The following is a 1,153,433-nucleotide window of genomic DNA, read 5'->3' as shown; positions in this document are numbered from 1 at the left end:
ATCTCTATTATGTCATCAAATGACTTTGTCATCAAACACAATGTGTGAAGTCTTTTTCACAAAACTATTTTTCAAATATTTTTGTTTCATACATTTTACAGTGACAATAATTAATACTACAGGGGAGGGGAGGGGGGGGGGGACAACATGCATTTAAAATGAACTCTATAATTTTTGCTTGAAGTCAACATAGAAACATGACCAGTATTAATACTCACACTCTCATATTAGCTCACGTATGAATATTGACAAATAGTTTTGCATCTCCACCGAAAATTCATACCGGTAAATCCTAGCTGAAATATCAAAATCTCAAAATCAATAGACAGAATCTATGAAATTAGAGTTGAATATTACGCCAGTGGCTGCTAGACTGACAAAATGGCACCCAGTTTCTTCTAGCATTTTCTGTAGGTGTAAAATCTTTAAAATAAGGTAACGTCACTAACAGTACCTACGTAGTGGGGAGAAAGAACTTATTTTTACAGGAATAAAATGTCACTGTGCTATTCGCGTGAGACGAATAGTAAAGTTATTGCAAGAAGTGATTACTCTCTTATTTCATAGGTGTGTGAAAAGATATGAAGACATGCACGGAAAAACGGGTTAATCTCAAAAGTAAAAACTTAGAGATAAGTGTTGCCATCTGTTCCTAGGTACGGGAACTATCAAAACTAACAGAACTATCAAAACTAACATCGATGTCACCCCTAAATATCACATTAGGTTATTTAGGGGTAAGACCAGTGTGAATTTTGAGAATTCCTGTACCCGGCAACAGATGACTACATTTATCTCTAAGTTTTGAGATTTCAGGGTTAGCCCGTTTGTTGGCACATGTCTTCATATTCATAACTATACTGAAATTACAGTGACCACAACGTTTAACTTCACCTCCTACAAACGTGTATATTATACTTACTTAGGTCGTATGAGGCCTCGTATATATCAATGTATATACAAAGAAATATGTCTGAAGAGAGTACACGTAGATATTTCTGCAGTACACTGTCGTCGTCATCGCTCTTCTAGTGTGTTCTAAAGGTAACTGGCAACGTATTGTTATGTGCTGTAAGCCAATTCAAAGTCGTGTTTGTACCAAAGGTTCCAACACAGTCTCACAACATCTCGTTTTTGTTACCCACTGCAACAGCATCGCACCAAGCGACCAGCAAGTTACACTTCTGATTGCGACTTCAGATGAGTGCGAATGGTATTGTTTATAACGATGTGTGACATCATTTTACAATACTGAGCGTATGAAGTGCTGTAAAAAGTGACAATTACTTAAAAATAACACCTCATTCACTTTCCGTAGTTTCCTAACGACTCTGGGAGGCATAAAACGGTACAGTACAGGGCTGTTTATGAAGCACGCCCTTGCAAGGTACAGATATTTCTGATGAATGTCTTTTCCCTTAAGAAGAAAAAATGGGCAGTAAACAATCGAAGACCTGACCTTCTCAGAAAGACGTCGTACATCTCTTTAACAATGTCAAGTTACGTGCTCTACACGTTTAGACAAAACACTGGGAGCGGAACGAAGGGAACTTGTGTGGAATGCAGTACCTACGTTATTTAACGCACCAAATAAACCACCACAACTGTACCTGAAGAGAAAATCAGACAAACGTGATAATCGAACGTGAGAAGAATATAAAACTGATTCGCAGCAGACAAGAAACCAATTGAGATCAGGTACTTAGGGAAATGCAGGATTAGGTGTGGACGGGACTGTAATAAGTTACCATTGGTTGCTCATTTTGTTTTTAAATCACGTACACTTTATTTGGAAACAATTGCAAATAAAGTTGATAATAAGGAACAATTATCAGATTTGACTGTTAAGACACATTGTCTAATTTAAAGAAAATCTTAAGCAAGTTGTACTCACAGCTGAAGGCCTTATTGACCAGAAATCCAAATTATTTGTCAGCTGAAGGCCTCAAGAGTAATACCTTAAAAAACAATTTGACAGCTGAAGCCCTGGATTGGAAGTACTTGAGAACCAGTTAAACTTCTCCAAGAGATACTAAAATATTTTTAAAAAATCATCAAAATTTCACTATTAAGAGGCAATATATGATTAAAAATTCTTAAGACCAATTGCATTCAAGGCTGAAGGCCTTATTGACAAGAAATTAAATTATTTGTTAGCTGAAGGCCCCAGTAGTAATAACTCAAAAAAACAGTCGGACGGCTGAAGGCCAGGATAGAAGATTTTTAAGAAGCGATTAAACTTCTTCGAGAGATATTTAAAGAACAGTCATCAACATTTCAGCGTTAAAATTTCTTAAGACAAGTTACACTCACGGCTGTAGGCCTTATTAACAAGAAATTCAAACTCTTTGTCGGCTGAAGGCCCAAACAGTAATAATTGAAAACTAAAATATTTTTTAATAGAAGAAAACAATCATTACAACCTGACCAAATCAAGAGAGAAGTGGGCATCAGACAGTGCTCCAAGGATCGACCTGGGAATGTCGCTCAACTTCATAAACGATGAGACAGGTAGTCAAGAGTTGTAATCACTTAACCGGATGGCAACTCAAACTAGTGACAGTCTAAACGCAGACCAACCCTCTTGCAAAATCTACCTAACGTCTGATATCCAGTACAACGATGGACTAACCAAGGCAAGGCAGAACCGGCGGATAGCACTGCGTCTTCAGAATCCGGTGTTTAGAACATCCAGAAGCAGAAGGAACCACTACAACCAAAGTAGTCCAAGAGAAACAAACTATCCGAACCACAATCAAGGGAGCTGTCGAACTACACGCCTTAGCGGACATCAGCGGCAAGACGAGGAAATGTACACTGCCGCGAGAATACGCTAACCTCCAAGGCAGGTAACTGGGGCGTTAGCGGCCACTAGGCAGAAAAATACAGCTGGTTGAACTTCACCAATGCTAATATAAAGAATTCAATGATTAATAATACCAAGTGGAGGATGGTTAATTAATTTCGCCAACTCCAAACACTCCACTCATTGCCCTTCGTCTCAGCGACCCTGCAAGCAACAACCCGCGAAAGAACAGCGTGATCTCAAAATAGTGGAGGTTTCACTACTAGGTTAAAGTTAACTCAACTCAAACGTGCTGGGTCCGGTGGACAAAGAGGTTGTGGCCCTAACGACTATAGCTCCTCGATCCGGCAGTGTCTGAGTGCCGCCAGTGGTTCCGGCATGTCCTGGCACTGCCGGATCTCACTGCTGCTCCGTCCCAACCTAACTCCCCGGCACACTTCGACCCGGAAAACACCACTGTACTAAACATCGATAACCGCTGCTGCTGCCACTAGTGGACAGAAAACGCTAGCAAACGTAGTGGCGCCAGTAAACACAAGAAGAAAACGAGACACCTCTATCGCTATTACACGATGCCAACCTACCAACGGCACCAACGCGAGCCGCAACATGGCGCACCAATTATGCAATTGTTACTGCCCCCTGAGGCACAAATGGCAAAAATCTTCAAAACAGTCGTCTGTGGAAGCAAAAATAATTAATTTACAAAAATACTCATGTATGTTACATACAGGTAACGAGATACGTGTAAGACTAACCCTACGGATGTGAAAACCCGACTGGTTAAAGCCGATACTGGTATTATACACAATATGTGTATTTGCTTGGTCTCGATTTTAGGAAGCTGTTTTTTTATTTAGAACGAGTAACCGGGGAAAAAATCGAAATATCAGTTAGCCATAGCAGCAATACTAAAATGTTAGTTTTTTTTAAAAAAAGAGTTTTTTTTTAAACAACGCACAGTTTTTATTAAAATATACGTTTTATAGGAAGTGGAAGAAGCGATCAATGCTATTTTGATTACAATGCCAACAGAAACGAGCTACAAACAAATAAGATTTGGTATAGCATTGCTGAGACTATATAGCACCTGTTTTCATGTGGCGTGGCCCATTGGATTGTACGTGTGCACATGCAGTGTGTGGGGCTTGCCCCGTCTGGTCTGCAGTTAGTTTCTTGCTGTTGTCGTCGGACGTTAGTTGTATTACAGAATGGTAGCATCCTTAGCCTGGAAATACTCGTACTTTACGAAATATCAATGAAGTAAAATGCCCCATTTGCTTTAAAAGATTAAGAACGGGAGGAGTCACAATAAACTTGAGACATCATGTCAGTAGAAAACTTAAAACTTAACTATTCATGCATAGTTTACAATACAAATATAAAGCAGCTGATATGTTGCTTGTGTCGTATAACATGCCGTCATCTGCTGGTCGCATTTGAAAATGGGCAAGTTAACACGAAAAATAGAGTTCAGCCTCAGTTTTCACCCTTTAGCATTGACTGTTCGTAATGCCAAAATAGTGATACGCGTCTCGAATAAAATATGATTTTTAAGCAGAGTTTCTAAAAATAGAATGAACAGGAGAATACAGGTGATTTTTTGTAGTGTTCAATCACTTTTCGAGAAAAGCAGCGAACCGTTAACGGAATACTTATTTTTATTCGCCCATGTTTTGATTCCATTTGTTTTGAAACTTGTAAGAGGTCCATGATTAAGAAATTTGTTGCTAGCGCATTCGAGCAGGTGTAATTTCGATGTATTGCTCACGCGCTGCCTGCGATATGTAAGATATAAGAGAATCTGAGACCAAAGAGCAGTGTTGACTGCAGTAGAAACTGTGTGTTAGTAGCAGTAAGTAGTTGCTAGCGAGCAGTCGTGTGTATGGAGTTGGCTGGGCCGGTCGTGTGCAGCGAAGGCGGAGCCTCAGCGTTGTAGTATAAGGTAAAAGCAGCCTCGCGCGTATGTAGTATTGTTATCTCAAGTCCCATGCAAATGTTTTAAAAAAATCTCTTAATACGTAATAATCTTTCTCATAAAAAGTAACTTTTGACGATCATTCGTTTCAATTTAAAGAATTTACTAATTTCTCATATCCTTGGTCATCCCGATTATTGAAAAGAAAAATCAGTTGTTTCCTTTTATAAATGACAAATCTATCGGCCAGCATTGCACAGCGCTGTGCCAGAATAATTTCTTATAGGAGCAGATATATATGCGTTATCCGGCGACCTTATTGAGGTAAGAATTTTCAATTTTTTCGGAATGGTCTTTCAGGGCCATGACGCAGCACTGCTGACGTCCAAAATTTACCAGTTCAAATTCACAGTCAATTATTGAAAGGTTATAAGTGAGTCGCAATTTAATTGAGTGGTTAGTCACATTGTATTATTGGTAGGTTTCGCAACTTTTACTATTGAGACGTTACACTAAATGTGAATATTATTCATATTATTTTTTTATTTTGTGGGGAGGTTACAAACTGTCGGAGTCAAACATTTTCAGTGTTCCTTGATTTCTAATTTTATTACGGGACCAAATAGGAATACAAAAACCGAAATTCGGTTATTTCAGTTACGGGTTATTTTGAGCGATTTTAAGGCTCGCTTTAAACTAGAACTGAAAAAAGCGATGTTTCAGTGATAACCGCCATCCCTCAGGCCCATATTTAGGACCCTGTCATAGAATAAATACAAATGCAGCACTGTAATTGGCCTTTCATTACAGTTAAATAGTGACACCACAACCAAGATACCAGTGGCCAAAACAGTGTTTATTAACTTAAATAATAAGGGGTTTTTCCCTATCCTGTCGTTTGTGGCCCGGCACGAATTCCTCTCTTGTGCCAACCTCTTCATCTCAGAGTGGCACTTGCAACCTACGTCCTCAATAACATTCTGGATGTATTCCAACCTCTGTCTTCCTCTACAGTTTTTACCCTCTACAGTTCACTCCACCACCATGGAAGCTATTCCGTGATGTCTTAACAGATTGTCAGTGTTTTTCATACATTCGTCTATTTTACGGAGAACCTCCTCATTCCTTGCCGTATCAGTTCACCTAATTTTCAACATTCGTCTGTAGCACCACGTCTCAAATTCTTCGTTTATCTTGTTCCGATTTTTCCACAGTTCATATTTCACTACCGTACAATGCAGCGCTCCAAATGCACCTTCTCAGAAATTTCTTCCTCAAATTAAGACCTATGTTTCATACTAGTAGACTACTCTTGAGCAGGAAGGCCCGTTTTGCCAATGCAAATCTGGTTTCTATGTCCTTCCTCCGTCCGTCATGGATTATTTTACTATATAGGTAGCAGAAATCTTTAACTTAATCCTCTTCGCCATCACCTGTTCTGATGTTAAGTTTGCCGCTGTTCTCATTTCCGCTACTTCTAATTACTTTTGTCTTTCCTCGATTTGCTCTCAATCCATATTCCGCACTCATTAGACCGTTCATTTCATTCAGAAAATACTGTAATTCTTCTTCAGTTTCAGTGAGGATAGCAACGCCATCATCGAATCTTCGCATCAATATCCTTTCGTCTAGAATTTTAATTCCACTCTTGAAACTTTTCTTATATCCTTCACTGCTTTTTCGCTGTATAGATTGTGCATTAGGGGTGAAAGACTACATTCCTGTCTTACACTCTTTTTAATCGAAGCACTTCGTTCACAGTCTTTCACTCTTACTGATCCCCCTTGGTTATTGTACATTTTGCATTCTTGTGTGTATTGCGTATTACCCGTATTTCCTCTTAACTTATCCCTATTATTCTAAGAATTTTGAAGATGTTGCACCATTTGACATTGTCTAACGCTTTTCCAGTTCGAAAACTCCTAGGAACGTGTCTTGATTTTTATTTAGTCTTGCTACAGAGAGACAAAGATCATTTCTGACGCCTCCATCTACAAGTACTGGGTCTCTATCATTAAAGAAGCAATTGAAATATGTGCAACTAACGTTCTGATTAACAGAGGCACGGGATTCCAACTTAGAAAGGCATGTGAATCAACACTAGCAGCACTAAGATATCATCGGGCGCAGACGAACGAATTCAAAGACTCAGCACACACCGGGAATCGAGGTCGGACACTTAAACTGGGCGCCATCACACTGCCGATGCGCTTACTAGACGGCGACTTGCGGGCGCGGTTTCCCCGCGTCGCACATGAGAACACCGTCTTCGGGAGGGGTCTCTGGATGTCGACGTCCACAGTGATTACGATAAGATACATAGCCCCACACCCCGGCGCAAGCGCTTTTCTATCCGGCAAGGGCACATATCGGCAAACCACTACAGCAAAATGTGATTAAGCACATGAAAATAAAGAGATGGTCTCACGTTGCAATATTGTACAGCTTTCACAACGTTATCTGACGTGACGCTCGTGAGCCATTGTTGCAGAAACTTTGTTGTTCAGTTCTTCAGTCAAATTATCCAAAATCAAAAGGAAGGATATCTGTTTCTCCTCTGATTCATCAGTTTCTCCAGTGTCTGAATCAGATTCACCGTTTTTGTAATTGCATTTATTATCTTGAACTTCAGTTGTTTGAATTTTAGCTATATTACATAGAAATACATCTTTTTTCTGACCTATGTTGTTGAAAACTTGATATCCCATTTGCATTACTTCCAATAAACCAGCTAAGGAACTGTAAAACTTCAGAACAGTGTTTACGCCCATGTTTAATGGTTGTAGTTGCTTACATTTAACACTGAACCCTTCAAGAACTGAATCTTAAATTACAGTCATAAAGAATGACTCAAATCAACATTTTTATTCGTTATACTTCTAGCTTCAGATTTCAACAGAGACTTTTCACATTCATTCTACATAAATGGCAACAGTGATCTGAAGATTGCCTCGGCATCTTTGTTCAAGGCTCTGCAAGCTTCTTCTCTAGCAGGCCATTGGGTTATAGAGAGGGATTTAGCAGTCAAGTTGCCGCTACTGAAAAAATGTGGTTAAATGATTCCATCGCTGAACAAAACCACTGCAGAAGTTAAATATTTCTTGCAAAATGTCAAAAAAGAACTTACATGGTTACAACATTTTACTGCACTTGAACCTGGTAAATTCATTGTGTGCTATGAACAAAGAATATATTAAAAGTAAAGAGAGACAGCTTTAATTCTAGCTTGCAAGCTGGAGTAAATATCTGACATATTTAGTGCATTGTTGTAACTGTGTCGCCTGCAGTTCCTTCCGTCCAAACGATGTTTCTGAAGAAAATGGAGTGTTGCATCTGCCAGTCCTGGTCACCACGTTCTGGACTGGATATAAATTTAACAAACCGTTCTTTCGCTAATCTCTGTCCTGGATTGGATATAAATTCAACATATCGTTCCCCCGCTAAGCTCTGTCCTGGATTGGATATTAATTCAACGTATCGTTTCTCCGCTAAGCTCTGTCCTGGATTGGATATAAATTCAACAAATCGTTCTTCCGCTAACCTCTGTTTACTGATATAATACAAGACACAGACTAACTGATCACTGTGTGCAATATCAGGACTTGAGTCAACAGTAGCGGAACAATATTTAACAGCATTAACTTTTTCCTTTATTTATTCAACTACTCTCTTCTCCAGGATTTTCATTACTTCCTCATATATAGAAAAAGGCAGACAGATTGAAAGAAGTGGATGAAATCCAGCGATAAGTGTCTTCCTCATTAAAACATACCACTATCACATTTCCAAGTATCGTGCTAGGCACTTACGTGTGATTTGCAGAGTACCCATGTAGATGAGATGTTCATCATCATCAAGGAAAGGTCGTATTCGAGAAGAAAGTTTCTACACAACGGCAGTAATTCTTTGTAATACATTACGCCAGTATTGCACTTCATTTTCTAGTCTTGTGAACAACTTTCCACCTATCCTGGATAGAGCCGAGCTTCCGTTTGTGAAACTAAGAACACAATCTCTGGATGCTTCCAGTCCAAGAAACTATGAGGTCCTGCCAAGTCTGATGTTCCCTCCAACGGAGCACATGGTGCACAAAATAAGGTAATTAATCCGTATGACTGATTTAAAGTTTCCCAGCTTTCTGTCAAAAATTCATTAGTTCAGTGTCTTCCGGTACCATCTGTAGCTGATTTCTTGATTTTGAAAAATCAGTTTCTTTGTTTCGTTTTACCCCGTTAATTGCAGAATAGTCCAGGGTTTTAGTAGTATGTTCCCAAAGAAAAGGGATCAACACTGAATGTGAAATATTTCTCAAAAAGAGGGAGGTTCCGTCTTCACTTTCGCTTGGTCGAATTGATTTTCCTTAAAAAAAAAAAAAAATGGTTCTAATGGATCTGAGCACTATGGGACTCAACTTCCGAGGGCATTAGTCCCCTAGATCGTAGACCTAGTTAAACCTAACTAATCTAAGGACATCACACACATCCATGCCCGAGGCAGGATTCGAACCTGCGACCGTTGCGGTCTCTCGGTTCCAGACTGCAGCGCCTAGAACCGCACGACCACTTCGGCCGGCTGATTTTTCTTTCGACTTTGTGTATCTTACTGAAATTTCACTTTGGGAGAGTGTTTCTTCTCTGCCTGAGTTCTTTGAGGATTTTACAAAAAACATCAAGGTGCGGAACTTCCCTCAGTGCTTCTTCTTTTTTTCTTTTCTGTTTTTCCAGAGGTACATTCTGAAATCCTCTTACAAGGAGAACACGGTAAGTATCAAAACGCAATCTCCCAGAAACTGGAGGAGGGGTCAAAATAAGTGAACACGTGTACCGGCCTAGCCCGAAATACTGTGACGTTTCTGAGAAAATGACGGTCAAAGTATTCGAGATGTTTTAAGTGCCCTTTAGCGAGTAAATAGTTCAACCGAAGCAGCAGTCTGCCTCTGGCAGAGCGGTCGAGCGCGGGGCTGCGCTAGTGCCGTCTTCCTTATAGACCAACATGGCGCGCAGCTATCGCAAAACGACTTTGCGTTCCACCTTTTGTTCAGATGTCGCCCGGAACAAGGCGTTTGACATCAAACGGTTTCTTCGCGACGACGTTAGAACCGCATCTTATTGGCAGCCACCTGTCCATAATTAGTAGTGGCGGGTACGTCAAGACAATCAAAAGATGCAGAGTGCGACATGATTCTCTAGGAGGCCAAACGTGGATGACGTTCCTGTAATTTGGACGGGAATGTAGGGCCCGTTACGGTCGATCACACTGGTGTCTGCTTACAGACAATACGCGTATTCGCACTGTCGTCGAACTACTTTCAGAGACAGTCATTGGAGCACCTACAACAATGTCCGGGAACATATCGCAGAGCTAAAATTCCGAAACTATTCCGTCGTAAACGGTATGTGGCACGTACTTATCTATCTGCGGAGCCTTCATATCGGAGGTTGTCGTGCCGTCATAATGTATAACGGCCAGCCTTACACGTATTCAAGTTGCGGGAAGAAGTTCCATTTGCGGTCTGACTGTGATCAACGACGTATCGAGCAATTCCCGTTGTCAGAAGCACCCGTGCCACTCACGTTGACAGCCCTACCGGATGACGGCGGACGGTACTCGCGATGACCAACACGTTTTGCCGGATGAGCAACAAGTGGAGGCTGCAACGAACACATACTGCTTATCATGCAAATGCAATGGCAAAAGGATCGGGGATATCACAGCCAAATAGATTTTGGGGATAACACGTTGTACAAAGGTCACCTGATAGAAAATACAGCCGGATGTGAAGTGAGGAAGAGGAAGTAATCAGTATTGAGTGTTGCAGCCACTGCTGGCTGTAATCGTTGCTACACGCTGTGGACGTGTTTTTGCTTCCATTTACTGCCAAAGTTGGTATGGTGTAGCAGCGGGTGGTATATCCCGAGCCAATCGTTCCACAATCATCAACCAGACGTTTCCGATAGTTGAATGATCTTGAGAACAGAGATACAATGGCAGCAGTGTAATCCGACAGGCGACGAAGAAGTCTTGAACACTGCGTTCTACGTGTCGTTGGGCATTATCCTTCTGCAATGTGCTCGTCGGCAAGTTCCGAAGGTGTGGGAAGAAAACAAGCACTATTAATTCGGATATGTAACGATGACTGGTTAGTGTAGAGGCAACGCAGGAGTGGAAACCAATAGCATTCCAAACCACAATATCGGTTGCAGAAGGAGTACGACGATGCATAAGGCAACAGTTCATCTCTCATCACTCTGTCTCCAGACTCTTATCCGACCATCGTGATGGTGCAGGCAGAATCGGGATTCGTCGGTAAAAAACAATGTCGTTCCTTTTGGTTGTCCATGTCCGTCGTTAATCTCATCACTGCCGGGGCAAACGCCAGTGGTTTTGACTCAGTGTTAATGGCAGCAATGGACGCCTAGCGTACAGTCCACTCCGCCGTAAACGACGTCGAATGGTACGCTAGGACACTGCTTCTTGCACAACAGGCCGAATTTGTTGTGATATGGTTCGTGATATGGCACAGCGATTCATCACTGCCATGCGCACAATTGCCCGGCATCACGTATAGTAGCTCAACGAGGTGGCTGCAATAGCTCCCGTCGGTCCGTCGTTCCCTCCTGCATCCAGCGATTACAGAGAAGCATCACTCTTGCTTGGTTCCGTCCCACACGATGACTGATTTCTCTGAAGGATAATCCGCAATCCCTACAGGCAACCTTTCTTCCTCGGTCAAACACCGAAACGTGCTCGAAAGATACACGCTGTTTTCTACAAGGCATACTGAGCTGCTTACGCAAAACAACCACACGAAAGAACAACTACAGTACGTCTGTATGGTCCTCTCTTCCCCTTTTACATAGCGCTTCCAGGTGGTGCTACTAGCGGCTGTGATGAGCACTTGCGCTGAAATGCTAATCACATCCATCTCTAGTCACTGCAAATGGATGTTACAAGTACGACGAAAACACGGCCCAAAACTGCAAATTTCACTTTTTTATTCACTCCATGATGCCTTTCGGACCGGGACCAATTTTAAAATCATCGTAACATAGTCAATGTTATTTCCGAAAATGGAAGAAACCATGTAAAATGTGCAAAGAAACGGTTACAGCGCATACAGATCCGTATAAGATGTAACCGTTCGTTTGCACATCTTTTGACATTCTTTTTTTTGTATTTTCTGTGTTACCATTTTTGAGTATGTTACGATGATCTGAAAATGGATTCTGGCCAGAAAGTAGACATCGAGTGAAAAGAAAAAGAGAAATTTTCAACTTTGGACTGGTTTTTCGTTATACTCATTATCAGAAGTTGGTGATTCACAGCTGTTGCAGCATGCTGGCAGTTCGTAAGCATGTTGAAATTCCGCCTGATTTGGATTCTTCCTTCAAGATGTTGCATTTTGGGTAGCCAATAGTATAGCACTGACTGGTGTATAGGTTGAGATGCCCATTTCCAGTCGACGCCTCGTCATATCTCCCACCAAGGCATTCACGTTGACACTGGACAGATCCTCTGCATGGGGTGACCACGTGGAGCACGAGACGCCTCCACCACGGGACTGTTTTCCCCCAGTAACGTGGCCGACAATATCGGAATCAACTCACTGCGGCCAGTGGGATGGGCCCTCTTTGCAGACTCCACCCGCAACGTCGCCTGCGGTGGTAGACAAACGTCCAGCACTGGTAGTTCAGATGTACCGGTTCGCCATATTGAATATCCACATGACTGGCACCGCACCAAAGCTGAAGCTCTTCCGTTTATATGCTTTGCGCCTCTGAGGTTGTCGTCGCCCCTCTTCAAGAAAATCTTGTTGCCAGCTACCACTAGTTTATTGCTGTGATCAACACGTATGTACGCGATCACTCATATTGCGGAGTGGTCTTTTATGTACCCAAAAGAATCCCAGTCAGGAACTTGACACTCTCCCGTTCTGCCGGGACATGGCTGTAACCATTTCTGACAAGTGTGGTGTTAGTGTCCATGCCCTGTCAGCCTCCACGAATCGTTGGCAGCGGTCCACATTCTTCGCAGACGAGGCGAATCCCCTGTTCTGCGGACGCTACGATAGCTTCGTTGTGGAAGGTGTTTCAACTACATCCTTCACCGGAAGCATCAGGTGCCTGATTATTTGCCACGCGCGATTCTGCATACCTTGTACCTTGGTAGAGGACTCTCACGTCGATGACTTTTAGAATAAAATTCGTGGCGACGCCCTTGGTTATACTGATTGTACAGCACACGAGTAGTCTTTACTGGTTTTCTGTTTCGTTCACCTTGGAAACGAAGTTTACCAAGTACAAACATGGCACCTATTGCATTTGGTCTCCTGTATACTTACACTACCACCTCAATCGCTCTGGCGCAGCAAAGAATTCTGGAAGCTTAACACTTCTTGGTGACCCGCAGTCCCAACAAAGTTTTGCCATTACATGGACATCCTGCGAAGAGTGTCTCCTACAATACGCATCCTCTTTGCACCGGTGGCTCAAGTGTGTGAAACCTGTAATTACAAAGACCTTCATGCAGTATGGAAAAGAATCACCACCATGGCATTAGGACACCACAAACTTTTTCTACTGTGTCCTTTGCGAGCTCAGTAAGCTTTCCCCATCACCTGATGTCCATAAGGAACGCCAGCATACTAAAGCCCATCTCCTCACTACCCAAGGCAATACTCTGTACAGCGTCATGATGCGTTTGCGAAGACAGGGTCTTCTAGAGGAGGAGTCAAGTCAACGGTCAACACTGTATCTCATCATCGTCTCTACCTTTAACATCTCTGATGGTACTAGCCACACAAAGCAGACAACAGTACTGTCTGCCTTCGCCGAGTGCTACCGCCGTTTTTACGACGACTGTCCGACAAAGACTCTTATTCTTGACGATCTCCGCCCCACTTCTGAAAGGGCCCTCACCACCGCAGAATCGACACCTATGACGTCTGCGACCATCGCAGACGAGTTCGTGGACACGATCGACATGGGGGCAAAGAACAAGTCCCTAGAACCAGTTGGTCTACTGGTAGAGTTCTACCGGGCATTCACCACCTTAATGCTCCGTCGCTGGACAGAGATGCTTTGGGAACTCCTCCTTCCCTATACCACCCGAATCTGTCATTGGCGTTTTTTTTTTGTTCTTTGTTTTTTACGGTCTTTCGCTGGTGGCTAAGTCATCAGGAAGGACAAATGTCTCCACGTATCATCCCCTTACATTCATAAAGCGCATTATAAAATTTACACACGCTTCTTAGCAGTGCAAGCTCACATTGTCTTACCTACACTCCTTTCACTAGAACGACCGCACATGTTCGTGGGGCTACCCTGTGACATGATCACGACAGACGTGGTCTGTCGTCTGTGCACCTCGCTGCTCTCTATCGATTTTACAGCTGCCTTCGACCGCGTTCTACACATATTCCTCTTTATGGTCGTGATGTGTATGGGTTTTATGCACTCTTTGTAGATGCAATTCTGTGGTTACTGTTTACAACTGTCTCCATGATCCACGTCAATGGAAGACTTGTCGAACCGATTCCTATACATCGCTGTTTGTGTCAAGGATTGCGCATGTCTACACCATTGTATGCTATCACAATGAAACGCCTCACCACCACTTCTACATCTCACCTGCAGGGTTCATCTTTCACGATCAAGGCACAGCCTACATAGATGATCTCTTGTTTCCTGACCACTCCTCACTGGATCCAGCAGTACTGACATTTCTTGGATAGCATAATTACAGTCTGCAAGTCGATCGTGATGCATATCGGTCGTGAACTCCATGTTGTGGTGACAGACCTACTCTCTGTCAGCATCACCCTTCATTACCCCAGCTTAATGCTGGCGTTTACAGACCTTAAGGCACCATGTTTGACACCATGTCCACTGTAGCTTGAACAAACTACAATATGTTTCCTATGTCAACACGTGTGTCACCTTTCATTACTGCACTTTTCCCTGATATTTCCGATACCACAACTCCCTGGCCCCCAGCTTCAGTCAGCCTTTGGATACCTCGTGTCAGCAGTGGCCTCTTGCAAGGTCTATTACAACACTCTGACACTGCCGCTCTAAAAGGCGGCCTTGGACTCATTAACGTGTGTGTGCGGTCATACTTGGTCCTCTGCATACTATGCTGTGACACTGGCTGGGGTTCCTCCAGATCTTTAACATGAAGTCTTTCGGATATCCTCGAACCAGCTTCTGTCGAGTCACTGATTAATGTAGCACATATCTCCCCATTATTGTACCACATTGTAGCTTATTTTGACCTACAAATCTCCTGCAGGGTTTCACCTTATGTGTTCATACCTATTAGTTCAAAGCCTACACTGGATTCAATGTATCACAACATCCTTAACTGTGTCAGAATGGTTTGAGCAACAACAATCACAGATGGAGATGCCCCCCTAACGATTTCGATATCTCGTCTAGTCTATGCCACAGTGCGTCGTCGCTGTCATCAGAAGCTGCTAGGTAAAATTTTCCATTAATCTGCTCTTGAGAGTCAGATCAACCGACAAACCATTGGCTTCTTAAAATGGAGTGCTGGTCGCTTCTAACCATTCTACACCGTGTCAGCTGGAACCAGGCGGTGAAGTCATCCTCCACCGTCGGCGGAAGTCTTGGCAGTGAAGTGGTGTGTACTTGCTAGCCGCTTCTAGGAGATGAACGGAGTCAGATCGGTCGGCGAGGAAATGTGACAGTGTGGCTGAATGAAGCTATCGTGTTAAGACCTACCCACGACAACACCGTGAATCAAGATGCTCGATTTGCTGGTGTGTCAGGGGAAAGCCTACAAGGAACGGCGTACCTATTGCAACTACTTAAAACAGCTGACCATTGGCGCCGTCGACCTTGCTTCAGTAGTTATGTTGATTCGCTGTAAGCGCAAAATTTAAACTCTGATTACTGAAGACATTCTGGTGCGGCTAGTTTTAAAAGGCCGACATTGTGGTGGTTAGGAGAGGGCGAAACCGGAGAGTGAGTGTTTAATTGCTGAGAGAAGAAGCGTAACAATAGTGAGACGAGCCGTACGCCGCTGGTGTGTTTCGTACTCTGTATGGAGACTGGTGATCGTATGTGCCGGTGTTGGATTTTGGCAGGCTGAATGAAGTACACAGTGTTTCGTTGTCTGCACTCGGCGCGTGTTAGCTTGGCTTAGTTTCAAGTGAGGGTCGCGCTTTCGGCAAATGCAGTTGCTGTTCGTTTCCTACTGAAGGTACCGCTCCAGATATAGTTTGTGGAACAAGTTATTGTCAGTGGTTTTTGGAAGGCAGTCAGCTTTGAATGGGCTTCTATGTATGGCTAATTTATATTGGAATGGAATTACAGCACCATGAATGACAGAAACATAACGGTTTTATTAGTGGTAAGCATTATCCTGCCCTGAATATACTTGTTACAGTAAAACCGTGTGAAGTTCGCCATCCTGGTTACGAGACATGGATTTAGTTTCAGTGTTCGTGTAGTAATGCTACGGAAATATCTCCCTTAAATTTAAAGAATACTGTACGCCAAGTGATTTAGGTATTGTTTGCGGATATTTAAATTTACTTATTGATTTTGTTAACGGAGCAGTCTGGTTCCTTCTCTTGGCAAGTAATAAACATTTTCGGTAAATTAAATCCTTTGTTTGGAATCTGTAATCGAGCCAAACATTAGTCGTTTCAAGGATAAAAATTATTCACGTCACCTGATTACCGTAAGTGCTTATCACATGTGCTAAAATTAATGCAAGTGGGGTTCCTTTTAGAAACAAACAGCCTAATTTTCACTTATTTTTAAAGGATAGGTTTACTTGCTATTTCGTTGCTTATTTTTTCAAATGTCTTAAATTTGTTGATAAATTTTGAATATTTTGTTTTTTAATTTCTAGTGTTATAAAAAATCTAGGTACAGTGATATTTTGTATGTAACTCGGCAACAGAATCAGAGATTTATTTACTGTCTTATCGTAACAAGTTACTGTAATGATTATTTCACTTGATAAATATTTTATAAATACCTGACATTCTTTGGACATAGAGCAGCAGACTAATTTATTTGAGATTGGTTCGAAGCAACATTATCATTTCCGCACGTTTTCATGGCTGCGATGCAGTCATACCAGGATCGACACTAAGGGACCAAAAGATTTACGGACTTTAAAAGAAAAACAACACTAAACAATTAAAAAAGGATTGATTCAGAAATGATAGGAAAACGATAATGTTCCTCCTGTCTTAATGCTGCGTTCGGTCCATCAGCGTGATTGTAAATTCTGGAGATAAAATGATTAACATTCAACTAATTAGGAGATGTAGATACTTAAGGATAATTTGTCTAAATAAGCACACTTCATATATAACACGTTTTTTAATGCTACATACCTTTTTTTATTACAGTTACAATAACTGGTGCATATTAACAAAAGCTTAGCACATAATAGGCAATACTTGATATTAAGTCCTCTTAATGGTGCCTGCTCGTAATTAATTACATAAACAGATATGTTGTCTGATTAAGAACACAATTGGCACAATTGCAGAATATTTTCCACAAAGTATAATACACGGACTGCGGAACGTCTCTCATGGAATAGAAACAGTAAAAGATGAAGCGCTCAAGGCCTCATTTGTCTTGAAACAAAAGAATTCTTTTTGTATCACTAATCAATAAGTGTACATAGGGATTTACAGCCACCACGCGCGAGCGGCAAACATAAGGAATAATAGATTCTGTCGCTGCTATGCGACGTTTCATTTCTGTTACATTACAGTTGTTTGATAACTTCAGGCCATCAGGCGTTTACTATTGAGCGTAAATGTTTGTGAGGCGAAAATTTACCAATATTACAAATTCCTTGTAAGGTCTTACCAAAATGATTTTTACAGTTTATGAAACCCATGAATGTTGAAAGATCTAGACATCTTGTTTCATTAAATTTGTTCTCAAGCTTTGCGTAATGGATATTGTTTAATTTGTGAAACTTAAAAAGTTGAAAGTTTTGAGTTTTGGTGTTTTTTTATTTATTTTAAAATTTACTTAAAATTTTGCATATTTTATTGCATTGTAAAGTTTACTTAAATTTAAGTTTAATCTGTCATAGTGTGGTAATGAACATAAACGAACACATTGCTTAAAGTACAAGAGGTTTGAGAAAGCTTTAATTTTGAAATTACTGGTCTCTGATATTTAGTACAGTAAATCAGTCCTTTTAAAATAGTAGTTAAACATTTATTGTCCTAGAACGTCTCCTGTTCCACAAGAAGCGAACTGCCTGTTTGGTCCAAAACAGTTAATATTTGTCTGTGCGAAACCTTGTTTGAAGTTACGTTTCTAAAATTACGCGACCAACAGCGTTGTCATAAAGTGATCCTAAGTGATATGGAGAGGGGACGAGTGACACGCATTGCCAATGGATATCTGGTTCAGATCCAACTATAATCTCTTCTGTCAGTAAGTACTCGTCCATCTCAGTCAATAACAGTCTGACTGGATTTGTATGCAACAGACATTTGGAGTGTCGAGTCTGCAGATCGTCATAGCGACACACAAAGCTGCAAGTTTCAACGGCTTGAACAACACAGGCACTTCCTCGTAGTTTACGGAAGGTGTAATTGAGACAGGAGGTGGTTCTGTGATGTTTTACCTTCCTTTACTTGGGACCATTCAGTCTGCACTGAACATGAACGCAAGCGTTTCTTCCAACGTCGTCGTTCAATAAATGTAGCCCATATTCTGTATCTTCATGATGAGTATGCTGTGGACCCCCCCCCCCCCCCCCCCTCTTCCAATATAACAAAGTTTTCACGGTGGTAGGGTTTCGTAGTGAAATATTGGCTCAATAAGAGCTGGGTTGGATTTGGTTGGAGGGCAAAAGCTGCTACTTATTGAAGGGAAGTCCATGACGTTGCTCTTCAATCACTGTATTTTTACGTTGAGTGGGATTCTCCTGTTATTGTTTTGAATTATTGTTTTGAAAACGACACATCAAACACATTTACTGAAGTGCCGTGGAGGGTGACAAAAGATTTGTACAATGAAAGGCTGATTTAATGATAGCGCATAAATGAAGATCTTTTTGATTAGTAATAATATTTGTGTACGTTTCCATAACTGCATACTGTCTTTCATCTCCGTTTGTGTTTTAGCAGCTAAGAGAGGGTTTTGCACTTATCTAAAACACTTTTCCATTTCGTGTGCGCTTTTGCGGCCCATGTAGGTCAAGGGTGTCATGATAACTGTGTATCAGTAAGATACGGGACGGGAGAGATGAGGAAAATAATGACTGCAGAAGAATCTGCATTTTCTTTTATCTTGGAGTCAGCAGTTTAGTCACGCTCTTCCGCAGTAACCGAGTGATGTTACGCCTCCTAAGTTTGCGCGGGAGACGAGAACTAACTTTTCACAACTTTTGTCTCAAACAGATCTCTAAAATTAACTACTGAGTCGCATTTTGTTAACTGTTTCAAGAAAATAACTAGAGTCTCTTGTTTTATGTTGCTTCGTCTGAGCCCATGTGGTCGTAAGCTGGCTTATTAGTTCTCACAATATCGTGTTTATTCAAAATGCTTTAGTTTGTACTGTTGTGGATTATTGCTGTATATATAATGTTTTGTGAACTAAAGAGCAGTGTCGATGACTGGAGCTGCTTCTTTTGCTCTCGTGTATGAATTCAAATAGCGCATTACGGCTGTGTACTTCGTAAATGAGTTCGCATTTGTAGCGTTTAGATCTGTGGTATTGTTCGTAACACTTTATAGAGTAATTAGTCTAAATCTGTCATCTTGTCTATCATCTGGCTATTAGTGACCACTAAGCACCGTGTTTTACTACGCTGTATTTATTGCGTCGTGTTCAATGGAATGTTTCGAAAAATAAATGATTTCTGATGAAGCGTAGGAATTTCTAGTTCTTCGAGTCACGCTCGTTCATGTGCTTAGGAATCAATTCAACTTTTTGAGTCTATTGCAACTGAAATGTAAATGTCGTGTGACTATGGCCTCCCCTGGGGTAGATCGTTCGCCGAGTGCAAGTCTTTCGATTTGACGCCACTTCGGCGACTTGCTCGTCGATTGCGATGAAATGATTGGGAAAACACAACACACAGTTCCTGAGCGGAGAAAATCCCCGACCCAGCCGGGAATCGAACCCGGACCCTTAGGAATGACATTCTGTCGCACTGACCACTCAGCTACCGGGGGCGGACTCCCGCTACTGAATTATTACTTAATGGAACGTCAGTCATATTGTTCCTACTAATAGTCGTATAACGACTGAAGACGTATGTTGCCCTTTACTTAAAGTAGGTTTCGTTAGTTTTGTTTAAAGCACGAGAATTCATTTGTTCATGAATGCTTTTGTCTTGGCGTGCTCCACATGTGTGATCAATACGTGTGCGTTTATCTAAACGTAATTTGGATGCTTTTGTCTTGGCGTGCTCCACATGTGACGTGTGATCAATACGTGTGCGTTTATCTAAACGTAATTTGGGTCTAAATCTGGATCGTATGAACAATGCACACTTATTTTTCCTTTCTTTTATCTACTTAACACTGTATTAAAATCAGTGCATCTTGCACGTATCCATCACAAGGCCTTTTCTCCGCAGCTCAATCCATTTCGTGAAAACGGACATTCTATTTCAAAATTAAGTCACTAGTGTGGCAGGGGAATCAAATGGTTTGTTGAGCTCTTCAAGTAAAAGTTTTATATAGGGATTAATCAGATTTAAAGGTACGAAATCTTAGATAACACGCGATCAGAATCACGTTGGTCCACTCTTCAATCACTTCTTCCTGGCTTTTCTTTCAGTTTTTTCTTCCGGCGTAAAGCAATCTACGAGCAAAATTACAGATAAAAGGCACGTTGTCGTCTTATCCCACACTACTGTTAGTATGTCGTAAATGTGGTTACGCACAGAGCATAGAACATCTTGAATGTGTTGCTTCTGTGAAGTAATTCCATTGTGAGTCGTGATTTGTTTCCTACGTATTTCAATCAGTATTTGTAGCTAACATTTTGGTGGCTGAAATGGTGTTCCTCTGCGCTTAAATATTCCAACCTTAGCGTGATATTCGCGATATTTTATTCAGTCTTACTCAGACGTAATTTAAAATGTTAGTTAGATGCACTAGAATGTTCATTATTTATTGGTCGCACTTGAATAATAATCAGTGTAAAGCAAATGTACTTGACTGTTTAAAGTCAGTCAGATACAACTTTTAACACTGCCGGGTCTAAGACTAAAGCAACGAGCAGCTTACAGTCAACACACGTGCACATAATATCCATTGAATTCGATTCATAACTTTCAGCTGGGCTGCACACATACGCTCCCGGTTCGAAGATCGCTTAGGATCCCTATCGCGAGTCTACTGGTCTACTGTAAATCACCGGGTCTTAATTCCGTAGAATAGGTCTAGACTGCTTCGAATAGTAAGTAACCGACAGCCCTCAACATTCTAGCAATCTTTTAACTCTGTGGGACCTAATCACCAATGAGTGGTGCGAGCTAACATCGCAGAGATGTTCGGGCTCACATGCCGTTCCTCTTCGTCGAAATGTCTTGGCTCAAACTCGTCTAGGGGTTGAACTACAGGTGTCGCATTACACGCCCTAAAGTAGACACTTGTGACCCTTTGGTTAAATTGTCTGGATGACTGAAAGTTTGCGAAATACAAAGTTAACATATAATAACAGGAATAATAATATCGGCAACTAAATTAACAGCCAATAGATGATGTAGGCCAAACAGTTGCAATTTGGTTAGAATAATGTTTATTCAGAAAGCAAACTAGTAGCGAAAGTGGTCGTATTTAGAGTTACTGTAACACTCGAGCGCATATCCATTTGACACAGTGCGATCATTCAAAATCTCATCCCGAAATACGATTTATCTACTCGAAAAATTAAAGTTCACACTAGGCGCGCGGCTGCTCACCACTCAGAGACTATATCAGGCGATACCACACAACGCGAAAATTTTAAGTCGTTTCACTTCCTAGCTGCCTATAGACCGACTGTCCGTTTTCGCGTCTCAATCCTAACTGTACCCTTTGGTGTCTCCAACCGAACTGTCCCCTTTGGTATCTCAACCAGAACTGTCCTCTGCCCGTCCCCGGCCACTTTTCCGGCGTGCCGAGCATCGTCGCTCAACTGACTAGTGCAGTTCCCTTCCCTGAAGCCGTCCATCTGATTGGCTACAGCTTATTCTACATTATTTTACATTTTAACATATTTAAATAATCAAAAATTGACCACTTTCACGTTATAAATGAACTAACAATAATATCCATCGTTAAATTCTTTTGCATAAAACCAATACAATTTTCTTCATAACTTAGAATGTCGCTGCCAGTATCCTTGAACCAATGTGCTTTCTGGTAAATAAATAAAGAACAAAAGTAACTATTATGCACTAAACTTTACAACAAATATTCTATTACCTAACGATTCAGAAAGGTGTCATGCTGTCATCGTTCATTGTGTTTTGTGTAGAGGAAATATTGATCTGATGCTGAACAGAAAATATTGATAATTTAAATTTACTATATCTTTTAAACAAATGAAGTTACGGAGTTGATGTTTACAACATTTGTCGTTTTAATGATGCCTTCTATATGAAATGTCTATCGTTAAGATCAACTAAAGCGTTCAGATTTTAGAATTCAGATTTTTGTTGCAAAACTTGTGAATTTCACTTTAACAGTAAATCCTACACTATTACAGATTCGATCAATATTCAAGTATTATTGGGATCACCACGTAAATTTGTGCAGGATGGTAGATTAAAATTACTATGGCTGAATTCCCTGCATTACTACAGAATTAAATAGTTTTCATAAATTTTTCCCTTTTTGGTCGATCTCAGGTCCCCCATATTTGACACTGCTACGTCTCCTTGGCCACAAACAGCTTCTACTGGGTTCCTCTATGACGCAGGTTCTCGTCTGTCTCACTCTCACACTACAGCTCTTAGGCCTCAACAGACAATAGTCGCCTGTGAGTTTCCCCATCTCGTGGTGAATCTGCGCCCTTTGTGGCACACGGTACTAAACGACAGGGTTAGTTTCACAATTCCTGTAGGCTGACTCTTTCGGCCATATATTTAAATGAGAGCGCAATGCTCGTCAACTCACAGTGGCTTCTACTCGACAAAGCATACCTGAAGTAAATTTTATACTCTCTGCCTCGCTCAATTCAGACCATCATCTAGGCGAGAAGAGGCATTATAAACTATAGCGTGGCGTCTCCTAAGGAAGACTTAATATCTTGGCCAATGTCCTTAAATGTTGTCAATTTACTAGCTTTCCTTGTTCCGACTACAACCAACAGTTCAAAATGCAGCACCCAGTTTCCACCAGCCAGTGGTAAACTTCAGACTGTCTTTACATAAAACTGGAGATAATAAGAATCGTTATAAAGTCTTCAAAATCTTCCACGTAACTACGCATGTAATAATATACCTAAATGTACATCCCCCAACGCAGTAGTCAAAAGTAACTGTTGCTTTGTCAATCAAACTGTAGCCCAGAGTAGGTAGCGATCTATATTCGCGAATGGAATAACTAATTCGGCAGATTTTATAATTGACTTAATTAGAGTAATATGACACGACCTCTTAAGAATTACTGTACAATTTTAATGTTTTAAGATTTAAAACATGCCTTAAATTTTAGCATTTGCAAGTATGGAAGAGTAGTGGGGATTAGTCCATAGATTCATGATGATGTCGATATATTCTTCTTGACTCCCCTTTTTTTATCTCTAGGTAGACTGATGATGGCAAAAGGCTTGTCGAATCTTGTCACTAGACTTTGAAAAGCTATTGCATTTGCTGTTGCAAAAAAAAAAAAAAGGAGATAATTAGTCAATTACATAATCCCTATCGACGGTACTCCAGTTTTTCTCATTATTTTCTTTTAGTACAAAACATGGATGAAGACGTATATTTTTAGTCTAATTATGAGACTCACAAACGTGAAATGTAATGAGGCTATAATGGATACCACAATGAAATATGCGAAAATTACTTTTATTTCAATAGCACTAGTAATCCGTTAGTAGTTATCTCCACAGCATTTCTACAGGTTGATCGAATTTTGAAGAAAAAGTATTAATATTATCTCTTTAATTCTGCAGCTTGAAAAACACCGTAACTAGTGGCTTCTTTCGTAATGGCATGGAAGTTTGAATAAAATGGCAATTTTTGTATGGCTTAAATAGCCAATGTCACCGAAAATAGTAAGGTATCAACAATTAATAATCTTAGCTTATTTCTGGAATCGCATTGCTACTGACAATATGGTATCAAATAATCCTAAGTGTATTTTTAAAGGGCGTTGTTTTCTTATCTATTTTTATTGGAAGTAAGCTGTTGCTTTAAGTTTTTGTATCTCTTTATTCTACGTTTTCTGCTAATTAACGCTTTTTTGTGTGATTGTGTACGACGTCAGATGTATCTGATAAGTAAATAAGAAACGTATTATTCCGGTCTTCCGGGAATTTCCTGTTCTGTTCGTTATGGTACATGTTACATAAATGTTTACTCTCATTCTCTCTCTGTCCATGAATTCAGTCCAAGCGGTATATCACGTAATAGTTTATTATAGCTTGATTTACGTGGAAAAATATTTATCGAATTTGTGTATTCCAAAGTAATTCACAATTCCCTAACGCAGGATATAAATTTTCTGCCCAGATGTTTCATTTTTTACACACTAATCTAGACGGAACTTAGAGTCTAGCGCCCTTTCAAACGGTTCATATCTTGTCGAAAATTATTTGAATGTAAACTGTTGTGAACCCCGAACAACATGGCTTTGCTTATAACTAATTTTACAGGCATTAGCTGGCACGATGATAATGGTTATTTTGATATTTGTCTGAACAGTAACCAAATATATTCTAGTTTGAAACACAAAAAGTAAATATCTGTGGATTGGGTGTTGCTGTACTGAACTTTGCACACTGTGTTGTTTCCTCTTTTCATGTTTTATAAAAAACTATAAATTTTATTTCAGGGTTCATTATCGACCTTTGTAACTGGAAGAGTGTTCAGTACTGTCCGCATTCGGTGGTGTGAGGTAAGTCGCTTATTCAGTGATTAAGTATGAAACTGTAATGAAACACGTAACTGTGATATTTATTCCCCTGCTACTGACAAAATTTCTGTTCCTAATGATAAAATCTTGTGTGCTGGGTGCTCCGCACCTTGCAAGTGCTCCTGTACACCATGAACTGCATTTACAAATATTTAACTGCCAGACCGGTATTTGGGCATATAACCCTTCAACCATTTCTGAAGTTCAATATGTAGTTCTCGATAAATTTATTAAACTGTCACTTATTTAGTTTCTTAGTATTTTTATTTCGAAAACTAGGTAATTTTATCCTCCATTATATTACAGCTTGGGTACGGTTCTCATCTGTAAAATATTAAGAATACAGCTCCACTTCGACCTAAAGTGATTTACTGACACGTCGCTACCAGTTACGACTAACATGCTAATCACCAGGTGGAGAGACTTTTGAACATTATAAAGGTATATATTTACATGCTCATAGACGTTGCCGTTGGGAAATTAGAAGCTTGCATATCTGACGGTGTTGAAATAAGATAGCCTAAAGGTCTATAGGAATGGACGTGTGCGTAACAGCAGTGCACACAAGTCTACGTAGAAAGAGCAGCAGCTGTTTAGAAGTCCCAATGCATACTAAACGTGTCACAGAGGTCTGAGAGCTCCCAGTTTATAATGAGAGAGTACAAATTACTCATAAATTAATAAAAATATTTGCTGTATTCGAGAATCTGGAAAATTACTACTAATCAATGTGTGTTTTTAAGTAGCAAACGACAGCCATTTGACGAGCGATTAGCATAAGTGAGCCCACTACTAAGGAAACTGGCGACAGAGCATTTCTAGGTACGTGAGTTCTTTGGTGCAAATAATGGTATCGATTGGTTCTGGTAAAGTATTTCAGACCCATTAAATTTGCCATCTTTCAGATCAGCACAATACGATAATTACAACTCTGAAACACATTAATTTCTGTAAACATGTGTCGAGGCACTAGATTAAGGTATGGCACGTTGCAAAAGTTTGGCCAGCTGCAGATCTTGAATATGTTGAATTATTAAGGTATCCTTATCTCAGATGGGACTGATAGAGGAGAAAGAAAAGATCCAAAGAGCAGCGGAACGTTTCGTTACGGCTTCCTCAGTAAGCGCGAAGGCGACACGGAGATGCTCACTCAACTATAGTAGCAAACACTGCAAGAGAAGCGTTCTGAATCACGATGTGGTTCCCTGTTAAAATTACAAGTGTGTCAGTACCTAGAAGGGTCAACCAATATAACGCATCCTCCTACGTATGTCGCACAAAAAGACCGTGAAGGTAAGAGAGATTCAATCCCACACAGAGGTTTACCAGCAATCGTTCTCCCAGCGAACCATTCCTATCTGAAACAGATACAGGTGGTGTCACACCGGGACACAAAATAATGTCCGCCACACACGGTAAGGTGACTTGGGGAATAAATATGTAGATGTAGATGTAGCCATCTTGTGACTTAAGTGTTGCCGTCCTATGGCTTAATAATAAGCAAAATTTTCTTTTTGAAGTTCGTTTCCTTAAACTTGCTCATCACCACCACAAGGCAACGCCTTCCTCCTATCTTCATTTCAGAGAGGAAAGTGCACCTGCTCTGCCAGCTGCGATTCTTCTCCATCGAGCTGCCATTGAGGTCTTTACCGTAATCCTGACAAGGGACCCTTTCAGGGTGCTACCAACCACGTCAGCTGGGCCATGGTTTTTTAAAGTTACACAGATTTACTCAAGAACTCGATTGAGAAAACACTATGAAGCACTTTAAAAATACATGAAAAATAAATAAAACGAGAATAGCAACAGAAGAAGGTGCAATTAACGCAAGACTTTTAAAATACGGAGGTATGTTTCTGAAGGTCAAGATGCTATGTTACTATAAAATTTTTTCGTTACAGAGGAAATCCCAAGCTGTATGGATGAATGTCATTGTTACAGTTCTCTTCAAACGAAAAGGAAATCGAAGTTCCTGTGGTGTAAATCTGATAGTTACTGCATATAAGTTTTCGGAACATAGTGTTCAAACATTCTGAAATACCTTGAAAAAAATGATCTGACATCTAGTCATCATGGAATCCGAAATTACTTGTGAAACACAACTGGCCACTCATTCACACGAAATAATGAGCGCTGTCGACGTGGGATTCCTAGTTGTACGGGTTGTAACGTGTATAACAGAAGATGCTTCTATCGGTGACTGAGGACGGAGTACTGAACATTATGTCAATATTTACGTCATTTGCAGACTAATAATTGCCGGCCGGGGTGGCCGAGTGGTTCCAGGCATACAGTCTGGAACCACGCGACCGCTACGGTCGCAGGTTCGAATCCTGCCTCGGGCATGGATGTGTGTGATGTCCTTAGGTTATTTAGGTTTAAGTAGTTCTAAGTTCTAGGGGACCGATGACCTTAGAAGTTAAGTCCCATAGTGCTCAGAGCCATTTGAACCATAGACTAATAATTATAACTATTAGGAGTAGTAAGTTTTTACCGTTGGTTAGTACCTCCAAGAACGTGTGGTAAGAGGAAGCAATTAATGCTTATTTTCCCCTGGGCAGCAGGTCACGTGTCGAACTGTGGACGTAAGTACACAAGACGGGTAGTCTTTGCTAAGAGGCGTAGTCCACTTAGTGATGCACTTACCATTTTCCAGAAAACATCAGTTACTATAGTATCTGCTGTGTTTGCGGGAAAACTATTGGATGCATAGAAAAAAAAACAACCAACATGCAGATGATTGTACAGTTTAAGGTATCATTCAAAGTAATATCTGCACTTGTACCAGTTACACCTTACATCTTGATTTACAGAAGACTTTTGTCGTCGTTTCTCACAAGCGGCTTCTAATCGAATCGTCCCTGGAGTGTCACTGGATTCGTGATTTCTGTCAGAAAGTAACTGAAGGTGAAGCGTGCCCTTATAAAAAATTATGAATAACTGTGCTGATAAACAGACATTTCGCTCTTTAACTATTCTGATCAACACTAAACTGACACACAATATTTTTAGCGCAACGCAATTTGACTTTCAAAAATTCCTACAAAAGAATGGCCCTGACTAACAATAACCTATACCTTTCATGAATCACTTACCTCACAAAAATCTTCATTACTCAAACTACTGCAATACAGCGTGCGCCAATACCGCCAGCTGAATAAAAGATTCTAACTGTTGAAGGCACTAACTACTGATAGGCATAGTTAGCAAATGCTAACAAATCTACTGTCTTTGATGGACACACGTCCAGATCAGGAGCTCTCAAAACTCCGCCATCTCACTCCCCACATCCACCACTGCTGGCGGCTCACCTCCAACTGCGCAACGCTACGCGCCGTTAACATCCAGCTGCCCAACACTACAATAGCGACTATTCCAACAATGCCACCCAGCCACAGACTGCACACAGCACAGCCAGTGATTTTCATATAGAGCGCTACATGGTGTCACCAACACAAAAACCTAAACAGCCTACTTATAAAGGGGTGGCATCGAGTGAAACAGAAGTGGCATCTGGCGTTCCCAAGAAAGTGTCATAGGCTCTCTGTTGTTTCTCATGTGAGTAAATGATCTGGGAAACAATGTGAACAAACCTCTTAGTTTGTTTGCAAATGATGCTGTCATTTGCCATCTAGTAAAGTGATCAGAAGAACAATATGAATTACAAAAGGATTTAGGTAAGATATCTATATGGATTGAAAAGTGGCGATTGACTTTAAACAATAAAAAGTGTGACGGCATCAACATGAATACCACAAATATTTCATTAAATTTTGGTCACATGTTAATCATTAAAAATTTTAAGATTGCCGTTCAATTAAATACCGACGTATTACAATCACAAACAATATTGGAACTATCACACGGAAAATATTATGGGGAAGGTGAACAAAGTTCAGCGTTTTATTGGCAAAACAGAATATGCAACAAATGTACTAAATACTTTTTCTACGCTACTGTTTTTCGTTCTCTGCTGAAGTATTGCAGCGCAGTATTGGATACTACCTTAAGAGCTATGAGCAATGATTCATCTCCGCTAGTGAACAAGCGCTCATGACTCTTAAGGCATGCATTTTAGAGCCCTTGTTTACTGGACACCTTTTTCTTGTTTTGATCCTTACTACCTCCTCCAAAAATAGAAAAGGAAAGAGCTTGCAGTGCAAGAGATGTTTTTCACAATATGGAACGTGAACAAATGCTGATAGCTCTCAAGTCATGCATTTTAGAGCCCATGGTTACGGGACAGTTTTTTCTTTCTTTGGCCCATGCTACCACCTCTGAAAGTTTGTCGATGGAGTTCTGGTTCACACTGTTTAAATTAATTGCAAATGGTATGTATCACAGCACTTGGAAGAAGTAGAGATAAGAGAAAGAATAGTACAAGCAAAATAATCAGTTCTCTGGGGGAACACTAGTGGCGTTGAAAAGTGTTGCTCTGGGTACGGCGAATAAGCAACATGAGCAACATGCAGAGTGATTGTGTATGCCTATCAGAAACTTGGACACGTTTCCATAACGCGTTGTGATGTAACATAGAAGTCAGGTACATCGAACTAATAGCTTATCGAATAGTTTATCGAATGAATCTTTCACTCTACAATTTTGAAACTGTCTAGAGTATCGACACTGATTTTGCTGGCAGGGACTCGAAGCCGCAATCTTGTCTTTCGTGGGTAACTATCTTAGAAACAGAGCTATTCAGGCACGGCTCACGACTCTCGCTCACAGCTTTTCTTCTGTAAGCACCTCTCTCCTTCCTTCCTAACTTTACATATTTCTCCTGCATGTCTTGCTGAAAACAAGAAAGAATATTGCAAGGAAAATGCCTTAGCCACAGCCTATGGGACGGTTTCCAGAACAAGTCTTTCACTCTACAGGGGAGCGTGCGTTCTGTATTATCCGGAATATATCCGAGTTCGAGTCCCCTGTCCAGCATATACACTCCTGGAAATTGAAATAAGAACACCGTGAATTCATTGTCCCAGGAAGGGGAAACTTTATTGACACATTCCTGGGGTCAGATACATCACATGATCACACTGACAGAACCACAGGCACATAGACACAGGCAACAGAGCATGCACAATGTCGGCACTAGTACAGTGTATATCCACCTTTCGCAGCAATGCAAGTTGCTATTCTCCCATGGAGACGATCGTAGAGATGCTGGATGTAGTCCTGTGGAACGGCTTGCCATGCCATTTCCACCTGGCGCCTCAGTTGGACCAGCGTTCGTGCTGGACGTGCAGACCGCGTGAGACGACGCTTCATCCAGTCCCAAACATGCTCAATGGGGGACAGATCCGGAGATCTTGCTGGCCAGGGTAGTTGACTTACACCTTCTAGAGCACGTTGGGTGGCACGGGATACATGCGGACGTGCATTGTCCTGTTGGAACAGCAAGTTCCCTTGCCGGTCTAGGAATGGTAGAACGATGGGTTCGATGACGGTTTGGATGTACCGTGCACTATTCAGTGTCACCTCGACGATCACCAGTGGTGTACGGCCAGTGTAGGAGATCGCTCCCCACACCATGATGCCGGGTGTTGGCCCTGTGTGCCTCGGTCGTATGCAGTCCTGATTGTGGCGCTCAACTGCACGGCGCCAAACACGCATACGACCATCATTGGCACCAAGGCAGAAGCGACTCTCATCGCTGAAGACGACACGTCTCCATTCGTCCCTCCATTCACGCCTGTCGCGACACCACTGGAGGCGGGCTGCACGATGTTGGGGCGTGAGCGGAAGACGGCCTAACGGTGTGCGGGACCGTAGCCCAGCTTCATGGAGACGGTTGCGAATGGTCCTCGCCGATACCCCAGGAGCAACAGTGTCCCTAATTTGCTGGGAAGTGGCGGTGCGGTCCCCTACGGCACTGCGTAGGATCCTACGGTCTTGGCGTGCATCCGTGCGTCGCTGCGGTCCGGTCCCAGGTCGACGGGCACGTGCACCTTCCGCCGACCACTGGCGACAACATCGATGTACTGTGGAGACCTCACGCCCCACGTGTTGAGCAATTCGGCGGTACGTCCACCCGGCCTCCCGCATGCCCATTATACGCCCTCGCTCAAAGTCCGTCAACTGCACATACGGTTCACGTCCACGCTGTCGCAGCATGCTACCAGTGTTAATGACTGCGATGGAGCTCCGTATGCCACGGCAAACTGGCTGACACTGACGGCGGTGGTGCACAAATGCTGCGCAGCTAGCGCCATTCGACGGCCAACACCGCGGTTCCTGGTGTGTCCGCTGTGCCGTGCGTGTGATCATTGCTTGTACAGCCCTCTCGCGGTGTCTGGAGCAAGTATGGTGGGTCTGACACACCGGTGTCAATGTGTTCTTTTTTCCATTTCCAGGAGTGTAGATTTAATCTACGAGGGAGTTAAAGTGAAAGAGGAGTAGACGTAGCTGTTGATAAGACTTCTTTTCTTCAGTCTTGAAGCATCAAGTTGATTAGCAGCAGCTCGTCATGCATTTCCGCCCTCCGCGTTCCTCTTTAGAGCTGTATGTGTGTGGTGTATCCTCCATGATGTGGCAGATGTATTCTAATGTCGGTCCGCCTCTTGTACTCCTCCTTTCCGCCGATGATATTTTTAATGACACTATCATGTCTCAGCAGATGGTCAACCCATCTGTTCTGTATTTGATGATCTACAGGATACAGGGCTTCTCTTTTTCCACTCTGTGGAAAACCTCTTCGTTTGATATATTGTCTGCCTGGGACGTCTTGAGGATTCTGCGGTACCATCATATCTAGAAGGTTGTTATTTTAAGATTTTCTGCTACTTCGAGTGTCCATGTTTCAAGTCCGGTCAGGAGCACAAGCCAAATAAATGTCTGAGGTCTTTCCTGAGAGGTTTGTCTGTGCTACTGGTTGTGAAAAGGTTTCTTCTCTTGTTGAAAGCAACTTCTACATGGTGGATACGGCTTGCAATATCCTTCCTTCATCTTCCGTCTGATTTAATTTCACCTCTTACGTAGGTAATTGATTCGACGGTCTCCAGTCGCTAATTGTTCAATGACATTTGGGCAACGATGTTTTGTGAACTCACTTTTTACCTTTCATTTTGGTATTATAGGAACAGCTGAGGGGGTTTCCACCTGAAATCAGCTTCGCTTCTAATTTTTCTGCACCTTCACATAACACGACAATGTCATCAACAAATTTCAGAATGTCTATTTTCTTACCGTGAATTTTAATTAGTCCTATAGCTTCTAGTTTCTGCCCAGCTTTATCTACTGCCCTCTGAATGTATCCATTGAACAAACTAGGAGAGAATGAACAGCCTTGTCGTACCTTGTGCGTAATAGTGGCTTCTTCTTGATGTTTTCCGTATGTTATCACGCTCACCTCTTCTCCATACAGTCTCTGGACTATTTTTCTGTTCTTATACTGATCTCCCCTAGCATTCGAAAAATCTGTTGCCAGTCTACTCTGTCAAATCGTTTTCCTGATTCGATGAAGGTAATATACCGGGTGATCAAAAATATACTATAAATTTGAAAACTTAATATACCACGTAATAATGTAGATAGAAAGGTAAAAATTGACACACATGCTTGGAATGACATGGGGTTTTATTAAAACAAAAAAAAAGTGTTGCTACACGCGTGAAAGATCTCTTGCGCGCGTCGTTTAGTGTGATGATCGTGTGCTCAGCCGCCACTTTCGTCATGCTTGACTTCCCAGGTCCCCAGACCTCAGTCTGTGCGATTATTGGTTTTGGGGTTACCTGATGTCGCAAGTGTATCGTGATCGACCGACGTCTCTAGGGATGCTAAAAGACATCCGACGCCAATGCCTCACCATAACTCCGGACATGCTTTACAGTGCTGTTCACAACATTATTCCTCGACTACAGCTATTGTTGAGGAATGATGGTGGACGTATTGAGCATTTCCTGTAAAGAACATCATCTTTGCTTGGTCTTACTTTGTTATGCTAATTATTGCTATTCTGATCAGATGAAGCGCCATCTGTCGGACATTTTTTGAACGTTTGTATTTTTTTGGTTCTAATAAAACCCCATGTCATTCCAAGCATGTGTGTCAATTTGTACCTCTCTATCTACATTATTCCGTGATTTATTCAGTTTTCAAATTTATACTGACTTTTTGATCACCCGGTATGTCTTGAGCCTTCTTTACGCTTTCCTCAAGAATCCGAAAATTGAGGAGAAACCTTACACGAAAGTGGAGATGATGCTTGATGTCGGTACTCAATCGAGATCTCGAACAACCCGATTACGCAATCGCAGTCCGTCAGAGTCTACGCTGACAGAAGATTTCCCATTGAAAACGTAGAAGGTTATTCTAGTGAAATAGTACCGCTGGAAGACATAAAAGCACGGTAGTATGTTACCCTCTGTTTAAAAGGATAGATACAACGTAAATAAATTGTACGAAAACGTAATGTGGCAACCCACCTCGTTAAAAGAGAATTTATTGTAAAGAAACTGAAACGACGTAGGATGGTAAGAGGAAAGCGAGACGGACGAACGTGGAACGAACAGCGAGAAAAATGGTGCTAGCCAAAAGCCGCGTGTAGCGGCGCACAGTGGCTGGGCTGGGCCGGCCGGTCGCGCGCCGCCCTCTCACGTGAGTTATGGAGCAATACCGGGGCGAGGCGCGGCGCGGCCTGGGCTCATTTGCGGGGAGGCGTCGCATCTGCTGCTGGTGCTACTGCTACTGCTGGCGGTGGTGGTGGTGGCGGCGGCGGCGGCGGCGCGGTGCTGCCCGCGCGTGCCATTCCGGCTGTTAGGCCGCGATCCGGGCGTCGTTTGCTCTGCTGTCGCACCCCTGACACCGGCATCAACCTCCGCTCGCTGCGGGGCAACCTTGCCGTCGCAGGTACGGATAGTTGCGAGTGGCGTCAGGTGCCGTATTTCCGTGTAGCTGATAGCTGTGTGATGTGGGTATTAGCTAAAGACGTGTCAGTTCTATCTTACCCATATTGGTAAGTTAAATGTCATTTAATTGGACTCACGAACGCCGGAGGTAAAGTATAGCCTCGTTCTGCGCACCTAACTCAAGCACTCTCTGACAGCCAATGAGCTTTCAATAGTTTTCTGAGAGCTGTGTTGCGAACGCTGAATTCTATACGACCATCACATGTGATCTAAGCGAGTTATTTAGTGAATTTCCATTCCATTTGTTACATGTTGTCATCGGTAATGGCAGTGGCTGGCAGCAAATTCCACATAAGCAAGCGAGTGACCTAATTCTCGTGATACGCGGTTTCATAAAATGCAAAACATGTGTATGCTCGTAATGCAGTTGTTCCTTGGAACCGGCAACAATGCATTCCCCGTCTTTGTGTCAACCTGCGCAAGCCGCTGTCGTTCATGGATCGGATTATAATTATAAACAGTAGGAAGCAGGATCGCCTGTATAGCCGTGCGTGCTAAGGTACAGCTTCCGGGACGGGGAGCTGCACTGGCCCCGGCGCGGCGGATTAACGACGAGGATCGGTTTGCCGGCCAACCTGGATATAACGTTTTGGTACACTACTGACCATTAAAATTGCTACACCAAGAAGAAATGCATATGATAAACGGGTATTCATTGGACAAATATATTTTACTAGAACTGACATGTGATTACATTTTCACGCAATTTGGGTGCATAGATCCTGATAAATCAGTACCTAGAACAACCACCCTTGGCCGTAATAACGGCCTTGATACGCCTGGGCATTGAGTCAAACTAAGCTTGGATGGCGTGTACAGGTACAACTGCCCACGCAGCATCAACACTATACCACAGTTCATCAAGAGTAGTAACTGGCGTATTGTGACGAGCCAGTTGCTCGGCCACCATTGACCAGACATTTTCAGTTGGTGAGAGATCTGGAGAATGTGCTGACCAGGGCAGGAGTTGAACATTTTCTGTATCCAGAAAGGCCAGTACAGGACCTGAAACATGCGGTGGTGCATTATACTGCTGAAATGTAGGGTTTCACAGGGATCGAATGAAGGGTAGAGCCACGGGCCTTAACTCATCTGAAATGTAACGTCCACTGTTCAATGTGCCGTCAATGCGAACAAAAGGTGAGCGACACGTGTAACCAATGGCGCCCCATACCATCACGCCGGGTGGTAGGCCAGTATGGCGATGATGAATACACGCTTCCAATGTGCGTTCACCGCGATGTCGCCAAACACGGAAGCGATCATCATGATGCTGAGAACAGAATCTGGAGTCATCCGAAAAAATGACGTTTTGCCATTCGTGCACCTATGTTCGTCATTGAGTACACCATCGCTGGCGCTCCTGTCTGTGACGCAGCGTCAAGGGTAGCTGCAGCCATGGTCTCCAAGCTGATAGTCCATGCTGCTGCAAATGTCGTCGTACTGTTCGTGCAGATGGTTGTTGTCTTGCAAACATCCCCATCTGTTGACTCAGGGATCGAGATGTGGCTGCACGATCCGTTACAGCCATGCGGATAAGATGCCTGTCATGTCCACTGCTAGTGTTACGAGGCCGTTGGGATCCAGCACGGCGTTCCGTATTACGCTCCTGAACCCACCGATTCAATATTCTCCTAACAATCATTGGATGTCGACCAACGCGAGTAGCAATGTCGCGATACGATAAACCGCAATCGCGATAGGCTACAGTCCGACCTTTATCAAAGTCGGAAACGTGATGATACTCATTTCTCCTCCTTACACGAAGCATCACAACAATGCTTCTCCAGGCAACGCCGGTCAACTGCTGTTTGTGTATGAGAAATGCGTTGGAAACTTTCCTCGTGTCAGCACGTTGTAGGTGTCGCCACCGGCGCCAACCTTTTGCGAATGCCCTGAAAAGCTATCATTTGCACCTCACAGCATCTTCTTCCTGCCGGTTAAATTTCGCGTCTGCAGCACGTCATCTTCGTGGTGTAGCAATTTTAATGGCCTGTAGAGTAGTTTATCACATTTCACTAAGTGAATACCGTGCTGGTTCCTAGGTCTTGACTCAGTTACAAAATTCGCCAAAACTTCCGCTCATTTTTACATAATTAACACTACACGCAGACAGTTGGGGCACACACATTCCGTCCATGAGGAATCGAGTGGCTCCAGGAAGAGCATCCGGCCACGCCTTAGATTTATGTATCTATTTGCTTCTGAATCACCAGTATTCGGACTGGTTTGATGTGGCTTACTAGTAATTCCATTCATGGTATAATCTCTTCATCTCAGAGTAGCCCTCGCTCTTAACCTCTTCAGGTACTTGTTGCACGTATTCAAATCTCTGTCAGGCCTATGTTCGATATCATCATGATTCCATTCGCCAGTAACGCTAGTCTGCTTTTTATGTTCTCCTTGTTCCATCCGTCATGGGTTATTTTGCTGCATATGTAGCAAAATTCCTTTACTTAATCTAATTCGTATGCATCAATCTGGATGTTAGGTTTCTCGCTGTTCTCATTTACGCTACATATCGTTACTGCCATCTTTCTTCGATTTACTCTCAATTAGTATTCTGCACCCGTGTGACTGTTCATTCCATCCAACGGCACACGCAGTTCTTTTTCACATTCACTGAGGGTGTCAATGTCGTCAGCGAATTTTGTCGTTGATATCTTTTCACCCTGATTTTTAATCCCACACTTGAACCTTAAATTAATGCTCCGTTCATAACCATGTCGATCCTATGCCTGCGCTGAACAAAGGCACAAGAAAACAGAAGAAGGAGAATAAGAAAAAAATAAGCAACAGCGAACATGAAATTATATCTAACATTAATTGCGCCCTGTTATATTGATTGAAATACAGTCTTTGAATTCAATAAGTAGCTGCGAAGAAATACCGCGAGCGAAAGCCATTCAGTCACTACTTGTACAGAAATCAGAATCCCGTTATAAGAGTTGAAGAACTTTTCTTCTAGAGAGTTCATGAAAATGTCAGCAAGGATACCAGTTAATGGATTTCCCACAGTGAGACCGTCGGATTGCTGACACAGTTTTCATTAACTCTCCAGAAGAAAAGTTCTTTAACTGTTTCTCAGCTACAGCGCTAAGCCTTCTCTCCTCTCAGATATGTCGCTGATATTTTTGTCCACTACAAAGGACCTGATGATGGCAATGACTACATTTTCAATCTCTTTAAGGAACTTCACGAGAAAATATCCTTCACCAGTTAACTCGAAAACGAGTCCCGTCAATTGAATTTTCTTGACTCGACGCTTACAGTAGAAAAGAAACATATACCGATTAGATCCAACCTGCAACCACAATCTCGTAAGAACACTTTCTTTCCTTCTGAGTTTCACAGAGCTACTTCTATTCCCCTCTCTATAGAAAAATTCGAAGAAGAAATTAATTTAATCAAAACGATAGCACTTAATAACGAACACGAACCTACCATAGTGGATAACATCCTTAAAAAGAAAACGGTTTCAAGAGTTACTACACACGGCGCTTCTACCATTTAGTCCAGCCTAAAGAAGAAATTTTTTTCTATTCCTTTTTTGGGGCCCATCTCCTATCAGATTCAACGTCATCTTCGTAACAAATACAACTGTAATATCGCCTTTTCAACCAATAATAGTTTGAAAAAAATTTGTTCATAATTTAAAATTGACCCGTCCCCCTTTCAAAAACTCTGGTGTCTATAAGATTTTTTGCGACGCTTCTCTTCGTACTATATAGGACAAACAGGACGTGCCTTTACAGACAGATACAAGGAACATCTTTAAAAAAATGTTACTAGCATCCAAAATTCGTCTTTTGCCGACCAACTTCTGATTACATATCACACGCCTAAAGCTGTTCACGATATCAAAATTTTGCAGACTGAGAAGAAAGGGCGTAGATTAGGTGGTTTCGAAGATTTAGAAATTTTTAGACATCTTTCTCGAAATGATGGTCTCAGTCTTAATCAGCAGCTACAATTACGTAATAAAAGCTTCTTCAACGGTATAAAGTCGTTACTTTGTATTCGATTTCGTGTTCCTCCTGCAGTTAACGAAATATTTTTTCTATCTGAGTTGATTCATAATCTTTTGATCATTACTTATTTATTTATTTATTTATTTAACCTGGCAGGATTAGGGACGTCAGGCCCTCTCTTACATCTGACCAGGCATTCTACTTATTTTACATTCATATGTTTTAGTAGGCATGTTAAACTACATCTAGTACAAAAAGTGAAATAAACTATTACAAAGGCACACCTGGAAAAATACATGCATATAGAGTTTATATTCGTAGATCATAAGTACAGTTATAATTAGACATTATTGAAGAGACACATTTTAGATAGGAGTGGTAGCGGCAGGGAGTGTGAGGGAGACTGATGGTGAAGGAAAGAGAAGAATAAAGAGACATGATGAAACATAATTACGGAAATATAAAGGAAAAGAAGATTGCGTGGCTAACAGAGATAGATGAAGAGGAAGGCATCTCAGGAGCAAGATAGGAGACGCTAGCTCTGCTATTTGACAGGTGAGAGGATTGGCCTTGTACATTAATTTTGTGGAGAACGTTATGAGGATGATAGTAGGAAATGCTTCAACTTTTTCTTAAAAGCAGCAGGAGATTGAATTTTGCGCAAGGTAAGGGGCAGTTTCTTCCAGAGGCGGACAGCGGCAACTGAGAAGGAGTTTGCAAAAGTTTTTGTTTCGTGAGTGGGCAGCGTTAGGATACCAAATAAGAGTGACCTCGTGTTTCGATTATGATGGCATGACAGGTTTTTAATCCCTGAAGCAAGGTACTGGGGTGCTTGCGCGACGAGGAGTCGGTGAAGTAGACATAGAGTGTGGTAGTCACGCAATTTGTCCCGCCGCAGCCACCCTTGATCGGAGTATGAAGCACTAACATGATCATATCGGAGAATGTTGCAGGTGTAACGCACACAGTCATTCATGGTCGGTTCTAGCCGTCTTTTGTTTTCACTACTCATGCCTTGTTGAATTTCATCACAATAGTGGAGGTTCAGTAGAACGAGTACTTGCACGAGCTGGCGTTTCAAGTCCTGTGGAAATATGTTCCGAAACTTTTTGAGAGCATAGGGACAAGCAGACGTCTTTCGGCACACTGCAACTGTATTCTCCGCCCAATTGAGATGCTCATCCAAAGTTACACCAAAGTTCTTAACTGTTTTCTGATATGGTATTGGAGTACCTTCGAGCAGAATAGGAGGTAGCCGTTCGCGGACATCTGACCTTATTAATTTCTGATGGGCTATTAAGATTACTTGCGTCTTTTTTGCATTTAGTTTAAGCCCCAGGTTTTTCGCCCATGTCACTACTGAAGACAGATCATCATTCATCTGAGCCATTGCAGTGTTAACAGCTTCAGGTCTGACGCTTAGGTAGAGCTGGAGATCGTCGGCATAGAAATGATATCTACAGGAGGACATAACCGACGAAATATCGTTGACATATAAAGAAAACAAAAGTGGTCCTAAGACTGATCCTTGAGGCACTCCTGAGGAAACATGTTTCCAGGAAGGTTTTTCATTTACGCAGACAACACATTTCTGTCTGTCTTTTCAGTAGCTTCCAAACCATCTCATTGCACTATCTGAGAAATTAAGCTGTTGCATTTTTCTGAGCAATATGTCAAAGTTAACAGTGTCAAAGCTTTGCTGAAGTCCAGTAGCGTCAACATTGTTGACTTTCGATTGTCGATGGCATATTTCAGGTCATCAGTTACTTTAATTATATTTGTTTATATAAACTAAATCTCATGTTATACCGTTCTTCTACTCTCTGAGTTACTGAGCTCCCTTTGTAATTCTGTAATGAAGTTTTCAGCATTTAAACTGGACTTCTAAGCTCTTATGTAGACAAATTGGTACCATGTCTGCTGGTGTCAGATAAAATATAGCCTCTTACTTCACGTATTAAATAATGTTCATTGTAATATTTGTCTGTCTATATTTTGAATGTTAAATAGCCTGTTTGTATTTGCGGCTACTAGTTGGAACTTTTGGTGTAACATTCACCTGACCGCAATTGCTAACGCCGGCGCCTCAGTCTGATGCTACCGCAGCTCGACATGTATGAGCGACTCATAGTGGCTTACCTTCTATGTTTCCTATTTTAAAATTTTGTAACTAAAACGTTATCGCTTGATATTTATTTTATACGTGACATGTAAATACTGTTTCTTTTCTTCTTTGTACTGCTAGTCAGTACTTACACACTTACACTTAAACTTTTTTTCCATGAAACGTTGTACTTGTGTTATAGGACAGTTTGAATGCTTTACTTCCGATGAAGGCACTCTTAGTAGTTGCCGAACCTAGGTCAAAAGACTTCACTTTTGCGACTGAGAGCTGTTATTGCTTTAATTTTCCCAGTAAGGATTCTTATAACAAAAGTTTTATTTTATGAAACAACCATTATAAATGTCACAGGGCACTTATTTCTCATTTTATTTGAACTTAAAATGTTGGGTATATTAGTGCTGGACTGATATTCGAACTGGAATTTGAACCATTCGGGGCGATGCAGTTCTACCATATCGTTATTTTCCCTCGATTCCAAACTCCTCAACGTCGAGGCTGGGAATCCTGGTCAAGCAAAAAAATATTTATGGTGTCGTTATAAGCACTAGCATGTGCGCGACTAACTACGGTTGAAAAATTTTGTTTTCTAACATTCGCTCGCGCATTGTCAATGATAACAGCAAGAGCTACTTTCGACTCCCAGTTGGGATCAGAATTTTTCATCACATTGTTTCAGGTTCAAACATATTACCTGTAGCTATAGGATAACACAACATTGGGTAATTAACGTCTCTTCGTGCGCTTTCAACAACTACGATATGGGCGAAGTTCAGTTCCTAGTCAGCACAGAACTTTCCTTCTCATCACGTCTACTTCAAAAATGCGCACATCTCGCTACTGATGAATGGAACAGATATTTAACGAATTTCCGTAATTGAAAAATAGGGACGATAAGGTCCGTGTTCTGATCATGGTATGGCAAAAAAAGGTATTCCCGTCATTTCAAGTGATGAATCTAATATTTGGCAGTATTAAGTAAACATTCAGATTAAGTTTTGGGTTCGATTCCCATCCGAAACAAAATTTTCAGCATGTTATTCAGGTTTAAACATGAACAAGTTTTGTTATTAGCAAATAAAATCGTCCTTAATCTCTTTCATGGTTAGTTACTCGGAATCATATTTCCTGGATAGGGATCCAGGTCCAGAACAAAACTTTTCGCCTTGTAATGTGAAGTTGAAACCAGCCAAAAATTAAGTATTTTACAACTGTGTATCCCGAATCAGCAATGGCATTCAGTGCTGTATTAGAGTCTCACTCAGGCGTGAAGGCTTTTGTTGCTTAACATTTGCTTTAATTGCTGGGTTTGAATTTAGATCGATAACAGAACACTTCTAAATGCGAATTTCAGCTGCGAGTCCAACTACATACTCAAGAGCCCCTTGGATATTCAGTGTCATTTTGTGCCATGTAAGCAGCGGTAAGAGACTTCGAAATTCATGGTGATCCACGTGCCATCTTGGGTACAGTGAACTTCATGGTGATACGTTATTGTTGTTCAGATCCTTATAGGATGGTTGACGATGTTAATCGTTGTTCCTCTGTTTCATTCGTTCATTGATCAATTTATTCAAAACCAAGCCTTAACCGAGCTGTGCTGCGCCTCGCGTTGGTGCGGTGTGTAGATTTCTGCCAGACCGTATCGTTTAGTTGTCATTGTTGCGTTGTTTGTCCTCTTCTCGTGTTCACTGGCGCCATTCGGTTTCTTTAGCGTTGCCTGTCCGCTGGTGGCAGCAGCGGAGCTTACCGATATGTAGTTCTGCTGCCCTATCTTTGGGGCGATCTGGGGCTTCTTCCGTGTAGTGTGAGTGGGGAGTTCGATTGGGGACGGAGCAGCAGCGTGGTCCGCACACAGCGACAACACGCCGGGACCGCTGGAGGCGTGTAATGGACTGCCGCATCGAAGGGCAGTGGTCACGAGGGTGTCCGACCTGGTCGAAACCGGATCCTGCAAGCATTAGGATGAGTGCATTGCAATTCTCGTAGACAAACCTCCACCATTGTGAATTCTCGCGATTCTCAGGTGACTTGGGTTTGTGTTCCTCCTCGTAGTGCCGCCGAGGTGAAAAGCAGCTAGCTTCTATCTTAGTGGTAGTCATTCCTCCTTTTTCTGGGCGCCCCAAGCATGGTATTCTGCAGGCAGAGCCCAGACCCCAGTTCCGGCTTTGGCGTAATTTTACATCTTCCATTGGTTTTGTTGGATGACAGGTAGCCTCACCAAGATTATCATTAGTCGCTCGTTAGACTGCCACTAGTCCGAGTTGCCATCTTCTGACATGAATGCAACTCTTGGCCGCCTTTCTCTTCGCTCGCGAAAGTGATTTTGGTGTGACCTACTAAGAGGTCGATTCCTGGAGCACCGTCTGTCACTAGCCCTTGTGTTTATTTTTTTAAATTAACTTTTGCTATGTCATTCGCCATTTGACAGTATACTTGTTAAATTTTTTATGATCGCCATTCTGGCGTTACAGGCCTTCAGCCGTGACCGTGGTTACTTGCCTTATAATTCTGATTGCAACCACATAGGCTTGTTTTCCAAAATTATTTGCTGTCTGTACTTCATGTATTTGTTAAATTTTAAATAATTGCCATTTTTGCGTTAGAGGCATTAACCCATGATTGTGGTTACGTGCCTTAAAAGTCTGATTGCGACCTCACTATCTAGTTTTCAAAAATTATTTATTAAAACAAATGAGTGAAATTACAAAGCAAACCAATAGCAATTGATTCGGGCGCCGTCCTCAATCGTAACCCAGTCCTGCCTTCCTTAATTATCAGGATTCATCAACGTATAATAGATGGTTGGAAAATCTTTTAGTGAGCTCTAAGAGTTATTGGAAATCCTGATATTCTGACTAAATCTTATAAAGATTTAGTTTCGACAACTATATGATTTACGTCACAGAGATGCGGGTATTAACTGTCTTAAATGCTAAAGTGTCACTTTTGGGATGTTACTTATTGCAATAAATTTGAGTTTGAAGCGTTAAGGACTTGCATCCCTTATAATTTTTGGAGGTGTAGGTCTTGCCTGGTCCTCTTCTTTTAATTTTCATTGTAATATTTCATTACATTAAAATCTAGTTTATACTAGTTTGTTCTTATTTGATAATAGGTTAATTTACAGAAAGATACCGAGTACTTACTAGGTTCATGTAGTTGATAGCATCTGACAGATAGTGGACGCAGAGCTGAGGGGCAGAGGGCAGAGATTATGGAAATTCGATCTCCAGATCCTCGCTGTAATCATAATTAGAGAAATTGACCACCATAATGACAGACGTATATATAGCAACAAGAGAGCAGGACTGATGTGTGGATAATTGTGATGTAGGTGATGTTCGATTGCTATGCTACGACGACGTTCCAGAGGAGCTATTGGAGGAAAAAGGGAATGAGTAAACGTGGAAATTGCATTTGGCTGTCGTTATTTCAGTGAAGGGGATCAGTTTGGAGGCAGTTTGGGACAGCAGCAGTCAAGTTTCAGCCGTCTGTGTGGAAGCATTAGGAAGGTGTTTGGTGAAACATAATTGGCTGATGCTGAAATTACAAAAGACTAAGGTTAATGGAGTGGTAGTGAGAAATAAATCAAGACTTGAGCCTGAACGTTAATGCATGCTCCAGAGCGGAATTTTTCTAGTAGTACGGAAGTAGTCAATGACTATAATTTTCGAAATGTATTTCATGTAAGAGTACAGAGCACTTTTATGTCTATAATGAGGAAAAATTGTAGTGAGAAAGGGAATACCAACTATTATACATTTAAAAGAGCATTTGATTCTGGCCCAGATCCCGCCAAATTGTTGGAAAGTAGGACTACCGATGATTATACATTTAGGAGAGCATGTGACTCTGGGGCAGATACCGCCAATTAGTTTGAAACTTTCTAAATAAATCGATGATGTAGATGTGGAGGAAGGTAAGATATTAGTGGTACAAACAGGAGAAAACATGGGACATGATTCACCAGGTGACGAAGGAATAGAAACCAAAATTAAGCAGAAGGGTGAGGAATACAAGATATCGAAATGAAGGATAAGTAAAAATCAGCGAATGTTTTAAGGAAGAATATGGGAGTATTTTCACCTTCTTTCAGGTTAATAAAGGAATTTCAAAGTAAGTTTAGTTTGAAGAATGGTTTGCAACATTTCATCGTCCATGACTGATACCGTTCGCATTGAAACGAAAAGTATTTGTGGAGATATGGGCAATGCTCAACCATTTATGGTCTTTCCAAAGCGACACGGCATAGTTATGCTAGTTATTGGCTCACACCAGGTTCACGCCGTAACTGAGCTGTAGACAGACAAAACAGACAACATGAAGAAACCACTACAAAATTTAAATGGAGTAAAGGTCTTCTGGTTAGTTGACTTATGGTCAAGTTACTGGAAGACTCATCTGGAACTGTCGTATCAGACATGTATAGAATTTGGTATTTGCGAAATGTTACCAGTTCAGATGGTTACCATTCGGACTCATTGTATCGTCAGTAGCGTTTATTTGATGTTTCATGTTCTTGGAGATCCATTGTGAGACCAGGAGGCATAATACTTGGATCATATCCTAATCAGAGAGAGGACATGTGGAGACCATAACTAGTTACTGAACGGACTACTTTATGCGTTGCAAAGTCAGTGCGTTACCAAGAATTTTGAAAAGTAGAATTGTTAAAATGCATCTTAATGTGAGATTGTGTTTCGCTCGATAAACGCAAAGCGATAAATCAGTTTCTAATGTCGAAAATCAAGAAGCATTTAAATAGATATTTGGATGTTATGAATTTTTACAAGTGATCTATAAAGATTTAGGTTTTGTCTCATCCAGGGACGTGTGAAGTAGCTGGAAAAAGTATGGAATGGATACGGGACGCAGAAGCAGAAAACGAACCTCGGGCATTAAAGACAGTGTTGGTATTAGCACCCATATTTGCTCATACTGACTTGTCAGTTTCTCTGTTTAGGTACAGTTTTATGTCAATATCCATTGGGAATGTCAACAAGCCAGTTGATCGCGCTTAAATAAGAGGAAGATTTTTCTCCTGGTGAGTGCGACAAACTTTCTCAATGTGTAGGCATTGTACGAGCAGGAACAAGTATTTGTTTTCTCATAAAGATAACTATTTTTATATATAAATGTTAGAAGCAATGGTACTGCCGGGGAGACCACACCTATTCTTTTCCTTGTGAGACCAATTACGAGTCTGTCTTGAGATATACTCACAATGAAACCAAACTGCCAATACCAAAGCCCTTTCTCGGGCCGAACACAAAACTACACTGGATCTCCAAAGAAAATGGTACACCTGCCTATTATCGTGTAGAGCCCCCGCGGGCACGCGGAAGTGCCGCATCACGACGTGACATTGATTCGACTAATATCTGAAGAAATGCTGGATGGAAGTGACACCATTAATCATGCAGGACGGTCCGTAAATCCGTAAGAGTACGAGATCTCTTCTGAACAACACGTTGCAAGGCATCCCAGATATGCTTAATAATGTTCATGTCTAGGGGGTTTTGTAGCTAGAGGAAGTGTTTAAACACGGAAGAAATGCTCCTGGAGCCACTCTGTATCAATTCTGGGCGAGTGGGGTGTCGCATTGTACTTCTGGAATTTCATACGTCCGTCGGAATGGAAAATGGACATGAATCGATGCAGGTGATCAGACAGGACGCTTATGTACGTGTTACCTGTTAGAGTCGTATCAGGACGTGTTAGGGGTCCCATATAACTCCAACTGCACTCGCCTCACACCATTACAGCGCCTCTACCAGCTTGAACAGTCCCTTGCTGACATGAAGGGCCATGAATTCTTGAGGTTTTCTCCTTACCCGTACACGTCCATCTGTTCAATACAATACAATACAATACAGTACAACAGTCCGATCAGGCAATATGTTTCCTTTCATCAACAGTCCAATGTCGGTGTTGACGGGCACAGGTGACGCGTAGAGCTTAGCGTCGTGCAGTCATCAATGGTACACGAATGGGTCTTCGTCTCCGAAAGCCCTTATCGATGATGTTTCGTTGAATGGTTCACACGCTGACGCTTGTTGATGGCCCAGCACTGAAATCTGCAGCGGCTTGCGGAAGGTCTCTTCCATGTGTCAAGTTGAACGATTCTCTTCAGTTTTTATTGGTCCCTTTCTTGCAGGATCTTTTTACGGCCTTAGCGATGTAGGAGATTTGATGTTTTACCGAATTCCTGATATTCACGGTACACTCGCGAACTGCCTGTGCGGGAAAATCCCCACTTCATCGTTTCCTCGGAGATGCTGTGTACCATCGCTTGTGCACCTACTACAACACTACGTCCAATCTCAATTAAATCTTGATAACCCGCCATTGCAGCAGCTGTAACCTATCTAAGACCTGCGCCAGACACTTAATGTCTTATACAGGCATTGCCGACCACAGCACTATATTCTGCCTGTTTGCATATCTCTGTATCTGAATAGGCATGCCTGTACCAATTTATTTGGCGCTCCAGTGTATTTGCGGAGCCTGACCTCGTGCCGCAACAAGAACCCCAATCATGTACAAAGAGGATGAGCCATGACTACACAAGACGCCACCAACCCATTCAAACTTCGTCCCGTTTCAAGCTACTGCGAGACAAGCTAAGCGTTAGACGACAAACAATGTGCTTGGATATTAGCAACCGAAGTTTTACTCGTTCACCACGTAAATAGCGTGTACGTGCAGTGCAACCCCGTGTGACAAAAGTGAAAGCAAAGAAAAGGCAAGCAAAAACTTATCAAGTAAATTCACAACGAAGCAATTCATTTGTTAAGTTGCATTAATCTTTCTTTGCAGCAAAGATTTTCCCACGTGTTGTTTTCCACTGAATAATGTACTGTAATTGTGTATTCTGTCCTTAAGTCATGTACACACTTATAAAATATGTTAACAAATGAAATTTTTGAATTATTTAGTAGATGCAAGTGATTTGAGTAACTAATTAGCGTAATGTTTTGGTAATGATTTATTACTTACATGTAGAGCACTTACGATGTAGTTCTGAGTAAAATTTTTCGTCTCAAATTAGGGATAATTACTAAACTTTTTTGCATAGCATACTTTTTTTTTTCTTGGCAATGGACATTTGGCAATGCTTCGCATCGTCTCCAGCAGAAATCATCAAGCCAACTGTGAAGAGAACCATTTGCAATACTAATTTTTGAGTCAAGAATGAGTGATAGGAGGTTAGTTTTCAGGTTGGGTAACATGGTGCTTAGATTAATAATAATTTACGTTTGTGTGAACCACGAGTTTATGCGTGTGGTTGATGATCTCTTGGCCTTTTCTTCTTGTACTTTTTAGCTGTGTAAGCACTCATTATAGTTAAAGTCGAAAGAATACATACCCATGAGTCATGAGATTAATAATTGCATTTATATTCGTAACCATTATCTCCACGGTTTTTCCTTCACAGATTTCAGGAAAATGTCGATTACACGTTATTTGTTATTAACGCTTCTTTATTTCTTGCTTGAGAAAGTTCAGTATAGTTTTTAAACAATTTCAAGCATTTGTTGCTTGGCAGAAAATCCTAAGAAACTTTGGTCTTATGTCAAAGTGGTAGGTGGATCAAAACAAAATGTCCGGACACTCTGTGACCAAAATGGTACTGAAGCAGAGGATGACAGACTGAAGGCCGAAATACTAAATGTCTTTTTCCAAAGCTGTTTCACAGAGGAAGACTGCACTGTAGTTCCTTCTCTATATTGTCGCACAGATGACAAAATGGTAGATATCGAAATAGACGACAGAAGGATAGAGAAACAATTAAAATCGCTCAAAAGGGAAAAGGCCGCTGGACCTGATTTCGATTTTACAAAGAGTACGCGAAGGAACTTCCCCCCCTTCTTGCAGCGATGTACCGTAGGTCTCTAGAAGAGCGTAGCGGTCCAAAGGATTGTAAAAGGGCGCAGGTCATCCCCGTTTTCAAGAAGGGGCGTCGAACAGATGTGCAGAACTATAGACCTGTATCTCTAACGTCGATCAGTTGTAGAATTTTGGAACAAGTATTATGTTCGAGTATAATTACTTTTCTGAAGACTAGAAATCTACTCTGTAGGAATCAACATGGCTTTCGAAAAAGACGATCGTGTGAAACCCAGCTCGTGCTATTCGTCCACGAGACTCAGAGGGCCATAGACACGGATTCCCAGGTAGATGCCGTGTTTCTTGACTTCCGCAAGGCGTTCGATACAGTTCTCCACAGTCGTTTAATGAACAAAGTAAGAACATACGCACTATCAGACCAATTGTGTGATTGGATTGAAGAGTTCCTAGATAACAGAACGCAGCATGTCATCTCAATGGAGGGAAGTCCTCCGAAGTAGGAGTGATTTCAGGTGTGCCGCAGGAGAGTGTCGTAGGACCGTTGCTACTCACAATATACATAAATGACCTTGTGGATGACATCGGAAGTTCACTGAGGCTTTTTGCGGATGATGCTGTGGTATATCGAGAGGTTGTAACAATGCAAAATTGTACTGAAATGCAGGAGGATCTGCAGTGAATTACGCATGGTGCAGGGAATGGCAATTGAATCTCAATGTAGACAAGTGTAATGTGCTGCGAATACATAGAAAGAAAGATCCCTTATCATTTAGCTACAATATAGCAGGTCAGCAACTGGAAGCAGTTATTTCCATAAATTATCTTGGAGTACGCATTAGGAGTGATTTAAAGTGGAATGATCATATAAAGTTGATCGTCGGTAAAGCAGATGCCAGACTGAGATTCATTGGAAGAATCCTAAGGAAATGCAATCCGAAAACAAGGGATGTAGGTTACAGTACGCTTGTTCGCCCACTGCTTGAATACTGCTCAGCAGTGTGGGATCCGTACCAGATAGGGTTGATAGAAAAGATCCAACGGAGAGCAGCGCGCTTCGTTACAGGATTATTTAGCATTCGCGAAAGCGTTACGGAGATAATAGATAAACCCCAGTGGAAGACTCTGCAGGAGCGACGCTCTACTAGCTCGGTACGGGCTTTTGTTGAAGTTTCGAGAACATACCTTCACCGAGGAGTCAAGCAGTATATTGGTCCCTCCTACGTATATCTCGCGAAGAGACCATGAGGATAAAATCAGAGAAATTAGAGCCCACACAGAGGCATACCGACAATCCTTCTTTCCACGAACAATACGAGACTGAAATAGAAGGGAGAACCGATAGAGGTACTCAAGGTACCCTCCGCCACACGCCGTCAGGTGGCTTGCGGAGTATGGATGTAGATGTAGATGTAGATGTAGACCATCCTGTTTTTCTTGTGTTTTCATAAAGAAATTAATATTGTTGTATCATTCATTTTTCTCTTAGTAAAAAGTGTGACGTGCTTAAGTATAGTGACGAACCCACTATCATAACCAAGTTGTTGCGGTCATCTCCTTAATTATTCATTGTATGTCAAGTAGGGTTTTAGAAACGTTTCATCATGTGCCGCTGTCTTGTAACCACTAGGTTCATGGGGGCTCCTTCCACAACGCTTGCTACAAACTTTGATTCATCAGTCCTGGAGGGGGGGGGGGGGGGGGAGGGGGAATGTAGTGGTACACGTTGGGCGTTTTCTGATATTTGGATTATTGTGGGATTGATTTTCGTACAAAGCAGACTTCTTTGCAAATCTCTTCCGGTAACCATTTTGTGTAGTCAAATGACTGTATCACAACGAAAGTAGTGCATCTACAAATAATTTACGTAATATGGGTTACATACAAATCAGATGGAACAGTTTAGGTCGCTGGGATAGTTATGGTCATGCTACACATCTAGAAAATCCCTTTCTCTCAGCAGTTCACAAAAATTTCAAAACTTCTAAAACAACTACGGAAATAAATAGCTTTTATATTCTTTAACTAAACACATCACACAGCGACTCTTTGCATACCTTTCAAAATTAAAGTAGTAAATGAAATATTTCGAGACTGGAGTAACCAAAAACCATCAGTCCAGATCAGTTACAAAGCAATGACTGACGTATTTCAATACCCTGTAAAGCTGACTTATTACGATACTATTTTTTACAGTTACAAAAACATCACCTGGCTGCAAAGTATACCCATTTTTATTCCATTCTCTTTCCTCGTAGCATCCACGTCTTATCAGTTCTCTGGTTAGGCAGGCCCACAGTGTACGATGCAAAGTGACGGCTCAGATTTTCTGCCAGACAAAATATTTTTAACACAGATTAATAAAATGTATTTCCCCTTCTTGTTCAACTTTTTCTTTTTTTTCTTCTTTCTATACGCTCTCTTTCGAAATTAATATTTCATTTCCTTACTTGCTTACTTTCTTATACCGGCCACATGAACTGCAGCCGGCCCTTGGCCTCATTCAGTCCAGCATTCCACACCTTCCTGTCAACTGCATCTTCATCTCCCAGAGTGGGTATCTCTACGTCTCCCTTGTTATTATCTTTCCATCTCGTTCTCTGCAGTCCTAGTGACCTTCTTGCTTCGGATTCTCCGCCCATTACTGCCTCCCGTCTCCACCTTACATGTTCGCACTACCTGACTTTTAATTTTCTTACTCGCTATAATGTCAGGTAGTGTGTATAATTGCTTGATATCTGTTTTTCCTTATTCTCCACGGATAATTTTGTTTCACTGGCCCATATGTTTTTCTCAGCAGTTAATTTTTAAAAGTGATGAGTTTTTTCTCTTTTTTGTCGAGGTCCATGTCTCGCTTGCCTATCACACTATTGGTTGGATGATGGTCATATTTATTCTTATTTTCGCGTGCCTGGATAGTAACTTAAGTTTTATGATGTTATTTACAGCTGCTTTACATCTCCCTCCGGCTTGAATTTTTGTTACGATCTCTTGTTCTATAAGGTTTTGTTGATTGATGTTGACACTGAGGGACGTGAATGTACCTGTCTTCTGCAGCGTTAGGTTACTGATTGTTACATGGATTGGTCATAACTGAGCTCTTCTTCCTATTACCTAGATCTTTGTTTTACTTTCATTTATACTTAGGCCTATTTTCTTACCTTCTTCCATCATTACAGTTCCCGTTTTCTGCAAGTCTTCCATGCTATTTCCTATCATCAAAATATAATCCGGGAAGGCTATAACATTTATCTTTTTTCCTATGGTGACTCCCGCGCATTCTTGTGTTACTCTCCTCAGCGCGTTGTTGTGTGCTAAATTGAACAGGGTTTGTAATATAATATTTCCCTGTCTCACTCCTGTTTTTACCTCAAGTGCTTCTTAGAACTTTTTCCTGTACTTTCACTCTGCACTCTGACTTCATCACACATATTTAAGTTAGCTTCATCAGCTTGTCCGGTATCCCACACTCTGCCATTATTCTCCACATCTCCTTCTCACTATGCTGTCATATGCTTCGTTGAAGTCTATAAACATACAAACGGTATCCTGATTGTATTTCAAGAGGAGTAAAATAAGTGGATATAACTGGATCGTTAAATTGTACTACAAAAAATAAAACCTGTTGCCTAGGGTCTTATGAGACTTGTAAAAAAATACTGTCTTCCCCTTATTTTGCTGAAAACTGACATTTTTCAGACAGCGGCTGCATACAATACGTAGCTGATTGGTGTAAATACGTTACAAACAAATAGCCCCTGTTCATAATGCTATTTATTTACACAAATAGAGCCTTTACCGGTTCCGAACTGACGTGTTCACCTTCAGACAGCTGTCCATGCTTATATAACCCTTGTTATTAATTACATTAGTTGTTGGTAAAAAATAGCCAATAGCTACTGTAAAGAACAACGCACGTTATATAAACGTAAACAGCTGTCTGAAGATGAAGCTAGGAGTATGAAACCGGTAACGGAGCTATTTGTGCTATTTGTGAAACTAAATTGCGTTATTAATGGTGACTTATCGCTGTTTCCCTTTTTGCATTCCCTTTAGAATGATTTTAATGAAGTATCTATTTTTTAATTTGCCTTATTATATTTGTGATGACGCAGTGAAAGGAGTAATTCTGTACTGTCAGAATAACTTCTCAATATTTTGGATATAAAGCTGTAATGTGCAGCAGAAATACTTTGTCTTATCATTCTTCAGGTTTGACAGAAGTATTCTCATTTCTACTCCTCATTTGTTTCAGTGTCATGGCCTCACTAACAGAGACCAAACAAATAACTGTTAAGCATGTCTAGACGTGGAATAAATTTGTCAGGTGACTTTTTTTAAATTTCAAAGGAATTATCAGAATGGTACGGAAACCTGTGGATTTGACGTAAATGTACAGACAAACAAATGACGAAAATTGCAGAAAAATTGAATCATTTTTTCAAGAGAAGTAGCTTCATAAATTGAGCAAGTCAGCAAAAACTTTGGTCCACGTCTGGTCCTAATGGAAGCAATTATTCGGCTTGACATTGCGTGCCAAATACTGTCCAAATAGCGCGGTAGATCGTAAAAATTTCGAGCTGGTTGGTCAACCCTTCCAATAATGTTCCAAACGTTCTCAACTGGGGAGAGATCAGACGACGTTTCTGGCCAAGCTTTGGCGAAAGCAGCAGAAACTCTCGCCGCATGTGAGCGGACATTACTTTGCTGAAATGTATGCCCATGATGGCTCTCCATGAAGGGCACTATGCTGTAGGTGTGCCTCGGATGGCAGTGAAAGGGGTTCTGCTATGAAATGACATGGCACCTCATGCAATCAGTCCTGGCTGTTGGGCCATATGACTGGCGACACTGCTGTCTGGATCGTTTCCAGACATTTTTTCGCTGGTCATTTGGGTTCGCTTCGAAGTGGGACTCGTCACTGAAGACAATTCTATTCCTGTAAATGAGATTTCAGACCGGGGAGATGTCTGGAGACGCCCCAGAGAGCCCTTCACAGCAGGGGATCCTGGGCTTCCCTTTCAACAAGATAATCCCTGCCCGCACAAAGAGAGAGTTTCTACTGCTTTTCGTCAAGCTTGTCAACTCATACCTCGCTCAGGAAGGTCACCGGATCTCTCCCACATTGGAAACGTTAGGACCATTATGGGCAGGGCCCACGAGTCTGACGATCTAACAACGCGCCAATTGGCACGATATACCTGAGGAAGGCATCCAGTAACTGCTTGCATGAGGGCCAGAGGTGCACCAACCCGTCATTGACTTTCTCGATTTGTGAAGCTATTTCTTTTCAGTAAACCATCCAGTTTTTCTTTTTCTTTTTAATCTACCGATTTCCTTCCAGACGGAACATTTCCTTCGTTGTGTATCGGCTTTCTTGTCTTACAGTGTATTTTAATAGTACAAATTTGGTTTTGGGGATTTTTTAATTACATGATCTAGTTTGTTCTGGAAGTCTACATAGATTCGAACAGAGTCTCGACGTAACGGGAGGTAATGCAGAGATGATCACAGAAGCGCTGGTATGCAGGGCGTGTTCTTTCGCTGTGACGGTCGCCTACTGTGTTCGTAGCGTTGGAGGCAGGCAGCTGGGAGCCGGGCGCCAGGGGCCGACGCAGCCCGCGGGCGCCCCTTGTCCGCGGCACGGCGTGGCGTGTGCTGCCAGAGGTCACGGGGCCACGCTTGCGCACGAGCGCGCGTGCCGGCCGGAACCAGTGGCCGACCCAGCGCCGGGCGTGACGAAAAAGTGCCGAAAATGAGCGCAAAGGACAGAGGAAGCCGCGGCGCCGGCTAATAGCGGCGCTCATCGCCGGAAGCCGCTCGTTTGGGGCTATTAGAGCCTGGAACAATCCCAGCACTCACGGCCGGCCTAGGTCGACGCACCGGCTCGTCGGCGCTCGCCCACTTACTGGCGCCCGCGTACGACCCACAATACACTCTCTCTCTCTCTCTCTCACACACACACACACACACACACACACACAAGGAGGCAGAGAAAGAAGAACAAAACCTCAAATACCAGGAGGATCGAGTCCAAAACTGTGATAGGAACTATGGGAGAGAAGTGTGGATAAAAAGTTAGCATAGTAAGTGACCAACAAATCTATACGCAGGTTGGAGAAAGTGACATCAGTGAGATTGAAGATATGGCACAAGAGGAATTTTGTACAGCACGGAATAACCAGTCTCGACACAACGCCCCTTGAGTAGCCAACTTTCCCTCTGAATAATTGCGATTCTTGGAAGAGCCATCCGTTACACAAATATTTCACTTGGTGAGCAAGATATACGAAATAGGTAAAATCTCTCAGACTTCATTAAGAATCTAACATAAATATGCAAATTACAATGAAGCAATGTATAAAAATTTGTGCCAAGGCTGAGATTCTACACTCCTGGAAATGGAAAAAAGAACACATTGACACCGGTGTGTCAGACCCACCATACTTGCTCCGGACACTGCGAGAGGGCTGTACAAGCAATGATCACACGCACGGCACAGCGGACACACCAGGAACCGCGGTGTTGGCCGCCGAATGGCGCTAGCTGCGCAGCATTTGTGCACCGCCGCCGTCAGTGTCAGCCAGTTTGCCGTGGCATACGGAGCTCCATCGCAGTCTTTAACACTGGTAGCATGCCGCGACAGCGTGTACGTGAACCGTATGTGCAGTTGACGGACTTTGAGCGAGGGCGTATAGTGGGCATGCGGGAGGCCGGGTGGACGTACCGCCGAATTGCTCAACACGTGGGGCGTGAGGTCTCCACAGTACATCGATGTTGTCGCCAGTGGTCGGCGGAAGGTGCACGTGCCCGTCGACCTGGGACCGGACCGCAGCGACGCACGGATGCACGCCAAGACCGTAGGATCCTACGCAGTGCCGTAGGGGACCGCACCGCCACTTCCCAGCAAATTAGGGACACTGTTGCTCCTGGGGTATCGGCGAGGACCATTCGCAACCGTCTCCATGAAGCTGGGCTACGGTCCCGCACACCGTTAGGCCGTCTTCCGCTCACGCCCCAACATCGTGCAGCCCGCCTCCAGTGGTGTCGCGACAGGCGTGAATGGAGGGACGAATGGAGACGTGTCGTCTTCAGCGATGAGAGTCGCTTCTGCCTTGGTGCCAATGATGGTCGTATGCGTATTTGGCGCCGTGCAGGTCAGCGCCACAATCAGGATGCATACGACCGAGGCACACAGGGCCAACACCCGGCATCATGGTGTGGGGAGCGATCTCCTACACTGGCCGTACACCACTGGTGATCGTCGAGGGGACACTGAATAGTGCACGGTACATCCAAACCGTCATCGAACCCATCGTTCTACCATTCCTAGACCGGCAAGGGAACTTGCTGTTCCAACAGGACAATGCACGTCCGCATGTATCCCGTGCCACCCAATGTGCTCTAGAAGGTGTAAATCAACTACCCTGGCCAGCAAGATCTCCGGATCTGTCCCCCATTGAGCATGTTTGGGACTGGATGAAGCGTCGTCTCACGCGGTCTGCACGTCCAGCACGAACGCTGGTCCAACTGAGGCGCCAGGTGGAAATGGCATGGCAAGCCGTTCCACAGGACTACATCCAGCATCTCTACGATCGTCTCCATGGGAGAATAGCAGCCTGCATTGCTGCGAAAGGTGGATATACACTGTACTAGTGCCGACGTTGTGCATGCTCTGTTGCCTGTGTCTACGTGCCTGTGGTTCTGTCAGTGTGATCATGTGATGTATCTGACCCCAGGAATGTGTCAATAAAGTTTCCCCTTCCTGGGACAATGAATTCACGGTGTTCTTATTTCAATTTCCAGGAGTGTAACTGGTTCTCCTGCTCACTAGACACATGTGCCAACCAGAACTCCACCATAGCACAGTAGCCTCACACAACTACACGGACTACCCTAGTACATCTCCCTCCTCAATCCAAATTACCCTCCCAAGGATCGACGAGGGAGGCGTCCTAGGGCAGTCCTTGTGGTTGTGCAAAGCCACTGTGCCAGGGTAGTGCGGTGGTCAGGGCGTCTTTCTAGAGATCAGGAACGCAATTTCGAATCCTGATCTTGCAATAAATTTCCAGTCTGCATGTACACACACACACACACACACACACACACACACACACACACATATATATATATATATATATATATATATATATATATATATATATATATATATGTGTGTGTGTGTGTCTGTGTGTGTGTGTGTGTGTGTGTGTGTTTGAGACTTGGAAATGTCCTTAGAACCTTACAGTTTTATTTGAAAAATCTAATGATCCATATGACGAAGAAGCCAGGTGCTGACAGGTGAGAATATTACTGATGCATCACTGTAATGAGTTACAGTTACAAAATATTAACTTGAATTACTTAGAGAAGAATGGAAAAAACGAAACACGCAGACCTTGCGAAAGATCAATTTTCCAGGAGAAATGTAGCAACTCGAGAGGTACAGCTGACCGTACTACTTATCTCAGACCGAATAAAGGCTGACCATAGACCATTTATAGAGTTACAGGTACCTTCTGATATATACTGTTTCAAATTCTGATGGCAGCTTGTAAGGAAAAGAGAGCATAGCTATAGAAATCTAAGAACAAATGGTTCAAATGGCTCTAAGCACTGTGGGACTTAACATCTGAGGTCATCAGTCCCCTGGACCTAGAACTACTTAAACCTAACTAACCTAAGCATATCGCACACATCCATGCCTGAGGCAGGATTCGAACCTGCGACCGTAGCAGCAGCGCGGTTCCTGACTGAAGCGCCTAGAATCGCTTGGCCACAGCGGCTGGTAACGAATAGTTTGGAAGGAAATGAGTACCCTCTCCCAGGTGTTATTCAATCTGTAAACTGTGCAACTAGTAAAGGAAAGCAACGAGAAGTTTGGAAAAGGACTTTAAGTTCAGATATAAAATCTTTGAGATTTGCCGATGACATTTTACTTCTTTCAGTGACGGCAGAGGAGTTGGAAGAGTAGTTGAGCAGAACGGAGAGAGTGCAGAAAACAGGTTATAAGATGTATATCAAGAGAAGTAAAAAGTGTAGCTGAATGTAGTCAAACGAAGTCAGATGATGCAGACAGAATTAGACCAGCGAATGAGAAACTACGAGCAGTTCACAGTTTTCTTGTTTCGCCAGCAAAGCAACTAACAATGGCCAAAGTAGAGACGATATAACATGCAGTTTGACACCAGAAGAAATAGAATATCTGAAGAAGAAAAATTTGTAAACATCTAATGTAAATTTAAGTGTTAGCAAGTCCAATCGAATATATTTGTATGGAGTATAGACTCGTGCATTATTGAAGAGTAGACGATAAACATTTCAGATCCGAAGAGAATATTAGCCTCTTAAATGTAATGCTACTGAAGAAAGATGAAGATTAAATGTGTAATGCGAATATCTAATGAGAAAATTTTTAATCCAGTTGGTTAAAAAAGAAGTATGTAGCATAATTTGAGAGAAAGAAGGGATCTGTTCCAGTGTGAAATTTACACTGTACAGCAGAGTGTACACTGATGTGAACCATCCTCGCAGATTAAAACTCGAACTCGGGAAGTTAGCCTTATGCAGGCACGGGCTCTACCGACTGAGGTACCCATGCGCGAGTTATGAGCCCTTCTCATAGCTTTACTTCAGCTAGTACCTCGTCTCCTACCTTCCAAACTTCACAGGTGCTCTGTCGCGACCCTTGCAACTCTAGCAATCCTGGAAGAAAGGATGTTGCGGACACATGGCGTAGACACAGCCTGGGGGGACTAAAGCATTGAGAAGGGTTCATGAGTCGGTCTTGGGCATCTCAGTCAGTAGAGAATTTGCCGCAGAAGCAAAGATCCCGAGTTCGAGTGTCGGTAAAACAAACAGTTTTAATTGGCCAGGATGTTTCAATAGATGTGTTGATAAACAAAGAATGAAATGTAAATTACTCTGCTAATGAAACAAAGAATGGAAGGTAGATAAAAATACGCAGACCAAAGCTTGACTACAATAACCGGTTCAAAGAACGTAACTTGCAGTATTCACGCACAGATAATGAGGCCTGCCCTAAATAGACTAGCTTGGAGAGTTGCGTCAACCGTCTTAGGAATGAAAATCACAACCAAAATTTAAAAAAATGCTGAGTGCTTTCGGAGACGTCGAATGTAGGAAAATTTCCTTAATAAAGTCAGAAATGGCATGTTGTGTACGTTCCATTGGTCCTCTTGTTAGTGACTGAAAATACAAGACTTGGACAAACTCAATAAATGCATTGCCTCAGAACTGAACGTGAACTCCTGAATTAAATATTGACCCTCATTGCGAGGAGTAGGTGGAATTAAATTATAACATTCGGTCGATATTAGTAATAATCTTTCTACTTCTGTCGGGTTTGGATTTGTATATTGCTTTTGTTTCTCGTTGTAATTGTTGCCTAGGGTACGATTACTTGGGTAAAATGCTGATTACGCTACAAAGTAATATGTTAATTCAGGTTTCTTTGCCCAACTACTTCATTATTTTATTCTTTGTTGAATGGACATTATATTTTAACGTACTTGCAACGTTATTCAAACATATCTGCAAGATGCTACTCAAAATTTCTGATAATATCTTCGTGAAAAGCAGAAAATTCATCAAATTTGTTGATTTCCGCCATCACTTGCGAAGTAGTCCTCTCACAACTAATGGCAATGCTTCCAGGATTGTCCCATTGTTGGAAGCAGTACTATAATTTTGTTGGCCCGATACTGTTGAAAATTATTTGTGATTCCTCTTGAATCTCTTCTATGCTGTGAAATCATAGCCCTTTCAACTACAATCCCATTTCCGGGATGAGGAAGAAATCACAATGGGTGTAGTGTGTGTGCGGGACAGCTGTCACTTTGTTGTTTGCCAGGATTTGCCTCGTGGTGAGCGAGCTGTGTGCAGGTGCATTGCCGTGATGAGCGACCTGTCTTAGTTCTTCCATCGCTCAGGGCATTTGAGCTCAAAATCTTCCCCTAATCCACTCAAAGTATCGCAGTGGAACTTCTGTGAAGAAATTCCATGCGAAAAAAATAGTTCATTAATACTGATATTGCTGAGAAATTGGTGAACATTTTTGGGATGTGCAGAGGATGGTTTTTCCCACTGCGAATATTGATGATTATTTGTTTCAGGGCATAACCGTACTGCCGTGAGTCATCAGCACGTAAGAAATGTTCAAATGCGTGTGAAATCTTGTGGGACTTAACTGCTAAGGTCATCAGTCCCTAAGCTTACACACTACTTAACCTAAATTATCCTATGGACAAACACACACACCGATGCCCGAGGGAGGACTCGAACCTCCGCCGGGACCAGCCGCACAGTCCATGACTGCAGCTCCTTAGTCCGCTCGGCTAATCCCGCACGCAGCAGGTAAGATTCTGAACAGGAAATATGGATAATCTCCAACAATTTTTTGCAATTCAGTGCACAGCTGAACCCGGTGGTCTCGTTGGCTCAAATGGCTCTGAGCACTATGGGACTCAACTGCTGAGGTCATTAGTCCCCTAGAACTTAGAACTAGTTAAACCTAACTAACCTAAGGACATCACAAACATCCATGCCCGAGGCAGGATTCGAACCTGCGACCGTAGTGGTCTCGTTGGTCGGCTTTCTGAAGACCAGAAGCGATCGTCGCCACGCCTCAAGTTCACATTATGAGCTAGAATTTTATTACACGCTCAATATGAAATTGTGACGATTTCGCAAACATCGTGGATTGTCTCCCTTCTGTCTTTGTGTATCACTTCACGCATTTTCGCTACAGTTTCTGTTGTTGTGCATGATGACGGATTGTCCGAGAGTTTCACATCCTCTTCATATCCCTCAAACCACTCCAGTGTTTTATAGTGGCTCATAGATTCCTCATAAGAAGTCTCCCTTAACATGCAGCAGGTTTTGTCTGCAGTTTTTCAGAGCTTAAAACAAAACTTCATGCAGATCCTTTGTTATTTCACCTGGCGAGATGGCGCAGTGGTTAGCACACTGGACTCGCATTCGGGAGGACGAGTCCGGCCATCCTGATTTAGGTCTTCCGTGATTTCCCAAAATCTCTTCAGGCAAATGCCGGGATGGTTCCTTTGAAAAGGGCACGACCAACGTCCTTCCTCATCCTTCTCTTACCCGATGAGATCGATGACCTCGCTATTTAGTATCCTCCTCCAAAACATCCCAACACAGTCCTCTATTATTTCAAGTCAGCTGTTTCGAAATTCGGAGATACACTAAAAAAAGTTCAAACCGGCGCACCCACAATGACGTCACGGTGCAGTCTGCCGGTTGAAGTACACACCGAGGAACGGAAGTTTGTACTGCTGATTGTTTGGGCTCAGTATTCTCATTTTCGGAAGTTGTGGGTGGCACATCGAACCACCTATCCCTAGAGTTCAGACTACAACTCGTAATCAGAAAAGCAAATGGCTAGAGATTACAAGCAATACTTTCAAACATTTTGCGGTATAAGTTATTACAGTGGTTACTGCTTCATTACTGTGGTATCATACAGCAATTACTCATACAATCTGAGAATCTTAACACAAATTATATAAAAAATTAAACTGGCAGTTTGATTTAGGAGGCCAGTGCCAATTTTACCAAATAATGTACGAAAGTAATCGAATAACCAGTCGTAACTACTTCTATTACACATAAAACCAGTAAGAATAACGTTACTTCACATAACTGTACCAAAATAATGTGTTTTGAAACATATATCCAAAGTAAAGAGTGAATTTCTGGATAACACAGAATTTTTTGAAGCAAAAACTGATGAAATAAAATTATGAAACACGATAACGATCAGCATATTATTACAATTCAAATAGCATCCAAATTTCCACGAAATTTTATTTCGTATGTCAAAAGTGAATTTAAAAAGTTGTATTTAAAACGTTGTAATTGAGTGTTATATATGCGTAGGTATTGCGAACAGTATAATTACTATTTCAATAAACCGAAATGAAGTGTTACTTTAGTGTAATTCTATTATAAGGCTAATATGTATGTGAATCATTAGAAGAAAAATGAGTGAGGTGTGTCCCAGAACTCAGAAATTTCATATACACGACTGAAGTACAAGAGACCTACTGGTAATAAACATCAAAAATGTAGTCTGATATATTTTTTTTTGCGTCTACATTAATAAATCATAGTGTCCAGCTTCATTACAAGCTACAGCCAACAAACGACTGCCAATCAACGCTGACAGCATGGAAGTGTGTGCATTTAGTCGAAGATAATGGTCTCAGCTGAAAAGTCAGAGCTAGGCAAATTGAAATTCATGTGCTTGACAAGTTACTGCACATCAGAATTGTCAGTGTTAATTACTGGCTAAAACTTGACTATTACATCAACGACACCAACGGAGGTCGCAGGTATTTACTCCAGTCTCACTTTTTTTGGCATGACTTATTTTTACTTTTTATTATTAATTTTATGACTTTTATGTTAATTCCTTAATACCTAGTTACATTACTACTATTACTGAAATTTGCCACCATAGCTTTTCAGAATCGACTATAGAGACTATACAATTACCTTTTTGAAAAGAAAAAATATACTTCTGTATACGTTATTAAACGTTTTAGTTTCAGATGCCTTCTGCATTATGATTCTCTTGCCGCTGTGGCCACGTTTGCACAATATTATTATATCTGAATGACGAGGTGAAGCTAATTTTGTTTATATATGGTGGCGATGTCACTTTGGTATAATCACAGTTAAATAGTAAAAGACTTTTTCTGTTTAATTCAGACATGTTAATAGAGGAACAAGGAGAGTTCAACCGCTGATAAAGGACTCATCTCAAGGTCATCTTTTAACCTGCTGTCCTGCCCACATATATTTGGCAATTCTGTGAGGTGCTTTCATGGTCAGGGTTGAACATGATGTGCTGCCAATAGCTTCCATGCAATTGCGACCGTTTTGGAGGCAAAATGAAGCTCAATCTTCCTTTCCGTTCTCTCCCACCATACCTCTCTAGACTAATGGGTCTGCAGTCCCCACCCCCTCCCTTCTTTTGTCTCACTCCAGTCACATGAGACTCATCGTCTGTGGTCTGTGTACCATAGTGAGAGTAAAGATCATCAGTAACGGAGTTACCCAAATTAAAATGGCGGTAAATATTAGCTTAATGTTTGCGGCATGACACTTTGACGTTATAGTGTGTGACCGGAGCATTGCTATAAACTATATGTTACAATCTAATGATGTCAAGGCATAATCTGAAAAATAGCGGTAAATAATAACATAATTTATGACGCAGGACACTTCGAAATTACAATGTGTGATTAGGGCACTGCCGAATTACTGTTGGTTAGCGATGTCATGACATTTTCTGTAAGCACTCCATTGTATGAACTCCTCCCACTGCGATTTATAATTTGTTGCACTTTTTGGTTAATATACTATAAATATCTACGTTTAAACTCCAAGACATTTGTAAGTACACGATTTTCAACATTTAACGGTTACTGCAGCACATTATGCTGACAGAATATTCTGACATCCCATATCAAACAACTAGTACACGACCAGAGGCGCCGACTTGAAAATATTTTTTTTTTTCGGGCGGGGGGGGGGGGGGCAAGAATCATTTTATTAGGCACTACATTTGACAGATAACTTTGCGTCTTCATCTACATGTTCGACACTCCAAACTAGTCCTCTTTGCAGAAGACACCAGTGTATTGTTTGAAGGTGGAAATAGAAAGGCTATTAGGCTGTATGCTGAAGTAACAAATGAAAGGATTTCAGAGTGGTTTGTGAGGAATAAGATACTGATTAACACTTAAAAAAAAGAAAAAAAAAGCCACTATACAATTCCACATACAGCAAAATTAAAAATTCATTAAAAGCAAATATTTATTTGGAAAACCAAAAATTAAGTGTTACTGAAACAAAATTGCCTTGTTTACTTACAAGACAATCTGAAATGGAATTCCCACATCATATTCTTAAATTCTAAGCTATCCAAAATGACCTATGCAATGAAAATTATATGGAACAACACAAGCGCTGAAGGAGAGAGGTGTATTATGCACGCATAATTTCCCTTTTCAGTTATGGCGTCATATTATAGGGAAATTCCCCTCACAACATAACAAATTTCAAGAAACGAAAAAAGATTGTGAGGATGATGAAAAATGCAAACAGCTGAAAATCATGCAAAATACCATTGGCTGGCGACTAGCCCCTACCCCTCGACTCGCTGAAACGTCAATCACAATGTCATTTCAGTCGGAGTACAGGTCAGTAGTGGTACAAAACAAATACAAAAATAAAGTTGAAGAAACATACCTTAATTTTTGACGGCAAATGTACTCCTCCTCAGATCCTTCCTGCGTATGAACTCGTCACATATGGCGTCATGGTCGAGTTTCATCGATTCATCTCTATCGGCGTTGAGAAGAGCGATGGCATTAAGACGATCCTGCCTCTTTATAGAGTGAAGATACGTTTTCACCCTCCGCAGCCAAGAAAACGATCGCTCAGCGGTGCAGGACGTTACCGGAATCGTCATCACTACACGTATGAATTTCACTAGTTCAGGCAGTAGGTCAAACAGGTGGTTTTCCTGTGTTAGGTATTCCACTATGTCATCCAACGAACTAATATTCGCAGAATCACTATTTTGGATAATCTCATGAAACATGCTTCGGTGGAGAAGCAAGCTTTCTTTGTCTATATTTGCCGGCAGGAGTGGCCGAGCGGTTTTAGGCGCTACAGTCTGGAACCGCGTGACCGCTACGGTCGCAGGTTCGAATCCTGCCTCGGGCATGGATGTGTGTGATGTCCTTAGGTTAGTTAGGTTTAAGTAGTTCTAAGCTCTAGGGGACTGATGACCTCAGAAGTTAAGTCTCATAGTGCTCAGAGCCATTTGAACCATTTGTCTATATCTGATTCGTATAAAGACAAAATATCGAATGAATGTTTGTTATCACCAAGAAGAAATTGTTCAATTTGATTTACAAACATGAATGATTGAGTCTTGAACCATGATTCCCAGAAGCTGATGAATGGATCCATTGTTTCATAATACAATCTTCTTAATTTTTGAAACACTTCAGTGAATGTTTCTACAGATAAATTGATGGAGTCATCGTATTTATTAGGCAATTTTCTTCTACGGGGTAAGTTTGGGGAATCGACATGCATATCTTGACATTTTGAAGTTACTTCACCCCAGAATGATTCAAAATTGTTTCTCATAAATTTAATAGAATTTACAAGAGTGGAAATCATCTTATTGGCGTCCTCTAAGTGTAGGAATTTCCTCTGTAGTGCTATGTTTACGGTATCAATGTGACCAAACAGTTTTACCAAAAGCGATAACATGAAAAAGAAATCATATGTCTGCACATTAATCGAAAAGCCGTTTGCTTTGGCCCCAATGCCTTAATTGTCATTTCATGAAACATTTAGAAAAAATTCCTGAAGTTCTATGTAGTTGGACAAAACTGAAGACATAGTCAAGTATTTTACGGCCCAGCTTGTAGGGCAGAGTGGTTTCAAATTTGTAGAGGCATCTGCCTTCAGGTGAGCAAAAAGATCGAATCTTTTAGCTGAATCTCTCACAAAATGTATTAAGTCCTTCATAACATTCAATGCATTTCGACATTCTGGAACTGCTTTCACAGTGTCTTGTAGTGTTAGATTTAAATAGTGTACAAGGCAGTGCACAAACATAGCTGTCTTCTCAATTTCCATAAACCTTGCCGGACACCATTATACAATCCGGCCATGTTATCTGAACCGTCAAAGCATTGGCCCCTACAATTAGATGTAGGCAGATCAAATCGTCTTAAAATGTCGACAATAATATCAAACAGACTCTTAGCTGTGGTGATTTGTATTGCGTATAGCCCTAAAAAATATTCTTCTATCTCTAGCGAAGCAACAACAAATCTTATACAGACACTAAATTGCTCTTTGGTGGCTATGTCTGTTATTTCGTCTGCTATTACTGCAAAATACTCTGCACTCTTGATATCCTCTAATAATTTTCTAAGAATTGTATGACTTAAAATGCCAAAATTTCGTTTTGCACATCATGGGATGTCCATTTGTAAGTTTCACGCTGTAGCCATATTAAAAGTGCCTGGTTACCTTCACATCTAAGGTGTAATAATAAATTGTCAAAGTTACTTGTTTCATCAGTACGCCCACATATTGCAAGCCCCTGCACTGCTAAATAGCGGAGGGAAAATATGGTTTTTAGTAAACAAGCTCGGTTTTCTTTCACTTGTGTCAGTTTTTCACTTGCTACATTGTCACATTTCTTCCTATTTATAAAATTGTCCATTTCAGAATGGGCAGTAAGGGACGAAAAATTAAAACTATATCGAGTCACAGTAAGACTAACTGACCACTGGCGATGACCAGCTCCGGAATATTTACGTTCGCTGCTGCCAACATTAGCTGCGGCCTGCGTAACAGTACTGTGCGTCTAACAAGAAGTAGCCATGTAACAATAGTGTTGATTATTGTCAGGGCCGGCTCTAGGGAGGGGCGAACCGTGCCATCGCCCAGGGCGGCAGAGTTTTGGGGGCTGCAAATCCATATTGCGTAAATGAAGGAATGTGAGAATAAATTGGAGATACAAATTATTCATAAAATCAGGGTCTTATGGAAAATTATCGGTGGTACAGAAACAGTGTGCTCCGATTTCGGAAAGAAACATTTCCTCCAACAGAAATGGCTTAAAATGTATTGCACTGTAAACGTATCACTGACTGCTGCTTTGATCTTAAAGACATATTCACAACAAAGAGACGAATGAGTGTGATATGTGAAAATAAGGCATCATGTATGAAATATATTGTGAGAAAAGTTGACTATGTCGAAATAGGAGGAGGGAGAGCGTGACATGTGCGCGCGGGGCGGCAAAATCCCTGGAGGGATTCCGATTTGTGTGGTGTTGTACCTAGTGATTGTCAATAGAATTTACAAAAATGAATGAAGAGTCTTTAATGTTACCTAGTCTTTCTAGCGATCACCATCAAATTCGATGTCACTATTGCTCATTTTGCTCATTAGTTTCTTTTACAAGGTGCCAGCAGGCTGCTGTGGGAGGAAGTGGAGCTCGTCCTAGGAGCCAAAGCGTTGTGAGCTCATGGTGAGCTTTCGCTCCCCGCATCCCTCCGTACAGAAAAAGAGAGCGAATAGTACAGATGCGGGGGTCAGACCCTGTCACGACAGTTCGTCATATACAGAGGTTGAAGGAGTAGCAGAGAGGAATACGCAATAGCTCGTAGAATCTTTATTTTTTCGTACATATTCATTACATACTATTATGAAAAATGTATATGCAAGTTTTAACAAATTTCCCCGTGAGGGATGAGGAAGGGGGAGAGAGCGGTGGGAAATGCATGTTTGAATATTGAGGGGGGGGGGGCGAGGCCCCTACTTTTAACTATTGGGGGGGGGGGGGGCACAAAGTACCTTACCCCACCTAAGTCGGCGCCACTGTACACGTCGAGAGTTTAAACAAGTACAGCCATGCCTCACATTAAACAGTTTGCGTAGTGGATCAAATATGTACAAAATATTAAAGTATCTCGCCTTTGTATTGTCACTGTGTTAAAAAACAAGGACATCACTGTATGAATGCCTCAGGGGAGTCTGGCACTATAACATTACAGTAAACTGGAAACTAGCCATCTGTTTGCTATCATGCGACCCTTAACTGATATTCAAGTTAGGGGCTAGAATCACAATGTTACGCAAATCACACCCAAGACAGTTTACACTGAATCTACACAAGGTGCATAAAGCAACTTTATAACGGCTCTGATATGAGGGATGACTAGCTTCTCATATAATTTATTTATTAAATTAATTGATCAAAGTTTCTCTCCACAAATTATGATGCCAAATGGTTCGGGTGAGAGTGACTTTAACAGATAAATGCCATCCTAAAAAGTGCAACCACATTTCTTTTCCTTAAATGGTACACAAAATTGATCACGAACTTGTACGAAGAACAATAATGCACGTGAACGTAAGTGAAACGTGTAAATAGTCCTTACCTGATAGAGCTGTTGCCAAGAACCTTGTACAAAAGATACTGTGTGGAATCTAGTGTGCTTCGCTACTACGAGAAGGGGAAGCAGAGAGAACAGGTAGAATATATAATATCGATAAACAGTTCACTATTTAATGCTGTATCACGGTATCACCTTAAGATGCCACCAAAGAAAGACCTCAGTTGGAATTTTGGGCGTGAAAAACTAACCAAAACCCTACAGGCCAGAGATGCATATATTACTGATTTTACAGCATAGGGTAGTGGGCTAATGATGGCTGCTACTTACGGTCAGCTGCACTGCATGAAGGTGGGACCCACATTTGACACCGATCAAAGCGCAAATGCGACAAAAACTCTTGAATGTTTGTATTGGTGGCTGGCCAAGTGTAACTAAGAATGAAATTACTTTGCAGCAAGAGCGGAAAAGTATGTGTCCCACTCCCGTTGCTGCCAGGAACCTACAACCTCTAATTCTCTTCTGCCTCACGCCCAGAGAGCAACTGCTACACTGTGCCAGAACTCGGCTAGTCGCGGTCTGTTTGCAAACCTTTGACCAGATATGGCTTTACAACAAATTCCTCCAGACTCTCACTACGTACTATGTCAACCTAGGTGTCAGTACCATTTCTTATCAAGAATTACCCTTGGTGACTGCAAAGTGTGCTGTCATAAGCGTCGAGCAGCCTGTCACAGCCTCTGCCTGGAGTTGTGCTCAGGAAGCGTTCAGGCTATAGGTGCCCATGGAAAATGGTAATAAGGGTGCTGTGTCTGGTGCCATCTGTCAGTTATTCCGTGGACCTCAGAGACCATTGCTCTTAAATGTCCCAAACAATAGCACAGCCACGGCGCTGAGCTGGCACATTATTGCCCAAAACATCAGACTTCCATGAGAAAATCCCCACGCAATATTAAAGTAGCCAGCGTCCATCGTTCTGATCACTAAAATCAGACATCAAAAGAGAAAGCCACAACCTTGGGCCAGAACTCTGTCCACAAGTCCCTGTGACCAGAACCTGCCCCAGCATCCAGAGCGTTTGCTTCTATTGTGATTGACTTCCCTCTTCCAAAATGTTCTCAGCCAAGCTGTTCTGCTGCTGATGCTAGTCTCCAGTGTCGCTACCTCTGGATCACGGTGTCCCGGGTTCGAATCCCGTGGATTGGGGATTTGCTCTGCCTGGGGACTGGATGTTTGTGTTGTCCTCATCATTTCACCACCATCATCATCATTCGTGACAGTGGCTAGATTGGACTGCGTAAAAAATTGGACTGTGACTGATGACCGCGCAGCTGAGCGCCCCACAAACCACACACCATTATCGTCTCCAATGTGAAATCAACAGAGTTTGATATGCACGCATTCTACTCCCACTCATTTCTGGTACATAGCATTCGATTACCTGCTTTGCATGACAGTGTAGTACAGTTGGAAAATACGAGAGTGGTTTCAAAAGTTCTCCAAATAGAACAGAAGAATGTACACTACTGGTCATTAAAGACGCCGCTTTGGTCGCAGGTTCGAATCCTGCCCGCGGGCATGGATGTGTGTGCTGTCCTTAGGTTAGTTAGGTTTACGTAGTTCTAAGTTCTAGGGGACTGATGACCTCAGAAGTTAAGTCCCATAGTGCTCAGCGCCATTTGAACCATTTGGCCATTAAAATTGCTACAGCACGAAGATGACGTGCTACAGACGCAAAATTTAACCGACAGCAAGAAGATGCTGGGATATGCAAATGATTAGCTTTTCAGAGCATTCACACAGGGTTGGCGCCGGTGGCGACACCTACAACGTACTGGCATGAGGAGAGTTTCCAACGCATTTCTCACACACAAACAGCAGTTGAGAGGCTTTGCCTGATGAAACGTTGTTGTGATGCTTCGTGTAAGGAGGAGAAATGCGTACCATCACGTTTCCGACTTTGATAAAGGTCGGATTGTAGCCTATCGCGATTGCGTTTATCGTATCGCGACATTGCTGCTCGCGTTGATCGAGATCCAATGACTGTTAGCAGAATATGGAATCGGTGGGTTCAGGAGGGTAATACGGAACGCCGTGCTGGATCCCAACGGTCTCGTATCACTAGCAGTCGAGATGACAGGCATCTTATCAGCAAGGCTGTAACGGATTGTGCAGCCACGTCTCGATCCCTGAGGCAATAGATGGAAACGTTTGAAAGACAATAACCATCTGCACGAACAGTTCGACGACGTTTGCAGCAGCATGGATTATCAGCTCGGAGACCATGGCTGCGGTTACCCTTGACGCTGCATCACAGACAGAAGCCCCTGCGATGGTGTACTCAACGACGAACCTGGGTGCACGAATGGCAAAATGTAATTTTTTCGGATGAATCCATGTTCCGTTTACAGCATCACGATGGTCGCATCCGTGTTTGTCGACATCGCGGTGAACGCACATCGGAAGCGCGTATTCGTCATCGCCATACTGGCGTATCACCTTGCGTGGTGGTATGGGGTGCCATTGGTTACACGTCTCGGTCACCATTGACAGCACTTTGAACAGTGGACGTTACATTTCAGATGTGTTATGAGCCGTGGCTCTGCCCTTCATTCAATCCCTGCAAAACGCTACACTTCAGCAGGATAATGCACGACCGCATGTTGCAAGTCCTGTACGGGCCTTCCTGGATACAGAAAATGTGCGACTGCTGCCCAGGCCAGCACATTCTCCAGATGTCTCACCAACTGAAATCGTCTGGTAATGATGGCCGAGCAACTGGCTCGTCACAATACGCCAGTCACTTATCCTGATGAACTGTGGTATCGTGTTGAAGGTGCATGAGCAGCTGTACCTGTACACGCCATCCAAGCTCTGTTTGACGCAATGCCCAGGCGTATCAAGGCCGTTATTACGTCCAGAGTTGGTTGTTCTGGGTACTGATTTTCAGGATATATGCATCCAAATTGAGTGAAAATGTAGTCATATGTCAGTTCTAGTATAATACATTTAAATATTTGTCCAAAGAATACCCGTTTATCATCTGCATTTCTTCTTGGTGTAGCAATTTTAATGGCCAGTAGTGTACTTTTTTATTTTTCAATGTAATCCCCTTGTAGATTAATGCACTTGGTCCAGCGATGTTCCAGTGCCTCGACCCCATATCTAAAATGAGTTTATTCCAGGTCTGCAAAATAGTTGTCAACTCCAGCTATCAATTCTTCGTTTGATGTGAATCTTCGTGTGCCAAGAATAATTTTCAGTTTTGGGAAGAGATGGAAGTCTGATGGAGCCACATCACGTGAATAAGGCGGGTCTGGCAGCAATTTATAACTTAGTACCTGTAATTTTGCCATGTTGACTGCAAACATTTTTGATTCTTCGTCAAGAGTCGCGGCACCCATCTCGCAGATGATTTTTTTCATTCCGGTTTCTTCAGTTAAAATGTGATATACCCTTTCAGATGACATCTGGCAAGCGTGAGCAATTTCACGCACTTTCAATCGGCGATCGTCCATGAACATATTGTGCACTTTTGCAATTATTTCTGGAGTAGTGGCATATCTTGTCCGACCACTGCGCTGATCATGTCCACTTGGCTACAGTTGAATATGACTCTCTTCGAAGAGCACTGATGTGGCATGTGTTTACAGGCAACAATCCAATGAATATCATGTGCCCAACTTGTTGCGCTAGCGCTGACCTCTCGTCGTGATTCCGCGTGTATGTAAATTCAGATTTTAGAAATACAAGAGAGGCTGGTTTGATGAGCCTTAATAACTGTATGAAGAAGAAATGTAAATTTACATTTCAAACAATTGCCGCCACCACCATCGTCATTGCACCTTATTTAAAGAAAGCAAAAAATGCAAGGACGAGTCCAACGTACCCGTTCCAGTGCTCAGGTGCCACTCTGTTAATAGCCCGCTCATCGTCTGGTTTCACCAGAGGCAGCAGCTGCCTGGCTACAGAATCCAGGCATGAATGTTGGAGACAGCCGAAGACACTCCTAAGTGGGGTGGCATCAACTTTCTACCTCATGTATACACAATGTGCCAGGTGGGATCATTCGGCGCAAAGAGTCCAGAAAACTTGGGCTCTCAAATGCATACTTTAAGACATGCGCTCGTCTTCATCTCCGACTTTGTGAAATAGTTCTCTTCTACAGAAAACTCTTTGCTTTCCGTATTCTGAGAGTTGGTGGTACACACCAAACTGTGAAAAAAATATCCTACAGACTTGTACTCTACAGAAGAGAAGTGTTTCACAGTAGCGAAGATGAATAAGTGCTCATAGCTCTTAAGATATTCATTTTAGAGCCCATGTTGATTTGACAGTTTTTTTATTGTTGTGGTCCATACCACGTCCTCAAAAAATATGAAAAGCAAAGAGCTTTCAACAGAAGAGACTTTTTTTCACATTATTGAAGATAAAGGACCTCCCATTGGTCTCAATTTATTTGTTTCAGAGCCCTTGTTTACTAAATTTTTTGCTTCGAAGAAATTTTCGTGACACGTCCATGAATATTGACTTTCCCGTGTATACTGTTGTAACACATTCTGTCCCCAAGGAACTGCAATCAACCCATTCCAGTATTTGCAATGGACGGGACTCAACACGTCTTGGCCGCCAGCAACTGCCGGAAGTGTTTCACACATTTGATGAATGTGGGTGTGGGCGCTCACGCGCGCGCGTGTTTGTGTGTGTGTGTGTGTGTGTGTGTGTGTGTGTGTGTGTGTGTGTGAGAGAGAGAGAGAGAGAGAGAGAGAGAGAGAGAGAGAGAGAGAGAGATAGTGTAGCTGCTGTCCTTGTAGACTTAGCAAACCGTACACTGCCGATTTCTTCGCAACGAAACGGGACATACTCCCCAAACTTGCTTGTTGTCTGGCCATTAAAACGTGTTAGTAACCGGAGTAGACTTCAGCAATTCGCACGCTTACAATTATCACTCGTTCGCTGCTGAAAGCATTGTAACTCGATAAGAGACAGGGTGTGGTAAATGCTGTAATATTCTTTATAACGTTTCTCTCTAAATGCCGAGAATATTTTCAGTAACACGTACGTCGCTATCAACCCTTCAATGAATGACCTACATCTTTTGTACATTTAAAGCAGAACGTTCGTAGGATCTATTACGTCTAATATGGGATTATGAATGAAATGACGTATTTTGTGGATAATATCATGCAAGAACATTTTGTTTCAAAATTTATCATTGTTTTTAATAGTTATATTGATTTGAAAAGAGTATATGTCTTTAATAAGTTAAAAAGAGTGCCTCCTGAATAATTTTCTTCGAATAAATTTCAATATGAAAACTGAAGCGTACCCACCAGCATTATTTATCAGAAACTGTTCACAAGTGGCTGACTATTGTGTTAACAAAGAACAAATCACTAAACAAAAAAGAGTTTTTAAAGTTGTTGCACACCACACTGCTATGGTCCTGGCACACTTGCCTCCTGTTCTTAAAGCACACTGTCTTTGATTTTAGGTCCTTTGAAGTAGGACATAGTGAACACCTCTTATGATGACCCATCACACTGTTGTTGTTGCTACTGATGTTTTTTGTTTAACGGATAGTCATGAACTTCGCAACACCCTAGTACATGGGTTTCTGTAGAAAGGGATTAAATCTGATCATAAACGGTTGGATGAATTCCACTGAAAGTTTCTTGATGACAAGTCTCTTTTATATATAAGCCCTTCGTGATATATCGGTTGTTGTGTTGCGTAAGGTATAAAGGAATTTAAAGTACGTACGTCCGTCATGTTGCACCAGAGAGGCATGGGCCATCGTTAAGTTCATCTTTTTATGTCTGTGCACTAGCTGATCCATAACATCCACACCACCCTTCGTTTACCTATAAAATTTCAGAATATTAGGCTTTCGTTTTGGATATTGTTTCTTCTACAGTTATAACTATGCATGGTACTTAGAAGGATTACGCACTTATTTTTCTTTGGTGCAAAGCTAACGACTGCCATTTCTTTCGTAAATGCCAACAGACTTTAATTTTCTTGTCCATTGCTACTTGGCTTCATTTCTTTTGGAATTTCTGCTTTATTCATCCTCACTGTTCGTACAACAGCTACGGATTTACTCAAGACATGTCCAGTCAATGTTGCTCCCGTAAAACAATGATCTACAGTAACATTTCAGTCCTTACCGGCAATATTGACTGCTAAGGTCTTCACCGTGGTAAGGCCCAATTTTTTCTGGGGTTGAATCGTCTCGGTCTCTTAATTTGTACACAATCAAATCAATGGCATAACTAGTTGCAGCTTCCCACATACAGAATAAATATCATTCCATGCTTTCTAGGGTTGCTTGGCAAGCCTAACACAAATCTCCAACGCCGCCTGGCTGGAACTAGTTGTTCATCCACCGTAAAATTAATTTTAAGTATCATTGTTTTCATACATTGTCCTATGAACACTTGCGTACGTAGAATACAGCAATAGCTTTATCAGTTTGCAACTAACCCTTCTTATTCTATTGTCATCAAATCAAATAAATCGTCTTATTACCTCAAATCGACTCACAGACATTGTAGATATGTGTCATGGGTCGGAAAACTATCAAAGGAAAAGGTCCCTGACTGGAATTCCCCAGCCTTTATCTGCTTCAATACGACGCAATATTCCATAGAATGCGAACATTTTGTCTCTAGTAGTCTATAGTAGCTTCACACTAGTTGGTTGGTACACAAACTCTTCTCGCCTCTGAGTTTGTGCATCTCATAATTTCATCCACGATGGCTAGAGAAATAAATGAATACCAAGTATAATTAGGGGTGTAAGTGATTATGCATCATGGCAGTCTTGCTATAAATTTCCCCAAGTTGTGTACATGCTTTTTAATTTGCATAACGGGAGTTTACTCCATAGAATATTTGGAGTAATAGATATGTTAGCTGTTTCATTGCTTATTTTTCCTGAGGCATTATTACAGTAAATTGATAACTTTTACTTTTCGGACCGTTTGACTACAACGGAATGAAACACAATTTTCGTGCCATAGGCGTTTCGCCTTTATTCTGTACAAGGCATCTTCAGTGGTCTGGAATATGTACATATTTTTACTATTTTGTTTATATTTTGGGGAAATATACCTATAGGTTATAAACAGTTTTGGTGGTTGGTTTTTGCTATGAAGTAGTAATATTTTAAATTCTACTTACAAATTGCATGGGCGATTTTCTACGTATGATGCCCACCCAACCTGTCAGTAGAATCTAAAATATTACAACATCATAGCAAGAATCAAACACCAGAACTGTTTATAACCTGTAGGTAAACTGCCCCAAAATTGAAACTTATAGGGAAAATACGTACATGTTGCTGGCTGCTGCAGATGCCTTTCAGAGAATAAAGGCGAAATGCGTATGGCGCGGAAACTGTGTTTGATTCAGTTTTAGTCAGACGGTCCAAAAAGTAAAAATTATCAAAATTCCGCAATATTATGCGCAACTGAGAAAGACAGGACCACAAAAGTTGAAAATTAAGCATCATTACCTAAATCACCATGATCGTCATCATCATCACCACCATTACGTTGTTCTTCAAGCAACGAGCTGCATGCTGCTGCCTGAAGAACAATTTCATGGCCTTCATCCGAAGCAGCACTTATATGAGAAAACAAATAGCATTCAACAGTTACCTCTTGAGTAATGACTGATTCAATATTTGAGCCTGAGAATCATATGCTATTTTAATTAGTATTCCTTTTTTTAGATTTAGATTCTGACATTCTGTCTGGAAAAGAGCAATATGAAGAAAAAACTAAGTACTGTCTTCTTCTGAGGGCTGTAGGAATATAACTGCTGTTCATGATTGTTCCCATTACGAACAAAATTCCTTCAGAACGAAATTTTGTTTCATATTGTCTTTCGACACAGGCGTCCTAAATTACTGTAGTCCTCCCTATACTTATTCCTCTTTTCAACCTTAGTTAGCATTTCTTAGTATAACACCTTACAATGCTTCACGTTAATATCTACACACTTTCTAGTGGACATTACTATGGGATGTCTCTTCTAGTCGAAGCGCAGATCGTAATAAAAAATATCGCGACTGCCGAGGCTGGGACATGTACGCAGGATTTTCGAGCGAATGTTCGAACATATATGTATGCATCTCTACCGTAAATCAGGGTCCCAGGGAAGAGGAGCAACATAAGTCTCGTGAAACTGTTCTAGGTAATTTTAGGTCACATGTGTTTGAGATAGGCTGCACGATAACGCTATCCCGGCATCGTATATCGCACACAGAAGCCATAGGAACAAGATAAGAGAGATAGATGGGGCCAAAGGTAGATATAAAAATTGGAAGTCTCTTGTGATTAACAGTGTTACATGTAGAACAGCTGGGTATGTAAATATTTTGCGCATTGTCCGTTTTTCTCGCATGCTATTTGACAATGAATGACTTCGATATTGTATTTGGGGTGGAACAACATGTATCTGTTCTATCTGCAGCGGTAACCTCGAAGCAATTTCCTTAATAGCAATCTGCCTATCACTACACTTAGTTAAAACTTACTGACTAACAAGGTGCACTTTGACAAGCACTGCAACTATACTCTTTATCATACACAAATAGGCGTCTCGTAATATTATCAGCAGAATATCTATACGAAGTACCCGCTGCCCTGTTGAACAATTGTCAAATTGTGTTATAACAGTTACAGGAATAGAGCTGCTGACGACAATAGTGTAACTGCCTTTCGAAACCAGAAAGACGTAATTTGCTGTGTATTTCGAAGAGAATAGTTTCTTAATTGTGATAATATAAACAGATATTTAGTTCTCCAGAACAGTGATCAGGGAAACTATTAATTTTAATTATACTGCGCTTAGTATAGTACCTGCATGGTATCAGATTTCGACTATAATAGGATATGTCCAGCTCCTATACGAACATTACACGAATTCATCCAATTAAACTCTCTGACAAAGCTCTGTGTGATTTATATGTGGCTTAGGGAATTAAACAGCTTTCAAAATACCACTGCTTTCTGAGATGGTTTTAGTGTATGTACGGCGCTAGATTCGTAACACCTGCGTACCCCCCTATGGTGTGTAGCAGATAGCAGATTAACACCAGTCCTGCTCCACTGTCATGGAATGAATGATTGTCAGCAAACACCTGCCATTCCTCGAAGTCAATTCGTTGGAGTTGCGTGGTGATCCGACACAGGAATTATTGACTATATGGCAAAGTGGTTCGATGGCTGCTTAGAGAAGCATGCCCCCAACTAATCCACACTTCACAAAGAGCAGTTTCAGATTGGTTACTAGCTGTCCCTACATCTTCCAATGCTTGTGATGCATAAAGTGTACCAATATGGATACCGTCCGCAAATGCCTTTTGTTCGTGACGATTGTCCAAATTAGTGGCAAAAACCTCTGGATAGGAGGTGCTGTAGCCACTCCTAGTTGCAAGTACGTCTCCAGAAATACACTCCTGGAAATTGAAATAAGAACACGTGAATTCATTGTCCCAGGAAGGGGAAACTTTATTGACACATTCCTGGGGTCAGATACATCACATGATCACACTGACAGAACCACAGGCACATAGACACAGGCAACAGAGCATGCACAATGTCGGCACTAGTACAGTGTATATCCACCTTTCGCAGCAATGCAGGCTGCTATTCTCCCATGGAGACGATCGTAGAGATGCTGGATGTAGTCCTGTGGAACGGCTTGCCATGCCATTTCCACCTGGCGCCTCAGTTGGACCAGCGTTCGTGCTGGACGTGCAGACCGCGTGAGACGACGCTTCATCCAGTCCCAAACATGCTCAATGGTGGACAGATCCGGAGATCTTGCTGGCCAGGGTGGTTGACTTACACCTTCTAGAGCACGTTGGGTGGCACGGGATACATGCGGACGTGCATTGTCCTGTTGGAACAGCAAGTTCCCTTGCCGGTCTAGGAATGGTAGAACGATGGGTTCGATGACGGTTCGGATGTACCGTGCACTATTCAGTGTCCCCTCGACGATCACCAGTGGTGTACGGCCAGTGTAGGAGATCGCTCCCCACACCATGATGCCGGGTGTTGGCCCTGTGTGCCTCGGTCGTATGCAGTCCTGATTGTGGCGCTCACCTGCACGGCGCCAAACACGCATACGACCATCATTGGCACCAAGGCAGAAGCGACTCTCATCGCTGAAGACGACACGTCTCCATTCGTCCCTCCATTCACGCCTGTCGCGACACCACTGGAGGCGGGCTGCACGATGTTGGGGCGTGAGCGGAAGACGGCCTAACGGTGTGCGGGACCGTAGCCCAGCTTCATGGAGACGGTTGCGAATGGTCCTCGCCGATACCCCAGGAGCAACAGTGTCCCTAATTTGCTGGGAAGTGGCGGTGCGGTCCCCTACGGCACTGCGTAGGATCCTACGGTCTTGGCGTGCATCCGTGCGTCGCTGCGGTCCGGTCCCAGGTCGACGGGCACGTGCACCTTCCGCCGACCACTGGCGACAACATCGATGTACTGTGGAGACCTCACGCCCCACGTGTTGAGCAATTCGGCGGTACGTCCACCCGGCCTCCCGCATGCCCACTATACGCCCTCGCTCAAAGTCCGTCAACTGCACATACGGTTCACGTCCACGCTGTCGCGGCATGCTACCAGTGTTAAAGACTGCGATGGAGCTCCGTATGCCACGGCAAACTGGCTGACACTGACGGCGGCGGTGCACAAATGCTGCGCAGCTAGCGCCATTCGACGGCCAACACCGCGGTTCCTGGTGTGTCCGCTGTGCCGTGCGTGTGATCATTGCTGGTACAGCCCTCTCGCAGTGTCCGGAGCAAGTATGGTGGGTCTGACACACCGGTGTCAATGTGTTCTTTTTTCCATTTCCAGGAGTGTAAATATCATCTCAGTATCATCATCTTACCCAGTCAATCAATATTTCGAACATTTTTTGCATCTGTTTTATATATGTTGTAACTTTAGAGTATATACGAAGGTTTGACTGCCATTATTGGACTTTATTCTTCGTTATTAATACACAGGAAAGTAGAAATGGATGGTATAATTATTGGAGTGAAATTTTGTCAGATTCAGTAGGCATAAAGATGTATAAATAGCTAAAGTCAGCATTGTACCTCCAATTCAATCCCTGTGTTTTTCTGCGTTTATAATGGTTGCTATTGACAGTTAGCTTTGTGTATTGACAAATATTTTTTTCTAGGTTGACATTTGGAAGAAAAAGGGAAACAAGTGACCTTCTAGACACTTACTATATTCTCTCTGGCTTGGTCAGGAAATCCATATCACTATTATATGCTTACGAAGGGTAGGATAAGCAATAAGACCACAAGTGTCCTTGTATATTTGTACAGAGAATTCAGAAAGAAGTAAAAAATGTCGAAAAAATGGGAAAAAATATGTAAGATGTGGAAGAAATTTTGAAAAATGGGAATACAGGAAACTGTATTACGCAATGTTAATAATCGTAATTTGTGGCAAAAGCACTAAATATGTAGGGGAGGAATGACACCTCATATTTATGTGCTTTAATAGTGGAAAGAGAAAACCGCCATGTTCACCAACACATCGGCAGTACTGCATCAGCAACAGACGTATCAAACAAATTTAGCAGAAGCTGGAAACCATTTCAAGAAATATAATACAGCTTTAGCTATGTAATATGAAATAGGTTTATCCAACGGTGATATACACCTTCTAATGGATCCGGTGCCTAGAGCACTGCATCAGCTTTGTGGATTAATGCAAGACTTTGCTATGATTTTCAACAAAATGGAGATGTGCGACTACCTACTCCCAAATCAGATTTCTGTGAACAAGATGGAGATTACCAGAGAAGCACTAATGTTATTCCCAATCCATAAGCCCTCTACAGATGTAGAGAGATTATAGCTCGGCTGGTACAGTGCTAGATTATAAAGCAGACAAATAGGTTACCTCCACTACAATATCACAATTGACGGTAATAAATGCAGATGAATTCATACAAGAAACTGGTTATCATCCCGGTAACCGGCTACATTGTAGTAACAATTCATATTTAGTCTACATGACTTACATTAGCAACTACATTAATACTTGGCCTTTGCGTAATTGCTAGTCAGTTATCACAATTTTATCCTCTTTTTCCGGTATCACTGTATGCAAATTTACTTGCTTGATACTTCAGAGATGACAACTTGGTGCTTTGAATCTTCTGCATAGTTTACATTGCATTAGAGATACACACAGGGAGATCCTCTGAGATGACCAAAGAGGTGGTCTGTGAAAATACCGTCCATATCACAACACTGTGTGGTAGGCCACAGATGCTGCCGCTAAGTCGATAGAGATGCTGTGTATCTTACAGCTTGTCTGCATCTTATTTTTTTTTAATATATAACAATCAGCCCACTGCAACAAGTACATTCTTGCTACAAAGTATAACTGGCTGAGGATTAGCTCCTTTGATTGTAAAAGACGTGTAGCTCTACTATTATTCTGTGGTAGTAAGAGGACACGAAATTTGACTGGTGTAGAAATACAAACCTTCCAGACAATCACGACTGAGCAAAGGTTATAAACTATTGGCTGACTGCCTGTAATTTTTAGTCATTTGCATGTAAACTACGTGGAAATCTAGATTACCCATCGAGTTCTGTCACTCGTCTGTACTACTGGCTGTTCTTCCTATGCAATTTGTATTTCAAAATCAGGAAGTGGTGCACACACCTTTAGAAGACTGTAGTTATAATGGAACATTCGGTATTCTTTTTTTTTTTTTGGTGGGGGGGGGGGGGGAGGGGCGGGGGGAGTAGATATCACACAGCAATACTCCAGTGAAGAGAGGGGTTTGTAGGGGAAATTTTGACTCTCTCCTGATGGATTTCTATGTTATGTATTCGAGTCCTTAGCTTTGCTGGTGTCAAGTTATTCTTCATACCTGTGAGTAAACTGCATTTCAAAATCTGAATGAGATGTATATGCCATAGAAGGCCAGTTTTAACGGAACGTTTGTTAATGGTGGAAGGTCGTATCAAACAGTGGTTATTAAGAGAAAGGACTGACAGGTGAACTGTAACTATTTCTTGATGGAATTCTATGTTATGCATACAGTTCCGTAGCTCCGCTGAAGTACAAGTTATTCTTTGTGAACAAATTGCATTTCAAAATCAGTATTGGACGTATATAGTTATAGTTCTAAGCAAACTTTTGGTAATGATGGGAGGCAGAACCAAATGGTGGTACTTTACCACCGAAGAGGTAAACAATCACTATTAACATAGCATCCAAGACTGAAGACATAGGTATTGTACTGCAGCTGGGGAAACATATTTTTTTCTCTGTCCAGGACTTTATTAAAGCTATCTTTAGACTAGTAAGACCTAAATAAACCAACGTGTCGAGCGCATTTTAACTCTTCCCTTTCTGGCATAAAGTATGTATGCGATACCACAGTTGTTGTGAAATTTTGTGTACTGGGGAATTCTCTGTCAGCTCATAGTTTTTCATTATATACATACAAAATGGGAGGCGCAGATTGTTAAGAAAGAGGAGATGGGTAGCATATACTTATCTGGTAAAATATTTTTCTCAATATAGGACTTTCTTCTCCATAAAACTGTGAACTACATCCAAGGTCCACTCGTCATGGAGTACGATCCAATTAAGATGCAGGAGAACTATCAAGCTTTCTTTTTCACATGACGATCTATTGCCAGATTGCCAGACAGCGTGAGATTAATTTAGGAGAATGTGGGGACGCAACTATTTGCTGATATATATATATATATATATATATATATATATATATATATATATATATATATATATATATGAGATTTGAGTAGTAGTGGTACAGTGTTTAAGACTACTGCGAGATAGTTAAGTGACTTTCTTAATAGTAATTTTATTTCATATTAGAGCAAGTAGTTTATTCCAGGAAAACATAACTGCAAACTGAGTTATGGAACCTTGAAACTCTGAAAGTAAATCTTTGTCAGTGTTACCCCATCAGCTTGCTGTTACATAAAATGAAAGTACTGTATCGATGGAGAGGGGCGGTTATTTTTCTCAGCTGAGGATCAGGACAAGGTAATATCTTTTTTTGGAGTATTACGAGAAGCGTAGGTAGCTGACACTATTGCGTGGCCATTGACAGCTTAATTCTTTATCTACTTGCAAAATCTTCCTTATAAATCGCTCACATCCACCGCGTTACACTGCCTACCGATTCACTCCTTTCTCTAGATCTCCTGCGCTTTCGCCAACTGTTTCTTTCCACTTATGGATTTTCAGTCGGTCATTACAACAATAATTTGATCTCTTTCAACAATCTGAATAATTTCATTAGTATCATCAAACATTCCTTCAATGTATTCGTCATCTACGTAGTTAGTAGACATACAAAATTCTAGTATTGTTGTATGCGTTAACTCTGTGTCGTCTTGACATCGATAGAGTGTTCACAATGCTTTTCATAGTGGCTCAGCTACTGTTTTTTTATTCATTATTAGATTTACTCCTACATCATCCTTACTTGATTTTGCACTGATAATACAGTACCTAATGTTAAAAGCCGCTATTATATTTTAACGAAAAAATGGAGTCGGCGTGTGGTTCTTGCATCAATAAGCATGAGACTAAGTCCTAGCGATACACATTTGGCAGTACCAGGCGGTCTTTATAATTAGTGATTTTTTCCAGTCGCTGTCTGTGATGCATTCTCCTTCATTCTATAGGCAGAGCATGTTATTACTAAGTATTATTGACCTCGCTAGTTCTGATGTCCCTTACACTCTGAAACACAATCTCATAAAACGTATTGCCTATCCAGACAATGGGTTCAATTAGTTGATGCTTTTGGTTATGTGTGTGTCACTATAAGGCGGTTGTTGAACCATTAGAGATGACTGTAATGGATTAGCCGTAGAAAGGCACTTGATCCTGCACGCTCCTTGCCGACAATTACTTCACAGAAACGACAGCTTTCGGAAAAATGCAATCGCGGGCGCGAGAGGCCGCCTAAAATTGGCCCAGTGTCCCCAGGCGCCCCGAGGACCTCACCTGAGCTCTCGGAGGACGCTGCTTTACGCTCTGAGGATGCTCGTCGACTTGTTATTCTTTCACAAAGACGAGGGCCCTCCAGAATAAGGCTGGCGCTTTCATCTGGGGCAGTCATTTCTCCCTTCTTCCCACTCCTACCTCCACTCGTAGTCTCGGAAATTACTACGTCGTTTCTGAAAAAATTAGCAGAAGATTTTTATTGCTTTGTTCACGGGGATACTATAATTGTCTCCAGATTACACTGTAGCTGAAATGCTGTACTTGTCTACTTAAATACGTCTTACTTTTCCTTGAGTGTTAGTATCCCTCCACGTCCAGACATCACAGGGCAACGAAAGGTGGATTCTTTTAGGATGCGACAGCAACTAAACGCTTATGGACAAAAGTGAAAAACACATAAACCACTGATGCTAATGTTAATATCTGTCTGATTTTTTCCTTATTTATTTTTCATTTAATGATAGTAGTTAAAAGTCACAGTTACGTTAGATAGTAAAAAAATTAAATGCAAAATGAAGATAATGAACTAATCATCAATAGCTGAAGCTTTCTACAAGAATGTTAATCTCATCACCGATTGTCTTGTCCCACATGAGAAACGTTAAAATAGTAGCATATCGCAACATCCTTCAAAACAGGGATCCTAATACAGGGTGTATCAAAAAAGATCCAACGGGTTTCACAACACTTTATTGCACATGAATCAAGATAGAGTTTTTGTATCACATTTAACTTGTGCACTGAGCTGTAATACCTTATTTTCGAAAGCACTATCCCATTTCAGAAGGGTATGTCTGACGTGTGACGTCACAAGTACATATACCGTGGCCCAGAAGTTCCATAGATAAACTACTCAGTTTGAATACGGTGCTCATTTGAATTGTGTTCTCTTATTTCCAACATGTCTTGTCTTTACTTATGTCATTGTGATTACTCAGGATTCCGGACTTAATTAGACAGACAGCAGGAAATCAAAGCTAATGCGTAGCTGATGGCCAGGATATGACAGCTGCCAGGCTGGTTCCCAGTTTAGTAGGACCTCACACTACAGCGTTCAGAACAGTAGGGTTTAGCGAGCAAGGCGAACGCTGGTTGTGTACAGTGGCGTCTTTTCTCTGTTCGAAACAGCAAGAAATGTCACGTGTAGTCCTCACATCTAGCCTTAAAGTCCAATAGCCCATATGACTGCTAAAGCAGTACTAGACATGCAATGGGAGTTAAGAGTTGCATGAGCTCGTTCAATAAGCTACCATTGTTACTACATGTTCATGTAAAGGATCATTCACAGAAGCTACATAATGGCTTAGCTTCATGTACCGCCTGCTCTATTGCTGGCTGTCTCATGTACCCATAAAGAGATGCCAATACATACGAATCTGCCACAGAGGGCTACCAACGGGAATTTGTGACAGAGAGAAGTCTTTTCGATCCCCAGGAAACGAGACTCCTAGATATACGCCCCCGTAATGGAAAATATTTCAGGATATTGGGGAGAAGATCAAATATGGACTAAGAAACTACTACATATCTAAGATAACAACGGGTGTGTAATGACAAAAAAAGGTGATCATCAGTGATGTCACCTGCAGGAAACGATGAAATTCCCAAAGTGCTACGGTACTACAACGATTGCATATTGACTTCGGAACTTAAGAAGATTTTAAGTGAGCAAATGAGATAACACAACAAACTCCAAATGGAAAATGTTATGCCAAAATTAATAGTACTATGACGACAGAGTAGAAATACGGGTGTGTGTTTCTTCGGTGGCGATAAATAAGCATCAGTTACTGATCATACTGTGACCAAAAACAACTGTGCGGTTATTTTAAAACTACGCTGAAATAATGTTGCTCAGAAATAAGTCTCAATGATGCTCCGGTAACTTCCAGTGATTGATTAAGGTTCCCAGTCTTCGAAATAGTTTAAGATGACCCTCATTGATTTCCTCTCCAACTCATTCTCTTCAACTTACAATAGTATATTTCAAGCTCTCTCTTCTCTTAGATCTGCCATCTACTGCTCACTCTAGTGAAACGACTGCAATTTCCAGACAGTTATACATCTTGTACACTGAGGTCACAAAGGCCATGGAATAGTGATATCCATCTATAGAGACGGTAGTAGTGTCGTTTACACAAGGTATAAAAGGGCAGCGCATTGGCGAAGCTGTCATCTGTACTCAAGTGATTCATGAAGAGTTTCCCACGTCATTACGCCCGCAAGACGGGAATTAACAGACTTCGAACGCGGAATGGTAGTTGCAACTGGACGCATAGGACATTCCATTTCAGATATCGTTAGGGAGTTCAGTAGTCTGAGACCCATAGTGCCAAGAGGCTGCCGAGTGCTAAATTTCAGGCATTACCTCTCACCAAGGACAACGTATTGGCCGACGGCCTATACCTAACCACCGAGAGAGTTGTCAGTGTTAATAGACAAGCAATGCTGTGTGAAATAATCGCAGAAATCAATGTGGAACGTACGATGCGCGTATCAGTTAGGACAGTGCTGCGAAATGTTTGTGCTAACGGCCTATGGCAGCTGACGACGGACCCGAATGCCTTTTCTAAAAGCACGATATTGCCTGCGAAGCCTCTCCTTGGACCCTGTAATATTGGAAAACCGTTGCCTGGTTAGATGAGTCCCGATTCAGACCCGAGTTGTCATCAAGACATTGTGCAAGCCGGTGATGGCTCCATAATGATGTGGGCTGTGTTTACAGGGAATGGACTGGCTCCTCTCGTCAAACTGAATCGATCATCGACTCAAAATAGTTTTGTTCGGCTACTTGGAGACCCTTTCATGGATTTCACGTTCCCAAACAATGGGGTAAGTTTTATGGAAGACAATGTACCGTGTCACCGAGCCACAATTGTTCGAGTTTGGTTTGAAGAAAATTCTGGACAGCGCGAGCAAATGATTTGGCTACTCAGATCGCCCGGCGTGAATCCCGTCGAAAATTTATGGGACATAACAGAAAGGTCAGTTCGTGCACGAAATCCTGCACCGGTAACGCTTTCGCAATGACGGGCAGCTATAGAGGCAGCGTGGCCCAATATTCCTGCAGGGCACTTCCAACGCCTTTGTTGAGTCCACGCCATGTCGAGAAGCTGCAGTACGCGATGTTAGGAGACACCACGCGGCTTTTGTCACCTCAGTGTATTAGCTTCTCAGTTCGTTTTGTTAATGTTTTCCAAATGTTCCTCTCACCTCAAAATCTGAGGAGGACTTCCTCAAGTCTTATTTGATCAGTGTGTTCAGTTCTCAGCAAACTACTATACCACCACATGTTAAAAGCTTCGACTCTCTTCTTTTCCAGACGACGCACACTATTCTACGCTTCAAAAACGTTTGTAGAAATTTATTTCTCTGATATGTAGACTGAACTTTGCGAGGAATGCTCTATGTGAATTTTCTAGCCTACATCATATGTTTCGTCTATCCAGCATTCTTTTGCTTATGTGTAGCATTCCTGCTTCAATTCTTCTGCTTCGTGGCCCTAATTTTAGCATTTTGTTCTTAATCTCATTTATTCTTTCACTCAATACTCTATTATTATTATTTGTTTTACTCTGAACGCATACTCTACCATAATTTCATCCAATAACTTCGGCAAATCTTGCTCTGTTTCACACAGCATAGGCATGACAGCAGAAAATCGTCTCGTATTCTTTTAAACTGAATTTTAATCGTGTTTGATACCTTTTCTTTTATTTTCGTCATCGCTTCTTAAATATGCAGATTGGACAACAAAGGGGAAAATTTTATCCCTGTCTCACACGCTTCACAAACGGAGCGCTTCTCTCGCGACCTTCCATTCTAATTATATTATTATGGCTTCAAGCGCTATGGGACTTAACATCTGAGGTCATCAGTCCCCTAGACGTAGACCTACTTAAACCTAACTAACATAAGGACATTGCCGGCCGCTGGTGGCCGAGAGATTATAGGCGCTTCAGTCTGGAACCGCGCGACCACTACGGTCGCAGGTTCGGATCCTGCCTCGGGCATGGATGTGTGTGATGCCCTTCGGTTAGTTAGGTTTAAGTAGTTCTAAGTTCTAGGGGTCTGATGAACTGAGATGTTAAGTCCCATAGTGCTCAGAGCCATAAGGACGTTACACACATTCATGCCCGGGGCATGAGTCGACCCTGCGACCCTAGCAGAGCGCAGCTCCGGAGTGAAGCGCCTAGAGTCGCTCGGCCACATCGGCCGGCTCTTATAATACCTTCTTCATTCTTAAACATGTTGTATATCACCCGTCATTATCTGGAGCACATACCAAATTTTCTTACCATTTCAGTCATGTAAGAAACACCAGCTTAAAAATCCAAAACTTGTTTCTAGGTAGAAAATGTCTGTGAATGTATCTTCTTCCCGTTTCAACCACAAAGTCAGAACTGCTTGCTTGGTGCCAATGTCGTTCCTAAGGCCTAACAGATTCTCTATTTTATTTTCATTAGCTTCATGCATTACTGTGAACGAGTAGGCTGTCAAACTGATTCTATGAGATTTGTTGGATTTATCTCCGCTATTATCTATAGGCATGTGTGAGTGATATTCTCACGAAAGCCCAATGGGATGTCTGCTGTCTCATAATTCCTGATACACTAACTTGAATAGTCATTAAACTGCCGTACCCCGCCCTCCCCCCCCCCCCCCCCCCCCACCGCCTCGTGATTTTAGGTATTCCGAACAAATTTCACCTTGTTTCACAGGAGTCTTCCAACTCTCTGCCACCCATACTACTAAACGGCTTACTGAGATACACAGTTCTACTGGCAGGTTCCCTCTCTAAACGCTTCGACGGAAAAAAAATTTATTTACAGTATTTCATAAAGTTATTGACCGAATTTAAAAAAAAATGTAGACTACCGATACTGAATCTTTTCTTAAGAATATAACAGTATTTTATTGAAAATTTAATACAAAATTCAAGTTGGAAACAGAGTATATGTCTTGAGGCAATGCCACTCACGGCACGCACATTACCAGGAATACATTCATCTCGTATTTGAGAATGGAAGCACTTATCGAATTTCCGCTGACTTATCACATAATGTCAAAACCTTATGAAACTTTTTTCGCTGATGCCTCCCAGAAAGTGATGAAACGTATAAAAGGATATAGATAACTAGATTTTTTATTTTTTATACAGTTAAACTATAATGTGAAGCATGTCTTGTTAATTTACTGCTTCTTTACTACTAACTCTATTCGCAACACACCTTGCAGACAATATCCACATATACCACTGAATGCACTAGCAAAACAGTAAGACATATAGTTCCGGAGACATGGCGTTCTATTCAAGGAAGTTCAATTATTCAAATAATCGGGGTGGAGAATTATTATTTTCTTCTAAAACGTTAGCAGGTAGATCATCACCCACTCTCCCCTACCCCAACGCCCATACAGAACATTATAAACACTGTCCCTCTAATCGCTCTCTCTTCTATGTGGCATAGTGGATTCTCGTTTATGACCTTTTACGTGTTTTTGTTTTTGAACTCTCTTAAAGTTATTTTGCACATCCCACTGAATTCGTTTCTGTGTTACATTTATTGCTTTATACCTTTCGGCAAGATAAAGATGCAAACATAAGGGGGCGTAGATAATTACAATTTTCCATTTTCATAAAGTTGTAGAAGAATTTCAGGTAATACTTCAATCCAGATGAGAACTGTATACGAACCATGGACAGAGGAGTAATTGCGAAGGCCAGGGCTGTCTAGAGTGATAGGATGAAAGAAAATTAGGGTTACGTGAACCATCGATGACGAGACCGTGGGCTTGGACAGGGTGAGAATGGGGTATAAAATCGGCTGTTCTTTAAAAAGGAATCATAGGAACCTGAGCGGCCATAAAGAAAATGTTTGGTTGGCGGTTGGAAACCTGTTCCTCTCGAATAAGCTTCCAGTAAACTAATAACCCAGTTACCACCTCATTTCGGTTCGGAAAGGAAGATGAAGAAAGAATGTCACAGTATTCTGTTCTATAGGCCAGAAGAAACTATGGGAAATGAGCAGATGGTTAAAAATAATTAATAATATGGAAATGATATCAAAAATAAATTAAAATTTTTGTTGCTCCTAGCTGATATTGTTATTTATTTATAGCAATGTGACTACATATTATCTTTTTCTCGAATTTTTTTTCTATTTCCCCTGATCACTTAACATTAAATTAATTTTTTATTCCGCTATAATGTGTTGATGACAAGATCCCGCACAACCCCAGAATTTTAGTATTACACTGTCTGGCATTAATGACATTGCGGGAGGTCCATACACGGTGTGTGCAGAAATCACATTAGTCTGCTGTCTCGTCTCGGAGGAAAGCGCCTGTAGAAAACTGTGATAACTGCAGAAACGGTGTTAGTTAGTGAATCACGCTGTTTCTGCTACAGTCGTTATACAATATTACCAGTCATTTTCCTTTTGGAAGAGAGTAATGAGTGCAGACAATGAATCCGTAATATGCTTGTTGTAGTACATAAATCGACCTTTACTTCCTCATTTAAACACATCTTTATATTTTTTCTGATGATTGTCTTGGGCGTAACAGCAACCATGGAATTCGTTCCATTACATCTTGTCTTAAGTGGCTGTGGATGCTTCATCAATGTGATGATGGAGCTCATTTCTTTCTTCCAAGTAATCAAGATTTTAGAAAAAAAGAAACTAAAGAAATGTAAGCACATACACTTACCCCAAGAGCATGGAGCGATGTTCAATGATTTCCTGTGTTTCAAGTAACATGATGCTAATACACCACATGTTTTTATTTTGGTAAGTGGTAGAAAGGCTAAAGTCCTTAATCTGTGGTTTCCCTGGCTAATACAGTTGCTTAAAAATTGAAAATTTTCATACATGAAAATTCAGTATGATTCGTACACACGGAACTTTTAACTGTTCACACGAATATTTATGGCTTAAGGTGTCATCCATTCAGGCTCAAAACACCACATCTCTTTCAAAACATGGTCTTTCTCAGTTTCATATAATACTCTACAGGGCTGTTACAGCAAAAAAAAAAAAAAAAAAAAAAAAAAAAAAAAAAAAAAAAAAAAAAAAAAAAAAAAAAAAAACACGAGTTGGAGGACCTCAACAAAATGGTTACATTAATACCGCAACATTTCCACATCGTTCATGAAATTGTTCCAGCTTCCTAGTTTTGAAGTGAACAATAACAGTATAGTTGAAGTTTTTCAAATTTATTGCTGTGACTTACTCTTTTGTACCAATTGTGTTACTTTAGTAAATATTCAGTTCAAAAATATTCAAATGTCTGTGAAATCTTATGGGACTTAACTGCTAAGGTCATCAGTCCCTAAGCTTACACACTACTTAACCTAAATTACCCTAAGGACAAACACACACGCCCATGCCCGAGGGATTACTCGAACCTCGGCCGGGACCAGCCGCACAGTACGTGACTGCAGCGTCACAGACCGCTCGGCTAATCCCGCGCGGCAAATATTCAGTATCTTGTTTTGTAACATTTCCCTCTGTTTCTTTTTTCAACCCGACTGTACAGAACGAATGATATTTTGAGTTACATTTATTGAGATGATGAAATGTATATCAAACATAATTGTATTCTTCATCAAATGGTTGGTTTATTGGTGTAGAGACAACGTAAGACTTTCTAGTCTTCGTGCCGCGTAAAGTGGTTAAAAATCCGGACAGTGTTACGATGGGAAGGCAGTTACTTCCGATTATAACAGTGTGTTAAGGAGTATTTTAAGAACATCGTCCTACGACTCCTGCGAAACCAAAATGCATTTACCGTCACGTCGATGACACACTCGTTGTCTGATCTTAGGGACTTGGGAAACTGAAAAGTTCTTGCACTGCATCAGCAATATCCTTGATCACATCAAGTTCACGACGGAGGATAGATGGGTGGTGCCATGCTATTTTTTTGACGCCGAAAAGCAAATGGTTGTCTTTGGAACAATGTTTACCTACTCAGACGGATTGGAATCTGCATGCTAAAGGGGTACCAACAGCCTGCAAATAAACGTTCTGTTCTGAAGACCTTGGAGCATCAAGTGAACACTGTTCCAAGCACTGAAAACCTGCCGGTAGAACTGATCCGCTTACGGAGAGTCTTCATAAAACGCGGCCAACAAATTTCGCAAGCTATTTCATCAAAGACTTGTAAGCAAAAGGAGAGTACGAGGAAACGTGGACTGGAGCGGAGCAACCACTACGGTCTCAGGTTCGAATCCTGCCTCGGGCATGGATGTGTGTGATGTCTCAACGCTACCCTCTCAGACCAGAGTAGTATCTTTGGCTCTGCGGTCGTTCACAGTCATCGATCCGCATTATAGAGCCCATCATAAACACACATCATGTATGATATAATAGCTTCATTTTAGGTTACATTAGTATCATTAGAGTATTCGGGTGCCACACGTAAGTGTACCCCAGTAGACTCCGTTCAGTATAACATGTTCAGCCTATACATATTCCAGACTGCAACTTGCTTTGGTGTATTGTGTGTCACGTTCTGCAAGAAATCATAATCATCATCATCATCATCATCATGTAGGCTTGTTAATTTTAAGGATGTCTTTGGTTGAATTATGTGCTACGATCCTCGATGTCTTAGCTTTCGAATCTACTAGAACAGTAATACCTGTACTCGCTAGAGTCCTTGTCCTGCAACTAACATTGACACTTTTCAATTTCTTTCTCAAATACTATTTCGAGCTATGTGAGCGAAATAGACTTGCCGACATACACACACAAAAGCAACGCTTCAGCGCCTTACTTATACCGGTGATGGTCCATTTTCATAGTCGCTGTCTTTACTTGATGGAAAACAGCCACGTCACTGAATCGTTATAGACGCGATGTCACGGCAATCTGATTAACAACTGAGTCGCTCCTTCTCACCACCACCTTCCACAGGCTCGTGAAGTGTTAGAATTAATTATAGCGACGTATTCTGACACGAATTTTCAGTGGTCCTGCTGAATGATTATGCTAAACACTTGTCACAGCAAAGATTAACTTGTTAGTAATCGCACCACTGGATGATATCATGCCGATTTCCCCCTTATTGTATAAACAGAGGTCCAGTGCATCTTTTCCTTACACTGCTGCCGACGTGTTTCAAGAGCGCTTTGTCCAAAGAACGTCTCACTGTATCTCTTTGATTAAACAGGCGGATTTAAAACGAAACCTGCACCTCAGAACTCCTCACACAAAAATGTATTACTTAAAACAAGCCTGCAGCGATTCCTTTTCAAGCTATTCAGATTAAAGGCTTACGTCCAGAATGTTATTAACTTGCCTATATGGAATTGAAAGTTGTTTTGTTTGTTCCCGGTCTACAGTGAAACCAAATACGTTTGTGGTTGAGACAGAGAATTAAGATATCAAAAGGCAGCGACAGAATTTTTTGTGACACATCTAATAATCAATATCTCTGCTGGAGGAATAAGAAAGTTACCGGAGATAGACTTCGCCGAGACGAGCGTTAAATGTTGTGGCGGTGCACATGCAACGATAGAGCTGCGATACTACTACTTCGTCGACAGTAAGGTTAACAATTACGCTGGAAGTACAATCAAATGTAGAAGGGACGAGCGATAGATCACTTGATAAGAGACTTGATATTCACAACCGAGTAGAAGTGGAAAATATCAGCATGTTTTCCTCCAATTTGCTCAGCTGTCAGGGAGGTAGAGAGAACCCGACGAAAGATTTGGTTTGTGGTTATTATTGGAGAACCTGTACAATCTTTTCACTAATATTGGTAACTTAAGTTAAAACTAAAATCGCTTGCTCCTTAGCAGGAAGAGTTTAAGCAATCTTACACCCACGACAGAATTATTTTACGACAACATTATAATTGTTAACATCTATGATCAAGTGTACTGTGAGAAGCAGTTAGAAAAGCGACGGTCAGAAACTTTAAAGCAGGAGATGTGTTGAATTGTGCAAATGGATAAAATGGCTCTAAGCACTATGGGACTTAACATCTGCGGTCATCAGTCCCCTAGACTTAGAACTACGTAAACCTAACTAACCTACAAGGCTGTGGAGGAGAGGAGAGCGATAGGACCGCCACAGTAACACACATCCATGCCAGAGACAGGATTCAAACCTGCGACCGCAGCAGCAGCGCGGTTCCCGACTGAAGCGCCTAGAACCGCACGGCCACAATGGCCGGCCTACTTGTACAAGTTCATCACTGTGTGACATGGTATCAAAGCGAAGCTACCATTCCTCCTACTTGGGAACGACACTATGACAACAAGAGGAACGCTAGGAAAAACTGCCAAGGAAGCACTGGAACCCAAATCGAGAAAATACAATGTCTAGTTCCTGTTACTATACCATGTAATGTGGAGACGTGAATAAATTTATGGATAACTGCCTTGCAGATTTTATAACGTGTTCAGACATGCGACTACGAGATATTTATACGTCCTCCTTGGCATGTTATCACCAGGCTACAGGACACAATGTAGAACTACAGAATAAATCGTGTGTTTGACCCTGTCTGAGTGTCTTAAAATGTAACAAACCGTATTTACGATGGGCTCCACTGTACTCTGTGCCAGTCTTGTCCATGTGTTGTCAATTAACTTATAACCTGCAAAGCACCTGCTTTGTTGTGCTTAAAAAGGTTCTGCCGTTTGTCTGCTGGCGAAATAAGAAGACATGAAAACTGACTTTTGTACAGATAACGCTTTCTGCCACTAAAGACAGAGAAAAGCTTATAAATGATATTCTGTCTGCGCATGATTCTAATTATCTGCCTGCAAACTAGATGGACATTTCTAACACTGACCCAACAATTATGACGTAAGTATTCAACAGAAGTGCTCTATTACACCAAGGAAAACATGCTTCCCTCTACGCAGGGCATTGTTCTCCACATTACCATGAGACATACATCCCGCCGAATTACTTGTGGTTCCCACAAACGATATTATCCCGCAAGTCCTAAGATAAAGGAAAAATGTATCGCAGACTTCGCTATTCCCCATCACAGGAATTACACCTTGAAGTGCAGTTACCGTGGTGTGTGTACAAAAAAGAGAACTAGAAATGGAAGAGGCCGAAGCTAAAAAATGAAAAGTGGGGTATATTATGAAGACAACTACCATAAAGGAATAATACAAACGGCAGTTGGAATAAGAAGGAGCTACAGCACATGTACTGGCGAGGCTACCATATTGCTTTAAACACAGTGTGTAGCGAATTCTGGCTAAGACTGCAGAATATAAAACATCTGCATTTACTCTTAATAGCGTTGGTAAGTGGTGATACGTTGGAGTCCTAGACGAACATGATGGATTTGAAAATGTTTACTAGATTAAAGAACACACGAAAAATCTGTTTATATAGCTCGATTCACACTTGCGTCTTCTTAAAAAGGATGGTTACAATGTATCTAAATGTGCTGGGCAGGATGTTGTGCATTTAGCATCTCCAACCATTGCAAGCTCAAAACCAACGGAATAACAACAATTAATCACAACTCATTTGCAAAAATTTTAATCATAAATTTCCGTACGGAATTTCCACGAGAATGTGAAGTAGACATGCTGGCAGTTTACGCCCAGGAAGATTTAGAGTTTTACAAAGGAAGTGTTATGCAGGTAATAAGAGGTAAAATTAAAATCCCAGAATGCTCTAGCCTAAAAAAGCTCTTGGAAGGAACACAGATAATTATCAAAAAGTCAAGAGATAGTTTACAGGAAAAAATTATATATGAATTAGAATTCGAGAACATACCTTCTTTGTACCTGTAAAATTGCTGTGTAAAGAAAGCACGAGAAGAGTCCACTGTAAGTTTAAATTTTAAGTTAAAAATTAAGAAGTATGTTATTAAGATTGCACCAAACGAAAATAAAGAAAGAGTTATTTTCTGTGTGTAAATGTACATGCAATAATTAATGAAGATTGAGAATATATTAAGCTGTTTTTTTCGCTACCCTGATAAATGTACTAGGACGTCGCGAATTGGCAACGATCAAAGTGTCTGGGAGAGTAGTAATTGTACGATCCTGAAAAGTTGCTGAAACTAGGTAGGAGAAGGCGTAGCGACACTCTATATGACTTCAAAATCCTACATTTCCGGTTTTACTTTCTTTCCTATAAGTAATACACTAACCGTGCTTAGAGGCTTATTACACCAGTGTAAAAACTGCAGAACACTACACATAGATTGACTTTATTTTTGAATGCAGGGAGGCTCACCATTGGAATACCACACCAGGCTGCAATGAATTACTTCCAAATTACCGTTGCCGCTTGGTATTACATCAGCCTTACACTTTGTAAACGGTTACTATGTTGTTATCACCATAAATTTACTTGCAGCTCTTCTGTATTGGAATAGAATACCACTGCATTCGAAATCCAAATAAAGGGTAAAGTGAAATCTTATAACTAGGATGGATTATGTGCTTTCACCCTTTGTAAAAACATACTAGAGTGTATTAAACACCATTGAACAGTATTTACCGTGAGCATAAGTCTTCTCTGTGTCAAATGCTTCTATTTGGAGCCAGTTGAGTATAACTTACAGAACAGGCGTTGTGTGGTGTTTAACAACGATTCTGCCGTTTTTCTGCTAGCGTACGGGTAGTATATTCTGTCTCCATGCTGCTATAATAAGCTAATCAGACTATGGCAGAAATACCGTATTAAAACACAGGAGAAACATTTTTCTCCACAATACTGTCAGAAGCATAGTCCGTCCTTCGCAATTTGTCTCTCTGTACATTCAATTCGCGGAACATAAGTTACCCCACTATCTTATTATTCAGTGCCTGTTCTTGTGGAATATGCCAATGTTGTGGTTGTTGTAGTCTTCAGTCCCGAGACTGGCTTGATGCAGCTCTCCATGCTATTCTATCCTGTGCAAGCTTCTTCATCTCCAATTACATTCTTCAACCTACATCCTTCTGAATCTGTTTAATGTATTCATCTCTTGGCCTCCCTCTACAACTTTTAAGCTCCGCGCTGCCCTCCAATACTAAACTGGTGATCCCTTGATGCCTCAGAGCATGTCCTATCGAACGAACCCTTCTTCTAGTCAAGTTGTGCCGTAAATTCCTCTTCTCCCCAATTCTATTGAGTACTTCCTCATTAGTTACGTGATATGCCCATGTAAGCTTCAGAATTCTTCTGTAGTACCACATTTCAAAGCTTCTATTCTCTTCTTGTCTAAATCCATTTATCGTCTATGTTTCACTTCCACACATGGCTACACTCCACACAAACACTTTCAGAAAAGACTTTTTGACACCTAAATCTTTATTTGAAATTAACAAATTTCTCTTCTTCAGAAACGCTTTCCTTGCCATTGCCCGTCTACATTTTATATCCTCTCTACTTCGACCATCATCAGTTATTTTGCTCCCCAAATAGCAAAACTCTTTTGCTACTTTAATTGTCTCGTTTCCTAATCTAATTCCCTCAGCAATCACTCGACTTAATTCAACTACATTCCATTATCCTAGTTCTTTTGTTGATGTTGATCTCATAGCCTCCTTTCAAGACACTGTCCATTCCGTTCAACTGCTCTTCCAGGTCCTTTGCTGTCTTTGACAGAATTACAATGTCTTCCGCTAATCGCAATGTTTTTATTTCTTCTCCATGGATTTTATTTTCTACTCCGAGTTTTTCTTTTGTTTCCTTTATTGCTTGCTCAATATACAGACTGAATAACATCGGGGATAGGCTACAACCCTGTCGCACTCCCTTCCCGACCACTGCTTTCCTTTCATGCTCCTCGACTCTTATAATTGCCATCTGGTTTCTGTACAAATTATAAATAGGCATTCGCTCCCTGTTTTTGACTCCTGCCGCCTTCAGAATTTGAAAGAGAGTATTCCAGGCAACATTGTCAAAAGCTTCCTTAATGTCTACAAATGCTAGAAACGCAAGTTTTCCTTTCCTTAATCTATCTTCTAAGAAAAGTCGTAGGGTCAATATTGCCTTACGTGTTCCAACATTTCTACGGAATCGAAACTGATTTTCCCCGAGGTCGGCTTCTAACAGTTTTTCCATTTTTCAGTAAAGAATTCGTGCTAGTACACTACTGACCATTAAAACTGCTACATCACGAAGATGACGTGCTACAGGTGCGAAATTTAACCGACAGGAAGAAGATGCTGTGATATGCAAATGATTAGCTTTACAGAGCATTCACACAAGGTTGGCGCCGGTAGCGACACCTACAACGTGCTGACATGTGGAATGTTTCCAACCGATTTCTCATACACAAGCAGCAGTTGACCGGCGTTGCCTGGTGAACTGTTGTTCTGATGCCTCGAGTAAGGAGGAGAAATGCGTACCATCACGTTTCCGACCTTGATAAAGGTCGGATTGTAGCCTATCGCGATTGCGGTTTATCGTATTACGACATTGCTGCTCGCGTTGGTCGAGATCCAATGACTGTTAGCAGAATATGGAATCGGTGGGTTCAGGAGGGTAATGCGGAACGCCGTGCTAGATCACAACGGCCTCGTATCACTAGCAGTCGAGATGACAGGTATCTTATCCGCATGGCTGTAACGGATCGTGCAGCCACGTCTCAATCCCTGAGTCAACAGATGGGGACGTTTGCAAGACAACAACCATCTGCACGAACAGTTCGACGACGTTTGCAGCAGCATGGACTATCAGCTCGGAGACCACGGCTGCTGTTACCATTGACGCTGCATCACAGACAGGAGCGCCTGCGATGGTGTGCTCATCGACGAACCTGGGTGCACGAATGGCTAAACATTTTTTCGGATGAATCCAGGTTCTATTTACAGCACCATGATGGTCGCATCTGTTTTAGGCGACATCACGATGAACGCACATTGGAAGTGTGTATTCGTCATTGGCATACTGGCGTATCACCCGGCGTGATGGTATGGGGTGCCATTGTTTACACGTCTTGGTCACCTCTTGTTCGCATTGACGGCACTTTGAACAGTGGACGTTACACTTCAGATGTGTTACGACCCGTGGCTCTACCGTTCATTCGATCTCTGGGAAACCTTACATTTTAGCAGGATAATGCACGACCGCATGTTGTAGGTCCTGTACGGGCCTTTCTGGGTACAGAAAATATTTGACTGCTGCTCTGGCCAGCACATTCTCCAGATCTCTCACCAACTGAAAACGTCTGGTCAATGGTGGCCGAGCAACTGGCTCGTCACAATACGCCAGTCACTACTCTTGATGAACTGTGGTATCCTGTTGAAGCTGCATGGGCAGCTGTACTTGTACACGCCATCCAAGCTCTGTTTGACTCAATTCCCAGGAGTATCAAGGCCGTTATTACGACCGGGGGTGGTTGTTCTGGGTATTGATTTCTCAGGATCTATGCACCCAAATTGCGTGAAAATGTAATCACATGTCAGTTCTAGTATATTTGTCCAATGACTACCCGTTTATCATCTGCATTTCTTCTTGGTGTAGCAGTTTTAATGGTCAGTAGTGTATTTTGCAGCCGTGACTTATTAGTTTCTTAATTTTCACACCTGTCAACACCTGCTTTCTTTAGGATTCGAATTATTACATTGTTCTTGAGGTTTGAGTGTATTTCGCCTGTCTCATACATCTTGCTCACAAGATGGTAGAGTTTTGTCAGAGCTGGCTCTCCCAAGGCTATCAGTAGTTCTAATGGAATGTTGTCTTGCCTTGTTTCGACTTAGATATTTCCTCTGTCAAACTCTTCACGCAGCATCAAATCTCCCATTTCATCTTCATCTAGTCCTCTTCCATTTACATAATATGGACCTCAAGTATATCACCCTTGTATAGACCCTCTCTATACTCCGTTCACCTTTCTGCTTTCCCTTCTTTGCTTAGAACTGGTTTTCCATCTGAGAGCAAGTAGTTGTTCCTGAAGAGGGGCAGAAACCTTTTCAGTAGTTGCAGGGGCAAAAATCTCGATGATTGACTGATCTGGCCTTGTAACATTAACCAAAACGGCCTTTATGTGCTGGTACTGCGAACGGTCGAAAGCAAGGGGAAACTAGAGCCGTAATTTTTCCCGAGGCAGGCAGCTTACTTCAATGTGCCATAGCAGCGTGAATTTCTACACACGAGGGATTCATATGTTATTCTGTCTCATAAAAGTACACAGTAGATCTACATTAACGGAACCAGCTTGCCTCGTAGTTCTATAAATATTTTCGTACGTGGAACGTAATGTTCTCTTAGAGATGGCATCACGTATGTATATAGCGACAAGTCGGCTCACACTGTATATGAGACAATTAGTGTCGACTGATTAACGTGGGTGACTTCCAACTGCAGAGTAAAATTACATTTGTTAAGTCATAAGTTCAGGAGTTGTCAATGTTATTGTTAACAACCGTGTACACTATGATCACAAATGTCATGGATACCTCCTAACATATTGTCGGACCTCCTTTTGTCCTGCTTTTGCAGCACCTCGACACGAACAAGTTCCCTGCAGATACATAGAGACATGCTGCCTCTATAGCAATCCATAATTACGAAAATGTAGGCGGTGCAGGACTTTGTGTACTGACTGATCTCTCGTTTATGTCCTAAAAATCTTGGATGGGATTCATGTTGGGTGGCCAGAGTGGTCAAACAGTTCATTGGAATTGTTAAGAATGTTCTTCAAACCAGTCGCGATCATTTGTGGCCCTGTGACATGGCACATTGTTATCGATAAAAATTCCATGTCGTTTGAGAACATGATGTCCATGAATGTCTGAAAGTGGCCTCGAAGTAGCTGGACATCCACAAGGCCCTGTCCATTCCATGTGGAGCCACCCCCAGAACGGTCAGTGCCTTGTTGACAACTTGGGTCCATGGTTTCGTGGGGTCGGTTCCTTACCCGATGCTTACCATCAGCTATTGCCAATTTAAATCAGGACTCATCGGGCAAGGCCACGGTTTTCCAGTCGTCAAGCGTCCAAGCGATATGTCACGACTCCAAGAGAGTTGCTGCAAGTAATTTAATGATGCTAGCAAAGGCACTCTTATCGGTCATCTATTGCTATAGTCCTATAACACCAATTTTCGCCGTGCTGTCTTAACAAATACGTTCGTCCCACGTTCCACATTGATTTCTTTGGTTACGTCCTAAAGTTTTGCTTCGCTGTCAGCACTGACAACTATAGAAACTCTGCTGCTCTCGGTCGTTAAGTGAAGGCCACCAGCCACTGTGTTGTCCATGGTGACAGGTAATCCCTGAAATTTGGTATTCTCAGCACGCTTTTGACACTGTGGATTTTGGAATATTGAATTCTGTAATGATTTCGAAAACGGAATGTCCCATGCGTCTAATTCCAACTACCATTCTACATACAAAATCTGTTCATTTCAGTCGTGTGGCCACAATCACGTTAGAAGTTTTTTCAAACGAATCACCTGCTCACAAATGAGAACTCTGCCAATGCACAAGCCTTTTATAGCACCTCAGTATAGATTTTATGAAGTATCCAGACATGTGAGTGCAAGAAACTCTTCTTGTTTTCCTAGTCTAAAGAAAGTGGTATTGCCAATCTGGAGACTACTACAAAATTGGTCGTGTGCATGGGAAGGGATAGGGCTCTCCTTCATGTCCTTGGTACGCGGCTGGACGTCGCGATTCCTGGAATAGGCTTGGAGATAAAGAGGAGCTGCTGCTGCTGTGAGCGGAGTGTAGCATGCACAATTATCTCAGCTGTTATGCGAGGCCACAGATAAAAATGTGCTGAGAGCTGTTGCATGAGCCAGAATATACACCGCCACACCACTTGTGTGTTGAATTTCTTTCAGTCATTATCAGATCCTACATCATAACAGCCTCTCTGGTGCCTTTATCTTTCCAGAAACCAAACTGATCGTTATCTAACAGATCCTCAGTTACCTGTTGGATTCCTAAGTGTAATATAGTTGTCAACAGCTTGGGTGCATGAGATGTTCAGCTAACTGTGCGATAGGTTTAGCACTTATCTGTCCTTCCTATCTTCAGAACTACGTAGATGATATTTTTACGAAAGTCTGATGGTACGTTGCCAGTTTCATATATTCTACACACCAACTCGAATAATAGTTTCGTTGCTACTTCCCCCACAGATTTTAGAAATTCCGGTGGAAAACTATTTTGTTCTTAAGTCTTCCACAGCTCTTTTAAAGTCTCAGTCTAATACTGCATCTGCTATGTCTTCCAAATGGATTTAGTATCTTCTGCTATCAAGACTTCAGACAAGTTGTCTCCCTCCCTCACCCTCCCCCCACATTCTCGTAGACGCCGTCAGTGTACTCTTTCAACCTATCCATAATTTAATCTGCGTTTCACGGTGGAATTCCACTTGCAGTCTGGATGATACCACTCTTGCTTTTAATTTCACCGAAGTGGTTTTGACTTTTCTTCCTATTCCTCCCGACGATCAATTTTTTTCCGATTTTTTCTCATTTTTCTTGCAGAAATTTGGCGTTGCCTGCCCTACACTTCCTATTTATATCATTCCTAAACTTTATTCTTTTCTTTCCCTGAAAATTTTATTACTTACTCCTTTCATGGATCAACTCAAGTATTTCTGCAGCAACGCAAGGCTTCTCCAGAGTTTTCGTCGTTTGACCTGTGTCTGACTGTCCAAAATCTGTGATTGCCCTCTGTAGATGAATTCCTCTTCAACAGAACTACCTATTCTGGTATTCTTTCTCGTAGTACCAACATCCTTATCGAACATGCGTCTCTTTATTCCCCAGTTCTTCAATATTCCACTTCCTTACGAACTGGTTCTTCCGGACATTTCTCTGAAACATCAATCTACTATTCATCAATAATGAGTTGTGATCCAAGTCTAGATATGTTCCTGAGTATGCTTTACAATAAAGTATCTGATTTCGATATCCGATGTAATCTTGCGGAAATCTTCTCGCGTCTCTCGGTTTTACGAGTGTACTTTCTACTCTTGTGGGTTCAAATGGCTCTGAGCACTATGGGACTCAACTGCTGTGGTCATTAGTCCCCTAGGACTTAGAACTACTTAAACCTAACTAACCTAAGGACATCACACACACCCATGCCCGAGGCAGGATTCGAGCCTGCGACTGTAGCAGCAGCGCGGCTCCGGACTGGAGCGCCTAGAACCGCACGGCCACCGCGGCTGGCTCTCCTCTTGTGATTCTAGAACAGAGTATTCGCTGTTACCATTTGAAACTAATGCAGAACTCAATTAATCTTTCTCCTCTCTCTCTCATTCCTAAGCCAAGGCCTTATTCTCGCAAAACCCTTCCCTACAATAGCGTTTCAGTCCGTCACGATTATTAAATTTATATCTGCCTTTACGTACTGAATGACCCTTTCAGTATCCTGATATACTTTTTCAATCTCTTCATCGTTCGCTTGCGTCGTTGGCATCCCTTCCTGAACTACAGCAGCAGCCGTTGGTATGCTTTCGAATCTGATGAGCAATCCTATCACGAACAGTTCGCAGTACAACATTATGTGTCAAAATTTCCTATATAATGTAACCATACCCCGCTGTATCACTTTAGGCTGCTGTCAACAATACCCTATATTTATCTGGCAAAAAGATCCTTACTTTCTTTCCATTTCACTTCACTGATCACCCGAACACCTAAACTGAACCCTTGCATTTCCCTTCCCAGATTTTCTAGCTTTCCTACTATGTTCAAACTTCCTACATTTATTTCATTTGAAAAAAAAGGCCGCCAGTGTAGCGTTGCTGTTATTGAGAGATGCAGGAATAATTTGAATAATATCTACTGGCTGTACTCATACTCCCAATCCGAGCCCTCTAAGACTTGCCTACTCCAACTCAAGTGAAACTTCTATAACAAGGTCCTAATATCAAAACTCTCAGAATTTGCTCAGCAGATTAGTAAACTGAAATTGTCAAATATTGGGCCCGGTTTTTGCATATGGCTGCGTGCTAAAATCACTTCTTGCCTGTGCGAATCTAAAATTCAACTTATGACTTGGAAAGAGTAAATATACCTTTCCAATTATCACATCGTCTGCTAATCATTATCCAGTTCTAGGAGTTTGTCTAGAAGTGCGTCACTCATATTACAGAGGATTTAAGTGCTCTCAGTAAAATTATCTCATTCGTTAAAATTTCCGTTGATCGTTCGAGCACATTAAAACAGTTCATTCTTGCACGCAACATTATTCAAGAAGAATGTGAAGAGCAGAGAGAGTAATACAACAGCATACAAGAAACATGCAATATCTCATGGACGTTCACTTAACGAAGTCAAAAAGCGTGCACCTTGCTGTGTACTGGAAACCATAAATACATTTGCGGCAGGGAGCTGCCAGCAGCAAACACCGCGTGTTGGCGCAGTTTGCGTAGCTGCAGGAAACTGTGGTCTGCTGGACGCATATGTACGTGACAGCAACGTCATAGCACAGCGAATGATAGACTGCAGTGCAATAAATACACTTCTAAGTGACATAAGTAGCCATTACTCCACATGAAAAAGTGGTAGCAAAAGCTACATTACATACACAGTGTGAGTTAATGGAAGAATTTTTAATTTCTCCGAGTTTTCAGATAATCAAAATTTATTTTGCTTAATTTTGAGAAGAAGAGTATAGTTCTCTTGTGACATTACGTATTTTAGTTACCTGTTCGTGCTTCGCTTGGAGAAAATCGTAATTTCTTCGCAACTGAATAATCGCTGTTTTACCGTGCACTGTTGGAGAAATCATTTATTAACTACTCTAGTTTAGTGGTACTCAATGTTTTGGAGACGACTCCCCTGAACGAGATCAGATGCCACCCAGAGCCTCAGCCTTAGCGGAGCAACAAAAAAACTTTCGATCAAACAATGGAAAATTCAGGACAGAATATGTGACATTATTATAAAAAGGAAAGTTGCTACTCACAGTATAGCGGAGATGTACACACAAACACACACACGCAAACTCAACTCACACACACGACTGCAGTCTCAGGCAATTGAAACCACACAGCGAGCAGCAGCACCAGTGCATGAAGAGAGTGGTGACTGGGTGGGGCAGACAGTGAAGTGCTGCGGATTAAACAAAGGGCAGGGGAGACGTGGGGAGGGGGTTGAAGTAGCGGAAAAGGGCAGAAGTAAAAGACTGAGTGTGATGGTGGAATGACGGCTGTGTAGTGCTGGAATGGGAGCAGGGAAAGGGGCTGGATGGGTCAGAACCGCGACTAACGAAGATTGAGGCCAGGAGGGTTACGGGAACGTAGGATGTGTCGCAAGGAGAGTTCCCATCTGTGCAATTCAGAAAAGCTGGTGCTGGTGGGAAGGATCGATAGGCACAGGGTGTGAAGCAGGCATTGAAATGAAGGATGTCATGTTTGGCAGCGTGTTCAGCAACAGGCTGTCCCCTTGTTTCTTGGCCACAGTTATGCAGAGAGGCAGCTTCTTGGTTGTCATGCCCACATAGAATGCAGTGCAGTGATTGCAGCTTAGCTTGTAGATCACATGAGTGGTTTCAGAGGTAGCCTTACCTTTCATGGGATAGCTGATGTTCATGACCAGACTGGAGTAGGTTGTGAAGGGCGGGTGTATGGGATAGGTCTTGCATTTAGGTTTGTTACAGGGGTGTGAGCCATGAGGTAAGGAGTCGGAAGCAGGGGTTGTGCAAGGACGGACGAGTATATTGCTAGGTTCGATGGACGGTCGAAAACCACTGTGGGAGACGTGGTAAGGACAGTGAGCAGGACATTTCTCATCTCAGGGCATGATGAAAGGTAGTCAAAACCCTGGCAGAGACTGTAATTCAGTTGCTCCAGTCCTGGGTGGTACTGAGTTATAAGAGGAATGCTCCTCTGTGGCCAGAGTCTCCCCCAATCTCCCAAAGTCCCACCGTCCACCCACAGAGGTGCATTCCCCTCATAACTCAAGACCACCCAGGACTGAAGCAACTGAATTACAGTCTCTGCCAGGCTTTCGACTACCTTTCGTTGTGCCCTAAAACGAGAAATGTCCTGCCCACTATCCTTCTCCACCCTCCCACAGTGGTATTCCGCTGTCCACTGAACTTGCACGATACACTTGTCCTTCCTTACACAGCTCCTAATCCCAACCCCTTACCCCATGGCTCATACCCCACTAATAGACCTTAATGCAATACCTGTTCCATACATCCTCCCACCACCACCTACTCCAGTCAAGTCACTCACGTGGGCTACAAGCTAAGCTGCAACCGCCGTGCTGCGTTGTGCGTGGGCATGATAACCGGCAACTTGTCTGCCGACACGGATGGCCACTGACAAACTGTGGCCAAGGAACAAGTGAATCACCCTGTTGCTGAAAACGCTGCCAAGTATAACGTCCTTCATTCCAATGCCTGCTTTACAGTCTGTGCCATATGGGTCCTTCCCATCAACGCCAGTTTTTCTGAATTGTGCAGGTGGGAACTCTCCCTATAACACATCCTACACCTACATTCCCATAACCCTCCTGGCCTCAACCTTCATTAGTCACTGTTCTCGCCCATCCAACGCCTTCCCTGTTCCCATTCCATTACTACACAGCCATCATTCCACCATCACACTCAGTTTTTACTTCACTGCTTTTCCATCCCCCCCCCCCCTTCCCATCCCACCGCTCCCCTGAACTCTGTCTAACCTGCAGCAGCTCACTATCCACCACCCCCACCATACTATTCCTCCCCCTTTCTCTCCCAGTCCTTCTCCTTACCCCCCACCGAGTCGTCACTCCCATCATGTAGTGGTGCTGCTGCTTGCAGTGTGGTTTCAGTTGCTTGAGACTGCAGTCGTGTGTGTGAGTTGCCTGCGCGCGCGCGCGCGTGTGTGTGTGGATGTGTGTGTGTGTGTGTGTGTGTGTGTGTGTGTGTGTTTGAGTGTGTGGAGTGTCTACGTATATTGTTGACGAAGGCCTTAATGGCCGAAAGCTTTATTTGTGACAAGTTTCGATTCTTCATAAATTATTATTCTTCCAAGAATGATTGCATATCGAATTCGCTCTTCCAAAAATATATATCAAACGTGCCACTCGATTTCGACCACACGATTCAGATGGCGCGAATTATGACAAATGTTTAGTGTGTTGCCAGGAGGACATAATTTATGGATTCCGGTTGGGAATACCAATGAGCGAAAGCGTTATAGTTTCAAGTTCCAATAGACTCACATGACGAAATCTGCTTCCTCAGTTATGTAATGCGGAAAGTTGCTTGAAATTTTGTTGGGACCTCGGATTGCTTTCAAATGGGGATAGCAGGAATTGTGTAGGATGTCATGGCCTCATCTTGGTGAAAATTCGCAAGAAAACTGCGGATGCTAATTTCCTTTGCAAGTGTGCTGCGCTCAGTGTCACAAGAGGACATATACTAGAAAGAACACATCGCTTGACAGCTGTAGGTTATCCACGGATAAAAGCATGATTTTAGTTTGTTGTTGGATAAGGGACTATATCCTACAAGAGAGAGCTTCTGAAACACAATTGTCCACGAACACCATATGCGACTACCACGGTTTCTGTCGAGACGTCATTACGTAATATTCCCAAACGAGAGTGTTCCAATCAGTGGACAGAACGAGGTTGTCGAAATAGACGAATCAAGTATAGCTATTAGGAAATACCTGGGAGGACGGCCGTTGAAAAATGGAGTACCTGCCGCCACTGAAAGAGAATCTCGCAAGTGGTTTTTAGTTCGAGTTTATGCAAGGGGGAGAAACCTTTTGTCTCTCTGACAAAGCGCTTTATGTTTCAGACACGAAAATGATAATGAAAGACTTTAAGTCATGCAACACCCTAAGGAAACAACGATTTCAGCATGAAGTTGTGAGTCTAAAAACAAAGCAAACATCGTCCGAACACTCCTTGAAGGCCCAACGGTACCGGCCGACCGCCGTGTGCTACTACTTATCAGTCAAGTAGCTCCTCAATTGGCCTCACAAGGTCTGAAGTGCGCCTCGCTTGGCCAACAGCACTCGGCAGACCTGGACAGTGACCCATCCAAGCGCTAGCCAAGCCCGACAGCGCTTAACTTCGGTGATCAGATGGGAATCGGTGTTACCACCGCGGCAAGACCGTTGGCGAATTTGTGAGTTATTCTGTTGAATTTGTGTCATTAGACGATCCATTTTACCTCACAGGGAATATCGAACATTTGTGGAAATTTCTGAAATCATCGATAAAAAGAGAAGGGCATCACGAGATAGAGACGAATCACGAGATAGAGACGATCTCTGCCTCTTCCAATTCCTATGTTTCTACACCTTGAGGTTCCTTGGAAAAATTAACTAACGCCCCCCCCCCCCCCACCCGATACTCACCTGATATTTACGACTGACAAAGCAAGAGTGTACCCGATCCGTGGAAGAAAGCGTTCTTCAACATCAGGAATTTTGTCTCGCGAGTAAAGTAAGTAATTTTACTACTTTCATTAGTAATTAATGGTAACGTAGTAAATTTTTGTCTTGTGTCGTTGCTCTAGCGAACGCTGTAAACAGTATCCATTACCCGCGCCATCAGAGTCATGTAGTCGATATATAGGCCTATCGTTGGGAACCCTCTCGTTCGATCGGCAATCGTTCTTGTAAATTACCCTACTGTCCCTAAAATGATAGATACATAACATTTAGTTAGGATAAATAATAATCTCACACTCTTAATATGACCGTTTGTCCTGTCACTCTTGAGTGCTGGTTATTCTTCATGTTACTGTCCCTGTTAATACGTATCGATAAAACAAATACACACCTTACTAAACTGAGATCACTCTATCGAAAGAACAGGAAAAATCTCGGTTTAAAAAAATTATTTTATTTCCAATGGAAAATTAACCGACGCTATCCGTCAATACTGGGCGTCGCATAATCGACGTGATGAGCAGTATTTATTTGTCCTGGCTCTAGCTACACACTGCAAAATTGAAAGTGCATATAACAGCAGAAACACCAAAGGAAAAGGATCAGACAATTCTTAGGAGGAACACGCTGTATTTCACAATTCGTGTTACAGACTTTTAGGGATTGTAGAGGGATTTAGTAAAGTTGTGATGAGAAACCCACGTCCGGAAGTTTACTGTTTGAATGTGATGTAAATTTGAATATCGTGTCACTTTCAAATCTACTGCTTCACGATTCGTCACACAGCGGAGATAATAAGTTCTGTCTGACCTTTGTATTCTGCAGGAGCAACTTCACTTGATAACCGTCTTATATGTGCACAAGATGTATCTGCGGCGCACGCTTTCATACATACAGGTCATAAACTCTGTTGCGGGCCCTTGAAGACCACAGTCAGCGCTCCTAGTTGCGAGCGTGTCGGTTTCTCGAAGCAGTTATTATAGTTTGATGACAGTTATATGTGATGGACTGCACGTGTACCATTACGTATCGTAACGCGAAGTCGGAGCATTGCCGGAAAAATTACTGCTACGTTTCTAAGACCCTTTTAAGGAACGTACGATACTTTGTCGGAGATGGGTCTTACCAAAATTTCATATATGGTGTTAACCCTACGAGTAGTGAAACGTATAATAGGAATTATGAAACAACCTATACATATGAGGGGTAAAAACAGAAACAACAGCAAAAAAAACAAAAAAAACAAAAATTCTTTTTATGTATCAAAACTTTTACAGTGCACCGCACTCCAGCCAAAGGTCCATGAAGGTTTTGGCGCTATTGGTGTATGCAGGCGGTTTTCAGATTGCCTTGTTCTCACTAATACCCATCTGGTCCCTGCTTGTTAATGACTGACTAACAGGCTCAGAACAACCAGGTGCCTCACGAATAATGACTGCAGCTTTTGTGGAATGGGGAACACTCTGCTCTGGGTGTCTATCAGTGTCTCGTACAGCAAACGCTTCATCTCCCCATACGAATAGAAACCCTAAAGACAAAATTTTCAGCAACATCTCTGAAATTTCATTCTAGAAACATCCCCCAAGCTGTGGCTAAGCCATGTCTCCGCAATATCCTTTCTTTCAGGAGTGCTAGTTCTGCAAGGTGCGCAGGAGAGCTTCTGTAAAGTTTGGAAGGTAGGAGACGAGGTACTGGCAGAAGTAAAGTTGTGAGGACGGGGCGTGAGTCGTGCTTGGGTAGCTCAGTTGGTAGAGCACTTGCCCGCGAAAGGCAAAGGCCTCGAGTTCGAGTCTCGGTCCGGCACACAGTTTTAATCTGCCAGGAAGTTTCAACATCTGTGAAATGGTATTAATTGGACCACACTTTGAATACTGTCTTTCAACATCGCTACCGCCAAACTCCTCACGAACTATAAATAGGTTGTAACGGGTATGGGTGCCGATATTTTTATATGTGGTGCCCCATTCTGCACACCTATACGTGTGGTGGTTGTCTTTCCACTGTCTCGAACAGTCTTGCCACAAACACGTCACAAACCTACGCCTATCAGTATAGAGTAACTGTCTGGGTTCACTTGTCCGCACATCAACACCTGACCTTTTGCCTATAAGAAAATAAGCATTAATGGCTTGCTCTTGCCACACATACTTGGAGATACAGGACAACAGTTATTGAACTATACGAGAAAGAAACATAAATTAGTTACAAAAAACGGCGTGCACACACTTTATTCAACATGTAAACGTCCATACAGATATCTGGATTTAGGTTATGACATGTTCCATGTGCCTGCCATCATTGGAGATGACATGGCGGAGGCGAATAGCGAAATTATGCATTACCCGCTGATGTGTCGGAACATCGATGGTGTCGATGACCTCCTGAATGGCTGTCTTCAACTCAGCAATACCTTTGGGGTTATTGCTGTACATCTTGTCTTTAATACAGCCCCACAAGAAGGAGTCACATGTGTTCAGATCCGGAGATTACGGCTATCAATTGAGGCCCGTGCCAGTGGCCTCTGGGTACCCCAGAACCAGAATGCGGTCCCCAAACTGCTCCTTCACGACAAAAAACACTCTCCTGCTTCGATGGGGTCAACTCTGTCTTGCATCCACCACATCTTGTCGAAATCAGGATCACTTTGTATAATGGGGATAAAATCATCTTCCAAAACCTTCACATACCGTTAGGTAGTCAACGTGCCATCAAGGATTATTGCATGACTGGACATTGCACAGCACCCAGTCACCCGTTGCGGGAAGAAAGACTTCTTGATCACGAAATGCAGATTCTCAGTCCCCTAAACGCGCCAATTTTGCTTATTGACGAACACATCCAAATGAAAGTGGCCTTCGTCGGCAAACTAAACAAAGCGCATGCGCGTACTAATTCCCATCATGTCCTGCGGCCAATGGTGCAGTTTGAACGTCCTAAACCAAACCATTCAGAAGTTATGACGATTTTATTTCATATAGTTTTATTTCATATAATTGTCACACTGTACTAAAGAACCTAAAAAAATTCAACTTCTTAATAGCTGTAATTATCACTCTGCAAATGACGTAATTACTAATGTAATGTTGTCCAGTGTACTTGCAAATGACATAAATTCTAATGCAATGCTGTTCAGTGCACCGTTCTCAATCATCAGTAGAAATATCTGCACTTATACCCGTTACGCCCTGTATATATCGTTAAGGTAAATATGTAACACTGACCAACAATGAAAATGTAAATCGAATGAAAATAGCCGGTTCCTATCAGTTCTAATGTGCTGATCGCGAATATTACAAAGACAATTCAAAATTAGCTCTAGTTTTCATTTTGCACTGTTTTATTACCTTGAGGTAATTATATACGGATTTTTATGTTAAGTTTAAAATGAAATATTATAATAGTTTGTCAAAGTCATAATAGCTAGTAAGAATGGATTATATTATTGTCCCTGGTCTTACTTGTGTGCAGTATTTTGGATATAAACATTTTGGTAACAATTTTAGTCATCTTTTTGTCTCCTTATGTCTTTATTAATGCATGTAATAATCTTTGCGCATTTGTTTCTAGATTAACTACCAATTTTTCAAGCTGATTGCTATTGAAGTAAACAAAAATAACATGAGTTTGTGTTAACAGCGCTGGCACATTTTGCTATGTGTGTGTGGAAGTGACATTTGATGCACAAAAACAGCAAATACCTCTATTGATTAAAAAAGCTTACAGTTGTTATTTCGGGTGCAAAATAGTTGATCAGGATAAACCCTGTGCTCCACATGTGATCTGCAACACTTGTGCCAGGAACCTCAGGAATTGGATGCATGGAAAAGGACGTTCAATGCCCTTATCAGTTGGCGTGAGCCAACCAACCATGTCAGTGACTGCTACTTTTGTATGGTTCCTCCTATCAAGAAGGGAATATCTAAGAAGAAGAAGAAGAAGAAGAAGAAGAAGCGGACAGTGATCTAACGTAACATTCCATCTGGCATACCTCCAGTTCCACATGGAGAAGGATTAACAATACCTGAAACACCGACAAAGTACGGGATTACTTCTGATGGGGATTCTGAATGTCCTGAACCATGTACACCACAAGATCCAGAGTTTCTTCCAAATATATCATCAACCGATGATCCACAAAAATTGTCTCAAAATGAGTTAAGTGACCTCATAAGAGATTTGGAGCTCTCTAAAGCTAAGGCTGAGACTATAGCATCAAGACTGCATCAGCGCAGTTTTCTAGAAAGCAATGTGAATGTTTCCTTCTAACGCAGTAGAGAACAACAATTATCTACTTTTTTAATATGCAAGATAGTCTTGCGGAATGTGTAGACATAAACGGTCTAATGAAGGCTCTCAGAATTAATTACAACCCAGATGGGTGGATACTCTTCATTGATTCGTCAAAGCTGAGTTTAAAAGCAATGGTTTTACATATTGGTAATGAGCTTCCTTCTATTCCAGTTGGGCTTAGTGTTCATGTGAAACAGTCATACCAAAATACGAAAATTTTACTAGAAGCCATCGAGTATAATGACTCTCAATGGCAGATTTGTGGTGACTTGAAAGTGGTTGCACTGCCATTAGGTATGCAGTTAGGGTATACTAAATATTGCTGCTTTCTCTGTGAATGGGATAGCCGAGATAGTGCATCTCATTACAGTAAACATGAATGGCCAAGCAGAAAATCTCTTCAACTAGGTATAAAGAACATTAAGATTGAACTTCCAGTAGACCATAAAAAGAATCTGCTCCCTTCCTTGTACATCAAGTTGGGTCTCATGAAAAGCTCTGTTAAGGGAATGAACAAAGATGATGAGGCGTTAAAAGTACTTAAAGCAAAAACTCACTTACTTAAGTAATGCCAAAGTATAGGAGCGCATCTTTGTATGCCAAAGCAAAGGAGGGCACCTTTGTAGGCCCACAGAGTCGAGAGCTTTTTGGAGACCATACTTTTTATGGAATCATACAAGGTGATGGGAAGCGTGCATGCGAATGTTTTAAGACGATCTGTTTACAGTTCTCACGGAACAAAAGAGCAACAAAACACCAGGAGGTTGTAGATAACATGTTGTCATCTTATGAGAAACTTTGTTGCAACATGTCACTGAAAATGCGTTTCTTACATAGTCATCTTGACTTCTTCCCCAAAGATTGTGGTGCATTAAGTGATGAACATGGGGAGCGATTTCATCAAGACATTGCCACATTTGAGAAAAGGTGTGCTCCCATATTTTAGCAGATTACTGCTGGACTGTCATAAGGGATTTTCCCGCGTATGTGTATACGCGTCAAGCCAAGCGAAAACGGTCACCTTCTGAATTTATCTCTGAACAGAATATGTAGCTGTATATATTGAACATGTGGACATTTAAGATTTGTAATCCTTTATATACATTTGTGACCAATTAATTTATATATTTTATTTTGTCCTTTGCATAGTTGTGGTACAAAGTATACTCATCACTTTTCATTAATATTTTACTTCTGTACTTCCAGAATGGCATTGAAATTTATCAGTGCATAGCACATAACATAATTCAACTAATTATTCACTTAAAATTTGTTATACTGAATCTTGGAACATGAACGCATGTTCAGGTAGTGAGTTATTATACAAAAATGTTACTTTTTTAAATTGAACTAGAGCTAAATGTTTATGAAGATGATGATTTTGTATTATTTTATACTGGAATAAACATAAGTAACAGAAAATCATGCAATTTGTTGTTCAGTGTAATCTGTGTTCTTCAGGCTTTTTCCGATTTTCTGATACTGGTGATTCCTAATCACTACCGTCGAAATGTTGCCAGATGTTAGAAACAAATTTTCGTTAGGTTGCCTTCGCGGTGTCCAAGAAATAGCACTTTTACCCAACACTAAAAATTGCATTTGAACTCTGGCATTTTGATGTCACTTTTCTCAATTAGAAAAATGTTGGCTAATATATTTTTACGTGTGACAAATTCAGACATATTTACTCTATGAATGAAGATGATTAAATAATTAAATGTATCCATTATTATTATTAGATCTCGGTAAACTGAAACGTTAGAAACTTTGTCCCTGCACTGGCAAAGAAACAAATTAGCAAGGAAAACTATTATGCTTATTTCTTTTCTATTTGAGTCGTCAGTATCCTGAATGATTTGGTGAGGCGAGCCACAAATTCCTCTCCTGTGCCTACCTTTCATCTCACAGATGCACTTGCCACCCACGTCCACAGTTATTCGCTGGATGTATCCCAATCGCCTTTTTATCTTCTACAGCTCTCTTTAGTAAGATGTCGTACCATCCTGTCCCTTTATCTTCCCAGTATTTTCCATATACTCCTATCCTCGCCTATTGTCCAGAAAACTCCTCGTTCCTTACTTTATTTTATTTATTTATTTATTTATGCATTTATTTTACATGGCAAGATTAGGGCCTTCAGGCCCTCTCTTACACCTAACCAGGCATACTCAGATTCAACAAATTTCAGTGTCTACAGAAAATGAGGACATATAACATGTTATACAGTATTAATGTTAAAGAAAAAAATAGAGATTATAAAAGTAGTACAATGATAATTATAACAATCAAAAAATAATTATAACAATCAAGAATAATAAAAATAATAATAATAATGATAATAATAATAATAATAATAATGACTATGTATATGAAAGTAAACATATTTTTCTTATATGAGTGTCAGTCCTATTGCTAGTTGGGAATTTTCTCGTTATATTCTTGCAGCTTGTGAGTTATTCTCATCAAGCAGAGACATAAGACGATGGAATGGGGTGAAAGAGATATAGAAGAGGTAGATAGGTTAGAGGAAGAGAAATAGAATGGTAAAATTCGAAGCTATGATGGAGAGGAGAAAGAAAAAGATGAGGGGGGGGGGCACAACAATGGTGGCTATACCGTCCCTAGTATGTAAGTCTTAAGTTCCCTCTTGAATGTTGAGTGGTTTTGGATAAGACGCAGATCACAGGGGAGCGCGTTCCATAGTCGTATGGCTGAGATGGAGAATGACACGGAGAAAGATTTTGTGTTATGTAAAGGTACAGCCAAGATGCTAGACGTATCCGATCTGGTATTGCGGTTGTGGAATGATGATAGGTGTTTAATGTGAGAAGATAAGTATTGGGGGCACCAGTGGCTAAGAAATCGATGAAGTAAGCACATCGTGTGGAGATCGCGTGCCTTATGTGGGCGTATCCAACCTAGCTGGGAGTATGAAGGACTGATATGATCATACAACCGTATGTTGCATACGTATCTAACACAAGCATTCATCACTAGCTCGAGGCATCTCGAATTTTCATTATTTGTGCCATGTTGAACTACATCACAGTAGTAAAGATTAGGCAAGACTAGTGTTTGGACTAATTTTTGTTTAACATGGGTTGGAAATATTTTTCTAAATTTTTGAATTGCATGTAGGGAGGAGAGCGATTTCCGGCAAGCTGTGACTGTTTGTTCTTCCCAGTTTAGGTGTTCATCCAAGATTATTCCAAGGTCTTTTACTGTTTTTTGGTATGGTAGTTGGGTACCATTGAGGAGTATTTGAGGGACTGTTTCGCGAAAGTACCGACTGATTAACTTTGGATGAGATATAAGTATGACCTGGGATTTCTTGGGGTTTAGTTTCAGACCTAGGTTCTGTGCCCATTGAGAAACAGAGCAAAGATCTGCGTTCATACTCGCTACTGCGTCAGCAATGTTCTTGGGGCTTGCACTTATGTACAGTTGGATGTCGTCGGCATATAGATGGTAGTTGCAGGAGTGAATCACTGAAGAAATATCATTAATGTACAGTGAGAAGAGTAATGGACCAAGGACGGAGCCTTGGGGAACTCCAGAGCGCACGTTTTTCCATGATGACTTTTCCGACCCACAAATGACTTGTTGACTTCTGTTTTTGAGGTAGCTGTCGAACCAGTGTATTGCGCTGTTTGAGAAATTCAGCTGCTTCATTTTAATTAGTAATATATCAAAGTCAACTGTATCAAAAGCCTTGCTAAAGTCAAGCAGTGTTAGGATGGTAGCTTCACGTCTGTCCATAGCATGTTTAATGTCATCAGTTACCTTGATTAATGCAGTTGCTGTACTATGGTGCTTTCGAAAACCTGACTGATATTTGTCGTGGATGTTATGGGTTTTGAGGTAATCCGTCAGCTGTTCATGGACGATGTGTTCTAGGGCTTTAGATATTGCAGGAAGTATGCTGATCGGCCTGTAGTCACCTGGCGACTTAGGGTTGTCAGTCTTGGGTATAGGTTGAATTAAGCTTTGCTTCCACTCAGTAGGATATGTACTACTGACAAGAGACAGGTTGAAGATGTCTGTGATAACTGGAGTAATAGTGTTTACGACGTTCTTAATCATGCCAATGCTCACTCTATCATTTCCTACTGCCTCGGAAGAGATTCTCATAATTGCCTTGTGTACTGTGCCGGTAGTGACATGTTTTAGGAAAAACTTGTCTCTCGAGAGATTGATATCTTGGGGCTGGTAATTTGTCGCTGCGTGGCAGTTTACGGCTGTTGAGAAGAAATCGTTTAATTCTTCTGCAGACGCTTGATAAACAGCGTCAGATCTTCGCTTCCCTATACCGAAACTGCGCAGCTTTTTCCACAGTGCAGCAGGTTTTGATATGCCGCATACGACAGAGCGGGCATGTCTGATTTTGGCATTCCTCACGCTTTGCTTGGTTCTATTTCGGAGTTTCCTATAAGCTTCGTACGCCTCGGGAGTTGGGTTACGCTTGAAGGCCCTATGTGCAGCATCACGTTCATTCATTAACTGGCGTAATGCAGTGGTGAGCCACGGAGCGGGAGCTCTCTTTACCTTGACAGTGCGTTGAGGAGCATGTTTATCATACAGTGCAATAATTTTGCGACATAATTCCCGAATTTTTCCGTCTAAAGTCGGTTCATTGCTTATATCATTCCAAGGGATGTCTGAGCAATCCTTTTGAAGAGCGTCATAGTTAACATTTTTTAGGTTTCTGTAGGTTACCAGGTGAGATTTTTCTTTGGTAGTATGTACTGAGTAATTTAAGAAAATCACGTCATGAGCAGAGAGTCCTGGAGCGGATGTCTGATTGGCGCGAATTATTTTATCTGGTCGCTTTGTTGCTATTATATCTATGAGTGTGTGGCTGTGTGGCGTGTGATGAGTTGGGTCCAGCGGTGCTAAACTCATATCATTGGAGTGGAACAGTCTCCTAAGTTTTTCTGCAGAGGGAGATTTTAACTGTAAGTCGATGTTTGTGTCGCCCATAATGATTATGTGTTCATACAGTGTCACGAGCGAGGACAGGGCAGACTGAAAGGAGGACATAGCACCGACGTTTGGAGGTTTATAGATTACTCCAATTAGCAGTTTCTGATTTGATGTATTTATTTCGAAAAACAAGAACTCTGCTTCTCCTTCGCCCTTTGCATCCGATGTGCATAGTATAGTAGGTCTCAGATCAGAGCGAATATAGGCACCCACACCACCCCCGCGCCGTGTTTCACGATCTGCCCTTCATCACTTTATCAGTCCGTCTAATTTACAACATTCTCTTGTAGCGCGACAGCTCAGATTCCTCCCTGTTCCGGTTTTTCCACGGTCCATGTTTCACTACCATACAACGCCGTGCATTAAATGTACACTCTCAGAAATTTCTTCCTCGCATTAAGGCCTACGTTTCATACTAGCAGACTTCTCGCGGGGAGGACTGCTATTTTGCTAGCGCTAGTCTGCTTTTTAAGTCTCCTTGCTCCGTCCATCATCGGTTATTTTGCTGCCTAGGTAACAGAATTTCATAACTCCATCAATTTGACCACAAATCCTGGTGTTAAATTTTTCTCTATTCTCATTTCTGCTACTTCTCATTACTTTCTTCTTTCTCCGCTTTACTCTCAAATCATACTCTTTACTCATTAGGCTGTTCATTCCATTCAGCATATCCTGTAATTCTTCTTCGCTTCCACTGAGGGTAGCAATCAGCGAATCTTATAATTGATATCGTTTCCATTTGATTTCTAATTCCGCTCTTGAACCTTGCTTTAATTTCCGTCATTGCTTCTTGGAGGTGTAGTAAGGGCGAAAGACTACATCCCTATCCTACAGTCTTTTTCATCCGAGCGCTTCGTTCTTGATCTTCCACTTTCATTGTTCGCTCTTTGTTGTTGTGTTTATTGTGTACTACTGGTATTTCCCTAAAACTTACCTCTCATAATTTCGAAGATCTCGATCCACTTTACATTGTCGAAGGCTTTTTCTAGGTCTATAAATCATATGAACGTGCCATACAACGTATTCTTAATTTACTTTTCCATCCTTCTGTATACTATTCTTGTCAGAAACTTAGATGCATGAGCTGTTAAGCTGATTGTGCGACAATTCTACCATTTTTTGGCTCATACAATTTTCGGAATTATGTAGACGACGTTTCTCCGAAAGTCAGGCGGTATATCTCCAGACTCATACATTCTGCACTCCGACGTGAAAAGTCGTTTCATTGCCCCTTCCCCAATAATTTTAGAAATTCTAATGGCGTGTTATCTATCCCTACTGCGTTATTCGATCTTAAGTCTTCCAAGGCTCTTTTAAATTCTACCACTGAATCCCCTGTCCCTTCTATATTGACTCCTGTTTCTTCTTGTATCACATCCTAAGACAAGTCTTCGCTCCCATAAAGGCCTTCGGTGTAGTCTCTCCACCTATCTGCTTTTTCCTCTGCAATTAACAATGACATTCTCATTGTACTCTTAACGTTATCACCCTTGCTTTCAATTTCACCGAAGGTTCCTTTGATTTATCTATACCCTGAGTCATTCCTTTCGACAATCATTTCATTTTAGATACCTACACACCTGTCATGCAGCCATTTCGTTTTAGTTTCCCTACAGTTCCTATTTACTTTATTCCTAAGTGAGTTTTATTTCTGTATTCCCGAAGTTCCTGGAACATTTTTGTACTTCCTTCTTTCGTCGATCAACTGAAGTATTTCTTCTGCTACCCAAAGGTTCTTCGTAGTTACCTTCTCTGCACCTAGTTCTTTTCTTTCCAACTTCTGTCATTGCCCTTGTTAGAAATATCCGTTTCTTTTCAACCGAACTACCCACTGAGCTGCTTGTTATCGCAGTGTCTACAGCCTCAGAGAATTTCAACGGCATCTCCAAACTCCTTGTTTTTCCGTATACCACTTCTTCGCGTATTGATTCTTTATGACTAATCGCTTAAACATCAGCCACTCTTCATCACTACTAAATTATGAGCTGATTCTGTATCCACTCCAGAGTACGCCTTACAATCGAGTACCTGATTTCGGGAATCTTTGCATAACTGCGATGTAATCTAACTGAAATCTTTCCGTATTTCTCGGCCTTTTCCAAGTATATCGTCTCCTCCTGTGATTCTTGAAGAGAGTACACATCATTACCATCTGAAATTTATTGCAGAACTCAATTAGTCTTTCCACTCTCTCATTCCTAGTACAAATCCCATATTCTCCCTTAACCCTTGTTCTTGTCCTTTACCTACAACCGCATCCAAATCCCCCGCGACTATTACATTTTCATCTCCGTTTAGATACTGAACTGCTCTCCAGTAACGTCATATACTTTATCTCTTCATCTTCGGGTCGTGACGTCGGCATGTAGATTTGAAATGTCGTTGTCGGTGTTGGTATGCAAATTTTTGTGGTAAGTTCCTATGGGACCAAACTGCTCAGGTCATCGGTCCCTAGGCTTACACACTACTTAATCCAACTTAAACTAACATACGCTAAGGACAACACATACACACACATGCCCGAGGGAGGACTCGAACCTCCGACGGGGGAAGCCTGTGCGAACCGTGGCAAGTCGCCCTAGACCGCGCGGCTACTACACGTGGCAGGTGTTGGTTTAATTTTGATGAAAACAACCCTATCACTGAACTGCTCACAGTTAGCAGAAATCTTTGTCTTCTTTCCATTTCACTTCACTGATCCCCACTATATCTAGATTGAACCTTAGCATATCTCTTTCCCGGATTTTCTATCTTTCCTGTCACATCCGAACTTCTGACATTTCACACTCTGACTCGTAGAGCGTTATCCTTCCGTCGAATATTCAGTATTTTTCTCATGGTCACTTCCCCACTGGCGGTCTCCTCCCTCACATCCGAATGGCCAATGGGGAGATCATCATGACACTTTTTCAATTACAAGCCACACGTCCTGTGGGTACACATTATTTGCCTTTAATGGAGTTGTCTCCAATGCCTTGTGCATCCTCATGCCGTTGATAACTGCTGATTCTTTCGTCTTTATAGAAAGTTTCCCACTCCACGTTCAAAAGAGTGCCCTGAACATTTGTCCGCCCCTCCGCCCTCTATAACAAGGACGTTGATTGAATGATAATCTTCTGCCACTACTGCGGATTATTTTTGTTCAAAACCGAATCGTTGGCGGGATTCGAAAGTGGGACCGAGGACGTTCTAATTACTAACCAAAGATGCTTCACCTAGACTATGGGTGCCTACCTCATTCAGTGCACTCCAAGTTATTCACTACTTCCTTACAAGGCGAAATGAAGTACGTGTGTTTTTCCGAAGAAATGCAGAAGGCATGTCTGTTTGGAAAATTGTTCAAATGGCTCTGAGCACTATGGGACTTAACATCAGTGGTCATCAGTCCCCTAGAACTTAGAACTACTTAAACCTAACCAACCTAAGGACATCACACACACCCATGCCCGAGGCAGGATTCGAACCTGCGACCGTAGCAGTCGCGCAGCTGCGGACTGAGCGCCTAGAACCACGAGACCACCGCGGCCGGCGTCTGTTTGGAGATAAATATACTATCTACAACTTTTACTCACCCTCAAGCGATCTCGTGACAAGTGAAATAATAAAGAAAAGTGAGGTGAGAACTAAACCACTGAGGACGCCGAGAGAACAATTTGCCGGTTGTGGTCAGTGCTGCCTCAGCGCGAATTTGAAACAACGGCCATCAATAACCCTTCCGGCTTTTGACGGCGGGGACTGGCCGTAGGTACTTACTTACAAGTGATTCATTAAACGCAATGGATTTCATAAACGAATGTGATGGGTGCCCTGGCACTTACATGTTCCACAGTAAGAGATCGTTAATCTTATTTATAATAATCTAGCAAATTGCCTAATGTTTGCCTGACCGTTTCCTAGAATTCACCTGCAGATAATTAATTATTCAGGATATGCAGAAAGGTAACCTATCCCCTTTAAATTGACTCAAAAGTTATATTAAATCAGATATATAAAACACAAGTAAATTAAAAGATCAGGATAAATTAATATCTACGAAAGCGCAAATGGAGTAATCTTCATCACACCTATAAAAGACTGAACTCATAGGTAATGAAATCATCGACAGAATTAATATTCTCAGAAATAATATATAAGTCCCGTGAAGGAATCAATTGTAACATGATCTGTGTGGGAGGCAAAGTAATCTTGCTACATGTGTATGCTTGAGTTATTGCATCAGCAGGGGCTGATATTTTCGCTTCTGTATAATAGTAATTTTATGGAGTGTTAACATTCACCTGTATCGGCAGCCGCGTATGTCATTAGTTCACATTTTCTACTCCTTGGCCATTCTGGTATGCAGCATTATTTGTTGAGATTCTGTTCCCTTTTGATGTGCGTTGGCAGGGTAGTTTTGGCGGCAAAGGACGTGCTCCTGTTCCCTGGGCGCTGAGCAGAGGAGTGTTTGCTTTTTGCGACGGCAGCACTAACGTCGTGGCACGGCGTCTGGGTTGACCTGAAGTGCGGTGCCCCTATCAGTCGCGTAGTGGCGGCTCAAGTTAAGTGCAACTGATCGTTTGATGCGTCCTAAGGCGGAGTGCCGCCGTTTACGTGGGAAACAATAGTTTGCTGCCTTTGATGAATTTAATGAGCTCAAGAGGCTAAAGCGTGTTTAACAAGCCCGAGGTTTGTCCTTATTATACCTCTGCAACCTTGCACTCGTATTACTACTTCTCAGAGCGTGTTACTTATTAATGTAAACTGTCGAGCCTTACCTTGGTCCACAATCATTAGCCTACTCCACTTCCTGTAAAATTTGCTTACTCATTCCTTGCTGGCTGTGATATCCGTCTCCTGTAGCTCTCAGCTTATTTTGAATTTTGGGCAATTGTATATTTATTAAAGATTTTGTCAACGTTTCTGCTGGTTTACACCAGTTGTAAGTACATTTCAGTTGCATGTACTTCCAACTTCTTTGGAATTTTGGGCAAATGTATATTTACTAAAGATTGTTGTCCACGTTTCTGTTGGTAGATACCACTTGGAAGTGCATTTAAATTGCAGGTACTCACAACTGATCTCGAACTTTTGAGCAGTTGTACATTTATTAAAGGTCACTTTTAATATTTGTTTTGGAATGTATCGGTTGGGATTTATGCTTAACTTTGATACCTTCCCAGTTTGCCTGTTTTGGGAGACTGTGTATTCTGTTGCTTAAGGGATATTTTGAGAAGGGCTATACATCGCTAAGGGGCCTTCCAACAACTACAAGCAGTGGGATAACTTTGGATCCTTCCTGTTTTTGGATGGTCGGCTGTTGTGACCGAGCGGTTCTAGGCGCTTCAGTCCGGAACCGCACGGCTGCTATGATCGTAGGTTCGAAACCTGCCTCGGGCATGGATGCGTGTGATGTCTTTAGGTTAGTTAGGTTTAAGTAGTTCTAAGTTCTAGTGGACTGATGACCATCGATGTTAAGTCCCATAGTGCTCAGAGCCATTTTTTTTTTTTTTTTTTTTTTTGAAAAATGGTTTCCTCGAGCTTCTTTCGGAGGCCAGTCGAAACTCGTCCGGTTGACTTTGAATCGTTACGCCACCTTAAAATTCCGTGCATGAGGCTGTAGTGGCACAACGCCGTCGCAGCTCCTCCTGAGTGACACAGTGTAGACCACAGCACTATCTACTTCAGATCATCCATCACAGTTGGTGTATGCCATCTTCAGATCTAAAAACTGGTCACAGCAATTGTGGATGGTAACGGTTGCTGTTACAAATTTTAAGATCTGAAGAAATTTCTAGATCTGAAGAAGGGCCATCTTGGCCGAAACCTGGTCATTGGAAGTAAACAATATCGTGGCCTAGATTATGTTACTCAAACAATTTGATTAGGAAGATCACTTCAGTGTCGCCTCAACTCCACAACAGGGTCTTTTAGTAGCTTCCATCATACTTGAAACATCCTGTATTAGATGTTTAATTTTGATTCTAGTGGAAACCGGATACTGAGGTATGTTAAAGCACTAAACGTCTACAGCATTTTTGCTATTCAGAGTGTTAAATGTTTAACCCATATAGGTCTTGTTCAAACTCTCACTGAAAAATTGTTGTACACTGTCGTGGAAATTTGCCTTGACATTTGTGTACACTGCGAAAATGTTGAGCCCCTCCACTACAAAACGATTTTCAAATATTTTATTATATCTGTATATTACTTTTTGTAAATCGTATGCGATTTATACTTGGCACTGAATAGCACCATTATCGCTGCATCAACGCCCTCTAGTGTTGAAAATGTACATTTCAGTATAATTCATCAGTCCGCTTATGATCGTTACCACTACAGCATGTAACGTTTGTATCTGTGAGCAAGATGATGCTCCGTGTTACGTATCTCCTAATGATTAATAATACTTTTGTGTATCCGATTATCCTGGTTTGTAACTAATTTTTTCTTTACATATTACCAAGTATTTTTATCTTGCTTTCTACAGATCTGTGACCACGTCAGTGTCCGAAACGAGTAATACTGGAGTGATAAAATCAGCTTGCTTCCAGTCAATGACTTTTTCCTCAGCGATCTTATGTAGCATTTGGCAGATTGCACGCGTCTTTCAGCTCTTTCAAATTTCAACCGCTGGCAAGATGCAGACACTATGCACACATTTCCTACGATACGAATAACACAGCCTTTGCTACATAATTAAGGTCATTTGGACCAATCCGCTGTCAGTCCAACAGAGTTTTCTGCAGCATTCTCAAGTAGAACGCAAGGCAAGACCCACTTGTATTTCTCGGTTTATTGAGGCTATATGCGATATCACGGCACTGGCCACTCTTTACTACTTCTGATGTTTGATTTTGACGGCCATTTCTACGCCACAGCTTACAGGAATTTATGGTGACATTGCTACGTGCAAGCTGCATTGGCATAGTATTTCAATCGCAGTTTTCAGCTTTGTAGATGTACCTTTCTTATTCATCTACATCTACATGACTACTCTGCAATTCACATTTAAGTGCTTGGCAGAGGGTTCATCGAACCACAATCATACTATCTCTCTACCGTTCCACTCCCGAACAGCGCGCGGGAAAAACGAACACCTAAACCTTTCTGTTCGAGCTCTGATTTCTCTTATTTTATTTTGATGATCATTCCTACCTATGTAGGTTGGGCTCAACAAAATATTTTCGCATTCGGAAGAGAATGTTGGTGACTGAAATTTCGTAAATAGATCTCGCCGCGACGAAAAACGTCTTTGCTTTAATGACTTCCATCCCAACTCGCGTATCATATCTGCCACACTCTCTACCCTATTACGTGATAATACAAAACGAGCTGCCCTTTTTTGCACCCTTTCGATGTCCTCCGTCAATCCCACCTGGTAAGGATCCCACACCGCGCAGCAATATTCTAACAGAGGACGAACGAGTGTAGTGTATGCTGTCTCTTTAGTGGACTTGTTTCATCTTCTAAGTGTCCTGCCAATGAAACGCAACCTTTGGCTCGCCTTCCCCACAATATTATCTATGTGATCTTTCCAACTGAAGTTGTTCGTAATTTTAACACCCAGGTACTTAGTTGAATTGACAGTCTTGAGAATTGTACTATTTATCGAGTAATCGAATTCCAACGGGTTTCTTTTGGAACTCATGTGAATCACCCCACACTTTTCGTTATTTAGCGTCAACTGCCACCTGCCACACCACACAGCAATCTTTTCTAAATCGATTTGCAACTGATACTGGTCTTCCGATGACCTTACTAGACGGTAAATTACAGGATCATCTGCGAACAACCTAAGAGAACTGCTCAGATTGGCACCCAGGTCATTTATATAGATCAGGAACAGCAGAGGTCCCAGGACGCTTCCCTGGGGAACACCTGATATCACTTCAGTTTTACTCGATGATTTGCCGTCTATTACGAACTGCGACCTTCCTGACTGGAAATCACGAATCCAGTCGCACAACTGAGACGATACCCCATAGGCCCGCAGCTTGATTAGAAGTCGCTTGTGAGGAACGGTGTCAAAAGCTTTCCGGAAATCCAGAAATACGGAGTCAACCTGAGATCCCCTGTCGATAGCGGCCATTATTTCGTGCGAATAAAGAGCTAGCTGCTTTGCACAAGAACAATGTTTTCTGAAACCATGCTGATTACGTATCAATAGATCGTTCCCTTCGAGGTGATTCATAATGTTTGAATACAGTATATGCTCCAAAACTTTACTGCAAACCGACGTCAATTATATAGCTCTGTAGTTCGATAGATTACTCCTACTACCCTTCTTAAACACTGGTGCGACCTGCGCAATTTTCTAATCTGTAGGTACAGATCTATCGGTGAGAGAGCGGTTGTATAAGATTGCTAAGTAGGGAGCTATTGCATCAGCGTAATCTGAAAGGAACCTAATCGGTATTCAATCTGGACCTGAACACTTGCCTGTATCAAGTGATTTGAGTTGCTTCGCAACCCCTAAGGTACCTATTTCTAAGCAACTCATGCTAGCAACTGTTCGTGTTTCGAATTCTGGAATATTCCATTCGTCTTCCCTGGTGAAGGAATTTCGGAAAACTGCGTTGAATAACTCCACTTTAGTGGCACAGTCGTCGGTAACAGTACCATCGGCAATGCGCAGCGAAGGCATTGACTGCGTCTTGCCGCTTGTGTACTTTACATACGACCAGAATTTCTTCAGATTTTCTACCAAATTTCGAGACAATGTTTCGTTGTGGAACCTATTAAAGGCATCTCGCATTGAAGTCCGTGCCAAATTTCGCGCGTCTGTAAATTTTAGCCAATCTTCGGGATTTCGCGTTCTTCTGAACTTCGCATGCTTTTTCCGTTGCGTCTGCAACAGCGTTCGGACCTGTTTTGTGAACCATCTCTTACCAATTTATGAGGTATGAATCTCTCAATTGCTATTGCTACTGTATCTTTGAATTTGAGCCACATCTCATCTACATTTACATAGTTAGTTCGGAAGGAATGGAGATTGTCTCTTAGGAAGGTTTCTTGTGACACTTTATCCGCTTTTATAAATAAAATTATTTTGCGTTTGTTTCTGGTGGATTTGGAAGAAACGGTATTGAGCCTAGCTACAACGACCTTGTGATCACTAATCCCTGTATCAGTCATGATGCTCTCTATTAGCTCTGGATTGTTTGTGGCTAAGAGGTCAAGTGTGTTTTCGCAACCATTTACAATTCGCATGGGTTCGTGTACTAACTGCTCGAAATAATTTTCGGAGAAAGCATTTAGGACAATCTCGGAAGATGTTTTCTGCCTACCACCGGTTTTGAAAAAGTATTTTTGCCAACATATCGAGGGAAGGTTGAAGTCCCCACCAACTATAACCGTATGAGTGGGGTATTTATTTGTTACGAGACTCAAATTTTCTCTGAACTGTACAGCAACTATATCATCGGAGTCTGGGGGTCGGTAGAAGGAGACAATTATTAACTTAGTTCGGCTGTTAAGTATAACCTCCACCCATACCAATTCGCACGGAGTATCTACTTCGACTTCACTACAAGATAAACCACTACTGACAGACACAAACACTCCACCATCAATTCTGCCCAATCTATCTTTCCTAAACACCGTCTGAGACTTCGTAAAAATTTCTGCAGAACTTATTTCAGGCTTTAGCCAGCTTTCTGTACCTATAGCGATTTCAGCTTCTGTGCTTTCTATTAGCGCTTGTAGCTCAGGGACTTTCCCAGCACAACTACAACAATTTACAACTACAGTCCCGACTGTTCCTTGATCCAAGCACGTCCTGTATTTGCCATGCACCCTTTGAGATTGCAGCCCACCCCGTACTTTCCCGAGGACTTCTAACCTAAAAAACCGCCCAGTCCACGCCACACATCCTCCGCTACCCGTGTAGCCGCCAGCTGAGTGTAGTGAACTCCTGACCTATTCAGCGGAATCCGAAACCCCACCACCCCATGGCGCAAGTCAAGGAATCTGCAGCCAACTCGGTCGCAAAACCGTCTGAGCCTCTGATTCAGACATTCCACCCGGCTCTGCACCAAAGGTCCGCAGTCGGTTCTGTCAACGATGCTGCAGTTGGTGAACTCTGCCTTCATGTCGTAAGCAAGACCGGCAGCCTTCACCAAATCAGGTAGCCGCTGGAATCCAGAGAGAATTTCCTCAGATCCAAAGCGACACACGTCATTAGTGCCGACATGTGCCACCACCTGCAGCTGGCTGCACCCTGTGCTCTTCATGGCATCCGGAAGGACCCTTTCCACATCAGGAATGACTCCACCCGGAATGCACACGGAGTGCACACTGAATTTCTTCCCCTCCTTATCCGCCATATCCCTAAGGGACCCCATTACGTGCCTAACATTGGAGCTCCCAACTACCAATAAGCCCACCCTCTGCGATTGCTCGGAGCTTGGAGGCTGAGAATCATCCTCTGAAACAGGGCAGGCAGCTGCATCTGGCTCAGCCAGAGACAATGCTTGAAACCTGTTTGTCAGACGCACCGGGGAGGCTTTCTGATCAGCCTCCGGGGACGTCTTTCGCTGCCTACCACGCCTTGGAACGACCTCCCAATCAACCACAGGCGAGGGCTCAGCCCCACTGCGGGCAGCAACCCGGCAACCACAGCGGCAGACCGATCTGGGGACAGACAGAACGAGGTTGACATCCCCGTGATACCCAAGTCTGGCTCCCCACAGTGGTGCCCATTGGCAACAGCCTCAAGCTGCGTGACCGAAGTCAGCGCCGCTTGCAGCTGTGAGCGAAGGGATGCCAACTCAGCCCTCATCCGAACACAGCAATCACAGTCCCTATCCATTCTAATCGATGTTGAACAACAGTTACTGGAACACGAGTCCGTGCCTAGATAACGCAAGGGAAACACGCAAAGAATCTATGAACTAACCTGTACAAATGCTTAACGACTGCTCGTCAATCTGCCTGAATTTACGATTACAGTAACTAAAACTCGAAATTAAACCTCCTATACGAAACTCACACGCAATTTAAGTAAGAATCTACGAATTAAACACTAAAGTGCGACGCTACAACTCTCAAATACTGTAATACACCCGAAATTAATGATTTAAACAATGCAAATACCCAAAAACACGCAAAGAAATTAAGAATTAAACTTTGTAACAAATAAGTAAGCTAAAGGTATACGACTTGTTGCTGGCAGCTGCTTATCCAACGGCGGCAGGGAGCACACTCATTCATGAGGTTAAATCCACTATTCCTTGTTCCGTGATTGATATCAGTATTTTATTTATTTGTCCTCGAAAGTAGGTCATAGCGTATGTTACTGTCTCACTTATTTAATATTATTACCGGAATTTATAAATATGGGGTTCCTTTTCGTTCTAGTTCAAATGTTTTGCAGAAGTGTATTCAACGTAGTGCGTTAAAGAAGGAATGAACCTTGTTACTCCAATTTCTCACTGTTTGTGGAATAATAATACGAAGTCGTCTGTAGTTTTCTTTAACTTATATTTTTCTATAGGTTACCTTGCATTAGGAAAGTGGATGCACTCAGCAACTGTTATGTGATTTCTAAATTATAGAGCGCAGCAGTCAGTCGTCTTTTTTTGCAGGTTTTATTATGCAAATCCAGATTTTGGCTAGTGCCTAGCCGTTATCAGTGCACTATTTTCTAGTCTTTATGCATGTCAGTTCCCTGTTGTACGGAAGTGAGTCACAGTTCTTTGAATACTCATTGAACTGACATGTGTAGAGACTAGTGCATTGATAATGGCTAGGCACTGGCCAAAATCTGAAATTGCGTAATGAAACCTGCAAAAAAAGGACGACTGATTGATGCGCTCTGTAATTTATAAATTTATAAATTATATTTTTCTCGTCAAACAGTTTATGACTTACTACGTTTTATCTGTTTTGTTACCATGTGCTCACTTCCGCTTGCTTTAGTCAATAATTGATGCGAGATAAATTTACTAAAGGTGTTCTTGCTTAAGCGAAATCGTTATTCACACAAACTGCCAACTGCAAGGAAAGACTTAATTTCTTTGCATGCATTTTACAGCAGGTATAAGGTTGGTTTGTGTTGCTGTGAGCTTCGAGAATCACTGCTGATCCTGAATGTGTTCTGAGTGATTCACGTTCGTAGTGAACAGGAGTCAGACAACACAAAGTGAGGTTTCACATCCTCATTGTACGTATCCTCTCTGTAGTAGATTTTCAAATCGCATGTTGAGACTAGATTGTGTAGTAGTGGGTCGTGACGACAAAGATGTTATGTTGCTGGTGTCGATACATTACTCAGCTGTCAGTCATCAGTATGATGTAGAGGGAGCCTAAAGTTGCTATTTCATAACATAAAAGAAAATCAAACTCGGATCGCTGACTAGCTACTTTAGCTTTCGAACATAATCTGCGACGTCACGCTACGATAATAAAACACAGGTAAAAAATTAACCGTGTTCTTATTTCATAGTTTGATCAACGTCCATTGCTCAATTCTGCTTTTAAGACTGTGTGGTATTTACGTATTTAAGCGATGACTACCAGTGCACGAGAGGTATTGTGTATTTTGTGAAGCTATTTATGTGTTAATTCTAGTATTCTAGCTGACATTTGTAGATTGCAGACCTACATGTGTAGTAAAGGAAATAAAGTAATAAGAGAAATCCAAACGAAAACATATCATTAAAATATTTACTCTTTTTTGTTGGTCGCCAGTTCCATTTAAATAATTAGAATATTTATTTGTTCGAGGCATCACGTCGTTAAAATATTTACTCATTTTTTTATTCGTCAGCCGGTCCTATTTAAATTATTAGAATATTTATTTATTAGAGGCATCAGATCATATTTACGTGGACGTTGACATCTGTTGAGGCTGTTGGGATAGTATCATGCTGTATATGCAGCTTAATTCTCGTCTCGCACTTAACCAACGACTAATGGGATGGATAGTGCAGTTGCCAGGGAGGCGTCGTGCGAACGCCGAGGCTGCAGCACAAACATACCCTAAAAACCCTGCGCGACTGTACAAGTACGCGACAGTGCGTGATTTGCGTTTTGTGGGAAGGAGAATGCAACGACATGGCAACAAACACGGACAGCATATCACAATGTTTAATTCTATGTTACCCTTCCCCACAACTACACTACTGGCCATTAAAATTGCTACACCAAGAAGAAATGCAGTTGATAAACGGGTATTCATTGGACAAATCTATTATACTAGGACTGACATGTGATTAAATTTTAACGCAATTTGGGTGCACAGATCCTGAGAAATCAGTACCCAGAACAACCACCTCTGGCCGTAATAACGGCCCTGATGCGCCTTGGCATTGGGTCAGAGCTGCCGGCCGGTGTGGCCGTGCGGTTAAAGGCGCTTCAGTCTGGAACCGCGTGACCGCTACGGTCGCAGGTTCGAATCCTGCCTCGGGCATTGATGTGTGTGATGTCCTTAGGTTAGTTAGGTTTAGTTACTTCTACGTTATAGGCGACTGATGACCTTAGAAGTTAAGTCGCATAGTGCTCAGAGCCATTTGAACCATTTTTTGAGTCAGAGCTTGGATGGCGTGCACAGGTACAGCTGCCCATGCAGCTTCAACACGACACAACTGTTCATCAAGAGTAGTGACTGTCGTATTGTGACGAGCCAGTTGCTCGGCAACCATTGGCCAGACGTTTTCAATTGGTGACAGATCTGGAGAATGTGCTGACCAGGGCAGCAGTTGGACATCTTCTGTGTCCAGAAAGGCCCGTACAGGACCTACAACATGCGGACGTGCATTATTCTGCTGAAATGTAGGGTTTCGCAGGGATCGAATGAAGGGCAGTGCCACGGGTCGTAACACATCTGAAATGTAACGTCCACCGTTCAAAGTGCCGTCAATGCGAACAAGAGATGACCGAGACGTGTAACCAATGACACACCACACCATCACGCCGGGTGATATGCCAGTATGGCGAAGACGAATACACGCTTCCAATGTGCGTTCACCGAGATGTCGCCAAACACGGATGCGACCATAATGATGCTGTAAACAGAACCTGGATTCATCCGAAAACATGACGTTTTGCCATTCGTGCACCCAGGTTCGTCGTTGAGTACACCATCGCAGGCGCTCCTGTCTGTGACGCAGCGTCAAGGGTAACCGCAGCCATTGTCTCCTAGCTGATAGTCCATGCTGCTGCAAACGTCGTCGAACTGTTCTTGCAGGTGGTTGTTGTCTTCCAAACGTCCCCATCTGTTGACTCAGGGATCGAGACGTGGCTGCACGATCCGTTACAGCCACTCGGATAAGATGCCTGTCATCTCGACTGCTAGTGATACGAAGCCGTTGGGATCCAGAACGGCGTTCCGTATTACCCTCCTGAACCCGCCGATTCCATATTCTGCTAAGAGTCATTGGATCACGACCAATGCGAGCAGCAATGTCGCGATACGATAAACCGCAATCGCGATAGGCTACGATCCGATCTTTATCAAAGTCTCAAACGTGATGGTACGCATTTCTCCTCCTTACACGAGGCATCACAACAACGTTTCACCAGGCAACGCCGGTCAACTGCTGTTTGTGTATGAGTAATCGGTTGGAAACTTTCCCTTATGTCAGCAAGTTGTAGGAGTCGCAACAGCATCTTCTTCCTGTCGGTTAAATTTCGTGTTTGTAGCAAGTCATCTTCGTGGTGTAGCAATTTTAATGGCCAGTAATGTAGATCAAAGTTCCGAGAGAGTGCACGAGTCGCTTGTGAAGCTAGGGGAGAGGACCTGCTATGGGTGTAGAGTCACTCAAGAATTAGTGATAATGAACAACTTGGTCGGCTGGCCAGGAGAAGAGCTACAACTTCAATTTTTGCAGCTTAACCTGTCTTAACCATCACCAAGACGAAGGTAAAATTTAAATACGTACAATATAGGACTCAGACAAAAAAACAAAAATAGGGAAACTAACGAAGCCGAATAATTGTTTTAAGGAATATACTGCAATCCTGGGTTTGAAAAGGAGGCCGACTGAACTCGCGGTAGGTTCAACGACTGGCCATAGGCACTTCAGGAAAGAAAGGCCTGCATACGATTTGTATGGAGAAAGAAGCCGTTAACTGGAATATCTGTGATTGTGGGGTGAAACTGTCCCAGTGCGTCTCCTGCTACTCTTCAGAGGTACTGGCTGGATTTACTAGAAACTGCGCAATAAATTTCGTTTCGTTGTGGGCAACAGAGGGCTAAGACGACTGCTGTTTTGTCTCCTTTATTAAATCAAATCAAATCAAAATCAAATTTTTGTTAACCATAAGATAAACAGATTGTTAACTTTAACACCACAAAAAAGCAAAATTTCATTGACGCGAACGCTATGTCATTGATGGCATAGAATTTCTAGTCTTGCTTTCTTATAAAGATGTGAGACAAAGTCACATAGGAGGCTAGCGACCATTCTAGTGAATATGCGAAGAGGTGCAGTTAAGCCGGCTATGTCGCACCAAAAGTCAGACAGCAGATGGAGAATGACTTTATTGATCATAAAATATGCAAGAAGCGTTTCAAAATCATTTCCATTTTCAGAACCATAAACTAGAACTTTAACAAACGAATTTGATACGTGGCGGCGTTGGCACCAGTCGCTTCTCTGTACTCAGTTAAGATCTCTGCGATCGACTCTGAATCGCGTGGCTGCGGTTTGCCTCTTTGGTAGCTTTTCGGCTATTTAAGGGCACGATGCTGTGGGGAGAGGGCTGGTGTTGGTCGTTTGGTTGGCACTCCGGTGTGCAGTCTGGTTGTCGGCGTCGCTCTTTGGGCATGCTCTTCCTGTCACGTGGCCAGTGGGGCTGCGATGTGAGGGAATGTGAGACATTTGTTATTAATGTCTTACTGTTACCAGAAGAAGATAATCGTGGATTTGTATTGTGTTTAAATTAGCGACTCTACTTCATGACTAGATTCTGGTTCGTCAGTGGTGGTATGGTGTGTGTGTTTCGTCGCATTGTTATATAATCGCCATCGGAATTTCCTTAAGAAATAATGCTTATTCTCTCTTGGCAGAAGTTCTACATAGAGGAAGGACAGAATCAGTGGCATTATTATAAACATCACTATTTGCAACGTGATTATATTGTGAACATTTTAATTATTAATTGACAAAAGCGAATAGCGACGTGTTATCGAAAAATTTTGTGGAAGTAATTGGTGTACATCACTATTTCATGTTAGTAGGAAGTGCTGAATGTGAATGGCTTTGGATCCCTTGTGTCCACATTCCTGTTTTGAAATTTTTCTAACGTCTGAAGGATTGTGTTACTGTGGATAATGCCCAGTTTCAGTGTGGTTTCATGTTGTTATTTCAGTGGTATAATCAGCGGTGCGAGCCGTCCGATGTAGCTGGTCGTTTAACTGGGGGACGACTTACTGGCGGGGTCAGGGATTTTCTCTGCCTCGTGATGACTGGGTGTTGTGTGATGTCCTTAGGTTAGTTAGGCTTAAGTAGTTCTAAGTTCTAGGGGACTGATTACCATAGATGTTAAGTCCCATAGTGCTCAGAGCCATTTGAACCATTTTGAACTTCCTGGCGGCGACCAGATTGAATTGTAACGGATAGCGCGGTCTCTGCGTTTATCAATAGACTTAAGTTCTCCGGAGAATTTGAGTATCTTCTTATTTGTTCCTGGTGACGCCGAGGCGTCCTTTTTTCCTTCTTCACCGTTTCTTTCAGCTTTCATTCAGGCTCGATCTGAGTTTAGTTTCCTCGCACGCCTGAAGTGCTATTACTTTTCACTTAAATCGTGAAATACCTGAAAGATGCCTTCCATTGTACTGGGTTTTTAATACCTTATTCAGAAAGAGAAACTGTCAGGTATTCGTGCCTAAAAGGGGTCATGCTTTTGAGGGACTTTTCTCAGTAAACCATTTATTGTTCGTGTGATTCTTAAGATTTGTATAAAGAAGGATTTAAACCGACCAAAACAAGCCCTCTCCCCACAGCGCCGTGCGCTTGAATAGTTGAAAAGCGACCAAAGAGGAAAAACGTGGCCACGCGATACAGAGTCGATCGCAGAGATCTTAAATAAATGCAGAGAAGCGACTGGTGCCAACACAGCCCCGTATTATCCTCTGCCTCTCAATGGAGGTCACAACCTCCTTCAAAACGGGCCCGTAGGTTACCCCTGCTCTCCCCCGGGCTTCACTTGAATAAGATGAACCTGGAATCGTCTGCCGCGGCACACCTCCTTAACCTCCAGATTAACCCGGCTAAGTATCTTAATGATACAACAGGGGCCCCGGTAATGCGGCCTCATCTTGCCCTTAATATCCTGGCCCTTACGTGTGGAAATTTTTTTTATAAAGATGTGGTCACCAATTTTTCCATCAAAGAACGACTTCCTCGATTATACCTGTCAGCCAATCGGTTGTAGGCCAAGCAGATATTTCGCCTTGCCGGCTCCCAGTTCTCCCGGAGGCTTGCCGGGGTAACTGTAGCAATTACCGTACGAGTACCAAAACTGGTAGCATTAATGCCCAGGGTATGGGATGCATGATTTCCATGCGTCACAGCGCCACCGTCCAGTTCAAACTACGGCCACCAGGTGCTGTGGTCAGTCATCGTGAGTCATGGTCTCACACACTTGACCAGTCGCGGTGCACCTGTTGACGTGTCAACATGTGCTTGGACAAAAGGGAAAGGGCAATATTGATGAAGCTCTATTATCAAAACAGATGCACTTCCAGAATATCGCCGGATGAAAGGATCAGGGAAGAGTCCTCTTTCTTTACCTGCTGTGTGGAGCATGACGAAGAAATTCGAATCAACTAGAAATCTGGACGTCGCCCCGGGAAGAGGCCGACGACTGATTGCACCACAGGTGATTGATGAATTCGCTGTTGCTGTGGCAGACAACTCTGAGCGCAATTCCCGATAGTCATGCATTGCGCGTGCTGTGTCTCAAATGGTATTCGTACCAAATCCATATCGTACTGCAGATTACACCACTGGACGCCCAGCGACGTGTTGACTTCGCTCTTCACTTTCTCGCAAGGACTGAAGTTGACGAGGGCAGACGAAGCTCATTTTTCTCTGATGGATAAGGTGAACACACAGAACTGGCGAGTGTGGGGATCTTCATCTCCAGTCACGGTGCATGAAGTTCCTCTGTATGGTGAACGTATGTTCATCATTAGTTCATTCTTTTTTGAACAAGTTGGCGCTCAAGGACCAAAGACGTGTAGTGTGACTAGACAGCGGGTATGACATGCTAGTGAAGCATGTCGTACCCGCCGTACAGGAGAGAGATGCATTGAACTCGACATCTTTCATGCAAGATGAGGCCCCACCAAACAGTGCTTGGAAGTTCACCCGTGTCTCCGAAACACATGTGGAAACGATCGAATTATCAGCCGATAGTTTCCAAATGCTTGGACGGCACTAACGCCTGATTTCGCTCCCTGTGATTTCTGGTTGTGGAACTACCTGAACGGCAGGGTTAACCAGGGGAAACATTCAGACATGTGTTGATCTGAACCGCAGCGTATCAAGAGACGTAGCCAGAATACCCACAGACATGCTTCCTTCTGCTGTACAGAATGCAATCCTGCGCTTTCAGACTCTTCTGGACACTGATGGGCGCCATATTGAGCCTCTTTTTAACAGTAATGGTACCGGTATGAAATGGTATGATGTACAATAGCAGCACATTAAAAGTGTTTCAGTTGAATTGATCCTGCATTATTTCTCTTTCCCGTTTCCTTGACATTAATGCTACCAAGTTTGGTCCTCATACGGTAGTTAAGTTTCCATGTTATAACGTGTAAAATAGGGTAAATTTAATTATAACCACCCGGTAATAAATTACATAAAATGTGTAAATTAAAAATGTTACATCAATACACATGGAAACAACACAATGTAATGAGCTATTTTAATAACATAATAAAGGAAACATTTAAAAACGTTTCATACAATTCGTATGATCCAAGTACGTGGGTCTATGCGTTCAGACGTAGCTAGCTGATTGATCACTAATTGTAACAACGGTATAATTTAGTGTCAAACGATATCGAGCCAGAATTAACTATTTGCTTTGGTAATACTGGAATACAAAGCGGAGGAAAACTATTGTAATAAAACTGACACTTCATTCAGGGGGAACGCATATGGAAATAGTACAGTGCAATGAGCTATTTTGGTAACATAATAAAGGAAACATTAACAAAAAAAAAGAGATCATTCGATCCAAGTACGTGGTGCTAGCTCACTGACTGCTAATCGTAAGAATGGTATAAATTATAATCAAATGGTATAACAAAATGTTAATAATACATGATCATAATATAAGTTATTCACCAATATGTAATTAATAACATAAGTCACAAAATATATCTGTGTTGGTAAGCAACAAGTGCATTACATTTATTCCGAAATGGTCTCTCCCACAAGGGGTAAAATTAATATACATGTGCTCATAGAGATTTAGCAGATACATGTGTCTTGAAACAAACTTCAGAAAAAGACGAGTGAAATATGTAAAGTAACAAAAGTCACAGAAATGTGAAAAAGAATTGAGTGATGAAACAGGAACAAGATGAAGGGCTGTGTGGTGAGAGGGGTTGGGGGGGGGGGGCGAGGAGTAAAAGAGTGTGGTAGCAAGAGCGGAATATTGCCTAACATGAATAACGTTGCACCCATACGTAAGCATTTATAAGAAAGTTTGGAAAACATCGAAGTACCATTTTCTATTAGAGTGTATCTGTTCATTGAGAAAAACGTTTCTATTGCCATCACTGTGTCTGTAGTTTTTAATTTCTTCTAAAATATCTAGGTCAAGCCGTTTGGGTTCAACGTGCAGTAGAGTAAGAGAAGTGTCAATCGAGTCTAAAACATGTTTATTTTCTGTGAGTTGGCAACACACGGCTGTCGAATTTTTCTTGGAATGTTTTTTTAAACCTGGTAGCAAACACACATCCTGCTTGTTCTATGCAAAAGCTGCCATATTGTCCACATCTGATTTGATAAACATCTGACGTTAAGCAGATTTAAGTTTTATACGTGTACATTAGCCTTTTTAAAGGCGTTAGCTGTCTGCTCGCTTAGTAATCTGTCATCTCTTACTACGTACATAACTGATAACACTCTTGTCCTTGTGCCTCCTTTGCACTTGCTTGGGTAGGAATGTTTAGTGTTATTTAGTTATTACTATATGAAAAATTATTGTAACGTATTTCTGTAAACCAATTCCTTTGTTATATTCCAGTTTTAGTTTACTGAAGATGGAAAAAATTACGAAGTGCCTCATGGATACTTTGAGATCAGAAGTCATTGTTCACCTGCTATTTGACTTTATGAGACTACAGATCTAAGCATATTTGCTCTATTACGTGAAAGTTTCAAAATGTTCCTCATGGAGTTGGTCTGCATTCCTAGTGCAGCTGCAAGGGCAGCGCGGACAGGCAAGCTGTAAGTGACATTGGCTGTCGGTGTGTTTGGGGGTATGTCGGTGTGCCTGGATCGGGTAGCAGACACAGGCGCCCCTGCCCTCAGGGCTAGGGGCGGCGGGCCACACCCGGCCGGGCTTTTACCAAAGTTGCCACTCGAGACGCTCGCGTCACCACGCACCCGACTGCCGATCAAGCAAAGTGGCGCTGCTGCTGCTGCCTGCAACCCCTCCGCGCCGCGCCACGCCGGGCCGCGACTCAATCTGATATAGGCGAGTGTTTTCCGCTGTCGCCGGCACGCGCGCCGCCTCGCGATGTCACCCGACTTCAGCGCTGCGTCCACCGCCCCGTACAGTGTGCTACACGTCTTGTAGAATCGAGAAACCCAGGCAGCGTGCACTTGTAAACAGGAGACACGAAGCCTCTGTCGTAGAGCAGTATGGTGAACTGGCTGTTCTCTTCACAGTATACTGCAATACGTGTTCATTTCCTCGTCTACTGAAGTACCTTAATCTGTCGGACCTGCCTTTAACGATGTACTAAATACTAGATGACAAAGCTTGAATTTCCAGATATTCATTTTCCCAGTTCTGTATTAGAAACGAAATATTATATGTACTCATGCAGTAGACTCATTGCGAGATGATCCGGGACTGTTTCTATACGTTAGGCAAAGCTGCTTCGAGTGTCTACAATCCAGTTTGTTACCACGAACTCCTCTTCTGTGCCACCCTCTTCATCTCAGAGTAGCACTTGCAACCTACGTCCTCAATTATTTGTTGGATGTATTCCAATCTCTGCCTTCCTTTACAGTTTTTTCCCCTCTACAGCTTCCTCTAGTACCATGGAAGTCATTCCCTGATGTCTTAACAGATGTCGTATAAGCCTATCCCTTGCCTTTGTCAATGTTTTCCACATAATCTTTTCATCTCCGATGCTTCTCACAACCTCCTCATTCCTTAACTTATCAGTCCACCTAAATTTCAACATTCGTCTGTAGCACCACATCTCAAGTGCTTCGATTCTCTTCTGTTCAGGTTTTCCCACAGTCCATGTTTCACTACCATACAATGCTGTGTTCCAAACGTATGTTCCCAGAAATTTCTTCATCAAATTAGGGCCTATGTTTGATACTAGTAGACTTTTCTTTGCCACGTGGGATGATTGCCTCAATGTTCACGGCGATTTTTCCCGATTGGCTGATCGACTTTGGACAGTACAGCCTTCGAACCGAGACGAGAAGATGAGGGCGTTTGAAACATGGCGCATCTCCGGCAAGAGAAGAAAAGGTGTATCACCTCTTCTGGCGATAGTGGCCAACCCCCAACCCCAGACCGTAGCATTTTCTAAGCAGCTTGTCCCAAAAAGTGGGTAATGTTAAGCGCTTCTGAGATTTAAATTAATATCCTGTTCTGTTTTGACCGTGGAAAAGATCGGCTTCTTACCCACTTGTTGGGTGTTCCTGATTAATTAGGAGGACGAGGGATTTGGATAGACGGTACAACACGAATTGCTCCGAATGACCATAACTGAAATACAATTTCGGATTTCAGCTCCTAAGCACTTCTAGCCTCTATTTCTGACTTCTTGTTGTTAGGATTTTTACTAAGGGGTTATTCGCAAATAAAATGTTAGAAAGCCGGAAATAAATTTAATGACTCAAAAAAGAATTCACCCATTCGTTTTTCATTGGAAAAGGTCGTAAAGGTTCAAGACGGATTATAATTACCCGTATCTCACTGTGTTAGAAATATTGCGTGATGACATACTGTTCTGTCTCGCCTGTTGGATCAACTTCTCCGTGACCTTAACTTCAACTGCATCTATAACTACCTTGATAATGGTTTCGTTTACAGCCGTTCATTTGATCAATATTTGCGTCATTTTGAGGAAGTGTTGTTAGGCGTCGGGCATCTGAAGCAACCGTTATGAAGTTGTCCTCCCTCAAGGAATAAGAAGTGGGTAGCTAGAGATGTTGGTATCAATTAATAGTATGCGTAAAAAGTCAGAGACCATTGTGTAACGGACAGCTAGCAGGCCGCTTTTGAGGCAAGTAAAACCGCCCTGAGTAATCCGTCAGTCTTAGCCACACCGGACTTCGAGAAAGGAATCATTGTCCAGACTGAGGCGTCTAACGTTGACGTCACGGCCGTGCTCTTGCAGCAATGTTCCATCGCTTACGCCTCGAGGAATTTAACTGCTGCTGAATTGAAGTATTCCGATTACGACTGTGAGGCCTTGGCCGTTCTCTTCGCCCTTGAGAAATTTAAATTCTATCGCTAGCACAGGGAGTTTGATTTGGAGACGGACAACTTAGCCTTAATCTGAGTCTTAGTGCGACCTAGAGAAACAAGAAAGATCGTCTGACGGGCGGTACGGATATCCGCATTCCGCATCAGAGCTGGGCACATTGAAAGGTCTGAAATCAGTTGGCCGACGTACTTAGTTACATATTAGAGGAAGGTGCCGAGAATGTAGGAGGGTCTCACTCTCCGTCCGTGAATCTTGTTTGTGGTGTCTTGCCAGAGGTACCGGAGACGTTAATGAACGGTAAGTCTAAACAGCGCCAGGACCCCCTTTAGGGACCTATTAAAGAACGCCTGTTGGCCGGAGAACATGTACCCGGTTAAAACTTGAAAAAGGGTTATCACTTGAAAAAGGGCACAGTTTCTCGCGTGGTCGGGAGATCTGCTGGTGTTAGGATTTGTTTGCCTGTGGAGCTCGTGTTTTCCATTTTTTAATACTTTCATGATCCCTTGCTTGAGGTGCTTTTGGGGCTTCACGAGACCATCGCTAAGGAGCGACAAGGACGATTTGCCGTCTAGTGGGGGAGTGCGAGCCATGTAAGATAGGAAGGCCCAATCACAATTCACGCAAGGGACTTTTGCAGTCTGAGCGGGAGCAACGCGTAATTGATAAGTTGTTTATTGATTACGTGGAGCCTCTTCCTCGCACAAATTTTCAAATGTGTGTGAATTCCTAAGGGATCAAACTGCTGAGGTCATCGGTCCCTAGACTTACACACTGCTTAAACTAACTTATGCTAAAAACAACACACACACCCATGCCCAAGTGAGGACTCGAACCTCCGACGGGAGGAGCCGCACAATCCGTGACATGGCGCCGTAGCTCCTCGCACAAAGGGTGGGAGTGAATCATTATGTGCTGGTTGTGGTAGATGCCTTTTACCGTTTCGTTTGCGGAGGGGAGGTTTACCGCGGCGGTTACCACCCACCATCTCTCCGAGATATTTTCGTGTTAGGACCAGCTAAAGCTTAGGTTAGTTGCAAGCCCCTTGCGTTTGTGTCGAAGTAGTTTAAGCGTTTATGCTCTGGCAACACCATCAACAATGTTACTACTACCCCGTAATATCCTCAGCCCTCTTTCGTTGAAAGGGTGAATAGAAACGTCAAGGCCATTCTAATCATCTACCATGACAGGTCACGGACCAAGTGAGGCGACTCGTTCCTATGGATTGATTTCACTTTTAAGTCTGCTCAACACTAAGCTGAGAAGGCAACCCTGGCGTGACCCTGATAGTAATTGTCAATCATCACGAAGCCTTTTGCAAACTTGAATGCAATCGCTTTCTCCAAACTATGATTCCATTTCCCTCCGAAAAACTGATGGTGGTATTGAAGGATGTAATCTTTTCTAAATTAATTGCATTTTTATAAAAGTCCGTTTGGCCATTAACAAAAATGCATCCACCATCAACAATGGTCATTTTCTCCAGTTAATTTTAACTGCTTCCTTTCCAGTGATTAATTTCGATTTATGTTTAAAGTCAAATCATCATTCATTTTAATAATCTTGCCTAAGAATAAGCGTCAGATCCTGAGCGCAGTTAATAGTTGGGTCCTCTATCTTGCCACCGCTAGGGCTGCTTGTCTTCCCTTAACCTCTCCCCATTGACAATAAAATGTGTGTGTGTGGGGGGGGAGGAGGGTGGGGGGGAGGGGGGAGAGGGGGCTTCTGATTTCAGTGAGGCAGGCTGAGCTGTGTTGGCTTGTATCGACTGCGGTTTGTAGATCGTATTCTTGGTTCATTTTCCCTCTGGTCATTGGGCGTCGCTCTTGCGCCACGTCTTCCGACGTGAAATTTTCTGAGAGGTTGGCGAGTTGTGGAAGTGGACCCAAGATTTAAAGCAGTCCTGACAGATTTAAAGCAAAATGTGACAACGACTAACAAATTTTAGTAACAAGTAAAATGTTTAGAAAAATGTAAATGTTCCAAAGTAAAAGAAAAACTTTCATTTCCGACCATATTTTTTGAACGTCAAATGTAACAACGAAAAGCACGAATTTAATAATAGATATAATGTTTAAATAGTTGAAATGTCCTAAGGTAATAGACTGGTTTAAATTACAGACCAAAGCTTTTGAATGTCAAATGCAACAACAAATATCACAGATTTAGTAATAAGTAAAATTTTTAAACAATATAAACGTCTGAAGGTAACAGAATGGTTTTAAACAAAAAATTAAAAGTTTGATCTGTAATTTAAAACCATTATGTTAGCTTGGGACGTTTGAAATGTTTAAATCTCTTACTTCTTAGTAAATTTCTTTAGTCTTTGTTACTTTAAAAATTTTGCCTTCAATTTTTCAGGAGTGCTTTTAAATCTTGGGTCTGTAATTTAAGACCATTGTTAGCCTGGTGTCATTTGCTATTTCTAAAGGATTAATTCCTTGTGTTTTATTATTATTGCCTTTTTAAGAAAGAAAATTGTTTAATAAATTTGAATCACTTGGCAAATAATGAATGATGTTTTAACCTGGGTCCTACCTATTCCATGAATTCCAGTTAACATATTCGCTGGAGCTGAGTTTTAGCTTCTTTGTAAGGTGAAAAGCATTCCTTTTGCACTGGCAGGTCGTCCATTCCCAATAACGGTGAGAGCATTAAACGGGCTCTCTAAAATTGTGTTCGCTTTTCCTCTCAAATTTTAATTCTGCTTACTGCCCCACCCTGGAAACATAGAATCGTGACAACTGAATGTGCAGCAAAAAAATCTCGTTTGGGTTTTGTGTGTGGCCAGGAGGGCATTTTGCTAAAAGACCCAAGCCTCAAAATATTAGTTGAGTAGTTGTTATCACAGCTTCAGGTAACGACTGCATCTGCATGTATACATTTCTCAACTGACGGTTGTCTTCGAAACTCACGCCACTAAGCAGAGCGATTCCGGAAGTTGTGCTGTATTGTCTGCAGAGATGATTCAAATGGTTCAAATGGCTCTGAGCACTATGGGACTTAACATCTGTGGTGATTAGTCCCCTAGAACTTAGAACTACTTAAACCTAACTAACCTAAGGACATCACACACATCCATGCCCGAGGCAGGATTCGAACCTGCGACCGTAGCGGTTAAACTGTTTGCAGTTGAGCAGGTGTTCCACAGGTGTTGATATTACACCCCCACGTAATTTAAGAACGTACATACGATGTTGTAAACGGACTTGTGAATTTCAGACTTTGTAATGTAAATACACTGTAGCGGGCTAGTTATTATAGTAAGTGTTATTGTCGGTTTAGACTACTTATATTTCCAAAGTTATTGATGGATTCGGTTTCACCGAATACTTTCCAGCTCTGAGTATGTCGGCTACAAGAACATCTCGTCAATTTCAATAAGCAGTGAGCATGCCACGTCGATCGTATAAAAAATGGCTCTGAGCACTATGGGACTCAACAGCTGTGGTCATAAGTCCCCTAGAACTTAGAACTACTTAAACCTAACTAACCTAAGGACATCACACACATCCATGCCCGAGGCAGGATTCGAACCTGCGACCGTAGCGGTCGTGCGGTTCCAGACTGAAGCGCCTTTAATCGCTCGGCCACTCCGGCCGGCCGTCGATCGTATATTAATTGCTGATGTAATAAAGTTTACTGCACCAAGAGTGGATGAAACCCATTCTACGAGGTAGCTTACGTTTTGGTTACAGAATTTAATGGGTTATTCTTGTAGCTGACATACCCATATCTGGAGATGGTTCGGTGCAACAGGATCCATCCATTGCTTTACTGATATTTGCAATCTAGAGGGACAATAAAAGCTGTTGTATGATCATTGGTCCCGAATTTTCTCCAAAAAAGGCAAAATGTAAATTTTTTTGCCGCCAAGATTTTCCTTCAAAGACTCCACTATTTTTCGTTACATTGATATATGTTCTACATATTCAACTGTCAGTGAAATAGTTTCATTTCTGTGGCTGTTTGAAGTAGTCATGTGGTTTTATGACAGACGTATAGAGAAACAGCTACACAATTGAAAGAATGAGTAAACGAACTTTCCGAAAATAGCTCCTCAGTTCCTTGCAATTTTACATAAATTATAACTTACTTGCCGTATTAGACACACGATAGCACGTCCAGGTTTCGTACCGAGCTGTTGTGCTCGCTAGACTGCAGCCCCTAACTGCTCACTGCGTAAATACCTGAGTGTGCTTCAGGCTGAGCACCCCTCCAACCGCTTCCGCCCATTCAGCCATTCACGGCGGTCGCCCCAGCCGACTTTCACTGCAGTTCAACGACACGGAACACAGTCAAAGGCCGCTGCACCGCGCAGAGGCGTTGTTATTAGCGGAATGTATTCACATATCGTGATTAAAAGATCGATCTGCCGTGCCACGGCGCGCCACCGCCGCCGCCACCGCCGGAAACAGGACTGCGTAAACAAAACGGGTCCGTTATTAATGGAAGTAATACTTCGACATGCTGCACTGGGCGCCTGAATATCAGGAATCATAATTAACAGGACTTCATTACACGCATTCTGAGCATGCGCGCTTCCACGTTAATTTGTTCGGAGCTCTTCGCTGTGACAGTGATGAGTTACTCTCTTTCGCTCACATTTAGTAGTTCGTACCGAGCGGGGAGCTCTTTTTTTTTGCGTGGTTGCAAAGTACAGAAAAGATTTATTTTCTTCGAGGGCTCTTCAGTTTCCTTAACTAAGACGTATATCGTAATAATTACCTGCTAATAATGGTCATGCTACAATCAATACGATATCCACATATTTTCTACAAAACTAGCTATACAGTAATAATAGATTACATTCGTCATTGGACACGATACGCGGCAGAAGCTAAAATATCTCTAATAGTGAACTAAATGAGCAGTGACGTCGTTGCCGGAACTATCTCGATTTGGAATTCAGGAAAATTGTGAAAAGCTCAAACCGGGATTCTGAACGGAGATTTATACACTTTTTGCCCCGATTATGTATTGCTTTAAGCATCCCATCACTTTGCTTGGGAGCAAAATATTTACTGTCCAGTACGTTCATGATCATTTGTTTATTGTAAACTAATTAAACAATTTGTTTAACATTTCAGACTGTCTTAATGATGAAACTACAGTATTGTGAAACGCTAACTCCATTTTTTAAACTAAATTTGCCACGTTTTATTCCCATTTTATCCTACACTGAATACGCTAATAAAAAGACAGCGCACATTAATATGTACATGATCTGGAACTACCATTGTACCATAGTAGTTGTGCCAAGTCTCTGACATTGTGTCGTACATAATCGTGGAGCATTTTAGGTCTTTTCAGTTGTGACGAGGCAGAGCAGCTGATCCTGGTGGTAGCAAAAGTCCTGGATTTTAGGTAACCTGGAGCATTAACGTGTTTATATCTTTTACATATTATCATAAATGATGTAGAAGATAGGGATAACAAATATCATAATATAAGTTTCAATCTGAATCTAGTGTATATCAGATGAAAGAGTCCACTATAGTTACACAAAACGTAATCTAGACTGCAGCTGAAGTGATAAAATCAGGGTAAATTAAGCATAGTATGTGGCGACCATACTTCAACCTTCGCCTATATCTGCACTCCACTAGTCACTGAATGGTACCTGGCAAAGGCCATTAGCAATTGTCCGTCCTAGTTCATTTACTTATGGACAGTAGTAATTACAGACGTCTACATTCTGCGTTACATGCTCTAATTTCTCTTGTTATACTTTCGTTACCCCTACGAGATAAAAACGACGGTGACGTCAGAGGTATCATGCAGTCTTCCTCTAATATCTGGCTCTTTAAATGTAGCCAATGGCGTTTCATCTTTATTCCAGAAATTCCAATTTATCTTCACCAAACATCTCTGTTATAATCTTGTGTGAGTTACACCGACCTGTTACGATCTAAGAGAGCGTTTCTAAACTCGTTCCATTTCTCCTGTCATGATTACTTGAAACGGAATCCGAGCACTGGAAAATCACTCTAGACTTGCTCACGCTGGAGTCCGGTGTGTGGCTTCCTTTAGAAATGCACTGTGCCTTGCCAGAACCACGTCCAATGTACCTTGCCATATTAGTCCTTAAAATAGCTCCTACTACGTTATTTAGATATTTACACAGTCGTTTATTCATCCATAGACCATTTTCAAAACATCAATCATTTCACCGTAATTGAGAAAGAGATCACCTTAGAAAGTAATTTTTTATTCATTTATGCGAATGGCGATATTATTGAAGGCCCGCCTTCTGTCAGCCTGGAAACCCCTAACAGTTCGTCAGGACGTTGACCGAGGACCTACGCGATATATTTATACGCAATAAAACAATATTCAAAATTATTGCACTTATTACTGAAAATACGTAAAAGTCGTCGCTGCTTCGTTTTTGCTGACTGGTAGCCACGTAATAAGGAGAAGTACCCGCTGGAACCAGTAGTGGACTCACTGCTGCCGAGGGCTTTGCATCAGCTTAGACTGGAAGTCGGTGACTGCGTGTTCTGGAAGTTTTTCCGTTCGCTGGCGAGAGAGATATACCCCTTCGGTAGCTCTGCTTTTGGACGTCTGTGCTTTGATGCACACGCCGTTTCGGGGAGTTCTCGTTCCCTCCCAGATCACTACCCGCAGTGTCCTCTCAAGTGGACCAACATGTCGGATGCCGTGTACTCGTGCTGAATGGTAGGCCTGACCTGCCGATATGACAGACGTTCAGACTCGAGCGATGCTGGAGTTTAGGACAGCCTGTGTTGGTAGATCCTCGGTCTACCCGCCAGCACTGGCTGCCGTGCTGACGTCAGAACTGGAATGTGGACTCCATCACGTGCAGCTTCGGATCGCTGATCCTCTCGTAGGCAGCAAGTGCAAGACTAAGACAAGAGGATACTCACACACAAGATGTTACCATACCATCAACAGAAAATCGAGTGTGAACTACATAAAGACCATCGATCCTTTTGATCGACTGCCAAAAGTAGTGGCGGTAAAGACTCTGCCCTACAACGTTAGTTTAGTAGTTTAGTTTAGTTATGTCATGTTCCGTAGGTTATTTTCATGACTATTTTATCGATATGATGTGGAACAAGTCAGATTACAACATATATATATATATATATATGTATATATATATATATATATATATATATATATATATATATGAATAGTGCTAATATTAATATTACTGAAATTTTTAGTTCTACTCATGCAACTACATTTACAAGTACATTTCTTTTTTTTTTTTATTACCAGTTCTGAAATTCCTAACAACTCAATTGATTGTTCCCTTCCCAAATCGTCAGCAGTCTTAATTTCTGCGACGTTAGCTTAACGACTTTGTTACAGAGTCTTTATTGCTTAGTCAACGTCTCGCTAGTCGTTTTTGCGTCCTACCAAGAGTGTCTTGTGTAACGTTACTGGAGCAACGAAGGCGCTTCGGTTTGCACTGTTTCTAATCGTTTTGTGCTGAGTTGCTCTCAGTCTCTTTTGAGAGTGGGGAGATGATTGTTTTGCCTAACCCGGCAACGGCGTTAAATGATCACGCTTCTTGCCCGCTGCTGGCGACACTTCCACATGACCGAATAACGCCGGATATTTAATAAGTTCCCTTACTAGATTTGTTGCATAACATTATCTTATCAAAGACCAATTTAACAAATTCATTTGCATCACGTCCCAGTTCACTGCGCACACTACGCCGCAACTACACTATACTCCACACACACACACACACACACACACACACATACACACTGTGCCGTGCGGTTACATTGCGGTATTTTACAAATCGTGGGCAGGACTACAACAAAACCAATTACTTATTATTATTAGCGTAACATGAGGTTTCATTTAATCGCTGACTCTTCAGGCTAAAGATAGTTATTCCGTTAAATAAATATCCGCCTGGGATGGGGTAGCACTGCTGTCTGTCAAGCAGCGTAAATGGCACAAAGTTCACGCCCAGGAGTGATCTCATACAATTTAACTAACTGTTATTCAGAATGGCAACTCTTTTCCTTAAGCAGAATGAACAGTTTTTACGCACAATATCACACGCTCACAATCATAATGTATTCTTTCCTGTCAAAAATCTTTCATAAAAGTTCTTACGAAATAATTTTATCACGTAAATTGCTATTTGCGCTATATTTAAAGATTATTCACAATTTAAATCAAATTTATTATTTCTGAGTGGGTTCTGGGCCACCAGTACTCAATTACTATCGTAAAAATTGACCATCAAGATTTTGGTCTGTTGAAAAGTTTGATTTAAAACTGCGGCTGCAATATTTCACTAAGATGGTGGCTAATATAAGAGAATCGCTTATAGAATCTGGTTCAGACATTGTTTTACTATCTTTTCTGTACCTTTACTATATGCATTAACATTAAAAATATTTCTCCATATTAATCACTTATTATTCATCATTTACCAATAATCGGCTCTGTAGATCAATAGCGCTAATGACTGCGCTCCTTTGTAGCTGATCAGAAAACTTAACATTTATATCCGACGAGAAACACAGTGAAATAAAGCTCCAACAAAGTAATTATCAGTGACACAAACTCTATTTCTTAAATATTAAATTACCAAAAAAATACAGTTCTCTTTATTTCTTCGTGTTCTCCCCGTTGCCCATCTTAAAAAGCTGAGTCAACATTTACCCGATGAGATGTTCAGTTGAAGGAAATGGGAAAAGGTTCTAATCGTCATGCAGATCATCGGTATAGAATTTTACTGTAGGAATAATTTTACGATCGTAGTTTACTGTAGAATGTTGTTCCTTAATAAATAATATTTTTTTATGAAACCCTTCTTTATTGTCTAAATAATCCTTAGCTTTGCAGTACGGAATATTTAAGGGTTTGTTTTCACTGACTTCGTAAAAATGTTCAAATGGCTTTGAGCACTAGGGGACTCAACTTCTGGCGTCATTAGTCCCCTAGAACGGAGAACTAGTTAAATCTAACTAACCTAAGGACATCACACACATCCATGCCCAAGGCAGGATCCGAACCTGCGACCGTAGCGGTCTCGCGGTTCCAGACTGCAGCGCCTAGAACCGCACGGCCACTTCGGCCGGCTGACTTCGTAAACATTTGGATTTTAGGTGCCTTCTTAATCTCCTCCATGTTTGTTGTTTTGTTTAAATTTCATAAATTTAAATTCTTGTTCTTAGAACAAGAAGGCTGTTCTTTGTAAGATAACTGCTGTTGGTCTTCTTGACATGCATAATAGATTGATACATGTACTCACATTGTGCAGTTAGAGTCCTCAACCGTTTCGACATAGTACTAGTTAAGTTACCTTTCTAATGACTCTTATCTGTAGTTGCGTAGTGTCTGTGGTTGTGCATGCGACCCTGACAAATTATTGCTGTAGCTAAAGATGAAGTCCACATGGGAATAGTGAGCAAATTTCATGCGTTCACTAATAGAAATCAAAGGGCATAGTATACAGATAAGATTTTCTTTTACAATATATCTGTGTTCCACTTAACGTCGTAGTGTTTGCTATACAATGTATCAAATTTTCAGCCACATTCAACTTTTCAGAATTATTCTGCCTCTTTAAGCAGAAATTCGTGGTACTTCCTCTGTCTACGTTCAATGTAAGTTTATTCCATGATGATCAGTTATACACTGCTTCCACGATTTCACTGGTTATCTCGGATAGGAGGTCCTGTGCTTTTTCTGTGATTCCAATGTTGCTGTTATCAGTAAAGAGAATCTTTTTCCTATTTGTAACATTCTCTTATCCTAAGACGCTACCCTGAGGAACTCCTACTTTAATATACATGGGATGTTATATATGTCTTATAAAGAAAGTATTGCTTTCATTGTAGCTTGTACTCCCTCTGCCTTTTGTACACGGTTTTTCATATATGACTGGAAGACTCATTGGCAGTTCTTCTTATTCCTAAGGATTCTAATTTTTCGAAGATGACCATTGCATTAAAGGCGTTTGATAGATGTAAAACTATACTTGTGACACATTCAACCAAGTCTGGTAAATCAAATACCACTTTTGTAAACCCTGCCATGGCTGATTTTGTACTTATTCTGCTCCAGCAACCGAAATGTGATTTATACAGGAGGCTATATTTACTCAAGTAATTCGTAACGTATTTTATTATTTTTTAGAAGGATGCAGCACATAAATGGTCCTATATTCTGTATCTTCGGCATCACCTTTCGTTGTTAGAGCCACAACTGCTGCCTCTTTCAAATACTCCGGAAAGTTACTTGAGAAGACTGATTTACTATCTATACATTCTTTGAGTACACAGACTGGCACTTCATGTAGACTGTTGTCTTACTATTTTTTGAATTTTTTGTATTGTTTCGTTGACTTTATGGTGAATAAGAACATCATCGTATTCGCCACATACTTTTTTACTATTTTTGGTTATTCAGCTGTGAGTTCTTGGTGAAACGTTGTATAGTGTACTAATCTACCGAAGAATCTTTTTACTCTTGTTTCAAAAACTTTTTATTACTGTACACCCGACGTTTCGGGTTATAAGCCCATTTTTAAGTACATAATGGCTCCCAAAGATGAGATCGATGTTTACACCTACCAAGTCTAGCCACTAATGCGGTAATGAATGCTGCTCCGTTCTTTTTCCTTACTGAGGATTTACTTTTGCATTTGTCCAAATTTAAAGAGACCTGTCACCTATTACAGCAAATTAAAGTTATTTGAAGTTTCTCAGTACCTCCCTACAATTGTGGTTTCCTGTAGACGACAGTCAGCGAACTGGTCCACAATGTTGCTGAGTGTGGCCAATGTGCATCGAGCACGTCTGGGATTCTCTCGGTCGACGTCTCGCTACGTCTTCAAACCTATACGACACTTCAGGAGGTCCAACAGGCACTGGTGCAAGAATAGAAGGCTATACCCCAGCAGCTGCGCGACGACCTGATCCAGAGTATGCCAACCCTTTGTGCGGCCTGTGGACGTGTGCATGGTGGTCATATCCCATATTGATGTTGAAGTAGATGTGCAGGGAACAGTGGCGTTTTGCATATGTGTTTCGGGACGGTTTTCTCAACTTATCACCAATACCGTGGACTTACAGATCTGTGTCGTGTGTGTTCCCTATGTGCCTATGCCGTTAGCGCCAGTTTTGTGTAGTGTCACGTTGTGTGGCACCACATTCTGCAATTATCCTTAATTTATGAGCATGAGTGTACTATTTGCAATATATTGTGTATGAATAAAGTAACAGCCAAACATTTTAAGCTAATAAAGCACTTGACAGTATGCCTTCACCGATCTATCTGACATCCATTACCTCAGTAACGCTGTTCGTACAGCTCCAGTGGAATTTGTGGGGAAAGATGAGTCGCACTGGGAAGTTCCAAATCTGTCTCTGAGGCACGCTCGTATGGCTCCGTAGTAACACCTCTACCAATGGAAGTCAATTGTTCGTTTCCTGGTGCTATACTGGTACACATCTGTAACTTGTAACGTACCTTCAGTTGGGATTGGGTTGTTTTGGGGAAGGAGACCAGACAGCGAGGTCATCGGTCTCATCGGATTAGGGAAGTATGGGGAAGGAAGTCGGCCGTGCCCTTTTAGAGGAACCATCCCGGCATTTGCCTGGAGTGATTTAGGGAAATCACGGAAAACCTAAATCAGGATGGTCGGACGCGGGATTGAACCGCCGTCCTCCCGAATGGTACCTTCAGTCCTCAATTCCTTAAATACCAGTACATTCTCAAGAATGGGGAAGGGGAGGCGCACTCACCCTACCGCCCTCCCACCCCCCTCCCCCGAAATCTGTAGCACAATTTTTTTATTCAATTCCATAGAATCAGTGGATAACCATTTATTCTCTCGGATGTAATATGCTTGTTTGTGTCACCTACAAAATTTAGTTCTTGTGGTACTTCGAAACTCACCAAATCGTCTACGTGGAAATTGACAATTACTTTACAGTTTGCTCCCCACTGGCTGTATAAATTTCTGCGAATGCCCATACTTCTTTAGAACTATATTTTTCATTACTTTGTCAACCGACCATTACTAAATAAAAGTATGATCACATAAGAAATTTATAACTTGTCCAGTTATTTCACTGAGATTTTTATGCAAGTAGTTTTCTGTTTTTGGTCTCATACCACATCGTCCAGTGCTAAATTTGTGATCCCTTGATGCCTGAGAACATGTCCTACAAACCGGTCCCTTCTTCTTGTCAAGTTGTGCCACAAACTCCTCTTCTCCCCAATTCTATTCAATAACTCGTCATTAGTTATGTGATCTACCCATCTTATCTTCAGCATTCTTCTGTAGCACCACAATTCGAAAGCTTCTATTCTCTTCTTGTCCAAGCTATTTATCGTTTATGTGTCACTTCCATACATGGCTACACTCCATACAAATACTTCCAGAAACGACTTCCTGACACTTAAATCTATAATAGATGTTAAAAAATTTCTCTTCTTCAGAAACGCTTTCCTTGCCATTGCCAGTCTACATTTTATATCCTCTCTATTTCGACCATCATCAGTTATTTTGCTCCACAAATAGCAAAACCCCTTTACTACTTTAAGTGTCTCATTTCCCAATCTAAATCCCTCAGCATCACCCGACTTAATTCGACTTCATTCCATTATCCTCGTTTTGCTTTTGTTGATGTTCATCTTCTACCCTCCTTTCAAGACACTGTTCATTCCGTTAGAATTACAATGTCATCGGCGAACCTCAAAGTTTTTATATCTTCTCCATGGATTTTAATACCTACTCCGAATTTTTCTTTTGTTTCCTTTACTGCTTGCTCAATATACAGATTAAATAACATCGGGGAGAGGCTACAACCCTGTCTCACTCCCTTCCCAACCACTGCTTCCCTTTCATGTCCCTCGACTCTTATAACTGCCATCTGGTTTCTGTACAAATTGTAAATAGCCTTTCGCTCCCTGTATTTTACCCCTGCCACCTTCAGAATTTGAAAGAGAGTATTCCAGTCAACATTGTCAAAAGCTTTCTCTAAGTCTACAAATGCTAGAAACGTAGGTTTGCCTTTCCTTAATCTTTCTTCTAAGATAAGTCGTAAGTTCAGATAAGGGACCCTAAAAAGAGCAGTCAAGGAAGCTGGACAGTCAAGTATAGGCACAAGGAAGGTAACTGCGAAGAAACCTAGGGTAACAACTGAAGTACTTCAACTGAACGACGAATGCATGAGGTACAAATATATTCAGTGAGGGACAGGAATACTGCAATATATGTCATATAGGAATGAAATAATCAGGAAGTGCAGTGGCGTCAAGGCGACATGGTTGTAGGAAAAATTTGAAGAAAACGAAAAATAAATTGTCGTGGGGAGTTTCATGTTTGGATGCAATTAAACTATAGGGCGGACTTATTAGGACTGCAACGGCAATTCTACTGTTAATGCGCAGGTTAGGTAACAGACATTTGGAAAGAGTAAGAGAAGATATTTGGGAAGAGTAAAGCTTCTAGGAGAGAGGGTGGACTGTTTGATGACGTAGTAGCACTTGCAACACACGTCCTCGGTTATTCCCTGTATGTATGGTAATTTCCGTCTTCCCCTACAGTTTTTGAACTCTGTAGCTCCTTTTACTACCAACGATGTTATTCGCTGATGTCGTAAAGCACGTCGTACCGTACTGTCCTTCGGATTGCAGAGGTTTCCACAGGCCCTTTTCTCTGCCGAATCTCCATAGAACCTGTTTATTCCTTTTCTTATCACTCCACCAGATTTTCCGCATTATTCTGGAACACCACATTTCAAACGCTGCGACTCTCTTCTGTTTCCGTTTTCCTAATGTCCACAATTCACTACCATACAATGCCATGCTCCAAACACATATTCTCAGAAATTTATTCGTTTCATTAATGCCTACTGTTTGATAAGAGTAGAGTTCTCATGGCCACGAATGCCCCCTTTGCCTGTGCTAATCTGCTTCCTAAGTACTCCTTGCTTCGTCTGTTGTGGTTTGTTGCAAGATAGCAGACTTCCCTGATTTTTGTCCACCAATTTCTCGGTTTACACTCAATCTACAGTCTGTATTCACTAGAATGATCATTCTGTTCAATAGATCTTGTAATTCTTCTTCGCTTTCACTAAGGACACTAAAGTCATTAGCGAATCTTATCATTCATATCCTTGCACGCAGAATATTAATCACACTGTTGAACCTTCCCCTTTTTCCGTTATTGCTTCTTCGATGTATAGGTGGAACAGTAGGGACAAAAGAGTTCATACCTGTCTCACACCCATTTTAAGTCGAGCACTTCGTTCTTGGTCATTCAGTCCTATCGTTCCCTCTTGGTTCTTGTAGATATTGCATATTACCCGTTTTCCCCTATTGCTTGTTCCTATTTCCCTCGACTTCCAACATCTCGTACCATTTTACATTATCGAACCCTTTTTTATGTCGACAAATATTATCGACGTGTCTTGGTTTTTCTGCAGCCAAGTTTCCATTATCAAATGTAACGTCAGAACTGTCTATATGGTGCGTTTACATTTCCCAAATCCAAACTGATAGTCATCTAACTCATCCTCAGTTTTCTATTTGTTTTTTCTGTGTATTATTCTTGTTAGCAGCGTTGTTGCATGATCTGTTACGCTGGTTGTGCTATAATTTTCAGACTGGTTTGCCCTTGCTATCATGGGAATTGTGTGGATGATTTTCCGGAAGTCTGATGGTAGTCACTAGACTCATAGATTCTAATTACCATCATGGTTCAAATAGCTCAAATGGCTCTGAGCACTATGGGACTCAACTGCTGGGTCATTAGTCCCCTAGAACTTAGAACTAGTTAAACCTAACTAACCTAAAGACATCACACACATCCATGCCCGAGGCAGGATTCGAACCTGCGACCGTAGCGGTCTCGCGGTTCCAGACTGAATTACCATCATGAACAGTCGTTTCTTCCTACTTCCCCCAATGATTTTAGCAATTCCGATGAAACGTTATCTATGCCGTCTGTCTTATTTGCTCGTAAGTCATACAGTGCCCTTAGAAATTTTGACTGTAGCACCGGATATCATATGGCATCCATAGCGATTCTTCTGTAACATCGGCAAAGAAGTCCTCGCCCTCATAGCTGCCTTCAATATACTCTTCCCACTAATTCGCTCTCTCTTCTGTGTTTAACACTGAAATTCCCATTGCACTCTTGATGCTACTACCATTGTTTTTAATTTTACCAAAGATTGTTTTGCTTTTTCTGTATGGTGAATTGGTCCTCCCGACTATCATTTCCTTTTCGATATCTTCACATCATTCGAGCATCCATTTCGCCGTGATGTTCTTCGTTTCCTTTTTATTTCATTCCTAAGTAATTTATTCTGATGTATGTCTTTGCCTTAACATTTTTGTATTTCCTTCTTTCGTCAATCAATTGAAGTTCCTCCTCTGTTACCAAAGGTTTCTTCGCAATTACCTTCACGGTACTAACTTGTGTCTGTCAACATGGACCCTCTGAGAGATGTCCATTCCGCTTCCTCTGAACTTGCTACTCTGTTATTCGTTGTCGCAGTAACCACACCCTTAACGAACCTCAAACCCGTCTCGTCATTGCGAAGTACTTCATCCAACTTCCATCCACATTGATTCTTTCGGAAAATTCTCTAAATTTCATTCTACTCCTCATCATTACTTAATTGTGATCTGAGTCTGTATTCTCACGTCGGTATTCCCTGCAATCCAATATCTGATTTCGGAATTCTTCTCGCCATGATATAATCCAGCTGGAACCTTCGCGTGTTCCTGGGTCTTTTGCAACAACAGTTTATCTCCTCTTCCTGTTATTCCTAAAGAGATTATTCACTGTTACCATCTGAAATTTACTACAAAACTCAATTAGTCTTTCTCCATTGCCTTCTGTATCCTAAAGGCGCTGATCATTGCGAATTCTTCCGTATTGTAGGGTAGTATCCCACCCCAAGGGCAATAGAGTGCTCTGAGTCTCCATCCTCTTCTCCGCCCTCTTTGACAGGGCCGTTGGCAAGAAGACGGTGTCTTCTTATGCCGGAAGTCTTTTGATTAGTAAAGAAAGACGAGACCCCTAGACAAAGGGTGTGTACGTCAGAAAGAAGTGGGAGACGATATGAAAGGCGTATGGGGTTCCGTACTAGAATCAGAATTCAACAGAGTACTGGAAGCGATCAGTTAAGACCGACGGGACTGATAACTTTGTCTTGGAAGTCCTAAAATCGTTTGGGGTAGTGGCAACCAAACGACATTTTCAGTTAGTTTGTAAAATCTATTAGACTGTAGTCATACCATCAGGCATTCCAAAAAATATCATTCACACAGTCGCAATAGAATGGAAAAGTAAGTGCTACAACTGTTGCATAACATCTCATGCATTGTAGTAGCTGACAAATTACGACAGAATAGCAAAGAAATTTGTGGATCTGTGAATGTCATCATTTTGACTTTCGGAGAGGTAAAGTCAATAGAGGCAGTCCTCACGTTGTGACTCATAGTGGAAGCAAGACCTGTTGAGTGAAATGAACAGTCTCATGAGTACCTTATATGGACTTGGAGTAAACCGAACAAAATCGCCTGTAATGGGGATTATTAGAAACGAGACTAGCGATGAGCTTAACATCAGAATTTGTGATATCAAGTAGAAAAGCTAAGGAATTCAACTATCTCGGAAGCAAAATGACACATGATGAACGAAGGCAGGAGGACACTGAAATCTGAATAGCGTAGACGTAACCAGATCGTGTTGATATAAAACCTTTCAAATTGAAACTGAATTTCACCCAAAAAATAGTACAATTAGAAAACATCTGATACGTTTATAGTGAATTCTGGTATATAATCTTGGGAAAACTTAAACCATAAAGTGTTGACTGTTTCCAGAATTTATTTAATGTTGCTCTCACTTTGGCTAAAATAATTACTGACGTTCACCAAACAAGTATACGAATTCCCACAATGGCTGTTGAATACTGTAATACGACGAGTTCTAAGACGTAAATTCAGGTACTGTTTTCTGATTGGTCGTAGGTAGCTGACTGGCGACCAAAATACGGCGCGCGTTTCTTAAGTACATTTTATAAATCACCGTGTAAGTCGACAGGAGATTTATATAAAGATACTAAAGGAATGAGTAATGCAAACGCTGCAAACAGGCATTTACATACAGTAAAAAATGAAGAAAATAGTACATGGAACGGTCTGCGTCATTTCAAATGAATGCACATAGCAAACGCAAATGCTACGAGAATGAAAACAATGTCAAACTAGAAAGTAGTCGCAAATACAGTATACAATATTTTTCCGTAATTGAAATAGTTTAGTTTCAGCTTGAACATTTTAAATCATCTGCGGCTGATGGAGTCGCTCTCAGATTCGGATTGGGACGGGATCGATGGAGGCATAGTAGCACAACAGTTTTCGTCGTAGAGGAAAACCAAGGAAAGACAGAAAGGGAAGCTCAACCCGTTTTCACAAAACAGCGTAAGGCAGTACCAGTACGTAAAAAACAGAATGCACTTTTGTAAACATAATAACGAGAAATATTGACGCAGGTGTGATGTCGGCTCTTAAGAAGGGACTTAACTTTGCACGAACTCCAAGCAGTACCCATTTCGATGATGTCATAAGTGATGTGGAACAAGTAGTTCGCAAGATTCCCAGTGAAATACCAGAAGGACTTCTTTGGAAAACCGGCCGCATTCTTTCAAAATCCAAGGCGCCAACATCAAATATGACAAAAACTAAGCGTAATGGTCTTCGAGAACTCTGCAGCAATCATTGTATCGTAATTCTGCCAGCACACAAGGGCAAAGCAGCTTTCATTATGGAAAAAGCTGACATGACGCGATGATCCGGTTGATGCTGGAGGAGGAGACGTATAAAAAACTCTCAATGGATCCAACATCTATAATAATGAGGAAGAAGTCGGAGCTTCTCAACCGGTCTCACTGGAAGAGAATGCCATTAAAGGAGTTCCTCCCTCAGGCAGTTCGACCACTGTACGGCCTTCGAAGGTGTAATAAGAGTACATCTCTATGACCCATCGTGAGCACCTGTGGATCTCCAGCTTATAGACTCGAAACACATCTGGCCAGCCTCATTACTCCACACGTTGGTCACTATGTGCACCACATCAAGAAAACGACCGACTTCAAGGGTTGAATTAAATGATTTTACTTTCAGAAGGTGATATGATGGTTACCTTTGGTGTGGTGTCATTATTCACGTGCGTTCCCATAAAAAATTCTATAGATCTATTCTCACTGTTATTTGATGATATTGTTGTGGATTTATTTAAGCACATTCTGACGTCATCGAATTTTTTTATGATAGAAAATATTTTAACCAGACGGACGGTATTGCGATGTGGAGCCCATTAGCTCCACTTATAGCCAACCTGTTTATGGAGTAATTTGAGGGCATCGCCCTGGACACGGACCCTGCAAAGCGCAGTCTCATTGTCGTGAAAAGCTGGAAGATTTCTTGGACCACTTCAATACCATCCACGAAAAGGCAGAGACAGATGATGCTTTGCCTTTTCTTGACGTTCTTGTTCGCCGTAAAGAAAATGTGTGTCTCAGCCGCAGTGTTGCCAGAAACCCACCCACACTGATATCTGCATGCTACCAGCTATCAAAACCATTCGCAAAAAGTTCTATACAGAGGACTTCGGAGCATCGACTGAAGCCGTTTCAGACGCTGAAATTTCTCCGAAGGAAATGAGCCACTTACGGAAAGCATTCAACGAAAACGGCTATAACAACTTCCTAATTTCGCAAACAATCTTGCTGAAGAAGCCTAAGCTGAAATCCCTCGAAGAGGACACGAAGAAGCTTGTGCCTTCGCTGTTCTGTGGCTCAATAACATGAAAGATCAGCTGGTTTTCAAAGTGACATAAAATCGATTCGGTCTTCAGAGCTGACGGATAATGAGGCCTCCGAATGGCGATGTTGGTATCGGAGCACCAGGAGTAAATAAAATGCCCTACTAGTGGACGGCGCCGTGTAGGACACAAGAGATGTTTACGCATACGATACCCAGAGAAATCAGCGTTAGTGGAACATGCTGTAGAAAATGGACATCGTATTGCAGTTGCCGAGCTCTTTGGGACAGCAACATAAAGAAGCAATCGAGATAAACATTTCTGGCAACACCCTCAATGAAGACGGTGGCTTCCACCTAATCACAGCTTAAGACCCGACCATCGAAACTTGAAGTGGGCGCAACAAGCGCGCAACGAAAACATTACCATGTAAGGCGCTGGGGGGAGCACCAGTGACGTCATAGAAGGCAGCGCGGCTGTGCTGTATCAGGACGGCAACAGGTTCTCTGCTCAAATATCGTAACTTCCAAATTACTTTTGGAGACAACAGTCAGTTACAGCTAGCACTTTAATGTACTTGTACGTATACGCACATTAACTTCACAGTCTGTTACGTGCATCGAAAACAATTTGTGTTGTACACATAAAAACAGTCGAAAGCTCCTGCTATAACGGTCCTCACTCACACACAACACTATTGTCGCCACTTCTTTCCAGACTCATTTATTACTGCTCCATATAGAGGCCTATCAATGACATTTCCAACCACATCTCTCTCATAGCATATTACGGAATTTTACGTTACTACACAGGTTTACACACACAGACATTTTTAACAACACTTTTATAAATATGTAAGCGCGTAGGAGGAGAAATTGAAAAATTACAGTTCCGTTGACGAAAGTTACTTTTACGTACAGAACCAAAAATAAAACTAGCATTAGCGCAATTCTTTTTGATGTGACAAAGAAATAAAAGGAATGAAAAAGAAAAAAAATATGTATCTCAACAAATTAATAACATTATACTGCTGAAAAGACGTCTATTAGTTCCGAACATAGTCCTTAATGTGAGGAAAAAGTTTCTAAGAACGTAAGTTTGGACAATGAAATTGTATGATAGTTAATCACAGGCTGTGGGAAAACTAGAAAAGAAGAGAGTGACAGTTGTGTTATGGGCCTTTACAAGGATGTTAAAAATTAGGTGAACTGATTAGCAATGTGCGTGTGTCATCACTTTGGTCAAGTTTAGTGGTATGTAAAACATTCTCGGTTTTCTTGAGGCGTCAATTCGGGATAAAATCTCGAGCTTTCGACGACAGCATCCATTGTCATCGTCAGTAGCAATTGACTGAGCAGACAGTTACAGAAATGTTCTTTAATTGTGCCTTTTTTTTGCTTGCATAGTCTGTTTATTGCATTTGCCTCTTCCAAAATGAGGAATGAGGAACCCACTTCACTCACTCCCTGATCAGGCGCCTCAGCTGCAAATGAGAGATGCATCGCAGCTAACATGGATGTTTCAGTTTCAGTCGCAGCAGATATCCACGTCGATAAACACGGTACAGCAGCTACTCGCCAATCAAGCCACCAATACAGTGCAACAGGCTACAACTGTAGCTCCGAGTCCAATACTGAGCAGTCAGTTGCTCCTGACGATGACGATGGAGGCTATCGTCGAAAGCTCGAGATTTTATCCCGAATTTACACCACAAGAAAACAGAGAATGTTTTACATGCAAGTGCCGTCGCGAAAGACTTCGTTCTCAAGTTTAGTGGGAGTTGTTTCTCTGTGTCCATTCATTCATCACTTGCTTTTCTTCTGCTACAAGTTTTTATTGTGACAGTTCTCTTATATTTGGATGAGATGTGTATTATGTATTCTGGTCATTTCCATTTCGTGTTCTATATTTGTGATGTGGTAGGAATATTGTTTCACTCGTACTGGAAACATGGAATGATTAGTGTCGTTCTTCCAACGTCTGGTTCTTTCTGTAATGTCTTGTGCCAAAATTCCTGCTAGTCGCTACAGCAAACACAGCATTTCTGATTTGGTATTGAGTTGGTAAGTTCCTAATCCTTGGAATTTGCCTCTCTTGGGTGTTGATGTGTTTAAATATATTCGAAGGGAATGGTTACTAGCTAATGATCCAGATATTGGGGATCCCACTAGAAGATCATCACTTTGTACAAAATATTCATTCTCGAATTCGAAGTAATCCCATTCTTCTATCTGGCTATGCTCATTGTTTTACTATTGTATGAGGAGTCAGATTACTGCATGACATACCTTTTTCCATTATTTCTGTTGCGACTTAAACTCAAGCTCCGGCACGCAAGGTCGGGAACGATAGAGAAGAGATGGCTGTGAGAAGACATCAGCCAATTGCACGCTGACCGACCCCTCTCCAGGATGACAACGCGACAGCAGCAGCCCCTAAGTGAAGAAGACATAAGCTCTACGACTGATATACGACGCCCCAGTTGAACAGCAACTACAACATTAGGTACTTGTACACCAGCGATTTAGTATTTTCTATACTGAAGAACATTACTTATTTTGTAATCGCCGTTTGCTTGCGACACATCTGTGTAACCACGAAGTTAAGTACTGTAATATGTACCTTTTGCAATAAAACTCATTAATAGGATTTGTTTGAGTGTTGTCTAGCGATCCCAGTAAGCAGGTTTCCTAGACACTCCGTATTTGACAAAAACCATGGAGACTGGCGACGAGAAGGAGAACGACTCCCATAGCCTAAGCCTGTTAGCCTGGCTGCTACAGTTTCTTTTGTCGTTGGCTTTTGTGTTTTTCTGGCGCTTTAATTCTAAATTGTCTTTCCTTTGCATTGTTGTGTTTATGTGTTTTAATAGTGTCTCTTATTGTGTTTTAGCTATTCATTGTTTCAGGTGGGCATTGCAGAAGTTTTCTTTGCTTGTGTCTTCTTATCGCTTGCATGTGTCTTTATTGCCTTTGCCTCTTCCAAAATGAGCAACCCACTTCACCCACCCCCTGCTCAGGCGCCTCAGCTGCAGGCGATGTATGCAACGCAGCTAATATGGATGTTTCAGTTTCAGACGCAGCAGATATCCACGCCGCTAAACACGGTACAATAGCTGCTCACCAAGCAAGCCACCAATACATTACAACAGGCAACGCCTGTAACTCCGAGTGCCGTACTGCCTTTTCGCCAGTTTAACGAAAAAGAACAGAAATGGCTCGAGTGATTGTAACAGTATGAAGCCCACATCATTGCCCACAGTGTACCAGGTACTGTGAAACTACATTACATTTTGTCAACGGTAGGAAGTGCAGTTTTTCGCCTCATTCAGAAATTGTTCCCTAACGCCACTGCTATGATCAGGTTCTAGATTCTCTAACTATTATGACCAACAATTTTGTTCAAATGGCTCTGAGCACTATGGGTTTTAACTTCTGAGGTCATCAGTCCCCTAGAACTTAGAACTACTTAAACCTAACTAACCTAACGACATCATACACATCCATGCCCGAGGCAGGATTCGAACCTACGACCGTAGCGGTCGCGCAGTTCCAGACTGAAGCGCCTGGAACCGCTCGGCCACACCGCCCTGCTGACCAACAAGTGAATGTGGTGGCAACTAGGTGTCAGTTCTTTCATTGTAACAAAAGGTCAAAACAAACATATTGCGAGTGGGCAACAAATTTGTAGGGTATGACGAGGAAATGCAAATTCATATGTGTCTGTGGTGCTTTATATTCAGATGTCATGTTGCGTATTGCAATCGTGTACGATTTAACTGATGTCAGACTAAGAGAACAGGTTTTGAGCCACTCAGATCCATAATTTCAACACATAGTGCAAATTCTCGATCGTTATGATTCAGATGGGGTAGCGGCCGATAAATTTCAGCAGCCTCCAGTTTGTCAGGTTGACTCGTCCCTTGCTTACGACCGACCCAGTGGGCAAAAACAGCAGGCGTATGCCACGCCACGTAAACAGTTTTCTAAACAGGTCAACAGAAATAAGTCATGTCCTCAGTGCTCTTCATGGCACAACTGCCAAGACTGCTGTCCAGGCAAGCAGTGTTACGTTTGTGGCGAGAAAGGTCACGTAAAATCCATATCTTTGCAACGGAACAAACGTAAGAATATTGCCCACTCACAAAAATCTAGTCACAAGGCCCATGTAATCAATGCAGTGTATTCAAAGCCTGCTACAAGCATTAGCAAATCTAGCAAGCGAACAGTTCCTCCAGTGCTATGCCAATTAAACAAACTTTTTGTTCATTTGTGTCTTAATGGAAAACGTGTGAAATTTCAGTTGGACACGGGTGCCTCTGTCCGTTGCTGAATCGTAACACACATGAATTGTTAGGCTCCATACGCCCATCTAAAACTAGCACGCACCTGACGACTTATAATGGACAAGACTTTCCCGTTCTCGGAAAATGTGCTTTGCCTGCCGTGTATCACTCACAAACGCGAACTGTGACTTTCACTGTGCTACAATCACTCAATTGTGAGAACATATTTGGTCTTTAATCGTTTGACTTGTTTGGCTTTCAAATTCGGGACAATGTGTTGTCAGTGACTGCATTCAATGCCGAAGACAGTGTAGCTAGCTTGCTGAAAGAATTTCTTGAACTCTTTTCTGAAGGTTGAGGCAAGGCTAAAAAATTTGTGTACGTATTATTATGAAAGACAATGCTCAGCCGAAAATTTCCCGGCCAGAACTGCTCCCATGGCATTACGGCACAAAGTCGTTATTGAACTTAAAGAATTGCCAGATAGTGGAGCTATTACACAAGCTAGTCAGTGGGCAAGTCCACTGGTTTTGCTCCCCAAACCTTGATGTCGCATTCGCCTCTGTGTTGACTTTACGTCTACAGTCAACACACAAACTGTCATTGATACTTATCCTTTGTCACGCCCAGAGTATCACATGGAAAGATTAGGCACTGGTCACTAATTTTCAAAAATTGATTTGCGCAACGCATATCTTCAACTACTTCTCAATGAAGAATCTCAAAAAGTGTATGTGGTGAACACTCATTTGGGCTTTTTTAAATATTTGTGTTTGCCTTTTGAAGTGCTTCCGCACCCGCCATTTTCCAGCGGTATTTGGAACAGCTGACTGCTCAAGTACCAAACTGTTCAAACTATTTGGACGATATTGCCGTAGACTGTCGTACACCTGAAGAACGCATTGCAAATCAGGGTGCTTTGTTTCGTGTGTTATCTGATGCAGGACTAAATTGTAGACTGGACAAATGTGATTTTCTTTTTATTGAGTTGCAGTATCTTGATCATGCCGTAAACATTCAAGGTGAACATCCTCTTCAGTCACATGTGTTAGCAATACGAGAATTGTCAGTTCCTCGCAATGTCACAGAATTGCAGCCCATTTTAGGGAAAATGAACTATTATATTCGGTTCATACCGAATGCAGCACAAATCTCAGCTCCACTGCATCGTTTGCGTGGCAAGAACATCCCCTTTGTTTGGACATATGAATGCCAAGAAGTTTTGAAAAACTTAAAGATACATTGCTCAGTGATTGATGCTTAGGACACTTAGATCCTGACAAACCAGTTGTGTTGGAAGTTGACGCTTCTTCTCAAGGAATCGGAGCAGTGCTTTCGCACAGAATTCGTGATAGAGACAGGCCAATGGCCTTTGAATCAAAAGTGTAGTCTAAAGATCAGTGTAACTATTCACAAACAGAGAAAAAGGCCTTGGCTATTGTTGATGGTGTCACCAAATTCCACCACTATTTATAGGGCACAAAATTCTACTTAGTAACGTATCACAAGCCACTGCAGTCCCTGTTTCATCCGATGAAGCCGGTTCCTGTACGAACTGTCCAAAAATTGCAAAGATGGGCTTTGTTGTTGCCTCAATACCAATGTGAGATAGTACATCGTCCGACAGCTCACCATGGTAACGCGGAAGCACTTTCGTATCTTTCGATTGGCTCTGATACATACTTTGACGCTTCTGCTGCAACTTACTGTCTCATCGATGCTCAGGATTCTGACTCACTTCAATCCTTTCCTCTGAACTATAAGAAAATTGCACAGGCCATGGAAGCCGATTCAGATTTGAACATTTAGCTAAAATACATTAGCACATCTTGGCTTCTCTCATCGGAAATTGGAAATTTGTGATAAGAATATGGAACCAAACTGCTGGGGTCATCGGTTCCTAAGCTTACACACTACTTAATCTAACTTAAACTTACACTGAGGACAACACGCACACCCATGCCCGAGGGAGGACTCGAACCTACGACGGAAGGAGCCGCACGAACCGGTACAAATCGCCCGAGACCGCGCGGCTACCCAACGCGGCGCCTCGCACATTGCATAGCATAAAGAACTCAGTAGTGCGCCAATACTTCGCACGTCGGCATACCATCGTTATACAGCAAGTTGTGATTTTTGTTCAAAACGATAGTGGGGCAATCACAAGTGTTAATCCCCAAAGCTTTGCGAAAACAAGTGTTGCAGTTACTTCACCAGGGACACTGGGGAATGTAAGTACGAGACACTTAGCGCGTCGACAGTGTATGGGGTATGGGCACAAATAAAACAGACGGCGTCACAGTGTCACACATGTGCGGAACATCAGTCTGCTCCACCACAAAAATTCTCTGCTTGCCCTCAGTCGTAATCAAAATGGTTCATATGGATCTGAGCACTATGGGACTTAACATCTGAGGTCATCCATGCCCGAGGCAGGATACGAACCTGCCACCGTAGCTGTCGCGCGGTTCCAGATTGAAGCTCCTAGAACCGCTCGGCCACAGCGGCCGGCGTAGTCGTAATCACCATGGCTAGTTGTGCACATAGACTTTACGGAAACTTTTTGAAAAACTCGTCGGTTGATTGTGGTAGACTCTTATGGCAAGTTTCCTTTTCCTTTGCCAATGAACTAGACAACGTCACGGAACCCAGTTCACGAGTAGTCCTCTATTTTTTGCCTCGAAGGTTGGCGTGAAGTCATAGTGTCGGACAACGGCCCTCAGTTTACGTCAAATGAATTTGAAACGTTCTGTGAACGCAATGGCATACAGCATCTATCTGTTCCATCCACAGTCAAACAGTGAAGCGGAACGTTTGGTCAGGACATTCAAGCAGCAGAAGGCCAAACTTCGAAGCGCACACCCCAGGGATCAAGCATTGTAACTATTTCTCGCCTCATAACGTTCGCATCCGTCGTCGGCAGAATTGCTTCACAGCTGTCGCCATCAGACACTGCTCCACCTGCTCCAGCCTCCTCAGCACCCGTCGCTGAAGCAAGGCTGCAAGTATTGCTTCGCGCCGCATGGTATCGTGTTTCTCGAAGTTCTTAGCGGCAGCAAACGTCGGGCGTGAGGCGAGATCCTTCGTCGGCTCTGAGCATGCACGTGTCTCATTTAAGATGCAGACGGATTGCAGCGCCGTCATCACAATCAAATTCGCCGCTGTCATGTGCATGGTGATCGTTCTGTATCTCTTCCTCCAGATTCACGGATCCCGAGGACAGCTCGACCACAGCAGCTGCCAGAGGGTGTCATCACGACAACGTGAGAGGACCCCATGGAGACGGAATCTTCGACTCCTCCGCCTCCTTTCGTCCTACCGATGGAGCTGGACCCACCCACACCGCAGCAGCCTACCCCAGCCACATCTTCGTATGGGCCTCATGAGGTGGACGAGTACCCTTCTGGGCGTTTTCCAAGGACGTTTCCACTGGAGCAAAGACCGGATGGTGAGGTAAGACTGGAAGTCTGACTTCCACTGCAGCCACGGCTTCCTGTCCACGCTCGTGTTTCCTCCTCCATTTTTGCGCTCGATAATGGACGACGGTTCACCGCTTGGAGAGGCGGTGGGGCTTGGGGGTGTGAGGAGGAATGTTACGACGCAAAACCAAGCGCCAGCACGCCAGTGTGGAACGATAGACAAGAGATGGCTGTGAGAAGAAGTTAGTCAATCGCACACTGACCGACCCCTCTCCAGGATGACAGCAGCGGCCCCTATGCAAAGAGGACATAAGCGCCGCGACTGCCGACGCCCCAGTTGAACATCAACTTCAAGATTAGGCACTTCTATAGCAGCGACTTAGGATAATTAATGCCGAAGAAGATTGCTTATTTTGTGTGTCGCCCTTTGCTTGAGACACATCTGTGTAGTTGCGAAGGTAAGTATTGTAACTTTTCCTTTTGTAACAAAACTCATTAATACGATTTGTTTGATGGTTGTCTAGCGCTCCGAGAAAGCGGGTTCCCTAGCAATCCCATATTTGACAACGAAAACGGAGATGTAATAATTTCTATTGTTTCCATGGTTGGAATGGATGTGTGTATGTTTACAATGTCAAAATGATACCTGTCATGCTGATTGTAGTATCTCTATATTTTGTATGATTTTCATGAGGCTCCTGTATTCTTCAGTATTGTACCATTGTCGCCTGCGTAATGTTTTGTAAGTACTTCTTGGGCATGTTTAGCATTGTCAAAAAATGGTACAAATGGCTCTGAGCACTATGCGACTTAACTTCTGAGGTCATCAGTCGCCTAGAACTTAGAACTAATTAAACCTAACTAACCTAAGGACATCACACACATCCATGCCCGAGGCAGGATTCGAACTTGCGACCGTAGCGGTCACGCGGTTCCAGACTGCAGCGCCTTTAACCGCACGGCCACACCGGCCGGCGTTTAGCATTGTCGTTTGCTGGTTCCATTGCTATATTGTGTTTGTTATTTTTTGTTGGCATCTTAGTGAGCTTTTCCTATGTTGTTTTAGGCTCTCGTGTATTTCTGTCTCTTAGCAAAAGTTCAGTGATTTTAGGTGTTGCTTCTATTTTTGTCTGAACTCGAGTAGTGGGATCTGATTTCAGTGTCTGATCGGTGTTAGGAAATAAACATTTCTTCCGTTTGTGACATACCTTTCCTTGTCTACGAGAACTGTTTTGTTCACATTGGCCACTTTTGTTGCAAAAATCTTATTGCATTCTTTGTTTCTTTTCAGTTTTTCACGGTGGCAGCTACTTCTTGGTTCTTGCTACTTCTTGGTTCTTCTTATCGGATTCCTGGTGTGCCTGTTTTATTGTAACTTTTATTCCTTTATTTATTATTTCTTCTTGTGTTGGTTTCCACCTACTTGGTTTTTTCTGTACAAATGAAGGTGAAACAAGCGTCGAGAAACAAATATTCCCTTTATTCAGTTTGTGACACAACAAAACTTCGCAATAGCATGCATGTGTGGACACGTGAATGCACAGCCAACGTAAGGGTCGAGTAGGAATTAAGAAGTAGTCAGTCAGATGACAGATTCAGACCCTTTGGTAATAAGTAAGACATCACTGTATTCATAACTTCTCTATCAATTCTATTTCAAGTTTCTTAAATATTCTATACCAATTTAAACAGGTAGCTAAATTTCTGAGAGGAAAAAGAAACAATGATTATGGTCTCTAACACACCAAGGAAACGAAATGTGGAAACAGATTTCTGTTGCCATCACTTTGAGAGGAGTTGTTTTAATTGGTTTTTCTTGTTTCTCATGAAGGTGTATGGATACAGAAAGAACTGCATTTTCCACGCTTGTAACAGGCGGAATGAGAAACCTCTCTTGGTAAAATGACGTGGTGAACTCCTGCATCTTGGGTAGGATTTTGCACTTGCTTTCTAATGTGGCTGGAAATAGCTATTTTTCAGAGTTGAAGGAGTATAGTAGTGTGGCACTGTCAAAGCCATAAAAATCTGCCCATCACCGTGTCCTGTTCATACTGTCTGAGATTCGAAACAAACCTGCAGCTGCAGCTTCATGACTACTGCAGAAGCATCTTGCTACAAACGTTTACAGTGATGCAATTAATTGTAATTCAGCTGTTCATCTACCTGAAATGAGCACAACAATATTGCTCGTGTACGCACGAGATTTCATTTGCTCAGTGAGCGCATGCACCTTGGGTTACGACTGCAAAGCAATGGTGCCTGCCATGTGCTAAGACTACCAGGATCTCTCCATGTATCACCCTGATCCGTTCTCTTGCTTCTCCTCCTTCTCTGTCTGTCTCTCTCTATCTCTTTCTCTCTCACTGCCTCTGTCTCTCTCCGCAGCTTAAACATGGTTCTTTGTACCTGGCTATTGTTTCTTTACATGTGTTCCGTGTCGACAGTCGTTGTGTAACATCAATGAAGACTGCCGTTAGCTATATGTCGCGTTTTGTTTAATGCTAATTTCTGGATCTATTGAAATTCCTGTTACTTCTGATTGTTTTCTTGTCAGAGTGATATTCTCCCACATTTTCAGGATCCAACAAATCAATAACTGCTGCAAGGAGGATCATTACCGACATATTACACGGTCGAATATAAGTTACTTAATAAATCCTGCCAGTCTATTGGCATGTGCCGCACCTACACAGTGGGGACAGAATACTTCATTTTCACTGGCTGGGACTCAAAGAGCTGTTGAAGAGAGTGGAGTATGGTAGTCACATAGGTGGTCCTAACCTGTAAATCATTTATACAGGGTGTTACAAAAAGGTGCGGCCAAACTTTCAGGAAACATTCCTCACACACAAAGAAAGAAAATATGTTATGTGGACATGTGTCCGGAAACGCTTACTTTCCATGTTGGAGCTCATTTTATTACTTCTCTTCAAATCACATTAATCATGGAATGGAAACACACAGCAACAGAACGTACCAGCGTGACTTCAAACACTTTGTTACAGGAAATGTTCAAAATTTCCTCCGTTAGCGAGGATACATGCATCCACCCTCCGTCGCATGGAATCCCTGATGCGCTGATGCAGCCCTGGAGAATGGCGTATTGTATCACGGCCGTCCACAATGCGAGCACGAAGAGTCTCTACATTTGGTACCGGGGGTTGCGTAGACAAGACCTTTCAAATGCCCCCATAAATGAAAGTCAAGAGGGTTGAGGTCAGGAGAGCGTGGAGGCCATGGAATTGGTCGGCCTCTACCAATCCATCGGTCACCGAATCTGTTGTTGAGAAGCGTACGAACACTTCAACTGAAATGTGCAGGAGCTCCATCGTGCATGAACCACATGTTGTGTCGTACTTGTAACGGCACATGTCCTAGCAGCACAGGTAGAGTATCCCGTGTGAAATCATGATAACGTGCTCCATTGAGCGTAGGTGGAAGAACATGGGGCCCAGTCAAGACATCACCAACACTGCCTGCCCAAACGTTCACAGAAAATGTGTATTGATGACGTGATTGCACAATTGCGTGCGGATTCTCGTCAGCCCACACATGTTGATTGTGAAAATTTACAATTTGATCACGTTGGAATGAAGCCTCATCCGTGAAGAGAACATTTGCACTGAAATGAGGATTGACACATTGTTGGATGAACCATTCGCAGAAGTGTACCCGTGGAGGCCAATCAGCTGCTGGTAGTGCCTGCACACGCTGTACATGGTACGGAAACAACTGGTTCTCCCGTAGCACTCTCCATACAGTGACGTGGTCAACGTTACCTTGTACAGCAGCAACTTCTCTGACGCTGACATTAGGGTTATCGTCAACTGCACGAAGTATTGCCTCGTCCATTGCAGGTGTCCTCGTTGTTCTATGTCTTCCCCAGGCGCGAGTCATAGGCTGGAATGTTCCGTGCTCCCTAAGACGCCGATCAATTGCTTCGAACGTCTTCCTGTCGAGACACCTTCCTTCTGGAAATCTGTCTCGATACAAACGTACCGAGCCACGGCTATTGCCCCGTGCTAATCCATACATCAAATGGGCATCTGCCAACTCCGCATTTGTAAACATTGCACTGACTGCAAAATCACGTTCGTGATGAACACTAACCTGTTGATGCTACGTACTGATGTGCTTGATGCTAGTAATATAGAGCAATGAGTCGCAAGTCAACACAAGCACCGAAGTCGACATTACCTTCCTTCAATCGGGCCAAATGGCGGCGAATCGAGGAAGTACAGTACATACTGACGAAACTAAAATGAGCTCTAAAATGGAAATTAAGCATTTCCGGACGCATGGCCACATAACGTCTTTTCTTTATTTGTGTGTGACGAATGTTTCCTGAAAGTTTGGCCATAGCTTTTTGTAACACTCGGTATAGCATTACAAGCAACTCAGAATTTACCGATCTACAACATTAAGTATGTTAGAAATAAAATTAATCTGATGGAAAAGAAAAACGGTGAAAATCTACTTACAATCTCGAAACAATGCGAAAACATGTTTGGCTAAAATTTATTTAAAGTTTCTGGAGTTAAATCGGAATTCTTCGATAGCATACATTTCAAATACTTTCAGTCTTTTGTATTCAGCGTTTCTGAAGATTCGCTTTACAATTGCACATAATGCTCTGGCCTAGACATACATTTAGGAACATCTTCCACATTTCCACTCTAATATCTCATAACAGTAGAGCTCTTTGCCTCAGGATAGCTATCCTTGCCTGTACCAGTCTACTTCTGACGTCTTTCTTGTCTTACCACATTGTGTAATTTTGCTTACTACATAGAATTCTTTTACGTGTTTCACTAATTTGAATTAGTGTTCAACAATTCGTTCTCTTACTCCTTATCTTAATCACCTTAGTATTTGCTTTGTCCATTGTTTAGCCGTATTCTTGTTTAAAGTATTCTGTGCATTCAGCATGCAAAACTCGTAAGAAGAGCAAGGCGTCTGAGGACTATGGAAATTAATGTCTTCCCTTTTAATTTTTATTCATCTTGAGAATTTGTTATTTTTTTCACTTTTTCTTCGATGTACAGATTGAATAACAGTGGTGATAAAGCGTGACCCTGCCTTACACCCTTCTCACTTTTATTGCTTTCACTTAAAGAATACGAAAACTCTATTACAAATACGGAATGCTCTACTGATCCTTTTTCCACAGGAGGTACGTGCCGAAGCAAATCTGCCAGATTTACAAACTGTCCGCCACTGCCTTTCATTTATCTACATTTCATTTCCTGTCAGTCATTCATTAACTGCACGGACGCGTGCGTATTGTGCACCCATAATTACATTACAGTACACATTTCTGTGTGCAGTTGTATATGAATATTTGTTCAGTCTTTTGTGCTCTAAAGCAATATCTTGTTTCCTTGATTTTAATGAAAATATACTGTGTTATGATCGATAGTCTTGAAATTCTCTCTGCTCTCCGAATATGGTTTTCGGATATAACGTGTCAGTAAATGTTACAGTCATAGCACTGTCAGTATAATTTATCACGTAGGGAAATTAATGACACGCACATCTATCATACGAACATTTCGCAAAATGTGTTATTATTAGAAGTTCTGTTTGTTTCAGAATAACAAAGGTTACTTCACGAGATTGGAATAATAAGTATATCTCAAATACTGTCAGTTACAACATTAGTCTTTGAATGTATCTGTGAGACAGAATATTCGACTCAGTGACTATAAGAAGCGTATGGCACTTCTGAACGAAACTGGCGTGGACTGTCCGAGGGATAGGAACGGAAGACGAAAGTGCTGTGTGTTGGATCTCTGAGGAAGAAAATGAAATCAAATGGCTCTGAGCACTATGGGACTTAACATCTGAGGTCATCAGTCCCCTAAGAACGTAGAACTACTTAAACCTAATTAACCTAAGGACATCACACACATCCATGCCCGAAGCAGGATTAGAACCTGCGACAGTAGCGGTCGCGCGGTTTTAGACTGAAGCGCCTAGAAGCGCTCGGTCACAGCGGCCTGCGAAGGTAATGAGAAGAAATATTCGGATACTGTTCGCGCTACTCTCATTTCTGTTACATCTCCTTATCTTAGTCTTTTACCGCTTTACTCTCAGTCCATAGCCTGTATTCATTAGACTAATCGTTCCGTTCAACAGTTCTGCAGTTCTTCTTCAGTTACACTGAAGATAGTAATGTCATAAACGGATTTTATCACTGATATCATTTCACCCAGAATGTTAATCACACTCTTCAACGTTTCTTTCCTTCCGTTACTGCCACTTCGACGCATAGGTTTAACAGTAGGGATGAAAAACTGCATTCCTTTCTCCCACCTGTTTTAACTCGAGAACTTTGTTTTTGGTCTCCCAGTCCTATCATTCCCTCTTGGTTCTTGTAGATATTGCACATACACATCTTTCCTTATAGGTTACTCCTGTTCCTCTCTCGGAACTTCAAACGTCTTGCACCATTTTACATTGACGAACGTTTTTTCTAGGTAGATAAATGTTATCAACGAGTCTTCAGTTTTCTTCAGCCTGGCTTTAATTGTCAAATGTAACGTCAGGACTGCCTCCCTGGTACATTTACCTACCCCAAATCAAAACTGATCGTCATGTAACTCATCCTTCTTCTGTTGTTATTCTTGTCAGCAGCTTGGATGCATGAGTTGTTACGCTGATTGTGAGATAAATTTCACACTGATTTGCCTTTGGTATCTTCGGAATTGTGTGGATGATATTTTCCCGGAAGTCTGTTGGTACGTGGCTAGTCTCATAGATCCTACCTACCAACCCTGTTAGTCGCTTGGTTGCTACTTCCCCCAATGATTTTAGCAATTCCTGTGGAACGTCATCTGCACCTTCTGCCTCATTTGAACTTAAGTCACCTACTCGCTCTCTCATCTGTTTTTAACAGTGGAATTCCCGTTGCACTCTTAATGCTGCCACCATTGCTTTTAACTTTCTCCGCGTGTGGTAGCCGCGGGGTCTCAGGCGTCTTGTCAGGGTACGCGCGGCTCACTCCGTCGGAGTTTCGAGTCCTCCCTCGGGCATGGGTGTGTGTGTTGTCCTTAGCGTAAGTTAGTTTAATTTAGATTAAGTAGTGCGTAAGCTTAGGAACCAATGATCTCGGCAGTTTGGTCCCATATGACCTTACTACAATTTTTTTTAACTCTCCCGATGATTCTTTAGCTTTTTCTATGTGGTTGGCTGGCTGATTTGGTTGATTTCGTGCATCCTTTTTACATTGACTGCCCTGCATTCCCTGTTTATTTCATTCCTAAGTGATTTATACTGATGTATGTCTGTTCCTGAACATTTCTGAATTTCCTTATTTCGTAAAACAACTGAAGTATTTCCTTGTTATCCAAAGTTTCTTCCCTGTACCTATTTTTGCCCGTCAACCTCTGTGATGGACCATCTGAGAGACGTCCACTCCTGTTTACCTGAACTGCCTACTTTACTACTCATTGTCGCAGTAAGCACACCCATAAAAATTTTCAAACGCGTCTCTTCATTTTCTAGCACTTCAGTATCTAACTTCCGTTCACAGTGATTCCTTCGGACGATTCTCTTAAACTTCATTCTACTCTTCATCATTACTGAGTCTATATTCTCACGCCGGTATGCCTAAGAATCCAACACTTTATTTCTGAATTCTGTATGACAATGATGTAATCCAGCTGGAACCTTCCCGTGTATCCGGATCTTTTCCATGGACAGTACACCTCCCTCTCTTGTTATTCCTGAAGAAAGTATTCGCTTTTACCACCTGAAATTTACTACAGAACTCAGTTACTCTTTCTTCTTCCTCATTACTGCTAGGAAGCCCATATTCCCCCTAATCCTTTCTTCTACTTAACCTACAGTTGTAAAGTGGCTATAATTTCGCACCTTACAAGACCCCATCCATATACTGTGCCGTGATCTACAGACACAATTAGGTATCATGTGATAGGTTGTACATCGTATATTTGGATGTACATGGAGGAGTTGGAAAAAAAGTTTCCCCTGTCGAGTGTGGTCAGAGTTGTTTGTGGAAGGAAAAAAGAAGAGAGAATGAGACATTAAAGATAAGACATATCATTATTTTTCTACATAATTTTCAAGTACACTGAGACATTTGTCATATCACTTTGTAAGCTTCAAAAAGCCTTCCAGGAAAAAATCAGGGCGTTCATACGGAAGAAGCGTTGAACGGCTTGTTTGAGGCCAGCACTGCTGGCAAAGCGCCTTCCGGCTTCAAAGCAATGAGCCTTCTTCAAAGTAGGAAACAGATGGAAGTGACTTGGGGCGAGATCCGGACTGTTAGGCGGAAGATGTAGGCGCTCCCAACCAAGAGTTGTAATATGGTTTAGGGTTGCCGTCGCCGTATGTGGTCTCCCATTGTCATCCAACAGCAGAACGCCAGTTCTGAGAAGGCCAGGCTGCTTTTTCTAAATCACCTCTTTCAGTTTGGACGGAGTGGCACAGTACCACGCAGCATTGATAGTTGCATCCTCCAGAAAGTCCAGCAACAAAACTCCTTTGGCGTCCCAAAAAACGGTGAGTAGCACTTTACCTGCAGACTGAGTGCTTTTGAACTTCTTTCGGAAAGGTGATGACGGATGTTTCCACTCCATGGGTGCGGCCTTCGTTTCGGGTGTGTAATGGTGGACCCACGTTTCATCCTCCGTCACATTCCGAAACAGAATGTCATTGCCAGATTCCTGGTAACGCACGACTTTCCTGTATCGAAGAATGTTGTGGATGATCTTGTGAGCTCGCTCATGTTCGATTCCAAGTTCTGACGCTACGCCATCGATGGTGATACGCCGGTTCGCTTTCATCATGTCATCCAACATCCTGACATTTGCAACTGCAGTGGCCGTGCGCGTCCCTCCAGGTCTCGGTATGCCCTGCACGTGCTGACGTCCATCACTGAATTGCTGGCACCATCGCTGCACCATTTGCCTCGACATCACACCTGACCCATACACCTCAACAAGGCGGTTACAAATTTTTTTGTGCCTGATATTCCACATGCCCATTCATAGCGGATAACAGCTCTCACTTCCACCTTTGACCACGACTCAAAAAGGCACCTTCTCACCATTGCTCCGGGAAAAGACTGAGCGACTGGCCTCCGATTTGCGCATGCACTGTGACAGCGCCATCTGCTTCATCGCGGTCGACCTTTACCCAGTGGTGTATGGGTGTCTTGCACGTGCGCATTCACCTGCCGTGTCGTCTTTCGCCCATATCACACAACTCTGCCCACAGTCGACAGGGGAAACTTATTTTCCAACTCCCCCCTCATATGAAGAAGACTGACATTGTCACGTACACCTTGTAAATAATTGTTAATGCTTATGCATGAAAGGTGATGGAGTGTCTTTATTATCATACTAGTAGAGGTTGGAACGACAGTGGAAATGAAACGGCAGGCGGAACTCAAGCCCTGGGTGGAAGGTCCACAGAGGTGTGTTGGTCCTACTTAAACCAAGGAAGTAGTAAGACGGATGTTGAGACATCTGAGTTCTGGGGCACGATAGAGTCGCTACCGGCCACTATTGTAGTAGGGCCAGAAGGATAACCTGATAATACTTCCGAACTTCAAAGCTTGGACGCAGGTGAGAAGAACGAAGAAGCGGCACCTCGGAAACCATTCAGGCAGTGTTATTTCCAAGGACTTTTACTCAGACGCGTACCATTGTACGAGTACCGGTTTTTCCTCGCCAACTTTCCGCGCTGCACGACAAAAGACTAAAATACGATTGATCGCCGTTCGGAAGAATCTGAAGAGAGGGAGAATATTCCGTGGTTTCGGGAATATGATTCGTTTTCGGAATTACGATGGTTGGGAGCTGAGCCTCACTGGGAGGCCAGCGGTGGAGAGACGAGGTCTTCCGTTGTGAGCGCCCGTGTGTGACGGTCGCTCGAAATCAGCTTTGTTGGTATAAAACGGAATTGCTGTCTTTGCCCTCACGAGAGTTTATAGGTAGAACAGTTAGGAACAGTACTGTTGCAAACCTATACAATTCTGAACTTCACCTTCGGGATGGAAGTCGTCGTTGAGTATGCAGCGGTCAGTAATTGAGAGCACTTCCTCTGCCTATACTTACATTGAGACGTATCTGAACTCCGTCCTTGTGGCTGGGAGTTTGCGTTTATCGCCTGTAGAACACCGAGAGGAGAAGACAGTATTAGAGTATAATAGCCAGAGGATCGTCTTCTGCCGTCCTAGTGTTTGAAAGAGTTTATTTGTGGCTGGAGTTCTTCCATCGCCGCAGGCAAGTATGAGAACCATCACTTCGACGCACCGTACGCAGTACATACGGTGATATCACAAACTGCTTCGGCGAATTAGTGCTATAAAAGCTACACAGCTGTGATCACGTTAGTTTATTTCCACTGAGGTTCCACACCACCATAGATCATCTTTGAAAGTCGTGTCTTCTAGTGCTTAGTACGTAGATGATGTCAGTTATTTCGCGTTACTGATATTAGGCTGTGCAGTCGTAATAAGGGGCAGAGTTGGGCAATTGATTAGGAATTTTACTCAGGAAGTGTAAACTTTGTAATCTAAAGTTTTTTTAAAAAAAATCTACGATAAATTAATAAGCAGGAGCAATGTTTACCATTTAGTAGTATTAGTTGCCTTCATTATTCATTTATGTTTAGATTATAATTTATAGAATTAAGAGATCCTAAGATCTCCTTCAGGAGGTAGTCAGACAGGGCCAGATCTTCATTTATCATTTATTATTTTCCGTTGCGCACATTCATTTTACACTCACCTGGATATGGCTTACCCTGCCAGGATCCTACTTAGACCTTTCTGATAGTAGTCATAAACTGGTTTGTGACCTCGGAATTTTCAAAAAAAAATTTTCCCATTTAATGTTAAGGTATTATTGATAGTGATCACCAGCTTGCGCGTATCGTTTGCAGTGGTAAAGTCACGCGAAAACATTAAATATAATATTTGTATATTTTAATATATTCACAGGCATTGAACTTCATCCTGCAGGCTGCAATTTATTGATTTTATAATGTTTTTATCATTGTATTTTGCTTATAATGGAACGACACTGCTCGTTCACGACGTTGTCAATAATTTAGCTTTGAAATGTCCCCTTAGAAAAATTATGAATGACTGTGATAGTAAACTTCTACGTTATTTGATACAAAGACAGCTGAGTAAAACTGAACGTACTCAGACAGTTGTTCTCTCTGTACTTATTCTGATCATCACTAAACTGACACACAATTTTTCTTAGCGCAACGCAATCTGACTTTCAATAGTCACTACAAAAGAATTGCTCTGACTAACAATAACCTATACCTTTCATGAATCACTTACCTCACAAAAATCTTCGTTAATCGAACTACTGCAATACAGCGAGCGCCAGTACTGCCAGATAAATAAATGATTCTAACTACTGAAAGCACTAACTACTGATAGGCATAGTTATCAATTGAAAGATTTTGATAGAGAAAAAACAATGTATTTGCCTTAATAGCGTTCAAAAGTCATTATAATTTTTTGATATCAAATTAAACAAATTTCCTTTTTCTGACGGACAGACGTCCAGATCGTCCACTCAAAACTCTGGCATCTCTCTCCCCACATCCACCACTGCTGGCGGCTCACCTCCAACTGCGCAACGCTTTGCGCTATTCCCATCCAACTGCCCAACACTACACAAGCGAATATTCCACAATGAGTCCAACCAGCCACAGACTGCACACAGTGCAATCAGTGATTTTCTTACAGAGCGCTACGTGGCGTTACCAACATGAAAACTTAAACATCCTACTTATATAGCCCCCATGGTGCCTACAAAAAATTTTACAAATTGTTTTGGGCAGTGCCCAATAATTATTTGCTAATTTTTTCTTATATTAACAATAACAAATGTATCAAACGCACACACTTAATTATACACTGTCGGTCGAAAGCAAGAGTTGTCCTCATAATGCATAAAGACAGTCCTGATCATTCACCACAGTAGTACAAAGTCTGAGCATCTGAGCAGTAAAAGAAAATCCACACTGAAGTAGTGGATTTCCATACAGTCTTGATGAAGTAGTGTTGTCCTTCCAACGGAAAGACAGTGCTAATTCTTGACATGACGACAGGTAATGGGCCACAACAGAGCGAACCCACAGCAGAGTCAGTCGAAGTTTTGAAGAATATTGGTAGGTAGGTCATCACAGAGCAGACCCACTGTAGGCCTTGTAGAAATGATGGTATTGGTGGGCCATCAAAGGTGCAGACAAACTGTAGTCCTTGTAAAGATGGCTAGCAGTCACCCATTGCGACTGTGCGGGTGCACAATCACCATCGAAGAGTGTAGCGGATAATACAGCAAGACCTTGGGCCATCACTTGTGCAATCACAAAAAAAACAAGAAAATAAAAAATTGAAATGAAAGCTGTTAAACAGTCCCTTGCTGAATTATCAACACAAGTACGAGCACTAACAGTCCCTTTTTTTTAACTTCTCACATATTGTGCATATCCTATGACCAAACAGAAACGTGTGCAGCGAAATGAAGCTTAATTTGAAGAACTGGTGTCTATACAATTATAAATTTACAAAATAAGAATACAGTTACAAAAGTACAAAATTCATCATTAAAGAACATAATAATACAGATAACATCTGTAGTAATACAGGCTTTACAAAAGAATAGAAATAAGCATATACATCAGTGTTACAGGAATTATGATATAAGTGAATAAATGGGAACATTCAAACATTAATTTGATATATGATCATTAAAGGAAAACATAACAGAGTAAATAATACGAGGGCGGTTTAGAAAGTAACCTCCGATTGGTCACAGTGCGGGTTGTGGGGGGAGTAGCGACGCCATCTGTGCGTTCACGCACTCAACAGGTCAGTCGGCATCAAGCCGTGGTCGAGTGATCGTCGTACCTGCGCTAGTTTCGTTTTTGTGGCAGTTTGAAATGTGTGCTGCAATAGAAAACCCCGCCAAATGTGAAGTGCGTGCTGTCATAAGGTTTTTTACAGCCAAAGGATATTCTGCAGCAGCTATTCATCGTGAGCTTTGTGCCGTTTACGGACCAAGAGTTATGAGTGAAGGAGTTGTCCGTGAATGGGTACGTTTATTTAAAAGTGGACGAGAAAACGTTCATGATGAAGAGAGGAGTGGTAGACCATCATTGGTGACTGACGAACTCGTTCAGACAGTTGATGCAAAAGTTCGTGAAAATCGACGTTTCTCAATGTCGGAGTTGTCTACTGCTTTTCCACAGATTTCTAAGACTCTCTTGTACGAGATAGTGACAGCAAGATTGGGTTACCGTAAGTTCTGTGCACGATGGGTGCCCAAAATTCTTACCGACCACCACAAAACTCAAAGAATGGCCTCTGCATTAGACTTTCTGTCACGTTATGAGGACGAAGGAGAACCATTGTTAAACAGAATCGTGACCGGTGACGAAACCTGGATTAAGTACGTGAACCCTGAGACAAAAGAACAATCAAAGATGTGGGCACATTCAAATTCGCCTACCAAACCAAGAAAAGCCTCGCAAGATTTTTCTGCCAGAAAACTGATGGCAACGGTGTTTTGGGATGCCAAAGGGGTGTTGTTGGTTGAATTCATGGAACGTGGTACGACCATTAATCAAGACGTGTACTGTGAAACAATAAAAAAGTTACGACGGGCTATACAGAACAAACGCCGTGGTATGCTGACTTCCGGTATCATTTTTTTGCACGATAATGCCCGTCCTCACTCTGCTCGCAGAACAACGGCCCTTCTTGAGTTCTTCAAGTGGGACGTTATCAACCATCCACCTTACAGCCCAGACCTGGCGCCAAGTGATTATCACCTCTTCATGCATTTGGAGAAATGGCTCGGGTCACAGCGGTCTGATGACGACGAAGAGCTCAAAGATGCGGTCACAGGCTGGCTCCAGGCACAAGCAGGTGATTTTTATGCAGAAGGAATTTCAAAGCTTGTGAAGAGATACGATAAGTGCCTCAATCGCTATGGAGACTATGTGGAAAAATAGTGCAAAGATGTAGTTGTAAGATGTATATATTAAAATATTTTTATTTAACTTGGTGTATTTTTTTAAATCAACCGGAGGTTACTTTCTGAACGGCCATCGTATTAAAACATTTTTCCAAAGTATTTGAGGATAACGGTATTCCTCATCATAGTGAATGTAACTTAGTATTAGAAAAATTCTACAACATAACACAAATTCACAAGGGTACACAAACACATAGCGGAATAACACAATAGGAAAGGACAGGGTTAGTTTTCAGTGCAACATTTGGTACTGTGTCCAACCCATAACTTCATTCCATAAATTTTCCTCTTATTTCAACAGCTGTTCCTGCAAAAAAAAAAAAAAAAAAAAATCCTATCCAAGCATGCCTTCTGTATTTATACGTTCGCTTATTTCTTACTTCATTATTTATTTCCATTATCTTACCTCATCATTTGTTTCCAAGAAAAATCTACCTAAACCTGTTGTCCCTAAGCCCTACTTTTTTGTTCATATCCTCTTTCAAATTAATTATTCTTCACTGTACATTACTATTTTGGTCAAACCTTTTTCTTATACCGTGTCAGTGCATTTCTTCCAGTTCATCAGAACTCATTCTCTTATATAGCCTATCCCCTCTGAAGCTAACTTAAATCTACTGAACTCAGATATATATACTAGAGAATGAGGCAATGCAGCAGCATAAAACAATTAACACAAACAGCAATGACAAAAAAATGCAAATTGGCAAAGCAAGCAGCAGTATATCTAAATTAGCAAAGCAAATACAACATTACAACTAATATGAGCCAATGTGCAGCAACAAGAAAAATAAATAGGTAGTAAAACTGGCTTAACAGAGTAATACAAAGTGAAATTCAGTAGAACTATGTCTGGCAAACAGCAGCAGCAAATGCAATAACTTATAACTAAACATAACAAAGCTAAAGCAGAAAAAATATTACAGTAAAGATAGGAAATATCTATTTACACCTTAATACCTATGTCACATCTTAGCACTTGAGTGATGCATCACAATAACTTACTCCACCAAACAGGATACTCAGCCGTTGAAAAAGTTGTGTATCCAATTCCTGTGAAGGGAAATGTCTAATTGTGCTCCCTTTCTTTTTCCTTTTTTTCAGGCAGCTGTCGTGCAGCTGGTAGCTTACAGCGCATTACGTCAAGGTCCACTACCTTCCTTACCAAAATATTTACGACATAATTTTCCGCTACAGTGGCAGTTTGATACCAATAAGATTTCACAGGTCGAAAAATTACAGTAGAAGTGTGTAGAAACGAAATCTTATGAATAACAGTGTTGTAATACATTCATGCATGTCTTAAAGTACGATTCTTGGTTTGAAACACTTTTTTCACAAATCAGAGTCCCTAACAAGTACCCATTATTCCTTACCTTATTACACATATACATATTCGTCAACACTTCTTCAATATTTCATCATAACAAATATGTAACAGCTGGCCGGTGTGGCCGAGCGATTCTAGGTGCTTCAGTCCAGAACCGCGCTGCTGCTACGGTCGCAGGTTCGAATCCTGCCTCGACCATGGATGTGTGTCATGTCCTTAGGTTAGTTGGGTTTAAGTAGTTCTAAGTCCTATGGGACTGATGACCTCAGATGTTAAGTGCCATAGTGCTCAGAGCCATTTGAACCATTTTAATTTGAAATACGTGGCATAATCAACCTCATAATACACATCGTCGTTATAATAATATCATAACACCTCAGTCAACTCTAAAAAATGTCGTAGCTTTCATCAATAATCTCAAAACCTTTGAAAAATGCTCAAAGGTAGTTCAAAATCATGATCCCATACCAAATACACCATCCCAACGCTCGCATAGTATCACAATGGTTCCGAAAAAATATGAAGAGTTCACAAAGTACAGACAAAATACAATTTCAAAAGTGAGAAGTTATCCAACTGTGTAACTGCGTAATCATCTGTCACTGATGTAGCAAAAAAAAAATGTTTGCCTCTCTCAGTTAAATGATCAGATAGCTGTGTAATTCTGTGTTAGAGAAATATGGTGTCGATGTGCAAAGTTGTATAAGCAAATACCATATTAGCTAGGACTCCTAGCGCTTGCCACACGCTTAGTACACAAAGTAGGTGTGTACACCTTTAGGATTAATGTAATTATACCCTCAGGTGTTACAGATTACAGCAACGGAATGAAACGTCTCACCAAAAACCTTCGTTGTATCTTTGTAATTCAAGAATTTTTCTAAAAAGTGTTCCAAGTACAAAAATTTCATAATTCAAATGCGTTTCCTGTAGCGCTTAACTATGTGTCTTGCTATAAGATAATTTCTGTCATTACTTGACGGTAAAAATGTTCCAAGTGTCGTAGTTATCGTCCTTCGTAAGCAAAGTTCTGCAGGAGTCAATGTACTTACCTCATCATAAACAAAAGTGAAATGCTATGCGTATAGATATCGTACTTATTACGCTTATTGCAGTGATCAAGAAAGTACTATACTGTAACGTATTGTTGTGCTACGGAAAAGGCTGTCTCATTGTAACTATACCATAAAAGTTACTACTAAAACATATTTTACTTTTCATAAGAATGTAGAAAAACTGCATACAGCGCAAAAGCAATAGTATGAATTGTGTCACTCATTAATAGCGTCATGATATAATTGTGTAGCTGTCAAAGAAACCAAATACTAAGTCATCTGTAGACTCTCAGAAAGTACTTTAAATCCAGAATGTATTTTCAAGTAAACCAAAATGTTGCATTAAAACCTCATTAGCAGTATACGTTCTAAGTATGTAAGCCTTATAGTCGTTATGTAATCGTGCAACTAACAAGCAAGAATGTACTCGCAATAACACTGTGTCTTCCGTTTCATTATAACAATGCATTCGTAATTACTGTCTAAATAAGTTCCCTAGGTTCTTGACTGCTGAGTTAATTTCAAAATATTGTTGCATGTTAACAGTTACTAAATGTGACAAAGTGTAGTAGCAACGCGAAGTACAAATCTTATAGCAACAACTAATTGAGAAAGCAAATTATCTCTCAATAAACGGTTTTACATGTGAAATGTGGTGTAAACCTTTATTCTTCCTAGTACGCAGAGTTTCAACTTCAACGCAATAATCATGTTGTTGTTGTTGTCGTCTTCAGTCCAGAGACTGGTTTGATGTAGCTCTCCATGCTTGCTATTCTGTGCAAGCTTCTTCATCTCCCAGTACTTACTGCAACATACATCCTTCTGAATCTGCTTAGAGTATTCATCTCTTGGTCTCCCTCTATGATTTTTTCCCTCCTCACAGCCCTCCAATGCTAAATTTGTGATCCCTTGATGCCTCAGAGCATGTCCTACCAACCGGTCCCTTCTTCTTGTCAAGTTGTGCCACAAACTGCTCTTCTCCCCAATTCTATTCAATACCTCCTCATTAGTTATGTGATCTACCCATCTAATCTTTAGCATTCTTCTGTAGCACCACATTTCGAAAGCTTCTATTCTCTTTTCGTCCAAACTATTTATCGTCCATGTTTCACTTCCATACATGGCTATCCTCCATACAAATACTTTCAGAAACGACTTTCTGACACTTAAATCAATGCTCGATGTTAACAAATTTCTCTTCTTCAGAAATGCTTTCCTTGCCATTGCCAGTCTACATTTGATATCCTCTCTACTTCGACCATCATCAGTTATTTTGCTCCCCAAATAGCAAAACTCCTTTACTACTTTGAGTGTCTCATTTCCTAATCTAATTCCCTCAGCATCACCCTACTTAATTCGACTACATTCCATTATCCTCGTTTTGCTTTTGTTGATGTTCATCTTATATCCTCCTTTCAAGACACTGTCCATTCTGTTCAACTGCTCTTCCAAGTCCTTTGCTATCTCTGACAGAATTATAATGTCATCGGCGAACCTCAAAGTTTTTATTTCTTCGCCATGGATTTTAGTACCTACTCCGAACTTTTCTTTTGTTTCCTTTATTGCTTCCTCAATATACAGATTGAATAACATTGGGGATAGTCTACAACCCTGTCTCACTCCCTTCCCAAACACTGCTTCCCTTTCATTCCCCTCGACTTTTATAACTGCCATCTGGTTTCTGTACAAATTGTAAATAGCTTTTCGCTCCCTGTATTTTACCCCTGCCACCTTTAGAATTTGAAAGAGAGTATTCCAGTCAACATTGTGAAAAGCTTTCTCTAACAAGGGAGGCCGCCAATTGTGAAATTCAGATTCAGTTCATACTGTGCATAATAAAAGCTCATGGCCAGAGGTATAATGTTGCAGAGCACCAAGATGCACTTCTCAGCCGTTGTCGAGAAAATCGACAGTTAAAAGAAACCGTTGCGGTGAAATACTCTCTACGATTACTAATTTTCTACACCGTCGTGGTGCAGCGGTAAGCGGTCGGATTCGTAATCCGAAGGTCGCCGGATCGATTCTCGCGTCTTGTTACCTTTATTTTTAATTTTTAAGTATTTGTTTTTATGTAATTCGTATATATATATATATATATATATATATATATATATATATATATATATATATATATATATATATAATTCCCGGCAATCAGTTGCAACAATTATGCATATAATAAGTTGTTGAAAGTCGTTTGTCGTGGAAAAACTGGCGGCTTCGAACATCATTATGTTTTCCGCAAACAAAGTTGTATTTCACAAATGTTATTAATTATCTTCATAATGTTAACCACGTATAATTAACGGAAGACGTAGAAACGATATTCCGAAACGAATACGTATAGCGTAAGTCAAACGTTCGAATTAGAATAGAGACCCCACGAACACAAACTTGCTGTGGCAGGTATGAAATATAAACTCCGTTACTCGCTCGTTACACTTGAAGGACAGATGTTGAATGGGCCGAAACGAGCCGCCGCATAACAGCGTAGTTGCCTGCTAACTTCGAAAGAAGGTAGATGCGGTCCCTAGGGCAACTTACAACATCGTCGAAAGTCAGTGCGGATGGGAGAGCTTTGGTACACCCTGTTAACCGAACGGAAAAATGGAGGCGGTGCAATTGGAGAGCGATCCGTCTTCACCAACATGCATAAGCAATTCATTAATAGTTTATATATATATATATATATATATATATATATATATATATATATATATATATATATTTAAATTACAAAAAACTAATAATAAAAACAATTGCATGGCGCGAGATTCGAACCGGCGACCTTCGAATTACGAACCCGAGCACTTACCGCTGCGCCACGGCGCTGTAGAATATTATTAATCGTAGAGAGTATTTCACCGCAAGGGTTTCTTTTACCGTCGATTTTCTCGACAACGGCTGAGAAGTGCATCTTGGTGCTTTGCCACATCACACCTCTGGCCATGAGCTTTTATTATGCGCAGTATGAATCGAATCTGAATTTCACAATTGGCGGCCTCCCCTTGTAAGTCTACAAATGCTAGAAATGTAGGTTTGCCTTCCCTTAATATACTTTCTGAGATAAGTCGTAGGGTCAGTATTGCCTCACGTATTCCCATATTTCTACGGAATCCAAACTGATCTTCGCCGAGGTCGGCTTCTACCAGTTTTTCCATTCGTCTGTAAATAATTCGCGTTAGTATTTTGCAACTGTGACTTATTAAACTGATAGTTCGGTAATTTTCACATCTGTCAGCACCTGCTTTCTTTGAGATTGGAATTATTATATTCTTCTTGAAGTCTGAGGGTATTTCGCCTGTCTCATACATCTTGGTCACCAGATGGTAGAGTTTTGTCAGGAGTGGCTCTCCCAAGGCCGTCAGTAGTTCCAATTGAATGTTGTCTACTCCCGGGGCCTTGTTTCGACTCAGGTCTTTCAGTGCTCTGTCAAACTCTTCACGCAGTATCGTATCTCCCATTTCATCTTCATCTACATCCTCTTCCATTTCCTTAATATTGTCCTCAAGTACATCGCCCTTGTATAGACCCTCTATATACTCCTTCCACCTTACTGCTTTCCCTTCTTTGCTTAGAACTGGGTTTCCATCTGAGCTGTTGATATTCATACAAGTGGCTCTCTTTTCTCCAAAGTTCTCTTTAATTTTCCTGTAGGCAGTATCTATCTTACCCCTAGTGACTAGTGAGATAAGCCTCTACATCCTTACATTTGTCCCTGCTTAGCCATTTTGCACTTCCTGTCGATCTCATTTTTCAGACGTTTGTACTCCCTTTTGCCTGCTTCATTTACTGCGCTTTTATATTTTCTCCTTTCATCAATTAAATTCAATATTTCTTCTGTTACCCAAGGATTTCTACTAGCCCTCGTCTTTTTACCTACTTGATCCTCTGCTGCCTTCACTACTTCATCCCTCAGAGCTACCCATTCTTCTTCTACTATCTTTCTTTCCCCCATTCGTGTCAATTGTTCCCTTATGCTCTGCCTGAAATTCTGTACAACATCTGGTTTAGTCAGTTTATCCAGGTCCCATCTCCTTAAATTTCCACCTTTTTGCAGTTTCTTCAGCTTTAATCTACATTTCATAGCCAATAGATTGTGGTCAGAGTTCACATCTGTCCCTGGAAATGTCTTACAATTTAAAACCTGGTTCCTAAATCTCTGTCTTACGATTATATAATCTATCTGATGCCTTCTAGTATATATGTCGGATTCTGTAAGGTCCATTTTAAATCAGAAAGAATTTGTGACTCAAGTGTTTCTTCTTATGTGACTATGAACGAGCTTTAATGAGAAATTTCTGACCAGTATATAGTTTCTTTGCATTTGCTTTAGATTGTAGTTTTCTCCTTTTGCCTGCAGCAGAATTTATATTTTTAATAGCCAAATCAATTATGCCTTTGTGTCAAAGTTTACATCTATTCGTAAAAGGTACAAGCTCTCTGATTCTGTTTCGATGGTTCCTCATTCTTCAGTACAAGAATAGGTGGTAAGGCAGTGGAGTCATGAGGCATTTCATTCAACATGTTTTGAAATGAGTGTCAATATCTGTCCTAATACTGATGCTTTCTGTGACAATACAGTCTGCAAAGCTTATTTCTTTCTTTCGTAATCCGTTCAGATGGGTTACAATGTGATGAGTACAATGGAATAAAAGCAGGTTTGATTTTATGATTCCGAAGCATGCGTGACCAAACAGGAGATCTGAATTGCAGACCGTTATCTGAAATGAATTTATGCAACGTGTCCAACTTCACGTAAGAAATTTTTGACCAAGGCGTTGGATACAGACCGTCTAGTGGCTTTATGTGACAGAGTGAAAGAAACAAATGTTGAAGTAAGTTCAAAAGCTACTAGAGCAGACGAAAATCCATTCGATGTTCTGACAAGGGGTCCCAAGAAACATACAACAGCAAATTCCTTTAATTTAAGAGGAACTATAGGAAACAACGGAGCACGATGTGAGATGGTAGATGGTTTAGATTACTGACAAAGTTTACAAATAGACAAGACTCTCTTAATTCTCTTTTCCATATTGTTAAAATAATAATTCGGCCAAAGAATATGATAACATTTTCGTGGACCAAAATTTGCATAGCTGAAATGAATGTACCAAATGAGCTTATTAACAAAATCGTCAGGGATGCAAAGTACCCATAGATTGTCATTAGCAGTGCAGCGTTTGAACAGTATGTTGTTTCTAACTAGATAATAATGCCGAATCTGTGTGTGTGTCTTTTGATGCCATTCACTTTTGATGTCTTTCCAAATCGGGTCCTTATCTTGTTCATGACCACTGTCCTTTAACGATGTGGTGATGAAGTTTTCAAAGGCGACTTTCGGAATGTAAAGAATACTGAAATTTTTTTCGATGTGGCCTTCTGTGTTACTCTTCTCAAGGCCAGCCAGTGCACGTGATAGTACATCTGCAACAATGTTCTCCTTGCCGGGAATGTAGACTACTGTGAAGTGGAATTCTTGCAGAAACAATTCCCAACGTTTTCACCTGTCCTGGTTTAATTTTGAAGATATAAGAAATTGTGATGCATTATGATCACTGTATATTTTTACTTGTTTACCAGAAAGAAAGAAACGGAATTTGTTAAATGCCCAAACGATTCAATTCAGTAACGGAATAATTTTTTTCAGCTTTTGTTAGCAAGTGACTAGCAAAAGCAATGGTTTTCTGAATAGTAGTGTCATTTTCTATAGCTTCTTGAAATAAATGGGCACCAAGACCGACTTTAGAAGAATCCGTGCTAAGGCATAAATCTTGTGACAGATCTGGATGAGCTAGCATGGGTGTGTTAAGTAGCGCTTCTTTCAAAAAATTGAATTCCAACTGTGCCAGTTCGTCCCAGTTCCAAATAGTATTTTTTCCAGTGAGAGAACAAAGTTTTGGTGTTACTAGAATTTGCATATTCAGAAAACGACGGTAAAAATTCACGAGACCTAGAAAACTGCGGACTTGTTTTTTTGTGGATGGAACTTGAATGGGTCTGATTGCTTCTAACTTTTCAGGATTGGGCTAAATACTTTCAGAAGAAATAATGTGTCCCAAAACCTTTACCTTTGTCCTACCAGATTCAGACTTTTCCAAGTTAACTGTAATTCCAGATTCTGCAAAAATACATAACACACTGTTGAGGATGCGATTATGATGTTCCCATGAGTCTTCTGCTAGTAGAATATCGTCCACATATAAGGTGATACGACGTTTTAAGAACTCAGGTAATATGGAATTTAGCCCACGAATGAATGCTGCTGAAGAAATGTTCAAACCAAAAGAAGTTTCCAAAACTGATAACAAACGCCGAAACAAAGAAAAGCTGTGTATTTTCTACATTATGGATGAAGTTTGATCTGATAAAAGCTGGATATGCGCCCAATAGAAGACAACACTTATACACCATTAAAATTTTGAAGAAGTTCTTCCAACGTTTGTGGTCTGTCTGTTTCAGGAATGATGATAGTAAAGATTTGTCTCGAATCTAAGACAAGGTTGATCGATCGATTTTGACCCTCAACAACATGTAATGGATTGTTGTATGAGCCTACTGCAGGCTCAATAATGCCCTCGTCAAGCATACACTGTATTTCTGTTCTAACACAGTCCCGGTAATGTTCCGGAATTACGTATGGTCTAACACAAAATTTAGTATGCTCACGAACACGAAACTGGTATTGAAATCCCTCGATTGTTCCTGTTTTGTGAGTAAAAACTGTGGAATGTGCTTGTAAAGTGTTCAAAAGGTCGTGTCTATCAGTGATATTACAGTTCTCAATTGTTTGAATTTTAATCTGAATTAAGTCATTAGTATCAAATACGTCGTCGGTATCATCCCTGTCAATACTTGCAGAGTGATTGTTAGTGTCAAGCTCCGTCGAAAATTCCGAACTGTTGTCTAATAAGAGGTCAAGCCAATTAATTTCCTCTTCATGGTTTGAGAGCCAATCTACAAATTTCAAAGCTATTGACTTACCTTCTTTCTATAATCTTATTTCAGCAACGTGAAAGTTTTTAAGATTGCTTTGTATTCATTCAAAAAGTCTACTCCCAATAGAATTTCTGTCGACAATAATGGAACAATAAGAAAATTCATAGTAAATCTGTGGTTTAGACAAAAGAATTCTAAGTTGGTTTGTTGGCATACATTTACACTTTTTCCAAAGATATAACCTTGTAATTTAATCTTAGGTAACGGAAGTGTGGGGCAATCGTTCGATTTGTTGCAGTGGCTAAAAGCTGTTTCACTAATTACTGAAATGGTACTGCCAGAGTCAAATACTGCCGTAAATTTTAAGTCACTTACTGTAATGTGAATTACAGTATATGCAGTGTTGTTCTGTTTTAAGTCGTGTTCTTGGAGTAAAATGTCCATAATGTCTTCCATTTTTACGTAATTAATAGCCATGACAGCTACATCGTCAGCTTCTTAAGTATGCTTTGTGGCTGCCAACGGTGTGAGTCATTGTCTACTGTCTCTTTTTTGTCGCACGTCGTTATTGGGATTAAGAGACCTAACTTCTAGAATTTCGACATGTCGAGAGGGCACTGCCCTGTTTGAATCCCGCCAGTTCTGATAAAATTCTGGTCTGTAGTTAAGATTATATCGTCTGTCGTCTTGTTGGTAGTTTCCATACTTTCTTTCTTGTCGGTCCTGTGGTGGAGAATTTCTCCTTAAATCGTAACTGTGGTGTGGACCGTTGCATCTGAAACTTATTCTGTCTTCCTTGATAATAATTATTTTGGTTCCCATGTTGTCTGTTTCTCTGATTGTCTCTGTCATAGTCATTATCGCAGAGAGGTGATCTTTCCCTGTAATTAATGTATTATTGCTCATCCAACGGTTGTCATACGGATGGTGTCTGTTCTGGTCACGATCTGCATTGTAAGAATAATCGTGTCGTGTCCAGTTATTATATCTGGCATCGCGGAATTGTGATGGATGTGACCTATAATTGTTGCGTTCCAGTTTTCGCGTTCCGCGATAGTCAGTGACAATTTCCAATTCTTGTAACAGTCTCTGAAAAGTTTCGATGTCGTCTTTGTAACGTCCTGCCAAAATAATATGTCGTAAATGTCGTGTTGGATTAAGCAAATTAGAATAAGTTCTGAGGGTCTGTATGGGTTTGACAGATACTTATGCAACATGTCTTCAAAATATTTGACAGGACTGGAAAATTCAGATTGTTCGAAATGTTTCATCATTATGATGCTCTGTTTCACGCGATCTTGAGTAGCTTGAGACCAATATGCTGAGAGGAAGGCATGATAAAATTCTCCTTCCCTGTGACAATCGCGAATGACCGATTGCTTTGTTGCAGCTCGTTCATTCTCTAAGTAGCTACACATAAATTACAATCTGTGCTCTAATGACCAGTTTGGAGGAAAACAATGAGAGAATTCATGAAGCCATGATTGTGGATGAATGTCGTTGCCGGAATTCTTAAATGGTTTGAATTTATGTGTAGCAATGAACAGCCTATAGTCAAAGTGAGCATGACGGCGAGTCGCATATCGGTCATTGTTACGTCGTGTCGGCGGTTCCATCTCAAAATTCGGCGCACTAGCCAATTTCTTTCATAATTTCCGAAATGCCCTGTGTTATTATTTTGTGGATTTTCCGTATTTCTATGTCCCTCTTCCCGTATTGGAGCGCGAGTGTCCACTGAAATACGTAATTCTTGTATTATTTGTGCCAACTGATCTTGTACTTCCCGGATTTCTCATTTGTGTTGAGTATTAATTTGATTCTGATTTTGTTTGAATTTCGCAATTTGTTCGAACTCTTCTGTGTCAGTAAAGACTACCGGACTTGTGTCATTCCTTCGTAGATAAATTATTTAGCTGATCCGAAAGTTCGACTACTTTCTCTGATAATGAACTGATTTCCTCCGTGTGTCTTTCTGATCCAAGTTTCAGAGTATCTACTGTGTCATTAAAGTGTTCCTGAGTTTTTGCAAGTGGCATAACCGAATCGGTAGGTGCAACTGAGTCACCTTTTCCTTGCAAGGTGTCGTGATTTTCATGAACAATAGTTTGCAATCCTTTTATGGCTTCGTGATTTTGTGATTTTGTAATCCATTTTCATGCCGTGAAAAAATAGGTTGAAAATGCTCACAAATTTGCGTTTTTGCATCATTACAGACTGTTTGACATTTCGATTCGATTTTAAGTAACTCAGCAGTTAAACTTTCAAGTGTTTGTGGAAGTGTTTTTTTTTTTATTTGTTTCTGATTTTATTCCATTTGTTGCAATAATAATGTATTAGTGTCTGGAAGATGTTCCTTTGTGCTTATTGGCAGTGCATTTGCACCAGCAGGATTCGTATTTTGAAAAGCAGAAAATGTGTCTTGACTTAATTGAGAAAAAGGTGAGGACACAAAACCTGAATCTACAGTATTGGCAAAATTTTGTCCTGTCATTTTGTATTCCTGAAGCGAGTTGTTGCCGACCGATCGATCGGCGATGCTTCCAAGTTCACTAATTGTTTCACTGTCTACACCATTATTTGCCGCCTGGTCCATTTCCCCATGCACAATTACCAAATTACTATCCTGAATATTTGCTAATTCATTGCATGGTGTGCTAACACACTACTCTCTTCTTCACTGGCATTTCTCAGTTTGCTTTGTAGCCTAGTGTTAAGTTTTTCACACGCTATAATTGTCACAATATTTCACACAATAACACAGAAAAGCACAATTTGAAGAGCAAAAATAAGAAAACACATTGACATAGCACTGAAAATAATATCTAATTAATTGCAAACGCGGCTGCGAAATACTTGGTGCAAGTCTACATGCATTCCACAACTGTTTTACTGTAAAACAATGAAAAACTACAACTACAAAGGAAATTCCCTCTACAGTTACAGCCTAGCAGCCGGCCGGTGTGGCCGAGCGGTTCTAGGTGCGTCAGTCTGGAACAGCGCGGCCGCTACGGTCGCAGGTTCGAATCCTGTCTCGGGTATGTATGTGTGTGATGTCCTTAGGTTAGTTAGGTTTAAGTAGCTCTAAGTTCTAGGGGGCTGATGACCTGAGATGTTAAGTACCATAGTGCTCAGAGCCATTTGAACCATTTTTGAACACCCTAGCAATAAACAATAAATACACCAATTACTCAATCTATAAAGAAAAAATTAGAAGATTCCAGTGAGGTATCCTGGCAGGGTCGACATATGAAACGTTCCCTTAGAAAAATTATAAATGACTGTGATAGTAAACTTCTACGTTATTTGACACAAAGACAGCTGAGTATAACTGAATGTACTCAGACAGTTCTTTCATTATTTATTCTGATCACCACTAAACTGACACAAAATATTTTTTTTAGCGCAACGCCATCTGACTTTCAATAATCCCTACAAAAGAATGGCCCTGATATCAATAACCTATACCTTTCATGAATCACTTACCCCACAAAAAATTCGTTACTCGAACTACTGCAATACAGCAAACGCCAATACTGCCAGACAAATAAATAATTCTAACTACTAAAGGCACTAACTACTGATAGGCATAGTTAGCAAATGAAAGATTTTGATAGAGAACAAACAATGCATTACAATGCGTTGCGCAGTTGGAAGTGAGCCGCCAGCAGTGGTGGATGTGGGGAGAGAGATGACAGAGTTTTGAACGGACGATCTGGACGTATATATATATATATATATATATGCTCAGTTGGTAGAGCACTTTCCCGCGAAAGGCAAAGGTCCCGAGTTCGAGTCTCGGTCGGGCACACAGTTTTAATCTGCCAGGACGTTTCATATCAGCGCACACTCCACTGCAGAGTGAAAATCTCATTCTAGAAAGGGAGGGAATAATAGAGGGCGTAATTGGCAAAACAATATTAATCGTCTGCGTCACCAAAACATGGACCAGAGAGATAGTAGTGGGAATAATGCACAGTGGAGGAACTATGGCAGAGAATATAGGCAACAAAATGACCGAAGATGGGAACCACAAAATAATGGCGCATCATGGGGCGACATCAGAGAAACTCGTCGACGGTCGGATCAAGGATAGGGTGGAATGAATAGCAACAGGCCCGGTAACAATCAGCTGAAATTAGACCACCTAACCCTGGGAGAGTACGGCAAAATGATATAGAATAAGTAGGAAGAATTAAAGTGAGCTTGTATGGCAAAAGTATAGTATTGTATATAGTTAGCAGTTAAGTATTACACTGAAGGGATCTGTAGATTTATCAAATTTTCTGTAATATTATCATGTTAAAAAGAGTTACTGCAGTACATAAAAGGGCAGGATGTCATGGGTAAGAAAATTAGGGTATGCTTCTTTGTGTAGGCTATAACTATGTGTACAGCAAACTGAGAGTACAATTTTAGAAGATGTTTAGAGTTTGAGATATTCTGTCTGTTCATGAAGGCATAAAGTGAAATTGAGAGACGTGTGGTACTGCAAAAATTTTGTAAAGATGTGTGAATAGATAAAAATTGTTAACCAGTTCATGTGGAACGTATTAGGAGAGAACTCAGTAAAAAAAATTAGAAATGAGTGTCTATTTCACATGTTTAGCAATAGGATCATAAATGAGTGACTTGCTAATAAGGTTTGCGGTGACACGCAGGTGCGTCGTCCAAGTATAATTTGTCTCCATTCAGAGAAACGGGAGTTCAATAGGTGGCCAGCTCCATGTGTCTACACGAGAGCGCACCGTAATTTGTATGGCAAAGTTGTATTTATGCTGTCCAAAGAGACGGAATAATTGTGTACATGGTGGCCAGTTATGCGGAATTCCGTATGAGCTCAGGGACATGAAATGGAAGTGTAATCAGGGGATATAGACAGGTTAAATGTAATAAAGGAAGGGTACGAAGCTGTATGTTCAAAGCACATGGCACAGCGGGTAATACATAAGGACATGACAGTCGTGCAGATGAGCAGTGATTTTACACAATGTACTAAAATCTTTATATTTCCAGGTACCACCAATAAAATAAAATGTTACTTTATTAAGATGAAAAGAAGAGACCACCAGAGAAGGGTAACAGCAGCAGGTCCGAGAAAGGGGGACAGAGAAGATAAGGTATTACTGAGTTAAACCATGAGAAAAGGTACGTGAAAGCGTGATTAAAACAAAAGATCAGTAATTGCACTAAACATGATACGTAGTGTGATTGACCATAGGAAGCACGCCAAGAGCAGGAAATAAAGAAGAGGCCCACCTAATCATTCATTCCATCGATAGCATGTGTAAGTTGTAGAAATTACTGCATAATTTCACTATTTCCAGACAACTATTTGCGGTAAAAACCGATCTTATCTGTGTTTTGTGAGAGGTTCACTCTACAGAAATCTCTACTGGTTTTGCAAAGGTTTTTACACTTCGCATAGTACGCTGAATAACAGAGAGCAAAGGAATTACCACTTTGAAGGACAAAAATCCCCGATGAGCCCCCAATTGCGGGCTTTCAAAATAAAATAGTGTGATGTGATGGCCCTCAACTACCTACCCTCAGACCCAAAGTTGAAATATTAGAAGTTTTTGCTGGTTTCGTTGTCTAGGGGATGGGATAAGTATTTACCGCATTGCAAGCCAAATACTGCTGTGTCTACAATATACAATATGAATAGACACATGGATCGAATGGTCGAAGGTTCCTATCACTCGGAAATCGCGAATTTTTAATGAAACTTGGTGATCTATAAATGAAAGATTGCAATTAAATAAAATCTGTAGGTACTATCTTAAGGACTTTAAATGATGAGTGCGATAGCAGAAGTACCTTTTAGAATGCCGTTTAATCCTGCAAAATACTTACTGGTGTCGAAGTTTAATAACAGGGAAACAATAGATTCCTACTGCACGTAATTAGGTATGAACAACAACATAGCTCGCGAGGTATCCACTTCCAAACGCATACTACGTCATCACTGCAGAAGCCGCAGAAATCACACAAGAGCACAAGTCGGCACTCCAGAAATATTTGTATCTCCCGCCACCACGCTCAAACTGCTCCACTCTCCAAGTCTTACCCGCGACTGTGTGTTGGTTGCGCCATACTGTCCAGCACTCTCTTCCCGTGTCCGGTGCGACTGTGCATCCGTCGCGCCGTACTGTCCAGGGACTCTCTCGTGTCCTCTCCCGTACTGTAGAACTCGGTGTCCTGTGCGACTGTCCGTCGCGTTACACTGTTCAGAACTGCATCGTGTTCTCCCCCGTACTGTCCTTCGCGCCGCACTGTTCAGAACTCCCCCTCCATTCACTTTGGTAGTCGCCTCCTTTAGTAACGAGCGCTGTGATTGGCGACTGCGTTCCCGTCATGTCTCCAAGCCAACGAACATTTGAATAACTTGAAATTAAATAAATATTCCTATGGCAGGACCATAAACACGCTCTAACACACATTACTAAATACATAAACAAATCAAATAAACATATATCAAACGATTAGAAACAAAAGATGGCCAGTAGACTAATGTCCCTGTGCTTTCTAAATCACAGAAAATAATTTACCAATTTCTTCATGAATAGTATATATCGGATATAAACAATGACATAGATGAATAATTATATTTATAAGCATGCTGCTACCGTTTTTTCGTGTAACTGTGGAGTACTTATGGCCTGACGCGATCGGTAGTAATCAGCCACTTTGACCTCCACTAACTCATGTACTACTCAAGCTACATGCCTGTAATTTATACCAAATTAGGTTTACACTATTAGCTTTCTAAAGACATGTCGATCGACAAAATCGGATGAACTGTTTATATTTTGGGAATTCGTTGCTGGGTGTTACTTGTATAATTTACAGTCAGATACTAAACTTTAAACTAATAAAGGTATTGAAAAATCTGATTACACCGTCATAATTGACGTGCAAATAATGGTAACATACATGTTTCTTTTTAAGGTACCATGATTCCTCTGGCTATTATTAATTTCTATATGAACCGTGAAATGTCTGCCATTATGGCTTCACTAAGTCTGCCATCTTTGGCACTCCTGCCATGTCTCCTTCAGTCACACAGCGTCACCATGGAATTCCCAGCCACAGTCCCTAGACCCCAGCTAACGTTCGGCACCAACCAGCCGCGGCCCGCCGAGAGGCCCCAGCGTGGCCACGTCAACCTAGAACTTAGAATATTTTCAGGGTGCCACAACTCGCCTGTTACCTCACAAAACGTACCTGTCAGAGAGCTGAAATCCTGGCGATTTCAGTATGAGGTGCACCCGTTTGCTGGTCTGGCCAACCAATTTGACTCACAGGCGCGACAGCGTGTGCTGGAATTGTCATATGTCCGATGGCCGACTCAGGACAAATAAACTCATCCATGTGACACACGATATGTCTGACATGATATGCAGTTCCACTTTCAGTACACTTAAAAATTTGCCATTTGTTCTTAGCCCACCACAGGTTGCATACCACAAGTCTCACACACTAATGAAAGACCTGAAGTTCTCAACCAAGAGAGGGCCAGAAGATGAAGACCGCAAACTATCACAGTCACTTTCCACCAAATCTCGTACAGGAGCCAAATCAATTGAAAAAACGCCTCCACTCATTGAATTTCCCCTTTTGACTGTTCTGCTGGCCTGGTAGCCAACGCAGACACGGCACCGCAGTTCCCACGCGGGAAGAGTTAGACTCTGCTTTACATGTCCTGAGGGAAGCCAATCAGCGACTCAAAATCTCTCTTGTCATGGAAAAGAAGATTTTAGACTAGGGAGGCGTCGATCTCACGGTAAGCAGGCCATGATTTGGCAAAAAACGTCTAACTAGACGAGACCACAGTCCCTCTTCATGGTGGAATCTACTAATCTTTCCACGCCAACCATTTCCAATTTCTAAATGAAGGCTGATTACCTTTCTACACAGTCATGCCTGTGAAATATATGTTTTTGTTTTTTTCCGCTTGCGAAAAGAACCTGGGGACTTCTTGGAATCAGTGGAGCAACAGTCTTGTCTCCACTAAACATGTGCACCAACCACTCTGATCGTATCGCCCCAGCTTCTAATATAAGAACTCTTATAGTTTTATGACCGTCCCGCCATTTGTACAAAAGCACAGATTACAGCAATCTCTCTTAAAAGGCTTCCTTCACCCACTTTCTGCCATGTGGCTCCCTTCACGAAGGACTATCGCCTGGCCCAGGTAAAATGTTTTGCAAGCTGGCGCCCTCCTACTCTGACCCTAAGTGGAAAGAGTGGAGTCCCACGGTCCTTCTGCAGATACCATTCACAGAACGCTGCTTCCCCTAATCACTCGCACAGCCAGACCACTGAACACTACATTTATGGCCCACAGTCCATCTTTCTCCCTGTTGTCCATCGCCTCCACTACACCCCTCGGATATATGTTCTCTACAGACTACACATGCAGTTATAAGGATGTTCTGTTCAAAATTTCCTCTTGTAAAAAGAGTCATAAGCCAACATACCAGCCGGCCGTTGTGACCGAGCGGTTCTAGGCACTTCAGCCTGGAACTGCGCTGCTGCTACGGTCGTAGGTTCGAATCCTGCCTCGGGCATGGATGTGTGTGATGTCCTTAGTTTGGTTAGGTTTAAGTAGTTCTAGGTCTAGGGGACTGATGACCTCAGATGTTAAGTCCCGTAGTACTCAGAGCCATTTGAACCAACATATCAAATGTAGTATTAGGGAACACAGAAATGATGACCTAAAATATGAATATTAATCTGACCTACACAGTGGTTAGGGTGAGAGAGTGACTTGCCACCTTTCAGTCTTCCGTCACGTGAATCATTTATGGTCTGATGCTAGAAACAAACTCACCGTTGATACAGTACAAGGAGAACTGTGCATTTGTTTTGATTAGAAATCTTCAACATGCATCGAGTTTTACCATAACAGCGAAGGTAACAAAAATTTGTGGAAGGTGTAAATAGCAATAATAAACGTAATTTTTAATGTTTTCAGAATGTTTTCTTATGTTTACCTCCAGCCCTCACCTCACAGGCAATGTTCAGTAATTTTGTCAATTTCAGTGGCAGTCCTAGCTGTGGCTCACGTCCCTCTGAAAACAAATCTTAAATAGTAGCACTGACGAGGCTGCACACGATTTAATATTTTCTATTCGCACTCCCAGACGGCATTATCAGTAGTGTCCACAAGAATGAAATATGCTGCTGTTGTTTTGACTGTTGCACATTGTTATCTTTTTAATCCAGACAATTAAATGTACATTACATTATTGATTGGCATTTGTGACTCGAAGAAAGAGCGAACTTCGTCTATGCCTAGATAACTGCTCAGTTCAGAATAAGAACCACACTCTCGGCAGATATATGTTGCACGCAGTCGATTCTCGGAAATTCAACATTTAATTTCTAGTAAGAGGACACAGTTTTTTAGTCTGTGGAGGTATTTCGACATTATAGAAAGGAAACTAAGAAAAGAAGACAGATTTTTTACTATTCGTAGAAACTCAAAGTATTGGAAGACAAGGGAACGTGCCATTACATATCAGAAATTCTCACGTTCTGTTTTTGAACAAGTAAGAGTTGTATTGCAGCTCCTACAACGATCAGTGGACTGATTAATCACTCTTTTCGTCTCGACCTCAACCGATATCCACTGACTGTGAGAAAAAAAACTAGCTCATACATCAGGAAACATTCCAGTAAGTCTAAGACAATCAACGACTTAACGACTTGCCTGATGAACAACTATCTTCCTATGAAAAAAATTCGAAGTGGTCTCTCCGGTTTGACAGCCAAGACGACGAGAGAATGGATCGTCGAACACTGAAAACGTGTGTACAGTGACTCATTAGTTTTGCGAAATGTCGAACTGTACACTGCATGGAATCAAGACAATGATGTGAATAAAAAGGAATGTTTGATTTTAATATCTTTTACACGTATTGTTTTCAAAAAGGCATCAGTTTCCAGCTTTTAATGATTAATTATCGAGTTGGTGCGTAAGTTCGAAGGATTTTTCCGAAAGTTTAATAAACACAACAGATACACATAATACAGACTTCGTTATCAATAATATATTCTCCTTCTCTATTTACGACAATCTCCCAAGCTGGGGTAGATTGTAGAAATCACGTAATTTTGAGGCGAAGAACTCGTCGAGTCATGTTGGGAGCGCATTTTCATCCGGAAAGTTGTTCTACATAGAGAGGAAAAGGTAAATATCTGAAGGCGCAAAATCAGATGAATAAGCTGGGTTTTGAATGGCTTCCCAACCCAACTGCTGTGTAGTGTTTTTGTCAGTGTAGTAGAATGCCAGTGGACTTTATCATGGAGTAGCATCACTTAAGGCAGTCTTCCTGGTCGTTGTTCTTCGACTGCGTCTGCAAGACGTCTGAAGTGTTGACAATAAATGCCAGTAATGATGGTTACACCTCAGGGAAGCAATTCTTAGTACACCACACAGTCGCTGTTCCATCAGATGGATGATATTATCTTTTGTGGATGAGCGCATATCTTTGTAAGGGGAGTTGCTGATTTGTTTGGGCTCAATCATGCCTTTCTCCTACTTATGTTAGCATAAAGACACCTTTTCTGTGTCACCAGTAACGGTACAGGCCAGAATAGCCAGTGCTGCTCCTGAACCAACTGATGACGAGCAAACGTAGATGCACAACTGGCCACCGACTGATTTTTGTGAATTTTGTTTATAACATGCCGTACCTGTACACCCGATTTTTGGCCTTCCACAATGGAAGGAATGATTGCAACTCATCACGTTCGTCAGTATTCGAGTACACTGGGTTCGGTTGTTTGGGGAAGGAGACCAGACAGCGAGGTTATAGGTCTCATCGGATTACGGAAGGATGGGGAAGGAAGTCGGCCATGCCCTTTCAAAGGAAGCATCCCGGCATTTGCCTAAAGCGGTTTAGGGAAATCACGGAAAACCAAACTCAGCATGGCCGGACGCGGGATAGAACCGCCGTCCTCCAGAATGAGAGTCCAGTGTGCTAGCCACTGCACCAACTCGCTCGGTTCGAGTACACTGACTTGGGTCATTGTGTATTAATGTGTTTAAAGGATCTTCATCAAACCCCGATAGTCTTCACTGAACGTGGAGAGTCACTAATGCCAAAACGATGCACCTTCAAACGAGTAAACAATTCTCTTTTCTTGTTCATCCAATGGCTGTCTTTGCTGGTGTCCACCCATCTACTGAGCACAAACAGAAGAATAAGTTGAAAATGTTTCGATTTCTCCACTAGACAATATTTTCTGTCTACTCATTATCTCCAAATGTCAAAATTAACATATGTAAACTCAAACGGCAACAGTGAACTACAAACAATAAATGAAAATCAATTAACAAGCCTATAGCAGCCGAAATACCAACATGCGAAACATAAACGCTATGAACTTATGCATCTAGCTAATACATTACCAAAATAGAACACTAGAAATTCAGTCCGTTGTCTGGCAGTCACATTTGCATTATATTCAATAAAAATGCAAATGAAGACACCCATATAAAGTTATTATTCAAATTAAACACTTTTTCGCAGTTTCCCACTATTGCGCGTCGGCTGACTTAGGCCCTTTAAAAATATACGAATCAATTATGAAACACCATGTGCATTCAGCAACAGAACTAATCGCGATCCCGTGCCGACCAAAGAATTTTGAAGGAAGCTGCAGGGCAACTCCATTGTGTAGCTCGGCAGGAAATCCTGAAGAAAAAGGAACACTGAAGTAGCAGATAATCCCAAGTGGAAAAACAGAAAGAGATGGAGAGCGGATAGGATGCATAGTCCTGCACGATTTTCCTTTACCGCCTCTAAGTAACACATCAGTCGTTCAATTTATTGCGAGCGCAGCCCGGGGCGGTCAGCATCGTTATGGCGGAGTTTGACTTTCTAAATAAAAAGGCACGTCGGAACGTCACCTTGCTCGTTAGGGGCGCCCGCTTTTTTTATTTATCGTCCCCATTAGAAGAATAAATCACGGACGGGTCTGCGCGGCCGCCGATACTGGTGGTGTGGGTGTCGCTGGTCTGAGCTTTGGGTCGGCGGTCAGAAAGGGAGGGGTGGGGGGGGGGGGGTACAACGGCACCGAGACCCCCCCTCCTCTCCCATCCTCCTCCAGCCAACCTCCCCTACCAACGCCGCAGCGCCACCCCACTAGCGCCAGGGACGCGGAGCTGGCCTTCATTCATTATTCGGCAGCAATCAATCACTTTATTAGGACAGCCGCATGGGGCCAACAGCTGCGCGCACCCGCTGCGACCAACTGCTTTGCATACCGCGGTTAGCTCGCCACATTCCGCGCTCCCTTTCATTGCGAGGCAAGTGGCTCAAACTCTCTCGCCTACCCAGCTTCCAGTTCTCACCCGAGGCCTTGTTCAAAGATGCTGTACAGTTACCTAATCTTCTACTCATTTGCAACACTCGACTGCCTGACATTTACTTATGGGAGCGACGAGAGTCGGGTGTGCAGTTTCGCGTACACACGTAAAGGGTTATTCAAAATGAAGTAGATACTTTCAAGAGAGTGAAAAACACTTTTGTATTGAGGTAAGGTATTATATGACTATGCTTATGGAAACAGCAACCGAAGGAACTTTTCAGTGACGGTGACGATCAGAAACATGGATGCCAGACCAGCTGAGAAAGCGTTTTCCGTGAAGTAGTCCTACAAGAGCGAGTCCACAACTGCAGTTAGTCGGAAAGTCAGCACCACTGAAGAACAGTTGGCAACAGCTGGTACCAGAAGTACGATGGACGTCCGTCCGCAGCAGGAACATAGGTGCGTGAAATCCAATCTCACTGTCCGTGAGATTCCCCCCCCCCCCCCCTTCCCCATAGCTGCGTGAAAACCAATCATACTGTCTGCGAGATCCGCCCCCCACCCTCCGGCGCCACTAGGAAGAGAGACACGTTTAAGTAACAGAAGTTGTGAAGTGCAAGTAGTAAGACGGTTCGACTATTACTAGGGAGTTCCGCAGAACGTTCGTTGTGTCTTCAGCTCTTCAAGTCGTCAAGTTCGATGGAAACGGTGGCTGACAGATAAACAGGGGTTAGTCTTCAGTAGAAACAGAACGTTGAACAGAATTATCGTGTATGTACAGAGACCGCTGGCTTAGAGATTTAACTGAATACTGTTAGTTTGGAACTGTTCTTCGAATAGTACATCAGCAGAGAAGATTACTTTTCTTACTACTTCAGTTCGGAACTTTATTTACTTCCTGTTCATAGAATTGTAATTAACCCAGGCCAAACCTGCTTAAACATTTGCTGTGACCACCGTTATCAAAGTTGAGTAACGTATTTTACTATTTACTATTATGGGCTACTTTCACTATGCGAGCGCTCTCTTAGAATTCCGTCCTACCAGGACTCCTTTATTAGTCTTTTTCAGCGGCAGCGAGATTTTCACCACAGTGGGCGCCACCAGTTCACAACACATTCAACATGTCTCCATCTTACAAACATATCCCTTTACGAGTGGGTAGGGATATGTAAAGAAGCAGGGAGTCAGTAAAGGCAAAAACAGTTGGTAGCCATCAATATCTGAGGACTAGATGAACTGATCAATGAACCAATTTATCAGAAGTCCACAAAAATCTACGTCTCACGGTAGCCGCGAGCTACGGATTCCACAACCAACTGTTTGAAAACAGCTGAAAATTGGTTTGCAATTGAAACAGTAGCGCATTCAGTTGCTCCAAGTCATTACAAATGGCGACAAACGTTTACAGAAACAGTTTTATCATTGGTATGCAGCACTTGGTGGAACACGACAATTTCACCCACAAGCTGATTTTCAGCTATGAGGTTGCATTTCAGCTGAACGCTGTAGTAAAGTGGCACAACGTGCGAATATGGGCAGAAGAGAATCCTCCAATTATCGTCGAACAATGTCTGTCGATACCGAAAGGTGAAAAGTGTTTTGGGGTTTGTGAAAACAGAAAGATTATGGACCTTTCTTCTTTGCAGGGATGACGATCGATGGACATTTTTACCTGGATATACTTGAGCTGTGCCTCATGCTGGAATTGCAACAGTACAGTGATAATTGCATTAATCAATAGGACGGTACCTCCCCACACTTCTATAACGACGCTCTTGAGTACTCGGATACTGAGCGCTCCAGCCAGGAATCTGCAGTTGCAGGCATGGAGCCCCCGTACATTGAACCTCACATCGTGCGACTTTTTCCTTCTGGAGTTACATGAAAGACACTGTTAAACGAAACACATCGCCCCCCCCCCTTCCCAACAACGTCGCTGATTTGTGCGGATGTATCAGGACAGCTGTGAGTGACGTCGAGGCCACACACTGGATTTGTGGCTTGTGACTATTGGTTCAGACACTGAATATTTAGGAAAATGACGGAAAAACTGCTGCTTTACACATATTGTCATGTAATATCTCATTCTTTCTCCACTCACATTCCTTGTCCCCAACCTATATTATTCTCCTCCTTCCCTGACAACTGCATTCCAGTTCACGATGACTATTATATTTTCATTTCCATTTATGTACTATATTACCCTTTCAGTATCCTCATTACCTTCTGTATCTTTTCACGTGCCGCTTGCAGCGTCGGCACGCGTGCCTGAACTATCGTTTTTGGTATGTTGTTCATTCTGAGACGAACAACCCAGTCACTGCACTGTTCACAATAACACATGCTTTACCCTACCTTCCTATTAATAACGAATCCTACTCCCGTTATACCTTTTTCTGCTGCTGTTAATATTACGATGTACTCATCTGACTAGAAATTCTTGTCGTATTTCCATTTCACTTCACTGACCCCTACTATATGTAGAATGAGCCTTTACATTTGCCTTTTCAGGTTTCCTAGCTTCCCTTCTACGTTCAGGCTACTGACTTTTCACGACCCGACTTGTAGAACGTTATCCTTTTGTTGATTATAGAATCTTTTTATCATGGTTACCTCCCTCTTGGCAGTCCCTTCCCGGAGATCCGAATGGGGACTATTCCGGAATCTTTTGCCAATGGAGAGATCATCATGACACTTCTACAATTACAGTTCACATGTCCTGCGGATACACATTACGTCTCTTTAATGCACCGGTTTGGATTGCCTTCTGCATCCTCATGCCGTTGATCATCGGTGATTTTTCCGTCTTTAGTGGAAATTTCCCACCACTAGAATAAGAGAGTGCCCTGAACGTCTGTCCGCTCTTCTGCGTTCTTTGACAAGACCGTTGGCAGAATAAGGATGACTTCGACCGCCAATGCTGTTTGTTAATCAAAATCTAAGCTGTGGACTTTTCATTACTGATCAAAGACGATACCGCTTGACCACGGGTCTTCTCCTAGACCAAACGTCTTATCACAGTTGCAAATGGGTTGGGCATCACTTAGAGTTGATACATTCAACTAGTTATAGTAATTGTTACGTGTTGTTGTCCCCGACATGCTGACACCAGCGTGGTTTCGCAGGCGGGTGTAGTGATTTGCGGTCTGCTTCTAGGCAGTTATGTATCACTCATTCGGAAATTTGATTTGGATCCCTTACCTTCACGTAACGTCTTGCAGTTTTGGATTAGGGAAGTGGTATTTGTTTCGAATGCAAACCCTACGCAGGGCTACAGGGTCAGATAGTATTTGTCGGTCGGAAGTTGTCTGCACTGAGTGGGTGTGTTGTGGTTGGTTTAGGCACCACGACTTGCGAAATTGTTTTGTTTCTCTTTGCGAGGTTTCGTCAATGATGTGCGGTTGCTAAGACGTTCACTAAGCGAATGAAACGTCTAGAAGTCTGGGCTTCCATACTTAAGTGGAGATGCTTCATTCGGACATCTGTATTCACTGATTTCTTCAGTTGCGCAATGTACTGTCTGCTGTAACAGTGACTGCACGTTGCTATGTCAGCGTAGCGATATGCGACGAATTCTGCAGTGTGTGCTTGGAGTGGAAAGCGCGTGTGTTTTGAATTTTCTCGGCTGTCACAGGGCTGCAGCTGCTTGGCTAGTCGCCAAGTCCGAGGGCGCATTAAATTTCGCTGGGGGCGTGGTCTTAAGGTGCCCGTATTTTTGACTGTCGGTTTATTCACTGCCTAGTTATGTTGGCGGATTGTGCTGTTATGTCTAGGTTCCAGGACTATTATGGAGTTTTGGAATCACTTGATGCTTTGTCTAGGAATCCTGCCTACTAAGTTCGCTAGACAAACATCTCGTATTAATGAGTTTTATTACAATCATCTAATCAAATACAGTACTTTGGCAATTACACAGATACGTCGCAAGGAAAGGGCGACATAGGAAATAATCAGTCTTTGCTGATCTTTTCTTTCGCCTACGCCATAGTTCCACAGCGATCACAGGGTCGATGTGGTTACAACGGATTTGGCAATGTTAGCATTAGGGATGGTCGGATGCCCTTCCTGCTGCCACCCAGTACCTCCACGGAACGGAATCAGTGTACCCCAACTGTCTGCGTCGAGTGTAAATCGTGAAATAGTGCGGAAGTGTTTCAAATGTCTGCGACGCTTGGAACTGAGGCGGAACGTGGGGACCAGCCCGGTAATCACCTAGTGGGATGTGGAAAACCACCTAAAAAGCACATCCAGCCTGGCCAGCACACGAGCCCTCGTCGTTAATCCGCCGGGCGGTTTCGATCTGGGGCTGGCGCGGCTACCCGCGTTAGCGCTCTCGGTTACCCTGGTGGGTCAGTCTTGGCTGATCTCTAACTGACAAAAGTCTGTTCTGAACTGCTATCGAGGTGCCTAATGTGACGCTGTTATCCAATTGGCTAATCTTGAAGCTGCTGTCGAACCAGTCGGCTTGGCGCTTGCGTCCGCTTCCTAGGGGCCGCTGTTGGTGCATTTTCGTCCTGGAAGAGAGTTCGGTCAGTGTGCGATTGGCTGACTTCTTCTCACAGCCTTCTATTCCCCGTCGTTCCCGACGAGCGTGCCAGCGATTGACTTTATGCCGTAACACTTGTGCACTGAATACACGGCTGCGAAACTATTTTATGTTGCCACAATGTGTTAAACAGTTCGCCTTCAGTTTTATGTTGTATCACGGTTGTAAATAGCCCGCGTTATGAGAACTTTCCGTAATCTAGGCTACGTTTATTGTGTGCAGATATCCTTGTTTCATTATGTTTCCTTGTGGTGTGTGTGCTACAGCAGACGTCCGTTGTTAATCAAGCTGTGTGGTGTCGTCGTCGGATATCCTGCGTTCCCACAACAGAATCTTAGTGTGGTTTTAGTTCTTCTAGTGATGGGTTACCTTACGCCGATGACTATTATGAAATGTACAGCCGTAAGCTTGTGGTATGGCGCAATTCACTGGGCTAGGGCCTATTTTGTGATGAGCTTGACTCGCTGCTCCAGTGTGTAAACTTAATCTACGACTAGTGTCGATCAGTATAAGAACGTTGCCGCCCAATAGCACTCGTATTATTTTATAGTAGATGTGTCTGGAATAGTGTGCGGCTCAGTTATTAGTGAGCACTCTTTTTAAATAGCTTGCGTTTAGCTCAGAATAGCCGCTGCTGTTTATTACTATGTAGTCAGTTGTACTACTAAGTGCATACGTCAAGTGTCTGCTATGCATATGATATGTGATGGGCAATGTGCTTTTGTAATTGTAGTGCCTCTCCCATTTTTAAGAGTCCTAGATTTTGAAGTCTTGATTAAACAATTTTTTTTGTATTTATTAAAGTTGAATGTTGTTCTAAGGGATGTTTTTATTTGTTAACCTTGTTGAGTATGCTCAGCTAGTGGTGTTAATTGGTACTTAAGCAGATGTCTGTTCTAGCATGTGCGCCTTACACTAGTCGGCTACTCTCAGCATATGAGGGACGCGCGCCGTCGTTGCTGCCGACGTCGCGCTGGGTAGAGGTAGGCGGCGCTTCTCATCTGGAGCCCGGCTCACGAGGAAGTCAGGTGCAGAGACGGGATTCGAATCGCAGGAGTTGTTAATGAAAATGGAGCCGAACTGGGAAATATCAATAAAAAGTAACTGAAAAATAAATTTTTCAGCCCAACAACCCTCACTTGCAAACATCCTAGTGCTCCAATCTACAACCACGTTGCCCAGGTACACACTAGAAGAAAAAAGGGCCAATCAATATGCATCAACAAAATTTGTGACAATTTTTCCTTACTTGTTAAATAACATAAACCGTTATTGGTGGCCAAATGCATTTCCAGTGTAATCCAGAGTCTTTCCTTTCGGAACGCTTCTTCTATTCCACAGCCGAAATTTTATATAAAAAAGGGTATCTCATAAGATAAAAACTGATTTATAAAAATTCAGATCCTGGTGGCATTTAGAACCTTGTAAATGGCCAGAATGCAGCCATCTCATAAAAATGAAATGTTTAACTATCCTGTACATTTACATTACTTCATTTCCGCAAATCATTGAAACGTTAGGGAATATTTTGTTAATTAAAATAAGACGTTAAGTCAAGTCGCCTTCTTTGGCAAAGTTCCACATCCTTGTATTGATTTCTTCATCTGAGGAAAGAACTTCGTTACTAGGTGCCATTTCAGGAGAGTAAGGGGTTGAAGCAAAATTTGAAAGGTCAACGAAGTAAGAGTTGTTTGCTGCATCTGTTCTGGGTCACGCGCACGTTGTAAGTTCGCTTTTACTCGTGTTCGGCTTCCGACGGCAAGTGGGTCTGGAAACAAGGTTTGTGTATGTAAAAATGTATGTATTACATATTGTGTATGTTTTAAATGTGAACATTTTAGGTTAGGCTTTACCGTGATCTAATTGACATTAAATGAAACAAGTCTACTGTTATCAATAACTGTTTATATATGTGCACGACGCGTTTCAAAGGCTTAATCGTCCATCATCAGGTGGATTTACCTTTGTTAGTATGCCATTTGTATGTGTGTTGAGTTACGGTTTTTTGAAGGAACGTGTGGCACTGGCTAGTGGAGATACAAAACACTCTTTCAGAACATGATTTTGAGTTTCTTTTGACAAAAAATTAAACCTATATTTAAAGGTAAACATAAAATAAGTAAAACAGAGTACCTACAGTGGCCACAGGTTTCTTTCACTGTCGTAGCACATTACATGTATACTGTCATACGTTTTAAACAAATATGGCACCTGGAAACTATTGGGTTCAAGAATTGTATAGCAGAGGAAAAAACATTATCACAAAGTAAAATGAATATACACCATAACAACATTATTATAGAATAAATTGAATAAAATTTAAAGGATTTGGCGATGTTTGTTTTGAGGTGTCGAATACATGCACTGGAATAAGTACTGTCGAATACATACACTGGAATAACTACTTCAAGTGGTATATAAATCCGATTTTGACAACTTAAAATAGCTTAAATTTCATATTCGTTTATACAATCAGGTGAAATGTTACAAACTTTATATACAACAGCCATATTGTCTACAGTTGTAAGATTATACACAAATAAAAGTTGTAGTTCGGATTCACAGATTGATATGAAAGGCTGGAGGCAGAGGGAGAGGAAGATAAAGAGAAAGTGAGTAGGAGACAGAGGGTGGAAAGAGTGAGAGCAAACCTTACAAAGCAGGGGTCTTAAGATTATCTGTTACTTGTAATAACTGCGTAATGGTTGGGTAATATGTTGGTTAGTGCTTTAAAATATGCCACAACACGAACATAATATTCACTGCAGAAGAAGAGGCACCATGCTGCAAAGGTTGAATACAGAACGTTCAAGCTCCACTGAACGAAAAGAACCAAGAAAAGCTCATCATTAGTGTCACACAGATTTGAACCACCGCCTTTAAGAAGCAGAATGACAGACAAGCAGCCGGCAACAAAATTGTCAAGAGTTATATTTCAAAACCATTCCAACCATACAAGAGAAGAGAAGAAGCCCTTACACGTACCATTAAGGCTAAATTAAACATGAATAACGCAATAACTGTAAAAGCTGCCAATGGTAACACAACTGTTGTACTGGACAGAGCAACATAGATAGAAAAAACTTTACACTTCTTCCAAGCCAACAACGTCACAGAAATACATAAAGATCCAACAATGAGACTTCAAAAAGAGATTAAAAACATTTCAAACAACATCAGTTTTCTACTCACCATCCAAGAAGCAGGGAACATTGTAACAATGAGCCCACAAGCACCTTGCCTTAGATCACAACCAAAGATCCACAAAAATGGGACCCCCATCAGGCCTATAGTGAACTGTAGGAACATCCCAACTTTCAAACTCGACAAAAATCTCAAAGAAGCGTACACATTTAATAATGAGAGAACACTTCAAAACACAACAGAATTGACAGAACATGTCAAAAACATACAAGTACCTGATGGATACACACTTGCATCATTTGACATATAAAACCTTTATTCCTCTGTACCAACAGATGCTACACTGCAGATAATCAATGTCTACCCACAAAAGCACAAAAAAGTCCAACTCACATTACTGAACCAATGGACCTGATTGAATTCACACTTTCACACAACTATTTTAAATTTAAGAATAAAATCTACAAATATACAGAAGGTCTAGCAATGGGCTCGAGTCTTTCCGGATTGCTAGCTTATAAATTTATAAGTTACTTAGAAAGCAAAATCCTGTTTTGCAATCACCATTTCCTCAAAAATATCATTTAATATTGCAGATATGTAGATGATACCATAGTTTTAAGCAAAGGTACTAAAGATGACATCAGCCTAGAGATGAACCAGTCTAAAGATTAAGCAGTTTTTCAACAGCTCCCATGAAAACATAAAATTCACAGTTGTACGCCAAACAGATGACGTTTAATTTTTTTAGACCTCACAATTAGAATAAAGAATAATTGGCACCAGTCTGAAATTTATCAGAAGCCTACCACAACACATACTACAATCCTCAACTTCTCTTGTCACCCCATAGCCCAAAAATGGCAGCATTCCGGAACATGATCAATAGAGATATCCAACTATCACTCTCTGAAGACAAATGTGAACAAGAAATTGAAATAATTAAACAATCAGCTCTTGCAAATAGTTATAACGACTCCATAGCAGACACCCTAAAACACTCAATAATGGCAAAGCAATCACAACACACAAAAAAAAAGAAAATAACATCTGCCATACCGTCCCCTTTCTAGGTAACATTTCATGTCAGACTGCCAATCTCTTCAAACTAAAAGGCATAAGGATATCCTGTACCACAGACAACAACATTGTACAAAAGTTACCCCATGACATAAGCATACAAAACCCACTTCATCACACAGGTGTGTACAAAATTGAATATTTGGACTGTGACTGCTTCTACTTAGGCCAGCAGGCAGATCATTTGAGATCAGATTCAAAGAACACATGGCAGCAACAAATAAAAAAAAAAACAAAAAAACGCACATCAGCAGTAGCCACCCGCCTGCTTGAAACAAAACACCTTGTTAACAACACAAGTATCAGCATCCTACACATCCAACCAATAGGCAGAAAAATAGACCTCGTTGAAACACTCGAAATATACAAGCACCAAACAAAGCAACCTGAATGCACCTTAAATGACAATATTTACAATAGTATTATCTCTGTTTTCAGCAACTGCCTACGTCATTAAAACTGCAATAGAAATTCACACATTCACACACACACACACACACACACAATCACACTCACAACATAATTTTTACCATAAATATTTAGCTATGTTACCATGACAGACGAAACACGTACAAGAGATTGCCTCATTTACAGATATATCATCACGCCAGCAGATTTTACCTCTTTTCAATTTGAAACTATATGTTCATCAACAACTGGCACAAATTGTACATTCATCTGCATATTTTAAAGTATTGACCAATGTATTACCCAACCTTTAGGCAGTTATTACATGTTACTGATAACCTTAAGACAACCTACTTTATAAAGTTTGCTCTCATACAAGCACTCTTTCTATCCTATCTCTCCCACTCACTTTCCCTTTATCTTCCTTTCCCTCTATCTGCAGCCTTTCATACCTATCTGTGAATCCAAAGCAAAATTTTTATGTCTTTATAATTTTACCACTGTAGCCAATATGAATATTGTATTTAAAATTTGTAGTATTGCACCTGATTGAATAACGAGTATGAAGTTTAAGCTTTTTTAAGTTGTCAAAACGGATTTATATACCACCCAAAGTATTTATTCCAAGGCAAGTATTCGATAACTCAAAACAAACATCGCGAAGTTCTTTAAAATTTATTCTGTAATGATGTGGTTACGGTCTATATTCTTTGAACTTTGTGATAAAGTTTTCTCTTCCGCTATGCGATTCTTGCACCCAATTGTTTCCAGAGGCCATATTTGCTTACAAGGTATGACGGTACACATGTGATGTGTTACGATAGTGAAAGGAACCTGTGTCCACTGTAGATACTCTATTTTAATTATTTTATGTTTACCGTTAGTAATACGTTTAATTTTTTGTCAAAAGAAACCCAAAACCATGTTCTGAAATAGTGTTTAGTTTCCCTGCTAGACAGTACCACAAGTTCATCCAAAAAATCGTAACACAACACTCACACAAACGCCATACTAACAAAGGTAAATCCACCTGATGATGGAAGTTTAAAACTTTGAAACGCGTCGTGGGCACAAAAAAAAAAACAGTTCCTGGCAACAGTAAACTTGTTTCAGTCAATAACATCACGCTGAAGCCTAACCGAAAATGTTCGCATTTGAGACATACACAGTATGTAATACACACATTTTCACATACACAAACCTTGTTTCCAGACCCACTTGCCGTCCGAGGCCGAGCACAAGTAAATACCAACTTACAACGTGCGCATGACACAGAAAAGATGCAGTAAACAACTTCTACTTCGTTAACCTTTCAAATGTTGCTTCAACTCCTTACTCACCTGAAATGGCACCTAGTAACTAAGTTATTTGCTTAGATGACGAAATCATTACAAGTATGTGGAACTTTCCCAAACAACGGGACTTTACTTGGTGTCAAAAATAAACTGTGACTGGTAACAGTAAACTTGTTGTTTCATTTAATTGTGTATGTATTTTGAAACAATGTTCTAGATACACGCTTCATTAGAGACCAAAAGCAGATCAACCCAAGAAGTAGCAACACCGCAGCCACCGGTCGTGGCAGAAACCAGAGATGTAACGACGTTGCTGAATAGCTGGCTACCGCCCGAGTTCGCCGAAGGCCGACGATAATAATGAAATCATTGCGAAGAGTCGAGGTGGGTTTCCGTGTTTCTTTGTAATAATGGTTCCAAATGACTTTTACTCGAGAACGATAGGCAGTCCACGTAAAGTCAGTCCACGTATGAGCTTCATCGGAGTCAGTTCTTCAATAGACGACTGTTCATAGTCCATCTTGGTTGACGTCTGATTTGTGGCCTGGTATGGCCAGACTTTCTGACAAACAGACTTACGGATTCGGTAAGTCGAATTTTGTAAGAGACTGCCTGTAACTGGCGTGGCTCCGAGATCCTTTTCTCCCAGGACCGAATTACGATCGATACCGTCCGAGTAAGTACAGCTGGTAGCGAGTGCTTGTTCCTACTAATTGTTCAGTATTGGAAAGTCAGACCTCTATTGATTAATAGTATTTTGTGGTCAGATGTAATGGTTAATGGTTTACTTGGAAGCACATATAGTAGCAAAACCTCCGTTTGGTGAACATTATTGGTGGAACTGGTTTTATCGAAAGTTAAGCGAATTTTGTCCATGAAAGTGATTTTATCGCAGGTTGTCCGAATTTTATCTGTCAGGGATGGCGGGAGGAAGGACAATAACATGACAAATGTGTGTGAAATCTCATGGGACTTAACTGCTGAGGTCATCAGTCCCTTACACACTACTTAACCTAAATTATCCTAGGGACAAACACACACACCCATGCCCGAGGGAGGACTCGAACCTCCACCGGGACCAGCCGCACAGGCCATGAGAGGAAGAACACTTTGTGGGTAGTGGAAAGGTCTCTTTCGTTGTTTTAGTGTGTGAGGTGTGTGTGAATCGTTGGTGGTTCCACCAATAGCTATTTTTTCAGACATAAGACCCTTCAAACAGAGTAATACAATGTGTTTTAACTCTCTCAATTCCTAGTGGCTCCGGAGTGGCGGAGCCGTAGCGTGCATATTCCAGTTACCGCTGATGCAGTGACAGCTCATGTTACAGTGGCGGCTGCGTATTCTTCCATTCAGTACCGTATCCGTGACTCACTGCGGAGGCGGCGCGTCCTTCGCCTTGTGAATTCGCTCGTTGAGTTATTAAGAAGTGAATACGGCGTGGCGCGGATCACTCTGTCGTGGAATCGAACAAGAGACCGTCATATTCGGAGTCCTCTAGTGGAGTTCATAAACCTCTAGGTTCGCAGGTGACCCATTTGGTGAAGTTGCAGTTTCTTTACCCTCACCAGCCACCTGGGTAAGCACCACACGGTTTTCTTTCTAGTAACATCTGGGATGGCATCTACTGCGTTGACTTATTGGTACGGTCCCGACATCTTCTTCTGTCGAGCAGTATACCGATTAAGTTGTTATTGTGAGGTATGACGTCCACTGAGTAACCATCGACGTTTCTTCGTGTCTTCTTTCTTCCCTCAAAGGACCTCCTGAAAGGACTATCTCACGCCCGTTTATCGGAGGTATTTATTCGGTGTTTTGGCCTATGTCGTGAAGTTTCTAGTTTGGCGACTTATTCTTCTATCGTTGATCACTGCTTCTCACTTTGGCAGAAGCGTGTCTCAGGTCGACTCACGTACCAGATTTCCACTGCTTTATCTCTATGCTGAGGCATGGTCGGGCATTGCCCTATCGTCCTCCTCCGCATCGCCAAATACGTCACAACGTGAGTTCACTATGCTGACAGTTCCTGGAGCATTGACCACTGATGTGGAAGCATTTCTCATCTGCTCAGTCGTTGATATGTCGAAGTGTTGACTGCTGTTGTGGAAACTCCTCTGGTCATTCGCCTTCTCACTTTGGGCAGAAACGTCACCAATGTCCCACACATACCGGCTTCCCTTATTCTACTGCTATCGCTGCTGAATATTTTGGCTTGATATGTCAAAATCTCCAAAATGTTTTCTTAAGCCATAATAAGATTTTACGTAGTTTTCTGCCTTGAACAAGCGTAAATGGCACATAATTATTATACACAACCATCAATAACAAATTATTATTACATGCAACCATAAATAACATAATTATTATCCATGTTTGTCATAGATAATTATTATACACCCTACACCTAGACAAGGTATTGTTTCCTCTTTTGAACTGTGATATCTTCGAAAAGTTTTGCTTCATAACTACTGATTAATTTTGTATTAGATTTCCCATCATCATTTTAGTCATTACCATCAACATCAAAAGTACTAAAATGGATTGAAAGTTATGCATGATTAGGCTGAACACAGCCATCTCCAATATTTATATTAATTTTTGTGTTCTTGTTGGGGAGATTTAGATTATTTATAGTCTTCTCATTCACAGGAATGACTGACCAAATAACTGATTGACCAACAAACTGACTGAACAACTAATTGACTGACCAATTAACTGACTGACCAATTAACTGACTGAACAACTAAAAAATAATTATACTACTGTTTTCCTTCTCCAATAGATGTTAGCAAAATACAACCAAAATGTTGTGAAATAGGGTAAACTAAATTGAAAGATAAAGGAACAATTAAGAGAAGAATTTTAAAAATGTAAAAAATAACAAGATTCGCTTATGAAAACATAAAAATGGAGATCAACCTGTTATTGATGCAGTCCAAAAGGTTAAATAAGGAATCACAGGTTTAGGTGATAAGGGTTTGAAAGCGATTGAAAAAAGCAGAGAGGTTGAAAAAGAAATAGTTCCTTACAACCGATAAACTGAATAATTTCATGACATACCTCTAACTAATCAAAGCAATAGAGATTACATGCTAAGTGACTCACAAATACATCAGTTACTGAAAAAATATGAAGAAAAAAATGGAGACATCTAAAAAAGGACAATCATATTAAAGAAATAAATGCAAGTGATGTATGTATATATATATAAGTGAAAGGATGCTAGAATATGTAAACCAGAGTCAAGCTGATTTTGGATGAGGAGCTGGTGTTCCCTTTAACTATATACACAAAGATTGCCAGTAACATTTGACAGACATAAATTGACTGTTCTACATCTTCATCTACATCCATACTCCGCAAGCCACCTGATGGTGAATAAACATATGAAGAAATAGATGGCTTAATGTATCTTTTAACTAAAATGTGAGAACATGGGTAAAAATTTTGATGGTGTGGATACTTCTAATTATGCTAATATGTTGTTTCATACAGGAGGATTATACATCAAAAGATCCAAATAGAATAAAGTAAGTGGAGGAATCAAAGATAAAGGTTTTGTGAAACAAACTGTTGATCTTTATCATTCAAAAAGAATCACCATCAGATTTAGAATCAAGTGTAGACAAAAAGTTGCTGAAGGCTTAATTAAAAAGTATACAGAAAAAGTAGTTGAGTACCTATAGATGAATGATGTCTGCCAATTAACTGATACATTAGGTGTAATCCATGGAGAAGAATTGGCTGTAAATAAAAACTATTATAATGAAAAAGTATCATAATCAACAGTCCAAAAGGAATTCAAAACTTAATTAAATTTCTGAATAATCTTCCCAATAGATTTTGAGAAAGTGAAAAGTAGAGAATAGGAGTAGTTAACTGAGCTTTAAATAATCTACCAATGCCATAGATGCATCTCCCAGGCTACTCGTGTTGCACACCCTTTACTAAACTAGAAGATAGATTAGCACATGGTGATCCAGAAATAAATGAATTAGGTGAAGAATGTGAACAATTGGTATTGCTTATAGAGATTACAAAGATTTAGAAAAAAGGCACAAAGCAGATGAAGAACCTTAGCTTGCTGCAAAAGAGAGAATGCATGGAAGTGATGCTTCATTATGAGAAAAATTAGCTGCAACTGCAGTTAGAGGAATAATGTATGGAAAGGGAAAATTAGGTATGGATTTAGGTGTGGATGACAATGGTTGGGGAGTGTAAAAATATTAATTCTTATAAATTTTTTGTCTATGTAAATGAAGAATTTTACTATTGAATATAGTTTGCACCAAGTGGCAAAATTAAACCAAGAGGATTAAAAATTAGAGCCAATAATAAAATGTTACATAGTACTGATCAATATTTAACTGATGACAAAAAAATTAAGAAAAAATGGTCGAAATTTACTTATCACATTATGTATTTCCATTGTGAAAAAATTACTGAATATCGAATAAATATGGAAGAAGGTTCTAGACTTTTGTCTGCATTACCACTTCTAGCAATTGTTTATTCACTAGTTGTTTGATATGCAGCAACTGTGAATGCTGTTATAAATAATAAGAAGGGTGAACTGGAAGAACAGAAAAGACACAATTTAAACATGGAGCACATAGGCAAAGGATAAAAACTTTTTGGAAACATATTTCACGTGTATCTTAATCCATTAATAAATTTTGATATAGAAAAAACTTAATAAGCAACTAAAAATTAAATATTTTAGAGGACTTTTTATGATCGACTAGTTACTGAAGAAGCCAAAAACATTTAGATCTGGAATGGTAAATGTAGATACGTCTGCCTCAAGAGGATATGTTTCTCTTAAAGTAAAGACAAAATATTTGTATTTGATTTATTTGGCCAAAATGTTTCTAAGGAGTTGGTTAAATATCTGGCACAAACAGATTTTACAATAACTGACAATGAATTAAAAAATTTTATGCAATAAGTGGTAATTTCTGTCTATTTGTTTCAAAACTGTTTTTCAGATAATTACAAGTTTATGATATTATAAAATAATAATATTATGTAATAAATTTTAATCTTTATAAACAAACATTCATGCTTTACACCCATTCCTTAAGGTTGATCATGTTTGGTGTTTGAAATGTAAAAAAAAAAAAATAATTACTGAAATATATCTCCCTTATCAAACAGTAGCTAAAATTGGTAGGCAGAGAACTGAAGGCCTTTGCACAATATGCAAGGATACAAAAGGAAAACTTGTTAAAAAGCTTTTGTAGGTACACTATGTGATCAAAGGTATCAGGACACCTAGCTAAAAATTACTTACAAGTTCGTGGCCCCATCCATCGGTAATGCTGGAATTTAATATGGTTTTGGCCCACCCTTGGTCTTGATGACACCATCCACTCTCGTAGGCATACGTTCAATCAGGTCCTGGGAGGTTTTTTAGGAAATGGCAGCCCATTGTTCACAGAGTGCTGTACTGGGAAGAAGTGTCGATGTTTGTCAGTGAGGCCTGGCACGAAGTTGGCATACCAAAACCACCCAAAGTTGTTCTATAGTATTCAGGTCAGGACTCAGTGCAGGCCAGTCTATTACCGATAAGTTATTGTTGTGTACCCACTCCGCCACGGGCCGTGCATTATGAACAGGTGCTCGATTGCGTTGAAAGATGCAATCACCATCCCTGAATTGCCCTTCAACAGTCATCCATGAATAACACGAGCACATGATAACAAAACCGTCTCCGAATTTTACTGTTGGCACTACACACGCTGGCTGATGATGTTCACTGGCCATTTGCCATACCACACCCTGCCATCGGATCGCCACATTTTGTACCGAGATACATCACTCCACGCAACCTTTTTACACAAGTCCAATATTTACGCTCCTTACACCAAGCGAGGCGTCGTTTGGCATTTACCAGCGTGATGTGTGGCTTATGAGCGGCTGCTCGACCATCAAATACAAGTTTCCTCACCTACCACCTAACTGTCATAGTACTTGCAGTGGATGCTAATGCAGTTAGGAATTTCTGTTTGATGGTCTGGATAAAAGTGTGCCTATTGCACATTATGAGCGTCTGTCAGCAGTCTCTGGCAGTCAACTGACGAGGTCAGCCTGTATGCTTTTGTGCTGTATGTGTCCACTTCACTATCACATCAGAAACAGCGGAAGGAGGGATGTTTAGGAGGGTGGAAATCTCGTTTACAGACTATGACACCTGTCAAAAATTTGATGGGTTTATTTTTTTCTAATGTAATAGTATCTTAATCAATATTGTGGATATGACTGAACAGTGTCAAGGAATCTTTAAAATTCTGCTTACCATCTAATCAACATTTTTAATATGAGCATCTCTACAGTTATAATATCCTGAAAGATCACAAATATCTTTGGTTTTAAACCATGGCTTGTTCTGATCATCCATAAACATATAGACTTGCTAGTGAGTATATGGAAGCTTGATGTTGACTAGCTCCACTTAAGAAATTAGTATCTGAATGTAAATGTGGCTACTCACTACATTTCAATCATTTATACTTTTTTGTGCATTTACTTTACACATTGCTTTCAAACCATCTCTGGAATTAACATATTTTAAAATATCATGAACATTCTTAGCTTGAAACCATGGATTGTCATATTCAACTTCTGTATGTAGCATATTGTTATCTTTTAGAAATTTAACATGTTCTTTTTTGTTTCACTTAAAATCTTCAGTGGTAAAATAATTGACTCTAGGAATTCCATATACAAACATTAAAATATGATTAGTAATTGATAAATATCTTTTTAAACATATGACTGAATTTCTGTTATTTTCAAACATATATCTTTTGTTTTCATCTGGACTCTATTCCTTCTTACTGATTACAGCTGTGTTGTTTTTGTGTTTTTTTTACTTTGAATCAGGTTTATCACTCTACACTTTTGAATCTTGTTGAACAGACTGTCCTTGTAGTCTTGAAGGTGTATGTCACACTGTATTATGTATTCCTTGACACCATTCGATTTTTTCTTTCCTTCTCACCAACCTTATAGGAATACATTTTTGCTCTGAAACAGCAGAATTCGTCTATTACTTTTCCATTGCATTCATTTTGCCCTAAGCTTTGTTATTTATTTGTGAAATTTAGATATTATCGTTTGGATAGTCACTTGTATCATAGTAATCAATCATCCACTTCCTCTCTTCGTAGTAATCTTCAGTTTTTATACTGTGCATTAATGCATTGGTATGTCTATATGTAATTCCTATATTTTCTCCATAGTTTCCTTATTCTATAGTGAAAATTGTACATCATTCCTTTAGATGGATCAAGCCAACAATATAAAGGTTAATAATTTTTGTCTTATTCATGGCAACCAAGTTTTCTTGAAATATTCTTACACCTTTAAAGATAGGTCTTTCAATGAGTTTTTCACATTTCTTTGCATCTGAGGCTAATTTTTTATCCACTCTGTTTCTTATATTTTCCATTGCCTGCTCAAAGACTGAGCTATTCATCAACTTATGCAAATCTTTCTTGAAGTCTTTTGTAGGCTTGGTTCTCATCTGTATGTTCATATCTATTGAGAGCGGACAAGTTACTCTCTCACCTAATTTTCATAAGGATTTTGTTACAACGTTATGCGACTTGAGTGAGACTCTATAAAGTTAATGGTCTGAGCAGGCATTGATGGAGCCTGGTAGGGTGCTAAAAGCATGAAGTATTTTAATGGCTCTCAGTTCGTAGAAACAGCAAGTTGGAAGTTGAAAGCAAGTGGCAACGGGCCCAACTCTCAGTAAATCTTGCTGGACACGCCCATGGCCATACAGGACAGACAGAGCACCCCTAGTCGAGACAGGTCTCCAACAGGGCAATGCTGAGCTATACCTGTATTGGCGCCAGCCAAAGGCTGGGCTGGGGACGACGGACTGAAGGGACGCATCTGCACAATGGAGTCGTAGATGGGGCATTCTGTGCTGTGCCACATCTAATAAAGTTTACTAGTTTTCGGATTCGTTGAAAGTGTATATAGGCCTCGGTCATAGAAGAAGCTCTGGCATCTGAGAAATGTTGAGAGATGGAATCCTTATTACACCTCATAGCTAGGACTAACAGGTGATTTAGATAAAGATCTTTAAGATTGTATTTTTTCGCAAGTTGGGGTGGGAACCTGCGCGACTTTGGAGAACATCTTCTCCTTCCGCAAAAACTTAAAAAGACCTGTAATTGGCGCTTTCTTTTTTTTTTCCAGAGACACAGGTTTCTTAAATATTGCCCTGGTTCGAAATGAGCGTGTGCTGTTGTGTAGGGGGGGAGATATATCGCCTCTAATGCCCTGTGATCGGCTCAAGATGGGGTGAAGGCGGTGTCGTTGGAACACTTCACGGGGAAACTGATTTTTTTTTTTATTTCGAGAGGTGCGAGGCTATCAGGTTCTGGACTTCGGTCTGGAAGCAACTTCTAGTCGAAGCTCTGGCATGCGTGGTTGGTCCTTGGGACCTGTCCTAAGACTGACTTCACTTGGGAGTACTTAGACTGGAGAGCCTGTGGTGAAGTTCTTGCTGTACTGACAGTGTGACTCTAAACGTCAAACGTCTCGGACTACTCGTTTATCAGTCTTGACATTTGGCATCCTTGTGCACTCTGTCGTATAAGTGAGTCAAATTGGTCGTTGATACGACCAGCGAACGGATGTGTCGCACACTGAAATCTAACGTGATTTGAGAGCTCTGGTAGAGAGTAAATTGCGATCCGTCTGCCTGATTGCTAGTTACGTGAGATTTTGCATTTCTTTCGTGGCCGCGATCGATTTTCAGGTGCCGCCATACGCCTCGCCTCTGCCGCACATGACTCGCCAGCTGCGAGTTACATTGCTGCACAAAGCAAACCAGGTAAAGTGCTGCTGCTCTGGCCTTGTCAGGACGTACAAATCCCAGTCGCCACTTGCTCTCAGCTGCACCTATCGAGACTTCTGCAGATCATCAACCAAAGTCTGCTCAGCATCAGAACAATTCAGACTGCTTTATACACATTTTTCGGGCCAGAGTACTTGACTTAATTTTGCCACCCAGGATCCTTGTCCATTGCGGTCTTAAACCACCTGTTAGATGTTTACTGTTTTCTACCAGAATATTTTTGACTTTAACTATGTCTGTCTTTGTTTTTATTTTTGGGAAAATAAATATTGTCAGTAAACTCAATTTTGCTTACATTCTCAATCAAATCATCACTTTTATATAGTAACCCCAAGTGTTAGCTTTCATTGTGGCGTCCCATATGAGGATAACTTTCACTATGTACTATCCTGCCAGGATAACTTTCATTTTCTATGACCCTACCACGATAACTTTCATTGTGTACGACCCTCCAGGGTTCTCAGTCAATCATTTTTTATAGAGCCCACAATCGGTTTAACTTTCACTATCTATTTCTTTAGCCAATTAGACTACTTAAGACAGTGTATTTTTGCGAACTTCATTCCTAGATAGAGGTACTGATTGAGATTTCTATAGTGAACCACATATTTCTGTTTGTCATTCAAAGTTGTTAACAGTTTCCTTTCCTTCGTTTCTGGCATAATTTTATTCTTCAGAGGTGCTGATGAATCATTACGTAAATCATGAAGTTCCTTTGTATATTCTAGATCTTCTTCGAATACATATCCCTCTTCAGAAGTGTTTGACATCTCACTTATTCTGTAGTGGAAGTTTCTTGGATCATCCCATTCAAAAGCTGTATATGGGAAATAATGACTCATATCACAGCCATACAGTTTGTTTGCACCCAAATAAGCTAAATTAATTGATATCTTATTCACATCAAAATACTTCTAATATTTGTTGTTAGCCTTCACATGTATCTTGCAACACTGGGATAAGCCTCCTCTTATACCTTTCTTGAGCCTTAGAATAATATCATAATTATGTATTAAATTGAATGGTTATCTAATGATTTTTTGTATTGATTCCCATAATAATCCAGGTGCTGTGTAGTACCAAGACAATAACAGCACATATGTTTTCCGAGATAAACCGTGATATTCCCCAAGTTTTTTGGTATCAGCTTTTTTTCCATATACTGTTTTTATGTGCTTATTGTCTTCATATTCTATGTCAGCATTATTGAGTCTGTCATAGAATTCCTTCTTTGGCAAAAGTCGTGCTTGTTCTAATTTCTTCCACCCATCCAAATAATCATATGGATAAACACCTTTTCTGATCACTAAATCAACTAAATCTTCTGGAAAAAGTTTTTAAATGTTTTCCATTTGTTCCTTCTACAGGTTTGATGAAAGATTATCAAGTGAGGAGGCCATAAACCTAAATATGTCAGTAAATCTCATCTTCAGATTTTCTGTTTTCTTGCCTAAGCTAATGTTTTTCTCTTGATTGTTGAGGATTAAATATATCTGTTTTTATTATAACCAAGTTCATTCACAAGCAAATGAGAATCATATCCAGGTAAATTGTGGAAATAATTAGATACTGAGCTGTGATGCTTTACTTGCAAATTACAATTATTGCACAAAGGGTCAATGTGTTTTCCAGGTAGATGATCGTGGTGATAGACTTTTGTGTTTGATGGACTTTTTGTTCATTTTTTAAAAGTGATATCTGCTTAGGTGACAAATTTTTGCTCTTGCATGCCTTGTTCTTCAGGTGTAAGTGGTTTCATTTCTCCGATTACAGAGTAAATACTCCTGATTTCTTCAAATTCTTTTTTCATACACTCAATAAAATTTTTGGGAGAGTTTAGTTCACTGTAAAAAACTGAATCATTATATTGTCCTTTAGTGCACTTGATATAATAACAGAAACCGCTTAATTCGTGTTTTTTATATTTCATAGTCTGTGATTCTTCCAGGTTTGATCAACAGTTATCCATCTTTCTGAGTATTCTTTCAAAATCTGCATAACTAACAAATGTTGATAATTTTTGAAACCTACATATGTACTTTTTTTTTGGTAGTTATATTTTTAAGGTTTGTTGACTAAGCAATTTGGTGAGTGATCATCTAATTTTTCTTTTCTATTGAAGTGGAGAAGACACATGTACAGATGAAAAATATGATTATTTACGCTTTGTTATCGAGACAAATCATTTATCCAACAGTTGCGTGAATTTTTCATCTCTTTTAAAATGAAGTTAATTTATATGTTTCTCTTTCTTGTATTTCGTTATTTTTAATACATATATTTCCTATTTTTCGTTAAACAAATAGATGTTGAAAGATACATTAATTCTATTTTCAGTTTTTGGAATATTATCAACCACTACAGGAAAATCAACATTTTTGAATTTTTCATCTATTACAAGACCAGTGTCTTGATATTTGCTTACCCTTTACAGAACTTTCTTTGTTGGATATAATTCAGATTTTATTTACCATAAGAAGTTATTTTGTTCATTATTTTTCACATTGTTGCAGAATTTCTTGGCACTTATTTTTTCTGGCAGTTTCATGAAAGATGATCTTCCCAATGGAACATATCTATCAATTCCCAGCTGTAAACCAACGGTTCCATTTAATGTCAGTCCTGATCCTTGAGCTTGGAAATTAGATATTTTTGCTAGACTATCTTGCTTCCTATCTGAGTTATTTAATCAAATGCTTCTCTATAATGATCTTGTAGTATGGTGTTTGAAATATAAATGTAATTTTTCGATCTGTTTACATCTGGTAGTCACAGAAGAGAATGAAATTAACCTCCTCTCCCCTGTGAATTTTTAGTTGACCTTTCATGGTTTTCATGATTTTTTTGCTTCAATACAGTCAAGAAGAATTTTGGGTGAGCCAATTTCAATGGTTCTCAAGATTTATTGTTCGCAAGCCTTCTGCAAGTGATTTTCTAACTAGATATTGGTTAACTGTTGTTCTTTATCTTTGTCCCTTGAACACATTGGTAGAAAATGGAAATATCTCCTTCAATTGTTTATTCTTGACACTTTTAAAAATATCATCAGTACTTTCAATTTTAGAGAAAGGCAGCTTTCTTCAAAGTCTTCTGAGTCTTTCTTTTTTGAGTTACCTGTTTAGTTATAAAATTAATTATATTTGACTTTCGCATTTTACTGTATCCTTTCCAATCATTTCCCCTAAATAAGGAGCGAAGATCGATGACAGTAAATTGTTCAAGTTCACTACTAATTTATAAGGATAAAATGTTATTATAATTTTTTAGTAAACAAAAGACCGACAGGGAAGATTAATGAGTTGGCTACTTACTTATAAAGATTAATGTTTATTAGGATTTTTAAATTTTAAATTAGTAGTGAAGATTGTTTGAGTTGCCTTCTTATTTATGGGGATGCATTTTATTAAGTTTTAAAACACTGAATTGTTCAGTATCAAATGAAGTTTTGCAAACTTAATTATAGAAGAAGAAATTTTATTTTGGATTTTTGCTGTTAAAATAAATAATAAAATTTTATTATCGAATTTTTTACATGACGGTTTCTAACAAATTTCGATGTTCAAAAGTAGATACATTGTAAAACTGTGCTTATTTGCTTCAGTTCCACAGTCACAAATCACTTTACTTTTTCTAGATTCTGGTTCACAAGTCAAACATTTCCTTGCATGTCTGTCCTTTACAGATGAATTTGAAAGACAGTATCTTTAATTTCTTGGCACATGTTACCTTTTGTTGTTGTTTCATCAGTGTTCATGGATGACATTAGTTTTTTGTTGGTATATATCTATTTATACAATATCTTATTGCACATTCTTAGCATATGCTAGAATATTTATCTTCTTTAATCATTTGCATGCTTCTCCTCTCCACACATTACATGTGTCTTAAGTCACTTCCTTTCATAAGGGTAAATTTTATTTAGATTTTTGGAAAAGTCAAAGTTTGTATTTCTAAGATGGAAATGACTGTTCCATGTCACAGTCCCATACAGCTGCTAGTTACCAAAGCACAATCTTCCTGCTGCAATTTTTATCCATTCAGTTTTGCAGGTTTGTGTTTAAGTATACGAAAAATTTGCCTAGTTTTCTGTTGTGGGTGCTCATAAAAATGCAGATGATGACAATAAATTAAATATGAAAATATTTTTAACCCTGGCAATTTACCGGGACTAAGAGTGAATGAAAGATCAGCAATATTTATCTTCATTGTGGAATGCTAGAAGTAGTGTTTGAAAATTTCGAAAAATTTATCATGTAACAACCCTATCCTTTTTATTATGGAATGATTCTGGGCTAATTTGATATAAGATTTTTGAGTTGTGTCAGAAATCCCATTATGGAACTACTTAAGTGTATACTGGACTCGGACTCGAACTGGGAACCTTGTAAAGTATTGCTGAATATCACCTTGTGCACTTCAAAAGTAATACAGAATAAAGTATTTTCGCATAAAGTTTGTGTTCTGTCTCATCATTGTGGAGCAGAAATACGAAGAGGGCAGTGAGAGCTCTGGTACTACACACTCCAAACATAAATGTATCAGTGCAGGACCAGAGGCCTGCAAGTGAACTGTGTACATCACGTTATAAACTGTCTTGAAGAATGTGAGTAAAACTGAAAGCGAATGGAAGCGAATCGTACCGAGTGCTTCTGTAATGCTTTTTACAGTTCTACACCTTTTAACACCAATTTTCTCGCATTATTTCATAGGTTGTCTCACCATTGAGCCTCGTAACCCTGAAAATATACACACATTCATACGTAATTTTAACAAGAAGCTTTCTTCATTTCTGAGAAATTGTCTATTCTGTAATATATTTGCAAGTTTTCAAATTTCTCAAAGTATCGTTGATGGCTGTAATCCACATTTCCTTTAGAGCAAAACACTCCTCTGCAGACTGAATCTTCTGCATAACTGGAATAGTATTTCATGACCCTGAAAGGTTAGTGATAGTATAAAGCAGCATGTAACCAGAAACTTTCCCCAAATAAAATGATACTACGTCACTGTTACTCTAAACATCGTTTATGTGACGCTGACACCTTTATATATCACGGTTAATTGACAGCGTCTTGTGGGATTTATTCTTTACTGTAGTACCACTCATGGGCCGAAACACATTACGAACAGCAAAGTAGATCTGCCAAGAAGACCGAACTTCTTTCTTAATTTCAGGTACACAGCTTTAATTCACAGAGGGTTGCAGCTTGCCTCCTTTACACTCATAGACGTGCCTTTCAGTTTACAGTTCAGCTCATTTCAGTGAAATTGGTGAGGAAATAATTTGAGATCATTGCTGCTACAAGTCGCTTTTACGCTTAAAAAGGCGCTTTTGAGAAAAATTTATATAACTACAATTATACGTGAGCCCATGTGGAGTTGATAGTCTCCCATCGGGCGCCTCCCCAGGTGGCGGATAGGGGAATGCTCTCCAGATACGGAGGGTACCGGGGAAATAAAATACCCGGGGTGGACCGAAACTATCAACCGAAATCCACTAACTTCTGCCTGGTATCCAGCGGTTAGGGGTCAGCGTCTGTTTGCCTATATGGTGCGGCTGCAGCAACCTTCTTGATCTCAACAATCAAGTCGCATTCCTCGTGATCATTCCTCGGAAGGACCACCACCAAGTTAGTTTTCAACCTGAAAACCAAACATGATGATAGCACAAGGAATGAATCCACTACCCCGGGCACCAGTCGCAAGGCTGGCTTTACCTGGTCATCGGATTCCGGGGGACCAGGAGCATCATGTTGAGAATCAGACGACGTCCAAATTATTACACACAAAACAAAGACACTTCATCGGTACACTTAATACTAATACTCTTTTCAAACTGGGCAAGATCAAACAACTTACAGACGTGCTGCAAAAATTCCAGATCAAAATTCTTGCAATCCAGAAAACACGATTTACGGACGAAAACCGTTTTGATACAGACAACTACAGGATCTACAAAGGAAAACCAGCAGTTAAAACTAATGAGAAAGGACTCAAACAGTTTGGCACAGCATTTGCAGTCCACAAATCTATCAGCGACTCTGTTATTGACTTCCAGTATATCAACGCTCTCCGTCAAATCGGCCAACAAAGCATATACCTTGATCAACGCACACGCACCCACAAATAACTATAACAAGAAGAACCGCCAGAAAGTAGATGACTTCTGGAATGACCTTGAAGAGACGACAAACAAAATTGCCAAACACCATGTAGTAATCTTTTTAAGCGACTTTAAGGCACAATTAGGTAAAGAGAAAAAAATACAGGAAAATCACCGAAATCCATACAGCTCACACACAATGTTGGGTGAATTCCAGATAGACCATGTGCCCATCTCCAAGAGTAACACAGCAGAAATTCTGAATGTGAAAACGAGAAGAGGATTTTTTGACTCAGACCACCATCTTCTACAGATAAAGACCAGATTACAACCAAATAGAAAAAAGCAAAAACTAAACATAGTGCTGAGACCAGATCCTGAATACATAAAACTCAACAAGGAAAACATCTTCCAGGAAATTAGTCAGACAAACACCACAAACTGGACAGAACTTGTGGACGTCCTCAAATCCACGATGAAATTGGGTCAACCCCCGAGAAGGAGAAAACACAGGTGGTGGAATATAATATGTGACCAAGCAATAGAAGAAAGGACCAATGCCTGGAAAAACTTCAATAGTCACAAAACATCAGAAAAATGGCGACAATTTCTAGTAATCCGAAAACAAACATCGAAAACTATTCGGAGGGAAAAAAGAAATTATGACAGACGGCGACTAGATGAGATAGAACAAGACTTTAAGAAGAACAACACCAGGAATTTTTATAAGACGTTTAAAGAACATATTGCAGGATACCAGCCACCCAATCTTTGCTTCAAGAAACCAGATGGTTGACTAGAAACTAACACGAAGAATAACTGCAAAATCCTCGCAGAGTGTTTCAACAAACTTCTCAACTGCGAAAGACCTGCAGAGGATATTCACTACGAGATGTCTACACCAAATCCTGACAGTAAACCGCCAACCATCAACGAAATAGTAGAAATTATCAAGAGACTGAAAAACAATAGAGCCTCAGGAGAAGATGGAATTATTGCAGAACTATGGAAATTAATGATGATAGATTAACAGGAAAAATTCACAAGGTCATATTAAACATTTTAAAAACAGAACAGATCCCTTCTGAATGGAAATGCGCACTCATCCATTCACCCCACAAAAAAGGGGACAAAACTGAACCAAATAAATACAGGGGTATCTCACTCGTGCCGGTCACATATAAAATCCTATCAAAAGTTCTCATGAATAGATTAGAAGAACAAGCTGACCCACAAATAGGAGAATACCAGGCTGGTTTTCGCAAGGGACGATCATGCATAGAGCAGATCTGGAATCTGAAAATGATTCTCCAGATGAGAAACACCCGAAACACAGTGGTCACTTTTGTAGATTTTAAAAAGGCCTACGACTCAATGGACAGAGTAGCGCTCTGCAAGACGCTGGAAGAATTCAGCATTGACAGAAACACAAGAGCAATCATTCGGGAAACATTAACTGACACAGTCTCCAAGGTTAAATTTATGGGGGATATTTGAAATCCAAGCTGGAGTGTGACAGGGTGACGGACTTTCACCATTACTCTTTAATATCATTCTTGAAAAATTCATCAGGACATGGGAAAAAGAAGTCAAAGGAATCCAAATTGGCATTAGAAAAGATAACAGATTCAATGTGAAGTGCTTAGCTTTTGCGGATGACCTTGCAATCCTCACAAATAATAGAAAAGAAGCCACTAACGCCATAGAGAAGTTACATGAAATTACACAAAGAACTGGTCTGCAAATCTTATATGAGAGAACCCAGTACATAGAAAGAGTGCCACAAGACAAATTGCCTACTGTGACAACCCAGGGGGAAATCGTACAAGTAACACATTTTAAGTACCTGGGAGAAATCATCCAGCCATCAGGGATCAACCTATAGCCCAATGAGGAAAGAATAAAATACTACAGAAAGCATATAAACTCACGTGGAACTATTATAACAAAAGTCCATATCCATTAATGCAAAATTGAGGCACTACAACACTGTCGTACTTCTGGAGGCACTGTATACATCTGAAACAACACAAATAGGTGGGCAAACTAAAATCAAAGAAACAGAGAATCAAGAAAGGAAAATTCTAAGGAAAATTTTTGGCCCGACACAAGTGCAAGGAATCTGGAAGAAGAGACCAACATCAGAATTATATAAATTCACAGACAAGATTACGGATACAATAAGGAAAAGAAGAATGCAGTTCTACGGACATATCCACAGGATGAATGAAAACAGAATTTCAAAGCGAATTCTTAAAGTCATCAACTCAGGCAGGGGAAAAACAAAATGGATAAAAGAAGTTGAAGAGGACCTCAGACAAGCACACATAACAGTAAACGATGCAGAGAACAAAACTGAATTCAGGAACATCATCAAAAAACATAAACTTGACACCACAACACAGAAGAGACCAGGATGGAAATGGACAGCGGAGTGAAAGAAACAACACAGTGAACACATGAAGAAAATTTGGGCTCAGAAAGAAACATAAACAATCATCATAAAGGAATTCAAGTTCAAACGCTCTCTTAAAGGGGAATAATCGAAAATAACAATAATAATAATATACGTAAGCAAACCCATTTTCTTGTAGAACAATTTCGATCATCATCGATTTGACATCTTCTGCGCGGTAAAGGCTTATGCCTAGTCTGTGCGTTATTGTCTTCCGCTAAACGAATCAATGGGTCTCCCGTGCATTAGCTACTCGTGATAGATCGTTGTGTGTTTCTTTATCTCTTGTAATCTATCAAAAAAAAATACCTTGCTAGATTCGATTGGTAACACGTCCCACCAACCTCCATCTCATTTTTATTACAGACACAATAACGTCTTCCATTTCTGTCTGTTCACCAGCACAACTGTTTACGTTCCTGTCTCTGTGAGTAATTCCCATGATGCACATTCCAACGCTTATCTTAACTTTTTGAGTGATTTTCGCATTAAAAAGTTCGTGCCCTTGACTTAAAGTCAATTCTAGTGATACACATTCATGGTAAACTTTCCTTCTCAGACTTGTGGGGTCTTATGAATCAAAACCCCATTTAAATTTACCGAAAGCACTCCTGGCGCCTGTACTCTTCTGATTATTTCTTTCCCTGTTCATGTAGTCTTGAACTACATCTGCCTAAGTACAACATTTTGTTAGTTTGTTGTGTGACTTCATTGATGTTTTCTACAAGTTTCTTTCTAGCTTGATCACTTAACGTTATTTTAGATCTTATAATTCGGTTTCAGGCATACACGTTAACTATCTCAATTAAATTCTTCCATGTTGTGATGTTGTCCACTAGAGGAGGATGGTAGAATTTGAGGGACAACGTTGGAAACGGTGTGGTCAGTTGTTTCTGAGAGGTTTAATGATGTCAAAGCGCCAGGAAAGAGTGCCATGCAATGACCAGTCCGAAACTAGCGTGACAGAATCTGCTCTGAACAAGTCAATAAACATTTAGAAACATGCCTGCACAGAAGAGAGTGTCTACAAGTCATCAAAAATTATTCAGAATCCTATCAAAGTAACCCCATGGCTGTCGCAAGAGGCTGGCAAATCGTGTCGATTATGTGGACGACTATGCCATCTGCCTCTGTTCGCCAGGCCCCATTTATTTGCTCCATCCTGTCCTTTAAGGATCTGAGAACTTTCCCTAGGACTTCTAAAAACAGGTTTGGTGGTACATATTCTCGTCAGGTAACTTCTCTCGTATTTCAGTATTTCTCACTGCCCTGTGACGAGTATATTCTTCGATACGTAACTTGAATAAACGTTTCGTTGATTCTAGGTATGTAAATTAATAGAAATGGCGCGATTAAGAAGAAAAATATTTGAGATTTTAGTAAAAATTAATTGAGATAGCCATTTGTTTCTTAAAAAGTACTTACAGCTAATGTTAAAAAAAGAAAACTTTCCAAAGTCAAAGATGAATTTTACGGGTTCGTAATAGCGAAGAGTAAGATGAAGAAAGAAAATATTTCTGGAATATTTTCCGAATATTTTCCTCCTTGATCTCAGTTTACTCCCATCCAGCTGTGGTTTTGCCGTAATAAAGAAGGTTTAATGCCCATTTGACTGAATGTATTTACTATATCAGTATAACGAACAGATACGTAAAGCGACAAAGGTGTCAAGCGGTGTTGGAAGTAATGTCCTTATTCACTCAGGACTTAGGTAATTTCGGGGGACGATGGAAAGATTTGCTTAAGAAAGCCATGAAACTTTGCTGAGCAAACATCTTTTACGGGTAAGCAATAGATACAACAAACAACGAACGTGTTTGGCCACTTATCTCTACTTCAGACATAGTTTTCATAGTGATGACTTTAAGATTTCTGCCATAAGATGATGTTGTGGGCTACTTCCAGTGTGGGTAGAGAAAGTGACAAACTTAGTATTACGACTTTGTATTTTTAAAAACTTATTTTAATAAAGTTTGAGTAACATTAGGACTTGTAAAATAATAGTCATATTTCGAATATGTCTCTTGTTAATTAAGGTAATGCAGCACTATCATGATCCTGTATTCATATTTTTTTATACAACAAGTTCGTTCAACTGAATTTGCAAACAGAAAGATTGGAATATAGTCCTCTGTATTTAGTGTTCAGGGTATGTAAAATATTTCTGTACTACATGTATTATCAGCATTACTTTAGTTACTTGGATTAATTTCCTTAGCTACTTGGATTAACTTTGTAATTGCACATGTCTGCTTTGGACTATGACATTGAAAGATAAACAGTTTTCTCGTTTTTCCTAAAGGATACGCTACATACAATATTTCCCTTCTTAACCTCATTGATTCAATTATATAAGCACTATGAGTAATATGCATTATACACCTTATTACCTAAAGGTTTCCTACGAAGTATAATTCCAAACTACACGTATCGTGGAAATATGTGCATTTTTTAAATATCCGAACTCAGCTTATTATTTTTCGTCTGAAAAATTGCTGATTACGCAACAGAACTTACAACGCACACTCTCGGGAAGTAAACAATAACAATTTCTTTGCCACGAATAACTAGAGACGGTTTATATAGCACGTACTGTGCCTAATCCAGATCTGTGCTACAATCATCCCGCCCAATGTGTTTCATCAGACGAAATGTTTTTAGGTATTCGGCAGCACTACACAGTTACAGTTTCCCGCTGCGGAACCACGCCAGAAGTCACCTAATTTACATGTCAAGCAGAGGCCGACGACAGCGGGTAATAAGGTGAAGTGGAAAAGAAAAAGACTGGAGGTACGAAAGTGAGATGTTTCTGTGTCGTATCCCATCCATCCCACTCCTCCTTCGTCTGCACTTATCTTTGCGCTCTCTGTTGCAATTTCTCTCTTTTTTGCTACTCCCTTCATCCCTATACCTCCCCCAAGCCCCCCTCCCCCCTTCTCTCACTCTCCCTCTCTCTCTCTCTCCCTCTCTCTCTCTCTCTCTCTCTCTCTCTCTCTGTGTGTGTGTGTGTGTGTGTGTGTGTGTGTGTGTGTGTGTTATCTCTGCGAACAGAGCCATCGCTCTATCCGAACAAGAGACTTTTCACGGGGACAGCTCGGAAAAGTTATATCTGAACTTTTCTCGTAAGTCAACATTCCAATTCTTTAAAGGGAGGAAAGTTTCATTGGTTCGTGTTGACTGATAAATTCGGCCAAGTGGAGAAACGCAAACTTCCATTCGGGTAGATAGGGTATTCGCCTCTCTCGATATTCAAAATTCAGATAAACTTTCTCATTTAATTCAGAGTGTTTGAATACCGACGGAGCAGCAGCGCACCGGCATTTTTTATCTCGCCCAGCTGCGGCCATGGAAAGAATCAAACCAAGTGTATAATATTTTCTTTGTCCGGCGAAATTGCAGATTTTAGCTTTCACAAAAGCGGAATAGAGACCAAATCCTCACTATTTCAAAGTGACTTCTCCATAAGAAGTCATTCCAAGATGCTTTGAAATTAATTTCAGCACTGGATAAGGGAGATGATCGCATTTCATTGCATTGTCCGCTCCCAGTGAAGTCAGACCATTCCGCGCTTGATCGGAGGAAATATACTGGTCTGGAATGTATCCATGAAAATACTTTCTCTCGCAATGGAAATTATTTAAAAATTTGCTTATCTTTCAGTTAATTGCAAGCTGGCGTTTTGTTTCGCCGTTAATAGGTCCCAGTAAAACTGCTTTAGCGTTTTGCAATTCTGTTTTCGATTCATTTCTATATATTTGTCTGAAATTAAAAATCGCTTAAATGTTAGCACTGACAAGAGTTAATTGCCTCATCGTTTCTACGTTTATAGAGAATGCTTAATGCAGTCATTTCTTAGCTACGAGCTGTGTCGGAAAAATAATTACTGTTTGTAAAGTCACAACCGAAACGCAACAATAACAATATTTGAAAATAATCACTGGCTTCTTACTTGCGTCAAAGTGCTGCTGACAATCGTCGAGAGAGTAAAATAGGATGTCGCGGAGGTTTTGTAGGCTTCTGAAGAGCCAAAGAGAACTTGTCGCCTTGCAGCCTGTACATCAAGATTGTTAGTGGTTTCGCGAATGTAAGGAACATCAAACCGACATACAGTTGTGAGGCTTTTGGAAAGAAACGTAGAATGGTCAGGAAATGAATCTAAAATTTAGAGAATGTCGAAAAGCCAAGACGACAACGTTATACCAAACGTATCATAAAAGGAAAAATCATCGTTTGAGAGGGAAAAGTTTTAACTTAAACCGTACCGTTCTGATCTGTCATAGATCTATTTTTATATCTGTACTACTGAGCTCGACAATACTTCGCAATTACTAAATGTATGGGAATTGTATATACGTCCTAATATCCTTTTCCCTCCTCTACACCCATTTTCTGTCCTTTCCTATCCATATCCTTTTCCCCCTCTGTCCGATCCTCAGCCTTGTTTATAGTTATTGCCAACGAGTGGTTAATTTGGTATTTAGATTCCTTAAAACGAACGAGTAAATCAGTTGGGATCACTGGTACACGGAGTACGAGAGACCTCTCATGATGTTTGGTCTTTGACAGTAATAGCTTCATTGACAGTATTTCGTAGAGTTTTAATCTGCAAACAGGTAGGATTACAAGGTTTCGGAAGACACAGATTCCGTAGTAGTATTCTAATCATCAGCCCATAAGCCATAAATATGACATTGCTGTCTTTTGTGACAAATGTCTGCGAGGAAAAACCAAAACAGCACATTTTTGCGTCTATGATTTTTGTTTAAAATTATACGCAAGAAGAAAGAATATACATTACTGGCCATTAAAATTGCCACACCACGAAGATGACGTGCTACAGACGCGAAATTTAACCGACAGGAAGAGGACGCAGTGATATGCAAATGATTAGCTTTTCAGAGTATTCTCACAAGGCTAGCGCCGGTGGCGACACCTACAACGTGCTGACATGAGGAGAGTTTCCAACCGATTTCTCATACACAAACAGCAGTTGACCAGCGTTGCCTGATGAAACGTTGTTGTGATGCCTCGTGTAAGGTAGAGAAATGCGTACCATCAAGTTTCCGACATTGAGAAAGGGCGGATTGCAGCCTATCGCAATTGCGGTTTATCGTATCGCGACATTACTGCTCGCGTTGGTCGAGATACAATGACTGTTAGCAGAATATGGAATCGGTGGATTCAGGAGGGTAATACGGAGCGCCGTGCTGGATCCCAACGGCCTCGTATCACTAGCAGTCGAGATGACAGTCATCCTATCCGCGTGTATCGGAACGTGCAGCCACGTTTCGATCCCGGAATCAACAGATGGGACGTTTCCAAGACAACAATTATCTTCACGAACAGTTCGATGACGTTTGCAGCAGCATGGACTATCAGCTCGGAGACCATGGCTACGGCTACCCTTGACGCTACATCACAGACAGGAGAGCCTGCAATGGTGTACTCAGCGACGAACGTGGGTGCACAAATGTCAAAACGTCGTTTTTTCGGATGAATCAAGGTTCTGTTTACAGCATCATGATGATCACATCCGTGTTTGCCGACATCGTGGTGAATGCACATTGGAAGTGTGTATTCGTCATCGCTATACTGGCGCATCACTCGGCGTGATGGTATGGTGTGCCATTGGTTATACGTCTCGGTCACCTCTTGTTCGCATTGACGGCACTTTGAACAGTGGACGTTACATTTCAGATGTGTTACGACCCTTGGCTCTTCCCCTCTTTCGATCCCTGCGAAACGCTACATTTCAGCAGGATAATGCACGACCCCATGTTGCAGGTCCTGTACGGGCCTTTCTGGATACAGAAAATGTTCGACTGCTGCCCTGGCCAGCACATTCTCCAGATCTCTCACCAACTGAAAGCGCCTGGTCAATGGTGGCCGAGCAACTGGCTCGTCACAATACGCCAGTCACTACTCTTGATGAACTGTGCTATCGTGTTGAAGCTGCATGGGCAGCTGTACATGTACACGCCATCCAAGCTCTGTTTGCCTCAATGCCCAGGCGTATCAAGGCCGTTACTACTGCCAAAGGTTTTTGCTCTGGGTACTGATTTCTCAATATCTATGCACACAACCTGCGTGAAAATGTAATCACATGTCAGTTCTAGTATAATATATTTGTCCAATGAATACCTGTTTAACATCTGCATTTCTTCTAGGTGTAGCAATTTTAATGGCCAGGAGTCTACTTATATGCCATACATGTTAAAAATATGTAGCCTATGTCCACACTCACGTTTATAAGAGAATCGTATAAAAATTTGCAGTAAACCAGGCTATAAGGTTGCGTTCACTAGAGTACTGGGTACAAATGTAAAGTAAAACGGTCAACAAGTTGTCAAGAATTTTGGTATGAACGTTAAACAACGACCTGTCTTCATCCAGGGTGATTCTTACTAACTTATAAAAAACTCCAAAGCGAAATATATGACACTGAGACAAGTATTTAACGTAAGACACATGGGACCGCAAACGTGGGGAAATACCCCTAAGTTAATGAGAAATGTCGAGGATGTGACGTTAGCAGGTGATGTACCTCTCCGCACGCGTAGCGGCTGGGCTTGGCCGTGAACGAGCGAAGCAATACTTGCATTAGGGGAAACACCGCCAATTTCGAACACCTTTAGTTAATGCGATCTGTTGTGAACATAGAAGCTACAAAATTACTTTCTTCGATGTAACCAAGGAAAATTTGTTCTTATTTTGTCTATCTTTTCTTTTGATCATTCTTTTCCTGCTTACAGATATTGTCTAGTAAAGAAAACTTATGTCCTTCACTGGTAACAACGCAATTTGGAAGCCTACATTCATTTAATTGTGACGCAATATGGTAGGCTTTTGTTGTGCTGTACTTTGCAGTAAATCAGCAGAGACTGTGAGACCGGTATATAGAATAATCAATCACAGTCCAATGTAAACACCTGATTGCCTAACTCCATAAAAAAAATACTGCCTGCAGGACACAAGATTGGAACCATAGTCCCACGCACTAAAGTCGCGCACGGGGGCCTGGAGCTACACTGACGTGAAAACTTCTGCACGTGCGGCGAGGTGCGCCATCTGGTAACTACATATGTTCAACATTTCTCATCCACTTTTGGGATATTTCCAGACATCAGTGGCAACATGTGACTCATATTAAGTTACTTGTCTTAGCGTGATCTGCGTAGTTTCAGTGATTTTTAAACGTTAAAAAGAATCAACGTGTATAGTCGTGTACATGATTCACGTGTTGCAAATTCTCCTTTTTCTTAAAATGCTACTTTTTTTTCAAACCGAATTAAATCATCTTTCACACAGTCGTGAAATGTGGAAGACAAATTTTACATGGACTGTCCACAGTTCAAATAATACGTAACGATCAAATGCATAACGGCTACTCAACTTAAAGCAGTGAAGAGAATAAAAATTTTAAGCACCCCCTTGACCTCAGTTAGGTTCTTTGTGGTTGGCATATCGTGGAAGGTCTAATATGATAAAAGAAAAAGAAAGTTAAATATATTTCAATTTTTTTCAAATTTAGTCTGATAATGGCTGTGTGACTTTGCCTTATGCTGCTGTTTAAGGCGTGTGACCTTGAAGGGGACTTAGCCGCTGAGCGAGGCAGCCGCGCAACACGGTGCCTAGTATTACTAGCACCGTGTTGCTGGAAAATCAAGATCGCGCAACACTGATAAGGCGCGCTGGCGCTGCGCGCACGGGTGGGGGGCAGGAAGTACATCCTGTTCTGAGGCAGCAGCAGGCTCATTCGACTCGAGGCAGCCGCACGGAGCACACAGCCATGCCGTACCGACGCAGAAGATACATGAGGAGGAGCAGACTTCCAGTGTATAAGACAGTGGACACTTTCAGTTTTGTTCCTAATAATGTTTCTCAAGAAGAGCTACTGACTGGTCCAGTCACATTTGTTGAATGCAAGATTAACTTTTCATGTACTACGACTGAACTTGTTCCTGGTAATTGGTTCAAATGGTTCAAATGGCTCTGAGCACTATGGGACTCAACTGCTGAGGTCATTAGTCCCCTAGAACTTAGAACTAGTTAAACCTAACTAACCTAAGGACATCACAAACATCCATGCCCGAGGCAGGATTCGAACCTGCGACCGTAGCGGTCTTGCGGTTCCAGACTGCAGCGCCTTTAACCGCACGGCCACTTCGGCCGGCTCCTGGTAATTCATACCAGTATGTCGTGTTCCCAGTTTGGCACAGCTTTGCCATAGGAAACACGAAAGCGGTGGAAGACGTCCGTCTCCTGGTCGGCTCCTGATCGTTGTCAGAAGGAGGCAATTTTTAATTGCGCAAAGGCTTCTATTATTTGGAAAAGAACAACCTGTTTTTCTTTACGTAATCAGTATGAATTTTATGATTATCTAAGGGACCTTTAACAGTGAACAATAAAAAAATTTCATTTGCAAATGAAATCATTAATAAATGGGGCTTCTATGAGTTGTATAGAAGACAAGGAGCGCCCTTCTACCTACGAGCAGGATGCCGCAGTATTCTCTGCTGTAGTAAAGGCTGTTTGACATTAATAAATATAACACGACATGGAGGTAACAAAAATTAAAGGAAAAGAATAATATAAGGAATCTGGTAAACACTAAATATATTCAAGTAATTCTCACAAGCAATTAGGGCTCATTTATAAACAGTATAACTTATATAAGTAATTTTCTGACTGTATGGCGCAATGAGATTTCAGCCTGTCCTGTGCTAGCTTCTTGGTTCACGTTTATGTCACAAATTACAGTCATTACTTTTCTCCTTCCTTCGAGACAATTCTTTCACCGTACAACACCTTCATAACAACAACTTGCCGATTTACAGTATCGAACATAAATTACTTGAATTTTATTAATCAATAACTTGTCTGCACGCTGGCAACACCGCTCACTTTTATGGCTTGAAGACGACCTTCTTTACGCTTTCACATTACAAGCAGAAGTACGACAAAATCTGAAGATCTACAAAGGTTTTTACTGTCATCTTTTATTTAGATCGAAGCGGAACGTTCAGTTCAGCTTCTGTTAAAATGTTTCTTTGATTGAGCAATCAATGTATTAGCGTCCACGCTAGAGGCGCATCTTTACAGTTACCTAAATTATATAAAACAAATGTCTTTCATAGAATAGGTCTCATCTCATAAGTTGATCATTTCATACACAGCTAGATGAATGCCTATTCAAGGATACTCACAGCTTTCATAAGACGGAAAGCCCGGTGGTATTACAAAGTTGAAGACGCCAATGACTTCAACGACACCATTATCATCGTGTTCCAAAGGCTTAATGATAACATACAAAACGTGATTCCCCTGCAAGGCAAGTACTTCAACCGTGACAGATGTCACGTACAAATTTACCTCAGTTTTTGAGCAATGCGATGAATAAGAGAACCCTTTAAAAGAGTTACTGTCGAAACAATATGAGGGGCGTTCAATAAGTAAGCAACACATTTTATTTCCTCGTCCAATTTCGTTTGAAAAATGTGGATTTTGTGTTTGTAAATCGTGGAATATTTCCGCTTCAGCCTCTAAGTTACATAATGTTTCGATTGGTGGTGGCGTAGCCTTCTAAATGACGTATGTACCGGAGGTGCGGTCCAAGCAGAGAGCTGTCACTCAGTTGTCTTTTTCTTTTGCCGGAAAACCAGAGCACCATAGATATTCACAGGTGCTTGCATAATGTCTACGGAGACGTGGCTGTGAACAAAAGCATGGGGAGTCCTTGGGCGAAGCGTCTGTCATTATCACAAGGTCACGTAAATCTGTCCAATCTCCCACGTGCCAGCATGCCACACACTTCTGTACCTGTAATGTTGGAACATGCGGATACCCACATTAGAAGTGATCGACGGATCACAGCCAAACAACTCGCTGCACAGCTGGAGATTTCTGTTCGTAGTACTGACACATTCGTCGACCAGTTGGGGTAATCAAAGGTATTCGACCATTGCGTTCCGCGTCGCCTAACAGAACACCAAAAAGAACAACCAAGCACCAACTGTGCGGAATTACTTGCACGTTGCTAGTGTGATCGTGACAATTTTTTATCGAACATCATTACGGGCGGTGAAACATGGCTTCATCTTTTTGAACCGGAAACAAAACGACAATCGATGGAGCGCAGCCACACCACCTCTTGTCCGAAAAAGAAAAATTACAAAGTCGCACCCTTAGCCATTAAAGTCACTAGGACGGCCTTCTGGGACTCTGCAGGGGCTGCTATGTTTGATGTTCTCCGTCAATGTGCCACGATCAACTCAGAAATGCTTTGTCCTACCTCAGTAAAATGAGGTCACAGCTTCAGTGGGCTCGTCTCCATAAAAATGCAAACTAATTTCTCCCTCTCCATGATAACGCGTCACACAAGTCTGCGTACCCCAGAGGAGCTCACAAAACTTCATTATACTGTTCTTCATCCACCCTACAGCTCGGATCTCGCAGCTCCCAACTTCATCTTTTTGGCCTAAGAAAAGATGCATCCAGGAGAAAGCAGTGCCTATATGATGGGAAGGCTACTGATGCATCACGGCGTTGTTTACGACATCGACGATACGGGAATACAGACCCCCTCAGCGACGTGCCGTAAGGCCATCAAATTGAACGGATATAATGTGGAAAAATTTGACTTTGTAGAAAAAAGTGGGGATCAATTTGGTGTATTCGAATCCTGGCTATACCCAACCGGGTTTTAAAATAAAAGTGTTGCATTACTTATTGAGCGCCCTCGTGTGAAGACCCCGTCCTATCTGTTTCCGTACATAGCTGCGTATATTTTTTCTGGACCAGTCAAATACATCACCAGTTCTAATATTACATTGTGTTTAATGGCATAGAATTGTAAAATGTAGAAGTATGAACACTTATAAAATCAGTATTAGGAGAGTAACTTGTGAGAGGTGCGGTAGAAGAAAAGAAGAAGTCGAAAGTTTATTTTATGCCTAACCACTGATGAGCCAAATTATTATAACAACTTCTTTAATACTGTATTGCTCCATATATGGAAAAGCACACAGCAGTAGTTTTGTGTGGCATGACCTTCAAGAGTGCGGAAGTATGTAAGCCCAAATGACTACGCACAGGTCACGCATTTCCGGTAAATTACTAGGCAGAGTTTTGTGGGCACATCACTGGTTCCAAAAGGCATCCAACATGTTTTCCAATGGGTTCAGATCAGAAAAATTTGGCACCGAAGATCCCATTATCTTCGGGGAAGACAACAAGCTTGCTGCAGTAGTTTTCACATGGTCCGCAGATGATGCGGTGCCTTTGATTACTACCACAGGTCCCAGGAAGCCCAGATGAACATACTCCGTGGCAAAATAATGCCACCACTAGCCTGAGTACGTGGCGACGTGCATGTTTCGGGCTACCTGGATGATTGCGTAATCGGACACGAACAAGAATCGTGGTACATCCGTTCACTGGCACGTTTCCATTGGAACACGGTTTACTCTCGATTATCCCCCGCCAACTGCAAACTGTAACTGACGATGTCGTTGGGTCAACAGGCGAGCAAGCGGGAGTGATCTGCTACGTATCCCCGTGATCGACAATGTACGCTGAACGGTGCGCTCCGAGAAAGATTTGTCTAACTAATACGTATATTACTCTGCCACCATTTCCATGGCAGATGGCCGCCTATTCTGCTTTCCGTTCTCCACATTCTATGATGAATTATGGGCATTCAACACCTTGTTGACTACTCTTGGCGTCACCGTCTTCCAACCACATTCCATAGATGCTCACGAGAAGAGCATATGAACAGCAGACCAGCTTCGCTTTATCCAAGATTCTCGTTGTGAGATGCTGGGCCCAGCAATCCGCCCTTTGTCAAACTTGCTTACGTCATTGCATGTCTTCGCCTATGGGCCATATTCTCGTTGGAATGCATTCCCATTCGTCTCTGCTCCACTTATACATTTTCCTTAGTGTGTCACATGTCCACAGCACCACCATGTAACGTACGATCTCGTGGTGGGCAGTGGCCATAATATTTTGGCTCATCGCTGAATATTCCAATATTATCTCCTTTCTTTCTCTCAGCACTGGCAACTACTCAGAATATTTGACCACACTGACCCTACTGAAATTCGCATTGGACAATCGCTTCGATTACTTGCTAGGTTTACATGATGAACCGTGGATTTAATTTCAAAGAATATTCTTAAAAATTTATTTTACTTACTAGCGATTTTTTTAACACATTTAATCAGACTATGTGAGCGTGGAAGTAGTTGCCAGGGAGTAACTGATGAAATCAAAATGAAATTACTTTTAACAAATGGGAATTTTATTCCTAAAAGCTTTTTTTTAAGAAACCGATTTAAAATTATAAGCAGAAAGCACGCTCTAAATATCAAGTCACAATTTATTCAGAGGCAGAAAGAAACAAATTTTTGAGTGCATGAGCTTTCGGGCTGAGACCCTTGCCGCTCCCTTTTGACACGACTGTAGTCACGACTGCTCACAACAACCACTGAAAGACTACACAGGTGCAAATCTGCAACACGGCAGATTACCTTAAAGTAAAAGTTTTAACAATTCACACAAGCACACAAACTATGCACCCCGTAGGATGGTTGGAAATGGTATAAAACACTAAAATTAAAAGATTAACTTGCCACCGAAGGTGCAACTTGATTTTAACCTATAAGAAAAGCCTTATGGTGGAAGGGTGGAAACTTTATATTCTAAAGTGACCATTTAAATAAAAGCCCATGAAATGCAATCTTAGATAAAATTATACAAGGTTGGCCTAACATGCTCTACAGTACACATATACCGCCTCTCAAGATGATAGGCAAGATAAAAACATATTTCAGGAATTAGGCCGTTACACTTCAAGCAATAAATTCGTTAACACACCGAATTCGACAAACATGACAGAGGCAGCTATTAACGTACGGCACCTTGATGGGGAGATTACCAAACAACCCGAACCGCAGGTTGCTCTAACTTGCCCCTACTCCACAAGGGAAAAACGAACCACCCAATTCATGAATAACCACCTTCCCGCGGGTGGGCAAACGGAGAAAAATGGTGGGACGACCCCAAATCAAAGCGGCTGGCGACCTTGTAACACCATAGCTCTAATGCTGTACGGATATATTTTGCCTTTTGCTTTGGTTTAATGTTATAACATTGAATATCTGTAAATGTGATTGAATCGATAACATAAAATTGTATACTCCTTTCTTGGTTAAAACATTGATGTTGTGGTTTGATTCTATGAAATGTAGTATATCTGTAATTTAAATTCTTTGTCCCATTTGGAGGGAACAAAACTTACTATATATAATTGTAATTTCTGTGTGAACAATTTTTTGTAGAAATGTCAATATGTGCAAATGTTCTGTTTTATTTAATGCATTTGGTTGCTGTTATGTAAACTGCTGATCCGCACTTAGGGTTCTTAGTTATTCTGTATGTAAAAGCTGTTGTGGTTCCCCTCGGGAACGGAAATGCGTAGCGCGCGCAAATTGTGGTTGGCTTAGGTAGAAAAGGTGGAATGAGAGTCAGTCGGGGTCAAGCTACCAAACTGTGCACTGCCATGTTAAAGTTGTATATTGTGCTGGTTCCGAGAGAGGCTTTTTCTGCCACTTTCCAATGCCTCGGATGGATGGATAAATAGCTGGAACGATTCTGGAATTGGTATCCATCATCGCCACCAAGAAGGGACAGAGTCCAGCAATTTTGCCTGCAAATCCACCTACCAACATGCAGTTGCTACCACACTGTGCAATCACTGTAACCGAATGCTATAATAATGTACAGTGAAGGATCAGCTTATTGGATGTGTTATTGTGCTCACATATAGGGTAACTTATAATTGAATTCATGTACCTACCTTGATTTTTCCTTATCACAACACCTTTCAGGTTCTTATCCATTTAAACTATGATTAGCGAGTGTCCTAGTTTGTGGAAAAAATGAAAGCCTCAGAACATTAAATAATGTTGTTTGATCTTTGATAAGAAGGGAGTATTCAGATTTACTGTGGATTTAGTGAGATTGTGGGAGGTAGTAAATGTAGTTTTGTGAAGTTTCAAAGTCACCTATTTAATCATTTACTTGAAAGTAGAAGACTGTGGTAATAAAGACAATTTGCTGTTTCTTTTATAAATTAAAGTTCTCAAAATTGAGGCTTATAAAGTTTTACTTAGTTAATGATCATAGTGCTACCTGTAGTAAATTTTAAAAGGTGAGTCAGTTTCTTGAAAATTTGTCAACGTTGTGTTTCACTGTAGTAAAGTTGCAAATCTGCAATAGTAGAAAATTATATGTTCACGATTGCTAAGTGTTTGTCTCTCTTGCGTACTGAAAGTGCATATTAATAGTGTAATAAGATCCACAGGTTATCCTTTAGCACTATTTATGAAAACAATAATTTCTTTATTCAAAATACAGTGAGAAGTAACCTGTTAGTGAATTCCAATTAACTTTCATTTTAAATAGTAAAGTATTTAACTGAGAGAGACATAACCTGTGACCAGCCCATAATTTTGCAGTGAACAACATTTATAATTTTATGTCAGTTAGGAAAATGTTTGAACAATAATACTGAACCTATGTCCAATTAATAATTCGGCAGTGAATATTAATGGTAAAGTTATAAAGACCATTCAGTTTGAACAGGCCCTGAAAGTAATAGTGTGTTTCGGTATCTGTTATATTTTTGCCAATAGTTTATGCTGCTCTAGCTGTTAGCTTCAATCTTACCGTAAACATGTGTGTGTGTGTGACAGAGTTCATTCCACTCGCGTGTGACAAAGTATAGGTTGTGTTTACCCGTTAAAGTTACTGATAACTATTTTCTTGGACAAGAATTTTAATCATTCTCTTGCCTAATTAGGCTGGCGATCGTTTTCTTACTCCATTAAACAGTGCAGATAGGCAAAAATTTTGTTTGTTGCTGTTCAAATATTTACGCAATTCTGACTTTCATTTCCGACAAGCCACCCCCGTTAGGTACAACTCGGTCAACACAACAAAATTCCTCTCAGAGGGTAAAACTGCTCTGTTGTGTTATGCCATAACTGCTTTAACAAGATAGTTTTATTTCACAACCCGCCTCCAGCTTTAAGGTTATGGAATAGCAATAGCAGACGCTAGTGTTACAACCTCACCAAGAAAACAAGTAGAATTTAACAAGTAAATGAAACAACATATCACCAAACACGTCTAATTAACTGCGATTTCTGGCGAAGACCTGGCGCAGCACCCCCAAATCGCTCTCACGAACCGTCCGCTGCCAGCCGCTTCAACGGACGCAGGAAGGCGCGCCGATCTCCCGTCTTTCCTGGTCCGCACCAACCGACCGACTGCCCGCTGCTCCGTCCGCGACTGTTGCTCCGTCGCGACTGCACTACTGGTGCGTCTCCCACTCACTTCCAGACACACGACGGCGGAAATACTGGCTCAGACCCAACCATGCAGAGGAAACTCGCCCATTGGCAAAACTACATCCCTGCACCAGGAAAGAACCGAGCCAAGCTCCACAAGATGGTAACTGAAGGGGCCCAGAAGCACTTGGAGAACCAGTTACACCACGGCGTCGCAGCTCGCACCGTCCAGACCGACGTCGTGGGTTGACTCTTGTTGCTCTTGTATCGGCCGCGAAGCCACTACCGCTCGCTATACGGGGCGGCCCACTAGACTCACGTGGCGACCTCACGTGCGCAGACGCTCAAGGCGGACAAGTCATCTTGTGTCTCAGTGCGCAACCGGCCAACCGATCGATCGACGAGCCAATGACCGTTGCCTGAACAACTCGAGAAGACTGGCGGCCTAACGCGCAGACTCAGATGCAGGAACGAAGCCCTCGACCGAACGACCACTCGTTGAGTTCTTTCACTGCACCACAAATTCGGACGAGAGAGAGTCTAGCAAGCTGGGGACGAGAGACTGACCCCAGACTGACTCCAGACTCACTCAGTCTGACCCCAGACTGACACGACTGACCAACTGACCGACTGGCGAGCTCATAGCGCCCCTTAAATGGACGTGAACAGGCAACCTTTCCCCTTTCCCACCAAAGGGAGACAACAAAGCTGCGATTGTCACAGCGGCTCCACCGCCAGAAACGGAAGGCGACTGCTTCACACTACGCACTGCGGCGCGCTCTTCAAAACAACAATTTTTGCCATGGCTCACATGATTAGAATTTGGAAATTTGTGGTAAGTTCCTGCAGGATCAAACTGCTGAGGTCATCGGTTCCTAGGCGTACACAGTACTTAATCTAATTTAAACTAACTTACGCTAAAGACGACACACACACACCCATGCGCGAGGGAGGATTCGAACCTCCAACGGGGTGAGCCGCGCAAATCGTAGCAAGGCGCCACGGACCGCGTGACTACCTCTCACGGCTCATGTGACTAGACACTATAACTTAAAAAATATGATGTCCTACACTATCGATACCATGACAAGCATTCTATGTCCAGAGGTTATCGGTAACGCTTGTGGCTGTCCTGCCAATCATCGGCTCATAGTATCACGCCCTGCTGCAAGCATGGATAGCAGCACCATAGAGCCGGCTTAGGAAGATGCCATACCGACTCCAGCGAGTCTCATAGTAGAGCCCACTTCGAGCCTTTGCAACGTTATTAGTTTGTCTCTCGGTTACTGTGACTGCTTATGACGAACGTGCGTATGTAAAGGACTTGTGTGGAATACTAGATGGCCTTGTAGAAGAAAAGTAAACAACGCTGAATGCAATATTATGTGGCTTACGCTCTGTCACAGCACCCACCTATTCCTTGGCATCCACCCATGGACCGCCCCAATAAAAAGGCCGGTTGTAAAATATATTACCAACAGAAAACTTTTTTGTGATCTGCTTGCTATTTATGATAAAGGAAATAATATAGTAATTTACATCGTCAAAATTAAGATCAAATAAAACATCGAAGTCATACAGCAGTTGTCAGCCGAGATACATGTGGCAACAGGGCAGTAATCGATTTTGTGACATTGTACGAGTCCCTAACCAGGAACTGCTAGCCTGAATCGATAGTTACTTGTTCGTTTTAAAAGCTCATGACCGCTCATTGGCTTTAGTCAGACAGAGGGGCAGCAGCAGCTGGTTGAGACACAACAGCAACGGGGAGGTAACCAATTATGTTACGGTTTACGATTTCTTAACCAGGAGCGAATTATACAGTTTCATATGTGTGCTCTGGTAGCTTACATTCTTGAATTTCTTTGTGTTACTTTAATATTTAATACAAACAGTTCTCGTGTTTTTGGTGGTGTCTGAAAGTAAATCAGATTCGTGACGTATTGTAAGTAGGCTGATTAGGTTTTTTTTATTGGTAACGCCACCTCTGTATAAAAATCACTGGCTGTGCTGTGTGCAGTCTGTGTCTAGTTTGCATTGTTGTCTGCCATTGTAGTGTTAGGCAGCTGGCTGTGAACAGCGCATAGCGTTGCGCAGTTGGAGGTGAGCCGCCAGCAGTGGTGGATGTGGGGAGAGAGATGGCGGAGTTTTGTAATTTGTCATGAACTGCTATATATATTATGACTATTAAGGTAAATACATTGTTTGTTCTCTATTAATATCTTTCATTTGCTAACTATCCATATCAGTAGTTAGTGCCTTCCGTAGTTTGAATCTTTTATTTAGCTGGCAGTAGTGGAGCTCGCTGTACTGCAGTAGTTCGAGTAACCAAGATTTTTGTGAGGTAAGTGATTTGTGAAACGTATAGGTTAATGTTAGTCAGGGCCATTCTTTTGTAGGGATTATTGAAAGTCAGATTGCGTTGCGCTAACAAAATATTGTGTGTCAGTTTAAGCACAGTCTTGTATAAATTGTTCAAAGGGGACGTTTCATATGTCGACCCTTAGCCTAGGATACCTCATAGGAATCTTCTGATTTTTATCTTGTAGTTTGTGTAATTAGTGTAGCTATTGTTTATTGCTAGTGCGTAATTGTAGAGAGAATCTCCTTTGCAGTTGCAGTCTTTCATTGTTGTACAGTAAAAACAGTTGTGGCACGCATGTAGATTAGCACCAAGTATTTCGCAGCTGCGCTGGCAATTAAGTAGACATTATTTCCATTGCTATGTTATTTTATTTTGCTCTTCAAATTGTACTTTTCTGTGTTATCGTGTGAAATATTGTGACAATTATGGCGTGTGAAAAACATAATACTAGGCTCCAAAGTAAACTGAGAAATGACAGTGAAGAAGAAAGCAGTGTGTTAGCGCCGCAGAGTAATGAATTAACTAATGTTCAAAGTAGTAATTTGGTAATTGCGCATAGGGAAATGGAGCGGGTTGCAAATAATGGTGTACACAGTGAAACAGTTAGTGAACAGGGAAGCATTATCGATCGATCGGTCGGCAACAGCTCGCCTCAGGAATCCGAAATGACAGGAAACAATGTCGGAAATACTGTAGATTCAGGTTTTGGGTCCTCACCGTTCTCTCAAATAAGTCAAGACACATTTTCTGCTTGTCAAAATGTGAATGTTGCCGGTGCAACTTCACTGCCGAAAAGCACTGAGGAACATGTTACAGACACCAGTGCATTGTTATTACAATTAATGCAACAAATGGGACAACAGCTCAAAAAGTTAGACACAGTGGAACAAAATCTCATAAAGTTAGACACAGTGGAACAAAATCTTAAAAAGTTAGACACAATGGAACAAAACCTTCAAAAGTTAGACTCATTGGAACAAACTCTTGAACAAACACGTGAAGATTTAACTACTGAGTTACATAACATTGAATCGATATGTCAAAAAGTCTGTAATGACGTAAAAACACAAATTTGTGAGCATTTTCAACCTATTTTTTGCGGCATGAAAATGCATTACAGAATCAAGAAGCAGCCATAAAGGAACTGCAAACTATTGTTCATGAAAATCATGAGACCTTGCAAGCTAAATTTGACTCAGTTGCATCTACCGATTCGGTTACGCAACTTGCAAAAACTCAGGAAAACTTAAAGGACACAGTAGATACTCTGAAACGTGGTTCATAAAAACATTGAGGAAATAAGTACACTATCGGAGAAAGTAGCCGAACTTTCGGATCAATTCACTAATTTATCTACGAAGGTAGATGATAATCTGAAAGACATGAAACCGGCAGTCTTTAATGACACAGAAGAGAGCGAACAAATTAGGAAACTCAAACAAAATCAGAATCAAATTAATACGCAACACCAAAGAGAAACCCGGGAAGTACAAGATCAGCTGACACAGGTAATACAAGAATTACGTATTTCAGAGGACACTCGCGCCCCAATACAGGAAGAGGGACTTAGAAATACAGAACAGCCACAAAATAATAACACAGCGCATTTCGGAAATTATGAAAGAAATTGGCAACGTGCACCGAATTTTGAAATGGAACCGCCGAAACGACGTAACAATGACCGATATGCGACTCGCCGACATGATGACTTTGACTATAAGCTGTTCATTACTACACGTAAATTCAAAACATTTAAGAATTCTGGCAACGACATTCATCCACAAGCATGGCTCCATCAATTCTCTCATTGTTTTCCTCCCAACTGGTCGTTAGAACACAGATTAGAATTTATGTGTGGCTACTTAGAGAATGAACCAGCTGTAAGAATGCGAACGGTCATTCACAATTGCCACAGTGAAGGAGAGTTTTACCATGCCCTCCTCTCAGCATATTGGTCTCAAGCCACAAAAGACCGAGTAAAACATGGCATCATAATGATGAAACATTTCGAACAATCTGATCTTTCCAGTCTTGTGAAATATTTTAATGACATGTTGCACAAGAATCAGTGCCTGTCAAACCCATACAGCCCCTCAGAACTCATCCGCATTTGCTTAATCAAATTACCTGAACATTTACGGCATATTATTTTAGCAGGACATTGCAAAGAAGACATTGAGGCTTTTCAGGGACTGTTACAAGAACTGGAAATTGACACTGACAATCGGGGAACGCGGAAACAGGAGCACAACAATTACAAGTCACATCTGTCACAATTCCGCGATGAAAGAAATAATAACTGGACACGACAAGGCTATTCTCACAACACATATCGTGACCAAAACAGACACCACCCGTATGACAACCGTTGGCAGAGTAGTAATAATTACAGGTAAAGATCACCTCTCCGCGGTAGTGACTATCACAGAGACAATCAGAGAGACAGACAATTTGGGAACCAAAATAATTATTATCAAGGGAGACAGAATAACTTTAGACGCAACGGTCCAGCGCGCAGTTACGATTCAGGGAGACATTCTCCACCACTTAACCGACAAGAAAGAAACTACAGGGACTACCGACATGACGACAGACGATGTGATCGTAACGACAGACCTGAATTGCATCAGAACTGGCGGGATTTAAACAGGGCAGGGCCCTCTCGTCACAGTGAATTTGTAGAAGTTAGGTCTCCAAACCCCAATAACGACACGCGCCAACAAAGAGACAATAGGCAATGACTCATACCGCTGGCAGCCACAAAACGTACGTATGACACTAACGACGCAGCTGCCGTAGCTAGTAATTACGTAAAAATGGAAGACATTAGGGACATCTTACTCCAAGAACACGACGTAAAACGTAACAATATTGCATATCCTGTGATTCACATTACTGTAAATGACGTGAAATTTATGGCAGTACTTGACTCTGGCAGTCCCATTTCAGTAATTAGTGAAACAGCTTTTAGCAAATGCAACAAATCGAACGATTGCCCCACACTTCCGTTACGTAGGATTAAATTACAAGGTGCAATCTTTGGAAAAAGTGTAGATGTACGCCAACAAACCAATTTAGAATTCTTTTGCCAAAGCCACAGCTTCTCTATGAACTTTCTTATTGTTCCATTATTGTCGGCGGAAATTATATTGGGAGTAGACTTTTTGAATGAATACAAAGCAATCTTAAACTTTCACGATGCTGAAATAAGTTTAGAGAAGGAAGGTAAGTCAATAGCTTTGAAATTTGAAGATTGGCTCTCAAACCATGACGAAGAAATTAATCGGCTTTACCTCCTGTTAGACAACAGTTCGGAATTTTCGACGGAACTTGACACTAACAATCACTCTGCAAGTACTGACAGGGATGATATCGACGGCATATTTGAAATTAACGAGTTAATTCAGAATAAAATTCAAACAATTGAGAATTGTAATGACACTGATAGGCAGGACCTTTTTGAGATTTTACAAGCACATTCCACAGTTTTTACTCACAAAACAGGAACAATCAAGGGATTTCAATACCAATTTCGTGTTCGTGAGCATACTAAATTTTGTGTTAGACCATACGTAATTCCAGCACATTATAGGGACCGTGTTAGAACAGAAATACAATCTATGCTTGACGAGGGCATTATTGAGCCTGCAGTAAGCTCGTACAACAATCCATTACATGTTGTTGAGAAGAAAAATGGATCGATCAGGCTTGTCTTAGATTCGAGACAAATCAATACTATCATTATTCCTGAAACAGACAGGCCGCAAACGTTGGAAGAACTTCTTCAAAATTTTAATGGTGTAAAAGTGTTGTCTTCCATTGATCTCAGATCCAGCTTTTATCAGATCGAACTTCATCCAGAATGTAGAAAATACACAGCTTTCCTTTGTTTCGGCGTTTGTTATCAGTTTCGGAAACTTCCGTTTGGTTTGAACATTTCTTCGGCAGCATTCATTCGCGGGCTAAATTCCATATTACCTGAGTTCTTAAAACGTCACATCACCTTATATGTAGACGATATTCTGATAGCAGAAGCCTAATGGGAACAACACAATCGCATTCTCAACAGCGTGTTACATATTTTTGCAGAATCTGGAATTAGAGTTAACTTGGAAAAGTCTGAATTCGGTAGGACAAAAGTGAAGTTTTTGGGACATAAAATTTCTTCTGAAGGCATTCAGCCGGATCCTGAAAAGTTAGAAGCAATCAGAGCCATTCCAGTTCCATCCACAAAAAGACAAGCCCGCAGTTTTCTAGGTCTCGTAAATTTTTACCGTCGTTTTCTGAATATGCAAATTCTTGTTACACCAAAACTTTGTTCTCTCACTGGAAAAAATACTATTTGGAACTGGGACGAACAAGCACAGTTGGAATTCAATTCTTTGAAAGAATCACTACTTAACGCGCCAATACTAGCTCATCCAGATCTGTCACAAGATTTCTGCCTTACCACGGATTCTTCTAAAGTCGGTCTTGGTGCCCACTTATTTCAAGAAGCCATAGAAAATGGCACTACTGTTTAGAAAACCATTGCTTTTGCTAGCCGAGTGCTAACAAAATCTGAAAAAAATTATTCCGTTACTGAATTAGAAGCTTTAGCTATCGTTTGGGCATTTAACAAATTCCGTTTCTTTCTTTCTGGTAAGCACGCAAAAGTATACAGTGATCATCGTGCATTACAATTTCTTATGTCTTCAAAACTAAATCATGACAGGTTAAAACGTTGGGCATTGTTTCTGCAAGAATTCCGCTTCACAATAGTCTACATTCCCGGCAAGGAGAATACTGTTGCGGACGCACTGTCACGCGCACCGGCTGGGCTTGAGAAAAGTAACACAGAAGGCAACCTCGAGAAAAATTTCAGTATTCTTTACATTCAGAAAGTCACCTTTGAAAACTTCATCACCACATCTTTAAAGGACATTGCTCATGAACAAGATAAAGATCCGATTTGGAAAGACATCAAGAGCAAATGGTATGAAAAGACACACACACAGATTCGGCATTATTATCTGGTTAGAATCAACATACTGTTCAAACGCTGCACTATTGATGACAAGCTATGGGTACTTTGCATTCCTGACGATTTTGTTAATAAGCTCATTTGGTACATTCATTTCAGCTACGCACATTTTGGTCCACGAAAATGTTATCATATTCTTCGAACGACTTGTTATTTTAACAATATGGAAAAAAGAATTCGAGGAGTCTTGTCTATTTGTAAACTTTGTCAAAAGGCGAAACCATCTACAGTCTCACATCGTGCTCCATTGTTTCCTATTATTCCTTCTAAATTAAAAGAATTTGCTGCTGTTGATCTCTTGGGACCGCTTGTCAGAACATCTAATGGATTTTCGTACGTTCTAGTCGCTGTTGAACTTACTTCAACATTTGTTTCTTTCACTCCGTTACGTAAAGCCACTGGACGATCTGTATCCAATGCCTTTGTTAAAAATTTCTTACGTGAAGTTGGACACGTTAGCAAAGTCATTTCAGATAACAGACCTCAATTCAGATCTGCTGTTTGGTCACGCATGCTTCGGAATCATAAAATCAAACCTGTTTTTATTTCATTGTACTCACCACATTGTCACCCGTCTGAACGAATTATGAAAGAAATCAATAAGCTTTGCAGACTTTATTGTCACAGATATTTACACTTATTTCAAAATGTGCTGAATGAAATGCCTCATGATTCCACTGCTTTACCACCTACTCTTGTACTAAAGAATGAAGAACCACCGAACAGAATCAGAGAGCTTGTACCTTTCCCAAATACATGTAAACTTCGACACAAAGACATAATTGATTTGGCTCTTAAAAATATAAAATCTGCAGCAGACAAAAGGAGAAAACTACACGGTAAAGCAAATGCAAAGAAACTGTATATTGGTCAGAAAGTTCTCACTAAATCTCATTCATTGTCACATAAGAAGGAACACTTGAGTCACAAATTCTTTCTAGTTTACAATGGACCTTACAGAATCCGACGTATACCACATGATAATTGCGTTGAAGTTGAAACTCTGCGTACTAGGAAGAGTAAAGGTTTACACCACATTTCACATGTAAAACCGTTTATTGAAAGATAATCTGCTTTTTAACTTTGTCTTTGCCATAAAACGTTTCACTTCACGTCACTAGTATGCTTTAGAAACTGTTAACATACAACAATGTTTGAAGTTAAATATCCAGTCAAGAACCAAGAGAACTTATTTAAACAGAAATTACGAATGCATTGTTATTGTGAACAGACGACACAGTGTTATTGTGTGTGTACATTCTTGCTTGTTAGTTGCACATTTACGTAACGACTATAAGGCTCACATACTTAGAACATTTACCAGTACTGCTAATGAGATTTTAATGCAACATTTTGGTTTACTTGCAAATACATTATGGATTCAAGGGGCTTCCTGAGAGATACCAGGTGACACAGTGGTAAGTTTATTTGACAGCTACACGACTATATCACGACACTACTAATGAGTGACAATTTACAATGTTACTTTTGCGGTGTATCTGTTTTATATCTGCACAGTTTTTCTGTTTTATTCTGGAAAGTAAAACATGTTTTAATAGTAACTTTTGTGGTATAGCTACAATGAGACTGCCTTTTCCGTAGCACAACAATACGTTACAGCACAGTAATTCCTTCATCACGGCAGTAAGCGTAACAACCAAGATATCTATACGCAAAGCATTTCACGTTTGTTTATCATGAGGTAAGTACATTGACTTCTGCAGAACTTATCTTTCGAAGGACAATGATAAAAAGGTTTTCCGTAATACATTTCATTCCATTGTTGTAATCTGTAACACCTGAGGGTATAATTACATTAATCCTCAGGGGGGTACACGCCTACTTTGTGTACCATGTGTTTGGCAAGCACAAGGAGCCCTAGCTAATATGGTATTTGCTTATACAACTTTACACATCGGTACCATATTCCTCTAACACATAAATTACATAGCTATCTGATCATTTAACTGAGAGAGACAAATATTTATTTTACTACATCAGTGACAGATGTTTACGTAATTACACAGTTGGATAACTTCACACTTACGAAATTGTATTTTTGTCTGTACTTCTTGCATTGTTCATATTTTTTCGGAACCATTGTGATACTATAAGAGCTTTGAATGATATATTTGGTATGGGATCACGATTTTTAAAGTACGTTTGAGGTAGATGACACTTTTGACATGAGCAGAGAATTTTTTTTACGTTTTGAAATTACTGAAGGAAGCTACGACGATTTTGAGATTTGGCTGAGGTTTTATGATGTTATGATAATGATGTGTATTACGCTGTTGCGGTATGTTTATGATCAATAAACTGATGCTGTATGACTTATTTTATTATGCTACGTATCTGCGATGATGAAATATTGAAGAAGTGTCGACGAATAAGGTAAGAAATAATGAGTAGTGGTTAGGGACGCCGATTTGTGAAAAAGGATGTTGGAAACCAAGAATCGTACTTTAAGAGTTATGAAATGTGTGTAAATGCGTGAATGTATCACAATGCTGGCGAAAATTTTTTGGACACTGTTATATTGATAAGATTTTGTTTCTACAGATTTGTAACCCAAATTCTTGACCTGTGAAATATTTTTATATGAGACTGCCACTGTAGCGGAAACTGCTGTCGTAAATATTTCCGTAAGAAAGTTAAGTAACCACCTGCACGTAATGCGTTTTGGGCGCCCAGCTGAGAGGTAGACGTCTGACAAAAGAAAGCCATTAGGTGCAAAAAAAAAAAAAAAGGGGGGAGGCCATACCCTGGCTATTGACATTCCTTTGTAGAAAGTATCGCCAATACGACACTCTCAAACTTGATAACATATGGTTACACTGTGGAACTCTTAATTTATGATATTTACTGAAATGCCTACTGAAATGACGAGAAATATTTTTATGTCTATACACCTGATTATGACTACTGTCTCTCTAGTTGAGAGATTTTTCTACTAACTTGTGAAATGCCTCATGACTATTGAATGATGTTCTTATGCTTTACTTTGTACATAATTGCTCATTGTGTTTAATATCTAGTTTCTAGCTGCACTGCAGCATTGGTTAAAATAAAATTTTATAGATGTACTAATAAAAATATTTTCTGTCTACAGATCGAGTAAATAATAATTTTTTCAAAAAAATGAGGGAGCGTAAAAAGACATTTCCCTTCACAGGAATTGCATACGGAATTTTCTTTTCAACTGCTTGATAATTTTTTTTGGTACAATAACTTCTTGTGGTGCACCACTTTAATGACATAGATATTAAGATGTGAATAGACATTTCCCTTATCTGCGTTGTTCTCTTTAGTGTACTATTTTTTCTGCTTGAGTTTTGTCATGTATAGGGATAAGTTTTTGCTTTTGCTTCTGCTGTTTGCCAGGCATAGTGCTACTAAATTTCACTTTACATTACTCTGTTAAGCCAGTTTTACTACTGATTTATTTTTCTTGTTTGCTGCGCATTGCCTCATATTAGTTGTAATGTTGAATTGCTTGGTAATTTAGATTTACTGTAGCTTGCTTTGCAAATTTCCATTTTATTTTTTCATTGCTGTTTGTGTTCATTGTTTTGTGCTGCTGCATTGCCTCATCCCTTAGTTTAGCATCTGAGCTCAGTAGATTTAAGTTAGCTTAAGAGGGGGTAGACTATAGAAGAGAATGAGTTGCGATGAATTTGAAGAAATGCACTGAGAGGCTATACGAGAAAAGTGCAGAAAGCAGGTATAGATAGGACTTTTTGGGAATAATGACGAATGAAGGGAGATCTCCGAGAAGTAAAGAAAGTTTTGTTTGCAAAATACTGCAGTAAAAGAATCCCTGTCCTTTCCTTGCGTTATCCCACTATGTGTTTGTGTTCCCTTATGTATTTGAGTTTTTCCTGTCTTTATGTGTTTAGGTAATAAGATTTCTGTTGTAGAATTTTTCAAATACTATGTTATTTTCTTCATAAAGGTGTTTAGACATTATTTATTCTGTTTTGTTTTAATGCTCATGTTTAAAGTTGATGTTCCAAAAGTTATTCTGATATTTTATGTATCTACTTATCTCATAATGCCTGTAACATTGATGTACATTTTTATTTCTATTCTTTTGTAAAGCCCCTATTATCTACAGATGTTATCTGTACTATTATGTTCTTTAATGATGTATTTTGTACATTTGTAATTGTATTCTCATGTTATAAAATTGTACTTGACACCAGTTCATCAAATTAAGTAACTTGTGAGTTACATTTCACTGCACACGTTTCTGTTGGTCATAGTATATGGACAATATGTGAGAAGTAGGGACTGTTAGTGTTTGCACATGTGTTAATAATTCTGCAAGGGACTGGATAACAGCATTGCTGGTTCTAAGGACATTTAAAAAAAAAAAAAAATTGTGAGTGCATAAGTGATGGTTCATGGACTTGCTATATTATCCACAAGACTCTTCAATGGTGATTGTGCACCTGCACAGTCACAACAGATGGCTGCTGGCCGTCTCTACAAGGACTACAGTGGGTCTGCACCTCAGATGGCCCACCAATACCGTAATCTCTACCAGGACTGCAGTGGGACTACTCTGTGATGAACTACCTACCAATATTCTTCAAAACTTAGACTGACTCTGGTGGGCTTGCTCTGTTGTGGCCCATTACCTGTCTGCATGTCAAGAGTCAGCACTGTCTTTCCGTTGGAAGGACAACACTACTTCAAGACTGCATGGAAATCCACTACTTCCGTGTGCATTGTCTTTTACTGCTCAGACTTTGAGAAAAGAAACGGCAGTTTCACTGTGATGAATGATCAGGACTGTCTTTATGGACTGTGAGAAAATTTTAGCTTTTGACCAACATTGTATCAAGAAGTGTGTGCGTTTGATATCTTTGTTATTTTAATTATGAAAAATTTTATTAAATCATTATTGGGCACTGCCCAAAACAATTTGTAAAATTTTTTTGTGGGGAGCATGGGGGCTATGTAAGTAGGTTGTTTTGGTTTTTTTATTGGTAACGCCACCTCTGTATAAAAATCACTGGCTGTGCTGTGTGCAGTCTGTGTCTAGTTTGCATTGTTGTCTGCCATTGTAGTGTTAGGCAGCTGGCTGTGAACAGCGCATAGCGTTGCGCATTTGGAGGTGAGCCGCCAGCAGTGGTGGATGTGGGGAGAGAGATGGCGGAGTTTTGTAATTTGTCATGAACTGCTATATATATTATGACTATTAAGGTAAATACATTGTTTGTTCTCTATTAATATCTTTCATTTGCTAACTATCCCTATCAGTAGTTAGTGCCTTCCGTAGTTTGAATCTTTTATTTAGCTGGCAGTAGTGGAGCTCGCTGTACTGCAGTAGTTCGAGTAACCAAGATTTTTGTGAGGTAAGTGATTTGTGAAACGTATAGGTTAATGTTAGTCAGGGCCATTCTTTTGTAGGGATTATTGAAAGTCAGATTGCGTTGCGCCAACGAAATATTGTGTGTCAGTTTAAGCACAGTCTTGTATAATTGTTCAAAAGGGGACGTTTCATAATATTACAAGCTCCTAATCAAGAGCGAATTACTTACCCTCACCTGAGTGCTTCGGTAGTTTACCTTTTGACTCTCTGAGTGTTAGTATTTTTTTTTTTTCAGTCTACTGACTGGTTTGATGCGGCCCGCCACGAATTCCTTTACCGCAACGGTCGCAGGTTCGAATCCTGCCTCGAGCATGGATGTGTGTGATGTCATTAGGTTAGTTAGGTTTAAGTAGTTCTAAGTTCTAGGGGACTGATGACCACAGCAGTTGAGTCCCATAGTGCCCAGAGCCATTTGAATTTGAACGAATTCCTTTCCTGTGTTAACCTCTTCATCTCAGAGTAGCACTTGCAACCTACGTCCTCAATTATTTGCTTGACGTATTCCAATCTCTGTCTTCCACTACAGCTCCCTCTAGTACCATGGAAGTCATTCCCTCATGTCTTAGCAGATGTCCTCTCATCCTGTCCCTTCTCCTTATCAGTGTTTTCCACATATTCCTTTCCTCTCCGATTCTGCGTAGAACCTCCTCATTCCTTACCTTATCAGTCCCCCTAATTTTGAACATTCGTCTATAGCACCACATCTCAAATGCTTCGATTCTCTTCTGTTCCGGTTTTCCCACAGCCCATGTTTCACTACCATACAATGCTGTAGTCCAGACGTACATCCTCAGGAATTTCTTCCTCAAATTAAGGCCGGTATTTGATATGACTTCTCTTGGCCAGAAATTTTGTTTTTTGCCATAGCGAGTCTGTTTTTGATGTCCTCCTTGCTCCGTCCGTCATTAGTTATTTTACTGCCTAGGTAGCAGAATTCCTTAACTTCATTGACTTCGTGACCATCAATCCTGATGCTAAGTTTCTCGCTGTTCTCATTTCTGCTACTTCTCATTACCTTCGTCTTTCCCCGATTTACTCTCAAACCGTACTGTGTACTCATTAGACTGTTCATTCCGTTCAGCAGATCATTTAATTCTTCTTCACTTTCACTCAGGAGAGCAATGTCATCAGCGAATCGTATCATTGATATCCTTTCACCTTGTATTTTAATTCCACTCCTGAACCTTTCGTTTATTTCCATCATTGCTTCCTCGATGTACAGATTGAAGAGTAGGGGCGAAAGGCTACAGCCTTGTCTTACACCCTTCTTAATACGAGCACTTCGTTCTTGATCGTCCACTCTTATTATTCCCTCTTGTTTGTTGTACATATTGTATATGACCCGTCTCTCCCTATGGCTTACCCCTACTATTTTCGGAATGTCGAACAGCTTGCACCATTTTACATTGTCGAACGCTTTTTCCAGGTCGACAAATCCTGTGAAAGTGTCTTGATTTTTCTTTAGCCTTCTTACATTATTAGCCGTAATGTCAGAATTGCCTCTCTAGTCCCTTTACTTTCCCTAAAGCCAAACTGATCGTCAAATAGCGCATTCTCAATTTTCTTTTCCATTCTTCTGTATACTATTCTTGCAAGCAGCTTCGATGCACGAGCTGTTAAGCTGATTGTGCGATAATTCTCGCACTTGTCAGCTCTTGCCGTCTTCGGAATTGTGTGGATGATGCTTTTCCGGAAGTCAGATGGTATATCGCAAGACTCATATATTCTACACACCAACGTGAATAGTCGTTTTGTTACCACTTCCCCCAATGATTTTAGAAATTCTGATGGAATGTTATCTATCCCTTCTGCCTTATTTGACCGTAAGTCCTCCAAAGCTGTTTCAAATTCCGATTCTAATACTGGATCCCCTATCTCTTCTAAATCGACTCCTGTTTCTTCTTCTATCACATCAGTCAAATATTCACCCTCATAGAGGCTTTCAACGTATTCTTTTCACCTATCTGCTCTCTCCTCTGCATTTAACAGTGGAATTCCCGTTGCACTATCAATATTACCACCGTTGCTTTTAATTTCACCAAAGGTTGTTTTGACTTTCCTGTATGCTGAGTGTGTCCTTCCGACAATCATATCTTTTTCGATGTCTTCACATTTTTCCTGCAGACATTTCGTATTAGCTTCCCTACACTTGCTATTTATTTCATTCCTCAGCGACTTGTATTTCTGTATTCCTGATTTTCCCGGTGTATGTTTCTACTTCCTCCTTTCATCAATCAACTGAAGTATTTCTTCTGTTACCCATGGTTTCTTCGCAGCTACCTTCTTTGCACCTGTGTTTTCCTTCCCAACTTCTGTGATGGCCCTTTTTAGAGATGTCCATCCCTCTTCAACTGTACGGCCTACAGCGCTATTCCTTATTGCTGTATCTATAGCGTTAGAGAACTTCAAACGTATCTCGTCACTCCTTAGTACTTCCGTATCCCACTTCCTTGCGTATTGATTCTTCCTGACTAATGTCTTGAACTTCAGCCTACTCTTCATCACTACTATATTGTGATCCGAGTCTATATCTGCTCCTGGGTACGCCTTACAACCCAGTATTTGATTTCGGAATCTCTGTCTGACCATGATGTAATCTAATTGAAATCTTCCCGTATCTCCCTGCCTTTTCCAAGTGTACCTCCTCCTCTTGTGATTCTTGGACAGGGTGTTCGCTGTTACTAGCTGAAACTTGTTACAGCAATCAATTAGTCTTTCTCCTCTTTCATTCCTTGTCCCAAGCCCATATTCTCCTGTAACCTTTTCTTCTACTCCTTCCCCTACAACTGCATTCCAGTCGCCCATGACTATTAGATTTTCGTCCCCCTTTACATACTGCATTACCCCGTCAATATCCTCATACACTTTCTCTATCTGTTCATCTTCAGCATGCGACGTCGGCATGTATACCTGAACTATCATTGTCGGTGTTGGTCTGCTGTCGATTCTGATTAGAACAACCCAGTCACTGAACTGTTCACAGTAACACACCCTCTGCCCTACCTTCCTATTCATGACGAATCCTACACCTGTTATGTCATTTTCTGCCGCTGTTGATATTACACGATACTCATCTGACCAGAAATCCTTGTCTTCTTTCTACTTCACTTCACTGACCCCTACTAGATCTAGATCGAGCCTTTGCATTTCCCTTTTCAGATTTTCTAGTTTCCCTACCACGTTCAAGCTTCTGACATTCCACGCCCCGACTTGTAGAACGTTATCCTTCCGTTGATTACTCAATCATTTTCTCATGGTAACCTCCCCCTTGGCAGTCCCCTCCCGGAGATCTGAATGGGGGAATAATCCGGAATCTTTTGCCAATGGAGAGATCATCATGACACTTCTTCAATTACAGGTCACATGTCGTGCATATTTCGAGTGTTTACAGGAAGTTTCCCTAACGCATGTTGATGATCCTTTCTCTGTCTATTTAGTGTAGATTTCCACGGTCTTTAGTGTAGATTGGGACAGTGATTGCTGTTTATTGATGCGAGCCAAGTTGGTGACACCTCACTCTCAGCTCCAGGCTGTGATGGCTTCGGTTACACAGCTTCAGGCTGCGGGGAATTGCCATCATTACTGGGGAGGGGGGGGGGGGGGAGGGAGAGGGCTTTGGGCGTTCAACGGACGTCCATCGCCACTCACGAGTCCGCCGATTGGTCCACACTGGTGGCCAGCCCAGTTATTTCTCGCACTGAGGCTGACCCCTCACCTGTCATCGAGTGGGACATCACCTAGAGACATGTCAGGTAGCAAAAGACTTCCCAGGGTCGCCAAACGCCACGCTTCCCCAGTTAGATTATAGGTACTCTCTGTGGTTGTCTCTCAGCCTGATGCAGTCACTTCTCCTGTTTCAGAGGAAAGCTTTGCACCTCCAAGATCCAGGCACTTACAGAGGGTGGGTTTATTGGTAGTTGAGAGCTAGAGTCTTTGAAGCACTATATGCCCCATTAGGGACATGACTGACAAGTAGGGAAAGAGAGCCAGAGTGCATGGGAATACTGGGTGGAGTCATTCCAGGCATGGAACGGGTCCTTCCAGATGCTACAAAGGTGCAGGGTGCAGGAAACAACTGGTGGCGGCTCACGTAAGTACCAGTGTCACTTTGGACTGAAAGATATTTTCTCTGGTCGAGCGGCTGTCAGAAGTGGTATAGGCTCCAGTCTTGCTTGCCAGATGACAGCCGAGCACACCATTTGCAGTATAGTCGACAAGACTGAATGGAGGGTCTGAATCAGAGGCACAAACGGTTCTGCGACTGTGTAAGCAATAGATTCCTTTACCTGCACCACAGGGTGGTGTGGTTTCGGGTTCAGCTAAATAGGTCAGGAGTCTACTACACACAGGGGTGGACTACGCTGGTAGCAGGGGCTGTGTGGCATGGACTGAGTGGTTTTTTATGTTACAGAATCTCGGGAAAACAATAAAAGGGCTTCAGTCTCAAAGGGTAGAAATCCAATACAGTAAGAACTTAGATCTAGGACCCATCAGTATTAGAGTTGTAAATTTAGTAGCTGTTTTGGAAAAGTACCGGCGCTCCAACCGCTTGTAGTAAGCATTTATGAACAAATCGTTGTTGTTGTTGTTGTTGTTGTGGTCTTCAGTCCTGAGACCGGTTTGATGCAGCTCTCCATGCTAGCCTTTCCTGTGCAAGTTTCTTCATCTCCCAGTACCTACTGCAACTTACATCCTTATGAATCTGCTTAGTGTATTCATCTCTTGGTCTCCCTCTACGATTTTTACCCTCCACGTTGCCCTCCAATACTAAATTTGTGATCCCTTGATGCCTCAGAACATGTCCTAGCAACCGGTCCCTTCTTCTCGTCAAGTTGTGCCACAAACTCCTCTTCTCCCGAATTCTATTCAATACCTCCTCATTAGTTATGTGATCTACCCATCTAATCTTCAGCATTCTTCTGTAGCACCACATTTCGAAAGCTTCTATTCACTTCCTGTCCAAACTATTTATTGTCCATGTTTCACTTCCATACATGGCTACACCCCATAGAAATACTTTCAGAAACGACTTCCTGACACTTAAATCTATACTCGATGTTAACAAATTCCTCTTCTTCAGAAACGCTTTTCTTGCCATTGCCAGTCTACATTTTATATCCTCTCTACTTCGACCATCATCAGTTATTTTGCTCCCCAAATAGCAAAACTCATTTACTACTTTAATTGTCTCATTTCCTAATCTAATTCCCACAGCATCGCCCGACTTAATTCGACTACATTCCATTATCCTCGTTTTGCTTTTGTTGATGTTCATCTTATATCCTCCTTTCAAGACACTGTCTGTTGTGGTTGGCAGGAGAGTCAACACCGTGTTGCTAGATGAAGCCGAAAGGCACGCGTTTTAGCTCACGCAGGCTGGCGAGAGGTTTGGAACAGGACAAGGAAATTAGAGTTTAGAAAAAACTGACTTAGCTGGTGGAATACTTAACTTTAATCCATTAATGGTGAACGTCGGTCTTGGCGGTGCATTATTACAGTATCAATAGTAACTGGTACTGGCGCCTTGCTAGGTCGTAGCAAATGACGTAGCTGAAGGCTATGCTAACTACCGTCTGCGCAAATGAGAGCGTATTTTGTCAGTGAACCATCGCTAGCAAAGTCGGTTGTACAACTGGGGCGAGTGCTAGGAAGTCTCTCTAGACCTGCCGTGTGGCGGCGCTCGGTCTGCAATCACTGATAGTGGCGACACGCGGGTCCGACGTATACTAACGGACCGCGGCCGATTTAAAAGGCTACCATCTAGCAAGTGTGGTGTCTGGCGGTGACACCACACTGTCCATTCCGTTCAACTGCTCTTCCAGGTCCTTTGCTGTCTCTGACAGATCGTCAAATCGTAATAGATACTGAAAGCTGGCTAAAGCCGAAGCTAAGCCGTATTTTTTGCGAAGGATCTAATGGCGTTCAGAAAGGATAGGCTATGAGTAGCTGGTGCCGGCGCGTTTGTTAGTCTTAACAGTAGTTCATCGTGAATCAAAACTGAAGTTGGTAGTTCCTGTGATTTTGTATGAGTGGAGGTCATTCTTGGCAACGCGAATAAAGTAATCATTTTGTCGTTTAACCGTCCTCTCAAGTCAGGTCATACATCTGCTGAAAGATTCAAAGAAGACTTGAGTGTAATTTCAAACACGTACCGGATTCGTACAGTTATAGTTGGTAGTGACTTCAATTTACCCCCTACATGGTGGCGGAAACACATGTCTGAATCCGGAGGTGCCCATAAAAATCATCCAAAATTGTGCTAACGCATTCTCTGAAAATTTTTTCGAGCGGCCCACTCGAGTAGTAACCGTTTGTGAAAACGCACTCGACCCCTCAGCAACAAAAAATCATGAGCTAGTAACGAGCGACAAAACGGATACAAGATTAGTGAACACAGGGTTGTCTTAGTGAGATTGAATAGCATAACTCCCAAATCCTCCAAAAATAAGCAATAAATGTACATAACAAAACAAACACATAAAAATTCCCTTGACGCCCTCCTGAGAGACGACCTCCACTCCTTCCAAATTAACAGTGTAAGCGTAGACCAGATGTGGTTTGAACTGAAAGACATAATATCGACAGCAATTGAGAGATTTACACCAAATAAACTAACTAACGACGGAGATGATCCCCCTTTGTGCGCAAAACGGGGCAGAACACTGTTATAGAAATTACGAAGAAAGGGCTCCAAATTTAAACGAAGGTAAAATCCCCAACATTGGCGATGTCTTACAGAAGCTCTAAATTTAACGTGGTCTTCAATGTGAGATGTTTATAAGAGTTTCCACAACGAAACTTTGTCTCAAAACTTGGCAGACAATCAAAAGAGATTATGGTCGCATGTAAATTACGGTAGCGGCAAGGCAAAATAGATGCCTTCTCTCCCCGATAACAATGGAAATACTATCGACGACAATACTGTTTAAGCAGGGTTACTAAACACAGCCTTCCGCAGTTCCTTCACGAAAGAAGATGAAGTAAATATTCCTGAATTCGAATCAAGAACAACTGCCAACATGAGTAACTTAGTAGTAGATATTCTTGGAGTAGTGATGCAACTTAAATCACTTAATAAAAGCAAGTCTCTCAGTCCAGACTGTTTACCAATTATGTTCCTTTCAGAGCATACTCCGTACTTAACAATCACACGCAACCGCTCGCTCGACGAAAGATCCGCATCCAAAGACAGGAAAGTTGCACAGGTCACATCAATATTCAAGTAAGGTACTAGGAGTAATCCACTAAATTACAGGCCCATATCATTAACGTCGATAAGCGGCAGCATTTTGGAATATATATGGTGTTCGAACATTACGAATTACGTTGAAGAGAACGGTCAATTGAAACATAGTAAACAACGATTTAGAAAACATCGTTCTTGTGAAACACAGCAATCTCTATGTTACAAAATTGGTAAGGCTTTCGTGGCCACTTGTTGACAAACTGCCTGTTGGCTTCTGTCTCGGGTTCTTCGGCCGACGTTCGTCTGATGATTTTTCCGGAGTTTCGTCAGCACGAGTGGCTGGGATTCTCAAAGTTTTACCGTCCATTGCTGGTGGTGGACCGAAGCCGAGCTCGCGGCCGCAGACGATATGCACCTGGCGCGCCAACGGGCTTCTTCGCGGTCACTTCCGGTGCGGTTTTCCTCTTTTTACTTGCGACGGTCGTTCACTGCAGCACAGGAAGCCAGGATCCGTTTTCCTTGAAGTTTTCCTCTTTCTTGTTGAAGCTTTTCTCGTATTCTTGTGTTTCTACAGCTTCTCTGAAGAAGCGGTTGTGACAGTTCTTCTCTACAGCGAGAACTTCCGTGTCAGCGAATTTTACTACGTGGTCGGTCTCGCACATTGCGTGCTCTGCCACGACCGATTTTATCCACCTGCCCCAACCTGCAATGTTGTTTATGTTCTGTAATCCTCGTGTTGATCGATCGTCGAGCCAATTCAGCATAAACTTTTCCGATCGTGCATGGTATGCGTGATATTCGTGGCGTTGCAAGTGGGTCCCTTTTCTCCTTTGCCGATCTGAGACACTGCTCGATTTTTTTTGTCGGTTTGTAAATAGTCTTTTGCCGTGTTTGCGCAATATACGACCGATTCTGTCCGTCACTCTGGGAATGTATGGCAAAAAGGCCGTACCCGACATTCTTTTTCTGATTTTTCACTTCGCTTAGTGTTTGGCCCTGTTATGCTTGTGGAGTACCAGTTGCTCCTCAGAACACACTCCAAGTCTTGTATTTCGCATCTCACGTGCTGTGGCTCACTTATTCGTCTTGCCCACGTTACGAGCGTCTTAATCATGCATCTTTTCTGGCTCAGGTGGTGATCTGATAGTTTTTGCAGGTATCGGCCTTGTGTGTCGGCTTTCGATGCACGCTGTGTCCCAGGTTTTCACCATCTCTTGCGACCAGCACATCCAGAAATGGCAGGTTCAGAAAATAGCAAAACTCATTTGCTACTTTAAGTGTCTCAGTTCCTAATTTAATTCCCTCAGCATCACTTGATTTAATTCGAAAACATTCCATTATCCTCGTTTTGCTTTTGTTGATGTTCATCTAATATCCTTCTTTCAAAACACTGTCTATTCCGTTCAGTTCCTCTTCCAAGTCCTTTGCTGTCCTTGACAGAATTACAGTGTCATCGGCATACCTTTAAGTTTTTATTTCCAAATCTAATTCCCTCAGCATCACCTGATTTAATTCGGCAATATACCATTGTCCTCCTTTTGTTTTTGTTGATGTTCATCTAATACCCACGTTTGAAAATACTGTCTATTCCGTTCAACTCCTCTTCCTAGTCCTTTGCTGTCCTTGACAGAATTACAATGTCATCGGCAAACGTTAAAGATTTTATTTCTTCTCCTTGGACTTACATTCCTCCTCCAAATTTTTCTTTTGTTTCCTTTACTGCTTGATCAATGTACAGATTGAATAACGTCGGGGATAGGCTACAACCCCATCTCATTCACTTCCCAATGACTGCTTCCCTTTCGTGCCCTCCAACTCTTGTAACTGTCGTCTGGTTTCTGTACAAATGTAAATACCCTTTCGATACCTGTAGTTTACCCCTGCCACCTTTAGAATTTGAAAGAGAATGTTTCAATCAACATGGTCAAAAGCTTTGTTTCAGTCTACAAATTTTCTTTTAGATTTCCAGAAGGCTTTGGACACGGTACGACTCAAGCGGCTTGTAGTGAAATTGTGTGCTTATGGAATATCGACTGGGTTCGTGATTTCCTGTCAGAGAGGTCAAGTTTAGTAAGTCGTCGAGAAAAACCGAAGTGATTTATGGCGTTATCCACTGTATCGTTATAGGCTCTCTGCTCTTCCTTATATGTATTAACGATTTGGGAGACAATGTAGGCAGCCTTCTTAAGTTATTTGCAGATGATGCTGTCGTTTGTCGTCTGGTAAAGTTATCAGGAGATCAAAACAAATTGCAAAACGATTTGAGAAAGAAATATGAATGTTGCGAAAATAGGAAATTGATCCTAAACAATGAAAAGTGTGAGATCATCTACATGAGTGCTAAAAAGAATCCGTTAAGCTTCGGTTAAACGATAAATATGTCAAATCTAAAGCCCGTAAATTCAATTAAATACCTAGGAAGCACAATTACGACCAACTTAAATTGGAAAGAACACACAGTTGTACGGAAGGCGAACAAAAGACTGCGATTAATTGGCACAACATTTAGAATAAGCAACAGATCTACTAGAAGGATAGTCTACACTACACTGGTATAGGATTAACGGGGCACATCGAGTAATTTCAAAGAAGAGCAGCACGTTTTGTATTATCGAGAGATATGGGAGAATGAGTCACGGACCTGATACATGATTTGAGGTGGACTTCGTCAAAACAAAGGCGTTTCTTGTTGCGGTGGGATCTTCTCCCGAAATTTCAATCACAATTTTCTGCTGCTAATGCAAAAATATTTTGTAGACGCCGACCTACATAGGGCGAAACGATCATCTTAATAAAATAAGGGAAATCAGAGGTCGCACCGAAAAATTTAAGAGTTTGTTTGTTCCGCGCGCTGTTTGAGAGTGGAATAATGGAGAATTATTGTGAAGGTGGTTTTATGAACCCTGTATCAGACACTTAAGCGTGGTTTGCAGAATATCGATGTAGACAAAAGTGACGCCCGAAAATGGGTCTTCACCGCCGGTATTAGACACCGTGATTGAAGGAGCCAATTTACATACACACAAACAATAATACTATAGCTCATCATACGTTATCCTTCGACCTAAGGGAGCTCCTTCAGTAGTGCATTGCCTTCTGGAAATTTCTGCGGTATCTTCTGGGTGTTCGTGTGCGCGCCTCGGCGATGCGAAGTTACACAAGTGGGAAGAGAAGTTTCGAGTGTATTATTAGTCGTGAGACCAAGTCGGCGCCGAGTCTGGGAATAATACGCTGGGAGGCAGACTGCGATTGAAAATTTATTAGTACCAAGTTTAGTAAGTTAGGAATATTTTTGTTATAAACACGCTGTCTCTAGTCTGAAGACTCTATTTTTTGTCTTTTATTCCAAAGTGTATCTGAGCTGAAGCTTCATTCGCTAGGACCATATTGATTTTTGCAACGTTACATCAGCGTCAGCGTTTCATCTGTCAATACATGAATGACGTAGCTGTAAATTTTACGTACAAAAAAGTCTAGGCACGAGATAACATACCTCATTTCGCGTCGACATGTTCATCTTCTGCATTGTGGCGAAATTAAGGTACTAATTAATAAGAGGTTTTGTTATACGACAGATAGATGACAAAACTGATTTTTGAACTTAACTGGCAACACCATAGTACATTGTTTATTCAAGGCAGTCATTGACAACACTGCCGTACTTGTCACCAAATTACTAGAGATCTGAGAGTAGTATTATACAGTGTTGTTACTGTGGTAGCGCCACCGAGTAGCACACAGTCGATTTGATTATTTTCTAGGTTGTTAATAGTACCCCTTATGAACGGAGATTGTAACGAAAAAATACTACTGCAAAATATTTTGCCGAAATAATACCTGTGCTTTGTTTGCACCACTAACCCACCGTTTTATGCCATTGTCAGCTAAGATGTAATTCTTACCCTCATTTAAATTTATACTTTCCTCATACTCAGGCCTTAAAATGTATTCCGTTGACATGTGCCATTACCTAATGTGAAAACTCGAGGCATCTGTGACTCTCGGATTACTGGATTGAAGCTAGATGTCGTCCTTCACGTCGAGACGAATCAAGTGAGGCACAGTTGCTTTCAGCACTGCAGTTCAGCAGGCCGTTGCTACGGCCACTCTGCTAGTGAGCTTCTGCACTTGTGCCTCATGCTACAGTGAAACCACAGTCTTCCGGTAATAGTTCATTTCGTGAAACCACATACGCTCTAGAATTATCAAGACCATATGCAGTTAAGATATAGATAAAAATTATGTAAAGGAAATAATGCAAAATTTAAAATGAGCACACGTATATTCACTATTACCGAATCTACAGCCAGTATTTCTTACCATTTCTCCGTGTTACCATCCATTTAGATCTAACGGGTGACAGTTCACATATTTGATGACAATAAATGAAAGAGGAAGAGATCTGAGTTCTCGCAGTGGGTGTCGTGAATTCCAGTGGCGTTCAAAACATCAATAAAAACTTTCACTTATTCGGTACTACACTCTTGCTAGGAGTGGTATCAAAGAATCCTGACAGTTCAGTACCTAGCATAATGTTGCGACAGAAAGAACAAAGAAAAGTCTGAAAACAGATCCATTGTTTTCGATGATTTGATGCCACTGTTGGACTAGACGTAAATGAAAATCTGCTCTTTAGCTGACTCCAGTAAGACTAATTTGCCAACGGTAGAACGAATAACAATATCAAAATCAGAAGCAAAAGTTCGCATTCCTGTCAAGGTGCTAGCTATGCAGTCAGTACGCACAACCCAATAGCAACTAGATGAGCTATTCTGAGGTTTTAGGATGACATTTAAAATACCTTCCTTCAATGGGCCAATAATTGCCTTTTAGAAAAAAGAAAGAAAGACAAGTTGCCGCTGGAGTTACCGAGGTATCTGTGGCGAACATGTTTAGTTTCATGAACTCCAGTATGTTGCTGGTGAAAAGAACTCTCACCATCCACTCTCAGTAATCATTCCGCTTCATGCTAGTGGAATATTAGTTTCTGACAGTAAGTGTACCACTGACCTCATTATTCCGAAACTATGGGGAGTCTGTCTATTGGTTTCGTGTGGAGACTTTCTTTTTTTAATATAGAATAACTGACCCGTCTTTCACTAGAGTCCTTCTAATGTGCCCTACCAAAACACTGCGCTTGCGAAATAACACATGAGAATGCTGCGAAACTGCCACTACGTACCTAAATTTCGAAAAATATTTAGGAATACCATGTGTGAGAACGTTGTTAATTTTTAGTGATATTTTTCTCATCTTTTTTTCACTTTATTCAAATTTTTACTAGTTCAGATAATTTTTTATATTGCAAAACGTCGCAAGTGTTAGTAAACCAAACTCTCAAAATTATTTAGGTGACAGATATACATTTAAGGCCCAAGCTGAATTACTCTGTGGAAACGGATTAACTAACGGGATGAAATATCCTAGCTGTGGATCCCTATGTGGGGAATTGAGTAATAATGAAATATGGTTAATTAAAGGTCAGAAAGAAGCTAATTTTAAATGAACACATTAATGTATTTAAGAGAACACAAACGTGAAATACTCTAACTATACGACCATACAAAAGAATACAAAATTTTACGACGTGAATAACACCAAATGAACCTGCTGCTTCCGGAGTTACTTGAACGGTTTGAGAACATGCCCTGCAGTAGCAACTGACAGTCTGAAACGACACATAAGTTTCTAACTAAATGGGTATAGTGACTGTGAAGATTGTTCTAAGATACTGGTGCTGCTAATAATAATAGCTTTAAATGATCAACACGAGACGCATAGAGTGTTGCCGTAACAGTGCTCTCTAAAGCACAGAGTAAAGAGCTTGCTCCTACAGGCACGAACTCTGGAGTCCTGGTTGCCTCCTCGAATGGAGAGCGCTACTTAGAGAGTTGTTCACATCCAAGACACGTCTGTACTGACTATTTTCTGTCTGAATCACACATTACACTCTTTCCTTTCCACCAGCTGCTGTTGAAGAACTCTGTCTGCCATTGGCGTACTGGTAATTTCTTCTTCTGCAAAAACCCGCCTAGAAAAGCCCTTTCTGTCAAAACTCCCATGACTATTTGATCCACCCTCTTTTCCATAAAACTTTTCCCTATGACCCATCCTCCAGGCGTCAGAAGTATTTTTATGCATCACTCATTTCCACATCCAGTAGCTAGCCTCGAGTCACAGGTAATAATAAAATAAAAAACTGTGCTTCAGGCCAGGCTCTTATCTTGCTGTGCCCCATGTTTCTTTTGGAAAGCATGAGATTTTTATCTACTGAACGCACTACTCTGAACATGGCACAATGAGGGCTCCTTCTGATGGTTCTTTCCCTCAACATTGCTTGGCTACTACGGTGGAGACGTGTCGTAAACGACCAATAGCACCCGTCCCCCAGGGGACTTGCCCGACGATGCAGCTTTCACACAGACACGACTTCATACTACTTGTCCTGTTTCCTGTGAATGCCAGATGATTGCTTGGGACTGCATATTCTTTACATCAGACACTGACTTTTCTGTCCCAGATCTAGTGCGTGCCCTGTTCCCAAGCGTTCTCTGAAATCAAAGGTGGACCAACACTATGTTACATGTAGTTAAGATATAAAGTTAGGGGTCAGTATACACAATCATTGCAATCTAATTTGTTTTTCTGTGATACTTAATGTTTCACCTTCTCATTATCCTCTTAGATGGGAAAAATTCTCATACTAAACGAAAAGGTACACACCAAATATCTTGCTGTTTTTATATAAATAGTCTCTTAAATGACATAGGGTTCCAGGACAAAGGCCATGTATAATGGACTTTTTTCCTCGCTTTGGTCCATACTACCATCTTTCAAAATACGGAAAGCAAAGAACTAGAAGTGGAAAAGATTTGTTTCACAACATCGAAGATGAAGTGCTCATGGCTCTTACGATACGAATTTCAGAGCCCATGTTTAACATACATTTTTGCTTAGATTGACCGTTTGTCATATCGCTTAATATTGACCATTGCTCCTTGGACATCCTGTATAGTGTCAGTTACTTCGGACGAGTCTGTACACAATGGAAGTTACAGAGGAAGAATGGTACTGCTCAGAGCACCATGCAGCAGACAAGAGAGCATTTTACAACTGAAGGATCTACTATCGTTTCGCCGCCACCACAAGTCGCACATCTCCTCCCGCGCACAGATAAGTGTTGACGTAGAGCATTCTCCCAGTAAAGATCTGGAAAGCAGTTGCAATCATTTTCATGTAATTTCATTTCGGTGTTTCCCTGAATAAACGTAGTTTGCTAATTAGTGTACTCAAATTTTTTTGGCTGTGTTTACTTATTACTGATCTGTCTTTATTGTTTGCCAGTTTTTTTTTTTTTTTTTTTTTTTTTTTTGGACTGCCATACGTTGTATTATTTAGGGCAGTGTCTCCCAAGCTATCTTAGACCACAGCTCCCGAGTGCAGTCAGAGAGTGCTAGTAACCCCCTCCTCTTCTCTGACCCCCCCTCTTCCTCAAATTATTACCAACTTTAGCATCTAACTAAACTGTAGAACGAAAGACTTTTCTTGGAACATTTTTATTTTTAAAATGATGAAAGATGAATGATGTTTAGTTTTTGTGTATGTGTGTGTGTGTGTGTGTGTGTGTGTGTGTGTGTGTGTGTGTGTGTGCGTGTGTGTGTGTGTGTGTGTGTGTGTGTGTGTGTGTGTGTGTATGTGTGCGTGCGTGCGTGTGTGTGTGTGTGTGTGTGTGTTAGAAGGAATGACGAAGGAATTCGTCGTGTATCGTTCAGAGTCATTTAAAATCAAACAGGTTCAGGTGTGTCCACTGTGCTTACTTTTTGTAAATATGCTTTTGTAAATATGCTTACTTTTTGTAAATCATTTGATCGCTGCACTCCTTACTTCTGAACCGGCAGAAATTTGGTGCCCTGAGTCTGTTAATGCTTTACTTCTAACCACTCTAGTAATAATAATAACAAGAACACTGTGCCCAGCACTCTAGTAGTCGTTATGTAGTTACTGCTTTGTTGTGCTGTCAATGGATTCATTTATCTGTCTCTTAGCAACTAATGAAGCAATTTATGGACTACGGCAGTTACTATCCACAACTTGGAGAAGATATTTTCTTGAGATATTCAGCTATTGTTATGTGCATGTCTCACATTTATCATCAGCAATGTACGAGGCAAGGCACAAGGTATATGTCTAGTGGGTAGTAATTATTTATATATAATCAGTATTAAAGTCTTACAAAATTGTGATAATACTGATGATCTTTTGACAATAATTTAACTTCGTGACTAAAGAGAAACGAATCGTTTAGTTTTCACCCCTCAAAAAATTTCATTTTACCTCTCAGGTTCTCAGGTGGTAACTACCCCCAGATTGGGGGACCACTGATTTAGGAGATGTACTTTGATATATGTGTGTGAAGTGAATTCTTTATGTAACTTTACATATTAAAATTTTGTAGTTAGTAAACTGTATATCAACACAGTGGGGGTCTTAAATCTGGGACCTGTTCGATGCTAGGAACATTTGTCTAAGATTTGGAATTCGCCACACTGCCGCATGCTCATAGTAATTGGCGAGCTTACTAGCACTTATATTTATTTTTGGGCAATAGGTACTTTTATAATTTATATTCCTTTGAGTTTTGTTTACTAAATTTGAATGTGACATTTACAGTATCTTTCGTTGTAAAACGAGTTCTTCCGAGTCTAAAATCATGAAATTTTACTTCATTGCGTTTCCGAGTTAAATACTTAGACACAATCACTGTTAAAATTCGGTATCTAAATCTTTTCAGTGTCGGTTTCGCCTTAGAGTCGGTTTTGGGTGGAGTGGTTTCCGCGCTGGGCACTGTGCATCCCGGGCAAGCTTTAACAAACAATTTTTACTAAACCAAAAGTATCCTCCTTTAAAACTCACAAAATAGCAGTTTGACGGTTGCATGTTAATATGTGGCCCAGTTGCAGTTCCTGAAGTTTTGGCAGCACAACAACATAGTAAGTTAATTAAAATTTCTTCAGCACAGTACTGAAAGAATTAAAAATTAACACCACACCATGAACACTACAACTAGCGGTCAAAACAAGAACATAACCAGTTCAGAATATTTGACCTCTTGGCCAAATAAATACAGCAACTACAAAATGAAACAATACAAACGATAAATTAAGAATTCAGCCCTCAAATTTAATTGTTCCTTCACACGTTAACACTGAACTATGCCACTCTCTCAAAAACAAAAGAGAAGACGAAAATATGAATCTTCCTTGAGACTAACAGCCACACACACAAATATGTTTTTGTTGTTGTTGTGGTCTTCAGTCCTGAGATTGGTTTGATGCAGCTCTCCACGCTACTCTATCGTGTGCAAGCTTATTCATCTCCCAGTACGTACTCCAGCCTACATCCCTCTGAATCTGCTTAGTGTATTCATCTCTTGGTCTCCCTCTACGGTTTTCACCCTCCACGCTGCCCTCCAATACTAAATCGGTGATCCCTTGATGCCTCAGATCATGTCCTACCAACCGATCCCTTCTTCTAGTCAAGTTGTGCGACAAACTCCTCTTCTCCCCAATCCTATTCAGTACCTCCTCATTAGTTATGTGATCTACCCATCTAATCTTCAGCATTCTTCTTTAGCACCACATTTCGAAAGCTTCGATTCTCTTCTTGTCCAAACTAGTTATCGTCCATATTTCACTTCCATACATGGCTACACTCTATACAACTACTTTCAGAAACGACTTCCTGGCACTTAAGTCTATACTCGATGTTAACAAATTTCTCTTCTTCAGAAACGCTTTTCTTGCCATTGTCAGTCTACATTTTATATCCTCTCTACTTCGACCATCATCAGTTATTTTGCTCCCCAAATAGCAAAACTCCTTTACTACTTTAAGTGTCTCATTTTCTAATCAAATTCCCTCAGCATCACCCGACTTAATTCGACTACATTCCATTATCCTCGTTTTGCTTTTGTTGATGTTCATCTTGTATCCTCCTTTCAAGACACTGTCCATTTCGTTCAACTGCTCTTCCAAGTCCTTTGCCGTCTCTGACAGAATTAGAATGTCATCGGCGAACCTCAATGTTTTTATTTCTTCTCCATGGATTTTAATACCTACTCCGAATTTTTCTTTTGTTTCCTTTACTGCTTGCTCAATACACAGATTGAACAACATCTGGGAGAGGCTACAGCCCTGTTTCACTCCCTTCCCAACCAGTGCTTCCCTTTCATGTCCCTCGACTCTTATTACTGCCATCTGATTTCTGCACAAATTGTAAATAGCCTTTCGCTCCCTGTATTATACCCCTGCCACCTTCAGAATTTGAAAGAGAGTATTCCAGTCAACATTGTCAAAAGCTTTCTCTAAGTCTACAAATGCTAGAAACGTAGGTTTGCCTTTTCTTAATCTAGCTTCTAAAATAAGTCGTAGGGTCAGAATTGCCTCACGTGTTCCCATATTTCTACGGATGCCAAACTGATCTTCCCAAAGGTCGGCTTCTACCAGTTTTTCCATTCTTCTGTTAGGAATTCGCGTTAGTATTTTGCAGCCGTGACTTATTAAAATGATAGTTCGGTAATTTTCACATCTGTCAACGCCTGCTTTCTTTGGGATTGGAATTATTATATTCTTCTTGAAGTCTGAGGGTATTTCGCCTGTCTCATACATTTTGCTCACCAGATGGTAGAGTTTTGTCAGGACTGGCCCTCCCGAGGCTGTCAGTAGCTCCAATGGAATGTTGTCTACTCCCGGGGCCTTGTTTCGACTTAGGTCTTTCAGAGCTCTATCAAACTCTCACGCAGTATCATATCTCTCATTTCATCTTCATCTACATCCTCTTCCATTTCTACAACATTGCTCTCAAGTACATCGCCCTTGTATAGGCCCTCTATATACTCCTTCCACCTTTCTGCTTTCCCTTCTTTGCTTAGAACTGGGTCCCCATCTGAGCTTTTGATATTCATACAAGTCGTTCTCTTTTCTCCAAAGGTCTCTTTAACTTTCCTGTAGGCAGTATTTATCTTACCCCTACTGAGATAAGCCTTTACATCCTTACATTTGTCCTCTAGCCATGCCTGCTTAGCCATTTTACACTTCCTGTCGATGTCATTTTTGAGACGTTTGTGTTCCTTTTTGCCTGCTTCATTTACTGCATTTTTATATTTTCTCCTTTCGTCAATTAAATTCAATATTTCTTCTGTCACCCAAAGATTTCTAATAGACACACACACACACACACACACACATATATATATATATATATATATATATATATATATATATATATATATATATATATACAAAGTAGTGTGGAATCATTACAACAAGAAGTCTATCTCACAAAAAGCCAAATTACGCCATTACGACACGGTGGTGCTCCCCGAGGCACTATATGCAGCAGAGACCACACTAATCCGAGGGCATACACGTATCAGACAATTAGAAGAAGTAGAACGGAAAATACTTAGGAAAATATTTGGCGCAACTAACAACAATGGAATATGGATCAAGAAACCTACAGAGGAACTGTACAAACATACGGAGACAATCACAGAAAAGATTAGAAAACGCAGACTACAATTCTATGGACACCTATGCAGAATGCCATCACACAGGCTGACCAAACAGATCTTTGACTGGGTAACCATTAGAAACAACAAATGGGTGGCAGAGGTAGAAAACGACCTGAACCAGCTCAACATAACAGCAGACACAATAAACGACAGAATAAAGTTCAGAAACATCATTAAGAAAAGTAAACTACATGAGATACAATGCGACAAACGAACAGGCATAAAATGGACCGAAGAACGAAAGCAAGATCACAGCCAGAAGATGAAAGAAATATGGGCAACCAAAAAGGCAATCAAGATGAAGCCGAAGACACGAAGCCGACAAGAAGCATGGACAGAGGACCGGAAACAGAAACACAGCGAGCGAATGAGGGAAGTTTGGGCAGCAAGGAAGGCAGCAAAAGGAACTGGCCGTGTAGTTTAGTCCAAATGCGCTCTTTAAGGGCAAAACACCAATAATAATAATAATAATATATACAATATATATATATATATATTTTAATGAAGTGTTGTGAATTTAAAATTGTTGCCTCTGATTAATGTTCCATCCAGCAAGGGCTATGAGTGATTTGTGGGAGCGGTCATTAGCTCTGCGAAAGCAGCAATCCCAAGAGGGTATCGTAAAAAATACATTCCCGGTTGGACTGCGATATGCGATGACCTGTACGCGGAGTTCCTCAAGAATGGGGACCGGGAAATAGCGGATGAACTATTATATAACATCGACTTTATTAGAGGGCTAAAATGGGAGAATACTGTTGAAAATCTAGACTTTTCAAAGTCAAGCCGTCAAACCTGGTCCCTACTGCGTAAACTTGGAGGCGCAAATCCACCTGGACATATAAAGGACGAAATATCTGCCAACAAAGTTGCATCTCGCATAGTTTCTGCGTCTAGAGCCCCACGAGATAGAAAGCACACAACAAAAGTGAAGAAGGACTTAAAATCATTAAAAAGGACTCGTGCAATGGACTCAGAATATTCATCAGATATTCGTATCGTGAAGGTTACCAACGCCCTGAAGAAAAACCAGCCAAATTTCCGCATTTCGATGGTATCCACCCTGAGTTCCTCATACATGTCGGAGCCTACAAAAAACAATGATTGGCTAAGTTCTTTAAGGACATTCTCCAAGTGGGTAACATTCCCCCCTCCCTTAACGAGCAAAGATCATCGCAGTCCTGAAACTTGGTAAACCAGGCGATAGAGAACAGAGAGCTACCACCCCATTTCCCTTCTCAGTATGGTCTATAAATTACTAGAAAGACTGCTCCTCAACAGAATAGGCCAAACTATGCGCAAAAGAATCCCTACCGAACAAACAGGATTCCGTCCCTATCGCTGCCGTACAGATCATGTCCTATCACTGACAACATGTATAGAGGTGGGTTTGCGGAAGAAACATAAAGTAGCTGCAGCATTCATAGACCTAACAGCAGCCTATGATACAGAGACTCATGTACAAATTAATGTGTGCCGTCCCCTGCAAGAAGATAACCAACCTCATTGACGATATGTTGTCAAACAGAACCTTCCAAGTAATAATGGGGAATGAGAGAACTAAACAGATGAAACTCAATAATGGACTCCCACAAGGCTCTGTCCTTCCGTCCCTTCTTTTCAGCCTTTAAATAGCTGACTTGCCTGCAACCAGATCGCACAAATTTGGTTATGCTGACGACTGGGTTCTGGCAACAGCCCACAGAAATATAGACACTGCCGAAGATATCCTTACGAGTGACATACGCATTCTCAGCGAGTACTTTAGAAAATGGAGGCTACAACCTAGTGCTATAAAGACGGAAGTATCTGCCTTCCATTTGAACAACAAAATGGCCTACAGAGAACTACATGTATATTTAGACAGGAAAATACTAAATCACAACAAACACCCAAAGTACCTTGGGGTTACCCTAGATAGGACACTAACATTTCAAGAACACCCGACGAAAACTGCAGCGAAACTTAAAACACGCAACAACATATTGCAGAAGGTCTGTGGCACCGCTTCGGGATCCTCACCATCTACCTTAAGAACATCCGCACTTGGCTTGGTGTATCCAGTGGCAGAATACTGTGCCCCAGTGTGGCTCGACAGCAAACACACACACATGGTAGGTAGCCAACTTAATGCAGCAATGCGTATTATATCAGGCACAATCAGGCCAACTCCTACAGTGTGGCTGCCCGCTCTCAGTAACATAGCCCCTCCTAACCTGCGCCGAGAACACGCTTTGGTTAGATAATTTCAAAAAATCATGACCAACCCTCAATTACAAATCCATGAAGATACTCACGACATCCAAGGAAACTGACTCCGGTGTAGGCATCCTCTCTCAAAGTGACGCTAGGTGCGACACGAATGTTTCCGGCCACGCCCTCAAGCCAAACTGTAGTGCGAGAACAGCGGGGTCGGCTGCTTGGGACAGAACGACCGATGTGCCACGAATTTAAAATTCACGGAACACTTTACACGAAGGTGTGAGCTGTCGTAGATAGTCAAGTAACTTACACTGCTAAATCCAAATACGCCTTTAGGGTCTTTATTATCAAATGATTATGGTAGGGATGATAAACATAACTGGCTACAAGTGTGGTGCTCAGATACGAGGGCTATCCACAAAGTACATTACCTTGTGTAATTAAAAATAAATAAAGTATTGGAAATTTTTTTATTGTATATAGAAGAAAGACACACTTAAATTCTACTTTTCTACATAGTTGCCATTTAAATTAAGGCACTTATCGCAGCGATGGACGGGCTTGGAAATTCCTACGTCGTAGAATTCGGCCGCCAGCGCCTTCAACCACTTGGTTACCTCTTCTTGAAGCTGTGCGTCGTCATCAAAACGCTGCATAGCCTACCACTTCTTCATTGCTGGGAATAAGTGGAAGTCGCTCGGTGCCAGGTCGGGACTGTACGGCGGATGAGGAAACAACTCGCACTTAAAAGATTCGAGAACTTCACGACTGACATTTGCCCTGTGGGCCTGAGCGTTGTCGTGAATCAGCAAGATCTTTGAGCCCAACTTTCCCCTGCGCTTGTTTTGTATTGCTCTTCTGAGGTTGTGCAGAGTTTGGCAATACCTTTGAGAGTTTATTGTAGTGCCTCTTTCCAGGAAATCCACAAAAATCACACCTTTTCTGTCCCAAAAGACAGTCGCCATGTGGTTGAAGGCGCTGCCGAATTTTACGACAAAGAAATTTCCAAGCTCGTCCATCGCTACGATAAGTGCCTTAATTTAAATGGCAACTATGTAGAAGAGTAGTATTTAAGTGTGGCTTTCATCTGTATATAATTAAAATAATTTCCAATACTTTATTTATTTTTAATTCGAAAACGTAATGTACTTTGTGGATAGCCGTCGTATTTATAAGACTGGTTTCGCATCTGGTGGTGTCAGCAGGGAGTACATACACTCCTCGCGCTAGTCAAGGGTGTCATGCATGGTGGTCTCTACGCTCTCCCTTGTTGGCGTCACCTTGTAAGTAGGCTGTTTAGGGTTTTTATGTTGGTAGCGCCACGTAGAGCTCTGTATGAAAATCACTTGCTGTTCTGTGTGCAGTCTGTGGCTGGTTTGCATTGTTGGAATATTTGCTGTTGTAGTGTTGGGCAGTTGGATGTGAACAGTGCGTAGCGTTGTGCAGTTGAAGGTGAGCCGCCAGCAGTGGTGGACGTGGGGAGAGAGATGCCACAGTTCTGAGAGCGGTCAATCTGGACGTGCGTCCGTCAGAAAAAGGAAATTTGTAACACTGGATGCCATGAACTGACTTTTGAACACTATTAAGGTAAATACATCGTTTATTCTCTACCAAAATCTTTCATTTGCAAACTATGCCTATCAGTAGTTAGTGCTTTCGGTAGTTAGAATCTTTTATTTAGATGGCAGTACTGGCGCTCGCTGTATTGCAGTAGTTCGAGTAACGAAGATTTTTGTGAGGTAAATGATTCATGAAAGGTGTAGGTTATTGTTAGTCAGGGCCATTCTTTTGTAGGGATTATTGAAAGTCAGATTGCGGTTGCGATAAAAATATTGTGTGTCAGTTTAGTGATGATCAGAATAAGTAAATAGAGAAATGGCGGAGTACGTTCAGTTTTGCTCAGCTGTTTGAAAATCAAATAACACCAGTAAGCTAAGGAACGAATATCGACGGTTGTGGTTGTCCGTTGGAAATGTCTGTTACGCGTGAGAGCGTGACCAAATATCATGCAGATGGTGGATGAGGTCCTGACTGGCTGTTAGCGTAATTTTAAACAACGACGACATCAGAAAACCAATATGTGAACTCTGATATGAGAGCACATGCGATAATATGGGCTGATAAGTGGTGTCTTCTGAATAATCGGACATATTATATTGGAAAGTACAGAATTTGGGAATGACCTGTACGGCCGAAATTCGACAATCATAAGAAATTAAATGAAGTGAAGACGTGCAAATCATACTGAGGTGCCAAGACGTCTGTGATATCCACAGAGGAAAAATATTTAAAAAAATAGTAATTATACTGTTTATATTACGTTACAAAATGATACATATTAGACAGTAATACTATAATTCGGTTACAGCTAGTTCATCTAATTACACTGTATTCAGAAATACGTACATTATTTACCTCTTTCACGTCTCAGAAACCCTTCACGTTGAGACACGTGAAACACGACTGAAGAGATCTAATATAAAAATAATATGGCCACGATATGTTTCCGTCTTCTGACGGCTTGATAGAAATCCGCAGAGATTACGGCGAAGGACGACTAATATGCTTTTAAAACTGTATTACTGATTCAGAGTGCGTGAGGTGGTAGAACGGTGGTTGGGTTTTACGTGACGCGTTCTTCTTTGATCTGAATCTTTGCATTTTTCCTACACGTTCCTGCTATATTCAGGCCTTAACATCTCAGAAAATGGTTCAAATGGCTCTGAGCACTATGGGACTCAACATGTGAGGTCATCAGTCCCCTAGAACTTAGAACTACTTAAACCTAACTAACCTAAAGACATCACACACATCCATGCCCGAGGCAGGATTCGAACCTGCGACCGTAGCAGTCGCGCGGTTCCGGACTGAAGCGCATAGAACCGCTCGGCCACCGCGGCCGGCCTTAATATCTCACATGCAAATAAACATATGTTTGTCTTAGTTGAACTAAATCGATACCATTGTCTGGATTGTACCCTCTGCTTCAATTTTAAGTGGTTCAGATTTTAAGTATCATTACATAATCTAAAAGTGTGGTTTAGGGGCAGAATGGGATAGGGCACAACTGGGTACTGCCACACTAATCGCCCATAATGCACCGTGTTAATTATTTCTGCGTTTTTCTTTTTTTTTAAATTTTGTACATATAAAACGTTTTGTTTTCTGTACAGAATGGTTCAGATATACAAGGCGAGAAAAAAATTCTGACAGTCAAAGTTCGTCTTGTATTCCCTTACAAAAGGTTCTACAACCTGTAATAACAGAAAGAATGGACAAGAACACAGCTCAACATCCTTCACGCCACATTCATGAACATCTAAATCTACATGGATACTCTGCAGATGAACTTAAGGGCTTGGCAGAGGGTTCTCCGGGACATTTTCACAATATTATTCCAATCTCGAAGAGGGCGTGGAAAAAATTAGCACCTACATCTTCCCGTGCGATCTCTGATTTCTCTCATTTTATTATTATGATCGTTTCTCCTTGTGTAGGTCCGGTTCAAGGAAATATTTTCGCATTCGGAAGAGAAAGCTGGTGATTGAAATTTCGTACGAAGATTCCGAGGCAAAGAGAAACGCCTTTGTTTTAATCCTATATCATGTCAGTGGCACTCTCTCCCCTATTTACGATAGTAAAAAACGTGCTGCTCTTCTTTGTATTTCCTCAATGTACTTCATTATCTTTTCTGGTAAAATTCCTGCACAGGGCAGCAGTACTCCAATAAAGGATGGATAAGAATAGTGTATGCAATCTCTTTAGTAGATCTGTTGCATATTCTAAGCCTTTTGTCGATAGAACACAGTCTTTTGTTCGCCTTCTCCGTAACACTTTCCATGTGTCCTTTCCAATTTAAGTCGTTCGTAATTGTAATTCCCAGGTTGAACTTAATGCCTTTAGATCTGACTGATTTATCGTGTAACGGAAGTTTAACGGATTTTTTTAGCGCTCATGTGGTTGACCTCACACCTTTCATTGTTTAGGGTCAGTTGCCAAATTTCGTACCATACAGATATTTTTTCCGAATCGTATTGCCGCTTGTTTTGATCATCTGATGCCTTTAACAGAAGATAAACTGCTGCATCATCTGCAAACAACGTAAGGCGGCTGCTCAGATTGTCTCCTAAATCCTTTATATAGATAAAGAACAACGGAGGGCCTAACTTGGGGAACGCCAGTAATCACTCCTTTTTTACTCGATGACTTTCCCTCAATTACAACGAACTGTGAGCTCTCTGACAGGAAATCGCGAAACCAGTCGAGTAGCCGAGACAGTACTCCAGTAATTTGACTACAAACCGCTTGTGAGGCACAGTGTCAAAAGCCTTCTGGAAATTGAAAAATAGAGAATCTATTTGTAATCTCTTGTCAACAGCACTCAACACTTCATGTGAACAAAGAGCTAGTTGTGTTTCGTAAGAACGAGATGACTGTGAGTCAATAGATCGTCCTTTTCGAGGTAATTCGTAATGTTCGAATACAATATATGTTTCAGAATCCTTCTGCGTATCGACTTTGATATGGGCTGTAATTTATCGGATTACTCCTGCTGCCTTTATTGAATATTAATGTGACCTGTGCAACTTCCCAGTTTTGGGTATGGATCTTTTGTCGAGCGAGCCGTTGTATATGATTGTTAAGTACGGAGCTTTTGCATCAGCACACTGTGAAAGGAAACTAATTAGCTTTTATTGTGTGATTTAAGTTGCTTCACTACTCGCAGGATCTTTATTTCTATGTCACTCATGATGGTAGCTGTTCTTAATCCAAATTCTGGAATATTTGCTTCATCTTATTTGGTCAAGAAAATTTCGGAAGGCTGTGTTTAGTAGCTCTGCTGTGGCTTGTTATCGATAGCATTTCCATTGCTGTTGCGCATAGAAGGCATTTATTGTGTCTTGCCGCTGGTACACTTTACATACGACCAGAACCTCTCTGGAATTTCTGCTAATCTTCGACACAAAGCTTCGTTGCCACAACTACTCTAAGTGTCTCGAGCTAAATTTCGAGAATCTGTAAGAGACAGCTAGTCTTTGGAATTTTTCATTCCTTTATATTTAGCATGCTTTTGTTGTTGTTTCTGATCCGTTTTGTGAACCAACGGGAATCAGCTCCGTCGTTTGTTGATTTATTTGGTATAACTCTCTCAACTGCTTTCGATATTATGTCTTTGAATTCAAGCCACATCTAAGTCTACGATGACTGGTGCATTGCTCATGTGGAAGGAGGGGACATTGTCTCTTAGGAAGGCGTCAAGCTAATTTTTATCTGCTTTCTTGGGTAGGTATATTTTTCGATAATTTTTGGAGGATTTCAGAGTTACAGTTTTCAGTCTCGCTACGACAACCCTTCGTTCACTTATCCCTATATCCGTTTTTATGCTCGTTATTAGCTCAGGATTATTTGTTGCTAAGACGTCAAGTGTGTTTCCACAGTCCATTACTCTTTGAGTGGGCTCATGAGCTAACTGTCCGAAATAATTTTCAGAGGATGCGTTTCGCACAATTTCGGACGATGTTTAATGTGTGCCTCCTGATTTAAACATGTATATTCGCCAACATATCGAGAGTAAATTGAGTCACCACCTACTATAATTGTATGAGTCGGGTACGTGTTCAAAATTTTACCCACGTTTTGTTTGAACCTTTCAGCAATTGTATCGCCTGAGTTGGGAGGTCAGAAAAAAGATCCAGTTATCATTTTATTCCGGTTGCCAAGAATGATATCTAGCTATACTAATTCACAGGAAGTATCTACTTCCATTTCGTTGTAAGATAAACTACTTCCAGCAGCGACACATACTCCACCACCAACTGTCTTTAGCCTATTCTTTCTGAACACCGCTAGGTCCTTCGCAAAACTTTCGGCTGAACTTATCCCCGGATTTAGCAGACTTTCAGTGCCTATAACGATTTGAGCATGAGTACTTTTTATTTGCGCTTGGAGCGACGGTACTTTCCCAACACAGTTACGTCGGTGTACAAGTGTTGTACGGATGGTTAGTGGATCTATGTTCTTCCTGTGTTTAACCTACACCCTTTGAGACTGAAGCCATTTTTTTGTTTCCCCGAGACCCTCTAACATAAAAACAGCCCAGTCCATGTCACATAGCTCCTGCTACCCGTGTAGCCACCTTCTGAGTGTAGTGGGTCCCTGAGTTATTTAGCAGAAAGCGAAACCCAACCACCCTATGGAGCAATTCGTGGAATCTGCAGCTTACATGGTAGCAGAACCATCTGAGCCTCTGATTCAGACCCTCCACTCAGACCCTCAGCCCTTAATACTTCTGACAGATACTGGAATCCTGAGAGAGTCTTTACCAGCCGGCCGGTGTGGCCGAGCGGTTCTAGGCGCTACACTCCGAACCTCGCGACCGCTACGGTCGCATGTTCGAATCCTGCCTTGGGCATGGATGTGTGTCATGTCCTTAGGTTAGTTAGGTTTGAGTAGTTCTAAGTTCTAGGGGACTTATGACCTCAGATGTTAAGTCCTTTAGTGCTCAGAGCCATTTGAACCCATTTGAAGAGTATTTTCCGGTCCAGAGCGACACATTTCATTGGTACCGACGCGAACCACCACCCGCATTTGGCTGCACTCTAAGCTCTTCATGGTATCCGGAAGGACCCTTCCATGTCTGGAATGCCTCCACCGGGAATGCACATGGAATATACAGATGCTTTCCTCCTCTCTTTGGAATCTATGTCCCTAAGGGTCTTATAGCGCTCCTAACATTGGAGCTCCCAATTACGAGTACTCACGCCCTCCGTGACTGTGCGGATCTTGCAGGCTGAGAGGTTTCCTCTGAAACAGGAGAAGCGACTGCATCTGGCTGTGGCCCAGTGTCAGCCACAGAAAGCACTAGTTTGTCATACTAACTGGGGAGGCCTTACATTCAGAGGCAATCGCCTTGTCGCAGTGGATACACCGGTTCCCGTCAGATCACCGAAGTTAAGCGCTGTCGGGCGTGACAGGCACTTGTATAGGTGACCATGCGGGCCGCCGTGCGCTGTTTCCATTTTTCGGGGTGCACTCAGCCTCATGATGCTAATTGAGGAGTACTCGACCGAATAGTTGCGGCTCCGGTCACAGAAAACCATCATAACGACAGGGAGAGCGGTGTGCTGACCACACGCCCCTGCTATCCACATCCTCAGCTGAGGATGACACGGCGGTCGGATGGTCCCGACAGGCCACTTATGGCTTGGAGACGGAATGCTAAGTGCTTACGTTCAGGACCCTGGGAGATCTTTCGCCGCCTGAAACGCCCCAACGCAATCTGCCAATCGACCATAGGCGAGTGGTCAACCAAAGTGCGAGCATTAACTGGGCTGGCCTCCAGTGCTGAGAGATCGGCGGACTCAGACGTCCTGGACGTCCGTTGGATCCCCATGACCTGCTCACAACAGTGATGGCCATCTACTGCAGCCTCAAACAGTTTAACCGAAGCCATCACAGTCTCGGTTTGAATTCGCACACAGGTATCGCAGTTCCCATCCATACCAAAGACTGTGGAAGACTACACTACATAGACGAACAAAGGACTACCGACACACACTGCGAAACTCTACTGTAAATACTGATGAAAGCGCAAGAACTGTGTCTAATAAATTAGATTAACACGCAGAGATTGAAAAGTTGATCTAGCAAAGCACTCAACTGACACTAAATATTTCTCTCCTGATTAGGAACTTTTAATGTGTCAGAAAATTTATTTACTTTATGATACGAACGAAAATGCGAGAACTGTGACTGTTAAATATTAAATTAACATGCAGATATTCAAGAAATTAAACTATCAAAGCTTACAGATGAAATTATACAACTTGATCGTATTTAGGAGCTCGTTAAATGTCATGAAGTTGGTTACTTCCCCGCAGCTGCTTGTGTCTCGACCAGCTGCTGCTGCCTGGCATTAGAACGTATGTGAAGAAAAAACTTCTCAACAAAGAGTGTTGTATTAAAAATGCAGTGGGTCATTTTAATTGTCTCTTTACTGTACAAGAAGAGGCCAAAATAGTGGGATATTCGACTAAAATGTATGCTCAACTATCTTGAATAACAATTAATGAACCTTGGGAGTCAGCATGTGAACTGTATAATCGTAGCAGTTTGCCTCATCCATTTGGCACTTATAGAAAAGTACGAGAAGAGTGGACAGGATCTTTCAGGCAGCATCAAATACTGAGTTTACGGAAATCAGAACCTAATTAAGCGGCTCGCGGTATGGGCTTTAATAATTCAGAGGTTGGCCACAACTTTGACTTGCTGAGTACTGTTGTCGACGGATACAAGCTTATTGGGAATAGAATATTTAATTGTGTTGAGGCTGGAATATCAGTAAAGCGTAAAGGCCACTCAAGAATATTTTCTCCGAAACGGCGCAGGCAAGTGGGAACTCTCTCCTCTGGTGAAAGAGGTGACATTGTGAGAAAAGGTATCTGCTTTTCCGCGTGTAATGTTTACGTCCTTGCAGTGTTAATTTTCCCAAGGAAACGAAGGAGGCAGCAGTTTCATACTGGTCTCCCAGCCGGTGCACTCTCAGTAATTCACGAAACAGTCTGCATGACTAAAGAGCTTTTTGCAGAATGGTTCTGACACTTAGTATCGTTCTCAGGGGTGAATGAACAAAATCCACTTCTGATTGCAGCCGGACATTCGCCTCGAAGTCAAAGGTGGTAACTAATCGATCTACCTATTGATAACGGGTTTACAGTTCTCTGTTTGCCTTCCGCAGCTCGTGGTCTAGTGGCTACCGGCAGGGAAGCTCAGCGTGTTCTATCAGAGAGTTAGCTGACCTCTGTAATAAAAAACTGAGTCAACGACTTAACACTGAACTTGAACGGGTGTCATGGGACATCCGCACCAAACAAATGCAACGAACAAAATCGAACAAATTCAGAACAATTATAAAAAAAAGTGGCTAACGTTGCAACCTATGAATCATAGGGTCCCGGGTTCGATTCCCTACCGGGGTGGGGAGTTTCTTTGCCAGTGGGCTGGGTGTTTGTGCTGTCCTCATCATTTCATCATCATCATTCGTGAGAGTGGCTACACTGGACTGTACAGTAATTGGAACTTTGTACGGGCGCGGATGACCGCGCAGTTGATCGCCCTACAAACCAAACATCACATCACACTCTTTGTTTGCCGCCGCGCATATCTTACACGTTACAGCCACTGGATTAGCTTAGATGAATCCCCTTAGTAAATATTATGAGGCTGAAATTCGTAAATGGCTGAAATAAAATTCTGGAAAATTTATAATTCTGTTTCAAACTGCGACCTCGTTTAAATATTTATGAGGGTGAAACTAGTAAATGGCTAAATCAAATCCTGTAAACGATCACACTGTTTCAAACTGCGACCTTGTTTGGCACTGCTCATTTGCAGTCCCCGTCGATGTTACATGCTGTTTGCGGCTTCCGAAAATCTGAAATTTAGCCTATTGGATGACTGTCATCAGATCTTAAGATTTCACACCATCATCAACCCTGATATTGAGTTTCAAACTCCGGAGAATACATTAACAGGGCCGCGACACTCGTCTAGCACAGCAGAACTGGAAATTCCATCACAGGGGACAATTTCTACAACACATTTATCGAACATTCCTTCTGCAGAATGTAGCTACCACGTATCCTGACGAGACACAGTACGTTGCCAATTCCGAAAGTAGCACAGAAAATGAAAAGCATGTCAAATAAAACTTAAATTAAGAATTTAAAAAACCCTGACATTCGTCATTTCGGGGGACCTCTAAGTAAAGCAATCCTTTGTAGAACAGAATACTTTCATTATTGTTGGGTATTGTAAGGCTCTTCTGTTCGTCATCATATCTCCCACTCCTGCGTATCCCGCATCCACACTTCAAAATACCTAGCGAACTTGTAATTACTTATGTATGTAATGTGACGACCAATCCGCCTTTAATCAGCATAACATTCGTAAAGAATAGACGTTCCTATTTGTTTTATATCATATTTTTACACAATTACGTACTAACTTAGTTTCATGCATTAATCCACATTATGGGGCTTATGTTATGCAGTGGCTTAATGATAGTGCACTAATTCTCGCTTCATTAAACCGAGAGAGCAAAGCACGCGATGCGCGGTCTGCTGCACGCGGGGCCTGACCAAGTGCGGCGACCCGACGGACAGTCGCGCAAAAGGCAGGCGTCGTTGACAGTTGTGTCTATATTGCGAATTTTTTTGGAGTACATTAATGAAGACTTATACTCAACGATTAGCTATTGGTATGTTGATATTTACCCATGTTTCTTGGGTAGCTTACTCACATTTACATTTCATACTTCATCATTTTTAGAGGTATTCCGTTCTAATTTTATTTATTTCGTGGCCCCCAAAGCGACGACGCTAAGGATCAAAATATTCTTATTATGCTAAATATAAAAGGGAAATAAATATTTGTTTTTAATTTTTAGAGGTCTTTTGGAGTAGGGTTTTTCAAATTGTTAATGTAACTTTTATTTCACCGCTTTTAAACTTAGTATTATACTAGTAGACTCGGTACAATCGATATTGCATTCCCAAATTCATACACACACTTTCTGGGACGATATCGAAATGGTCACGTAAGATTTTGCCTCGTCGGAGTCTGCTTATTCTGACAGTAGATATATTTATCTAAACAATACTACAGTTAAGGGGCTCCGGAAAGGTTCAAAATCATGAAACGTTCAATTTTCACTTTTTTACGTTTTAAAAATCTACAGACTTTTACCTCTCAATTGATATATAATGTACTCATTTCAGAAGACTACAACAATTTCTGAAATATGTTTTGCATGGGCGTGACCCACTGTGGCGCTGTTAAACTGCTGCCAAATGTTTTACTCATGCATCTACATGCTCATCATGAACGGTTTAGCGATGTGAGAGAAAATATGTGTTAGAAGATAAATGTTGTGGCTAACCTGTAATAGTTCGGTATATATCGCTCGCTCGATTGTCGTGTGTCTCACGTTTATTTACCCTTTTGTAATTCTGAAAATATTCGCAGTGAATTATGTTAATTGAAGTCCCTCTTTTATTGAAGAATAATCATAGGTAAACGTAACGTGACTAGAAATGCTCTGAAGGCTTTTAAGAAAAGGAGAAATGTTGGAAAGTATAGGATAACCTCCGATAAAAAAGGAGTATAAGTAGGATATCGATACGCAACGATAAAGAAGCGTGATCTGCGCTCTCCGAATCGAAATATTTATGATCTTTGTTCAAAAGAACGATCTTTTTTTGTTTCATTGTCTTCTCGATTCTGATGTTCTAGTTGACGGACGCTTATTATCCACGGTCTGTAATTTATAGAATTTTCTGTAGCAATATTACAATTTGCTTGAATATATATGAAATTACTAGTTGTGAAATGTGTTGTTGTCAGTAGTGTGAGTACCTTTCCTGAATACGATTTAGTTACGTAATAATTAAATGTTGCCCTGACCATTTTTGTGAAGGCTCACTGTTGTAGAGACGCCATTAATGATGAAAATGATATAAGCTCTTTTAATAGTAATTTCATGCTAAAAATGTTAATAAGAACAATATCAATAAATGGAAAACGACGTCTTGTAATATTTTCCAATTAATATTAGGCCCGAGGTACACTTTTTTATTAACAGGAATTTCTATAAATGCTTACGCTGCCACTGCACATAGGTAGCTATCCTGGAACATCAAGCCTCGCGTAAAAAAAATTAAGCATTGTGTTTAATGGATTATCGCGTAATATTAAAGAAAGATGTGTAATCCATCGTGAGTAAGACGGATGTCTTCACGTTCGGATACGTATGATATTTCTGGCGATAGCACACTGACAAAATTCAGTCGTGGCTTTTAACAAACATAAAAATTTTGAAAACCATTTCATACAACAGGAATAAAGGCACAGCTATCGTTGTATGAATTAACAGCATTTTCAAAAAGTTAGCCGATAAATGCCAAAGGTATATGTTTTTACAGTAAACAATAAAGACAATAACAAAGCCAAGTATGTGAATCTAACCTTACTGGTACACATCGGCATTACAATGAAACTGAACATTAGATTTGTTTATGCTTTGCGTGCAATTGGTAAGGGTGCTACTGCAGGTACAGTTTTCCATGGCATGACGAGTCTTCCAAATACCCCCGCCGAGTTCACGAACTGTAACATATTTAAAGGATCTAAAATAGAAGATGTCTGTATAGATTCTATGAAGAAAGCTGTGGAAGAACCAGTAATAGTGGTAATAGAGACTTGACCGCAACATTCGATGTACCTGGCATAAGCGGGGACACAGGTCTCTTCGCGGTGTAGTATCTGCCATCAGTACCTACATAGGAAAAGATATAGATGTAATAGCAATATCTAAATATTGCACAAAAAATAAAGATACACATGAAATTAATTGCACAGCTAATATAGCGGCAGTAGTGCGGGGAAGGAAGTGCCTGGTGTTGCAAGTATGTTTTTTAACGTCCTGTTGCCTGTGATAGAGTGCGATATGTGAGTTACCTCGGTGACAGTGATTCTGAAAGTTTCAAACATATTCAAGAACTGTAGCCCGAAGTTGATGATGTTTTAGTATAGAAATCTGAGTGTATTGGACACGTACAAAAACGAATGGGACCAGGATTTCGGCAACTGAAAGCTTTGTACAAAAAACAAAAACACAGTAATGGTAATGGTTTGGATGGGTAGGGAAGGTTAACTAATAGTGTAATTGACAAAATACAGAATTATTATGGAGTGGATATTAGGCAAAACACACTCAGTGTTGATGAAATGAAGAGGGTTGTTTGTGTTCTTTTTTTCATACTTTTTCAACTGATGAAAGTCCCTGCATTACTTGTGTTGCATGGGGGAAACAGTTGGTGTAAGTACAACAAGGGATCGCTAACTACTGAAGTATACGCTCTTAAACGTAGTCTGCCTAAAGTGGTAATGGAGGTCATACAACCTATTTTCAGAGGCTTACCAGCACCAGAACTGTCGAATAAGTGTGTGGACGAACTTAAAACCCCAATGCAAGTGTAAATAGTGTTATATGGTCAAGAATCCCCAAGACTGTGTTTGTTGGTATAGAGACACTTCACTTTGGTGTGTATGATGCTGTTCCTACTTTCAATGATGGCAACGTTGTAAAGTGCAAAGTATTTCGAAATATGGGAATGAAGATAGGTTTCAACATGGTACGAACGATGCTTGCTTTAAACAAGGAACGTCTTCGGGCTGCTTACAAAGCTGCAAATAGCCTATAAATACAACGGTGTAAACAAGAAGAGAACAAAGAGGAAACTGGAGGAGGAGTTTGCAGAAGGTGAAGGTAAGCTATCCTATGGGCCCGTAGTGCACTAAAAAGGTAATCTAAACTTTGTCACTCGATTACCAAAAGTTTTATTTTTTCTTACAAATTACATGTTTTCTCAGGATACACCAAGTCAATTTACACTGTTCATTCAACGTAACTTAACAGTCTTTTTCCAAAAACCTGTACACTGTTAAATTTATAAACAAAACAAACGGCATAAAAGAGTAGTCAATTTTCATTACAGTAGAAAAATTAATCTCTAACAACTGAATTCAAATTTTTAAAAATTCCTGTGTTGTAGCCAACACTCCAACAAATGTCTCGTAAAAATTTCAACTTCCTAGCTCAAATACTTTCTTATAAAAGATGTAAATTATGAACGCTATTTTAACATTGGAAAGATAGGACTTTTCGGAGCCCCTTAAATCGATGGGAGGGAGTCTGAAAGACAAAACAGATGGCTTTCAATACAGCAACAAAGTCTGATGTTTCAGGGTTCTTAGAGAATATGTCTACATCGAAAGAATAATCTTCCCCCCCCTCCCCCCCTCCCCCCCAAGTTTAAGTTGGGCTGTTACTGTCGTAAGTTGCCAGGGATCTCTGTAGAAAAGCTTTCATTCATTTAGGAAAATGTACTTTTACAAAAAGTCATGCTTACGTGGCCTTAAGTCGCGTAAAAAGCTTGCAGGGCATTGCTATTTATGAACTCTATCACATAAAACTGTTCAGAAATTCTCATTACAGACTGGCTTCAGGAGAATTGCAGGGAGTGAGGAGCAGTACTTCAGTACGTTAATTTTGTGCTAAGCGTAACACTTTATTTTTTTTGAATATTTTTAAACTTCGAACACTTAGCAGTTCTCAATTGTTGCTAACATTAGAAGGAAAAGGTCTATTCTGACTTCTTTTCCTTATAGGACGAAGGTAATTAATACGGAGTAAGTAAAAAGAAAAAGGAAGAAGAAAACCAAGCGATATAGGACAAAGTCAGCAAATACGTGGTTTGAATAAGTCCAGGAGTCTAGGAAAAGTCTGGTGTAAGCAACAAACATGGAGCTACAACTGAATCGAAAATAGTTTCTGTGTGGGGGTGGACAGTGAGGACAAGTTTGTCCGTGAATGCACTCTAATCGGAACATAAAAGTTTGTAATTTTTATGCCATTTGTAATTAATTTTTGTATGTGCAATATATATATAAACTGTTAGGATTTATTTTTACAAACGTATATAAGTGTTAGAATTTATTTCTACCATCAGTTTTTATGTGAAATATTATTCCCCATGTTGCCCCACCGATGAGGCAAAACAGGGAGAACTACCATTTCTCATATTTTTCAATAAAAATGCAGTGTAAGGTATTTAACTATCGATACAGTGTAATGTTCTGAAAGTTAATAGTTACATAATATAATATAATATACGAGTTAATCCTTATATAATAAAGAGGCCTGAACCAATCCAACAGCTTATGATTATCTTGTACTTCAAAATGTCTGTTGAACATTATACCCCGTTCTGCCATATTTTTCCCTTCTCTGAAATTTGTTTCGCCAATAAAAGGCAGTTTCATCAAACGAAGGCCTAACCTTCGATATTCATCTGTGCGAGCTCTGATTTCTCTTATTTTATCGTCATGATCATTTCTCCCTGCTTAGGTGGGTGTCAACAGAATGTTTTCGCAATCGGAGGAGAAAATTGGTGATTGAAAATTCGTGAGAAGATCCCGTTGCAACGAAAAATGCCTTTGTTTTAACGATAGCCACTCCAATTCGCGTATGATGTCAGTGGCACTATCTCCCATACTTCACGATAATACAAAACTAGCTGCCCTTCTTTGTACTTTTACGATGTCATGCGTCAGTCCCATCGTGATGTGGATTCCACACCGCACAACAATACTCCAGAATAGGGCGGACAAGCATGGTGTAAGCAGTGTCCTTAGTTGGCCTGTTGCACCTTCTAAGTGTTCTCCCAATGAATCGACATCTTTGTTTGGCTCTACCCACAACATTATCTACGTGATCGTTCCAGTTTAGGATATTTGTATTTGTAATCCCTAAGTATTTAGTTGAATTTACAGCCTTCACATTTGTGTGACTTATCGCGTAATCAAAATTTATCGGATATCTTTTAGTACTCGTCTGAATAACTTCTCACTTTACTTTATGAGTGGTCGACTGCCACTTTCCGCATATTGCCACTTTTAGATATCTAAAATATTTTGCAATTCGTTTTGGTCACTGATTACTTTACACGACAGTAAATGACAGCCTCATCTGCAAACCATCTAAGACGGCTACTGAGATTGTCTCCTGCGTCGTTAATATAGATCACGAACAATAGAGGGCCTATAACGCTTCTTTGGGGAGCGCCGGATATTTTTTCTGTTTTACGACGTCCCACGCAATTCGACGCGCCTCTGGTCTCGCTATCCATTAATCCAAACTTTCGCTTCTCGGAGCGTGGATTAGGACGCGAATCCCTTCCCCAATACCGTAAAAGACAGGTAACCAAATAAATACAAAGGCTCTGGGTGCGTATGTAACATAAAACCTCAAACTGAGACGGCAACCGTTACACGTCAGTACTAAATAAAATTGGGTTTTCAGTTCGATTTAACGCAAGTGGCCGAAATCAAAGCAGTTTCTGAAATAATCTTCAAGAAGCATCAATTACCGGCCACTTTTAGCAGTTCGAAATTATTGATAATTACGGCTTTACTGACTTTGAACAAAATACTTCAAGTGTAACAGTTCTGTCACTAAATGTAACTGGGTTTTCTCTTTTGATGCTAGTCAGTTGTCAGGATGAGCATTACTGCAAAGGGCATTTGATTCTAAAGCATTATATCAGTGTGAAAATACTAAATAAATTAATTTTTCTCTCTTAACAAGATGTGGGCAGGGTGGGTTCTTCCTTGGCTCGGGTATGAGGTAGAATGAAACAGCACTTTTACATAAGATAACTTTTATTGCAAGTTTCGTACAACTGTTTCCTTACTCGATGTTCTGGCTCGGAGAACGGCAGCTGTGTCGTTTGCAAAGCCTTCTGCTGCGGCAGCGGCGGCGTCTCATTACGCGTGACAGTGTGTATCTCGTGTCGCCGTCTCGCCCAATTGACAGGAGACGCGCAGCGCGAGGTGGCCCGTTTAATTATTGCGAGCGAAGTCGTGCATCGGATGGTGATACCTTGGATGTGGCGTCCCAGTGTTTCTCTTCTCTAAGCGGCCATGTGTGTTGTGCGTCGGCCAGCAGAGCGGCGCGGCGGGGGAAGGCCAGTGTCCCAGACTCGAACAACGGACTCCGGCTTGCCAGTCTTTGGCTGTCAGATCTTCATCCCAGCTCACAGGTGACTGTTGATGTGAGGCCGTCTCCTTCCCGTCCTCACGAACCACCCGGGTACATAAAAATCAGTCTTCAAATACCTTTTAACTTCTGTCTTCTGGCGCCGAGGCTGCTGCTTGCTATTCCATTACAGCGGCGGACTTGGTGCGTCTGTGTATGATGTAGTCTCTTCTTGCATGACGGTCTTCAGCACCGAAACTAACCGAAAACTACTGCTACTCTCTTCTCTTTTCGCCGGCCGAAGTGGCCGTGCGGTTAAAGGCGCTGCAGTCTGGAACCGCAAGACCGCTACGTTCGCAGGTTCGAATCCTGCCTCGGGCATGGATGTTTGTGTTGTCCTTAGGTTAGTTAGGTTTAACTAGTTCTAAGTTCTAGGGGACTAATGACCTCAGCAGTTGAGTCCCATAGTGCTCAGAGCCATTTCTTTCTACTCTTTTCTTCTTTCGTCTGTCGGGCCCACTGCGTCTCGCGTATTTATTCACTTCAGTTTACTGGAGGTGAACGACTTCACGGTCATTGCCTCTTCTGTCACGTTGAAAAGCTTCTCGAAGAATCTTCTTAACGTCGGTCATTGGCTCTTGGAACGTAGGCGAGGGCCTTTGATCACATGTGGCGACTGAGAAACACGTGAGCCGGTCATTGCCTCTTCTGTCACGTTGAAAAGCTTGTCGAAGAAGCTTCTTAACGTCGGTCATTGGCTCTTGGAATGTAGGCGAGGGCCTTTGCTCACATGTGACAACTGAGAAACACGTGAGCCAGTCGGGCGATGCCCTGACGGCTGAATCGACAGCGTCCGCTTATGTGGAACTTGCTGACTTCACAGTCATTGTCTATTCTGCTCTGCTGTTCTCCCCGCTGTTTGCCAGTATGTAACTCTCTAAACTAAACCAATTTTTCATTTATTTTCTAATTTCTACTTCACTTTGATTTCACTAATTTATTTACTTATCTTGAGTACCACTCAACACAGGAGCATACTTCCGGAAGAACTAATTAAAGAACAACACTTAGCTGAATAAAATAATTAGAACTCCCAAGACATGCACACATTCAAGCAGATGATATTAAATCAAACGTACACAAAACAGTGAGAAACAAACAACCTCACCACAATGTAGATTGCCGTACGATGGCACACAGAAATTAATGCACTTTGGTAATTACACTCCTGGAAATGGAAAAAAGAACACATTGACACCGGTGTGTCAGACCCACCATACTTGCTCCGGACACTGCGAGAGGGCTGTACAAGCAATGATCACACGCACGGCACAGCGGACACACCAGGAACCGCGGTGTTGGCCGTCGAATGGCGCTAGCTGCGCAGCATTTGTGCACCGCCGCCGTCAGTGTCAGCCAGTTTGCCGTGGCATACGGAGCTCCATCGCAGTCTTTAACACTGGTAGCATGCCGCGACAGCGTGGACGTGAACCGTATGTGCAGTTGACGGACTTTGAGCGAGGGCGTATAGTGGGCATGCGGGAGGCTGGGTGGACGTACCGCCGAATTGCTCAACACGTGGGGCGTGAGGTCTCCACAGTACATCGATGTTGTCGCCAGTGGTCGGCGGAAGGTGCACGTGCCCGTCGACCTGGGACCGGACCGCAGCGACGCACGGATGCACGCCAAGACCGTAGGATCCTACGCAGTGCCGTAGGGGGACCGCACCGCCACTTCCCAGCAAATTAGGGACACTTGCTCCTGGGGTATCGGCGAGGACCATTCGCAACCGTCTCCATGAAGCTGGGCTACGGTCCCGCACATCGTTAGGCCGTCTTCCGCTCACGCCCCCCCATCGTGCAGCCCGCCTCCAGTGGTGTCGCGACAGGCGTGAATGGAGGGACGAATGGAGACGTGTCGTCTTCAGCGATGAGAGTCGCTTCTGCCTTGGTGCCAATGATGGTCGTATGCGTGTTTGGCGCCGTACAGGTGAGCGCCACAATCAGGACTGCATACGACCGAGGCACACAGGGCCAACACCCGGCATCATGGTGTGGGGAGCGATCTCCTACACTGGCCGTACACCACTGGTGATCGTCGAGGGGACACTGAATAGTGCACGGTACATCCAAACCGTCATCGAACCCATCGTTCTACCATTCCTAGACCGGCAAGGGAACTTGCTGTTCCAACAGGACAATGCACGTCCGCATGTATCCCGTGCCACCCAACGTGCTCTAGAAGGTGTAAGTCAACTACCCTGGCCAGCAAGGTCTTCGGATCTGTCCCCCATTGAGCATGTTTGGGACTGGATGAAGCGTCGTCTCACGCGGTCTGCACGTCCAGCACGAACGCTGGTCCAACTGAGGCGCCAGGTGGAAATGGCATGGCAAGCCGTTCCACAGGACTACATCCAGCATCTCTACGATCGTCTCCATGGGAGAATAGCAGCCTGCATTGCTGCGAAAGGTGGATATACACTGTACTAGTGCCGACATTGTGCATGCTCTGTTGCCTGTGTCTATGTGCCTGTGGTTCTGTCAGTGTGGTCATGTGATGTATCTGACCCCATGAATGTGTCAATAAAGTTTCCCCTTCCTGGGACAATGAATTCACGGTGTTCTTATTTCAATTTACAGGAGTGTATAATAATCGTCCCGTATCACTATGGAAACCTATGACTCACTTACTAGACATGCGAAATATTTAGGTAACAGAACGGCGTGACAGATCTTAACTGAGCCGGCCGCTGTGGCCGAGCGGTTCTAGGTGCTTCAGTCCGGAACCGCGCAGCTGCTACGGCCACAGGTTCGAGTCCTGCCTTGGGATGTGTGTGATGTCCTTAGGTTTAAGTAGTTCTAAGTCTAGGGGACCGATGACCTCAGATGTTAAATCTCAAAGTGTTTAGAGCCATTTGAACCACTTGATCTTAATTGAGGATCTCTTCATAAATACGTCATACTAGCCAGTAAAGAACCTCATAACTACGTACACAAAACTGCAAACAAACTGTGCATGATTCTCCACACAACAAGTGTACTTACAAATGAACTTAAAGGAATGGGTTGTTTGGGTTTGGGTTGTTTTTGGGGAAGGAGACCAAACAGCGAGGTCATCAGTCTCATCGGATGAGGGAAGGATGGGAAAGGAAGTCGGCCGTGCCCTTTCACAGGAATCATCCCGGCATTTGCCTGGAGCGATTTAGGGAAATCACGGAAAACCTAAATCAGGATGGCCGGACGCGGGATTGAACCATCGTCCTCCCGAATGCGAGTCCAGTGTCAAACCACTGCGCCACCTCGTTCGGTGAACTTAACGTTCAAAGCGTGCACTGTCTTATAATACTTTCACTTAAGAAATCATATCCGGTTCGCAAGACACCACACAGTTTATCTAAGGCACCATAATGGCTAGAAGATCAGCCCCATTTTTCAATTTTTACAACTTGGAGCTTAATACTGTTGATAATTGCCGGCCTAAGCAATGGAAGTAAGGCTTAACAACACCAGCTAAATTCACAAGCCGGTATGATTTACCAGCAGCACTTCTCTTCACTTCTCAAAGCTCAATACAGTTACACAGAAGATTTCTCCTCAATCGTAGTGAAAATACACTAGGCACATGCCCCCTCTACTAAATCTGTAACGCAATTGAGCGGCAAAACCGAAACACTAAGGACGCTCTTACACCAATAAATGTATCTTGAATCACCAGCACTCTCACCGTGTTCTCGTTAATGAGCAGAGTTCAGATTTCCCAACGAGTTTTCCTGCGTTTACGGCCTCACGAATGAATGCCAATTACCCGGCCGCACATACAACACGCACCATCGCCGCCGTATTCCTCGCCAACCCGGGCTGCTCCGTGTCAACACCGTACTGCAGCGCTCTCCGTACACGAACCCAGCCAGCTATCATTTCCTGGTGTCGACATCCACCGCAGATCCAACTTTTACCCTTCATTGTTTATTTCATTCCCCTCGCTCCATATGGGTGGGGGGATGGTTCCGATCATTACGTTCACTTTGCAGCAGTGTAACAATGTCTGGGAGACCCATTACTACTGCGTGTCCGGCCGGGAGTCGAACCCAGTTCCACTCATTCTGCGAACAATGTTGTTGCCGGTTTAGCAACGCTGCATGCCTTACGTCTGCCAAGATTGTCTCTGCCAGTATCCACAAAGGCACTGTGCGTAGACTGAATAATAAAAGAGGACGAAAAGTACACGGGGTCGTCTGGATATTACAGTCGAGGAAGCGCGTTATTGAGATTGAGGCGTGTCCTTTCTCACCGTCATTGTGATGGGAATGACACCAACTAATCTCTGTATCCCAGAAGACTACCAAAGAGTGTGCATGGCAGGGATTGTGGAACGTGTACAACTACATGAGTGAGAATAGGTCGTTTTTCAGTTTGTAGTACAACTTACTGTACCAAGTCAAATTTCTTATTCAGCAAGAATTTTTGACTCTGCAGCGGAATGTGCACTGATATGAAACTGCCTGGCAGATTAGAACTCTGCTAGTTAGGGACTCGAACCATGAACCTTCGCCTTTATTATATAATTCTTCCAACTAAATATTTCGGAGGATATTTACGTTAGTCCTAAAATGTTGGAGACTGGATTAAGAAAAGGAAAAAAAAACTTAAGAAGCTTTTAATGCTTCCTGCGTTCTGCATTTTCTCCTTCCAAATAAGTACAACGCCCAGAACATTCGTACAGTGTTACATTGGTTTGAATGTCGGTTGCGTCGTCAAAGCTTTGACCCTTCAGGTGAAGTTCTGCACTTTATCGTTTTGTGACAGTTTCGTACTGATAATACAAGTCTCGGCATCAGTGATGATTTCTTCCAGAAAAGAATTCACCGCATTTTGCATTTCAGTAAATTCGCAGCAGGCGTCCACGCGTCGTTGTTTTTGATAGGGAGTCGACGTACGAATTTTCTTCGAAATAAAGTCTTGAAAACGTCTTGAACACAGCGACTAGAGATGCTGTTCCATTGCGATTTGTCTCACAACTTTGTTGCAGTACAGCCGCACATTCGCTACCTAACACTGCTTGCTCATCACTGACTGGTGCGCTGCGCATACGTTGTTTACCAATATAGTTAGTTCAAGGTGCCACCATAGTTACTACGATGACATTACTTCTGGCCCAGGAATAAAATCACTCTCGCAACTTTTTGGACAGATGGTGTATACATCTCTCCTCGTGTGATTTATGTTAATTAATAAGGCCTGGATGTATTAGATATAACACTTTCGTGTAACCACTGGCATTAGCTGGATGCACAGCACACACAGACCTATTTTAGTACTAATCTCAAAGTTATCTTAATATTTTGATTGCACACACTTAAATTTTGGTGACGTACAAAAGTTTTTTTCTTCTACTGCCAGATAACGACAGAGGTTATCAAAGAGTCGTACGTACAATGCAGCCGTGCCTTGTTCACAGAAATGAACCTGACGATGGAAGTACAATGTTTCAAAACGTTTAGTTAAATGTATACAGCCGGCTGCTGGGGCCGAAAGGTTCTAGGCCCGGTCGCAGGTTCGAATCCTGCCTCAGGCATGGATGTGTGTGATGTCCTTATGTTTAAGTAGTTCTAAGTCTAGGAGTCTGATGACCTCAGATTTTAAGTCACATAGTGCTCAGAGCCACTTGAACCATTTTTGAAATGTATACACATCAAAAAAGCTCCGGAACCTGTACAGAAAATTAGAATAGAGATCAACATAAACATCATTTCCGCCATTTTATTGCTGATGAAAACCACACTTTGCCTGCTGTACCACCATAGAGCGAGACCTTCAGAGGTGGTGGTCCAGATTGCTGCGCACACCGGTACCTCTAATAGTCAGTAGCACGCCTTCTTGCACTGATGCATGCCTGTATTCGTCATGGGATACTATCCACAAACTCATCAAGGTCCTGTTTGTCCAGATATCCCACTCCTCACCGTTGATTCGGCGTAGACACCACAGAGTGGTTGGTAGGTCACATCGTCCATAAACAGCCCTTTTCAATCTATTCCAGGCATGTTCGATAGGATTCATGTCTGGAGAACATGCTGGCAACTCTAGTCGAGCGATGTCGTTATCCTGAAGGAAGACTTTCACAAGATGAGCACGATGGGGGTGCAAATTGTCGTCCATGAACACGAATGCCTCGCCAATATGTTTCCGATATGGTTGCACTATCGCTCGGAGGATGGGATTCACGTATCGTATAGCTTGTACGGCGCCTTCCAGGACCACCAGCGGCGTACCTCAGCCCCACATAATGCCATCCCAAAACAGCAGGGTACCTCCACCTCGCTACACTCGCTGGACAGTGTGTCTAAGGCGTTCAGCCTGATCGGGTTGCCTCCAAACACGTCACCGGCGATTGTTTGGTTTAAGGCACATGCGACACTCATCGGTGAAGAGAACGTGGTGGCAATTATCAGCATTCCATTCGGCATGTTTTTGGGCCTATTTGTACCGCGCTGCATGGTGTCGTGGTTGCAAAGAAAGTCTTCTCCATGGACGTCGGGAGTGAAGTTGAGCATCATGCAGTGCGCACGAGTTGAGTCGTGACACGGAAAGCATTATTCAACATGGTGGCGTTGCTGTCAGGGTTCCTCCGAGCCATAACCGTAGGTAGTGATCATCCACTGCAGTAGTAGCCCTTGGGAGGCCTGAGCGAGGTATGTCATCGACAGTTCCTGGCTCTCTGTATCTCATCCATTTCCGAACAACATCGCTTTGGTTCACTCCGAGACGCCTGGACACTTCCTTTGTTGACAGCCCTTCCTGGCACAAAGTAGCAATGCGGACGCGATCGAACAGCGGTATCGACCCTTTAGGCATATTTGAACTACATACAACACTCCTTCCTGGTGGAGTGATTGGAACTGGTCGGCTATCAGACCCCCTCCGTCTAATAGGCGCTGCTCATGCATAGTTGTTTACATCTTTGGGGGGCTTTAGTGACACCTCTGAACAGTCAAAGGGACTGTGTCTGTGATACATTATCCACATCAACGTCTATCTCCAAGAGTTTTGGGAACTAGGGTGATGCAAAAAGTATTTTGATGGGTGTGTAATACAATACATGTAACTGGTTATAGCAAACTGTATTTTCAGTTGGTATTCACAACAGTCATATTTAAGCAAAAATAAATATTAGTTGCTTATAAACCTACTGAATCTCTCTGAGTGTTTCTGGCATCTATGATTCTCCTCGAAACGTTTTACGATTACTACAAATGTCAGACACAGCTGTTTAATTTCCTCTGTCTTCTACTGCTACACGAAACTCAGAGCGCCAGTAGATCAGTTCCAAAGTGGAACATCGGTCTAGATGCCAGCTTGTGTGGAAAGATAGAGACACACGTTAATATGTCAAAAGTAGTGGGATGTGAATATTAAGGCGTACTCCTCAAAACCTTCTGTCATGGTCAATGCCAGACCACTGCGGAGGATTTGGTACTGACCCGTAATGATTCCGTGTAACAAAAACATGGGCCATCGGACACGATATTAACGCCGCTTCCTTTACGGCGAGTCCACTGCCTCAGACACGGCGGAAGCATTTAGCACATTTGCTGTAGCCATTTACTGATGTAGTATATACACAAAAGAATGTTACTTTTTCTCATATTGCCGGTTTTGCTCTCAGAACATTTATTACTTGAGTAGCCGCCATTGTCCGCGTATACATGTAATCAAATCTTGTTATAGCTCATCTCCTCTTCCTCTCTCTCTCTCTCTCTCTCTCTCAGTCCATCGCCAGCTTCCCCCCTCACTATTCATCTCTTCCACTATTTTTCTCTGCGATATGTGTTGTAAATATAGTTTGTAACAAAGAATTTATAAATAATGCGGCAATTCTGCGCGCCTTGTTTATGACGTCGTATCTCCTGAACTCTGTGTCATACATCGATATAATTTTGCTGGTGCATTCATTGTTATATTTGAATACCTCCTGCAAAATGTGCCGTAAATACAGTTAGTAGCAAAGAAGTAATGGATTAAAACGTCGCTCTTCCTGCGCCAGTTTTACTGCGTATGCAGCGAAAATGCAGAAGTGATAAATTTTTTCCTTTCATCATTTTGTGGGCGTTGCCAGCGAGAAAAGTTTCGTGGAGATTTTTTATTACGTGTAATGCTCGTTGCGAGTCATTAAGTGCTATCATTCACAAATACCAGATGAATAAAGCACGGGCGTTTGGATGTTGACCTACATTGTTTTTCCACCCCCCCCCCCCCTCCCCTTGGCAGGTAGGTGTGGTTCTTACCTCCATAGCGATTTTATCCAGGCACTAAATGATACGTGTACCATGTTTGGCTGCAATCGGTCGAATTGTTTAAGAGGCGATGAATACATACGTGCATACATGCATAATACGTGTGGGTTCATTTGTTTCTGTTGACCGTAGACAATTGTATTTGCATGGTGAAACATTTCCATAAAGCGAAGGAGATCACAAAGTTTCGCCATGGCTACCAAAATGTCAGTACACAACCAGTAGCGATGCAATCTTCTGCACTGTCCACCCTACAGTTTCACCTCTTTCTCCACCCCTAACTTGCACTGTGCTGTTTGTATGTAGTAAATGTTGGCATAGGTGAGATTGTGAAAGCAGCAACCGGTTCAGTGCATCCTGACTGACGTGGACTGTGTGCTTCCACTTCGCTTATTCGTGGAAATAACGTAATAACCTGCCACCGTAAGTGTGTGTGTGTGTGTGTGTGTGTGTGTTTGTGTGTGTGTGTGTGTGTGTGTGTGTGTGTGTGTGTGTGTGTGTGTGTGCCACGTGATTGAATCCACTTCAACCGCCCTTCCTCAGTCGGAAACGTAAGATATTATGTGGAAATAATTCAATATTTTCTTTTAAGTCTTTAGCCTTAGTTGCGAAAACGGTCGTGACACACAATGGTTTACAACTACAAATTTGAACCTGAAAATGAAATAACATAATCTGTTCACCTGTTCCAAGGAATGAATCCAGCATATGTGTGATTCAAATAACATTAAACAAATCAACCTGATAATTATTTTAACGAGGCCAACTCCTCAATAACACCGCTCAATGGAGCGTAAGGTCCCCGGATTTAATTCAAAGACTTATCACGTTGCTCTAATGATAAGTAGTTACTGACAATAGTTGGTTCCACACTTGCAATAACTTTTGTGTTCGTGGTGAGCGGTGTCCTGTGTGCTGACACAAGTGTTATTCATGTCCTTTTCTTGCATCTGCATACTCCCTTTGTATGATTGGAGCCGAAGAGCACCAAATTATATTGTTGTTTTCTATTTCCATTATAACAGTTATTTACTCCATTTATTTTAGTTCAAAAAATGGTTCAAATGGCTCTGAGCACTATGGGACTCAACATCTTAGGTCATAAGTCCCCTAGAACTTAGAACTACTTAAACCTAACTAACCTAAGGACATCACACACACCCATGCCCGAGGCAGGATTCGAACCTGCGACCGTAGCGGTCCCGCGGTTCCGGACTGCAGCGCCAGAACCGCACGGCCACCGCGGCCGGCTTTATTTTAGTTCTGTGATTTATATTGTTCGTTATCCGCACATCATAGTACCTCCTAGTTCATACATTTTGATGGTTTAGCTATCGTTCGGTGTGCGCAAAACTGCCAGTTGTCGCCATTTCTGTATAAATACTTCGCACATGTACTGTTTGATTTGGCTGGGAGGAGCAAGTGATTTACGCCTGGGCGGACAGTGGTGGCAAGTGAGTAGCGTATTTAGAGATATGCCGAATGAGCCTGGTGCCCCAGTGGAGAGAATAAGAACCGCCTGGGCTCCTCTTAGGATTTATATTCCGAAAGCGAAAAGCATCCATCCGGCTGCGTCACCGTCGTCACCTTTGCTGCCGGCGATCTGCTTCATATAAACATACCGCTTGCCCCACTGGTCATCGCTAGCCCGAGTCTTCATTGCCAGTGTTCGCCTCGACCAGCAAGTCACCACCGTTTCATCGCCTGTTTGTCACCGCCACCAACTCCATCTGTTCATTGACGCATCGTATGACGTCGGAGGTAATCTTTTTGTTCCCTACTCCATCACAGTTTCTCACCGTTGTTCCAGCTCCGCTTCGATGGCCGCTCTCCCCAGTCAACGCTACTCACCACAGTCAACGTCGCCCGCAACTTTCTGCCATCATGGTCCATACTGTCTCTCCATCTACTGCTCCCACTGTCGCTACATGGAACATATCCTACTCACCCCCGCCCCTCATCTACCCCCACTTACCTATGACATCCTGAACCACCAATACAGTAACGCAAGCATCTCATGTCCCCATGACCCCCTGCCTCTTCTCTTTCAGCCACAACTCACCAGCCAACTCCACCACTGCCACACACATCACCGCTCGCTGACTAACACTTACAACAGATGATATCATAAGCATCACTTCACTGAGCCTCACTGCGCTGGCTGACACAAGCCATGTTGAAGTGCCTCCACATCACTGAGCTAACAATCACTAACATTATATCCCAGGACCCCTGATCCCATACCTATATTTCATTCCAACAGCCAATAAAAAAACCTGCAAACTGTCAGAGCATCAACATCTCTACCACTCTTATAACTAAAAAATCACCAGCTGAACCTGCAGACAACGTACAGTCACCAGTCCTTTCCCTCCAACTCCTTCCCTAGAATCCAAACTTTCATCCCCAGCAAACCTAACCCAAAGTTACGCAACCCCAAGACTGTCATTCAAGAAATAAAAAAAAATACCTACGAAACCTTCACATCCAGCAAATTTTCCCATTTTACTAAGGTCCCTGAACTCCCTCTTCAACACTGACATCCTCTCCAAAATTCCTCGCATTACCTTTCATCCCAATTCCTTCATAACCTCTCTAACCACCACACCCAGTTCCAAAGAAACCCTTCACCCTGCCACCTCCCACCCTCACTGTAGTGATCACAAAAATAGACCTTCAAGTCATGGATGAAGAAGTGGCATCTGAATTCAACAACCAAACTGTTTCAGAAGTATAAAAGGCCATTGTATTATAAATTACATTCATCCAACTCAGCTTGTCCATATCTTCTGTGAACCTGCCTTCACCATGGAACTCTTGCAAAAGGGAGCCCTGATATACCACCACTTTTAGTCCTACCATTCCCAGATAAGTCTCTTTTACAATGATCACCTTACTACAGATTCGAGACCCACCTCCCTATCCATGGCACAAAGACTACCATTTTTTTAATGTGCGCCCTAACCTTGCATCTCCTCCTACTTGCATCAACCGAAACGTCTCAAACCCCACCTACTCTGTGAAAGGTCCCAATTCGTCCCACTGACGCCCAATCAGTACAACAATCCACTCCATCCTACTGTAACTCCGAAAGATATTATTAAATTAATTACCATTGTCATCCAAAACATTTATCCATTCCAATATCCACACACTACAACAAATCTCCCTCACTGCCTGTTCCATATTCCATCTTAATGCCCAAGCCTTATTCTCCCACAGTCAGGTCTACTTCGTCTACACCCACTTTGATATTCTTTGCCTAAAGTTCCTCGTACCTTACCGTCACAAACCACTATTCTAACCTCTCCCTACATCCTCCACCACACACTCCCCCGGCCTGAGGTGAAGTTATATTTGATAACCAAAGGAAGCTCTTTGTTCGACCAAAATCATTATAATGGACTCCCACCAACCACCTTATCCTTAGCATCTTTTTCTAAATCCTAGACATTGTCTGAGCCAACATCTACATCTGATATAATCATCACATTCCCTGTGACTTCCTTAACCACATATGTCAAACCTATATTATTGCTGCTGAGCCCAACATCCATAGTTGATCCTCTGCCGAGCAAAATGAAACCACCCTCTATGCCATCCAAACATCTTCCAATATCTTAGAAGTCTCAATGCAGAAGTCCTAAATCTGACTGGAAGGGGTGACCAACCTGTGCTCCTCACCATCACCTAGACACAAACCCCTGCCCATCCCATCGCAATCTCCATCCAAACGTTAACCAAGAATGCCCCTGTGTCAATTGGAATGCCTGTTGGGAATCTATTGGGAACCACTCCATGACCATCCTGCAACCTGACAATATCCATCATAGCACATAATTCCTACAGTAGACACATACTCCCAGCAAGACCATATATTCTTACCACCACACTCTTCCTTCACAATACTACTCCTCTGAGAAGCCCATCACATGTTCCATACTTTCTTGCAAACTTGTGACCAAAATACCCTCACATGCTACCAGCAAGTACAGAGACACATCAGAAACTTATTAAATGGAAAATGACAACTCAGAGACTTATGCCACACGAGCACCAGATTCAACAATACATTTCACATCAGCTATTCCAAGTATTGGAAAGCATTTTATCGATTCACTGATGATAATCCCATACCTCACTACCTGCTTCCTCACAATAACCTTCCATTATCTGACAACTTGATCAGAGCTAGCTATTTTGCATCCTCTCTCCCTAAAATGTTTTCATCCTAATGACCCACAATTCGATCGCTCAGTTTCCCTTCCATCCACGAATGTCAAACCAATCACAACAAGAGTACACAAAGGTTACTCTAGTCACAACTGCATTACTTATGGACACTTTGAGGAATGACAACCTCCTTCCTCGTGACCCTTCCATTCCATTACTCCACCCTCTAACCCATCCAGGCATTTTCCAATATCTTAAAAGTCTCAATACAGAGGTCCTCAATCTGTGCAAATTATCCTCAACAACGTAAACCATTCAAACTCTTACTGTCCCCAAACCGTACAAACCTCCTACTCGTACCTCCCCCTGCCGACCTATCTGCGTTACCTCAGTATTTAGCAAGGTTTTCTAATTCATATTCTCCCAACACACCCATCAACACATGACGCAACATTACCTCAATTTCGTTAATCAGTCTGGTTTCTGGCCCAGTTACTTCTGTGAAGAACATGTCCTGCGCCTCACGAAGCTCCTATCCCACCAACGCAACTCATGTAAATCCTCTCTTTTCGTCTCCTTCGACACACAGAAAGCCATGATCATGTATAGCATTCTCATCTCCGTTTCAAACTGCAGACACACAATTTCTAATTCACTATGTGTCCTTATTATATCCTTCTTATATTTCTGCCCCTTCTGTGTTACTACTAACAGTACCAATTTTTTTCCCATGCATCCCATCCAAGCGCAGGTGTGATGTAAGGCTTTGTCCTCTCTCCTGTAACGGTACTACACAGCCGATTTACCCAACCCCCCCCCCTTCCAACACCCACTGTCTGCCTCCTTCAGTAGGCTGATGTCGCCACTTTCCTTGCCCACTTAACTACACCCCATAAATGCCAACGAACACTTCAAATCCGTCTCAATCAGTCTGCCTCCTTGTGTAAGCAATTTCTCCTAAAACTAAACCCTCAAAATCCCAAGTTATAATTGTAGGATGAATCTCCCATGATATTTAGCCTACCATTTACAACCGTGGTATCCAGTTAATTAACACACTAAATTATCTTGGACTCGCCCTTGACTGACTAATGCGAAATCCTCAGCTACTAAACGTCCAACACAAACCCACCATAAGACAACTATTACTAAACTTCTTAACTTGGGATTAACACCTACATAAGCCTGAACCGACCTATCCTCTGCTATGCAAATGTTGCTTGAAACCCCCAATCCACATAAGCTATGAAGTATGTGTCTGTGAATTCCTGAGGGACCAAACTGCTGAGGTCATCGGTCCCTAGACTTAAATACTACTTTAACTAACTTCTGCTAAGAACAACCCACACATCCATGTCCGAGGGAGGACTCGAAGCTTCGGCGGGAGAGGCCGCCAAATCCGTGACATGGCGCCTCAAACCGCGTGGCCAAACAGAGCGGCCATTCCGTGCGGCTGAAGTTCTAAATGTTCCTGGGAAATCCTCGAACGCCATACACTCCTTCTCACTGTCTGTGTCGTTTCACCTTCATCCCTCTACCATGTTATAAGATTCCCACTCCTCCTAACCTACATCGCACAGCTCAGAATCTCCTATACTATCTGCAAACTAGATTTCAATAGCTGCATTATCTGATCACCAGCCTGGTATGCGGCTGCGCCTCCTCTATCACGTCCCCCCATCCTTGCACCTATACACGCCTTACAGTCTATGTCAACGTAACTCCAACCAACTCCCTCTAACAGACACTGAAATCCAAATTGTTATCTACCTTTCCTACCACCTATAACTCTTACCCATTTACCCACTCCACATCAGAGCTTCTCTCTAATTTTCGCTTTCCATTCACCTGTATCGCTTTCCTCTTGTAACCACTACCCTCTCCAGTCACCATACTTCTCATCACCGGTCCGTGTTTCTCACTGTACTCGAACTTATCCGTCATTTACCCAACATAACCACTGGAAGCTATTTGCTCCGGCTCGATCGTTTGTTCGTTCTAGAGCACAAAAAATTTTGCGTGCATTTTACTGGAAACTGAATGTACTGTATTTCGTATGTCAGCCTGAAGCTGGTGGTAGAGGTATGCGACCATTATTATTAATATAACTGACTCGATTTTAGGAAAGATGAGCAGTCGCAAAGAAACAGGTACTAGTTGTTTTTCGGAGCATTTATTCAAATGACATGTTTCGGGCTTTGCCCACCATCGGATTTCCTGGTGTAAACAATAAAACGAATAAGTAGTTATACATTTTTGGATACGAAATACAGTACACTCAGTTTCCAGTAAAATGCCTGGCGGGCTGTGATGCTTGTGAATGTGGTGGAGATGGCTGGGGGCCAAGGGTGAAAGACAAGAGGTAGGAGTTGCCGCGGATAAAGATTCATGTGTTGCTGCTGTCGTGGGACAGTATGTCATAGGCAAGTACATGGGGAAGGAGTGGCGTATACATGTTCTATGTTGTGAAAGTGCGAGCAGGAGACTGAGAGATAGGATGAACCATGATGCCAGACAATCAAGAGCGGCGTTGACTCAGTGAGCGGCCGTCCAAATGGGTTGGGAGGACTGTGCTAAAGTTGTGAACGATGAGAATCTCTCAGATGTGATGAAGTGGCGGCGCTAAAAAAACGGAGTTAGCGGCGGTGAAGAAGAGGCCATGAATCGATGGTGATTGGCTGGTGAAGGCGAAGACTGGAAGTGAAGACAATTGCTATCGTTGACGAGTTGTGCGGGCGATATCTGAATGCAGAGATGATGACTGGTAGTGAGTGAATGCCATGACAGATACCGAGGACCGGCAGCGAAGAATTTCTGCGAAGGCGACTACGATGAGATAGACGGTTCTAAACTTTTCATTTTTTTCTTTCAGTCAGCAATTTTCTGAATGGTTTGATGCGGCCCTCCACGAATTTCTCTCCTGTGTCGATCTCTTCATCTCAGAGTAGCACTTGCAACCTGCGTCCTCAATTATCAGCTGGACATATTCAAATCTTTGTCTTCATCTACAGTTTTTGCCCTCTACAGCTCCCTCTAGTACCAAGAAAGTCAGCTACTGATGCCTTAACAGGTATCTTATCATCCTGTTCCCTCTCCTTCCCTTTGTGCGCAGGCCCTCCGCATTCCTAACCTTATCAGTCCACCTAATCGTCAAAATTCGTCTGTAGCACCACATCTCAAATGCTTCGATTCACGTCTGTTCCCGTTTTCCCACAGTCCATGTTTCACTGCCATAAAATGCTGCACTGCAAACGTATATTCACAGAAATTTCTTCCTCAAATTAAAGCCTACATTTGATACTAGTATACTTCTCTTGGCCAGGAATGTCCTTTTCCCGGGTGATAGTCTCCTTGTGATAGCCTCCTTGCTCCGTCTGTCATTGGTTATTTTGCTCTTAGGTAGCAGAATTCCTTAACTTCATCTACTTCGTGACCATCTATCAAAATGTGAAGATTCTCGCTGTTCTCGTTTATGCTAATTCTCATTACTTTCGTCTTTGTTAGATTTACTCTCAATCCGTATTCTGTACTCATTAGACTGTCCATTCCATTCAGCCGATAGTGTAATTCTTCTTCACTTTCACTCAGAGTAGCAATGTCATCGGACAATCGTATCATTGACACCCTTTTACCTTGAATTTTAATTCCACTCCTGAACCTTTCTTTTATTTCCATCATTGCTTTTTCGATCTACAGACTGAACAGTAGGGTCTAAAGACTACATACCTGTCTTACACCCTTTTTAATCCGAGCATTTCGTTCTTGGTCGTCCACTCTAATTATTCCCTCTTGGTGCTTGTACATATTGTGTATTACCCGTCTCTCTCTTTAGCTTACCCCTATTTTGTCAGAATTTGGAACACCTCGCACCATTTTACATTGTCGAACGCTTTTTCTAGATCGACAGATCCTATTAACATGTCTTGATCTATCTTTTGTCTTGCTTCCATTATCAACCGCAACGTCAGAATTGCCTCTCTCGTGTCTTCACCTTTCCTAAAGCCAAACTGATCGTCGTCTAACACTTCCTCAATTTTCTATTTCATTCTTCTGTATATTATTCTTGTCAGTAGCTAGGATGCATGAGCTGTTAAGCTGATTGTGCGATAATTTTCGCACTTGTCTGCTCTTGCAATCTTCGGAATTGCGTGTATGATGTTTTTCCGAAAGTCAGACGGTATATTGCCAGACTCATACATTCTACACACCATCGTGAATAGTCGTTTTGTTTCCACTTCTCTAATGATTTTAGAATTTCTGATGGAATGTTATCGATTCCTTTTGCCTTATTTGATCTTAAGCCCTTCAAAGCTCTTTAAATTTTGATTCTAATACTGCTTCCCCCCCTCTTCTAAACTGACTCCCGTGTCTTCTTCTAACACCTCAGACAAATCTTCCCCATCATGGAGGCCTTCAGTGTACTCTCTCCACCTATCCGCTTCTCCTCTACATTTAACAATGGAATTCCGTTTGCACTCTTAATGTTACATCCCTTGCTTTTAATTTCTCCGAAGGTTGTTTTGACTCTCCTATATGCTGAGTCAGTCCTTCCGACTATCATCCCTTTTTCGATTTCTTTACATTTTTAATGCAGCCATTTCGTCTTATCTTCCCTGCACCTCCCATTTATTTCATCCCTCGGCGACTTGTATTTCTGTATTCCTGAATTTCCCTGAACATTTTTGTAGTTCCTCCTTTCCTCCATCACCTGAAGTACGTCTTCTGTTACCCATGGTTTCTTCACAGTTACGCCTTGGCGCCTATGTTTTTCCATCCAGCTTCTGTGATTACCCTCTTTAAAGATGTCCATTCCTCTTCAACTGTACTGCCTACTGAACTATTCCTTATTGCTGAAAGCCTCAGAGCACTTCAACGGTATCTCATCATGCCTTAGTATTTGCGTATCCCACTTCTTGGCGTAATGATTCTTCGTAACAAATATATTAAACTTCAGCCTACCCTTCTGCTCTAGTACATTCTGATCTGGGTCTATATATGCTCCTGGGAATGCCTTACATTCCAGAATTGGATTTCGGTATCTCTGTCTGACCACAATGTACTCTAACTGAAATCTTCCCATGTCATCCTCCCTTTTCCAAATATACCTCGCCATCTTGTGATTCTTCAGAGGAGTATTGATATTACTTGCTAAACTTAATTACAGAATTCAACTAGTATTTCTCCTCTCTCATTCCTAGTCCCAAGCCCACATTCTCCTGTGACCAACCCTTCTACTCTTTCCCCAACAAGTGAATTCCAGTCCCCCATGACTATTAGATTTTCATCTCCCTTTACTTACTGAGTCACCCTTTCAATATTCTCATATACCTTCTCATCTCTTCATCTTCAGCCTGCGACGTCGACATGTGCAACTGAACTATCGTTTGAGTGTTGGTTTGCTGTCGATTCTGACAAGAATAATCCTTTCACTGAACTGTCCACAGTAATAAACTTTCCTTCCTACATACCTACTCATAACGGGTTCTACTGCCGTTATACCACTTTCTGCAGCTGTTCATATTAGACTATAATCATCTGACCACAAATCCTTGTCTTCTTTCCATTTCACTTCACTGACGCCTGCTATATCTAGATTGAGCCTTTGCATTTCCCTTTTCCGGTTTTCTAGCTTCCCTACCACGTTCAAGCTTCTGACATTCAACGCCCCGACTCATATAACGTTATCCTTTCGTTGATTATTCAACCCTTTTTCTCATGGTCACCACCCTCTTGGCAATCTGCTCCCGGAGATCCGAATGGGGGCTATTCCTGAATCTTTTGCCGATGGGAAGATCATCATGACACTTTCTTATCTGCGGGCGCCTTCTCCTGTGGATACACGCTATGGTTTTTGCTGCAGTGGTTTCCATTGCCTTCTGGATCTTTATGCCGTTGATCATTGCTGATTCTTCCCACCCTAAGGGCAAGAGAGTGCCCTGGACCTGTGTCCGCTCCTTCGCCCTCTTTCACAAAGTTGTTGGAAGAATGAGGGTGACTTATGCCGGAAGCCTTTGGCCGTCAGTGTTGATTATTAATCAAAATTTCAGCGGTGGAGTGTTTCGAACACAGGACCGAAGACTTTTTAATTATGAATCAATGACGCTATTCCTAGAATATAGATAACCCTCAACTCTCCCCTACCGGAAATTAAACCCTAATACCAGCACAGGCACTTATTATTCCCTCCAATGTGGTTCTAGGCCCAGTCGGCATGCCTCTAAATACGCTACTCACTTGCCACCACTGTCCACCCACGCATAAATCACTTGCTCCTCCCAGCCAAATCAGACACTACATGTGCGAAGTATTTGTACCGAAATGGCGACAACTGGCAGTTGTGCGCACACTGAACGATAGCTGAACCATCAAAATGTATGTACAAGAAAGTACTAGGATGTGCGGAAAACGGACGATATTAATCGCAAAACTAAAATAACCGGAACACATAAGTTTTATAATGAAAATAGAAAACAACAATATAATTTGTTGCTCTTCGGCCCCAATCACACAAAGGGAGTATACAAATGCAGTAAAACGACATGAAGAACTCTTTTGTCAGCACACAGGAGTCAGCTCACAAAGGGCACAAAAGTTATTGTAATTGTGGAACCAACAACCATCAGTAACTACTTATCATTAGAACAACGTAATAAGACTTTGAATTAAATTCCGGGAACTTATGCTCCGTTGAGCGGTGTTATTGAGGTGTTGGCCTAGTTAAAATAATTGGGAGATTAATTTGTTTAATGTTATCTGAATGACACATATGCTGGTATCATTCCTCCGAAAAGATGAACAGATTCTGTTATTTCATTTTCAAGTTTAAATTCGAAGTTGGAAACCATGTGTCACGACTTTTTTGGCAACTAGGGCTAAAGACTTAAAGGAAAATGTTGAATTATATCCAACGAATATCTTACGTTTCGGGCTGAGCAAGGGTGATTCCACCACGTGGCACACACACACACACACACACACACACGTACAAACACACATGGTGATAGGTTATTACGTTGTTTCTATGAATACGCGAAGTGGAAGCAGGGGTAGCGTCAGCGTCAGCACACAGACCACGTCAGTCAGGGTTCACTGAGGCGGTTGCTGCTTTGACAATCTCACCTATGCCAACATTTACTGCATACAAACAGCACAGAGCGAGTCAGGGCTGGAGCAAGTGGTGACACTGTGAGCACAGCCTTAAGGGTGGACAGTACAGAAGATTGCGTCGCTACTGGTTCTGTACTGACTTTCAGGTAGCCATGACGATACTTTGTGATCTACTTCGCTTTATGAAAATGTATCGTCATGGATACACAAAAGTTCTAGGGACAACAAAAAGAAATGAACCCACACATGTTATGTATGTACGTTCGTATGTATGTATCGCCTCTTAAACCTCTCGACCGATTTCATCCAAACTTGGTGTGAGTATCATTTATTGCTCATATAGAATGGCTATGGGGGTAAGAACCACCTACCTCTCTAGGAGACGGGAGAGGAAAAACAGTGTAGCCCAACCCGAAAATGCCCGTGCTTTATTCACCCGGTATTTGAGAATGAGGTCACTTAATGACTTGAACGAACATTAGAGGTAATAAAAAGCCTCCACGAAAGTTTTTTCGCTGGCAACGCCCACAAAATGATGAAAGGAATTGGTTTATCAGTTACTTCGTTTTCGCTGCATATGCAGCGAAACTGCCGCACGAAGCATGGCATTTTAATCTATTACTTCTTTGCTACTGAGTTTACGGCACATGTTGTTGGTGGTATTCACATATAACAATGAATGTACCAGCGAAATTATATCGATGTACGACACAGAGTTCAGGAGATATGACGTCATAAATAATGAGATGCGTGAAGAACGGCTACATCATTTATTACTTTTTCACTGCAAACTCTGTTTAGAATCCAAATCTCAGAGAAAGATGGTGGATGAAATGAATAGAGAGGGGTTTATATATTGTCCGTTAGCACACATTTTTGTTACACGTAGTCATAAGGAGTCAGTACCGTATCCTCCGCAATGGTCTTGCACTGATCATGACAGCCGTTATCGAGGACGACCGTGAGTACGCCTTCCTATTACATGCCGTTACTTTTTCACACAGTAACGTGTCTCTCTATCTTTCCACACGAGCTGGCATGTTCACCGAGGATGCACCTACGAACAGATATACTGTCGTTGTTTAAAAAAAAAAAATGGCTCTGAGCACTATGCGACACAACTTCTGAGGTCATCAGTCGCCTAGAACTTAGAGCTAATTAAACCTAACTAACCTAAGGACATCACACACATCCATGCCCGAGGCAGGATTCGAACCTGCGACCGTAGCGGTCACGCGGATCCAGACTGAAGCGCCTTTCACCGCACGGCCACACCGGCCGGCCTATGTCGTTGTTTCAGTCACGATGTTCACTACTCCTGTTCAGTTTCACGTAACGGCAGAAGACAGAGGAAATTAGTGTCTGACATTTGAAGTAATCGTAAAACGTTTCTAGGAGGAACGTAGATGGCAGAGACAATAAAATTCGGAGAATTCTCGGGAAGCAAAGGCAGTTGCACTCGCGAAACAAGAAAGACCAGGAGTATGAGGACAGGCAAAAGTTAGTAGAGATTCGTGCTGCTGTAAAAAGAGCGATGCGCGAAGCATTCAACCACTACCACCGTCATACCTTAGCAAAAGATCTTGCTGAAAACCCAAGAAAATTCTGGCCTTACGCAAAATCGGTAAGCGGGTCGAAGGCTTCCATCCAGTCACTCACTGATCAGTCTGGCCTGGCAACGGAAGACAACAAAACGAAAGCTGAATTTTTAAATTTAGCATTTGAGAAACCTTTCACGCAGGAGGATCGTACAAACATACCGCCGTTTGAGTCTCGTACAGATTCTCGTATGGAGGACATAGTGATAGACATCCCTGGGGTTGTGAAGCAGCTGAATGGGTTGAAAATAAATAAATCGCCAGGTCCTGATGGGATTCCAATTTGGTTTTACAGACAGTACTCTACTGCATTGGCTCCTTACTTAACTTGCGTTTATCGCGAATCTCTTGCCCGGCGTAAAGTTCCGAGCGACTGGAAAAAAGTGCAGGTGACGCCTGTATATAAGAAGGGTAGAAGGACGGATCCTCAAAATTACAGACCAATATCCTTAACATTGGTTTGTTGCGGGATTATCGAACGTATTCTCAGTTCGAATATAATGAATTTCCTTGAGACAGAGAAGTTGCTGTCCATGCATCAGCACGGCTTTAGAAAGCATCGCTCCTGCGAAACGCAACTCGCCCTTTTTTCACATGATCTCTTGCGAACCGTGGATGAAGGGTATCAGACGGATGCCATATTCCTTGACTTCCGGACAGCGTTTGACTCGGTGCCCCATTGCAGACTGCTAACTAAGGTACGAGCATATGGGACTGGTTCCCAAGTATGTGAGTGGCTCGAAGACTTCTTACGTAATAGAACCCACTACGTTATCCTCGATGGTGAGTGTTCATTGGAGGTGAGGGTATCATCTGGAGTGCCCCAGGGAAGCGTGGTAGGTCCGCTGTTGTTTTCTATCTATATAAATATATAAATGCAAAGGGTGGATAGCAATGTGCGGCTGTTTGCTGATGATGCTGTGGTGTACGGGAAGGTGTCGTCGTTGAGTGACGTAGGAGGATACAGGATGACTTGGACAGGATTTGTGATTGGTGTAAAGAATGGCAGATAGCTCTAAATATAGATAAATGTAAATTAATGCAGATGAATATGAAAAAGAATCCCGTAATGTTTGAATACTCCATTAGTAGTGTAGCGCTTGACACAATCACGTCGATTAAATATTTTGCGTAACATTGCAAAGTGATATGAAGTGGGACAAGCATGTAATGGCAGTTGTGGGGAAGGCGGATAGTCGTCTTCGGTTCATTGGTTGAATTTTGGGAAGATGTGGTTCATCTCTAAAGGAGACCGCTTATAAAACACTAATACGACCCATTCTTGAGTACTGCTCGAGCGTTTGGGATCCCTATCAGGTCGGATAGAGGGAGGACATAGAAGCAATTCAGAGGTGGGCCGCTAGATTTGTTACTGGTAGGTTTGATCATCACGCGAGTGTTACGTAAATGCTTCAGGAACTTGGTTGGGAGTCTCTAGAGGAAAGGAGGCGTTCTTTCCGTAAATCGCTACTGAGTAAATTTAGGGAACCAGCATTTGAGGCTGACTGCAGTACAATTTTAGTGCCGCCAAATTACATTTCACGGAAGGGCCACAAAGATCAGATAAGAGAGATTACGGTTCGTACAGACGCATATAGGCAGTCATTTTTCCCTCGTTTTGTTTGGTAGTGGAAGAGGGAGAGAAGTTGCTAGTTGTGGTACAAGGTACCGTCCGCCACGCACCGTATAGTGGATTGCAGAGTATGTATGTAGATGTGGATGTAGAAGAAAAGACCCTGTCAGTTTGTTCGCAAATAACGGGCCTTTATCTTACAAATTTTTATTTGTGCTTGACTTAGACTGTTACGAATACCAAGTGAAAATACAATTTGCTATAACCAGCTACTTATATTTTATTATAATTTTCCCTAAACGTTTCGAAGCACTGCACTTCCATCATCAGGTTCATTTCCGTGAACTGTACGTACGACTCTTGGACAACTTCTGCCGTTGTCTGGTAGCAGAGTAAAAAAAATATTTTTAGTACGATACCAAATTTTAAGTGTGTGTAATCGAAATAGTGACATAACTTTGAGCTTTGTACTAATTTAGGCTCAAATGGCTCTGAGCACTATGGGACTCAACTTCTGAGGTCATCAGTCCCCTAGAACTTAGAACTGCTTAAACCTAACTAACCTAAGGACATCACACACATCCATGCCCGAGGCAGGATTCGAACCTGCGACCGTAGCGGTCTCGCGGTTCCAGACTGTAGCGCCTAGTACCGCACGGCCACTCCGGCCGGCACACATTGGTTCAGTTTAAATAACAAAATAACGAAATGTACTTGCTCTCAACGCAGCAAACAAAATGTGTATAGTTTCTCTTACGTTAAACATCAGTTTACAAAATACAAGATGCCTTACTAAATGCAAGTTTTGTATTTTTGTACAGCTAAAATCATTTTGAAGGGCAGCAGTTCTACCATTTGATAAGTTCTGCAAGACTCTGAGTTAATGGATATTTGCGGACTGAGCACTGGTCATTTTTCTTGTGTTTTACTTTCATTCGTGTCTTCTGATTTATTGATTTCTGATGCTAATATATGCGTTTAAGAGGATGGCAGGAACGTATCACCTACCGTCGAGAAGAGGGAGACTTGAAGTGTACAGTGGATCAGTAATTCACACCGCAACAGGTAGAAGCACGACAGAATGCGTGTTACTTGACTTATTACTTCTGAGATGTGACGAGTCTTACACCTTTAACGTGTTGCCATCAGGGCAATCAACATCTCAGTATACTCACATGAGATGAATGCAACTAGACTGAAGTCATATAGCATGTGTGTGGTGGTTGATTCTTAATGACCACTGCATCCCCCACAGGTGATGAAAATTCGTCTATAAAATTTTCTGAGAATCTATGTCCTGATGCTGCAGCCTCTTCGCTTCGAAGGTCTAATGACTGACTCTTGCGATTTCCTGAGTCCAGAACAGCACTCACCATTTGTTAAACATTTCAGCTTAATAACTGCTGAACTTTTCGATATCGTAAGTTCAGGAATTCTCCTGCCCTTGAGGTGGGAAATTACCGCTAAAAGACAGAAGGAGCAACAATGATCAACAGCGTGAGGGTACACTAGGCAATTAAAACTACTGCATTAAAACACATCAGGTATACCGACAGGACATGAGGCCTGTAACTGAAAAAGTGTGATTATGATCTCTCCACTGACAAAAGATTCCGAATTAGTCTCCCATTCAGAATTCCTGTAGGGGACTATGAAGGGGGAGGTAACCGTGAGAAGAAGATTAAATAACCAACGGAAGGTTAACATCCTATGAGTCGGGGCATGGATTGTCAGACGTTTGATTGTGATAGGAAAAAAAGAAAGTATGTTGTATATAGGAAGGTAGATCAGAGAGTAGGTTACTCTTAATAGTTCAGCGATAGGATTAATATCATCAAAATAAGCAGCGAACCAGTGCTGAAAGCGTCGACGTCACATGCAGAACACGAAGAGATAGACAAAGTAAACGAGGATACTGAACGGGTAACTCCTTACGTAAAGGGAGACGAAAATCTTATAGTCTTGAGTGGCTGGGACGTAGTTGTAGGGGAAGGAATAGAAGAAAGTGTTAGAGAGAACTGGGGCTTGGCAGTAAGAGTGAGAGTGGAGAAACACTAATTCAATTCTGGAATAAATTTCGAACGGTAATAGTGAATACTCTTTTCAAGAATCACAAGAGGTGATCGTATACATGTAAAAGACCTTCAGTTTCAACATTTTGTTGATAGAGAAGCAGCAGTCTTCTTTTATGTACTGTAACTGTGATAGATTTGTTAATAAATGCATCCAGAAATTCCGAAATCTGATTTTGAATTGTAAGGCATACTCTTAACCGGATACAGCCTCGGACCAGTACACTACAATTCAGTTATGATGAAAGGAGGTTGAAGTTTGAGAGAATTATCTAGAAAAATTAACGTGGTTGTAAGCAGAACACTGAAGTACTGAGAAATGATGATGTGTGTACGAAGTTCTATGAGGCATTAGATACCATAGTACACACATCAGATGAACAGGACTGGAGATCTCTAAATAGGTCAGTCACAGTTAGGCAGACAAATGGAGATAGAAGGAAAGTTAGTGAAAAGAAACCTTGAGCAACGGAAGTACTTCAGATGATCGGCGAAAATGAAAGTAAAAAAGGAAAAAAGCAGGAGGAGACGGAAGTACAGCAGTATAACACTTCGGAAAGAAATGAATAGGAAGCGCAGTAAAACTGTAAGCGAAATAACTGCAGGAAAAACTTGATGAAATCGGTAAAGAAACAGTAGTTGGAAGAATAGTCACCACGTAGAAGAGTCAAAACACCTTTCGATGATAGTAAAAGCAATGGCGTCAAAATGAGGAGTGTATGGTGGAATTCTGCTGATAAATGTATAGGGGAGGTAGAATTGGTAGAAGGAATACACTGAAGTTTTCGTCAGCGGGAAAGAACCATCTGATGACGTGAGCCGGCCGCGGTGGTCTCGCGGTTAAGGCGCTCAGTCCGGAACCGCGCGACTGCTACGGTCGCAGGTTCGAATCCTGCCTCGGGCATGGATGTGTGTGATGTCCTTAGGTTAGTTAGGTTTAAGTAGTTCTAAGTTCTAGGGGACTGATGACCTCAGAAGTTAAGTCCCATAGTGCTCAGAGCCATTTTGATGACGTGACAGAGGAAAAAAATAGAAGTCAGTTTGGAAGACACAGAGGATCCCTTGTTCCAGACAGAGTTCGCCAGAGCTCTGGAAGACATGGCGTCGAATAAGGCAGAAGACACAGTCAACATTCCTTTCGAATTTCTAAAATTATTGGACGAAATGACAACGATACGACTATTCAAGTTCATTTGTAGAAACGATAAGACTGGAGTCATAAAATCCGCTTTTGGGGTAAACATTATTCCCAATATCCCGAAGATATCAAGTGCGGAAATCATAGCACAATCAGCCTGACAGCCAATTCACTGAAGTTGCTTATTGGAAAAATGTACAGAAATTACGAAAAGAAAATTGTAGACATCTTAGGTGACGATACGTTTGGCTTCAGGAAAAGTAAAGGCACCAGAAAGGCAGTTCTGACTTTCCACTTGATAAGGGAGCGACACTTAGAAGAACGTACAGGATTTGTCAACCTAGAAAACATATCGACAATTTAAAAAAATGATGCATAGTGTTCGATATTCCGAGAGATTAGTAAGCTATAGGCAAAAACACTTAATACAGAATATGTATAAAAACCAAGAATGGACTGTAAGAGCGGAAGATCAAGAAAAATTGCTCGGCTTAAAAACGGTATTAGCAAAGGATGCAGACTTTCTACTCTACTGTTCAATTTGTACACTGAAGAGGAAATGATACAAATAAAAGAAGATTCAGGACTGGGATTGAAATTCGGGGTGAAAGGATATAAACAAACTCTACGACAGAAAAAAAAGAAAACTATGCAGCACGGAGTAATCTTCCGAACTGTACAAAGATTGGTAGACGTGACAAAAATATTGTTTCAGTTTCAGAAAAATTTGATTCTAACAGAAGGAGCTTCACGAATTGAGCAAGTCCGTAACTTGTTGGTGCACCTCTGACCCGCATGGAACAAATTATTAGGCTTAACATTGACTGACAGCGTTGTTGGATGATCTCCTGAGGAATATCGTGACAGATTTTGTCCAACTGGAGCGTTAATCATCAAAATCCCAAGCTCATTGGAGGGCCCTGTCCATAATAATGGCCAATGGTTTGGAAAGCACAAAGGCAAACAGTGGAAACACTCGTCATGTGTGTGTGTGGATGCATGATCTGAAATGTAAGCCTATGGTGGCTTGCTACGAAATTGACAAAACAAGGTGTACAATGACTCCGACATACCGCTATGGTTCTACGATGCCGTGGATGACAACCAAAGTGGTCCTGCTATGAAATGAAATGATACCGTAGTGCAGAGGTTCTCAACAGGTGGTCCGCGGACCCCCAGGGGTCCGCGAGGTATGCCAGAGGGGTCCACAAGATGCTATTACAATAAAAAATATATTAAATGTGTTTCGTATGATGATTTTTTGTTTTGGCCGCTTCCCACATGAGCGGTTTTAAGCGCGATGTTTTTTCAATAATGAATATGTCAATGTTTTTTGTAAGTGCCAAAAATAGAAAACGTATAAGAAGACTCTTAATTTGGCTTTTTAGGTACATAATACTGTGATGTGACAAGGTACCAATCATGCCCCATGAAGGATTCCAGCCTGCACGTGGCGAGAGTTTCTAAAGCTTGCTTTCGTGGCTGGCAGACCCTACCTTGGCCAGTAAGGCTGCCGGATCTCCGCCCAATTGAGAAGGTTGGGAACATTACGATCAGGGCCCTCCTGCAACCTCGGGATTTTAATTATCTAATGCATCAATTGGACTGAATTCCTCTTGAGCACAGCAAACAACAATTAATCAATGCTTAGCCGAATAACTGCTTGCATGAGGGCTAGAGGTGGACCAAAGCGTTATTGACTTGCCCAATTTGTAAAGCTCTTTCTCTTGAACAAATCATCCCATTTTTCTGAAATTGTATTTATTTATCCGTACATGTACGTCACTTCTACCGATTTCCATCCCAAGATGGTGCTGGCAGGAAATTCAAAACGCTAGATGGCACTCTTGGAAAACCCAAAATGCAAGGTGGCAGTTGCGAAAAATTTAAAAGTTGCAAAACTACAGCTGGCCCAGTTGAGATTCTTATCCTGTCTTGTTCCTCAATCATCCACCATTCTCTCCTCCATCTTGGTGCTCTCCAGCCATATAAGTGTAATATTTTAACGGACATTAAAATGAAACAACGAGTCACAGAGAAGCCCCAGAGTTGCCATCTTCGTTGTGCTCAAAAGTATCTGAAAGGTCAATTTTCTGTGGTATGTTTTCAAAAGCGTCTGTTAGAAAAATTACATGAAGAGTGTATCTTGCAGTATTTTACATGTAAAATACGTCGCCCCCCCCCCCCCCCCCCCACACACACACACACCAACACTTTAAAAATGTGTAAATTTCGCTTGAATTGTGTAAAATTGCACCCCGTAAAAAAATTGCGAACTAGCATTTCAGACTTCACTACAGAAGTGTTTATGTGAAGTAGTGTACCGTCTCGTCAATGAACGTCATCTCAGATCTGTAAATTTCATTGGAAAACTATTTAACATTCGGTATGGATTAAGCGAATGAGTATAACGCATACTATCCTTAAGTAATTAAGAACTAATGTTCACCTATGGAACGTAACGAACGGATTAGAAATATATAGTTACTAAGGTTTAGTTTTACTTCAACTGCTATTCTGCAAACCTTCAGAATCCATCATAAAATCAACTGTTGCTTTACGTTCCTACTGCATGTCTGATACCATTTGCAGGTACTAATAATTCGTTTATAGTACCGTGCTTGTTGTATGGCACAACACACCTTCACTTTAAGTATTTACCATATCCAAATTGTTCTGCTACGCTTTTGAAGAATCATAATGTCCTTTGTAATTCAATAAATGTTCGCAAAATTATACACACACACACACACACACACACACACACACACACACACACATGCATATTCTTCAAAACAAGTGCTTAAAACAGATTTGTGAATTCCCAAATTAAGTGCACCAATGTTGTTTCCATATCTAGACACACGTGGCTAAAAAATAAAACATTAACCATGTAATCGAACTTCACGTTTAGCCTAAAAGAGGTGATGTGCAAACTAATCCGACTAAGTTTATAACTGCAAAAATACAAGAACTGCCTAGAATGCGATGCTAAGCAGACAAGAACACAAACCATAAGCAATCAGACTTACAAGCAATTACTGGGAGAATCTAAATAATTCCATTTTTTACGCCTCCGAAGTTTGTAAAGCACAAGAGACCCTAAAACTCAATATTTTCATGTCTAGACAGTTCTATGATGCTTGTCGAGTGTTACAATTACATCGCCATGCCTAAAATGTGTAAAGTTTGTTAGCATTTCAATCTGATGTATATGATTGGTGGTTCAGAGCCCAACTGTCATTGCAACATTCTTCCACTTTAACAAGAGGCAGTTTAGGGGGGAAGAGGGTAATGTATCGTTTTCTACTTTAGAAATGTATTATATATTTGCTATTAAGACTATAAGATTGCTTTTTATTTGAATTTGAACTGGATGTACTTGAATTTATTTATAAAAACAAATTTTGAGGAAGGCTGCAATAGGTACGAACCGGAACTCTTCTGCCAAGGCTCTCTAAAACGTTTGCAGACGGTGTTTCTCATAATCAACTACTACACGATACCAAAATTCTAATCACTACACAGTGTGAAAACGCAAACACACAACGTAGCCAAAATACAAACAAAAGGATAAAACATCATTTTAAGAAGAAAAGAGGTTTCGACGATATTTTCGTTGCGATGTAGCTCTTAAACTATACATTTTCGTAATACAGAAGGAGGACTCCAAAATAATGTAGCGACATCATAATTTAAGATAGGGAAGTTAGGTTTGGTGCAATATTTGGGACCGCACAAGTTACAGCTAGGTGTGGGCCGGATTGCAGTTAGTTACACTGACCAGGAGACGCAAAGTGGAATGGAGGCCACAGGGGTCATCGAACCGCTGAAAATCGTAAACGTAGCGGTTTGCGTGTCGCAAGTTACAGGAAGAAGGGGCCCACTGGCGCAATCGAGGTGAGGGGCGTACGTGACTCGGAGCGATGCAAGAGCGAAACAGAGGCGCGCAGGCAAGTATAAATAGGTGTAGTTTTCTAATGAGATCAATTCAAGTGTGGCAGCTCTCCTGGATGGCAGAGCGTGTCACACTACCGGCGACACACAGCAACAGATAGGGCGACAGCGTACCTGTCCAAGGCGGGTCGTTGGTTCGACCCTCTGAGGCGGACATGGGGTCCGCAGCAAGCCAGCCACGGCGGGCCACTCTTTGGGTCGCTACCGCGGGCAGTCGTCTCGTCTCCCGACACACGCCGGATATTTACAAGACGAGGGCCGCAGGTTCGGACGCTGGAATTGGGGCGGTCGTTGCTGCCGAGTTCCCAGCTATGCCAGCCGAGCAAGAAGCAGCAGTGGGGCCGGCCTACGGCTCCCGGCGGAGCAGCGTGGAGTCAATGGGGATGGTGGCCACTGAGTTGGCTGCTGGCGCAGCCATCCTGACGTAATCGGAACTCTATAGCTGGCGAACAAGGCCGGCACGGCACAGCGTTGCGTTGCACAGGTCGCTGGGGCAGTGGCCACAGCATTGCGGGGTCTGTGATGCGGACCGAGGTGCATGAAGCTCTGTAGTGGAAACAAATACATCATTTGCAAAGTTCTCGCCGAGTTTTAATACGGCAACTCCTGGCACCCACCTACTACATTTGGTGTCAGAATAGCGGACGTCGTCTGTCCAGTACGACGTTGGAGCCCACCACCTGCAGTACAGTCACAAGACCTGGTGAGTGCTGTCAAAATTGTTCTTTTGAGTGTTGGACATTTTCTTTAGTTTTTGTTTATGTGTATGGCTCCTGGCAAGCCATATTTTAGATGTTTTGCGTATGCGTATTATTTATTTTGTCAGAATAAGTGTTAGTGTATTTGGGACAGTAAGATGTTTTTCGTGGTATTTAATTACTTTGTACTGGTTTATGCTGTTACTGAGTATGATGATACGGAGTTGTAGGAAGTCAGATTATTCTTGTACTTAGTCCCGAAACAAAACGACTTACTGAGAACGAAAGCAACACAATGGCAGAGTCAAGGATGCAAGGCGTGTCGGAACCAGAAGCGGTACGAATTTTAATGGAAAAGATAGCACAATTGATAACTTATAACAAGCAGTTGAGAAATGAATTAGCATCTAGAAGTGAGCGGGAAACCGCATCTGATCGGTCGTTGTTGCCTAGGGAGCAGGAGATTGATCCAGCCGCCGTGAGTTTGCCGTCAGGGTAAGGGAAATTAATGAGTTCACTTACGAGTTGGGTCAGAGCGATGAAGCGAATAGCGGTCTGTTGCAGGAGTCCGAGCAAAGGACACTTGATGGTTACTGGCGCATATGTCACGGAATGTGTATGAAGGAACTCCGAAAGATTTGTATTCGGCCATCCTGCTGGCAATTCAATGTGAGGAAATAGACGTGGCAACAGAAATACGCGAGGGGCAAGCAGTATTTGCAGCGGGTATGAAATGTTATAAGTGTGGTCGTTTGGGACATGTTCAGAGGCAATGTACCCAGTCTCCAAGGACTAGATTAAGGGGTGGAATTCAGCAGCGTGGAGGATGGAGAAATGGAGATAGGACAAGTGGACAAGCGTTAAACTACAGAGGGGGCCCAAGACCCACCTAAAGGAGCTCCCGTTTAATTTCAATGCTACGAATACGTATGGAGAAGCGGAATGTTCAGTGGTAGGATCCGTAGGAACCAAAATGTTTAAGATTTTGTTTGACCCAGGGGCGCAAGTGTCAGTGGCTACCAAGAATATAATGGGACGAAGGTAGTTAGACCCACCACGTTACAGGTTGCGTGGAGTGGGGGATAAGGAGGTCACGCCTTTTGGGTCGGTGACAGTTGACTATCGCATAGGGAAAGTCAGATTTAATGCATGCATGGAGGTGGTACCATAGGTGAGCGAGGGCTAAGACATGATCCTAGGAGTACATTTCTTGCTTCAACATCATGCCAAAATTGTCCTTGGACAACGAACTGTGGAACTTGGTGGAATGTTATTTCCGCCAGGGGAAACTGTTGTTAATGCAGAGCCGTCGCGAGGGGCGTTCAACGTAATGAACAAACCAATTGAACCGCTTACATTAGCATTAAGACTTAATTCGCATGAGTGTGAGTCTAGTGGAACCGCAAGTCGCTTTAGATAAGTGTGGAGTCGAATCTACCTGTGGGTACAGTATGTGTTATTGAACCATTGGAGGATAATGAAGATTTGGGTTCATTCGGTTGTTTTGTGAAACATAGTGCTGTACGCGTACAGGAGGGGAGCAACGGGCGAGTAGTTCCCATGAACGTGGATAATTTTAGTGCTGTAGACGCGAATTAGAGCAAAGGAGTTTCAGTAGCAAATTTGGATGTGGCAGTTGATAAAGACTGGTGTTCGAGAGACAGGTGAAGCGATCAACCACTAAATGCCGATAGAACTGTATTGCATGACAAAATTTAGCATTTGAAACGAGAAGAAAGAGAGCAGATGGAAGAATTATTGTGGGAATTTAAGGATTTGTTTTTTCCACAAGGTCCGTTACCAGCAACTCCATTAGTTCAACATAGGATCCCAAAAGGGAATGAAGCACCTGTTTACCGTAAACCATACAGAATACCGAGGTATTTGCAGCCGATTGTGGAGGATTTCATTGATCAGCAGCTTGCGGGCGGTATTATAGAGCATAGTAATAGTTTCTGGGGAGCAGGTATTGTCGTTGTGCCTAAAAATCCTGCGGATGGAACTGAGAAATACAGGTTTTTTTTGTGACTACCGATACATCAATAATAAGACAGTAACGGACGCATATCCCATTCCAAACATATCGGGGACTCTGGATCACTTAAGATAGTGCCAGTACTTTTCTATGACGGATTTGACAAGTGGTTATCATCTGTTAGAGATGGCTCCAAAGGATCGTCCAAAAACTGCTTTCTCTACACCTGGAGGCCATTACTAGTACATTAAAATGCCATTCGGTTTGAGAAACGCTTCGGCAATGTATCAGAGGTTGCTAGACAGTTTCTTGAGGGGTTTGAAACCACGGCAGTGTCTTGTCTATTTGAATGACATTATAGTGTTTTCAAGTAGTATGGAGCAACACAGACAGCGGTTAAGGGAAGTCTTTATGAGGTTAAGAGCAGCTCGTTTGACGTTGAGCCTGGAGATGTGTCATTCCCCGTTAGAAGAAGTAAAATATTTGGGTCATGTTATCAGTAAGGACGGAGTGCGAACAGATTCCAGGTTGGTACAGGTTGTAAGAGATTTCAGGGAACCGAATGCAGTTAAGGAAGTGCAGTCACCCATCGAAATTTGCAATTTCTATCGAAAGTTCGTGAAGGGTTTTGCAGATTAAGCATAGCCGTTGACGCGATTGTTACGGAAGGGTGTGAAATTTGAGTGGACAGAAGAGTGTCAGAAAGCGTTTGACAAACTGAAAGAAGTGTTAACATCAAGTCCGGTTCTTGTGTTTCCAGATTTTGAAAAGTAGTTTATATTAGCATTCGATGCATCGAATCAAGCATTAGGGTGTTTTCTTAGTCAGGAAACTGATGGGAAAGAACATTCTGTAGCCTATGCGTCTAGCCGGCCGAAGGCGGTTAAAGGCGCTGCAGTCTGGAACCACAAGACCGCTACGGTCGCAGGTTCGAATCCTGCCTCGGGCATGGATGTTTGTGATGTCCTTAGGTTAGTCTCCCGGCGGAGAAGCATGGAGTCAACGGGGGCGGTGGCCACTGAGTCGGCTGCTGGCGCAGCCATCCTGACGTAATCGGAACTCTACAGCTGGCGGACAAGGCCGGCACGACACAGCGTTGCGTTGCACAGGTCGCTGGGGCAGTGGCCACAGCAATGCGGGACCTGTGACGTGGACCGAGGTGAACGAAGTTCTGTAGTGGAAATGAATAAATCATTTGGAAAGTTCTCGCTGAGTTTTAGTATAGCAACTCCTACTACTGGCACCCACCTACTGCAATACTAAATGTTTACGAACTATACAAAACGCCCGATATGCTGGTGGACCAAGACACAGATGAAACATGTCCAAAGATACCTGTGGAAGAAGACATATACATATATCTCGAAAATACGATCTTGGTCACCGAAAAAAAACTGTTTATCGTAATATGTAACGCTTCTTCTACACGCACAGCGCACGCGCACACGCTCAAGTTTCTTATTCTGATACACAGAAGTATAATTACAGACCTCTGACTGCCAGGGAAAATTCATACTTTGCAGCAAATTAAAATTGTATTATATAAGGTTTCGAGCACAAAACACATGTTGCACTATCGTCGTAGGTTAACTGTTCCACAAGATTTTTAAAAACTGCACATGGCTTACGTATTGAACTACGGATAAAACTTATATGTTAAGCAATACCTGTTGATGATCAACGTTCATTTGTTGTATCACACACTGCAAGTACAGCAGACTTTCAAATTAAATATTTCCACACCTAAATCGTATGTGTTTCATATTAAGATACATCCATCTTGCTTGCTGGCACTGCTGAGATAAATTACTAGTTAGAAAACAAATTTAGTTAGAATGTAGTACCACGCAGTAAAATCCTCAAACTACATGAAAATTCTTTCTATGGCACCACAAAACACACTTGACCACTACTGCTGCTCTAACAACTTAAGGTACAGCTGTTTACAAGACTTAGCAAAGTAAACAAAGTTATTCCCATGTCCAAATTCGTCGAAATATCATCTCCAAAACCAATGTGATTTTACACTGAAAGGTATCGTGGCCGTATGAATCTATCACAGTCTGTTTATGCAAACGTTAAAAAATAATTTTAAGAAGCTGGAGCTCCCAAGAATAAAATACATCACCGAAAAAGAGCAATAACTGAGGACAGAAATGCATCTGACATTTTAAAGCGGTACAAGAAAGCCCACATGTCACTACAACGCCAATTTATGGCATGATTGAGATCTCCCAAAGGAGTGTCCTTTCTCTCCATCATCAACTTCATGACGATAACCTACAAAATCGCTTACAGTTCACCGGATTGCGTCTGCAAACTGATGAGGCGTTTCCACGAAAAATTGTGTTTGTGCTAGAAGAAGCGTTTGCAAACTATTGGCATATGTATCTTGACAGTATGCACTACCGAACTGTTAAAAATAAACGCCGTCTGAGAGAAACAAGATGTACTACGAAATATGTCGAAATCGTGTTAAGCGGGCTTACCCGATCACTTCCATGCTTACACTCAAGGTATTAACATGAACTGTTTGGAAACGGAACTCGGCTGCACGCAATTTACGCGAAGAAGAATCAAAGATTACACAATCGTATTCCTGTCAAAACTTGTAAATTCAGTGCTACTGTGTATATTACTAATGCCGTGAAATTTCTACGGCATTTTACACTTGGAATCACAGTTTGCGCTAGCAAATTGTAACATTCCCTTCACCTTGTAGACTGGTTGCATTTTCTCAGTATTCTGCTCGGACAGTTAAGTCTGAACCTGGCTCAGGAGTCTTTTTGACCTCTGAGAACATGAATGTACAATGGGAAGGTTTTGTAGTTATCCTACCTATGTGTAAGAGGACAAATGCTGCGTTAACCCAATGCAGGTCCAGTGCGCCTACCAGTCGGCAACCAGCTGACAGACACTTTGTGTCGATGCCATCGTCTCAAGTGTTATGTTCAGCCTTGTTACAGTTGTCGAACGACGTGCCGTAGGTCTTCAATCCTGGTAAAAATGGCAGTGGCCTGCTCACCAATCAGGCATCTGTTTTGAAGCGCTCTCTAGATTTGTCTCGTACTTGTCAATTATAGAAGTCGTAAGCTCCATTTGAAGCATTGATTCCGGGTTCTGGAGTTACTTGAAATTTATACTGTAGGCCGTGCCCCATTATATGCTACCGTATAGTATGGTGGGTTGAACGGTTTCTTGGTATAGTCTAAGATTTGTTGATGAGCTGAGATTTCTACTGAGGGACGATAGCGTAATGGCCTGTATTATTTTAAGTATCGTCTTCTTCTTCTCCTTGATGTGGTTTGCAAAAGTTAGTTCTTTATCGAACTGGGCTCCAAGATGTTTGTAACTGCAAAGGTATCCAGCCATCCGATCTTCGCATGTTATTAATACTATGCCTAATCTCGTAGCAGTGTTAATGGTAGTCTTATTCTGCAGCGCCCAATTTTCAAGTCTGTCTAGTTGCCGCTGTGTATATCGCTGGCGTATGTTGCGTCCCATGCTTAAGAATATCGTGTCAATAGCGTAAAGACTTGTAGAAACGTCGTTTTCCAACGGTAGATCGTTAATATACACACTAAAAATAAGGTAATGAGACGAAGCCGTGCAGGGTGCCTGCTGGCGATATTTCATTTCGGATTTCTTGCGTAGTGCTTACACAAAAAATTCTCCATGCTGCAGGTAATTCTTGAGGAATATTAATGTAATAGTCTTGAACTGGAGGGTTAATTAAAATATTCCCTAGGAGATTTGGTCGCCATACTTCGTCGTACGCCTTTTTCCATGTCTTTAATACACTTAAAGTTGATCTGGACCTGTTGAAGTCATCCGAAGTAGCAGGACTTCCGGTGAATTCCTTGGAACGCAAGCTGCAGTGTTTTTTGGTGACCACGTTCTTGGCTGGTATTATTTTAATATCCATGCAAGCTAATTTGGAAACCCTCTTCTTTCAACTAACGATCTTAGTGTCCAGGTCATCTGCCGCTTGATGTTGAAAAGACAGAATCCTAGTAGGTTGCCGTGGTCCGTATACAGTCGTTTCCCCGTCTTGTTCTAAATCATTCAGAATTATACCTTTTGGACCGGTGTTCGTCAAATGTCATACTGTATTCTTCGCATAGAGTTCCCTCCAAATAGTATTTTGTCGTATGTTTGGAATATTTGGCGGTATTAGTCAGGAATACTGACCTATTATGAGGTAGTTATGCCACAAACAGCCGGCCGGAGTGGCCGTGCGGTTCTAGGCGCGGTCGCAGGTTCGAATCCTGCCTTGGGCATGGATGTGTGGGATGTCCTTAGGTTAGTTAGGTTGAAGTAGTTCTAAGTCCTAGGGGACTGATGACCTCAGAAGTTAAGTCCCGTAGTGCTCAGAGCCATTTGAACGATTTTTTTTTATGCCACAAACAAACTGCTGTTTGTTCTGTTACCGCCTCCACTTAAAAGGACGCCAAACGCTGTAATGCTTCAACAGATTGAATGGATGTTTCCTTAACACCGCAATGCCGCCACCTCTGCGTGCATCTCCGTCTGATAGACTTGATCCGTGGCGGGGTTGCTGTGGCAAGTTTTTGAATTCCTGGCGCCGCTAACTAGTTCTGTCGCGTGATGTCCCTCTGGTTTCAGGCCACTAGCCACTAAGATCTTTGCTCGAGGTTGTTGATGGGGACGGGTAGTGTTATGGCGTGGCGAGTTGGGGAGTGATCACGGAGCGAGGACGACGGTCTAGGAGGTCCGCCCAGCGAGTAAGGCGAGGACCTGCGTAAGCGTCTTGGGCACGGAGTCCGGCGAGTGGTTGCTGGGCATATTTGTGGGCGGATATGAATCCGCGGCTGACTTCGAGTTCCATTTGCGTGCGTAGCCAGGGCAGTCAGCTCTGGATCGTGGCACACCGATGAGAGAGTTGAAGCCAGTTTCGCTGTGCTGAATTCTGCGTCCCCTTTGGAACCGGAAATCTTCAGCTTCGATGCGTGAACTTCAGTTAAGTTTTGGGTTTTGAGATTGTAGCTTATTTTCTTATTGAAACCTATAGGTCTGTTGCAATGACTCCGATTTCTTAGCTGATCTATTCCACCACCATTTGGTTCCTTGAACTGTGGATGTTTGCTTTTCCTGAGTCGATGCTGCCCTTGTTTGTTTATTAAGAGAATATCTTAAGCTGTGTGAGCCGCAGCCGGACTGACATGTTTCTTCTACGCTACGGCCGGATCCTCGCCCCCTGCCCCACGCCGTCACGCCAGTACCTAGATTTTTAGCCAACCTCCCTGCCAAATTTCTTCCAGATAAGCACCTTTCTCTTGTAATACGCCCGGCTGCCGGTTTCGAGATGCCTTCGGGCATTGCAGACGTTACAGCTCTGTTGATTATATTGGCGTAGGAGGTGCCTGGGCCTCAAAATCTGCAATTGCTGAGGCTATGTAATTGAATTTGGCAGTCTAGTTTCCTTTCGGGCGTTTCGCCGTCGCGGTAGAGGCGGTATCTTGCAGTGACGCGGGTATATCGTTTGGGCAGTTATTGTTGCTTTCACGTAATTTACTTTGCTGTGTTAATATCTAGTTTGCCGTTCTGTACCCAATGAAAAGAGCCTCGGAAGGCCGGTCCTCTCGTTGTATATAAACCTTCTGTTGCACTTCTTGTGAGGAGGGAATTAAAACTGTCGGTTACTTGATTGAAACACTTGTTCATGAAGGCCTACGTGTTTTCTGTTTGGTAGTGTTACTCAGTTGAAGCTGTTATTAATGATAGTCCACATGTTTTCATTTTGGTAATTTTTCTTAAATGAAGCTGTTATTATTGAAAGCCTGCATGTTTTCTATTTGGCATTTCTACAATGAGAGGCCCGGCCTTCCTAGGCCCTTTTCGTTGGGTACAGACCGGAAAAAGTAATATTAACAGAGCAAGGTTAATCACGTGAAATCAGCAATAACTGGCCAAACGGTATACCTCCGTGACTGTGAGACACCACCTCTACAACGACGGCGAAACGCCCGAAATGAAACTAGGCTGCCAAACTCAATTGCATATCTTCAGGAATTGCAGATTTTGAGACTCAGGCACATTCTAAGCCAATATAACTGACAGAGCGGTGACGTCTGCAATGCGTAAAGGTATCTTGAAACCGGCATCCGGTCGTATTACAAGAGAAAGGCGTTTATCTGGAAGAAATTGACAGGAAAGTTAGCTAAAAGCATTTATGTACTGCGTGATGACGAGTAGAGGCGGCGGCGAGGGGAGGAGGGGGGGGGGGGGGTTCCTGACACGGCATAGAAGAAACACACTATCGCTCCGGCTCAGGAAACACCATCGGCTCACACAGGTTAAGACATCCTTTTAACAAACAACCAAAACCAGTATCGACTGAGAAAAAGCGAACAACAGCCACAATTCGTGGAATCAACTGGTGGCGAAATAGATCAGCAAAGAAATCGCAATGATCGACAAACCTAGAAGTATCAATAACAAACAAGAATTAAACTCTCAAAATCGAAAACTTAACTGAAGTTCACGAATCGAAGTTGAAGCTAGCTGGTTCCAAACGAGACCCACAATTCAGCACAGCGAATATGGTTTCAACTCTATCTGTAGGTTACGTCGCAGAGCTGGTTGGCCAGGCTACGCACGAAAACTGCATTCAAAGTCAGACACGGATTCAAATCCACCCACGAATATGTCCCGCAATCGCTCTCCGGACTCGGTGAACAAGACGCTTGCGCAAGTGCTCACCTTACTCGCTGGGCGAACCTCTCACACCGTCCTCGTAGCACCGTTACCACTCTCCAGCTCGCCATGCCATAGCACACCCCGTCCCCATCAACAACCTCGAGTGGTGAGTGGCCTCAAACACGGCAGATCGAGCTAATGGCGCCAGGTACTGGAAAGGCGACGCCAGTGATCGCAATATATAAATATTTCGGACTTTAAAAGGCTTCTTCTTCCGTATGGGTGTAAGAAACGACGTCAGTCATCTCAGTCTTCAGTTCACTGTCGTTCTATATTCAGAGGTGGAGGTGAATAGTTGTCTGTCGATTAACCATTTTTAATATGAGACGATTGATTTCATTATACCTTCGACATGTGCGAGTATACTAGCATCTGTACACTACTATTCCAAAAAGAAAAATATGGTTCCAGAGACCAGGGTGCTGAGAAGCATATATTGGAGCCCTACGCCGTAGCAGCGAATACTTTACCCATCTGGTGGTCAGGGCAGTATATCACGATGCGTTCGGCGACTGAAGTCATGGACGGCAGCAATCTGTTATTAATGGCACGCGCCCGAAAAATGCAAGTACGCGGTCTGCCGTTCGGCTAATTCAGAACACAGGTACTTCCCTATGACCCTCTGGAACCCCGGTGTATTCCAGTTTGCAGGTGGACCCGATTGCTGTGTAAGTAGGCTGTTTAGGTTTTTTTATTGGTAACGCCACCTCTGTATGAAAATCACTGGCTGTGCTGTGTGCAGTCTGTGGCTGCTTTGCATTGTTGTCTGCCATTGTAGTGCTGGGCAGCGGCCGCTGGATGTGAACAGCGCGTAGCGTTGCGCAGTTGGAGGTGAGCCGCCAGCAGTGGTGGATGTGGGGAGAGAGATGGCGGAGTTTTGAAATTTGTCATGAACTGCTATATTTATATATGATGATATCAAGGTAAATACATTGTTTGTTCTCTATTAATATCTTTCATTTGCTAACTATCCCTATCAGTAGTTAGTGCCTTCCGTAGTTTGAATATTTTATTTAGCTGGCAGTAGTGGCACTCGCTGTATTGCAGTAGCTTGAGCAGCGAAGATTTTTGTGAGGTAAGTGATTTGTGAAAGGTATAGTTTAATGTTAGTCAGGGCCATTCTTTTGTAGGGAATTTTGAAAGTCAGATTGCGTTGCGCTAAAAATATTGTGTGTCAGGTTAAGCACAGTCATGTATAATTGTTCAAAGGGGACGTTTCAGCTGGTCTGCCAAACCAATTTGACTCCGTCCCACGATTATGCATGATGCAATATATGGAATGTATAGACAGCCGGCTCAAGACAAATAAGTACATACACGTATCACTCATGTGTATGTGATGCTAGAAGCAGTACCTATGACGGTTCAGAAGGTGACTGGCACAGCCTCACCGTTTAGGTAGAGACCTGCAGTTCTTTACTAGCGAAGCGCCAGTACAAGAGTGTCAGCTTTCCTCGCCAGCTCGGTAGCAAAGCACACTTACATCTTAGACTACTCCCACTTTAGCACAAGCCAATCATGAGCTGGAGCTCTCCATTCAAGATGAGAGACTGCCCCTTGCTCTGCATACACAGATTTGACCAATCAGAGACTTTAAATTGGGAGAAAAGGAAAAAAAGATTCAGCTTTGTGGCCTCTTTCCGACGCGTTCATGCCGTGTCTTTTGCTAACGACATGACCAGGATGTAACCACAGCCCCCCATAAAAAGACTATCTTCCCTGTAATGTCCATTTCGAAGTTTCTGAAGAATGGCCATAAACTCACTAAAAGCCTAGTGCCTTCACAAATGCGTTCTGTAACAGAGTCCAGACGTCTGGGCGCCAGTGACCTGCCCCACGGAAATTCGCAGAAGGCTCACAGTTGTCTCATCGACTTCCTGCCTAACAAGGCACCATCCTCTGCTTTATTGCCAGTCTTCAATGTGCTGGCCTTTGCAGCGGAGCCTTCTCAGCGCTAGTCAGCCCACCTGGACGCGACTGCCGACCGACCGGCGCTGTCCAACGTGTCTGCACCAGAGGTGTACAAATTCCCCTTACAGCCTGCTTACCCCTAGCACCTCTGCAACCATTCATGCAGGTCAGCCTGCCGCGATGTAAACACAAGAGTGCGCGTGTACTGAGGCATAGTGGGCAATGCGGGCGATACGGGCTCCCGCAAGCCCGGGCTACCTGGGTTCCCGCAAGCCTGCCAAGCTACACGGGACCCGCTCAGCTTGCTGCGCCTGACAACAGGTTGCGCTGTCAAGCTACCGTGACTAGAGTAGCCAGGTAGTTAGCCTGCAGTTCATTTATCGCAACGGTGGAGGCAGCACAATGAATAGGTCGAACTTTAGTGAGATTGAAAAAAAATTGAAAACTGGCGAATACATGCTGGTAACGAAACAGAGCACAAGTGCCGCATGGGAAACGTTTTCGTGTGTTTATGAGGCCGCTTCAGATAAATCGGTAGGTGTGTCTCAATGCAAACTATGTAAAAAGCTCTTAAGTACTTATTCGGGAACCTCGAGTATGTTACGACATGTGTGCAAATTTGACAAGCAGTTCCCTCACTCCGTAAATATCTTGAAAGAGGACAAAGATTTAGTGGCCGAAAAGTGCGTCGAAATGTGTGCTAAGGACCTGAGACCATTTAGCAGTATAGAGGGAGAAGGATTTCTTAATTTAGGGCAGACACTGATCGACATAGGTAAAAAATATGGCTCAGTTGATATTAAAAATGTTATGCCTTCCCGAGTGACAGTAGCTAGGAAAGTTCAAACCTTAGCTGATAAAGTGCGCAGCAAAATGCTCCCAGATATAGTGCATGCGATTCGTTCTGGTATATGTGCCAGTACAATTGATCTATGGACAGACAATTACAAAGGGGTGCATTACATGTCCGTGACAATTCATTACATAAATTCAGACTGGCGTTTGAATAAATATGTACTAATGTGCTCTGCGTTTCCTGACTGCCCAAAAACTGGCTCGAATATTCGAAACGAGTTGGAAGATGGCTTAGAAACTATGGGTGTTTCTCGTGAAGACATTGCCAAAATTACGTTTGTCACAGACCAGGGCAGTAACATTGTCAAAGCTCTCGAAGTATATCAGCGTCTTCCATGCATGGCTCATAGTATAAACACATTCTTGAAACATGTTCTGAGCGAACAGTTTTTGAAAGAAAATGTTCCAAATATATTAGCCATTCTTAATACAATGCGGGCTACGGTTTCGTACTTCAAGAGAAGAGGTCTCTGTGTGAGACTGAACTCATCTTTAAAGCAGTGGGTTTCAACTCGTTGGAATAGTTATTTTAACATGCTTGTATCTCAGATTGATTCAGTGAAGGCTGTTTTACATAATGAAGGTGCCTCTGATAAGATGCTGGGTTATGACCAACATATAACTGGCCAGCTTATAGAATTTCTTAAGCCGTTTAAAGAAGCCACAGTTGATCTAGAGAGTGACAAGGATCCAACCCTACATTTAGTTCTACCGTGGTTTTATGCCTTAAAAACTCACTGTACCGTACGGGATAACGATGAAGAGGTTTGTAATTTTATTCCATCTGAATATTATAGAACCACTTGTGAAATATGTATGTTGAGAAAATGTATTTTCAGGACATGAAACCTTTGAAACAAGCCGCTGATGCCTTCCTAGAACAGAAAATGTGCGTTAGTGTGTTGCATAAAATTGCAACGTTTATGGTGGCTAACTACCGCACATTAAGAAAGTTAACCGAGGATGAAAAAATTGAAGTTTACCAAGCAGCACGACAGATGTGTGCTGAAGGTAAGCTCCTAAGATAATGCATATATTCTTCATCTACATGTACATGGTTACTCTGCAAGACACACGCAAGTGCTTAGTTGAGGGTTCATCGAACCACTTTCAACTTATTTGTCTCCTTTTCTCGAATTTCGCGCGGGATAGAACACCTACAGCTCTCCGTCTGAGCGCTGCTTTTTTGTATTTTATTCTGATGATCATTTCTTCCAATGTATATGGGACTCAACAATATCTCTTCGAATTCGGAGGTGTAAGTTGGTGATCGAAATTTCATATATAGATCGCGCCACGTCAAAAAACGCCATTGTTGAAATGATTACCACCCCAACTCTTGTGTAATTTCCGCGACACTCTTTCCCCTGTTTTACGATAATACCAAACCAGCTGCCCTTATTTAGACTCTTTCGACTTCTTCCGTCAATAGTAAGGCTCTCCAACTTCGTAGCAATGCTCCAAAAGAGTGTTTTGTCATTAAAACGCCTACAGCATTTTCTGTGTGTCCATTCCTATTTAAGTAGGTCGTAATTGTAATCAGAGGTATTAAGTAGAATCTACAGCCTTTAGATTTGACTGGTTGGTCTTGTAAACGAAGTTTAACGGACTTAGTTTAGTACACACAGGGATAACCTCGTTCTTGTCATTATTTATTGCCAACTGCTAATTTTCACACCAAAAATATATACCTTATTTAAATCGTCCTGCAGTTAGTTTTGATCTTCTGGTGACTTTACAGGACGATAAATGATAGCATCATCTAAAACCTATTGTAATTTCAACTATGTGTAGTACGATCTTCACATTATTTTGCAAATATTAATTGGAACCTGTACAGTTTCAGTACAAGTGCCCAATCACAGCAACCAAGAAACAAATCCAGGGCCGTACAAAATGACGAAATTTGAGGACTGGGCAGAAGAGCCTCCTCTCCTACATGATGAAGTCAGCAGATACTTGCAAGAACACTGTGTGAACGAGGGAGATATTCTACAGTGGTGGAAAAATAACTCCCAACGACTTCCTCGACTTGCGTGTGTGGCAAGAAAAATATTAAATATACCAGCCACTAGTGCGTCTAGTGAGAGAATTTTTAGTTGCGCTGGAAACATAATTAGCAAAAAACGATCACGTCTTAATGCAGACAGACTTAACGATCTCGTCATAATTAATTCAAACACTAATCAGCAGACACATTGAAAATACAGTAGAACATTAAACGGGAAACTATGAGTTTGAGCGCAAATTTACTAATTAAGAGTGCAGATTTCTTTCTTGTGCTTTCTGGGCGTCAATTTCTGAGATAGAAATTTTGTAATGCATACAGTTCATTTTTATTTTAGACTAAAATTTTTTATTTCAGTCCTTCCAAGTGACATTAATTATTGTTTGTAAACCATTTTCTGTTACTTGGGTTTGCAAAAGTAGCCAAATATTTTTAGGAGTATCTGGTTTCGCCTAAATAATACTATCAGGGGAACTGAAGGAAAATTTGTAAAGATTTTATGTTGAAAAGTGTTCTGCAAAATAAAATATTCATTTGTGGAGTAAGGCAATACACATTATGAGTTTAAATTACAATTTATTTTGTTGAGTTCCACACACATTGCAAAATGTAATTTTATTCTTGTATTTCTATATTAAGGGGAATCCCACATGCAGAGTCAAGATGCTGAAAACCTAGACACTACAAATACTCCTAAAATGAAGAGCGTCTTTTTCCATGAATGTATTGTAGTAGGAATATAATGGAAACTCTGAGCCACTCTCCACAGCGTCTATATCTGCGTCATGTGGATTCAGACTCGTCGTTTAGGTCTGTGTTATGAGGGTCTAGAGTCGTCGTTTAGATTTGCATCATGCAAGTAAACACTCGTCGTCTTAGCCTGCATCATGATGGTCCGAAATATGGTCCCTCATGATGCAGACCTAGACTACAAGTGTGGACTCTCATGACGCAAACGTAGGAGCCGCGAAAAATGGCTCAGGGTCGCCATTGTATTCCCAGTACTATAGTTTTTAGACGAACTGGATACGAAACAAGTCCTTAGATTTTGTTAAAATGCATTTTGGCAATTTAGAATGATTTTTCCAACTTCGAATGAATTCACAGAACCAGTAAAATACATCCTGGAAACGTAGTTAAATATTTATATAATTGGTGTCATACTTGGCTGAAACATACTGAAGTTAAAGAATCTAGACTTCCAAAATCTTAATTTGGTTCTCATTGCAGTACAGTGGCTAATAGGGGCGTAGATAATTTATTCTTCTGGGGAGGTCTTCTGGGGAGGTGACCAATCTTCTTTTTGGGGGGTGGAGGTTCACTTCTTTAGTACAAATATCCATCCGTTTCGGTGTTGAAAAGTGCAGCACAGACTGCATTGCGTTGCCTGGGCATTTATTTATTCCATACTCTCGTAGTCCATCTTCCCTCCCGTATTTTCTCTCTATCCATTTAGTCCTCTCCCACTATCTCTTTGATCACCTCCACCTCCCCCCCCCCCTACTCCCCATCCCTTGGCCGGCCGAAGTCGCCAAGCAGTTCTAGGCGCTACAGTCTGGAACCGCGCGACCGCTACGGTTGCAGGTTCGAATCCTGCCTCGGGCATGGATGTGTGTGATGCCCTTAGGTTAGTTAGGTTTAAGTAGTTCTAAGTTCTAGGGGACTGATGACCTCAGAAGTTAAGTCCCATATTGCTCAGGGCCATTTGAACCATTTTTGAACCCATCCCTTGGCCCATCTCCCCCCCACCCTCTATCCTTCTCCTCGTCCTCTCTCTGTTGGATTCCGCCACCTCAATTCATCTCCTCTTCACCTATCTATGAAAACTCATATATATCTGTCAACTTTTGTGGTGATCAGTGAATCAGTGTCAAAGTTTATTGCTAGGTAGCATTTATTGTAATACTTTTTGATACGCAGCATTGATAGTTTTGTTTTCTGGCGCGTAAACAAATGAAGTTGAAGGTGTCCCGACAGGGCAATATGCGACATACAAATAGCCATGTGAAAAACATGATTTTCAAGATTGATGCCACAAGCATATCACAACTGCCCCTGCGATTTATCTATCGACATGGCAAATGTAAGCTGCACTGGAAATTATAACCGTTTAAAGTCAAATGGCATGTCGGTCGGAATCTTAGTGATATTGGAATCAAACTGTCCTCACCTTTGTACTTTCCTTTTAAAATTGTGGCTTCAATTACGTTGTTCTTTAACTTCTTCCCCGCAAGCCGGGTGCCATTACAAAGACGTGGCTGGTTTACCTATCGCAACATGATTGCCGATCCGACTTAATTACAGATTGGGAGGCGGTAATCCGGGGAAATCCAGCTAATTTAAAAATTCCGTAGGATAGTTGACTACATCATCTTGGTTAGTAACGGAATAAACCGACTTGTATGTCAGCAATTCGCCAGGTGTCGTATTTTGAATCTGAAAATTCATTTCGTTAACATCATGGTTTTTGCAGCCAATATAACACGTTCACTCAACCAAAAATGGTTTGCAACTGTTAAAAGACATTTGCTGTGCGCGAATTGTCCAACACGATGACTGTGAATGTGTCAGACAGCTCTCAAATTTCAAAAAGATCATAGACATTTCGTTTAAAAGAAACGTATATGATCTTGAAGAGAGTACCTTACAAAAGATTTTGACATCATTTGCGGGTTACCATGAAAGTTCACTATGTATGCATGTTTCCATGGAGAAGATTTTGAATATTTAAATGTGCATGTAGATGTATATATACATATATATATATATTTATATCTGTTTATGTATATATATGTATATATATATATGTATTTATCTATGAGTATATATATATATATATATATATATATATATATATATATATATATATACATGCACATGTAAATATTCAAAATCCTTCTCCATGGAAACATGCGTACATAGTGAACTTTCATGGTAACCCGCAAACGATGTCAAAATCTTTTGTAAGGTACTCTCTTCAATGTACTGACCGATATATTATGTAGACAGTGATGTTCCTCTTGATGGTCAAGTGTGCAAAATTTCTTCAACATCGGAATAAAATTGTAGGTTGGTGTAGAAGTGTGTACGTAAAGTACCCTCCGCCATTCACCATTCAGAATTTTAAGCAGGCAGCGCCCTTCATCCTGCTTTGAATATCAAGTGTGCCAAATTTCATCAAGATCGGAATAAATACGTACAATTTGTCGAGTTCCGTTATGTAAAGAACCTCTGCCATGCACCATATGAAATTTTATGTAGACTGTGACCTTCCTCTTGGTTTCAAGGTACAGTGTGCAAAATTTCATCAAGATTGTATGCAATACAAACACACGGACACAATGAAAACGCACTTTCAGTTTTTGTCAAATTTTCCAATTTTTCGGTCGATTTTCGAAAAATTTTATTTCATAAAAACCTTTTCCCGAGAATTACGAACACAGCAAAAAAAATTTAGCCGAACTGGTCCAGGCGTTCTCGAGTTTTACGCTTATCAACACATTTGGCAATTAATTTTTATTTATATAGATAAGAAGCCCGAAATATACGCATAAAGGAAGAATATACAAATAAAACCAATAATTTTTTTACCTGAAATTAATACATATATATATAATGTTGGGGTTTGTCTTTTGGTGCTCAGGCAAAATAAAAACTTTTGATTAACGTTCATAATACGACAATGACGCGCGCAGACTAAACGGCTGCGTAGCGCAGCTCAGCAGTAATACGGGCAGGCAAGCAAGTTTCCCGCAGCCTGCCCGGGTTGGGTTCTGCTTGGCTTGGCTGGGAGTGAAGCAGCCTGCCCGTTCTGTTGACAACGAGCGGCGGCCTGCCCGCCTGGCCACCGGGCAAGCATGGGCGGGTTAAAAGCGGGACATGTACACCTCTAGTCTGCACAACGAGACTGCGGAACTCGACAGTCCAGCCCATCCTCTGCTTTATTGCCGGTCTTCAATGTTTTGCCCCTTGCAGCGGCGTCTCCGCGGCGCTAGTCAGCCTACCTGGACGCAGTCCCTGACCAACCGGCATCATCCAACGTGTCTGTAAATGAGACTGCGGAACTCGGCAGTCCACAAATTTTTTCACCAGGTTCTGCAGAAAAAAAACGCTCCCCTCGGCGCTCAGTCGCCTTACGCTTTTACTGCAGTCATTTAAAATGGCACCCCATTCCCTTGAACGCAGGTAAAGCTTACCGCTATTCCGTCACTAGAGTACACAAGCAAGAGCATTAATTACTGCCCACCATTTCATCATGATGTATGAAGCCAGATCGTAATAAATATCATCTTCCCTACGAACATTAAGTGGCATGACGCCAAATAAGAAATGAGAATGCCATGCAATATCTTAGATGTTGTTGTGGCTGCCGAACTGGTGTGGTTGATGTGGGCTGCTCCTCTTAAAGTTGCTTGGTCTAATGATCATTGTGCGTCTGGACGTTGGTGGATGGACACTGGCTTATCGTTGATATATGTGGAGCATTTGTTGGTACTTTGGACAACCTCTCCGTAAGACGGGGCGATCCTTTTCCAAATTTCATTATTTGGAAGGAGTCGTTTTCGGCACTGTAGAATCCCGGGAGTGGTCATTACAAGCTCAATGCTGGAAGATGGCCCACATTTGTCATATGCTCGAAGAGCTAGCATGTCCCTTCTTTTCGAAATGCAATCGTCCACTCAATGTTTAGTGTAGAGTGTGCGTTGAAGAGTATTTGTTCTGTCATTGCTTTTACCCTTTGATAAGATGATGATGTAAATAAGTAGAAGTCGCAAATTTGTAATTTGTGTTCTTTAAAAAAGACAACGGCCGTGGGTTTTGTCTAGTCGGTGTAGGAATCTAGATGATATTTTGTTCTGTAGCCTTGGTGGATCTCAACTTCTCATTTGATGTGCATTTGTTGTGCGGCGTTGAGCTCAAGAAACTTTTCTGCCTAATAAATGATGACGGGTAGCATTTTATTTGTTGATCTCCGAGTGCCGTCCATTGTTGTCTCCTGATGCTACAGTTAAAATTGCTGATGTTTGATGATACACCTTTGGGTCTTCTTCTTTGGGTTCTTGGCGGTATAATGAGAAGTTTACAGTATGTCTAATGTTCGTTTGGATGGATTAGAGTCTGTTGTCGATGGATGAGGTTTGTGTTGGCGTTTGCTTCACTTGTGTGACAGCAATCTTTTCTTTGTTGAGGGTTAATTGGTGGGCGACATTATGCGGTTTTCCACGTCGGACTTCCTAGCCTATCAAAATGTTCAAATGTGTGTGAAATCTTATGTGACTTAACTGCTAAGGTCATCAGTCCCTAAGTTTACACACTACTTAACCTAAACTATCCTAAGTGCAAACACACGCACGCATGCCCGAGGGAGGACTCGAACCTCCGCCGGGACCAGCTGCACAGTCCTTGACTGCAGCGCCCTAGACCGCTCGGCTAATCCCGCGCGCCTCCTAGCCTATCCCTAGAATTCTTCGCCTTACTAGAGGAACGTGTGCTTGTACACACAGGTAGGGCCTGACTGCTCTACGTGCCCTAACAAGCTGGCCAGCCCAGAATGTCTCGCCTAGTCCTATTCGGCTATGGGGCAATTTTGTGAAAAACTAGCTACTTAATTAGATGACCTTTGTTTCTCGGGCAGGAATTATCTCCGAGTAGCAGTTCGTTGCCAAAGGCAGGTTGAAAGTTAACACACTGATCGCGACACGCTCGCGGCACTCCGGATTCCAACCGGTGTGTGCAATCCTCAGCAATTGGGTCGGGCTGCTCGTAGCTAAATGAGGTCCAGGTCAGGATGCCTACTTCAGACGGTAAAAAGCGGCGACCACGATAGTTACAGATCGACACCTGGGTCGTACTAAAGAGACCCATATGACGGTTTACGCTGGTCCTCCTCCATTGATTGCGCCGGCGACACCCGGCGGCAGCGGCAGCGACGGCGACAGCGACGGAGAGCGGTTGTTGCTCCGCCGGCGACCGACTGCGCTCGGCCGTTTCCGGCAGCGTCCGGCGAATGGCGGGCGGCGACGGTGGCGCGCCCGCGGTGCGGTGGCGCAGTGGCCGCACTGGCGCGGCGCCGGGACCACGTGTTGGCGTCGCCAGGCCGCGCGCCCCTCGTAAACAACGTGACTGACGGACGCGCTCGGCCGTCTGACAGCAGCCGCTGCCGCGCGGACCAGCTCCACGCCTCTTGCGGAGCTTCCGCCCTCGTAGGCCTCGGCTGCGTAAATAACGCGCGTACAAGCGGCCATCCGCTGCTTCCAAACTATTAGGGATTACTGATCACTCGCTGATTTTTCAGCTTCCGAAATTTTTTTTACGCCACTCCTCTTCATAGAGTAGCGCAAGCGGAGTGACACTTGTCAGTTCTCGGATCAGTAGTGAAACCTGCCATCAATATAGGCTGTAGCTATGTCGTTTCGCTTCATTGCAGATGTTTCCACTTTCGTTATCTTCTATTATTAGCTTGCTTAGAACTTTCTTCCACAGACCCACAAGGTATATCCGTTTGCGTTCTCGTTCTTCCAGTGACAATGAACTTCGTCAGAATAGCCAACGATACGAGCGCGTTTCACGTGGTTTCTACTGATGAGGTCCCACATGCAGAATTGTGACATCTGTCAACTGCGACATGAGAAAGCTACTTTCGTATGAATGTTTATGGGATTTATTTTCTGTCAGTATGGAAGCAAAATATTGATGCCTAAAATGAGGACACTACAATTTCTCTCTTCGAAGAGAGGAAGGAACTTCTCAGTGAAAGCCAAGACTACGAACATCCGCGTACAGATGACTTTCCTTGCGACAAACTGTGTGCTGTGTGGATTTATCCTTCTACTACACGTCTGCTGCACTTCTTCCAAGCTGATGACCGAGGATGGTAAGTTATTGAAACATTTACTAATTTCTCTTTCGCTTTTCAGGCCGTTGAATATGCAGCGCACGCACGGGCTGGAAATTTCTTTTGAGATAAAACGCAAATGCCCTATGTCTTTTGCACTGGGATAAACGTTATCTTCCCGTGACATTCAGGTCATTGCGTGCAAACATTCTGATAAACGCAAAGGATTTGAAGATTGCAAAACAAGCGTTATTATGTGTAAGATTTCACTCTAAAATTATCCAGCGCACCGAATTTCGTGCAGGAAATGTGACACGGAAGGTCTTAATTTAACTATGTAGCCTGCCTGGCGTGGTTTAGCGCGATTACGGTAATAGTGGCTTTTCGTTCCTAGGCTCTACACTACTTTTCTTCGTTTTATTATACCTGCAGCTGCTTTTGATAATGGAACGTAAGCTTCATGCAAGGTTGAGATAAAAACCAATATTTCCCGACGTAATATTTCTGTTCCGCTATTAATGTTCCATGCTTAATATAATATCAAATATCACCATGGAGAAGCAACATTACCGTACTACTTCAACTTGTGATGATATAATATTGACAGAATATACATTTACTCCAGGGAGGAATTTTCGAAAACATCAAACTTTCAACTTAAGACGTCGATGCATCCGCTGTTCACAATGTATAAATGATCTGAAGAAATACCTTGTCGTTATATTATCATACTCACCGAACGCTGCGCTCCAGTCACGTTCTTCTCGGCTAGTAGAAAATCTTTTTAATGACAGCTACCTTCCACAAGCATTCAGCATTCTGCGATTACATGAAACGAGTTTTGTGTTTCCTGTCGTGCTTACCATGACGAATAGTACTTAACACTTATTTATGAAAAACCTTCTATCGAGATGAACATAAGAAGTTTATTTCAATCAGTGCACTACGTATCAAAAATTATCTCATTTTGCTTGTACGTTGGTCCTCAGCCACTATAATTCTTTTGAAGAACAACAATTTTCCACAATTGGTTTTAAGTTTAACGTCTCTTTATTCCTACTTTAGTTGTTTCGGCTATGAGTCAACAAGTGCCCTCATTTTATACCATCGTGAAAAATTCTCTAGGTCCTGTGCAAAATACACTTAAATACATTGTGAAAGTTTATGACGTGCCCCTATGAACTCAAGTCATAATTTTGTTAATGTCTTCGTTGCACTGCATACTAAGGAGAGGTACAGGTCCGTTACATTTTTTTACAGATGTTGATAAATGTTGTCATAAAAAACAATCAAACAAATAAAATGCTTATAACAAAGGAACTGTTCTGTCATCAAAGAATGAAGTAAATATTTGTTTCCTTGTAATAATGAGTAGACTGCACGGGTTGACCAAGGTGTTAAATTATGTTCACCTTCCAAGGTATGAATAATTGAACAAGTTGCTGTGTTTAAGAAAACACTTTCAAAAACGTACTGAAACACGTCCTCAAATAACGTCACCAAATTTTGGGCCCGGAGTGAAGTTAGACACACGAATAATTAGTCAGTCCAAGTAGATTTAACATCCAGATAAAAGTTACTGCATGCGGCGATGAGGACATTGTGAATATGTCCGTGACCAGAAGACAATACTTGGGATACACAGAGGAACAACGGACCGGTGCGAAGCTCCAGGCATAGCAGACGGTTAGGTGTCGGTGCGGCCGCCCCCGCTACTGAGTACAACGGTATCAGATTACAACGTACGATGCCACCCGTAATTACCAGTCTTGCGTGCAAAGGTTTCCGTTCTTCTTCAACAGGAGAGACGTAACGTGGCTACTGCTCATCGTTGAAACGACAGGACACATTTCTTCTACACAGCTTTAACATTTCACGAGCCTACTTTAGTATGACAACTTCAACGGACAGTCTAGCTCATCGGACAGGTAGCGGAAGCCAAGAGCTACGTACGCCTGTTGGGACACCAGTGTAGATATCTCGAGAAGTGAAAAAGAAAACTAGACCCAAAGGACAGTGTAGCAATCCAGGTGCCGACTTGCTGCCAACAGTTTCGTGTTATCATCTCTTGATCTACATAATTGGTAGGAACGCGAGACGTGGTTCTCCTCTGCTCATTAAACTGTCTGAGTCGGCCCGCTCCCAGCGGCTACGGCTTAGAACGACAATGGAGAACAGGGAACTGTATTTAATTCACCTTCTGTGAATTTACTGCCGGGCGTAATGTGCCTCGTGCAGCGTTTCTGTAATGTCAGTTTAATAATTCCCACAAAAGCAGGAGGGCATTTGTTTAATAGTTCCTCATTTCATTAGCCAGCTACTTCGTATGAACGCGGCGTTTTGATGTGGATGTTTAATACGTTCCTAGTATAACATTGATTTTACGTTTCCATAGACCTGGTGTGTAAAATCCCATAATCTACATATTCGTTCGTGTTTCAGTTGTGGACTGAGATAATTTCCGGTAACCAGTATGGTTTAGTGTATACCATAAATGTCGATGATCTTGTGCAGTATCTGGCAAAGGGGAATGTAGGAGAGTCGTATGTGCAATGATGTGTAACTTCACAGATTGGAATCACACAATACCGTCGCACAATCTGGGTTTGGAAGTTTGTTTGTCCGTTTGAGTCATATGATCTACCAGAAAATAGGAGAGCGACCCAAACGGTAAATTATACAAGAGAAGAACCAAATCCGGACAGTGTGTAAATAACAAATGGACGGTTTGTGGACATAAACATTTGGTCTACGCACCTAAAGCCTACAATCAGAAGAAAAGGGAATAACTTCAATCCACTTTGCCACATGACGCATGTTGATAGGAAGTCGCGAAACTGGCAAAGAGAAGTTTAATATGTCAACGTACTTAATATCTATGGGGTGCCATTGACTGGCAGTTGACAGCCGTTCATTCAAAGGAAAACACTAATCAAAAGGCTAGCACCTCTTCATACCTAAAACAGCTTCTCTAGGCCATGCTGAAATTACTAAACTATAACATTTTAAGGCTAGCACATTCATATAACAGAGAGAAACTGTCACATGGTAGCTCCCAGTTGTAATACAACTCATTTAATGCTAAGATATTCATTGGAATTTGTGATACTTCCGCATACGGCCGGCATCTGTACAAGTATAACGAAGGTTTCGATCAATGTGACTATTATTCATAGAATAAGCGAATCACACACGAAAGGGCATCATACGCAAAGAAATTTTACAAGTAGGCCTGCGCATATCTCACGTCGAATGTGTAACACAAAGATAGGGGTGCTAACATTTATTTTTGTTTCTGATTTCTGGGGAAGTTAAATTCACTCGATGTGAAGTCATTACACAAATCAGACTTTAAAAGATGATAAGATGTTGGACGTAGCTCTATGCACCCAGTGAAAACCATTTGTCCATATCGTGGATCTCAAAATAGATCACTACAGCAGGTGATGAAGTGGCGTATTATAATTGCAGGACTTGTGTGTTATGTAACTTATTGCCCACACTTTACTTTTACCAAAAAGTACGTTAATTTCGTCCGTTCAATTGTTGCGCTGTGCCATTCTTCTCGGTAATGGGACAGTAAATATAAAGGTAATTTGACAATAGTCCCACATGCGACTTGATTACACTTCGCAGAAAATAATTACAATTTGTGAGACCCATGTAAAGAAATCTGTAACATCGCTGGTTTTGACAACAGCTTAAGAGAGACAGGAAATCATATCCCCTGAGTGAAATAATTGGAAATATCATGGAGAGTTAGTGCATGCTAAAGCGAGTACAGTGGTTTTTATGGAGATATAGTTTAAATACATTACTTATGACATACGTTTTGGAGTTCGCATTGCCGTTAACTTTTGTTTAACGTTTACGAAAATGACGGCCGTTAATTTAGTCTCAGAAATATCTGAATAAACCGATTAGAATTATATTATACAAAAATAATTACGGAACCGTGTCAACAGTTACGTAGGATATATTCAAATCGTATGGAGTTATAACGTTTACTTTTTTTTCACTTATGGCACCTAATGTTGTTTAATATTAATCGCCTCAGTTACCTTAGAAATACTTTTTTATTGATTATGTTTCATAGTTACACTTGCATGATAAAGTTTTCAATTAATGAACTGCAATTTTTCAAGTGGCTATGTAGCACCATATCAGTTGTCAGTTCCGCGAAATGACGTCAGTTTTCTGAGATACATATACATCATAGCTCTGGATACAGAATGTCAAGACCTCTGAATGAGAAGCTTTCCTTACATTTATGTTTTCCAGCGACTGTAGGCTAGAGCCAATGAGGCACTTCCATCTGTTACATGTACGTACCGAATCGTGGTCTGAATCTGCAGCGAGGCATCGTTCCATAATTGCGGACATGACCTAATCTCCCGTATCATAGTCTGAGACCAGGCGGCTTAAAGACTACCGTTAACATGATGCTATCACGAGCTGGCCTCTTACGTGACACGTGCGATCGGAGTAATGCATGATACGGAAGGAAGGTGGCCTCATCCAGCAAAGAGAACAAAGCGATTAGCAGCGTCTAGGATCTGTTTCCATTGTAATACCTCATGATGCAGATAACGGAAAACTGATTGACCTTCTAGTATTATATAGTGGGTGAGTAGTTGTTCTATCGTAATGAGCGACATAAGTAAATACATTTGAAAATTTAACTTTTCAAACATATTCAGTGTAGTCGTGGGTGTATCACACAACAATTTCAAAACTTCAATCAAAAGAGAAAGGTATAGCAACAAATTTAAAATTCGTATTGTTTGTATATCCGAGCCGGAAGTATAAAGACAGCTCAGATGGACGTTATTTCTTATGTCTCCATTAATTTTCATTTCAGCGTAATAGCTGTAACTATAGCATTTGTTCCGCAGTCTTTAACTTTTATTGAGCACGGCATTAAGTACTTTTGGTCTAATTTTGGTCTAATAACACTGATCACAGTTGTTCTTTCCGGTTATTTTCCTCGGCACTGATACCTGTATTCTGTTTTCGCTGCGTTCGAGTCCGCTTAATAGCCCACGAATGTACATAAATTTTCATTAAACGCAAGGTACGAGGTGCGGGCTAAGCGCGCGTTCCCTCAGATATACGACCCTTTTCAGGGGGCTCCCGCACGTTCCCCGTGTTTGCCGTTTACTGTCGTCGGTCACGCTAAGCGGGGTGAAATTCTGTGGGGGAAGAGCCGGCAGTATTTCGTACAGTTGCAACAGGAGGGGTAGCGGGCTAATGTTATTAGAAACCTGGTCGCTAGGGAACCGTTGCTGGGGGTCGGTGTCGCGCGTGTGTTGTTTGCCTGCGCGCAGGGCACTTCATGAGAGTTTAACGCTCTCCCGGCTGGCTCACAGTTTTTCTAAGCTGTGTAAGTTTTACGTGCATGTGAGGGAGGCGGGGGGGGGGGGGGGGGGGGGAGGGCGCACCTACACACACACACACATACACACTCTGAATATCTGAAAGTGTATTATGAACAATGGACGTTGAAATCGCCTCCTCTCTGATTTCTTCGACTGTTTTCTTTTGTACCACTATATTGTAACCAGCAGCTGTCTTTGTTTTCTCTGACAGAATTGTGTCCAGTTTCGTAGGATAATTACGCGACACAAAGTCTTCAAATAAATTTTATGAACTAGAGTTGCTGATTCTCGGAATACGTAATCAGCACTGGAATGGCTTTATTTATTGTAACTATAAAATACCTGAAAAATTGCTATTCTTAAAGGCAGAAGCAACGAATCTAGTAACTCTGTATTTATCAAACATCGTCTCCGATGTTACTTTACATCTCCCCTCTCTTTTACCAGAATCATCAACTGAAAATGGCGCGCTAAACTAATGCAACAACTAAATGCATCTCGAATCTTCTCGAAAGATTCAGATTTGTTGTTAAACGTTTTTGAGGGAAAATACTACTTTATTTATTTTTAATTATCCTAAGGTAAGAGTGGAGTACTAATTTTTTAGAAAAGAACTACGTGGTGCCATTTTCTATGTGTGTGCTTCGAAGTTTGAATCTGACATTGTCATATCTGACTACGTGTAATAAATGTATATTTATTGGATTTCTAATTGATTGCTTTGCAAAAGACTGACACATCGATAGTCGACCTGGGAATTATTGTGTGTGCATAAACTTATTAATTCAGTGCTAATTTCCACGTCTTGTCACTAGGAATATGCATCAGAAACTTACTGCTCTCTGTGAAGCTAATGACCACATAACGCTTAGAGACTATCACTTTGTTTAAGAGATGTAAGTATCAAACTTACATTTCTTAATGTTAAATAAAAACTGCTCGGTTTACTTCCTCCAATGTAATCCAGACATGTAGATGAGGCGGAAACGTGGGATATCCAATTCTTCAGGAATGAGTTTCATAGTAATGTGATAGATGACAATATCACGACTAGTATGGAACTGTTTTATAGACCTCTGACGTAGTAATAGCTTCTTCGACTGTTGCTAAAACATTGTTGAGGACACGTATTCTACCTAGTGAGTCAATTGGATCTATCCTAAGACCTTCCACAGACAAGTGTAATTTAGAACAGTGGTGAGCCCAAAAATATGGCTGAGTGATTCAGAATGAAAACAGCAGTCAGAGTGGTCAAGCATTACTGGGAGTTTTCGACGTTATGTTACGACCAGTCCAAGTCTTCTGTACTGACGATTTCAGGTGACCCACTCTCGACATCCATTTCTGTCGCGACTGTCGAGTATGACATCAAGCGGAGATACTGGGTGGTTATAATTAACGTGAAGCTAGTCGCAGAGATCCAGAATCGGCTGCAATCATCGTACAGCGGCGAAACTTGGTAGATATGCTAATGCGTTAATGCGGAACGGATGTACGCTGGAAAATAATGAGTTCCAATTTTGGCCACCAGGTGCAAGTGTCGCTCTGTACAGCATCTCGTCGACGTCTCTCGTGCTCGTATTGAACAAACTGTGTAAGCAGCCTTCAATAATAAAATTAACATTATGCCTTCCCGACTTGTTTGACCGTATCTGCTCACGTATTCTTACTACTTCATTACACACGGAAATATTTCTATGCGTCTTTCTCGCATTCTCAACGCCAGATTTTCACCTGGAGGCCAAAATTGGAGCAAATTTTTTTTTACAGCCGAGCTCGGTTCCGCATTAATGAATCAGAATATTTACAAAGTTTCGCTGCCATACGGTAATTAGAGCCAACACTGAATCGCTGAGAGTAGCTGCAATTTAATTAGAACCATCTGGTACCTCGGCTTGATTTCGCACGTAACAGTCGCGGCAGGAAATGGTAAGAGTTTCACATGGCTCCGCGCGCGGAGTCGTGGTTTGAGGCGTCATGTCACGGGCTGCGCGACCTCTCCCGCCGGAGGTTCGAATCCTCCCTCGGGCATGGGTATATGTGTTGTTCTTAGCATAACTTAAAGTAGTGTGTAAGTCTAGGGACCGATGACCTAAGCTGTTTGGTCCCTTACAAATTCACACACATCTGAACATCTGTACGCCCGTCTGCGGCTCCTTGTACAAATATCCGGCCGAAGTGGCCGTGCGGTTAAAGGCGCTGCAGTCTGGAACCGCAAGACCGCTACGGTCGCAGGTTCGAATCCTGCCTCGGGCATGGATGTTTGTGATGTCCTTAGGTTAGTTAGGTTTAACTAGTTCTAAGTTCTAGGGGACTAATGACCTCAGCAGTTGAGTCCCATAGTGCTCAGAGCCATTTGAACCTTGTACAAATTCCTTGAATAATCGTGAATGACCGCCCAACCCCCAGCTTTTTTTTTTTAATTTGTCAGGGACAACGACATTTACACCTACATCTATGTTCTACACGCCATCTTATGGGGAGTGTGGGGAGTGGCGGAGAGTACTTTGTATACCACTGTCAGATTGCCCCAATTACTCTTCCAGTTGCGATTGGTGGGCGGTAAGTACCACTTCATGTGAACAACAATCTCATTTTACATTCATGGACTTTTAACGAGATATACGTAAAATTAAGCAAAATATTGGGTGACTCCTCTAGGAACGTACGCTCTCTGAATTTTAACAGTAAACCACACCGTGACGCACAATGCTTCTCTTGTAGCGTCTGACACTGCAAAAAGAATCACCTTCACGCTTTCGAGCTACTAAACCATACTCGCTGCTCTTCTTTGGATCTTCTCCATTTCCTCTGCCACGCCTGTCAGACAGACGAGCAATATTCAAGCATCGGTCGAATAAGGGTTAACCTGTATTCTTTGTGGGAGGATTAAACCTTCTGAGGATTCTTCAGTCAATCTCACTCTAGTATCCGCCTTACCTGCAATTAGTTTTATGTGTTCGGTCCACTTTTATGTGAAACGAATTACTGCTCGTAGATATTTGATGGGTTTAACTGCCACCATTTATTGTGTACAATCGTGTAATCAAACAAGAATGAGTGTTTTCTGCGTAATTAAGCGCAATGCGTTAAATTTATGTTGAGGGTCTATTGTCAATCACTTTGACAAGCGTAAATCACCTGCAGCTCCTCCTGCATTTCGCTGTACATTTCCAACAGCCGCGATGTCTCTGTACACAACACAGTCATCCGCGGAAAGCCTCATGACACTTCCGACGCTGTCCAGTACGTCATCTATTATACTAAACGACTAACTTGTTGCAAAGCGCATGGTTCCGATTACAGGTTTCCTATCTAACGGCTTGCCGGAGGCACCAAAAATCTTACTTTCGGTATTTCGTTTAATTATTGACTACATTTAAAAAATTTAAAATGCTGACATAATCTACTCGTGAAAAGGTATAATCTTACGTTAAAGGTTAAAAACATTAATTCCGGCTGAACAGGCTTCGGAAGGCCCAACGGTACCGACCGACCACCATCTTATCTTCATCGTAAGCCTCACTGGATGCAGATGATGTGGGGCATATGGTCAGCACACCGCTCTCCCAGCCGTTATCAGTTTTCATGATCGGAGCCGCTACTTCTCAACCAAGTAGTTCTCAGATGGCCTCACAAGAGCTGATTGTACCCCGCTTGCCAGAAACGCTCGTCGGACTCACACGGCCGCCCACTCAAGCGTTAGCAAAGTCCGACAGACATGAACTTCGTTAATGACGGGAACCGGTGTTACTACTGCGGTAAGCCGTTGGCTTAACCCAATTGGCCAAGTGTTAAGGTTAGAAACACTGTATATGTTTTCAGACAGCGTAACTTATGGCGCACAAATTACATAGACTATATTCACCCAATGTTTGAAAATGAGAGCAACTAGCAACATCCATGAAATTTTCCATACAATTTCAAGCAGAAAAGGATTTTTTTGTCGATGACACTCCCCACAAAGTAATTACTACATTTTTGCTGTTCATGCAGTAAAACTTAGGCATCAGACATGATGTTTTAATTTAGTACTTGTTTACTATTAATTTTATTGGCGTTTTGCAGAGAATATTTACGTACACCACTGAATTTACCTGCGAAGTTATCATTGTACGACACACAGTTCGTGAAGTATGACGCTGTTTTCACGCAGTGTTGCTTGTTTGGAGGCAGCTGCGTCGTCCATGGTGAGAGGTATTGTCTAAGATTTTGTGTTCTCGGCATATTCTTGACGCTGTGGATCCCGCAATATTGAATTTCCTAACGATTTCCGAAATGAAACGTCCCATGCGTCTCGCTCCAATTAACATTCTGCGTTCAAAGTCTATTAATTCCGGTCGTTCGACCAATAACTAATCGGAAACCTTGCACATACCTGAGTACCTGTCTAAAAATGGCAACTCCGCCGTTGTACAGCACTTTTATAATTTGTATACGCGAATTACCGCCGTCTCTATACGTGCATATCCCTATACCATGAACTTCGTCACCTCATTTAAAAAATGGCTCTGAGCACTATGGGACTCAACTGCTGAGGCCATTAGTCCCCCAGAACTTAGAACTAGTTAAACCTAACTAACCTAAGGACATCACAAACATCCATACCCGAGGCAGGATTCGAACCTGCGACCGTAGCGGTCTTGCGGTTCCAGACTGCAGCGCCTTTAACCGCGCGGCCACTTCGGCCGGCCACCTCATTTAATATCCGCAGCTACTGTGTACTGAATTTAAGTTTTTTCGACAAGCGTTGTTTACTGTAATTGGTATTTGTACTTCTCTGAAGAAACTAAGAAGAATATATGATATTCGACAAATATAGCCGTATTTATATATTTACTGAACATTCCAGAAACGGCAGTTTCAGTCCTTATTGGAATGTCAAAATATTTACTGGTTCAGATTTTAGTGGCAGTTTTATCCGAAGGATCCCATTTTTGTGGTCAGCTGGCCAAAGCCTTACTTAAATTAAAACCTTTCACACAGTAAAAAATTATGTTTAAATATCAGTGGACCAGATACCGTATCAATCACAGCCTGGAGAGATGGCTTTGATTCGTTTGCATACTGAATTTCAATGGATTAATCATCACGCTGTAAAAGCGAAAATACGTAATATCAAGAGAGAATATGTTAAAATCACATTGGTTTTCATCAGCTGTCATAATCCACCTCATCGGTAAATACGCGAGCTGTTGAGATTCGCAAGGTCCAAAGTGACTCCCTGGTCAATAACGATGTTGCTCGCCTGCCGATTCCTGCAGGCACAGGAGGAAACATTGACCGAAGGCTCTGCCCATGGCAGACGGCTACAACGACGCCTCTGACCAGGAGTGTCTAACCCGCTTGCCGCAAGCAATCCACAACAAGTACCAAAGCGGTCAAAAAAGTGAGCATCTACTACAGGAGTGGTAAAAAAAAATCCATAAAATTCTATTTATGTAAAGTTATGATAAACTGAATATTTTCAATTTGAAACTCCCGCCACACGATGCTATTCTCTCGCTGGTCCAATCCTTTTCTTCCTCAGCAGTTGTTGTTGGTGTTAAGTATAATAAGCGGCTTTACAGTGCGGCCAAGGAATTAAAGGCTGAAAACTCCGTATCTAGAATGTCCCCATCCATCGAAAATGGTGAGCCCTCCAAATCTAAAGGTCCTAATGTGAGTTAACGAGCATTTCGCTCTCATTTAAATATATGACCGAAAGAGTCAGCCCACAGGAATTGTGAAATGAACCCTGTCGTCCAGGACCATGTCCCACAAAGACCGCAGTTTCGCGACGGGATGAGGAAATTCACAGACGTCTATTGTACTGAATGAGGCCTAAGCGCTGTAGTGTGCGAGTGAGACAGACGAGACCCAAGGAGACGTAGCAGCGTTAAATATGGCGGACCTAAGGTCGGCCATAAAGACAAAAATTCTTGAAAACTATTTAATTCTGTAGTAACGCAGGGAATCAGGCCACAGGAATTTTAATCTGCCATCCTCCCTAAATTTTCATGGTGATCTCAATAACACTTGAATATTGATTATATCTATAATACTTTAGGATTTACTGTTAAAATGAAATTAACAAGTTCTGTAACAAAGAACTGAATGCTAAAGTCTGAACGGTTTGGTCGATCTTAACGATCGATATTTCGTATAGAAGAGGATCATTAAAATGACAAATGTTGTAAATGTCAGTTCCGTAACTTCATTTGTTTAAAAGATATAATAAATTTAAATAATCAGTATTTTCAGTTAAGCATGAGGTCATCATTTCCTCCACACAAACACACTGAACGATGACATCATGACACTTTATCGAATCATTAGGTAATACAATATTTGTTGTAAAATTTAGTGCATAATAGTTACTTTTGTTCTTTGTTTATCAGATAGCACATTGGTGCAAGGCTACTGACCGTGACATTCAAAGTTAAGAAGGAAACTGTATTGGTTTTATGCAAAAGAATTTAACAATGGATATCATTGTTACTTTATTTAGAACTGAAAGTGGTTAAACGTTAACTATTTAAATATGTTAAATTGTAAAATAATGTAGAACAAGCTGTAGCCAATGAGATTGACGGCCTCAGGAAAGGGAACTGCCCTAGTCACTTGAGCGAAGATGTTCGGCGCGGAAAACGTGGCCGGGGATGGGCAGAGGGACAGTGCTGGTGGAGACGCAAAAGCGAACGGTCGGTCTTTAGGCAGCTAGGAAGTGAAACGACTTAGAAAATTTCGCGTTGTGTGGTATCGCGGGACTTAGTCTCTGAGCGGTGAGCGGCCACACGCCTGGTGTGAACTCTAACTTTTCGCCCGGATTACTTGTGTTTCGCGATGAGATTGTGAATGATCGAACTGTGTCAATTGGATATGGGCTCGAGTGTAACACTAACTCTAAATACGACCACTTTCACTATTAGTTTGCTTTCTGAATATATATTATTCTAATCAAATCGCAACTGTGTGGCCTACATCATTTATAGGTCGTTAATTTTCCCGATATTATTATTACTGTTATTATATGTTATATTAACCTTCCATTTCGCAAACTTGGCATCAGCCAGACAATTTAACCAAAGGGTAATAAGTGTCGAATTTATGGAGTGTAATGCGACACGTGCGGTTCAACCCCTAGACGAGTTTGAGCCAAGACATTTCGACGAAGAGGAACCGCATGTGAGCCCGAACATCCATGGGATGTTAGCTCGCATTAACAAGGATATTAAAACTCTGTATAGATGTACTGATTGCGTAATTCAAATATTTTTATAGAAGTTTCTCTTCAACATTTCGGAATTTCCCTGATGTAGAACGGAGGCTACTGTTGTGCACTGTCTTCCAACAAATTTAGATTTCTATTTCTCATCAATTACAGACACATAATGCGTTTCTTCTACTAAAATAAGGCTTATTCTGAAAAGTTGAAAACGTTCTTCCAATGCTGAATTGATCTGGGAAGATCCCTACGGTCTGTAATGACGTTTCACTGAAGTAATGCCTTGTTTTCCTCAGGCATTCCCTGACAAAATGTCGGTGTCTTCTCTTGATCAAGTTTATCTGGGGCAACGTCTACTTCTCCAAGTAGAAAGCAGTATAACTCCCTCATTATTAGCGGGCATCGCCCGACAACACTTTCTAAAGTACTTTCTCTGGTAAATCACACGCCTCTGGGATTAAAATTAACAACCTGCTCAGCATCGGCTCCTTACCTACTTGTAGTGTGGTCCTCATTAATTACGAGTCTCAGAGAGCTGGATAGTGGTTACAACTCGAATTTAATAACAGATCAGAGTTAATAATTAGTTCATTTTTGAGAATAGAGATACAAATATGCGCCCAGAGCAGCCCACACCGCAAAAGCAACACAGAGTGTTTCAATGCATGGACTTGAGATAAAGAGCATTTCCATAAAAAGCTCAAAAGGGACATTTAGACGAAATCCACACTAACATAGGGCCTGGAATAGAGTATCCAGACAGGGCTAGATGTGGGAAGGCACAATGCACCCACAAACGTTATCAAACATGACCGTTTTAGGGGTCCAGCCTTTATGGTGTGGGAAGGATAAAGTTTAATGGGTGTACTGATCTCCAAATCTTTGAACGCGGGGTACTCACCGGTCAACGTTATTGTGACACTGTACTTCTTCCCCATGTGCGCTCTTATTGCCTTTGAATAAATGTGTCTTTTTCTTTCGTCTCATTGAAAGTGTAAGCTACTTTCTGTTTCTATGTATAGTTCAAGTTTCCTCGAGTTATGTTTCATAGTGGTGACACATCATGCCATAGTTACTTTCTTCCTTAAGTTTGGAGCATCAGTGTATTTGTACGGCTCATTATTTGAACCTCAATTGCTGTAAGCCAAAGGAGCACGGAAAAGACATCACGATGGCATGGAAGTAATGCCTGGTACTTCGTACAGCTCGGGCAGTTCATACTTTCGTTATTAGGTGAAAGTTACGCCGACTTTCAAAAACAATTGATTCGAGGTCACGTTCTTTCTTGTCGCTACCGTCGTTCTCTGCTGTATTTTCGGCTATCGATTTGGTGTCGAGCTTACTTTCTACACGTCACGTGTATCGTGCCACTGACCTGTCTACAGTATCAGGCTACGACACGTAACTACAGGTAATGTTGCTCCACGTCACGTCATTAAATATGCCATACGCCATTAAGTACATAAATAGTGGACGCTGGTACACTCATAGTTAAATACCCTGGGAGACCTAAGTGATTTACGCAACTCTCTAGTCCATCAGTTCCAATTCTTACGCATATTGATTCAAATTTCTTACTATCTCCTGTGTCGTGTGTCTAGTCGTCGACAGTAACAGCTGTAAATTTTGTTTTTGTTGTGTTCCGACACATATTTCTACCCCTGCACCGAACGGATTCAGAAGGGTAAGAGGGAATAAGAGTATTCACTGAGCGGATTTTTTGTGATATGCTTTTCATTACCGACTACCGGCTTCCATCTGCGCAGCAGATCATCTTCAGGTCTGACACCGCAATGTTCGGTTTGTCCACTGTGGCGTTGTTACTTTACTTTCATACGGGAGATAATATTTTCATACAGTGCACTCTGCAGTCTGAGATTTTAAGTTCCAAAACTTGAGAATTCGAAATGAAGGCGAACAGACCTAAGGCAGTGTGGTTTCTCCAATTGCTGTTGCAGACACATTTAAACTTCACATAACACTCAATCACTGAAATTATGTTGCGTGCTTTTAACCACGTGCCTACCCCTACTCTTCTTTATCTTGTAAGTTTTCTAAACAAGACTAATATTCAGTGCAAGTTTTCTTTGTTGATTCTCCGGTTCAGTTTTTAGATTTGTAAGTATCTAAGCATACATTTTTCTGACAAAGTTATTAGGATTACATCTCAGTAAAACCTTTAGACTGCAATTTGAATGAAGGCAATGTAATTTTATGCTCACTCGTGGCTGTATGTAACGTTATTTGCGTTGCATATGAAGCTTCTGTGTTTCAAGCTCCTATTATTACATGCTCTGTGTGCAGTCCTCATGGACAATATTCGTCTCACCTATCACGTGTAATAACGATATTGGTTCAAATGGCTCTGAGCACTATGGGACTCAACTGCTGAGGTCATTAGTCCCCTAGAACTTAGAACTAGTTAAACCTAACTAACCTAAGGACATCACAAACATCCATGCCCGAGGCAGGATTCGAACCTGCGACCGTAGCGGTCTTGCGGTTCCAGACTGCAGCGCCTTTAACCGCACGGCCACTTCGGCCGGCAATAACGATGTTGCTGTGTAAACTTTGCACTAATCTCAATGCTTACATTTCCACTTAAAAAGTAATACACAAGCACTGAACTACGTAACATCAGAATGTGAAAGTAATCAGCGTGATAATCACTGTTCCGCAAGTACGAAACACAATATTTGATTCTGTCCCTAATAATCTCTTTGGTTTAACTGTGTGACAGGAGATGAACAGCTTTGCCCAGAAATAAATGAGGCTGCTTTGTCATCATTTAATTAATCTTGCCATGTGCAGTGCAAGATACTGCCCAGCTTAACATGCAGTTAACTGTCGAATACTGCGGGCCACAATAAGAGTCCAAAATCTTTTTCTTTTAAAACCTTTGAATAGCAAATGGGATGTTGTGCCTTAATGTCAAATAATCTGAAGACTAATTTCACTTCAAATTTGTATTACTTAGGAGATATAAATGTTGAGCTCCTACACAACAGCAACGACAGGTGAGCTACTGATTGGTGCGGCAGCTGTCGTCGTGGGAAGCTTGGACGGGAGCGGAAATGATTAGCGAACAAGTTATCACGTTAAACAGAAGATTTAATTGAGTTTTTCCAAGCGAACGAAGACTCATTGCAAATAATGCAGGAAGAAACAGTTATTAAAATTTCAAGGAGGATGAGGCACCCTATAAGTGGTAATAACGATGGTGTAGTAGTGATGAGGCTCGAAGTCCAAGAGAGCCTGCGTACTGCCGCCAACCATACTATATCATGGTAGCGGCAGAGGGCACTCATAGTCCACAGCTGCTCGAGGCACGAGTCAGCGGCCGCGCACCATTGGGTCCACCACAACCCGTGCGACCGCTTTCGGTATCAGACGGAAACTTGCAATTCCATTGCCAACAATAACGCCCATAGGGTGGTATCGATATGTCATATCACACCATGTATTAGTAATACCTACATCAATGAACAGTGCTATTAATAAATAGTTGATACTTGGAAATATAATAGCAAATGTACAAAACTATCCCCTCGACAAAACTTTCATGGAATTTAGTTCATTAAACAAAATTTATATTCAGCATTTAAGAATGAGAAGGGGTAATGAGTGATACATTTATATGAGTTTGTGCGTTTATGAGATAAAACAACAGTACCATAATAGAATGAGAATTTCACTCTGCAGCGGAGTGGGCGCTGATACTAAACCTCCTGGCAGATTAAAGTGCCGGACCGAGACTCGAACTCGGGACCTTTGCCTTTCGCGTCAGGTGCTCTACCAACTCTACCAACTCTCTTTTTTTTTTTTTTTGTTTTTTTTGTTCGTTTTCTTTCGTTGCAATTGCTCGGGGTGGATGTCACAAGACATCCGTGTCAGTTCGTCGTTGATCAGCTAACCCTCTGACCGAACACGCCGAGTTACCGTGCCGGCGCCAACTGAGCTACCCAAGCACGATTCCCGCCCCGTCCTCACAGCTTTACTTCTGCCAGTACCTCGTCTCCTACCTTCCAAACTTTACCCAAGCTCTGAGGACGGGGCGAGAGTCGTGCTTGGGTAGCTCAGTTGGTAGAGCACTTGCCCGCGAAAGGCAAAGGTCCCGAGTTCGAGTCTCGGTCCGTCACACAGTTTTAATCTGCCAGGAAGTTTCAGTACCATAATAGTCAAAGAATTGAAATCAAATCCAGATCAAAATTGAAAATGTTCTCCAAACGCGACATCCCACTTTCTGCAAAGGTAGCGCACGTGGCTGGATGTCCTTTAATATCTTCCAGATGACAGCAACAGCGTTCCGGAATTGGGCCTCTGCACCAGTACACACGTCTGCTTCCAGTCACATTCGGCAACACTCTCAATAATTCACACTTTAAAGGATTCTCAGGATATTCGTTTTTTGGGTTCTATTGTGAATTTTATGCCTTTAAATTCTGTTTGTTTTACGAACTGGCTACTTGACAATTCTGGAAACCAGTGTGTCTCTTATGTACACGTACTCGGGAAAAATGCTTACCCCTGCCACTATATATATAACCTGTCAACCTTCAGTGTACCCCTCACGTGCTCTCGGCTGTGGTATGTCATATTTTAGTGCAGTGTTCCAGTGAATGTTCAGTGTTGTTTCATCTTTTCCCGTGTTGCGAACAGAAACCATGCTGTCGCTGGGTGTGAATTTTATGTCCTTTGCGAACACAAACCAGACTGTCGCCGTGTTTTTTTAATTGTCTGTCTATTATTTTACCTGTCTGCTTCGTATGTATTTTTATTAGCATCATCATCCCTTTTCCCTATGTTTTAAGTTCCACGATTTTTTCGCCATGTTACCCTTTAAGTCTTCGATTTTATCGCCTGTTTTTTTTATTATATATTATCTTCACCTTTTTAACACAAAGTCTGTAGGCTGAAGAGCGGAATACTAAGCTGCTGCCAGCCCGCCCCCTTCGGGGGGGAATAGAAATTCAATATATATAAAAAAAAGCTTCAGTGTTCCGATGAAGCCTACTGTCGTTTCTTCCAGTATCTTGAGGAAGTCTCGCTGGACACTGGACCGGTCTGCCGCTCGCACTAGGTTGGTGGGCTATGTTAAGACCTAGATATAGAGGTGACCACGGTCCAGCCGCTACCATCCCAGAATTTCCGTCCAGCGACAGAACTCCGTCCTTTGTCCGGCTGAGCCGAGAGCGCTTCTCTCCGCGTTTAAAACTGAGGCTCCAGGGCACCGGATGTACGTGAAACGAGCGCACGAGGAAACTGCGTTTTACGCCGGCTCGCTTTATTTAGCCACCGCGAAGGGGCAGTGTCCGTCCACACCGCTATGTATACATTATGCTTCATATTTATTTTGTTCTGCTGCTGTTACACTTGCATACGTGCCAATAAAAACTTGTCTTCAGGACAATTTTCTATTACATTTCCGTGATGATTGTACCATACAAAAGCGTTAGGTATATGTATCAGCCGACTCACTGTATTGTGAATCATTAAGGGGATACTGAGATTTTCGTTTTGTGAAACGCCCAATTTCACATTCTTGAATTTTTAAAGCACCGTCACTTTGTAATCTTATCAACATTTCATTGAACATTTCTGCAGCTCTTAGTTGAACCGCACTTCGTTATCTACGAAGCTTCTGAGGCTACTGTGAATACTATCTACCTGGTAATTAATATACAACATAGAGGGCGAAGATCCTAACACACTTCTCTGGTGCCCACCTCAAGTTACTTCTACACCAGTTGACGACTCTCCATGCATGACTACACGCAGTGTAGTTCCTTTCACGAAATTCTCAGTTGCGCAAGACATTTGTTTTAATATTCCTATGATTTATGTATTTCGGTATATAATCTGAGAAAAGTGCGAGCTGGGATTCGCATGACCGATGTTCCCGGTATTCGTGCTGGTCGACTTCAAGTAGATCATTCAGTTCGAGGTGTCGCACTATATACGGGTTCAGAACATGTTTTAGGATTCTACAAAAGACAAGCATTGATACTGGACGGTAGTTTAGCATATCCCTTCTGCTATCATTCTTGTAAACGTGTGTGTTATGTGCCTCCTTCCAAGCCTTGACCACAGATTTATTTATTCTAGCGATCTGTAGTACGATATATTATGAATAAAAAAAGAGTTAATTCAACTGGGAATTCCATATAGAATCTGATAGTGACCCCATTATGCTCTGGAGCTTTGTTCATTTTTTTGTGAATTCAGCTGTTTCTCAATGCCACTGACACTAATATAAGCATTACAAACTTTTGCGATGGTGTGAGGATTAAACTGGGGCACTCTTTCTGGATTTTCCTTTGTAATGCAACTTTCGGAAACAATTGTATGATCACAAAGACTCAGTCGTTTGTAAAGCATGTAGCAGACTGCAGTTCATTGGTGGGAACTGGGAAAATGGGATCAGTCTACAAAGGATTTTGTGAAGTTCGCAGGCGTTCGCGACCGATGAGTCAGTCTGAATTAAAGTATTGTGAGTGTTAGGCAGCTTCATTATAAAACACGAAAACAAATGTACAAACGGACTTACGACCAGCTAGATCAGATTGTTAGGCCTGAAGGGGGCCGTTCCGAAAATGACCGAAATTTCGACTGTACCTTTGTTTAGATGCTCTATAACTGCGCGACCTAGGACCGAAAACGCTTTATTGAAATTGACGCTGTTTATTCAGATGCAAAGGATTGCTAGCAAGACAGTCATGCGCCAAACCTAGTCTTTCGCTCAAATTTTTGGAACCATACGAAATAGGAATAACAGGTGACATAGAACGAATACAGAGAAGGGCGGGACGAATGATCACAGATTCGTTTGATGTACGAGAGGCGTCACGGAGATGCTGAACAAGCACATCTGGCAGAAGCTTTAAGATGAGACGCCGAATATACCACGGAAGCATTCTTAGTAGGTTCCACAAACGAGCTCCAGGTGAGGATTGTAGGAAAACCTACAACACTCCGCCTGTTATTCCCCTAGGCATCGCAGTGAATGTATTAGACAAATTATACGGTCCAGTGATATTGATGTGGCCACCTCCTGTGTTCGACGTCAACGTGCTATAACCACTCACAGACGGCAGGTGGTAGCACCAGCAGTGGAGGGTGGGGTGGGGTTGGGGCGGTGGCAGAAGAGAGGGGGGGGGGGGGGGGGGAACGGTGCAGTCGTTGTTGTACTGCGCAAACAGAGTGGTTTACCTCACTTGTAGAAGGGAATGATCATTGGCTTTCGGGACAAAAGTGAAATCATTTCCGAAACGGCAAAGTTTGTAAACTGTTCGCGTGCCGCCGTGGTTAAAGTGTAACGAGCATGGCAAAATGGTGTGTTCAAAACCGCCGCCGAGGCAACAGTGGTGCACTACGGACCGTAAATAAGAGGTGTGAACGACAGCTGTGGAGACGTATTCGAGTGAATAGACGTGCAAGTGTTGAGCAACTGACCACCCAGATGAACCAAGGGGCCACCAACAGTCTCTCCTCTAGGACCGTACAGCGAACGTTGCTCCATATGGGTATCTGCAGCAGGCACCTGGTTCACCCACCCATGCTGACTGCTGCTCACCGACGACGAAGGCTGTAATTTGCAATCCAGTACTGCAACTGGACGTCTACTGAGTGACGACTTATGACTTTTGCCAATTAATCGCGTTTTAAGCTCCGTCGTACTGAAAGCAAACGCCCTGCAACAATCGCCGGAAGGGTTCGCGCCGGAGGAGGGAGCCTTGCGGTCTGGGGAATGCGTTCGTGGCATTCCGTGGATGAACCCGTCGTTCTGGAGGGCACAATGAATCAACACAAGTATGCGTCCTTGGTACCACGTCCACCACTACATGCAGTTTGTTTAATCCTCAGCATGATGGAGTCTACCTGCAGGACAATGCAAGGTTTCACACAGCTCGCAGTATACGTGCATAGTTCGAAGAGCACCAGGATAAGTTCACCGAACTCCCCTAGCCACCAAATTCCTCTAATTAAAACGTAATCAAGAATCCGTAGGACCACCTCGATTGGGATGTTCGCACCATGAATCCTCAGCCGACGAATCTAGATCAGCTACCGGCCGCGGTGGCCGAGCGGTTCTAGGCGCTTCAGTCTGGAACCGCGTGACTGCTACGGTCGCAGGTTCGAATCCTGCCTCGGGCATGGATATGTGTGGTGTCCTTAGGTTAGTTAGGTTTACGTAGTTCTAAGTTCTAGGGGACTGATGACCTCCGATGTTAAGTCCCATAGTGCTCAGAGCCATTTGAACCATCTAGGCCAGCTGGCCACGGCACGGGGGTGGACATGACTCGGAATCCGTATAGGTACCTTCCACAACCTCACTCGCTCTCATGCTCTACATCGCGGAACGGTCCTCGTGTGATTGTTCAGGCTGTTAACAAAAAAATGGTTCAAATGGCTCTGAGCACTATGGGACTTAACATCTATGGTCATCAGTCCCCTAGAACTTAAAAGTACTTAAACCTGACTAACCTAAGGACATCAGACAACACCCAGTCATCACGAGGCAGAGGAAATCCCTGACCCCGCCGGGAATCGCTCCCGGGGGCTGTTAACAGGCGGTCACATTAATGCGACTCGTCAGTGCAGAAGGCGAACACAGGCATTTAAGCTATCATTCCTTTCATGGTACATTTGTGAGTGGAATGTAAGAATTCGTGATACCTGGTACAATGTTAAAAACCTCTGCTTTACAGTTGATATTGATTTGCGAATGTAGATAGTCTACAGATGTATTTGTATAAGTACATCTGCCTTTTTTTTCAAAACAAGCCAAAAATATTTTTAATATTTTTTAATTTTTTGGACCATCGAATCAAGTGCAGAAGGAAAGGTAACCTCATGTAGTACTGCTAACGGATTGGTGTTTTGGTACCGAGATCACGGTATTTTGCTTAAGTAACAAATGGTAAGATCGAATAAACTGAAAAACATACTTCTATAACCCGACTGATTCAGCCTGTTCGAGAATGTTACTAGAATTTTGGATATAGTTTTATTTGCATCAGTGCAGGGGAGCGGTGTATAACATTGACTATAGACCAATTGTGTCACTTTCTTTCAACATTTCTCATAAATAAACCGAAAAAGTAAAGGAATTACGACTCATACATCGAGATTAGTATCTAACGCATTGCAGTACTATTTATACGGGAGGGATGTAGTCATCTGTTGTTTTCGCGAAACGAGCAGGTGAGGGCGGGGACTACGGCGCTCAAAAGAGTTCGATTTTACACAGTACGCGAAGGAATTTGCCCCACTTCTTGCAGCGGTGTACCGTAGGTCTCTAGAAGAGCGTAGCGTTCGTCAAACAGATGTGCAGAACTATAGACCTATATCTCTAACGTCGATCAGTTGTGGAATTTTGGAACACGTATTACGTTCGAGTATAATGACTTTTCTGGAGACTGCAAATCTACTCTGTAGGAATCAGCATCGGTTTCGAAAAAGACGGTCGTGTGAAACCCAGCTCGCGCTATTCGTCCACGAGACTCAGAGGGCCAAAGACACGGGTTCTCAGGTAGATGCCGTGTTTCTTGACTCCCGCAAGGCGTTCGTTACTGTTCCCCACAGCCGTTTAATGAACGAAGTAAGAGCATATGGACTATCACACCAATTGTGTGGCTCTGAGCACTATGGGACTTAACAGCTATGGTCATCAGTCCCCTAGAACTTAGAACTACTTAAACCTAACTAACCTAAGGACAGCACACAACACCCAGCCATCACGAGGCAGAGAAAATCCCTGACCCCGCCGGGAATCGAACCCGGGAACCCGGGCGTGGGAAGCGAGAACGCTACCGCACGACCACGAGATGCGGGCACACCAATTGTGTGATTGGTGTGAAGAGTTCCTTGATAACAGAACTCCGCATGTCATTCTCAATGGAGAGAAGTCTTCCGAAGTAAGAGTGATTTCAGGTGTGCCGCAGGGGAGTATCGTAGGACCGTTGCTAATCCGAAAACAATGGAAGTAGGTTACAGCACGTTTGTTCGCCCACTGCTTGAATACTGCTCAGCAGTGTGGGATCCGTACCAGATGGGGTTGATAGAAGAGATAGAAAAGATCCAACGGAGAGCAGCGCGCTTCGTTAGAGGATCATTTAGTAATCGCGAAAGCGTTACGGAGATAATAGATAAACTCCAGTGGAAGACTCTGCAGGAGAGACGCTCAGTAGCTCGTTACGGGCTATTGTTGAAGTTTCGAGAACATACCTTCACCGAGGAGTCAAGCAGTACATTGCTCGCTCCTAAATATATCTCGCGAAGAGATCATGAGGATAAAATCAGAGAGATTAGAGCCCACACAGAGGCATACCGACAATCCTTCGTTCCAGGAACAAAACGAGACAGGAATAGAAGGGAGAACCGATAGAGGTACTCAAAGTACACTCCGCCACACACCCTCAGGTGCCTTGCGGAGTGTGGATGTAGATGTAGATCGGTCGGAGCACCGTCGTTTGCAGCGCACATAACATCGGTGTAGATGCAGAGAGTATCGGGTAGCCATTTCATTCTTGTCACCACGCCAGCCCGACTACACATGGCCTATGTCGTTGTGTTCCGGAAATGCTTTCAATGGGTTCGTCATGCTGCCCTGCCCATCAGATAATCGCAAGATTTTTATTTGCACTGCCTGCAACGGTGCGCATAGCTGTGGCTGCCTTGGACTTCGCGCACTCGTCCAACCAGTTCCTTATACGCTTTCCCTCTCTTCCTCACCCCCCCCCCCCCCCTCTCTCACTCTCTCTCACTCTCTCTCCCTCTCTCTCCCTCTCTCTCTCTCTCTCTCTCTCTCTCTCTCCCATCCGATAGTGCGACGCTCAGCGTTCAATATAGTGTCGATAAGATCACGTATATTGTCAAAAGCTCAACTCCAGTTTCATCACCAGATAATGCTTCAAATAATCCATCATAAAATATGAATTACCTTCTTGCTTAATCTGCTTAATCTGAAATACGCAGTTAATGTGTAACATCCAGTGAATCAACATACCATTCGTACCCGTGGCTATGCCGGATGTTGTGCCTTTCAATTTCAGTAAACTATATACGGAAACAATACATTGTACGACTTTCTACTTACTGTAAGTTTTATGCCGTTGTTTCACAAAGTGTAAAACACAACACGATGCCAAAAGGGGGGAAAACAAAAAAACTCGTCATTCTGTCTCATGCTATAACAAACTGACTTGAAATACTTACATATTTATAAATTACCACATAAAATATATCTAACACTGCGTTAAATGCTATATTAGAGAACAATAAACAGCAATAGAGTATCGGTTTTAACTTGAGACAAGTAAATATCTCGAAAACGCCGCATTGTACCACAACAATTTTATAGGTGAAAAGTAATCTATCTGTTCTCAACTGACCGTCTCCTAACCAATTCCCTGCGTGGGCGGGCTATTACATATTCGGATTCTACGCCAAAAAATACGTACTGCTTGCTGAAGTCATTGTTTCCCATTCGTGGCAGACGGCGCTTCTAAATTGCAAAAACAGTTCACTTGATATTTGTCGATTACATCGGCATTTGCCACGAATAGGCGTAGAATCAGAATATGCAATATACAATTGGAATAAGCAATAAAGGGGGGTGGGGGGTTGGTTCCCATTTGAAAATACAAAGCTGACCCCACCAATGCAGTAACGGTGGTTAGGAGATGCCAATTGTAGGACAGACCGATGTCGCTAAATGTGACGCCAAGAGCTGCACCATTCTACAGGAATATGTACTCTGTCTCTATTAGTTACTGATTTTCTACGTTGTCTGGATAATGAATGTTACGTGTATCTTACACAGCCGGAATTCATGACTCAATCTAAACTGCAGCTAAGTTTGAGTGAGACTATAGAAATTCACAGATCTCTGTGGAGGATTGGAGAAAACAGAAGTTACATAATAAAAGGAATTAGTGCCTTCATCTGTAACATAGAAATTAAATATAGATTGTGTAAATATAAATAAGACACTTATGTCTCCTGCATAGCACAGTGATGCCTGGTCTGTTAAGTTACCTGGATTGTGCACCGCTTGAGACAAATAACGTTTTGTTTGAGATAGATAGAGTCTGTTAGATTTTTCTAACAGACACTTTAGTTTGTAGTAGTTTACAGGCAAGAATTTATTGGTACCAATGGATAACGATTTGAGAACATAACTGTGAGAGAACTATAGCTTTTCAAAGTCATATATTTATATCAATTTTTAGGACCATTCTTTATCAAGAAAATCCATTCGAGCGCTGCGTAACTGGCGTTAAATCAATTAAATTCCCATGCCGTTTCCATTCATGATTAAAAATAAAGTATCGTTAATTTCACTACGTATCTGCAAATGTCTAGAATGGGGACACTGTATAGCGTTTGGATAGCAGTCAAACTTATGTACAGCATTGTCTGTTCGGCGGTTACAGAGAGGGTCAGAAATTTGAGATGTAAGTTCCGTAGGGACCGATATCAACTTGTCAAACACTTACTGGTGAACCAGCAAACCGGATTCAAAATATCGTGTAAAAGCTGTTAATTGGTAATTGTCCGATATGTAGCATTTTCTTGTGTTAGAGGATGCACTGATCGCCAAAGGAAAATATTTTCTAAGACTAAAACTCATATCTTTTGGATTATACTTTTCATATTACAAACGACGTCAACGGAAGTAGTTAAATGTATGCTGATTACACGCCATTCCGTGAGGAAATACCCATGAGAAAATGTCTCAATCAACAGCTACTTTTTCTGCAGCGAGGAAGGACATATGTTTGTGCTGATGTGAATGACGGCAACGACCTTGCCGCAGTGGCTACACGGTGCCCGTGAGATCACCGAAGTTAAGCGCTGTCGGTCGTGGTCGGCACTTGGATGGGTAACCATCCAGGCCGCCATGCGCTGTTGCCATTTTTCAGGGTGCACTCAGCCTCGTTATCCCAATTGAGGAGCTACTCGACCGAATAGTAGCGGCTTCGGTCAAGAATACCATCATGACGACCAGGAGAGCGGTGTGCTGACCCCATGCCCCTCCTATCCGCATCCTCCACTGAGGATGACATGGCGGTCGGATGGTCCCTGTAGGCCACTCGTGGCCTGAAGATGGAGGGAGTGAGTGATGTGAATGAAACCTTTTCCGAGAAATTTTTTCTCTTGTTTCTCACAATCTCTCGAATGTAAGAACATCACCAATCTGTAAAATCCTGTGCACAGGAAAAACATTATGGGTGATTCTGACATATGATACATATTGGACAGCAAGGCAGTTTGAAGCAGATTGTGAAGGTATCTTGAATCTATAAAAATAGGTGGGAAGGCCAGAAGAAACTTTATTGGCTTATGGTGGAGTAAGAACATCATGAAAGTTTCATGTAAACTTACAATTTATGTTGACAAATACACATACTTTTGTCAGGCGTGGTCAGCGGAAACACGTGATTTGGCTCTTTAGCATGTATGTGTACTTTTTGTCAACACATAATCATACCCGTATATTGGATTAATTAATTACAACAAAGTCTCAGGAAAAAGTCGATCCTCGCACAGTGCAATCACATTCTTTCAGCTCTAGGAACAAATTTGTCTGGTGAAATCCAATCCTACTGTTATTGTCTAGCCGGCCAGTGTGGCCGAGCGGTTCTAGGCACTTCAGTCTGGAACCACGCGACCGCCTGCCTCGGGCATGGATGTGTGTGACGTCCTTAGGTTAGTTAGGTTTAAGTAGTTCTAAGTCTAGAGGACTGATGACCTCAAATGTTACGTCCCATAGTGCTCAGAGACATTTGAACCACTTTTTTGTTATTGTGTATTATTGTGGTTCAAATGGCTCTGAGCGCTATGGGACTTAACTTCTAAGGTCATCAGTCCCCTAGAGCTTATAACCACTTAAACCTAACTAACCTAAGGACATCACACACATCCATGCCCGAGGCAGGATTCGAACCTGCGACCGTAGCGGTCGCGTGGTTCCAGACTGTAGCGCCTAGAACCGCTCGGCCACCACGGCCGGCTGTATTATTGTGTATGGAACAGAAAATCTTTCTGTAAAACAAATGATTATTTGCGGATAAGCAAATAATCAATCTAGTTGCTTACTGGTTAAATTGTGAGCTACATCAGTGCTACTTACAGTTCACGGAAAGTTTTGCATTCCGTTTGTGTTCTTAACTAGTGAAACATATTTAAATGTTGCAACAGTCCATTACTAGGTGCGAATATTCCACTCTGCGGAGACGAATAATCAGTGTCGCAGGGGCACGGTAGCATTTCAGTCCTCCCTTCCGCTGCTTTTGCCAAATAAAATAAGCGATCAACTGATAGCTTCGTCTTTAATGCCCTGGAGTTTTCTTCTCTGCAGGTGACAGAAATTAGCCGTAATCTTCACGAGGTTCATTTACTGATGTGAGCGCTATTGCGAAAATAAAGCTCGTCATTGAGTCAGCAGTGATTCATAGATCTTCCTCAACGATTACGTTAACTACTTGAATGGCGGTTCTAGGAAACAACGGGTGTCTACAGATTCGTTCCAGGGAATAGTGAGGTTTTTAATAAGGGCTCTCTCCTACACAGTCTGTTAAACGGATTACTCACTCCGACAGTTAAGTGCCATGAATTGAGTATTGTGCTATTAGGTGGAGCAAGAGACTATACTTCCTTCGATGTACTTATAATGTCCATAGTACAGTGTGGTATACTGCGGATCCACAAAAAGACGTTTGTAAGTATCACTATTTTTAATGTCGCGAAAAAGCATTTAGTCTTAGTTTGTGCTTGGATAGAGACTGTCAAGCGGTCTAATAAAGATAGGTGGTGAATAATTGAAACATTGTGTTTTTGGCAGAATTTCCAAATTGGAGCATTTAACATTATCACTTACACTGTTAGTTTATCGATCACCGCAGCATTCGCTTAACTAAACAACAGTTAACGCTTAATGCATTGTCTGTCAAGAAGATTGTTAATGCGGCGGGCGAGTTTCCCATAAACTGACACAAATACCAGTTACTTTGAACGAATAAAAAAACGAATATCCATAAACACATACAGTAAATTTTTTCATAAATATTTGGATCCAAGTCAAAACACTGTGCTACAGTAGAGATATTAAGTTTTAATTGTATGGTAAACAATACTTTCATTAAATCAAAACACAGATTTGTGATACACACACTCATTAGTCCTAATACGGAATGGAACAACCTTGCCACTTAAATCAGTGATATCATTAATATTGATGCTAATCAACATTTGGACAGTTTATACCCATAAAAAGCTGCAATCACATGCATCAACCTGAGAAAGCCAAGGATTTACTTAATTTAGAGTTATATCTGATGTGGAAAGGAAATCGACGTAAGCCTTTGTCTGGATGCGTGTATCTGATGTTTTTAACGGAGGAACGATGTACGCATCCGCGTAAATAATGTCATGTTGGTGATTGATTAATGCATTGCAGAACATGTAATCTGTACGTTGTGGACTTAATGGTCCATGTATTATTAAACTCCGTGAATTTGTAATGCCATCTACAACCATATTAATTCGAACACTCTAGCTAAAATTCTGCTTTGTCGTCCCTATAAGTCTAAACGACTACTGATAAATGTGCAACGAATATTATCTATATGAATGTGGCAAGTGTCCTACTGAATCACTCTTCGCGTTGTGCAACTGAAATAATTTCTTCCCTTACAAACGTTACTCCTTCCATGGACATAAGTTTGACGATGGGCGGTGTTAAATGGGAGTGAATTACAGCTTATCCTCATGAGAACTATCCATTTACTCTAAATTACCTCCAAGAAATAACACGGCAGTATCTGGTCCTGACAATGCTGACATTGTCAACAGGAGTGTGACCTCTGAATTTAAAAATATAATGTTTTTACTGGAGAAGTTCCGTTGTCCCAGATCGCAATAAATACTCGTACAAGTATAAACGACTAGTTTCAGCTGTTTAAATTGGCGTCCTCAGTTCATCTACATAAGTCAACCATTGTGCCATTACACGTAGTGCGCTGTTGCCTAGTCATAAACCATATTTGGGAGCCACTCGAAGAAGACGCACCAGTGTAGCGTCATACATAATAAAGCCATAGTCATGGTAAACAGTCACAAAGCTTTCAACATGTGTTGCTTGCTGTGTTTGTATTGACAGACGGCGGCACACTAAAGAGGTTGGAAAGTAGGAGACGAGGTACTGGCAGAAGTACATCTTTGAGGACAGGTCGTGAGTCGTGCTTTTTAGTTCAGTCGGTAAAGAGCCTGTCGGCGAAAGGCAAATGTCATGGTTTCGAGTCTCTGTCCAGCATACAGTTTTAATTTGCCAGGAATTTTCAAAACATATTTTATTTTCCCTAACACCAAAGCGCCGTCCCTTTAGACAGAAGTCCACCTTAAATGCAGAATAGAGTATCGCAAAACCAAGACAATGTCTTTAAGAGGCAATAGGATCAGTAATTTTCGTCATAACATTTGACCTTGTTAAAACGCTAAGGCTAGAAGCTATTAACTTTCCCATTAGTGCCTCACGACACTGCTGGCTGCTCGGAACATGGTTTTCAAACAGGGTAAATACTTTGAGAATATTGCAAGTTGACTAAACTGTTACACATTAACATACAGAGTCATCCTATTTAACAAGACCTCATCTTCTAGACGAAAGAAAATAGAAACATAGTTTGAATTTTAACTTACGCATTGAAACTAAAAAATTACGTTGGCGGCAGTTACAAGCTGCGGGTTCATGTGGTTGTCAGTACGGGCGCCCAGGCACAGCTAGACTGGTCGTTCCTTCCTTTGTCGCCCAGTGGGGGTCAGATTAATGGCGATAACACAACAGCAAAGGGAGTTTTGCGTTAAAATGTTCCAATTTAGATACAGCTCAGCAGTGTGATTACCGTCGACAGTACGGTCCCATTGATGGACCGAGATCAGCCATAAGGGGTCTCTCATTGCATCAAAGTCGCCTGAACCCACAATGTGTTGCTGTAGTCCTCAGTTTGAAGAATGGTTTGATGCTGTTTTCCACCATACTCTCTCCTGAGCAAGCATATTGATCTCTGCATAATTGCTGCAGTCTACTTTCATTTGAAGCTGACTACTGTAGCTAGGCCTAAGCCGTAGTCTCCTACAAATTTTGCCATCCCACACTTCCTTCCTTCACCAAACTGACGAATTTTTTCTGTCTCAGAATGTATCCAATCAACCTCTCCCATCTTATAGTTACGTTGTGCACGAATTTATTTTTTTCTCATTTCAAAATCAAATGGCTTTGAGCACTATGGGACTTAACATCTGTGGTCATCAGTCCCCTAGACTTAGAATTACTTAAACCTAACTAACGTAAGGACATCACACACATCCATGCCCTAGGCAGGACTCGAACCTGCGACCGTAGCAGCAGCTCGGTTCCGGACTGAAATGCCTAGAACCACTCGGCCACAACGGCCGGCTTTTCTCAGTTCGATTCCGTACCTAATCATTAGGTATCTTAGGCAGATTTAAAATGGTTAATATATTTTCTTTCCCTTTTTTTATATCCTTTCCCTTGAAGCAATTCTGATAGAACTACAACCGCACATAGCAAGAGCAGTGCGAACAGACATACGCGATTTACTATGCTGTCTGGATGTATGTCGTGCGTCTGATGCAGAACACATCGGACATATGCATATCAAAACTGCGATCTTAAAAATAATTGTAAAATGTGCTCCAAGGCTTAATCTGAATATACACACCTGGAGAAAAAGTGAAGCACTCCGACGGGAAGGGAGAAATGAAATGGAACTTCACGATTTGAGAGTCTGCGATCACAATATAGAGTCAAATTTACAAACTTCTTGGCAGAATGAGTCCACTCATCGCCATGACGCTGCACCCTCTCTGGTCTGACTGCACGCAATGTTTCGGTTGAGGAAGATGTCACAGAGCCGTTGTATAATCTCCTGAAGCCTGCTAGCCAACAGCTGTTAGAGTTGCTACTCGATATTTTGGATACTGCCTCTAAGACGGAGCTGGTCCAATAGAAGTCCTATCTGGAACAGATCTGGGGGTCTTTCTGGCCACGGGAGTACATTAACATCACGAAGACAGTTCACACGCGTGCCGTGTGTAGTTGGGCGTTATGCTGTTCAAATATTGTGCCATTCAAATATTGAACCACGTTACACTCGCATGGGCGGTAACACACGAGGACGCAGAATTTCCGTGTCGCGCCGTTGTGCTGTCGTAGTTCCCTCATTGGTAACAGCTACGACCTCAAATCTTACACGAGGGTTCACCACTCTGTGATGGCTGTGCTCATCCATATCTACATCATGGATCACACTAAATGCCTGGCAGAGGGTTCATCGAGAAACCTTCACGATCTCTATTATTCCAATCTCGAACAGCGAGCGGAATAAACGAACACTTGAGATTGAGATTTTCACTCTGCAGCGGAGTGTGCGCTGATATGTAACTTCCTGGCAGACCAAAACTGTGTGCCGGCCCGAGTTTGGAAGGTAGAAGACGGGGTACTGGCAGAAATAAAGCTGTGGGGACGGGGCGTGAGTCGTGCTTGGTTAGCTAAGATGGTAGAGCACTTGCACGTGAAAGGAAAAGGTCCCGATTTCGAGTCTCGGTCCGGCACACAGTTTTAGTCTGCCAGGAAGATTCAAACGAACACATATCTTTCCGTGCGAGATCTGATTCCCCTTATTTTGATGATCGTTTCTTCTTATGTAGGTCTGCGTCAACAAAATAATTTCGCTTTCTGAGTAGAAAGTTGGTGATTTAAATTTCGTGAGAAGATTCTGCAGCAAGGAAAAAGGCTTTTCTTTTAATGATAGCCACCCCAAATCCCGTATCATGTCAGTGACACTATCTCCCTTATTTCTCGATAGTACAAAAAGTGGTGTTCTCTTTGAACGTTCTCGATGTACTCTGTTAATCCTATCTGGTAAGGATCCCACTCCGTGCAGCAGTAGAAAGTCTCTTTAGTAGATTTGTTACATTTTCTAGGTGTTCCGCCAATGAAACACAGTCTCGGGTTTGCTTTCCCCAACAGGTCGCTGCCTTACGCATCACCCGGGTTAGGGCAGAGCCGAGATTCAATGTTGAAAGTAATGCTACGCCTTTCATCAGCAGTCCATCCTTCCTGGTCAAAGCATTACTCCAGCCCCATCCGTCTGTGCGTTAAGTTAGCGGCAGCCCAAGCACAGAACGGCAATGGCATAGTCTGTTTGCTATCTGTGTCCTAAGAATGGTACTTATACTCAGATGGCAGGCGCAGATGTGGAAGGGTTACGGTGAGCTTATTGCAGAGTAGGGTGATCAACAGTAGGGGCAGTGAGATATGGTCGACCCGAACTTTGACGACCGTACCTCTCCTCATTTTGCTATGTAGTTTATTGTTCCACTGCCACATCCGAATGTCCCCAACCCCTCACCCCCCTCCCTCCTCCCAAATCTGGAAATTGTATAATTCAACGAGCCGACCAAGTGGACAGTCGCTATGAGGCTCCTTTCAAACTCTTTCAGGTGCTGATAACGCCGTCTCACACGCGTATGCTACAGACCCGTCTCCTTCACACCTATTACTCGGTGACACTGGTAGCGGCTTTTACATACTCTTACAGGCCTGATAACAACGTTAAACACAAACAACACTAAAGCACTCAGGCAGGCCGTTCCACATGGCACACAGAATTGCAGCTCTGATCATTTGCATAACAGCCGGTGGTGTGTAGGAAAACTAAGTTACATTTACATGCACCCACGTCTTTTGAATGTTCCACTTTTTTGTCCATCATAAATAGAGAAATCTTTGGTCCTGTGCCTAAGTTCAAATTCACCACAAGTTTCTGCATTTACTCATGTAAAAGGCTCAGCGTCATGAAATCGGTTGAATCTTTTTGAAAACCTTGCACGCTGATGTGAGTACGATATTATACATCGCAATTGCTTACCTTATTTTCGATGCATATTTACTGCATTGCCAGTTTAAGTATTTCATGCTGTAGATATGAAGATGATGATGAAAGATGTTATGAATCCATACATACTATGAAAGTATGTATGTTCGACATCTCCTCCTAAAAGACTGGACTGATTTTAACCGAAAATGGGACATATTGCCCTTACTGTCTGCCAGCAATTGCTGTGGCGTAATAACCACCTACCTATCATAGTTTAGGAGATATGACATCACAAAGAATGAGATGCATGAAAAAGTATCGCATCTTGCATGACGTAGAAATTTACTACTTCTGTGCTTCTAATATCATTCGCTGTAAAATTTGCAGACATCGCTAAACGTACGAGTACTTACAGAAGTATACCATAGTACCAGAGATGGTTCAAGAGATATTACGTCATCAACACTGAAGAGCGTGAAAAACAGCCGGATTGTGCATGACTTTTAATTTATTACTTCTTTGCTACCAACTTTTAGTATCAACACATTTTGCAGACAGTATTCATATATGCCGCTGGATGTACCTACAAAACTATGTTATTGTATGACACTTGAATCAGGAGATACGACCTCATAAACACTGGTAGGCGTGAAAAAAAGAACCTCATCATGCAGGAAGTTTTAATACATCCATTCTTTACTACTTAGACAGTCCTAGCGTCCAGTCAGCTTAAGGAAATCAACGACATCTGACAGCGCTTTTGACAGCTTTCAACTGCGAAGCGCTTACGGCTGTAGGCGAAACAGTAACCGTCTATAGAGATGTGAAGAGGCATTGACGCAGAGACGTTTACAAAATCGCATTGTAGACCAGGGAAGCAGCTGCGCCCAACGTTCTATAAACATTGTTTATAATCATTTTCTGAGTTAAATAAACATTACAGACAATTTGTATTGTGCATAGTATGTTTCTTAATCTGGATACTGTGTTTTTAGTGTAATATCGAAAAAATTTCATTTCCCATTTTCGTGGAGACACCTTTGAAGCTATGAAAATGTCTATATTACGCGTATTTCTTTGTACAACTCTTCCATAACTTCAAGGGTATTTTCAGTGAATTTCTTCCAGTGTTAAACTACAAATGCAGTTCAGCTTCCCTTTCGTTTCTAGTAGAAAAACAACCCGAAACGCATGGCTTTTCAGCTAGTATGGACTAAACAGATTAAAACTTTGAACATAGGTGCAAAGGTTCAGTGACGGTGTCAGAATTATACTGTAACAAATAAGCCCTCGGTCACAAATATTAAGTCAAAATTGACCTGGTTTCGACGCTACTATGAGCGTCGTCTTCAGAATTAGACTAACTGTACTAAAACACTAGGTATATAGTACATTAATAAAATTAAAGTTTGTACTGGCTCGAAACTATGGAGTACTTACAAGTCACATATCTTTTTTAATATGTCACTTGTAAGTACTGCATCGTTTCGAGTCAGTACAAACTTTAATTTTATTAATGTACTATACACCTAATGTTTTAGTACAGCTAGTCTAATTCTGAAGACGACGCTTATAGTAGCGTCGAAACCAGGTCAATTTTGACTTAATATTTGTGACCGAGGGCTTATTTGTTACAATGTAAACAGATTAAGTCAGTCCAGCACATCACTGAGTGTAACCATTTCTATTCCGCGTAAGATACCTTCTTGTCACAGCTCATGGTCTCGTGGTATCAATTTTCTGCAAGACTGAGTCCAGAATCAGTCCAGTCACATTTCATTATCCAACTTCCTCAGAGAGGAACGTAACGTAGATGGCCTTTTCGAAACGCAGACTCTTGTGGAAGTGACAGTGCTGTGACAAGAAAGTGGGAAATGAATTATTGAGGCGCTGGCCGCCGTTATGAGGAGACGGAACCGCGCCACGCCGTGCCACGTCTCGTGACGTCACGTCCCATTGGGTGCGAGCGATATCGCGTGGGCGCAGCCTCCCCTTTCTTCCTCCGTGGCAGGCGGGCGACGCGTCCACCCTGCTCGGGACCAGCACCAGCCAGTTATCTGTCGCGCAGGCGGGGCAGCAGGAGGAAGGCCGACTGAGACGGCACTCACTCCGGCAGAGTTTGCGCCGCTCGCGCTCTGCTTGACGGGTCGTAGTTTCTCGGAGGCTGGCCAAGCAGCAGAGGTGTAAGTGCCTCGCGCTTCTCGGAGAAGCTTTAAGCTGCTGCCAGCACGGCTCTGAACTTCAAGTAAGACGTAAATGTAATTCTGTGTCACCGAGAGTTGGGTGTGGCGGGCACAGGCAGCATTATGCAAATCATAGTCGAAGTCACTCCCATGCTCAGTTCTGAGCGACGGGGCAAGGTGCAAAACCTGCACTATACTCTCGGTTGGGTCTTCAGATCAATAAAGACTTCAGTACCTATGGATGGGTGCCCAGACTGCTTGTGCAGGACAGCGTTATGTGTAATATTATTAAGTGAAGTCGGTTGCTTCCGCGCACTGTACAGGTTTCGAATGACACTTCGTGATACTTTCCCGCGTCCGGCCATCCTGATTTAGGTTTTCCGTGTTTTCCCTAAATCGCACCAGGCAAATGCCGGGATGGTTCCTCTGAAAGGGCACGGCTGACATCCTTCCCCGTCCTTCCCTAATCCGATGAGACCCATGACCTCGATGTTTGGTCTCTTCCTCCAACCAATCCAATCCTTCGTGATACTTTCTTTTTCCTGAACTTTATCCTCTACCCGCAAGGAGTAGGCATGTTATTTATTGGATCTGGCACTGTGAAACTAACTTTTTGATAGTTTTTTTATTAAACACTGGCCCACAGAATTTTCCCTGACAAAGGCAACTCAAACTTAAACTATTCATTTATTACCCACAATATACAAGCCCAATGCAATCTGACTGCTTCACGTTGAAAACATGACTTCTATTAATTAACACAAAAGAATGGCCCTGAATTGCAAAAAAAAAACCTAAAAATAATAGAAATCCAAAAAACATGAACTTAAAGAAATTTTAAACTACTTCCAACTCTGTTAATTGCCTAGACTAGTTTGTCACGAAACCCCAATTCTTTTTTAAGTCACTTACCTCACAGAAAATCTTCATAGCACGAACTACAGCTATCACAGTAAGTAGCAACAACAGCCAGCTAATTAGAAAGATTCTAACTACTATAGACTCTAACTACTAGGAGGCATACGGCAAGCAAATGAAAGATTTTGTTGTAGAGCAAGCAATGTATTTAGAAAATTTTACCTTATTTATGTGACATCCAGTTCCAAAAATTATATGGTTGTCAATAATTCCACTCCTCAAACATTATCAACTATACATCCATTATCATATCTTTACTTGTATATTTTCTTATAACAAATTTCATCTTACTTTACACCGCGTGTCCTACCAACACAGAGTCTCCAGTAAGAAAAACATGTCCATATACTTCTCTAACCACTCGCCAACTGCTAGTCCGTCCAAACACAGAATCTCTTGCCGAAGGCTCAGAGCACTGTCAGCGATATTAACACAGTCTATAGTGCTGCCAACATACAAACAGGCTGTTATTGGTAGAGGGTGGTCGAATGCCCTTTCCCACCCTGGGGCGGAAATTGTGTACCCCAACTTCCTGAGTCAGCTGTTATCTTATGTGAAAGTCTGCAAACGGTCTCTGAATGTTTGCGAATCGTGTATATGAGACGGGATGTGGATACCAGCCCGATATTGACGTAATCGGATGTAGGAAACCGCCTAAAAGTCACATTCACGCTTGCCAGTGCACCGGCCCTCTTCGTTGAGCCGCCGGAAGGATTCGATAGGGAGCTGGCGGGTCTCCACGAATCCTACAATCGACCAGTAAACGAGCATGACCATCTGGCCGGGTTCCTCATGATGTTTTGGAAAGAGGAGAGGATGCTGACGCAGATTCCACCGTCTGTCTCGCGTGGATCAAATTTTAACGATGATAATTTACTCTCCCACCAAGATTCGAATTGTTAAATCCGGATCCAGCATCAGCTGCTAGCGACCGTTGGTGATGTCGACTACCATCACCAGTGTTACTCTGTGTGTCATCAATTTGCGGAAGTCGAATCCAAAATATGCCAATTAGATGAATGTTGATGAGGTTAACACATTTTTCTCGCAGCTTAATCTTGTGAAATAAAGAGCGAAAATGGGTATTCCACTGTTCCATAAGAGTTTTCCTTGTACCATGGAGAACAGACAACGAAACGTTAAAGTGTAAAATTAGGTGTTACTTCTAGATATCCCGGTATTTGTCTGGAAATAATTGCGAATCAGTAATGCGTCGAATGTAATTGTCCGCTCTACTCCTTGGAATAAAGATTGAGAAATGAAAAGAAAATAAAGGTGGTCTCATACGAACTCAAGCACAGCATTCGAGTAAGATATACTTTGCATGAGGAACAAAGCATTCGCCGTCTTCTGTACAATAATGTTTTTACACCTTCGTAGTGGATACTGATTGAAGAAACCAATGAATGTTGGACATTAACACACAATCTAGAGTGAGCTCATGTCGGTCTTGCCGCAAGCCACGGGTGGGCAGCCGGGAACAGGGTCCAGCATGTGACTGCCTTTAATCTGACCTACAGAAGAAATTCGTGGGAGAGAGACGACGTTGCTCGCATTGTCCTCCGCCCGAGAAGCATTTTTGGATGTTCCCGCCAACGTTCCTTGTATTAACATTCGGTAAATACTCGTAATTCTTGACCGTTGCAGACTTTTTAGAACACTAAAACTGTTGAGACTGAAGATAACCGTAGAATGTAAATCAGAACGGACCAAGTGCCAATAAACTAATTCCGAGTTATTCAGTCGTTTTTGGTTTGACAAAAGTATTTTATTAAAAATATCACAACAATGTTTTTTTATTTATTATCTATAGTAAGAGGCACTCAAATATTGCAGATGGTTTTTAAGTTATCTTCTTTTTATCAATGAAAATAAATAATTTATTCTGAAAAACGCAGAAGATGCTAAAATGCGATGCAGGATTGGAAAAACTAAGTAAGTATTTATCAGTTTTTTTAATAAGAAACATTTTACTGACACATTTTGCAGATACGCTATCCTGCGATTAAATTATTTTAGTACTTCTTTTAATTGTATAGTACACAGAACAAATGTTAGAAAAATATTCTACTTTCATACACGGCAGCACCTGTTGCAGATTCTTTTTCTTTTCAGCGAACAAGTTGTTCTTAAATTGTTTTGACGTTTATGTCAGTGGAAATCCTCTTCTTGAAAAGCTTGAAGGTGTTCCACTCTTCAAGTTCGTTAAACATTTTTCTCGTCTGTACGACACCAGGTGCAGTTTTTTTTTACTCGAATGCAAACTACACTTGGAAATATAATTATAATATTGTTGTGTTACTATGAATATCAGCTTCATTTAAGCAAAAGAAAAGAAAAGTCCTTAAGCGGGAGCATAGTACCTACAAATGGATTCAGAATGAGATTTTCACTCTGCAGCGGAGTGTGCGCTGATATGAAACGAGGTACAGGCAGAAGTAAAGCTGTGAGTACCGGGCGTGAGTCGTGCTTCGGTAGCTCAGTTGATAGAGCACTTGCCCGCGAAAGGCAAAGGTCCCGAGTTCGAGTCTCGGTCGGGCACACAGTTTTAATCTGCCAGGAAGTTTCATATCAGTGCACACTCCGCTGCAGAGTGAAAATCACATTCTGGAAACATCCCCCAGGCTGTGGCTAAGCCATGTCTCCGCAATATCCTTTCTTTCAGGAGTGCTAGTTCTGAAAGGTTCGCAGGAGAGCTTCTGTAAAGTTTGGAAGGTAGGAGACGAGGTACTGCCAGAAGTAAAGCTGTGAGTACCGGGCGTGAGTCGTGCTTCGGTAGCTCAGTTGGTAGAGCACTTGCCCGCGAAAGGCAAAGGTCCCGAGTTCGAGTCTCGGTCGGGCACACAGTTTTAATCTGCCAGGAAGATACAAATGGATTGTTAGATCTCGTATTCTCCGTAAGTTTTACAGGATCCTTAGATACTTGACACTCTGACATTCTTCCAGACTCTTACGTTTTTCAATCTGGGGAAAATCGCAGTCACACGCTGCAAAGAATTACAAAGCTTTGTGCCAATTAGCCCGCTTTTGCCCCACCAGTGGGCCGGTACATACCGCGCGCGCTATTCTTCGGACCTCACATCCACTACTAGAAATGATGCTTGCCCGCTATTCAGTTTGTTGGCAACGGCACTTAGATTGGTTTTTAGGATCTAACTCAAAAAAATTATTTTTGGGCGCTTAGCCCGTTATTGATCTCCAAAAAATGGCTCTGAGCACTATGGGACTCAACTGCTGAGGTCATTAGTCCTCTAGAACTTAGAACTAGTTAAACCTAACTAACCTAAGGACATCAAAACATCCATGCCCGAGGCAGGATTCGAACCTGCGACCGTAGCGGTCTTGCGGTTCCAGACTGCAGCGCCTTTAACCGCACGGCCACTTCGGCCGGCTTATTGATCTCCACTCCACAATTTATAATGAACTAGCTGCAACCATTTGCTTTTGTAACAGTGTTATTTTCCACGAGGACATTTGAAGGTAATTGACATCCCATGCCGGCCGGAGTGGCCGAGCGGTTCTAGGCGCTTCAGTCTGGAACCGAGCGACAGCTACGGTCGCAGGTTCGAATCCTGCCTCGGGCGTGGATGTGTGTGATGTCCTTAGGTTCATTAGGTTTAAGTAGTTCTAAGTTCTAGGGGACTGATGACCTCAGAAGTTAAGTCCCATAGTTCTCAGAGCCATTTGAACCATTGTTATGACATCCCATCTCCTGATGTTTACATTTATAACATTTACATGTCATCAACGTTTTCTCTCCACTACGGCGTTGCAGAACTTTGTAACGGCAATTTAGGGCAGCTATTGTCAAAAGTTGTAAGTAAAGAGATAATGTTCATGACCGCTAAGTAAATGTAAACATCTGAAGATGGGATGCACATAAAATGAATGTCGTTTCTAAAACGCGTATTTTGAGGCATAATTTGTTGGCCTGGCGTGTCGAGATTGGAGTGCCATTCACATCGGTGCGTTATCCCATAACCGTTAACATCTAGGAGTGCGAGCTTAATTGTGTGAATCAGGCCCGCGGGTCACCTAAGGTTGAGCATGCCTGGTGTAAACCAAACTCATTTGTATGATAATATTTAGCGAGAGCACTTCTACGTCAGACTGATGTAATGACGATACAGCCCGTGGGAAAACCAATTTTATGGGACAGTACTACACCAAGACAGACAACAGACTGTTCGCGGCAAAAATACTACGTATTTTGTGTTAGCAGAAGAGCCAACACCGTGTTACGAGTGGAGGCCGAAATGCACGCGTTTTAGCTCACGCAGGCTGGCGTGGAGAGGGAAGAACAATACTGTCGTGAGGTCCGGAACATCACAAGGAATGAGAATTCAGGAAGCGCACGTAATTAGTTTCATACTTAACTTTAATCCATTAATGATGAACGTCACTCTTGACGGTACATGATTCACAATATTATCTGTCCAGAATACATTCTGGAAGATAATAATTATAGTAACTGAAAATGGTGCCTTGCTAGGTCGCAGCAAATGACCTAACTGAAGGCTATTCTAAACTGTCGTCTCTTGAAATGAGAGCGTATGTAGACAGTGAACCATCGCTAGCAAAGTCGTTTGTACAACTGGGGCGAGTGATAGAGAGTCTCTCTAGACTAGACCTGCCGTGTGGCGACACGCGCGTTGACGTATACTAACGGACCACGGCCGATTTAAAGGCTACCACCTAGCAAGTGTGGTGTCCAGTGGTCACACCACAATGTATAGGGTCCAGTCACACTAATGTGACCACTGCCTATGTTCGCCATCAACGTGCAGTAACCACTCACAGCCGGCAGGTGGCAGCACCAGCAGTGGTGGGTATATGATACACGGAGGGGGGAGGGGGGGGGGGAGAGGTTGCGTTGGTCGGCAAACAGTGTAATTTTCGTTCTAATGCGGAGACGGCGCGATTTATCTGACGTTCAAGAGGGCATGATCACTGACTTTGGATCAATGGTGGACGTATTTGCGAAATGGCTAAGTTTGTAAAGTGCTTACTTGCCGCTATGGTTCAAGTATACCGTGTACCGTGAATGGCAAAATGCTGATATCAAAGACCGGCACAGAGACAACTGTGGTGCACCGCGGGCCGTAAGCGACAACGGTAACCGGCTGCTGCGGTGCTGTGTACCCTGCAACAATCGTCGGAAGGGCCCAGGCCGGAGAAGGGAGCGTTGTGGTACGGGGAATGTTTTAGTGATTCTGGAAGGGGCAACGATCAACACAAGTGTGCATCTATAGTTGGGGACCAGTCCACCCGTACAAGCAGTTTCTTTTTCCTCGGTGCGATGGCATTTACCAGCATAACAGTACAACATGTCACGCAGTTCGAAGTGTACATGTGAGCTTCGAAGAGCACTAAGATGACTTTACCGTATTACCCTGGTCACCATTTCCCCGGATTTAAATCCAATCTACAGTCTCAAGGACCACTTCGATCCGGCTATTCGCACTATGAATCTTCAGCCGCGAAGCCTAGTGGAGCTGGCCACGGCACTTCAGCCGATACGCCTTCTCATCCCTGTCAGTACCTTCCAGTATCTCACTGAGTCTCTTCCTGCATATCTGGCAGCGATCAGCACTGTAAAAGGTGACAGGTGGTCACATTAATGTGGTGGACATTGTGAGATACCCGAAGAAGAAGCACTTAGCCGGCCGGTGTGGCCGAGCGGTTCTAGGCGCTTCACTCTGGAACCGAGCGACCGCTACGATCGCAGGTTCGAATCCAGCCTCGGGCGTGGATGTGTGTGATGTCCTAAAGTTCGTTAGGTTTAAGTAGTTCTAAGTTCTAGGGGACTGATGACCTCAAATATTAAGTCCCATAGTGCTCAGAGCCATTTGAACCATTTGAAGAAGTAGTTAGAGGAAATATTTAGCTCATGTGCACGTAACTGCTGTGTAATAGAGAGTAGTCTTAATGGTCATACTTCATGCGATTACAAGCGATATGCCCATTTTCTGGTTTCTAACCAAATTGTCTTATGAGTGAATTGCACTTAGTGGGAGACAAAATTGGGTCCAGTACGGGAATTGTACCCATTAAATTATAGCATTCAGCTTTTGTCTTAAAGCCGATCGTTGTGGCCGAGCGGTTCTGGGCGCTTCAGTCCGGAACCGCGCTGCTACTACGGTCGCAGGTTCCAATCCTGCCTCAGGCATGGATGTGTGTGATGTCCTTAGGTTTAAGTAGTTCTACGTCTAGGGGACTGATGACCTCAGATGTTAAGTCCCATAGTGCATAGAGCCACTAGAACCATTCTGTCTTTAAAAAAAAAAAAAAGAAAAAGAAAGCGACCACACATGTTTTTCGTTAGCCCGAGCAATGATAACGGATTTGGCCAATAATTATTCCGGAATTGACAGTGTTTAGGCGGCCACATCAGTTTCACGTTGTCTCCCAGAAGCGGATACCGAGTCATTCACTGCTGGGATGGGCTTTCTTTCAGATGGCGAGAGGAAGGCTGTACCTGGCACCAAGTCTGGCAATAAAGTGGCCGCAGAGCAGCGGTAGCAGCGGTCCGACATCCGCTGTTTATTTTTTTCTCCATGGCCTCTTAATCGGGCTGCTCCTTTTGCATTCGCAGCTGGACCGGCTGGGTTGGTTAGCTCCGCATCCGGCCACTCATCGAGAAATACTGCAATTGCGAAGGCGCTGCCAGTCTCCTGTAACCGTACAGGAACGTGACAGCGAGAGCTTCTGGAGAAATTCTTCGTGCATGTTGTTTCGACATAAATCACGCTAGAAACAGGAATTTCATCACTTAACAGCAGTAATATTTCAACAACTTCCTCTTCATCTAGTTTAATATTTCGTCTGCGCTCTACAGAAATTTTTAATTACGTCCGTTCATTCTGGTGTCCAGTACACCGAAATGTATAAGAGCAAATAGGAGTGCAACAAAATGTACACATTACATAGCGTCATACGGCATCATTTATTGCGGCAACCTGATGCTAAAGTTTTCTGATTTCAAAAGTGTGTAATGCGAATTATTTGCTATGTGAATTATACAACTTACTGCAGAGGCCTGTTCTAGGAACTAAGAATACTAAGTAGCAGTTCCTAATACATTTTACTTTGATGAAATTTATACTATATATAATGTGTCTCGTTTACAAAGCAACAGGTAGAAACTAGCAATCTACGAATAAAAAATAATTTACTTCTATCAAGGAACGTGACCGTCATTTAGAGGAACACATTTTCCGTTAAAGCTGTGAGGACGGGGCCTGAGTACGTGCTTTGGTGGCTCATTTGGTATAGCACTTGCCCGCTAAAGGCAAAGGTCCCGAGTTCGAGTCTCGGTCCCGCACACAGTTTTAATCTGCCATGTAGTTCCATATCAGCGCACACTCCGCTGTAGAGTGATAATTTCATTCCAGAAACATCCCCCTGGCTGTGGCTAAGCCATGTCTCCGCTGTATCCTTTCTTCCAATAGTGCTAGTTCTGCAGGGTTAGCCGGCCGAAGTGGCCGTGCGGTTAAAGGCGCTGCAGTCTGGAACCGCAAGACCGCTACGGTCGCAGGTTCGAATCCTGCCTCGGGCATGGATGTTTGTGATGTCCTTAGGTTAGTTAGGTTTAACTAGTTCTAAGTTCTAGGGGACTAATGACCGCAGCAGTTGAGTCCCATAGTGCTCAGAGCCATTTGAACCATTTTTTCTGCAGGGTTCGCAGGAGAGCTTCTGTGAAGTTTGGAAGGTAGAAGACGTGGTACTGGCGGAATTAAAACTGTGAGGACGGGGCGTGAGCCGTGCTTGGGTAGCTCAGTTGGTAGAGCACTTGCCCGCGAAAGGCAAAGGTTCCGAGTTCGAGTCTCGGTCCGGCACATAGTTTTAATCTGCCAGAAAGTTTCACATTTTCCATACTTGCCAATTCTTTTATTACGTAAATCTCTATCTTTGGTTTTGTGTCAGGTCCACCATGTTCTAGATCTACGGAACGGAAATTAACTTTATCTATCTTTGAAGATTTTTAAAGATAAAAGAAACTAAGGGCAAAACATCAGGTTCGTAAGTAATCGTTAAAAAAATGTAACCTCTATTTTTATCTCTACGCGAGTAATGTCTTAGTTTTCCATATTAGGAGACATGCTTGAGTCAACGATAAATGAAAAAGGTTCTACTGGAAGTTAGTACCTATGTTGATTAAATATCGTGTTTCTAAATAAAACGAAAGAGGGGCACAAGTACCGTAATTTGGATTTACCCTAGATATTCCAACTAAAGACCTATTCCATTTATAGGTGACTTGCGTTTGTCATAAACGTTTTGTATCCAAGTTGACGTACAGAGTAAAGGTCTTAAAACTGTCGCACATTGCAGTTTATGTTCAGCATCATAATTCTCGACGAGAGGAACCAGCAGGGTGTGGGATCAACGCAGCTAACTGAATCACTGCTGCAGAGTTCGGCCCTATTTGATGTAACTAAATTTTATGTGAGTCATAGGTCAGTGATTCCGGATTAAATTTATTAGCTCGTAATTAAGAACAGTATCTAATAAGGAGCCTACTCAGGGTTCTCAGACAGGAGTTACATTGTACCATTAAAGGCAAACATAGTTAACTTTCGTAGCACACACGGTAATGATTGACAGATTTTAGTAAAGCCATTTGCATTAATGCTATCGAAAAAGTGAAACAGGGATGTAATCGTTTCATCCATTGTGTATATGCTAACTGAATACAAAGGTAATGTCGTTTTTTCCCATATTTCTGTGGTATGATATCATAATACTATTCAATTTTACATAACAAGGCGGAAGCTATAGTCTGAAGGCCTGCCACAAGAAAAACGCCGTGTTACATGTTACCTGTGACATCTCTAAGTGCGAAAACTTTTATTATGTATGTCCAGACTCATTTCTGATAACGTTGCAGATGTCATGTTGGTTTCGATATTTTGCTCTGTTACATTATCTGAGTAGTTTTATCATTTGTCGCAATAAAGTACCATAAATGTTTGTAACTAAAGACGATGGTACGAGGAATGAGAAATGCTTCCGTATTTAGGTTGATATGACGTACAGTTGGCCAGTTAGCGCAGCCTGTTGATCTTTTCGCATGAGGATCTTTGAGCGGGACCGCTGCGCACATTCCAGGCCGCAGGAAAAGCCTAATGCGGGCAATTAAGCTCCGTGCGCCGAGGTCTTTCAATGAGGTATCAAACAGCGCTTAGCCGATACTCGGCACAGAAATTTCGCAGCGTGGCGTGCATAAATCGCCTTGCAGCGACCTGAATAAACAGGAAACGAGGTGAGAGGCCAATAAATCACCCTGTCGCTGAGCGAAATAAAGCGGCTGCAACACAGGGCGGGAGACTTTTAACCCGAATCGTTGCACCTTTGTTCAAGTGACGCATCGGGGAAAAAATAGCACGTGATAAATGCTTTTGAAATAATAAAAAAAATTCGCCCTAATCAAGTTTGTCTCTGGCAGTTTTCCGCCAGGAGAATTTTTCTGTTATTTTTAGATGCTGCTTGCACGCTGCAGATAACCTGATTACTTACTGAATCAATAGTTATTTACTTACTGACAGGAATGAAGTGGCCTATGGCACACAAGGAAGACATGTCGAAAAACAACGCATAGTGATCGTCCGACACATTGTGACTCACTAGACCTGTTTAGTCTAGAAGTCGACCTTCTCTTGAGTACACTGCTTTTAGAGTTCCATGCCACAATCTGTAAAAACTGTAACATTATAGGATCCCTTTGTTGCCTGTGTACCCGACTATTTTTCTCAGGCTTGAGTAGATATGTCAATTTGAAACATATGTCACATACTAAGGCCTACTGTCCTTTGGCGGTGAAAAATTTGAAGCTTCTAAATCAATTCAACCAAAAGATATAGCCATTTAGGTCACATATTTTGATATTCCCACACACCCATCAAAATTGATAGTGTGCTTTCCGTTGGCCTACAATCATGAATTGTGGAGAAAAGGAATGTTTCACAATACAACCAAAGCAAATAAATAAATAAATAAATCCAAGAACTATAAACCCGTAATTATATCAGACGAAAAATTTATTTTTATCATTTGTTATCGGACTGTCTGTCTGTCTGTGCGACCGTCTGTTAAAACCGCTTTTTCTCAGGAATCGACAAACATATCGAGCTGAAATTTATGTTGCGAGGTGCCAGGGCTAGCAGTGTATTTAACACTAAATTCTTCTCGAATCTTCATATGGAAATGATGCTCAAAGCCCCCCCTTTTCTAACTCCTACTCTTGCTGTTGCACATGGATTAAGAAGAAACGCGAACTGAATAAAGGACACTGCAAGTGGCGTAGAAAAGAGTTTGGCACCTACAATAATTTAATTTGATAGACATTAATTAAATAAAGTAAAGTTTCAGTAACGTAGTGAGAAATGAAAGGGTTGCTCTACCGATTAACAGAATGAAAGTTCTGTCCAAAATAACAATTTGATTTGTTATGACTAAACTCAAAATCGTAAACAAAATACATGAAGCATTCACAATACATCAAAATGGATCAAATTGGATACTCAAATAAATGCTGTGAAGGTGAAGTTGTCCATAAACTAGATTGTGACATTTATGACGAAGTGGTATGTCGAGCCAATCCCTTGCTACTCAAATCTTAAGAGAAACACACAACCAACCCAACATTAATTTCTGCTACAGTAGTGAGGACTCAATGAACACCCAAGAAAGAACAAAGAATGACTAACAGGCGCGCTCTGCTGACCTCTGATTATCACAGTGCAAATTCCCTACTCTGCCGGTGCTGCGGACATACATTACCAAGCTGTCTTCTTAACTGCAAGGACACGATCTGGCGTACCGGAAGCGATGGCTGGTTGCTTTGACGTCCCGTCGTCATGATGATAATGTCGCGAGTATTGCCCGAAACAAATTGTCCTGGTCTGGTTGTTCCAGACTAAAGACTTCCTATCAATACAAAAGCGCCTCTGAGGGAGATGAAGAAGGCTCGCCACACAATCACTGATGGTACAGTGATTGATTTTAACAAGCAAAGTCACACAGTAACTCTGATACAGTCAACTTTAGCCAAAACTGCCCAAGGCAGACAACATAGGCCGCTTGTATGCAGGACGCTCGGTTGCCAACTGTACTCAGAAAGTTACGTTGAAGTCGAAACTTCGGTAACTTCGTTAAACAGTTACAATCAAATAAAAGTATATTAGACAGCCAACGGAAGGCAGGCTGTCCAGAGCAGCGAGAGCTCAGTCTTGTAACCTACTCTGACCGAAAGGCAAGAGCCGACTACCACAAGAGCACCCGTACAAACCGAAAATAGAACATTCCCGCCCCCACTACAGTGGTCGTGGTTAAACGTTCCAATCAGCAACTCGAAAACCGGCGGAAAATACCACTCTATTGCCAAAGCACTACCATTCTACCAATGGAGATTCTTGGCGCCAATTTCTGCGCCGATTTTGCTACGTCACGGAGCTATGCCCTGAGTAAGCCAATCACAGTCACAATTTTGCAGAAAACGCGGGAATTAGTCCGTCAAGACTGCATGGGAACACAAGTCATTCCCACGCCTCGCTGGTAGCCCGCCAGAAAGTGTTTTCTGCGAAGTAACAGAATCTCTAGCCCAGCCGCTCCTTCAGGCCCCTGCAGGCATGTCTCCGCCGCTATTATGACAATGTCTGGAAAGCATTCACTCGACTCCCTCACACCCGTCGGCTTAACCTTTTCAAGATCCGCAGAGCCCGCCTGTCACCGGACCACCTGGGTGACGAGAAGTCCATGTGTGAAGGAATAGCAACTTTTCACTGCATGCACTTAGAGAGGAAAATCGAATTACACAGAGTAAGATAGAAATATGAGAGGGGTCTTCTGCCACCTCTCAATGTCATGTTCTAATGTCTATGGTCCATTGGTAGTGTGATAAAAGTTATCTATCAAGTCAATGTAGTAACACGGTATGGCCATTTACGTCACATACTCTGACACACGGAAACTCACCCGTCAAAACGTACATGGTACTTCGGGGGTTGACCTACAGTCATGTAATTTGGCAAGAAGCAAGGTTTCACAGTACGAGTAAAAAAAGCACTACATCTTCAGGCCATGAGTGGCCTACCAGGACCATCCGACCGCCGTGTCATCCTCATTGGAGGATGCGGATAGGAGGGGCATGGGGTCAGCACACCGCTCTCCTGGTCATTACGATGGTATTCTTGACCGAAGCCGCTACCATTCGGTCGAGTAGCTCCTCAATTGGCATCACGAGGCTGAGTGCACCCCGAAAAATGGCAACAGTGCATGATGGCCTAGATGGTCACCCATCCAAGTGTCGACCACGCCCGACAGCGCCTAACTTCGGTGATCTCACGGGAACTGGTGTATACACTGCTGCAACGCCATTACGAGTAAAGAGATAAAAATCAGAGAATCGTTAATCTGGAATTATATCACGGAAGAGCACATTTCCTCTGTCAAACTCGAAATTACAACAGTCAATAGTGTTTTCAGACTGACTGGGTCGCAAATGGTGAAAGTAAGACATCAGTCAACGAATGTCTTTATTGCTCATAGGACGCATTTTAGAATGTATCCATGATAAGGTATCCAGGAGCGATTACTGCACGTAGATGGGCTTTTCAATTTGTATTTGAAATAAATATTCGCAGGGGAGTGTGTGCCTCATGCATGTGACGAACACAGAAGGCAAGTTTACCTACATGTTTCCTTAACGTTTTTGAGGAGGAGGTTCAAATGTTCAGACGTGTGTGAGTTCCATAAGGGGCCAAACTGCTAAGGTCATCGGTCCCTAGTCTTACAGACTACTTATATTAACTCATGCTAAGAACAACACACACACACCCATGCCTGAGGGAAGGGCTGCGCAGTCTGTGATACAGCGCCTCAAACCGTGCGGCCACTCCGATCGGTGAGGAGGAAGTCTTAATTGTCTGTAAGCGGGGGTGGTAAGGCGGAAGGGTAATTTCTGCAGTGCTCACAGACAGGCGACAGTCGTACGACTGAACTACCCATGAATCTTAAATTTTCTTACGAAATTGGGACATGTATTCAAGTTAACCAACTCTGGTTTTCTATGGCTGCAACAGTGCTCTTAACAATGAAAATGGTATTTCATGTAATGTATATACTTGTTGATCATCTGTATTTTAGATATTATTTCAACTCTGATGGGAATTTGACGTCTTCTTGCAACTGCTGCTGCCATTTTGAAGTTGTTCATAGTAGTATGATGATATTGTACTACATGTAATAAAATTTTTTAATATGACTTTATTTCTTCTGCGCAACTTAGACCTTGCCTGTAGCCTAAATACGAAATTTCAGAGATCACTGAAGTTTCAAGACGTGCTGAAAGAGCGCTGTAAATGTTTCCAAAATTTAGAATTCCGGCGGTGCGTCAAATGGCGTGAAAAGTCAGTTACTCTCAGAGGACCTGAACGCTTTCATTCAGGATCGTTTATAGACCCTCGCCGATTAAGCGCTGTACTTTCTCACCCGCCAGACTTGCTGCTTCGCCGCCTGCTAGTTCGGGATCGGGGGCATTGAAAGCCGATGTGGTCGTAATTTGTGGCCGGCGTTCGGAGTTTGCATAATAAGACCCAACAAAGGCGCTCCCGAGAGACGCAACACAAAGGGGAGATTGTGTGTAGAGGAATTCAGGGAGGAGGGGATTTCTTCTCAGTGCGTGAACTATGCTCGAAGTAAATGCTCGCATGTTGCTTGAGTACACGAATGCGTGACTGCCTGTATGTGTGAATGAACATCAGTACGTGTGTGTGTGTGTGTGTGTGTGTGTGTGTGTGTGTGTTGATGCTTAAGCTGATGACGGAAGGGAGTCCCTTACCGCCACGATCAAAGTTGACGGACGCTTGCAGAAGCGGATTTGTTGTTTAAGTTGCATTGTCTCGAGGTTCTTCCTCATGATTTATGTATAAAACCACAGGAAATCCGGATTTATCTGCGATCGACATTTGCGTAATCCGGATTTTCGTCGCAGTTCTAAGGAAACAAAGAGCCGTGTCGCCGTTATTTGAACGCGTCTCCCCAGAAGCGGGCAGTTCGCGGCTCTTCGGACGGAACAATTGGATTAAATCCCGTCTCAGCTCAGCGGAGGCGCCGCTTTGAATAGGGCTAATCTTATTTTGCAAGAGTACTTAATTTCTCTGAAGAGCTTTGTTTATCTACGGTGGGAGCATTTCACGCAGAGTAAACATATCGTACACGTGATAATTCACGCTGACGCAAATTGTACCCGGAGTCGCAAAAGATAAAACGCTACGTAAATGGTACCGTATAAGGGAAACATCTAAGTGACGGCGCAGATTATTGTTTAAGACAGGGAAACTTGTGTAGTGGAAAGGGGATCCACTAAAGCCACAGTCTTAACCGTCAACTCAATGAGGAAAGCTCTTCGTGGCTGAATTCAGAGTTAATGTCTCATCGAAGCATCGCTTCCATTGATGCCAACACTTTCAATGAAAGTTGCAATAAAAGAAGACACATCAGCTTCAAATATCGATATTTCTGAACGTTTTTACAGATCTGATATACATAGTCACGGAAGTATTCACCACCAGATCAAAATTATCGGACACAAATCAGTGGACCGTAGCATGGAATGTGGCGACCCCTCGCCTTTATGACAGCTTGAGCTCCCCCGAGGACGCTTTCAATGAAGTATGTGAACGTTTCTGGAGGAATAGCAGCCCAGTCATCCTGAAAAGTAGAAACCAGAGAAGCTGTTGATATTGGACGCTGGGATGTGTCTCATTCCAAAGGTTTTAAATTTGGTTGAAGTAGGGGCCAGGCTATTGCAAAGATATTGTTGTCCACAAACCATTGCCTCACAGAGGTTATTTTATGACAAGGGTATTGTCATGCTGATACAATAATCGTCTTCGAACTGTTCCTCTTCGCAATACACAATTACATAAAACCTGTTCATAACCTTCCGCATTTTGTGTTATTTTAAACACAATAAGGGAACACATAGTAACCACGAAAAATTCACCAGTAGCATAACACTAATTCCTCCGTAACCACTGTTGGAACTAAACGTGACGACAGATAATATTGTCCCTTTCATCGGATTGTCACAAGACATCACCCAAAATTACTCGTTGCCAGTCATCCAGTGTTCCAGTGCTGCCACTCTTTACTCCGCCTCATGCGTCACTATCTTCTACTACAGAAATTCGTAGCTTATGTGGTGTTGCTCGACCATTGGACGCCATTATTTTTAACCCCTTACGCACGGTCACTGAGCTGGCTGGACTACTGGTAGTAGTTTGGAGCTCACGTGTGATTCCTTCTGCTGATTTAATGCGACCTTTTTCAACCACCATCCGCAATGCCCCACAGTCACTGATCCTGGTTTAGCAGTGGTTGTTCCTTCGCGTTTTCGCTTGACAATCAGGTCATCAACAGTCGACTTGGCCAGATTCTGAAGAGTTGAAATGTCTTCGATGGAACTGTTGTTTATGTGACGCCCGATGAATAGTCCACGTTCGAAGTCACTGAGCTTACCTTATCTGACCGACACACTCTTCTGTACTGACAACGCAGTACTCTCCTCTCCTTACCTTTCTGTGCTGGCGGGTCCGCATCTCACGACATCTACAGGGCAGTTCAATATTATGATACGTGTCCAGATAATTGAAGAGGTAAGACCTGAGTTTCTCCTGGCGTATACAACTTTCAAATAACTTCCGGGAATTCAGCCAGGTAACACTTTCAGCGCCCGCTGATATTTCGGCGGGAGAACACCCCGCCATTTTCAAGGCAGTTTGCCTTGAAAATGGCGGGGTGTTCTCCCGCCGAAATATCGGCGGTCGCTGAAAGTGTTACCTGGCTGAATTCCCGGAAGATATTTGAAAATTGAAGAGGTAGTGTATACGCGACCCAAAAGTTTGGTATAAATTTATTTTTCTTGATCGCATTATAAAGGAAACATCGTTATACAATGGCTTTCAGTTACTTAGAAACAATCTTTAGATCATATCTCCAAATGCAGCAGGTATTGTGGGTGGTAACCAATAAGGAACGATTCCAAACTGTAAATCTCAAGGACTGGAGTCTGATAGTCGCTGTCTATCAAGCTGCTAGTACTTCAGGCACATTCTGAGCGCCTTGATAGTTTTCTGATTGTAATGCACTCGGTGGTTCTTTCGGCAAGTGCTAGATTACAAGATCAAAGGCTTCAGGTTCAATCGCTACACATTCACACGACCTTTATCTGATACTTATGAAATCTGTCACCTCTGGAAATGTCTGTTAATACGAAAAGTGCCGTCCTGCACCGTGGTTCGTAGTCCACGTTAAACTGTAGAGTCCTCTATATGTGACTGGGTATTTTCAAAGGTCAGAGGAATAGAACGGTATACCACCTCAGCAGGGCCATGCGTGGTAATGCACTGTCGTGTTCAAACTAACCATAGGCCTGATGACAGATTAACCTTTAATGCACCATTATTGGTTACATATCACATTTTTCATGTGATACAATTTGTATTAGATCTTACAGATTTTATTATTATATCTTTCCCCCATAAAAATATAATTATAAGGTATGTAAGATCACCTACGGGCCGGCCGGTGTGTCCGAGCGGTTCTAGGCGCTTCAGTCTGGAAACCCGCGACCGCTACGGTCGCAGGTTCGAATCCTGCCTCGGACAGGGTTGTGTGTGATTTCCTTAGGTTAGTTAGGTTTAAGTAGTTCTAAGTTCTAGGGGACTGATGAAAAAATGGTTCAAATGGCTCTGAGCACTATGGGACTTAACGTCTGAGGTCATCAGTCCCCTAGAACTTAGAACTACTTAAACCTAACTAACCTAAGGACATCACACACATCCATGCTCGAGGCAGGATTCGAACCTGCGACCGTAGCGGTCGCGCGGGGGACTGATGACCTCATATGTTAAGTCCCATAGTGCTCATAGCTATTTGAGCCAGATAACCCATGGTACAGGACTTTCCCATTATGTCCAACGCTGGGGTGCTATTCCAATGCCGGAGAGCTCTGGCAGTAGTGACAATATGAGAGAGAATAAGCTGATGATATGAACTGAGGCTTGTGTTGCGGAGGGCACTCAACTTGGGTAGTTCGTGCAGCACTGTTAACCATAGTGCTGTGATAGTCCAATGGTCAGCATTTCTGCCTAGCAAGCAAGAAGACCTGGGTTTGAGTCCTGGCCGTAGCACAAATTTTAACTTATTTCTTCTACTTCAATCGTTATCGTAGCTTGTATTAGCTTTAGGAACTATGATCTGAAGATGGATCTTCGACAACTGAAACTGCTTACCTTACTGTTTCTTGACACTGCGATCGAGATAGATTTTAGTGATTTTTGCAATTGAATTCAAACCAGGTATAATTACAGTACGACATACTGTACTAAGAACGTCACTACGCTGTAATCTGTCGTTGTCGTCTACAGCAGTTAATTATCAATGCTCCAGTACTTCAGTGGAACAGTGAATCACATGAAATTCGTGTTAACTGTAATCAGGGCATTCAGTATACTGGCATTGTTTGCAGTTATGTAGCAATAATTCGGACTGCTGCACAGAAATGGCTAAAATGAGACTTTAACGATTTCCCAGCCTTACATAATCCATCTCTAAACCCTTGTCCCGCTTTGCCTGATCTAGGAAGCCTTTTGTTTTGAACTTTGATCAACCAAAGCACTGTGCACGACATTGTTTGTGATGCAAGTTCATTTACTCCTAATTCATTAGTGGAAATACTTCAAACAAATACTAACCGTTTCTAGTTACCAGATATTAATGATCGCGGCTGCTGCAGTAGCTTATCTGCGCAGTAATTTACAGCTTTTTAAATACGTCTGTGAGTCCATTAGAATTCAAGCATGAACTTTATTGCAGAGATACGAAAACTGATCAAAATTTTCATTTTACCTAGTTTTTACTGCATTCTACCCGTGCACTGTTATGTAGTACGTCCGTCATTAAATTACGGCTTTCTACCGATATTTTTCTATTCGGAAGGGTCAATAATCTACGCGTCGTGCAACAAATCTCCCGACATTCCGGTCTATTACCTGCAACATACAAATAACCACATGTTTATTACAAGGTCTCACTTGAAATATCGATTTTTGTAAATTGTTGAGTCGTGAATCAGATACGTCTGAGAAAAAGGTCAAAGAATGGCAAATATTACCAGCTGGATCATATACCTTCAAACTTTACTCCAGAAATAAGACTGCTTCTTACCGTTGTCATCATAGGATACCTTCAAGATCGGTTTTAGTTTTAAACGGTATCCAGTCTCGTAATCCTTTCTCGATCCTTAAATTGTTTACTCGTGAAAAAGGTTAACACCTCAATAAAGAATGAGACTCCATAATGTAAATCATCTAGAAGGAAAGGGGAAAACTGAATGAAACTTCACATGAGGAGAAAGTATATGATGTTGTTTCACTATTTACAGTATTAGCAAATACTGTAAATACAGTATTTACCCATCGATACGACGATCCACTGCTTCTAGCTTCGATGCACGCACCGGTTTGCATGTGCTGATTCGATGGCAGAGTGCCAAGGTGTCTTGCGTCAAGGTGTCTTTGTATCCTCTCCTGAGGCATGCTGGTCCACAGCTGTTATAACTGGCCCTGATATCCTGAATACTGGCGCCTGAACGGTATTGACGTCCGAACTGGATTACATTACATTACGTTAACACTTGTTCCATAGATCACTGTGGAACGTGTCAATTCAACCAAAGGATTCTTTACATACCATGATTAAAGTTTTCTTATTTTTATTTATCTACTTTTCTTGTACTATTACTAATTTATATCTAAAAATTCATCTGTTGTGTAGGAGCTGTCATTCAGAGATTCTTCTGTTTTTTTAATGTTCGATGGCTATCTTTCAGACTTTTAGTGCTATTTGACAAGTGACAAAGAATTTTTGTGACAGCATACTTCACCTCCTTCTGTGCCAAATCTAGACTTAACCCCAAGTAGCCTTTCTCCTAATGCTGTAGCTTTGCACATTGCCATTTCTTTTGAGTTGGGATGGGTTATTAATTACAAATTTCTTGAGTGTCTATATTTCGAAGCTAAAGGGTGCAAAAAAGGGCAGCTCGTTTTGTATTATCACGTAATAGGGGAGAGAGTGTGGCCGATATGATACACGAGTTGGGATGGAAGTCATTAAAGCAAAGACGTTTTTCGTCGCGGCGAGATCTATTTACGAAATTTCGGTCACCAACTTTCTCTTCCGAATGCGAAAGTATTTTGTTGAGCCCAACCTACATAGGTAGAAATGATCATCAAAATAAAATAAGAGAAATCAGAGCTCGAACAGAAAGGTTTAGGTGTTCGTTTTTCCGGCGCGCTGTTCGGGAGTGGAATGGTAGAGAGATAGTATGATTGTGGTTCGATGAACCCTCTGCCAAGCACTTAAATGTGAATTGCAGAGTAGTCATGTAGATGCAGATCCCTATCTCCTTAAATCCAAATAGCATAAGTTGCTGAACCCAAACGTTTCAACAGATAATCAAGGTGTTCCTTCCAATTCAATCTCTCATCAGTGCACACAACCATATATTTGGAATATTCTGCCTTAGCTACGCACTTCTGCTCAAACTTTTTACTTATTAACTATGCTGTGCCATTTACTGTACAGAATTATATATACTGTGTTTTATCAAAGTTTAACGAGAGTCCTTTTGCAGAGAATCACTTATAATTTGCTGAAACACATTCCACAGCTAATTCTTGATTTGTAGGTGAAATTATTATATTTGTATCATCAGAAAAAAGAACTAGCTTCGCATCTTCCTGAATACAGAGAGGTAAGTCATTATTATCTATTATGAGCAATAAGGGACCCTACATTGAATCTTGTGGATCCCCATTATTGGTACCTCCCCAGTTTGAGGAATCCCCTGATATTTGCACATTATGTGAACTGGTTATTTCAACACTCTGTACACTTCCAGTTAAATATGAGTTAAACCATTTGTACACTGACCCACTCATACCACAATACTTAAGCTTATCTAGAAGAGTTCAACGATCTACACAATCAAAAGCCTTGGAGAGGTCACAGAAAATCCGCTTGATGATGTCAACTTATTCAAGGCATTTAACATTTCATCAGTGAAAGTATATACAGCATTTTCTGTTGAAAAGCCTTTCTGAGAACCAAACTGGCATTTTTACAAATATATGATGCTACTCTTGAATACATTACTTTTTCAAGAATATTGGGCAAAGATGTCAGGAGTGAGAATAGGCAGTAGTGGTTGGCAGGATACCTATCCCCCCTTTTATGCAATGGTTTAACCATACACAATTCAATCTATCAGGAAAAATGTCCTCTTTCAGTGTGTGGCTGAGAATCCTACTTATCTGTTGGGAACAACCTTTTAGTCTTTGTTGGAGATGATATCAATGCCATGCGAGATTTTACTTTTGAGTGAGCTTATAATTTTCTAGCGTCAGTGGAGGATGTGGGGAAAATTTCAATTTTATCAAATTGCATAGGTATTGCCTCTTCCATATATGGCTTTGTCTTTTCTAACGAAGATCTGGATCCTACTTTCTCCACAACATTTACAAAATGATTATTAAAAATATTTTCATTCTCTGACTTTTTGTTAGTTTGATAGAAATACAGTCGTTCTGTGCTCTTGGTTGCTGTGTGTTCCTTTCAACAATGTTCCTCAACGTTTTAATTTTATTATCAGAGTCAGCCGGCCGGGGTGGCCGAGCGGTTCTAGGCGCTACAGTCTGGAACCGCGCGACCACTACGGTCGCAGGTTCGAATCCTGCCTCGAGCATCGATGTGTGTTAGGTCCTTAGGTTGGTTAGGTTTAAGTAGTTCTAAGTTCTAGGGGACTGATGACATCAGATGTTAAGTCCCATAGTGCTCAGAGCCATTTATTATCAGAGTAATAATCTTAGACATAATTCACATACGTCATGACTTTATAAAGACTTTCCTTAATAAGGTACAGCAGATTTTATTATATTTGACTGTTTCAGCGTCATTACTCTTTCTTACTATTAGATAGATTTCCCTTTTTCTGGTTACGAGGTATTTTTGTCTCTTTAGAAAGCTATGGTTTCTTACAATTGCATTTCACTGTTGTGTCGAGGACAGATCTGGAAAACTTGCTGGCCACGGGACTACCTCAGCAACACGCAGACAGTTCACAGAGGTCTGTGCCACGTGTGGACGAATATTCTGTTGAGAAATAACACCACGTTACTGTCACGTGAGAGGTAACAAATAAGGATACATAGTATCCGTGTACTCCTGTGCCGTCACAGTTCCCTTAGTCGCTACCATCGCCGGCCGGGGTGGCCCAGCGGTTCTAGGCACTACAATCTGGAACCGCGCTACCGCTACGGTCGCAGGTTCGAATCCTGCCTCCGGCATGGATATGACTGATGTCCTTAGGTTAGTTAGGTTTAAGTAGTTCTAAGTTCTAGGGGACTGATGACCTGAGAAGTTAAGTACCATAGTGCTCAGAGCCATTGGAACCATTTGAACCACTACCATCCGTGACATGTAGTCATACCCGGTGGCCACACACACGCACACGCACACACACACACACACACACACACGCACACGCACACGCACAAACTCTCTCTCTCTCTCTCTCTCTCTATGGTGCCAGGAGTAATATCGCTGTGCGTTTCCAAATCATTAGAAAATGTGTTACCTCTCCACAGATTGCCGTTGCATTCACCGGCGATGGTTATTTGGAGTACTGGAGAACTACGATTTATAGTTGATTACAGTGAGATACCATTCATGCTTCCTGGTCACGGTACAACTCCAGACGTAGCCGTTTGTGTTGTGTTAACGGCAGCCTACACAAGACGGTGATTCCCGAGTCCGGCTGCTGCTTATCTCTGACGAGTGGCGGGGGATGTCGCATGGAGTCCAGTACTTGCCCTCGGGTGGCAGGGGCAGCTGTGAAGGGGTTAAGATGATCCTGGTGCTATATACGGCGATCGTCCCATGTGGTGGACGGATGTAATCGACCGGAGCTTTGGCAGCGAGTATGCCTTCCTGACGTTCCCGTGCAGTCCAGCACAGGTCACTCTCTCGTCCGAATGCTCCACAAATCAAGATATTACACGATTCGACTAACAGACCAAACGGAGATCCACAATTAGGACTATTCCAAACTCTGTCAGATGCTGGTATGCGTTATCTCCTCGTCCTTTACAGTGACCGATAAACAACTAACGCTGTTCACATTCCTTGTACGCCCTAACCAGGCCTAGTAACAAAACTAAATATAAACAAAATATGAGAAACACTGTTTCACTTTTGTGTTCGTTCTACATGTCACAGAGAGTTGCAGCTTTTACCATTTACACACTCACCGACGGTGTTGGTACGTGTCGTGTGACATCTGACCACGACTTCTGGTTTGTTTTTTTTCCCAAGCAATGTGTTTCTGTCACAGTTAGGGAACAGTTGTTCTCAGCGGACGGTGTTCTTACCGCTGAACATGCTTCATGAAATGGTATTATTACGACAGCGGCATGTTTATGGGATGTTTCGTTTGTAGACGAAAAGGAAGGAAACATACATCGACGTACACTCTTCCAAAGTTCGAGAACGATAAGAAGTTGATGGTATCTGGTACTGATTACGACACTGCTCGTTCAACGACCGTAAATGTTCAGTTTTAGTTGCAGAGAGATTTGCGGTACCCTTCTTTGTAATGAGTATCTACAGGGTCTATCCAAGCAGACACTTTGACATTTGATGTGCTCTACTGATGTTGGAAGTTTGTTGTATGCCTCCTCTAGCACGTTGCGCTTTTCGGTTAGTTTTGCATTGATCTTTCCCATACACAGTGTGGACCTCGAACACTTCTCTACCATGTGACACAGTCCTTAACAGACTTAAGCCAGGAGAACTATCGAATCAAGTAGAGGATGTGTAGTATATTTTCTTGCTTTCGCCTTTGACCACTGGGAGGACTTAACGGAAAAATGTCAGGTATGGAGATGGAACAGTAGTGATGAGGCCACAGTTGTATGAATTACTAATTGAATACCAAAGGAAATTTGCCTGCTTGCCTGCCAATCACATATATTTTTTCGTGGTAAGTAGTTCCTGTAGGGTCACAAATGTCAGCTTGTCCAAGACAGTAAGTGATTGCTGGGTGTCAACAACTTCTAATCGCTTCTCCAAATAACTCTCTTCTGATTCTGATGCAGCATTGTCACGGCTGGGCGAACGGTGGGAACGACAACATAAATTTGAATAAAAATTGACAGGCAAGATCGCATTCTCTATCACTCGTATTTATCACTGGTGACCGGTTCCAACAGTTAAAACGGTCATATTCTGATCTTTAAAATACTTGTTGTCATACGTCCTGTTTCACTGCACATCGCCGGCCGCAGTGGCCATGCGGTTCTAGGCGCTTCAGTCTGGAACCGCGCGACCGCTACGGTCGCACGTTCGAATCCTGCCTCGGGCATGGTTGTGTGTGATGTTCTTAGGTTAGTTAGGTTTAATTAGTTCTAAGTTCTAGGGGACTGATGACCTCAGATGGTAAGTCCCATAGTGCTCAGAGCCATTTTTTGAGCCACTGCACATCTCCTTAGTTTCTCGAATTATGAGAAATGTGAAGAGAACAAACATCTGTTCTCAGGAAGTAATTGTCCGCTGTTCAGGCCGACATTTGGAAGATCACCGTGGCTCTCGCTTCCCTGCCGGCCACCGATGTGATCATCAGAGGTGTCTTCAAGGCTGTGGTCAAGAGTAGGCTTCCCCCGCACTAGCACGGTACGATGCCGTGGTAGCTCTCTGCCGCCTACCGTGTCACCTATTCGTCAAAAGTCATGTGACTTGGAGTCGTGCGATCAAAAACTCTCACGGATACTTTTTATTCGCCCTTCCTCAACGTCAGTTAACGCAACAAAGCATCTTTTCTGACGCCTTCTATGCACTACACTCAGGCCCTGTAAGTCACACAAGAAACAAATTTACACCTTGAACACGTCGAGATACGGCCATTAATTTGCACACCACTTAGTTATTAATCCTGTGTCCTGTGACCATTATTAGTTAATCATTACCAGTTCTTCATACACACGTTCTGTGTTGAGGAGTCCTTTAGGACTGCGCGTGTCAACAATGTAAAGCCTCTCAGTTGCCTGATGATGAGCAAGCCATCGTCTTTTTTTCCTGTTAATTCCGTTGCGTTTCTAAAGAATAAATAGTCTGTTTCTATATCCCACGAGGAATTACACCGAGACGTGTGCATCGCATATATTCTGAAACAATAGAAGCGAATGAAAGATACAAGCAACTGAAACAAGACGGACGGAGGGGAAGCATCTTCATTCTGGATCACCGGGTGAGCACTCTTATCTCAGCGGTGGCATTCACTTTGCGCTGCAGCGGCAGCTACGCAGTGTATATATTCCCAATCTCATTTAGTGCCACTGTATTCGCGAGCGTTTCTGGGAAAGAGGTTCGATGTTAGCTATACGGCATTCTTCGGGTAATGGAGAACGGAGGAGAAGACGAGCACGGGACGAGGAAGAGTGGAAGAACTGAAAAGGAGGAGGGAGCGGATAAAAGATGCGAAAAGGGAGCGGTTGTTAGGTCGGAGCTTGTAAGCAAGGCAAAGGGAAACACGGAGGCGATACGGCCGCTGGAATTCCAGTTAGGCGCACACACGCAGAGGGGCGAAAGTCGCCTCGGCGTTTTGCGAGACCATCAAAAAAATGAAGTGCGCGCCTCAACCGCGCGTGTGCCTGCTCGCGCATGTGCACTCACCTGTGAGGAGTATGAAAACGGCTTGCGCCGAATCTTTACACACGTCAACACTTCGTGTTGCCTTTGGCTTCGGAGTGTCTATAGTCAACAAAGCAGTCGAATTTCCAAGCTATGCAACCGTATTTACGTTGTGGGCTTCAGTCTTCACGAGAGAGGTAACTGTGAAATGCACTTCGGTACAGTAACAGGAGCATTTAGTTGCAACATCACAGGTATCTACATATGCACTCTCGAAATCATTAGAGGAGGAGGAGGAGGAGGAGGAGATTAGTGTCACGTCCACGAGGTCATTAGAGACGGGGCACAAGCTCGGCTTAGGGACGGATGGGGCAAGAAATTGGCAGTGCCCTTTCAAACGAACAATCCCGGCTTTTTCCAGAAGCGGTTTAGGGAAGAATACGGAAAACCTAAGTCAGGAGGAGAAATGCGTACCATTACGTTTCCGACTTTGATAAAGGTCGGATTGTAGCCTATAGCGATTGCGGTTTATCGTATCGCGACATTGTGCTCACGTTGGTCGAGATCCAATGACTGTTAGCAGAATATGGAATCGGTGGGTTCAGGAGGGTAATACGGAACGCCGTGCTGGATCCCAACTGCCTCGTATCACTAGCAGTCGAGATGACAGGCATCTTACACGCATGGCTGTAACGGATCGTTCAGCCACGTCTCGATCCCTGAGTCAACATATGAGGACGTTTGCATGACAACAACCATTTGCACGAACAGTTCGACGACGTTTTCAGCAGCATGGACTATCAGCTCGGAGACCATGGCTACGGTTACCCTTGACGCTGCATCACAGACAGGAGCGCCTGCGATGGTGTACCCAACGACGAACCTGGGTGCACGAATGGCAAAACGTCATTTTTCGGATGAGTCCAGGTTCTCTGATGGTCGCATGCGTGTTTGGCGACATCGCGGTGAACGCACATTGGAAGCGTGTAGCCGGCCGCGGTGGCCGTGCGGTTCTGGCGCTGCAGTCCGGCACCGCGGGACTGCCACGGTCGCAGGTTCGAATCCTGCCTCGGGCATGGGTGTGTGTGATGTCCTTAGGTTAGTTGGGTTTAAGTAGTTCTAAGTTCTAGGGGACTTATGACCTAAGATGTTGAGTCCCATAGTGCTCAGAGCCATTTGAGCCATTTGAATTTTTGAAGCGTGTATTCGTCATCTCCATACTGGCGTATCATCCGGCGTGATGGTATGGGGTGCCATTGGTTACATGTCTCGGTCATCTCTTGTTCGCATTGACGGCACTTTGAACAGTGGACGTTATATTTCACATGTGTTACGACCCGTGGCCCTACCCTTCATTCGATCCCTGGGAAACCCTACATTTCCGCAGGATAATGCACGACCGCATGTTGCAGGTCCTGTACGGGCCTTTCTGGATACAGAAAATGTTCGACTGCTACCCTGGCCAGCACATTCTCCAGATCTCTCACCAATTGAAAACGTCTGGTCAATGGTGGCCAAGCAACTGGCTCGTCACAATACACCAGTCACTACTCTTTATGAACTGTGGAAAAGTGTTGAAGCTGCATGGGCAGCTGTACCTGTACACGCCATCCAATCTCTGTTTGACTCAATACCCAGGCGTATCAACGCCGTTATTACGACCAGAGGTGGTTGTTCTGGGTACTGATTTCTCAGGATCTATGGACCCAAACTGCGTGAAAACTTAACCACATCTCAGTTCTAGTTTAATATATTTGTGCAATGAATACCCGTTTATCATATGCATTTCTTCTTGGTGTAGCAATTTTAATTGCCAGTAGTGTATTTATTGAGAACTCTACGTGTTGGTCGCACATTGTTATGTAATTCACAGATTGATCGCTGAAGGATTGCTGCAGTCATCAGATGAGTTAAAATGAAATGGAAAATGACACTAATGTAGCAATAATGGACCAGTTACCTGGCAGCAAATTCTACAGGAAAAAAAACTAACAGTACATAATAAGCGCAACATCGCTGACACCGATATCGTTAGGATATTCTGACTAGTCTCAATGTCACCTTCCTTGTGTACGCAGGTACATGAATAAGTGTTAGCAATGGACTGAGAACTTCCTATACTTAAGCAAACAGGAGCTATAGACAAAAGAAGGCGCCAGCGATGAGGTAACGTAAGCATCCATCGTCATAGATTCAACAGTTTAATTAAATTACGTGGTTTGACGAGGCTACAGTATGGTTCTAATATTAAAATATAATATAAAACGTATTTAGCAACAAAATGAATTCTACAGGGCTATGACAGGAACAATCATTCGAAGCGAAGCTGTTTAGTAAACATAGGCTCTAAAACTTACACCTTAAGAGCTATGAGCAATTCATCTTCGATAAAGTGAAATAAATCTATTCTACTGTTAGGTCTTTGCTTTCTATATTGTGGGAGCAGGTAGTGTGGGCCAGAACAAGAAAAAAATTCGTCTACCAAACTAGGGCTCCAAAATGCATACCTTAAGAGCTGTGAGCACCTGTTCAGTAGTAGAGATGTGTTTCACAGTAGCGAAGGTGAAGTAGTAATCATAGCGCCTAAAGTATACGTTTCGGATCCCATGTTTACTAGACTTTTGTGTTTCTAACGATAGTTCCTGTAACATCGAATATTGTCCATTTCTCCTGGGACACCCTATATTGCGTAAAAGAAGTATACAACCTACTTATAGAAAGCTTTTAAGCATGACAAGGTAAATAAAACAACTCTTTGCGTGAAAAATGACAGTGAATTTCAATGAAATACACTCCTGGAAATTGAAATAAGAACACCGTGAATTCATTGTCCCAGGAAGGGGAAACTTTATTGACACATTCCTGGGGTCAGATACATCACATGATCACACTGACAGAACCACAGGCACATAGACAAAGGCAACAGAGCATGCACAATGTCGGCACTAGTGCAGTGTATATCCACCTTTCGCAGCAATGCAGGCTGCTATTCTCCCATGGAGACGATCGTAGAGATGCTGGATGTAGTCCTGTGGAACGGCTTGCCATGCCATTTCCACCTGGCGCCTCAGTTGGACCAGCGTTCGTGCTGGACGTGCAGACCGCGTGAGACGACGCTTCATCCAGTCCCAAACATCCTCAATGGGGGACAGATCCGGAGATCTTGCTGGCCAGGGTAGTTGACTTACACCTTCTAGAGCACGTTGGGTGGCACGGGATACATGCGGACGTGCATTGTCCTGTTGGAACAGCAAGTTCCCTTGCCGGTCTAGGAATGGTAGAACGATGGGTTCGATGACGGTTTGGATGTACCGTGCACTATTCAGTGTCCACTCGACGATCACCAGTGGTGTACGGCCAGTGTAGGAGATCGCTCCCCACACCATGATGCCGGGTGTTGGCCCTGTGTGCCTCGGTCGTATGCAGTCCTGATTGTGGCGCTCACCTGCACGGCGCCAAACACGCATACGACCATCATTGGCATCAAGGCAGAAGCGACTCTCATCGCTGAAGACGACACGTCTCCATTCGTCCCTCCATTCACGCCTGTCGCGACACCACTGGAGGCGGGCTGCACGATGTTGGGGCGCGAGCGGAAGACGGCCTAACGGTGTGCGGGACCGTAGCCCAGCTTCATGGAGACGGTTGCGAATGGTCCTCGCCGATACCCCAGGAGCAACAGTGTCCCTAATTTTCTGGGAAGTGGCGGTGCGGTCCCCTACGGCACTGCGTAGGATCCTACGGTCTTGGCGTGCATCCGTGCGTCGCTGCGGTCCGGTCCCAGGTCGACGGGCACGTGCACCTTCCGCCGACCACTGGCGACAACATCGATGTACTGTGGAGACCTCACGCCCCACGTGTTGAGCAATTCGGCGGTACGCCCACCCGGCCTCCCGCATGCCCACTATACGCCCTCGCTCAAAGTCCGTCAACTGCACATACGGTTCACGTCCACGCTGTCGCGGCATGCTACCAGTGTTAAAGACTGCGATGGAGCTCCGTATGCCACGGCAAACTGGCTGACACTGACGGCGGCGGTGCACAAATGCTGCGCAGCTAGCGCCATTCGACGGCCAACACCGCGGTTCCTGGTGTGTCCGCTGTGCCGTGCGTGTGATCATTGCTTGTACAGCCCTCTCGCAGTGTCCGGAGCAAGTATGGTGGGTCTGACACACCGGTGTCAATGTGTTCTTTTTTCCATTTCCAGGAGTGTAGTTATTGTTTCTAAGTCGTACAATTTCCGTCATTTACGGAACATAACAGTTCGTGGAATTCGTTATATTCCACTGTCAAACGCTTAAGTAGAGCTACCCCACATTTACAAATTTGGGCTCCAAGGAAAAAAACAGTGCATCCCTGTTTTACTTTCAAGGGTTTCTTAGAAAGAGCGTCTGCCTCCGTCAATCAGTTGTGTGTCGCAGAATGCAGGATCCCTTGGAGAACTGTTGTCCAGTACAGCATCTACGACTCTCGTGTGTCTTCCTTTGCGAGACAAGAACGGTTCAAATGGCTCTGAGCACTATGGGGCTTAATTTCTGAGATCATCAGTCCCCTAGAACTTAGAACTACTTAAACCAAACTAACCTAAGGACATCACACACATCCATGCCCTAGGCAGGTTTCGAACCTGCGACCGTAGCTGTCGCACGTTTCCACACTGTAGCGCCTAGAACCACTCGTCCACCCAAGCCGGCTTTTGCGAGATAAGGACATATTTTTGTGAGAAATGTCTCCTTTTTAGAATGCAAGTATCAACTGCGACCATCAGAAATTAACCAATATTCGTTATAATGGACAAAAAATGCAGTAGCATGTGGGATCATATCAACTGTTTATGAAAACAAGTCTACCTAACTATTACTGATACGTTATGACAGTGGTTTGTCTCTAGCGAGAGCATAAGAAGGGACGGATCTGAACCTTAAAAGCTGCTAGCGAGGTGCCGTTGTGAAATTATGAAGTTCAGGCAGCCGTTGTTATCGGTACGTTACTGCAGAAAAAAATACTTGGTCGTCCGAATGGTGATTACTGCGAAGTGTTACATACACCGTTTCATCGTACGCTCTCCGACGACGGTGACCGAAGTTTCAGACTCCATTTGTTGATTATCTCCGCGAGAATTTCATGAAAGTTCTGGGGCTGCACTATTCCGGCCGCGCATTCCTCATTCGACAACTTTCATTCTATCGATATCTTTGGATTGGAGCTGCCATTGTCTCCCACAGCTATTCACTGCTAGACGGAGATAACTTTCCGGCACTGGCCGGAGTTTTCCGGTCACTCCCTTCAGTCCGGTACCCTTTTGCTCCCTGCTCCTTCCAACTTGTGGCAGGGATTCAGAGGGTATTCAACAATTCCGAACTGCATTCCGTTAAGCCTTCAACATAGTCCTACCACAGTTGTGATTTTGTCTGAAATATAGCATAACAAACTGCGGTAGAGCTGTATTTTCTTACATAAAAATGATATCCCGTACAGACTACTCTCAGAGGTTTGCGTGTGTCTAATTTACAGTGATGTAGGGAAACTACGTAATTCAAAGTTATTCACACTTTGAGGCTTCTTTTACATGAAATAAGAATAATAGCGTTTGTGTGGGAAAAAATATAATTACATAAATTGAATTAAATTGTATATACAGAAACAAGGCTGCTTGCTTTATTGTTTATTTTAGCAGGACCAGTATCAGAAAACATGCAAAAAATTCGGCGTTCTTTAACTTTTAGTTGACTTTTTAGTGTCCGCAGCTCGTGGGCGTGCGGTAGCGTTCTCGCTTCCCGCGCCCGGGTTCCCGGGTTCGATTCCCGGCGGGGTTAGGGATTTTCTCTGCCTCGTGATGACTGGGTGTTGTGTGATGTCCTTAGGTTGGTTAGGTTTAAGTAGTTCTAAGTTCTAGGGGACTGATGACTATAGAAGTTAAGTCCCATAGTGCTCAGAGCCATTTGAACCATTTTTTTTTTTTTTTTACTTTTTAGTGCGTCATCATCGGGTTACGGTACCAACGATGCATTTTGTAATTTAATGTAATAGCTGATAACATAAACAACACTGCCTCATCTACATCGTAGTAAGGAGCACAGAAGATGGGCATTTAGCCTGCCACAAGTCCGATCGAATTTTTTTTAAAAAAAGCAATAAAACCAGCAGCCTTGTCATCAACTTCATACAGCCCGCAGGACACCGTGCACACAAAAGAAGTAATAATGACCAAAACCCTTCCTAAAAAGTATGGTGTCAACAGGATATTTGAAGCTACTCGCTAAACAGTCCCAACGCAATAGCAGCACATTTGTCGAATATTAATAAGTGTATTTGCTTGTTAAAACAGTAGCATTAACCATCATTGTGAAAATTTACGAAAAACCTCTATTAGATATCTTTGTCAATTGGTTCAAATGGCTCTCAACACTATGGGACTTAACTTCTAAGGTCATCAGTACCCTACAACTTAGAACTACTTAAACCTAACCAACCTAAGGACATCACACACATACATGCCCAAGGCAGGATTCCAACCTGCGACCGTAGCGGTCGCACCATTCCAGACTGTAGCGCCTAGAACCACTCGGACACGCCGGCCGGCTTTGTCAATTAATTACTAATATCTATGCATGATTACTACGAAGTGCAAGGAATACGTCGCCTTTAGTCAAGGAAGAGTAGCCTGAAAAGGCGATAGAAAGCATTTTCTTTTTCATTCCGCTGTGGCCAACAAGGGGTCACGTTGCAATTTCAATCATTTACTTTGTTCTCCAATGTGAATTCATATTTTCACCCTTTGTCTTTCATCATTCGTCCGATAACTTACCAACTGTTCTCTTACTCTTCGTGTTTTTGGATCATTTTAAATTTAGCACTTTCCGCCCGAAAATATGTCTGTCTGATACTCCTTCTTCTTTACATTGTGTTATTCAATTTTTTTTAACTTTTCGGATAAATTTCTTTGTTAATGTCGTTTCTCCAGATATGCTTCAAGATCTGTTTTGTTGACGTATTGGCGTTCATCCTCTATAAGTGTCCACAATATGTATTTTATATTATGGAACGTCAGAAGATCCTTCGTTAATGCAACGCAAGACAACGCTTATAGAAGTGTGTGATACTGGTAATCGCTAGCGGCCTTGCCACAGTGGCAACACCGGTTTCCGCCAGATCATCGAAGTTAAGCGTTGTCGGACCTGTGTGGGTGAACGTCCGGGTCTGCCGGGCGCTGTTGACGAGTAGGAGTGCACTCAGGCCTCTTGAGTCACATGGAGGCGCTACTTGGTTGAGAAGTTGAGGCTCCGGTCTCACAAAGTGACAGTAGCCGTCAGAGCAGTGTACTGACCACATGCCCATCCAAATTCTCACCTAGTGACCCCTGTGAGCTAAGGCTGACACTGCGGTCGATCGTCATCGTTGGGCCTTAAAAGGCCTGTTCGGACGGAGTTTTAACCACGGTTTCACTCAGCTCCAAGGTGAATGAAAACACCTCTTCCCGATAAACAGCTTTCAGGAGGGAGAATTACGTTGAGCAACAACATGCAGCCACATCACAGATATACTCCCTTTCATCTTTCGTCAGATGGAAGTAGACACAACATGCGTGTAATTATTTACCGCTGAAGTCGCGTTTTCTAGCATCATCAGATCAGATGATATTTTATCACGTAAGACGTTACGTGATAAAATATCATCTGTCGCTCCTGGATGTGTACACTCGACATAGGAATCCACAATTCAGTTCTGCATTTTGAAATAATTCATTAAAGAGGTCAAGTGGATCACCACAACGGTAGTGCGTACCTGACCTTGTGCACTGGTCACAAAGAACCGTTCAGTTTACCAGGACAGCTTTTAAATTCATTCAAACATTTGCCTCATTGTGTGTCTACTGATCTGTGCTTCACGTCCCCTCTGGAAGAGCTTACGCTGGCTTCCATAGCCAGTCAGCGATTGGTTTCAGTCTGGCCATTGGAAGAAACTCATGGGGTAGAGAGAGAGAGAGAGAGAGAGAGAGAGAGAGAGAGAGAGAGAGAGAGAGCGAGGCGCTCACTTTGAACTCGGCCCGGTAAGCATTTTCGGATATTTCCATCGACGACCGGCTCTAGTTTGTAGCTCATCATGCAGACCACAGAAAAGTTTACTTACTCAGGGCATTTGTAGTGCCATTTCACTGACGCTGGATTTTAACAACGAAGAGCACTACCTTTTCAGTCTCAGCGGAAGTTATGAACCATGTGCTCGTGTGCCTGAGGAGACTGGGAAAAAATGCTGTCCTGTCTGTAGGAGTGCTGCCAACATAAACACTTTGTTTACTGATTACTGCCTACATCTGTGCTACGCACTGACAAATCACAAATTCTAGTAGGAGGCGATAATGGGAGAAAAATTAGCGACTATTTCGAAACGTGCAGATTTGAACAACGTCAGTAGGGGCGATAACTTGGTGAACAAATTAGGTTCTCGACTGGCTCTATTGGTAGACTTACTGGGACTGCGCAGAACTTTCTTGAATCCGTCGGACATCATCCTCTGACACACGGTGGGCCTATATTTTTTCCTTTGAACACACTCCCAGTCTGTATAAACTGCTTAAGCCAACGGCTAATGCTTTAGCGAGTTGGTGGTTGAATACCGAATTTGATACGAAATGCCCACTGCACTGCAATTTGCGACTCACTTTTCACAAACGCCGGCGGGTGTGACCGAGCGGTTCTAGGCGCTTCAGTCTGGAACCGCACTACCCCTTCGGTCGCAGGTTCGAATCCTGCCTCGGGCATGGATGTGTGTGATGTCCTTAGGTTAGTTGGGTTTAAGTAGTTCTAAGTTCTAGGGGACTGATGACCTCAGCAGTTAAGTTCTATAGCGCTAAGCGCCATTTGAACCATTTGCCATTTCGCCGCCGCCCGCCAAAAACTTTGAATCTTTCTCCTTTCCTTAGTATAAAGCTTGTTCATTTTGGATTTGTACTTGAATACATACGAATTTTTGAAAATGGGTCCATCATTTAGAATAACCCTGTGCAACACTAACGGCCACCTTTGGAGTCGTGTCGTGGCCGGGAAACATGGTCTGCTGATGAATGGTGTTGCATCGTGTTCAGCGATGACGTGTGGTTCTGCACTATCGCGGATGATCATTGCCTATAAATGCGGTGGGGACTGGTAAGTGGTCCCATTTATTTAAGGATGCAGAGTACTTATAAATGGTGGAAAAATTTAAATTATTTTATGACTTTTTAAATTCTAAAGTCTTGACTGATTACATTGATACCTGCATTATAAGGTCTCAAATGAAAAAAAGACCTATGTATACCAAATTTTAAAGTTAGAGTCATGTCTGCCTCCACGCCCCCTTTATTTCTGTTACAAAAACTAGTATTATTTCGAAAAGAACTGTGAACTTTCTGTTTCCAGCGATTACACATTTGATACATTGTAAATGTTGGTAACAGTGCAGGTTTTTAGTGTCTCTAAATGATTATCTTTGGTAGTATTTACTTTTGTTTCCCTGAAGCAGTTTGTTCAAGCTTTACTGAATGTTTGTTGCCCAAGTGCTACATATATTTGTGGAACTACATATCCTTTAGTTTGCAATAAATACGAACTATGCTACGCATCAAGAAATTCAATAAAAGGAAATTCTGTGGTAACCAATTCACAAGCAAAGCAAGCACACTGTTGGAAGTGAACTATGTATCAGTTCTTCAGGGATGAAACTCCAACATGGCTTCATGGCCGCCTCCTGGTGATCTGATTCAAGATTTTGTGTTAACAATGCCACTGTTTGTAGTGGATTTGTTGTTGTTGATGTGAGTATCTTATCTTCTTTGATAAAGGAAGTGGCGAAATGTAAGCAATATGATGGTGCAAGCTGTCTGGAAATAACTGAACAACAAAGTATCAGGAAGGGGTTTAGCGTCAAAATTAGTTCTCAGTGTAGATCCTGCAATAAATCTACCTCGAAAATGACTTCGAACATTGTGCATAATTCATATGATGTGAATCTGAAGTTATTGTAAGGAATGCGAGCAATAGGGAAACGAAAAAAGGCTGCTCAAACGTTTTGTGGTTTGATGGTCCTTCCTCCTCCTCCCAGTATTTTCAGCAAGTACATAAAAATACTTTTAGGTGCCTTAACGGTTGTGTCTAAAGCATCTATGAAACGTGCAGTAGAAGAAACTGTAAATATTATTGGAACCAGGGACGTTGCTGTTGCACTTGATGGGCAATAGCAACGTTAAGGGCATCGTTCCTTGAATGATGTTGTAAGTGCTACTTCTCTGGAGAATGGAAAAGTTGTTGATGTTGAGTGCTTATCTAAGTACTGCCACACCTTCCATGGTAACACTGAAAGACATATTGAACATCAGTGTTCTAAGAATTATGACGGTTACAGTGGAGGTATGGAGTGTGATGGAGCTCTATAGATATTTCAGAGGGCGGTGTACATTCATAACGTTAGGTATACGAAGTACCTAGGCGATGGGGACTCTAAGGTTTTCAATAAAAATAATGAGTTTCATGTTTATGGTGATATCTTGGTAACAAAACAGGAGTGTTGTGGACATGTTAAAAAGAAGGTGGTTGCTAGATTGAGAAAGCTACGAAGAGAAATGAAAGGAAAGTTGGAATCTGATGGAAAATCTCTGTCTGGCCGAGGAAGATTAACAGAAACTGAAATAGACGTTCTTCAGAGTTGTTGTGGACTGGCCTTTAGACGAACTGCACATCTGAATGATGTTACAGCAATGAGAAAAGCTGTATGGGAGATCCACTTTCACAAATTGTCCACTGATGACCACCCTGTTCACGGACTTTGCCATAAAGGAGCAGATTCTTGGTGTGGTTACCAAAAAGTAAAAAAAAAAGTGGTCAAATATACCGTCACAAACATTCTCTTCCTGAGTCTGTTATGAATGAAATGAAACCAATTTTTAGAGACCTGAGTGACCCTGATTTGCTTAGTAAATGTCTTCATGGCGGCACTCAGACTAGAAATAAAAGTTTCAACCATTGCATACGGGAAAGACAACAAGAATGTTTTTGTAGGACTACATACATTAAAAGTTGGTGTACCCGATGCAGTGATATGTTTCAATGATGGAGTGATAGGAAGGTTGGAAGTCCTGAGAAATTTAGGGATAAAATACGGCTCTAATATGGAAGATCAATTGCTAGGGTGTGACAGACAGTGGGTGCATAAAGCTGAAAGATTCACTCTTCAAGTTACCAAACAAGCAAGAAGTGCTAAAAGGAATGCCAAGAGGAAGACTGAAGACGAAGAAATGCTGCAGGCTGAAGACTATGCTTCAGGAATGTTGTGATACACAGTTTTATTGGAATCACACGTTCATTCACAATTTCCCGCAAGTTATATTTTTCAGAATTCAAGTAAAAATATTTTGTAAAGTTTATAAAGAATTGCTCTAATTTTTTTCTGCAACTTGCAGTAGTCCATAGTTATGTAGCAGACCTAAGCTTTATTGCAGAATCAACTAAATTGTAGAAAAAATAACATTTTTGCTAGGAAAAAGCTATATGAAAATTAAAATTTAAGATGTGATATTTTTTTTCCTTATAATATATATAATAGGGGGAATTAAATAGGTCTTGTACCTCAGCCATCATGTTGTCCTTATCTGGTAAAAATTAGGTCTCCTTTAAATGTATGACATTGGATTAAATGGTACCTGAATTGGAAGAAGCATTTTGGAAAAAAATTGCATCAATTTCTTTGTAATTTTTTAATAACCCCAAACAGGTTCAAAAATATTCAATATACGTCTAATTTGTTTAGAAAGTATGCTGCATTACCTGATATCAACATAAAATCTGTTAAACAGATACATTATAAACAGTGCCTGAAAGAAATCGATGTTGATTTTTACATAATATTGAGCCGGAAAAGTACCCTGTGTCCTTAACAGAGGCTTAGCGATGTTCCTCTTGGCGTCATTATTTCGAGATCCTTCGGGTTTGACCGCAGGCCATGACTGGTACTGACTGAGGGAACATAGGGGTAAGTCGCGGACATATTGCGTCCTTATGTGTTAGCTATCATGCGACGTATAGTAGTGCTATTTTTCTTCAGGACATTGCTCGTCCACGGCGGGGCACGTCTCTAAGAACTTCCTGCGTGATGCTGAGGTGTTCCAAAAGCCAGCACGAACCCCAACTCTGGCCCGGTAGAATTCGTGAGGGCCCAGCTCGGACGTCTACTCCGTGCCACTGCCAGCATCCAGTATGTAAAGGACCTGTTACAACAGTTGTGGATCCACTTGCCGCAGGAGAGAGTACGGTTCCCTTCGCAACACAATTTCCAATTGAGTGAGAGCATGCATTCAAGGTGAAGGGGTGGTGGAACGTAATGTTGATAAGTTGGCTCATACTGAATAGTTCTTTGTGTATTTGACTCGACATTGTAACTACATGCCCCCTCAACCCGTTAAATTTTTTTCCGTTTCCTCCTCCCTTTCTGGACCCTCATTTTTTCTCAATTAATCCCTTGATCCAACAGCCAGATGACTTCATATAGTAACGTTCCAATGAGATAGTGGCTGCTTGCTTGATATTAGCATCCACATGATAATGATATCAATTGTGTTACGTTGTGTTTCACACGATGTGTATGAAATCGATCCATGATGAAAAAGGAATATGTAAAAGCATACATACTGCACATTCCCTTCCCTCAAAGCGAATGATATGTACTGAGAACTATTTGGTTTATTTCTATATAGCATAACGGAAACAATCTTAGTTTCACAAAGATACTGAAAATTGTCAGCCATAGTCTTTTGGAAAGAAATATTACGGGTTAGTAAATTTTAATCTGACTACAAAAGACACAAAACAGTTACATTATGATGGGATTTTATCGCGGATATTCCTCAATACGAGCGCTGATTTTAGCACTGTAAGAATTTAGCACTATAAAAATTGGAAAGTCTTCTGCCTTACCTGAGGTAAATTAAATTCAGAAAAACCTTTACGGACGCCAATCAAAACATCATCTCTTGAATGTTCTACACTATAAAAGTGGGTATTTAATCACGTTCAGAAACGTTGTAAAGGAGAAATTCTCTCCTCGAATGAAATCTAAAAACAGACGGAACAACCCACAATACGATATGAGGAAACAGGGACTCTCATATTACAGAATTTAGTGTCTGTCCAAGTACTGTTGCAGTGAAATTTACGCCGACCTGCCTTACAAAGGGCTTACATAATGCCTGCATTCCTTTGCTAAAACAGTTTTATGTGGACGTCGTTTCACGATAGCTTAGCTCTTCAGTAACATGCGCTACAGAACACTAAATCCTTAACGACTATCTTCAAGACTGGAGGGCACAAGATCAAAACTGTTGTGGGTTCACTACTTGGCCGTTGCTACTTCTTTACTGTACGCAATCCCCCCTCCCTATTGGGATCCAAGTGATAACATGATCCGAAAAAAACAGTTATTTATACTATCGTCTGCCTTGTAATCCGATTTTACTCTTCCGGACCAGATTAAGAAAACGTACTATTTGTTTATTTTCAAACTTTTCGCACTTGTAGTACTAGGTTTTGTGCAAATTTCCTCAAATAACGTACCTAGAGTCCCTCAGTTTGGTGCTCACTTTTCAGTTAATTTTAGACCGCGCGCAGTGCTTAAAATGCTAACAATTTCTTAATTTCTTGTCTTTTTTTACCATTTCCGTTGTATCTTGTGCAACGGTGGGAACGGTACGTGAAACGTGCTCGTGTTCAAACTGGACATGAAATAAATAAAATTTATTGTGCCAGACAATCAAAAAAATGACACTTCGGAAACGGTTCATTAATTTCTTTTCCTTTTTCCTATTGTCTTCGTATCGTGTATAACGGTGGGGACCATCTGGTGGTACATGAAGCATGCTGGTGTTCAAATTGGACATATGACAAATAAAATTTATTATATCAAACAATCAAAAAATTACACTTCGTTGGAAAAATCAATCTGCAATTCTCAAAAGATACCACAGTCTCTGTCACTGTTCGAAAAAAATTTCATCTTATAAGACACTAACGACATTTACCAAGAACAGCAATTCATATGATACTTTGTTTTGTTTCACACGAAAGCTTCAACTGGTCCTGCAAGTTAGCATTAAGGAAACAGTCTTCATTTTCACAAAGATACTGAAAGTTGTCAGCCATAGTCTTTTGGAAAGACATATTACGGGTTATGGCTCTGAGCACTATGGGACTTAACATCTGTGGTCATCAGTCCCCTAGAACTTAGAACTACTTAAACCTAACTAACCTAAGGACACCACACACATCCATGCCCGAGGCAGGTTTCGAACCTGCGACCGTAGCGGTCACGTGGTTCCAGACTGAAGCACCTAGAACCGCGCCACCACACCGGCCGGCTATTACGGGTTACCAAATTTTAATCTGACTACTAAACATTCAAAATACTTACGTTAAGATGGGATCAAAAATTTCTTTTTAACAAAACACTTGAAATAAAACGTACTTTGGGTACAATACTTCACTGCTTGTAGGTCGAAAGTAACAACCCAATTGCCAAGTGTGCTGAACACTAAGTTTAATTCTAATTCTAAAGTAATAGGAACAAGAAGAAATCTAGGATCAGCACCATAAGAACACCCCTTCCTTACATTACACCAAAGTACACTAGCCTATACAGATTAACAATACTTATTCTAGGAGACAAAATGTAACAGAATCAAGTAACGACACAACAAAGTACAAGACCACTGCTAAAAACAACTGTGTAAAAAAAGCAATATCTGCTGAACGACATCACTCATGTACCAATCAGCACCTACAGGCCCAACACAGTATCCATAAAACCACACTGAAAGCCTCTACCAGACAAAACGGTGCTATTTAGCACCAGCTACTATTAACAAGTTCCACTTTGCTGTTGATTGCAACCTATGATCATTTGCAGGCAAAATAAGGATGATGTTATCGTTCAAGCATTACTTCCCATATGTACTGAGATGACGGGTATTGTGGGATACCTCCTAATATCGTGTCGGACCACCTTTTTCCAAGCGTAATGCAGCAGCTCGACATTGCATGGCCTCCACAAGTCGTTGGTAATCTCCTGCGGAAATATTGATCCATACTGCTTCTATAGCCGTCAGTAATTCCGAAAATATTGCAGGTGCAAGATTTTTTGTGTAAACTGACCACACAATTATTTCTCATGTTGGATGATCTGGTGGGCCAAATCATTCTCTCGAACTCTACAGAAAGTTCTTCAAACCACTCATGAACGATTGTGGGCTAGTGACATGGCGAATTGTCATTCATAATGATCCCATGGTTATTTGAGAAGATGAAGTTCATAAATGCCTGCAAATGGGCTCCAAGTAGCCAAACATAGCCATTTCCAGTCAATGATCGATCGGTTGGACGAGATGACTCAGTACATTGCATGTAAACACAGTCCACACCATTAAGGAACCACCACCCGCTTCCATAGTACCTTGTTGATAACTTGGATTCATAGCTTCGCGGGGTCGACGCCACACTCGAACCCTACCATCGGCTCTTACGAACTGAATTCGGGACTCCTTTGATCAGGGAACGATTTTCCAGTCGTCTCGGATGTAACCGCTATGGTCACGAGCCGAGGAGAGGCGCCGCAAGCGATGTCTTGCTGTAAACAAAGGCATTCCGCCTGCTGCTGCCATAGCCCATTAATGCCAAATTTCGCCACACTGTTATAACAGATACTTTCGTTGTACGCCTCACATTGATTTCTGCGGTTATTTTACGCATTGTTGCTTGTCTATTAGCACTGACAAGTCTACGCAGACGCCGCTGCTTTAGGTCGTTACGTGATGGCCGTAGGCCACTGCGCTGGTGCAAGATAACGCCTGAGATTTGGTACTTTCGGCAAACTCTTCACACTATGAATCTCGGGATACTGAATTCCCTAACAATTTCCGGAGTGGAATATCCCGTGCTTCTAGCTCCAAGTAGCATTCCACGTTCAAAGTCTGTTAACTCCCGTCGTGCGGCTATAATAACGGGAAACCTCTTTATATGTCTCACCTGAGTACAAATGACAGTTCCACCAAAACATTGCCCTTTTGCACCTTGTGTACTTGATGCCACCACCATCTGCATGCCGTTTACTCTAGGCGCTTCGTAGTTGCAGCGCCTGCCTCGTTGTCGGATGACTAACTCGCTGCTAGCAGACCACACCAGTGCAAGGTCGCTTCTTCGTCAAAGGGCTTTCTCAGCGCCTTGCAGTGACACTTCTCCGGAATCGATACATCCGAACGGCTGCAAGAATGGCTCATCGCATGTAAAAGCTGCTGCTGCTTAAGTGTATAGTTCCAGCATTTACTGCTTCAGTTTCAAGTTAATATTTTACACTGGCCGAGTATGTTGGTGTTGCTTGTAGCTTTCTTCGTTTATACATCACTACTTTCAAAGCCTTTGCCCACATAATTCTTACAAATCTACCTTGTTCTCAACCAGAAATGAAATTTGGCAGAGATACCCCTACTGGGGAGTTGGCCGCAGGATACAAGTATTTCATTTGATGTCATTTCCGCGTATTGTGCTTAGATCATGATGTAATGATTATAAGAGGCTACACATACACACAGTCCGATCGGAGAAAATCCATGACCTAGCCATGAATCGAACTCGGAGCCATGTGAAAGCTAACCAAAAGACGACGAGCTACTGTCCGATCGGAGAAAATCCATGACCTAGCCATGAATCGAACTCGGAGCCATGTGAAAGCTAACCAAAAGACGACGAGCTACTGAATTTCAACTATAAGGACAAACGATGTCAGTTATGCATGTTCCCAAGGACTCGATATTTGGGGAAGTGTCTCTCACTCTCTGCGATGGCTCTTCAAGCTATGGTCCCTTTCACCATTTCTATAAACTCTTTAGTCAGGAGAGAGATGCATCATATCCTTTCTAACACATTCTTTGCAAACGAGTGAATTTTCAGTAACACTGGTGGAGGTGTTGATGGAATTGTAACTGATATCTGTATATGCAGTTTCTAATCGAGACACTGATACCGGAAGTAGCCCAGTGGCATCGACGGAACCAAACGCCTTAATGTGCTCCTCTGATTCGGAGCAGCAATATTTCTACTGTTTCGTCTTCATCTCTACATCAGGAGCACGTTTTGTCGAACTTGTGCACATCTCCCTCTCCCTCTCCCTCTCCCTCTCCCTCTCCCTCTCCCTCTCCCTCTCCCTCTCCCTCTCCCTCTCCCTATCTTTCTCTCTCTCTTCTCCCCTATCTTTATCGCTCTCTCCTCCCCCTATCTTTATCTCTCTCTCCTCCCCCTATCTTTATCTCTCTCTCCTCCCCCTATCTTTATCTCTCTCTCCTCCCCCTATCTTTATCTCTCTCTCCTCCCCCTATCTTTATCTCTCTCTCCTCCCCCTATCTTTATCTCTCTCTCCTCCCCCTATCTTTCTCTCCCTCCCTCCCTCGATCATAATTGCTTGTAAAAGCTGTGGAAGAATATAACATTGTAAGTTTTTATTTTAATATTATTTTCCATAACCGCTGACTTAAACTACTTTAAACCTCACATTCCAGAAAAATGCGTTGAGCCCATGTATAAGCAGTGTTAATTATTTTCATAGCAAACTTGTTTCTTATTTTCTGAAAATTCATCTATTATGTTAAGTTTATTACCAAAGAGGAGAACACGGCGAATGCCATCACCGATTTCTCAGAAACTTCACTCAGTGGAACAGGGGTCAAAATAAGTGAACACAGGTATCGGCTTACAGTACTCGACAGTTTCTGAGGAAACGACGATCAAAGTTTTTGAGGTGCTGTTTGTGCCTTTTACCAAGAAAGCAGAGCAGTCGAAACGCTGGCAACAGTCAGCGAAGTGGCTTTACACTTTTGCGACCCTTGTTTGAAACCCGATTTTTATTATTATTTTATTTTATTTTATTTTATTTTACTTCCCAAACAGTCTTGTAGGTAGAGCAACCACAGATATGACTAGTCATCTTGGGTATTAATAAACCGCTTCAGATGTATTTAGTCCTTTACTTTTGAATCACTACCGGTTTCGTGGCACTGAAAACCACATCTTCAAGTTAACATCTGTGTAACAATAAATCCAGACGTAATAACTGCACTGAGATATCCACTGACACGGTAAATTTTCTAAAGTTGTCTAAAGATTTAGAAATTTTTTAAAAAGTATAAAAAACTTCCACTTGAGCATATTAAAGTATTTCTACCCACATCTCAGTGGATGTATCAGGGTAGTTATTCCTTCTGGATTTATTCTCATACAGATGTTCACCTAAAGATGTGACGTCTAGTGTCACGAAACCTGTAGTGATCTAGAAACAAAGGACTAAATCAGCTGAAGCGGTTTATTAATACCCAAGACTATTTTATTTATTTATTGTTTTTCGTTTATCTACCCACGTTCACTGAAAATCACTAAACGAATGTTTCCCAGTGTATATTGGAATAACTTTGTCCTTATTCGACTACTAGCTATATGGAGAATGAACTAAAAAGAATAAAGACAATAAGTGAATCGAAAAATTATTTCTAATTGGTTTCGGTGAAATTCCTGCGGTGTATTTTGATTTATAAGCAGCTGTAAGCGCCAGTTTTCGGAAAAGTTATCCATTATGCGTGATTTGGAGAGGAGTTATAGCCAACGTTGGAAATCTGTGCCGAGTGAGATTCACACGAGGATATGTCCCTGTCGGAAACCTACCTTCCCGCGATACTCACATTGTTTGGAATTTCTATGTTTCGAACGTTTCTACGATCGGTATCATTCAAGGGAATACACCAAATGTTCCTGCACAAAAAACATAAATATAAAGTAGAGGAAGAACAGATATAAGAATGAAATATTAAAACGACTGTAATTTCAGAAAATACCATAACATATGTAATAAATGTGTAATCAAAAGAGAACCACCTGCATGAATATCAAGTGCTCAGATGCAAAACCAGTCCTAAGCAAAGAAGGGAAAGCAGAAATGTGGAAGGACTTCATAGAAGGTCTATACACGGGAGATGTGCTTGAGGGCAATATTATGGAAATGGAAGAGGGGTAGATGAATATGAGAAGGGAGATATGATACTGCGTGAAGAACTTGACAAAGCACTGAAAAATGTAAGTCAAAACAAGGCCCCAAGAGTAGACAACATTCCGTTAGAGCTCCTGATAGCCATGGGAGAGCCAGTCATGACAAAACTCCTTCATCTGGCGAGCAAGATGTAAGAGACAGGCGAAATACCCTCAGATTTAAAGACGATTATAATAATTCCAATTCGAAGCAGATGCTGACAGGTATGAAAATTTGCGAACTGTCAGTTTAATAAGTCACGTTAGCAAAATGCTAACACGAATCCTTTGCAGAAGAATGGAAAAACTGGCAGAATCTGACTTCGGGGAAGATCTGACCCTACGACTTCTCATAGAAGATACATTAAGGGAAGACAAACCTGCTATGCTATATCATTTATAGGCTTAGAGGAAACTTTCGTCTGCGGTGGCGTTCTCGCTTCCCGCGCCCGGGTTCCTGGGTTCGATTCCCGGCGGGGTCAGGGATTTTCTCTGCCTCGTGATGACTGAGTGTTGTGTGATGTCCTTAGGTTAGTTAGGTTTAAGTAGTTCTAAGTTCTAGGGGACTGATGACCATAGATGTTAAGTCCCATTTGAACCAAACATTTGTCAATGTCCATTGCAATACTCTCTTTCAAATTCTAAAGGTGGCAGGGATAAATTACAAGGAGCGAAAGGCTATTTGCTATTTGCACAGAAACCAGATAGCAGTTTAAGAGTCGAGGGACACGAAAGGGAAGCAGTAGTTGAGAAGGAGTGAGACGGGGTTTAGCCTATCAACCAAGTTATTCAATCTGTCTATTGAGAAAATAGTAAAGGAAACAAAAGAAAAGTTTAGAGTATGCATTAGAGTCCAGAGAGAAGAAATATATACTTTGAAGTTTGCGATGACATTGAAATTCTGTCAGAGACAGCAAAGGACTTGGAAGAGCAGTTGAACGAAATGGACAGTATCTTGGAAAGGAGATATAAGGTGAACATGAATAAAAGCAGGATAATGGATTGTAGTCAAAGTAAATCAGGTGATTCTGAGTGAATGAGGGTAGGAAACGAGACACTTAAAATAGTAGATGAGTTTTGCTATTTGGGAAATAAAATAACTGATGACGGTCGAGGTAGGGAGGATATAAAATGTAGACTGGCAATGGCCAGAAAGGCGTTTCTGAATATGAGAAATTTGTTAACATCGAGTATAGATTTAAGTGTCAGAAACTGCTTTCTGAAAGTATTTTTATGGAGTGTAGCCATATATGTACTGGAAAATAGACAATAAAAAGTTTACGCAAGAAGAGAATAGAAGATTTCGAAACGTAGTGCTACAGAAGAATGCTGAAGATTAGATGGGTACATCACGTAACTAACGAGGAGGTACTGATATGAACTGGGAAGAACAGAAATTTGTGGCACAACCTGGGCAGAAATCCATTCCAGTACGATTATGCCATAGGTGGTAAATCATTGGAAGCGGTAACAACCGTAAAATACTTAGGAGTTACTATCCGGAGCGATCTGAAGTGGAATGATCACATAAAACAAATAGTGGGAAAAGCAGGCGCCAGGTTGAGATTCATAGGAAGAATTCTAAGAAAATGTGACTCATCGACGAAAGAAGTAGCTTACAAAACGCTTGTTCGTCCGATTCTTGAGTATTGCTCATCAGTATGGGACCCTTACCAGGTTGGATTAATAGAAGAGATAGACATGATCCAGCGAAAAGCAGCGCGATTCGTCATGGGGACATTTAGTCAGCGCGAGAGCGTTACGGAGATGCTGAACAAGCTCCAGTGGCGGACACTTCAAGAAAGGCGTTACGTAATACGGAGAGGTTTATTATCGAAATTACGAGAGAGCACATTCCGGGAAGAGATGGGCAACATATTACTACCGCCCACATATATCTCGCGTAATGATCACAACGAAAAGATCCGAGAAATTAGAGCAAATACGGAGACTTACAAGCAGTCGTTCTTCCCACGCACAATTCGTGAATGGAACAGGGAAGGGGGGATCAGATAGTGGTACAATAAGTACCCTCCGCCACACACCGTAAGGTGGCTCGCGGAGTATAGATGTAGATGTAGATGTAGATGTAGACTAGAAGAAGGGATCGGTTGGTAGGACACATTCTGAGGCATCAAGGGATCACCAATGTATATAGGCGCTACAGTCTGGAACCGCGCCTCGGGCATGAATGTGTGTAGATCAATACGTTATATAGCGTGATTCAGCAGTCCATAATGCTTTCGTATTTTGCAACCCGCAATGTTGTTTCTGGCCTTCGTAAACCACAGCCGAGATTTTCATTCCGTCTCGCTTGCTACACGTGTGTATTAGTTCTACAGAAAAAATGAACAAGGCTTTTTTATAGGAAATTTAATGTAATTAAATTTTCTGGAGGTCATAACTTTCGAGTTATTCAAGAAAAACTACATAAGTGATCTTCAAACGCACTTCTAACTCACATCATCACTCACCAATCAGGACTTTAAGAAAGTTATTCATGACAGCTCCTCCTAGCATTTTACACTACGCGAACTATTACCGGTATTCGACCTTTTTTGGTCTATTATCTACGCTACTCAGCCACCAGCAAAGTCGAGTACTTTGTTGACATTAATTAATTAAACGTGGCCGTGTGGATAATGAACAAAAAATGACTTCTGTAAACGGTACGCCAAAACTAAATACTTTGAAAATTCAATCCAAACTTAACCCGTACAAGTGGATTACTTCTGTAGTCAGAAGATCTGACGAAAACAGCGCTGTAAATGCTTATTTTATGCTGTTAAAAGTCAGAAGGTTGCTAGATAAAATTTACAAAAACGTCATCTTTACCATTTTTAAGTGCTCGACTAAGCCCGTGGTCTAATAATGCCCGTGAATGAAAATCAAGGAAGATCAAAAAGTCACTTTTGTACGTATTTTTTGACTAACTCTAAAACTACTACCTCTAACGATAACGTACCCCACTACAAAACTGAAATTTCCTAAAAAATGGTCCTCTTCATTTTTCTGTAGGACTGATAGTTTCTCGCGTAGCGAGTGGGAGAATATGAAAATCTCGAGTGCGCCCTATGAAAGCCAACAGAAAATTAAGGGTTGCATAAAACGACAGCCGTAGGAACAGCAAAGTTATCCCTCACATATATTTAAGTTAAAAGTAAAGTTCCAGTCTCTGTACCTAGTACAGGTCCTCACCGAGTCTTCCTTCATGCCGCTAAAGTCTTGTGTCGTTTCCTCCTTTTCTATGTAAGACTGTCCGCAGCTCGTGGTCTCGCGGTAGATTTCTCGCTTCCCGAGCACAGGGTCCCGGGTTCGATTCAGGGCGGCGTTAGGGATTTTCACCTGCCTCGAGATGAATGGGTGTTATTGTGTCGTCTCCATCATCATCATCATCACGCATCCCCATTACGGTCGGAGGAGGGCAATGGCAAACCACCTCCACCAGGACTTCGCCTAGTACGGTGGTGCGGGTCTCCCGCATCGTTCCACTACGCTCTGTCAAGGAATATGGGACTTCATCGTCGTCATATACGACTCAACATGGAACCCCGTTAGTTTTGTTAGCACATCTGAACATATAAACCAATTCGTAATCAGTGCCGTTTGTTGCATTGTAAAATGTTAATTACATCCGGAGATATTGCAACCTAAAGTTGACGCTTGAGTACCACTCCTCCGCTGTTCCATCGTGTATCGGAGAGCACCGAATTACGTAGGGATCCAAAGGGAACGGTGATGGACCTTAGGTACAGAAGAGACTGGAACAGCACATTACGTCCACATGCTAACACCTTTCTATTGGTCTTTTTCACTGACGCACATGTACATTACCATGAGGGGTGAGGTACACGTACACACGTGGTTTCCGTTTTCAATTACGGAGTGGAATAGAGTGTGTCCCGACATGTCAGGCCAATGGATGTTCAATGTGGTGGCCATCATTTGCTGCACACAATTGCAATCTCTGGCGTAATGAATGTCGTACTCGCCGCAGTACATCTGGTGTAATGTCGCCGCAGGCTGCCACAATACGTTGTTTCATATCCTCTGGGGTTGTAGGCACATCACGGTACACATTCTCCTTTAACGTACCCCACAGAAAGAAGTCCAGGCGTGTAAGATCAGGAGAACGTGCTGGCCAATTTATGCGTCCTCCACGTCCTATGAAACGCCCGTCGAACATCCTGTCAAGGGTCAGCCTGGTGTTAACTGCGGAATGTGCAGGTGCACCATCACGCTGATTTCACATACGTCGACGCGTTTCCAGTGGGACATTTTCGAGCAACGTTGGCAGATCATTCTGTAGAAACGCGATGTATGTTGCACTGTTTGGGCCCCTGCAATGAAGTGGGGACCAATGAGGTGGTCGCCAATGATTCCGCACCATACATTTACAGTCCACGGTCGCTGTCGCTCTACCTGTCTGAGCCAGCGAGGATTGTCCACGGACCAGCAATGCATGTTCCGTAGATTCACTGCCCCGTGGTTTGTGAAACCTGCTGCATCAGTAAACAGAACTGCAACGCATTCTCTGTTAATGCCCATTGACAGAACTGCACTCGATGATTAAAGTCATCACCATGTAATTGCTGATGTAGCGACACATGAAACGGGTGAAAGCGGTGACGATGCAATATGCGCATGACACTACTTTGACTCAGTCCACCGGCTCTCGCAATGTCCCGTGTACTCATGTGTAGGATCATGGCAACAGCAGCTAACACACCAACTGCACCCGCTTCCCCAGTGACGGGCCTGTTACGGACCCGTTTGCGTGCTACGACCATACCTGTTGCATACAGTTGGCGGTAGACGTTTCGCAATGTGCGGCACGTTGGATGCTCTCTGTCCGGGTACCGTTCTGCATACACCCTGCAGGCTTCAGCTGCATTTCGTCGACACTCGCCATAGATGAGTATCATCCCCGCCTTTTCAGAGTTCGAATACACCATGGTCACAGTTCCTACAACACTACACTATTACAGACGTCTGGGAACACGGTGTACTACAGTTGGTCTGCGTGCGGAGACGAATGCAGAATAACAATAGCAGCAAGCGCTACATGCGGACACTGCGACAGCTAGACCAAACCACAACAGTGCACTAGTCACAGTCTTAAACACTGTCGTCATCGTAAAAATGTCCCTGCAGACGCTGCTCGCCGACCGTGGCCCGTGTTTGTTACCACATGCAACTGAACGTCGGAGGTTTCAAGCGTCAACTTTAGGTTACAATATCTCCGGATGTAATTAACATTTTACAATGCAACAAACGGCACTGATTACGTATTTGTTTATATGTTCAGATGTGCTAACAAAACTAACGTGGTTCCATTTAAAAAAAACCGTAGGTTCGTGTTAAAAAAAATACTTCCGTGCATTTTTGTATGGTTTGTACTAAACAATTACACTAGCCCCTCTCGTCACGTTCGGTCTGTGGAATCGGTTGGTCAGTATTTGATGTGGTTTACGAAACATATCCAGCGGTAACGTTAGGTGACTCATCCTGTATATTATGAACAGTAACTCTCGTAAACACTACTCTGTTGTATCTCTGTGGATGATTTTTGAGCAAACTATTTGGCCTTCTGAAGAACAATGTATTCAAATTCCCCCACTGGAAAATCCGGAACTCTGTCAAAAACCTCATCCCGTGTTCTGTTCTCTTGATTTTTGTCCTACTAGGTGGGAGTGCGACACTCTATGACAACTTTCCGAAATATAAGAGCATCAATCAGGCTTGACTAACAGCGAAAATGTTGCATTAGCTACATATAGCCTTCAGGAACACACTGCAGATCTACTGTTGGATAAGCCGGCCGCTGGTGGCCGAGCGGTTCTAGGCGCTTTAGTTCGGAACCGCGCGACTGCTACGGTCGCAGGTTCGAATTCTGCCTCGGGCATGGACGTGTGTGATGTCCTTAGGTTAGTTAGGTTTAAGTAGTTCTAAGTTCTAGGGGACTGATGACTCCAGATGTTAAGTCCCATAATGCTCAGAGCCATTTGAGCCATTTTACTGTTGGATAATGTGCGAGGTACCGGGGCTAGCAGTGTATTTAACACTAAATTCTTCTAGAATCTTCATATGGAAATGATGCTCTAAGCCCCCTTCTTTTCTAACACCGACTTTTGCTGTTGCACATGGATTAAGAAGAAACGCGAACTGACTCTAATCGACCCTGCAAGTGGAGTAGAAAAGAGTCTGCCACCTGCAATAATTTAATTTGATAGAAATTAATTTGATAAATGAGTTTCATTAACGTGGTGAGAAATGAAAGGGTTGCTGTACCGATCTACAGAATGAAAGTTCTGTCCAAAATAACAATGTGATTTATTATGACTAAACTTAAAATAATAAACTCAACACATGAAACATTTACAATACGTAAAATTGGATACTCAAATAAATGCTGCGAAGGTGAATTTTTCCGAAAACTAGCTTGTGACATTTATGACCAAGTCGTATGTGGAGCCAATTCCTTGCAGCTCAAATCTTAAGAGAAACACCCAGCAAACTCAACATTAATTGCTGTTACAGTAGTGAGAACTCAGACAATGAACACCCAAGACAGCACCACGTAAGAAAAGACGGGAACAGGCGCGCTCTGCTGAGCTCTGATTATCACAGATCAAACTTCCCTAATCTGTCGGTGCTGCGGACAAACATTACCAAGCTGTCTTCTTAACTGCAAGGACACGATCTGGCGTACCGGAAGCGATGGCTGGTTGCTTCGATGTCCAGTCGTGGTGATGATAATGTCACGAGTACAGCCCGAAACAAATTATCCTGGTCTGGTTGTTCCAGACTAAAGGCTTCCTATCAATACAAATGCGCCTCTGAGGGAGACGAAGAAGGCTCGCCACACAATCACTGACGGTACAGTGATTGATTTTAACAAGCGAAGTCACACAGTAACTCTGATACAGTCAACTTTAGCCAAAACTGCTGAAGACACACAACATAGGCCGCTTGCACGCAGAACGCTCAATTGCCAACTGTACTCGGAAAGTTACGTTGAAGTCGAAACTTCAGCAACTTCGTCAAACAGTTACAATTAAATAAAAGTATATTAGACAGCCAACAGAAGGCAGGCTGTCCAGAGCAGCGAGAGCTCAGTCTTGTAACCTGCCCCGTCCGAAAGGCGAGAGTCGACTCCCTCAAGAGCACCCGTACAAGCTGAACACAGAACATTCCCGCCCCCACGACTGTGGCCATGGTTAAATGTGCCAATCAGCAACTCATAAACCGGCAAAAAATTCCACTCTATTGCCAAAGCCCTACTATTCCACCAATGGAGATACTTGGCGCCAATGTCTGCTTCGACCTTGCTACGTCATGGAGCTATTCCCTGAGCAAGCCAATCACAGTTACGATTTTGCAGAAAATGCGGGAATGTGCCCCCGCCAAGACTGCATGGGAACACAAGTCATTCCCACGCCTTGCTGGTAGCCCATCAGAAAGTGTTTTCACTAAGTTTCTGCGAAGTAACGGAACCTCTAGCCCAAGCCGCTCCTTCAGGCCCCTGTGGGCGTGCCGCCCCCACTCTTATGACAATGTCGGCGTCTGAACAGCATCCACTCGTCTCCCTCAATCCCGTCGGCATAACCCTTTCAAGATCAGCAGAACCCGCCTATCACCGGACCACCTGGGTGACGAGAGACACTGTGTGGGAAGACCGCTTGTGAAGGAATAGCAACTTTTCACTGCATGCAATTAGATAGGAAAATATTTATATCTTCTGAGCTCAATACTAGCCTTGTAATGACCATACTCGGCTATACTTTCCCAAGTCAAATTACTCAGAGTAAGATAGAAATGTGAGAGGGGGCTCATGCCACGTCTCAAGTGCACCGTGAAGGGATTATCTGAATTGGAAGGAAATGGGCAAATGTGGCTCTGAGCACTATGGGACTTAACATGTGAGGTCATCAGTCCCCTAGAACTTAGAAGTACTTAAACCTATCTAACCTATGGACATCACACACATCCACGCCAAAGGCAGGATTCAAACATGCGACTGTAGCAGTCTCGCAGTTCCAGACTGAAGCGCCTAGAACCGCTCGGCCACCGCAGCCTGCTGGGCAGATGTGATGTACATGTACAGTCAAATGAATGATTACAGTTTCAGAAAAACTGGATGATTTATTTAAGACAAAAAGCTTCACAAAATGAGCAAGTCAACAATGCGTTGATCTACTTCTGATCCTTAAGCTGTTTTTGACTTTTACTGATAGACTTGCTGGATGTCCTCCTGGAGAACATTGTCCAAAGTTCCGTCCAATGGCGTGTTTGATCGTCGGAATCCCAGGTTGGATGGAGGGCCCTGCCCATAACGCACCAAACGTTCTCAACTCTGGAAAAATCCGATGACCTTATTGGCCGAGACAGGGATTGTCAGGCACGACGACAAGCAGTACAAATCCTCGTCGTGTGCGAGCGGCTATTATCTTGCTGAAATATAAGGCCAGGATGGCTTACCATCAACTGCAACGAAACTGGGCGTAGGATTTTGCCGACGTACTTCGAGTGCCAAGGATAAAAACAAAAAAATGTCCTGCTACAAAAAGAAATGGCACCCCAGACCATCACACCTGGATTTTGGGATGTATGGCAGGTGGCGGTCAGGTTGGTATCCCTCTGCTGTCCGGAGCGTCTCCAGATACTCCTCTTGGTCCGAAAGAGCATACACCATGCTTTCATATAATTCATTTCCTCGTTGAGCATGAATCCACAACATGCAGTGCGGGTGCACAATATTGTTCGACCTCCAGTTGGAATCTAAAAGTAGCGAGCATGAAGGACATGGACAGGGACTGCGAATAGGTTGATCTGACTGGGCCGGAAAACGTGCCGGAATAGTCCATGCATTTACGATGAAGGCTCTGTCCGGATGGCGCAGTGGTTAACGCAACAGCCTCGTAAACAGGAGGTCCCAGTTTCCAGTCCCACTTCAGTAAACATTTTTCACTCTTCGCCGTCGATACTGCATAAAATCCTGATTCAGCTGATACCATCGTTTCTTTCCTTTTCCTTTCTCCTCCTTCTCCTTCCATTTAAATAATATGGACTAGAGCTATCTTCAGTCATGAGTACTACTTTGGAGTGAGTTCCGATGACTACGGGAGACGTCCCGCAGCAAAAATACGAAAAGAGGAAATATATTCTTCATTTACACATAAGCAGGTTACGTTTTCCAAAACTTTGTTTCACAGACACCACGGAAAGATCAGAGCTTTTGTAATCTTTATCACAGTGGGCCCATGTATGAGGCGTGTTTTCTGAAGTAAGTGCCGTTTTGAAATTAGAAAATGACGTGCTAAGATATCTCAATAATTTTATTTTTACATGAAAGCCTGTACCTTAATCTACTTTCCTACATAATTTCCGTCAATATTGAGACACTTGTCATAACGTAATAGGTTTTGAATACCCTCCTCATAAAAGTCTGTCGCCTGACTTGTTAACCACTGCATCACCACTGTTTTGACTTCGTCATCGTCTTGAAGACGCTAACTGGCCAGGTGTTTCTTCAAGTGCAGGAACATATGGTAGTCACTGGGCGAAAGATCGGGGCTGTACGGAGGATGACCTAGTGTTTCCCATCGAAAAGATGTGATGAGAGCTTTGGTCTGATTCGCCACAAACGGACGGGCATTGTCTTGCAGCAAAACGATGCTCTTGCTCAATTTCCGTGGACTGTTGCTTTGATTCTGGTGTGACGTAGGCCACCCATATTTCATCGCCCGTAACAATTTGGCTTAAGAAATCATCACCGTCGTTGTGGTACCGCTCAACGAAAGTCAATGCACTGTCTAAAAGTTTGGTTTTGTGCACATCCGTCAACATTTTCGGTACCCAAATTGCGCACAATTTTCGGTAATTCAAGTTCTCGGTCACGATGCCATACAAAACACTACCAGAAACATTGGCAAAGTCATCCCGCAAGGAGGAAATCGTAAAGCGTCTGTTTTCTCTCACATTATTGTCCACTTCCTGCACCAAACTTTCACTAACGACCGAAGGACGCCCACTCAGTTCTTCATCTTGCACATTTGTGCGGCCATCTTTAAATGCTCTCGCCCACTTTCTTACCATTCCATCACTCATAATGTTTTCTCCATAAACTGCACAGATCTAACGATGAATATCGATCGCTTTTAGGCCTTTAGCACTAAGAAATCTTACAACAGCCCGTACTTCACAGTCGGTGGGACTCACGATTATCGGAGGCATCTTAAACACTCAGTACACAACATAAACAAGGAAGAATCAGACGGCAATGGCGTCAGTGCGTAGATTAAGATACAGGCTTTCATGTAAAAATAAAGTTATTGTCATATCTTAGAGCGTCTTTTTTTTTAATTTCGAAACGGTACTTAATTAAAAAAAACACGCCTCGAACATTCTGTTAGCCATTATCTCTTGCAGTTGAAGTCCCTGAGACGTCTCTACAATGTGTCGTAAATTTCCGTACATTCGCACAGTTCGTACAATGATTACATAATGGTTAATTCAGTATAAATCATAAAGCGATAATTTCGTGCCAACGTTTTTCGCACCATGTGTTTGAGTGACGTCAATTACTTGAATAGAATTAAGTGCCAAAATTACGTAATAAAACTCGCAATTACAAATCTGGGTTGAATGATATCACTCTGAACAATGGCGCGGTCAATGTATAACACGCCGGCAATGCGTAAATTATTACTGTAAATTGGATGAAACTCTTGCATGAAATCGAGCAAATCGAATTAACGCCCCATAATCAATTAAATCTGTCACAGAATTTAAAAAAAAAGTCTTACGTCATATGATCATGTCATCAGGTGAAACCAAACCAAGCGTCTCGATTTTTGATGCAGGCATGGTACGATGAAAAAACTAGCTCACACTCTGTCCTGAGGATCTTAAAAAGCAAACTGCACGAACTTTTCTACTAAACAGTGTCGTGCTGCAGAATGCTACCCGTGTTTATGTAGCGCCGCATTTTTTATCATTCATTTTTAAATGAAATCATTTAAGTTAGAATGAACGTATCTATGTGAAATTTTGGTTACCGGACCGCTACATACCCCTCAGGGTGCTGGTAAGTATAGTTATTCTGCAAGGCTCAGCAAACATGCTCTACATGTGAGTGCAGATCTCAATGTAGAAGTCAAACCAAATGCAAATATCTTAACTATAAATGGAAGTGAGGATTTTCAGTAAAATGCAGAAAGCAATATGAATTACTACAAAACGCACAGTGAAAAAAAAAAAGAAGTTGATCACTTGTAGTAGTTGTACAATCTATAATATCTGTACTGAACGCCATGTCAGCCACACATCTGAAGTTGTCACAAGTTCACCAATATCGTAGCTTGGCCTATATATTTACGAATATAATTAATTATAAATGGCAGAATGAATTTTCATGATGCAAAATGTGTAAGTAATTTTTGGGGCATGTACCTGAAACGCAGTTTCAGTAAGTCTGCTATTCTCTTGGCATATATTTTAGATTGCCTGAAGAAATACACCTCCAGAGGTTGTGCATATTTTGTAGTTTTAAGTAGAATGATGCCAGTAGCACTTATTCATCCGTATGCCCAGACTAGGGGCCACAAAGTACTAGTGACTATGTTGGAAAAATGTAGATTTAAAACAGACAGAAAAAACGCTTTCAAATGTTCATTCGCCTTCTACCCACTCAAGCTTGCATCTACGAAGACATTCGGTGGGTAGCGTCTTTCTGTTTCCCTTGACACACGGTGTCCAACTTTCCATTTCGTTCTTGGAACCATATCTAGGGTTTTTCTGCCATTAGTTCGTCCATTGACATATCAATAATGATCAAGTTGCTTCGTGTTGCACTGTTAACTTATTGCAACTTCGAAACAGTGTTTCTGTCCCTTTTCGTGGATAGCGTTCTTTTGGAAGGAAACTCATAGCTGAACTGACTCTGACCACAGTTCCATACAGAACGCCTTTTGACGTTTTCTGTAGTGATATGAGCAAGACTTAAGCAACATGTGTTTGAGCTCTCTGAATCATCCCTTCTTCGTCGCCCATAGCTTTTCGTGCATGAGGCGTAACTATACGCCAAGATTTTATCCTAAACTCGTTTTTCAAATTAGTAAAAAATTCCATTGACGCTGTAAAGTTTGTACATCCGAGATTTCTGTTATTCCGAATGTTAAATGTTGTAAATGCCAATTACAAACGAAAGAACCCCATTCTCACGTATCTCAAACTTGCCCATTACATGCTGCTTGATCGTATTGAACAGGAGTGTACGATTTCCTTTCAAAACTGTGTTGCCTTCTCTTTTCTTTGCGATATGATCTAGCACGCTTCTAGTGTTTCTTTCAGCCTTCAATTTAGGGTCTCTTTTTCAGGAGCATGTCACATGTGTTGAAACCTCTGACGTAATAATCATCGTATATGTTCTCTAACGTGTTGTGACCAAACATCTTGACGCTCTCGAATTTAAACTCCGTATCAGGTGAAGGTCTGAATTTATTTTCACTGCTTTTACGGTTTCTACTGGAACTTGCAGTGCCGGCCGGAGTGGCCGAGTGGTTCTAGGGGCTACAGTCTGGAACCGCGCGACCGCTACGGTCGCAGGTTCGAATCCTGCCTCGGGCATGGATGTGTGTGATGTCCTTAGGTTAGTTAGGTTTAAGTAGTTCTAAGTTCTAGGGGACTGATGACCTCAGAAGTTAAGTCCCTTAGTGCTCAGAGCCATTTGAACCATTTTTGGAACTTGCAGTATAACTACCGCTTGCAGTGAGATGTTTGTCATTATCACGACTAGCATCATAATTATGTGTTAGTTGTACAACAGTTTCCGTTTCTAACGAATGATAATACTTTTTGCGCTATAATAGATACCAGAACACATGCAAGTGATCCATTTTTAAGACAAGTACCATCTTTACGAAGAAGAGTTCGTCGTACTTTCACCTCACAGCAGTCGCAATACATTAGGAGGGTTGATTAACAGTCGCCGACCCATGTGACGTTTTTTTACGCAAATGCAACTTCACATACAAACTGCAACATGTCTACTGGTCTCGACTGGCATAGCGGGAGGCAAAGGTCGAAATCGGCATGGCCTCTAATGGATGACTGCAAAGGTTTGCAGATAAACGAATATCACTGCGCAGTAAGAGATTTCTAAATGATCCCTCACTGGCTTGTGAAATAAATGTGTTTGTTCGAACCCAAGTACTTTCCTTGTCGGTAAGCGCAATGTATAACAATTACCAGACTTTTGCTGCAGACAATATGCACCCACACCATAACTCCTGGACCACCAATAGGGTCACGTTCGACAATGTTCCTGGGCATTCAACCTGTTCCCACCTCTGGCCGTGTAATCAGGAACAATGTCGAACGTGATCATTTTAGTGGTCCACGTGTTACGGTGTGGGCAGGAATAATGCTGCGTGTCCGTACTGACCTCCGAGTCTTTGAATACGGTGCAATTTCCCATCGACATTATTGTGACACGGTACTCCTTCCCCGTGTCCATCTTTCCAATGGTGCATTCGGCCCTGACTTCATTTTTATGGATGACAATGCGCGATCGTATGGAACTGCGCAGATGGAGAAGCGGTTGGAAAGAGAAGATGTTCGGAAAATGGACTGGCCTGCGTTTCCCCCAACTTAAATACCATCGATTTCGTGTGGGATGCGTTGGAAGTACTTACTGGCACGTCCATATGCACCAAGACCACCCAACAGTTACCAACCGGGCTGGTGTGGGAATGGACCACAAGAACTCCATATCAAAATTATGTCCAGCGTGAGAGCACGTTACAGTGCCTTCGTTAGTGATCACATAACTCATTAACAACTGTGTATCGCAATGCCGGAACCATTATGAATCTTGGTACTTCGGCGCAGTTCTTGTCTTTGAATAAAAGTGTCATTTCTTTCAGTTACCTTTTGCACTGTACTGTAGCAGTTGTTTCTGTGTATGGATCTAGTTTCATCTACCTATGTTAGTTTGCAATGACACATCGTCCATAAGTTTATACAGCCACAGAGTTACAGCATCTCATCAAGATAAAAACAGTCAAGGAAATTATCCGCGCAGTCCAAAACTGGGAAGGAGACTACTGCAAATACACCAACTGTGATACTACATACATTTCTTTTGGGGATTAAGTAGCAAAATAAAATACAAACAAAACTCTGCACTTTATTTTCTATTTGTCCCCAACACGAAATTGAAACATAGATTACGTAAGTGTACCTCTGTACAGTGGTAATTTTGTGCCACTTTAATGTTAATGCAATGTCTTTCAAAGATGCTGGTGACCATGAGAGGGGCCTTTAATTTTGAAGAAGGGCGCCAGAAGCACAAGGAGCCCTTACTCTTTTTTTTTTTTATTTTATATTACTAATGCCGATCAGGTAATAGCAACCTAACGGATCTGGAAAGTTCGCTCAGAACTTGCTTGTAGAATGGGCGTAGCTTTTTGTTGGAATGGCCAGTTAGAGCGGCATAGAAGATAGTGCCTATCCTGACAATCTGCTGTTATTCTGCGCGGACAGAGTTTTTAAATAGGACCCAGAAGGGTCACTGAGCTTTGCCTTCTGTCAGTGCCCTGGAGTAGTCAACATTTAATATCCGCGTTGTCAAAGTCATAATATAGGACCTCGTGATAGGCGCCATGTAGCCAAAAGTCTGGCTTTAAGGTTTCACGCACTTAGAGGAGTATCTCTACGTATACATTTATTTTGAAAATATATATAAGCGTAACAAGAAGCGCGACAGGAAAAGTGAGAGGTTTTGAAAATCGATAAGGACCTTTACTATATGTGATATGTAGATGACATAGGTGATTCACCCGATAGGAATGAAACCGCCGGCGTAACACGGCGAGACGCTATGGGCCACAGCATTGGTAACACAGCATCGTGCCACAGTGTTTCTCCGTATTACTAATATTTTCCAGTTTTACTTGACGTAGTCAAATTTGAGGATCAGCGATCTGTTGTGGATTCAGAAATACCCTTAATAATCAAGATCGCATCCACGATTTTATTAATCTCTAGTTTCGGCTTATCTCCAAGCCATCTTCGGATCATAGCAAAATACATTGATTAGCGTGCATCTACCAAACGGCGGGACATATTGGCAAAATATAATGCAGTAAGACAATGATATAAATTATCCTAACAGAATCAGTTTAGATATGTGAAGACTAAAATAACGATTGCTACATTAAGTTATTTCTCTCTCTAGCTTATCACAACCCCATAATGGTTTTCGTTTCTAGTAGATAGATATGAGGTAACGGCGGAGTTAAAGCTGTGAAGGCGGCTCTGCAGTCGTCCATGGATAGCTCAGTAGAACACCTGCCCGAGGAAGACAAAGGTCCTTGTTTCGAGTCACGATCCCGCCCATCGATCTAACCTGCCAGGAAGTTTTTCACTCATGCCTGATTGTATGAGAAACCTGATACTGAATACTAGAGCAGTGCTTACAACCGATGAAAGCGCTTAATATTTGTTTTTCTGCTTGTTTGTAAATATTAAAGTCAAATGGTTCAAATGGCTCTGAGCACTATGGGACTTAAAATCTGTGGTCATCAGTCCCCTAGAACTTAGAACTACTTAAACCTAACTAACCTAAGGACATCACACACATCCATGCCCGAGGCCGGATTCGAACCTGCGACCGTAGTAGTCTCGCGGTTCCGGACTGAAGCGCCTAGAACCGCTCGGCCACCGCGGCCGGCTTTTAAAGTCAGAGTACTTTCCAGTTAATGAATCAGATTTGTACGTATCATTGTAACGACTATGATAAGGCCTGTCTTCTGAATCGCTTGATGCGGCCCGTCACGAATTCCTATTGTGCCAACCTTTTGACCTCAGAGTAGCAATTGCAATACACGTCCTCTATTATGTGCTGGATATATCCCAATCTCTAACGCTCCGTCTAGTACCATGCAAGTTATTCCCTGACGTCTTAACAAGTATCCTCTCATCCTGTCCCTTCGTCTTGTCTGTGTTTTGCATATATTCCTTTCCTCACCGATTCTGCGGAGGCCCTCCTCATTGCTTACCTTATCGTTCCACCTAATTTTCAACATTCTTTTGTGGCACCACATGTCAAATCCTTTTATTCTATTCTGTTACGGTTCTCACACAGTCCGTTCTCGCCGTCATACACTGCTGTACTCCAAACTTACAGTCTCAGAAACTTCTCCCTCAAATTCAGAACTATGTTTGATGGAAGTAGACTTTTCTTGGCTAGGAATGCCTTTTCTGCCAGTGCTAGTCTGCTTCATTTATGTCTCCCTTACTCCATCCGTCATGGGTTATTTTGTTGCCGAGGTAGCAGAATTCCTTAACTTCATCTACTTCGTGATCACGAATACTGTTGTTAAGTTCCTCGCTGTTTTCATTTCTGCTACTTCTCAATACTTTCGTCTTTCTTCGATTTACTGTCAGTCCATTTTCTGTGCTCTTTAGACTTTTCATTCCATTCAGCAGATGCTTTAATTCTTCCACAGTTTCATTGAGAATAGCAACGTCATCAGCGAATCTCATGATTAATATTATTCCACCTTGAATTTTAATTCCACTCTTTAACCTTCTTTTATTTCCGTCATCGCTTCTTCGATGTGTGTAGGTTGAACAGTGGGAGCGAAAGGCTACAACCTTGCATTACACCCTTTCTAATTCGAGCCCTTGGTTCTGGGTCTTCAACTATTATTGTTCCCTCTTGGCTTTTCTGCGTATTGTCTATTACCCGTTTTTCGCTCTAGTTTACCCCTATTTTCCTCAGAATTTCGAACTTCTTGCATCACTCGGCACTGCCGAACGCTTTTTCCAGTTCGATAAATAGTATGAATGTGTGCTGATTTTCCTTCAGTCTTGGTTCCGTTATCCACCGCAGCGTAAGACTACCTTTCTGGTGCCTTTACATTTCCTAAAATCAAACAGATCGTTATCTAACAAATCAATTTTATTTTCCAGTCTTCCCTATATTATTCTTGTCAGCAACTTGGATGCATGAACTGTTAATCGAATGATGTGATTTCCCACCATTCGGCTCTTGCCATCTTCGAAACTGTGTGGGTAAAAGTTTTTTCGGAAGTTTGATGGTATATCGCCAGTTTCACACATTCTACACACCAACGTGAATAATCGTTTCGTTGACACTTCCCCCAACGATTTTAGAAATTCCGATGGAATGTTAACTATCCCTTCTACCTTATCTGATTTTAGGTCTATGAATGATCTTTTAAATTCTGACTCTGATAGCGGATCCCCTATCTCTTCTCTAACGACTCCTGTCTCTTCTACTGTCGCGTTACCAGATAATTCACTGTCTCATAGAGGCTCTCAATGTACTCTTTCCATTTATCTGCTCTCTGTTCTGCATTTAACAGTGAAGTTCCCAGTGATAAGCTTTGATTAATGGATATTCAAAATACAGCTTGATCACAGCTGTAAGTAGGGTCGAGTCAGACGCACCGTAGGCCATTTGGTACGGATCACAATCTTTGGATTGTATTTGTAAGTGGAGAGCGATGCAGGCGAGCTGTGCCGCCAAACAGTGGCTCGGCGCTGAGTTATTTTGCCTGGCACGGACCAGGTCCCATGACGTAGAGTAGGCCTGAGCAAGTGCACCGGCTCCTAATTAGTGGCTCACCACGGCAGCACGTTGCGGGGACAGTTCCCATTGTTTTCCCTCCTCTGTCTCTCCGTTACTTCTCGAGTCAAATCCACCCTCCTCCGGACACACACGCAAACAAATAATTAAAAAAGGTCAAACGAGGTGGCGTCAGTTCTGATCCGGTGACTCTGTGGAGGAGTGGCCGTCGAGCACGCGACACTCTGAGGCCGTGCCCCGTCCCGAGTTGACAGCTGCTCTGCGTCGAGGGGTGGGTGTGGGGTAGCGGTGAGGGCGGCCGCAGTCACGCGCGGCGTCGCGAGCCCCACCCTGTCCCCCCACCCCGTGCCCGTACCCACGTGCCCTCTTCCACACGACGCAAACACACGCGGGCACGCACTCACGCTCGCTGGCGCCGGCGTCCCGGACGAGGCAGGCGCTCTCGACGACGCACAAATTGGAGGGCGCGTTTTCGTTTGGCCGGTTACACAGCGAGCGGCCCGAGACAATGGCGAGGGTGCGCGGCGAGCACCGCCGCCCCTGCGCTAATTGGCGCTGCGCCGGCCGGCGCCTGCAGAAGCCGCCTCGCCCCGACACCCCCTGCAGCTGCTACCACTGCCGCTGCTGCTGGTCCTGCTGCTGCTAAAGGCGGACTGTGTCACTCCGCTCCTCGTTGGGGATGGCACCGGTGGCTTTTTTATTTTTTTTGGTCATCAGTCTACTAACTGGTTTGATGCGGCCCGCCACGAATTCCTTTCCAGTGCTAAACTCTTCATCTCAGAGTAGCACTTGTTGCAACTTACGTCCTCAATTATTTGCTTGACGTATTCCAATCTCTGTCTTCCTCTACAGTTTTTGCCCTCTACAGCTCCCTCTAGTACCATGGAAGTCATTCCCTCATGTCTTAGCAGATGTCCTATCATCCTGTCCCTTCTCCTTATCAGTGTTTTCCACATATTCCTTTCTTCTCCGATTCTGCGTAGAACCTCCTCATTCCTTACCTTATCAGTCCACCTAATTTTCAATATTCGTCTATAGCAGCACATCTCAAATGCTTCGATTCTCTTCTGTTCCGGTTTTCCCACAGTCCATGTTTCACTACCATACAATGCTGTACTCCAGACGTACATCGTCAGAAATTTCTTCCTCAAATTAAGGCCGGTATTTGATATTAGTAGCCGGCCGAAGTGGCCGTGCGGTTAAAGGCGCTGCAGTCTGGAACCGCAAGACCGCTACGGTCGCAGGTTCGAATCCTGCCTCGGGCATGGATGTTAGTGATGTCCTTAGGTTAGTTAGGTTTAACTAGTTCTAAGTTCTAGGGGACTAATGACCTCAGCAGTTGAGTCCCATAGTGCTCAGAGCCATTTGAACCATTTTTTTGATATTGGTAGACTTCTCTTGGCCAGAAATGCCTTTTTTTGCCATAGCGAGTCTGCTTTTGATGTCCTCCTTGCTCCGTCCGTCATTTGTTATTTTACTGCCTAGGTAACAGAATTCCTTAACTTCATTGACTTCGTGACCATCAATCCTGATGTTAAGTTTCTCGCTGTTCTCATTTCTACTACTTCTCATTACCTTCGTCTTTCTCCGATTTACTGTCAAACCATACTGTGTACTCATTAGACTGATCATTCCGTTCAGCAGATCATTTAATTCTTCTTCACTCTCACTCAGGATAGCAATGTCATCAGCGAATCGTATCATTGATATCCTTTCACCTTTTATTTTAATTCCACTCCTGAACCTTTCTTTTATTTCCATCATTGCTTCCTCGATGTACAGATTGAAGAGTAGGGGCGAAAGGCTACAGCCTTGTCTTACACCCTTCTTAATTCGAGCACTTCGTTCTTGATCGTCCACTCTTATTATTCCCTCTTGGTTGTTGTGCATATTGTATATGACCCGTCTCTCCCTATAGCTTACCCATACTTTTTTCAGAATCTCGAACAGCTTGCACCATTTTATATTGTCGAATGCTTTTTCCAGGTCGACAAATCCTATGAAAGTATCTTGATTTTTCTTTAGCCTTGCTTACATTATTAGCCGTAACGTCAGAATTGCCTCTCTCGTCCCTTTACTTTTCCTAAAGCCAAACTGATCGTCACCTAGCGCATTCTCAACTTTCTTTTCCGTTCTTCTGTATATTATTAATGTAAGCAGCTTCGATGCATGAGCTGTTAAGCTGATTGTGCGGTAATTCTCGCACTTGTCAGCTCTTGCCGTCTTCGGAATTGTGTGGATGATGCTTTTCCGAAAGTCAGATGGTATATCGCAAGACTCATATATTCTACACACCAACGTGAATAGTCGTTTTGTTGCCACTTCCCCCAATGATTTTAGAAATTCTGATGGAATGTTATCTATCCCTTCTGCCTTATTTGACCGTAAGTCCTCCAAAGCTCTTTTAAATTCCGTTTCTAATACTGGATCCCCTATCTCTTCTAAATCGACTCCTGTTTCTTTTTCTATCACATCAGACAAATCTTCACCCTCATAGAGGCTTTCGATGTATTCTTTCCACCTATCTGCTCTCTCCTCTGCATTTAACAGTGGAATTCCCGTTGCACTCTTAATGTTACCACCGCTGCTTTTAATGTAACCAAAGGTTGTTTTGACTTTCCTGTATGCTGAGTCTGTCCTTCCGACAATCATATCTTTTTCAATGTCTTCACATTTTTCCTGCAGCCATTTCGTCTTAGCTTCCCCGCACTTCCTATTTATTTCATTCCTCATTGACTTGTATTTCTGTATTCCTGATTTTCCCGGAAATTGTTGGCACTTCCTCCTTTCATCAATCAACTGAAGTATTTCTTCTGTTACCCATGGTTTCTTCGCAGCTATCTTCTTTGTACCTATGTTTTCCTTCCCAACTTTTGTGACGGCCCTTTTTAGAGATGTCCATTCCTCTTCAACTGTACTGCCTACTGCGCTATTCCTTATTGCTGTATCTATAGCGTTAGAGAACTTCAAACGTATCTCGTCATTCCTTAGTACTTCCGTATCCCACTTCTTGCATATTGATTCTTCGTGACTAATGTCTTCAACTTCAGCCTACTCTTCATCACTACTATATTGTGATCTGAGTCTATATCTGCTCCTGGGTACGCCTTACAATCCAGTATCTGATTTCGGAATCTCTGTCTGACCATGATGTAATCTAATTGAAATCTTCCCGTATCTCCCGGTCTTTTACAAGTATACCTCTTCCTCTTGTGATTCTTGAACAGGGTATTCGCTATTATTAGCTGAAACTTGTTACAGAACTCAGTTAGTCTTTCTCCTGTTTCATTCCTTGTCCCAAGCCCATATTCTCCTGTAACCTTTTCTTCTACTCCTCCCCTACAACTGCATTCCAGTCGACCATGACTATTAGATTTTCGTCCCCCTTTAGATACAGCATTACCCTTTCTATATCACCGTACACTTTCTCTATCTGTTCATCTTCAGCTTGCGACGTCGGGATGTATACCTGAACTATCGTAGTCGGTGTTGGTATGCTGTAGATTCTGATTAGAACCACCCAGTCACTGAACTGTTCACAGTAACACACCTTCAGCCCTACCTTCCTATTCATAACGAATCCTACACCTGTTATACCATTTTCTGCTGCTGTTGATATTACCCGATATTCATCTGGCCAGAAATCCTTGTCTTCCTTCCACTTCACTTGCACTGACCCCTACTATATCTAGATTGAGCCTTTGCATTTCTCTTTTCAGATTTTCTAGTTTCCCTACCACGTTCAAGCTTCTGACATTCCACGCCCCGACTCGTAGAACGTTATCCTTTCGATGATTATTCAATCTTTTTCTCATGGTAACCTCCCCCTTGGCAGTCCCCTCCCGGAAATCCGAATGGGCGACTATTCCGGAATCTTTTGCCAGTGGAGTGATCATCATGACGCTTCTTCAATTACAGGCCACATGTCCTGTGGATACACGTTACGTGTCTTTAATGCAGTGGTTTCCATTGCCTTCTGCATCCTCATGTCGTTGATCATTGCTGATTCTTCCGCCTTTAGGGGCAATTTCCCACCCCTAGGACAAGAGAGTGCCCTGAACCTCTATCCGCTCCTCCGCCCTCTTTGACAAGGCCGTTGGCAGAATGAGGCTGACTTATTATGCCGGAAGTCTTCGGTCGCCATTGCTGATTACTTATCAAAATTTAGGCAGAGGCGGGGATCGAACCCAGGACCGAAGACTTTTTGATTATGAATCAAAAACGCTACCCCTAGACCACGGGTACAGTGGCTTTAGTCTGGCATTTCGACCACGAGACGTCTAGAACCACCATCAGCCGCTGAGTTCTTTTGTAGCTTCTGAAACTCCATTTAAGAACCGCAAGACAGCTGTACTCGGTGATTGTTAGTATTCACAATCTGTTTCGCTACAATGAAACAGCATCCTAAAGTGAACTACATACAAATCTTAAAAGATTTCTGTAGTATTTTCGTCATGTGTATTACACGGGATTCTTTCCGGCTTGCATACTTCACCTGAGGATGCTGTTCTAACGCAGCGAAACCGGTTGTGATAATAAAGGAATCACCACGTACAGCTGTCTTGCTATTAATTTTAGTTCGTTTCATTATAAAGTTAAACAGCTGTGACAGCCTGCATTTCAAAGTTCTGTGTGTCCATTTACCCATTGCCTCCTACTCTCCATTATTGTCTTTTTCGCAAGTTTTCTTAAAATTTTTGGATGGATGAATGTGATGAAAAGGGAAATTACTCTATAAACCTGCTACCATATTGAAATTATTTGCTGGATCGAGACGTATATATTTCAGTCTGCATCTATACTCCTCGAGCCATCTCGCGGTGAGTGTCGGGGGTATTTCTGGTGCCAGCGTCTCTTCTGACTTCTTTTTCCATTCACCAAAGGTGCATGGAAAGAACTGTTGTTGGTTAACGTCCGTATTAGCTCCAATTTTTCACTAAGCTCACACTGTCTGATCAAATGTGCCCGGACACCCCCAAGTAATTCCGAACTGATCACTAGAAATCATGAGAAGTGGTTCTGCGCCGGCCGGAGTGCCCGAGCGGTTCTCGGCGCTTCAGTCTGGAACCGCGCGACCGCTACGGTTGCAGGTTCGAATCCTGCCTCGGGCATGGATGTGTGTGATGTCCGTAGGTTAGTTGGGTTTAAGTAGTTCTAAGTTCTAGGGGACTGATGACCTCAGAAATTAAGTCCCATAGTGCTCAGAGCCATTTGAACCGTTTTTTTTTTAAGCGGTTCTGCCAGCGTAAAGTGAGTGAGTGCTGCGTTGTCAGTACAGCAGAGTGGGTGGATCATAAGTGTTCAGTGGGTTCGACGTGGACTCGTTATTGGATGCCAGCAGGGCAACAAATCCACCAGGGACAGTTCATTATTTATAAACCGGAAACACACGTCTGCTAGCGTCAAACATAGGCTATAACTTGAGGAAGAAATTTCTCAGCATGTACGTTTGGAGCACAGCATTCTATGTCAGTGAAATACGGACGGTGGGAAAACGAGAGCGGAAGTGAATCGACGCATTTGTGATGTGGTGGTAAACAAGAATGTTGAAAATTGCGTGGAACGATAAGGTTGTAAGGTGGCTATAATTTTGCACAAGAACTCATCCACATACTTTGCCGTGATCTTGTGATAGGTTGTACATTGTATACAGGGTGGTTCATTGACTGTGACCGGGCCAAATATCTCACGAAATAAACATCAAACGAAAAAACTACAAAGAACGAAACTTGTCTAGCTTGAAGGGGGAAACCTGATGGCGCTATGGTTGGCCCACTAGATGGCGCTGCCATGGGTCAAACGGATATCAACTGCGTTTTTTTAAACAGAAACCCTCAGTTTTTATTACATATTCGTGTAGTACATAAAGAAATATGAATGTTTTAGTTGGACCACTTTTTTCGTTTTGTGACAGTTGGCGCTGTAATAGTCACCAACTTATGGCTCACAAATTTAGATAAACAGTTGGTAACAGATTGGCTTTTTAAATTGAAATTCAGAACGTAGGTACGTTTGAACATTTTATTTCGGATGTTCCAATGTGATACATGTACCTTTGTGAAATTATCATTTCTGAGAACGCATGCTGTTACAGCGTGATTACCTGTAAATACCACATAAATTCAATAAATGTTGAAAATGATGTGCGTCAACCTCAATGCATTTGGCAATACGTGTAACGACATTCCTCTCAACAGCGAGTAGTTCGCCTTCCGTAATGTTCGCTCATGCATTGGCAATGCGCTGACGCATTTTGTCAGGCGTTGTCGGTGGATCACGATAGCAAATATCCTTCAATTTTCCCCACAGAAAGAAATCCGGAAACGTGCGGGCAATGGTATGGTGCTTCGACGGCCAATCCCCCTGTCACGAAATATGCTTTTCAATACCGCTTCAACCGCACGCGAGCTATGTGCCGGACATTCATCATGCTGGAAGTACATCGCCACTCTGTCATGCAGTGAAACATCTTATAGTAACATCGGTAGAACGTTACGTAGGAAATCAGCATACATTGCACCATTTAGATTCCCATCGATAAAATGGGAACAATTATCCTTCCTCCCATAATGCCGCGCCCTACATTAACCCACCAAGGTCGCTGATGTTCCACTTGTCGCAGCCATCGTGGATTTTCCGTTGCCCAATAGTGCATATTATGCCGGTTTACGTTTCCGCTGTTGGTGAATGACGCTTCGTCGCTAAAAAGACGCGTGCAAAAACTCTGTCATCGTCCCGTAATTTCTCTTGTGCCCAGTGGCAGTACTGTATATGACGTTCAAAGTAGTCGCCCTACAATTCCTGGTGCGTAGAAATATGGTACGGCTGCAATCGGTGTTGCTGTAGCGTTCTCAACACCGACGTTTTGAGATTCCCGATTCTCGCGCAATTTGTCTGCTACTGATGTGCGGATTAGCCGCTATAGCAGCTAAAACACCTACTTGGGCATCATCATTTGTTGTAGGTCGTGGTTGACATTTCACATGTGGCTGAACACTTCCTGTTTCCTTAAATAACATAACTATCCGGCGAACGGTCCGGACACTTGGATGATGTCGTCCAGGATACCGAGCAGCATTCGTAGCACACGCCCGATGGGCGTTTTGATCGCAATAGCCATACATCAACACGATATCGACCTTTTCGGCAATTGGTAAACGGTCCATTTTAACACGGGTAATGTATCACGAAGCAAATACCGTCCGCATGGGCGGAATGTTACGTGATACCACGTACTTACACATTTGTGACTACTACAGCGCCATCTATCACAAAGCGACAGAAGTTGTCCAACTAATACATTCATATTTCCTTGCGTACTACACGAATGTGTAATAAAATATGGGGTTTCCTAATTCAATAAACTGCAGTTGATATCCGTTTGACTATGGCAGTGCCATCTAGCGGGCCAACCATAGCGCCATCTGGCTCCCCCTTGAAGCTAGACGAGTTTCGTTCTTTGTAGATCTTTCGTTTGATGCTTATTTCGTGAGATATTTGACCCGGTCACTATTAATGAACCACCCTGTACATAGAGATTTTAGTACTGGTAACTAAAATACTGAGAAACCATGGAGCAGTGCAAGAGGATCCTCACATCAGGTCCATCAGTAAAATGTTTCGCGCTAACTGTGCGGATACATCTGTTTGGATAGCTAGTTTCTTCCCCTCATCTGCTATTTCCTTAGCCACTTCCGCTGCTGTTGCAGAAAACCCTCTTTTCCCAGGCCAAAGGAAATACAGACTCTCTAAGTTTGCTCTTCTGTAGAAGTCTTCCTGCATAATAGCGAGTAGCTTCTAGTTTGAAGAGATCTGAAGAACTCTGTTCTTTTAGTGTCATCAGTTTGTCAGGTGCCTTCGCTGTCTGCCTCCTCGAACAACAGGCGTGGCCACGCAGTCGGCACCTACTTAATGCATCTGTGTACTAGAGTGTTAAAGAAGCAGGGATATAACAGGAGCGATTACTCAGACAACAAGCCTAGTAATCATGGGCCCTAAAATGCATACCTTAAGGTCTATGGGCACTTCTTCGCTTTTGATACTGTAAGACAAACCTCTGCAAGCTCTTTGCTTTCTATACTTTGTGAGGTGGTAGTAAGGACCAAGGAAAGGTAAAGGCACAAGAGAGGAAGATCTGGCACTGCGCTTGATAGTGGAAGCACGCACGACTAAGAGAAACCAAGAGACGCTCATAAGGTTTGACGATCTAGAAAAAGCAAGCGACTATGTAAAATAGTGCAAGATATTGGAAATTCTGAGAAAAATGGGAGTAAGTTATAGGAAAGATGAATAATACACAATATGTACAGAAACCAAGAGGAAACAATGAGAGTGGAAGATACAGAATAAAGTACTCGGATTAAAAATGTCGTAAGACTATATTATAGTCTTTCACACCTAGCGTTCGTTCTGTTCTTTACAAAATAAATGATGGAAATAAAAGAAAGGTTCAGCAGTGCGATTTAGATTCAGTGTGAAAGGATATCAATGACATGATCAGCTGACAACATTTTTGTTTTCAATAAAAGTGAAGAAGCATTAAAAGGTATGTAGAACGTGTGAGTTAACGAGCATTTCGCTCTCATTTAAACGTAAGGCAGAAAGAGTCAGCCTACAGGAATTGTGAAACGAACCCTGTCAACCAGGACCGTTTGCCTCAAAGGGCGCAGATTCACCATGAGATGGGGAAACTCACAGGCGTCTCTTGTCTATTGAGGCCGAAGCGCTGTAGAATACCAGTGAGACAGACGAGAACCTATGTCATAGGGAAACCCAGGAAAGCACAGCAGCGTTAAATATGACGGACCTAAGATCGACCATAAAGGGAAACATTCATAATACAATAAACTGGTAGCCAAGATCGCAGGAATTCTATTTATTCCATGATTACCGGTTTCGGCGAAACTAAAGTCGCCATCATCAGATCTTAGGATACATACAGGTTAAAACTTCAAGGCAAACAATGGTAATCATGGAATAAAAAGAATTCCTGCGATCTTGGCTACCAGTTTGTTTTACAAGCTTCTAGATCGCTCCCCACATGAGCACAATGTGCTCCCTACAATACAGGAAACATTTATGAAAATTATTTAATTGTGTAGTAATGTAGGGAATTAAGCCACCGCTATTTTACTCTTAATCTACCATCCTTCATAAATTTGCATGGTGATCCCAACAAAATTTAAGTAATGGTCATATCTATAATAGTTTAGGATTTACTGTTAAAGTTAAATTACCAAGTTTTTCACAAAGACCTGAATGTTAAAATCGGAACGCTTTGGTCGAACTCAACGATCAACATTTCATGTAGAAGCGCATCATAAAAATTACAAATGTTGTAAATATCAACTCTGTAACTTTATTTGTTTAAAACATACGGTAAATCTAATTTAACAATATTGTCAGTTAAGCATCAGATCATTTCCTCCACACAAAATACATTGAACGATGACAGCATGACACCTTATTGAATCATTGGGTAGTAGAATATTTGTTGTAAAGTATAGTGCATAATAGTTACTTTTGTTGTTTATTTATTTATCAGAAAGCACATTGGTGCAAGGCTACTGGCTGTGACATTCAAATTTAAGAAGCTAATAGTATTGGTTTCATGTAAAAGTATTTAACGTTTATTGTGTAATGGATATTATTGTTACTTTATTTAGAACGTGAAAGTGGTCAAGCTCTAATTATTTTAATATGTTAAAATGTAAAACAAGGTAGCATAAGGCGTAGCCAATCAGATGGACGGCTTCAGGAAAGGGAACTGCACTGATCAGTTGAGTGAAGATGCTCGACGCGCGGGAAACGCGGCCGGGGACCGGCGGAGACAGTGCTGGTGGAGACGCAGAAGCAGGCGGTCGGTCTTTAGGCAGCTTGGAAGTGAAACGACGTAGAAAATTTCGCGTTGTGTTGTATCGCGGGACTTAGTCTCTAAGCGGTGAGCAGCCGCGCGTCTAGTGTGAAGATAACGAGGTGGAATATTAAACTTGTGTTTCGCGATGAGATTGTGAATGATCGAACTGTGTCAAATGGATATGCGCTAGAGTGTAATAGTAATTATAAATACGATCACTTTCTCCAATAGCTTGCTTTCTGAACAAACATTATTCTAACCAAATCACAACTGAGTGGCCTACATCGTTTGTAGGGTGTTAATTTAGTTCATCTACATCTACATCTACATTGATACTCCGCAAGCCACCCAACGGTGTGTGGCGGAGGGCACTTTACGTGCCACTGTCATTACCTCCCTTTCCTGTTCCAGTCGCGTATGGTTCGCGGGAAGAACGACTGTCTGAAAGCCTCCGTGCGCGCTCTAATCTCTCTAATTTTACATTCGTGATCTCCTCGGGAAGTATAAGTAGGGGGAAGCAATATATTCGATACCTCATCCAGAAACGCACCCTCTCGAAACCTGGCGAGCAAGCTACACCGCGATGCAGAGCGCCTCTCTTGCAGAGTCTGCCACTTGAGTTTATTAAACATCTCCGATATTCCTATTACTGTTATTATATGTTATGTTGAAATCAGCCAGACGACTCAACAAAAGGGTCACAGGTGTCTAATTTAGGGCCTGTAATGCGACACGTGAGGTTCAACCCCTAGACGAGTTCCAGCCAAGACATTTCGACGAAAAGGAACCGCATGTGAGCCCGAACATCTGTGGGATATTACCTCGCAAACGGAATGGTCGAATGACTACACAATATGGATTAAGGGTAAACTGAGAAAAGACAAAAGCAATGAAAAGTACCGGAAATAAGAATAGCGAGAAACTAAACATTGGAATTGATGGTAGCGATGTAAATGCAGTTAAAGAATCCTGCCACTTTGGAAGCAAAATAATCATAATGGGTGAAGAAAGGGGACGCGAAAAGCAGATTAGCACAGGAAAGAGGGCAGTTCTGGCAAGAGAAGTCTGATATCAAATATACACCTTAATTTCAGTAATAAATTCCTGGGACTGCACGTTTGGAGCATAACATTGTGTGTGTTGGTGGATTACGGAATGTGCGAAAACCGACTAGGAGAGATTCCAATCGTTTGACATGTCTTGCTACAGACTACTGCTGAAAATTAGGTGGACTGATAAGGTAATATATGAGGAGGTACTCCGCAGAATCGGCGAGAAAAGGAATGTATGGAAAACACTGATAGGATGTATGCTATGACATTACGAAACTACATCCGTAGTACTAGAGAGAGAGCTGTAGAGGGTAAAAACTGTAGGGGAGGACAAATACTGGAATACGTCCAATAAGTAACTGATGAAGTAGTGTGGTGCAAGTGTTACTCTCAAATGAAGAGGTTGGTGCAACAGAGGATTTAACGAGGAGGGGGGGGATTTAACGGGGAGGGGGGAGTTTAACGGGGGCTGCATCTTGCCAATGAGAAGACTGATGACTCAAAAAAGTACAGACACAAACAGGGAAAAATATCCAGTATACATGTGCTCTAAAGTGCATACTTTGAGGGTTACGAGCACTTGTTCATCTTCGCTACTATGAACCATGTCTCTTCTAGTCGACAAGTGCTGATAGGTGTTAAGGTATGCATTTTAGAGTCCATATTTATAGTACTTTTGTGCTTCGATCTGTCGTTCGTCGCATTTCCATGTGTACTGACCATCCGTCTTGGGACGTCTTGTATGAGAGTGCTTGGGAGCCCTTTTACGACAGATTTCTCCATATACGACATCATTCGGCTTAGCAGCCATGTTACAACAGTTTGCATTCGTGGTGCTCATATATGTTATTAGTTTTATACCCATGCAGCAAATAGCCTGAAATACGTAAATATTAATAATTAACAGTTGTGATAGAGAAAGGCAACACCTATGTCAGACACTTCTCGTACCAAGCTGTATTGTCCAGTTTCACTAACACTACATAGTTACTTGAATACAGGTATTAAGCATCAGCAGGAGCTCCATTACTCAGTCACCTTCAGGGACAAACTGATACTACTGTTTGATGTGCTCTATCGCAAGTTGCACTGCTGGCCAGTGTAACTGCAAAACCATGTAGATAGAAGGTAACATACGTCAAATGGGAGTGAACGGTACCACATGCATTTCAGCGTAAGGTCACAAATAAACTAGGAGCTACACTATCTATGTCCCGTATACGAGGAAAAGTTGTGTAGCGGCTTTCCTATTCAGAAAGTATATTTTAATGTTACTGTGCTACGCTTCGTATAAGAAGCCGAAACATATACTAACAAGTGTCAGAAATCGATCGTTGCCTGCGGAGGCTGAAATTTGTCGTTCCTTGACATAGGTCGGGATCCCACAGCTGTCATGCGAACATGAAACCGATGAGATCAGGAGGGCCATATGCAATTCTTTCGGGGTTCACTCTGGACTTGAGGCCAACTGATGAGCTACTTGACTGAGAAGTAGCGGCTCCGGTCTCGTAAAGTGAGATACGGCCGGGAGAGCGGTGTACTGACCACATGCCCCTCCATATCAGCTTCCAGTGACGCCTGTGGTTGAGGATGACACGGCGGCCGGTCAGTACCGTTGGGCCTTCATCGCCTGTTCGGGTGGAGTTAAATTCAGTTTTATATTCAATTCTCTGTACGATTTCATCGGCTCCAATCGACTAGCGACCTATAGGACAGACACATTGTTCGCTATGCTGTGCAGGATAACAGTACTACGTCAAGTACCTTGAGTCAGGAGATGGTTTTGTTGTGTGACGAACTCCTGAGCAGCATGCACTGCCAACAAAGTGAAGGTTTTCTAGACGAGGTCCAGTTCTGCATACAGTATCACGATTAGTGTATCAGTTCGTGGAGTCTCGGAGGAGATCGTAAGGTTTTGGTATGTCCATCCTGAGGGACTAGAGCCGTTCACTTACGTAAGCTCTCATTTCGATGTTGTTTATTATACAGCCACCAGTTTCGGCTAATCAGTAGACCATCTCCAGGCCTTACCTGACGCTGAGAGGGTGAAGTCAGATTGCATACACGTTCCCATTAGTGGCCAACATATAAGAACTTGTTTCCATAGACTTCTGTAACAGCGATATTGTGTCCTCAACCAGCAATTACCAACTACAACTGGTTGACGGTTGCAAACACAAATTCGGTCTGCAATATTTCGAACAGTAACCAATACATTCGGTTCCTACGTCCTGCTTTCTACATCTTTCTTGTGTTATCTTTCAGCAAGACAGTAGAAGACTACATCTACTCATGCTGTCTTGATCTGCCTTGGTACACGGACTGGAATAGTCTTTCCCAAGCCAGCACATTATCCAGACCTCTCAGCCATTGAAAAAAATCAGATTTGGATTGTCGAGAGGATGGCAAGCGTCCTTTCAGAAGGAACTACGAGTGGTGAACTGAGGGAGAGTGTCCGAGTATCATGGAGAGACGTACCCATTTCCGACCTCCAAACCGAGTTGGAGTATTTTCCCAGCCAGGTTAGAGCCATTGCTGCTCTCAGAGGTGACAGCTCTATGTACTTAATGTTTCGTCCTGTGTACTCTCAAGGCACCTGCAAATTTAATCACGTGTTTTCCTACTATACTGAATAAGGACAATTAGTAAACTTTTATTTGACTCGTACGCGCGCTCTTGTGGACGAGCATTACACAGAGGGGAACTGTACTGCAGCGGCACGTGCCTGTGTGTTGTGGGGCAGTGTCTGCTGAGCTCGGCAGCAACACGTGTCTGGGGGCGGAGGCGCAGCGTCCGCCGGCGGCACATTAAATCAGGAGCGAGGCCACCTGCCGGGAAACGCCGCGCCGAGCGGAACGGGACGCGGCGGGCGCTGGCTGCGCGTGAAGATGCGCGCAGATTGTGCGCCAACACGTTCCGCCACCCAGCCCGAGCCGTGGAGTCATTTGCCGCGGCCTCTAAACCGTGCGACACTACCTAGCCACAGCTTCATAACAGCTGTCTGCTCGCACCAACACCACGTCCTGAACGTCTCGCGGTACACGGCTTTCTTCAAGGAAATAATTCGGCCGACAAACAGGATACGTATACAGGGTGGGCCACGGATCGTGACCGGGCCAAATATCTCACGAAATAAGAGTCATACGAAGAAAACTACAAAGAACGAAACTTGTCTAGCTTAAAGGGGGGAACCAGATGGCACTATGCTTCGTCCGCTAGATGGTGCTGCCATAGGTCAAAAGGATATCGACTGCGTTCCTTTTAAAATAGGAACCCCGATTTTTTTATTACATATTCGTGGAGTACGTAAATAATTATGAATGGTTTAGTTGGATCACTTTTTTCGCTTTGTGATAGATGGCGTTGTAATAGTCTCAAACGTATAAGTACTCGGTATCACGTAACATTTCGCCATGCGTACGGTATTTACTTCGTGATACATTACCCGTGTTAAAATTGACCGTTTACCAACTGCCGAAAAGGTCGATATTGTGTTGATGTATGGCTATTGTGAACAAAATACCCAACGGGCGTGTGCTATGTTTGCTGCTCGGTATCATGGACGACATCATCCAAGTGTCCGGACCGTTCGCCCGATAGTTACGTTATTTAAGGAAACAGTAAGTGTTCAGTCACATGTGAAACGTCAACCAAGAACTGCAAAAAATGAGGATGCCAAAGTAGGTATTTTAGCTGCTGTCGGGGCTAATCCGCACATCAGTAGCAGACAAATTGCGCGAGAATCGGGAATCTCAGAAACGTCGGTGTTGAGAATGCTACATCTACGTCGACTGCACCCGTACCATATTTCTATGCAGAAGGAATTGCATGGCGACGACTTCGAAGGTCGTGTAGAGTTCTGCCACTCGACACAAGAATAATTATGCGACGATGACAGATTTTTTGCACGCGTTCTATTTAGCGACGAAGCGTCATTCACCAACAGCGGTAACGTAAACCGGCATAATATGCACTACTGGGCAACGGAAAATGCACGATGGCTGCGACATGTCAGCGACCTTGGCGGGTTAATGTATGGCGCTGCATTATGGGAGGAATGATAATTGGCTCCCATTTTATCGATGGCAATCTAAATGGTGCAATGTATGCTGATTTCCTACGTAATGTTCTGCCGCTGTTACTACGAGATGTTTCACTGCATGACAGAATGGCGATGTACTCCCAATATCGTGGATGTCCGGCACACAGCTCGCGTGCGGTTCAAGCGGTATTGAATAGCATATTCCGTGACTGGTGGATTGGTCGTCGATGAACCATACCATGGCCTGCATGTTCACTGGATCTGACGTCCCCGGATTTCTTTCTGTAGGGAATGTTGAAGGATATTTGTTATCGTGATCCACCGACAAAGCCTGACAACATGCGTGAGCGCATTGTCAATGCTTGTGCGAAAACTGCGGAAGGCGAACTACTCGCTATTGAGAGGAATGTCGTTACACGTATTGCCAAATGCATTGAGGTTGACGGACATCATTTTGAGCGTTTATTGCATTAATGTGGTACTTACAGGTAATCGCGATGTAGCAGCATGCGTCCTCGGAAATGATTAGTTCGCAAAGGTACATGGATCACATTGGAACAATCGAAATAAAATGTTCAAACGTACCTACGTTCTGTACATTAAATTAAGAAACCTATGGGAGGCTTGCGTGCCTCAGCGATACAGGTAATCGTAGCCTAGGTGCAACCACAACCGAGGGGTATCTGTTGAGAGGCCAGACAAACGTGTGGTTCCTGAAGAGGGGCAGCAGCCTTTTCAGTAGTTGCACGGGCAACAGTCTGGATGATTGACTGATCTGGCCTTGTAACACTAACCAAAACGGCCTTGCTGTGCTGGTACTGCGAACGGCTGAAAGCAAGGGGAAACTACAGCCGTAATTTTTCCCGAGGGCATGCAGCTTTACTGTATGATTAAATGATGATGGCGTCCTCTTGGGTAAAATATTCCGGGGGTAAAATAGACCCCCATTCGGATCTCCGGGCGAGGACTACTCAAGAGAACGTCGTTATCAGGAGAAAGAAAACTGGCGTTCTACGGATCGGAGCGTGGAATGTCAGATCCCTTAATCGAGCGGGTTAAAGTTAGATAAAGTAGGAATTAGTGAAGTTCGCTGGCATGAGGAACAAGACTTTTGGTCAGTCGAATACAGGGCTACAAATACAAAATCAAATAGGGGTAATGCAGGAGTCGGTTTAATAATGAATAAAAAAATAGGAGTGCGGGTAAGCTGCTACAAACAGCATAGTGAACGCATTATTGTGTCCAAGATAAACACGAAGCCCACGCCTACTACAGTAGCACAAGCTTACATGCCAACTAGCTCTGGAGAGGACGAAGACATTGAAGAAATATATGATGAAATAAAAGAAATTATTCAGATAGTGAAGGAAGACGAAAATTTCATAGTCATGGGTGACTGGAATTCGGTAGTAGTGCGAGGTGCCGAGGCTAGCAGTGTATTTAGCACTAAATTTTTCTAGAATTTTCATATGTAAATGATGCTCTAACCCCCCTCTTATTCTAACTCCGACTTTTGCTGTTGCACATGGATTAAGAAGAAACGTGAACTGACTGTAATCGACCCTGCAAGTGGAGTAGAAAAGAGTTTGGCACCTGCAATAAAGTAATTTGTTAGAAATTAATTAAATAAAGAAAAGTTTCATTAATGTAGTGAGAAATGAAAGGTTTGCTCTACCGACTAACAGAATGAAAGTTCTGCCCAAAATAACAATTTGATTTATTATGACTAAACTCAAAATAATAAACAAAACATATGAAACATTTACAATACATTAAATAGGATCAAACTGGATACTCAAATAATTGCTGTGAAGCTGAAGTTGTCCATAAACTAGATTGTGATATTTACGACGAAGTGGTATGTGGAGCCAGTTCCTTGCAACTCAAATCTTGAGAGAAACACACAGCCAACCCAACATTAATTGCTGCTACAATAGTGAGAACTTAGACAATGAACACCCAAGACAGAACAAAGTTAGAAAAGACGAACAGGCGCGCTCTGCTGAGCTCTGATTATCACCTAGCAAAATACCCTAAGCTGCCGGTGCTGCGGACATACATTACCAAGCTGTCTTCTTAACTGCAAGAACACGATCTGGCGTACCGGAAGCGATGGCTGGTTGCTTTGACGTCCCATCGTGATGATTATAATGTCTCGAGTATAGCCCGAAACAAATTATCCTGGTCTGGTTGTTCCAGACTAAAGACTTCCTATCAATACAAATGCGCCTCTGAGGGAGACGAAAAGGCTCGCCACACAATCACTGACGGTACAGTGATTGATTTTAACAAGCGACGTCATACAGTAACTCTGATACATTCAACTTTAGCCAAAACTGCTCAAGACAGACAACATAGGCCGCTTGTACGCAGAACGCTCAATTGCCAACTGTACTCGGAAAGTTATGTTGAAGTCGAAACTTCAGCAACTTCGTCAAACAGTTACAATTAAATAAAAGTATATTAGACAGCCAACGGAAGGCAGGCTGTCCAGAGCAGCGAGAGCTCAGTCTTGTAACCTACTCCGACCGAAAGGCGAGAGCCGACTCCCCACAAGAGCACCTGTACAAACCGAACACAGAACATTCCCGCCCCCACGACAGTGGCCGTGACTAACCGTTCCAATTAGTAACTCGAAAACCGGCGGAAAATTCCACTCTATTGCCGGAGCACTACCATTCCACAAATGGAGATTCTTGGCGCCAATTTCTGCGCCGATTTTGCTACGTCACGGAGCTATGCCCTGATCAAGCCAATCACAGTTACTAAACGGCAGAAAACGCGGGAATTTGCGCGCCACGGCTGCTTGGGAACAAAAGTCATTCCCACGTCTCGCTGGTAGCCCGCCAGAAAGTGTTTTCGCTAAGTTTCTGCGAAGTAACGGAACCTCTAGCCCAGCCGCTCCTTCAGGCCCCTGTGGGCGTGTTTCCGCAGCTATTACGACAATGTCGGCGTCTGGAAGGCATTCACTCGACTCCCTCACACGCGTCAGCTTAACCGTTTCAAGATCAGGAGTTCCCCCCCTGTCACCGGACCACCTGGGTCATGAGAGACGCTGCGTGGGAAGTCCGTGTGTGAAGGAATAGAAACTTTTCACTGCATGCAATTAGCGAGGAAAATCGAATTACTCAGAGTAAGATAAAAATATGAGAGGGGGCTTCTGCCACCGCTCAGTAGGAAAAGGGAGAGAAGGAAACGTAGTAGGTGAACATTGACTGGGGGTAAGAAATGAAAGAGGAAGCTGCCTGATAGAATTTTGCAAGGAGCACAACTTAATCATAGGTAACACTTGGTTCAAGAATCATAAAAGAAGGTTGTATACATGGAAGAAGCCTGGATATACTGACAGGTTTCAGGTAGATTATATAATGGTAAGACAGAGATTTAGGAACCAGGTTTTAAATTGTAAGGCATTTCCAGGGGCAGATGTGGACTCTGACCACAATCTATTGGTTATGAACTGTAGATTAAAACTGAAGAAACTGCAAAAAGTTGGGAATTTAAAGAGATGGGACCTGGATAAACTGAAAGAACCAGAGGTTGTACAGAGTTTCAAGGAGAGCATAAGGGAACAACTGACAGGAATGGGGGAAAGAAATGCAGTAGAAAAAGAATTGGTAGCTTTGAGAGATGAAGTAGCGAAGGAAGCAGAGGATCTAGTAGGGAAAAAGACGAGGGCTAGTAGAAATCCTTGGGTAACAGAATAAATATTGAATTTAATTGATGAAAGGAGAAAATATAAAAATGCATAAATGAAGCAGGCAAAAAGGATCACAAACGTCTGAAAAATGGCTAAGCAGGGATGGCTAGAGGACAAATGTAAGGATGTAGAGGCTTATCTCACTAGGGGTAAGATACATACTGCCTACAGGAAAATTAAAGATGTGGTGTCACCGCCAGACACCACACTTGTTAGGTGGTAGCTTTTTAATCAGCCACGGTCCGCTAGTATACGACGGACCCGCGTGTCGCCACTGTCAGTAATTGCAGACCGAGCGCCGCCACACGGCAGGTATAGAGAGACTAACAGCACTCGCCCCAGTTGTACAGCCGACGTTGCTAGGAAAGGGTCACTGAGAATTACGCTCTCATTTGCCGAGACGATAGTTAGCATAGCCTTCAGGTTAGTCAATTGCTACGACCTAGCAAGGCGCCATTTATCCTTTGCTATGTATCTAATGAAGCATGTACAGTAACAAGACCAATGTTCACCAATTGTGGATTAAAGTTAAGTATTCCAGCAGCTACGTACTTTTCTTTATAGCATTCATTACGTATCCTGTTTCAGACCTCACGCCAGCCTGCGTGAGTTTAAGCGGGTGCCTTTCGGTTACCCGTCACTGAGGATTGGCTGTCTTGCCAGTCCACAACAAAAGAGACCTTTGGAGAAAAGAGAACCACTTGTATGAATATCAAGAGCTCAGATGGAAACCCAGTTCTAAGCAAAGAAGGGAAAGCAGAAAGGTGGAAGGAGTATATGGAGTCTATACAAGGGCAATATACTTGAGGACAATATTATATAAATGGAAGAGGATGTAGATGAAGATAAAATGGGAGATACGATACTGCGTGAAGATTTTGACAGAGCACTGAAAGACCTGAGTCGAAACAAGGCCCCCGGAGTAGACAACGTTCCATTAGAACTACTGACAGCCTTGGGAGAGCCAGTCCTGACAAAACTCTACCATCTGGTGAGCAAGATGTATGAGACAGGCGAAATACCCTCAGACTTCAAGAAGAATATAATAATTCCAATCCCAAAGAAAGCAGGTGCCGACAGATGTGAAAATTACCGAACTATCAGTTTAATAAGTCACGGATGCAAAATACTAACGCGAATTCTTTACAGACGAATGGTGAAACTGGTAGGAGCCGATCTCGGGGAACATCAGTTTGGATTCCGTAGAAATATTGGGATACGTGAGGCAATACTGACCCTACGATTTATCTTAGAAGCTAGATTAAGGAAAGGCAAACGTACGTTTCTAGCATTTGTAGACTTAGAGAAAGCTTTTGACAATGTTGACTGGAATACTCTCTTTCGAATTCTGAAGGTGGCAGGGGTGAAATACAGGGAGCGAAAGGCTATTTACAATTTGTACAGAAACCAGATGGCAGTTATAAGAGTCGGGGGATATGAAAGGGAAGCACTGGTTGGGAAGGGAGTGAGACAGGGATGTAGCCTATCCTCGATGTTATTCAATCCGTATATTGAGCAAGCAGGAAGGAAACAAAAGAAAAATTCGGAGTAGGTATTAAAATCCATGGAGAAGAAATAAAAACATTGAGGTTCGCCGATGACATTGTAATTCTGTCAGACACAGCAAAGGACTTGGAAGAGCAGTTGAACGGAATGGACAGTGTCTTGAAAGGAGGGTATAAGAGGAACATCAACAAAAGCAAAACGACGATAATGGAATGTAGTCGAAATAAGTCGGGTGATGCTGAGGGAATTAGATTAGAAAATGAGACACTTAAAGTAGTAAAGGAGTTTTGCTACTTGGGGAGCTAAATAACTGATGGTCGAAGTAGAGAGGATATCAAATGTAGACTGGCAATGGCAAGGAAAGCGTTTCTGAAGAAGAGAAATTTGTTAACATCGAGTATAGATTTAAGTGTCAGGAAGTCGTTTCTGAAAGTATTTGTATGGAGCATAGCCATGTATGGAAGTGAAACATGCAGGATAACTAGTTTGGACAAGAAGAGAATAGAAGCTTTTGAAATGTGGTGCTACAGAAGAATGCTGAAGATTAGATGGGTAGATCATATAACTAATGAGGAGGTATTGAATAGGATTGGGGAGAAGAGAAGTTTGTATCACAACTTGTCTAGAAGAAGGGATCGGTTGGTAGGACATGTTCTGAGGCATCAAGGGATCACCAATTTAGTGTTGGGGGGCAGCGTGGAGTGGAAAAATCGTAGAGGGAGACCAAGAGATGAATACACTAAGCAGATTCAGAAGGATGTAGGTTGCAGTAGGTACTGGGAGATGAAGAATCTTGCACAGGATAGAGTAGCATGGAGAACTGCATCAAACCAGTCTCAGCACTGAAGACCACAACAACAACAACAACAACAACAACATCTGTTACCAAGTGTTGGTCTAAAATTGTGAGGCACATGTTTGTGACTATTACAGCGCCATCTATCACATAGTGAAGAAGTGGTCCAACTAAAACATTCATATTTCTTTACGTACTACACGAATTTTAATAAAAAATGGGATTTCCTGTTTAATAAAACGCAGTTGATATCCGTTTGACCAATGGCAGCGCCATCCAGCGGGCCAGCCACAGTGACATCTGGTTTCCCCTTTGAAGCTAGACAAGTTTCGTTCTTTGTAGTTTTTCCGTTTGACGCTTATTTCGTTAGGTATTTGGCCTGATCACGATGAATGGACCACCCTGTATAAAAGATGACCATAGTATTATTACACCTGGAACTGAGGGCGGTACAGTAAGTTTAACGTGTCTATCGTGATATTTCACGAAGAAATGCCGAACGACTTGATATTCTTTGCACATCTGTCTTGAAATCATTCACAATGCGATGAATTTTCCTTAGCCATTACTGTACTTGTTTACTGTAACATCGCCGCATGTTTCCGATAACGACCACGGGAGGCCAAGTGCAGTAATACCGTGGTCGAGTTGTACTGTCTGACAACGATATTATTTCCCTCAGCCTTCCGGAGCCATTATCAGAAACATGTGGTGACGTTACAGTAAACAAATATAGTGGTGACTAAGGATAACGCATCATATTGCGAATGATTTTAAGACAGTTACGCATGTACTGTCAAGTGGTCAAGCGTGTCCTCATGAAATATCGCGATAAAAGCTCATGATTACCTGACTGAAGCACAGTCACCCCCTGATGCAATAGTATCGTAGTTGTCCAATACAGACATTCACAGTCTAGTTGGATACACTCATGCGCCAAAACATTATGGCCACTGCTCACTGAGACAATGAACGCAACCAGTTTCCATTTCGGGCACTTAATGCGGTAAGGAAATTATGTAAGTGGAGGAGAGACGAAAACGGAACACGTAACCGACTCTAGAAAATGGCAGACTATTACTCAGTGAATAACGTCGGCTCTTTGCGTGCAACTGTTGTGAGCACCTATGAAAATTCGTTGAAGGATGATGGAAAGATGAGAAAGGGACGAGATTTTGAAAGTCCAAGCCTCAAAACAGTACGGTTCTGTAAAGTGGGGTTCAAATGGTTCTAACAAGGGAACCTCCCCATCGCACCCCCTCAGATTTAGTTATAAGTTGGCACAGTGGATAGGCCTTGAAAAACTGAACACAGATCAATCGAGAAAACAGGAAGAAGTTGTGTGGAACTATGAAAAAAATTAGCAAAATATACAAACTAAGTAGTCCATTTCAAGATAGGCAACAACAAGGAAACTGGGAGTCAAGGAGCGCGGTAGTCCCGTGGTTAGCGAGAGCAGTTACGGAATGAGAAGTCCTAGGTTCAAGTCTTCCCTCGAGTGAAAAGTTTAATTTTTTATTTTCAGTTTATGTGACGAACTCTTATGTTTTCATCACTTTTTTGGGAGTGATTATCACATCCACAAGAAAACGTAAATCGGGCAAGGTAGAAGAATCTTTTTACCCATTCGCTAAGTGTACAAGTTAGGTGGGCCGACAACATATTCCTGTCATGTGACGCACATGCCGTCACCAGTGTCGTATAGAACATATCAGACGTGTTTTCCTGTGGAGGAATCGGTTGACCTATGACCTTGCGATCAAATGTTTTCGGTTCCCATTGGAGAGGCACGTCCTTTCGTCTACTAATCGCACGGTTTTGCGGTGCGGTCAGAAAATACAGACACTAAACTTATTACAGTGAACAGAGACGTCAATGAACGAACGGACAGATAATATCTTTGCGAAAATAAAGAAAGTAAAATATGCGGTCGGGGGAAGACTTGAACCAAGGACCTCTCGCTCAGCAGCTACTCACGCTAACCACGGGACCACAACGCAGCTGAGCTCAGATTCGCCTGAATGTTGCTTGTGTTGCGCATGGACTACTCAGTTTGTATATTTTATTAATTTTTTTCATAGTTCCATATAACTTCTTCCTGTTTTCTCGATTGATATGTTTTCAGTTTTTCAAGGTCTATCCACTGTGCCAACTTATAACTAAATCTGAAGGGGGTGCGATGGGGAGGTTCCCTTGTAAGATCTATGGGACTTAACATCTAAGGTTATCAGTCCCCTAGACTTAGAACTACTTAAACCTAACTAACCTAAGGACATCACACACATCCATGCCCGAGGCAGGATTCGAACCTGCGACCGTAGCAGCAGCGCGATTTTAGACTGAAGCGCCTAGAACCGCTGGGCCACAGCGGCTGACTGTGAAGCAGGGTAGGCTGCGATCTGCGGCAGGTATGATGACAGATTACAGTCCTGGTTCAGGCACAAGTGTTTCGTAGCACATCGTTCAGTACACATTGTTGAACATCAGGCAGCAGACTTCTTCTACCATTTCCCACATGGGAATAGACGGTATTGTCCCTTACGACTTCAGTGGCCTGGAAACATCGAGATTCGATCGTAGAGGAAGGGAAGCTGACGTCTTTATAGAATGATTTTTTCTTGATACACCATGTCATTTGTCACCGTCATTCACGCAAAAGACTACTGGAAACACACACTGAGCCGTGGAAGCAGGTCTCTGCGGTCATTATTATGGTATAAGAACATTCACCTGATTTACCGTGAGACCTGTCGTAATAGTCGAAGGTTACCATGGTGGCTGTGGACTATTTGAATATGACTGCAAACCACCTTTTTCGACACACAGTTCAAGTCTTCCCCGATGGCATCTCCAAGCAGGACAACTATCCGTGTCACTAGTTCAGAATCATGCAACCATATGTTTCAGGAGCGTGACAGTGAACTCAAATTATGCTTTGGCCCCCAAATTTGCCTGATCTGGACGCGATTGAACGCATCTGGAACATAATAGCCAGTCATCGGCCTGTAATTTATGTGAACTGCGAGACATGTACATAGATGTCTGGTGCCACACACTTCTGGAAAGCTTACAAGGACTTGATGAATCTATGCTGAATTGAATCGCTGCTGAATTGCTTTCCAAAGGTGCCCCAAGTGACTATTAAACTGGAGGTCCTAATGTTTTGGTTCCTCAGTGCAGCCTGTCTGCGTTAATTATAAGAACGTAACACAGTGTTGCCCATTTAAATTACGCCAGGACGGATAATAACTACTGACATTTTATATTTTGTGCATTTACCCCACGGTAGGAAATGATGAAATTCATAAATTATTCGTAGTTAGGATGGTACGAAATTTAGTACATCGAGCTGTCACCCCTAGCAACACAAATGGTTCCATCCGTGGCGTGTATCGTGTAGAACTGAAATTCTGACAGATACGGGTACTTCGTTAATGTGCTGGAACTCCGTACTAGAGTTTATCAGTCATAATGGCATTGTCACGGATAACCAACACTCAAAAACGCTTTCTGAATGAAACTCTTGCTGCCAATTCGTTACTTAAATTTTGTTGCGCAGCACCGCTGTTTGTGGGTGCACCAATAAATTGTTCGACACTGACCGTGAAAGAACCCTACCGACTCAGACCTGCAACACAAACATAATCTACAGCTCGTGAGAAGTGCCAGTTCTGCAAACGCAGGACAACTCCTATAACTCATTGCCACACAGCAATCTGAGATATAGCAAGAAGCGCAAACGATGTAGTATGAAAGTACCCGGAACTTTGTTCTGAAAACTCTATAGTTCGCAGTAACAAAATGCAACATTCGAGGTCCGCTGCTAGTATTGACAATAAATGCGGAGGCAGGGAAAACCGTCCGTACTTGAAGCACCACCACGTGGGCACGACTACCGATAAATCGGTTTAACCGAGATCAAGTAGCAATCTAGCTTTAAATACCCGTGTTTCAGACAGCTCGTGCTCAGTGTGTATGTTCATTCCGTTTGCATCACCGATTCAGGCGGAATGACGGTTTCGCTACTTATTGCTGGCGAACCATGATGTGCTGCTCGCTGTCTGTCTGAAGACTTTAAGAAACTGCAACCTGCCGATAATGGGTGGACTTGTTCGCTCCTTATAGGTTGCAGCTGTGACTGATGTAGGTCTACGGACCGTTCCTCCGGTGAAGGACGTATCCCACCAACAGCAAGCTGCCATTTTCTGCTTCCTAGGTGGTCGCGTAAGTGCGGCTTCCCATGCTGTACGCTGTGCGCCTTCGTGGCTGTGCACGGTGTGTTTGCTGTAGGTACCTTGGTCTTCCACCTTCACGACAACCGCCATCCGGAAGAGGCTGTGGGTAGGAGTCTAAGCGCGTGTCCCCCTTCCAGCGTCCAGAGGTCTTTTGCGTCAGGGTGCATGACCTGCCACACGCTAGGCAAGCTGTTTGGGTGCTGTGTCTTGCGCTTCTCGCCGACGCCTGGGAGAGCTGCCCTGACTGTTTCCTGACCACCCGAGAGAGGCAGGATTCATTACAACAAACTTATTAATAAATATTGTTTCAGAAACCTCTATTTGTCTGGTGTCGTCAGACGTAAGACTGAAACAAACACCAGCCATCGAACTCGGTTTCCGACGCTGTAAAGTCGCCATCTCACCTGTTCGAGCTCGACGACCACTGATCTCCCGATCCGAGAGGTGACCAATACAATATACACATAATGTGGACCGTGTTACTCCTTTGTAACTTGTGGGGTTACAGTAAAGTATTAATAACGTCCACATCAACGCACGTCCGTTAAACATTTGTGACATATCGTCTTGATAGTGTAATCCCAAAGACCACCTGTGTAGTTGCAGCAAGTTTCTGGCACCAACGCTAGACCAAGGACGTTCGTTGGTAATACCGTTTTGCTCAATATAGGAATTGACTCACCATGTAGGAAACGTTTATACAGTCGCTCGCAGAAAATTATGCAACCGGGCTGTATAAATAAAATGGCCGTAGTATTCCCATTTCGGATAGAGCTGACTCTGCAAGCCGGACGTCTGTTATCAAAATAAACGTGTAGAGAATGAATATGGCACGCTCCCATTTTTAGTTATAAAATTATTCTGCGGGTGAATGACAGAAAACTATACGATTTTTTCCTTAATATTATCATTTCCGGGGTGATCTCACAAGGAATAATTTGACCCATGACTGTTCTGTTCTAAAATGACGTTCTGTACTGATGCTGTTCCATTCCGAGATAGTATCGCGCTTACTCTGGACTGGATTGGATTCAGGTTTACATTTCCAGTGCCTATCCTAAATAATTCTAGCTAAGCAGCTGTGATGATTCCTTCGAATAGGTCATTACCGATTTATTTCGCCGCGCGGGATAAGCCGAGCAGTCTAAGGCGCTGCAGTCATGGACTGTGCTGCTGGTCCCGGCGGAGGTTCGAGTCCTCCCTCGGGCATGGATGTGTGTGTTTGTCCTTAGGATGATTTAGGTTAAGTGGTGTGTAAACTTCGGGACTGATGACCTTAACAGTTAAGTCCCATAAGATTTCACATACACTTGAACAATTTATTTACCCCAGCCTTGTCCAGCTGCGCAGGAGTTCTGTTTCTAATGATCACGTGGAGATGTAAACGTCCTCTTGTCTGTTTACGTTTAAGAGATAATAGGATGAACGTCTACTTTACAGCATGTAGTGATAATCACTTTTGAACTTTTATGTAAAATAAGTGTCGTTTTGTGTGCACAAGTAGTTCACCGCTTTGCTGGATACCGGATCTAGTTGGTGTCTCTCTTTTTTCCGTAGAAGTGATTCGTCTTTTTTACGTAACAGTTTACGTACACTAGACTGAGTCTGCTCTTCGTGTTCTACGCCAGATTCAAAGACGAACCAGTGCTGTAGTACCAGGAAAATTATATATATAAGTTTCTGATTTTTCGGAGTACTGAAGGGCAATCTGTTTCAATAGTTAAAAACCATTCAAAAGCCAAGTTGTCATAAAAATTTCTTTATTTAAGACGACCGGTTTCAGCAGTCATTGCTGTCTTTTTTTGGTCTTTAACTTTTTTTTTTGCTGTAACACATGCTCATTTTACGCTGAATCTCCCGTACGAGATGTCAAGTGGATAAAACTCAGTGCATTGTATCGTTATGACAAGCGTTTGTAATGTGCTGAGTTTTATCCACTTGACATCTTGTGCGTGAGTTTCAGCGTAAGATGAACATGTTATACAACAAGATGTTCAGGAACTGAAGATGGCAGCAATGACTGTTGAAACCGGTTTGTCTTAAATAAAGAATTATTTTTATGCAATATTGGCTTTCGAATGGTTTTTGATTTGTATATATCCTGCGATCACAGGCCCTACAGACCACGCGTTGCTTCGCCAAACTGACTTCAACCTCTACGTTTTGTGCTTGGTCCCTCCAGGTGTCTCAAATCCGCACAGCTGCCAGGTTCTTCGCCAGGTCTTCCATCCAGCGCCACTTCGGACATCTTATGGGCCGTCCGGTATTTGGTTTCCCCTCAAGTTCCTCCTTCACCCGTCTTCGCTCTGGCGTACGGGTTATGTAGGCCGCCCATTGGATTCTTATCCGCGTCAGCTTCTGACAGAAATTCCTTGTGGAATTTCCGATTGGGAGGGCTGGAGGAAAACATCTGCTTGTTGACATTGTCAAGTCAGTCGAAAGATAGGGATAACGTCAGAAAGCTAGCGAGCGCAAAGTTTTAATTAGTCAGTGATAAGCAATTAAAAACATCGGTTGTCATCATTTTCCAAGTGTAAGTGGAAGTTCCATTTATATCAGGTTTCCGCTGACGTAAAGGACAAATGTTGTGCCGGTATTGCTTGTCTTGTATACAATCCAACATGGTTCAGTTATACAAGATGTATCATAATTAATATCGAAAACTGACACAAGCGTAAAGTACACGATATTAGAACGAAAAACTATCGAGTAAACTTAGGTCTGCAAATGAGCAGTTAGGGTCATAATTACGAATGTATCGTTGTACTTGCCACCGCAGACTTCAGTACGAGCTGTTGTCCTAGCTGGTGTTTCAAATGTAAGCTTTCCCATTAAGTTCCCATCTAGATCAATGGTTCCCAACCTTTTCTACCCTCCCCCCTCCCCCCTCTCATTCTGCAATTCCAGAATGTCTCATGGGCGCATATGTTTATTTAATTTACCTGTATTTATTTATTTTGCCTCTTTCGAAAAACATTAACAATTTCATTAACACGTCGCCAATAGTGTGAAGTTTTTCGTTTCTTCTGTTAAGAGAGAAATTTCGTAGGACGCTCCAATAAGTTTCACATTTCCCTTTTCTGATATCCCAGGATCGTCCAGTTTCAAGCGATTTAAAGAATTCCTTTTTCCACAAAAAATTCTTCTAGTTTATTTTTCAACGTGAGCTGAGCTGGTGTTAGATGACGTTTCAGACGCGGTGGCTGCACTGATTCGTCACTGAGAGCATTGTGACTAACAGTACACTGTGGCAGCTGGACAATGTCTTTCTAAAAAAAATGGCTCTGAGCACTATGGGACTCAACTGCTGAGGTCATTAGTCCCCTAGAACTTAGAACTAGTTAAACCTAACTAACCTAAGGACTTCACAAACATCCATGCCCGAGGCAGGATTCGAACCTGCGACCGTAGCGGTCTTGCGGTTCCAGACTGCAGCGCCTTTAACCGCACGGCCACTTCGGCCGGCGTCTTTCTCAATTATCGTGAATTCACACTTGATACATTTTTGTTGCACAAACTTGTTTCAGTAGATATTGTCACTCTACTTCTACACAGCACAAAATGTGCAATACAGAATTAAGAAGGCAGAGCGCAGACTGAAGATGTGTTGTGTCAGCAATAACTTGGTGGCGAGCGAGGAAAGTTGATGCTGCGAACTCTACAAAAAAGGCACTCACTAACTGCAGTAAGAAAAGAATATAAAATTTTTGACATGTGTGGTGCCTATTTCTCCAATCTTCTGAGCTGTCTCCGTTCCTACTCTCCGCCCCAGGGAGGTGCCGCCCCCCGCTTCCCCCCCCCCCCTCCCCCCTCCCCCAGTCGCGCCATCGCTGACCACTCTCTTTTGCCAGTTTGGAAACCGCTGATGTAATTCAAACGGACTCAATGTCGTTTGTAGTCAGTGATTGGGAAGTGTGGTACTTGCGTGATGGGCCACCAGCTGATCTAAGACGACACAGATCGTGCCTCTGTAGGTCGAGCAGAGCCTGTACTTCAGCCTTAGCTGCCCTCACTCCTCTTCTTTATTGTTTTTTAAATCTGGGATCATCTCAAAAGTGAAGTATACAGGACCTCCCCCCCCCCCCTGATAGAGTTGAGGATCTGTAGCAATTAACTGTAAGTCGTATCATCCTTTACGAGATGACCCGCTGTCTTGGAAAGAATTTATTACTCACTGCAGGTACCAGTGTACCGTTTCTTCGAAATAAGAGATCAATCAACACATAGAACCTCTCCATTGAAAATCCTCTTCATACAGTTCATGCGACGACCGCTGTTACTACGGCTTTAGTAGTTGGGATAATTCCTTAGGCTGTACTTGTAGGTCTCATTAGATTTCGGTGATACCTCACACCATCTTCTTGCCGTCCAATACGGTGAACATTGTTTGGTAATATCTACACAAAGGGACCGATGACCGTAGCAGTCTGGTCCCTTTAATCCCACAAACCAACCAACCAAAATGTAGTACCAAACTATTTGTAGCTATTTTTAAAATTGATAATAAAAATCTCCATAAATTTAAAAAAATTCAAGTCTTCGTGCGTACCAACAAAGTGTTTAAATCGAGCTTCTGAAGACACAACGTAGGCAGTATTCAGACCCCAAGGGACACAAGTATAAAGATGGAATTAGGGATAACAGCCCAGTACATGTAACAAAGGACGTACGTGGAATGGTACCTCAGACAACAGACACAACATCTGAGAGCGTCCTTCCGAGTCTCGAGCAACAATTTGAACAGAACCGGCCTGAAAGTGACACTGCAGCCGCTCCTGGGTGACGAGAACTTCGGACGTAACGCCTAACACAGCACACCACCGTAACAGAACGTCTCAATTCACAGAAGGACTCTGATGACGACAGTGGGCAGATAAAACGTCTAGCACAGCTTGGACGCCATTCAGAACTTAATTCAGCTATGAAATGAAATAAAATTTTCGTATGGCATTGTTGGCCGGGAGGCCCCATTCGGAAGAGTTCGGCCGCCGTATTGCACGTCCTTTTTAGGTGACAGCACATCAGCGACTTGCGAGTCAATGATGATGAAGGACATAACATCCAGTCCCCTGCCGGGTATCAAACCCGAGCCCCCTGCGTAGTAGGCTGTAACGCTACAGCTACGCTACGGAGGCGAACAGTACAGCTATATTGAAAACGGATAATAGCTACAAAGTACGGACAGCACCTGAAGAAGACTGTTAGTCATGAAGTTGAAATATCGTGCAGGAAAGACGCGAATAATCGGCAGAAACCCGATTAATCAACATGGCAACGCCTCGCCGGGAAAGCCTGAAGAATTACAAGTTATTTACTTGAATCGACAGAAAAACCGACTGCAATAAACCCTTGCTCCTAGTAAAGTCAGTATATTCTTCAAGGATATCACACACACGAGTTGCAATGTAAACTGGAGGCAAGGCTTTATGTTTGACAGCAGTGTGACGGCTACATCTACATCTACATCTACATCTACATACATACTCTGTAATCCACCATACGGTGCGTGGCGGAGGGTACCTCGTACCACAACTAGCATCTTGTCTCCCCCTGTTCCACTCCCAAACAGAACGAGGGAAAAATGACTGCCTATATGCCTCTGTACGAGCCCTAATCTCTCTGATCTTACCTTTCTGGTCTTTCCGCGAAATGTAAGTTGGCGGCAGTAAAATTGTACTGCAGTCATCCTCAAATGCTGGTATTCTAAATTTCGTCAGTAGCGATTTACGAAAAGAACCCCTACTTTCCTCTAGAGACTCCCACTCGAGTTCCTGAAGCATTTCCGTAACACTCGCGTGATGATCAAACCTACCAGTAACAAATCTAGCAGCCCGCCTCTGAATTGCTTCTATGTCCTCCCTCAAACCGACCTGATAGGGATCCCAAACGCTCGAGCAGTACTCAAGAATAGGTCATATTAGTGATTTATATGCGGTCTCCTTTACAGATGAACCACATCTTCCCTAAATTCTACCAATGAACCGAAGACGACTATCCGCCTTCCCCACAACTGCCATTACATGCTTGTCCCACTTCATATCGTTCTGCAATGTTACGCCTAAATATTTAATCGACGTGACTGTATCAAGCGCTACACTACTAATGGAGTATTCAAACATCAGATGATTCTTTTTCCTATTCATCTGCATTAATTTACATTTATCTATATTTTGAGTTAGCTGGCATTATTTACACCAATCACAAATCCTGTCCAAGTCATCTTATATCCTCCTACAGTCACTCAACGATGACACTTTCCCGTACATCACAGCATCATCAGCAAACAGCCACACATTGCTATCCACCCTATCCAAAAGATCATTTATGTAGATAGAAAACAACAGCGGACCTACCGCACTTTGCTGGGGCACTCCAGATGACACCCTCACCTTCGATGAACACTCACCATCGAGGACAACGTACTGGGTTCTATTACTTAAGAAGTCAGCTAGGCATTCGCGCTCCGCATTTGCTTTAGAAAGACATTTAAACACGACATAATGCGGTACTATGTATAAAGTAGATATTTTATAAACTAGAAGAATCACAAAGTTTTATTAAATAAAGATATTCCAATTTTTTGGGGCCTCCAGACGTCGAGGTCTACTTAATAGTATTCTTTTTCTCGATAAAGGTGTATCAGGGATGAAACTTAACCACAATTTGCACACAGTGGGCAATATTTCTTGCTAAAGTCAGTTGCGGCTCCTTACCACGAAGTCAGCTGTGTCGCCAACGGTGTATGAGCGAAGTCACGTTTACTATAAAGCTTTCGCTTCTGTTGTGGTACCCTTTTACCTTTGGGCATATTGGGTATTAATTATAATTACCCTCTATGTAGCATAAAACCGTAACGGTGGCAAACTTCTGGGAACTTTTTGGCCTAGGCTGGACTCTCAATAGAGACTGCAGCGGCACTCGCGTAGCAGACAGTAGGCGTGTCCCGCGCTGCAGCCTTCTTCCGGTCCAGCAGCCCTTACCCCTCCTGGCGACCCCGTTTTCCTCCTCCTCCTCCTCCTCCTCCCCCACCCACCGGCCTCGCACGCCTGCCTGGGTAATGACCTATAATTGCGGGCGGCGCTCCTTCAGCCGCCGGTGGCGCGGCTCTCCCGGGTGTGTAAGCTCGGAACCCGACTGGTGTCCGCGCCGCTCCTGCAGCAGCTATTCAGTCTGAACCCTACACAAAGTTGCCCTTTCAGCCCCTCCCCCCTCACTCCCCCCCCCCCCCCTGGTTTCCAAGAGAAGCGTGTTTCCTCAAAAGAGCACGCGAAACTTATTCGAGTAGAAAGTTACCCTTTTATCCAGCTTACTGCTTAGCGTCTGGCGAGTCATGAAATTTCTCAGCTGAGCTCCATCTGAGGATGTTTTTAAGGCACTAATTTTACGCAGGCTGAACTGTTTCCAGCAAAGAGCCCGTGAACCCTATTAAACTGTGAAAAATATTTCACATAAAGGAGAAATATTTTGGTTCTCCTTTTCTGCAGGTACCTACTTTATTAAAGACGATTATTATTTGCTTTCCATTTCGATGAATGACGTTGTATGAACAAAAAAATCTCGAACTCTTGTAATCTTTTTCGACACATCCTTCAGGGAGACGAAAGTCCGCATCTTGATTTGGAGCCATTCTTCCTTCTATAACACATCCCGTAAATACCTCCGATAATGATTACACCCTTATCAGCACATGGCACGTAATATTAGAAAGCTTTTGGCATGTCCTCTAGACTTGGCAGTGCAGTGCTCCATCACTTCAATTTGGCAGGGTTACAGATCTGAAATTACTGCGCCAAATAGACTGACGAAAAATAAAAAAGATCACAGCACTAAAAATGGCAGCATAACACGTCGAATCACAGATTGAAGTACAAACTTGCGGTCAGCGTGCGTGAGATAACCACCAGAGCACTCCTCTTATACGACATCGTACCCAGGCTATAAAGCCGGGTGTAGGTCCAGTGTGTCTAGCTCGCATACAGGTAGGTTGCAGGGCCTTAACTGGCCTCCTTTTAACCAGCACATGGCCATCACTGGTACCGAGATAGAACCAACATTCGTCAGAAAACACAGCAATCTCCATCTCTCGCTTCAAAAGAGTGGCTGTGGTTTGCTTCAAAAATGGCTCTGAGCATTATGGGACTCAACATATGAGGTCATCAGTCCCATAGAACTTAGAACTACTTAAACCTAACTAAAGCAGACATACTGTAACAACAGCTCATTTGGTAGGGTTCAGAAATTTGTTCTGAGTGATAAACAGTAAGGCTGTGCAAGGGTAATGAGAACCGTCTACTTGAGGTTCTATGTACAATGCAATACTGCGTTACAATTCTAATCTGTTAGAGAGGGCACTCAATTGACACTACAGAAACTCGACTGATGTGCATGCATGCAGAAATTGACCTCACTTCATGTTCCCTTATTCGCCATAGTTAGAAAAAGGAGACACACTTAGCAACAAAATTTAAAGCAAATTTATACACTCATACCACGTATCAGAATTCCAGAGCCACCGGTAACAACCAGCATTCCAAGGTGAAACTACTTGTCAGATTAAAGCTGTGTGCCGGACCTAGACTCGAACTCGGGACCTTTTTCTTTCGCGGGCCAGTGCTCTACTGACTGAGCTACCCAAGCACGACTCACGCCCCGTCCTCACAGCTTCACCTCTGCCAGAACCTCGTCTCCTACATTCCAAACTCCACAGAAGCTCTCCTGCGAACCTTACAGAACTAGCGCTCCTGAAAGAAAGGATATTGCGGAGACATGGCTTAGCCACAGCCTCGGGGATGTTTCCGGAATGAGATTTTCAGCTAAGCTTCTGTAAAGTTTGGAAGTTAGGAGCCGAGATACTGGGAGAAGTGAAGCTGTGAGGACGGGGCGTGAGTCGTGCTTGGGTAGCTCAGTTGGTAAAGCACTTCCCCGCGAAAGGCAAAGGTCCCGAGTTCGAGTCTCGGTCCAGCACACAGTTTTAATCTGCCGGGAAGTTTCATATCAGCGCACACTCCGCTGCAGAGTGAAAATCTCATTCTGAAAGCATTCCAAGGTATTTAGCGACATGCAAGTCTAGAAAGCTGCAGCCTTCATTGGGAGAAACCGCCTATAAGGATTTGTGAGAACCTATCAGAGCAGCCGGTCTTGTCTGCCTCAAACCGCTAGAAAATTTCCAGTGTCTCACCACTGATCATGTACGCATGAATGCACCTGAAATCTATGTGAATGCCCTCGCTGAGTGAACAACAAGAGGCAGCAAAGTCGCCGTGAGAAACTCTTGATTAGCGAAGAAATGTAATCGTATAAATTCCAGTCAGCGGTAGCGTCGTAAGCCACGGTACTACAGAAGGAAGATGAAGGTGGTATACTTGAGATTTTAAAGCCTCGACACTGGAGCAGGATGTTGTTAATATATTTTTTCTGTCGTTCGAGGCCAAATTTATGGGTCTAATCCAGTTATTTGATATATACGTCTAAGTGAGATTGTTATTCTGGTCAAGCTCATGGCTAAGATTTCAAGAAAGTTCACAAGATTGTTGCCTCCTTCGCAGTTTCACAATGGATGAATAAGACTACAGCTGGTCGACAGATCCGGTTATCTGGCGAGTGAAAGTAGGAACTTCTGGTAGGTCTGCTCCCTCTGATTATTTATGGTAGTATCGTAAATCTTCATTAGCCATCAGGGATGGCCTGACACAACTGCACAATTTTCTGCTCCTGCCGAAAACAAATTACCACGCGAAACACCACTTTATCACTGGGCTGTGCCATTTTGTTTTTGCTTCACTAGTGATGAGTTAGGGTACTGACGCACGAGATTTTGATGTGTACCAGGGGTGTAGACGAGTTTCACATAGACAGAAGTTACTCGGTTAATCCTCGCAATAGCACCACATTTTCGAAGATGTCTATTACCAGGGGAGAGGGGGTGCCTTATGTCCAACTCGCCCTCCCCTCAATCCCAAAAAATTACATACATAAAATAAAATTCAAAATTGGTTAACTGTTGTATACTTATATTTACAAAGTGGTAGTCAACCTGGTCCCAATCGCCCTCTGGAAAGAGTTCCGGTTTTTATGATGGGCAGCAACCAGTATGGGTTTTAAAAATATTTTCATAAAATTTTGACAAAGCTTTTCGTAAGTGATTATTGTTATATGCTATAACTTGCTGTGACCTTACTTTATTCATTTTGAAAAGTTACTTCCATACTTGATAAATCACCTTACTAAGCGACTAGTGGCGATTAGAAAATTGTGGTTCTAACAGAGATGTAACAGCGTGCAATAGGTCAAAAATGTTGACTACCTACCATTAACAACATACCTTTTAAAGAGGTACTGATAGGTAAGAAAGGTCCAGAACTTGAAAACATCTTTTAGCACACTCTTAGCAATAGTAATGCAATTTAGTTGGTTGTTGGTTGGTTGTTTGGGGAAGGAGACCAGACAGCGCGGTTATCGGTCTCATCGGATTAGGGAAGGATGGGGAAGGAAGTCGGCCGTGCCCTTTCAGAGGAACCATCCTGGCACTTGCCTGGAGCGATTTAGGGAAATCACGGAAAACCTAAATCAGGATGGCCGGACGCGGGATTGAACCGTCGTCCTCCCGAATGCGAGTCCAGTGTCTAACCACTGCGCCACAGCAATTTAGTTACGCATACTGATAGGTGGGGGTGGGGTAATTTGAGAACACCATAAAAAATTTAAAAATACAAATCTCGTTAATTAATGTTGGCTTTTACTCACAACAAACCTTTTAGAGGTATGCTAATGTGTAAGGGGAGGTCCCCAGTCTGAAAATATTCAGAGTGACGTTCATTGTGAAAAGTCACACCCACCACTGAGACATATTTAAAACGTTTATGGAATGTAGTAGAAGACACTTTTCTTCAAATTTTTAAGTATAAAATACCTGAAGAAGATTGTGTGGATGAATAGTGTAATACCGTGTCGTGGATTCGAATTACGTGAGATGTAAAATTGCGTTGGTCAGGGGGAGATATGTCCAGTGAAATATTTTGTCTCGAATGGTTATTAATTTGTAATTAATTTAAAAATACCACAAATTTTACCAATGGAGAATTGGATGACAGTGTAATGAAGTACGGATGATGTCACAAAATGCATTAAGAATAGCAGAAAGCATAGAGAACCAAAATATATAGCATAGCTGCTTTTCGAAAAACGATTTTGATTTCTTCATTTCTATGATAAAATCACAATGGAAACATGCTGGTCAATATTATATGGCCCCAGTGTGACTTGTCTAGTCGTCAAAGTGAGTAGAGTTTATCGGTACCTTTTTTCAAAAATTATGTACAAAGTGATCCCTCATTGTATATGTGGGATATTATGAACTGAAACTACCCTAAGATCACGGAGACCGGTTGATTGCAATTTCCGCGCTCCTTATGCAACTGTAGGAAATAGTGAGAAAACTTTGGCTCTGGAATAACTGCTCCACGGGCAGCACCGAATGTGATGAAATCGATGAGTCAGTGGTTCTGCTGCAGGGGGAGGACTCCTTTAAGCGATGTTTATGACTGGGAGAGATTTTCCGTTGACAGCGTATCTCAATGTACGGTACTTCTTTCGACGGTGGCAGCCCTCACTGATTGCTTCATCAGTCGAGATTACTCCTGCTCTATTCTGGCGAGGTAAGGCGACGCACGGGCCTCTGACAGCCGTCGCGTGTTTTTTAATGACGTGTGAGACGCGGCCGCTCTGGAGCCGTATACCTGCTACCAAGAGGAGCCATCCACTCCAGCAAGCAACCCGTTTCTAGTAGCGGATACACAGAGTATTACCAACTTAACGTCGTGTTGATGAGATCTTGATTCTACTCGCACTGCACAGATCACTTGCAAATGGTACATGCTTTCATTAGGCAAACGATACTCGGGTTATCAAACAAAATTTGTGTCTGATACGTCACGACAGTATCTACTGTCATAACTTTTTAAATCTATATTTCAATAGGATTTAAGATTACTTTAGGTAATTCCTTATACATAGTTCTTAGAAGAGATGCTTTGAAAACGAGCAGACTTTTCAATCAGGGCGCCTCTCCCCAAGGGAATATGGGCGGTGCTGTAGACAAGGCCATCACTGTGCACGTTGCCAGTTGATCATAGAAAATAACAGCGAGCAGTTGGAACCTTCCTTTCAAACAATATGGATGCAACATAGGTTACAACGCGAATTAATGTTTGTTCTGGAGTGCAAACCATTGGTAGGCATGTAAAATCGTCTGCTTTTCATGTCCATATGATTAGTATAAAGTAATTTCACAGTGATACCAGGAATCAGGAAAGTAGAAATCTAAGCTACATTTATTTAGAAACTTGTCTTCCGTCACTGACGTTCTTAGCGTACGTGGGATAGTGGCCACCTTACATACAGGGTTTGTACAAAAATATGGAAACACGAGAAACAAAATATATTACAATACCTCGTTTTAAGACGTAGGAAACCAGATATTCGAAACAGCTTCCAGTCGTTTGGAATGGTATTGTATGGTTTTCAAAGGACTTCCTGAAAAACATTGGCAAGCTCAGGCACCCTTCTCTCCAAAGTAGACCACAAAGGTTCAACAATACGTTAACAGGGTAGATGCCAAAGTTCATCCTCGTGGCCACAAAACGAATCCTTGATATGTGAGCTGTGTGAGTAGGGTCCCTGTTGTCTTGGTACACAGCGGCACCATCGGGGAAATACTGTATCGTGTTATAGACCTGATCAGAGAAGATGGTCATATAATACGATCTTGCAGGGTAACATTGCGGCCCACGGCTGCCCAAATCATCACCGCACCCCCTCGCCCCCCTACTCACACACACCTCCGCTGTGTTTGCTATTCGGACGTATATTCGGTCAGAAGTTGGAAACAGTGTGAACCAAGGCCCCTCCAGTCAAATAACCTTCTTCCATTGTTTCACAGTACAGCTTTTATGGTTTCGAGACTAAGTTTTCTTATTATGTGATTTGCATCGCTGATGAGTGGTTGCAGAATTATGGTTTGCACTGCAATTCTAAGCTTCTGGAACTCCCTTCGTGTTGTTTTGCTGCTGACAGGGTTGACGAGCGCGACATTCAATACTACGGTGACTTCCTCTTACTTCTAATAGCAGACTTCTTCAATTACCGTTTGTCAGAATCACTCAACACATAGTTTCGTCCGCGGTGAGACTTAATGGATGATGATTTCCGCTTTTCCTGTATGCGGTGTAAATCTTCGATATTGTATCTTTTGAAAGACCGAACACCTGGACTCCCTCGGTTACGCCGGCCGTGGTGGCCGAGAGGTTCTAGGCGCTACAGTCTGGAACCGCGCGACCACTACGGTCGCAGGTTCGAATCCTGCCTCGGGCAGGGATGTGTGTGATGTCCTTAGGTTAGTTACGTTTAAGTAGTTCTAAGTTTTTGGGGGACTGATGACCTCAGAAGTTAAGTCCCATAGTGCTCAGAGCCATTTGAACCATTTGAACCCTCGGTTACGGAAGCAACCATCATATGAGCACCAACCATTTGCCCACCTTAGAATTTACTTTGCTCCAGAATAAAACATTCACGACTACAAAGAGCACTGTTGTGACCACGATTGACAAGTGCAACGTATTGAGGACACTGTGCGGATGCAGTTCGTGCTCAAGTACAGCAGTGCAACCTGCATGCTTGGCTAGTTTCTGTGTCTACGTTCAGGCGTGCACTTCTGGTGGTGTATCCATATTTGTGTCCATCATATGGAGTTGTGTAAATAGCGACCCCCTTTTCATTACCGCAGTATCTCATGGAAAAAATGCAGTATTTCCCGGTAAATTCAGGTTATCCTTTCGGTACATTTCCTCTCCCCATCATTAAGAACAGAACCGCGGATGTGAAGCTGCGTGAGTCATCCTCATCAGTGGAACTTTATACGAGGATCAGCTGACCAAGTCGCTTGACGAAAGTGCTGTCAAAAAGAGATAGTTGAGCAATAATGACCAGGAGAATTGTGGATTAAACGTGTTGTGTGCCGAATGTGGGCATACTTGGATTTCACCTGGGATGAAAGAGCCATTTACGCATGGATTTTTGTAAATAAATGTAGATTTGATGTGCATTACACTCTTTGTTGGCTAATCTTCCGTTTTGTATTGTTATATTAAAGCATTGTAAAACAGTTTTGTAACTTTTTTGTGGATGGCTCATACTTACATCACACGTGTCTGTTGCTATTTTAGGAGCTTTTTGTGAAGATATTAATCGTAATTTTTACCTATATCTTTTAGTAATCTTTTGATAGTTGTTGATGAAGGCCAAAAACCTACAATTTCTCCAAATAAAAGTACCTTTTCGTAAAAAAAAAGAACAGTCTCCCATATTTACATATTATATATTATCCTACAGTATTTAATTACTTTCATTACCATCCTTAAGTTCTTAGTTATTACAAGAATTAACATCAGTTTATGCTTTATATTGGTGGCTGAGTGCAGTGAATGTGCATTAAATTACCTGAAGTGAAACAGCAACCAGCCACTACTTATCTTCAAACATGGTTCAAATGCTTCTGAGCACTATGGGACTCCACATCTGAGGTCATCAGTCCCCCAAAACTCAGAACTACTTAAACCTAACTAACCTAAGGACATCACACAGATCCAAGCCCGAGGCAGAATTCGAAACTGCGACCGTAGCGGTTGCGCGCTTCCAGACTGTACTACCTAGAACCACTCGGCCACACTGACCGGTCACTACTTATCTAATTTTATTTGTCCCGAGATTCGCTTCGGGTTTTCACCTATATTCAATTGCAGTAATATCTTCCAGATTAAAAAATAGGCGAAATGAGTTCGGCTCATTACTGTGTACAGCAATGTTTACTGGATATGTCTCTGACACAGTAGATAGCTTGTTTAACACAAAAATAAAGGTTAATCACAACCTAAAAAGAAAATTATGTTAAAAGGTGTAGAGAGAAAAAAAACTGGCTTGTTACACCTCAATATCCTATAAAACGGAATAGACTTTTCGTAATTGCAGTATCTGCTTTTTGCTTTTCTGGCAAATATTCCCACCTCTCTTATATCAACGGAGTTAGACATGTTCTCTTCCTCTGGTATTATTTTCTGCGCACTCTAATTTGTTTTGTTCGAAATGTTTTCTTCTTTCTTTTACGACATTCAGTTCCTCTCTATAATCGGATATAATTTTTAGTGAACTGTTTCTCTTTCTTTGCTATTATGCGCAACTCATCGTTTAAGAGAATTTTACCGGAATGTTTCTAAGTTGCGTTCTTATACCTTGGAGTTGTGGAACATTTGAAAACATTCACTTCTGAACGTTAACAAAACCTCTAGAACGTTATAGACCAATCTCGAATTTTCCCTTGAAAAATATGTTGATGCGAAAAGACCGAAGACCTGGTGACCACCACGATGCTATTGCTACCACTGAAGCACTCGTATCTCCAAAGCTACAACAGCTGCCACCGCAAAAACACGATAGTGAACAGCTGAGTAACCAAGCTAGCGCCAGACACAAAACCAGTGACTTAGAATTGCAGGGCGGACCATAATTCAAATTAAAATTTAAGTTTCTAAATGAAATACATTGGACGTGTCTTACCTGCAGATAACATAGTGTTTTGGAAATTATTTGCGAACATTTTCTGAGTGTTTTCAGATTTGAATTTTCTGTTAAAAAGTTTCTTAACAATGTAGCAAACGAACATTCAAACTAGCAGCGACAGTATTCAGCTTCCACCAGGATCAATTAAAACGCGCTGGGACAAATATTTTCGTATACTGATTTACTAGACCCAATTTCCACAATCTCTTAGGGGCATGTAAATAAATGTGTCTGTAACCGACTGCGAATGCGCAGTTTCCTAGACCAAGATGGGGCTGGACATCATTTTACATTTCCATTCTTATTTCCTGTATTCTGAAATCCACTGTATTTTTCAAAGTAGGCATATCTGTTGTAATATCTCTAAGTTATAAAAGCAAAGCGCATTCTGAAAGTTAAGAATTAAAAAAAAAAAAAAAAAAAAAAAGAAAGAAAAACTGAAGAGACCCTCCTTAATAGTGGTACTAGGGACTGCTTTCTTATATGGACTCTCAGGTTTCCGATTGACAGAGAGGAGTTTCTCCCACTTTAAGACATTCTATGACATGAGATGAGTTAGTATCGAACACCTAGAGCGCATCGAGAGATGCAGTAGAAGATAAATGAAGGGCTAACTTATTAATAGGGTATCATTTCTTTTGGACATGTTCGATAGAAAAGACACCATTTTGACCCTGTAACCATTATGAATCAAATCACAAAGGTGTTAGAGACATTAGTTGCTAGTGGGTGCGGATTTGTGTCAATGAGACAAGTTTAAATTTTGTGCCAGACCGGAAATCGAACCCGGCTTTCCTGCTTACTAGGCAGCTGTGCTAACCACTACTCTATCTGAACAGTGTTCTCTAAGCAGCTATGTGGGCTACGCTAGCACGTCAGTAAGCAGGAGACTCGGTTTCGAGTCCCAGTCCAGCCTCAATTTTCAACTTGCCCCATTGATATAAATCATATAAATCAGTGTGCACTGGCAGCTAATGGCTTTAATTACCTTGTGTCTTGGTTCGTAGTGACTGCAGGATCAAAAAGGGGTGTGTTCTTTCGGGCATGACCGAAAGTGCAGACACCATATATACATATATAATTAAGCCGATACGACCAATGATCCCTTCAGAGCAGATGCACACCAAGCTCGACCTTTTTGAGGGAATCGGCCGGATGCTGTGAGTAATGAGACTAATGAGCAGGGTTACTACATCAGTAGTGTATGGTGCAATTTGGGAATTTTGGTCTGATGGGAGGCGTGCTAGGGTAGTCCGTGCGATTGTGGTGACCACTGTGTCAGGGGTTCAAATTCCAGTCTGACACCAATTTTCAGCTTGTCCCTAGTTATAAATCAATGCCCACTGGCAGCCAACGTGTTTCATGCCGTTGTGTCTTGAAGATCTAAATACGAGTACGAGAAGTTTCGGTAAAGGAAGGAAAGAAGGTTGATGTTTTCCACCCCGTTGAATGAGTCATTATAGACGGAGTACAAGATAGGAAATTTTTAACGATATGGAAGGAAATCAACATTGTTCTTTCAAAGGAACTATTCCGGATTTTGCTTGAAGTGATTTAGGAAAATCACGGAAAACCTAAATCTAGATAGCCGGGCATGGGTTTCAACCACCGTCCGCCCGGATGCAATTGCAGTGCGCTAAACTCTCCGCCACCTCGCTCGATGTGTTTCGGTAAAGTGTTGTATAGATACTAACATGAATTGCGATTTTGCGATTTCAAAGTCAAAAAAAATTAGTTTTGTGTGTTATTTAAGACAGAATTTTTTTACATATATTACAGTTTATTTTATAGTTTTAGTACATAAATGCGTGTAGAATAAATGCAACGCATTTCTACAGTGAAGAATCTAGTGTTCACATATGACAAAAAGATTAATTGTTACTAAATTTTTGCGTTGTATGTAGTCTCCTAAGATAACAGGTAACGTGCATGAGAACATGTCATCGCCTGTACATGCATGCTTTTTCCGTACTCCTGAATGTGATAATGCCAGAGTAAATTCCATTTTTCCTTGGCAAAATCTTTCCTTATCGTGTGTCTGCTTGCAGTGAATTTCATTCCTCCTGGAATTAGAATTATTTTACTTTTTCCTGTCTCCGGTGCATCTTGTAAATCAACTGAGGAAAGAAAATAATGCCATGCACTATCTGTCAACGAGTAGTGAAATTTCGTTTCACCGTGTATTAACTTTCTCGCTGGACGTGGGAGGGGGCGATGAGTACTCAATCTGACATTAAATTCAGTGCTTTAAAAACTGGTCTGCTTCCCTCGGTACTAGCTAATCTTGGCGGAAACTGGCTTGAAGATACGCCTGGTGGACTCTGTTTTACACACCGGACGCCTGTCTTACTTTCTCAACGCACAAAGCTTTGCTATACAACTTATGATATACGAATAGGTCAAATGTAACGAGACTGTTATTCGCAGATAGCCCGGTGGTTTTGAAAACTGTTAGTCACGGAAATATACACGAAACGTGACGCAAGACGATGTTGTTTTCTCTCAAACTAATTGGGTAGATTAAAAGAACAGTCATTAAACGAAACAGTACAGTAACAGTCGTACCAACACCGTCGTATAACACATATGGCTGTCACAAAAACAGACTAAGAAATACTAAGTAGTATACCTTTTCACCTCGGTACACACGAAAGTGGAACGGAGCAGAAAGTGAAATACACTGCCGAGAAAAAACAAAAAAGTGTAACGGCCACTGGAGGAGGAGGAGAAAAAACAGCGAGAGCGTGTGTGTTTTATTTCAATGTTTACAAAATCGAGTTAACTGCAGAAAGAACTTGGCAGTATGAGCCCACTTAGCACTATGACGTTGCTCCCTCGGTGGCCTTGAGGTGTGCACTGATTCGGTTGGAAATGATGTCATAAGGCCTTTGCATCCCCTCCAGAGGCAGCTGGTCCACAGCTGTATTACATGATCCTTTACATCCTCCATACTGAGACTGGGATGGAACTGAGGTATAAGCTGGTCCCAAACGTGTGCTGTCGGGAAGAGATCTGGTGACTTCGCTGGCCACGGGTATACTTAAACATAACGCAGACTGTTCATAGACACACTCCCAGTTGTGGACAGTAATTGTCTTGTTTGAAAAACTGCATCACGATATTGTCCCGTGAGAGATAACACATGAGGCCGCATGAGGTCCCTGATGTCTCGTGCATCCATCAGTCATTACCATACCACCCTGAAGTCATACCCAGCAACTCTCCACCCAAGAAATCATGAGTCAAACCACTGTGGCTCTCCCAAACTTTGTAACAACGAGACCTCTCACAAGATCGCCACTCATCAACAGCCCGTGCTTCCCGATCGCGATAACACTCCTAAAGCAGCCATCGGTGTTGTGATAGTGACGGCAGCGAACACATAGGACGGTAATTTCCTAGTATGGCTGCCGCTAGTCTTCTACCAGTGGTGCTGAATGTCCAAGCATGTTACGGGGAGTCCATCAGAAGTCCGCACAAGATACCTGGTAGATGAAAAGTAACCAATTTTTTACCGAAGCGCTGGGCGAGTTCATTCGTTTGCCGCCTTTCGGCCAGGTGGCGACGAGCTGTGGTGACAGAATCGAGGTGGACGCTCTGAAATCTTTGTCAAACGATTTAATAGTAACCGTTCCGTTGCTTATGGCTTTATAAGTCAGCCTAGTGCTAATGTGCCCATCATTTCGTTAATGGTCATAGTTATTGTGATATTTGCATTAAGTATGAGTCTCTTTTTCCATTGAAAAACTTGGTTCGCTATGATTTTGCGTTTGGTGCACGTTACATCATACATCGAATCTTTCTTTGCACTTGTGTGGAGGTCTCTAACTAACAAGACTTTCGTGAAAATTGATCTGATGTAGCACACTCATTTACGATCGTGTGCACCAGCAATAAAACCGGAATGAAATATCCACAACATTCCTCATATTTCATAAGCTGTTTGGTGTATCAAGATGACATTTTGGCAATGGTAGCACACAAAGAAGAATGCATTTTGCCTTATATTTACTATGCACAACATCGTTACCTACCACGTTATTTCGCTACCTGCAGCTTTTTTGATAAAAGAAAGTCATTTTTAAGGGCAATCGATAACTGGTGAAATGAGAATGGTTTTAGAACAACGTAATTGAAGACATTACTGGTTATTTTCGTATCGTGGATGTGTTTTTTCGTAACCTACTTACCTTACCTTTCGTCAGTTAATAAACTTAATGAACCACTGTTTCAGAATTGTCTCACAATTACATCTGCACATGTTAGTAAGGTTCAAATGGCTCTGACCACTATGGGACTCAACTGCTGAGGTCATTAGTCCCCTAGAACTTAGAACGAGTTAAACCTAACTAACCTAAGGACATCACAAACATCCATGCCCGAGGCAGGATTCGAACCTGCGACCGTAGCGGTCTTGCGGTTCCAGACTGCAGCGCCTTTAACCGCGCGGCCACTTCGGCCGGCTTGTTAGTAAGGTGACATAGTGTAAACTACGCAGTGCTTTGGCAAAAGAAGCAAATTTTAACATGGCAACAAGACAAATATAGATTTTACTACAAATTCTCCACTCACTACACTTCTATGAATGCTACAAACCGTTAAAAAGCCAAAAGAAAATAAATGGCTCTTTGTTGCATTGTCAGTGGAACTTTTTATAGATACTAACCAAAGTGGAGGTGGCAGCTGATATTTTGGAATCGTCACTTTGCAAGTGTGGGTGTGGAGGGTAGGCTTCAGTTCTGAATGGCACTACCCTCCAGCGTTCGGAATTTCCCCTACAGTGCTTGCCCGCAACCCCCAACAGTATCACTCTCCCCACGCATCACCTACCGACCGCACGTACACCGGCAACCTTATTTTGCACGCACCCTCCTTGTTCGGATAGTAGGGACAGATGTGAATGGGCTACGACATGCGTGGTGCACTACTGCAGTCAAATGGTTCAAATGGCTCTGAGCACTATGAGACTTAACTGCTGAGGTCATCAGTCCCCTAAAACTTAGAACTACTTAAACCTGACTAACCTAAGGACATCACACACATCCATGCCCGAGGCAGGATTCGAATCTGCGACCGTAGCGATCGCGCGGTTCCAACTGGAACGCCTAGAACAGCTCGGCCAACCAGGCCGGCACTACTGCAATCCTCCAGTGTAATGGTCACACGGGATCGACCGAAACGATGACGACTAGTGTTCCTGCTCCACGTTCTCATGCAGTCCAACGCCGAAACACAGGTACATTTGAATGCCCCATAAATCTGGATGCTGCGCAATTCGACCAGCCTGCCAAATGGAGACCAATAATTAGTCTTCTTTCAAGTAGTCAGGTGCAGATAACGCTGTCACACACGTGTACACTCCATCTCCACGTCCTCCACAGTGACCACTGAATATATGGCGTTGTTGGTTGGTTGGCTGACTTGGGGGAGGGGACCAAACATCGAGGTCTTCAGTGCAACCGGATTAGGGAAGGATGGGGAAGGAACTCAGACATGCCCCTGTAAAGAAACCATCCCAGCATGTGCCTCAAGAGACAGAGAAATTTCGGACAATCTGGATCAGGATGACTGGAAGCGGGTTTGAACCGTCGTCCCCCCGAATGCGAGTCCGGTGTGCTAACCACTGTGCCACGTCTTCGGTGGATGCTTGTAAACCGTACCAGACCTGGTAACAACAATGAATATTAACAACGTTAATGCATTCTTGTCGCAGGAGAAGTTGCAAAAAAATGGCTCTGAGCACTATGGGACTTAACTACTGTGGTCATCAGTCCCCTAGAACTTAGAACTACTTAAACCTAACTAACCTAAGGACATCACACACATCCATGCCTGAGGCAGGATTCGAACCCGCGACCGTAGCGGTCGCGAGAAGTTGCAAATCTAATCAGTTACATACTCGCTGTTGATGTGTAAGTGTACGAAGTTACTTTGCTATCCAACTATGTCTTCTAGGTGCTTCACTTTTTTGTCAGGGAGTGCAGATGGAAGATCAGGGTCAAATATCCCGTCGACGAAAAGGTCAATAGAGTTGGAGCACAAGCTCCAACTCAGGCTGGCCGGCCGGAGTGGCCGAACGGTTCTAGGCGCTTCAGTCTGGAACCGCGCGACGGCTACGGTCGCAGGTTCGAATCCTGCCTCGGGCATGGATGTATGTGACCTCCTTAGGTTAGTTAGGTTTAAGTAGTTCTAAGGGACTGATGACCTCAGATGTTAAGTCTCATAGTGCTCAGAGCCATTTGAACCACTTTGAACCAATTTAGGCTGAATGTGGAAGGAAGTCGCTAGTGTCCTTTTCAAAGGAAACGTCTCAGCATTTCACTGAGGTGCTTTAGGGAAACCACGAAATGCTTTAATCTGGATGGGAAGACAATGATATGACAGTGATATGATCCCGCATCCTCCCGATGGCGAGTACACTGTCGTAACCACTTCATCATTGCGTTCTCTGAGAGAGACAGAGTAACACTGGTACTTAGTGCGTTCCGACATCTGTCCCTAGATGCAGATGCTAAGTTAACCAGCCGTTTTCAGGTATTGTTAACGTGAGCTCCTAGTTGCTGATTAGGAAAACCTCCTCCTGGGAGTAGCCGAGATTTTGCACCAAACAGCAGAGAGCTAAGATGTTTTGATAACGGTACTAATCATCTATCTCTGTACTACCCGGATGGAGAACTTTCTAAACGTGCTGGCCAAAAGTCCTCGTCACTAGAACAGAAAACAAAGTACTTTGGAATTCCAGGCCCACTTCGATGGTTAAATGGGATGTTACAGATTTCTGAAGAGGTGCAGGCTGGACTGTTTCGAAAATTGTGCACATAACTATGGTATATCGGCTTTACCATTTCGAAACTCATGCGTTATCTTGACACTGAAAAAGCCTCTTTACACCACTGACGAGATGATACACATTCGCTGAAATAGTTTAGTTGATTTCACTATGTTCGAAGTGCCCAACTGGTTTTGTTACATATCTGAAGGAAGAAAGCTTTGTAGTCGATATTTCACATCTGAATATGACAGCTGTTTGCCGAAGCTGGTAATGTGAAAATATACTATATCGTTGACGTAATAAGCTATTGTACAAAAAGGACTCTGTGACGATCGGCCGTGTACTTGAAACGCAGTTCGCAACCACAGGATATTGTTTTTGCTCGTTACATATCTCTGAGTGACGAAACCAGTTCTTGAATATAGTATTGAATTCGTGGCAATGAACCGCCTTTCAACAAGACGATCTTTTCGCCGAGACAGAAATCGTTGCTCACTTGAAACTAGAGTGTAAAAGTGGATACTTACATTTGAGAGTGAGTGACAATTGTCAGGCAATGTACGAATCGTTTATGCTTTTTAGCCCTTTGTGTGTTTCACCACAGCCTTCTGACACTGCAGCTTACCTACATAGTATAGGTCTCAAAGTGAGCTTTCGATACCACTTGTTGGCTTTCAGCAGGTGACGTCATACATCTGAGGAGAGTTGGTTTTTTCCTGGTGCTTCACCTTTTTATCGGGAAGTGTAGATGGAAGATCAGGTTAAATATCCCTTCGACGAAGCGGTCAATTGAGTTAGAGCACAAGCTCTAATTTAGGCTGTCATTGTTGTCTTCGCTGCATGGTTATGTGGAGAACTTTGTGAATCGTGATACGGATAGCACGATATTAAATCTACAAGATTAGCTATGAGAACAGAAGATTGTAACGCATCAGCTTAAACATTGACTTTGGTTGTCCTGGTAACGAACATAAGCAGCGACTACAGTACGCATGGGATTTCTTTTGAGACTTACTTTTCGTCAGATGAGAACGAACATATAACGTAATGAAATTAATATAATTCACTGAATAATAACACAAGTGTTATTAGAATAAGAAGAGTTGATATCACGACGATTACGGAGTACGTAAGTCTGCAAAAGTTAACTGTATATGAAGACCTTTAACGTGGAGTATAAGGAAAGTGATATGAATAATTGAAAGTAATGTAGCGAAGTGGATCATAATTTGTTGCTATAAGGTTGAAAAAATCGGTGCAGAGCGATACGATAAAGCAAATCATCACCACTAGGCAAGCTTTCGTGTGTACTATCTCACATCTAAGTTATATCGAATGTAATTAGTTTTCGTGAGTTTGGGTTTCTATGCTGATATCTGACTTTTCAGTCGAACTATATTTGTCAGTAGTTTCATCAGTAGACGCGATTTTGGTATCGGTTTTTGCCTTTCCCTGTTGTTATCTGTTTTTGTCCTCTTACATTTGTATTGGGCTTTTGACTTCAACAACATATGTCAAGTCATGTTTTCAGTATCAGATACCGCCTTTGATAAGAATCGCTTTATCGTGTATCTGTGTTTTAGTAAATATATTTCATTATTTTCGTGTCTTTTGTTGTTGTTTTGGAGTTAAGACAGTCCTGGCCAAAATTCGCTATTACCCGCTGTTGTCCTGGTAGGTTCAGTATTTATTATTACAATTTTTATGTTTCTGTAACTGAAGTTTCTGTTGTCTATACTATAACTGTGATGTCATTTTTGTCATTTTAAAATAAAGCTGATATTGCTTTTCGGGATTTGTGATGATGTCATTGATCAAAGACGACGGTTGATTCATCCGATAATACCATCATCGACGAACTGCCTTACGAAGGTTCTTAGGCTCCAGTTACATGGTATTTCATTGTTTTTCATTTTCGTAGAACATACATAACTTTTTATCTTGTTCGACTTACTCGGAATTCTTCAGCTTCGTTTTCATTGGAAAAAAAGTGTAAAGCAGTGAGTTTGTCCAGGACGGAGGATCTGTCCACACCAGTCCTCTCCACGATGGAAGAGAGAGTAATAAAATTAATCTCTTAAATGATCACACATTCGAACACCAGATAAAATTGCGAGTAAACTGATACCTACCTCAGACTAGTCGATGAACTAATTACCAATTCACCAAACTTAACTACTGGTAAATTATTTTCCCAGGTTCACAGACACTACATAGATGGTATCTACATAGACCATCAGTTGGAAGGGGCAGGACAATTTTAACATTCCCCGTTTTATTAATACAGAAAAAGCCAAGATGGCGAAATCTAGTTTGGTTTTCTGGTCGTTATTTCGAATCGCAGTTCAAGCCACGCGGTGATGGAGGTAAAAACAGTTCTCCCACGTTCTGAGAATTAGCCAATTCATGTCATCGAACTTTTGGGCCAAAACTCGGCTATTTCGGGAGGCCAGGACAGCAGAAACGGGTCCACGTCTCACCGCTGTTAGATTGGCTACAATGACCTTTTCGTACACCGCGGAGGCGCACGGTAGCTCGTAGACAGAGTCTTTAAACAATCTGGGGAATAGCTCTCCAGCCCACTCCGTTGCAGTTTTCAGAGGCGTCAACATCGCGAGATTCACAATACGGCAGTTAAAGCCACTTAGTGGCTGCTGGGAACAGCTTAGTCATCCGTGAACCACTCACGATGTTCAGAGTTACAAAGTAGAAGGCAGTTACATCTGACTGGGAACAACGATAGTCGGTGCCGCTATAGTTTCGTCCACCAACACTCAAAGACTAAAAATGACAATTTCTAATTTCCGCGTGGATAGCACGTGCGCTGAGGCAAGTATTGCGACTGAGCGAAATACAGAAAATCTGCAAAGCAAGCTATGCAGTATTGTTTCTTCAGAGGGCTGTTGCAGGGTACTCAGAAACAAAATACCGAATAACAGTGCTGACGCACCGGCTCCGAATAGAGCGGAATGAGCTGCGGCGAGTGGCGCCGGGGCGCACGCGTCGGGTCGCGGAAAAGCCGTTACCATGGTAACGCAGTGGGCCGCAGGGCTGGCAAACCACAATGCGGAGCGGCAGCGCTAATGGAGGGCACTCGGCCTGGACCGATGCGGCCGGCGGCAGACCAGAGACGAACAGGGGGCCAGCCGGTTTGTCTCCCGGGACACGCCGCGAGGACAGGGCACTGTGGGACCCGAGCACAAGTGGGAGGCGAGCCTCAGTGTAAGGACGGCCGCTACGAACTGTCTTCTGATACGATTACTGCGACCTGTCTTGTTAATATATGAAGTAATTCTTACTTAGCGGTTACTTCAATTCAACCATAGCTGTTGCATCTACTTATGTTGAATCATCAACAATGCATGAGGCGTTTTTTTTTAAAGTAAGTACCGTTTTGAAATTAAAAAAATAACGTTGTAAGATATCTCAATAATTTTATTTTTACATGAAAGCCTGTACCTTAATCTACTTTCCTACATAATTTCCGTCAATATTCAGGCATTTGTCATAACGTTGTACGAGTTTTTGAATACCCTCCTAATAGAAGTCTGTCGCCTGACTTTTTTACCACTGCATCACCACTGTTTTGACTTCGTCATCGTCTTGAAGACGCTGACCGCCCAGGTGTTCCTTCAAGTGCAGGTACAGATGGCAGTCACCTGGCGCAAGATCGGTGCTGTACGGAGGATGATCTAGTGTTTCCCATCGAAAAGGTGTGATGAGAAGTTTGGTCTGATTCGCCACATGCGTACGAGCATTGTCTTGCAGCAAAAAGATGCCCTTGCTCAACTTCCATGGACTGTTGCTTTGATTCTGGTGTGACGTAGGCCGCCTATGTTTCATCACCCGTAACGATTTGGCTTGAGAAATCGTCACCGTCATTGTGGTAAGGAAAGTCAATGCACTGTCTAAACGTTTGGTTTTGTGCACATCCGTCAACATTTGCGGTACCCAACGTGCGCACAATTTTCGGTAATTCAAGTGCTCGGTCAAAATGCCACACTAAACACAGCTATCACGTAAAAATAAAATTATTGAGATATTTTCGCATGTCTTTTTTTTTATTTCAAAACAGTACTTACTTAACAAACCACCTCGTATAAACCAAATATAATAATTTAGTTATACACATTTGACTGCAGACTGTTAGAGAACAGGGAACAGGTTCTCAGAAATGTGAGTGGCTCGAAGATTTCCGACCGCGGACATACAGCCCGGAAGATTCATCAGCAGCATGACCAATAGCTGTGAGTGTGTAACACAAGTGCTCTGTACTTGGCCTCCTTTACAGATGAACAATAGTTCCCTAAAATTCTCGCAATAAATCAAAGTCAACACATTGTCATCTCCACAACCGACCAAAACGTGCACGTTCCATCTCATGTCTCATTGCCACGAGAAGTTCAGATATTTAATCAGCGTCACTATGGTCATTTCGTATCCCTCTACAGTCATTCAACGACGACAATTTCCCAAACACTACAGCGTCGTCATCTAACAGTAACAGATCGCAGCTCACGCTATCACGGGGTTTTTGAGTATAGAGAACGTGAGAGCGGTCCTACCACACTTCACTGGGGCGCACCTGACTATACCTTATATGGATATGGTGTCTGTTCTTTCTGATCATATCCATGTAAGTATATAGTTCTGGCAACACCGGCCATGACCCGCTTCTTCTGTGCGGATGCACACATGTTCCTCGTGCCCTTACGGGACTTGGCAAGAATGTCTTCCACGAGTAACGAGTGTGTTGAGGTGGGACGCTACGAATGTAGTGTGTTGACATACAAGGTGAGAATATGGGTCTCGCGGGAGGCGTGCACGAGATAGTCCCTGCAGTCGTTCTATCCTCTGTGCCCTCAGTGGCTTAGATGGATAGAGGGCCTGCCATGTAAGCAGGAGATCCCAGGTTCGAGTCCCGGTCGGGGCACACATTTTCACCTGTCCCCGTTGATGTATATCAACGCACATTAGCAGCTGAAGGTATTAATATAATTCTAATTGGACTATACCTTTGTCTCTGAAGATCAGTCGGCGTCAACGAACTGGATTCTATTACTTTTTTGATAACAGTAGGAGAAAAACGACAACGATAAAACACAGCGATGGAAGAACACTGTTTCTATCACTTTTATCAAAAACGTAACTGATCAGATCGACAAGAGTCTACAGAAACATATCATCAGACCGGTCCTTAGACCAACTAAGAAAATATGTCATGTACTCCGATCTGTAAACGACAAACGACTTCCTCCGTCAGCAAGTGGAGTATGTAAGATTACGTATACTTGCGTGAAGGTTCGCATTGAAACTAGCAAGAGAAGCACGAATACAAGACGGAAAAATAAAAAAGTGTTTGCCGGCTAGGGAAAACACAAAATCCAGCTGTAGCAAAGTATGCTCTTCAGTCAGGAAATCATGACGTTCTATGAAAACAAAATTTCATCAACCATGACAAGCTGTTACACACGATTATATAGAGAAGCCATCGAAAGATATTAACACAGTGATAATTGTAACAGAAAAGAAGCAGACATGAAACAGGATGATACATGGACAGTAGCTCTGCAGAATAGACAGATAGCCGGCCAGAGTGGCCGAGCGGCTCTAGGCGCTACAGTCTGGAACCGCGCGACCTTTACGGTCGCAGGTTTGAATCCTGCTTCGGGCATGGATGTGTGTGATGTCCTTAGGTTAGTTAGGTTTAAGTAGTTCTAAGTTATAGGGGACTGATGACCTCAGAAGTTAAGTCTCATAGTACCCAGTGCCATTTGAAAAGACAGATAAGTTTTTATCGTTGACAGGTGAAAATCTATATTTAAGTTTTATGTCTGAGAAAGATTGTCTTTACTCATCACATTTATCATGCCCACTTTACACAGTATTCATGATGCTCTCCGATGTCCGACTCGTCAGTCGGCAAGACTCACCGTTACCAACAGTACCTCCGGTGATGTCCAGTGCAGTAATGGACGAAAAGTTTCTTGGACCACGGTCATAACCCGGAAGATTCATCACCAACAATAATATCCGGTAGTGCAAGCCTTCATTGTGTTGTTCATTTGTTTAGACTCCCCATCAGGTCGGATTAAAGGAAGACACTAAAACAGTTCAGAGGCATGCTGCTAGAATTGTTATTGATAAGTACAATCGACAAGTGGTTGTTGCGAACGTACTCTGTGAACTCAAATGGAAAGAAAACTTTCTTTTCGCCAAATACTATTGAGAAAGTTTAGACAACCGTCATTCACGTCACACTGCACAATGTCACTGCTGCAGCCAATGTACCGGGTGATCACAAAGTCAGTATAAATTTGAAAACTTCATAAACCACGGAATAATGTAGATAGAGAGGTAAAAATTGACACAGATGCTTGGAATGACACGGGGTTTTATTGGAACAAAAAACAAAAAAAAAAACAAAGTATTGCTAGACTCGTGAAAGATCCGTTGGGCGCGTCGTTTGGTGATGATCGTGTGCTCAGCCGGCACTTTTGTCATGCTTGGCCTCCCAGGTCCCCAGACCCCAGTTCGTGCGATTATTGGCTTTGGGGTTACCTGAAGTCGCAAGTGTATCGTGATCGACCGACATCTCTAGGGATGCTGAAAGACAATATCCGACGCCAACGCCTCACCATAAATCTGGACCTGATTTACAGTGCTCTTCAGAGCATTATTCCTCGACTGTAGCTATTGTTGAGGAATGATGGTGGACATATTGAGCATAGCCTGTAAAGAAGATCACCTTTGCTTTGTCTTACTTTGTTATGTTAATTATTGCTATTCTGATCAGATGAAGCCCCATCTGTCGGACATTTTTAACTTATATATTTTTTTGGTTCTAATAAAACCCCATGTCATTTCAAGCACGTGTGTCAATTTGTACCTCTCTATCTACATTATTCCGTTATTTATTCAGTTTTCAAATTTATACTGACTTTTTGATCACCTGGTACATCTCGCGTAAGGACCGCAAAGACGAGGTAAGAGAAATATAGTCATTTTCCCTTCGCTCCACTTGTGACTGGAACGGGAAAGGGAATTACTACTTGTAGCAATGGTGCAAACCACCAGCCTCTGTGCTCCGTATGGTGGATAACGGAGCATGTATGTAGCTCTAGATGCAGACTGATATGTTTCAGGCAGCACATTTGACTTATCTATAAAAATAAAATGCGTCGCTTGCTTTTATGTTTTCTTTTCATGTGTCAATTGGCTCTCCTTTTAGCACTTAATGAGCACAATATTGCTTTCAAATCACCTGTCTCTCATGATCGGTCAATTCACTGGACATAACCTCGCTTTCTAAACTCTGCACTTAACCTTGCTGCAGAGTTAACTCGACGGGTTCGTGTGTAATGTAGAGGGTAGCAGCGGAACGGGAACACACACACAGAGTGCCCACACCACCACACCATCCACACTTTCTCACCACTCAAACATTACATTCAACTTCCACCCTCAGGAGTTCCTAAGATACCTCAGTCCTTCTTCCTATACTCTGCTGAACGGGACAAAGCCTTCATAACAGATACAAAAAAAAGCATCCTCTGTCAGTCATTTAACAGCCACGTGTAGAACTCAGATGTATGGGAGCTGGTGAAAAACGAGTGAGATCGATTCCCTTCACAGATGTTTAGATAAACATTTCCAAATTACTCCCCTTCTACTTGAACACACTTCGTGTAGCGTCTCAGCCAGTCCACGAACACACAGTACAGAACATTCCTTGTCACGTCCTTGAGAATCGCCTCACTTTTCTTGAGAACTGCTTCACAGTTCGGAAACGGAAAGGCCCGAAGCTTTGCCTTTAGTGATTAGAATTAAAAAAAAAAAGAAAAGATAGTGAGGTGCAGTTTTCAACTGAGCCAGAAACTCCATGACTAGGTAAATGACAGCACCATCTGCAAACAATCTACGACGGTTACTCAGATTGTCTCCTTCGTCTTTAATAGGCTTTGGGGAACGCCGGACATTATTTCTGTTTTACTCGATGACTTTCCGTTAGACTTGAGCAGCCGCTGGTGAAGTATCAGTGCAGAAGTAATGCAGCAGCAGTGCAATAACGAGTCGCATATTTAGCTTTCATATTTGTTTTGTAGTTTGATTCTTAAATTCTTTCCGAGTGTTTGTGCACTTTCATATTTAATTACATAAAATCCTTGCGCATTCTCGTATTTGAGAGGAGTAGTATTGCTTATTGATAGCTGTAAAGTATAAATACGCGGAGTCGTTAGTCAGTTGTTTGTTTTGGACAGCCAGTGCTTTCTGTTTATTTCATAGAGTCAGTTAGCAGCCGACAGAGGTGGTGGTGGTGGTGGTTAGTGTTTAACGTCCCGTCGACAACGAGGTCATAAGAGACGGAGCGCAAGCTCAGGTTAGGGAAGGATTGGGAAGGAAATCGCCCGTGCCCTTTCAAAGGAACCATCCCGGCATTTGCCTGAAACGATTTAGGGAAATCACGGAAAACCTAAATCAGGATGGCCGGAGACGGGATTGAACCGTCGTCCTCCCGAATGCGAGTCCAGTGTGCTAACCACTGCGCCACCTCGCTCGGTAGCCGACAGAGGCTAGTGCAGTTTCATCTGTGCTTGCAGAGTGACGTGTGCGAGAGCAGTAGCAGAAACTAGTCGTATATTCAGTTTTTCGTATTAGTTCCGCAGGTTTACTTCAAATTACTTTTGTGTTTGTGTGCTTGCGTGGTGAAATTTTTCGGATCTTTGCATATTTTCGAATAAAAAAGAGGTAGTATCAAATTTTAATAACGGTAGAGTGTAACATCGCGTAGGCGGTGGTCATTTGTTCTAAGACAGGGGTTGGATCGCATTGTAATATCTGTATAGTGGCGTAGTCGTGGTCATTTGATTGCTTGGTTCGTAAGTAATTGTTCATATATCGCATCTCAATTTGGCGCTGGTGACGCAACTGTGAAGTCGCATATTGCTGTTTTATTTCTCGCAACTCTGTACGTCCAGATATTAGCAGTAGGATGGATAGGGTGTGTGCGTGCTGTGTGCGGGCGCAGGAGGAACTGGCCGCGGTTCGCGAGCAGCTGAGTGTGTCGGTGGCCACGGTCAGCCGCCTTCAGACTGCTGCCTCGAGGTGCAGCGAGGGCGGAGGATCTGGAGCGTCGCTTGAGACACCCCAGGTGTCGCTTTCTGCTGACTCAGCCGCCGAGGCACCTTCTAGTGTACCCGGAGCGTTGGGGCCGCCCTCACCTCAGGGTGGGTGGCGGACTGCAACGCGTTCGCGTCGCTCGAGGCGGAGGCCCAATGTGGAGGCTGGCCGTCTGGCCTCGCCCGTTCATCCTGTCAGTGGGCAGGTGGCCGCTCTTTCAGCAGGGCCCGAGCAGGCACACGGGGGCAAAGGCTTGCTGGTTATTGGGAGCTCCAACTTTAGGTCGGTGATGGAGCCCCTTAGGGAAATAGCGTACAGGGCTGGAAAGAATTCCAACGTGCACTCGGTTTGTCTGCCGGGGAGCCTCATCCAAGATGTGGAGGCGGCCTTGCCTGTGGCTATCGAGCGAAAGGGGTGCAGTTGTCTGCAAGTAGTTGCTCACGTCAGCACCAATGATGCCTGTCGCTTGGGTTCTGAGGCGATCCTCAGTTCGTACGAGCGGCTGGCGGATTTGGTGAAGACCTCTGGCCTCACACGCGGGGTGCAAGCAGAGCTCTCTATTTGCAGCATCGTTCCCAGAGTGGATCGGGGTCCTTTGGTTTGGAGGGGTGTGGAGGGTCCCAACCAGAGGCTTCGTCGACACTGTGACGGTCTTGGCTGCAGATTTCTAGACTTGCGCTATTGGGTGGGGAATTGTAGGAATCTCCTAGATAGGTCAGGAGTGCACTATACAAAGGAAGCGGCTACTCAGGTAACAGAGTATTTGTGGCGTGCACCTGGAGTTTTTTGGGTTAGACAGTAGTGCGAGGTGTCCTGATGAACACTCACCAGCCGACGTGCAGGGAGGGAAATCAGAACGCGCTCAGTGTAAAGACACTTCAGCTATCAAGATATTAGCAGTAAATTTTCAGGGTGTTCGGAATAAAGTTCCCGAATTTACTGCCCTCTAGGAAGCGTGTGGCACGCAAATTATTCTCGGGACAGAGACCTGGCTGAACTCTGAGATAGGAAGTTCTGAAATATTTAGTGAGGGTTGGAACGTGTATCGTAAAGACAGATTAGACACCGTAGGAGGTGGTGTCTTTATTGCAGTTGACAAAAATATTGTGTCTACTGAGGTCGAAGTAGAGTGTGATTGTCAAGTTATCTGGACACGTTTAACAGGGCTAGGAGAAATAAAGTTAATTGTTGGGTGTTATTACCGGCCACCAGGTTCCACCGTGGCAGTTCTAGAATCATTCAAAGGGAGTCTACACTCTGTATTGCAGAAGTACCGGATCATGCTATATTAGTCGGAGGTGACTTCAACCTACCTAGTGTAGACTGGGATGTCTATGGATTCATTACAGGTGGTACAGACAAGCCGTCGTGTGAATTACGTTTGAAAACATTATTCGAAAACTGTCTTGAGCAGCTAAATCGACAGCCTACGCGTAATGGAAATGTTTTAGATCTGGTAGCCACGAACAGACCAGACCTCATCGACGGTGTCAGTGTTGAGACAGGGATTAGTGATCATGATGTTGTCATTACCACTATGGTTACGAAAGTTAAAAAGTCGGTCGAGAAGGCTAGGAGAGTATTCTTAATAGAAAGAGCAGATAAGCAGTTGTTAGCATCCCACTTAGTAAATGAATCGACTTCATTTACTTCCGGTACGATGGACGTGGAAGAATTATGGGCAAATTTTAAACACATTGTAAATCACGCATTGGACAAGTATGTGCCGAAAATGTTGGTTACGGACGGAAAAGACCCACCGTGGCTTAACAGCGCAATTCGGATAATGCTCAGGAAGCAAAGACAGTTGCACTCGCGGTACAAGAAAGATCGGTAGAATGATGACACGAAAAAGTTAGTAGAGATTCGTTCTGCTGTAAAAAGAGCGATGCGCGAAGAATACAACCACTACCACCGCCGTACCTTAGCAAAAGATCTTGCTGAAAACCCAAGGAGATTCTGGTGTTACGTAAAATCGGTAAGCGGGTCGAAGGCTTCCATCCAATCACTCACTGATCAGTCTGGCCCGGCAACGGAAGACAGCAAAACGAAAGCTGAAATTTTAAATTTAGCAATTGAGAAATCTTTCACGCAGGAGGATCGAACAAACATACCGCCGTTTGAGTCTCGTAGAGATTCCCGTAAGGAGGACATAGTGACAGACATCCCTGCGGTTGTGAAGCAGCTGAATGGGTTGAAAATAAATAAATCGCCACGTCCTGAAGGGATTCCAATTCGGTTTTACAGAGAGTACTCTACTGCATCGGCTCGTTACTTAGCTTGCATTTATCGCGAATCTCTTGCCCAACGTAAAGTCCCAAGCGACTGGAAAAAGCGCAGGTGACGCCTCTATATAAGAAGGGTAGAACGACGGATCCTCAAAATTACAGACCAATATCCTTAACATCGGTTTGTTGCAGGAGTCTCGAACATATTCTCAGTTCGACTATAACGAATTTCCTTGAGACAGAGAAGTTGCTGTCAATGCATCACCACGGTTTCAGGAAGCATCGATCCTGCGAAGCGTAAAACGCCCTTTTTTCACATGATATCTTGCGAACCACGGATGAAGGGTATCAGACGGATGCCATATTCCTTAACTTCCGGAAAGCGTTTCACTCGGTGTCCCACTGCAGACTCCTAACTAAGGTACGAGCATATGGGATTGGTTCCCAAGTATGTGAGCGGCTCGAAGACTTCTTAAGTAATAGAACCCAGTACCTTGTGCTCGATGGTGAGTGTTCATCGGAGGTGAGGGTATCATTTGGAGTGCCCCAGGGAAGTGTGTAGGTCCGCTGTTGTTTTCTATCTACATAAATGATCTTTTGGATAGGGTGGATAGCGATGTGCGGCTGTTTGCTGATGATGCTGTGGTGTACGGGAAGGTATCGTCGATGAGTGACTGTAGGAGGATACAAGATGACCTGGACAGGATTTGTGATTGGTGTAAAGAATGGCAGCTAACTCTAAATATAGATAAATGTAAATTAATGCAGATGAATAGGAAAAAGAATCCTCTAATGTTTGAATACTCCATTAGTACTGTAGCGCTTGACACAGTCACGTCGATTAAATATTTTGGCGTAACATTGCAGAGCGATATGAAGTGGGACAAGCATGTAATGGCAGTTGTGGGGAAGGCGGATAGTCGTCTTCGGTTCATTGGTATAATTTTGGGAAGATGTGGTTCGTCTGTAAAGGAGACCGCTTATAAAACACTAATACGACCTATTCTTGAGTACTGCTCGAGCGTTTGGAATCCCTATGAGGTCGGATTGAGGGAGGACATAGAAGCAATTCAGAGGCGGACTGCTAGATTTGTTACTGGTAGGTTTGATCATCACGCGAGTGTTAGGGAAATGCTTCAGAAACTCGGGTGGGATTCTCTGGAGGAAAGGAGGCGTTCTTTTCGTAAATCGCTACTGAGGAAATTTAGAGAACCAACATTTGAGGCTGACTGCAGTACAGTTTTACTGCCGCCAACTTACACTTCGGGGAAAGACCACAAAGATAAGAGAGATTAGGGCTCGTACAGGGGCATATAGGCAGTCATTTTTCCCTCGTTCTGTTTGGGAGTGGAAAAGGGAGAGAAGTTGCTAGTTGTGGCACGAGGTACCCTCCGCCACGCACCGTATGGTGGATTGCGGAGTATGTAGATGTAGATGTTGATGTAGACGTTGCTCAACAGAGGCAAGTCGGCCATTTTTGTAGTGCTCCAACCACTCAAACACTTTTGCACGCCGTAGTGCATCTTCAGCATACGCTTGCTGCAGCTTTTCGTTAGGTTCTGCGGGTGTATGGGTTACACGAACACAATTTTACTGTGCAGCACTGCTTCTCTCGCGTCGCCTTCATTGTTTGGTCGGTTCATTTCAAGTACTCATGGTGCAGATAGGAAACTATCACGAAAGCTACAGGAGAAAAACAGTCTGAGTCTTTGTTGTAGATTAGACACGGACAAGTGCAAGGGGCACTTGCTAAGTGTCCGTATTGCATAAAAATAGAATCTGAAAGTATTATCTGACTTCTGTTTGTGGAAAAAGTTTGTGGGAATTCGGAAGAAGCAGTTTCAACGAGCGCGGCTTGTACTTGAAGATAACCGTTCCCTGAGATAGGGGTGACTAACAGCCAGAGATAAAAGGCTATCCTCGGATTTCATGGGACATTAGGAAGTCGGGAACAAAGGCGGCCAGTAGCCACGAGAGATGAATGCAGAGGTCACACAATAGTGTGGAACTGGGTCATGTGGTGACTGCGGGACCGGGGACCTACGGGTCTTCTACAGTGGAGTACTATAGAGGTTGATATACAAGCAAATGCCATATTTTACGAAGTGATTCTGCCAGTAACTGTCTATGGGGTGTAATCCGTGGCCATTTGCGCTAACATCTACCTCATTCAGCCAAAGCAAAGACAATGACACTGTACTTTTAATGCGATATTCTGGCTCTCACACTCGTCAGCAGACATTCGAAGTCAGCAGTAAATTACCGACGTCAGGGATCAGGTAGTAGATCCATTAATGATAGCCTCTGATCCGCAGCAGGAACATCATACATCCAGAGCGCCTTACATGCAGAAAACAGAATAATAACAAATGATTAAATGAGGTGATCATACGTCTCTGCGCGCCTCCGGATACACTGCCAAGAGTCGACGAGACCTCCGAGAAACTAATCGTTGAAGTATCTATTTCAGGAGAGGTAATGTTCGTAAGCAATGCCTCCAAAAATCTCTACATACAGTAAAGTCCCACCGTTTCACGTCCTTCTATGAAATGTTTGCACATTCTGCCAGTTTCGACACTAACTTAAAATATTTTTCATGAATGATCCGACAAGATTAATATATGCGGAGTCCAACACATAGCAGAATTGGTTGAATACTTGTGGTAGGCATGCACCAGGTTTCTCTTGGTTTCTTTGGGTAAAGAGCTGTTACGCCGTTGCTTGGCACTAGTTTTGACACGCTCTCGTAGTCTACGATAAACTCTGTTGTTAATGGCAGTTGTAACTCTGCAGTTTTCACAATGGACACCTGCGTAACAGATGCGTTTTAAGGGTTCACGAACTGTTCCGTCTCTGAAACAGAGATCGCCACAGCTACGACGATATTGAGCAAATGCAGGGTATTACTCTCCTGGTATACCTCGAGAAGATTGGATTAGGAGTTAATATCCCGTCGACGACGAGGTAATTAGATTGCTTGGGTTTCGGGAGATCAGCAGCTACGTTATTAGTGCGTTGGCCGTTAGATAAGAAGCGAGAATAATTGGCGTCTTTTCAGGTGGAGCATACTGGTAGCTTTCTCAATCGATTAGAGAAACCACGGAAGAAACCTGAACCTGGGTAGAAGGACAGGGATCTGAACAGCGAACCCCGCTTCTCCGAGACGTCCGAATGCAGTACTGTATCACGACGCTCAGTCCATGTGCACCACGTTCGAAAGAACTTTCCGGTATATAAATGTTCTTTTCGAACTACTCTCTGTTTAAGTAGTTATAACTCTAGGGGCCAGATGACCAGAGATGTTAAGTCCCATAGTGCTTAGAGCCGTTTGAACTACTCTCTACAGATTTATCTAGAGTGCGATCCTAATTATGTAACGTACCACACGTTTATAGTCCTCGTTTCGACTGTCGATGGTTAATCAGAGTTGAATGAATTTCATGCAGATTAGAAAAACAGACAAAAAATTGGTTCAAATGGCTCTGAGCACTATGGGACTTAACTTCTGAGGTCATCAGTCCCCTAGAACTTAGAACTACTTAAACCTAACTAACCTAAGGACATCACACACATACATGCCCGAGGCTGGATTCGAACCTGCGACTGTAGCGGTCTCGCGGTTCCGGACTGAAGCGCCTAGAGCCGCTCGGCCACTGCGGCGGGCATAAACATGACAGTTCCTGATTTGTCGTTAACGGGAGTCGGCCACCTACTGCAGTTAACAGCTCTGAAATGCAAGCTTCTACCGACACGATTATTGAGTAACAACAGTTGAAAAAAAAACGGCATTTTTTCGTATGATTCCAAATAATTACGTTTCTTGCTCTACGCTTTGTACGACATAATATCGCAGGAAAATTGAATTTTACATAGTTTTTCCTGGTATCGACTCAAAGACTTAATATCAGAAGATAGCAGAAAATCTCTTCCTGTGATGTTTTGCTCTTTACATTTCCAAATTCATGCAACTCTTTATTATTCCTAATAGCCTGTGCTACGTATTTTAATTTCCGCTTCCGTTACTAAAACTGTAGTCTTGTATTACCCGGCTAACCAAGACAGTTTTCTCGTGGATTAGCTCCTCTAGAAATTTTGGCAACCATTTAACAGACACTTCCTCATCTACTCCATTAACTTAATTTTGTATTTTATCTGTTCACGTAAATAGGACTTGATTCCAGAGTATCATTCGGGAGAATATTTTTAGGGCTTTGATGAGCCGGGGAATTCCTTATATCCTCGGGACTTACCCTACTTCGTCATAACTTTCTGTCTTCGTCCACCGTTATTGTATTATTTCCCTCGTTGAAGAGTTACGTCAATACATTGCTCCATTTCATTTCTTATATTTGTTCACGCTCATTCCCTATCATGACGATTCCAGTTGTTTCATATCGTATCCTTTCGTTACATTGAATAATTTTACCCACAGCCTTGGAGGTCTATTTAATATTTTTATTCAGAAAGCAGGAGAATATAATTCCCAGGCCGCAGCACTGTTTTCATTTCTTACTTTGGAGCTACGAAATGTAAGGTTTTGAGTTTAAGTATTGACGTGCTTCATCAAAGATGGTTTCCGAGTAGAAGAATGTAACTGAATCGTGAACGATCTTCAAGTTATGTGTAGTCAAAGAACTCAACGATAAATAAAACTTCATACGCGGTGAAGTTGCTGAAATGGCTTGCGAACGCTTGTCACGGTTGCACCAAAATTCTGGCTTGATAGCACAGTGGAAGTCGTTGCTATCATATAGTTCACAGAACTATTGAAAAATTGAGTCACTGCTACACATATATCTGTGTGTGTGTGTGTGTGTGTGTGTGTGTGTGTGTGTGTGTGTGTGTGTGTGTGTGTGATCGTGTAAAACATGCAGCAAAAATATGTGCCTGATAAAAAATGTTCAACTAAATGAGCCAACAATCTTTTTCAGTGACTGCAATGCAATATTGCAACCAGTGTAACACAGTTACTTAGGTACTGTGAAGCTTGTACTGGCCTAAAAAAATGTAAGTATTCCATTGAACAGAAGTAAGAACTCTATGGTTATTCCGTAAGTATGCTATGAAATTCTAAAACTTTGACGAACCGGTCGAAACGTAACAGTGCTATCGATAGTAAACATCTTAGTCTGAAATCAGTTTGAATAATTTTTTCGTACATCTTTCTTGTAACACTCGCATCAGTAAAAATTTTATATTTTTTCATCGTTTTGTTTTTACGATCTGTGGATCAGTTTTATTGCTATCAGTTTTTTTTCTCTCAGTCCTTATTGTTCCGGTCTCACATTCCTCAGCCTTGGACAGAGGAGCCATAGTCCGTCCAAGATATTTTCGACCTGGTCTACATCTCTCCAGGAAACGCATGGCATCTCAGTTTTCAAGTTATCCCGTTGTAAATAATATAGATTTGCTCTCTTCGCATTGTTTCCTAAAAACTGTTGGAGGTGTAAGCTACAAACATTCAAAATGATGAGTAACACATAAACTACCAACAGCTTCCCTCGTTGCTGGTCTTAGAATCGTAATTAAAATACACGTATTTTATTGGTTTTCAGCATACGAATTTAATTCAGAATTAATCGAACCTTACAACTAATATTAACGGAAATTCGGTCTTGGATTATTTCTGAGGCTCTTATTTACAGGCTGATAGTTACACTTGAATCCTGGTAAGTCTGCATAAATTTAGGGCTCCTCGCCGACCACCTCTTTACTGAACAACAGTTTCATGTCGACGAATAATACGAGTACTGTGTTGCCTTAACGGCAAAAGTTAAAATAACTTTCTTTACAACATGGAAAGCAATGCTGTGGCAAATACTTTCTCCTATAGTCGTTGATTGTGACTTACAAAAACGTTCATCGCAGCACTTCATATATCCCCACGGTCGCCATACTTCATAAAGTGAACAATGCAGAAAGGGCAATAAACTTCTGTATTCTCTATTATACGCGGTGGTCTCGGTAGATAGTGGCCGAGCGGTTAAAGGCGCTACAGTGTGGAACCGCACGACCGCTACGGTCGCAGGTTCGAATCCTGCCTCGGGCATGGATGTGTGTGATGTCCTTAGGTTAGTAGTTCTAAGTTCTAGGGGACTTATGACCACAGCAGTTGAGTCCCATAGTGCTCAGAGCCATTTGAGCCATTTGAATCTCGGTAGATAACCCTGAGACATTTGATGCTATTCTGAAGTTTAATGAAACTTAAGACGTAAATAGAAATCGTTACGCAACATCATCTCAGAACAAAATGAGAAATGTTAATGAGAACGTAAGTTTTTATTACAACATAAATAATATCTACTACAAATATTTTCCCCGAGTTATTTATTAACTACTGCAAGTGTCAGCGTGCCAAAACAGATTCTTATACGTATTTTCTCCTTTTTAGCGCGTGGAGACGTGAGACATTCGTATGCGAACAAAAAACGGCGGCTGATGACAGTCAAGATAGCTACAACTGACGTCCTCTGATAGATCGCAGGAAACGGTATAAAGTTGAAGTATGGCTGAAAAGCAACTGCGATATCTCACAGAAGTAAAAGTTAGCATTATTCAGTAAATAGTAAGAAGTTCTGCCTAGCCAGGAGATGATGTCGTTTAGACGTTACACTCGCATTTGGAAAGAGGAGCGTTTACATCCCATCGAGCCATCCAGATTTAGGTCTTACGTGGTTTTCCTCCTTTGGTTAAACCAAGTACCGGATATGAACTAATTATTTTCCCATCTTTGTCAAATTGGAGGTTTTTTCCCTATCTCTAATTAACTCGTAGTATAGAAACGTTAACGCCTATCTTCCTTCTTCTTAAAAAATGTTTTTCAATGTTTTTTAACTAGGAATCTGTTCGAAGTGAGTCGAGGAACACTAATATTCACAGTAACTGAGATAAGGACACACAAAAATCAGCCCTTTCGTAGCTGTAGAAACTACTGTTTCTTCAAAACAGGGAATTTGTTGATCCAATGCCTATGACGAAAGGTAATCGGAATGACCAACTTTACCGGACTAAACGTGATGTTGTTATTTTGGTTACAGTCAAAAAGATTGCCCTCAAAGCTAATCTGTCCTGTACAGTTTAATCTGTTCATCTTTCCATAATTAATGCAACCCGTATCCGTTTGATCTTCTTACAGTAGTCAAGTCTTCCGCTTGGTCTACAATATTTACCGCTAATATTTTCATCCATTACCAAATCAACCGCCGGCCGGTGTGGCTGAGCGGTTCTAGGCGCTTCAGTCAAGAACCGCGCGACCGCTACGGTCGCAGGTTCGAATCCTTCCTCGGGCATGGATGTGTGTAATGTCCTTAGGCTAGTTAGGTTTAAGTAGTTCTAAGTTTTAGGGGACTTATGACCTTAGATGTTAAGTTCCATAGTGCTCAGAGCCATTTTTTGAACCAAACTAACCATTCCTTGATGCCGCAGGATGAGTCGTCGGCAAACTTCAAAGTTTTTATTTCTTCATCCTAAACTTCAATTTCCACATCGGTGGTTTCTTTTACGCGTTGCCCAATATGCAGATGGAGAAACATGTGGGGTATGCTACAGCCCAGTCTCAGCTCTCAACAAAAAATGGTTCAAATGGCTCAGAGCACTATGCGACTTAACATCTGAGGTCATCAGTCCCCTAGAACTTAGAACTACTTAAACCTAACTAACCTAAGGACAGCACACACATCCATGCCCGAGGCAGGATTCGAACCTGAGACCGTAGCGGTCTCGCGGTTCCAGACTGAAGCGCCTAGAACCGCTAGGCCATACCGGCCGGTTCTCAACAAAACATTCCCTTTCATATTCTCAGATTCTTATATTTGCAGTCCTCTTTCTGTCCAAGTAGTCCTGATTTTATCCCTGCCACCTTTCTAATTTCAGAGAGTATTTCAGTCAACGTTATCAAACACTTTCTCTTAATATGAAGATAGTAACTGCTCTCGAAAGAACAGATAACATTGATGACCGTGCAGCTTCTCTAGAATAAATGATAATTAATTGAAACCCTCAGCTTCCGACAGGTGTTGTTGACATACCTTGATGGGGACGACTGATAATGTGTGCCCCGACCGGGATTCTAACCCGGGATCTCTTGCTTACATGGCAGACGCTCTATCCAGCTGAGCCTCCGAGGACACAAATAAATAGCGCGACTGCCTGTACTTATCCCTTGCACGCTTCCCGTGAGACCCAGATTCCCAACTGTCCACAATCAAGGTATGTCAACAACACTTGTCTGCAGCTGAGGGTTTCAATTAATTATCATTGATTCTAGAGAAGCTGAACGGTCATCACTCGTACCTGTTCTTTCGAGAACAGTTAGTATCTTCATATATAGTTAAATGGCTACCCAGTCATTGACCTTCGTCTGTGCGAGTGCGCACAGGTTGCCCGAACTCTTATGGGGATCGTCAACTTAAGTGGGCGCAAGTAACGAGTGGATGGGCAAAGTATCTATTAGGAACATTACGTATGTAGATGGTGGACAGTTGGGAATGTAGGTCTCACGGGAAGCGTGCAAGGGATAAGTCCCTGCAGTCGCGCTATTCATCTGTGTATCTGGTTCTCAGATGGATAGAGCGTCTGGCATGTAAGCAGGAGATCCCAGGTTTGAGTCCTGGAGGGGGCACACATTTTCAGCTGTCCTCATGAAGGTATGTCAATAACACCTGTCAGCAGCTGAGGGTTTCAATTAATTATCACGTTCTCTTACTCTCCAAATGGTATAAATTTAGGTTTGAATTTCTTCAATGTATCTTCTTAGGTACGTCTTAGGGTCTGTAGAGGCTTGCGTGTTCCTACATTTTTCCCGAATTAAACAAATCATCTATGATCTTATACCAGACTGCCTATTCTTCTTCAAATAGTTCATGTTAGTATTCGGCAACCATGACTGATTGTTTGCTATATTTACATCCGTCAGGACATGTCATCTATAGAGCTGGTGATAATTACATTCGTTTTGAAGTCTTAGAGTTTTTCGCCTGTAACATATGTCTTATTTACAAGGTGGAATAGTTTTTCAATGGTCGGTTATTCCAAGAATGAGAAAAGGTCTGAGGGAGTGTCGCCTGCTGCAGGTGCCTTGTTTGGATTTGAGCCTTCGGGGCTCTGTCAAATCCTTCTCGCTATATAACATCTTCAACTATCTCCTCTTCCCTTCCTACAGTACTGTCTACAAGGTCTTTACTTTGTATATTTTACATCTTAGGGTCTCCCTTGCTTAGTACCAGCTGCTACAGTGGCTGGTCAAAAAGATGAGAACTAAAATGTAGACTTCCACGGCCGGAAATGTCATGTCAATTATAGTTATGCGGGCTGCTATGCCGTGGTCGGTTGATGAATTCTGTGTCAATTCCCAACGTTTCGTCCCCGTCTGTGGAGGACATTTTCAAGGGGGTCTGTAGCTCGATGCAAGGTCCAACACACCCACTTTACAGACGAATGGAAACACTAGTAGAAGCCGACCTCGGGAAAGTTCCGTTATGATTCCGTAGAAATGCTGGAACACGTGAGGCCATACTGACCCTACGACTTATCTTAAAAGATAGATTAAGGAAAGGCAAACCTACGTTTCTAGCATTTGTAGACTTAGAGAAAGCTTTTAACAATTTTGACTGGAACCCTCTCTTTAAAGTTTTGAGGGTGGCAGGGGTAAAATACGGGGACCGAAAGGTTATTTACACCTTGTACAGAAACCAGATGGCAGTTACAAGAGTTGAGGGGCATGAAAGGGAAGCAGTGATTGGGAAGGGAGTGAGACAGGGTTGTAGCCTATCCCTGAAGTTATTCAACCCGTATTTTGAGCAAGCAGTAAAGGAAACAAAAGAAAAATTCGGAAGAAAAATTAAAATCCATTGAGAAGAAATAAAAACTTTGAGGTTCGCCGATGACATTGCGATTTTGTCAGAGACAGCAAAGGACCTGTAAGAGCAGTTGAACGGAATGGACAGTGTCTTGATAGGAGGCTATAAGATGAACATCAACAAAAGCAAAACGAGGATAATGGAATGTAGTTGAATTAAGTCGGGTGATGCTGATGGAATTAGATTATGAAATGAGACACTTAAAGTCGTAAATTAGTTTCGCTATTTGGGGGGCAAAATAACTAATGGTTGTCAAAGTATAGGGGATATAAAATGTAGACTGGCAATGGCAAGGAAAGCATTCCTGAAGAAGAGAAATTTGTCAACATCGAGTATACATTTAAGTGTCAGGAAGTCGTTTCTGAATGTATTTGTGTGGAGTGTAGCCATATATGAAAGTGAAACATGGACGATAAATAGTTTGGACAAGAGGAGAATAGAAGCATTCGAAATGTGGCGCTACAGAAGAATACTGAAGATTCGATGGGTAGATCACGTAGCTAATGAGGAGCTATTGAATATAATTGGGTGGAAGAGAAATTTGTGGCCCAGCTTGACTAGAAAAAGGGATGGGTTGGCAGGACATCTTCTGAGGCATCAAGGGATCACCAATTTAGTATTAGAGGACAACGTGGAGGGTAAAAATCGTAGAAGGAGACCAAGAGATGAATACAATAAGCACATTCAGAAGGATGTGGGTTGCAGTATGTACTCGAATATGAAGAGGTTTGCACAGGATAGAGCAGCATGGAGAGCTGCATCAAACCAATCTCTGACCACAACAACAACATGCTGTTAGAATCATAAATGGTGACAATAGCGCACGTGAAAGTTTAAACCAGTTTAGTAAATGTTCAGAGAGATATTTCGGAAGCAAGCGGCATTCAAGAAATAAAATTTAGAGTGCACGTATTCGGGTAGGACTGTGGCTGCCTCCCTTTCAGATATATCTCACATATGAATAACGAGAAGGAGATAAGAGAAATTAGGAGACGCATAGGCAATCACATTCTATTCGTTCCATATTTGAGTAGAACAGGTTAAAAATCAGATGGTACTGTTACAAAGTACACACCGCTGTGAACTATGAATTGGCTTGCAGTGTGTATATGTAGATAAAATTTTTGTTCTGCATTTGAAGCATTGTGGGGCAGATTCCACAACTGCAGGATCGATTTGCAATCAGACAAACGAGCCAGTTGCCCTTTTTTCTTTTTGTTTTAATTGCAACGACCGGCTTCTGACCCCCCCCCCCCCCCCCCACCCTCCCCTGAAAAGGCCAATTTACAATGGCAATCAAGAAAAAAATAAAAGTGCACCTGGTGCGTTTGCCTGGTTACAACCTATATCTATATATTAATGCAGATACTACGGAGACATGATAATTAGTAATTCGCCTTCCAATATTTTCTATTTAATATTTTATAACTCCCCTGTCTTACCAGAAAACATTATTGTTACATGGCCTGGTGATTATTATTATTACCAGGCAATGTAAAACTGACGTTTTCTGTTTTTTTTTTAATCAAACTCCTCTGCAGTATTCTTGAACAACTTGTCGGTATTTGTTTGCAGTGACCGCGTTCACATTAGTAAGGCTTTCAGGTTAGCAGTTTCCTGTAGTTTTGTAGGAAACAGCCGTGGCACTGTCCGTGTCCCCTGTTCTTTGAGTAGTGCATGTTAACAACATGTCAGAAGGAAGTTTGTGCTGCACCATTTTCAGCTTCCTCTCTTACGAGGCAGAGTCATTTCTTTTACGCGACTTGAGTGCGCCTGCCCACGGCGTCCTCATTAGAACTCCATTGTCCTCGCCGCTAGGTCGTGTAAACAGACTTAAAAATGGATGCCACAGGCGCCTGGCCGAGACACTTCTCAAGGTTTCATTCTTCTTTGAAGTGCAGGCAAGTACGTTGCGAATTTCCGCCTCGTTAAGCGAATGCTGGCCTCGAGAGCGCACGAGCAAATTTTTGCACTGCAGCAGCACGGAATCGCCGAACCTCCCTATGAAGCTGTTTAATAGTTACTTAGCACCCATCACGTAAGCCTGTTACGCCAGATCAGTAGAGCAACACTGATGTGCGATAAAAGTGTTGCAACAAGAACTTTACATTTTGTGTGTACTTTTGTTATTATGCGGCACTGATGATTCGATACTGGCAGTGGAAACGTGTGATCATGCGGTAGTTGATCTCACACTCTACTGCTCAGCGGATTACAGAAGAAAGATTGTTTAGCGTCCGGCCGACAGCGAAGCCGTTAAAGATGGAGCACTAGCTCAGGTAGAAGGACGGGAAAGGAAGTCAGCCGTGCTCTTTCAATGGAACCATCCTGGCATTTTCCTTAAACGATTTAGGGGGATTATGGAATTCCTAAATGTGGGTGGCTGGACGGGGATTTGATCCGTTGTGTTTCTGAATGCGAGTCCAATGTAGAGACACTTTATTGCAACTAATGTGTTTGATAAGAAAGTTTTTCCACGCATATGAAGCCCACAAATTTCCCTTGTGCGTTTATTAGTGCGAAACTGTATATTGGTGAAGATGAAAGAACAATGACTCTATGTTGCAAACTGGAATTTTTTTATCCTCATGTAACGCGTTTCGCATTATACAGGGCATCTCCAGATTGGTGTAAGACAAAAAACTAGAAAATGAAACCTTTCATATAAATTCCATGGCACCGATTTAGCAAATTTGGACTAGCAAGAAAAATTAAAATAACTTACAGGCAAAATGTGGTGTTAAGTACATAGAATACCTCGCAAACGTCCCAGCAGAAAACCACCGTGGTCACAATTTTGAAAGCAAGACTGTTTGTTCTTTGATATTATTACGACTAGTTGCTGTACCACACTGCAATGGACTCGAAAAATACTGGAGAAGAGTTTGCAGCACTGGAATGTTATTCATCTAGCCACACGAAGTTGCCTCCTACTAAACTTAACATTCTGTAGGTATAGCCTATCATAGGAGTGTCATAGTTGGTATAACCATCATTCTATAAGTAAAACTCTTGCATGTTGGATGCTCCACAGTTTATACGTATTTGATAAAGGACATCTTGCTTTGTCCCACGAGCTGCACTTTGAAATATTTTGTTGCCAGATGAATTACCGTAGCATATCTCACAGAGATTCACAGCACTTTTAACAGTCGGCAGAATTTTATACTTAAAGGACACGTCGATTGACGTAGATGTTCACAGTATATGCCACTGACATTGGGCTACATTCCCGAATATCGGTATGGCAAATAAATACGTTTGAAGTGCACCTCATGGTGTACGACATCATGTCCTTTCATATGGAGGGTATAGCAGTAGACACAGAACTCAACGTGCAATTCTAATCTTCAGATAAGTGATAAGGTAGTTCAAGCATAAAACAGTGCTCGTCTGAAAATATGCACTGAACTAAAAAAATCGCAAAACAAAGTAACAATTAATGTAGGGTAGTGAAATTTCTGAATACATTTGTCCCAGTAACTTACTTAAGTGACTAACATTCCAAGAACACAGGTTAATGCAAGCGTGAGATAAATCGTTGCAAATGTGAAACGCTGCTGCATTAATAACCGGTGTAACCGCCAGAATACTGAATGTCAGTTAATGGGATGGAGCTCCATGCCTGTTACACTTGGTTGATCAATACAGGGACGGTTAATGCTAGGTGTGGATGACGCTGGAGTTGACGTCCGATGATGTCCCAAATGTGCTCCATTGGAGACAGTTCTGGGGATCGGTCAGGCCAAGGCAACATTTCGACAGTCTGTAGAGTGTGATGTGTTACAACAGCTGTATGTGGACAGCGTTATCCTGTTGGAAAACACCCCTGGAATGACAGGCAGAACAAAAGGTCGATTCACCAGATTTACGTTCAAATTTGCAGTCAGGGACGTGGAATAACCACGAGAATACCCCTGCAGTCATACGAAATCGCACCGCAGACCATTACTCTAGGTGTCGCTCCGGTGTGTCTAGCACCCAGACAAGTTGATTGCAGGTTCTCAACTTAGCTCCTCCTAACCAACACACGGCCATCACTGATACCTAGGCAGAACCTGTCTTCATCAGAGCACACAACAGACCTCCACCCTTCCCTCCAACAAGCTCTCGCTTGACACCACTGCAGTTTCAAGCGGCAATGTTTTGGGGTCAGTGGAATTCACGCTACAGAGCGTCTGGTTCGGAGCTATCATTGAAGTAACAGATTTGTAACAGTTCATTACTTGTTGTTATCACTGACCAATTGAGTCATTTATTAGTTTGTTAGTCGATATTGCGTCGACCCATTCACAGCGTAGTTACCAGGGATTATAGGTAGGGCGTGGTGGCCATACGTGGATAAAGCTATGTCTGTTGTGTAGAACACGCTGGCAGCAAACCTAGTTAACATCAATAAAGAATGGCTTGTGATCAAAGACATCAACAAGTGTTGATAGTCTTGTGAAACAAGTTTATTACTCATACTGTCTCGAATAGGTGGCAGAGGTACGTTGAGAGTTACGTAATGTTATATTAATTGGTGCCAGTTAGGGTTAGACAGAAATAAATCAGGACAGAATCTGATAGATGGCTTGCCTCATAGCCTTCGAGAATTTATGCTTAGTTCTTAATACCGGTGCTCCAGTGGTAAATAACGGTACGAGCGGCTGTGATTAGTAACATAAGTTTTTGTAACACACAAAATCTTGCCGGCCGCTGTGACAGAGCGGTTCTAGGCACTTAAGTCTGGAACCGCGCGACCGCTACGGTCGCAGGTTCGAATCCTGCCTCGGGCATGGATGTGTGTGATGTTCTTAGGTTAGTTAGGTTTAAGTCGTTCTATGTTCTAGGGGACTGATCACCTCCGATTTTAAGTCCCATAGTGCTCAGAGCCATTTGAACCATTTGAACATAAAATCTTAATCATGTTCGATTGCAGTAGTTGTTTTCCTAACCTCCTCTTAAGAGGGCTTGCTAAGATGCTGGAATATCTGCAAGAGTTGATGTGTTAACCAGCCAATCTGTCTATCAGCTGTAATTGTTAAATATTAGTTGTAACAATGGTTTAGTAGAGGACTATTCTTTCTTAATCTAGATAACAGATCAACAGTGTAAAAAAAAAAGAAAAAAAGGGGGGGTGTCCTCCAAGTAACCGTAACAGTTCGTTGTGTCACTGTGGTGCTAACTGCTGCCCAGATTGGTGCAGCAGACGCAGTACAATGCGCCAGACCCGTAAGCAGACCACGATGATCTTCCCTTTCGGTAGTGGCACTTGGCCGTCCGGAGCCCAGCCTTCTTTCGATCGTACATTTGTGTGACCACCGCTGCCGGTAGCCCTGTACAGTGGCTCCATTCCAGCCAAGTTTTCCTGCAGTATCGCAGAAGGGACATCCAGCTTCTTGTAGCCTTGTAGCATGACCTCGTTCAAACACAGTGAAGTGTTGATAATGTCGTCTTCGTCGCCTCAAAGGCATTCTCGACTAACATCAGATAACCACGTGACGTCTCAGAGGTAACTAACGCTCACGACCGTCACAGCGTGTATTTAAAGCAACCCTGATTTGCTACTAGCGCCACTCATCTGCATCTGGCTTGGTACTTTAATAATCATCTTTCAGATTTAGAAACACGTCTACCATATGTCGTATAACTCTTTCATGGTGTTGTGATTCTTTTTCTGTTAGTGTGTGTCCTTCTTCACGCCAGTTACTTGTACCCTGGCTACTGCACAATTTTCCTTTAATAGTCACGGACACTTTTCGTATAGCTTCTTCCCCTGGAACTTCTTTGATGCTTTCGCGCAAACTATAAAGTTTGTCGCAAATCGCTTAACTCTGCTCAAATTTCCTCTCGCGCTTTCATTAATCCCTTTTCAAATGGACCAGACTAGCGATAAATATTCGCACAGACGAAAATTTAGTAAGCGACCACTCAACTTCCTTCCGGCGATTCTAATGTGCCTCAGTTTAGAGACCCAGTGACATGGGACAATAGTTAAGGCACGAGATTCGCATTCATGAGTAGAGGCACTCGAATCTCTGTCCCACCATCAGGAGTTACGTTTTCAGTGGTTCCCGTAAACTAGTTCTTGCGTGGACTCCATGAGACTTCAAAAGCCTAAAAGCCTAACGGAACTATTTTAATCCATAACTGCTCAGTCGGTGCTTGCCACTCGCGGTAGTTGATTGACCTTGGACCAAGTAAAGGACACCTGGCTCGATGGGGTCGCAGATTTCCTTAGAGTGAGGTCACGTTATCTGGAAAGCCACAAAACAGGGCGAGCTAACTTCATAGAGCATCGTCACGAGAGTTGCATAAGTACTTTATTTTTATCCACTTCATCGGATATGAAAATAACTAGTCCACCGTATCTCCGGCTTATAACAGTAAGTAGCGGACACGAAAAGGTGGTAGCTGAAAAGTTGTATTATCAGCCACATGCAGCTTTGATGAGGAATTGTGCCAGAAGAAGATATTCTTTTCGGACCCTTGGTTTGCATGGTGTTATCACTTACAAGATACGTCTAACAATAACGAGGATTGATCCGAACAATACTGCTGTTCGTTAATGGAAGATGTACCAAGAATTCATAACACAATTAAAAGACAGGATATTGTCTGTTATCACGTGAGGCACATTCCGATAATCTTTAGTAATTTGCAAAATCTATTTCTGAATATCACTGAAATGTTTTACTACATTATCTCTACTCCGTTGGCAAGTACCGTACGAGTGAGACGATTGTTCAATTTCGCAAAGTGTTTTAATCATGTAACTTTCTGATTCATCTGAACAGAAAAGCTTCTGGTAATGTCGAGAGCACTGAGAGAGAGCTGAAGAGATATGCCGTCGATTTTTGAACACGATATTCTGAAATTTGTAAAACGACTGCAATCCACTTAATGAGTTGTGATTACTATCTAAAAATCGAACTAACATATCTGCCTTCGTTGAAGTACAGGTTTGATTTTTTTTTCAGCTGCGTAGAGTTGAGTCGTTTTGAGATAAACTTTCGTAAGAAAGCAGTAAATCAAAGCATGTAATGGAGTATGCGCGCAATCCAATTTCGGCCACACGTCATCTGTTAATGGAACAGAACGGAAATTGGTATCACGCATACTCAGCAGCGTGTCAGACACTAGATGGCGGAATACAGATTAGATGCATATGCAAATACTGACGGCACCCGGCCGGCATACAAAACAGTAATTCAAATACTATAAATATTCATTTGATTCCTTTACATTTTTCATATTGTTATATCAGTTACACTCTCTTTGTCGAACATTGAAATAATTTGTTTTTAGAATGGTTAGAGACGCTGAAGCAACGAGAACCCTCTGTTGCTGATACGTTAATCCAGTGTGGGATATCTTCAGCACAAATGAAAAGATAGCTTTATTGAAACTTCATGTAGATTATGTGAAGGATTCTTACGGTCGTGCCATCTCATTTCAGATTGAAGAGCTTTAGCTTACAGGGGACACTTTAATTTTGAACATATTTCAGATCCACCCACTTCTATTTTTTCGTCTTGCAATCTCGCTCCACCATGAATATTTTTTTTTCTTTTTTAGGGGCCTTGTGAATGGTTCTTCGAAAAGCATTGTTGTTTAGCGAAAACTGTGGACAAATTATCAGAAGGAAAAAGAAGCATTAACTCTTGTGTCGGCATTTTACAGTAATAATTTAGCGAAACATATTCCCATTTAGTTAAAAATATGCAGGCATTGATCTAAACTTGACTTGCCTGGCTTATATAAACAACGCTTCGTGAGTCAATTGATTTGTTCAAAAAAATGGTTCAAATGGCTCTGAGCACTATGGGACTTAACATATGAGGTCATCAGTCCCCTGGAACTTAGAACTACTTAAACCTAACTAACCCCAAGGACATCACACACATCCATGCCCTAGGCAATATTCGAACCTGCGACCGTAGCGGTAGCGCGGTTCCAGACTGAAGCGCCTAGAACTGCTCGGCAATCGATTTGTTCGCTTCCCATATTAAATGTAAAGAGTTCTTATTTCGATTTAACCTAGATGCCAGTAATCAGCTCACAGGCATACTGCATTGATGGTCAGATGGCAATAATCATCCAAACAAAACATGTAGGTGAAGGAGAATTAATTCTCACAATTGATGGCAACTGTGCTGAAAACCACACAAACAAAAAGTAGAGAATTTGTCCTCATGGTCGTCTATCAGGCACTATGGTTAATCCTTTCTTTTGTAACGAACTAATAAACCTCAAAACTATCCAAAATACCTTGACTGATCCCTCGCGCACAATATTTACAGCTAATTGCTAAAAAAAAAAAAAAAAAAAAAAAAAAGAAAGGTCAAAATCAGAATAATAATGAAATTAGCAGAAACACTCTGGTGAAGAAAACTAGTTATTCATCAAACCATTACACAATCCCTGGTGTTCTCTACCGCAGAGAATCGTGCAGGGAGGGCATAAAAGGGAATGAATTTATCCTTAAATGAGCCAGTGCGTGACATAATTTTCAGACTTCGGCACTTCATTCCGACGGGTCTGGGCAACAACAGACCACCGTTAGGGAACGGACGAGCGTCGTTCCACCATACTACCAAGAACATTTACAATTTAGAAACCACTGAAGATGTTCCCTCCGGTTTCCCTGGTGTAAATATATGTAGGAAGATGATATCCTATAGCAACAGCAATCCTTTGTGCTGACGAAAGCACGGGAGGAGGGACAGAAGTCGAAAATATGTTTGCAGTGTAATAGCGACGAAGACCTCACTATACGACTTCCCGTATCTGAACTATCTATCAATATTTGACGGAGACTGAAGGGAATGCGTACACACCAAACCAGGGCTGCCGTACATATGTGGGATATTGTTGTCAGCCCTGACTGAGACTATGGAACAGCAGAGGAAAAAGTGGAGCATATCCTACAGGCGAAGATGATATGAAACTATTAATTGACAGAGGTTTGTGATAGTGGAAAGCTGCATGTGGTGATCTGTAACTTTTTTTTAGAATTTTTAATTTGGAACTTGTAGATCAGTGGTAAGCATGGGTGACTGCCATGTGTGTGTGTGTGTGTGTGTGTATGTGTGTGTGTGTGTGTGTGTGTGTGTGTGGCAGGGGAAAGGGGGAGGGAGGGGGTGCGATTCCCGGTACTTCCAGGAATTTTTCCTTGCCGGGAGTCCGAGATGCATTCAGCCACGTGAGGTCAACTGGGGAGCGCCTCCAGCTCACGTAAGCTGACAATGGCTGCGGGAGCCCTGTGCTGACTCAACGCCCTCCGTACCGCATCCAATGGCCATCAGCTGAGGAGGATGAATCGGTGGCCGATCGGTAAGGACGGGCTCGCCAGGGCGTGCGAATGGAGTTAACGTATACGATATTGAAGTTTAACTAAACAAATAAATAACTGGTGAGCATTGAAGGTGAAATTTAAGTTACGTTAAATTTGAAGATTTGCTTGATTAAAGTCAGTTTGACTTTAGGAACGATAAAGGAACAATAGAGGCTCATATGACGTTACACTTGATAACAGAATCAAGAAACATCAAGACACTTTCCTAGGATTGGTAGACCTACAAATATCTTTCACCATTTTAAAGTTGTGAAAGAAGCTTGAAAACTTTAAAAAAATAGAGACACGTTTCAGAGGAAGACAAGCACAACATAATATTTACAAGAACCCATTTGGGAAAACAAGAAAGACCAAAAGAGACTTGCTAAATTTAGAGAGGGAGCAAAAGGGCAAAATTTTTCATTCTTTTTAGCAAAGAAGTAACTAATAAAGTGAGAGAAAATTTGAAAAATTTGGTTAATATTCTGTGCGGAAGGAGATCGGTGATGAAATTGTTGTACTCTGTGAAAGAGAGGGACTGAATGGGGTGAACATTCTGATAAGCACAGAACATGGGTTGAAAATACATGAAACCGAGATGAAAGTATTAAGGATCAGCAGAAATGACATCTTCGGCAGACCGGACACTAGAACTGGGGACCATGTGTTGCACAAAGTGAAGTAATTCAGCTACCTTTGAAACAAAATAATCCATCAAAGGCAAAGCCAGGATGTAAGAAGCGTTGTAGCCCATGCAAATAGGGCGTTCGACGGGTAGAGAAGTCCAGTAGTTTCATTGACTTTAATTTGAAAATCAATTTTTTTGGGAATGTGCGCCGGGAGTACTGTATTGTGTGGCAGTGGATCCCAGACTGTGCGAAAAACAGAAAAGAAGAGAACTAAAGAGTTTTAGACGTGGTGTTACAGCAGGATCCTGACAAATAAGAGAGGTGGTAACATAAATGTCAGTATAGATGAGGAAATAAATACAGGATGATCCCTAACTCGACCGACGAAATTTCGCTGGTTGCTCGGGAATATTTTATTAGTGTTTTGATTTGAGGGAAACTTGGCCCACAAGAGCTCATCACAGAGTAGTAACGTAATTGTGAATTATTTCCATTGTTACCCCAGTTATCTTTATTTCTGTTCGACTAATTTCAGAATAGTGAGATAACCTGTAATATACAATAACCAATGGGTAAAACACAAAACATAGACTGCTATATCAAGCCCAGACCGCCAAAGTGCTGCGATGTTGTTGCTGCTGCTGCTGCGGGAACAGGTCAGCATGGTGTCTCTGAGCCACACTTCCAATCCATTCAGTGCACTCACGCACGAGGTGTACGAAAATAAATAAATAATAAAGAAATAAACCTAGAGACAGAGGCAAGCAGTACTGAACGCGAGCTTGAATATGAGGACTAAAGTGGGATTTACTGTTGTCAACAGCAAACAAGTCACAGTGCATACTGTGGTGTGTTGGCGGCTATGCTGTTTCGTATACCCTTACAATGCTATAGTCTGATCTCTGGTGACCTACGCGTAATGTCGCGCAACCGAAACCTCTTACTAAATAATATTTAATAGGACAGGTCTGGCCCAATCAGGCATGATAATGCGGGTACCATACCATGTGCGTAGACGTATTAATACAACAAGGGGTCATCTAAACTATAACAGAAACAACAGGTCACTGTATCAATCAGGTTTATTACCTAAAAGCAAAATACATGAGATAGCAGCTGAGATGAACAATTAATAACTGGACAACGGGCTCTTACCGAGCGATATGGCGCAGTGGTTAGCAACTGGACTCGCATTCGGGAGGAGACGGTTCAAACCCGCCTTCGGCCATCCCGATTTAGGTTTCCCGTGATTTCCTTAAATCGGTTCAGACAAATTCCGGGATGGTTCCTTTGAAAGGGCATGATTGACTTCCTTCACCATCTTTCCCTAGTCTGATGGGACCGATGACTCCCTGTTTGGTCCCCTCCAAATCAACCAAGGAAGCAACCAACCAACCAAGGGGCTCTTATGTTGACCCCTAATCTTGGTACAGGTTGGTGAGATCGATGAATGCAAAGCGATGCAAATAATACAAGAATATGACCAGTGACTGTATGCATGGGTATTAAATTACGAGAAGAACATAAAAAACAGGGTCGAACACCAGTGAGATCGCTAAATTGCATAATGGAAACAAGTAGCTGGCTGCGAAGCATTAAAACGGAATTACTGGCTTCTGAAGATAACGAACTGATACCGTGTCCCTACGAATCGGTAATCGCAGCGCTAGCCCATGTTACCAAAGATATAGCGTAACATAGGAGGAAGTGACGGCAATTGATAGATATTCTTGAGTTGTCTGTACTCAGCAATCAAGCGGAAACACGCTACCGTGCGACTGCGCGGCTCACCTAATCAGTCACACGGCAACAAGTCTTCACTCCAACGTCTCCTAGAAGCCATTGTCTTCAAAGTTAACGCTCTGACTCGGAAACTCATCGGCCAATACTGGCAGACATTCCGACTTTTGTCCAGTGAAACTTAACTAAATATGTTCAATAACCTCTGAAATGGCACGTACTCTACGGTAAATAGCAGAAGAAACAATCAGAAGGGCGTCTTCTGAAATTAATTTAAAACGTATGTTATTTTATGGCGTCGCTTCTGAGGTAACGGATATTCACAACCTAGTCTCTGGAAAGCACCATCTGGCTGGATTCTTTATCTCCTTAAAATGTTTCTTTGAACAATGCTGGCGTGTTCTCTGAGAGAATGCTGTTCCGTCTCCACCTGAAGTACAGGGATGGGGGTTGGGGAATTGAAAGCTGTGTCCTTACCTGAGCTAAGACCCAGCCTTTGACTCTGAACATTTTTATGATTACCAGATCATAGTTTGTGAACTCTGCAGTCCCTAAAACAAGAGTAGTGAAAGGAAGGCGATAAATGGGACAATCATTAGTGTTACTGAATCGTGATTGCAATTATTATGCAGCGTTATAAGTCAACAACTTCATCAAGGTAGTGAGCGTAGAATATTCTGAAATTTGTTGCGTGACAGTTTCAGAGAAAACTGGCCACATAACAATACCATCGACATTCCCATTATTTTGTAGGTATTTTCATTATATAACAGATAAAAAAGTAAATGAGGGTGAGAAACCAAACAAAATGCAGTTACACTGCCACTAGCCACTAGAGACCATGGGTCCCTCGCAGCAAAATACTCTGAATATCCCTGAACAACACCAGAAATTTTGTCGGTGGAGCTTGGGCTCACCATCTTCATGGAAATCACCAACACTAGGTGGTACGATAATGAAGTCATGGAATTTTACCATTGTGTTTATTTACATATTTTTTCTTTCTTCTCCTGTGATTAGTATGTTACCTAATATATGTAAGCTTGTGTGTATCTGAGTGTTGTATCAGTATATTGGCAGTTTGCATCTGATGGCCAATATTAGAACTTATTTTTTTCCAGCTTTTGTCGGTCCCACATTAACGCATTACGATATCTACCAAGTTTCGCTGTCAACCGATGATTAAGGCCCACACTGGACCTCTGTGAGTCTTTGAGTGGTTAATTATAACCACGCTGATCGCTTGGCGAAAGGTGCTCAAAGTCTGCGAGTAACGCTGGTCATTCATTGTTGTCCCGTGCTGAAGGAAGTGAATCAGAAAATTACGCCATCTTTGGTCCCCTTAAATAAAGCTCTGAGGGGCAAAAGATTCACCTCAGACGACGACGTCCAGCTGTAGGTGCGGATCTGATTAACATTGCAGCCCCGAGAATTTTATGAGACAGCCATTCGCCACCTTGTGTCACAGTGGGACATGTGTCTCAACATCCAGGGTCAATAATTCTAACATACAGGTACTGGTCTCTGTAATTATGCCTCCAGCTCATTGCTTTTTGAACGCCCCTTATGTTTTCAACGTGCAACCGATATTTTTATAGGCCGGCAGGTGCATATTTTTTGCGTTATATCGATTATCCTTGCGATATATCGATGGGATAGGGCGATTTCTATAAATATCGATATGTTGGTTTCCGGATGTTTTTAAAAATATTAAGAGAACCCATCTAGCAGAGTTGAAAGTTGTACATTACTGGTAAAACTTATTTTAATGATTAAGATTTCGCAGCCAGAAAAACCTTTATTTACGATGTGAAGAACATCAGTTCCTTTGAGCTGTTAGTCCGAGTCGTCAATATGGTGTTGAGTGGTACTTTAGATAGGTAAATAAATTATTGAAATCAATGTGAAGTAGAAATTAGAAAAGAAATGAAAAACTTAGTTTAGTTTAGAAGAATTACACAGTGGCAAACAGCGGACAGAGCAGCAGTGGCAACGTCCGACGCTCGCAAGTCAGCACGTTGAAGAGAACCCATCGCCCTGCCCACATAAGTGGACGTTGACGATTCAGCTGTCAGGGCATCGCCCGACCGGCTCACGTGTTTCTCAATTGTCACATGTAATCACAGGCCCTCGGATACATTCCAGGAGCCAACGACCGACGTTAAAAGATTCTTCGAGAAGCTTTTCAACGTGACAGAAGAGGCAATGACCGTGAAGTCGTTCACCTCCAGTTTACTGAAGTGAATAAATACGCGAGACGCAGTGGGCCCGAGAGCAGTTTTCAGTTCCAGTACAGTGCAGTCGGTGCTGAACACCGTCATGCAGGAAGAGACTACATCGTACGCAGAAGCACCAAGTCCGCCGCTGTAATGGAATAGCAAGCAGCAGCCTCGCCGCCAGAAGACGGAAGTTACAAGGTATTTGAAGACTGATTTTTACGTACACGAGTGACTCGTGAGGACGGGAAGGAGTCGCCCTCACATCAGCAGTCACCTGTGAGCTGGTGATGGAGATCTGACAGCCGAAGACTGGCAAGCTGGAGTCCGTTGTTCGAGTCCGGGACACTGGCCTTCCCCCACCGAGCCGCTCCGCTGGCCGACGCACAACACTGACACACGCGGCCGCATAGAGAAGAGAAACACTGGGACGCCACATCCAAGGTAACACCATCTCATTCACGACTTCGTTCTCAATAATTAAACGGGCTGCTTCACAGTGCGCTTCTCCAGTGATCTGGGCGAAACAGCGACACGAGATATACACCGCCAGGCGTAATCAAACGACGCCGCTCACGCAGCATGGCCGCGCAAACGACACAGCTGCCGCTCTCCCAGCCAGAACAATCCCATAAGGAAACCATTGTACAAAACTTTCAAGAAAAGTTATGTTATGTGCAAATGCTGTTTTATTCTATCTCATACCCGAGCCAAGGAAGAACCCACCCTGCCCACATGTTGTTCAGAGAGAAAAAGTAATTTATTTAGTGTTTTTCGCCCTGGCATAATGATTTAGAATCAAATGCCCTTTGCATTAAAGCTCATCCTGACAACTGACTAACATCAAAAAGAGAAAACCCAGTAACAGTGGTATCATAGGCCTGCTGGTACAATCACATGCAGGAATGCATATGATATATGTTCAATAGGAATAAAACAGTTTTTGGTGAATTTGTAAGGAAAGATCTGTTTCTGTACAAAAGTGCTGGGGTGACAAGGAAATGATTGGGAACAGTGGTGCTCTCAGTCTCAGTGTGGCGAGAGCCGGAGGTGGCGCAGCGCCGGGCCTGTGGGGTGCGACGGGAGCGGCGGAGGACGGAGTGCGGTTACGTCGAGGTGGCTGCAGCGCGCCGTGAGTTATGGCGCGTCGTCCGCGGCTGCAGCGCGGCCGCGACCCTGATGCCGAGATTACGCGGACCGCAGGGGAGCGATCAGCCGCGGGCGGGTGCGACGCGCGGAGCGGGGTGGGCGGGGAACGTACGCTGATTATGCAAGCCGCCGGGGGGCAGGTGAGCAGCGGCCGGAGGCGGCCGGCGTGCCGGGTGAACCACGGCTTCCAGCAGGCCGCTGGTCGACAATGGAAACTTACCATTCCACACGTCCCGATGAGGTACAAAATATACTGACGAAGAAAAATTGCAACAGCAAGAAAGAGTTGTGTGGCATAAACGGAAGTTGATAGGCGTGTTCCTACATGTGAGAGGTGATCCCTATTCAAATTTCGCGCCAGTCGTATAAGAGTGGCGCTAGTAACGATACATTGGGGATGCAAATCAGGTTTGTTTAAATACATGCCATTTGGTAGCAAGCGTTGGTTACCTTCTAGATCGGACGCTTTGAGTTGAGGTTAGTCATGAATACCATTAATATGACTAAAACACCATTATCAACATCTCACTTAATCTGAATGAGGTTGTTCAATAAGACTTCCGGAAGCTGGATGTTAGTTCCGCTGTATTCCAGAAAGACTTAACAGGAATGTACCCACTGTACGTGATTGCTGGCAGCGGTGGTTGCAGGAACGTAGGGTAGCAAGAAGACCGAGCTCTACACGGCCAGCTGGCACTACCGAGAAGGAAGACCATCGTGCCGGCGTGTATTTGTGGAGCGTTCAACTGCATCTGCAGCTGTAATGTGAGTAGCACCTGCCACCACAGTGATACAATGAACTACACTAGTGGCCATTAAAATTCCTACACCAAGAAAAAATGCAGATCATAAACGGGTATTCATTGGACAAATATATTATACTAGAACTGACATGCGATCACGTTTTCACGCAATTTAGGTCCGTAGATCCTGAGAAATCAGTACTCAGAAAAACCACCTCAGGCCATAATAACAGCCTCGATACGCCTGGACATTGAGTCGAACAGAGCTTGGATGGCGTGTACAGGTACAGCTGCCCATGCAGCTTCAACACTATACCACAGTTCATCAAGAGCAGTGACTGGCGTATTGTGCCGAGACAGTTGCTCGGTCACCATTGATCAGACATTTTCAGTTGGTGATAGATCTGGAGAATGTGCTGGCCAGGGCAGCAGTCGATGTATCCAGAAAGACCCGTACAGGACCTACAACATGCGGTCGTGCATTATCCTGCTGAAATGTAGGATTTCGCAGGGATCGAATGAAGGGTAGAGCCACGGGTCGTAACACACCTGAAAAGTAACGTCCAATTTTCAAAGTGCCGTCAGTGCGAACAAGAGGTGACCGAGACGTGTAACCAATGGTACCCCATACCATAACGCCGGGTGATACGCCAGTCTAGTGATGACTACACGCGATGGCGCCAAACACGGATGCGATCATCATGATGCTGTAAACAGAACCAGGATCCGTACGAAAAAAATGGCGTTTTGCCATTCGTGCCGCCAGGTTCGTCGTTGAGTACACCATCGCAGGCGCTCCTGTCTGTGATGCAGCGTCGAGGGTAACCGCAGCCATGGTCTCCGAGCTGATAGTCCATGCTGCTGCAAACGTCGTCGGACTGTTCGTGCAGATGGTTGTTGTCTTGCAAACGTCCCCATCTGCTGACTCAGGGATCGAGACGTGGCTGCACGATCCGTTACAGCCATGCGGATAAGATGCCTGTCATCTCGCCTGCTAGTCATACGAGGCCGTATTATCCTCCTGAACCCACCGATTCCATATTCTGCTAACAGTCACTGGATCTCGACCAACGCGAGGAGCAATATCGCGATACGATAAACCGCAATCGCGATAGGCTACAATCCGATCTTTATCAAAGTCGGAGACGTGATGGTACGCATTTCTCCTCCTTACACGAGGCATCATAACAACGTTTCACCAGGCAACGCCGGTCAACTGCTGTATGTGTATGAGAGATCGGTTGGAAACTTTCCTCATGTCAGCACGTTGTTGGTGTCGCCACCGGCGTCAACCTTTTGTGAATGCTCTCAAAAGCTAATCATTTGCATATCACGGCATCCTCTTCCCGTCGGTTAAATCTCGCGTCTGTAGCACGTCATCTTCGTGGTGTAGCAATTTTAATGGCCAGTAGTGTATTACGTATCGGTTGCTTAAAGGTCAGCTCTTAACCAGACGCCCTGTAACTTACATTTTAGTGACCCCAAACGACCACCATTAGTGACTAGTGGTGTCAAACGGAAGCTCTTTGGAGTGCAGAGTGGAGATCTGCTGTGTTTTCTGATGAAAGCCGGTTTTGCCTCGGTACCAGTGATGGCCATGTGTTGGGTAAGAGGAAGCCAGTTGAGAGCCTGCAGGTAACATGTCTGCGACCTACACATACTGCAACAACACCTGGAATTACGGTCTGGCGTGCAATTCAGTATAACAGCAGTAATACTTGTGGTTACCCCACGCACCATGACTACCAAATTGTATGTAAATCCGGCCATTCGACCTGTTGTGCTACCATTCATGAAAAGCGTTCCAGGGGTGCTTCCCAAAAGGATAAAGCGCACCGCTGTAGCGCTGTTGTAGCCTAACATGCTCTACAGACTGTCGACATGTTGGCGTGGCCTGTTCGGTCACCAGATCTGCCTCCAGGCGTGCACGTGAGGGGCATCATCGAACGACAACTCCGGCGTCATCCACAAACGGAATTAACCGTCTCTGTATTAACCGAAAATGTGCAACAGACATGGAATTCCGTCCCATGAAGTGAGACATGGCACCTGTACAGTACAATGCATGCTCGTATGTGTGCTTGCATTCAACATCCTTTCGGTTACATCAGTTATTAATACACCAACATTCCACATTTGCAATGGCTTATCTCTCGCTTACATTAACCCCTGATCTTGCAACCTTAATCACTTAAATATGTTTCCTGTATAAATATATTCCCGAAATTTTATGACTCTACATTAATTGTTTTTAGCGATTTTTCGTCTTCAGTGTATTAATCTACATAGCAATTTCGACGGTTTATAAATTTCATTTTAAGCATAAAATTAGACGAAAATGTAAATATATAAGAGAATATATATACAGGATGTCTGTTCTAGGTGTGGTTGAAAGGGGGGGAATAGAAGACAATGAAACAAGTATTACGCATACCTAAGGGCTGCTAAATAACGGTCGTCACTCGCCAATACCATGGCCTTCCACGTTCCTCGACTTGAAGCAGGAGCATTTTCCTACACGTGGTGTTGTTTAAAAGCCCTGGTTTAATCCAGTCATATTGACAGGTCTGATGATCACGGTAACGCTCTTTATGTGGTTGTCAGCGCACTCGGAACGTGCCTGGAGTTGTAACTGTACGGTCATTGATGAGGCGAGTCATGGACTGTGCGGCTGGTCCCGGCGGAGGTTCGAGTCCTTCCTCGGGCATGGGTGTGTGTTTTTGTCGTTAGTATTATTTAGGTTAAGTGGTGTGTAAGCTTAGGGACTGATGACCTTAGCGATTAAGTCCCATAATATTACACACACATTAGAACATTGATGAGGCGACATCCTCAAGCCTGCCTTCATATGGTCAAAGGCCATGTGCAACGCTTGTTGTGTGTGTGTGTGTGTGTGTGTGTGTGTGTGTGTGTGTGTGTGTCCTCAAATGCATACGTGCAGTTTGAATTTTGTAGTTCATGGACTCTGACATAAGACTTCGAATCACTGAAACCATTTGCTTCCACACCTACCTACGTCTGTTAGGATTATTTCCTTGTTTGATTGCCACCTACTCACCCTTTTCGTTTGTATCTCTTAAGACCTATATTTTGTATAAATAAGCATCATACGAGGCGAAGTCAGAATTTTAATTATCATATCGGAAAACAATAAGAAATACCCATGAAATTTTGTGATAACCCTTGTCTACATATTCCCCAATCATAGCGACATATTTTTCTCAACGATGAATAACTTGGCGGTGCAACTGGTTGTAGGAGTGGACGAATTGGCTCTTCACGAAACGTTCCACTTCAAAAATTACTTTGTCGTCGTAATGAGGAAGCTTGGCACGTAATAGTTTGTGCGAGGAAAGAGGAATAGGCCACCAGCTGCCACATCAAGAGAATACAGGGGACCAGGCAAAATTCGATAGCCCGACGAGTAGGCTTGTGTGGTACCGTGTCATGTGCAGAATGAGCGAGGGCGCTGTCGTAGATAGTTCCTCGCGACACTTCGTCTTGAATGCCTCCAGTTACGTTAGATTTAGGTTATCTACTCCTGTGACCGCCAGTTTCCAGAATAACCTGTTAGCACTACAGTATGACAGTACCAAAAAGGTACTCAGAATCACCTTGCTCGATAATGTTTGGTCTTCACCTTTTTCGGTGAAGATAAACCCTCATGTTTTCACTGAGTTGGCCCTTGATCCTAGCGATGTACCAAGCACTCGTCCATGGTGATTAAAATCAAGAAAATATCACCTTGATGGATCTCACACAGCTACATTTCCACTTGCTATGTCGGGCATTTAGATGGGTGCGAATTGCCGCGGAACCCAGCAGGCAGCGACCTTTGTCGTAAGCCTACTCAAAACGTCACGAAAGATATTGTATACCGATTGTCGACTGATTTTCATTTTTTCCGCTACCACATCCATTGTGATACGTCGGTTTTCGATCGCCAAGGTATTCACATCACTTGAGACTCCTGGTTCTTCGCAGAAATATGGTCTGCCACTTTTTCATCAATCAGATTTGTTTTATCACACTGAACTCACCACCAACAGGTCATCAACTTGCAATAATAGCCCCTTCTTATTGTTATTATTATTATTTTTATTATTGTTACTGTTATTTTCGTTAACATTTACTCCGTCTAGTTATTGCTCCACGGTACTCAAGTTTTTACAAATTCTTGTTTATTTAACTCTGTGTCCATTTGACGTTACGAGCGCCTAGTTCGTTCAGATACATGTGTGAGTTTTGAACATATGACTGGGCGGTTCACGGCCGGCTAGCGGCCGTGGTGTGGCCGGCTATGCGAACGAGGCTTGGCACCGGGCGCAGGCAGCCAGACAATGGGGTTTTGGCCAGGAGGAGAGGGCACCGTGGTGTGCCTTCAGTTCCTGGGAATATGGGGTAAAATTTTTCATATTCAGTGAAAATGCCCTACAGAGAAGCTATATTAAGATTAATACAGCTTATGAATCGCGGTGGGGGCACGAGCTTATTGCAAACTAAACCATGTTTGTAAACACACTGTTTATTAAATTATTAACGTATAAATTATTATACTTTATAAAATTAAGACCAATTGAAGCGGACACGCAAATAAAACATACCAAACGGTTATAATTAATGTGCAGTTACTCATGGAGGGCCAATGTGGACTGTAATTATAGTATGGCAGAGAAACTTGGTAGACAGTGTTACAACATCCCGAACTCGAGGGCTGTAACGTGTCAGGACGACCGATAGGTATGGCATGGGAGAGAGGGATGACTCACACCGAAGCATGCAGAGAAACACGGCTGTACTTATTCGTAGCGCAGCAATAGGCTAATTAATTCGTTTATGCATATCCGATTTAAAACAGAAAAAAATTAATTCCAGTTTCGGCTACCAGGTGCAAATTTAGTGCCGTACTCTGTTTGTATGTTGGTATGACATCCAAGCTGTTATTTAACAAACCATAGCATAAATGAAATTTTCACTCTGCAGCTGAGTGTGCACTGCTATGAAACTTCCTGGCAGATTAAAACTGTGTGCCGGACCGAGACTCGAACTCGAGACCTTTGCCTTTCTCGGGCAAGTGCTCTACCAGGTTGTGGTTAAGCCGTATTTCCGCAGTATTCTTTCTTCCAGGATTACTAGTCTTGCAAGGTTCTCAGGAGAGCTACTGTGAAGTTTGGAAAGTAGGAGGCGAGGTATTGGCGGAATTAAAGTTGTGAGGACGGGGCGTGAGTCGTGCTTGGGTAGCTCAGATGCTAGAGCACTTTCCCGCGAAAGGCAAAGGTCCCGAGATCGAGTCTCGGTCCGGTACACAGTTCTAACCCACCAGGAAGTTTCAAACCATAGCATGAATGGACAGTAAGGGTGTCCAGAAGAGTGACTGTGTGCTGTTAGTGAAACTGCTTTATTTGAACGACAGCAATTAAAGTGTTGCATTGAGAGAGTATCGCCGACTGAAAGATCTGAGGACAGGAGCGATGCAATTAAATGATTTAAAGATGATGATAATGAGATACGCAAACACGATCGAGCGTAGGTGGCACCTGGAAGAGGAAGGCGTCCCGTCCTGCTGGAATTTATATACAAGGTTGCTGCTGCTGTAACCGACCATGCAGCACTTTTCCCGGCTAGTGCTAGCGCTTGTGCAGTACCTCCAGAATTGTCAATCCCATGGTCAACAGTACGCAAAGTTTTGGGCTCTATTTTATACGGGTACCACCACAACATCCTGACGGTGCTGCAACTGAAATGGTTCAAATGGCTCTGAGCACTATGGGACTTAACTTCTGAGGTCATCAGTCCCTTAGAACTTAGAACTACTTAAACCTAACTGACCTAAGGAAATCACACACATCCATGCCCGAGGCAGGATTCGAACCTGCGACCGTAGCGGTCGCGCGGTTCCAGACTGTAGCGCCCACTGCAACTGAAATCTCATGATCCGTAGCAAAGATCTGAATTTGCTCTTCGGTTTCTGGCACGGATCGAAGTTGATGACATTAGGCCGCCCGACATTCTATGATGTGACGATGTACACTTTACACCACAAGGTGCATCGAATACACAGAACTGCCCAGTTTCGGGTACTGTTAAACCGCATGTTATGCACTAAAAACGTCTGCACTCGCCATATGTGACTGTGTGCTGTGGATTAAAAAGCGTCTTTGTTCTCGGTCCGTTCTCCTTCGAACAAAATGCACTCAGAGAGCCTATTTTGTGTACCGTGACGTGTGCACGTCATCGAGACTTCATTGTAGAGAATGTGATCCCTGCTTTGGAAGAAAGCAACTATGGGGAAAACAATGTTTTCGTGCAAGATGGAGCAACACCTCGTGTCGCTCGCTCAGTGAAAGATATGCTTAATGCTACCTTCCTCGAACATGTTATCCCCAGAGATTTTCCAATTGCATCGCCTGCAAAACACGTGATCTAAACCCATGTGACAGTTGTCTCTGGGTATACCTGAAAGAAGGCGTTTGACATGGACATATTAGGACTGATCCGAAGGCCAGTATACGGGAACAGTTTGATCAGATTTCACCGGAACTACTCCTAGCTACTGTTGACTACGTCGTTATACGGATGCCAAATCTCGACGTCGTCTCCAGTGCTCATACTGATGAAAATGTTTAAGTGGCAGTTAATAACGAAATCAATATTATGCTTTCTCACTTGTTTGACATCTTTTTGTCGGTATCATGTTCCTAATGCATTACGTCTGTATACATTTCTATAAGTGTTCCTTGCATTCACAACGCCTGATTTGCGTTGGTAGTCAAACTTTTTTCCAGCGTAGATCGGTTCCTCATTAACGCATTAGAATATCTGAAACAAGTCTTGCTGTGACACGATAATTACGGCCCACACAGGACCTCTGTGAGTAGCTACACTGAAATTATAAACACCTGGTATAACACTTTGGTAAAAGCTGTTGGTGTCAGCCATCAAGCCAACTCCTTGTTTTTACAGTTAGAGAAATTGGTAAATAGTTATAAACAATTTATTTAAGTATGAGGAAAGATGTGCCAAAAACTACGATTTCTTGCCATGAATACATACTGTCAGACCATTATCAATATCCCAGTTATGTTTTCAAATGATTATGACGCTTAATTAACTGTAATGTGATGAGGCAGTATTAATGTGTACTCACGTCATAAGAATAATGTAACTTTATTATGAAGCTGCAGACTGACCCTAAATGTTTACTCTGTTTTTTAAATTGGATATGTGTGAAGTTTAATGTAAAAAGTTTATAATGATGTTAATTCTACAAATACATATGTTGAGCAGCGTAATGGTCAAGTGACCGATACTTTCAAACGCGTTGCAGAGGTCAGCTCAACGTCTTTCTATCTGTGTTCGTCAGTTCTGTAAGACCTCTGTCGGCTTGGGTAGCCAGAGCCCCACTGAGGCATTAGACTGTGATAGTAGAACTTGAAATATTTTGTGGTAAACACTTAGAAATTTTTCGGGACACTGAATTCCGGTTGGACATAGAAATTTGAACTCGCTTTCCGTGATTAATTCTTTTGCAATCTCGCGAAAATTCTTGCTGTGAAATCACTTTTTAGGTATTTATAATCAGCTGTGAACTCCTTTGATCTGGCTGCATATAATTTTGATTTAAATTTTGTAACGAACCTATTTTGGATTACTCGCAATCATCTTGACAAAAGTGGACGATAGATTTCGCTGAAATTCTGCCGTCGAACTTTAATATCTTGCTAATGATTCTTCGTACATTACTGCGTGACTTCATGCACTTATTCCGCATTTATTACTGCCTGTAAGTGCTCTGTTGGTACTACATAATTATGTTTCACATTGTGAACTTGAACGTTATTCTGTTCTTTTGATGTGATGTGAGGCCCCAATTGACACACGACTGTGAAATTCTTATTAACTTCCTGTACGATCACGAACTTTGTGGTGTAGACAGCATCACTATCCTACGGGGTCACTTCTTGTTATCTGTGCCGCCATTGTCTGTACTAGTAAATGGCCTTAAGATTAAATTTATATTATAATTTGGGCTTAAAAGCAACACTGTGGCCAGAAGAAACAACAATAAACCGTCTACAACTGTTGGTTCTTTGACTGCTTTGGGAGATGTCTCTTCTTAGTTACAACATATTAAATATTAGATAATTTCATTACAAGAGTGAAGAAAAAGATTTACTTAATTTCATACGATCCTTTGCCACAGGAGTGATTGATAATTTACAGCTGTCATTGACTATTAAAAAAAAATCACTTGATGCTCTAAATAATAAACTGTTGTTTTGATGTCCAATGTTCAGCATTTACAAAAGTACATTTCCATCTGAGAACTGAATAACTCTTTAGGGCTATTCGATAATTTTGACTGATTCAGCTGAGGCACTAACTGATGAGAGTGCTTCCATATTCTGGCCGAGCAGTTCTGGCACTACAGTCTGGAACCGCGCGCCCGCTACGGTCGCAGGTTCGAATCCTGCCTCGGGCATGGATGTGTGTGTTGTCCTTAGGTTAGTTAGGTTTAAGTAGTTCTAAGTTCTAGGGGACTTACGACCTCAGCAGTTGAGTCCCATAGTGCTCAGAGCCATTTGAACCATTTTTTACTTCCATATTCAGCTCTACATTGATCTCTGTGTCACAGCGCTTCCGCACTGGGAGTGAGGACTTGTCTTCTTTAGCCTCTTAAACTCTTTTTTCGGGATTAGAGCGAGACATCATTAACATCTGTGGTATCGATGTCTATTGCCTACTTTAGTGTGGCACTGCTGTCTCTGGCTGCTGCGGTCGTAGGTTCGAATCTTGCCTCGGGCATGGCTCTGTGTGATGTCCTTAGATAGTTAGGTTCAAGTAGTTCTAAGTCTAGGGTACTGATGACCTCAGATGCTAAGTCCCATAGTGCTTAGAACCATTTGAACCATTTTTTGCTGTCTCTGGACGATACCACAGCAATGGTGTACGACAAACCGAGCAAGCTATTTTACCCCCGCATTGACGCGTCTTCTGCTGGTGTCACCCCAGTTGTCAGTCACCTAAGACATAAAGTTGTGAGTACCACCTGTGAATTCTGTAGACTTCGTTCTGTGTGTGACCGTATTTTAATTCTCTCTATATCATATTTCCCTAGACGATGAGCGTTGATAACTGCCTAAAAGCCACATTTGCTGGGATTTGATCCGTGCCTTCCTCACCTTCCTGAATCGCAAAATAACATGTGCTGTGCTGTACGAGCTGGTAACACAGATCCTCTTCAAATGCAAAGAATAAAGTACCCCACGAGAATCGACTTAACAACTACCTGCGTCGTTTTACTGTGTGTGGCTCGCTTACTGGTGCTCTACAGTACTGTGGCACGGGAAATTCGTTGTGTACCAGGACTACGGACACGTACCTGCAAACAGACTAAAAAGTAAATTAATAAATTAAGGTTTTCTAGAAAATAGTTATACGTTATGACTACCCACGTACATTCCAACAACTGTAAAAATTAGGGCATCCATTACTTAAAGATACCGAATGCTGTGGCATGTATTACTAATATTAAAACTGGATAAAATCGACCGATGCCATTTCATGATATCCTAGTTATCGACGACTCTCTTTAATGTCATTTCATTCTCCCACCAGAAAGTGTGCTAGCAAAGGTTATATTGCTTTTTTAAAAATCATGCGAAGCTATTAGGTCACCTTCACGAAAATACATTTTTAAAACGAATTGTAATATTGGTGTATTCCATATTTACATGACAATACTATTGCAGAGGTCGCAAGCGAACAGGATGAACCAGTGATGTAGTGTTATCTTTATATAATTTTTTCCTTGAAATTTGACATTGTTTAATAGAAGCATGCAATATAGTTTGGAAAATACTTTCTTAGTCACAGTTTTCTTGACCACAAAGTATGCACGTCGTTTACGTGTAGTCTATGGAGGCCCCCCCCCCCCCCCCCACTCTCTCTCTCTCTCTAAATACTTTCTAGTCACAGTTTTCTTTACCACATAGTATGCAATTTACGTCATTTACATGTAGTGAATGGAGGGACCTCTCTCTCTCTCTCTCTCTCTCTCTCTCTCTCTCTCTCTCTCTCTATTTCTCTGTCTCTCTTACTCTTACTTCTTAACAAATACACTTATTTCTACATTACCTATCATGAACTATGTAGTTAAATAATATACAGTGTTTCACAATTTCTGCTACAGGCTCCTAGTAGTCGTAGAGGGGATTTATTAGATAACGCTCTCAAAAACAATCTATGTCTGGATATTTACCGTTTGGATATAAATTTAAAGATCGAATGATTTTCAATTCTCCCACTTCGCGGTACGCGCAAGGAATGGGGCATTGTCAGCAGTCCCTGTTATGATTATGACGTCACATATAATCTTCGACTAATTACGAAAAAGTGCACAAGAAACTGATTCGTTCGCATTTTATAGACCTTTGTAAAAAGCAACACGATAATCCATAGTGCTACATACTGAAGATCTGAATCTTTTTCGGAGATAAGTGATTTAAAATGGAATGATCATATAAAGTTGATCGTCGGTAAAGCAGATGCCAGACTGAGATTCACTGGAAGAATCGTAAGGAAATGCAATCCTAAAACAAAGGAAGTAGGTTACAGTACGCTTGTTCGCCCACTGCTTGAATACTGTTCAGCGGTGTGGGATCCGTACCCGATAGGGTTGATAGAAGAGATAGAGAAGATCCAACGGAGAGCAGCGCGCTTCGTTACAGGATCATTTAGTAATCGCGAAAGCGTTACGGAGATGATAGATAAACTCCAGTGAAAGACTCTGCAGGAGAGACGCTCAGTAGCTCGGTACGGGCTTTTGTAAAAGTTTCGAGAACATTCCTTCACCGAAGAGTCCAGCAGTATATTGCTCCCTCCTACGTATATCGCGCGAAGAGACCATGAGGATAAAATCAGAGAGATTAGAGCCCACACAGAAGCATACAGACAATCCTTCTTTCCACGAACAACACGAGACTGGAATAGAAGGGAGAACCGATAGAGGTACTCAGGGTACCCTCCGCCACACACCATCATTTGGCTTGCGGAGTATGGATGTAGATGTAGATGTAGATAACAATGAAGCATACCTTACTTGGAAAATCATATAGCATTTGATGTTTTCGAATCCATTAATTGTAGTTCCAGATGCAAACATTAAAATTCTTCGTCCTACATTTTTACAGTCCGTAACGGTAGACGTAATAGCGGGCATCTGGAACGGCGCCAGTGTAGTCGAGCCTTTGACCGCTTGTGATCTGTACGGCACCGCTGGGGATGTCCGTTCTGTAGATTAAATTATCTACGGACACGTCGGCCACGGGTTTTAACCAGATTCCGTCTGCCCTGGCGAAATTTAAATGGAATTAGCGCCGGCTTTGCCATAACCGCGTTAATGACAGGCGAACCTGGCCGGCGACGGTCGTGATCAAAGCAGTCCCAAATGAGCTATGATCACGTTTTCACCAGGCGACGGCGAAAATCGCATTTAAAGCCAATCTCACAGGGAAATACCCGCATATGCGTCTGTTTATCTATGTGATTACCAATCTGTCACGTGGAACGCAGCTCGAGAAATAATGTCGTTATATGTTTCGCTAGGGCGGAAATGACACGTACGGCGTCCGTTTCAGTAGTGTGGCACGATTTACACTTCGATCCACAATCTGCTTTAATGAGGACGACAGTGTTTCGGCGACGATCTGTGCTACTATATGGTCGCCATCTACAAATTCGAGTTATGTTCGGCTGTAAAATCAGAAAGAAAATATTCACACGGGTGAAGTGACGGAAAAAGCGAACGGAAATGACAATGATTCACGTCCATGTCTCATGTCAGTGAAATTTTTTCGTGGTGATGTATTGGCGTCCATTGTATTCACAGAATGTTTCAGTCCATGTTTCGCTCAATTTGATCATATTGTATTCTGAAGTAACGGCATTGAAACCTCCACGCAGCCATCAAGATTCACATGTCCTTAAAACTCTACAGGCGAATGCTGAAAAGGCTCTTTATACAGCGTTACGCCTCGTTTGCTTTCCAAAATATGTCGATAGTCTGAGTTTACTCAAAATAATTCACTGATAAAAAGTGCTCATATCATGTCGTGAGAAACCGAACAGCAATAACGTATTATAGACCTGCGAATAGATGAAGCTTGGGCATCGGGCTCTTGTTTTTGTCGTTTTCAGTCCGAAGACTGGTTTGATGCCGCTCTCCCTCTACTTTATCTTACACAAGCTTTCTCATCTCCGAGTAACCGCTGCTGCCTACATCCTTCCTGATTACTGTATTCACCTCTTGGTCTCCCTCTACGATTTTTAACCCCCACGCTTTCCTCCAGTACGAAATTAGATATCCCTTGATGTCTCAGAACGTGTTCTACCAACAGATCCATTCTTCTAGTCACGTTGTCAAACAAATTTCTTTTCTCTTCATTTATATTCAGTACCTTCTTTTTAGTTACGTGATCCACCCATATAATCTTTAGCATTCTGCTGTAGCACCACATTTCAAAAGCTTCAATTCTCTGTCTTCTCTAAACTACGAGTATTTATCAATCACGTTTCGCTTCCACACAACGCTACACTCCATACAAATACTTTCAGAAACGACTTCCTAACACTTAAATCAATACTCGATGTTAACGAATTTCTCTTCTTCAGAAACGCTCTCCTTGCGATTGCCAGTCTACATTTTATATCCTCTCTACTTCGACCATCATCAGTCATTTTGCTCCCCAAATAGCAAAACTCCTTTACTACTTTCAGTGTCTCATTTCCTAATCTAATTCTCTTAGCGTCACCCGACTTAATTCGACTACATTCCATTATCCTTGTTTTGCTTTTGTTGATGTTCATCTTATATCCTCCTTTCAAGACACTGTCCATTCCGTTCAACTGCTCTTCCAAGTCCTTTGCTGTCTCCGACAGAATTACAATGTCATCGGCGAACCTCAAAGTTTTAATTTTTTTCCTTGGACCTTAATTTCTACCCCAACCAAAATCAACAAACCAATGAAAACTAATTTTCTCCTTTCTCTTCTAAAAATCTTCTTGCTAATTGCTGCGGCCTTCTGACTGCACTTCTGTCTCACTAATCGTTGCTCCACCAGCTAGCCTCACATTACAGGTCCACGAAATGATGAAAAAAAAAAAAAGGTTTGTGAGTCTAGTTGATTACTCTGCTGTATCTTTTGAACCTTACTTATGTCAAAGCTGCTTTGTCAAGTTTTTAGGAAAGGTAGGAAACGTTTGTCCGCTCAAGTATTTGTTTTAACATGCTCATAGCGCCTACCACCTGCTGACAGAGTTCCGTCCTCTGGAACAGAAGCGTTTTTCTTGGCTGTTACGCAGGCCATGAAATGAAATGCCCAGCCGCCTCTCCATCTTCTCACCATTTCGCAAAAGTCTTTCATCTTCTGGATGACGAGGCAGCTATACCTGCTCTGTCCTCACTGTAGTTCTGCAAAAGACGGCCGGCACATGGCTATCCATGGCTCGTTTTGTCAGGCCTCACCAAAAGTCGCCTGTCTCTTACTCACAGCACTCCTCATTCCGAAGCTCACCTATAAAGCAAATTGACATACTCAGCATCACGTTAGAGTACAGAATATTGAGAAGAGGGCATCTGTTCATATAATGAGGGTGATCTCCTGTCTCCCATTAAAGTAATTCAACTCTCATCCGGGTGCATTATTAAATGTTGGTAAGGGCAAGCCACCTTTCACAATATCTGGTCTTTTAATTGATTTACGTGGATTACATTGCATTTCTTTATATTGATGGACCACTTCCAGTCTTGAAGTCTTCTCTGGACTCAACAGAATACTTGCTGTGTCCCTGCCCTGAGACATCTGTTCTGTGTGCAAATAGTCGCACAACTTGAAAGTGCCTGATGACCTATCCTTCTTCTTTTGAGTGTGAAATAATCATCATATTTAAGCTACGTTTACACGTATATTATAGGAATATTAGAGTACATTTACACACATTTTATACGAATTATCGATGTCCAGTGCTGATCTGCCAGGTTAGCCGATGGCGTTAATGCGCTGCTTCCTGGACTTGGGTAGGTGCGCCGCCCCCGGATGGAATCCGCCAAGCAGGTTAACGACGAGGGGTGCCAGCCAGCCTGGATGTGGTTTTTAGGTGGTTTTCCACATCCCACTACGTGAATACTGGGCTGGTCCCCACGTCCCGCTTCAGTTACACGAATCCCAGACATTTGAAAACGTTCGCACTATTTCGTGGTTTACACTAGGCACAGAGAGCTAGGGTACACTAATTCCGTCCCTGGGGTAGAGAGTGACGACAGGAAGGGCATCTGGCCACCCTCCGACACTAACATCGCTAAATTCGTAGTAACCAGGCCAACCCAGTGTTGAAGTGGGACAAAGGCCCAAAGAAAATTATGATGATGATGATGATGACGACTCGATTTCCAGTGCAGAGTTTCTAATGTAACACTTAACAGGCTGATTTCTCAGTTATGTACACTATCTCATCAGAAATATACAGACTTTCCTATGTGACACTAGGTGTCACGAGAGGTTGTATAAATTAGGTGCAGAATGTTGTGTTGTCAGTAGAGTAGCAGTAAAAGGAGAATGGGTTGATCAGGAGAGCTTAGTGACTTCGAACTTGGGTTTCACCTGGGTAACAAATCTATTGGAACGTTTCAAATCTTCTAAAGCTGCCACAGTCGACGGTGGTTGGACTGTGAACTAAAAATGGGAAACAACATCCACAGCTAAATCAAGACCTTTCGGACTTTATGTACTCATGAAAGGGGACCGTCGAGCACTGTGCAAGGGCCGGCCGGTGTGGCCGTGCGGTTCTAGGCGTTTCAGTCCGGAACCGCGTGACCGATACGGTCGCAGGTTCGAATCCTGCCTCGGGCATGGATGTGTGTGATGTCCTTCGGTTACTTAGATTTAAGTAGTTCTAAGTTCTAGGGGACTGATGACCACAGATGTTAAGTCCCATAGTGCTCAGAGCCATTTGAACTGTGCAAGGTGGTTGATAAATTCGCTTGGAATCAGCGAAAGGAATCGTGAATTCGTATGAGCTACCAGTAGACCACCTGTGCGCATGAAGTTAAAAAAGAATGGGATACAATGATCGAGCAGCTCCTCGTAAGCCACACATATCTGTAGTTGTCTCTAAGTGACACTTAAGGAGGTGTAAAGGACGACACTACTGGACAGTGAATGGAAACGAATGATTTACTTTGATGCACCACGCTATATCCTATGGCAATCCGATGGAAGGGTTTGGGTTTGGCAGAGCTTGGGGAACGTTACTGTGATCGTGTGTAGTATCAATAGTGGACTACAGAGGATGGGGTGTTGCGGTATGACGGCATTTTTCGTGGTTAGTGTGTAGTTCACTTACTCCACTTAAGAAAACGATAAACATGGAAGGAGATGAACAGATTTTACAGAACTGTGTGCTGCGTAAAATAGAGGAACATTTCCGGAACGATGATTGTCGTAAAGCAGAATCTGTGAGGCATTGGTTTGTGGATGAAAACTTTCCTGAAATGGACTGGTTTGTTCAGAGTAACGACCTGAAACCAGTGAAATACCTTTGAGATGAGCTAGGACGTTGACTTTGGCCCAGACAGCAGTGTCCGACAGCACTGCCTTGTCTGGTTTCGGCTTTTGAGGAATAACTGGATGCCATTTCTCCGCAAACGTACGGACACCTTACTGAAAGGGCCCCAGCAGAGTTCAAGCTGTTATAAAGGCGGATGGGTGGACGTGGACATTGCCCATTTAAATTTCCACTGATAGGTGTCCGGACACTTTTGATCAGATAGTGTATATTGAGTACGTATTAACGAGTCGTTTACCTTGCCAAACATATTGCTCAGTCACACTGCTTTTCACGAAAATTCCTTCCAAACATTTATAAAAAAAAAAAAATGCTTCAAATGGCTCTGAGCACTATGGGACTTAACTTTTCAGGTCATCAGTCTCCTAGAACTTAGAACTACCCAAACCCAACTAACCTAAGGACATCACACACACACCCACGCCCGAGGCTGGATTGGAACCAGCGACCGTAGCGTTTGCGCAGTTCCAGGCTGAAGCGCCTACAACCACTCGGCCACATCGGCCAGCTCAGAAGCGTTTTCGCACACCGCTTTGTTTTCTTCCATTTTGAACTTGGTGAGTTTTGTGTTTCCAGTTTCCAGGCGTCACTTGTCCCGACACGTCAGTCGTTATCTAGTGGTGTGGGATGAGCTTCAGGCGGGCCTCTGCAACCAGCCAGAGCGTCTGTGAGCCATCCACAGCCGTAATTTACAGCCAGGCGCTGGTGTAGCACCCAGAGGAGTAGCGTTCTTACATCATTGGTGGAATGGATTGGTACGTGCTGTAGCATAATGTGGCGTTTCTACAGGCAGCTACACAATGGGAACGTAGGTGCTATCTTAACACAACCAGTCAGAACGAATGACATGCTCCCAGCTCTATGAGTAGCAGCATTCCTTCAATGCCAAACATGGGTCGTCGAATGTGCGGCTTAGCTACTGCCACTTCGAACAGCATGACCAACTAAGCAAAACCGCTGAGCTAGGTGCTATCACCTAGTTCTGATGATGTCAGACTTCGAACTGGATTTGATGAAGCAAGGTAGGCGTGTGGTTGCCATCGCCTGACACTACAGTCAGTTTCCGAGGGTTAACTCGGATTCTTGCAAATTCCTGTCGGCCGTCACGGCCAACTGTGTTGGACACTATCCTCTGCCAATCACTGTTGTGCTGCCGCAGCATTATGCTGCCTCAGCATGTCATTCGTTGCATTTTATCTTGTGGGCTCCTGGGTCGCTATCGTCTGAATGCTGTATGAAAGGCTACTGATAATTAATAGCTTCTTTGTTACTGAAGTGCCCGTGATTCTGTACTTTCCGCTAACAAGTGTCTCACATCAGTTTGTAATCAGGAAGATATGAGTGTTCTGTAAAGTAATTCATAAATGGTTCGAGATGTAGAAAGAAGATTTGCCACAGAATAATAGGTAAAGAAGGTGCATTTCGCTATTTGTTATATACCTGGAACGATTTTTGTGTACCTATATCTAAACGGAACCACTATATTTAAGTAGTACAACGGAAATTTTTAAGTTAAATTTGTAAGATCTGAAAATGTACAGTAGACGAGTAATTGTTCCTAGTGATACTGTTAAAAGATCCTGGAAAGTCTTTACCATTTTGCTATTTTTAAATGAAAACGTAGATACAAATGCTCTCTCTCAGCAGTCTAATCCACATTTAGCACGTTACAACCTTCTGCACGCAATTGTTTCCCGGTCTGATGTCTTTGAACCATTTCTATTAGGAAAAGATTCTTGTGTCAGTATTGTTAATGTTGTCGTTATTCCTGATGATATGGTCTTCAATCCTAAAACTGGTTTGATACAGCTGTTCGTGCTAGTCTATCTTGTGCAAGCCTCATCATCTGTGCTTAAGTACTGTAATCTACATCAATTTTAACCTCCTTAGGTCATTCAAACATTGGAACCTCTCCACAGTTTTAATTTTCATACTTCCTTCCATAACCAAATTAGCTATGCCTTGATACCTCAGCGTGTGTCCTACCAACCAGTCACGTATTTTTGACAGATTTTGTCATTAGTTTATATACTTCCCAATTGGACTCAGTGCCTCTTCCTTAGTTACCCGATCTGCTCAAATAACTTCAGCTATCATCTTCGGCACCATAATTCAAAAGCTTCTGTTCTTCTCGGAGCTGCTCACTATTGACATTTTATTTTCGTAGAAGTATACACTCCATAAAACTACCATCAGAAAAGTCTTGCTAGCATTTGAGCTGATACTCGATGTTAACAAATTTATCGTTCCCATCAATTCTTTTCTTGCTGTTGGCTGTTGCATTTTGTATCCTCTATATTTCTGCCTTAGTCCCTTTTCTAGCCTAATAATAGAACTCATTTACTACTTTTAGTATCTCAAATGGTTCAAATGGCTCTGAGCACTATGGGACTTAACATCTTTGGTCATCAGTCCCCTAGAACTTAGAACTACTTAAACCTAACTAACCTAAGGACATCACACAACACCCAGCCATCACGAGGCAGAGAAAATCCCTGACGTTTAGTATCTCAGTTCCTAACCTAATTCCCTCACCATTCCCTGATTGAAATTAGCTATTTTCCGTTCCCTTTGTGTTAGCCTTTTTTTTTCACTTATATTATAAGGTGCTTTCAAGACACTATTCATTTCTTTCAAATTATCTTCCAACTTCACCCACCGCAGCCTGTGAAGCCCGTGGTGGAGAAACCACTATACGCCACATTTAAACTGAGTACGTTTCTTATTTTGATACGTGGGCAGAAGCAAATTTAGGTGGGATGTGTCCTCTACTTAAGCAGATGATGGGACTAGTGTGGTTAATGTATTAAAGGCTTAGAAAGTGTCTGGACTCTAGCCTAAGCATGTAGGCTGAAGATCTGTGTGTGAGGGAAAGTGCCTGGCTCACACACATTCATCCCAGTGTTTTATCCCTTCTGCTTTCAGAATTTCAAAGAGTGAACATTGCAGAAACATGTTCCAATATGGTGCTCACAAAGGCGTTACAAGTATTAGTTAGACATTAATATACTCGCCCCTGTTGCGACGCCTGCTGTCAATCGACGGAAACCTTTCTTTCCGTAGTGGAATTATTTATTCAATATTTTGTCGCCATATACTCGGCGCCATGTGTATTCGTTCGCTTGAAGATTGAATGAGAAAGCAAGAAATGTGTGACGAGGAGAGCTATCCAACAGATTGGTAAGACGCCCAGGGAGGAAACGCCGAGCAAGCATCATCGAGTCGGCTCTGTAGTAGTTGCAAACGCGGGGAGTTGGGGCCACGCCATGTTGGATGCAGACGGCGGCAACGCAGCCCGCAGCAGGCAGTTACGTTGTGTCAACATGCGCCGCCGATGAAGATGGCCCTCTTAATTAAGCGCCTGTTGACGGAGCGCGCGCCGCTATCTGGGCGGCATCGCCGACACTGCCACGCCCAGCACGGCTCAGCCGGCCGGATAACAGCCTGGCCCGGGGACTGTGACGTCACGCACAGTAGCCGTGCTGCCCTGCGCTGCGTTGCGCGGGGCCGCGAGTCGCAGAGCACAACGGCGCTCGGTGAGGGTGCTGCTCCACTAGTACCGTGAAATTTTTTTGTTGTTGTTATGGTTTTAGGGTGCAAAACTGCTACGGTCATTAGCTCCCGGAACCGTGGAAAATGTGGTGATCTTAAGTTAAGAGATAGGTACATACCAGTACCCTGAATTTTTCTTCCGCCGTGCATCTCAGCGATAATCTGACCAAAAGACATGAGTCATGACTGTGGCACAAACAATGTGTGTTAGCTTGCTGCTTATACTACGTGCTTTTTAGATCAAAAGTGCCCTAAATTTTCAACGTAATCATTCCCTCATTATTTTTATCAATGAGCACATTCTATCCCAAAGGTGTATTCTGGAAATTCATCAAAATAGCGAACTACTATTGCCAAAATCTCTTCATTAGAGCCAAAACGTTCTACAGTCGCATATTTCTTGAGATTGGCGTTTCGTTTCCGGCGTGTACACGGGTGTGTTTTATAATAATGCGTCAACACACAAAATAGGCTACGGTCTACCTAAATAAGTCAATAAGTCAAATGGCGCATTGGATTTATTTTTGAAATTTCCTTCTCCCACTCCTTCTACAAATAGTGCAGACTTTGCACAAAGCCTTCTCATTGTTAACCCATTGATTTACTACTATTTTATCCCTCTTCGACCCTTTATTTGTAATTTAAATATACGAAAATCAGAATTTTTGTGATACACACTTCTCTCAAAATTACATAAGTGTTTTGACAGAATTCTTTAAAAATCTCCCCTTGCTGTGTATTGAAACGACCAGGATTAAAGATGACTCTGTTTCAGAAGTTTTTGTTGTTGTGGTATACCCGAAAAAATATAGGCATGTGCAACGCCACTAGACATCACATTTCGACTTCCTTGTTTTGCTCACTAATCAACTTCTGGAGAGTGTTTTTTTTAAGGTATTGGGAGCACATAAACATAACAAAATCCGAAAACGTTAGCTTATGATTCACAAAACATCGAAGAAATTGGGCGAGTTATAAACCACTATATAGATCGCGTTCTGAGATTTCCAGTGGCATATAACATGTCGTGCCATCTGTTATGAGAGAAGAAAGACTAAGAAGGTGCTATAGCTGCTCGACCTCTCTCTCAGGTGGCAATGTAGTAATGGATTGAAATCTCCGGCCAGCTGTAAACCGGCTGTATAAGCCCATGGGTTAGTTAGTAATATACAAAGTGAACCGAAATTCGCTCACTCAGGCGTCATAGTGCTATCCTTTGCATACTAGCAGCACAAAAAGTCTCTAAAAATTTCTTGATATGAGAATTTTCTGTAGAGAATGGTGGTCAAATAAAGGTAACTAGCCGACACTGCAGTCAAATGTACATCAAGTGTCTTCGTTCAGTACTCTATCTCAGCTAGTCTCTCTGAGTTAATGAACTGGATAGAATTTTGCATTAGAAAACTCTAATTCAATAGTTCAATTTGGAGTCCTAGTGCTATTTTCTGGTTGTAGACTGCATGGTATGGTATCTGCTTTCTTAACCGTTATTCAGCAGTTGCAGTAGGTCTTGTACATAACATGTGCAACTATCTAAAAGTAGCATAAAAGAGAGTGCTATGCTTTTCAATAATTCCCATTTTAAGGCGTATTTTACTTTTAAACGTTTACTCTGTTCTCTTTCACACTACACTCCCACATGCTTTCCAATTTCTTTTTACAGCTGCCTTCTTTTTGTTCAAAATGGCTCTGAGCACTATGGGACTTAACATCTGAGGTAATCAGTCCCCTAGAACTTAGAACTACTTAAACCTAACTAACCTAATGACATCATACACATCCATGCCCGAGGCAGGATTCGAACCTGGGACCGTAGCAGTCGCGCGGTTCCGGACTGAAGCGCCTAGAACCGCTCGGCCACCCCGTCCGGCTATTTTTGTTCAGTTGTACGCCATAATTACCCTCCTCGAAAAAACAACCCGACTCAATGAAGGTATCATTCATTTCTCACAAACAATTTGTCTGAATGATCAAAAGACTTCCCACTTTGCGGCAGAGATTGTGGCTCTAACTTGATGGTGCACCTACACACTGCGGAATAAGTGTGTGACGGGACTGGTGCGTAGCCTTTCTCATGAAATGAACCGGTCAAGGAGGTTCTGCCTCTTTGCCTACTCCAGGCTTCCTCATATAAATCCCCTCAATTTCTTCCTGAGGGACACCTAAGGGAGCATGTTTGTTTTGTTCCGCCGTTGAATGTAGAGGAGCCGGCCGAAGTGGCCGTGCGGTTAAAGGCGCTGCAGTCTGGAAACGCAAGACCGCTACGGTCGCAGGTTAGAATCCTGCCTCGGGCATGGATGTTTGTGATGTCCTTAGGTTAGTTAGGTTTAACTAGTTCTAAGTTCTAGGGGACTAATGACCTCAGCAGTTGAGTCCCATAGTGCTCAGAGCCATTTGAATCATTTGAATATAGAGGAGCTGAAAGTACACATCCAAACTTCTCTTGTAATTGCGGATTTAGCTGTACTGCGAAGAGTTCAAAGATGCATGATACAGAGAGTCGCTAAATTTTTTGAGAGGTGGCTTTGACATCTGTTATGAGTATTGTGTACTTGTGAAAGCTCTCTTGTCACTGATAGTATATTTAAAATGTTACAATTGGCCTCTCTTACTCTTTTCAGTCTCTAATAGCCTCGTTGTCGATGAACGTCAATCTCCTCCTCCTCTTTGTATGTAGTCTCTATATCTCGACGTTGATAAGTTTCTTAGGTCTTTCATCAGGTAGGGGATTTAAGGGCAATGATGAAACAGAGTGTAAATCGTGCTCTGGACAAGTACGTGCCCAGTAAGTGGATTAAGGCGGTAAAGTCCTACCACGGCTTCGCTACGAAATTCAGAAAATACGGAGGAAACTGTTGTGACTTGGCAAGACAGCCAAGCCACTATGAGAGGAAGCCGAAAGGCACGCGTTAAGCTCACGCAGGCTGGCATGAGGTCTGGAACAGGTCAAGGTCTTATAGTAGCAAAAATAGTACGTAGCTTCTGGAATACTTAACTTTAATCCATAATTGGTGATCATCGGTCTGACGGTACATGCATCACAAGATAAATAGCAATTGATAATGGCACCTTGCTAGGTCGTAGCAAATGACGTAGCTGAAGGCTATGCTAACTATCGTCTCGGCAAATGAGAGCGTAATTTGTCAGTGAACCATCGCTAGCAAAGTCGGCTGTACAACTGGGGCGAGTGCTAGGAAGTCTCTCTAGACCTGCCGTGTGGCGGTGCTCGGTCTGCAATCACTGACCGTGGCGACACGCGGGTCCGACGTATACTAACGGACCGCGGCCGATTTAAAGGCTACCACCTAGCAAGTGTGGTGTCTGGCGGTGACACGACAGAAACAAAGGCTGTTGAACTCTCTTTTCAAAACAGAATCCAAAAATGACGACAGGCAAAGGTTAGTAGAGATTCGTGCGTCTGCGAAAATATCTATTTGCGAAATATACAAGAACTCATTGTCATACCTTAACAAATGATTACAAGGCGTAATCTACGGCATTGGTCCCTTAGTTAGCTTGCATTTACCGCGAATCTCTCACCCAGCGGCAAGTCCGAAGTGAGTGGGAAAGAACGGCAAGGGAAAGGACCTGTCAAATTACAAACCACTATTCTTAACATCTTTTTTCTGCAGAATTCTATAATATATCTGGATTCGAATATACAAAATTTTCTAGAAACTGAGAAGCTGATGTCCTCGAATCAATATGGTTTTAGAATGAACCGCTTATGTGAAGCTCAAATTGCCCTTTTCTCACGTGTAGTACAGCGAATTATGGGATGATGGGAAGCAGGCAGATTCGATATTCCTGCATTTCCTAAAAGTATTGATATACGAACGTACGAGCGTACGACATAAGTTCCCTGATATGTGAGTGGCTCGAAGACCTCTTAAGTTATAGAATCCAATATGTTGTCCTCTCAGGTGAGTGCTCATCAGGGACAACGGTATCGTCAGGAGTGCCCCAGAGATGTGTGATAGGATCGCTGTTATTTACTATATTTTGCTGACGGTGCTGTGGTGTACGGGAAGAAGACAGAGACGATTAACTCTCGGATGACAGAAGATGACTTAGACAAAATTTCTAGTTGGTGTGATGAATGGGAGGTGGCTCTAAATGTAGGAAAATGTAAGTTAATGCACATGAGTAGTAAAAGCAAACCAGTAATGTTCGGATACAGAACTGGTAGCGTCGTGTTTAGCAGAGTCATGTCGTTTAAATATCTGGGCGTCACGTGACGAAACTATGTGAAATGGAGCCCACATGTGGGACTTGTGATAGGGAAGGCGAACGGTCGACTTCTGTTTATTGGGAGGAAAGGGTGGTTCATCTGTAAAGGAGACCGCACATTGGACGCAAGTGCGACCTGTTCTTGAGTACTGCTCCAGTGTTTGGATCCCGCGCAAAGTGGTGTTAAAGGAAGACGAAGACCGCTATTCACAAGTGGGCAGCGAGATTTTATAACGTTAAGTTCTTACACTCAGTGTTACGGCGATGCTTCGAGAACTCAAATCGGAATCCATGGAGGGATGGCGACGTCCTTTGCAAGGAACACTGCTGAAAAAATTTAGAGAACCTGTATTTGAAGCTAAGTGCAGAACGATCCTAATGCCACCAGATACATTTCGCATAAGAATCAGAAGATAAGATACAAGAAATTAGGGCTCATTATGAGGCATATAGATAGTCATATTTCCTTCACTCTGTCTGCGATTGGAACAGGAAAGGAAACGACTAATAGCGGTAAAGCCACGCGCCGTGCGGTGGCTAGCGAAGCGTATATCTAGAGGCAGTTACAATTTATTTTTAATGATCATTACTCTTTCTTAGTATTTCTAGTAGATTTGACCAATGACAGTTACTATCAACGTTAAAAATTTGTAGTTGTAAGTATGTATCGTGTAACAAACAATGTGTACTTCAGGAACATTGGGTTGACCCAAAATAGAGAATTAAAGCAGAATTACACGAAGTGCGGAATCAGTTTCTCGAATTCAAGTATCCTGTTCCTTCTACTAAATAGGACGCAGAGCTGCCGAGTACAGAAGGAAGTTCGGAGAGAATCATGTACCTCTACCTGCAACGACGTTTGCACGATTTGACTGTTATGGAAATGGAAAATGAGCGTTTGGCGTCATTGGCCGGGAGGCCTCTTGTGGAGCAGGTCTGGCCGCCTTGGTGTAGGTCTTATTACATTCGACGCCACAATGGCCAACTTGCGCGCCGGATGGGGATGAAATGATGATGAAGACAACACAACACCCAGTCCCTGAGTGGAGAAAATCTCCTAGCCGGGAATCGAGCACGGGCCCAAAGGACGGCAATCCGTCACGCTGACCACTCAGCTATCGGAGCGGACTGTGACTGTTATGACCAGACCAGACTACAATCGTCCGACCATAACTACGGATTCGTAATTTGCTCTGGGAGCTCGCCCATTGGAACTACCACCTATGGAATAATAATTTACATTGTTAAATGAATATTAAAAAGAATTACTTAACTTTCTACAATCCATGGCCACCGGCCTGCTTGATGCACTAATCAACGAACTGTTCTCTTAAAGTAAAATGTTCAACATTTACAAAAGTTCGTTTTCATCTGAGACATGAATAAATCTTCAGTCCTACTCGCTGATGCTGACTGCTTCACCTGAGATCACGAACTCAGAAGAGCATTTTGATGCTCGGGTGTATGTTCACCTCCGTGCGATGGTGCTGGTGTGCTGAGAGATAGGGTATGTCTTCTTCGGCCTTTCCCATTCGTTGTTACGCATTGCAGCGAGACATCGTAATATTTGTGATACCGATGTCCTTTGACGATTTTGGTGTGTGCTGCAATCTTTGAATGATACTAAAGTGACAGAACAGTTACCCTGCTAGAAGATGCCATTGGAAAGACATGTAGCACAAAGGGATGCATATAGGATGCAGTAATGTTCACGTAGCCAACAGCTAGCACTCGATTATTTCAACAGGTCCTACGGATTCCCAGGTGAACGTCCACAATTGGATAATTAACCCCCATCCCACTGTCCTTAGCACTGGGCGTATTTCGAGGAGCCATTGGCCTGGGAGATGGCAAACCCGTACGCGGTCACCAACATGATGTAATTGAGAACGTTAGTCATTCAATCAGGCCACACATTTCATTTGATCAACGGTCTAATGGTGATGATCCCATACCCAATGTAATCGTAACTGACGTTGTTGTTGGATTAACATGGGAACACGTAGGGGTCTTCTGCTGAGGAGTCCATGTTCAAATATGTGCGTTGAATGATGTGTTGCGAAACAGTTGTGCTTTCACCAGCGTCGCACTCTGTCACCAAATATGCAAAAGATCGCCACCTATGCTGCTTTACAAAGTAGGCAAGTCTGCGAACTTCCCGTCCTGTAATGAGACGTGTACATTAAACACCTTCTCACCTACTAGTGACTTAGCCGACCTTCAACCACTTCTGACGGACGCTCATAACAGTAGCATGAGGCGCTAGTTCTCAGGCGTCCAGTGAAATAACAATCTGCCACTTGTCAAAGTCGCCTTGTCAATAAATGCTCCTTTCTGCAGCTCGTATAGCAGCTTGAGTGATGCCCCATTCGTCTCTGCTCCACTTCTATACTCTCCTTGCGGTTTCACTCTCCTGTAACGCCATCAGCCCGCATTAAATCTTCAGATGAGCCGATGTCATAGTTTTTGGGCTAATAAGTGTGGCATTCGCAAACGAACTACTTCAACGGAGAAAGCGATGAAGAAAAACAGTGAGGAAGAATTTAGCATGACGAGAACCGTCTTTCAAATTTCTTGACTGAAGGAAGTAGCACTAATATTGACCGTAGACGCCAGATCATAGCGGGCGTAATGTTTAACAATACTTTGGTTTCCAGTTTCACAGTATAAGAGGAAAAATCGACAGATTTGGTAGTCTCTGCCCTTAGTTGCCTTCAACAATCCGGCCCTTTGCACTGAAGCAACTATCGCGTGATCCTAATGTCGATCCATTCATATTTTAGGGGTTAAGACTGCTCTTGGTTCTTTTAATTCTGATTTTCTTGAAGTACAGCCCACAAGCGTTCCGGGCTTCATCACAGCGTAGGCTGAGTGTTGTGGAGGCTGTGCACAGCTTACCGTGAGATGGGTGCGGTTACTGCTTTCTGCAACACGTCATATTACACACCATACATCGAGCGCAGCCAAAGGGAAGTAAATAGTATCTTCTTCGCTTAAACAATAATTTTGAGAACGCAAAATGAAAAAATAAGCAGAGCACGTGAAAAATGGAGTGTCTGAGTTCTATTTATGATTCAGGAGCTATAGATAGCAATGTTACTTAAAGACTATGCTCTCTGTTTTGTATGTGTTACTTTCTCATGGAGCCGGCCGGCTCTAGGTGCTACAGTCTAGAATCGCACGACCGCTACTGTCGCAGGTTCGAATTCTGCCGTGGGCATGGATGTGTGTCATGCCCTTAGGTCAGTTAGGTTTAAGTAGCTTTACGTTCTAGGGGACTGATGATCTCAGCATTTGAGTCCCATAGTGCTCAGAGCCATTTGAACCATTTCTCATGGATGTCAGCGCGCAGAAAACTAAGAACTTCATTGACGGATTTTGTGATCTAAATACACAATAACACAACAGACCATGGTGTTTAGTGATATATTTGTTTAGGAGCACTTATGGAACACCAGATGGTGGTTCTTTTAGTAGAAGTAGTAGTAGCAGCAGCAGCAGCAGCAGCAGCAGTAGTAGTAGTAACAGCAGTAGTTGCCTTTTTCGACTTACTGTTTCACTTCTATATGGTTACGTATGCTACTTCTGCTTTTAGGCAATATTTTAGCTTTTTCCTGCTAAAGAAAAATTTTATAATTTTGTACTACTTTCCTCATTTTATTAAGAATACGTACTTGCATTTGCAATTGACGTTGACGTGAGTACACAAGAGGCCTCTAGCGACACTAAATTTCCGCACGTTCTCTAGTAACTTTCGCTGCGTTTAGTTCAGCGGCTTTCTTGTATCAGTGATGTTTTCTGTGACTCCGTCCATGGGCGCACTTGTGAAACGTGTAAATACTGGTTTTTAACAAAAATTGTTCAAATGTGTGAGAAATCTTATGGGACTTAACTGCTAAGGTCATCAGTCCCTAAGCTTACACACTACTTAGCCTAAATTATCGTAAGGACAAACACACACACCCATGTCCGAGGGAGGATTCGGATCTTCGCCGGGACCAGCCGCACAGTCCATGACTGCAGCGCCCTAGACCGCGCGGCTGTTTTTTAACTTTGACATGCCAATGCATCTTAAGCCAAAATATCTGGCTAATTAATGTGTGGACTCCAATTAGAGCACTAGTTGGGCATTTGAGTTAACCTGTACCTAGATACGTGTAATTATAATTTACTCTATGCATTACATTTTTGATATTGTTCGCTATTTTTCATAATTTAGTATGCTTTACACTTTATGTACACTATAAACAGATCAGATGATGGTACCTCTGTTCTAACGCAACAGGTCTTACAAATACAATGTTGGCTGAGAAGCTGTCTTCCTTCAACTGAAAAAGTACTTGAAGAAACAGGGTGGATATTTGATGAAAGGGAAAAAAACGAAGGAACCATGTAGCAACAAAAAAATGTTATCTGTAATTAATAACGTAAAAAATTGACCGTATGTATAAATGAACGTTTTTGCTTCATTGTAAGTTCTGTATCCTTTCCCCAGATGTTTACTTCGTATTAGTTAACTGCCTGTGTATGTGTGTAAATATGAAGTCTCGAATGTTGGCCGGCCGTTAAACTCTACCTCTCGGTGGCTAAATACTGTCGTAAACTCCAGAAATGGAGATACGAAAAGAGCGCGTCACTAATTATTGACAGCCACGCTCATTATTCCGACGCCCGCTTCTCGTTCCTATACTCCTGAACAGGCTCCGGTGGCAGGCGCCGCTGAAGCTAACGAGGCAATGCGACGTAATCACGTCGTCCTCTCCTGCGACACAGCACAGCAAGCGACGAGAACAAAAGCGGCGTTTTGGGGGCCGGGGGCGGCCTTCCGCCGGCAGCCATCGATCCCGGGGGCGGCGGCGGCGGCAGCGGCGGTGGCGGCGGCGGCGGGGTCGCAGGCGACGCGTCGCGGGCGATATCTGGCGCCTGCAGCGGCGATGATCGCGCGCGGACGTCTCATTATGCCTCGCCTAACGACGTCACTTAACGGCCGCGATCCGTTTAATGGCGGTCCTGGCGTGCGATTCAGGACCTCCTGTAAACAGGCGCACGTCGCCCAGCGGCCTCCCGATAGCAGGCCCTCTCGCGTTACTGCGCCGGCAACGTTCGCGGAACGTCCACATCTCTCACGGAAGGGGTTGCATTGTAACGGATTATATGCAGCTGCGCAACCTCTGACCCTCAAATCTAGCTCACACGTGCACAGTAGTATAGGAGTGTCTCTTTGCTAGCGTTGCGCTCCTTTTTGGAGCGAGAATTATGGTTTCTCCACTATTTTTATCATTAAGAGCCACAGCGATATAAACCACTTAATAATAATCCAAAAAAGAAGCACAGAAAATTCACGGCGAAATGGCTGCAGGAAAAAATGTGAAGAAATTGAGCATAAATTGCCGTCGGAAGAACTGATGCAGCATGTCTGTCTAGTCAAAACATCCTTCGATGAGTTAAAAGCAAACGTGACTACATTAAGAGTTCAGGAGCAATTCCGCTGTTGAGTGTAGACTGCAGAGACGATTGATGGGAGGAATACAATTAAGTCGTTTACAAAAAAATGGCTCTGAACACTATGGGACTTAACTTCTGAGGTCATCAGTCCCCTAGAACTTAGAACTACTTAAACCTAACCAACCTAAGGACATCACACACATCCACGTCCGAGGCAAGACTGGAACCAACGACCGTAGCGGTCACGCGGTTCCAGACTGTAGTGCCTAGAACCGCTCGGCCACTCGGGCCGGTTAAGTCATTTACAAGGTGGAAGAACTGCCCCGTGGAGTGATAGAAGAAGAAATGGAGGTAGTCAATCGCAGACATAAAGTCAGAAAAATGACTCCATGCTCATACTGTGACACTTTATTTTACAGGTCTGTCTTGATCACACAAACTTTTACACTTCACTGTTACCGGTTCCGGTTTCTGTCACCTTCAGATCATAAAATATTGTGATGTAGGTATCAATGTCATATGTTACCTACATCACAAAATATAATAATGTAATAAAGTGACACTAGCCGAAACTGGTAATAATGAAGTGTGAAAATCTGTGTGATCAAGACGGACCTGTAAATTAAAATTGAGGTAAATTTGGAAGACACAGTGGTCTAGTAATTTAGTCAGTGTTTGACGGACGTTTGTGAGACTGGGATCAAATGTGACGAAAGACGGAGACAACATTCTTTTAGAATTTCTAAAATCATTACGGGAACTGGCAACTAAACGATTATTCAAACTCGTTTCGAAAAAATATCATCCATGCAGTTTCGAAGCCAGCAGAGGCTGAGAACTATGAGAATAATCACAGAATCAGCATAACACCTCATGCGTCCAAACTGCTGACAAGAATATACAGGGTGTGTCAGGAGGAAATGTACAGGCTTTGAGGGGTGAAAGTATAAGTGATTCTGAACAAAAAACTTCGTATGGACATACGCCCTGTTGCGAATGGTTCCGAGATAGAACGTATGTAATAATACTTTGTTACTTATTTTCTGTGTTATTCAAACATCGTTATTGTTCACAACGTACGGCGGTAGTGTAGAAGAAGCTGAGTCGAACAGTTTGACACTTGTGTTCCATCAGGTCGGGAAACTACTTCAAATTGGGCTACAAAGAGTACCTAAGCTACAGCGCACGCTAATCGCGCCAGGTTTTCAGTATCCTGGCGCTGTCTTTGGGCAAACTGTAAGTCCTACGGACACATGAATAAGTCCTTTTTTTGTAGAAAACTACATGTAATTTTTTGATGCTACATGTTTTCGCTGGAGGATGCGGGGTTTCGAGTGATTCAAGACATGATAGAAAAGTGATATTACATGCGTTCTCTCTCGGAAACCATTCTGAATGTTACATTTGCCCATATGGAATTTTTTTATTCAGAATCACTAGTGCTGTCATCCATCACTGCATATACCTTTCCTCCTGACTCACGCTGTTTACAGAAGAATCGAAAGAAAAGTTATACGAACGCATATTGTTCGAAAGAACAGACACGACGCGTTCATACAGCTGATTCGCCTCGATGGGCAATGGATCTACCACATTCAGTGCGGAAGCCTAGTTACGTCCGACCTCCCACGGAAATCTCAACGCAGCAAGCATGGACGACACGGACAGTGACTACGGATAGATGGGGCTAGGTGGGAATGTGGATCGGTTAAGAGGCGTGCCGAGATTGTCCGCGCGGGTGCGAAGGAAACTCTGTTCTGGTGGCCAAGTGGTTGATGTATCTGCCTAGAAATCAAGAGACTCTGAGTTTGAATCCAGGTCTGGCAGACATTTTCACTTGTCACCGCTGATGCATCACGCAGTCCCGATCCAGCCGATATCAATAATCCCTTCTCTTTCTCCATCTTCCTCCATCAATTTACAAAATTGGGAAGACCTTAGGTGACCAGCACCTTGGCTTTCGGACAAGTAATGGGAGCAGAGAGGCGATTTTGACGATGTGTTTGTAAAAGCCAAATACGTTCACCGGAATTACTAACGTGGAGAAAGCTATTCGACAATGTAAAATATTAGAACATGTTCGAAATTCCGAGATAAATAGGTGTAAGACAAGGTGGTGGTGGTGGTGATTAGTGTTTAACGTCCCGTCGACAACGAGATCATTAGAGACGGAGCGCAAGCCCGGGTTACGGAAGGATGTGGAAGGAAATCGGCCGTGCCCTTTCAAGGGAACCTTCTCGGCATTTGCCTGAAACGATTTAGGGAAATCACGGAAAACCTAACTCAGGATGGCCGGAGACGGGATTGAACCGTCGTCCTCCCGAATGGTGTAAGACAAGGAAAGATGGGTAGTGTACGATACACACTAATGGCGGATAAAATCCCAATGCCTAAAAATAATTAATGATATTTCGAGGATACATTTGTCTGGTTAACATTTTAAAAGATTAACGATGCAAGATCACAGGTTAATGTAAGCTCGAGATAAACTATCGTAAATGTAAAATTCTGGTACATTGACAACCAGTGTAACCGCCAGAATGCTGAATACAAGCATGCAAACTTGCGTACGGTGTGTTGCACAGTGGTCAAATGCAAGTTTGTGGCATTGAGTTCCATCCCTGTTTCACTTGGCCAATTAGTGCAGGGACGGTTAATGCTGTTTGTCGATAGCTCTGGAGCTGTCATCCGATGATGTCCCGTATGTGACCGATCGGAGACAGATCTGATGATCAATCAGGATCAAGCAACGTGTCGACATTCTATCGAGGATGTTGGGTTATGTGACACCTCGTATTGTTGCCTACTGGCACTTCCACGATCAGCGAAAGTGTAAGGTACTTTATCTATGCCCAGCCAGTATTCTTCTGCGTGTCGAGATACGTGAAAGGGAGGTGTCACAACATTAACTGTTATTGCAGTCAATATTTGTTGATAATGTCCGCTCTTTGCACTAATTTGAGTCCATATTTTGATCTACACAAACCTCTTAAAGTCTCCTTCGTTAACAATTTAACTAATTACGAGTACTACTATCGTCTAGCTGCGTTGTTTAGCGGTTGCCACCAAAGATGCTCATTAACAGTTACTAGGCGACCGATTCGCGTTTCAAAATGAATTTATATCTCTGATTAGCGTAGTACATGTACACCGAATTAATTCCTTCAAAAAGACACGGAATTCATTTAACACAGAACGATGTTTTGCCTGTTGAAAGTTATTCTTTTAATATTAATGTGGACTAAAGTACTATTATTATTATTATTATTTATTGTTATTATTGTGATCTTCAGTCCAAAGACTGGTTTTATGCAGCTCTTCATGCTACTCTATTGTGTGCAAGCCTCTTCATCCTCTGAGTAACTACTGAAACCTACATCCTGTTGAGTCTGTTTAATGTATTCACCCCTTGGTCTCCCTCTACAGTTCTTCCCCAGCGCTTTCCTCAAGTACTGAATCAGTGATCCCCTGATGCCTTCTTCTGGTCAGGTTGTGCCACAAATTCCTCTTCTCCCCAATTCTGTTTAGTACCTCTTCACTAGTTACATGATCTACCCATCTAATCTTCAGCATCCTTCAGTTGCACTACTGTTCAAAACCTCTTATTCTCTTCCTGTCTACAATGTTTGTCGTCCATGTTTCACTTCCATGCATTGTTGCACTCTGAGCCGTGGCCAGCTCGCGCTAATGCCATTTCTTCTTTAGCATTTTGTCGCAATCGAGTTGCGTCTTATTTCGCCCTGAGCTACTACCATGACGAGTTGCTGACTTTCCCCTGTCAGTGGCAACAGTAGCGCTTATCGATACTAGTACTGCTGTACCATCTTTGGTGTGATCACTATATTTCCGTGCGGCAGTCGGTCGGTTGGGACAGGGCAGCAAGGAAGTCTTTGCGGCGCGAAGTCAGGCCAGGGCCACTGGCAGCGTGCACGCGAGGTCGGATTCTGAGGCGCTAGCTGCGAGAGCTACAAAGTTCGTTGCCTGCCGAACCTGGACACTGAAACTGAGTTATCAGTTAACCTGTTATGAAACCTCAACTGCTGTGACATCTCTTCCTTCACTGCCAGTTGTTGCTTCCTGGGCTGATCCCGCTAGCAGTAACATAGGATGTGTTGGAGTTAGCGAAATTTTGCAGCTGTCTTCCTGTATGCTCTTTAACTATTAAATTGGTTGTTACTTATTAGTGAAGTGCACCAGCGGTATTTTCTGCCTTGTGACCATGAACGCCCCAGTTACCTGCCCTGGTCGTTAGCGTAGTTTTCCAGCAGTTTGTGTTTCCTTGCCATGTTGATGATGTCCGGCAGGGCATGTAGTTCAACAGCCTTTTAGTTGTTTGTTCATAGTTATTTTCTTAAGAGTGGTTATTGTACCTTGGCTGTTTTTTAGATGCCAAATTCTAAGACGGAGTGGGGCTGGTATCTTCGTCCTCGGCTGGTATTTTCCGTTGCCGTACCGTTGGTCAGGCGGAAGGGAATTTATTAGGTTGTTGGTAGGTCTCACAGCCGTCCCTGGGTCGGGTTGCCAATCGATTATTTAACCTTACTCTTGGCTGCCTGTCTCACCTCACCTTACGTTAGAGCTACCTCCTCAGGCCAACCCTTGGAATACTTCTGAGCACCACTGTTCTGTTGGTTTTAGATTCTGATTTTCATTTTAATCTGATGTGCTGTGTGAGGCCTTCAGCCGTCTATTAATTTAGTTTGTTTTTATTTGAAAATAAGGCCTTCAGCTGTTTTAAATTAAAATATGAAGACTGATTTGTTTAGAAGCTAAATTTTAAAAGTCTGTTCTATCTGAAATTCTTGTTGTCCAGGCCTTAAGCCCTGCGTTTTTCACTCGCTTGTGTGTGGCCTTCAGCCGAGTATATACGGGAAATATTTTTTTGAGTAAGGTCTTCAGACGCGTGTATTCTTTAAAGCAAATTTATAGCTTGTGTTCAGGCCTACAGCCGTTCTTGTTTCCCGCGAGGTTTTGGGCCTTCAGCCCAGGAGCTATCGCATGTTTTCTTAACTAGGCTTTCAGACGCATTGTTTTAATTTGATCCTTTTAAGGAAATTTGTAATTAAGTGGTTCTTAGGAAAATAAAAGTGTGTCTGTTTTTGTGTGACTAACAGCAACTGTTTATGGCCCGCTCCACAACCATAACCTGATCCACTCTGTCCTGCGAAACAACATTTCATACTCCATACAAATTCTTTCAGAAAGGATTTCCTGACACTTAAATCTATACTCACCGTTAACAAATTTTTCTTCTTCAGAAATGCTTTCCTTGCTATTGTCAGTCTACATTTTATATCCTCCCTACTTAGACCATCCTCAGTTACTTTGCTTCCGAAATTGCAAACTCCATCTACTACTTTAAGTGTCTCATTTCCTAATCTAATTCCCTCAGCATCACCCGATTTGATTCGACGATATTCCGTTATTCTCGTTTTGTTATTATTATTATTTTTATTTTTGTTATTATTATTATTATTGTCGTCTTTGTGGTGGCGCACCGTGATACGTTAGAACGTGCACTACGTGTAGCAACTTCTTGAAAGGAAATCTGGGAGTGACAGGTAACGGTTTGTTTGTATTTGTGGCAGAAGGGACGTGCAGTACTGTGTGTTGTCCGAAATCTGAATGAGAAGTCATAATTGTGTCTCCGGGGGCGTGATAAAGCAAATTAAATGAGAGTTAATTGTTTCTCGTTACGACTGTGAATCAACTATTCATTCAGTGGCTTTACGAATTCATTGCGAATTAAGTATTGGTTCAAATGGCTCTAAGCACTATGGGACGCAACAACTGAGGTCATCAGTCCCCTAGACTTAGAACTGCTTAAACCTAACTAACCTAAGGACATCACACACATCCATGCCCGAGGCAGGATTCGAACCTGCGACAGCAGCAGCCGTGTGGTTTCAGACTGAAGCGCCTAGAACCGCTCGTTCACCGCGGCCGGTAGTTAAGTATTGGGACTAAACCAGTGGGTGAGTCATTTTTACTAAGAATCTGTTTTCCATAATCTTATGTAAATGGTTAGTAACACCTAACATTAACAGGAAAGGAAAAAAGAGACTTCAGTCTTAAGTATTTTTTAAATATTACATATATTGTCATAAACTGTGTAGATCGTAATCAATATAAACATTAAATTTGGGAACTAGTTTCGGTAGTTCATACAACAGTCCTCAAACCATTCATGGTAAAGGCTTAGTATCAGTGTATACAGTGAGGTTAGACTGCATTGTCTGCACATTTTGGTACATTCTCATATGAGAGACAATTAGGTTATTTCGTTGGTGAATCCAGCACTTCACTGAAATTATCTCTCATATGGGAATTTACCAAGATATAGTGATAATGCCATCCAGTCTCGCTGTATACACTGACGCTGTGCCTTTACCGTGATTGATGTGAGTGTGGATGTACGAAGAACAGAAACTAACTAGTGTAAATTACTTTGCGAACTTCTCCTAAGAAAGATTTTGATTGACAGTATGTGAACGAATTGTCATGCGGTCATGCATGCAACTGGTTAACTATTTGTTTAGGCATACGTGCAGATAGCTAGACAGTGTTGATGATAGTTATCTGGCTTCTTCAGCTTTTAGTTTTCGTGTATGATGAAGGCAGAGTGCCTGACGTTTTGTTATGTTGTTGCAAGGTTGCCCGTTGTAGGCGCTGATGAAATTTGTTCCACGCTTGACATTTTTCTATGCTGTCAAACGATATTTTGTGTTCGAATATTCTAGCCCTGTTTAAGTTCTCTTGGAATAAAGAAAGTTGCATTGCTTTACTACACACATCAAGAAAAGTTTTACATCACCCTCGTTCAAAGAACTCCTGAAGATAGACGTTGTCTGTGGATATTGTATTATAGACACAGACCCTGTGACTGTTCAGAGATGTCACGAAACCCGTCCAAAGATGTAAACAACCATGCATGAACAGGAACTATTAGACGGAGGGGGTCCGACAGCCGATTAGCTTCAGTCATGCCAAGAAGGAGGTACACGGCTAGTGTTGTCTGTAGTTCAACCATGCCTAGACGGTCAATACCGCAGCTCGATCGCGTCCGCATTGTTACTTTGTGCCAGGAAGGGCTATCAGCAGCGGAAATGTCCAGATGTCTCGTAATGAACCAGAGTGATGTTATTCGGACATGGAGGAGAAACAGTCTACTACTACTTCAGTGGATGACCACTACGTGCGGATTATGGCTCGGAGGAACCCTGACAGCAACACCACCATGTTGCGTAATGCTTTTCGGGCAGCCACAGGACGTCTTGCTACGACTCAATCTGTGCGCAACTTCACTTCCGCCGTCCATGGCGAGTTCCAAAAGAATGGTTCAAATGGCTCTGAGCACTATGGGACTTAACTTCTGAGGTCATCAGTCCCCTTGAACTTAGAACTACTTAAACCTAACCAACCTAAGGACATCACACACATCCATGCCCGAGGCAGGATTCGAACCTGCGACCGTAGCGGTCGCGAGGTTCCAGACTGCAGCGCCTAGAACCGCTCGGCCACTCCGGCCGGCGGCGAGTTCCATCTTTGCAACCACCACACCATTCAGCGCGACAGAGATGGGCCCAACAACATGCCGAATGGACCTCTCAGGATTGGTATCACCGTTGAGTGTCGCATATGTTTTCAACCAGACAGTCGTCGGAGACTTGTTTGGAGGCAACCCGGTCAGACTGAACGTCTTAGACACATTGTCCAGCGAGTTCAGGAAGGTGAGGTTCCCTGCTGTTTTGGGGTGGCAGACGTACGCCACTGGTGGTCATGGAAGGCACCGTGACGGCTGTACGATACGTGAATGCCATCCTCCGACCAATAGTGCATTCATATCGGCAGCATATTGGCGAGGCATTCGTCTTCATGGGCGACAATTCGCGCCCCCATCGTGCACGCCTTGTGAATGACATCCTTCAGGATAACGATGTCGTTCGAATAGAGTGGCCAGCATGTTCTGTAGACATAACTCCTATCGAACGTGCCTGGGATGGATTGGAAAGGGCTGTTTATAGACGACGTGACACACCAACCACTCTGAGGGATCTACGCCGAATCGCTGGTGAGGAGTGGGGCAATATGGACCAACAGTTCCTTGATGAAATTGAGGATAGTATGCCACGACGAATACAAAAAAAAAGGGTTCAAATGGCTATGAGCACTATGCGACTTAACATCTGAGGTCATCAGTCCCCTAGAACTTAGAACTACTTAAACCTAACTTACCTAAGGACATCACACACACCCATGCCCGAGGCAGGATTCGAACCTGCGACCGTAGCGACGACGAATACAGGCATGCATCAGTGTAAGAGGACGTGCTGCTGGCTTTTAGAGGTACCGGTGTGTACAGCAATCTGGACCACCACCTCTGAAGGTCTCGCTGCATGGTGATACAACATGCAATGTGTGGTTTTCATGAGCAATAAAGAGTGCGGAAATGATGTTTATGTTAATCTCTATTCCAATTATCTGCACAGGTTCCGGAACTTTCGGAACCGAGGTGATGGAATTTTTTTTTTTTTTTGATATGTGTATAAGTGGTTTCCGTTTTGTTAATTGATGTTTTTGGTGCTAAATAAATTATTTTTAAATTGAGCCCCATGTCAGCAAACTCTCCAGCCCGAGCCCAACCCCACAGTGCGCTACATTACATGTTATGGACTTGAGTAAGCCGAAGCTAGACGAAAGTAGTGAGGAGCAGCAGATAGGAGATCTGGGAGAACTTAATATGAAAGCTGGTGTCAGTTGGGAGCGGGGTGTCTCGTGGAGAACGCACTTGTCGAAGCAGTCAGACCTTGCTCACATCCTGGGACAAATTCCACGATTACTTTCAACAGCTTGTAAGACTTCTGGGAATTCCCATTTCTGAAGGGACGTATGGTATCTCCATTAATTTATAATCACATAATTCTGTCACATTATTTTGTAAAATACAACATCTACTTATTAAGGCATTTGGAAATTCTTCACGAATATATAGTTAGCGAAGAAAAATGCGCCATTCTTCATTTATCTTCTAGAATGCCAGAAGTGCATCCTATAAACCGCCTAGTCCGAGGCAGTCGGCAATTAAAGCTTCTTTTATTATTCGTTAAACTCCTTCCTCCGTAAGGACGCATTAAAGTGCACTTATTATCCCCAGCACATAAAGTGAATAAAACGACGGAAAAATAATTTCTATAATTAAAATTCGTTTGTTATGAGAAAAATGGCACAACATATTCCACGGCCACGTGGCTCGGGTGATCGCTCACGACTGACTGTCAGCTGTCTGACCAAACTGGCTGCTCAGCATTGTGGCTACCTGCTGCTTTATAGCCGAAGCTTGTGAGGCCGTCCGCCTATAAATACTTTTATGTTTCATTTGTTACCCTGTAAATCAAGTAAAGCTGGGCTAGACTCGAAGAGTGATTTCAGCGTGATGTTGTGCCTTTGACTTCCTTCCATCTCAGAACGAACTTATAGAACCAATTAGCGGTGGATCTGCATTTCAAAAGATACTCCGGAATGCGGTGCCACTTGACATGGTATTATTGTCTTTCTTATAAGTGAATGAAGCGTTTAATAACAAAGAAACTCATAGGATCAAGCGGAGATCGCACACAAAGCCTCAGTTTTTCTCTTCTTTTTTTAACCTTCCTGGTGCCCAAAAAAGTGAGGTGTCGCGAGGAGGAGGGCGCAGCACGACGTCAGACTCGTTGATACTATCGACGTATATTTTTTCTGAAGAAAAACTTCGATGACCAGCGAAATAATCGGTTCTAAGTGTGGAAGAGGCGGGAAACAGCTATTCATCATAGGAACTCCCCAGCTCTGAGATGAGTTCAGGAAGACACTGCAAAGGAAACTGTAGAAATATTGTCAGTACTTTGGATTGCGGGCAATCGCACAATGGCGTTCATTATGGAACTGCCAAAAATCAAGGACACTTTTCTCGCCATCAGCATACAAGTAGTGTACTGCGTGTCCACAAATCCATTTCTCAGATTTCCTCTTCGCTTATGGGAAGCATCACGCGTCCAGAAAGAGGAGCAATGGGATAGGTATCTGATGAGGAGTCGTACGGGTAATTAGGGACAACACCTGTCGCACCATAAATCAGACACCTCTTGCCGATCTGCGATGCTCGTCTGTGTCCAAAACATCACATCCGACACACAACGGGCTGCCGGCGAGATGAAACTCGAGGAGGCGTGACAGGCATACTTGCCTCCGATTGACTGTAAGGTACCATGCAGACTGGACCTTAGTGTCAAAATAAGAAGCGCTCACCGATCGCCTAACGGCACGCCAGTCGACTTGGGGATGCTTCCACACAACCACATTCGGTGACCTGCTGCCGAAGAAACTCGTAAATTGCCTTCGTGTATGTCAAGTGCGCTGGTAAGACACTTAGGACAACGGCGCCACAGCAAAATTTGAGAGCCAATGAAAGGAACTACAGCTCTGTCACACACATGATACATACCTAAACCACCCCTGCACCTCGGGAGGGTGAGGGCCTCGTGCCTTAATTAGAACAGCAAGTCGTCGCAAACAAATAAATCCAATGCCACTAGCATGCGGCGGGTCATGGATGGCTGAATAGGAAGTGTCTGTGCCACGTGGAGGATACATGACGCCATAAATATATTTACATATTGTGCCCTCTGCATTCGAGCGCTCGTAAACGGTGATCTAAGAGCCCAGTTCGTAAGCACCTGCAGTTGAGGACAGTCGTACGCCGCAGATCGCATGCGAAGTCGAGTCCTGTGCATCTTATAGGCTACAGGCAAAAGAGGAGCACTGTCCGCAAGAGATCCGCACTTATAGCCGTGGCGCTCGATTTGAGGATGTTACGGCAGCTACCAGAAGCCGTGACAGTCATCCCCTGACCTCAGTACCGCTATGAAGAAAGGTGAATAGATCATGTGCATAAGCAGTGCGGCTGAATACACAGTCATCGAGAGACATCACAGAGAGGCATTGACGGAGGCTGCAGAGCAACGGTTCCATGACGAAAGCATACTACAGTGCAGAGATCGGGTAGCCTTGAAGCACTGATCAACGGAAGGAGATGGGACGAGTTAGACGGCCAATGTAGAGTACACGAATTGTAGCTGCACCAAGGAGAAATAACGACGTTGGCGGTAGTATCTTCTACTACGGAGTGCACTTTCCAGATAGTCGTGATCGATCCGATAGAACGCCTGGCTGAAGTCAAGAGCTGCCAAAAAGTCCAGGTATACATTGAATGTGAGCAAGAGCATTATGTCCAGATAGTGACCGAGGGCAGTGCGGATGTTACTGGCATCTCCAAAAGAAGTTTGATAGGAGGAAACCATGTACCGAGTCGTTCGTTTAAGCCGCGCTTCCAACAGCCTGGTTAATATCTTTGTGTTTCCATTGAGTAACGTCAAATGACGGTAATCGCATACACGCGAGGTTCCCCGTGGCTTGTCGATGGAAATGATAAAACTATCGAGGAAACCATCTGGAATCGGCACGAAAGGTGACATAAGGCCCTGACAAATTTCCGTCCGCTCTGGCACTAGAAGGGGACGAAATGTTAGACAAAACTCCAGTGGGACGCCGTCGGGGGCAGGCGACCTGTTCGTTTGAGCCTCCTGGATAGCATCAAGGACTTCGTCCTCTGTGACGTTAGCAAGCAAACCCACCCTCGCATCCACGGTAATCGAGCCAAAGAATAGGCTGAAGAGTGATGCATGGTGGTGACGTTTTGAGGGTACAGCTTAAAATAATGTGCATAGAGGGCAGCTCCTCTGTCCTGTTGGGTATCAAAACGCCACCCATCATCGGTCGTAAGAACTTCAACCAAAGTCATCCGACGGTGGCGTCGTTTTGCTTTGACATGATACGTAGATGGAGGCTCCTGCACTGAACTGACGTGTGCGCATCCTGACCGCAGCTCCTCCAAGGTTGCGACGAGAGAGGGGTGTGAGCTGTGGCTTGACAGACAAAACTCACCATCGCCTGGCACTCTGGCCAATACGGCGTCACAGTACATTCGTGGAGAATGATGAAACAGAATCCCTGAGTTCGTCACTCCACGCCACGATCTCTCTTCCGTAACCAATCAAGGCCTTGCACAGAGCAGGCACGCGGAGTGGCCGCACGGTTTCAGGCGCCATGTCATGAATTGTGCGGGCCCTCCCGCCGGAGATTTGATTGCTCCCTTGGGCATGGATGTGTGTGTTATTCTTAGCATAAGATAGCTTAAATAGTGTTTAAGGCTAAGGACCGATGATCTCAGCAGTTTGGTTCCTTAGGAATTCACACACACACACACACACACACACACACACACACACACACACACACACATACGAAGTGCAGGCTTTGCACAGAGCACCACCAATGACAGGGCAGACTGAAAGGCATCACGACGTCAACGAAAAGCCGTCCACGCCGATCTCAATGAGCTGCCGGCAGTCGGACCACGAAAAGTTGGTCAAGTTCAGTTTCTATGGTCCACAGTCGCGCCACAAGCTCTGACGACAGAGTCTGATGGCGCAGATATAAGAGTCGTGGTCAAAGAACGGAACAGGCCAGACTTCAGAAACCTGCCCTCACTGGCAATATCGCGGAAGATGTAAACACGACAGAGGCGGCTGGAAGATTGGTTAATAAAATACGTGAACCCCAAATGACCGCCGCGAACATTTTCCCAAGAATCCACAAGACTGAGGTGCTGAAGAATTGTCGATATTACCGCGAACAGACGTGGTAGTTGGTCTTTGGGTGCCTGGGTGCGGTTGAAATTGCCTCCCATGATCAATGCAGCCTGCTAACACAGGAAACGAGGCACGGCTGCCTCTGAGAAGAAGGTGGAATATTCACGGCGACGACTCGAACCACTTGGTGCATAGACATTGACGATCCTGAAGCCACTAAATGTGAGAGCCATACCTCGGCATCAGGGAGATAGGAATTTGCATCAGCGAAGATTCCGTCACGTAAGAGAATCGCTACCCACTACAAGTAGGGGAAGCGTGAGGGACATGCGCTCTAAAACCATGGGGAGCACAAAAAGTTGCAATGTGCACCTCCTGTAAGAGAGCAACTTCAACGTCTGCAGCATACTTCATGTCAGGGAGCAAAACCAGTTTGTGGCTTATGCGAATGGTATTGACTTTGACCGTGGCTATGTGATAAGTCTGGAAACCTGCCTTCGCCATGAGAACAGGCGATTCAAACACGGGGGAGGCACTGGGAACTCTCTGTTAGGGCCCTGGGAAAGGGCACGTCACTGTGATGGGGAGGAAGCCGATCCCTCCAAGGGGACCCCATCTTTCTTTACACCTCCAGATTGTCTATCCTCAGCATCGACGTCGTACGCCCAGGAGACAGACGTCTGACTGGACTAGTTTAGTGGAACACTATCAGAGGTGCATCTGCAAGTAGTGTCAGACACAGAAAGGAAGGCAATCGCATCAGACGCAGGTGTGGGAACGTCGGTGTCCGGCGATGGACGCTGACTGAAGCTGGGGCGGGAAAGATTTCGCCTCTTCAGATGTCAGAGCATCAGAGGGCAGTGCGCCATCAAAAGCTAGGTAGCAATACTGCGCACACATCCGATGGAGTCGTTCATCAGAACGGTATAGCGCTCTCTCTTCCGTTTCCTCGGCGACCGTTACTTTCTAAGATGCTGTTCCGCGTCTGATGGCATGCGGCTGTGCCCGATATGTGGCCAGAGGGCGGAAAAGCAGGACTCGAGACTGCTTCATGATCAACAACCACGGGGGTCGGCACTGACAGCTCATGCCTGCTGACGGTCATCGTTCATTTGTATTATCTCCGGAAGGAGTATTGAACAGTCAGGCAAAACGTCCATCGCGTCGTCGAGAGGAGTCGACGCCGGTACCAACTGATACAGAGAGAGGCAGCGGGCAGGACCGCTGCAGACGTGTAAGATATAAAAGAGCGACGTCTCCGATCGGTGTCTGAACCAGTCTTTGTCGGAGACATCCAGAACGAACATGGACTTCCCTGCCATAACCTGAACAGGCCGGCGATAACCAAATAGGAGCCGCGTGGGGTAGCCGCGCCGTCAGGGGCATCTTGTCACGGCCCGCCTGGCTTCCCCCGTCGGAGGTTAGAGTCCTCCCTCGGGCATGGGTGTGTGTGTGTTGTCCATAGCGTAAGTTAGTTTAAGTTAGATTAAGTAGTGTGTAAGCTTAGGGACCGATGACCTCAGCAGTTAGGTCCCATAAGATCTTACCACCACCAAGTAGGAAAGCACGTGTTCCCGTAGTTCAATTTTTATCTGGCGGACGCCATTGAGGACACGATACGTTTAGAATGTCTGCCACGTTTGAGCAACGTGACTGACGACGCTGCCTCGGGCATGGATGTGTGTGATGTCCTTTGGTTAGTTAGGTTTAAGTAGTTCTAAGTTGTAGGGGACTGATGACTACAGTAGTTAAGTCCCATAGTGCTCAGAGCTATTTGAACCATTTTTTTTTTTTTTTTTTTACTGACGACGTTTCCGTAAGGTTTAAAGGGGCCACCACAACGTCCGACGGTACCTCAAAAGGGAGATCGAAAACTCGCAACGTTCTGAGGCCAAAATCAGCGTGATCAACCACGACAGTCCCTGTATGTCCGTCAGAGTATCGGAACTTGAGAGCCTTAGCGTGGCGCCGCACAACGTCGGCCACATCTAGTCATTCGCCAGCTTCATGTACAAAGTATTTGCACTGAGGATCGAAAAACGAATGCCGACAATATCTTAAGGCAAGCGACGAATTTCATCCCGTATAAAAAATTCCACTTCATAAGCATTCGGTCGTTCGTGATCCAATAGAAAAGCGAATTATGGTTTGGGTAAAAATATGGCATTAATAAGTAACTTAACAAAAGGAACTACACTAAAAAAAGTGAACAAATACTAATTCAGTAGAAGAAGTAAACAAAGAAAACAGTGGCATATGTGTTATTCGTTATTTAATTTACAAGTAATTTATTGCGAATACATTTGTTTGAATGATATTATTTGGCTAATTATCCAGATATGGAGCTATTTGCATAATACCCATTTCTTTTCACCAATACACTTTACCTTTCCTTTCTCTTTCTATTCATATTACCAACTGTAACGAGTCCTGAGCCATGGTGGGGTTGATGGCGTCGCCTTTCGAATCCCTGGCGCCAGTAGCTCGATGTGTCGTATGATGTCAAAAATGGTTCAAATGGCTCTGAGCACTATGCGACTTAACTTCTGAGGTCATCAGTCACCTAGAACTTTGAACTAATTAAACCTAACTAACCTAAGGACGTCACACACATCCATGCCCGAGGCAGTATTCGAACCTGCGACCGTAGCGGTCGCTCGGCTCCAGACTGTAGCGCCTAGAACCGCACGGCCACTCCGGCCGGCCGTGTGATGTCCCTCTGGTTTGAGGCCACTAGGGTCTTTGCTCGAGGTTGTTGATGGGGCACGGGGCGTGTTGTGGCGTGGCGAGTTGTTGAGCTGACAAGGGACACCGCACGAGAGGACAGCTCGCCTTCTTCCGGCTGCAGCCTGGTGGCTTACCTCTCCCTCTGCTCAGTGGCAGGGAGGCTGTTGCTAGAGCAACTCTTCCTTATTTCCTCAGAGGGCTGAGTCACGTGTCGCGTCCCTGTGTTTTCAACGGAGCTGTTAGAACGATCTGTAGGAAGGGGAGAGTTTCTGCTCCCCCCGGTACTACTAGACACTGAGTGCGAGTGATAGGGGGAGAGGGTTGCAAGCGACGTAGTTTGTTCAGTGCAATGCAGTGAATTTTGTGCGTTAGCGGAAGTGACTTGGCGATGGAAATAGGAAATGAAATGGTTGAAATGGCTCTGAGCACTATGGGACTCAACTGCTGAGGTCATTAGTCCCCTAGAACTTAGAACTAGTTAAGCCTAACTAACCTAAGGACATCACACACATCCATGCCCGAGGCAGGATTCGAATCTGCGACCGTAGCGGTCTCGCGGATCCAGACTGCAGCGCTAGAACCGCGCGGCCACTTCGGCTGGCATGGAAATAGGACTTAAGTATGAATATTGGGTATTTGGTCGGCAGTTCCTGTTAAGCCTACATTTAATATAGCTTTGGCGACAATGCCTTGTACATTGCTTCTGATTATGTGGCGTCGCAAGAATGAAGACTGAACGTCAGTTGATTTTTTGTAAGGTCCGGTGACAGAACGTTCTAATAAGTATCTAGCTGGCATGTATCAATTTGGAGTATTTACCCGTTATGCAAGAGCAAATTACATTGACTTATGTAATGTCTCAAAGCAAGTGTAATATTACTTCGGCCATTTAATATTATTTGAATGGGCTGTTCGTACTTGGCGTCAACTTTATTTCGACAGGATCTTCCTGCACATAACTGTTAGTCGACTGGCTGCTGTACGGTTTGGCGTTGGTCCCGGCGGAGGTTCGAGTCCTCCCTTGGGCATGGGTGTGTGAGTATGTCCTTAGGATAATTTAGGTTAAGTAGTGTGTAAGCTTAGGGACTGATGAGCTTAGCAGTTAAGTCCCGTAAGATTTCACACACATTTGAACGTTTTGAACAGTTTGGCTCGGGCGCTCTGTTTGTAGTTAACGAAGATCGGTCTGTAGTGGGTGATTTGTTGATTTTTCTTGCCTCTCCTGCGCCGGCATGTTCGACTCAAGGTCCAGCGTTGCTGCCTAGGACTGCGGCGTCACGCGGCCGCCACTACTGACGCTTGTGACTTGTTCTGTATTTCAAAACAGCTCATTTGATAACTTGTTCTTACGTGGAATTGTGTCGATGTCACTTGCTGTGGTATCCTGACCATTGTTGTTGTTGAGGTCTTCAGTCCTGAGACTGGTTTGATGCAGCTCTCGATGCTACTCTATCCTGTGCAAGCTTCTTCATCTCCCAGTACCTACTGCAGCCTACATCCTTCCGAATCTGCTTGTGTACTCATCTCTTGGTCTCCCTCTACGATTTTTACCCTCCACGCTGCCCTCCAGTACTAAATTGGTGATCCCTTGATGCCTTAGAACATGTCCTACCAACCGATCCCTTCTTCTAGTCAAGTTGTGCCACAAACTCCTCTTCTCCCCAATTCTATTTAATACCTCCTCATTAGGTATGTGATCTACCCATCTAATCTTCAGCATTCTTCTGTAGCACCACATTTCGAAAGCTTCTATTCTCTTCTCGTCTAAACTATTTATCGTCCGCGTTTCACTTCCCTACATGGCTACACTCCATACAAATACTTTCAGAAACGACTTCCTAACACTTAAATCTGTACTCGATGTTAACAAATTTCTCTTTTTCAGAAACGCTTTCCTTGCCATTGCCAGTCTACATTTTATATCCTCTCTACTTCGACCATCACCTGTTATTTTGCTCCCCAAATAGCAAAACTCCTTTACTACTTTAAGTGTCTCATTTCCTAATCTAATTCCCGCAGCATCACCCGACTTAATTCGACTACATTCCATTATCCTCGTTTTCCTTGTGTTGATGTTTATCTTATATCCTCCCTTCAAGACACTGTCCATTCTGTTCAACTGTTCTTCCAAGTCCTTTACTGTTTCTGACAGAATTACAATGTCATCGGCGAACCTCAAAGTTTTTATTTCTTCTCCATGGATTTTAATACCTACTCCGAACTTTTCTTTTGTTTCCTTTACTGCTTGCTCGATATAAAGATTGAATAGCATCGGGGATAGGCTACAACCCTGTCTCACAGCCTTTCCCAACCACTGCTTCCCTTTCATGTCCCTCGACTCTTATAACTGTCATCTGGTGCTAAATGCTAGAACCGTAGGTTTGCCTTTCCTTAATCTTTCTTCTAAGATAAGTCGTAAGGTCAGTATTACCTCACGTGTTCCAACATTTCTACGGAATCCCAACTGATCTTCCCCGAGGTCGGCTTCTACCAGTTTTTCCATTCGTCTGTAAAGAATTCGCGTTAGTATTTTGCAGCTATGACTTATTAAACTGATAGTTCGGTAATTTTCACATCTGTCAACACCTGCTTTCTTTGGGATTGGAATTGTTATATTCTTCTTGAAGTCTGAGGGAATTTCGCCTGTCTCGTACATCTTGCTCACCATATGGTACAGTTTTGCCGCCAGGAGTGGCTCTCCCAAGACTGTCAGTAGGTCTAATGGAATGTTGGCTACTCCCGGGGCCTTTTTTCGACTTAGGTCTTTCAGTGCTCTGTCACTCTCTTCACGCGGTATCATATCTCCCATTTCATCTTCATCTACATCTTCTTCCATTTCTATGATATTGTCGTCAAGAACGTCACCCCTGTATAGACCCTCTATATACTCCTTCCACCTTTTTGCTTTCCCTTCTTTGCTTAGAACTGGGTTTCCATATGAGCTCTTGATATTCATGCAAGTGGTTCTCTTTTCTCCAAAGGTCTCTCTAATTTTCCTGTAGGCAGTATGTACCTTACCCCTAGAGAGATAAGCCTCTACATCCTTACATTTGTCCTCTAGCCATCCCTGCTTAGCCATTTTGCACTTCCTGTCGATCTCATTTTTGAGACGTTTGTATTCCTTTTTGCCTGTTTCACTTACTGCATATTTGTATTTTCTCCTTTCATCAATTAAATTCAGTTTCTCTTCTGTTACCCAAAGATTTCTACTTGCCCTCACCTTTTACCTACTTGATCCTCTGCTTCCTTCACTGTTTCATTCCTCAAAGCTACCCTTTCTTCTTCTACTCTATTTCTTTCCCCCATTCCTGTCAATTGTTCCCTTATGTTCTCCCCGAAACTCTGTACAACCTCTGGTTTAGTCAGTTTATCCAGGTCCCATCTCCATAAATTCCCACCTTTTTGCAGTTTCTTCAGTTTTAAACTACAGTTCATAACCAATAGATTGTGGTCAGAGTCCACATCTGCCCCTGGAAATGCATACAATTTAAAACCTGGTTCCCAAATCTCTGTCTTACCATTATATAATCTATCTGCAACCTTTTAGTATCTCCAGGGTTCTTCCATGCATGCAATCTTCTTTCATGATTCTTGAACCAAGTGTTAGCTATGATTAAGTTGTGCTCTGTGCAAAATTCTACCAGGCGGCTTCCTCTTTGATTTCTTACCCCCAATCCATATTCACCTACTACGTTTCCTTCTCTTCCTTTTCCTACTGTTGATATCCAGTCCCCCATGACTATTAAATTTTCGTCTGCCTTCACTACCTCAATAATTTCTTTTATCTCATCATACATTTCATCAATATCTTCATCATTTGCAGAGGTAGTTGGTATATAAACTTGTACTACTGTAGTAGGCGTGGGCTTCGTGTCTATCTTGGCCACAATAAGGCTTTCACTATGCTGTTTGTAGTAGCTTACAGGCACCCCTATTTTTGGTTCATTATTAAACCTACTCCTGCGTCACCCCTATTTGATTTTGTATTTATAACCCCGTATTCACCTGACCAAAAGTCATGTTCCTCCTGCCACCGAACTTCACTAATTCCCACTATATCTAACTGTAACTTACCCATTTCCCTTTTTGAATTTTCTAATCTACCTGCCCGATTAATGGATCTGACACTCCACGCTCCGATCCGTAGAACGCCAGTTTTCTTTCTCCAGATAACAACGTCCTCCTGAGTAGTCCCCGCCCGGAGATCCGAATGGGGGACTATTTTACCTCCAGAATATCTTACCCAAGAGGACACCATCTTCATTTAACCATACAGTAAAGCTGCATGCCCTCGGGAAAAATTACGACTGTAGTTTCCCCTTGCTTTCAGCCGTTCGCAGTACCAGCACATCAAGGCCGTTTTGGTTAGTGTTACAAGGCCAGATCAGTCAATCATCCAGACTGTTGCTCCTGCAACTACTGAAAATACTGCTGCCCCTCTTCAGAAACCACACGTTTTTCTGGCCTCTCAAGATATACCCCTCCGTTGTGGTTGCACCTACGGTACGGCTATCTGTATCGTTGAGGCACGCAAGCCTCCCCACCAACGGCAAGGTCCATGCTTCATGGAGGGAAGGGGGGAAGGTCCCGACCATTACAGGTCGTTAATGCGCAACCTTAGTGTGTTGTAGAGATGCTCTGCATCCGTCTGGCCTTTCTAACCGTGGGGCGGTGACGGCGCGCTCTCATCATGTCAAAGCGTTTGGCTGCACCCGGAATGAAAGTGTGTCGTATCGCCTTGTTATTTTAATATGTTTTAAACTCTTGTTGGTTTAGTGCCCAAAGCTTTCTACAATTAGTTACTACTGTTGAAAGGGAGAGTTTTAGGTCTTACTATTATTGCCATTTGGGCGTAATGTGTTATTGCTGCCGGCCGGTGTGGCCGAGCAGTTCTAGGCGCTACAGTCTGGAACCACGCGACCGCTGCGTTCGTAGGTTCGAATCCTGCCTCGGGCATGGATGTATGTGATGTCCTTAGGTTAGTTAGGTTTAAGTAGTTCTAAGCTCCAGGGGTCTGATGACCTAAGAAGTTAAGCCCCATAGTCGTCAGTGCCATTTGAACCATTTGTTATTGCTGCGCAACATTAATTATTATTAAATTGGTCTCTGATTCTTTGTACTGAAGTCACTCAACGCTCGAATCTCTATATTTTATTTATTACTGGTTTAACTGAGAGTTACTTCTCTAAGTGTTTTGTAGCTGAAGTTGATTTAAAATATTCAGTCATTTGGATTTTACGTAGGTCGGAACTTAAATAGTGGCAACTATTTATTCGCAACCGATACAAAAGAGTTGCATGTTTTCACCTGCTAATGTCCTTCAAAGTAGTCACCAGCGTTGTGTAGAACCCGTTGCCAGCGATGTGCAAGGCGTAGTATACCGTTAGCAAAGCCTGTTCTGCTCATGTTGCGAATGGAGCGGTCTAATGCCTGGCGAATCTCTGGAACAGTTCTGAAGCGAATGCCGCGAAGTGGTTCCTTCATCTTCGGAATCAAATCAAAGTCACAAGGACCTAAGTCCGGGGAGTATGGTGGATGGTAAAGTACTTCCCAGTCCCATCGACCGAACAGAGCAGTCACAGCTTGCGCTGTATGCGCCCGCGCATTGTCGTGCAAAATGATGGGTGGGTTACGCATAGAGTGTCGCCGCTTCCTTCGCAAAGCTGGTCGCAGGTGATTCTCCAAAAACGACCAGCTTTGCGAAAGCAGCGGCGACACTCGTAATAAATATATATGTTTTTGAATTGGTTAAATGTCTCCCTTTAATTCGATCTGTTGGGTATGCGAAACAGTCGAGCCGCATTCAACAACGAGGTGAAGAAGTGTTCTGTACGCATTTGCCTTTATAGAGGAGCTACACTTTCCTGGTATTCTTCGAATTAGCCGACGATTCATCTACTCTGCAACCGATCTTACGTGCTTGTTCGACCTCACATCACTTCGCAACGTTACCCGTAGATATTTAACCGATGAGACAGTAGACCGCTAACTCTGTGACCAAAGGTTTCAGGATTTTTTTCCTATTCACCTGCATTAACATTTTAGTTTTAGGACAAGCTGCCAATCATCACAAAAGAGAGTAATTCTGTCCATGCCATCATGGACCCTCCTTCAGTCACTCAAAGGAGACACTTTCCTGCATACTAAAGCATCGAAAGGAAACAGTATCAGAATGTTTTATTCACGTATGTAGAGTACTATTACTGTTCCTGGGGCACTCCTGGAGATACATTTTTATTACAGATCTCCGTACCTTTTAAGTACGTTCGGATCTTCGGTAACAGTCTACAGTGGGGCAATTTGTCTTAACACTTTCCGGTCTCTCGACATGTTTTGTTGCGATCTCAGGAACATTAGACACATCCAATACTCTCCATGTAATTACATCATTCTTCGTCTGCAGGGACAATGAAAATAGTGAAAAATAATCTCACGGAAGGATTAAATTTTAATCAAGATAAGCCACATTAATGGGAATAATGGAGTATCACTTCTGTAATGTCCGATCACGGTGTAATAATTTCAAATTCCATCAGTGTGTAACCATTTCACTCGGTTGAAAGCCAGAGAGAATTTTATTAAGTCATATGACTGTTAGGCCATGCATCCGTACAAATATTGCCAGCTTTTGAACAACGCACCTCAGTTACCATGCTTTTGAAGTGTTCCTGGGGCGACAATACATGCATTTTGTGGAGCGATGTGGGGCGCTAGTCCGCATGAGCGGCCTGGCCTCTGCCCCGCCGCGCCACTCCGTGCTACGCTGGCGCCGGTCGTCGACATCCGACCAAAAGCGGCCCGATGCCAGTCTCTTTCCTCGCGCCACCAGCCCGGCCGTATCCGTCTGCCGAGACACGCCCTGTCTCGTATCGACGTTTCTCTACCGCCTGTTTTCGCAGCCGCGCAAGTGCTCCCGAATCGCCGGGCTTAGGACTGACGGAATTTAGATAGGCGTCTTCTCTTCTCGCAATTTATCCGCGGCATCCTGTGTAACTGGAAACGGGGCGGAAGCGCCTGCGCGCTTGGATTTCGCCTCGTGAAGCGATACTGCGGACGCCTGGACCAACTGAACAGATGCGACCGGTGGAGAACTCTCCTCTCCGTGAAGAGAGAAACTTTATCTTTTCTCCTTCTCGCAGCCAACTGACGCAGTGAGATTGGAGAAATTTATTTGAAGACGTATCTGCATCTCTTTAATTACACAAACCTTGTATAAAAACGTGTTTTCGTACTTTGAAATCTGTCGATGAAAATTAACCACTTTAATCATAGATTTGTCCAAACAATGATGACGATTGACCCGACTGTAATTTAATTATAACTAGCTGAGTATGCGTCGTTGTCCTGGTATGTACTTATACCAATCTTCTGTTAGTACATCTCCTTCTTTCCCCTCTCTGTGTCTGTGCACTCACACACACCCTCTTTGTCTGTCACCTCTGTAACCTCTCTCTGTATACCTCTTTCATCCCCTCCATCTTACTGACCATCCCGTCATCCCGTGCCCCTCTCTCTGTCAATCCCCTCCTCTCCCTCTTTTTGTCCGTTTGCACCTTCCCCCCCACCTTCCCCAGCTCTAATTCCAGCTACCCCCCCTCCCTCTCTTTTTCTATCTCCTCGTCTCCTTCTCTCTGTCCATCTCCTCGCCCTCTCCCAGCCATCTGTATGTCTATGCTTTCACTATCTCCATATCTTCCCTCTCTCTGTCCAATCTCCTCGTCTTCCCTTTCTCTGTCCCATTCCTCCTCCCCCACTCTCTGTTCGTCTACATGTACCCCCTCTCTTTGCTTCCTGACCATATCCTTTCCTTTCTCTGTCCATCACCTCCTCTCCGTCTCTCATTTCCCCTCCAATCTCTGTGTCCATCTCATTTACCTCCCTTCTCTCTCCATATCATCACATTCCACCAATAAGACGCTTATAGTTCTTACACCGTCAATATTGCTCTCCAGATCGTACCTAACATCTGTACCAAATGCGGCTGAAATCGTTACAGGAGTTGAGGCTGAGCTTTTACCCGTGACTTCCCTGCTTACGCCCATGTCACATATGTTTCACATATATTTAATACATATTAACAGAATCTTCCGTCGGTTCTTGGTAGAACAACATTATGATAAATGAAAAGTACCAGTTTGCTTTTGTTCTACAATATTACTTTTATTGTTAACTGGTTTTCGGCTTACAAGGCCATCTTCAGACATTTATTCAATATCTGAAGGCGGCCTTGTAAGCCCAAAACCGGTTAACAATAAAAGTAATATTGTAGAACAAAAGCAAACTGGTGCTTTTCATTTATTATATTTAATACATTTCACAAGTATTTGTACACGTGTTTCACCTGTATCTCTAGCGAATTTCTCCATGCAGTTTCGTTTTACGCAGCTGAATGTTTATGACGTCGTGTCTTCTGAACTATATTCTCTACAATGATATAATTTTGCCGGTCGGCTACATGTAATGGTGTATGTGGCAAATATCTAAGAAATGTATTGTGAATAGAGTTAATAGTAAACAAGTAATAAATTGAAACGTAATACACGATGGTGCAGGTTTGCACGCGTATAAGTATTTATAATTTTATGGTTCCAAGTCTTCTGAACTGTGTGTCGTAGAGTGATATAAGTTTGCTGGTACACTCAGGTTCTTTTTTTTTTCTTTTGGAAGAGGGTGAGAACTAGTTTCATAAGGGTTTGAAATAATGTGTAAGTTTTTTTTTCCTGACAGTAAGTACTCTCTTTCTCAAACACTGGATCACTAAAGTATGGGTACTCATACGTCGTGGGCTTCACTGCTTTTTCAATCCCGCCCCACTCATTTGATAAGTAGGTGGTTCGTACCGCCACAGCGATTCTTTAGAGACAGTAAGTGATTTGTGTACCAAGTCTGGTTGATATTGGTCAAGTGGTTTAGGAGAGAAGTGGAACATACGTACATACACTATGTGATCAAAAGTATCCGTATACCTGGCTGAAAATGCCTTACAAGTTCGTGGAGCACTCCATCGGTAACGGTGGAATTCAATATGGTGTTGGCCCACCCTTAGCCTTGATAACAGCTTCCACTCTCGCAGGCATACGTTCAATCAGGTGCTGGAAGGTTTCTTGGGAAATGGCAGCCTATTCTTCACAGAGTGCTGCACTGAGGAGAGGTATCGATCATAGAATGAAGGCTTTCACGACCGGATGTTTCAGCTGCCGATAATTCTTCCGGGTCTTATGGCCGTGTTCCATGGAACTCTTCTATCTCTGACGTTTCGTCGAAACCTACGTTGGACATCTTTAGAGATGCTCCTGGTTGTGCTGAGTCTTGCCGAATGACGAGTCGGATGTCGAAGAACAGCCTAAATACCGTGGAAAGTGGGCGTGATCTGGATTTCACGTGATAGCAGAGATGAACCTTGTCAAGGATAAAATGTAACTATCGATCTTAGTACGTCAAAAATAACAACTTCTCATCGATTCTGTAGCGCCACTGTCCATATATCGCTGAGTTTCATAGCTTCTTCTTTTCTGTCAAAAATATCACCATGCTTATATATTTCGATGGCTTCTCGATGTCTGTCGATCACACTGGCATGAAGTCGGCGTTCCAAAGCATCCCCAAGGTGTTCTATAGCATTCAGGTCAGGACTCTGTGCAGGCCAGTCCATTACAGGGATATTATTGTCTTGCAACCACTCCGCCACAGGCGGTGCATTATAAACAGGTGCTCTATCGTGTTGAAAGATGCAATCGCCATCCCCAAATTTCTCTTCAACAGTGGGAAGCAAGAAGGTGCTTAAAACATCAGTATAGGCCTGTGCTGTGATACTGCCACGCAAAACAATAAGAGATGCAAGCCCCCTCCTTGAAAAACACAACCACACCATAACACCATCGCCTACAAATTTTACTGTTGGCACTACCCACGCTGGCAGAGACGTTCACCGGGCATTTGCCATACCCACACCGTATCTTCGGACCGCCTCATTGTGTATTGTGATTCGTCACTCCACACAACGTTTTTCCACTGTTCAATCGTACATTGTTTATGCTACTTACACCAAGCGAGTCGTCGTTTGGTATTTACCGGTGTGATGTGTGGCTTATGAGCGGCCGCTCGACCATGAAATCCAAGTTTTCTCACCTCCCGCCTAACTGTCATAGCACTTGCAGGGGATCCTGATGTAGTCTGGAATTCCTATGTGATGGCCTGCATAGATGTCTGCCTATTAGATCTTACGACTCTCTTCACCTGTCGGTGGTCTCTGTCAGTCAACAGACGAGGTCAGCCTGTACGCTTTTGTGCTGTGTGTGTCCCTTCACCTTTCCACTTCACTACCACGTCGGAATCAGTGGGATTAGGAATGTTTAGGAGTGTGGAAATCTCGCGTACAGATGTATGCCACAAGTGACTCCCAATCACCTGACCACGTTCGAAGTCCGTGAGTTCCGCGTAGCGCCCCATTCTGCCTCTCACGATGTCTAATGACGACTGAGGTCGGTGATATGGAGTACCTATGAGTAGGTGACAGCTTAATATACCTAATACGTATGTTTTGGGGTGGTTTCCTGATACTTTTGATCACATAGTGTACATACATACTTACATATACAGGCCGAACATTAACAAAACCCACAAACTGCAAAGACGATGTATTGGCAGAAAGATTCTATGAACATGTATCCGGAATTGTATCGTTGCCACAGTAGATGACACTGACGAGTGACAGTTCCTCTGACCAGGTGCCATGTGTTCCTTGTGTGCTGCAGGTTATGTGATTGAAGCAGCGTCGTGCAAGCTGCAGATGGTCTTGTATTCATGTTGGGAATAAGCCGAGATGGTATTAGTGTACGGCCAAGCACACAGAAATGGTCGAGAGGCAGGTCGGCTGTACCAAAACAAGTACTCTCACAGACGCCAGTCACATCACACAACATTTCAGGCCCATTTTGGGTCTTTATGTGATCAGGGGTTGTTTCAGACAGACGAGCGTGCGCGGAGGTTGCGGACTGTGCGTACACCAGATTTGGAGGTTCGGGTTCGACAGGATATTGTGACGACTACTGTCCCTATCACCTGCAATCCCATGGAGGCCTCTTCGACATCTACTGAGACGTGGATGCGACACAGCACTGTACTGTATTACGGGATGATTTGTTGTTGCACGTACACCGTAAATTTCCGAAGACAAGTTCGTGGGACCCTTTTCCTCCATTTCTAGTCAGAAATTGGTTCCTGCAGTTCGTCGGTTTTATTAATGTTCACCCTGTACACATACATACAGGGTGACAATTATCGAACAATATGAAAAAAAAAACGTAAATTAGTTACAAAATACGGCATGCACACATTTATTCATTATGTAAACATCACTACAGATATTCGAATTTAGGTTATGCCATCTTCGATATACCTGCCATCATTGGCGATGATGTGGCACAGACGAATAGCTAAATTCTGCTTGACCCGCTGAAGCGTCGGGACATCGATGCTGTCGATGACCTCCTGAATGGCTGTTTCCATATCGGCAATGGTTTCGGGATTATTTCTATACACCTCGTCTTTAATACAGAAACACAAAAAGGAGTCGCATGTGCTTAGATCCGGAAAATGTGGCGGCCAATCGAGGCCCATGACAGTGGCCTCTAGGTACCCCAGAGCCAGAATGTGGTCCCCAAAGTGCTCCTCCAGGGCTTCAAACACTTTCATGCTTCGATGGGGTCGAGCTCCATCTTGCATGAACCACATCTAGTCGAAATCAGGGTCACTCTGGATAATGTGGATGTTATCATCTTCGATAACCATCACGTACCGTACGGTAGTCTCCGTCCCATCAAGGAATATAGCACCGATTATTCCGTGACTGGACACTGCAAACCACATAGTCACCCTTTGATCGTGAGCAGGCTTCTCGATCCCGAAATGCGTATTCTCCAATTGCACCAGTTTTTCTTACTGATGGAATCCCTTAAAATGGAAGTGGGCTTGGTCGCTAAACCAAACCACATAGCGTTTACGAATTCCCACCATGCCCTGCGGCCAACAACGCATTACGGACATCCTAACGCGAACCGTTCAAAAGTTATGACGATTTTATTTCATATAGTTCAATAATTCTCACTCCGTACAAATATACATACATATATACGTACATAAATTTTTATAAGATGTATAGATTGTATGATGTGATAAAACAATACATTGTGTACTTCAGCTCAAAATAATCTGTAGCAGCGTATTTTATCACACGTAGTATTTAGTAACTGGAATGACGTCAGAAGTCGGACTCGTTGAATATACCGGTTTTCACCAGATCACTGAACTTAAGCAATGTCGGGCTTGGTCAATACTTGAACGAGTACCAGCCTGATACGCCAAGTGCTGTTGACTGCTTTCCCTTTGTTTTTACGCCAAATGAGAGGGCTTTCGGTGGCGTTCTTGATTCCTTGACTTTGCGCCAATGTCGTGAATGGAATTTCCAATTTTTCCGCTGTGCCCCTTGAAGTGAGGGCATGTGACACTGTTGATGACGATCCGACCATCACATGCAGACATTAAGCTCGGTGGCTCCCCTGGTGCTATTCTAAGAGGAGCAGACTACGTGCCGGCACAGAGTTTCACGCCCTACTCTCATCATCATCGTCATTATCCAACACAAACACGACACCACACTACATACGTCTATTACAAGCGGCTATACTTACCAAACACATTTAAACACAGATCTCTCGCGCCTCACGAAGAAATAGTGCCACTGTTCGCGAAGGACAGAAATACCTTTCCTAATTAGGTGACTGACTCTGCAGGTCCGGGTGCTATACGAACACTATATTGAAATTTTGACGTTACTCGCGATGGGGCATTGAAATAAATTCAGTGGTCGTAAGTGAAAATTTGTGCTGGACCGGGACTCGAAACCGAATTTCCCGCTTTACGCGAGGGGCTGCCTTAACCGCTTTGGCTATCCGAACACGTCCCAAGTTCAGGCACACTACATACGTAGCGGCCCAATTCATTACCCTCTTTGGTCACAGCTTCATGCAGATTTCCTCGAGAGGTCGGAAGAAGAGTACATCCGTACTGAATGCTCGGTAATGACCGTCAAGGCAATTATGTATGTGATGTCTGTTATTTCGGACATGTACGAAAGGACAGACAACACGTACATAAGTAAATGCTATATGACATTAACAGGATATGCTGTTCTGGATATTTGGTACATGCTGTACTCAGGGCCAACCCGAACTCCAGCTACAAAATTTCGGAAGCTGTTTAAGGGTATTTCGATATCGTGGGCTCATGTTTTGCGGTAGCTAGTTACGGAGTAATAACGTTGTTCTTATTTATTCGGTTTATTACCCAGTTACCTTTTAATCTCTTGGAATATGATAACAACAAGCTTGTAATATGCAGTTACCAAAACGTTCAAGTACTGTGAAGCGCCGGCCGGTGTAGCCGATCGGTTCTAGGCGCTACAGTCTGGAACCACGCGACCGCTACTGTCGCATGTTCGAATCTTGCCTCGGGCATTGATGTGTGTGATGTCCTTAGGTTAGTAAGGGTTAAGTAGTTCTAAGTTCTAGAGGACTGATGATCTCAGATGTTAAGTCCCGTAGTGCTCAGAGCCTACTGCGAAGCGGCTGTCATCCCTGTGGGATCATAGTGTTGTTGTGCCGTTCGTCCATTTCAATCAATTAATGTATTTAGAAGGTGCACATTGCCCAATTATTCATCAGCAAACCTATCAGAACTGCTGCGTATCACTGTTAACGTACAAATAAAACTGCCATGAAAACAAACTCGAAACAGAACCGAGTAGTACTGAAAGCGGAAAATAAAGTGGGCGTAACTATTGTCAATAACAAGTACCGTAAGTGAATGGAACAAATTTGTTTCCAAAGAGGACACACAGCGAATACTGTCGACATATGCACTGTTGTGCAGATATTTTCAGTGCCTGTCTGGTATAAAGTTAAACGCGGGTAAGCAATTAAACGAAATCCAATTACTATGTAACGAGCTGCCGCTGTCAACGGATCCCTCATACCAAAACGCTGGCCGGAGTGGCCGTGCGGTTCTAGTCGCAGCAGTCTGGAACCGAGCAACTGCTACGGTCGGACGTTCGAATCCTGCCTCGGGCATGGATGTGTGTGATGTCCTTAGGTTAGTTAGGTTTAATTAGTTCTCAGTTCTAGGGGACTGATGACCTCAGAAGTTAAATCGCAAAGTGCTCAGAGCCATTTGAACCATTTTGAACCATACCAAATCACTCAGAGAGTATCCACGAATATCCTCCACAACACCGTCAGCGGTGTCCGCGTTGCCTTACACCGTTTGATTTTCAAGCGGACATATCTATATTAACATCTCTACGTGATTATTCTGCTATTCACAGTAAAGTGACTGGCAGAGGCTTCAATGAACCACCTTCGAGCTGTCTTTACCGTTCCACTCTCGAAAACCGCGCGGGAAAAACTAACTCTTAAATTTTTATCTGCGGGTTCTGATTTCTCTAATTTTATCGTGATGATTATTCCTCACTATGTAGGTGGGTGGCAACAGAATGTTTTCGCAATCGGAGGAGAAATTTGTTGATTAAAATTTTATGCGAAGCTCCCGTCTTAACTAAAAACTCCTTTGTTTTAATGATTGCCACTCCAATTCACGTATTATGTCTGTGGCACTATCTCCCCTATTTCACAATAATACAAAACGAGTTTCCCTTCTTTGAACTTTTTCGATGCCATTCGCCAGCCGGTGATTCGGCATGATCCCTCAGAGCGGTTCGTGGGTCTCGTCGTCCATAAAGAGCCCTTTTCAATCTATCCGAGGCGTGTTCGATAGGGTTCATGTCTGGAGAACTTGCTGGCCACTCTAGTCGAGCGATGTCGTTGTCCTGAAGGAAGTAATTGACAAGATGTGCACGATGGGACCGCGAATTGTCGTCCATGAAGACGAATACCTCGCCAACATGCTGCCGAAATGGTAGCACTATCGGTTAGCGGATGGCATTCACGTAGCTTACAGCCGTTACGGCGCCGTCCATGACCTTCAGGGTGGGGGGGGGGGGGTGTTGTTTGTTACAGTATATCCAAAGCACTGCCTTCCTTGAGGCAGGACATACCAAAAAAAAAAAAAAAAAAAAAAAGGTTCAAATAGCTCTGAGTACTATGGAACTTAACTTCTGAGGTCATCAGTTCCCTAGAACTTAGAACTACTTAAATCTACTAACCTAAGGACATCACACACATCCATGCCCGAGGCTGCATTCGAACCTGCGACCGTCGCGGTCGCGCGGTTCCAGACTGTAGCGCCTAGAACCGCTCGGCCACCCCGGCCGGCAGGACTTACAGGGTGGTGATGTATAATTTCATCTTTATTGAACGGTAAGGAGGGGCTTGGGCTTGAAGTCATTAGACCATGCTGAGATGGTGGTTCATGAGGTTAACCTGTTATTGAGTAGCCTCCACAGTGGCGCAATTCACTTTTATCCGGTGCCACCTTTCTGGAGATACAGAACTGGTGTATTGAGTGTTTGGCCGCAGTGCATCAGCTTTGTCCAATAGTTTCCGCGTTCAGTCTTTCATTTAATCAGTGATAGTTAGCATTTGAAGTTCCGCATGTAGGTCTGCGATTCGCATGCATTATGGAGCACCTAGGTTCGAATCCCGCCTCGGGCATGGATGTGTGTGATGTCCTTAGGTTAGTTAGGTTTAAGTAGTTCTAAGCTCTAGGGGACTGATGACCTCAGGTGTTAAGTCCCATAGTACTTAGAGCCATCTGAACCAGTTTTGAACCCCCGAAGTACTCAGTGCCCTCAAGTGTGGCTTCTTTGAACTTGTTGTTTTCGGGCTACCGTGGCAACGGGCAGGTGTTTATCTTAACACGAGAAGTAACACTCGCAAATCGAGTTAGTTTTAATCCTCGCGAGTAGGCTAAACTCGAGTGCCCAACACTTGAAAATTAAATAAACTGCGCAGTGCTCCCCAAGGTGACCCGGTACCAGGTGTGCGAACGAGTCGCGACGAGGAACAATCCGCAGCGGAACAAAGTGAGAGAGTCGTTGCTCTATTTAGCACGGAGACCTCAAACGGGAGGCTGAATGCGGTGGCCCGGGCATAACGCGCTCGCCGGGGGGAACGCGACAGCCGGACCCTGGAGGACTTCCCGTCTATTGAGGACGTGTTATTCGCAGTCACGGGCGGCCATTGTCCGCGCGTACGCTGTGGTTAAGTTGACACGCGTGCACCGCGGCGCGCCGTGGCCGCCTGCAAAGCGCTATTCAGCGCGGCCGCGCCGTCTGCGCGCTGCGTACGTGATGCCGGCAGACAGCGCGCCGCCTGCGCGCGCTGTGGGAAGCCCCGCTCCTGCCCAGTCGGGCCCATAATGAGCCCACGGGAGCTCCACACGTGCACAGAACTCCTGCTCCACGGGGCGCGCCTGTTTGTTTTCCTTTACGGGGGCCAGCGCGCACCTCTGTTTGCTGTAACGAAGAGCTCATTGGTGCGCGTGGGTCATAGCTAAACCTCAAACTGCGAATCACATGAGCACGGGAAATATTATTCGTGTGACTGATGATGGCCGAAGTAGAGAGGATGCAGGATACAGAATGGCTATAGCACTAACAGCCTTTCAGGAAAAGGTTAATCCGTTAACATAGAATGTAAATATCAGGGTTAGTAAGGCTCTTTGAAGGTTTTTGTTTCGAGTGTGGCCTCGTACTCAGACAATAAGGGAATAAAAGATTTTGAAATGTGTAATGGAGAAGATTACAGGTGTAGTAAGTCACGTGCTGGATCCAAATGGTGGAAAAAATAATACCAGAGGTAAAGGAGAATGGTTCAAATAGCTCGGAGAACTATGGGACTTAACATCTGAGGTCAACAGTCCCCTAGAACTTAGAACTACTTAAACCTATCTAACCTAAGGACATCACACACATCCATGCCCAAGGCAGGATTCGAACCTGCGACCGCAGCTTTCTCGCAAATCCAGAGTGAAGCGCCTAGAACCGCTCTTCCACAGTGGCCGGCAGGTAAAGAAGAAATCGCATGATAAGACACATACTGGGACACGAACGAATAAGGAAATAATAGTAGGAAGAGGCTGGTGGGCGGGGGGTGGGCGCAGGAGTTGAAATTGTAGAGGGATAGCAAGGGATGAATACAATTAGCAGATTCAAACAGTTGTAGATATTCGCAGATGAAGAAACTTGCACTGGATACAGTAGCGTCGAGAGATATATCAAACCAGTTTTCGGACAGAAAAACTACTACGACTATTATTTTGCTGAAACTGACGGCAGCTCAGACATAAGGCTGTATTTGCCTGTTAGCATTCATTGTTATTTATCAAGGCCTTTAAGCAGCTAATGGTCTGGATTTCGTTGTAATTTCATTGTTAATGCTGCGGAATATGTAGGTTTCTCTGGCCTTCAGGTGCAAGATCGTTGCTTTCTTCTCATAACTTGTCATACTCACATTTCTTTCTGCAACCATTTTGCCTTGGTGTCCATAAAAACTAAAACTACACTGCTCCCGAACAGGCCATGAAGGCCCAACGGTACCGACCGGCCGCCGTTCCATCCTCAGTCCATAGGTACCACTGGATGCGGATGTGGAGTGGCATGTGGTCATCACACCGCTCTCCCCCGCCGGCCGGTGTGGCCGAGCGGTTCTAGGCGCTTCGCTCTGGAACAGCGCGAGCGCTACGGTCGCAGCTTCGAATCCTGCCTCGGGCATGGGTGTATGTGATGTCCCTAGGTTAGTTAGGTTTAAGTAGTTCTAAGTTCAAGGGGACTGATGACCTCAGATGTTAAGTCCCATAGTGCTCAGAGCCATTTGAACCATTTAAAAAAACACCGCTCTCCCGCCCCTATGTCAGTTTCCGAGACTGGAGCCGCTACTTCTCAGTCAAGTAGCTCCTCAGTTTGCCTCACAAGGGCTGAGTGCACCCCTCTTGCAGAACAGCGCTCGGCAGACCTGATGGTCACCCATCCAAGTGCTAGCCCAGCCCGACAGCGCTCAACTTCGGTGATCTGACGGGAACCGGTGTTGCCACTGCGGCAAGGCCGTTGGCCTTGGTGTCTATGGACTTCCTATTTACCTCAGTCCACATTTACATCTCTGTATCCCTGTCTTTACCTGAAAGTTTTTGTATTACCTTCTTTGTCGACCAACTGATGTATTTCTTCACAGTTACGTTCGCTGTACCTGTCTTTGACTGTCAAACATCTGTTACTGCGCTTTTGGTGATGTTCGTTCCACTTCAAATGAAATCCCTACTGTGGTATTCCTTATTACTGTTTCTACAACCTCATACAGCTTTGAAAGCATCTCATCATTCCTCAGTATCCCAGTATCGCATTTCTCTGCACATCGATTCTTCCGGACGACTACTTTAAACTTTCGCCCACTCTTGATCGTTGTTAAATTGCTCCTGGGTACGTCTTACAGACCATTATCTGATTTCGGAATCTCTGCATGACGTTGATGAAATCCAGCTGTAATATTTCTGTATCTCCTTCTTTTTCCCGAGTACCTTATCCTCTTAGGATTTTTGAACAGTCTATTCCCTATTACCAGCTGAAATTTATTGTAGAGCTCGTCTCTTTCCTATCTCATTTCTACCAACCCCTACAACCATATCCCAATCCGCCATGATTGTTAGGTCAGATTACTGACAATATGAACCAAATGTAGTGTTGTGCACACCCACTACAATCCATACCGCCACAGCAGATGCTGGACCCATACGACGATGGCCACTGCAGTCTGGAAACATTCGTCTTGCTCAGAGACTCCACACACAGGTACTTTCATTGTGTGGTGTACACATAATTCACACTCGCTGAAAAGACGATCTTGTGCCAGTATTGTGATAAATGGCGGGGATGGGCGAGTATAATCGACTACTCTCTCTTTGCTGCCATGTCAAGAGCAGTGTCAGCAGTGACCGCCATAGTGAAAGGCCTGGTGCTCCAGACGTAGCAGCAACCTCAATGGCAGCACATCTGACAAAGAAATCCTGACAGATGGTGTTCAAAATATCAAATGACTCTGAGCACTATGGGACTTAACATCTATGGTCATCAGTACCCTAGAACTTAGAACTACTTAAACCTAACTAAACTAATGACATCACACAACACCCAGTCATCACGAGGCAGAGAAAATCCCTGACCCCGCCGGGAATCGAACAAGGAAACCCGGGCGCGGGAAGCCAGAACGCTACCGAACGACCACGACCTGCGTACGACAGATGGTGTATGAGGTAGCTTTACGATCCCGCATGTCTGAGTAATGTCAATCCTCTCTAGCGCTGGTCGCATGGGGCCATAGTGATACTGCATGCGAATGAGCAACTCTTTGCTGAGTCCATCAATTCCATATTCGCATGACACTCATCGGACGCCGACTAATGCAAGCTGCAATTTTGCACGACGATTAACTGCTGTCGCGATGGGCCATGAATTTCTGACGCATGCTGGCAGATGTTTCTCCTTTTTATAGGAAGAATAGTACGACGTTATCACAAACAATAAACATTCCAATACATTTCATAATTTATAAACACGCTGTATAATATTTCCTTAAATTCTGGATGTAGATGGCGCTACTATTAATTACAGGGTCCTTAGTTATACATAGGTGAAAAAGAGAAATAACTTACAGAAATTTTCGATATAGCACTGAATGCAGTATATGTTCCAGATTTATCTACAGTGACTACGAATGTAAGACTCCCAACTTGTTTAGCTGCTGCGTCAGAGACTACTGGCCGACCCTGACTTTCTGCCACAAGTGGTGCACAGTCAGTGTCTGTGAGACGTTTGTACCAGTTAATAATAGCTTGTCTTTGAGGTGTTGGCTTAAGATATTTAGTCCCGAATTCTCTCTGAGCTGCAGTAGAGGATTTGGATTCATAAATCCACAGACAATACTCTGCATGCTCTGCACTATTATACGGTTCCATGACGACTGTTGGAATCATTCGCGCAAGCCTCCTAGCGGGAACGTCGGAAACTAAATGTGTTAGGCTGGAATAAAGCTTGAAGATATACCGCATTCAGTGCTGTATCAAAAATTCCTGTAAGCTGTTTACCTCTTCACAATTAAAGGTTACTCTTATATAATTAATTTATAAACACCCTGTACTTTGTACGGTTGCGCTGAAGTCCAATCATTTTTACAAAAGTGGTTCAAATGGCTCTGAGCACTATGGGACTTGACTTCTGAGGTCATCAGTCCCCTAGAACTTAGAACTACTTAAACCTAACTAATCTAAGGACATCACACATATCCATGCCCATGGCAAGATTCGAATCTGCTACCGTAGCGGTCGCGCGGTTCCAGGCTGTAGCGCCAAAACTGCTCGGCCACTCCGGCCGGCTCATTTTTACATCCCAAGATCTAATAAAGGTTATGGAAAATTGACTTTCGTTGCCAGCATTCTGTAACGGCCAGCAGTTTATAATACTTCCCACAAGATAATCCGTGGTCCATAACCAAGTACATTTGGCAGAACTGCTGTTAGTCCAGTAGGGTTAAACCTAAAAATTAGACAAATCGGAAATAATTGGTACAGAGGATTTTGTTGTTTTAATGGCTTCATTTGTGGCCCAATATGACTATCCTAGGTTTTCCCCCTCGGCGGAGTTGTGGAAAAGTGGTGGGGGCAAAAATGTACCCGAAAAAGGGGCACCTTTTTGGTTTTGTGATTATATCTCGTAAATGACTCACAATGTAGAAAACATAATAAAATTAAAAATTGTAGGGCATGAAATTCTGCATTGAATGAGACCATCCGCATATTTTGTGGACCATCCGTTTCAATATTAGTGCTCTTCAAAATTGGACCAATTTTACAAGTTCATGAAAAATTTTCGTTTTAACCTCTGTTTTTTGGTAATAACGTTGAAGCTAACCCATCTATCAATACAGTAGTTATTACAAACGATATACAGGAATAACTTCTGCGTTTGATGAGACCAAAAGTGAAATGAACTATCCGTTTCTGTACGGCTAAGATTGTACTTTCATTGCTATGCATGTAAGGTACTTCACATTTATAAAGGTAGGTCTCAAGATCAGAGAACTCAAAAATAACATTATCATGAGTAAAGATTGAAAAAAAATTTAAAAACTGTTCAAACTCGGAGGTAAATTCCGTGACAAGAAATTTAAGGTCAACTTTGGCAATCCCTTATGAAACGGTAAAGCCTTTTTGCACTTTGTTATTGTGCCTTGGTGTATACGTTCTGCCTGGCAAGTCAGTGTAATAATGACAAAAGCGTATCTTCTGTAATTCCTAAGGTAATCGTCCATAAAGTTACCTTCAAAAAATCAGAAACCTACATATGACAAAATTTGAAGGCAAATATATTTATATAGCTCACCTTTGATTTTAATTTAAAATGCACCATTTGGAAGAGCAGCTTTTGCTTTACTAGAATATTGTGCATAGCGTCAGTGTGCAGTTACAAGGCGGCAGCATCCTGCGTCCGCCCACTAGGTGACACAGTTTATTGCTCTCTAGTGGCGCCTGGCGCCACCCACGCACAAAAGGACAGGTGCGGCCCAGGTAAAAGCTTTTTCTGGCCGGTTCTCGCCAGTGCTCACCTTTCTTCCGGGTTGGACGCACGCCAAACGACACAGTTATTTACCCATAGAGAACGACACGCCACACGGCGATAAGTGCCGGTGTTTCGCGCGACCGCAACGTGCGACGTGCCGCGACGCGTTTTCCTTGGGCCGCCTCCGACGCATTTACGGATCACACATCACCTCGCCGCCCTTGTGCCACCGTCACTGCCACCGTAAGCACCATGTTTTTGCATACCAATACATACTATGCATATGACGAGTTGCGTCATTTTTCAAGTTCTATAACCATTCACTTCTTGAAACCTGGAAGAGGAAAGACCTCATCAAAAGTATTTGATTCCAGTAGTTTCAAACTGGCAAACATCATCGGAAGCCCACTCACATTTCTTCACGCCATAAGTGGATGCGACACAACTTTAGCACTCTTCGGTCAGGTCAGGGCAAAAATAAATGTCTCCTGGAAGGTATCAAACCTTTCTTACAGCATGCCACTCAACCTGAAGCTCTAGTCGAATTTGGCCTCCAATTTTTAACAACCTTCTATGGAGGTACGGTTCAAATGGCTCTGAGCACTATGGGACTCAACTGCTGTGGTCATAAGTCCCCTAGAACTTAGAACTACTTAAACCTAACTAACCTAAGGACAGCACACAACACCCAGCCATCACGAGGCAGAGAAAATCCCTGACCCCGCCGGGAATCGAACCCGGGAACCCGGGCGTGGGAAGCGAGAACGCTACCGCATGGCCACGAAATGCGGGCTATGGAGGTACGGCAGGAGACACTTTAGTCAATTTGCGATTCGACCTGTTTTCCAAAGCGATTGTGAAATCCAGATTCACCCTAGCATCCCTACCACCAACATCGGAAACAGCTCGTCAGCATTGCTTGATAACCTACTTATAAGTACAAATCTGGATAGGACACGAGATGGATCCGCTTCTCTGGGGATGGCAGGCTTCAGAGTTTGGTCTTGACTCCGTTCCTACCTCCAAAGAACCAGCTCCACAGTCTCTTCTCTCAACACTTTCCTGCAAATGCAACAAGGGCTGTGCAGGTAGGTGCGGGTGTCGGAAGGCTCATTAATTTGTGTCAACTGCAAGGGGAACTCATGCACTGACTCCCTCCAATCAGACGAAACTGACGAAGCAGATGTTGACGAAGATCTGGACTGTATATATGAGGTGACGAAAATTACTGACTTTGAGGAGCCGAGTGACGGGCGTCGGACTCGGAAATTACAGACTTTGAGGATCCGGGTGGTGCAATGACAGTTGTGTTCATACCTACTTTTACCCTTTTCATCTTATGCATTTCTGTAAAATTTTGTAATTACGAAATATAATAACCACCACTTAATTTCATGGAGTGTCTCTCTCTTCCTGCCTCCTTCATATCAGTTGAATGGGTATCATTATATTATTTCGAGCGTTAAGATCGGAGACGATGTATCTGACAAAAGCTGAATTTTACAGGGGAGTTAAAAACATAACTTTTTAACAAAAATTTTGACTGATTTATTTTTTTATTTAGAGCATAATTAATTATTATTCTCAGGTTGTGCGTTGTCTTTTTGCATCATTTTGTTAAAACATATATTTTTTCACTTACGCGTTTTTTTGAGCCAGGTCTTTTTCTGACATCTGCCAGATACTAGGTCTCGATATATGAAAAAAAATTTAATGTTATTTTTCAAATTTTACAAAATTGTAGTATTTTATTCTAATACTATATTACGTAAGTACAAGCCAATAGATTGCTATAGTTCTGTATTTAAAAGAGTGTACATAAGAATTACTGAAGAACTACATTTGAAATCGTCTTCACTGATCATGAGAAATGGTCCAACTGTAATGAGGAGCTGAACACAAATTGGTGGTCCAATAAATTCGCTTTTGGTTTCATCGAATTCAGATATTTGTCTCTCCATATTATTTTTATGTACGACATTATTGATAGGTGGGTTAGTTTCAACGATATTACCAAAAAACAGAGGTTAAAACGAAAATTTTTCATGAATATGTAAAACTGGTCCAATTTTGAAGAGCACTAATATTGAAACGGGTGGTTCAGAAAAGATGCGGATGGTCTCATTCAATGCAGAATTTCATGCCCTACAATTTTTAATTCCTCTATGTTTTCGATATTGTGAGTCATTTACGAGATATAATCACAAAACCGAAAAAAGCACCTTTTTCGGGTACGTTTTTGCCCCCACCACTTTTCCACAACTCCGCCGAGGGGGAAATCCTAGGATAGTCGTACTGGAACACAAAGGAAGCCATTAAAACAATAAAACCTTTTGTATTAATTATTTCCGATTTGAATGCTAATTCTACTGGAATATGTTCCATCTCCCTCGTGAGGGAAATTGCAGTGTTCGGATGTCATAGGTGGATCAATCAATGACAATGTAAGTTTGTGTCAAGCCTAAAAAGGTGTCAGGTATTCTAATGATTGAGGCGACATCTCACTAAACGTATTAAATCTAAGTTCGAGCCCCGTCCAGGCAACAGTTTTCAGCTGTCACGATGTAATTGTTTCTTTCAAAGATGTTTTTGCTTTTTTTTAGTGGAAGGACTTGTCAATATCTTTTATAAGCTGATTCGAATGTAAACCTGCAGGGTGTCCTACCATCCGTATAATTATGAATTTAGATAGCTTAGGAGACCGTAAGCCGCAAATTTCGAGGTAAGACCCAGATGTCGGAAGTGATTATCTGGGGTGGAGAGGACTTGAAAGACTGATGTGTGTGATGCTCATATTTATAAACTCCTTATATTTCGAAACAAACGTCTACCTACCGCACTGACAGTGCCAGCACTGTCTCAGAAACAATCAACAATCCTTCGTGATGAGCCCAATTTTAACTCTTTGTGACTGAGTGTCGAAGATGTAAATTTACCTGTTATTCCATGTTTCAGAGGTGCATTTGGGGTGTATCGCTACAGGACATACACTGAGGTGAAAAAAGTCATACCATAGCGATATACATATGGTGTTAGTATTGAGTACACAAGGTATAAAGGAACGGTGTATTGGCGGAGTTGTCATTTGGGCTCAGATGAATCATGTGAAAAGGTTATGGTCGCACGACAGGAATTAACATACCTTAGACGCGGAATGATAGTTGGACTAAGACACGTGGAACATTCCGTTTCGGAAATCGCTAGGAAATTCAGTACTCCGATATCCACAGTGTCAAGAGTGTGCCGAGAATGCCAAATTTGTGGTCTTACCACTCTCCACGGACAACGCAGTGGTCGACGGCCTTCTCTTAACGACCGAGAGCAGTGGCGTTCGCGTAGAGTTGTCAGTGCTACCAGACAAGCAACAGTGCGTGAAATAATCTCAGAAACCAATGTGAAACGTACGACGAACGTATCCGTTACGAAAGCGTGGCAAAATCTGGCGTTAACGGGCTACGGTAGCAGACGACTGATGCGAGTGCCTTTTCTAACAGCACGAAATCGACTGCAACGCCCTCCTGGGTTCGTGACAGTACTAGTTGGACCCTAGATGGCTGGAAAACAGTGGCCTGGTCGGATGAATCTTGATTTCAGTTGGTAAGAGCTGATTGTAGCGTTAGAGTGTGGCGCAGACCCCAAGAAGCCATGGACCCTAATTGTTAATAAGTCACAGTGTAAGCTGGTGGTGGCTCCATAATGGTTTATGCTGTGCTTACATGGAATGGACCCGATCATTGACTGAAAATGGTTACGATGGGCTACTTGGAGACCGTGTTTGGCCATTCATGGAGTTCATACTCCCAGACAACGACGAACTTTTTATGGATGATAATGCTCCTGTGACCAGGTCACATGTTCACGATTGCTTTAAAGAACTTTCTGCACAATTAGAGCGAATGATCCGGCCACCCAGATCGCCTAACACGAATCCCATCGGAAATGTATGGGACATAATCGAGAGGTCAGTTAGTGTACAACTCCTGCACCTGCAATACTATCACATTTGTGGACAGCTATAGTTTCAACATGGCTCAGTATTTCTGCAGCTGACTTTCAACAACTTTTTGGGTCATGCCACGTAGAGTTGCTACACTATCCCAGGCAAAAGGAGGTCCGACACGATGTATGAAAGTATCCCAAGACTTTTGTCACCTCAGTGTATAGGGCACGGAAAGCCGAATAAAGACACAAACGAATATTCTAACATGCGTTCCTATAATTGGAAGAACTTTATCGCCGTGTATGGGAACTTACGAGAAACTCGGTCGTTTACGCCTCAGGGATCTGATCAAGGTTCTCGGCAAAGAAGTTCGGCAGAACTTTTTTATTTAATTTTACTTGCGCTATTTACGTTTGATCTGCTACCTTGCTTCTAAAAGAGGTTATGTTTTTATTTTGTTGCACAGTGTTTTAACAAAGTTGCGCCGTCCGGGGTGGCCGAGCGGTTCTAGGCGCTACAGTTTGGTACTGCGCGACCGCTACGGTCGCAGGTTAGAATCGTGCCTCGGGCATGGATGTGTGTGATGTCCTTAGGTTACTTGAAAACACATAACTAATTATGAAACGGAATTCCTTGAAATCAATAATTTATATGTTAGTAAGATAGGAAAAAAGGAAGATGATAAACAGTTTATATGGACAGAATACCACCACCAAAAGTTCCTAGGAAGTCCTAGACTAAGAAAGATATTGACCATTAGCCCTAGGGCAGCCATCACTCTATCTACTACTGTTCGCCACCGGAGAGCGAGGACCTCAGCAACACTTTATCGCCCTCACATGGCGTGATCCTACATCTAGTTTAGATTCTGTTTCTCATGACAACACACCACAGCATGTGATGTCCTACATTTCTACTTTCATAATCTAATGTTACAGTCTGATGAGCACTTGTTTCCGCGATACTCTGGCGACTGTCATTAGTCACGGTTAATTTTTATCCTGTTTATAACTGGACACCTCATCTGTTGTTGCCTCTAGAGAATGTGTTGCAACAGGACGGTGCATTTTGAAAATATAAGATTTTCGTTCGACTGGCAGAATAGGAGCGTTTGCAGGGCCTCACTCTTATGGAGATTTCTTACTGTGTCATATAAGATCAGTGTATGAAACCCTTGCACAAACTACAGAGGAAAACGTTAGCACAGTACTAGTTGCTTGTCGCACTGCGAACAATTGCTTAAATTAATGCTTTAACTTCTAAGTAGTTTAAATTTAAAAAATAGTAACATTCATTTCTGATTAATAGTGTCATAACTGAAAGTGCTGAGACAAAGTAACATTTATATTCTTCTGGCGAATGGCATTTTCATAAATTAAGCTACATGTAGCAATCCCTAATCAGGGAAAGAAATAGATTTTGTCTTTTACTAGAAGAAAAAGTTGTATTTCTTGTGAATGTTTTCTCAACTTTTCTACTCATAACATAATCACCTTCGATTCGATAAAATGTGGATTTACGGCGTATTAAGATACATTGTCAGTGTTTCCTGAGATTTCTGGAACTTATACGTAAGGACCAAAAGTGACCCTCAATAATCCTTTAAATAGTGTTACGAGATAGTATGATTTTGTACCTAAAGAAAACAACTCGGCGTTCGAGCAGTCATGTTGGAGAACAACTAGAAATAGTATAGGAATAACAAACCCAGAACTTCAGTCACATTTATTGTGATTATGACTCCAATGCCGTGACATTAGGGTGTCTCATTAACACAGCAAATGTAAAGAAAGAAGGCTAAATTTATTCCCATCAGAAAACAAGTATGTAACTTGCTATCCTGTGGCAATCCTATTTATTTCCTTTTTTCCGTATTTTTAAATGTTTATACAACTCAGTGATTGTGGAAAATTTGCATGTAATTACGCTAATATTAGCCGCCGTCCTATTACTTAATCAAGATAATACAAAAATCATGTAAGGACATTTCACATTATCTAGTATGATATTTCACATTATCTAGTTTCTCCTGTTTTGAGTAGGTTTAGAGCAAAACGTGAAATATCTCCTGTTTACCCCTGTCTGAAAACTTTTTTCTTTTGTTGACTATCTTCACTTTCCAATCAATAACGCGGTACTGATGTTAAAACTCACTTCGTTATGAGCGGCTATTTCTTTGTGAGAGGCTACACACTGGTTCCTTCGCAGAACATATTTCACTTCAGGTGAAATATGTTCTGCGAAGGAACCAGTGTGTAGCCGCTCACAAAGAAATAGCCGTGAAATTACGTCGAAACCTGATCGTGTCATCTGATACGCGTGTAGCAGCTTTTTATTACATGCAGTGGAATGTGTGTTTTGTATCTGTTAAAAACCCTTACTAAATTTCCGCGAATAACAAGTGTGCTTGATGTAATTTACACTCAATGTGTAGTCTTCGATTTCTGTTCAGTCTCGAACCTATAACGCTAAATACTCGTATATACATATTTTTAGGTAAAATCGAATATATCTAGAAATCACTCTGGACAGGCCCTCGACATTCATACAGTAGCGCTTGAAATCATCTAAACTTGTCTTAAGAGTCAATCTACTTCGCACGAATACCGAAAGCGGTTGGGATGCAGACACCAATACTCTACGCTCTGCTACACTTGATCTTGTGTATTCTAATAGGGAAATTGCCCTCCTGTGTGAGGAAAAATGAGGACACAATAAATCTTAAGTGAAGCTTAGTGAATTCATGAGAGTTAACACTGGTCCTGTTAGATCTACTCCCATTCAGTGGTTACCTGTTCTAGTATTACTCCGAAATATATAAGGAGGAGAGCACCCAAGGTAAACCAGCCGAAGAAGATTACTTCTCCAAAGAACTCTCTCTTGTACAGTTCCTGAAAAGTTACACTAACAACTCGTCTAAAATCATGCAAACAACTCCGGAATGATTCACAAAGTATCAGACAACACTGCAACGCATATCGACCCAAAAATGCTCTCTTGGTTAAAGATCCCACAAAGAAGGTTGAGGGATTCAAACTACCACGCCAAACCTGGTCGAAGCTGAACCGTATCAGGGCAAGTCAACGGAGATGTGACTACAACTTGAAGAAGTGAGGTTGTCAGGGAGTATCTCCCTCGAGCATTTGACGATCATCTGAGGATTCCACACTGATTCATGATGCTGTGGAGTGGTTGTGAAAATGAACATTTCCAATTATTGTAGATACTTCTCCGTACCTATAAAATCACACGATATGTATATATACATCCTAATTCGAAAGAAAGACAGTCTTCTTCATTGAAACTCTTATGGTAGTTCATGATCTCCTTCAATAAGATTGAAGTCTACAGTGGGCATTTTTACAGAGTTAAAAAAAATACCTTCTTTGCACAATTATGGGTATCACGAGTTCAGTAGGCGACACTGTAGTTTATTTTTTTATAGCAAGCACTTGTATTTTTCTAACTTCACATACGCAGTTAGATACCCAGTAACTGACCTAACACGTAGTGTTCACTTTGTACAAGATAAAATACAGCCACAAAGCTACAGTGTTGCAGTGTCTCTTCAGCACTGCCGATCTAAGCTTAATATATCAACAACTGAAATGCTTGAGGCACTAAAATGCATTGTCTTTTATTGGTATAGCACTTCTTTTAGCATTAGAAATTTCATATATTATATTATACTTTAGGTTGTAATCACAGTTATAACAGGCCTTAACTTAACTCCCAGCACTCATAACTTAGCCTCTTTTGCGACAAATTTTTTGTTTCACTTTTTCAAGAAACGGCCTTAATATCTTACAACACCAATCTTCATAATTCTTCTTTTAATTTACAAGTATGTCCTAATCTAGTGCCTCATTTAATTTCTTTTGTTTCTCTTAGTTGTTCTCAATGTTTATCTTTCACTTTATGTGTTTTGAATGGCATCATTTCTTTAATTTTTCCCTTACATTTGCCTTACTGCAGTCTCAGATTTAAAACGCTCTATAGCGCTTTTCATGTGTTATGTATCAGCATCATGGATGAACGAACATAAATACTAATATGTGAGGTAGGGAATCTATGTGAAACCTACACGTTCTTAATAATTAGCACACCGTACACTGTGCCAACTCTTAATGTCAGATTGATGGGAGAAGAAATATGTCAGGTTTATACCAGGTGCAGTGTAGTTTGAAGATTACACTGTCAAAATCTATCTTTTCGATCCATAAAATCCTAGACGCGTGTCTAACTCTGCGTCAGCTCCTAGATCGTTAAACACTGAACACAAGTTCCGATAGCAAAGGACGTGAACAGAAAACGGATACGTCTTTACCTCTTTTCCAAGGCCGTACACCGACCTTCACTGTCACCATTTTAAGAAATCGATGGAATTCATGAACAAGAATGACCGACGATGATTTGAACTCATATCCGAGTGAGTGCGAGTCGAGTTGTTTTATTACTTCTCCATGTCTTTCGGTACTATGCTTCGTATGAAACATTCTACTATTCTTTTTCATACATGCGCCATCAGTGGCGTTGAATCTATATTCGTCTCATATGTCACTGTGTGTCCACTTTACCAGTTACCTCGTATTCGCACGTCTACCTCCACCAACATTTCAGCATTCCCCATTCTTTTCCAGGCTACCTTCATGTACCATTTTAATATATATACCCGTAACTTCTTATAAGAAAGACGTATTAGGAACTCTAATCCGTGTCGTGTATTGATTTATTTATTGGTAGAAATCAAAGCAAGAAAATACTGCGTCCCGAAACCAGAATTTCATAGCAAAAACTCTGAGGTAATTGTTTATTTTTCCCTTTTTCAACTTTTTATGTCGAGAAATATCTACTTCTCATCTTCTTGCCTGCCTCCCACGGACGCGCCTGCGTGCAATCCAGATTACAGATTTCCTTGTCGACGTCGGGGACTGCACGCAGCGACGGACCAGTAATCACGGGAGGTACCCAGTATGAATGCTAATCGGCTGATCAGTATGCAGCGGTTATGAGAGGACAGGAGGGCGCCGTAGCGCGACATTGTCCTTCCTCCCCCACAACAACAGCGGCAAAAACAGACCCTCCCTTCCCCTTCCCTCATCACCCCCGTTACATCCCTTCTTGTAGTCGCTGGTCTCTGCACCTGCTGTTACGGAGCGCAGTTCCCAAACAGGGTCCACAGGCGGGCTGATGATACACGTCCGGAGGGGATGTAGATTATCAAGTTCTTCAGGAAGGCTGCTACTTTTTCTACTCCTTCCCACGTTCGGATAACGGTTCAGGCAAGGTATCGAAAGCCGTGATTTTTTCTTTCGTACAGAAGTAATGCACAATTTTATTTGAGAGAAAAACAAATATGAAAGAAAAAATACGAGAGATCAGTATAATGGCCATCTGCACTTCCTTACAGATCGCATATGTACTATTTGTATAGTAGAGAGTAATTTCTGCTTCGAAAAGGTACCTACTAAACGGCAACTAGAAAAAGTTAGTCAGACTCGTTGTAGTTAAAATCTTCTCTGTTGTTACGCCGTGTCATATTTCCTTCTGATATAATCGAAGTTTCGACCCCCTGCTGGGATGTTCTTCAGGATCATATGGTGTCCACAATTGCTAGAGTATTCTAGCAATAGTGGCCACTGTATGGTCCTGAAGAAGATCCCAGCTGAGGGTCGACTCGTCGATTATTTTAGAAGGAAATGTGACGCAGCCTAGCAACCCAGAATATTTTAACTTTAGTGACAACGACCACGAAAGCCTGCAGACTTACAGACCTATAATGTCGGAGCTGTGGCATTTATATCGTGAGTACAGTCTCCCTCTAAAGTTTACAGCGTTGAGCTTACTACCACCAGAACAACACATCTGGTTTTGCAATGTTCATCATTTGGAGCCTTGTAGGAAGCCAGCTACAGACCCTCTGAATGTGCCACGAAGTATCACATAAAAGGCTTTCGCGATGGTTCGTAAACACAAATAATGTTCATCATACAACTGTCCATTCTCAAAAAGGAGGAACCACCGCATAAGGTGACAGAAAAAAATGGCTCTGAGTACTATGGGACTCAACTGCTGTGGTCATTAGTCCCCTAGAACTTAGAACTACTTAAACCTAACTAACCTAAGGACATCACACACACCCATGCCCGAGGCAGGATTCGAACCTGCGACCGTAGCAGCAGCGCGGCTCCGGACTGGAGCGCCTAGAACCGCACGGCCACCGCGGCCGGCTTAAGGTGACAGACCTGGTATTAACTGTACGAAGTATTGTAATAAAGTGCACAAGGCCCACATAGAGTCTCCGGTTTGCAAATCTCTCGCCAAAATATATCACAGGTTTAGAGCATTGAGTATGTAGCTCATATGCTTGGCAGTGAAGAGATTTATCCGTTAACTTACTCATCTACATTGAAATTAAATTGCGAGTAAATTAACCAGTGGTAAATTCCCGTTTACGGATGAACTGCAATTCACTTTCCAGAAGCGTCGGGAGCAAAAATGATAATAAATAGCCGCGCGGGATTGGCCGAGCGGTCTGGGCGCTGCAGTCATGGACTGTGCGGCTGGTCCCGGTGGAGGTTAGAGTCCTCCCTCGGGCATGGGTGTGTGTGTTTGTCCTTAGGATAACTTAGGTTAAGTAGTGTGTAAGCTTAATGACTGATGACCTTAGCAGTTAAGTCCCATAAGATTTGACACACATTTGAACATTTTTTGATAGCAAATACAACAACAGAAATGTCGAAGGAAGCGACTAATTTTGACGTCGTTTGTTTTATGTATGATGAGGTATTATTTTGTAGGCATATATGTATACTGTTAATTCCCAGAAGTACATGGAAAGGTACACCAGTCATAAATGTACGAGGTCCAACTCGAGGCCCAACGGATTGGTTCAAATGGTTCTGAGCACTATGGGACTCAACTTCTGAGGTCATTAGTCCCCTAGAACTTAGAACTAGTTAAACCTAACTAACCTAAGGACATCACAAACATCTATGCCCGAGGCAGGATTCGAACCTGCGACCGTAGCGGTCTTGCGGTTCCAGACTGCAGCGCCTTTAACCGCACGGCCACTTCGGCCGGCGCCCAACGGATTCCAACATCCTTTACACCAATACTAAATTTCTTTACATGATATCATCCATGGCATGAACTGACTATCTAGTTCACCATTCTGATCCACTGCCACCCACTGGTGTTGACTGTCATGAACCGAGCCCTAGAACGAACCAGAGTATCATTAGCTCACGTAGCGCATTAGAAAATCACTAAAACTGTAAATAATAACTATACAACCTGTAGAGCAAAGACGGGCCATTTGTTCCATTACATTGTACATTACCCCTTCCGTAGTCAACGGTTGAACCAAACAATTAAACGAAATGATACAAGGGGGGTAATCTACACAAAACAATTTATGTATTACTCGAAGGATCAGTACAAAGTAATCCAACCATAAAACTACAGTACATTACTATAAGCAGACAACGGAAAACACGATATCTTGGTGTGAAACTCGACGAACGATAGTCCTTTGACGAACGCATCAGAACGACTGACAGGTGCTGCAAAGATCATGTACAATTTGGTCAGTCTCAACACAACACACTTCAGGGTACCATTACACACATTGAAAATTTACCATTGTGCGCTCTTTGTGTCTGTAGTCTGTTTTGCAGCCAGTGCATAGGCCCATCGGTGGCCTGGTGGCGAATCGGAACATGTAGTGGCGAGGCAGAGAAGTGCCCCGGTACGGAGCTTTCAACACCAAGTCAGTGGAATCTCTCTGCGTCGTGCTTGGATCCTTCTCTATCAACATAAACATTCGGATTCGGGCTGCAATGTAGTGGCCGGGGAGGAGGACACTGGAGAAGGTAATCGAAATGACCGGACAGGACATTACGGAGAAGCACCAACTCGTTAAATGACGACTGGGTAGATGCTGAAGGGAGCGAAAATTTAGCGATAAGGACCGTAGGCTACATCAATTCTTCCCGGACATCAGGGAACGTCTGAGACTAAGCCATATTAATCCCAGCAGGCGTATGGTTAACTTTCTGATAGGTGGCGGCCCTTACCCTGCGCACTTACACCGCGTAGGCTGCAGCCAGAGTGCCACTTGTACCTGTGGGGAACATGGATACTCAGAACACATACATTTTCACTGCCACCGCTACAGAGCAGCACATCAGACAATAACGCAGTACAACAATGACATGATACGGGCAGTAAGAGACAATGACGAGTGGCAAATAGTGAATAAAATGGCTGATGTTATCTCAAGCGCATTACATGACGAATCAGACAGACATGGATGTATAACAAAACACTGCAACACACGAAGCGCGTGAGATTTAAAAAAATGGTTCAAATGGCTCTGAGCACTATGAGACTTAACTTTTATGGTCATCAGTCACCTAGAACTTAGAACTACTTAAACCTAATTAACCTAAGGACAGCACACAACACCCAGCCATCACGAGGCAGAGAAAATCCCTGACCCCGCCGGGAATCGAACCCGGGAACCCGGGCGTGGGAAGCGAGAACGCTACCGCACGACCACGAGCTGCGGACGAAGCGTGTGAGACAGCAGTTCCAGCACAGCAACAGAGGCAGCAGACCCGAAACACACAGTCACTCAAATAGCAAACACTTTCACCAACACATACCACACACAACCTCACACAACATCTACAATAATTAAACCGTATAGTAATAAACAGCTTAATGTAATAAGTCCTGTAAAACTGTTCTAGCTTAAGTACAAACAACAGGTATATCCGTGCCGCGGGCATTAGACCGCAGTTGAGATGTAACATTTGTGATTTAACACTTAGTATATAAGGATATATTTGTTGTTGTTGTTGTTGTTATGGTCTTCAGTCCTGACACTGGTTTGATGCAGCTCACCATGTTACTATATCCTGTGCAAGCCTCATCACCCAGTACCTACTGCAGCCTACATCATTCTGAATCTAATTAGTTTATTCATCTCTTGGTCTCCCTCTACGATTTTTACCCTCCACCCTGCCCTCCAGTACTAAATTGGTGATCCCTTGATGCCTCAGAACTTGTCCTACCAACCGATCCCTTCTTATAGTCAAGTTGTGCCACAAACTCCTCCCCAATTCTATTCAATACCTCCTCATTAGTTATGTGATCTACCCATCTAATCTTCAGCATTCTTCTGTAGCACCACATTTCGAAAGCTTCTATTCTCTTCTTGCCTAAACTATTTATCGTCCATGTCTCACTCCCATTCATGGCTACACTCCATACAAATACTTTCAGAAACGACTTCCCGATACTTAAATCAATACTCGATGTTAACAAATTTCTCTTCTTCAGAAACTCTTTCCTTGCCATTGCCAGTCTACATTTTATATCCTCTCTACTTCGACCATCATCAGTTATTTGCTCCCCAAATAGCAAAACTCCTTTACTACTTTAAGTGTCTCATTTCCTAATCTAATTCCCTCAGCATCACCCGACTTAATTCGACTACATTCCATTACCCTCGTTTTGCTTTGTTGATGTTCATCTTATACCCTCCTTTCAAGACACTGTCCATTCCGTTCAACTGTTCTTCCAAGTCCTTTGCTGTCTCTGTCAGAATTAGAGTGTCATCGGCGAACCTCAAAGTTTTTATATCTTCTCCATGGATTTTAATACCTACTCCGAACTTTTCTTTTGTTTCCTTTACTGCTTGCTCAGTATACAGATTGAATAGCATCGGGGAGAGGCTACAACCTTGTCTCACTCCCTTCCCAACCACTGCTTCCCTTTCATATCCCTCGAATCTTATAACTGCCATTTGCTTTCTGTATAAATTGTAAGTAGCCTTTCGTTCCCTGTATTTTACTCCTGCAACCTTCAGAATATGAAAGAATTCCAGTCAACGTTGCCAAAAGTTTTCTCTAAGTCTACAGATGCTAGAAACGTAGGTTTTCCTTTCCTTAATCTTTCTTCTAAGATAAGTCGTAGGGGCAGTGTTGCCTCATGTGTTCCAACATTTCTACGGAATCCAAACTGATCTTCCCCGAGGTCGTCTTCTACCAGTTTTTCCATTCGTCTGTAAAGAATTCGCGTTAGTATTTTGCAGCTGTGTCTTATTAAACCGGTGATTTTCACATCTGTCAACACCTGCTTTCTTTGGGATTGGTATTATTATATTCATCTTGAAGTGTGAGGGAATTTCGCCTGTCTCATACATCTTGCTCACCATATGGTACAGTTTTGTCAGGACTGGCTCTCCCAAGGCTATCAGTAGTTCTAATGGAATGTTGTCTACTCCCGGGGCCTTGTTTCGAAACTCTTCTCGCAGTATCGTATCTCCCATTTCATCTTCATCTACATCTTCTTCCATTTCTATGATATTGTCCTCAAGAACGTCACCCCTGTATAGACCCTCTATATACTCCTTCCACCTTTTTGCTTTCCCTTCTTTGCTTAGAACTGGGTTTCCATATGAGCTCTTGATATTCATGCAGCGGTTCTCTTTTCTCCAAAGGTCTCTCTAATTTTCCTGTAGGTAGTATGTACCTTACCCCTAGTGAGATAAGCCTCTACATCCTTACATTTGTCCTCTAGCCATCCCTGCTTAGCCATTTTGCACTTCCTGTCGATCTCATTTTTGAGACGTTTGTATTCCTTTTTGCTTGTTTCACTTACTGCGTATTTGTATTTTCTCCTTTCATCAATTGAATTCAGTATTTCTTCTGTTACCCAAGGATTTCTACTTGCCCTCGTCGTTTTACCTACTAGGGCCTCTGCTGCCTTCACTACCTCATCTCTCAAAGCTACCCATTCTTCTTCTACTGTATTTCTTTCCCCCATTCCTGTCAATTGTTCCCTTACGCTCTCCCTGAAACTCTGTACAACCTCTCATTCTTTCAGTTTATCTAGGTCCCATCTCCTTAAATTCCCACCTTTTTGCAGTTTCTTCAGTTTTAAACTACAGGTTATAACCAATAGATTGTGGTCAGAGTCCACATCTGCCCCTGGAAATGCCTTACAATTAAAAACCGGGTTCCTAAAGCTCTCTCTTACTATTGTATAATCTCTCTGAAACCTTCTAGTATCTCCCGGGTCCTTCCATGTATACAACCTTCTTTCATGATTCTTGAACCAAGTGTTAGCTATGATTAAGTTGTGCTCTGTGCAAAATTCTACCAGGCGGCTTCCTCTTTCATTTCTTAGCCCCAATCCATATTCACCTACTACGTTTCCTTCTCTTCCTTTTCCTACTGTCGAAATCCAGTCACCCATGACTATTAAATTTTCGTCTCCCTTCACTACCTGAATAATTTCTTTTATCTCATCATACATTTCATCAATTTCTTCATCTGCAGTGCTAGTTGGCATATAATCTTGTACTACGATAGTAGGCGTAGGCTTTGTGTCTATCTTGGCCACAATAATGCGTTCACTATGCTGTTTGTAGTAACTTACCAGCACTCCTATTTTCCTATTCATTATTAAAGCTACTCCTGCATTACCCCTATTTGATTTTGTATTTATAACCTTGTATTCACCTGCCCAAAAGTCATGTTCCTCCTGCCACCGAACTTCACTAATTCCCACTATATCTAACTTTAACCTATCCATTTCCCTTTTTAAATTTTCTAACCTACCTGCCCTATTAAGGGATCTGACGTTCCACGCTCCGATCCGTAGAACGCTAGTTTTCTTTCTCCTGATAACGACATCCTGTTGAGTAGTCCCCGCCCGGAGATCCGAATGGGAGACTATTTTACCTCCGGAATATTATACCCAAGACGACGCCATCATCATTTAATCATACAGTAAAGATGCACAAGTAAATTTACAGGTAAAATTCAAGACACATGATATAGGAACGGAAGGTGAATTAATAACCCCAAGGAATAACATACCTTACACTCACAAATCACTACGCTTTCTACAATCTAGATGATAGTTATATTGTTCTTGTATGTAGTGTTTAGAAATATTCATCCATAAATTAAACTATGGCGAAACGGGACTGCAAGACTCGAAGTAGATCAGATGCGTCCAGACCAGGCTGGCTCAGATAGAGTAACATATTTCTCTCTCTCTCTCTCTCTCTCTCTCTCTCTCTCTCTCTCTCTCTCTCTCCACTATCCAAGTCTTTCCTATCATCTATCATCATATTGTTTTTTTTTCTTTGCATTTCTGACGTATATTTAATTTATTATTAGTTCCATTGTAATTGCTGGAAACAATAATTGCTCTTTGTAGTATCGGATGTGGTTACAATCTACACAAAAAGCTGTAAAATGAACAACCTGTTTTAAAATGTAAGGCAATAGGTCTCTAAATGAGTAATAAATCAAATCAAATGAAATAATCAGATGAAAATGAGATACATGGAAAAAAAGTAGGTGAACTGTTATCTGCTGATTTCCAGGCGCATATATTGCTTCCAAGGTACTCGGGTGTACTACTATATCCAATCGTTGAAAGTCCACAATAATTCGGCTAATTATCGTTCCGCCGTCGTCAGGTGATACTGATGAGTCTGCTGCGTGTTGACTGTATTTATGCAGAGTTAAAATGAGTTTGGGACCACGGGTGCACATTTATTATTACACATTTGTATTACGTTCAGCATTTATGTCTGCAGAGTTGCGTACCATGAGATCATTACTGAAATGTCCAGATAACAGTACATTTCCATTTTTATTACAGATACATATATTTATATTTTTTATTGGGATTGTTATGTACCATGTTTTTTGGGACAGATGTCCATGTTCGGTTTATCTAACAACTGATTCGAAACTTCTCAGGAGATCAAAACTGTGTGCTGGAACAGAACTCGCCTTTCGGGAGACAGGTTCCCTGCCGACTGAGCTATAGGGTGTAACATCTACGAGATAAATTTTTGGCTACACTGCGACGAGAGGAAAGTATGCTTCCAACAGTTATAAACGTTATGTATTCGACGTATGAAAAAACAATGAAAACTTATAGTGAATTAATTATTTATATAATATTCTCTGATACAATTGGACATATCGATGTGTATCATACAAAGACAATAATAATTGTAAAGTGCTTTTACAATCTGCGTTTGTCTTCCTTTGTTTTTACCTTTTGTTGGTTGGCTTTTGTAGGTTCAGCTCACAAGACGCATATCAAGCTGAGGTCTGTTAAGAAATTGTATTTATTTGTTTATTATTACCTGAAAATAGAGTTCACTATTATTATAAACATGAGTGAATAATTATTTGTAACTGTAATTCCTCTCTCAGTAAGCGTTATCTGTGTTAATTGCTTCTGTCCGCTGCAAGGAGCGCAGCCATTGATGATAGCGATTTGTATCGCGTTTCTGTCTGTGTTTTCCTTAGAAACAAATCAAATGTTTGCTTGATGAAGTCTAAATAGTGCACAATACGAAAGTAGAGTTTCTGTAAAGTTAAATAAGCATTTAAAATACTTATTTGCTCCAACAATAGAAAGTCTCTATCAATTGTCTGCCGCCATCTTCACAATTATCACAGCGGCAAATTCAAACTACGAAACTCTGCAGACATAAATGCTGAACGTAATACAGATGTGTAAAAATAAATGTGCACCGGTGGTCCCGAACTCATTTTAATGAAAATAATTCGAATCAGATTGGTTCTTTAAAAACAGTGCTCATAGCACGATCGTTATAACAACCTTTTCTAGCTGATGTGTGGAGCCGAAATTAATTATGCACGAGTTGCGAGAAGTATTTTTTCAGGTAACCTATGTCAGTGCTGTGCGCGGCTGATATTCGGTGGTTTTAATGATCATTTTGCTGAAGATAACTGCTTCCATCTTAATCAATAGTTGTATAGAAACTGTTGTATGAACTGTGATTTAGTGACACTAACACAACTTACAGACAACACTTTAACACGACGTTAACTTGGAGTTCTTTAGCAACTTGACCAATTCTTTAGCCGGGAGAAAATTTATTTAGTAATTACTCAATGTAATAAAATAAGATTATCATTTTCATTTACAAAATAGTTAAATACCAAACCACTGAATAACACAGCGAACGCCACACAGTTCACACCGCACTGCAGAGAAAAAAATTCTTTCAACCAGTCTGCAAATGATGGTCTTTCGAAAATAATGCGCATGGTATACACTTATTGCTTTGTACCGGTTTGTTATGTTTGTCGGTAGAGAGAGGTATCATTCTGGTTCCGATTCAAGTAAAATGGTAGATTATCAGTATGCATGAACAGTAATGAGGCCTTAGTGGAACCCTCAGGACCGTGATTTCCCTCCTTTGAAGAAAATTTGGTATCTCTGTTTGTGTTTCTCTAAGATGTCAATGTAATTTCTAACATTCTGCTTCTTAAAGCGTTTAACGTGCCATGAAACTTTAATTTATCTGTGGCAGCTGTGATTAACGCGATAAAAAAATCAGAAATTATCGTAAACTACTGTTTTTACTGGGACGTTCCTGCACATTGCGTATGTTTTCCCTGAATAATAACTACTCCGCCGGAGCTTAGCCGCGTCTGTGCGCTGCGCTTCTAAGGCAATAACAAGCGTCGTCTGCCCGCTATTGTCTGCTTTGCTGCCCTGCTTCATCACTTACCTTTTGCCCCCCGCAGGACATGAACCACTACCCCAGACCGGAGGCTGCAACCGCAGTGACTGTGCGGTGCGAGCTATAAGCCGGCTGCTCGCCTCCACCACATCACCTCCCCCTCCCCTCCCTTTCCTCATTCCCGTATCCTCCCCAGTCCGCCAATATATTCTTCCTGCGCTGCCTATTGTCGCCGCGACACGCCTCGTCTCGCCTCCCTCCCTCGTACCGGCAAAATTAACTGAATTAATTAAGCTTCTTTGTGTACATTTAATCTTTTGATCTCTCATGTGTTAGGCAATCTATATGCAAATAGAAATTATGTTGATCGCCGAACCCCTCGCTGCTGACACATACCGTCGTCCGTCGCTTTCAACTTCGAGTCGCGATGCACCGCTATTAATGCGCTCCTCGGATTTGTCTTTCGACTTCTCCCGCAGTGCCGGCCGAAGTGGCCGTGCGGTTAAAGGCGCTGCAGTCTGGAACCGCAAGACCACTACGGTCGCAGGTTCGAATCCTGCCTCGGGCATGGATGTTTGTGATGTCCTTAGGTTAGTTAGGTTTAACTAGTTCTAAGTTCTAGGGGACTAATGACCTCAGCAGTTAAGTCCCATAGTGCTCCGAGCCATTTGAACCATCTCCCGCAGTGCCGAAGAATCCGGCTGTGCATGGGATGCTCTCACAACAGTTTATGTTACTTCGTTTTGCCACTCTGAGCACAAGACCGGTAACAACGCCACTCTCACGATACTGGTTGAGTGTCTCCCTATTTTCATCTTCAATCCACAAAGTAGGTTGCGCACTCAGAACATCATATACCATTGCACCTATACAAAATCGCAATTTTTTTCGCAAACGTTTACTTCTCACATTGGCTGTATGTATAACATTCGACACTAATTCTCTGAATGGGAACCCCGTGACATCAGCTGTATTAGGCACAGATCTACAACCCAGTAATACGGAAATTTGTGCCGAACCAGGACTCAAACCCGGATCTGCCTTCCTATCGGTCCGGAGACCTTTCAAGGATAGCCGAAGCAGTTAAGGCGACCGATCGCTATAAGGAGGAAATCCATTTGAATCCCGGTTCGGTACAAATTTCCGTATGTTGATGTTGGATAGTAGATCTGTACCCAATACAGCTGATTTCAAAGAATTGGCATTCAGCGAATTAATTAAGAATTATTTGGTAGAGCTGTAGATCGCGAGTATCTTTTGTTTCAGACGTGCATGTAACATAACATTGTTAGAATGCTGGTGGTTGTATGGCTGTGTAATCAATACCCTATATTGTACACAATGTATCCGCGAGTGTACTAACTATATTTCTGGAGGGAGAAATGCTTATGCGGAAATAAGTACACTGTGCTTTGCGACTATTGTTAGCTTAAGTTTGAGTCAGAAATATATAGTGTAGAATAAAATTATTAAAATATACTAACGCTTAGGACGTTCAGTGATCCAGTAGAACGCCATATAGGCGCTATCACTCACATCGTTCAGAGTAACTAGATGTGGAGGTATTGTATCATTGCTCCCAGTTAACCGGCTTCTAACAGGCCAGAACTACACGATGGCTCTAAATGGTTCAAATGGCTCTAAGCACAATGGGACTTAACATCTGAGGTCATCAGTCCCCTAGACTTAGGACTACTTAAACCTAACTAACCTAAGGACATCACACACATCCATGCCCGAGGCAGGATTCGAACCTGCGATCGTAGCAGCAGCACGGTTCCGGACGGAAGCGCCTAGAACCGCCCGACCACACCAGCCGGCACAGAACTATAGGCCATCCCTCCAACAACCAGTACTGAGAGATGTGGCATGCTGGTTGGAACACTAGACTCGGATTCGGGACAACAACGGTTCAAATCCGCATCCGACCATTCAGATTTCGGTTTTCCGTGATTTCCTTATATCTCCTAAGTCGAATGCCGGGGTAGTTCGTTTGAAAGGGTAAGGCCTATTTCTTTCCCCGTTTTTTCTCAATACAAGCTTGTGCTCTGATTCCAGTGACCTCGTTGTCGACGGGACGTTTACCACTAAACATCCTTCCCTCCCCCCTCCCTCCCTCCCTCCCTCCCTTCCTCCCTCCCCTCCAGCAAAAAGTATCTCAGGTGGGGACCTCTGCTTTCAAAGTGTGACCGTAAACGTAGTCAGTTTGTAAAAATGCAGGTATCCTTCATCAGCAGTGTATTTAATTGCTTATATTTAAAAGTGGTTGTAGATATGTTCAGATTTATTTGGGATTCGCCCGTGAAAAGGAACAATAACTGTAAAAGCTCTAAGAGCATTTTACTCGGAAACTCATAGATTTTTTAGTAAATCAGTATGTTTGGCCACTGTGTTGTGTTGTTGGCGTTAACGTAGCTGCAAGGAGGCATTGTAACCTGTTTGACAATACCAAATATTTGTGGTCAGGTAATATTAATTTTACATTACTCTTTTTCTAAATAATAGCCATCTGCATATATAGGAACTGTTTGCCTTATTTTGTAACAGACTGTGGTATGTGGATCGTATTAGCTTGTTTTATACATTCTGCTTGGAGGTCAACCGTCTCGCCAATGGCTACTCGAAACGGTAACGCCAGTGGTACAGCATAGTAGCGAAAACATGACTCATTTACTAAACTCGTGGAATAAATGTTAAAATCTTGTTTATTTCTATGAATTGCAACTAGAAATAAAAACGTGTGAGGGTACGATCAATTTTACAGAGATGGTAGAATCATCGTCCTCAGCTCGTGATTTTTACATACTTTTATATCAAAGGTCCCAATCAGACAATCCTGTTGTTAGTATAAGCAATCATTATAGTGGATGGAGAGGCCGACTTGACGAATTTAATGCGTCTCTTGTTGCTCAACTGCCGTAATTTGCTGGTACCGTTTGCAGGTGGCCGGTTTTCATCACCATCTTAGCTGAACTGATTCACAAAAATGAAGCACGCCTCCTGTGATGGGCATATAGGACCGTTCGCTTTTGTATTGTCCCTTTGGCGTAGAGACTGGGGCAGGGGTGCTGTCGTCAGGATAATAAAGAGCCACATCTTTTCTGCCTGAGTCTCTCTACAGTGATGAGCCAAAACATTATGATCACTGCACACTCGAGGCTGAACACCGTTTGGTAACGTTGTGGGAACGTGATGGCACAAGGAACGTAAATGTGCAGAGTAGAGACTGAGCTGAGACTAGCAGCGATAAGGTGCGCAAACGGAGAAATCGACCGTTCAGTGGATGATGCTAAATATGCGGTACTGCTGCAAGCGACAACTACGTATTCCACGACGCGACGTCATCAAGTTAGGTTACAGTGGGCACGAAACCAACGAGATTTGATCGTGTATCAGCAGAAACGTGTCTCCTGGTCCGATGAATCACGTTTCATGTTAAACCACGTGTTTTGACGTTGATGCTTTAGCCATCATACTCTCCTAAACTGAGGCCGATAGAACTCGTTTGGGACACTATCAGGCAGCAGCTCGTTGGTGCACCCAGTCCGCAGCATTCGGGAATCGTGTGACCTGCGTAGACATTTGCTGCCACATACCTCCGGAGATAGCCGGCCGGAGTGGCCGTGCGGTTCTAGGCGCTACAGTCTGGAGCCGAGCGACCGCTACGGTCGCAGGTTCGAATCCTGCCTCAGGCATGGATGTGTGTGATGTCCTTAGGTTAGTTAGGTTTAATTTGTTCTACGTTCTAGGCGACTGATGACCTCAGAAGTTAAGTCGCATAGTGCTCAGAGCCATTTTGAGCCTCCGGAGATATACTAAGGACTTGATGTTCATGTTTTCAAGCCACATTAATTGATCCATAAAATTACGAGAATTCGGGTATCCGACTTGCTGCTATGATGGTTGGAAGTTATACAGCTGAAGAATAAGCAACAGTTGCTGAATTCCCGTAATATGTATAACAGATCTATGGAAGGCGTGGTCGAATTCAAGCCACGCAGAACCGCTGCTGTATTGTTTTCCAAAAGTGCATCAGCCCGCCATTTAGCAGGAGGGCTTAAAGTTCTGACCTCACATCGTAAATCGCAGGCGTTTGCAGTTAGCGAAATCTGCTGGTCCTGCCAGGCGTTAATGGCCTTCGGTGAGTAAAGCCGTCGGCAGACGGACCGAGCATCCGAACGTTGAGCGTTGAGCGTGCCGAGTTTCTGACGTCATGGCGTGAAATAGCACGTTCGGGAGTCTTTCCGAACGTGCAGAGCAATATCTGATATGTCAGATATTCTGAGCGTGCGTCTGAGCGTTGACCAAAGAGATGGCACAGCGCCACCTACGTCACACGCACGCCGTCTCCCTTGAGTACAGAGTTGTGAGGCGCCATATTGGCATTCATTTCAAGCCTATATATATATGTATATATATATATATATATATATATATATATATATATATATATATATATATATATATGCTGTTTCTGAGCACCAGAAAATTGAGAATCACTGGAAAACCCGGTGTTAACTGTTTGATTCGTAGCAATAAAATAATGAGAAACATCATATTCGTGGCAAAAGAATTATTGTAACTTGCGTATTTTGAGAGTAGGGTATTTGAAGGCAGCGTCACACTGAAGATCCACCCAAAACGCATTGTTCTTGGTACAATTTGTTATAATTAAATTTCAATTAGTAAAAGATGTACGATTAAGTTTTTAAGCAAGGGGTAACATAATATGATTAGATTCAAAGAGTGTGTTGTTGAAACTTCCTGGCAAATTAAAAGTGTGTGCCCCACCGAGACTCGAACTCGGGACCTATACCTTTCGCGGGCAAGTGCTCTACCAACTGAGCAACCGAAGCACGACTCACACCCGGTACTCACAGCTTTACTTCTGCCAGTACCTCGTCTCCTACCTTCCAAACTTTACAGAAGCTCTCCTGCGAACCTTGCAGAACTACCACTCCTGAAAGAAAGGATATTGCGGAGACATGGCTTAGCCACAGCCTTGGGGGATGTTTCCAGAATGAGATTTTCACTCTGCAGCGCACACTCCGCTGCAGAGTGAAAATCTCATTCTGGAGTGTGTTGTTGGTTTAGCGCAATGAGTAGCGTCACTGTCATTTATTGAGTTGTTTATTGGGGCGGTGGGTCGTGTCCTGACACTTCCATTTTTTTTATTAACATTCTCGTTTTTATTAGGTTCTGATACTTTATTATTAGCTTAATATAAGTATATACTATAATATTTGATGTTGTGTAAACCTTTTTTTGAAGGGTGTCTTTGTTCGATTGGCTTAATCTACAGGACAGATTGCGCTACTTGTATAAATATATTTCGCTCCTTTTTCTTTTATGCTTCGTAATTCACATGTTGCAAGGTTCTGCTACTTTTTTTTAAAATCTAATTTTGTTCGCCTTCGTTCGTTGTATCTGCTGGGGGCGGACGTCGCAAGACACCCATTTCAGTTCGTCGTTGTTCCATTAACTCAGTTTTTTTTATTGCAGAGGGCAGCTAATCCTCTGACCGAACGCGCAGACTTACCGAGCCGGCATGACTACTGGCTAGGAACAGTGATCAAGTAAGACGGGCCTTGGAGTTTTACTAAAATGTGGGAATGATGAAATAATGTTTATCTTATGCGGAGGAGTATTCCAAATTTGTACCGCACTGTTTGTAATGGAACTTTTATTAGCCTGTGTCCTTGATAGGACATGATACTTTCCTTTCGTGGACGATGGAGGAAATGTGCGTTTTAATAAGCTAACGTGGGAATTTTACGCGCGCCCGTTGAGTAAACAGTGTGATTTACGAACTAGACACATCCCTCAACTGCCGCTGGAGTGCGTTGCGATCGCGTATACCACGTTGGGGCCCACGTACCGTATGCACAAGTCGCATCTCAGCGTTCAGCAGCACGTTGAACTTGGCACGCTCACCATCAACGTTCGACAGCACGGCCCGTGTGTCAACGGCTTAAGGCCTGTGTTGTTCTTGTGGTGATGCTTCACCCCCGGCCACCAACCCCCCCCCCCCCCCCACCAATCCCAAGGCTGTGGTGTCTATCCTGTAGCGATCAGCTGCGACGAATGAGAGCAAAATTATTTGGAGTTAGCAACAATGTGACGATAAGAAAAGTGAATACCCTTTTTGTATTTACCTTCAATTGAGAATAACCGATGGTGGGGAGGAAATGGAGAATTGTGAAACTGTGTTCAGCAACAACTAAATGAGATGGAGAGGTGACTGAGACAACTGCACAAATTTTCTGGAAGACGGTGGTTTATAAGCCGTGCAGCCATTCAGACCAACTTAAAAATGCTCTTGTGGCAGCATAAAAAGGCGAAAATTCCCCTATTCGAAAGACTGTGATAGAAAAGTGGGAAACCATCTCTCAGTCTCATTCCTCCTTACACCAAAAATTTTGGAATGTGAACATGTTTGCGCTCTTTTAACACGGAACATTCTAAACGCTTTCACCGAGTATCTCACTGTTGTACTCAGCTTCGATGGTTTACAGTGAAGAGAAACTATGGAAGTGGCCATCCCCACAACTGGTGCTTTTGGTAGCCGAAAATCATGGTATACCTAATGCAAATGATCAACAGATTTGCTCAATTTACCTGGGTTGGAAGAAGCGTGTAATGTTTAAATGTTTACCCTTCCCTGCAGCATAGCTACAGCATGACCGTTCTTCCAGCCGGCTCACAAATGGTCGCTAGGCCAAGGACTATCAAAAATACTCGACCCTTTATATTTTTGATTAATAGAATTTTGACGTGCAGCTTTTCAGAACATAAACCGTTCCTACAGATTTTCCGTTGTAAATACAGTAAATTATAGATGGCCGGCCGGTGTGGCCGTGCGGTTCTAAGCGCTTCAGTTTGGAACCGCGTGAGCGCTACGGTCGCAGGTTCGAATCCTGCCTCGGGCATGGATGTGTGTGATGTCCTTAGGTTAGTTAGGTTTAAGTAGTTCTAAGTTCTAGGGGACTGATGACCTGAGAAGTTAAGTCCCATAGTGCTCAGAGCCATTTGAACCATTTTTTCTAAGCATTAATCAATAAACAAAAGTACCAAAATCAACTTTTCCGTCCTTCCCAAATCCGATCTTAACCTGGGAGCCCAGTGATTCCGACATTGTCGACGGGACGTTAATATCTAAGTATCCTGGTGTGCTATGAAAAGTTTATGAGGGTTGTTGCGACCTGGATGGTATTCCATAATTAAGCACGTTATGCTTTTTCGTTGCACACACTGAGCTTGAACCTACGTTCTACAGTTATTTCACGTATACTGGCTATTTGAACAAGTTTTTGGACTTTCCAACCATATAAATAATCTAAACTTTCTCGCGGGCTATAACTGCGAGCCAGACCGAGACTCGAACTCAGTACCTTTGCCCTTCGCGGGCAAGGGCTCTATGGACTAAGTTACGCAAGCACGACTCACGACCCTCCCTCACAGCTATACTTCCGCCAGTACCTCATCTCCTACCTTCCGAACTAACTTGACAGTAGTTTTTCTGCGAAACTTGCAGGACCAGCACTTATGGAAGAAAGGATATTACGTAGACATGACTTATCCACAGCTTGCGGGTTGTTCCCAAATACATTTTGCATGCTGATGCAGAGTGCTCTAGCCCGCAACAGGCAAAGGTCTCGTGTTCAAGTCTCTGACCTACACGCAGTTTTAATCTGCCAGCAACTTTCATATCAGCGTGACTTCGCTGCAGAGTGAGAAGTTCGTTCTGGAAACATATTACTCGTCTTTTACTGTATATTTCTCTAACAATTTTTTCACCTTCCGGACCCTTACTACGAAGCCGTGAAAAAAGCGTGAAATCATACCTCGGAGCAGGTAAAAAGCAAATGAAGTATGCAGCGTCACTGGTAAGAGGAAATGTGTGACTCACATTCGAGCTTCGAATGTAAATAGTGACTCATCAAATCTCTTTCATACTGTTGTGTGGTAACATCTATAAAAAGCTGAGACACAGAAAAGAGGGGAGGTCCTGAAATATTAAGACACTACCGTTTACAAATACTAAGAGAGAGCTCTATGTCCACAAAAATAAGGTTTATTATTTGTAGTATTCATGAATAAATAATAGACGTGCCCTGGAACGAGAAACTCTTGCGTGCAGAGTCGTGTTTAAACATTCTGTTTTAATCGAAAGGCTTATGTAATGATACGAATTTGGTTGTAATGGGACACTTATTTAGAATGGGAACTATATAACTGTATTACATGCCATTGCCAGAGTATTCGTGAGCGATAACTAACTCATATTCTATTCAGATGCTTCCATGTAATTATATTTCACTCAGTGTTGGCTACATCTTTGCGAGAATTTATATCAAAGCTACAGAAATATTTAAAGTTTTTTCGATTTCCTTTGGTGGCCGTTGTAGGGGACTGTGTCACAGTCAAAGCAGAAATTGTAAAGCATTTGATAATTAATGTGCCGTTATTTTCGTTGAACTCACGAACGATTATTTTGAACTGCACGATGAACTGAACAGCTTTCGTCATAAGTGAAATGAAAACAATTTCTGAATTCAGAATCGGTTCTTTTTGTGTAATGACAGTGGGAACTCCGTTCCTTTGCTGAATGAGAAGGATGCTCCAAAGATCCAGTTGTGTAGACCTTCTTTTAAAATTCCGAAAATTATTCTAACAACTAGAGTCATATAAACTGACCACACGCTTAAAGGAATATTCGAGTACTACATTCGAAATCTAGGGCACTGCCGTGACTGACGTGAAACTTATGCCAGAATTTTATCAGAATATCTAAACAAGATTTCGACTATCTCGTACAAGTAATTGGACCGAGAACTGCTAAAAACGTTGCGATGAATTTCCATTACCATACGTCTATGATAAAAAATATTTTATCATCAGACTATCGAATTCGGTCTATAATGACCATCTTCAGATCTGTTTTATAAAGACATGTCCTTATACACTGGAGCCATAGTGTCACTGTCAAATGCTAAACACAAAATCATCGCCAGCATCGTCAAATATATACATAAATAATAGTATATTCACTAGACATCTTGCCAGCAGCACTGCTGAGTTTGTGTTTAGCTTTTGACAGTGCCACAGTTGCTCCAGTATATTAAGATATGTTTTTATAAAACAGATCTGAAGATGGTCGTTATAGACCGAAACCGGTAGTCTGATGACAAAAGGTTGGTGGCCATAAACGTGTAGTAAAAGAAATTTATTCTATATTCAGGTCGCTGTTCAATTCGCGACCATGTCGCAGCTTGTGAAAACCGATATAAATATGGGAGATTATATTGCAGTTACATACCAAACGGCGATCACCCATCGGTTTTTAGCTACTGATGACACCTGCAGAAGTTTGATATACCTCTTTAAAGTGCACTACCCATTAACAAGCCTCATGCAGTCCACTGGCGGAAGGACTGAATGGTTTCATAAAGTAAGCCTGAAATAAGAATAAAACTTCTGTTTCTATTTTGTGTCCACCAGCACACGAAAACAGACATGACAAAGCGCACAACAGAATCAAGTGTGATATCGACTTCAAAAGCCACAGCTCGTTAGCTGTCCGCGATCATTGTATAAATTAATCTAGTCGTAGACGAATCGCATTTGTGAAATCCATAGTTCTGTCTTTTGTCCTCTCCTGTATTGCTATATACAACGGACAATTAACAAAACAGGTGTACGCTGGTAACTTTCGAACAAAAGCGTAACGATATTGTTTTTCACTCAGCGACGTGACGGCAACGCTGTCGGAGAGAGAAGTAGGAAACAAAAGGTGCGAGCGAGAGGGAAACATTGACAGACGAGAACAGAGATAAATATTACCATGCAGTACGAAATATTCACCGTCATTGGTGGATAACACCGACAACCTCTCGGCAATACGTCAGCAGCTACCTGCAACCAAGCCGCAAAATTGTTCTGTATGACGGCGACATTGCGGCTCTATAGACAGCAACGCTATTTCCGTTGTATATTGCCGTACAGTATTCTCCATTTAAGCGCACCTTAAAACCCACACGTATACTCACTCTTGAGAACCTTGGCATGCTGAGGCAGCACCTTACACTTTCGTTCCATCTCCAAATACTTCCTAAAGCAGTTTTAACCATTTCCTCCCCAGACCATGAGATGATCTTGCGATCATCGTTTGTTAATTTGTTTGGTATAAATTTCTCAATTGCTGTCGAACTATTTCTTTGAATTCAAACCACATCTGGTCTACACTTATAGGAAAACAGAAGATGGTGTCAGTTATATCAATGTCACTTTTTTTCTCTATACGACTACGTGCAACCAAGTGTGGTGGCCCAGTAGTAAGACAATGCATAGGACAAGGGTTCAGTTCCCATCTGGCCAACCAGGTTTTGTTCCCTCTGATTGGGTGCGGCAGATTTCCTACCACGTTTTACCGTATACGAGTTTGTACTCGGAGTGTAACTATCTCGTTGTTGACAGACCATTAAATCCTAGTATTCCGTGCCGCTCTCCTTGCAACTATGTGCTATTATGTACTGCTGAGTGCTGCTGTTTCATAATGACTCTATCGTTGAAACTAGACAGCATCAAATGACACTGTATGAAATTTGAGGCTGCAAGCGAAAAATGACAACTTTAACATGTCTGTCAAAGATGTGAACACACAGTATAAGAAATATTAATAGCAAAATATTTGTATGGAGTTTGAATATACCTTCCTTAATGGTATGCGGCCCTGGGTCGATATATTGTTTGCCATTCCACCTGCCTTCTCGCAATTAATATATTATACGACACTAAACGTTAGAGTTGTGCAAAATGTTACGTTACATTTATGCTGAACAACAAATTGGGTACCTTACAGGAGACACCATACTTTCCTTTGTACCAACACGAGATGCCTCTACCTTGATATTGCTGCACAGTTATGTTGATAATGTCGTCAGTACAAGGGCTTACTTTGCACTGGGCTCCGAAAATGAAACGTTGTACAGATAATGCTGAAAATGTCAATAAGTTATCCAACGTGTGCCATTTTTACACAATCCTCTATCCAGTGCGCTTTCACTATTTTCCTTCAGTGAGAATAACATTTAACTAATTATTTAATATGTAAAATGATTATATTCTAAAGATTCCATGGGGCTTCTTCGTTTAAGCGCGTTTTTCACATAAAAAGAAGAACCATTTCAATAGTTTGCCAGAGATACGTGTCACAGCCGGACGTAAAAGAGCACAAAGCTTCCAATATCTCAGACAACACGGATATAAGGCTAGCGTCCAGAGAGGACACCACACAGCAAGAACTATGTTGTGATTCTGCCATAGGACACTCTAATGATCAAGAGGACATTCCTCCACCAGATGCAGATAAAAGTGGACACATGGCTCCTCTCAAATCAGTATCGTCAACAGTATGAAAAACAGTATCAACAGTAGAATCGACAGTACCTCAGCACTGCATCAGCTCTGACCGCCGCCAAGAGGAGCCAAACGTTTATATAAGTGATTGTAGTTACTGTTCATTGGATTCAGAGGTAGAAAAGAGCTCAAGTTAATATTAAACTACTGCCCTACACCACCTTCATCTGGATCACAGGGTCCTGGGTTCGATTCCCGGCCGGGTTGGAGATTTTCTCTACCCGGGGACTGGATGTTTGTGGTTTCCTCATCATTCCATCATCATTCATTAGCTAGAGTGGACTGTGCACGGATAGGGACTGTGTACAGGCGAAGATAACCGCGCAGTTGGGCGCCCCACAAACCAATACATCATCATCAAAACTAGCTTCATACTAAAGTTCAGTAGTGTAATGTTGCTTTGAATAAACTGTAAATTGTTGCTAATTTGCGTTGTCGTATATTTTAGTTTAGCTGTTGCCTAACACTATTGGGCCCTGTGATGAGGCTTAGTTACTGCGTGCAGCCAAGCTACCACATTATGGCGACTACTTTCGGTGGTAGAAGGCCTAAGGTGACAAGATTCTGCCACCATGCATCTAATATTTTGTGAATTCTTTTTGATGTATAACTGTATTAGAGCACTGTTTACAATGTGCAATCAGATTATTAATCATTTCAGTGGCTGACACTGGCTACCACCAAATACTAAGTAGTTCTGTATGACTGTAGTATTGCATGTTATTTAGAACTGAGCACTGATAGAAAAGACGAAATGGGCTATGTGTTCCTCAGAAGCTGCTATCAACTAAAGAGGGGCTGGGAAGAGTGTCGTCGTGTTCTGCAGGGGCGGACATCTACTGCCCGGGCTGAGCGAGGAGGCGGCAGTTTAGAATGCTGGAGGCCGCAAAATCCCTGTAGCGCAGACAGTAGAGGGGGAAGTTGCACTCTGGGTCAAGGAATATTATGGGTGGATCAAAGCGAAAATACATCCTTGAAGTGCAAAGGAATCTGTGGGGTAACAAACAATTGTCGTGATCAGCCCTCCAAGGGCACGCTTCCTGCCAAAATGTGGGGGTGCCCGTTTGCTTTGCGGAGTGCTAAGGATGTTGGAGGGGCAATGGAACTTCCAGAAAATCTTCTGAAAGCAGTAAGAGATTGAGGTGATTAGCTGTCAGATTCAGGACCCATGTAGTGGGTAGTAAATTTTTGTAATGGCCTCTGAAATTCGTCGCCTGAGTGCAAACGTAGACTTCTCATGTCCAGGAGTGAGTGGGGTGTGGTGTGGAGACGTATTTTCTTGCGGAGATCGATTTAACACACTTCCCTGCAGGGATCGACCTAGAGATTTCAATGGCGAGAGCCACAGTGGAGAATCTGACAGATTTTATGAAGTGTTGCTTTCCACATAAAAATCATGTGAAGTCGTTCCGCTGCAAGCAGAGTTATTACTCTGTTCACTCGAGAGATGATTCTTTTGCACTCTCTGGAGTCTGACACATATTGATGTGCTTCTTTGTGGAAGAATACTTGAGTCAAATTTCTGTTCTTGGCTAATGAGCAAAGAGAAATCATGACTAGAGTTCTATCTAATTTTTGTAATTTCAGCCCTATGAGTTTGCGGATGGGTCATTACGTCCACTGTGTAGGCCGAGAATTTAAGATTTCAGGTACACCATGTACGTGGTCTGCATAGCTGCCAACACCCTAACGAGCAGATCATCGATGCCGTACAACAGCGGTCCCTACTTCAATAGGTGGATACGAGCACTCTGGTTCAACAGATACGGAAACACTTGCTGTAAATGTGCTGAGTTTCATTTGCCGGTCCACTGAGCTTATTCTGAAAGGGCCAGTCAGAGTGTAGGTCTTCTGTTACTCAGTACCAGCCTAAAAGAAAGTCAAGCATATGTTCTGCCAGTCTTGAAATTACATTTAGCGCAGAATTCGATCTCGTGTTCTTCATATTTACACTATTTTTTGTTCACACGTTTTTTGAGAATAAATCGTTTACGGTATACAAGCTGTGATTCATCCTAGTAGTATCGCGATTGGAATGATTGGTCTGATGTGCTAAGCTCAAGTGAAGTAAACCCACAACACGATACTTCGTTTTATGGAAGTCCGTAAGTATAGTCTGTCAATGGCAGGGTCTTTTTAATCACTTGTAAGGGTGGATATTCCAACGCGGGGACAACATTAGGCAATCTCACATTCACATGCTACATGTTACAAAAACCATGGGGGTTACAGGGGTTCTCTTCCTGCTGCTTATTTATGTTTGACGCCAAATATGTTTGGTAAATACAACATGAATCAAATGAAGGGAGGTCACAACTTTGGCCAGACTAAACTTCTTCCTGACATCGCAAGCATCTCTGCATTGGAAATGTAATTAATCGGACGTGGCATAGTTTTCCTTGTAGATACTCAACCTGTATTGTCACAAGTCATAAAGACACCCGCGTGGCTACTTCATCCGACATCTATGCGTGGCTGCCTGTAGGCAAAGAACTTTGACAATCATTATTCAGTAAAGTGTTGCTAAAACGGAAATGAAGGTAGCAAAAGTTTCGTATGCAAATCATCTGTAGTTTCTGCAGGTCACTTTCCTGTATGCATCGAAAAGTCATGCTGCATAATCCTCAACTTATCTTTATGCCGCGCGACCGCTACGGTCGCAGGTTCGAATCCTGCCTCGGGCATGGATGCGTGTGATGTCCTTGGGTTAGTTAGGTTTAAGTAGTTCTAAGTTCTAGGGGACTGATGACCTCAGAAGTTAAGTCCCATAGTGCTCAGAGCCATTTGAACCATTTTTTTCATCTTTATGATAAATCTACATGTAAATTCCTACTCAAAAAAATATCGAATGAATGCTTACTCGTAATACACCACTGGCCATTAAAATTGCTACACCATGAAGATGACGTGCTACAGACGAGAAATTTAACCGATAGGGAGAAGATGGTGTGATATGAAGATGATTAGCTTTTCAGAGCATTCACAGAAGGTTGGCGCCGGTGGCGACACCTACAACGTGCTGACATGAAGAAAGTTTCCAACCGATTTCTCATACACAAACAGCAGTTGACCAGCGTTGTCTGATGATACGTTGTAGTGATGCCTCGTGTAAGGAGGGGAAATGCGTAACATCACGTTTCCGACTTTGATAAAGGTCGGATTGTAGCCTATCGCGATTGCGGTTTATCGTATCGCGTCATTGCTGCTCGCGTTGGTCGAGATCCAATGACTGTTGGCAGAATATGGAATCGGTGGGTTCAGGAGGTTAATACGGAACGCAGTGCCAGATCCCAACGGCCTCGTATCACTAGCAGTCGAAATGACAGGCATCTTATCCGCATCCCTGTAACGGATCGTGCAGCCACGTCTCGATCCCTGAGTTAACAGATGGGGACATTTGCAAGACAACAACCATCTGCACGAACAGTTAGACGACGTTTCAGCAGCATGGAGAGACTATGGCTGCTGTTACCATTGACGCTGCATCACAGACAGGAGCGCCTGCGATGGTGTACTCAACGACGAACCTGGGTGCACGAATGGCAAAACGTCATGTTTTCGGATGAAGCCAGGTTCTGTTTACAGCATCATGATAGTCGCATCCGTGTTTGGCGACATCGCGGTGGACGCACATCGGATGCGTGTATTCGTCATCGCCATACTGGCGTATCACCCGGCGTGATGGTATGGGGTGCCATTGGTTACACGTCTCGGTCACCTCTTGTTTACATTAACGGCACTTTGAACAGAGGACGTTACATTTCAGATGTGTTACGAACCGTGGCTCTACCCTTCATTCGATCCCTGCGAAACCCTACATTTCAGGAGGATAATGCACGACCGCATGTTGCAGGTCCTGTACGGGCATTTCTGGATACAGAAAATGTTCGACTGCTGCCCTGGCCAGTACATTCTCCAGATCTCTCACCAACTGAATACGTCTGGTCAATGGTGGCCGAACAACTGGCTCGTCACAATACGCCAGTCGCTACTCTTGATGAACTGTGGTATCGTGTTGAATCTGCATGGCCAGCTGTACCTGTACACGCCATCCAAGCTCTGTTTGACTCAATGCCCAGGCGTATCAAAGCCGTTATTGCGGCCAGAGGTGATCGTTGTGGGTACTAATTTCTCAGGGTCTATGCACCCAAATTGCGTGAAAATGTAATCACATGTCAGTTCTAGTACAATATATTTGTCCAATGAATACCTGTTTATCATATGCAGTTCTTCTTGGTGTAGCACCTTTAATGGCTAGCAGTGTACATTGAGTGTTATCAATCCTTTGGCTCAAACGGCTCTGAGCACTATGGGACTTAACATCTGAGTTCATCAGTCCCCTAAAACTTAGAACTACTTAAACCTAACTAACCTAGGGACATCACACATAGCCATGCCCGAGGCAGGATTCGAACCTGCGACCGTAGCGGTCGCGCGGTGCCAGAATGAAGCGCCTAGAACCGCTCGGCCACACCGGCCGATCTATCAATCCTTCCTGAGGCCTTTTATGAAGAGGGTCCAATAAATAATATAACATATTTTTTTCTGAAATCAACTTGGTTTTATTCAGTATTCCAATACATCATATTATTCCCCCACTGTTTTTCGCTATAAAACCCTAGTTTTCAACATAATCTTCGTTGAATGCGACGCCCTTACGCCACCTTTCTGGGAAGGTCTGTGTGCCCGCATGGTAACAGACTACTGCTCGACGTCGTATCATATCTCTTGCTGCATCAATAACCTTCTCATCATACATGTACTGCTTCGCGAGCTCATCCTTCAGTGGAAGAGACAGATGAAAGTTGGAAGGTGCGAGATCCGTGCTGTAGGGTGGATGAGGAAGAACGGTGTAATGAAATTTTGTGAAATCCTCTTCGGTTCGTAGACTTGTGTGAGGTCTTGCGTTGTCATGGAGAAGCAGAAATTCATTTGTTTTTGTAGAGATCAACACTGTGAAGTCGTTTCTTCAATTTCGTGAGGCAAGCATAATACACTTCAGAACTGATCGTTGTACCGTGAGGGAGGATATCAAACATAATAACCCCTTTGATGCCTCACAAGACCTTCGCCTTGACTTTACCGGCAGAGAGCACGGCTTTGAATTTTTTCTTCAGAAGAGATGTTGCCTGGCGCCTTTCTATGGATAGTGGTTTTGTTTTTGGTTCAAAGTGATGAACCAATGGTACATAGCCTGTGGCGATATTCGATAAAAATTGGCACGGTCAGACTCTTAAAACGCAAGCAATTCCACGCAAATGCCCATTCGTTGCACTTTATGGTCTTCTGTTAGGAGGTGAAGAACACAGCGGTCACCCTAACTTGTGGGAGATTGTGTGAACAGCACCAACGAAGATCCCCAATTGCACAGACTGATTGGTTGTGATCCGTGGATCACATCGAATGAGTGTGTCCTCACCTCCCAACATTGTCGCATCATAGCTGTATGCGGCAGGCAGGCACGCTGGAAATCGTACAGATTTGCACGACCATGCTGCAGTAATGACAGATGCGTCACCCTACGGCTCATTGTGCTATTGTTCATTGCCGGGTCTCCGTACATATTCTGCAAGCGAATATGAATATTAGCGAAACTGTTGTTTTCCTCCAAAAGAAACTCAATGACGGGTATCTGCTTATAACACACATCCGTTACAGACGCCATTTTGAAGGCTGAGTACAGCGTCGCGACCTGTCGAAACTTTATCAAATTACAAGGGCTGAATCTGGAATATTCCCGAAGTTTCACAACAAATTCTGCATTCTTTCAAACGAAATTGGCCGGGAAATAAATCTGTTGCCCCACTTATAAATGCCTCACGCAGGTAGCCTACATTTACATCACACACTATAGAGTGCAATGATTAATTGTTCTTGTAGAGAAGCAAAACGCATGTGGCAAATATGTGAATTTCCTATTACGATGTACTGCATTTGTGTCGTTGTTGTTGTTGTTTTCAGTCCAAAGACTGGTTTGATGCAGCTCTCCTTGCTACTTTATCTTCCGCAAGCCATTTCATCTCTGCAACCTACATCCTCCTGAATCTGCCTAGTGTATACCTCTCTTGGTCTCCCTCTACGAGTTTTACCCTCCACGCTTCCATCCAAAATTATATTGTAGATGGCCCGCCCGGTTGGCCGTGCGGTATAACGCACGGCTTTTCGGGGGGGGGGGGGGGAGGAGCACCTGGAGCCCGGCACGAATCCGCCCGGCGGATTTGTGGCGAGGTCCGGTGAACTGGCCAGTCTGTGAATGGTTTTTAGGCGGTTTTCCATCTGCCTCGGCGAATCCGGACTGGTTTCCCTTATTCCGCCTAAGTTACACTATGTCGGCATTGCTGCGCAAACAAGTTCTCCACGTTCGCGTACACCACTATTACTCTACCACGCAAACGTAGGGATAGGGGCTAGTCTCGTCTGGTGTGAGACGCTCCATGGGGTGGGGCGGGGGGGGGGGGGGGGGGAGGGTTCACCGGGGGCCGAACCGCACAAGAACCCTGAGTTCGGTGTGGGGCGGCGGAGAGGTGAAGTGGACTGCGGTAGTCGTCGTGGGGTTGGGGACTACTGCGGCTGCAGCGGGCACGGAGCCTCTTCGTCGTTTCTAGGTCCCCGGTTAAAATACAATACAATGCAATATTGTAGATACCGTAATGACTCATAATGTGTCCTACTAGCTGATCCATTCTTCTAGTCAAGTTGTGCCACAAATTCTTCTTCTCCCCAATTTCATTCAGTACCTCCTCATTAGTTATGTGATCTGCCCAATTTTCAGCATTCTTTTGTTGCGACGTATTTCAAAAGCTTCTATTCTCTTCATATCTAAACTGTTTATCATCCATGTTTCACATCCATCCATGGCTGCACGCCATAAAAATACTTTCAGAAAAGACTCCCTGACATTTGAATCTACATTAAATGTTAACAAATTTCTCTTCTTCAGAAACGCTTTCCTTACCATCACAAATCTACATTTCACTTCCTCTTTACTTCGACCATGCTTAGTTATTTTCTGTAGAAACAGAAACTTTCAGCTACTACTTTAAGTGTCTCATTTGCTAATGTAATTCCCTCAGAATCACCTTAATTAATTCAACTACATTCTGTTACCGTCGATTTGCTTTTGTTGATGTTCATCTTATACCCTCCTTTGAAGACACTGCCTATTCCGTTTACATGTTCTCCCAAGTCCTTTGGTGCATCTGACAGAATTACAAAGTCATCGGCAAACCTCGAGGTATTTATTTCTTCTCCCTGGATTTTTTCTCTGGCTTACTTTAGTGCTTGTTCAATGTACAGATTGAATAACATCGGGGATAGACTACAACCATTGCTTCCCTTTCGCGCCCCTCAACTCTTATGACTGCCTTCTGGTTTCTGTACAAATTGTAAATAGGCTTTCGCTCCCTGTGTTTTACCCCTGCCACCTTCATCGCACTATTAATCTGTCAGAAATACGCAATGCACAGCAAGCGGGTACCAGGCAGTGGAAGCGTGGGACGGCGTCATTCAACTCTCTGCATTTAATGCAGAGAGAGTGAAGGCCGCTTAAGGCGACAGCTGTGAGAACAGCAAGGGGACGGGGACGGGAGGGGACGGAACAGTACGGAACGAAACGAAAAGAAAAGGAGGGTCGGTAGGGCGCGGCGGCCTGGAGCGACAATCTTTGTTAATACGAGGGAGCTCGGAATAACACAGGCGCGAGCCGGCTGAAGGGGGAAAATTAACCGCTGTCAGAGTTCATGGCCCATTACTAATTGCGGCTTAAATGTGGCTTTGCCGGTCCGGCGCACACCGCGACGCCCACCGCTGGCGCCGAAAACCGAGAAGATATTTAATTAAAGAGGAGAAAGTTTCGGGGCCTGTTGTGGGATATGACGGCGGCAGAGACGGTAGCGTCGGGCTTCCGCGCCTTGAGAGAGCACGTGGTTTGGTCGGACGCACAGTGGCCGCCTGCGGGGGAAGGGGTTTCCGCGTGGGAGGAGGTGACCCCCGCGTGCCGCAGCCACTTGCGGGCGGGCTGTGGGGCGGGCCGTGTGGTAATTGCCTACGAAATTAACGCAGTTTTCCGTGTCGCGTGACGGCCGTAAACGTATCCGTGCACCTCGGGGCCGTGCACGCGAGTTTCCGTCTGCTGTTGCGAATGCGCTAAGCGCCGACTAAGTGGCCGGGCGCTGGCTGCGTTCCCGCGTGTAACGACAGCCAGCACGTGCCACGTGACAACTTGCCCTCCCTTGTCAGAGTGTTCAGTCAGCACTGTTTCCACTGAATGCGTGTCTTCGTGAAATAAGCAGCATTGTGGAACCGACGAGAAGCGCATTTGGTGTAAATGGACGTATTACTCGAGTTCTTTCCTCGTCGTCACTAACGAGTGATAACCTGCTGGTAACAAGTTGAAGATAAAATAGAGAGTTGTGTGACATTCTTCACTGGGAAATCCCGAAGTGTAGGTTCAGCCGCGTAATAGGAAAGGTTTCTCTACCTCCACGTACAATGCCTCCTTACCTCAAGGTGTGTGAGGTGGCGGTTTTTTTTTTTTTTTTTTTTTTTTTTTTGAAACTACAGGTTGAGTCACGTAAGAAGTAACACCCCCATTCATTTCGTGAATAATTTTAGATATCGAAACGATGTTATTGGCAAAAGATGGTCCGCTAAGGGGCACCTACTTCCGTATGGAACAAACGATATCAACTCCTGTATCGATCGAGATATTGAAACAAGTACGATTTTTTGGAACAGAATGATATACCTTTTTAACGGCACAAAGAATATCAACTCCTGTATCGATCGAGATATTGAAACAAGAACGATTTTTTCGAACAGAATGATATACCTTTTTAACGGCACAAAGAATATCAACTCCGGTATCGATCGAGATACTGAAACAAGTACGATTTTTGGGAACAGAATGATATACCTTTTTAACAGCAACCGATAGCGCTTGAAAGACGAGTACAGTGATATAATGCTTGTTCATATGGGGGTTGAAACTCTTCGCAAAGGAAAGCGGGAAATAATCTGCAGTTGAAAAACAAGTCAGCCGAAATCGGCTACTGCTTTGTAAACATGCTCATGCCAGGCTACGTCGTGCTATCGACCCTTTCGACTTTTCACTTGTCGGCAATACACGATTAGCAGGAACGGTGCTGTCTATCGGCAGGCCTTTTCTGCTTAGACACTTCTTGCATGAAGGCATTTGCGCCTATGAGGAGAACTTAAATATGCTATTTCTATACCGAGTGAGGTGGCGTAGTGGTTAGACACTGGACTCGCATTCGGGAGGACGAAGGTTCAATACCGCGTCCTGCTATCCTGATTTAGGTTTTCCGCGATTTCCCTAAATCGCTCCAGGCAAATACCAGGATGGTTCCTTTGAAAGGGCACGGCCGACTTCCTTCCCCGTTCTTCCCTCATCCGATGATACCGATGACCTCGCTGTCTGGTCTCCTTTCCCAAACAACCCAACCCTACTTCTATATGTCGAATGTCAAAAAATACTGTCCAAATGGTAATGGAAAATTCCCTGACGTAACTGTCGTGACTTCCACAATAATCTGGTAACATACGCACAATCGAGATAGTAATCCTAGCCCCATAGAACGCTCCAGTACCAAGTATACGCCGTAGTTCCACACACAAAAATTATTGGTGACCCTATATCCACGTCATATAGGAAATTAGTCTTTACGTTAGTTGCCTAGGCCTATCCTGCTCCGTCGACCTATAACGACGCAACCTGAAACGAGAGCTCTGCTTGGCATTGTTTACGCCGCAATTGCCGACTCTGCTCACACTGCTTTCCAATTTTAGTGCAGTCTCGGACTTTTACGAAAAAGGTTTCAACGACAGTACTAACAAGCTCTCTACCAGCGTAGATGTATTTTCAAAAGTTATTGAATGCGATTATCAAATATACCACGCAGCGGGCCCGGGTTCGATTCCCGCCCGGGTTGGAGATTTTCTCCGCTCGTGGAGTGGGTGTTGTGCTTGTCCTTGTCATCATTTCATCCTCATCATCGGCACGCGAGTCGCCCAATGTGGCGTCGGCTGCAATAAGACTCGCACTCGGTGACCGAACTTTTCCGGATGGCGCCTCTCGGCCAGCAATGGGATACGACCATTCCATTTTATCAAATGTATACGGGTCTGTTTGAAAACTCGTTTCAATATGTCGGTTGATATCAGAGTTCAGAACATTACCCATACAAAACACTTCGGGCCCCTCATCATAATATCAAATGCAGCAAACCTCGTTTCGGTATATGAAACTTTTCAGAAAATAAGATTTGTGTTACGCCTTATGTGACTTAGCCGTTAGAGTTGTGTTATCAGTATGTCTATTCAGTACAGGTCCGCAGTTTACATGTGTATAGCGTTGTGTCATATTTTTGTTGCGTGATATCAAGTGCCGGCCGTTGTGGCCGAGCGGTTGGTTGGTTAGTTGGTTGGTTTGGGGAAGGAGACCAGACAGCGAGGTCATCGGTCTCATCGGATTAGGGAAGGACGGGGAAGGAAGTCGGCCGTGCCCTTTGAAAGAAACCATCCCGGCATTTGCCTGGAGCGATTTAGGGAAATCACGGAAAACCTAAATCAGGATGGCCGGACGCGGGATTGAACCGTCGTCCTCCCGAATGCGAGTCCAGTGTCTAACCACGGCACCACCTCGCTCGGTTGGCCGAGCGGTTCTAGGAGCTAGAGTCTGGAACCGCGCGACCGCTACGGTCGCAGGTTCGAACCCTGCCTCGCGCATGGGTGTGTGTGATGTCCTTAGGTTAGTTATGTTTATCTAGTTCTAAGTTCTAGGGGACTGATGACCTCTGCAGTTAAGTCTCATAGTGCTCAGAGCCATTTTTATGATATCAGGCGAAGGAACAGAGAGAAGCCCGATTCTGACAGCCTGTTCCGCTCGAATAATGCCATAGGAGTCACTGGGATAAACTATCCCTTTGTGACGATCGTCTGTCACCATCGACAGTATCGTACGCCCTCACTTCAAGAAAAACAAAAAAACAGTTGTACGTAATCCATTCAGATGTTTTGCTGAAGATATTTAATTCACATAATCAGTTTCGAAATTCTACACTTGTGCAGAGCCTAAGGAGGGAAGTAATTCTCGCATGATGCGTTACTCTCAAGTAACCTTTACGAAACTTTTAACATACGTATGTACCCTTATATGGCTAGAGGTGGGAACACGTAATACAGCGCATGGATGTGCCGACATTCGAATGTTTAAACACGGTACACTCACCAGGCACCCTTATTTTGACTTTGAACTCCTCCCAAATTTGCATCTTTTTGTGGTTGCGTTCGGCGCAGACTTAATTTTTATGGGCGACAGTGCGCGACCGTATCGTACGTCGCAGGTGGAGGAGCTCTTGAGCGAGAGGATATCCGGCGAATGAACTGTCCTGCTTGTTTCCCCCACTTAAACGTGACCGAGAACGTGTGGGATGCGTTAGGGCGACATGCTGCAGCACTTCCACATGCAGCGACGACCATCCAGCAGAATATACTTATATGGATATGGTGTCTGTTCTTTCGGACATGTCTGAAGGAAGAGACACCATATCCATAAGAGAATATAGTTCTGGCAATGCCGGCCATGATCTTACTCTTCTGTGCAGATGCACGCATATTACCCGAACTCTTACGGGACTTGGTAAGAATGTCTTCCACGAGTAATTAGTATGTTGAGTAGGGGCACTACGGATGTAGTGTGTGGACATATTTGGTGGGAATGTGGGTCTCGCGGGAAGCGTAGGTAGTCCCTGCAGTCGCACTACACTCCGTGCCTTCAGTGGCTCAGATGGATCGCCCGCATCCTCCGCGCGCGTCTCCACACCGCTATCGGGAAAGCCATCCACACCGATCAGGCATGTTTAGGTGGTGTCAGCAACATTTATACGGCGTTTGGAGCATACCGCGACGTAATTGCTTTGACGGCGGCCTGCAAAATGCGAGGGGCCCTTGTCGCCGTAGATTTTAACCACGCATTCGACCGCGTCGACCACGGCTTCTTACGCGCAGTTTTGCAACACATGGGCCTCTCTCCAGAGTCTGCACAGGTGGTCCTTCGACTGATCCACGGAGCGCGCTCCCGCATGATGGTAAACAGTTATCAGTCTGGTCACATTGTTGTTGGACGGTCAGTGCGACAAGGGTGCCCCCTGTCGGGTATATTATTTGCGGCAGCGCTTGAACCAGCTTTACATGGTCTACGGCAGCGATTAACTGGTATTTCTTTGCGGGACGTGACCTTTCGTTGTGGTGCATTCGCCGATGACGTGGTGTTCCTGGCCAGATCAGAGGATGATATGCATAGGGCGCTACAGTGGCTACGCCAGTACGGAGCGGCCGCTGGGAGTGTCATCAACGTGAAGAAGACAAAATACATGGATGTCGGAGGAGGGCTTTCGCACGCAACGGCGGTGCCCTTTGACAAGGTGCCCGCACTCAAGTGTTTAGGAGTGCATTTCTATATCAATGTCCGTCTCACGGCGGCGGCTACGTACCGCCGGCTCCTACACCAGACACGTGCTCTGCTGCAGGACAACAAATTGCGTCGCTTGGATATGCTCCTCAAAACACATTATGTCAACACCTATCTTGTCTCAAAACTGAACTATTTTGCGCATGTCCTTCCCTTGGCGGCTACGATGGCCAACAGATTTCAAGCAGCATATGGACATTTCGTAAGCACCGGTCTTGTTTTTAAAGTCCGACACGCCACCCTGACACTGCCGCAGCGGGCGGGCGGTCGGTATCGGTTTAATTCATGTATATAACAGTACGCGATCGCTTTATCTAAACACTATGCGTCGCACGGGGACCTCTGCCCACGCCACTCTGACGGGCACCCTGATAGCGGAAGTGGCACCGCCCTCTCTGCATCCCCCGGTTTCTGTAGGACACATTTCACCGGCACTCACCCAAATCAGGGAGTTCTTGATTGACTTCAGCTACTTACGGTCAGAACTTCCGACGACACGGAAGCCCAGCACGAAAGACTATTATCGCCTCTATCAACAGCAGCAACCTCTAAATACGGTCGCCCACAGACATCCTGAAGTTGCCTGGAACACGGTGTGGCGAGCGGTACACACGCCTTTTCTACCCACGACGGTGCGTTCATTGTGGTACGTGGTTGTGAATGGGAAGTTCGCTACTCGTTAGAGGCTACATTCCATACGTGTGACGGACGACCCCTTGTGTCCGACATGCTCAGTCGCTGACTCGGATGCACACCGCCTGACTTGTGCCGTGACAGGCGAGTGCTGGCTACTGACGCAGCACAAGCTGACATTACTCTTGCGGCGATTGCCGGAGTCTATCTCCCCTGACGATCCATTGCGCCCCGACGGCGTATACTTTCCATCAACCAGGACGAACGCCGTTAACTGGCTAAAAGGCATGGCTCTTTACTACGTATTTTGCGATGCTCCCAAAGGCACACTCGACTTTTGGTCCCTACTGATGTCGACACATGCAGCTTTCAGCCGCCATCCGAAGTACTGAACTCATTTCGCAAATTACTTAGGTTCATTATTTGCGGATCCTCCTGCTCACTGGGGCGTTCCGGGTATGAGACGCTGAAAATGACGAAGAATCCTGGAGCATATGAGCATATTGAGAACCGTGCGACTGCTACGGTCGCAGGTTCGAATCCTGCCTCGGGCATGGATGTGTCTGATGTCCTTAGGTTAGTTAGGTTTAAGTAGTTCTAAGTTCTAGGGGACTAATGACCACAGCAGTTGCGTCCCATAGTGCTCAGAGCCACTTGAGCATACTGATCCTCTACGGACGGAATAGGGGGTAACCCCTCCCAACAGACGAGAAGACAACTTGGACGCTCGGCTACGGCAGTTGTAGGATCATTTTTTGCAATGACACAAAAATAAATCTATAAATACAATATAAAATGAAAATTAAAAAAAAATTAAAAATGTTGTAAAACTTAAAGAAATAAATAAATAAAACAATATAGATCAACCCGCTACATCCTCTTCCTGATCCTTCGATCCTCGAACACGTTGCTTGGGCGTGGCGGCGGGATGGCCAGGCTTCGGGTGTCGACCCCTGCCCTACCCGTCGTCCTGCTCCTGCAGCGGTTCTTTTTTTTTTTTTTAAGAAAAAAAGTCGTGGTATAGCAGCCCGCGAAAGGCAAAGGTCCCGAGTTCGAGTCTCGTTCGGGCACAAACACACACACACACACACACACACACACACACACACACACACACACACACACACACAAAAGATGGATAGAGCGTCTGCCACGTAAGCAGGAGATCCCGGGTTCGAGTCCCGGTCGGGGCTCACATTTTCACCTACCCCCGTTGATATATATCAACAATCGTCAGCAGCTGAAGGTATTAATATATCATTCTAACCATTCAGCAGTTGTCAACCGCGCTAGTAGAGGAACGGAACTTCCTTCCACAACAACTTCTTACCAACCCAGCAGCCGGCATCAAAGGAAGTTGCGAAACATACATTACTGTCCGTGGTGTCCTTACCACTTTTAAAAACTGTGTCGTGCTTTTCGTGATGTCCACAGGACCGTCTTAATCGCGGTGACGTCAGTGTAATCATTGTATTTGAATAAAAGTGTCATTTCTGTTCGTCACATCGCTTATTTCTTTCACTTACCTCCCATACCATACCATACCATACCATGCTACACCATACTGTAGCAATTCCTTCTATGTATGGTCCAAGTTTAATGGAGCAATGTTATTTCTGTGACACATCTTGTGAAAATTACTTTCGTCCTTAGTTTTCGCACGCCCTGCCACAGCGTCATCTCAGAAGTGCTTAGGGCAGTCCAATGCAACCGAATCATCGAATTTCATTAAGTGATGCAAAACGTAGCCATATCGAAAATTAGTAGTTCTACTCTACGCATAAAACGTGCCAGTCTCCGTGTGCGTCCATCATGAGGACAAATCACTTGGATTTAATCAAAAGCATTGGCTCAAATTAGGTTACGCTGTTAACTCTTCTCCAATGCTGGCCAAATTCTGACGGTAAAAATTCTTCTACCATCAGGCTTCGAACTAGGTACCTCCAAATCGAGTGTCATCGCATAGGTATGCGCTAGCATCTGCACCTACAGAGACGGGTGTTGCCGGATACAAATTCCGATGTTACTTAACAAAATAGCAAACATAGCCATTCAGTGAATGAAAAACATGTTTATTCAATAGTCTTGAACGCTACTGGCTTTCCTTGTTACCGACATCTGAAAACCAACTGAGGTATTGTTGCTACAATAATAATCTTAAATTAATTCACAACCATAGAGGGTCGAAAGTATCGATTCACCGTTAATGCCGATATTATAGCAGACAAATATGTCGGTGGCAGAAAACGTAAAAAAGAGTTCGTAGCGGCTTCTGAAACCTCCAGACCTGTAATCTTCAGGCGCGTATGAACTGTAGTTCCGATGTGCCTGTGAGCATTAACTTAAGTAACAGGTAGGCATAACACCTTGTTTCCTCGAAGTATTACAGTGATTTCTTTCTATATAAACGTTAGAATGGGGAAGGAAATCTGATATGTCCTTTCGAAGTAATCATCCCGGAACTTGCCCGAAGAGATTTGAGGAAATAATAGAAAATGTAAATCTAAATCATAAACACAAAGAAGCATCAAAGATAAACCACGCAGGCAAATAAGTTCGTGTTAAATGCTATGTTCGGCCGCGCGGGATTAGCCGAGCGGTCAGGGGCGCTGCAGTCATGGACTGTGCAGCTGATCCCGGCGGAGGTTCGAGTCCTCCCTCGGGCATGGGTGTATGTGTTTGTCCTTAGGATAATTTAGGTTAAGTAGTGTGTAAGCTTAGAGACTGATGACCTTAGCAGTTAAGTCCCATAAGATTTGACACACTTTTGAACATTTTGAAATTCCATGTTATAACATTTGTGTCGCATGTGGAGGAGCAGAAAATAAAACCAATCAGTTTTAAAAGCAATATTTCACCTATAACGAAAATTCTTGAAACATTCTGACTTAGTACTCCAGTGACCTCGATGTCGACGGGACGTTAAACCCCAATCTTTTTTCCTTACTTCAAAGTACCAGTAACTTCCGCACCCACAGTGAGTCAGCAACATCGAATCCTACTGCCGTAACACGATTTTGTGTTGCTATTGATAATACCCTATACTCATCTGACCAGAAATCCTTTCTATTTCATATCGCTGACGACTACTATACATATACTATAGTTTTACAACAGCTTTCTTCTCTGTTTTACTACTCAAGTTACAGAATTCCTTAACAATGTGTCCCTGTGGTTTCGTATTCTGTCCGGTCGTAATTTGACAAGTTTCTTTCTTACTTCTAGAGTGCATACGTGCATTTGGAAAATTTTACAACATCTTCATTATACGTTTTAGTGCTATACCTAGCCTGAGGCTTTGCATTTTCCTTTTCAGATTTTCTGGCTTCCCTACCACGTTCAAGCTTCTGACATTCCACGCCCCGTCTCGTACAACTTTCTTTGGTTGGTCAATCTTCTTCTCACGATCACCTCCCCATTGGCAGTTCCCTCCCGGAGATCCGAATGGGGACTAGTCCGGAGCTAGTCCGGAATCTTTCGCCAATGGGGAGAGCGACACTTTTTCAATTACAGGCTGTGGTTTCCATTGCATTCTGCATCCCCATTGCTGATTCTTCCACCTTTAGAGGCACGTTCCGACCCCAGAGACAAGATAGTGCCCTTAACCTCTGTACACTCCTTCGCCGTCTTTGACAACGTCATTGGCAGAATCAGGGTGACTCCTTGCGCCGGAAGTGTTCCTCCGCCAATGCTAATTATTAATCAAAATTTAAGCTGTGGCGGGTTTCGAACTTAGGGATCGAGAAAGTTTTAACTATCCATCAAAGACGCTACCACGGGAGAAATTAGTTTTGCATTATCTCAGTTTTATATTAGTAAACTATCCAAGTTTTACTGATCAATAAATATCTTTCCATGTTAAGTTAAATAATCTTCAGGGAAATGAAAGGATACAGCGGAAAATGCTCCATCTAAGCACAAAAAACGTGTTTGTGTTCCTTCTTTTTTTTTAAAAAAACACGCAGTGTGGTACCATCTGCGTCATTCTACCTTCTTCAGGACCTTCAAAATTTTCCCACAGGTTTTGGCATGCGAATTTATTCGTGCTTCTTTATGCTGAGAGGTAAAAAGGGGCCGTGGCAAAAAGACGGAAAAGTAATAAATACTGGAAGATAGTAGGCAGCGGTTGTGTTACAGAAAGAGCGAAAGAGACAGGGGCAGTGTGAGAGAAAGAGAACGACACAGAGACTGTGGAACATAGTTGACAATGACAGAACAGTGCTAGGGAAAAAAGGAGACAATATCAGTGAGTGGGGTTTTAAATGGTTCAAATGGCTCTAAGTGCTACGTGACTTAACATCTGAGGTCATCAGTCCCTTAAACTTAGAACTACTTAAATCTAACTAACCAAAGGACGTCACACACATCCATGCCCGAGTCAGGATTCGAACCTGCGACGGTAGCAGCCGCGTGGTTCCGGACTGAAGCGCCTAGAACCGCTCGGCCACCGCGGCCAGCGTGGGGGGGAGGGGGGGGGGGGGAGGTTGGGTGGTGGTGGTGGAGGAATAAAGTGAAATATGAAGTGGAAGTGGGTGAGGGCCAGTAGTAGCAGTGGTAATAGGGACAGACTATATGACAAGGATAACGAGGAAGAGACATATAGGGACAGTGAGCAGAGACGTAAGCAGTAGGAAGAAAGGAATGAGATATTAGCCAGGAGGAGTCACTGACAGTGAGAGGGGACTATAGTAGTAGGACAGTAAGAAGGGGACTATGGCTATGATACAGAAGATAATGACAGAAGGACACAAAGATATAATGAGTTGGACTAAATGAGTGAGTGAGAACGAAAGACTGGGAGTGGATGTGTATGAGCAACTTACAACGATGGGCTAGTGGGTGTGAGTGAGTAACAGCTACGGTAATTTGTGTCAGTCTGAGGTGAGTTGCTTGTTTAAAAGAAAAAAAAAAAAACACGAATATGTTCGTATTCCAAAATTTTTGATAAAATCTTTAAATGTGCTGTGGAAGGCACTATTCAGAATTTTTTAAACAGGAAATTGTTAGCATTTTCTGTGTTCCGATAGGAGCATATTTCCGCTAGTGGTATCTTACAACATAATAGCTACTATGCTGCAGCAATCATGTTGACGTTTTCAAGAACATTTTACTTGTCCTTGCGAAGAACATTGTAATCAGTTGCGTCCTTGACACCGCCTGTGCATAGTTCCTCTGAAAGATTTCTCCCTCAAGCAACGTGATTTGGCATTGAATATTACATGCTGATGATGGCTAGCAGGTCTTCTCTTCTTTGGAATTTTTGTACGTTCTCCATGATTGACCAGCGCTCTTTCGGGTGTTATAATTTTGAAACAAGTCGTAGTATACTAGACTTAGTTTTTGATTTGTATTTCAAGTTTTATCTTCTTCAAGATTAGTTGCTCTAGAAATACTATTTATACATATTCACATTTCCTCCATCAGCAGCACAATTCAAGGCCATCGATCATGCTTCTGTTCTGCTTCTTCAAAATCAGTCTTAATAAAAGTCTCATATTCATCTCTGGGCATACATTATGTCTCCTTTCTTAACTTCATTCCGCATCAGAGAAAAGATCATCGCTTAAAGGTTTTAAAAGTTTTGTGGCAGGTTTTCGTTAGGGGAGGATAATCACAAGTTCACATACAGAGTTTAATATCAGCCATTACGGATCCGAGGTACGGGTTGTTAAGTTTTAACAATTTGCAGCATTCGGTGGATATCTGCCCTGCACGCAGCTCAACAACACGTTGGAGGACACCTGTATAAGCTAAATTTTACAACCTGATGATGACAGTATTGTCTATCGAAATGTGCTGTTGAACTGTGTGTCGGACAGAAATACGGTAGAATGCTACTAGTTATCAGTGTCACATACACAGTTACAGAAGTGTTCAATACCTACAGCTTAGAATGTTATGGCTGAAACACGTATTACCCACTTTATTTCGGAAGAGTTATGGCTGATTGCTGGCCATGGAATGAATGGAGTGAAATGACCTGACCTGTGTGCAGTGCGAGATAGTAAAGCAGTTTGTTTATCGAACTTTCCAACATTATTGGACAATTGCTGGGACCGTTAAGTGTTCTCGTTATTCGCCCAGCCGATACCACATGTAAGTGTACCTCTGTCAAGCAAAATTCGTTAGCAGTTTCATCAGCGCACAAAATGCCGTTTATTTACCAATCAAATCAGCGTGTTTATAGGTTGTGTCAGCTACTCTGATTTACAAACAAATAGGGAAACAGCGGACGTGGTTCATGTGGATTGGCTGTTAAACAATCAAAACCATTCCGTTATTTCATTTTCTTCCGAAACAGCAAAAGTTGGTATGTGTAACCCATTACGTATTTATACTTCACTAAACAAATATTAACTTGATATTTCTTGCTACTAACTGAAAAATATCACTGCTCTGTGGGAAAGAAGGCATCAAGTACAACAAATTAACACATAACAGAAATGTTTCGTATTTCATTCTTCGTCCTACAAGTATTTGTAGTCGCTTGTCTTCTGTAGAGTGAATGCCTGGAAGCACATTTGCCAGTGGATTAGAGATCTTTTGACAATCTTCGTGATCAGTTTTATGTAGAAAACAGCGAAAGTTACGAAATGCAGTCCTTTTTATTGAATGGTAACTGCTTTCGGGCATCAGAACCCGTTCTCAAATCGCAATTCTGTTTGGATGACTTGAAAATGGGTTCTCACACCAGAAACCGGTCATTAATTTAATAAAAAGAATTGAATATCGTAACTTTCTTTTTTACATCAAAAGATAAAAGTAAGTTGCTATCCTGTCATTAAACCAGCATGCTGGAAATCCAAAAAAATTCATAATCTATCCAGGCTAAAAGAGGGCGTTCATAATTTCCTATCTTTAAACAGAAATATGTCTTGAAACAGACGTAAATGTTAGATCTTCAATACATTATTTCTACTCCCTTTGTGAAGTGGAGGTTCTATGTATACACGGCGTCACACACACTTTCGAAATTACTTTTTAATAGTGTGCAAAAATTTATCTTGTGGTACGTATTACGATTCTTAGATTTACTTTTTGACTACTTCATGAGAGATACGCAAACAGCTTAAGAATATTTTTAAATTCCACCCTCAAAACAGGATTTTCTAATTTTATAATTGAAGACCTAAACGGAAAATCATCCTAAGTCCATTGAACAAAATAAGAGGACCGGCGAAAAAATTTGAGCTGGTTTTTCTGTATCGGCGTAATTTTTAGTCATCACCTATTAATGTCTCACTTTTATAGTCCTTGTAAGTTTCAGACGCTTGGAGTGCACACATCAAGAGAAAATTATTAATATATAGTCATGGGCTTGGGATGTTTTCCAATGCATGGTAAAATGATAGACATTGGTGAAAGAAAAATTATTTTTAATTGTATTATTTAACCATATTTTTTCACATCGTAACATGGTTTATGACACTGAATATTTGAGTATAACATCATAATCTTTGGAAATAAAAAAATAAAATGTTTGAAGTTTTTTCTGTGATACAAGTTTTTTCTATTATGAAAAGTAACTTATTTTTTTCTCTATGTTGTTTCTTCTTCTTCTCCCTATTCCATAGCTGTTACTTAGGGGTTAGAAATATCTGTGACAGAAGAACAAAAGGCTGTACCCTCTAGCGATAAGTGCTTACAGGACGTTTCAGATTTTCCAGCTTTCCTGTTTTTATGGTGTACAATGACAGAGAGCTGAAAGTGACCTGCTGGGACGGATCTTTCATCAAGGGATATATTATGAAGTCTGTTACTCCAACTGTTCCTGCAAGTGCAACTTTTCCCGGATATTTGTGTGTATATTTAAATATTTTATGTATATTTATATTTTAACAGAAACTTTCTGACCTCTGCTTCTTACTGACATTTTGTAATATTGACTTAAACGTCGTTTTTATTCCTTGAAGTCACCACTTGTGATCTGTACCACGTTGAAATTTGCCTCATTCTTGACAGTATGTTCCAGATGTCCAGGCGTTTCTACCTCTTCTTTCTCTTTTAATTTTTTGTATTTTTGCAAATTTGGCGTCACATGGAGAAAAGCTATGGCCTCTCATGTGAAAGTAATGACTGATGTACTTGAATCTTCCAGAAGCAACAAAAGTTGATGGATAATGAACCGTTGCCATATTTTTGTTCTGGCCAATGCAGCCATGGGACAACAAGTAAAGTGCGTACCGGTAAACCTGCGGTGATAAAGTACTTGTAATGCAGCTGTTTAGGCATGAAATAACTTCATTAACACCCTTATGGCCCTGTGTTTTTTCCCACATAAACATTGTTTTTTGTGTTTTCTCACTGTGAATACAAAAGTTGGATTCTCAAAGCTAACGGAGGTAGAATATTTTATTTTCGGGGAATAAAGGGCGTGGCAGATTCTGTTGGAAGTCAAAACTGAGAATATTCACATTTTCCTTTCCTCTGACAAGATTTGTGAAATTTTTCTTGCTGTCGTAGAAGGCAGAAGCTTTTCGTTAATGAATTGCTAATTTTAGTGTCATCTCTTTACTACATCGTTTGCGCAAAATTTCAACTTGTTCTCTACCTCGGCGCATGAATTACATATGACTGTAGGAGGACCACCAAACCCGTACTTAAAATTGTCTGCGTAGTATTTATGAAATCACCGGTATTTAATTTTTGCATCTGCTTTTTCGGGTGAAGTACTACTTTTGATTTTTATGTAATTTTCTATCTCACGTTTCCCCAGATGCAGAGTGTAAGTTTTCATAGTAGTCAGCTCTGATGACAAATATCGCTTCTTACTATTATTCCTCGTATATATGTGCTCACTTTATAAGGAAAAGAACGTATGTGCTCATCAACGTATTAGATTCTATAAGGGAAAACAATTACTACATGCGACCTCCACTAACTACATGATGAAATGATGAAAATTAATAATCCGAAGTAAAAAGACATATTACCTTACTTATGATTTACGAAGATCTTTTGTGGTGTCTGTTAGTATGCACACATATTTTCTCAGTAGGAGATTCCCCAATTGCAGTTAGTGTTGCCAGACATTTCACTCTCCCTTCTCCGGTGCCACGAAGACTATAAAATGCCATGCACCATACAAAATGACTAGTTGTTGCAATAGTTACCTGAAACAGTATATAGTTTTATATGCCTAATAACGATTAATTTTACAGGTAAAAATCTGGTTCAGAATACGAGAGAGAGAAAAGGAGAATGAGAGACGTCGGGGAGAGGGAGAACACAGAGAGGCAAAACGGCGGGGGGGGGGGGGGGGGGGGGGGGAGGCGGGGAGAGATATTATTATGAGTTTTCTATATAAGATTTTGATAATGGACTTAAATATAAAAAAAGCACTAACATTTTGCTTACCTTATAGCCCATTGTAAAGGCTTTCTGGGAACGTTCGTCTGTGAGGAGTCTTCGACGAGAAACAACGTAGTAGACATCAGCCGACAGAGATAAACATCTTGCTTATTTTTCACAGCTAAACCATTAAAGTTAGGTAAACTGACTGACTTTTCTTCTTCAGTGAACAGATGACAACATTTTCTTCTGCACTTGCATTTAGGACCTGTTTCTCGACCCAGATGTATTTCTCCTGTATGTTCGATACATTCTTCCCCCACATCACGTTTTTGTTTCCCCATATTTTTTCCATTCGTTAGGAGTTTTACGTTTTATCCACAAACTTCTGAATCGCCATCACTTGAAACCACTTCTACATAACAATGAAAAAAAATCAACTTTCACAAATGGTGCGTTCACTACACAGGTTTCATGGGAACTGATTGGTAGTGAAATACATAACATGCCAAAATGCAGTATGTATAAGCCGGTCCATCGTTGTGAAAAAATATTTTTATATATTGTTACAGCTGCCATGAGGTGCTGAAAACTGAATGTGGCTTCCAGAGTTTTACTGAATAGAAATACTACTCAAGTCCATGGACTTGGGATGTTATTTCATTCATTTGAAAATGTATTGAGTCATTTTAAGGGGAGAGAGTGGACTTGGAAAATTATCCTCGACAGGGACGTAGTTCTAGGCAGGTACATTCAGTTTCATATTAAAAGTGAAAATTGACCAAAGGTGGATTTGGGATGTTTTTCCATTCAGGTCTTCAATTAGTGCTTCGAAATATTAGCTTTCCATATATATCTGCGAGTTTGTCAGCAATATTGTTACACTCTTTCGTCAGTCAAACAGGCCTTGTCTGTTTGTGCTGGCGCTATTTATATATACTCAATACACCCCCATGGTCAGTGTTTCTAGCTGCTATACAAAAGATCCAGGTTCGATTCCTGGTCTTCAAGGGATCTGTTCTTGGTGGGAGGACAGGAACGGGGTGCACGAAGCCTCGTGATGCCAACTGAGGAGGTATTTGATGGGGAGGTAGCAGATGTAACGTCAGTAAAGCCGACAACTGCTGGGAGAGCGGTGTGCTGCCCCATGGTCCTCCGTACCACATCCGAACGACGTCATTGTCAGAGAATGGCATAGCGGTCGGGCGGTACCCATTTTTTCGTCCGGCCCACAACGGGGAGCAGTAATACCCATTAATTTAAACTTACATGAAGCAGTATTACTGTATAGGGGGTGCATATAATTTGGAATAGATCTTTACCCTAGAAGAAGGGCATGATCATTGTCTGCGATAGTTAATTATGCCGAGTGATGAAGAATATCACAAAAGATTTGTGCATTGCATTGTATATTCAACATTTTCATCTTGACAACTATACAATAATTGACTTTCATCGCCTGGCTGCTGTAATGTGCGTAATTTAATATAAGCATTTAAATGCTCAAAATCTGTAAAATAAAGAAACTTAAGACATAGTCTATGCCTCGTAACAATGCTGATAAATTATTACATGGCCAGTTGGTGCGGAGGAACAAGCAAACCGTGAATGGGTTTCCTCCCTAAAAAATCAATATTAGTCACACTTATGTCGTACAGTGTTCAGTTTGGAATTTACTGGCTTAGTGTAAAAGTCCGTAATGTTTTTGTTTTGTATGTCTTCAGTTGCTATTGGTTTATTTCCGATTGTCATGTTTCATATGTAGTTCATGTTGCTGTTTGAGTTTACCTACTGTCGTTTCATTATTTGGAGATAGTGAGTGGAGCTGTGGACGCTATAAAATCTAGTGCCAAGTGGAGAAACAGGAACATGACACACTTATTCTGCTGTTTAAGTTCTATTGAGGGGTGACCGCAGCGGAAGCAGCGAGAAACTTTTGCTTCGTGTATGGGGATAATACCATTGGAGAGACCACGGAAAGTAAATGGTTTGCTCGATCTGAGGAGGACCGTTTTGATTTTAGAGACTCTCAAGTGCAACGTCGATGACACTGATTTACACTGTTTCGAGTGTGGGCCAGCAGCAGCTGTCTGGACCCTTGTACAGAAGATCGCGGCTTTCTACCTCCGAGCACCCCCACATCACGTCTCACCTACCATGATGACATATCCGACACTACCTACTTTCCTTTATGTTTGGTACGCCATCACATTTATCTGTGGCAGGGCTATCGAGTACCTCTCCCGGGACGACATCATGTTCCCGCGGAGTTCCAGACACGTCTCCAAGTACAGCACCACACCCAGAACCGACATCGACACTACAGGGTCACTTTCGCGAAATATTTACTGAGTATTTTTGCTAACCCGCCTAGGAGTTGGAACCTCGACCAACCGTGGCAACCAAGACACGACGATCCCACGTTCCCCTTCCATAGATAGAAAGGACGTTGTTCTAACGGCGAGACAATGGACAGCATGGTCCTGTAAGTCTTACTAATATCGTTAACTTCCTTTTTTCTTCAGCTTCTAAATTTTTTTCCTGACGTATATCTACTCACGGAAGGCTCTGCATCGCCGAGAGGTTCTAGGCACTTCAGTTTGGAACCGCGCGACAGCTACGGTCGCAGGTTCGAATCCTGCCTCGGGCATGGATGTGTGTGATGTCCTTAGGTTAGTTAGGTTTTAAGTAGTTCTAAGTTCTAGGGGACTTATGACCTCAGATGTTAAGTCTCATAGTGCTCAGAGCCATTTGAACCATTTTTGAGCTCTGCATCTCCAGCCTTATTTGTTTTTTTTTTCATTCTCATGCACTCTGCTTAAATAAAATAAAGTTATGTTGAGAAAGTATACTTATTTACGTTTTTCCAGAAATATTGCTTATTTTTATGAAGAACGCAGTCTTTTATTTTCAGACAATAGAGGTTTTTATTTGTTTTCTCATTATCTACAACGTTCTGCTCATATAGTAGTGTTTATTGTTATTGTTCTCTGTAAGAGAGACATTTTTTATTTCAAGCAGAGGACATTTGCTTACTTCATTCAAGACACAAAAAAAGGAGAAAATGGTTAGGCGACCGCTCGAAATTAGCTAGAAATCCGTGTTGGGTTCCGGTCCAGCACAAATTTTTATTGTCGTCGTTCCATTATACAGCTAACAGTTGTTCATATTCCTAATTGCGAATACATTTCATTTATTACTAGAGGGATCTGTAGAGGGCAAAACCTGTAGCGGAAGGGAAAGAATTAAAAACATCCATCTAATAATTGAGGAAATAGGTTGCAAGTGCTAATCTGAAATGAAAAAGTCGGCACAGAAGAGGAATTCGTGGTGAGGTGTCGAGGTCCATCCATCCAGTCGTAAGATTGGTGACTCAAAAAAAAAAAAGTATGTGATTTGGCTGTACGACCCCGTACGTCCGAGCGAACACTGTCTCCTCTCCAGCGCTTGTCTCAAGAGTTTCCTTGAGATCCTGAAAAGCGTTGAGTACGGCCTCCTGAAACAATCGATTCCATATTCACACATTTGTGGAATCCCAATCATCGCCTTCAGAAATTTCACCTAACGATTGACGGCAGTCTCGATAGAGCATGGTCCAGCCGCAGGCGAATCGCAGCACGTGCTGCTAGACTTTTTCCATTTACAACATTCAAATGCGATTTCTGACTGAGAAACCCGCTGAGTAATCTTCCCTCGTATGCAAATAATGGGTAGTGTTACTCTTCCTTACTTCGTACGGTTGCGCCGAAATGCTACAGTTTGCGTATCGAAGAGTGCCAGTTTGACGTATGGGCATTGTTGTTATAATGGTGCTGCAATTTTAATGCTGTTTACAGTTTGGCGCCTATAATGATTATAATTAAAAGAATGCGTAATACTCCGTGGTGAAAAAAAATCGTGGGACACGCCTCAAGATTGTGTCCGACCTCCTTTCGCCCGGTGTAGTGCAGCAGCTTGACGTGGCATGGACTCAGGAAGTCGTTGAAAGCCCCTCCAGAAGCACTGAACCATGCTGCCTTTGTAGCTGCCCACAATACCGAATGTGTTGCTGGTGCAGGATTTTGTGGACGAACTGGCCTCTCGGTTATGTCCCACAAATGATCGATGGGGTTATGTCGGACGATCTTTTGCTTTAACTGGCCAGAACGTTCTTCAAACAAATCACAAACAAATGAGGCTCGGTCTCAAGGCGCACTGTTACCCACAAAAAATCAATGGCTGCGAATGGTCTCTAAGTAGCCGAACAATGATCGGTTCAATTTGACCAGAAGACGCAGTCCATCCCATGTAAATACAGCCCACGCCATTGTGGAGCCACCGCCAGCTTGCACAGTGCCTTGTTGAAAACTTGGGCCTATGGGCTCGAGGGGTCTGCTCCACATTCGAACCATACCACCAGCACTCACCAACCGAAACTAGAACTCATCTGACCAAGCTACCGTTTTCCAGTCGTCTAGGGTCCAACCGATATGGTCACGAGCCCAGGAGAGGCACTGCAGGCGACGTCGTGCTGTTAGCAAAGGCGCTCGCGTCAGTCGACTATTGCCGCTGCCCACTAGCACCACATTTCACTGCACTATCTTAACAGATACGTTCGTCGTACGTCCTACATTGGTTCCCGTGGTTATGTCACGCAGCGTTGCTTGTTTATTAGCACTGACAACTCTACGCAAACGCCGCCGCACTCGGTCGTAAACCGAACGCCGTCAGTTACTGTCTTGTCCGTGTTGAGAGGTAAAGCCAGGAATTTTGTGTTCTCGGCACAATCTTGACTCTGTGGATCTCGCAATACTGAATTCCCTATCGATTTTCGAAATGTAATATCCCTTGCGTTTAGCTCCAGATATCATTCAGCGTCAATAATCACGTAGGAAACCTTTTCACATGAATCACGTAAGTACAAATTAGACCTGGCGAACTGCCTTTTTATAACTTGTATACGCAATATTACCGCGATCTGTATATGTGCATATCACAGTCCTTGACTTTTGGCACCTCATTCTACATTTGTTCTTACGTTAAGCAGCACCGAGGTGTCGAAATTTTGTTGTCAGATGATGACGAGGCGCTGAGTAATTTCATCCTTTGAATCCTTGCGTGCTGGAAAGATAATGACAAAATATGATATAGAAAACCGCGTGTTCTCAGAGAAATATCTAGTTTTCTAGTGCGGGTTTCCATCACTTAAGCAAAGCAGGTGGCGTTGTTGGCCTGTTTGCAGCAGAAAATAAGTGGCTCGGCTAATGGCCGCTAAGCTGCGGGACTCCCCGTCCGAAGTGAGCGATGAAGTCACTAAGTGCTTCTGACAGACGCTGCACTATTTATGGGCGGCTAAGTACCTTTAACTGCGTCGGCGCTCATACAGAATACAGAGCAGCAAACAGGGGACGATTGTCGGAAGCTCTTTATTAATTGGCTGTCCAGTATTAAACAGGATTTACCTTGTTGACGAGGAGCCTGTGCGTTGCCAGCAGTGTGTCGTGGACCAACGACTCCCTAATCGTGTCGCTTGGACAACCAAGTACCCATTTCCTGGGACTGCAAAGCTTTTTTGAACATTTACATGCGTTTCACTGTTTGTAATTCAGAGTTGACAGCATAGGGAAGCTTAGGTTTCATAAAGTTTCTTGAAGATGATGGGAGTGTTCAAGCCCGTAAGAATCGTGAAATCATCGCATTGCTTCTAACACAAAGCTGATGTGTTAACTTCCGGTCGGTACTTAACAACACACGACAACAAAGTAAATGGGAAATTCTTTCCTAATGTTCTGCAAAATATTATTTATTTGATTACGAGTCGGGCTTCGGACACTTAGGCCGATTTTCGAGCAAATAAATAATTTTTTCTAGGATAATGTTTCCTATTTAACAAAGTGAATAATTTATAAGTTTCGTAATGCCAATACAGATGTTAGTTTGATTGCAGTGTGTATCGCATGACGTACAGTATCGCCAATAGACATTACCTTGCAACAGAAGAAACTAAGAAACTATTTGACGTGATACGTTGGCAGTGAAGCTTATGTGTGCGTTGAAGACGTTGAACTGTGTCCACATGCGAGTGATAGTGAACAAGCAGGCTTCTACACACTCGCCCTGTGCTCCACGGGAAGTGAAAAACACGTCTGAATTCCCATGCACCAGCGAGAGAAACGATATGCTGACATATTTCTAACAGTCTATGCGGCGCATGCAGACTGGACTCAGAAGGTTGATACTATGAAAGCAACGACCACTAGCGGAACACACTCCGTAGTATATGAATAAACCAGCGTTGTCAAGGTATTTGTTTATTGCTGTGCCCGATACTTCGACTCACGGAATTCATTTTTAACTTGTCTTCGTATACAAAGTTTGAATTAGTATTATTGCGTACTTGAATGAACTGGTTCGCTTCATTAACATGGGAGGGAGGCACACAGAGTCGGCCGTTCGAAAAGCAACTGACAGTAAGGTCCACGTCCGGAACAGGCAGCGCTTGGTCTTGAGCTTCGTTTATAAACATAACATAGCATAAGCTTACCGGGAATTGCAGACTTTTAAAGAGAAATGGTAAATTGGAGAAATAAATGGAATCTGCGGTACAAAAACTCACTCGCCTTTGCCACTCCCCAAGAGCATTTCCGCTTCTATGACGTTATGTTGTAGAGAAACAACTTCAAGTATGAGGGAGTGAACGATTCTGAGAAGTGAAATAATTTATGACCTTCTTTATGAGAGATCGCTTCTTGCTTTCAGAAGTAGTTTTCAAAGAATGAAACACAAACGTTCTCTTCCGCAACAAGTCTCGCCTCTAGATCTTGATTGGACTCTTGATGCGGCGTAGTCCTCAGTCCTTTAGCCGTTCTGGTATATTCGGAAAGACTCGACCATTTCCGCATTTTTGTTCGAAAACAAAACGGAATCAGACTGTAATGAATAGGCACCCAAATGAAAAAGAATACAATAGGCAGTCAGAAGATTTCAGTTTGAATGACAAACTAATTCTTTACTAACATGTCTGCGCTTACATCCCTCATCGGAATCGCACTGCATTGCATATAGACCTCAGCAACGCCCACAAACGGAACCTTTCTTATCATCCCTTATAAATTCGTTTTTCCTAGAAAAGAATGTAAATGAAACCCATCGAAAGAATAAAAATCAGTAAACCCGTATATACTATCCAAGTAAGTTCACCGGTAGTTTGCATTGGTAATAACATCGTGGCTCTTCATTCTGACTTAAAATTTCGAAAATACCTCCGTAACTAATTTTTGAAAAAAGAAGGTAGCAGTGCAACCTACTGGTTCTTAGGTGTAACACGAAACTAACAGTTGCGTCTGATTGGTTCTCGGTGTCCTACACCATGAAAATTAAACATTCGAGCTACTAAGACGAAGAGATTATTTTAAATAAAAATGTAAATTACGATATCTTTTCTTTTCAATGTTCCGGTTTCACTTAAATAAAGCCCATACGTTTTCCCAAACTACGCTCAACTTACCTCCGAAAATCCCATGAAAATTCATCAAGTAGTTTGGTGATCAGTGTGTTCAAACAGACAAACAAAAACACACGACAGTTTTAAAATTTTGCACATTCCAGTCCCATTAATCTGACCTCCACCATCTTCCACGTCAACGTGCAACACTAACCACTCACAGACAGCAGGTGGGAACACCAGCTGGAGGGGGGGGGGGGGTGTAGGGGGAGGGGGAAGTACATGAAGCACGTCTGAGGAGAAGGAAACCAGTCGCTGTCGTAATGCGGAAACAGAGCGATTTTACTGATATTCATATGGGCATGATTGCTGGCTTTCGGACGAAGGGTGGAAACATTTCCGAAACGGATTAGTTGGTAAACTGTTTGCGTGCTTCAGTGGTCGAAGCATTCTGCGCAAGGGAAAAATGGCGCTATTCAAACTAGGCGCCGAGTTAAATGTGATGGACGAAGCGCCATAACACTGGTGTCGGCATGGCTCCATATCCCTATTGGTACCTTCCAGAACCTCTTTGCCTCTATTACTGCACGTCTAGCAGCGGTCTGCGTTGCGAAAAGTGGCCATTGATGGATTTGACAGGCAGTTACATTAATGTGACTGGACCGTGTGTTATTAGTACAGATACATATGTATACAAAGATACAGCATGTGCACTACATTTTACGACGGAGTGCAACAGCAAGTTTCTATTTAAGGACGGTAGACAGCTCAGAATAATGGCTGCAAATAATGAGGCAGGGTGCAAGGAAACAGTCCTAGCCCCACACTCCCTTGCATTCCGCAGTTGCCTACGGACATCATTACCGTTCGTCCTAGAAATACTAGCTTAGTAGTACAGCATTGCCTTACTGTATAGTGTTCGGTAGTTCACGGAATATTTCTTCAATTAGTGCGATACAGAATACGAACAGATCAGAGCCCCTACTTGAATTCTAGCTAGATTCATTAGCTACGGTCCTAGCACATATTCATCTAGAATTGCTTGCGCTGCAAATACTCTTGTGTGATTATAAACGAGAGCAGGTGACTCCTCTTTACAAAAAGCGTAGGAAACCCGATGCACAAAACTATAGATCAATATAGATGACATCCCTTTCAGGGTCCTAGAGCGTTGCTCAGCTCAAAAATTAGAGATAGAAGAAGATTTTGCAAGAATTAGCAAGAATTCAGAAAAAGCCAGTAGGAGATACAGCTTGCTTTATTCATACAAGACACCTGGCAAACAAATTATACAGATGAACTGCTTGCTTCCGCTTTCTAAATATCCGTAAAGTATTCGACATTTGTACCACAGCGTCGACTGCTACGATATCATCACTTTATCTTCACAAAAAAGTGATTGGCTACAGGAGCATTTGACTTATACTATTTAACAACGAATCTACATCTTCATCCATACTGTGTACACCACTGTGAAGTGTATGGCAAAGCGTTCGTGCCATTGTACGGGTTCTAAGGCCTTTCTCGCTTTCTGGTCAAGGACGTATCTCGGGCAGAATGTTTAAAAGTCTCTGTGCAAGATAACACACATAGTTTAGAGAAAGAACTGTACGGTATCTTATTGCAGGATTAGTGGTGAACATGTTGCGCACATTAAATCATATAAGTGTTTAGATCCCAAAATAAGGTCATTCATATTACTCAGGGAAGTCTCTGTGCAAGATAATACACACAGTTTAGAGAAAGAACTGTACGGTATCTTATTGCAGGATTAGTGGTGAACATGTTGCGCACATTAAACCATACAAGTGTTTGGATCCCAAAATAAGGTCATTCATATTACTCAGGGAACCTTTCTGCTTCGCTGTCGCAATTTGCAACCCTCTACCACAATAGGGCTCCGAATTCTAGCTTGTAAAATTGCGGTGTGAAACCTACATCTGGCGGTACGGGAGGAACAGCGTGCTGTAATGGAGTTTCTAGTCGCACAAAACTTGGTGAGCACAGGGCCCACCCTATCCTTCAGCATCACAGTGCGAGACCACACACGAGCGCTGCAACATACGCAACAATCCGACGCCTTGGTTTCACTCTCATCGATCATCCTCTATACAATCCAGGCCCGATCCCAACCGGTTTTCGCCTGTTTGCAAAACGTAAATATCAAGTTCAAGGCATACTCTTTGATAGTGAAGAAGTGGGACAAGCAGAGGTGAGGCTGTGCCTCCGTCACTAAACACTCTATAGCGACAGTATTAGTAACTGGTCTCTAGTTGACAGAAGTGTGATCATCGCCATTATGTAGACATGAAGAATAAAAATGTAGCGCATTAACAACGTTATCTGTATAAAGCTCTAAGAGTTTTCATTTAAATAATTCGGAGACATGAGATATCAGCTCTAATTTTATGTATATAGGGCTTTCTCAGCATAGTTTACTTCTATCGTCAAGATTACGTGGTTCAGTTCTTCCATCATCTCCGCAGAAACTAAAGTAATACCGGGCGTACCCCGAAGAAGAACTACAGGCCCTGTGTTGTTTTCAGTGTACACTAATCAGCAAAATTTAAGAGCGCTGTGGGACTATCAAGAAATACACTCGACGAAACTTGGAGCAGGCATCAAAATAAATGTTACTATATAGTGGAGAAGGTAAATGAATGAAATACGCCTCCAGAAATTACCCTTTTATTCAATGAGTATAAATAACGTGAAGTTACAAAACGCTCGACAAGTGTCTTCATGATGTTTGTGATTACCATTGACTGCAGTGCATGCCCTGAAGCGTGCTCCCACGCTGGTCACGAGGTTTGTGAGGAGTTCCTGCGGTAGGGCGTTCCGTTCCTGCACCACCGCGATTGAATACTGCAGGATGGTCTTTGTGCATGTGGGCGTGGTGCATTACGTCTCCCCAAAGCATTCCGCAAGTGCTCGATAAGATTTACGTCAGGAGAACGGGCAGCCCAGTCCATTACTAAATATCCTCTCGTCCATGGAAGTCCTACACCTGCGCATTTCGATGCGGCCGCTCATTGTCATCCATAAAAATGAGGCCAGGGACGAGCTCATTTCTGAAAAGGCGCACAAGGAACAGTAGAGAGTCACAATACCATTGACCGGTGACACTACTGTGTTCTACGGTTTGGGGATGAGTACGTCCATGCAACACACGATAACACCTGCATTGCGATAAAGATCACGTTCGACAGTGTTCCTGAGTGCAGTACGCGTTCCCACCTTTCGCCATATGTGGGTACGTTTAGCACCGTAAGGAGTGATAGAAAGACTTGAGCAAAATTTCTGCTTGTTGTGATGGGGATAAATGTAAGACAACGCCTTTTGTATAGAGAAAAAACTGTAAAAAAATCTGCTCGCAAGGTCGGCGGTGAACACAGTGCGACACTAAATCACACAAGAACTAAGAACAGGTATGAAACGGATCTTGTAAAATCATTGTTAGGGAAAGCGGAGGGCAGGATTCTGGGAATGTGCAGTGCATTTGAAATGAGAGTTGCGTACGAGACTCTACGCGACTAATCCTATGACTGTGTTCCACGTTTTTGGAGTTGCTATCACGCAGACAGGACAACAGCCATCGAACAGGGTTGTAACAGGTCTGTAAATGCCTCACGAAAATCTGACAGAAGTGATCGGGGAACTACAGTGGGACTCCCTGGAGTCCGCAGCTCGTGGTCGTGCGGTAGCGTTCTCGCTTCCCACGCCCTGTTTTCCGGGTTCGATTCCCGGCGGGGTCAGGGATTTTCTCTGCCTCGTGATAACTGGGTGTTGTGTGATGTCATTAGGTTAGTTAGGTTTACGTAGTTCTAAGTTCTAGGGGACTGATGTCCATAGATGTAAGTCCCATAGTGCTCAGAGCCATTTGAACCATTTGACTCCCTGGAAGGAAGAGGACATAGTTTTCGAAAAAACATTGCTGGTGAATTTATGGAAGCTGTATTTAAAGAAGACTGAGTGACCAATTGCTGTCACTACCATTTGTATCTGGCGTAGGGAGGACGCTAACAAAGTCAGGCGTCCACGTACAGAACCAGTAATTTTCTGTACCCACGCGAATACGCGAATAGCACAAGAAAGACCATAAATAACTTTGGTTCGATGTATCCTTCGCCATGCACTGTACAGTAGCCTTCGGAGTTTGTAGCTATGTATGTGCGGACATCCTTTAATTAATTGCACCCCTTGCTGTTTTGACATATTGTTCTTCTCATTATTGAAGAAGAGTTCTTAAATCAATGACTTGTGAGTCAGTCGACAATGAGACGATTTATGCTGCCTCAGTAATGTCTGGACATCGTAAGAAGGGGCTGAAGACACATAACGATTGTAAAGTTACAATAATGTATATTACAAAATCACATGAACAATTTAAATATCTAGCTAAGTAAAAAACTTCGGTTACTGGCAGTTATGCTGGAACTATTGCAAACATTCGGAAGTAGGGTTACTTCTTCTTGTGAATGGTCTTTATATACTCATAGAAAAACGCGTCCAAAATATAAAGAAAATACTTTTCTCGGTGCTATTTCGGCAAGAATCTGATAAGAAACACTGTAAGATATTTCAGTTTAGTGCAGAGCAGTGTCCCCACTGTGATTACCTCCTCAGGGCAGTTAGCAACGTATTAAGAGGTGAATATTCTTGTATGCACAGTACCAACAGCAAAAATTTTATCCAGCAACTGTCAATACAATGACTACATAAATCGAAGATTTGACCATTATTCCTTTCAGAAGATATCGGGACGCTAAGAAAGTGCAACGACTTAATATATTCACATCGAGAGAGTATTACCGTTGTTCTTTTTATGACAACTGGCTCATACCAAATTTGGTTAGCAGTTCAAACATTCGTCAGTAGAAGGCATCCTTTCTGTTGTGGACTATATTTGACAATTCAGTTTTCATACACAACGTCCACACCACTCACATAGTCGTTTTCGTCGGGTTTTGCAATCGGTGGTACGATAAATGCTTCGTAGACTCCAGCAGTACAAAATGCCACCCATAGTAAGGAGACTGTTTACTAGCACACTTGAAGGAAAACGCCAAAAAAACACACGGATCACATCGCGTGGAGACACTATTCACCCCTTCGTGTTGCTGTTTTCCTTTACTCCGTTTTTTACAGTTTTAAGTTTCGTAGTCAAACGTATTTCACAGTGACACATGATTGTTGTATCTAAAATGGTATTTATGTCCTTATTCAAACTTACTTTTATTTTCTCTTACGATTTGCTTCTTCACAACATAAGATAATTTCGAAAGGTGAAGTAAAATAATGAGTGTTGTGTATCGTAATCCATGTTTCGTTATTTCTGACGTTTGAAGTAAGTAGTTCTCCTATGCTTTAATATATTGGACATAATGAACATCAAGTCATGGTCTGGGGAGGGGCGAATCAACTTCTGCGCTTTCTGACTTGTTGTTTGAAGGAGAGTACAGATGCGCACTTAGCTTAAGTTGGTGCCGTTCGCGAAGTTAGGACGTAACCTGGTTCCACGCTCCACTTCAGAGGACGTGCCGTCAGCCCAAGCAAGTATGAAATTACACCTTAAACTTCGGCAGAGGTCTCACAGTCCACGGCACCTCTAATCGCTCAAGCTGTCTTAAAATGTGCTTCTAAGGACAGAGTCATTAAATCTCTTTCCAAACATTCACCTTAGCCCCTTCCTCTTCAAAATAGAATAAAATAAATGCTAAGAGGCTAAGAAATAGTTGTATAACTTAAAACCTAGATATAGCAATTGATCATCATGTCTCCTGAAATGTTACTGATAAACTCATCCATTTCATTTTCTAAGGGTGAGACACTAATTCATAGTTGTATTCATTTCTTAATATATTTATCAGAGACATCCTCTTGAGAATACGGTATTTCTACATCTCCAGCCTCGTTTATGTCGTAAAAGCATGTTTACAGAACTTTACTTCCTCACAACTCGTTCAAGAATTGATAGTTTCCTTAAGCCTGCCAAACGGAACGTCGAGGCTTACTTCAGAATTCCAGTTAATTAGGTAAAAGTTTTTGACCTCCAAATTCCTGTTAATGCATTACAAACTATAGGTTCAGATGCCCAATATTACAGACCAATCAATCGTTATCATACGATATGAAGGAAAAAGAGGTAAGTGTTGAGATATTAAACAAGAAATATTTATATAGAGGAATCGTAGCCATGTTATCGCATAAAGCCTAAATGACCGTGAAGTCATGGCATGGATTAATTTTCAAATAAAATATCAGCAATAAAAAGTATATATGCCGGAACGATCGACGAGTGTACGACAATACATTGAAGAGGAACCACTTGAGCAACACTTTCAGCTACTAAGCGTACTCCCCATAAATAACAACAAAATATATCTGATTTTGTTTGTAAACCAATCGCGTGGTTGTCTTTGCAGCTTTTTACGCATTCGTTAGAGTGTTAAGAAAGTTACTAGCAGTAAAGTTGTAGATAGTATTTTATCCTAAAAGGAAAACCGTTTCTATTCACTGTATAGGAACAGAGAATCCGAAGGTAGGAGACGACGTACTGGCGGAAGTGAAGCTGTGAGGACGGGGCGTGAGTCGCGCTTGGGTAGCTCAGTTGGTAGAGCAGTTGCCCGCGAAAGGCAAAGGTCTTGAGTTCGAGTCTCGGTCCGGCACACAGTTTTAATCTGCCAGGAAGTTTCAGAGAATCCGAAGTTTATGTATATTACATGAACAAGAGACTCCCATTAATGAAGAGACATAACCGTTCGCAGACTTTCATTTACAAAGCTTTGACGTTCGAATGAACCACAATTAGCAGAAAAATTGAAGCCGTTATGATGAAGCATTGTTCTTAAGTTAGCTCTTGCAATAAATAAAAGTTGGTGGCTAGAAGCTGTTATATAACATAACGCTCATTTCTTAAAGTTTCAGAGAAGAACATTAAATTTGCCATAATGTAGAAGGAACTAACATCACACGTTAATGACACAAGTAGAATCAAAATATGAATGGGTAGTGGTAAAGGTAAAATTTATTGAGGCAGGGCGTGATATTTGCATATATATTTTTTACATAAGTAGGAAAGAAAACTATTAAAAAGGCTCTATTAGTGTGTTTTTAAAAATAACAAAGGCAAAATTTTGCAGTAATCAGTTATTTAGAAATAACTGGTTTCATATTATGCTAAAGACGTGTACACTATGTGATCAAAAGTAACCGGACACCTGGCTGAAAATGGCTTAAAAGTTCGTGGCGCCCTCCATCGGTAATGCTAGAATTCAGTATCCACTCTCGCAGGCATAATTTCAGTCAGGTGCTGGAAGGTTTCTTCGGGAATGGCAGCCCATTCTTCACGGAGTGCTGCACTGAGGAGAGGTATCGACGTCAGTTGGTGAGGCCTGGCACGAAGTCGGCGTTCCATAACATCCCGAAGGTGCCCGATAGGATTCTGGTCAGGACTCTTTGCAGGCCAGTCCACTACAGGGAGGTTATTGTCGTGTAACCATTCGGCCACACGCCGTGCATTATGAACAGATGCTCGATCGTGTTGATAGATGCAGTCACCATTCCCGAATTGTTCTTCAAGAGTGGGAAGCAAGAAAGTGCTTAAAACATGACTGTAGACTAGTGCTGTGATAGTGCCACGCAAAACAAGGTGTGCAAGACCCCTCCATGACGAACACGACCACTTATTATGGATGAGACATGATTTTAGTGATGTATTTTCTGTGCAGATTGTATATGCGGAAAAACCTGAGTTAATTCCAAACATTCTGTTTCATTGTCGTATACAACGTGGTAACGTAGATGTTATTACTTTACTCTGAAGTCTCAGCTATTAACATCCTCGTCACAAAATGTTTTTGAGGAGGATTTCCGAAATTGTGGAATAGTGGTGCCGATTGCACTTGTTGCACCATGTGTTATTCAATAATGTGAAGACTGTTCTAGTCTCTATAACGATTCAAGTGACTTCTAGCAGTCCCCCTAAGTGAAATACTAGATACAGATACTAAACTGTGAAAATGTCAGCGAGGTAAGAAGTGGGATGTAATTCATAACGGATGAAATTTGTACTTATTAAGACATATGCAACACCTGTACAGCCATCATAATTTAGGTTCTTCTTGGTTTCACTAATTCTAAATGGAGGTACCCTCCACATGACATCGAACATTTTCGTTGACCAGTCTCCTCCACTACTTTTGCCCCAGTGAGGTTTGTCTCTAATGGGTTGCAAGCTGCGGAAATTAGGTTTTAAATGGTAGAAAATCGGACAAGGACTTAAAAGTGTGAACGAACAGGCCAAGCAGTGAGTGATCATATCGCAAGAAGAATAAAAAGAGAATGCCTAAAGTAGTGACGAATTATCGACCAATAGTGCAAATATCAACAGGTAGAGCAAGCAAGAGATGGGAAGATCAAATAGTAACTAGCCACAGATAATAAAGGTATTGAACAAGAGGCCACCTAAGAAAAAGGCCTACCATGTGAGAAAAAAAGAAGAATCTGAATTCTGTGATTCCATAAGAACCATTTTTTATTCATCTTCTGATTCCAGTGCAATGATACATAAGAAAGATATTAATTTATTTAATTTATTTTTAAGCCATTATGGTTGGTAAGTGTGATTATTCTTAGGTTCACATAAAGTATTTCAACAATACAAAGCGTGCAGTTCATTGCTGACAGCCGTCTCAATTGATCAGTGTGTCGACTGCGACTTAAATGGAGAAAAACCGAGTTTCGTGATGTTATTAAACAGTTTCACCTGAATGGTTGTTCTGCGCAAATATCAAAACAGAATTGGATAACGTTCAAGCGGACCTTGCACCACCATTGAGAACCGGTTACTTTTGGATCAATGGATTTAAATGTGGTCGGACAAGCACCGGAGATTAAGCTCGCTCCGGCCGTTCGGTTGAGGTTACCGAGTAGGAAACTATTGACAAAATCCATGATATGGTAATGTAAGACTACCGAATAAAATTTCGTGAGGTTGCTGGCACAGTAGACATCTCAGCTGAGTGAGTGCATAATGTTCTGCTCGGAGAACTGGCTGTGTGTGTGGTGGATGCCGCGATTGCTCACAGTCCAACAAAAGCGCATCCGGCACAGAATTTCAGCACAGTGTCCGACAATGTTTATTTACAGTTCACAAAATTTTTTGCTCTGATCTCTGACTGTTCCTTGAAACTGGGATCATTTATTACACCCTAAACACTAAACGGCAATGAAAACAATGAACAAAGCGTAGTGAAAGTGCACCAAAGACGGCAAACACCATTTTGTTGGTTGGTAAAACGATGGCCACTGCTTTCTGGATTTACGAGGAATAATACTGAAAGATTACTTGTAAAAAGGCAGAACCATAAATGAACCCTGTTATGCTTCATCGTCCGAGCGATTGAAACTTGCGTTGGCTGAAAAAAGACCGAGGTTCAGACGCAAAAACGTGTCCTTTCACCATGATAATGCTCCATCCCACACGTCAACGATATCAATGCCGTAAGTGCTTGACTGAGTTCTGAATTGATTTCTCGCTCACCCTGTTCACCAGGCTTAATCTCCACTGGCTGGCTCCTGTTCCCTAAATGGAAATTTTGGCTGAAGAAGTTTTCGTGAAATGCGGAAGTGATAGTCGCAGTCAACGAGTATTTTGCAGAACTTGTTTTTCCGATGGGATGAATAAGTTGGAGGAGCGCTCGACCAAGTGAATATCCCCCAAGGGAGACTATATCGAGAATTAAGTCGAGCTGTTTACGAAACAAAAAGTTTTCCTTGCTTTTGTAGTACACTCAGCAAATCACCCTCTAGGGGAACTCGTAGTACGGTTTCCTCAGTGAGTTTTGGTAACAGGCAGTCAGTATTTTTGCTTTGTCTCCGTTTAGAGGCCATTATGATCACAGGTGTTAGGACAGGTCGCTTTTGTCGGTTTACCGATATGGTATATTGCCGAAATGTTACTTGATTGAAGTGTAAGAAACAATGGAAATTCGCTAATAACGAGGCATAAGACATTAGACGGTGTAAGTCATTTTATAGCCATTACGGCCTGGGCAACTTCAGCTAGTTGAGACTTGGAAGGGGGGGGGGGGGGAGGGGGACAACCCCTAAGTGAGCTGGAAGTCAGCTCACGGGGACTGCGGTGCCGCCAGAACTGCCGCTCCTTCGCGGGGGCCGACGGCTGCGCGGGCGGCGGCGGTGCGGTCTCATCTAAGCGTTCCATAATGACTCCTTAACTTCCTCGAATTAACCTCGCCTTGAACCGTCCTTTTTTCTTACTCTCTTCTCTACTTTCCAGACTTCATTCTTTTCTGAGTGCAAGCGGACTTGGTGTATTTGTGGCAGTAGGAGGCAGTTGTTCAGAAAACTTAGCGATCTGTCCGCTACTTGGTATTCAGACGTTCGAGTTTCTGAGAAGTGATCGTACTGATGATAAGAAAGCCAAGAACTTCGTATAATGATTGCTCCTTCTTTTTGTGATAGACTGTTGCTAGATAGAGCTTCTCTACGGCAAACAGTAGTTTACTTCACTCGTTGTAATACTTCAGTTGTTTTTTTTTTAAAGTTTCTGAACAGAATATAGTACTCAACTGAGAAACGGTAAAATCGTTTTTGGCCTTCTTGCTTCCTGGAATTTTTATAACAGAGCTAGAAAGTATTGTGACCAAGAAAGAAATATGCTGCATTGCCTGTTGGCTTTTTAATCGGGATCTTCGGCCGACATTTAATGTGTGTAGAACGAGTGGATGAAGTTGTCAAAGGTTCATCTTTCCATATTGGAATGGCTGGACGATCAGTCAGCACCAGAGGTCGTTGAAAATGAACTACACTCTAAGACAAAAAAAGAGACGCATTACAAAGGAAGTATCCGAGAGGAATGAAAATGGGTAGATGTGATGTACATGTACAGGCAAGAAGTGATTGCAGTTTCAGATAAACTTAATTATTGATTCAAGAGAAAGAGCTTCACAAATGGAACAATTCAATAACGCATTGGCCCACCTCTGGCCGTTATGGAAGCAGTTATTTAGCTTTACATCGATTGACTGATTGAGCTTTTAGATGTCCTGCTCAGGAATATCGTCCCATATTCTGTCCAACTGCGGCTTTAGATTCTCAAAAACCCATTACTGTGCCGGCCGGAGTGGCCAAGCGGTTCTGGGCGCTACAGTCTGGGACCGCGCGACCGCTACGGTCGCAGGTTCGAATCCTGCCTCGGGCATGGGTGTGTGTGTGTGTGTGTGTGTTGTCATTAGGTTAGTTGCGTTTAAGTAGTTCTAAGTTCTAGGGGACTGATGACCTCAGAAGTTAAGTCCCACAGTGCTCAGAGCCATTTGAACCATTTGAACCCATTGCTGTTTGGAGGGCCCTGCCCACAATCCCCTGTAACATTCTCAATTGGGGAGACATCTGAGGACGTTGCTGGCCATCATAGCGTTCGGCAAGCACGAAGACAAGCAGTAGCCGTGTGCGAGCGGGCATTATCTTGCTGAAATGTACGCCTAGGATGGCTTGCCACGAAGGACAACATAAAGGGGCGTAAAATATTATTGACGAACTATGCTGTAGGGGTGTCGCGGATGACAACCAAAGAGATCGTGTTATGAAAAGAATTAGTAACCCAGATCATCACTCTTGATTGTCGGGCTGTATAGCGGCGACAGTCACGTTGCTATCCCGGGTTGTCTCCAGTCACGTCTTCGCTGGTTATCGGCACTCAGTTCGAAGCAGGACCAATCACTGAAGACACTTCTACTCCAGTCAATTAGTATATAGACTGAAGACGTGTCTGGAGACGCCCCAGACAGCGGTTGGATACCAACTGAGTGTCGGGCGACATACGGTCCGACACCCAGGTGTTACGATCAGGGGTGACATTTCATTTCGTACCAAGACCCCTTCGGTTGTCATCCGCTGCAGATTGACTGCACAGCGGTACGTTGACGATATTCTATACCTTTCTTTTTGCCCTTTGAGATAATCCATCAGAATTCTATCACTGACGGATCTGGCGATATTAATGGCAACAGGATTACATCAGAAAGCTGTAGAGACAAGTGTCATATCTGGACGAGCATTTCCCTGTTGAAAAGTGGCACAGCAATACCGTCTCATGAGCGGTAACGCATGCGGTGATAGACGTCCGTGACGTACCGTTGTTTCGTCGGTCTTTATCAATCGTGATCTGAAGGCACAGCAACTATGACGCCGGGAGTACCGTCGCTGTTCCTCTCCAAAACATAGGAAGAATAGAATCTCTTGCAGCCACAATCGGCGGTGATAATCATACCGGGTAATACAGAATCCTGATTCATCGCTGAACACATAGCGACGATATTGAGTAGCAGTGAACACTTACAGGTCGTGGCACCAATCCACACGCAACCATTTGTGTCGTAGTGCTATAACATCTCTCGAGAGGTCTGAATGATCTAAATAGGGTGAGGTTCCTTTAATTTCTAGTGCTAGTATCGTTGAAATTATTAACGGAATGGGTAGGGGGAAGCAAATTATTAGCTTGCATTCTTACTATTTATTACATCTTAAGACTGAACATTTAAGCTGTACAAGATTACACAGGGTTGGTGAGTGACGGAAAACACAGTCATTAATCCATTGTTCTTATGGGCCTTATGAGTACAATACATCGAAATTTGTAGGAGCAGAAAACGTCGGAAAAGAATGTTATGGCATTACCTCTAGTAATCAGAGTAACAAAGTTTGTACATGTAAAACAATTAGTACTGCTATTGAGACATGGATTAATTACGTATGTGAAAAGAGCCAATATCACCTAGTCTACATTACGGAAGCAGTTACGTCAAAGTAAGCATAAGCGCGCAATCAGGTAGGCAGTGTTCCGTTCACGAGCACCGGGTACAGAATTTAGTGGCTTTAGCTGAACGTGATATGCATAAAACACTCGTCTGTGGTTTGCTGTCGCAGTCAGAAAATAATCCATCGGACTCTATTATCTCACTTTGCAAAGCAGCGCTTACCATCCGAAGAGCTGAAGCTAGAGCTTAAGACAACATCTGGCACCTTCCGGATTGGATACTACAAATCTTCACGTCTGCTTCCTTCCACGGCCATTATAGAAATGCTTCATGCCTGTTTCCCTTTACAACTGACATCAGAATGATTCCCAGAGTACCTCTGTTTTGAGCACTACTAGGCTCTGCATACGAAACCGTATAGACTAAATTTTAGCCAATGACGTTGTAGCAACAATTTACCCGCCAATTAGGTGAGTTACATTATGCAGGTAATATCCGCTCTCTGTGGAGTTTTCGGCCAATGGGACATAAGGAAGCCGACCTTCTATTCCCCAATACTATACTCGAGTGGAAAACGTCCAGTAAGACAAGAGTGAACGAAAGACAAGGTGTTAGGAAGACAGAGTGTGTTTGTACAACCAACTCCCTGGCGCCTGCATGGATGCGCTTTTTAGAACCTTTCAGAAAATATCATGCTGTTAGGTTAGCGTCAGAACCTACGAAGAAGTCTTTCCCTTCCTTTATCTGATCTGAGTTTATTCCGAGCGTCTACTGAGAAGAGGTGTTCAATATGCCTCACTTCCAAAGGTGCAGCCGAACCATGCCGTGCATGTTTGTGCGCACATTGTTATAAAACAGCTAGGTGCTTAACTGCCATCTGGCACCCCACAATTGTGATGCCAACCTTATAGTGATCGGTTGAAGTATTCCTCTTCCCAACTCGCTTTAGACCTCCTGCATAGGACGTGCAGCTACCTGCTACTGTCACGGAGAGACGTCCCGTGAAGCGCCGCAGCCGAAACGGTTTACAGAGTGTACAGGTGGGAGGTAACTTGTCTCTCTGGATGGATGAGTTTCCTCTACAGCGAGGGGCTCCCGGCTGTTTCTAAATTCAGTGCTGATGTCCTGTAAGTGAAATTACATCACCGTTTAAAAATTTAGCCTCTTACACAGTGCGACCATAACTGCTCATTCTCTGCTAGCACTATATGCAACAACTATTTTACAATTGTAAGGTACGAAAAGAGAGTTGTTGTTTATTGTCCTTAAGCAGTTGTTTTTGCTCTAGGTTATTACCTTGCCTTGCTCTCTCCCAGTCTATTGGAGGGGGAGAGGGCGGTAATCAAGTAATAAGCAGAGACGGATATTGACTTTAATGAAACAATGCAGCCATCAAATGACAGCGACAGTTTCAGTGTTAACGAGGCTGCCTACGCATGGGACGGCTGGTGCTTGTCTCTGACCAGTGGCCAGAGCGGGATGTTGCAAGTAGCCAATACTTGCTCTCGGATGTCAGACACAGATGTGTTTGACGGACAATATGGCAATCCTCACGTGTGTTTGTGTAGCATGGATGACCGTTATGTTGCTGGCCCCAACAATCCCAGGCAGTCCAACGTCAGGCTACTGTCACATGCTACTGTCACATCCATATGCCACTCAAATCTGCGTATGTATTATTCGACCTAAATGAACATCCACACTGAGGCCCTGTTCAAACTCTCTCAGGTCATGACAACGCTGACTCATACGAGTGCATATCATCTCCGTGTCCTTCACTGTGACCACCCAACATCTGAAAATGTTCATGACCCTTGTATGCTCTAAAAGGCTTTGTAACAGAGCTGCACACGAACAACAATAATACACTCTGGAGGCCTCGCTACCAATCGCAGCTCTAATCAATTACATATCCTCCGGTGGTGTATATGTGTGGGAAGTGACATTGACGTATGCCCATGTCTTCGGGATACTTAACAATTTTCGTAAGACGAAAAATGTTCATAATACATCAGATGTATCACTGCAACAAATAAATTACAAAATTTAGAAATTTTAAAGAATTTAAAGCTAAATAAAATCTATGCTTATTTATTATGACACCTACTGAATATTGGTCTCAGTATTATATATACTGGTAATGAAGAACAGATTTTATTTATTCATTACGAAATATTGATAGCCCTCTGTAGCCATAAATTGAAAGTTTCCCGTCAAACTGGAAATTTGGTCCAGCACCCGGTCGCTGACGTTTGATATCCTGCACTGATGTGATGAAGTGGCAGTAAGAACCACATTGCTGAACAAGAGCAAGCTTTGTACATGGCGGCTGTGCGAACCAAGCACGCTATAGAGACACAAACCACGTTTTCAGTAGGTGTCTGTTGGCAAGCAGTCGTTTCCTTATGGCGCTACATGGACGAAATGACACCGCAGAAATGACGTGTTTAAAGTCACAGGCCGAGGGAAAGGCATCTTCTCGTAGGTAGAAAATAAAACACGCGGGAAAAGAGAATTTAAACACATTTTCTGGTTAGCTCTCAAACTATTTCTATTTCTCTTATTTTTTCGGCCAGTTTCAGTGCCACTGTCTTTGAAAGGACTTATCTGGCCACCCGCTTGGAACGGCTCTGCTGATAACAGCCGACTTCTACGTGTCAATCAGAGACGAGAGACCGATGGTATCCTGATAACAACACGCGCTTAAGTACTGTCCTATCCTAGTAACCAGCACAATAGGGCTTAATAATAGACGTGAGTGGTTTTCATTGTTATAATGAGAATGTTATTATTTTATTATTCCAGCAGCAGTGATGGGAATATGAATTTTACCTTTTATCTGTTTTTTGTAGAAGGTGACTGGAATTCCATAACGGTGGTCCAGAAACAACAATGTGTGAAAAATAAATCATGATAGCATGAGCTCTTCCCATTCCTGCTTGGCGCTCCTAATTGTGTACTTTTTAATGGGCGAAAGCCGCATTCGAGTGCTATTATATTATAATTAGTAAACGTAACTATTTTCTTCTTATTGGAAGTTAAAGACATGGTGGTACCACAGCTGCTGTTATACTTAATTCGGAATTACTTTTATTTACTGCAGTTTACACGAATGCCAAATTTAAGCATTACAGGGCATTCTCAAGTTGTATAATATCAAGACACCAACAGCATGCAGACATAATCATATGTTAGATCAAGGCAGGTAGGAGCTAGCAGAGCAATATATCTGACTAACAGTGACAGATATTTTCCGTTCGTAAAGCTAGAGCATAATCAAGTAACCTTCAAACTAAATAAAGAAAAAAACATTTACTGTATTCAGATACCATTTTTTTTTAATTTAACACATGCACGATTATGCTATCGCCTTTGAAACGGTGATATATGTGTGTGCATTATGTATAATCGGATACATTACTGTTCGTGCTTCCTCTTGCCATTGAGGACACTGGAAATACCAGTATGAGTATGGCTACATGTTGTTCGGTCTTTTGATACATACAGTAACTCAAAATAATCACAGTTGTTTCCCTCACCAGTTTAATATCACCAATATTTCTTATCTGTTTGTGATTTAGGAGTACGTATTAATAACTAGATTACTTTTATTCAGCCAGATCTTTGGAATATGTCACAAGAGTTTATTTTTCAATTATTTTCTTCTATGTACAGCTGTTTTAATTTGTCTGTAGTTTATTAGTTAATGTGTCACATATTTTATCTTAGTTAAAGAATGTTATATCACATTTACACTGCAGTAATCCCTCGTCATTTATTTCTAATTCTATGATTTTCATTTTCATCTCTGGAAATGGAAATACTCTGTAGATGAACTAGATTAAAACCTTTGATCCGATAAAATATCACTGCACCATATACTAATTTTTGCACCTGATGATGGCGTAACATCCGAATACGGGTTCGTGTAAAAACAATAAATGTTGTAGAATAGCACACCAGTATTGTGTGTGTTTCATTTATAATGAAAATGGTCTGTAAGTCATCAATTAGCCAGTCGTGATAAATGTAGTATATAGAATATTTACAAATCAAGCGGTAATTGCTGAGGTGAGATTATATCTCTAACCTTGAGAAGCAACCGAATTTCAGCACCACAGAATAGGAGCCCAATGTATGGCCTAAAAATACCACTGTTACAAACATTTCTCCAAAATGTGTTATCTTGTGTGATAATATCCTTTGATGAACCAGGATTTGAGAGGTTGGTCTCAAGTTGATAAGCCTTTCTAAGATGACTGGAAGTTATATTAAATGCTTTTGTACTTCTGTTTATTACATTTTCCTTCTACGAGCTAAGGCAACGTATCTGGTTTGACACAGGACCCTATTAACATAGCTCAGTTCCGAAAGAGAAGCGTTTCTGAATAAAGCAGTATCTTAAACTTGCGTAAAGCGCTACAGAAATTCACCAGATGTTGATGCAAACATCATGTGTTATCTTGTGTGATAATATCCTTTGATGAACCAGGATTTGAGAGGTTGGTCTCAAGTTGATAAGCCTTTCTAAGATGACTGGAAGTTATATTAAATGCTTTTGTATTTCTGTTTATTACATTTTCCTTCTACGAGCTAAGGCAACGTATCTGGTTTGACACAGGACCCTATTAACATAGCTCAGTTCCGAAAGAGAAGCGTTTCTGAATAAAGCAGTATCTTAAACTTGCGTAAAGCGCTACAGAAATTCACCAGATGTTGATGCAAACAATGTTTGAGGTCATACACAGAGCTGCGACTGGCATAAGCGATCGAATACCACACGAACATCGACTGCCGTTGACGATTGTTCCGTTTGGTCGTCAATTAACATCACCAAAAAAAAGGCTGAAATGGCTCTGAGCACTATGGGACAACATCTGAGGTCATCAGTCCCCTAGAACGTAGAACTACTTAAACCTAAGTAACCTAACGACATCACACGCATCCATGCCCGAAGCAGGATTCGAACCTGCTACCGTATGAGTCGCGCGGTTCCGGACTGAAGCGCCTAGAACCGCTCGGCCACCGAGGCCGGCAACGTCACAAAAGAAAGTATTCAGAAAATGACGCACCTGCCTCTGAAATGCTGTAGACACCATACAATATTTGTACAACACCTTGGGAATAAATTACGCTACATGATAACATGTTCTTTCAGAATAATCGAGAAGGATTACAGAGAAGTTTGTACCATGATTTCTTCAAGACGGCAAGAAGGAATATTAAGTGCAAATCTGCGGAGAACTTAAACAATTGCTTCAATACGATTCAGATATTCTGTCAAAGGGGTTATCACTCGTGAGAAAAGTTGAGTTAGTGACGATGACACTGGTTATTAACATCAAATATCGCAGCAGAAGACTCCTTCTTCGTCTCGGCCAAGAAAAGCTTTACAAAAATAACATCAACCTACTGCTGATCTATTTCCTGTTCTGTTACAGTGCATAAACGGGAGTATTTATTAAGACTTTCTCCAAGCCACAAGGTAAATAAAGGGTACTTTCGCAATGCTGTAAGATGTTTGAGAGAGAAAACGAGGAGAAAATGTCCACAGTGGCGCACAAGCGACCGGGTACTCCTCCACGACAACTCACGACCTCCTACATTATTCAGGAATTTTCGACCAAAAATAAGATGACTGTTGTTTGTTACTCACCGTACTGACCAGATTACGTTCTGTGTAAGATCAAAATCAACGGTGAAAATGCGATGCAATGAAGAAGATTCAAGCAGAAACGTAGAGGGTACTAAACACAGAGAAACCTCCAGGATCCATTTCAAATGTGGCTGAAACGGGGGAAAGGTGACAGTGCTGAATGAAATCTGACTCAGACGTAATCATTTTAAATCATATATTTCGGAAACATTTGGATGCCACCTCTTACACAGTTCCATCAATAACCTAAGACAACGTATTTGGCTAGACACAGGACCCTCAGTACTTGGTTCAATCATTAGAACACTATGTTACGCCATTGTTAACGTGGGTTTTACCGTCTTGATTGGTTTTATCCAGTAATAATTACCTCTTCTTCCATCTCCTCAACGTGTCGTAAATTCTAGCGTTCGAATAAATATATTTTAGGTGCTTGGTTAGAGAACAAACGGAAGTGTTTGAAACTTTATCGGTGAATAATATATAACGCTTCCATTTTATTTTGGTTCCCTATCACAGATTCTCTTTATCTACCTTAACAAGATGGTGAATAATTTTGCTTTTACTTATTATGTGTACGTCATGCCGTTATTGCACCTGAGCTCACTTCCTCCAGAAGAGCACAGTTCTAAGTTGCTGGGCGGCATTATTAGCGATGGAAATTTCTCTAGTTCCTCTTTCATGACCGATAGGTCCTACATACAGGGTGATCCGTGGTGAGGTTACCAACTTTCGTGGATGATGAAGAGGGATAAATGTATAAATTTGAGGTAAGGCTCACTGTTCCCGAAACGAGCGAGTCGAAAGTTGTAAGCGAAAATCATCCTGATATCTCTGGCAGTGGGATACATGTTCCGATGCTAATAGTGTAGGGTAGGCACCACCGACGAGCACTTAGGTGTAAGGTTGACATAATAACACAACCAATGCACATGGCGTACTGTGCACTGTTATGAGCAATCCTGGTACACAAGTTCTTTTCTGTTGTAAATTGCAGTCTGTGTTTAAAAGTTGAAATTGTCACGTCTATTTGCCCGAAGCAAACCGTGTTGTAACAGGTGACGGAACTTGCAGACATAATTTTCATGTATGGACAAGCAAATGGAAACAGCAGAGAAGCGAAACGGTTGCACAGGACCAAATATCTGCGTAGAACTTAAACAATTGCTGCAAGACTGTTGAAACGATTAAGTGAAACAGGGAAATTGTTACCATAGTAAAGCGACCGAGGGGGACGACGAACTACACGAACTCCCGACTTAGAAGATCCGGTCCATTCTCGAGTGGATGAGGTGCCTCTAATCAGCACTCGATGGTCTGCATGTGAAATGGATGTTTCGCAGAGTGATGTTTGGTAAGTATTACGGGAGATGCAGCTACACCGCTACCATCCACAGAAACTACACGCATTGATTCCTGCTGACTTCGGTCCTTGCGTTCAGCTGATGGATCCTCAATTTCCTGCTACGTACTTTTCACGGATGAAACCCTTTTCATCAGAAATGGAGTGCTAAATAGTCGCAATCTTCATTTTTGGACCGATTAGAACCCTCACACTACAGTCGTGAAGAGCCGTCAACACAGAGTGTCAGTCGATGTGTGGGCAGGCATAGTCAATGATTACGTGCAGGTCCCTTCCTTCTTTCTCTCCACTTAAATGTACGAGTTAATACCGTGTTTATCAGGGACGCACTACCCAGGATCCTAGAACATATCCCACTAATAAGTTAACGGATGTGGTTCCAACATTCTGGAGCCCCACTTCTGTTTAGACTGAGTGTTCGTGAGCGCCTGGATCAGATATTCCGTGAAAAGTGGATAGCCAGAGGAGGTCATGTTCCGTGGCCAGAAAATTCACCTGCTTGACTGCTTCTTGTGTGACCATGTCATGTGAAAATTGACGGCTGTCGAGACTGAAGAGGACTCCTGGCAAGAATGTTGGCTGCCTGCGACGCTCTTCAGACGGCAGCGGGGACCTCAGAACGGGTCCAGCGGAACTCTGTGGGACAATTGAATACCTGCATTGACGCTGGGGAACTGCGTTTTGAACGTCTGTAGCAGCCTGTGAAACTTGCGAAGATAAATGAAATTTATTATTTCTCCACACGTCATTTAGGAGTCTCGGTCTCTCTTACTTCAGTTCACGTGCTCCATTTCTAGTCCATCAACAAGGCCAATTATCGAAGGGTACTGGGAAGGACATACCGGGAATTCTGTACGTTATGGTCGAGGTTCAGAAGCCGAGGCACTCAGTTTGTGCACCTTGCGAGGTTAAGGTAGATCTTGAGCGGAGTTTCGCTTACACCTTTCTACTTAGTATTTGCCATACTAGGATTCATTACACCAAACTGATACATCATCCATGAAAGTTTTGTAACGGCCCTGTATTTTGTAAAGACGCTCGTTATTGCCCGCAGAACCAGGAGATTTCCAGTCGATGGTTGAGATTAACCACAAATTTCCATGGACTCTCACACTGTTTACGGCAAACTCGGTATATTTCAATGGCAGATCCTTTACCGTGCAGGTCACTAATCATTTGAGTCCGAACGGTATGAACAGAGATATAATTGTAACATTTGTGACAATAATAACCTTTATTATAAGAGTAAGCAACGAATACAAGAAGAAATTTCGGAAAAGTAATCTCTGAACTATTTTAGGAAGGTGATTTCACTTTAGAATATAATTTTAAAATTCTTCACAAAATTAATCTTTATCATCTTAGTACGCAACGAGTGCAAGAAGAAATTGGCAAAGAGTAGAGAGTCAATGGTTTTAAGGAGGTGGTTTCACATTATAATCACTAGGACGTGCAGTTTCCAGCCGTCCATCATTTCATGTGATACATTTGAAAATATATTCTCATCTGCCAGGTTAGCCGAGAGCGCTAATGCGCTGCTTCCTGGACGCGTGCCGGCCCCAGATCGAATCCGTCCGGCGGTTTACCGCCGAAGGCCGGTATACCAGCCAGCCAACCTGGATGTGGTTTTTAGGCAGTTTTCCACATCCCACTAGGTGAATACTGGGCTGGTCCCCACGCTCCTCCTCAGTTACACGACTCGCAGACATCTGAACATGTTCATATTATTCCATGGATTACACTAGACGCAGACAGCTGGGGTACACTGATTCCGGCTTGGGGGATATAGGGTGGCGACAGTAATGGCATCCGGCCACCCCTTAAATTAACCTTGCGAAATCCGACCCTAATCATGCCGACCCTGCGAAACTGCAGTACAAAGGCACAAGCAAAAGAATAGGAGATTTGAAAATATATTCGCATTTTTATATGTGAACTCATAATACCTAAAACAAAATATAGTCCTAAATAAGAAACAAAATCATGGCCAGAGGCAATGAAAGTTTGAATCAAAACTACATACCGTCCCCGTAGTTTCACTTCGAATCGCACATAAAAGCATTAGTACAATCTGAAATTTAATTTATAATAACTTTCGATATAGTTACTTTCACTGTCATTGATCTCTTCAATATGACCACTACAAAAAAATTGCATGTCACTATCTCCAACATTCACGTAGCACTATGTCCGTTCCGAATGTTGCTTTCAACTCTAAAGTGTCTACTTCGATGCACGACATTCGTAGGAGTACATCAGTGTACCACTAGATGTGTCTGACTTGCAACACCATAGGTTGTTTAATGCTAAAGGCACTGATACTTCAAAAACAAACCATCACAATTGTGGTTTCAGACGGAGACCACTCGTATTTTAAGGCTTTAGCGGAAGTCTTATACAGTGACCCCAGAGCGACCTAGAAATTTTTCTGTCCGTGATTTGTTAATAATATCGTACACTTCATTTTCTGAGCACTAATAGACACATACACACTTTCCCCACTTTTTTCCTTCACCAGAAATCACTAGTAATATCAGTTATAGGAGTCGTGTAATTACGCCAGAGGAGAGGAGCAGTTCCATTTTCGTCTGTGTTGTCTTAGTTAAGATGGCCCAAAAAATTACTGCTTCAGGCATGATTCTCAGCTTGCGAGCCGAAACTGCTGGAACTGTTGCAAACACTAACATTCAAAGGCAGCTGTCACACACACGTAAGCCGGGACGCTGTAACTGGGGTCACTGGCTGTAATCGTCATGGCGAAAGAACTTGTCATTTCAGTATTCGGTCGACCAGAGGAGCATAGGTGGACGTAGAATCGATAATAGAATGTTACTGACCACCAGATATTGCACCAGTGTCGATAATAAATGCAGATTGTCAAGCGTTGCAACATAATCACAGCAAAATTCATAGTGAATCGGGAAAGGTTTTTTTATATTGTTCAACTTCCAGATTACAAAACTTCATGACGGGTTATTGATTTAGGCCTTTGATAATCGTCTTTAAGATCTGAGACAAACTATGTTTCAGTCACATTTGTTCAGCATGTTTAGGGCTCAATATGGAACAGTAGAAAATAATCTAAGCCAAAAAAGCTTCGCCGTTTCGTGTAAAAATACATGTACCAAATACAAACTAGCCGAAATTGGGTGTAGATTTCACATGTTTTAGTATACTGTATTAAGGTCTAGAAGATGGTCATCAGAGAACGAAACTAATTACCTGACGTAACATATTGTGATCAATAACTGGGATAAATATGAAAATAAATTCAAAAGCTTAAGTAATGTCTAACGGAACATAGGTTATCGTCTACGGGATGCCGTCGTTAAACTGACCGCTTCCCTTAACTCTATACGAGAGATGCCAGCTATGTATCTACACACGGTTCCACCCTCTAATTTCTATGTTATGTGAAAAACACGGGGAAGCACTGTACTCCATGTGCAATGGTCAGTCACAACACATATGGAATGCTGAAACTGGACTGAAGAGACCAAAGACGTAAATACAGCGGATGGTTTATTTATTGCTGCTTGTATCTATTTCGGCTATCGTCCTGTTGTCCTTCATAGTAAGGATGATTGAAGTGACGCTTTAACAATTCAGAAACAACTGACACGGAAGCCGCCGAAATGTCGATCTGTTTTAAGAAAACGCTTTAAACGAAAGGGAACATTAATTTTGCCTTTCGTTGAATACAAGCCGGATATCTCCTATGGTCATAAAGTTATCTATTAATAAACATGAACTACCTCAAGAATTGACGTTGCTAACACTTCTTTGTTCCATGAAGAAGACAAGGTGAAACTTATAACGCGGTCCTTGGGATTTACTGTTTACTCATCCTGCTTAATCAAATGTGACCGTGAGTGCAACGGACCCAGCGCCGTGTTATAACGGATATACCGCAAGCACATGCTGCTACAAAATTTTACTCTTTCGTGTATCTGCAGAACTTTGAAATTATGATTTTAAAAGAGAAAGCAAACATTATCCATAATTGGAAACCTGACGGAATTATTGCTAATAATATAATGTACAGTAGCACTGAGTCATATTATATGGCATCGTAATAAGAGTAATCAGAACACTTTCATGCAAATTACACTACCAGTCATGTACTAAGCAGAATTAATATTAATACACCAGATACCCTGCAGTTTACCAAACCTACTACTTTTCAGCAATGCCTATAATATTTTCATGAAGCGTGTTTGATCATCTTTAAGTGGCAAACCTACTTCTGTGCTAGAGTGGTAGGTCGTAGAATGAAAGTAAAGAGAGGTCATGGCACAGGTTTGTATTTACATAGAAAGAAACATCGAAATATTTACTGCGAAACTGTACTTTATTATATTTCATTGCAAACTTAGATCGTTTCGTGCATTGTTGAAGTGGACGTTGCCATTAAAACGCACATCTCAGTGTCACGTTAAATCTCTTCCTCCAGAGCAATAAATGTCTTCTTCTTTCATTAATGTCTCTTCTATGCAAATATGACAAACATTCTTTTCTTCCGTACAATACAGGCTGGAGTAAATAAAAGTGGCCTGGACGAGTGGATACGATTTGACGTGAATAGGAGGAGGAAGTGACCTGGAGCTCCTTCCAACACGATGGAGTAACTGCCCACACAACCGGCCAAACCTTGGACCATATTTACATAATCTTTACGCGAGACAGAGCAGTTAGCAGAGATTAGTCTGGTCACAGGCCTAGCTGGCTACCCAAGTCACCTGATCTGTCAGTGTACGATTACTTTGTGTTTGTGCGGGGAAAGGGGGGGGAGGGGAGGAGGGGAGGGGGGGCTCAAGTCTAAGGTGTATCCCAACAACCCTCATAGTCTTCAAGAATTACGGCAGAACATTTCGGATGATAGTGAAGCAGTTCCAGTAGTTCAACTTCGATCCGTCTTCAGCAACTTACTGACCAGGGCCCATAAGTGCCAAGAGGTGAATGGTGGTCACTTTCAGTATGTGTTACAGCCAGATTAGTACTGTAGTTCCGTTCGTCTGCTTCGTTTCTTTGTTCACTGGAACTCTGTTCTCCGGGCCATTTTATTTACCCCGCAATGTACTTTTCATCTCACTGCACTTCAAGTAACATTCACCATCACATTCTTAGCCGGCAACAGACTACTACGATCGATAAATAATTAATGTTTGTGCCTAACAAGTGTAGTTGACAAAAGTTACCACAGTATTTCTACAGATTCTCATTTTCAAAATTGCTTTTAAGTTCCAAATCTGTTCGATGCAAGATCGACCTTCGCGAAACCCTGCCTGATACTCCCCTCTTAACTGCTCCGCTTGTTCTTCTAGTCTGTTTAACAGGACCTTTGAAAGAATTTTGTATATTAAAGGGAGCAGTGAAATTCCCCAGTAATTATTTGGATCGATTTTTGCACCTTTTCTGTGAAGAGGGTCAATTAATGCACATTTGCACTCTGCAGTTTCCCAAATGTTTGATATAATTCTCTGGGTTGCTTGTGAGAGATTATTGTCATTTAATTTCCATACTTCTGCTATGATTCGGTCTTCCCCGGGAGACGTGTTGTTCTTCAAAGAAGTGATTGTTTCCTTTACCTCTTTAAGTGATGGTGGATTTGAATCGGGATTGGATGTGGGCTTTTCGTAATCTAGTTGTTCTGTCGGTGGCTCGCAGTTGAGTAGTGAGTGAAAATATTTAGATAAAATCAATTTTTTTTTTTTGGGTTGCTTTCCAGTGATCCATCGGGCAGTCGAAAGCACAGATTAGGTGGTCGATACCCTGTTAGGTTTTCTTTGAAAATTTTGAAATAATTTCTCTTGTTCTTGATAGATTCTTTTTTCAGTTTCTTTAAGCCAGCTCATATCATATCTACGTTTACCTCTTTGTATTGCCTTCGATGAACTCTTCTGATTTCTCAAAAATTCCTGCCATTTTGCCATTTTTCTGTACTTTTGTTGCTACTGAAAGTTTTCCAAGCTTGTATTCTTTCTTCTACTGCTTCATTACATACGCAGTTTCACAATTTGTGTTTTCTCTTTCTTGGGGGTTTGTCAAATTTCATAGTGTTTTTCAGTACTTCTGCAAGTTCCTTCTAGTTCGTTGCGTTAGATTGCCCAATTTCCTGGAGAATTTCCGTCTTGTTAAGTTTAAGGTATTCTGGATCAATTCTAACTGTTTTGTGCATTGGTGTTTTCTTTCTGTTGAAATCTAATCTTTATTTACAGTAGATGATGGTCTAACTAAAAAAATCCCTTTCTTGTATGTACGTTTAATATTTATTTGGTATTATTAGATATGGCATCATGGTCTGTCTGAAATTCACCCGAAGTTGAATTTGGTGATTTCCGTGTTGTAAGTTTGTTTACAGGTTTAAGGAATTGTGTGGACCTGATTTTAAGATCAAAATTTTATCAGTCTCTCGCCGTTTTAGTTTTCTAATGAGCCGTATGAATTCCTGTTGTTTTCCTGACTTTTTTCTCTTTGCCGAGTTGTCCGTTGAAATCTCCTAACACAATTTTCATGTGATGAGTAGGGATTTTATTTCAAGTTTCCTCCTATAGTTCCCAGAAATCATCTATTACCTGTGGATCTTTCCTATTCTAATCATTTGTGGGGGCATGTGCACTGACCAGTGTGTATGCCTTGTTTCCGGACTTATTGAGGTTGCGGATATTCTTTCTGACGTTGAATGGAAATTTATAATAGAACCTATAATTGATTAGTGCACAACAAAATCTGTGCCAAATTGTCTGGGTCCCTTCTTCAGCTGGACTGCATGTTTTCCTTTGTAGATTCTGAAGTTTCCTGAATCAAAATTTATTTTGGTCATCAAATCGTGTTTCTTGAATCGTAAGGACTTTTATGGGGAATTTTTCCATAGTATTTGTGGGTTGTTTGAGTTTATCTACTTTGAAGAGTGTGTTTGTGTTGAGAGTTTGCATGAAGTTTTCCTGGTTTGGTCTCAGAGATTATGAGAAGCTCCGACTTCTGCGCATGACGTTCCTCATGTTCAAAATGTGTATGAATTTCTAAGGGACCAAACTACTGAGGTGATCGGTCCCCAGACTTACGTACTACTTGAACTAACTGAGACTAACTGATGCCAAGAACAACAACACACACACCCATGCCCGAGGGAGGACTCGTACCTCCGACGGGAGTGGCCGCGCAATCAGTGACATGGCGGCTCTAACCACGCAGCCACTCCGCTCACGTTCGTGTCCCCCAGAATCCGATGACCAGGAAAATTCAGTCTTGAGGCTGATGCCTGGGGTAGTGGATTTCTTTCCTTTTGTCCCATCATGCTTACTCAAGCTGAAACTTGTTTTTTGGTGATCTTCTATGAAGACCATGTTTACGACTTGATCGCTGAGATCAAGAAGAGCATGGAGCAGCCGCACCAGCTAGATGAACAGACGCTGACCTCTACCCGCTCGATTACAGAACAGACGCTAGTGGATTTGGGTTGCCTCTTCCGCCAGTTCCGCCGTACCGATGATCTTCATCTCCGCCTTCGCTGCCGTTGACGTTTCCACCGTGTCCCTGGTAAGGGTCCCTCACAAGGTAGTATCATCACTCGGGTCAGGTGAACGTGGGTTTTTTAACGAGGGTTTACTCCTCCTTTTTCAACCAGGCTTGGGACCGGCTTTGGCCGTGTATTACATGACAGTGCATAAACACAGACATTGTATAAACCATTGTTTCATTATTTCTTCATGCACACCATTGTTACACATGAATATACTGCACTAGCCGGTATGGAATGACAAACACATTTGAACTCACTCAGAAATTAACGCTGTGCCTTTCACCCCGAAGGGGCGTTAGTTCGCTTGCTTCCACGTTCAACGAATCTGATCTTGGTGCAGCACTGGCGTGACGCGTCTGGACCAGTCTGTACGCTATCTTTCCTCAGTAGCTATCACTTATTACTACACTATTGTATTTATTCTGAGAGTCGGGATTCATTCGTTATTTGTTTTCAAAACTACCAAATATTAAAAATCTTTAGTGTTCTACAATAAGAACGATTGAGTAAGATCTATATCAGTACTGGTGGTGCGTACCCATAGCTGAAAGTAATTTGGGACTTTTATTCGGGAATTTGTTAGTCGCCAGAATTCATTCTCGCTGTTGTGTGTCAGACCTACCATTACCAGTCACTCGAAAAACAACGAAACATCTTCCATTTACACAACGCGAAAATCTGTCTTAAGAAGGTAGTTAATGATGATTTTCACCAGATGTTAAATCTGATGATTTCTTTGTTTTTCATGGTCAGGTGGCTGTCCACACCATCGTACTCGATAGTCAACGATAGAAAATGTGGTGTCACCGCCAGACACCACACTTGCTAGGAGGTAGCTTTAAATCGGCCGCGGTCCATTAGTACATGTCGGACCCGCGTGTCGCCACTGTCAGGGATCGCAGACCTAGCGCCACCACAAGGCAGGTCTCGAGATACGGACTAGCACTCGCCCCAGTTGTACGGACGACTTTGCTAGCGACTACACTGACGAAGCATTGCTCGTTAGCCGAGCCAATAGTTAGAATAGCCTTCAGCTAAGTCAATGGCTACGACCTAGCAAGGCGCCATTAGTAACATTGCATGTATCTAAAGAGTCTCACTTGTATCGCCACAATCTCCAGATGTACCACAAGGGTGGATTAAAGTTAAGTATTACAGAAGCTACGTACTTTTCTTTATAGCAATCATTACGTATCCTGTTTCAGACCTCACGCACCCTCTTTGGCTTAGCGCGTGCCTTTCGGCTTCCTCTCATTGTGTCTAGGCTGTCTTGTCTAGACACAACAGAAAATACATGATTCCCCACTCCTACGCCTGGTCGAAGAATTTCTTCTCTAAAGTTGTCGAAAAAACTCGACGGGCGACAAGACAAATTTCTGGGAAATGTTTTTAAGTGAACCTCTGAAGTAGTGTCGCTAGACATAATATTAGTACAAGAAGTACATAATTGCCCCTACTGATTTCTTGTATAGTGAGCACGGAACAAAATAAGTTCGGAGAATCGCTTCAGGCTTTATGGTAGTTCTCGAAAGCATATCCTACGGGCCGTTGTAACTAAATTGGCCTCGCAGCAAATTAAGTGGAATGAAGCTGGCGAGCCCCGCTTTTAGAGAGGTGAGAGTTCGCATGACGCGCGGGTATAATGAGCAGTCTGCGGTGAGCACCTCCTCGTTTCCATGGCGAAATCGTGAATTAAAAGTAATAAAGTGATATTGTTCTTTTACTAAGCGAACAGCTAACAAAAGACCGAGAAATAATTACAGGCCATTACAAAGAACTCTTGTAATTTTGTGTGGCGAACTAGGTGCAGAGCCTTTATTGCATTTTATTAAACATAATATTACGAAAAGAATGAGTTGGACATTGTGGACCAGTAAAAGCCATTTTGGCGTGCTTCAGACGAGATTTGTTTAATTACATTTCCAAAATGATTGCTTATGCTCACAAAATTGCCAGCTCGCAGTGACTGCACAGATTTCTCTTTGGGGTAGCTAATGTATCAGGAATATGGTGACACAGATGGATGAGTGAATTAGATGGATTACTCTTTGCCAATACAATATCGGAATTCAATTAGCTACAGGAGTTCCGACAAGTTTGGTCCTCAGATTCGAGAGATGGAAAGAGATTTTAAAAATAAAACAAAAGAAAGCTGTTGTTTCTTGATCTGAATACATCTATAGGCTTAAACCGAAAGATTTAATAGAATGACAGAAAATACCTTGTTGCTGAATGTAGAGTGTTTCTTTCAGGCGCTTTCAGGAAATGAATAATTAAGAGACTGCGTACATGTATTTGAAATGATGGATCTTTTAGATACCGGCATCTTATATCATGGATGCGTCTGTATATACGTAATATTAACATTTTCCTGTTACAAACTTTCCAACCCCTCCCATCCCAACAAATATTATGCCTCTCTCTCTCTCTCTCTCTCTCTCTCTCTCTCTTTCTATCCCTTAGCCATACACGCTCACACACACACACACACACACACACACACACACACACACACACACACACGCATTTTATGAATGGAACTATACTTGACTTGCAAAATAAAGTGATATCACTTTCTGCAGGAGCAAGATTTAAATCCCTTTTCACCTATCAGAATAGGGTTTTACGCAGTTCCTCAAAAAAGATCGAAGTAAATGCTGTGGTATTGACTTCTAAAAGGATACACGCGATCTCCTGTCCCGTCTGTGTCCTGTCCAAACATGTACTAGATTTCTGGTGCACTCAATATCGTAGGAACATTTAACTCTGACCACTCCTTTCACTGCTTCAAAAGCACAAACGCCAATAACATGTATTCCTTACGCTTGTATCCACAATTGAGAAACATAGATTAAATGAAGTCATGCATCCGCTCAGCCTGCGTATTATTTGTGTAAGATGTATCGGTCACTTTCAACCAAATTGACTGACAATGGTAGTAATTACCGCCAAACACTACATACAAACTGCTGGCCATTAAAATAGCAAAACCAGGAATTTGTTCACATAGTGGATTCACGACTTTAGATAATCTTAGGAGCAACCACTTTTTGCAGAAGTGTGAGGTGTCGACCTAGTTAGGGCCGCCTTCTCCCAACTGAATTTCCGGTTGAGGAGAAAATACACTACTGTTAGGTAAAGCAGAAACACTATGACCGAGATATTTAACTACAATGAAATTTATGTCGCCTATTAGGGACATGCCACTACAAAAATGGTTAGCGTCACAGACTTGTACATGCACTGTGACTGTAGAAATTCAGTAGGGACACCACCTGTTCCAATCATAGCCGCAAGACGTGGCATGGAATCAAAGAACGCCTGAATATGCTGCTGTGGAATACAGGGGGTTTATAAATAAATATCAGGGTTTTAACGCTTTATAATATTTATTACATTAAACTTACAGCTATAGATGATATGCCAAATAAAAGAGCAACTCAAACAGTTGTGTTTGGCACCAGTGCGCATGTGCAACGTGCAATGTTTCGGCCGCAGTCTGCTACACAGCGGTAGTAGCGAAGATGGCAACTAGTTAACAGAAAGCGTTTTGTGTTTTGCAGTTTGCAAAGACCGGATCTGTAGTTACTGTGCAACGTGTGTTCTTGCTGAAGTTCGGTTGTCATCCTCCAAATGATAATAACATAACTAGGTGGTATCATCAATATGAAGATACCAGCTGCCTCTGTAAAGCAAAGAGTATAGGACGACCAAGAGTTAGTAAAGAGACTGCTGAGCGAGTGAGAGAGTCGTTCGCTCGTAGCCCAAAGAAATCAGTCCGGAAGACTAGTCGTGAATTACAAGTTCCCGTGTAGACTGTTTGGAAAGTTTTAAGAAAATGCGTATAACTTACTATTTACAGTTATTACAGGCCCTAAAGCCCGCAGATAATGGATTACACGCCAACTTCGCAAACGAAATGTTATTTCATGACGATGAAGATTTTGTGGTATTCAGTGATGAATCGACCTTTCACCTTAGTGTGGACATGTTAACACTCACAATGTGCGCATCTGGGGCTCAGGAAATCCTCACGAGGCAGTACAAATGCAACGAGATTCCCCTAAATTGACTGTTTTTTGTGCCATATCCCAGAGGAAGGTTTATGGGCCTTTATTTTTTGGTGAACCTACTATAACTGGCACTTCTTACGTTGATACACTAGAGCAATGGCTCTTCCCTCAGTTGAAAGAAGATTAGTCAGAGAACTTCATTTTCCAGCAAGATGGTGCGCCATCTCACTGGCATAGCGCAGTACGCGATTGGTTGAACTTCACTGTACGCAAGTGCTGGATAGGTTGCAAGGGGCCCCATGACAGGGCTTGCTTTGCATGGCCTCCACGTTCACCCGACCTAACGCCATGCGATTGTTTCCTTGGGGCTTCATCAAGGATCGTGTGTACGTGCCTCCGCTACCAGCAGACCCTCTTGAATTAAGAAACCGGATAGAAGCAGCTGTTGCTACAATCACTGAAGACATACTTATCAACGTTGGGGAAGAACTCGGCTATAGACTTGATGCGTGCTGTGTGACAAATTGTGCTCACAATGAACATTTATTAGGTTTTTGGTAAAACTGTTTCAATTCCACTTTCATTTGACATATCATTTATAACTGTAAGTTTAATGTAATAAATATTATAAAGTGTTAAAACCCCGATATTCATCTATAAACAACCCGCTCCCTTCCATGTGGTTTGCAGGCGCGTCCACAAAGCATTAACTGCGGCTGCAGGAGGACCTGAAATAACGTGCTGCCGACCGAACACATCCCAGAAATGTTCGCTGAGCGACATTTCAGGCGAACGTTCAGGCAGGGAAGCAGTGGTACACGTCGTTCTTCGAAGAAGGCTTGGACATCCTTCGCCACATGCGGCCGGACGTTTTTCTGTTGAAATATAGCATGTGGAACGGCTTGCAGGAGGGGCAGTGCCTCGGGCTGTAGCGGTAGCGGCTGAGACTTCCCTCAATTCGTAGCAGGCAATATCGTGTGTTGTAGGCAATGGCGCCCCAACCAACAGCTGTGCCGCTCAACGATGCAGTCTGCCCGATTGAGTTCACAGTCGAAGCGTAGAACGAGCATGCGGCCATCACTGTAGGACAGATGAGGGACTGTTTCAAAAATGTTACATTTTGTCACTCAGCGTGCCAGTGACGACTATCACATGCCCGTTTCAATCTGCGTGGTCGGTGGGTTCTGCTCAGTGGAAGCTGACGCAGTGGCATGTGTGCCAACAGCCCCATCCGCAGAAGAGGCGTCGAAACGTCTGCTGAGACATGTCTACACCCTTTGCAGTGCTCCGGAGTGGCGACTATTCGTGGACGAAGATGCTCTGTCCGTTACGGCCAGGCGGACAAGATGGCGGTCATCTCGCACTGTGGACACAGTGTGTCGTCCAGTACCTCTGTGGGCGCCGTGTATGGCTCTGTTCTCTCCTCCGGTCCCACAAACGCTCCACTGTTGAAGCACCGTGTCCTGTATGAGCTGCATTGTCAAGGAGCGACAGACTGGCTTCCTGTAGACCAAACATTCTGCCCTGCTCGAACACACTAATAAGTCGATATTCCACCCTGCGATCCTGTCGAGGCACAATGGCACTCCATTACACGTTTCCGCTTCGTATGACGACTGAGCGATGCCTGATACTGACCTGCCCCTCACGCAAAAGAGGGCGCTGAGAGGCCTAAGTGCACGCCACCTCTCTGCCATTTAAATCTCTTAGTGTCGTTCTGCTATTCTACACGTTTACTTATCTTGGCGTGTTGCAGAACATTCCTTCTGAGTGTTTCACTTTTAAAAACGGTAGTGTAAATTCGAGTTTGTGCGACTTCATTTCCTTCTCTGTCTATAAATGAGTAGGCCACAAGATTCAGGCCGAACGGTTTTATAGTTAATTTCATTTCGTAACTTTATGGTACAGTTGCAAACGATATCTGAGTAGTAGTTTTATTGCCAAAGTCCCGTTCACTCGCCAGTGTTGTGCGAAACAAATTGGTAAGTAAGTCCCTGTCTGGCAGCTGGCGGACAGGTTGGCACTGCACAAGAAGGCGCCTGAAGCGTCGTAAGGGCCGTTCCAGAAACAGTGTTGCGGCCATTTGCGACCCGCGGACAGCAGAAGTCGCTTGGTTTGTACGCGGCCAGGCAGGCAATGCCGCCTTCCTTTCAGACGCAACACAGGCAATAAAAAGGAGAGACACTAGGACATTATCTGTAGCTCTCAGTGGCGGAGGCTGCATGAGTGGCAACCAGATAAAGCTGTATCTGAGTAAGCCCGAGACGGAGGAATGCAGGCAGAAGAGCGATCGGGTCTGATATCATCTTCTCCGGACTCGTCAGATCAGATAAGCTCTCAGAATTATACGCTTCATATTTGGCCAAATTCTTGTGGGAGAGGAACCTCGTCACTAGCGGTGGGGTGGTTTTTGGATGTGCTTCCTCCCATAGGTGAGGGTGAGTCTGATTGATTCCTTCCAAGCCGTGCGCGATTAGCCGTGCGGTCTAAGACGCTGCAGTCATGGACTGTGCGGTTGGTCCCGGCGGAGGTTCGAGTCCTCCCTCGTGCATGGGTGTGTGTGTTTGTCCTTACGATAATTTCGGTTAAGTAGTGTGTAAGCTTAGGGACTGATGGCCTTAGCAGTTAAGTCCGATAAGATTTCACACACATTTGCACATTTTTGATTCCTTCCTGTTGACCATGTTGGTGGGAAAATAAACTTTATTCTAAATTATTCTGAATGGGAACTGCGTCTCGCGACTGTCAAGCGACTTCTCAGGGAGAGGCGAGGATGCACTGCTCCGAGGCTAGGTGGAGAGTTACTGGCTTCTACGGTGAAATTGCTTATTAGATGTAACTTAAGAAGTTTTCGAAAAGTTGTAGCTTGCCATAATTGGAGCTAAACATTAGCCGTTTTCACTGAGTAATATCGCAGACTTCACACCGGGCAATCGATGGACGATAGTGAAAGATAGCAGAAGCATTGTGTTCGTATCCGCTGTTGGCGTACTAGGCGAGGGCATGTCTTGCACCTGCACCATGCTGACTGTTGCCATAAACAAACAGCCAGGCACAGAAAGATCTACTCAATTCGAAGTATGAAGTTCACATAGTGTAAGTAGGCTGTTTATGTTTTCTTATTGGCAACGTTACATAGCGCTCAATATGAAAATCACTGGCTGTGCTGTGTGCAGTCTGTGGCTAGTTTGCATTGTTGTCTGCCATTGTAGTGTTGGGCAGCGGCAGCTGGATGTGAACAGCGCGTAGCGTTGGGCAGTTGGACGTGAGCCCCCAGCAGTGGTGGATGTGGGGAGAGAGATGGCGGAGTTTTGAAATTTGTCATGAACTGCTATATTTATATATGATGATATCAAGGTAAATACATTGTATGTTCTCTATTAATATCTTTCATTTGCTAACTGTCCCTATCAGTAGTTAGTGCCTTCCATAGTTTGAATCTCTTATTTAGCTAGCAGTAGTGGCGCTTGCCGTATTGCAGTAGCTTGAGCAGCGAAGATTTTTGTGAGGAAGTGATTTGTGAAAGGTATAGTTTAATGTTAGTCAGGGCCATTCTTTTGTAGGGAATTTTGAAAGTCAGATTGCGTTGCGCTAACAAAATATTGTGTGTCAGTTTAAGGACAGTCATTTGTAATTGTTCAAAAGGGGACGTTTCATTTGTGGAAAAGGATGTTGGAAACCAAGAATCGTACTTTACGAGTTATGAAATGTGCGTAAATTCGTGACTGTATCACAATGCTGACGAATATTTTATTTGGACACTTATATTTATAGGATTTTCTTTCTACAGATTTGCAACGATAATTCTTGACCTGTGAAATATTTTTATGTGAGACTGTCACTGTAGCGGAAACTGCTGTCGTAAATATTTCCGTAAGAAAGTTAAGTGACCACCTGCACGTAATGCGTCGTGGGCACCCAGCTGTGTCGGACGCCTGGAGAGAGGGCCATTGGCGCGTGCCTTTCAGAGCACAGGAAGGAAAAAAAAAAGGGAGGCCATTATCCTGGCCATTGTCATTCCTTTAGAGAAAGCATTGCAAATCCGACATGCTATTACTTGGAAACATATTGTACTTTCTGATATTTACTGAAATGCCTAATGAAATGACAAGAAATAGTTTGTCTACACACCTGACTATGACTACTGTCTTTCTAGATGAGAGATTTTTTTACTACTTATGAAATGCCACATGACTATTGAACGATGTTCTTACGCTTTGCTTTGTACATAGTTGCTTATTTCATTTGATATCTAGTTTCTAGCTGCACTGCAGCATTGGTTAAAATAAAATTTTATAGATGTACTAATATAAATATTTTCTGTCTACAGATCGAGTATATAATAATTTTTTTCAAAAAAATGTGGGAGCACAAAGCGACATTTACCTTCACAGGAACTGCATTCATAATTTTCTTTTCAAGTACTTGGTAATTTCTTTTGTAGAATAAATTGTGATGCATCACTCTAGTGTTAAGATGTGACATAGGTATTAGACATGGCCATCTTTAGTGTAATATTTTTTTCTGCTTGAGCTATGTCATGTTTTGATATAAGTTATTACATTTGCTGCTGCTAGCTTTGCCAATCTGTATTTTTTGTCATTGCTGCTTGTGTTAATTGTTTTGTGCTGCTGCATTGCCTCGTCCCTTAGTTTAGCATCTGAGCTCAGTAGATTTAAGTTAGCTTAAGATGGGGTAGGCTATATGAGAGAACGAGATGTGATGAATTGGAAGAAATGCATTGAGAAGCTATAAGAAAATGGTTTGGCCAAAAAAAGTATTTTGAAAGAGGATATGAGCAAAAAAGTAGGGTTTAGGGACAACAGGTTTACGTAGGATTTTCTTGGAAATAAATAATGAGGTAAGAAATATGTGAACATATAAATACAGAAAGCATGCTTTGATAGGATTTTTTTGGTGGAAACAAATTTTGAAATAAGACGAAAGATCTATGGAATGAAGTTTTAGGTTGGACTGCAGTACCAAATGTTACACTGAAAACAAACCCTGCCCTTTCCCTTTTGTGTTATCCCACTATATGTTTGTGTACCCTTGTGTATTTGTTTCCTTCCTGTCTCTGTGTACTGTTTCATAGAACTTTTTTCTCTTCTAATACTAAGTTACATTCACTATGATGAGGAATACTGTTATCCTCAAATACAATTGGCATTAATAATGTGTTATTTACTTTGTAAAGATGTTTAGACATTATTTATTCTGTTTTGTTTTAATGCTCATGTGTGAAGTTGATGTTTCGAAAGTGATTCTGATCTTTTATTTTTGTACTCATGTCATAATTCCTGTAACACTGATGTATATGTTTATTTCTATTCTTTTGTAAAGCCCCTATTACTACAAATGTTATCTGTATTATTATGTTATAATGATGTGTTTTGTACCTTTGTTATTGTATTCTTATGTTATAAAATTGTATAGACACCAGTTCTTCAAATTAAGTTACATTTCACTGCACACATTTCTGTTGGTCATAGTATATGGACAATATGTGAGAAGTAGGGACTGTTAGTGTTTGCACGTGTGTTGATAATTCAGCAAGGGACTGGATAACAACATTGCTCGTTCTAAGGACAATTCCAAAAAACTTTGTGAGTGCACAAATGGTGGTTTATGGACTTGCTATATTGTCCGCAAGACTCTTCAGTGGTGATTGTCACCTGCACAGTCACAACAGATGGCTGCTGGCCATCTCTTCAAGGACTACAGTGGGTCTACATCTTTGATGATCCATCAATACCATTATTTCTACAAGGACTGCAGTGGGTCTGCACCTCTGGTGGCCCACCAATACCATACTCTCTACCAGGACTACAGTGGGTCTGCTCTGTGATGACCTACCTACCAATATTCTTCCAAACTACGTCTGACTCTGCTATGGGTTTGCTCTGTTGTGGACCATTACCTGTATGCATGTCAAGAGTCAGCACTGTCTTTTCGTTGGAAGGACAACACTACTTCTTCAAGACAGCATGGAAATCCACTACTTCTGTGTGCAGTTTCTTTTACTGCTCAGACTTTGAGAAAAACACTGCAATTTTACTGTGACGAATGATGAGGACTGTCTTTATGGACTGTGAGAAATTTTTAGCTTTTGACCAACATTGTATCAATAAGTGTGTGCATTTTATATCTTTGTTACTGTCATTGTGAAAAATTTTTGTCAAATCTGTATTGGCCAGTGCCCAACACCATTTGTAAAAATTTTTTTGTGGGGAGCATGGGGGCTATGTAAGTAGGCTGTTTATGTTTTCTTATTGGCAACGTTACGTAGCGCTCAATATGAAAATCACTGGCTGTGCTGTGTGCAGTCTGTGGCTAGTTTGCATTGTTGTCTGCCATTGTAGTGTTGGGCAGCGGCAGCTGGATGTGAACAGCGCGTAGCGTTGGGCAGTTGGAGGTGAGCCCCCAGCAGTGGTGGATGTGGGGAGAGAGATGGCAGAGTTTTGAAATTTGTCATGAACTGCTATATTTATATATGATGATATCAAGGTAAATACATTGTTTGTTCTCTATTAATATCTTTCATTTGCTAACTATCCCTATCAGTAGTTAGTGCCTTCCATAGTTTGAATCTTTTATTTAGCTAGCAGTAGTGGCGCTCGCCGTATTACAGTAGCTTGAGCAGCGAAGATTTTTGTGAGGTAAGTGATTTGTGAAAGGTATAGTTTAATGTTAGTCAGGGCCATTCTTTTGTAGGGAATTTTGAACGTCAGATTCCGTTGCGCTAACAAAATATTGTGTGTCAGTTTAAGCACAGTCTTGTATAATTGTTCAAAGGGGACGTTTCAATAGGAAGGAAGAGAGATGCCATTCAAGTTAGATGAGGTGCGACTCGATTAACAGTAATATGGGTAAAGTGGAGAACAGAACTTGGACAGATGATGCCAATCTTCTACCTTTCTTTTCTTATTCTGACATGTTGTCAACGATTTTTATCAAGTGTGACAAAGACGTTCTATACCGAAAACAAAGAGACACGTTTTTCTGCTTTTTTGTAGACAATTCCTTGTTTTTGAAGAAAACTAGGTCAACGTTGATGACGGAAAATTGATTTTCAGTGGTATACAACGAAAGGTCGTCTAAAAAGAATGCAATGAAAATAATTTGAGTTCCGACGTTAATAATGCTGTTTTTTGACGCTCTAGATGGGTACCTGTCATTCAGCGTGGAGCGACGTACTGTGTGCTTACACAACCGATATTGATCAGGCGCCGAGTTTGACAAGGATGCCCAATGCGGGCGCTGCTGTGCACCTTCGTCCTATAATTATTGTTTGTGGTGTGCGACAACGATTGAAGTGCATGTCACTAGGTGGACATAGATTTTGCTGCACCGCCTATGCGGGCAATTTGGTGCTCTGCCTACGACGTGCCTATAGTATCCGGGCACCGCTCGCGAGGGCGGCGGCCTGGCGAGGCATGGGGCAGCTCCCTTAATGCACATAAATCGCAGACAATGTCTATCGGTACAGGCCTGTCTGAGGGGACTGTTGATCCGCTCAGCGTGACTGATGCCTTACGTTGGCATCGGTGTTACGGTCGACCTGGTGCGTATTGCGGCACTCAGCTGCAAAACGACTGCCGCAACAGATCAGGTTTGGACTCATTTACATCGCCTCCGCTGCTATGACCTCCTGCAACTTACGCGCTATCTCAACATTCGCATAGCGTCGCGAATCCCTCAAGTGCTGCAAACACTTCCGGTCCCGCACACCCACGCTCTTTACTTCGGATAGAACAGAAGCGTAGCGTAAGAACTTGATGGTACCAAACTGCTGGTGCGTGTTCGATTCTTGATCGTGGCATTCTTTTCAGTCCATACGTTTTTCGTCTCTCTGATAGGACTCTGATAATCAGAACAATTTTCTTTGCCTTTTTTAAGTAACATATTGGAAAGTATGATTCGAAATCAAAAATGTTTATTATATAATGTATTTAATGCTCTTTGAATCGTGACACACAATATAAAATTACGCCTAAGGTATATTACTGCTTAGCCACAATCGATCTTCGGTGGAATTTATTATAGTCAAAACATAAATATTTCTCCCAACTTACGGAACACACGAGCGAAATGTCGCTGCATTGATGTGTCTTTCCGGTGCATTGTTCGTGCGAAACATACCTGATTCATAATTACTAAAAACAGATGTCTCAGCTATCAGTTTGGATGCGTACCAAGTGTATAACAGCAGGACTTGAAAGAGAGGTGCGGACAACTGGTTGGGACCAACGGATGAATTTGGTAGGTCGGATGTTATCCCGTAATTCTCTTCTCTGCTGTTACGTCGCATGATTTTGAAGTCGTGCAATGAATTACCTTACTCGTCGAAAATAGTAGATTTCACACGGTTCACTAAGTGAGGAATATTTCGGTGGTATCACATTCACGGTGCAGGTCGGCTGAATATCATAATTAACGAAAGTGCTATCCTAAGCGTATGCATTACGATGAAAACAACTGTCTATACATTATATACATTTAATTGATTATTAGTCACATCTTCCGATGCTTTGTTTAAAAAAGGAAAGAAAGATATTACCAATACCAAAATATTTTCAGATAAACCGAAAAAAAATTAATGAAAAAATCTACTATCAGGAATCGAACACGGACCAGCAGTCTGGTACTGTTATCCTTTCACCGCTCGACCGCCGACCTCGCTCTGCTAGATACGTTGAACGGCGGATACCATAGGTACATCATGAAGACACAACAACGTTAATAACTCGAACAATATTAATGTTGGACCCTCATATTATGCTAATAAAATGTTTCCTTTTAGACGATCTTTCGCTATATAGCACTGAAAATACAATTTTCTGTCATCATCTTTGACCTCGATTATTTCCATAACTAGAAAGTGTGTCGGCAAGTGGTGAAACATGTGCGTCTTTATTTTCAATGTAGCAAGTCCTTGCAGAACTTCACCTCAGGAGAGCTCCACAGAAAAGCTGAAAAAACCTGAATTGGTAATCTTTTCATTGTAAGAAACAAACTGTCTTGAGAAAACCAACTTACAAAATTTCAAGGATCAGTATTGAGTCATGAAACGAGGGCTGTCGACTAAGAAGACGACAGCTACGAAAGTCATTGCAGCGCTGAATGTTACCGTCGCTAACCGTCCAGGCATCAAAGCAACACGAAGGGAACTCCAGAAGAGAGAATTGCAGGGCGAGATACGAATTCAAAAACACTCGTCAATGGTGCAAATTCCAATAACAGAAAAACGTTTTCCCCGAAATCACAAAATCCGAACTGTGAAGCAATAAAAGAATGCAATTTGGTCGAATGAGCCCTGTTTCACACTGTTAACAACTCGTGTCAGAGTTTACGTCCCAAGAGTGAAACATGGCGGAGGATCGGTGATGATTTGGACAACAATATCGTGATATTCTATGGGTTCTATTACTGCCAAGTATTATGTGCCCATTTTAACTTAGAAGGTCCACTCTATCGTACTATGTTACCCCTACTGGCAATGCCCTAATCCAATACGACAGAGCCAATGTTCATACAGCTCGCATCGTCTGGACTGGTTTTGTGAGCACGAGGATGAACTGTCGCATTTCCGTTACCCCTCTATTATTCAGGCTTTGTGGTCTACTTCGGAGAAAATTATGTGTGGTCGCTATTCAACTTCATCATCATTACCTGAACTCGTCAATATTTTGCTGTAAGAATGACGTAAGAGTCGCTTATAAACCACACAGAACCTATATTTATCCACTGTGACTCGACTAGAAGCTCGTTTTCATGCCAATGGTTTTCCTGCACCATATTCGGCGTGGTAATGTTTTGTATTTTTGGTGTTTCCCTATTGTGGCCCACCTACTGTACACGTAGATGGGGAGATAGGCACTCCATACATTATCAACTTTCCGGAACATTTCTTCACTTCGGAAATGCTGCTTTCATTGAAGTCTTACTTCTCTGTGATCTATACAAACTGTTGAAACGAATGTTCATGAACCGCATCTCGGGACATACAGAGACATTGTTACTAAACAACGGGCAGGTTTACGCCCGGTATAATTATTTTGTGGTCAGATTCTCAACTTAACTCAGCATGTAGGGAACGGATACGAGAGGGCAGATTCAGGCTTGGCATTCGTGGACCTAGCTGCGGCTGTGACCCAATAAATCATAACAAAATTGGCACAAAGTATTTTTGCTATCACCAAGGACTACCGATTATTGCTGTCCATCCATAGCTTGCTACAAAACAGACGGTTTCTCGTCAGCCTGAACAACAAGAAAAGCCGTTGGAGAACCCGTAGGAACGGTCTTCCTCCAGGAAGTTTGTTGGCACCACTGCTGTACAATGTCTCCATCAATGACCAACGTGTCGGAACAGACACAAGATCTTCCATTTATGCCAACGACTTTGCATTTGCAGTCCAAGGAAGTACTTTTGAGGAAGTACAAGTAAAACTGACCACAGTGCTCAATGATCTGGCACATTACTATGACAATAACCACCTAAAGCCTAACTCATCCAAGACACAGGCATGTGCGTTTCAGTTCAGAGACAGAGAAGCCAGGAAAAAACAAGTAGCGACTGGGAGGGGAAGGAATTACAATCGTGGGGCACCCCTACTTACGTAATAGTATAGCTCAACCACTTACTTGCTTTCGAAGACCATCGGGAGAACATGAAGCTTAAAGTCTGCAGCCGAAATAATAATATAAGCAAGCTCACTAACAGCACACGGGAGGCTCAGCCAAATTTTCTACGTACGTCTGCTCTAGCTCTCTGTTTCTTTACGGCAGAATACGATTCAGAACTCAACACACACCAGGTACGTTGACACCGCTCTTAACGTGACTGGCTGGATGATAACTTGTTGCCTACTGCCAGTTCCAGGTGACAAAATATACCATCTTAAAAGCATAAGACCCCAGATATTAAACGAATAAACAGCAGCATAAGTTGAGAACAAGAAACATGGAAACGATTCCAGGCACTCCATGTTTGTAAGCAAAACATCAAGATATAGGCTGAGTCGAGAAAGAGCTTTCTTCGAACAATTGAAACCACTACGTCTCCACCTTCCGTTCGCAAAATAGAACTGTAGCGAAACAAGGCACCTGGAAGTAGTAACCGAAACTTAAAGGAAGAGACCGCTGCTGGTCTCTAACAACCTTGCTGGACGTGGGTGTCTTTGAACAGTCTGCGAATTGAATGACGCGGTGTAGACAAAACTTGAAAAGTCTACATTACTGGAGCTGCAACCTGCGAATATGGAGAACTTCAAGACGCTGAACAATTCTTCGTCTGCCTGGAATTGTCTGAAGCCTGCAAGCTTGTGGACATAGTTTCAGAAAATTATCCAGCAATCAAGAATGCCGAATTTTGAGCCTCAGAATCAATTTGATATGCATAAAGTCTTGTGCGTATAATGAATTGGCAGATTACTGTAGCGTACTGTTCTGGATACGATAATAATAATAATAATAATAATAATAACGGTAAAAGCTGAAGTCTTTTATTTGTGTAATTTGAGAAGCTTATTTTCCTTGTGACTTTCTCCTAATCTGTTCTGTGACTTATTTAAAGGATGCACTGGCTTCAGATCACTTTCTTTTATGATTACATGAAATGGTTTTGGGAATGGCTGTCATAATACAGTGTTTATGTAGTTGGACGTACTATCTATATATCAGTGGTATTCCTTGTTAAAAAAACCTACGATGAATATAAATATTGGGTACATCTATTTCATCCTTCTTATTTTCACGTTCCACGATAACAGCCTACTTTTCTCCACTGCGGAAACAGTGATATTATTTATGTTGCTGAAGATCTGTCCAATTAATGTGCTCGTGCAAGTTGAGTCGAGAAAAATCAATGCCTCGGCTTTCATCTGAAAGCTTGTGAAGTTCGTTCAAGCACATTTAGGAACATTAAATTGAGACGTTCACCAGGATGGAATAGATCTGCCATCTAGCTTTTCTCCACTACGGAATTAAATCCGACATGGGCAATGTTAATTCGCTTCATGCCTCACAGTCCTAATTACCTAGCTGTAACTGGGAATTCATATTATGCGAAGCAATGCGCTGCATCAAAGGGCGAAGGTCGCAGGTGCAGTTCGTGAAGAGACTTCGGCAGATTTAAGGGCCAGGCAGGTGAAGAAATACCAGCAGAACAAATATGTAGACCATTTCTTGCAAACAATTTTATTTAGTGATCCATGCAATTATACCTCATCATCTGTCTATATCTCTCGCCATAGCGTCGGAAGTTAATAAATAACGTATTGAACTTTGGGCATAGTATACAAGAAACTATATGCCAACTGCGATAGCGCCGTGTTGTTTCATCATTTCTCGAAATAGATTAAGGTCCATTCAGCAAATGTGCCCTACTTCACATACCGTAACAGAAGAGGGATGCCTATTTTGGTTACGAATCTTTAATTACAGATAGACGCGCACATGAAAAAGCTGCAGGAAAGCTGTCATTAACAATACTTATAAGTAATTAGTAAAGTAATAATTGAAATTTCAGCCAGGAAAGGGTTTCGTTGGCGGAGCCACTCTTGATACCCATTTTATTTGTGAAAACGCTTACTCTGAAGCCGATTACGAAACCGTAGGTCGGGTTATAAATCATAAAAGAGGTGAACCGTCCTTGTTTATGCAGATTAGTTTCGCTGTAACGATAATCATGTACTCCCTAATATCTGCAGCTTTCGTTAACAGCACACAGTAAGTAATTTTTATTACAATAGTAAATTGATTGTTGATCATTCTATTAAAGATCACGTTGCTCATCTGAAAGTGGAAGATATTTCTTTTTGCCACATACCACTGTTTCGACAGAATTACAAGATCAATAATCTATGTTGACGGTCGGTTTTTCTCATGCAAATAAACTATTTCTCGTTGTTGCTGTTACCTATCAGCCTAGTGCGGGCAACATTCCCACTGCTGCGGGCTGTCTACTACTAATTTCCTTGATTATGTATTCTGTGTGCGTCATTCTTTTCCCTAATAATATGTCCACAAGTCCCTACCAATCGAAATTAGATTCTGTCAGAACCTTTAATGTGTGTAAATTCGTAAGGGACCAAACTGCTGAGGTCATCGGTCCCTAGACTTACACACTACTTAAACCAACTTTTGTAAGAATAACACACACACACACACACACACACACACACACACACACACACACGCCCGAAGGTGGACTCGAACCTCTGGTGGGACGGGCCGCGCAATCCGTGACATGGCGCCTCAAACCTGGCAGCCACTCCGCGTGGAGTCAGAATTTTCAGCATTTGGTCCCAACCACTTGCCTTCTTAACAGTTTTCACTTATTCATCGCGCTATTCTCGCTAGTAAAATTTCATTTAGTTCTTAGCATATTTCAATTGCGTCACTGAACAGACGCCTCCGGCTACTTTTTTATGAAACTTCTTGGCAGACGAAAACTGCGTACCGAACCGGTACTCGAACTAGAGGCATTTTTTCTTTCCCGAGTGGGGCGCTCCACCGACTGAGCTACATGCACACGACCAGCGGAACCCGGCCTCACGGCTGTATTTCCGCCATTATCTCTTCTCTTACCGTCAAAACATCTTTTCTCGCTCATCCAATGTTAAGCTTTCACATCCATGTAGTATTATCTTCCAAGCACAATCGCAATCTACCATTTCTGACTCCAGTTACTTTACCTCTTTTTGTCTGTCCTATACATCTTATTACTTTCGCCATAGTTTATGATCTTACACCGCAGATACAGCTATTGCTCTGAGTCTTCTTTTGTGTTCCCCATGTCTACGTCCAACATTGTTCCTGATATTTCCATTCCTTATCTTTCCCCACTCTCTGTGCTAATAAGCCGTCAGTAACGATTAACAGTTCATTAAATTATGTTCCTTCCTTGGAAGGCATTTATATCAGTGAACAGTAGTAACATCTATAGCCTTCCGCTTCACGTTCTCATTATGCATAACAATCAAAAAGTTTCCGTTCGAAGGCCGTACAGTCCAGAAACAGTCTGCCGGTGAGGTAAAATTGCCGTGAGCACTGAGACAATCAACCCTCCGACACACCAGATTCAATACACCCCTTTGGTAAAACACCGCGTTGTGCTGTGTGAAGAAGTGCATAACTGCCTGCTGCACGTCCTCGTCCGACAGGAATCATACACCCTTCAAAACCTTCTTTGAGGGACCGAAAGAGTGATTATCGCATTGTCGAGAAATCCAGACTATAGGGCGGGTTCTCAAATGTCATGCCTGGGGCTGGCCTCCCAGATCGACCCGCGTCTTGTGTAGAATCGCGATCAGCATGGAATTTGGCGCACAATTCCACGGTTGTGGTTTCTGACACGCATGCTGCCCCATACACATTCTTCAGTCACCGCTGGACGTCTACCGGTTTTTCTCCTTCGACAGCCAAGAAAATGGTCCTGTTTGGAAGTATTTGGTAATGACGTCACCATAGCCGGCCGGAGTGGCCGAGCGGTTAAAGGCGCCACAGTCTGGAACCGCACGACCGCTACGGTCGCAGGTTCGAATCCTGCCTCGGGCATGGATGTGTGTGATGTCCTTAGGTTAGTTAGGTTTAAGTAGTTCTAAGTTCTAGGGGACTTATGACCACAGCAGTTGAGTCCCATAGTGCTCAGAGCCATTTGAACCGTTTTTGACGTCACCATAGTTCACGTTTCCTTATTTCCCAAATGAACGTCAGAAATACATGAATGCCACACTAATACCTTGCGAAATGTCGGTGCTTATATACCTGCATAGGGGGCGCACTACGTTGTATGTACCCTGCAGCAACACCCTCAAATGGAAACTTTTTTTTTTATCACCCTTATGCTTCCTAGTCCTTTGCTCTCTCAAGATATAACGTGAATAGATATTATGATAAACTACAATGTATTTACGCACAAGGTTCTGCATTTTTATTCTCACCTTATTATAACCACTTTAGATATTGCAAACCAACCATCTGTTCCAGTACTTTGCTATCGGTAGTTCATACTGTTGACGACTAGACTCACATATGCTTGAAACCATTGTATTCACATCTGCCTTCGATTACAAACGAAATGACAGGACATTTTATGCACGTAGATTCCATTTCTGAAACTCATCTGAAGGTCCTTTGTATCAGATACAATTTTCAATTCACTATCTGATTCATTCGAATAATTTATGTAGATGGAATCTCAAGCTGGCCTTGTGATAACCGTCAAATGTACATACGTTGTAGCACAGCATTTGGGTAGAATGGGGCTAGGGCTGGGGGTTGTGCAGTCGTGGGCAACATTGTTAACAACATGCATAATAAGACACAAACCCAATGACGTCAGTAAAAATGACTGGCAGTTAATAAAAAAGAGCAGTATTTTGGCCAGGAATAGCTCTTATGTTAACTGGACGTGCACAGTCTTAAATAACAGTACGAGAAACTTGTCCTAAGCAAATTTATTAATACATACAACTCTGATTCAGGCTCTGTGGTATGCAAGTGACCAACAACCAAGAACAACAGGATAAACCACAATTTTCACAGTTTCAGTCCGTATTACGTTTCAATCGAGCAAACATACGTTGTAGTGACACAGTATAATAAATTAATAAAATCGCAACAGCTTTTACCTTTACCACCAACCAACTCCACTAGCTACTCTGTACCGCAAAAATAGACTACGCCAGGCCGAGTGTTCTACTGACTACAAAAATCCACATAAAATGCAGCCAACCTACTATGTAGTGATGTACAAAAATCCACATAAAAGGCAGCAAACCTACTATGTAGTTACGTAGAATAGTTGATTGTGCGTCAAGATTACTGAGTAACATACTGCAGAACTGTCTCTCGTACGCAGCTGAACATGTCCTCGGCGTGAAAATAGCACACAATACTGAATGCACACTCCTGTACCCTCGCAGCTACACTGTACAATATAACAGTTGTAACGAATGCGCCGTACTCAAACACACACACCAGCCACTGGCTGTCATCATTGTGCTCATTACCCTACCTAACACTTACCAGCTGCCCACCAGTCACTGTGGACAATCAAAGCACACTCATAGTGCTCTCTACATCACAGCAATAACACGTCCACTGTTTCCCATCTCTGGTTGTGGTTCCCACTACCCTGGGAATTAGAAAATACACACTGTTTAACCTCCGGGAAGGTGATGACATCTTGGCAAAGCCTACACTGAAAGTTACGACTGTACAGGCAGCTCGGCTCCATGGCACACGACGTTGCATACTGGAGCCATCGGCTGATAGCCACCTACAAATCATATGGTCTGCTTCTTTACGGTCCACTACAAGTTGGGCCTTTCATACCATAAAGGAAACAGGTCTCGACAGCATCCCATAGCACAACCGGTGCTTCCACATGACTCATCCACGACTAGGAACGGTGGCTTTAGCTGCTGGCTGAAGTTGTAGTCCCCAGATCTTCCTGTCCCACTGACCAACTGACAGATACATCTAGGCCTAGTCTGCCGATACAGACAAACTCGGTTGCTGCACTCATCCAGTGACACGCCCCAGGTTCATCCACCGCTTCCACGGTGGCGTCCTGATGGCATTCTCGTTACCACTTTGTGCAAATGACTAACCTCTTCCATTCTGGACTGTACCACATGTTCCCAGTGTGACACTCCTATGGCTCAGGACACTGCCAGCCATGTCTTGTTGCCGAACTATGAGTGCCAGAGCATCTCTGCCTCCCACATAATGTCAGAGTGGCAGTGCTGCTGACCACTAACCAAGCATCTGGCCTGCTCCAACTCTGGTCCATGCTAACGACTTGGGCCCACGATGTCGCACTAAAAACAAGTCCTCTAGTTGGGTCCTTTTTTCGAACGTACTGCATTGAACGAACAGCCTCCCCTCTTAGCAGAAGATGGAATAAAAGTATTGGGAACATGACAAGGTTGCTGAAAGATGCAAAATCGTGGCATGCTTTTCTGTCCAGAGCAGCGACCAGGCAATATCCCATGCTGTGCCCAACTGAGAAAAAGAGAACCTACCTGGTACAGAACCAAATAGCCTACTAGCGTTTACCCTGGGGCCATCGGTGTAACAGTACCCTAATAGCACTAGTGCCTCTTCTGATATCCGGTGTGGATGATCCAGACAAGCAACTCACTAATCCGGGCGTCTGCTCGCGCTGCCCGATCTTGTAATTCATTTGCAGCCTGCCTACCTTATCCTTCCTTCATTAACAGTAGCAAGTCATTAACCCACATTAACTAATGCGTGTCATCTACACAACGGAACGCAAAGAGGAGTCACATATCCCCAAAAAAATTCTATATTAGTTCTGAATGAGAACCAACATGATATTGTTGACTGATGTCACTGCTCACATAAATCCACTCACCCACCGTGAACTGCAATGGCTCACCCATAACCTGCTGAAGCTGCTGGTTTAGTCACAGTGCTGACAGAGGCCCATACTTGAATGGATATAGGCCAATTCCTCCTTGTGCATTCATGTTTTACCTGGCATCTCACCAGAAATCTTACTGTAACACCACAAAGAAAAAAGCAAGGAGCCGGCCGGTGTGGCCGAGCGGCTGTAGGCGATTCAGTCTGGAACAGCGCGACCGCTACGGTCGCAGGTTAGAATCCTGCCTCGGGCATGGATGTATGTGATGTCCTTAGGTTAGTTAGGTTTAAGTAGTTCTAGGTTCTAGGAGACTGATGACCTCAGTTGTTAAGTCCCATAGTGCTCAGAGCCATTTGGAGAAGCAGGACACCAGTTCTTAACAATCTAAACTTGAGGCAACAGACACCAAACAAGAACAATGCACAACGACATATGCTACCAAGTATAGCACAGGATTTGGGTGGAGCAGGTTTTGAGCTGGGAACAGTGCAACCTTGGGCTTAGTTTACAACAGCAGTTGCTAAACGACATACGTACTGGGTGTTACGCGCATAAGTGCAGATATATTTATTAGTGACTGATGCCAGTGTACTGAACAATATTACGTCAATATTTACTTCATTTGCAGACTGATAACTACAGCTATTAGGAGTAGTATATTTTTAGGGTTGTTGGTACTTCTAAGAGCGTGGGGCAAGAGCAAGCCATTAATACTTATTTCCCCTTGGACAGCAGTTCAGGTGTTGTAGTGGGAACACGTAGATGCAAAACGGGAAGTCTGTACTGACAGGCATAGTCCTCATATTCATACAGTTACGACTACCCAGAAGGCAACAGGAGAAAAGTTAGGTGACGAGTTTGCGGAGACATTGTGAGGCACAGGACGAAAAAACGTCACACACTGAAGCGGGTCATATTAAAGTACCAACGATCGCAATATCTGCACTTATACCCCTAAAACCCTGTATATTAACACGTAGGTACAACGATATCAAGAGAAACGATTGACATTTAATAAAAAGTCGACAGTATTACGCCCAGAAATAGTTCTTATGTAAAAGTGGGTGTCTCGCAATAATAAATAACGCAGAAGTAAGCACCGCAGCTCCTCACACAGTAGTTGCAGCGAACGAGTATGTTTCTACGGCAGCACTCACAGGCCTCGCCAGAGCACTTTGGCAGGTGTAAAAATCTGCTTGGTAGCGTGAAGGAAATGAACTTCACAAGTTTGATGGTACTCCTTCAGGTCTTATCTCGTATCACAGACCTCAGATACGGCGGTGAAGGATTTTCTACCCGCTAAATCCTTTACTATTGTTTCCTAGAAGCTATGAGCACAGCATTGTATGGTAGTGAAACATGGACTGAGGGTAAAACCGGAACAGAAGAGAATCGGAGCATTTGAGATGTGGTGCTACAGAAAAATGTCGAAAATTTTGTGGACTGATAAGGTAAAGAACGAGGAGAGGACAGGATTATGTGGAAAACACTGACAAGGAGAAGGGAGAAGATGATACGACATCAGTTAAGACATCAGGGCATGACTTCCATGGAACTAGAGGAAGGTGTAGAGGGAGAAAGCTGTAGAGGAATAAAGCCAGCAAATAATTGAGGATCGCCAGTGATACTCTGAGATGAAGAGGTTGGCACAGGAGTTTGCGAGGGGCCGCACCAAACCAGTGCGCAAAAAAAAAAAAACACTACGTCAGTGCAAAATTGAAGTATGTCAGAACACCACTAATTCTTCCTCCTCCGCATTTCCTCATTTTTGGAAATGCCCTTGGATTGCTTGGATTGTTCTGCTCCCTACTGAAACGATTTCTGTATTTAGTCTGCTCTTTTCTCTATGCTTAGCTGTTTCTTTTGCCAGACAATGTTAATATTTCTGCATTCATTTTCAGATCTCTTGTCCAATAACGGTGACATCTTTTCCGTGTAGTTTTCCTGAACAGTATTTACTACTGATTTTCCTTTGCGCCAAGGACATCCTTCAAGTATAGTATTTCACTGTTAATTCTGTGTCATGATGCCATCAGCAACAATTATCTTTCGAAGAGTCAAGTGTTGTGTCTTCACAGCTAATGTTAATTGGGTGGAAGTTGGTCACAGGGATCTGTCGCCGTAACAAACTGTACAGGTAGGCAAAAGATTACTTGGCACAAGTTGCTGAAGAAGTGCTACTCTGTTGGCAAATTGTGGCAGCCATGGCTATAGCTGGGTCTGGCACGGGCATGCGTCTGTTTACGCTGAACGTTTGCCAGTAGAGCTAGCTATCAAACACGGAACTAATATCGACCTAGAAGAATGTGCCCATGTGCCCGCCGCTTGTAACGCTATCCTGGCGGTCGCCATTATTCTACGGCCTGGAGATTCTTTATTGGTCAGGTCATCCTGCTGGTGGCGATGTTCAAAGCGCCGCTCGCAGCTGAAGCATGAATCTTCATTGAGGCACCGACTCCAACAGTATCGATAAACTACGACACTACATTATGAATAACTTTTTCTGTTTTGTCTACAATTTTTCCAACACCTGTCTTGTACCCAAACCTGTTTACTGAGCGCTAGTTATGTTGATTTTCGTTGTGTTCCATTCGTAGATTATTGAATAACACTCGGTGATTTCGACAATAGATGCTGAATAAAGAACACAGGCCATGAACTATACGTTACTATTTTGTGATCTACGAGGTGCAACAATAAAGTAATGAGACTGATGTAAAAAAAAATGTTGCTTACCACTTTAGTCAAGTTTAGCGTTGTCTACTTCAAAGTAGCTCCCTTCTGATTGCACACACTTTTTCAGCGCTTTTGCCATTGATGGTAACATTTCTGGAAATCATCTTGTGTAATATCTCCAAGACCCTCGTCACAGCTTTTTGGACAACTTGTGTTGTTTCAAAATGGTTTCCCTTGACCGCCGTTTTGACTCTTGGAAATAGAAAAAGTCGCCCGGAGCGATATCTGGTGAATAAGGTGGCTATGGTAGTACTGAAATTTGTTTTGGGCTAAAAATTAATGTACTGACAGAGCAGTATGGGACGGCGCAGAATCCAGGTATCAACAATGTTGGCATGTACACGAAGTCTCTTTTACGCAGTCTTTCTAAAGTTTCTTTGTAGTAATATTGGTTAACTGTTTGTCCAGGAGGCACCCACTCTTTATGAACAATTCCCTTGGAATCAAAGAAGCACACAAGTGTGGATTTCACTTTTGAATTTGACATACGAGCATTTTTTGGGCTGGGTGATCCCTTTGAGCACCATTGCAAACTTTGTCGTTTTGTCTCTCGATCGTACTGAAAGAAACAATTTTCATCACCAGTGATAACACAGCTCAAAAGTTCCGGATTGATTTCCGTTTGGTCTAACAGATCGGCTGCCACATTTTTCTGTGTTTCTCGCTGTTGTGGTGTGAGATTTTTGGGGACCATTTTTGCGCAAATCCGTCACACACCAAGATCTTCAGTTATTATTAGACGAACCGTTTCTCGATTGATGTTGAGTTCTTCTGCAATCATTTCCATGGATAATCTTCAATCAGATCGTACAAGATCACGCACCCTGGCCAAGTTGACATCTGTCCATGAGGTTGATGGTCGTCCACTGCGGTCTTCATCTCCAACATTCGTTCTGCCTTCACTAAATATTTTATGCCAATGAAAACTTGAGCTCTTGACATAACCTCCTCTCCAAAAGCCTTCTGAAGCTTGCCGTAAGTTGTCGTCGCGTTTTCACCCAATTCAACGCAAAAAGAAATGGCATACCGTGGCGCAATACTATGCGTTTCCATTTCCGTGACGAGAGACACAAACACGTGTTAACTTATTACAGCACAACTCACGACTGAGCAGCTGCATCGATGTGCTGCTTGGAATAGAAGCAACTTGTAGACCACGGTCAAAGATATTGTGCCTACGCAAGCCTACAGGGTTGCCACATCTTGCAAATAAAATCTCTCTCATTCCTTTGTCACAACTCGTATGTTCTCTGTACCTTACAATGAGCAGATCGGCAATATTTACGCCTTGAAAGTAATATGCAGACTAAATGACAGCAACTTCCACCATCTGAAAATGGTCCTTTCTGAATGAGTTAAAGTTCTTCATGACGCTGAGAGGTCAAGGCAGACAATTATCGCCATAGTCGTAATAGGAGAAAAGGTGAATCATATTGCATACCGATTAGCATCTCCAGTATTCGATCGTCAACAGTGAAAACCAAGCAATCCTATGATGCGAAGAGAAACTATATGATGTGCGTGGTTACTGAAAATCTATCACTATTCAGAATGTGTAAGAGGAGAAGAAGGTAGCATTATATGTAAAGTGTCGAATATTCCATTTCTTTAGAATTGCTGACAATTGGCTAAACATTCTTTAACGTCTGAACGCCCTTCGCACAAGCAAATAAGGCTGACAGTGTTACCTGCCTATGTTTTAATACAGTCATTTACAGGCGCAAATCATTTTCAAACCTTTCTCACCAGCAGTGGCATCAGTTAGGTTCTTACAAAAGTCCCTGAGAGTTGTTATGTTGTTGATGCTATTAATACGCTTGTTATTAAGTGGTCATATGCACTACGAGTTCTGTTACCAACAGATAAGTTCATGGTGGGGGAGAAACTTCCTCCGATATGCTACTGAGGGAAGTTGGATATTTTTGGTAGGTTGAGACAAGACCTAAAGGAAATCTCTGTGTAACTTGTAATAGTTGCTTCACATTGTCGATGTCACCCCCCAGGAATTCCTTATAATTATTCTCAGACTTTTATGCAGGAATCGACCAGTCAACGACAAATGGTGATATAGTGCAGAAAATTACATGCAGCGCATCATTTTGCCACGATTTATGAGGTGTCATACGTACCTTGGACTGATACGCATCTTAGACCACACTGATACGGGGCTATACTAGGTGTGACTGGGTTTTTCAGATAACGCGTACGAGTTTTAATTGTGCGACGGCGGTCTGTCATCGAATAAAATTGCCGTCTCAGGCAAGCGAGTGGCAAATGATAATAGTGGCAACTTTGACGCTAAATCTGTACCATAGCGGGTGACATGATGCGATGTTTTGAGGACAAACCTTAGTTAACATTCTAAATAAATATCGTCCTGCAATTCCTTGTCCGTAATTTTGCAACGTCCTTCAATGCTCACTTCACGTTTTTTCCTCACTCGCCTACACATATGCCGCGCGTGCCTTCGGCTTAGATTATATGGATCATTGAGAGTGCGAAATTGGCCCCATAAATTTCTGTATTTGTGGCAATAAAAATGTGAAGTTGGATGATCGGTGGTTGCTGGACAATAGTATTTCTGGTGTGAGGCCTTTGCTAGAGTTACCTAGAGTTGGCAACTGTGGCGAAACCCATTTTCTGTCACCTCGTGATCATGAACCTGAAAAAGGAAGAGAACGCCGTGTACACCTTGTGTGTGCTAACGAAATTCAATTCCATTGTCTTCGTGTTTCTGTTTGTTTCTGTGTTGCGTTAATGTGACGGAAATATGGAAAAAACGGGATTTTCAAGACTCTTAGTATTTTTGTGCCAGTGACGTAGAAATAAATGGCTGCAGTAAATCTGTGAATATGTTGTCACTGAATGTTTTTATTGTTACTTATACAATTTAACCTGTATCTGTACTGCGTCCTTTGAAGAGACTTCGGATCCAGCAATTAAGAACAATTTGTTTCTACGTGTTTCATTAAGTACGAAGACTGAAGAGGTGCAAGCAGTAAATCTGTGCACGGGAATGCAGCGAGTTATGGGCTAATTCTGAAAGGCTACGTAGTTTTTTTCACATAACTAGAAATTTGGAATGAATGAAATTCATGTCGGATATCGTAGACGGCAGGTCTCCTGAGTATTATTATTTCAGCTGATCATAGACCATTCGTTTTCTGCCCAAACTGACGTTTCTGTAATGGACTCTGCATTGCTTAAAAAGGGCAAGTACTCCAAATAGCTGACCGAGCACGAACAGGTAATGTTACGAGCGACCGATGTATTGACCGGTAGTTGTTAACTCGCAGTCACCATTCGATCTGCTTCTGGTTCCATGCCCTGTCTTCCCCGCTGATACATCTCGGTTAAATACAGTATTTGTGCTGTCTTTTGTCACTCTTCATACATATATGTATATATATATATTGGGTGATCAAAAAGTCAGTATAAATTTGAAAACTGAATAAATCACGGAATAATGTGGATAGAGAGGTATAAATCGACACACATGCTTGGAATGACATGGGGTTTTGTTAGAACCAAAAAAAGACACAAGTTCAAAAATGTCCGACAGATGGCGCTTCATCTGATAAGAATAGCAATAATTAGCATAACAAAGTAAGACAAAGCAAAGACGATGATCTTTACAGGAAATGCTCAATATGTCCACCATCATTCCTCAACAATAGCTGTAGTCGAGGAATAATGTTTTGAACAGCATTGTAAAGCGTATCCACAGTAATGGTGAGGCATTGGCGTCGGATGTTGCTTTCAGCATCCCTAGGGATGTCGGTCGATCACGATACACTTGCGACTTCAGGTAACCCCAAAGCCAATAATCGCACGGACTGAGGTCTGGGGGCCTGGGAGGCCATGCATGACGAAAGTGGCGGCTGAGCACACGATCATCACCAAGCGACGAGCGCAGGAGACCTTTCACGCGTCTAGCAATATGGTTTTTTTTTGTTCTAATAAAACCCCATGTCATTCCAAGCATGTGGTCAATTTTTACCTCTCTATTTACATTATTCCTTGGTTTATTAAGTTTTCAGATTTATACTGACTTTTTGATCACCCGGTATATACACAAGGGTTAGAACTTTAATAGTGGGAACTAGGCAACTATTTATTTACAGCTCTTACAAAATAGATAAAATAGATACGAGTTTCAAAGTCTTACTGACCTTCAAAAAAATGGCTCTGAGCACTAAGGGACTTAACATCTATGGTCATCAGTCCCCTAGAACTTAGAACTACTTAAACCTAACTAACCTAAGGACATCACACAACACCCATTCATCACGAGGCAGAGAAAATCCCTGACCCCGCCGGGAACGCCGAGAACGCTACCACACGACCATGAGCTGCGGACTTTACTTACCTTCAAAGTAATCACCAGCATTGTGTATAACCCGTTGCCAGCGATGTGGAAGTCGTAGGATACTCTTAGCAGTGCCAGTTGTGTTGACAGTCCGAGCGGCGCGGTCTGTTGCCCGACGAATTTGTAGCAGTTCTGAAGCGAATGCCGTGAAGCGTTTCCTTTAGTTTAAAAATCGAGTTGAACCTACGAGGGCTTAATTCGGGGGAGTGCAGTAGGTGGTATAGCACTTGGCAGCCCCATCAGTCAAACAACTCGGTAACAGCTTGCACTGTACGTGCTTGAGCATTGTCCTGCAAAATGATAGTCAAGTTCTGCAGAATGTGTCATCACTTCTGTCTCTAAGCTGGTCGTGGTTGTGTTCCAAAAATGACCAGTATAGAGACAGAGGTGATGCCACATTCTGCAGGACTTGACTATCATTTTGTAGGACAATGCTCAAGCACTTACAGTGCAAGCTGTTACTGATTTGTTTGACTGATGTGGCTGCTAAGTGCTATACAACCTACTGCACTCCCCTGACTTAAGCCCTCGTAAGTTCAACTCGATTTCTAAACTGAAGGAATGAGTGACTGTAGGAGAATACAAGATGACTTAGACAAAATTTCTTGTCGCTATGACAAATGGCACCTAGCTCTAAATGTATAAAAATTCAAGTTAATGCAGATGAGTTGCAAAAATAAACCCATACTGTTCGAATACAGCATCAGTAATGAGACTGCTTGACACAGGTACGTCGATTAAATATGTTGGCTTAACATGGAAGCAATTCAGAGGTGGGCTGCTAGATTTGTTACCGTTAGGCTTGAACAACACGCAGGTATTACGGAGATGCATCTGGAATTCAAATGAGGACCACTGGAGGGAAGGCGACGTTCTTTCCGATTACAGATACTGAGACAATTTAGAGAACCGGCGTTGTGGCTCACTGCAAAGCAATTCTTCTGCCGCCAACGTACATCTCGCATAAGGACCACGAAGATAAGGCTATAGATATTAGCATTAGCACGTAGGGATACAGTCATGTTTCCTTCGCTCTGTTTGCGAGCGGAACACTAAAGCCGTCGTCACACGGACCGTGCATCCGAACGTTGAGCGTTGAGTATGCCGAGTTTCTGACGTCGTACCGTGGAACAGCACGTTCGGTAGTCTTTCCGAACGTGCAGAGCAATATCTGGCATGTCAGATATTCTGAGCGTGCGTCTGACCGTTGACCAATGAGATGGCACAACACCACCTACGTCACACGCACACGGTCTCCCTTCGGTACAGAGTTGTGAGACGCCATATTGGCATTCATTTCAAGCCTACATGCATATAAGCCGTTTCTGAGCATCAGCAAATTGAGAATCATGGAAAACCCGTTGTTAACTGTGTGATTCGTTCCAATAAAATAATGAGAAACACGATATTCCTGGCAAAAGAATTATTGTAACTTGCGTATTATGAGAGCAGGCTCTTTGAAGGCAGCGACACACTGAAGATCCACCCAAACCGCATTGTTCTTGGTACAATTTGTTATAATTAAATTTCAACTAGTAACATATCTACCATTAAGATTTTCAGCAAGGGGTAACATACTATGTTGGATGTTACAGGGGTGCGGTTGGTTTAGCGTAATGAGTAGCGTCACTGTCCTGTATAGAGTTGTTTGTTGGGGTGGTGGTTCACGTCATGACACTCAAATTGTTTTTTCCTGACAGTCGCGTTTTTATTAGTTTCTGATACTTTATTATTAGTTTAATCTAAGCATCTAGTATGATATTTGATGCTATGTAAATATAAATTCATCTTTCTTTGAGGGGTGACTTTGTTCGATTGGCTTACTCTACAGGACAGCTTGCGCTACTTGTATAAAGATATTTTGCTCCTTTATCTTTTACGCTTCGTAATTCACTTGTTGCAAAGATTCTGCTACTGGGTAGGAACAATGATCAAGTAAGACTGACCTTGGGGCTTTAATAAAATGTGGGAATGATGAAATAATGGTTGTCTTAGGCGGAGAAGTCTTCTAAATTTGTACCGCACTGTTTGTAATGGAACTTTTATTAGCCTGTGTCCTTGATAGGACATGATACTTTCCATTCGTGGACGATGGAGGAAATGTGCGTTTTAATAGAGCTAACGTGGGAATTTTAAGCACGCCCGTTGAGTAAACAGTTTGGTTTCCGAACTAGAAACATCCCTCAACTGCCGCTGGAGTGCGTTGCTATCGCGTATACCACGTTGGGGCCCACGTGCCGTAGGCACAAGTCGCATCGTTCCTGAGTGTTCAGCAGCACGTTGAACTTGACACGCTCAACGCTGACGTTCGACAGCACGGTCCGTGTGCCGACGGCTTAAAGGAAATGACTATTAGTTGTACAAAGTACTGTGCGCCAAACACCATACGGTAACTTGTGGTCGAAGGGCTTGAAAGTGGGATAATTTCGTGGAGCGTCTGGAGGTTGTGAAATTCGGGCAGTAGGTGGTCAATCCTCATGGTGTGAAGCAGACGGGTGCTCGTGGGGACGAAGGAGATATTATAGTAATGTAGGGAGGGATTATCTTTTATAGTGCGGGACGTTGTGAGGTGCTGAAGGTGTGTTTCCGTGCTCCGTCGTGGATTTCAACATCAGCTGTAGTGTTGCCCTAAAAAGTGAGCGCACACGTGCTCATACGGAAAGAGAACAGACCCGAAAAATTTCAGCCCCATATCCCTAACATCAGTATGATACAGAATTCTAATTTCGAATATAATAAATTCTTTCAGACAAAAGAATTCTGTCCACAAATAATTACGGATGCAGAAAGCATCGCTCGCGAAGTTCTGCTTGTTCTTTATTCGCATGATATTCTCCGAACCAAGGATGAAGGACTACAGGAAGATTCCATATTCCCAGATTTTCGGAAAGCGTTTCGCATGATGTCACACTGCCGAGTTTTAACGAATGCCCTGGCTCACGGACTAGATTGTCAAATATGTGAGTTTCTCGAGCACCTTGTATGTGCTGGTACCCAGTGCGTTATCCTCGACGGCGAGTGTTCAGCAGCGACAAGTCTACCGTCAGCAGTACCACAGGGAACTGTCACAGGACCGGTCTTACTTTGAATTTACTTAACTGATCTGAATGCTAGAGTGAGAAGCCATACTTCACAAAAGACGCCTACAGAAATATCCTATTGCAGGGCACTTGGGTTCATCGATGAAAATAGATCACGTTTTCTACGATTTGTGGCTGAGCGGTTCTAGGCGATAGAGTCTGGAACCGCGCGACCGCTACGGTCGCAGGTTCGAATCCTGCCGCGGGCATGGATGTGTGTGAGATGTCCTTAGGTTAGGTTTAAGTAGTTCTAAGTTCTAGGGGACTGATGACCTCAGACGTTAAGTCCCGTAGTGCTCAGAGCCATTTGAACCATTTTTTCTACGATTTAATATCTTATTCTAATTTTGTTTAGTGTTTTTTTTATTATTTGTACGCGGGGTTTGTTTTTCACAACGATTTTTCGAACTCACTAAGTGTAAGGTTTTCTTGAAAATAACTTTTGATGATACTTTCTAAAAGTAAAATGCAGACTGTGCAGAACGGTATAACGTAAATGATACATGATTTTAAAACATTTTTTTATTCTTTCCAATTTTTAAAAATAAAATAGTAAGTGGGGGTCCGCTTTTGGGCACTTTCCTCTACCTTTGCTTGGCGAAATGCTGCGCTAGCTGTTTACTGCAAGCAGTGCGATTACCGCCACTATCACGCCACTACAGCGACTTTGATACTTCGCATACAGCAATGAGCTACTGCAGGCATTGAAGTGAAGTCATGACCCGTCCTTCTCCTCTGCAGATGATCTTACAGGCAAATGGATAATCCACTCCACGACGGCGCAAGAGGCAAAAAAATTTTAATACTTGGACACCGTTTTATTCGAAAGCCATCTCTGACAGAAGTTTTGTTGCGAACGCGCTTTTGTGAGAGCACGTGCCGACGCGTTGAGGTCGCCGGCACCCTCCACCAATAATTCGAGAATGATTGCCCCGGGGAAGCGCTGCCGGGGGAGAGGATGCTTGACCCCCGCTTGTGAGTCACGACCCCTGTATATGGCGGCCGTCTCGCCGCCGGAGTGCCGACAGGCATAAGGCTGAGTTACCGCGGGTAAGCGACGCGGGCCCAGCTGGCTACGGCCGGCACCGCTAATAACTGTTGTGCCCGCACAATTGTGCGCGGCCGCAGAGCTCCACAGCTGACCCTCCCACTGTGCGTCCTCTCTCTCTCTCTCTCTCTCTCTCTCTCTCTCTCTCACACACACACACACACACACACACACACACACACACACACACGCGCGCACACTCAGAGAGAGAGAGAGAGAGAGAGAGAGACTCTCCGAGCCGCTTTGATGCATGGCCGCTCCACTCCGGCTGCAGTAAACTGCATTATCGGATTATGAAGCTTGTATGGCAGTTCCTCCCTCAATTATTCCCATCTCATTTCAGCCGCAGCCCACACCCCGCGCCTCTTTCTGGTGGCCTCTCTTCTCTCTTTTGACAACTGCGTCCTGTAGGGAACGGGAGACGGAAGAACGCGAGGACCGCGCTGGCACAGTGAAAGGGGACGGGGAACGGCCGTCATGTTGTCGCATAGGGGCGGCTGACGTGAGTCACAGCTCGCGAGGGGTGCAGTTCCACGCGACGCCATGTCGGCTGAGAGGCGTCGAGGGCGGCGCTGGCTTCGCCCGCCTCTTATTGCTTTCAGGGCTGACGCCGAGCATAATAAAGGCGGCCCACAGCACTCGGAAACTCGGAGTCTGTAAACAGATACGCGACGCTTGGTTCAACTCACAAATCAAAGGTTCTGAAAGCAGGGACATGGACAACCGAAGTGGTACCTCCGGGGTGACCGAAAAGACCCGTTGAGGAGGGAAACCACATTGGCAGGCTATGTGACACTAATTTTTTGGGTGGGAAAAATTAAATAGAATTTAATCAAATTTTGACATCATTTCATATTTCATATTTCTAACAGTTTTTGTGAATTTTTTTGGAATAATTTCGGCCAAAAATAACAACGTTACGCTGTGATGTCCACTGAAGTTTGTGAATACAGTTCTCCAATTGCATGCATTGTAGCCATTCCGATATTCATCTGAAATCAAAAAGATTTCGATTTTACATTAAAAACTTATTTTCTAACAATGTGAAGCGCCATGCAGATCAAAATAATGAAAATTAAAAATTTTGCAGGCGTTGGAACAATTTATTTCGATTTTCACAATGTTTTTCTCTAATTATGCAAAGAAAAATACACTTAAAACCATGATATCATCTCACAAGTTGGTTCATACAATTCGTATTTTATGAAGAATCACTCTATCAATTTTCATAATGATCGGTTCTATACTTTTTGAGTTAGACTGCACGCAAATGTGAGAAAAGCCATTTCAACGTAAACGCGTTGGATAATAAATTCTCGGAAACTAGAAATTCAAGGAAGTTAACGATAATGTAAAATGCTTACCGATTAATCTGCTATTCCAGCACCATACAGTAATCCTTCTTCTTCTTCACAGGCTTCGTTTTGCGCTTGCAGAGGGGCTTTCCGAGCTTCCCGACCTTCCTTCGACTCCAGTGAACTACGTCGATTCTGCCGGCTCACGCGCTAGTTATCCATTTATTCGGCATAATTGAAGCTTTCATTCGCTAGTACAGTTACTGTCTACTTCATTGAATAAGCCCACCGCTGAAAACGATGTCAGTTCAACGACTTTTAATGCGGAGTGCAAGTGTTTAGGAGCTATTCTCGAAACAGCGAAGTTAAAACTTTCATTCGCATTTTGTGTGTGGCCACCTAAACATCTCTCCAGTAATTAATCCTTCGATAAATCTTCATATATTAGAAGAATTTCCTTCTGTACGTCGGGGTGCAATGGAGTAGGGTGCGGTGCATGTTCCATTCCAAGGACTGTTCGTTTCTGCCAGTCGCACCAGATGTCTTCTCCCTCTGGGCAACACTCGTGTCGAGGATTTTCATCCGTGGAAATCATATGATAGTATGTCACCATAACTGTTTTTTTCACATCTTACACGCTATATATATGTCTTCGAATCGCTAGTCTACAATAAGTGCTGAGTTTTTTCACTAATGACATCGTGAGTTAGCCTTTTCCACCAAGTTTTTCAGTTCTTCGAATGGTTCGGAGTCGTGTCCCCATGAGGTAGTGCTCCGTCCCATCTGCACTCGAGCCTCTACCCGATGTGCACTCCGCTCTGTGCTTATTAAATCTAAACGTAAGAAAATTTTGCTTTGAAATTTTGACGGCGTATTCTTGGATAGTAAAATAAATGTCGTGTGGCTAGCGCCTCCCGGAAGGTAGACCGTTCGCCTGGTGCAAGTTTTTCGATTTGACGCCACTTCGGCGATTTGCGCGTTGATGGGGATGAAATGATGATGATTATTAAGCTTACAAAAAGCAGTAATTCACGGAGTAATGTACGCGCGTGAATTTCTTTTATTTTTTTTCCCATCAGTCTTGTGGGTGGTTTGATGCCGCCCGCCACGAATGCTCTGTAAACTTAATTACCCATTCAGATAGTTAATCCATCCTGGAAATCAAGAACCTGAACAATTTTTGCTTATTGTCGATATCGATAATGCAAGATATTGGTTTAGGGAATTGCTAAATCGTACCCGAATCTCTACAGTTGTTCGACTAGTCCTCACGTACAAAAAGAAGCTAGCAAAGGACTTAAGCTTATATATGTAGTGAGAGAAGCTCCAGTAAAAACCTTTTTATTTGCTTACAAAAACATGACCACAACGTACATTTTATGTTTGCATGCAATAAGGTTCGTCTGTTATGCTTGTGACAGACGATAAATATAATGTATGTTCAAATGGCGAAAAGGTATTTTTTTTTTTACGTGACTTAATTACAATTTAACGTCAACTACATTGGCTGGGTAGGTCAGCGCGCCTAATTACCATGTACGGAGCCGTGGTTGGTTTCCCGGCTGGGTCGGAGATTTTCTCCTCTCGGGAATTGGGTATTGCGTTGTTCTCATCCCCATTTCATCAGCATCGACACGCGAGTCGCCCAGTGTGGCGTCAACTGAAAAGACTCTCAACTCGGCAGCCGGATTCCTCCAGGTGGGAACTCACAGCCATCATTGCTGTACGATCATTTCAATATTTTCCATTTAATTACACTTTAACATGTTCCATATATTTCACTTTAATTTTGCTGCAAGACCTTACATCTTGCCGGATTTCATGATTCTACGTCAGCGGGAAGTACCCTGTAAGTTTTCATGAATGAGTTTCCGAGTATCGAAATACCTCGTATGTGACGTAAATGATTTCATTGACTTAGAGGCTTTCTTTGTGACACGACAGAGGGACGATAGACCTGAATATGTGACATAAATATGAACTTGAGACATCAAAATGTTCCAGAGAAGAAGGATGTTAATGTCTAAAAAGTTAACAAAAATATTTTTTCTTGTTATAGAATTACAAATTAACAATTTTATGATTTTTCCTTTACTTGCACTCTGAAACCTTGCTTACTGCGAAATATCATGATTCTACATCAACGGAAAGCATCCCACAGGTTTTGATGAGTGAGTTTTCATCAAAATGTGTGACGTATGGCCTTATCTGTTGATTGCACTGGCTTAGAAGCTTGAAATTTGTCCACCACCGACGGACTGTAAAACTTAAATATGTGATAAATCTTTTAACTTGATAAGTTTCCCGTTTCTGAGATAAAAAATTCTTAACAATCGGACTGCCTGACAGATGGACAGCAAAACGTATTTATAAGAATACCGTTTTTACAGATTCACGCACGAAACCCTACAAACGGGTGCAGAAACAGGACAACAGATGGCATTGCACAGCAACTTGGTCGGCCGGTGTGGCCGAGCGGTTCTAGGCGCTTCAGTCTGGAGCCGCGCGACTGCTACGGTCGCAGGTTCGAGTTCTACCTTGGGCATGGATGTGTGTGATGCCCTTAGGTTAGTTAGGTTTAATTGTTCTAGGGGACTGATGACCTCAGATGTTGGGTCCCATAGTGCTCAGAACCATTTTTGAACTTGTCAGTGACGCTCGGCATGAGAACACCCACAACTGCAGGATTTGAGCTACCGAAAATCCTAAAAGTGTTATGGCGTGACGAGAAGGGCACGGTATGGTGTGGCGTGAACCGTTTTGCTTCGAGGAAATGCAGGGTGCTGGTGCTTTTCAAACTATCAGCGTGACGGGTGCGATATATGCCGGTGTGTTACAGAATCGCATCATCCCTAGCAAGGCAGATAAAAACCTGCTGGGAAGTATGACTTTTATGCTGGACTGAGCTCTAATGTTTATTGCTACAGGTATAAAAGATCTCTAGCGCACATCGTTTGACGAGGATTGAGTGCTGAGCCGCCACTTCCATCATGGTAGGCCTCCGAGTTCTGCAGACCTCAATCAGTGTGATCATTGATTGTGGGGTTACCTGGAGTCTATCGCGAGTATCTGATTTTATTAGGGATGCTAAAAGACGACTTCCATAGGCAATTTTCCAACATTTCTACTGATATGCTGTGCAGTACTGTTCACAGCATTGTTCTCAACTACAGGCCAATGAATGACAGCCAACATACTATTCGTTACAAAGAACATCCGCTTGGCTAAAAAACAGTTGTTGTGCTAATTAATGCTTCTGTATTATATGAACCTCCAACTGTGGCCCATTTTGTGCATTTTTTGTTTAAATAAAACCGCATGTCATTTCAAACGTATGACAATTCTTACCTCTTTATATACATTATGTCGTGAAGTAATGAATTTTCAGATGTTGACGAACTTTTTGGGTCACCTTTTATATTCATATCGATGCGTATTCGTATTGGTCAAAACTCATCAGCTTCACTATCATCATCACTGTTGCAGTGCCTAATGCTGTCTCATGGCTTCGTTAACGTCTCCAAATAAAGCTACTCATTACTTTTGCTTTTCTTGTGCCTATGTCGCGCATCTTCCCACTCTCGGCATTATTAGTAGCGGAACTGGCATCGCAAGTTTAAGGGGTTGCAGGACGCCCTTCCTGTGTCAACCCCGTTACTCTCGTGGGGCGGAGTATGTGTACCCCAGCTATCTGCGTGTAGAGTAATTCGTTTGAAAGTGTGGTAGTTTTCCGAAAATGTTTGTGAATCGTGTAACTGAGGAGGGGCCTTGACACCAGTCCGGTATTCAGCTAGTCGGACATGGGAAACCGCCTAGAAACCATGTCCAGGCTTTCCGGTACACCAAACCTCGTTGTTAATCCGCAAGGCGTTTTCGATCTTTTATCGTCGCACACCACCGTCCTGGAAGCGTTGCTTTAACACTCTCGACTATCTGGGCAGGTCTTAATGTTACAGGTTCTAATCATAATTTTTCTATCTTTCACTCACTTTTATTTAACAAATTTTACTGACTTCACGGGTTCCGGCAGCATTGTAAGCTACTTTATAGTTACATGTACGTTAGTTGTTTATTGTCGATTTCTTCGGAGTTAGATGTGGAATGGTTGGTGAGTATATTCTTGTGTGGCACACCGAGAACAAGGATAAACACTATACTATCAGTTTATACTTTCCCTTACAATTATTGACTTATTCGATATTGTGAAGACAATTTCGTAATGAGGTATCCAGCAAAATTTACCTCTGATATTATTGAGTCACTAAACCTTTTCATACTAACAAAAAAGGACAGTGCATCGGAAAAACTATTGAATACATGTACATCATTACTTTCGATCCTGTTACTGACCAGCTCCTATTATGTACTATGCTATGAATGAAAATTTATTTGTCTTCGTATAAGTCCATTTTGTGTCCTTTTTCCATTTTATGAAATACGGTGTCTTAAGGTCATTCGCGAAATATTAGAATGAGAAGGTAGTATTATTAATGGGTGTGGCTGTTACTTATTTAGCGCAATTATGTGTTCACTGAAACACACAAATCACACTGAAGCGCCAAAAAAAAATTTATGTAGACATGATTACTCGAATACAGACATATGTACATAGGCTCAATACGGCGCTGTGGTCGGCTACCCCTTTGTAAGACCACAAGTGCTTGGCGCACTTGTTAGATCGGTTTCTGCTGCTACAATGGTAGGTTATCAAGATTTAAGTGAGTTTGAACGTGGTGTTACAGACGGCGCACGAGCGATGGGACACAGAATCTTCGAGGTAGCGATGAAGTGGGGGTTTTCCCGTACGGTCATTTCACGAGCGTACCGCGAATATCAGCAATACGGGTAAAACATCAAATATTCGACATCGCTGCGACCGGAAAAATATCTTGCAAGTACAGGATCAACGACGAATGAAGAGAATCGCCCAACGTAACAGAAGTGCAACTCTTCCGCAAATTGTTGCAGATATCAATGCTGGGCCGTCAACAATGTCAGCGTGCGATACATTTCATGAAACAGCGTCTATATGGGCTTTCGGAGCCGAAGGTTCACTCGTGTACCTTTCATGGCTGCACAACACTAAACTTCACGCATCGCCTGGGTCCCTCAACACGACATAGGACTGTTGACGACTGGAAACATGTTGCCTGGTCGGATGAGTCTCGATTCAAACTGTATCGAGCGGATGGACGTGTACAGGTATGGAGACAACCTCAAGAATCCTTGAACCCTGTATGTCAGCAGGGGACTGTTCAAGCTGGTGGAGGCTCTGTAATGGTGTGGGGCATGTGCAGTAATATGGGACCCTTGATACATCTGCATACGACACTGACAGGTGACAAGCACGTAAGTATCTCGTAAGATCACCTGTATCCATTCATGTCCATTGTGCATTCCGGCTGACTTGGCCAATTCTAGCAGGACAGTGCGACACACCACACGTCCATAATTGGTGCAGAGTGGCTCCAGGAGCACACTTCTGAGTTTAAACACTTACGGTGGCCACCAAACTTCCCAGCCATGAACATTATTATGCATATCTGGGATGCATTGAACGCGCTTTTCCGAAGAGATCTCCACTCCCTCGTTTCTGGACAGCCCTGCAGGATTCATGGTGTCAGATCCCTCCAAGCACTACTTCAGACATTAGTCGAGTCCATGCAACGTCGTGTTGTGGCACTACTGCGTACTCGCGGGGACTCTACATGATATTATGTAGCAGTTCAAGTTTCTTTGGGTCTTCAGTGTATTTTAAAAATCTTCAGTACTGTCGCTGACTTCAACAAATCTTATGCAACACAGTTAAATTGAACGTACTCATTATCTTTACACGAACATTTCACATTAATTTCTCAACACAGTTTCATGTCATAAACAAATGCTTTGCTTGTAGTACCAGTTGTCCAGTTAGTTTTCAACGGCTACAGTTGATGAGCATTGTCGGTTGAAATGGTTTCTAATAACTAAATTCTATCTAACAGACAGATACGGATATTAATAATAAAGTAGAACCAAAATAAAATAAACTTTCAGCAGTGGCAAACTAAGAATATAATAAGTAAAAGTTAGTGTCGAGTGCCACCACAAGATGTGTCAGATGAAGAGTGTAAGCGTAGTCTAGGTGAAGAATGGAAAGGGCCGAGTAGCTTTCTCTTTCGTCAGCAACAATTACATCGAGAGGAAAAACTAATGCAATAGGAACTTGCAGAATTATTTTGAGAATTTTCTTCTGTCGCATACATTCTTTACACATACAACAGCCATATCAATGCTCTACTCACAAGAAAAGAGAAAAGCTCCACATAAGAACCCTAAGGTCTATCAGCCTCTCTCCCTGACGTCTACGATATTCACTAAAATTTTTATTAAGCGCTAGTGGAATATTACATTTTAACGACATTAAATACAGGCCGACATAATGAAACAGAACAATGTAATAATGTGAAAGTCGAGCAGCCTGAGCCTTGTGTAGGACTCACAGTTCTTCAGAAATATTTCTATTCAATTTCCAAAGTAACTGTACGAACAACTTATGGCATAAGAAAGGAAAGAAGAGCAGCGTTTAATGTCCTGTCAACGGCGACGTCACTAAGAACGAAACAAAAACTGGAACTGAAGGAGGATACTACGTCAACGTGTCGTGTGAAAAGCACTATACCGACATTTCCTGCCACAAAGGCCACAGTTTGTAGTGACTGAGGGCGAGTAAAACAGAAGGGCTACGTAGCGTTACCCAATGAAGTCTTACAAACCCTTCGCTGTTCCTATATAAACTATATAAGAGACAATGTGAGCAGCAATCTTAGCTTGTTTCCAGATGATCCTATCATTTACCATCTAATAAACTCGTAAGAAGATCATAACCAATTACAAAGTGATTTACTAACATTACCTGTATGTCACGAAAAGTTGCAATTGGTAGGAGATAATCAGTGCTAAAAGGAATACGTTAAATTTCGGTTTCACAATAAATCAAACAAATCGAAAGGCTGTCAATTCAACTAAATACCTGGAGCTTACATTTATGTGTAACTTAAACTGGAGTGATCACACAGGGAATGTGGGGGAAACGCAGCAGAGAGTGAGTTTTTTTGGCTGGACACTTAGAACACGCAACGGGACTGTTAAACAGACTGCCTACTCTACGCTTGTCCGTTGTCTTTGGAAGGAAAGATTGACAGAGTGTATTAAAAATGTTCAAAGATGAGCAGCTCGTTTTATATTATCGCTATATAGTGAAGAGGGTGTCAGGGATATAATAGGAAGTTGCGTTGGTAAGCATTGAAACAAAGACATTTTTTCGTTGTGATGAAACCTTTTCACGATATTCAAATCACCAATACCTTCTTCCGAATGCTAAATATTTTGTTGATGCCCACCTATAAAGGGAAAAATGATCATCGCAGGAAAACAGGAGAAATCAGAGTTCGCACAGAAAGATTTAAAGTGTTCGTTTCTCCCGTGCGCTATTCGAGAGTCGAACGACAGAGAAATAGCGTGAAAGTGGTTCGATGTGCCCTCTCCCAGGGATTAACCGTGAAGTGTAGAGTGTTCATGTAGATGTAGAAAAGACGCAGGCTGAACGGCGGGAAACCTAAAGTTCGATGGGTGGTCAAGCGATGGGACGTCCGTCCTCCCGTGTCTCAAGCAGTGTCTCTCCTCTCGCTGTTAACAGGAAACTGAGATATATAGAATTCAGACAATTAGCCTGCACATCACAAAAATTCAGCAGCCACAGAGGAAATTTTCCTGTCCTCAAACTGGGAGAACAGAGAGTGAGCACGTGGTGTAGATAATTTTCAACCTAGTACAGCAAGCAGAGCCTTCTGTAACCTGTTTTGAAATTTCTACACCTTACTACATTTATCCTCCACTCCTGTTTCCAGTGCCTAGTTAACTGATTTTAGATGCCATAGAAGACGTCCCATTAACCCGTCCCTGCTTCTGGTAAGTGTCTTCTATATACTTATTTCTTCCCCACTATTCCTCCCAATTAACAGTCTTTCACTCTTCTCTTCCAATCAAGCTGTCTCCAGACATTTACTTTCAGGAACTTTCCCCAGATTTCCTTAACAATATGTGAAATCTGTTGGCCTTTTCCATTGAACAAAGGTTTATTCGACTGTCCCCGTCAACTTCTTGTGCCTTCTTAGCTTCTATTCTCCTGTATCCTTTCCGAACGTGTCTTTCTCAATTTTATATTAAATTCTTATTCTTCATCGTTTTATTCTTAGTCACCTGCTTTGATTTTTCTATCCTTAATGAATGTAATGTGGTAAGTATGCAATCAGTTACTTTCAACCGGCCAGAAAGAGTATTGTCTACAGACATTAGCATTGTTCTCTGTAGCCCTTATACTTTTATTAGTCTTTGGAAATTCTCATTTTCAAAATTCATTTCTTCTTCGAACTATAAGCTGAATTACAGTGTCTGTCTACAATCATGCTTTACACATCTTTGATAGCGAAGATAGCTATTTCTTGATGTCTCACATTTCTCACTGCAACCTCGGATTGTAGAAGTTGTAGAATATTCACCTCTGTGAGATTAGCCCCACTCGTCCACGAATTGACAAAATCAGACTCTCATTACATTGTTTGACACTTTCTCTGGGTGCATAAATGCTTATATACATCATGATTTCTTTTAGTCCCTCTTCCACAACTATGAGCAATCTCGAAATTATTTCTCCAGTACATTTCGCTTTCCTGAAGCCAAACTGAGAGTAAGTCTTAATTTTTCTAGTTTAGGCTCTACCGGTCTGGTCAGTAGTTACCAAACGTGGTTTGTCAAATTAATAGTGCAGTAATGCCTGCCTTGATAAACTTATGATAACGCATATCAGGAAATCTGTTATGTAATTCCGAAGGTATGTAATCGACATTACAGAATGATATCATTCAATGGCACTAACGCAGAATACCTTCGCATTCGTATGTCTTAAAAACCTTAATTTCTCTGTTTCCTCATATAATATCTATCTTTCCTTATCATCGTACCAGTGATGTTGAATACATCATGCACAGTATTTTTTGAAATATATAATCCGCATTTTATATATGACTGCTTATTTATGAACTGCCTTGCTTTATACATATTATCGAAAGGCTAAAGCGGTGCACCGTTCCAGTTGCATGTTGCTTGTGTAATGTCTTTCGGGGGCAACACAAATTTGATTTTCAGTGTTTCATGTACGAGTAATCACTGACAGAATTAAAAAATCTGTAAAGATTTCATAACAGTTATAATCTGACTTTAAATGTTTAGTGTTGTTGTTGTTGCCTTCAGTCCTGCGCCTGGTTTGATGCAGCTCTCCATGCTACTCTATTCTGTGCAAGCTTCTTCCTATCCCAGTACTTACTGCAACCTACATCCTTATGAATCTGCTTAGTGTATTCATCTATTGGTCTCCCTCTACGATTTTTACCCTCCACGCTGTCCTCCAATGCAAAATTTGTGATCCCTTGATGCCTCAGAATATACCCTACGAACCCATCCCTTCTTCTTGTCAAGTTGTGCCACAAACTCCTCTTCCCCCCAATTGTATTCAATATCTCCTCATTAGTTATGTGATCTACCGTTCTAATCTTCATCATTCTTCTGTAGCACCACATTTTGAAAGCATCTATACTATTCTTGTCCAAACTTGTTATCGTCCATGTTTCATTTCCATACACTCCATACAAATACTTACAGAAACAACTTCCTGACACTTAAATCTATACTCGATATTAACAAATTTCTCTTCTTCAGAAACACTTTCCATGGCATTGCCAGTCTAAATTTTACATCCTCTCTACTTCGACCATCATCAGTTATTTTTCTCCCCAAATAGTACTACGGTCGCAGGTTCGAATCCTGCCTCGGGCATGGGTGTGTGTGATGTCCTTAGGTTAGTTAGGTTTAAGTAGTTCTAAGTTCTAGGGGACTTATGACCTAAGATGTTGAGTCCCATAGTGCTCAGAGCCATTTGAACCAACCCAAATAGTAAAACTACTTTAAGTGTCTCACTTCCTCATCTATTCCCTCAGCATCACCCGACTTAATTCGACTACATTCATTATCCTCATTTTGCTTTTGTTGCTGTTCATCTTATATCCTCCTTTCAAGGCACTGTCCATTCCGTTCAACTGCTCTTCCAAGTCCTTTGCTGTCTCTGACAGAATCACAATGTCATCGGCGAACCTCAAAGCTTTTATTTCTTCTCCATGGATTTTAATACCTACTTCGAATTTTTCTTTTGTTTCCTTTACTGCTTGCTCAATATACAGATTGAATAACATCGGGGATAGGCTACAACCCTGTCTCACTCCCTTCCCAACCACTGCTTCCCTTTCGTGCCCCTCGACTCTTATAACTGGCATCTGGTTTCTGCACAAATTGTAAATAGCCTTTCGCTCCCTATATTTTACCCCTGCCACCTTTAGAATTTGAAAGAGTGTATTCCAGTCAAATATGTTTAATATAAGAAGACAAATGTTGATCTTGGAAACTGTTACTAAACGGCTAAAATGCTGTACTTTGCCAGTTCCAAGATACCTATCTAATGGCTTGCACAGACAAAAAAAAAAGACTTCCAATATTTCATATGATTTTGACCGAATTAAAAAGCTATAATACCGTCATAACTTACTGATTAAAGGTTTAAGTCATTAAACAAGTATTGATATTAGGAAATGTGCGTGTGTCTCGAGACTATGTAGCTCACGGTGCGCAACTTACCCAGATTACATTCATCTAGTATTTGAGGATAATTTTAAACCTTTTCCAGACCATTTTCTCGTAAACACTCGCCACAAAGTAATAAAAGAAGAGAAGGTTACCGCTTACTATTTCCATTATTCATGGAATGAAAGCTCAATACCAGACACGATGTTTTAATTTTTTTCTTCTGTATTACTAACTCTATTTGCAACATGTATTTCAAACAGGATCAAGATATGCAATTGAATGTACCCGCAAAATTATATCATTGTACGATACATAGTTCATGAGATACAACGTCATAAAAGGTGAGATGCGTGGTAAACTAGCTTTTCTTAAAACAGAGCCGAAATTACCCAGAATGTACTCACCCACTGTTTGATATTAACTACACTTAGTGACTTCCAACAAATCCAAAACAAATAAAATCAATATCACTGGGCATTTGTGTCTTAAACCACAAAGTTTTAAAATGCATAACGTTGAATATTATGTATATTAACTCATTTGTAAAATAATCAGGCGCTAGAAGCTGGTTTACATATAGGATTGAGTTCTTTAATGAACCAGGGGAGAGTTACTGGCTATTTACTAACACACAAGTCGGTGTAAAATTGAACTGAAAATATCCGACCGACCTGATAATGCTGCTGTTATGTCTGAGGGTAACAATGAAACAAGTTAACAGCGACGCAATATGTTTGCTTCCAATTGTTTGGCCTGTGTGGTTTGAATAGCATCAGTGTAGACTGCAGAATGTTTCGGAGACTATTTATTGTTTGAGCAGAAACGTTTGGGTTGGTGGGAAGGGGAGGGGAGGCCGTAAACTATGGTTGTGGGAGGTTCAGTAGCCATTCCCCGTACTGAGCATTACAGCGGCCCGCTGGTGTAATGGGAGTGTGGGTGGGATGGTGGGGGGGAGGAGGGAAAGTGGAGGCAAGGGTCTAGGCAACGGACAAAAGAAAGAGTATAATACGCCCCACAGAAACTAGACAGCCGTTTCGATTCAATAGGAAGGCAGACAGGCGAACTGCCCGGCACGCACCACCAGCCCCTTCTGCCAGGACTGCTGCTGTTTGCGCCACATCCTGCGAGTCAGTACCGTCGACAGACGGCCGCATGTAGCCGTGGAACCTTACGACCCCCACCATTCAATTGCAGCAGCGTCACCTCACGTTACATCGATTTTATCAGTTACCATCGAAGAGCCATACACAGTAGCAGCCTATGCTAATTCTTTCTGCTATCTACGATCACCCAGTCTAGTGTAGCATGAATGCAGCAGCTCTTCAGCCTTTGAGTAATGACAATTTACAGCTATATAAACCATTCTTTGTCAGCCTAACTGAAGATTGTGTGACACCATAGTGATGTGCGAATTTCTGAGATCTGTGACTGTCATGGTATTTTGGACTCCTGTTTTTTCGAGGTATGAGACTTGTATGGGAATAAGACTGGAGACGGTTCATAAGATAAATGAAATTATGTCGGTTACATCTTAGATGATGAAGGCTATGCGGTTGACGATAATCATATACAGAAAGGGAGACAGAGTGCATATCCTGAATAAAATGTTATAGGTTTACAAGCCACGCCATTTCGAATAAAACACTTGAGCTCTCGATAGCTGTCTCCGTCATCCTCATCACTAGTTGAAATCACGGTCAGTGATTGAAGCATACCACTGCAAAAGACTCCGATGACACAGAGTGCATGTCAATAAAGGATTTGAAAGGAGAGATAGACTGATAGAAAAGTAAAGGTCTAACTATCATTCCAATAGTGGTGGCCATTCCCATAGTGGTGGGTGGTACTGCGAGTGATGGTAGTGGGATTTAGTCATAATCTTTAGCCACTCTGTATTCCTGTGGGCTTTGAACAGTTCACATGGCTGATCAGACGTCTGTAATATTTAACTAGTGTTACAAAAGTCCCAACAGTCGCATGAGTCTTTCTAATGATGCAGATCTTAGCGTAGTTGCATGAGTTTCGTGTGTACTGAGCTATATCTGTCGAATGTAGCAGTCAGTCTTCTAACTTAAATGTTCCGGTATTTGGATACTAACAAATAAATTGGTCAGTGTCACGAAACGGGAACTTTCTCAAAGAAGTATCAAAACTTTCTTTTCTAAACCTTCATAATGTACATATATGCTGTCATGGACCATCCTATACCCAAACAGCGATGTAAGCATAATTAGATGTCTCTATAATGCCAATTTAGTACAGAGTTCTTTCACTCCCAGCCCCTCTAAAAAGTAGTTAGTAGCTAAATCAGACAGAACTCATGCTGTAACAAGTGTCAATCGGCTTCGCAAAACGTTAGGCTATCCAGTGCCACTCCCAAATAAACAACACATGCAATCCTGTACTTGCTGCAAACAGACATTTGACTGTCTTCTGGTCTCTGGGAGGGAATATCGCAGAAATAGTTTTCTGCGATCTGCTCACTCGCTACCTTAGATACACCATTTTCGGTTTTAGCCAGAACATTAATGTTTACACTATGGCTTCCACAGCTTTTGTTGAGTTCACTTGAAATTTCCGGGCTGTCAAGCCATGATAAGTTTACTGAAGTTTCTTCGCCATGTGCAGGAAACCTTTTCAGAGACAAATCAGAATTCCCTATTTCTTTCTGAACGTGTCTCTCACACATGCGGACGAAGTGTAAATGAATAGCTTCCTTTAATGGACAGTAAGATAAAGATGTGGCAGATGGAAAAAGTTGTTTAAAAAATCTGTTTATACATCTATCCCACTATAGGACAAGACGGTTAATGCCAACACGGAAAAATGTTATGCTGTTGCCTATGGAACCATGATTGTACCAAGGCATGCACCTCTTCATCCGAAGGAAGTCGACGGCCATTAATATCTTTCATCAGGGTTCCAACAGCATGGAAACCGCATGACGAAAGATCGGGACTGTATGGAGGACGTGTAAGGGCTTCCCAGCGGAACGTCTGCAGCGTAGTTGAAGCGACCTAGCCAACATGTGGACAGGCATTATCCTGCAACAGAATGATATCGTCCGTCAACATTCCTGGGCGTTTATACACGACCGTGCGCGTCAGTTTCTGTAAAGCGTCCACCTACCGCTTGCGTTAGTTCTGGCTCCGCGTTCCAGAAAGTCAATAAGCAGCAGGTTCTTGCAGTCTAACAAAAAGATCATCATGACTTTGCCGGAGCTAGTGTGCTTGTGGTTTCGACTACGCTGTCGAAGTTTCCCTGTGAAACCTTTTACACGTCCTCCATACTGTCCCGCCACGCGACTACCGTAGTTTTCGAGTCCTGAAGAAGGACATTTGCGGTCGTAGATTTGCTTCAGACGAAGAACTACAAGCGTGGGTACAATCATGGTTCCGCGCCGCAAACAATTTTTCGTGAAGGCACTGACCGGGTTCTCTCACAGTGAGTAAATGTATTTCCAATCATAACAATTACTTTTGAAATAATAAACAGTTTTCTGACATTTTTTTCATCTGTCTTGTTTTCATTTGATTTCGCCTTATACATCGGCGAAGAACTTTCAGGCCGGAAGTGCTAGCAGAAGATCTGTGATCATGTTAACCTATCTGTTGCACCCAACAGAGGGCTGCCTTTCCACGAGGAGCGATTCATTCTTATTGATTGTGTGTATCAGAGCGGCCTGACTCAGTTTATATACGTGGAAGTGGGGACGAGCAAGCTGACGTAGCAACTAAGAACCCCTGTTAGGATGACAGTGTTGAACATGTGTAATTTCCCTACGCTGTTGTTACGTAAAGGCATGCATGAATTTAAGGGGGGGGGGGGGGGGGCTATGAGTGCCTGAAGGTGAGAGACAACATATCAAAACTCAGAATTCGTAAAACGTCATCCAGTGTTAGCATCAATAAAAGTTCTAAGGTTTGATCTGGTTATGGCAGTAGCTGAAACGACCCCACAAATAAAAAATATATTAAGTGATTTAATCAGCTTTATTCTCAAAATGTCCACAGTGATCGGAAACTCATTCATGGGACTTACTTCTTTTATTAATGAGACAGCAAGCTGCTGGCTATGAAACCCACTGTACTACCGTGGCATTCGTCCTTACCGTCACACATGCAGGATCAGGTCCTCGTCACCCGACTCTGTATTCCTCCGGACGTAGCCTCCGTATGCCTGACATTTTGCACCGGCGGGAAGTGAGCCAGCGTTATCGGCACCTCACAGATGTTGAGAATGGCCTCATTGTAACCTCATTTGACCGGCTGCTCGAAACGTGCAATATCTAGATCCATGAAGCAGCCGGATGTGTCCATAGCCCGATGTTGGCATGTCTGTGAACGTGAGGGCAGGTGTACTGGTCGTCAAGTTCCCGGTAGACCATGCGTGGCCACCACAAGAGGGCATCACCGAGTTGTTCACCAAGCTCACATCGGCGCCCACCGTGCGAGGACGAGTAATTGACTCCGTGCAGCATTCTGTGCCACCTCGCACCATTGGTCGGAGACTATCAGCAGCCAGAATCGGGAATTAATGTCCAATGCGTTGGCTGCCATTAAAATCAAAATATAAACGGCTGCTTTTGTGATGGAGTCATGGCTGGGAAGCATGGACTGCTGGTGACTGGCGTCACATTGCGATCAGCGATAAATCAGTGTTCTGTACTGTCCTGGGAAGGGAATTGGTTTTAACGTCACGTCGACATAGCGGTCATTAGAGACACAGCACGAGCTCGGACTGTTTCATGGATGGGGAGAGAAATCGGCAGTGCTCTTTCAAAGGAACCGTCCTTGCATTTGCCTGCAGTGATTTAGGGAAATCACAGAAGGCCTAAATCTGGATGGCTGGACGCGGGTTTGAACGGTCGTTCCCGCGAATGCGATTCCAGTGTGCTAACCACTGCGCCAACTCACTCGGTGCAGTCCTGAGTGACAATCGTCGTCGAGTATGGGGGTGACTTGGAAGAGGTTCCAATATTTCAGTGATTCGAAGAGACGCAGCAGCGGTGCTTCTTGCGTCTTGGTGTGGGGAACCATCGGTTATGAATTCAGGTCACGTCTGGTGATAATTGAGACAACTCTTATGGCACAATGGTACGTGAAGGACGTCTCAAACCACAGTATCGTGATGATATTTTCCAGCAAGCCAATGCTCGTACACGTCCGCATCTACATACATACTCCGCAATCCACCATACGGTGCGTGGCGGAGGGTATCTCGTACCACAACCAGCATCTTCTCTCCCTGTTCCACTCCCAGACAGAACGAGGGAAAAATGACTGCCTATATGCCTCTGTACGAGTCGTAATCTCTCTTATCTTATCTTTGTGGTTTTTCGCGAAATGTAAGTTGGAGGCAGTAAAATTGTACTGCAGTCAGCCTCAAATGCTGGTTCTCTAAATTTCCTCAGTAGCGATTCACGAAAAGAACGCCTCCTTTCCTCTAGAGACTCCCACCCGAGTTCCTGAAGCATTTCCGTAACAAATACCAGTAACAAATCTAGCAGCCTGCCTCTGAATTGCTTCAATCCGACCTGATAGGGATCCCAAACGCTCGAGCAATACTCAAGTATAGGTCGTATTAGTGTTTTATAAGCGGTCTCCTTTACAGATGAACCACATCTTCCCTAAATTCTACCAATGAACCAAAGACGACTATCTGCCCTCCCCACAACTGCCATTACATGCTTGTCCCACTTCTAATCGCTCTGCAGTGTTACGCCCAAATATTTAATCGACGTGACTGTGTCAAGCGCTACACTACTAGTGGAGTATTCAAACATTACAGGATTCTTTTTCCTATTGATGTGCATTAATATACATTTATCTATATTTAGAGTTAGCTGCCATTCTTTACACCAATCACAAAAAAATGGTTCAAATGTCTCTGAGCACTATGGGACTTAACATCTGAGGTCATCAGTCCAATAGAACTTAGAACTACTTAAACCTAACTAACCTAAGGACATCACACACATTCATGCCCGAGGCAGGATTCGAACCTTCTACCGTAGCGGTCGCGCGGTTCCAGACTGAAGTGCCTAGAACCGCTCGGCCACACTGGCCGGCACACCAATCACAAATCCTGTCAAAGTCATCTTGTATCCTCCTACAGTTACTCAACAACGACACCTTCCCGTACATCACAGCATCATCAGCAAACAGCCGTACATTGCTATCCACCTTATCCACACATGGCATTTGCTTCTGTGAAATGTCTAGGTGACGGTAAGGTGAACCTTCCCCCCCCCCCCCCCCCCCCCAAGTTACATCTCCGACAGAACATATATAGCACCAACAGGGATGTCAGATGCGTCCCATTGTCATTATGCACGTTTCGAAGGACCAGTTATGGGATCAGTTCGCCGCAGGAAGGGATTTAAAGGCTTTAGGACACACTTCTCAACCGAATAGCTGCTTGCATACAGACCAGAGGGTGCACGACGTCATATCGATAAGTGGGCTCATGCTATCACCTTCTAAGGTAAATGTTAAGAAAGCTACAGCGCTAAATGAATTTTCCACTTTTTACTCTTCGCACTGGCTCAACAACCACAATCGACTGTCAGTTGCAAGGAAATGAAAATACGCTTCCTGAATGTATTCTCTCACACGCGGAGGAAAATCATTCTGGGGAGAATGAGTCCGCCTACGACATATTGGTGCAAAAATGCCACAAACTTTCTACACTTTCATAATGGAAGCATTCAGTGCATGTCATCGGTCGTAAAACGTGTCGATAAGTAGTGAAAAGAAAAAAAAAGTGAAAAAGAGTGTGGCGTCGTGCGACTACTAGCATCGAGTCGGTAAGGTGGAACAGAGGAGTGAGAGGCGACGGCTGGCAGCGGCGTTTGTTTGCCACGGCACGAGGGCGGGGATTACAGCGGGCGGCGAGTTACTGCCTGAGCCCTCTGGCTCAGCCGCGTTCCAAGACAAAGAGCGCTGCGCTGCGGCCATTCGGTTTATAAAGCGGCCATCCTGGCACGCGAGATCTGCCGCCAAGACAAACACGGATGTGATTCTCTTTTTCCCTCCATTTCATTTCTCAGTGGTGGTATTTCCTCTGTTATTTCCTCTTCGTTTCAAAAACAACAGCTGACAGTTACACACCAAGCTGTTTTACGGGGTTGGGATTAACCGTCCTGCCCTGCCACTGTTGACAAGTTGAACCAGTTCTCCTTTTGCATCTGCTAAGCTGTGCCTGCTGACATGTGCTCTCACCTGTTACGACAGTTCTCCAGCATCCGGAAAGTTAGTAAGGTAATCACTGACCTCACGCACACACACACACACACACACACACACACACACACACACACAGCGTATGTTAGGTGTTAAAAGAAACAGAGTGCAGAAGGTTGTGCTGAATAATTCAGACAGTGTCGGAAAGGTGCAATATCTTAGTGACCGGAGAAAAAAATCACAAAGGGAGTCTCACAGTGTTCAATTTTGGATCTAGTCCCATGCTTACACTGCGCTTGTAAATGTGAATGATCTTCCACGTAATATTCAAGAAGCAAAATTGTTATTTAAATGACAATGGTGGTTTAATAAATCCCATTAGACAGAAAGCGAAAGAAGAGTTGGTAGATGATATCTTACAAAGGGTTATTGGTCTACGTAATGGATTGACAATTCATACAGTGAACAGTTGTCTAAAACTATTAAAACATAAAACTGAATGAGAAATCCAGTAGTCCGCTGTAGCTCCATTTATGCAGGGTGTTACAAAAAGGTACGGCCAAACTTTCACGACACATTTCTCACTTACAAAGAAAGAAAATATGCTATGTGGACATGTGTCCGGAAACGCTTACTTTCCATGTTAGAGCTCATTTTATTACTTATCTTCAAATCACATTAATCATGGAATGGAAACACACAGCAACAGAACGCACCAGCGTGACTTCAAACACTTTGTGACAGGAAATGTTCAAAATGTCCTCCGTTAGCGAGGATACATGCATCCACCCTCCGTCGCATGGAATCCCTGATGCGCTGATGCAGCCCTGGAGAATGGCGTATTGTAACACAGCCGTCCACAATACGAGTGCGAAGATTCTCTACATAACTGAAAGTCAAGAGGGTTAAGGTCAGGAGAGCGTGGAGGCCATGGAATTGGGCCGCCTCTACCAATCCATCGGTCACCGAATCTGTTGTTGAGAAGCGTACGAACACTTCGATTGAAATGTGCAGGAGCTCCATCGTGCATGAACCACATGTTGTGTCGTACTTGTAAAGGCACATGTTGTAGCAGCACAGGTAGAGTATCCCGTAGGAAATCATGATAACGTGCTCCATTGAGCGTAGGAGGAAGAAACTAAAATGAGCTCTAAAATGGAAATTAAGCGTTTCCGGACGCATGTCCACATAACACTTTTGTTTATTGATGTGTGGCAGTGGTTAGACACTGGACTCGCATTCGGGAGGACGACGGTTCAATCCCACGTCCGGCCATCCTGATTTAGGTTTTCCGTGATTTCCCTAAAATCACTCCAGGCAAATGCCGGGATGGTTCCTCTGAAAGGGCACGGCCGACATCCTTCCCTAATCCGATGAGACCGATGACCACGCTGTCTGGTCTCCTTCGCCAAAACCAACCAACAAACCTTTATTTGTGTGTGAGGAATGTTTCCTGAAAGTTTGGCCGTACCTTTCTGTAAAACCCTGTATAAGTCGATTAGAGACCCACACAATCAGATGCGCAACTTTTAAGTAGCATCTTCCGGTGTATATAAATGCTGTGTCATGTAGTATATGCAGTCGTTACAGAATGCCACACAGTAACACGTCGCGTAGCTAGGCAAAGTTATCAGCCCCTCTTCAATTGGTTCAAATGGCTCTGGGCACTATACGACATAACTTCTGAGGTCATCAGTCCCCTAGAACTTAGAACTACTTAAACCTAACTAACCTAAGGACATAACACACATCCATGATCGAGGCAGGATTCGAACCTGCGACCGAAGTGGTTGCGCGGTTCCAGACTGTAGCGCCTAGAACCGCTCTGTCACTCAGGCCAACCTGGACTTTTCACTCTGTTTTATATTTCAGTAGTTGTACCACTTGTATTTGAACAACTGTTTACTGTATGAGTCTGCCCCGATAGCTGAGTGGTCAGCGCGGCTCTCTGTTACGCCAAGTGGCCCGGGTTCGATTCCCGGCTGGTTCGGGGATTTTCTCCGCTCAGGGACTGGGCGTTGTGTTGTCCTCTTTATTATTTCATCATCATCAGTGGAAGGCAACGGGAAACCACCACTGAAATCACTTCCCTAGGCGCTCATGCGGTTAACCTCTCGGGCGAGGCTTCCCCCATGACAAGACCTGCCGTAAGGCAGAACACAAATTCACAGTTTCATTTCCGCCGTTACATATGTCGTAGCTTCCAAATTACACAGACTCATTCCGGCTTAGCTTTCGGGAAGATAGCATTTTTCGACGAAATGGTTGGACCGCAGTCCTGGGGATACTTTCCGGAGGAGCTCTAGTGCAGAAAAGTGTTCCGGAGAACTTCTATGAAGAATGTAGGGTAGGGGAGCGGTACTGGCGACTGTGAAGTTGCGGAGACGAAACACGAGTCATGCCTGTATAGCTCAGTTAATAAGTGCGTTGAATACTACAAGGCAGAATCAGGGGCTCGACTCCCGGCACGCGACACAGTTTTAATCTGCTGCCAGGAAGTTGCATATCTGCTCCGTTGCAGATCTACATATTCATTCTGGAGACAGGGACTGGCAAACATCAGACTTTGTGTACGACACTTACATCCAACATCTGTAATCGGCAGACCACTATATTCTGTATGGATGCACAATATTTTCCTTCCCCGACCTCTCCTGTACCCAATAGCTTGGGGAAAGTCTGTTGGGAAGCTTTCCATGGCCATTTATTGTCACCCTTAAAGGAGGAAGTATCATATTGGCTGAATCTTTTTGAATTTTAACAGTAAATCTCTCGGCGACAAAAAACGCCTCTAATGTAGTGTCAGTCAGTTCTGTTGGATGGATATCACGGCACTTATTAAATGAACCCTACATGGTAAAGTATCTACCATGAAAGGGTTCTGTAAGTTAGCTATTTCGCACATGAGCTACGTTTACCTAGAATTCTTCCAACAAAACGCAGCCTGGCAACTGCATCTCCTAAGACTGGTTAGACGTCGTTGTTCCACTTAGAGCTGCCGCAGACGCTATACATATTCTGCATGTTGCTAGTGATTCTCCGACGATTAGGTAATCGAATAAATTTTTTCTGCCTATTTGTACGCAACGAGCTCTACTTTTCGATTTTATGCTTAGCTACCAGTCCTTACATCGAGCGTATATCCTGTGTAGGTCTTCCTCAACCTGACTGCAAGTTCCTGGCATTGCGATTTCCCTATACACACTGTTTTCATACACTGAGATCATTTCTCAGCTTCCGACATCATCCATGTAATCACACACTAGGTGATAAAAAGTATTCGGATACCCCCAAAAACATAATTTTTCATACTATGGGCATTGTGCTGCCACCACTGACAAGTAGTCCATATTAGCGACCTAAGTAGTCATTAGACATCATGAAAGAACAGGATGGGGCACTCCGCGGAAAACACGGACTTCTAAGTGGTCACATGATTGGATGTCACTTGTGTAATATGTCCATATGCGAGATTTTCACGCTCTTAAACATCCCTAGTTCCACTCTTTCCGATGTGATAGTGAAGTGGAAACGTGAAGGGACACGTACAGCACAAAAGCGTACAGGCCGACCTCGTCTGCTGACTGACAGAGACCGCCATCACACAGGAATTCCAAACTGCATCAGGATCCACTGCAAGTACTATGACAGTCAGGCGGGAGGTGAGAAAACTTGGAGTGGCTACTTGTAAGCCACCTGTCACACCGATAAATGCCAAATGGCACCTCACTTGGTGTAAGGAGCGTAAACATTGGACGATTCAACAGTGGAAAAACATTGTGGTGGAGTGACGAATCACGGTACACAATGTGGCGATCCGGTTGCAGGGCGTGGGTGTGGCGAATGCCCGGTTAACGTTATCTGCCAGCGCGTGTAGTACCAACGGCAAAATTTGGAGGCGGTGGTGTTATGGTGTAGTCGTCTTTTTCATGGAGGGGCCTTGCACCCCTTAGTGTTTTGCGTGGCACTATCACAGCACATGTCTACATTGATGATTTAAGAACCTTCTTGCTTCCCACTGTTGAAGAGCAATTCGGGGTTGGCGGTTACACCTTTCAATACGATCGAGCACCTGTTCATAATGCACGGCCTGTGGTAGAGTGGTTACACGACAATAACATCCTTGTAATGGACTGGCGTGCACAGAGCCCTGACATGAATCTTACAGAACACCTTTGTTATGTTTTGAAACGCTGACTTCGTGTCAGGCATCACCGACCGATATCGACACCTCTCCTCAATGCAGCACTCCGTGAAGAATGGGCTGCAATTCTCCAAGAAACCTTCCAACACCTGATTGAACGTAGGCCCGTGAGAGCTGAAGCTGTCATCAAGGCTAAGGGTGGGCCAACACCATGTTGAATTCCAGCATTACCGATGGAGGGCGCCACGAATTTGTAAGTGATTTACAAATGTCCGGATACTTTTGATCACAGAGTGTAGATAACTGATGTCCCTCCTAACAATTGTCAGGCATCCTCTGATATTTCCGTAGATATTTGAATTTTTTATTTCAATTTATAGCGGGAAGCAACCCAGACAAACACTACGCATTACGTCTTTCATTCGGCGCCCATCGTCGACGAAAAGGATAGATTTTTTCCGTTACAAACAAAATTATTTTTAAACCGTAATTTTAATTGCCCTTTCGATAGAGCGGTCACAAACTAGTGTAGTGTGATATTCTTTTATCAATATGTATTGAAAGGGACAGTAAAACACGGATATTAATTAGTACGCAGCAGCAGCAGCATCAGCACCGCCCTGGTCCTCGCTGACTACTACAGCAGTGCAAGGGCGCTGCTCAGTCACTGCAGGAGTCTGATTATACTTCGTGTTTTACTGTTCCTGTTAATACATGCCGATAAAAGAAATTTGATAAAAGAAATCTGGGACCGCTCTACCGAATAAACAATCAAAATTAAGTTTTTAAAATTCATTTGTCACTAACTGGAAGCAAATTACACTTTTCTTCGACACCGAACGTTGTATTAAAGATGTGTTGAACAGTATTTGTTTGGGCTGACTCCAGCTACACACAGTGAAAATAAAATTCTAAATATCTGTGCAAACACCAGAGAAAAGGCTCCTGACGTCTCTTAGGAGGGGCACCTTGTATATGTAGACAACAGTATTGGTCGAGCTATCTTTTAAAATTAGTTTCAAACCGTCGCCATCGGTTTCACCCATTATCTCTTGCTCGTTTCTCTTCCTTCTTCCAACTCAGCACTATTCTTAAGAAAATGAGAAGAGGTCTAGATCAGTTCGTGCAGCGAACTTGAGAACGGAAAACAAGTCAAAACAGCAAAACAGACAACGCCATTTCTTGAGTCTCATTGAGACCAAAGAAAACAAATACGAGAAATCAAAGTTTTTCAATGATTATCCTTTTCTTTTGTCTTCTCTCTCTGTATCAAGATTGTTTTTAGGCCATGCATAGAACATCTAACTTCGAACTGATTCTCTGTTATACCTTATGCGCGAATTTTTCTTATTCACTGGAATGGCGTTACATGGCATCAACATTAGTCTACATTTATGTAATAAATTTATACTTTTTACACAATTATCAGTGCCTCCTACTTCAATCCCGTCGTTTAATCACACAAGGTATAAGAGGTAGAGAAAAGATGACCTTCAACGTTTACGAACGTAAAGGCAGCTTTTGTTCCAGGAATGCATAAAATTAACGATAATTGAGGGTGTAATTAACGTCGCTTAAGGTAATGCAAATTCCATGACCATTTTTAGAATCTCTTTGTGTATGCTGCACTCACTGGTCAGCGTTACTATGACATTTTACTCCTTCCCGATATGCACAAATATCAGGGATGCATTCGGCCCTTTTGATGGCAATGCGCGACCGTCTCCACTAACGCAGGTGGAATGAGAGGAATTTCAGCGTATGGAATGGCCCCCTGGTTCCCGCGACTGACATCCCATTGCGCACATCTGTAATGCTTTGGGGAGTCGAATTGCAGTACGTTCATCTGCACCAACGACTATCAATAACTGTCAACCGCGCTAGTGGAGAAAAGGAACGCACTACCACAATAACTGCTTGTGGCCATCATGGGAGCACTTCACATAGCCTGAAGTGTTAGCCGTGGTGATCACACACCCCTTACGAATCATTTCCCGTCTTTCGTAATATCCAGCGCACCATCATGAATCGCGATGACTTTAGTGTAATTATTATATTTGAATAGAAAGATCATTACTGACCGTCTAGTTGTGTATTTCACTTACCTTCTACACTGTACTTTAGCGGTTCGTAGAATGTATGGTCCAAGTTTTATCGAGCTATGTTATTTGCAAGTGTCGAACCATGCGAAAGATCATTTCCTCATTAAGTTTCGCACACTAGTGTATTATGTCTTTTAAATAGTCTTCCTATCTTTGAAGAGACGCCCCAGCGTAAGGTAAGAAAGCAGTCTATCTACATACACCTTACTGGTTCGGACAAAGGTTCGAACTCGAAGGCGCGACGGATCTGTTTGTAAGTGTAGGGATTCCGCTTCAACATGTGCTTGAGTTGTTCTAGCACTTGCGTCAAGCTGTCCGTGACCGAGCTGGCGTAAAATTTTCTTGTCAATGTCTGCAGAGTCCCCGTGCATTGGTACAGTACCTGACAAATCATTGCATTAGTTTGTGGTCCGTATGCGTTAGTGGTCTGTAAATTACAAAACGAGAAATTTCTTTACATTCGTGTTCAGGGACATTTACAAACGTAATACTTCCTGTATGTTACGTCTGCATGACGACTCATCTTCCTACACTGACTCCATGCAGGTAACTGGCACATACTTAACACTTCGCTGCTGTGACGTGCGTCAGCAGTAGAGGTCACATGACTACCTTCTGCGGTCTACATCACGTGCGGCGCACCAAATTAACCAGTGAGCTGTTTCGAAGGGGTGACCAATATTCTATCCGCTGAACTTGTTTATGATCCCATTAGACCTGCAAGAAAATAAACTTCATTATATCCGTAAGAAACATTCGGTGGTGTATAGCATACGTATTTATTTTACACGTAATAATAAGATTCCGTATTTATTCTAACATCCTACACATTCGGGTAAATAGTCAGCGCATGTTGAGAGTTTCTCCACGATTTTACAACCAGTTATGTACAGCCATCAGAGACGTATCTGTATTGCATATATGAACATCAGCAGTTTGTTTAGCATGGAATTTGCGTAGCTACTTTGTAGCTTGGAGCAACAGAAATGGAGAGCGCTATCGTATCTCTGCTCTTAACGAGAATCTCCAACAAAAATTTTGACACAGTAGTTAAGGCACTCGTATTCAGAAATAGCATTGTGCTAATCCCTTTAGCTCTTTTAGTCCTTCGTCGTTTATCAAAATTACTTCGTATGGCTTGAAAACTTCTTCATTACAAAACTAAAATTTGTGTCTACATACTAAAACCGTGATGACACAGCAGTAATATTCCGTTATAATGGTTATGTCTACTAAACAACAGTTACAAACCTTTCTTTTTAAAAATCGATATCATAGAACGACGTAAAGCTGTTGTATTTACTCACCGTCAACTGGTTTCGGTCAAGCAACCATATTTGAGTCCTGAACACTATGTGAAGTTTAAGAAAATTTTAGTGAGGCCAAATACATTATGTTATTGTAATTAAACAGGTGTTTGTGGGTGCATCCTTCAGCCTTACTCCTATAGCAGCAGTACTCGTCTGTTAGCGGTTATGTCTACTAAACGTTGGTTACAAACCATTCCACCACCTAAAATAATTATATTTATTCACAGCCACCTGGTCTCGATCAAGCTACTCTCTTTAAGTTACAGACGCTACATCGAGTTTAAGAAACCATCGTTGACGTCCAATACAGTATATTATTGCTGTTCCAGCATTTGTCACGTACTTGTACACTCAATGGCACAAAAAGCGGGCCACCCTTGATTTCGAATGTGTAGGCTGTATATGACTCTATGCAAACAACACTGCATGGCTGTGTTGTAGATTCTCTAAACCTTCCGCAGTACGGACGTATGACTGTCCACAATGGGTACCACAAGAGACTACTAGAAAACACTGCTCTTCATGGCAGTCCAGGTGCAAACCAATACTGTTGTACAACAAAATTAGAAAACACCTTTTTACAGATGAAAAAGTCCCTAAAACTTGTAAATTAAACTTCATTACAGTAAGTGACACTTCAGAAGTCTTATCATTAAATGACATGATGAGCTGTAGTTTGCGGTACGAATTTTAAGCTAGTTAATCAAACATATCTTGCATGTCTGATCGAGACTCAACTAGGCATAAAGATATTTAAAAATCGAAGTGATCACCAGTATCAGCTTACAAGGCCTGATGTCCGAACTTGGAAATATATGACAATATACTTAGCAATGATGCTTATATTGCCCTGAGAAGTAACCACGGAAGTTACGAAATAAAGTGCAAAGCCCAAGTGTGAAACGACATAAAGTAAAGCTGTGGTGATGGACTTGGAGTAGAACGCGATACCTGTATGAATAGTTAACTAAGCACACTCAGATGTTAGATAGTAAATATGTCCACCAATAGCGTGATATTGGAACCTGAAACGACGACGCAAATGATTTGTGCTTGGCAAGGATTCGAACCCAGCTCCTTTCGCTATTTTCTTACAGCTACGAACAGACACGAATTCTTTGTTGTTTCTTCATTTAGCGAGATATACACATGTTCGGCTACAGGTAACGCAAGGAATAATACCGTGCTGCCTGGGACTCGAACTCTGTGCGTATTATTGTTGTTGACTGCACACAAAGAGGTGTCAGCTATGAAACTTTTTCACTAGTAGAGTTGCGTCTTTCGTAGAGACCTGAAGGAGTTTGCCATCTTCAGGAAGCAACGAAATGATATAACAGTATCATCTCGAAGGGTTCAAATGCTGAAAAAAAAATGGAATCGGAGCTCAAATACCAGTCCAGTGCCAACATTTTCCAAATGTCAAGGTCACAGGCGCAGGAGCATTGACTCTGTCCGCCTGTTCCTGTTCATGTTCTACAATGATTTCGCTAGGCGGGACCCTATCGGTCGGCGATTGCACGCAGTTCTAGGTCACGGTCAGTCTGTGAGACATCAAAACAAGATCGAGCCCAAGACCGTGAGTATAAATTTTTAAAATATTGTAAACATAGAGTGAAAGTATGCACCGATACTAGTTTTTAGATAAAATACGCAATAACCGGTGAAAAGGAGCCGAATAAGAAAATGCTTAAGCAACATGCAAGTGTATATAATCCGATCTCTAGTGATAACCAATTAACCTTCGTGCGACACTTCCCTTCAATAGACATAATGAGGTTAAAAGAAAGGAAGAGGGCTGACGGTAAACGAGATTAGACACGAAGCAGAATCTTGAACTGAGAAGGATGGGGAAGGAAGCCGTCTGTGCCCTTTCAAAGGATTGACCCAGTCGTTTGCCATAATAGATTTAAGGAGATCGCCACAGATCAGTGCGGTTTGATGCCGATTTGAAGTATTATATGGTAACTTCATAATGAGGAAATAGTGGGTAAACCATAGCGACCGTTACCTCAAACGAATGCCTGTTTATATCCAAAAAATGTTATTGATATGGGTCTGGTGGCACAACGAAAGTGTTTTGTTTTACGAACTGTTTCACGGGGATGTGTCCTTCGCCTTTGGCTTTTTATTGCCAACAAATGAGGTGTCTTGCAATTGCAAAGCAACAAGAGCAACCTGGAAGCTTGGTTGATCTCTCCCAGTGTGGCACTGCAACAAATGGCCTGATGTGTATTTCTACTTGCCGCTCTTATGCTGATTTCAGGAGAGGAAGCAAACATATTTACGTCAAAAGGAGCGCAGAGGCAGAGCGATCTGTGGTGGCCGTGCTAGTTTATCCCTATATCGCTGAGCGTGTGAGGGGGTGGGAGTGGGGGAGGGGGCGCTGCTTGCCGGCCACTGCCAGCTCACTTGCTTCGGTCTTGCCTAGTCACCAGCCCATCAGTTGTCCAGCCTGGCTAGCCCTTAGCTCTTAGCTCTTGAGCCACGGCCATTACAGGCCCAGTACGCAAACCCATGCTCACCCCGTGAAGGATCAGACGTTTCATCTACCGTACCCAAGTCTGTAGTATAAACTAATGCAGCTAGAGATATTTTGCTAAAACGTAATACTTAACGAAAGCTGGCCGTTGGTGGCCGAGCGGTTCTAGGCGCTTCAGTTTAGAACCGCGCGACCGCTACGGTCGCAGGTTCGAATGCTGCCTCGGGCATGGGTGTGTGTGATGTCCTTAGGTTAGTTAGGTTTAAGTAGTTCTAGGTTCTAGGGGACTGATGACCTGAGATGTTAAGTCCCATAGTGCTCAGAGCCATTTTGAACTTATCGAAGGGTAAGTTAAAGAATACGTTCATGATAAACACAGCTACCACAAAATATTTCAACGATCTAGAAATAGCATGCTGTAGGAAACTATTATCTCCATTTAATAAATAGAGACAATGGTTTTAATTTGGACAAAGCATGGAGTCTGGCCCTTGCGGTAATTAAATTGCAGAGAAGTCGTCATTGTGTCACCGCAGGCGATCATGCATCGATAAGCGAATCGAATGCCTGCACGCCTTTGCCACAGCCGGCGCATGTTAAGCGTATTTCTTTACAGCATCTGTGACATGCATGTGCAGTACCGCCGCGGTGGAGGATATAAGGCCGAGCTTGGCATCTTGTCGTCAGACTTGTGACTCACTCTGAGGTTGGCCGGTCGATACGCGGCTGAAATATCAGAGGAGGAAATTTTATTTGCGCTGCTGCATGCCCGAAATTTAATGGACTATTCACTCGATATATTTGAGGTTCAAATGGTTCTAAGCACTATGGGACTTAACATCTGAGCTCATCAGTCCCCTAGACTTAGAACTACGTAAGCGTAACTAACCTATGGACATCACACACATCCATGACCGAGGCAGGATTCGTACCTGCGACCGTGGCAGCCGCGTGGTTCCGGACTGAAGGGCCTAGAACCGGATATACTTGAGGTAACCAGTCGAAGACTCTTAACGAATTATACTTTGGTGTCTCATCGACTTATCAAATATAAGTTTACAGACAGAGGAGCTTAGTTCCAAACTGCCAGGACAGTAACATTTTACTTCCTGTGTTAGAAGCTACAAACAGCTATATCGAACTCAGAACGACATCTTTAGAAATTTTGTTATCATAAGACGTCTCGCTATGTTCAGTAGCCAGTAGATCTAGAGGTAACAAACGTAAAGTACTGTGGAATTGCAGCTGAAAATACACTCATCTGCTAATGATATAGTATCACAGAATACTCTGTTAACTTTGATTCATCCAGTAGCTACTCTCACAGCTACATTTTCATATTTACATTGACGTCCGGTAAAGCTACTTGAGTATAACAAAGACTTCATGCTTAGTGCCATTCGTTGTATGGAATTATGATCAGGCAACAGTTGTATCGTCCGCTAGGTTACTGAAAAAAAAATCAGAGAAATTGTCGACAATATATTCCACCTCGTTATCGAAAACTGTCTATGTGCACGTAGTTTTCCAATAACACTCATGTAGTGACTTGCCGATTCTGAGTTAAGCTACGTTTAAATTGCAGTCGCAAAAAAAAAGAAAACAAAACCCAACTTTCCTGGTGGCTGATCGATTAGTAAACGTCCGGTAGGCATGTTTGCTAACCAAGTTTCTTGGTGTTGTGTTTCTGGCTGCACTCGTTACTCTGCAACTGAAGGCATCTCACTTGTTGATAATAAACGTAAGCTGCGAAGAACACATCCCTGTGAAACAGATCGTAACACAAAACACCTGCTTTGTGCCACCCGATGCATATAAATAACAATACATTTTTGAACATAAACAGGCATTCGTTTCAGATAACATTTGTTCTGGCTTACACACTATTTTCTCATTATGAAATTTGCATACAGTACTTCAAATCTCCACAAGCCGCAATGATTGACGGTGACAACCGTACATCCAATATGGCAAACGCCAAGGTCAATCCTTTGAAAGGGCACCAACGACTTACTTCCCCATCCTTCCCACAACCAAATTTTGTTTCACGTCTAATCTCGTTTTCGATCAGACACAGTACCATAATCCTCCTCCCTTTCTTTTTACCTTAGCGTGAGAGAGTAACAGAAGATTAATTGGTCACCACACTTGCCACTTACCGGATAGACTATTGTTGATCGTTGTAGTAATTCACAGAACCGTCCCTCGACAACACTTTTTGTCTTCCTTAATGTAATGATCAGTTTATCTCAAAATTATCGTCCTTCAAACGATACAGCTTGATTTTCTTATAGCATTCACTCAATACAGGTGTTTCGAGCTGGCTCCAATACTTTTACGCTTTTATTAAACACAATGTCAAAAATGTTTTGCCGGCCAATGTGGCCGTGCGGTTCTAGGCGCGTCAGTCTGGAACCGCGTGACCGCTACGGTCGCAGGATCGAATCCTGCCTCGGGCATGGATGTATGTGATGTCCTTAGGTTAGTTAGGTGTCAGTAGTTCTAAGTTCTAGGGGACTGATGACCACAGATGTTGAGTCCCATAGTGGTCAGAGTTATTTTAAAAAATGTTTGACTTTCCTCATTTTTAGACTCCGTTTTCTAATGCATAAGCGACACTCCTCCTAACGTCAAAAATGAGATATATTTAAGTTGTCGTGGCACGAGCTGTACCACAAACTTGAAAACAAAGCCATAGGTAAATACTTTAATAGCAACATGCCATGCCGAATCTTCACTGAGAATGAGAATGGTGAAACATAGTATTATATCATACTCAATGTTACACAATCTTATACTTGCTAATTTATATGTAGTCCCGGGTTCGATTCCCGGCGGGGTCAGGGATTTTTCTCTGCCTCGTGATGACTGGGTGTAGTGTGATGTCCTTAGATTGTTTAGGTTTAAGTAGTTCTAAGTTCTAGGGGACTGATGACGATAGATGTTAAGTCCCATAGTGCTCAGAGCCATTTTGAACCATTAATTTTTATGTAGAAAACTGCGCTAGGGAACATAGCCTCAATGGCCTATGCGTCGCGGTCAGCTGGGCGGACGCCAGTCTGTAACAAGCGGTTGCTGGCTGATAGCACTGAAATTGGTCTAACCATGACAGGCGCCCATGAGCTCATTCAGAAACATGTTTCCACGTGATTTTTCTATTACTGGCTGGTTAGAAAATGAACGAAACTCTCTGACCTTCTGTTAGACTGATGCTCTTACGAGACAGACAAGAATAAATCTAAAAAAAGAAAGGAAGAAAAGTGAGTTTGATAACACAGCTTTGCGTCAGCGCTACATGACGTTGACTATATAAACAATACTACGAATAGCTTATTCGCAACAGCTCAAGTGGAAATCAACACTTCTCGTACCGTGTGCTGCGTACCCCACTATGACAAAAACATGATTCTAACACTTGTGAAATTCGGTGTTTGGTTGGACTGAGGCTAGCTTGTAATGGCTAAGATTTGGGTCAGATTCCCGCTGGGAGTTCCAAATCAACATTAAACTCATCCATTCGCTAGTGACTGGAAGAGAGTTGGATTAATTTTGGCCGCGAGAGGCGGAGGTCGTTGCTTGCAGAAACTTTCTCTCTAATAAGCTTTCTTATACTAGTCATGTTATTTTGGTTCACACACTAATCACCATGTAAGGTAATAGCAGCCTCATTTCTTATTTTAAGTGATCTTGAGGTTTGGAAAATACTGGCAGTGGACTGGGATTCCAACTCCCATTCAAAATTTTTTTCTGTTTTCGAGTCCGTCGAAATCATTCTGTCCAATCATTTCATTCTTCCTAACGATGCTAAACTCCTCCAGGTTTATACGAATAGCGCGATCCTAACTACTAGTGAAAGAGAATGATAGTGACCACCTCTGTGTGGAGTCAACAATGACGATATGCACGGGACTGGAGTCATAGGAAACACACTATTCGTTGTGTTCCCTCTAGCCGAACATGTGCACGTCTCGCTTCTGATGAAGAAATAATAAATACTTCATGCCTATTCGCAGCTGTCAGTCAATAACGAAATTTCTGGTTTCGAATACCTGTCAGGCAAAAATCATTTTTATTGTCGTTTCAGGTTCCAGTGTCACGCTACTGGTGAACATATTAACTATCTAACATCTGTGCTTGGTGAACAACTGATACAGGTGTCTGGTTCTATTCCCAGTCCATCACAACAACTTTACTTTAGGGAGTTTCACACTTGTGCATTGCACTTTATTACGTATCTTTCGTGGTTACTTCTTAGATGCAACGTAATCTTCACGGGGTTCCCGGTGCAGCGATAACCGTATCGTCCTTTATTTACAAGTTCGGACAGTCGGCCTTGTAAACTGATATTGATGAACATATTGATATTTTATGGCTCTCTATGCCTAGTCGATTCTCGATCAGACATGGAAGCTTTTTTTGGTTAACAGCGGGTTAAAATTCGGATTACGAGCAACAACTCGTCATGTCATTTAATGGGTGTGATAATAGTTCTGAAGTGCCACTTATTGTAATGAAGTTTAATTTACAGATGTTACGGACTGTCTCGTCGCTAATAATGTGTTTTCTAGTATTCGTTGTATCGCGTTATTGATTTACATCTGGACTGACTGTCATAAAGAGCAGTATTCTCTAAGTAGTCACTTGCAGTAACCATTGTGTGTATTCAAACGACTGTAACCCGAAAAGTTTCGGTGTTTACAGGACCTGCGAGACAGCTTATTTATGTTGCTTGCATTCAGAAGTGGCCCACTTTTTTTTTCTAGTGTACGTCTATTTTACGTTTTTCATCAGTCACCAAGTACACAAATCGATATTCTATTGTAATGTCAAATTTTCTCTCTGACAAAATCGTGCCATAAATTACCTTGAAAATATTCGATTTTAATAAATTTTAAAGTATACGAGATAGTAACCAATGGCTGTGAACATTTAAAAAGTAAGTGATAAATTTAAGTCTCCTTATTCACAATCAACACGATCACTCTCGTGGTACGCGAAATGCCCAGTGGATATTCAGTTTCTTTGCAAGTCCGTTCCAGGAACCCCACGGTACTGCGAATTCATGTCTTCAAGTTCTACAAGTCTGTAGCATTGACTAGGCACATATGATCCATTAGCAAATCACAGGGATGTGAGTTCAGGCGATCGTGGTGGCCAACGAATCGGACCATCTCGTACAGTCCACCTGCCCGGAAACTTTTCATCTAGAAATGGACGGTTATTTAGGGACCAGTACGATGTTGCCCCTAGTGTCGGAATATAACGTCAGATTTCAGATGTTCCAAGTACGTCACTGCAGATTCTTGTAAATATCGAATCACATGTCAGTGTTAACTCTGGAGAAGCTGAAAAAGAAAGCTGCAGCTGTGCACACACTGACATTTGCACTCTGCCTTTCCATTTCCCCATATATGAACTTTGTAAGGCTTCTGTTTGCCATATACGTGAAAACTGACTCATTGGCAAAAGAAATCTTGTACGGAATGTCAAAGTTTGCCTCAGCCTTGGGAATAGAATGACGCGGCACCTGCTTGTAGACAGTATTAGATACTGTATTCCAAGTGGGTCGGGATTGAGGTTCCCTTCCGTATTGTGTCCGAAAGTTTCGTTGCACTTCGGTATTAGCTTTTCCCTAATGTTCCATGCTGTGTACTGACTTTTACCCTGTGCCGTCTACATCAAACCTGTGTCACGTTGAATAATCTTCGGGTTTAAACTTGTCAAATGTAGAAAACCAGCGGTTATTGTCTAGTATTGTTTGAAAGTTATTTAACTCAGGAGCTGTAACGATAATTCATGTACACGCTGTATATTACAGCTGCCTACTGAATCACGGCACTTACGCTAACAATCAGTCTGCTGATCAACAAGTACACGATGCCATCTCTCTTCTTCGTGGAGATTTAGCTACGTCATTCATGGCAGTATCAGTGAACCAACTCAACTGCGTTCGCGCATGGCCAGATATTGTCAGAAATGTTTCACTTTTTGCCACGTAATAATTGCGTCCCCGGGGCGATACGAGACAGCATCGAGCGGCAACCCAGTACCACGGCGCACATCCATCACAGCGGGCGCCGGGCGTCTCGAGCGCCCCCATCAGGAGGCGCAGGCGGCGACAGTAGACGAGCGGAGGAGACCCACTCATTAGGGCCACGGCCCCCTCTGAGCTCATTAGCGCCGCTCGCGACGCTGTGCAGACAGCCAATCTAAAAACAAAGGCCAGCCACAAAAAGACATACGGCGCCCTAGTCACCGTACACCGCACTTAATTTGAATAGCGGCGATTATAGTCTAAGCTCAGTGTGAAATACGAATTACAGCATTGATTTTTGCTAAAAAGAAGTGAACTGACAATTTCTTCCACAATTTTAGCATTTACTGAGCTATTAGAGGCGACTATTTGCATAATTCCAGTGCATGGTAAGTACGTCTTTCGACTCGTATATTAATTCAGTTAGATTTATACATAATGTTTAGATTAACGGTTTCGGCAAATAGTTGTCATCTTTCGATCGTACAGATACACAAATATGGTTAGGCCTTTGAACGTCTTAGAGTCATTTAACAATTCAGTGAATGCATATAATACTGCCATGTCGCCACGTTACTCGTGTTTATACTCCACAAGTCCCCCTCCCTGTCCAGTTCACGAATGGTGTGTGGAAAGAATGATTGACGGCAAACATTCTACCTTCTGTGATTTTCTTGTAGTGGTTACTTAGCGAGATGTGTGTGTGTGTATGTGTGTGTGTGTGTGTGTGTGTGTGTGTGTGTGTGTGTGTGTAGAGGCCGTTTCATCCTGGAACGTAAACTCTCTGAATTTCAACAGTAATCCCCTCCGTGATGCGTAACAACTCCGTATCGCTCTCGCTCCGCCTAAGCGATCCCTTGACGAAGCACTTCGCTGTTGTTTCGATTTTTCTCTATCTCTTTTGTTAAATCCAACTGATAAGAGTCCCATACCAATGAGAAATGCTCAAGAATAGGTCTTAACAAATTTTTTTGCGACTTTTTATCTGGGGGAAATACATTTTCTTAAGAATCTGCCAATGAATCTCAGCCTGTCATCTGCTTTTCCTAGAATTAGTGATGTTTTTGTTGGTTATTCTTAACCAACAACAAAGCATTTCTTCGCTTATTAGTGCGAAAAAGTCACATTTATTTACGCTCAAGTACAACTAACAGCCCTTGCACCAACTTTCAACGTTGTACAGGTCCCCCCTAAATTTCGCTATAGTCTTCTCGCTTTGCAACCTTCGTATAAACAACAATATTGTCTGAGAACAGATTCACGAAACCTATAACGCCAGATGAGTAATATACACTCCTGGAAATTGAAATAAGAACACCGTGAATTCATTGTCCCAGGAAGGGGAAACTTTATTGACACATTCCTGGGGTCAGATACATCACATGATCACACTGACAGAACCACAGGCACATAGACACAGGCAACAGAGCATGCACAATGTCGGCACTAGTACAGTGTATATCCACCTTTCGCAGCAATGCAGGCTGCTATTCTCCCATAGAGACGATCGTAGAGATGCTGGATGTAGTCCTGTGGAACGGCTTGCCATGCCATTTCCACCTGGCGCCTCAGTTGGACCAGCGTTCGTGCTGGACGTGCAGACCGCGTGAGACGACGCTTCATCCAGTCCCAAACATGGTCAATGGGGGACAGATCCGGAGATCTTGCTGGCCAGGGTAGTTGACTTACACCTTCTAGAGCACGTTGGGTGGCGCGGGATACATGCGGACGTGCATTGTCCTGTTGGAACAGCAAGTTCCCTTGCCGGTCTAGGAATGGTAGAACGATGGGTTCGATGACGGTTTGGATGTACCGTGCACTATTCAGTGTCCCCTCGACGATCACCAGTGGTGAACGGCCAGTGTAGGAGATCGCTCTCCACACCATGATGCCGGGTGTTGGCCCCGTGTGCCTCGGTCGTATGCAGTCCTGATTGTGGCGCTCACCTGCACGGCGCCAAACACGCATACGACCATCATTGGCACCAAGGCAGAAGCGACTCTCATCGCTGAAGACGACACGCCTCCATTCGTCCCTCCATTCACGCCTGTCGCGACACCACTGGAGGCGGGCTGCACGATGTTGGGGCGTGAGCGGAAGACGGCCTAACGGTGTGCGGGACCGTAGCCCAGCTTCATGGAGACGGTTGCGAATGGTCCTCGCCGATACCCCAGGAGCAACAGTGTCCCTAATTTGCTGGGAAGTGGCGGTGCGGTCCCCTACGGCACTGCGTAGGATCCTACGGTCTTGGCGTGCATCCGTGCGTCGCTGCGGTCCGGTCCCAGGTCGACGGGCACGTGCACCTTCCGCCGACCACTGGCGACAACATCGATGTACTGTGGAGACCTCACGCCCCACGTGTTGAGCAATTCGGCGGTACGTCCACCCGGCCTCCCGCATGCCCACTATACGCCCTCGCTCAAAGTCCGTCAACTGCACATACGGTTCACGTCCACGCTGTCGCGGCATGCTACCAGTGTTAAAGACTGCGATGGAGCTCCGTATGCCACGGCAAACTGGCTGACACTGACGGCGGCGGTGCACAAATGCTGCGCAGCTAGCGCCATTCGACGGCCAACACCGCGGTTCCTGGTGTGTCCGCTGTGCCGTGCGTGTGATCATTGCTTGTACAGCCCTCTCGCAGTGTCCGGAGCAAGTATGGTGGGTCTGACCCACCGGTGTCAATGTGTTCTTTTTTCCATTTCCAGGAGTGTATATTTCGAACATTAAAGGTGCTCTTACAGTTTCTGTGGATGCGCCTGATCGTTCCTTTACATTTTCCAAGTTTGTTCCATTAAAAACGACATGCTGAATTATATCAGCAATTAATTCCTGAATCAGATAAAAAAATCTGATCTTAGGCTAGCTATTCTTGTGTTTTGTTCCCCAGCCGAATGTGTGTAACTATATCGACTGCCTTCCTGAAGTTGAGGAACACAGCATGAAATGGTTTCCATTGTCTACGGTGCTGTGGATAAAAGACGAAAATATAACTCTGTTTGGCGAATCCATGTTGATTAATATGTATGAGATTGTCTTGCTCAAGAAATGTCATAATAGAGGAGCATAACTACCCATAAATTTGCAATAGGTGTACGTCATATATGCAGACCTATATTATACCCATATTTCTGATGACTCTAGTTTAGAAATGCCAATTGGATTTCAGCGTATATTGAACAGCGAGAGCCGACTATTTACATAATCAGTGCATGCTATGTACGAGTTAACTTCCTGTCCCCAAAATTGGGTTCTGTCACTTCACCAGCGACATCCCTTTGCACATAGACCTAATGTTTTGTATTGCTAGTTGTTTTATTAGTCTGAGATACTGGCGTACGCTGTAAGCGCAGTAGTCAATAGCTCCTGCACTTCACTATTTCATCGAAGAACCCTCAAATGCGCACGTATTTTCACGTGTCTTCACCTCTTTCGTGATCAAGCAGTGAATAATCCTCTACGTATCGGAGTTACGTTTGGTTCGACTCTTATTATTTACTTTGACCCGATGATACAACCCACTTTTGACCCCCCTACAGCAACAATGATCTTGCACTGACGCTACCGCGCGTTGTGTCGTCCTTTTTCAGTGGCGCCATCGGATTGGGTATGGAGAGGCTTGTAGTCCGCAGTCTGCTCTCCCAATCGCTGTGGGGTTTGTTGAACTTGTAACCACTACCAATCGGCCCAGTAGCTCGTCAGTAGGCCTCACGAGGTCAGTCCTGCCACCAAGAAAATGTCCCCGATAATATCGGAAATCGAACCCGGACACCCCTCATGGCAGTCAGCCGCGCTGACCATTCTGCTCGGGAGGCGGATAACAACAATGGTAGCCCAGTTATGTAAGGTTAAGAAGTCTTCTTCGCTTTGTGCTCAGTGGTCATTGCGCTGTTCCCATGACGTGTCTAAATCTGTGAATTACGATGTAGCATTCCCATTTATGATGGTCCTTACTCCATCAATACTCTCTGGTAACGCAGTTTACATTATACGGTGCCTCTTGTATTTCGCCTTTGAAATTATCTATAATTAGATGATCAGTAAGGTCGTTTCTGGAGACGCCACAGATGGCGGTGAGATACCAACGTGACTGGCGCCCGCCATACGGCCCGACAACCAGCAGTGATGGTGTGGTGTGCCATTTCCTTTCACAGCAAGACCCCTTTGGTTGTCATCCGTGAAACCCTTACAGCACAACGGTACGTCGGCGATATTCTACACCTCCTTTTGTTGCCTTTCATTGCAAGCCATCATGGACTTACGTTTCAGCAAAATAATGCCAGTCCGCTCTGGGTGACAGGTGCTAAGTCTTGTCTTCACGCTTGCCAAAGTCGTCGGATCTCGCCACAATTGAGAAGCAAGTAGCTCGGGATTTTTAGGATCTAACGCGCCAATTGGTCAGAATTTGGCACGATATCCCTCAAGAGGGCATCCAACAACTCTGTCAGTCAATGCTAAGCCGAATAACTGCTTGCATAAGGGTCAGAGACGGACCAACGCATTGACTTGCTCAATTTGTGAAGCACTTACTCACGAAAAACATCATTCTGTTTTTATGAAATAGTAGGCTTAATCATTTGTTTGTCGGTACACGTACATCACACCTACCGATTTTCATCCCATTCGGATAGTTCCAACGTGATGGATTGTCTCTCTCTCTCTCTCTCTCTCTCTCTCTGTGTGTGTGTGTGTGTGTGTGTGTGTGTGTGTGTGTGTGTGTGTGTGTGTGTGTCGGTCTGTCTGTCTTATCGTGTATTTAAGTTACAGTTGCAATAACCTTTTCTCACTGACTGTTAATTCCTCCGAGTCACTCTTAGCAGCCAGCCGGAGTGGCCGAACGGTTCTAGGCGCTACAGTCTGGAACCACGTTGCTGCTACAGTCGCAGGTTCTAATCCTCCCTCGGGCATGGATGTATGTGATGTCCTCACGTTAGTCAGGTTTGAGTAGTTCTAAGTTCTAGGGGACTGATGACCTCAGAAGTTAAGCCCCATAGCGCTCAGAGCCATTTTTTTCACTCTTAGCACTCCTAGTGTCATCCAGTGTAGCATCTTGTAACTGCACAGGGCAACCTGTCATATACCACGTGCCCTCTGTCAGCAACTTCGTTAGTATGTTTGTGTGCGCATACCTACAGCGTTCATGAACTTTGTCCATGGCGGGACGGTAGCTTGGAGATACCACAACGAGCGGGCGCTTCTTTTCAAAAAAAATGTTCAAATGTGTGTGAAATCTTATAGGACTTAACTGCAAAGGTCATTAGTCCCTAAGCTTACACACTACTGAACCTAAATTGTCCTAAGGACAAACACACACACCCATGCCCGAGGGGGACTCGAACCTTCGCCGGGGCTTCTTTTCAGCTTGGGAAGTATCACAGTGAGGAGAACACACAAAGTATGTGTGTAATGTTTATGAGAATGAAAGAGCAGTTATTTATGTATTAAAAAACGTTTCTGTCTAATACGTTTGAGCGGACTTAAGACGAGCCCTCTCATACCATAAATACAGAACTTAAAGTACTGGAGTACAGTAGCCAGACGCCAGAAAGTGACATACAGTCGAAATTTGTCGCCAGTGCTTACCTGGCACCTGAGGAAGATGGAGTGCCTTTACTTTTTATCCTCTTTGTTATCTGGGTCTCCAAGTTGGTATGAGAGACGAGTAGAGTAATACGTTGCTGAACTTCTTGTGTCATAATTGGAATATAGGTTTATAGTTAGCACCGCCGTCGCTGGTCACGCGCATACATTCGTAATTCATATATTTTCTGAGACTTCGATCGCAAATTGAAGAATGTTGTCGAACCGGAAGTACCGCACAGAAGAACTGAAAATCTTTTACCAATGTCAAAAGTAAAAAGAAAAATTACTGTATTTAGTACGAAAATGAAATACTACTGTTTCATTTTGCCAGCTCATTCGAGAACGCTACCAAGTATCAGTATATGACATCGGAAATAATACCAGATGACCAGCTCATGGTATCTCTCTACATTTGAGATATATCCTAATTAGACTGCATTGAATTCTGTATAATTCACATATGTATCAAGCGTGAACATACGCATCGCTGTTTTTCCAGTGACAGTACGGGGGGAAAAAAATACATACGCTGTAGATGCGTAAATACGGTATTCGTTTCCTCGAAAAATAGGACTCGCTTCCAGGAGACTCCGCATATGGATATTCTGTTATCTTTATCGGATAACTTCTGGCATGGGGAGCGGCACTGCACATTTTTTTTTCCGAGCTCGGACAAACCGAAAAAAATGCTGGAAATAATGACAGCCGGGATTGTGCGCTCGGCAGCGGGCTCCTCATTTAACGATTGCGCCGCTCCTTTTATGCAGTTTTTTTATGTAACAGCCATTAGCGTGCGCTTCGGTTGCCCAGGCTGTGCCCGCGTCCATTACGACTATGCGGCCTGGATCGCGTCGGCAGAGGTCAAACCGAGGTCATTAAGGTCCAGAATAGCGGTTGCCCATTGTACAATACGCGCCACAGAGGGATTGGTGCGCGCGTGTTTTGAAATCCTGTGGCACTGCCTCAAAGAGACAGACGGTCCGCCCGCGCCTGCAAGAACCGCTACGCGCTCGCCACACACACACACACACACACACACACACACACACACACACACACACACTCTGCACGTCCGCCGACGCACGCGAGCACTTGCCGCCGAGTACAGTGGGACTCGGCGTCGGAGTGTGTGCGTCGTGCTGTCTCCCAGTCGCGCACGCCCGTCAGCCCGCACGCGCGCACTCTCGCAGCACGACTCTGAACCTCTCACGCATCCCCTTGTTAATTGCGTTCTGAAGAGCGGGTTAATTTGCCGCGGCCGTGGCCCACAGCTCTAGGGGGGAGGGAAGGCGCACGCGGAGGCAGCCGCCTGCTGGTACAGACGGAGAAGGCACCGCAATGAATTACGACGACGCTGACACGGAAATTCGCTCCGGCTTCACACAGGCGCGTTCTTCGGCGCCAGCCCTGCTAGCTGGTGATAATAATTAGCAGGAAAGGGGTTGAGGCTGGCGCAAGCGAGAGTACTACGAGTACCCCACCCCCGCTGTCCCTCCCCTCTCTACCATCCTTGCTTTGTACTGCACCCGCCCCTTAAAGTGACCTACGAGTGTCCTTCTCGCGACCCCTGCCACTTTGGTTAGATCTCGAAACGTTGCAAGTATTAAAAAGTTCGCTAATTGCTGGAAGTGTTTCGACAAAGCGAAGTATATCCCTGGTGACGAGAACAGGACTATCATTGTTCCTTGTATAGGAAACAAAAGGTGTTGAGTGGAAATTATGAATTACTGTACATATTATTGTTTTCTCTTCCCGTTTTGGAGGAGTATAAGAGGCGAATAATAAGTAAATGTAACACATTCTTTTCTCGGATAATTTCGTTTGAAAAAATGAAGGATTTGTTAAGCGATATCGCCCCTCCTACCGAGCGAGGTGGCGCAGTGGTTAGACACTGGACTCACATTCGGGAGGCCGACGGTTCAATCCCGCGTCCGGCAATCCTGATTTAGGTTTTCCGTGATTTTCCTAAATAGATCCAGGCAAAAGCCGGGATGGTTCCTTTGAAAGGGCACGGCCGACTTCCTTCCCCATCCTTCCCTAATCCGATGAGACCGATGACCTCGCTGTCTGGTCTCTTTCCCCAAACAACCCTAATCCCTTCAGCCCCTCCAGTTTCTTGAAACTCCGACAAGTGACGGAGATTTACGTTGCCTTCAAAATGGCTTCTGTAACTGAGGTGTGTTCCAAGCAGAGAGCTGTAACTGAGTTTCTTTTGGCTGAAAAAAAGAGTGTCGCAGATATTCATAGGCGCTTGCAGAATGTCTACGCAGGCTGACAGTGAACAAAAGCAAAGTGAGTCGTTGGGCGAGACGTCTGTCATCTTTACAGTAAGGTCGCGCAAACCAATCCAGTCTTCCGCGCGTCGGCCGGTCGCACACAGTTTTGGCTCCTGCAGTGTTAGAACGTGCTGACATTCATTTGAGGTGATCGGCGGATAACAGTCAAATACTAACTGCACAACTGGACATCTTCTGTTGGTTGTGCTGACACAGTGTTGCACCAGTTGGAGTAACCAAGATGTGTGTACGCGCCGGGCTCCTCGTCGCCTAACAGATCCTAAACAGCAACGAAGGACTATCTGTGCGGAGGTGCTTGCGCGTTACGAGGCTGATCGTGAGCATTGTTTGTCGAACTTCGTCACAGCCGGTGAAGCATGGTTTCTTCAGTATGAACCGAAGAGACAATCCATAGAGTGGCGCCACATAACCTATTCTCCGAAGAAAGAGTCAGAAGCCGCACCTTCAGCCGGTAATGTGTTGGCGACGGTCTTCTGGGTCACTGAAAGGGTTATTCTGTTTGATATCCTACCTTATGGTGCAATGATCAATTCTGTGGCGTATTGTACTACCCTCAGAAAACTGAAGAAACTTCAGCTTGTTCGTCGCCCAAAAAAAATTCAAACGAACTTCTCCTTCGCTATAACAATGCAAGGGTTTGCAGAAGTCTGCGTACCCGAAAGGAGTTCATAAAACTTCATAGGATTGCTCTTTCTCGTACGCTCTACAGCTCGGATCTCGGGACTTCCATCTCATAGGGCCAATGAAGGAGGCACTCCTCGGGAAGTAGTCCTTCTATGATGGGGAGGTTACTGATGCAGCAAGACATTGGTTCCGACGTCAGTCTGTAGAGTGGTACGATACGGGCATACAGTCTGTACTAAGGTGGCGTAAGGCCGTCACATTTAGTGGAGATTGTGTTGAAAGAAAGAGTTTTGTAGCTAATATGATATTGATATTCCGTGACATAGCGTAGGGGAACAATGCGGGAGACCCGCATCGCCGTACTAGACAACGTCCTAGTGGAGGTCATTTGCCATTGCCTTCCTCCGACCGTAATGGGGATGAATGATGGTGATGAAGACAACACCCAGTCAACTCGAGACAGGGAAAATCCCTGACCCCGTCGGGAATCGAACCCGGGACGCCGAGCTTGGGAAGCGAGAACGCTACCGCGAGACCTCGAGAAGCGGACAATGTGATGTATTGGAATCATGAATAAAAGCAATTCTTTTCAGAAAAAGGATGTGTTGCATTATATAATGAACGAGCCTTCGTAGTTACGTAAATGTAGACATTTAAGCCATACTTCGTCTGTCGTGCACAATCCTGCACCCTGAAACGGAAGAAAGTCTTCCACCATGAAATAGGCGATATTTGCAAATGAACTGGGTTTGTTTCATGTTTTGATAATTTACCATGTCCTGGAAATGGAAATTCGAGTTAGTTATCAATAGCTTCTGTTTCAAAATCTTTTTCATTTAGAACTGGTTTTTGGTAAAACTTCTTTTTAATTTGATTTCATCTGCTGATTATGGTTATGTAACATTTTCTCGAGTGTAACACTTTTAAATTGGAACGCAATATTTGTTCCAAGTATACGGCCGTGCAGTACCTTGGAATACTTTCTCACATTTGGAAAAACCTAATTGTTCCTGAGTAAATTTTGTAGTTTGGAAAATATGAAGCAGCAGAGAGTGAGTGAGTGCTGTCATCTCAGAATGGAGTACGAAAATATATTAAGTTTGAAGTCAAGTGGCATATTTGATAACATCTGTTCAAATGGTTCAAATGGCTCTGAGCACTATGGGACTCAACTACTGTGGTCATAAGTCCCCTATAACTTAGAACTACTTAAACCTAACTAACCTAAGGACATCACACACATCCATGCCCGAGGCAGGATTCGAACCCGCGACAGTAGCGGTCGCGCGGTCCCAGACTGTAGCGCCTAGAACCGCTCGGCCAACCCGGCTGGTGAAAGCGGATCGAATCTGGATTGCTGGAATTGCTGCAGTCTAATCCGAACTGTTCTTCTACAGTTCTTGAAGACTATGAGGGTTGTTGCGGTACACCTTATGCTTGAAGGCTCGCCACACAAAGTAATCGCACACAGACAGATCAAATGACCTGGCTGGGCATCTAGGGCAGCCACCAGACTGACCTCTGCTAACAACTCTGTCAGCCATGAAGATTGCATAAATGTGCTTCAAAATTCAGCCTGCCGTCCTGTTGGAAGAAAGTGTAGGTGTTTTCCTCCTCGCCGCGCAGGATTAGTCGAGCGGTCTCAGGCGCTGCAGTCGTGGACTGTGCGCTGATCCCGGCGGAGGTTCGAGTCCTCCCTCGGGCATGGGTATGTGTGTTTGTCCCTAGGATAATTTAGGTTAAGTATTGTGTAAGCTTAGGGACTGATGGCCTTAGCAGTTAAGTCCCATAAGATTTCACACCCCAATTCTCCTCCTCTGTTAATGCTGTCAAAGATGATTTCAAAATGTTGTCAATGTAACGCGGTAAAAATCAGATTCTGATCGAAGAAGATGGGAAAATTAATGCGGCATGCAGTCGCTGTACACCAAACCCCAGCGTTCTGATCATGCATTGGTGTTTCGAGGAAATTATATTGATTCTCTGCTGGCAGAAAACATGTGATTCTGTGATCCGACATAACCGCTCAAGTGAAACCAGTTTTCAACAGACACACAGAACAAATCCATGTCCAAGCCGTCCTTTTTTGTCAGAACAGCCACTCAGAAAACTGGAGGCGCTGAAGAGTACCTGCTAGCTTTAACGCGTAAACAACAGACACTCGTTAGTGATGCACGTGCAGGTATAGGTGGAGTAGTGGCCCGCATTATTGACGTGTTATGCCGGCCTCTTGCAACAGGCGTTGGTTTGATTTGGCAGGAATCTGAAGCGTTTTCTGGAGAACAGCAGTCTCATTTTGTAGTATGCGATCACGTTTCGGAATGTTTTTGGACTTTTTCAAAACAAATCCCGTCTGACGCCATTTTCGGACTATGCGCCTTTGTATTATCGCGAAATATGGGAGAGAGAGTCACAGATATGATACAGGATTTGGGCTGGAGATCATTAAAAGAAAGGCGTTTTTCGTCACGATGGAATCTTCTCACGAAATTCCAATCACCAACTTTCTCCTCCGAATGTGAAAATATTTTGTTGACACCGACCTACATAGGGCGGAACGATCACCACGATAAAATAAGGGAAATCAGAGCTCGTACGGAAAGATGTAGGTGTTCATTCTTTCCGCGCGCTGTACGAGATTGGAATAATAGAGAATTGTGAAGGTGGTTCGACGAACCCTCTGCCAGCAGTTAAATGTGATTTGCGGAGTATCCATGTACACTCCTGGAAATTGAAATAAGAACACCGTGAATTCATTGTCCCAGGAAGGGGAAACTTTATTGACACATTCCTGGGGTCAGATACATAACATGATCACACTGACAGAACCACAGGCACATAGACACAGGCAACAGAGCATGCACAATGTCGGCACTAGTAAAGTGTATATCCACCTTTCGCAGCAATGCAGGCTGCTATTCTCCCATGGAGACGATCGTAGAGATGCTGGATGTAGTCCTGTGGAACGGCTTGCCATGCCATTTCCACCTGGCGCCTCAGTTGGACCAGCGTTCGTGCTGGACGTGCAGACCGCGTGAGACGACGCTTCATCCAGTCCCAAACATGCTCAATGGGGGACAGATCCGCAGATCTTGCTGGCCAGGGTAGTTGACTTACACTTTCTAGAGCACGTTGGGTGGCACGGGATACATGCGGACGTGCATTGTCCTGTTGGAACAGCAAGTTCCCTTGCCGGTCTAGGAATGGTAGAACGATGGGTTCGATGACGGTTTGGATGTACCGTGCACTATTCAGTGTCCCCTCGACGATCACCAGTGATGTACGGCCAGTGTAGGAGATCGCTCCCCACACCATGATGTCGAGTGTTGGCCCTGTGTGCCTCGGTCGTATGCAGTCCTGATTGTGGCGCTCACCTGCACGGCGCCAAACACGCATACGACCATCATTGACACCAAGGCAGAAGCGACTCTCATCGCTGAAGACGACACGTCTCCATTCGTCCCTCCATTCACGCCTGTCGCGACACCACTGGAGGCGGGCTGCACGATGTTGGGGCGTGAGCGGAAGACGGCCTAACGGTGTGCGGGACCGTAGCCCAGCTTCATGGAGACGGTTGCGAATGGTCCTCGCCAATACCCCAGGAGCAACAGTGTCCCTAATTTGATGGGAAGTGGCGGTGCGGTCCCCTACGGCACTGCGTAGGATCCTACGGTCTTGGCGTGCATCCGTGCGTCGCTGCGGTCCGGTCCCAGGTCGACGGGCACGTGCACCTTCCGCCGTCCACTGGCGACAACATCGATGTACTGTGGAGACCTCACGCCCCACGTGTTGAGCAATTCGGCGGTACGTCCACCCGGCCTCCCGCATGCCCACTATACGCCCTCGCTCAAAGTCCGTCAACTGCACATACGGTTCACGTCCACGCTGTCGCGGCATGCTACCAGTGTTAAAGACTGCGATGGAGCTCCGTATGCCACGGCAAACTGGCTGACACTGACGGCGGCGGTGCACAAATGCTGCGCAGCTAGCGCCAATCGACGGCCAACACCGCGGTTCCTGGTGTGTCCGCTGTGCCGTGCGTGTGATCATTGCTTGTACAGCCCTCTCGCAGTGTCCGGAGCAAGTATGGTTGGTCTGACACACCGGTGTCAATGTGTTCTTTTTTCCATTTCCAGGAGTGTAGATGTAGAGTTCCAAATCGCCCAGTCATTCTTCCAGGCACACTTTTCCGTGAACTGGGCTGTATATTATGCGCTTATTTGTAGTAACCAACACGGTTATTTTGTGTGGCAATATAGAGATCTACGGTCCAGTCACAATAATGCGGCCACCGTCTACGTTCGACGTCATCGTGCAGTAACCACTCACAGGCGCCGGGTGATTGGCTTCAAATGGCTCTGAGCATTATGGGACTCAACTGCTGAGGTTATCAGTCCCCTAGATATTCGAACTACTTAAACCTAACCAACCTAAGGACATCACACACATCCATGCCCGAGGCAGAATTCGAACCTGTGACCGTAGCAGTCGCGCGGTTCCGGACTGAAGCGCCTAGAACCTCTCGGCCAAAATGTGGTGCACCACGGGCCATAGACGTTAGGAGTAAACAACGGCCGCGGAAATGTGCTTGATCGAATAGACGTGCAACTGTTGAGCATCTGCCCTTCAGGATGTCTCTTCGACAGTTCAACAAACGTTCCTGCGTATTATTTTCTGCAGCAGACTGTTATCAGTGGCTAAGGATAAAATTTGCACACCAGCACCTCAACTGGACGTCCACTGAGAGGTGAAAGGTGCCTTTTCTGATGACTAATAGCTTATGCTCTATCAGACTGATAACTGTTAACGTGTACGGCGTAATACGTCTGAAAGAAAGCACCCTCCAACATCGTCGGAAGGGGCCAGGCGGGAAGGCATTCCCTGGATGGTCTCGTCACTCTGTAAAGCACTATGTATCAACATAAGTATCTGTCGTTGGGGACCAAGTGTATCCCTAAATGCTACTTGTTTTTCATCGGCACGATGGCATCTATCAGCAGGACAGCGCAAAGTGGTAGACGGTCGCACTCTACATTCATGGTTCGAAGAGCACCAGCACGAGTTTATCGTACTCCCCTGGACACCAAACTCCCCGGATTTAAACCTGATCGAGAATCTGTGGACCACCTTGATCGGTCTGTTCTCAAGGAGCATCAACCGAAAAACTTCGCGCAGTACAAATTTTCGTGAAAGCAGGCCAAGACTGCTGTGTTGGGGATGTCTAACTTGCCTTCAATTATGCGAGTCACATTTTTCCAATTTTATTTAATACGATGCAGTCGATGGCCCGTTAATGTCGACCAACCGCTGACTTCAGTTTTCCACAGGGTCCATGGTCCTAGCGACAGTGTTTGTGCCACTCGAATAGCAGTTGACGGATTAGGTCTTTACCTAACTTAAGTTATAAAAAGTATCTGTTATTGTATACATGGAAGAAGCCTGGTGATACTGACAGGTTTCAGATAAATTACATAATATTAAGACAGAAATTTAGGAACCAGGTTTTAAATTGTAAGATATTTCCAGGGGCAGAGATGGACTCTGATCACAATCTATTGGTTATGAACTCTAGATTACAACTGAAGAGACGGCAAAGAGGTGGGAATTTAAGGAGATGGGACATGAATAAAATGAAAGAACCAGAGGTTGTACAGAGTTTCAGGGAGAGCATATGGGAACAATTGACAGGAATGGGGAAAGAAATACAGTAGAAGAAGAATGGGTAGCTTTGAGAGATGAAGTAGTAAAGGCAGCAGAGGCCCTAGTAGGTAAAACGACGAGGGAAGTAGAAATCCTTGGGTAACAAAAGAAATACTGAATTCAATTGATGAAAGGAGAAAATATAAAAATGCAGTAAATGATGCAGGCAAAAAGGAGCACAAACGTCTCAAAAAAGAGATCGACAGGAAGTGCAAAATGGCTAAGCAGGAATGGCTAAAGGACAATTGTAAGGATGTAGAGGGTTATCTCACTTGGGGTAAGATAGATACTGCCTACAGGAAAATTAAAGAGACCTTTGGAGAAAAGAGAACCACTTGTATGAATATCAAAAGCTCAGATGGAAACCAGTTCTAAGCAAAGAAGGGAAAGCAGAAACGTGGAGGGAGTATATAGAGGGCCTATACAAGGGCAATGTACTTGAGGACAATATAATGGAAATGGAAGAGGATGTAGATGAAGATGAAATGGTAGATACGATACTGCGTGAAGAGTTTGACAGAGCACTGAAAGACCTGAGTTGAAACAAGGCCCCGGGAGTAGACAACATTCCATTAGAACTAATGACGGTCTTGGGAGAGCAAGTCCTGACAAAACTCTACCATCTGGTGAGCAAGATGTATGAGACAGGCGAAATACCCTCAGACTTCAAGAAGAATGTAATAATTCCGATCCCAAAGAAAGCGTGTGCTGACAGATGTGAAAATTACCGAACAATCAGTTTAATAAGTCACGGATGCAAAATACTAACGCGTATTCTCTACAGACGAATGGAAAAACTGGTAGAAGCTGACCTCGGGGAAGATCAGTTTGGATTCCGTAGAAATGTTGGAACACGTGAGGCAATACTGACCCTACGACTTATCTTAGAAGAAAGATTTTTTCTTTTTTTTGGTTATCAGTCTACTGACTGGTTTGATGCGGCCCGCCACGAATTCCTTTCCAGTGCTAACGACTTCATCTCAGAGTAACACTTGCAACCTACGTCCTCAATTATTTGCTTGACGTATTCCAATCTCTGTCTTCCTCTACAGTTTTTGCTCTCCACAGCTCCCTCTAGTACCATCGAAGTCATTCCCTCATGTCTTAGCCGATGTCCTATCATCCAGTTCCTTCTCCTCATCAGTGTTTCCCACATATTCCTTTCCTCTCCGATTCTGCGTAGAACCTCCTCATTCCTTACCTTATCAGTCCACCTAACTTTCAACATTCGTCTATAGAACCACATCTCAAATGCTTCGATTCTCTTCTGTTCCGGTTTTCCCACAGTCCATGTTTAACTACCATACAATGCTGTACTCCAGACGTACATCCTCAGAAATTTCTTCCTCAAATTAAGGCCGGTATTTTATATTAGTAGACTCCCCTTGGCCAGAAATGTCTTTTTTTCCATAGCGAGTCTGCTTTTGATGTCCTCCTTGCTCCGTCCGTCATTGGTTATTTTACTGCAAGGTAGCAAAATTCCTTAACTTCATTGACTTCGTGACCATCAATCCTGATGTTAAGTTTCTCGCTGTTCTCTTTTCTACTACTTCTCATTATCATCGTCTTTCTCCGATTTACTCTCAAACCATACTGTGTACTCATTAGACTGTTCATTCCGTTCAGCAGATCATTTAATTCTTCTCCACTTTCACTCAGGATAGCAATGTCATCAGCGAATCGTATCATTGATATCCTTTCACTTTGTATTTTAATTCCACTCCTGAACCCTTCTTTTATTTCCATCATTGCTTCCTCGATGTACGGATTGAAGAGTAGGGGCGAAAGGCTACAGCCTTGTCTTACACCCTTCTTAATACGAGCACTTCGTTCTTTATCATCCACTCTTATTATTCCCTCTTGGTTGTTGTACATATTGTATGACCCGTCTCTCCTTATAGCTTACCCCTACTTTTTTCAGAATCTCGAACAGCTTGCACCATTTTATATTGTCGAACGCTTTTTCCAGGTCGACAAATCCTATGAAAGTGTCTTGATTTTTCTTTAGCCTTGCTTCGATTATTAGCCGTAACGTCAGAATTGCCTCTCTCGTCACCTTACTTTTCCTAAAGCCAAACTGATCGTCACCTAGCGCATTCTCAATTTTCTTTTCCATTCTTCTGTATATTATTCTTGTAAGCAGCTTCGATGCATGAGCTGTTAAGCTGATTGTGCGATAATTCTCGCACTTGTCAGCTCTTGCCGTCTGGTATATCGCCAGACTCATATATTCTACACACCAACGTGAATAGTCGTTTTGTTGCCACTTCCCCCAATGATTTTAGAAATTCTGATGGAATGTTATCTATCCCTTCTGCCTTATTTGACCGTAAGTCCTCCAAAGCTCTTTTAAATTCCGTTTCTAATACTGGATCCCCTATCTCTTCTAAATCGACTCCTGTTTCTTCTTCTTTCACATCAGACAAATCTTCACCCTCATAGAGGCTTTCAATGTATTCTTTCCACCTATCTGCTCTCTCCTCTGCATTTAACAGTGGAATTCCCGTTGCACTCTCAATGTTACCATCGTTGCTTTTAACGTCACCAAAGGTTGTTTTGACTTTCCTGTGTGCTGAGCCTGTCCTTCCGACAATCGTGTCCTTATCGATGTCTTCACACTTTTCCTGCAGCCATTTCGTCTTAGCTTCCCTGCACTTCCTACTTATTTCATTCCTCAGGGATTTGTATATCTGTATTCCTCATTTTCCCGGAACATGTTTGTACTTCCTCCTTTCATCAATCAACTGAAGTATTTCTTCTGTTACCCATGGTTTCTTCGCAGCTACCTTCTTTGTACCTATGTTTTTCTTCCCAACTTATGTGACAGCCCTTTTTAGAGATGTCCATTACTCTTCAACTGTACTGTCTACTGAGCTATTCCTTATTGCTGTATCTATAGCGTTAGAGAACTTCAAACGTATCTCGTCATTCCTTAGTACTTCCGCATCCCACTTCTTTGCGTATTGATTCTTCCTGACTAATGTCTTGAACTTCAGCCTACTATTCATTACTACTATATTGCGATCTGAGTCTATATCTGCTCCTGGGTACGCCTTACAATCCAGTATCTGATTTCGGAATCTCTGTCTGACCATGATGTAATGTAATTGAAATCTTCCCGTATCTCCCGGCCTTTTCCAAGTATACCTCCTCCTCTTGTGATTCTTGAACAGGGTATTCGCTATTACTAGCTGAAACTTGTTACAGAACTCAATTAGTCTTTCTCCTCTTTCATTCCTTGTCCCAAGCCCATATTCTCCCGTAACCATTTCTTCTACTCCTTCCCCTACAACTGCATTCCAGTCGCCCATGACTATTAGATTTTCGTCCCCCTTTACATACTGCATTACCCTTTCAATATCCTCATACACTTTCTCTATCAGTTCATCTTCAGCTTGCGACGTCGGCATGTATACCTGAACTATCGTTGTCGGTGTTGGTCTGCTGTCGAATCTGATTAGAACAACCCGGTCACTGAACTGTTCACAGTAACACACCCTCTGCCCTACCTTCCTATTCATAACGAATCCTACACCTGTTATATCATTTTCTGCTGCTGTTGATATTACCCGATACTCATCTGATTAGAAATCCTTGTCTTCCTTCCACTGACCCCTACTATATCTAGATTGAGCATTTGCATTTCCCTTTTCAGATTTTCTAGTTTCCCTACCACGTTCAAGCTTCTGACATTCCACGCCCCGAATCGTAGAACGTTATCCTTTCGTTGATTATTCAATCTTTTTCTCATGGTAACCTCCCCCATGGCAGTCCCCTCCCGGAGATCCGAATGGGGGACTATTCCTGAATCTTTTGCCAATGGAGAGATCATAATGACACTTCTTCAATTACAGGCCACATGTCCTGTGGAAACACGTTACGTTTCTTTAATGCAGTGGTTTCCATTGCCTTCTGCATCCTCATGTCTTTGATCATTACTGATTCTTCCTCCCTTAGGGGCAATTTCCCACCCCTAGGACAAGACAGTGCCCTGAACCTCTATCCGCTCCTCCGCCCTCTTTGACAAGGCCGTTGGCAGAATGAGGTTGACTTCTTATGCCGTAAGTCTTCGACCGCCAATACTGATTATTTATCAAAATTTAGGTAGTGGCGGGGATCGAACCCGGGACCGAAGACGTTTTGATTGTGAATCCAAGACTCTACCCCTAGACCACGGGACATTAAGGAAAGGCAAACCTACATTTCAAACGTTTGTAGACTTAGAGGAAGCTTTTGACAATGTTGACTGGAATACTCTCTTTCAAATTCTGAAGGTGGCAGGGGTAAAATACGGGGAGCGAAAGGCTATTTACAATTTGTACAGAAACCAGATGGCAGTTATAAGAGTCGAGGGGCTCGAAAGGGAAGCAGTGGTTGGGAAGGGAGTGAGACTGGGTTGTAACGTATCCCCGACGTTATTCAATCTGTATATTGAGCAAGCCGTGAAGGAAACAAAAGAAAAATTCGGAGTAGGTATTAAAATCCATGCAGAAGAAATAAAAGACGTTCGCCGATGGCATTGTAATTCTTTCAGAGACAGCAAAGGACTTGAAAGAGCAGTTGAACGGAATGGACAGTGTCATGAAAGAAGGGTATAAGATGAACATCAACAAAAGCAAAACAAGGATAATGGAATGTAGTCGAATTAAGTCGGGTGATGCTGAGGGAATTAGATTAGGAAATGAGACAAAGTAGTAAAGTAGTTTTGCTATTTGGGGAGCAAAATAACTGATGATGGTCGAAGTAGAGAGGATATAAAATGTAGACTGGCAATGGCAAGGAAAGCGTTTCTGAAGATAACAAGTTTGGACAAGAAGAGAATAGAAGCTTTCGAAGTGTGGTGCTACAGAAGAATGCTGAAGATTAGATGGGTAGATCATATAACTAATGAGGAGGTATTGAATAGGATTGGGGAGAAGAGAAATTTGTGGCACAACTTAACTAGAAGAAGGGATAGGGTGGTAGGACATGTTCTGTTGCATCAAGGGATCACCAATTTAGTATTGGAGGGCAGCATGGAGGGTAAAAATCGTAGGAGGAGACCAGGAGATGAATACGCTAAACAGATCCAGAAGGATGTAGGTTGCAGTAGGTACTGGGAGATGAAGAAGCTTGCACAGTATAGAGTAGCATGGAGAGCTGCAGCAAAACAGTCTCAGGACTGAAGACCACAACAACAACAACAACTGTTGTCCCTCTGCTCTCTCTCTCTCTCTCTCTCTCTCTCTCTCTCTCTCTCTCCCTCTCTTACGCACACACACACACACACACACAAACACACACACACAAACAAACAAAAACAACAACAACGGCACTACATTACTACAGATGACCACGCAGTTTGAGAAAAAATGTTTCGTCACGTAATTATCTACTACACTGTATCTTATGAAACAAAACAATGTTGTCAGATAGACAACAGTTAGAAGAAAACGGCAACTTTCCAATCAAACGACATATCACTTCAAATATGGGGAATCGAAACTAAAAAACGATTACGATTACAGGTGCTCGTGCTGTCAGCAGCCGCTGAATGGCTGCGCAACGTGTGTGCACATAAAGGGCTGCAGAGAAGTGTAGGACGCCGTGTTTCGTTATTTGCGAGCGGCAAACGTAGACTGAGAGATTACAGTAGACCGCACCCGCCAAATGAATTGGCGTGATCGATCGACCATCGTGAATACGGTTTGTAGTCTTTTTTAACAGCTGTCCGTACTGGGACGTAGTAGTTGCGCAGGAGGTGTGTAGCGAACAGAACTGCGATCTGGAATCTGAGATCCACGGGTGGTGACCGTCACCAGAACCACACAGCACAGACAAAGCACCACTGTCTTACGATATTTGCATCAGAGAGTAATTTCGTAAATAAACTGGAAGCAGCCTTGATCGATTAACTTTTTTAATGGTGACCTGTTTCGATCCTGTTATCAGATCATCTTCGGACCATGAATGTCTGACGGTGGCGGTGGTACATGGCACCACCAGCCACAAACAAGAGGACTGCCGTGCGCCACCGCCTCCGGCAGACATCAAATAAATGTTCAAATGTGTGTGAAATCTTATGGAACTTAACTGTTAAGGCCATCAGTCCATAAGCTTACACGCTACTTAACCTAAATGATCCTAAGGACAGACATACACACCCATGCCCGAGGGAGGACTCGAACCTCGGCCGGGACCAGCCGCACAGTCCATGACTGCTCCGGAAGACATTCATGGTCCGAAGATGATCTGATAAAAAGATCGAAACCTGTCACCATTAAAAAAAAACCAAGCGATCAAGACTGCTTCCAGTTTATTTAATATAATTACAGACCTTTTTTTTGTTTACATGAGAACTATGTTCTTTAAATCGTTAAAAGTAGTTTAATAGCCTCATATTTATGTGCATACCCAGTATTTGTGTAAACAAGTAAAGGGCTTTGCTAAAAATACGGTAACGCCACAATAAATGTATGTGTTTGTACGTAAATATAAATATTAGCCAATCCTTCAGGATGCGCTTTTGTGCTTGACGATGAACAGCAACTGTTCAAGGTCCTCAATAAGTTACATGTGTCAGTCGTGGTCAGAACTGGCTTCTGTGCAGTTATGAGTGCATTACGTCGGAGCTCAGTGACTTCGAAATTAGGCAGACTGTTCGAGCTCGGATACTGGGTGCTTCCGTATTCAAGGTAGCAGTAGTGTTTGGTGTATCAAGAGACTCCGCATCGAAAATTTATACCATATATAGGAAAGGCGGAAATACATCAACCGCTAAGTGAAAACGTGGACGGAAGTCTGTGTTGAGTGACCGTGACGGACGGTCATTGAAGAGGAAGATAACAAAAAATAAGTAGAAGTCATTGCGGAACTAAATGCTGCTGCACTCTCAATGCTCGATGCCTGTCAGCACAAAAAAAAAGAAAAGAAGCAAGCTTTATAAACTGGGAATTGAGGAGTGAAGTGGAATTTCAAAACGTGGTGCCGATGCCATAATGCCTTTGAGATCCAGCAGTGGAAGACTGTCATGAGTGTTATTCCACAGTGTTTCCAACTTCTCGCAGAGTTGTCGTTCGAGTACGACGTGGACGGGGTTCAGTGATGATTTGAGCATCCCATAGGTACTATGCCTTACCGCCAAGGATTATGCGGCTGTTTTAGCTGGTCAGGTCCAACCCATAGTACAGTTTCTGTTCCCGAATGAAAATGCTGTGTGCCAAGACGACAGGGCTGCTGTTCACACAGCTCTCATCGTCCAGGACTGGCTTTGTGAGTACGAAGGTGAAGTGTCCCATCCCCCCCCCCTCCCCCCCGCTGGCCACCAGAGTCACCAGATCTCAATACTATAGAGTTTGTTGTCTACTTTTAAGGGAAGAGTGCCTGATCGCTCTACAACTCTATCATCGTTACTCGTTCTATTTTACAGGAGAAATTATATAGGATTCCTTTGAAAACAGCACAGGATTAATATTTGTCAATTCTGAGACGACTGGAAGCTGTTTTTAATGTCAAAGTGGTTCAAATGGCTCTGAGCACTACGGGACTTAATTGCTGAGCTCATCAGTCACCTAGAACTTAGAACTACTTAAAGCTAACTAACCTAAGGGCATCACACACATCCATGCCCGAGGCAGGAATCGAACCTGCGACCGTAGCAGTCACGCGGTTCCAGACTGTAGCGCCTAGAACCGCTCGGCCACTCCGGCCGGCAATGTCAACGTGTTTCCTACATCATATTATGCGTGGTAATGTGTTGCGCTTTTGCTGTTCCCATATTTTTGTCCTACTCATGTGTGTCACGCTACTGTTGTAATACTGTATATTAAAAATTATTATTATAAATACTTTATTCATGCTTTATTTGTTTAAAGGCCAGATAATTAATTTTAACTACGATGATTTTTTTTCTAAATTTGAATGTTTTATGCAGGCTGTATTTAACGTGCATAGTTTTAACGAATATCAGCGTGTGTCACAACAGGAACTACAGGTCTTTCATAATAATGCGGAATTTAAAGAGAGAATTAGATGGTACATTTAATAGATTTAGACGACGGTAGCTGCATAGCCGCGCGGGATTAGCCGAGCGGTCTTGGGCACTGCAGTCACGGACTGTGCGACTGGTCCCAGCGGGGGTTCGAGTCCTCCATCGGCCATCGGTGTGTGTGTTTGTCCTTAGGATAATTTAGGTTAAGTAGTGTGTAAGCATAGGAACTGATGACCATAGCAATTAAGTCCCATAAGATTTCACACAAATTTTCGGTTGCTGAGTATCGAGAATCGGGTTAGACGCGTGACCGCAAGAGCAGCAGCAGCAGCAGCAGCAGGAAGCAGCCCCCTTGCCAGTGATGGCGACCGACACACGTAGGTAACTATGGCTAGTCTTCAGGCTGAACCACGACGACATCTGATGACTAAATAACACATAATGATGTACGGTCGAATTTAGTACTCCCCGTGTACCAAATTACATGAGGCACCGCTAGCGCGTTATTGCTGGAGACATACACGGCACAATCACATTAATATAACCACCGCCTATATTCGACATCAACGTGGAATAACCATTCAAAGACTGTAGGTAACAGCACTAGCAGTGGAAGATATATAAAGCTTGCCGGAGGACGTGGAAACAGTGCAGTCGTAGTTGCAACGCGGAAACGGATTTATCTGACGATCAAAAGGACATGATCGTTGGCTTTCGGGCCAAATGTGAAAGCACTATTTCCGAAACAGCTAAATTTGTGAACAGTTATTGTACTGCTGTGGGCAAAGTATACCGTGCGTCAGTAAATGGCGCTGTCTAGAACCGGTGCCGAAGCGACTGTGGTGCATCAGAGGCGTTAGATGACAGGGGTGAGCGACGGATGCAGAGATGTGCGCGAGCGAATACACGTGTAATTGTTTAAGCAACTGACCACTGAAATGCCTGAATGGGCTACCAACAGGGTCTCCTTAGCGACCGTTTAACGAGCTTTGCTGCGAATAAGCCTCTACAGCAGACGCATGTTTCATGCACACCACTCTGACTCCTGTTCATCATCGACGATGGCTGGAGTTTGCACACCAATACGGGTACCATACGTCCACTGCCTGTAGACAGACGACCTTTCCAGATGAATCACATTTTACAATCCATCGGACAGATGGCCGTTGACGTGTATGGCGTGAAACGTGTGTAAGCAAACACCCAGCAACAATCGAAGAAAACTGCAAAACGTGTATAGCTCTTTGCATTTTGTTACCTTTCTGTCGTCCGCTTGCTTAGCTGAGTGGCGCTCAGAGGTCTTCTACCGCCAGTCGCCGTGGGCCACATAGCTCCTTCTCTCGCTCACATCCCACATTCCCTGGCGACCCGATCTACATGATCGAGAATCTAGCGGCGATGAGGGCGCTGAGCACGAGAGACTGTTACAGCATCTATCAAGCTCGACAACCCTGCAACAACGTCGAACAACAACACCCGGCAATGCGGTGGACCAGGGTGTGGCGGGCCGTCAACACGCCATACCCGCCCACACACGCTCGTTCCTTGTGGTACGTGGTGAACGGAAAATTAGCCACATGCCAGCGCCTCCATTCCATCTATGTTACGGACGACCCTTTGCGCCCGCAATATGCAATCGTCGATTCGGACGCGCACCGTTTCACGTATTCTGCGACGGGCAGCTGCTGGGGTCTTACACAACGTATTTTGGCGCTCCTGTTGCGACGTCAGCCAGAATATATCATGCGGAACAAACTCCTACGCCCAGGTTCTGTTTATTTTCGTACCTCCATCCCGAAAACTGGGAACTGGCTGAAGGACATGGTGCTGTATTACGTTTTACAAGCATCGCCCGAGAGCGCTCTCGACTCGTGGCTCCGCCTGACGACTAAACGACTCATGAGACGTTCCGCCGCCATGCATTTTCCGAACACGACTATCGAATTATTTAGGCCCATTATTCGAGGATCCTTCTGCCCAATGGGGCGTACCGAGTACTACACTACTGGCCATTAAAATTGCTACACCACGAAGATGGCGTGCTACAGACGCGAAATTTAACCGACAGGAAGAAGATGCTGTGATATGCAAATAATTAGCTTTTCAGAGCACTCACACAAGGTTGGCGCCGGTGGCGACACCTACAACGTGCAGTCATGAGAAAAGTTTCCAACCCATTTCTCATACACAAACAGCAGTTGACCGGCGTTGCCTGGTGAAACGTTGTTGTGATGCCTCTTGTAAGGAGGAGAAATGCGTACCATCACGTTTCCGACTTTGATAATGGTCGGATTGTAGCCTATCGCGATTGCGGTTTATCGTATCGCAACATTCCTCCTCGCGTTGGTCGAGATCCAATGACTGTTAGCAGAATATGGAATCGATGAGTTAAAGAGGGTAATACGGAACGCCGTGCTGGATCCCAACGGCCTCGTATCACTAGCAGTCGAGATGACAGGCATCTTATCCGCATGGCTGTAACGGATCGTGCAGCGACGTCTCGATCCCTGAGTCAACAGATGGGAACGTTTGTAATACTACAACCACCTGCACGAATAGTTCGACGACGTTTGCAGCAGCATGGACTATCAGCTCGGAGACCATGGCTGAGGTTACCCTTGACCCTGCATCACAGATAGGATTGCCTGCGATGGTGTACTCAACGACGAATCTGGGTGCACGAATGGCAAAAAGTCATTTTTTAGGATGAATCCAGGTTCTGTTTACAGCGTCATGATGGTCGCATCCGTATTTGGCGACATCGCGGAGAACGCACATTGGAAGCGTGTATTCGTCATCGCCATACTGGCGTATCACCCGGCGTGATGGTATGGAGTACCATTGGTTACACGTCTCGGTCACCTCTTGTTCGCATTGACCGCACTTTGAACAGTGGACGTTACATTTCAGATGTCTTACGACCCGTGGTTCTACTCTTCATTAGATCCCTGTGAAACCCTACATTTCAACAGGATAATGCACGACCGCATGTTGCAGGTCCTGTACGGGCCTTTCTGGATACAGGAAATATTCGACTGCTGCCCTGGCCAGCACATTCTCCAGATCTCTCACCAATTCAAAACGTCTGGTCAATGGTGGCCGAGCAACTGGCTCGTCACAATACGCCAGTCACAACTCTTGATGAACTGTGGTATCGTGTTGAAGCTGCATGTTCAGCTGTACCTGTGCACGCCATTCAAGCTCTCTTTGACTCAATGCCCAGGCGTATCAAGGCCGTTATTATGGCCAGAGGTGGTTGTTCTGGGTACTGATTTCTCAGGATCTATGCACCCAAACTGCGTGAAAATCACACGTCAGTTCTAGTATAATATATTTGAGCAAAGAATACCCCTTTATCATCTGTATTTCTTCTTGGTGTAGCAATTTTAATAGCCAGTAGTGTAGAAGGTACACACTTGAAGACGATTCATGAGCCATGACTGATCCTCCGAGGAAACTGTTTAAAGTGAATCCTCTCCCCCCTCCCCCTCCAATCCATTAATTTACGAGAAAACGTCTCGGAAGCTTCCGGTGGCGGTAGTAGGATACGATTCATAATTGCAAAACAAAATAAATAAATGAAATATATACATTTATAAACACATAAATGAATTTGTTCAGATAAAGCTCTCTTTATCCTGTAAGACCCTTTTCCTCTATTGGCTCTGGGAGGGTGGGAATGGAACATTGAGGCCACACCTCTGGAGGCGACTCCTACCCTATCCTCCTTCTTATTATATGATAACATGTTTGCCTACCATGCAGCGGTCAAAGGTTCGATTTCGGGCCGGGATGGGTATTTTTTCTGCTCGTGGACTGGGTGTTTCGTTGTTATCGTCCTTTCATCATCATCATCATCATCATCACCGCCGATCAAGTCGCCGAATGTAGCGTCGCCTGAAGTAATACTTGCAACCCGATGGCAAAACTTCCCGGATGGGGTCTCCCGGCCATCAATGCCACGTGACCATTTCATTTATTTTACCTTTCTATCACATGTCTATTTGCGGCACGTAAATCTGACTTCTTGTAATTTTCTTTACGTTTCCTATTCTCAACATGAAACTTATGTTTTGGAAAATAGTGCAATTCACCACACACAGATTACGGCACTGCATACTTAGCTTCAATAATTTGCAACAAGGCTCCAAACTTTGCAAACAGTGGACGCCAACATACTATCAGGATCTGTTGTTTTAACTTTTTATGAAGCAAAAAATGGTTGATTTGGCCCTTATACAAAAATGATGACAGTAAAAAATTCTCATAAGAAGTAGAGGAATGCATGGAACAAGTCAAAGAAATGATGTATGTGAAAACTATTTGTTGCAGTGTTTTTTCGTATATTCTGTCGTAAAGTAAACTACGCCTTTGAGGATGACTTGGTGACTTCAGTTGGAGTCCTTAGGCACTTGTGTTGCACGAGGACACATTGCTGTAAGGAGAGAGGAAAACACGATGAAAATTGGAGAAAATACGCGAAAATTGTTTCCAGGCGTAATAGCGCAGACTAGCAATGAAAAGAAGCCCCTAAGGCGAAGTTTTCGTAATCATCTCGGAATGAGAAAAGTTTGTTGGAGAATTTCACTTCCACGACAGTGCAGCATTATATTTTCCCTCTCTTCTCAGAAGTCTTTATCTGACAAAAGGCTCCTACTCTAGACGTGTCACCGTATTTGTCAGCTAAGAGGCCCTGTGACAGTCCCTATATTCATGAATTAACGCTTTTCACGATATGTTCACCCTTGAACTGCCACGATTTTAAGAACGAAAATTTTTTAGAAATCATTTACCTAACACTTTTCCTGAACATACCTTTTCAAGATGCGAGTGCGTAGGCTTTCACTGTTTGGTAATTTATGGTAGGTTTGTCAGCTTTGCTGTCAGTTTCACAAATCAATCTAACATTTCGGTGTTTTAACTGCCCGCCTACTTCAAATGCAAAGTTGATCTGCAGCTCAGCTTTGCGTCTGAAGATTGCGGCCAAGTGCAAAGCTGAGACATATGTCAGGTTGGCATGAGGACACGGTAACGAAACCGACAACCACTGTTTAAATTCTACTGTTGACTGATTTATTTTTTCCTCTCCACCATTCCGCGCTCTTGAATCCATTAACTTTGCTTTCAACCATTACAACACATTTTTGTATCCCGCATCATCAGTTAGTCTGCAAAACGTAGACATTCTATCATCTCAATAAATATACCTTAGGAAAGCATGTTCCATTCCCAAACTTCGTAAAAAACATTTTCTGTATTACATTTTCATTCACTCTATATTCCTTTGGATTTCCTTTTTCTTATTAATGGGCCATAGATTATGCAATCGGATTCGTGCAAAAAACAGTTCTGCCTAGCTGCCAACGACTTAGGGTTTGCTATAGATAAATGTTAAAAAATCTGAAATAATGGAATGACTTATTTCTCTGCGCGTCGACGTATAGGTCTATCGCTAATTAGTTATATATCTGCCGGAACAAGTTCTTTAACATTTGTGTTATTCTTAGGTTTTCATGGAATGTGTTACTCATATTTCCTTACAAATGGTCAGTAGTTTCTTACTTTCTTAATTTTGCTTATCTTTCGTCAGATCTTAACAGACCCCTGTAAAGCATTACCAAAGCTTTGAAGTCTCTTTTCTGGTTTTCATTGTCGGTACAGATCCATGCTGTTGGCGGTACTGTATTGTGTAAAATTGGCGAAATTGTTTTCTGTTTTAACACTTTGGGTACGCTTGCTATCAAGGGTATGGAATAGAAGATGAAATTTAGGAAATTTGTGTTAAGTTCCCCTGGGACCAAAATGGTGAGGTCATCGGTCCCTAGTCTTACACACTACGTAATCGAACTTAAACTGACTTACGCTAAGGACAATCCACACACCCATGCCCGAGGGAGGACTCGAACCTCCGATGTGGTGGAGCCGCACGAACCGTGACAAGACGCCCTAGACCGCACGGCTACCCCGTGCGGCGGTAGAAAGATGAAAGTTCATCGATCTGACACAGTAACAACAGTCATATAAATGAAATTTTCTTTTTTGCAATGTTTCAACATTATGTCCAGTTACATAAAAGAGTGTCAATATTAAAAACTTGATCTACAGAATAGCTTTAATCTATATATTTTTGAAGTCGCCCTGCAGCAAGTGTTTCCTCCAGCTCCTTAAACTGGAATAACGTACAGTCATAAGATCGGAAAGGAAAATTTACCTTCAGTTACTGAGGATTCGTAAGGATTACTTCTTTTCATTTTCAACATTTTGACGTGGCCTCAGTTCTTCTGGAAGTAATCCACATGAAAGACGTCATATCAACTTACTCGTTGATTAACAAGTTGAAATAGGGCGCAAATTAAGCGAATGACAATTGAAAACATGTAAAACACTTTACGTCATAGATGTATTACTAATACGAGTGCGGTGAATTTTAAATGACAAATGTACCATGTTACAGCATTGTGCAAGGTTGATGTTTGCAATGTCCATATTTCAACTGTTATGGACTGTAGCTTTTCAAACTTTTTAAAAGAATCTTTCCTATGTTGTGCATAGATTTGTTAACATGAGGAAGACGCTGTCTGCCACGTAATGCGAACACAGCAATAGACGCAGCGCGGCCCCAGACGGGATCTCTTGACCATTGCCATTTCATTTTTTCATGGTGTAGTTCCTATGGACTTTCACCAATATTACATTACCATGGGCGAAGAGTAGTGTACTTTACTTCTGGTCTTCGCATATGCGTCCACGCTTTTCTAAGAAGAAAGTTATTTTTCGTCTTGATAACACGTTCTGAGAAGTCTCAAATCGTTGAATTTACTACATTATTTTCGCTTCTAAGCGCATCGAAACACACCACACTCGAAGAGGTTAGGTGTTGTTTCGAAGTCTGAAGAAATGCGTGCGTGGACGCAGAGTAATATCATAAGATGTGGTAGAAGGACAGTCATAAGATTTTAATTTATCACTCTCAAAAATCCGAGCAGCGATTATGAAATTTGGTGATAACGATTCTTTTGTACATATTCACATTTCAGTGCATCACACTTTCGCCGACAATGGACCGGCAGAGATCTTGCCATAGAAGACTACTTTGCATTTATAGGAAACATTTCACCTCGAAAATTTCTGAATATTCCTGCAGAACAGAAGAATAAGTCACAGGGTGTCATGTCCGATTTAGTGTCGTCCGAAGGAAGAGGTACCATGTCAGAGCTAGTAGCTCATGACGGAACCACAGCTGAAGACAGTCGCTGGCGAAAGATTAGTGGCGTCAGAGCGCAGAGCCGCTCACCCCACTCTGCTACCACCGCGTACGACGTCAGCATCTTCATAGATCCAACAGCAACGCGAGCTGTATTAGAAATCAGAATCGTACATGGAAGTTAATAGTCATCTATACGTTGAGGAGAGACTGTCACTCTGTATTGTATCAAGTAATGAGTTGTAGAGTGCAGCGGCAGTAACAAGCACAAGGACATCCCAATGGACATGGATCGTTTCCAACGTAAGTATCTCAGAATGTTCAAGTTTTAATAAAGTCTTCTAATATTTTGTGTGCGCTGTAGCATCTGCTGGACCACCTCCAGAAATAAATTTATGTTTGCGAGGGCCCCATACAGTGCCGACGCCAATGTTTCAAGCAGTTTTAGTCCGGGTGTACATCAGAGGAATACGGAGGATGCAGACGTTGATAGCCCCAAAGGGCCATCGTATATGATTGTGTCACGTGCAGAATGAGCTGGAGCAAAACCGGATCCTTTGGACAGGCTCCCGTGAAGCTTCATTTTCACATCGTCCAGTAAACTTGTCAGGATATTTCGATAGCATACTTGGAAATTTGTGGTAAATTCCTATGGGACCACACTGCTGAGGTCATCGGTCCCCTAGGCTTACACGCTACTTAATCTAACCTACACTAACTTACGCTAAGGACAACACACACACAACCATGCCCCTGGGAGGACTCGAACCTCCGACGGGGGGGGGGGGGGGGGGGGCACGCGAACCGTGGCAAGGCGCCTAAGATTGTGCGACTACCCGGCGCGGCAATAGATACTTCTGTGACGGTCGGCCCCCTTACGAAGGTAAACTCTTAGTTCAAACACTATAGAAGTTCCACTCCTCCCTCCCCCAAATACAAAAGGGAAAAAAAAAATCACTCAGAATCTATTTTTCCAATGATAGTACGGTCTTCACCTGTTCGCCGGCGCTGAATCGACACCCTTCCGCTATTTGTATTGTTTCTTTTTCTGTGGGGTAAATGGATACATCCAGCGCTCTCCCGTGACTGTCCATCAGAACAAACACAACTGAAATATATACATTTCTTTAATAGTGCGACGGCAGCTTGGCGTTTGTTTCAGTGCGGATGCACCAATGCAGTCCGAACTCTTACTGGAGTTAATTATTTACAAGTAGGGGACTAATGGATGCGGTAAGCTGGAAATTTGAATCAGCCAGATACCGTGTCCAGATGACCAAAGTGGTTAAGGCAACCGCTAATGAGAAGTTGTAAATGCGAATTCGGGTCCCAGTCCGGCACAAATTTTCGACTTTCGCCTTTGCATTACTACAGTGCCCTGTGCCGCTGAAAGTCACGAATTACCACCCATACTTTCCCTTTATTTCCCCCTTCTGTATTTCATATAACTACAAATAGTATTATATGCCTAGACAGGCTACGACAATAATAACAATTACGGTGACTGTGTTGTGTATGCCTAGATAGGCTACGACAATAATAACAATTGCGGTGACTGTGTTGTGAAGAAGTACGATGCAGCGTTCTTCCGAGCATGCATGCAAGTCGGAAGACTCATTACATCGTATTTCTTCACAATGCAGGCACTACAATTTCTTAATTGTCGGGCGACACACACTGGACTCGCAGGCGGGAGGACGGCGGTTAAAACTCGGGTCCAGCCAGCCTGATTTAGGTTTTCCGTGGGTTCCCTAATCCGCTTCAGGGAAATTCAGGGATGATTCCATTGAAAAGATACGGTCGATTTCCTTCCACACCCTCCCCTAATCCGGTGCAACGATTACCTCGCTGTTTGGCCCCTCTCCCGAATCAACAGCCCAACCAATCGGCCGACACTGGGCCTGCCATAAAATGTCTCCCCTGTATGGAAAAAACATTAATGGTGTGTACTACACTCATGCTCATAAATTAAGGATAATGCTGATAGATGGTGAAACAACACTCTCGTGGGCGGTTTGCGTGTTTATATCACCTCGGGGTATGACCATGCGGTTCATTTGACCTGAGGTCGATGCACGGTGTCGCTGGCAGGAGTCTAAATACGCAGAGGCGTGCTGGTGCATGTCAGAGTACGGTGCAGCGAATAAAGGTGCAGACGTTTTCAGACTTGGTAATGGTGACTGTGTGTTGAAATTGGCTAAAGAACACATATTGATGACGTTATGAGGGGTAGAGTACTAGGGCGACTGGAGGCTGGTCAAACACAGCAGGTCGTAAAACACCACAAGAAGACCGATATCTCACCATCAGTGTCCGCAGACGGCGACGGGGTACAGCAAGTAGCCTTGCTCGGGACCTTACCGCAGCCACTGGAACAGTTGTCTCCAGACACACAGTCTACAGAAGACTGAACAGACATGGTTTATTCGCCCGGAGACCTGTAAGGTGCATTCCACTGACCCCTGGTCACAGGAGAGCCCGTAAAGCCTGGTGTGAAGAACACAGTACATGGTTATTGGAACATTGGTCACGGGTTATGTTCACAGAGGAGTCCAGTATAGTCTGAACAGTAATTCTCGCCGGGTTTTCATCTGGCGTGAAGCAGGAACCAGATACCAACCCCTTAATGTCCTCGAAAGCGGAAAGGGACCTGTGTGGATTTCGTCGTTCGATGGTGTGGGTGGGATTATGATTGCTGCACATACACCGCTGCATGTCTTTGACAAAGGAACTGTAACAGGTCAGGTGTATCGGGACGTCATTTTGAACCAGCATGTCCACGTTTTCATGGATGCACTGGCTTCGACCTTCCTCCTGATGGATGATAACGCATGGCCCCACCGAGCTGCCATCGTGGAGGTGTACCTTGAAACAGAAGACACCAGGCGAATGGAGTGGCCTACCTGTTCTCCAAACCTAAAACCCATCGAGCACGTCTGGGATGCCCTTGGTCGACGTATCACTGTACGTCTTCAAACCCCTAGGACACTTCAGGAGGTCCGACAGGCACTGGTTCAAGAATGGGAGGCTATACACCAGCAGCTGCTCGACCACCTGATCCAAAGTATGCCAACCCGTTGTGCGGCCTGTGTACGTGTGCATGGTGATCATAGCACATATTGATGTCGAGGTACATGCGCTGGACACAGTGGCGATTTATAGCACATGTGTTTCGGTACGGTTTTCTCAAATTATCACCAATGCCGTGAACTTACAGATCTGCGTCGTGTGTGTTCCCTATGTGCCAATGCTATTAGCGCCAATTTTGTGTAGTGCCGCGTTGTGTGGCCCCACATTCTGCAATTATCCTTAATTTATGAGCATTAATGTAGTACATGCCAACGGCCTTGCCGCAGTGGTAAGGCCGGGTCGCGTCTGATCACAGAAGATAATAGCTTTCGGGCTTGGCTAGCACTTGGATGGGTCACCATCCGTGTCAACCAAGTGCTGTTGGCATAAGGGTGCACTCAGTGCTTGTAAGGCCAATTGAAGAACTAAGTGTTTAAGAAGCAGCGACACCGGTCACGAAAATGACAACGGTCGGGAGAGCGGTGTGCTGCCCACTTGCCTCACCGTATCAGCAACCGGTGACGCCTAAGAGAGGAGCAAGACACGGCGGCCGGCCGGTAGCGCTGGGCCTTCAATGCCTGTTTCTGACGGTGTTTGTCTTTGTTTGTACGAGTTCAGGTACGACACATGGATGACGACATATGAAAGTTTGTCTAGTCCTCAGTCGAGTTCGGGAAGCCGAAGTGGACTAGGAGACAGTTTGCGAATAGCAGGGAATGTAGATTCGAGTACCGGTCTGCCGCAAATTTTCATTTGTCACTAATAAACAGCGCAGCCGAAGGCTAATAATACTTAAAAATCCTAAAAAATTTCTTAGGACCCATTGTAATGTCCACTAATAGCGTCAGGATAATTTTGATCACAGGTGTATAATGATGTTTGCCATGTATCAACATGGAAACCATATATCGGAAACGGGCTTGAGGTCGGTGTAATAGAACGGCCAAACCGATTGTAATAAAAGCAAGGGCAATAAATACAGCTAATGTGTCACCTATGCAACATAATGAAATATATTTCACTGTGGTTTTAAAAAGATGCTGAGTAGTAGGACTGAGCGCACCATTCAAGACTGAGAAGACTATTATCTCTTAACTTTTGTTTCCCTTCCGGGCTTTGCACGTTCGCACGTCCGTCGTAAGTGCGAAAGTAGATCGCACTGCGCAGTCCGTCGTAGCGTCGAGGTCCATGGGGACAGTGAGGCCCTAGACGCCTGCCAGCAACCTATTGAGTGCGACGACGCCCGGCGTCGGGACGCCGTGGACAAAAGACGCCGGCTGGCGCAGCCAGGGAATCAGACGCGCAGACACTTTCTCCCTCCCATTCTCTGGCCCCCTCTTTCCTGTCGGGGAATTAAGAAGCGGCCGGCCTGCGTTAACTACGGCGCCCTCGGAAGCCGGGATTACATTTCACCGGCGCCTCCGCGGCACGGCGGTTTCTTTTACCGCTTCCTTCCTGCCCGCGCTGTTCTGCGGTGCTCTTTGCAGACGCCCTAGCTTGGGCTAGGAGGTGGAGTCGGCTGGGCATGGGGGGACGGGGGGAACGAGGGGCGGGGACGCGTTGAAAGAGGGCCGCGCTTGTAAAATGGCAGCCACTTCATTCTGCGCGCCAGCCGTCTTTGTGTTCACCGCTACTGAGAGTGAGAAGCAGAGGCCACAACATGCGGGGATTACAGCGCTGAAGGGAAAAGGCGAGCGACTCTAGATGGCAAACTGTTGCATTAAGGAACGACTGCCACACTTTAGGTTAAGTAGTCTAGCAATATTTACTACTTCTCTTCTAAATTTGGAATTCCGCGCGATTATTGCTCATTTAAAGGATGTGTTTCGAAGCGGAATAATTTTATGATCGACTCTCAGCGTGCTAGCTACGTTAGATGACGACTAATGCACCACATTTACAAAGCAATCTCAGTTCTCTTTAGCAAGACTGAAACTGCCTTGATCCTTTGTCTTGGAGTGTGTCGCAATGTTGTTCTGTTAGTTTCGCTTTCAAGAGGCAGTGATTATTGACCGGACTCTTAACGATAAGCGCTTGAGCCACTTCTGTTTATGACTCCTTAAAAAATCAGTAAGTCCATCGTTTTTGACCACAAACGTTCATCAAAGCAACTATAGCGTCCTCTTGGACGAGAGGGTGTCAGTAGTGGATGAAGTTGCTGAGTCATGGGCTCGCGTTTACGAAAAAACAAAAGACGGTGTTTGAATTCACTATTCACAAACAGCATGTAGGTTAGCTCCAAAAAATCATGTTTTACTTCAGATTGGACCAAAAACAAAAGAATGGCTGACGACATTCTACTCCCACATACTCCAGTCAAGGTTTTAGCCAACAGAATTCAAGAGGGCACAGATCATTGCCATCCTCAAGCCAGGAAGGCCATACGATAAACCAGGAAGCTACAGACCCATCGCCTTCTTAAGTGTAGCATATAAACTGCTTAGTCTTTACAACAGACTAAACCCAATCATACCAGCATCTCTGCCTATCGACCAAGCCGGTTTCAGACCCAATCGAAACTGCGAAGATCAGGTCCTCGCATTAGCATTGTTCATTGAGCGGGGCTATGAACAACGCCTGAAAGCTGGTGCGCTTTTTGTAGATTTGACAGCAGCTTATTATGCTGTCTGGAGAGAGGGAATAACATATTCTGAAGAAGAATGGGTTATCCCAACTGAAACCTAGGTAAATCTAGGTGCCGGCCATTGTGGCCGAGCGGTTCTAGGCGCTTCAGTCTGGAACCGCGCGTCCACTACGGTCGCAGGTTCGAATCCTGCCTCGGGCATGGATGTGTGTGATGTCCTTAGGTTAGTTAGGTTTAATTAGTTCTAAGTTATAGGGGACTGATGACCTAAGATAATAAGTCCCATAGTGCTCAGAGCCATTTGAACCATTTTTAAATCTAGGTAATCAGTGCAACTGAGGCTGTTGTTAACTTAAAATTAATAACATATAAATTCCTAAAAGCTACTAGATGTAAAACGATGACGTATCTATTAGAGAACGTGTTGCCAGATAGGGTCTTGCAGATCTCAGTGGTTGGCTCTTTCAGCAAATCAGAACTCCTAAGTAATGGTATCCCCCAAGGATCAGTGCTTGCGCCTCTACCGTTCAATCTCTATGTAGGCAACCAACCAACTACAGCATCCAGAAAAATTATTTTAGCTGATGACATCACCCTTGCATGCCTACATGCTCTTGAACAGACTCTTACCCAAGATCTGAATCTGATGGCTGAATACTTCAGGAAATGGCGACTAATCCAAAGCGCACTTAAAACGTAGACCTCATGCTTCCATTTAAATAATAGGCTGGCTGGAACACCTCTACAGATATCTCTGAATGATACTACGCTTCCTTACAATTCCCATCCAAAATATCTGGGCGTAACATTGGTTTGCACTCTCTCTTATAAAAAATGCCTATCAAACCTGGCCGCAAAACTGAAATCCCAAAACAGCATCCTCCACAAATTAGCGGGAACGGCCTTGGGAGCTGGTGCAGAGACACTCCGTACCACTGCTCTAAGCTTGGTCTACTCAACAGCTGAATACTGCGTATTGGTGTGGCTAAACAGCCCGCACGTGGGAAAAGTAGATGTGGTGCTAAATCAGACGATGTGAATAATAGCTGGAGCTAGTAAAACCACTCCACTCTACTGGCTACTAGTCCGCAGTAACATCGAACCGCCTTGTGTACGACGATGCAGCATACTCATAAGAAAGTTTAAAAAGATCTCCAGTAACACATCCTTGCCACTCCACCAGGACCTTACTGTATTTACATCACTCAAATCCAAAAATTCTCCTGTGAAGAATGCGCAGCAACTTCTGAACCAAAACTACAATAGCGTTGCAATCTGGAGAACGGGCTACAGAAACACAGCCTATCCAAGATGGCATACATTATTTGAGGCCCCCAACCACGCAGAGGGCTTTCACCTCCCAAGGAAAACCTGGGAAACACTGAACAGAATACGGACAGGTTATGGCCGATGCGGATCCTCGATGAACAGATGGAACTTGAGACCTGACCCTGAGTACACAAGCTGTGGAGTGGCTGCAGAATCTAAGTGTGGAATTGTGGTTGCTGTAAATACTGGAATCTGAACTTTATGCAAGCTTATTGTTTTGTAATTTAGTTATACATTCATTGTTATGTGCCAATGTTCAATTTACATTTCTTTATTATGTTTGTATTCTATATTTTAACAATATATGTTCTCTTTTATGCTGTTTCCAATGTAGTGTGTCATACCTTAAGCTAAATAAATAAATAAATAACTTCAGATTGGTGCAACTTGCAGACGGAAAATGTGTTACACAGTTCCTGCTTATTGATGTCTATAAAGGGTAACTCTGTGATGTGACAGTCTTTCAGGGATGATGGAGAAGAATAAATTTAGCAATTAGAGTTACGGGACCCTGATTTGGAAACGACCGACTTCAAATTTATAAGCAAAATCAATAGAATACATTACTAAAATTGAAGGGTAGAGGTTATTGTATCGAACAAAACAAGGAAAAAATGTCTAGTAAACTTATGGACGCTTGTTCAACTTCGACACCTTGAAACATGTCTTCTGCTGAACAAGTGTCGGTAGTTTTTAAGGTATGCCTTTGGGACAAATGCTTACTGCCGGTTTTTTCTTGTTTTATTCCATGCTAGTTGCTGGAAAAATATAGAAACCAAAACGTTTACAGTAGAGAGATGTGTTTCACAGTATCGAAGATAAACAAATACTCATATCTCTTAAGGTATGCATTTTAGGACCAATGTTTACGAGATATATTTTTCTTTTGTTTTAGTTCACCACTTTTGAAAGTTGCCAACCCTACAATCTTAGCATCAACAGTCCTGGTACATGTTTTCCACTGTAAGAGAAATCAGAACGATTTTCGCTTGAAACTTTCGACTCCGTCGTTTGCGGATCTGGATCAAATGCCTGAAATTTATACATTTACCCTTTACCCTGAAAGTTTGTAACATCATCAAGGAATCCCTCTGTAGATGCAGCTCTAGAAAACGTATGGTTTGAATGGCTGTTCGCACTGTAAATCGGGCTTACAGTTGAATGATGTCGACGTCTTGGCACGGTATTTCAGGCGACAATTATCTGATCATCTTCATGTGAGTTTTACGCAGTGTCAGACGAAACTGCGTGAAAGATCTAGACGTCATCCGTCTGCACGCCCGAAATCTTATCGAAAGCAAACAACTTATCAAAATGGAAATACCAAGACAAGTAATTGTGAAAACTATTTTTTTAAGATATAATATAAATTTAACTGTCAGTGAATCTTTTTTGAAGGTTTTCCATTGAGCTTAGGCTAGAAGAAGGATTCGGTTGGTAGGACAAGTTCCGAGGTATCAAAGGAACACCAATTTAGTATTGGAGGGTACGAATAGTAGAAGGAGACCAAGAGATGAATACACCAAGCAGATTCAGAAGGATGTTATTGTTGTTGTTGTGGTCTTCAGTCCTGAAACTGGTTTGATGCAGCTCTCCATGCTACTCTATCCTGTGCAAGCTTCTTCATCTCCCAGTACCTACTGCAGCCTACATACTTCTGAATCTGCTTAGTGTATTCATCTCTTGGTCTCCCTCTACGATTTTTACCCTCCACGCTGCCCTCCAATACTAAATTGGTGATCCCTCGATGTCTCAGAACATGTCCTACCAACCGATCCCTTCTTCTGGTCAAGTTGTGCCACAAACTCCTCTTCTCCCCAATTCTATTCATTACCTCCTCATTAGTTATGTGATCTACCCATCTAATCTTCAGCATTCTTCTGTAGCACCACATTTCGAAAGCTTCTATTCTCTACTTGTCTAAACTATTTATCGTCCTCGTTTCACTTCCATAGATGGCTACACTCTGTACAAATACTTTCAGTAACGACTTCCTGACATTTAAATCTATACTCGATGGTAACAAATTTCTCTTCTTCAGAAACGCTTTCCTTGCCATTGCCAGTCTACATTTTATATCCTCTCTACTTCGACCATCATCAGTTATTTTGATCCCCAAATAACAAAACTCCTTTACTACTGTAAGTGTCTCATTTCCTAATCTAATCGCCTCAGCATCACCTACTTAATTCGACTACTTTCCATTATCCTCGTTTTGCTTTTGTTGATGTTCATCTTATACCCTCTTTTCAAGACTGTCCATTCCGTTCAACTGCTCTTCCAAGTCCTTTGCTGTCTCTGACAGATTTACAATGTCGTCGGCGAACCTCAAAGTTTTTATTCCTTCTCCATGGATTTTAATACCTACTCCGAAATTTTCTTTTGTTTCCTATATTGCTTGCTCAATATACAGATTGAATAACATCGGGGATAGGCTACAACCCTGTCTCACTCCCTTCCCAACCACTGCTTCCCTTTCATACCCCTCGACTCTTATAACTGCCATCAGGTTTCTGTACAAATTGTAAATAGCCTTTCGCTCCCTGTATTTTACCCCTGCCACCATCAAAATTTGAAAGAGAGTATTCCAGTCAACATTGTCAAAAACTTTCTCTAAGTCTACAAATGCTAGAAACGTAGGTTTGTCTTTCCTTAATCTTTCTTCTAAGATAAGTCGTAGGGTCAGTATTTCCTCACGTGTTACAACATTTCTACGGAATCCAAATTGATCTTCCCCGAGGTTGGCTTCTCTCAGTTTTTCCATTCGTCTGTAAAGAATTCGCGTTAGTATTTTGCAGCTGTGACTTATTAAACTGATAGTTCGGTAATTTTCACATCTGTCAACACCTGCTTTCTTTGGGATTGGAATTATTATATTCTTCTTGAGGTCTGAGGGTATTTCGCCTGTGTCATACATTTTGCTCATCAGATGGTAGAGTTTTGTCAGGACTGCCTCTCCCAAGGCTGTCAGTAGTTCTAATGGACTGTTGTCTACTCTGGGGGCTTTGTTTCGACTCAGGTCTTTCAGTGCTCTGTCAAACTCTTCACGCAGTATCAAATCTCCCATTTCATCTTCATCTAGATCCTCTTCCATTTCCATAATATTGTCCGCAAGTACATCGCCCTTGTATAGACCCTCTATATACTCCTTCCACCTTTCTGCTTTCCCTTCTTTCCTTAGAACTGGGTTTCCATCAAAGCTCTTGATATTCATACAAGTGGTTCTCTTTTCTCCAAAGGTCTCTTTAATTTACCTGTAGGCAGTATCTATCTTACCCCTAGTGAGATAAGCCTCTACATCCTTACATTTGTCCTCTAGCCATGCCTGCTTAGCCATTTTGCACTTCCTGTTGATATCATTTTTGAGACGTTTGTATTCCTTTTTGGCTGCTTCATTTACTGCATTTTTATATTTTCTCCTTTCATCAATTAAATTCAATATTTCTTCAGTTACCCAAGGGTTTCTACCAGCCCTCGTCTTTTTACCTATTTGATCCTCCGCTGTCTTCACTACTTCGTCCCTCAAAGCTACCCATTCCTCTTCTACTGTATTTCTTTCCCCCATTCCTGTCAATTGTTCCCTTATGCTCTCCCTAAAACTTTGTACAACCTCTGGTTCTTTCAGTTTATCCAGGTCCCATCTCCTTAAATTCCCACCTTTTTGTAGTTTCTTCAGTTTTAATCTACAATTCATAACCAATAGATTGTGGTCAGAGTCCACATATGCCCCTGGAAATGTCTTACAATTTAAAACCTGGTTCCTAAATATCTGTCTTACCATTATATAATCCATCTGATACCTTTTAGTATCTCCAGGGTTCTTCCATATATACAACCTACTTTCATGAACGCTGTAGGTAACAGTATGATGGATGTAGGTTAAAGAAATTACTCGGAGATGAACAGGCTAGCGCAGGACAGAGTAGCATGGAGAGCTGTATCAAACCAGTCTTTGCACTGAGTACCACAATAACAGCTAGCCAATCCTTAATGAGAATCGTATTCGATCCTACAAAACAACGTTTTTGACATTTCTGATAAATCAATACTAGGTTAGGATATGCTAACGTTCCACCAACGACGAATTCAAAGGAGATCAGTTGGATTTGTAAGAATGTGTAAAGCAGTTGGCATTTTCATGGGAACTACCGTGGTATTCGCCGTAATAGAATTGGAAATACATGGTGATTGTTAATCTTGTTGGCCAGAGGTGGGTTAGAACTCATCTATTCTTTAGCAGGAGTTCAGTACTAAGCCACTGAGGCAACTGCTCGGCCGGGAGGACATTGACGGAAGAACATAAATAGTTGGTGGTCACGTCGTTAGCAATTCCAGTAACGTGGAACATACGCTCTCGAGATTGGTAGGACAAGAAGAGAAGGAAACTTCTGAGTTGCAGACCCTGTATGTCTATAATAAAATGAAATAATATTCATCACACAGACATTATGTAGTATGTTGGTGGCGGCAGGAAACGACCTTCTACACCTACATCTACGTAGATACTCCGCAAGTCACCGTATGGTGCTTGGTGGAGGGTACTCTGTACCACTACTAGTCATTTCCTTTCCTGTTACACTCGCAAATAGAGCGCGTGGAAAACGACTGTCTATACACCTTCATAAGAGCCCTAATTTCTCGTATCTTACCTCTGGGGTCCTTATGCGCAGTGTATGTAGGCGGCAAAAGAATCGTTTGGTAGTCAGCTTCAAATGCCGGTTCTCTATGCTTTCTAAATAGTGTTTGTCGAAAAGAAAGTCACCTTTCCTCCAGGGTTCCCCATCTGTGTTTCCGAAGCATTCCGTAACAATTACATGGTATTCGAACCTAACGGTAAGAGACCTAGCAGCCCGCCTCTGAACTTGTTCGATGTCTTCCTTCAAACTGAACTGGCACGGATCTTAAACACTCGAGCAACACTGAAGAATAGGTCGCACCAGCGTCCTATATGCGGTCCCGCATTAGGTGAGCCACTTTTTCCTAAAATTATCCCAATAAACCGAAGTCGAACATTCATCTTCCTTACCACAGTTCTCACATATTCGTTTCAGTTAGTATCGCTTTGCAACGTTTCTGTCCAGATATTTAAACGACTCGTCTGTATCAAGCAGGGCACTAGCAATAGTGTGTTTGAATATTACAAATTTGTTCTTCCTACTCATTAGCTTTAACTTACATTTATCCACATTTAGGGCTAGCTGCCATTCATCACACCAACCAGAAATTTCGGCTAAGTCGTCCTGTACCTTCTTACAGTCATTCAACTTCGACACCTTACTGCACACCAGGGCATCATCAACAAACAACCGCAGATTGCTTCCACCAACTATTTACATATATGGAGAACATCAGCGGTCCTATAACACTTCATGGGGCACTTCTGATGATACTCTTGTCTCTGATGAATCCTCACCGTCGTGGACATCGTACTTGGTTCTACTACTCAAGAAGTCTTCGAGTCATTCAGACATCTGTGAACTTACTCCATATGCTCGTACCTTCGTTAACAGCCTACAAAGGGCACTGTGTAAAATGCTTTCTGGAAATATGGAATTCGCCTATCACCCTTCATACATAGTTCGCAGTACATCATGTAAAAATAGGGAAAGCTGGGTTTCGCAGGAACGATGCTCATTTGTGGACATAAGCTTCTGAGTCTCAAGAACGTTTAATATATTGTAACCGAGACTATGTAAAAAGATTCTACAGCAGACAGAATTAGGAATATTGGTTTCCAATTTTACGGGTCCATTCTTTTACCATTCTTATATATTGCAGTCACCTGCGCTTCACTTCAGTCACTTGCAACTTTGCACTGGGTGACAGATACACGATAAATACGTGCTAGGCAAGGGGACAATGCCTTACAGTACTGTTTGTAATAGCGAATTGGGTTTCCATCCGGAACTGGTCATTTACTTGTTTTCAAATATTTCAGTTGTTTTTCAACCCCAGGAATGCTTATTACTGTGTCGTTCGTACGGGAGTCTGTCCGATAGTCAAATGGCGGTATGTTTCCACAGTGCTCCTGTTGAACGATTTCTTGAACGTGAAATTTAAATGTTCGGCTTTCTTTTTGCTACCTTCAGCTGCCACGTCATACTGGCCAACAGGGGACTGAATGGAAGCTTAGCGATTTTTCATAGGACCAGAACTTTCTCGGGTTCTCTGCCAGATCTTTCGCTACCATGTGACAGTGGTAGTTGCAAGCTTCGCACATAGATCTTCTCACAGAAGCATGAATCTCTAGTAATCTTCACATCTCGTCATTCGTGCGTTCTCTTTTGAACCGAGAGCGCAACAGCCTCTGCTTCCTCAGCATCTTCCAAATTTCGTTAATACACCATGGTGGATCTTTTCCATAATTTATCCACTTTCTAAGCACATAGATCTCCTGACCATGATTTACAATCTGCTTAAACATTGCCCGTAACTCCTCTACATCCATCGTACTCGAACTAAGTGGTTTTAGTTCATTTCCTAAGAGAGCTTCTAACAACTGCTTATCTGCTCCATCCAGCAGAGACACTGTCCTAGCCTTCTTGACTAATTAACGTTCGTAATGATGAGTGCTGTAATGACAAAATCAAACGGCTCTAACCACCACGGCACTTAAAATCTGATGTCATCAGTACCCTAGACTTAGATCTACTTATACCGAAATAACCTAAGGACAGCACACACATCCATTCCCGAGGCAGAATTCGAACCTGCGAGCGTAGCAGCAGTGCGGTTCCGCACTGAAGCGCCTAGAACATCTTGGCCACAGCGGCCGGCGCTATAATACGCTATAATATGTAAAATTCTGCCATAAAGTTTCACCGAATTTAAATTCATTACCATATCAAACTTTAAATAAGTGACTTCTTTTCGTTAATTTTTTATAATTAAAGGATACTATTATTTAAAGTAAATCTCTTGATATTAGAGGAGCTACACTGTGGATGGGTAGCATTTTATTTTCGTTTAGGTGTCACAGCAAGCTGAAGAAGACTTCAACGCAGAACTGTTAATAATCCCATTGTCAGTAGTAGTCTCTGATGAGGCATAAATTAAAATGACGTTTTGAATGGTATTGAAGCAAAGACAAGTTTCCGTATACCGCTATTTAACTTGCCTTGGCAATAAACGTGTCCCAATAGGTGAGTGGCATCTCATTCGACGATCCACACCAAAACCACGAACAAGTGACAGTGTACCGCGTAAAAAAAGAAAAAGTAGAAGTCACAACAGCCAGCATCAGATTGGAAGAAAACCTCTCATAACATAGATGGTCGCATTTCGTAGTGACGTAGAATGGGAAGCCGTTCAATAGCATTATTCAGACAAGTTTTTGGTGGTTTTGGCCTACAAACATACAATTACCATAATGTACAATTAGAGCACTGTGTGTTGGACGTTTTGCGCCTTATGTGACGCGCTTTTGTGTTCTCGTGTTACAGTGCCGACGACGAACGTGCAGGCGGCGGAAGGGGGCGTGGCTCGGCTGCCGTGTGACATCACCCCCGCCGTGGCCGAAGACAAGCCGCTGCTGGTCATCTGGTACCGCGAGGACCTCAAAGCACCCATCTACAGGTCAGAAATAATTCCACGCATTGCTTGTTTGTTCCGTATACGATTTTCTCTTCGTCGTAATGATCGGTTACGAAAGTTTCACAGTTGAAGGTACCTTTCTCAATGTGTTGACTCGTGGTACGACCGAAATGACGTAGCTGTTATGCCGATAGTCCCACTTGCTAGAGGGCGACCATCCATATTTAGTCCTTCCGTAGCTTACCCAAATTACTTTAGGCAGAACTGGTGATCATTCCTATCAATGGGGCTTTACCGATATCTTTCCCCAACCAGAACTTGTGCTCTATCCAATAATATACTTGTCGCCAAATACGAGGTCTATTGCGAAAGTAATGCCCAATCGCACATGAGACAGAAATCACAGTGAAACTTCGAGAAAGCTTTCCTCAGATATGTTGGGCAGTGTCTCTGGTATGCCCGTCGATCTGGTCACGTCGCTCTTTTTCAGTTCTGAGCACGCAGTGAGCACGTAAAATAGCCTAGAAAACAGTATCTCCCGCCAAGTATGAGGGCTTATAACTTCCGTTTGCTTACTTCTTCATGAGAGTACTCGGCAGCGCTATGCGGGGGAATTTAAGGTGCTCCTGCAGCGTTTTCGATGGGAAGTTTTGATAACCTATAGTACATCCCATAATTGGTTCCCCCAGAGTTCCATCTCTGCCCACATGAACCGCTGGTTATAAAGACAACATTTTGGCAGAGAGAAGTAGCTGTAGATCAACTTAGAGAATTGGCGGAAAGCACAGACAGTTGCTTTCTATGAAGAGGGTATTGGAATGTTGGTACAACGCTACGCCTTATGTCTAATTCAGTGCGGCAACTAATTAGAGAAGCAGCTGAAAGGTCTAGCTAACTTTTGTAAATAAAATATTTTTGTTTTTCACAGTGGTTTCCATTCCGCGAGTGATCGGTCGTTAGTTGGCGAACAGTCGTCGTACATCTACATCAGGGCTTCGCAGCAAACTCGCTCCGCCAGCAAGCGGTGAGCACAAGCCCGCAACGAGCGAGCACTGTACCCTCTCCAGTGTCACCGGGAGGACACCGTCGCACTATAGGTCAATTACTTCAAGCTGCTGATCATCCTGTCTTGGGTGCTGGAAGCTTTCTCAGTTTCTCATTCAGTTGCGCTTCGAAGCCGGATTTACTTCCAATCATGACTAACGCTCCAACTGCAGACACACAAACTAATAATCGCCGTGACAAACCTACGTTTTATACATGTTCTCCAGAGCTACTAAGAATGTCACATTCAGATTTGTGCCTGTGATATCTACAGTTTGATACAGGGCTAAATTTTTTACAGAAATATTAAAAGCCCACTCTGAACGTCACTTTCCATAACAAGTGTGGGATGTACGATTGTCATGTATTATAAGACACCACGTGGAAGTGGTTTACCTGAAGTGGACGTAAATGTTCAGCTGCAACAACTTAGCATTCCTCTATTAAATATCAAAATTTGGAAATTTGTGGTATGTTCCTATGGAACCAAACTGCTCAGGTCATCGGTCCCTAGGCTAACACACTACTTAATATGACTTAAACTAACTTATGCTAAGGACAACACACACCAATGCCCGAGGGAGGACTCGAACCTCCGACGGCCGTATCCGCGCGGTTCGTGGCAAGGCGCTCTAGTCCGCACGGCTACCCCGCGCGACCATTAAATATCATCCGTGATAGTTTCCAAAGACTTTATTCAAAGTAATGCTGTTCTCTTCCTTCAGGCGGCTCCATTTTGCTTTTTAAAACCTCTTGTACTTGATCAGGTCCTTCTCATTTTCCGTTTTCTATTCTTTGAAGTGCTATGACAAGCAATACCCATCTCATCGCGCAGCAGGTAGAAAGTCGAAGACATTGTCGGTGTTACATAATGCTGACTCGACATTAGATGATACTGCTACCAAAACTGACCTTCCACAATTTCACATTTGGCTCTTCTACCGCGCTGCAGGGATCACATACTACACACGCATCTCCCTCACTCGCCACCACGCCGCAATAGGTCTGCTCGCAGGTAAGAGCGTGAGCAGAATTGAGTGCTCGCGCTCAGAATTAGCGAGTTGTTAAGCCTTGACCTATATTTACACCTGTGGTCTGCAAACCATTGCGAAGTCCGTGGCCGAGAGTGCTTTCCATCGTACCTCTTCTTCTTAGCTTTAGTCCCGTCTAGTAACTGGTCCACCCCACTCAGGATTTGGGAAAATGTTATTAATTTCCTTTCCTTTCATTAATATTGCGGGCAGGTGCCCTTCCTGTCGCCACACTCGTCAGTTACCCAAGAGAGGAAAGTCGTCTCTGCATTGTGTAAACGTTGTTCCGTTTGCAATCGTTGTTTCAACGGTTTTGTATCGTATTTTATGGGAACCAGTCCAGCACCTCCATAAGGAGGGTGGCAAACCGCCTTAACGCCACATTGATTTTGGCTGGTACACCAGCCACGTTTGTTGGCCCACAGTACGGGTTCGATCATGGCCTGACTCACTATTCCGTACTAGAACGTAGCGTGCTGTGCGTTACACCATAGCAGGCATACAGGTATTGTATGGCATATTATGGTGTAGAAGTTACATCATATAACACTGTAAGCTGCTGTCTGATTTATGAGCCACTAACTATTGCCACCAAGAATAAGTCCGAAAGTATGATAGCGACTGAAAAGTTTGTGAGGCAAATGTTGCATAGGACAACAGGGCCATAATATGACGTTGGTTTGAAGTGATGACGACTGGTATCAATGCAGTGCTGTAATATTGTTATCATTGATTGAGTGGTATTCCTTATCACATCGGCACTTATCCCAGCACACGCTCCGACAATTCTCTCTCGCGTATCTTCAGGTATAGTTGGAACGTGTTTATAGACAATGTCTGTTACAAATCCCCACAAGGAAAAATCCAGAGGCGTAAAGTCTGGCGAACGAGCCACGACACATCTCCCTCACGTCCAATCCAATGATTTGGGAATTGTCTCTGCAACTCATTTCTGGCCATCAGCAAAAAATGTGCCGGGCACCCATCGTGTTGATACTACATTCTGTTCGTTTTTCCTAAAGGTATTTCTTCCAGTAACAGGCCCAACGTTTCTTCGAGGAATGTGGTGTACTTCCTATCATTAAGATTTCCTTCGACGAAATAGGAGCCTATAATTCTGTCTCCAGAATACCACACCATACATTCACCGACCACGGTTTCTGGTGCGCAACTTGCCGCAGCCAACATGGATTTTCAGTTCCCCAATAATGTCTGTTATGCAAATTAACATTTCCATGATTCGTGAATGTAGCCTCGTCAATAAATAAAATGAAATTAAGAAATGTGTCATCCCTCTGAACGTGAAGTTGAACCCATCGATAGACTTCAATGCGACGCATACAATCGGTACCAGTTAATTCTTGGTGGAGACTGATATGGTAAGGATGATATTTATGGCGACGCAGAACACGCTCATGTCAGATTCCCTTACGATGTGATGCAAACTAACATAAGGATCTCCGGCCGGTGTTGCCGTGCGGTTAAAGACGCTTCAGTCTGGAACCGCGTGACCGCTGCGGTCGCAGGTTCGAATCCTGCCTCGGGCATAGATGTGTGTGATGTCCTTAGGTTAGTTAGATTTAATTATTTCTAAGTTCTAGGCGACTGATGACCTCAGAAGTTAAGTCGCATAGTGCTCAGAGCCATTTGAACTTAAGGATCTCGAACCACAGTGGCAAGAGTACCAATTTCCGTTTCCTCGTTAGTGACTTTTCTTTGCCGGATATGTTTCCGATGCGTTAAAGATCAAGTTGTTCTCAATTTATCATACACATATTTAAATGTACGTCGTGTAGGATGAATCGTTGAGGATATCTTTCAGCGTATAAGTCTCTATCTCCCAATGAATTTCGTTGGCATTCTCCGTAAATGAGAAGCATATCGACTCGTTCTTCGAAGGAATACATCATTTACATTCTTCTGATTCTACGATACTAAGTCTTACCGTTGCTATTAGAGTTACATTGCGAAACCATCGAATGGTATTTATACATCAATGGCACGTTAGATGGATACGCCGTATTCGGCGAATATTTACTATTTGCACGATATAGGAGAGAGAATTGTCAGAGCATATGCTTCGGTAAGTGCCGAAGTAATAAGGAATACCACTCGATCCATGGTAAGAAGATTGCAGAGCTGCATTGATACCAATGGTCATCACTTCGAACATCTTCTGTAAATACCACCTTTTTGATCTTCGTTGACATTCAAAGACCTTACTGTTACACATCGTTGGATTCGTCTCTATAGTCGCTATCAGAAAATAAGTACCAAACCATAGCATCCCATATAAAGAAAAAGTTGACCTTCATATTTCTGACGCAACCCCATCTAGCAACAAAAAACCAACATCATCAAATAAATAATTTTCAGGTCCCTGACTTTTAGCCTGTCTTGCATGGCAACTGTGTTCTGATAGTAGTGTCGGTCTGCTTTATTGAACTGTATTTCTAGGGCTAGATGCGTTGATATGCTGGGGCAGGTTGAAATGGACAGAGGAGGGAATGGACAGACTTAGGGGAGGAGGAATTGCTTGGAGAATAGGTAGAAGAGGGAGATTCGGATGATTTAGAAGAGTAGTATGCAGGTGGAATAGGAATTAGGGGAGGCAGAGATAGAAAGAGTGAGGGAGAAAGATGTGGGTAGTTGGAGGGGAGAAGAAGATATGGTGATAGTGAGGAGACAGAGGAAATGACCAAAGACAGGGCGAGGATGCAATGAAGAAACAGATAGGTGAGGATGAAATGGACAGATAGAACTGGGAGAATGAAATGGATAGATGGAGGAAGAGGGGGATAGAGGAGGAGATGTATTCAATATGTGTGTCGAACGCACACATGGGCGAAGCTGAGACGAGAAGTCTAGTTTATACTTAGTCACTTTCTCGCTGTTCAGAAAAAAGTGTGATCAGTAATGGTCTTTGACCAAAATCTAGTCTCACATTAAAGAATGAATTAAGCAGCAGCTTATAGTGTTACGTGATGTCATTTATACAGTGTGTGCGAGTTGTAGGAAACTATAAACTAAAAATACTTATTAGGGGCTCTTATCATTCCATTCGCATATGTGCAGTAGAAAAAATAAAGGTACAAAGATCTCTCTGTGCACTGTAATTACTTTTTTCTTCACTGTCCACACGGGACCAACACATAAAAGGTTGTCGTAAGTTTCTAGGGTCATCAGTGCTGGTTGTTGAAACATTTTTAGATAGTTGATACACGTAAATATGGTTCGTCTTCGGATGTAATATAATGTTTATTTTATCGTTCGATTAGCTAATTTCGACTAAGCGTCATTGTCAAGTACATTTGTAACATCTGTGTTTCATGTGCTTGACAATGACGTTTATTCTAAATTACCAAATCGCACGATTAAATGAACGTCACATTACTGCCTGTTACGAACCATGTCTACGTTTATTAAGCATCTGGAAGCTGTGGATCTCCACAAACGTAATATTTTCAGACAGGCTTTCGTTGGATACATGGCGTCTACCTTCTTGCGTCTCCTAGTTCATACTCTTCAACTTCTCCATGGTGAAACTTCCTGGCAGATTGAAACTGTGTGCCCGACCGAGACTCGAACTCGGGACCTTTGCCTTTCGCGGGCAAGTGCTCTACCAACTGAGCTACCGAAGCACGACTCACGCCCGGTACTCACAGCTTTACTTCTGCCAGTACCTCGTCTCCTACCTTCCAAACTTTACAGAAGCTCTCCTGCGAACCTTGCAGAACTAGTACTCCTGAAAGAAAGGATATTGCGGAGACATGGCTTAGCCACAGCCTGGGGGATGTTTCCAGAATGAGATTTTCACTCTGCAGCGGAGTGTGCGCTGATATGAAACTTCCTGGCAGATTAAAACTGTGTGCTCTGTCACGTAGCAAAGAAGCCTGTCACCATATGCATTGCCCTTCTCTACGTACGTTCTGTATCCACTGATAGTCTTATTTGTTATGGGTCACATACACTCACATAATATTCTATGATGTTCCCACTGCTGCTTTTGTAGTCCTAGCAACCATCGAAGTCTTCTACCCAGTTTACCTATGACTAATCCAATGATTCTTTTCTCATTTCATTACAAATGATAGTACCTAGGTATTTGTAGGAGTTAAGTGTAAATCGTAAGCTTCATGCCCTTAAGGAACGAGTGCTGGCTTGTTGTACATACCTTAATTCGCAGTTGTTCGATGGAATATTGTATCGAATAAGTATTTATTCAGCAAAACGATCATTAATAGCTCAGCACAATGAATGTAATGTGTGTCTTTTACCTCGACCACATAATATATCTTTTAATTCAGAAGGAAAATAAAAATATATGTAAACCAAAAATTGTTTAGCGACCTGCAGGACATTAACAAGATGACCACCTTTCTTATAACTTGTTCGTTACAAAAACATGAACTACAATACTTGTTTCTTTAAACAGTGCATAAATTTTTTTATTAGTAATCTATCACCTGTCCTTAAGATCTATTCAAAAACGTATCGCAGTGTACCATTCACGTTATTGGAAACGTAACACAACACTGACATTCACTCGCTAATACTAGCCCACATTGCGGGTACCCGAGGTAACATGACTAGCCGAAGACAATGAAAATTTGTGCCGGACCGAGACACCAACACAGATATCCCGCTTATTACGAGCGGTCGCCTTACCATTTAGCATTATGTGGCTTATGGTTGTTAATATTCGCAACTGCAAATGCATTTTTTTTTACTCCATAACGGCTGTAGTCACCGCATTGCCTGTTCCTCCAGACATGCGTGCTTGTGCGTAGGAACTTGGCATCGTAATTCGGAATAACACAGGCTCTTCAATATCGAATGAAAGTATTTCCCGCGAAGTAAGAGCGCTTCCGCCTCTAGTAGGTTTGATTTCCGCATCATCCCACAATTAGATTTAACTGATGGTTACAGAAGCCCTCCCCGCTAGGCGCGCGATCTAACGCGCCACTTCCCGAGCGGGAAGGCGTGCCAGTCCCCGGCATGAATCCGCCCCGTGGATTAGTGTCGAGGTCCGGTGTGCCGGCCAACCTGTGGATGGTTTTTAAGGCGGTTTCCCATCTCCCTCGGCGAATGCGGGCTGGTTCCTCATATTCCGCCTCTGTTACACTATGCCGACGAAGCACTGTCTCCACATACGCATGCACCATAATTACTCTAACACGGAAACATTTGGGGTTACACTCGTCTGGTATGAGACGTACCCGGGGGAGTCCACTGGGGACCGAGCCGCACAATAACCCTGCGTTCGGTGTGGGGTGGCGGTGGGATGGGTAGATTGCTGTGGCCTGTTGTAGGTTGCGAACCACTGAGGGCTACGGCGGGACGGCGACGCAATGCTTACAAAGGATATTAACTTGAAGTTATCTGCAAAAACAGTAACCGGTATTAGGAGAGCTATTTGTTACACTTTATTATTGACAGATTATTCCTGTAAGATCGTTGCTAGAGAGTACGCACATAGAATACTTTGCTTTGCTCCAAAGCGTTATTACACAAAGGAAACTAAAATGCTAAAGTTTGTAATCTCATTACGTATTTGTAGCCATAGTCTCACTATAAGAGGACTTTTTTAGACGCAGATATAAAGTGTAAGGTATCCATAAATTATTACAGATAAACAACAGCTAGTAGCTTAATGACAAACAAATGGTTCAAACGGCTCTGAGTACTATGGGACTTAACTTCTGAGGTCGTCAGTCCCTACTTAAACCTAACTAACCTAAGGACATCACACACATCCATGCCCGAGGCAGGATTCGAACCTGCGACCGTAGCGGTGCGCGGTTCCAGACTGTAGCGCCTAGAACCGCTCGGCCACACCGGCCGGCGCTTAATGACAATTATAATGACCGGTGTTGCTGCGTCTCCCGTCAGATTTCAGGTATGTTCGTTATTAGTTTTCTAGCAGCCAGCAGGAGGAGTCACCGCCGCCGGGATTCATTGTCATTTGTTTCATGTGTATGAGAATTGGGTTATGAGTGATGACGTTGCGAGGGAGTGGTGCAGAAAACTCATGGTTGATTGTAAAGATGTGCGGCCTTGACATTTCTTCAGCTTTGCCATGGCGAGAGGGAGGAATTTCCGAAGAATAGTGAGTAGAGACAATACGTAGAGTTCAGTACGTCAACCCGAGAACTAAGGAACAGTGTAAATACTGGAATCTCACTCATTCTCCCAATAAGTTTAAAAAATTTCAAGCAGAAATTCTCAAACCGTAAAATTTCGTTTACATTTTTTATGTTCCTAAAGGAATGTTGACATGTGAATTCGTGAGATTAACGCCTCAGAAAACTGATATCGAAGATTAATTTTGAGGCTTTTCGGAATCTCCGAAGGACGATATACGACAAACGGCGCAGAATGGTTGCCGAAGGACTCATTCTTCTTCAGGACAATGCCCTTCTCCTTACTCGAATAGAACATTTGAAAATCTCAGACTTTTTGGGTGGAAGATTTTTCAGCATCCTTCCTATAGTCCGGAATTTGCACGAAGCGACTTTTATCTCTTCCTCATGAAGGAGGTCTGGCTGACAACTCAGCACTTCACGGCCGACGGTGAGCTTAAGGATTCTGTCAGCTAATGGCTGAGGCACCGGGCGACACCATTCTTCGATCAAGGAATAAAGAAGCTGGTATCATTGTGCGACAAGATTTCTCAATTTCTATGTACATTGCTTCTTGTAACAGCTATTCGGACGTTAATTTATGAACAACTCTCGTAGTAATGGAAACATTTCATTTCTTTATCATCAGCAGAAAAAGGAAAATAAATTTTACATTTGAGGTGTCGTTCAGAACTTGTATATCGCATCCGTTTCAGCAAGGAGAAAAGTAATGGTACATGTCTCAGAATACATTACTTACACTTTCTTAGAAAGAGTACAAAACATTGAAGTTCAGCAACTGAGCATCTGCTTTGAGTTTTACTTCCTTCTAGACAAGATAGAGGAATTCAGACTTTTTGACCAGGGCCCTTTTCATGCTAGAAAGTGTTAATGTTGTTGTGAGCGATTTTAATTGTTTTGTACATCATTAACGCGTAATTTGTAAATTATAGGAGGTGAAATAATTAATGACTCATGAGAGACGCGCATTCCATAGTTCCCCAACCTAAAGTAAGTTTCATTTTCGTACCAGAGGTTATCAAACAGATCTACAGCATTTTGATACTCCGAAAAAATAGGGATCTCATGAAAATTCATGTGTAACTTAACTATAGCCTTCTTTTCTGATAATTGTATGATGTTTATGATCAATCATTTACTGATCAGACCTCAAATTTATTTAAATACATCTTTTGAGCAACAATTACACATTTTATAATGAAAGGAGGCATGCAGATGTGTATTTCTTCTTAGTTAATTCGTTGTTTCTTGATTCAAGGACTGTTTTACAGTAATATGAAATACGTCAGATTTTTACAACAACAAAACACAAAGGAAAGTCTACACTTAATCTTATTTAGCAGCTCAAGTTTTATACCTGTACGCATGTATTTATCCTCAGGTCTGGTTTAAAGGGAATTTTTTTTGTATACAGACACGCATGTGACAGCTTATTGGGGACTCCCCATTCAGAATAACGTTTCATTTCTATACAACACACTATTGGATGAGAAATTAGTTGATAATGACGAAACTAATGTAATGGTATTCACCTACACCTCGTCACTAGTAACGGCAGACATTGCACATAGTCCGTACGCTACACATACGGACACACACAGGCAGAGTGTCCATGACAATAACATTTCCTGTTCTTGCATTACTTCTACTTCCTCATTTGTCTGTCTGAGAAGTTGAATTAATGGCTGCTACTCAATCCACTATTTCAAAAACTCATTTGCAAACAGAAATGGTCGGGAAGAGACAAATAAATTTTGCTTGTGGATAAAGACACATGCTGTCTACAGGTAGAACATATTAGCTACTTATTAACTACACAGAAGAACTTGTAACTAAAGACTACTGTAGCCTTCAAATACCTCCATCTCCACGATTTGCGAGCACACAAACATCACATGAAGTGTTGTGTGCATAAAATCGTCTTTTCACTACCTTCTTTCCTATTTTAGCATCTGTCCTAATGCTGCGCTATAGGCTACTGTTTATTTGTTCCATTTGGACAATTCTTCTCAGCACTGGTGGGAGCACAGCATATAACAGAATCCGCTCGATTGCCTTGTCTCCTCTGTTGTACTGTGTGGTAAATTTTGTAACATTTATAGGTGCTAGGGGTACTGGACACACCGACTTGTTGTTCGTAGCGAAAATTACATCAGGTTCAAAATGGTTCAAATGGCTCTAAGCACTATGGGACTTAGCATCTGTGGTCATCGGTCCCCTAGAACTTAGAACTACTTAAACCTAACTAGCCTAAGGACACACACACATCCATGCCTGAGGCAGGTTTCGAACCTGCGACCGTAGCGGTCACGCGGTTCCAGACTGAAGCGCCTAGAACCGCACGGCCACACCGGCCGGCAGTACGTCAGGACGAACATGTTTGAATAGTTTGCACAACGAAACTTTTCTCTAAATCTAACTGAAAATCCAAAGAGATTCTGGTTCTATGTGATGTGTACTAACGGTAAGATACAATCAATACTTTCACTCCGTGATGACAATGGTAATGTTACCAACGAAAGTGCCACTAAAGCAGAGTTACTAAAGATGGTTTTCCGAAATACCTGCAGTGAAGAATTTATAGTATATATCCCGGAACTCGTATCAAGAACGGAAGCGACGTGAGACTCTGAAGCAGACAGCATCTGTGTAGCGAAGCGATATAAGTCAGGTAGTAAAAGGAAGTCTTCCGATCCAGACACCACTTCGGTAATTTTAGACGTACGCTGATGAAATAGCTTCATTTTCTTGCTAAACATATTCAGCTGTTCGCTCGACTAAAGATCCGTACCTTTAAACTGTAAAGTTTCAAGGATCACAACAACGCACAAGAAAGTAAATTGCAGCAATCCGCCGAATTACGGTTCCACGTCTTCGACGTAGATTTTGGGTGGGATTTTGGAACATATACTGTGTTGCAGCATTATGAAATACCTCAAACACAGCAATCAACCGAGAATCAACCAGCACTGATTCAGAAAGCATTATTCTTGTGAAACACAACTGGAACTATTTTCTCATGAAGCAATGATTGCACGCCTGTGGAATACCGTCTTAGCTGTGCGAGAAAATTCGTGATTTCGTGTTAAAAGCATCACAGTTCGTAGTAAATGACGGGAGGTCATCTACTGAAGGCGGAGTGATATAGTTACGGCGTTCCCCAGATAACCGTTATAGCTTCTCTGCTGTTCTTAATCTATAGACACGATTTAGGAGACAGTCTAAGCAGTCATATTACACTGTTTACAGATGATGCTGTCGTCTACCGTCTAGTGAAGACATCAGAAAATCAAACTGAATTGCAGAACGATGTAGACATCTATAAATTGTGAATAAAGGCTATTCACCCTAACCAATAAAAAGTTTTAGATCCTCGTGATGAGTTGTAAAACACATTTCGTTAAACTTTGGTTACAGGATGTATGACATAAATTTAAAAGTTACCGAATTTAAATGCCTGCGGTTTGTCAATACGAAGAACCCCCGTTAGAATCGTAACATAGTAACTGTTGCAGCGAAACCGTTTTATTGGCAGAACACTTATAAGATACGATATTCTAATGAAGAGACAATGTCTGTTCTCTTCTGAAGCACTGCTTCGCAATATGGGACGGTTAGCAGATAGGATTGAGGAAAGACATCGAAAAGAGTTAGAGGGGCAGCTCGTTTTTTACTATCGCGAATAGGTGAGAGAATGTCACGGATATAATAAGTAAGTTGTGGTTGCAGTCAGTAGAACAAATGCATTTTTCGTTACAGGAGGCCTTTCCACGAAATGTCAGTCGCTAACTACACACTAAGACAAAAAAGAAATGGTGCACCATGAGCGAATTATTCGGCGCAAATCGGTAGATCTGATGTACGTATACAGAGAAATTGGTGATTACAATTTCAGAAAAGTTGGGTGACGCCTTAAAGAGAAAGAGCTTCCCAAATTGAGCGTGTCAGTAACGCCTTGGTCTATCTCTGGATGTTATGCAAACACTTATTCTGCTTGACATTGATTGACAGAGTTGTTGGATGTCCTCATAAGGGATATCGTGCCAAATTCTGTCCATTTGGCACGTTAGGTTGCAAAAATCCTTAGCTAGTCGGAGGCCTAGCGCCATAATACTCCAAACATTCTCAACTGGGGAGAGACCTGAAGATCTTGCTGGCAAGATAGGCTTTGTCAAGCACGAATAGCAGAAACTTTTGCTGTGTGCGGGCAGCCATCATCTTGCTGGAGTATAAGTCTAGATGGCTTACCATGATGGGCAACGAAACGGGGCGTAGAATACCGACGACAGAGCCATGTGGTTTTAGGGTGCCGCAGGCGACATCTAAAGGGTTCCAGCTATGAAAATAAATGGCGCCACAGAGCATCACCCCTAGTAGTCGGGCTGCATGGCGGACGAAAGTCAAGGTGGTATGCCATGACTGTGTTGGGAGTCCCCAGGAACGTCTTCTCTGGTCATCGAGGCTCACTTCGAATCAGGACTCATTACTGAAGACAGTGCTACTCCAGTCAGTGACACTCCAGGACGAAGACTGTCTGGAGACGCTGGGGACAGCGGCGGGATACCAACCTACCTGTCGCTCGCCATGTGGCCTGACAACCAGGAACCCTTTGGTTGTCATCTACGGGACTCTTACAGCACAGCAGTATGCCGACGATATTCTAAGACGACCGGGGTGGCCGAGCGGTTCTAGGCGCTACAGTCTGGAACCGCTACGGTCGCAGGTTCGAATCCTGCCTCGGGCATTGATGTGTGTGATGTCCTTAGGTTAGTTAGGTTTAAGTAGTTCTAAGTTCTAGGGGACTGATGACCTCAGAAGTTAAGTCCCATAGTGCTCAGAGCCATTTTAACCATTTGAACCGGTCCGTAGCCCTTCATGAGAAGCCGTCCTGCGCTTACATTTCAGCTAGATAAAGCCCACCGTGGCGTAGGAGGGTTTCTACTGCTTGTCCTCGTTCTTGGCCAACCCTATCTCGGCCAGTAAGGTCGCCAGATTTCTCGTCAACTGAGAACGCTTGGAGAATTATGGGCAGGGTCGGGATTTTGACTATCTAACGCACCAATTACACAGAATCTGGCATGATATCCTTCAGGAGGTTCAAAAATGGTTCAAATGGCTCTGAGCACTATGGGACTCAACTGCTGAGGTCATTAGTCTCCTAGAACTTAGAACTAGTTAAACCTAACTAACCTAAGGACATCACAAACATCCATGCCCGAGGCAGGATTCGAACCTGCGACCGTAGCGGTCTTGCGGTTCCAGACTGCAGCGCCTTTAACCGCACGGCCACTTCGGCCGGCTTCAGGAGGTCATCCAACAACTCTATAAATCAATGCCAAGGGTAATATCTGCTTGCTAAAGGCCTAGAGTCAGACCAACGCGTTATTCACTTGTTCAGTTTGTTAAGCTCTCTCTTTTGAATAAATCATACAATTTTTCGGAAGCTGCAATAATTTTTTATGAGTTGCTCCATTACGTCTTGGAAGAAAAATTTCATGTCTATGGTTGAATAACAAGTGCACAGTTTCTGTTCCACTGATTTTTGTTTATTTCAAATTAGTTTTCTGCCTGTTAGGGCATCTTTAGACGGTAGCCAGTTGTTACCTGATGATAGCCTAGTAAGCCGAAACTTGTCTGAAGTAAACAAAAGTCTGTAAAATAAAAACAGTGCACTTGTCACTCAACCTTAAGAAAATGTCATCATTTGTTCGTCCGTATATGTGCATCACATCTACCCGTTTCCGTGCTGTTCGAGTAATTTCTTCGTGGTGCGTCGTTTCTTTTTTTTCTAGGGCGTATTTTCTTCGAAGGCCAAAACATCTTGTCGTCTCCCATTGCGGCGGCGCGGTTCTTTCCGTCCCTTTACGAAGGACCTGCACCTACCTGTGAACATCGTCTCAGCAAATCATCAGTAGGATGCTGAGTGAAACCTACTGTACTTCGGCGTGAACCAGGCTGCAATTTAAGTCATTAATCTACGTTTCTGGAGAATGTTTTCACACAAATGAAAGTTTGGAAATTTTGTCCTCAATTAATGTATTCTGAAACTTAGGTGAACAAGTATCGCCAAGCTCGTGCTAGTCTTAACACAGTCACTCACAATCCCTTTCACTCGCGTTAGCAAGTTTATGGTGTAGCATTTCACGGAAACGTAATAGCTACAAAAATACTGATTGTTTTTGATTGATAATGCTCGCCAAATATTAAGCCTCTCGGTACCAAATGCAGTAACAGTTTTTAGCCACCGACCTGCTCAGTACGCCACGCGGAATATATGTCTTTTCTCGTCACAAAATTCACTTAAAATTTCCGAAATTTCTACACACCCATCGGGATCATTATGCCGTCACTTTACAACTCTTTTGATGTATGGAACACTGCTGGATCCGGCAACTTCTCATTTCCATCGGAACTACCACTACACACGTCCGACCTGTTTCACGGCTAGGCTCCGACTCTCCTCTGGGATACTCCAACTCTTCTCTACCAGCAGAGAAAGGCGCACGAAGTATATTGCTTTACCATTGGTCAGTTTATCAACAGCCAATAGCAAAACAACATTCTCCCGCGTCAGTCCGCGCTTTTCATCCATAACCACTCGCAAAATAGTAAACCTAACGACTGCACTTTTTACCGACGTAATTATCTAATATGCTGAAGTTTTGTTTATGCACAAAGTTATTTACTGTTGTTATTTATACCTGAATTAACTTTCCTTTTACCGTAAACTTACTTTACAAATCTATTCTACAGAAGTCCCCTTTGTCCACATCCATACTTCTTCAAAATGTTCCCACAGTAAATCCCACTACATAACTCGTTAAACAATTATCTGTATATTAAACTTAAACCACACTCACGCATCATTCTTACTGCTAAAACACATTTATAACATTTTACATAAACAAAAAGACATAATAACCCTTTATGAAAATACTAGAACAGTTTATGAAAAACATTCTATTACTTTAGTGCACTCTAGTGGGCAGAATGGAAACTAAAATCACAGTCCCCCTATCCAGAATTGTCCTCTATTGGCTGATACGTAAACTACGTGCGCGTCCAGTCTGGCGTCACCATCTGTCACTATCCAGCTCTGAGACACATCTCGCACTCAACCGCCTCCAAGGCAGGATCGTTATATGGCGCTACGCCTCACCATCTACACAAGAAGAAACGTCCATCTTAATAAAATAAATCAGAGCTCAGGCACAAGGGTTAGCTGTTCCTATTTCTTATGCGTTGTACGAGAGCGGAACGGTCGTGAGGTCTGACGCTTAAGTACCTGTTGCATTGTAATCGTGTAGATGTAGACGTATGCACGTACGTTGCTGCTGCTGCCGCTGGGCTACTGCTGGGGCTCCTACGTTGTCGCGGCCTTTGTTCACCTTGTGTGGCTGTTGTCGGCGCATTTACAGGAGCAGCCACATACGCGCGCCGCGCCTTCCGTCGTGTATTAACTGTACTGTGCTTTACTCAGTCCTGACGCTGTGCTTTGCCGGCAGCTTCGACGCTCGCACGTCGCCCCTGGCGGGCGCGGTGCGCTGGCAGGACGAGCGCGCACTCAGCCAGCGTGCCGTCTTCCTCTACAAGCGCCCGTCGGCGCTCGTCATAGAGAACGTGCGCGAGGCGGACGCCGCCGTCTACCGCTGCCGCGTCGACTTCCGCCGATCGCCTACCAGGAACTACAAGATCAACTTCACCGTCATCGGTAAGCCTTCCTCCAACGCTCAGTTTTTCCCATACGGCAAACAGAGGAAATTTTTATAATGTTGTTGTTGTTGTTGTTGTGGTCTTCAGTCCAGAGACTGGTTTGATGCAGCTCTCCATGCTACTCTATCCTGTGCAAGCTTCTTCATCGCCCAGTACCTTTTGCAACCTACATCCTTCTGAATCTGTTTAGTGTATTCCTCTCTCGGTCTCCCATTACGATTTTTACGCTCCACTCTGCCCTCCAGTACTAAATTGGTGATCCCTTGATGCATCAAAATATGCCCTACCAATCGATCCCTTCTTCTAGACAAGTTGTTCCACAAACTCCTCTTCTCCCCAATTCCGTTCAATAACTCCTCATTAGTTATGTGATCTACCCATCTAATCTTCAGCATTCTTCTGTAATACCACATTTCGAAAGCTTCTATTCTCTTCTTGTCTAAGCTATCTATCGTCCACGTGCCACTTCCATACATGGCTACACTCCATACAAATACTTTCAAAAGAAAAAAATGGCTCTGAGCACTATGGGACTTACCTGCTGAAGTCGTCAGTCCCCTAGAACTTAGAACTACTTAGACCTAACTAAACTTAGGACATGACCTACATCGATCCCCGAGGCAGGATTCGAACCTGCGACCGTAGAGGTCGCGCGGTTCGAGATTGTAGGGCCCAGAACCGCTCGGCCACTCCGGCCGGCTTTCAGAAAAGACTTCCTGACACTTACATCTATACTCGATGTTAACAAATTTCTCTTATTCATTATTAAATCTACTCCTGCATTACCCCTATTTGATTTTGTATCTATAACCCTGTATTCACATAACCAGAAGCCTTGTTCCTCCTGCCACTGAACTTCACTAATTCCAACTATATCTTACTTTAACCTGTCCATTTCCCTTTTTAAATTTTCTAACCTACCTCGCCGATTAAGGGATCTGACATTCCACGCTCCGATCCGCAGAACGCCAGTTTTCTTTCTCCTGATAACAACGTCCTCCGGAGTAGTCCCCACCCGGAGATCCGAATGGGGGACTATTTTACCTCCGGAATATTTTACCCAAGAGGACGCCACCATCATTTAACCATACATTAAAGATGGATGCCCACGGGAAAAATTACGGCCGTAGTTTCCCCTTCCTTTCAGCCGTTCGCAGTACCACCACAAGAAGGCTGTTTTGGTTAGTGTTACAAGGCCAGCTTAGTCAATCATCCAAACTGTTGCCCCTGCGACTACTGAAAAGGCTGCTGCCCCTCTTCAGGAACCACACATTTGTGTGGTCTCTCAATACATACCTCTCCGTTTAGATTAGATTAGATTAGATTACATTAATACTTGTTCCATAGATCATGAATAGGACAGTTCGTAATGATGTGGAACGTGTCAGGTTAATAAAAGGTGTCTATACAAGATATTACATTAGACAAAATATTACATGACACACAACTCCGTGGTGGTTGCACCTACGGTACGGCTATTTGTATTGCTGAGGCACGCAAGCCTCCCCACCAACGGCAAGGTCCATGGTTCACTGGGGGGTTTATGTTGTTAAGTACATGAAAAATTTAGAGCACATCGTAAGGTCGTATCTTCAACACACTGATTTAATTTAGTTTGAAATTTGCAACTTTTATTACAGTCTTCAATAATACACGCACACAAATTATTATATCATGTAAGGCTACACTAATGTATTGGTGTTCTACAGAGATAATAGTGAAAACTCGCAATTAATACCTGTAACTGAAAAAACTGACAATGAAGTAACTACATATTTGTTACTAAAATAAAGAGCAACACCAGTTTGAGTAAAAACTGACAAATAACATTATTACAGTCTCTGTTAATTGTCAGGAAGTCTGTCAATGAAGGATCTTTCCTCTGGGTCACAAAATGATCTGAAGCAGTGTTTCCCAACCTTTCTTAGACCATTATCTGCGAATGCAATCAGGTATTAGACAGTCCCCCCACTCCCCCACCCCACCATCCCCCTACCACCAATCTCCCCACCGTCACAGTTTTACATCACAATGAAAAAGAGCTTTCTTTGAACATTTTTGTTTTAAAAATAGTAGAAGATGAATGATATTTTGTTTTGTGGGTGTTTTATTGCTTCACAAACTAATGATACAATGAGACAACTGGTATTGCTTATGTCTAACAACCATTTTTCTATCTGAGTTGTTTTCAGTAAACCGTGCTCTAGATCCATTCAGTTACTTGTTTTAACAATAATGTTGTTATCAGTCCTCGATTTTGCCATTTCTTGTTTTAATTTTCATTGCTATTACACTTCAAAATCTACTCTCACATCTATAGATCTTGAATCCCACATTTCTTTCCCACGTACCATGTGTTGTGTGTCCAGGGGTAGAAGAGATATATAGACAGACAGAGAGAATATGATGAAGCAATTCCCACTGCATTTCGGGTACTAACCACTTCTTCCCCTCAGGTAAGAAAGCTAACTAGCAACAGTGAGGGTAAGTACTTGTCACAAGTGCGCTACTACTTTCCCTAGTGGCACTTGGTTCACTTTCACCTCCATTTAAAATGAACCAAGTTACTGTTGGTAAATCATTTGATTTCTGGCTACCTTAATTATGAACTAGCAGAAATTGGAAGACTTCAGCCTGTAGTATCATCTAACACAGCCACACATCGATCAAGACGCATCCAACACATGGCTAAGAAAAGGCAATATATACAGTGAGACAGAAGGATTCATGATTGCAATACAGGATCAAACAATAAACACCATAAATTACAGCAAGCATATTATTAAAGATCCCAATACCACAACAGATAAATGCAGACTTTGCAAACAACAAATAGAAACAGTAGATCACATCACAAGCGGATATGCAATACTAGCAAATACAGAATACACCAGAAGACATGACAATGTAGCAAAAATAGTACATCAACAACTTGCCATACAACAGAAACTAATAAAGCAACACGTTCCCACATACAAGTATGCACCACAAAATGTACTGGAGAATGATAAATACAAATTATACTGGAACAGAACCATTATAACAGATAAAACAACACCACATAACAAACCTGACGTCATAATCACCAATAAAAAGTAGAAATTAACACAGCTAATCGAAATATTCATACCTAATACAACAAATATACAGCAGAAATAGGAAAAAAAATGAAAAATACACCCAACTGGCTGAGGAAGTCAAGGACATGTGGCATCAGGATAAAGTTGACATTATAGCAATTATACTATCAACTACGGGAGTCATACCACACAATATCCACCAGTACATGAATGCAATACAGCTACACCCAAACGGATATATACAACTACAGAAATCTGTAATAATTGGTACATATTCAATTACCCGAAAGTTCCTAAATGCAGTGTAACATATACCGTATGGATAAAAGGAAGTCACGCTTGATCAAGGTCCGCGTCACTTTCCATTTTTAACCATACATAACGTCTGACAAAGGAAAGAAATAATAATAATGATAATAATAATAATAATAATAATAATAATAATAATAATGTTTACAGCACCAGAAAAGCCTTGTAAACATGGGCTCTACCTTAATAGCTATAATTACTTCTTCATCTTCCATACTATGAAACAAATCTCTTCTACTGCAAGCTCTTTGTATCCCGTGTTTTGGGAGGAGGCAATATGGTCCAAAATAAGAAACAACTGTTCAAGACACATGGCCTATAGAATTCTTAACTTAAGCATTTTGGGCACCTGTTCAGTAGGAGAGATGTCTTTCAGACTAGCAAAGAAGAACCAGTGCTCATAGTTTATAAATTATGCACTTTTCAGCCCGCGTTTTCTGGACATTTTTCTTGTTTTGATCCTTACTGTCACCTCTCAAAACATGGAAAGAAAAGAGCTTGCAGTAGAAGAAATGCGTTTCACATCATCGAAGATGAAGGAGTACTGATAGGTCTTAAGCTATACATATTTTTTGCTTCAAAAAATGGCTCTGAGCACTATGGGACTTAACTTCTGAGGTCATCAGTCCCCTAGAACTAAGAACTACTTAAACCTAACTAACCTAAGGACACCACACACATCCATGCCCAAGGCAGGATTCGAACCTGCGACCGTAGCGGTTGTGCGGTTCCAGACTGTAGCGCCTAGAACCGCTCGGCCACCCAGGCCGGCTTTTGCTTCAAGTTTTTGTTTCTGTCATATCCCTGAATACTGACCATTCCTCCTGGGACAACCCGCATATTGTTGTGCTTTCAATTAGTTTATTTATCTGTTCAGAAGTGAGCAACGATTAAATTTCTGGTATATTGCAGGAACTGTCTACAACAGGGAGGTTTTCATGACGTACTTAGCATTTGTTACATGTATGTCTCACTTTTACAATGATCACTGTATCGGACAAAGCACAAAATATTTGTGTAGTAGGTTGGACAATGTGAGAAACCTGTAATCTCCATAATGTTACAAACTGAGAAAAATTAATTATTGATAACTTACATAGTCAGTATTAGTATTAGAAAGTTGTGATAGTAGTAAAGATCTTTTACAACTAATTTGGATTCATGACTGAATCACAATCAAATCGTTTTGCTTTTATCCCTTAGAGCGTTTCATTTTACTCTTCACGAATTACCTCCAGGTCGGGAATCGCGGATCTAAAGGCTAGTATATCAGTAAATTTTGCTGCAGAGATTGGATGCAAAGCTAAAATAGACGTTACAAATTAAAAACCTCCATATTCCCAGCATGTTTGGGAAAGTTGAACACCTTCCTGTACATGCGCTTACGTTTATAAGATGTCTCTGGAAGAACAAACTCACTGATATTTCTGGTAAGTGTAGAGTTTCTCTTGGAACATTTACAACAGCTCTTCCCCAATGGCCATTGTAACAGTCTCTCTGTTCCATGAATCTTTGATGTTCAGTGGAGACGACAAGTTCCCTTATAGGTCTTGTTTTAAAAGGGCAAGCTTTTCTGAACAAGAAAGTAAAAAACTAGACCCATTGACGAATTTGGTTGGTCGATTTCGATTACATGGAAAGGGAAAGGATTGTTTCAGGCACTCCTTAAATGATCTGGCGTTTTAGCTGCAAATTTCTCAGTAATGATTGCCCACAACTGGAAATAGTTCTTTCACACAATCTAGGCGTTTGGCATGATGTACTACAAAGCGGAGAAATCTGAAAGCAGTCAATTTCTTGTTCTGTCCATGTGCAGAATAACAGAACGTTGTCAACCGTTTAAACTCTTCGCAAACCTCACAGAATATAAAATGATGTGAAACAGAACACACTTCATCCGCCCGCGGCTTTGTGCAGCCGTCTCTGGGTATGTATAGAGTACCTATATCCACTAGACAAAATTTGTGTATTGAAGGAGAAGAGTGAAAGCAGACTGCGATAACATGCGTCTTTAGCCGATAATTTAGTTGTGGATAAATTCTTTTGCCCATTCATCATCACTGCATTCCCATTAAAACCTTTCTTGGAAGTGAGCCTCGCAAATGTTTATCTGCATAAAACCATTCAGTGTTTTTATGATGCAGTTTGCTTTGAATGCCTAAGTAAACCACTGAGCTTCAGTTTCCTTTCGCTGTGTACAATCTTTGTTAAGTGAATCTACTTTTGACTTTCCATCTTAAACTCGGCTGCATAAGTGTCGCATGTGCAGCAAGTATCCGTGAGAGGATATCAAAAACTTACGTTCAATTTGAAACAATATTTTCCTGTAGCTTTCATATGGTACTAGGCTACTAGGAGTATCCATAAAAACAGCATGCATTTTCTTAACTAATAGCCTATCTGGCAAGTACAATTTTAGTGAATCATGTATACTACAATAGCTCAGTGTTATTTTACAGGAATGTATAAGATCCTTAGAAGAACGCAGTGCTAATTCTGAATGCTTTCGTGACCGATCTGTACGTTTCCCGTGTGCAACCTGGGATGCACCAGCCTTTAGAATTTTTTGTAAGATATCTAGCCGTTAGTAATACTGAAAATGGACAGAAATTCTTTATAATGTAACTTATTTCAACTATACGACCGTTGTGAGATTATAACCTTATGCCTGTAACTTTGATCAAGAAACTGTGGTTTAAGTTCCGTTTTCCTAGACGTCCTTTGAGCAACTGGCATAATGTCTATAAGACCAAACAAGTACTGAGCAGATTAAAGTCATGAAGAAGCCTTTCTCTGCTTGATAGGTTCCCGGGAATTACGCCGGATAATGTTGTAGAAACCGCACAATATTTCAGCGAGACGACTGCCCGCCATCTTCAGACCTCGCCCATCAAGAAGTTCATCAGTGCCGTTGAACAAGTTGTTTTAAAACTTCCGAATGAAGCTGCTGAAGAAATAAGGCGAGAGGCTTGCAGATCAATAACCAGGATGCCTGCACCCAAGCAGAACGTCACCATTGAAGAAAGAAGAGCGCTCCGATCTTTAAAAGAAGACAATTTTATACTAATTTTGCCAGCTGACAAAGGTAACGCCACTGTTCTTCTGCCTGCTACATCTTATTTTGGCAAGACTTACTACAGGATACAGCGTATCGTCGTCTCCAGAAAGATCCGACGGATGCCTTACAACGGAAGACGTCCGCTCTCCTCAGATCCAGCCAACTTCCCGACCATCTGAAGAAGAGTTTAAGAGAACGAGCACCAGTTCCACCAAGACTTTATAGCCTGCGAAAGATACATAAGGGAAATGTTCCGCTTCGCCCTATTGTCAGTAATATAGGTGCCCCAACATACCACCTAGCTAAACATCTGGCTTCTCTTCTGAGTCCCATGGAGGGGAAATGTGAAGACCATATTCGAAACTCAGAAGATTTTACACGGTGACTGAAGAACCTGTGCCTTGAATCTATCGACTTATTAGTGAGTCTCGATGTGGTTTCTTTGTTCACACGAGTGCCTCTGATGGACTCATTACAACTCATAGGAGCTAAGCTGGAAGAGGACATCTTACACCTTTCCAAACACGTGCTTACCTCGACTTACTTTTTATTTAACGACCAGTATCTTGAGCAGACTGACAGTGTTGCTATGGGTAGCCTTCTGTCTCCCATAGTAGCTAATCTTTTTATGGGAGATTTCAAGGACAAAGCACTTCAGACGGCGGTTTTGAAACCCAAATGTTTTTGGAGATATGTAGATGATACGTTTGTGGTATGGCCGCATGGGACAGCAACGCTTCCTTCTTTTCTGGAACATCTGAACTCCCTCCATCCAAACATCTGTTTCACCATGGAGGTAGAGAAAGATGGTGAGCTCCCATTTCTGGATGTTTTGGTTCGTAGAAAAGGAGACGGCTCCTTGGGTCACACTGTGTTCCGGAAGCCTATGCACACAGACTTGTATTTACAAGCAACGAGCTGTCATCATCCCTCACAGCACAGTGGTGTATTACGGACGCTAGTACATAGAGCTAGAGCTATCTCAGATCAGGACACCTTATCGGCACAGCTTAGCCATCTCCGCTCTGTACCCAGAACGGGTACTCCGAGAAGCAGATCCGGAATACATTTCGACCAGCACGCTCCAAACCTCAAGAACAGCCTGAAGAAGCAGAGAACACCACGGGGTTGGTTTTTCTGCCGTATGTCGGTGGTGTGTCTTTTAAGAAGGGCAGAATTTTCAAGGAATACCGGAGTAAATATGCTTTCCGGCGCCCAGCACAAATGCAGTCAATGCTGGGCTCTGTTAAAGACAACCTCGGCCTGAGGAGACCAGGAATATATAAAACCCCGTGCCACTGTGGGAAGTCTTATATTGGACAGACGTGTCGTACGGTAAAGACAGATGCGACGAACATAAACGTCACACGAGGTTGGGTCAGCCAGAGAAATCTGCGGTTGCTGAACACTGCCTTGACACGGGACACGGTATGAATTATGAAGAAACCAAGATCCTCTCGTATGCTTCCACATTCTGGGACTCCATCATCAAAGAGGCGGTCGAAATACGTATAAGAAGAAACCAAGATCCTCTCGTATGCTTCCACATATTTGGACTCCATCATCAAAGAGGCGGTCGAAATACGTATAAGCAGTGACCTAATAAACAGAGACACGGGGTTTCACCTGAGCAAAGCCTGGGAGCCAGCCTTGGTGGCACTAAGGAATCGTCAGCCGCAGATTAGCAACCGCACCGAGTCAACGCAGATGGGAAACCGTAGCGCAATGCTTAAATCGTGCGCCGACACCTCGCCCGCGCGAACGGGGTCCGTCGCTCCCGGCCGCATTTTCCCGCGCCGCGTCGCGCTTCCGCAGACCGCGAGCCGTTTCTCCAGCAGAGGGCCCTCGTATTCGACGCCAGCCACGATTGGTCTTCGATGACGTTATGCCCCCGCTGGCGCTTGCACTGTTCTAGAAAGCCAACATATAAATTGGCGAGCCTCTCAGCGACGCGACAGTAGCACCTGAAGATGGAGGGCAGTTGTCTTGCTGAAATATTGCCCAGTTTCTACAATATTATCCGGCGTGATTCCCGGGAACCTATCAAGCAGATGCAGTGTCGGAAAAGCCTCAAACAGCAAGCCTTTTTCTGTTGTCCTCAGAAATGTTTTGAAAACACTGCAACCTACTGTTATGCCAGTTTTCCCCTTGATCATGAGATTTTACTTTAAATTCCTTTGTTACCTCCGCCATTATATACAAAATTTGTCTCTACTTGGTAGACAGCAGACTTGTGTTACCATTCTGTTCTTCAGACATGGTAATTATATGCAAAATAATCAATACAACACAGTCATGAACAACTAACTCGCTGTAAGTTGAAACCACTGACTGTTAACTCAGCATAGTGTGAAACATTGCTGTCACATACCAAGCTGACATTTCCCTTGCTTTTATTGTTGTGTGGTACTATTCTCCTTTAGACCATAGTACATGGAGTCTGCAACATGTTACATTTCAATGACATTTCTCTGTATTTGGTTGGACATTGTCTGAAATTACTCTCCTCAGGAAATATCATATGTTGGTAGTGTTACTCCATTTCTCGTGTCACGTTACATTCCCCCTTTACCCCATGTACCCTTCAATTGACGAGGACAGTAATTAAATTAAGAGTCAGCCATAGGATCCTAGTACTGTGTTATCCACCAAGCTAACATTGAGTTGCACAACATTATACTGGCTCCGTTCGTGTTGAGTACAAAATTACGTTAAAGAGAAAAATGTACCAAAAGTTGGATGCTCTGTATAGAATGAATAAAATAACATCGATGAAAACATTGCTGCTGCATGTGATTTCGGAACTTAGACTGCGCCATACTGAAGCATTGGTCCTCAACCTCCCTGAGAACATAAACCTAAGTGCAGTCAGGCAATAGCTCGCACGCCACCCCCTGTTCCCTCCACCACAAGGTCAACATGTAAGCGAAATTAGGAAGAAAAAATTCTTAGAACACCTTTATTTTAAAAATGGCCGAAGATAAATCGTATTTAGTTTTCGTAGCCGTTTTATTAAACTAATGATCCAGCGAGACAATGATACTGGTTATTTCTAACAACCTTTTTTTATAATATGGTGAAATGACCCTCTATACACCACAGGTACAACCTACAACTCCTCAGAAAATAAAGCTAGCTATCCACTTGTAAGGCAGTAATATTTTTCCGCTATACATGCAATATTATTCCAGTTCGCTTGCATACTTTATTCGATATGAAATCGAGATTTAAGATGGGTGGACGGATAATTGATCATTTCTTTAGGTCATTCTGGGTAGCACCATGTACTAATATTTTCTGTAGTTTTGCATGGCTAGGAATTAATTTGAGCGGGACACTGACATTTACATGTTCCTGTAAAAGCATCAATTAGCAGAGGAGAGGTTAGAAGAGGCATCTTCCTGTGTTAGACTGAGAGGGCGTTTTAGTACTCTAAAGAGAATAGATTGGAGAGCGATAGCATGTGCAGGGATCAGGAATGGCAGACGATAGTTGACCCTTCGCAGATCTTTTCACACGAGACAGCGAGTCACCTTTTCTGAAATAAAAGCAGAGAAGAGAATTTAATTGGTGGAGTCCTTAGAATGCTCTAGAGCAGCGTTCTGTACAGAGTATGAACTGTAAGTGATTGGCTGGCAGCTTCCCCATGTAGTGAGAGGCACTGGTATTGCAAGACGCTAAGATTTGTTGCAACGGGCACACACGAAGGCGCCGTGAACCTTGTTGGAAACCAGCATGTAGGGTGAAAAAGGGCTGTCCTGTGGGTGTCGACAGAGGACTCATCACATGGGGAGCGACTTGAGACGTCGCTTACAAGAGCGTCAGTGAAGAGTCTCATTGTTAGAATTTTTAATGTGTCGATTTCACCACTACGAGCAAGTTGAGCCGTTTCTTTGTAAGCGCAATGATGATACTTGGCTTCTCTGTGGAGTCTGAGGTGTACTAAAGTGCTTCTTTACGAATGAATACTGGAGTTAAGATCGTTCCGGGATTATGAGCAAACAGATGTCTCGACTCGTGTTTTTTATCGTACTGAAGGAGTTTCAGCTTTAGGAGTTTGCGGACCGTATATTACGTCCACTGTATTGACAGAATTTATAGGTAGGCAAAGTACATTCATTTCACGGCAACCAACGGCACCAAGCAGATCGACGCTGCCGGACCACGTCTTCCAACACTGTAACCGATGATATACGCACCATGGATCCGCAGATAGGGAAAAAATCACAGTAAATGGGTTGAGCACCACTTGCTTGTTCTCTGAGCTCTTTACTGTCGGTTCCAAATGGCTCTGAGCACTATGCGACTTAACTTCTGAGGTCATCAGTCGCCTAGAACTTAGAACTAATTAAACCTAAATAACCTAAGGACATCACACACATCCTTGCCCGAGGCTGGATTCGAACCTGCGACCGTAGCGGTCACTGTCAGTTCCAGTCAGGGTGGAGGTCCTGTACTTCTCGATGCAACTTAGTGTCAGCTAACCTAGTATGTCCATCTAATAAATGGAGAAAGTCACAGACGTTCTCCCAACCTCAAAGCTACGTTAAGAGTAAGATTTAACATTCCATATTGATTTTATATTTTTGAACTTTTCTGTTGTTTCAATATAAATAATTTGATGGTATCTACTTGTATTCATTTTTGTATGATATCTACTCAACGTTATCGACCTCCTAATTAAGGAATAGTAGAATATCGTCACGGTTAAATATCTCATCTACTATATTCCTCTCGGTGTAAGTTGTCGATGACAGGGCTGTTTAATTTTTTTTTTTTTTTTTTTTTTGTTTGTTTGTGGTTTTAGGGCGCAAAACTTCTATGGTCATTAGCGCCCAAGGCTGTTTAATTTATTCATAAACGTGATATTTCCGTTACCGACACAACATTAGGCAACCACACATACACACGCCGTACGTGCACAACACCACCCAACGGTGTTTGGCAGGAGACACTTGTTGCAGAACATGGTTCCTCTGCGATATTCGTCTCCCTGGTGACATTGATTCACCCAATTTAAAATCAACCAAGTTAAGATGCGTGCACTATATTTACGGCTTGTAAATCATTTGACTGCTGGACTCCTTATTTCTGAACTGGTGGCAATTGAAATCCTCTAGCTGCCAATGACGTCTGTCTGAGCACTACCGCTAATAGTAATAAAAAATGAAAATTACACTGCCGTGCAGGCCCTGCATCAGTGTAGTAGCCGTTATAGGTTATTAAACACTATAGTGAAGGAATATCAAAAGGAAATCGAAGACTGTGTTTGAAAAGTATGGCAATTTGAAGGTATGGGGGACGACAAAAAAAAATCTTAGAATGGCTCACTACATGACACGATTTTCATATGGTTCAGGACAAAGAGGGAGAGTGGCGATCTGGTTTCAGGACTGAATTTGCAGGAAAAAACGAAAGATTTGAAGAAGAAGCAGAGAACACTTCACTATAGCTAATAACTGAATCATCCGGAAAAAGTCTGTGGTAACTATCAACAATGTCTGAAAAGTAACCAGTAAACAATACGTACAACAAGTATCCGAAACATAAGGCGTTACTTCTACATCGGTTGATAACTCTCCTTCAAGAAAAGATGTTGGTTCCTTCCGACCAAGAAATCCATAGCCCAGTCACAAATTTGCTTGGCACACCATAGGATCGTACTTTCGACAGCAAGAGTGGGTGTGGTATTGAACCAAACACTTTCTCGACTGGATCTACCTGACTGCCTTCATCCGTAGCTCTCAGGATACCATGTGAGAAAAGTACAAGTTGAGTTTCAAGTGATCCATGTTTTCGAAATCCTTGCTGCTCGACATGGAAGAGGTCATTCTGGCCGAGGTACTTCATTAATGGATGTAACGTGCGCCTTCTTCCAACCGCTCAGACACAGTATTTGTGGAGGGATTTTCAGTTTTGTATGATTAAAAGAGTGGTTAGCTCAGCCACTAATTCGGTACAGAAGATGACAGGAATTCATCCGCTATTTCGCAACACCAGTAGCACTAATATCCATTTTACTCATCTTTGCAGTGGTACGAGAATTAAATTGAGGTAATAGCCTACTCTGTGTATTTCTTTGTAGAGGAACATTTGGTAACGGATTTGAGCTTTCTTAGAATGAGATTTTCACTCCGCAGCGGAGTGTGTTGTGATATGAAACTTTCTGTTAGATTAAAACTGTGTGCCGGACCGAGGCTCGAACTCGGGACTTTTGTCTTTCGCGGCAAGTGCTCTGCCATCTGAGCTACCCAAGCACGACTCAGGTCCCGTCCTCACAGCTTCAATTCTGCCAGTACCTCGTCTCGTACCTTACAAACTTCAGGAGAGCTTCTGTGCCTGAATAACATGAGGCCACCAGAGCATTCACATTGAGTGCACTTGTGTTCCTTCCGAACCCTTGTATCCATTTCCTCAAGGCCCACCATTATTTACTGCATTTTTGAACTACCACCTTCCTTATCAAGTTTGTCTTCACTTGACACGGGCACGGAATGTGTCCTAACAAGTGACCTGAGTCTCACTGGCTCAGTTTCAGTGTCAGTGGGAGACAGCACCTCGAATTTGTAGGGTAGGGTCTTGGGTATCACATCCCGAGTTCTCCCTGAACCATGTCTCCCCTCTACAGGGCGCCTGGACCTACTATTGACACGGCGCTCACAGTCAAATGGACGAGTATGAAGACAATATCCAAAGGAGAGGATAGTACATATAGTATCTGTATCGTGTCTTGTACACCGATCCATAGAAGCTACCGATGCAGACCGACAGCAGCAAGAAAAACGAATCTGAAATTGAGAAACTTGTTAACATATAATATAACTTTAAATATTAGGAAACATTTTCGAAAGCATTCTGATGGAGTATAGGCATGTACTGAAGTTAAACATGGACTATTAACGGGTCAGAGTAGAAGAAAATAAAAGCTTTTGAAATATGGTCCTACAGGAGAATTCAGGTCTACTGAATAGAGCTAAGGGAGAAAGGAAAATTACGGCACAATTGGACAAAAAAAAATACGTTTCCTTTGATGACAACAGATGCTGAGGCATTAAGGAATCTTCAGATAGGGGGGACGCGTGATGGTTAAAAATTTTAGGGGGCTTGATTGTAGTAAGTTGATCAAGACTGATGTAGGTGACACTTGTTATGCAGTGATCAAGAGGTTTTCACTGGATCTACTAATAAGACAGTTCACAACAGTCCCCTCCATCATATTCAGATCTGTCGACGTTGCAAACTGCTCTGTTACTGTAAAACCGTTCTCTGACGACCACATATCTGACGTATTTATCAAGGAAAATTGCGAAACAAATTTTTTAAGAAATTTATTTTATTTATTTTGACAAATAGCTTCGGCATTTCAATATGCCATCTTCAGGCCCTGCATATTAAAATGAGTATACATGTGGTGTGTAAGAGGGTATACCACAATTAATTCTGCAGAAAATGAAGTGTAATAATAAACGTTCTTACAACCTATAAAATGCAATTAGCAACGTTAAAACAAGTACCTGTGAACATACAGCACGAGAACGTAGAATATGTACACATACTGGTAAACACTAAAGCTACTTTAATATCACAGAGCTATAACAGAGTGTGACAAACATTTCAAATGATTAAAAAGCAGGCAATACAAGTAATAGTGGGTATCTAAATGTTACGACACAAAATTAGTAGGACACAAATTTACCGTAAATGTAATATACATTAATTACCATTAAATGTAACTAATGTAAGGAAATAAAGAAAGGCGGTGAATCATAAAAATACACTCCTGGAAATTGAAATAAGAACACCGTGAATTCATTGTCCCAGGAAGGGGAAACTTTATTGACACATTCCTGGGGTCAGATACATCACATGATCACACTGACAGAACCACAGGCACATAGACACAGGCAACAGAGCATGCACAATGTCGGCACTAGTACAGTGTATATCCACCTTTCGCAGCAATGCAGGCTGCTATTCTCCCATGGAGACGATCGTAGATATGCTGGATGTAGTCCTGTGGAACGGCTTGCCATGCCATTTCCACCTGGCGCCTCAGTTGGACCAGCGTTCGTGCTGGACGTGCAGACCGCGTGAGACGACGCTTCATCCAGTCCCAAACATGCTCAATGGGGGACAGATCCGGAGATCTTGCTGGCCAGGGTAGTTGACTTACACCTTCTAGAGCACGTTGGGTGGCACGGGATACATGCGGACGTGCATTGTCCTGTTGGAACAGCAAGTTCCCTTGCCGGTCTAGGAATGGTAGAACGATGGGTTCGATGATGGTTAGGATGTACCGTGCACTATTCAGTGTCCCCTCGACGATCACCAGTGGTGTACGGCCAGTGTAGGAGATCGCTCCCCACAGCATGATGCCGGGTGTTGGCCCTGTGTGCCTCGGTCGTATGCAGTCCTGATTGTGGCGCTCACCTGCACGGCGCCAAACACGCATACGACCATCATTGGCACCAAGGCAGAAGCGACTCTCATCGCTGAAGACGACACGTCTCCATTCGTCCCTCCATTCACGCCTGTCGCGACACCACTGGAGGCGGGCTGCACGATGTTGGGGTGTGAGCGGAAGACGGCCTAACGGTGTGCGGGACCGTAGCCCAGCTTCATGGAGACGGTTGTGAATGGTTCTCGCCGATACCCCAGGAGCAACGGTGTCCCTAATTTGCTGGGAAGTGGCGGTGCGGTCCCCTACGGCACTGCGTACGATCCTACGGTCTTGGCGTGCATCCGTGCGTCGCTGCGGTCCGGTCCCAGGTCGACGGGCACGTGCACCTTCCGCCGACCACTGGCGACAACATCGATGTACTGTGGAGACCTCACGCCCCACGTGTTGAGCAATTCGGCGGTACGTCCACCCGGCCTCCCGCATGCCCACTATACGCCCTCGCTCAAAGTCCGTCAACTGCACATACGGTTCACGTCCACGCTGTCGCGGCATGCTACCAGTGTTAAAGACTGCGATGGAGCTCCGTATGCCACGGCAAACTGGCTGACACTGACGGCGGCGGTGCACAAATGCTGCGCAGCTAGCGCCATTCGACGGCCAACACCGCGGTTCCTGATGTGTCCGCTGTGCCGTGCGTGTGATCATTGCTTGTACAGCCCTCTCGCAGTGTCCGGAGCAAGTATGGTGGGTCTGACACACCGGTGTCAATGTGTTCTTTTTTCCATTTCCAGGAGTGTATTACGGAACATGTGTTCTGTTTCCATTTGTCTAAGACAAAAAATACGAGAAACGTATGTACCTAAATTTTATGGAGAATGATATAATGATAGCTTCCTAATTTCGCTACAGTAATTATTATACATTTCATAATAGACAAGTAATAAGATACAGTATTACATAGGAGTACGTGGCTACTGTGACAGTGTGTACTATATTAACATCGTGACACCTTATTGAAGGTCAAAAGCAATTTAGCCACTGTATTACCTCTTGCAAAATAAGTTACTTGATTTAGCAGGTGTTACACTTTAGGACCCTGACATGACTGTCTGAATTTTATTATCGCTAATACCGATTGTGCGAATATTGGTTTAGGCTAAGAGAGGAAATCATTTGTGTGGATAAATTAATTTGCTAAAATCAGAAAACAGAAGAATATAATTCGGGAAGTGTTACTCCCCATTCCCGCACGAACTCGTAACAAGAGAAACCTCTACTCTCTGAGAGTAAAAAACTGAGCTTGAGCCAAATGGGTGCGTCTAATTGGAAGAAAGCCGGAAACATTAATAGCATCCTGTTCCGGTGGGCTTAACGCTATTTATATAGAATTCAGACAGCTTACATGACATCTTCTTCCTACACCAGTGGTGAAGGATTTAAGGCCCCTAAATATACTCGGCACATGACTGCGCAGCCGCCCTAATACTGTGGCTTGAGTAATTTGGCAGACATTCAAAGGGTTCATTACGTACGTTAGGCCTGTGTAGCAGGTGAGGCAATTCGCCTTCTAAATTCTGTACTTATCAGTGCAAATAGAGAAATGTATCTTTGTGGTTTGCGAAATCCAGAAATTACACAGAGATACGTACTAGGAACTGTGTTGTCGTGAGTATAAATTTTTAATGTTAAAGGGTTACTCTCGGACGTTGGTTATCGTGTGTTATAGGTCACCGCCTTCCGAAACGCACTTCCACTGTTCCTTCTTCGCCATTAGTGGCATTTTATGATGTCTCTCTATGGTATATCTTGCCAAATAAAATTTGGTCAATTCCAGATTTTGTGATGAAAATAAATACGTTTACTCACATTCATCGCCAGGGGATTTATTTCAAAGATTATACCGCTTCGTTCACAAGATAAATGCAGACTACTTCACTAGTAATAAATCTTTCTGGCAAATTTTTGTTCGGTGCGTCGGTGGCCTTCAGCTGTATATAAGAGAGGGTTATAAGGTTAGAGCTGAGCCGTGATTTCGTTTTCTTTTTTCGTTTTCACTAAGGGCTGGGGAGGGGAGCGGAGTTGGTAGGCGGGTGATTAGTCTCCTTACTGATTTGCAACCTCTTCGATTCAGTGTAGAACTTGCATTTAGCACTATACCGTTGATTATTTTCTTACGTATGTTCCAGTCCCTGTCCTCTGCAGTTTTTGCCGTCTACGATTTCTTCTAGTATCTTCGAAGTTATTGCTCGGTGTCTTAACTCATGTGCTATATGCCCCTCACTTCTTCTAGTCAGTGTTTTGCCCACACTTAATTACTTCGCCAGTCTGAGTAGGATCCCATCCCTTAGTAATAAAATTAAGTGACGAACTTGGGTGTAACCAGTTTTATAAGCATCTCAACTTGTCACAGAAAACTGTTCGCGCACGCGGAAAGGCTTCCCCATGTCTCTATGCCCTACTAAAGTTTTGCGCAGTCATTTGTTCTACCGAAACTTCACTACTCCGATGTAACCTAAAATGGCACAGGTAGTGAGTCTGCTAGATGGATACAATTAACCTAGACTGTTTGTGTCTATTATATCTGCAATATCGTCTATACGACCATCAGTGCTTCATACGCCAAGTTACGTTAGTTGTGGTCAGACATCTTACCACACGCTATGTTTTCTTCATCGGCTCGTCAGTGCACAAGCAACCCTGTGCCTTGCGTCAGAGATTAAATACCCGTTACATATAGTCGGTACGACACAAGAAGACCCGACAGTTGCAGCGGGCTGGGCGCGGCTGGTTCGCGCACCTATCCCAATCCGTCATGCAACGCGAGTCTGTAAACCTCTGTAAGGTAACACCTCAGTATTGTCACAGCTCTACAGGCGGCTGTTGTTTCGTCTACAGCTGTTTGCGATTCGCAGCTGGAAGCTGGAAGAAGCCTTCCTAGCTTTCAGATATTCTCTCAACGCCGTCTTTTCTATAGTACTCTGCCTGTGTCCATCGACAGAAGAAAACCATTCGCATACTCTTTCATTATTGCTACGGTCCACATCTGGAATTAGCTAACGGCACTCTGAGCAGAATGATATGTCTGGTATTTTTAAGAAGAAGGAATTCCTTCTCCCAATGTCATAACATTTCCCCACAAAATAGAGTATATGACCAGTTTTCCTGCAGTGAGACAGCAAAGCAAATGCTCCCAAGTACTCCCACTTACGTTTGTTTCTCTTTTCATTTATCGGTAGGTGACATGACTATTTTCCCTGCCATTGTTAATTGCTCCTTTCTTAAATTCCTTTCTCCTCCCCTCTTCCACCCTATCTGTCATGACCATTGTTGCTTTTCGGCAAGTTTTTTCTACTATTGTAGTCATGAACGAACTTAAACTGTGTTTTCTTCTCTTTCTACACTGTAGTAAGTAGTAAGATGTAACTTATGACATACTTAACGTAATCAATGTAATGGAAACAAGTAGAATGTCCGGTTAAGCTGTTCTGGTGGCCCTAATCGAGCCAGGTTAAATAAATAAACAAATCAATAAAACTAATTTTCAGCATACTCCTTTTATTCCAGATCTCAAACTCTTAGATTCTCTTCTTTTTCAATTTTCTAACAGTGGATTGCAGTTAACTTCCATACGACGTTGTGCTCCTAATGTACATTTTCACGAATATCTTCCTCGAACTGAGGTCTTTTTTTTTTTTTTTTACCTAGGAGACTTATTTAAGCGAAGAATGCTCTCTTTGTCTATGCTAGTGTGTTCTTTATATCGTCCTCACTGCGTCCATAAAAGTTATTTTCTGTTCAAGGTAGCAGAAACCCTCACTTCGTGGTGCACAATTTTCATGTTAGATTTATCGCCAAACTCATTTCAGTTACTACTCATTACTTCTACTTTCCTTCGGTTTGCCTCAGTCCATATAATGCGCTCATTTGACTATGTATTCCAATCAAGAGTTCCTGTAATTCCGTCTCACTCTCACTGGAGGTAGTGATGCCATCAGCAATCTGGTCATTGGTATACTTCCACCCAAAATTTTAACCCCATTCCGGTAAGGAGGGGTAAGCTACAGAGTGGTGTAACAACTGTCATTATAGAAATTCTGGACAGGAGCGTGTGGCTAGTCCCGGCGGAGGTTCTAGTCCTCCCTCGGGCATGGGTGTTTGTGTTTGTCCTTAGGATAATTTAGGTTAAGTAGTGTGTAAGCTTAGGGACTGATGACCTTAGCAGTTAAGTCCCATAAGATTTCACACACATTTGAACATCTTTTTGGACAGGAGGAGGAAAGATTAGCGAAGAAGTTAACACAGAAAATTTAAGATTTACTTAACTTGTATCTCTCCTAGCCTACAAAGACTCATCGCAAATAGTGCAGTAAAAATTAAGAGTCAAGATCATACAATAGCAACAAGGATGAGGCTCTGTAAAGTAAGAACAAACCATGGTTTTTTGAATGCATGGTGTCTGCTCCTTCGAAAGAACAGACACAACGCAGATCCCGCTGCTGTGAAAAGCTATATGTAAATTGAAGTGCGATCACTGCTATCAGCTGCATTGAGTGGACTAAGCGGTGAGGAACGAAAATGTGTACCGGACCGGGATTTGAACCCTGGATCTCCTCCTTACTAGGCTGGTGCGGTAACCACAGCGTTATCGCAACTGCATGGCCTATCCCAGTGCACCTCACGGCCGATCCACACTCCAGCCGAGTACAACCTATCCACTGTGGTATCTGTTCTTTTGAAGGAAAGACGCCATGCACTCAAATAACTGATAGGCCTTGCTGGGCAATAGATCCACTTTCTTCAGTTCGAATGCACAAATGCGTCGTGTGGGAATCTCTAAGTAGTGAACAGGAGCATAATGGACAGGGGCTGCGGACAGGTGGCTCTCGGCGGGAGTGTGGATCGGCCGTAATGCGTACCGAGATAGTCCGTGCAATTGCGATAACGCTCTGTCTCGGATGGCCCTTTGGTTACCGCACTTGCCTAGTAAACAGGAGATCCCAAGCTTCGAGTTAGGGTCTGGTACACATTTTCGTTCGTCGCCGCTGATTCCGCTTAATATCCCACCGCAGCTGATATCAGTGACAAAATGAGGGATTGGAGCTGTGATCAGATGGCGTTTTCATAGCGTCACATACCGAAGTGGCTCCAGCTGCGAGTGGGCTGTATGGCTGCCGCCGGACGTCCTACATTGAGACAGCAGCCGCTGGGGGCATGGCTCAGCAGGCATGCTGCACTGGGTCCCATGGATGCTGCACAAGCACTGTCGGCATGTGACGGAAACTTGCAATTCCGCTGCAAACTTTATGACGCCTGGAGGGTGGTATCGATTTGTGATACCACAGTTTCAACGTTAGGGGAGGAGATTTATTCCTTTTTTCTTAGATCCTAATTAATACAAACACTTTTCTCTTTATATTTCATTATCATTAGCTCCTTTTGTTATTTACACATCTTATGAACACCCCATCACCACCCATAGCTTTATATGTCTCTTCTAGAGAATATAAAATATTTTGCCCCATTTTATTTCTTTTGAGTCGACATGTCCTGCGAAGGTGTGTTCATTAATTTCAATTTTTTTTCTTTTTTTTCTTTTTTTTAAATCTTATGGGACTTAACTCCTAAGGTCATCAGTACCTAAGCTTACACACTACTTAACCTAAATTATCCTTGGGACTAACACACACACCTATGCCCGAGGGAGGACTCGAACCTCCGCCGGGGCCAGCCGCACAGTCCATGACTGTAGCGCCTCAGACCGAATTGCAAGTTCAAAAATGGTTCAAATGGCTCTGAGCACTATGGGACTTAACATCGGTGGTCATCAGTCCCCTAGAACTTAGAACTACTTAAACCTAACTACTCTAAGGACATGACACACATCCATGCCCGAGGCAAGATTCGAACCTGCGACAGTAGCGGTCACGCGGTTCCAGACTGAAGCGCCTAGAACCGCACGGCCACACCGGCCGGCCCGAATTGCAAGTCTTCCCTCCATTATCAAGTGCAATGTCAGAACCCTCGGGTACTTTTATCTGTCCTAAAACCAAACTAATCATCTTGTAACAGATCCTCCATTTTGCTTTTCACTTTTCTGCGCGTTATTCTTACTACAGGGTGCATGAACTGTCAAGCTGCTTGTGATATCTCTAGCTCATCTGCCTGTCGTAGTCTTCTGGATTTTGTGAGCGATATTCATTGGAAAGTTCGATAGTATGTCTAATATTAGTCAATATTTTGTGAAGAATCATATAGAATTTTGACTCAGTAACCCTTGTACGTCACTATTTTTATCCGATGTAAATGTGTGCGAAATTCAGGTTTGCCGCGGGGCAGATGCGGCGGATGCATTCCAATGTGACTGGCCACTGTAGACGCCAACAGTTTGTGTGGTTCACGAATGGAATCACACGGACGCAGGGGACAGCTGGGTTCGCCTCGCTGCACAGGCGACAGCACCGCCGCGTGTATCTATCGCCTCCAGTTGCTTTCTCCGGGCTCGGCTCACATGTCGCTGCTCGTTTGTTATTCCGCGGTAATGAATGCGTCCCAGGACGCTGATGAACGTGCCCGTCATTGTTCGCCTTAATCTGCGCGGACAGCCTGAAATACCTTCCGATCCAATAAACAGCTGACGCTGTTTCGCTCGTTAGCTCATACCACACGGTCAGAATTTAGGATGCCGCTTTTTTAGCAGGTCCCTGCTGGAATGTGTCCAGTGATGAACGACGACTGGTTCTTCGGTACCGCTCTCCATTCAGAAAATAAGTTCGTCAGCCGTTGCAACTGTCGGCACGATAAAGGAATGAGAAGTATCACACAAAGGCATTTCTTCTTTCGTGTGTTGTACCCAAAGTCAGGGTACGTGTTCCACTGATTACCTCCTTTCTATGTAGTATAAACTTCTTTTTGCTACATCTCTGAGCAGAATTCCTAAGAACGAAACCTGATACATAATCAATGAATTTCTGAGAGCACTTTTCGGGACACGCATAAGACATATGAAACATATGGCTTGATTAGATTAATTTCTATAAACAAGGTAAGAGTATTTCTCTCACTTGCAATAGCTACAGCGTGAAAAATTAACTCATAAATGTTTATTATAAAAGGTATCATTAAGGATACTTTGCTCTCTTTCTTCTTCTTCTTCTTCTTCTTTCTCTTCTTTAGCCTATCGAATCCCACTGGTGCATTCTGGCATCGTTTACACCTTTCAATCATCTTCACTTCGGAGCCATCTCGTACCATGGTATTCAGGGTACCAGCTTCGAATCATCAATCCGCCTCTTTGATGCTCTCCCAATATATTTCTTGAGCTCCCATGGTCTCCACTGTACAAACCACGGTGATACAGATGCAAGGAGTAAGTCTCAAGGATAGCATCAGATCAGAGGGGATTAGAAGGAGAACAAAGGTAACAGAAGTGAGGGTATTTATTACACGAATGTAATCAGCTATAATCTCAGTTCGCGGAACTGATACTGAAGGAAAGAATAATCTTCAAAAAGGTTAAAAATCACTTAATTTGGACCAGAAAAATTTCCGTTATTCAGGGACATATATTTTTAATAACATGCCACCAGCAAAAAATGTGCAGCTGCTAATAACAGCCGGCCGGAGTGGCCGTGCGGTTGTAGGCGCTACAGTCTGGAGCCGAGCGATAGCTACGGTCGCAGATTCGAATCCTGCCTCGGACATGGATGTGTGATGTCCTTAGGTTAGTTGGTTTAATTAGTTCTAAGTTCTAGGCGACTGATGACCTCAGAAGTTAAGTCGCATAGTGCTCAGAGCCATTTGAACCAATACTAATAACGCTCAGGTTAAGCCAATTCTCACTCTGTTTCTGAGCTTCGTCATAAATCCAACTGATGTGTATATATTACTGGTAAAATCAAATGTAATGAGTACTACATAAAATCTCTAATGTAACCATTGTACGTAAATGTTGTAAACAGAGTTTCCCTTGATGACACGTTGCAACTTTAGCAAAAAGATTATCGTGTCTCGACCACACTTCTTTTTCATTAACCCTACGCGCTCCAATCTTTCGTCATTTTCAAAGGCTACAAAAATTCAACACGAAACTGGTATCAGACGATATGAAAATCTTATATATTTCACCATTGACAAGAGACGTATTATGCCAACTAAAATATTGCTTTCTAGCTTACCAGTGCTTTGCCAGTCATATAAAACCATTACATACATTGTATCAAGTCAACATTCTCGAGCACGAGACAAGTTCAAACTGCTGCCAAGTGAAAATTTTGGAAGCCACGTGCATTCAACCGCTAGGCGCCGCTGAGTGCGTGCTACACGCTGCAATTTGTTTCTCTTTACTACTACAGTTTTCATCATTACAACGTATAAAATGATTTCAAGTCTACTGCATTATTTACAATGGCTGACATCGCACTGGTAAGCTAGGAAGCCATACTCTAGTCGTTGTAGTATCTCCCTTGTCAGTGGTGAAATGTATCATATTTTCATGTCGTCTGATACCAGTATTGCGCTATATTTTTGCAGGCTTTGAACATGTAGGAAAGTCGAAACGCGTAAGGTTGATGAAAAAGAAAGGTATAGTAAATAAAAGTGCACCCAGATGATCGCGCAAGCTCACAGCATTTTCGTGCAAATTGCAGCATAATCATATGTACCTCAGTGTATTGTATATTTACATCTTTGTTACAATCTTTTGAATGAAAATAAGACAGTTTCAATGTGCGTCCTTGGGACTTACTGGATATCCTGCATTCTTGGAATCTCTTCACTGTGGATCTGAGTTACAAGACGTACATTTCATATAATCCATTCTAATTATGTGTGTGAGTAGATCAAATATTAATGTGTACTATATGTACACGTCACTGATTACTCAAATTATATTTGCACATGAATCAACAAACCCTTTAAGAAACTAAACTACAGCGTTATAACAAAAACAACAACATCCGAGCTAAACAAAAAATAAGGGTAACGATTTTATTAACTCAAAAATGTAGTTGTACACAGAACACATACTAAAAAATAGTCGCCAAAACTGTTGGCACGTTTATCCCATTGCGACACTATCCGGTCGATTCCATCCTTGAAGAAGCTAGTAGCTGCTGTCCGATGCAGGCCTGGACCTAGACACACAATTCGTCGTCCGTTGTGGATCGATGTCCGCGAATAGCGTGTTTTAGAAGTCCAAACACATGAAAGTCACACGGTGAAAGGTCGGGACTCTCTACATCTACATACATCTACATCCATACTCCGCAAGCCACCTGACGGTGTGTGGCGGAGGGTACCCTGAGTACCTCTATCGGTTATCCCTTCTATTCCAGTCTCGTATTGTTCGTGGAAAGAAGGATTGTCGGTATGCTTCTGTGTGGGCTCTAATCTCTCTGATTGTATCCTCATGGTCTCTTCGCGAGATATCCGTAGGAGGGAGCAATATACTGCTTGACTCTACGGTGAAGGTATGTTCCCGAAACTTTAACAAAAGCCCGTACCGAGCTACTGAGCGTCTCTCCTGCAGAGTCTTCCACTGGAGTTTATCTATCATCTCCGTAACGCTTTCGCGATTACTAAATGATCCTGTAACGAAGCGCGCTGCTCTCCGTTGGATCTTCTCTATCTCTTCTATCAACCCTATCTGGTACGGATCCCACACTGCTGAGCAGTATTCAAGCAGTGGGCGAACAAGCGTACTGTAACCTACTCCCTTTGTTTTCGGATTACATTTCCTTAGGATTCTTCCAATGAATCTCAGTGTGGCATCTGCTTTACCGACGATCAACTTTATATGATCATTCCATTTTAAATCACTCCTAATGCCTAACCCCAGATAATTTATGGAATTAACTGCTTCCAGTTGCTGACCTACTATTTTGTAGCTAAATGATAAGGGATCTATCTTTCTATGTATTCGCAGCGCATGACACTTGTCTACATTGAGATCCAATTGCCGTTCCCTGCACCATGCGTCAATTCGCTGCAGATCCTCCTGCATTCCAGTACAATTTTCCATTGTTACAACCTCTCGATACACCACAGCATCATCTGCAAAAAGCCTGAGTGAACTTCCGATGTCATCCACAAAGTCATTTACGTATATTGTGAATAGCAACGGTCCTATGACACTCCCCTGCGGCACACCTGAAATCACTCTTACTTCGGAAGACTTCTCTCCATTGAGAATGATATGCTGCGTTCTGTTATCTAGGAACTCTTCAATCCAATCACACAATTGGCCTGATAGTCCATATGCTCTTACTTTTTTCATTAAACGACTGTGGAGAACTGTATCGAACGCCTTGCGGAAGTCAAGAAACACGGCATCTACCTGGGAACCCGTGTCTGTGGCCCTCTGAGTCTCGTGGACGAATAGCGCGAGCTGGGTTTCACACGACCGTCTTTTTCGAAACCCATGCTGATTTCTACAGAGTAGATTTCTAGTCTCTTGAAAAGTCATTATACTCGAACATAATACGTGTTCCAAAATTCTACAACTGATCGACGTTAGAGATATTGGTCTATAGTTCTGCACATCTGTTCGACGTCCCTTCTTGAAAACGGTGGATGTTCCAGCGTTTCCCACAGAAACTGCTGCAATGTCGTGGTCATCACATTGGTCGAGTGTGGGAGGGCATTATCATGCAGGCGGATAACGCGGTTGGACAGCATCCCTCGGCGTTTCGACTTCATGGCTCGTCTAAGGTTCTGTAAAGTGGCTTGATAACGCTGGGCGTCGATGGTGGTTACTCGTTCCAGGGACTCGACAACCAGTGGGCACTTGTGGTCAGAAAAGATCATTATGACCTTACCAGAACTGGTGTGGACAGCCTTTGATTTCTTTGGAGGTGGTGAAGTCGCATGTTTCCAGTGCTTGCTCTGGCGCTTGCTTTCCTTTTCAAAATAGTGGCACCATATTTCGTCACCTGTGACAATATGCGACAGAAAGCCGTATTCGTCCTCATGATAAGGTTGCAGATGACTCAAAGACAGTGCCATTCGAATATTGCACTGTTCAGCGGTCAGTTGGTGGGGAACCCATTGCCTACAGATTTTTCGAAAGTTCAAGTGTCGATGCATTATGGTGGGGGCGACGCCCACGCTTATACCCAGTAACAGATGGATCTCGTTCACGGTGATACTGCGGTTGTCCAAGACTAAAGCATTCACTTCCGGAACCATTTCCGATGTGATGACAGGACGAGCCTGTCCATAACGAGGGCCAGTGACTCGAGCTCCTCAAGGAATCGTTTGCGCCATTCCACAAACCCCTGAACGACTCAGACTGGAGCCCTCATTCGTCGATATATTTCACGGACTCCAACTCCCCTCTCCCCCCCCCCCCCCCCCCCCCCCCGACGACAAAAATCGAACCACTCCTATTTGCTCCTGCTTACTCGCCTGCATGTTCAGTAGTGGACAATAAATTGTGTGACCACCTTCTATACGGAATGAAACCACAATGGCGCTACGCAATATCAAATGGTGCGCACGCGTCAGTCTATTAATAGATGGCGCCACCATACCCGCAGTTACTACGTGGTACCACCTTACGTGTAAGGCGACGGTAGACGCACCGACCACGTTCCATTTCATTGAACCTCATAGCAAAGAACAACAATGAAATCCTTACACACAATATCAAAACTAAATTTTATTTGTGAGCTATGAAATCAGTCCGAAAATAAGACCGATCGAAGCCAATATAATGATCTATCCTTCTTGACCTTATTTATGTATTTTAACATTTGGTCTTCATGACCATACAGCTATCCATGTATTTCAAGATTTCATAACACAAATCTAGGTCCGTTCACTGTTTTGCTGGTCCACCCACATGCTCACAGAACATGGTTCGTCTGTGGCCCCCCAGCCACATAAATTGTACAAGTTGGCCAACTGTATTGTTTCTTTTTTTTCTCCTCTTGCTCGATAACCATAACATGAGGTACGTACTTCGAACTGGACGACTAGAAAGATTATCGTATCTTGTTGTTATCTCACATTATTACAACGCGCTTCGTAGTTGAGACTGTTGTACCATGTAGCACTGTTTCTCGAATGACACACGCTTCTGCGGCGAAGGCAGATTTTTCTTTGGGCTACCGAATTCTTCGGCAAAAAAAAAAGAGCATAATCTAAATTGTTTCTGTCCTGAGATTTTGTTCCATCGGTATAAATTTGGTAGGAATCGTGCTACTTTTCATTAAAGTAATTTCGAATCTGCAGTTCTGTATCGTGTACTCTCTTACGCAGCAGATATATACCGCTCAGCAGACGTTTAGCGTTGAGCTCAGATATTATCACATCATATTTCGGCCAGTATGCTGCAAGTCATTAACCACAGATATGATAACGACACATAACTTGTGAGAATAGTATACCGTTTCAAGACTCGAATCCGAAAGCTTGCCTTTCGTGAACAATATTTACCATATTAGCTATCCAGGTTTTACTTCGACACAACACAAAATCTGCCAATACCTCCTCACACATGTTAAACTTCAAGGGCGAAACGTCGGTTATTTTAGTATGTTAGACTTCAAGTATTTTATAAGATGACAAAGGAATACAATCAGATGGACTATAATAACATTCCCTCTTGAAAAGTGTACTCGTTTAGTACTTCTAGGAGAAACAGAGTCGAGGAGAAGCATAGGAGTGGTTTCAACCATAACTTTTCATTCTGCAGAGGAGTCGCGCTGTTATTCCACGACGCGTTCTATTTGGGAGATGGGGACAGGCGAAAAGGGAACTGAGAGAGTGGCTCATAAGTCGTCCCTGGATAAATCAAAGGTGATGAAATAAATAGTCTAACATATTCAGAAGAATTTCTCATGCTTTCTGAAAACGGATATCCAGTATATGTTGTTTAAAGATCTTATACATGGCTGCGAAACAGCAACTGTGTAATTCAGAACAGGTTAAGAACTCAGCCTACCAGTTGCAAATAAAGGTTTATTATCCCTTGACTATGGTTTCGATATCTATTAAAATATATTTTTCAGAAGTATTGGCCTTATTTCATTACGTGGTGCCACAATAGATTAGGAGAAGCCGAGTGGCTCTTGTCGTAAACGAAATTGATGAAAAATGAGTTATTGCAGGACATGGCTTTAGATAGCGCCAGATTACATATATCGTACTTCAGAAAGACTACTCAGTGGTAAAAGCCCACAGGTAGAAGCTCTTGTCAGCATATAAATGAAATAGGCGACATAAGATAAAATATTTGAGTGAGTTAGATGTACCTTATGTCAGATTTTAAAGATATTTCAGAAAAAATGTAGCAAATATTTTAAGAAGCTAAATAAAAAAGGTAAGTTGATTTTTGGGATAAATAATTGTTGAGTTCCAGAGAAGAAAAACACAAGATGAGAACTGCGTATGGGATTCTAGAAACAGAAGTCGTACGACTGAAGACCCAACATTACATCTGTGGTAAATCTTCAGCAGTTAGATGCGCACTTACAATCGTTTCCGTATAAGAGTTCAAAAGTATTCGTCTGACGTGTAGCGGTGACCGTAAATGTCTTCAACCTATTAGCTTTAAAATACAGTCTAATTTAGCAAATAAGAATTTAGTTTGTATTGTGGCTGTGGCGGTAAGAAAATTGGGCTACCAGAAAGTATGTTCTCTGTCGACTGGTCTTAGATGTCAGGCAACCAGAAATGGTCTTTTCTACCGACAGGTCTTAGGAGATAGACTTGAATGGAGACACTGCATTACTACAGTCTGAATATGTGTTCATTCAGTAGATATATCTACGAATTCATACTTATCATAGTTTGACCTAAAAAACAGTTTCATTGTTTCAGTTTCTTTCACGAGTTTAACTGTTTCTAAAAGTAGACTATTATTTTTTCAGTGCCACCAAAGAGGATAATCTTTCTGGATGGAAACGGAGAAACCATACCTCACTACACTGTTGGTCCTTACAACGAAGGATCCACAGTGGAAATTACCTGCATTGCTGTGGGAGGTACGTTGAACTAAGAGACAGCATTCATTCAGATTCAAAGTTCAAAATTAGTGCAAGAGTGTATTATGCAGAAGTGCGTTGAGGATGCCTGCATGTTAATCTATGATAAATCGATGCAAGTGAAACTAGCTGACAACGTTCTTATGGCACCAACACGCTAAGGGTCATGTACGAGGTTTAAGTTAAAGTAGCGTATTACTGAAATTGAAATCATTTTTAAAATATATAAAAAACAACATACACAAAACCTTCGTTTTGTCTGTGACACATTTCTGAATGATTATGCCCTGAGTACAGGAGAAAGGGGCATCCAACAATGGCAGAAGTTCCTTAAACAGCATCCTTTCATAGGATGTGCAGACTGTAACCTAACACAAGTTTCGCTAAGCACATTTTACCATCAAAACAGTAAAACAAGAAACAGCTGACAAATATGGATCTTGAATAATATTGTTTTGCAGAGGGGAAACTTACTGCAGTCCATTTTTGTTCACTCACTTTTATTTAAAACGTGGTGTGATACGTTTCATGTAAGTTATTATTTTGTTGAAGTATATTAGAGTCAGTATTCAAAGAACCGCCTATGTAATGTTTCAGAAGTCACTTATGAAGATGTCCTCCTTACGAATCACCTGTTAAATGAAACAACCAATTAGTATAGCAATAATATTACACTATGTATCGAAACACAGTTCACAAGATGTTTTCCAACGGCTTATGGTGAACCAATGAAAATATTATCATGAGACTGACCGCAGATCAGGGGATATTCTTGATGTTAAAGCCACATACTTTCTTTAATGCATTCCTGTATTTATATTTTTACTGGGAATCATGAATACTGAGGCAGCTGTGACACAACTTCAGTGGCTAGCTGAATACAGAAACTGGGCGGGAACTACCTGGTCAAGAACTACTGATGAAAATTCCAGATCCTGAAACATGCTGTGGCAGTAGCTGTTACCGTAGCGAACACCAACTTTACCACATAGTAACTTCATTCATACGACTTTTTTTGCCATTATGCGATTGTGTCAACAGTGTCATTTTCATCTTCTTACACTAATAAACAATTACCAAAGAATAAAAAGAAATTAAGACAGGTGAGATGATCCAAGATCATATCAAGCTGAGGAAAGAGGGGAAGGATATTGCTGTCGAAGGTACGTTGAACTAAGAGACCGCTTCATTCTAATTTAAAATTCAAAATTAGTGCAAGAGTGTATTATGCAGATGTGCGTTGAGGATGCCTGCATGTTAATTTAGGATAAATCGATCCAACTGAAATTTATTAGCATTTACATTCAGTGATGTAGCGAAATCTTAAATCTGATATTTGGGCATGAACTTGAACTACTGCCCTCCTGAATGCAACGAGTCCAGTGCCTTACCACTCGGGGAACTTTGCTTCTTGATTCAGAACAGCAGCCAGCAGCCCTATCACTTGGGCGTAATCTTGCAAGAATCCGTATACCACATACTGCCAATAACAAAACTGTGATATTTTTATACAGGTCGTCTGCTGACTAATTTGAGCTTGTGCGGGAACATTTTGCGTCTGACAGATTATTGAAAGGTAATATCGCAGTAATGTATGTGCAGCCAGTTGTTAGTAATAGAGTTGAGGTGTTAGTATACAGTTCACCACCACAACACGTGGTGTGATCCCAGGACAACACACTGCTGAAGAATCGCAGGATAGCGACCTGGCAGGAACACATCTGCAACAAGCTGTCAGCTGCAGAGGTCTCAGACCATCGTTCTGGTGACGAACCACTGGGAGGTGATCTCCCAACAGCGCGTGCGCAACTCGCTACGTATGATAAGAGGTGCGATGTCGTTGTGTAGGTCGGCCACCGCCGCGAGTGACTTGGTGGCAGGACAACACGCTGCTGACGGACCGCTGGGAGGTGATCTCGCACGAGCGCGTGCGCAACAAGCTGCGCCTGCAGCAGCTGTCGCGCCGCCAGCTGCACGCCGTGCTCACCTGTCAGGCCGAGAGCAGCCCGCTGGCCGCGCCCGTCGCCGGCTCCATCACGCTGGACCTCAACCGTGAGTATCCCCACCTTACCTTGCCTCAAGCTCATAAATTCCCGTCATTTATACAGTGAAATTTACATGTAATTATTTCTAAGTGCCAGTAATATGAACCCGATCAAATTCAAGATTACCAGATTTACAACTCACATGGACTGACTTGTCTTGTAGCCAACTGTTTTCATATTTACAGATAGACTTATTCATACGTTGATAGAAGTGTTATTTTAAATTTATAAATAATGAACACTAACCTAGCATAACATGTGTTTACTTGGCTTCCAAAATAAAAACAATACCAGTGTGATACAGTCAATTATCTCCCTGCGGTGCCAGCTTCAAACTAGGCAAAAACAGTACAATGCCATACTGAAAAAGTACACATATCTGCTGCTGTCAAGGAGTCTTCTAGATACACCTGTCGGTACCGTGTCAAGACCGTCATCACTACCGTCCAAGTGCCCATTCCACTTCAGGCTTTTGGTTTTATTCTAGTGTTTTGGACGTCATTCCCATGACGTCGACAGAACCTACGCCAGAATTGTGGCATGTCTCATGAATCAACTCAATTTTAGTGTCATTTTAAGCTATACTGACAGCCAATTACACAGATAAATCACTGCATCCAAATGACATTTGGTGTTCATTACAAATTTCGTTCACATACAAACTGTATTCATAATATATGGGTGGAACCAGGTCAAAGAGAGAGTGGTAGGGCTAGGAACGTACAGACACAAAAATAACTAAATAAATACCAAAATAAAAATCAATCAGAATGTTATCCTGAAGGATATCAAACGATTCTGTTTGAACAGAGGTTTCCGAAACTGAATTTTGTATAGAGAAAGCAATAACTAGAGTTGTCAGTGCTTCAATTAATTAATAGTAATCGACCTCCTGCTCTGAATCAAATAGATCAGTTGCTTCAAAAAGCTTCAAAAAAAAAAAAGACAAAATTAAAGTGAACGGTGTGCGGGATTATTTGATGGGATCTGTGCTCTACGAAACATATTATCTCACTCCGTATAAATGGTTGTTAGATTTGCTATAATATGGATAATTTCTAAAAGAGAAACCTAATAGAAAACTCGGCCCCTTGAAGGAAGGTGATTGAGTAAATACAAACAAAAAGACTACTGTAGAGAGGGACAGATAATTTAAAGCAGTTTTATATAGTGGCCGAAAATGACTGTTATTGTACATCATAATCAAATTTTATTCCACAGAATTTAGATTATGACGAAAAAAGCGGTTTTCATTTGTAACAATCGATATGGATTTCACCGAGACGTTGATATCGACCTCGGAATTCTGAAAAATTCCGCTAGCCGAACATAATTGTATGATAATACTGTGTTTAGCAGTACATATACATTCTTTTTACACAATCTGTAATCTAGGAATGTGATCAAAGTGAAGTTCTGACGTTAAAGCATTTACCACATTGCGTATGACAGAATTTGCTGTACAAAGTATTATATATGATCACAAATTCGTGGTACTGAGGCGCATTTAACATTCTGATCCCTTGAAGAAAAAATGCAGATTCTCCTCTATGGACTGATTGATGAAAACTGAATTTTGAGCGGCAGTATTTCTGAAATACTGATGTTTTCAAATTCCTGATGAAGTATCGGAAGCAGCGATCCGCTACATGAAGCTTGACACAATTCTCGCTATCGAACATTAAGCACGCCAACTGACATCCTAAATTCAAACAGCTCACCACTCAAAGAAGCTGAAGGTTAACCAAAGGATCTGAACCTCAAGATTCGGTGAAAAATGTTGTTGTAGGGTTTCAGAAGCAGATGATGGAAAACATTTCGTCTCCTGCTTTTCGGTGATCGACAGGGTTCTCCTGTGAGTCACGTTTTAGTGTTGTAGAACGGATGGAAGTCAAGTGCCTCCGAGAGAGATTTTGGAGAACAACTCTACAACAATTGACTGAAAAACACAGTAGCGTCGACAGTGGTGCTGTCTGCTGAATGTTGTCCCGCTTTTTCTTTCATACGCCTTTAGATCCATTTGGAAGTGTCTCTTGAGCCTGTCTTCAGATCACACTTACTGATTCATACATTGCTTATTGTCACTAAATGACCAGTTGTATGAGGTATCAGATGGAGCTGCATGGGGAGCCCACTGTCACCAGTAATGCGATTACGTTTATGTAACATTTGAGGAATGTGCCGTGGTGTCGACGACTTTCGAACGTGAATGACATTTCAGGTATGAAAACAACATTTTTGTTGTCTGGAATCAAGGAAGTGAACATTTAAACAGCTTTTCAGAATATCTTCTTCTTCTTTTTCTCCCTTCGTGGATTAGGTTATATCACTAATTCCGGTCAACAACGTCTAGCCTTCTCTTACATGGTCTTCCCCTCGTGGTTTGTAGTCAAGAATTAGTTTTGGAAGTCTACTTTCAGGCCTCCTGTCTGCATATTCTACATCTATTTGATTTTTTTTTGTGCATTAAATCAACATGTAATTCATTTCAAATGTCTTCACGTCTGAAGTGATCTTCTCTGAGCCATTTTCGGAGCCTGGATCCTGCTCATATCCTTTTGTGAGGGAATCCACGGTTCACAAGTTCTTCAGAATATCTGAGTCCAATCCACCCATACACTTGCTTCACTTTTGAAGCGGGAGAAGATGGTTGTCTTTCCCTCCTTGATGTATTGGTTGGGATGAAAGTAGATGGTACAATGCGGAATGCCGTTTCTAGGATCCCATCTCTCACTGTTTTTTTTTTTTTCTAAAAGATGATAGTTGTCACCATCCGGCTCAGCGTGTAGGCGTACTTCGTACCTGTGTTCATAGGATCCAGACGATGTGAAACCCTGAAGGTCTTTCAGCTGAGTTAGCCTCACCTCGAATTCACCTTTCGCCACAATAGGTTATAGTGTAAGACAGTTCAAACACACATTGTGTTATCGACCAACCGTGAATTACCTGAGCGATCAAAATGAAGAGGTGGAACCTAAGTTTATGACCTTTCCTACCTCAAGTAGGTAGCATTACTAACTAGACTGGATGTGCTCTATGGGAAAGAGGTGAGAAGTAAGTTCTTTTACCATTTTAGGGCTAGGTCTCTTTTAAGATCGCCGGCCACTGTGGCTGAGCGGTTCTAGGCGCTTCAGTGTGGAACCGCAATGCTACTTCGGTCGCAGCTTCGAATTCTGACTCGGGCATGGGTGTGTGTGATGTCCTTAGATTATTTAGGTTTAAGTAGTTCTAACTCTAGGCGACTGATGGCCTCAGATGTTAAGTCCCATAGTGTTTAGAGCCATTTGAACTTTTAAGATCTGTGAAAGATGATCTTGGTTTTGTAAGATGGACAGCTACCGTAACTCTTGTTGCTTTCTTATGTCATACATTGGTCAAACTGTCAGGATCATGGAGGAATGGAGTACAGACAATAAGCGTCAAACATGCTTTACAACAGCCGAGCAGGTTTGCTACTGCAGAAGATCATCCTGCGAAATATAAGTATACAGAGATTCTCGCATGCACTTCCACCGTTTAGAACAGTTTTATTGAGGAACCAGTTGAAAATAACTAAGCAAGTAGACTTATACACACAAACGGAGATTATTACCATAATTCTGTTTGGAATGTTGTTCAGTCCCTGATGAAGCGACAGAGGAAGAAATTTACGTAGCCACTGCTACATAAGGTGTAAATTTCCTTGCTCAGCGCTCTCTCGTTGCCTCTGTGACTTGAGAATCACGGGGTGTTCAGCTGCCGAAATATATGCGGTTGCTAAGGACGTCACCTGTTTCAGTTCCGTAAGTAGTTTGGAGATTTTACCAGGTGTACCGGTATGAAATGAGCGTTAAGATACAAGTGTGTTGATAGGGAACATTTGTTGTGAACGAGCCTTCATTCTTTTTTGTTTGTTTGATATGACATCTGTCAAAGATATTTAGTATGCATCAAGTCATGGAACAAGCATCATCATACGTTTTCATTGTGTTAACAATGTCGAATTTTGTACCAGAAAGTGATGATTTGCGGAAAGCATTATGTTTTATTTTTCATTCGAAAAAAAGTGCTGCACAGTCGCATCGAATGCTTGTCGAGGCATTTGGTGATCATGTTCTATCAGAAGCAACATGCAAAAGATGGTTTCAACGGTTCAGAAATAATGATTTTGATGTAAGAAATGAAGAACGCGGAAGAGCACCAAAAAAGTTCGAAGACGCCGGTTGCAAGCAAAATTGGATGAAGATGATACTTTGAGTCAGAATCAAATGTCAGCAATGCTAAATGTTGCACAACAAACAATTTAAGACCGGTTGAAAGCTATGGGAAAGATCCAAAAGTGTGGGAAGTGGGTGCCACATGACTTGAATGAAAAACAGATGGAAAACCAAAAAACCATTTGTCAAATTTTGCTTCAAAGACATGAAAGAAAATCAATTTTGCATCGAATTGTTACTGGCGATGAAAAATGGATTTATTTTAAGAATCCTAAACGGGAAAAATCATGGGTTAATCCGGGACAACCATCAACATCGACTGCAAAACCATATCGATTCGGCAAGAAGACAATGTTCTGTGTTTGGTGGGATCAGAAAGGTGTGGTATATCATGAGCTTCTAAAACCCGGCGAAACTGTGAATACTAATCGCTACAGACAGCAAATGATCTATTTGAACTATGCATTGATCAAAAAGAGACCAGAATGGGCCAGAAGACATGGCAAAGTAATTTTTTTACGCGACAAAGCAACTGCACACAAAGCAAAACTGGTTCAGGATACAATCAAAACACTTGGCTGGGAGCTGCTACCCCAGCCGCCGTATACACCAGACTTGGCCCCTTTCGACTACCATTTGTTTTCATCAATCGGACACGCATTGGCTGAAGAACACTTCGATTCCTACGAAGAAGTCGAAAATTAGGTGTCTGATTGGTTTGCTTCAAAATACGAACATTTCTATTTGCGTAGTGTCCACAAAATGCCAGAAAGGTGGTCAAAATGTATAGAAAGCAATGGTCAGTACTTTGAATAAAATGTTTTTACTTTTCAATTCAAAATTAGTGTTTCATTTTCACAAAAAAACGCTCATTTCATACCGGTACACCTGGTATGCACCAGGAGGAATTTTAGTTTCACGTGGCTTATTGTTGTTGTTGTTAGGATTTGAGCCTGTTTCCGCTTCGTAGTTAGCAACACCTAATACGTAGCGATAGAATGCCTGATAAAGAATGAGGTTTTCTAGAAAGATAATGCTCCTTACTAAATGGCTACAGATTTCCGGACAATACCCTCGTCGAACCTAGTTAAGAATTTTCTGACTGAAAAAAAAACTTATAAACTTTCTGTTAAATTTTGAAAAACGGTAGATTACAATTTATGCTATAGTTATGAAGTCTAATTGCTATGTACATGACAAGGTGAAAACGTCAATACACGTTATGTATAAAGTCTATACAGCTATGAACTGGATAAGCTGATCAACAATCTTTAAATAGCCTTTTCTGAATAACGCCTGAAACCAAATTGCACTCCGAATGAAGATTCACTATCAGAGTACAGGATGCCATAAAACAAAGAGACTGGTACAGTAAAACTACAGGTACATGTGAACTGTTAAACAATTCCCGAAACCTGGTGCCAGAACACACAGGGAGAAGAAAACTTCACGCACTTGCACTTCGCAGGGCGATTCTTCACATACTAGCAGCACAAAAATACCTTTCACATAATTTCGTCCCGTGCATATTTCCGGCAGTAAATGGACGTTAAAGATTGGCCGCCTGGCAACACTGTAATCACATTTACGGTAACTACCTCTGTTAGCAGTCGACAGTTCTGTGCAGTTGGTGTAGTGGATAATGTTCTATTTAGCTTGCAGGATGTCGAGGGCTCGATTCTGGGACGAGGCGTGTTTGTTTTATTTGCTAAATATACTCGCGTAGTATCTGGCGTCTTAATCGTCACACAGCCATATGCAAAACATTTGCACTTACGTACTACAACATAGAAATTGAAGTACAGTCGTTTTCATTAGTCAGCTGTTAAAGAACCCTTTCGCAAGTCATCGATGCGAATTGTTTCCCACCACTGCATCCCCTAGATTACAAACCTGCTTTCTGTTATCCACCCCCATGGACCCATCGGTTGTTAACCACTATCATTCTTGCCACGTTCAGGTCCATTACATTTTGATGAAACCTTACGTGAGAAATTATGCTCGAAACATGCTCCGCAAATAATTTCCTAACTCGTTTACCATCTGATAGTCTTATCCCCATGTAAACACTAATTATGCCTTGCAACATTGAGTGTGATCAGCGCGTGCTGTGTAGTAAGTATCTCCATGCGTTGCCTTATTATTATTATTATTATTATTGTCATCAACGATGGAAATATGGGAACAGCACGTCCATTGCCGTTACAAAAAGGGTGTAAATGTCGGATACGAGTGGCTTATGAAACGTTGTATAATACAGTATTATATGGCACGACAAAACTGACAAACAGAAACAAATACTCCTCGAACCAGAATCAAACCCTCTATCTCCTGCAAGCTTACCCAAAACGCTATCCACTGTACCAACTACACGGCTCTGCTGCTTTACTCTGACAGAAGTAGTTACCGACATGCGATTACAGTGTTGTTAGATTCCCAATCTTTAACATCTATTTACCGCCGGAAATATGAGCAGGACGAAATTTTGTGAGAGGCGTTCTTGTATTGCTAGTAAGTAAGCAATCGCTCTGCGAAATCCGAGTACGCCATTTTTTTCTTCACACTGTATATATATATATATAAGGAAAATGACTTAAGATTACATCAGTAATATTTATTACTCTTAGATTTTAAGACTGAAGTTCTTTATCAAGTGAAATAATTCTTGAGCTAGTTACATGACATAAAGATATTGACGGAAATGAACTGCAATACTACAGCTGCGTTTGCAGGACAATGTAACCAGCACATACAGTCCAATTACCTGTTATTTGGCAAACTGTCTAAGCTAGTGGTTGTCAAATTTGCGGCCGGGGTCAAGTATTCTTGTGGCCCACAGTTATCAGCGGTAATTTGCAATAATAAAGCTCTAACAACAAGTAGAAGAATCCATAATGTCAAATAACGTTAAGAGGGTTTTGAGAGTGTCTATTCCTGCTCAGCAACGAAAATATTTAGAGGAGCATTAACATTTTAAGACGTGCTTAATATTGATTGACGTTGGTGATGTGTGTCGCGAGCTAAGTAGAGTTGTCCGCCTATCTGGGGGGTAGAGCGCACGTTCTGTTTCGTTATTCCACCTGGGACTCTTGACACTGCAGGGTTAGAGAACGTGAGAGGTTGAATGTTTTCTTGTTTGTCTTCTGTCAGCTCACGATCGTGCGAGCCTCGTACCGATCGGTTGCTGTGATATAAATTTCAAACGGGAATAAGACGGATTTGTGAATTCACATCATAGAGATGGTACATATTTGCAGCAAAAATTGGAAATCTGAGATAATGACTATGGGATCAAACTGCTGAGGTCGTTGGTCCCTAAGCTTACGCACTACTTAATGTAACTTAAACTAACTTACGCTAATGACAACACACACAGCAATGCCCGAGGTAGAACTCGAACCGCCGGCCGAAGTGGCCGTGCGGTTAAAGGCGCTGCAGTCTGGAATCGCAAGACCGCTACGGTCGCAGGTTCGAATCCTGCCTCGGGCATGGATGTTTGTGATGTCCTTAGGTTAGTTAGGTTTAACTAGTTCTAAGTTCTAGGGGACTAATGACCTCAGCAGTTGAGTCCCATAGTGCTCAGAGCCATTTGAACCAGAACTCGAACCTCCGACGGGGGGAGCCGCTCATTTGTAGCACACAATATGAAATTAAGTAACGCAATGAGTAGAAGAAAGATCATGTTCGAAACATTTAGTAAGCATTTGTGATTGTGTCCCATATGGCATAATGTATTTAAATGTAACTACAGTTACTGTTGTAAATCGATAAATCATCCGCTCACAGACAATATGACACTTCGTCAGGTAATTACACGTTCAGAAATTTATAGTTACTGAGGATGGCAGCAGTCTGAAACAGAACTGTCGATACGGATAGTTCCGGATGCTGTCAAATTTTAACCTACAATACCTACGAACAAGTGGACAACTTATCGCATCCTTACTGTACTTAGGCTGTAGGGGTATCTCAAAATACTAATTTATGTAGGCTACCGTTTACTAACAAGGTAGGTACGTTTGCAACCCGAAGCACCTTCCTACAAACTCAGTACTCTCTCTTCGCTAAAAACGTTTGATGACTACTGGTTTCAATGATGTTTGTTAGAAACTGCCGGCATCGAATGATCAACATCTTGAATCGTACATCTGGATGTCGAGTGCAACTCTCTGGCTCAGCGCACGTGTGGTTAATTCCACCTGGAACTCTTGCCAAACGACTGTTGGCTCGCTGATGTTCACGGAAATGTATTATATTGCGAATATTAACTGAGTCTTGAACATTCGAGGGTGCCTCGCGCTCTATATCTGCATCTACACACAAATGTAAACTTTGCAAATTCACGCTTACGTGCTTGTCAGAGGGTTCCCAGAATCACTTTCAGACTATTTCTTGCACTTACCGCTCTCGATCATCACATGGAAAAAATGAGCAACTAAATCTCTTCACCCGAGCTCGGATTTCTGTTATGATAATCGTATCTCCTCATGTAGGTGGGAGTCAACAAAATATTTTGCATTCAGAGCAGAAAACTGGTGTTTCAAATTTCGTGGAAAGATCTCGCTGCTACGCAAGACGCCTTTGTTGTGATTATTTCTGTGGCTGACGCACTTCTAGTGAATCAAGAATTGGAAACCTATTGGAGTAAGTCTCCCGGAGCTTTTTTTTCTGGCTTTCACGAACTTTAGAACACCGCCCATTCCTAACACTGATGTTTTACTATTTTGTAGCCTGAGAAGCTTCAGTGCATACACATTTTAAATATTCTGGACAAAGCATAAATTTAAATTCAAAATCAGTTTTACAACATTAGCATAAAACATTAGTTACACACAGCAGATATTTTAAGACAAAATTTAAAAATATTAAGAAGTTGGGGTTTAAGTTGGTACGTCGCAAGTATGGCATGTGCTCCCATGAATATTGCCGTACAATCGAAATCTTATTTGTTGTAGCACTGAAGTGAGTGAAAGGACTATTTTACAGCAAGCTTTGTAGCATATTTCCGAGATAGTTTCAGTTGTAAATGACAACTGATGTGAGGAAGTTTCGGAAAAAGAAAAATCGCAGATAGCTGTCGAATTTTTCACTATAATTTATTTACACAACAAACAGTTATTTGAGTATCTACGTATTAATAATTAACAAGTAAATCCGTTTATCTATTAACAAAGCGACAGTAAGAATGACATTACAAAAGCATTAACTATGCTCACTTGCCCTCACAGGCGGATAAGAGCTCATAGTCAGTCGATCAAGAGTTCTTAATTGAAACTCTTCGGCAATGGTCATAGTGTTATCGTCATGAACCTTCATGTTCCCTACAGTTAAAATACCATCATTCTTCACATTTACCCTACCGTATCAAGTCGTCTGCAAAATTACATCAGCACCCCGGGAAAACGCAATTTTCGGTGGGATTTGTTTTCTGAGGACCTGTGAGCTGTTTCTTTCCTGCAGAACGAGCTTTTCTCTGTTCTCGTAAATCCTGTATTTTTTTCTCTCTTATATTGTCCTTTTCCTGCTTAATCCCCTGATTTTTATCAAGAGCGTTTCTTACCGCTGGCAGGATTTACGATTTTTGAGCCCTCCGCTACTTTCCGTCAAGTGACTATTCTAACAGACAACATATCAGGAATGGACGTGTGTTCTAGCACACCGCAGCACTCATTACTATCACTGCTTTAAACAAAAAGTCCTGGATGAATATTCTTCGCTGGACACTTGTCTCCGTTCTTGTTTTACCCAACTATCCGAACTGCAGCTTTGTTGTGGGCGTCGCATTGTCCTGCTGAAATTGTCCAAGTCCGTCGAAATGTACAATTTACATCAATGGATGCAGGTGATCAGGCATAATGCTTACGTACGTGCCACCTGCCAGAGCCGTATCTTTAAGTATTAGGAGTCCCATATCACTTCAACAGCAGACGCGACGTACTGTTAAGGAGCCTCCACTAGCGTGAACAGTCCACTGTTGACACGCAGGATCCATGGATTTATGAGGTTGTCTCCATCCCCGTACACGTCCACCCGCTCGATACAACATCAAACGAAAGCCGTCCGACCAGGCTACATGTTTCCAGCCATCAACAGTCCATCGTCGGTGTTGACGGGACCAGGCGAGGCGTAAAGCTTTCTGTCGTGCAGTAATAAAAGATACACGAGTGGGATTTCGGCTCCAAAAGAACATATAGATGATGTTTCGTTGAACAGTTCGCATGCTGACACTTGATGGATCAGCATTGAAATATGCAGCAATTTGCGGAAGGGTTGAACTTCAGTCACGTTGAACGATTTTCTTCAGTCGTCTTTTGTTCCGTTCTTGCATAATCTTTTTCCGGCCGCAGCGATGTCATAGATTTGATGTTTTATCATATTCCTGGAATTCTTGGTACGCTCGTCAAATGGTCGTACAGGAAATCCGCACTCCATCGCTACCTCGGAGATGCTGTGTCCTACCACTCGAGCGCCGACTATAACAACACGTACAAACTCACTTAAATATTGATAACCTGCCATTGTAGCAGCAGTAATCGATCTAATAACTGCACCAGACACTTGTTGTCTTAGATAGGCGTTGCCGACCGTCGCGCCGTATTCTGCCTGTTTACATCTCTCTGTATTTGAATACGCATGCCTGTACCAGTTTCTTCGGCGCTTCATAGTGTAAAAAAAATGTTGACTTACAACTCTGGACAAGAAATGTAAGTACGCCCACTCTTTGACAATATGTCATCTGAACCGAAATTCACTTAGCATTACGATGTCGTACGTTAAATAGTATTCTGTTGAAGATGGTACTTCAGTGAATCCGCCTGTCAGCACGTCGCTTCAGGGATTCGCGACGGCCCCAGATGGATTCCTTCCATGGATTAGCAGCGAGGACAGTGTGACGGCTAGGCTGCATATTGTTTGTGAACGGTTTTCGACACCCGGCTATAGTCTGTCTGTAAAGTCAAGAGCGAGCAACGCTTTTGGTGGGGGAAGTGGCCTTTCCCGGAAGAACCCTGCCACTGGCCTACAGGGCAATCCAAAATCAGTTGCCCGTTACCTGTCCAGCGGTGTAGTTCGGCGTGCAGTGATATACGTGTTTTCTGTTCGTGGGATCTTAGTTGCCAATCTCAGTCAGTTAACTTTGTGTACTCACTGATATACATCAGTATCCGGAAGTGATGGATAATCGCCCTGAATAACAAGAAAATGTGCAGAGTACGAAGATGAGGAGATATTTGCGGGGAACGAGCGTTCGATTGTCTCTAACGTTATTACAGCGTGTGTTAAGGAGGCTACACAAAAGGAACTGTTGGCTAATATTACCAGTCCCAATGGTTTATGCAAACGGCAGCCTCGCCACAATAGTACGCATAAGGAAGGAACGCGGAAACAAGGCTCATGGTTTACTGGAATCGTCTCGAAGGAAAACTAATAATTTAGGGAGGAAATCCATCGTTATAGACAGTTTCACAAAATCGGTCATTCTACAAACGATGGAGGACTTTTACATAAACCAAAAAATAGTGCCCACATTGCGGAAATTACTTACTGGCGTGAAACAAAAAATACATTTTCCTTGGAGGAAGATGTTTTACACAAGACATTGCGTGAAATGGGATATACCTGGAAATACTTTTCAGACATGTTTACGAAGACAGTGACAAAAAAAGCAGTGCGAATCGAACTAATACAACACACGAAATTATAAAACACTCTTCGTGTTGCAAGAATTGTTAAGTTTCAATGCAGCTCTTCAAAGAAAACTACTACCTTTTAGTAGAAGCACAAAGTAAGAACAAGCCTTATATTCTACAGACTGATTGCACTATATCTGGTTCGTCTTACGAATAGAGGAACGTACATTCATATGAATAGGTATTTGGTTCTATGTTTGTAGTAGAATCCTGACTTCCGTTCTTATGTTAAAATTATTTACTCTAAAAAGTTTTGTTTCGAAGAAGCTACCGTCTTTTGTTTTCCTTATACTCTTAACGCATTTGTCTAAAAATAAACGCAGCGGGGACGTATCTGCACACAGCGTCGCCACAGATTTAAAGCGCGCGGCGCGGAAGGGCCGGCACTACGTTGTGAAACGGCCTGTAGAAGCGCCCTGTGACGTAGCAGGGTAGACAGAGTGGGGACTCGCGCGCTCGCTCCTCATTTTACCGACAGACTATAGGTGAATACGGGATGGTACCCACGTTCCGTCTTAGCTATGCATTCGCACACTTTCACGTGGATTAGCACTTGACAAGGAGATGGGGTGCATTAATTCCGTCACAGGGGAAGAGGTGGTGACAGGACGGATACTCCGTAAAGACATGTGATAAGTTCAGAAAAAAGGAGGAGGCAGTACTCGAACGAGACATAGGGCTATGTGACAGTAGCTTTTCAACAGAATTTCGTCGTAATTACAGTAACACGTTCCAAATGATGTAATAGGAAGCTGTTGAAAGTTCGCACTATTCGATTCCATTTCGTTCAGCGGACAGCTGACTACTGGCTAGCCACGCCGGCGCAGCGACCAGCGGTGGATTGCGCGGTCGTGTGTCTGGCTCGTTGGTCGTTTTGCAGCCGCGCGGACCGGTCCGGCTTGGAGGGCTGCCCGCCTCCCCGCCTGCCTGTTACTGCTGTCGTGTGGCGGCCACGCGACCGCCACGCTGCCGGCCACGGCCTGGTCTGGTCTGGCCTGGCGCCACGCCCACCGCCCGTGCGCGCCCGTGTGTGTGTGTGTGTGTGTGCGTGTGTGTGTGTGTGTGTGTGTGTGTGTGTGAGAGAGAGAGAGAGAGAGAGAGAGAGAGAGAGAGAGAGAGAGCGTGCCACAGCTCCATCCACGGCCCGGCACACTCCTTGCTTGCGACTTAAGCCGTCGGCACACGGACCGTGCATCCGAACGTTAAGCGTTGAGAGTGCCGAGTTTCTGACGTCATAGCGTGGAAGAGCACGTTCGGGAGTCTTTCTGAACGTGCAGAGCTATATCTGGCATGTCAGATATTCTGAACGTGCGTCTGAGCGTTGACCAATGAGATGGCACAACGCCACATACGTCACACACACGCCGTCTGCCTTCAGTACTGAGTTGTGGGGCGCCATATTGGCATTCATTTCAAGCTTATACGCATATATGCCGTTTCTGAGCACCAGCAAATAGAGAATCACTGGAAAACCCTTTGTTAACTGTGTGATTAGTTCCAATAAAATAATGAGAAACATCATATTCGTGGCAAAAGAATTTTTGTAACTTGCGTATTATGAGAGTAGGCTATTTGAAGGCAGCCACACACTGAAGATCCGCCGAAAACGCGTTGTTCTTGGTACAGTTTGTTATAATTAAATTTCATTTAGTAACATAGCCACGATTAAGGTTTCCAGTAAGGGTAAGATAATATAATTAGGTACTAAAGCTCTGATGTTGGTTTAGGGTAGTGGGCAGCGTCACTGTCACTTAACAGATGTTTGATAGGACGCTGGTTCGCGTATTGACGTTGCTAATTTTTTTCCTAACTTTGGCGTTTTTATTAGGGTCTGATACTTTATTATTAGTTTAATATAAGTATATACTATAATATTTGAAGTTATGCAAATATAAGTTCACCTGTTTTTGAGGAGTGACTTTGTTCGATTGGCTTAATCTACAAGAAAGCTTGCGCTACTTGTATAAAGATATTTTGCTCCTTTTTCTTTTACGCTTTGTAATTCACATGTTGCAAAGTTTGTTACTGGGCAGGCACAGTGACCAAGTAAGACTGACCTTGGGGTTTTACTAAAATGTGGGAATGATGAAACAATGTTTATCTTATGCAGAGAAGTATTCCAAATTTGTACCGCACTGTTTGTAATGGAACATTTATAAGCCTGTGTCCTTATTGATTGGACATGGTACTTTCCTTTTCGTGGACGATGGAGGAAATGTGCGTTTTAATAGAGATAAGGCGGGAATCTTACGCTCGCCCGTTGAGTAAACAGTGTGATTTACGAACTAGAAACATCCCTCAACTGCCGCTGGAGTGCATTGCGATCGCGTATACAACGTTGGGGCCCACCTACCGTATGCACAAGTCGCATCGTTCCTGAGCGTTCAGCACCACGTTGAACTTGGCAAGCTCACCGTTAATGTTCAACAGCACGGTCCATGTGCTGACGGCTTCACGAAGCCTCCAGTGGCGTGGAGAACTAGTCCGGGCTTACTGTCATACTATGCTGTTTGTTATCACTGTTCGGAAAGAGGCTACGGAAATGCAGAGCAGGTTAACTACTGCCAACAGCATTGGACAAGCATGCAAATGTGGACGCATGGATCGGTTTTGATTGGGAGTCGGGGGGCGGGTGTGGGGGGGGGGGGGGCGGAGAGGACGAGTGGGGGGAGGCGATTAGAGTTTGTTACTATTTTTGCCTCCTCACCCTGCTAAAAAATGAAGCTCCCCACTTCACAAATCTTAATTTGACTCGGGTAGGGTCAGTTTCAATAACAATAAAACATATAAAATATTTAAAATGTTAATAATAAAACATTTAACTATCACAAAATATAAAATATATTCGAATATAATAATAATTATAAAATAATGATAGTAACATTAAGTTGCTTACACAAATGAATGGATATTGCTTTAGCATAACGCCGAAGAAACTGTATTTGGAAAGCATATGTCAAAAAGTTAGAGTAGTGGGCTACACGTGGTACGGAATTTACGAACTACAGTTGCATCTGACTCTCATAACTTTGATAACGCCGTAATTTAAACAGTGTAAAGTCGTTCTATCATATTTCGTGAAGGACTACGATCGTAAACTCTTGTTGGTAGCCTATAGCTATACGAGAGTGGAAGTGACGGGAATGCGGTTTCTTCTTATCATTTCTTCATACCAGTAAGACTGCGTCTCCAGGACCTGGTTGGCCCATCGGTACCGACCGACGGCCGTCTCATGCTCTGCCAATGGCGTCACTGAATGCTGTAGGAATGGGCGTTGTCAGCATAACACTCTAACCGTTGTCACTTGTCGTGACCTGGAGCGGCTTCTCGTCAGTGAAATAGCTCCTCAGTTGGCATCACGAGGCTGAGTGCACACTGTACCACTCCTCTCACCGAGGGAAAGTCCCTGTCGGTATCGGATAGCGAATTCGGATCCTCTACATCTGCAGGCAGGGGTCGAGGCTATGGATATGTATGAAGTACCACTCAGCTGTGCCCCTCTGACTTCAGAATGCCCTAGTTGAGGGACTAGGGTTGTATGCGTGCTTTCTGTGTGTAAGCTTGTGTTCAGTGTTTTATGTATGTGTTATTACTCTCTAAAGAGGAGTGTGAGGGTTAATTTTGGGCGTTTGTGAGCACAGTAATTCATTAATTTTTGTAAGGGGACGTTACATATGGGCGCTACGTGGCGTTACCAATAAAAAAACCTAAACAGCGTACTTACAACTTGCCTGCTGCATTTTCCAACATTGTAACGATTTACATTTTACATCATATGGATTGTATCGTCATCATTGAACACGAATCGTGAAAGGAAATTATTTTCCATCTCCACACTCACGAATTCAGAAAATTCTACGCGTTGATGTTTATCGGCGTCAAGAAAGATTTTTAACAACTGAATCCTCTACGGCTTGAAGCACAAACACCGCTCCACACCAGACAGATACATAAGGAATGACTTACAATCGACTTGTTTGACAAGTAGACTTCAGTGAACTACGTGTAAAAACCCTTGAACGAGCACGCGGTGGCTACTTGAGGATTTCCGCCTACATAAATAACCTTGCGTCGTCGAGTGTTTTGAGGTGCGGGAGTTACAGTCCCGTACTCCAGATGAAAATCATGCGTCACAGATGTAACTAAATTTCGCATATTAAAATGAAGAACAAGAAAAGCCTATGGTTGCTGTTTTACAACATCTCTACTGTGTGATACCGTAACGTTCGTGTTTTTCATACAGTAAGGGCGTGAGACGCCGCTGATGGTGATCCGTCCGGCGGACGAGGACGTTAAGGTCAGCGGCCTCCTTTGCGTTATTCGAGAGGAGTAGGCAATGTGCCGTCGCCATGTTTCACGCTCTCCCTCCTCTTATACTCGTAAAACACAAACATGACACTACACTACACAAATGCTATTACCTTCACCTTTCGCAAACAGAATTTGGCATTGCGCCTAAGTAGGCTTGCCCTTCTGTTCTCCCAGCCTGCAGTGCCACAGCACTTTACTTTTGTCCCAGTTTCTCTCTTTATTCTTGTGGAAGAGGCAGACGTGTGAAGTGGGATGAAAATTTTTGAAGCACGCTGCAGTTTTACAGTTTTTATGCCGCTGTTGCTGTTGCAACAGAGACGTAAGTGTGGTACAGACCTGTTTCAGAGAAGCTTATTAGAAATTTTTAATCATAATTAGTAAATAATATGGAACTAGTCGAACTCAGCCACTTTATTTATGATTCCACAGCCGTTAGAAATTTGTTAAAGTTTAATACTATGGTATCCTTGAACACTAAGCTCTTACCAGGATTTAGGTTTGCAGCTTGTTGACATTAAATGAAAATGACCCCTAAGAGATAAAGAAATCCGATGTAAACTACAAGTAATTTTTAACTTTTGGCAGAGCTTACTGCCATGGTGGAATCTCAGTGTTAAACTTAAAGAGGGTAGTGACATCATTGTCGTTCGGTAATTTATTCTTCCATGGGTCTTACTTGCTAGTCTATCCAATGATGACACCACTAGAAGTACCGAAGTACCGTAATAAATCAGTATCAATTTGAGGAGAATTAAACAAGAAATAGGGAGGAGGAGGAAGAGATTAGTGTTTAACATCCTGTCAACAACGAGGTCATTAGAGGTTGAGCGCAAATTCGGATAAGCGAAAGATGGAGACGGAAAGCGGCCGTGCCCTTTTGAAGGAACCATCCCGCCATTTGTCTTAAGCTACTTATGAATATCGACGAAAATCTAAACCAGGGTGGCCAAACGCAGGTTTGAGCCATCGTCCTGCCAAATCCGAGTCCAGTGTGCTAACCACAGCGCCACACCACCCAGCCGATCAAGAAATAGATACAAATAATGACCACAGTTTCATAATGAATAGACAAAGAGGAACAACATTAAAATATATCCATAACGGTTTTATTGTCTTCTGGTGGAAACAATTCTTCAGTCTCACACATCTGTCCATATCTGTACGTATAGTGAAAATGGATCTATTCTCATACACAAAAGTATAAGAACGACATGAGTTGCGTTTAACCTGATTTGCATGCATTCCACTTAACGTACCTGTTTTGCAATGATTAGAATTTGATTTAACTGACTGTGTCACATAATTCATTCCAGTAATCTTTATGCAAAATTAAATATTACAGTTTTGAACATGCCTGATACTCACAAGGGAACCTCCCCATCGCACCCCCCTCAGATTTAGTTGTAAGTTGGTACAGTGGATAGGCCTTGAAAAACTGAAAACAGATCAATCGAGAAAACAGGAAGAAGTTATGTGCAACTATGAAAAATAAAGCAAAATATAGAAACTGAGTAGTCCATGTGCAAGATAAGCAACATAAGGAAACTGTAAGCTCTGGAGCGAAGTGGTCCCGTGGTTAGCTTGAACAGCTACAGAAGGAAAGGTCCTTGGTTCAAGTCTTTCCTCGTGTGAAAATTTTAATTTTTTATTTTCAGACAATTACTATCCGTCCCTCCGATGCGAAGTAACTGCGCCGTAGTATGGGGACGCTACACCTAAACAAGAAAACCTAAATCGGGCAAGGTAGAAGAATCTTTTTACCCATTCGCCAAGTTAGGTGGGCCGACAACATGTTCCTGTCATGTGACGCACATGCCGTCACCAGTGTCGTATATAACATATCAGACGTGTTTTCCTTTGAAGGAATCGGTTGACCTATGACCTTGCGATCAAATGTTTTCGGTTCCCATTGGAGAGGCACGTCCTTTCGTCTACTAATCGCACGGTTTTGCGGTGCTGTCGCAAAACACATACACTAAACTTCTTACAGTGAACAGAGACGTCAATGAACGAACGGACAGATCAAAACTTTGCGAAAATAAAGAAAGTAAATTTCTCATGTGAGGGGAGACTCCAACCAACTCAGTTTGTATATTTTGCCTTTTTTTTCATAGTTGCACATAACTTCTTCCTGTTTTCTCGATTGATCTGTGTTCAGTTTTTCAAGGCCTATCCACTGTGCCAACTCATAAGTAAATATGAGGGGGGTGCGATGGGGAGGTTCCCTTGTCAGCAACCGTATACTAGAATAAAATTTTCTCTCTGCAGCGGAGTGTGCGCTGATATGAAACTTCCTGGCAAATTAAAACTTTGTGCAGCACCGACACTCCATCTTCGCGGGAAAGCGCTCTACCATCTGAGCTACCCAAGCTATTTGGCTATGCTCAAGTCAAAAGTAAAATAAAACGTTCTAGCCTTTGCCAAGTGTGCCCAGCTGGGAATAACATCAGTCTGATGTTGTTTCCAGCTGGGCACACATGGCAAAGGCTAGACAGTTTTATTTCACTTTCGAATTGAGCGTAGGTGTTCCAAATTCTGAGTACTGCTTCTTAGCAGTGTTATTTTGCGATTTAGCAATATTTCATTCTGAAGAAGACAGCCTTGGTAAGTGTCGAAACCTAGGTCAATGCGTCTGATGCTTGTGCAACCGATTAGCTGTTTAATCCTATGTCGAAAATTAAATATTTTTATGACCTAGACAATTTGAGACAACATCTTGACAATTCAAAGTAAGTAGTTTTGCCCTACAAAAGGTTTTCCTACACCATTGTAAGGTCGTTTCCGATACGAGTAATTTGTCATACAGTATGTTGAACTAATCGGTTAAAAGGAACGCGATTAACAGAAGCAAGCGTTCTACGGAACTCTCAAAATTAACTTCATATCACCAGTAATTTCCCTGTACGCATGACTGAGCAATTATTTGTCCATATGTTTGTACTTTAAACGATTCGACGAACTTTTCTTTCTGTAACTATATTGAAATCAAGCAAAAAATGGCTCTCAGCACTATGGGACTTAACATCGATGGTCATCAGTCCCCTAGAACTTAGAACTACTTAAACCTAACTAACCTAATGACATCACACAACACCCAGTCATCACGAGGCAGAGAAAATCCCTGACCCCGCCCGGAATCGAACCCGGGAACCCGGGCGTGGGAAGCGAGAACGCTACCGCACGACCACGAGCTGCGGACGAAATCAAGCACCTATAGCCACTGTAACCAACCAAAGTTTTCGTTCATGACCAAAATTCGATCACACAAATATTCGTGACTGGTGACCAGGAGTACAGAATGTGAAATATCGAAGTTTTAACGAGTATCAGTCAGCAAATCCGAACTTGATAATTTTTTTCCTTACCTGGATTCCTGTCAAGACCATTATTCCCTGTTAATTAAACACGGGAAACGTTTAATATAATTTCAAGCAACAAATTTTGCACGTGTTTAAAACGAAGTTCCGTGATGTAAAGTTTTGTAACGGGGACTCGAACCTAGCACATAATAAAACTGTTAACTAATTAATACCAAATATTAGATATCGAATTTATCCATCATCAGCAAGATGTTTGAACTTGAAATGTGGATCAGTTTGTTTGCCGGACAGGTAACCGAATCCGTCACCTACCACAGTTGCTTTCTATCTACGACTTGTTTGTTCACCGGTAATGAGATGTATGCATGCTTGACTAGGAATAAGGGTACCTGTCATTATTGGTGACAAACATGAAGATACTTTAAAAATGAAAATTATTTATGACTAGTAGTTCGGTATGCATAAGATAATGCCTCAAATGAAACCAAGGATATTATTGTGCTAGACCAGGATTCAAACCAACATACGTGCCCTTCGTGGAGACCTAGAGGAGTTTGCAATCTTGGGGAAAACAATGAAATAGTCTAAACAAATGGTTCTGTGTGGGTCAGATTTCACGAAAGACGAAATTAGAATTCGAATCCCAGCCCAGAACCCAATTTTTCAACTTATGAAGTCCAAATGAAGCAAGAACCTTTGACCTTAAATGACCATTGGCTCATTAAATGAAAAAAGTTTCTTCTCTAATGATACTCACTAACGAGAGAGTTTCTGTTTGCCGGCCACGGTGGCCGAACAATTCTAGGCGCTTCAGTCGGGAGCCGCGATGCTGCTACGGTCGCAGGTTCGAATCCTACCTCGGGCATGGATGTTTGTGATGTCCTTAGGTTTAAGTAGTTCTAAGCCTAGGGGACTGATGACTTCAGAAGTCGAGTCCCATAGTGCTCGGAGCCGTTTGAACCATTTGAAGTTTCTGTTTGCTGTATTTTCCGTCTCTGCTATGACCCAACATAAACTGTCTTTGTCCCTTCGTGGTAGCGAAGGGAAGTGATATTTATAATACCGACTCTTAAGAAAGTGCAACCTGACGTTATTGACCTTGCATTACCAGACGTTCATGAGATCTATGTTTAACACATAACGGAACTGAGAATCGAACCCATACCTCTCAACTACGTAAGGATCAGTCCACGAGACCACTGAAGCCCACATTTGCCTCATTCATGATTGTCACACACCGTACGATGCGCTTAGCTTAAAAATTAGACCAAGTGGAAAAACTTCAGCTCTCTATTAACTGGCTACTTCATAACAGAAATTGTGTTACATTATTCCATTTACCTTAGCAAAATGCTAAAACCGGCGGTGAACAGAACTTTAAAAGCCAGAGAATGTTAATGTATTCTGTTAAATGGTTCAAATGGCTCTGAGCACTATGGGACTCAACTGCTGAGGTCATTAGTCCCCTAGAACTTAGAACTAGTTGAACCTAACTAACCTAAGGACATCACAAACATCCATGCCCGAGGCAGGATTCAAACCTGCGACCGTAGCGGTCTTGCGGTTCCAGACTGCAGCGTTCTGTTAAATGTCACGATCATTCTGTGCAGATGATTTCGTTGACTCACCAGTTTCAGTTACTATAAGAAAGAAGATGTTTCACAAGAGCAACTGTTTTTGTTGCAGCAAACTCATTTTATATCGCCCAAGTTTAAATTTTCGCGGAATTTGACTGTAGTATCCACTTCAACAATGTAGAAAAATATTTCGACTGTACAGGACTCACATGCAACTCAGACGTCTTACACTTAGTTGCCAAACAGTAATTCTGTCTTCGTAGGACACCTGTTTTAGTAAGCTCATGTAGCGTAGACTGTTTACCATTGCTCTTCCTCATCGGAAAATACACAGCTGACTTATTTGGCCCTTTAATTTACTGCAACAGTAATTTCATGTGAAAGCAACGCAAACAAAATGCAAAATTTAATGTTGAGGAGCCTTCCAGTTTTATACATTCTTGATCTAAACCGGCTTTGATTCATTTTAGGACCGAGATAGCGCAACGTCATACTGACACCAACAGTGTGCTCGTACTGTCAACTTCACTGTTCGTTTCATGCAACTTTGTAGCCACTTAAAATTGAAGTCATTTGACCTCTCAATATGAGAGGTTTCATTTTGATCCTCCTTTTCCTCTGGGAAATTAGTTTTCCGTTCAGTAATGCGGCGGAAAGTGGCTGGTAATCGCTTCACAAACAGCTATTTAGTGCTGTTAAGAATATTGTTTTTAACGCAGTCCTAGGTGCAGGAATTTAGTGTTTTCAACATATTAAGCAGCAACATTCACAGATTTACGAAAATGTTGATCTTATTGTCCAGGTAGGGAAAGTTTCAAAAACAAAGTCTGCAGAATCTGGGGATGTCGACCTTTTCGTCCTGTAGCACAGCGTTATAGATTGCTAACGAAGTATCACACGTTGTGTTCCTAAAGCTGTGGAAATCGTTAGTTGAATCAGAGTTTAACATCTAAGGGCATGGTACTGCTAAAAATACAAAATGATTAACAACCGAGTAGTGATTTCATTCTCAAAAAATGACACTGAGCACTATGAGACTCTACTTCTGAGGTCATCAGTCCCCTAGAACTTAGAACTACTTAAACCTAACTAACCTAAGGACATCACACACGCCCGAGGCAGGATTCGAACCTGCGACCGTAGCGGTCACGCGGTTCCAAACTGTAGCGCCTAGAACCGCTCGGCCCCTCCTGCCGGCGAGTTCATTCTCAGTCTGAGGTCTGTTTATAATAGCGAGTGTAGAGGAGATCTTCTGTCCTCGCCTTCCTCCTATGAGCACTGGAAGCCACATGCGTACTCGTACATGTTTACAACACTACGAGTACTTTGAACCTTATAAGTGACGTTGCCCTCCTAAACTAAGAATTCTTTGTTTACAACGAATTAAAATTTGTAGAAACGGTAGAATTCTAAACCGATAACAGAAGATTACAAACTGTAATGTAATTATGAGGTAGCACAGTTGACTAAAATACGATAGCCATAACAACATGATCTACATGACCACAAGAATCTATATATTACCTTAAATCTTAATTTTATTACTATGTATGATGTTTAGAGACAAAATATATTCACACGACGCTGTCAACAATACTCATTAGGAAGTAAAGCATTAAATCTTTTTCCAAGGCAAAAAGTCGCGATTGAACTTGTCCTCTAAGGTGAAGGAAGTGCCGTCCACATTGTAACGCTCTTCGTTTTTCTTCGTGCCTTGTCAGTAGGTCCTTACTGAGAAAAGCCATAGCTCAAGAAATTTGATAAATGTCGCATACTTGCGCTTTATGAACATAGATATCTTATCCGCGCCGTTTCCCGTGCCTTAGGATACAGAAAATCTACGTTACATCCCCAGCTTGAGAGGATGACTGAGGAAGGCCACGAGGGCCGTCGTCGTAGCCCTGGATGTCCGTGAACTAACACAGCAGTGATGAAGAACATTTCTGGACTAGCACAGAAATTAGGAAGACCCTCCAGGTACGTGTAAACAGGTGTACCAGTCGTTGTCGTCTCACAGAGAAAGGAAGGTGTGGATGAAAACCAGTGGATAAGGAAATACTGAAGGAGCATTATAAGGCTGCCAGTTTAAACTTTGCATTGGCGTACTGAAGGAAACCGTTTTCGTATTGAGAGCAAGTTGTATTTACGGCCGCTAAAGTGTTTTCTACTGCACTAAATATAATAATTGGCGCACGTATATCGACCAAGTGAGGCGAGATTCGACAGAAAACATGTCCATCGGAGGCAAAGGTCTGACCAAAGTGGTGTCACAGTTGGGGAATTGATATCAGCAAGTGGTTGCGGCTTTCCTTGGCAACTGACCCGTCAGTTTTCTAGTCATTTCTACTACGAAACACTGGAGAACATAATGCCTCATTTGTTTGTCTGAGATTTTTCGGGATGTAGAATAATCATCCGATATGACCATTCTCCTGTACACGTAGCTAGCTGTGTTAAACACTTGTTCAAATGAATGGAGATTTCAAGCCGTTGGACTGGTCTCCCAAAAATGCTGACCGCAGACCCATACAGCATGTATGAGTAGAGACAGAGAAAATGATAAGGCGAGGAGGACAAGCACCGATAACTAAGCTACCGCTGTCCCAAGCACTTCATGGCACTTGGGAAGAGTTGTCAGAGAATAATAGTTTCATCCTGAAACTTGTTGCCTCTATTCCCCGGCGGATAAATGTAGTTGTAGAAGAGGATGGATACTGGACGCGTTACTGAATTATTGTGTTGTTAGGGAGAAGCTTTTGTTTACGACAGGTGAACTTTTTGTTTTCTATCGAAGATGAGGTATAAATTTTAAAAAATATCTGAGAACCGGTTTCACAAACATAGGCTGTCTATTTCACTCTTTTCAGTCGTTAAATAGATTTTAAACTATTTTGCGACCATCGATTAGAAACACTAGGACAAACTTGAAGCTATTTTTATTTCTTGTCATGAAGCTCATGAAGGTAGTGCTGACGAAAGCACCTAGGAGATAGTATTCAGTCTTTTTAAGCCGAGAAAAAGCATCATATCAGTTAGTGTTCTCTTTAGTTACATGCAAGGAGGACGTCAGTACTGACGAAAAGACAAATCAGATACCATTTCCTTTAAATGCCAAGCAGAAATCACAATGAATAAAGAGAAAAAAGTGCCGAAAGTGATGCAAGACTGAGGATGTAGACGCAGTCGAGCATTTTAGTTCACTGCATCCTCAGCTATGAACACTTTAAAATTATAAATACTTAACAATTATAGTTGTCTTCCTAAACTAATAGAGCTTACAACGAATTAAATTTCAGCAAGTTACAAAATTCGGACCCCTATCCCGTTGATTAAACTGACCACCCTAATATCTACGCCACTTATAATCACGTATGCTATAATGAGTCAAATAGCTCTGAGCACTATGAGACTTAACTTCTCAGGTCATCAGTCCCCTAGAACATAGAACTACTTAAACCTAACTAACCTAAGTACATCACACTATCCATGCCCGAGGCAGGCTTCGAACCTGCGACCGTAGCGGTCGCGCTGTTCCAGACTGTGGCGCCTAGAGCCGCTCGGCCTCTCTGGCCGGGCGTATGCTATACTTACGAAATCGTATGATATGGTGTGTGATGTTATATACCTTCTCCACGAAAATGAAGATATATACCGGATGAAAAAGGAGCATAGCATCTTCGACCGATATGGGGAATGTGTGCATTTAGCGACATGGTACAAACTTTACACATAATTTCAAATCCTTATGAAACTTTTTCTCGTTGACATCCCCCATAAAACGATGAAAGGGAAAAGTTAATCGCTTGCAACCTTTTTTCTGTTCCTTCAAGTAAACTGTTGCATTTTTATGGCATTTTAATTTATTGCTTCTGCACTACTACCTGTTATAAACACATACCACTGAAAGTACCTGCAACATCATATCCTTTTACGAACCATAGCTCAGGAGATATGACGTCATCAGACTGAGATGCATGGAAAAATGCCGCATCATGCATGATGCTTAATTTTATTACTTATTTACTACTAACGCTATTCTAAATACATTTCACACACAGTACCGACATATACCGCTAAACGTGCCTGAGAAAAATGCACGTAGTTCAGTATGACGTCATAAAGATTGGGATGCGTGAAAACGAAACTGTAGGGCGAAATTCACTGGAGATGCAAGTGAAGAATGTTAAATATACGTTAAATGCATGTGAAATGTGGCTATGCTGTAAATCCGCAGGTAAAAATCCCCTCAGAAGCTCCTGGATCCATTTAAGCTAAACTTGGTACTTGTATTACCACCTGGTAATATATACTGGTGGTAAGAAACAGCGACTTCGTATTTGGATGGGGATAATAACTTAGAGAGCGAGTTGGGGAGGAAAAGATCGACAGACAGAGAGGTGGAAGGAGGAGGTGGACACAGTTATGGGGGAGGAGGAGGAAATGGGCAGAGAAGGAGAAGAGGAGGGTATCGACAGAGAGGGGTGAGGAGGAGAAGGAAAGCAGAATAGGGGAGGGAAGAGATGGACTGAGAGAGGAGGAGGAGGATGAGGGGGAGGAGGGGATGATGATGACATGGGACAGGGGGAGATGGACTTAGAGGGAGAGGAAGAGATAGAGTGAGAGACTGGGAGGAGCAAATGGAGAGAGAGACGGGGGAGAGGAAATGGTCAGAGAAACAGCAGGTGGACAGAGAGAGGAGGGGAGAGGAGACTGAGGGGATGATTAGAAGTTAGAGGGAACAGGAGGAGATTGACTTAGAAGGACGAAGAGGAAATGAACAGATGCGAAGGAGCTTATGGACAGAGAGGGAGAAATAGCTGGACAGAGAGAGTGTGATGGAGTAACAGTGCAGAGAGAATGGGGGGCTGTAGACAGACGGAGAGGGACCGAAGGAGGTGGACAAAGAGTGGGAGATTGAGGAAGTGGACAGTGACAGGGAGAGGAGGACAGAGAGGGGGCGGAGGAGATGGACCGAGAAGGTGGAAGATGGACTAATGAAATCGCAAAAAATACATACCCATGCAGTGCCAGATAATCGGTTATTAGTATTATCAACAATAAAACTGTAAGACTGTTGTATCTGTCTGTTTGACTTGTAGAAAACATTAATCTGCTGAGCTACTAAACGGATTTTAAAGGTCTTCTCGCAGGTATCGTGAGGGGTAATATATGGGCTTTATTTCATCAAAAACACTGAAAAGAACGTATCGTAATTTGGAAAGCTTTATCTGATTCGTCTTCTCAGTTCAGTGTTGCGGATGTTTAATCATCACAATGTAGTACACCAAAGAAACAATAGATGGGGTTGTTAGTTTCATAGTACACCGATGAACGAATAGATGACGCCGTTAGCTTATTTTGACTCAATGGCAGGAGTATTCGGAAGTTTACGCCAATGACAAAATTGTGTGCATCAACCTAATCTTTACGAATACAAATTAAGGTTGATGAAATAACTTGGCTAGAATATGCGGATTAACTGATTTCGCTTTGTGTATTAAAAACTAAGCGACACTGCTTTGTTGTTTTAGACAGGTATTGTTTATACTCCTCTTCTTTTCAAGGAAGTTCTTTAACCTCGGTGACAGAAGTACATTAGGAAGTTTACATCAGGGAAATAATTAAGCTCCACAGTCGTATATGTACGGGTACAAACCAAAATTGAATTTACGTGGCTAGCATATACATATTTACCTTATTTCACTTTGTGCTTTTAAAGACTTAACTACACTGATTTTCTTCTTTAAATAGGATTTATTTACATAAATTGGTAGGAAAAACGAATTTATTAAGTTTGCTTTGCGATTTGGATCCCTATACATTAAGTTTTGATTTCGTCTTGCTTGCGATTATACATCTCCACTCTTATGAATACACCAGAACGGCTGCAAGACTGAGGAATATGCGGTTTTAAGAATACAATGAACATCGTGAGGCGAGGCATGCTGCGACTCGAGAACATCAGGATTTATCTTACTCTTTGGGAGCTCCCTCCGAAATCGGGGCGCGACGTAACTCTGAGTCATGCTGTATCCACCACCCCTCTCCACACTACCACCATTACATATTATAAATAAGTCGTCGAGGTGGCATCGATCGTTAGACCAGAACAAATCGTGCAACAAGTAACAGAATTAAATAAGTCTGCAGAGCATTAGCAGTGTTTAAGAGAACTCTTTTTGAGCTATTTTCGTCGATCATAAATAGCGCTGAAACACCGCCAAAAACTTAAAAATAGCCTGGTCTGTGTTCCAAAAAAATGGTTTAAATGGCTCTGAGCATTATGGGACTTAACTTCTAAGGTCATCAGTCCCCTAGAACTTAGAACTACTTAGACCTAACTAACCTAAGGACACCACACACATCCATGCCCGAGGCAGGATTCGAACCTGCGACCGTAGTGGTCGCGCGGCTCCAGACTGTAGCGCCTAGAACCGCTTGGCCACTCTGGCTGGCTCTGTGTTCCAGGAATGTATCGAATACCGATGCGGAAATTAAACATAGAATGCACCCAGATACAGTGAAAGTGTCGACATCACCAACGAAGTGGTTGCAGGAAATGCCCGCCTCACTCTTACCACATTCACTGCTCAATAAAGAAGCGGCGTGGATTCTATTGAATTTAGAGGTCGGAGCCCGTGCGCCGACTGGAATTCTGCGGTGGCAGGCGGGGCAGGGATCGGCCTCCGGCGTTTTATTGGGACCGACGAATGGGTGTGATGCCGGGGAACACGGCACCTGGCAGTCGATACACGGCCTCTAATTAACACGGTCGGCCGTCTGGCAGAGACTCGCGTCCCGGCGGGAGAGGCCGGGCGCGGGGGCCGCGTCCTGCTCTCCAGAACAGATTCCGCGGGCAGCTGTGTTTGTCACGAAGCGCGCACCCGCGCCGCCGTGCTAGGACAAAGTAAACCCCTGCTCAACTGCACACTGTTGGGTTTTGTACGTTTCGCAGCCCTTTCCCGACCACAGAAAAATCTTAGTGATGGGACCGTGAATCTGAAATTAATTAGGATCTTCATTTTCACTTTATTACTTGAGGTCTCATTCCCAGTTGATTACATTGGAAAACTAATTACAAAATTTGGCGAATTTATTGGTATCCAAAGCTTTCTCTAAGCCGAGTGAGACATGCTGATTCAAAATATACAAAGCACTTGTCTCTATCACCCACGTTTTTAGGGTTCCCTACCTCAGTCGGTAAAAATGGAACCCTTAAGGGGGGGTAGGACGTCAAACGGGCCGACTTGGAGCAGGAGAGGCAATACAGAACATTTTAATTTCCACGCTCTATAATTTTACAAATAAATTCATTAAACGTTGTCAGTATGACCAGGAAGGATTCAGAATCCACACTCATAGTACTTGAAGTTCTAAAACATAACGAAGTAATTTTTTACGTGTAAAATTTCATCATTTTTTGCACTTACTAATGGCAGCATTTGTTGCTATAGGTACACATTCCTTCATAAGTTAGAGAGATTCTTCGATAAATTTTGCACAGCATACAAACCATTGGTTCGAATGGTTCAAATGGCTCTGAGCTCTATGGGACTCAATATCGGTGGTCATCAGTCCCCTAGAACTTAGAACTACTTAAACCTAACTAACCTAAGGACATCACACACATCCATGCCTGAGGCAGGATTCGAACCTGCGACCGTAGCGGTCACGCGGTTCCAGACTGAAGCGCCTAGAACCGCACGGCCACACCGGCCGGCCTACAAACCATTCTTAATGGTATATGAAACCCTAGAATTTTCCAAATCTATTAAAACTGTGGTAAAAATTGAGGTAATTAACTATAAAATTTGTGTTTTTTCTGAACATTAAGTTTAAAATATAACAGTTCATTGGTTTTTTTCATAAATTGAATAAATTCTAGAGTTTCATACACCTGTGAGTATGGTATGTATGCTGTCCAAAATTCATCGAAGAATCTCTCTAACTTGTGAAGAAAAGTGTACCTACAGCAACAAATGCAGCCATTAGTAAGTGAAAAAATGATGAAATTTCGCACTTAGAAAAATTTATTTTGTTTTATTTTCGAACTTCCACCACTGCAATTAGTGTGAATCCTGAATCTTTCCTGGTGATGCTGACCAGGTTTTATGAATTAATTTGTAAAAGTATAGACACTGGAAATTAAAATATCCTGAGATGCCTCACCTGCTCCAAGTCGGCCAGCTTGTCGTCCTACCCCCCTTAGAGGTCCACTTCGTTGTGCGTCTGCCTGACAGTCCGCCTGTTAATATCCCTTTTTCCCAAGAATGAGTTAGACGTGTCAAGTTGAAATTTGTGTCATGTACTAAGGTCTATGGTGTCTTGGCGCTGTAATACATATTATTTACAGCAATCAAAAGATACGGCCATTTGTGTCATTTAATTTGATACTCGTAAAGTTACTCACCAAGATCTGAAGGGTACTTCCCGTTGACTCGGAGTCGTTAAATTTGGCAAGAAGCAAGGTTTCAAAGACTCCTTTTTCTCAGGAACAGTTATACGTAATAACTCGAAACTGATGTAGCATGTTGAGGTCTACGGTTTCTACATGATGTAATAAATGTAAGCCTCTAAGTCAGTATAATAAAAAGGTACAGCAATTTATGTCACATGTTTCGATTTTTTCAAACTACACAGTAGAACCAGTTACGTATCTCCCATTGGCACTGAATCATGAAATGTGGCAGGAACAAGGTTTCACAATACAAGTAAAGGAAAAAATCTAAATTTTAAATTTGCAATTATATCGCATGAAAAAATTTTCTTATGACATCTGTTTTCCAAGTTCAAATTTGAAAATAAAACAAAATCTTTATCCCGGGCCCGATGTCTTGCTATTATGAATGTCGATAAGAGACAAAAATCGTCGATAATCTCGATTTCCTAGCTAAGAAAATTGTGAGACTGAATCACAGGACACACATACCATTCGGCAATAGCGTGTTCAAGATATAATATACCCGTAAAATCCATACTCGCTGAAAATATTTCTTTAATTTAAAGTTCGTTTGGTTCGAATTTCTGGGCTGTAGACTTGCGTTTGTGCTGAGGATTGGGCATGTCACACTGAGGTATCCAGGAGTGGACAGACAACTTTCTGCATGCCATCCGACCCTGATACCACGAATCCATCACCAAAATGAACTGCTGAAAATGTTCACCATGTTCGTTATTGACTGAACCTAGGTTCCCAGGAAGAAGTCAAGACGTTAAATGGGGTAATTAATTTTGAGGGAACTGTCGTGTTCATCCTCCCCCCATGAACCATGGACCTTGGCGTAGGTGGGGAGGCTTGCGTGCCTCAGTGATACAGACAGCCGTCCCGTAGGTGCAACCACAACGGTGGGGTATCTGTTGAGAGGCCAGACAAACGTGTGGTTCCTGAAGAGGGGCAGCAGCCTTTTCAGTAGTTGCAAGTACAACAGTCTGGATGCTTGACTGATCTGGTCTTGTAACAATAACCAAAACGGCCTTGCTGTGCTGGTACTGCGAACGGCTGAAAGCAAGGGGAAACTACGGCCGTAATTTTTCCCGAGGCCATGCAGCTTTACTGTATGATTAAATGATGATGGCGTCCTCTTGGGTAAAATATTCCGGAGGTAAAATAGTCCCCCATTCGGATCTCCGGGCGGGGACTACTCAAGAGGAAGTCGTTATCAGGAGAAAGAAAACTGGCGTTCTACGGATCGGAGTGTGGAATGTCAGATCACTTAATCGGGCAGGTAGGTTAGAAAATGTAAAAAGGGAAATGGATAGGTTAAAGTTAGATATAGTGGGAATTAGTGAAGTTCGGTGGCAGGAGGAACAAGACTTCTTGTCAGGTGACTACAGGGTTATAAACACAAAATCAAATAGGGGTAATGCAGGAGTGGGTTTAATAATGAATAGGAAAGTAGAAATGCGGGTAAGCTACTACAAACAGCATAGTGAACGCACTACTGTGGCCAAGATAGATACGAAGCCCATACCTACTACAGTGGTACAAGTTTATATGCCAACTAGCTCTGCAGATGACGAAGAAATTCAAGAAATGTATGATGAGATAAAAGAAATTATTGAGATAGTGGAGGGAGACGAAAAATTAATAGTCATGGGTGACTGGAATTCGAGTGCAGGAAAGGGAGAGAAGGAAACGTAGGGGGTAAATATGGATTGGGGGAGAGAAATGAAAGAGGAAGCCGTCTGGTAGAATTTTGCACAGAGCATAACTTAATCATAGCTAACACCTGGTTTAAGAACCATGAAAGAAGGTTGTATACATGGAAGAACCTTGGAGATACTAAAAGGTATCAGATAGATTACATAATGGTAAGACAGAGATTTAGGAACCAAGTTTTAAATTGTAAGACATTTCCAGGGGCAGATGTGGACTCTGACCACAATCTATTGGTTATGACCTGTAGATTAAAACTGAAGAAACTGCAAAAAGGTGAGAACTTAAGGAAATGGGACCTGGGTAAACTGAAAGAACCAGAGGTTGTACAGAGTTTCAGGGAGAGCATAAGGGAACAATTGACAGGAATGGGGGAAAGAAATGCAGTAGAAGAGGAATGGTAGCTTTGAGGGATGAAGTAGTGAAGGCAGCAGAGTATCAAGTAGGTAAAAAGACGAGGGCTAGTAGAAGTCCTTGGGTAACAGAAGAAATATTGAATTTAATTGACGAAAGGAGAAAATATAAAAATGCAGTAAATAAAGCAGGCAATAAGGAATACAAACGTCTCAAAAATGATATCGACAGGAAGTGCAAAATGGCTAAGCAGGGATGGCTAGAGGACAAATGTAAGGAGGTAGATGCTTATCTTACTAGGGGTAAGATAGATACTGCCTACAGGAAAATTAAAGAGACCTTTGGAGATAAGAGAACCACTTGTATGAACATCAAGAGCTCAGATGGAAACCCAGTTCTAAGCAAAGAAGGGAAAGCAGAAATGTGGAAGGAGTATATAGAGGGTCTATACAAGGGCGATGTACTTGAGGACAATATTATGGAAATGGAAGAGAATGTAGATGAAGATGAAATGATACGATACTGCGTGAAGAGTTTGACAGAGCACTGAAAGACCAGAGTATAAACAAGGAACCCGACGTAGACAACATTCCATTGGAACTACTGACGGCCTTGGGAGAGCGAGTCCTGACAAAACTCTACCATTTAGTTAGCAAGATGTATGAAACAGGCGAAATACCCTCAGACTTCAAGAAGAATATAATAATTCCAATCCCAAAGAAAGCAGGTGTTGACAGATGTGAAAATTACCAACTATCAGTTTAATAAGTCACAGCTGCAAAATACTAACGCGAATTCTTTACAGACGAATGGAAAAACTGGTAGAAGCGGACCTCTGGGAGATCAGTTTGGATTCCGTAGAAATGTTGGAACACTTTAGGCAATACTAACCTAACGACTTATCTTAGCAGAAAGATTAAGGAGAGGCAATCCTACGTTTCTAGCAATTGTAGACTTAGAGAAATCTTTTGACAATGTTGACTGGAATACTCTCTTCCAAATTCTGAAGGTGGCAGAGGTAAAATACAGGGAGCGAAAGGCTATTTACAATTTGTACAGAAACCAGATGGCAGTTATAAAAGTCGAGGGGTATGAAAGGGAAGCAGTTGTTGGGAAGGGAGTAAGACATGGTTGTAGCCTCTCCCCGATGTTATTCAATCTGTATATTGGGCAAGCAGTAAAGGAAACAAAAGAAAAATCGGACTACGTATTAAAATCTATGGAGAAGAAATAAAAGCTTTGAGGTTCGCCGATGACATTGTAATTCTGTCAGAGACAACAAAGGACTTGGAAGAGCAGTTGAACGGAATAGATAGCGTCTTGAAAGGAGGATATAAGATGAACATCAACAAAGGCAAAACGAGGATATTGGAATGTAGTCGAATTAAGTCGGGTGATGCTTAGGGAATTAGATTAGGAGATGAAACACTTAAAGTAGTAAAGGAGTTTTGCTATTTGGGGAGCAAAATAACTGATGATGGTCGAAGTAGAGAGGATATAAAATGTAGACTGGCAATGCAAGGAAAGCGTTTCTGAAGAAGAGAAATTTGTTAACATCGAGTATAGATTTAAGTGTCAGGAAGTCATTTCTGAAAGTATTTGTATGGAGTGTAGCCATGTATGGAAGTGAAACATGGACGATAAATGGTTTGAACAAGAAGAGAATAGAAGCTTTCGAAATGTGGTGCTACAGAAGAATGCTGAAGATTAAATGGGTAGATCACATAACTAATGAGGAAGTATTGAAAAGGATTGGGGAGAAGAGAAGTTTGTGGAACAACTTGACCAGAAGAAGGGATCGGTTGGTAGGACATGTTCTGAGGCATGAAGGGATCACCAATTTAGTATTGGAGGGCAGCGTGGAGGGTAAAAATCGTAGAGGGAGACCAAGAGATGAATACACTAAGCAGATTCACTGTGGGGGTCAAGATGGGGGTTTGTCGGGGACGGCCCGCTCGTCCCTCGCATCCCCTGATCGGACTACGACTGTGGTTGCCCGGGATACTGCTCGCATTGAGGCTGATCCCTCACCTGTGGTAGAGTGGGAGGTCGTTTCAAGGTGTGGCAGGGGGCGAAAGACATTCCGGAGGGCTGAACGGAAAGCCTCTCCAGTTTGTCTGACGAACCGGTTTCAGGCTCTGTCTCAGGCTGATACTGATCTTCGGCCTGACATGGCTGCTTGTCCTGTTCCAGAGGTTGCCCCTCAGTCTGTAAGATCCGGGCAGTTGCAGAGGGTGGGCTTACTGGTAGTTGGGAGCTCCAACGTCAGGCGCGTGATGGGGCCCCTTAGGGAAATGGCAGCAAGAGAGGGGAAGAAAACCAATGTGCACTCCGTGTGCATACCGGGGGGAGTCATTCCAGATGTGGAAAGGGTCCTTCCGGATGCCATGAAGGGTACAGGGTGCACCCATCTGCAGGTGGTCGCTCATGTCGGCACCAATGATGTGTGTCGCTATGGATCGGAGGAAATCCTCTCTGGCTTCCGGCGGCTATCTGATTTGGTGAAGACTGCCAGTCTCGCTAGCGGGATGAAAGCAGAGCTCACCATCTGCAGCATCGTCGACAGGACTGACTGCTAACCTTTGGTACAGAGCCGAGTGGAGGGTCTGAATCAGAGGCTGAGACGGTTCTGCGACCGTGTGGGCTGCAGATTCCTCGACTTGCGCCGTAGGGTGGTGGGGTTTCGGGTTCCGCTGGATAGGTCAGGAGTCCACTACACGCAACATGCGGCTACACGGGTAGCAGGGGTTGTGTGGCGTGGGCTGGGCAGTTTTTTAGGTTAGATGGCCTTGGGCAAGTACAGAAAGGGCAACAGCCTCAACGGGTGCGGGGCAAAGTCAGGACATGCGGGGACCAAGCAGCAATCGGTATTGTAATTGTCAACTGTCGAAGCTGCGTTGGTAAAGTACCGGAACATCAAGCGCTGATAGAAAGCACCGAAGCTGAAATCGTTATAGGTACAGAAAGCTGGCTTATGCCAGAGATAAATTCTGCCGAAATTTTTACAAAGGTACAGACGGTGTTTAGAAAGGATAGATTGCATGCAACCGGTGGTGGAGTGTTCGTCGCTGTTAGTAGTAGTTTATCCTGTAGTGAAGTAGAAGTGGATAGTTCGTGTGAATTATTATGGGTGGAGGTTACACTAAACAACCGAACTAGGTTAATAATTGGCTCCTTTTACCGACCTCCCGACTCAGCAGCATTAGTGGCAGAACAACTGAGAGAAAATTTGGAATACATTTCACATAAATTTTCTCAGCATGTTATAGTCTTAGGTGGAGATTTCAATTTACCAGATATAGACTGGGACACTCAGATGTTTAGGACGGGTGGTAGGGACAGAGCATCGAGTGACATTATACTGAGTGCACTATCCGAAAATTACCTCGAGCAATTAAACAGAGAACCGACTCGTGGAGATAACATCTTGGACCTACTGATAACAAACAGACCCGAACTTTTCGACTCTGTATGTACAGAACAGGGAATCAGTGATCATAAGGCCGTTGCAGCATCCCTGAATATGGAAGTTAATAGGAATATAAAAAAGGGAGGAAGGTTTATCTGTTTAGCAAGAGTAATAGAAGGCAGATTTCAGACTACCTAACAGATCAAAACGAAAATTTCTGTTCCGACACTGACAATGTTGAGTGTTTGTGGACAAAGTTCAAGGCAATCGTAAAATGCGTTTTAGACAGGTACGTGCCGAGTAAAACTGTGAGGGACGGGAAAAACCCACCGTGGTACAACAACAAAGTTAGGAAACTACTGCGAAAGCAAAGAGAGCTCCACTCCAAGTTTAAACGCAGCCAAAACCTCTCAGACAAACAGAAGCTAAACGATGTCAAAGTTAGCGTAAGGAGGGCTATGCGTGAAGCGTTCATTGAATTCGAAAGTGAAATTCTATGTACCGACTTGACAGAAATTCCTAGGAAGTTCTGGTCTTACGTTAAATCGGTAACTGGCTCGAAACAGCATATCCAGACACTACGGGATGATGATGGCATTGAAACAGAGGATGACACGCGTAAAGCTGAAATACTAAACACCTTTTTCCAAAGCTGTTTCACAGAGGAAGACCGCACTGCAGTTCCTTCTCTAAATCCTCGCACAAACGAAAAAATGGCTGACATCGAAATAAGTGTCCAAGGAATAGAAAAGCAACTGGAATCACTCAATAGAGGAAAGTCCACTGGACCTGACGGGATACCAATTCGATTCTACACAGAGTACGCGAAAGAACTTGCCCCCCTTCTAACAGCCGTGTACCGCAAGTCTCTAGAGGAACGGAGGGTTCCAAATGATTGGAAAAGAACACAGATAGTCCCAGTCTTCAAGAAGGGTCGTCGAGCAGATGCGCAAAACTATAGACCTATATCTCTTACGTCGATCTCTTGTAGAATTTTAGAACATGTTTTTTGCTCGCGTATCATGTCATTTCTGGAAACCCAGAATCTACTATGTAGGAATCAACATGGATTCCGGAAACAGCGATCGTGTGAGACCCAACTCGCCTTATTTGTTCATGAGACCCAGAAAATATTAGATACAGGCTCCCAGGTAGATGCTATTTTTCTTGACTTCCGGAAGGCGTTCGATACAGTTCCGCACTGTCGCCTGATAAACAAAGTAAGAGCCTACGGAATATCAGACCAGCTGTGTGGCTGGATTGAAGAGTTTTTAGCAAACAGAACACAGCATGTTGTTATCAATGGAGAGACGTCTACAGACGTTAAAGTAACCTCTGGCGTGCCACAGGGGAGTGTTATGGGACCATTGCTTTTCACAATATATATAAATGACTTAGTAGATAGTGTCGGAAGTTCCATGCGGCTTTTCGCGGATGATGCTGTAGTATACAGAGAAGTTGCAGCATTAGAAAATTGTAGCGAAATGCAGGAAGATCTGCAGCGGATAGGCACTTGGTGCAGGGAGTGGCAACTGACCCTTAACATAGACAAATGTAATGTATTGCGAATACATAGAAAGAAGGATCCTTTATTGTATGATTATATGATAGCGGAACAAACAGTGGTAGCAGTTACTTCTGTAAAATATCTGGGAGTATGCGTGCGGAACGATTTGAAGTGGAATGATCATATAAAATTAATTGTTGGTAAGGGGGGTACCAGGTTGAGATTCATGAGGAGAGTGCTTAGAAAATGTAGTCCATCAACAAAGGAAGTGGCTTACAAAACACTCGTTCGACCTACACTTGAGTATTGATCATCAGTGTGGGATCCGTACCAGATCGGTCTGACGGAGGAGATAGAGAAGATCCAAAGAAGAGCGGCGCGTTTCGTCACAGGGTTATTTGGAAACCGTGATAGCGTTACGGAGATGTTTAATAAACTCAAGTGGCAGACTCTGCAAGAGAGGCGCTCTGCATCGCGGTGTAGCTTGCTCGCCAGGTTTCGAGAGGGTGCGTTTCTGGATTAGGTATCGAATATATTGCTTCCCCCTACTTATATATCCCGAGGAGATCACGAATGTAAAATTAGAGAGATTAGAGCGCGCACGGAGGCTTTCAGACAGTCGTTCTTCCCGCGAACCATACGCGACTGGAACAGGAAAGGGAGGTAATGACAGTGGCACGTAAAGTGCCCTCCGCCACACACCGTTAGGTAGCTTGCGGAGTATCAATGTAGATGTAGATGTAGGTTGCAGTAGGTACTGGGAGATGAAGAAGCTTGCACAGCATAGAGTAGCATGGAGAACTGCTTCAAACCAATCTCAGGACTGAAGACCACAACAACAACAACAACGTCGTGTTAATCGCCAAGGTGACTATGTTGAGAAAATAAATATGTCCGCATGAAGAATAAAGATTTAGAACAGGTGACATCAAACTTCGGCCGGTGGGCGGGATGCTGCCAGAATCAAGTATTCGTACTGCCCGCGGTTCTCAGTCGTATTTAGCAATAATACGCATCTAGCAACTTACATCCGAATCCAAAAAGTCTGCTAAGATGATTTTCAGAGTGCAGTTTTCCTGCTTGGTAACGGACAGAGAGAGTAATATTTCAACATGCGCTTGTTGTAATGGACGTTGATGAGTTTTGCCGAGACCTTACTGCAGTTGATCTCTTATCTCCGGAGCAGAAGGGGAAGTAGGGTGGCTTCTGCGGGGCAAGAGGATGTGAGAAGGGACATTTTTTATTGTTTATCGAACAACCTACAGGTGTGTGTCTCTTGCGCTGGTCAACTTCCATGGTATAAATTACCTGCCTATTATGGGGAAACATTTTAAAGGCCTGGTAACTAAAAAAAGGACAGAGTACAAGGAAATAAAGTAGGATCTAGAGAACCAGTATGTGGAAAAGGTAGAGAAAATAAAAACGAAAGAGATATACAAGGTGGTTATGAAAATTAAAGTGGGGAAAACATCAGTGCCTGGGAATGTACCATCAGAGTTACCGAGTTGTAGCGCAACTATTTTGTACGAATACCTGAGCAAGATATTTAATAAATGTGTGTGGTATGGGGAGGAAATTCCAGCAGAATGGAACTTAATATATCTAAGCTCCCTAAATAAAAAAAAGAAACAAAGTTTCTAGCAGTTATCGTGGTATAAGTGTCACAAGTTCAATTAGCAGATTATGCGGGAGAATTTACAATCAAGATTGGGAAGATTATGTTTATAGACAAATTCCACTTCCGCTACTAGTAATTTTCTTGATTTATTCCACTGCCGGTGTCGAAGCTTAAAGTTCCATCTTCACGTCGCAGCAAGTAATGATGGGAACATGAACGTGTCGCGGTCGGGCCAGTCAGTCACACCCACTTCAAACAAACGCGTGCAAGATTAGGACCAGCAGCCATAGCGCCCACCTGGACATCACGACTTGGAAGTTGAATAACAAAGTTGTTTTTGGCGATGTAGGTCATGGGTAGATCATGAGAGGAAGTTGGAAAGGACCTTTTCAGTCATTTGGTTTTCGTAAATAATGAGAACGTATACGACGCAATGCTACTAAGGATACTGTTAGAGGTGTTTTGGAATAGCCGAGAACTAACACGAGAAATACCATAAACCTCTACAAATCGGTAGCATGTATCGTTAAAGTGGGGGCGGAAATTTCTAGAGAGACCTCCAGAATAAACAGAGGACTGAAATAAGGACGCTGTCTCCCACACTCTTTAACAAGTACCGTATGTGGAGAAGACACTGGATCTCTGGTGTAGAAAGTTTATGGTCTTGGTGAATTAAGTAGGTAGCCAGTTTATGTACAAACTTCTCTAAGCAGATGATCAGGTCTTTGCAGCAAACAGTGAAGAGGATATGGCTTACATGCTTAGGAAGTTGTTAGAAGAGTATAAAAATGATATTTGAGTTTTGAGAAGATGGAATATTTGTGTTGTGGAGCGGAGAGGAGCAACTTGCACATTAAATTTCAACGTGTGAAGAGTTTTAGTTCCTGGATAACATCCTACCAAGTGATGGAAGATATGAAAGTGATATCGAACGACATATCAGGAAGGAAGGGAGGATATCCAGAAATTAAATCCCGTACTACGATTCTCAAAAAAGAGTTTAAAGGTTAATTTAGCTTATACAGATTCATATTGGAACCAATAACAAGTTATGGGAGTGTGTGTTGGGAACTGACACTTAAGAAATAAATAAAAAGATACTGTGAGCTTTAGAAGCGGACGCTTGAGAACAATATGTAGAATTTGCCGACTTGACCGCGTAAGAAATTAGGAAATAAGAGAAAGGACGCAGACTCTAATATTGCTAATGGAATAGAAGAAAAAAAACTAGGATGGTTAGGACATGTCAAAAGAATGGACCAATAGTGGTGGCCATGAGAACACTTTCAAGGCAACCACCTGGATGGACAAGAAGCGGAAGAATGACGAGGTCAGGGCAGAGGCAAGAGATATATGGGATGTTTTGACAGATGTAGGACCCTCGCTACAACAAGAGAAGTAACGCGCATTCGTGAATACACATTGTAGAGAGGGTTATCTTCAAATGCGGTACCTATTTGAAGCAAGGAAAACGAAATTAAATTAAGGCAGTTTAATACAACTCAGTGAGTAGAAGAAAAGGATATTCAAAATATTTAGTAAACATTTGTGAGCTTGTCTCATACGGTATAATGCATGTCATTATAAGTACAATTTTAGTTTTTAATGAACTAGCTGATAAACCAGATAATGTCCGAGAATTCATTTTGCCAATTTTCTGTTAGAAAGGAAAACAAAGAATGAACTGTGTTTGTAGTGAAGTATCGAAAGAAATTCATTTTCATGTATGCGTGAAAACATCTTTGAAATGATGAAACAGTCGTGCAAAGAAATATACATGATGTATAAATTTATATGTACAATATCCAGATTGAGAAACATCATTCTGGACAACTTCTGTAAGGTGGGTGCAGCTGCTTCCCATCTATGCAACGTGGTTTTCTAAACGCCTCTACGGCAATTCCTCTTCATAGCTCTATAGACGGCTATTGCTATCGCCTACAGCCGTTTGCGCTTCGCAGTTGAAAGCTGTCAAATGCGCTGCCAGGTTTATGTAGATACATTCAGTGGCATATGCGGATACTGTCGGTGAAATGTATTGCAAATAGAGTTAGTAGAACGGAGGTATTAAATTTAAACATCATGCCCAATGCGGTAGTTTTTGAAGGATCTCAGTGTTTAAGACGTCATGTCTCCTGAACTGTGATAGGTAGGTACCCTCATAGCGATTATTGCCGGCAGTAAGAGATATGTGTACCAAGTTTGGTTCAAATCGGTCTGCTGGTGGTTTAGGAGGAAATGTGGGATATAAACACACAGTTACGCACATACACTCCTGGAAATGGAAAAAAAAACACATTGACACCGGTGTGTCAGACCCACCATACTTGCTCCGGACACTGCGAGAGGGCTGTACAAGCAATGATCACACGCACGGCACAGCGGACACACCAGGAACCGCGGTGTTGGCCGTCGAATGGCGCTAGCTGCGCAGCATTTGCGCACCGCCGCCGTCAGTGTCAGCCAGTTTACCGTGGCATACGGAGCTCCATCGCAGTCTTTAACACTGGTAGCATGCCGCGACAGCGTGGACGTGAACCGTATGTGCAGTTGACGGACTTTGAGCGAGGGCGTATAGTGGGCATGCGGGAGGCCGGGTGGACGTACCGCCGAATTGCTCAACACGTGGGGCGTGAGGTCTCCACAGTACATCGATGTTGTCGCCAGTGGTCGGCGGAAGGTGCACGTGCCCGTCGACCTGGGACCGAACCGCAGCGACGCACGGATGCACGCCAAGACCGTAGGATCCTACGTAGTGCCGTAGGGGACCGCACCGCCACTTCCCAGCAAATTAGGGACACTGTTGCTCCTGGGGTATCGGCGAGGACCATTCGCAACCGTCTCCATGAAGCTGGGCTACGACCTGGGACCGAACCGCAGCGACGCACGGATGCACGCCAAGACCGTAGGATCCTACGTAGTGCCGTAGGGGACCGCACCGCCACTTCCCAGCAAATTAGGGACACTGTTGCTCCTGGGGTATCGGCGAGGACCATTCGCAACCGTCTCCATGAAGCTGGGCTACGGTCCCGCACACCGTTAGGCCGTCTTCCGTTCACGCCCCAACATCGTGCAGCCCGCCTCCAGTGGTGTCGCGACAGGCGTGAATGGAGGGACGAATGGAGACGTGTCGTCTTCAGCGATGAGAGTCGCTTCTGCCTTGGTGCCAATGATGGTCGTATGCGTGTTTGGCGCCGTGCAGGTGAGCGCCACAATCAGGACTGCATACGACCGAGGCACACAGGGCCAACACCCGGCATCATGGTGTGGGGAGCGATCTCCTACACTGGCCGTACACCACTGGTGATCGTCGAGGGGACACTGAATAGTGCACGGTACATCCAAACCGTCATCGAACCCATCGTTCTACCATTCCTAGACCGGCAAGGGAACTTGCTGTTCCAACAGGACAATGCAGGTCCGCATGTATCCCGTGCCACCCAACGTGCTCTAGAAGGTGCAAGTCAACTACCCTGGCCAGCAAGATCTCCGGATCTGTCCCCCATTGAGCATGTTTGGGACTGGATGAAGCGTCGTTTCACGCGGTCTGCACGTCCAGCACGAACGCTGGTCCAACTGAGGCGCCAGGTGGAAATGGCATGCAAGCCGTTCCACAGGACTACATCCAGCATCTCTACGATCGTCTCCATGGGAGAATAGCAGCCTGCATTGCTGCGAAAGGTGGATATACACTGTACTAGTGCCGACATTGTGCATGCTCTGTTGCCTGTGTCTATGTGCCGGTGGTTCTGTCAGTGTGATCATGTGATGTATCTGACCCCAGGAATGTGTCAATAAAGTTTCCCCTTCCTGGGACAATGAATTCACGGTGTTCTTATTTCAATTTCCAGGAGTGTATTTACATCCATTTTTATAATATGTATGGTTGATCATTCGCCCACATACATTACACAAAAGCACGAAGTCAGTCAATTGCAGCGTCACATGTCTGGTGTCACTGAAGGTGGCAGCAATTTAGCGCAGTTAAAAGTCGTCTCGGAGTTTTCCGTATTTTGCCGCCTTTTAATGACATTATTTGGGGGCCAGCGGCCAACTTATCGCGTGCGTAATACAGCTTGTTTATTGGTGACTAAGAACATACCAATTTATGTGCGTTGTCAACTAATAATAAGATTAATGTTAATAACGTTTGTTATATGTAAAGAGTTTTAAGATGTTCCAGCACGCCCTCGTAAGATGTCCTACAAAGAATGATAGTTTTCACAGACGGTGCGAAGTGAAGGCAGCTACAAGTACTACCGTGTTGGTGTGGTTGCCTTCCTTCCAGGCGCCATGGCTGCATATCGCCAAGTTCTGATGCCTGAGTTTATGGCAGATAGTTTCGTTACCGCTATGAGGCAAATACTAAACAGAAGCTGGTGATTATTTTTAAAAGCGGTATATAATATACAGCTTAAGTTATATGTGGCGTATTCTAATAGTAAGGTGGGACACACACATACAAGTGTGTAACATGTTCGAATCATCTGCCTGTATTTTTCCTGATTCCATGTAGAATATGTTATCACTTTGAAAGTTATATAACTCCACCCTCAGATACACATATGTTTTCCCGTCAGTCAGTGGATGTCTGAAGTTGGAGTTACGTAACTCTGAAATTGAGAAGATACAGTACATGCGCCGGCCGGTATGGCCGAGCGGTTCTAGGCGCTTCAGTCTGGAACCGCGCAACCGCTACGGTCGCCGGTTCGAATCCTGCCTCGGGCATGGATGTGTGTGATGTCCTTAGGTTAGTTAGGTGTAAGTAGTTCTACGTTCTAGGGGACTGACGACCTCAGATGTTAAATCCCATAGTGTTCAGAGCCATTTGAACGATTTGAACATTACATGCAAAGAGAAAAATTAAGACGGATGACTGGAGAGTATCACAAACGCCAATAAATACGGATGAATGCACAAGTGCTTCACATACATAAACGAATCACACAGACAATATATGTAGAGTTGGATATTACCAAAAACCTGGGGGAAAATATCTGTCTATTCAGCCGATCAATAAAAGAATTCGGTTAGACTTCATAACGACATAGTAAGTAACAATTCTGCGTGCCCACGAATATGAAAGGAAATCGAGGATGTACGTTTTATTTAATTACGAGGGGCCTTAAGTATATAATTAAACAAAATGGCTGTGAGCACAATGGGACTTAACTTCTGTGGTCATCAATCCCCTAGAACTTAAAAGTACTTAAACCTAACTATCCTATGGACATCACACACATCCATGCCCGAGGCAAGATTCGAACCTGCGACAGTAGCGGTCGCACGTTTCCAGACTATAGTGCCCATAACCGCTCGGCTAGCCCGGTCGGCTGTAATGCAACACATTTCCATGCTGAAAGCAGGTGACTTTTATTCAGGATTCCAGTACACCATATTATACACCACTGGTATGTCAACAAAATCCTGTTTTTTTCCATTATCTCCGTTCAATTCGATGACATTACGCCATCTTACTGGGAGGGCCTGTATTCCCACATAGTACCTCTCTATGTTCGACGTCGGAGCCAACGTCTTGCTGCAATAACTTTCCCAGCATCCACGTACTGCTTCCGGTGGAGTGCATTCTTCATCAGTCCAAAGAAATGGAAGATGCGAGATCCTTCCTGTAGGGTGGATGAGGAAGAACGATCCATTTAAATTTTCTGGGTTCCTCTAGTGAGTGCAGACTCCTCTGAGGTCTTGCATTATAATGGAAATGTTTGATCCTGTTCCGTCAATAACCTTGAATGAGAGTGTTCGGACGTTCCAATATTGCACGGGTCACAGGTGTGTGCGGCCGTCGGGCATGCGGGAGACTGGACAGGTTGGCAGGACTGCGGCCATGACAGACACCTCGTGAAATGAATCACCATGCTTACGTTCACAGACAGGCGTCCGTAGCACCTAAGACTATCTGCGATTCTCTGGTTTTCTGCTCGAAAACGCACCTCCGTTACTTCGTAAAATTACAGAAGTTGAAGCAGGAATAGTCCACAATGTCCGACAACAAATTCGGCACATTTTCAACGGAAACTGCCAGAGAAAAAAATTTATAGCACTACTTACCGAACGCCCCTCGTACAATACCACGTGGTTGTCAACATCAAAAAATTTTACGGAACTGTTATGGTAAAGTTAATTTCATGATAACCGAAAACATGGATATTAAGATTTTCTGTGAAGGGACTCTTCTGTGTGGTAGAAGAAGTTTCTTTCAGTGTCAAGCTTCACTAGCTTAGTCTGATCTGGCAGGTTAATGAGTACGTTGGTACTAATACCTCTAACTACCTTTTAGAATAATGTTAACTTCAAGACGCCTTTCTAGAGGACAGTTTTGTCTCTAATATTACATTTATACATCGTTTTGGAAAGAAAAATGTAGGTAATGTCGAAGAATTTTACTAAATCTATGTACTGTAAACAGTTTTCAGTTTACAGAATTAACACCACACACAGGGCGAGCTTTTATCTTGAGATAACGATAGACCTCAAATATTACACATTGCATTAAAAAACGAAAAAATGCGTTATAAATTTTAAAAAATGCTGTCTGGGGGTACCAATGTTGACTCCGAGGGGGTGGAGCGGTAATTTTGATCTCATTAATAAGAAAACCAATTTTTATTGTAAAATCGGGTTCTACGGTAAAAAGTATGTAACTTCTGTATGTAACACTTCATTTTTTGCGTGATAGATGGCACTATAATCGATAAACTACACAATGGGGTTCCGAAACGGTATTATCTCGAGAAAATGTACTGGACCAAAATTATGAAAACAGACTGCATGACAAACAATTCAGTGTTTTGCAGCTTTCTCCAAGTAGCAGATTGAAACATTCATTCATTCATTTATTATCTGACTTCTCATATTGCGTACACGTCGTTGCACATTTCTCAAATACGCTCTTTCATAACCTGTGTTTTTAGTGAAAATACAGGCCGTTACTTTCAAAGAGAAAACTGGAATGGTTTTAGTTTATGAAGAAAGGAGCAGGAATGTCGAAATCGATGTAACTCTTTACGCTCGAATTTTCCAAACAGGATGCGATTACACGTGTCTTTCTGCTGGCTTATTTGTCAGATCTCGACCGAAGGAGCTTTACAGTCACGAAAAAGGGACCGTCGACGAAAAGTTGCTGAACAGAATAATGGAACTACAATAGTAACAGAATTGAATTATAACACCATATTAGCACTTGGTAGTTAAGTGGAAAACTGGGAATTAGTATTCTCAAGCGTAGAAAATATCATCCATATCATATTTCCCTCGATCAAGATTTCCAGAACAGATTAACATTTTGCCAGTGGTCGCTTCAGCAGACACAAAGTGGTCCCAATATATTTGGCAGAGTATTGCTCGCTGACGAGACGGCTTCACGTACGGCGGTACGATTAATCGAAACAATATCTATTACTAGAATGTTAAAGACCCATATAAAATACGCCAAACTGAACACTGACGTCCGCGGAATGTGAATGTTTGCTGTGGAATAATTGGTGACAAACTTATTGGTCCAGTCCTTATCGATAGCACCTTCTACGATGATAAATGCGGAACATTCTTGAAGGACGGCCTTCCAGCACTGCTTGCAGGCCTTTCCGTGACCTTGGCGACAAACAATGTGGTTTCAATACGATGGTTGGCGTAAAGCACATGGGGCTGCCTTCTATGACGGCGGTATTAGAATGTTGGTAAAACGGTAGAACAAATGCTTACGTCGGAGTGGTGACTATCTAGAGAAGTAGTTAGAAGGAGTGGCTAACTATTGAAAATAAAACCTTTCCGATTTTCCCAATGGTTTCCATTTTTCGCCGGATCAGACCTTACCCTCCGAATAGTTCTTCTATACTAGCACAGGAAGCATTAGATTCCGTGTTCAATCATCAGTGGATAGGAAGAGGCAACCCAGTGCTTGGCCTGCAAGGTCGCCGGATCTTACTTCGCCTGACTTTTGTTTGTGGGGTTACTTGAAGAGAAAAACTTATGACTAAGTGCCAACAACGCGCATTAACGTTGTTCAGCGTATCACCAATGCATGTTATTAGAAGATTACATCAAAACATTTCTAAAGCCTGTCGAATCATTCATTTTTCGAATAAATAGGTGAATACTTACTGTGAAAGCCCATTTGGTGAAAGGTGAGAGGACACATCTCAAACAAGTTTTTTCACAATTACTGATCAGGTAGTATCCCTAATATGTTTCTCGAGATATTACGGTTTTTGAACTAAATTTCATTTTTCTTTATGGATTATATATCTCTCAACGAAAAATGTGTTACATGCAGAAGTTACACATTTGTCGGTTGACGTGTTACATGACATGCACATTACTCCGTCGATTTACCTGTTTCGCTGAGGGAAGTTGCCACCCTCTGCAGCTAGGGAGCTCCAAATTATACTATGTAACATGGTGATATGTAATGTAGTTACGCCGGTGTGTGATAATGAGCTCAGAAAATTAAAAGTATCAATTTGATGAGTTCACCCACACATGGAGCATCCTCACGGTCAACATGCCAATTCGAGACCACACACGAGAGCTGGAACATCCGAAGAAATCTGTCGCCTTGGGTTCGCTGTCATCGCTAAAACACTACACAGTCTCGACTTGGTCCCGTCTGATATTCATCTGATCCCAAAACCTAAAGAACACCGTCGAGGACTTCACTTTGATAGTGATGTAGCGTTGCAGGCAGAGATGAAGTTGTGGCTCCGTCGCTGACATCAAACATTCTACAGCGACGACCTCAATAAACTGCTCTCTCTTTGGAAAAAATGTGTTCGTCGACAGGATGACTATGTTGAGAAATAAGTATGTAGACATGACAAATAAAGATGTTGAATTTTAATAAAGTTTGTTTTATTTAAAAAGCGTTACGAGTTTCCTCATAAAGAAATTCGAAGGTATCACTTTTCATTGTGGTGGTACATGAAAATGTGATATTACTATTTAAGGTTACAAAGTTGCCCAACAGTGGTATTGCTGGATCTTCCTAAAAATATTGAACACGCATTTTTCGTTTTTTCAATCTCACGTGCAGTTTTGAGGCGTTTCTTCGTCTCAAATTAAAAAACTGATGTCATATAATTTTTGTAATACATTTAAAATCAGAAAATACTGTCACTATAAGTCGAATCTCGCCAAAATATGTTCATTAACATATGCAAGTATGCAAAATTAAACTCATTTATTTACGTTAAAATTATGTGTAACGGATATCATGCACGCTGGAAATGTAAGGCACGTTCCTAATAATTCTAGGGCGTGGAATTTCGAGTTTAGATGGATGATGTATGTGTAGTCTACCAATTTTTATATTATCTGTTTTTATATTTCATTCTTTGTATAGAATGTCTCATAGCTTGAAGAGCTCTGTAAGATATAATGAAATGTATCTCCTGTCTCCTACAAAAATTTGAAATTCTGTTGACCTCGAACCAGCTGTTGACGTATTTAGATAGCTGCCTTTCCCGTACACATAAATGAAGAAATATCTAATCTCCCGTCTATTACACGTGCATAGCCTTTTCGTAGATCACTTCCCACACGCAGTGACACACGGCCACAAAAATATTACTTCTGTTAATAAAAAATTACTAAATCATACCTCCATTGGATGATGTTAAACGCTTTTCTGTTACGGTTTTCAGTCTTCATATAAGATGAATCTTACCTGTTTAATTGCTTCTATATTCTGCTTTTTGATATGTAACACAAGCAAAAAAAAAAAAAAAAGAAAAGAAAAAAACATTAGTTACCGTCGAATTGCCAAACAATCAGTGAATATCAGTTGAAAATTCACTTACCTGTTACCGTCTCTGCAAATGTCATCATCAGATAGTCTTCTCTTCACTAGATTTACCCTACAATCAGACCAAAAACATCATCTCACATAACAAGAAATTTGGCTAATTTTTATTTTATATGTGAAACAGGGTTATAATTACAAACAGGGTTATAATTACAAAATCAAACAGGGGTAATGCAGGAGTAGGCTTAATAATGAATAAAAAAATACCAACAGCATAGTGAACGCATTGTTGTGCCCAAGACAGACACGAAGCCCATGCCTACCTCAGTAGTTCAAGTTTACATTCAAACTAGCTCTGCAGATGATGAAGAAATTGATGAAATGTGTGATGAAATAAAAGAAATTATTCAGATAGTGAAGGGAGACGAAAATTCAATAATCATGGGTGACTAGAATTCGAGTGTAGGAAAAGGGAGAGAAGGAAACATAGTAGGTGATTATGGATTGGGGCTAAGAATTGAAAGAGGAAGCCGTCTGGTAGAATTTTGCACAGAGCATAACTTATTCATAGCTAACACTTGGTTCAAGAATCATAAAAGAAGGTTATTTACATGGAAGAATCCCGGAGATACTAAAAGGTATCAGATAGATTACATAATGGTAAGACAGAGATTTAGGAACCAGGTTTTAAAATGTAAGACATTTCCTGGGGTAGGTGTGGACTCTGACCACAATCTATTGGTTATGACCTTTAGATTGAAACTGAAGAAACTGCAAAAAGGTGGGAATTTAAGGAGATGGGACCTGGGTAAACTGACTAAACCAGATATTGTACAGAGTTTCAGGGAGAGCATAAGGGAACAATTGACAGGAATGGGGGAAGTAAATACAGTAGAAGAAGAATGGGTAGCTCTGAGGGATGAAGTAGTGAAGGCAGCAGAGAATCAAGTAGGTAAAAAGACGAGGGCTAGTAGAAATCATTGGGTAACAGGAGAAATATTGAATCTAATTGATGAAGGGAGAAAATATAAAAACGAAAACGCAGTAAATGAAGCAGGCAAAGAGGAATACAAACGTCTCAAAAATGAGATCGACAAGAAGTGCAAAATGGCTAAGCAGGGGTGGCTAGAGGACAAATGTAAGAATGTAGAGGCCTATCTCACTAGGCGTAAGATAGTTACTGCCTACAGGAAAATTAAAGAGACCTTTGTAGAAAAGAGAACCACTTGTATGAATATCAAGAGCTCAGATAGAAACCCAGTTCTGAGCAAAGAAGGGAAAGCTGATAGGTGGAAGGAATATATAGAGTGTCTATACAAGGGCGATGTACTTGAGGACAATATTATGGAAATGTAAGAGGATGTAGATGAAGATGAAATGATACGATACTGCGTGAATAGTTTGACAGAGCACTGAAAGACCTGAGTCGGAACAAGGCCCCGGGAGTTGACAACATTCCATTGGAACTACTGACGGCCTTGGGAGAGCGAGTCCTAACAAAACTCTACCATCTGGTGAGCAAGATATATGAGACAGGTGAAATACCCTCAGACTTCAAGAAGAATATAATAATTCCAATCCCAAAGAAATCAGGTGTTGACGGATGTGAAAATTAACGAACTATCAGTTTAATAAGTCACAGCTGCAAAATCATAACGAGAAATCCTTACAGATGAATGGAAAAACTGGTAGAGCCGACCTCGGGGAAGATCAGTTTGGATTCCGCAGAAATGTTGGAACACGTGAGGCAATACTGACCCTACGACTTATCTTAGACAATAGATTAAGGAAAGGCAAACCTACATTTCTGGCATTTGTAGACTTAGAGAAAGCTTTTGACAATGTTGAGTGGAATACCCTCTTTCAAATTCTAAGGGTGGCAGGGGTAAAATTCAGGGAGCGAAAGGGTATTTACAGTTGGTACAGATCCCAGATGGCAGTTATAAGACTCGAGGGGCAAGAAAGGGTAGCAGTGGTTGGGAAGGGAGTGAGACAGTGTTGTAGCCTCTCCCCGATGTTATTCAATCTGTATATTGAGCAAGAAGTAAAGGAAACAAAAGAAAAATTCGGAGTAGGTACAAAAATCCATGGAGAAGAAATAAAAACTTGAGGTTCGCCGATGACATTTTAATTCTGTCAGAGACAGCAAAGGACTTGGAAGAGCAGTTGAACGGAATGGACAGTGTCTGGAAAGGAGGGTATAAGATGAACATCAACAAAAGGCAAACGAGGATAATGGGCTGTAGTCGAATTAACTTGGGTGATGCTGAGGGAATTAGATTAGGAAATGAGACACTTAAGGTAGTAAAGGAGTTTTGCTATTTGGGGAGCAAAATAACTGATGATGGTCGAAGTAGAGAGTATTTAAAATGTAGAGTGGCAATGGCAAGGAAAGCGTTTGTGAAGAAGAGAAATTTTTTAACATCGAGTATAGATTTAAGTGTCAGGAAGTTGATTCTGAAAGTATCTGTATGGAGTGTGGCCATGTATGGAAAAGTAACATGGACGATAAATAGTTTGGACAAGAAGAGAATAGAAGCTATCGAAATGTGGTGCTATAGAAGAATGCTGAAGATTAGATAGGTAGATCACATAACTAATGAGGAGGTATTGAATAGAATTGGGGAGAAGAGGAGTTTGTGGCACAACTTGACAAGAAGAAGGGACCGGTTGGTAGGACATGTTCTGAGGCATCAAGGGATCACAAATTTAGTATTGGAGTGCAGCGTGGAGGGTAAAAATCGTAGAGGGAGGCCAAGAGATGAATACACTAAGCAGATTTAGAAGGATTTAGGTTGCAGTAAGTAATGGGAGATGAAGAAGCTTGCACAGGATAGAGTAGCATGGAAAGCTTCATCAAACCAGTCTCAGGACTGAAGACGACAACAACAACAACAACAACAACAATGTGAAACAATCTCCTTATGCTTATCACTGGATAACTTCTACTAGAATATCTGTGGGCAAACTGGATCACTTTAACCTACAGACCTCTGCTAAATGGTTCAAATGGCTCTGAGCACTATGGGACTTCTGAGGTCATCAGTCCTATAGAACTTAGAACTACTTAAACCTAACTAACCTAAGGACATCACACACATCCATGCCCGAGGCAGGATTCAAACTAGCGACCGTAGACGTCGCGCGGTTCCAGACTGTAGCGCCTAGAACCGCTCGGCCACTCCGGCCGGCCCTCTGCTAAAGTTCCTGATGGACATACATGTGCCTGTCTGGGGGCACACGCAGATATTGTCCCAAGCCCTGCCATCTTATTAAAGACGTTAACATAATCATGTAGCAGAACTCCCCCTTTTCAGTGATGTCCTCATGCTCCTGCTCCTCCCCTCTGCCCTCTCCAGCCTTTAACCGAGTAATATTAGAACAAAACAGCAAGTCACAGTATAGTATTTTACTAATCATAAAAATGGAACAATGAAACAGCCAATCACAATGTAGACCCAGAGCAGCAATTTTGGCCACGCTAAAATATAGCCAAATCAGCTGGTATTTTTGTTTCACGCGCAGTATTTAACCGAAAAATTACATGAAGTGTGCATCTCGCAGTATTTCCACACCTAAAATACGTCAGCAACAAACACTCGTTCCCTCCCTCCCTCCCCCTCCCTTCTACCCTTCCCCCTCCACCATCCCCTCTCCCTCCCGCTGTCCGTCGCCCTCTACCTGCCCCCCCCCCCTCCCTCCATCTTTCTTTCTCTTTCTATCTCTCTCTCTCTCTCTCACACACAAACATACACACACCAGTTGGCATCTATAACACGCAAGTAAAATCAAGAACTTCGGCCATTAACGAACATTCCAAATTTGCGCAAAAATAAAATTCTGTTGTTTTAAAATACGTAAGATTCTGAGTACAAAATACATGTGGCAGTAAGGTCGTGAGTTACGTGCGCTATAAGATTTTTTAAAAAATTGCGTGACTTGCGTTTAGCGTTACTGATAACATTCAGAATAGGCAGTAGTTGGGATGAACAAAGTTCGATTGTTGAGCCACATTTCCCAGTTACTACGGATTTTCAAATCATACATGTCCACATCTACATTGTCTTTAGTGCTTACTAAAACAAACGTGGCTCATTTATTGGCAAGCAAATAATGGATTAGTAGATGAACATGAATTATGCATTATATTGATCAAAATACATAAAAAAACTGGTTCTATAACAATGGAAAAAATGCATGAGCTCTGCTGCTGATCTAATATATGGTTTAAACTGCGTTTCCTCATGAGAAATACCGAATTAAAACTGTCATTCCACATATAAATTCCTCAAAACTCGTCTCTGATAACTGACACGAAAATCCTTGGATCGTTATAGTGGTCCTATGCTTGCAGCTCAGTGCGTTGTCAACTTCTGCTGTCACGTAGTGGAAATTACATGATACTTCAATGAAACAGCATACTGATTTTCATCAAACCTTTCCTCACTGACATGCTTACCCCTCTCCCCCCCGCCCTCCCCTACACCCAAAATGATGAAAGAAGAACAGATTATTACTTACATTTTCACTGTTCTTGCAGTAAGGCTTTGACATCAGGACTGAGGTTTAAATTAAACACATTTATACTGCTAACTCTGCAAAACATTTTGCAGATAGTTTAGGCACATATCACTGAACGTATCTGCACAACTATATCATTGTACAAGACTATGTCCTATTGTACAAGACGATGTCCTGAACACTGAGGTGAGTGCAAAACTAGCTTTTGCTTAAAATGGAGTCCTGATTACCCTGGATATATTGCGCTAGTGTATCATAATGCGAGTCCTTGGCGACTTCCAAATAATTTTAAACATAATTTCACACCTTTCTAAATTTTATCTTCCTAACTTCCTTCACGCCAAATATCTAATATATTAACTCATCTGTATTGTAATCAGACTCTGAAGCTGATTTACACATGGGAGTTAGGTTACATAAAGAATCAGGAGTATACTGGTAGTATTCCAAAACCCAAAGCTAACAGTTTATGTTCCACAACTTTGGAGACGGTGTGAGCTTCTGAATCTTAGAACTATTGTAACAATCTAGGTGACAGTGTCTATGTCTATTGTTAGTCAGTTACTGGAGGTGTTAGATACTGAGGGTGTTATCTACTGGGCTTGCTCTCCATTTTACAGCAAAACTGTAACAAGGTGCCATCATGTTACAGCAAAACTATAGAAGGTTCCCCTCCATATTACCTCAAACCTGTATCATTTCACCCTACATTGCAGTGAAACTGTAGGAACGTGGTCTCCATGTTACAGTATTTTCCAATGTAATTGTTTTCCAGTGTAATTTCCTTCTAGTGCAATCATTGTCCAGTGTACCTGTTCTGCTTATCTTAATGAGTCGTAGAATATTGTGATTGAATGTTTGGCTTTAATACTAATGCTGTTAGTGTTTAAAGTCCTTTCGACAACGAAATCATTAGGGAACAAAGGCCATTATCGTCTGGAGAGAGAAGGCGGAGGGGTAACGGGGAGTGGGGAGACGGATAGGACTGAACACGTCGCTGAAAGGGAGTGAGGTGTGTCATATGATAATGATATTTTAATTGATGAGGGCAGGGTTTGTGACATCATTCAGTGGGAAGGTGGATCTCTGGATGGGAATATGTGTCTGAAAGTGCACCAGCTTATCCACAGATGCACTACAACCGTAACGGCCAAAAGGTTATCTGACCGTGACAGTAACTGTTGAAATCAGTAGTCTCTGAATTAATAGGAAGCTTGGTTGCAATTGGTTAATAAAAGTAAATGGATTTAAATTTGTTTGTGCTCAGGTACTGTATATTTTGCCTATAATGTCAACATTCTTAGGTCGCCTGCTGTCTCTGACTCGTGTAACCTCAGCACATACCTAAAGTTTAATGTGTACAGGTTAATAACATATTGCCGTTTAGATATCTCATTCCCTCCTTGTTACCAGTGCACACAGTTTATGTAAAGCAGACTCGATAAAATGTAAATTGCTCACTTCATTTACTGTAGCATTTATCCTGATTCAAATGATATAAGAAGACAAACGTCTTGTCAATGAAGAGATTCGTAGCTGGAACGAAACACAAGCCTTCCTCGCATTACTTCTACCAGAAATGGCTATATTCATATAAAAAGTTAATAATAATAACAATATTCAATGAAAATCCAACTATTATATCCCGACTGCTCGTAGCCAACTGGTGAAATGGAAGACATACCTGTTTCACAAGCAAGTCAAAAAACAACACCTCATTCACCATGCAGTTTGGAAAAAAGTACAAAAAAGACAGAAGTAAGATTCATATCACTGCAAACACAAGTTTACGTGTGGTTAATAAAACCAAAAATGGAGAAAACATTAAAACAGGAACTTCCTGGCAGGTTAAGACTGTGTGCCTGACCGAGACTCGAACTCGGGACCTTTGCCTTTCACGGGCAAGTGCTCTACCAACTGAGCTACCGAAGCACGACTCACGCCCGGTACTCACAGCTTTACTTCTGCCAGTACCTCGTCTCCTGCCTTCCAAACTTTACAGAAGCTCTCCTGCGAACCTTGCAGAACTAGCACTCCTGAAAGAAAGGATATTGCGGAGACATGGCTTAGCCACAGCCTGGGGGATGTTTCCAGAATGAGATTTTCACTCTGCAGCGGAATGTGCGCTGATATGAAACTTCCTGGCAGATTAAAACTGTGTGCCTGACCGAGACTCGAACTCGGGACCTTTGCCTTTCACGGGCAAGTGCTCTACCAACTGAGCTACCGAAGCACGACTCACGCCCGGTACTCACAGCTTTACTTCTGCCAGTACCTCGTCTCCTGCCTTCCAAACTTTACAGAAGCTCTCCTGCGAACCTTGCAGAACTAGCACTCCTGAAAGAAAGGATATTGCGGAGACATGGCTTAGCCACAGCCTGGGGGATGTTTCCAGAATGAGATTTTCACTCTGCAGCGGAATGTGCGCTGATATGAAACTTCCTGGCAGATTAAAACTGTGTGCCCGACAGAGACTCGAACTCGGGACCTTTGCCTTTCGCGGGCAAGTGCTCTACCAACTGAGCTACCGAAGCACGACTCACGCCCGGTACTCACAGCTTTACTTCTGCCAGTACCTCGTCTCCTACCTTCCAAACTTTACAGAAGCTCTCCTGCGAACCTTGCAGAACTAGCACTCCTGAAAGAAAGGATATTGCGGAGACATGGCTTAGCCACAGCCTGGGGGATGTTTCCAGAATTCATTAAAACAGGAAGTATTCGCAAATACTCGTACCTATTTTGCTATGAAAAGAAATTAGTTGCAATTTAACCTTTTTAAATTACTCAATGTATGACTTAAAGTGCCTGCGAATTAGGCTACTTGAGATAGGTAACAACAATGAGAAGTCATAAATGTAATCTCAGCAAATGTAATTATCTGCTAGCCATGGCGGCTGTCTCGATATCGACCCTTGCCGTCTGTTTCGATCTTTGGTCGTCGGGTGTGTGACCCTAGCGCTAGGTAGCACGCTCTGGCGAAGAGGAAAGCGAGCGGTGGAGAGAGGTGATGGTATTAGGAAACTAGCAAGCGGTCGTCGGTTTGGCCAGCGTCGACAGTACGTGCGTAGTATTGGGGACTAGCCGGGGGATCCTAGGTGCCTGGGGGCGGGGGGGGGGGGGGGGGGCGTTGATGTTGGACAAGATTCACTTACCTGCCAACTGCCGGCCGGTGTGGCCGTGCGGCTATAGGCGCTTCAGTCTGGAACTGCGCGACCGCTACGGTCGCAAGTTCGAATCCTGCCTCGGGCATGGATGTGTGTGATGTCCTTAGGTTAGTTAGGTTTAAGTAGTTGTACGTTCTACGGGACTGATGACCTCAGAAGTTAAGTTCCATAGTGCTCAGAGTCATCTGAACAATTTTTTTTTACCTGCCAACTGCAGAATTTATGCAGTCACATGTGGACTCCTCGATATGTTTGATTTCTCTGTACATACGTCGTTTTATTTGAAGGTGATTTCTGACGCGCTTTATTCGCAGATGTATTTACTCTGAAGTTCCTTGAATTGCAATTTGCTGATTTCTCCTGAGCTCTCAATTCATATTCATGATTTATTTCACGGGTCAGTGCTACGATTCGTTAAGTTCAGAGAGGTGGTGAGTAGTAATTCAGTTTATCTGCACCAGGGTTTGAGTTGTTCCACTGACATTATAACCTCGAAAATCTGTGAACATGTAGTATTTGTTGTATTACCCTATTTCAGTTTTCGCATTTAGCGTGTTCCAGGAGGCTGTGTGAATTGCCGAGCAGAGGTCATTTTCGACAGACTTCTTATTCATCGGATAATTTCTGGGGAATTTTGGATATTGCCTCTGCACCGGATAAGCTATGACTGTAAAGTAGACTTATAATTGGATATTTTAAGGATTAGGATTATGGCAATTTTGATGCGATATTGATCCGAGCTTTAAGATTTAAATTTCTTGCTCACTTGACTTGGCTGTAGCTCTTTATGTCTTCATAATTGATATTTTTTATTCTCAACTAAAACTGTGCCATCGCATAAGTTCACAGTTTATAGCACCGACTAAGGACTGTGAAATATAAATGTACTGAACAGCTTATCGCCATAAATTAATATTTAAAAAAATAATATTACCACAACAAAGCTCGAAAGGTAGTGAAAAACGTTTAATAAGTGTTGTGACGTGAGTAGACATCACTTTTTTCCTTCTAGGGGAAAATTATTATTAGTATGATTGCGTCCCCTGGGCGTTCTTATCTGTTGTAAATAAATGTCATGAATTGCTATTATTCGTTGGACTCTTTGTTAATTTGCCCACTATGAGGTTGTTGTTATTGGCGTGTTCTGAGGCTTAGTTGTGTTAATATGATTTGGTGTGCGCGCACTTGGGGTGTCCGTAATATAATGTTTATCAGCGCATGCTCTGTACTCCAGGTATTTATGCGAGACGTGATTGCTTGTGGGCCTTGTACTGCTATGTAGGGGCGTTAGTGTTTATGCCAGGTTGGGAGTTGTGATCCTTGTTTCGCACGTCCGTAGTCAATCGGTACACTGTTCATCTCTGCGACAGCTGTCGAGTGGTCGCGTAATCGAGGCATTAACTATGCCCGACGTTGTGTGCGACTGTGTTATCGGAGACCACTCTCTCCATGGAATTCGTATATAAGCTGTTTCCGTTTTGTACCACCCTTCAATGTCTTTAACACAATTTGGTGTGTTTCCTTCACTAGCTTGTGCTTTTCAAGATGTCACTAAAGTTTATGTTACAGGAAAGGGTTCTAATTTCGTATATTTCCATCCTCGTGGTTGTATGTTGAGATTGATATTTTACTTTACTGTTGTTGAATTTTTATACTTTTGAAGGAGAACAGGTTCATATGTTAATGCTTTCCTAAAGAGGGACTTGAAAAATTCCACCCTTGATATTCACTAAGACCCTGGGGGTCTCTTGTCCGCACTAACACCAGTTATCATGTATTGTTCAAATTTATTTTAATAAGCAGGGGTTATGATACCCTCATTTTCGTGAATCGAGTTACTGCCCTTTATTGTCATTATCTTGGTCCATCTAGGGGAAAATTATTATTAGTATGATTGCGTCTCCTGGGCGTTGTTATCTGTTGCAAATAAATGTCACGAATTGCCATTGTTCGTTCGACCCTTTGCTAATTTGCCCACTATGAGGTTGTTGTTATTCAAACAAATTTTGAAGTTCCTTTGAATTTAATTATTGTTTTCCTACCTGAAAGCTTTATATTGTCGAAATGCTGTTTTAAAATTGTAAACATTGTTTAGGTATACAGAACCTTCATATTTTCATTTAAAGTTCATTGTTTGTTTATTTCTGAAGCTTTCGCTAATAAATCATTTTGTGTGCAATAAACGCTGAACGAATATCCAAAAGCCTGGAGTCCAGTCCTCCCACTAAAACCCTTATTGATGATTTAGGAGCTCCTAGCTTTCCTCATTATATCTATAAGCCCTTTTCAAACCAGTTTACTAGAGGAGAGTTCCTGAGAATCAAAGTCTAACGAAGTAAAAGTTAACTGTGGGAAAGGGCCTGGCCATGAACCAAACAGTGCACTCCTTATTAACAACTGTTGCTGTAACTGTCCTCTTGAGAAAGGCCGCTTGTATACAGATGCTATTTACTGTCTCCTCGAGCGGAAATATCTCTAGTCGGTGACGTGCGCCAGACACTTCACTCAGAAAAAAAAAAACATTATGTCTACCCACGTCACAACTCCTACTAAACATTTTTCGCTACTTTTCAAGCTTTGTTGTGGTAATATTAGTTCTTTAAATATTAATTTCTGACTACAAGCCGTTCAGTACATTTATATTTCATAATACTCAGTCCGTGCTATAAACTGTGAACTGTCCACTGGGCAGTCCACCGTGAGCATTGACAACAGTTCTGCTGGTAAACATGTCTCTTCACCGTTCCGGTGATTTAGTTTTTGCATTTTTATTTTATGATACAATAATTTATAATCATAATAATTTTGATCTACGCGTCAGTAAGGTTAAGAATATACAGCATACACCGAAAACCGTCAACGCTAAACGCCGAAAACACAGTGCGCAGTGAGAAAAGCTGCTCACACGCAATAGTAATGTCTTCACTTATATTCAGAATCCTTTGTTACAACTCCACATCGCGACCTGTCGATTGGTGTTCAAAATGCCTCTTTATAGTAACATACTGCATTAACTACAATTTTACAGTAATATATAATTTTGTGCATCTAGAAATATTTTTAACGATTCTTAATGAAATGAATGTATGAATATACAACAGTATAAAATTAAAATAAATTAGCATTATGTTCAAGGTAGTTATAGAACGCACATAGAAAAATTCACAAAGCCTGCACTACTGTAATTATCTTTGATGTGACAAGATAAGAGAAAATAATGAAAGGGAAAACAATGTATTAGACTACAGATCTTCGGATAGCGACAGAGGATGAACATGAATTAGACGATGATGAGCAAGTATGGTGCCCATAACTACGACCGAGAAATTATTTACACGTTCATCTCAGATGATTGGTTAAACCTTACGTCAAAATACCAGACTGGATTTTAAAACAAGCGATTCCAGATTGTTAATTTGATCTTTTAAACACGAGTTCATTACATTTTGTGCTAGTTTCTTTAAGCTTCATTCTTTGTTCGTATTCTAATAATAAACATATAAGAGAAAAAATAATGCGTCCATAATTGTTGTTTAAAGCCTGTGGTACTTTGTACGGGTAAGGCTTCAGATGTGTTTTTATTGAAGTGGTGCAGCTGTGTAATTGAGATACTCTTGTATGTCTTTCAACCTAAAACACAGGAAATAACATCATGTAAAATACTGTAGCTCCATATTCTTATTTCTTTGGTTATGTACTGAGTATAAACGGTGGTGCTTTAATGTTTTCTTTAAAACTTTTTCCCCTTGATACACGCTGTTTGCTGTTGGCGTCCAAGTTATTCTATAGCCCGAGGGTAACACTGTTAATTTTTCGTTTAACTGAGAACTTTCCTCTGCTTTTAAAATCTTTCCATATTAAGAGAAGCTCCCTCTAAATCTATTTTTATGTTTCCCCATTCCTTGTTTCTTTTGTTATTCAATGTTTTTCTCTATGTACCAATCATTACGCATTCCACTTCTCAGTAGCATTTGCTGAAGGTAAAGAGAAATTGATCAATTTTGCAGAAGCAAATAAGAAATGTGCAACGTTTATATGAAAATTAAAATCAACTAATAAAAAGAAAACATACGGCAATTCCCCGTAAATTTGGTATGCGTCTCTGAAAAGCTGAAAATTGTAGAATTTGCATGTTTACTGCAGCTGCGATAATAAAAAGCATTTCTTTCTATTACCTTCAGCTTATCAATTTATAATTGATTTGAAGAATTTCATAACCCCACTTCGTTACCCAATCATTACTTTAAGTAATACATCACTCATTTAGTGCTTAATTTATTTTTGTTGACATCAATAATCTGTCACTATTATTTATAAACATAAGACCACCGTTTAATGACCACCTCTACTACATCATATGAAGGCTGGAAAAGTCGAATATTCTAATTGGTAAATTTATCAGTTAGACCAGAAAGTAATATATCTCTTTTTGTGAGTGATTTAGTCGTATCCAAAAAACTGAGGTGGTTTCCTGATACCAAAGAACTACGCTGCCCAGTTTATCACTGCAAAACATTGTGAGACAGATCAGAAAATAATTTATGAAGAGCTTTCTATGCGTCATACCAAGGAACTGGTCCTAAATCGAAGTGCCAATCAAAAAGTTATTGTTTCAAATGCCACTAACAATGAGATACTACATTTCATTTGTGATAATAAAAATACAGAAATAAAACAGTAATGTTTTAAATAGTAGAATATTAACTAATAGAGATGTAATAAAAACCTTTTTCTAATCTTTTGTGTGTTTTAGATGATAATAACAAAATTAAATTCAAGGAAAATCACTCACTATTGATTTCTGTTCTCTTCTCGGAATCAGACTTCACAAGCTTGCTGTAAATCTCCCTGCACTGTTGAGGAGGTAATGCCAACGACGTCGACAAATGTTTTTGTGATGCATTTGATAAACATGGCTGGTGTTTCAGAAGAAGTATTCAGTGGCATACGTCAGACATGATCTTTCCACGTTCGAATAAAACGACTTTTTTCCCCGCTTCTGTTTCAGAGTTAGAATTTTTCAGAGCTATTTGAGATGGGTTGTCTTACACGCTTTACTCGTACTGCATTTGGAGAACTTGCACACATGCGTTGACAACAATATTTCTACAGCATCTTCAAAATCAAATAAGACCGTTATATACATTAGAAACACATGAAATTGGGTCATAGCTTTAGCCAACTCAACAATCTCATGTATGTCTTTAGGATCAGAGGCCTTGCCTTCCTGTCCTTGTTTTTCTGTAGTCGAGAAATTCCTTCGCAACTCTGAGAGCTGTGCTCGAACACCAGACAAGTTGTGTGTTATCTCTTCCAAACATCCCAGCGTAACTGGAGGTGACCTAGGCGCATGGCGCTTGGAACTGCAGAAGGAGGTACTGTTTGACACAAAGACCTTGCACCGGCTGTTAATCAATATTTAAAGTATTTTGTTTCTGAGTTGTTACTTGGGACAAGGCTAGGGGCATCTATCAGAGTACGGAGCGCACAAAAGCACCGGAAACATTTTTTACGTAAAATTTCTCTCAGAAAGTTTGCCATATCCGCTCTTCGTATGATATAAGAAACTGTTCCTTCATTTCTTCCCTCACACCAAATTCTCCGTAAGGCATGTATATGCCAATTTCCTAAGATTAATTGCTCCTTAGCAATAAAGATAAACGTCTTAACAGAACTTTGGCGTAGTGAGATGGCGGTGTTCTTAGGAGACTGGAACTGTGTGCTGGTGGAGAGGGTCTCAGTTTTTTATCCAGCCCTTCTAATTTACTGAGGAGAATACTGAGACGGGTCTTTCAATACGCCTGCTGCCAATTTCCTTTAGTTTATTTTCTGTATTTGCCGGTGTTCCCAATTTAATGTCGAAATGGTGGATAGGTCACGTCCCTGTCACAATCGTTTCTGACTTATTGCTTTCCTTTCATACCCTTCGACTCTTGGAACGGCAGTATCGTTTCTGTATAAACTGTGATAAGGTAACACTTCTTATATTTTATCGAAGACAACTTTACGAATCCAAGGAGTGCGTAACAGTCGTCCTGCGAATACTAGGTGAGATTCATCAACAAGCTGAATCATAAGGCTGCACTGAAATATGACACGAAGGATTGGAAAAAGCGGTTATTGTAATAATGAATATGACCACATATGCGTCTTGGAAATGGGGAGAGTAAGGGATTCTAAATACGAATATTTGTGATAAACACCTGATTTGTATAATTAAAGAAATTTGTGGTTAATGAACAGTTTGATTTCAATGAAGAGAACACAGTGGACGAAGATAAGTATTTACAGATCTTCCGCATTCTAACATGGGGGTTCTAGGCATTGAGTTCTAGGAAAAGACGTTGCCTAAGTCAACATTACGTCAAATGATAAATGCATTTTTCACCTAGTACATACATTCTTTCAATGCCCAGTCGATATAGTATCTTAAATGCCTTCATAAGTCATTTTTGGGGTCATCCTTGTGCTCTTATCAAGCAAAGTAGTTATCGCTTTAAAGCCGCTTGTGCTTTCCACTTGTCTCTTTCATTCCATTACACCTCTCTCGTTCTGTTCTGATCCTCCTACTCCCTTTGCGCTTTCTACTTTACCTTTCTCCCGCCTTCATGCCCCTCACCACCCTCCCCATTTTCTAGGTACGCTCGAGACATTTAAAAGTACATCCACATGGGTGCTATCAAGTGTATACACGCACACACACACACACACACACACACACACACACACACACACACACACACACACACTCTGGTATGATTTTTTTCCTCTAGTAATTTAATTGAAAGCTTTGTTGCTTTGGTAAAAATAAAATTGGTTCTTTTTGTCGTGACAGAATAAATTACTATTAATCACACCAGATTTGTCGGAGAACAGCAGCAACATGTGTAATTGACCCAGCTTTAAGAAATTCTATTACCTTTTAGCGGAAAATTCGTGCGGTACTCTCCGACGTTAGAAAAGTCGTGGTGTTCCGTTCGGAGCAGGAGGCAGCTGTCTTTTCTCCTTCGCGATATCGAAAATTACTAAAAAAAAATGAACAGAATTTTTTTTTCGGAGGAAGATCGCGCGGAGAAAACAGACGGAAGTTACATGAAAGAAACCTAAGGGACCAACTAATTGGATTTGTTCGAAAATATAAACGGAACTGAAAGAACTTGGAATAAATACTATACCGATGTCGTCACGACAGCCTCCTGTTCCGACAGAACACACGCTGGATCATAAGCTGCATAAATCTTTTAAACAGAAAAGATTATCACAAGTATAATTAATGAAAATAAAGTTGAGAGATTTTCTTTGAAATTAAATAAACTTCAAGGCTTCAAGTATTATATTATGAAACGGAAACTTACATTAACATGGCCACCCATTGTGGCGGTGGAGCGAATTTTCATAATACACATTCTCGCTTGTTTGTGGCTACATATATTTTTCAATCACTTAAACTCTTAAATTTACAATAAAATGATTATATCAGTATGGAGCACAATACTTTTGCATCCGACTCGCAACACATTCACAGAAGAACAGCTAGAGAGCGGCGCGGCTCCCTGAAGAAGTAAAAATTGGCAATTGTTATTTTAAAACATAGGTGTATCTTTTTTTTTTTTTTTTTTTTTTTTTTTTTTTTTTTTTTTTTTTTTTTTTTTTTTTTTACTGATCGATAGCAGCGTATAACAGTTTATAGCTATCGTGATATTCTGCGCTTTTCAGGAGCGCGGCAAAGATATCTGGTTACAACATTCATTGGTATATGTTAGAAGTTCGCACATACTGACGCAAATACAGAAAAAAAACTTTTACATGTTAAAAATCGCAGTGATAAAGGCTGTAATGTCACAATGCCTCCCATGTGAGGCATGATGATTCCGGAAGGATCATCAGGACTCACATGTAGTTTCAAGACATTACTGGGTTTTATCATCTGTTTACTTTAGTTCTAACATAAAATTGGAATGAGTTTGTCATCTAGTTATTTTATGCTTCCAGTACAGTTATGAAAACAAATGTCTTTCAGTGTCTTTTGTGCACTTTGGCACTTCTCTCAGTTCATTGTAAGGTGTCCTTGCACTGTCATCTTAATTGCTGTTGCTGTGAAACAAAATATGACAAAAAACAATCTTAAGTCTAACACACACAAAGATAAATGAATAATACTCTATATAGAAAACAAAACATGTCAGTAGACAAACATACACAGATACATTGAAATAATTACTTAAACAGTCCTCTAAAATTGTCTGTGACCTGTTTGGTCTCGTAATGTTTTTTTTTATCCGTTTCATTAGATTCTTTTAGAATGTCGTTGTTAATCAGGACGTTTCACTTGACACTACACTGTACACTTTTATTTGTCACGCGCTCACTTAACCGGAGTCTGCGTCTATTCTCGTTCGGTGAGCGGCGTCGTCCGAGAGGTCACGACCCTGGGTAGCGTCATTTTTTGTGTTCGCTCGTGTTGCCTCTCTAGTGTCTCGCATCAAGCGTCATGTCGTTTACATGCAAATAAACAGAAAGAAACCTGTGTTAGGTTCATGCTATAATGTAGACTTACAGGTAAAGGTTTTATAGGATTCTGGACAGGATTGATAACCTTCCCCTCCAGTTAACGTTTCAGTGCTCAGTAATGCCTTGTCTTTATTTAACTATCTATCGCAAAATATCCGACGTGACTGATTAAATGGAAATTAATTTGAAGCTAAGACTTCTCTTTTTACAGAATAAATAAAGTTCATAATTAAGTTTCACTGTGATGGCTTTAGCAATGTCTCTTGCGTAGTTGTGAGACGGAAAACATTCTAAGGTCAATGACACGCCTCCACAGCGCGCGCGTCGGTTGTGTTTCAAATGTTAATTGTTGAGTTCAACTGCAAGCAGCTCCGAGCTGTTGCCGGTTACTAGTCCAGTGCAACACGCGCTCGTGTATGCTCGTATGAAGTTTAACGTGTGTCACTCGCGCTCTGCTAAAATGAGAACACGCGGAAAACACACGTCTAGTGTCCTTTCTCCATCGTCGATCGGCGTATCGAAAACTTGGGTAGAAAATACCACAGTCTGTTTCGAGGATTTCACACGACAGTCCCTGCGACCTGCCATGCTGCTTACACACAGGTAAGTGAAGCCAACGTTTTACATATAGCTTGCAAAATGTTTTGCTGTGATCGCTGTCACTACCTGCACTTGCGTGTACACATGTCACTGCACACGTATTTTGTACACTTTATCACTCGCATTTTGTTTAGAACGTCTTAGAGTGTCTGCAAATTCACATCTCCCATCTCACATTGTGATTTCACAGTTCAAGTTACTCACAGGTAAATACATTACAAGATTAAACAATGTCCATAAATTACATACATACATTTCTTAAGTTTGCTTACAGTCACAAAATTCTGTTAACCTTTTCAGTCACGCCACGCCGGATTAGCGTATTGAATACCACTACTTGTGCATCAAGGCACGATTATTTCGGTTATTCTCTCTCCCTTTTACAAAGGTAAAATTTTTTTTTAAAACAAATCTTTTAAGCAGCTTGTTATTTCGTTTCTCTTCAAAATTTAGTGTCACTGTTTATGTAGAGCACAGATTGAACAAATTCTGTCTCTACTGGTCGAGCATATTCATGCATTTCTCTCCGGAAGATTCATGCTTCATAAAGTTACTGGCTGCAAGTACTACTCGCGGAATGTATTATAATCTCTCAACATTGCTACTCGCGATACACGATTACAACAAAACTTTCGCTAACGGATCTCTCCCACAAATTTCGTTTCCACTTCAACCGTCTAAAGAGCACTCAGATGAGCCTGTCAAATTCTAATCCTCACTTTTTTTTTAATGGGATAGGATGGGGAAGTGGAAGAGGAGAGGATCAAATATGAACATAAATATACTATATACATATACAAATTCTAGCACAACTACACTAGGATATATTTTTTTTTTTTTTTTTTTTTTGTGACCTTAGATGCATGACATGCGTCACGTGTGCCTTCAAGTGGCTATTCTTTAATCTAATATCAGATCTTAGTTTTATTATTATAATGTGAGTCATATCTGGTGACAGCTTTCTAGTTTATCACGCTTCCTTCTGGGCGCTTGTCGGGCTTGGCTGTGAAATAACTAATTACTTTAGTGCATCTTACATGTTTAAAGAAGAAACGTTTACCATCAGGAATACTTCAGGCTTGTCAGTACGACGTATATGTTTCGATGTAGTGGCACTCTCGACTACATGACCTAACAGCTGTTGTAAAACACAATAAAGGAAATGCTTTGTTGCTTAGCTATTAAATCTTTATGAGGCTTACTGTTCGTAGATGATACTTTGAATCTGAGATTGAATCTCCTGAAAACTGTCAAATACTACGTGATACTCTCTCTCTCTGTTATTTACTGCTTTTGACAGTTCAAACACTTGGCTACACAAATCTGTTTAATTCTGAAGATCGCGCTAACAAAAGCTATAGTTCATGGCGGTGTTACAATAACGCACAGTTTACACGCAATAGGCTGTACTCTGTACACTTAAAGACTAACATTCCATCTTGAGGGCTGAAAAAGAAATTGCTTAACCTAATATTTCACATACATATATATATTCATTGGAGTTGGAAGGTGGCAATCTGCTACTTCCTTCCGTATCTCCTTTCACCAATAACGGCATTCCTCAATGCCAACAGCCAACTTGGACTGCTTACACCTATGACTAACTTAAAACTAACTGAGAATCTGTCCTCTCAAATGGAATGTGCTTTCTTTTTCGTACGCCATAATAAATCAAATCTTCAATTACCTCCATATTTTTTTCGCCAAAGTGTGAGTACTCGTATTGGTGTGTTTGAATACCGAGGTGTTTCACAGGTTAAACCTTAGGCTAATGTTCCTTTGCTCGTTACTTTGCCTCGTTATACTTCTTGAGATCCTGGTGGTGATACAATCCTTTAATTCTGCCAGATGCTGGATCCGCTATTAGATAACATCCTGTATGTGGTTTTCTAATTACTACAAATGGTCCGTCGTACAATAGCCTCCATTTCAGATTTCTTTTCAACAACTTCGATGGCTTAAAATGTTTCCGTAAAAGCACCTTTTCATCAATATCGTATGTAAGAGCCTTAGATACTTTCTTGTCATAAGACTTCTTGCTTAGATTCGCCTGTACAGCTAAGGATACCAATGCTTGCCTAAGTTTTGCATCTAAATCTAATTCTGGTTCTACAATTTTAGGTATGGAATCTAACCACTAGAAATACACACATGCAAGAAGTAGAATTAATCCTTATCGGTACCTGAGCTTGCAAATTGACTCGCTGTGATAAAGATCCTACCGCTCCTGTTACTGAACAACCTTGTACTGGTAACGTTAAAATTTTCATCCCTGCAGAAACTTTCTGAAACATACATAGTGATAAAGCATTTACGTTTGCACCAGTATCAATAATAGCATCTATTGGTGTAAGGGCTATGTAAATTTTTAGTCATTGCTTGTACTTCGTCTTCCCATACGTCATTCAAGTCTGTCTCAATATTTTCCTGCAACAAATCGTCTCTCAAGTCAGTGTCGCGATCATAACGTATTACGTTAAGTCGTTCAAGGTCGAGTTTGCCCCCATAATGTCCCGCAGCATCCCCAAGGAGGCGAAAAGGGGCTGCCTTTAGTTTTCCGCTTTCTTGTGATGCGACTGATTTGATTCTTCTGTCACATCACTTGACCATTCACGCTGGTTTTTTACCCATTGTGTTTGTTGATTTGTATCAAACCCTTGTTGGTAATGCACTTGATTACCAGGCTGAAAAATCGGTACATTACTTGCCTGCGTAAAATACACCGGTGGATTGTATTGTTTTCTTGGTTTATTGTTATTGTATCTAAAGTCCCGTTGTGGTGGCGTGTACTGTTGTTGTTGCATGAATGGTTGTTGCTGAGGCGTGTATTGCTGTTGTTGCTGGTGTTGTGGCTGCCCATAGGGTTGTGGTGGAGGTGGCTGACCTCCGCAATTTTGATTGTTGCAACGTTTACCCTTGTATTTGTTCCCATTCTGGAAGAAGTTACTACCGTTATTGTTTGATTGGTATGGGGCATTCCCGTAATACTGTTGTTGCGTGTTGTATATTGGATTGTACCGTTGGTTGCCGTAATGCTTGTTTTTGTGTTTACCATTACGGTAACCATTGTTTCGGCCTCTATTGCGGTTATTGTACTGTTTGTTTCCGTATTGTGTTTCGTGTGAACCATTTCCATTACTACCGTTTCCATTCGAATACGTGCCTGCGTTGTTGTTCTTACGGTTAGCATTCGCACGCGCGTCTTCGTGTATAAGATCGAGCGAATCAAGGACGGATAAAAATGCGTCCTGATCTTCCTCTGACACGTTCACTAATTTTTCGCTTATGGAAATGGGTAGTTTTGACTTAAGGATCATAATAACACCTTTTGTTGTTATGGGAGTGTCCCAATATTGTATCTTTCTCAAGTACTTTTCAAAGTACCGGCGAAGTCCGCCACTGTTCGAATGGAAAGGTTCGGCGTTGTAGACCTCTTTGCGTAGGCGTTGCTGAACACCTGCGCTCCAAAATTTGCTTAAAAAGTTTTTCTCAAACTCGCTAAATGTTTTGCACTTATCAACCATCTCGGTTCCCCATATAGCACTTTCTCCTTGTATGTATCCGGTAATGAATTGTATTCTCTGTTTGTCATTCCAGGTAGCTGGAAAGACTCCTGAAAAGTTCTTTAGGAAAACGACTGGATGAATATTTCGCTTTTCCGGTTGGAATGGTTGAAAAACTCTGTGTTTCAATACACTCTCCTCTTTCATGAGGGTTGTGAGTGTCAATTGTTCAGTGTTGTTGTTGTGTGAATCGTTAAATTCATTTTTCAGTCGCGGAATGTACTGTGGTGTGTTGTGTTGTTGTGTTGTCTGGTATTGATGTTCATCTGGCTCAGAAGGTAGTGAGTGTTTCCCGTCGCTCTGGTTATCATACTGTAGTGTTTGAATTTGCTGTTTCAGGTCGGATATCTCATCTGTTACTTGCTTCCGCCATTCCGGCAAATCCCGGGTAAACACTCGTCTAATTTGGCCTGGTTCAGTACAAACAGTGTCTCCTGAACTGCCGGGTGCAGATAATATGTCTAAGGTTGCGGATTTAACAACATCTTTCAAGTCACGTGTAACCTTCTCCTCAACTAGCTTCTCTTGTACATAAATCCATTCTTTGTAATGTTCGGTAAGTGCTTTAGTGTGCGAAGCAACACTACTGTTAACTCTTTCGTCAATAGTTCGGTCCGAAATGTCATTCGCCATTGCACTCACTTTTGATTCTACAGTGGCTACCGCTGTCGCTAACTCGTCTACCTGTCGTGCAACTGTTTTATACGCAAGTTTTACCGAATTGGTTTCTTTGCGACACGCTTCGATTTGAGTTGTGAGATTCTGACCAATTTTATCAATTTTGTTATTCAGAGTGCTTATCTGGGTTGTCAAAGTGGTTACTTGCTCCGTGACGTCACCCTTAACCGAATCTATCTGTGCCGTGACGTCACCCTTAACCGAATCTATCTGTGCTGTGAGAGAGCCTACTTGCGTAGTGAGGGTACCTACTTTCGCATCAATGATGGTATTTACGTCATTCCTAACTGAGTCAATCTGTGTTGTCATATCCGTTTTCAGCTCTGATAAAAACTTGTCTCTGTCTTTCTCACGTTGTTCGCGATCACGTTCGCGCTGTTCCCTCTCCTGTCTGTCTAATATCAATTCCTGTAACATTTTGACAATGTCAACTGATACCGTTATCGGGGAGGTGGGTGTTTCCTGCTGAGTGTCGTCCATGTTAGCTACCTCTTGTCTGTCGTCTGTCCTAGCCGTCGTTCCGCGTGAGCGGAGTCGGTAATGTTTGTAAACAGTGCCGTCGCTTTCGTCCGCAGAGTTCGCGCTCGATTGTCCGTCCGCCATAATGAAATTCAACTATTGCCAACTTAAAATGGGTACTGCCAACTGAAATTCTGATTGTCAATTATTCTTGCCGCGCAAGTTAAAGTCGCGGCGCGTTCGTCAAATGTCTAATGTTACGTGGGTAATAACTGACACACGTCTGTAGCAAAAAGACAAGATGGAGTCAACGCCGTTGAAACAATTGACTGCCAACGCTGTTACACAGAAAAGACTGAAATGGCATCCATCTTGAACTTACACGAAAATACTAACTACAGTATAAAACAAATAGGCCAAGCAAAAGGTTACAGAAAATGTTCAAATATTTACGTAGAAAAAAAAAATGGTTTTTTACGTTAAGCTACAGAAAGGATAGAGTGAGGTCGAATTTGAAGGTCAATGAGCTACTCTTTAGGCAGAACTATGGCAAACGAAAATTTGGTACTCACTCGGCGTTGTCTTCAAAACTGCAAATCTGCGTCTTATTAAATCCCAAGATATTTGTGTAAATACCGCGTCCTTCAAGATTGCGTATATTTATTGCTCATCCGTAATTTTATGCAGCATTGGGTTCCAAAGAGCGATACATGAAATAAGACAATCATATATTAGTACCGTGACACTTTCAATATTTTAGTCAAGTCCCTGTTCGGGCGCCAGATCTGGTATGATTTTTTTCTTCTAGTAATTTAATTGAAAGCTTTGTTGCTTTGGTAAAAATAAAATTGGTTCTTTTTGTCGTGACAGAATAAATTACTATTAATCACACCAGATTTGTCGGAGAACAGCAGCAACATGTGTAATTGACCCAGCTTTAAGAAATTCTATTACCTTTTAGCGGAAAATTCGTGCGGTACTCTCCGACGTTAGAAAAGTCGTGGTGTTCCGTTCGGAGCAGGAGGCGGCTGTCTTTTCTCCTTCGCGATATCGAAAATTACTAAAAAAAAATGAACAGAATTTTTTTTTTTCGGAGGAAGGTCGCGCGGAGAAAACAGACGGAAGTTACATGAAAGAAACCTAAGGGACCAACTAATTGGATTTGTTCGAACATATAAACGGAACTGAAAGAACTTGGAATAAATACTATACCGATGTCGTCACGACAGCCTCCTGTTCCGACAGAACACACGCTGGATCATAAGCTGCATAAATCTTTTAAACAGAAAAGATTATCACAAGTATAATTAATGAAAATAAAGTTGAGAGATTTTCTTTGAAATTAAATAAACTTCAAGGCTTCAAGTATTATATTATGAAACGGAAACTTACATTAACATGGCCACCCATTGTGGCGGTGGAGCGAATTTTCATGATACACATTCTCGCTTGTTTGTGGCTACATATATTTTCAATCACTTAAACTCTTAAATTTACAATAAAATGATTATATCAGTATGGAGCACAATACTTTTGCATCCGACTCGCAACACATTCACAGAAGAACAGCTAGAGAGCGGCGCGGCTCCCTGAAGAAGTAAAAATTGGCAATTGTTATTTTAAAACATAGGTGTATCTTTTTTTTTTTTTTTTTTACTGATCGATAGCAGCGTATAACAGTTTATAGCTATCGTGATATTCTGCGCTTTTCAGGAGCGCGGCAAAGATATCTGGTTACAACATTCATTGGTATATGTTAGAAGTTCGCACATACTGACGCAAATACAGAAAAAAAACTTTTACATGTTAAAAATCGCAGTGATAAAGGCTGTAATGTCACAACACACACACACATGTACTCCTGTCCGCGCGACGGTGCAGCCGAATGCATAATTCAGAAAATGACCACTCTGGTAAACCCGTTTGTTGTCGAGGAGTTTCTTCAGGGTCACTCGCAGCCGCCAGGGACGGTGTGGTCGCTGGAACCAGAGCGGACATGACAGTGATGAAGAGCTCCGGCAAAACCGTCACACAAAGCCGTGTCAGCAGGAGACACACACACGCTACCTGTGTCGCCAAAATGAGCACGGGACAAGCGGAGCATCGTCATTCAGACTGTCCCAACAGCGGATGCCCGTTTTGGCACAGGCTCTGTCTCGGTTACTAAATGTAAATATTTACAATCGGACAGAACAGACTTGACGACAGAAGAACAAGGCGAAGGACAAGGGGAAGCGCTTTTTATCGTTCTGATTAAATGACGAATTCTGCGCCAACTCCGGATATCACATTGTTTTTCGGGTGAAGACGGCAGCATTCAGAAACTGTTTTCGCCACAGTTTTAGACTTTATTATTCAGGGGAAGGCTTGATTCAGTGACATAGAAATTTGTTTCAGTTCGTCGTGAAGCACGATGAGTTGATAATGGCAAGTTTTTCGCTATCAGCAGTCTAGTTAATTCATTGGCCGGGGCTTGAAGCTGGTCCATCTCGTTAAGACAACGCTGCCGCGTTGTCATGCCTACACAGCAATGGACCGGTTTCAAACCACTGCCGGATGTTGTCATATTCCCGTCAAGCACTACACGGAACAAACAGCCTCAAACTGGCACACTGTCTGTTCTGAACTCCATGATTGCCATAAAATGCCAGGTAGATACCGTCCGCCGGACACCTACAAAGTCTATAAATTCTCACGTTGTGACAGTGGAATCCATCTCCTGTCAATCTATAGTTCTGACAAATAAATTTGAATCAATTTTTTAAAGGAATTGGTTTATGATAGGCAACACCTACACAGAGCGTTTCGTATAACGTGCTTTCCCTGTGCCTTACAAAATTATAATTGAAAGTTGTATTTGGTTAATTAAGTAAACGTAAGATGAGTTACTTTTCTGTGGGGTTATGAACATAGCTTATTCAATTATTTTAAGAGGGTTAAAGCAAAGAGTTGTAAACGTTTATAATTCGACATTACTGTTTCCAAACATGTAGTTTCTGTATTGAAACCGGCTGTGGACAAAGTAGCGAAGTAATTTTCTGTTCAAACTTTAAAGAGGTGGTTGAAACATCCTGCACATAATTGGCTGAGTTGAGATAGGTGTTCTAATGTTGTAATGTTCACTTTCCTGATTCCGCAACTCAACGGCTCACCAAAACAACCAAAGGACGATAGTAATGTTGCTTGGCCTGCAGGATTTCGAATGAGAAAACTGTAACGGGTGACCGATATTTTCGTACTCCACCCTGGTTGTCGTGGAAGAGGTTATTGTGTTTAAGATACTACTTTATGAGAAAGAACGTCATTGCACCAGGCTGTGCTTTATACACCATTACTATAAGGGGTGGTCAGAAAGTTTCCGTTTGAGGGCGTTGCGGCAACGTATATGCAACTTACAACGACTCAGATGCGGTTGTATAGCTACTGACATATCGGCAATGTATTAATGTGGCATTCGTGTCTACCCGATGTGCCTACAGTAGACGGGGAAACGTGAATTGAGGCGACGCTACTACAAAATCCGTCCAAACAGGAAAACCGTACTGTTATTACACTGAAGAGCCAAAGGAACCGGTACACTTGCCCAATGTTATTTAGGGCCCCCACGAGCACGCAGAAGTGACATGCACTCGACTAATGGCTGAGGTAGTGTTGCAGGGAACTGACGCCATGAATCCTGCAAGGATGTCCATAAATCCGTAAGAGTACGGTGGGTTGGCGGTCTCTTCTGAGCAGCACATTGCAAATCACCCTAGATATGCTCAATAATGTTTATGTCTGGGTAGTTTGGTGGCCATCGAAAGTGTTTAAACTCAGATGAGCCCCTCTCTAGCAATTCTGGATATGTGAGATCACGCATTACGCAAGTCCGTCGGAATGCACAGTGGACATGAGTGATAGGTGATCAGACAGGATGCTTACGTACGTGTCACCTGTCAGAGTCGTATCTAGACGTATCAGAGGTCCCATATCACTCAAGCTGCACACGCCCCACACCATTACAGAGCAGCTATCAACTTGAACAGTCCCCAGCTGACATGCAGAGTCAATGAATTCATTTAGCTGTCTCCATACCACTACACGTCCATCCGCTCGATACAATCTGAAACGAGACTCGTCCGACCAGGCAACATATTTCCAGTCATCAATAGTCCAATGTTGTTGTTGACGGGCCCAGGCGAGGCATAAAGATCTGTGTCGTGCAGTCATAAATGATGACTGGACCTTCGCCTCCGAAAGCCCGTATCGATGATGTTCCGTTGAATTGTTCGCACTCTGACACTTGTTGATGACCCAGCATTGAAATAAGCAGCAATTTTCGGAAGGTTTACACTTCTGCCACGGTGAACGATGTTCATCAGTTGTCATTGGTCCGGTTCTTCCAGGATCTTTTTCCAGCGGCAGCGATGTCGGAGATTTGATGTTTTACTGGATACTTGATATTCACGGTACACTTGTCAAATGGTCGTACGGCAAAATCCCCACTTCATCGCTACCTCGGTGATGCTATGTCCCATCGCTCGTGCGCCGCTTGTAACACCACGTTCAAACTCACTTGAATCTTGATTATCTGCGATTGTAGCAGCAGTAACCGATCTAACAACCGCACCAGACACTTGCTGTCTTATACAGGCGTTGTCAACCGCAGCACCGTGTTCTGCCTGGTTACGTACCTCTGTATTTGAATGCGCATGCTTACACCAGTGTCTTTGGCGCTTCAGTGTAATTTCGTGGCTGCCGAAGGGCAAACACCGGTAAACACTGGTAGAAGTATGAAGAATGTGTATGGGGCAGCATATCTGTCGAAAACCACCGCTGTGGAATGGTGCGACAAGGGGTGCTGCTGTTTCATGATAACACACGTCCACATATCGCAAATGTCGTAACGTTGATGTTATGCCAGCTCAAGTGGGAGACGCCTGAGCACCAGCCCTATAGTTCTGATTTCTGCTCACGCTATTTTCGCGCCTTCGAACCCTTAATAAAGGCTTTCGGGGATCGACGATTTCTCTAGAACGAGGATCAGGAAGCAGTTACGACCCTCTTCACGGTGTTTTGCCAAACGGATATCTTCATCCTGGTGTGACGATGGGATGATTGCCTCAGCGTTCACAACGGTTTTACCTGATTGGCTTACTGATTTTAGACTGTATGGCCTTCCAACGGAAGCTTTTTCATTCCCTCCTACCCCCCTACCGTCCCCGATAAGGTAGATTTTTGAACACATTAAAAGAAATGTGAAAACAAAAGCATCAGAAATTACATACAAGTAAAACAATATGTTCATAAGCATCATAAATTGCAGTGTTCCAATACAGAAAACAACTGAGATAAAATATAGCAGCGGAAGAAGGATAAAGATAATAAGTGTCAGATAAGAGGGCAGTTCAATAAGTAATGCAACTAATTTTTTTCTGAAACAGGGGTTGTTTTATTCAGCATTGAAATACACCAGGTTATTCCCCAATATTTTAGCTACACAACACTGTTTTTCAACGTAATCTCCATTCAATGCTACGGCCTTACGCCACCTTGAAATGAGGGCCTGTATGCCTGCACGGTACCATTCCACTGGTCGATGTCGGAGCCAACGTCGTACTGCATCAATAACTTCTTCATCATCCGCGTAGTGCCTCCCACGGATTGCGTCCTTCATTGGGCCAAACATATGGAAATCCGACGGTGCGAGATCGGGGCTGTAGGGTGCATGAGGAAGATCAGTCCACTGAAGTTTTGTGAGCTCCTCTCGGATGCGAAGACTTGTGTGAGGTCTTGCGTTGTCATGAAGAAGGAGAAGTTCGTTCAGATTTTTGTGCCTACGAACACGCTGAAGTCGTTTCTTCAATTTCTGAAGAGTAGCACAATACACTTCAGAGTTGATCGTTTGACCATGGGGAGGACATCGAACAGAATAACCCCTTCAGCGTCCCAGAAGACTGTAACCATGACTTTATAGGCTGAGGGTATGGCTTTAAACTTTTTCTTGGTAGGGGAGTGGGTGTGGCGCCACTCCATTGATTGCCGTTTTGTTTCAGGTTCGAAGTGATGAACCCATGTTTCATCGCCTGTAACAATCTTCGACAAGAAATTGTCACCCTCAGCCACATGACGAGCAAGCAATTCCGCACAGATGGTTCTCCTTTGCTCTTTATGGTGTTCGGTTAGACAACGAGGGACCCAGCGGGAACAAACCTTTGAATATCCCAACTGGTGAACAATTGTGACAGCACTACCAACAGAGATGTCAAGTTGAGCACTGAGTTGTTTGATGGTGATCCGTCGATCATCTCGAACGAGTGTGTTCGCACGCTCCGCCATTGCAGGAGTCACAGCTGTGCATGGCCGGCCCGCACGCGGGAGATCAGACAGTCTTGCTTGACCTTGCGGCGATGATGACACACGCTTTGCCCAACGACTCACCGTGCTTTTGTCCACTGCCAGATCACCGTAGACATTCTGCAAGCGCCTATGAATATCTGAGATGCCCTGGTTTTCCGCCAAAAGAAACTCGATCACTGCCCGTTGTTTGCAACGCACATCCGTTACAGACGCCATTTTAACAGCTCCGTACAGCGCTGCCACCTATCGGAAGTCAATGAAACTATACGAGACGAAGCGGGAATGTTTGAAAATATTCCACAAGAAATTTCCGGTTTTTTCAACCAAAATTAGCCGAGAAAAAAAATGTGTTGCATTACTTATTGAACTGCCCTCGTACAAGTGTATTAACAATGACGTAGATGACATATGCTTATAAGGCATAAATATATACTCGTATTTATGGATATAAGTGTGTGTCACTGTCAGTAGTCGTTAACATTACAGTAAAAACTATCTTATACAGTTGACGCGTTGTTTATAAAACTGTTGAAAATGAAAATCTGATATTCCCTGTGATGATGATGATGATGATGATGAGGTCTCACTCAACGAGGAACCTGGAGGACGATGTGGAAGACCTGAACCGCCTAATAGGCAAGATCCTAGCGGAGGTGGTTTGCCATTGTCTTCCTCCGACCGTAATGGGGATGAATGATGATGAAGACGACACAACAACACCCACTTATCTCACGGCACGGAAAATCCCTGACTCCGCTGGTAATAGAACCCGGGACCCAGTTCGCGGGAAGCGAGGCTGCTACCGCAAGACTGCGAGCTGCGGACAGAATTTTATTATACAGGGCAAGTCACCTAACGTTACCGCTGGATATATTTCGTAAACCACATCAAATACTGACGAACCGATTCCACAGACCGAACGTGAGGAGAGGGGCTACATCTCCGGATGTAATTAATATTTTACAATGTAAAAAACTGCACTGATTACGTATTTGTTTATATGTTCAAATGTGCTAACAAAACTAGCGGGGTTCCATTTAAAAAAAAAAAACTTAGGTTTGTGTTAAAAAACATACTTCCGTGCGTTTTTTATGGTTTGTGTTAAACTATTACACTAGCTCCTTTCCTCACGTTCGGTCTGTGGAATCAATTCGTCAGTATTTGATGTGGTTTAAGAAATATATCCAGCGGTAATGTTAGGTGACTCACCCTGTATTACATGTAGTAGCATAAAATTATACACTTTGTAAGAAGATGGTCACCTGGCAAATACATTTCACTGACGGAATTAAATTTTAGTTTCGTTCAGCGTAGTAGAATCATGCTGGTATAAAAGTGAAAGAATAAAATACAATCTGCGGCATGAGTCTAATGCACAGTGGACGAGATCGAAAATAATAAACACTCATCACATTCGGTGCCGAAGCGCAAAGCACAAAGCCCCTTTCCTCACGTTCGGTCTGTGTAATCAATTCGTCAGTATTTGATGTGGTTTAAGAAATATATCCAGCGGTAATGTTAGGTGACTCACCCTGTATTACATGTAGTAGCATAAAATTATACACTTTGTAAGAAGATGGTCACCTGGCAAATACATTTCACTGACGGAATTAAATTTTAGTTTCGTTCAGCGTAGTAGAATCATGCTGGTATAAAAGTGAAAGAATAAAATACAATCTGCGGCATGAGTCTAATGCACAGTGGACGAGATCGAAAATACTATACACTCATCACATTCGGTGCCGAAGCGCAAAGCACAAAGCACAACCAGAAGCAACAGATACTCGGTTCAAAGTATTTGATCAAAGTTATCTAAAAAAAAGTCTTTGTTATTTAACTCTGTTTCACTATTGAGAATGCTGTTGGGATGTTCACACAAATGAATGTATATCTCAAATCCTCCAAGAATGCTTATAACTCTGGCCTTGCTATTTCGTGCAAAACCCGAAGCACCTGATGCACTAGTATCAACAGCTGTATATGTCATTAAAAATTCTTTCCTGTCACATTTTCTTAATATGAGCAATAAACGAGGTAATCGGTTTATCACGATATTTCGTGGATGAACAAAGATACACAGGGAAATCTAGTGTAGTTATTTTAAATAATTGTTGCTGAAGAGTAACAAGAGACATTCTCTTAACACAGTACCGTGGCAGGTCAAAAATGGAAGATCTTAAATATTTAATTCTTTCACCTTTCCTTGTAAGATAAGGCAAATAAATATTGTTGCCTTAAAGTTAACAACTATTAAGGACGACCGGTTTTCGGCTTCTATAAAAATAAAAAACAGAAAGAAATCATAGTCTATTCACTATAATATTCAGTTCACAAAATTTGTGGAACAATATCTTTTGCCATTCAGGCTGATGTTCCTGAACAGCAAGTCTTTTTTCCAAACTTCTAAAACCTGTAGCATTACTTTGAAGTATGGTATCAATGAGTATCTCCAAGAATGAGGCGTCCGTGGTGATCTGTCAGCATTCTTGTGTTTTCTCTTTTCCTCGCGTTATTTTAGCTGCTGCGTTGACAATATTTAGTCCGATCGTTTTGGACAAGGTAGTGTTTTAATTGTGACAAGGTTTGCAGTTAGCAATATTTCGTCCGCAGTAAGAGTATCCGCCTACGGTTTCCTACTCATGGCTGACTTTTTCCAATTTTCTGATCCTCCTCCAGCACCGCAAGCAGCACACGACAGCTGCAGCTGACAGAAGGCGAGATGAGTGGGAAAATAAAAGTTTTCAACTGAGATACCTCTCTCTGTCCGTTTTAACCGCTCGTGCTCTGTTTTTAATTTGCCTGAATTGAATATGAGGGACAGCAATTTAAATTACAATTCGGTGATAATTCTGGTCTTCATTTCCACTCACTTAGCTGCCAAACTCGAAAGATCTGAAAGCAAAGTTTCTCAGAGCACCAGACAATTACAAACATGTTAGCTACAGGATTGTGGAGCAGGTACAGCATCTCTATGTCACTTTTTCGAATGTTCGTGAGGCCTCAGCTCGACTATGCGTGATGTATGAGTCAGCCAGTGGGGTACATACAGTTCATCTGCTGAGGCTGGCGAGCCTCCATTCGACATCAGAAAACAACTACTCCTAACGTGGCAGGCATACAAAAGTTATTCCTTTCCGTATTCGACAACTTGCAGAAGTGCCTTTTGAAATTTCTTTGGCAGGGATAAAGATGAGGTGAGCACATAATTTCGTCACCCATGTTAATGAGCATTCGCAACTTGCAGGGAGGAATTTTTGAACAGTGGTCTAGCGGCCAGAGACAGCAGCTTCGGATCGAGCCCTGTTAGTGGGAAATTTTAAGTACCGTGCCTTGCACAACGAGCGGTCTTCCTTCCATCCGCAATTCTGTGAGATCTATACTTATGGTTCAACCTAACACGGATAAACTGTGAGCATTTTGCAGCTGGAGAGAGGCAAACAGACACACCCAGCGTATCAAGCGAGATAAGGACGTAAGTTTAACCATCAGCAGTGTAAAAGAGCATATTTAAAGCTTAGTAATTATGTTCCTCCCTTTATAGAGATTCAGAGTTTTGAGTAGTTATTATTATTAACTAACGGAGAAGATTTGTGTATAGTAGTTAAAGGATAGGATATTTTTGTCAAAGATTATAATATGCTCCCTGACATTATGAATCATCAGTGAGGTATGACTATTAAAAGCTCGCGGACTTTACAAAAGGGTGAAATTCATTATTAATCGTTAAATTCGCGCTTTTGCAATGATGATGGTTATATTTAAGTCATTGTCTTACTTGATATGCTGGACGGGTCTGTTGGCCATTCTCCAGCTGAAAATCGCTCCAAGTTTGTTATCAATATTAGGTTCACCCATAAGCACAGATGTCACAGAATTACGGTTGGGAGATAAACCAAACATTGCTCAAGGCACCGTAGTGTTGTCTGATGGCCAGTAACCGTTATATTGTATTTTGAAAGCTGAAATAAACTTTTCCCCAAACAGGGCTCCATCAGAAGCTGCCGGCTCTGGCCACTAGACCACTGTGCAATAATTCCTCCGAATCGCAAGCTGCGTATGCTCATTACCGTAGAAGAAACTTTGTAAAATTATATGCACACCTCACGTTCTTTCCCACCAAAATTCAGTAACGTTCCCTGGCCTCGTTTTATCAAAAATGAAACTAATGTGGCCCACGTCTCTGTTACCGTTTAAGTAATTCCAGCTCCTTTTATCGAATTATAAAGAGAGCAGTTATAGATTACGTCTTATATTTGAATATTATATTTGAAAATGAGACCATTTCGAATACATGAAAAGATTTAGCTTTTCAATTTTGGGGTAGCGGATACGAATTTTTTGCTCCAAGGCGTAGGTGCATACCTTCATTTGGTGCACAAAATTATTTTAGAACTATTCTGAAAAATGAATGCACTCCACAGTTAACCATTAATTTCTTGTGTTTACACGAGTAAAAATTAGTCGTCTCAGCGAGACATCATGCTAATACTGTGTAACAACATATTGATAACCTTCTCTGTCCATAACGACAGGCCACCGACATCCCCAGGTGTGCCCTATTCAGAAAAAGCGACCCCGTGATTGTTACATTCCGTAGAGCTTCCAAACTGCGGTTGATTGTTAAGTGACTCCAAACGCAAATTTTCTATTGAACGGAGGTGGGATAGGACCTGAGCGTTCGTCAAACGAGGAACGTATGCGTGCAGCCCTGCCAATACAGCTGTAGCATTGCGGGACAGGCATGTCTATAGCGTACTCATCATGAAGATGAAGAACAAAGGGCAAAAAGTGATCACCGAAATGTTGAAATAAACATCCTGAATCATGTTCACGGTAACCTAGAACAGTGGTCACAAGTCATAGTATGGAAACGACCTCCTAAACATCACTACACTTCCATGCACAGCGGCTTCAACGCCTCATTTGGCATTTGATGGCTTTAATCAGCTGAGAAGAGGTACAATGTTATAACCTGACTCCACCAGTGACCGACTGTCCAGTTTTCGTACTGTTTGGCTCATTGACGCTATGAGTAATAGCCTTTCCCGTGGTACTTGACTCAGAGTGTCCATTGCACGCAGTTCCCTTCGCAGTGTCTGATTTAAAATTGGTTAAATGAACATGCGTATACTGACAGCATCAGTTCATTTCGGATTTGGAACCGATGTCATTGCCAAGGCGTGACGTATTATCTCCAGTTTCTGTTGGTTAGGATCTACCTACGATCACTAATCCTACACCATTCTTTGGAGGCATGTTGAAAAGTCTACGTTGACACATCAACAAAGCGTACCAGTTCACCCATGGCGTGAGCACGGGATCGTCTAAATTCGATAGCTTATTTCTGACATTGTCCCACGTCTCCACATAGGCACATGGTACCGCTTCGACTCGATAAAAGCGAATGGCACATATACTCAACTTCGCTACCACGACGTACGTTAGCTGTACCAGTAGTACGCCATCTGCATCGCTCCAAGGACTACTGTGTTCTTTTTAAAGAGTAACTCATAAAACATCCGCGGAGATTGTGTGTATCTGTGTCCTGCGAATAAATGTCAAGTCCTTTTGCACAATCGAATATTGACAAGATTTGCCTAGATTAATGTGTATCGTCAGGTTTATGGATCACTGTAGAATGAATTTTGTCGTTGCTCCAAGAGAGATTTAGTCGCATAAAACTAGCGCATGGAGTAGAAATGAGGATCATTCTGTTTTCACTTACGGTTTTGTTATCACTACTGAGAACTTTTTCCTGCATCGGATTTCGAACAGCGCTCTTCCAAGCACAAAGTTAAGCTCTGGTGACGTCGCCTGTAGAGACGACTGTTTGTACGAGTAAATTACGTCTCAGAGGCATTTTTTAATCTGGCTAGCCAGTACGTACCTAATTAAATATCAACACCTTGTAAAGTTTTTAACTATTAATTATACCAGCGGAAAAGGAAAGGTGAATATGCTTCTGTCTAGAAGACTGTGACCGAAAGAGGGATATCAGCTGCCTCACGATTCTTTCCTCAGTACCTTTAAAATTTTTGAAATGGGAACATATTCGCGATTTTTTTAACATGCAACTCACCTCTCACCCCCACAACCTCCCCTAATTGCAACTAGCTCACAGTCACTAGTCCGCCGCTGTAAGTCGCTGATACCCATGCACTCCCACTTTACCATTCTCACTCACTCAATCAGCTCAGCTCATTGGCATTACCTATTTGTGCCCCTCTATCTGTCACTCTGTCTTGTCTCAGAGCCTCAGTCACCTTCGTTCCGCCATACTACTACCGTCCCCTCTCACTGCCACTGTCTCCCCCTCCCTCTCTGTTACTGCCACTATCTCATTCATTCCTATCCACTGCTGCTGTCCTTTCTCACTGTCACAATCTCTCTCTTCCTCGCTCTCATAGTCATAGACTGTCTCATTATCACTGGCTCTCACACACTTACACTTTCTCCTTCTCTTTATTCCTCTCCCACTGACAATGTCTGCTTCACTCTTTCCGTAGCTCTTTTGTATCACTGTCAACTATGTTCCACTGCCACTGTGTCCTTGTCTTTGTCTCACAATATTATCTCCTTCGCTCTTTCTACACCACAACTACTGTTTACTATCTTCCAGTGCTTACTACTTTTCCGTCTCCCTCACGCTGCAACCAAATGCTTCTCTCTCGGCATAAAAGAGTGCGAATATGTTAGCATGCCAAAATTTTTGGTATAATTTTTAACAGTCTTGAGGAAGGTAGAATGATGAATCAGCTGGTACCCCGCTTCTTCTTCAATGTCTTTTGAGCGTATTCGCCTCCTTTGAGATCCGATAGGAGCATTATTCCACTGGTTCTCTTACTTCCACTGCTGCAGCAGGACGTGTCACTCATATGAAACGAAATTAAGTCGTCAATAAAACATTGATTGTTTATGTATGTGAAATTTAAATAATGCAAAACTGAATTTTATTCTTTATGCATTACATGTGGTCTACGGTGCACTTCAAGGAGCTTGTGGAGGCATCCTTTAGTTCATGGGCGTGTCCTGAGGAAACCGGAAAAAACTTCTTTTTTGCCACTATTTCGCTATAAAATAACTAACAGCAGCAAATTTCTCAAATTTTAACGGAGCATTCTCTAGACATTTATCCGGAAGTGATGTCTTCCCGTTTTCAAAATCATTACCCGTTACAGACAAAGCTTGAGTTTGGATACCAAAATGTCGATGCACAGCAATTTGCTGTATTTCTTACGTTATAGTACTAAGGTCCCAATCTCGAAAAAATTTGAAATTCTTCATCCGTTTGCTAGGTATAGAGGTTCAAAGTTACCTCGTTTGCACACGTAAAATACGCATGTAAAATCCAATTGCCTATGGTGGTCAAAGTGTATAATATTCCAATTTTTACTTTGTACTTATTGATAGTTACAGTAACACGATCCTTCAATTGAGGATGCAAATGGCCCAACCACAAGGACTGTCCAAAACACTTGACCCTTCCTTCCTATCACCAACATTACTAGAGGTATGAGTCCCAGAAAAATGTGTTGCGCTTTGCGAATATATGTTGTCATATATCTACTTTCAGCTAAGTGGAACTACAAAAATTTTATACATATGGGAGTGTTGAGCTACAAAGGTGACTGACAGTAGCTTACGCTAAGGGTCTTACAGAATACGTTCGATAATTTGTCATATTTCTGTTGGAATTCAGTATTCAAGGATTTACGGAGCTGTTGATTAAGGTGTTTACAGCGGACATGTTGCCACAACTCATCCTAAATCGACAGGATCAAACGCAGCGACCTCCTTTGCCGCTGGAGCAGCCGGTTAGCCCCATTACTTAATAATTAAATTTTATGGGCCAATGAACATTTAAGGAGGAGGTCAAGCCGTTTTAATTTAGTTCCGCGGGATGATACTGAGACGATGAACGCCTCTTATTAAACACAAATGGGCCGAAAAATCGACATATCTATTTACATGCTTCTGTGCTTCCTAATTTCGGTCTCACTACAAGCTGTCAACACATTAAATGACTGTGGCTCATCGTTTTTCACGATTTCCCTGCATGACTTCTAGTTGCATGCCACATTTTCAATTAGTAGATGCTTTATATTCTACGAGTCATTTGCAAGTAGTTAGCATTCGTTTAGAACAGGTATCTTTTTCTTTATATCCACGTTTATCTCGCTGGGTTATATGAGGTAACTGCAGAGTGCATCCTATTATTAACAGATCTGTATACTTTAATTATAAACAAATATGCACCTATTGAAGACATTGCTTCAATTTTAACCCTCCTTACAGCAAGAACGATATGGATATTAGCTTTTGAACAGTGTTTGTATTATTATTATAATTATTATTGTTAGTATTATTACTATCGTTAATGCAGTTATTATTTTAATGAACGAGCACATACACCAACTCATGCAAGCACAATGCAAACGAACGACGTATACTAGGCTTAGAATCAACAGATCGAGGCTGAAGGTACACAATGACACACCACACAAACGTATACAGGTAGCAACATTCTAAAAATGTAAGAGAGAGAAATAATACTGAAAATCAACAACACAGCACAGAAAGGACCAAAAACCGTAGCAGAACAGAAAGGTAAACACTCCAACTCTGGAATGAACCAGGGACACAGCAGCGTGCGCGTCAACCTTCGTAATTCAGTGGCACCACCAGAAACGGGAAGTTTGGCTCCCCATCCAACGCATCGTGCGCCGTTACCTCTGCTCCCTGCCAACGACGGCTGCCTCGGAGTTTCTGTTTTTACCCCAGACCTCACACTGCCCTCTGGCAGGACAGGCTTTAAAATACCTCTTTCACAACGATCCACATACAGTCCTCGACTACTGGAATGGGGTTGTGATCATGCACTGTATACTCATCCAGTCGCCCCATTACCGACAAACCTTCGCAGGGTATCTCCGCAGCGTCTTTCTTGATGCCCCACCCCCCTTAGTTGGGGTGTACCCCATCCCTCCACTTCATGACGCATCCTGATAACCTTCCGAGGTACGGTGCATCAACATGTACAGGCAAACGAACAGATATAACATGAGATAAATAAATACGTAAATAAATGAAAGAATAAATACATGAAAAATCTTGTTTCTTGGATATTGGGATCCCCTAAACCTCATTCCTATCGCCTTTAATAATCGTCGCTCGAACGACTTCCAGTATTAGTTTCCGTAGGTGTGAGGAGGGGTGGCAGGAGGTTTAGCTATACTTAACATGGAAACGCCTGAAGAGGGATCCGTTAATTTTTGTTCGGTCAGGTCACATTTAGCGATGCCCTGTAGGGTTCCAACTGCTTTTTGTGTTTTCCTTTGATCGGCACCATTGATGCTATATATTATGTTAAAAAAAAGTTGGTCAGCGCGGCTCTTTGCTTTGCTAAGGATCTGGGTTCGGTTGCCAGTGCTGGCAAAGATTTTTCCGTGGGATACCAGAACCGAGACGCATTCAGCCATATCAAATCAACTGAGGAGTTACTTGACACAGCAGTAGCGGCTCAAGGTCACGAAAACCGACAACAGTCGGCAGAGTCATGTGTTGATCCCACGGCACTGACAGAGGATGATACGGCGATCGGTCGGTACCAATGGGCCTGCAAGGATTTTTGGGCGGAGCTTAGAGTGTGAAATATGTGCAAATCAATGTACAGAGTTATCTGCAACAGTCTGAAAATTTCGTAATGATGTTGCTGCTGTGGTTGTGCTGAGAAACGAATTCGATACGTTGCTCCGTTTCCGAGTTATTTAGCACAATGTAGCCAATCTGGCCATCACACGCCCAGATTCAAGCAGCGTGACAGAGGCGGTGTCGCCAAACGTTTTCTTCGTTTTGTTTCCTCAAACCGAAGAAATTTAGCTTTTCCTTGCCTAACATAAATTTATAGTTTTTTTTAAAAAGGCAAATTTTTAGCGCTAATGAACATTTCCACAAGAGTCTGCTCACAGACCCACAGATGTCTGTTCATTGCCGCATTTTAGAACGTTCAAGTGCTTGAATTAGTCCCTCACAATGATCTGATTGACTAACTTCAATACTAAATAACTGAAACGATGCAACGAATCGAATTTTTTTCTTTACAATTATTTCGCTGCACGACCTCCCCTGGAACACCTTTATAAGCTTTTCACACTGCCTCTGGCAGCCCTGTACATTTTGTTGACCAACATCTAACGCAAGGTGCATAAAGAACATGAGACGAAGTGGTAAGAAAACACTACAGGTGTTAACTCAAGTACTGACGCAAAAAGAAATGCTCTACGGATGAAAATCTATATAAGGAAATGAAAAAGAGAGAATCGGGAACGACCAAATAATAATAGTTTGACTTAAATTTCTTCCCGTGTGTGTGTGTGTGTGTGTGTGTGTGTGTGTGTGTGTATGTTTGTGTTTTCCAGCATACCTTTGGAACATCAGGAGCAATTCCAACCGAACTTGGTACACAAAGGACTTTCTGTCTGGAAAAATATGAAGCTAAACCATCATCAAGCACTCTCAGGGACGCATGATGGGCGATACACGTAAAGATAATTGGAAAGCGGCAATATTAACGTCGAATCGTTATTGTCTGGCTGACTGATGACATTTTTATTGGATATAACTCAAAGGGATTAAGGAGGGTGGGAAGATAACGAAACAGTACACGAAAACGACTGATAATAATAAATTGATTTATGAGACATTTTTTAAAATTACATTCTGGATGTATACTTTGAAGAGGATGTAAGTAACAGAAGTTCTTCCAGTGTAGACGTAATCAGCTAGAATAGCAGTAAACTAAACCTATTTTAAATACTTCTACCTTTACCCGTCACCGAAAGTCAGTTCGAAGCAAATACAAATACATTTTAGTTATAATAATAATAAAAATGAATATTATGTACTTTTCCTGAGACATATAATTCCATGAGCATATTCCGGAAATTTGTTAAGGGTAAATTAAGGAAGGAATATATAGACATTCACAAATACGATCAGTAATGTAGGCTTATATTGGGAATTCCGTGATCAGGGGATAGTGTCTTTGACTAGTAAGCGAAAGTCCTGGATGGCGGATTTGAAACTCGACACTCCTTCAATTTTCAATAAAAGTCACCAGCAACGGCGGTCGAAGACATCCGGCATAAGAACTCATTTTCATTCAGCCAACGGCGTTGTCAATGAGGAACGAGGGGCAGTCAAAGGTAAGGGGACTGTCCTGCCGTTAAGGTGAGAAACCGCCTCTAAACACGGAATAATTAGCAAAGATCAAAAGCATGAGAATGCGGAAGGCAATGAAAACTTCTGCATTAAAGACGCTTAACGTGTGTCAGTAGTACATATAGCCTGTAACTGAAAAAGATTCATGATGATCAGTCCACTGGAAAAAGATTCCGGAATAGTCCCCAATACAGATATCCGGAATCGGACTGCCAAGGGCGACGTAACCATGAGAAAAGAGTAACCAACGAAACGGTAACGTTCTAGCAATCGAGGCGTGGAATGTCAAAAGTTTGAATGCGGTAAAGAAGCTACAAAATCTAAAAAAGGAAACGTTAAGCGTCCGTCTATATACAGCGGGAGTAATGAAGTGAAATGGAAAGAAGATGAAGATTTCTGGTCGGACGGAGGTACCAACAGCAGCAGAAAATGGATTCATTATGAATAGGAATGTAGGGCAGAGAATGAGTTAGTAAGAACTGTTTAGTGTTAGGGATGTCATCAGAGTCAACAGCAAACCAACACTGACAACAGTAGTTGAGGTATATATGTCGGCGGTCACAAGTAGAAGATGAAGACCTAGGGCAAGTGTGTGCTGTCCATAATTAAAGATCCATTTTAAAAAGGCTGCACAGAGAATACAACTGATTAGAATGACGTAAAATTTCAACAACATATTACTGCCGCAGGGGGACTGTCAGGAAAAAAATAGGTAATCAAAGAAAAAAAGAAAGAAAATTTGACCAATAGTTGGAGCTGTAAGCGCCAGAATACGCACACTAACAGACGCTAGGCACGGGACTGTTCTCCAGTTTGCATCTGAGATGCCCAACATGACTCTTTCCATCAAAAATCGTGCGCTGCTGATAAAGCTATTTCATAAGAAGGGTGACTAGGCGCCAGTAGCCCTGCAGAAGTTCCGGACACTCAAGGGTAAGAAAAACTGCAATGGTCCGATATCTGCTAAGGGTATTGAGAAAATGATTACAAAATTTGAAAAAAACAGGTTCCTTTGAAGTGCAGTTTGCAAGCGGGAGGAAAGCAGTTGATCCCACAGCACTGCAGAATGGGTAGAGCGATGGTGTGCAAACATGCAGCGAAAGAGGGGTTGCCTAAATTTGGACATGCCTGCGAGCACTGCACGTAAAAGCCTACGAAACGACCTGCATTGCTTTCTGTACAAAATCATATATCTTCAGGAGTTGCTTCCTGCTGGCCAGCCAGCAAGACAAACGTTCGCTTTGGAATTTCCTGCTCGCACGGAAGTGGACAATGAATGGCCACAGAACATTCTGTGGACAGACGAAGTTCATTTCCATCTCCAAGGACATATAGATAGCCTGGCGGAGTGGCCGAGTGGTTCTAGGCGCTACAGTCTGGAACCGCGCGACTGCTACGGTCGCAGGTTCGAATCCTGCCTCGGGCATGAATGTGTGTGATGTCCTTAGGTTAGTTAGGTTTAAGTAGTTCTACGTTCTAGGGGACTGATGACCTCAGAAGTTAAGTCCCATAGTGCTCAGAGCCATTTCAACCATTTGACATATAGATACGCAGGATTTCAGAACAATCGCAACAGAAAATCCGTAAGCACATCAGTCGGTACGACTAAGTTTTTAAAAATGACTGTGTGGTGCAGGTTGACGGCATTGTTTATCGTAGGGACGTATCTTTTCGAGTAGATGAGTCCTGTGGGTCCTATTATCTTTACTATAACTGCTAAACGCTATGAGAGTGTTTTGCGCACCATCGTTCTAGACACTCAATAGTGTGTGTGTGGGTAGAACAACTTTTATACAAAATGATGCTGCTCCGCATATAGCAAGGCAAGAAACTTTGCTACAGCAGAGGCATTTCGGAAATCCTACAATTATCAGCCATCATTTTCAAGAGCCTGGATGACCACATCACCTGGTCTTAATCCGTGTGACTTCTGGCTGTGGGGTTATCTGAAAGATGTTGTCTTCAGTGTTTCAGTTGCGAACGTAGCTGAAATGACTGCCGCAATGCCCACCGAGACACACCGATCTTTTGTGGAATCTGCTGTTTTCCGATTTGGGTTTGAGGCAGATGACGGTGGACATCATACTGAATGTGTCTTGCGCCAATCTCACCACAACTAAAACGTGATGTCATTTTGATTTTTGTGCTAATTTTGGCCCCTGTACATTTAAAAATTGATGTTATTTTGCTTTTTCTGCAGTTTTGGCCCAGGAAAATTAAAAACCGATGTCATTTTCATTTCTATGCTGTTTTTGGCCTCAGGACAATTAACCTAGTAGTGGTGGATGGCCTTACCTAACAAACAGTGACACAATAGTTGAATGCCGAACTTGTGCAGTCGTGCACATAGAGCAGTACTAAAACCATATCTGTCGTATTGCGCTTCATATGTCATTTGTAGCCAGTCTCATTTACGTTAAAACGATTAAACGCGATCTATTAGTAAAATTTTCGTTAAAATTTTTTTCTCTTCCATGACATTTCCGTCTTCATCAATAATATGTTTATGAAGCGTCCCCCCACATCAATAATGTGTTTAAGACGTTTCCACCTTCATCAAAAATGTGTTGTTCAAATTTGACGTCATTCTGAGCAGTAGTTCTCTCTCTCTCTAGCATTTTGAAACTGGAACTTTAATTATGAACACTCTGCATATGAAGATATCAACCAAATCTTACGGTCATGGGGGATTAGAATGCGGTTGTAGGGTAAGGAGTAGAAGAGAGGTTTACGAGAGAATACGCGTTTGCTAGTACGAATGACATAGGAGAAAGACTAATTCAGTTCTGCTTTAAATTTCAGCTATTAATATCTAATACCATGGTGAAGGATCACAGTAGCAGGAGGTGTACTTGAAAAATGATGGAAAATACAGGAAGAAATCAGTTCCATTACCTCATCGTCAGGCAGAGACTGCGAAATCAGTCATTGGATTGCAAGGCGTACCCAGGGGCAGACATAAACTAGAATGACAATGTAATAATGATGAAAAGTAGGATGAAGTTCAAGGAACTAGTCAGGCAGAATCAATGTGCAAAGATGTAGGATACGGAGGGAACAAAGAATGAAGACATACGGCTGAAGTTCTCCAAGGCTCTAGGTATTGCGTTGATGAATAGCACAGAAGATCCTCAGCTTGTGGTTTGCGGTAGCGTTCTCGCTTCCCGCATTCGATGTCTCGCGTTCGATTCCCAGTGGGGTCAGGGAATTTCCTTGCTTGGAAATGACTGGGTGTTTTTGTGTCGTCTTCATCATCATTATTCATCCCCATTACGATCTGTGGAGGGCAATGGAAAACCACCTTCGCTAGGACCTGGCCTTGTCGGCGGTGCGGGTCTCCCGCATCGTCTCCCTACGCTCCTCGGAGTATGGGGCCTCATCATCATCGTCATCATCATCATCATAGCACAGAAGACAGCTAAGTCGAAATGAAACTGACATCTGTACAAAAAGGGCTGTGACAGAAATTGGAAAGAAGCACTTAAGCACTTTTGGTAGAGAAAGAAGTACAAAGATGTTCACGGAATTTCGAAAATACAGAAACACAAGGCACTTAGGAGCAAAGGAAATAGAAATTGAAAGGAAGGTAAGGCGAAATGGCCACATGAATAATGCCAAGAAATTGGAGAGGAAATTTTTGTCGGTAGTATTGACTCAGCACACAACAGTGTCAGAACAGCGTTTGGTGAAATTATAAGCGTATGTGGTAACATTAAGACTGCAATGGGAACTCCAGTGTTAAATGCAGAGGATAGAGTAGATACGTGGAAACAGTACACTGAGGTCCTCTATGTCGAGAAGGACTTGTCTGATGACGTGATGAAAGAAGAAAGAGAAGTCGACAGAGAAATGATAGTGGATCCAGTATTAGAGTCAGAATTTAAAAGAGCTTTGGAAGACTTTGGTCAAATAAGGCAAGGATTGATAACATTCTATTGGAATTTCTGAAGTCGGTAGGGGAAGCAGCAACAAAGTTACTGTTCACGCTGGTGTGTAGAAAGTATGATTGCGGCGATATACCATCAGACTTTCGGAAAAACATCAACCACACAATTCCGAAGATAGTAGGAGCCGACATATGCGATAATTATAGCACAATCAGCTTCACAGCTCATTCATCCCAACTGCTGACAAGAATAATATACAGAAGAATGGAATAGAAAATTGAGTATGTGTTAGATGACGATCGATTTGGTTTTAGGGAAGATAAAGGCACCAGAGTGGCTGTTCTGCCGTTGTGTTTGAGAAGCGAAGCAAGTTTGAAGATATGTTCATAGGATTTGTTCACCTGCGAAAAGTGATGGACTGTGTCGTATAGTGCAAGATGTTCGTAATTCTGAGAAAAATAAGAGTAAGCTATATGGAAAGACGGGTAACGTACGATATGTGCAAGAGTTATAAGGGAACTATACAACTCGCATACCAAGACCGAAGTGCTCGAATTAAAAAGTGTGTAAGACAGAGTTGTAGTCTTTCGCTACTACTGTTCATTCTATACACCGGAGAAGCAATGACCGAAATAAAAGAAAGTTTCTAAGGTGGAATTAAACCTGCAGTTACAAGGTAAAAGGATATGAGTGTCAAGTTTCCCTGACGACGCTGCCGTCCTCAGCGTACTTGAATAAGAGTTGCGGAATCAATTCGATGGAATGAACAGTCTGATGAGAACAGTATACGGATTAAAACTGAATCGGAGAAAGACGAAATTAATGAGAAATAGCAGAAACGATAACAGCGGGAAACTGTACTCATAGGCACTGAAATAACTCGTGATTGACGGGGTGAGGGAGACATAAAAGGGCAGGCCAGCAGTGGCAAAAAGGGAAGACAACTAGTATCCTATATAGGCCTAAATTTGATGAAGAAAATTCTGAGAAAATACGTTTGGAGCACAGCGTTTTATGGCAGTGAAACGTGGACTATGGGAAAATTAGGACAGATGATAATCGAAGCGATTTAAATGGGATGCCATAGAGAAATGCTGAAAATTAGGTGGACTGAAAAGGTAAGGAATGAGGAAGTTCTCAGCAGAAAGGGTAAGGAAAGGAATAGATGGGAAACACTGACAAGAGGGAAGGGACAGGATGATAGAACATCTGTTAAGACGATATGGAATATCTTCCACGGTACTAGAGTGAGCTGTAGAGGGTGAAAATTGCAAAAGAAAGAAACTGGAATACATCCAGCAAATAACTGAGGACGTAAGCCGCAAGTGCTCCTCTGAGATGAAAAGGTTGGCACAAATTAGTTAATCCTCATAGTATATCTCTTTATTATGTGACAGGTTACATAATCAGACTGGAATGAAATTTTTCATTTGAATGACTACTGGTCTGGGCTAGACTAGCTGCCACAATACGTTTAAACTAAATGCCCATTCATTCTTAATGTCCCGTATCACGTAACAAAGTAGAAACAGTTAATCATATACACGAGATACTGCATACACTTTTTGCCATTTTTTACCTTTCCAGAAGCGTTGAAGTTTCACAAGTGTAGCCGCATACAGAAATAAAAATGAGTGTATATATCAGATGCGTTAATTGCGGTATTCTCCATATTCGCATTTCCGTGAAATTGGAAATGGAACTTCGAAACTCCTGCTTGTTAACTTTTGACCGCTTGTTGACCGTAGTCGGCAAATACCACATAAGAACGATGATACGCACTGACACATTCAAACTGGCTTCAGAAAATTATTACAGGTAACTCCAACTTTCTTGTACTGTAAGTTATTCACCACTACAGTTTGCCACTTTTGATGCTATTAAGATTACGTATTTAGAATTTTTTTGTGGTGTCCACAGGTGCAGATTAGTTTTCACACTGGTTTATTAACAACCGATGTTTTTTTTTTTTTTTTTTTTTTTTTTTTTTGTTTGTGGTTTTAGGGCGCAAAACTTCTATGGTCATTAGCGCCCAAAAAACAACCGATTTGCTGTGTTAGCTGCCGTTAGGTAAATAGCTTAAAAGTAATGAATACAGAACTTTGTTTCAGATAATAAATCATGCAGCAGCACATTTACTGGTCCCAGTATTCATTTGCTTAAGAAAATGACATATTTATAGCTCAAGGTGACGTCTTCGTTCTAGTTTCCTGTAAAGGAAGACAGGTAAAAAACATACTGTACTCATCCAGTCATCTGTTCTATGCCGACTCTAATCAAACGTTATGAAATAAAGTGAAGTAGAGTCGTGTGCGAAACTACAGGACGAAAGTAACTTCCACATGATTTGCCATTACCGAGCAATATAGCTCGATGAAATTTGGACCGCACATTCAATCGAGACTAGTCCAGGCAGGCAACATGTTTCCAGTCATCAACAATCCAATTTCGGGTGTTAAAGGGCCCAGGCAAGGCGTAAAGCGTTGTGTCATGCAGTTATCAAGAGTACACGAATGGGCCTACGGCTCCGAAAGCCCATATTGATGTTTCGTTGAATTGTTCGCACGCTGGCCCAGCATTGACATCTGCAGCAATTTGCGAAGTGGTTGCATTTGCGTCACGTTGAAGGATTCTCTTCAGTCGTCGTTGGTCCCGTTCTTGCAGGTTCTTTTTCCGGCCGCTGCGATGTCGGAGATTTGATATTTACCTGACTCCTGATATTCACGGTACACTCGTGAAATGGTCGTACGGGAAAATCGACACTTCATCGCTTCTTCGGAGATGCTGAGTCCCATTGCTCACGCGCCAACTACATAACCATGTTCAAATTCACTTAAATCTTGATATCCTGCAATTGCAATAGCAGTAAGCGAGCTAACAGCTACGCCAGACAGTGGTGTTACATTGTCGTTGCCGATTGTAGGATAGTTTTCTGTCTGTTTACGTATTTGTGTATAAATATGCATACATTTACCAGTTTTTTGGCGCTTCAGTATATCTACTGTCCCAGTTTTATCGAACAATGTTGCTTGCCAGTGACACATCATGTGAAAGTGGCTTTCCTTCAAAATTTTTGCATGCCAGTTTCTTTAACTGGGCCAACGGCCTTGCCGCAGTGGTAACAACGGTTCCCGTCAGATCACCAAAGCGCTGTCGGGCTAGGCTAGCAGTTGGATGGGTGACCATCCGGTCTACCGAGCGCTGTTGGCAAGCGGGGTGCACTCAGCCCTTGTGAGGCAAACTGAGGAGCTACCTGATTGAGAAGTAGCGGCTCCGGTCTCTGGAACTGACATACGGCCGGGAGAGCGGTGTGCTGACCACATGCCCCTTCACATCCGCATCCAGTGACGCCTGTTGGCTGAGGATGACACGGCGGCCGGTCGGTACCCTTGGGCCTTCATGGCCTGTGCAGGAGGAGTTTAGTTTGGTTTTGTTAGGTTTTAGTTTCCATAACTGGAGAATACAGATAAACTGAGATGAACAAAGCGTGCTATTTAGACTGATGCCTGAGAAGGGGAAAGCACATGATATGGAAAACGATGTAAAACTTGAGGGTTCTTACAGCGATTACAGGCAATACCACAGACGTAACTACATATCGAAAAGTGTAGCGAAGTAATTTGTCTGTGTGTGTGTGGGGGGGGGGGGGTGGGCGGGGGGGGCAAAGGAAAAAGAATCTGTGCTCCTTATATGCTACTGCTTTCTGGGGCCGCTCGGTCACTGCAGAGACCCAACTACAAAATACAGGGCACAAGTTGTTGGTTCGGAAAGCTATAGTAAGCCGAGTGGTCTAAGGCGCTGCAGTCATGGACTGTGCGGCTGGTCCCGGCGGAGGTTCGAGTCCTCCCTCGGGCATGGGTGTGTGTGTGTTTGTCCTTAAGATAATTTAGGTTAAGTAGTGTGTAAGCTTAGGGACTGATGACCTTAGCAGTTAAGTCCCCTAAGATTTCACACACACACGAAGGTATAGTAAATACAGCATTTCTCCCTATGAGTTTAGGCAATGCTGGAGCGAATTAAGGAAGACCTGAAAGTGCGACTGCGTTGCAGATGTGTCAGTGCTGTGTACAGCGAGAGAAAACTCCTACGTTTTGTTACACATTTTCAGAGCATACTCGCTCGGCGGATCCTAATTACTGATGCTGCATCTTGTTGACGTCTGAGGGCACCCGGGTGGTCCCCAGATATCGTTATTAAATGCGAGAAACGAACCGTGTCCTATTAGAGCCCTTCTGAAGAATGGACAAACAATGTCATTTGTTCGGAGACATAATTAAAGTTTCATCTGTCCTCATTGTCGGCCACAATAAACTTGCAAATGGGCTCCTCGCAAGTCGCGGCGTCACCGCAGGCACAGCCGCAGGACCGTGGTATCGATTCGCCGGTTTATATTTATTAGCTGGGAATGGAGGAGTCAGATTTATTTTGTGGGTCAGGAGCGCTCAATTTATACAACAGGTAGCCGTGGAAACGGGGCGCAGCGCAGTGGGGGGCCGCCGCCTCCCATTACGGACCTAATTAGGACCATAAATCCCATAAATAAGGCGGGACCTCCAGCGCCAGGCGCCGCGCCGCTTTCAGGAATCGTATTTTATGCCTCGAGGGGCGCGCCGCGGCGCGCTTCCTCAGGCAGGATCACGGGACTTCCGCGCGCCCCACGCCGCCACCACAGCAGCTCGCGTACCGTTATCCAGTCCTCCCTGCAGCTGCCGGGGCAGCTCGTCCTTCGTCACTGCAGATCATCTGTGAAGGCGCCAAAAGAGCGAAAGAAAAAGTCGTCAGCGCTGGACTGTGATTTGCAAACTGCTGCTATTTATGATCTAAAATAAAATATTTATCTATGTTCCGTCGTCTTTATTAAATTTTCATCAAATCGGCTTCCGTAGACGAAAATCTGCAATAGACGCAGCGTTTTGATGGAAGAGATTGTTGAAAAAAATTCAGAATTTAGTCGAGGGACACATTTAGCTGAAACTTTCAGTAAACTTGATCGAAATAAAACTTTCGTTCTTCAAAATCGTATGTGTCCGAAAGGTGTTCAACGATTACTTGGAAAAGTGGACACAACGTTGCGTTCGAATACGTATCCGAACATGCTAATTTTGCTAAAAACGTATCACCTTTATATACAATATATTTATTTATATATACCACATATCACTTCAGTAGCTAAATAAAAACACAAACGTATTCGAACGCAATGTTTTGCAAAAATTTCAAAGCATTCGGTGTAGAACTTTCAGAGATTTTCGATTTTGTACGAACGTACATTTATATCTCCATAAAGGAAACTGTAAATGTCAGCGTTATTTCTGTGTTCGAAATCTGGTAAGTTCTTCAACGATTGCTTTGAAATTTTTACAACGTTGCGTTTGAATACGTGTGTGTTTTTCTGTATCTAATTTTAATATCTTTTATATATACATACAAGAGGTAATGTAGAAAAGGGAAACGTTATTACCAAAAAACCTACAAAAGTTCTTGACCCATTTATTTTAAATTTTTACACGATTTCCTAATGAACATTGGGATGGACAGATGTGTGTGTATATATATATATATATATATATATATATATATATATATATGCAGTATGGTCCATTGATAGTGACCGGGCCAAATATTTCACGAAATAAGTATCGAACGAAAAAACTACAAAGAACGAAACTCGTCTAGCTTGTAGGGGGAAACCAGATGGCGCTATGGCTGGCCCGGTAGATGGCGCTGCCATAGGTCAAACGGATATCAACTGCGATTTTTTTTTTATAGGAACCCCCATTTTTTACTACATATTCGTGTAGTACGTAAATAAATATGAATGTTTTAGTTGGACCACTTGTTACGATTTGTGATAAATGGCGCTGTAATAATCACAAACGTAAATTTACGAGGTATCACGTAACATTCCGCCAGTGCGGACGGTATTTGCTTCGTGATACATTACCCGTGTTAAAATGGACCGTTTACCAATTGCGGAAAAGGTCGATATCGTGTTTATGAATGGCTATTGTAATCAAAATGCCCAACGGGCGTGTGCTATGTATGCTGCTCGGTATCCTGGACGACATCATCCAAGTGTCCGGACCGTTCGCCGGATAGTTACGTTATTGAAGGAAACAGGAAGTGTTCAGCCACATGTGAAACGTCAACCACGACCTGCAGCAAATGATGATGCTCAAGTAGGTGTTTTAGCTGCCGTCGCGGCTAATCCGCACATCAGCAGCAGACAAATTGCGCGAGGATCGGGAATCTCAAAAACGTCGGTGTTGAGAATGCTACATAAACATCGATTGAACCCGACCATATTTCTTTGCACCAGGAATTGCATGGCGGCGACTTTAAACGTCGTTTACAGTTCTGACACTGGACACAAGAGAAATTACGGGACGATGACAGATTTTTTGCTGGCGTTCTGTTTAGCGACGAAACGTCATTCACTAACAGCGGTAACGTAAACCGGCATAATATGCACTACTAGGCAACGGAAAATCCACGATGGCTGCGACAAGTGGAACATCAGCGACCTTGGTGGGTTAATGTATGGTGCGGCATTATGGGAGGAAGGGTAATTGGCCCCCATTTTATCGATGGCAATCTAAATGGTGCAATGTATGCTGATTTCCTACGTAATGTTCTGCCGATGTTACTGCAAGATGTCACTGCATGGCAGAATGGCGATGTACTTCCAACATGATGGATGTCCGGCACATAGCTCTCGTGCGGTTGAAGCGGTATTGAATAGCATATTTCATGACAGGTGGATTGGTAGTCGAAGCACCATACCGTGGCCCGCACTTTCACCGCATCTGACGTCCCCGGATTTCTTTCTGTGGGGAAAGTTGAAGGATATTTGCTATCGTGATCCACCAACAACGCCTGACAACATGCGTCAGCGCATTGTCACTGCATGCGCGAACAATACGGAAGGCGAACTACTCCCTGTTCAGAGGAATGTCGTTACACGTATTGCCAAATGCATTGATTTTGACGGACATCATTTTGAGCATTTATTGCATTAATGTGGTATTTACAGGTAATCACGCTGTAACAGCATGCGTTCTCAGAAATGATAAGTTCACAAAGGAACATGAATCACATTGGAACCACCGAAATAAAATGTTCAAACGTACCAACGTTCTGTATTTTAATTTAAGAAGCTACCTGTTACCAACTGCTCGTCTAAAATTGTGAGCCGTGTGTTAGTGACTATTACTGCGCCATCTACCACAAAGCGAAATAAATGGTCCAACTAAGACATTCGTATTTCTTTACGTACTACACGAATATGTAATAAAAAATCGGGGTTCCTATTTAAAAAAACGCAGTTGATATCCGTTTGACCTATGGCACGGTCCATCTAGTGGGCCAACCATAGCGCTATCTGGTTTCCCCCTTCAAGGTAGAAAAGTTTCGTTCTTTGTAGTTTTTTTGTTTAACGCTTATTTTGGGAGATATTTGGCCCGGTCACGATCAGTGGACCACCCAGTATACCATATATCGCTTCAGTAGCTAAATAAAACTACAAACGTATTCAAACGCAACGTTTTGCAAAAATTTCAAACCATTCGGTGAAGAACTTTCAGAGATTTTCGATTTTGTACCAACGTAAATTTTCATCTCCATAAACAAAAATGTTCGAAATCCGCTAAGTTCTTCAAAGATTTCTTTGAAATTTCAACAACGTAGCGTCTGAATACGTGCGAGTTTTTCTATATCTAATTTTAATATATTTTATATATACATAAAGAGGTAATGTAGAAAGTTGAAACGTTATTGCCAAAACCCTCCAAAAATTCTTGACCGATTTATTTTAAATTTTTACACGGTTTCCTAATGAACATTGGGTTAGCAAGATGCCATATATATAAATATATATATATATATATATATATATATATAATCACATAATCTGCAGTAACAATAAAAAAGGGCTGAAGGTCGGAGAGAGGAGAATGAGGAGGTAGGTAGAGGGGCGGGAGAAAATGAAGATAGAAAGCGGAAAGCAGAAGATGAATAAAGAGAGGGTGCAGGAGAGACTAGAGAGTGAGGGGGAGGGGAGGATGTCGTAAAAACGGGGGAGCAGGTGGTGGACAGAGTCAGGAGGAGAATGAAAAGCAGGAGGAAATGGAGATAGGTAGGGGAGCGAAAGATGGACTGAGAGAGGGGGAAAATTCGGAAATTTGCAAATTTGGTGTAAGGTCTTACGTGACGAAGCTGTTGAGGTCATCGGTCCGTAAGATTACGCACTACTTAAACTAACTTACGCTAAGGGCAACACACACACACCCATGCCCGAGGCAGGACTCCAACCTCCGACGGGGAGAGCCTCGCGGTCCGTGACAAGCCGCCCTACACCGCGAGGCTACCCCACGCGGCGTGAGAAGGGGAGGAGATGATGAAGAGAGGGAGAAGGAGGAGGAGGTGGACCACTAACGGGTAGTCATAGATGGACAGAGACAGGGGAGAGAAAGTAATTAGGACGTATATCCAGTTCTGATACATATTTGAAACTAATTCGAACTTTTCTATCATTTCCAATTACCAAGACTAAGCCACGACAACTCGTGGACGGAAAGAGCTAGTAAAACATAAAATTCTGAATTGTTTTCGGTTGACTGATAACCATCTCAACATCATGCTTACTAAAGAATCAGTAGCTATGAAACAAAGTTGGAAACACCACCATAACTACTGAGTGTAGGTCACATAATGTTTACTAAGGAATCGGTGCAAAACTACAATGTTTTCCATATCTTAGTTGCAAAGTGTAACTCGTCAATAGTAACGAGTTGGTCAAAGCATGGGTGTTAACTCGTCAAACCTTCAGAAGTCGACTCTCTGCGCGGGCTTGGTTGCGCCCACTCTGCCCAACACCCTCCTTAGGTACCGATTCCTTAGTAAGCGTAATCCCAGCTGAACTTAGCAGCCAACACTGCACATCGGCAGGGGTTCTTCGCTTAACACGATCTAAGAATAGTTGTTAGTAAACCGAAACCGGTATTCAGCAAGTTGTATTTTTTTTTTTTTGCGATCAAGGCCTTTCGGTTGTTTAAAAAATTGTAGAGATCGCAGTATTTCTTTTAGCCGACGATGTCAGATCTTACAGGCCAACCTAGAACTGTGACATGGACCATCAGGCGTTAGCTGGGATAGATACCGGGGAAAACATCAGACAACGTCCGAGGGCCAATGCTTTGGTTACGCCGTGGGCTCGAAGATCCTAGTGTGGAGGGCCGGTGTTGTCCCGATGGCGGTCATCGTGTGGTCATTCAAGGGCTGAGAAGTGATTTCTTGGTTCTGCCCTTGGATTCCAACGAAGAGGTGAACACAAGAATTCTAAAAAGGTGCACGTTGGTGGCGCGTGTATCAGACTTGTGAGTGGTGTAAGCTTTGCTTCGGTATTGCTGTTTCCAGTTAGAGCGCTGGTTGGGAGTACTGGTAGGCACCGTTCCTCAAATAAAAGCCTTTTTTTATCTTTAAAATCTCACACCTTTGTTAGGTTGATTTTAAAGTAATACGTGAACATTCGTTATCAGGAACAGGTAGATTCTCAATATAGTTTCTTAACGGAAATTCCTGAAGTATTATTTTGACAGACGAAGAACAGCTCTCAGATTCAATTTACAACGTTTAAAACCCAAAATCACTTTTTTTCGCAAAGAAAAAAATACAAATTGCATAATGTAGGGTTAAATAAAATATTCTAACGCCACACGGAAATACCAAAATTTTCCTAGGCATCACCTGTGATGTCTAGAGGAATAAAATATTGATCACCAAATTTTAATTAAAACAAAACTGTAATAAAATCCTATTAGGTTCTACGAACACTCAAACCCCGTAGCCTCTACGATGAGCACCGTATCATAAAATGTTTTCCTTCCTTTTAAACACTTTATACCATAAAGCACCCTACATGTGATGCATACTACACCCAAAGAATTATGCCAATTAAGCATCTATGTTATAATTAACCAGTTATACAAATCTTTTCCTTTCAGAATAAATAAAAAAAGCACAACTGAACTCTTAAGCTCAGCTGTTACATCCGTTAAACAAAATACAATACAAATCTTTTGATTTCGTCGTCGTCATGCGCTGTTGTGCACCGTGCTCTCCTTCAGGGTCACGTGCAGCACTGGAAAGATTTTCTCCGATGTACAAACCGTTAACAGGGCGCTATCAACTTACACAAATTGCATGTTGGGATTATACGCTGATATGGATGCGGCTCGCAAATCTTAAAACGGGCGAGGGAGTAGATGCGGTACTAGTGAACGCTTCGACTATACCGCATCGCACCATACAGCAGTACGGTAGCGTAGACAAGAGAGAAATCAGCAACTGTTGGAAGGCAGCCCCATCAAAGGCAATAAGAAAATATTTGAGGCTTTGAACTCTTGGGAGGACCACACCAAACCATACAAAGATGTCCCAAGCTAAATTATGAAAATACTATCGGCGATTTCGCCAAGAGAAGCAGAACCCAAAAATACTATAATAAGTGAACTGCCATTAACACGATCACAAGCGTCCGACTGAAAAGCTCCGTAGTGAATCTTTCCCTTACTACAAACACTTAATAGAGCCTCCAAAGTTCAATCGTTTACACTACCAGAGTGTCAAATTACTCGTTATAACTGTAGATAACAGAGTTTAACACGCTGGGGACCGACTTAAGTTTCTTAATAAGACAAGCAATGATTCGGTTCTTCACTTGGTTCCACCAAAAAAAAGTCATTTACCTTAAAGCAGCTAAATAGATGACAATACCGATATCAACGCTCTCTTCCCAACCAGCGCTCTAACTGGAAACAGCAATACCGAAGCAAAGCTTACACCATTCACAAGTCTGATACACGCACCACCAACGTGCACCTTTTTAGAATTCTTGTGTTCACCACTTCGTTGGAATCCAAGGGCAGAACCAAGAAATCACTTCTCAGCCTTTGAATGACCACACGATGACCGCCATCGGGACAACACCGGCCCTCCACACTAGGATCTTCGAGCCCACGGCGTTCCGTCCCCAACCGACTGCTTCCGCTGGGCCCACCCTCCAAGCGGCCTTGCCCTCCGACACCGACGTAGCTGCTCACGCACAGTCCAGAGCTAAGTCCTAGGAACCCCCCTTCTTCCTCGCCCTGTCGCCTCGCGGTAAGCAAAGATATGCGGCGACCAGAGACTCCAATCCGATCTCGATATTGACATCGTGGCGAGTACTGAGAAAGCGGGTGGTTTCAAAAAACAAAAAATTTAAATAGCGAGCCGAACCGGCTCAGACTGGTTGATCTGAAACAAAAGTCTTTGGTAAAGTTAGTAGAAAAAAACAGTGTAGCATAATTAATGAAAGAGATTACCCTCTCCATTTAATAAACACCTTAAGAAACTTATACGAAAACACAACAATTACGTTAAGTATAAATGCAGAAATGGCAGTAGGGTGGAAGGGGCTGGAGTGCGGATCAGACAACGATGTAACGTTTCACCCACACGTTTTTGACGGTTTACTGCGAGATTGGAAAGCAAAGTATCATACAAGTCTTCTATAATACTTGAATTGTGTTTTACATTCAGACGATGTCACACCTTCAGCAAGGGAAGAGAGTGACCTGCGTAATGGAATTTGTCATCAGAAGAAGAGCAGAGACAGGGAGGATGGACAGAGAGGGGGCAGGAGGAAGAGGGGAAGGAGTTGGGGGACACGTACAGAGAGAGAGGGAAAGGAGGAGATAGAGAGAGGAGGAAGAAGATGAACAGGTTCAAATGGCTCTGAGCACTATGCGACTTCACTTCTGAGGTAATTAGTCGCCTATAACTTAGAACTACTTAAACCTAACTAACCTAAGGACATCACACACATCCATGCCCGAGGCAGGATTCGAACCTGCGACCGTAGCGGTTGCTCGGCTCCAGACTGTAGCGCCTAGAACCGCACGGCCACTCCGGCCGGCGAAGATGAACTATTAAAAGGTTAGAATAAATAAGTACCAGGGAAGCTCCGGTTTCTCAGCTAGTACATGCATAAAAAAATCTACAAAGAAGTGTGGAACTGACAACAAATCGACTATATACGTTCGTTTGTATAATGTCTGACAGCGGCTTCGAACGATCAGATTCCCAGAAAAAAGATTATCCACAAAATTGCGATGATTCCAAGAATTGACAAGTGCGAGAATTACTGCACAATCAGTTTAAAAACTCTTGCATCCAACGTGCCGACAAGAATAATATAGAGAAGAACGAAAAATAAACTTGCCTATCTTTTAGATGACGATCAGTTTGGCATTAAGAAAGGTAAAGGCACCTGACAGACAATTCTGACGTTGCGGTTGATAATGGAAGGGTTTCGCAGCATTTGTCGAAAATGTACCTGGAAAAAAGTTCGAGTGTAAAATGGTGCAAGACGTTCGAAAATATGAGAAAGTAACAGTAAGCTATAGGGAAACACTAGGATTATACAATGCGTACAAGAGTAAATAAGGAACGATGAGAGTGGGACATCAAGAACTATTTTCTCGGGTTAAGTAGGATGTAAGACAGCGGTGCAATCTTTCGCCCCTATTGTTCACTTCTTACATCGAAGAAGCAATGACGGAAATGTAAGGAAGGTTAAAATACAAGGTGAAAGCACATCAGTGGTAAGATTGGCTGACGGCATTGCTATCCCAGTGAAAAAGATGAAAAATTGCAGGAGTGTAGAATATGGATTGAGAGTAAATTGAGGAAAGACGAAAATTGTGAGAAGTAGCTGAAATGAGAACACCGAGAAACTTAGCATCTGAGATGTGGTGCTACAGATGAGTGTTGAAAATTAGGTGGACTGGTAAGATGAGGAGGACGTTCTCTGCAGAATAGAAGCGCGAGGCAATATATAGAAAAGAATGACAAGAAAAAAAGCACGCAGTGGTATGACATGTGTCAAGATATCAGGGAATAACGTCCATTTTACAACAGGAAAATGTACGGGGTAAAAATGTAGGGGAAGACATCAGAATATATTCCAGCAGATAATTGAGGACGTAGTTTGCAGATGCTACGCTGAGATGGAAAGGTTTGCACAGGTGACAAATTCGTGTCGCGCTGCTTCAAACGACTAAGAAAAATAAAGAAAAAAGCTTTCCCTGTCATCGCCATTTCACTCAGATTACTATTTACACCTCAGTGTGCGTCCGGTTCAATATGTTTTTTGTTTCATGTGTCTCCTGATAAAAAAGGTGGAAATAAAACATTCCTCAACCATTTTCGAAACTGATGATTATCAATTATGAGCAGGCTAAATGAAATGCTCCAACTACCGAAGAGTTGGTATTGGTTGCGTGTCAGGTTCTATTCGAAAAGATACCATTTCAACCAGAAAAGACAATTTATTTACAAAAAAATAAAGGCATAGAAAGAACTAAGCGATTGTAACTACCGATAAACGCCTCCTAGCAACAAATGTTCAAATTTGTGTGAAATCTTATGGGACTTAACTGCTAAGTTCATCAGTCCCTAAGCTTACACACTACTTAACCTAAATTATGCTAAGGACAAACACACACACCCATGCCCGAGGGGGGACTCGAACCTCCGCGGGGACCAGCCGCACAGTCTATGACTGCAGCGCCTTAGACCACTCGGCTAATCTTAGAAACAGTGGAGGTTAATTATGCCTAATACACACAATACAAAAACCCCACGTGATAGTGGATAACTCGAAATAGGTTCTCGTACAATCTGCACATCAAGGAAGTCCATATGGCTCAGCCATTCACTATGCCTACGATTTCCGTAGATACCAAACAGCAGTCATAATAAAAAGGCTGGCTTCCACGAGATTCGAAGATCGTGTTTTCTTGGCAGTGCAGATATTCGTCCTAAGTGCTGTAAAATTCCGACAGTTTTTTCTACAGCGTCCAAGTACAAGTAGCTCCTGTGATAGATCGTAAACAACTGAGGCCGAGCTGATGTGGGACAACATTAAGTCGACGTGTCTGACCCAGACATTACGCTAAGTGGGTTGTTGCCTAGAGATTGGATTAGATTAGATTAATTATTCATTCCATAGACCTATAGAAGAGGGAATCCTCCTGGGTGTGGAACACCTTTCTTCTTTTATTTGTGTAAGGTTCCCAGAATGACTGTGTAAGGTTGCCACGGCCTCTTCATAGGACTCACAAATAGCTAATATACTGTCAGGAACTCCAATCGGTTAGTCTCTCCGTTGTCAAAGTTCGTTTGTGGACAGGTGCTGACTCTGGGTGAAAGCCTTTAGCTTACCCCAGGTACAGTGCCTGATCAAAAGTATCTGAAAACATCTATGAAATGAGGAGCTAACAACTACGATCGGACTCACCAACATAAGAGGAGGCGGGGTGTATTTTGTTGTCAACAGAGCAGCAGTAACAGTAAAATTTAGTGACTTCAAACATGGGCAAGTAATTGGACGTCACTAGGAACGCATACCCATTAGAGACCTTCTGCGTGTACTCAAATCGACTGGTGGTGATGTGACTGTGAACCGGAAAAGCGAAGGAACAAACACAGCTAAATCAAGACCAGACGGATTAAATGTAATGGAGGATACGAATGATCGCCATTGCAGAGAGCAGTTATAAAAAATCGAGGGAAGGAAACACTCATGAGTTACAAAGTGATAGCATTCCTGCTAGTTCATTGTCTGTGCGTAAGGCGTTAAAATAGTTAAAATACCACGCATTGCTGTAGTCAGTGCTAAGCATCTCCTGAGGCAGTATAAAGAGCGACACCACTGAACCATGGATGACTGGAAACGAGTGATTTGGCGTGACGAACTACGCTAGACCATGTGGCAATCCGATATAAGGTTTCTTCGTAACGTTACGGGCCATCATGTATGGTACTAATAGTGGAGTACGGAATAGGTGGTGTTACGGCATGTGGGTGTCTTTAGAGTTTATAGTCCGCTCCCTGTATTATGCTCAATACAATTCCTAAATGCACAAGGATATGAACACATTTCACAAGATTGTGTACTGTGTACTGTACAGGAACAATTCGGAGACGATGATTGTTTGCATCAGTGTGACATTGCATACACGTCGCAAAACAGCATCTGTGAGAGGGTGGTTTGTTTACAGCACGTAGTTTAAGATGTGCGACGTTATAAACCCTGAGCTGTGTCAAAATGAAACTGCAGGGCAAAATTCACTTGAGATGCAGGTTAAATGTGTGTGCTAATACGTGTGATATACGTTAAGTATAAGTGCACATATGTATACGTGGGCAAAGCTGCGGGTTAAAAGCTCATCAAAGTCCCTGGAACGATTTCAACTGAATTTCTACACATGTTAGTTAAACTCTGGAGAGAAATACATTGGCGTAAGAACGACCAGTCTCCTATTCGGATGAGCGTGTCAACGTGGATAGAAAAGTGTGACGAGGAAATGAAGTGACAGTGAGGATGAAGGAGGGGAGGGACATAGATGGAGAGGAGGAGGACAGAGGGAGGGGTGGGGGAAATGGACAGAGAGAGGGGAGGGGAGGAGACGGAGAGAGAAAGGGAGAAAATGGACAGAGACAGGGAGAGAAAGAGATAGGCAGAAAGAGGGGGAGGAGGAGATAAACAAACGCAGGTGGAACTTGCTGGGAGATTAAAACTGTGTGCCGGACCGATACTCGAACTCGGGACCTTTGCCTTTCGCGGGCAAGTGCTCTACCAACTGAGCTACCCAAGCACGACTCACGCCCCGTCCTCACAGCTTTACTTCTGCCAGTATCTCGTCTCCTACCTTCCAAGCTTTACATTCATTAAAACTTTCTAGTCCAGGTACACTTGGAACTCCGCTACCACCTCTTACTATAGCAACTGTCAACCATCCATTCCCATGAGAGAAGTTAACGTTTATGTCCAAACTAAAATTAAGACTACATCCAAGAAACCAGATGGTCCATCAACGAGCGCGTTTGCTGCAACACTCTTCACTGGAATGCGATTTTTCTTGTCGCCTGTTGTTGTTGTTAGTTCGATGTTTTCTATATTTTTGTAAAGTGTTGTGCGACGACGACGTCGGTATCTCCTGCAGGAGAGCTTCTGATAAGTTTGGAAGGTTGGAGACGAGGTACTTGCAGAAGTAAATCTGTGAGGACGGGGCGTGAGTCGTGCTTGGGTAGCTCAGTTGGTAGAGCACTTGCCCGCGAAAGGCAAAGGTTCCGAGTTCGAGTCTCGGTCAGGCACACAGTTTTAATCTGCCAGCAAGTTTCATATCAGCGCACACTCCGCTGCAGAGAGAAAATCTCATTCTGGAAACGCAGGTGAGTAGGAAATGTACAGAGAAGGGAAGAGAATTGGATGGATAGAGGGAGGAGAGGAGATATGGTCAGAGGGGGCCGGAGGTAATGGACAGAGGGAAGGAGGAAGAGAAGACAGGCAAAGAGAAGGGGAGGAAGAAATGGAATTATAGGTAGGAGGAGGACACAGACAGAGGGGGAAGGAATTGCTGGACAGGGGAGGAAGGAGCAGACTGACAAAAAAAGGGGCGAAGGAGGAGATGGACAAAGTGGGGTGAGGGGTGTGATGAGCAGAGAGAGGGAGAAGCAGAAGATGAACTAAAGGAAGAGGGCAATAAATACATACCAGGAAATCTCGGGTACTCACTGGTAAAAATATAAACTCAAAGCATTCTAAGGGGATTCTGACCCCTCCTTCAAACTGGGTCCAAGCCTGGATGCTTACCTGCTGCCCTGTTCTACTCGTACAGCTTAACGCGCTATGAGGTTGCTAACGAATTACGCAGGTCAGCCAGAACCGAATCCAATCCGTGTTGGTTACAGAGTGCCCGTTCCTAAATCAATCGACAAGTTTCACATGAGACACAGAATACCGTTACCAACTGGACTGAGGTCTGCATTAACTTCGCGATCAATGTTTAGAGGGGAGCAGGATTATCAGGGGCGAAGCAGCACACCTGGAGTTCAGTTCCGCGATCCCTGTTTCGCGCAACGCGGCAGGGCCACACCGCAGACGGCAGCCGTTTCGCCAGAAGAGACTCGCCGCTCTAATCGAGCCGCATTACGAATATTAGCGTAGCTCAGCGTTATCCGCGGGCCGGCCGCGCGCGTCTGTTACCGCTCTTCACAATTACTGCACGCATCTGCTCCAGGCCCGCTAACCCCCTGCGCGCTCGTTGTTCATGCCGCTAACTGCTTATGGGGTTCGGTGGTCCCGGCCGTCGCACAGCCCTCGAGCGACAGCGATCGCTTAATTGAGATACGGTGCACTCGTGCTCCGACCCGTCCGCCACTTGTTCGACCGATAACACAGGCGAGAACGGAGCGACGTGTAGCACCCGGCGTGTTTGGGAGAGGTCATTTCGTTGGCACCCAGTTCCTGCAGCCTATACGTGAACTGCTCTCGTGGCCTAGAACTGTACACAGCGGAAACCACATTGTTACCTGACTACACGTGGCTCCTGCACGATTCAGTTCTATCTAATGGGTAAGTGTGATTTGCAGAGAAAATTCCACTACCTCGTAGTACTGGCACCACGGTACTCTCTTACGTTGTGACAATGAACAGGGTGACAACTATTGAACTACATGAAAAAAATCGTCATAACTTCTGAGACGAAGTCCACTTTCATTTGGATAGTCTCGAGAATGAGCAAAATTGGCGCATTGGGGAGTCTGAGAATCTGAATTTCGAGATCGAGAAGTCTATCGCCCTCAGCGGATGACAGTGTGGTCTGCGATGACCAGTTACAGAAGAATCGGTGTGGCACGGTGACTACCGAACGGTACGTGAAGGTTTTGGAAGATGATTTCATCTCCATTATTCAAAGTGACACTGATTTCGACAAGATGTGGTTCATGCAAGACTGACCTCGAACCTATCGAAGCACGAGAATGTTTGATGTCCTAGAGGAGCACTTTGGGGACTGCATTTTGGATCTGGGCTTTTCTTTCTTCATAAAGTTCAATATTTCTCGTCCTGTACTTGTAGCACAGATTATCGTGTAATACGTTATCTGAAGGGGAATATTTTCAACTTTGCCACATGCCTTTAACACGCAGTGTTGCCTGTTAGGGCTGTATGACAATGCAGTGTGTTTCAACTCGAACTTCATTTAACTGAAGGAAAGTATTTTTATGCAACAGTCTTAAGAATAAGTTGAAGTGAAACGACATCTACAACAAACTATGTGACACAGCTTCCTCACACAACATCCAAAAACCCAAGTACATAACATTACCATATTTAGGTGTCATATCAGACAAAATAGCCAAGCTGTTTAAAAAAACAGATATCAGGATCACCTTTGCCACCAATAACAACTTAAAAAAGAAACTGATACATGACATCTCACATCCTACAGAGAAACTTAACAAAGCAGGAGTTTATAAAATTACATGCAGTCATTGCAACAAATATTACATTGGCCAAACGGGAAGAAATTTTAAAGCCCGCTTTAAAGAACACATTGACTGTTTCAGACTTGGCAAACCGTATAAATCGGCTATAGCGAAACATATAAATGAAGCAGGACACAGTGTTACAAAAGACGACGATCTCAAAGTACTACATAACTTAGAAAAGAGCTGGAAAATGGACATCTTGGAAGAAATGGAAATATTCATCCATGGCCACATGGGGAATAACGAGATCCTGAATGAAATGACAAACTTAAAAAATTCACATTTCTTTTCCAATTTCACTACAGTACTCCTAGAACAAGAAAATACTTAACATGACACTCGTTTCACTCTAGCCCCAGCAATAGTTTAGAAATATGTAAAATAAATTAGTTTACTTCATGATGTGTCCAATAATATTGTAATAGGTGCTCAATTTGTAATGTATTTCGTCAACCTACATCTGTAATATGATAACAAGACGTGCCGAAGACAGGTAAACGTCTGACACCACATAGATCGACAAATCGATAGTCAAATCAAAACCAGCTGTATTTCGTCTGCCATCTTGTCCACTGCACTACAGAACTGTCTATGATCGTTTTCCAAGTTACTGCTATGTCAGTGACAATTCGTGAACAGTGACCAGGGGAGCCACAGATATGGAGGCACCCCGCGACCCACAACGAGGCTGCCTCGCCAAAAGAAAAAAGTGAGTGACCGCTACAAAACAATTTCGTGCAAACATCAGTCCAGCCTCCAAAGTGACATCATCTCTTACTAAGTTTTCTCTTCTTCCACTGGATGATCACAGCATTTACGAAAAGACTATGTAACATCAGTATGGACTTATTGTAAAGTTGCTTTTGTAATGCCATTTAGCCTGATGATGAGGTATTACCTCGGAACATGTCGGTAAATAAGTAAGTAATACGATAGTTGACGAAGTTTGTGGCTGGTAGCGGTAGCTAAAAAAAATAAAAAAAACCTTTACATATTTCTTGAGACGGTCACGGTCGCAAAATAGTCAAAATGGCTTCAAATTCTTACAAACATTCCCTCATCTTTCTGGCACGTATCAGGGACAGGAAGATTTCTTCTTCTGTTGTTCGGGCTCATAACCGGATAGCTGTCTCCCAGCTAAGTCGGTGACTGAATTAAAAACCACTTCCCACAATGATGTACTGTGGAGTAAACGCACGCGCATCATAGATAAGACGTCAGTACAATAATGTCAGTCACACATAAAACACTATCAATCTAAGCGAAATCAGAAAATCCATCAAATTGATGGTATGTTTGTTATCTGCGCCTGCAAATAATGCCACAGCAACGGAGGACGCGGAAGCAACGACGTTGGCAGCCAGCGAACAGGTTACGACGCCCGCCGACTGTGGGTCCTCATGTCATGCGTACTGGAGAGAGCTTCTGGTTCGGATATTCGGTCGCTTAGACGCGTGTTAGTCAATCACAGCACTTTAGTACTGGGCGTAAGAGTACTTCGTCGTCTTCTCGCGTGTCAGCGCGTTATCAGGATTGATAGTATATGAACAACCGACCTGAAGGCATCGACAATACGATGCATTTCTCTGAGTCAGCACTGTTCTTGTTTACTGTAACGTCACCACGTGTTTCTGATAACGGCCAAGGACAATAATATCGTGGTTGAGTAGTACGTGTTAATGGGAATCTCTCCTTGTTTGATCTCTTGGTTAGGTGCGTGGTTGACGTCCTCGCTTGTGTTCTGGCCGCGACTGGTTTTTGCCCTTCGGACATTGTAGTTCTCGCTGCTGAAAACTGGGTGCGGCTAGGATATAGCAGCATATGTTGTAATACAAACAGAGAAGCCTCAGAACACACCTGTTTTCGGAACTCGGAAGTGAACTGAGCAATTTCCATGATTTGTTGAGTTGGATCTTATTTCGACGGCTTCCTTGACCACTCAGTTCCTGTATTACGAGGATGTTGCCAGTATAACGACATTCCCGTAATCTATGGAATGACCTGCAGAAATGTAATGCTCAGTCAAAGCAGATTTGTTGGGCAGTAGAAGGCGTATGAGTCGCCGGCGTTCGGTGCGCGCTGTTATACCGTGCGTATTGTTTGTCCTATGTAAATGTTACCACAATGTACGAGAGTTAATCCCAACGTGTCAGGAATCAGTGACTAAGGAAGCCGTGTAAATATTAACTGCTAAACCGAGGAAAAGGGTTTCCAGCTCGACCGCGTTCACGGAGGAATTCTTGTTCTGAGTTTTGAGCGCACAGTCGATTTGCTGAATTTGCGCATTGATCCTGCACTGTTTATGACCGACGTTCCTGTTCTGACTGTGTTATAGCCCTGATCTGCGATCATTTAACCGACCGTATGTGTTTGTGTAAAGCCGGCTGTCGTGGCCGAGTGGTTCTCGGTGGTTCAGTCTGGAACCGCGCGACCGCTACGTTCGCAGGTTCGAATCCTGCCTCGGGCGTGGATGTGTGTGATGACCTTAGGTTAGTTAGGTTTAAGTAGTTCTAAGTTCTAGGGATAGCTAACACTTGGTTCAAGAATAATAAAAGAAGGTTGTATACATGCAAGAATCCTGGAGATACTAGAAGGTATCAGATAGATTGTTGTTGTTGTTGTGGTCTTCAGTCCTGAGACTGGTTTGATGCAGCTCTCCATGCTACTCTATCCTGTGTAAGCTTCTTCATCTCCCAGTACCTACTGCAACCTACATCCTTCTGAATCTGCTTAGTGTATTCATCTCTTGGTCTCCCCCTATGATTTTTACCCTCCACGCTGCCCTCCAATACTAAATTGGTGATCCCTTGATGCCTCAGAACATGTCCTACCAACCGATCCCTTCTTCTGGTCAAGTAGTGCCACAAACTTCTCTTCTTCCCAATCCTATTCAATACTTCTTCATTAGTTATGTGATCTACCCATCTAATCTTCAGCATTCTTCTGTAGCACCACATTTCAAAAGCTTCTATTCTCTTCTTGTCCAAACTATTTACCGTCCATGTTTCACTTCCATACATGGCTACACTCCATACAAATACTTTCAGAAATAACTTCCTGACGCTTAAATCTATACTCGATGTTAACAAATTTCTCTTCTTCAGAAACGCTTTCCTTGCCATTGCCAGTCTACATTTTATATCCTCTCTACTTCGTCCATCATCAGTTATTTTGCTCCCCAAATAGCAAAACTCCTTTACTACTTTAAGTGTCTCATTTCCTAATCTAATACCCTCAGCATCACCCGACTTAACTCGACTACATTCCATTATCCTCGTTTTGCTTTTGTTGATGTTCATCTTATATCCTCCCTTTAAGACACCATCCATTCCGTTCAACTGCTCTTCTAAGTCCTTTGCTGTCTCTGACAGAATTACAATGTCATCGGCGAATCTCAAAGTTTTTATTTCTTCTCCATGGATTTTAATACCTACTCCAAATTTTTCTTTTGTTTCCTTTACTGCTTGCTCAATATAGAGATTGAATAACATCGGGGAGAGGCTACAACCCTGTCTTACTCCCTTCCCAACCACTGCTTCCCTTTCATGTCCCTCAACTCTTATAACTGCCATCTGGTTTCTGTACAAGTTGTAAATAGCCTTTCGCTCCCTGTATTTTACCCCTGCCACCCTTAGAATTTGAAAGAGAGTATTCCACTCAACATTGTCAAAAGCTTTCTCTAAGTCTACAAATGCTAGAAACGTAGGTTTGCCTTTCCTTAATCTTTCTTCTAAGATAAGTCGTAAGGTCAGTATTGCCTCACGTGTTCCAGTATTTCTACGGAATCCAAACCGATCTTCCCCGAGGTCAGCTTCTACTAGTTTTTCCATTTGTCTGTAAAGAATTCGTGTTAGTACTTTGCAGCTGTGGCTTATTAAACTGACTGTTCGGTAATTTTCACATCTGTCAACATCTGCTTTCTTTGGGATTGGAATTATTATATTCTTCTTGAAGTCTGAGGGAATTTCGCCTGTTTCATACATCTTGCTCACCAGATGGTAGAGTTTTGTCAGGACTGGCTCTCCCAAGGCCGTCAGTAGTTCCAATGGAATGTTGTCTACTCCGGGGGCCTTGTTTCGACTCAGGTCCTTCAGTGCTCTGTCAGACTCTTCACGCAGTATCGTATCTCCCATTTCATCTTCATCTACATCCTCTTCCATTTCCATAATATTGTCCTCAAGTGCATCGCCCTTGTATAGACCCTCTATATACTCCTTCCGTCTTTCTGCTCTCCCTTCTTTGCTTAGAACTGGGTTTCCATCTGAGCTCTTGATGTTCATACATGTGGTTCTCTTATCTCCAAAGGTCTCTTTAATTTTCCTGTAGGCAGTATCTATCTTACCCTTAGTGAGATAAGCCTCTACATCCTTACATTTGTCCTCTAGCCATCCCTGCTTAGCCATTTTGCACTTCCTGTCGATATCATTTTTGAGACGTTTGTATTCCTTTTTGCCTGCTTCATTTACTCCATTTTTATATTTTCTCCTTTCATCAATTAAATTAAACATTTCTTCTGTTACCCAAGGATTTCTACTAACCCTCTTCTTTTTACCTACTTGATCGTCTGCTGCCTTCACTACTTCATCCCTCAGAGCTACCCATTCTTCTTCTACTGTATTTCTTTCCCCCATTCCTTTCAATTGTTCCCTTATGCTCTCCCTGAAACTCTGTACAACCTCTGGTTCTTTCAGTTTATCCAGGTCCCATCTCCTTAAATTCCCACCTTTTTGCTGTTTCTTCAGTTTTAATATACAGGTCATAACCAATAGATTGTGGTCAGAGTCCACATCTGCCCCTGGAAATGTCTTACAATTTAAAACCTGGTTCCTAAATCTCTGTCTTACCATTATATAAACTATCTGATACCTTTTAGTATCTCCAGGGTTCTTCCATGTATACAACCTTCTATCATGATTCTTAAACCAAGTGTTAGCTATGATTAAGTTGTGCTCTGTGCAAAATTCTATCAGGCGGCTTCCTCTTTCATTTCATAGCCCCAATCCATTTTCACCTACAACGTTTCCTTCTCTCCCTTTTCCTACACTCGAATTCCAGTCACCCATGACTATTAAATTTTCGTCTCCCTTCACTATCTGAATAATTTCTTTTATTTCATCATACATTTCTTCAATTTCTTCGTCATATGCAGAGCTAGTTGGCATATAAACTTGTACTACTGTAGTAGGTGTGGGCTTCGTATCTATCTTGGCCACAATAATGCGTTCACTATGCTGTTTGTAGTAGCTTACACGAATTCCTATTTTCCTATTCGTTACTAAACCTACTCCTGCATTACCCCTATTTGACTCTGTGTTTATAACCGTGTAGTCACCTGACCAGAAGTCTTGTTCCTCCTGCCACCGAACTTCACTAATTCCCACAATATCCAACTTTAACCTGTCCATTTCCCTTTTTAAATTTTCTAACCTACCTGCCCGATTAAGGGATCTGACACTCCACGCTCCGATCCGTAGAACGCCAGTTTTCTTTCTCCTGATAACGACATCCTCTTTAGTAGTCCCCGCCCGGAGATCCGAATGGGGGACTACTTTACCTCCGGAATATTTTACCGAAGAGGACAATCTATTGGTTATGAACTGTAGATTAAAACTGAAGAAACTGCAAAAAGGTGGGAATATAAGGAGCTGGGACCTGGATAAACTGACTAAACCCTAGGTTATACAGAGTTTCAGGGAGAGCATAAGGGAACAATTGACAGGAATGGGGGAAAGAAATACAGTAGAAGAAGAATGGGTAGTTCTGAGGGATGAAGTAGTGAAAGCAGCAGAGGATCAAGTAGGTAAAAAGACGAGGGCTAGTCGAAATCCTTGGGTAACAGATGAAATATTGAATTTAATTGATGAAAGAAGAAAATATAAAAAAACGCAGTAAATGAAACAGACAAAAATGAATACAAACGTCTCAAGAATGAGATCGACAGGAAGTGTAAAATGGCGAAGCAGGCATGGCTAGAGGACAAATGTAAGGATGTAGAGGCTTATCTCATTAGGAGTACAGGAAAATTAAAGGGACCTTTGGAGAAAAGAGAGCCACTTGTATGAATATCAAGAGCTCAGATGGAAACCCAGTACTAAGCAAAGAAGGGAAAGCAGAAAGGTGGAAGGAGTATATAGAGGGTCTATACAAGGGCGATGTACTTGAGGACAATATTATGGAAATGGAAGAGGATGTAGATGAAGATGAAATGGGAGATACGATACTGCGTGAAGAGTTTGACAGAGCACTGAAAGACCTGAGTCGAAACAAGGACCAGTTAGTAGACAACATTCCATTAGAACTACTGACAGCCTTGGGAGAGCCAGTCCTGACAAAACTCTACCTTCTGGTGAGCAAGATGTATGAAACAGGCGAAATTCCCTCAGACTTCAAAAAGAATATAATAATTCCAATCCCAAAGAAAGCAGGTGTTGACAGATGTGAAAGTTACCGAACTATCAGTTTAATAAGTCACAGCTGCAAAATAATAACGCGAATTCCTTACAGACGAATGGAAAAACTGGTAGGAGCTGGCCTCGGCGAAGATCAGTTTCATTCCGCATAAATGTTGGAACACGTGAGGCAATACTGACCCTACGACACATCTTAGAAGCTAGATTAAGGAAAGGCAAACCTACATTTCTGGCATTTGTAGACTTGGAGAAAGCTTTTGACAATGTTGACTGGAATACTCTCTTTAAAATTCTAAAGGTGGCACGGGTAAAATACAGGGAGCGAAAAGCTGTTTACAGTTTGAACAGAAACCAGATGGCAGTTATAAGATTCGAGGGGTACGAAAGGGAAGCAGCGGTTGGGAAGGGAGTGAGACATGGTTGTAGCCTGTCCCCGATATTATTCAATCTGTATATTGAGCAAACAGTAAAAGAAACAAAAGAAAAATTCGGAGTAGGTATTAAAGTCCATGGAGAAGAAATAAAATCGTTGAGGTTCGCCGATGACATTGTAATTCTGTCAGAGACAGCAAATGACTTGGAAGAGCTGTTGAACGGAATGGACAGTGTCTTGAAAGGAGGATATGAGATGAATATCAACAAAAGCAAAACGAGGATAATGGAATGTAGTCGAATTAAGTCGGGTGATGCTGAGGGAATTAGATTAGGAGATGAGACACTTAAAGTAGTAAAGGAGTTTTGCTATTTGGGGAGCAAAATAACTGATGATGGTCGAAGTGGAGAGGATATCAAATGTAGACTGACAATGGCAAGGAAAGCGTTTCTGAAGAAGAGAAATTTGTTAACATCGAGTATAGATTTAAGTGTCAGGAAGTCGTTTCTGAAAGTATTTGTATGGAGTACAGCCACGTATGGAAGTGAAACATGTACGATAAATAGTTTGGACAAGAAGAGAATAGACGCTTTCGAAATGTGGTGCTACAGAAGAATGCTGAAAATTAGATGGGTAGATCACATAACTAATGAGGAGGTATTAAATAGAATTGGGGAGAAGAGGAGTTTGTGGCACAACTTGACAAGAAGAAGGGACCGGTTGGTAGGACATGTTCTGAGGCATCAAGGGATCACAAATTTAGCATTGGAGGGCAGCGTGGAGGGTAAAAATTGCATAGGGAGACCAAGAGATGAATACACTAAGCAGATTCAGAAGGATGTAGGTTGCAGTAAGTACTGGGAGATGAAGAAGCTTGAACAGGAGAGAGTAGCATGGAGAGCTGCATCAAACCAGTCTCAGAACTGAAGAGAACAACAACAACAAGTTCAAGGGGACTGATGCCCTCAGATGTTAAGTCCCATAGTGCTCAGAGCCATTTGAACCATTTTTGTTTGTTTGTGTAAAGCGGTTTTAATTCAGTGACCGACTCACTTTGATGACGCCTGTACGTATCAACCTTAATACCACAAAAAGAAATATTTTCTTCGATTATTACTACAGATCCCATGGAAATCCAAGTGAAAATCAACCGTGGCATAATACTGTTCCAATAGACCTGTGTCCGTGGTGCTGTACTTACGTTGAGCAGTCATTTTCCTGGATGACAACGTATTCGGACGCGACCACAAGCCCAGTGTATTAAGAAATTTGATTCTCTCGACCAGGCGACGTGTTTTCACTGCACCACAGCCCAATTTCGATGATCCTGATGCTGCTGCAGTCTTACCTGATAATGTTGTGGCTGAGCATCACAACCATTTTTCATTGATCCGGGTCCAATCTCGATGGTACCGTGCCTATTGCAGTCGTAAGCGACAAAGTATTGGGTCATTAGGCAACTCGTAAGGGTCGTTTGCTGCGGAAGCCCATGTTCAACATTTGAGCTGAACGATGTGCTCCGAAACTCTTTCACTTGATCCAGCATTGTACACTGTCATCAGATCTTCCACAGGTCACCGCTTAACCTACTTCACATAGCGGGCAAGCCTTGGACCTCCACTTTCTATCACGTGGCATGACGATCCAATAGCTTGTCGCCTACTACTCCAATCACATTCCACAGATGTTCATGACAGTAGCACACGGACCAGCTTCACTGTCTTAGAGATGCTCGTTCCCTGGTGCCGAGCCATAAGAGCCTTCCCTTCGTCAAAGTCGCTCACGTTAGTGGATTTTCCCCCTTGCGATTCGCACCGTCGCTAGAATGATCCCCCTTTGGTCTCTGTCCCCTTTTGCAGACCTACTCTCCTTAACGCGTCACATACCAACATGCGGCATTCAGTCTAGAGTGGGTTGTGATCATAATATTTAGTTTGATCAATTGAAGTGCCCTGTTATTATCACACGTGATTCACATACTCACAAAATCCTTGTCCTCTCTAGTAAAGACAAAAAAAAAGTCGTGGAGGCTAACAGTCCCATCTGACGACAATCGCCATCTGGAAGGGGCACTACTCGTCAGACATAGAAGAAAACTTCCTACAGTGGGGTGTCCGGAAAGCAATACCTGTTCATGTATGGACCAATCTGTGTTCTCATTACCGTCTGCATTTTACTTAGAAGCAGACACTAAAACAATGCTGCTCGTAGTTTGGAGACCCATTAATTACGAATTACCCGACCCCCCCCCCCCCCCTCCCCTTCCTCTCTATCCCTTTGTGCGATGTGGGAGGCCCCCTTCACCTTACGTTAAATTTACCCTGTAATTGTTAAACAGATTTATTTGATACGTTCATGTTTCAGTTTCATACCACTAAAAATACCTTTCAGGTTACTCGGAATTATTTTTATGAAACAAAACGTTATCCTTTATAATAATGGACATCCTGTGTATATTCACTGTTATTTGACAGGTTTCAAGATAAGCAATTTAATTAAACTCGTTATAGTGCACCTTAAACGTAGTTATCATTTTCACCTCTGTTTTACCCAGAAGTGTAGTACATAGATTTAGAAACTGTACTACACTTTACTTATAATGTGGGATGAAAAACATTTTATTTTAATCATGTCAACCACAAATAGTATCTGTATCGACAAACAGAGAGGCAGACGAAAAAAAAGGCTCCTCGAAAATAGTATTAACCCTATCGACGGATACTCAAAAACCTTCACTTATTTTTCAGATGGACGACAAAGGTCTTTCTATCTTCCTTCGAACGCTATGATTACGTGCTTTTCAGTCTCTTGATTTATGTGGTATCTGAGAGAACTCTTATAAGTGAACTTCAGCTTAGCTTAATCCTACAACGATTGTCTTCTTATACGAACGTGTGTTTCAACTTGACGGCAGGCCATTTAACATGTGCATTGTAAAAGTTTCGAGGAAAGTTCGTGTTTAACACAGTAACATTGGTGTTCTATGCTTTGCAGAATATCACAGCTGACTGACACGCACTGATTTCAACCGATGGCGGCAGGGAATTATCAGAATTAAATCGAACACTTGTGCAGCACTTGTTTCTAATTGGAGAATCCCGGGCATGCAAATGTGGAAAGTATTCAGTTAAGTGCAGAGAATCCACAAATACTGGTGTGCACTTCAATAATTTCTATGCTCGGGATTAATAAAAAACAAAGTGATCCATTATTATAACGTATATTCTCGGAATTAAAATCTGATTTTCATTTCCACCCATCCCCTTCCTCAAACCTCTCTTTAAATGAAATTTGGTGAGATTTTTTCGGACCTATCCCCCCTAGTTTTGAGCTCACATAATTACCATATATCATGGCAAAGGCTTCAGCCCTTCTTCACAGTGGATCACGTACTATTTCTAGAATACTCGGTCCATTCGAATCGCGTCCTATGCATTGGACACTCGCTTCTGTAACGTCAGCACATCGTCGATGGGTTGGGAATACAGTAATGCATTTTAATGTCGCCATAGCCACATTTCAAAGAGATTTTGGGGTGATGAGTGGGGAGGCCATCCAACTCGTCTTCTTCGACAAATCCATTGCTCATGAAACGTCGCTGTGACTCACTTTCGCACGATCCATAGAAAACTGTGCGGTGGCAAGTAGTTATCTTCCGGCAAGGGTAACGTTCTCAAATAAGGCTGGTAATTCATGGTGCAGAGTTCGGTGGTACACGCCTGTTACCCTTCTTGGCAAAGTTTATAGTTCTATGCCAAAGGCCTTGTCGCAGTGGTAAGACCTGTTCGCGTCAGATCACGTAAGTTAAGCACTGTCGGGCTGGGCTAGTACTTGGATGGTTGACCGAGAGCCGTTAGTAAGTGGGCTGCTCTCAGCCATTGCGAGGTCAGTTGAGGAACTACTTGACTGGAAAGTAGCGGCTCCGGTTACGAAAACTGAAAACTGTGGGGAGAGCGGTGTGCTAACTATGTGTCCTTCCGTATCCGTATCCAGTGATACCTATCTGGAGAATGACACGGTGATCGGTCGGTATCATCGGGTCCTACGACGCCTTTCAGACGAAGTTAAATTCGTTTTAGTATGGTTCTATCTGTGGTTCACTGGCAATTCCTGTTCATACATTGATCCTGATGTCTCATCTACAAGATTGCTCAATCATTTGCACCTGCCGAGACATGCGTGTAGTAACGATTTATTATGCCATCTCTTGTGAATTCTTCTTCGTCTGCAAATAATACGCCGTAACAAGTTAAGCGGCCCACATCTCAGCAGGTATTTGGTTTCTGGAACTTTTCTTCTAGTTTTGAACAACCATGTCCTGCAGGAAAATGTAACACTTTAGTTAAACACCCTGTATAGTACCACAATGAGAAGTGGTGAAGACGTTAGGGCTTCCACACAGTGGCGATAAAGAAAAGGTGAGTTCATGGTAAGTGTAAATGCCTTCTTGCTAGAACGGTGGGGGTACATCTGAATGCGTGTGTTTTGCAGTTCGGCCGCTGTCGGTGCGCATCCGCGGCCGTAACCGGCCTCTGTCAGCAGACGCCCCAGTGGAGGTGGACTGCGAGGCGGTGGGCACGCGGCCGCCGCCCGTCTTCTCCTGGTGGAAGGCCGGCGTCCAGCTGCGCAACACCAGGGAGACGGTGAGTCACATCACACTTTCTGCTCTTCAACAGAAGTCACAATGCAGAGCAATCTACTACGTGCGTTGGACAAAATAATAGCCGCATTTCGACGAGAAGTTCAGAAATTTCTTAATGTACACCATATCAAGCTGAGGACAGTTGTGATTAGATCCCGTACGTGGAGCTCCTAACACGTGAGACGTTGTTTAGTTTGTTTCATCCGCTGTTCCAAACAGTCCCAGACATTTTATACGGGATTAAAATCGAGAGATTCCGCAGGCCTATCGAGATGTGAAATGGTACCTGAGTGTCATCCGGGCAAGGAACTTGATCAGCATTTTAGACGGTTACAATGTCTGTATATATATAGTGTCTGTATCTTCACAATATGTGTCCAGAAATGCACGCACTCAATATGTATCCGTGCGCTGACAGGCTAAAGTTACGAATATTTATCTCCCAGTGAGAGAGTCAGGAATTATGAAAGCATAAGGGCAGTCATGACTGAGGAAAATGAAGCACAATGACTAGGTAAGGGTTTGGATCAGTCTTGGAGGCGCGCTTCGGTAGCCGACGAGATTAAGGCGACCGCTCGCTATAAGAGGGAAATCCGGGTTCGCGAACAGCTGACGTCAAAGTATAGTCGCAGAATGCGAATCTATTGGGTAATTTATCAACAGTGTTGCTATCTTGGACCATAGGAATTTCCACATCGTACTCAAATTAAGGTTTACATGAAAGTTCAACTCTTGGTCACCGGGATCTTGAAATGAATGTCTTGGTTTATGTTTACGGTCACCTAAAAGCGGAGACTCATACAACTGTACGAAAAACACTCCCTAAACATCACAGCACTACCTCCAGGCTAGAGATGCACTGCTTTTATAAAGTGGCCTTTGGCTTGCGTGTATTGAACCTTATCGCAAACAGCTCTTGTAATTATAAAATCACATACGGTGTACAGAAAAATCACAACATAAATGATTTGGGCAATGGTTTAACATTATTTTACGGTGGATGGATATGAGTAAACCCAAGAAACACATAAACATGTCTAATGCGGTGTGGGAGACTCGTTAGCCTTAAAAATAGCTTCCAGTTGTCTCAGAATGGATAAAAAGATGTCCTGCATGGTTTTCAGGGAAATATTATACCACACGTAATGCAAAATAGCGGCAAGGGCAGGTAACGATGATGGAGTTGGATAGCGATCACTCACCCTTCTCTGCAAATTAGACCACAATGGCTCTACACTATCCAGATCTGATGACTGTGGTGGCCAGAAAGGATGCAACAATTCATCTCATATCTCACAGAACTAGTTCTGGATATTTTGCGCTGTCTGAATAGGGTCGCGTCGTCGTAGAAGATAGCATCACCATTGTGGAACAAATATTGTACCGAGGGATGGATCTCGCAGGCCAAAATGATCCTATAAAGCTTCATAGTAATGTGACCTTTGCGGAGTAATCACGCTGCCTATGGAATACCACGGCATTGCTGCTCAAATCCTCACCGAAGTCCATCTGTGTTTCTCCCTTGGGACATAAACTCGGCCAGAAATTGGAAAAAGTGTACAACAAGACTAATCCGACCATGTTACTTACTTTAATTGCTCCGTAATCTTTCTTTTGTGGCTTCGGCACGTTTTCCTATTACGGGCATTCGAATCACTCATCTGTTGCTGTTGTTTTGGTGTTGACAGAGTTCGCACTGCGATTTTAAATTCAGCAGTGACTTTTGTAGCTGCCATCCGGTTATGTTTCTAAACACTCCTCTTCAATGGCCATCTGTCGCGATCACTCATTGCACACTGTCATCCATATTGTGACTAACACGTCGCTTAGTTTGGTTGCGGATCAACCGGCCGCTGTGGTCGAGCGGTTGTAGGCGCTTCAGTCCAGAACCACGTGGCTGCTACGGTCGCAGGTTCGAATCCTGCCTCGGACATGGATGTGTGTGATGTCCTTAGGTTAGTTAGGTTTAAGTAGTTCTAAGTCTAGGGCACTGATGTCCTCAGATGTTAAGTCCCATAGTGCTGAGAGCCATTTGAACCATTTTGTTGCAGAATCATCCACCATATGAGCACCAACAATTTGGCCACGTAAGAATTCATTTAGTTCCGACACAATGCACACACAACTACACAGACCACTGTTCTCACTACGACTGAGAACTGTAGAGTATTAAGGACTTTGCACAGGTGCTGTTAGTGACCAAATGTAACATCGGGACCTGCAGGCTGGTCTAGAATCTGCATTTCTGTTCAATAATGCGTTTCTCGAGTTGTTTCCACATTTTTGTCCAATCCCTTCAGGTATAATACTTACAGATAAGGAAACGTGACGTAGCAACTATAGACGAAACTGTGAGATTACACATGCAACCACCGATAACACACCAAACGTCATGTACAGTCATTATTATGTCGTATAGAAGAAAAAGGCGTTTCTCATATTTGAGATGTTCATGACGCAATAAAACTGTAGCACTTGCGGAAGGAGAACCTTTAACTTCACAAAATTTTGAGGATACTGTTTTATTGTGCTTCGAAGAAACTGCAGAAAAGCATCAAGTGGTTTACATCACGTTCTTCTGTCTGATGACATTCGTGATAAGGTTTTTATTGATGCCACTCGGATGTAAACATCACATTCTTCTGTCTGATGACATTCGTGATAAGGTTTTTATTGATGCCACTCAGATGTAAGAGGGACACAGTGCGGGTTGAACATCTTATTGAGCCGTCTGTGCACCCAGCACCTTGCGTTATTTCAAAAGAAGCAAAACCACTTCTCCACAGGCCCTACTATTCGCCTCTAGTCAGCTACTTTCAAGTTTACGCGATGTCTGGCCCGTCAAAGACGGGCATCTTAATGTGACACTTTGAGAGAGGCCTTCTACCAGGTATCTAATTCCCAATCCCCATTGTATGCATTTTCCCTCTCAATGTTTTCCCGGAAATAGGGTGAGATAGACTGCCATTCTGTCACGTCTCCACGTCGACCCATTCTATTATGTTCATTCTATGCAGCATGATGACGCAGACACACACCACTTCACTGCCATGACCTAGGTCAGCGGTGGCGGGTCACATGACCTCCTTCAAATGGATTCAAATGGCTCTGAGCACTATGCGACTTAACTTCTGAGGTATCAGTCCCCTAGAACTTAGAGCTAATTAAACCTTACTACACATCACACATCACACACATCCATCCCCGAGGCAGGATTCGAACCTGCGACCGTAGCGGTCGCTCGGCTCCAGACTGTAGCGCCTAGAAACGCACGGCCACTCCGGCCGGCTGACTTCCTTCCACCAAATATACAATGTTTGCAGAGCTCCAAAGCAGCCAGTGTTCTCTTTTACAGGGCCACTAATAATTCATTTAGGGGACGTACTAAATGAACATGCGGCAAACCCATCTACTAGCACTGTTTTCAAATTCGTTTATTTTATTCAAGTGGCTATGTTCCGATTGCACGCTGCCCGTTAAAGTCAAATTCATAGAACATATATTACAGTTTTCTATGAGTATGTGTAGATGGATTCTTTCGCAGGTAATGTCAATAATTACTAACGGGCTTTAGCTGTCGTTCAACAAGTCTGCAAATCTTACATTTTGTCTAGAGAGTTGCTGCTTACCCACACCTGCGAAGATGCTCCAAGCACCTCATAGTTAAATATCGTGGACAAAATAAGGGACTAGTACACCGTATTTTAACCGAAATTTATTTTCTATTGTCATGCCTTAGCAGTAGTTGGGACCTGGCGGCAACAGGACACTTTTGCTATGAAACTGATAGGCAAATTAAATTAAATTAAATTGATCAATTGATCTCCCCCGTCCCCGATTAGGTCCTCCCCCATTCCACGATAATATCATGTGTTTTTCTCAGCCTACAGGTGGGCCCCAGCCCCTGTCCCTCCTTTCCAGCCTCCCCCACCACCGGTTGGTTTGTGAATTTCGAATTTTGGTGGGAATTACGTTGTCCCAGGACTGTGCTGATTCCCTTCTCCCCCCCCCCCCCCCCACCACCACCACCAAACCGGGAATTGGCGCGAAATAAAAACTGGCAGTGCCCTTTCAGGGACACGACCCCTGGTCCCTCTGGCCAGAAAGCCCAAGAGCGCCCGACTAACAGAATTATACCACCAGAGGCACTTGGAATTGGCGGGAAATGAAAATGGCAGTGACATTTCTGGTACTCAAACCATAGTTCTACTGGATGGAAAGCCCAAGTGCTTACCGCAGCACAAGGAAACTGTCTAGATGCAGAAGAGGAAAGTTAGGTTAGTGTACTTTGTTTTGGTCTGGACATTTCTCATAAGTTTTTCCCTGCGCGTGGTTCCACTGTGTCTTAGAAAGAGAGGCATAATCCCCCTACAAGCAGCCAGATGTTAAAAACACAGCGACTTTATAACGAGCTAGCACCGTAGGCAACGTCTAACAGCACTGTTGGTGTATTAATACGCATTCCAGCGATCATGGTCTATATTCAGTGACGAGGTATTTGTGTGGAAAAACCACTTCAGTCGGAGATAATGCCATACCTCAATTTATATGGCTTGTATAGATTTTAACATGGATATCGTTAGCGATACTAGTGAGCACCTGTAGAACCAATACCGCATGTGTCAGTAACATAGCCGTTACGATCATGTTTTTAACCTATGGCGGCTCATAGATCGATTACGCCTCTCTTTCTAAGACACAGTCGTACCACGTGAAAGGAAAAACTTATGAGAAATGTCCACCCAGCATTGGTTTTCGCTCAGTATTCTTCCGTATTGCCAGCATGCAGTTATTGATGAAGTAATATACTTAGTAGTAGTAGGGGAAGTGTGATAGAAAGAGTGCTATAACTGGTTAAAGTCTGGATGCTTATAGTTCCCTCAAAACAGCAACGATTTTGCTCATAAGATTAATCGAAATCAGCTGTCTCTACTCTCGTGGACTCATGACTGTTTTTTTAATATTATGGCCACGATTGTGTGTTAAAAAAAATTGGCGTTATTTCATACATCATAACTTCCAATTATAAAGTAGACACCACTTGAATTATAGCTCATTGTGCAATCTAGAAATGATGGCGGGTTGTTTCTCAGACATACGAGTTGATGGCGAGAAACGGTAGTGATGATCAATTGTCTTGCAAAACTAGAACGCAAGAACCTGCTGTTGTATGACAGAAATTTTAGGCATGTCGTTAGTGGTGTGTTATGCATAAAAAATGTCAAATGTGAACATGCAGATGGTAACTGTTTTTGATGTCATGGAAAAGGTGCGTGGTAAAATCTTACGAGATTACATTACAAGACAGGTGCTCACGATTTGTTTCATGAACGCCTGTATGACATAGTACTGCAACTGTAAAATGATCACTGCCATAGTGTACAAAACCGTTACGTCCTTTTGAATAATAGCTTCTTGTTGTCGAACGTGAAACGATTGAGTTTATTTTCAGCTATGTGAGCTAATGGCGTGAAAGATTGTATTGTCTCCTGTCATTTTACGTGTCTGAAATGTTAGTAACACACTTGATCATATGTAGTGGGTGGCAGTGCACTTCACTGGATGTCGCAAAATTATGAGATGTGAATTGTCTCCTGCAGTTGAACATAAAAACTATACCATTTTGCTCATAAAACTAAAAGAAAATGGCCTGTGGTTATTTTCTTGGAAAGAGGACACTTATTATTGCCGTGATATAGTTGCTTTAATATAGGAGTCACGTTGATGCCACCGTCCAGTGCTCGGAAAGGCGTGGTGGCTGAGTTCCTTAAGAAGTCGCAGTTGTCCCTTTGGACAAACAACCAACGGTTGGGATAGTCTCCTTTTATCATGGTTTTACTCTGAAGGATGACAGCATCACACTCTACAATATGTGTAGCCTTTTTCGGCGTCGATAGCATTGGACGCCCAGCAGTGTGCTCGCTGGAGCCGTCTGTGGTGAAGACACTGTGGTGTGAGGCTTTGGTCACTTCAGGCGGAAGACTTCCTGTTTCCATAGCACCCGGCTTCTGAAAAACCCATCTGGAGCGTCATCCGGAATTTCGTTGTTGTTATGGAGGGGCTCTATCTTTCCAAAAAATACGTTTAGCTGATTGCAAGAAAGAATTTCTTTGACGGTAAGTACAACTGTTTTCCATCGCACAAAGGTGGACTGCTGGGGAAAGAGGGGGGGGGGGGGGGGGGGCTGTCTACAGTGGGTGGTCGCCGGCCACAGCCACACTCTGACCACGGAGTGGCATGTGGGAGACGTGTCGCTATATTTGAGATGAACAAGTTGCGCTTGATGCGGTCATCCTTTTATCTCCTATTGTTTACTCCACTATACACGCTTTTGTGTTGGCTAAGGACCATCGCCTCAAGGCGGTCAGCGGACACTTCCTGCCACGAGGCATTGTGTGGAGCGGCTGGTCGTTTGAAAAAGCCTGTGTCGTCCACGTATGTGGATGGATGGAAAGAGAGAAGGATGTGAGTGGGCCTCGAGTTTCAGCAGTTTGTCGACGCTTCTCAAGGAGAATGCACGATCAAATCTCCCCCTCTGCTGATTTTTAGGACATTTTTCATAGTACATGCGTTACATTATGACACGTCAATTACAAGTGCTGGTTTTTTCACAACAATTTTGAAGTGTAATTAGTGCTGTGATGCATCTTTTTCATGAGTTATGGTAGTGTATGTTGGCTTCGGTTACCTGGACTGCAGCGTGGTTTTTGAGCAGGAGTGTGTAGCGAACTCTGATGTTAAGTAACAATAGATATTGTCCTCAGCGGTAAGCTGTCTCCAACACCAGCATCTCATCACTTGAACGTATTGCCCATCAAAAAGAATAAAGATAGTACCTTACGTCCCAGCCTTTTTTCCCACCAGCTTTTGGGTAAAGAGTAGAGTTCGAGTGTGTCTCCACTAGTTTCGAACGATATTGCGAATTTTTTTCCAAGCAGGATAACACCAGTCGTATGGTATCGTAATATAAATGTGGACACGTAGATATTCGGCTGTCAGTAAGATTAAATGGCAGCAATTGACTGTAACTGAATAAGTGGAAGGTTTTTACAGTAAGCAGCTTTCCTCCAAGGTTTTCGATTGTAAATTCGGCCTGAATACACAAAAAGAGTTTTTAGCAGTTTACAGATAGTGCAGATTTGAATAACTGTTTATATTTGTTAATGTATTCAATAATTATCTCCAAGTCCATGGAAATTTTCCTTCGTGACAACACACAAGAACACGATAAATCAGTGAAAGGATAAATAATTGATGGTCAGTTCTGGCAGTGGACGATATCTATTTCTAACAACCATACATAAAAAAAATTAGTGCCGATACCCTGAATTAAATTCCAAACGCCTCTTATAAAGCAAAAGCTCAGTAAAACAAACGGTGTGTATCCCAGTGTTGATAGCAATACGAATCCCTCTTCTTATTACTCTGGAAACAGGTGGTGCTATTTCCAAACTCAGGATTGATGAAAAATAATGTAGTGCATGTAACTGATTTTTTACTCTTTGAAGAAGGAATAAAAAACATGCAGAACGAATTACGATACTTCAGTTTAAGTGGCTTAAGAAGTCTTCATTCCCAGTTCGCTCCTCGTTTGTGGAAGCTGTCGTTAGGTTGTGTAAATCACTGGTGTCACCTTGGTGATAGAACACCTGTGTACTCCATCCCCTTACTCCAACGTTTGGAATAACTGCATAAACTGGTGGTGGAAAGAGTATAAGAAGTGAGTATGTTGAGGAACCCGTCGACGTCTCTAAGCTATATACATAAACGGATATTCAAATACGCACTTCCCTTTTTTGTCTGGAACGCATTGTCCCAAAAATACACTAAAGGAAACAAATACCAACACCACGAAGGAATTGTGCGACATAAATGAAAGATGATAGGTCTGTTTATAGATATGAAAGACGATGTCTATTGAAATTTCAGGCCAGTCACTTAAGACTTATGCTGGTATCACCACTATGAGGATTCAAATGTGGTTTGCTTTAAATACATGCTGTAACGGTCGTGAGGGTTAGTTACCTTTGAGATTAGGCATGGTGAGTTGAAGTTGGTCAAGAATGACTTTAAGGCGGCAATGACGCCAATATCAATAACCCATTGAGTTTGGTCGAGGTCGTGTAACAGGGCTATGAGATGCTGATGATTCTTCTACGATACTGCAGAAAGACTAGGAAAGAATGTAGCCTCTACTGTTGGCGCAGTGGTCACGAGGAGGTACAGTCGCAAGAGGACCAGGCTCCGGACGGCCTCATGGCAATCGGAGAGGACGATCATCCTGTTCGGTGTATGGCTCTGGCACATCTAGTAAGTGCATCTGCAGCTGCAATTTCAGCAGCAGGTGGTACCACCGTAACAAAACGAACGGTAACAAATCTGTTACTTCAAGGACAATTCCGACCCAGGCGCCATGTAGCGTGAGTTCCATTGACATCAAACAACAGCCCATTTGCGACATCTGTGGTATCAAGCGAGAGCTTGTTGAAGGCGGAGTGGAGGTCTGTTGCGTTTCCTGATGAAAGCTGGTTCTGCCTCGGTGCCGCCCATGGTCGTGTGTCGGTTAGGAGGAGGAGGAGGCAATCTGAACACATGAAACCAACTTGTCTGTGCGCCAAACACACTGGAACTGCGCGTTGAGTTATGATCTGGGCTGCGATTTCGTATGACAGCAGGACCAGTCTTGTGGTTATCCCACGCACCCCGACTGAAAAACCGTAAGTCAGTCTAATGATTCAACGTATTGTGCTGTCATTCGTGAAAAGTATTCCAGGGTGTGTTTTCCAACAGAATAACGTTGGCCACATACCACTGTTGTAGCCCAACATGTTCTACAAAGTGTCGACATGTTGTATTGGCTTGCTCGATCGCCAGATCTGTCTGCAACCAAGCAAATATGGGATTTCATCGGACGAAAACTTGCATTGATCGACCAACTGCAACAGGTGTGGTACTCCTTCCAACAATCTGATATCTGGCATCTGTACAACAAAATGCATGTACGTTCTTGTAGTGTTAATCCATTAAATATTTTACCTACACAAATGTACTCCCAAAATTTCATTATTTACATTAATCAAATTGTGGAGGGTAATAAATATCTCATAAATCCCCCGTTTCCGACCAAGCTTCCCGAGAAGTTTTTCTTTGGAAATAAAACAGAACCGATATCTGGAAACACCAACTAAAAACATTCCAAAAGGAATCCTTTCTGCCCCAATACCAACTCTCCTGGTATTTGGCCGAACAGAACTCGGCTCGATAGTGGATAAGAACTCGAATACCCCGTGCTAACTTCTGAGTTTTGATATAAAAGATATACATAGGAAAAAAAGTGTCCAGTGGTCAAAGAAAACCAAAACCAAAATTCTATTTTACTCAACATAACCGTCCCTTTGGTTCGTCTCCCCCCCCCCCCCCCCCCCCCCTCCCTCCAATCAAAATTGCTCTACAGCATGTATTTAATGGGTTGATATTTCAACACACACAGTTTAATACACTGAAACCATGTGGGCCAGTACTCGACGGTGAAGTATATTTGGAACATCGGCGGTGCCTGTTGCAGTCGAGTCCGGACGGCAACGTGACCACCAGTACGCTGACGTTCGTACCGACCATGGAGGACAGCGGGAAGCTGCTGACGTGCCGCGCCAGCACGCCTCTCATCCCGGACAGCTCGCTGGAGGACTCCTGGAAGCTCGACATCTACCGTGAGTAGCCCAGTCCTCTGGCGGCGGCAGCCTTCAATCTGTGCCTTGGAGCAGTATTCACGCGTTCACAAACGGCTAGTTAATTGCGCTCAAAAATACAACTCAAAGAGACATGCAGTTGCGGTTCATAGCAGCCTACGTCTCCTGTAGAGAAAGTAATGTCCAAAGCCTATCTTATGTTAAACAACCATAGAGATTTAAATTCCGTATTTAGCTTGCGTGACCATCATCCAATAGTCGCATTTCGCTCCTTAGTTAGTAGTCTCTCTTTCAAAAAGCAGGGTTGCGTACATCGAGACTGACTTGTCAGTGGCTGTTGGACACAATTATGCATTTAAATTGCCTTGTTAAATGTTCACTCAACTTTTGTTTTCTTCTTTGTGTCTGAATTTTCTTACTTTCTGAAGGTTTTCCTATCTTCTATGCACTGACTTACTACCTCATGTTACTACTATTCATTAGGTAAAGACACTCTCTATTACCTGTCTGTTTGATTGGATGCTTACCTTTCCAGTTCTGTATGCGTGCAGACTGCTAAAATTTCGATTAATCACCACTCTTTGGGGCGAAGGCTTCCGACATAAGAAGTCATCCTCATTCTTCCAACGACCTTTCTCAAAGAGGGCAGAGGAGCGGGCAGAGGTTCGGGGCACTCTCTTGTCTTTTGGGTAGGAAACTGCCCCTAAAGGCGGAAGTATCAGCAATGATCAACGACATGAGGTTGCAGAAGACAATGGAAACCACTGCAGTAAAGACAAGTAACGTGTATCCACAGGACACGTGACCTGTAATTGAAGAAGTGTCCTGACGATCTCTCCATTGGGAAAAGATTCCGAAGTGGTCCCCCCATTCGGATCTCCGGTAGAGGCCTGCCAATGGGTAGGTAACCATGAGAAAGAAATTGAATAATCAACGAAAGGATAATGTTCTACGAGTCGTGGCATGGAATGTCAGAAGCCTGAAAGTAGTAGGGAAGCTAGATAATCTGAAAAGGGCAATGCAAGGCTCAATCTAGATATAGTAAGGGTCGGTGAAGTGAAATGGAAAGAAACCAAGGGTTTCTGTCAGAAGAGTAATATCAACAGCAGCGGAAAATGTTATAACGGGAGCAGGATTCGATATGAGTAGGAGGTAGGGCAAAGAATGCGTTACTGTGAACAGTTTAACAGAAATTGAGTATGTGTTAGATGACAAGCATTTGGGCCATAGGAAATGTAAAGGCACCAGAGAGGCAATTTTTACGTTGCGGTTGATAATGGAGGAAAGACTAAAGGAAAATCAAGATACAATCATAGGATTTTTTGACCTGGAAAAGCATTAGATAAAGTAAAATGGTGCAAGATGTTCTAAATTCTGAGGAAAATAGGGCGAAATCTGTAGGGAGAGACGGGTAATATACAATATGTACAGGAGCAAAGAGGGAATAATAACGAAGAACTAAGTGCTCAGACTAAAAAGATTATAAGACAGGGTTGCAGTCTTTCGCTCCTACTGTTCAATATCATATCGAAGAAGCCATAATGGAATTAAAAGTAAGTTCTGGAGTGGAACTAAAATCCAAGGTGAAAGGATATCAGCGGTACGGTTCGCGGATGATATGCTGAATGAAATGAACAGTCTCCTGAGTACATATGGACTGAGAGTAAATCGAAGAAAGACGTAAGTAATGAGAAATAGCAGAAATGAGAAAAACGCGAAATTTAACATCAGGATTGATGGTCACGAAGTATATGAAGTTAATGAATTCTACTATCTGGGATGCAAAATAACGAGTGATGGACGGAGGAAGGAGGATATCAAAATCAGATTAGCACTGTCAAACAGGTCGTTCCTGGCCAAGAGCAGTCTCCTAGTATCAAGCATAGGCCTTCCTTGGAGGAAGAAATTTCTGAGAATGTAAGTTTGGAGCACAGCATTGTATTGAAACGTCCCCTTTGAACAATTATATACGACTGTGCTTAAACTGACACACAATATTTTGTTAGCGCAACGCAATCTGACTTTCAAAATTCCCTACAAAAGAATGGCCCTGACTAACATTAAACTATACCTTTCACAAATCACTTACCTCACAAAAATCTTCGCTGCTCAAGCTACTGCAATACAGCGAGCGCCACTACTGCCAGCTAAATAAAAGATTCAAACTATGGAAGGCACTAACTACTGATAGGGATAGTAAGCAAATGAAAGATATTAATAGAGAACAAACAATATATTTACCTTGATATCATCATATATAAATATAGCAGTTCATGACAAATTTCAAAACTCCGCCATCTCTCTCCCCACATCCACCACTGCTGGCGGCTCACCTCCAACTGCGCAACGCTACGCGCTGTTCACATCCAGCTGCCGCTGCCCAACACTACAATGGCAGACAACAATGCAAACTAGCCACAGACTGCACACAGCACAGCCAGTGATTTTCATATTGAGCGCTACGTAACGTTGCCAATAAGAAAACATAAACAGCCTACTTACATAGAGAAAACATAAACAGCCTACTTACATAGCCCCCATGCTCCCCACAAAAAAATTTTTTTTTGGGCAGTGGCCAATAATGATTTGATAAAATTTTTCATAATTACAATAACAAAGAAATCAAATGCACACACTTATTGATACAATGTTGGTCAAAAGCTAAAATTTTCTCACAGTCCATAAAGATAGTTCTGATCATTCATCATAATAGTAATTACAGGTTTTTTTTCACAAAGTTTCATTAGTAAAAGAAATTGCACACAGTGGATTTCCATGCAGTCTTGAAGAAGTATTGTTGTCCTTCCAACGGAAAGACAGTGCTGACTCTTGACATGCTGACAGGTTATGGGCCACAACAGAGCAAACCCACAGCAGAGTCAGTCGTAGTTTGGAAGAATATTGGTAGGTAGGTCATCACAGAGCAGACCCACTGGAGTCCTGGTAGAGATTGTGGTATTGGTGGGCCACCAGAGGTGCAGACCCACTGTAGTCCTTGTAGAGATAATGGCGTTGGTGGGTCATCATAGATGCAGACCCACTGTAGTCCTTGTAGAGATAATGGTACTGGTGGGTCATCAAAGATGCAGACCCACTGTAGTCCTTGTAGAGATAGCCAGCAGCCATCTGTTGTGACTGTGCAGGTGCACAACCACCATTGAAGAGTCTTGCGGATGATATAGCAAGTCCATAAACCACCACTTGTGCACTCACAAAGTTTTTGAAATTGTCCTTAGAACCAGCAATGCTGTTATCCAGTCCCTTGCTGAATTATTAACACACGTGCAAACACTAACAGTCCCTACTTCTCACATATTGTCCATATACTATGACCAACAGAAACGTGTGCAGTGAAATGTAACTAACAAGTTACTAATATCATGAACTGGTGACAATTACAATTTAATAACATAAGAATACAATTACAAAGGTACAAATACATCATTAAAGAACATAATAGTACAGATAACATTTGTAGTAATACGGGCTTTACAAAAGAATCGAAATAACATATACATCAGTGTTACAGGAATTATGACATGAGTACATACATAAAAGATCAGAGTAACTTTCGAAACATCAACTTCACACATGAGCATTAAACAGAACAGAATTAATAATGTCTAATATCTTTACAAAGTAAATAACATATTATTAATGCCAATTATATTCGAGGATAACAGTATTCCTCATCATAGTGAGTGTAGCTTAATATTAAAAGAAGAAAAAATTCTATGAAACTACACAGAGACAGGAAGAAAACAAATACACAAGGGTACACAAACACATAGTGGGATAACACCAATAGGAAAGGATAGGGTTCGTTTTCAGTGTAACATGTGGTACTGCAGTCCAACCCAAAACTTCATATATCTTTCCTCTTATTTCATCCTTTGTTTCCACCAAAAAAATTATATCTAAGCATGCTTTCTGTATTTATATGTTCACACATTTCTTACCTCAACATTTATTTCCAAGAAAATCCTACCTAAACCCGTTTTCTGTACTTTTTTTCGTATAACTTCTGAATGCATTTCTTCCTATTCATCGCAACTCATTCTCTTAGAGGCTACCCCCTCTTAAGCTAACTTAAATCTACTGAGCTCAGATGCTAAACTAAGGAACGAGGCAATGCAGCAGCACAAAATAAGTAACACAAACAGCAATGACCAAAAAAATGGAAAATTGCAAAGCAAGCTACAGTAAATCTAAATTAACAGAAAAAATGCAAAATTACAACTAATATGAGCCAATGTGCAGCAACAAGAAAAGCTTAACAGAGTAATACAAAGTCAAATTCACTAACACTATGGCTGGCAAACAGCAGCAGTAAATGCTATTACGTATACCTAAGCATGACAAAGCTCAAGCAGAAAAAATAGTACACTAAAGATAACAATGCAGATAAGGGAAATGTATAATCACATCTTAATGTCTAAGTAATTAAAGTGGTGCACAACAACAACTCATTGTAAAAGAAATGTTACCATGTACTTGAAGAAAAGAATATTATGCATGCAGTTACTGTTACTAGTCCCTTCTTATTGTTCTTTCCTTTCCAAGTGCTCCTTTTTTGAAGAATGTGGATCACAAAATTATTATTTAATAGATCTGTTGACAGAAAGTGTTCACATTAGCAAATGCATTTAATTTTATTTTATGAAACCAATGCTGCAACACAGCTGAAAAACAGATGTGAAATGAAATAAGCAATTACGCAAACCAAAGCATAAAAACATCATTCAATAGTCATGTGGCATTTCGTAAGTCAGTAGCTCTCAACTCCCATAGAAAGACACTTGTCATAATCAGGTGTGCAGATGTACGAATATTTCCCATCAATTCATAAGCATTGCAGTAATTAGCACAAAGTACGAGTAATCATATGTTTTCAGGTAATGAGCGTGTAATATTTGCGATGCTTTCTACAAAGGAATGTCAATAGCAAGGTTAATGGAAGTAATGAGGGTGTCGCATTTGCAATATTTTCTCTAAAGGAATGTCAATGGCGAGGATAAAGGCCTGCCTTTTTTCTTTTTTTTTTTTTTCTACCTGTGCTTCCGGAAAGGCACGCCCTAATGGCTTGTTCTCCAGGTGTTTGACACAGCTGCGTGCCCACGACACATTACGTGCAGGTGGTCACTTAACTTTCTTACGGAAATATTTACGACACCAGTTTCCGCTACAGTGACAGTCTCACATAAAAATATTTCACAGGTCAAGAATTAGCGTTGCAAATCTGTAGAAACAAAATCCTATAAATATAAGTGTCCAAAAAAATTTTCGCCGGCGTTGTGATACATTCACACATTTACACACCTTTCATAACTCTTAAAGTACGATTCTTCGTTTCCAACATCCTGTTTCACAAGTCAAGAGTCCCTACCCACTATTCATTACTCCTTACCTTATTACACATATACGTATCCATCGACACTCGTCAATATTTCGTCATTATAAATATGAAGCATAATCAAATAACTCATATAGCCTCAGCCTATTAATCATAAACATACCTCAGCAGCATAATACACATCGTCGTCGTAAAAATAACATCATAACACCTCAGTCAAATCTCAAAATCGTCGTAGCTTCCTCCAATAATTAAAAAAATTCTCTGCTGATGTCAAAAGTGTCATCTGCCTCAAACGTACTTTAAAATCATGCTCCCTTACCAAATATATCATTCAAAGCTCTCATAGTATCACAATGGGTCCAAAAAAATATGAACAGTTCACACAGTACAGACAAAATACAATTTCGTAAGTGTGAAGTTATACAACGGTGTAATTACGTAAACATGTCACTGACGTAATAAAAAAGTTTGTCTCTCTCAGTTAAATGATCAGATAGCTGTGTAATTTGTGTGTTAGAGAAATATGGTACCGAGGTGTAAAGTTGTATAAGCAAACACCATATCAGCTAGGGCTCTTTGTGCTTGCCAAACACATGGTACACAAAGTAAGCGTGTACCCCCCTGAGGATTATTGTAATTATACCCTCAGGTGTTACAGATTACAGCAATGGAATGAAATGTATCACGGAAAACTTTCTTTGTAATTCAAAAATCTTTAAAAATAAATGTTTTAAGTACAAAATTAATCACTCAAATACGTGTCCTGTAGCTCTAAATATGCGTCTTGCTGTAAGATAATCTCTGTGGAAGTGTCGTAGTTATCGTCCTCCGAAAGCTAAGCTCTGCAGAAGTCAATGTACTTACCCCATGATAAACAAAAGTGAAATGCTTTATACACTCCTGGAAATGGAAATAAGAACACCGTGAATTCATTGTCCCAGGAAGGCGAAACTTTATTGACACATTCCTGGGGTCAGATACATCACATGATCACACTGACAGAACCACAGGCACATAGACACAGGCAACAGAGCATGCACAATGTCGGCACTAGTACAGTGTATATCCACCTTTCGTAGCAATGCAGGCAGCTATTCTCCCATGGAGACGATCGTAGAGATGCTGGATGTAGTCCTGTGGAACGGCTTGCCATGACATTTCCACCTGGCGCCTCAGTTGGACCAGCGTTCGTGCTGGACGTGCAGACCGCGTGAGACGACGCTTCATCCAGTCCCAAACATGCTCAATGGGGGACAGATCCGGAGATCTTGCTGGCCAGAGTAGTTGACTTACACCTTCTAGAGCACGTTGGGTGGCACGGGATACATGCGGACGTGCATTGTCCTTTTGGAACAGCAAGTTCCCTTGCCGGTCTAGGAATGGTAGAATGATGGGTTCGATGACGGTTTGGATGTACCGTGCACTATTCAGTGTCCCCTCTACGATCACCAGTGGTGTACGGCCAGTGTAGGAGATCGCTCCCCACACCATGATGCCGGGTGTTGGCCCTGTGTGCCTCGGTCGTATGCAGTCCTGATTGTGGCGCTCACCTGCACGGCGCCAAACACGCATACGACCATCATTGGCACCAAGGCAGAAGCGACTCTCATCGCTGAAGACGACACGTCTCCATTCGTCCCTCCATTCACGCCTGTCGCGACACCACTGGAGGCGGGCTGCACGATGTTGGGGCGTGAGGGGAAGACAGCCTAACGGTGTGCGGGACCGTAGCCCAGCTTCATGGAGACGGTTGCGAATGGTCCTCGCCGATACCCCAGGAGCAACAGTGTCCCTATTTTGCTGGGAAGTGGCGGTGCGGTCCCCTACGGCACTGCGTAGGATCCTACGGTCTTGGCGTGCATCCGTGCGTCGCTGCGGTCCGGTCCCAGGTCGACGGGCACGTGCACCTTCCGCCGACCACTGGCGACAACATCGATGTACTGTGGAGACCTCACGCCCCACGTGTTGAGCAATTCGGCGGTACGTCCACCCGGCCTCCCGCATGCCCACTATACGCCCTCGCTCAAAGTCCGTCAACTGCACATACGGTTCACGTCAACGCTGTCGCGGCATGCTACCAGTGTTAAAGACTGCGATGGAGCTCCGTATGCCACGGCAAACTGGCTGACACTGACGGCGGCGGTGCACAAATGCTGCGCAGCTAGCGCCATTCGACGGCCAACACCACGGTTCCTGGTGTGTCCGCTGTGCCGTGCGTGTGATCATTGCTTGTACAGCCCTCTCGCAGTGTCCGGAGCAAGTATGGTGGGTCTGACACACCGGTGTCAATGTGTTCTTTTTTCCATTTCCAGGAGTGTATATAGATATCTTAGTTATTACGCTTATTGCCATGATGAAGAAAGTACTGTGCTGTAACGTATTGTTGTGCTACGGAAAAGGCAATCTCATTGTAGCTATACCACAAAAGTTACTACTAAAACATGTTTTACTTTGCAGAATAAAACAGAAAAACTGTGCAGCAATAAAACAGAAACACTACACAGGCCGGCCGAAGTGGCCGTGCGGTTAAAGGCGCTGCAGTCTGGAACCACAAGACCGCTACGGTCGCAGGTTCGAATCCTGCCTCGGGCATGGATGTTTGTGATGTCCTTAGGTTAGTTAGGTTTAACTAGTTCTAAGTTCTAGGGGACTAATGACCTCAGCAGTTGAGTCCCATAGTGCTCAGAGCCATTTGAACCATTTTTTTTGAAACACTACAAAAGCAACATTGTAAATTGTCACTCATTAGAAGTGTCTTGAAAAACCGTGTAGTTGTCACTTAAACTAACCACTGTGTCGTCTGGTATCTCACAGAAAGTACATTAAACCCAGAATGTATTTTCAAGTAAACCAAAATGTTGCATTAAAATCTCATTAGCAGTACCAGTATGTGTCCTAAGTATGTAAGCCTGATAGTCGTTACGTAATCGTGCAACTAACAAGCAAGAATGTACAAATACAACACTGTGTCGTCTGTTCACTATAACAATGCATTCGTAATTTCTGTTTAAAAATGTTCCCTAGGTTCTAGACTGGATATTTAACTTCAAACATTGTTGTATGTTAGCAGTTTCTTAAGTCTAACACAGCATACTAGTAATGTAAAGGGAAAAGTTATATGGCGAAGACAAAGTTAAAAAGCAGATTATCTTTCAATAAATGGTTTTACATGTGAAATGTGGTGTAAACCTTTACTCTTCCTAGTACGCAGAGTTTCAACTTCAAAGCAATTATCATGTTGTATACATCGGTAAAGAATGCTAAAATTTTTCTCCAGGCTAGCGTCTTATGTTATTTTTCTCGGAGCCAGCGGGCGCACGCGGCTGCCTGCTGCGCGAGTCATTGTCTGTCTCTTTGTTGGCGCACGTTGTTATTGGGATTAGGAGACCTAACTTCTACAAATTCACTCTGACGAGAAGGCCCTGCTCTGTTTGAATCCCGCCAGTTCTGATGCAATTCAGGTCTGTCGTTACGATCATATCGTCTGTCGTCATGTCGGTAGATTCCATAGTTTCTTTCTTGTCGGTCACATGGTGGAGAATTTCTCCCTGAATCGTAACTGCGCGCTGGTCCGTTGCGTCTAAAGTTATTCTGTCTCCCTTGATAGTATTTATTTTGGTTCCCATATTGTCTGTTTCTCTTATTGTCTCTGTGATAGTCATTACCACGGGGAGGTGATCTTTCCCTGTAGTTATTACTACTCTGCCAACGGTTGTCATACGGGTGGTGTCTGTTTTGGTCACGATTTGTGTTGTGAGAATAGACTTGTCGTGTCAAGTTATTACTTCTTTCATCGCGGAATTGCGACGGATGTGACCTGTAATTGTTGTGTTCCTGGTTTCGCGTTCCGCGATTGTCAGTGCCAATTTCTAATTCTTGTAAGAGTCCCTGAAATGCTTCAATGTTGTCTTTGCAACGTCCTGCCAAAATAATATGTCGTAAATGTTCAGGCAGTTTGATTAAGCAAATGCGGATGAGTTCTGAGGGGCTGTATGGGTTTGAAAGATACTGATTCTTATGCAACATGTCTTCAAAATATTTCATAAGACTGGAAAATTCAGATTGTTCGAAACGTTTCATCATTATGATGCTATGTTTTACTCAGTCTTGTGTAGCTTGAGACCAATATGCTGAGAGGAAGGCATGATAAAATTCTCCTTCACTGTGGCAATCGTGAATGACCGATCGCATTCTTACAGCTGGTTCATTCTCCAAGCAGCCACACATAAATTCTAATCTGTGTTCTAATGACCAGTTGGGAGGAAAACAATGCGAGAATTGATGGAGCCATGCTTGTGGATGAATGTCGTTGCCAGAATTCTTAAATGTTTTGAATTTACGTGTAGTAATGAACAGCTTATAGTCAAAATCATCATGTCGGCGAGTCGCATATCGGTCATTGTTAGGTCGTGTCGGCCGTTCCATCTCAAAATTCGGTGCACATTGCCAATTTCTTTCATAACTTCCGAAATGCCCTGTGTTATTATTTTGTGGCTGTTCCGTATTTCTGTGTCCCTCTTCCCGTATTGGGGCGCGAGTATCCTCTGAAATACGTAATTCTTGTATTACCTGTGTCAGCTGATCTTGTACTTCCCGAATTTCTCTTTTGTACTGTGTATTGATTTGATTTTGATTCTGTTTGAATTTTCTAATTTGTTCATACTCTTCTGTGTCAGTGAAGGCAACAGGTCTTGTGTCATTCAGATCATCATCTACCTTTGTAGATAAGTTAGTAACCTGATCCGAAAGTTCAGCTACTTTCTCCGATAGTGAACACATTTCCTTAGTGTGTTTTTCTGAACCAAGTTTCAGAGTGTCCATTTGTGTTGAAATCGAATCTACTGTGTCCTTTAAGTTTTCCTGAGTTTTTGCAAGTTGCTTAACCGAATCAGTAGATGCAACTGAGTCAATTTTAGCCCACAAGGTCTCATGATTTTCATGAACAATGGTTTGCAGTTCTTTTATGGCTGCTGCGTGATTCTGTAATGCATTTTCATGCCGCGAAAAAATAGGTTGAAAATGCTCACAAATTTGTGTTTTTACGTCATTACAGACTTTTTGACATTTCGATTCAATGTTATGTAACTCAGTAGTTAAATCTTCACGTGTTTGTTCAAGTGTGGTGTCTAACTTTTGAAGATTTTGTTCCATTGTGTCTAACTGTTGCTGTGTTTGTCCCTGGTGTTGTTCCATTGTGTCTAACTGTTGCTGTGTTTGTCTCTGGTGTTGTTCCATTGTGTCTAACTTTTTAAGATTTTGTTCCACTGTGTCTAACTTTTGAAGCTTTTGCTGTGTTTGTCCCATTTGTTGTATTAATTGTAATAACAATGCATTGGTGTCTGAAACATGTTCCTCAGTGCTTTTCGGCAGTGAATTTACACCAGAAACATTCACATTTTGACAAGCAGAAAATGTGTCTTGACTTATTTGAGAAAACGGTGAGGATCCAAAACCTGAATCTACAGTATTTGCGAGATCGTGTCGTGTCATTTCGGCTTCCTGAGGCGAGCTATTGCCGACCGATCGATCGATAATGCTTCCCTCTTCACTAATTGTTTCACTGTCCACGCCATTGTTTGACGCCCACTCCATTTCCCTGTGCACAGTTACCAAATTACTACTTTGAACGTTATTAAATTCATTACTCTGCGGCGCTGATAAGCTACGCTCGTCGTCACTATTATTTCTCAGTTTAGTTTGGAGCCTAGTGTTACGTTTTTCACACGCCATAATTGTCACAATATTTCACACGATAACACAGAAAAACACAATTTGAAGATCAAGAATAAGAGAACACATTAAAATAGCACTGAAAATAATATCTAGTTAATTGCAAGCGTAGCTGCGAAATACTTGGTGCAAATCTATATGCATGCCACAACTGTTTTACTGTACAACAATGAAAGGCTACAACTACAAAGGAGATTCTCTCTACAATTACGCGCTAGCAATAAACAAAAGCTACACTAAATACACAAACTACAAGAAAAAATCAGAAGATTCCAGTGAGGTATCCTAGGCTAAGGGTCGACATATGAAACGTCCCCTTAGAACAATTATACATGACTGTGCTTAAACTGACACACAATATTTTGTTAGCGCAACGCAATCTGACTTTCAAAATTCCCTACAAAAGAATGGCCCTGACTAACATTAAACTATACCTTTCACAAATCACTTACCTCACAAAAATCTTCGCTGCTCAAGCTACTGCAATACAGCGAGCGCCACTACTGCCAGCTAAATAAAAGATTCAAACTATGGAAGGCACTAACTACTGATAGGGATAGTAAGCAAATGAAAGATATTAATAGAGAACAAACAATATATTTACCTTGATATCATCATATATAAATATAGCAGTTCATGACAAATTTCAAAACTCCGCCATCTCTCTCCCCACATCCACCACTGCTGGCGGCTCACCCCCAACTGCGCAACGCTACGCGCTGTTCACATCCAGCTGCCGCTGCCCAACACTTCAATGGCAGACAACAATGCAAACTAGCCACAGACTGCACACAGCACAGCCAGTGATTTTCATATTGAGCGCTACGTAACGTTGCCAATAAGAAAACATAAACAGCCTACTTACATAGAGAAAACATAAACAGCCTACTTACAGTATGGTAGTGAAACATGAACTGTGGGAATAACGGAAGGGAACGAAATCGAAGAATTTGAGATGTGGTGTTACAGACGAATGTTAAAAATTAGGTGGACGGATAAGGTGAGGAACGAGGAGGTTCTGTGCAGAATGAAATGGCTCTGAGCACTATGGGACTTAACTTCTCAGGTCACCAGTCCCCTAGAACATAGATCTACTTAACCAATTACTGCCCAAAACTCTGTCGGATCATTTTTTGCAAACTTTTATACATAAATACGTTACATTGAGTGATTAATTGAATAAAAAGTTGTTTTGAAAATTTTCAGTTTATTAGAACAAAAACTACAGATCGTCCCATTTTTGGGACATTGGCCAAATGCGCTATCCAAATTCACAATATTATTTTCCATGCATAATATTGTAAGAAACAATACAAACAATAAATAAAGAATGTTTTAATATTATTAAATGTCTATTCCGTATGAAATGAAGGAAAACACTTGTCGTGTACACCAACATTGCACCTATTACAAATTTTTGTTGTTTTTTTCTTGCAGTAAACACATCTCATCTCTGTTTTACTTGACACAATGAAATGATTTCCTGGATCTAGTCGTACATCTGTGCTCACCCGTCCTCCCATCAATTTGCTTCCTTGTGGTTCTTTGCGTTTTGGTACTGATCCTGTTTTCTTTGATAGGTAAAGCATCACAATTCTCCGTCGGACATCCAAAAGTGAGAGCTTCTCATTAGAGTTAGCAATTTGGTATGCACGCCATGTGTTTACTCCGCAGATACTTATCATCTGTGTGAATAATGGCCACCACCATTTCTTTGACCTTATCCTCGTCCTATAAACTGATATCTGCTTGTCCAGTAGATCTATGCCACCCATATGGGCATTGTATTCTTCAACGAGCTGTGGCGTTGTAACATATATTTCCTTTTTCTTTGACCGTCAATATCTTTTAGTAGAACTCAGAGGAGTAATAGTACTGTAATTTGTCGCTTCATCTCGGCTAGTTATGACCTCTAAAGTACCGGCTACATCTTGTACAACAGACTCATTGTTCAGTACATTTTCGTCAATGTCTTCTTCATCTGTTACTACATCTCTATCTGGAGGAATAACCGCCAATTCTACGTCATTATCTTCATCGTCACTCTCTTGATGGTTCTCTAGTTCTGGTAGAATATCGTCAAGTGCAAGTCCTCGCGGCATCTTTTTATCCTGTTGGAATCGTAAAATTCGAATAGAATATGAAAAAAAGCAGATATATAGAACGTAAAATGCAATTCTTCTCTGTATAATACGTGTATACAAGAATAGGGCACATCAACAATAAAAATGATAATGTAACATGCCATTGTCCCATTATTGGGACGCATAAAATATGTCGATATTGCATTTACTTGAAAAAATCTGACGTATACTTAATCTTACACGGGCATCAGTATGTTCACAACAAACACGCCCAGACCACTAAATCACAGCTCATTGTCGTCCAGGAACTACCAGCAGACATACAGTGTTGCCAAGTGCGAAAACCAAAAATCGGCAAGTTTATAATTTTTCTGATGTGAAGTTCCTAGAAAAAAGTTATTTATTTTACATTTACAGACATTATAACAGTTAGTTGAACCGACAGGTGCTACAATAAAGGCTAAAGGCTCCATTGCTCATGCAGAAATAAGTAAATCATACGCGTCCCAAAAAAGGGACAATGGCCAGTAATGGGTTAAACCTAACTAACCTAAGGACATCACAGACATCCATGCCCGAGGCAGGATTCGGACCTGCGACCTTAGCGGTCGCGCGGTTCCAAACTGTAGCTCCTAGAACCGCTCGGCCACTTCGGCCGGCTGTGCAGAATCGGAGAGGAAATGGATGTGTGGAAAACACTGACAAGGGCAAGGGACAGGATAATAGGACATCTGTTACGATATCAGGGAATTACTTCAGTGGTGCTAGAGAGGGCTGTAGAAGGTAAAAAACTGTAGAAGAAGACAGAAATTGGAATATATCCAGAAAATACTTGACGACGTAGGTTGAAAGTGCTACTCTGAGATGGAGAGGTTGGCTTCGAGAGGTATTCGTGGCGGGCTGCATCGAACCAGTGAGAAGGCTGTGTGTGTGTGTGTGTGTGTGTGTGTGTGTGTGTGTGTGTGTCGTGACATTTAGTTTAATTTAGTTTTCTTAAGTTTTGGTAAATGTCAAATTTCTCTGCTGTTCCTACTTTATGTCTTCTGTTTTAGTTTGCCTGCGATACGGTCCTTTTCTATTTGCTGCCGTTAGTAAATTATTCTTCATGATTCACTCATGTAAGTGATACCGCTTCACAGGCAGTAAAATTCACTTGGTTGTTTCCTAGCATTCTGTTTCTTTTTCTTTGTTTGTTGGTTGTGATTCTCTTTGTTTCATAAGTTTGAAATAGAAATCAGTTCCTGCGTAAGGCTGGGCATAGTTGTTCTATAGCACCACTGTATTCTTACTGTACTTTTGGTACGAAAAAATTCTACAGCGCTAACAAAATATTACATACTTCACTAAGAGAATAGGAGTGCATATCTAAAACGAGTTCAAACGTACAAACAAAACAAACTACGCCAAGAAATTAATCAGCGATTACAATTTTCTTTCCACAACGAATTCAAAACCTAGAACTCGCCGCTCACTTTTTTATGTGGAAGGTGAAGTAAAAACAAAATTGTTAAGGCTTTCGCGGCCACTTGTTGACGAACTGCCTATTGGCTCCTGTCTCGGTTTCTTCGGCCGACGTTCATCTAATGATTTTACTGACGTTTCACCTGCACGATTGGCTGGCTTTGTCAAAGTTTCACCCTCCATTGCCGGTGGCGAAGTAAAAACATCCATTGCTGACAGAAATATTAAAAGCGAGAACCAGTTGTGAACCAGGTCGCTGTCTCGATATTATACAGTGCTTTAACGTGTCAGAAATGTTCAGTACATGTCCACAAACAACTTACTACAAGGGTATCTTATGTGAGGCTACATCGCGTAAGTGCAAAATGAGATGAAGCTGACTTAGTTGCACTTCTTTAAATTAACTTTATGTCTTTATTGGCTACAAAGAACATATAAATTTTCCTGACGCGTTTCAGTCACTAGCCACTTTCAAAAGGACACGGAATAGCTTAACAGGAATACCTCGCCAATGCTGTCATAATCTACTTCTCAAGAGGTACGAGCTTATGTAAAGGTTTAATCCAATACGACAAGTATTTAAGTAAAAACTGTGTAGACTATACGCCTTGAGGCTGTGTAACACATGGCATACAAATTAACCAGACTATATTTGTCTAGTGTTTGAGAGTGAGAGCGCTTATAGTCTTCCAACAAACAATACGCGTAATTTCCAACATTTCCGAAACTTTTTCTTGATGACACCGCTAGACAAAATAATGAATAGAACAAAATTTCTTGCTCAGTATAGTTTCGTTCTTCGAACAGAACTTCAGCATCAGGCATGACGTTTTAAATTATTACTTCTTTACCACTAACTGCATTAACAACACATTTTGTAGGCAGTATGCACATATGCCACTAAATGTAACAACAAAATTTCCGGGTTTTCCAAGAAGGATTCTCAATATTCTGGAATACGACAGGAACGATTACTCGACGCAATTTTCTCTAGTAAACATGTGGCCTAAAACGCATACCATAAGAGCCAAGAGTATTTCTTCGTCCTCCATACATTGAAACCCTCTTCTACCGCTAGCTCTTTGCCTTTCGTATTTGAGATGTGGTGGTGTGTACGAAAACAAGAACAAAGTTCAGTAACCATGGGCTCTGAAGTGTATGCCTCAAGAGCTATGAGCATCTTGTTCAACTCGCTTTTGCGAAACACAGCACTTCCACCAAACGAGTGCTCATGGCTGTTGAGGTAGGCATTTTAGAGCCCACGTTTACTGATACTTTTGCTTCAGATGACCATTACTGTTATATCCCTGCATATTGACCATTCTTCCACGACAAAAAAATGTTTGTGAATTTCTAAGGGCCCAAATTGCTGAGGTTATCGGTCCCTAGACTTACACACCACTTAAACTAACGTAACGCTAAGGACAACACTCACACCAATGCCCGAGGTTCCACGACTCCCTGTAATGATCGTTTTCAGTCAGTACTGTTTGAAAATCCAATTTAGAATTGTAAATAATGTGAACAGTATCACATGCTTTCCAGCTATAAAATCGACAATCACTTGTTAATGGGTTTACATAGTTCCCCACAGAATGACAGGAATTTATGGGAACAGGCCTTCTACTATCTGGATTCCAAAATATGTGACTAGGCACCGTGCGCCTTAGATTCTTTGCAAAAGCGTAGCGTTCTTTGCAGACTTACCTATTTGCTCCTGAAATGCATCTAATCTCTATCTCTAGTCAGGCCATCGTAAGTGCAACACAGATGGTGGCAAGGCATTAGCGTTTCAGCGCAATCACACAGAGCAGGTAAGAGTAACACCATCTACATTCCGTTTATAAGGAAACATTACGCGTCGTTTTCTCATTCGTAAACCACATTTTAATATTATTTGTCGTCTGAGACATTCGTGTCGTGCTTCGCGGAAGAACAAGTAACGCCTGTCAGCATGTGTCCGAACTCGACAGCGGTGGGATCATCGTCTATCGAGAGTGCGGTTTATCGTTACGTGATATTGATGCTCGCACTGTTACAGATCTAAATACTGTCAGGTGAATACAGAATCTATGGGTTCAGCAGCGCCACACGGAACGCTGTGCAGGATGCCATTGACGAAACGCTACTAATACGCAAGGGCACAGGCATTCTGTTCACTCAGCTCACTTCGGCACGCACCTTGAATTAGAAAATGGGCTTATTTACAGCAAGACATATATCCACACGGACAGGACGACGACGTCAGAAGCACCACGGCGATCATTTCATGCTTCCAAGCAGTGTGAGACTTAGGAACAGGGGTACACCCGTCGACGACCTGGACACATGTTTGGCATCACGTCGTCCTTCCAGCCTAGTCTCGGTTTTTCATCGTGATGAACATATCGGCCTGTGGAGGCTCCGACGAGTATGAGCCTTACTAGATTGCATTCATCATCGAGATATGCGCCTACCGAGAGTACACGTCACAATCACCTCTGCTTCGCATAGCTACCCTCCTGTTCGCAACGCTGGTAATTTGGACGGCAGCCGTTACATTTCTGACTAGTTAAAGTCGATGAATCTTTCCTATTCTTGGAGGGGAAAAAAAGGAAGATGGCGTGTATCGTCCAGTCGATGTCGAGATCATTATAGGCGGGGCACAAGGTCGCATGGTGTCAAGGATGGGGAAGGAAATCGGCAGTGCTACTTTAAAGGAACCATCCCGGAATTTGCCTGGAGCGATTTCGGGAAATCACGGAGAATCTAAATCTGGATTACCGGACGGGGGTCTGAGCCGTCGTCCTCACGAATGCGAGTCCAGTTTGGTAACCTCGGCGCCACGTCGCTCGGTCCCTACTTTGATGTCTCCGTGACATCACTGCTCAACAATATGCGTTAGCCTATTGTTCATACCGTCGTCAGCTATCTCGATGTAGAGGGTGTATGACTGCTGCCCTGATCAACGACTTCTCATCTAGTAATGGTTATCGAAGAGGCTGGCCCGCAAACACTCGCCAGCCACTACGATGATCTATGACAAAGAGTTGAAGCAGCTTGAAATGACGTTTGTCATTCAATCTCACTTCGGTTATAGCAATTGTTGTTGTGATAGGCGGATGCTCTAAGTACTGATTTTTGCACACTGCACACAAACCATCTACAAATATGATAATTTATTATCCTATTGCGCCGTATACCCACAGTAAGTAAAGTTTCGTTATTCCCATCTCACTGGGGTTGCTGTCTTAATTGCCAGTATAGCAATTTTTGGTGGTTTCCTTAAATTGCTTAAAGCAAGCACTAAGATGCTTCCTCTAACAACGCGACCAGTTAGTTCCTTTCCCCTCAAGTTCGCAGTCCGAGCTTTGTCTCTGTCTCTGATGAGCAAGACGTTGACGAGGAAATGAAACAATCATCTTCCTTTTCCTTCTCTAGCAAGTATTTATTATGCAGCTTTCCTATCGGTCTGTCTGTTCCGTATATGTTTTGCAGTTCATTTTAAACTAACTACCCGATCAGCGGGAGACTTGAATTTTCAATGTGATTCAGTTCTGGATGACAATACAATATTATCTTTCTTGATGGTGTGTGTGACTATGGTACTTCGTGCACCACTACCATGTCCTCTTTATCCTGTTCCAATCAGGACTGGTTCACAGGAAAAGTGATTGCATGTAAAATTTGATTAAAGTAGAAATGGAGGAGGAAGCAGTATTTCGGTTCAGTCTGATAAAGAAAGCTATATACAACCGAAATTTATCACATGTGTTTGTTGTAATCTCATCAAAATGCTGAAAATCGACTGAAAAATGTCACATATATTACAGTTAAAAACAGAAATTTTTTCTTTATTACAACATGATTCAAATCGAACTACGAAACATAAAATAATTTCTCCCAGCCCCATAAAAATTCCTAATCCCATAGAGATGGTGTTGAAAATATTTGGTTAGGCTATAAATTTTTTTTTTGCTACGAAAATATTTGTAAGACATAAAACGAAAAACATAAGGTGCACGGATTAGACTGAAAAATGTGATATATTGAAAATTCATTTCAGTTAAATAATTATTGAAACCTGCGAGTGGCTTCAATACGGTCCTCAAAAGGAATTCATGGGACAGCTTGTACTCCTCCCGTGGTGCATTTTCGGGTATTCGCCATTCCGTTGTTCGCATTTTTTCAGTATAGCTTCTGTATACTACAGCCCTCATACGTTAGGTTCAATCGATCTAGATTTCTAAACTTTTTAAAATGAATAAAGAAATGGTGGGTTACTTTTCTTAGTGTCCCAGAATCAGTCCATGCCTCTGTGATCAGACATCGAAAGAATTTTTGGACAAATATTTAAAAAATCCTTGCTCATAGTGGGTGTATATTAAGACACTAAAGTTCAAACACTTTAATGAGCTGCGTGTTGCCAAAAACCGAAAGTTACTCATTACTACTCGTCAACTGAGACCGCAGGTCTCATTGTGGTATTTTGATTTTCTATTCCTTCTCGTTTTAACAGTAGTTACATAATTCTTGTTCTTTGTGGACGTATTAGAACATTGCAACTGTTGAAACTGTAATTTATAATGAATTAACTGCAAACAGTTGCTTTTATAGGCGTCTGTTCTTCTGTGACAACATTTCAAGATGCTTAGCATCCCGTCATGAGATATTTACATTTTTTTACGTGTCACGAAAATCGTTTATTTGCTAATGGCGTTGCAGAATTTTGCAGTGGAATTTTTTAAGACAACTATTGTAAAATGTAAGTAAATGAACAATATTTACGACAGATATGAAAGTTAAACATCTGAAGATGGGGTGAACATTAAACGGAAGTACTCCTAAAAACTCGAGTTTTGAGGCATACTTTGTTGGCGTGGCGTGTTGAGAATGTGGTGCCGTTATTGCCAATTGTATCGGCCCGTTACCCCATAGAAAATTAACGTTACGGGCTCAGCTGTTTCTACTTTATGCAATAGAGTGCTGCTGTAGTGTCAGGTCGTTAGCCGGCCAGCGAGGTGAAGGGGACGGACCAGGGTGACGCCCGATTTTGGAGCCGACATTCTAGATTTTTTTTCAATAAACTGTCATACCAAATTACAAAATCGACTTTAGAGCTTTATTAAACGCCCTTAACACACACCTAAAACTTGCACCCAGAGAACATCACACACCTACGACAAGAGAAATGGTTGAAATGGCTCTGAGCACTATGGGACTTAACACCTGAGGTCATGAGTCCCCTAGAACTCAGAACTACTTAAACCCAACTAACCTAAGGTCACCACACACATCCATGCTCGAGGCAGGATTCGAACCAGCGACCGTAACGGTGGCGCAGTTCTAGACTGAAGCGCGTAGAACCGCCTGACCACACCGGCCGGCCGATGAGAGACCTTCATGGAGTGCGTGGTTGGTTGGTGGGAGCCCTGAACGCCACAACGTCTGACCTAGAACAATATTTCAAAAACTGCTTTGAAACTGACGATATTGTCTAACATACTACCTGGTGTAATTTAAAAAAATGCCAGCACCGTGCAGTTGGCCTTTTCCTCGCCGATGTGTACTCTCATTTTCACGAAATTACGACAGTTAACTGGCTTCTGGTTACGAATCAAACAGTTTTCTGTACAATTGTCATTACTTTTCGAACCTTTTCTGTCCGTATAAATGCGTTTGTCATTTTCAGGAATCAAGTTTTACTTGTATAAAAAAATGCGAAATGACAAACTAAGTATACGCGAGGCAAGCACGTGCTTTCAGACTGTTTACCGTGAATGAATCATGTTACGAAGAGAAATCTTGTTGAGAATAGTATTTTACAAAGAAATGAATACCCTTAGCTGCATAAAGGCTTTGATATAAGACAACGGGGAGATTTGGAAATGTGTTCCCCGACCAAGACTCGAACCCGGGATCTCCTGCTTACATGGCAGACGCTCTATCCATCTCAGCCACCGAGGACACAGAGGATAGAGCGACTGCAGGGACTTATCTCTGGCACGCCTCCCGTGACCCCACATTCCCAACTTATTGTCCTGCACTATATTCATAGTGGTCCTGCCCATTATACTCATTACTAGTGGCTTTACTGCCGATTTTCGTAAGAGTTTGGGCACTTTTTGTGCATCTGCGCAGAAGAAGTTGGTCAAATGGCCGGTGAGCCTTATATATGCTATCTGTTCTTTCGGACATGTCATAGTACACCCGTTCCGTCACTAATTATGTAAGTATTGGTTGTATTCGAGCTCTCGGATGTTCCTGACCCCCATGCAGTAAATCGCGGTTTTAACATATTTTAACACTTGTGGCACGCTTGATATGAATGAATCTTAAAAATAGACACTCCAAGGAACATTATAAACCACTAAAAAAATTACGCTACAAAACTTTCTACTGTAGTGTACCTCATTAAGTAAGTATGTGAATTAGGCCTGCGGGTTCACAAGGTTTTTTCATGGCTGAAGTAGATGGTATTAAACGACACGAGCGATGTAGACTGCAAGCAAATCAAAAACACCCGATATCACGACGAGGAATGTTAGCTCACCAACTCCATAATGCAACATCAGTTTTTTGTTCGAGGCTCTATTTCTCTAGATTTTTTCTTTTTTTAAGTGTAGAGCCGACTAACGCTCGTTATGGAATGGAAAATTTACTCGGTAGCCGCACATGGAATTTTTCCCGTTATCATAATTGGGCAGTGGCCCCAATTTCGCCATTAGGACGAGCGGGTGGTTTCTTCCGGGCGGGGCGCGTGGCGCGCGGCAAGCGAACGCCCTGATTGGCAAACTGGCCGCTGTGGCGATGCGGCGCTGTCGGCGCATTATTTACGGCTTCCCGCGGCGGCCATGCGGCGTGTTGATGTATAATTTGCATTGAGTGGGAGCCGCTCATAGTAATCTGGCGCGGCGCGTTTTGCCCGCAGCCCAGTGAATGGCGGCGCCGTTACTGGGCCGCTGTAATCCGCTTCCTCTCAATAATGAATCGCCGCGCCAGCTGCTGCCCGTGGTCCTCGATGAACAGCGGCCCGTCGCTCGTCGTTTACTTATTCCGCAATTTCGAAGCTGCAGAGACATTATTGTTTTATTCTCTAACGATATTATTTTTCTTGGTCGGAATGCGTCGTTTAAATGGGTCTTCTAGTCTCCCACCAATACCTTTCTCCGTTACCAGCACCAACACTGGCATGAAAGGAATCATATATCACCATCTACATATACATACATAACCCGCGAACCACCTTACGCTGCATGGCGGAGGGGTCTTGTACCACTACTAGTCATTTCCTTACCTGTTCCACAACCAAATGGAGCAAGCGAAAAACGACTGTCCAAAATCCCCGTACGAGCATTAATTCCTCGCATCTTATGTTATGGCCCTTACGTGAAATACACGTAGGCGGCAGCTGAATCGTTCTGCAATAGACCCCAGATGTTTGTTCTCTACATTTCAACAGTGTCTTGCAAAAAGAGCGTCCCCTTTTCCCATGGATTCCCATTTCAATTCGTGAGGGATATCCGTAATATTTGGATGCCGGTCGAACCTTAATCAGACAAGATGGATAACCCAAACACTCTAACAGTAGTCCGAATGTGAACCAGTAGCACTACGCCTCTATACCCCGTATTCTATGTGGATGAGCTAGACCCAAAATTCTCCAAATAAAACGAAGTCGAGCATTCGTCTTGCCTACTGTCAATCTGATGTGCTCATTCCATTTCATATCATTTGGAAGCGTAATGCCTAGATATTTAATCAATGTGGTTGTCTTTAGAGCTAGCTGCCACTATCACAGGAACTAGGAATTTCGTCTAAGTCGTCTTGTATTTTCCTACAGACACTCCACCATACCTTCCAGTACACCACAGCGTCATCAGCAAACAGCAATAAATTGCTGTTCACCCTGCCAATCAGGTCATTTATAAACACAGATAAAAAAAAAAAGCGATCGCATCCCACATCTCTGGGTCACTCCTGACGATAACCTTGTCTTTGATGGACACTCACCTTCGAGGTCAACATACTGGGCTTTATTACTTAAAAAGTCTTCTAGCCACTCACTCATCTGGCAACCTATACCGTGTGATTGGATCTTCCTCCACCGTATGCAGTGGGGCACCGCGTTGCACGCTTCCCGGAAATCTAGGGATACAGGATCTGGCTTTTGCGCTGTATTCATGATTTGCAGAGTATCGGGAGAGAAAAGGGCAACCTGAGATTCGCACAAGAGATGCGTTGTAAATCTGTGGTGATTTGTGTACAGAAGGTTTTCTATATAAAGTAATTTGTTGTATTCGAACTTAGAATATGTTCAAGAAGTCTGTAGCAAACCGATTTTAAGGATATTACTTTCATCCTTTACAATACAGATCACGAGGGCGATTCAAATGAAAACCTCAACAGAACAGTAAAATTCCTACATGTCGTAGTAATGATTTCGCAGTTGGCAGGAGCTACCCTTGCGTTACGACAAATGACTAACAGTTGTAATCTCTTGTTGCATCACAAGAAAGGAAACTGTGTCAGTGCGGCCGCTCCATTATCGACTTGCACAGCATTTGAGATGCGATCTGTAATATGTTTTATTAGTTGTAAAGCTGCTGAACCTCTGAATATGCATCATAGGATGACAACACAGTATGGCGTTTCGTGCTTGTTCTTGCAGCGCTTGTGCAAGTAGTGTAGAAAGTTTAAGAGAGGTGTAACTTCGGTGGAAAATGCTCTGCGTCCAGACAAGGCACGCCGCTTACTGGCGGAGAAAATGTTGCCGTTGTGGAAAAGCTTATTAAGTAAAACCAGACGTATAACTTTAAACTACTTTGGACATTAGTGTTGGTTTAGTACACTATGTTGTCCATGATATGTTGTGAATCAGTGAAGTGTCAGCGAGATGGTTGCCACGTCAGTTGACTGCAGAATCGATAGATCATTGCGTCGAAGTCTGTGAGGAACCTTTACTAATTTTCCTGGTTGAAGGTAAAGGACTTTTGCATAGAGGTGTTGCAAGAGATGAAACCTGGCTGCACTATCATTAACCTGAAATGAAAAAAAGGTCGAGAAAGAAATGACGCTGTAGTTCTGTGACAAAACCAAAACGCAGCTCGCTGAAACGTCGGCAGAAAAAGTCATTCTCACTCCCTATGGAGTAATTTTGGATCATTCCTTTGAAACGGGAATAACGGAGACCATTAATTCATACTGAAATATTTTATAACGAACAAACAAACACCCTCTGGATTATAGCTTTTATCGCAGACATCCGGTATCAATAGGTGCTGTAGAGCACCTCCAGATATGGCGACGTGGTGTGCTGTTTGTAAATAGTGCTGTAAAACGATTGTAGCACCAATATCGATTGTAAGTAGTTTATACTGTGTAATTATGTGTATGTGACTACGAAGTGTTTGTTCTTTACTAATGGAGGTCATTGAATCGTCAGAAAAGAAAATTTAAGTTTGTAATATATGTATTATGAAAACCAAAATAATGTTTAAAAAAATGAAACTTTGTAAAATAAGTATGTTCAGTAAGGGAAATTGTACTTTGAATGCTGGTTCATGCCTACGGAACTTGTGTTGTGTAGTATAAAAGGTGCAGGGAACCCCCTCCGCTACGGAGGTGGCTTGGCGCGCGTAAAAGGTGGATTTGGCGGTCGACCTGGGCAGCTAAAGGGTGAGCACTCTACGCAGTCAGTGGCTAGCCATTCTACGGTTAACATCGATGGTGCCAAGTGAGGCATTTGAAAGCCAATTTATGTTGAAATTGCCTCGGATGTGGTTTCGGCTGTCGTATGGTGCTCTTGTTATTATGGAATGGCTCTAAAACGAGGATAATACGTCGCCAAGAAGAATTTATAAAGAGCATTCTACAGCAAGTGTGTGAGACCAGATATCCGCCATGTGCTTGCCACCACTATTGCGCCACTTCTCCGCCTGCTTCAAAAATTGTTTTCAGAACATTTGCAGATGCAATATATAAGAAACTATCAGCCTCGATTGCGGTAATGAAACCAACCTTTACCTAGGTTTCAGCCCAAATAATTGAGACTTCTTTAGAAGATATACATGAATCTATAATTTGTCTAAGAGGGAATGGTCTAGATATAAAACTAAAACAGCCTGAATAGACGTAATCACATTTTAAAAATGCTGTACGTAAGTACTAAGTCAACACCAAGACTTAAGTTAAGCTCTAGCGTGCGCCTCTTCTCCAAGGACGCCGTGCGGTGGGCCTCGGGAGCTCACGTGAAACTAAGCAGGACTAGATAACGCACTGAAAATCAACATTCATTGTGCATGTCTAACTGAGACCATGACTGTCAAAGATAAAAGACCGACGCAGTTATATCTTGAAACAAATAACTTATAGAAAGGTTGAAAATCTAAAACATAAGGCTTCTGCACCAGGTTGTGACTAAAATGTAACAAACTATGCACAGGTTTGTGTAAGTTCGAACACACTACCCCGACTTACGCTATTAGAATATATCGGCCCCTTCACAACGAATGCTGCATAACCCACCAATTGTTATTAACGAAAGATGACGTAGGACATAAAACAGCGAAACCGTAGTATGCCATAATGCAATAATCTCGGTTCGAACTTACACAAACCTGTGCATAGTTTGTTACATTTTAGTCACAACCTGGTGCAGAAGCCTTATGTTTTAGATTTTCAACCTTTTTATAAGTTATTTGCTTTAAGATATAACTGCGTCGGTCCTTTATCTTTGATAGTCATGGATTCAGTTAGACATGTGCAATGTTCCCCTGAATGTTGATTTTCAGCGCGTTATCTAGTCCTGCTTAGTTTCACGTGAGCTCCCGAGGCCCACCGCACGGCGTCCATGGAGAAGAGGCGCACGCCAGAGCTTAACTTAAGTCTTGGTGTTGACCTAGTACCTTTGTACCTCATTTTCAAAATTTAATTACCCCTATTCAGGCTGTTTTAGTTTTATTTCTAGACCATGCCCTCTTAGACAAATTATAGATTAACATAGACAAATGTAATGTATTGCGAATACATAGAAAGAAGCATCCTTTATTGTATGATTATATGATAGCGGAACAAACACTGGTAGCAGTTACTTCTGTAAAATATCTGGGAGTATGCGTGTGGAACGATTTGAAGTGGAATGATCATATAAAATTAATTGTTGGTAAGGCGGGTACCAGGTTGAGATTCATTGGGAGAGCCCTTAGAAAATGTAGTCCATCAACAAAGGAGGTGGCTTACAAAACACTCGTTCGACCTATACTTGAGTATTGCTCGTCAGTGTGGGATCCGTACCAGATCGGGTTGACGGAGGAGATAGAGAAGATCCAAAGAAGAGCGGCGCGTTTCGTCACAGGGTTATTTGGTGACCGTGATAGCGTTACGGAGATGTTTAACAAACTCAAGTGGCAGACTCTGCAAGAGAGGCGCTCTGCATCGCGGTGTAGCTTGCTCGCCAGGTTTCGAGAGGGTGCGTTTCTGGATGAGGTATCGAATATATTGCTTCCCCCTACTTATACCTTCCGAGGAGATCAGGAATGTAAAATTAGAGAGATTAGAGCGCGCACGGAGGCTTTCAGCCAGTCGTTCTTCCCGCGAACCATACGTGACTGGAATAGGAAAGGGAGGTAATGACAGTGGCACGTAAAGTGCCCTCCGCCACACACCGTTGGGTGGCTTGCGGAGTATAAATGTAGATGTAGATGTATATCTTCTTTAGAAGTCTCAATTATTTGGGCTGATACCCAGGTAAAGGTTGGTTTCATCACCGCAATCGAGGCTGACAGTTTCTTATATATTGCATCTGCAGATGTTCTGAAAACAATTTTTGAATTTCTTAGGCTCCAGGTTGAATAATTTCTATTGAAACAACAGCATCTCCAGGTGCCATTGATTTTTTCCCTACACTAAATGGCTTTATTCAACTTACCTGACGATATTTTCGGAGTCGTATTATTTTCACTATTACGTCAGTGATCTACGTTTCAGAATTATCTGCTGAAAGAGATGCAAAAATAAAGGATTTTTGGACACCACTTACAGTTTACCCTGTGCTATCTTAACTGATGAAATGTCATGACTACTTAACGTAAGTTACTGATTTTTCTTCTTCTTCTTCTCCTTCTTCTTACTTACTTACTTATTTTCTTACTTACTGTCTTCATTATTTCTGCTAGAAAATTTTTATATTGTGTTTTCACATCTTCCCGTTTCATTTGGAGCTTCATACAAAATTCTGAATGGTTAAGGGTACAGATACGTAGTATCAGGGTTGGAACTTTAATAGTGGAAAATATTTACTTACAACTTACACCTAACAGATAAGTATTCCAAGATTTATTATCCTTCAAAGTAGTCACTGGTATTGCATACAACCCGTTGTCAGTGATGTGGGAGTCGTAGGATACCCTTAGCCGCGTCAGTTGCGTCGACAGTTCGTGTTGAAATCGGGGACTTGTCGTGGGTGCGACAGCCCTTCCCATCGCCAATGAACAAATCAGTCAAAACACGCCATAAGCTCCCGAGAATTTTCCTGCAAAATGCCGGGAGAGTATTGAAGAAATTGCCGCCTCTTTGTCAAAGGTAGTCATATGCTGTTCCCCAAAAATGAGTAGCTTTTAATAAGAAGGGGGTGACAATTTTTGCAGAAACTGCCCATCATTATGCGTATATGGCGCCAGTTTGACTGATTTGTTCGGCCGGTGGGACTGGGAAGTGCTGTACCACCCACCATGTTCTCCGAACTTGTGTCCTTGTGACTTCAACTTGTTTCCTGAATTGAAGGAAGAAGTTCATGGTATTCGCTTATGAACTCTTACAGATATTGTTAGGGCAATTCACGGCTCCATTCGAACTGCCAACACAAAATTTGGTCAAATTGCTCTGAGCACTATGGGACTTAACATCTGTGGTCATCAGTCCCCTAGAACCTAGAACTACTTAAACCTAACTAACCCAAGGACATCACACACATCCATGCCCGAGGCAGGATTCGAACCTGCGACCGTAGCGGTCACGCGGTTCCAGACTGAAGCGGCTAGAGCCGCACGGCCACACCGGCCGGCTAACTGCCAACACAACTGGCGCTGTTAATTGTATCCCACGTTCTCCATATCGCTGACAACGGTGCTGGTGGCTAGTTTGAAGGATAATAAAGTTTTGAAACATGTATCATATATTTGTCTTGTGTAAACCGTAAATAAATAGTAGGCACTATTGAAGTTTCAACCCTTGTAACTTTTCTTTTTTACAGATAATAACACCACAGAGTTGAGAAATATTCTGTATACCTTTTCTTCGGTTTGTGACAGCTGATGACTCTGTCTGAGTTTTAGTATTACATGACATTGGTCTCTATGGTCGAAATTCACCACTTATGATGTGAAAATGAATTATAAACTTTTAACAAAAGCGAATGATCCCGGAGGAATCTTAAATTCAATCTTTAACAGATAACAAAGTTCTTAAAGTCAGCAGCGGGGTATTTCATTACCGTACATCTCGGTGTAAAACACTTCTGAAATCACGTCGATCTACACAACAAAAGATGTGATTCATATCTTATTTTGTTCACCGAACACACTTTACTATCACAAGCTCTGGATAAAATAAACACGCATCTGTGCTATCATCTGACGAGTTATTGTATTGTGAAAATATGGGAAATTTATTATTATGGGCCGATGGGAAAAAATCCATAGATTCACTGGCACTTAGTTATTTTACTTTATTCCATTAAATGCTACCTAACCATCCGTAAATCTGCGATCTAGTACTTGCCAAGCGTGAAGCACAAATGCGTCACTGTCATCTAAACAGAACATTGCCTTCCGCTAGATCTCTGTAACACGCTCTGTCTGTAGCGTCAATAAAGAGCGATATTAGGGAGTCACATGGCGGAACACCACTCTCCCCCTCGCACATGTCGCACCAACACTGTACTTGTTCTTAACGTAGGCTTTAGTAAAGGTAACAGAGGCCCTAACTGTTCTCGCCTTTCTCTTTCCCATTTCTTATAAAGGAAACTTCCTTAGGGGCTGAGTGGGGTAAGCAGGTACCGGAAGTCTTCGCCTGCAGTATAGATGTGAATCTTAACGGTGGTAATACAGATGCAAACACACATTCGTTCTTCAAAGTATATATTTTGTACAACAGAATCTGAAGGGACCGGGACGTTCTTAACCATCATTCCGTTTCCTATATTAGTTATTTTTCCGCAATTGTATTCTTTATTGCACAAAAGAGATTTACATTGTGTTACGTGAGAAGGGAATCTGCAATAGGTATCTTTTCTTTTCGCGTCGCGTCATCGGCTAATGACATCTAAGCACTTCTGGAAGGCAGATGATATTTTCAGACTTAAGGGCATATTTTTCTAAGGAAAGAAATTGTGTTTTAAGATGTAATTATACACTCCTGGAAATTAAAATAAGAACACTGTGAATTCATTGTCCCAGGAAGGGGAAACTTTATTGACACATTCCTGGGGTCAGATACATCACATGATCACACTGACAGAACCACAGGCACATAGACACAGGCAACAGAGCATGCACAATGTCGGCACTAGTACAGTGTATATCCACCTTTTGCAGCAATGCAGGCTGCTATTCTCCCATGGAGACGATCGTAGAGATGCTGGATGTAGTCCTGTGGAACGGCTTGCCATGCCATTTCCACCTGGCGCCTCAGTTGGACCAGCGTTCGTGCTGGACGTGCAGACCGCGTGAGACGACGCTTCATCCAGTCCCAAACATGCTCAATGGGGGACAGATCCGGAGATCTTGCTGGCCAGGGTGGTTGACTTTACACCTTCTAGAGCACGTTGGGTGGCACGGGATACATGCGGACGTGCATTGTCCTGTTGGAACAGCAAGTTCCCTTGCCGGTCTAGGAATGGTAGAACGATGGGTTCGATGACGGTTTGGATGTACCGTGCACTATTCAGTGTCCCCTCGACGATCACCAGTGGTGTACGGCCAGTGTAGGAGATCGCTCCCCACACCATGATGCCGGGTGTTGGCCCTGTGTGCCTCGGTCGTATGCAGTCCTGATTGTGGCGCTCACCTGCACGGCGCCAAACACGCATACGACCATCATTGGCACCAAGGTAGAAGCGATTCTCAACGCTGAAGACGACACGTCTCCATTCGTCCCTCCATTCACGCCTGTCGCGACACCACTGGAGGCGGGCTGCACGATGTTGGGGCGTGAGCGGAAGACGGCCTAACGGTGTGCGGGACCGTAGCCCAGCTTCATGGAGACGGTTGCGAATGGTCCTCGCCGATACCCCAGGAGCAACAGTGTCCCTAATTTGCTGGGAAGTGGCGGTGCGGTCCCCTACGGCACTGCGTAGTATCCTACGGTCTTGGCGTGCATCCGTGCGTCGCTGCGGTCCGGTCCCAGGTCGACGGGCACGTGCACCTTCCGCCGACCACTGGCGACAACATCGATGTACTGTGGAGACCTCACGCCCCACGTATTCAGCAATTCGGCGGTACGTCCACCCGGCCTCCCGCATGCCCACTATACGCCCTCGCTCAAAGTCCGTCAATTGCACATACGGTTCACGTCCACGCTGTCGCGGCATGCTACCAGTGTTAAAGACTGCGATGGAGCTCCGTATGCCACGGCAAACTGGCTGACACTGACGGCGGCGGTGCACAAATGCTGCGCAGCTAGCGCCATTCGACGGCCAACACCGCGGTTCCTGGTGTGTCCGCTGTGCTGTGCGTGTGATCATTGCTTGTACAGCCCTCTCGCAGTGTCCGGAGCAAGTATGGTGGGTCTGACACACCGGTGGCAATGTGTTCTTTTTTCCATTTCCAGGAGTGTACATTATTTCCCTTATTATTTTATAAAATATTCTTTTTATTGTGTGAAATCTGTAAACGATCAGTATGGAGCAATGTTTAAATACAAATTAATTTAATAACCAGTAAATTCACTCGTTCCACGTCACTACGATACATTGCACAAGTGAGGCAAGGGATGCGCAATCAATCACATTACTAAACAGGTGAAATCATTGTGAAATTTAAAATTATATTTGTAAATGTACTAAATTAGACGCGCGGGGGCTCATCTGTCAACTGACGGGATTATTTTGAAAATACTTTGCTGTTGTGTATTTCATTATATAGCGTGAACTGAGGTGAGTTCTCTCAGCTGAGTTCTCTAGGGGAAGATATCTGAACAAATAATAATTTGTTTCTATGTAGGCCTGGCAATCTATCAGTCGCCGGCAAGGTAGCTCAGCGTGTTCGGTCAGATGGTTGGCTACCTTCTGTAATGAGAAAATAAAAAATAAAAATAAAAAGTGAGAGAAGATTTCAATGATAAACTTGAAGGAGTGTCATGTGAGGTCTGCCCATACAAAATGCCGTTAACAATGGCGGAGGAAAAGAAGAGAAAGGGGGAGGGGGGCAAGAAATAATTGCGACAAAGCACTTGCATGTAAACCAAGAAGGTGCGGGATCAAATCCCGATCGGACCGGTGATTTTTAAGTCTTTGTTTAAACTTAGCCTTCATCTCTCAACGCTGTGAGGAGTCACCAGATGCGACACGTGATTCGGATTCCATGTGAAACAGTATGTCACCTTACCTCTGTTGGATAACTGGGGTAGGTTAGGGACACGCAAGTCGCCGAAATAGCGTTCAAAAGAAAAACCTGCACCATACCTGTGAACTGCGAATATTTATTATTATTAATATAATTATTATTATTATCATTGTCATTGTCATTTTTAGTTTTCTATACTGCCAAGACAATAATACGATATAACAAATAAATTTCTATAATACCAAGTTTTAGTGAGAAGTATTTGTGTTTTCAGCGTCTATCTAGATTAAATCGTAATTATAGTTTTGTTTTACTCTGTTCATAGACTTAAAGATAATTGCTGGAACAAATAAAATCAGTAATATTGCGCATCAGGTATGTGATTTTGTCAACGGGGTAATCTAGGTTACTGAATGACTATTCAGAAATCCAGTACGACTTGCAGGTTGCCTATCTAACTGCTTCAGTGGGCAATAAAATTTTGATTTCAAATTAACATGTAATTATTGACCAAAATTAATAATTTAAAACGCTCTTTTAAGCTACTCATTAAAAGGTATAACCTAATGAGAAGTTTAACAGCGACGAAAGTATCACAATCAGAAACTGTGGGTTCTTCTTGAGGCAGTATAACTGACGACACGCAAATACCCGTACATTTTTCATCCAGTATTTGATGCACTTAGTGACATCCAACAAACTTTACACATAATATAAAAAACTTAAAGAAACTTTTTCTAGCTGACATCTACACAAAATAAAGAAAAGAAATGAGTGAATTAGTTACTACACTTTCGCTGTCATAGCGTCACATATCAGGTAGAGACATGACGTTTTAATGTATAATTTCGTTACTACCAACTCTGTTCGCAACAGTTTGCAGACAAATTAAATAACTGTACGAAACGCAGTTAAAAATGGCTCAAATGGCTCTGTGCACTATGTGACTTAACTGCTGAGGTCATCGGTCCCCTAGAACTTAAAACCACTTGAACCTAACTAACCTAAGGACATCACACACATCCATGCCCGAGGCAGGATTCGAACCTGCGACCGTAGCGATCGCGCGGTTCCAGACTGTAGTGCCTAGAACCGCTCTGCCACTCCGGCCCGAAAACGTAGTTCAGGAGCTATGACGTCATAAACATCTAGACGCACGAAAAACTAGCTTCTGTTTAAAAAGGAACGCAGTGAAACTTCAGCATCAGGCATAACTATTTAATTCATTACTTCGTTACTGCCACCTTTACTATCGAAACCCTTTTAGACATTAGCTACATACATCAATGAACGTACCTGTAGAATTACATCATTGTACGACTCGTAATTCAGAAGATACGACGTCATAAACAATGAGACACGTGAAAAACTTCGTTTTGCCTACAATGGACTACACTCATGCAGTATATCATAATTAGTGCACTTACTGGCTTCCAACTAACTTCAAGCATAATTTCAAACCTTAAAATCCTTTCTTCAACTACACGCTTACATTTTAACTCATTTATAAAGCATCAAGGCATTTGAAGCTGTTATACACGAGCACATGGGAGTTCGATTCTTTAAATGCTCGGCGATTAACTGCTTGTATATGAAAGAAAGTAAATTTAGTTATACGTTTCCAACCTATAAAAAGTCTTGCATTAGAAACCTATCGCTTTGCGTTCGACATCTAATACACCTAGCGGCTTTTCGTCATCGTCGCTAGTCAGACTGAATACTCTTCTTCACCGTCTGCCATTTGATACAGACCAAGGGCAGAATAATTTACAATAAGAATAATTTATCACCACGCCATCCAGACTATCTGACAAAAATGAGCACTCTGCATGAAATGCTCTCACTTTTCAAACAGCGTCACTTCCAAAAAAATTCTCGGATGTTGATTGCTGTCACTGTCACAATCGTTGTTAGCTAAAACATTGCTGACTGCCTGTAATTTTCGGTGATCTTGTTGGTGTTCCCTTTTCCTACTGCATATTCACATCATCATGTGCTTATGAATCATTCTTTTCATCACGTTACCTCTTCTACCCACTTTAAAGTTGTGGAAATTTAAAAATCTTTTTACTTTTCTGGATTTTTAAACAAGTATGTCCTATTACACAGATGAATGTATCTATGGAATTTGTCGAAATGGCTATTCCTTTCGCGAATATACTGTTGGTATGTGTTTATAGAAAAAGTAAAGTTGTTGTTGTTGTTGTTGTTGTTGTGGTCTTCAGTCCTGAGACTGGTTTGATGCAGCTCTCCATGCTACTCTATCCTGTGCAAGCTTTTTCATCTCCCAGTACCTACTGCGACCTACATCCTTCTGAATCTGCTTAGTGTATTCATCTCTTGGTCTCCCTCTACGATTTTTACCCTCAACGCTGCCCTCCAATACTAAATTGGTGATCCCTTGATGCCTCAGAACATGTCCTACCAACCGATCCCTTCTTCTGGTCAAGTTGTGCCACAAACTTCTCTTCTCCCCAATCCTATTCAATACCTCCTCATTAGTTATGTGATCTACCCATCTAATCTTCTGCATTCTTCTGTAGCACCACATTTCGAAAGCTTCTATTCTCTTCTTGTCCAAACTATTTATCGTCCATGTTTCACTTCCATACATGGCTACACTCCATACGAATACTTTCAGAAATGACTTCCTGACACTTAAATCAATACTGGATGTTAACAAATTTCTCTTCTTCAGAAACGCTTTCCTTGAAAGATTTCACTCCTAAAATATATAAAATCTTGTCATCTACCTACTGTGTCTATACTTACGTTGACAACGCAACGGGAACCTTCAATTACGAGTGGTAGCAAGTGCTTATAGCTACTATTTTATTCTTGTTGTATCGTTTTTGAGATAGTTACTTGGCATATTTTACAGAATATGTAAACGTTCTTTGACATCGCTTCTTTATCTACTTACAACAAGATGGCACGATGGAACAATTTTCTGCACTATGGAGTGCTGTTGTGATTGTGTTGCAAGAAATTCCTCTAGTTTCGTTCTTGCTCTCGGTATGCTGCATTCAAAGTTAAATCAACTTACGTTGAGAACAGCGAATTCTTCTACTTGGATGATACTGTGGCGCAAGAATTCACTGAGAGAGTTGTCGGCAAATAACTGGGACGCCACTAATTGTTACGCTATACGATGTTGCAGTCCGTATGTTATTTCGAATTACGATGCAAAGTTCCTTCGGACATGCATGCATGTTCGAAGGACGTTCCATTATACAGCTAATGGTTGTCCACATTCCGAACGGCGAATACATTTCATGTATTTCATAACGACTGCAGTCGCCGCATTGCCTGTTCCTTGTGACATACATGCGTGTCTGACGGAACTTTGCATCTTAATACGGAATAACACAGGCACAGCAATATCATATTTATCCCCCGACATATAGCAAGCGGCTTTCAAGTAAAATGTCTCCCCTGTACTGCAATACTGTTACCGTACGGGTTGCATAAGAGTGTGCATGAGGCGTGGATGACGGTTTAAAATACAATTTCTCGCAATATCAACTCGCCAAAAATCAAATTTTAACTGTTCACAAGTTCTATATGAGCTCGCAGTCCCCACGTGCTACTGCACGAAATGATTTACCCAAACATTACACAACACAAAACCCTTCAATGGGCCCTCGTAAATGTGGTCGGTCGTACACGTTTGGCTACATTTCGTCTATGGGCCGCCAACTCTCATTCATCACAGCGCACCCAATATCCCACGAAAGTATTTATTATATATGCTGGGAGGATTTGTTATGAAAAAATCTGGGACACACGTATTTTTTTTTAAATTTTACAAACCCGAGTTTTATTTCCAACAAGCACACAGAAAAATCGCAAGTCGCACGGTCCACAAGAATTCCAGAGCCTGGCCGAGAAAGACCTTGGAGGCGGTTGAATTAACCAATATAAACTGCGTGAATTATCTTAGAAAACTGGTAAAGTTCTACAGACTATCAAACTATAAATGCCGCAATGGCTAGAGGCTGAAACCTTATAAGTGAGGTTTGCATTACCCGCAGCTCGAAAAGTAACAAGTTCATCAGACGCTGAATAATAATATATCCCCGAAAGCAGAAACTCTGAATAAATCACACATGCGAACTGGCGGATATTTCACGGCTCATCAGACAGAACTTTCTCCTAACACAACCCGACCGCTTCCAACGGCGTCCGAAGCTAAACTCCCCTCCAAAGAGCTGCTGTTCACCCAGGAAAGCTCGGTCAAACATCACTGAAGTCATTTAAACTACTGGAAATGAAAATAGCTGAAATTGTTAATTTTAATATTTTATACACATATGACATATCTAATCACACGAAAATTTTCCGAGAAATATTTTGCTGTTATCAGTTTTCTTTTATCTACCATAGTTTATTTATAACAATAATTTCTATTGTTTTCCTCCGTTTTCGGATTTTTAAGTGTAAATATTAATAATTGATTTAAATTAATAATTAAATAATAATAAATAATGAAGAAATAAATAAAATAAATTAATAATTAATAATAATAATAAATTCAATAATTTCGTATATATCTAACTTTTACTGTACTGCCACTACTTTCAATATTTCTCCATTTATTTCGTAAGAAAAGCTGTTTTTTAATTTCGCGAAATCCACTTTTCTGTCTCATTTAGATGTGTGGATAATCTCAGTAAATCTACTACTACAGTCCGATACAGCCCTCCAGGCTGTATTCGTACACACCTCATTTGCTTTAATCGGATAATGCGTTGCCGAGATATTCACTTTCACAGTTCCGGAATTATTTATAAAATTCAACTTACAATAACTTATAAACTAATACGGATATGAAAGGCGCGTCTCCACACGCTTAATCGTCCCTCTTTTCATTTCCAATGTACCTATGGCTCTTCAGTGACACATATGCCTCACTATTTATTGATTTTAAAATAATCCTTAATTTTGCACTGAACGCGAGAAGCGGCTATGAGAAATAAGCTGCCATTGTGCTGCCCAACGGACGGGTTTCCCGGTAACACGATCACCTTATCGGCCGTTGGAAGTCCAGAGGCAACACCATCTGCGGAGCATCGTGTGAAACTGGCCCTCCACGTGCTCTTGTAAAGCTGATTTCAGCTGTCAACACGAATATGGCCCGACCTGCCGCCGCCTTTGTGTCCGCGGTCGCGTGTTCGTGATCGAATAAAGTGTCTCCTCCTTTTACAATAGGCTATCGTGATACAATATACATCAAAGATGTACAAGCACAGGTTGTTAGACACATGATTAGCCGGCACGGTAGCTCAACGCATTCGGTCAGAGAGCTGGTTACTCTCTGTGATAAAAAAACTGAGTGAAACGATCAACAAAGCACTTCAAATGATGTCATATGACGCCCGCTTCCATCAAACAACGAAAAATAACAAGCAAAATGAAAAGAAACAAGTATGTTAGGGCTACGGCTCGCAATAAGCGGGAAATCCAGGCACGAGATCCGATTCGTCATTCCATTATACTGTTGATGGTAGTCCACATTTGCAACTGCGAATACATTTAATGTAATATACACTTCCCCGATTATAATATTACCAGTAATGCCGAAGATACAATCCTCTGAAGCAAAAGTTGAAATTCGACGGTATCACTCAAGTCTTTGCAATGGGACACTCCCTTATGGTGGTGGTTGAGATATCATGAAGGAGAACAGGGAAGAAAGAGCTCCGGACTGTTAGACAGCCTGTGGTCCATATTTGTATTATTTCTTAATGACTGGACCTAAATATTTTTTTGAAAGATAGTTTCCTCTACATTCCCATTCATATGTATGTGATCAGCTGCACATATTACTGTAATTCTGTAATGCTCTTCTTTAGAATCGCAAATCAAAGGTATGACAAATTTTCAACGTATAGCTTCGTAATGTGGACGTCCTGACCTATGCTACTTTCACTACAGCTTTCTTTCTTATCTGATGCGTGTTACTATCTACACTGTCCAGTCACATTAATGTGGCCAACTTTCAAATGCTTCAATAAGCACCTTTTGCTGCACCGACGCTGCGAGACGTGCAGGGAGAGAGTAATGAAGTTCTGGAAGGTACCGGCGGGATTGGGGAGCCACGCAGATTCAAGTGGTGTGGTCACCTGCGCCAGGTTTCTCTGCGCGAACAGCTCGGTCGAGGTGATCTCACAGATTACCGATTAGGTTTAAATTCCGTACACATCTCCGTAGCTGCTGTTTACTCCTGTCATCTATAGCCCGTTGTGCACCAGTCACCTCTGCGTCTGTTTCGGCTAGTTTGCCAAGCACAGTATGCTTTAACCACGGCGGTACGCGAGCTGTTTGCAAACTTGATGCACTAGCTTGTGGAAGTGTATTTGTAGCACTAATAAAAGTATTATATCGAGACAGAAATTGAATCTACGGGCAAAATTGTTTGGTAACAAATGCCAAGGAAATAGAACTCATCGGATGATCTATATGGGAAAAAAAACCTCGTAAATGGAAATCAGCACGGATTCCAGAAAAATAGATCCTGCGGAACTCAACTCCGGCTTTTCACACTTACCACCATTAGCGCCACCGATAGAAGAAACTGATTCAGTGTTTTTTAGCTATCGATAAGCTTGTCGTTCAGTATCACTTCAACGACGTCGAAGAAAAACACGTTTCTTTGCGATATCTAATTAAACTTTCATGCAGATGAAAAATTTTCTGGCCGGCAGGACGCCGTATTTTATTCTGGATGGAGAGTCAGCTACAGACACTGAAGTAATATTTCATATAACGCAGTTATCTACGAACAAATTCTTTCAGGTAAAAATTGTAGTCAATGTATAGCCCAGGTTCAAAGTAAGGCAGTTGATGTTCTTGAAAATATCGAGGGTCCGATATATCGATATTTAAAAACTATCAGTATTGGCGCTCGATAAATCGAAAAAGATTTCGATATCCTGAGGGACGAAATATCGACGTAGCTGCCTATAAGAAAATCGGCTGCACGTTCTAAATATATTACCGATTTTAGTGCTGTATATTTAAGTGTTGATTTATTATTAGATATTCTCTACATAAAAAAGCTAGCAGCCTGTTTATACTCCTTACAGCAAGAACTGAATGGAAAACAATGTACTTTTACGCTTGGCTATAACCACTTTGCTAACAATAGTAATTGCATGTAAGTAGCACACTAAAAGATGTCCGATTCAGTCCCTCGTTAGGTTTCCTCGCATATTGGATTTGTCCGGGACACTTCATGTCGAGTTTACCATTTGTTTCATTTGTGCCAATGCCAGCAACTTAGTGATTGTAGTGGCAAAATTTCGTACTGAAGCTGAAGGTTTCACTTTCTGCTGGTAACACCACGCGCTGATTACGTTCGCATTTTCCCTCACACGTCTCCGCCCACGACACAGACCAGTCTTCTAATTTAGATATTTTGGTCATCATTTTCAGCAAATGTTTTTGAAGAATGCCGATGTGAAGAAATAAAACACTAGATGCGTTAAAAATTGTTCTTCAATGCAACTGGTGTGCTGTTTCCTCACATCAGAAATTTTGTTCTTTCATTCCCAGCGCCTGCCCCCCCCCCCCCCCTAATGCAATCGTACTTCTTTTCTGCCACATATAATTGCTTCACACAGTCAAAAGAGAAAGATTGGAAAAGTTGAAAACTCAAAAAGTAGTAAGACTCCTTCATACAGTGAAAGTAAAATTATGTTGTACTACAACACCGAAAGAGCGACTTCAAATATTTACAGAAAATTGTGAAAAGAGATAATATAAAATAAAAATATCGGTTCTTGATATTGCTATTTTGATATCGATATACCATTGGAAGAGAAATCGGCCATATATATTGATTGTTATTGTAAACAATATCGATGCATTGACATATCGATAATTTATCAACAGCCCTAGTTCAGACCGACTATTGAAATTCGAGAAATGGCTGTAACTCCCCGAATAATTTAACTAATTACCAACGTTAGCCTAAGGAATGCTAATAATTTCTTTTTGTCTCCATAATAAATACAAAATTCAACTTGGAATATTTGGAATACTATCCACAGAATCAATTTAGAAACGAACATGGAACCTTCGTAATAACTTGCAAGCAAGATAATAACAAAGTAAACCCGCATACCCGTGTTAGCTGTAGAATGACACATTGGCACAGTAAAACTTCAGTTGCACATATCCATATGCAAGTTAATTATTACTGTGCCAATGTATCATCCTACAGCTCACTCGACGTTGTGATGTTGATCATAGTGAAGGCACTAATATTTATGTACGTTTCTAGAAACAGTTATTTGGAAGGCTTTTCATTACTTAGAGCAAGCTTTTTCGTCTGTAATATTAAGCGTCATCAGCTGTACGTTTTCAAATAATCGGTATTGGTGAAGATACGTAATATCTGCTTATGTTACAATAAATAATAAAAGCTACCAGGTTTTTTTTTGTATTTTCTTTAAGGAACAGTACATCCTACTACTTTATTCTTTTCGAATATTTCTCAAAAGTACATGCTTGTCATGTGCTGGATGTTCGAAGAGTTGATGGTCTGTCGGTTCAATTAATTTTCGTGTTTTCCTCTGTCCACAGATGTTCCAGTTGTGTCTCTTGAGATAGGAAGCAAACTAGACCCCAGCAACATTCGGGAGGGGCAAGACGTGTACTTCGAGTGCAACATCAAGTCCAATCCTTGGGTGTACAAAGTCAGCTGGAGGCATAATGTGAGTATTCACGGAATAATTGCTAATACTACATCCGAAAATGTAATGAGCTTTATAAAATGGAATCAATAACTTGGATGAACACTTGAAGAGATACCATTAGTCAATCACGTCAAGAAAACCTGAGATTAATCTGACCTATTCTTAAACCCCTTCTTGAATAAGTCACAAATGACTTTCCTGGGGATGAAAAGAGAACTGTGTCGGTTTATGCTTCATGGACAACCTTTTACATGTGCATCTATACTCAAAACGCCACTTTATGATGTTTGGTATATGGTCCTTGGCATCCCACCGACATTCCTCCGTACCTCAATCGGTAGATACGTTACCTTTACGAGACCACTTTGTTGTCCGTCTGTCTGTCTGTCAATCTGTTGGTCTGTTCGACTGTTAAAATGGGTAGACGTGTGAAACAGAAACATACTACATATGTCCCTTGTCCCTTGAAGCTTCTATCAAGGAAAATTCCCCATCGCACCCACTCTCAGATGTTGTGGGAAGATAGCCCATGGGATATCCCATCAAAAACTGAACACAAACTAAGCATGAAAACAGGAAGAATGTATATTGAACGGTGAAAAAAAGAAGCAAAACAGAAATCCTGAAAGTCCAAGCTAAAGATGAGCAATACTGAGCGAATTCCAAGAACAACGTGCGGCGGGGCTGGGTCGGTGCGTACCTCGTACTGCTCTTATTAAATGTCCATCTACCTCAGTACGGCCTCCGTTCGATGACCCTTCACTCTGCTGTCGTAGGTACTTACTAGACAGCGAAAAAGCAGCGATGAAGAAAAATACCACCTAAGACCTACCCTGCTCAGGCCGCGTAACTAGTAGTGAAAATCAGGTCCTACAAGCCCATATTTATCAAGATTTCGGGCGGTAATATGGTGTATTTTTGACTTAAATAAGCGTCCGAAAATTCCAAGACCAGGCTTTATTATTGCTTAGGCAACAATTAGAAATGGATATCAAGTCCACTTTTAGTGAATACATCAGCTATGTCACTAAGTTCACAGTCAAACAACAAATTTCATACGCAAAACCAGCCAGAAATAGATTTCCAGTGCGACCCGACGGAATACGCAAACTAGCAATTACTGATCCACTACTATAAGCGTGTTTCACATTCGGTCTTACAAGTGGTCTTCTATAATAGAAGTGCTCGCCAAATGTTTCATAATGAAAACAGAATATTCCACGCTGTATTTTCACTAAAGGCCGAAATTTCACACGCTCGTAACTTTCCAACAAATGTACCCAGAAACATCAAACTTTTTCACAAATGTTCGTAAGTCCAAATTCCCTTAGTTACGACAAGATCCAAACGCGAGGAAATATTCCTTCATCTGACACACAATTTTTACCGTGACATCTATCATGAACTTACACGTCCGACGGGTAGCGAGCGACTCGTTAGATGCTACCCCACCCTCTACCTATCTGCTTTCAGTACGCGGAAGACAATTCTGATTGGCTGATCAATCTGACTGACCATTCAGAATTATCCATCTAGATCCTTCTTGCTGCAAAACTTGCCTAAGACAATCACTCTTCAGAAAGTTATTTACGTCATTCAAAAATGCAAATGTTAATATAATGTTTAATGAAAAAAATCGAAATGAAAAATAATCTTTAAATTAATTTAGAAACCGATTACACTTGTAACTGATATTCTGGCTGCTCTTTTATAAAAGCACGCACTCCTCGACATACGTCATCACCAACGTGGGTACAATTCATATTTCCCACAGCCCAGTTTCGACCAGTTTTACAGAAAATAATATTGAATTTTGACGTATGGCCCACATACACTCTCATCCATTCCTATTTATTCACACAACAACATAATAAACAAATATTAATTTCTTATGAATTTTATACAACGAAATTCAAAGTAATTAAAGATTTTGAAAAGAAAAAATCCCATTAAATTATTTTGTATCCTGAAAATTCTGGTATTGATTTCAAATGATAACAAAATACCAACTGTTATTATTCATAACAAAGTTTCGTAAACTGAGTGTGGGTTTTATGACTTCAGTAATTTTTTCAATCTCCGAAACTATATCAGATAAAAAACTGAGCCTACCAGTTTCGAATCCACAATAGTCGTCCTCAGGCCCAGTAGCTTGATGAGATCTTTTACTGAATAACAAAAAGTAGTATACTAAGTTTGAAACCAATTGGATAATATGTACTGTAGTTTAGATTCGTAGGGTATATAAATATACCTTCGTAGTACATGACACAGTAGCCCGTTCTCAATCTGGCTCGTAGACACAGTTGTGCAGCCTGCTTTCAGCCACCTGCTCCAGGTCTGCGTATCTTACTGCAACAAATGTTATCCCGCAATAATTACCCACGTTACAAACGGAGTAGTACTTTTGTGGTAACGTTGTTGGTCTGAAAAGTGGAAGATCTGCGTTCAGATCTGCTTCCTGCCCATATATCTTTTTCTCACAATACTATGAACTGTCCGTGCGGTTATGTCTGTTCGTTGTGTTCACACTTGTGTGTGTGTTGTCTGTGTCGTTGTGTGACGTACGTTTGCAACAACGAGGTGTGAGGAAGGGACTTCCAGACGTACGTACCTCCTGTATGTTCTACACAAGTACCACATGGTATGACACTCTCGTCCCGGTTTTTGGAAGTTTTGACTCTTGAATTTTTTCGTTCTAAAATTTTCACACCTGTTTATTTGTTGTTTTTCATTTCAGTGAGAGCTCTAGGCAGAATCTCACCTCCTCTTACTATTTATAACATTTACTTGCAATGGCAATATATTCTTACTCATATTCCATAACCCCCCCCCCCCCCCTCAAGAACCATGGACATTGCCGTTGGTGGGGAGGCTTGCGTGCCTCAGCGATACAGATAGCCGTACCGTAGGTGCAACCACAACGGAGGGGTATCTGTTGAGAGGCCAGACAAACGCGTGGTTCCTGAAGAGGGCAGCAGCCTTTTCAGTAGTTGCAGGGGCAACAGTCTGGATGATTGACTGATCTGGCCTTGTAACACTAACCAAAACGGCCTTGCTGTGCTGTTACTGCGAACGGTTGAAAGCAAGGGGAAACTACAGCCGTAATTTTTCCCGAGGGCATGCAGCTTTACTGTATGGTTAATGATGATGGCGTCCTCTTGGGTATAATAATCCGGAGGTAAAATAGTCCCCCGTTCGGATCTCCGGGCGGGGACTATTCAAGAGGACGTCATTATCAGGAGAAAGAAAACTGGCGTTCTACGGATCGGAGCCTGGAATGTCAGATCCCTTAATCGGGTAGGTAGGTTAGAAAATGTAAAAAGGGAAATGGATAGGTTAAAGTTAGGTATAGTGGGAATTAGTGGAGTTCGGTGGCAGGAGGAACAAGATTTTTGGTCAGGTTAATACAAGGTTATAAATACAAAGTCAAATAGCGGTAATGCAGGAGTAGGTTTAATAATGAATAAAAAAATAGGAATGTGGGTAAGCTACTACAAACAGCATAGTGAACGCATTATTGTGGCGAAGATAGACACGAAGACCACGCATACTACAGTAGTACAAGTTTCTATGCCAACTAGCTCTGCTGATGACGAAGAAATTGAAGAAATGTTTGATGAAATAAAAGAAATTATTCAGATAGTGAAGGGAGACGAAAATTTAATAGTCATGGGTGACTGGAATTCGGTAGTAGGAAAAAGGAGAGAAGGAAACGTAGTTGGTGAATATGGATTGGGAACTAAGGTATGAAAGAGGAAGCCCCCTGGTAGAATTTTGCACAGAGCACAACTTAATCATAGCTAACACTTGGTTCAAGAATCATAAAAGAAGGTTGTATACATGGAAGAAGCCTGGAGATACTGACAGATTTCAGATAGATTATATAATGGTAAGACAGAGATTTAGGAACCAGGATTTAACTTGTAAGACATTTTCAGGGGCAGATGTGGACTCTGACCACAATCTATTGGTTATGAACTGTAGATTAAAACTGAAGAAACTGCAGAAACGTGGGAATTTAAGGAGATGGGACGTGGATAAACTGACTAAACCAGAGGTTGTACAGAGTTTCAGGCAGAGCGTAAGGGAACAAATGGCAGGAATGGGGGAAAAAATACACCAGAAGAAGAATGGGTAGGTTTGAGGGATGAAATAGTAAAGGCAGCAGAGTATCAAGTACGTAAAAAGACGATGGCTACTAGAAATCCTTGGGTGGCAGAAGATATATTGAATTAAATTGATGAAAGGAGAAAATATAAAAATGCAGTAAATGAAGCAGGCAAAAAGGAATACAAACGTCTCAAAAATGATATCGACAGGAAGTGCAAAATGGCTAAGCAGGGATGGCTAGAGGACAAATGTAAGGATTTAGAGGCTTGTCTCACTAGGGGTAATATAGATACTGCCTACAGGAAAATTAAGGAGACCTTTGGAGAGAAGAGAACCACTTGTATGAATATCAAGAGCTCAGATGGCAACCCAGTTCTAAGCAAAGAAGGGGAAGCAGAAAGATGGAAGGAGTATATATAGAGCGTCTATACAAGGGCGATGTACTTGAGGACAATATTATAGAAATGGAAGAGGATGTAGATGAAGATGAAATGGGAGATATGATACTGCGTGAAGAGTTTGACAGATCACTGAAAGACCTGAGTCAAAACAAGGCCCCGAGAGTAGACAACATTCCATTAGAACTACTGACGGCCTTGGGAGAGCCAGTCCTGACAAAACTCTACCATCTGGTGAGCAAGATGTATGAGACAGGCGAAATACCCTCAGACTTCAGGAAGAATATAATAATTCCAATCCCAAAGAAAGCAGGTGTTGACAGATGTGAAAATTACCGAACTATCAGTTTAATAAGTCACGGCTGCAAAATACTAACGCGAATTCTTTACAGAAGAATGGGAAAACTAGTAGAAGCCGACCTTGGGGAAAATCAGTTTGGATTCCGTAGAAATATTGGAACACGTGAGGCAATACTGACCCTACGACTTATCTTAGAAGCTAGATTAATGAAAGGCAAACCTACGTTTCTACCATTTGTAGATTTAGAAAAAGCTTTTGACAATATTGACTGATATACTCTCCTTCAAATTCTGAAGGTGGCAGGGGTAATATACAGGGAGCGAAAGGCTATTTACAATTTGTATAGAAACCAAATGGCAGTTATAAGAGTTGAGGGGCATGAAAGAGAGGCAGTGGTGGGAAAGGGAGTGAGACAGGGTTGTAGCCTCTCCCCGATGTTGTTCAATCTGTATATTGAGCAAGCAGTGAAGGAAACAAAAGATAAATTCGGAGTACGTATTAAAATCAATGGAGAAGAAATAAAAACTTTGAGGTTCGCCGATGACATTGTAAATCTGTCAGAGACAGCAGACGACTAGGAAGAGCAGTTGAACGGAATGGATAGTGTCTTGAAGGGACGATATAAGATGAACATCAACAAAAGCGAAACGAGGATAATGGAATGTAGTCGAATTAATTAGGGTGATGCTGATGGAATCGGATTAGGAAATGAGACGCTTACAGTAGTAAAGGAGTTTTGCTATTTGGGGAGCAAAATAACTGATGATGGTTGAAGTAGAGAGGATATAAAATGTAGACTGGCAATGGTAAGGAAAGTGTTTCTGAAGATGAGAAATTTGTTAACATTGAGTATAGATTTAAGTGTCAGGTAGTCGTTTCTGAAAGTATTTGTATGGAGTGTAGCCATTTATGGAAGTGAAACATGGGCGATAAATAGTTTAGACAAGAAGAGAATAGAAAATTTCGAAATGTGGTGCTACAGAATAACGCTGAAGTTTAGATGGGTAGATCACATAACTAATGAGTAGGTGTTGAATAGGATTGGCGAGAAGATAAGTTTGTGGCACAACTTGACTAGAAGAAGGGATCGGTTGGTAGAACATGTTCTGTCGCATCAACGGATCACTAATTTAGTATTGGAGGGCAGCGTGGAGGGTAAAAATCGTAGAGGGAGACCAAGAGATGAATACACCAAGCAGATTCAGAAGGATGTAGGTTGCAGTAGGTACTGGGAGATGAAGAAGCTTGCACAGGATAGAGTAGCATGGAGAGCCGCATCAAACCAAGGTCAGGACTGAAGACCACAACAACAACAACAACATTCCATAACCAATGTATAGTACGACAATTGTTAAGACCATATAAAGCGAACAGACGAATAAAACTACTGGAACTAAAGTTATTAATTTCTTGAAATGAAAAAAAAAATATGGTGCGTTGGGGGGGGGGGAGCGTGTACACGAGACAGATCTGAACAGAGATCTCCCACTTCGCAGTCCAACACCGTGGTCACGCAACCACGACGCCGTGGTTCTCGCATCTCGCTCGATGTTGGACACCTTCAGCGTGAACCGTTCACTATTTCTATTTTTCTTCAGTTTTTACAGTTCAGTACACCTCCTTCCTGTTTCAATGGCTTTTTTTCTCTTCAGCTTCTGACGGTCTATCCACAGGTCCAACTCACCACAAAATCCGAGATGAGTGCAATGGGGAGTTTCCCTTGTAAGTCAATGCGATCATGTCACGTTTTGATGCGATCAAACTCATTCATCAGAACCTGTAGAGTACCTCCTGTTGATCTAGAATCATGACATTTGGCAGTAAGCAAGGTTTCGAAGTACAAGCCCAGGAAAAAAAAATCAGAAAACTGCTGATCTGCAATTAAAACATAGGAGAAAAATGTTTCTAGGTCATTTGTTATCCGACCCTCTGTCTTTCCGTTAATGTATTAAGACCCCTTTTCCTCAGGAACGAGTAAACTTATAAGTTGAAATTTATGTCGCATACTGAAGCCTGTGTGTCCTGGAGGTGTAATAAATATAAGCCTCTGAATCGACGCAGACACAAAATACCACCATTACTGTCACAAATTTTCATACTGCAGGACTGACTCATCAAAATCTGTAGTGTGTTTCCTGTCGACCAAGAATCGTGTAATTTGGCAGGAAGCAAGATAAGACAGTGAAAACAAAGGAAAAATACAATAATGGTTGAACTGTAATTATATCACATAAAATAATTTTTTTAAATTTTTTCTCCGATTGTGTGTCGTTCTGTTAGGACTCCTTTTTCTTAGGAATGGATTGATGTATATCTTACCTGCACTAACGTTGATAACAGGCAAAAATCATTGTGATTCTCTATTCTTGGAATGGTTGAACTATCGACACACATAATTAAATTCGTGCGCCATCCTCAGTGCTCGAGTCCTAGTCGCTCTTCTCCGAATTTTTTCTGTTCCAGTTCAAAAGGGTGCATGGGAAGAACGATTGTTGTGGCCCTCCAAGTGAATTAGAGCTTCAATAATTGTTTTTCTACGGTCTTCTCGCAAGAAATTCGTAAGAGGAACAGTCTATTCGTTGACTCTTACACGAACGTACGCTAAAAAATTTTAACGGTGAACCACATCGTGACTCGCATCGCCTCTTCTAAAGTCCGTCACTTGATTAGGATGTACATCTCTGGGCGTCTCTCGCCGAAACTGTGACGAAACGTACTGCTTTTCTTTGAATCTTCTCTATTTCGACTGTCAGTCCCGTCTAGCAAGGATCACAGACTGACGAATAATACTGAGGCATGGTCGAACGACGGTTTTCTGAGCTACCCCCTTCATGACAGATCTCAATTTGTAAGGATTCAGCCGGTCGGGCTGGCCGAGTGCTTCTAGGCGCTACAGTCTGGAACCGCGTGACCGCTACGGTCGCAGGTTCGAATCCTGCCTCGGGCATGGATGTGTGTGATGTCCTTAGGTTAGTTAGGTTTAAGTAGTTCTAAGTTCTAGGCGACTGATGACCTCAGAAGTTAAGTCCCATAGTGCTCAGAGCCATTGTTTGTAAGGATTCATCCAACGAATCTGTCTGTATCTACCGTTTTTGCGGTTAGTTTTATGTGGCCGCTACTTTAACTCGCTTGGTACGCGAAGCGCACTTATTTAATGGATCTGACTACTTCCAGCCACTGTTCGGCAATCATGTAACCATACAATAATGGCGTTTTCCTCCAGTTTTGTGTATCTTTGTGAAAATGGAAAAGTATGACCTGTTACTTTCCATCTTATTCTTTTCTTTCGAGCTCGAACATATGAGTAATAATGTGTAATGAGCTACAAAATGCCCTGTGCACCCAGCATCGGAATCAATTCCAACATGCAACAACTTCCTCTACAAACATGTCCTTTAGCTAAACTAGAAAGCATGTTGTAAGAGACAGTCGACATCATCAGATAACATTGTCACAATGTACTGTAAAAATATCAACAGCTGTTACCTTTATAGCTAGTTGCTGAGCTTACCAGTTTCGAATCCATAATAGAGTCGTCTTCACGCCCAGTAGCATGAACGACGATAAGCCTCCAGCATTACATGTATATAACACGAAACTAATATTTGCGCCTGGTTTCCGTAGAAGACTTCACGAGCAGTGTATCTCTTCACACATATAACAACAGCAGCACGTGGGGCAAGGTCCCATACTAGCAGTGTTCTGTAGTGGCACAGTGGTTTTACACGTGGCGTCATTGTGTGGACACAACGGCACGACACGAAAATCTTTTTTTCTCAATTGTTATATTCCATCTGACAGTATTATAGTGCCATTATTCGACAGGACAAGGATCATATACACATGGCACATGTTTTTCCGAACTGTCTGCGTGATGCTGAGGGACTACCGTGGACAACAGTACCCCAAGCCTATTCCCGAAAAAACGTATGTGACACCAGCACTGACGTCATCTCCGTCCCGGTGGCAATATCCAAGATATAATGTATGAGTTAAGAACACTTGTGGGCCAGCTTGCCTCAGAAGAGGCTACAACAGATATAAGACACTTCCAGCCGAATCAGTCAGGCAGCTTGAATGTCGTCAGTGCATACGTAACGAAATGCAGTAACTTTCTTTAGAAATGTTTCGGTAGTTGCGTGCATTCGACTGTCAGTGAATTATAGTTGTATAATAGGCTATATCAGTGCACCAAACACTGAGTTAATAATGGAGGGTTTTAAAATGAAAAAAAAAGATATCCTTTTGAGTACCAGGGCAACTGGTGCATAATATTAGAGCTTGTCGTACAATAAACGAGTCGTGATCTGAAGCGGAAATAAGAACGTGCTGTGGCACCGCCCGACACTGAATTAGGGTTGGTGGGGGTCCTTTGTCGTAGGGCTGGGACAGATGGCAGCGTGATGCCCCATAATTCAGCAGTTTAGGCGTGAAGCATGCGGGCCCCTACACAATGCGACACTCCACTCGCACTTATGGAGCACGTGCCGCGAGATTAGTTTCCTATGGGCGAGCAGCAGGCGGCAGTGCATATTGCGGTCAATCGCTGTGTACTGGTGGGTCGCTGCTCGTATCAGTCATTTGAGGGCTATTAAGGAACAATTTTAGTTGGCTTCCCGCAGGTAGACACGTCTTTCTACGGCGGGTGTAAATCAACAAGCTGACTGGTCTATGCACGACGATCGTGTGCACACAACAATGCACAGAAGGCTAGGAATGTTGGATCAGCAGCGATTTTCAGCAGTATATTGTTTCATAAAAATTTAAAAACAATAATTACGAAATTTATGAGTCACAGATTCCTGTGATTAAATTACCACAGTTACGTCTTTCAACAGAAAATGATAAAATACCGCACGTGCATATTGTTACCTTATAACGCAATTTCTTTTGAGCCTTTGAAATTTCGCACCCACAAAGCATTGTTCTCTTTTAATAAGGGAAAAATGAAGTATTAGAATGATGTATAAAATTACTGTGAAAGACAATCAGTTTACTTCTCCCCAAGGAAGGATGTCGTGACACTGAATGCTTTAGCAGAATAAACAAACGATCGATACGAAAGAAGGAAGATACCTTGCCAGTACACAACTATCGTTGTCAATAATGAAATGATTTGGCCCAGTCTCACTGTTCGGTAATGACGTTGACTGGAGACAATTATATCGCAATACGATAATGTGATAAAATGATGTTGGGAAGAATTCCGCTAACGGCTGCTAAAATTGGTGTTTACTGCAACAACTTGCTTCGCGGCCTAAAGCTGGTCATCAGGTGGAACCCATAAGGTAAAGAGCAACGTATAGTGTCATCACTTTGTAGATAATAAAATTAATGAACGAATATCTAAAATATACTGACAACGTTAGATGTTCATAGGCCTACTCATCGCGCCTAGTCAAAATTTGCTGTCCAATGAATATTGTGAATCCTATGACGAACGATAGGTAATGAAGCTGTGCTCAGTTCATTTAAGACAAATTGCCGATAGGTGAAACACACAGTTACAGAGCCATGTTTTAAAGTCTGCCTGCGTCCATAAAGAAAAATCTTTCATAGGGAACAGGCACTGGATATACTTTTAAAAAAGGGCCACATTGACGATAAAAATTGCTACTGCCAACACAATTAGTCGCGGCATTACGCAGATTACTCTGTGGACTTCACCACATGGCAACGTCTTACCGATGTGACGGCAGGCAAAGAAGTTCTTTTATTCTAATTGGTTATTCAACGTGCACTGTGTATTTTCTTTTTGTGTCTAAAAATATCTACTTCCTCTATTTTAAAACGTAGCTTTTTTCTTTTTTATGAAGCATTTTTAAAATTTATGAAGGTGTTGTGATGATATGCCCCTCTGCTCATCGCTGTTAATGCAGATTGGGGATTATCTAAGTTATTGTTCCTGAAATCCTATTCGAAATAACCTACTGGTTTCCCTTATACATTTCTTAGGGAAATCATTGCATGTAATATACTATACACCCGCTTCGTTACATTTATTTACCACTGCTTCATCCCTGTGTCTGAGGTTTCTACGTAGATCCGAAAAAGTAAAATACGCTGGAATAATGAACTTACGTCTCATACATCTGGCTATTTTTTCGGATACTGCACCCAGATATGGCATTACAAAAAATAGAGCGTTTCATTCTCTGCTCGGCTGGTCTACGCTTTATAAAATCTGCCTCTGATCCGTTAATGGAAAGAGGATATTTCTTTATTTTAATATACTTCTATCAACTACATTAACAAATCCTGGATCATAACCATTTCGATACGCTGCATGCTATATAACCCTATATTTAGCCATTTGAGCTTCGCTACTAGGGGACACATCATACATACGGATTAACTTGGCTCGGAATGCCACGGGTTTATATTTCGTTGGGTGATATGAGTGCCTGTGTCCAACGAGATCTGTCGTTTTTGCTTTCTGCACATATCGAAGCCAGTAATTCCACTTTTATAGATACTTGCAGGTCCAAAAACGGTAAAGTGTCATTCTCACCGCACTTCTCAGTACACTGTATACATCCCATTCAGTAATTTGCATAGTGCCGCGACGAATTATGTTAGCAGTGACAATTTTTAACACTAATCCGGCCTTTTTTAATAAATATTTGTATCGTTCTCTCACTACAAAATATATCCCCTTTTTGTTTTTTGGTGCGGGTAAATTTTATAACATGGCTCTGTAACTGCAAGTTTCACCTATCAGCAATTTGTCCTAAATGGTACAAATGGCTCTGAGCACTACTGGACTTAACATCTGAGGTCATCATTCCCCTAGAACTTAGAACTACTTAAACCTAACTAACCTAAGGACATCAAACACATCCATACCCGAGGCAGGATTCGAACCTGCGCGGTTCCACACTGAAGAAACTAGAACCGCTCGGCCACTGCGGCCGGCAATTTGTCCTAAAGGAATGAAGAACTTCTTCGTTACTTTTCGTTCGACATAGAACTGACATAGTTTAATTCTTAATTTCTTTGCGTGTTTTTGGTACTTGCATTGTTTAATTCATAAATTTCGAACGTATTATAGTATTTGAGAGTTGTAGCATCGCGTTTTAGTACCTGAATAGTGTACATTCGCGTAGTCGTTTGTCTACTGTTTTGTTTTGAACGGCCAGTGTCGGTTGGTCACAGTCAGTGTGCTCCCTGCCGCCGTTGGATAAGCAGCTGAGCAGCAAGTCGTATACTCCTAGCTCACTCATTTGTTACATAGTTTAATTCTTAATTTCTTTGCGTGTTTTTGGTACTTGCATTGTTTAATTCATAAATTTCGGGCGTATTATAGTATTTGAGAGTGTAGCATCGTGTTTTAGGACCTGAATAGTGAATTTCGCTTAGTCTCCTTCCGCCGCCGAGCAGTGTCAGCAGTGCGCAAGTAGCAGCATTACTGCATTTACTAGGCAATCTTGTATTTTAATAACCGTTTAAATTTTGTCGATTTGTTTACGCTCTCTGTAGATTAGTTCAGACGTTCTTAGCAAAACAGTTTTTAGCATGGATAGGGACTGCAACTGCTGTGTTCGGATGCAGGCTGAGTTGGCATCCCTTCGCTCCCAGCTTCAGGCAGTGTTGGCTTCGGTCACACAGCTTGAGGCTGTTGCCAATGGGCATCACTGTGGGGGTCGGGATGGGGGTTTGTCGGGGACGGCCAGCTCGTCCCACGCATCCCCTGATCGGACTACGACTGTGGTTGCCCGGGATACTGCCCGCATTGAGGCTGATCCCTCACCTGTGGTAGAGTGGGAGGTCGTTTCAAGGTGTGGCAGGGGGCGAAAGACATTCCGGAGGGCTGAACGGAAAGCCTCTCCAGTTTGTCTGACGAACCGGTTTCAGGCTCTGTCTCAGGCTGATACTGATCTTCGGCCTGACATGGCTCCTTGTCCTGTTCCAGAGGTTGCCCCTCAGTCTGCAAGATCCGGGCAGTCGCAGAGGGTGGGCTTACTGGTAGATGGGAGCTCCAACGTCAGGCGCGTAATGGGGCCCCTTAGGGAAATGGCAGCAAGATAGGGGAAGAAAACCAATGTGCACTCCGTGTGCATACCGGGGGGAGTTATTCCAGATGTGGAAAGGGTCCTTCCGGATGCCATGAAGGGTACAGGGTGCACCCATCTGCAGGTGGTCGCTCATGTCGGCACCAATGATGTGTGTCGCTATGGATCGGAGGAAATCCTCTCTGGCTTCCGGCGGCTATCTGATTTGGTGAAGACTGCCAGTCTCGCTAGCGGGATGAAAGCAGAGCTCACCATCTGCAGCATCGTCGACAGGACTGACTGCGGACCTTTGGTACAGAGCCGAGTGGAGGGTCTGAATCAGAGGCTGAGACGGTTCTGCGACCGTGTGGGCTGCAGATTCCTCGACTTGCGCCATAGGGTGGTGGGGTTTCGGGTTCCGCTGGATAGGTCAGGAGTCCACTACACGCAACAAGCGGCTACACGGGTAGCAGGGGTTGTGTGGCGTGGGCTGGGCGGTTTTTTAGGTTAGATGGCCTTGGGCAAGTACAGAAAGGGCAACAGCCTCAACGGGGCAAAGTCAGGACATGCGGGGACCAAGCAGCAATCGGTATTGTAATTGTCAACTGTCGAAGCTGCGTTGGTAAAGTACCGGAACTTCAAGCGCTGATAGAAAGCACCGAAGCTGAAATCGTTATAGGTACAGAAAGCTGGCTTAAGCCAGAGATAAATTCTGCCGAAATTTTTACAAAGGTACAGACGGTGTTTAGAAAGGATAGATTGCATGCAACCGGTGGTGGAGTGTTCATCGCTGTTAGTAGTAGTTTATCCTGTAGTGAAGTAGAAGTGGATAGTTCCTGTGAATTATTATGGGTGGAGGTTACACTAAACAACCGAACTAGGTTAATAATGGGCTCCTTTTACCGACCTCCCGACTCAGCAGCATTAGTGGCAGAACAACTGAGAGAAAATTTGGAATACATTTCACATAAATTTTCTCAGCATGTTATAGTCTTAGGTGGAGATTTCAATTTACCAGATATAGACTGGGACACTCAGATGTTTAGGACGGGTGGTAGGGACAGAGCATCGAGTGACATTATAATGAGTGCACTATCCGAAAATTACCTCGAGCAATTAAACAGAGAACCGACTCGTGGAGATAACATATTGGACCTACTGATAACAAACAGACCCGAACTTTTCGAATCTGTATGTACAGAACAGGGAATCAGTGATCATAAGGCCGTTGCAGCATCCCTGAATATGGAAGTTAATAGGAATAATAAAAAAGGGAGGAAGGTTTATCTGTTTAGCAAGAGTAATAGAAGGCAGATTTCAGACTACCTAACAGATCAAAACGAAAATTTCTGTTCCGACACTGACAATGTTGAGTGTCTATGGAAAAAGTTCAAGGCAATCGTAAAATGCGTTTTAGACAGGTACGTGCCGAGTAAAACTGTGAGGGACGGGAAAAACCCACCGTGGTACAACAACAATGTTAGGAAACTACTGCGAAAGCAAAGAGAGCTCCACTCCAAGTTTAAACGCAGCCAAAACCTCTCAGACAAACAGAAGCTAAACGATGTCAAAGTTAGCGTAAGGAGGGCTATGCGTGAAGCGTTCATTGAATTCGAAAGTAAAATTCTATGTACCGACTTGACAGAAAATCCTAGGAAGTTCTGGTCGTACGTTAAATCAGTAAGTGGCTCGAAACAGCATATCCAGACACTACGGGATGATGATGGCATTGAAACAGAGGATGACACGCGTAAAGCTGAAATACTAAACACCTTTTTCCAAAGCTGTTTCACAGAGGAAGACCGCACTGCAGTTCCTTCTCTAAATCCTCGCACAAACGAAAAAATGGCTGACATCGAAATAAGTGTCCAAGGAATAGAAAAGCAACTGGAATCACTCAATAGAGGAAAGTCCACTGGACCTGACGGGATACCAATTCGATTCTACACAGAGTACGCGAAAGAACTTGCCCCCCTTCTAACAGCCGTGTACCGCAAGTCTCTAGAGGAACGGAGGGTTCCAAATGATTGGAAAAGAGCACAGATAGTCCCAGTCTTCAAGAAGGGTCGTCGAGCAGATGCGCAAAACTATAGACCTATATCTCTTACGTCGATCTCTTGTAGAATTTTAGAACATGTTTTTTGCTCGCGTATCATGTCATTTCTGGAAACCCAGAATCTACTATGTAGGAATCAACATGGATTCCGGAAACAGCGATCGTGTGAGACCCAACTCGCCTTATTTGTTCATGAGACCCAGAAAATATTAGATACAGGCTCCCAGGTAGATGCTATTTTTCTTGACTTCCGGAAGGCGTTCGATACAGTTCCGCACTGTCGCCTGATAAACAAAGTAAGAGCCTACGGAATATCAGACCAGCTGTGTGGCTGGATTGAAGAGTTTTTAGCAAACAGAACACAGCATGTTGTTATCAATGGAGAGACGTCTACAGACGTTAAAGTAACCTCTGGCGTGCCACAGGGGAGTGTTATGGGACCATTGCTTTTCACAATATATATAAATGACTTAGTAGATAGTGTCGGCAGTTCCATGCGGCTTTTCGCGGATGATGCTGTAGTATACAGAGAAGTTGCTGCATTAGAAAATTGTAGCGAAATGCAGGAAGATCTGCAGCGGATAGGCACTTGGTGCAGGGAGTGGCAACTGACCCTTAACATAGACAAATGTAATGTATTGCGAATACATAGAAAGAAGGATCCTTTATTGTATGATTATATGATAGCGGAACAAACACTGGTAGCAGTTACTTCTGTAAAATATCTGGGAGTATGCGTACGGAACGATTTGAAGTGGAATGATCATATAAAACTAATTGTTGGTAAGGCGGGTACCAGGTTGAGATTCATTGGGAGAGTGCTTAGAAAATGTAGTCCATCAACAAAGGAGGTGGCTTACAAAACACTCGTTCGACCTATACTTGAGTATTGCTCATCAGTGTGGGATCCGTACCAGGTCGGGTTGACGGAGGAGATAGAGAAGATCCAAAGAAGAGCGGCGCGTTTCGTCACTGGGTTATTTGGTAACCGTGATAGCGTTACGGAGATGTTTAATAAACTCAAGTGGCAGACTCTGCAAGAGAGGCGCTCTGCATCGCGGTGTAGCTTGCTCGCCAGGTTTCGAGAGGGTACGTTTCTGGATGAGGTATCGAATATATTGCTTCCCCCTACTTATACTTCCCGAGGAGATCACGAATGTAAAATTAGAGAGATTAGAGCGCGCACGGAGGCTTTCAGACAGTCGTTCTTCCCGCGAACCATACGCGACTGGAACAGGAAAGGGAGGTAATGACAGTGGCACGTAAAGTGCCCTCCGCCACACACCGTTGGGTGGCTTGCGGAGTATCAATGTAGATGTAGATGTAGATGTAGAAAAGCAAATTTTGTCTAGGAGCGATTGGTATGCCTATGAACCTTTAACGTTGTGAGTATATTTTACAATATTTTCATTAATTTTAATATCTACAAAGAGGTGACAGTGTACACTGCCCTTTATCGTCTGAGTTGCACCAGATGATCCGGCTTTAGGCGGTGAAACCTGTTGTGTATCAATAAACAGCAACTTTACCAGCTGCTAGTGGAATTCCTTCTAGCTTCATACCTTTCAACAGATGCAGGTGCCCTGAGTATGAAAGGCCATAAATATTTGATTTATATTAATATTGAACTTAAGAGAATTTAATAGATGATCTAAAGATCTCTTGGACAATAAAGAATTTTCAGCAACAATTTCGACTGATACATAAAGCAGTCAAAACTTCTGGGCACCGTAATGGCAGTGTTCGGTGTGACGTCTGGCTCTCCTTCGAATAGTAATCAACTGCAACGATAAAGCTCCATCATCGTAATGGAAATACTATCAGCAATATTCAGTCAGCAGATATAATTGTAAGAGCTGAATCTCCGAGGTCGTACATCTCGCCAGAGAATTTAAGGTAGTTAAAAGTGCCGCTGACCGTTCTTTCACACATTATTGGGAAATGTTAACATTCAATGATAATACAGACAGGCCCCAGAGGACAGCTTGTCGGAACAACTGAACTGTAAGGTCCATAGAACGAGCTGACGAAGTGACTGAGGCACTGAGCTAGCATGCGGAAGGAGCGCTTAGATTCCTGTCCCTCATTCACATTTATTTTTGCCCTGCTTTTCCTTAATCGATTTATGTGAAAAATAGGTATAATTCATTTCAAAAAAACATAGCCAGAATTCTTCTCTAACCTTCTTCTGTCTGGTCTTGTGCTCAATTTCCAATGATTTAGTTGAACAGAGAACGCTTCCAACCTCCTTATTACTAACCCCTACATCTTTATACTAATCTCTGTACGTATCTTCGCTACTGCGAAACACATCTCTTCTGCCGAACAATTGCTCACGGCTCTTAACGTAAGTAGTTTAGAGTCCATGGCATTCACTTCAGTGAAGATGCAGTAATATCGTCCAAATTCCTACGAAATCAATAATTTGCGTGTAGGGCGTAATGGATAAGGGACGCTGCAGTGCATAGCGCGATAAGTTGGAAATTATGGTCGGTCAGGGACCGTAGGTGGACGACCGAAGCGGCTACGGTAACTGCTCACGGAAAAGTGTTTAATCTGGGTTTGAGTCCCGGTTTGGCGTATATTTTCAAGTTTCGCCATTGCATTTTCACAATGCCCTGTGTGGCTGGAAATCCCTAGTCCCCCACAAATCCCTTCCCTTTTCTTACTATTCCTCCATTTCATATATAGTTTTAGAGTCTATGTTTACTAGACTTGTTTGCTTCCAGGAAAACTGACTATTCCTCCAGGTACATCCTGTTTATTTACGTCGTTTTCATTCGTTGTCAACAAGATTGTCCTCTCGCTGCTACTTCAGTGGAAAACGGAATTTGGGATGGATACAAACTTATTAAAAACACACATTAGAACTGGTAGGATTTTCAAGGTTGTAAATATGTTTCTATTACTTGTCTTGTTATGCTACATGTCGTAAATAAATTTGTTGCTGGTATCGCAGTCGTATTGATGTACCACCAGCTACACGGTTAAAAATCAGAGTGGAACAAAACGAATTTCATGTTGCACAGTATACTTTTTTTCCAGTGAGTGGAGCTGGCTGTTCGGGATCCAGCTCATTAATGAGGCGCGTTCCTGTTTCGCTTATTAGCATACAAGCTGATAACGGGTCAGTTAGGGGATCCCAATAGGAAAAAAATAGTCATTTTTCTTAGAACGAAGAGAAAGCTCCAGAACGGAGAGAAGTGGAACCATACTAACTTATTTCTGGGATATCGTCCTTCATTGATGAGTTGTCCCAGCCAACAATTCAAATGTTGCATATGTGCAAAGTGAATATATGTTGTATTTATGTGTGTATATAGAAGTTATTAATAGAGTGAATTTATGTGTTACAGGTAGACTGTACAGTATACCAAACCAAAAAGTCCACGAACTTTGGCCAGCGATAATGCTCCTAAAATGATCTGTTTCATAAATCATAAGAGGGAAAATTTTATTTTACGTCTTAGTTGAAAATTTTAATCGCTGCTGCAGTATGAACGCACACGTGACTCAGTTTATTTGTGATTCGCTTCTACTGTTTGTATTTTTCTTTTCTGTTATCGAAGATGTGTGATAGGAAGCTGCGCTTAGCTCGTTACATTCGCATAAATAAACAAAAGATCGTATATGCTTTTATTATTACAACAAAAGTTAATATTTCTTTATGGCACTATCTGTGGGCAGTAAATATAGCGGCCGAGGAAACACAGAACTCTTTGTTGCCTTACGTCGAGAACACGGCAAGTGTCATTACCCGATCTTCCAGAAACTTTGCTCTGTGGAAGAGGTGTTAAAATAAGCGAACATGTGTCTCAGTTTATACGCGGATGCTCGACCATTTCTGAGAAAATCATGGTTGAGGTTTTAGACATATTTACACTAGCGTACAGAGGCACGATAACTTCAGCCGAGGTGAGGGCACAATGTCTAGCGTCGTGGCTTCATACTTGTGTGCCCCATATTCGAAACTCAGTTACTGTCTTCACATGGTTTTCATTTATCTGCCCGTCTTAGTATAAGGCAGCTATATGAATGTGTAAAGTGATAAATGAGTGAGACAATTATCTGAAGTTTTTCCAGCGAAAATCCTGTAATGTGTCTAGTCAATAAAATTGGTGGTGGTACGTTGTTGTTCCGGAGAAGTAGTGTCTTCTATACAACCGAATCTGACCTTCCCAGCAGGTTTTGCCCTCTTGAGGAAAGAAGTAGGGTAAAAACATGATTTCCGAGTTAGTTCACAAAGAGAACAGACAGTAATGGAGCCTCTAGCAAAATTAACAAAAAATTTAAAAAAAGGACCACGCAAATCGATCTTCAGGCTACGTGTTATACGGAACGTCGGTGGATACTCTATATAAGAGGGACGCTGCGAGCCCTAAAATAAGAGAAGGAATGACTGGTGCAGTATAGTACTGTATTGAATTGAAATTTCGTAGTTAGTAAAATACAAACAATGAAAATGCAATCGATCAAAAATCCAGGCTAAAGAAATGGAGGGAAAAAAGCATCACTCTTAACGCTGCGGGTTGTTTACTGATTGAAACAGTACTCTTGGCTGTAGAGGAAACTTCTGGGGGAAATCGATGAAGGGCATACTGCACATACCATCGTCGATTAAAATCCTTCCAGTTCCCCAGAAGGAAGTGAAGCGAAGCCAAACATCGACTCAGTCCACTACAATTGAACGAAAATTGAAATCTACATTTTTTTTATAAATGCAATCACAAGAATACATGCAGTGTTAAAATTTTGGACAGAAAGTATATGAGAGAAAAGAGCAACATTTCATTTTTGACTGCAGGTGAAGGCAGTAAGAGTCACTGCCCTCCATCTCGGTGAGCCTGCCTTGCTTAGTCGTTTTAGGGTGCTTGTCGATCCCAGCTGTAGCAGCAAAATCTCTCTGAGATCTAATGTTGTAGCCGTCACAGTAAAGGCTTAAAACCCATGAGCTTTCGACAGGGGCGCCAAAATGTAAAGTGTTGTAAGGAATTGATTTTAATTTACATGTACATGTATATGAACATGCACATATACATATAAATTTGTATCTAGATTCCTTGTGCGCATACAGCCAGATATTTACTATATATAACTGCTTCCATAATTGGTGTGGCAACTGAAGAGAGGAAATGTAAAACGTTGTAAGTGTCATGTTTTCACAAAAGGCTTATTAGTGCTGTTGTGCTCTCAGCATATTACTGCATGTCCCCAGACATGATCCAGGTGAAAACCACGGAGAAAGTGTTCCAAAATGCTGTTGCTGATGTCGCATGGTCTTTCTGCAACGTTATTCTTCCTTTTGGAGTTCCAAAATTTAAAAGCTACGAGAAATCGTTTTACTGACTACAGATCTATTAGTTAGTATCTTTCTGTACTAGTATCACCATAGATAAAGCGTATCTCAGCACTAATGGGGCATGGAACAAAAACATTCGTCCTGCAGTTTTGTGTAAAACTAACGTATTTGAGACAGTGACAGCGTAGAAAAAAAAAAAAAAAATTACTTCTTGCAAAGAAGAAAATAACAACCCTCCACTCTTAATAATGCTATTTATTTACACAAGTATCGTTGTTACCTGTTTTGTACCGAAACTAGCTATTGGAAAGAAAGCCTACAATTAACGTAAACAAAAACTTCAATATAAACGATGTAAAGATGAACCTGACACTTTTAAACCTGTAAGGACGCTATTTGTGTAAATTCCTAGCATTATTAAGAATGATTGGTTGCTGTTTTCTCCTTCCAAGAATCAATTGTTAAAAACATTCGTATCGGTACTTAAAAAAGTCATATTCCTGCAGTGATCTTCTTAATGAAGTATTTAGTTTCTAATTTGTATGATTTTGTTTTCAGCAACACGGTAAGCAGCATAATTCTGTGTTATGAGAATATCACCACAAGTTTTTGGATACAAATCAGTTTTGTACGAAAGATAGGTACATCATTTTTTTATTATTGTGACAAATGACAGAGATGTCAGAAAATTTCCTCTTTACGCTCTTCCGTTGTGTCATCATTCAGTAGCGGGCCTTATATTTGTTTACGTTCTAGATCAGTTGCCAATCCCTGCAGCAGTCTTCGACCCACTATAGGTTCTTCTTATATTTCGCTACAATTTTATAGCGTTGCGCCTAATCTGTGTGTAATATCAGCATCCGGATAAGCCTCTAGGAACTTTTGCCGTTATTCAATAAATATCTTTTGAAAAGTAATAGTCCTACAACACTTCCTTGGGTGTGCCCAAAGGTACTTTTACGTCTGAAGATATCTTTCGAGTAGGGACAACATACTGTATTCTGTTAGCTAGGAACTCTCAAATCCAACCACAAAATAGGTCTGACATTCCATGCGGTTGTATTTTGTTCCGTAGGTGACACAGAACCACTGCATCGAACGCCTTCTCGAAATCAAGGAAAGTGCCATAGATCGAAGCGCCAATCATCTACTGTTTTCTGTGTGTTGTAGAGGAGACCCAGAATATCTTTTGAGAAATAGCAGCATGCAGCCGGCCGCTGCGGATGAGCGGTTCTAGGCGCTTCTGTCTGAAACCGCGCGACCGCTATGGTCGCAGGTTCGAATCCTGCCTCGGGCATGGATGTGTGTGATGTCCTTAGGCTAGTTAGGTTGAAGTAGTTCTAAGTTCTAGGGGACTGATGACCTCAGATGTTCAGTCCCATAGAACTCAGAGCTATTTGAACCATTTGAGCAGCATGCAACTACTTAAATGCAACTTGTTTCAAAATCAGATAGTGGAAAGGAGCACTGGTACCGTGTTTAATTCCTATTACCTGTAATAACTCTCCCAGACAAAGCGAGGTCCAATGCGGTGCTTCGGTTGCAGGGCAAGCCGCTCCACAACAACGCTTCCACGGGAACCATCTTGGCCAACCAGAGCCTCGTGCTGCAAGCTGTGACGCGCGATCGCGCTGGCATCTATACCTGCGTCGGCAGCAACCATGAGGGCGACGGCGAGAGCAACCCCGTCTACCTCAACGTGACCTGTGAGTACACAGCAGTGCCATCTTGAAACAGACATTCTGCTTCTCAGCTCTCCTATAATGAGCTGAAACAGTTGGCGCAAGTAGTATGTGTCCCATTCACCGTAAGGATAGAATGTTGTAGCAATCTCAGCTTGGTTATTATGAGCTAGTGTTCTCTTGTTGTATTGATTACTAATTTAAACCCCTGGATGTTGAAATCTACATTCGCATATGATAGGACAAAGAAACATCAACTCGTATGGTTGGCTTGACTAATTTTCATACAAGTTACACTGTCGTAACACATTTATTTACTTACATACTTTTTAAACTTTTGACAAAAATTATTGCATCTGTTTATATCTTGTTTATTACGTAGGTTCACGGCAAGCTTAGTTCGGCATATGTGACAGTTTCAAGTGCTCCTGTCGACATTGCACTTACGTATCATTTTATTCTATGTCTGCACAACAGTACAATGAGATTTTATCTTTTATTATACTTTGGTGCGTTTATTCGTTTAGGATGTGTCTAGTTCTTCCAACATGTTCATGGTTGGATCTTTCACGCACACATAAAAAGATATCCGCATGACATCCTGAATGAAGAAACAGACCGAAAACATAAAAATTATGTGTAAATCGTTGTTGACGTTATAGAAACAGAAAATGGATGAACACAACTCGATAAAAAAAAAGAAATAAATAAAATACACAGCACTATGACCGCACATCTACATGACGTCACCCTATCTTGACCTAAGTATAATAGAAGGGGAAATCTCATAGTCCTAATACATTGACATTGGAAAGATCTATAATTTTAAAACTGTCATAAAAAGTAATATAAAATTTCACTCTCATTCTTCTGTAAAAAGTAAATACGTGACCTATGTTAACAACGTGGTACATAAAAGAAATTACGTTCGAAAATATTTGTGGACGTCACTCCATCTATATGTAACATAGACCTACAATAAAATTAAGTACAAACGTAATGTTAACAGGTAAACTTGAAAATGGGACTTATGCCAAAAAAAACTTGTTGTGAAACAATGTAATCAACAAGAAGTAAAGAGTTGAAGTTAATTCTGTCAAAAGTATAAAGAAGATCTCATGTCGACTTTGTGCAAGATAGGGGCCCAGCAGAGAAGAAGTGTACGGGAAGCTGTCGAAGTTGAGTAGCTGTATGAGGATGCAAAATGACTTAGACAAAATTTCTAATTGGTGTGTTGAATGGCAGCAAGCTCTAAATGTGGAAAAAAGTAATTTAAATCGGATGAGTAGAAAAAACAAACATGTAATGTTCGGATGCAGCTGATTGTAACAGTAGCGCCGTTTTAATATCTCGATGTAATCATGCAAAGCGGCATGAAGTAGGACGATAATGTGAGGATCTCGGAGGGAAGGCGAATGATCGACTTTGGTTTATTGTGAGAATTTTGGGAAAGTGTGGTTCATATGCAAAGGACTCCGCATATAGGACGCTACCCGACCTATTCTTGAGTACTGCTCGAATGTTCCGATTCATTACCATGTCGGATTAAAGGAAACAAGCATTTCCCAGGCGGGTTGCTAGATTTCTTGCCGGTAGATTCAAGCAACACTCAAGTGTTACGGAGATGATTCGGGAACTCCAATGGGACTCCCTGGAGGGAAATCGAAGTTCTTGTCGAGGAATATTGTTGAGAAAATTTAGAGAACCGGCATTTGGAGTTGACTGCAGAACGATCCTACTGCCGCCAACATACATTTCGGGTAAGGACCACGAACATAAGATACGAAAAATCATGGCTCATACGGAGGCATATAGATGATCGATTCCTCTCGCTCTGTTCGTGAGTGGAAGAGGAAAGGAAATTATTAGCAGTGTTACTGGGTACCTAACGTCGCGCACCCTATACTGGCTTGCGGGGTATGTATGTGGTTGTAGATGTAGACGTTATTGGATTTACTTTCGAATAAGATCAGAGTGCAATAATTTTAATAGTGTTACAGTTATTACACAAGTTCATTTCCGTCTGTTATCAGAATTCTGAGATTCTCAAGTAAATTTAACAGACGTTACAAGCAGTCACTCAGTGGAACTGTGGTAGAAGCGGCATACATCGTGTTGTATAAAATATAAAGACAAACCAACGATTCAAGTGTTTTACACTGCAGTCATGTAATAGAGAAATAATCTAAATCGTAGTAAGTTACATTTATTTGTTTATAATAATAATAAATGAATAGTATACAAAATAATAGGAAGCAATGTACCCTAAGCATGCCATTTAATACAGAAGTAGGGAAGTCAGTCATATGGCATGTTCGTATTACAAAAACAAAAACAGTAAAAATGCAAATGTCATAAAATGCAAGGAGCATAAAGCCTCGAGAGCCATGCACTGTGTTTGGTGCCTCGGTGAGTTAAGCAAAGGAGACATCAAGTGCTCCACCGACAACTACCAAAAACACGTCATCCTAAGTACAGAAATTATACGATGATATCACAGAGCTGGCTTCATACAATCACGTGATTTACGCCATCAACATGTAGCTAGACTTTCAGGTTCTACGACTGGGTTCACTACTTATGTATTAAACGTCACATTGGAGATATAGTGCTCCCTGTTCTGTTCTTCAATTTATAGATTTTTATAACAAACTCTGATTTCGATTATGTATTTATTGTATGTCAGCACTGTAACGTTCTTCGATCATTCGTTTTTTTTCATTTTTTAAATGGCACGACCCATTTTTCTTTGTAAATTATGCCACAGTGCCACCTTGTGGCTGCTTGTAACGTCTACGATGTTTACCTGAGAATCTCAGTCTTCATTGTGCAAATGTACGAAAATGTGCTTGTGTAATCAGTGTAATACGCACGTTTTTCATGTACAGCTGTTTTATGATTCATGAGAATAGGAATGGCTTTAATGTGGCCGGCTAGTTGCGAAATAAGTCACAGAGTATTTCTGTAACCTTTTGCTGTTCATTTTGCGTTTCGGGCTCAGCCCATCTTCAGATGACCTAGTGATAAATACGTTTTTTTTACAATCTTGCAAAATTACACTCGCGTATAAATGGAGCCCCTATAGTAAACCACCATACAACAACAAGACATTTAAGACGTAATACATACCCTTTGATACAAAGTGAACATACAAGTTTGACAAAGTTGTCAAAGAACGTCAAAACCGATATAGGTTTTACAATTCCACAAAGCAATGTAAGATTTCACATAAACATGTGTGCTACTAACAGCCGAGTGAAGTGGCTGGCGTCCGTTCCCGCTTAAGAAAATTAATCGGTGCGAAGTGACACTAGCCACTTCACTAGGTTGTTAGTAGCACACATCTTTAAGTGAAATCTGCTGTGGAAGATTGTAAAGAAATATATTTATCGCCATGTCATCTGAAGATGGGCAGAGCAGAAATGAATAAAGAAATGTTTCAGGAATATCCTGTCACTATTATTTCTCGACTAACCAGCCATTTTAAAGCCCTTTCTCTTCTTGCGATTGTAATTGTCGTATGGATCTACAACGACTTTGTCACTTCTATGTTATTTTATGCTTGACTTGTTAATATACTGTTTTTCTCATGTTCATGAAAAATCGTTCTATGATACGATTCGATATAAAATGGATCTTGTGTAGATTAACTGAAATGTACTACAGAAGGTATGTTATACGCAGTAGTATAGTCTATACTTATGTTAAGTTGTATTACACCCTTTTATATCTGATTCCAGTCTGCTTCGAGATGTTGATGTATGCTTTATAGATCTGGTGACGGCAGCGTAGTTTGCTGAAACCGGTCGCCACAATAAATACCGTACAACAGGGATCTTGGTTGTTTGAAGTTTTACTTCTGTTTCTACTTAATACAATAGCTTACAAACTAAAGTACAAAACACCTGGAATTGAAACTAACCCGGGGAGTAACACCACTCCATTTAAAAAAAAAAATCGGAAACGGATTCGCTAAATATGGAGGGAGCAATAACCATTAACACAGAAAATTAATGTGAAATAAAAGTTTTGGAGCAAATCACTTCAGTGGCTCATGTGTCCCGGAAGGGAATGCAACCAGAAAAGTCCCAATAACAGACTGTAATGCTGTCTCTAATGCGTTTCGCTACCAGTAATACGAATCTTCAAATCTCTAATCACTGTCGTCAACATCCATAATTCGGAATATAATTCCAAACAGAGATTCGACTGAATGCAGCAGGGTACAATCAGAGTTCAATTCTAGGTAATTTACTTTTATTATTTGTTTATTACAGGCCATTGTCTTGATTACAACAAAGGGACATTACACACAAAATTATATGTGCATGTATTTCCAAGATAATTTTATTTTCCTATCTCCTTTTTCTGTTCTGAACGTCACTAAGTTTGCATTGTCTACAACACTATTACTTCTTGCCTTCATTTTGTCTGCTACTTTTATCACTGTAACGTTTAGATTGTTATCTATCGTTTTCCTTGATGAATTTTTCGTCATCCAGAGAACGAAAGCTTTCAGACTAGCAATATTGTCTGGTGTATCTTTAGCCTGTATATTCCATCACTAAGTCGTGCAGCACATCAACACAACTTTTGGTAACATTATAATTCATGTTGACTTCTGGCCTGGCGTCACTTGCTTCTTTAGCACCTGAATCATAATGATCTTGGGATGAGAGAAGTAGTACCCCTCTATTATTTGCTGGCGCATAAGTCGCCAACGTTAATTCATTGGTAAGTGAATAGTTTACCGCCCTGTGTTTGTTTTTCAGAATAAGAATGCTGGGAACTCTGACTTCTTATGCCGCAATGTGCTTTCCTGCTTCATATTCTGTGCTAGAAGGAACTCTCCTAGCTCACAGAATGTAAAATAACTGTTAGCTGTGACGGCCCTGCCGGTCCCATATAAATTACAGATCACATGCTTGGCTTCACGAAGACTTTAGGTCCTTTCTCTTCCCTCGTTATTTTTTACTGTTTACACTTCTATACTGTGTGCGTAGAAAGCTTGGGCGTCTACTGCAATCAAAACTTTCATTCAATATTCGGTTCTTTATCTTCTCCTGAACAGAAGAAATGGACATGTTCCCCTAAATGCAAACCAACTGTTCGTTTGAAATCTGCTGGTTGCACTGTCAAAAATTTTTCTAACTGGAGCTAATGTATCTGACATTCTAGGTTCAAGTCTTTTCATTTTATCGTCAAAACGAAGGAGACGTGAAATTTGAACAAATCTGACTTTTCCCAATTTTTCAGTAACTACTGACCTCGGCGCCATGAATTTACTACTGATTCTTTCTTCACTCTCATAAGACTCGCAAGAATACGCAGTCCACAAAATACTATCAATTCTTCTGCAGTAATACCGTTCAACGAACTTCGGTGTTTAGAAGTGCCCTCAGAATTAGTTTGGAGGCAAATTTCATTCTGCATATCACCAGTAAAAAAAGTTTCATGGTTTCACTGTAAGCTGTCAACTCTGGCTTACCTGTAACCATGCTGTCTGCAACGACTTTGAGGAGGAGATAACTTTTTCCATAATTTACCTTTCTCCTGTGATTTTTTCGACCATTTCCTTGTCACCAGAGTCTACATTTTCATCACCTGTTTCAAAATTGTCCTCATTTTCAGAGAGATTCACTTCGTTAACGTCTGGATGTTCACTCGGTCCATCGTTAGTAATGTCATAAGTATCAGCAGAAAACATATCTATATCACTGTCGTCATCTGAACTTGCATCCAGTACCTGTTGTAGTACTTTTTCTATTGCTTACGTACGTCCTTTATAGGAAGCCGTTTTCGTCAGGTAAATGTCTGCAGCTATGAGTTTGTTGCTTGTCAACAATCACTTGAATGTTTATTTTTAAATGATGAGGTTTGCCAACAGTGTAATTAGAACAAGCAAAACTTAAAATAAACGTTAGCCACATCAACCACTAAGTGGTTGTCGATCGGCCCACTGTCATTGTTACAGTGCATACGTATGTAAATATAACTTCGATCATGTGTGTGTAATAATAGTACCATAAATCACAAGTACAGTAAATGCTTAAAAGTTTCTTTCTTACTGCAGCGTCCCATATAGTGCAAAATTTAGGAAATAATGAACTGTCCAATGTAAGAGGAATGTCACAAGTCGGGTGTAAAAGTTCCGAATGAGATGTAAAATTTCCTCTTTGTCAGTAACTATACCGGTGTTCCCTTCTATTGCAATGAATTGCTTCTGGCCCATCATGAGCTTTCGTTTAGCTTAGTGTAAGCTACAGAAAACTTTATAAAGGATGGCGTAGGTAAAAGTAGCCTGAGTATGTCTAAAGAAAATGCAGTGAAATTTCAGAAACAGTGAGCTAAAATGAACTTACTATTTACGTAGGATGGAAAACATCCTGAAAAATAATTTGTAGAATATGTTGAAAGTGACCCCCCCTAACGTCAGTACACAGCTGTGCATGTCTGAGCATTTTCACATACATGCGGCGTAACGTTCGGATATCGACATCGATAACTTCACGGCTGATTTTGGCTTTCAGTTGCTGCATTATGTGTGGATTTTTTTTCATACACCTTGCTCTTAAAGTGTCCCATTGATAAGAAATCACTTGTTGTTATATTCGGCGAATGTAGTGGCCATAAAGTTTTGCTGACAGTTCGCCCTCAGTGAAGATATCATGGACTGCTTCATGGATACCTCAGACGCTTGGCATGTTGCCCCATCTTGCTAGAAGAGCAGGTATTGTTTTTCATATTCAGTAAGTTGAGCACAAAATATATCAAAAATATCTATACATGCAATAGTCTTGACGGTAGTATCAACAAATATCGGTACAATGATGCATGTTCCTGATACAGCGGACCAAACTCCGATTTTTTAAATCATGGAATGGTTGCTGACACACGGTGTTAGTGTTCTCCGTTGCCCAGTACCTCGTGTTCTGTGGATTCACATGACCAGAAAGGCGAAACCATGTTTCATCACTCATGAAGTAATGGAAAGGGTCTAACAAACCATCTTTAATGTTATTCAAAAGCCACGTGTGGTAAACTACACGTTTATGACAGTCATCTTCCCGTAATTACTGCACAACAATCACTCGATATGGCTTCGGATTAAGACATATAAATAAAAGCTGGAACCCCCTCTACTTACAAACATTTAAAATAAAATGAAAACAGTCTCGATCAAGTTTTCAGATTCTTTATTTGTTAGCAGCATTTTTCTGCTCTTTGCTCAAACCCCCTTCAGCAGGCTTGTCCCCGTCATTATGGATGCTGGTGGCGGGAAAAGCCCGAAGATGATCTCAGGAAAGGGCTGAAACCATCTGCTAAGAAATTAAAAATCTGAAAGCGCGATCTGGACTGTTCTTATATGATTTTTAGCGTTTTATACCCATCACTGTGCTGCTGTCACAGAATACTTTATAAAATTTTACATACACATTTTGTGTCAATTTACATGTTGACTTCTTTAGGCTCTGAATAATTCTTCTGCGAACATCTGCAGTAACCTCTGACGTGCGAGTTGAAGGAATTCTTTGTCGTTGTACATCTTGCCCGATCCGTAGGTGCGCCAATTTTTATACAGATTTTGTATTGCTCTCTCTGCAGGTAGTCGTCTATTCGGATACCTCACCACGAAAATTTCACTAGTTTCCTTAATAGAACTTGTTTATATATACTTCCACAATTTCAGTTCTTTCTTCTGTGGAGCAAGTCATTTTGCAGACCGCAAAGAGAAACTTCTATCTTCCCTGACTGAATGAACTGAAATGCTGATTGAAGAACGATAACAATTTATTATTGCGGAAAACGGCCCTTTGATTTAGCTGTTTATTTATTTTATTTATGTATGCATTTATTTTACCTGGCAAGATTAGAGCTTTCAGGCCCTCTCTTACACCTAACTAGGCATACTCAGATTGAACGAATTTCAGTTTGTACTGAACATTATGGACATACCACGTGTTATACAGTATTAATGTTAAAGAAAAAATAGAGATTATAATAGTAGTATAAGGATAATTATAACAATAAAAAATAATTATAACAATCAATAATAATAATAATAATAATAATAATAATAATGACTATGTATATGAAAGTAAACATATTTTTCTTTTATGAATGTCAGTCCTATTGCTAGTTGGGAATTTTCTCGTTATGTTCTTGCAGCTTGTGAGTTATTCACATCGAATAGAGACATAAGACAAGAGAATGGGGTGAAAGAGATTTAGAAGAGGAAGAGCAATAGAATGGTAAAATTCGAGGCTATGATGCAGAGGAGAAAGAAAGAGATGAGAGGTGCACAACGATGGTGGCTATACCGTCCCTAATATGTAAGTTTTGAGTTCCCTCTTGAATGTTGAGTGGTTCTGGATGAGACGTAGATCACAGGTGAGCGCGTTCCATAGTCTTATGGCTGAGAGGGAGAATGACACGGAGAAAGATTTTGTGTTATGTAAAAGGTACAGCCAAGAAGCTAGACGTATCCGATCTGGTATTGCGGTTGTGGAATGATGATAGGTGTTTAATGTGAGAAGATAGGTATTGGGGGCACCAGTGACTAAGAAATCGATGAAGAAAGTGCATCGTGTGGAGATCGCGTACCTTATGTGGGCGTAGCCAACCTAGATGGAAGTATGAAGGATTGATATGATCATACAATCGTGTATCACACACGTATCTTACACTAGCTCGACGCATCTCGAATTTTCACTATTTGTGCCTTGTTGAACTACATCACAGTAGTAAAGATTAGGCAAGACTAGTGTTTGGAAAAATTTTTGTTTAACATTGGTTGGAAATATTTTTCTTAATTTTTGGATTGCATGTAGGGAGGAGAGCGATTTCGGGCAAGCTGTGACTGTTTGTTCTTCCAAGTTTAGGTGTTCATCCAAGATTATTCCAAGGTCTTTTACAGTTTTTTGGTACGGTCTTTGGGTACTATTGAAGAGTATTTGAGGGACTGTTTCGCGAAAGTACCGGCTGATTTACTTTGGATAGATAAAAGAAGGACCTGGGATTTCTTGGGGTTTAGTTTCAGACCTAGGTTCTGTGCCCATCGAGAAACAGAGCAAAGGTCTGTTTACTCTGCTTCAGGAGTCGAGGTACTGCTTTCGCATTCAGAGGGGAACGTGCTACTTGAAAAGTGCGCCACCCGTTAGTTTGGCATACAGTAGCTGTAAGACTCTCCGCCTAACTTACCGCTGCTGGCCTGGTGCGCAGACCGGCCGCTGTGCTCGGAGAACCAGCAGCTGACGTACGGCGTGGCGCGGCGCGAGGCGGTGCGCGTGTCGTGCGAGGTGGACGCGAACCCCAGCCACGGGCTGTCGTTCAGCTGGAGCTTCAACGGCAGCGCGGACGAACGCGAGCTGCCGGCCGCCGCGTGGTCGGTGGAGCGCGGCCGCAGCCTGCTGCTGTACACGCCGCGCGCCGAGGCCGACTACGGCCAGCTGGTGTGCCGCGCCAGGAACGCCGTCGGCACGCAGCGCGCGCCCTGCGTCTTCCATGTCGTGCCCGCAGGTCAGTAGTCGCACGCCTGCAGGTCGGATGGAAATGAGGTATCCTCTGATATTTGTTCCATCTCTAGCTACTGTTACTGTGGCTCAGTTTGCTTAAATGGAAAAGAAAGGAAAGAGAAAGCACACGTTTTCAGCGAATTTTTTTTTTTTTTCCATTATTGAGTTTCGATTCCCCCCGAAGGCGGCAGGTTGGCAGCAGCATAGGACGCCGCTCTGTAGCCTACAGAGTTTGTTTTTAAAAGATGAAGATAATAAACAATAATTTAGGCGATAAAATCGGTGACTTAAATGGTAAAATGGCGGAAAATCGTGGAACTTAAAACATAAAACAAAGGGTTGATGATGCTAATAAAGTACATATGAAGCAGACAGGTAAAATAATAGACAGACAATTAAAAAAACACGGCGATAGTCTGGTTTCTGTTCGCAAGAAATATAAAATTCACACTTAGCGACAGAATGTTTTCTGTTCGTAACACTTTGGAAAGGCGAACAACACTGAACATTTACTTGAGCACTGCACTAAAAAGTTGGCACAGATGTGACATATCACAGCCGAGTGCAGACGGGGGGGAATCTGGACACATGATGGGAAAGAAAAGGGAGGGGGGAGAAGGAGAGGAAAAACGAAGTGGGGGCGAGGGGGAAAGGAGCCGATGGAAGACGAGGACCCATAAGAGGGGCGGGGGGTGCTGGGCAGACAGGGAGTGGGGAAAGGCGGAGGACGGGAATACAAAAGGACTCAGGGGGGGAGGGGAGGCAGAGAGAGGTTAGGTGGGGAGAAAACAGGATGGAATGGGGGTAAGAGAGAGCCCAGGGAAAGAACAGTGGAAAGGATGTGGGGTAAGGATCAGAGTTGATAGGAGGGATAAATGGAGCGAGGGAGGGCATCATCCGGGAGGGGGAGTTGACGAAAGCCACCTTGGGAAAGAAGGTGAAGGGTGTAGAGATGGAGGGTAGGAGGGACAACAACAGTGAATGCGTAGCAGTGGGTGGGGATTGGAGAGGAGGGGAGCAACCAGGGGGTGAGGGGCATCAAGTTGGTGGGAGGTGTAGAGTATACAGAGATGTTCGAAGAATAGGAGCAGATGGGAGAAAGAAATGAGGTCGCAGAGGATGCGTGTGGGGGATGGGAGGCGTACACAGAAGGGCGAAAAACTTTCGGGGGTTTAAGATTTTGAGCAAACCAACATATACACTTTTCTATATGTGGATGTAGATGTTCGTTTTCTCAAAATCTTAATTCTCCGGAGGATCTTCGCCGATTGCGTAGAAAGTCTGCCAACAAATTTTTATTATATACCAATTGGGGCCCCACATGGTGTATATAGAATGGACGTTAATAAAATGGACAAAATTCATGAACGGAGATGGAGGAAAAAAGGTTCTATGAATCTGTGTCTTGAAATGCATCGTTACCACGACAATGGTGCGGACGAATGGCAGTTCCTCTGACCACGTGCCGTGTGTTCCTTATGTGTTGCAGGATGCGTGTTTTTTTTTTTCCCTTATTGAGTTTCGACTCCCCCCCCCCGAAGGGGGCGGGCTGGCAGCAGCTTAGTATGCCGCTCTTCAGCATACAGAATTTGTTTTAAAAAAATGAAGGCAATAAATAATAAAAACAGGCGATAAAATCGGAGACTTAAATGGTAACATGGCGGAAAATCGTGGAACTTAAAACATAGAACAAAGGGATGATGATGCCAATAAAATACATATGAAGCAGACAGGTAAAATAATAGACAGACAGTTAGAAAACACGACCACGGTCTGGTTTCTGTTCGCAAGAGACATAAAATTCACACCCAGCGGGCAGCATGATTTCTGTTCGCAACACTTTGGAAAGACGTACAACACTGAACATTCACTTGAACACTGCTCTAAAAAGTTTGCAAATATGACATACTACAGCCCAGGACAGATGGGGGGAATCTGGACAGATGATGAGAAAGAAAAAGGGGTTGGTTGGAGAGGAAAAACTAAGAACGGGGGGAGGGGGCAGGATGTGTGAATGACACAGCGTTTATGAAGCAGCATGGTCCGGTACTCATGTCGGGAACAAGCCGAGTGGAAGTTTTCGTGCCGCCATACAGACTAGAACGGCTTACAGGCAGCACAGTTGTATCAAAATTAGTACCCTGACAGACACGAACCACATCACAGAACATTTCAAGGCCTTTTTGGGTGTCTGTATGATCATGGGCCCTTTCAGAGAGACGAAACTGCAGGGATTTGGGGTACACACCAGGTTCTGCAGAACATTGAGATGGACACTACTACAAGCTCCAGACAAGTTGCCCGCCAACCTGGTGTGAGCGAAAGTACGATTATCTGTTCCCTTGAAATGAAACTCTTCTATGCAAAAACAAAAATTATTTAATTAAATAAGTTGCTCTTTGAATTTTGTATTTCACAAAGATAAGTTAGGTACAGCACTAAAAAAAACCTTTCTTTTGATTTGTTTTGCCTAGAAACATACGTTATAAAATTCTTACCTAACATAAACAATCTGTGAAAAAATTTGACTATTGATGAATGTGTTTTCCTCTTGGCTGCTGTAAAGAGAGAACGGGTTAGGTACAGGATGAGGTGGCGGTCGGAGGTTTCTGCTTCTCCGGTTCTCAGAGAACGCCAAGCAAAGACGGAGAAAACTGCTACAACTCGCGATGAAGACACCGTCTGCTTTAGCAGCTACGATATTCACAGTCGCCGTAAGATATGGAATTCTAGACACACTTTCAGAATGATAAGGTTGATCAACAGTGGCAGTATGATATATTCTGACTAACAAACTAGTCGCTTAGGGAACGTCTTGAACATAAAACCTGACGGCGAAGTATTGCGCGTCGTTCGGGCCGTGATAGTAGCAGATTCGCCCAGTATTGTTAATTCGCGAAGAAATCACTACACACTGTGTTACTAAACACATTAATAGTTTTTATGAAGGTCCGAGGATCCAATATCGAGTAAAAATTCGTAAGGATATTTACCTTCCTTTTGTCCACAAATTCAATTTTTATTCTTGATAATCGCGATTACATGTTGACCTCTGCACTTAACATTACTTCTGTATGCAGACTTATCTCCAACAATTACAAGAAAAACATAGATGCTCCTTTTTATCAGCAAAGAGCGTTGTGGTTAGAGCAAAGAGCGTTGTCGTATCATATTACGTTTGCGCATTATTGCTGGTACTCACAGCCGGAATATTACAGTTATATTACATTACGTAAGGACATTATATCCCGTAAATCAACTGAGAACATTACACCTACAATCTCATGATGATTGCTATGGACATTCATCATAATGTGCATGCGGCCCAGTTGTGTAATGCGTTATGCACAAATTTTTTCTCGTTACGGCGCACTGCCCATGTTCAAAGCATTTTTAAACTCCTTGTCCATGCAGAAATCTGTTCTTAAACTTTGTCGGTTTTATTAATCTTAACCCTGTGTACCGGACGCTTCAGGTGCCTTTCATTGTGTGTTTTATGCAACCCGCGACATATTCAAATACCACGCGCAAGGTTTTCAAATTTTCTCGGTCGCTATTCGCAAAGTACCAGTCTTACGAAAAAAAAAAAAAAAAATGAAGTGACCTTTACGTAGGAAATTTAATGTAGTTGAATGCCGTATTGGAATACGGTTTCGCTAGAGGCCGCAGTTTTCGAACTATCCAAGAAAAAGTGACCTTCAAATACGGTTTACTCGGATAACTCGAAAACTGTGACCTCCAGCAAAATCGTATCCCAGTATGAAATTTTAAATAAAATTTCCCACAAGAAGTTCCTATTTATGTTTTCTGTTGGACTAATAATTTGTGTGTAGCGACCAAGCGAAATGAAAATCTCATGTGATTTCTAAAGATACTGCAGGTTCCAAAAACTCCACAGGTAGGAGAAGCTGAATCTTTCTTACATATCTATATTACACTTTTATTTATTATTTATACAATACATACATTTTACACATCATACGACGCTCTAGTAGGTGTATAAAACATGTATGTATTCGAAGGAAATCTTGTGTGAAAATTTGAAATCAATTATTGAACAGATTTAAAATTGTGGACAAGCAAACATTAATATTTTTATTTACAATTATTTCAGGCATGCCTCCAGAACAACTATACTTCCACTGTTTATATTATTGCTGTTACTCTCACAACCATTTTCGACACCAGTTAGTAATTATTGTCACTGTTACTGTTGTCGTTATTGTTGTTGGTGGTGGTGGTGGAGAAGCCAGGTCTCTGTTTCTCAGGTAAATGGAAAAGTATATAGAGCTTTTTCCAGTTAAAAGATAAAAATTTAAAACGATTGGAAGATCACCGAAAAAGTCACTGGGTTGAACACTCAGCAGCAAAAGAGTATTGTGATATTTGGAGAGGATGAGGAGATTAGTGTTTAACATCCCATCGACAATTAGGTCATTTGAGAAGGAGTAAAAGCTCGGATTAGGGAAGGATGGAGAACGAAAGTGGCCGTCCCCCGTCCAAGGAACTATCCTAGCATATCCCTTAAGAGATCTGGGGAAATCACGGAAAACCTAAATCAAGATGGTCGGAAGCGGGTTTGAACCATCGTCCTCCCAAATGCGAGTCCAGTGTGTTAACCAGTGACCTATCCCACTCGGTGACATTTGCACAATCAATTGAAACACCGATCTCATCTAACTGGATAAATAAGGTGTGAAACTCGGGCCAAACAAGCCACAGAATGTCCAGTGGTACCGACCGTTCGATCACCATGTCACACTCACCCCGCATGCGTCATCGGTTGCAGGTATGGAGGGACAAGAGGTCATCATGACGCTCGCCTGGCTTGGATTCCAGTCAAGCAGCTCCTCAACTGGCCACAAGCGCTCAATGCACCCCACCTGCGAGCAGCAGGGGTCAGGTCCTGACGGTCACCCACTGAAGTGCCGACCACATCCGATGAACTGAGGGGAAATAGAGTAGCCAACGCAGTAAGGCCTTGCAATGAATAATATTTAGCAATAAAAAAGTTGAAGACCAGGAAAGGAACAATTACATACGGAATAAATGCCGAATTGCTTTAATACGGAAGTCTGTAACTGAAGGAATACATGTTACATCTCATTGATATATATTCGGCTGCAGGTAAGTAACCTGATGAGCGTGATTTGGCAAAAATATTCTCCATATTCAAGAAAGGCAACATAACCGACCTAAACAACTGTAGAGGAATTAGCCTCGTTAACAGAGGCCATTACGTCTATAACACTACGTTAAATAATAAACTGCGCCATCTCAACAATCTGTTTAGAATAGTGGATATAATTTAGCAAAGAACGATGCTGCATATGCCGTTTTTTTTTTAGTCTTCAACAACAGGTAAACAAAAGGAATTAAGTTTACTTAGACCATTTTTGGTTATGCAAAAGACTTCAACATGGTTAATTGAGACCTGTTGTGACTGATTATGGAAGAAAGAGGCGTCCAGCAGATCTACACTCCTGGAAATGGAAAACAGAACACATTGACACCGGTGTGTCAGACCCACCATACTTGCTCCGGACACTGCGAGAGGGCTGTACAAGCAATGATCACACGCACGGCACAGCGGACACACCAGGAACCGCGGTGTTGGCCGTCGAATGGCGCTACCTGCGCAGCATTTGTGCACCGCCGCCGTCAGTGTCAGCCAGTTTGCCGTGGCATACGGAGCTCCATCGCAGTCTTTAACACTGGTAGCATGCCGCGACAGCGTGGACGTGAACCGTATGTGCAATTGACGGACTTTGAGCGAGGGCGTATAGTGGGCATGCGGGAGGCCGGGTGGACGTACCGCCGAATTGCTGAATACGTGGGGCGTGAGGTCTCCACAGTACATCGATGTTGTCGCCAGTGGTCGGCGGAAGGTGCACGTGCCCGTCGACCTGGGACCGGACCGCAGCGACGCACGGATGCACGCCAAGACCGTAGGATCCTACGCAGTGCCGTAGGGGACCGCACCGCCACTTCCCAGCAAATTAGGGACACTGTTGCTCCTGGGGTATCGGCGAGGACCATTCGCAACCGTCTCCATGAAGCTGGGCTACGGTCCCGCACACCGTTAGGCCGTCTTCCGCTCACGCCCCAACATCGTGCAGCCCGCCTCCAGTGGTGTCGCGACAGGCGTGAATGGAGGGACGAATGGAGACGTGTCGTCTTCAGCGTTGAGAATCGCTTCTACCTTGGTGCCAATGATGGTCGTATGCGTGTTTGGCGCCGTGCAGGTGAGCGCCATAATCAGGACTGCATACGACCGAGGCACACAGGGCCAACACCTGGCATCATGGTGTGGGGAGCGATCTCCTACACTGGCCGTACACCACTGGTGATCGTCGAGGGGACACTGAATAGTGCACGGTACATCCAAACCGTCATCGAACCCATCGTTCTACCATTCCTAGACCGGCAAGGGAACTTGCTGTTCCAACAGGACAATGCACGTCCGCATGTATCCCGTGCCACCCAACGTGCTCTAGAAGGTGTAAGTCATCTACCTTGGCCAGCAAGATCTCCGGATCTGTCCCCCACTGAGCATGTTTGGGACTGGATGAAGCGTCGTCTCACGCGGTCTGCACGTCCAGCACGAACGCTGGTCCAACTGAGGCGCCAGGTGGAAATGGCATGGCAAGCCGTTCCACAGGACTACATCCAGCATCTCTACGATCGTCTCCATGGGAGAATAGCAGCCTGCGAAAGTTGGATATACACTGTACTAGTGCCGACATTGTGCATGCTCTGTTGCCTGTGTCTATGTGCCTGTGGTTCTGTCCGTGTGATCATGTGATGTATCTGACCCCAGGAATGTGTCAATAAAGTTTCCCCTTCCTGGGACAATTAATTCACGGTGTTCTTATTTAAATTTCCAGGAGTGTAATTACCTCTCTTAGAACTCCTTACAAAGAGACAAAATTACAATCGAAGATGGAGATAACATATATAAACAAATATTAACACCACTTGGAGTTACGTTACAATGTGACCTGTCCCCAACTCCATTCAACGTCCACACAGATGACCTAGTCAGGGCCTTGAAACAGGGTATAGCATAGAGAACGACGAGGAGAAATATTTGAATACTCTGCTATAGACATATAATCAAATAATAATGCAAGAAAATGAAAATAATCTTCAAAGAGCAGTTCATAGCTTGATTTGTCAGCATCTAAAAATAACATGAATATCTTCTGTAGTAAACAAAGATTATGACATTCAAAAGAAAATCGCCCATATGAACTAAAACAGTAGTAAATAATGTAACACTTCCCATCCTCTCTTTCTCTTTCCTCTCTCTCTCTCTCTCTCTCTCTCTCTCTCTCTCTCCCTGCCCTACAGCAGTTCCTAAGATTACTCTGAATATACTGAATATACAGACAGACACAGACACAGGATATGTATTTCACTTCATTCGGTTAAAGCATCAGTGGTTGCATGCTCGTCTATTTTCTATATTCATACAGACGTGAACATTTTCTAAGTATTTCTTCCTTTGGCAGCGATGTTTTCTCCTGAACTTAGGCTTCATTTCACCATTATTCGTACCTTTCCCCATATTAAATTGCTCTCACACAGAAATAGTTTTATTAGAGCTCTGATTAAGGAAGCATAAAATTGGCCAGAATATATATCTGTCTCGGCGAGATACGAGGAAGATTTGAAAAGGTTTCAGGTCTTCTTTATTTCGCCACTGTATTAGCATATGTGAATATTCTCGTTCTAACTTTGGTATCAAAACATCTTTCATATCTTTAACGAAATGAAATGATCTCTGTAGAGAAGCGGAATTTCTAAAGAAAATATCTGAAATTAGCTTTAAAGTATGCACACAGGAAAATGAAAGTAATAATAACTAATCTGCAAAGGAAATATCGAGCTTGGGGTCGCAAAAGTCGAGAACAGCTTTTACATTGCTCGTATATCGCCTACAAGTTTCACCAAGGGCGAATTAGGTGTTAAGTAAGGAAAACGTGTAGTCGATTTGGAGGGCGTATTATCCTCTAACTCGCCAAGCTTGCCACTCTGAACAGGACAGCAGACGTTCAGTTGGAGTAGCACCTTATATGGAAAGACAAATGTTCTCAGGAACTGCACAAGGAAGATTTAAATAATACCATAGCTTCGGTATTGTTATGGTTTTCGCCATTTCTCGTCAGGTGTCACTAGTTCAAGACACTAAGCTTGTTTGAGATCGCTTGAAAATATAATGGTACGGCTCCTTGCCTTGTAACATGATGCATTACCCAAAATTTGGTGAGCTCAAGGAGGACTTACCCATTTTTGGTTCCCTACACATTTAGTTACATATGTAGATAGTTCATACACCCCAGGAAGTGAGAATCTCGACGATTTTGGCCTGTTATCGATATCGATGCTGACAAGATATTGTTTATGGAAATTCCAAGACCGTATCAGAATCTCTACACTAGTTCGTGAGACTAGCCCGAACATACAAAAGGAAGCGAGCAGGGTACTTAAGTTTACGTATGCAGAGAGAGAAGATTTAATAAAATATTTCTATGAACTCACTAAAACATGGCTACTAGTTACAATCTGTCTCTGCATACGGTGTAATTTTTTATGATGCTGTCGATGGATGATGATTAAAATGTAAGTTATAATGTCAAAAAGGTATTCTTATGTATCATAATTGCATAACAAATTTCGTATTAACAAGTGGCTTGTGCTTATTCATTTGTACTGTGAAACTTTGCTTCTGGCGAAGTTTATTGATTCTATGTCAATGGGACGTACTATACAGATGTTAATGAGGTTGTGAGTATCAAAGGATGTGACATAAATGGTCATATCTTTTGAGTATTTAGCGTTAGAAGCTTAAATTTTTTTTAATTTTGTAAGGGACCGTACATCCTAGTACGTCACATACATTTCAACTTCATATGTCTACCCGTTTTTGAGGAAAAGGTTTCTTAACAATCGGACAGACAGTAGACGGACAAAAAGAGATCCTACAAAGTTTCTGTTTTTACCGACTGAGGGATGGGAAAAAACTGTCATCTTCGAAAACGGTGGAATCATCCACTTTACAGAAGGCGACTTAGCAAGTAAATCTCGTCATCTGTCTTCATTCTCTACCACAGCACAATGAAACATACACCGTGTATACCAAATAACATGCATACAACCAATATTTCATTTATGATTTGAGATAACCTATTAGAAGTCAGTGTTTGATTAATGATTTGACACACCGAGCGAAACTTCACTGGTGAGAAAAAAATAAGCAGTAGCAACGATCGGATATAAATGTAACTTCGTACATGTACACGCCATAGGCGGATATGCAAATAATTAGATTTGCTATTCTATGAGACAGGAGAAATAGAACGGCGTCCTAGAGCTCATTAGTGGTGTTTGTGTTTAGTATTGTTACCGTGCCTGGAGAGGTCTATAAGCGGCATGAACAGCACCAGATGTGTAGTTACCGCGAAAGGCTCGAATACCCCACTATCAACACCAGACTTAGCTTGAAAGGGGCCTTGTCGTGAATATCAATTTGGCCGACTGGTGCAATCGTGCAATGTCGAAGTTTGTGGAGTCTGTCACAAACTGCATGGGAACGTAAGGGAATGCATATACGCCATCAAGGTTCCACTCGACCACGTCTTACCACCACAAGAGAGGGCCGCCATATTGTGCACCAACCACAATGGCGCCTGCCATCCGAAAACGGCTGCTGGATTCCCTTCAGAATTCTGTGATATCCCGCCTCATTGGTCGGATGCTACCAGCAGCGACAGTATGGACACCATCTCATGTGTTAATAACACAAAAGGCTGCCTCTAGTGTGGTGCAGCAAGAGGGAAGGACGGACTCCTGATGAGTGGCGTCACATTGTTTTCACTGTGGGCGAGTGTGGCGGTGACCTGAGGTGAAGTCATTTTCCTCCCATGTTTGGAGAGTCACTGTGGTACGAGAATTACTCGTAGCCCTAATGGTATATTGACCAATCGAGTATGACCCATTGTCACAACCGGTATTGACTGATGGGACTCCGACGGCACAGTGGTATGTTAAGGACATCCTGGGACCCATGTGTTGTCTCTCATGTCATAACGTCGTGGTGCAATTTTTTAACAGAGCAATGCTCGTCAACAGATAGGAAGCATCTCTATTAACTTTATCGTGATTTGCAGTTGCTCCCGTGGCCAACCAGATCTACGTATTTATCCCGAATTGAACATACATGGGACCTCTCGGATGTCAGTTCCCTCCAAGGGTCACTGTATAGGACATGAAGGTCCAGCTACAACAGCTGAGGGCCACCCTGCCCCAGGAAAGGACACAACGGCTTTACGGCACCCTTCCGCACTGAAATTGATCATACATCCATATCAGCTGCAAAGTCGTAGATATACAGAGTGAACAGAAGTTGGTAGGGATGCTGGAAGGTAGAGAAATAACTGTTAAGAAAAAAATCGCCATTTCCGAGCTAATTAGAATTGACATTAAAATCAACAAGTTACGAGAGCAAATTCAGGCGGCCCACCGAATACAATTAGTGTCAGCCTTTACTCATAGCTTTGAGGATAGCGCACGAGACTGTGTCTCTGGTTCGATCGTTACTACCGTCCCATGTCCAGTATTTGTATTGCTATGTTGTTCGGTTTTAGGAGACCAAACGAAGATACCATCTACGGCGGGCTGCTGGAGCTCACGCACGCAACGTCTTGATAGGCTAACTTCACTGTTGATTGACTCGGAAAGTATCGATTTTTTTCTGAATAACTATCTCTAGACGCAAAGTACCCTGCAGCACCCTCATGAGCTTTTCGGTCTGTTTCTGAACACACTGTATAGGATCTTACTCCCAAATTCCTTGTAAATGTGGCTCGATATTATCATCAGTGTAGTAACATCACATAATCTCTCAACCCGTAATATTACATTTTGTTTCCTCCTACCCTTCTGGGTGCTTCACCTCTTTTGTTAGGCAGTGGTCACAGTGACAATCTCGTCATGTGAATCACGTTTATGGTTACGGTGGAGAAATAAGGCTTTGCCACAAAAGTAGTAAGAACTTGATATTTGGTACTGAAATAAATTGCGTCAGTAGACTTTCAGAGTTCTCGGCCTCTTTCGACTAGCTGAGATCTTGGAGAGATAGGAGAAGGATTTGAAAAAGTTTCAGGTCTTCCTTGTTTCGCCGTTGTATTTTCATATTTGAATATTCTGCTTTTAACTTTGCTATCAAAACATCTTTCATAGCTTCAACGAAATGAAACGATCTGTCTAGAGAGGCGGACTTTCTAAAGAAAATTTCTGAAATTAGCTTTAAAGTATGTACACAGAAACTGGAAAGTAATAAGAAGTAATCCGCAAAGGAACCGTGGACATGGTACTACATAAAACCCAATAAATGTAAGGATCGAGGCTTCTTAGAAGCGATATTCACGTGATTGTTATAAGATGGATTTATGTTACCCTCTTTGTTTCCAATATATCTTGCTGTTGGTGTCTTTTGACAAGGGACGAGAATTACTTCGTCTATAATCAGGTAGCGTGATTTCGTGTCACATTCTTGGGAGTATTAGCGACAATGATTACCCTATGGCAGTGTACTTTTATAAAATAACACCGTAGGAGAAGAAATCAATTGTGGAAACGCTGAATAGATACGTTACGTGACTTAAAATGTAATATTTCTCTCAGTATGTTAAATTCTTACGATAATTAAGACAAGCAGTTGTGTCAAGTAAAATGATATACCAAGCCTTGGGTCGCAAAAGTGTGGAATAGCTTTTATATTGCACGTACAGGGCCTACTAATTTCAGCAAGGGCCAGTTACGAGTCCAGGAACCTTCCCGGATTAGTCTACGATAATTAAGCAATCTGGTGCGGACTTCTAATGCCATACGTAGGCTACATGGTATGGCGATCTGAAGCTTCTACCACAACTATAGATACACTAACATGTTACTGTTTTCGGAAGTCATGGTGCTGCTGCTCACCAGCGTGTCACTTACCGTAATGATACTGAGAAAAATAAAAAATATGATTACTTTTTAAGTTAAAAAATTCCAGAATAGGAGAAGCGTGGGCATAAGGCCCATTGCTGACGAAGCGTCCATTTCGATTTGATAGTCCATATAGAGCTGCAGTCGCATGAAAACTGCACAGTTGTGTTACTCGGAACACATCGAGTTCCGCTTATCGATTTGAAAGAGACAGGACGTCGTGTTTCTCGTAGTCACGTTGTGTGTGGTCTTGAGACCCTCTCATGTAAGTTAAGTGCGGATTTAACATAATTATTAAAAATTTACGTAACAGGCTACGTTTTTGGAACTTAATTGTGTTGTAAAAGTCGTTACTTAGCAATCAATTCTCACGTCGGCCATTGCTTCATCGGTGGCCTTCGCCTGCTGAAAACACCTTACGTGAAAAGGCGTCTAGGAGGACACAATAGACAGCCAGTAGCCACTATAGCCGCAGTGATGCATACATTTTCCTTCTGTTCCTACTGTTATTAATGTGAACAAATGTTGAATACTGACAAGAAAATGGTGTCTGGAGAGTTTCAGTCATTTCACATCAAAAGAAAGAAAGCAAATTTACGACCATCTGTTGTTGGACAAGATTTCTCGGTATTTGAGGTAAGGATCTACTATGCACAGTATTTTAATTGTCCGAAAGGAATAAATTTTCTCTTAATTTTAATAAGGAAACCTGAATGACTGGAAATGGATGGACTGCTGGTTTCTTGAAACGGTTTGCTAAATTGAAAATGACCCAGGATATGCAATGTAGGCCCACGAACAGAATGCTTTTACTGGTGAGGATTAAAATGACTGTGAGGAGACTGTGCCTAAAATTTCTGGAAACATTTCACCTAACTTTTTTCCGGTAACAGTAAGTAATGGGTTTTGGAAAAAATACATAATAATTGTAAAGTATAGTTAACGTATGGTTTTTACACAAATAACTTATTTTGTCTCTCTGTACAAATCTTCAAAGTTAAAACTGTATTTCTCAATTTATTTAGGCCTATTTAGCAATGTGGCTATTATTCGCTACTACGTTGGGCACAATGGGGACCCGTGGATTTTTCAAATTAGTGATTATGTAGGTGCTTTCCTATTGTCCATCGAGAAGGGAAAAAGTAGGGAAGATAAGACGGTAATCTGACTATACATCTTGTGATGTTAAGAGTTTCTAAGTTGGTTGCCACTCAGCTACAGAAATCATCAAACCTTTGGCTTGGTGTTACGTCCGCTCTTCCCCTACAGTGCTATGGTCTATGCAGAAAACTACATATGATAACTGAAAGATATGTCAATACCTCTATCTACACATCTATTGCATGAATTTTGACACTTTACTGCCACTGAATTGTGTTTCAGTGGATATAAGTCACTGTTTAAACAGCGGACTCCAGTATTTTACTTCGGTGGGCTCCAAAGCTAAAACAGACTTTCTGAATCATAACAAACTGCCGCACCAAGTGACACTGGTTTGATTAAATTATCGTTTATTTTTGGATTATCCTCTTCTTTGAGCGTACTATTTGTGTTGTGGTTGTTTCTACTGAGTCTGAGAAAACACCTACGTCATCCACGAACGCTAAACGTTCTATTTGTAGGTTGTTCCTTTTATATCTTTTCAGATACGTTATTAGTGACGTTAGGATGTCCCTTTGCCATACTATTATTATTAACCTACTCTAACTTCCACATTGGTTTCTCTTTCTCCTAATGACATTCTCCATTCCCTATGAGTTTATCTGGAATTCAGCTCTACACTTTACTTTGAAAGTGGTGTTATGTAGCCTCTGTATTTTGTTACTTAGCATTAGCGAAACAATTTCAGAGGGTTTATTCGTCTAGATTTGTCTACTTCTGTTGTCCGCCTGCAACGCCCACACATTCGGCTTGCTTAAGTCGCGTGACCCACAAATCTCGGAAGCACAGCCATCGGTTACTAATTCTGCCGAATGGAAATGGAACATATACAGCACAGTCCCTCGAAGGACAATGACAACTCACCCGACTACAATCTCTTTAATAAGAAATTATTGGCCAATAAAGGGATTAAATTTGGTCATGACTTTTCAAGGAAATACGTACTTACAACTGGCTGAAATTTAGCTGCCTGAAATGAAATTGTACAGTTTTGCAATAATACGGTCGCCAGTCGATCTGGACAAACTTAACTGCAATATCAGTTAATTACAGAAACGCTGTGCGTAACTAACGCTGTGCGTGTAGCTCGATTATGCAATTTTGTAACGTGCTTGCTGATGCAAATATTCCCTGCGATTACTGTACTGAATTTAGCATGCCTGAATCACTTTGCTCAATCATAACTGAACTTTATTAGTACAGTTAAAACGTACTGTGAACACTGTAACATTGAAATGAACTTGAGCACAAGCATACATTGACGTCGTAGTACACTCTATTTATCCTGACATATTTATTTTCTGATGAAGTAAGTAGAACAGGGAAATAAAATAACCTCTTGTCTGATGGACCCTCAGCTTGCATAAGGTCATAATGTGACATCATCTTTACACTTTACACTTTACACTGACAAAATTAGCTACAAATTGTTAATCTTCTGATGACTACGTAAGTTCACGACAAGCTTTTTTCGGCATATGTCCTATTACCATGTGTACCTGTTGACATTACATTTACAACCACTTTATTCTACGTCTGTGTAACGGTAATATGAGATTTTGTCTTATATTATTCTTATGTGTAGTGGAGTGGCTTCCTCAAATCATCTTTGAACTTAAGTTATTTTATTCACTGTATTGCTAACACAGGTCACATTGTTACTTCAATAATAATAGTGAAATTTCGTATCGTTTTGTGACAGTTGTAAAATGAGAGATCGTTCATATGTGAATGTAATAGAACGATGAGCTATTATGTCATCTTGTACTTAAGTTTAGCTGGAATGACATCCATAAATGATCTTGGAAAGTGTTATTTTGTGTAGTGCGCGGAAAGTAAGTATGTGATCTATGTCAGCAACATAGTACATAAAAGAACTTACGTTCCAAGATGATTTATGGACCTCACCCCATCTAGAAGAGAATATAATATAAAATCTCATAGTACTTGTACATAGACATGGAATAAAATGAAAGATAAATATAACGTCAACAGGAACACTTGATAATATGCCGAAACAACCTCGTCGGAACTTACGCAATCAACATGAAATAAACAATTTGCAGCTAATTTTGCTAAAAGTATAAAGGACACTAATAAAACTTTCAAACCACTGTAAATCACTATGAAATACCAACTGCTGGAGCAACATTGAACTGCTTACACATTGAGATCAATACAGAACAAAATAAAATTAAAAGCAATTTTCCTTCAATAGTTATTTAGTGCCACCATTCAAATTAAATAATGACTTGCAAGTATAAGAATACCCAACTGAAGGCCTGTTACTGTGCGAGGCATTGCAGGCCAAATACTGCTGAGTCGACAGTATACGATATGAATACACACATGAATCGAATGGTCGAAGGTTCTTATCACTCGGAAATTGTGAATTACGAATGTAACATATAAATTTATAAATGAAAGACTGCTATTAAATAAAATCTGCAGGTACTATTTGAACGACTTCAGATGATGAGTATGATAGTAGAAGTACTTTTGAGAATGCGGTATATTTCTGCAAAACACTAATTGGTGTCGATGGTCCAGCAATTAAGTAAAGTATAAGTTGAATAACAGGGAAACAATAGATCCCTACTGCACGTAATGAATTATGAACAACAGAAAAGCTCGCGAGATATTCACTTATAAACGCACACTACGTCTTCACTGTAGAAGCCACGGAAGTCTCACAAGTTCACAAGGCAGCACTACGAAATATTTCTATCTTCCGCGACCACGCGCAAATTGCTCCACCGTCCAAGTCTATCCCGCAACTGTGCGTCCGCCGCGGCGTCGTGTCCAGCACTCACTCCCGTGTCCTGTTCCGTACTCTCGAACTCCCTTCCATTCACCTCGGCAGTCGCCTCCCTTAGCAACGAGCACTGTTATTAGATAGAGTGCTCCCTCCACGTCTCCAAGTTAACGTACACTCACAAATATAAAACACTTTCGAAATACTGGATTTTCGTTTAAATAAGTAGAAATTAAATAAATATTCCTACGGCTGGACCATAAACACGCTCTAACACACATTATTAGATACTTAAACAAATTAAATTAACATATATCAAAGGAATAGAACAAAGGGTAGGCCAGTAGCCTAATGTCTCTGTGCTTTCTAAAACACACTAAATATTTAACGAATTTCTTCATGAATAGTATATATCTGATAAAAACAAAGACATAAATGAATAAATATGTTTATAAGTATGCTGCTACCGTTTTTTCGTGTTAACTGTGGAGTACTTATGGCCTGACGCGATCGATAGTAATCGGCCACTTTGACCTCCAATAACTCATCTACTATTCAAGTTACATGCCTGTAATTCATACCAATTTAAGTTTACACTAATAGCTTTCTAAAGACACGGATATCGACAAAATAGGAAGAAGCGTTTCAATTTTGGAAATTCGTTGCTGGGTATTACTTGTACAATTTACCGTCAGATACTAAAGTTTAAACTAATAAATATATTGAAACTCTGATTACACCATTAGAATCGCCATGCCAAATAATGGTAATGTACATGTTTCTTTTAGAGGTATCATGATATTAATTTCTATACGAACTGTGAAATGTCTACCATTAAAGTTTGACGAAGTCCGCCATCTTTGGCACTCCGGGCGTGTCTCCTTCATCAACATAGTGTCTCCATGGAATTCCCAGCCACGCGGCTGGACCCCTCTCGCTTCGGCCAGCGTCTGGCACCACTTGGTCAGCCTGCCGAGAGGCCAGCGCTCGCCGAGCAGCTAGTGAGGCCACTGCTTCCTCCGAACTTATAATACAGGGTGATTCAAAAAGAATACCACAAATTTAGGAATTTAAAACTCTGCAACGACAAAAGGCAGAGCTAAGCACTATCTGTCGGCGAATTAAGGGAGCTATAAAGTTTCATTTAGTTGTACATTTTTTCGCTTGAGACGCTGTTGACTAGGCGTCAGCGTCAGTTGATGCTGAGATGGCGACCGCTCAACAGAAAGCTTTTTGTGTTATTGAGTACGGCAGAAGTGAATCGACGACAGTTGTTCAGCGTGCATTTCGAACGAATCCGCGGGAAACAACTCAGTATGAACGTGACTCGCCTAAGGTGAACGTTTTCTGTGCCATTTCAGCCAATAAAGTATTTGGTCCCTTTTTCTTCGAAGGTGCTACTGTAACTGGACTATAGTATCTGGAGGTGTTAGAGAATTGGCTGTTCCCTCAGCTCGAACAAGAAGCACAACAATTCATGTTTCAGCAGGATGGAGCGCCACCACATTGGCACTTATCTGTCCGTAACTACGAGTACATACCTGAACGTCAACTACCCGAGGCGATGAATCGGCCGCCAGGCAGCCCGTGACAGAGCACTTCATCACTGGCCTCCAAGAAGCCCTGATCTTACCCCCTGCGATTTTTTCTTATGGGGGTATGTTAAGGATATGGTGTTTCGGCCACCTCTCCCAGCCACCATTGATGATTTGAAACGAGAAATAACAGCAGCTATCCAAACTGTTACGCCTGATATGCTACAGAGAGTGTGGAACGAGTTGGAGTATTGGGTTGATATTGCTCGAGTGTCTGGAGGGGGCCGTATTGAACATCTCTGAAATTGTTTTCGAGTGAAAAAAAAGTCTTTTTAAATACTCTTTGTAATGATGTATAACAGAAGGTTATATTATGTTTCTTTCATTAAATACACATTTTTAAAGTTGTGGTATTCTTTTTGAATCACCCTGTATTTTCAGGGTGCGACGACTTGCCCGTTACCTCACACAACTAAAAGCCATAATAGTGTAGCGGCATCAGCATTAAGCAGTCCGTCTCTTCCAGCCATTTGGTATGCGAATCATCCGTTACAATCATCAAAGCACACTGACGAAATCAGCAAGTTGTATTTGTGGCATGCTGTATTCAGAGGGGGCTCAGGTGTTATTTTTATCGACCCCAGGCATGGGTATGATCACAACGTCTTCCTCAGAAAGACATTAGGTAATCGCGAGGAATCGAATCCGAGATTTCCTTGTGAGCAGTCGTCAGTATTAACGACATGACCGCGGAGAACGCCAAGGTTACAGTAACGCAGTCCGATCACGTATTGCAACAGTCACTTGCATCATATTACCTTAGGAATGACGTAACCCTGAAGCACAAGAATATCTACATCTACATCCATACTCAGCAAGCCACCTGATGGTGTGTTGCAGCTACAAGCAAATCATTCATAAAGCAGATTATTGCAGCTATGTAGTGCGAACAAAGTGTAGTTAGTCATAATTATATCAATCTCTGTCTTCCCCTACAGTTTTTAACATTAACTGCTCTTTCTAAGATCATGAAAGTTGTTGCCTGACGTCTTAACACATATCCTCCACCTTCTTCTTGTCAATGTTCTCCACATGACCTCTCCTCACCGATTATGCGGAGAACCTCCTCATTCGCTATTTTCGACATGTTTCTGTAACAGCACATCTCGAAAACTTCGACCTTCTCTTTCGCCTTCTTCACAGTCCGTGATTCACTTCCATACAATGGGGTGCTCGAAACTTACCTCCACAGAATGTTCTTGCTCTAGGTAAGGCCGATGTTTCATCCTACTAGGCTGCTTTTGGACAATTATGCTCTTGAGGCCAGTGATAGACTGCTTTTCGTTTCTTCCTTGCTTCGCCTATCATGGGTTATTCTGCCTCCAAGGTAGCAGAATTCCATCACCTTGTCTACCTCGTGGTTCCTACTTGTGGTGGTCACTGACTGTCTCATTTCTAGCGCTCCTCGTTAGTATCGTCTTTCTTCGGTTTACCATCAGTCCATATTCTCTGCTCGCTAGATTATTTTTTCTACTTAATATTCCTTTTAGCTCATTCTCACTTTCAGTGATGATAGCTGTGTCACAGCAACTCCTGTCATTGATATCCCTACTGCCGGAATTTTTGTGACAGTTCTAAACTTCTCTTTTATTTCCGTCGCTAATAAAATAAGTTGTGATGTAAACAGTTTTGCTTATTTGCTACAAGAAGAAAGAGCTTGCATTAAGAAGGGCGTTAGACACTGATGCAGTCTTTCTCCGCTTCTGTCCAGCACCTACGTAGATCAACCAATAGCGTCTCCGAGTGGAGGTTATGATTGTTTAACAACTGTAAGAGAAGCGATCACCCTTTCTAAGACATAGTGTCAATTGTGAGACTTGGTTCTTGGTCCTCTTTTCTTCTTATTCCTTCTTGATTCTTATAAAAACTGTGTATTACCTGTCTTTCCCTACAGATTAAGCCGATTTTTCTGATAATTTCGAACAATTTGCACCATTTTATATTGTCGAACCCTTTTTTGGAGGTGGACACATCGTATTAACGTGTCCGTGCGAGCTTCAACTTCGGTGATTTTCGCATCACTATACGTGGAAGAAATTTACGAGTCTGAGTCTTCTTGGAATCCGCCGAATGTGCTGAAGTGCTCAAAGAAACTATTGTTTCATAACTTTCGTATTCAGAAACAGTAAGTTGCTAGAATGCGTGAGGACTGTTAAACAACCAATAACTGCGGATCGCCGCTGCTGCTCCCATTTTCCTCTTTGCATCTAATTACTAACAAGACACGTTCTTAGAGCGAGGTTACAAGTAAAACGCACTGTGCATGCTACGTTTGTGGGCAGGTCGTCCCGACCCGCCGCACAACTGCAGCATCGTGAACCAGACGGCGGACTCTCTGCACGTCGAGTGCTCGGAGGGCTTCGACGGCGGGCTGCCGCAGGAGTTCGTGATGGAGGTGTACGACGCGGCGTCGCAGACGCTCGTCGGCAACGTGAGCTCTCGCGCGCCCGCCTTCACCGTCAGCGGCCTGCAGCCGGGGCTCGGCTTCGACGTGGCGCTGCTCGCCGCCAACAGCAAGGGCCGCAGCCGCGCCGTCACCCTGCACGCCTACACGCTGCAGCCCGCAGAGCGGCGAGCAGGTAATCTCCCAGAAACTTTTTCTTAAGGTGGCTTTCGGTACGTGTCCACGCATCTACACTATGCGCATCAAAGAATCCCGACACCAGGCTGAAATTGACTCACAAGTTCGAGGCGCCCTCCATCGGTAATGCCGGAATTCAATATGGTGTTGGCCCACCCAAAGCCTTGATGACAACTTCCACTCTCTCAGGCACACGTTCAATCAGGTGCCGGAAGGTTTCTTGGGGAATAGCACCCTATTCTTCACGGAGTGCTCCACTGAGGAGACGTATCTATGCCGTTCGGTGAGGACTGGCATGAAGTCGACGTTCCAAAACATCCCATAGGTGTTTTGTAGGATTCAGGTCAGGAATCCGTACAGGCCAGTCCATTTCAGGGATGCTATTGTCGTGTAATCACAACGCCACAGGCCACAGGCCGTGTATTATGAACAGGTGCTCGATCGTGTTGAAAGATGAAATCGCCATCCCCGAATTGCTCGTCAGCAGCGGAAAGCAAGAAGGTGCTTAAAACATCATTGCACACTTGCCCTGTGATAGTGCCATGCAAAACAACATGGGGCGCATGCCCCCTCCATGAAAAACACTACCACACCGTAACACCACCGCCTCCGAATTTTACTGTTGGCACTACACGCGCTGGCAGATGACGTTCACCGGGCATTCGCTATGCCCACACCCTGCTACCGAATCGCCACATTGTGTTCCGTGGTTCGTCACTCCACACAACGTTTTCCACTGTTCAATCGTCCAATGTTTACGCTCCGTACACCAGGCTCCTTACACCAAGCGAGGCGTGACGTGTGGCTTATGAGCAGCGGCTCGAACATGAAACCCAAGTTATCTCACCTCCCCCTAACTGTCATAGTACTTGCAGTGGATCCTGATGTAGTTTGGAATTCCTGTCTGCCTATTACACATTACGATCCTCTTCAACTATCAGCGGTCTCTGTCAGTCAACACAGGAGGTCGGCATGTACACTTTTGTGCTGTACGTGATCCTTCACGTTTCCACTTCACTATCACATGGGAAACAGTGGACCTAGGAATGTTTGGGAGTGTGGAAATCTCGCGTACAGACGTATGAGACAAGTGACATCCAATCACCTGACGACGTTCGAAGTCCGTGAGTTCCGCGGAGCAACCCATTCTGCTCTCCCACGATGTCTAATGACTACTGACTTGCTGATATGGAGTACCTGGCAACAGGTGGCAGCACATGCACCTAATATGAAAAACGCATGTTTTTGGGGATGTCCGGATACTTTTGGTCACATAGTGCATTTCAAATGTGGAGTAGCAGTTGTGACGATAATAACACAATACCCAGTCACCGAGCGGAAAAAATCTCCGACCTGGTCGGAAATAGAAACCAGGCCCCTTCAGTCAGCAACCTGTCTTGCTGATCGGGCAGCTACCGAGGCAGACTCACAAACACTCTCACATACCATTTGGGAAGTGATGTTTTAACTGCGAAGGAAGAAAATGCATTCTGATAAGATAGCTCAATGTATTTCTCTGTCTCAGCAACCCCATATGAATGTTAGTTTTTTAGAATCCCATCTGGTCCACTGGCGAAAAATGAAGATGCGCTTTACTGTGGCCGCATATCGCAGCTTTTCCTACGGTAACAACTGACGCGTTGAGTCCGACTGCCGCAGTAGTAGTCAAACTACTTGAAAAAGAGAGGAAGAATTGTGTTTGTGGCAGTACTCATTGACAGCTATGCGTCTTTAGAGGAGCAGTTTCAGGAACAGTGTACATTAACACCTTACGTTGTTACGAGTCGCTAGTGTCATCTCGGGGTATGCGGTACTGCTGGCTACTTCCTGGAATATTCAGACTGTGTGCTGGACCGAGACTGGAACTCGAGACCTTTGCCTTTCACTGGCAAGAGCCCTATTGACTGTGCTACCCAAGCACAGCTGACAACCTGTCCTCACAGCTTTACTTCAGCCAGTACCTCGTCTCCTACTTTAAAACTTCACAGGAATTCTCCAGCGAAACTTGTAAGACTAGCCCTCCTGGAAGAAAGGAGAAGAACATTTGTCCGTGAAAGGCAAAGGTCCCGAGTTCGAGTGTCGGTCCGGAGCACATTTTAATCTGCATGGAAGACCACACTCTGCTACAGAGTAACGTTTCATTTATAACCTACTATGCCGATCATTCCTAGTTCTCTACTATTTGCATACTTTATACAAAATTTCGTGTGAAAAATAAAGGAAAGAACAGTTACAGTCAAAATAGATTAAATCACCTTCAAAGTAATCACGATCAGTGATAACAAACTTCTTCTGAATTCGCACGAATTACGGCGGTAAAGCATTATTGGATATACACAATGTCAGCGAATGTTCATAAACAATTATGCTTATGTCTTTGACTATCTTCAACCAATGTGCTCTAATTCGAAAAGACAGTCGTTGTTCATCCGCAAGTGTCGGTCTCGATAGTGTCATTGCAAAATGGAGCACAAAATGGGATAATGTAATAACGGAAAGCTTTGCTTCAAATTAGGAAAACGGCAACGGAGACTCATGGAAAGTTAGTTCAAGTGCACGCTGTTAAAGCAGTGAGTTAAAACTGTGTGAGTCGCTTAAAGGCTTTAGCGAGGGAGAGGTTGGTGTCGAAGATGAGCCGCGTTTGCGTCAACATGTGCAATCCAAGGCAACGTCGAAAAAGTGCGACGGGCGCTCGAGGATGATAGACGGCTGTCTTTGATAACGAGATCAGAAGATATGAAGATAAGAAAAGCCTGTGTAAGTGCTATTGATCAAGAGCATGAGCAGACGTTGCTGATATACAACACACCTGACCACGTTGCAACGGCCGATTTCACGAAATGCGTCTGGTGACGATTTCCTACAGGCTAAAAACCAATATCAGAAGTTTATTGTACATAATGATGCTTACTTTGAAGACCAATAAAGATGTTTTGCATGTAACTCATGTTTACTTCATTTTCTGAGACTATTCACCGATAGTTTTAGACGCATCTGGTGTTCATAAAACAGAACATCTAGCGCGCTAGGTTACGAATCACGAAGGTGAGCCAGACAGGAATCGATTCCGCATATCGAATTAACGAAGGGGGCTAGTACACCGGTAAGCCTGAGTGTGGTACTTAGGTTGTTTGCCATGCTGGTTTAACCAGATATTCTGTAATGTTCCCAGAATACGCCCCAGGGAACACACATATTGTTGAAATGCATTGAAAGACAGAACAATTTAGTAAAGGGTACAACAATCAGTCCCAGAAAACATTTTTGTATGTGAATTTTTCGGTCACTGAGTGGCCGTCTTCAGTGTAGCAAATGTAAGTTAAAACATTGCAGCCAGTTATGTATTTTTACACGTATAGTATAGTTGGGACTGTGTGCGTGTATGTGGTTTTAATGTTTTAACTTATATTTACTGCACTGTAGGTGGCCACACAATGATGGATATCTAGATATGCAATGAAGATTATTTGCGACTGATTGCTGTACCCGTTACTTCTTTAAATAAATAGGCTAAAGTCACTGTACACAACAGTTTCTCAATGGAATCAAACCTGATAACACAGAAGAAAGTTACCAAGCTCCACAGATGACGCATACGAGTTCCCTCCCGCATGTTACGTTGTCGACTGCAGAGTCACGAAGAGCATACGGTCACCACGTTTAATAATAAAAGGAAAGTTTGGGAAATGCAGAAAAAAACCGGTACCGTACTAGATGGGATGAGCGCTAAGGAAAAGAAATGGTGAAAGAAAGCGTAGTCTACGAGTGTTAAGTATTAAATAACGAGTGAGCAGCACAGATGACGAAAGGATTTGCAGGAAATTCGTAATACAAATCGGAAGCAATTGTTGAATCATAGAGGTATTCAACTCTAGCTAAACTGAAAACAAAAATTACTTAGAACGGCAAAAGTTCTTAAAAATTCTAACACTGAAATACATACCATAATTTGGCAATAAATACTTTGAGGAAAAGGAAAACCTTGTGTTGACATAATATCAGAACTAGAGATTTGCTCCAGATCTTAACTAGACGTCTCAAATACGAGAAGACTTCGGAAAGTAAGTCACATGTGCCGTCCGGCTCTAAGACCATTTGTCAGAAGAGATAACCTATTCTGCATTTTTCGTGGACACAGTTCTGTTGTGCTAGGGATGACAGATACATCACACTGGAGAACTGAAACTGTGCGGCAACTGGGAGCGCACTCTGAAGTTGAAAACCGCAGGATAGTAAGGTTCTTGTGCGCAAGTCTCTATTGCACACGTATTTACCGTATTACTCTGGCGGTATATCTACCAAATGCAATGTCGTGTCCAGCCTTAGTGAAATGTTGCCAACGATTTGAACATGCCCGCGGAGACATCGATTATGTCGATCGGGGCGTAAGGCCACTGACATCGACCACATTCGCAGGTATCCGATGAAAGAGACGTTACACAGTCGTTCTGGAATGACTCTGTGACTAAGGTGGGGGGGGGGGGGGGGGGGGGGAGGAAGAGGTGGGAGGGAGGGGGATTTCTCTTGTAGAGGCGTTGAACTATTCGTAGAATGTTGTTTACAGGGACTTGGTGACTGTTTAAATGGAAAAAGAGTCGCATATCTGTGGTACTTCTGAAGTGTAATGCTGCATTGATAAAAGTTATTTCGTCTGTAATTATGTGTAACTTACTGCTGGAAGTCCCCGTCGTTTATTTCCTGAAAAATAAGAGCTTATCATTATAATGTGAAACCAAGCCGGCCTGAGTGGCCGAGCGGTTCTAGGCGCTACAGTCTGGAACCGCCCGACCGCTACGGTCGCCGGTTCGAATCCTGCCTCGGGCATGGATGTGTGTGATGTCCTTAGGTTTGTTAGATTTAAGTAGTTCTAAGTTCTGGGGGACTGATGACCTCAGAAGTTAAGTCCCATAGTGCTCAGAGCCATTTTTGAGACCAAGGCCGTGTTTCACTTATTTTTGTTTAACATAGATCCTTCAAAGGAGGAAGCTTTTGTTTTTCTCTCTTTTCATTCTCCATCGTCTACTGCACGCATTATATCATCCAGTTTTACAATAATTTCGCCATGAATTTTACAATTGTGAAAATTTTTTGTAATTAGATGCGTGCATTACAGAGCTAAAAATAAAATACATGGAGTGATTCTAAACGTTTCGCACATACTGGAGGGGCTGACAAAGCAGTCGAAATACGACGACTTTGGAACATGAAATTATAGGCATCGAAGTAATCCTGAGACAATGAAAGCTTTGGATCCTCAGAAACAGCGAGGAAAATTAATGTACAAGCACTCTGAGGTGGGCAAAGGTAGTGTATCGTTTACTCAACAATGTTGTCTATTACAGAAGGTGTTTAAAATAGCGACCAAAACATCTTCGTATCCAATTATGGCACACTCTACAAACTACTCAAGGCATCCCACGAACCTAATTAGACTCTGCAAGTTTTCTGGCTATAACAGTCTGAGAATGTACCATTTAACATGCATTATTAGGTGTTAATGCAACTAGACGGGGCACCTGCTACTTCTTTGAGCATATCAGTGCAACAGACGATGGAGGGGGAAGTCCAATTACATGCCCCCAACTCCTTGCTGATCTAACACCACATGACCCTTCGGTTTGCTTTTACAAGACCAAGCCTCGTATATGTGATACCAATGTAAGTGTATGACATTCTCACCAGGGTACTAGAAGAGTCTGATGAGGTTCATGCGACACCTAGTGCACCTCTTAGAGAGAGTCAGAAAGTTCTACGGGGATTTTATGCCTGTACGAAATGTACTGATTGTCATTTTGAACAACTTCGGTGATGACCAACATTTTTCAGTAAAGACTATATTATCTCTTTTAAGCATAACGTTCATGTGGATTGACTGTCCTCGGTGTTCCTGAATTTCCAAAGCTTTCAGTGACTCAGTATTACTTGCAAGACCATACTTTTCTGTTGTTGCACGTTGTAAGATAAAAAAAGACGTACAATAAAGGAATTATCCGAATGGGACGGAAATTGGTAGATGTGATGTGCCTATGCAGGCAAGCAAACGATTATAATTTCAGAAAAATTGGATGATTTAGTCAAGAGAAAGAGCTTCTCAGACTGAGCAAGTCAGAAACGCTTTGGTCCATCAGTGGCCCGTATGCAGCCAAATGCTCGGCTTCGCATTGATTGACATAGTTGTTGGATGTCCTTCTGAGCGATATCGTGCCAAATTCTGTCCGATCTATACATTGAAACGTCAAAATACTAAGCTGCTTGGAGGGCCCTTTGCGTAATGCGGCGAACATTTTCAATTGGGGAGAGATCCGCAGACATTGCTGGTCAAGGCAGGATTGGCAAACACGAAGAGTAGTAGAAACTCTCGCCGTGTGGATGTGGGCCATTGTCGTGCTGAAACATAACCCCAGGATAGCTGACCATGAATGGCAAGAAAATGAGGCGTAGAATACCGTCGAAGTACCGCTGTGTTGTAAGTGCATCGCGAATGACAACCAAAGATGTTCTGTTATGAAAAGAAATGGCACACGGGACCACCACTCTCGGTTGTCGGACGATATGGCGGGCGACAGTCAGGTTGGTATCCCACTAGGGCCGAAGTGTCTCCAGGCACGTCTTCGCTGGTCATCGGGGCTCAGTTCGATGCAGGACTCATCAGTAAAGACAATTCTGCTCCACTCAGTCAGCATATAGACTGAAGATGCGTCTGAAGACGCCCCGGAGAGAGTTGGCATACCACCCTAGCAGTCTGGGGTGTCTTTCTTTTCATTGCAGCATTCCATTGTTATCATCCGCAGCAGCCATACGGCACAGCGGTACGTCGACGATGTTCTGCTCCACGTTTCGTTTCCATTCAAGGTAAGCCAGCCTGAAATTACATTTCGGCAGCGAGAGTTTTTACTGCTTGTCGGTCTCCTTGGCCTGCGAGGTCGCCAGACCTCACCCCAACTGAGAACGCTGGGAGCATTATGGGCAGGACTCTCCAACTAATTCAGCTCGGGATTTTGGTGATTTAACGCGACAGTCGGACAGAATTTATCACGATATGTGCCAATCAATGCCAACCCGAAGAACCGCGTGCCTAAGGGTCAGAGATGGACTAACGCGTTTTGACATGCTTAGTGTGTGCAATTTGTGAAGTTGATTCTCTTGAATAAATCATCTAACTTTTCTGAAATTGTAACATGTACATCACATCTACAGGTGCTTTATCATTTTTATTACTTCTTTTTACACTTCTCTAACAGCTCTTTCAATTTATGCTCAACCTTTCGAATCATCCTGTAAATGGCATCGGAGTAGAGATACCTGCAACGTTCCAGCTGCGACAGTTCTACGACGACGGTACATCGTCGGCTTTACGTGGTACTTAGCTTTCTGCTCTTGCTGATGAGTACGCTACAGAAAATAGTGCGCTGGCACGGATGTAGCGAGGTGACGAGGTAGCGCGTGTGTGCCGGCAGCGTCGGCGGGCGTGGGCCGGCTGGCGCCGCTGCTGGGCGTGGTGGCGGGCTGCGCCGTGCTGGCCGTGCTGCTGGCCGCCGCCCTCGCGACGCTCATCGTGCGCACGCGGCGCCGCCGCCGGCTGCGCGGCTACGACAAGGCCGCCAACTGCGACTCGGGGCTCACCGACGCCTACAGCTCCGGCAAGGAGGCGGCCGAGGCGGCGGCCGTCGCGGCGGCGGCGCCGGGGGCCGGCGTCGCGGGCAGCCGCGACAGCATCGACGACAAGAACCCAGACGTCGTGCCGCACAACAGCGGTGAGTCCACTAATGGAGCACGGGAAGGTGGCGAGGAGCAGCGGTACTCATTCGAATTAGGAGGATTGCATTATAGATGGTTATTCACCTACCCCCCACTGATGTCTTTCTATGCAACCCGCAGTGTTGTAACTGGCCTTCGAAAACCACACGTGGGATGCCGGCCGGTGTGGCCGAGCGGTTCTAGGCGCTTCAGTCTGAACCGCGCTACCACTACGGTCGCAGGTTCGAATGCTGTTCTAAGTTCTAGGGGACTGATGACCTCAGATGTTAAGTCCCATAGTGCTCAGAGCCATTTGAACCATCTTTTGAACACGTCAGATATATTCTCTCTCTCGCTAAGCAGTGTTAGTACTACAGAAAAAATGAACAAGCCTTACTTCTCAGAAATGTAATGTAGTAAAATTTTTCTCTGGAATACGTTTTCGCTGGAGCCGATGGTTTTCGAACTGTTCAAGAAAAATGCACAAAAGTGATCAGCAAACGCACACCAACCCCACAGTGACCCTTCACTATTAAGGATTTCCAGGATGCTGCACGTGGTATCCCTCCTACCACTGTACAAACATTCCAGACTACTCGATCTACCCACAATATTCAACGTTTTTGGTCTGTATTGACAGGGCTAATAGTCCACTACCATATTCGGATATTTCGTTAACATCGTTGCTGCAGATGTGACAGTGAGATTAGTGAAACAAAAAACTAATTTTTTAAACGTAACGAATGCACTATTTTCGTTGACATTTCGATCCAAACTCGACGCTTACAAGCACCACAGTTTCGAAGTAAAAAATCCAGATGAATGCAACAGTGCAATTGTTTATTTTAAGCAGTTCACAAAATTGTAAGCAGTTAAAATTAACAAAATTGTTAGATAAAATTTTCGCAATGATCAGTTTTACAATTTTTAAGTCCTCGAATAAGCCAGTGGCGTAATAAGACCCGTCAATGAAGATCGAAAATTTCGTATGTGAGAAATAATTAGAGACGTGCATATTTTTGTACAGTGCTAGCAGCGAGTGCCGTGAACAATATACTAGAAATCCTAAACTGTGGAGGCCGAGTATCACAGTGGGGGTGAGTTTGAAGTCACATTTGGAGTTTTTTGCTGATAACTCGAAAAGTATGGTCTGTACAGAAAGCGTTAAATTTCCTATAAATAGATCCAACTCTAATTTCTGTAGGACCGTTAGTTTGTACGTACTGTGCAAGAGAACAAAAATATCTTACGTGTTTTTAAAGGCCAGGTAGAATATTGGGGATGCATAAAACAACATCGGCAGGGGCAGATGACTCACCCTGTATAGTACAACCAAATATGTTCACTGGTGTTACTATGTGAAGTTTTGCCTGGACAATTTTCTGTCGTATTTATTGTTAAGTGAGCTGAGATTACTATTCACACTTTCTGTGCTGTTAGATTGCTACAATCATTTTTTTGAATAATGCAGTAGTTTCATTTACATCTATAAGGCACCTGGATAGACTTTAGAATGAACTCACCTTATCTGAATACAGTATCTGCAGTAAATGTCTATGGTATCACAATATCTAATAAGCTACGCAAAGATGCTGTTCACCATTCGTAAATTAATAATAATAAAATCTACATCTGAAGACACAGTGACACACTGAACAAGACAGTTAAATTATTTGCCCGGTCCACCGCTTACGTTACATGTCAACGTACAGTAACCAAACACAGTCAGCAGATGGGAGCACTATCAGGAAAGGGTACAAAAAGCGTGTCGCGGGGATATGGAAAAAAGTGCAGTTGCTATCGTAATTCGGAATCGCAGTACTTTGTCCCGTCAAAAAGAGCATACTGACTGGCTTTCAGCGCAAAGGCGGAAGCATTTCCGAAACGGCTAAGATTTCCCTCCCCCCCAATAGCATCTAGCACCAGGACAATGCAATGTATTGCACAGCTCGTAGTGTACGTACGTAGTTCGAGGAGCAACACGCCCCAAAATCACCTGATTTTTGTAATTCGCAGATGCATTGGAAATAATTCCAACAACATCATTGAATGTTGGAACAATGCATGGCTGAAGCCCTCACTTAACACGAGCAATATAACAGTGAAACTTAGTTAAAGTGCACTTCGCAACTGTGAATCAACACTACTAATCTAGCAGTTCTGCGTACCAATGCTCAATGGATTTTGTTCACGCATAAAAAAATACACATTAGAACTCTACTGTAGTTTAGAGTCAGTTAAACACCTTGAACTTGGTCGTTACATGTTATTTGTTTTAGAAAAGAATCACTAATCTTCCAAAGTTACAAAAATTAATTTACACAGATATCAGCTTTCGCTTGTTGTGAACGATGATAGTGAGACTGATCCTCTGTTGGTAAGTGCTCAGACATGTTTACATCATTTTGTACAGCTCAGTTGCCATTTCAAAGTTCTTCTTTCGTCTAAGTATTTTTATAGTAAATGTTTGTTACTACAGCTGTACTTATTATGTAACATCAGTCCAAAGTCACGAGGGCTATTCGGAAAATGAGAAACGATCGGTCGCAAAATGGAAACCACTGTGAAAATCCGACGAGGCTTTTCACAGACGTTTTGGGCAGTGTCTCTAGTATGCCTCTCGATCGCATCAAGAATCATTCATCGTGACATGAGTGCAACCCTTCCACACATTGCTGCAGATTTCAGTTGTAAGCTATCAACAAGTGTCAGCGCGCGAACCATTCAACGAAATATCATAGATATGGGCTTTCGGAGCCGAAGGCCCACTCATGTACCCTTGACTGCACGACGCAAAGCTTTACCCTAAAACCAAGGCCGTCAATATTGGCATTAGACTGTTGATGACTGGAAACATGTTGCGTGGTCGGACGAGTCTCGTTACAAATTGTATCGAGTGAGTGGACATGTCTATCTCGTGGGCCCCAGGTTGCGGATAGGGGATACGGCCTTCAGGTATGAAGGGTAGCTGCGAATACAAAAAAAATGAGCAGTTGCGGACAACCGGTGGGGATCAGGCGATGGCGTGATGAACCATTCCTGTTTCTTCTCCTCTTACAATCAGATCTATTCATCAAGAATCAGCAAAATTAACGGGCATGGGTCCCTTTGAAGTAAAATATTGCGGAGGTAAATTAGGTTCCCATTCGTATCTCCGGGCGGAACCTACTTAAGTTTGAACAGGCCATGAACGTTCCAGACATTATTAGACGAATTAGATAGATGAGATGTAGACGTTGAAGCTATTCAAGAAACTCGGTGGCTAGGGGAGGGTAGCATAAAGAGGGGTAACTATAAATTTTTCTATAGAGATGCGGAAGCTCACAGTTTCGGAACAGATTTCGCAATACAGACAATAGTGCTACACACAATCAGAGATTTAAGGTTCATTAGCGACCGACTATCAGTTATAATGTTGTCCGTCTGGTGGAATAGTAATTTATGGACACGCACCAACTGAGGACATTGAAGGGGTTGTTAAAGACGGCTTTTATGAAGAACTAGATCAACTGTTGGATGAGTTCTCCTCGTGCAATATAAAATTAATCATAGATGATTTTAATGCGAAGATAGGGAAGGAGGAAGCATTCCGGCCTACAATTGGGAAAGAAAGTTTGCATAACATTTCGAATGGTAATGGCACAGGGGTGGTTAATTTTGCTGTTTCAAAAGACGTGATTGTTGAGAGCACATATTTCAAAAGGAAGGACATTGATAAAGCAACTTGTGTCTCTCCGGATAGACACACCCGAAACCAAATTGATCATGTTGTTGTAGATCGGCGATGGCACACTAGTATAGAAAATGTTAGGATTTTCAGGGGAGCAGACTGCGATTCTGATCACTTTCTTGTAGTAGCCAAAGTTCACCAACGGCTATCTACAGCAACATCAAGGTGTCACAATGCAGAACTTGTTAGGTTCGACACTGACAGGCTAAATGATGAAAACTTTAGAAAAAGGTACATGATAGAAATTTCAAATAGGTTTGATGCTCTCAGGACACACGAAGATCAAGAGAGGATGTAAATAAACAGTGGATCACTGTGAGGAATAATATCAAAGAGGCAGCGAAGGTCACAATAGGTACAATTAAGAAGAATAGGAGGAAACCGTGGTTTGATGATTAATGCAAGAAATTGGTAGAGGAAAGGAGAAAAGCGCGATTAGATTGGGATAGAATGGGAGACAGAAACCGAGAGGAGTTCTTAAACATGAGAAGGGAAGTTGGTCGTAGGCTACGGGCAAAGAAGAGGGATTATTTGAACAATCAAATCAAAAAAATGAATACAAACAGTAAAACAAAAATCATTAGGGAACGTTACCTAGACATAAATGGTTATAGGAAGGGGTTCAAGGCTAGGACAAATGCACTTCGAGGGGATGCCGGGAGAATACTGACAGACCCCAGTGCTATATTAACTAAATGGAGGGCGTATTTTGAGCATGTATTAAATGTACACCAGGAAGCAGGAAATGAGCAGGCGTGCGGAATACATATAGCAGAACTCCAGATACCTGAGGCAACGTTAGAGGAAGTAAGAGATGCAATCAACAAATTGAAAACTCATAAAGCACCAGGATCAGATTGCATAACTGCATAATTAGTTAAAAATGGGGGACTAAAATTGGTGGAAGTAGTTCACAAAGTGATAACTAAAATATGGAACTAAGAGATGATACCTGAAGAGTGGCAGGAATCGATGCTGATCCCAATTTTTGAGAAGGGCGACAAAATGGATTGTAGTAATTACAGAGGGATATCGCGATTACCAGTACGTTCTACAATTTTCTCGAATATTCTGCTAAGCAGGCTTACACCATATGCAGATGAAACTGTGGGGGATTACCGAGACGGCTTTCGGAGGAACAGACCAACTATAGACCAAATTTTGGAAAAGAAATGGGAATACAATTAGCCAGTTCATAATCTTTCCATATTGTTGTTGTTGTGGTCTTCAGTCCTGAGACTGGTTTGATGCAGCTCTCCATGCTACTCTATCCTGTGCAAGCTTCTTCATCTCCCAGTACCTACTGCAACCTACATCCTTCTGAATCTGCTTGGTGTATTCATCTCTTGGTCTCCCTCTACGATTTTTACCCTCCACGCTACCCTCCAATGCTAAATTTGTGATCCCTTGTTGCCTCAAAACATGTCCTACAAACCGATCCCTTCTTCTAGTCAAGTTGTGCTACAAACTTCTCTTCTCCCCAATCCTATTCAATACCTCCTCATTAGTTACGTGATCTACCCACCTTATCTTCAGCATTCTTCTGTAGCACCACATTTCGAAAGCTTCTATTCTCTTCTTGTCCCAACTGGTTATCGTCCATGTTTCACTTCCATACAGGGCTACACTCCATACAAATACTTTCAGAAACGACTTCCTGACACTTAAATCTATACTCACTGTTAACAAATTTCTCTTGTTCAGAATCGATTTCCTTGCCATTGCCAGTCTACATTTCATATCCTCTCTACTTCGACCATCATCAGTTATTTTACTCCCTAAATAGCAAAACTCCTTTACTACTTTAAGTGTCTCATTTCCTAATCTAATCCCCTCAGCATCACCCGATTTAATTTGACTGCATTCCATTATCCTCGTTTTGCTTTTGTTGATGTTCATCTTATATCCTCCTTTCAAGACACTCTCCATTCCGTTCAACTGCTCTTCCAAGTCCTTTACTGTCTCTGACAGAATTACAATGTCATCGGCGAATCTCAAAGTTTTTACTTCTTCTCCATGTGTTTTAATACCTACTCCGAATTTTTCTGTTGTTTCCTTTACTTCTTGCTCAATATACAGATTGAATAACATCGGGGAGAGGCTACAACCCTGTCTCACTCCTTTCCCAACCACTGCTTCCCTTTCATGCCCCTCGACTCTTATAACTGCCATCTGGTTTCTGTACAAATTGTAAATAACCTTTGGCTCCTTGTATTTTACCCCTGCCACCTTCAGAATTTGAAAGAGAGTATTACAGATAACGTTGTCAAAAGCTGTCTCTAAGTCTACAATTGCTAGAAACGTAGGTTTGCCTTTTCTTAATCTTTCTGCTAAGATAAGTCGTAAGGTTAGTATTGCCTCACGTGTTCCAACATTTCTACGGAATCCAAACTGATCTTCCCCGAGGTCCGCTTCTACGGTTTTTCCATTCGTCTGTAAAGAATTCGCGTTAGTATTTTGCAGCTGTGACTTATTAAACTGATAGCTCGGTAATTTTCACATCTGTCAACACCTGCTTTCTTTGGGATTGGAATTACTATATTCTTCTTGAAGTCTGTGGGTATTTCGCCTGTCTCATACATCTTGCTCACCAGATGGTAGAGTTCTGTCGTGACTGGCTCTCCCAAGGCCATCAGTAGTTCTAATGGAATGTTGTCTACTCCCGGGACCTTGTTTCGACTCAGGTCTTTCAGTGCTCTGTCAAACTCTTCACGCAGTTTCTTATCTCCCATTTCATCTTCATCTACATCCTCTTCCATTTCCATAATATTGTCCTCAAGTACATCGCCCTTGTATAGACCCTCTATATACTCCTTCCACCCTTCTGCCTTCCCTTCTTTGCTTAGAACTGGGTTTCCATTTGAGCTCTTGATATTCATACAAGTGGTTCTCTTCTCTCCAAAGGTCTCCTTAATTTTCCTGTAGGCAGTATCTATATTACCCCTAGTGAGACAAGCCTCTACATCCTTACTTTTGTCCTCTAGCCATCCCTGCTTAGCCATTTTGCACTTCCTGTCGATATCATTTTTGAGACGTTTGTATTCCTTTTTGCCTGCTTCATTTACTGCATTTTTATATTTTCTCCTTTCATCAATTAAATACAATATTTCTTCTGTTACCCAAGGATTTCTATTAGCCGTCGTCATTTTACCTACTTGATCCTCTGCTGCTTTCTCTACTTCATCCCTCAGAGCTACCCATTCTCCTTCTACTGTATTTCTTTCCCCCATTCCTGTCAATTGTTCCCTTATGCTCTCCCTGAAACTCTGTACAACCTCTGGTTCTTTCAGTTTATCCAGGTCCCATCTCCTTAAGTTCCCACCTTTTTGCAGTTTCTTCAGTTTCAATCTGCAGTTCATAACCAATAGATTGTGGTCAGAATCCACATCTGCCCCTGGAAATGTCTTACAATTTAAAACCTGGTTCCTAAATCTCTGTCTTACCATTATATAATCTATCTTATACCTTTTAGTATCTCCATGATTCTTCCAGGTATACCACCTTCTTTTAAGATTCTCAAACCAAGTGTTAGGTATGATTAAGTTATGCTCTGTGCAAAATCCTACAAGGCGGTTTCCTCTTTCATTTCTTCCCCCCAATCCATATTCACCTACTATGTTTCCTTCTCTCCCTTTTCCTACTGACGAATTCCAGTCACCCATGACTATTAAAATTTTGTGTCCCTTCACTACCTGAATAATTTCTTTTATCTCGTCATATATTTCATCAATTTCTTCGTCATCTGCAGAGCTAGTTGGCATATAAATTTGTACTACTGTAGTAGGCATGGGCTTTGTGTCTATCTTGGCCACAATAATGCGTTCACTATGCTGTTTGTAGTAGCTTACCGGCGCTCCTATTCTTTTATTCATTATTAAACCTACTCCTGCATTACCCCTATTTGATTTTGTATTTATAACCCTGTAATCACCTGACCAATAGTCTTGTTCCTCCTGCCACCGAACTTCAGTAATTCCCACTATATCTAAATTTAACTTATCCATTTCGCTTTTTAAATTTTCTAACCTACCTGCCCGATTAAGGGATCTGACATTCCACGCTCCGATCCGTAGAACGCCAGTTTTCTTTCTCCTGATAACAACGTCCTCTTGAGTAGTCCCCGCCCGGAGATCCGAATGGGGGACTATTTTACCTCCGGAATATTTTACCCAAGAGGAAGCCATCATCATTTAATCATACAGTAAAGCTGCATGTCCTCGGAAAAAATTACGGCTGTAGTTTCCCCTTGCTTTTAGCCGTTCGCAGTACTAGCACTGCAAGGCCGTTTTGGTTAATGTTACAGGCCAGATCAGTCAATCATCCAGACTGTTGCCCCTGCAACTACTGAAAAGGCTGCTGCCCCTCTTCAGGAACCACATGTTTGTCTGGCCTCTCAACAGATACCCCTCCGTTGTGGTTGCACCTGCGGTACGGCCATCTGTATCGCTGAGGCACGCAAGCCTCCCCACCAACGGCAAGGTCCATGGTTCATGGGGGAAATCTTTCCATATATTTTACAAAGGCATATGATTCAGTATTGCAATCAAAATTGTACAGATTTCTTTTGGAACTCGGAATACCAAAGAAGTATGTTAGGCTTACAGAAGCTAGTTTGAAAAACACAAAAGGTAGATTACGCGTGGGGAAATTGGAGTCAGAAGAATTTGTGATAAAGAACGTACTTAAGTAGGGAGATGCCCTGTCTCCGCTACTTTTTAATTTAGCCCTGGAATATACTGTACGAATGGCAGCAGATAATTCAGAGGGTGTGGAGTTAAGTGGAAATGTTAAGATATTATGGTATGCAGATGATCTAAACATCATTAGCGATAGGAAAGAATCTGGAACAGGCTAGTGAAGGTGTTAGTCTAACGATAAGTGAAGACAAAACTAAATACCTGGTTACTACTAGAATGCCAACAGCAGTAGATCAGGAAATGTTAAGAGTTGGAGACATGCAGTTTGAAAAAGTGAACACATTTAAGTATCTAGTCGTGGAAATCACTCCGAGAAATGAGATTGAATCCGAACTGAAGCAGAGATTACGGGCGGGAAACGCGTGCTACTTCTCACTGAATAGATTACTTTCATCACGGATATTGTCAAGGAATTTAAAAATTAGAATATACAACATTATTATTCTACCAGTTATGCTGTATGAGTGTGAGACCTGGTCTCTCACTGTGCAAAATGAAAAGCCGTTTCGAGTATTTGAAAACAAAATTTTGAGGAAAATTTTCGGAGCAAAAAGGGATGACAATAGCAGAGAGTGGCGAAAACTGCATAACGAAGAGGTTCACGAACTCTATTCAAGCCCTGACATAATCAGTATTATTAAATCGCATAGGCTACGATGGGTGGGTCACGTAGCTCGAATGGATGAGGGCAGGGCAGCGCGCAGAGTACTGGTAGGGCACTTAGAGGGTAAACGTCCTGTGGGGAGACCGAGGCGTAAATGGGGGGACAATGTGAATAATGATTTGAGGAGCCTAGGTATTGAAGGAGAATGGAAGGAAATAGCCCAAGATAAGGACAGATGGCGAAAATACGCTGCTGCGGTAGTGGACTCACGAGTCCGGTATGACCAGTGAGTGTGTGAGTGAATGGGCATGTACGGGTATGGAGACAACCTCATGAATCCTTGGACCCAGAAAGTCAGCAGGGGCTGTTCAAGTTGGTGGAGGCTCTTTAATGGTGTGGGGCGTGTGCTGTTGGGGTGATTTCTGACCCCTGATACGTCCAGATATGACTCTGGTAGGCGACATGTACGTAAGCGTCCTGTCTGATCACCTGCATCCATTCGTGTCCGTTGTGCCGTCCGACGGAATTGGGCAATTCCAGCAGGACAATGCGATATCTCACACGTCCAAAAATGCTACAGAGTGGCTACAGAAACACTCTTCTGAGTTTAAACACTTCCGCTGGCCTCAAACTCCCCAGACATGAACTTTACTGAGCATATCTGGGATGTCTTTCAACGTGCTGTTCAGAATAGATCTCAACCCCTCGTACTCTTGCGGAGTTATGGACAGTCCGAGCAGAATTCATGGTAGCAGTTCCCTCTAGCACTACTTCAGACATTAGTCGAGTCGATGTCACGTCGTGTTGTGGCACTTCTACATGCTCGCTGGGGCCCTACACGATATTAGGCAGGTGTATGAGTTTCTTTGGCTCTTCAGTACATTTAAAGTTCCAAAGACTAACATCGTAACTGGTACGTAGTGATCGCAATACTTCAGTAATACAAAAATTAATTTCCATCTCCATCGCTGACGTGCTACTCGAAACTACACTTTTAAAAACTGATTATGTTGCGCAAGGCATTGCAACAGGTCGCAGGTTAAGAAAACAAATTTGTGGTCGAAATGGAAATTAATTTTGGATGTTGCTAAGTACTTGTGGGATGTAACTTCATCGTTTTCAGCAAATACTATCGAATTGTAATGTATCATATTTCTTCCAAAGTATCGGTTTGTTCCATGAGAATAGAATGTTATTGAAGAAAGGGTAGCCACGCGGGATTAGCCGAACGGTCTCAGGAGCTGCAGTTATGGACTGTGCGGCTTATCCCGGCGGAGGTTCGAGTCCTCCCTCGGGCATGGGTGTGTGTGTTTGTCATTAGGATAATTTGGGTTAAGTATTGTGTAAGGTTAGGGACTGATGACCTTAGTAGTCAAGTCCCATAAGATTTCACACACATTTGAACTTTTTTTTTTTTTTTTGAAGGTAGGTTACATCACATTGCCAACAACAAGGGAAATAATTTCATCATTAAAATTAGAGGAAAGTACTGGTTCTTTTACTCTTTCCTTGCTGCCTAAGAGATTCAGTAAGAGATTGCGAATTTTATTTCATTGTCATGTAACATATGCTGCAGGCCAGGATGTCGTCGTTACAATACAGAGAGCTTAGTGTCTAGATAACGTGTTGGTGTTAACTGCGAATACATATGAAATTGCTTATATAACAATAATCATACTTCTTATAAAAACACAGAATGCCGGTTCGACATACAAATGTTGAAATGAGAAGACGATAGAGTGCTTACAACGCGCAATCGTCGGGTCGTTAAACGGAGTACGTCTAAGTAATTTAAAAGGCCAAAAAATATGCAAAAAGCTTCATTAGTCCAGGACTGCAGCATTATGCACTATGCTACAAAATGAAGACTAAATAATTCATTCAGCATTATTACTTCACAACAGAAGTCAAGATACCGGAATAACACAACACTCTATCCCGTGGCTTAGCAAGAAAGGAAGAAAGAAATTACTACATTTTATTATCTTAACTAAAAGTATCAGAAGACTTTCACAGACATGACGTTTATCATCAGCAATTTAATCTCATTTTCCCTTGGAAGATTGTATGAAATTCAGTCAGGTAGATGCATGTAATTAAATCATTTGCTACAATGTGTATACATAGCCTAAAAGCTCTAAAATTCTATGCTATGGACATTGTTGTTAACCGAAATTGATATACTCGAGCTCCACTTACAGAGTTTTTAGTAAGGTACTCTATTACTTTGTATTTGAACCTCTGAGTATTTCCAAAGCAAGTGCTCACTACACTTCAGTCATGTGACGCCAAAAATAAAAGTTTCACCGGGAATACATTGTAACATGAGTGCAACGTCTTAAACATTGTACACTTTTGCCCGCTCATGACACTGACGTACTTCAGTCTCTGCATTGGTAAAAATCTGTGTGACTATGCGATGTTGTAGTCATTCTCATGCAAATATCTCACCATTCTATGGAGCTGCCGATTTCCCAACAATGGAGTCGTATCTTCGGGAGCATAAACAACGAAACTTGCAAACAGTTATCGACCTGACAGAAAATGCTAAGAATTTTCGGAGTCTCGTTAAATCAGTAAACTGATCAAAATCATTTGACCATACACTCAGTGACATTGTGGCGTCGAAAGAAAGAAAGAAGGCTTTTTGCAAAATTGCTTCACAAAGTTACAGTATCTACTGGTCAACAAACATTAATGCAAGTTAAACCACTGGATACTTGCATATCACAATATATTTTAAAATGTACGTACATGTAAATGAATGTTCAACATCTCCTCCTGAACAACTGCACCGATTTAAACCAAACGTGGTTGTCATATTACTTGCTATCTGGAAAGAAGTACTGTGGGGTTAAGGACCATCCACATCTGATTGGGATGGGAATGAAAAGGGGGTGACACAGAAGCATAACTCATTAACACCTGGAGCAATTTCAGCCAAATTTGTTCGGTACACGACTCATAACTTGCATATTGATATTGTGAGATTAAGATGCCCCATTACCAATAGGGGTGCCGATGTGAATGAGAATCGGTGACATGAAAATATTCGAAAACGGCCTATTGATTTTTATTTCCTGTATTTCCATGAGATACTTTTAAAAATACGAAGTTCAATGTGTCCATGTTCGACGTGTCAACCAGGTCACCTGAACGCGAGCTGCAGCGAGCCAATAATTTTGTCACAGTATTTCAGGACCTACGATCAAGCTACACGGCTGAATACACACCATTTCTGGAATCTTACGGTGTAAAATAGCAGAGAATCAGACATGTATATGTGTGCTATATGTGTCAAATACGTATGTGTTCGACATCTTCTCCCAATCCCTTGGTTCGATTTGAACTAATCTAATTACACATATTGCTTACTGTCTGTAAAGAAATACTTTGTGGGTGAAAACTACAAATACCCACTTGAGTGGCGTTGGTGGTGAGACAGAGAAGGATGGGAGGAGAAGGTAGATAGATAGAGAGAGAGGCTGATAGGATGCTTAGGCATATAGTGTCAAGCAAATGGGCATAGAGAGAGGAGGACGAGGTGGACAGAGGCAGAAGAGGAGACGGACAAAGAGGGGTGGAAGAGGAGATGAATGGGAGAGGGGAAGGAAGAGATGGACTGAGAGAGGGTGACGAAGTGGTGCACAGAGAGAGGGAGGGGATGAAGAGACGAACAGAGACGTGAGGGATAGATGGAAAAGGGGTAGGAGGGGGAGGAGGGGAAGGAGGAGGAGGGAGTGGACAGAAAGAGGGGGGAACAGGACATGGACAGAGAGAGGAGGAAAGAGATGAACTAACAGAAGACTGCAATAAACAAATACCCAGGCATTGCTGGATTTCTCAGGTAGTACATATTTGAAAAAGATGTTCTGCAAGTAAGTGAACGAAGTGGAAGTAACTGAAACTTAAAGTTCCCGAAGTTCATCGTCTATCACAGGAGGAAGTCATTGGAATTTATAATAACGTGATGATGTACCAATAGCGTTCAACACAACATGGACCACGCTAGGACACATATTCGAAGGAAATATTTGCGAGTTTATCAACAGCAGTTGGGAGCAGCGAACAGAATCAATTATCTGAGGTTGTGGTGGAGTCGCTAAACCTACGATACCCATGGTCTCTGTCACTGATCCGTTGATAGCAAAGATGTAAGATTACCTGGAAGACAGTGTCAAAAAGAATGAAATCAAGTAGTTTTTGCGTGTACTTTTATCATCAATTTCCTTCACTTAACGTCAACGAAGATTGTGAGAGATGTAGTCGTGATACATTGCTGTGTTTATACTTCCATGGGCATCTGGAGTATTTCAATGCTTTCTGGTTATTTATAAGGAAGATGTTTACTATAATGCACGATTGTGTAGTTAGTAGCCATAATAATAACGTATGCCTGAAATAAAAGCAGGCGCACTGCTAACTTCATCTACATCGTAATATGGTTACACACTCAAAAGCATTTATTCAAAATAGCTAATACTGCCTGTTTAAGCCCTTGTACTTACAACTGAATTCTCTAACTACAGCCAACGTCATAGCGACAAGCACCCTGTAACACCAGCTAGCCGTGTGTATGCGACTGCGCAGTGAGCCGATGTTTTGTCCTTTGCCCGCAGACGCCGACGTGCAGGACGATGACGACGACGACACCGGCGGTGTGGGTGGCGGCCGGCATGGGCGGCATCCGAGTGGCGGCGGAGGCGGCGGGGGTGGTCCGGGCAGCCACGTGCGCTACGTCACCAGGAACGTGAGTACCGCCACACGCCCCGCCTCTGCTCGCACCGCCCACCATCGGGGATGCCTCAACTGCCACTGCCAGTGTCACCCTCGCACAGCCACCTGTCTCACATACTTACGCGTCAGAGAGATTAGTGGACAGGCTTCCAGAAGTTTACCGTAGGATATTTTGTCTACAGGAGAATTCACACATAAACTCACATCTAGACACCCACCCACCCAACCACCCACCCACCGACACACACACACACACACACACACACACACACACACGCTCAAACCCACACAAACACACACAAATAGATTTTACAACGAAAGCGGAATTTCTAACACAGAGAGAAATGTGCATTCTTTTATTTAAATGAAACATACACGAAGAATTGGGTTCTAGCCAGGACAGCAAGTGTTGCTCATGGCGATAGAGTCATGAGACAACATCTTAACAGCCCTAGTCAAAGCTTCGCCTTTTCTGTTGAGCAGCTTCTCCTCATTCCCTTCACCTTCATATGGCGCAAACCCCAGCCACCCTCCTGATTATATTACTCTGTGGCAAATACTTCTGATTTAAACGCCAACTACGCTCACATAATATGCACTAACTGTCGCATTTAATGACATATTTGCGGACTTTCAGTTGCCACTACCAGCAATGGAAGTGAATTTCGCCAATAGATATTTGTAACTGGGAAATTGAGCCATGTATGCTGCGGTTTTAATGGTATTCCATTGTGTTGCTACACAATGGAAGTAAATATAAAACACCCAGGAAAAAGGAGAATATTAAGCAAGTTAATATACTCAGTATGCTCGCATTCTCACGTGTTTCAGCGGATATTGAACACTCCTCTACTCTGTGAGAGTACCATCTTCTGTTGGTATAGGAAACAAATCGTAAATTTTAGTAGTAGTGTTAAGCTCCAAAAATTCTCAGACAAATATCTTTCAAACAATGATTTTCTATCATTAGAAATGCAAGCAATCATGTCCTTTGTGGGCAAAAGATTTTGTGGCACCTCAAAATAATATGTATCACTGATCATGTGAATACTTTTACGGCTTTAAGTAAGCGTTCTACACCAGCATACTACATTTCATCGTATGGAGTGAGGTGTAAACTATGTACTATACTTTTCATTTACTCTGCTAACTATTACATTCATATATTATGCATGGCAATAGCGAGTGTCGGTAATTCTTCCATGCCTGCTCGATTTTCTCTATTCTACTTCTTTAGTGTAAGCCGTAAGACGAGATACTTTGTGGAAGTATGAAATGGGTTCTATGTCTACTTTTATAGCACTTACACTCAAATATTTCATTCTAATCCCTCGAGTGATATTCAATATCAGTCACATAGCTTCTCCCAATGGAGTTACCTATTCATTTCTGTGACTTACGCAGACTGGAGAAACCCGCGACGAAATGTCCAGTTCTGGACCCGGCACACAGACACAAGCTGAAAAACTCCGTCATCGATATTCGTTGGACGACAGCTTGTAGGTGATATAATTCAAACTTCACGTACTTAGATACACTTATTAACTATTATTCCCATGAGTCTCTGCTCTGCCACTGTCTTGTTTACTTTGGATGCCAGACTTGCACCAAGCGTTGATGATTGGTAGGGTAAGTTTCCTGCAATTATCTAATTATGATCTCCCCTTGTGTCTAATGGTGTCGTACTAGAACAGCCTCACAGAATTACCAATATAATACTTTAAGTTTCTTATGTCGGAACATAAACGATCAGATCACACGTCCTTATGGACCCGTACAGACTGTTGACGCTCCTTCCATCGAAATCAACGCACACAGTTTTTCTTTCGGAGAGGTTTTATGTCCAGTCATGGAGTTCGTATAATACTGAGGTCCACTAACATTTGCGGGGCAATAGTGAGGAAATCAGTGAGACGTTTTCTGCCTGCAAAGATAGACAATGTGTCCCTATTCATCACACAGTTTCCCTTATCCAGAAACTGAGACTTCGCTCTTCTGACTCGTTTGATGCTGTCATTCACGAGGTCCTCTCCTGTGTCAAAGTCTCCATCTTCAGTAGCACTTGCACCCTACGTCCTCAGTTCGCTCGATGTATTCCAATCTCTGCCTTCTCTTACATTTTTTACCCTCTACATTTGTCTCTAGTACCACGGAGATTATTCCCAAATGCCTTAACGCATGTCCCATCACCTTGTTCCTCCTTCTTGTCAGTGTTTTCCAAGTGTTTCTTCTGCGGTTTTGTTTAGAACTTCCTCATTCCTCATCTTATCAGTTCACCTTACTTTCGACATTATTAAGTATCACGACATCCCAAACGCTTCGATTCTCTTCTGTTTCGGTCTTCTCACTATCAATGATTCACTACCGTACAATTCTGTGCTCCAAACATTTATTCTCAGAAGTTTCTTCCTCGAATTAAGGCCTATGTTTGATACTAGTAGACTTCTCTTGGGCGGTAGTGACCTTTTTTTTCTGTGTTGGTCTGTTTCTTATGTCCAACTTCCGTCGTCCACCATGGGTTATTTTGCTTTCAAGGAAGCAGAATTGCTTATCTTCGTGTACCTCATGGCCACCAATGTTGATGCTAAATTTCTTGCTGTTCTCATTTCTGCTACTTCTCGTTACTTTTGTCTTTTCCCAGAATACTCTCAATCCATATCCTGTACTCATTAGATCATTTCATTCAGTAGATCCTGTGATTCTTCTTCACTTTCACTGAGGATACCACTGTCTTCAGCGAATCGTATCATTGATACGCTTTTATGCTGAAGTTTAATCCCAGCTTTGATCCTTTCTTTTATTTGCGGCATTGTTTCTTCGCTGTATCGGTTGAACAGTCGGAAAGAAACACATCTTTGTGTTGCACTCTTTTCCATCCGAGCACTTCGCATTCGGTCTCCGAGTCTCATTGCTCCCTCTTGCTTTCTGTACATATTGTACAACAGAAGCCTTTCCTACTGTTCTTAGAATTTCGAACATTTTGCACCATTTCACACTCTCCAAACCTTTTTCTAGATCATCAAATTTTATCTTGATTTTGCTTCCTCTAACAAATACAAAATCGGAGCTGCCTCTCTGATGCCCTTACCTCTTCCAAAGTCTCTATTTTCTTTTTCTGTATATTATTCTTGTCAGCAGCGTGGACGTATGAGATGTCAAGCTGATTGTGTAGTAGTTGTCGCAAATATCTTCCCTTGATATTTTCGAAACTTTGCGGATAATATTTTTCCAAGAGTCTGATGGTACATCAACAGTCTCATAAACAGGTGTTTGGTTGCAGCTATGCCCCCCCCCCCCCCTCCCCCTTTCCCAAATGATTTTTGAAATTCCATGTCATCTACCCCTCTGCTTTATTTGATCTCAAGTCTTCCAGAGCTCTTTCAAATTCTAATACTGGATCGCCATTGTCTCCCTTACAGACTCCACTTTCTTCGTCTATAAAGTCATCAAACAACTCCTACCCGTCATAGAGGCGTTCAGTGTACCCTTTCCACCTATGCGCTCTTTCCTCTGCATTAAAAAGTGTAATTCCACATTGCACTCCTAATGTTACCCCCTCACTTTCATCATTACCGAAGGTCGTTTTGACATATCCATGTGCTGAGTCAGTCTTATCATCTGTGAAAATTTCTTCACATTTTTTCTGTAGCTATTTCGCCTTGGCTGTCATGCACATCCTGTTTATTTCATTCATAAGTGATTTCTCCCCCCAATGAACCATGGACCTTGCCGTTGGTGGGGAGGCTTGCGTGCCTCAGCAATACAGATAGCCGCACCGTAGGTGCAACCACAGCGGAGGGGTATCTGTTGAGAGGCCAGACAAACATATGGTTCCTGAAGAGGGGCAGCAGCCTTTTCAGTAGTTGCAGGGGCAACAGTCTGGATGATTGACTGATATGGCATTCTAACACTAACCAAAACAGCCTTGCTCTGCTGGTACAGCGAACGATTGAAAGCAAGGGGAAACTACAGCCGTAATTTTTCCCGAGGGAATGCAGCTTTACTGTATGGTTAATGATGATGGCGTCCTCTTGGGTAAAATATTCCGGAGGTAAAATAGTCCCCCATTCGGATCTCCGGGCGGGGACTACTCAAGAGGACGTCGTTATCAGGAGAAAGAAAACTGGCGTTCTACGGATCGGAGCGTAGAATGTCAGGTCCCTTACACGGGTAGGTAGGTTAGAAAATTTAAAAAGGGAAATGGATAGGTTAAAGTTAAATATAGTGGGAATTAGTGAAGTTCGGTGGCAGGAGGAACAAGACTTTTGGTCAGGCGAATACAGGGTTATAAATACAAAGTCAAATAGCGGTAATGCGGAAGTAGGATTAATAATGAATAAAAAAATAGGAATACGGGTAAGCTACTAGAAACAGCATAGTGAACGCATTATTGTGGCCAAGATAGACACGAAGACCACGCATACTACAGTAGTACAAGTTTATATGCCAACTAGCTCTGCAGATGACGAAGAAATTGAAAAAATGTATGACGAAATAAAAGAAATTATTCAGATAGTGAAGTTAGACGAAAATTTAATAGTCATGGGTGATTGGAATTCGGTAGTAGGAAAAGGGAGAGAATGAAACGTAGGAGGTGAATATGGATTGGGGGTAAGAAATGAAAGAGCATAACTTAATCATAGCTAACACTTGGCTCAAGAATCATGAAAGAAGGCTGTATACATGAAAGAACCCTGGAGATACTAAAAGGTATCAGATAGATTATATAATGGTAAGACAGAGATTTAGGAACCAGCTTTTAAATTGTAAGACATTTCCAGGGGCAGATGTGGACTCGGACCACAATCTATTGGTTATGAACTGTAGATTGAAACTGAAGAAATTGCAAAGGGATGGGAATTTACGGAGATGGGGCCTGGATAAACTGAAAGAATGAGAGGTTGTACAGAGTTTCAGGGAGAGCGTAAGGGAACAATTGACAGGAATGGGGGAAAGAAATACAGTAGAAGAAGAATGGGTAGCTTTGAGGGATGAAGTAGTGAAGGCAGCAGAGGATCAAGTAGGTAAAAAGACGAGGGCTAGTAGAAATCCTTGGGTAACAGAAGAAATATTGAATTTAATTGATGAAAGGAGAAAATATAAAAATGCAGTAATTGAAACAGGCAAAAAGGAATACAAACGTCTCAAAAATGAGAACGACAGGCAGTGCAAAATGGCTAAGCAGGGATGGCTTGAGGATAAATGTAAGGATGTAGAGGCTTATCCCACTAGGGGTAAGATAGATACTGCGTACAGGAAAATTAAAGAGACCTTTGGAGAAAAGAGAACCACTTGTACGAATTTTAAGAGCCCAACCGGAAACCCAGTTCTATGCAAAGAAGGGAAAGCAGGAAGGTGGAAGGAGTATACAGAGGGTCAATACAAGGGCGATGTACTTGAGGACAATATTATGGAAATGGAAGAGGATGCAGATGAAGATGAAATGGGAGATATGATACTGCGTGAAGAGTTTGACAGAGCACTGAAAGACCTGAGTCGGAACAAGGCCCCGGGAGTAGACAACATTCCATTAGAACTACTGATGGCCTTGGGAGAGCCACTCCTGACAAAACTCTACCATCTGGTGAGCTAGATGTATGAGACAGGCGAAATACCCTCAGACTTCTAGAAGAACATAATAATTCCAATCCCAAAGAAAGAAGGTGTTGACAAATGTGAAAATTACCGAACTATCAGTTTGATAACTCACGGCTGCAAAATACTAACGCGAATTCTTTACAGACAATTGGAAAACAAGATGGAAGCCGACCTAGGGGAAGATCAGTTTGGATTCCGTAGAAATATTGAAACACGTGAGGCAATACTGACCCTACGACTTATCTTAGAAGCTAGATTAATGAAAGGCAAACCTACGTTTCTACCATTTGTAGACTTAGAGAAAGCTTTTGACATTGTTGACTGGAATATTCTCTTTCAAATTGTGAAGGTGGCAGGGGTAAAATATAGGGAGCGAAAGGCTATTTACAATTTGTGTAGAAACCAAATGGTAGTTATAAGAGTTGAGGGGCATGAAAGGGAAGCAGTGGTTGGGAAGGGAGTGAGACAGGGTTGTAGCCTCTCCCCGATTTTATTCAATCTGTATATTGAGCAAGCAGTGAAGGAAACAAAAGAAAAATTCCGAGTAGGTATTAAAATCCATGGAGAAGAAATAAAATCTTTGAGGTTCGCCGATGACATTGTGATTCTGTCAGAGACAGCAAAGGGCTTGGAATAGCAGTTGAATGGAATGGACAGTGTCTTGAAAGGAGGATATAAGATGAACATCAACAAAAGCAAACCGAGGATAATGGAATGTAGTCGAATTAAGTCGGGTGATGCTGAGGGTATTAGATTAGAAAATGAGACACTTAAAGTAGTAAAGGAGTTTTGCTATTTGGGGAACAAAAAAACTGATGATGGTCGAAGTAGAGAGGATATAAAATGTAGACTGGCAATGGCAAGGAAAGCGTTTCTGAAGAAGAGAAATTTGTTAACATCGAGCATAGATTTAAGTGTCAGGAAGTCGTTTCTGAAAGTATTTGTATGGAGTGTAGCCATGTATGGAAGTGAAACATGGTCGATAAATAGTTTAGACAAGAAGAGAATAGAAGCTTTCGAAATGTGGTGCTACAGAAGAATGCTGAAGATTAGATGGGTAGATCACGTAACTAATGAGGAGGTGTTGCAGAGGACTGGGGAGAAGAGAAGTTTGTGGCACAACTTGACTAGAAGAAGGGATCGGTTGGTAGGACATGTTCTGAGGCATCAAGGGATCACCAATTTGGTATTGGAGGGCAGCGTGGAGGGTAAAAATCGTAGAGGGAGACCAAGTGATGACTACACCAAGCAGATTCAGAAGGATGTAGGTTTCAATAGATACTGGGAGATGAAGAAGCTTGCACAGGATAGAGTAGCATGGACAGCTGCATCAAACCATTCTCAGCACTGAAGGCCACAACAGCAACAACAACAAGTGATTGGTATTGCCTTATTCCCGTCATATTTTTGTACCTCCTCTTTTCGTCGATCAGTTTCCTATGTTATCGAAGGGCTCTACAGTTACCTTCCATGTACTGTCTAACATCTGTAACTGACTTTTTAGAGTTGTCCATTCCTCTTAAACTGTCTAGCCTACTGTAATATTCATTAATGCCGTATCCACGTTCTTTGTTAAATTCACACATCTTATCACTCTTCAGTGCTTCAGTATCGCATTTCCTTCCACACTGATTCATCCGTACAGCTTCTTAAACTTCTGTTGCTCTTCATCATATCTAAATTTCGATCTGAGAATATGCTTGCTCATGGGTACGCCTTACAAACCAGTATCTTATGTCGGTAACTCTGTCTGACCGTGGTGTAATTGAGCTAGGACCTCCTTGTATCTTTTCCAAGTATATCTCCTCCTCTTGTGATTCTTGAACTGTTTTCGCTATTACATGTGAAACTTATTGCAGAACTTAACTAGTCTTTCTCTTCGCCCATTCCTTCTTCCAAACACTTATTGTCCAACAACCATTTCATCTTCTTCCTGTTCCCCCGAGTTCCAGTCCCCCATGATTATTAGATTTTCATCTCCCTTTACATACTGAAATATCCGCTCCATGGCCTCATATATTTCCATATCTTCCTCTTATGCTTGGACGACTGCATGTGTACCTGAAGTATCATCGATGGCGTTGGTTTGCTGTTGAATCTGATGAGAACAACCCGATCATTGAAGAGTTCACAGTAACTCACTCTCTGACCTACGTATTCCCCTGCACATAACGAATACTACTCCCGTTATACCATTTTCTGTAATTTTTGATAGTTCCCTAAATTTTTCTCATCAGAAATCCTTATCTTCTTTCCTTTTCACTTCACTGGCCGCAACTGTATCTAGAATTAGCCCGCCTTTCCCTCTTCAGATTCTCTAGTTTTCCTGCTACGTCCAAATTTTTGACATTCAGTTAATTCTTCGGCTCGTAGAACGTTATCCCTTCGTTGGTTGTTCAATCTTTGTCTAATGTTCAGCTGCCCCTTGAAGGTTTAAGGTTTTCCCGTAATAAACACTGAATACGTTCGGCATAGTCCTCCTTGGGTTTGATTAAGCTGTTAAGAGTGTCTAAATCACGTTACACACTTAGCTTCTGTCCAAAGCAGCATTTCATGTACTACATCCCGTCACTATCATACTTTCTGCAATTGGCTTTACCCTTTACTAGACTGTCGTCGCACCATGGGATTGCTGATTCAACCATCATTTAAGAGGGTCTCATTTCAGTTGATTTTATGAATTCACTAGTAAAACTATCCTTTTATTTTGTCCTCGGACATAATCGTTTAAAGTCTCACTCTCGGTTGCCGCCGGAGTACACGCGCTCTTGTCACGTGAAACAAATTGTGCAACGTATATCCCCGATGATTAACCAGCAAACGTTTATTTGCGAACCCGAATCTGTTTTCTTCACTGAAACGCAACATATTCTTATGTCTCACAAGATTCACTTTCTGCAATTACGCTGAAACTAATTGTTGAAAACTAGTTGTTGATGCCCTGTAGCTACATAAGAAATTCCACGAAATATTATAATATTCAAAAGTTGAAGCCAGTAAGCCACAAGGTCAGAATGCAAGCACTCTTCATTTCCAGCTTCCCCGCACTCCACAGCAATCTGCTACTTTCAGTCAGGCCTTGTCGGAGGTTTATTTCCAAGTGTAATTTCCAACAGCTAGAAAACATCTACCTTCAGAAGAAACTCACTAGCCATCAAGACAGCCTTGCACGTACCGAAGAACAATTAATTCAATTGAATTAACCCTGCTTACTTTCTTTAAAAAAAGCTACACCTGTATGCTCCTTTGAGGCATAGCGACCGGAGTAGTTTATAAGGGCACAATACTCATAAATTATTTACCGCTATTACCATTTTAAACCTAAGTTCTATTTTCCCATCGCCGGTTACATTTGTGCCAGGGTTATACGATTCCGAAAGTAGGTGCATCGCGAATGAATTATTTGAATGGCAAATGCTTGGTAGAATCATCCTAGGAAACCAGCCACATATTTGTCAGTCTAACTTCGATAAAAAATTGTAGCACCAAACTGGTGATATTCGACAACGTGCGAAGTATCGGAACTACACTGTTCTGACGACTTTGGCTCTGGAAATAACAGTATCTATAGTATTCTTATGACTGTAAGTGTTTTTTCACATAAAAGCTTTCATCTCTATTAAGGCTTATGATGCGATGAAATTGCAGTTTTCTAAGCCAGTTCTATACCTCCCTTACGACGGACATAGACTTTTTTTTTGCACACACTGGAACACATGCCACATTAACTTTACATGCCAGTCACCTTATAAGTCTGCTGATTACAGGTAACTTATCACACATCCCCTACTAAGTACAATACTTCACCAGTAACTGAATGCTGGTGACACCAAACAATACTGAGCGAAAATCTGCAATTGATTGACATGCTCCACTTGTCACTTGTTGTTCATATGATGGCACCAGTGTGTGTTAGGAAGAAAAATGTAATCATCTCATAAGCGACCATCTATTAACAACACGATCGCAGCGACTATGTTACTGTCACCCTGCATAAAAATCAGTCTTGGTTCCACAGGCACACACAAGTGTCGCTTACGATATGTATGTTAAAGACTATATATTTTTTGTAAATCAAGAGGTTCAGCCACCCATCCGTGGGTTATAGTCGAGGGAGGAAGATGGTCGATTGAGAATAATCATATACAGTAGATGGTGTGCTGTGTGAGGAGTCATTTAAAAAATGCAATGCTAAATTGAAGTCATAAGAAATGTACAAGATCTTAATACCAATAACTGGCTTTTCAGATCTACGCTGATACACTTCCTTGTAGAAATACCATCTGCAATTGCAATGAAGTATCTCCATCCAAACACATTCTTTTGTTGGATCCTACGGAGATGTCTTTTAATGATTTCAGCCACCGATGAATCACAGTCATGGTACTCTCATATCACGAAACAAGACACCTTTTTCGAACTTATCTCATGAGGTCACCATACAGCAAACTCCTGAATGTTTTTAGACAATCTGTCTACATCTTGTAAGTGTTCCTCACTCACTGCCCCATCCTCCCTACAGCTTTGTCTATGTGATCATCCTAAATTTAAGTTGGAACTGAGCAGATGTCAGAGAGCGCTGCATCCAGCGTATTCTGCATCCCATGGGGAAACAGGACAGGACAGGACAGGACAGGATCATGTTTTGACCACTAGGTGGAAATGGGAACATATTGTAGTAGCTCCGCCAGCTGTGTACAGTGTGTAAGGCCAGTGCCAAACGAAGATTTCTCTTACAGCAAGAAGTATTAGAAAAGGCAGTACGAGCAGTTAGATCGGTGTTTCCTATTGGGAAAACTTGGAAGACTCCACATCATATGGGAACTGCAAGAAGGACAAGGGTTTTGCTACCACATTGCTGTGCATTTCTAAACTACATACAGATACTGTAGTCTGAAGGAGATCTGCATCCCTCAGGGCCCATTCTTGTACGCCACCCAAATATTCTCTGTATCATCATTATTCTGTACCGTCCAAAAGAGGAAAAACTACAAATGGGAAACTCGGCTGGTAAATAATTTGCTAAGATATCGCTGCATTCCTCTCTTCTGATATGTCGAAAACAATACCGTCAGTGACCTGAGATCAAGAATATATGGCAATGCTATTAAATATACAGGCACTGGACCAGTGGAGCAGGTAGGTAGTGATTGAGGTCTCGTGCACAGACCAGCGTGAAGGTTCTTGGCCTGTACTGTAGGAGGACGATACACCACAGACCTCCAATTACAAGCACAGGGTTCTTGTGTTGTTGTCTCATAAGCAGTTTGATGCATTGTTTTTCTGCTGTAACACACAGAAGTAGTGCATGACTACAGTTTTGTACATCATCATTCATTTTGTTTTCTCACCATGACTTCGAGGTCTGTGTCAGGTGCTAAACCGACATTAACACTTTTTAGTCGATTGACTCTCACAGAAAGTTGGACATCACATGATGTAAATTATGCCGTTTCCAAAATCCACAAGATGGTTCAAATGAAACAGAGAGGTGGTGTTTCTTACTTACAAAAGTATGGAGGACATCCAACAAGTGGAAACTGGAAGAGTTTGCGACATTGTGGAGCATTTCCAAACAGCTGCCTGAAGGTGATAACCTCCACTTTTAATTTCGTCTTCCACAGTGACGGGATAGCAAATGTCTAGGTTGTTCATTTTGAAGAGACGAACACCACTGATTCCTCAAGTTGCATACACGTACGAGGTCACTGTTTTGGTGCTGGCCATACTCATAAGGTCTTGTCCCCACCAAGACTCTCTCCATCCCAAACAAGTGGTGTTAGTCAATCATTATGTGGTAATCAACAGTGTACCAGTGGACAGATGGGATGGAAAAGATACAGCTGATATGGGACAATGTACTGTAATAAGCACCACAATCCATAGCGCTATCAATTTTAGCAATTTTAGCAGTTTTTGATTTATTGCAATGCTGAGCAATGAGACGGCAGCATTCTTCCCAATTTCTGTATCAATAAACCACCCCTCCAGTACTCAGTGTGTACCATATAATAGATTGCGAATGTAGATAGATAATTGTGCAGTACGTCCATTCATAGTTAATTCTCGAACATATACACCAAAGTATACCAGGCAGCGACTCATACCAAAGTGGTTATATTTCTAGTACTTCGATCATAGTGTGTAATTTACATTTACGATTGCCCATTTTCCCTATGTGGATGGGAGTCATGGATTATTCTACCATTCTTTCAATAAAGCTGCAGATTGAAATATCTTCCTGGATTGTCTTTGACCAACTGTCCATGCAACATTGTCGCCGATTAAATTTGCAGCTGACCAGAAATAGCATTGTACTATGCCCACTACAGTCCATGTCTCGTGAAGGAACAGATTGAGCTGATTCGACAACTGCTATTCAGCGAAGACTGTTCCAGACTAATCTTACGGCTGCCACACAAGAGCACAAGATCTTTCCAGGTGTGTGCATTAAAGGAGATAACAACACCTTATACAGTAGGTATGAAAGTGTTTTGATGATACACCAGACGAATAAGAAGAAACGTGTGGCTTACGCATGATAGAGCCCCTGACGGAAGGAGTTTGAAGCATTTTATCTAAACCAACTGTACTATAAATTCTAATGTATTGTTCTAGTGTCTGGGGCTAGTACCAAGAAGATATCGTAAAGTGAGAAACGATTGTAGAACATAAACACATGCTCTTCTAAGTTTACATGATTGTGCACTTAAAAACCCTACAATGTTAAAACGGAGAGAAGCGGGAGAGTTGGGTCATGTGAAGCATCCACAACACATGAACAGTCACTGACGATACAGAAAACAGAGACAATGCACTGTAGCTGTAGAATATGTCCTTGGAAGTGAGTGGATGCATTCGAACATAGCGCTCTACAATACCATCCCACCACAAAATAGTTCATTTGCGCTAGGCGTTGACAATTCTACTATATTTAGAAGCAATTTTAGAATACGTTTGGAGAAGAGATTTCATGATCGCATGGGCAAAAGTGACATAAAATTGATAAAATTACGAAAATTGAAGGTAAATACGTATCAGTTCAGGTAAAATACACCAAAATGCAGGGAAATTGAGGGAGGAAGAGGTAGTTCTGGCATGTCCTCTGCCTGGGAATATTCACGCACATGTGAACTAGTATATGACAGCAAGAGAAATACGAGAAAAGGTGATGTGGGAGCAACTGGAACCAGGGAAACAGTCATTTGTTATCGACAGCGATAAAACGACTGTATTACAATTTTTTACGTATTTTACCACCAGAATCGGAGAGGGAGGGAATATGTGGAAAACACTGATAAGGAGAAGGGACAGGATGATAGGACATCTGCTAAGACATGAGGGAATGACTTCAGTGGTACTAGAGGGAGCTGTAGAGGGCAAAAACTGTAGAGGAAGACAGAGATTGGAATACGTCATAAAGAGTGTCGTATTATCAGCGTTCTATTTCTGGTCAGATTAATATAGGGTAATGGCGTAACAGGAGTAGAATTCGTTATGAATAGGAAGGCAGCGCAGAGAGTGTGCCACTGCAAACAGTTCAGTTATATGGTTCTTCTTATCAGAATCGACAGTGAACCAACACCTAAAACGATTCTTAAGGTACACATACCGACGTCGCAAGTTGAAGATGAAGATATAAAGAAAGTATATATGGATACTGAAAGGGTAATGCCATACGTAAAGGGAAATGAAAATCTAATAATCATGGGGTACTGGAATGCAGTTGCAGGGGAAGGAGTAGAAGAAACTGTTACAGGAGAATATGGGCTTGGGACAAGGAGTGAGAGAGGAGAAGTACTAATTGAGTTCCATAATAAATTTCAGCTGGTAATGACAACTATTCTGTTCAAGAATTGCAACAAGATGAGGTATACTAGGAAACGGTAGGGTGATACGGGAAGATTTCAGTTAGATTGTAACATGGTCAGGCAGTGATTCCGAAATCAGACATTAGATTGTAAGGTGTACAGAGGTGCAGATAAAGACTCAGATATCGGTGTAATTGCGATGAAGACTAGGCTGAAGTTTAAGAGACAAGTCAGGGGGAATCAATACACAAACATGTAGGATACGGAAGTACTAAGGTATGACGAGAAATGCTTGAAGTCCCTATGGCTGTAGATACATGAATAAGGAATAGTTCAGTAGGCAGTACAGTTGAAGATGAATGGACATCTCTAGAAATGGGAATCACAGAAGTTGAAAAGGTAAGTGCGAAGAAATCATGGGTAGCAGAAGAAATACCTTACTTGATCGATGAAAGAAGGAGGTACAAAAATGTTCAGGGAAGTTCAGGAGTGCAATAATACAAGTCGCTGAGGAATGAAATAAATAGCAAGTGCAGGGAAGCTAAGACGAAATGGATGCATGAAAAATGTGAAGAAGTCAAATAAGAAGTGATGTCTAAAAAACTGACTCTGTTTATAAGAAAGTCAAAACAACCATTGGGGAATTAAACGCAAGGGTGGTAACATTACGACTGCGACAGGAAATCCGCTGTTCAATACAGAGGAGAGAGCGGATAGATAGAAAGTGTACAGTGAAGGCATCTATGCGGGGAAAATTTGTATGATATGCCGATTTAAAAGAGATGGAATATCCAGCATTAGAATCAGAATTTAAGAGGTCTTTGGAGGACTTAATATCACATAAGGCAGGAGGGGTAAGTGGTAGCAAAACGATTATTCAAGTTGGTGTGTAGAATGTATGAACCTAGCGCCATACCGTCTGAGTTAAGGAAAAATATCATCCACACAATTCTGAAGACTGCAAGAGATGACAAGTGCGAGTTTTATCGCACAATCAGCTTAACAACTCGTGCATCCAAGTTGCTGACAAGAATAACATAAAGAAGAATTGCGGATGTATTAGATGGCGATTAATTTGGTTTAAGAAAATGTTAAGACACACAAGAGGCAATTCTAACGTTGCGGTTGATATTTGAAAAATCAAGACTTAGAAAAATCGTTCGACAATGTTAAACGGTGCAAGGTGTTCCGAATTCTGAGGAAAATAGGGGAAGGGTGAGGTGGGTAATTCACGACACGTACAACACCCAAAAGGGAATAATAAGTGTGGACGATTAAGAACAAAGTGCACAGATTAAGAAGGGTGTAAGAGAGGGTCTTTCATCCCTTCTGTTCAGTCTGTACATCGAAGAAGCAAGGATGGAAATAAAAGAAAGGTTCAAGAGTGGAATTAAATTTCAACATGAAAGGATATCAGTGATACAATTCACTGATGACATTGCTGTCCTGAGTCAAAGTGAAGGAGACTTTATGATCTGCTGAATGGGACGAAGAGTCTGATGGGTAGAGGATATGGATTGAGAGTGAATCGAAGAAAGACGAAAGTAAAGTGAAGTAGCAGAAATGATAACAGCGAGAGATTTAACATGAGGGTTGATGGTCTCAAAGTAGATTTTTTATTTATTTATTTATTTATTTATTTATTGTTCCGTGGGACCACATTTAGGAGAAGTCTCCATGGTCATGGAACGAGTCAATACATGAAATTATAACACGATTGTAGAAACAGATAAAATGAAATATAAGAAACATATTCAGGCGACAAGTCGTTAGTTGAAATAAAGAAAATCAAGAATGTAACACTGGAATTTGCTTAATTTTTCAGCTCTTCCAGGACCTCCTCGACAGAATAGAAGGAGTGAGCCATGAGGAAACTCTTCAGTTTAGACTTAAAAGTGTTTGGGCTACTGCTAAGATTTTTGAGTTCTTGTGGTAGCTTATTGAAAATGGATGCAGCAGAATACTGCACTCCTTTCTGCACAAGAGTCAAGGAAGTGCATTCCACATGCAGATTTGATTTCTGCCTAGTATTAACTGAGTGAAAGCTGCTAACTCTTGGGAATAAGCTAATATTGCTAACAAAAAACGACATTAAAGAAAATACATACTGTGAGGGCAATGTCAAAATTCCCAGACTATTGAATAGGGGTCGACAAGAGGTTTTCGAACTTACACCATACATAGCTCGAACAGCCCGTTTTTGAGCCAAAAATACCCTTTTTGAATCAGAAGAATTACCCCAAAAAATAATACCATATGACATAAGCGTATGAAAATATGCGAAGTATACTACTTTTCGTGTTGAAATGTCACTTATTTAAGATACTGTTCTAATGGTAAATAAAGCGGCGTTTAGTTTCTGAACAAGATCCTGAACATGGGCTTTCCACAACAGCTTACTATCTATCCGTACGCCTAGGAACTTGAACTGTTCCGTCTCGCTTATAACATGCCCAGTCTGTCTGATTAAAATGTCAGTTCTTGTTGAATTGTGGGTTAGAAACTGTTAAAACTGAGTCTTACTGTGATTTAGCATCAAATTATTTTCCACAAGCCACGAACTTATATCATGAACTACATTATTTGATAATGTTTCAGTATTACACACAAGATCCTTCACTACCAAGGTGGTGTCATCAGCAAACAGAAATATTTTTGAATCACCTGTAATACTAGAAGGCATATCACTTACATAAATAAGAAACAGCAGTGGCCCCAGCACCGACCCTTGGGGAACGCCCCATATAACAGTGCCCCATTGGGACTGAACATCATTACCACTCTCAATATTGCGGAGGATTACCTTCTGCTTTATGTTCTTAAAGTAGGAGGCGAACCAATTGTAAGCTACTCCCCTTACTCCATAATGTTCCAACTTCTGCAGTAATATTTTGTGGTCAACACAGTCAAAAGCCTTCGTTAAATCAAAGAAAACACCTAACGTTCGCAACCTTTTATTTAATCCGTCCAAAACCTCACAGAGAAAAGAGACTATATCATTTTCAGTTGTTAAGCCATTTCTAAAACCAAACTGTACATTTGACAGCAAATTATGTGAATTTAAATGCTGCAGTAACCTTGTATATACAACCCTCTCGATAACTTTAGCAAACACCGATGGCATAGAAATAGGTCTATAATTGTCAACATTATCCCTGTCTCTCTTTTTATAAAGTGGCTTCACTACCGAGTACTTTAATCAGTCAGGAAACCGACCACTCGTAAAGGAAAAGTTACAGATATGGCTAAGTACTGAGCTAACATACGTGGAACAATACTTCAGTATTCTGCTAGATACCCCGTCATATCCATGAGAGTTCTTGGTCTTTAGTGATTTAATTACTAACTCAATCTCCCTCTTGTCAGTATCATGGAGGAGCATTTCAGGTAACAGTCTCGGAACACTTTTTTCTAAGAGCGCTATATGATTCCCTGTTGGGACTAGGTTTCTATTTAGTTCACCTGCTATATTCAGAAAGTGATTATTAAATACTGTACATATATGCGACTTATCAGTAACACGGACATCCCCACTACGCACGGATTCTATATTCTCGACCTGTCTCTGCAGACCAGCCACTTCCTTTACGACTGACCATATGGTTTTAATTTTATCCTGAGACTTAGCTATTCTATCTGCATACCACATACTTTTTGCCTTCCTAATAACTTTTTTAAGCATCTTACAATACTGTCTGTAATGGGCTGCTGCATTTAGATTTTGACTGTTTCTAGCGTTTTGATATAATTGCCACTTTGTTCTACAAGATATTCTTATCACTTTAGTCAGCCACCCAGGCTGCCTGTTTGTGCTAGTACCCTGTTTTGAACGTTCTAACGGAAAACAACTTTCAAGGAGCAAGAGAAAAGGATTGAGGAAAGCATTATATTTACTGTCTACTGTATCAGCACTATAAACATCTTGCCACTCTTGTTCCTTGATAAGGTTTACAAAAGTCTGTACAGCAACTGGATCAGCTTTCCTAAAAAGTTGGTAACTATATTTAACATGTGTTGCAGCACAAAAATCTTTTACACTTAAAATTTGTGCATCATGATCTGAAAGGCCATTCACCTTTTTGCTAACAGAATGCCCTTCTAATAATGACGAATGAACAAAAATATTGTCTATGGTTGATCTACTGTTCCCTTGCACTCTCGTTGGAAAGAATACGGTTTGCATAAGATTATATGAATTAAGGAGGTCTACCAGCATCCTTTTCCTTGCACAATCACTTATACAATTAATATTGAAGTCACCACATATAACTAACTTTTTGTATTTCCTATAAAGTGAACCAAGAACCTCCTCTAGTTTTAGCAAAAATGTTGTGAAATCGGAGTCTGGGGATCTATAAATAACAACAGTAAGAAGTTTAGCTCCACTAAATTTAACCACACCTGCACAAAATTCAAACACCTTTTCAGTGCAGTACTTTGAAACATCAATTGACTCAAATGGGATACCGTTTTTCACATACATGGCTACTCCCCCACACCGCAAAGAGCTCCTAGAAAAGCTGCCAGCCAACCTGTATGCTGGTAAAGGAAGCCTCTGAATTATCTCCTAATTCAAGAAGTGTTCAGATATACCTATAATTTCAGAGTCAACATCTATAAGCAGTTCACTAACTTTATCTCTAATACCTTGTATATTTTGATGAAATATACTAATTCCCTCATTAATCAGATACCCAAGCTTTGTAGAAAGTGGCTTCTTTGTTAGAGAGACTTCCCTTAAGCAGGAATACCTATCAGCTGACTTCAATCTAAAAAAGGTAGAGCTCTAACACCCACAACAACCGGAATTTTCCCATGAGTGATCCCACCACCCCCACCTATGCTGTCACCTATAAGTTTTGCCAACCTCCCCTTCCCATACTTGTTGAGCTGCAGGCCATGTCTAGTGAAACCCGTCCTATTGATAGACTCCACCGACACCACTGAAATGTGACTCATGCCTTCTGTCATCAGCGCACCCCCAAGTCTCATGTTATTACGCCTGACGGCTGTATTAAGATGAGGCCGATCGTGAAGCTGAAACAGTTCCACGAAATGCACATTCGTGTTGCCAGTCTGAGTGGCTATCTTTTCCAGGTCAGGAGTGAAAAATTCTGCTAACTAGGCAACAAAATGACCAATGACGGATCGTGCTAGGAGAACATCAAAAGTAGACTAGCACTTTCAAAGAGGACACTCCTGGCAGAGGGAAGTCTAGTAGTATCAAACATAGCCTTAATTTGAGGAAGAAATTTCTGAGAATGTACGTTTGGAGCCCAGCATTGTGTGGTAGTGAAACATGAACGGGGGGGGGGGGGGGGGGGGGAACTGGAACAGATGAAATTCGAAGCACTTGGGATGTGGGGCTACAGACGATTGTTGAATATTAGGTGGACTGATAAGGTGAAAAATTAGGAGGTGATGCACAGTATCAGAGAGGAAAGGAATATGTTGAAAACTCTGATAAGGAGAAAGGGCAGGATGGTAGGGTGTCTGTTAAGATATCAGGGAATGACCTCCATGGTACTAGAAGGAGCGGTAGAGTACAAACTATGTAGAGGCAGACGTAGATTGGAAAATATCCAGCAAATAACTGAGGGCGTAGGTTGCAAGTGCTACTCTGAGATGAAGAGGGTGGCACAGGAGTGGAATTTGTGGTGCACCGCAAAAAAGGACTCAGAAGACTGATAAGCCTAGCAGAAAAAAAACCTGTGGAGGAACTGCAATATACAATTACAGAATGTATTGCGTGTTTGGCCCTCACTAACAAACAGTATTGACAATTTGCTTCCCTGTACTGTCCAGTCACAATCATGCAGCATCATCTAACAGTTATCCTACAAAATAGTTGCTGCATGGCTTTTAACAACATTCCACTGTATATGTGTTGAGCTATTAGTGATACATGCCAGCTGACTGTTGTCTTCGATGCTTTCCTGGAAAGGAGAACCCTCAGCCTCTAAATTGACATGGATCTGCATTAAATAATTATAGAAAGTAGATGGAGTGATCAGTTGAGACAGGTTGTAATGAAGTATGATACAATGTTGACAGATTATCCACTGTAGATAGAGATAGAGATAGATAGAGAGAGAGAGAGAGAGAGAGAGAGAGAGAGAGAGATGCAGCAGCATCTCCCTCTCATGCTGCTGCATGGCATTTATCACGCATTTAACAGTTTTCTCCCGTTGTTCTCTTGGGTTGCATTAGTTGCGTAGTATTGAATCATTAACGGATGATTGTTCTGTGTGACTTAGAGCGCTATCTACCTGCTGCCTTTAACAGTAAACATGTCCATACTACAGTCAACAGAGGACTTCTGACACATGTCTGGTGAATCATGTCCATCCATGAAAAACCCGTTGCAGCACACTCCTCTAGACGAACGATGTTTATGCTAAGTACTCCATTTCTCCGCCACATTTGAATCACAGAAATCGAGTATTCATTTTCATAACTGCAGTGATTCTTAGTTAGTGACAGATGTTTCTGAGGTACTTCAAATGCAATGTATTCATTTGATTCACGATTTTCCTGGTTAAAGTGCTACTGTGGTGTGGCGTCTAATTTCACGTGTCAAAAGCCACGGCTGCGAGTTTGTCTGTTTCCTTGTAAGATGCATTTTCTATCGTTGACGATCATTTTTTAGGACTGATGTGAGCATAGTACAAATTCTGAACCGTAATCGTATGTGAACAATGGGTGTTATACACCTCTCTAAAGCTTTATTGTACATGTATCACAAAGAATCTTGTTTTCTTTGATGAAGAAGAAAGTAGTTTTATCATCTTAAAATTTGTCACCATGGTGAATGGGATAGAAATCTTCCAAGGTAACGTATGGTAGACGTTGGACGTACATATCCTGTATTAGTGTGTTAAGAGCGTTGCAGTCTACATGACTAGTAATTCGGAAACCAGGCGGCTTTAATATTACAGCGTGTTTAAGTGCAGAACCGTGTAGTTTTAGGAGTGTGTCGATCATTTCTCTCTTGACGATATCTTCTTGGTATTGGTCCCAGACACTAGAAAAATCGTTTGGAAATGATAGCGGAGTTGATTTAGGTAAAATGCTTCACACTTCGTCCGTTTGGAGCTTCATCATGCATAAACCACACGTTTCTTCTTCTCAGTCTTTTATATCATTACAACACTCTCATATCTGCTGTACCCAGATAAGCGGTGCTAACCTCCTCAACATGCACGAGTCTGGAAAGATGTTGTTCACTTGAATGGGTGCTGTGAGTCAGATTGGCATTGAGCAGCCTTTGCTGAGTAGCAGTTATAGATTCATCTCGATCTATTTCCTTATGAGACGTGGAATGTAGCAGATGTAGTACCCACCAACTTATGGTCAACTGCAAATTAAATCGGTGACTGTGCTGCATAGACAGTTGGTCAAAGACAATGCAGGAAGATCTTTCAATTTCCAACTTTATCATATGAGTGAAAGAGTACTCTGCGACTTTCATCTACATAGTGAAATACAGGCAATCGTAATCTCAAATTACACACTTTGATCGAAGTGCTAGAACTATATAGATAACCTAACATCATTGGTATAGGACGCTGTCTGGAATAATTTGGTGTATATGTTCTAGAATTAACCGTGAATGGAAGTACTGCACTGTCATCCATCTACATTATCAATCTTGTATGTCGTACACCTCGAATTAATGGAGGGGTTGTTTGGTGATGATACAGAAAATGGGAAGCATGTTGTCATGTCACTGACTGGCGCTGAAAGTATGGAAAAAGTGGTAAAATTGCTAAATTTGAGAGCACTATGAACTATGGTGCTTATTACAGTACATTGTCGCATTTTGATGGTGGCTTCTCCATCCCAACCATCCTCTGGTCCCCTGTTGAGTACTACATAATGATTGACTGACACCACTTTTGAGATGGTGAGAGTGTTGCTAGGGGCAAGACCTTCAGGATATGGCCAGCACGAAACCATTTATCTCGTACAAGGATGCAATATGAGGAAACAATGCTGTTGGTCTCTTCAAAATGGACTACCTAGACATTTGCTATCCTGTCACTGTGAAAGATGAGATGAAAAGTGGAGGTTATCACCTTTGGGCAGCTGTTTGGAAATGTCCCACAATGCTGCAAACTCTTCCAGGTTCCACATGATACATGTCCCACACATTTTTGTAATTAATGAACACCATCTCTCTATTTCATATGAACCATCCTGTCTGTTGTGGGAGCCGCATAATTTACACAATACTATAGCTAACTTTCTGTGAGACACAACGGATCAAAACGTGTTAAAGACGGTTTAGCACCTGACATAGAGCTCGTGGTGAAGAAAAAAAATGTAGGGTAGTGTAAAAAACTGTAGTCGTACACTGATTCTATGTGTTACAGCTGGAAAACAACAGCTTATGAAGTAACAACATAAGGAGCCCGTCCTTGTGGTTGTTAGAGTATGGGACATGGTACTCCTATATTATGGGCGATGGAATTATACACTTTCGTGCGAGTTACTTCGATCACTATCTATCAGCTCCATTGGACCAATGCGTGTATATATAGTAGGACGCCAGATATTCTTGGTGTGAGCACAGTATATGTTTTCGATATATCGAGAGAGAGGGACGCAAGTTTTGTAATGGATTATATTAGCAAAGTTTTTGTAGTTTGTAGTTTTTCTCTGTTGGTTGGAATAAAATAACTGGGATAGATATAATGTCTGAGTAACATACATGAATGCACCCTGAGGGATGTAGATATGCTATGGACTGATGTATCAATAGGCAGTTAGGAAACACACCACAGTGTGGTAGCAAATTCATTGTCCACCTTCTAGTCCCCATATGATGTGCACTCTTCCTAGCTTTCCCAGTACGAAACACCAGTGTAACTGCTTGTACTGTCTGTTCTGCTATGTCGTGTTGCAGGAGAATGATTCGTTTGGCGCTGTCTTTTCACACTGAACGTAGTTGGCAGAGCTACGACAACATGTTCCCATTTCCACCGAGTGGTCAAAACATGACCTGTCACATTAACCCAGCTCACGCAGTTTCTCCATGAGATACTGATTGTGGTAGATATGGTGCTCTCTGACTTCGGCTCAGTTACCACTTAAACTGGAACGTTCATGTGGACAAAACTGCAGGGTGTTAGCAGCAATGACTGAGAAAAACCTACAATTTGTAGAGATACAGTCTAAAACCACTTGGGAAGTTTGCTGTATGGTGTACTCAGCAGATAGGTTCGAGAAAGGTGACTCGTTCCGAGACATAAGAGTGCCACAAATATGTTTCACCATTGGCTCTGATCACTAAAACATATCACCTTAACATCCAACGCAAGCGAGTGGTTGAATGGAAAAACTTTATTCCAAATCGGCATTTCTACCAGAAAGTGTAGTGCTATGGATCTGACAGCCAGTATATTGATCATAGAATGTTGTACTTTCCTTACGACTTCATTCTAGAACTGCATTTTGTAAATGATTCCTCGCACAGCACAGCATCTTCTTTAGATTAAGAATGAGATTTTCACTTTGCAGCGGAGTGTGGACTGACATGAAACTTCTTGGCAGATTAAAACTGTGTGCCGGACCGACAGTCGGTCCGGCATACAGTTTTAATCTGCTAGAAAGTTTCATCTTCTTTAGGTGAATGTTCTCAATCAACCATCATCTTCCCTCGCCTATAGCCTTGCAGATATATTTCAGAACGTCTGTTGCACTGTCTACATGTTATCCAGATAGAATGCGTTACAGATTGTGTTCGTCAGCGTAAGAAATACCTAGGAGCGGCATGAAGCTATTGCAAATATCGGCTTAATACCACGTTTCTTAGCCGAATTGCTTCTAAATAAGAAGGGTGATTTTTTAAAGAGGTTACACAGCTGGCAACGTGTACCCACACTTTCGGCCAGTTAATACATGCCTCGCTATAACCGCCTATATTTAATATCGTGGCATCTGTGTGGAAGACCACTTCATTCGGAAGCAGTACCATACATCGATTTATAAAGCATCTGTAGTTCTTAACATGGATATCATTACTGACTCTTGTCTTTGAGACGAAGACCACTTTTTCATGCAGGGTAACAATAGGATGGTCGTTGCCAGCGAGTTTTTAATAGCAGATCGTTTGTAAGACGATTACGATTGCCTCTCTCTTCCTAAGACACACTGGAGCCGCTGCCAAGAAAGACAAATGGAGGATGTCCATCGATCGTAGATTTCCGCCCAATATTGTTTGGTGCCACCAGCATTCAGTTATAGGCAAAGTGTTGTGCTTAGTAGTGGATGTGTGATAGATTCTCTGTGATCAGCAATCTTATAAAGCGACCGGGATGTAAAATTACTGTGGTCTTTGTTCTGACATGCGTGAAGTAGATGACTGTGAGGTTATAAGAGAGGTATGGATTTGATGTGGAAAACAGTGATTTCAGTGAATCGATAGCATAATGGGAATGAAAGAATATCGTCAAAAATTATTTCAAGTCGTAAGAATGGTACAAATATTTATATTTCCAGAGCCACAGTCACCAGGAGGAGACATTTCAGATGCTTTGCTATTGTCGATTGTCACCAGATTGGTGCAACGACAGTAATATTTAGTTGGAATTACACTGATAAATATGTGGCTTGTTTCATCGTACGATTTGGCCTGGCATGTGGGTGTTTGGCAGGGGTACCCAGTGACCAGAGCGAATTGACATTTCCAGCGTAAGGCGCTAAGCCTCAGGAACTGGACAGCTGGGTGAATAGCGAAGTAATACTCACCTTGGGTTTGGCTGCCTCTGCGATCGTTTGTGTTGCAAGTCCTCTCCGATTTTTATGTCGACATTTGAGACGATCCAGTATGGTGAGTATTGGCACCGGATGTGTTGATTACATCCAAATTCCAACCATTCCGGTCATCCTGGACACCAACTATGAGCAAGGGATCTTTTCCAGTGGGCACTGTCTGACTAAAATCGGGCGCTATTGCCAAGGAATTGGGACACGAGCGTGTGTTATGTCAGAGCATATCAGGAATCTCCAATGTCTAGCCATGACAACTACGACTACGGATTGGATTGTGGTTTAAGTGTGTCATGTTTAGTGCTTCTCAATACATCACAGATGACTCTGTTTTGCTGTGATATTTGTTGCTGTCTTTATCCTACTCCATAGTAGGCCCTTCCTCCTCCTTCTGAATGCAGCAGAGAGAAATAATTTAAGAATCCTATAGTCCTTAAAAAAACCAGTCACAACGTGAAAATCCCGATTGATCAAGTTGTTGTTTCCGATAGCGGTACTGTGAGCACGCATCTCTCCAGCCCCTCCCACACATTGTGTAAGAACATACCATGCAGATGAGCTGAGTTCCATATTTTCAACTGCCCCCAACGTAATGGACTTCTGCCACATGACCTAACTGTGCTAGTATCCCCAATAGGAGGAAAGGGGAAAAAGTCTGGAAGGTGGAAGAGAAAGGTTTGGAAACTAAACACTTGGTGGATCTAATATCGCCAAACATACCATTGCTAGTATCCACAAATAGAATTCAAGGTAAAACTGGCTGTACACAAAGTAATTGACTTAATTAACTATTCAGTCAAGCTGATTGAGTGAGGGAGGGTTTACTACCAGATGTCTACTACTTTGTTCAGGATAAAGGTAGCGTTAGTGAGGCACATGAGAGATGCTACCTACTTCTTCTTGAATGTCTTTGTTCCATTCGCTGCAGGTTTCCATAGTAGTTTAAATGTGAGAACTAAGAGATCATGAGTGTTGAGGGGGCAGGGGACAGTTATGGCAGAGAGAAGGTGTGGGGGATGCATCTTGGTCTGTGTGTTTTTGGCATACATTGGTTCATACAAACAGGAAGCAGCCACTTGAGGCAGAGAGGGACAGAGAGAGAGAGAGAGAGAGAGAGAGAGAGAGAGAGGGACTGAGAGAGAGAGAGAGAGAGAGGGACTGAGAGAGAGAGAGAGAGAGAGAGATAGAGCATGTGTATCGATAGTAATATATTGGGTATCAAAAATCGAAGAGTTGCTTCCACCTGAAGCACTTGTTTAGGGGTTAGTGTGACATCCAGCCAGCATGCCCCAAAAGTCGGCTGGCGTGTGGTGCAGCTAACAGTGGTTGCGGGCCCTGAGCATGTGGGAATACGCAAGGTTGCTGGCACGTGGTAGGGCTGGTGTACAGCGGACAGCACATGCTTCACGATCGAAAGATTTTTAACGGGGTGATTATGTGTGGCTAGTTATGTTGATGGTATTCCTTGTGCGATCAGAATAGGAAAGAAACGATCTGTTTAATTACTTCTCTTTTATGTATTCTACAAGATCTACATCTTGCCAAACAGGAGAGAATGATGAGCAAGAGAGATCCATCCTGTGCAAATTGAATTTTATAAATAAATAGTATATTTTTAACTGAATTTCCTGTCATGGGGTCCCTCCTGTGAAGCACAGAGACACCAATTTCCAGCTGTAGGGTAAGGGGGGCTCTGTGATTTCTCTGAGAGGAAAGGGTTAATTGATCGATTTAGTTATTAGCCAATCAAATTGATAGATTGGAAGATGGCTATTCGAATAACTCAGGCCTCAAAGTATACTTGTTTTGGCGAGGGGGAAGGTACTGGTTTGGAAGTTTCCAGAGGGCTGGGGGAGGAGCAGTGGGAGGGGAGGATTGTGATTGGTTTCTCTAAAGGACAGATTATCTCAAGGGGTTCGTAAATCCACCCCCAAGGGTTCATAAACCACTTGACAGCACAGTATGTTAAGCGGACAGGGAGAGAGGTCATAAATCAATTACTTTTTCCTATGAATATATGCAGCCCACTCCAACGAATGTCCTTGTAGACGCCTTGCTCCACTACTCACGACGATAGGCAGGAGAAAGCTTTTTTTACCCCAAGCACTACTCGTTTCAGCAGCATGTTCTTTATTATTATCATTCATAAGATCTTCATAAGATGATTTTATTTCCTGTAAAATGCATACACAATATCTTGTTTTACAACGAGCCTGTTTTATAACATTTGCAGTAGATATTATTCCAGTTTGTGGAAAACATCCTAGGGTTGTACATGATGAATAGACTTTTGGCTGAAGCACTTGGACCGTTTGCACATTGCCATATGTTGTATCACTGTCAGAATTGTCATTCGATTCAGATGCACGATGAAACTATTCTCATGATTGTCAGATGCTTTTATTAATGCTTCCAAATGACAGTCGGCCATAACAAGAGACCTCCATTGCTGTGTACCTTCACACATTTAAACAATAAACAAGCAAAGAACATCATTCTTATAATAAACGGCTGTGCGTGTATCTCAGACACATAGACACAAAATTTTACAACCGTTAATTGTAAGGATGGTGAATTTTTAAACACACATGCCATACGCTGCCAAGGGACACAACTGTAACAAATTAAGCTATAACAAGAAGAGAGAATTTTTTGAGTCTTCAATAAGTTGAATGTATAAAAAAGCAAAGTTATAATGCTTCTAGCGCTAGTGTTTAATATCAATTATGGCGTCCAGTCTAGTGAAACCCACACTTTTATTGCATCTAATTAATCAGAAACTCGATTTTTTTGAAGTTGTGGGCTATAAAAGAATCCTTAAACATTTTAACACATTTCAGTATCGAGACAAATACTGAGAACTGGCTTCTACAAAATGGTAAATAATGGTGTGAAAGCTGGACTATTTACACAAACTTCTTTCTTCACTATAGCCGACATATTCGTCTTAAGAGATTCAGCAACTGTATTGATAGTTAACATAATTCTCATTTGTTGTTGTGCCTCAGCTGCATATTTTTAAGTAGACACATGTTTCTATCACTCAGAATCATCTTCAAATTTAAGTATTTGCGGCAGAAACCCGTATTTCCAGTTCAGAATGATAAACACTGAAGGGCTGGTGCTCGGACGTCTCCCACTTGAGTTGGTGTAACTTCAGCGTTACGAAATTTGCGATCTGTGGACGTGTGTTACCATGAAGCGGCAGCACAATTCGTCGCACCATTCCACAGCGGAGGTTTTAGACAGATATGCTATCTCATACACATTCTTCGTATTTCAACCGTTGTTGACCGGTGTTTGCCCTTCTGCAGCCACGAAAATAGACTGAAGCCCCAAAGGAACTGGTACAGGCATGCGTATTCAGATACAGAGATATGTTAACAGGCAGAATACGGTCCTGTGGTCGGCAACGCTTATGTAAGAAATAACGTGTCTGGTGCAGTTGTTAGTCGGATATTGCTGTTTCAATGGCAAGCTATCAAGATTTAAGTGAGTTTGAACGTGGTGTTATAGTCGGCGCACGAGCGTTCGGCCACAGCATCTCCAAGGTAGCGATGAAGTGGGGATTTTCCCGTATGACCATTTCACGAGTGTACCGTGAATATCAGATATCCGGTATAACATCAAATCTCCGACCGCTGCGGCCGGAAAAAGATCCTGCAAGAACGGGATCGACGACGACTGGAGAAAATGGCGTAAAGTAAATTTATATGTACTGACTTGGCAGAAAATCCTAAGAAATTTTGGTCTTATGTCAAAGCGGTAGGTGGATCAAAACAAGATGTCCAGACACTCTGTGACCAAAGTGGTACTGAAACAGAGGATGACAGATTAAAGGCCGAAATACTAAATGTCTTTTTCACAGAGGAAGACTGCACTGTAATTCCTTCTCTAGATTGTCGTACAGATGACGAAATGGTAGATATCGAAATAGACTACAGAGGGATAGAGAAACAATTAAAATCGCTCAAAAGAGGAAAGGCCGTTGGTCCTGATGGGATACCAGTTCTAGTTTACACAGAGTACGCGAAGGAACTTGGTCCCCTTCTTGCAGCGGTGTACCGTAGGTCTCTACAAGAGCGTAGCGTTCCAAAGGATTGGAAAGGGGCACAGGTTATCCCCGTTTTCAAGAGGGGACGTCGAACAGATGTGCAGAACTATAGACCTATAACTCTAACGTCGATCAGTTGTAGAATTTTGGAACACGTATTATGTTCGAGTATAATGACTTTTCTGGAGAATAGAAATCTACTCTGTAGGAATCAGCATGGGTTTCGAAAAAGACGGTCGTGTGAAACCCAGCTCGCGCTATTCGTCCACGAGACTCAGAGGGCCATAGACACGGGTTCACAGGTAGATGCCGTGTTTCTTGACTTCCGCAAGGCGTTCGATACAGTTCCCCACAGTCGTTTAATGAACAAAGTAAGAGCATATGGACTATCACACCAATTGTGTGATTGGATTGAGAAGTTCCTAGGTAACAGAACGCAGCATGTCATTCTCAATGGAGAGAAGTCTTCCGAAGTAAGAGTGATTTCAGGTGTGCCGCAGGGGAGTGTCATAGGACCGTTGCTATTCACAATATACATAAATGACCTGGTGGATGTCATCGGAAGTTCATTGAGGCTTTTTGCAGATGATGCTGTGGTGTATCGAGAGGTTGTAACAATGGAAAATTGTACTGAAATGCAGGAGGCAACTGGAAGCAGTTAATTCCATAAATTATCTGGGAGTACGCATTAGGAGTGATTTAAAATGGAATGATCATATAAAGTTGATCGTCGGTAAAGCAGATGCCAGAATGAGATTCATTGGAAGAATCCTAAGGAAATGCAATCCGAAAACAAAGGAGGTAGGTAACAGTACTCATGTTCGCCCACTGCTTGAATACTGCTCAGCAGTGTGGGATCCGTACCAGATAGGGTTGATAGAAGAGATAGATAAGATCCAACGGAGAGCAGCGCGCTTTGTTACAGGATCATTTAGTAATCGCGAAAGCGTTACGGAGATGATAGGTAAACTTCAGAGGAAGACTCTGCAGGAGAGACGCTCAGTAGCTCGGTACGGGCTTTTGTTAAAGTTTCGAGAACATACCTTCAGCGAAGAGTCAAGCAGTATATTGCTGCCTCCTACTTATATCTCGCGAAGAGACCATGAGGATAAAATCAGAGAGATTAGAGCCCACACAGAAGCATACCGACAATCCTTCTTTCCACGAACAATACGAGATTGGAAAAGAAGGGAGAACCGATAGACGTACTCAGGGTACCTTCCGCCACACACCGTCAGGTGGCTTGCGTAGTATGGATGTAGATGTAGATGTAGATGTAGAAGTGCAACCCTTCCGCAAACTACTTCAGATTTCAGTGCTAGACCATCAACAAGTGTCAGTGTGCGAACCATTCAACGAAATTTCATTGATATGGGCTTTTGAAGATGAAAGCCCTCTAGTGTACCCTTGATGACTGTACGACAGAAGACTCTACGCCTCACCTGCGACCGTCAATAGCACCATTGGAGTGTTGACGACTGGAAATATATTGTCTGGTCGGACGAGTCTAATTTCAAGTTGTATCGAGTGGATGGACGTGTACGGGAATAGAGACAACCTCATGAATCCATGAGCTCTGCATGTCAGCAGGTGGCGGCTCTGTAATGGCGTGGAGCGTGTGCAGTTGGAGTGGTATGGTTTTCCTAATACGTCTAGATACGACTCTGACAGGTGACACGTAGTTAAGCATCCTGTCTGATCACCTGCGTCCATTCAGGTCCACTGTGCATTCCGATGAACTTGGACAATTCCAACAGGACAATGCGTAACTCCACACGTCCAGATTTGCTACGGAGTGGCTTCAAAAACACTTCCACTGGCAACGAAATTCCACATACATGAAGATTATTGAGCAGATCTGGGATGCCTTGCAACGTGGATTTCAGAAGAAATCTCCACCGCCTCGACCTCTTACGGAGTTATTCTGAGCCCGAGCCGGATTCATGGTCTAGTTCCCTCCAGCACTAATTCAGCTATTGGTTGAGTCCATGCCACGTCGTGTTGCGGCACTTCTAAGTTCTCGCTGGGGCCCTACATGATATTTACAGGTGTACCAGTTTCTTTGGCACTTCAGTGCATATGAGTGTGGTACTATGATATCTGTTTCTGAACTGGCGAGACGTGTTGCAGAGGTGTTGTAAGTGATATTGTGTATGCTTTTTCTGGAAACGCGAAGATTCACACAATACGAAATAGAACTGTAACGCTCGGTGTCGGCAGGGAGACGAAGTGACGTACATCGAGCTTCCGGCGCCGCGGGCGCCACAGGCTGTGGCAGTGACGGCGCCGCCGACGCCGGCGCCGCGGCCGACGGTGCGCTTCCAGGACGAGGTGGTGGCGCTGGAGCCGGGCGAGGTGGGCCCGTACGGCGCGCGGCCCGGCTACAGCTCGCTGCAACGCCACGGCCACCGCCCCCACCCCCACCCCCACCACCAGCCCCAGCAGGCCCGCCCCCACGCCGTCCGCAGGCCCTCCGCCGAGGGGCTGCACCTGGGTCGCCCGCTGCACCTCCACCAGCCGGTACGGTAACAACGTGTCCGCCCTCTCCTTTACCGCTACTCTGATGTGCGCGCTTACGTTGTCTAACACGAATGTAAACCGTTCTCTAAAACAACGCAACACGGACCATAGGACAATCGCTGCTTACAACGTACCCATAATCCATTGTGTATGTAAGGAGTTCCTGTGATACCTGTACCGATCAATGCTAGCCTATGGAATACAGATAGTTTCCACCCGATCGCTATCGCACTAGTGTTTGTTACTGCGTACATCAACGATCGAAATGTAAAAGACAATGGTAATAAATGAAAATCTCACTCTAGCTAGCCGTCGTTCTGAATGCCAGAATTTAGTCTTAGTGCGTTCAGATTTTGGAATAAAACGGTCACGAACTCCAAAAAACGGGCAAAAGCTAAATTCGATAAGTGGTTGTAATAATCGCCGGAATATCGTGTGGCAAAGACAAAGCAGCAACTCGACAAAATGTACACGCGCTAACTTACACGTAAAATGCACAATTGATCTGAACACAAAAGACCTTAATTTGTAATGCAATGATGTTAGTTACCATAACGATCACTAATAATAACCAACGACTAACAACACTTTATGGAAAGTACTATCTACGTAACTCAAGATAATGCTGTCTGTTAGAAAAAAGCCTAAATCTGACAAAAAGAGTTTATCGTTCTTTACTTACTGTTTTCCAAGCAACTGCGTCTCAGTAATTGTGAAATTGAAAAAAAAAAAAAAATGCTGCGAAACGTTTTTCCTGCGGTTGAAACACATTTTCGTTTGAACTTCAGGCCAGCTGCACAGATCGAAATTGGAGAAGTTCATGGGAACTCTGGGGTGGTACATTATGTGCAAATTTCATGTCTTCGAGTGAAACTTGGGTACGTAATCATTAAGGCTAATACAAAAGCTCCATGCTGCTGGAAAAGCAACATCCGTTGCACAGTTTATAGCCCCATCGAAGGCAGAACAATAACTAGACCGACTGGAATTTATTATTGGATGGCACGGAACGAGACACGGTCCAAAAAACTACGAAGATTATTGCATAACAATGTGATATCTCATCAACACAACGTTCAACAATTTGAACTTGAAACACTAATGGGTAATTTATGGATGGTCTTCTTATCTTCAAGGAACTCACAGAAAGGAATACGAGTATTTGTCATTGGAACATTATTGTCAGAAGACAAAGGCAATCTCTTTATGGTTTAGGAATGAAAACAAGTATTGTTCCCTTGGCATAGGTTTTTTATTATAGGCAGTTGAAGATTTTAACATTTAAATGCAGCATGTGTTTCTACAGTTATCCCTTGTGGTTCCTTACACTGTGAATGCCACTTCTCCGAGATTAATAGCACAAACATTGTACCTTATTGACAAACTGCCTATTGGCTTCTGTCTCGGGTTCTTCGGCCGGCGTTCATCTAATGATTTTTCTGACGTTTCGTGGTACTGCCTGCCGATAAGGGGAATGCGACCGTCGTAATGAAGACCGAAGATTATGAGCAAAAGATCCGAGACCTATTAGATCCGACGACGTACCGAATACTAAGCGCAGATCCGACGCAGCGTATCACACGGAATACGAATCGATTAATCAAGGCGTATTCTCTGCCGGCGGACATACAGAGAAACCTGCGCAACACAGAAGCCCTACCACCTCGGATGTATGGATTACCCAAGATCCATAAGAACAACGTTCCACTGAGACCGATCGTTAGCGCTCCTGGATCACCGACATATAAACTGGCAAAACACTTGGCCTCTCTGCTCCAGCCACACGTGGGGAAGACCGACACATACATTAAGGACTCAGGACATTTCATTGAGAAGCTGAAGAAACTGAAACTTGCACCAAACGACATCTTGATCAGCTTTGATGTTGTTTCGTTATTTATGGAGCACATCGGTTCCATTTTCCCGCAGGACATTAGAAAGCTCTTTCATGCATGTCTCACCACGAGCTATTTCACGTGGAATGGAGATTTCTACGAACAGCTGGAAGGCGTGGCCATGGGTAGTCCTCTCAGTCCAGTGGTGGCCAACTTCTTCATGGAACAATTCGAAGCACAGGCACTGGACTCGGCGGCTTGCAAACCTAAGGTGTGGTACAGGTACGTCGATGATACTTTCGTGGTGTGGAGCCATGGTGAAGAACAGCTCGGTGACTGACTAAGACAGTTGAACAGTCTCCATGCCAACATAACATTTACCATGGAAGTAGAAAAGGACAAGAAACTGCCATTTCTAGATGTGCTGGTCACAAGGGACGGCGAAAACCTGGGACACAGCGTGTATCGAAGACCGACACACTCGGACCGATACCTGCACAAACTGTCAAACCACCACCCGAGCCAGAAAAGAGGCATGATTAGTACGCTCGTAACGAGAGCAGGACGAATATGTGAGCCGCAACACCTCAAACGAGAAATGCGACACCTGGAAACTGTCCTGAGGAGCAATGGGTACTCCAAAAATTATATTAGAAGTGTAACAGAGCCAAGCACTCGGCGAAGTAAGGAACCAGAAAAAGAAATGTCGGGTACAGCCTTTCTGCCATACATTCCCAGAGTGACGGACAGAATCGGTCGTATATTGCGCAAAAATGGCGTAAAGACGATTTTCAAACCGACAAGGAAGATCAAAGAGTGTCTTAGATCGGCGAAGGAGAAAAGAGACTCACTTGCAATGTCGGGAATATACCGTATACCATGCACATGCGGAAAAGTTTATGTCGGAATGACTGGACGATCCATCAACACCAGGATCAACGAGCATAAGCGACATTGTAGGTTGGGGCACGTGGAGAAATCGGCCGTGGCAGAGCACGCACTCAATGAGACCGACCACGTAATAAAATTCGCCGACACGGAAGTTCTGGCTGTAGAGAACCACTATCACACGCGCTTGTTCAGAGAAGCTGTAGAAATACAAAAACACGCGAACAGTTTGAACAAGAAAGAGGAAAGCCTTAAGGTCAACGGATCCTGGCTTCCCGTACTGCAGCGAACGACCGTCGCAGGTAGCAAGAGGAGAACCGCACCGGAAATGACCGCGGAGAAGCCTTCGGACGTTGGCGCGCCAGGTACATATAGTCTGGGCCCGCGAGCTCGGCTCCAGTTCACCACCGGCAATGGAGGGTGAAGCTTTGACAATGCCAGCCACTCGTGCTGGCGAAACGTCAGAAAAATCATTAGATGAACGTCGGCCGAAGAACCCGAGACAGAAGCCAATAGGCAGTTTGTCAACAAGTGGCCACGAAAGCCTTAACAACTTTGTATTGTACCTTATTGTCCTTAATTATGTGCTTTTTGCTATGCATAAAATCAGGCTTGCTTGACCGCTTTGTAGGTTTGTTTCAGACCACTAACAAAAGTGATACATGATGTTCGTGGCGGCAATCTTAAATATTAATGTCCGTATCCTAAGAACTTCCTTCATATTGCCTTCTTCCGTAGTAATTCATCGTTTCAATATGAGCCACTTTAATTATTCGAAGCTACGGTTGTTACACTTTAACAGTAACAGCTGGTTACCGTTGTATGCCGTTTCATGTCCAAGACACAAGTCAAGAATGCATTTTGGATGACAATGCTCTGATCACGATATATTCAAACTCAGCTCCTGAAATTGGTAGATTTTTGCGTCTGAGAATGACAGCCGAGAGTGGGCAATGAAAGTGAAAGGCCAAGAACTAAGTCCTTAGATTAAAAAGGGAGTGAGATAGGGATGTAGTCTTTCGGCACTACTCTTAAATCTATACATCGAAGAAGTAATGACAGGAAGAAAAGGTTCAAGAAAGGATTAAAAATTCACGGCGAGATGATATCAATGATAGCATTCATTGGTTGAATTGCTATCTTTGGTGAAAATAATTACAGGATATGTTGAATGGAACGGGCAGTCTAATGAGTACAGAATCCGAACTTAGACTAAATCGTAGAAGAAACTAATGAGAAATAGCAGAAATGAGAACAGTGAGATCCTTAACATTATAACTGGTGATCACGAAGTAGATGACGCTAAGGAATTCTGCCACGCCGGCCGGAGTGGCCGAGCGGTTCTAGGCGCTACAGTCTGGAACCGCGCGGCCGCTACGGTCGCAGGTTCGAATCCTGCATCGGGCATCGATGTGGGTGATATCCTTAGGTTAGTTAGATTTAAGTAGTTCTAAGTTCTAGGGGACTGATGACCTCAGAAGTTAAGTCCCATAGTGCTCAGAGCCATTCGAACCAATTCTGCTACCTAGATAACTACGTAACCATGACGGACGGAAAAAGGACGAAACCAAAAGCAGACTAGCACTAGCGCAAAAGGCATTTCTGGCCAAGAGAAGTCTACTAGTATCGAACGTAGTGCTTAAGTTGAGGAAGAAATTCCTGAGAATGTACGTTTGGAGAACTTCATTGCATGGTAGTGAGACATGGACTGTGGCAAAATCGGAAAATATGAGAATCGAAGAATTTGAAATCTGGTTCCGCAGAAGAATTTTCAGAATTAGGTGGACGGATATGGTAAGTAATGTGCAATTTCTCCGGAGAACCGACGAGGAAAGGAGTTTATGGAAAACACAGAAGAAGGAAGGGACAGGATGGTAGGAAATGTGTTAAGACATCATGGAATTACTTCTACGATAGCAGAAGGGGCTGTAGACGGTAAAAACTGTAGATGAAGACACAGATTGGAATACATCCAGCAAATAAATGAGGTGATCGGTTGCAAGAGCTTCCGTGAGATGAAGCGGTCGGCACAGGATAGGAATTCGTGGTGGGCAGCATCAAACCAGACAGAAAACTGATGAGTAAAAAGGAGGAAAAAGAGTGTTTTCATGACGAGAGCATTGTCTCTCGAAGCGTGAGTTGAGTTATGTCTAAGACATTAAATGGTTGAATACTACCAATTATTACTGTTAATTCTTCGATTTCTCTGTCTTCAACCATTCTGTGGATGTAATTCACAGATCTTTTTGCGAAAATTGTGTCGGAGTTAAGGAATGGGATGGTTTATTAGGGTTTGTGTTGTACTTTTGTGAATTATTATGACTCACAGATTCACTCATCGTTAAAAAAAATATGCTGTATTTTCAGCATCACAACATCGATATATAGTCAAATGGACACTCACCTTTTGAGCTGTCGCATAGAACTTTTCGGCACGCTGAGATAGCCGCTGTGTGCCGGATGAAAGCAGTTACCTTTTTCCAGTTGCCGGCCAGAGCGCACTCTCCAGCCGAGGAACGGTTAGTTTTTCCTGTAGACTTGCGAGCCATGTCTGGCGACAGGGCGACGAAGCAATTTTGTGAGCCAACACTTTTAATTTCAGTAATGAAGGGAAGAGCGCGGCGTGTCTACACAGGGTGGCGGACTGGGAGGCTAGCGGCCGCCCACCGCACGTTTCGCCTCCTCGAGCCGCAGCGGCGCCGGTCTGTGTGACGAAAGAGCCACCTGGGACAGCGGCAGGCGGGACGCACGCCGGTTTCCACGTCGGCAGTGTGTGCGAGGGCGTCCTCGGCGTGTTATCAGCGCTTCCAGAGTCCGCGCGTCTGCAGACGCAACTGTTGGCGCTTTCACGGCAGCTAGTAGTTTCACGTTTGCTGTCAGTGTAGGCTTTATGGAAAATGTAGATACTGAAGACATCGTTGGGTTAACCAGATAACCATGTTTACATACTTTCTAATAAAGTGCAAAAACTGTCCAGAAATTGGAAAACTTTTTTTAATCGGTCTTGACTTTTCCAAACCTTTATTCAGACCATCCAAAAGTCGTAAGAGCTTACTACACATATGAAACAAAATTAAAGTTGTTTTGCTCTTTCACGAAACAAAATTGTTTTTAAGGTGCCGTGGCTCACTCTGTAGAAATAGAACTCTTGTAGGATCACTTTATTGTTCGTCAGTTTGTCTGTCTGTGAAGAACCTTTATTATCAGGAACTAGTAGACGTACCAAGTAGAAATTTATGGCATTTATGAAGGTGTATGGTCCCTTGGCGATGGTAAAAATTTAAAATTCTAAGTCAGTTCAAAAGATACGGCACGTATTAAGATACAGGAAAATTCACCCTTCAATACCTGTAGCGTACTTCCCGATGACCTATAATGATGAAATTTTGCAAGAAAGCAACGTTTCACAACACAAGTTCTTAATTTATAATTATACACCCCAATAAAAGTTATCTTTTGCCATTTTTTACCCGCCTATATGTTTGGCTATCCGCCTGTTAATACCGTTGTTCTCTGGAATAGTTTAGGGGAACGGGCTAAAATTTGTATCACGTATTAATGTCCGTGGTCTTAAAAAGAAAAATTCTAATGTGTGTGATATCTTATGGGACTTAACTACTAAGGTCATCAGTCCCTAAGCTTACACACTAGTTAACCTAAATTATCCTAAGGACAAACACACACACCCATGCCCGAGGGAGGACTAGACCTCCGCCGGGACCAGCCGCACAGTCCATAACTGCATCGCCTGAGACCCCTCGGCTAATCCCGCGCGGCGTCCATTGCCTCTTGGCGGTGTAAAAATTGTAGGCTTCTGTGTCAATTCAGTTGGTAGATACGGCTATTTATGCCACGTACTTTGATACTGGTAAACTAACTCATCAAAATCTATAGGGTACTTACCGATGACCTATTCCATGAAATTTTCCATGGAGCAAGGTTTCACGGTTCAAGTACAGGGAAAAATCGGAAATTGTTAATTTGTAATTATGTCACACTAAAAATTATTTCTATTGTCATTTGTTATCCGATTTCACACTTGAAATTAAAATATTGTCGAAGGTTTCGGGTTCCCTGGAAGCGTTATCTCGTCAATGGCAATGTCGACAACAGGCAAAAATTGTCAATATCTTCTGCTCCCTAAATGGATAAACTGTCCGTGTGTATATAAGTAATTAAATTCGTAAGCAAGCCTCAGTGTGTGAATCCTACTCGCATCTGAACAGTTTTTTGAATATGTTATCAAGAATAAACAAGAAACTAAAGCAACAACTATTATCTATTTACAGGCTATTGAATATTACGAAGAGTCTAAGAATTAAAAAAAAGTGGATATTGTAATAAAAGTCATAGGTGTGGAAGGTTAATAAACCGCTGATTGTACTCCTCCTTTTAATGAACTGTATACAACATCCCTAAGATTTCTTCCAGTCACTTTATTATGAATTTCCATGTCTGAGATAGGCACATACTTCTTGGGAAGCTTCATGATATCTTAATATTTCTCAGATTTAACTGACAGAAGTATTTCATACAGTTTTCCTCAGTTAAATTCAGTGTTCTGTGGCTTTCTGAATGACGAAATCATGACAGGTAAGTTGTGATAACGATGCGCTACTGCAAACTGTATGCTTGTGTGCAGTGGAGTACTCAAAGAAACAGTCCTTTAAAACTTCTCGTCATCTGCTCTCTTAATGTCAGACCGAACCAGCTTTTCTGGGTGAAAGAAGAGGTCTAATAGTAGGACTTGTGTAATATCAACCACAATGAACTTTTTGGATTTATTTCACTTGTCAGAATCTGACTAAACTTTGGTGCATTGGCAAAACAAGCCCTGGTCATATTTGGTTTTAGCCCCAAGCACACGGCGTCGACGAATCCAGTCCCTACATTATTCTGCTTTTGGCCCATAAATACAGATATGTCTCATTCTTCACCACACCATAGAGAAATTTTCAAACTATGCAATGGTAGTAAAACCTCATTTTCGGCCAGAAGTAGACAAACCTGGCTATTGCACCGATCCCTTCACTTGTTATGAATATCACGGTTTCGCTTTATATTTCCTTCCTAATGCACTTGTATGGCCAATTAACATTACATAGACCTCACGGATGTACAGAGTGCCACACTTTCATAACTCTGTGTACAATCTTTAAAAGGTGATAACTACTGAAATGTTCGAACGATACACTGAAATAAATTGAGCTGTGATGTGATGAGCTATATATTGACGCACATATTCCTAATATGGTATTGCATTACTGCTGCACAAGTGTTCGATCGCTATATCTCCGGGAAGGCGGTTTTAAAGTGGCAATGAAAACAAGAAAGTATTATAATAGGCCACAACAACCAGTGGAACTAACAAATTAATCGTATAACTGCGTAGGCTTCCGCGGCCAGAGTCAGTCGACCTAAAAGTTTTCTGGGAATGGTACCGCGTCATAATGTATAAAACTACTGCTGCTGGAGAAAAACCAACGTTTCGGCCACAGTTGCAGCAGCTTTCTTTTGTGTCTACTGGTAGATGTAAGAGATATAGTGAAACAAGTGACCATCATTGCTCTATTACATTATGGAACTCGGTCACCATTCCACACTAAGAAATAGGTTTGTCAAAAAAATTTCTGTTTGAAATTCTGCTTAGAAGAACCAGTGTATACCAAAAAAGTGAGTGTTGTTGTTAAAATAGTGAACTTACACTCACTATTACTGAGTTCCAAATCCTGATCAGGCTATCCAGATGTAGTTTTCCCGTGATGTCTTTAAGCTGCTGAAATCTATTGCTGGGCCTGTTACTGCAAAAATGCCCAATTTACATTTGCCATTCGAATATTGTCTTGTGTATTAAATGATGGTGGGTCTCGTAGAATAATACAGTGTTCTATAATGTTTGGAACACGGCGAAATAACGTATGTAATTAGTGGGGATAACGTTTTCGTTAGATGTGGCGTATTTCACGTTCAACACAGGGGACGGCATTTAGTCTGAAATAGAATGCGCTCAGTTGTTATAAACCAGATATTAGTGGTTGGTATAGCTAGACACCTTCTGTTGTAATTGCATCTTTCTGTCCGAAAAGATATGAAGTTGCCTAGTACAACAGAATATGTTATGCATAAATTCATCACCCCCCCACCCCCCCTTCCAATTTTCACACTTACTAAGAACGCGAGATTGTTTTTCCATGGGGATGTCACACCATCATATTACCTCCAAGGCGCAAAAGTTTTCATCGCTGATTTACTTTTATCGCTATGATGAAGTGACAAATCTGTGATCTGCACGTTTTTCGTACTAAACACCACTCTACTTCTGCCTACGGTGAACCCCTAACAAAACTGTATGCCACAGATAAACAGCTCCACTTCTGACTTGCAAACGAATTTGTAACATAATGTTCAGAAATCATAGCGACCACGATAACGAATGTTGGTCAGTTCATTGTAACTGTAAACACCTGGGAACTGATGGTGATGAATTGGAATAACTACAGTAATTCTTGAGTTGAAGAACTGTGGTGTATGAATTTATTATTTCGAGTTACCGTTTGTAAATGTTGTACTTTTTTTCTATCGCTCATATATGTATAAATTTATTGAGCATCCTCTATATTACTGCTGCTAGGGAATCTTTAGAGTCGAATACCGAAATTAATGAATCTAGGATTATACGAAAAGAACCAAAACCTAAACTCCAGTATAGCTATTCTTCTTGACTGAAAATCATTTATTATACTATTGTGCGGAAAACTTACTTAATATCAGGGCATCTGTTATAGCTACCACTGTATGTGTACAATATTTGTTACTTACGATAGTCAAATGCAGTCAAACGTTTGAAACTTGTCTCATTGCCCGATATCCTTCTCACTTTTTCTACTTTCTGATTTTTATCCATTGAAATTTACAAACGTACTTTACGTTGACGAAAACTTCAAAGTTTCCTCAATCGAGAAATAGCTAGAATTACAGCGAATTTAAGTTCCCCCTCAAGCTATAATTGCTAATAAATTCGAGACGATAGCGGGATGAGTGACTGTTGAGATACATATAGAACGTGCTCATGTTGTGAGAAAACCTTGAAGGTCAAGTGAACACCGACGTTGTGGCTACAGTTAAGCCGATCGGGCCATGACGACCGCTGTGTCAACGGCTCCATGTGAATTCAGTATGGAGGTGTGAGGTCAGCACGCATCATTTCCAGCCATTGTCGCTTTAGAAGACCTGGTGCTGCTGCTACTCTGTGAAGTAGCTCGTCAAGTGGCTTATCGAGGCTGACTGTACCCAAATCATGTCCTCCTAATGAGGAAAAATCAGTGGTTGTACCAGGAATCGATCGTGGGCCATCTGCATGTCAGTCAGCCACACTGATCACTCCCCTGCGGAGTCAGACAAAAATAATGGACCTTAATCAAATGAAATGGTTACAGAGATCTTTTAAGAATCAAATCTCTATGTTCTATGTGTACAGATTGATGCGATGAATGAAAGTTTGTACCAAGGCTACGATTCGAACATGTCTCCCATTCACAAATGAATAGGGTAAACCACTACGCCACACTGGGTCAGTGCGGTGGTTTTGCGCAACTCCTAGTACTATCCCAGCACGTCCCCCTCCTCAACACAAATTCCCATTCACGTATGAGGCCATTTTGTATTCCCCTGAAACTTGAACACTATTGGAGAGGCTTTCCAAATGAATTGGAATAGCATCTCGGCATCTAACGAAACGGGCAATCCTGCCTGAAACATAGGCATGATACTTTAATCGAATGAAACCGTATTGTTCCAGAGATGAAGTCTCAACATCTATAATGTTTATATGCAGAATGAAGCGACGAATGAAGATTTCTACAAAATCTTGGATTCAAACCAGGTCTCCTGCTCACAAGGCAGGTGCACTAACCAATACACCACCGCAGCACAGTGATTTCCCGTAATTCCAAGGGGTACCCTAGCTCGCCCCTCTCATCAATCAGAGTCGCACCCTAAATTCGAACAGCAGTGCAGAGACTCTCTAGCTGCATTGGAATAGTAAGTCAACATCTAACGAAGAGGGCGGTCACATAGTTTCATTTCATTAAAGCACTCATGCGTGGGTTTCAGGCAGGATCCCCCGTTTCGTTCGATGCTGAAGTGCTGCAACATACATTTCAGTTGCGCTAGTGAGGGCGCTTAAATAAATGGTAATGTGACTCTGAAGCTATCTTAAATCCTCTTGTTTCATTGTTTGAGCAGTTCATGATAACAACAGAAAAGTCTAGAGGTAGCTTCAACTGTGTCCTAGACGTAGAACTCAGTTTGAACTCGATTTTGATGATAAACGGGAGGAAGCATATTACTATGGATTTCACAAACCCAACTTCAGCAACTTTAGCTGTTCGCATAATTACTAGTTTTTAAAACAAATAAATTAGCATCAGAAAATTATTTCTGTGTGTCTACGCATTTATGTCTTGTGGTAAAAGGTGTAGACGGGAAGTTCTAGAGGGCACTTAACAGATCAGGTTTTACATAGGAACACATGTCCGGATACATCATCCAACGACGCTACAGAGCGTCAAAGTTACAGCTGCCGGCGCCTATAAATACACTCCTGGAAATTGAAATAAGAACACAGTGAATTCATTGTCCCAGGAAGGGGAAACTTTATTGACACATTCCTGGGGTCAGATACATCACATGATCACACTGACAGAACCACAGGCACATAGACACAGGCAACAGAGCATGCACAATGTCGGCACTAGTACAGTGTATATCCACCTTTCGCAGCAATGCAGGCTGCTATTCTCCCATGGAGACGATCGTAGAGATGCTGGATGTAGTCCTGTGGAAACGCTTGCCATGCCATTTCCACCTGGCGCCTCAGTTGGACCAGCGTTCGTGCTGGACGTGCAGACCGCGTGAGACGACGCTTCATCCAGTCCCAAACATGCTCAATGGGGGACAGATCCGGAGATCTTGCTGGCCAGGGTAGTTGACTTACACCTTCTAGAGCACGTTGGGTGAAACGGGATACATGCGGACGTGCATTGTCCTGTTGGAACAGCAAGTTCCCTTGCCGGTCTAGGAATGGTAGAACGATGGGTTCGATGACGGTTTGGATGTACCGTGCACTATTCAGTGTCCCCTCGACGATCACCACTGGTGTACGGCCAGTGTAGGAGATCGCTCCCCACACCATGATGCCGGGTGTTGGCCCTGTGTGCCTCGGTCGTATGCAGTCCTGATTGTGGCGCTCACCTGCACGGCGCCAAACACGCATACGACCATCATTGGCACCAAGGCAGAAGCGACTCTCATCGCTGAAGACGACACGTCTCCATTCGTCCCTCCATTCACGCCTGTCGCGACACCACTGGAGGCGGGCTGCACGATGTTGGGGCGTGAGCGGAAGACGGCCTAACGGTGTGCGGGACCGTAGCCCAGCTTCATGGAGACGGTTGCGAATGGTCCTCGCAGATACCCCAGGAGCAACAGTGTCCCTAATTTGCTGGGAAGTGGCGGTGCGGTCCCCTACGGCACTGCGTAGGATCCTACGGTCTTGGCGTGCATCCGTGCGTCGCTGCGGTCCGGTCCCAGGTCGACGGGCACGTGCACGTTCCGCCGACTACTGGCGACAACATCGATGTACTGTGGAGACCTCACGCCCCACGTGTTGAGCAATTCGGCGGTACGTCCACCCGGCCTCCCGCATGCCCACTATACGCCCTCGCTCAAAGTCCGTCAACTGTACATACGGTTCACGTCCACGCTGTCGCGGCATGCTACCAGTGTTAAAGACTGCGATGGAGCTCGGTATGCCACGGCAAACTGGCTGACACTGACGGCGGCGGTGCACAAATGCTGCGCAGCTAGCGCCATTCGACGGCCAACACCACGGTTCCTGGTGTGTCCGCTGTGCCGTGCGTGTGATCATTGCTTGTACAGCCCTCTCGCAGTGTCCGGAGCAAGTATGGTGGGTCTGACACACCGGTGTCAATGTGTTCTTTTTTCCATTTCCAGGAGAGTATATGTATATCCAGGGTAATTCCCTGATGATGTAAGGAACTTTCTAGTATGGCGGAGAAGGATAAATGTATGAATTTGACGTAAGGCCTCTGGGCCGGATACAAACGTGTCAAAAACTACAAGCGAGAACCATTCTGATACCTCTGACAGTGGACAACGTGTACTGGTATTGTTGTGCTAAAACTGTAGAGTAAGCTACTTCCACACGTGATAGTATGGACCGAAACAAGGAAAACACGTCTGGAAACATGGACTCTAAAATGCACACCTTAAGAGCTATGAGGACTTGAGGACCTATGAGCTTTCGACTCGTTTGTGTCCAGTCAAGGGACCTTACGTCAAACTGACGCATTTATCCTTCTCCTTATCCTAGGAAGTTTTTAACGTCATCGCGAATCACCCTTGATATACATGTAATTTTGGCGCTCTGTAGCGTCGTTGGATGATGTTTCCAATCACGGATTCCTATGTAAAACTTGATCTACTAAGTCACATTTGCAACAAAAAAAATGGCTCTGAGCACTATGGGACTCAACTGCTGAGGTCATTAGTCCCCTAGAACTTAGAACTAGTTAAACCTAACTAACCTAAGGACATCACAAACATCCATGCCCGAGGCAGGATTCGAACCTGCGACCGTAGCGGTCTTGCGGTTCCAGACTGCAGCGCCTTTAACCGCACGGCCACTTCGGCCGGCTCACTTTTGCAACATCTTGAAGTTTGTAACATGAATTGAAAAACACCTTGTTGAAGAAGATATTGAATATACAAAAGAGAGCAATGAGAATAGAAATATCATCCACTAATTAGCAAAACTATCAGGGTGGTTAAAATGAGTTCAGTATGGAATTTCCCAATAACATAAAACGTGTGAAAAATAGCGAACTCTATGTTAAATCTTATGAAAGGATTTATTCTGAACAGTTCCTATTCTGTTGTTGTTGTTGTTCTTGTTGGGCGTGTCAGTCTGCAGACGGTTTGACGCTGCTCTTCAAGCTGCTTTATCCAGTGGAAACTTTGCACAAAAGAGTATCAGATTAAAGGCTGGTACCATGTGTAATATAGCAGAAAAGATATTGTTGTTTGTTAAATTGGTGTTCCGTTTGAAATCTGAAAATAAAAATTGTATTCTTTTAATTTAAACTCTCGTGTTACTTAGAAATCTACAGATAACCAAGATATAGATACTGCTCACAAATAGATCATGAATTACACCGTGTCTAAAGTGCCTTTCTACGTTTCGATATAAATCATGGGAATTTCATATACAACGTGTAACTGTCTAACCAAAAACACCAGAAGCGTGTACAACATCTTTGCGAATGAGAGCACTATTTGTTATCTAATGGTGTCTTGTAAAAGATAACTTCTGTAACAGCCGTAACTCGTTTGCTATGTTTTCCAGGTGTTGACGGCACAGGAAGCGACAGTTGGGGCGCCTGGGCTGCTGCAGGTGCCCATCAGAGGGGGAGCCACCAGATTCTGAGGCCTGTCCTGCGAATTGGCAACCTCTGTGCGTCTGTACAAAGTACACAACAAGCCAAGGAAGCATCCAAAGAGACTACTCACGCCAAACAAAGAAGTTCACTCATGTCACGTTTGTTTATTTCTAATGAAATACTCTGAATACATTATTCTCTTACGTATATTTTACTGTGATAAAGTACAATATTCGGTATACGTTTGTATGTGAGCCAAATGATGATACCAAATTTGTGTAAATAATAAAGTGATTATTTAATTCCTTATTCAGTATTCCCCCCTTCAGATTACAGTGATTAAAAATATTACGTACTTCTGACCGGACATTCTTGTAATAAGCTTTACCACAGTCTTCTACGCTATAAGTAATACGAATGGAGCACTTAAAGAAACAGAATAATATAATATTTAAGCGAACTACTTCCCGCTGTCTTCAAGTGCAACTCAATGTTTGACTGGCAGACATAAAGCTCTTCCGTCCCGTACTGTCATATTTGATCGCTCATGCGGTGCAAATGTTGATGAAACTGTTTTTCCCCTAACTGCCTATATAGCTTCACCCATGAAGTACTGTTTGATCCAGACATTACTAGTTCGAAGCAGTATGTACCAGTGCCCAAGTCAAATCTGGAAAATCTTACCCAATAGCTAATGAAGAAATGGTAAATGAAACTGATAGTTGTACGACTGGTTAATGGAAACGTTGTAGAATGAGACCTCTTAACAGTGATAAGGAAGCAGTGTGTCGATAAGGTTCTCACCTGATCCTTTTCGATTCCTCATTCACTCGTTGTAGCTAATACAGAGCTCTTCACATTGCAAATAGTTATCTATGGAAAACGGCTACTCAATAAATATTTTTCGCTGAGGAAATATGAAGATCATACACCGATATTTCCTAGCAGTGGCCATGCAGTTTGATCACAGTCAAATTGAACGTGGGTTTTACAGATGGCTTGTAATGGCGTAAAAAGTAACTGCCACGAACTGCTACACTTGAGATACTGATACATGTGCGGTCCTGTACACAATGATATCGTCCTCGTATTCTAACCCGCAAAAATCGCATCAAAAGGAGGAGTTGGCAGGTGTGTTTCTACATATGAAGCATGGTGTCCACTAAATTCGGCACCCGTCGGATAAGAGTGGCACGAGTAGGGCTGATATGAGGATGATCATCAGGTTTCCTTTCAACAGACTCTTTAACGGTCGTGAGCGTTAGTTGCCTTTGATATTGAACGTGGTGAGCTGATGTTAGTCACGAATGCCTTATAGCTGACAAAGACGCCATTTTTAACCTTTCACTGACTTTGAACGAGGTCGTGTAATAGGCCTACGAGAAGCTTGATGTTCCTTTATCAATATTGCAGAACGGCCTGGCAGGAATGTAGCCACTGTACATAATAGTTGGGACCGGTGGGCACAAAATCTAGATAAGCAAGAAGACCTGGATCCAGATGGTCACATGTTTCTATCGAGAGGGAAGATCATCGTGTTCGAAAAATGGCACTGACGCATCGTACTGCATCTGCAACAGCAATTTGAGCAACAGTAGGCACCACAGTGACACAACGGACTGTTACCGATAGGTTACTTCACGGACAGTTTTAAGCCAGACACTCTGTAGCGTACATTCCATCGACTCCAAACCATCGTCATTTGTGTCCTCAATGGCGTCAAGCGAGAGGGCAGAGTGAAGGTCTGTTGTGTTTCTGATAAAAATTGGTTCTGCCTTGGCGCCAGTGATGACCGTGTCTTGGTTAGAACGAGGTCAGTTGAGTACCTGCCACCACTCTGTCTGCATAGTAGACATACTGGACCTGCCGCTGAGGTATCATCTGGAGCGGAACTTCGTATGACAGTGGAACACTCTCATTGTTACACAACGCACTCTGTCTGCGAAACTATACGCCAGTCTGTTGATTTGACCTGTTGTACTGCCATTCATGCACATCATTCTAGGGGCTGCTTTCGAACAGGATAACGCTCGTCGACATACCACTGTTTTAGACCAAATTACTCTACGGAGGGTGCCCGCATCTCGTGGTCGTGCGGTAGCGTTCTCGCTTCCCACGCCCGGGTTCCCGGGTTCGATTCCCGGCGGGGTCAGGGATTTTCTCTGCCTCGTGATGGCTGGGTGTTGTGTGCTGTCCTTAGGTTAGTTAGGTTTAAGTAGTTCTAAGTTCTGGGGGACTTATGACCACAGCAGTTGAGTCCCATAGTGCTCAGAGCCAATTTTTTTTTTTTCTACGGAGGGTCGACATGTTGCGCTGGCCTGCTCGATCACGAGGTCTATGGCGATTCGAGCACATGTGGGACATTATCGGACGACAACTCCAGGGTCAATCACAAACAGAACTAATCGGCTCTGTATTGGCCGATCAAGTGCAACAGGCATAGAACTCCCCAGAATGCAACATCCGGCACTTGCATGCAAGTTTGAATGCTTTCTTTCAACAGTCTGGCTGTTACACATATTATTAACGTACCAGCATTTCACATTTACAGTGTGTAACCTTTGATCTTGCGAAGTTACCTACGGATTTGTATTCCCAAAATTTCGTTACTCTACATTAATTATTTTTTGGTGTTGCAATTTTGTTTCCGACAGTGTTTATGAGCGGGAAACAAGGATTATTATGCTAGGGGCTCCGTTATGACCTACGTTAACAGATAGAGTTAATTTATTTATTGTTGGTCGATCGCTACGGGTTCAGATGTCACTGTTGCTGTTCACTGTTCACTTATATCCTCATTTAAAGAGTAGTAAATGCCGTCCATAGTTTGAATGACTTTCTGCCAACTGTCTGTAGTGATCCCTCGATGAAAATAAACTTCGTCGGGAGCTTCTGGGATAAAGGCAAAACCCCATCACGTTGTTTACTGGACGTTGTGAAGGCTGATCGGTGTTACAGTGTGACTCAGGCTGCCATGCTGACAAGGGCAATTTGATTTCAGCACATGTCAGCTGTTGTCAGGTCGTTTGCGTCGGCACCATCTGCACACCTCGACAACAGCCCCGCCTGTGGACGCTTCAGAGGCTCATGCCAGCAAGGTAGGCCCCGACTGACTGAAGCTACTCAGTCGGAGAAGGCCATCATTAGGTGAAGATGCAGGGAGAGGCCTCGGTCAACAACTGATCGGAAGATTAGCCAAATAAGAAACTAGAGCGTGAGGCCCTTTAATTTTTGTGGTTTCCGGTCATCTGTAGCTTGTGAGAGATAAGCGTTAGGTCAAATATAATTTGTTTTTCGTAAATTTCCGAGGCCATTAGTGACCGCTCTAGGTTCTTATGTCCTCCCAGTTCATTGGGAAGTCATTTTCATTTTCCCAGATCGTGAGAATCCATCCGCCATCATCTAGTGTCATGTGTCTCCTAATAAATATAATTCATCAGCAGCGTCTAGCGTCTCCTGAACATCGAAACACAGTAGCGCTATACAGGGTGGTCCACTGATAGTGACCGGGCCAAATATCTCACGAAATAAGCCTCAAACAGAAACTCGTATAGCTTGAAGCGTGAAACCAGATCCCGCTATGGTTGGCCCGATAGATGGCGCTGCCATAGTTCGAACGGATATCAACTGCGCTCTTTTAAATAGGTACCCCCATTTTTTATTACATATTCGTGTAGTAGGTAAAGAAATATGAATGTTTTAGTTGGACCACTTTTTTCGCTTTGTGATAGATGGCGCTGTAATAGTCACAAACATATGGCTCACAATTTTAGACGGACAGTTGGTTACGGGTAGGTTTTTTAAATTAAAATACAGAACGTAGGTACGTTTGAACATTTTATTTCGGTTATTCCAATGTGATACATGTACCTTTGTGAACTTATTATTTCTGAGAACGCATGCTGTTACAGCGTGATTACCTGTAAATACCACATTAATCCAGTAAGTGCTCAAAATGACGTCTGTCAACCTCAATGCATTTGGCAATACGTGTAACGACATTCCTCTCAACAGCGAGTAGTTTGACTTCCGTAACGTTCGCACATGCATTGACAATGCGCTGACGCATGTTGTCAGGCGTTGTCGGTGGATCTCGATACCAAATATCCTTCAACTTTCCCCACAGAAAGAAATCCGGAGACGTCAGATCCGGTCAACGTGCGGGCCATGGTATGGTTCTTCGACGACCAAGCCACCTGTCATGAAATATGCTATTCAATACCGCTTCAACCGCACTCGAACTATGTGCCCGACATCCATCATGTTGGAAGTACATCATTCTGTCATGAAGTGAAACATCTTGTAGTAATATCGGTAGAACAGTACGTAGGAAATCAGCATACATTGCAACATTCAGATTGGCATCGATAAAATGGGGGCCAATTATCCTTCCTCCCATAATGCCGCACCATACATTAACCCGCCAAGGTAGCTGATGTTCCACTTGTCGCAGCCATCGTGGATTTTCCGTTGCCCAATAGTGCATATTATGCCGGTTTACGTTACCTCTGTTGGTGAATGACGCTCCGTCGCTAAATAGAACGCGTGCCAAAAGATCTGACATCGTCCCGTAATTTCTCTTGTGCCCAGTAGCAGAACAGTACACGACGTTCTAAGTCATCGTCATGCAATTTCTGGTACATAGAAATATGGTACGGGTGCAATCGATGTTGATATAGCATTCTCAACACCGACGTTTATGACATTCCCGATTCTCGCGCAGTTTGTCTGCTACTTATGTGCGGATTAGCCGCGACAGCAGCTAAAACACCTACTTGGGCATCATCATTTGTTACAGGTCGTGGTAGACGTTTCACATGTGGCTGAACACTTCCTGTTTCCTCAAATAACGTAACTATCCGGCGAACGGTCCGGACACTTGGATGATGTCGTCCAGGATACCGAGCAGCATAAACAGCACACACCCGTTGAGCATTTTCACCACAATAGTCATACATCAACAGGATATCGACCTTTGCCGCAATTAGTGAACGGTCCATTTTAACACGGGTAATGTATCACGAAGCAAATATCGCCCGCAGTGGCGGAATGTTACGTTATACCATGTGCTTATACGTTTGTGACTGTTACAGTGCCATCTATCACAAAGCGAAAAAAGTGGTCCCATAAAACATATATGTTTGTTTACGTACTACACGAATATATAATAAAAATGGGGGTTCCTATTTAAAACAACGCAGTTGATATCAGTTTGACCTATGGCAGCGCCATCTATCGGGCCAACCATAGCGGCATCTGGTTTCCCCCTTCAAGCTAGACGAGTTTCTGGTTGATGCTTATATCGTGAGACATTTGGCCCGGTCACTATCAATGGACCACCCTGTATAGATGACAAAGCAGTGGGTTGGGCTTCAACTGTTCCACGGTGATTCGCGACAAGTCAGTTGTTTGTTAATTGTGATTTTTTTGTGTTTGTTTGTTGTATGTGAGTGTTTGTATACTTAGGCTGTTAATAATATCTCGTAAGATCACATAATACTACGCACAACATATTCACTACAACTTATTATCATGGGCAAGTATTATTGTTTTTGATATTGTTAAGTCTTTCTATATCCAAGTGCCCCGTAAACAAGTCACCTTGGAATGTCGGTATGTACGTGAAATAACTTAGCAACACATCGGTGTGAAACCCCTTAATTATTTACGTTTTGAAACATCTCAGGGTTGAAACTAGTACCCTTTCATTCGGATAATAATTATACTTTCGTGGGTTTACGTGGAGAACCGCCTTCTGCATGGTACACTTATTGTTATTTGAAAGCTGATAACTTTCTTAACTGTAAAAATCTTGTCACTTGAAGAAAAGATAGCCGTGAAGCGGCAACTACAAAAATTTATCATATCGATACACCTTTTTGCTAAATGAATGAAATTAACTTTACTTTTGTTTGTTTACTCAAGAATTACTTGTAAACCCTCTCCAGTTTTCTTTAGATCACTTAATATTAGATTAATTTGATCAAGAATCTGCCATCTTGCAAATGACAGCCAACAATACAAATTATAACTCGCGCTGTATCGCACGTTATTAATCTCTGAAAAACCTACCATTAAATTTTCACACATGTAGGGATGCTACCCCTACTGAAATAAGTCGTTTAGTTATATGTAACAGCATACATTTACCAGAAGTGCGTTACAAGGTACATACGACTCCGCCCTCGTCTTTCTGGTATGAAGATCCGAACAAAAGCAGTACAATTCAGAAAATCTATTTCTATTGTTTCGTTGTCCTAAAGCCACCATTATCCTGCAATATCGATACTGTTTCTCACATACACCACTGTGAGATAATTAATATTTTTGTCCTATTCTTTCTCGCACAAAGTAACAGTTCGTTTAAACATTTTATGTCAATGAGAGATAAATATTTCTCGTTTCCAGAGAACCAGTACAATTCCCCCTGGAATGAATGGACAAAATTATATAAAGTTTTGTGGACAGACATTCCACATTTACTGTCCGTTAATTCGTCCCACAGCAGTTTGTCACAGTGCACTCGTAAAAACAAAAAGGCAAGTTCACAATGCTTTTGTTATGTGAACCCTCTTACGTCAGCTGTGGGCCAATAATTGTAATTGTTTCAACTAATTATTAATTAATTAGTTCATATATATTTTTTCACATTTAAGGCAGATTTGCAATCATATCTGCATTAAGTAGTTATTAACCCAACAGCTCATCAAGCATCTTTAGTTACACATGATTACATTGGATATGAGTTCAAAATTACGTTTTAAGAAAAATCATCAATTGGTATTTAGCGATAGCTATTATATAAGGTTATTTGCATTGTTATTTACTTTTGCTTTGGGCGTTATATTAATGACGTTTTGCCCATTTCTCACTACACTACTGCAACCAGTGAAAACTGTCTGGTAAAGTTGAATATTCCACGGAATGATAGTTAGTAACTCCCCCATTTGGGCAGGCAGTGAGGAAAAGCTGAGGACGACGTAAAACCGAGCCCGGAGTCTTCAGACTGTTCCCATCAGAGCACTCGCACAATAGCAAATAATTTAGTTACCAACTACGCTCCTTAAGCTGTAAATGATATTTTTAAAATTCACTCAATCTTGTTTCTAAAGCCTCAGAACAAATATATGTTCGTTAAAACAAGTCGTTTCAACTTCATTCATCATATTATTCTTTGAATCTGAAGAATACAAATTCTTTGAAAAAGTAATGGGTTAATTGTCCAGGTGTAACAAAATATTTGTAGAATTGGTATTTTACAATTTTGCAGCCAACTGTGTAAAGAGTTTCTACTTGGGGTATCTGCGTCTGCAATGTTGACCCAAGGTACAGGAAAAGACGCTCGTAGACGTACGTGGGTTGGCCGGTGATCTGCAATGAAGCACGCCCCTCCGGTGGTCAGCTGTTGCAGCCGGCTCTGCCCCCCGGGCCAATCAGCTGTTCGTGCGGCGCGCGCCCATCTTGTCGCAGGTATTATTGCCAGTTGAACATGAAATGTTGTCAACACAGCATTAACACACTTATCAGCAAGGTTAATTTAGCTGAAAAGAGGCATGATTAATTTCCTCTCATCCCGCAGTTTTTCTTGCGTTTGTGGGTGATGTGTTCGGTTGTAGCGTGAAGCAGTTATTCATTCCAGTATTTCGTACATTTCTGGATTGTAGACTTTAACCGTTTTAATTGACCTACAGTGAGCATTACTTTCTAGTCTGCCACGGAACTTTCAAGTGCCCGCACTGTCTGTAGACACTATGTTTGCAGTCGCAGCCGGTTTGTCGTGCTTTCCGAATTTCCACACCTAGCGCGGCAAAGTTCAAATGACACATTTCAACTGTAACTGTCCGCTTGGCGAGTAAACACAGTCTGCTTTAACTCGTATAGCATAGCCTCAGTTTTTATTTACAGAGAACATTTCAATAGACATCGGATGGGACGTTTAAACTAAATAAGTCGTGAATTACGGCCTGAATATCACTGACTGATGTGTCAATCACACACTTGCTACAATCACGCAGATAATGTTCCTTAGCGTCACTCACAGACTAACCACTCGCACATTTTCATGCTCACGGTTTTTTTTTCTTCATACTTAAAATATCCTCGTACATCGTTCAGTTCGTACATCGTACATGATGGAAAGAAACACTATCAGTATTTTGTTCTTCATGTGTCATTTGCACACACAGAATGTATCTTACATCTGAGTGTCACATATTTTCGTTTACAATATGCTGCATATCGTTACTTTTCACCACTTCAGAGAGTAACTAATCATTCCTCCTTGTCGAAAAGCTGACCATGAGTCATCTGGACTAAATAATTGTTGTGGTTGTACAATCATTCATAGAGAGGCATGCCGTAAGAAAATGCTACAGCTACAGCGTGATATTTAAACAAAGGACACGGTCTCATCCTTCCAAGCTTTACTGTGACATGAAGACTACCTCATCTCGATTGAATGTAACAGTTACGAAACACGCATGATGGGATTCAAATGTCCTAAATTAGGACAGATCTCATCCTGAATCAGGTGCCCTGAATAGCAAAACAAGAAATCAGAGCGATCTGATCAGAAGTTCAAAACTGAAGGTAAGTAATATTCGGCCCCCGGTACATGCAATAATTTCGTACTGAGGGCTCACTCAAGTGGATTCGAAATTGCTGACACGGCTCCCTTATGGTTATTATCTATGTACTGTATTGAAATCATGTGCGGCATTTAACAACGACACTTCATGGTTAGGAATGTCATTACGCATATAAATTACACATGAAAACCAGTAATAATACAAATATACATAAATGAAACTCAATCAAATAAAAATGTCATACATATACTAACTATTCAAACAATATAAGCCTTGTTGTTCATGCTAGCAAACCTTTGTTATCAACTTATTCAGGGACAATAAAAGGCTTTAAATCCCGGTGTCGACATAGGCCTTCTATCTTTAGTGTCCTTGGATTAGCTAGAAGCTAACAGCCTCCGTGAGATATCTTCACGATTAAATGTGATTCTGTGTACAAGATTTGCCACATTTTTTTCTTTATACTAGAAGCTTTAGGATGAGTCCTCGGTAAGGCCAGATTGCTTTCTTGGTACTCATGTATCGACCTCTGCCGCTTATGTTTTCGACTCCCTAAGTGGTGGAACCTATCTGCTTATAAAGACTGCTTGATTTTATCTTTTCTCACCAAATTTCTACATGTTTGAGGTACATTAAAGTTCTGATGTCATGAGCTCAGTAGGTTGAAACCTGCCAACTTATGGAATAAGTCGCTGTAAATATTCTCAAATAGAGGGACGTACTGCACCCACTTAGTATGCTGTGTTGGTGAGTAAGTTCTTACAGAGCTGTCAAATTCGCGAAAGATTCTTTCAACCGTGTTCGCTCTGGGATTAAAAATGGACATCAAAAAGGTTTTGACACCTTGTTCCCTTATAGAGGTCTTCATTTGATGCTATTGAAGTAAGCAGCATCGCCTGTCAAGAAAGAAACTTTTCTCCTTACTTTTGGGATATAGTCACTTATTAATTTTCTTGTGATGGAAGTGAAGTTAGAACTTCTAGTAGGGTAGAGTTGTATGTGCTTGGAGAATACATGATAAATAGCTACCAAGTACTTAGCGCCCCCCTCCCTCCCTAGCCGTAGGTAAAGGTCCCGTCACATCGACAGCTGCTAATTGTAGTGATTGTGATGGTATAATCGCATGTACCTAGCTAAATGTGCTACAGTTCGTCGGTTTAACCCTTAGACAAACCAGACAGGTTCTTATTAACTTCCTAACACGTTCATGAAAATTGGGAAAATAATAATAGGTATGTATCCAGAATGAGATTTTCACTCTGCAGCGGAGTGTGCGCTGATATGAAACTTCCTGGCAAAATAAAACTGTGTGCCCGACCGAGACTCGAACTCGGGACCTTTGCCTTTCGCGGGCAAGTGCTCTACCAGCTGAGCTACCGAAGCACGACTCACGCCCGGTACTCACAGCTTTACTTCTGCCAGTATCTCGTCTCCTACCTTCCAAACTTTACAGAAGCTCTCCTGCGAAACTTGCAGAACTAGCACTCCTGAAAGAAAGGATATAGCGGACACATGGCTTAGCCACAGCCTGGGGGATGTTTCCAGAATGAGATATTCACTCTGCAGCGGAGTGTGTGCTGATATGACACTTCCTGGCAGATTAAAACTGTGTGCCCGACCGAGACTCGAACTCGGGACCTTTGCCTTTCGCGGGCAAGTGCTCTACCAGCTGAGCTACCGAAGCACGACTCACGCCCGGTACTCACAGCTTTACTTCTGCCAGTATCTCGTCTCCTACCTTCCAAGCTTTACAGAAGCTCTCCTGCGAAACTTGCAGAACTAGCACTCCTGAAAGAAAGAATATAGCGGAGACATGGCTTAGCCACAGCCTGGGGGATGTTTCCAGAATGAGATTTTCACTCTGCAGCGGAGTGTGCGCTGATATGAAACTTCCTGGCAGATTAAAACTGTGTGCCCGACCGAGACTCGAACTCGGGACCTTTGCCTTTCGCGGGCAAGTGCTCTACCAGCTGAGCTACCGAAGCACGACTCACGCCCGGTACTCACAGCTTTACTTCTGCCAGTATCTCGTCTCCTACCTTCCAAACATTACAGAAGCTCTCCTGCGAAACTTGCAGAACTAGCACTCCTGAAAGAAAGGATATAGCGGACACATGGCTTAGCCACAGCCTGGGGGATGTTTCCAGAATGAGATATTCACTCTGCTGCGGAGTGTGTGCTGATATGACACTTCCTGGCAGATTAAAACTGTGTGCCCGACCGAGACTCGAACTCGGGACCTTTGCCTTTCGCGGGCAAGTGCTCTACCAGCTGAGCTACCGAAGCACGACTCACGCCCGGTACTCACAGCTTTACTTCTGCCAGTATCTCGTCTCCTACCTTCCAAACTTTACAGAAGCTCTCCTGCGAAACTTGCAGAACTAGCACTCCTGAAAGAAAGGATATAGCGGAGACATGGCTTAGCCACAGCCTGGGGGATGTTTCCAGAATGAGATTTTCACTCTGCAGCGGAGTGTGCGCTGATATGAAACTTCCTGGCAGATTAAAACTGTGTGCCCGACCGAGACTCGAACTCGGGACCTTTGCCTTTCGCGGGCAAGTGCTCTACCAGCTGAGCTACCGAAGCACGACTCACGCCCGGTACTCACAGCTTTACTTCTGCCAGTATCTCGTCTCCTACCTTCCAAACTTTACAGAAGCTCTCCTGCGAAACTTGCAGAACTAGCACTCCTGAAAGAAAGGATATAGCGGAGACATGGCTTAGCCACAGCCTGGGGGATGTTTCCAGAATGAGATTTTCACTCTGCAGCGGAGTGTGCGCTGATATGAAACTTCCTGGCAGATTAAAACTGTGTGCCCGACCGAGACTCGAACTCGGGACCTTTGCCTTTCGCGGGCAAGTGCTCTACCAGCTGAGCTACCGAAGCACGACTCACGCCCGGTACTCACAGCTTTACTTCTGCCAGTATCTCGTCTCCTACCTTCCAAACTTTACAGAAGCTCTCCTGCGAAACTTGCAGAACTAGCACTCCTGAAAGAAAGGATATAGCGGACACATGGCTTAGCCACAGCCTGGGGGATGTTTCCAGAATGAGATATTCACTCTGCAGCGGAGTGTGTGCTGATATGACACTTCCTGGCAGATTAAAACTGTGTGCCCGACCGAGACTCGAACTCGGGACCTTTGCCTTTCGCGGGCAAGTGCTCTACCAGCTGAGCTACCGAAGCACGACTCACGCCCGGTACTCACAGCTTTACTTCTGCCAGTATCTCGTCTCCTACCTTCCAAGCTTTACAGAAGCTCTCCTGCGAAACTTGCAGAACTAGCACTCCTGAAAGAAAGAATATAGCGGAGACATGGCTTAGCCACAGCCTGGGGGATGTTTCCAGAATGAGATTTTCACTCTGCAGCGGAGTGTGCGCTGATATGAAACTTCCTGGCAGATTAAAACTGTGTGCCCGACCGAGACTCGAACTCGGGACCTTTGCCTTTCGCGGGCAAGTGCTCTACCAGCTGAGCTACCGAAGCACGACTCACGCCCGGTACTCACAGCTTTACTTCTGCCAGTATCTCGTCTCCTACCTTCCAAACATTACAGAAGCTCTCCTGCGAAACTTGCAGAACTAGCACTCCTGAAAGAAAGGATATAGCGGACACATGGCTTAGCCACAGCCTGGGGGATGTTTCCAGAATGAGATATTCACTCTGCTGCGGAGTGTGTGCTGATATGACACTTCCTGGCAGATTAAAACTGTGTGCCCGACCGAGACTCGAACTCGGGACCTTTGCCTTTCGCGGGCAAGTGCTCTACCAGCTGAGCTACCGAAGCACGACTCACGCCCGGTACTCACAGCTTTACTTCTGCCAGTATCTCGTCTCCTACCTTCCAAACATTACAGAAGCTCTCCTGCGAAACTTGCAGAACTAGCACTCCTGAAAGAAAGGATATAGCGGACACATGGCTTAGCCACAGCCTGGGGGATGTTTCCAGAATGAGATATTCACTCTGCTGCGGAGTGTGTGCTGATATGACACTTCCTGGCAGATTAAAACTGTGTGCCCGACCGAGACTCGAACTCGGGACCTTTGCCTTTCGCGGGCAAGTGCTCTACCAGCTGAGCTACCGAAGCACGACTCACGCCCGGTACTCACAGCTTTACTTCTGCCAGTATCTCGTCTCCTACCTTCCAAACTTTACAGAAGCTCTCCTGCGAAACTTGCAGAACTAGCACTCCTGAAAGAAAGGATATAGCGGAGACATGGCTTAGCCACAGCCTGGGGGATGTTTCCAGAATGAGATTTTCACTCTGCAGCGGAGTGTGCGCTGATATGAAACTTCCTGGCAGATTAAAACTGTGTGCCCGACCGAGACTCGAACTCGGGACCTTTGCCTTTCGCGGGCAAGTGCTCTACCAGCTGAGCTACCGAAGCACGACTCACGCCCGGTACTCACAGCTTTACTTCTGCCAGTATCTCGTCTCCTACCTTCCAAACTTTACAGAAGCTCTCCTGCGAAACTTGCAGAACTAGCACACCTGAAAGAAAGGATATAGCGGAGACATGGCTTAGCCACAGCCTGGGGGATGTTTCCAGAATGAGATTTTCACTCTGCAGCGGAGTGTGCGCTGATATGAAACTTCCTGGCAGATTAAAACTGTGTGCCCGACCGAGACTCGAACTCGGGACCTTTGCCTTTCGCGGGCAAGTGCTCTACCAGCTGAGCTACCGAAGCACGACTCACGCCCGGTACTCACAGCTTTACTTCTGCCAGTATCTCGTCTCCTACCTTCCAAACTTTACAGAAGCTCTCCTGCGAAACTTGCAGAACTAGCACTCCTGAAAGAAAGGATATAGCGGACACATGGCTTAGCCACAGCCTGGGGGATGTTTCCAGAATGAGATATTCACTCTGCAGCGGAGTGTGTGCTGATATGACACTTCCTGGCAGATTAAAACTGTGTGCCCGACCGAGACTCGAACTCGGGACCTTTGCCTTTCGCGGGCAAGTGCTCTACCAGCTGAGCTACCGAAGCACGACTCACGCCCGGTACTCACAGCTTTACTTCTGCCAGTATCTCGTCTCCTACCTTCCAAGCTTTACAGAAGCTCTCCTGCGAAACTTGCAGAACTAGCACTCCTGAAAGAAAGAATATAGCGGAGACATGGCTTAGCCACAGCCTGGGGGATGTTTCCAGAATGAGATTTTCACTCTGCAGCGGAGTGTGCGCTGATATGAAACTTCCTGGCAGATTAAAACTGTGTGCCCGACCGAGACTCGAACTCGGGACCTTTGCCTTTCGCGGGCAAGTGCTCTACCAGCTGAGCTACCGAAGCACGACTCACGCCCGGTACTCACAGCTTTACTTCTGCCAGTATCTCGTCTCCTACCTTCCAAACATTACAGAAGCTCTCCTGCGAAACTTGCAGAACTAGCACTCCTGAAAGAAAGGATATAGCGGACACATGGCTTAGCCACAGCCTGGGGGATGTTTCCAGAATGAGATATTCACTCTGCTGCGGAGTGTGTGCTGATATGACACTTCCTGGCAGATTAAAACTGTGTGCCCGACCGAGACTCGAACTCGGGACCTTTGCCTTTCGCGGGCAAGTGCTCTACCAGCTGAGCTACCGAAGCACGACTCACGCCCGGTACTCACAGCTTTACTTCTGCCAGTATCTCGTCTCCTACCTTCCAAACTTTACAGAAGCTCTCCTGCGAAACTTGCAGAACTAGCACTCCTGAAAGAAAGGATATAGCGGAGACATGGCTTAGCCACAGCCTGGGGGATGTTTCCAGAATGAGATTTTCACTCTGCAGCGGAGTGTGCGCTGATATGAAACTTCCTGGCAGATTAAAACTGTGTGCCCGACCGAGACTCGAACTCGGGACCTTTGCCTTTCGCGGGCAAGTGCTCTACCAGCTGAGCTACCGAAGCACGACTCACGCCCGGTACTCACAGCTTTACTTCTGCCAGTATCTCGTCTCCTACCTTCCAAACTTTACAGAAGCTCTCCTGCGAAACTTGCAGAACTAGCACTCCTGAAAGAAAGGATATAGCGGAGACATGGCTTAGCCACAGCCTGGGGGATGTTTCCAGAATGAGATTTTCACTCTGCAGCGGAGTGTGCGCTGATATGAAACTTCCTGGCAGATTAAAACTGTGTGCCCGACCGAGACTCGAACTCGGGACCTTTGCCTTTCGCGGGCAAGTGCTCTACCAGCTGAGCTACCGAAGCACGACTCACGCCCGGTACTCACAGCTTTACTTCTGCCAGTATCTCGTCTCCTACCTTCCAAACTTTACAGAAGCTCTCCTGCGAAACTTGCAGAACTAGCACTCCTGAAAGAAAGGATATAGCGGAGACATGGCTTAGCCACAGCCTGGGGGATGTTTCCAGAATGAGATTTTCACTCTGCACACAGTTTTAATCTGCCAGGAAGTTTCATATCAGCGCACACTCCGCTGCAGAGTGAAAATCTCATTCTGGAAACATCCCGCAGGCTGTGGCTAAGCCATGTCTCCGCTATATCCTTTCTTTCAGGAGTGCTAGTTCTGCAAGTTTCGCAGGAGAGCTTCTGTAAAGTTTGGAAGGTAGGAGACGAGATACTGGCAGAAGTAAAGCTGTGAGTACCGGGCGTGAGTCGTTTAATAGGTATGTATTTTAGTTGCACATTTTTTATGCCGAAGTGACCACAGCTGTGGTATGTGTATCAAACAACTTTATCTGTACTCTCTGCTCGGATATATACACACACCAATGCTCTGTATCAGGGTGCTACCTAGGGAATAAAACATCATTTTGCAGCTTGTGTTGCTTCCTAGCGTCTCTTTCTGGATTACTTTATAATAAAACTTTTTTCCTTCTTCGAGTAGGAATCTTCATCTTGTAGGTCCCTCATGTCCTCATATTTTCTCAGATATGCTTCTCTCTGGCTCCCGTCTTGTATCAACATCATCTTATATTCGGTTGACTGTTGACAAGTTCTGTGAATTCGGCCAACCTTGGCGGCAAACGGGAGAAAGCATCCGCTACCACATTATCCTTTCCTTCCACATGTCATATTTCGAGATCATAACCCTCCATGGCTAATACCCACAGGATTTGCCTGGCTCGACGGATAAAACCCAGTCTTGACGGTCACAGACGACCACTACGTGTTGACCTGAAACGTAATAATGGGACATCTTCAGTTCCTAAACCACAGTCAATATTTCGAGTTCAGTTGCAGAACATGCCTGTTCACAACCGGATGAGACACGACTTGCAAATCATATCATTTTAACCTAGGTTTGTCCCGAGGTCTGATCGATTTGGAACAAACACGCTCCTAAACCACAGTTCGGCGCATCTGTCGCTAGATAAAAGTATGATGTGGCAGTTCAGAAGTGACTAGAGCCTCTTTGATTCTGTCAAAGGCTGTCTTGCATTCCTCAGAGAAAAACCAAAAGTGCGTTCGTCCTTAGCAGGCTTAACAATGCAACATTGTTCAGCATCTGTGCAGGCACCAAACACCTAAATAATAACTCTAGGTCTAGGAAAGCTTCCAAGGTAAATGCTTTGGTAAGGTAAATGCCGTATCGCATTAAGCTTACCCGGATCAGGCATTATCCCTATAGGCGAGATAATATGATCCGAGAACTTTATCTCCTCTTGCTCGAAGTTTGAATTTTGTAAGTACACCGTGACACCCACTCCCTGCAAATATTTCAAGAGCACGATCTATGAGTTCTAAACGCAGCTATAAGTAAGTCAACATAGAGCGTTACCTTATCTAGCGAGTCCGAACCTATGAGTGTATTTAAGTCCGCAAAGAAGACTCCGGCGCTCACATTGACCCCGAAGGGGAACACTCTGAATTGCTAATTTCGGCCAGCAAAAATAAAGGCAGCATACTTCCTACATTCTGCTGAAAGTAAGACCTGCCAGTACGAAGTTTTTAAATCAAAGCTCGTTAAATACTGTGCTCCTTGAAATTTTTGTATTTGCTCTTCCACATTTCCAGGTCGGGTTCGCACTGAAACGATAATCTGATTGATATCACGTGCATCAAGCACGAGACGTATGCTACCAGGAGATTTGGGGCCTGCGGCTAACGGGCTGCTATATGGATATAAGGAAGTCTCTATTATTCCCATTTAATCATAAGTCGTATGTCCTTAGACACTGCCTCCTTTTTACTCCATGGTACCGAATAGGTAGCACGGCAATAGGTGTCACGTGATTTGACCTGCATATCGTGTATGTATATGTTAATTATCCCCGTTTTTTCGGAGAATACCACTGCTTAATGCTTCAATAACTGAGCGAGTTGTTGCCGCTGTTTACCATTGAGACCTCACATTTGCCGTTTTCAGTTACACACGGGTATCTTTTCCGAGTACAGTCACTGGCTATGTGCAGTAGTTTAGATTTCAAATAGGTTAACTTCAACCTTCTGCAATACTATTCATGTAAGCAAGTTGTTTTTATCATTACCAGTTCGACTAACTATCCTTCAAACATAAGTGAGCAGACAGCTCGAGAGTGGCAGATCCTTGCGTCCCTTCTCTTAAGAATCGCCAGCCTAGAATACAGGCAACCCGCAAAATTTTTCACGACGAGGAATGAGCATTTTATCGCTTCATTTCCCACTTGAATGACGGCCTGTACCTTGCTCTCAATTCGCTGGATACGTCCACGTATGGCTCCTACAATTCTTCAATTTAGAACTGGCGATGTTGGCAACTTATTCACTTGATTGGTGCAGTTGAGTAGGTCGTCGCCCATAGCAAATACACTTGTACCTATATCAGTAGTTACATTCACAGGCATTCCACGTATTTTTGCCTTGATTGCGTCTTGTACCAACTCAGTATTTTGCTGTACACATTTTTTCGCATGAGCACAGAGTTCTTCTTTCAGATTCTACTCTCCGTTGTATCTAAGCATGGATATATTTACATATCGACAGCCCCGCATTCGTGTTCCCACGACCACATGCAAAAGGCTTACATTAGTCGTGTAGAGTTTGACACTTGCGGTGTACTTAGTTGTGTGTCACCTACCATTTTTACTATTCTGACGCTATGAGATTACTGTATCTGTTACAGTATGTCATTCTTTGCGGGTGGCTGCTGTGGCTGTTGTCTATGAGCTGGCATACCGATGTTATTCACAGAATGGCTCTTACTCTGTGGTGTTTGGTTTGAATGCCAGTTTACTGGTTCTGTCTTTTGCACTTTTTCATTCACCTCCCTCATGTTTTCTGGTTGGAGCGAGGCATTGTAGCCTTCATTTCTCCTCTTTCTTTAAAAATTGTTGGTCCCGTTCTTAAACGAATTGTTATTGCTACCCCCATAATTGCCTTGACTTTCGACGCGTTTTGGTGGTTGCCAATGGTTCTGGTACTGAAATCATTGCCTCTTTGGTGTCCATTTTTCTTCGGACTGTTTCCATTCTGATTTCCATTTTTGTAAAAATAATTATGGCCCATACCACTGTTCCCTTTCTCACTTTGCTCGTAATTTTTCTGTATAAGGTCAAGCGAGTCAACAGTGGCCATAAACTGGCCCAGGTCCGTATTAAGGGCTTGGAAAGTTTTTCCCTAAAGACTGTTGGTAATCTGCCTTTCAGTATGCGCAGTACATCTCTTGGAGACACTGGTTCATCCCAGTACGAATTCTTTTTGCAAGTACTTTACAAAGTAATTTCGCAGGTTTCCCTCTCTAGGATTATATGGTTCGGGATTATTAACCTGTTTCCATCAGCGTTCTTGAACACACTTCGACCAGAAGAGTGATATAAAACACTTCTCAAATTCCGAAAGGTTCTGACAGGTGTCAGTGATTTCCATCGCCTTCAATTCTACATCGTGAATTATAAAGGGAGTAACAAACTGAACCCATTGTCTCTCTGACCAAGAAGTAGGCAGTACATTCCTAAAACTCTTAAGGAAAATTACGGGATGCACCGTCTTTTCTCTTTCGAGAACGTCTGGATTTTTCTATGTTTTATAAGCGACTCTGTGCTTTAAATTCTCAAAGGTTGGCACTTCAACGCCAGTGGCTGTCGCGCCAACAATGCACCCGTCGCTGCTCGGGCTGCTTGACCGCCGTTTAAAATCCCGCAACGTGCAGTTACCGTACCGATTACTATTATTTAAGGTTTCGTTAGGTTCTCTAATCCTGTTCTCGATAGTTTCACGGCCTGTCAGAGCCATGCGCTTCTGTATTTCACGCACATCCTGTGGCCGTTGTTTATTAAAGTCATCTTTCTCACGATTTACTGCACTGTTCAAACGTTCCAATGTCGCAGTTGCTTCGGCTACTATTTTCCACAGTGCTAGTAACATTTTTAACCTGGCCTTGAGGTGTTTGGTGAGTTTTTTCTAGTCTATTTACTAGTGAATCCAGTTCACCCACTTTGCAAGGCAAATCCTTATTTTGAGTAACTAGTTCTTCCATTTGTGCTCATATACTATTTCCCCCTTTATATGGACGCGGATACACTGACCGCCAGCGTCGAGAATCATACGAAGTTGTTCGGTCATCCTATTATCTCTTTCGAATTCACGAATTCTTTCCCTTTCCTCACGTTCCATTTCCTAAAACCTTTCTTTTTCTTTGTTTCCTTTACTTTTTCCCTTCCGTCTCGGTCCTTTTCTTCCATCCTTTCTCTTCCTCCCCGTTCCATTTCTTTCTCGTTCTTTTCCTTCATCCTTTCTCTTTCTTCCCGTTCCCTTTGCTTCACTCTTTCCCTTTCTTCTCGTTCTTTCCCAACAGAGAAATCGTTTTCTCTCGCCGTAAGCAAGAACTCCTCATCTGTCGTTACGGCTTGTACGGTACTTGCAGCAGCGTCAGCAGATGTGGCGCTTGTCTGTTGTTCCAGCGTTCCCACGATAGAACCAGACATCTGATTACCTATCTTGGTTTCCAAATTCTGGAATTCCGAGCAATTACTCTCTATTTCGGTATAAGCAAACTCGCGAATGTTATCAGTTTCCTCTGTCACGTTATCTCCCTGTAACCTTACTTTTCTCTTGGGCCTACTCATATTGAGTACCACAGTACACTAAGCGCAACATTCAAACGAAAAGACAAGATACAAGAAATATTAACTCGCTGGAAACACACTATAATCTAAATAAAAAAGATCACTCCCACTACTGTTTCCCGCCAAGAAGCAGTACTGAGTATCAAAAAATGAAATTTCACCTATTGCGTGCCCCAATGGACACATTTATTCTTGACGCTTGAGACTGCATGCCACCGTATCCTTACCTTGGATGTTATGCAGTTTTATAGTGTTGCTCGGGGTCTTTAGGAACAACGTCTCTCAGCATATTGTTTTGCCGATCAATTTGTACCCTCGTAGGTGCTGTTGCACATGAAAGAAAATACAACATACATTACAACACAAATGTTCTGTCTTGCACCATACACGTATTACTGGCCCCACGTTGGGCACCATTGTAGTGATTTTTTTAATGTTTGTGTGTTGTATGTGAATGTGTGTATACTTATGACGTTAACAAATCTCCTAAGATCACACAAGGCTACACTCAACATATTCACTACAACTTCGTATCACGTGCGATTACTATTATTTTTTATATTGTTAAGTCTTTATATATCCAAGTACCCGGTAAATAAATCTAGGAATGTCGGAATACATCTGAAATAAATTAGGATTAGATCGGTGTGAAGCCCCTTAATCGTGAAAATCTCGTAACCTGAACAAAAGAGCCCCGGAAGCTGCAACCACAAAAAATGTTTAATATCGATATGACTTTTTGCAAAATGAATGAAATTAACGTCACTTTAGTATGTTTACACAAGAAATGCTTACAACCCCTCTCCATTTTTCTTTACGCCACTTAACACTGGATTAATTTGAACAAGAATCCGTCGTCTTGCAAATGGCGGCCAGTAGTACAATTACAATTCGCACTGTATCCCACGTTATTAATCTCTGAAAAAAACTTACCACATATAGGGATGCTACTCCTACTGAAATCAGTGATTTAGTTATAAATGAGGTCATACATTTATCAGAAGTGCGTTACCAGGTACATACGTCTCCAACCACGTGTTTTCTCCCATGAAGATCCGATCAAAAGTAGTGTAACTCAGAAAATCTATTTTTATCGTTTCATTGTTCTAAAACCACCGATTATCCTGAAGTATTGTTTCTGTCGTATTCTATTGCACATAAAATAACAGTTCTTTTACACATGCCAAGTCAATCGTAAGTAAATATTTCTCTTTCCCAGAGGACCAGTACATGGTGTCCTTGTATCTGCTCGCAGCGCAGCATTTGTGGCAGCTGAGGAAGAAGAAGCAGAAAGGAAGATTGGGATTTGACATCTAGGCGAAGTGGTGGTCATCAGAGCTGTAGCAGAAGCACACAAGAAAAAGGCCGTATTCTCTTCAGCGGAACCATCCCAATTTCTGGCGTAAGGGATCAAGCGAAACCATAGAAAATCTAATTCTGGATTTCTGGATGATGATTTCAATAACCGTTTTCCCTGTTGCTACTTCAGTGTCTAATCACTGCGTGAGGTTATTCAGTGAAGGAAAAAGAAGGTATATAATATTGTGATCCTCCTTGTTTCTAGCAATTAGTGGGAATGGGCACACATTCTTGGACATCTGGAAATCTATTGCTAGAACCTAAGCATATGTGAATCTCTTCCACAAAATTCCACATAATTTAGATAAGGCAAAAGTTTATGTGCTAATGAAAATGAGTAATAAATCGAAACTTGTTTTTTCATTAAAATATTTTATGCAAGTATTTGACAGCAATGATTTTCATTGTTAAAAGCGACGTACTCACTATAGGTTACCGCAAGAAAGATGTAAGATTAAAAAAAAAGGGTCAGATAAATCCAGGAAACGGAACAGAAACTTCACGGAAATGCAGTCAATTGAATCACTACGTTGATAATTAATTGAGACAGGCAATACATCATATATTCAGTACATGAAACTGAACGAACCTCAATGATACAGAAGACACTCTGCACCGTGACCATATAACGTGGATAAAAATGAACGCAACGAAAATGCGGCTACGCATACTGGGTTTTAAGGGTTAATACAACTAAATTTATTAATATGTCGGTTAGCAGTGTTGTAAAGGTAAGTGCTCGTAGTTTATAGACTGCATAATGAATAATTTTTTGAAGCACCTCATAAAAGTTGTAACTTATAATATTGCCACTGTTAGTCATAGATTTCTGTCATTGTTGAAGACATTACAGTCTTTTAAATGTGCTAATAGTATCACATAATAAGTGACGATAAGTGAGCTCCAGAGTAAATCAAGAGAGTAACTGTGACTAATGCCAAGGCAACAGTGCGGGAAAACAGACCGACGTAAAATGAATGAGTTCATTAAAGGCAAAGATGTGACACAGTTGGATAAATATGCGCACTGAATTTGGGTATACTACCAGTTTACATGCCTGGAACACACACAGTAAACATAAATCACAATCACGGCGGAGAAACCGAACTTGTTTCTTCTAGCAAATGAATTATGGTCTTAATTACAGATAAATATCTTCTCTTTTAAAGAACATAGCATAATTGACAGAAGTGGTACCCATAACATAATAATTATCTAATATATCTGCTGACGTATAGTAAACTTAAAATTGAAAGCATACTTGCGCAAAGAACCATAACTCTGTAACGTGACCATCTGTTAAAGTACTAAAAATTTGGTAACGTATGCTATGCGGTCAAAATTGTTCGGACATCGATATGTAATGCGGAATGAACCAGTAGATCTCACGAGAGGCGGAGAGGTCACGAGAGGCCGGTACAAAAGGAGACGAGGGGTGCTGCTCTGTCGGTAGAGAAGCAACAACAACCGAATGGGTCAGTCAGGAGACCTCTGTGACTTCGAACGAGGACGAGCCATTTGATGTCACCTCAGTGGCGAACCACTTAGGGACAGTTCAAGTCGTCTACAGCTTGCCAAGCTGGCAGTTGATGATGTGGCTGTGGAGTTTAACAGCGAAGGAACAGACACAGCTTAGGGAAGAGCAGATTGACCTTACGTACTGATGGACAGGGATGGTCCAGCATTGCAGAAGGTTGTTGAAAAAAGTCAAATGAAATCGGTGGAGGGAATCGTATGTGAGTTCCAAAGTGCTACCAGCAGTCCAGACACAACAGTGACTGCGCGTGAGGAGTTAAAAGGATGGGGGAATAATGGTCTAGCTAGTGTGCTCATAAGCCACCCATTTCTGTAGCTAATGCTATGAGGCGGTTATTGTGATACATAGGGCGATACCATTGGACAAAACTGGTTCAAATTACTCTGAACACTATGGGACATAACATCTGAGGTCATCAGTCCCCTAGAACTTAGAACTGCTTACATCTAACTAACCTAAGGACATCGCACATATCAATGCCCAAGGCAGGTTTCGAACCTGCGACAGTAGCGGTCGCGCGGTTCCAGACTGAATAGACGATTATAATGAGTGATTTGGAGTGATGAATCACGCTATACCGCGAGGCAGTCCGATGGAAGGACTTTGTTTTGGCGAATGCCGGAAGGGTGGTACCTGCCATCATGTTTAGTGCCATCAGTGAACTACGGATGATGTGGTGTTACGGTATAGAAGCATTTACCGTGGTAAGGGTTTGCCACCCCTCATTTCGCTTAAGAAAACGCTAAATGTGTAAGGATATGAACACATTTTACAACACTGTGTGTTTCGTACAGTAGAAGAACAGTTCGGAGAGGATTAGTCTTTGTAACAACATGGCAATTCACACGAAGCAGCCTATGTGAGGCAATATGTGGAGCCATAAGTGGACAATAACATCCCAGAGATGGACTGGCTTGACCACAGTGCTGACATTGTGAAACCTTCCCGTCTCCTCCATACCTCTTTTGTTAATGATAACCTTCCCTTTTACAATAAACAATGAAACCTTTCCTTAGGATTTCTATCTCTTGCTTAATAATAACAAATGAAATCTTCCCATTGAAATTTATTCTATTTCTAAATCTTCGCATACAAATTTAATTTCTACTTTTTAAAAGTGATTTTCAGCAAAGCTGACGTTATTCTTTAATTAATTTGACTGAAGTTACGTAATTCGTAGTTAAACCTTTTTCTTGACAACAATAAAATTTTGCAAAGTTTTACGTTGATGGTTTTTGGGATGGATTATAATTAGAAATACAATATTGCTGGCGAAAGTTAATTATATTCTGAATGAAATGATTTTACAAACGTTCAAATGGGACTTACTTTTTACAATAATCTTACAACTAGCAATGCGCAAACATACCTTCAGTAGTCTTGAGTTTCTCAAAAAATTAATTCAATAATATTAGTTCCTCATATTATAATAGTTAGCTGATGTCTCTGTACATCCGTTTATAATCTCTTGAAAATCATAGCTGGTGGCTGGCAGGCACACCGCTTCTCTCAACCTCTCGCTTCAGACCTGCTACCGACTCAGTCCACTTCTCGCTTACTACTGACATCCTACGAACGCTAAAGTGCGGTATCTCCTGCCAACAATGCTTTCTGGTGCAGACAATCCCTGCTACCATTACAAAATGTATCAATGCGTGGTCTTTCCCGCTCTTTTCTTAAAATGTATCCGTCCATATTCCTACTTAATCCTATTACTAAAATATAGACATCTTTCATAAATTGTGGTTTGACAATAGACAATAGAAATATACACGTCTTACAATTGACGCAATGGAACGCCTTTTGGATGCGTCAGAACATCAACTTCGCTCCAGACCCCAGCGTCGGAAATAGCTACCTTTCCTGGTTTCAGCTCTTCAGAAGGAACGGGCTGCCATCCTTCCACAGGCATTCAGACACGTCGCTGAAAGTTCAATCCGTCATAAAGCCTACACCATATAATGTCCGGAGACTTTTGAGCAGAAAAACTACAGTAAGATTTGAGAAAATTATTATACTCAAAATTTTTGATTTAAGTGAATCTGAATTATAAGTCAGCGAAGAACGTTTTACCAGCAGAACATGACAAAGGCTCAACAACATTGTTTCATTGGTGGTTGGAAAGATGAACATGACACTACACCTGCAGTCATCAAAGGGAACAATAATGGCGCGTAAATTCCTATGAGGGACAACCATTCGTTGTTAGCAATCTGGTTTCTCATGTAGTAAAACTGTACGTCGAAACTGGAGTGAGGTACATCATCAATGTGTGCTCAGAACCACTGAACAGAATATGGGTCGAACACAAGAACTGAACCACGCAGTCTTGTTACAACATATGATGACCGCCCGTCAGCTCTGTGGCTCTGGTCAGACCACTTGGTTTTTCACCGCAAGGAAATCTCAAAATACGAGATAATAAGTAATTAATAGTTGGTCATATCAGTGTGACATCTGCGCATTTTATACACGGTGTCCGAGGATATGCAGGTACTGGATTTGAGGACACCTCAGATTTTCGGACGCAACCAGCTCACGAAAGGATCTACCGGGTCTGTCTATCATTCCACGACTCCCAGGCGACACTTTTCTCTCTGTCATGCTCCTCGAGAGTTCTGACAACATCGCACTGCTCGAACACAATCCCTGTGCTTATTTTGCTCTCGAAGCAAGGACAGGACATCGTAGTGTTTAACATGAAAAGACAAATTGTTCAAATAATAATCCATCTTCTCTAGTCTAGCAGAAAGCGTTTTCGGCCTCAGAACATGTCTAAAACAGAATGAGATTTTCACTCTGCAGCGGAGTGTGAGCTGATATGAAACTTCCTGGCAGATTAAAACTGTGTGCCGGACTGAGACTCGAACTCGGGACCTTTGCCTTTCGCGGGCAAGTGCTCTACCAACTGAGCTAGCCAAGCACGACTCACGACCCGTCCTCACAGCTTTAATTCCGCCAGTACCTCGTCTCCTACCTTCCAAACTCCACAGAAGCTCTTCTGCGGACCTTGCAGTTCTGCATCTACCCATATCTTGTTTCTGCGGCGTGCAAGAAATTTAGTCAGTGTATCTGTGGTTTTGTAAGTCGTGAAAAGTGTTAGGAAACTTAATTGTGAAACTTATTAGGAAATATCAAGGTGACATGGTTGGTACAATACTACATATCGGATAGACACGCAGAGAATAATCGACTTATCATCAGACGTAGTGAGTGTACCTAAATTGCAATGATCATCACCAGGTGTACGACTGACGACTGTTACACACACCAGCAACAGGTCACATAGGGAGATCACATGGACAACAGCACGTTATTAATTGGCCTAATTCGTACATGCGTCGTTATTTTGGATTTATATCTTGATTTCTGTCCTTAATGAACGTTTATTGTAACTTTGTAAAATATCTATGACTTGGTGAGGACTGGTACTACTCTGTGAAATCTCTGACTTCGGACATGAGCATGTCTCCGGGCAGTGTTATCTCTACGTTAATTGCGTCACGTTATAAAATGGATTATAAATCTTGTCTTGTTCGAGGAACTTGTACACCCGTCTGTATTTAACTCGATAAATTTGCTGAATGCTAAACAAAATCCATAGAGAACAATAGCACAGTATACGTTAAAAACTTAAAAATTTATCTTTGCAGGTGCAATGAAAAAGTTTCCGTTTGAAGGCCGCACAGTCCAGAACCGGCAATCCAGTCAGGCAAGATCACCGTCTGCATTGAGGCTATCATCCCACCGATGAAGCAGGTTGAAGATCCATTTTTGGTTAAACACCATGTCCTGCTGAGTGAAGAAGTCTGTAATTGCTGCTGCACATCTGCGTCCGACAGGACTAGCTGACCCTTCAGGGCCTTTGTTAAGGGACGGACGTCGTGATAATCGCATGAGGAGACGCTGGGGATACAGGGCTGGTGCTCCAGTGTCTCTCACCTGAGTTGGCGTAACTTCTGCTTTGCAACATTAGGCGTATTGGGACGTGCGTTATCATGAGGCACCAGCACCCCTTGTCGCACCATTCCACAACGGTGCCTTTAGACTGACATGCTGCCTCAAATACATTCTTCATTGCTGTCTACCGGTGTTTGTCCTCCCGCAGCCAAGAAAAGAATAACAGCACGTTGGTCCACTTTAGGTGCATTTTGTAATAACGCCGCAGTAGTTCACGTTATTGCTTTCATCATATGCACGTCGGTATGTTTTCTTTTTCTCTTTTAATTTTGTTTTCTGTAGCCTTTACGAAAACTTAACGAGTGTCGCAAGTTGTGCCTGTACTCTGTGTCTATTTTAATGAAAGAGAAGACGAGAATACATATCTTCGAGATTGGCGTAGAGTCTTTGTTTTGATCAGGAAAGGTGAAAATAGATCTTTTTAGATGTTTGGTACAATTACTTGTAGTTAAGAAAGAGGACACTGAAAAGAACGTTGCAAACAATTCTTCGATCTAGAACCCCAGAACGGTGTGACTTGCGAGTTGACCGCTACCTGTGAAGACGGAAGATAATAGAAGTAAAGAATAAAGCCACCTCAGAAGTTAAGCAACTTAATTTTCTGGAAAAAACTTCGCTCCACGATGAATGTTAGTCGCAAAGAGCGCTGACGATGACCACTGTAGTTTACCTCAGACATACAGTGGAAGGATTCACTAAATTATAGCCGTGGACTGTCGTAGTCTCGAAAAGTATATGTATAACGCGGCTAATCAATTGCTTTATGCTGTACAAATTAAATTGGAAGTCGGACTTCGTGTCCGTAAGAATGCGAGTCCTTTATTCGCACGATAAAAGAATATGATCTGGGAAAATGACATTTCGTATTATGCTAATGATCGACTGGCCTCACGCCCGAAATTTTATGTCTCCTTTCACGTAATAGCTTTATATGAAAAGCTGATAACTATATAGCATTAATACACAAGGAAATTGTCTGGCTCTCAAATAAATAGGTTAGATAAACATTAAATGAACTCTGTATACTCATAAATACTGGAAGACTAATGTATTGGTGCTTACCCGATGGCAACTGTAACAAGAAAAACAGCGCGAAATAGCAAGGGTTCTCCTCGCTGCTCGCAGTGGTCTGCGGCTTCTTCTATTCATAAGTGATCTTATGACAATAAATTAAATATCACTACGGTTCTCTTTAGTCCTGTGTCTCATGACATACTTTGTAAACTTAACGTATTGAATGCAGGGTAAAGAAAATAGGATATGGGATCTT

General features: G+C 42.5%; 1 protein-coding gene, 1 long non-coding RNA gene and 1 pseudogene across 2 annotated transcripts; 2 read left to right on the top strand and 1 right to left on the bottom strand.

Moving 5' to 3' along the window:
* Positions 1-105,606: 105,606 nt before the first annotated feature.
* On the bottom strand, positions 105,607-105,725 carry LOC124614573 (annotated as a pseudogene).
* A 238,080-nt stretch (positions 105,726-343,805) lies between these two features.
* Positions 343,806-1,059,304, top strand: LOC124613625 (nephrin-like). Its single transcript, XM_047142340.1, has 11 exons — positions 343,806-344,616; positions 790,739-790,871; positions 806,553-806,758; positions 835,480-835,593; positions 837,442-837,645; positions 958,126-958,277; positions 967,842-967,986; positions 1,007,727-1,007,857; positions 1,029,544-1,029,703; positions 1,038,902-1,039,198; positions 1,058,982-1,059,304. The coding sequence occupies exons 1-11, from the start codon at positions 344,391-344,393 to the stop codon at positions 1,059,302-1,059,304; spliced, it is 2,091 nt and encodes a 696-aa protein (XP_046998296.1). The 5' UTR covers positions 343,806-344,390.
* Positions 1,059,305-1,066,930: 7,626 nt separating this feature from the next.
* Positions 1,066,931-1,111,365, top strand: LOC124613957. The gene is made up of 3 exons (XR_006979663.1): positions 1,066,931-1,067,034; positions 1,080,668-1,080,798; positions 1,111,242-1,111,365. It is a non-coding gene; the product is annotated as an uncharacterized LOC124613957 (long non-coding RNA).
* Positions 1,111,366-1,153,433: the final 42,068 nt, after the last annotated feature.

Source organism: Schistocerca americana, chromosome 4 (assembly GCF_021461395.2).
Source record: "Schistocerca americana isolate TAMUIC-IGC-003095 chromosome 4, iqSchAmer2.1, whole genome shotgun sequence".
Taxonomy (NCBI): Eukaryota; Metazoa; Arthropoda; class Insecta; order Orthoptera; family Acrididae; genus Schistocerca; species Schistocerca americana.
This window is presented reverse-complemented; position numbering and strand designations above follow the sequence as displayed.

Excerpts from the sequence above, each read along its gene's own strand:
- LOC124613625 (XM_047142340.1), top strand. The coding sequence starts at position 344,391 with ATGTTTATGGGATTTATTTTCTGTCAGTATGGAAGCAAAATATTGATG. Across the intron at positions 1,007,858-1,029,543 it reads AAGTCAGCTGGAGGCATAAT|GGCAAGCCGCTCCACAACAA; the intron begins GTGAGTATTCAC and ends CTTCGGTTGCAG. Across the intron at positions 1,039,199-1,058,981 it reads CTTCCATGTCGTGCCCGCAG|GTCGTCCCGACCCGCCGCAC; the intron begins GTCAGTAGTCGC and ends GTTTGTGGGCAG.